The 1153433-nt window shown below is 41.4% G+C and overlaps 1 protein-coding gene, 3 non-coding genes and 2 pseudogenes across 4 annotated transcripts; 4 read left to right on the top strand and 2 right to left on the bottom strand.

Annotated features, from left to right (window-relative positions):
• The first annotated feature begins 30738 nt into the window (after positions 1 to 30738).
• Positions 30739 to 524420, top strand: HS3ST4 (heparan sulfate-glucosamine 3-sulfotransferase 4). Its single transcript, XM_075528403.1, has 2 exons — positions 30739 to 31475; positions 523784 to 524420. Exons 1-2 carry the CDS (start codon positions 30739 to 30741, stop codon positions 524418 to 524420), a joined length of 1374 nt encoding a protein of 457 aa, XP_075384518.1.
• LOC142423700 (small nucleolar RNA SNORA26) lies at positions 329841 to 329957 on the bottom strand. Its single transcript, XR_012779303.1, has one exon. It is a non-coding gene; the product is annotated as a small nucleolar RNA SNORA26 (small nucleolar RNA).
• Positions 426449 to 426580, top strand: LOC142423605 (small nucleolar RNA SNORA63). Its single transcript, XR_012779218.1, has one exon. It is a non-coding gene; the product is annotated as a small nucleolar RNA SNORA63 (small nucleolar RNA).
• Positions 429427 to 429595, top strand: LOC142423492 (U2 spliceosomal RNA; annotated as a pseudogene).
• Positions 524421 to 531280: 6860 nt separating the features above from the next.
• On the bottom strand, positions 531281 to 531404 carry LOC142423677 (small nucleolar RNA SNORA54). The gene has a single exon (XR_012779281.1). It is a non-coding gene; the product is annotated as a small nucleolar RNA SNORA54 (small nucleolar RNA).
• Positions 531405 to 664689: 133285 nt separating this feature from the next.
• On the top strand, positions 664690 to 665269 carry LOC142423190 (ubiquitin-conjugating enzyme E2 C pseudogene; annotated as a pseudogene).
• Positions 665270 to 1153433: the final 488164 nt, after the last annotated feature.

The raw sequence follows: 1153433 nt of genomic DNA on the forward strand, positions 1-1153433 counted from the left end.
ATAGTGATGTCATGAGCTGCATGATCAATAATTACTTTACGCCCTTTCGCATCTTCGAACACTCGGTTTATTCACTTCAAACACACACACCAAGCAGTATAACACTCTTTAACTTCTTAGTCCCATTAGGCATTGCCATCATCGGGGTACTCACCCGGGTAGAGTTGGAGAGAGCAGGAGATAATGTCTCCTCCTTGGTTCCAAGCTCTCTGAGTTCCGTCTCTCTACCCAGGCCTTTTATAGGCGTCCTGCTTGCTTCTTGACGTCATTTTGGAAATTCCGCGGCCTGCGTCCAAAATCTTATTGGGGTATCCTGGATGTACTGGGGTGTCTGTAGTGATGGCTTCTAGATGTCATCTGCATGGGTTGTTTACTTAGATTTGGCGAGTCAGCGTTTCTATTGTGTCTTTCATTTTAGTCTTTTGTTCCATTCAAAATGGAGCCACTTATGCTGCTCATCTTGCATGGCAGTTCAACATCTTGCATGGTAGTCAAATGTCTTGCAAGATAGTTTTTGGTGCTCTCATCAACGCATTCGGAGGTATTTCCACCAGGTCAGACTGTTAATCAAGCTTTCTATTTAGGGGTTCTGAAAAGATAGCATAACAGTGCGCTACCAAAAAGGCCTGATTTGAGGCAGACGGGGGACTGGTTTTGCCACCACAATAATGCACCTTGTCACGCAGACATCTCATTGTATCAGGTTTTGCCTAAAAGCAGCATGCCTCTCTTGTCCCATGCACCTTACTCACCTGACCTCGCTCCGTGGGACTTCTTTTTGTTTCCGTGAATGAAGAGAGATATGAAATGACATTGATTTGATGAAGTAGAAAAGGGAAAGAAAAAAAATGAACGAGGTGCTAGCAGTGATCCAAACAGACGAGTTTGAAAAGTGTTTACCAAGAATGGAATCACAGATTTGACAAATGTATTAAGTGTAATGGGGAGTACTTGGAAAGTGTAGAGTTGTTTTGTAAAAAAAAAAATTTCATACATAGTTTTGTAAAAACTTCTTGTTTTGGGGGTACCCCCTTGTATATGTCAGAACCAACTCGATGGCATGTCACAACAGAGCACACCTGTATGTGCACACACACACACATTAAGATTAGAGGACTATTCTTCTGAAGACAATGCAAACCTACCACTTAGCTAAACAATGAGAAAAATATAAACAAGGGTATAAAATATTATTCAAAAATAATATTACTGATGTTTATCACTTTTCCATTCACTATTCAAAAAAGGTACCACAAGTTTTCTGAAAATATTTCAGCTATAGTTCCTGCAAAGACATGAAGATAAGTAAGATACATTACAGGTGCGTGAAAAGGTCAAAATCTAGTTGGCGAAGTTGGACATAAATAAGTAAAACTTAATAGGATGAAATAACAGCAGCAATTTGTAACAAAATTTACAACTTTGGAAACACAAGGGGTCAATTCCGCTCTCTTCTGTAAGGCCACTATGAGTCAGAATTGACTAGATGGCACTGAGGGGTTTTCTTTTTGTTACTTGAGGAATTAGAAATAATATGCAATTGCCTGCTTGGAAAATTAGTTTCTTCCACTAATTCACACTCTAAAACCTACAGGCATAATCGTAGAATCACTAGTGGGGAAATATTTCAAGAAATCTCTCAATCTTTGGTTTCCTTCCACGGAAGGAAGGAATTAAACTCCTAGTGTGGAAGCTGTTTGTTAAAATATCAGTCTTTTAGTACCCTCACCCCTTTAGCAGTTGTGATATGGAATCTGCCTTTAGAAGAAAATGAGCTGAAACTGTAGTAATGCCACACAGTGAAGAATGTTAGTCATTATTTTGAAATAACCTATCCAATAATAAAGTCTAAATATTATAGAAATATAGCCAGGTATCTTCCATAAAATGTGAAGCCATTACTCTAAATAACAGTATGCTTTTTGCTCCAAAAAGCTTAGTAATAGTTGGCTAAAATGAAATGTTTAACAATTGTTGCATAGTTTAAACTAGAAAGTTAGTTAAAATGTGTGCAAGACAAATAGTTTTAAAATTTAAGATATAGGAAGAAGAATTGATCACATAGCAACTTTATGGGCACTGAGGGAACTGAAGAAAAATTCTATATATCACAAATAGAGGAAGACTACAAGATATCTATTCTTTGGTGAATAAATGTGAATAGAAATAATGAGAACCTCAGCTTTATGTTCTAAAATATTATATCATATAAAGACAAATGAGATAAGCCAAGCAGCAAGAAGAGTAAATTTTTAAAGGGAACCATTAAGGCAACAGAAGCATAATTTAGAAAGCATCCATTGTGTTTGTGTCCTCAATGAAATCCATGAATTCATTAATTCCATAATATAAGAAATAAAAAGTATAGTATTGTGTTAGACAGGGTTCTCTAGAGAAACAAAACTAGGACACTTAGGATTTTATAGATAAATAGATGATAGATACAACATAAGAAATAAACAGCTAATTAGTCCACAGAGCAGTACAAGTGGCTAAGTGCAACTCACTTCTGTGAGACAGTTGATACACTGGCAGTCCTTCAACTCATGAGGACTGTTGGGTGCAGTCAAGGAAACAGACAGCTGAGTCTTTTGCAGAGCAAGACAAGCAGTCCGGCCACAGGCAGCAAACAGCAGAGCAGGTCACCAACAGTCAGCCAGATGACAGGATCAGACAGTCCCCAGTTCAAGTGATGTATACACTAGCAGTGTGGTGAAGTAGGTTCTGAAGGAACCTGAAACAATAGCCACACAGTCCATGGGTTGGGTGACCCACAGGTGGTGTAGCTTGCAAGCTGGGGCAGAGAACTAGCTAAGGTAGCCACACACTGGTCTGATCATCAGAGAGCAAGAGACAGAAAGGGGAGGCTCGCCGAGCCATTTATCTCTTTGCCCTTCAATTAAACTGCAACTTTATTAATCCCACATGTGTTTAATGTCCAGGTTGGCACAATAAACCTACCTATCACAATGATAATATTAAAGAAGGAAATGGAAGTGTGATAGGTAAAAATAGGTAGACGTATAGTGAGGGAATAATTTTTAAGTACATTTTTCCATGGGATTAAAAACAGCATTAGAGAAAAGTCATATCAGAATTCATATGAATAGAAATTAAATCAATAACGTTTTGGTCACTGTTGAGAAATATTCTCAGAAAAATGTGTAGACAGAAAACATTAAAATAATAAGTAAGTAGATTACAAATATGGAACACCTTTTCAATGTAAGACTGAATTAAATGTCTGATATAGTGACGAGAACAAATGGAAAAAAAGGAAAAGAAATGCCAGGAAACAATTCCCAGATTTCAAGAAGGGCCCCAACCATGAAAGGCAAACATTGTACATTTTTTGTCTGTAACTCATAGCCACAACAAACGAAATACTTTAAAATTATTGCTATATTGAGCCCATTCGTGCAGCCTCTTGGTCAATCTGGCTCCTTTAGGGTCAATCTCACTATCTTTACTTCTAAGGATCATTCTAGCTATGTTTCCTCCTAGACAGATTTGTTTGTTCTTCTGTAGATCCATGCTATTTCAATATTCTTTGCCAACCACCATAATTCAAATGCATCCATTTATTCCTGGTCTTCCTTGCTCATTGTTGAAGGTGCCCTGGTGGTGTAATGTGTTACATGCTGGGCTGCTAACCACAAGGTTAGCGATTAGAAATCACTAGCCACTTCTTGGGAGACAGACAAAGCCTTTCCTCTCGTAAAGGTTTACTTTCTCCAAAACCCACAAGGCAGTTCTACTCTGTCTTAAATGGTTATTGGAAGTTAGAATCCACTCAATAGTGTTAAGTTTGGGCTTTTGAATTTTACTCATTGCCCAGCTTTCACATGTATATGAGGTGATTGAAAATATTATGATTTGTTCAAGCATGTCTCAGTCTTCACGACGGCACCTTTGCTCTTTAACGCTTTTGAGAAGGCTCTTGCAGCAGATTTGCAACCACTGGGCCAATCTGTCATTTGATTTCTTAATTGTTGTTTCGATAAGCTGTGATTGTGGATTCAAGTAAATGAAAATCTTTTATTATGATGTGGTCTACTGGTCCACTTGTGAGGAGTTTTATTTTGTTTACATTAAGGAGTAATCCATACTGATGGCCGTAGTCTTGGATCCTCATCAACAAGGGTATCAAGTCCTCTTCAGTTTCATGAAGCAAGTTTGGGTAATCTGCAGATCACAGGTGTTTGATGAGCCTTGCTCCCATCCTTATTCTAAATTCTTCTATAATTTATCAGAATATTTTCTAAGCATAGAGATTGAGCAAATATCTTTCTCATCTTCTCTGCTTTCATCTTCAATCTATCTGACTTTAACAATGACCTCCCTTGTTCTATATTCTTTTCTGAATCTGGCTTAAATTTTGGTCAGCTCCCTGATTATACACTGCTTTTCAATTATCTTCAGCAAAATTGTATTTGCACTTAATATTAATGATATTGTTCCATAATTCCCACATTCTGCTTGATTATCTTTCTGTGATATGGACACAAATATGGATCTCTCCCAATTGACTGGGCAGGTAGCTATATTGTAATTTTCTTCTTCTTGCTGTTAGGTATCTTTGAGTTGGTTTTGATTCATAGGGACTGTGTTAGACAGGGTTCTCTAGAGAACCAAATTCATCCCAAACCCAAGCGATGCATACACCAGCAGCGTAGCAAAGCAGGTCTCGAAGGAACCTCAAGCTCCAGTGACATGATATACAAGTTGGGTGTCCCATGGGTAGAGTAGCTCTCAAGTTAAGGCAGAGCTAAGGTAACTGCACAGTGGTCCGATCACCAGAGAGCAAAAGAGAGACAGGCAGGGCTTACCAAGCCATTTATCCCTTTGCCCTCCAATCAAACTGCAACCTTATTAATCCCACATGTTCCTATTGGCCAAGTTGGCACAATAACCCTACCTATCACAGTGACCCTATGTACAACAGAACAAAATACTGCTTGGTCCTGTGCCATTCTCACAATTGTTCTTATGTATGACCCCATTGGTGTGTGCGTTAATTTCTTTAACATACACAAATAAGTGTTCCAGCACTGCATTAGTTTGCTGAATGATTTTAATTGGTATCCCATCAATTCCTGGAACCTTATTTTTATTCAATGCCTTCAATGCGCCTTGGATTTCTTGTTTTAATTTTATTGGTTCTTGATCATATGCATGCTACCACTTGAAATAGTTCAATGTCAATTTGTTTTTGTTTTTGCCTTTCATAAAGTGACTCTTTGTATTCCTTCTATTTTCTTCTGATGCTTCTGGAATTGTTCAAAATTTCACTCATAGAATCCTTCAGTATTTCAACTAAAGGCCTATATTTTTTCCTCAGTTAATTTATCTTAGGAAATGCTGAGTATAATATTCCCTTTTCTTTTTCTAAATCCATCTTTGCATATTTCAAATAAAGCATTATAAAGCTTTATTTGTCTTCGGGAGCTTCCCTTTGAAGTTTTTAGTTCATCACTAATTTAGAATTGCTTTAGTTCCTTACATTCAAGAGCAAATTTTAGAGTGTCTCCTAATATACATATTGGTCTTTTCTTTATTTCCTGAACTTTAAAAAAATATCTTTTAATTAAAAAATTATCTTTTAATTTTGGGATTTGTCATTCCACAATTCATCTTGTCTTTGGTTGCTAATATTAACATGTTAAATCTATTCTTGAATGCTTTCTAATTTCACAGGGATTATACTCAAGGTCATATTTTGTGGCTCTTGACCTTTAGAAATCTTTTCTTCAGTTTCAACTTGAACATGAATATAATTATCTGTTCTATATTTGGCCTTGGCTTTGTTTTGGCTGATAATATTGAATTTGTCCATCATCTCGTTCAACATATGTAGTTCCATTGACTCCTGTATGTCTTATCTGGTGAGGTCCACATGTATAGTCACCATTTATGTTGTTGGACCCATATCTCACACCATATACAGAAACAATTGAAGTTGAATCAAAGAGCTTAATGTAAATTCTAAAACTATAAAGATCATCAGAGGGAAAAATATAGGAACCGAAAACAAACAAACAAAAAGCTTAGGAATCCTAGCTAGGTATATAGAATAAAAAATTCCACTATTGGATATATAGACTAAAGAAACATGAGCTGTAATTCACTAAATGTACTGTCATGGAGTGATTCTGACTCATAGCAACCCCATAGAACAAAGTAGTAGAACTTCCCATTTGGGTATTTAGCATGTAAATCTTTATGGACACAGAAAGCCTCATCTTTTTCTCTTGGAGTGATTGGTGGGTTTGAACTACTGACTCTGTTGTTTGTAGCCAAACACCTCACCACTATGCTACTAGGGCTCCTTAAGAGCTGTGGCAGGAACAGATCTATGTAAGCACATGACCATCACAGCACTAGCCATTGTAGCAACCAGATCTCTCCCTGGTCCTCAGACTCTCAGCTATGTGGTCCCTTGGCCTATTCATTCTAGAACCAGGAAGCCTGTCATTGCTGTCTCACAGTTGCAGTCTTGATGCTGTCTTTCTTGCTCTCTCCCATGGTCTTGGTAGCACTGACTCTGGTCCCAGCCTCTGCCACTTCACAGATCTGGAAAGTGCTCTTCTGATGATCCTGGGATTTCTCTCTCCTCCTGCTTCAGAGATGGCTCATCCTTATAGCCATGGTGTGTGGTAACAAAAGCTGATCAATACCTTCTACAGGTGTTACATAGGCCCTATTTTCATGGTCTCGCAAAATCATTTGGTGGGAGTTAGCAAGACATGGATAGAAGTCATACTTTAAATGTTCACTCTACGTTCACAAGGGAGGGAGAAGGGTGAGGGGGGAAATGAGCTGATACCAAGGGCTCAAGTAGAAAGAAAATGTTTGGAAAATGACGATGGCAACCAATGTACAAATGTGCTTGACACATGGATGGATGTATGGATTGTATTAAGAGCAGTAGAGCCCCTAACAAAATGATTTTTAAAAAGTTCACCCTACCAAAACACTCAACATATGACTGGGAATAAGCTGCCTCCCCCAAACTACCACTTCAATGACATGGATAGATAAAACTTTCAAGACCATTATTTGCTTGATGCACACAACTCAAAATGAGATGAAACAGCTGCAAACATCCATACAATCAGAACCTGGAACATATAAATTACGAATCTTGGAAGTCTTCAAAATTGAAGTTGAATGAATTAAAATCCATGCCCCAGGCATTAGTGAGCTCAGGTGGGTCATTTTGAATGGGACAATTATGTAGTTTACTATGAAGTGAATGAGAAATCCAGGAAAGGGATCCCACTCATCCTCCAAGATCTATTTTGAAGCATGATGCTGCTTGTGACAGGACCATACTTCTATGTTTACAAGGAAGACCGATTAATACAACTATTATTCACATTTTTACACCAACCAGTCAAATCAGTGATGAAGAAATTGAAGAATGCCAATTGATCAAACAGAAGATCAAGTTGAATTGGTGTTATTGGTCATGGCAATATGAACGTTGGAAGCAAAGAAAAAGACAAATCAGTAGTTAGAAAATATGGCCTTGTGACCTTGCTGACAACGAACAAAGCTGGAGATTGCGTGGTAATAATATGTTGCATGTCAAACAACTTCTTCATTTTAATAGCATTTTTAACAACATAAATGGCAACTTTACATGTGGGCCTTGCCGGATGGAATATGCAGAAATAAAATTGACCATGACTGTGAGTAGAGATGATGTAGAAGCTCGATCACATCAGTCAAAACAAGTCCAATAACTGACTGTGGAATCAATTGCATACATGGAAGTTTAGCTTATAGTTAAAGAAAATTAAAATAAGCCTATGAGAACTTATAAAACATATCCTTGAGTATAACTCCCACGTGTTTAGAGACCATCTAAAAACAGATTTAATTCACTGACTGCAAATGAGTGAGGATCAAATTGTGGGATGATATCAAGAACAACATATCTAAAGAAAGAAAAACGTTACTAAAAAGGAGGGAAAGAAAAGACCAAAGTGGGTGTCACAGAGACTCTGCAACTTTCTCTTGAGTGTGGAGAAAGAAACTGGAAGAAATGGTGACTCCAAGGAGCTGAACAGAAAAGTTAAAAAGGTTGTTCAAAAGGGCAAAGTAAAGAATTCAAATGTAAGGTGCAAAGCCCTGGAGCTACAGAACTAAAATGGAAGCATGCGCTCAGCAGATTCCACACAGAAAGAACTGACAAGTACCTGCTACTGGTGTTGCGCAGGCTTGAAGAAAACATGCAAGCTTCAAGTTTTCAATATTGAATGCCGCTTTAGGAAAACTATTGAATAATTCAGGAAGTATTTTAAACGGGAGAGACATGCAGTCACGGTACCAAAAAGAATTGGCCGACATTTAATTTTCAAGAGGTAGTATATGATCAAGAACCTAAGGCATTTAAAGGAGAGGTCCCAGCCACGTTGAAGGCATCATTGAAAAGCAAGGTCCTAGGAAGTGACAGAATGCCAACAGAAATGTTTCAACGGAGTGCAGGCAGCAGGGGGAGCACTTACTAGTCTGTGCCAAGAAACGTGGTAGACTGACACCTGGCCAACGGACAGGAAGAGATTTCGTATTGGTGCCTATTCCAAAGAAAGGAGACCCCAGAGAACGCATAAATTATTGATCAACATAATTAATATTACGTTCAACTAACCTGTTGCTGAAGACAATTCAGAAATGGTTGCAAGAGTACATAAATAAATATTTGCCAAGAAGCCAAGCCAGATTCAGAGGGAAGCATAATTGTTGATATAAGATGCATCTGAGCTGAAAACAGAGAGTACCAGAAAACAGTTACTTGTGTTTTATTGACTTTGCCACAGCTCTTGGCTAGATGGATAGCACTGGGAAGATTTGGGGATTCCAGAAACACATACTTAGGGCGGTGACAGACCTGTACATAGACCAAAATGCCGTCACTCAAACAGAACAAAGGAAGTACTGTGTGATTTAAGATCAATAAACCTGTGTATTGGGGTTGAGTCCTGTAACCATGCCTATTCAACCTGTATGCTGAGAAATCACCTGAGAAGCTACAAGATGTGGAAAAGGATGAAATGCCAGGTCTGCAGGAAGGCTCGATTATAACCTTTCAGCCACGCACGTGCAGATGGTGGAGTTGCTTCAGGTCTTAGTGAACTGAAGTCTCCTATCTTTTTGTTTGAGGATTTCCCTCACCAGGGTGATTTGTTCTTGTCTTGTCTTTGTTATCTTTAATGGTTTACCAAGGTGTCTCTATAAAACTTGTTTGAACTTGAACTCGGGATCTTTTTATCTCTAGAGCAACTTGCAATTCCTGTTGCATTTCTGTCAAACAGGAATGTGAATCAATTTCTCTGCAGCTTGAAGAATAGACACATCCTTTGTCAGATAGATAGATAGATAGATAGATAGATAGATAGATAGATAGATAGATAGATAGATAGATAGATAGATAGATCGTCTTCCTTGGAAATCTGTTAAGGCAGGTATTTGTCTCTCCCGCTGTATAATCTTTGCTAGTGTTATACATTATTCTTTCACAATTTGAAGTCCACATGTGCTAGTTTGCCATTCGCATGGATAATATGCTCATGCAAATAGCCTGAAAGCCCAGTGGGAGTCATCTGTGAGAAGGAAAACTCACCCACAGCCCTTTTATGATCTACTCATTCCTTAAATCTTCCATGTAAAATCTTCTTAACAATTAACACTAGGCAGATGGGTGTATTGATCCCATTGCTAAGGGGATCGTTCCTGCCCCCACCCCTCCACCCCAACCTCACATAGTCAAATCACTTTTTTTCCCAAGTCTTAATAAATATGATTTTTTTTTAATTTTAACAATTTATTGGGGCTCATACAATTCTTTTCACAGTTCATATATATACATACATCAATTGTATAAAGCACATCTGTACAGTCTTTGCCCTAATCATTTTTTTCTCTTTTCTTCTTTTACATTTTATTAGGGACTCATACAACTCTTACCACAATCCATACATATACATACATCAATTGTATAAAGCACATCCATACATTCCCTGCCCCAATCATTCTCAAGGCATTTGCTCTCCACTTAAGCCCCTTGCATCAGGTCCTCTTTTTTTTCCCCTCCTCCCTCCCCCTTCCCCCCTCCCTCATATGCCCTTGGTAATTTATACATCGTTGTTTTGTCATATCTTGCCCTATCCGGAGTCTCCCTTCCCCCCTTCTCTGCTGTCCCTCTCCCAGGGAAGAGGTCACATGTGGATCCTTGTAATCAGTTCCCCCTTTCCAACCCACTCACCCTCTACTCTCCCAGCATCGTCCCTCACACCCTTGGTCCTGAAGGTATCATCCACCCTGGATTATTTTATAAGCACAGTTCTCATCTTACACAATTCATTCTTGCTTCAAGATCATTCACACTTTCAAGTAATTCATGTAAGTCATATATGACAAGTTCTTCATTCTCTCACATTTCTCATTTCTAGAAGTCTTTAAAATTTTTATTCTATAATCATGTGTCCTTTCTTAGAAACATTTTCAGTGCCCTTGCTGCTTTTTCACTTATCCATTCTGAAAATGTCGATTATATTTGTAAAATATCTAAACGCAGGGCACACACATGACAAACAATATAGAGCAAGCAGCATGAAAACAGGGGCCAGATTGATTACATTATCTCTAAGAGGCAGACTCGATGTACTTGCACTTTGAAATGTAGCTTTCATTATATCCAAGAGAACTTTTAAACTCAATATTTGTTAATAGTGAAGCTTGCAATTACATCTGCAATCTTTGATTATTTTTTTTCTGTTAAATATATGACTATGAATTCATATTTTATTTTGTGATTACCAAAAACACAAAGCAATCCAATAGGAAGATATCCTATAATTGTGCCATCTACTGCTAGACAGAATTTCATGGCTGTACTTTTTCATGTTCTTGTAGAAAATGTTTTTTGTTTACTTGTTATGACTTAGTTATAGCTTGAGATTCCTTTGTGTCAAGAAAAAACAACCTCTTGTCTTTTGTGTAAGACACACAATATAATTGGGAGCCCTGTCAAGGGCTGGTCCCCGACTGCTGAAGAAAGCACAGAAGATTATCGTGCACACAGTGGACACTGTGTTCAAGAATGAATCAAGGTGACCTAAATGCTTCCTTTGTGCACAAAATATTATTCATAGCCACCTCTTGCTTTTTGTGTAGTTATTAGTGGGTAACTTTAACAAACAGAAATCTATTCCTTCACCCTTCAGGAGGCTACAAGTTCAAATTTAGGGTGCCGACTGTAGGAGAAGGCTTTCACTCTCTGCCAGATCTGTGGAAAGGTTCCGGTCATCAGTCTTCCCCTGTTTTTAGAAGTTTCTTTTTTTGTTTTAAATCATTTTATTGGGGGCTCGTACAATTCTTATCACAATCCATACATACATCGTGTCAAGAACATACGTACATTTGTTGCCATCATCAGTCTCAAAACATTTGCCTTCTACTTGAGCCCTTAATATCTGCTGCTCATTTTTCCCCTCCCTCCCCACTCCCTTCTACCCCATGAACCCTGCCTCATTCATAAATTATTATTTTTTATATGTTATACTGTCCAATGTATCCCCCACCCTCTTCTCTATTGTCCATCCCCCAGGGAGGAGGCTATATGTAGAGTCTTGTAATCAGTTCCCCCTTTCTACCCCACATTCCCTCCACCCTCCAGGCATCGCCACTCTCACCACTGGTCATAAAGGAGTCATCTGTCCTGGATTCCCTGTGTTTCCAGTTGCTATCTGTACCAATGTACATCCTCTGGTCTAGCCAGATTTCTCAGGTAGAATTGGGATCATGCTAGTGGCGGGGAGGAAGCATTTAAGAACTAGAGGAAAGTTATATGCTTCATTGTTTCTTAACACAGGGATCCTGGGTCCAAAGGACATACCATACTCTCCTCTTGGCTCTTCTTTTTGGTGGTAAAAGGTCCCTTTTCCTCTGTTCCCTTCTCTCTCCTTTATTCTCTTTTATTACAAAAGATAGTGCAAGCCACATCCCAGGAAGGAAGTATATCACATACTACCCCAACACTCTTTAAACTAAATGACTGATCACATCACGGGGGTAGTTATTTTGTTACATAACTGCCAAAGCACAGAGAAAAATGGATCATACGAGCTGATCTACATTTTGGGGGTGGGGGTGTGGAGACATCATTTAGTCCAAGACACTTTGTAAGAACAGATATTAATGTACAGGGTCCTAAATTTTGTCCCAAGAGAATTCCAGATCAGCTTGAATTTCTCTGTCTCAGAAAAAGGAAACTAAGGGTGAAGCTGGAGTCTAATCGCCAGAAGCTGTTCTAAGAGAGAAAGGAACTCTTGGGCAGGAGTTGGGCTCATGGATACCTAGCAGATGTTGTGTGTGCAATGCGGCTGCCAGGAATTATGTGATATGAACTTTCTCCAATATCTAGAGTAAAGTTAAAATTTTCCTTTTAAACAAATGAAACTGAACTGATATATTTTCAAAGATGTCTTTTGGAAAAGCAAGAGACAAATCAAAGAATCGCAAGAGTAGGGAAGGTTAAAGGACAAGACTGAACAAGGAAAGAGCTGAAAACACACGCAAATATAAAAGACGCTGTTACTAATAAGAAAAGTACATAGTGTGAAATGAGTAATTCACAAACAACAATACATTTAAAATTCTAAATTTTACAGCAAGAATTAGGTGTGATGAAAAAGTGATATGTCTAATCACATAAATTTTATTCTGAAATCTTTTCCAGGGAAAGAAGATGGGGTAAACACTGGGATTTAAGGTTCTTGTTATTGTTCAATATTTTATTGGGGGCTCTTAAAGATATTATAATCCATAGTTCCATTAGATCAAGCATAATTGTACAATTGCTGTCAACATCATTTTCAATACATTTTTTTTCTTCTTGAATTCTTATATATTTAGCTTTCCTTTATCCCTCCCCTCCCTCCCTCACCCAACCACCCCCATGGATCCTTAATTTATTATATATTATTATTATTATTATTATTGCCATGCCTTACACTATCCAAAGTATCCAGTCACCTACAGTTCTGTTGTTTGTTCCCTCATGTGGTGTTTGTTATACATTCATTATTGCTATCAGTACCCCCACCCCAAGCCCTCAAGGAATCCTCATTCTCAGCACTGTTTCTGAGAGGTTTATCCACCTTGGATTCCATGCATCTCAAGATCTTGATTGTACAAGTGCCCATACGAAGGTCTAGCAAGATTAGGGAGGCAAAACTAAGGCCATAATAGTAGGGGGAGGAACCATTAAAGAACTAGAGGATAGTTATGTTTCATCTGTACTGTACTACACCCTGGATATATCAATTGAATATATTGTAGTGAAGGAATTAAAATGATTTCACATATGGCATATCATTATTTTTAATTCTTAGTTATGAGACTATTAACATTTAACCCAAATGCAACCCCCCACACTTCATCTAGAGCACACATCTAGGCCAAGTGTCTCAGCAGCTTGCAAGCAGGTGTGGCACATGACTAAGCTTTAGAAATGAAAGGAGGAGTAGACATGATATGTTCCAATTCTGGGCTGAACTTTAAAATAAGATAAGCAGCAGTATATATATTTTCCCTTGTGTGAACAAGTGATCATTTCCTAATGTAGGCACCAGGGATTAGTACTGAGTTTTGCAGTGACACTTTTGCCATATGTTCCAATTTTAAAATGTTCTCCCATGTGGTTGTACCAATTGACACTCCCATCCATTCCTAGACATTGGGCTGCTAACTGCAAGGTTGGAGGTTCAAACTCAGCAACCAGACAATCTTCAGGAGAAAGATGAGGTGTCTGGTACTGTAAATATTTGCAATTTCAGCCATCCTATATAGGATTGGGCTATTTATAGAATGGAAGGCAAAATAAAATAATTTCATTTTACTTGTTCCATCATTGTAATAAACACATGAAGCAGCCAAGAAATCAAATGATACACTGCACTTGCAAATCTGCTTAGAAAGACCTCTTAATAACTTATTAAAAATCAAAGATTCCACTTAACAGACTAATGTGTGCCTGACTCAAGCCATGGTATTTTCAATCATCTCACAGACATGTAAAGACTTGACAATGAGTACAGAAAACGAAAGAAGAATGATGCATTTGGAATTATGGTGTTGGTGAAAAATATTAAGGTACCATGGACAGTGAAAATACTGTACAAATCTGTCTTGGAAGAAATATAGCCAGAATGCTCCTTAGAAGAAAAGATAGACAAACTTCATCTCAATCATAGCAAGAATTAGGAGGGGCTTTCTACTCCTCTAAAGAGCCACAGTCTCAGACATCCACAGAGGCCACTCTGCCCCCTCCTGCAGGGTCGCTATGAGTCACAATTGACCTGATAGTAGTGAGTTAGGTTTCAGAGGCACTGAGGGATGTTTTATTCGGTTTTACATATCATCACTATAAATCACAACTGATGGATGACATCTAACAAAAACAATGGGTGGAACAAGAAATTTTACGTTTTGAAATTTTTACCATTTAGATTAATAGTGAGTCTGATTATAATCTCTTGAGATGATTGGCCATTCAGATTTTATCCTTTATGGATTGATTATAATGTCTTTTGATATATTTTCTGGTGTTTTCAAATTATTTTCTGGGACTTTTTATGTTATATTAGTTTATATTATACTCTCAATATTGAATCATTCTCCCAGACTTCTTTGGAAACAGTTTATTGGCATTTCTTCCACCTATCATACAATTCTATACTTCAATCATATAAAAAGGTTATACAATCATCACCACAATTGATTTTAAAGCATTTTCTTCTTCCTTGTCCTCATTGTTTTTAATGTAATTTATCATTTTAATTGTGTGAAATTACATTCCACACAAATGTAATTTCATTGATTTATTTGCCTACCTTTGGCCTATAATACATTGTTCCAGTTTCTAATAAAGATACACCACAAAACAGTCTTCAATTAAACAACTTTTACATGTATAATTCAGTGCCATTGATTATACTCTGTGTTGTGCAACCGTTATTGATATCCTTTTCCATATTAATCTATCACCATTAATATCAACTCAATGCTGTCTAAGCAAAAAATTTTCCTCCTTCATCCACGGCCACCATTGGTCAACTTTGGTTTCATATTTTAGTTGTTTTCTTGATACAAAATGCATGTATTGTACAGGTCCTGTCACTTTTAAAAGTTGTGTGTACATCATTACAGTCAGCTCTAGGGCGCCCTCTACCGCCTGCGTTTATTGTTTGCTCCCTAGTTCTCACCCTCCGTAAGGCCACCTCCGATAAACCATTGTGTCTTTACTGTCTATGTATCCATTCCCCCTGTGCTTCATAATTTGGGAAGCGTAACAGAAACAATAAAAAACAAAAATGAAATGAAACATAAAGAAGAATAATAATATAAGGATAAAATTAAAGAGTAGGAAAGAAAAAGCCACTAACGATATTAAAAAGGCAAAAAAATAAATTCTGTGTGGTGCAAATGAGAAATATTTAAGCCCAGAGCAAATTCAGGTTGGGACAAGAGGGCGGTCAACTGACCAAGTATCACATTATACCGTGGTTCGGTCCACCATAATCAGCCCAGAGGACTACTTTTTTCACGTTTCCTCTGGAATCTTTTGATTAAAAGGAGTTAAAAATGTAAAAGAGTGTATCCTTTTCTCTATGATGTTGCTTTTTGTATGTTGATCATGAGTCTTTCCTAACTAGGTATCATAATTGATAATCCCCTATATGTTCCCCTAAATTTTGGTAAGTTTTTATTTTCATATCTTTAATCAGTCTAGATTTCATTTTGTGTACTTGATGGGAGGGCTCTGGTTTTCCCCCTTTGCATATGGGTAGCAGTTGTCTCAACATGATTAAATGGTCTTTTATTTTCCCGCTGATTTTTAATGTCTTCCTTGTTAAAACCGAGACTTCCACACAAATGTAATTCTATTGATTTATTTACCTACCTTGGGCCAATAATACATTGTTCCAGTTTCTAATAGGGTAAATGCTCATTTTATTTTGTGTCTTCAAAATTATCGTAGCTACCTTTTGTTCCTTTTTTATTGTGTAGAAGAAGACCCAGGGTAGTCCAGTTCCTTACAATTTTAATATTATTCATTACAAAAGAAAGAGTGTACATGAAGATAGTACTGAAATACCTTAGGTGTCTTTTTATAAGAAGGCTTCAAAAAGTTTGTGGAAAAATTGAATTAAACATTAATGAAACATTTCCACACACCTTTGAAGCTCTGTTTATATGTGGCAGAAATTGAGCTTAGCAAAGACAAAACAAAGAAACAGAAGAGGGCATTACACAGGGTCATAACAAACCATGGGTAGCGTTGAAAAGAAGGAGAATCCCAGGAAAGTGCATTGTGTTGATGCAGAAGTTGGACCTGGATCAAGAGGCGGTCATTGGAACAGGAAAGTGGAATACTGCATGGCTTAAAATCAGGAAAAGTGTGTATCGGTGTTGTATCCTTTCACCATCATTATTCGATTTGTATGCTGAGCAAATCATGCGGGGACCTAGATTACAGGAAGAAGAACTCGCAATCCGGATTGGAGGGACTGTTATTCCAACCTTCAATATGCAGGTGGCACAACCTTTCTTGCTAAAAGTGAGAAGGACTTGAAGCACTTGCTATCTTCGATGCAGATTACAACTCAATGTAAAGAAAAGTTAAATACTCACAATTGGACCAATAGGTAACATCACCCCCAAAATGGAGAAAAGATTGAAATTTGTCAAGGATTTCATCTTGCTTGGGTCCACAATCAATGTGCCTGGAAGCAGGCACTAAGAAACTGAATGATGCATGCACTGGGCAAATCTGCTTCCCAAGACTTCTTTAAAGTTTTGAAGAGCAAGGATATCAATTTGAGGAATAAGGTGCATCTGACCCAAGTCATGGCATTTTAAATCATTTCATATACACGTGGAAGTTGAACATTGAATAATGAAGATTGAAGAAGAGTTGAATGTGTTTGAATTACATTGTTAGCTAAGGATAAGGATATGAAAATACCATTGGTTTCCAAAAGAACAAACACCCTGGGTTGAAAGAAGTACAGCCAGAATGCTCCTTAGAAGCTAGAATTATAAGATTTCACCTAATGACCTTTGGACTTGTCATCAGGAGTGACGAGTTGTTGGAGACAGATATATGCTTGGTACAGTAGAAAGACAGCAAAACTTAGGAAGAACTTTGATGAGATGATTCACAGAGTGGCTGCAACAATAGGTTTGAAATCACAAGTTCCTTCATGAAAATTAACACAAGACTCATCCCAAGAAGGTGGAGGTTAAGTAGATCCCAACGTCCCACCTTCCCAAACTACTGTACCACTCCATCTTTTCTGCCATAAACCACCACTTTCTCCCTTTAATGTCCTCCCTTACATCCCAGGATGCTGCCATTGGCTGCAATGGGCTTTCAGAACACACAATGGAAAGGAAAATGGCTCATGTCTTGTAGGTGCTGGTGAAGTCCCATGTCAAAATTCAGATGTCCATATGGAGAATCCTCCTTGTCTCCAATCCCCAAGGCAGTGGACCTTGGTGAAGCATGCAGGAGCTGAGGAGGTGCTCTACTTGGACTCTTGCTGGTAGTGATGTCCTCTCTTCTGCTTCTCAGAAGACTCAGTTTATAACCAGCAAGGTGGCAAACACAATGTAACTTTTTAGAAATTACTCACAGGTAATTGTCCTTCTTACTCAGATTCGTCTTACCCAGGACCATGCAAGAATAGGTATTTGGTGGGAGTTATGGAGATTCTGGCTAGAAGACCCACATTAAAAAAATTCACCGCTCAGTGGGAGAGGGGGAAAGGTAGTGGTGTTAACAAACCCAGGAACAAGGGAACAACAAGAGATCCAATTCAGTGGTGAGGAGGGTATAGGAAGCCTGGTAGGGCATGATCAAGGGTAATGTAACCAAGAGGAATTACTGAAACCCTAATGAAGGCTGAACATGATAGTGGGACAAGAGGAAAGTAAAAGGAAATAAAGGAAAGAGCTAGTATGTAAAGGGCATTTATAGATGTCTAAATACAGGCATGTACATATGTCAATATATCTTTATATGATGATGGGAAAATAGATCTATGTACATATATGTATAGATTAAGTATTAAGGTAGCAGATGGACATTGGGCCTCAACTCAATTATCCCTCAATGCAACAATACTTTGTTCTAGTAAACTGGCATTCCATGATACTCACCTTCCCGACACGACTGCTGAAGACAAAGCGGGTGTATAAGCAAATGTGGTGAAGAAAGCTGATGGTGTCCGGCTATCAAAAGATATGGCATCTGAGGTCTTAAAGGCTTGAAGGTAAACAGATGGTCATCTAGCTCAGAAGCAACAAAGTTCACATGGAAGAAGCACACCAGCCTGTGTGATTACAAGGTGCCGAAGGGATCAGTTATCAGGCATCAAAGAACAAAAAATCATACCATTGTGTGTTCACCTCCATGATATGATCACTGAAGACAAATGGGCGCATAAGCAAATATGGTGAAGAAAGCTGATGGTGCCAGGCTATCAAAAGAGATAGTGTCTGGGGTCTTCAAGGCTTGAAGGTAAACAAGCGGCCATCTAGCTCAGAAACAACAAAGCCCACATGGAAGAAGCACACCAGCCTGTGTGATCACAAGTTGTGGAAGGGATCAGGTATCAGGCATCATCAGAACAAAAAATCCTATCGTTGTCAATGAGGGGGAATGCAGAATGGAGACCCAAAGCCCATCTGTAGGCAATTAGACACCCCTTTATGGTAGGGTCGTGGGGAGGAGACAAGTTAGTCAGGGTGCAGAGTAGCAATGATGAAACATACAACTTTCCTCTAGATCCTAAATGCTTCCTCTCCCCCCGCCCCCACTACTATCATGATCCCAATTCTACCTTACAAATCTGGCTAGACCAGAGGATGTACACTGATGCAGATAGGAACTGGAAACACAGGGAATCCAGGGTGATGATCCCTTCAGGACCAGTGGTGGGAGTGGTGATATCAGGAGAGTGGAGGGAGGGTAGGTGGAAAGAGGGAACTGATTAGGAGGATCTGCATGTGACCTCCTCCCTGGGGGACGGACAACAGAAAAGTGGGTGAAGGGAGACGATATGACAAAATAATAATTTATAAATTATCAAGGGTTTATGAGGGAGGGGGGAGCATGGAGGGAGGGGAAAATATGAGGACCTGATGCTAGGGGCTTAAGTGGAGAGCAAATGTTTTGAGAATAATGAGGGTAATGAATGTACAAATGTGCTTTACACAATTGATGTGTGTATGGATTGTGATAAGAGTTGTATAAGCCACTAATAAAATGATTAAAAGAATAAAAAAGGATTTACAACTTTAGAAACCCTCTGGGCCCATCGTATGCCATCTGGTAGGGTTGCTATGAGTTAGCGCCAACTCAGTGGCAAAAAGAAAAAAAATTCACTGCTCTTAAGGACTCAATTATGAGCCAGAACTGACTGGGTGGCACATAACAAAAACAACACAAAGCTTAAACATGACAGCAATTGTGAGAATGGCACAGGTTCAGGCAGCATGTAGTTCTGCTGTGTATAGGGTCGCCGTGAGACAAAACCAACTGACAGTGCCTAAGATCAACAAAAACAAAGCAACACTCCCCCCCCCCCAAATTATTCAAAAACCCCACTGGTGTTGAGTCAATTCAGACTCACAACAGATTAGAACTGCTCCCTAGGGCGTCTGAGGCTGCAGGTCTGCTGACCTTCCAGAAGAGACCATTTGGCATCAACTCACAGCGCTCCAAAAACACAGAGGTAACCTGCCTCATAGGACCTGCAGGGCTGGGATCTTTATGGAAACAGACGGAAGCATCGTTTTTGCACAGAGAAGCTGGTAGATTTGAGCCACCAACTTCTGGTTTCTCGGCTTAATGTCTTGCCACCAGGTCGCTCTCTTTCACGGAATATCCTAATCTAAAAATGGGAGTTAAAAAAATGAAGGACTGAAATAAAAAGAGCAGCAAGCTTTATAAAACGCAATGAAGCAAAATTAGATGCCATACGTAAAAGATTCGAACACGTGGAGATTCACATCCTGCATTTATTGGTGGGAAAATTCCAACATTAATTGTTTATAGAAAGAAGTGTGGGCTGCACTGAAGGCATTGGCAACAAATAAGACCTGAGTTCGTGAAAGGATACCAATGAAGATATTTCAACAAACCGATGCAATGCTGGAAACACTCATTCCTTCATGCCAGGAAACTGAGCCGACTGGCTAAAAGATACATTTTTGTCCCATTCTAAAGGAAGGGGAGCAGGAAGAGTCCACATTTGTTTCATTCCAAAGAAAAGAAAATGCGAGAGGATGTGGAAAATATCCAACCATGTTATATCACATGCAAGTAAGTTTTGCTGAAGATTATTAAAAACTGATTGTAACTGTACATCTACCAGGAGCTGTCAGAAATACAGGCTGGATTAAAAGAAGATGTGGAACCAGGGATTTCATTGGCGACATCAAATGGATCAAGTGTAAAGGAAAGCTGTTTACCAGTGTTTTCTTGACTATGAGAAAGCATCTGACTGCGTGAACGTAATAAATTATGGAGGACACAGAGAAGAATGCAGCTCTTAGAACACTTCCTTGTGCTCCGGCAACAGCTGTACATAAAGTAAGAGGTCGGTATTCTAACAGATACTATGTATCTTCCAAATACTGAAATTGATGCTGCAAGGTTGAAAATAATACAAAGATGGTGTCAGGAATGTCTCCTTTCGATTTGCTTGCGCAACAGGCACTCTGATAAGCTGGACTATATGAACAGGATTGATGGACGGCTCACTAACCGGAATCATGCAGGTGACGTACCTGGCACACTGGAAAGGATTCACTTACTGAAGGTCAAAGGCTACAGCCCGCAGTCTGGATCACACGTCAAAATAAAGAGCACAAAAACCCTCACAATTGGACAAATAAACAACCACATGGGAAGTGGGGAGAAGAAGATTAGCATCAAGAATTTACTTTTACTTCCAGCTATAGTCCACAGCCATAAAAGCTTCCATCAAGAAAGCAAATGACTTTTTATGTTGGGCAAAGCTGCTGCCAACGAGCTCTTTAAAGTTCAAAAGCAAAGATGTCACTCGGGAGATTAAGGGCAACGGAACCAAGTTCTGGTATTTTCGCTGATCACATATGCATATGGGAAAACTGGACACTGAATATGAGCCGTCAAAGAAGAATTGATACCACTGAAGTACGGTATTGGCGAAGAATGCTGATTACACTATACTTTTCAACAAACAAACCTGTCTTTGAGGAAGTACAATCAGAATGTTTCCTAAAAGGAGAATTTGTCTTAGGTGCTTGGGACATTCCAGTAGGAGGGATCAGTCCGTGGAGAAGACTTTAAGTTTGGTAAAGGGCCAGACAAAAAGACGATGACCAAAAATTTGGATCGGCCCAGTGGCTCTAACCATGGACTTGAACACAGCAAAGACAGTGACAGTGTTGCCGGATCAAGTTCGGTTTCCTCCCAGTGGACATAGGACTATTCTGAGCTGGACCTCACCCTACAGCATCTAATACCACCGTGTAATATTAGGACGTCAAACTTTGGGGAAATAACTAACGTTGGTTATTCGGAAAATAAGGAAAAAGAAAATTGGATTCTGTTTAAAACCATGTATCAAAATAAATTCACATGTTTTGAAATTCTAACTGTAGAATTAAACCAAAAATACTAGACAAAAAAGTAGGTGAATATTGACATGTCATTTGGGGGAGTCCTTTTCCCACCCAAAGTGATAACTGTGAAATGGAATACACAAAAATAAAAAGCATATATTTTAAAACACTAATGCTATTCCCTGTTGGTAAGTGTAAATGGGTAATTCAATATTTGACAGATATATGAGCTATTGAAGAAAATTACGATGTCCTTAATACATGAGAAAATTTTATGAATCAGGAAGCAGTGACAAATGAGCAATAGGAAACTGATAAAAATACAATTAGGCATGCAAATAGTGAAAGAAAAACAAACTGTAAATAAATGCAAACAAATGGTTGGCTGTCATCTTAATTTTCTTCTTTATTTTTCTGCTCTCTCTAGCTTGTCGAGTTAAATGTATAACTCATGTATTTTCAATTGGTATCTTTATGTGTAAGGATTTGAAGATGTAGCATTGCTTCTCTGTTGTTGCCAGTTCCTCTGAAACACAATGCTGGCAGGTTCTGCACCATTCTCTTAAGGGGTAGTATTCTTTTGTCTATTGTTGAGGTTTTGTGTCTGTCCATCATGTTATTGAAGGTTACCCTAATATTTGACCTGCCCTCTACCAAACACAATGGCCCGTTTAAACAGTTTGGCCTTTCCTGATGACATGGCCAAAGTAACCGAGCAGAAGTCTTGCCATCTTCCCATGTAAGGGGCCTGGGGGTAACATTTCTTCTAAAACCGATGTGGTCCTGCTGGCAGCCCACAGTATGCTATTCCGTACTCGTTGTCAACATCATTCCAATGCCTCCATCTCGTCTAGCACATTTTGTCATCTAATACTTTTGGATCATTGCATACTTTTTGTATTGACTTTGGCCACATTTTTTTTTACCATTTTATTGGGGGCTCATACAACTCTTACCACAATCCATACATACATCAATTGTCCAAAGCACATCTGTACATTCTTTGCCCTCATCATTTTCAAAGCATTTGCTCTCCACTTAAGCCCTTTGCATCAGGTCCTCTTTTTTTGCCCCTCCCTTCCCGCTCCCCCTCCCTCATGAGCCCTTGATAATTTATAGATTATTATTTTGTCATATCTTGCCCTGTCCGACGTCTCCCTTCACCCCTTTTCTGTTATCCGTCCTCCAGGGAGGAGGTCACATGCAGATCCTTGTAATCGGTTCCCTCTTTCCAATCCCCTCTCCCTCTACCCTCCCAGTATCGCCACTCACACCCCTGGTCCTGAAGGTATCATCCACCCTGGATTCCCTGTGCCTCCAGCTCCTATCTGCACCACTGTACATCCTCTGCTCTCTCCAGACTTGCAAGGTAGAATTCAGATCATGATAGTTGGCGGGGAGGAAGCATTTAGGAACTGGAGGAAAGCTGTATTCTTCATCGGTGCTACATCGCACCCTGACTGACTCATCTCCTCCCCTAGACCCCTCTGTGAGGGGATCTCCAGTGGCCGACAAATGGGCTTTGGGTCTCCACTCTGCACTTTCCCCTTCATTCACTATGGTAAGATTTTTTCTTTCTGATGATGATCCCTTACACCTGATCCCTTCGACACCTTGTGATCACACAGGCTGGTGTGCTTCTTCCATGTGGGCTTTGTTGCTTCTGAGCTAGATGGCCGCTTGTTTACCTTCAAGCCTTTAAGACCTCAGACACTATCTCTTTTGATAGCTGGGCACCATCAGCTTTCTTCACCACATTTGCTTGTTCACCCACTGGCTTTCGTGGTTGTGTCTGGGGGGGGGTGAGCATCATAGAATGCCAATTTAATAGAAGAAAGTATTCATGCATTGAGGGAGTGCTTGAGTAGAGGCCCAAGGTCCTTCTGCCACCTTAATACTAAACCTATAGATATAGGCACATAGGTCTATTTACACATCCTCATATATATTTGCATATGTACATGTCTTTGTCTAGACCTCTATAAATGCCCTTTGCCTCCCAGCTCTTTTCTCCATTTCCCTTGACTTTCCTCCTGTCCCACTATCATGTTCCGTCCACACCTGGGTTTCAGCTATACCTCTTTGTTACCTTACCATCAAATACTTTTAAGTCTCTCGGTCGACACTGTGGTGGCTTGTGCGTTGCGGTGATGCTGGAAGACAAGTCACTGATATTTGAAATGCCAGTAGGTTCAACCAAAGTGATTAGGTTACAGCGGCGCTTCCAGACTAAGAACAGACAACGAAAAAGGAATTAGATGCCCATTTTAGAGGAAGTCTCCTGGGAAAAAGCTTTTGCACAGCTTCAAACCATTGCCAGATGCTGCAGGTCGAATGATTGGGGGTAGAACACTGTCAGAGCCAGTGCTGACTGTGGAGCACCTTCTTTCTCAAGGTGGAGTTGACCGTGACGACAGACGAAAGGTGGGTGAAGTCTGTGGGAGTGGAGCCTTTGGGAACTTCATATGCTGACGGGGTACAACTCAAGGTAAGGAGAAACAGCTGCAACAATCTGCTAATGAACGGAACTTGGAATCTAGCACATCCCTTAGACATGTTGTCAGGGGAGACTAATCCATGGAGAAGGACAGTACGTTTGGTAAATCAGAGGGGCAGCAAAGAAGAGGAAGGCCTTCAGGGAGCTCGATGGACACTGTGGCTGCAACAATAGTTTCAAGTAAAGGGACATTGTGAGGATGACCCAGGAGCAGGCAGTGTGTCTGTTTGCAGAAGGTCAGAACTGGGTCGGAACGGCCTGCATCGCACCTACCACCACCAACTTGTATTCGGTCTGATCATTTCGTGTTCTTTCTCTGAGTATTTCCTGAGTTCTTTTTCAAGGGAAGGTCAAGCACATTTATAGTCATTGTTATTTTAAAAATAAATATTTTATTCCTTTGACAAGTGCCTAGTGCCTCTCTTTAGGAGGCTGAGGGCACAGCGCTATCCTGCTCTGGTGGAACCGAAAGGTCTGCTTTGCAGGCGAAAGATGGGGCAATCAGCTACCACACCAATGTACATCCTCAGAAGCCATCGACATGAGCAAGACAAACTCCATTTGGTTTTACTGGAAACTTTTAAATATTTTCGTTTTAAACTTTGTTCTGAAGATGAGCAAGTGCAGTGAACAACAAGTACAAGGCGAGGAACGCAGAGTCGTGTTCTTTGTTCAAGTAAACCACCTCCAGAGGCCCATCGGCAGAACTCATCCAAACTGCCCGATCGGGCCATGGATGTAATGCGCGACTAGGCAAAGTTGTTTACCTCAGTGGATAAAAAGCCTACCGGTGGCAGACGAGCTTCAGAGCTTCTTTGACGCAGAGAGGACATCATGGCACTCTGAGCTCTCCGCTGGTAAGGTAAGCCACCTGTGGTACATTGCCTGATGTGTGACTGTGCATGCCAAATTTCAAGTTAAAATATATACTGATTCTAAAACGTGCTGTCCCTGTAATGAATAAATGTGAGGATTCAGCATCATGACATGTCTCATGATTTAGTTCTTTCTGCGTGCTCGAGACAGCCATATGGGGCAATTCTACTTTGTTTTATGGGGTTGCTCTGTTTCAAAAACAACTCAATAGCAATGGCTGGGTTTGAGTTGAATATTTCTCATTGGCACTTATTGATTTAGTTTGATAATTTATCTCCATATTTCCACAGATACACTCCCTCCATTTTGATCAGGTCGATCAAAGACAATTTGAGGAAAAAAACATTTGCAATATGAAATAGGATTCTGTCAACATGACTATGAATTAAAAAACATTTTAAAAAATAATGGTCTTTGATGCCTAATACCTGATCCTATTGACACCTCGTGATCACACAGGTTGGTGTGCTTCTTCCATGTAGGCTCTGATGCTTCTCAGCTAGATGGCCACTTGTTTATCTTCAAGTCTTAAAGACCCCAGACACTATATCTTTTGATAGCCGGGCACCATCAGCTTTCTTCACAACATTTGCTTATGCACCCATTTGTCTTCAGCGATCCTGTTGGGAAGATGAGCATCATGGAATGCCAATTTAATAGAACAAAGTGTTTTTGCATTGTGGGAGTATTTGAGTAGAGGCCCAATGTCCATCTGCTACCTTAATAATAAACCTATAAATATATGCACAAAGAAATCAAATCATTGTGAATGAGGGGAGTGAGGAATGGAGACTCAAAGCCCATCTGGAGGCAACTGGACATCACTCTACAGAAGGTTGGTGGGGAGGAGACAAGCCAATCAGGGTACAGTATAGCAACGATGAAACATACAACTTTCCTCTTGTTCTTGAATGATTTCCCCCAACCCCCAACTATCATGATCCCAATTATACCTTACAAATCCTGCTAGACCAGAGGATGTACACGGGTACAGGTAAGAGCTGGAAACATGGGGAATTCAGGGCAGAAAAAATCCTCAGGACCAATAATGAGAGTAGAGATAGCAGGAGGGTAAGGGAAAGATGGCAGAGGAAGGGGGAACCAATCAAAATGATCTACATATAACCCCCTCACTGGGGGATGGACAACAGAAAAGTAGGTGAAGGGAGACATTGGACAGTGCATGACATGAAAACATAATAATGATTTCTAAGTTATCAAGGGTTCATGAGGAAGGGAGGATCGGGGAGGGAGGAGGAAACAAGGAGCTGATAGGAAGGACTCAAATAGAAAGAGAATATTTTGAGAATGATGATGTCAACAAATGCACAAATGTACTTGACACAATGGGTGGATGGATGGCTTGTGATGAGTGGTATGAGCCCCCAATAGAATGATTTTCTTAAAAAAAGAAAATTAAAAAATTATGGGCTTTCTAATCAACCCTTTATTCAACTTTGTGAAAGGGGATTATAACATTGGTTTACTGAAATCATCTGTGTCCACAGAAAAACAACAACAATTGACAACATGTGTTTTTTAATTAGGTTGGATAGATGAGCATGGGTAACAAATAACACTCAAATCACAGGAATTTAAATTAGTACTGGGCCACATCTCATGGTCTTTTCAAAGTTGGAGGCCGAAGAGAGGCTCAGTCAGAGAAAGTCATGTCGTCACCGGTAACTTTAAGGGGTCCACAAAGTGCATTCTTACTGTGCGCCCTTAGGGAGAACTGACAATATTTGGTAAATGGCCGTAATGATTGACATACTTCCTACTATCCTTTCAAAAGTCTATTTATGCTTTTTGTCTGCTTATTGATTTAGAAAATTTTCTTCAATTATCATCAATCATTCTAGTCAATTAATTTTTTTTAAAAACATGCAAGAGTTGGAATTATCTGGGATTTATTTCTGCTGCTTAGGAATGCTATGGGAGCGATTAGAGGTGACACTAGACATGCTATGAGCTGACAGCGTAGGAACGTGAACTTCACCTTACATGTTGGTTCGCTTTAGAAAGGGAATGCACGTGGTTTTCAAGGCTAATATTAAATAGGATCGCAAGCGGGGCATGGTATGAGTCCTCAGATCAAAATAATTACTGAGCATGGAGCCAGGTATTTTTGCATATGCTATCTAATTTAATTCCATTCTTTATAACTAAGAAATTGAGGTTAATTTTATCATCTACAATGTATAGATGCAGAAAACGAGGCTCAGGGAGGTGAAATGGCCTGTTAAGAGCTACTTAGCCACTCAACAACAGCTTTATGTTAACTCTACCATCTAATAATACAGAGGTGGAACCTGATAATACAGTTTCTATATTTGAATAGAAATCGTTCAGCTTGGCAAGACTGAGAAATATAAAAGGTCTGTTCCTAGGGGCTGGAATGCCAAGGAGAGTGAAGTTTTCTAGGCAGGATTCTGAGTCAGATGGGGGAGGGGAGCACTGGAAGTAAGCCTGAGAGACATTGATCTGTGATTGCTATGGAGGATGAATGGACATTAGGTAACCAAAGCCTGGTCATTTCGAGTAACACTGTACAAACCCAGATAGGACTGAATGAATATGAGGGTGGACAGTGGGAGGAAATCTCCAGACACACTGTGAATTGCTTAGAAAAACGTGTCCTCCTTTTGTAGTAATCTCTTACTTTTCACTGTAGGTTTTTCAAGAAAAGGCCCCTAGAACAATCTTGGATCAAGGTTGGAAATAAATAAACAGAAATCAGCAAAATTCTTCTCCTCCCAAAACCTCACTGTCCCAGCATCGGTTGTGGGACCTGGGCATGAACGAATTCCCCCCTTTTCAAGAGGGTCTTGATCATAGTGTGAGGGCTTGAATACACTTGGCAGCTAACCAAAAGATCCACAGTTGAAGTCCATCCCATGATCTAGTTCTGAAAAGCCCTTTATGGAAACCTGTAGAGTACAGTTTCACTTTGGTACACAGTGGCCACTTCCCATTGAGTAACACGAGTTGTAAATTGACTTGACAGCAACTATTTGTATATTTATATTTGTGGGGCAAAGGGTAGGGAGAAAAGAATTTGGCCTGTGAGGATAAGGGATATTGGGGAGTATCCTTCATAGAAGGACCTCTCCTCATAAAGCCAAATCCATTACCATCAAGTCCATCTGGACTCATAATGACCTTGTAGACAATTAATGCAACGGGGTGCAGAGCAAGCTGAGTGAGCACCAGGCAAGTGGGGTACACATGCTCCAGTTGAGGGACCAGTAGCTCCTCAGCTTAGGTTGAGGGACCCAAAGTTGTTGGATCTGCTGATTTTCCAACAGCAATCTCAAATCCAGGTTTTTTTAATTTTTAAAGAAGTCATATATGTATATCTATATAGTTATAGATATATATATGAGAGAGAGAGAGAGAGAGAGAGGGAGAGAGGCTGAGTTTCAGAGTACATCAGTAGTGGAAGGCTACAGGGCAGACTTGATCTGATTGCAGAGAGAGTGAGTGGGGAAGTGCTGGAGTACTAGGTGTGGGCTGTGGGGAGTCCCTGGGCCACATGCTGGGTGCCCTGCTGTCTGAGAGTTTTAAGGGAGACTGGCTACAGCGATGGCAATCTCTGTTTTGATCTTGGCTGACCACCCCTGGGTTGGACTTGAAACAGAAGGGAGGTCTGGGCACAGCAGATGCCATTAACATTATGGTAATGCAGTTGTGTGGTGTTTGAAAAAGCATCCCTAGTTACATGGAATGATTTACAGGACACCAGGCTCTGCATTTCAGAAGCCTCTAGTGTACCATAAAAATATATTATAAAAGAATAATCTTTACCAGAGATTAAAGCTGCAGTGAAGGAAACCCGTGTCCAGCTGAGAGCAGCAGTGAGCTTTTGTACACTCTGGAAAAAGTCCCCGTTCTTCATTTTACTTGATTAGCAATTTCTCTCCCTCTTTGGCACCAGGTATCTAGTTAATATTTAGACTTTATATACATTTCATTTCAACTGTTGTTTTTATTATGTTATCAAACAAAGCTGGAGATGTCAACGACGCCAGCACATAGGGGAGAAGCAGTAAGCTGCCAGGCAGGCATCTGGCTAAGGCTCTCAGAGCAAACAGGGCTCCCTGACCTAGGGAGGGGGCCACCGACAGCTGAGTGCTGGGCTTCCCCCTGTCTCCAGGAAGCAGAGTTTGCTAGAGTGTTGCCCTCACCTTTCTCACCCAAAGCAAAAAAGCACAGGAAGCTGAGTCTTCAGAATCCTGCTGTTGTTTACCAATAATTCCCCTTGGCAGGTGGGGTTAGGGTTAGATGTGGATGGCTGGGTGGGAGGGAGAGAGGAGGTGAGATGGAGAGAGAGGGGGTCTGGGAGGAAGGGGAAGACAGGGTGTGGGTGAGGATAGAGGAAAGAGGGCAATAGAGGGAGAGATGAGAGGCAGCATCTGCAGAGAAAATACTTTTTGGTTTCTGTGTGATCAATTAATAGGGCGTTGCACAAGCACCCTGCAACCCAGCGTGGCTCTGCTTAGGAGTTCTTTAGCGCTTACCATGGGCTCTTTCTAGCTGAGTCCAGGGACACCTCAATTCCTACATTGGCAAGGCTCCCAAGGGACACACACACCTGTGGTGAAGGGTATCCAGGAAGAGGCAGCCTCCTCTCTTGGAAAAGAAAACACAGACCAAGGGCTGTCAGTCAGAGGCAAACGCTCTAGGGCAGGGAAACCAGGGCTTTGTGTCAAAGGTGCACCCAGGAGGCACTTCAAGAGAAGGCGGGCAGACTGGAATGGCTGGAAGTTGGGATGGGGAAGCTTATGTCTAGAAGGTAACCTGCCAACACCAAAGCCAGGGCTATACCAGGGGTGCGGGAAGGGCTCGCCTTCCCTGAAGTCCCAGGAGATGGAGAGAGGCACGCCGCTGTGCACTCGCTGGCCCTCAGCTCCCCAGGGCCTGCCACACACAGACCAGACGCTGAAGGGGGCGGCTCACAGCCCTGCAAGTGCTGGAGAGGGATGGAGAGGTCCCAGGCTCCCAGGGGAGAAGGCAGCACACGGGGCCCGGTGGGGAACCGCTCAAGTGTGGCGGGCCAAGATCTCGGAGCTCCAGGGTGTCCCAGCCGCGGCGCACGCCTCGGCTTCCCGCGTCCCCTCAGCAGGCGCGCGCAAGGCGCAGCGGCCCCCCCACACCCCCGCGCCCCCTGCCGTCCCCCGCCCTTCCCTCGGCTGCGCCAGGCGCGCGCGCCCGGCCCCCTCCTCCTCTCCGCCGCGCGGCTCCTCGCTCCCCGCAGAAAGTTAGCAGCGGGGAAGGAACTCGGGCGGCCACAGCGCGCGGCGGCGGCGGCGGAGGCAGAGGCTGAGGCCGGCGCTGCGGCGCAGCCGGGAAGCGGGGGGCGCAGCCCACGGAGCAGGTGCAGCCCGCAGCGCCCCGCGCCCCCCTCGGAACCCCGGCCGGAGGCGGAGGCCGGGGTTGGGGGTGGTGGGGGGGCCCCTGGACTCCGTGGGGGGCGAGCGGGCAGGGGGGGGCCATGCGGCCGGGCTCCCCCCCGGCGCAGCCGGACCGCGGCCAGGGCCAGGGGCGCAGCGGCGTCGCTCCATGCAGCCGGGGCGGCTGGGCAGCGGCGGCGGCGGCGGGGGCGGCGGCTGAAACCATGTCCGGGCAGCGCCGGGGGCTGCCGCCGCCGCCGCCGCCGCCGCCGCGCACGGGGAGCCGCGATGGCCCCGTGGCCCGCAGCGCCCGGGCCGCCGCCGCCGCCGCCGCTGCCACCTCCGTCCGGGCCGCCGCCGCCGCCGCCCGGCGCCTCGCCTAAGGGGCCGCCGGCGCGCAAGCTGCTCTTTATGTGCACCTTGTCCCTGTCCGTCACCTACCTGTGCTACAGCCTCCTGGGCGGCTCGGGCTCCTTGCAGTTCCCCCTGGCGCTGCAGGAGCCTCCGGGCGCCACCGCCGCGCCCCCGCCGAGCCCGCCGCCGCCCTCCCTGCCGCCTCCCCCCGGGCGCCTCGGCGCCCCCTCGCCGCCGCCGCCCGCGCCCCCGCCGCCGGACCGCGCGATCAGCCGCGAGCGGCCCCCGGTCCCCGGGGCCGACGGCTGGGGGCTGGCGAGCGGCGGCGGAGGCCACCACCGGGACGCGTGGCTCCGGAGCCCGCTGGAGCCCAGCGAGCTGCTGGCGGTGCCCGGCGCGCTGCTGGAGAGGGAAGCTCCCGAGTCCAGCACGACGGACGAGGAGCTCGCCGGCCGGAGGGCGGCCAACGGGAGCAGCGAGAGGGGCGGCGCCGCCGCCAGCACCGCGGACTACGGGGAAAAGAAGCTGCCCCAGGCGCTCATCATCGGGGTCAAGAAAGGGGGGACCCGCGCGCTGCTGGAGGCCATCCGAGTGCACCCGGACGTGCGGGCGGTGGGCATAGAGCCGCACTTCTTCGACAGGCACTACGAGAAGGGGCTGGAGTGGTACAGGTAGGACCCCCTCCCCCGGGGATGAGCTGGGTGGGACTGGGGGTTGCGCGCGGAGACCGGGAGCTTTCCGTGCCCTTGACTTCTGGACACTGTCCGCAGAGCCCCATGAACCCCGCTGGGGTGGTTCAGGGGAAGAGGCTGAGGGCGCTGGAGGCTGTCTAGGAATCACACCATCTCAGGGCACGGGAGGAAGTTTCCCACTGCCAGGCTCAGGTTCCGCTTCCAAGAATATGCTTTCTCAATATGCTCAGCTCCAAGTCTGGGAGTTCCCAGCCCAAAGGAAGCCTCTGCCCGTGTTTCCTAAGCCCTACTTTAGAGGCTGAGAGCTGCTGGATTTGGGGGTGCTGTGGACCGAACCAGGATAGCTTGATGGATGAAGGAGCTTTGAGATTCCCCCACTGGAATTTTTCAAAATCGTCCCCAAACCCATCTGCGTGGCAGAAACCCAACTTTATTGTGTTCGCGTCAGAGTAAAATGGATAGGGAACCTTTACACATCCTGTCCCTGGTCATCTGGGGCTTTCCAGGAAAGACTGAGGGTGGATGCCACCTCTGGAACTTTCTGTCCCTCTAGGTTGAGGGAACACAGAGTTGATTTTGCATCCAGGGGAATCCATTTCTGCATGGCAGTTTGTGCCTGAAGAGTTTTTTATGCACCGCACCCATTCTCTTTCACCTGGGAGCTTCATTCCAAACAGAATGAAGCTTGTCTTTGGTGATGCTGTCTTGTCTCTCCTGTCCTCCTTTCTACCTGTGGTGAGATGAAGAGAGAAAAGAGGGTTGGGAAGTTAAGTGTGGATAAAATACATCTCGATTCCGTGTTAGCCATAACATTCAAAAAAACAACCCTCTGTCCAAGATGCCCCCAGTACAAATCCCTTTTACTGCCCCCCCTCCCCCTCCTGCCAGCCCCTGTTTCTCTCTCTCTGTCTCTCCCTCTCTCTTGTTCTCTCTCCCTGCTCTGGAACGTAGGTCTGAATGGATGACTCCATCTCCGGTTGCATTTCAGTAATTGATCATGATTGTCAAAGAGAAACACAGACCTTGTCAGCTAAAGTGATGTTATCATCTTAACAGAGGCAATAGGTAACCGGGGATGGTTCTCTGACTGGTTGCCTTCTTGTTCAGGGATGTGCTTTCTAAGTGTAAATCAGAGCCTGGGAAAGTTTTCGACATAACTTCAGAAATATGTAATAAATGTGTGTACTTTGATTGATTTCTCCCCTCTCTTAAAAATATGCCGTGTGCTTTAAAAGCTTGAGAGGAGTGCACTTTAGGCATAAACATCCAGCATATTAAACTCAAACAGCAAATGTGTCTGTTAACGTCTTATCTGTTTCAACAGCTCGAACTAATTGCCGTAGTTTAGGAGGCTTCAAACAGCCCCTTCCTATCAAAACAGAAAACAGCAAATGTCTAATTTAACTAGAAAATAAGTATTTATAACATCACAAGCCATGGCTTCCAGTATGTTATTATGATTAAAAGGGTGTTGGATGATTAATGCAACAACAGCAAAATAAAGCAAGGGTCTCCTGTCTGGGAGTTTCCGTCTTTAATTGTTGATTGGAGGCATGCATGAGCTCTGGTTTCTTGGGTGGTGTGGTCTGGGACTTTGAGGATGACTGCGGCTTTTTCTCAGTTCTAATTTTAAAGCTGTGTGCCTTGTGAGAAGTGTCTAATGCTCTTTGGTGAAAACAGGAGGCATAAGGATCACTTCTTTCCAACGTGTGTCAGGGTTGCGTTCCAGCAGCTGTAAGTCAGGAATGAAGTGTTTTCTTCGGATGGCTGAAAGGAAAAGTTGGTGGAGGGCTTGTGGTGGCATGCGGGTCACAAAGGCTGATGGTAAGCCTTTGAGTTGTTTCTGAATGACCAGCCAGAACATGTCAGAATACCCAGTGCTGTTTTTCACGGAGGCTGGGAAGAAAAGGTATACATACTGCCTAAATGTGGAGCTATCACCCCTGAAGATACTGTTTTAGCCTTGTGGTACTACAAGGCTCTGACAATCACTTGTGGTGCGTTTGGGGCCCAGGGTTAAGGTTTGGTCACGTCCCAGAAAATTGTTCAACAGCAGAGGTTTAACTGGATTCCCTGGATATGACTGGCTTCATTTGATCTTCACTTAGAGAGGACAAGTGGTATCTTTGATTGCCCACCTGCATGCATTGCTCCTGGTGAAACAAACAAACCAGTTGTCATGGAACTGATTCCTATTCGTGATTACTCCACGCAAGTCAGCCTGGAGCTCCGTGTTTCATACTTTTCATTATTTGGGGGGAAGCAGATCACCAAACCTCTCTTTATTGGTTCTCCTGAGTGAGCGGAGACTCCCAGCTGAGACCTGTTCAGATTTAGCAGGAGAGCACTTAATCATTTTCACCACCCAGGGACTCAGGGACTTGCTTTCTCCTGGCAAACTGAGAAAATGAAACCCACTGCGATCCAGGCAATTCCCACTGAGTGTGAACCTATAGGACAGAGTCTGCATAGAACTGACTTCTAGGGTTTCTGAAACGGCGAGTCTTTCCAGGAGACAACAGCCTCCTCTTTCGCTGGCAGAGCAACTGGTGAATTGGAACGGATGATCTAACCATTAGCAGCCCAACGCACAACCCACTAGCCATCCGGGCTCTTTCTTGCCCTGGTAGATCCTTATGAAGGTTTGAGAGACAAAATTCTACTTGTCAATATGTATCTCTGACTTTGCTCAGAATGTTCTAGCACTCACCGAAGCCAGGAATATTGGGATAGTTCTTCAGCATGGACATGAGCGCTTTGAGGAGCAGTTGTGAACTTTTCATTAGAGTCGCCTCTTTGAGTTCTTCCTTCTCCTCAACGTAGGTGGAGGGATGCCATCCTCCCTGATTTCTAGAGAAGGAAACAGTGGCGTGGATTCACATTGGCTGTAGCAACAACCCTTCCTCTTAATTTCCTGGGCTAACTCCGAATCTTTTAGATTCTAGCACCTGTATACTTCCTCTTTATGTACCTACCTGGAATCCTGTTCTACTATTGGCTTAATTAGAAATCCACAACTTCATTAAAAATTATGGCATTTTCTCCTGCGTTTGTTTGCTTGTTTCCAATAGCCTGCTAATTTTGAAAGTGTTCCTGATTTTTGTATTATCAGCAAGAGGGAAGCAAGAAAAGAAAATCTGGGCAGTTGTAAAGCGGAGCTGCCTCACGCTTCCTTCACGTTCAATAACACAGACCTTGAATTTTTATTTCCTTGGTACCCCTCCAGTTATCTCTAAATCTGGGTTTTCATTTGCTCCTACACTGTTGATTTAGAATGCTTTAAAAACACATTCGAGATGAACACATGTGCATCAGATTATCCAGACTAAATCAACTCATGGACTGAGATCTGTGTGTAACAGCAATGGAGAAGCAAAACTCACTTGTGGGGTTGACACGGTCCAATGATTAATATAGCTGAAAAGAGCAACGTCACAAGCCTATCTTTTGGTGTTCACTGGTATGAGCTGTCTACTCAGAGTACTTAAGTCTTCTAAGAGTGGGGGGGCCTTGTGAAGGCCAGCTGGTGGCCCCTGGAGAACCCCTCAAAGTGATGGCGACTGCTTCACATGGCTTCCAACCTGTCTAACACAAACTGTGATCACTTGGATAGGCGCTCTGGTGGTGTAGTGAGTATTCGTTGGATGGCTAACTACAAGGTCAAGCGTTCAAAACCACCATCTCTGAGGGAGAAAGACAATGTTTCCTACCCCTGAAAGAATTACCGTCTTGGAAAGCCAAAAAGGCAGTGCTGCCCTGTCCCATAGGGCCGCTCTGAGTTGGGATCCATTCAGTAGCAGTGAGGTTGTTTTGTTTTGTGTTTTGCTAACCACTGTACTTTGGAAACCACTCCAGGGTCTTGAACCGCTCCAGGGTCTTGGGAGTTGATCTGTCATGGGTTCTAGGTATCTTCACTGACAACAGCTATGACACCGACTCCATTGGCTGAAGGAATATAGCACTGGAAAATGGTTCCAACCGGGATGTTGATGCTACCCAGAGGCATCTGAGCAGCAGCATTATTCGCAGATGCAATCTGTCAGTAGAAAGAATGAAAGTAAGGGGCAGCATTGGCATTTAAGGCTTGGTGGTGGTGTGGCGGGTTACACCGTGCGCTGCCAGCCCCAAGGCCTGCATTTTGTAACCAGCCACTTGGAGGGGAATGAAGAGGCTTTCTTCTCTCGTAAAGATTTACAGCCTTGGAAACTCAAAGGGGGCAGTTCTACCCTGTCCTGTAGGGTTTCCACGAGCCAGCATTGAGCTCGACGGCAGTGAGCTTTTCGTTACTATTGTGGTAGTTGGCATTTCTGGACATATTATCACATTTGAGTGTCATGATAGCCCCCTGGGCTAAATAGTAGCATTCTCTATTTACAAGGAGCTGGTTAATGGTACAGGTTAATGACTTGCCCAACGATACTGGGAGAGTAGGTTGGAAAGAGGGAACCGATTACAGGGATCTATATGTGACCTCTTCCCTGAGGGATGGACAACAGGAAAGGGGGTAAAGGGAGACGTCGGACAGGGCAGGATGTGAGAAAATAATAATTTATAAATTATCAGGGGATCATGAGGGAGGGGGAAGCGGGGAGAGAGGGGCAAAAAAAGAGGACCTGATGCCAAGGGCTTAAGTGGAGAGCAAATGCTTTGAGAATGATGAGGGCAATGAATGTGCAAGTGTGCTTTACACAATTGATGTATGTATGGATTGTGATAAGAGCTGTATGAGCCCCTAATAAAATGTTTTAAAAAAATGACTTGCCCAAAGCCACTCAGCTGGTCATTGGCTCAGCTGAGATTTGAATCCACATCTGTCCAGTGTCAAATTGCTGTTTTCTTCCATAACATCACATCACCACCTATTTAACACTAAAGCAGTGGTTCTCTACCTTCCTAATGCCATGACCTTTTAATACAGGTCCTCATGTTGTGGTGACCCCCCCACCCATAAAATTGTTTTTGTTGCTGCTTCATAACTGTAATTTTGCTACCGTTGTGAATCAGGTGACCTCCGTGAAAGGGTCATTCAACCCCCAAAGGGGTCACGACCCACAGGTTGAGAACCGCTGCACTAAAGCGACCATTTAATTCATTCACTCAAAAAATATGTAGCAAATATTTATTCTGTGCCCTGGACTGTTTTAAGAGCTGTGCATAAAAGTGGTGAGCAGACAGATTAAATATTTGTTTTCTAGAAATGACATTTTCTAGAAATCAGGAGAGCCCAAGCTGCTAGTGAGTCATTGCTGACTCATCGGGACCCTGTAGAACCTAGTCATCCTGTTCCCTAGTGGTTCCACGGCTGTCACACTTTAGCGAAGCGACGGCCTCATCTTGTTTCCCTTGGAGTGGCTGGTGGGTTCAAACCACCAACCTCTTAGTTAGCAGCCCAACACTTAACACACTGCACTACCAGGGCTCCTTCAAGGCAGTAGGGGAGACAGAAATGTAAAAAGACACCATTAGTGGAAATTCCGGCTGTTATAACAGTTGTAATGGTAACGACAGGGAGTCATGTCTCTACTGGTCCAGAATTCCTGTATCCAACCCAGTAGCCACTATACCCGTGTGACTGCTAACATCTGACACATCTGAATCGAAATGCGCTGAGTTTAAAGGACAATTCAGAATTTGAAGACCTTGGTTTGAAAAATGGAATGCTGACCTTGCTTGCTAAGCCTGTGCCTGCTGCTTACATGTTGAAACTATGGCATCCACGGGAGGCTAAGTAAAGTATTAACGTGAATTTCTCCTCTTTCTTTTTACTTTATTTAATGTGGCTACTGGAACATTTTAAATTTGTTTGGGCCTCACGTTGTTATTTTTATCAGACAGTGTTTACGTGGGGCAGTGCTCTGGAAACTTTTAAGTGAGTCGCCTTCATCTGGGCATCTGGCTAACGTGCAGATTTTGATGCAGTATGTCTGAGGTGGGGCGTACGATTTTGTACATATTTCTACTTAACTCCCAGCAGATGCTGCCGGTGCTGGGACTTCCTTATGAAGAGCAGTGTGCTAGAGAGTAATGTGAGTGTGCATCGATGAGCTTCTAGAGATAGGATGCTCCTGGAAGGCCTCTTTGTGGAAGTGACCCAAATGAAGCATAAGATCCCTTAATGTGAAGTCGAAGGAACCCTGAGTTGGAGGCAGGCTTCACTGCTGTACAAAACATTTTTGTTTGTTTGTTCTTAATTCTGTGATAAACTCTGTCATACGGGGGACAAAGCCATGAACACTTTGTGTGTTGTGGCCATTGTTGGGGGGTATGGAGTTTGTTGGGCATCATTGCGGTGACCCAATGGACAGAAATAGGAAACAGTGTCCAGCCTGTTGCCATCCCCACAATTGTTTTTATGTGAATGCCCAGCGTTGCGGCCACGGTGTCAGTGTCTCTAGTTGAGGCTCTCCCGCTTTTTCAAAGACCCCCCACTTTACCAAGCATGTCGTTCTTCTGCAAGGGCCGGTCTTTCCTGATAACACATCCAAAGTACATGAGACAAAGTTGCGCTATCCTCGCTTCTAAGAAGCAAGCTGGCTGTACTTCTCCCAATTCAGGATTGTTTGTACTGCTGACAGTCCACAGTACTTACAGTATTGTTTGGCAGCACAATTCAAATCCATCAGTTCTTTGGCCTTCCAGCTTTCACATGCGTATGAGGTTTTTGAAAACACCATGTCTTAGATCAACTACACTGGACTTCTTAGACGTAACCAAACACCTTGAGATAATCAGTTGCTAGGCTTGGAGTGTCAAGACCATAGGCTCAGAGGACACCACAGTCCATAGGCTTAGCATAGTTAGCAAATGACAATGTTGTGGTATTCCTTTGTTGGATGAGTAAGGATTGGGGTCTTCAAAGCTGTGAGCATCCATCCATAAGGGCGGCTCTTGGTCTCTCCCTGACCAGAGCTAAGAAGTGTGGTGAAAATCCAAAGACAGATGGAAACAGTTAATGTGATGGATTAACGGGACCATACAAACATCATCCTCTCTAAGCCTGAGACCAGAAGAACTAGATGAAACTAGTCAGTCACTACTAATTGCACTGTAAAGGATCACATTAGAAGGTCCTGGATAGAGTGGGGGGAAAATGTGGAGCAAAACTCCAAATCATACAAGAGACCAGGCTTACTGGTAGGAGAGAATCTGGTGGGAGCTTCCAGGGTCAGGGCGTTTAGTCACCCTTCTGGTCTAGAGCTGAACTCATCCCTGTGTTAGAATAACCAACCATTGAGGAACAAAAGGGTGGCATTTCCCCAAGGACAGAGTTCAGAAGGTTAGGAAAGAAAGAGGAATTGAAGATGGGGGAGTGGAGGAAGGGGAAAAAATGAGGCGCTGATACCAAGGGCTCAAGTAGAAAGCAAATGTTTTGAGAATGATGAGGGCAACAAATGTACAAATGTGCTTGACATACAATGGATGGATGGATTGTGATAAGCATTGTACGAGCCCCCAATAAAATTATTTTTAAAAAATCTAAGCTAATTAATGAAAAAATACTGTTTATTAAAAAAAGTAAATCAGAGGTAAGTGAGGATACATTGAAGGCATTGCAGTGCATCAGTGGAAACAAAATGCTTGTGTATTGTTGGGTGTAAATTTGATGATCCACTCTGTAAACTTTCACCTAATTCAAAGAAAACATCTAGATAAATCACTTAAGTCAACCTGGCTTTGTGACTTCCTACCTGGATGATTTTGGTCCCTTAAGAAAGCTTTGGGTTTTGTTCTTTGTCCCCGACTTCAGTTCCCTTATCTGAGAATGATTCCTTTCTTGCAGGATTGTTGGGTTGGATTGATGAAACAATGTCGGTGAATGCATTTCTAAACAAAATGAGTGTCTGAGAGCAGAGATCCAAACAAACGCGAGGACTGGGCTTTTCCACACTGTTTTGCTTGCTCACACACTATGCCTTCCCTTCGATTACCGCCATTACAAGAGTGGCTAAGGAGCCTCTTTTTGGGGTTTTGGGAAAAGGCTTAATAATGATTGGTTTTGCAGCCTGGATCTGCTTAACTTAAACCAAGGGTCTCAAAGTCCGGTGTTTTCAGGGCCCAGGCTTATCTTACCCGTGACTGCCATCGACTCGGTGGAGACAAACCACGGCACACCCACACTCTTCTAACATGCACCCACTTATGACGCCAGCTAGTCAACTTACTAGGAGAAGATGGAAGCCCAGGTTTTGATCTGAAACCGAGTGTACATTTTTAATGTGCGCAACAAAAGTTTCTTAAAATGGTGCGGACCAGCACTGGAGGACAGAACACACATCGGTGGGCTCAATAGTCTCTGGTGTAAACTCAAGAAGCCCTGGTGATGCACAGTGCTAAGCACTGGGATGCTAACCCTACCAATCAATTGCTTCATGGGACTAACATAAAGAGTCCTTGGTAGCCCCTCTCTGACCTATCGGGCCACTGTGAGCTGGAATTGACTGTCTGGCAGTGGGTATTTTGCCAGGGAGGAGCAAGGGGTTTAGACCAATTTCTAAAAGTAACTTTAATACCCAGATCCAGGCCTTTCAGAGTAACAGAATTCTGACTGGCTTACATGTGTCGTCTAAGCTTAACACCCCTTCTCAATCTTGCAACAACAAGGGGGGAATACTTCCTAGATACATTGCAACAACAACAAAAGGAACTTAATATAAACCAGAACATCGAAGAAAAAGACAGGTCCCCCAATTTCTGATTTTATTCCCAATTTTACAAAAAGTCTTTTAAGTGGGGGAAATTCCCAGTTGTTCACTCACAATCAGAAGCCCCTGAGATGGCTCAGGAAACAGATTCCGGTCAGTTGGATTAAGTCCTGTGAGTGAGAAAAAATTGGGCTCAAGGTACTGGTATTGATCCTCCATATCCTCGTTCTCTTGGACCACAAACCATATTTAAATAATTTTAACCTCGGCTTCTTAGGTGGTGAGGCTATATTACATTTGTGGCCTTCACTCACCCTTCAGATTTGGTATACCCTTCTGCATTGGACCTTTCAGAGAGAGCAGGCTGGTGGCGTAGAAGCAACACACGTGAGAGCATGTGTTGCCATCTCTGCGTTGGAAGAACCTCTGCCTCTTCTTGGCGTGGCCCTAGAGAAGACTTAAGAGTTGCTGTTGTGAGATGCTTGGTGCCACGGAGTTCATTTTCTGGCGCGTAGTGAGGCCAGCAGACAGGCTAGACCTGCCATGCACTTTCCTAGGCCGTCATCTCCACGGGGGTGGACTGCCAGGTCTTTTCTGTCACAGAATGGCTGGGTCGGTTTGAAACTGTGGTCTTCTCAGTTAGCAGCTGTTGGGCCCCCAGGACTCTTTACTTAGGTTTACTAATATCTCCTTCATCTTATATATTTAATATTAGTCAGCCTTAATTCCTTTATCTGTAGAATAGACTCAGTAGTGCCCACTCTAATGAGCTCAACATAGCAGACTATAGTACATTCCGAAGGCTGGTGTGGGATGTAATAAAACGTTGTCTAAAGTGCTTCACACAGTCTATGGCAGCTACATTTCTCTGGTCCCTTCTTCTCTCTCTCTTTCCAATCCCTGCCTTTCAATCTACTCATCAGCCCTGATCGCCTGGAAGAGAACACTGTTCTACGCTTTTCATTTGAAGATAGTCTTTTATTTCAAGATTTTGTCTGAATGAGGGATTTCAAACCCTGAAGCATTTCTTAAGTAGCTCTCCAGAGAATAATCAAACTCAGATTCCAGAGTTTATCTCTTGTAATTTAAGCTGGAGGAAGAAGGGGGTCTGATGTTCTGCAGCCAGAATGCTCCACAATGGGAAGCAATAGAGGTGGCTCGAAGGCTTCTTGGCCTTAGACACTGTCGTTTCCCTAAGCTTCCAGGAGGAATAGATGTTACGGGCCCTGAATGGGTCTTGAAGCACTGGGGATTACAAGAACATGATTGCCTCCAGATTTTTCTGCAGAAATAAAAGTATTTCAGAAGGCAGACCTGTTAAATAAGACCCCGTGGAATTCCCTCTCCTGAGATCCGGGTGCTTCTATTCCTGCTCTTCAGTCATTCTAGCATGGTGTGTGTGTGTGTGTGTGTGTGTGTGTGTGTGTGTGTATGTGTATGTGTGTGTGTGCATGTCCTAACCAGCATTTTTCACTTTTCAATCGAGCCAGGAGAGAGGCTTCAAGCCTTCCGGTGGATGGAAAATTGCCAGGGTCGTCTGTTAGAAAGTTTGAAATGTTTTAGTTTGACCTATTGAACGGTGTCCCTGCAACTGATCGAACCTCTCACTGGTCCAGGAATCTCTGGATTCTGGTGGTTTCTGTGGTTTCACACGCTCTTGTGAAACCGTCTCAGGGATTTCGGTCTGAAATTATAATTCACCGCGAGCCGTCCAGATCATCTTGCCATTCATTAAAAGCAGGCCATTGGATTTTACTTCTAAACCTTTCCTCGTTAGGATCACCCTTCCCTAAGATATTTCTTTAACCTTAAGAAGATAGAAGGTCTCTTTATAGGGAAACCAAACAACACATCAATTCGATGGGTTTTTTTTATCATAAAGGAGAGGCATCAAACTATTCTAGGCAAAGAAAAAAACAAAACAAAGAAGAAAGGTAACAGATAACGTACTGGTTTGTGTGATTGGGAATTCTAGAGAGGACTGGTTTCCAGGAAAGCTGGGTCCAGGGCCTCGGATGATGTCACCAGATCTCTGGCTTTCTCTCTTTCTTTGTTTAACTTTGTCCCCTGTTTGTCGATGCCTTGCTTCATTCTCATAGAGATTGTGTGACCACATTTTAGGCAGGCTGCTTAGTGACAACTGTAGGCAAGCATAGTGTATGTTTATCAGCCCTTTGGAAAATCAGGTTTCTTCAGAGCTCCTGCAGGAGATGGAAATTCTAGGAGGTGGTTTTGGCCAAGTTGAAGGAATCCACTGATTGCTCAAGTGATAGTTGCACTCAGCTGGTTGCCGTTAGGTTCTCTGAGCTGATTCTGACTCTCAACAGAAGGAAACACAGCCCAGTCCTGCGCACATGCAGGACCTGTGCCAGTCGATCTCAGAGAGTCTTCCCCTTCTGGGCTGCCCTTCTGCTTGATCAGGCACGATGTGCTTTTCAAGAGACTGGTCTTTTCTGATAACATTTGCCAAGTACGTGAGACAAAGTCTCAGACCTCACATGGACTGCCATCCACTTGATTCTGATTCAAGGTGGTCCTCTAGGACAGAGTAGGACTGATTGTGTGTTTCTGAGACTGTAACTCTTATTTATTTATTTAGTAAATCATTTTAGTGAGTGGTGTCTTTCAGCTCTTATAACATCCCCAAATCAATTGTATCAAGCATATTTGTACATATGTTGCCATCATTATTTCCAAAACATTTTCTACTTGAGCCCTTGGTATAAGGTCCTCTTTTTGGAGCTGGAAGACTCATTTTTCTTTGGAGGTGTGGCTGGTAGCTTTGAACTGTTGACTTTGCAGTTAGCAGCCCAATATACAACCCTTTATGCTACCAGGGTCTTTTTAGTTCTTTTCCATTTCCTGGAATGCTCAGTATCCAGATTCCTAAACAGAGAGTCTGTCCTTTATCCGTCTTTTAGGTGTTGGTTGAAATGTCAGCTTTCTTAATTTACCTGATTTCAAAATCCGCTTTCACTGCTGAGCTTGTTGCCCTGTTTTCTTTTCTCCAGTGGCATGCACTGCTCTCCATGATCATTTTAATGACCTTATTTCCTCTTCACTAGTATGCAAGCTATCCGAGAGCAGGGCGGCTGTCTGTCTTATTTTTCACTGGTGTCTAGAGTGCCTGGCACACAGTAGGCACCCTATACGTGGCTGATTTTAAAAGTCATTGAACTAATGGATGACGGCGTGCCTTCTATGTGTAAGACATCACATTAGGTTTCCTTATAAAACTCCAGGCTTCTGACAAACACTAGCACTCACATTTCTTGGGCGTGCTGGCTAGGAATTGTTTTAAGCTTTCTCACTTGCTATTTTTGCGAAGCTATTTTGGGTGAAAGAAAGAGAAACCCACTCGAACAAGCTGTGTGGGCTAGGCAGCTTCCCCCAAAGGTTTCTGTGGCACACCATGTTATCTCATTTATTCTTCACAATGGCCTCCTGGGGGAGGTGTATTCTCATCCCAGGTTTACACAGCGAGGGACCGAAACTTAGGAAAGGCAAGGGACTGTCCTCCGTTCACATAGCAAGTGATGACATGCCAGGTATCATCCCTGGAAAATCTGGGTTTGGGGTCCTGGCCTTTGTTGCTTAAGATTTGGGAGAAGAACCTCTAGTATTTACGAGAGACCATGAGGCTCCGAGAGCAGACTGGATTATGTTTCCGTAAATGCGTTGTCAGGATTGCATCACTGACATTTTATAATCCGACAACTTAATGTTGGAATCGTTTCCTCACCACGGTGTGCAGATGTGGCTTTTCTCGGGCCTTAGGGTAAAGGATTCTGAAAAGGGGTTAAGAGCTTTCGGTGTCCTTGGAGCTGAGCTGAGGAAATCGATGAATCAAAGGGCCCAACCAACTCTCATTTGGACTGTTTGGAGCTTTGTGGAACTCGGGGATCCAAAAGCTGAACCTGGAGCCAAACGCTTTTCATTAGAACCTGAGTTCGGGTCTGCCTTGCTTTGTATGCATGACCTTTGTTTTCCCATCTCGAAAATGGGAATGACAACCTCTAGCAAACCCACAGAGATGTCTTTTCCAGCGGGAGAATAGTAATGATGTGCTGGGAATGGCTTTTTTGACACGGTAGCTGTTATTAATTCATGCACATTTCCTGAATCCCCCAGGTAATTGGATTTCTGGAATGCTGAACTCTGGGGACTCCTTGAAAACAGGACAAGCACTTTTAGCAGAAAGTTAGATTAAAGGGTTTAATTTACAGAAACTGTTTATGTAGCATGGATATCAAACATTCCGAGGTCAGACGGCATAAGATCCTGAGAATTCCTGGATGGTGTAACTATATGGCCCTGGATTACTCTTCTATGGGACTTGTGAACATTGACGCTTCATTTATCTATGCTGAAAGAACACACAAAAGCTATAGGATAGAACATGCTTGATTCTTTGGATTTCCCTGCATTTCATAAGCTTTGGAAGTGACCAGCACCATTTCTCAGGCTGCTTTCAATTGACCTATTTTCTCTTTTTTTCCTCATGGACCCTGGCTGTGTTTCCTAGCTTCTCACCTGTCAGGCAGCCTGCTTTCTAACCTTTCCTGGTAGGCAAAACAAACAAACAAACAAACAAACAAACAAGATTTCCAAAAAGGTTTGTTGCAAACCTAATCCCCAGAATTTGTCAATATGTTAGAGTATGTTCCCAAGGGGAATTCAGGTTGTAGATGAATTAAGGTTAGTAAACAGCTGATTTTGAGATGGAGGATTATCCTGGATCATCTGGAGGAGCCTAGTGTGATCCCAGGATCCCAACAAATGGGAGCAAGAGATGGGAGAGAGAGAACCAGCATGCTGGTATTGGGAGAAGGACTCAGAGATGAAGGCTTTGAGGATGAAGGACCAGGGCCTCAAGCCAAGGTGGCTGTGTGTATCTGTCCATATGTATGCATTGGTGACGCACCTGAAGTCAATGCCGTAATGACTTGGTAAGCTGTGACAGACTCTAGGAACTAGGCAAGGAGCAAGATTCTCTTCCAGGTTCCTTTGATTTTGGCCCAGTGAGACGTGTTGCAGACGCCAGGCTCCAGAACCCTAAGCTAATAGGTGTGTGTCGTTTTAACGCACAAAAATGTGTGCTGATTCACTACAGCAGACACTGGAAACTAATGGAGCCCCTTCAGATTTCTCTAGCAATCGCGATTTTTTTTTTAAGCTTCCCTTGGTTTTGTGCCCATTTCTGGAGCAGTCCATGTCCTCGCCTCTTTGGGTCTGAGAGGATCACTATTTGCTGATGGTAATCTGTGTTTAGCTTAAAAGCTAAACTATGCTAACAGGGAGGCCCCAGCAGATGGTGTCTTGAATAAAATGCAGGCTACTTTCTCTCCATCATAATGAAGGCTGATTGTGAAGGCTCTAGGCATCATTCATCTGTTGGTTTGTCCTCCTGTGGTGGCTTGCATGTTGCTGTGATGGTAGACGCTCTGCCACCAGTGTTTTAAATGCCACAGCGTTGCCCACGGTTTTAGCAGAGCTTCCAAACTACACACCGTTTGGGCAGAAGGACCTGACGTAAAAAATGGGGCCAGGGCAAACTTTACCATTGCAGCAGGCAGGGAGTCAGAGAAAAAGAAGAAGACACTCAATGATACAAATTTATAGATCGACACGGTGACATGGTCCTGATTCCTCAGGCCCAGTGACTCATTTCGTTACAGTGTTTGTTCTCGTCTAATGTCTAAGATGTTTACATAACTTTGCCCCTGGTGCTTCATCACATTCATGGGTATACTTTTAGCAAAGGTAAATACACATATATAAATAGTCTGCTAGGTTGATAGATGACATATTCATGTACCCCCACTCTCCCTCCCTACCTGTTTAGCCGAGTCTATCCAAGCATCTGCTCACAGACCACCACTAGGGCAGGCGGGCGAGCCTAACAGCGTTTGCTTCTTTTGCCTTTAAGTCTTGCAAATCTCCCACTGTCTTCTCCTGCCTCCATAACTTCCCTTTTATTGTCCATTGCTTTCCACTTCACCTAAATGAACGCATATCTACCTTTTAGCTCAGGATTTCACATCCCTCCTTATTCCTCCCACACCTGGTGTGTTAGCTAGTCTACCCAGACACACCTGGTAACTATCAAAGAATGTTGCGTTTAGCGGGAAAATTTTTCCTTGATTTTAAAAAATAGTGGTCTCATACAGTATTTGTCCTTTTTGGACACCCAATTTCACTCAGTACCGTGTCGTGGGGGTCCACCCACATTATGTGGTGTTTCCCAGATTCGTCATCATTCTTGAACATTGCATAATATTCCATCGTCTGTGTGCACCAAAAATATCTTCCCAATTCTGCCACTATTGTGCATAGTGCTTCGATGAACGTGGGCGTGCATGTATCTCTTGGTGTCACAGCTCTTATGTCTCCAGGATATATACCAAGTCGAGTGGTGGGTGGGTCTCTATTAATCCTACTTGCAGCCTTGGGAGGAAGGTGCAATGCTGGTGTTCAAAAGGGTCAAAGAACCATCTTACAGTCCCGCCAGCAGTGGGGGCAGGTTACCATCTCCCCACACCCAGGCCAGCATTTATTTATTTTTAGCTTCGCTTTTAATGCTGGGCAACACGACAAGATCTGGATTGTTAATCCCCTCCTTTGGGGGCAATCTCAACTGGTGCCACAAAATGCCCTTAACACTCTTGGGATCCACGTGAAGACATGTCGGTGGTGTCGATGGCTTTGCATTTGACACAAACCCACGGGGCGAAGGTTCCAAACACCCAGCTGAATCACGGAAGAAAGACCTGGAGGTCTCTTTCCATGAAGATGACAGCCACGAGGACCTGATGAAGCAGTTCTGCCCTGTAACACATGGGGTCACCGCAGTCATAATCAAGTTGATGGCAATGCTTACATGGTTCTGTAATTTTCAATGTCCCTTAGCTCTCCGGGTTACTTAACTAGACTGCCAGAGGTGGTGGTGGGGTGAGTCCAAAGTCAAGGGCATCTTAAAATTTAAGATTTAAGATGCAAGTGGTTCCTTGTACCTTCTAATGTGGATCAACTACAAGTTTGTCACCGGATAAGAAAATAAGATGCTTTTCAGTCAAAATTAAACAGACCTTAAAACAGATGCTCAGAAAAAAATAAAAACAAACAAACTCGAGTATAAGAATTTTTTTTTTCTCCTTCCCCCTCCCCCATCCCCTGCCTTCCCAATGAGCCGGTGCTTTCCCTTTGTTTTCAGATTCAGATAGATTATGACCAGGTGGTCTCTTGTCAGGGTTCTGTCCTGGCACCGGACTTCCTCAACTTGTCTTCTGAGCGAATCATCTGAGAAGAAGGACTGCTTGGTGGAGGAAGCCTCATGTGGATTGGAGGGAGAGGCCACGAGAGCCAGCCACGTGCAGCTGACCCAGCCTTACTTGCTGAAAGTGACAGGGACTTGAAGTACTTCCTGGGGAAAAGCAAGGATGACCACTTCCAGGGTGAACTTGACCTTGACCGGAAAGGAAATAAAACCCTCCGAAGTGGAAAGGGCAACATGCCGAGAAAAGACAAAGTCTTCAAGGAGCTCGTTTTATTTGGACCCACACTTCATGCCCACGCAGCAGCAGTCAGCCACTCAAAGAACATAGCGCTCGGGGAAAATCTGCTGCCAAATGACCACTTTTAAGCAAGGATGTCACTTTGAGAACTAAGGTGCAACTGACCCAAGCCGTGGTATTTTCAGTTGCTTCCTACACATGTGGACACTGGACAATGAGTAAGGAAGATGATATAGTTAAAGTTTATTGTGCCAACCTGACTGATGAACACATGTGGGGTTAATTGAAGGGCAGAGGCATATATGGCTTGGTGAGCCTCGCCTTTCGAGTTCTCAGGTCTCTTGCTTCTGATGGTCGGACCAGAGTGCAGCTGCTTTAGCCAGTTCCCTGCTTCAGCTGCCTAGGCTCACTTCCTGCAATTCCTGCAAGCCATCCCTGAGGAGAAGCCACATGGGCCTACCCCGATACAACCCTGGGTGCTGGAGCAGCCGTGTGGAGACCCCTGCCAGTGTTGAGATGCTTATACGTTCACTGACTCGGCTTTCCTCCTGCAGTCAGCGTCATAGTGTGTGTTTTGTGAGATGGAGGAGGACTTTGTGGATTGGTGTTGGACATATGGGTTAATGTTGGACTTGTGGGCTTGGGCAGCACTGGGCTGGGATGTTTTCTTGATGTGCCCTTAACCTTTAGACCCATACAACTTGTTAACGTTTAGTTGATTCTGACTCACGGCAACCGTCCCAGACAGAGTAGAACTGTCCTTCCTGTCGTGTTTCTAGACTGACTCCCTGTGGAAGCACACTGTGCGGGGCAGCTGGTGGGCTTCAGGTGCCAGTCTTGTAGTTGGTAGCCCAGTGTTTCAGGTTTCCTTGTTTCGAGAGAAACTGTGAATCTGTTGCGTGGTGACGGATTCTCATTCGCATGCAGCGCTTTGTCAAGGGCACCTTCTTTTCGTTTCCATTCACACTTTGGCCTGGGCTCTCCTAAACATTCTTGGGTGTCGGGTCCCGTTTTCAGTTCCCTTCACGTAAAGAAGGAAGGAATGGATTAAACAATCAAAACATGTTGGGCATCTTTAAACAGTATTTTCCAGTGGTTGGCCAGGATTTTTTGGGTTAAAACAGACAGAACTCCCAGTAGAAAACAGGACCAAGAATAAACCAAAAGGTGATTTAGTGGAGGAATTAAAAACTCCGAGGCCTAAAAAGTCCTAGGAGAGTCCTTTTTCAGGCGATGCTTAATTAGGATTGTAACAGTGTCACCAGATCCCTACTTGTGGATTTATTGCTGCTGAGATGCTTGGCTACATTATAAAAAACAACAACACCCAAAACGGTTGTAAAAAGGTGCCAGGGGTGCAAACAGTCGCTGCTTTTGGCCGCTAACTGAAAGGTGGATGATTTGAGTCCAGCCAGAAGCACCTCAGGGGAAAGGCTTGGTGACCTCCTTCGGAAGCACTAACCATTAAAACCATGTGGCGCACGATTCTACTCTGCCACACACGGGATTGGCAGGTAATAGAGTAGGTTTGATGGCATCTGATTGTATGTGTGTGATTGGTGTCCCCACCCTCCATCTCTTTCTTCTCAAGGGCAGTGGAATAATCTTTCCACTCCGTGTCCCAGAAATGTCAGCTGAAGTCTTTTGTCAATTATTGGCTCTTATGGGATCGCCCGCCCATAAACGGGTCGCTCTCAGAAGGGAGGCCTGTTGCCATGGTGGTTAAGAATTAGGCTGCCATCCACCAGGTCAGAAGTTTGAAACCACCAGCTGCACCTTGGGAGGAAGCCAACACTTTCTACTCGTGACAGAGTTACAGTCTTGGAAACTCACTGAGGACAGTTCTGCCCTGCCCTGTAGGGTCGCTGTGAGTCGGCACCCACTCGATGGCAGTGAGTTTTGAGCATTGCAAATGGGGTGTGAAGTAGGAAGCATTTCCTCCGTGCAGGTGAGAGTGTGAGTCAGTTATACCCTGTTACCTGGAATTAGGTGCATGCAATTTCGCTTGCCCCAAAGGAGAAGGCTCTGGCTGGCAAAGAGAAAGGGTGCCATGCCCAAACAACAGATATCTCTATTGAGACACCGGCTTAAAAGCAATCTTTCCCTCAAATGAAACTGCATAAAACAGTTGCACGGAGCCTTTTCCTGGCTTATGTGGAGATGGAGGGCCTGGCCCTCTCCCGTCTTTCCACCAAGGTGGACACAGAGAGGCTCAAAATCTCCATCTCTAGCTCCTTTGTGAATATTTCACATCTCTTCCTCAACCCAGAAAGTAAAGAAAGAAGGAAGACAAGAAGGACAAGACCAAGAAAAACAAAACAACAAAAAAGGAAACTTCCCTTCTCTTGGGACCTGCAATGTATTACACCTTGAAGAAGAGAAAATAAGATGAAGAACCTGCCCCTCACATATCACTAATTATTTATTTAGAATATTTTCTATTTCCATAACTTCCTTAGCAACCCCGAGCAGCTGCCTGGAAAATTTAAAGGGATTTTATATCTTACAAGATAATTCTTCAAATAGCAAGTGAAATTGTTTCATCACATTAAGTCTTCCTGCCCAGATTCACTTCAAGTAGAAAGAGAGAAATGACTTGGCATACAATCAATCTTAATATAACAACTAGATAGCCCAGAATTTTTATTATAACCCTGACACTATGGCATTTTACTCTTTTCATTTAAGGTGAGGACTACAAGATAGAATTAAATGTGATTTGGCTTTTATGCTTTGGTAAGAATTTTCATGAAAATAAATCCACATTGTTGAAATAAAAAAATTTCCCTTTGCACATCTAGTGTGCTGACATTTAAAAATATATGAATTGTCTGGGAGAGTCTCATTAGCACCCAGTGTTGTTGCTTCTCAATGTGTGTGCGTGTGCGTTACAATGATACCAAAAAGGGCCCTTCTGGAGGGTTCTTAGCAGAAATCCTTGGGAAATGTGTCGCCCTGGGAACTGTTGAGGCCTAGGGCCATTTATTAGGTTCAAGCTAGTTTCTCGTGTGTCTTTTAAAATTCCTGGAGACCCCAGAGCTTCAGACTATATCGTTCCCTCTAGCTCTCTGCTGCTGCTGCTCTCTGTCTTTACCTGGGGTCCCTATCACTATTCTGCCTGCTGAGTGGGAGTTGGGTCCCCCACCACTTTTCTTCTCATTTCCCATAAGAGAAAACTGAAGGAAGACCTTTTTTTTCCTTTTAAGGTTTTGCCTGGTGTAGAGGAAAGAGATGGAAGTTGTTAGGCACTAACAGAAGGACGAAGGCCAGTAACAATGATAATATGGCTCCGGTGGGCATCTACTCGGTGATGGAGTCCAAGGGCAGTGCAGAGTCCCACGGCTGGCTGTTAATCACTAGAGTGGAGCTGTGTGTCCACCCGGAGATATTTTGGATGAAAGGCCTTATGTCACCTTCAAACAAATCAGCTATTGAAAATCCGGTGATGAACACTTGTATGTTGACACTTAAGGGGGCGCGGGACTCGGGGTCCCATGAATCAGAGTCAATTTGAAGGTAACTGAGCTTCTGTGGTATTCACCAAAAACTCCAAAATATCTGCCTGTAAGTCGATTCTACCTCATAGCGACCCTATAGAGGAGGGTAGAACTACCCTTTTGGGTTTTGAGAGTCTTTTTATGGGAAAGCCTCTTCTTTCTCTCTCAGAGCAGCTGGTGGTTTTGAACTGTTGACCTTACAGTTAGCAGCGCCCCCCGGGGCTCCTTTATTCTTTGGTAGGTTGCATGTATTTGTATATTTGAATGTTTGTGACCAGAAAGAGATTTCTTAACAGATTTCTTTTGGCTTATTTTAAAATTCTGAAGACTTCTGGGGGATTATCTAATTTCTGAAAAAGAGAACAGAAGAAGTTAACTGTTACGATTTCTGCTTTACAGCACTGAGGATCTTGTATATTTCTAATAAAAATACCCAACAGTCACTGAATGCTATGGGATATTATGTGCCACCATGATTGTACCCTAAGATGACACAAGTGATAGGACCTGGGAATCTAAGAAGTTAGGGTACTTTTTTTTAAAAGCTATAGTGCCATATTAGTCATAACGCTATATAGCTTCAGAAGATAGTAAGCAAGACAAGAACAGACCTGCCAGCATGCATTCACCTCTCTGCAGTCTCAATATTAGTTGGGATCCACTTTGAGGCCGTGAGTTAGCCTTTTGCTTTTGAGAGTGTACAGTATAACTGGGTACTCCTTCCCTGCCAGGGAAGTTGCGTTTGAGGGGAGACTTTGAGTCATAGGAAGGTGCTATGAGGTTGGAAGAGAGACATGTCTGCCATACCTAGAGGCAGAATTTTAATGTAGGGGAAAATGGGAAACTGTTCACAACAGGCTCATCAGCAAGCATAGATAAGCCTATGTTGACCTGGATTATTAGACAATCGGACACAGATCGTTTTTCTACCAGGGTTGATCCATCCCCAACCTCTGGAAGTAGGACTGTTACTGACAATGTCCAACCGCTTCTTGTATCTTTCTGCAGACAAAGTTATGATTTTCTGGAAACCACTTCCAGTAGCCAAAGCCAACATGTCTGTATCTTAGAGAAGGACTCTGTATCTTAGAGAAGGACTCTACGGCCACGTCCCTAAGGGGCTTGGGAAAGAAACCTACATTTCCTAATGCCGTGGAAGGCTGTTGATAGTGTTGAGACCGTCCACCTACTGTAGTTTTGCTCAAAGGCCTCAGCACTTTGGATAACTTCACAGGGAATTATTGATTTTCTGAGCCCTCCTGTGAGCTGGTGCTTTTAGAGACCAAGTGACTCAGCTGCCCCTGCCCTGCTCAGGGGGTGGCATTGGAGAATGAGAGTGGGGCTCAAGGTATGAGAAATACCTGCGGCTCTGTATTCTTTTAATAGAAAGGGAGTAAACATTCTTAGAGTTTAGGCTGTTCAAGCCAGCATGAGGGATGGCAGACAGCAAACAGCTCTTCTCCTCCCGCGTAGGAATGCTCAGGCCCAGGGGCTGGTGGCAAAGCAGGGCAGGGTTTTGCTGAATTGCATGATCACACTCCCCTGAGGGTCACAATTGTCTTTGGACAAAGTGTCTCCATGAATGGTCCTTGGGCTAGAACTGTAACAATAATAACATCCCTCTTTTGTTACAAAGCTCTGAGACAAGAGCACACCCCAACCTCTCTAGAATACAGGTCATGATATCCACTACAGACGAAAACACCTCCCATTCCTGGCTCCTGGATACGTCCAACTTTATATCATGCCCTTCTGGACCACTTCACTGTCAGTCATCGCCGCAGCCATTCTTCCTCACCAATCACGGCAGGCTCTCTCTACATCTCTGCTTCAGCACCTGTGAACCTTGGGCCTTCCTTCTTCTCGTCACCCTCACCAAAGAGTTTTATATACATTAGCTCCCTATGTGACAGTCTCCACCTTCTGACTCCCATTTTACATATAAAGTAGAGAAACTACCTTAAACAAAGGTGGAGAGAAGTTAAATTACATACCCAAGGTCCATTTGATTAGAACGCCAGAGTCTTCTGAATTTCAGAGTCCAGCCAAGGAACACTGTGCTTTGGGAGAAATTCACTGCCATCGAGTCGATGCCGGTTCACAGCGACCGTATAGGTTAGGGTAGAACTGCCCTTGTGCGTGTCTCAGACTGTAACTCTTTATGGTAGTAGAAAGCCTCTCTTGCTGTCTTGGAGTGGCTGGTTTCAAACTAGTGACCTTGCAGCCCAGTGGAAAACCACTACACAACTGTTCCTAACTGCCTGGCACTCAATGGAGCACGTGGGACACAATAAACTAACAAACGAAACAAAACTCCCCATTGTCCTTGTGTTGATTCTGACGTCAGGTGTTGGAAAGTTTTCAGTTGAGTTTTATTGTTGAAGTAATGCATGCTTGGAGGATATTGGTGTCTTAGGGGTAGTTTTTGCCTTGCCTGCAGGAGTTCTGATTGGATTCCCCACCTGATGAGCAGCCATGGAGGTCTGGGTTGTTATGGTGATGAGCAGGTTTCAGAGGATTAAGAAGAGTAAGGTGGATTACGAAGAAAGGGCTAGTGATCTACTCTGGGAAAATCAGTTGGTGAAAACCTTGTGAATAACAAAGGTTGGAGCGCCCACTGAGGAAGGGGAGGACAGAACATGGCAGCCTTTTGTTCTGTGTGGGTGTGGTCACTACAGCAGCTAATAACACAAATCCACCTTCAGTGAACACACTCAGAAAACCCTGAAACTCAAATTCGCATCGCCTGTAATCCTGCTACCCCAACATAATTGCTTCTGATATTTGAATGCATTCCTCCATATGGTGTTCAAACTTAAACACATACATAAATTATTTTCTTTCAAAATGTGTTTTTTTAAATAATTTCCTTTTTTGCTGAAGTATTTGTCAAACTTACATTCTGTGAATTTTTTTCTTTCAAGATGTGTACTTTTTGGGTAATTCATATTTAAAGTTCTTTAAAGTGTATCATGAACATCTCCCTGTGTAGGAAAAATATGTCTTTTTTGTTACACATCTATACTTACCACAATAAAAATGTTTTTCTAACAAAATATGTAACAGTTGTTTAGTGATTATACAATGAACACACTCCAGATAATCACCTATACATTTTGGATAACAGAAAACAAAACAAAGCAAAAAAACTGTACAAGATTAAGAGCCTGACCACATACAAATTGCACATAAAGGAATGCCAGGGATGATCCCTTCAGGACCAGGGGTGTGCGGGGCGATACTGGGAGGGTGGAGGGGCATGGGTTGGAAAGAGGGAACCAATTGCAAGGATGTACATGTGACCTCCTCCCTGGGAGACGGACAACAGGGAAGTGGGTGAAAGGAGATGTCAAACAGGGCAAGATATGACAAAATAATAATTTATAAATCATCAAGGGTTCATGAGGGAGGAGGGAGAGGGGAGGGAGGGGAAAAATGAGGAGCTGATGCCAGGGGCTTACGTGGAGAGCAAATGTTTTGAACATGATGAGGGCAGTGAATGTACACATGTGCTTTACACAACTGACGTATGTTTGGATTATGATAAGAGTTGTATGAGCCCCTAATAAAACGATTAAAAAAAAAAAAGAAATGCCACCTTGCAAGGACATTAAGTGGGACCACAAAAAGTGCTGACAATGTGAGAAGGTGCTAATGTTATATCTGGATGGCATTGGGATGGTACAGTCCTTTCGAATGAAGATGAAATAGCAAAACTAAAGCCCTCAGGACTCTAAAATGAGAACGAGGCTGCAGATTTCCAATGTTTGTTGTTCGGTGCTGTGGAATCGGTTTTGACTCAGAGCGACCCTATGTACCACAGAACGAACCACGACCCTTAGAATTGTTAGTAAGTTGGAGCCCACTGTAGCAGCCACTGTGTCAACCCATCTTGTCAAGAGCCTTCCTCTTTTTCTCTGTCGCCTCTGATTTACCAGGGACTGGTCTTTCCTGACAGCCTGTGCAAAGTCCATATAGAAAATGCAATATTCATGTCCATGCAAAAGAAGCAGCCTGGAGGAGGGTGCATTCACAAACAGGAGCCCAGTGAATGTCTCTGCTATTTACCCGGTCTTTCTTGTACACGGCTGAATGGGTTCCAACTTGCAGAACTGCCCCATGGGCGTCCACGGTCATCGTGTTTCACAGAAGTTGACTGCCACGTGTCCAGTGATGCTCTGGCGGGTTTGAACCGCAGACTTTGAGCGTAGTCGCTGAGCATATATGTACTGAACAACCAAGATTGGTTGGTTTTCTTGTCTTTAATGTTTCTAAACTCGGTGATCCTCCTGGGCCCAGCTTATAAATAGCGACATTCTTTCTTTGGCGTGTTCAGATTTCTAGTCAAGTTATAATCAAGTGCTGGAAGCTTCGAGGCCTTTGGGTCACCTTCACAGGACTTTTTGTAAACCTCCCTTCATATATCAAGAGAGGCAATTAGGAGATTAATTCTCATAGGCTGACCTTAAAAAAGAACTTTTCTTCTAAAAGTACTATGACCTCATTGGAAAAGAAAAACAAACAAGAAGCCTACTAAATGAAAATAGAAAGAAAGACACTCTCATAATGCTGGCTCTCACATTGTGCTAACGGCCATGCAGGTCCCATTCACCAGGAGTCTGTGTTGACCTTGTACTGAGGTTTCCCACTGGTAAGAATTCATGCCTTGGTTAGGAAGATCCAAACGCAAACTCACGGCCATCGGGTCAATGCCAAGTCACAACGATCCTATAGGACAGAGTAGAATTGCCCTTGTGAATTTCCCAGCCGTTTTTCCAGGAGTAGAAAGTCTCGCCTTCTCCTTCAGAGCAGCTGGTGGGTCCTAACGACTGGCCTTTCAGATCACAGCCCAAAGCATAACCCCAGGATTCCTTTAGGTTAAGGAGTGGGCATTAAAATATCCAGATAAAACCAAAACCAACAAACCCAACTCACAGATAATTCGGACTTATAGCAACCATAGTGGACCCCGTCAAACTACCTTTCTGGTTTTCTGACATTTAAATCTACCATAGCTGACAGTCTCATTTTTTCCCCCAAAGACATACTGGTGGGTTCAAAGCAATGGCCTGATGGCTAACCCTCTGTGCGGGCCACCTGGGGTCCTCCAGCCCCATGGCTCTCCCAACTCAATACTACGAGTCAATTCCAACCTTTAGTGAGATTAAGGGACAGCCCATGGAGAGGCTGGTAGAGTTGAACTGCTGAGCTTGCAGTCAGCAGCCCAATTCGCCACCACTATGCCACCAGGGCTCCTCAGCCAGATGACAGTGTTGAGGATTTGTTTATCCCACTAACCCTGCTACATACGTTAGTACTTAACACTTTCTGGATACCATCTCTCCCTCTGCTACGCTGATTGCTCTACTTCACAGAATTCAATGGGGCAAGTTCTCTGTCCCACTTTTCAGATGAGGAAACTCCAGCCTAGAGAGGCTGAGTCATTAACCCCTAATCACACAGCTGGGAAGTGGACCAAACCACTGGAGCAATTAAACGGGACCCTATGACTTCAAAGCCAGGATGTGCTTTGCTTTTTTTGTCGGTAAACGATGAACATTTTTCTGAGACATATAGATCTCTAGTTCATTATTTTTGTAACATTTACATTTTATTTCACTGTAGGAATGTATTATGCTACACTGTTCTTGATGAACTTCTCTCTGGTCTCCAGTCTTTTCCTTTTACAAGCAAGGATGTGGAGGATAGTCCGTGCTGTCAAACTCCTACACTCACAGAGAACCCTGCGGGAGGATGCGCACTTCAAATTTAGGTACATTGTGATGCATTTCGCACATCTTGAGAAGACAATCTTATCTCTTGGGTGACACCTTGTTCTAGGAGGAAAAGAGGGGACCTCAGGTTCAAGCATATTCTGAAGAGACTATATTTTTAGTCCTTCAATAGGACAAAGACTAGACAATCATCCTTGGTTGAGGAAACTGTCAGTATTAGGTCAAAATGGAGTCTAATGAATTCGTGACCATGAAGGAAACCACAGAATTATGACTGGTGGCAATGTCACTTCATCATCTTTGCAGGTGAGGCCGCCGAAGTGGGAGAGCACCATGATTAGGAGACACACACGATTCCAGATGTGAAAAGTTTACAGAATTGTTCTGGATTTTGAACACCTTACTGTGTGGTGGCCCTGAGTCAGTCACAGCCATTAGGAACGTAACTTTTACATGACATGTGACCATTGCCAAGTAATCTTGCATTGGACACATCTGCAAAAGACTGTTTTAAAGTGTTAAGCACAGATGTCTCAGTTTGAGGACTGGGTACAACTGATATATATATATATATATATATATATATATATATATATATATACACACACACACTATATATATATATATATATATGAAAAGCTCAACAATGAATAAGGAAGACCAGAGCAGAATTGATGCCTCTCTATTTACATATTGCCAAAAATTAGTTAATGTGCCATGAACTGCCAGAGAATGAATAGATCTCTTTTGGAAGAAGTACAACCAGAATGCTTCTTTAAAAAAGGATGCCAAGACTTTGTCTCACGTACTTTATAATTGGTAAAGCAAACTCTCAATGCTGACTCAGAATGAACTCCCTCTGGGTTTCTGAGACTGCAACTGTTTACAAGATTAGAAAGCCCAATCTTTCTCCTGAAGAGCTGCTGGTGGTTTTGAACTGCCTACCATGTGGATTGCAGCCCAACTTCTAACCCCTACACCATCAAGGGTTAGTGGAAGGGAGAACGATGCTCAAATGGATGGATTGACACAGTGGGTGCAACAAAGGACACAGGCGGTGCTGAGGGCGAGGCAGTGTCTCCTTCTCTTACACATAGGGTTGTGGTACCCGAGGACACCAACCACTACATTGTGGGTAAATCATTAACGTACCCTGGGAAGTTCTCAAATTCCCTTGCAAGGCTGAGGGCAAAGCTGTTTCTTTTGGAGCTGGTCCTAGAGGTCATAATGTACCATATATACATGAGTATAAGCCGACCCGAATATCAGCCGAGGCACCTCATTTTACCAGAAAAGCTGCATAAAAAATGAGCTGAAAAACTTGGCTTATCCACAAGTATATATGGTACTTTCAAACGCACTCTCCCTGAGGGCAATGCTGGTTAAAGGGCTGAAGAAACTCAAAGGAAGGATGAACTTCTGTCAAGACTGACAGTGGAATTAGGATCCCCACTCTAGACTGCAGCCTTCCACTAACCCCTTGATTTAGATTTGAGCTCTAAGACAGCTTCAGGGCAGTGCCAATGTAATGATATAGATTTCGTATCACTCAGCCGCTTCCTGCCCCCAGGTGCCTACTGGTCATCGATGAAAGCTTTTACTAATAAGGATGGTGAGTCTATGTACAATTACCGTGAGATGAAAGAAGATATGCAGCTTGAATGTAATTCTTGCTCCTGCATTTTCTTATTTAGAGTTTAGTTGCTATTATCAAACATAATATGCAATGCTCCGCTCGTCTGCATGAAAGGCGGGGAAAACAGGTAAATACTTCCCTTCTCTCTTTGAACTGCTGTAGAATAATTTTTCTGTAAGACTTGAGAATTCAGAGACCAAAGATTCCCCCCCCCCCCCCGCCTACTTTTGTAACATTTCCCAAGCGAATTTCAGCACAGTGATGGGGTTGCTTCAGCTCTAAAGATTAGATTTCTGAGGTGGTGGTTAGTGACAGATGGGGAAGCCCTCAGTGTGCCAGGGACAGGCAGAGCTGGAGCTCTCTTGTCCGTGGCACATCCTGTCGGAAGAGTCTGCCAGCAGGCGAAGACTGCTTGGGGCTCCCTGGCACATCTAGCCTAGCAACTCTCAGTTGCTGGTGCATGTCCAGAAACCAAATCCCAAGACAGGCACATGTGAGTGGGAGCTACCTTCTCACCGGGACGGAAGCAGGGTAAGTGCTCAGGGCCCGGAGGGCAAGTCAAGGGGGAAGCTGAGCAAGAGCAGCGGTGAACATCACTGAAGACCTGTGATGCCTGGGCCTGCGGATTGAGAATGTCTACCTGGAATGTGGCGGCTGCTGTTTTCTTTAAAATTCAACAAGTGCATGTATGTGCTTGTCACGGTCCCAAGATGTCATGTTGTACTCAGTGTTTGTGTGGTCTCATTCTCCCCTATGCTGTATTATAGAGATACTTTCTGGACACAATGACTCCAATTTTCATGTCAGGATTTTCCTTTTGTTGTGCTGCTGAGAGGGATCACTCGGTCCCTCTCACTGCCAAGGTGTCCATTGAGTCCTACTCCGTGACTCTATAGGACAGAGTAGGGCTGCCTGCCCTCCCCCCCACACCCCTTCCCTGGTCAGAGCAGGAAGCTGTAGCTTTATCCAGAGGAGCAGTGGGTGGTTTTGAACTGCTGACCTGACTGTGCACTATATAATGTTTCTTGTCTTTCTCTCAACGTGTACTTTTGGTACATGCCAATCCAGAATAAAGACTTCCTGTCCCAGCCTTTCTTCTGCTTGATGTGGCTACCCGGCCTCACTTCTAGCCAGGGGGATGGCGAAAATGTCCTTAAGGAGACCCCCTTGTCTTTGACCAAACCGTGAATGCGATGGCTGGGGCGCGAACAGTCATTCAGTGAAACCCACATGTGAACCATGTGAAACCCACACGTTCAACAGTTCATTCAGTGAAACCCACAAGTCAACATGTGAAACATACATGTTGTTACTAGTGCAGCAAGAGAGGAGCCACACGGGAGTCTTCTCCATGAGAGAGAAATACATCTCTGTACAGCTTAAACCGTATTGTTTTGGCTTTAGGTCTCACCCCAAACTTAATTTTAGTGAATACGGTTGCCACTGTTTCCGGCATTGGGTTGAGTGTTTTAAGCAAATGGTTTTTCTATTCAATATTTTTTCAGCTTCTTGTGATTTGGGTGAAGGTTGACGGAGCAGTCATCATCTAGCTCTCTGGTCTTCGTGACCCATTATACTTCTTGAAGAATTGTCTTTGACCTTCAGTGCTCTTCTAGCTCAGACAGCGGAGCATCAGACTTTCAACCGGACATTCCGGGGTTCGAGTCCCTGTTCAGGCATAAAACACACTTGCTACCACTTCTCTGGCAGTTTTTGCTGCCATGGTGGCTTGCCTGGTGCTGTGAGGCTGGAAGCCACAGCGCCACAGTTGTATGTACCAGCAGGGTTCCCCAGGTGAGCAGGCTTCCGAGCGCTTCCCGACTAAGCATCCCTAGGAAGAAGGAAGAGGCTTTCTGAGCTATTAGCCACAGGAAACACTATGAATAACAGCAGAAGACTCTCAGATCTTGTGCTGGAAGATGAGTCCCTCTGTTCGGAAGGACACAGTGGCTGCAACGAAGGGCGCAGGCAAGGCAACAATCGTGGGGAAGGTGAATGGCTGGGCATTGCTTTGTTCCCTGTACATAGCACTGTATGAGTCAGAACTGATCGAACGGCATCTAACAGTGATGACATTTCTTTTTGCTTTGATGGAGAGGCACTATCCAGTGCACTGAGGTTGCTGCTCGAATGCTTAAAAAACAAAACAAAATACAAAACCGGCCAGTATTCACCAAAGTATAATGTAAAACATTGTCTTTGCGGATCATATGATATCAGCTGACCTTGATGTCTCTCTCAACTGTGGTCCTGAGAACCCAGGCCCCATTGACTCATTCGCTCAAGGTATTTGGTTATGGCTAAGAACTTTTCACAACTATATGCAAGTAGAGATACCTATATGTGCTTGTGGGTGTGGTTCTGTTCACCTCCCCTAACTGTTCATCTTGCCTGGATGCCTATTTATCCATTCACAGACTCGGGTTGATTGTGACTGATAACACAAGCTTATGTCTGTAGCAGCACTTACCATTGCTGTCTGTAGCTCTGGTGTATCTCCCTGTGCCTTATTTTCCTTCAGCCGTTTTGTGCATCTTCTTAGCACAGCACCTCACACACAGAAAGAGTCTCGGAGTGTTACTGAAAAAGAACTGATGCAATATCCCGTCTGTTGGGAGACGGCAGACAGCAAGCAAACAAGTAAAGAGTAGAGGGGGCTTCCAAACGTTTGTGGACAATGGAATGAGCAGTCCCTTGTGTATCATAATGGTAAAGGAAGGAAAATCCAGTGGGAGAAAGAGAACGATGGGGAGGAATGCTCCCTTCTGTAAGGCAATTAGAGGAGATGGTTGAGTGGGGCCCTGGACGAAGGAAGTGCAGGATGGAGGCATCCGGGAAGCTGAAGGAAAACCACTCCCCACAGAGGGAATCCATGTATTTATAGATTTGGACACAGGCGCCTACTGGACTTCCAAATGGACAATTGGCTGTAGAAGTCCATCTTCAGACAAGTCTCTGAGGGAAGAACATGGAGGGGGCACAGGGCTGTTGAAGCAACAGTTGAGTTCTGCTAGCAAGAGTACAATTGGGTAGGGGTGCCTACCACAGTGTCCAGAGGGAAGTGAACCCCGAGTCCCCAAGTGAAGGATCTGTGGGTTGAAGAACAGGCCATGAGGACAGAGTCTGGAGGCATAAGAAATCGTGTGCTAAGGTATAGAGAAGAGAGAGTGCCTGGCATACAGATGATGGAACGGCAATCCATCTCTTTAAATTATTGCTGATGGGGGCGCTGGAGGCTGTAACTCCACCCTAACCTTGGGCATGTCTCATTTATACTAGACTGAATGTTGCCTTGAAGGACCACCATTTATGGAGTAACTTTAGTCTCCACCCGCCCCTCCTCCCCCCATTCCTATGTTTTTTCTGACAGGCACACATGTAGAAATGAGAAGCCCTCTTTTATACTCAAAGCAAACATTTTCACAAATCCCATTTATAGAAATTATTATTTCTAGTTTCCCTGATTTCCTTGGCAGGAAAATGTAGGCAGACCCCATTGGCTACCACCCTACAAACCAAGTCCAAGTGTGTGCTTCTGGGCTGACAGCTCTAGAGAGGCTAGGGGCCCATCTTCCCGCTCCATTTCCACAATGGCACTTGTTGCATGTGCAAAGGGCATTTCCCAACTGACATCGGAGTCACTGCTCAGTCTGGGGGAACCCCAGTGTTCTGGGCCTTGCATCCTCTGAGGGGCCTGCCAGGGTGCCAGGGAAGGGCATCAGGAGGAGATGAGCCAGGTAAAGGCACTTTTTATGTTTCTCTAGATATTTGCCTTGGAACTTTTCTTTCTGTTTTTTTCTGAAAAAAAAAAGGAAGGGGAAAAAACCAACCCTGGCTGTGTTTGTTTCATGATTCAAATGCATATTTATGCTGAAAATAATTCTTCTCTTGACAAGCAACATCAAGCTGGAAGGGAGGCATGGAAGAGGTGGAAAGCTTTTGCAGATGCCTTTGTTCATTTGTGACCAGATTCTTTTTGCTCGCCCAATTTTATTCCATTCTAAGGAACATTCCGGGCCTCTGTTGTCAGAGCTCTGTTCGGAGAGTGTGTGGCCCCTCCACGAAACTCTAGTTTATTAGACAACTGCCTGGGGGATTCTACAGAGAGCAGGTTGACACAATCAGGCTTTTCTGGAGAGTAAAACTACTCAACTAACTCCCATCCTAAAATTAACCTGCTACCTTGTGCACCTTACAATGCAAATTGTTCTCATTAAAACCTCCACCGGTCTCAGAGGATACAAAACCCAGAACTTAGGGTCTCCTATTTTTAGTGCCTGTGAAACTCCATAAGGAGGGTGTCCTGGCCTTTCAGGACAGCAGGGAATTGATCTGTGTTCTCATTTGGCATGCCTTTATTCAAAGCATTTTAAAAGTCTATGTCAAGAACAAGTCTTCATGTTCTTTTTGTTTTTCCAAATTGCTTTGGTTTGCAGCTAATGAGACCTTGTGAGAAACTTCCGTGGCTTCTCAGACAAAGCCCAGGAGGGGATATGGACTGTGGAGACTTGAGGAAATGTGCGCTAGTTCAACAAGTTATCACAAGTGGCTTTGGGGAGGAAGCATGGAATGCCATCTGCTGACATTTATACTGTCTTGGAAACGGGTGACATTAGGACCCAGAGCCAACTGCCTGGTTGTGGGAATTGGCTGCAGGACTTGCTGGTTGAGAGGCCTTTAGCAGTTACTAAACTGCTCTGTGATACAGTTGACCCACCTGTCAAATGAGCATACGAATGGTCTATTCCTCATAGCTATAAGGATTGTCAGCTATAAGTTATAGTTACAAGCATTCAATGAAGTAGCTCAAGTAGAGCTCTGGAAAAATATATTAATAAAACAAAGTGAAAAAATTTAAATTTAAATGGTAAGACCAGTTATCTATGTATAGATAACAGATCCGAGTGCCTCTATTTTTTTTTGACACCAGTTGTCTGTTTCTTTACTTAAATCTTTATGAATGTCACTAAAACGCCATGGTGCAAAGAGTTAATGTGCTCAGCTGCTGCGAACCGAAAGCTGGCGGTTCAAGTCTACCTAGAGACCAGTCCACTTGATCACTGGCAGAAAGCTCTGGTGATTGGAGAAAAAAATCAGCCAATTAAAATTCTAGGGAGCACAGGCTTACTCTGACACAGGTGGGGTCTCCATAAGGTGGAATGGACTTGACTGACAAGTATAAGCACCAGATACATTTATCCAATAGGGGATGATTGGTTTACGCCACCTGCGTTCGCCATCACTTTGCTTCAAAACTAAAATTCACTGCCGTGGAGTTGATGCCCAGATATGGTGATCCTACAGGGCATGGTGGCCCTGCAGTTGTGAGTTTCTGAGACTGAAACTCTTTGTGGTACCATAAAGCCCCACCTTCCTTCCAAGGAGAGGTTGATGGCTTTCAGCCCGCTGACCTTGTTCCCAGCCCATCACAGGGCCACTCAGCCACCCGTGACAGTGACACAATCTCCCGTCAACTTGTGAGGGGGTGGAGTTTAGTCTGTCAATCAGGTGACTGAATTTGGAGGCGCTACAGAGATAAATAGTTCACTGGAGTCCAGGCATACACAGACTCTCTGCTTCTCTCCCTGTGATACATTCCTGTTGACAAGCCACATGGAGCCAGAGCCCTGGAACTGGAGGAGCCACGTGGAGACCCACACCAGTGCTGAAATGCTTCCACTGCCACTGGATCCACAAGATTTTCCACCCACTGGCCTGTGATCTTCCTGTATTCGGCGTCATTGCATGTGTTGCATGAGTCGGAAGATGAACTTATAAACCGGTATCGGACATATGGGCTAATATTGGACTTATGGACTTGATCTGGACTGGGCTGGAATGTTTTCTTAATGCACAATTACAATTACTCTCATATATCAAACTCTTTCTTATACACATATGAGTGTCTCCGGATTTGTTTCTGTTGTCTACACCACACTACCTCTGTGCCAGAAACTAGGAATACAGAAATAAGTCACCCAACTTTCTGGAAAGATATTAATTTGCCCCTTATAGGCTTTGGAAACCACATTTAACCAGTGAAACCACCGTACTTTGGCCCCCAACAGCATATTTACATAACATCCAAAAGGGTGAGTTTGTCCATGTACCTAAACATATTTCACCTCTTGCTTTCCAAATACAATGAGTAAAACTTCAATGCTCCCCCACCCCCACTTTGGCCTTTATATAATTGTACTTTTGAGTCATACTACTCTTACCCCTCTAGAAGTGTCTCCAGGAAGGAGGAGTTTTGCTCTTCTCACTGATAGTCCCCTCCCACCAGCCTTCTCTTTCAATCAGATCAGCCCCTGAATCACTATGGTGGAGCTACCATTCTTGTCCTCCATGGAGTGTGCACAGGTGAAGGGCAGGAGCAGATCTACACTAGAGAGTGCTTAGGAAATAAAGGAATGTAATGAATGCGACCTGCCATTTCCTTGTTCATCCTCGAGCAGTTTTAGTAGCTACATGCCACCGTAGTGGTAGTGTATCGCTGGGGTGAGCAAATGTTTAAATACAATCACTAATGATTTTGTTTTCAAAGGAAAGCTTCCCTCACCACTCCTTAATGCGCCCACCTCTCCCCACCCCTCTTTAATGAATTGTGTTCTAGCCCTGAATTCAGCACCTGAGCCTGAAGTTGAGCTTGCTTAGAAAATTCCTCATCTAATTTGAAAAGAGGTCAGGTCACTGGCCACTTCATTAACTTATGAATTAAAACAATGAGCCCATTGTGTTCTTGAGCACTTTAAATTTAATCACCTCAGAAAGCTATGTGGTGGATGGAAGCTCTAGACTTATTAATTGAAGCTTCATCAAGTCTTTTGCTGCTATTTTTTAAAAGACAAGCTTTCCCCTGGTCCCTGTTTTGCCCTGGAAATCAGCCAGCACTTCTTTCTGTTTTTGTTTTTCCCACGTTCTTTACTTTCTCTCCCTCCTCTTTTTTGGTGTGTGTGTGTGTGTGTTATGACATAATGACACAAACTTCTTTTAATTCTGAGCTACGACTATCGTATTCTTCGCACACATTGTCTGGTGTCGGGGACCATGCTTGGCTGGGCAGCATTGGGAAAGGTGGAGATCAGAAAAAGGGGTCGTGGCTTGGGCACCTCACTGGCTCATTCTATCATCAGGACTTGCTGTCAGGAAGCGTCCAGGTGTGTGGTTCACACACGGCAACCACACTTTTAAAAGAAAAGCCTTCATTTTATTATTAAACATAATAACCATCTACATTTTGAAAATACCAAAAGCACCCAGAAAAAAATTTACATTCTACTCTCCGGAAGCCTTTTCTTTTGGATGCAGACACATAGATAGCTACTGAGACTATCTCAAATGTGAGGGGATTTTTTTTTACAGTTTTTAAGACCTATTTTGCACGTAAAGATGGAATGGTATCTTATTCCCATGTTACTTAATCTTCCATGAGCAGAGTAGCTTTCAGATTTTTTTCTTTTTGATTTTTAGTGTATCCCATATTAGCATATCCACATTATAAAATGACTTACATAAATGTTATACAATGACCTAGCACACACATCACACATTGGAAGCATGTTTCATGAAAACATTCTTCCTATGTGTACGGTACTCTGGGTTTTTTTTTTTTGATTTTTTAAAAATCCTGTTTAAAAAGCTGGTCATGTACTACGTTTCTTCTATAACTCATTTAAGATTTGTGACACACAGTTTGGAAACTGCACACTTTTTGATGCATGGGTTTTAGTATCTGTGTAGTGTTCATTGTATGGTGTGGACATATAATGTGTTTCATCGATGCCATTCAAATTGGAATTGCTTGCAGTATTCCTTAGCCCTAAAAGATTACAAATGGAGACTGATGTATGTATATGTGCGAGGAGATGATGCAGAGTATATAAATATTAGCCACACTTGCTGACTGTGGCCGGGTGCCCTTTTCTCCCTGCCCTGCCAAGTAAAAATAGCCTTATTTAAGTTCACTTACAGTGAGAACCACACATGAAATTTGTGGCTTCTCTTGTCCAGGAAAGAAATATTTTTCTGTCGCAACTGGTCTGATCTGTGACTAAACGCTGCTATAGTGTGTTGGCATTATGGAACTGTCCCATGCAATAGGTTTTCCAGGTGAGGGTTGGCATGTCTCGTTCTCATGTATGCCACCGAACAGAAAGGTGTACTTCAAACAGTGCACAATAAAACTTCATAGATCCCCTGAAGTTTTCATCCCACTAGCTGCGCATCCTTCTGGATAATACAGTAACGGCATCGCAGAACTTCCAGGAGAGATCTCATGTCAAATGCTCATGACTGCGTAGGAGGGAGACCATGTCTGACCTCTCTGGCTTCTCTGTGGCCACCAGGGAGGGGCCAGACAAACCTCCAACGCCCATCCGGATTTACCTTATTCTGACTCCAACCATTCATTCCTCCTGCAGCGCTCTCCTTTTTTGCTGGGCTCTGTAAGTGGTTGCAGTGGGCACGCGGAACGCACAGACAATGCTCACAATTAAGAGGGCTTATTAGGGAAGCCGACAGGGCACCACAACTTAGGATCAGTAAACAGTCAGGCCACCGTCATAGCCACGCACCTCCTCCACCTGCAGCCAAGTCTTTCTCTTAGTTTTCACTTCGCCACCCTGTGGTCTCTTGGTCTCTTCCTCCATGGCCGAGGAAGTCCGCCTACCTCTCTGCCTCACATCCCCCAAATCTTGACCTGTCTCCTCCGTTCTCTTTCGTGGTTTCTTTGCTTTGGTCTCTGGGCTCAGCCTGGCTGCTTTGCGCTGCCCCATCGGTCCTGCGCCGAAGTCTCTGACATCTCTGGTCTTGTCCTTCGCTACTTCAAACAGAGATTTCCAACATCCTCTTCATCTGATTGTCCTGGGATTTCTCTCTGTGTTTGAGATGGCTCCTATACACAGAGGAATGGCTTTGATGGAGGTGTGGTTTTGTCTTTAGCAGCCCATACCTTCATGGAAATAAGGGATGTGAAGTGGATCATACCCTGTACTAAGGTTAGGACTTAATCTCACCTTAATTCTGTCCATTTGTGGAGTAGGAACAACCCCCAAAATAGGACTATAGCCTCAGACACAGAGTCCTGGATAGTAAAACATCACACAAGAATTAGGGCTAGAAGGTCCATATTAATTGACTGCATTTCACTCATGGTCTCCACAGATGTGCTCATATGTCTTATTTGATTTTCCTACTTTTGAGTTGTAAATTATGGTGTTTGACGATGCAGGCGTATACCCACGTTTAGAACAACCACAAAAACTCTGAGTTGTCTAGCATCAAGGACATCTACACATTCCATTTTGTTTTTAATAACAAACCACCTAATGCACATCCATATGATGACAAATTCACAGGAGGGATACAATGTAGTTGTTAATATAAGAGCATCACCTATTCCAACAAGCATTGAACTATATGCAAGATCTATTGTTGATGAGAAGAGCAAGGTGCAGGCAAGCATGTAGTATAAATCTTTCACTTGCGAACGTAGTTTTTGAAAAGATGTGTTAATCAAACATGAATAATGGACGGTAAAATAAATGTTAGGGTTTTTTTTGTTTGCTCCTGGTAGAGAATTTTCAGCTGAGTTCTCCCAGAGTGTAAGAAATCCTCCGGATCCAAATAGACACTTGGAAAGAATAGCACCGCCTCCCGGAATGTCCCCTGCACTTCCACGTTGTTTGCTCCAGGGAGAGTCTGCATCATTCAAGTCTACTTAATCAATGAAAAGGCAGCATCTTCAATGTTGATTTATGCCAGTTGGTGTACATACATCATGACTTGAATTGTGATTGGTTTCTAGGCTTGCTGATCATTCAAGTGTTTTATGGAAGAAGAAAAAGGGTGGGGGGATGGCACACACGTGCACACATACTCGACAATTATAAAGTTTGTACTGATGGCTTTATGACATTTCTGGATCCCTGAGCACATTAGGAGGTGCTTGAAGGGAGGTTTGGCTTGGTTCAGGGGCCTCAGAAATGTGCATGATGCATTTTAGAGAATTCGTCACCAGAATCCAGCTTACTTTTCTATGCTGATTATGTTTTACAAGGCCAATGATAGGTTTGGGGGTTATGCTGATCCTGACTCAAATCTTAGGCCTGTGATATCCTAGCTGTGTGTTCTTGACCTAGTCCCTTGACTTCTCTGAGCTCGGTTTTTTAATCCTGCCAAGTGGAAAGTATAATATTGTTACCATAGGGCTGCTGCTTGGATTCAATGAGGCAAAGCGTATACTGTGTCTAGCCAACAGCTGGTCCTTTGTAGGTCATGAATAATGAATAGTCACTACTACCTCCAAGGAACCCTGAGGAGCCCTAGTGGGGTAGTGGTTATGGGCTGGCCTTCCAACTGCAAGATCAGCCGTTCAACGCACCAGCCACTCTGCCAAGGAACGGGTTACCCTTTGGGGAACTCACAGGGGCAGTTCTACCCTGTCCCATAGAGTCACTGCGAGTCTGCATCTACTTGATGGCAGTGAATTTTCCTTTAAAAACTTCTTTTTATAAAAAGCCCCAGTGCCACTGTGAGTTAGGCTTTGAGCCTCTCACCGTAAGATTGGTGGCTCAAACCCACCAGCTTCTCTTTCAGATGAGGCTGTCTGCTCCTGTAAAGACTGGTAGTCTTCAAAACCCTGCCTGTTGACTCTGTGAGTCACAACGGGCCCCAGAGAAGAGCAATTGGTGGGTTTTTGGTTTTTTTTTTTGTTGTGTCATGAAGGTGTCAGTGGGAATGCTGAAGGCAATGGGCTGAGCACCCTTAGGAACAAGGATCCCGAGATTCGGTGGAGTTGTGTTTGGGTAAATCCATGGAAGTGTGGAATTGTGTTTGTGTAAATCCGGATTAAAGCATGAAATGTGGACTGCGTAATTGCACTGACTAAATATAAACCAACCCACTGCAAGTGAGTACTCCGACTCATTGGGGCCCCAGGTAGGGTGTGTGACAGTCTCAATCCTTTTGGGACCAGGTAGCCTTCTCTTTCTGCCAACTAGCTGCTGGTGGGTTTGAATCGCCCACCTTGTGGTTAGCAGCTGAATGCTTCCCCCATAACTACCACCCTGGCTCCTTTGTACTTACGCTAACCCCACCTGCCCCTCCCCCACTGCCATGGAGTGAATAACAACTCATAGTATCCCTGTTGGAGAGCATTGAGCTATCCTTGTGAGTTTCTGAGACTGTAACTTTTTACTAGAGTTGAATGTCCAGTCTTTTTCCCAAGGAGCGGTTGGTGGTTTCGAACTGCTGACCTTGCAGTTAGCAGCCCAACATGCAACCCCCTAAGCCAGCAGGGCTGCTCTGTAATGGCACGAATGTTACATAAATAGGCAGCCATCTGTTTTATTCTCATATTTGGCCGCAGAAGGAAGAAATGGAAAAGCATTATTTAATGCAATAATCTGTTTAAGTCACTTCCAGATCACTTTGGAAAGCTTTATTTTATTTCTGAAAGTGGTTGTTTTCATCAAAAGGCAGGAGTTATTACTTCTGAAAGGTGGAGGTTAGTTGTTGTACTGGGGAAATGGTTAGACAAAGCAATTTCAATGACAGCATGGTGGAGTGTTAAATTATGCCTGGGTGTCCCACAGGCATCTCCGATATTAATCTACCTTTATATCTTCCAAGCTCTTGTACACATGGTGTGTTCTTTCTTCCTGGTGGTTATCTTGAGCACAAACACTAAGGAATTTGGTGTTAGAACAATTCCATGGGCTATTTCCGTATTTCAGTTCATTCTTTTACATTGTTCCTTGTAGCCTTCACTTCCTCTTTCCTTCTTTCTTCTTCTTTCTACCCGCCTTACCTCTGTCAGGGGTCCCCCATGACCAGCCTCAGATTTTTGGTTTCCTAGAAGGACACACAACTTAGCGGGGCTGTTAGGCTTCCAATTACAGTTTCTCATAGAGAAAGGAGACAACAAGGAAAGAGGAGAAACAGGCCGGAGTTTCCAGTTGTCCTCTCCCCATGGAGATGTGTAGAAAGTGCCCCATTCTCCCCACAACTCTGTGCGACGACATGTACCAAGACTGGTCACCAGGGAAGCGCGCCGGAGCCTTGATGTCTCGGGTTTGTCATGGAGCTCAGTCCTGCTGTCATGAAACAGCCAGGAAACTGAGCTTTGGTGTGCAGTCTCTGGGACTGTACTACATTTCCCCAGAGAGAAAACTGGGAGAGCATGCCTTGAGCACCAGGTAAACCAACACTTAGTGTGTCCCCAGGAACTCAGATAGGCTATTTATTACAAAGGTTCAGCGGCTACCTCCTAATAATTGTCAAGGGTCAGCCCTTTCCTTGCATATAAAGGGTTTGAGCCTTCCAAGAATTTATGACTACAAAGTAGCATAAAAACCACATTTTTCTTTTGTCAGAGAGTCTAGGTCAGGCATTGTGCAAGCTCTTGGGGATATAAAGACACTTCCTTATTTCATGTGCAAATCTGAAGAAGATTTGCTTGAGACTAATGGAAAATTTGCTTTTCTCTCTGGGATGTCACACACTGAGCAAATACAATGATCAAATCCTACCTTGGAAACATAAACCTTTCTCGTAATGTTTGCTAAGGAGACGGTTAAGCACATCACTCCATTTCCATTTGGCCTCTCCAGATCCAAGATTGAAGCCGAAACAGTGCAAAACATGTACGAGACGTGACTGGATGTGGGTGGCCCGCCATCTCTTCGAAGCCAGAAAACAATCTAGTCACAGCAAGTGAATGCCGTTCCTAGGGGTCTGTTTTTGAAACTTTCCCTTTGGCAACAAATTTTTTAAATTGTGGCTTTTTCCCTCATGCCCTTCCCCGCCTCCCCAGGCCTAGGCGCCTGGGGAACATTAAGGAACATTGCCAAGTACGTAGTGCTCCTGGGGGAAGGTTGGTAGCAGCTAACTTTTTATTTTGTATTAATTCTTTTGGCTCTTGTCTGCTTAAATAAATGGATCCTTCTGCCCCAATGGACTCATGTGGTGAGAAAAAGGTGGATGGGCTAGCTCTTAGGCTGACCCCTGTCACCTCACCACCGAACAATGGAAAATGCATGATGATTTTCATGCTAACAAGCTCCAGGAAACAACAGTACTCTTCTCTGGTGGCTTTTCAGTGTGACACCCATTGACCTGCAGTTGACATTCTGGGTGTCACAGGGTTGAACCAGTGTGCTAACAGGGCTACTTGACGAAGCCCTAAGAAATGCCTTTGGACAATAATTTTGTTGCACAGCCATGCCTGATTTAACAGCAGCAAAACATGCCCCAAATACGGTACTACTTGAATGGGGCCAGTGAGATTTCTGCAAAGAGCCAGAGAAGGCTGTGATCCATGAGAGCATCGGGTCTGTCGTCTTCAATGTACCTACGGAAGCTGTAAGACCATGAGCATACTGCTTAATGCTTCAGGCTTTACGTTGCTTATCTGATAGATGAGTATATACTAACCATACGTCACTATGATGAAGTACTATTCATCAGTAAAATAGTAGATGTGATGCTTTCAGCACTGTGGCTGGAACAAAGTTAATAGACATAAAACTGTGCCATCTATTGTTTTCTTGGGGACGTTGATGGGTCAGTGGTAAAATTTTTGCCTTCCAGACTCTGCATCCATTCTTCTTCTTCTTCTTTCTAAATCATTTTATTGGGGGCTCTTACAACTCTTATCACAATCCATCCATCCATCCATCCATTTTGTCAAGCGCATTTGTACGTTTATTGCCATCATCATTTTCAAAACATTTTCTTACTACTTGAGCCCTTGGTATTAGCTCTTCATTTTCCCATCCCTTCTCCCGCCTTCCCTTCCTTCTATCATGAACCCTTGATAATTTATAAATTATTATTATTTTTTCATGTCTTACACTATCCAATGTCTCCCTTTACTCCTTTTTCTGTTGTCCACCCCCCCTGGGAGCGGGTTATAGGTATCATTGTGCTTGGTTCCCCCTTTATCTCCCCACCTTCCCCTTCCCCTCCTGGTATGGCTACTCTCAATATCGGTCCCAAGGAGTTTATATGTCCTGTATTCCCTGTGTTTCCAGCTCTTATCTGTACCCATGTACATGCTCTGGTCTAGTCAGATTTGTAAGGTAGAATTAGGGTCATGATAGTGGGGGTGAGGAAACATTAAGGAACCAGAGGAAAGGTGTAAGTTTCATCGGTGCTACACTGCACCCTGACTGGCCTGTCTTCTCTCCGGGACCCTTCTGTAAGGGGATGTCCAATTTCCTACAGATTGGCTTTGGGCCTCCACTCCACACAACCCCCTTCACCCCCATTACACATTTACATGATTTTTCCCTTGAAAATAATATGCATTGTATCTTTGTTTTAAATCATTTTATTGGACATTGATTTTTTGTTCTGAATTTTTGATGCCTGATACCTGATTCCATGGACACCTCATGACCACACAGGCTGATGTGCTTCTTCCATGGGCTTTGTTGCTTCTCAGCTAGATGGCCGCTTGTTTGTCTCCAAGTCTTTAAGACCCCAGATGCTATATCTTTTGCTAACTGGGCACCTTCAGCTTTCTTCACCACATTTGCTTATTCACCCATTTGAAACAAGCAGGAGGAGAAAACAATGGGACTGCAGTTCCGGGGGGACATGGGAGAGGGGGAGGTGGGGGAAAGGAAGTGGTGTTAACAAACAGGGACAAGGGAACAACAAGTGATCCAAAATTGATGGTAAGGAGGCTGCAGGAGGTCTGGTAGGGCTTGATCAAGGGCAATGTAACCAAGAGGAATTACTGAAATGCAAATGAGGATTGAACATGATAGTGGGACAAGAGGAGAATTAAAGGAAATAGAGGAAATAACTAGGTGGCAAAGGGCATTTAGAGAGATCTAAATACAGGCATGTACATATGTAAATATATTTATATATGATGATGGGGAAATAGATTTATGTACATATATTTATAGGTTTAGTATTAAGGAAGCAGATGGACATTGGGCCTCTATTCAAGTACTCTCTCAACACAAGAATACTTTGTTCTAATAATCCGGCATTCTGAGATGCATCCATTCTTAAGCTTTGCATTTCCTTTCTGTCAGTGGAGGCTTGTGTGTGGGGGCGACAATGCTGAAAATGTTTCAGTAGGGTTTCCCTACGAAAGTGAACTATGGTAAAAACCTGGGTAAGCTGCTTTTGAAAATCAGCCGTGAAAACCCTGTAGTCACCAGTGGCTCGATCTATAGTCTATTGTATGCGTGACAGGGGACTGGGCATTGTTTATTCGGTGTATATAGGGTTGATGAGAGTCAGGGTCTGACTCAAAAAAAAAGGCCAACAACCACATGATATTATTTTAATTGTTGTTAATAACATAACATGGTATACTATTGTGTATCCGAGGCTCTATTTCTTCCCTGTAGAATTAGAAGCCCTTTCCCATCAAGATGGGAGAAAGATGAGGCTTTCTACTCTCTTTAAGAGGTACACTCTCAAGCTCCCCAAGGGCAGTTCCACCCTGTCTGATAGAGTCCCTGTAAGTCAGCATCAACTCAATGGCCCTGAGTTTGGCTTTATTATTTTATTTATTTATTTGCAGTGTGGGGGATATTTATCCCATAGCTAGGCATCCTAGTGGCACTGTCAGATAAGTATTGGACTGCTAACCCTGCCGATTACTCTGTGGGAGAAAAATGAGGCTAAATGCGCCCATAAAGGTTTACATCCTCAAAAACAACACAGGCTCATTATGAGCCAGAATCAACTTGACGGCTAGGGGTTTGTTTTACTGGGGTTTCTCAATCAGTAAGACAACGTCTGAGAAATCTAGGGGATTTCTAGAACCTCTGTTTGAGGCTGCTTCTGCTCTAGGGTCTGGAGAAATAGACATAGGGTAAGGTATATTTTTTATGGTTCAGAACAAATGATGGATGGCATGTGAAGGATGGGAATTCCAGAACACTTAATGATGCTCTTGAAGAATTTGCACATAAACCAAGAGGCAGTACTCTGAACAGAGCAAGGGAATACTGATTGGTTTAAAGTCAGGAAAAATATGTGTGAATAAGTATCACCAGTTTATTCAATCTGTATGCTGTATGCTGAGCAGAGAGTCTGAGATCTGGACTGTATGGGAATCTCCATAAGGACTCAATTCCCTGGGATCAAAAAGAAGTTGCATGAGCGTGTACATCCAGTAGAGGTCCAGCCGTTAGGAAGCACTGTGTGGTAGTTACGGAATTTCGTGTCAACTTGATAAATACAATGAAGGGGTGGAGTCTAGCTTTTCAGTCGGGTCCCAGCCTGAAGATGTCTCCTTGTGGGCGTGGCCTAATCATTGAGGATTCTGGGAACTCCCTTTCTTCCTCCCTGGAGGTGGGACATATGCACACACTCTCTCTCTGCTTGACATTCTTGTTGACAAGAAACATGGAGCCAGGCTGATGACAGCCAGATCCCTGGAGATTCTTCCACTGCCATGGGATCTGCAGGACTTTCTACTCACCGGCCTGTGATTTTCCTGCATTTGGCATCATTGCATGCGCTGTATGAGTCTGAGAAGGAATTTCTGGACTATTATCAGACATATGGCTAATATCAGATTTATGAATTTGATATGGACTGAGCTGGGATATTTTCTCAATCTACTATTGCTCTTTGATATAAACCTCTTTCTTCCACACATATGAGGGTCTCTGAATATGTTTCTCTAGTCAACCGGGACTAACACACATGGTATAGAAGAAGGGCATTGTCTGAGGGTCAGGAAACTTTGAGAGAGTCATTCTGGTCCTTATACTGCTTCAAATTTGTCCTATAGATTTTGGGGATATATAACTTTCCATCTTTCGGTACTGATTTTCCCCTCTGAAATATAACAGGATAGCTAAAACAAAACAAAACAAGCAAGCAAGCAAGCAAACAAACAAACAAAAAACACCTCCCGGCCATCATATTGAGTTGGACTCACGGTGATCCTGTAGGACACAGTGGAACTACTTCTGTAGGCTTCTGAGTCTTCTTTATGAGAGTAGAAAGCCTCTTTCTCTCAAGAATCCACTGGTGGTTTTGAATTGCTGTCCTTGTAGTTACCAGATCAACATGTCACCACCCACTAAGTCATCAGGGCCCTTGTTGACATGAGAGCAGGGGAGATGGAATGACTTAACAGAGGAGTGTACTGGACTAGGTGGATTAGATTGAGTTCTGTTACCTCAGAAATACATTGTAATGTGAGAGCTAAATATAGGCTACAGGGTTCAAACCCCAGCCTGGCTCCTAACTGGCTATATGACCTTGGCCAAGTTACTTAAACTCTCTGCACCCCAGTTTACTCTTCTTAAAAAAGAAAACATGTCATAGTTCCTATTCATAGGAATAGGATTCCGTAGAATTGAGACATTTGAATCACGGTGCTGGCGAAGACTATTGAGAGTGCCGTGGACTGGGAGAAGAACAAACAATTCTGTCTTGGAAGAAATTGATCCGGAACCGTTCTCGGTGAGACTTCGTCTCAAGTACTTGAGTAGGTTATCTGAAAGGACCCATCCCTGGCGAAGAATGCCATCCTTGGTAAAGTGGAGGGACAATGAAAAGGAGAAAGAGGAAGACACTTGGTGTCACAATGGGCTCAAAGATAACAACTGTGAGGTCGACCTAGGATAGGGAGGTGTTTTGTGCTGTTGTCTGCAGTGTCGCTGCGGGTTGAGCCCCAACAACAGCAAGGGGCTACTTGAAGGCCTGAGGTACACTGAGCCAAGCCATGGTGTTTTCAATCGCCTCACATGCCTGCGAAAGTTGGACATGGACGATGGAAGACCCAAGACAAACCGGTGCCTTTGCATTCTGCTGGTGGTGGCGAAGAGTGCTGGCAACACCATGGACTGCCAAAAGAATAAGCAACTCTGCCCCAGGACAACTGTAGCCAGAGTATGCCTTAGAAACAAGGGTGGGGAAATATAGCTGCACATATTTTGGACATGTTCCCATGATATATCAGTCCCTGAAAAAAAAGACACCATGCTTGGTAAAGTAGAGGAAGATGGATTGACACAGTGGCTGCAACAATAGGCTCACACAGAAGAGCAGCTGGGAGGATGACCGACGACCAGGTGGTGTTTCGTCCTGTTGTCTGTAAGGCCCCTGTGCAATGACACCTCACTATAGCAACAACAACAACCATTCCACTGGGTGGTCATGAGGAGCGAATGGAATGAGTTATCTCATCTGCTTCAAGTGGGGCCTGGCAATTGTACCCCATACGCACTGATGTCCGGTCCCTTCTGCATCATCACGACCCTTTATAGTGTTTCTGAGACTGTGGAACCTTAGGGAGCAGGCCGCCTCATCTATCTCACAGAGTGGCCGGTGATTCTGAGATGCTGACCTTGCAGTTAGCCGCCCGATGCTTATGCTTATCCCACAGCTCCCCGCCCCCACCCCTGAGCTCTCCGGCACTATAAAATGATCATGGGAGAAACATGTGGCGTCCTACTTCCTTAAAGATTTCCAATCTCGGAATCCCTGCAGAGCAGTTCTGCTCTGTCCTGTAGGGATGCTGTGAGTCAGAATTGCCTTGATGGCCACGGGATTGTTCGTGCGCTTTCATTGTTGTTGTTGTTACAGGAATCATTCTTAGATAAGCATCCCTGGTGGCTCAGTGGCCAAGTGCCTGTGTGCTAACTGAAAGGCTGGAAATCTTCTCCCACCAAGATCACAGCCTGCGAAACGTGATGGGGTAGCTCTCCCCTCCTCCTACAGGGTCACCGTGAGTCAGAATCGACTTGAGAGCACACACAAAAATGGTTAGGTCATATTATTAAATTGTACAGATTTAAAAGACGCACATGAAGAAATAAACCCTCTCTAAAGTTTTGTAAAACATGGGCCCCTTAGCCTTATTCTATAAATATATTTCTAAAAGTCAGGCAATGTGACTCCCTATGATCTTAAAGGACAGCTGCCTTGGAGGAGAGATTACAATGGAAAAGTATGGGGTATGGAGGGGGCCCATCTCGGGCCTCTTGCAAAGGCCCAGAGGTGGCCACTTTCTGACTCACTGCTGCCCTGTTGGGTGTGGGCCAGTGTTTCCCGAGCTTCCAGTTTGTAAGAAAAGCGAGACGTCTGAGCCTTTCTGTGAAATCTTCCACTTTTTACATTGTCACAAACGTATAAAACGATAAGGCGGTGGTGACCTGGTTAGGGTGTCCCACCTCCCTGGTTGGACTGAGGACTTCCAAGGGCCACCCTCTTCTTTTTCGTGAGGAGACGCGGACTCGAGAGGTGCAGTGAGCATGGGAGCCTGCACCCTCGTGGCTTCCTGAGTAAGCATTGACTGGTAACCGAAAGGTTGGCCATTTGAACCCGTGCAGGGGTCCCCTGGGAGAAAGATCTTGTGTTCTGCTCTGCGAAGATTGCAGTTGAGAAAGCAGTATGGAGCATTTCACTGTCACATGATGCCATTATGGATTAAAAACTGACTTGGTGGCACCGAAGAAGAGTAACCGCAGCAGTTCGGGGTGAGATAGGACTAGAACAAAGGCCTCCTACCTTAACCCAATGCTTACTATGTTACACTCGTTAGCCCTTGGATAGGTGCTAGAATACAAAAAACCCAAACCCGACCCTGTTAGGTCTCTCTCGTGGGAGAACTGTACCTCTGTCCTTGGCTTTGCTTGAGAAAGAATTCACACTCAAGCCTAGTTTGTGATACAAGTGAGTTGTTATGAAGGGTAGAAGAAGTTTCAGGTTTTACACAGGCACCCTCAGGGTACTTCAAATCCACAATTGGAAACCTAAGGCCTTAGAAACCCGCAGCACCCCCCCTTAAACCCCAACCCCCCGACACACACCCAGGAGCAGCTGGAAAAGAAGAGACCATGCAGCCTGGCCTCACTGAACTGTGTGGGAGCTGCTGGGAGAGAGCCAGAGAGAAAACTTCTGGCTTTTTCAGGTCCCCCTCCCCACCTCTGTTGGGAGGCATGGTCATTGCCCCTGATAAACCCTATTGGCTGAATTAAGCCCACCCACCTGGCCTGGACGAGGTCCCACCCAGATTTACGGGCTTCCTGTCTCAAAGACCTGACTGTGTGCATGCCCTCCAGCCTTAAGCAGCTTCTGACTTCCTGTAGTTGGGGAGGGAGGCTTTGGCAGGTAGTGGGACGGCCCTTAGTTCGCCTCTCGCTATCTAACAAACCCACAGCCATCCAGTCAATCCGACTCACAGTGACCCTGCGTAGGGTTTCTGAAGCTGTGAATCTTTGTAAGCAGAAGATAGCCTCATCCTCCTTCTTCGGAGCTGCTGGTGGGTTTCAACTGCTGACCTTGCAGTTACAAGTCCAATGCTTACCTGATGGAGGAACCATGTATTTCCCGGTGGCCCTTCAAGTAATTTACAGTGCAATGGAGGACTCAGAAGAGACCAGTGGTTAAAACATTCGATAGCAAACCAAAGGGTCAGTGGTTCAAACTTACCAGCAGCTACATGGAAGAAAGATATGACAGTCAGTTTCCAAGATTCACAGCCTTGGCTATCCTATGATTCTACTCTGTCCTGCAGGGTGACTATGAGTGGGAATCAACTGAGTGACAATGAGTGGGTTTGGGGATGATCAGATCACTCAACAGCCAACAATCCTCAGGCTCTTTTAGCCACCAGCTAATCCCATGGGCAGCATGAAGTGATCTGGTCAAGGTAAATTAGTGAATTCAGGACATCACTCTCATGGGAGAGAGGGAGAGAGCTAGAAGCCAAAGAAATACCTAATGATGGGGATTCAAGTCTTTACTTTTGGGATGAAGCTCAATGTAGCCCACCAATGGCTTCATTGACTCTTTGGAGCTTTCTTGTGTTTCTCCCTGCATTATCCCTAGGGACCCCTCTACTCATCTAGGGGAAGGCTGGCCCAACTGGGCATGCATCTTTTGTGTATGGCTGGCTTCTCCACTCCCAGGCAAGTGCTATGCACTTAATAAATATTTTATGAGTAAGTGAACCAATAAAGGCTTAGCATTGTTTGCTAATCACCTAAAGCTTCCAATGAGGTAATTTAACAATTTATAGTTGACTAGTTTCCCTGACTTGTCTTTGGTGAATGACAGGCTTAAACACAAACCCAAAGTCTCAAGAAGCTTCTGAAAGAGGGAGTTGACTGTTGTCATGACTGCCTGCAACCCATGCTCCTGTTTCCTAAGGACGCTCATCAGCGTCCATGTGAATTCGACGGGCGCTGTCTTAAGCTGATAGCTTGTTGGAAAGTGCTTTTCGTTGGATGATACTCCTTGGGCGTCTCTTTCTGTTTGTGATGATAGCACATACAGAGGTTATTATCTTGGTTATTGAAAGATGTCTTTTTCACCTCAAGTGTCTTGGACATTTGCAAGTTTGCGTTCATAGACCACCTTTTGCTTACAAGATGGAAAATGTTGCTCACCATTGGCATCTCCCTGTGACTTAAATTGTGAAAGTAAGAGTATGTGTGAAGGCTTTCCCAGAGAGGTAAGCGGAAACAGAGGGGAAGACTATTTAGGCTGTGCTCAAGTATCCTTGCAGGCAAAAGATATATTGCAACAGACTCCTTTAACAGAAATATTTGTCTGCCTGAAGAAGTCAAGTCTCTTAGATAGACTGCATTTCAAAGATCTTAGCCATCAAGTGACTGTTTTATAGAGGAGGAAGTGACTTAGTCAAGTAGTTAGGCACAGAGACTTGCATCCATCCTGGTTGTGGCTTCTTATATTCTCTTGCCCGGACTCAACAACCTCCTTGTGTAGACAGATGAGGAAACTGAGGCTTAAAGAGGTGGAATGTTTTGCTCCAGCTTATACCATGGCAGAATCAAGAGTTTACTACGTCCCTGCCTTCTACAACTAAATGATTTAATTGTTGTGATAGGTGAAAATTTTCCCTTTTAATTACTTCTGCTTGTGAAGATCTATGAAAAATCATGAGTTAACAGAGTTGAAAGAATTTTTTAAATTACTGAGTATGTCATAGATTATAAGCTTCTGTCCAGAATCTGTCACTACTACATTTCTGATTAGACCACACCAAATTTCCCTTACTTTTGCACACAATTTTCAGATTTCTACTTTTTTAAGCATTTGTCTTCTCTTCCAATGCAAGACTTTAGCAAATGTTGCAGAATGGTACACTGGCTTTTTTTGTTTGTTCCATTTTGGATCTGAACATCAGAGATGGATCACAAATTTGCTTTTGTTTTGTTTTTAAATTAATTTTAAATGATGTACCTTAAGGGTTTTCTATTTTCCTTTGGTATAAAGGAAAGACTTTACCTTGCGAAGATTTAATTTAAAGTACCAGGACTGTATGTTTTTAAAGGATGTATTCAATCAAAAAGATAGAAAGGGGGGCAGTGGGAGGAACTGGCCATGATATATAACAAAATACTTTGTATTACTTCCTTTCAATGAGCTTGACTGAGCTTTAAATCTAGTAAGTTTCAAAAACAAAGGGTGGTCATTATATCATCTTTGATATGGCAAATGTTAAAAAAGACTCCATAGCTCAGGGAAAAAAACCCAACTCTCTTGCCTGTGTTACTTAATTAGTTTGCATTAATCCAATGATTTCTTTTTCCTGTGGTGACTATGGCTGGCCTTATACTATTAACCAACCACAAGGGAAACAGGACTAGTGTGGAAGGATACCCTTGGCATGATTCCTTGATACTTCTGGTTACTCAGCCATCCATAATTGTCTGGACTTTCCAGCCTGTGGACACAGTGATTGGAGAGGTGTTGCAAGGCCGAGCTAAACATGCAGACTGCTTGATTTCAAGGAATGTATGGTATAAAGACATGCATGAGTATGTAAAGAAATTATTGTGATAGACCATGGGGTAATACGCTGTCCATCGCTCATAATGGCAAGCAGCAGAAACCCACTGGAGGAGGAGAATTTATTTGCTTACATAATTGAAACTTTTAGGGGATATGCACAAAGGAAGGAGCCCTAGTGGTATAGTGGGTTGTGTGTTGGACTGTTAACCCCAAAGTCAGCAGTTCAAAACCACCAGCCACACTTCATGAGAAAGGTGAGCCTTTCTACTCCCATAAAGATTTGCAGTCTCAGAACCCCACAGCGGCAGTTCTACTCTGTTCTATAGACTCTCATTGAGTCAAAATTGACTCTAGGGTACTGATATTTGGGGGAGAGGGGCCACGCAGGGAGATTTGATGCTAGGGAATGCCAAAAAGTTTGTGGAAAATGGAATTAAAGGATAGTTGCAGTAGAGATTTTTTCATGAACTTTTGGAAATTCCATCCTATACAAATAAATAGCTAGATCTGAGTATGGAGCTGATGCCTTCCTTCCCTTCTCTATGGGCTTGGCTTTTCTTCATGCTACGTTCTTTAGAGAGAGGATCTCTCCACATAGTGGCAAAGAGGGGGTTCAGTAGTTCCATAAATTCATCTCACTAACAGAGGTAAAGAGAAGGTTTCATCCTCTGAGGGCAAAGAGAAAATCTTGTCCCTACAAATGCTGCCACAAAGTCCCAATGCTGAGTCTCACTGGGACCACCTGAGTCACAGGTATATCCTAAACAAGCATCATGCACAAGGGGAATACTCATTCACCTTTATAGGAGTGGAAAGTTCAGTTTTTCTTCCAGGGAGCTGCTGGTGGTTTTGAACTGCCAACCGTACAGATCACTGCCCAACTCTTAACCACTACACCACAACAGGGCAGATCAGTAGACCATACTTAGTGGCCTATTTAGAACATTCACAATGGTGGATTCAGGAGAGGGGAACAATCTCATCAGAAAAAAAGAAAAGTCAGAAAGAGGTGTTTCTTTAAAAAAAAACACACAAATGTTTTGGAAAGAATACGGGGGTAGTGGAGACTGGGAAATCAATATTTGTAGTGTTTTCTTGCCTTTGGAAACTTTCTGGTACTACAGCAAGTATTACACTATTTCCATGCGTAGCTGCCACTCACTTCGCTTTCAGCTCTCTGCATGCAATGCATGATTTGAGCCTTAACATCTACTGTTCACATTCTCCAACTTTTGTTTTTTATAGGTGAATGCTCCATGGCTTTTCTTATAAGACTCCTGTTTCAGGGGATAAAAGAGAACCCAAATCTCAAACCCAATTGAAGGAGAGCATTTATTAAATTTTAAACAGGACAAAGACAAGACAGAGACAAATCCATAGCAGCTGCATGAGGGAGCCCATTAGGATGAAGCCATAATGATGTCTAATGGTTCAGAGTCACACAGCCACGTAAATGGGGCATGGAGAGGACAGGAAACAGTCACAAAAGCACGACTGGTCTATACTTCACAGATGGGACTACAGAAGCGGGAATGGAACCATGATTGGGACATGCACATTTTGTCAGACAGAAGAACTTAAAAGATTGGTCCAGGGCCTCTGGCTATATTAGCCCCCCCAAGGAGGCACCTAGGCACACTTCTAAGGGATATCACCCCTCCTGGGCTGGCTGGAGGGAGGAGAGGTGATTTACTTCCCCATTCAATCTGCCCAAGGTGCATCCTTAGCTAATAGTCAGGAACAATTCAATGGAGGTTTAAATTTCAGTGGAACGTTGCAAATGGATTTTGGGCTTTTCCAGTCATCCACAGTCTTCTGCAAATGAGATGCTCAGAATTTAAGCTCTGCTCCACTTATAGGGGTTGACTTCAAATATTTATCTCTAGACTTCAATGCTTTGCCAAATAACATAAAAAACTCCCTGCGATTGAATCAATTCCAACTCATAGCAACTCTGCAAGAGGATAGATCTGCCCCTGTGGGGTTCCTAGACGGAGAACTCTTCATAGGAAGTGTTCACCTTTCTCCCTCTGAGCAGCTGGTGGTTTTGAACTACTAACCTTTTGGCTAGCAGGACAATGTATAACTACTATACCACCAGGGCTCCTGCCAAATAGAAGTTTCTAATTGCCAGTGTTCTTCATGAACTACCTACCGGTTCTATTACAGTTATAAACTATCCAGCTCCCAAACCCAGCGTATCAAGCTGTTCCCTAAAGCCAGAGTCCCTCTGAGTTACCCAAAGCCCTATATCAATAAAGGGATTGGAGCAACCTCTAGTAACCGATGGTCACCTCAACTGATTTAATCGCAGTGAGTTTGGCTTTTAGTTTGGCGCCTGAGTCACATGGCTCTCATGGGAAATTTTGCGCATTTCATTGAAGAAGAGAGACGGTAGCATCTTAAGAACGAAGAGCTTGGTTTCTGTGAGTCAGAATATTTGTCTCATCTTGTTTTGTGACCTTGGATATATTATTTAGCTTTTCTTTCTCAATTTGCTCCTCCATTAAAAATAGGGATAGTCCTAGTATCTATTTCAGTCACCATTGTGTGACCTAAATGAATTAGACATAAAAAGCACTCAGAACAATGCTAGCGCATAAACACTTAAAGCAGTGAGGTTAATTTAGAAGAAAAAAAAAAGATTTTAGATACTTATTTTGGAGGAATGGTGAGGCACAAATCAGTCAGAACATCGGCATGTGGGAGAAGCCAGTATCCTGTCAGATAGCTCATTACTGCCTTGAATGGGTCTGCTTAGTACTGGCCCGACTCCTCCTTGGGCCCACCTGCACCTATGTAGCTCTGCGATGTGTTGTTAGGAACACAGCAGGCCGGCTACTTCACAGCAGCTGGACGAGCCTATTGGTGAGCTCCGTTCTCCAGGTTAAATCATCTGCGTTCTTCCCTTCCCATTTCGTAGGACCTTTGTTACTCTCGTGACCCCATTCCGGCTCACTTCCATTGTGGCCACTTTCTCCTTCAAAGTAAGTGTCCAGGAAGGAATAGTCAATATTTCAGCTAGTTTTGAGAAGGCAGGTGAGGCATTTCATCTCTCTGTCCTTGAGATTTTACTTCTGTCGCTACAGCCAAGGACCCTGTTGGCACCGTGGTTAATCTCTTGGCTGCCAGCCAGAAGGTCGGTGGTTCAAATCCCTGCTGCTATGTGGGAGGAAAATGTGGCAGCCAGCTTCCGTCAATATGACTATGGGGTCGTCCTACTTTGTTTTAGGAAGTCGCTATTATCCAGAATCAATTGAATGACAATTGACCTTGAATGAAGTTTTGTTAAAAAGTCACATCATCACAAGATGGATAGCATTGAGCATTATGGTCAGCTAAGCCCATTGAGAGATAGAACTTTTTCATTGTTGCTAATCTTGACTCGATATCTTTTATAGTTGCATTGTTAGTGCACATAGAAACTTGCTTAACATTTAATTCCGCCACCCAGTTCATTAGATAGCCAAGCTAGCTTTGTGTGGAGTGTAAAATTCATAAATTAAATTGTAAGTTTGGATGACATTCAGCTGTGGATTCCATAAGGCTCTCAAATAACAGAGACTTTAAGAAGGCAATTTATTTTTCCTTTTAACCTAAGACAAGTACATAGTTAGGCAATTCAAAACTAGTATAGTTTTCTGCGGTCACCAGGAACTAAGGCCTTTTAAAGTGGTGCCTCTGCTTTAGGGTACAAGATGGCGACTGAAGCAGCAGTCATTGTATTCATATTGTAAGTAGGAATAATCATAAGAAAGAAAGACATATTCCAGGAAGCCTCCTGCAAGTCTTGTAAAACACTTCTTATTGACCATGATTTAATCACAGAGCCTTACCGATCTGTAAGGGAGGCTGAGACTGGCGTGTGATATACTAAATAATAATAATAATAATAAAAGGTTCTATTGGTAAAGATTAGGGGCTCTGGTGGTATAAGGGTTACACATTGGCCTCGGATCCACAGGATCAGCAGTTTGAAACCACCTGAGGCTCCCAGGGAGACAAACAGGGCTTTCTACTCCCGTAAACAGTCTCAGAAGTCCACACTGTGAGTCGGCATCAACTTGATGGCAGTGAGTTTTATAAAGATTATTGCAGTAAATGATATGAAAGTCTGACCCTATCTGCTCTCCCCTGGCCTCCCAATTACCACCAGGGAGGGGGTCAGGCACGCCCTCACCCTCCAACTGTCTTTACCTATGCTGACATAGACTCTGCTCCCGTGGCCCTCTGCTTCTCTGCTGGGTTTGAGAATTCATCACAATGGCTACACAGAACTCAGACAATACTCACCATTAAAAGGGCTTATGATGAAAGTTATTATAGGCTACTACAAGTGAGGCTTAGTAAACAATAATGATACACATATTGATCCACACCTCTCCTCAGCCAGTGGTGAAGACTCACTGGTACCCAGCCTCTCAGCCACACGATTGGCCTTTTTCTCTGTGAGGCAAGAAGCCAGCCTGCCTAGCTCGCTGTTTCACAGTCCCATAGTTTTGAGCCCGATGAGGCAAAGGTACCTCTGAGTCTCAGTGCTGCTACTTACTCTCAGTGCCGCAGTCTCTGGTGCTTCTGGTCTCAGCACCCTTGACCACTTCGGAAAGAGATCATGAGTGTCCTTTCCCCAGGTTCCTGAGGTCACGCTCTGTGTATCAGCTGGCTCTTTCACGTTGAGGCATGACTCTGATGGGAGTGTGGGTGTTTTGTTTTCTAGTGGACCATACCTCCAAGGAAAAGGAAGGAGATGTCAAAGTCTCTACTAAAGCGATCTTCAAGATGCTCCCAAGGAAACAGTGTCACTGGAGTCTACTAAATTCAGGACTTAACTGCACCTTAATCTTGTAACAGAGTGAAAAACCCTAACAAACCGAATTCACAGGCATCAAGTCTGTTCTGGCTCATAAGGATCCTATAGGACAGAGTGGAACTGCCCCTATAGGTTGCCTAGATTGTAACTCTCTCTGGGAGTGGAACGCCCAGTCTTTCTCCCGCAGAAGGACTGGTGGTTCCAAACTGCTGGCTTTGTGGTTTGCAGCCCAGTGAGTAGCCCCCTTCCCCACCTGGGCTCAGAGAACATCCCCAAGGAGAGGAGCATAGCCACAGGCATCGTGTCTGGAATTATGTTACTTAAGGAATTATGGTCCTGTTAATGGACTATATCTCAATGATATACCCTCACCCCCCCAAAAAAAAACCCAAAAAAACCCAAAGCCGCAAAACCTCAATGCCATTTAGTTGGTGCCAACTCATCAGGAGTCTAGAAGGACTAGAACTCGCAGGGAGTCAATAGGACTGGATGGATAGCCCTGTGAGTTTCTAAGATTGTAACTCTGTGGGAGTAGATAGCCCTGTCTTTCTTCCTCCCAGCAGTTGGTAGTTCCGAACTGCTGATCCTTCCCTTAGCAGCCCACTGCATAACCACTAGGCCAGCAGGCTCCTATATCCCAATGAAGGGAAAAAAGAAATGATGCTTTGCCATTCGATACTATCAGCGATGTGTATATTAGTGACAACAGTTTGAAGAAGACCAAGGATTGGCTGATGTGTCATAACAGTAGAGACCTTCTGAGTATGACTATGATCAATCCGTGAGCATTTCTGAAATGGTTGTTTTCAGACCATTCTTATCAGCTTTGTCAGAAATGCCTATTAAAAATGTAGGATATGGTTTCATGTCCTATATATTTTGTACACATTAAATATTTTATCACTCCCTTTTAAATCAATTTTATTGAAGTATGACTCACATAAAATAGCATTCGCACATTTTAAGTGATCAATCCGGTGAGGCTTGACAGCTGTGGAGTCATGCAGCTGTCACAACAATCTTGGCAGAAAACCTTTCCATCACTCAAGTGTCCCCTTGAACTTCTTTGCAGTCCCTCGATCCTGCCTTGGTCACTGCCAGTCTACGTTGTGTCCAGTTAGTGTTTCTGTCTAGAATTTCATTTATAAGGTCTTTTGTATATCATAAGAATTTGAGATCCACCAATCTGAAAGTGTTGGATAAAGACAGGCTCTGACTTATCCCAACTATTATTTTAGCTGACATGAATGTCTTCTTCTGGTCTCTCTAGTATCGTGGGACAGTTTGTCAAATGTTACCTTTGGTAAAAATTCAAACACGATCTTCGCTCCACACTGCCTCTTCCCTTCTACTCGATTAAGCACGCCATCCTTCCGATCTTAGTGTAGCTGACATTTGCTCCGCAAAGCCTTCCTCTGCCCTTGCGTTGCTTATGAGGTGTCTCTTCCACGTTCCACCACTGATCTCTGGACTTATTAATCGATGCTAGACTTCCTCTCTGCTGGCTCCATGAGTCTGTGAGCTTGTAAGTGCAACGTCGATTGTTTGCTCACCATTAGCTCCTTTCTACCTATGCCTGTTGACATGGCAGTCCTTGAAAGATATTTTCAAGTGACTTAGTTGAGCATAAGCTAGGGCGACAAGTGTTACGGTGTTAGACAAAGTGTTGGGGGTCACCTGTGCCAGCATGGCAAGGAAGCACGACTGAGAAAAGGATTTACAGCAGCGGTTCTCAACCTGTGGGTCGCGACCCCTTTGGGGGTAGAACGTCCCTTTCACAGGGGTCGCCCGATTCATAACAGTAGAAAAATGACAGTGATGACATAGCAATGAAAATAATTTTACGGTTGGGGGGGAGGGGTCACCACAACATGAGGAACTGTATTAGAGGGTCGTGGCATTAGGAAGGTTGCGAACCGCTGATTTACAGAGGTGCCGTCTGTGCCTTGAAGAATCTATGTGGCAAAGAGTAGTGTGTTAATCTGGGTACTTTAGAGAAACAACTCCACAGAAACTCATATTATAAGAGAGAATTTTATATAAAGGGTACACATCAAGAAAACATCCCAACCCAGTACTGCCTAAGCCCACAAGTCCAACATTAACCCATATGTCCGACACCAGTCCATAAAGTCCTCCTCCATCTCACAAAACACATGCAATGACGCCGACTGCAGGAGGAAAGTGGAATCAGTGAACATGTAAGCATGATAGTGCTGGCAGGGGTCTCCACACGGCTGCTCCAGCACCCAGGGCTGCATCGGGGTAGGCCCATGTGGTTTCTCCTTGGGGAGGTCTTGCAGGAAGTGAGCCTTGCCAGCTGAAGCAGGGACCTGCTAAGGCAGCTGCACCTGGTGCGGTCATCAGAAAGCAAGAGACGCGAGAACTCGAAAGGTGAGGCTCACTGAGCCATTTATCTCTCCTCTCTTCAATTAACCCCATATGTGTTTACCGGCCAGGCTGGCACAATAAACATTAACTATCTCAAGTGGCTTAAAAAGCCTCCCAGAGAAAGCAATGGGTGTGTGGAGAGTACTGGGGGCATGAGTGACAGGATGTGTTTGGAGAGGATAGAAGGGTTGCAAGCTCTCAGAATCCAGCTGTGAACCAACAAGTGATATGCCTCGTCACAATTAGCCAGCCACACACGAGAGAAACATGATGGCTGGCGTGGAAAGATGCCCTGCGTTACCCTTTGACACTGCTGCTTACTCACCTTTGTATACCTCTTTGGCCATTTGAGTCTGTGGACATGATAATCTGTTGCGTGGGGTCCCGCCCAGGCATTTCTGAAGGCTTATCTTCAGAGTTATCAGTTGGTCGTCTTTGCAAAACAGCTCGCACGAGGTACGTTATTTTGGTCTAGATATTTGCTTGGTTTCACATGAGTCACAGGATGAGACAGACTCACAGCCGTGTAGTGGTGGTGGTGGTCACAGGGTGGGGGTCCAACATCTCAGAACCAGGCAGCAGCAATTTCCTCATGCAATCACCACGGTCATATTTGTCACGCTGCTGTCATTACTGTGTCCCTTTTAGAAGTGAGGGGACTGAGGCACAGAGGGAAGAGTGGAGGGCCAGGGCTAGGACTCTGGAACCACAGCCTGGGCCCTAAGCCAGCACTCTGGTTTCCCAGTAAGCACCAGACTCCTCAAGACTTCCAGAGATGGCTGTCTGCTCAGTGGGGAACTGCAGTGGCAGCTATGAAAAGCGATCGCCACTTGGAATCTTGCTACTGCCAACTCATCTGTACTGGGAATGGGGGAAAAGGGGGCTTTTAGGAGCTCACCTCCTAAAAGGTGCTTCGAGCCGTGTGTTTCTTTGCGGAAGGAGGTGTGTGTGCATCTGGAAGAGCCCTGCAGTAGAACTTGTGTAAGAAGTTGCTGGAATTCAGAGTCTCCCTTTCACAGCAATAGGAGTCTTCGGAACTCCAGCGGGGGACAAAAAAGAGCAATGTTCCCACTCATTTTACTTATAATTATACTTCCCTAATGACTGTCTGTGACCTGGTCAGTAGGAGGCCCATTTTGGAATCTGTGGGAGAGAGGCACCGAGCTCTCCCCAGAGTCGGGGGTTCTTGGCTCTGCTTGGCTGGGCATGCTTACAAATGGCATCAGCATTTATTTTTCAATGGTTGCATGACACTCCCTCCCCTTTAAAATGAGCCCATACTGTGCCACATTAGCTTTAATTGACAAGACGGTTGTTTTCCAGGCATTGCTTTAAAGAGCTCGGAGTCACTGTGCGTTGCTAGAATTCCACCCTTGCTAAGGAGAATGAAGAACCCCTGGGACATTGTGTGGCGGCTTTTGAGAAGCTGCAAAACCAAGCTTCTGTTGCTCAGAGAGCAGCACACGTTACACAGACATTAAGGATTCCTCCCTCCACGCAGACTCTTCTGGAAATCGCAGAGTCCAAAGCTCCGGGATAAAAATGCAGGGAGCAATATCCTTATTGGTAAACTTACATATCCAGCTGAGATGCTGCACATGATAATGCAATTTTCTATGCAAAAAGGGTTTACCTCCATCCAAATATGATTCCACATCATTATTCATTCAGGAGAAGTGATTGCTGTCCTAGGTTAACTGATTGAACTTTTGGAACCAAAGCTTTAAGCTTATCTGACTGACAATTTTTGGACTTCTCATAAATTGTCATTAGGTTGTAGGAATGAGTAAATGTGCACTCCATTAGGAAACATTAGTTTTTATGCCATTTTAGAATAAAAATGGGACCAAAGGCATTTCTAATATTCAGTACAGCATGAAATTGAAATATTTTGGCATTTAAAATGTACAAATATGAATGTTTTTCCTGTTTTCTGATAGATGGGGGATTACGAAGAGTGGACAAACCATTTGAAAGTTCACCTGTAGATGCTAAAACAGGAGAGGTAGGAAAGTACCTTTTGGTATTTCCCCAATCTTTGTCTCTTGAACATTTGATTCTTACATAAGTATAACCACCACAACAAGAAGAACATTAACAAGGAAGCATTTCTTAAACTGAAATATGTGTGAGACCGTGTCTTTCATGTTTAACCATCTTTAGGCAGCTTTTCAAAATCATTAAGAAATTTGAATAAGACTGTGTTCAATATCAATCCATATTCTGTCTTACTGTATGACTAGGTAAGCCGCTCAATCTCATCTCTCTGTGCCCCAGTTTCCCACGTTAATAGGGATAAAACAACTCTATCCCTCATGGGATTATTGGGAGAATTAAATAATAATTATATATATATACATATATACATACACACATACATACTAAGCCCTGAACTATAAAATGCTCTAAATAGTTTTTGCTGCTTATAGTTATGTCTATTATTTTATTTTTGGTAACTCTTCAACAAAACTCTGTGAAGTAGATATTTATTACTTTTACTTCCGTTTTCCAGATGCCAAAACTAAGATTGATAATGCAGACACATATATATATTTCCTGAAGAAACAGAGAAAGTCTCTAGGTAGTGTACATGGTTTGCACTTGACTACTAACCAAAGGCTGAAGTTTAAACCCCTGAGCCAAGGAAGAAAGTCCTGAAGACCCTCTTCTCTTAAGATCACATCCAAGAAAACTCTAGAGAACAATTCTATTCTGTTACCCATGGGGTGGCCAGCAGTCAGAGTATACTGAATGGCAACCAGTGGTGTTTCTTTTGGTTTGCTTTGTAAAAACCTACAAGCTTAGTGCCATAAAATCGATTGTGGCAGTGATGGTCCAGCTCCTCTTGCTGTGATTGAACTATCGAATCGTATGATAGATGGATTATGTGCTAACAAAACTTTTAAAAATCCAACGATTTCATACTCCTTGATTATACAGAAGAGGGGAAGGGACAGAAAGAGCATACAGCAAGATTGGTTTGATGCTGGTCCACAGATGTCATGGTTATTAGGCGCCACTAGAGGCACCCCTATGTACGACACACAAAACACTTCCCGCTCCTGCGCCGTCTTCATGTTGTTCTAATGCTTAGATCAGTGTGGCAGCGATGGTGTCTATCTGTCGAGGGTCCTCCTCTTCTTGGCTGCCCCTCCATTTTAGCAAGCATGATAGCCTTCTCTTCTTCCTAGTCTCTTCTGATAACATGTTTAAAGTACACGAGACAAAGTCTTACTTGCCATCCTTGTCTCCAAGGAACATTCTGGCTGTACTTCTTCCAGGAGATTTGTCCGTCCTGTGAAAAGTCCATGCTACTTTCCATTTGCTTCTCCAGCACCACAATTCAAATGCATCGATAATTCTCTGGTTTTCCATCATCAATGTCTAACTTTCACATGCAGAGGAGGTGACTGAAAATACCATGGCTTGGGTCAGGCACCCCTTACTCCTCAAAGTAACATAGTAGCTTTTCAACACTTTCCAGAGGTCTCGTGCCACTGATTTTCTCAATGCATTGCATCCTTGATCTCTTAACTGCTGCTTTCGGAAACATTAATTGTGTATCCAAGCAAGATGAAACCCTTGGCAACTTCAATCTTTTCTCTGTATATCCTGGTGTGGCCTATTGGTCTACAGATGAAAGACTCCAAATGATTGGCTGCTAAAATCCACCTCGGGAGGCTTCTTCCACCACGTGTCTTGGTCCTGCCTGGTCTGGTAAGACTCAAAGGCGGATGCAGCTGGTTCTATCGACTAAAATGCCCACACCTGGTCTCTCCAGGTGGCATAGACCTCAGGGTAGTCACACTTCTCAAATGGCAGCTCCAGGCTACAAGAGCGAGTGTTTTAATCAACAGGCCTCTGATAATCTATTTCACAAACCCACCCAGACTCCAGTGTAGAAGGCACAGCCTGGATTTCTCCATGGGAGAAGTGTCACTGAATTTGCCGTGAGGTGTTATATACTAGTGAGACCATGTGGCCTATGTGTCAGCTACACTGATAACTATGGGTGTAGCTCTGGATGAGGTCCAAGCATGAACAACTTGGGGAGATTGCTCAGTAAATGTGAGCGCCCCTCTCGGCAGGTTTGCCATCTTGGATTCCGTCTTATGAATATTCAGCTTATGAATATTCAGCTTCCCCCTTTCTTGCCCATGTGCAAACCTCTCTTATCCTTGTCATCTTGTTATCTTTGTGCCAGCTTCTCTTATCTTGCTCATCTCCTCATATTATTTCCCTCTCTTTTCTCCCTTGCCCCTTCTATCTGTGTAGTTTTTCTTCTTTCCAGTGGATTCAATTAGTTTTCCGTTCTGAGCAGTAAAACAGTTCCTTTCACAGGATTAGAATGAATCTTTTTCATGATTTCATTTCGATGGTTGTTGTGATCTTTGGAAAGTTGAGGGCAGGGCAGGTGGGAGGGAAGGAATGCTAATTATCAAGAACCCCCTGTTGTGTGGTGGGGCTGCCGCGGAAAGAAGTCCAGAGCTGTCCCTTGATGTGCTCATGGAAACATAAAGAATTGATGGAGGATGCTTCAGAATGTACAACTTCAGTCTCTGCTCATGCTGAGACCCACAGCCTTGCAGCCGGAGCTGAGCGTGACAGTTCCCTTTGCTTCCATTTCCAAGGGGGGCGGGTTTCTCTGAAAGTACATGCAGATGGGGGTAGTCGTGTAAGTGTACGCGCATGTGGATGTGAATGTGTGTCCATTTAGCATTGCTCCATTCACTCAAATGGTCGAAATGCTCTTTCACTGTGGCCAGCGCTGGTAAATGCAGTAGGTGGCAGAGCTGGAGCAGAGGGGCCTTGCAATTTGACTCACAGAATGTCAGAAAACATTGCACAAAGCAAGGAATTAAGCTTTGTGAATGCCAAAGTGACATTGATTATGTGGGAATAGCACATAAATAATTACAAAGCACTCAGGGCTTTTGTTGGTAATCTGTGTTTAGAGTCCCCCTTTCAGGAGTTTGAAATGTCATCAAGTGGCTGAATAGTGCTACAAACCTGCATTACATTCTTGATTCTCTGTGCTACATAGGAATCATTTTTGTGACTATACTGAAGAGCATCTTCGTGGTGGGGGTGGATGGTGGGGGTGGGTGGAGGACTGGTGGTGAGTAAGCAGAATTAGATTTAAATCTAATTGCCTTTCATGTCTTCCAGTGCTATTTGGCTTACACACGGTGGTAGTATTTGTGGGGAAAGAGGCTTAGAGAATTTTCTGGAAGGTACAGCGAGAAAAGACTGGTACAGCTGCTGTCCATTGGTAGCAATCCCAGCTGAAGATGGATGAAAGGAAGTCCCTAAGTCATTTTGTGTTAGATTGTTTAAAAAATGCCTTTCCTACTGTGCTCCTGTGACTAGCAAAGTTTTCATCCGCTCTACTGCTTCCATTTTCTTTTCTTTTTTTATTCCAAGATTAAATCTGGGACTGCCTGCGTGCTTCCCAACCACTCTGTGATTCAGATCAGCTTCAGGGCTATTAGAAGGGATTGGACGATGGAGGGCCTTCTTCGTTCCCTATGGATAAATATGTCTCAGAAAGGGGAGTTTCCTGAAAGACTCCAGAGGTCACAGTCACTAATTATGCCAACTAATCATCAAATCAAGGTGTTGGGCTCCCCTCCAACATTGCTCAGCTAGCTCTGGGTGTGTTTTACAGTTGCAAATGGCCAGCTGAATGGGCCAATTAAAACTATTAATAACCAAGAGACATAAAATAGAGATGTGGCAGGGGTGTGAATTTGTGTACTTGGCCTCTAAGGCCATTTTGCGCGTGAAAAATGAGATCCTGTAGTTGTGCAAGAATGAGGGAAAGTTTGGTAATTAATCACACCGGTCATGATGAGAAGTGGAAATCAACGTGATAAAAGGATGTCTGAATGGATTACAGGCCGATTTAAAAGACTAGAAAAAAAAGCAACAAAGGGCATTGCTGGCTTGGGAATTGTGCTCTGTAAAAATCCTCAGTCATTCCCACAATCAATTCTGTATTTCCTCAATAGCTACGTGGAACATAGCTCTCTCTTCATTATCTTAGATTAACCGCTAACTGCAAACCATACATTCAACGAAGTATTGAGTATTTGTCTTCTAACAATACACTTGCATGTTGTTTATTCTCCCGATAGGTCTGCTACGATGCTTTTAGGTACCATATTGCTAAATATCCACTGTACTTTAATATCGGTAACAGCTAGTCTCCAACTGCCTTCGTTAGGAAGCAGCTGTGCAGGGTCCCCACAATTACAGATAGAGTTTTTCTCATAAACTGCTTAATTGTTTGCTTCTGGAAACAATTAGACTGACGGTATTATAGAGTGAGTGTCATATTGCAGCCAGCAGTCCTCTTTTTGAGTTTTCTTAGCAAAATATCATGTTGACATACGTTGAGTCTACAAATAAGATTCTGTTTTAACTGAATCTTGGGGACGTGGCCTCCAGGGAAAATGTCCTCAGCGATACAGTGTTCCTGGGCAAATGGCATTACCAGGGTGCGTCAGGTTGTAAGTAACTGCTGCCGGGCCAGGAGGTGTTTCTGATGAGACTGGCACTAGGCGTGGCTATCCTGCTCTTCCGACCAGAGCGTGGTGACATGCCGAGTCGTTCTTCAAAGCTCCGTGAATAGCAGAATGTGTGTTGCATGTCGCACGTCCAACCTGGGAGATTTCTGTGGGGTTGAGAGTCTGTATGTCCCCAATCAGTCAAGTGCATTGGCCACCAGTTGGGTTTGCTGCTATCCCGATTTCTTAGGCTAGGTCTCATCACATTAGTAGTCCATTGACGGAATGGTCCCCAGCTTCCCAGGAATGGTACAGTTCAGTGGGATATTTAATATGTAACAGAGGTTGTGCTATATGCCTTTCATACATGACGGCCTCATTTAATCTTCACAGCACTCGATGAGAATGTGTTGCTATTATTATTATTTTCAAGTGGCCGGTGAGAAAATGGAGGTTTTGTGCATGTGGAGCAGTGAATTATTTGGTCTGACTCTTCTAGGCATGGTTTTTGTAACTGCTATCAAGTGACTGTGCAGGGCCACACAACTAAAGGGTAGGGGCCTCTAATGACAGGACTGGGCATAAATGAGCCCTACCTGAATCAGGAATTTGGGGGTGGGGTGGATCTCACTATTATCAAGTAAGAAGAGATAGGAGTAGAGTGTATCTTTCAGATGCTGAGATCTCTGGTCTGGAAGATAGAGGGCAAGAGACAGGAGAGATGTGGTGGAGAAGCAGCAGCAGAGACAGTAGCACCATGAGCTCAAGACTGAGCAGTGTGATTCCTGGGTCATGGAGCAAATAGTGTTGATTGCTTGTGGGCAGGACGCTCCCTTGAGGAGTGGGTTGCCTCCAGGCAACTTAGTGGAACTAGATTTGCTGATTCCTCAAGCAAGTGCTTTGAAACTCCCAGATGAGATTGATGGCAGAATGGTGTGTGGATCCTTTGGGCACTTACTGACCCTGCTGAAAAAGTTGTCAATTTACCCAATTGGACCCTGGGTGGTGAGGTGGGCAGTTAACTGCAATGTCAGCTGTTGAAACCCACCAGCTGCCCCAAAGAAGATGAGGTTTTCAACATTAGTAAAGAATTACAGTCTCAGAAACTCACAGAAGCAGTTCTGCCCTTTGCTATTAGGTTACTCTGAATCAGGGCATTCAGGGTTGCTTTTAAAAAAAAACTTCCCTAATACTCCACAGGAGCCCAGGTGGTATGGTGGTTATGCATTGGGCTGAGATCCTCTTGGTCAGCAGTTCGAAACCTCCAGCAGCTCTGCTGGAGGAAGACTAGGTTTTCTACTCCCGTAAACAATTACAACCTCTTTTTTTTTTTTTTTAACAATTTATTGGGGCTGATACAATTCTTTTCACAGTTCAATTACAACCTCTTATACTCCAAAGAATTTTGTGCACTTAAGACTTTGACCATGTTAAAATAGCAATTTTTAACTTACTTGAGGGGCTCAAATTGTGTTCCTCTGGAATGTACTTTGAGATTGGGTGGGGTCAGATATCCCAATAACATTTCTTGGATTAGCACTTGATACCCTGGTAGAGTGAACAGGCTGATGGATACGAGGAAACAAGAATTCCTCTGTGCGATTTTTCTCCCACTGGCACAATTTCATTTTAAAAGATGTCCTATGTAATGGGCACTTGTGATCCTCCAGTGTCCTTTCAAAAAATCTACCAAGATTTCCTCTTTGGAATCTTTCTATCATAGCCTTCTGAGCTGACCGCCCTGTCTTGAATTTATCTGGATCAATGGATCCCCTAGGAAGCTACTGTTTTCTGTCATTTTTTCCAGAACCATTTTATTGGGAGCTAAGACAGATATCATTCCTTAGTTCAATCGCATCAAGATGTATTATGCAATTGCTACCACAATCAGTTTCAAAACATTTTCTTCCTCCTTTTTTTAAAAAACATTTTATTAGGGGCTCATACAACTCTTATCACAGTCCATACACATACATACATCAATTGTATAAAGCACATCTGTACATTCTTTGCCCTAATCATTTTTTTTCCTCCTCTTTTCTTTTTTTACATTTTATTAGGGACTCATACAACTCTTATCACAATCCATACATATACATACATCAATTGTATAAAGCACATCCATACATTATTGTCTTCCTTCTTGACCTCCTTGATATCAATTCTCTTTTACCCCCCTCACAAAATACTGCCCTCCCTAACCAGAAACCCTTATACTATTTGCTGTCTCTATAGGTTCACCAATCTTGGGATTTTTATACCAAAAAACACTAAAAAAAAGTACCAAAAATTCAAGAGGGCAACCCAGAATGACAAAATACATCCTAGATAATCCCCAAGATGAAAAAAAAAACAAAACCAAAAAATTCACAGAAAATGTTGAAAACCAGATCAGCCTCAACTTCTAGCAGAGGGGGGAATCAAATGACAAGGTTTGAATCATTCAGCTGTGTTGATTCACTCTTTTTTTGAAGACCACCAAATGAGACTAAATCAAGCATGTGACCGAGGCACCTTATCTGCAGCGATCACAGAGACATATTGACAAAGTTTTGTTTGGAATAAGCGTGCATGTATGAACTGGGACCCTGGTCACCATGCTGTCTGACTCATCCTGGTAGAGGTGGCACCGCCTCATGGTGGACTTCGGTATAACAGAATGAAGCACTGCCTAGTCCTGCTTCAGCCTCAGGGTCACTGGGCTCTCTGAGTCTACTGTTGGGGCTGTTAAGTCCACCAAGCTAATTGGGGAGTCTTCTTGTTTTTGCTGTTTTTTAAACTGAATTATATATGATTTCCTTTTCCTAATAATGTTGTGGTGGTGTGAAATTTCTTCCTATGGCTCTTCTACCGTGTCTCGATAAGCCCCACCAAATGATTAGGTAGGACTATGCAAACAGGGCATTGTGACACTGTGTGAGTTTGGGTAGACTAGAGAAACAAATTCATAGGCACTCATAGGTGTATAAAAGAGAGCTTTGTATAAAGAGAAATTTTACATTAAGAAAATATCCCAGCCCAGTCCAGATCAAGTCCATAAGTCCAATATTAGCCCATATATCTGATACCAATCTACAAAGTCCTCTTCAGACTCCTGAAACACATGCAATGATGCCAAATGCAGTTGGATCACAGGCCAGTGGGTGGGAAGTCTTGTGGATCCAGTGGTGTGGTGAGCATCTCAGTGCTGCCAGGTGTCTCCACGTGGCTTCTCCAGCTCGGGGCACTAGCGTAGCTCCATGTGTCTTATCAGTTACAATGTCTCCCAGGGAGTGAGCATGTGTCCTGCCTCCAGCGAGCTATCTATCTCCTTAGCGCCCCCAAATGAGGCCATCAAGCTATGACCTGATTGACAGGCTAAACTCTACCCCCTTGCTCTTAATCCCCTCAAATTGACAACAGATTATGTAACTACCACAAACACTAAGTGAGCGGATTGGCTAGTGTTCCTTGCATACCCCTGGTTGAGAGGATGGGTCATCTTTTAAGCAGCAGCAGAAGCAGCAGAGACAAACTCCAAGGAACCTTAGAAGAGCATGTGTAAGACCTCTGTTGGAAATGTGTGAGCCGCTGAGACTGGATGCACCAGAGACTGTAGCGTGGAGATTCAGAGATAGCAGCACTGAGACTATGGGGTACCATCTTCTTACCTGGCCTGATCTTATGGAACGGTGGGACAGAGCAACAGGTGGGCTGGCTTTCTGGCCCATGGAGGCAAAAGCCAAGGGACCATGTCGCCGAGAGACTGAGGGCTTGAGAGAGACTTGGCTACCCTGTTGGCTGAGAGATAAACTGGAGAGAACAGCTGGCCTAGGAGACCAAGACTGTCTACTGTTTGCGGACCCTGACTCGTGGTAACCTGTTGACTTCCCTAAGAAGCCCCCTCCTTAGTAAGTATTGTCTCTGTGTGTGTGTGTGTGTGTATGTGTGTGTGCCTAATGCAATGAATTCTTGACCCAGCATAATTGTAGCGTGGTATGGGAGGAAGTATTGATATCAGAATAAGTAAACAAGGGTGGGGCGTGGCGGCTTGTCTGACTCTTCTTGTCTCATGGCAATAGGGAAGACAGAGGATGTCAGCTATGTCCACCTTCTTTGCCACATACACCACAGATGTGTCTGAAATAAGTGTGTTAGTCTAGGTTCTCTAGAGAAGCAAAATCAGGGATACTTGTATGTGTAGGTATATAGAAAGATTTATATCAAGAAATGCCTCACCCAGCTATAGAAATGACTAAGTCCAGACTGGTCCAAATCCACGGGTCAGAGGTAAGCTGAAGGTTTTCTCCTGACTCCTATAGCTGCAAGGGTTGATGAACAAGAAACTGGAAGATGAAGCAGGACAAATTCAGGCTAGGGGATGCTGAGTAGAATGAAACTGAGATGGGCCGAAAGAATCCAAGGTAGGCAGTCTGTTATTAGCTCCTGGGATAGGCAGACAATAGAACAGGAGCCTGAACCAGATGCAGGATCCAAATCCATCAGTAAACTGACAATGAAACTCACTGTCAGCGATTCAAGTATGATGACCCTACAGGATAGGGGAGAACTGCCCCTATGGGCGTCTGAGACTTTAACTCCTTATGACAGTAGAACGTCGCTGCTTCACAGAAGGTCCCATATGGAGTTGACCACACCATGGTAGACCACAGCATGGGAGAATCCTGGACCACTCAAGTGGACCCCAAACCCAAGTAAGACAGACATTTAGCTGAAGTCTAGCCATCGTCACTTCTAAGGAGGATATGCTTTCTAAATAGCCTTCTCCACTTCAAGCCCCATGACGAGCATTGGGGCAAAGAGATAAATAAGACCGACTTCTTGCTTTTAAGAAGGCTGAATATTATTAAGAGAGGCCTGCGTTTACGCAAATACTGCAAAATGTGGCTTCATAAAGTCATTATCTGGTACTGAAGAGCTCAAGAGAGGGCAGTGAGGAAGCTTGACAGAGGACTCGGGAAAAGCACCATTGGGGAGGTGGCATTTGAGGGATTTGGGGGAGTCTTTCCAGCTAGAAAGGACACAAAAAGCCCACAGGTGTGCATGGAGTGCGTGTCTAGAGACGGGGGCAGTAGAGAGAGGGTAGTGTTGGAAGAGGATGATGGAAACCTTATGCACCTTTGCTTTCTGGGCCAGAGGTCATCAGAGTGGAAGCCTGGGTGAGGGTAGGCTGGCACATGTGTTTGATTCAGTTTGACGTGGGGTCGTAAACATGGAAGCTATCTCCCAGTTTTTAATCAGGATCCACATTCACAGCAACTGTTCCAGCTTCTCTTAAAAAAAAATTAGAATATTAAGCAACACTGAGACTAGTTTCTGGTTTTAGTTGCGATACATTGCCAACCCGTCACCCAGCTCCCCCAAATGATCCAAGGGGGGGCTGCAAAACAGATATCTACACTTTATCCTGGCTGATGGGCTACCGTACAGACGCTTTTAATGGCCAGGGGGCACCGAGCCTCCCATTTTTCCTGAAAAAGGGGTGCTAGGCAAAATCTGTTTGGGAACTTATGATCTAGAAGTTCTGCTGACAGTTGTCCACCACGTGTGACACTCCGGGTCTTTGAAATACCGGCTGTCTGAGTTCTAGCACTGGAGCCACCCGGGAACCACCTCAGACAACAAACTGGCAGGCAAGGGACACAGCATATGAAGTCACCACGGGCTGGCCATCGCATGGAGGCCACCCTGTTCCACTAGGGCACACTGTCCCGGGTGTGTCTGCACTCGTTCTGCCCTTCCCAGATAATCCCCAGCTTGGAGACTGGGAATCCCTTCCCCTTGGTCACCACACTTGAACTTGCTCATCTCCGAGTGAAGAGGAACATGAAACACTTCCTTAACTTATGTCTCGATCCAGAGAAAGAAAACAAAAGCTAGTCTGGAGGACTGCTTTGAGAGAAGTGAGAGAGAAAACATATTTCTGAGAAGGGAAGAGTCTTCCTTCTCGTTTAATATGCAAACAAAGTATGTCCACATGGGACAGACACACAGCTAGGAGGCATTAGGAGAACGCGTGCGCACACATCACACTCACCCACACAGACACACATACTCGCACTCTCATGCATTCACTTTCCACACACAGGCACGCCCACCCTCTCTCTCACACACAGAAACAGAGACACCATCTCGCACGCACACACAGACGCACACACACATGTGACCTGCTCTATGTCTTTCTGCAAGTTGTCTGGCCTCCCAAGAGTCTGAGCCTCACTCGCTGCAGGCTTGTGGTTCACAACCTTCCTCATGCCGCAGCCCTTTAACAGAGTTCCTCATGTGGTGGTGACCTCCCAACCAGAACATTATTTTCATTGCTACTTCATCACTGTCATTTTGCTACTGTGATGAATCGGGCGACCCCTGTGAAACGGTCATTTGACCCCCAATGGGGTTGTGACCCACAGGTTAAGAACCACTGCTTAGAGTCTTAAAGAATTTTAAGCAGAGGAAAGGCATCCTTATTACTTGATCAGTGGTTTAGTCCAAGCCTGAATTCTGGGGTGGGAGGGTTTGTAGTTATGGCTGGTGATCATTCCCCTGGGGGAGGTGAGAAGGTTGGACAGATGGAGAAGCAGGAAGAGCCAATCGAAAGACCATTGCCGTCATCGGGGCGGGGGTGGGGGGCAAGCTGTGAGTCTGAATTCAGACAAGGCAGTGGTAGGAGGGGTGGAGAGCCAGGGCAAGATCGGTGATGACATGAGAGGGACGGATCAGCTGACAGTCCTTAAGACGTATCCTCCTGCCCCTGCCTCACCCCAACTCAAGCCTTCAAGTTACGTCCTGACTGCAGATCTTCCTGTGGAGACATCTGCAACTCTGGAACCTGCAAGATATTCTCATCGGGAAGCTGCTTTGTGGATATAAATGATCTCTGTCTGAAATAGATGTCACTGGCGGTGGTGCAGAAAGATGAGGAAAGATAAAGAATTACAACGGAGTTGAAACACTCTCTCCCCGCTCCCCTAAAACCTAACGGCCTAGCACAGCAAGGGAGCACAGCTTCTTAGAAGCTGCAAATCGTCCCTGGCCCTGATGGTGAAAGTTGGCACAACTTCATACTTTGCTGAAAGAGCCAGAGCAACATTTGTTCAGTACCTTGAACTCTCATCCTCTAAATGTCTTCTCTCTTCAATCAGACTAGGAGCTTCGGAGGGTCGGGGCCATGTCATAGCTCTCCTAGAACGTTGTAAGAATTCCTGACCTGCCAAGTCTGCTAGAGTTTCATAAAAGCCAAATCCTGATGTATTCAGGATCACCACAAAGAGTGAAACAGGCTAGACACTGGCCAAGCCTATAAGACACTGTTCATACACCCAGTGTGAATGGTGCTCTCTCAATTATCCCCTCCTCAGCCTGCACGACTGTGCTCAGGGCGCTATTCGATCACCTTAATGATCAGGACGACTCGAGGAGGTTATAGCGAGCGTTATGGACATTGGAAGTTCAACGTAGGATTCTCGGTTCACAGATTTACCCGGAGGGAAGGATGATTGGGTTCTGAGCCAGCCTGAAGGACATTGCTTCCGTGGTTTTCGAGCATTTCTGTAGAAATGAATTCTTTTTGCGTGACTGGCAGTGTGCCTTTGGAAACACCTGGGGTCAAGTCTTAGTTAAATGCTCACAGGTGATCTGATCTTTGGTTAGTTTTAGCTACTCTGAGTCTTAGGCTAATTATTTGATATCAGGCACAGGGCGGCATCAGTCTAGACTCGAGTCGGGCTGCCGGGGTTGGAACATTTCTTCCACCACCTCCTGGCGTTGAGCAAATGAGCTCTTGATCATCGGTAAAATGGAGCTGATGATAGCACTCGCCTCGAGGGGTGAGGATTCAATGAGCTCATGCGCGTAGAGTGTTTGGACTGGAGCACTGCCCGCAATACACGTGCATCCAATGGGAGCGCTTACCATGGTTGGCCGCGGTGTAGGATGTGGCATAGAATAATAGCCCAGTCCAGGTTATTCACTTACAGTGATTGGCTTCAGCTCTCATGTCTCCTGAAGAACTTGTTGCCTGCTCTGTGCAGGAACCTGGACAAATCCCAGGGCCTGGTTTGTAGTAGGTGTTTGACACATGAAGCAGTTGCTGTTTGCTGACAGGAACCCTGGTGGTGCAGTGGTTACGCATTGGGCGGCTAGTGGAAAGCAGTTTGAAACCATCAGCAAGCTCTGAGGGGGAAAGATTTGGCTTTCTACTCCCCTAAATAGTTACAGTCTCAGAAACCCACAGAGGTAGTCCTACTCTGCCCTGTAGGGTCTCTATGACTTGACGGAAGTGAGCTATTATTTTTTTATGTGCCACATAGGTATATAGAGATTGGGTTTTGAAAAAAGACAATTGAAGCAAAAGATCCTGTGCTTTTTCCTCATTAGACAGACCGCAGAGATACTGTGTGTAGAAAAGAAAATCATTCCACTGCCTCTTGCTCATCCGCTCTGGAATTTCTCTCCATCTGCTTTGTCCTATTCTCAGGGCTTAAGTTGGTCGGGGAATTCCCTTGGTGGTTATTGTCAATGGTGAATGCGCTTGGCTGCTAATCAAAAGGTAGGCATCGTGGAAGAAAGGCCTGGTGATCAATTTCTGAAAAGTCCAGCCATTGAAAACCTCACAGTGCACCGTTGTTCTCTAACCCAAGACGCATGCGATTGCTATGAGCTGACACTAACTTGATGGCAACTATTTTGTAAGTTGGGGGTGGGGGGGGCTCTCAAACCCTCCACTAGTTTTCCTGGATGTTCTCAGACAGAGGCCATCATTTGGGGTGTCTATTCAGGTGGGACTGCTGGAGAACCAACACCTTTGGAGTCAAGGACCGTGTCTGTCTTGTTCACTGTGTGTCCTCAGTTGCTTGCACAGGGTTTAGAATATTGATGAGCCACAATACATATTTGCTTAATAGATGGATGCTCTGGAGTTAGGACCTTGAACGGAAGATGACTTTGTTTTGCAGAGAGATAGCATCTGCCAGGGGACACAGAAGTGCCTCATCCTCATTCTTCTTCAGCCACTAGATTAACTTGCAGCCTTTCCAGAATGCCACAGGAGATTCTTGTGGTGCCCGTGAGCAGGCAGAATTCTCTTTGAGTATCTCTCTCTTTTCTGCTGCCTTGTTCTCATCACCACCAAGGTGAAAGAGAGACAAGAGACTCTGAATACGGGATGAGCTGTCTGTTTTGTTCATCCCCATTTAAAGCATGCCTTAAATTATATCATTCCAATTCGATACCGTTATCGATCATAGCATTGATCTTCTTTTTAGTTATATCTAATTGGTTATAGAACTTCATCATGCTCTCTACTTAACAGACTGTATCTGTTATCGATACCTGCATTTAAGTGATGTGGTGTTGTAGGTTTAACCCATTGTAAGCACTGTCTGAGGACACTCCAACCTGTCATCTGTTGTCACTGAACCATGCCTTCTTCTCTTGGAGACTGTTTGTCTATGTGGGTATCACCCTTAGAGTCTTCACAAGGGGCCAAGTCATCAAGGAACTTGGCCTTTCTGACATCTCTGAACTTCAGCATGGGTCAAACACTTGCGGATCTTTTATCCCTACAAAGAGAGAAAGCCTGCCTGAGCTCGCATCACCCAGCCACGTGTGTAGTCTTTCCTGCCACGGGAACACAGGTGGACAGTGGTGGACTTTGAGCCTGCAGTTGCCTGGCAGGCTCCAGATGTTGTTGGCTATTTGCCGTGAAGTGGATGCTGACCCATGATGACCCCGCAGGGACGGAGGAGAATCGGGCCATAGTGTTCTCAAGGCTGTGATCTTTCAGAAGCTGGCTGTCACACCGTCTTCTGAGACCCACTGGATTGGTTCCAACTTCCAACCTTTTGGCTAATAGTTGAATATTTAGCTAGTGTTATCACCCAGGGATTCTGCCGGTTCCAAAGAGTTGACCCATGGAGACACAGACAGGCACAAAGAGAAGCATCGGCATACGCTAAGAGGCCTAGAAATGTCGGGCATGACTAAGAGATCAGCTGTTTGGGAATAGGAGACGAAGGGCTAGAGTCATCCAGGTGGCTAGCCGATGATCAGAACACAGTTAAAGCAGTCAACTAAAAACGGCAATAGCTGGTGTTTAGGACACGAATTCTATGCACAGTTACTGTGTTAAGTGATTTATGTGGATCACTTAATTTAATCTTCCCGGGGACCCTTTCTTGCATTCCTTTTACCAGCTCTGCCATGTTCTGATTACGGGGCGAGGTGCTGGGGATGCGAAGATGTGTGAAAGCAAGTAAGGTCCTGGCCTAGGTGGCTTATGCTTTAGGGGGGCAAATAGATTTTCATGAAATCACCACACAGGCACATGTGAAAATAAAGGAAGGACACGGGCCAGAAAGAAGAGGGTCGCAGTGCTCCCAGAGCTCAAAGCAATGAGGTTTAACCCACTCTGGGACTCTGCAGATTTTCTGAAGGCTCAAAAGTTTTCGGTAGATCAAGAGGATGGGAAGGGCATCTGCAGTAGAGTAAACAGCCATCACAGACTGGTGTGAGAAGAACAGTACTTGAACTTCACTCTATGTGACTCTTCCAAAACAGGGCCTTGATGTGGTCTAAGGAAGCAGAAGAGGGGAGGTACATGAGGATGGCTGTTGTTGTTAAGAGCTCTTATTCAGTTGGCTCAGACCCACGGTGAGCTTATGTATAACAGAATTAAGTGCTGTCTGATCCTGGACCATCTTTAGTGTCTTTGGGAATCCTATTGCAGCCACCTTGTAATTTGAGTCTCTTTTAGTGAGAAGTGGCTCATCATCTCACACTCTTTGGGATAATATTCTGCTGAGATCCTTAGGACTCAACATTGTCATTGAGTAATTTTCAGAAGTACATCAACAGGCCTTTCTTTCTAGTCTGTCTTAGTCTGGAAGCTCTGCTGAAACACCTGTACATGTACCATGGGTGACCCTACTGGCATTTGAAATACTGTTGGCCTAGCTTCCAGCACTAGAGCACCATGTGAGCCTCCACAATATGACAAGCTGACTCAGAGGGAAAAGAGTACGCGTACCTTTTAGAAATTTCCTAATGAAGAATGCCAACCAGGAGTGTAGAGAAAATGAGTAAAAGTAAACCAGACAGGTGAAGAGTGACCAAAGCTTGCCCAGATGAATTAGCGATTAACTCAGGGAGGCTGCTCTAAAGCAGCTGCTAGAGCAGCGGTTCTCAACCTGTGGGTCGCGACCCCTTTGGGCATCCAATGACCGTTTCACAGGGGTTGCCTGATTCATAATAGTAGCAAAATGACAGTGATGAAGTAGCAATGAAAATAATTTTATGGTTGGGGGTCACCACAACATGAGGAACTATATGAAAGGGTCGTGGCATTAGGAAGGTTGAGAACCACTTTGCTAGAGCCAAAGAGAGCCTGGTTAGAACCAGAGGTGCTCCAAGGTAAGGTTCAGGTCTTGGGAAAACCAAGGTCTACTGAATGCCTTATCTAGTTGAATTGCTTCAGATATAAATAGCCCTGGGTAATAAATAGATAGCTAGCCCTGGATTACTACTCAACTGCATCACTATGCATCGTTACACAGCGTAGCAGCTCTGTAACTTGGTTGCTTTGGGGCCAGCACTGTTCATTAGGCATTTTTATGAAGATGCAAATGTTTTTGCATTGTCCAAAATGGTAATCATTAATCACAGGTGGTTCTTAAATGTGTGTAGTATGGCCAAAAGATGAATTGTAGTTTTATTCACTCTTATTTGAAAGCCACATGCAGCCCGTGGCTACCATATTGGATACTGTGGGTCTAACTAGTACAGTCTTGATCATAATCGATTTGCTCCATCAGCCAGGAAGGATATGCCATCTCTGAAACCAGGGCTTTTGTGTGTATTGAGGAAGACCATTTAATAGATCATAAACTTCCAGAAGAACAAAGCAAATCCACCATGGAAGAAGTGTACCCAGAATGCTCCTTAGAAGTGAGGATACTGCATTCACATCTTGGCGGCATGAAGCAGGGAACCAATATATAGGTTTGAGGGGCCGGCCCCCATCCAAACTACATGGACAGCCCCTCTGCCCCAGATAATTCACTTCAGAGGAAAGCACTGAATCTACAGTTCAGCGAGCGAGACGGGTCTGATCAGAGTACACAGGAGCAAATGAAGTGGGTGGGAGAGAGAGTGGAGCACATCCTGCCCCACGAAGCCCCAAGGACGATATTCCTGCTCAGAGCAGCCAATGCACAGAGAGGACCATAGGGCTGGCCCCACCATGATGTCCCTCACTGACCCAGAGCACTACAGGAGACAACACTGGAGATGCAGTGCAGGAATTATGCCTGATCTGACCCCACCACACCAGAGCAAAACACTAAGGACGTGCAGCAGAACAGCAAGGGGAACAAAGCAATGAAGTCTCCGGGGAATACCAAAAATAGACTGTGGGGCCAGTGCATAGCACCCCATCAGACTCTACTGGAAAACACTCCTAAAAGGCAACAGACATTGAACTATTAATGGGGCTTTTCTTTTTTGTTGTTGTTGTTGCTGTTTAGTTTTCTTTTGTTGCTTTCTTTACTCTGTCTTGTTTTTGTGCTTATTACTGTCTCTGTAGTCTATCTAGATAAGATAGGCAGGATAAACAATCCAGAGGAGAAAACAGCAGCTCAATGGTTCCAGAGGAACACAGGAGAGGGAGAGGCATGGAAAAGGAAGTGGGTGTTAAAAACCCAGGGGCAAAGGAACAACACATGATCTAAAATCAATGGTGAGGAGGGTGTAGGACACCTAGTAGGGTGTAATTAAGGGCAATGTAACCGAGAGGAATTACTGACACCCAAAGGAAGGCTGAGCATGATAGTGGGGCAAGAGGAAAGGAAAAGGAAATACAAATAACTAGGAGGCAGAGGGCATTTATAGAGGTCTAAATACAGGCATGCACATATATAAATACATTTATATATGATGATAGGGAAATAGATCTATGTACATATATTTATAGATGTAGTATTATGGTATCAGATGGACATTGAGCCTCCATCAAGTACTCCCTCAGTCAAGGACAATTTATTCTAATAAGTTGACATTCTATGATGCTCTCCTTCAAGACATAATTGCTGAAGACAAAGCAGGTGCATAAGCAAATGTGGTGAAGAAAGTTGATGGTTCCCGGCTATCAAAAGATATAGCATCTGGGGTCTTAAAGGCTTGAAGATTAACAAGCGGCCATCTAGCTGAGAAGCAACAAAGCCCACATGGAAGAAGCAGGCCAGCCTGTGTGATCATGAGGTGTCGAAGGGATCAGGTATCAGGCATTAAAGACCCAGAACAAAAAATCATATCATTGTGAATGAGGGGGGAGTGCAGAGTGGAGACCCAAAGCCTATTTGTAGACAAATGGACATCCTTTTACAGAAGGGTCATGGGGTGGGTGCAGTATAGCACCATTGAAGCACACAACTTTCTTCTAGTTCTTTAATTCTTTCCCCACCCCCACTATCATGACCCCAATTCTACCTTACAAATCCAACTAGACCAGAGCATGTATACAAGTACAGATAGAGCTGGAAACACAGGGAATCCTGGACAGATAACCCCTCAGGATCAATATTGAGAGTAGTGATACCAGGAGGGGAAGGGAAAGATAGGGAGAAAAAGGGGGAACCGATCACAATTATCTACATATAACCCCCTCCCAGAGGCATGGGCAACAGAAAAGTGGGTAAAGGGAGACATCAGTCAGTGTAAGACATGGACAAAGAATAATAATTTATAAATTATCAAGGGTTAATGAGGGAGGGAGGGAGGGGGGAAAATGAGGACCTGAAACCAAGGGTTGCAGTAAAAAGAAAATATTTTGAAAGTGATGATGGCAACAAATGTACAAATGTGCTTGACACAATGGATGGATGGATGGATTGTGATAAGAGTTGTGCGAGCCCCAATAAAATGATAAATAAAAATTTATAAAAAAGGAAGTGAGGGTAGTGAGACTTCATCTCAGGGACTTTGGACGTGTTAGCAGGAGGGACCATTAGGCAGAGCAGGATATAATGCTCGATAAAATAGAGGGTCTGCAACAACAACAACAACAACAACAACAACAACAACAACAACAACAACAACAAGCCATCTGACAAGAAATCGCATCAGGACAGAAGCTGATAACCAAAATGTCAAGGCAGAAGGACACGGAGTCCATGTGCAGGGAAGGGCTCGACTGAGCTCAGCTGCTGTGACCTCAAAATGCATGTAGGGGTGAAGACAAGACCCCCAGGTACCTAGGAGGCAGGAGAGTGTGTGGTTTCGTCTGTGCGATTTCATCACTTTCCGCCTCCCTTCTCCTCGGGCAAGAGCACCTTGTGCCTCTGAAGGCAACAGTTCCCTTTGAGCAAAGGATGCTTGATGAGAAGGCTGGTCCTTCTTCACCTAGGGTCACCGGAGACCTGGGAGTATTGGTAGACAACGTTAGGTTTTCAGGTGAAGCTCGCTCTGGGTATATGACAGCACACTGATTTCAAAGTCTGCTTTGCTTTCTGCTCAGCCGCTTCTCTAGATGGAAGACAGGCCAGGAAATAGGAAATCCCACTTGATGGCTATCTCCCAAGCCTCCTCACTCAGGCTCCAAACAGGTTCTGAGAATGGAGTTTGCAAAAATTTAACACACTCGAGACTTCCAAGGAGTTCAAGTAGACATTTTCTTCTACCTCCAGTAGCAGCATCTATATGTGTATGTGTATATATGTATGCATATATATGTATAACATACTTATCAAAATGTACAGTCTCAGTAATTTCTACATGTACAATTCAACAGCACTGATTATATGCTTCAAGCAGTGTAACCATTCTGAGTCTCCTACCTCAATCATTTTGCTCTTATTAACCAGAAACACCGTGACCCCAAGAAAAAGTCTCTTGTTTCCCCCCTCTCGCCTACTTCCGGTAACCACTAATAATCGTTGGTTTCTACAGATTTGCTTATATCAACTCCACGTGGTTATGCCGTGTTTACCCTTTTTGCAGCTGGTTTATTCTGATCACCGCGATGTTGTCCAGGCATCGTCACATTGGGGCCTGCCTCACGATTTCATTTCTCTTGGCTGAGCAGTGTTCTGCTGTATGTATACATTCCTGCTTTGTTTCTCTATTCATCTGTTCACTATCAGTTCAGTTGTTTTCACCTCCTTTCAAACGTTGAGTCTCAAATTATCCACAACACCAGGAACTGCGGGAGGTGCTGGGGGTGTAAGGATGGGCAGGAGAAATCCAGTCTCTAGTTTCTTACCTTATGATAAGTATAGCAAGTGTGGTGTGTAACCCCAAAAAGAGGGCCACAGAAGGTACTCCCTGATTTGTGTGTGCGTACGTGTGTGTGTGTGTGTGTGTGTGTGTGTGTGTAGGCCAATAGCCAGGCAACTTGAGAAATTATGCAAAGCCCCCAGAAAGAAGTGATATCTGGGTGCTATCTAAAGGGTGAGGAGTTAGCTAGATGAAGAAGCAGGTGCTGGCGAGAGAAACGGAGTACTGCAGAGAGAAGGAAAGCATGCAGGAGCCTGAAGGGGGCACTTCAAAACAGGTGACTGGCTCTTTCTTACTCCTGGGTGTGTTAGAACTGCCAACCTCGCAGGATCTGAGTGCTTATTCAGGTGTGACACTCAGCAACTCCACACACAACTGAAATGTACTCAGGCTGAGATGTGATAAGATTTGTACCCAAACCCTTTATTTGTGCGCACGTGTGTGTGTGTATATGTGTGTGTGTTTCTCAATAGGAAGTCCTATCATCTCTCTTTGCTGTGCCAGCCAGTGTTTGAAGCTCCCACAGGACCAACTTGGCATATCGCGTGGACTTCGTTCTTGGGACATCGGATTTGACTGCCCCTAGAGCAGGGTAGCACATTGATCCGGGGATTCCAGGTAGTGTTAGCTTACAGGGTAGGACTATAAGGGGATCCTATTATAACCAGTAGTGGTATTTCATGCTAGTTTGAGAAGGCTCCTTTTTGCACCCTGCTCTATGGGCATGCACTGTGTCCATGAGCACAAATCTTGATGAAATAACTTGTATGGAAGAACAAGAGATCAGAAAATAATTCCTCTCAATGGTGTGTGTGTGTGTGTGTGTGTGTGTGTGTGTGTGTGTGTGTGTATGTATGAACCTGCCATGGTATTATTTGAGGTAAGAGTAACCTTGCTAAAGGCCATTTTCTGATCCTGTCACTTATCTCCTTTACCCAGAAAAAGACTTAGACATAAAAAGAAGCAAAATAGCTTAAGGGTAAGAGTTGGAGGCAAGGGGAAGAAATAAATAGCAGAGATCGGTAGCCGAGCCATGCTTGTGTGTACTCTTGGCTATTGGAGCGTGGCAATGAGGAGAGTTTGTGTGAAATATTTTGTGAAATCGTAAAGAGCAAGACCACAGCTACTGCGCTTCCAGAGGGCACAGCCTTATTATAAGTTATATTTTCATTCCTGGAAGCAGACACCATCCCCCCGCCCACCCCCTCCCCTGACTCCCACCCCCAAACCTCTCTGCCTTTTTGTGTGTGTGAAAAGGAAACAAACCCTGGCATGAAATTCTGTTGCACTGAATTTATTCTGAAAGGCGCTCTGGTCTGGTGGGCCAAGGTGAAAATCCAGAGATGCTGCTGGGAGGTCCAGACCCGATCCTGAGAATCTGGTGGCAGTTGGTCATTATTAGAGGCAGAACTTAAAAATGCTGGTTCTCTGGAAGCCTCTGAACTAAGAGCCATCGCAGACTTCGCTAAGAGATGGAATGAGAGCCAGGAGCTCACATTCAGGAGAAGACCCAAACCCTAGATGGGGCAGCCTTGCTTTGACCAGAGAGATTCAAAGGGCTGGAACACACCCTGTAAACCAAGGTTCTGGCCATCTTCTGGTCACACATGGGAGGCATGAGTTCTTTTCTCAGCCCATGCACGTCACGCTCAGCCACTGCCTGTTAGTGTTACTTTCGTGTCTCAGAGTTGCTGAACTGAGTTCAGGAGAGCTGCCAGACAGAGCTAGGAGGAAAGGCTTGCTGACACACTTTTTAAAACCACTCACTGAAAAACCTGTGGATCACGAAGGCCCTTTTTGCAACCAGTCATGGAGACACCACAGGCCCCGGCCCAATTTGTTCAGCTGTGCACATTCACCACGACTCTGGGGCCCGTTCTCTCTGGGCTAACAAAAGTCAGGGGGAACCCTGTGCTTGGATTCACTAAGTACTTTTATCCCCATAGTAGTCCGGGCCTTTTTGGAACAAGCCTCTTGGTAAATTGTGCTCCATTATAATCAGCGACCACTTCAGACAAAGCAGTGTATTTGAGCGGCGGGGACGGGGCTCAGAGGGAGAGGTAGATGGTACTGGGGATGGTGACAGGATTTTGTAGTGCATATAATCAGTATCACTTGTCACAGAAGAGGGCTTGGTTTAAAGGTGGGCTACCAGACTCATTAATGATCGATGTGTTAACTTGCCAATTTGGTCAGACAGTACTGATAGAAAGAGGACATATGCTGAGCGGGAAGTCAAGAGTCCCCAAGACAAAGACCTTTGCAGAATCATCTGCTTGACTTTGTTAGAGTTATGGGGAAAGCTCTGTGCCCGAGGAAAAGGGCAGCGTTCAAAACTGGGTACCATGACTTAACAGCTGGGTGGATAAAGGTCAAGCCATTCTGTGACGGGAGCAACACAAATGCTCCCTTCCCAGGGCTGTGAGGATGAATTGACATGAAGTGCCTACCAAGTCCTGCTACCCAGGAGGTATGGTATGATGTGAGTGTTCTTAGAGGGAAATCCAAGCAGCCATTCAGTGTAAAATGCATTGGTGAAGTCATATGTTCACCCGGGGTTAGTGAGTGGGATAGAACATTAAGAATGCTTTAACCATTGCTGTCAACAAGAACTCGCAGACGATTGCCCAACTTTTTGGCTCAGTTTTGGGGGGAAGATATATTGCTGGGATTTGCAGTGGCTACTTCCTCGGGAGTGGGCAGCTGATTCCTTCTTTGCAGTCTGTTCTTTGTCTGGAAGCTTGTTGAAACCTGTTCACTTCGGGTGACCCTGCTCATTTGAAATATCATCAACATAGCTTCCTTCCAGCCTCACAGCAGTGCATAAGCCACCAAAGCACAGCAAACTGAAAGACATGTCTGAAAGAAGTGCCACCAGAATGCTCCTTAGAGCAAAGACACATCGCCAGACTTGACCTGGTGTACTTTGGAAATGTCAGCAGAAGGACCTCATGCTTGCAAAGTAGAGGGGCAGTGAAGGAGAGGAAGGCCTTCCATGGGATGGATTGACACAGTGGCTGCAACAATGGGCGGAAGCATAGAAACAATTGGGAGAGTGACTCAGGTCGGGACAGTGTTTCATTCTGTTGTGCACATGGTCACTATGTGTCAGAACTGACTCAATGGCACCTAACGACAACAACAATAACAACAACAACAACAACAAGCTGGTATCAGTTTATGGCCACTCTAGCTTTTGTATGCATTCACACATTCATCTCAACGATCACTTTAATCTATTTATATATCATTTATTGGTTTCAGCTGTCAGACACACAAAGGCAATTTTTATCATTGTCAAATATATGTAATGCATGTGTCTATTAACATTTTTTCATTTATATAATTTAGTGATATGAATTACATTAATAATGTTATGGAAAAAGTATCAATATTTGTTGCCAAATTCTCTACTTCCAGGAGTAGAAACTCAGTACTTCCTAAACAGTGACTTCCTCCTTCCCCTTCCGTTTCCCTCTTGGTAGCCACTAATAACCACTGGTCTCTATAACAAAAGCAACCCTACCAAACCTGTTGCTTTTGAGTGATTTCTGATTCATGGGGCCCCTGGTGTTACAGAGTTGCACGGCTCCATGGGGTTTTCTTGCTGGTAAGATTTAAAACTTAAGCAGCCCACCAAGTCTTTTCTTTCATAAAGCTGCAGAGTAGGTTCACAGTGCCAAGCTTGAGGTTGATCGTTGGCCGATACATTTGCTATTTTATATGAATGACAGCTCATGATATTCATCCTTTGGTGACTGACTTACTTTTAACCCAGAAATATTGATTTGGCACCTTCTTTTTGCCAAGCAGTATTCTAGGGCTGGAGATACACGATAAAGAAATATAATAATAATTTATAAATGATCAAGGGTTCCTGGGCGATGGGGGAGCAGTGAGGGAGGGGTAAAAATAAGGAGCTGATATGAAGGGCTCAAGTAGAAAGCAAATGTTTTGAGAATGATGAGGGAAACAAATGTACAAAAGTGCTTGACACGATGGATGTGTGTGTGCATTGTGATAAGAGTCGTACAAGCCCCCAGTAAAATGATTTAATTATTAAAAAAGAAAGAAAGTCCTTGAGCAGAACCAAAAAAAGAAAATGTAGAACCTGACTTTATAGATTTTATCTTTGGGGGTGAAAGTGGTGCAAAAGAATATGACAAATAAAAATACCCTCATTTTCTGATATTGACAGTATAATGCGCTTCACGGTGTTGCTTCATTTTATCGTCAAGGCATGCTTGGTTTGAATTTAAGAAAGCTAAGACTCAGAGAAGGCATGTATTTGACAGGGTATACACAGTAAGCTGTGGAAGAGTCTCTGGCCTCCCCCTTCTATCTTCTATTAACTTCCCTGTAATTTAATGTCTTGAGGGAACAAAAAATCTACAGACTGACAGAAAAAGACAGATGATCAGAAGAAGAATTTGTAAACCAACCATTAAAAACTCCATGAGTTGCTGTTTCTGATCCCGAAATATAACCAGTTAGTGTTAGCTTCTCTGATAAACCTCATACCTGTGAGGTCTGTGTGGCGATTGCAATGCATTATCAAGCCCAATAGGGGAGGAGAGGGCCGTGGCCCTGTAGTGTAAAGAAGATTGGAGGAGGGACGCTTGCCTGACTTCTCTGTTATACAAGTTGATCTTGGGTTGAGGCTCCTCCTCTTTCCCCCTGGGAAGTCAGATACCACCCCCTCGCCCCCCCAGCCCTTTGGACAGAAAATCTCTAAAATAATTTATAGCTGTGCTTTATTTGGCCCACACTGGAGTCTGAGCGGTCTTGTAAATCGAGATATTCTATATGAACATCGGGTGAATGCTTCCCCTTTTAAAATGAACGGCCCTGACAGTACTGAGGTCTTTCAACCCCACAGGAAATGGACAGAGAGGAAGCGGCACGCTCCCTTTCTGCTTCACCACACTGTTCATCAGGCTCCCTTCACTCGCTGAGCACACCTGCCTGGCCCTTCTGTGCACCTGCACAGGGACCAGGTGAGAAACACGAAGTGCCCAGGAACACTGGGCTAAAGCAAAACCCCACAAGAGTGGGAGGCCGTTTGCACAAGACCATGTAGTTGACTATGCAAAGGCCTTGATTTTGTGGGGACTTAACAAGCTCTGGGAAGCATAGGAATTCAGAACACTTCAATGGGCTCCCGTGGAGCCTGCACATGTACCAAGGAGTAGCCATTCCAACAGAGACAGGGAATACGGCAAGGTTTAAAGTCAGGAAAGGCGTGCGTTGGGGGTTGTACCACCCTCTCCCCACACTTGTTCAATCTGTGTGCTGAGCACAGACTCCAAGAAGATGAACTACACGAAGAAAGTGGCATGAAGCTTAATAACAGCTTGAGGTGTGCAGAAGGTACAACCTCGCTTGCTGAAGGTGGGAAGGACCTGAAGCAATTGCTGATGAAGATCAAGAATTGCAGCTTTCAATCTGGATTAACCAAAATCTTCACAACTGGACCAATAAATAGCATCCACGTAAGTGGAGAAATGGTTGACGTTGTCAAGAATTTTGTATTGCTTGGTTCCACAACCAATGCTGATGGAAACAGCAGTTGAGAGAGCAAAAAAATGCATTGAATGACATACATTCTCTGCACAGAAACTCTTTGGGTTATTGAAAAGTAAGGATGTTACTTTGAAGAGGACGGTGTCCCTTATCCAAGCCGTGATATTTTCAGTGACCACAAATGCATGTGAAAGTTGGACATTGAATAAAGAAGAGTGAAGGAGAATGGATGCATTTGAATTGTGCTGTTGGAGAGGAATATTGAACGTACCATGGACTGCTGAAAGGACAAACTGATGTGTCTTGGAAGAAGTAGGGCCAGCGTGCTCCTTAGAAGCAAAGATGGAGAGATTTCGTCTTACATACTCTGGACATGTTCCCAGGAGAGATCAGTCCCCGGAGAAGGATATTTCACTCGGGATAGAGCAGGGGCAGCAAATAAGAGGAAGGCCTTCAAGGAGATGGATTGACACAATGGCTGCATCAGTGGGCTCACGTATAGGAGCAATTGTGGGAATGGAGCAGGGCTGGGCAGTGGGTCATTCTGTTGGACATTTGGCTGCTCTGAGTTGGATCCAATTTGTTGACACCTTAAAATGACAACAGCACAGACCAACAGACCCACTCTGCGGCCCCGAAAGCCCACAGTGGGGATTAGAAAGGCAGAGCTTAAAGCCCAGCCTTCCCCCTTGACACCATACAAGAAGCGGATAAGCCATGTACCATATATACTCACGTGTAAGTCGAGTTTTTCCGCACATTTTTAATGCAGTTTTTGTGGTAAAATTAGGTGCCTTGGTTGATATTCGGGTCGGCTTATACTCCAGTATATATGGTAGGTTGCGAAGCTGTGTATCTGAAATCACCATGCAGAAACCGCCAGAGATGAAGAGACATGTCCAAGACCACCTATCTGGGTGCATCAGTGTGCAGAACAAGGAAGTCTGGTTTTATGAGGTCAGTGTGCCCATTCTCATCTTCCAAACTTGTGTCCTTCTCTGCCATTCCCTCTTCTGAATATGCAAGTTAAGCATCCATATTCATATATATTGGAATGATTGAAGGGGTAACCCATAAAACACAGAAAAATGTTGCACTGTGAAGAGCTCTTTCTCCTGAATGTGTAAGTTAACAATTGAAACCATACTTGAAGGGGGTACTCACCCCACAAGAAAAACAGAAAAAAGCTCCGCTGGGCAGAGCTTTCATAGTAAACATTTTCCCCACCAGGCGAGCATCCAGTAACTTGCTCTGAGCTAGTGCACCTAGTTGCATGACCTGAGAAGGTTCCCTTTGGTTACAGTGAATTTTTTCATAAAAGCAGTTTCACTCAAACCTTGTTTTATTATTTTTTTTGTGATGGCAAATTTAAGAGAACAGTGTGCGGCTGTGAAATTTTGTTTCCTGCTTGGGAAAAATGCCGCAAAACCCGTTGTGATGTGGAGGACAGATGACAAGGGCAGCGCTGCGGGAAAAACCCAAGTGTATGAGTGGTTTTCTCGTTTCAGATAGGTGAAATGTCAATTGATGACAAACCTCATTCTATACACCTGTCAATTCTCGAATGGAAGAAAATGCCAACAATATTTCTGCCCTTGTGCTCGAAGACCCATAATAGACCATTACCGAGATGGGGAAGTTATCTGGACTATCTTGGAACTCCGTACAGCCAATTTTAACAGAAGATTTGGGAATGAGAAGAATCACTGTGAAATTTGTGCCTCGGGTTCTGACTGACCAGGAAAAAGAGCGAGTGGAAACCCGCCTGCTTTGAAAGCACAGCTCTGAAGTGACCCAGACTTTTTTCCCCTAAGGCCATCACTGATGATGAGCCATGTTGCTATTCTTACAACCCCAAAAGCAAACATCAATCAGGCCAGAGGAAGATGCATTGTCACCTTGTTCCCCCAAAGCTCAAGTGAAATAAAAGATTAAGACTATGATTTTTTTTATGTTAGTGGGCCAGGGCGTTAGTGCATTTGGAGTTTGTTCCACCAGGTCAGACTGTTAATCAAGCTTTCGATGTAGTGGTTTAGAAACTATTGCCTAATAGTGGGTGACAAGAAAGACCTGATTTGTGGCAGGCGGGGGAATAGATTTGCCACCATGACAATGCATCTGTGCATGCAGCCATCTCAGTGAGCCAGTTAGGGGCAAAAACAGCAACCCTCTCTTGCCCCATGCACCTTACTCACCTGACCTCACTCTGTGTGTCTTCTTTTTATTTCTGTGAATGAAGAGGGACATGAAAGGACAGCAGTTTAATGACATAAAGAGCTGAAGAAAAAAACAAAACAAGGGAGCTGCTCTCAGCCATCCACACACGAGTTTAAAAAATGTTCCCAGGAATGAAATCGCAGATTAGACAAATGTATTAAGTGTAATGGAGAGGACTTTGAAGGTGATAAGGTTGTTTTGTAACAAACAAACAAATATATACATATACACATACATACATAGCTTTGAAAAAAATCTGGAGTTTGGGGGATATATATACCGATATTGAATCAGCCTAACTCATGACATGCATTTGCATGACAGAACAAAATGCTTCCTTGGCTTGGTCCCATTCCCCCAATAATTGGTTTTAGGCTGGAACTCTATGATTATAGGGTTGTAATTTGTTGATCTGGGGAGGGGGGCGGGTAGATCCCCATGCCTTTATTCCTGGCCCATCTTAGTCTGGAAGCCCCACTATAATCTAAATGGAAACCTGTTTAGCATCTTAATAATGTACAAGCTTCCACTGAGAGATAGGTGATGGCTGTTTATGGGGTGCATTGGTTGGGAAACAAACCTAGGTCTCCTGCATGTAGGGTGAGAATTCGACCGTGGAATCACCAATGTTCCACATAAAGTGAGATGAAGGTGCCAACCCTAACTGTATGCATTTTTCCAGTGTCTCTCATTTTTTCTCTTTAACTTGTCATTGCTCTAAAAAGAGGAGGGTGCTCTTTGAGGAAATCACACTGAACAAGCGGCCCTAAGAGAGAAGCAATGCTAAAGCTCTTTCTTTCCCTCCCTCATCTTTCTCTAGTTTCTTGACTGAGTGACTTAGCTCCAGGGTTACTGGAATGCAGCACAGTGAATTTCGACAGTTGTGAGCAGTTTAAGGGCTGAGAAGCCAGATGTGGCTCAGGGTGCAGATTAAACCTGTGCAGAGCAGAAGGCATGTGAGAGGTCTGCTGGTCCTATAAATGCTGCCATCAAATCCAGAACTCGGTGACATGCCTGGGTGATTTCTTTTTGTCTTGTATCATAAAACGGGTCTTGGAAAGGTGACCCAGGTCCTGCTGTGCTCAGTAGTCAAGAGACAGGTGGTCATCAACTCCAGTTTGATTTGTTTGACATGGCTAGGTGGTGGCCTCAATTATACTTACTAAGTATATGGAGCCTTGGTGGTGCCAAGGCTGGACTGTAGGCTGCAAACACCAAGTTTGAACCTACCCATCAGCTCTGTGAAGGAAAGGCCTCACCATCTGCTCCAGGAAAGATGAACTCACAATTCATGGCCCTTGATTTATTCCCCTCAGGCCGACCTATAGGGCAGGATAGACTGCCCTCTCTGTGGGTTTCCTGAGACTGTCATTCTTTATAGGAGTAGAAAGCCTCTTCTTTCTCCCATGGACCGTCTGCTGGTTTCAAACTGCCAATCTTGGGGTTAGCGGCCCAACTCCTAACCACTACACTGCCCAGGCTCAGCCCAGTAAATACTATGCGCCAGTTCTATTTTGTCAAATGGGGTCATAATGAATTGGAATGGACTTGAGAGCACACCACACTACCACCAAGAAGAAAAATAAGAGCAACTAAAGTAGATTACATTTATTAAACATTCATTATATGCCAGGTGTGTGTGGCCATGTCACTGAACCCTTATGAAATTGGTTCTTCTGTTATGCCCACTTTACAGATCAAGGAACTGAGGCACAGAGAGGTTTCGATAACCCCTCGCATAGCGAGGAAACAGCATATATTCTCTTAAAGTGGAATACACTGTATAAAACCTGGATTTCATCTTGGTTATGTTTTTCCTGGCTCTTTTCTAACAACCAATGAAATCATCGAAGGAGGCTGAATGGTGCAAATGGGGGCCGCAGTTAGTTGGCATGACTTTTCTAATTCCACCCCGAAACAATAATGTTAACTATAAAGGTCAATATTTACTAATGCTTACATGTCAAAGGGTCCGAGGGTGTGTGTGTATGTGTGGATGGGGGGCCATCACTGGAGTTAAACACTTGGATGCTAAGTGAAAGATGGTCTTTGAGAAACCGCCAGCCATTTATTCCATGGGAGAAAGGTGTGACAGTCTTCTCCCTTAAATGTGACCGCTTGGCACCTCTATGGGGCAGTTCTACTCTGTCCTCTAGGGTTGCTGTGAGCCAGAGACAACTTGTTTTGTTTTATAGCATGCTGCAAGGAATGCTAAATCCTTTACCTGAGTAAAGGATTTTTCACATTGAGTCTGAAGAATGAACTTTAGGTGCTTATGGAAGTGACCGACCATGATCCCGTGCCCAGAATTTGAACTAGGATTTGGCACAATCGGGATTTGAACCTGTGGAGTCTGCCCATCTGACACAACCTGTTTTAACCACATGGTAGCACCTACCTGTTGTTTTAACAAACCAAATGCTTCCCTGCCCCCCTCCTACCCTTCCCCCCTCTCACAGTCTTACACACAGGACCCCTGCAGAGCCCATTCTCCTGGCTTGGTTGCTCTTTTCTCACCTTCTCCTCTTGGCAAACCATGTGTTTAGACCCAGATCAGATGTTATCCCTGGAAAGCCTTCCTCATCATCTGTGGGAAAATGGATCCTTTCTTCAAAGGACTTTCTTACTCTGGTGTCACAATTTGAAGACTTCGTGTAGTTGTATATTCTTTGAAGTGGAGATGAAGTGGAGATTCTACTTTATCTCAGTAGAATCTGTAGTTTATGTCCATCACTGCCTCCCATCGGTACCCACCTACTCCAATGCGTGGTCCATAACAGTCCCCAAGTGCTCAATAAATAAATAAATAAATAAATAGGCATGCCCGTGGACAATTCCATTATTTTCATGAACTTTTAGAAGCTCCTGTGTGTTTGTGGAGAGTCTCTGCCTGGCCTAGAACCGAGCACAAACAATAGGTGCTGGATACATTTCTCTAGATTTTCTTCCCTGATACTCCATCTTGTTGTAATCTCCTGGTTTCAAACAGCATTAAGTAGAAGATGGGCACTTGGCCATAGCCCAAGGATTGGACATTATGTAAGGGGACAGAGCGCAAATAGTTTAAACTCTGCAGGCCATGTGGTCCAACTACTCAACTCTGCTGTTGCATTGTGAAATCGCCCAATGACAACGTTTAAGCAACCAAGTCTAGCCATGTGCCCCAAACACCTTTATTTAAAAACCAAGGTAGTGGGCTGACTTTGGTCTACTTGAGTGTTCTAGAATCATTCTTTGCAGTGTGTTTTGACGGATGGCATTGGGATTTCGCTTGTCACAGTCACAGTTAGCTCCGTTGCCCAAACCACTAGCTTGAATGGAGTCTTGGAGAAAGGGGCTTCCTTTCTGGGTTCATGCTCAAGTGCCACATGGAATGCATTTCTGCCAGCCCATTTTGGTTGTTTTGCCAAAATGTTGGGTGTGTTTGAATCCTACCTGGGGACTGTGCCGCCCCGGTTGAGCCAATCCTCAATTTTGTCCGCAGTGATACTTCAGTCATCATCCATACCTTGCAGGCTTTTGATGACAAAGCTCTGTGTGAGGACCCCTAAGCCCTGTTCAAGCACACCAGGTTACCTACATCACCTAATTGCAGCCTTTTATTCAGAAGCTTAGCCTTTCAACAGAAACACGGGAACGCACATTGCAAAGGCAGCGGAGCGCAGGGCGGCCGCCATCCTAGAGTTCTAGGAGTCTTTCAAAAAGCGAGAGACATTTCAGCTGGAGGAATTCGACGTCTCTGTCTCAACATGTTCTCTGCGAGCGAGTGAGAAAAAGTTGACATTTCATTTTCACACCTGTAATGTTACAAGTCTAATGCTAAGTCTGGGGTGCAAAAGAGGCTGGGACGTCGGGGAACAGGGAAAGGACAGTGGCAGGGTAAGTGTTCCGCAGGCTAAGGGCAGCGATGCCAAGAGCAGCTGAGCCAGGTGGGCAGAAATGAAGCCTACAAGGCAAAAAAAGTGATTCCTGGGCATTCTCGGGCTCGAGAGAGTGAGTATTGAGGCTCTCCCTACTCAAGGGGAAAAAAGGGCTTGGAGCCGACCATGCTACCCATTTGTGTACGCCCCATAGCACAGTTTACATGCTCCACCACTCCTTGTGAATGATGTAGGGCAACTAAATGTCACCCGGAACTGCTACTGTCTGGTTCCTCACCTGCCCACCCACCCCCAGTTCTGTCCCCAGACAAGATCTTTACAGCATGTTCCAAAATCTCTCTCTTCAAGCCAGGCTGACTTCCATATGCCTCACTTCTGCGACCTTTGTTTTTCCTTCTGGGCGTTTTCTATCTAGTCTTGTGCGAGTCAGGCCTACTGTGACCGGGCCCCTCCCCAGGCCGAATGGAATGCTTCTGTCTCCCAGCTCCCACCCATGACATGGAACTAGAACAGAGATGATTTGTCTTAGCCGTGAACTGATGGCCCGCTGAGATTAACAGCTCCTTGAGGACAAGTCCATAGCATACTCATCTTACTGGCTCTAGTGCCAGGCACTTAATAACGGATGCTGAACTTGGAAAGAGGAAATTATTTATATATTGGGATATTTGTACCTTGATAAACCGAGAATGCCTCAAAATGCTGGTTGTCAAGTAGAAAAATGTTGGTGCTGAATTTATCATGGAGTGACTATCATTTTAACGCAGCCCCGTGACCAACATAACCTCACCAAAGAACCTGCTGTGGATGGCTTTGGTACAGGGTACAGGGTGAGTTTCAAATTGCAGTCTTCCTTCCAGGATTTGACTGTGAGTTTCAGGGAAAGCTCCACCCCCCAACCCCCACCACCACCAAGAAATGTAAGATCTGTAGGTTTGAGTCTGAGAATCAGTCGAAGGTCAGTCAGAGAAACGTAGGAAATTGGATCCCAGTAGACGAGGGTTAGGAGCTCTGGCCTTTGGGAGAACGACAGGGATTTTGACTCCCATGAAGAGTTACGGCCCTGGAAGCTCACAGGGGCAGTCCTGCTCGGTTCTGCAGGGCTGCTATAAGTCAGCATCAACTCAATGGCCACGAGTTTCCGGTTTGCTTTTGGAAGGTGGATGAATGGATTGAAGGCGTCCGTTTTTGTAGTAATGAATGGTCAAAGAGTGTGAACTATGATATGAATGGAGGCAACCACAGTGAGAGTTCCTTGTATGCCTCCTCTGATGTTGTGGAATTAGTGAGCATCTACTCCTTGCCTGCTGTGCACCATGTACTCATTGGTTTAAAACATTACAGAGAGGTATTGCCACTATTTCTATCATACACTTGGGAAAAGAAAGCTTCAGGAGAGAAATCATTTTTCCATAAAACTTAGAATGAGAGGGTTGGAACAACTTAAGATTTAAACCTAGGACTTACGCATTTAAGACATACTCACTTTCCTCTATGGTGGTGATGATTTGGGTCATGAATTCTAACCCAGCTTTGTGGCCTATGATCGACGTGACTCTAAAAAAGCTCCTTAATCTCGCTCTTTCAATGTACTCTTCTGTGTGGTGAGGATGGTAACAACTCTTTCCTCCTTTTAAGAACTAAATGATGAAATATGTCTAAAGTGCCAAGAATATTCAGTCACTCATTCACTCACTCACTCACTCACTCACTCACTCACTCACTCACTCACTCACTCACTCACTCACTCACTGCTGTTGAGTTTATTCTGACTCATAGTGACTCATTCTACCCTATAGGACAGGGTAGAACTGCCCCCTGGGAGTTTCTGAAACTGTAACTCTATACAGGAGAAATCCTCATCTTTCTCCAAAGATCACCTGGTGGTTTTGAACTATGGACCTTGTGGTTAGAAGCCCAACATGTAACCACTATACCACTAGTGCAAAGAACTGTGTTTCACACACATACACACACACACACACACACAGCAATGTATAGTCTATTATATAGGAACACCTTTGTTGCATACACAGTACTTACATGATATATGAGCTGTGCATGTTGGTATTAATCTTTTCGATGGGTAAGTGGCTGCCAGTAGAGTTGGCTTGCATATCACAATGTGCTCGTTACCCACTGTCCCTTTCTCAGGCAGCACTGAAATTCAAGGGACACAAGGATATTTGCTGCATGATACTCTAGCTCATACATCAATATCTCATAGCTCTACTTTCTTTCCTGCAAGTGTGTGCAAGCCCAGTATTATCCTTTTAGCATTGACTAACTAGGCTGTTATTTATGCAGGGAGCTTGGTGCCTGAACTGCTGTCTCACCCACATTTCTGGATAGGTGGTGAACTGGCAGATTGATCCATCAAGGGTCGCAGCAGCAAAAGCACAGAGGCACAGTTCCTTCTGTTCTTGAAGGTGGACCTTGACTGCACGGTCTGTCTGATGTGCTGCGAGGGAGTATGGCTCACTAAGGTCCCCCAGCTTGCAGGGCATTGAGAGTGAACATTTTTGAGAATGTTCTGTACAATGAGTATTGCTGGCATGGTCTGCAGAATGAGAAACTGTTGGCTACCTCCTTCCTTCCCTAACAAGATGGCAGCTCAGGATTGAAAAATGCGAATGAAGTGACATTGGTTCTGTGAGTAAGGACACAACACCTCCGTATTGGCCGTTCCTTCTTGGCTGCCTGATTTCCTCTTATCCTCCATCTTGCTTTTTTTTGTGTTAGGAGCTTTAGAGGCAGTTCCTACTCATAGTAATTTTATGGACAACAAAATGAACACAGCCTTGCCCTGCACTGTCCTCACCACGTTTGGTTTTTAATGTTGGAGCTCATTGTTGAGACCACTGTGTGAATGCATCTTGTCAGGGCATTCTTCTTTTTCATTGTTCCTGCGCGTTACCAAGCATGCTGTCCTTTTCCAGGGACTGTTCTCTCCTGGTAACATGTCTTTGGGGATGGAGCCTCGTCATCCTTGCCTCGGAGGAACCTTTAGGCTATATGTTTTCCTAAACAGATGTGTTAATTCCTTTGGCAGACCAGGTGCTTTCAATCTTCGGCACCAGCACCACAATTCACATACATTGACTCTCTTCTGTCTTCCCTATTCAGTGTCCATCTTTCCCATGCATAATGTATGAGGCATTTAATTGTGCCAACCTGGCCAATAGACACACGTGGGGTTAATTGAAGGGCAGAGGGCTAAATGGCTTGGTGAGCCTCACCTTTCTAGTTCTTGGGTGTCTTGCTTTGTGATGGTCGCACCAGGGTGCAGCTGCTTTAGCCAGTTCCCTGCTTCAGCTGGCAAGGCTTACTTCCTTAAAAACATCCCCAAGAAGAAGCCACATGGGCCTACCCTGATGCAGCCCTGGGTGCTGGAGCAGCCGTGTGGAGACCCCTACCAGCACTGAGGTGCTTACACGCTCACTGATTTGGCTTTCCTCCTGCAATCAGCATCATTGTGTGTGTTTTGTGAGATGGAGGAGGACTTTGTGGAGTGGTGTGGGGCATATGGGTTAATGTTGGACTCGTGGGCTTGGGCAGCACTGAGTTGGGATGTTTTCTTGATGTGCACTTACTCTTTCTATAAATCTCTTATACATGATTTTCTGTGGATTTATTTCTCTAAAGTACCCAAACTAACACAACAGAAAATACCATGGCTTGGATCAGGCATAGCTTACGCCTCAAAATAACATCATTGCTTTCCAACTCTTTAAAGAGGACTATCACAGCAGATTTACCTAATTCAGCGTGCCATTTGATCTCTTGACTGCTGCTTCCATGACCATTGATTGTGGATCCCTGCAAGATGAAATCCTTGACAACTTCAATCTTTCCTCTGTTTATCACGAGGAATTGGGTTTTCTTGGCATTGAGTTCTAGTCCACACTGAAGGCTGCAATCCTTGACCTTCATCAGCAAGTGCTTCCAGTCCTCCTTACTTTCAGCAGCAAGGTGGTGCCCTCTGAATACTGCAGGTTTTTCACAAGCCTTCCTTCAATCCCGATACTGCATTCTTCTACATATAATCCAGCTTCTCAGGTGATTTACTAAGCAAACAGATTGAATAAGTGTGGTGAGAGGCTAAAACACTGGCATGTACCTTTTTTTGATTTTAAACTATGCAAAATTCCTTGTTCTGTATGCACAACTGTGTCGTGATCCATGCACAGGTTCTGCATGAGTGCAAAAAAGTATTCCAGAATTCCTATTTTCTCCAGGCTTTTCTTATACAACAACACACAAGCAATCATCTCAGCATGATATCTCATTTTCCACCCTCTTCTGGATCCATCCTGGATCTCTGGCAGCTCCCTGTACTGCTGCAACCATTGTTGGAACATCTTCAGCAAAATCATACTTGCAGGTGATATTAGTGATGCTGTTCTACACTTTGAGAATTCTGTTGGGTCACCTTTCTTTGGAATGGGTACAAATATAGATCTCTTCCAGGCATTTCTTGAGGTAAGTGTCTTCAAAATTTCTTGGCTTACATGCAGGAGTGCTTCCAGTACTTTATCATCTTGGTGGAACAAGCTGATTGTCGTCGGTATCCAGTCACGTTCTGGGTCCTTGTTTTGACTAAGGCCTGCAGGGCAGCTTGAACTTCTTCCTTGAGTACCATTGGCTCTTGATGTGCATCCACTGAAAATGTTTGAAAGTCAACTAGGTAGTTCTTTTGTCGACAGTGAGTCTGTACATTTTTTCCTTCTTCTTTTGCTGCGTCCTGCATTGTTCAATATTTTGCCCGTGGAATCTTTCAATATTGCCATACAAGACTTGAACATTTTTTGTTTGCCAGTTTAAGATAACCTAGGTGTGTTTTTCCTTTTCAGTTTTCTAAATCTAGGACTTTTCACAGGTCACTATAATACTTTCCCTTTTCTCCTTGAGCTACCTTTTGAAATTTTCTGTTCAAATCTTTTACTTCATCATTTATTTCATTTGTCTTAACAATTGTATATTTAAGAGGAAGTTTCAGAGTCTCTTCTCACATCTATTTTCTTTCCTGTCTGTTTTCTTCATGTATTCTGGTTGTACTTCCCCCGAGACAGATTTATTTGTTCTCCGACTAGCCATAGTGTTTTCAGTGTTGTTCATGAGCACTATACTTCAAGTGCATAGTTCTTCTGCGGGCATCTTTATTCAGTGTCCAATTCCCACCTGACCTTCAGGCTATTGAAACTGACCCAAGCCATCGCTTGAATCACACACACTTTAGTCCTCAAAGCAACCACCTTGCTCTTCAACACTTTAAAGAGGGGTTGTGTAGCAGATTTACCAAATACAATATAGGTCATGTGATTTCTCCATGGCTGCTTCCATGAGCATTGATTGTGGATTTACATACAATGACATCTTTGTCAACGTCTACCTTTCCTTCATTTCTCATGATGTCTCTCTATGGGCCCAGTTGTAAGGATTTTAGTTTCCTCCCATTGAGTTGTCATCCACATCGAAGACTTCAGACTTGGCTTTTCATCATCAAGTGCTTCCAGTCTCTCACTCAGCAAGCAAGGTGATGTCATCTGAATATCACAGGTTGTTAATAAGCTTTCCTGATGCCATGTTATACGTTATAGGCTCCAGTTTCTTGGATCATTCGCTCCCAATCCATAGTAAAAGGATACAGCCTTGAAACATACCTTTCCTGATTTCCGTACAGTATTCTCTTGCTCTATTTGAACAATGGACTCTTGGCCCATTTTCTGGTTCTGAATGAGCACAATGAAATGTTCTGGAATTCTCATTCTTCTCAGTGTTGTCCATCGTTTTTTAAGAACCACATAATCAAGTGCTTTCACATAGTCAGTGAAACACAAGGAAGCATTTTCCTGGTATGCCTTGCTTTCAGCCAGTATTCATCTGCCTTAAGCAATGCTATCTCTGAAGCCTTTCCCTGTCTGAATACAGCTTGGAGTCTTGGCCGCTTCTTGCAGATGTACTGCTGCAGCTTCTTTAGAATTATCTTCAGCAGGATTTTATTACAAAATAATTGGAATTCTTACTGTGAAATACTTGAAAATGTGATATTCATGACACTAGTTAATAATTGCTGCTTTCTGTTGTGTCTGTCACCTTGCTTTGGAAGGGCAGAGCTCATCCACTCAGCTGGCCAGGGAAGTACACTAGAACTTTCTTGGCATAAACAAATGAAAGCCATCAGTACTTTATCGGCTTGTTGAAGCATTTTGGTTGAGAGTCAGTCAGTTCCTGGAGCCTTGTTTTCCATTAGTGCCTCCAATCGAGCTTGCACTTTTTCCTTAAGTACCATCCGTTCTTGATCAAATGCTACCCCTTGACGTGGTTGAATTCCAACCAGTTCCTTTGGTAGAATGACTCCACATATTTCTCCCTTTGTACTTTGGTTGCTTTCTGCATTTTTCAATATTTTGCCCATGGGATCCAAAATATTCAATGAGGAGCTTGAACTTTTTCTTCAGTTATTTTACCTTGCGATGTGCCACGCATTCTCTTCATTTCTGACTTTCTGATGCCAGGTCTTTATAAATTTCATTATAATATGTAACTTTGTGCTGGCTTGCTATTTATCACAAACTACTGCTCAGAGGAGAGGGCTGGGCTGAAATTACAGCTTCGGATTGTCCTTATACTTAGAGCAAGTATGGCTTAGGTGGAACTAGAGACAAAGAGAGGCTTTCCCTGAAGGATGAATTGTCTAGGAGCATCTGGGGTCCCAGGAACCTCTCTGCTCAAGGTAGGGATCTTGTTAGGTGCTGTTGAGTCGATTGCAGTTCACACCGATGCTGTGTACAACAGAACACTGTCTGGGCCTGTGCCATCACCACAATTGTTGTGAGGTTAGAGCCTATAGTTCGAACCCCCTGTGTCAGTCTTTCTCATTTAGGGTTTTCATCCTTCTCATTGGTGTCCTTAGTCTAGGTACCGGCCTTTCCTGATAGCATGCTCAACATATGTGAGACCAGGTCTCACCTTACTTGCTTCTAAGGAGCATTTTGGTTGTACTTTCTACAAGACAGATTTTATATTGGTTCTTTAGGCTCTCCCTGGTTCCTGTTTATTTTTATTTTTTGGGCTAACACCATCATTTGAAAGCAGGACTGTTTCTTCAGTCTTCCTTATTCACTGTTCAGATTTTAACTACAAGGAAGGAATTGTCTCTATGTAAATAGCTCCGTCTTTCCAGAAGCTGCACATGATGGGATTGATTAAAACCCATGGACAGAGTAGATTTTGTGAGGGTTTAGTATCAGGGTGAGTTATAAATAAATGCTAACTTATTATTATCCTCTCCAAAATTCTCTCTGTTATATAAATCAGGGATACTTTTCTTATAAATGACTTTTGTGTTAGTTAAGAAGAAATATAGAAGAAGGGTGATTTCTGGACTCAACAGAAAATGAAAGGAAGCGATGGTGGCAAGTCCGGCAGCATTCAAGCACTCCCTGGTGGTGCACATGGTTACATGCTGGACCGCTCAGGCAAAGAACGATGGTTTACATTCACCCAGAGGCACTCTGGGAGTAAGTCTGGTGATCTGCTTCTGACTCACCAGAGCCTTATGGAGACATATGGCATGTGAATCTGCCATGAGTCAGAATTTATTGGACAACAATCAAACACCACCACAACACGACGATTCAATGGTCAAACATAGTGGGATTTTCTTCATTTTTTGAGCACTGCTTTTCTTTCTTTCAACACACAGTTATTGCTGGGCTATTGAAGGGGCCCTGGTGACACAGTGGGTTAGGCTTTGGGCTGCTAACTGCAAGGTCAGCAATTCTAAACCACTAGCCACTCCTTGGGGAAAAGATGAGGCTTTCTACTTCTGTTAAGGTGTACAATCTTAGAAACCTAGGGGGGCAGTTCTATTTTGTCCTATAGGATTGCTATGAGTCATAATAGACATGATGGCAATGAGTACTGTATGTTGTAAGTTTTTTTGAGTACTATCTGTTGTAAAAAGTTATAAGGCAAACCAAGGAAAGTAGTGACAATGCTTTGAGCGTACTAAAGGTTTCTAGGATAATAAGTTTTCCCCTCCAGGAATGAGAGTGTTTATGGACCAATTCATTATACAGCTAACTGATGACCTCATGGCATAGTTTTGGTTTAAGGTATAAATAATCTCAGGGAATTCTCCAATCTCAATAGTCCAGGACATTTACATTTTTTTATGAATTTGAGTTCTACATTTGGCTCACCACCTATCAGGACCCACCTATTTTGTTCCTGATCAAAGCATTAGGGTGAAATGGGCACCTTCTGGTTCTTCTGTTCTCAGGGCTGATGAAGCTATGTTTCACGAAGACTATTAGTCCTGTGTACACTATTCATTTCTCCTCCGAGTCTTTGTATTTCTTCATTCTCTTTTCACAGGACACATGTTGTTGTTAGGTGCCATTGAGTTGGTTCCGATCCACCGTGACCTTATACACAACAGAACGGAACACTGTGTCATCATCCCAATTGTTCCTATTATGACACATAGAGACCAATACTTGTATCTAAGGTAGCTGATCTTAGCACCATTTTTTCTTCTGGTTTCAAGATTTTGTTTGTTTGTTTGTCTTTGACAGCTACACCCTCACATCCTTTCATGCTCAAGTACCGCAAAGACAGAAAACTCTTCTCTTGCAGCTCAAACTAGAGCTGGAAGTGGCAGTTGGCTGTGATTAACCTGATGCAGCCCCAGGAATGGCCGATGCTAAAGGAATATGTTCACTGCTGGGGGTGGGGGTGGGATGGGGGTGGGTGTTAGATCTACCCAGCCTAGTAAGGGACCGCAGATGGGAGAAGTAAGGGTCATTAAACCAAAACCAGAGTGTTACAGACATAAAACAAATGGAGGCTGGAAGGCAAAAGCCAGATAAAATAAAATAGTAAGTAAGCCTATTGTTGTAACTATGAGTCTCCTCTTTTAACTTGAATTAACAGATTCAGTGAAGTTGTTACCTTGACCAAGTCCCAGGAGATGTTGGTGATTGAGCAAGACCCAAACTTGTCTGCCTTTTTGCAGAACCTGCATTTTTTGATAACTTCATTCATTCATATCTTTTAATTCATCAACCACACATCCTCCATTAAACGTTTACTACTACTACTGACAGGCATGGGCTGGGCTGAATCCCTAGGAATCTTTAAGTCATCTGACATTAAAAACATCCTATGTATGAGAAAATATTTCCTGTGCTGCAGACCACTTTTCAGATATTCTAGGACGGGGGGAAAAAGCACTTTTCCTGAGCCTCTCAGAGCAGGTACATTCAAGTCCTGATTGGTCTTCAGAGATGAGTACAGATTCTCTTTCTACTAAGCTAACTTATTTTCAATTCAGTACATGAATTCAGGCAGGAAAACAGGAGGGTAAGAGCCATAACAGCAACACTCCCTCCTGTTTACAAGAGGGAAGCATTCCTGAAGGGTCCAAGGGAGGTGTGTGGTACCTGGGTGTCAGAGCTGGCTCGGGCATCTCAGTGAGTGGCAGATTTATGACTCTATCACCAAAGGAGGAGTCAGTTTCAACTGATACCTTTCTAAGGTGCCTGGGTTGCTTATAGCTCCATTTCTTCCTAATGTGAGTGATGAGCGTGTCCTGGGAAGTGAGCAGGCAAAAGCGCGCGAGCTGTTGTTTCATGGATTTATTGCTCATTCTCCACTTGATTCGCTTTCCTGGCCGTCCCTGTGAAAGAGCTCCTCACGGAGAAATCCCTGGACTTGCATAGAACAGGCTACATTCAATCCTGCCTCTGGGCCCGTGTGCTTGCCTTTATCTGACATACCCTCCCTAATATTTTAGGTCATTCTAAGTATGACCACTTCCACACAGTCAAGTCATAATAATGGCATAAAATATCCCGTAGGACTATGTGGGTGGTGCAAATAGTCAACACACTAGGCTGACAATGCACAGGGCAGTGGTTCAAGTCCATGTAGGGATACCTTGGTAGAGAGTCCCAGGAATCGCCTACCAAATAATCAGTCATCAAAAACCCCGTGGAATCCAGCTCTGCTCTGATACATCTAGGGTTGCCACGAGTCAGAAATAACTTGATGGTCAGCGGTCTTCATAGTGTTACAAATGGTCCAAGTTAATGTTTGTGTAGCCCTTTATAGTTTATAAAGTACTTTTAGAAAGGCAGTAGGCCATTACCTGGGTTCAAATATCTGTTCAACTCTCACAGGCCGTAGGTCTTCAAGAAGGTGCTCTTGCTAGCTCATTTTCTCATCAGTAAAGTGTGAGGGAGGACAGGAGTTCTTGCATGAGTAATTTTAATTAATTCAGATAAAACACAGATGAACCTTAAATAAATGATGATCACTTTTAAATTTATCATTTATTTATTTCTTTTATTTTAATGTGTTATTTTATTTATTTCAATGTATTATTTCAATTATTTGAGCTATTATCCATGAAGAAGGGATAGCAAACAATTGGCAAGTTGATTTTGACTCATAGCCACCCTACTATGTCACCAATGTGCCGTAATTGACCTAGTGGCTTGAAATCCCAGCTCTGCCAGTAACTAGCATGACCTCAGGCAGGCTATCCATTTTTCTGTTACTTCTATGAAAATAGGGAACATAATAGTACCCACCTCGTAAGGTGGTTGTGAAGATTAAATGGGATGTTGAACATGTGTTGTGCAGAGCACCCTGCACACAGCTAACTGTCCATTGAACACAGTCATTTTTGTCTGTTCCTATGAACCTTACGGAGTCCCTGACTGGTAGAAATGGTTAATGTACCTCTTCTGCAAACACACGTGTTGGAGATTTGAGTCCACCTAGAGGTATTGCAGATGGATAACCTGGTGGTCTACTTCTGAAAACCAAGTTTATTGGAAAAGCCTACTGGGCACAGAGTTACTCTGACAAGCGGGGGTTGCCATGAGGCAGGGCCATCTTGAGGCCGTGGCTTGTGCTGTGTGGTCTAGGAGCCTGGTTTCTGTGCTCTGACCCTAAAAGCGCTTTTTCCCTTTTTTGTTGTCCATTGTCTGTCTAATTTTTTCTTGTCCAGTGGCTGGTTCTGATGCATCCTCTATGTGAAGATTGTATATCGAAATCCCTATCGTGCCTATAAGTCACCAATCTCTGTTGTACATCAACACAACTGATGTAAGTGCCAAAAGTTTGAACTGGGTTTCATGTTACTATTTCTCTGCCCCTTCTCATCTAAAGCTTGCCACAGTCAGGATGGCTGGTTGTCAGGAAAGGGGGGTGACAAAAGTCTCTAGCTCCTCCATCATCTCAGCAACCCGTTTCTCTGATTTCCAGTATTGGAGAGGGGGCTCAGAGGAGAGGAGAGGAGGACATTAAAGTGATCACTGGACTGGAGCCATCTTGAAGTGCTATCAGCTCCTTTGTGTTGGCAGATGTATAAAGCAGGCTTTCTTTCACTCATGGTTGATTTGGGGGATTCTTTGGAGAATGCCTTGTGTCGTCACATTCCTTATTGTCAATCTTGAACCCACACTTTTCTGGATGACAGTATTTGTATTCCCAGGTACAGGATTTCACTTCCATCCTCTTTTTGTGGAGGTTCTGTTTTCCTTTGAAGCCCTCCTTGTGGATGGAACTTAGACTTTACACTCTCGCTCTTACAGGGAACACATGAGAGCAGGAGCTTCCCCACAGCTCGCTTCACCTTCACCTGCCCTTCTGTGAATGTGTCACCAGGTGCATTTTGCGGATGCGGAAACTGAAGCACGGAGTGCATGCTGTAACTTCTCCAAGATGAGACACCGAGTTCATACCCCTAACCAGCAACGAAGTTGAGAACTTCAACTTCAACGCAGGTCATCCTTTGCCAGAGCTCAAGGTTTTAATCACCCACGTCCTACTATTCAACCCAAAGCTCGGGAATACGGTTTACTTTTTAGACTTTAGAAAATACCTCTTTGAGGGGCTGCATGGAGTTGCTAGGCATAGGAATGAGCGCAGAGTTAACTGGCTGCTGCTGATGGGGCGGAGCACTGTCTTCATCGAGCTTCATTCAGTTTCCTTCTTCTCCTTCCAAAAACATCTCACCACACAGAATGGGGAGCACCGATTCATCCACCAAACTCCCCCGTTGCTAAGCCCACTCTCTCAGTTAAGTTCGTGGAACTTAACTCTGTGGATTCAGTGGTGTGGAGGCTCTTTGGCAAGAGACTTTCTTGCCTCCTGCCTTTTCTGCGTGTTTCACACTAGTTCTGTCTAACTCATGTTTAGGCTTTCCCCATGGTTCAATCTTAACAGTATAGTTCGCAATTCAATTTATAAGAAAAATATAATATCCCTTGGTCAGCTTTTACTATACCCTGAGGTTGGCCAACGGTGGCTCTCGAGCCATATGTGGCTCTTTCTGTATGTGCATATGGCTCTGAAAGAAAATGGAAAATTCAAAAAGGATATTATTCAGATAATGGTGATTTCATTTGTTTGTAAAAAATGCATTTTTAAAAATTATTGTGAGGCACAGGATTGGCTCTTCATTCTCAAAAGTTTTCTCACCCCGTGTGCTACACCACTTGTATTTACTTAGTGATCCTGGTATCTCAGGACTCTTTCAAAGCAAACCCGAATAAGGCAGTACTCTGGTGCCCCCACGACCATTTCTTTGCCTGGTGATAGAAATGTTGGTGATTTGAAACCGCTCCCTGGAGAAAAATCTTGCGGTGCAATGGGTTTCTTGTCGTATGTATGACCTTTCTAACTTTGGCTTAAGATGCTGCCACAAATTAGGAGTGGGGCCACAACTGGCCCTGATCTGTTTTGCACACCTTGCAAGGATTGTAGAGTTCACTATGTAAATAAGGTGGGTAAGACCCTCGCAGTGCTGGATTGTTTTGAAAATTAGGTGACTTGTTCTGTCAGGGGATTGGTCAGTTGGTGGTCTTGGTAAGAGAAGGCGTCTTAACAGTTTTACAGAAGTTGAGGGGGATCTCATGGCCACCAAGAAATCAAAGCTATAGTGGAATGCATCATTTGAACTTGAGACACCATCGAGAGATAGGAGCTCTGAATATGGTGAGAGATTTCACACATAGCAGGACAGCAGTAGGAGTGATGGGGACCAGAAAAGCCGTCTGCAGTGGACTTGGTGAACCACGGAGCAAGAGAGAGAAAACTTACTTGGCACAGGAAGTTTGCTGGAGGAGTAGGGTGATGCCAGGCCTGTGTTTGCAGGTCCCAAAGAGCTCTCACTCTTGCCTAAACAAGTTGGAGCTTGAGAGAAGGCTCATTGGTGGACTTGAAATGAGAGACTGCATCTAGGAGATTGGCAGAGAAGACCCTGAGAGCTGTCTTGGTTTGGGTTGGAAGCGATCATGATAGAACTGTCTTCCATCTAGTGAATTGTTTCTAGTCACTTGTTCTGATCCTAAATCGTAATGTGTTTCTTCCCTCCCAAAAGTGTAGACTCATGAGTCTGTTCGGCGTGGCCATGGCAATGGATTCTTAAAGGTAACAAAGAAGTAAAGTGTGTCATAAGCAAGACAACTGGTACCAGAATTGATCAAGAAGTTGGAGAGGTGGAAGTATGTCTGACCTTTGTTCTATCAGAATCAGTTTTGTGTTGATGGTGATTCTCCTCGATCCTCCTAAAATTAGACAGATACTAGCTTGGAACCTGGAAATCTGCTGACATAAAGATTTTAGTACAGGATACCAGATGGGACAGTCAACTCTGAGTGGAAAATTAGATCAGTACACCACCACCACCAAATCAGTTAAGATAGGATGCACCTGGCTGCTGTTTAGAGAGCCCATCATTCTTTAATAAAAATATCAGAGAATGCAATGAAGGAACACAATACAAGTTTGTTTTGAGTTAATTTTTCTGACCTCATGTAAAGTTGATGAGATTTTATTAAGTTAAAAGATCCAAACTCAAGGTTAAAATTGATTGATGTACTTTTGGTAAACATGGCACTATGAATTCAAACTACCAGTTTTATTGACTGAATAATTTAAAAATACTTTTCATAGATTTTCGTTCTTGTGTTGCAATAGCGAGTCTGTTTCATTGGCATTGGTCCTTTGTGAAATGCTTTCATGGCAATCAGCATTTTCTCTTCCCGATTAGCACTAAGAAAACCAACCCCCCCTTTCAGTTTTCTGCTTTCTTTGAAAAAAGAAGAGGATTGGGAGCTTGTTAGCCAATCTGCCCTGCTCCAAATTCTCCGATCAGAGGAATTTCTCTCTCTTTTCTCTCTTTGTATGCTATATGTTTCAAATATATGGGAAGGTGTTACTGTTGGAGAAAGGATTCTTTGCAATTTCCTATAGTTTCTTATCAACCAATCTAATGATTCCTTTGCCCACAGCTGCTATTACTTAGAGATCATGACTCCTCCTCAAAACTGTTTATTTTCTCCAGAATCCTTCAGCTTCCAATCGCTGCCCATAGTCCCCATTTTTGCAGAGCGAACCACACTAGTTCGTTTCACTGCTCTGTGTTTTAACGTCAACGCTGTCCATATCCATTGTCCCCGACGTCAACATTGTACTTTCTCTTGGTGTTCTGGTAATGGAGCCATGTCGCACGTTCTTCTGCATGTGCAATTGTGGCAATTTCCTGCTTTCTGGAGACGAGCCCTTTGGAAGCTCCAACTGCTCTTGGAGAGAGACCTGTCATATTAAAATAAAGGCCAAGTGAGGGTAGAAGACAGGATTAATTCAGAAGCTTTGGTAATTCCAAGATTTAAGTTCATGATACTGGTTACCTTCAGAACATATTTTTGAGCATTTAAAATACATATATATTTTAGAGAATTTTAACTATTTGGAGTGACCAAATTAGATGAGCATTTTTAAGGTACCTTATAGATAATTTATATATTTATCATCTGCCTTTTAATGCACATCAGTCATTCATTTAATGTATCTTTATCGAATGCTTATGCTAAACTTAAAAAGCCCTGAGGTTACACATTGAACTGCGATCCACAAGGTCAGCAGTTTGAAACCACCAGCTAGCTGCTCCTTGGGAGAAAGAGGAGATTTGTATTTGTTCCAAAAACAGTAACAATCTTGGAAGCATATAAGGGCAGTTCTACTTTGTCCTATAGGGTCCTATAGCTATGAGTCGGCATGGACTTGATGACAGTGAGTTTGGTTTGCCCTGGGTTGTGTTAATCTTAAGAATCTGTGATGGCATCATGGGTTATATGTTGGGTTGCTAACTACAAGATAAGCAGTTCAAATCCACCATCTGCTTTGCAGTAGAAAGATGAAGCTTTCAACTCCTGTTAAGTGTTGTGCTCTCAGAAACCAGTGGGGGCAGTTCTGCCCTTTCCTTTAAGGTGGTGGTGAGTCAGAATCAACTAGATGTCAGTGAGGTTTTTTGGTATGCTCATCTTAAACATCAGAACCTCAGCTCTTTGTGGGAGGTGGTCTGCTATTGTACAACATTTACAGCCTTGGGATCGCTATATATTCACTGCCATCAAGTGGCGGTAAACTCTCAGGCATCCTAAAGGACAGGGTAGAACTGCTACTGTGAGTTTCCAAGACTGTCACTCTTTTGGGGAGTGGAAAACCTTGTCTTCCTCCCACTGCGAACACTGTAGATAGCATAATTATGAGTTGGAACCAATTAGATGGTGGTGGCTTTGGTGTGGTTTTGGTTTATGATAATCTAGGTACTGTTCTAGGTACTATGTCTACAGTGATAACTAGAAAGACATGACGCTTATTGCTTGGTGGATTGACTGGAGTGATCTATGCATGTAACTTAACTATCACTTAGTTATCATACATATGCAGATGATAACTCTATGTATATCTACACATACATATGCATGGTATATATATATATATACACATGAATGAGGAGCCCTGGTTACGCCTTGGGTTGTTAAGCACAAGACCAGCAGTTCAAATCCCCAGCTGATAGGAGGGAGAACGATGAGGCTTTCTACTTCCTTAAAGAATTACAGTTTTGGAACCCCACAGGGGCAGTTCCAGTTTATGAGTTTATGGTGACCCTAAATGTGTCAGATAGACTTGTACTCCATAAGGTTTCCGTGGAGTAATGTTTTGAAACTAGATCACCACGAATTTCATTTGAAGGCCGCTGGATGGGCATGAACCTCCCTCCTTCGGGCTAGCAGCCTAGCACATTAATTGCTTGCATGTCCATCGTAGTGAAGTGTGCAAACTAACTAGCCCATCACCAGGTTCACCATTACTATTCCAAGGTTATTTCCATATAAAATACTGAAGTCTCTCTGGGCAGCGGAGGAGCTAGTGCTTCCGTCTTTCGCTGGGTGACAATTGAACTGTCGTCCTTATTTAACAATGGGCTTCTCCGAATAATCTCATCTTGTTCCCTGTGAAGGACACTTATATAAGCAGATCAGGGAAACAGCAGCATTGAAATTCATGTTGTACTAGAGCATGACACACGATTGAAAAGGTCACCACTGTCGCTCTTTAATTGTTTCTTTTTTATTTAGTAGCTTAGGTAAAGTATTGATTGTATTATAAATCCCAAACCAAAGAAAAAGACAAGCAAACCCGCTGGTAATTGCAGAGACTGTTGTCTGCCTCAGAGCACGACTGTGACTGTGTGAGTTGGGTGTATAGCTCTCAACAACATGAATGAGAAAAAAAAGAACAATGCTTTTTATGAACACCAGATTCTCATGGGAGGACCCCAGCCTCTGACAAATATCAAGAAGTAGCTGCCAAATTATTCCCCTTTTATAGTTGCTAAATTCAATTCAATGCAAACCTATTTGGTTGAGGTTGAAACTTTGAGGCTGTTAAAAATGTCACAAAAATGTTAGTATACCTATTGAAAAGGGTAATTTTCCTTCTAGAGATTACAAAGGTAAAGCCATTTGATTTTCTAAAAGTATAATATAGTTTCACTAAATAAATACATGCCAAAGCTTCTATGTCTTCGCTCTATTTCAAATAAATCTTTTTCCTAAGAAGAAAAATATTGGGTATTTTGAGATTGGCTGTTAGCAGCAGTGTAAGTATTTCCATGACTTCGATGGAGTAAAAGAAGACTATATATTCAAAATCAGAGATGGAGAAGTGATCCTATCCCGATTCTTTTGGTTTGCAATATTGTTTCACCTGCATGGGGATTAAGAATGCAAAACAGCAGCAAAAATCAAAACATTCCCCGGTAGCCGAAATTGAGTGACGTTAACTTGCAGTTGCCTACCTTAGACGGTCTTACGATTATTCTCTTTTCTATCTTGCTCTCTCGCAGCTGGTCTGTTTCACTGTACGTGCCTGAATCTGTCAGGTATCCTTTCCCTAAGTCTGTTGTGTTTAAAAAGGGTGTACTGAGTAGTACGGAAGAGGCATGAGCGACTTCTTAATAATATGGCACATCTCCTGGGAATGTCCATTTTACTACAATTTGGGGAAGTATTTTCATATTGAGAAAATGTTCCCAAGTAGTTTAGAAAAGCCATATGTTATTCGTTGTTTGTTTTAAAAAATATATGAAACTTCAAAGCTAGATCAAGTATATTGATAAAGGGGCTAGATCCCTGAATGTACGGGCAGTTTCCTTAGCTGAGTGCTAAAAGTTTGGAATGCACAAAGTGCCTTAAAGTGGCCAAAGTGGCCCCGAAACTGTAACAGTGAGAGTTCCTTGTTGCAAGCAACAGAAAACCAACTGAACTTCCTCAAAAAAACGAATTGAATGGCTCACAAAGTTGAAAATCCCAAGGTTAGCTGTGACTACATGTCATCACAAACCATCATCTTCTGTCATTCTAACCATCCATCCCTTATCTATTGTCTGTCTGTGGATCTACCAACCAGACCTGTCCGTCTGTCTGTGTGTCATCCTCATCCTCATCCGCTCAGCTCTAGTCTACTGGGTTTTGGCTTTGTTGCTTGGGAGATCATTATGCCAGCACTTCATTAGCAAGGTCAATGGCAGCGTTTACTGTTTTTGCCACGTTCTGTCCATTCATTAGTGAGTGAAAGAAGGAGGACCGAAAAGAGGAAACACAGGGGGAAATGGGATGTGATGGTTCCTTGTGGGGGAAGCAGTCAAGGAGATGAAACAAAATGTGTATGCCTTGTTGAATGGAACAGTGATCTACTCTGTAACCGTCACCCAATTCACAGTGATAAATTATGGGGGGGAAACACACAGATAACTGTCTCATGACCCTCTTTGATCCACATATTCATTTCTTAATCAATCGATGACGTGGCCAGGAGATGTCATTGCTGTCCTTAGGTGTTGTCCAGTAGACGCTTGACTCCTGGTGACCCGATCTATGTACGACAGAATGAAGCACTCACTGCCTGGTCTCACATCATCCTCAAAAGTGTTATGTTCGCAACCAGTGTTGGGGCTACTGTGCCAATCCATCTCACTGAGGGATTGTTCTCTCTTTAGATGCCCCTGTACTTGACCAAGCGTGATAGCCTTTTCCAGAGACTAGTCCCCCCTGATACCATGTCTAAAAAGTACCTGGCTAAGCCTGGGGCTTAGGGATACGTTCTAGCAGAACTTTATGACCTAGGAGAGGCAGCGGGGTATTACCCATGCAAAGAAGGTGAAATGACAGCTACAATATAACATTTCTAGTTCCATCTTTTAATTCTATGAGTAAAATTAAGGTGATTTCCCCACATAAACACTTCCCCAATGTGGTCTTCTGAAAGGATTCTACTCTGATGATCTCAATGTTTGAAAGAAAGTTTTTATTGAAATATAACACATCTAGATGTGTGCACAACTAATCAATGCCCAAAGTGAATGCACTCGAGTAACTACAACCTGGATTAAAAATACATACATTATCCAGAAGACTTCTACCTGTGCCCGCCCTCCCTTAATCTTTAGAAATATTCTGCCTTCTATTACCACAGATTACTTCTCTCTGCTTAAACTTTACGTATACTGAATCCTAAAGTATTTGTTTTTCTGTTTGATTCTGTTTGAATCCTAAAGTATTTTAATACCACGTTGTTGTAAGAACCATTTATGGAGTGCATTTTTCATTGCTACATGATATTCCATTGCATGAACATATTGATAATTATTGAACAATTTTATCGACCATTTACTATAATTTGGGAGTTAGGTTTTTATCCATATTGTTACTATGAAGTAATTTTATATTTATTGGGGGCATATTAAAAAGTGGGAATGTTAGTTATATAACTATTTACCTTCAACTATTTGGTAAATAATCCAAATATCTCTAAACTTTATTTTTAACAAGTTAAACTTTCACAGGAGTATTTGAGAATTGTTCACTGTGGTTTTAATTTGCATTTTTCTGGGGACTTGTGAGTTTGAGCATAAAATATATTAGACAGATGGACATAATCACGTGAGATTTGACCTCAAATATTTTGTTAACTTTATTTTTTTGGATTGCCTACTTCTCTCCTTCTTATTGATGTATAGATATTCTTTGCCTATTCTACATACAAATTATTTGTGGGATACACATGTATTTTGAAAATACCTCCAACTTGTCTGAGATACAACATTAACTCTCTTTATCAAGTTCATCAGTATATTTGTATTTGGATCTTTTTACATTCTGCTAGCTCAAAATTTGAAGATAATCTCCTATATATTTTTAGAAATTTCTTGCTACGCTCTGGTATCATAGTGGTTATACACAAGACTGCGATCTGCAAGGTTAGCAGTTCTGAACCATCAACTGCTCCTCAGGAGAAAGGTAGGACTTCGTATTCCCCTACATAGTTGCAGTCTTGGAAATTTATTTTTAAATTTCTACTCTGTACAGTAACTATGAAATTGTACTGACTCGATGGCAGTGAGTTTTTTGAGTTTTATTGCTATAATTTTCAGACTTAGTTATGTAACTCACGTGTTACCGATTTTTTTTTTTATGTGAAGGGTGAATTAGAGATGATTCTCCCTCTTTCCCTCCGCCCACCTATTCCCCAATCTGGGTATGGAAATGACTCAGAACTTCCCATGGAAAAGCCCACTTGAGATAGTTAAGGCTTATTGTGCCAACCTCGCCGATAAACATATGTGGGATTAATTGAAGGGCAGTGAGATAAATGGCTCGGTGAACATCGAACCTCGCCTTTCTAGTTCTCGGGCCTCTTGCTCGCTGATGGTTGAACCAGGGTGCAGCTGCCTTAGCCAGTTCCCTACTTCAGCTGTGAAGGCTCACTTCTTGCAAGACATCCCTGAGGAGAAGCCACATGTATCTACCCTGATGCAGCCCCGGGTGCTAGAGCAGCTGATTGGAGACCCTTTTTTAACACTGAGATGCTTACATGTTCATTGATTTGGCTTTCCTGCAGTCGGCATCCTTGTGTGTGTTTGTGAGGTTAAAGAGAACTTTGTAGATTGGTGTCGGACATATGGGCTACTGTTGGACTTATGGGCTTGGACATCACTGGGTTGGGATGCTTCCTTAAAGAACATTTACCCTTTATATAAAACTCTGTCTTAAATACATATGAGTTTCTGTGGATTTGTTTCTCTAGTTTACCCAGACTAACACACCACTCCTTCCTACATCCTGCACTGCAGTGTAAAGTCATTTTAATCATAAATCAGGAGCTTATATCTATTGGTTTATTTCTGTATTCTTTTCTGTTTGGATAGTCTATTTATCTATCTTTGAACCAATTTCACACCATTTTAGTTCCTGTAGCTATAAAGTAAGTCTTGATATTTGAAAGTTTAACCACTGGCGGCGTGCACCCCACCTTCCCTCCTCCTTTTCTTAAAATTGACTTCTGTACTCTTGGCCCTTGTCGTTTGATATATATTTTAGAATCATCTTGTCAACTTCCCCAAAAGTAACGTATTGGATTTTAATGGGAGTTATATTGAATCTACCCCTTGTGGCATAGGGTTGCTAACCTCAAGGTCAGCAGTTCAAAACCACCAGCCACTCTGTGGGGAAAAATAAAATGTTAAAATAATTCACTTTCCAATGAATTCTGTCTGAGTGCTAGAATATTTACCTCCTTGATCAATGGTCCAACGGAGTCCCATGGAGCTGTAATCTGAGTGATCAGCAAGTAGATTTTGGACTTTCACTGCTATCCCTATCTTTTGTAAACCAGGTGCTCAGAATTTAAACTCTAATATAATGCCCTCCTCTGCTCCTGAATTTTATTATTTATAATCTTTGAATCACATAGGCTGTGTGCTCTCTTTTTTAAAATCATTTTATTGAGAGGTCTTACCATGCTTATTACAATCCATACATCAATTGTATCAGGATATTTGTACATATATTGCCATCATTCTTTTCTGGACAGTTACTTTTCTATTGAGCCCTTGGTATCAGCTCCTCTTTTATACCCCCTCTCCCACCATGCCCTCATGACCCCTTGATAGATTATAAATTATTATTATTTTCATATCTCACACTGACCACTGTCTCCCTTTCCCCATGCTTTCTGTTTTACTTTTCCCTGGATGGGTTGTGTGGTTGTGTGTCGATAATTGCGATCGTTTCCCTCTTCTCCCTCTCCTCCCCCCTTCATCCCTGTCATCTGGTATCTCTCGTCCTCTTCCTGCTCCTGGGCTGCATGTGTCATGGGTTCTTATCTCTTATCTATGGCTGTATATATGTTCTGGTCTAGTTTGAAGTGAGAGGCATCACTGGGTTCATGGTGGTTCGGGTGAGGAAGCCTCAGGGAACCAGAGGGATATTGTGTGTTTCATCGGTGCTTTACTGCACCCTGGTTGACTCATCCCTTCCCTGTGACCCCTCTTGGGGGGATGCTCTGTTTTCTACAGATGGGCTTTAGGTCTCGGCTCTGATCTCCCTAGTTCTTAACCATATGGTTTGTTTGTTTGTTTGATTAAGGGTCTTCTGTTGCCTGTTGCCTGGTCCCAAAGACACTTCATGCTCTGACAGGCTGGTGTGATTCTTCCATGAGGGCTTGTTGTTTGGCTGCTGGATGGCGCTTGTTTCACTTCAAGCCTTTAAGACCCCAGACATTTTCTAATACCTGGGCACCATTTGATTTCTTCCCCACACTTTGTTATAGCATCCATACTTTCAGTGATCTCTTCATAAGGGCAAGAATTGAATAGGGCCACATTGTAAGAATGAATTGTTCTTAAATTCAAGTTTATGATAAATGGAAGATCAAAATCCATTCAAATATCTAAGGTTTATCCTGGTCCACTTTAGAGGCCGCATTATCGGTTTGTTGAGAAATAATTTCAGTAACCCCATGAGACATTTGGTAATTCTAATAGTAGTATTATTAATATAGCCAATAGGATAGATTTTAAAGTACTATTGAGAAAAAGTAATATATAAATACATATATTAAAAGGTTTTTTGGACTAAAACACATGGGTCTTCACTGATATCAGTCAAAAACTGAAATAACTGAACATTGTTAAGTCTGTAACAAGGGTTAGCACATGCAAAAATTTCAGTCATGCTCAGTCACTAAGGCAAAACTATGTCTGCTGGATTAATACATCATGAAAAGCAAAGAATGTTTGCAAACAGCAAGCATACGGTAGTTTTCCGTGGCCAGTTACTGGGCAACCTCAAAAGCGAGAGTTGTGAATCAACGTCCACTGACTTCCAAATCTAGAATCTTGGGAGCCCCCTGCTCGTCTCACCTGGGATATTTCAGCTTTAAGTCCAAAGGAGTATTTCAGATCATTCATCTGAAACCACGTGTTTAACGCAGTCTAGTTTCCTTAGTGTGTTTTCCAAATCACATAATTCTTACCTGTTCTATGAAGAAAGCGGTAAACACTGAAAGTGTTCAAGTCAGGTTTACCATTTTGATTATCTCTAGTCAGCTCTCCAAAGCACTCTATTTGGTCACCTCTTTCCTCCCGTCCCTCTATTATGCACAGAGGGAAATCCCAGGAGGCTCACGTCCTGTGTGGATCCCACACATGTATCTTAGGCTCCCACTGTCCTCCACAGCCGTCTGCAAACCCGATTCTCCCAATTTGGGCTCTGATACTAGTCCCTCTTTCAGTTTTGCATGATATCATTTACAATTCCTTGGTGACTGATGTTGGTGTGCTTTTGCCATGTGGACTTAGAGGACATCTCACTTAGATGGCTGCTTGTTTGGAAACATGCTGTTAAGACCCCAGAAAAGATTTTATCTGATAGCCGGGCCCCATCCAATTTCTTGAACACACTTTGCTGTAGCACCCATATCTCTTGTGTCCCCTTCCTGAGGGCAAGAATCGAGCAGGGCCACGATGTAAGAACTAATGGTTCTTAAATAGGAGCTAGGATTTCATGAGAGCCCCAAGCCCATTACTGCATCTATGTTTGTTTGTTTTTTTCTTTGTATGGTAGTCTTATTGATCATCCCCCTGGGATATGATTTTCCATGAATATATCACTTTTGGTAGATCATCTGTTTATATCTTTTGCCCACTTTTTAATTGGCTTGTTAATTTTCTTTTCTTTTTGAGGTGTTTCCGTAGCCTATGGATTTTAGGGATTAGTCCCTTGTCTGTTGAATCATTGCTAAAGATTTTTTCCCAATCTGTGGGGTCTTTTTATCCTTTTAAGGTCTTTTGATGTACGTAAATGCTTTATTTTTAGTAGACTTCAGTCATCTCTTTTGTTTTCTTTGTGTGCTTCCTTCTAGATAGATAGATAGATAGACAGATAGATAGATAGACAGATAGATAGATATTCACTACAATAATGTCCATGGTGATCTTTATAGCTCTGGAATTTACATTTAGGTCTTTGATCCATCTTGAGTTCTTTTTTGTACTGATGGCAAGATATTTTTTCATTCTTCTCCAAATGGAGAATGTGTTTGTTTGTTTGTTTCCCTTTGAACTGTGATTGCTGTTTCCATGCCTACTGACATGGGGCACTTAGTACCTTGGGTGGGCTGGTGGGTAATGTGGAGGCAATTGAGTCTTGCCAGTCTGCTGGGTTGGTCAGGGCCTGCCTTGTCTGCAGATGCAAATGACTAAAGTCTTCATGGCTAAAGTCACTGGGATCTCTGTGGCTTTTTTTTTGTTGGGTTGCTAGGATGGATGGGATTTTCCTTGTTGAGGTGGGGTGGAGACCCAGATACGTTAAGGTTTAATGGAAATCTGGTATTTTGCGTTTTTGCTATATGCAAGAGCTATATATACACTAATTTATATAGTTTAAAATTTAAAATATATTGTGATATTATACTCTAGGTTTTCTACAGGTTAGTTTAAGCATTTGTTAAACATTTCTGTTATGCTGGAGACTTTGCTCCTTTGACGGTATATCCATTTTTACCCCTGCAGAGTTTGAAACTCTGTCTGCCTTCACTTCCACCAGTTAAGCTGTGAGGTATTTCTGTGTACTCTATTTGTATTTATGATTCTTGGTTTTTGTATTATTTCTTGAATTCATAGTTTGGCATCTCTCACCAGTTTTAGAAAATTCTGAGCTATTGTCTATGAAAATATTATTTGAACTTATTCTTTGCTTTTACTTCTTAGATTCTAGTTCAATACATGTCAAACCCTTTTACTAGTGTCATATATATTTCATGTTAGTCTTTGCAATTCATGGGTGTGTATGCATGGGTATGTGTGTGTATTATATAATTTTTGACATTTCTGTCCTTTATTCTAGGTATTTCTCTCCCCTAATCTTCCAGTTCTCATCTGCTTTGCCCAATTTACTGAATTCTTAATTTCAGTTCTTATAGGTTAAAATAGTAGAATTTCCATTTTCTCATTTTGCCATATTCCATTTAATTTGGTAAACTTCTCTAACTTGAAATATATTTTATTGAATATTTTAATAAATGTTTAAAGTCTGTCTCATAACTACAATCACTTAATCACTTGTGGTATGTTCTTATTGTTTCTTCTTTTTTAATATTGTTTTTTAATTGGCTGATCGTTTTAAACTGATTCCGGGCAAACTATTGAGAATCTAGGTGCTGTTCTTGCTCTTCCGCGAGAATCCAGCCTCTTCTCTGGCAGTTGGAAGAGAGCAAGGTTACCTCAATACTGCAACACACTGACTTGAGAGCGCATGGCGCTCTATAGAAGGTTCAGATGATATGTGTTTGCTTCCAGACAGAAAGATGGGGCTTTCTGCTCCTGTCTAGATAGATGTACAGTCCCAGAAACCCACAGGGGCCAGTTTTACTCGGTCCTGTCACTTTGAAGTGAAACCAGCTTTTTGGCAATGACTGTGAGTTTGTTTGAGACCAGTTGTCGAAGGTTTCTCCTCTTTGGCAGATCTGGAAATACATTTCTTTTCTCAGTCTAGCACCACCATGCCTTCTCTTAACCACTTTTGTTTTGTTTGTTAGTCTCTGACCCTGTGCCGCTTCATAAATACATACCTTCAGAGGAAAACTGATGTCTGTTTTTACCCTTATTTTTTGGCTCCTCAATTCTGGCTCGCTTTGCAAGCCTGAACTCCAATGTCTTCTAACTATGCCACTACCATAGAGTCACACTAACACCCCCGTCCCCCCCCGAAGCTCCTTACTGTAGACGCAGTTTTTACTCATATCAATCCCGTGTTTCTGAATAGAATGTCGTTCAAAAGGGCTTTCAATTGCAGTGACTTTTTGGAAGCAGATTACTAGATCTTTCTTCCAAGCTACACCTGGATCTGACCCAACAATTTTTTCATTTTTAACTGAGCACTTAGGTATTTGTACTCCACAAGGGTACAACTTGTACATGGTCAGGGGCAGTTGTGCAGACAGAACAAGGGGATACTAAATGGTTTAAAATCAGGAAAGCGGTCCATCGGGTTGTATCTTATCACCATACTGATTCAATCTGGATGCTGAACGTACAATCAGAGAAGCTGGATTGTATGCAGAAGAATGTGGCATCAGAAATGGAGACCGTCTTAACAACCTGAGATATGCGGATGACACAACCTTGCTGAAAGTGAGGAGGACTTCAAGCACTTGCTGATGAAGATCGATGAAGATCAAGGATTGCAGCCTTCAGTATGAATTATAACTCGGTGTAAAGAAGACCACAACTGGACCAATAGGTCACAACTTGATAAATGGAGAAAAGGTTAAAGTTGTCAAGGATTTTGTTCTGATTGGATCCACAATCCAAGCTCATGGAAGCAGCAGTTGAGAGATGAAAAGATGCTTTGCATTGGGTACATTTGCTGTACAAGACCTGTTTAGAGTATTGGACAGCAAAGATATCCCTTTGAGAACTATGGTGCACCTGGCCCACGCTGTGGTATTTTCAATGACCTGAAATGCATCGGAACATTGGACACTGAATAAGAATGCTAAAGAGCTGATGCATTTGAATTGTAGTGTTGGCAAAGGTATTGAGAGTGCCATGGCCTGCGGAAAGGACATACTGATCTGTCTTGGCAGAAGTACAGCCAGAGTGCTCCTTAGGGGCAAGGATGGCAAGACTATGGCTCTCATACTTTGGACATGTTATCAGGAGAAGCCAGACATCAGACTGGAGAAGGACATGATGCGAAGTGGAGTGGCAGAGGAAAAGAGGGATGACCTGAAAGAAATGGATGGACACAGTGGCTGCAACAATGAGCTCAAACATAGGAACAACTGTGAGGATGGCCCAGGACCAGGTAGTGTTTTGTTCTAATTTGCATATGGTTGCTATGGGTCAAAACTGACTGATGGATACCTAACAACATCCTACAATGATTCTTTTACTTATAGACTAATGCAACTTTCTCTATGTTTGCTGGTTGATTTCCCTCAACAGTTTTCTGTTCTTGTTAGTCTCTTATATTGTGCCAGGAATTGTAAAACATCCTGAGGGAAATATTGACATCTAGAAAATTGGACTCACCTCAGTGAGCTTCTCTTCTCTCTCTGATCCTTGCTGCCCAAGAAGCTCTGATGCTTTCAAACAGATGGCTTTTCTACTGGCTTGAGGAGGTTGTTGGACTATTAGAAGTGATCTCATTTTAGAAGACGCTGCATTCTCAGAATTTGATACTCTACTGAAGTTTCCTGTCTTATGGCCTAATAGTGTCCGTCTGTTTAAGCTCATGGTTGCTACTGTGTGACTAATTATGGCATTACATAAAAATAATTTCTTATAAATTACATTTACTTAGCCTTTTTAATTTACACTTGTTGATACGCAGTACTTTTTTGTCCCTATGCAACTCTATGAAAGAAGGAACATTATCTTCATTGTATACATGAAGCAGTACAGTTTTGAAAAGTGGTTAAATGGGTTGTTAATGTTGCCAGTCAAAAATTCCATTGCTTGGCCTCATAAACTATCTAGACCAAAAACAAGCACAAGACAAAAACTGCTTCATCCATGTCGCTTCTCTTGAAAAGGAATTCTAGGTAGAGAAGAATTCCTGAATATTTATTCTCTAGTCTTCCTTAATACATATTTTTATCCTAATACCAGAAAGTATAGTATGACGTTTTACTTGGTTGGGCTTTTAAATCAATATCTTTCACTTCACTATGGTGTAGATGGCTCTTTGCAAGTTACTTTTAAATCTTCTGTTTTCTGATCTTTCAAGTTTGAGTAACATTGTTCCCATTGTCTTCGGGTGATTAGGAATGTCAAAAGAGTTAATATATGTGAGAGGGAGCGATTGCAGTTATTAGTAATACTAGTGATGATGGTGATGGAATTGTCACTGGTGCCTCTTCCCAATCCTCCCTGTCTTTTTACTACTTTCCAAAGCTTTCTCTGTAATAGTCAAGTGATAGGTTCACAGAGGCTTAAAAGTATGCTCACAAACCAGTTAGCAAACAGCTGCTCAAGGTTTACTGCCAGTGAAAACTATGCTTTTATTGTCAATGGCTGGAGCTATGAATAACAGTTGAAATTTTGATTCTTGGAAAACAATGGTATGTAAATTGTGCTCTTCTTTAAGCAAGTTTTAGGGAACAACAGCCCTGGAGGATATTGAGGGAAGGAGTGTTTTCCTGTTTTGTCTCTATTTGGCTGCTTTTTGAAAGCGCCCTTCATTCTTTGCTGGTGAAATTACCCATTGTTTTTCACACCCTCATCACAGAAGGCAGTTTTTGATATATGTTGATCGGGATTTGGGATGGAGCGAATGGACAAGGAAACCAGCCAGATAGCTGCAGTTCAAGCCTTTAAATCCACAGGGGAAGAAGAAACCAAAGCAAACAATAAACCCTCTTAATGCCAAGGGGAGGATGAGCCCAGGGAAGCTTTTCTGTCCATGAGCTCCCAGGAGCCAGGGATTCCCGGAATGCAGTATTTACCAATCACCTTCTGCTTTAGTGCTTCATCATATTAACTCCTGCTTTCTGGTTTACAATCACAGAGAAGTCGTCCTCCTTCACGCTGCGTGCTCATTCGGGGTCACCTGTCACTAGGCTGCACGGCTTTACTCTGAGATCCTGGTTAGTAGAGCTGCAGGTGTGCAGAGCAGAAAAACACACCCATGCAATGGACCTTGGAGCTTCTGGTGCCGGGTTTGCAGGATATTTGCATTGGCATGTTCTTGGTCAAAAGCAGATGGATAATCTAATGTCAAAACAAACCAAAGTACCCTTCCAAGGAAGAAGGAGTTAACATGGATCTACCAGACCCGAGGGACCATTCCATTCCTTAAGAAAGAGTGTGATGCCCTAGGGGGCGTGATTTGAAAAGAAGAGCCAACAAAGAAACGCATGATTGCTCATCATCATATATGTTGGGAGTTGGGAAGTACCATATGATGCAAAACTCAACAGTCCCCTGATTATTCAGATTTCGCCCCTCACCCCGCCCCTCTCGCCCGGTTCTTTTCTGGCTCCTGCGACCTCATTGTGACATATGAAGGGCTTCAAAATGACCATGGAGAAATTTCATTATCTTTTAGTCTATTTTCTTGAGTTTTCTGAAGCTCCGTAACACCCTCCCCTCCCCCCCCTCACCTGGAGAGCTTCACTCCGCTTGAATGCACACTTGCCTGCTCCAGCCGTGATGGTGATGTTATTATCCTTTGAGCCTTTCCCTGAGCGGTGTGATGAGCTTGTTGCTAGGATACCACCATCTTTCCATGGCCTTCTACAAACTGGGTGCTCCCAATTGGAGCTTCGCTACTTTTCCCTTCGTCATATTTGGATTTGCTTATCGCCACCTTTGGATCACACAGGCTGGTGTGCTTCTTCCCTGTGGAGTTAGTTGCCTCACTTAGAGGGCTGCTCAGTTGAACACAAGCCTGTAAGATCCCAGACACGATTCCAGATGATAGGGGAACTGCTTTCTTCACCACACTTTTTGCTGTCGCACCCTTAGTTTAAGTGATCACCCCAGGAAGGCAACGATCTCACAGGGCCCATTTGTAAGAACAAACTGTTGTTCTTAGGTTGGGGCTAGAGTTATTGGGAGCCCAGACTCCATCCATCTGTCCAGCTATTCCTGAAGGAATGAAGAAGATGGTACATGAAGAAAAAAAGGACCCGTGGCGTGTCAGTACTTCAATGTGGGCTTGTAGGCATCTCTTCAATAAGAAAAAGACGTCTTGTAATTTTCATGGAGCACATTGCAACTTTAACAGTGACCGAAAATGTCCCTGAGCTTTATATTGTTTCCTTTTTATTTTTGGGCGACTCCAATCTTCAGTGCAGTAATGGGCGTTAGAGTGGCTTTCATGAAACCTACACTCAAATTCTCATCGTTACCTTGAAGTACCCATTCTTTTCAAATTTCCATGCTTTTCAACTGCTGGTAGGATTTTAAAAAATAATTTTATTGGGGCTCATACAATTCTTATCACAATCCATATATACGTCAATTGTGTAAAACACACTTATACATTCATTGCCCTCATCTTTCTCAAAACATTTGCTTTCCGCTTGGGCTCTTGGAGTCAGCTCATTTTTTCGCCCTCCCTCTTCTTTCCCCCCTCCTTCATGAACCCTTGATAATTTATAATTTATTATATTTATCCTGTCTTACACTGCCCGATGTCTCCCTTGGGGAATGGACAACAGTAAAGCTGGTAGGATTTTGTAGGACTTATCCAACTGAGCTCTTCCTCAATTTATTTTACTGCTGTAACTAAAAAGATGCCCACAATTAAATACTTATTAAATACTTATTACTTATGTACTATAAGTAATATATAATCTTCAGAGAAGAAAAACATTACAAAGACAAATTAAGAGAAAACAACATTTAAATTACCTTTAGTTCCATGAACCACAGATAACTATTTAATAATGTTGTAGGGTTTAGGCTCTAGGTTTTTTCCTGCAGTCACCAGCAATTTCAGTCATTTACATTGTGCCTGCTGTTAATAGCATAATGCTTACATGGGTAGACAGGAGAGGCCGACTCTGGGATCAGAGTTGACCTCATTACTCACAAACTTGGTGATCTTGAGAAAATCATATAAACTCTCCAAATGCGTCTCCACATTTGTAACATGATAATTTCCTTTCTCATAGTAGTTAAGATGAAGTAAATTATTTTTATCAATTACATAGGATAAAGTCTGATATATTAAATACTTAATATTATAGCTATATTTTTCCTAATATTTGTATTAGATACATGAGAGGGCTTCAAAAACTTGTGGAATAATTTCATTATCTTTTCATTCCATTTTTCCATGAACTCTTTAAATTCCTCTCACATTTCTATATCAATAAATTACATTTTGGCCATCCTTGTTTCCAAAACCATTTTTTTGGGTTAATTAATCCACATAACACATCATTCCATCACATCAAGCAGTATTGTACAATTTCTACCAGCATCAGTTTCAAAACATTCTTTTGCTTCCTAAACTTCTTGGCATCAGCTCCATTTTACCCATCCCCCTTTTAATGAAATAATTATTTTATAATAAAATTAAGTTATAATTTATTATTATAGAATCTTTGGAGTGCTTTTAAATTTTTTTATTCTTATAAGGTTAAAAGAACCTTTAATACACAGGAGAAAACCACAGAATTTGGATTACTACATCGATAGTTTTACGATATAAATTTCTAATATTCTTCAATATATTTGTCAGAAGTCACTGAGAATTTGCTACATCTTTGACCCCACTAGGTGTATGTGTTTTTTAACATTTGTTTGTTGTTGTTTTTTTGTGGATAGCTATCAAATTTTGATATTAACTCCTTTGAATTCCAGTCAATTTAAATGTTTAAAAGAGCTTATTAGGGGGAGGGAGCGATTTACTTTTTAAAGCACTAGGTTCATTCACTTAAGTCTCTTGTTTTATCTCTCTTCAATATTTCTTTTCCTGCTGTAAGTATAAAGCACTTTCTCTTTCTGACTTCAAATTCAATGTATGGTAACTAGAGTACAGACATAAGTAAAATAAAACATTGAAATGCCCCTGAAACTCTACCCTTAGACAATCATTATTAAACATTTGGTATTTGTGTTTGTAGATTTACCCATAGATCTCAAACTGTAGAGTCCATTTGGGGGTTTGTTTAAAAACAAGACTGCTGAGTCGCATACCTAGAATTTCTGATTCAGGACCTTTGAGAAGAGCTCAGGAGTTTACATTTACCTCCCAGGTAATGCTGTGGTATCTGGGAGCTACATGTGAAGACCTTTGTTAGTACCCAGACACCACCACAACTTATCTTTTGCTTAGAGCATCGTGAATAATATTTCATGTAGAGTTGAGTCTAGTACAAAATACTTCCTTTTGTTGACATAACCTTATTCCATAGCATGAGCATTTGAGTTCATTGTAGTTTTCATTAAAGCTATGCATTAATTCTTGTTCACATGGAATTTGTGGTCAGTGGGAATGAACAAGTGAAATTTTGATGCATTTCATAAAGCTTTTCAAGAAAGATTTTATTAGAATTTATTTCTGTTTACTGAAGGTAAGAGATGGTTGTCTGTTCATTTTCAGTAGTTACAATCATTGCTTTGTTTTATATTCTCATAGTGCCTACAATTTCCAGAATGGTGTTTACTATAAAACAGACAATTTCCATTTCTCATTTCTGATTTAAATGAGAATTCCTCCATCACGTCATCATTAAATATGATGGAGTGGACATTTCTTGAAAACTTAATATTTTCTAGGCTGTGCGTTAAGTTAGGTGCTAGAGGCCAGGGCAATATTATTTTTAAATGTTTCAGTTTTCACAACGTTATTAGGTCCTTTTGTGACATGCCATCCCCACCAATAAGTTTGTTTGTTATTTTAAATCCATGCCTTATTTTATTGAGTTTTTCTTATAGATGCTTTCTTTCTTTTTCTTTTAAGCAAGGTAAACGGGTGGTTCGTTTCTTTGGTCCTTTTTCTGTCAGAGAATTCTTTTACATTGCTTCACAAAAGAGTTTCAACTTTCTTGAATACAAAATTCATGAGTTACAATTGTTTTCCATAAAAACTGCATACTTTGTTTCAATGTTTCCAGCAGGTAACGCTGATGTTGAAGAGATTGAAATCAGTTTAATTTATATTTCTTTACATGTTACCAAGATTCCTGAATCATCCCCACCCCTCCCACCTCACCATACCTGACAGGTGAAATTAAAAATTTGCACTTTGAAAGCACACTAGCATTTGGGCGTGAATCCCAGCTCATGGGTTTGATGATCCTGTTCCAGGTTCTCATGATCCTGTCCCGGTTCCCTAGTAGCTTTTTGAGGTTTTTCTTTCCTCATCTGTAGAATGGTATTAGGTAATCTCCTTAATATGCTTCAAGGGAGGCTTACATGTGTAATGCTTACACAGTGCTTCAATACATGATTGGAGAAATCATTGTTTTCAACAAGTGTTAGCTGTGGTTATATTAGGAGACCCAGGATGGTGTAAATGGTTAACCTGCATGGCTAATAACCTACAGGTTGGCAGTTCCAGTCCCCACAGGACACCTAGAGGTCTGCATTGACTAACTAACTGTTGACATGGCTTCTTTGGTGTATCCACTTCTACTCTTACATACATGGCGTTGCCATGAATTAGAATCCACCTTACAGCAACTGGCAGTGGTAATGTTAATATGTATTGCTATTAAACATATCCCATTGGCCCCAGGTTCTGCAGGTATTTTCCGCTACACTCACCTATATACACACCATACAGACCATTATAAAAATGATTTCTAATTAAATGTTTTTTCTTTGTATTCTGAAAGAGGTTCTTAATTTATCTTGTGTAACAAGGTGATGATATTTCCTACATTGTCAAGGAGCTCTTACCATCTTTTATGTTTTAATTTTACACATCAGCTTCCTTTCCATGAATTAATCCCCAATTCTATCAGCTGTTTTTAAATTGCATATGAGTACCTCTTATTTTACAGCATCTACGTTTTCTAAGATTTCCTGGAGAGTGGAAAAACAGATGGTTTCTAAAATTTCCTGAGCAATTTTTTTCTGGAAAATATGATCTTTCTTTGCTTTTTGATGTTATGTTTAAATCCTCCTAAGTTACTAGTTCTTCTCATCAGCCTCTTGTAGCGGTAGAGGTGACATTTGTTCCTGTTAAATTTAGCCTTGAATGTAGACAGCTATAGCTCAGCTTGCTATACGTCCCGGAATCACACAGCAGTTTTCAAGGATTTTTTTCCTTTCTGTTCACCCTTATGCCCCTGGGATATTTCTCTTTAATTTTGTAAGAGTGTTATGTGATGAAGTAAGGTAATGTGTTTAATGAGCCTAACCCATTGACTCGACACTGGATACTAGCGCCTGATATGTCTTCCCCATTTTAATTGTTATCAGAGTATTTTCTTAAGCTGGAGAGGGGGGTGACTGAGGCTGGCAGTGACAGGTCTCATTTTCTTTTAAAAATTATTTGAACTATCCTAGGACAATGCCTTGTCATAGAAGATTTACAGTAAGCTTATCAACTTTTGAAAATTCAAAAAAGGAGGACACTTGTGGGGCATTTTGTGTAAGCATTCAAGAAACCCATAGCTCAATGAAGGATCCCCGGTACAATGTAGGTTAGGTGTTGGACTGCTAAACCAAGATCAGTGGTTCAAGTCCACTAGGTGCTGTGTGGGATCAAGGTGAGGCTCTCTGATCCTGTGAAGATTTACAGTCTCAGAAACCTCATCTAGAAATGCAATGGGTTGGAATTGACTCGACAGCAGTCACTTTATAGATCAGTTCGAAGTGACTTGATGTGCCTGCAGGTTTTTCCATGTCTTGCTAGTATTCTACTTTTGACAGAGGCCAGTCTTACTACTTTTCTCTTGCTTGCTCCTTTCAGAAGAAAATATTTTTGTTTTCCGTCTCTGGCAGGTTTCTGCCTTACACAAGTTCCAGCGATTGCAGGTTTTACTGTGCCATCTTGAGTCTTGAAAAATTATGAAATAATCTGTGGCTCCATTTATTGAGGCCTTCTTTAGTTTCTTTAGTCAACATTTTGTAATTTCTACCATATAGACCCTACAAATATTATTAGAATAGCTGTAATTTACTGTTTTCCATTTGGTTTTGTTAGTTGGAAATGAAATTGGGTTTTGGGTAAACAGCTCTTGTACCTTGTCACTTTGCTGAACTCACTTGTTAGTTCTAGAAGTTTTGTGCTTCTCTGGGGAATTTTTGTGTTGAGAATTTGTTCCATCTGCAAAGCTTTATTTTTCCAATTTCAAATTGTGTGCATTTTCTTTTCCTTGCCTTCTGGCAGTGACTGGAACTTCTAGTATCTTGTTAAAAAATTGTGTTGCGAGCAGATATCCTTTTTTTGTTCTAGTATTAGTAGGAAATCATGTAGCATTCCATCACTGAATATGGTAAAGGATATTGTTTTTGTAGATTATATTGATTGAATTGAGTTAGTTCCTCTCTGTTCTAAATTTGCTTCAATTTTTTTTAAGAATTGTACTGGATTTTATCAAATTGTTTCATACATTAATATTTTTTCCTCTTTAGTCTGTTGACGTGGTGGACTGCATGGATTAATTTTAGAAAGTTTGACTCTACTTTGTATACCTAGAATAAATTCTATGTGGTTATGATCTATAATTCTTGTGATGCTTTGTTGAATTTTCTTTGCATACTTAGTTGAATTCTTTTTATAACTTCAGAATTATGTATATATATGACTTTATATGATTTTGTTATTAGTGTACTATGGCCTCTGGGAATGAGTTGAAAGATCCCTGGTGGTGTAGTGGGTTAAGCATTGGGCTGCTAACCTCAGACTCTGATGCGAGCGGGCATCCTTGCCGTCTTTTCAGGATTAGTTTGAAACCACCAGTGACTCCATGAGAGAAAGATAATGTTTTCTATTCCTGCAATGATTTATAGTCTTGGAAATCCATGGGGGGGGCAGTTCTACTCTGCCCTGTAGGTCACCATGAGTCAGAATTGACAAACTGACAGAGAGTTTTTTGTTTTAAAATGAATTGGGAAGTATATCACCTCAAGAACTTTCTGGAAAAGATTGTGTACAATTGTTGTTCATTCTTTAAATGCTCGGTTGTAGAATTCTTCTATAAAATCCACTGGACCTGGAAATTTCCTATTAGTGATTTATAATGTTATCTCTTTTACATTTGTAAGTTTTGATAGAGGTACATTATCAGTCTTCTAATTTTTTTTTAAGAATCAGGGTGTTATTTCTTTGGTTTTCTTTATTGATTTCCTATTTTCAATGCCACTGAGCTCTGCTCTTTATTATGTTTTTCATTCTCCTTGCTTTGAGTATATTTTCTTTTTCCATTTTAGTTTCTTGAGGCCAGAACTTAGATTATTGGTGTTCGACCTTTCTGCTTTAAAGTAAATAGTGATAAGATTTTCGCTGTCATTACTGTTTTTTAGCGGCATCCCACACATTTTGATATTGTATTTTCATTTTCACTAGTTCTACATATTTCTTAAATTTCCATATGGACTTGCACTTTGATTCATGAATAATTCAAGATACACTGTAAAATATCCAAGTGTTTAGAGATTTTTCTATTGTTGAGTTTTGATTCTACTATAGTCAGATAAATATCGTGTGCTATTATTTTAATAGTTTTATTAGGTGCTCATACAACTCATATCACAATCCATATCTACATTAGCTGTGTAAAGCACATCTGTACATTCATTGCCCTCATCATTCTCAAAGCATTCGCTCTCCACTTATGCCCTTGGCATCAGGTCCTCATTTTTTTCCCTTCCTTGTGAGCCCTTGATAATTTATAAATTATTATTTTGTCATATCTTGCCTGTCCGATGTCTCCCTTCACCCCCTTTTCTGTTGTCCGTCCCCCAGGGAGGAGGTCACATGTAGATCCTTGTAATCGGTTCCCTCTTTCCCACCCCCTCTCCCTCCACCTGCCCGGTATCGCCACCCGTGTGTTATTTCAATTCTCTTCTGTTTTGAAAAATTTATTTGATATCCCAACTATAGTTTCATGGTTTCCATCTAGGTAAGAATAGAATGTCCTCATGGGCTTGCATGCCTGTAACTCTTCGCAGGAGTAGAAAGTCTCATCTCTCTCACTTGGAGTGACCAGTGGCTTTGAACTGCTGACCTTGCGGTCGGCAGCCCAGTGCATCCCCACGATGCTGCCGTAAGTCAGAGTCACTTTAATGGCAGTGGATTTGTTTTTGTTTAAACTTGTGATCTAACTTGTTAATGGTCAGTGGTGCTTGGAAAATATTAATATTCTGCTGTTGGGTTGACTGTTCTATATCTGTCAATTTAGTGCTGTCAGCTGGTTATGCTTTTTGGATCCTATCGTCATTTTGGGGGTCTGGTGATTCTATTATTACTGAGATGAGTATGTTCACAACCCAACTATAATTGTGGATTCATCTTTTCAGTGCCATGGCTTTATTTAATTTTGGTTGGTTTATTTAGAGGCAATTATTATTGCACATGTGGATCATGCCCTCCGTGATTTGTATATTTCTAGTTTTATGATGGTGTAGTGGTCACATGTTGGGCTGCTAACTGGAAGGTCAACAGTTTGAAACCACCATTAGATCCATGAGAAAAAGATGGGGCTTTCTCCTCCTGTCAAGAGTTAGTCTTGGAAACAGGTGCAGGGTGACTGTGAGTCTGAATTGACTTGATGACTGTGAGTTGAGAATACAATGCTTGGAGTCCTGGTGGCTTCGTTGGTTTACATATTGAACTGCTTACCACAAGGTCAGCTGTTTGAAATCACCAGCCATTCCATGGGGGAAAAGATGAGTCTTTCTCCTGCCTCCTCTGAAACCCACAGGGGCAGTTCTACTCTGTTCTGTAGGGTCGCTATGAGTCAGAATCAACTCAATGGCAGTGTGTGAATACAGTGTTTCATTTTTTAGTCAATATTATAGTATATATTTATTATAATATATACAGTATATAGTATGCACAATAGTAAATATTATAATATAGTTTCTCAGTAAATATTCCCTCAATGGCTTAGCAAGTTGGAATTAAATAAGTGCATAAATGAAGGATCAGAAATACCTCACTTTTTCAAGCAGTGACTCTCCACTCCCTGCTGGTTTTTAAAATTCTGCATCATATAATTTTCAATTAAATCTTATTCCTTTCAATCATTTATGTTTTTTAATGTTGACTTAAAAATTCTAAGTTTGAGAAGAAGCAAAGCCATACAAAAACCTTGGTTTTTATAGGGAGACATATTTGAATTTAAACATCAGTGGCATGGCCCAAACCCGGTAATTTTGCATGTCTAATTTTCAGCTTGGAAAATGAGAGTGATGGAACTCTGTCAATTAGGAAGATGTGGGTTGTAAGTGATTGAAATGGCAAAAATATTGATTTATGTAAGAGTAGGTTTCCGAAGTAACTTATCTCAGCTGTTGCTTTATCCAGTCCATAGGTTTGTTTTGCTTTCTCTTCAGTGCTAATTTTATTCTCTTACTGGCTTTCCTTATAATGGCAAAATGACTCTCATTATCCGACACCGAGCAGCTTCTCTTTTCCCAACACAATTTACAGGTTGTTGTTAGCTGCCATCACGTCAGTTCTGACTCGTATGACACCACACACAGCAGAAGGGACACTGCCCAGCCCATGCCATCATCACAAGGGTTGTGATAGTTGAACCAATTGTTGCTGCCCCCATGGCAAGTCATCTTGTTGAGGAACTTCCTCTTTTCCTCTGGCCTTCTACTGCAGCCTGATGCCTCTTCCCAGGGACTTGTCGCTCTTGATCAGATGTCCAAAGCGTGTGCGAGGAAGTCTCACTGTCCTCGCATCTAGGGAGCATTCTGGCAGCACTTCTAACAAGATATATTTATTTGTCCTTCTGGCCGTCCATGATACTTTCAATAATTCTTTGCAAAGAAAGACTCAACTGCCTTTAGATAGCTTTTTCATGAGAAGCACTGCAGTGTCTTGCTTCTCATTGGTGTTCCCGAAACCACACGGCCTTTTCTGGACCAATCATCCACTAAAATGAAGCTAAAAATCCGATGTTAGTCCCATTCAAGCTAGTTGGCAGTGAATAGAGCCTTTGGGAGTCTGTGAACTTTTCCAGGCCCCCTTTTCTGTCTTAGTTTGAGTTCTCTAGAGAAAAAATCCAGCCACTTTATCTATCTATCTACCTAACTATCATCTATCTATCTATCTATCTATCTATCTATCTATCTATCTATCTATCTATCTATCTACCTACCTACCTACCTACCCACCTACCTACCTACCTAGAGCCCTGATGGTGTAGCGGTTACACACTGGATGGCTAATGATCAGCAGTTTGAAACCACCAGATACTCTGGGAAGAAGATGAGTCTTTTTACTCTCTGAAGAGTTACAGCCTGGGAATTGCAGAGGGGGCAATTCTACCCTGTTCAATAGGGTTGCCATTGGTTTACATTAACTAGATGGCAGTGAGTCTGTCTATCTATCTGCCTTCAAAACTCATATCCATCAAGTATATTTCCTGCGATTATGGCCTAATCCTATTTAAACAGACTCTGTGGGAAGGCTTCCCTCTTCTTAATGTATCTGGATCTTTCCTCTATTTCCTTGACCTCCAGTTCTTTGGACTTGAACCAAGGGTCTACTACTTTGCCTCCTTAAACTGGTAGCTATCATCAGTGGCCTGCTATATTGTCTGTTGACCTTTTGATTCATTCGACTCTGCAGCCAAGAGCTAGGCCTAATGACCTAGGATACATTTGCCTTTGCTTCTACCAGCCTATGGTCTTCCTGCTTCCTGGCTTACCAGGTGCAGCTGCTACCTGAGCCAGGAAAAGCCTGCACAGCTTAACATCGGGTCCATGGACCTGAACCAGACAGGACTTATCCACTGTCTACAACTTTATGAGCCATTTCCTCTACATACATTTCATATTATATTCATTAATTATAGATATTAATTATATATCACTGGTTTTCCTTTTCTAGAGAACTCAGCCTGACACACAAGTCAATGAAGATAGCACAAGACTGGACAATGTATTGTCCCGTTATTTATTCTTTTGTAAAGAAGGCCACCATGAGTTAGCTTAATGGCAACGAACACCAACACTCTTCTCATTATGGTACGATAGATGTAAGGTCTAACCTTGAAACCTCAACACCAAATACATCATTTGTTCCCTCGGTGATGTGTGCTTGAAACAGTTACATTTTCAGTGTTTTCTGTACTGAATCAGATGGTGGATCGGGCAGAAAGCCCTCTCATTGAGGTAACGGGGTTCATGTTGAATGGTGCAATACAAGACTTAAACTTGCCTCCACTTCTCTGCTGTGGATTGAGAATGAAGCAAGGAAGTACCGCTCCTTGAAGGAATTGTGCCCAATGCCTTTTCTTTCTTCCACGCAGGAGGTTGTTTTTGCTTGAACACATCTAAGCCCTTACTCTTTTCCAAGCATCAATTTCATGAACTAAGTCTCTAGCCTACCTTACCCCTCCTTTCTTCATTAGCTTGTCCCACTGTCTTATCTGCTACAACCTTCCAGAACCAAAGCCCAGATAGTGGTTCTTGTCTCCCTCCTTCAGATAGCTTCCACTGACAGGGAATTGCTCCGTCAGTGACCGATACCTTTGCGATGTGTGCCCGCATTATCTGTCCAGGCTCAGCGTTGGCTCTGACCGCACCACGGTTCCAACTGATGTCTGCTCGGGTTCCTCGTATTTGTTCTTTATGTCCAGCGGGCAGAGGCAGCGTGAGAAGTGTAGGACTTCAGGCAGAGTAAGGCATCGAAGCCTCCTCTGGTCCCAGAATGGAAAATCCAAAATAAGAACGAGAACAATGAAGAGCGTGGGTCTTTGTTATATGGAACTCAGGGTTCCTGGGTTATTGCCTTCGGAGGTTCCTGTTAGAACTTCTGGGCCTTGCTTTGCCATCTGTGTGATGATCTTGGCCAGGGTGAACTCCCTAGGCTTCCGTTTCATCATCTGTACAGTGCAGTTCATACGAGCTTTGCTGAGACAAGAGAATTAGGAATATTGATAAAGTGATTACTCAAGGACTGGTACCTAGAAGTTCCTCAGTGAAGATGGCGGTGATTCCAGAACATCTGTATTCTGAGACTCTGGGGCAGATGAGAACAGGGCTCAGCAAACTTTTAATGCAAATGGTTCAATATTAAACGATTTAGGTTTTATGGTCATATTGCTTTGGTTGCAGCTACTAGGTTTTGCTATTGACAAGATATAAAATTGAATGGGTGTTTCTCTCCAATAAAAATGCAGTTACAAAAGCAGGCATTGGGCATTGATTTGGATCAGAGACCATTAAAGAATACAACTCTAGAATATTTGTACTCTGAAGAGAGGCAAGTTAAATCTAGCAGTGTTTTAATAAAATAAGATCCAATTTTATCATATATTCTATAACCTATTTACTTTTATTTATGAACACATAGAGATCTTATTTTAGGCAAATAAATGTGTTTCTGGAGCCTCATTTTTATTGCCTGTGCTAGTAATTCTGTTTGTGGATGAGCCATTATTGACTTATCCAATCTTACTTATTATAGCTTATAATTTTACATTTGTGATGCTATTTCCTTAGTACTTTTTACCCTGCCAGAACGTATGGTTCATGAAGGCAGGGGTTCATGTAGACAGCTCAGTTCATACCTGGAACTGAAATGTAAAAAATTAAACGCATTGCCACCAAGGTGATTACAACCCACAAGTAACCCCGTGGGACAGAGTGGAGCTGCTGCTTTGGGTTTCCGAGACTGTAAATTATTGTGGGAGCCCACAGATCCATCTCTCTGTCACAGAACAGCTGGTGAGTTTTAACCACCAACCTTGTGGTTAGCTGCCCGATGCTTAACCCACAGGTCCATCAGGTCTGTTTGCCTGGAACTTATGTTGTTCTAGGTGCCACGGAATTGGTCCTAACTCATAGCAACTCTTAGGACAACCATTAAGAACAAAACAAATCAACAACAAAATCTCAATCTGAGCTTCTGGCAGATCTGTTCTAACCAAAGGCAAGAGTCTCGAACAGCCTTGCTATTAGGCAGAGACCATTGTAATCTTGATTATGCTGGATCGAACTTGGTGCTTAGCCAGTTGATGCCCTTTTGACATGATCAGAATTGGGGGCAAATGACACAACAGAAATTTCCTCCCCGAATGTTTGAATGTTGACTGAGGGGGGGGGGGTCTTTTTCTTCTTACACATTATCTGTAATTTTTTCTTTATACAACTAGGATTTCAGCCTTACCACCATTTAAAAAAAACATTGTCTGTTGGGTTTCTCAGCTGTGAAGCACAGGAGGGGTGGAGGCATAATAAGAATACCAGGGGTTTTCAGGAAGGCAGAGGTGGGGGTTGGGCAATGGGGAGGGAAAGGGGATTTCTGGAGTAAATAATGAAGGCAGGGTTGGGGGAGGGAGCAGGAGAACAGATTGCGGTTGCTGAACTCCTTTGAAAGGTGCTGTGACCATTGGGGTGGGGGTGCTCTAGGATTGAGGTGGTGGTGTCTGTGCAATGCCGTTTGTTGTGACTGAATGATTGAACCACCAGATTGTAGGATCTGTACATTACGGGATCCCCACGGAGTCCTGGGCCATCCTCACATCAGTATGAGCTTTCTGCAACAGAGCCCATTGTTGATGGCGCTGTCTCTGTCTCCTTGAGGATCTTTCTCTTCTTTTGCTGATGCAGCATTCCCTCCTTTCCCAGGGACATGTCCAAAGGGTATGAGACAGTCTCTCCATCCTTTCTTTGAAGGCGCACTCTGGCTGTACTTCCCAAACAGACTTGTTTGTTCTTCTGAGAGTCCATGGTGCTTCCAACATTCTAAGTCAATACCATAATTCAGACGCATCATTTCTTCTTCAGTCTTGCTTATTTATCCTCCATCTTGAACACGCATATGAGGTCATTGAGAATACCATAGCCTTGGAGCTATGGTTCACCTTAGTTCTTAAAGTGCTAGCTCCATTCTTTCGCACTTTAGCAAGGTCTTTTGCAGTAGGTTTGCCCAGCGCACTCGATACTTAGATTTCTTGATGGCTGCTTCCATGAATGTTGATTTTGGATCCAAGCAAAATTAAATCCTTGACACCTTCAATTTTTCATCTGTTTTATTATGATGTTGTCCATTGGTCCAGTTGTGATGATTTTTGTTTTCTTTACATCGAAATGTAATACATACTGAAGATAATTCTTTGATCATCACCAATCAACACACATGTCTGCTTGGCTTTCAGCTAGCAAGATTATGCCATCTGCATATCACAGGTTGTCAAAGAGCCTTCTTCTAATATTGTCTCTGTGTTCCTTTCATAGAGGCCAGCTTCTTGAATTATTTCCTTAGATTAAATATAAATGGTGAAAATATATCATCCAAACATGCACCAAATACCCCTTGGTTCTGGGATGTACATTCTTTACACCGTTATCTGTAGTTTGTTATGATCACCCGGTCAACTGCCTTTGGATAATCAATCATCTGTCATCAGCAATGATATCAGATATTCTGTTTTCTCCACTGTCTCCAGCTTGAATTTCTGCCTGCTCCTTGTCTATGCACTGCTGCGACCACTTTTAAACGCTCTTCAATGTTTGAGGAGCGCGTGACCTAATGTTTGCAAAAGACTTTGGAAACCAGAAAGTAAATACTGTACGAATCTCACATATCCCAAGAGCATCAAGCATTATTTTTTGGCTTAATCTGTTCTTTTATTTTCATGTTAACCCAGTAGAGAATGTACCTAGTTCCTATGAGAGTTGTAAGTTCTACATCACATTTTAAACAATTGGAAAAGTTAGGAAATGAAACAAAACTCGGCAGTACTTCAGAAATGCCTGATATTATGTTTGATGTTTCAAATACTTTTTTTCCCTATTTTGATTCCCATTTTGTTCTTTCCCACCTTGCCTTTTCCCAGTAGTGGCAATACTTCCAGACCTTAAGATGCGTTGGCTTCTGGGACTGTTGTTGTTGTTGTTGCTGTTATGGGTTGTCTTTGAGTTGGCTCCCAAACATTGTGAACTTCAGAACTGAAATGTTGCCCAATCCTGTTCCATAATCCCTCGAAATGTGCTATTCTTGAATACACCAGCTCATAATTCTCAGGTCTTGTAAAGAGGGAGGAGTGATCAAACCCTGGGCTTGACCAACTAACAATGACTTGCTGAGTTTTTTCATCCTGTGCTGTCTCTTACCCATTTATTGTCACTGTGTCAGACTTCGGGCTCTGGCAAAGGTAGATAGAGGCTCAGAATCTTATTCTGGGGCTTAGTTGGTGAAGGAAAGTAGGCAAGTTATGAAACACTTCCTTGTGGGTATGATATGGGAATCACAACCTTATTTTGGAATATTTAAAGGAATGAATGTAAAACACTGGTGCCCTGCCGGGGACTTAGTCTCTTAGCATTTATGATCTGGGTTATTTTGGGAACGCCCTCTCCTCCTCTTATTAAGGAGCATTGGTGGTAGTATCAGGTAAGCATTGAACAGCTAACCTCAAAGTTAGGAAGTTCAAGCCCATCAACAAGTATGACTATTATTAATTTAAAAAGCAATGCACATATGTTTGAATAGCTGATGAGAATGCAGACAAAGTTTGATTTTCTGTAAGTCTTTTTACTAAGAAACATAGATCTTCGTAACGTACCTTCTGCTGTGCAGCGGGTTCTGACACATGGTGATCCTGGGCCTGGGGTACAGCCATGCTTCGTGGGCTGTCCATGGCTGTGATCTTGATGAAAACCCATTACCGTTGGGCTTCAGTGATGATGTTGGATGAACCACCAGTCTTGTGATTACTGACTGAACTCCAGTAATTGTTGTCACCCTGAGTCCACAAGTCTTTTAAAAAAAATAATTTTGGAAAATTCCCATAGTAATGTCCCCTGTCACTAGTTTTCTAAAATATTTTTGTAATCTTTCCAAACAATTCCGTTACATGAGGTAGATTATAATGAACTCAAAACCCTGACATTAGACACTTAATTTTTATTGTGAGTATTATAATTTATAATTATATTAACTGTGATAATATCTACCTAAGTTTCTTTTGTCAAACTCTCCTCAATGATGAGAGGGTTGAATTGATGTGCTGCTGATATTAGATCATACATTGGTGAGATTTTTTTTACTTATATGTTTTCATTTACTAGCCTGATGATTTCCTCAACTTGTTTAATTAGTCCAATTGTTTAAAAAAGAATTTATGTATTTTACGGTTACCATGAATATTCTTTTTTGTACTCCAGATATCTGTTATATAGATTTATCAGCAGAGTTTGTGAGAAGTTCTAGTTTGGCTTTTTTTTTAATCAGCCCTAGAAGTTTTTTTTAACTTTTAAAAATTTTTGACTGATAGTAAGTTTTGTATTTTGCTTTTTGTTTTGTTTTAATCATTTTATTGGGTGCTCATATAACACTTATCACAATCCATACATACCTCAATTGTGTAAAGCACATTTGTACATTTGTTGCCCTCATCAGTCTCAAAAAGAAGTTTTAATTATTTTTGTACACTCTGCAAAGATGATAGCTAAAAATGTTTCTTTATAATTTGATTTGTGCCTTTCAGGGTTGCGAACTTTGTTTGTACATACCTGATTATGATACTTGCCTACTTTGGTCTGACAGTTCTTCTGATGTCTTTTGCCTACTTTTTTTCCTTTTGCTTTCTTCTTATTGATTTGTAAGAACTTTTTATATAGTAATATTCTTGAATTACCCTGCATCTGTCAGGTATTGTAAATAAATTTTTCCAACTTTCATTTCCATTTTAAAATGACTAATTCTTTTGTTTGGGTGCATAGTTTTTTTAATTAATATAATCTTTATAATATACAGTCCGTCTTTGTAATTGTTTTAGGAAGCCTATCACATGTGGGTCGTCATAGCTGAAGACCTTTCATTACTTTTGATGTTTTTTCTCGTTCAGGGTTATATAGACAGGCTATAGACTATATCGACTGGTTTCCAAGATCTCTCTCTCTCTCTCTCTCTTTGTGTGTGTATGAGAATGCTGCTTGATATTTCTGTGGTAGAATATGCCTAACACCAATCACTTCCTTGAAGCTTCTGGAGCCAGGCTAGAAGGAGATTGAAAAGGGATGACCATTTCTTACACACTCATTTTAGTGTGATCCCTTTGGCCCTCTGCAGGATTCCATTATCTACAATTCGTCCCATCCAAAGGTGGTGGTGTGCAACCAGGAGTCTCACTTCTCATTTTTGTGAAAGAATATCCCTTTCTTCGGAATGGGTTTACATTTCAGGGTACTGTTTCTTTGTACCATTTGGCTCTACCCCTGCTATTTTTAGGAAGAATTCCTGGAAATTTGGGTCAAGTAAAAATATTTCTGCCATTTCAGGGAAATGGATGCTTTAAGAACAGGGAAATCTATTCAGGGATGCTTTTATATTGTGTGTATTTTCTGCTTCCTGCCTCCCCTCAGGGCTTAGATTTATGAAATTCAAAGGTCTAAAATGTGCAAGATAAAAGCTTAATAAGATTCATTTTGTCCCCCCTTTTGTTTTTGTCACCCTATTCCTAAGGTAAGGACTACTTGTCTGATCACATGGAGGGAAAATCTACAGGTAAAAGGAAACACAGATGGACAGTAGGCATCTCATTACACAACTCTCAATTTTGGTTTTCTTTCAACATTGGGATGATTTATTGGGAGGTAAGACTTCAGGAAGTCTTGGTAAAAGCCACTAATTTTATATATTGGCTTGCCTTTTTATCACTCATTGACATAAGACATGTTCAAATGTTATGGACAGTCTAAAGAACGATAGAAAACATTAATGAAGAGGCTTGCGGGTCATCTGAGGTAGGGAACAGAGTGACTTGAGCTAGCATGGCACAAGGCAAGCAAGCTGTAGGTAGGTAGATGGTGTTTTGTCAGGACTAGGACAAACTATGCTTAGAATGGAATGTAACTCACTGTGTTTGAGAAGGGCAGAGTTCCTGAGTGGCCCAGATGAATATTTGACCACTAACCCAAAGGCTGGAAGTTCGAACTCCAGAGATGCCTTAGAAGACAGGGTTAACAATCTGTTTCTGAAAGGTCGCCACCTTGCAAACGCAGCAGAGCGGCTCTCCTACTCTGCAGCACCTGGGGCTGCCCTGTGTCAGGACCAACCGAACGTAAATCCTAGTGCTAACAGGCCTCCCTGGTAAACCTACCCCTAACTGCTCTTATGTTTTGTAAAAAATGTTCTTCAATTTACTGCCAATGAGTCAATGCCAATTCACAGCAACCCTATAGGTCGAGGCAGAACTTCCCCCTGTGAGTCTCTGAGACTGTAGCTCTTTACAGTAGAAAGCCCCATCCTTCTCCCCTGAAGAGACTGGGGGTTTCTAACTGCTGACTTTGCAGTTAGCAGCCACTACACCACCAGGGCAGAGACAAAACCATGACGACTTTCTGAGGGGGATGACCGTACTAGGACAGGCTCAGGACCCCTCTAGGGAGATCCATGGATGGTTTCCTGGGAGACTCTTGTTCATGGCTCCTGAGAAGAACCAGATGTGGCAAAGTGCTAGTCATTAACCTGTCTGGGGACAAACGAGGGTCTGTGTGCAAATCGTATTGTCCATGCTCCAGGGAGGACATATAGGTCGACTGTGGTCTGCTCAGGAATGGACATGACTGCTAAGTTGCCCATGATGCTCCAGAAACTTGGAGCTCGGCATCTGTTCCTTGTTTGATTTCTCACATGGGGATTAAGTGTTCAGAGGTCCACAGCCTCTGCAAGGAATCCTGGTGTCAACGGAGCTGGCATTTCTGGTAGATGTGTGAAGTTCAGGGTCCAGGGATCTAGACTGTCTGGTTAGAAGCCATTGGTTATGTTCCTTTGGCCCACCATGAGGTCCTGAACTTACATGGCGAGGCTGTTCAGCTCGTTCGTTGGCTTCACATTGGTATTTATTATGCTCCTGATTTCTTAACCCTTAGAGAGCCACTTAAGAGTAGGCTGCAGATTAGAGATCAGTGTGCAGTTGGGGAGTTGAGTGCACAGACTATATTGCCTTCTTTCGGGTTCTAGACATCCCAGATGGTGACAGTATAGTCTGCAGTTTGCCATTCTTTATACAGAACACCCACATGACACTGACATGGTCTTTGAGTGTATTCCTCCATTTATAGGTAGTACACAAGTGCCGTGCACTGGTGGCCCAGGCACTGGAAATATTGAAAAGTAGGTCACGGAAAGAAGGAAGTTATAGATAACAAGTAGGGTACTGGTGTCCTACCAAGGACCATGTACACTTAGTGTCCTAAGATCCTCATGTACAGGCTGACGTGATGCTATTTATTGTTCGGCTTGGACACATCCCACTAGAACTCCATGAGGTCCTATCTGAGTTTCATTGGGATCTCATTCAAGATGACTAACTTGAGTTTGAGGATGTAACTTTTCCACCTGACTTCTTTAAGAGATTGTCCCCTGTGGGATGGGGTTAGTAAAGGTGATCTCCTGGTCCTTCTGGGCTTATCCCACATACATCTTATAGAAATGACCCTGATGATTTCAGACTCTTCTGTAGGATCTGAACTTCTTAGGATCTCAAAGAAATGGATATCCAGGTATGTGTTCAGGAACCTTCTATTGGTGCCCTGCTCCCTCCATGTGCCTGCACCCATCTTTGGAATAGAAATATTTAATGAGTCTTGAGGCTAGGTGAGTAGCTGGCATGGTTGAGAAAGAGCACTGGCCTTAATTACAGCTGTCCTGGTGGTAATTCCAAGCATTGAACTTAATGAGGAAGAAGAATTTTCATGGGCTGACTATTAATAGTCCAGCATCCACGTCTGTGAAGAAATACTCTTTTCATTGAATGTTCTGTCACATAGTTGGCAACATACCTTCACAAAGAGCTCCTCCTCCTTGGGAAAGAGGCTGGGATGGGTAATAGATGACATGGGATTCTTTCCATCCAGGGGTGATTAGCTAGAGGAGGAAATGTCAATCTGCATTGACATCTGTATGTGCTGGTCCTCTTGGTTCTCATAATGATGATGATTGGGGCACAACAATTATTTTTCATGGTGATGATAATTCTTGCTCTGGCATAAGCCACATAGGGCAGGCTCCTCCCAGCAGGGCTCCCCCGGGCAACCACTCCCTCAGTTGTTCTTTTACTCTTCCACTTTGTCTTCAAAAGGACCCGCGCTAAAGCCTTCCCTTTATGTGTCAACCTCTGCATGTGAATCCCTGGAACATCAGCAACCTTACCAATTCTGGGCTAAAGCCACTCATGTTAGTCTCTTCATACGTCACTGAACTGATTCGCTTCACTGGGGACCTCCTCTAGTACAGCCTGCACGAGAGTGTTAGAAACGAAAAGAACAAAGAATGACAAAAAAAAAAAAAGAAGCCTTTAATGTCCTACTGGGAAAAAAATCCATATTTACTTCCTCTTCCCTTATTGAAAAACAAAGACAAAACCTATAATGTACTTTTCCTTTCATATTAATCAAATAATTACCTGGGGTCAGTTATGTCTGTGATGGGCTGAGCATGTGCTGGGCACTTGAAACTAGTATTCAGAACAATTCTTCAGGGTCACGGTCATTGGCCTATTTTCCAGTTAAGGAAACATGAAAAATATGGATGGAAATGACATGGAAATGTGGATGGGAAGTAGAAACGATTCTGAAGAGGCAGGTATGGGAGTCAGTGGGCTGGGGGGCGGGGCCACAGCAGGAAGGAAGGAGCAAGGAGGAGAGACAGATGCAGATCAGCTTGTCCATATACAGGTAGGATGTTTTAAGCACTTTTAGTGATGATTCTTGTTTGCATGAGAATTCGAAGTTAAGCTCAGATGGGAAGTCATGTGGGGGAACGTTTGGAGATTTGAAGAGATTGGAAAAGAATAATAAATAGCTATTTAATAGAGTGAGAAATCACCAGGATTCCTAGGTAGTGCCAAGGATCCAGTTAGGGTTGGTGATCTTAACTTTAAACTGAAGCCATTCTCTCACGTTGGCACTTTACTTCAGCAACTCTCAGAGGCTCGAGTGAATGCATAGAACCAGGGTGATGTGGTTTATTCGGGATGGGTTTTTGTGTGTTAGGTGTAGCGGAATGCGAAATGGATAGCCTGAGACTATTCTGAAATAAGGACCATGAATTTAATGAGAGAGAAATGCAGAATGAAGGGGTACAGGAGGAAAAATAACATAATAATACAGGAATCTGTGACAAAATACCTTGGTGAAGTCAAAGGTGGAATAATTGAATGGTAAGTTGGAGAACTAGGAGACACTGGTTGAAAAATGGGGTGATTTTTTTGAGTTATTTAAGAAGTGATTTCTAAAACACTTTCCATGATATGTTGTTTTCGTAACTGGATTTATGTCTTTATGATAAACATGCTTGCCTTTTTCAATAATTCCAGATTGGGTTATTTTCAAGACAGGGGTGATTTATATTATTACCTCCAACCTCATTGAAAATCTATGCATTATGTTACATTTATTAGCAAAAAAAGAAGATCACTCACATTTGACTGGGAGAAAATTAAACGGAAATCAACTAGAAGGGTTCAAGGCATTAAGTGAAATTGAAGATTGGGAAACAAAACCAGACTTCTCAAGAGGCTTGAAGTAGGAGGTGGAAAGAGCAGGAACACAAGATGGGAACCAGTCGTCAGAAAGCGAGCAGATCCATGGTAGCTGCTCTCACGTTGTCTTCTGGAACCACTTGGTCTTCCCCTAGTTTGCTTGCTTTCTGTGCATCAGCCTCACCCCTCTGTTCATACACATGGGCTTTCTCCGTGTTCGCCGAAACACAGCTCAGCCTTGCTGTACTCTCAGAACTGGCACACCCTTCGTGGAAGCATGAATCAAAGAGCTGTCAGTGGGTCCAGATTCCACACCTCCAGATGTCTCCCACCGGGGCAGACATCATCCAGGTAGAGCCGGGGGCAGCCGTCACATTTACTGAGAGGTTGGAATCAACTGAAGTTCTAGAATGATTTTGAACGTTGTTCTGTCTTTTAAGCTTACTCTTAATTGTCAATATAATATCCATACAAATATGCCCTCACACACACTCATGCACACAAGCAGGCTTTTTGTTCCTAGCTTGGTGGATGTAAATGACTAAAGAAGCGTTCTTAAGATGAAAATTACTAACGATCCTAGATTTAATATTTTCTGATTTCACCTGCACGGATAATTTAAAAGTTTTCAAATGAAATTGTAGGAATCTCGTTTCCAACTAAAAGCCAATGACTTACTCTGTGTGTTGTGTGTGTGTGTGTGTGTGTGTATGTGCGCGAGCGCGCGCAAGCATGCCCGTGCATGTAGCTCAATAATCTTCACAGTAGACCTCTATAAAATGGCCTTCCATTTAATGTACGAGGACATTTATCACAAGGACGGGAGCTCACACCCACTTGCCCTCCCACTTTACCTTCTACGTTTCTGCTGGGTTCTGTAATTTATGGCACTGGCCACACAGAGCTCACAGACCAGGCGCATGATTGTGGGGTTGACTAGGGAAGTTATCAGGTGTGAGATGCTCAGGGTTCAGTTGTTCTGTCCGGACAGTTTCTTCTCTGTGAGGCCCACAGGCAGGTCTCTTTCTGTCCTGCAGGCTTTTGGCCTGGCCTTGGTCCTCCCTGTTCAGGAACTGTTACAAAGCTATTTTAAGGCTGCTGATATGTGCCAGGGGGCATGCCACCCCACGGTAAGTCAACCCGAAGGCACTCAGGCCCAGATCCACGGGTCAGCAAGCCTAGCTTGACTATTACGTCCCCAGAGAGATCTTGCTTCTCCAGCAATTCTCGTGCCCTCTGTGCTCGGCTTGCTCTGTGGGCTTGGAAGTCCTCTGCTCTGTACAATGTTCTGGCTCCTAGTTTTTCTATTGTTCCTCTGCTGAGCTTCTGTTGTCAAAGCTGTCTCTTGGACCAAGAAGGGTCAATAGGTAGGGGTCCCAGGGACTCTCAACTCCTGGCTCTTTCTTCTCTCTGGCTGGGATTCAAAGTACCCCCCACCCTGCCCTGCCCTGCCCCTTCCTGCATCTGAGAGAGTTCCTTTAATCCCAGTAGGATGACAATCACAATGAACCCAGTTCACTGTCACCTTTGCTGAATCACATAATCCAATCGGTATCTCCCCACACCTACATACCCAGAGCCATTGGAGAAATGAAGGTCCTTTGGTTGGAGTAGCAAAGGATCTGGCTAGAAGAGCCATAGTCAATAACTCACTGTATTGCAGGTGGAGAGGCCGGAAGCGTCCCATAGTGTGAGCCTACTCCCCCTGAAAGGAAGTGTCCTGAGAAGGAACACAATGTTGCCCTTTCGGGGTGTTGTAAATAGTGGCAGGGGAGGTAGTTGCCACCAAGCAAATTCCAACCTGTGGTGACCTCAGGCACAGCAGAATGAAGTCCTGCCTGCTCCTCCCCACCTTCAGCGGGTGGGTGGACTCCAATGTGTGGTGGCCCCTGCAAATCCTGAGTGTCTCCCGACAGAAAGAGTTCCTCTTCCAACACTGTATCAGACACTATTCTGTTGTGATTCTTATACTTCGCATTATCTGATTTTCTGAAGTGGGTATCAGGCCTTTTTTCTTAGCCTGGAAGCATTACTGAAACTTGTCCATTCTGGGTGATCCTGCTGGTATTTGAAATACCAGTGGTACAAATTCCAGCATCATGGCAACCTGTAAGCCGCTACAGCGTGACAAACTAACAGACAGGTGGTGATAGTAGAGAGTAGAAACTTAATAAATGTTCACTAAAAGCAAAACCAAATAATTGTAAGTCTAAGAGCAGTGCACATTTACTCTACCATGATTACATCCCCTTTTGTTCTCATTTCTTTCTGTTCTGTCATCTTGATTTGTACAAACCTCGTCACTTCAGTGAAGATTCCCTGTTTGAAATAGAAAGTGTAATTATTATTGGCTTCTGGCTTGCCCATATTTTCTATTCACATCTCTCTTCTATCGATGAAGGAATCACTGTTCTTTTTAACAAACCTGATTAAAATCTGTGGCTCTCACTGACCGCTTGCTTGAATTCATACTTGAATATCCAACTATGCACTTGACCTCTGCATGCCAAGACTTCATAACCCTCACAAAATGGATATATTGATTTCCCCCAGACTTGCTCCTTCCTTAGTAAATGATGGCCTCATTGTCTGATGTGTCATCATGTAAAAAAAACCAAAAAAATATATAAAGGATACATTAGCTTTGATTGCTTCTTTTCTTCACTTGCTACCTCCAGTCAAAGAGTGATTTCTATTTTTTTCTAGCTGTCAAATATATCACCAGTTTCTCTACATCTATATTGTCCATTGTTAAAACCCTAGTCCAGTCCACCAATTTCTCTCACCCTAGTTACTTCGATGCTTGCCTAATTGAACTAACCATTTTGATTTTCAATTCATTCTTCTTATAGTAATATTTCACAGTGTGTCAATGCCCACTGTAGATGCTCCATGACTTCTCATTTAAAGTAAAATCCCCACCATGCCCTATCGAATTCCACCCACCTGACTCTTGCTCATTTTTCCAACTTCATATTTGGCCCCCCTTTTTTTGCTTTATGCTGCTTCAGTCACTTGGATGTTTGTGGTCCCCATTTTACTCCAGACCTTTGTGGTTGCTGCATCTGAGCACATCGCCTCTGATTTTGACATGTTTCACTCCATATCTTCTTGAAGACTTAACCTCAAATATCTCTTCCTCAGAGAAGCGTTTACTTAAACTCCATCCAGGCTACCTCCCTTCTAGGAACTCAGGTCACCTGTGGAGTACCACACTAATCACCAAATGAACTAATCTTGTTTACTTACCTCTAACTGCTTAGGAGCCCTGGTGGCATAGCAGTTACATGTTGGACTGTGATCCACAAGGTCAGCAGTTTGAAAACACCAATGGCTCCAAGGAGAAAGACAGGGCTTTCTACTCCCATAAATGGTTGCAGTCTCAGAAACGCACAGGGGAATTTCTACCCTGTCCTATTGGATTATATGAATTGGCATTGACTCTGGGAGTGAGTTTGGGTTGGCTTATTTAACAGCATAGTTATAAATTCTTCTCTAGAATCTAAATTTCATGAAGGTATGGGTCTTGTCTATCATGCTCATGATGCCATCCCCATTGATAGAATTTTACCTGGCACATAGTGCGTGCTCTATCAATAGTCACTGAATGAATTATGTGGGAAAACGTGAATGAAGACCTGGTTAGAGTTGTCCTGGTGATGACACTCCACGACAGCCACAAAGTGGTAAAGCAAATGACTTGGTTGGTGAGTCCTTTCTCATTCCCAGCTACCATACAGGATAGAGCAGAATGACCCGTAGTGTTTCTGGAGCTGTAATCTGTAGAGAAGCCTATTGACACAGAACTCTTACTTAAAATGATTTCTGGGTTCGAACCTCTGAGCTCTTAATTAAGAGCCCGGTCCCTTTGCGACTGTGCCAAAAGGTGTTAGACTTTGCTTCTTGTCCTCTCTTACAGCAGACTCCACCAGGGCCTGTTCTCCTTAGAAGTCAGGGTTGGTTTTCATACATTCAGAGGTTACGTTGACTGGAAGTTGTTATTATTAGCTCATGATAAACAAAAATGGTTTTCAGGGGTTCCAAGTAGCAAAGGTAAAACCTGATCGAGTGAACACAGTCCCTGAATCCCGGGAAAGGCCAGGAGAGCCAGGGGTGTAAAACATCCAAGGAATACCTCCCAGGGAGGGTGTCATATCATTTTGATGTAATTGAGAAGTACACAGTGGCTGGGCCTTTATTTTTCACTGTAATTTTGCTGACTTTGCCAGTTTAGCAAAAAATAATTTATTCTAATGTTATTTGCATTGCATAAAATTATAATAAATGTTTTCAAGAACAAGGTGTTGTATATTTATGAAAGCGTCTTGTTTCGATGAAAGAGAGGTTTAAAATGTATTGGCGTGTGTTTTCCACAAACACTTATATGAAAAGCTATAGACCATGCAGCCTCACCATTAACATATATTATTTGCATAAATTGTAAACAGTGGGCAATTTCTTTGTCAAACAAAAAGTACTGATTATCTTAGAAAAGATATTAATATCTTTCCTTTACCCATATTTTAAATTTTTGCTGACTGCATTTTGATGCTCATTCATCTTGTCTGATAGCACAATTTACAGCCAAGAGTCTCTTGATATTTTTTCAAACAAAACAAAGCAATAGTAATATACAGGGAAGGCAGCTATTTCTTGTTGCTTCAGGTCTGTAATAAAGCCATATTAACTGGCTGTCTCAAACCATTTTTCAATTAAAGTTTGCATCTATTAAACCTGGGCATATCACCAGATGGACATCTGATTGACAGAGGGGTATCAGTAAATATATTTCCAAATTAAATCTTATATTTATTTCAACCCTCCTTAACAGCTTCTGAGCTGAAGTTTTGGTTCACTGCACATAACTAGTTTCCTCTGGGGGAAAATAGGTTGCTCAAATAATTCTCTGTGGTTTCTCCTTAAAAGCTTGGAATTCTTGGAAGTAATTTTAGCTACACAGATAGAAACAATGCTGAAGTTTCAACCCTGAAATTTAGGACTCCATTGTGTCCATGGAAAAAGTGAAGTCATTTGATGCTGATCAACTGCAAAAAAGAATGAATGTCAAGCGAGGAGTCAGTCAGCTGCGGGATTCCTACGCATAGCTATTTATTTTCTCCACACCTCGACCTTCCCCAGATATGGCATGAATTGTAATTACTCGGTGTATATTTAATTGTGAGAATCAAATGAGTCAGACCAAATAAGGAACTTGGAACAGTGCTTGAGACCCATGAAGCCCTGGTCTTAGTCATCTAGTGCTGCTACCAGGGAAATATCCTAAGTAGTATTGCCTTTAAAGGACAGAAATTACTCTCTGACAGTCCAGGATGCTGGAAGTTTGAATTCCTAGAATGAGTTCTAGAGGAGGATTCTCTCTCCACAGTTGAGGAGTTGGGTGCTATCGAGTTGTAGAGTTATTTCCATGAATGCAACCCCACCGATCCTGCCCCCTCCTCCAAATTGTTCCTAAGTTTGAGCCCATTGTTGCAGCCGCTGCCACTCCATCTCATTGCGTGCCCTCCTCTTTTTTGCTGTCCACTCACCTTAGTGTCCTTCACCATGGTGTCCTCCAAGGCCTGGTCTATGCTGATAACATGTCTAGAGTACACGAGACAAAGTCTGACCATCCTTTCCTCTAAGGAGAATTCTGGCTGTACTCCCTCCAAGACAGGTTGGTTATTTTGAAAGTCCATGGTACTTCATAGTTCAAGTGCATCATTTTTCCTTCGATCTTCTTTATTCGGTGTCCAGCTTGAATGGTTCAGCGCTCAACTTTCACATGCCTGGGAGGCCTCAATTGGAATGGCTTGGGTCGGGTGTATCTTACACCAAGCAAGATGAAATCCTTGACAACTTCAATCTTTTCTCTGTTTATCTATTGTTTGTCTATGTTACCTGGACCCATTTGTGAGAATTTTTATTAACGTTACATTGGGGTGTGATCCATCCCTGAGACTACAATCCTTGCTCTTCATCTTGGGTCTAAGAGGTTCGAAAGGCGAGCTTCTCTTCCTGGCTCTTGTTCCTTGATAGTGGTAGGATTCTCTCTCTAATAGCATTTGTTCATCATTTTTTCTCTTGTAAGATAATTGATGATGCAGTGTAACCCCAGGGCGACTCCTCTTACATTGGATCATGGTTGTGAAGGGATGGAGGGTGGTGAATCCTATCCTTGACTCTCTTGCAACAGGCTGTCTCCTCATATCGGACCACATCAAGTGGCCTCATTACAAAACTGACAAATCACATGGCTCAGCTATGTTGACACATTTTTTAGGGTGGGGAACAATCTGTGACAATCCTCACTCAATCCCTATTAACTGTACATGCTAATGTTAGTTTAATTTGGATTGGGAGATGCTTGTAACAAGATTCTATGAAAATTAAATGAGATCATAGTCCTAGTTCATAGGAGAAACTCAGTAAATGCAGGTTTCCTCCAATCTTTGCAACAAGAGTCAACCCAAGTGCTCATTTACTATGAAATCCAAGGGACAGTTGGGTATCAGCAAGCATGCCCTCCATTTTTGTGATGCACAGAGAATTACTGGAATCAAAGGCATACTTTGAATCCAAGGAAATTTATAAGTAGCCACACCAAGTATTCCCATTTACAGCAGAGTTTTAGTTCTTATACCACAGGTCCAAATCTTCCCCATCCCCAGTGTTCGTGAGCACTGAGGAGAACTCGGGAATTTAGCAAAGTATGCTTTTTGTAATGATTTTTTTTTTGTAGAGTATGTGCACTGCGTGCTAGGTCTGATGAGACCAACAACTGTGAAAGGCTTATGGCTTGGAAGGGAAGACTACTTGTTGGCTTTGACAAATTTGGGACAAAAAATGACTTTTAAGATGGCTGTGAATTTGGAGAGTGAGAACTCCCACAGATCGCCTTTTCAACTGTGCAGGGCATTCTGCACTTGGCTGCAAGCCAAAGGTTTGACATGAGTTCACATGGAGGTACCTTGTGTTCACACAGAGGCAATCAACTTCTGGAAAATCAGCAGTTGAAACCAGAGGGAGCTCAGCTCTGCTCTGATGTGCATGGGGTCACCCAGAAGCAGCCTTAACTCAAGGGTACCTGGGAACAGAGCCGAAGGTGCATATATTCTATGATTTGGCACTTCCCCTCTTAGATGAAATCCAATGGAATGTTTCTCAAAGTCTGGTCCCTGAACCAGAAGCATCAGCATCACAAGAAAACCCATTCACTCATTCACGTGGCAATGCAAATTATTGAGTCTTACCTCAGACTAAGTGAATCAGAAACACTGAGGGGGAGGCCTAGCAATTTTATTGATAACAAGTCCTTCAAGGGATGTAATGGATACACAGGTTGAGAGGTGGCCTAAAGAATTGTGGCCCATTGAGGCACAAGGAGACAGGTGAAAGAACTTTGGAACTGGAAGGGATCTATACACTCATTCCAGGAAAGTAGGTGACTAGTACAGTTGTACAATACTTGTGCCTCATTCAGCCCTAAACAGCATTATATGAGAATGTGACCCCCGCCTCCCTGCCCAAAAATCCAGTACACATTTTTTGTTGTACGCATTTTTCCCGCTAGATAAGCATCCAGCAACTCGCTCTGAGTTAGTGCACCCAGTGGCATCACCTGTGAAGGTTCTCTATGGTCACAGTGATTTTTTTTTTTATAAAAGCAGTTTTGCTCGAACCTTTTTGTTTCCTGCTCAGGAAAAATGCCGCAGAAACTGTTATGATGTTGAACACAGCTCACAAGTATGGCATGATAGGAAAAACTCAAGTGTACAAGTGGTTTTCTTTTCAATGAAGGTGAACTGTTGATTGAGGACAAACCTCCAATCTGGATATTCAGCCACTTCCCAACAGATGAAACTGTCGACTCAAAGTGCATCTGGAGTTTGTTCCACCAGGTCATACTGTTAATGAAGCTTTCTATTTAGAAGTTCTGAAAAATTGCATAACAGTGTGCAACAGAAAAGGCCTGATTCGTTAGAGATGGGGGACTGGTTTTGCCACCATGACAATGCACCTGCTCATGCAGCCAGCTCAGTGCACCAGTATTGGGCAAAAAATAGCATGCCTCTCTTGTACTTGAAAATGCATGTGCACTCTGTGCAACTTCTTTTTATTTCCATGAACGAAGAGGGACATGAAGGGACATGAAAGGACAACAATTTGACAATGTAGAATAGTTGAAGAAAATTAAGAGACAGGTGCTGTCAGCCATCCAAACAGCTGAGTTTGAAAACTGTTTCTAAGAATGGAATTGCAGATTTGACAAATGTATTATTAATTATAATGGAGAGTACTTTGAAGGTGATGAGGCTGCTTTGTAAAAAAATATAAATCCATAGCTGGAAAAAATGTTCTTATTTTTTTGTACCATCTCCTATCTCATCATGGTTCTAGGTCAAAAATATTATATTGAGGTGAAAAGTTAAATAAGAATATATGCAATATGTCATGAAACATTATATCATTTAAAAATGTTTAAACATATTATATAAATGAACATTACCTCTACATTAGGGGTACATACATAACTAGAGAAATGAGAAGATACAGAATAAAATGAGACAGAAAAGTCACCCAGTGTTTTATCTCTATTAGCAAACTTCTATTTCTAAAGCTGAACGATGGGCATTTTCATGATTTTATACACATTTTAATATCTAAGTTACATCACTATTAATTACTTTTAGAAAGCGAGGTTTTCTGGAAACATTTCTCTTAGTGTTCAGGGAAGCTTTTAATCAGCCCTCTTTGTTTGAACTTCAAAAGTCCCAACTGCTTGCCAAACATTTCCTCCCAGGTGAATTGTTGGGCAGGCATTGGCTCGTCCTTTGAACCAGTTCAGTTTTGTGCGCGAACAGGGAAAGCTCATCTATTTCTTTCTTTTTCTCTATCTTTCCTCTTTGTAGTCCCTTTATGCCTCTCAAAGCATTGTCTCACACATTTTGCCTGGAAAATCACTGAGTGCGTGTGGATATTATTATTATTCAGTTGGCAGCTGATGAACATGAAATGTGGGCTAACATTTATCAAGCGCTGTACCTTCTACTGAGAGAAATGCTTTACATGCCTTTTCTCATGTAGACACCCGTGACCTCAGCTGACAGAGAGGACATTTAGGTGTAGAGAGGTTAAGGGTGCATTCACTTCCGGGAAATGGCAAAGCCAGAGGGAAAACCAGGTCTGTTGGAGAAGAAACCTTGTTATCGCTTTTGCTCTGCTTTCTCTCTTTACTGAAGAGTCCCTTGCCATCATTTGGATTTGAAACAGCATTAACATTTTCCCCTTATACCAAGGAACAATGCACACTGTTTTTGTTTGGCTGTTATTATTGTTACTACTGTCAAGTAGGCTGCTGACTCATAGAAATCTATACACTGAACAAAGGCTGCCTGGTCCTCTACCATCCCCATGAATGGTTGTAGATTGGGCTCTATATAATTTTCATTGAAAACAAATCAGCCAATTAAAATCATATAGACCACAATAGCTCAATCTACAATCAATCATGGAGATGGTGGAGGACCAGGCAGCCTTCCCTTCATTATACAGGCGATCTCTAGAAGTCAGTGGTCTCCTTGACAGTAGCAGAAGCCATAGTGGTATGGTGGTTACACCTGGGACTGCTAACTACAAGGTTGGCAGTTCAAAGCCACCAACCACTCCAAGGGAGAAAGATGAAGCTTTCTACTCTGGTAAAGAGTTATCATCTCAAAACCCCATAAGGATAGTTTTACCTTGCCCTATCAGGTTGATACTCTGCTGTGAGTCAGAATCGCCTCGATGACAGCGAGTTTGGTTTTATGGTTTGGATTTCCCCCACCCTCCCCAAAAGTAGATCATTGAGCCTTTGGGTAAGTTCTGCTGAAACCTGCTCAGCATTGTAGTGTCATGGTAGCTTCCATCGACAAGCACTTAGTGGTTATGCTTGAAGTACATTGGCCCAAGTCTCTTGAAAGGGAAGTGAGAATTCTACCACTGTATTCATCCTCTGTTTAAAGGAAAACAACCAAGTGATGCTGGCTTGGAAAAGACAAGAATTTAGTGAGAAAATGCAAGTGGGCCAAAGGATAGAAAGGAATTTGTAGGCCCATGTTTGGAAATGCACAGAGACCAAAGATGTTCTGGAGGCCCGGGCAGTAAAAACCATTGCATATCCAGATCTAGCAGAGCAGAGATCCGGTTGCTCCCTCTTCTGTGGTGGGAGATAGAAACAAAACAAACAACAAAAATCTATTGTCATCGAGTCAATTCTGACTCGTCAGGGGGACAATCTTGACTTGTCTTCCTACCAAGCCTACAAAATGACACAGGAGAACCCCTTCTCTCCCTCCTTCCTTCCACAGACAAAAGAGGAATTGTAACAGGAAAGGGGAAATGGATGCTGGGAAATGAAAAGTCCGCTGTTACTTCAGCCCAGATATAAAGGTGCAAAATGGTGGGTGCATTACACAAAGCTCTATCAAGTGGTCAGAAAGCTGGTATCACAGATATGTAGACAGGAAGTTCATATCCCTAAGCAGGCAGCCACATTAAACAAGGAAGAAATGAAATACATCTTTGCTAGCGCATGTCCCCGAATGGGTAATTAAAATGATACCACTGCTGTTTTTACTACATTCAGAAGTGTTTTAATTTGTATTTAGCCAGAGGCTTTCTAAGCAACAGGAACATTTTTACAAATCTAACAAATAATTATAAATAAATAAAGTCTCCACTTCTGCTATTTGGGGGCATATTTCCTTCAGGTAACACATTTATAAATCCACCCGTTTGACAATATGGAGCTAAAATAACTAGTGCTTGAACTGGCTGCTTAAGTGACAGTTGAAATGGCGTGTTTGTCAGCATAGAAATGAAAAACAATATCATGCAGGGAAGTAATCTAAGTCCCACAGGCACCGTGGACAATAAATGCTAAATTACAATAGACCCGGAATATAACCCTGCATAATTCTTGAGTAAAGGAGATGGGGAGCAGAAAACCCAAGGATACAGGAGGTCGGATTAAAAGAAGTCTCCACAATGTCTAGTTAAGGGGACCCGAAGACTATTGATCCAGGCTCTCGGTACCCCCCAAACATACACAACAGCTCATCCTCATCAGTAAAATAGATACAATAATTAACAGCCATGAAGGCACCATTGTTAGGTGGTTATGCCCTGATCTCCCTTCCTGGACCCTGTCTCACACCCCACTTTTCTCAGGCAGGTTTGATTGGTGCCTATCCTATGGGTTGATTTTTTGATTTTAGATCCATGGATGATTTCACTTGGGGTTTTTGTGCTGCTTCGATTTCCTTTTTCGGTCGAGTGGTGGGTGGTGCAGTAGGAGCCACGGGGGTGTGCTGGTTGCACACTGGTCTGCGATCCAAACGGTCGGCAGTTTGAAACCACCAGCCGCTCTTTGGGAAAAGCCTTGCCTTTCTCCTGCACAGCAGTGGTCTCAGCCACCCACAGGGCATCCTTCTGAGTCAGCGCCGACTTGATGGCCATGAGTTTGGTTTGGCGCTTGGTTTTTAGTCTTCGCTAATTCATAGCATCCGTATGCTCATTTGAGACCTTTGCTCATTTGAGACCAGACCTTTTCAGTCTGTCTTTGTGAGAATTTCCTCATTTTTGTGGAACCAAACTACTTTACCAAACAATTGTCCCCCCTAGCAATTGTTCTCTTCTGATGATGTGTCCTAGTCATCAAGCCAGTCTCAACATCCTTGCTTCTAAAGGAACATTCGATTTGCATTTCTCAGAAGACTAAATTGATTTTCAGAAGGCCCCTACTTTAGTAGACAACTCTACTTTGGGGTCTTGGCCAGCTGAGACATTTCAAGTGCAGACTGGGCCTCAGTGGACAAAGTCGTTAGTGTATTCCACGCAGGTGATTCATGGTTGAATGAAACACACCTGAACCGGAATGGGGGCGGGTGCCATCAGGCCCAAAGGAGACAAATCTGGGTTGTGTCTGTGCCCCTAGAGGAAGTGGTCATTGCTGAAGAAGGGGCGTATGAAAAAAAAAAGGATGATTATGTTTCAAATTTTTCCTAGGAAATCTTAGGAAATGATGAAATCCTGGTCTTAAAAGCAGTTGGGGGATGTTAGAGGAAGGGAGCGTTCCTCTTATGTCAATTTTTTTTTTCAGTGCCCACCTCCATCTAGTTGAAAGAATAGCATGGATGCTCTGACCAGACTAGCAGTCCACTGAATGCCATGTATGAGACTAGGGATCATGGAAGACATATGTGCAAGTTGTCTTTTCAGCGTTCCAATAGGTGACCTAATGTGATAAGTTCTTAATCGACAGCCATCGTGCAGAAGAAAGACGAGGCTTTCTGCTTCTGCAAAGATCTCCAAACCAAACTAGATACCATGGAGTCAGCGCTGACTCTTAGTGAGCACTGGTGCGTTTCTGAGACTGTAACTGCGGGAGTAGAAAGCCCAGTATTTCACCCATGGAGCCCCTGGAAGTTTTGAACTGCTGACCATGTGGATCTCAGTCCAACTTGGAACCACTATGCAACCAGGGCTCCCATAAAGATTTCTAGCTTCTGAAATCCACAGGGACAATTCAGTGCTACCCAGAGGGTCACTGTGAGTCCGAATCGGCTCATTGGCAGACAGCTTGGTATGTGTGTGCTGTTGTTCTTAGGCATCGCCTTTTAGGAAAGTCTTAAGAAGAGAAAATACTTCTTTTGAAACTTAAATAATTACTTTTATTATTTTATAACGTTATGCCTAAGAGTGGGGACTGTAGCGCCTGGTTGCCAGAGTTTAAATCCCAATGCAGAAAATGCGGCTTTGGTTCTTCAGAGGCTTATGTATGGATAGAGGGCTAGTGCATGGTAAGGACTCAGTGGATATAAAAACTAATATTTGTATTGCTTAACTACATCAATTTGCTAAATGCTATCTTTGCCTTTGTGGAAGTCTGTGGTGGCGGGTTTCTTATCTTATTCAGCCTTCCTAGAAATACTTATCTGGGCTGATTCATTCTATTTCCTTCTCTCCATTCAGCATTCACTGAGTGCCTGCCATTTGTCAAACACAGGTAGCTAGTTTTAACAAAAGAGAAGATAATAGTTTCAACTCTCAAGGAACTTGCAATCTAGTGTCAGAAAACGGATGCATTGACGGTTGCGATTCCTATTTACAATTTATTTTCGCACCTCTTGTTTTACTGGGAAAATTTTCCGCCTGTGTCAGAGTGTCAGAGCTTTTAAATAATATTTCAGTGTCACCAGTTGCCCCTGCAGTGCCCTGGTTTCTCATGTTCCATCTTTAAAACACTGTTACCTTCTGCGTTGGCTCAGGAGCAGAAGGGCCCATCTTTCATGGCGGAGACCCCGGTTTCATTCCCAGCAAATGAACCTGGTGTGCATCCATCACCCATCTGTTACTTCTGGCTTGGCTGTCTCTATGATGCTGAATGGGTTTCAGCGGGGCTTCCAGATGAAGAAAGTCTGAGAGGAAAAGGCTAGAAATCTACTTCTGAAAAATTAGCTGCAGATTATCCCGGGCAGTGTTTTGCCTCAGTGTGCATGGGGTTGCTGTGATTTGAGACTGCCTTGATGTCAGCGAACAGCAGCTCCTTTCTGTGTCTTTTCATAGACGTGTCCCCCCTCTTGTGCACCATCCTAATCTGAGTCTTCCCTGTGACATCTCAGAGAAGTTGGTTTAGGCTGCACCCACTGACATAGCGTCTTGGCTGTGAATCAGTGGGTATCTTCATGAGAAGGCCACTCATTTTGCCAATTCCAATAAGAAACGAGCATTTCTTTGAGAAGCAGGAGGCCAGGTGGCTCTGTGGGCTAAGCATGGGGGTGGGCCTGGTAACCATCAGATCAGCAGTTCAAACCCAGCAGCCACTGTCTGCTCCTGTAAAGATTGGAGCCTTGGAGCTGCTGTACTCTGTCCCGCCCGACTGATGGCTGAGGGTCAGAATAATCCTCCCTGTGGCAGTGGGTTTGGTTTTTGGTTTTGAGAAGTGGGAGGTGCCAGCAGCATTTCTTTTGTGATTTGCTATCGCTGCCACTAGGTGTCACTGTTCTACATAGATAAAATGGAACCAAATTGGCCTTGACACAGTGAAATTTGGCCTTTGGTTAAGGAAAGCTGGCAGGTTGAGGTACCTCCTCATTTGGAGGTTGTTAGGTACTCATCACTGTCACTCAAAGACTAGCTATAATACAAGAACTCACCTTGCATGTAAAAGCTTTTTGAAATTAAGGTACTTGAACATGTACATCTAATACTCTGCTCGAATCTATCCTCTATGTATTGATTTTTTTTAGAAAACAGATCTTTAAAGATTAACTTGATGGAACAAAGGATGAATTATGGAATGTAGGGAGTGTATTTTCGTGAAGAAATAGCCGGTTGTTTGAAGACGTTGTTCAGAAGGCAACGAGAAATCTAACAAAGCGATTTGCTCTTCTATCTTCTCCTTGAGAAACAGAAGGAACCATGAACTCACGCATGTAAAATGGAACATGGATATTAGCCCATGCCTTCTTTCCTCCATTTCTCAAACATCCCCGGACTTTTCTTCCTTTCTGAAAATTAGTGGTTTCTCACTGATTATGAGGGGCTAACCAGAAGATAAAATCATTAATGCCCATACATACAGCATTACCCCTGAATTAATGACTTCTAACTCACAAGTGGTATAGCAGCTAGGCGTTGGGCTATGCTGTGCCTGATCAGCAGTTCAAATCCACCATCAGGTCCTTGGGCGAAAGGCTAGCTTTCTAATCCTGTAAACTGTCACTGTCTTGGAAACCCACACGGAGTTGATATGAGTCAGCATTGACTCGATAGCACTGAGAACTGAACAGGAGAAGAAGTCCTGGGGGAGGAGTGGGTTATACCTTAGAATGCTCACCAAAAGGTCAGCAGTTCGAAACTGCAATAGGCAGATGATGTTTTTTACTGCCATGAAGACTGACAATCTCAAAAACCCTTCGGCCCAGACGACTCTGTCCTATAGGGTCGTGATGAATTGAAAACAACCCAGAGGCAGTGAGCTTTTTGAGTTATTTGTGTTGTCTTTTGCTTTTCTTATAAGAGGGTTACTGTTATGCTTGAGTGTTTATAAAAATACAGGCGACACTTTAGCAATGTCATAACCAGTGAACTATAGCTCCTTAATAGTTGTCCATGATAAGTCAGCAGAGTGAGGGGTCTGCACTGTCAACCGTAAGGGACCCTGCACAAGATTTTACTTTGCTTTCATCTTCTTCTTGGAAGAGCATCTTATTTAATCAGTAATGGTAAGAAAAGTCAATGAGCACTTTGAACTTGATTTGGCTTAGAGCAGTGGTTCTCAACCTTTCTAATATCATGGCGACCCTTTCATACAGTTCTTCATGTTGTGGTGACCCCCACCCCCCAACCATAAAATTATTTTCATTGCTACTTCATCACTGTCATTTTGCTACTGTGATGAATCGGGCGACCCCTGTGAAAGGGGTCATGACCTACAGGTTGAGAACCACTGGCTTAGAGGCTCAATTTTAAGGGAGGTATAATCTCTTTAAACCCAATATTATGTTTTTGAGTTGACTCTAACTCACGGTGGCCCTGTAGCACATGGTAGCATCGCTCCACTGGATTTCCAAACCTGTAATTTTTATGGATTAGGAGCCCCAATGGTGTAGTGGTTACACGGTGGGCTGTGATGTACAAGGCCTACAGTACAGAACCACCAGCTGCTCTGAAGGAGAGAGAGGGGCTGTTTCAGAAACTCACAGGGAAGGACTACCCTGTCCTCTGGGGTCCTCATGAGTCAGAATTGACTTAATGGCAATGAGTTCAGTCTTTTATTTTTAAATCTTTATAGAAGCAGACAGCTCTAGCTTTCTCCTATGGAGCTGCTGGTGGGTCCAAATCACTGAATATTCTGACTCTTATAATGACCCTCTAGGACAGGGTAGAATGGCTCCATATGATTTCCAAGGGTGTAATCTTTACGGAAGTCAATTGCCACATCTCTCTCCTATGGAGCAACTGGTGGGTTCAAATCATTGATATTTTAGTGTGTATCAAGGGGGATACCACAGTGCTGCAGCAGTGGATGCAACAACCGTCTCAACAGAGCAATGATTGTGAAGATGGCTTAGGACTGGGTCTTGACTGGTTCTGCTGGGCATGGGGTTGCTAGGTGTTAGAGCTAACTCAAACGCACCCAGTAGCAACTGCAATAATACTTTTGTTGGAAAGGTAGTTGTACTGTTTCAAAGATGAGAGACGCCTTTACAAAGTACCTTATCAAAGAGGAAGCACATCCGGAAAGTTTTCATTAAGAACTATTTGTGCTATGATTTCTGCTTAAGTACAGAGTGGCACAGTTTATTGTGTTCTGATGATTGATGGAACTCAGAACTTTCTTTCTGGTTGGTCTCTTCTTACGAACTCTCAACAGCAACCTTGACCACCATATGCTCATTCCTTTTGCACAGACGATGGGGTGTGATGAAGAACATTTAGATAAAGCTGCGTCCACGATTTCTTAAATCCTTTTAGTATAAATGTTTTAAAAATGTTTGTGTGAGGCCCTTTATTGCCAATACTTGACACAGAGTTGGGTTATTGTAGTTGGATGTAGACATGGGTTTAAGATTTCTGGGAACCAATTGGGGAAACAATCTACTACAATCCAGAAGTTTCTCCACATGATATAGGTCTATGATCTCAGGATGCTGTCTTGACCATTCCACTGTGGAGTGTTTTCATAGATTATATAAAATTATTTTCATATTTGTTTTTGCTCCCAATATTAAATACATAGTTGGTTATCACATTAATGTCTAGCATACCCTGTGAGTCCATGTAGATAGATTTTAGGTGCTAGCACATTGCAATGGTAAAGACAATGTCATGTCAGCCCCTTGGAATATGAAAGCCATTTTTCCTGTAAAAGCCATTTTTAAATGGGCCATTAATTCATTTTATGAGTACCTAACACTTGGTGTATTGTGAGAAAATAATCTATTAGCATACTGGGACTAGAATCGAATATCCTCCTATGAAGTATTGCACATGCTTACAGCCTTGGTCGAATAACCAATGCGAGACTTGTATCCAGGCAAGCAATATTCATATGAGCAAGTCTAAAGTACCCATCCCAATGTTGTCTAAATGAAATCCAGGATTTAATTCTTATAATAATTTATTGTTTTATATGTATTTCTAAAAGAAAATCAATCTCATGTAGCTTCTTATATTAGATTTGCATTTAAAACTGGGTCTACGTTGTCTTCCAGCATCTGTATTCCCAGTGAAGGCTCTTACGGACATCCAGTAAATTCTGACTCCTACCAACCCTATAGGACCCTGGTGGTTTCCAGGCTTTAAGCTTGTATAGAAGCAGAAAGCCTCGTTTTTCTCCCGTAGAGCAGCTAGTGAGTTTGAACCCCTGGTTTTGTGGCTGGCATCCCAATTCATAAAGTACTAGATACCACCAGGCCTCTTCCAATGAAGATGGTTATCATGCAAATTAGGGCCTGAATTAAGAGTGATGCTAGGGATGCTAATTTAATATGTTCTTCCCATTCTTATAGCCACACATATAGTTTTACACCCAGAGCTATAAAGAAGAGGGTAGGAGAATCCATAGACACTAGTCCTGAAGACATTCTCATAGAGGCTTATAATCAGTACAAATTGTAACTGCCATAGAAGGAATTGTTCCACAGATGGCTTGATCTTGAGTACTCAGTGCCATCTGGCATGTTGGGGCTGAGCCCAGCCCAACACAGCAAGAAACACTATTCGCAGTGCACTGGCACAAACATGGAAGTCAATGGCTCCTTGACATTTCGGGCGCTTCGTCAAATGGCAAGTCCAGCTTCAAAGCATACACTTTGCTAGCAGGCAGGGAAGTGGCTCAGACGAGGTTCCCTTTTGTTGAAGGAAAGGTCATATTAAGAAGTCTTGAGTTTTGGTCCTTAAGTATGGGAATTACACATGGTACTTTGAATCGCTCACTTATTTTAGGTTGTGTGAAATATTTGAAGTGGTGATGTAGAAGTCTAACAATGTCACACTGAAAGATCTGAGCTCTTATGAGAAATGATTCAGGTAATATATATTTAAAAATCATTTTATTGGGGCTCATACAACTCTTATCACAATCCTCCCACCCACCCATTGTGTCAAGCACATTTTCACATTTGTTGCCCTCGTCATTCTCAAAACATTTGCTTTCTACTTGTATATTTTTGTTAAACTTTTAAAGGACTTCACACAGTCCAATTATTCTCTGCCACATTTTACTGTTGTTTTTCTCTTTGCCTAATCATCACCCGCCGTAGCCCTGGACTGAAAGATAGAAACTGCCTTTTCTTTTTGTTATTCCCCTGATCCAGCACCTGGACTGAGATAAAGGAGCCCAGATGGTATAGTTAGAGACGAATGGGGTTGCTAACTTCAAAGTCAATGATTTGAACTCACCGACTACTTTGTGGGGGAAACGACGAGGCTTTCTGCTCCTCTACAGATTTAAAGTCTTGGGAACCTATGGGGGCAGTTGAACTTTGCCCCGTAGTTTCTTATGAGCTGGGTAGACCCCACGGCAGTTAGTCGTTTGTTGTTCTCGTGACCATTTTTGAACTGGCACATTTTGTAGACCTAAGAAATTAACTGGAAAAATGGAAATCCTTCCAAGAGTTTGTGCTAATCCTATTATTAGGTAGAACATACAGTTCTACCACCAGGATTGTGACCATCTGATCTTAAGCAAATTAGATTTTCAAAATCTTCCGTTGCTTTATCTACAAAATAGGAAGAATAGTAATAGTAGCTGCCTCAGAAGCCATGGGTTACATGAGATAAGCCAGATAAAAATAAGAGCAATATATTGACACATACGAGCTGTGTACTAAGTAGTGAGCATACTAAGAGGAGCATACTTCCCTGCATGACCATAGCATGTTCTTCTGAGGCTCTGATTCACAGCCCTGTGCATAATAGAAGGAAACACTGCTCCGTCCTGCACTATCCTCACAGTTGTTATAACTTCAATCCATTGTCCCAGTCACTGTATCAATCCTTTTTGTGTATTATTTTCTTTTGCAATGACCCTCTACGTTACTAAGCATGAGGTCTTTTATCAGGCATGGTTCCTTCCTGATAACCTGTCTAAAGCACGTGAGATAAACTTTATCCTGGCTTCTAATGTGCATTTTGGCTGTACTTCCTCCAAGACAGATTTGTTAGTCTTTCAGGCATTCCATGGTACTTTAAATATCCTTTGTAATCTCTTACGGCTGTCTTCCAGAGATGCTACAGGGCATGGCAGAACTGCCCCTGTGTGTTTCTGAGACAATGACTGTGTGTGGTAGTAGAAGCCTCCGTCTTTCCGCTCTCAGAGTGAATGATGGTTTCAAATTGCTGACCTTGTGGTTAGCAGACCAATTTGTAACCACTATACCACCAGGGTTCTCCCTCTGCCAACGCTGTAATTGATGTACATCAATTGTTCTGTGTTTTCTTCCTTACTTATTGTTCTGCTTTCACATGCATGTGAGGCAATTGAAAAGATTATGGCTTCGGTCAACCATACCTTAGTCCCCAAAGTGGCCATTTTGCTCTCTAACATTTTAAATAAGTCTTCTACAGCTGATTTTCTCAATGCAATATGTCATTTGACTTCCTGGCTGCTGGTTCCATGAGTATTGATTATTGATCTAAGTAAATTGAAATCCTTGATAATTTCAAACTCTTCACTGTTTATAATGATTTCATCTATTTATCAAGTTATGAGGATTTTTTTTTCTTTACATTGAACTGTAACCCATATTGCAGCCTGTAGTACTGGATCCTAATCAGTGTTTCAAGGCCTCTTCGCTTTCACCAAGCAAGGCTGGGTAATCTGCATATCACAGGTGGTCACTCAGCCTTCTTCTGTCTCCATGCAGCTTTATATGTCAAGTAGACCAACTTCTTAGATTTTTTTTATCAGCAAAAGGTTATGTATAAGTATGACGAATGGATACAACCTTGATGCAAACCTTTCCTGACTTTTAAACCATGATGTATTCCTTTTTTTTTTTTAACAGTTGCCCCTTCTCAATGGGCAGGTTCTGCATGAGCACGATGAAGTGTTCTAGAATTGTCATGCCTTGCCGTATTATCCAGAGTTTGTTAAAGCTCCAAGCATTTGAGTGCCTTTGCATACTCCACAAAATACAAGTAGTTATCTGTCTGGCATTCTCTGCCTTCAGCTAACATCCATCATGCCATTGCCTCTTCTGAAGCTTGCTTGGATTTCTGGCAACTTTCTGTCAATTTATTGATCCAAGCACTTTGAATTATTTCAAAAAATTATTCCTTGAATGTAATATTAGTAATGTTGTTTGGTAATTTCTAAGCTTTATTGGTTTATCATTTTTTTGGCATGGGCACAAGTACAGATCTCTTCAAATCAATTGGCCAGGTAGCTCTTCCAGTGTTCTTGGCCCAGACGAGTGAGTGCTCCCAGTGCAACATCCGTGTAATTGAAGCATTTTCAGCAGTATTCTGTAATTCCCGAGGCTAATGCCATCAGCACACCTTGAACTTATTCCTTCAATGCCAGCTTGATCCAGATTTCTGAATGCTTGATCTTTGCCCACTTTTTTTGTTACACGGAGCCTACATTTCTTGGATCTTCTTTCGATGATTCTTGCATTAGTCAGTAAATATTTTGCCCAGTTTCTTCTACTCTTTAAGCTTAAGACAATGCAGAGTATGTTCCCCCCTCCCCCCTTGGGTTTTTTCCTCCAGGTCGTTGCACATTTCATTACATACTTTAGTCTGGTGCAACTGCCTTGTGAATTTTTCTGTTCAGCTAGTTTATATCTTCATTTTTCCATTTCATTTAACCAATCTACACTGAAGAACAAATTTTAGAGCATCTTCTCATATCTATTTTGTTCTTGTCTTTTGTATCTTGTATTTGCAATGAGCTTTTGTTTTCTTTGTATATGATGTTTTCTTTTTAAAAAAATACTTTTATTGGGGGATTTTACATCTCTTATCACACTCCATATATTCATGCATATATGCCACCATCATCATTTTCAAAGAATTCTCTTCCCACTGGAGCCCCTGATATCAGCTCCCCATTTCTTCCCCTTTCTTCTACTGCCTGCCCTCCCTCATGAACCCTTGATAACTTTTAGATTATTTTTTCCATATCTTATATCATCCTCCATCGCCCCTCATCCACTTTTCCATTATTGGTTCCCCTGGGAGGGGGTTCTAGGTTGATCCTTGTGATCAATTCCCCATTTCTCCCCCAACCTCCCCTAATACTCTTGGTATCTCTACTTTCCTTGTTGGCCCTGAGGGGTTTATCTATCCTGGATTCCCCGTGTTGCTGCCTCTTATCTGTAGCAGTGGGCATGCTCTTGTCTAATCCAATTTGTAAGGTAAAATTGAGGTCATGATAGTGGGGTGAAGTAAGCACCAAGGAACTAGAGGAAAGTTGCTTGCTTCATCAGAACTATACTGCACACTGAATGGCTCGTCTTTTCCCTGTTACCCCTCTGTGAGGGGATGTCCAATTGTCTACAGATGGGTCCTTGGGTCTCCACTCCATGCCTTCACTTGAGTATGGTTTTATTTTGGGTCTTATATGCCTGATACCTGATCACATAGATACTTCATGAACAGAGAGGCTGGTGTGTTTCATCCATGTGGGGCTTGTTGCTTCTTAACTAGATGGCCACTTGTTTATCTTCAAGCCTTTAAGACCCAAGACACTATAGCTTTTGATAGCTGGCCACCATGAGCTTCATTCACCACCTTTTCTTATGCACCATTTTGTCTTCAGTAATCGTGTAGGGAAGGTGAGCACATGTATGATGTTCTTGATGCCATCTCAAACTCATCTGGTCTGGCAATTAGTGTTCACCGTGTCAAATCTGTTCTTGAGATGGTCAGTACATTCAAGTGTGATATATTTGTTTTTCTATTGTTTCTCATAGATTTATTTTGATTTTCTTCAGCTTCAATCTACATTTGTATATGAGCAATTGGTGATCACAATTGGCCTGTGACCTTCTTTTGACTTATAATATTGACCTTCTCCATTTCTTTTCCTACAGATGTAGTCAAATTGATGCCTGTCTATTTCATTCTGTGATGTTCAGATACCTGTTGTTGAAAAATGGTGTATGCAATGAAGGAGCCATTGGTCTTGCAAAATTTTATCATATGGTCTCCAATTTCATTTCTATCATCAAAGCCATATTTTCCAACTAGTGACTCTTTGTTTCCAACTTTCAGATTTCAATCATCAATGCATCTTGTATGTATGTGTGATCAATTTCAGACTTCAGAAGTGGTAGAATTCTTCAATGTCTTCATTACTGGCTTTAATGGTTCATACATAGATTGAAATAATAGTTTGCATTAACTGGTTTTCTTTGTAGACATACAGATATTATTTAATCACAGACACATTGTACTTCAAGAGAGATGTTAGAATGTTCTTTTTGGAATGTGAAGTCATTTATCTTGAATTTGTTATTTACAGCCTTGTAAATCAGAATTGTCCACCTCACAGTGGCTAATCCCAGTCATTTCAGCTCACTCAATGCCTAAGACATTAATCTTTACAATATATTTAATTTTTGGTGGTTATAATTTTCCTAGATTCATACTTCCATATATTCTACATTCTAATTACTATTAGGTCTTTGTAGCTCTTTCTCCTCTCACTGAGTTATGCCCACTCAGGAAATGCAGGTCCTGAAGCTTTGCTTTATGCGCTGTCAATCAGGAGGCTGATTTGAGGAGATCGGTCTTCCCCAGCGGTGTTTTGATGCCTTCCCTTTGGGCACTGTGTCATAGCGCGTTCTGCAGCTGTTTGTAAGGTTTTCAGTGGTGAATCCCTTACAAGTAGACAACGTATTCCTTCCCCCTATTCTGTTCTTAGTCTTGACGCCCCGCTGAAACCTGTCGATCCTGAGACCTGCTGGTATTTAAATACCAGGGGCACAGCTCCCTGCAGCCCAGCAATCAGCAGAGTAAAATGAACTACAGGATGAGAGTAGAGCCTATAGCTACACTAGTGCTCAATTAGCATGCGTATTACATAGTTTGCTGTCCTCAAGATTTAGATTACCTGTGAGGCAGAAGATATAATGAACTTAATTAAGGTATTGATTACAAAAATGCTACATACATGACAAATAAATTGTCAGTTTCAGTGTTGACAGGCACTGTTTTCTAGTTATCAGCTCTTGTGGCACTTGGTTGCTAACCGAAAGGTTCATAATTCACACCCATCCACTGATGCTTTGGAGATAAGACCTGGTGATTGATATTTTCTGGTATAGATTCCAAACCAAATCAAACCCCCTCCTGTTCGGTCAAGTCCAATTTATGGCCACCGTGGAAAATAGAGTAGTGGTTACATGTTGGGCTGCGATCTGAATGGTTGGCATTTGAAAAACCACCAGCAGCTCTAAGGGAGTAAGACTGGGCTTTCTACTCCCATAACCAGTGACAGTCTCAGAAACCCACAGGGGTCGCTATGAGTCAGCATTGACTCAATGGCAGCGAGTTTGGTTTTTGGAGAACAGGGTAGAACTACTTGTAGGATATCTCTCTATTTCCTCTCCTCTACACCAGAAAGTGTGTGTGTGTGTGTGTACATATCATATCACGTCTGCATGTCCATTTAAAGTTCACAAGCAGTGTGTTATGTTTCTTAAAAATACCTCATTAGGGCTTTTAAGGGATTTCACTAAAAGGCTAGATTATTGTATAGTCTCCCAAGCAAGAAATATGGTAAAGCCTTTTAATTTATGTATATTTTTAAAATGCACTGCAGTTCCTGGACCTGGACCAAAAATGAATCTTTCAAACACAATAAGGGAATACTGTATGGTTTAAAATAAAGGAACGTGCACATCAGGATCGCATTCTTTTACTGTCCTTGTTCAATCTGCATTCTGAGCAAACAAATCTCGAAACTAGACCATATGCAGAAGAATGCAGAACAAGGATCAGCGAGAGGCTTCTTAGCCACCTGCCTTATACAAATGACACACCTCATTTTCTGCAGACAACAGGGATGTGAAACCCTTGCTCGTGAACGCAGTCGGCACAAACCAAACTATGTATTGCATTGGGTGGATCTGCACAAAACCTATTTGTAATGCTAATGTGCAAAGGCGTCACTTGGAGGACTAAGGTATCCTGGACAAACCTATGTCCTTTTCAGTGATCTCCCATGGGTGTGAAGACTTGACCATGATTACGGAAGACCACGGACGAATTGCTGCATTGGAACTGTGGTGTTGGTGAAAGATATTGAAAGTACCATAGATTATCAGAAGGACCAACATCTTTGTTTGGGAATAAAGAGTCTGAATGCTGATGACATATTTGCATGCTATCAGGAGGAACCAGTGAAAAAGCACATCATAGTTAGCAGAAGGTTAAGAGAGAACAGGACAACCTTCAAGGAGATGTATTAATGCGGTGGTTGCAACAATTGTTATTGTTGCTAGGTGCCACTAAATCAGTTCCGAATCATAGCGACTCCGTGCACAAGATGAAGCACTGCCTGGCCCTTGACATCCTCATAATTATTCTTCTGCTTGAGCCTATTGTTGCAGCCACTGTGTCAATCTAGCTCATTGAGGGCTTCTTTTTTATCACTGCTGCTTCACCAGCATGGTTTCCTTCTCCAGAGATTCGTGTCTCCTGGCAACACATCCAAAGATGAAGTTTTGCCATCCTTGCCTCTCAGGAGCACTCTGGCTGCAACAATAGGCTCGTGCATACCAATGGTGAGGCTGTTACAGGACCATGCAGTGTTCCATTTAGTTGCTCATAGGCTCCTTATGAGTCAGAGCCAACTTGATGGAAAATAAAAACACACATCCATATAAACCAGTATATGTTCATATAGCAGGGTACGTCAAAAACGTATTGCCACAAAGTTATAGAAATTTCATTAAACAAACAAACATCAGGTGTGAAACTATTTCTTGACCTATCCTACCTCTAGGTCTGTATACATCTGAAGACAATACTCCGTCTCCCTAACTCTTCATTTCAAATTTGATACTCTTAGATTTACACCATGTGAAAATGGCAGTTTTGACATCCTCCAAAGACTCAGTTGGTGTTCCTTCTAAATGTTGCTTGAAGTTTGGGAATGGAAAGAAATCTGGAAGGAAAGATAAAGGTTGTAGTGCTTGTTGGTTGATGTAGGGTTTTCAAAAACAATTTCTCATAGAAATGACTACTTCTGAAGTATAGTTTATCTTTTAAAAAAATCATTTCATTGAGGGCACATACAGATCTTATCACAATCCATACATCCATTCATTGTGTCAAGCATATTTATACATATATTGCCATCATAATTTTCAAAACATTTTCTTTCTACTTGAGCCCTTGGTATCAGCTTATTTCCCCCACCCTCCCTTGGTCCCTCATGATCCCTTGATAATTTATAAAATATTTTTTCATGTCTTATACTGACCACTGTCTTCCTTCACACACTTTTCTGTTGTTGTCCCCCTGGGGGGGGATTATATGTTGATCATTGTGATAGGTTGCCCCTTTCTCCCTGCCAACATTCCCCTTAACCTCCTGGTATCCTTTCCAACCTTTCCCTTAACCTGCTGGCATCGCTACTCTCATTATTGGTCCTGAGGGGATTATGTCTCCTGGATTCCCTGTGCCTTGAGCTCTTGTCTGTACCAGTGTGCATGCTCTGATCTAGCTGGATTTGTAAGGTAGAATTGGGGTCATGAAAGGAGCTGGGAGCAAGCATTAAAGAACTAGAGGACAGTTGTATGTTTCATCAGTGCTAGACTGCAACCTGACTGGCTCATCTCTTCTTTATGGTCCTTCTGTAAGGGGATGTCCAATTTTCTACGGATGGGCTTTGGGTCTGTCTCCACTCCACCTCCCCCCGCATTCACATTGATATGATCTTTTGTTTTGGGTCTTTGGTGGCTGATACCTGATCTCATTGACAACTCATGATCAGACAGGCTGGTGTGCTTCTTCCATGTGGGCTTTGTTACTTCTCAACTAGATGGTCACTTGTTTATCTTCAAGCCTTTAAGACCCCAGACGCTATATCTCTGGATAGCCGGGTACCATCAGCTTTCTTCACCACACTTGCTTTTGTCTTCAGTGAGAATACGTTGTCTTGATGTAAAGAAAAAAGTCACAGGATAACTTTTCTAGCCTTTTCTCACCAATGCACTTTTCAATTATCTTCAAACATCATAGTTATCCCACATGATCATCCTATGTTCTTTGGGGAAAATCTGTCAGGAGTACCCCAATTGGAATCCCCACAAGTAGCTGCCACCAACTCCTGAGTTGACCTGTCTGCTTGGAACTTAATTGGTATAGCAGGTCCCCTCAGAAGCCACATTTCTGAGCTTCTCTTTTATATGAAAACAATCAAATAAGACTAAAACAAGCGTACTACTCAGGGAACTTGTTTTCAGACATCCACGATCACTGAGACATGTTTCATTGCATTTATTTTAGACTAAGCCTTTAAGAGTGATCTGGAAGCCTCACCAAAAGCTCACACCCACCGAGTTAGTTGTGACTCATAGGGAAGGCTTAGGACAGAGTAGAACTCCCCCTATGAGCTTTCCACAACTATAAATATTTATAGCAATCGAACGCCTCATCTTTCTCCCAGAGCGTGGTTGGTAGCTTCAAACTGCCCACCTTGTGGCCAGCAACCCAACATGTAACTCCTTATGCCACCGGGCCACTTTCCATATATGTTTTTACAGCCCTTGTAGAAATGAATATATTTAGGTGTGATTGGATACATTCATTTTCATCATTCAAATTCTTTCTGTATTTTTCTGTTGATAGAGGAATCTCTGAGTCAGAAAATTTTCACTTACTCTTTGAAATTACAAAAGATTTTGCTGTTTTTATTTTGTGGTTTTGTTTGCAGCTTAACTCTCAGGGACATTTATAGCATTAATGGGTCATATCTGTTTAAATAAAGGAACTGCTGCCACCTACAACGTCTCTCACCTCTGATTGTATTTTCCTGGTATTTATGCCATGCATTCCATTTCATCCATGACTTGTCTGTCAGATTGCCGTACTGGGGTGGCTTGTGTGTTGTTGCTGTGATGCTGGAAGCAGTGTCACTGGTATTTCAAATATCAGCTGATTCACCCAAAGGGAACAGGATTCAGACCTTCCAGACTAAGAACAGACTACAGAAAACCTATACACTGTGCACTGCAGAAAAATTCTCAAAACTCACGGTCCTTGAGTCAATTTTGACTCCTAGTGAGGCTCTAGAACAGAATAAAACTGTGTCTATGGTTTTCTGAGATGTAACTCTTTGTGGCAATTACAAGCCAAGTCTTTCTCACTCAGAGTGGCTGGTGGTTTTGAACTGCTGCCCTTGCTGTTATCAGTCCAACTAGTAACCACTACACTCTCCTCTAAAAACCACGTGAATAGCATCATACACTGATACTGAAAACCTAACGACTAGATTTAGAATATTGTCAGAGTTGGTGCCAGAAGATGAGCCCCTCACATCAGAGGGCCCTCAAAATGTGCCAGAAGAAGACTTGTCTTCTTCATATCAAGTCAATCATACTGATTCTGATAGAGTAAAGCCTGCAGACCTTCAATTACTGATGGAACACGACTCAAAATGAGAGAGAAAGCTGAAAACATCAACCAATTGTTGGATATTGAAATGTAGCAAGAATGAATGTATGAAAATTGGAAGTTGTAGAAAATGAAATGGAAGGCATCAACATTCTAGTCATTTGTGAGCTGGAATGAATGGTTTGGCTCATTTTTCATCAGAAAAGTATTGGTTTTACTTTTCTGGGACCATCACATTAAAAAAGAAATGTCAAAAATGACATTTAAAGATCTATCAGGAGTACAGTTCTACCTATGATAGTATAATATCGGTTCCATACAAGGAAATCCAATCAGTACAAGTATTATTCAAATTTTTGCCCCAACAGAAATTTAAGAATTCTACCAATATCTCATTCTGAAATTGATCAAATATGAAACACGCTGCATTCATCATTATTGTTGATTCGAATGCAAACATTGGAAATAGTATTTGGATAATATGGTCTTTGTGAGAGAAATGAAACTGGAGATTGCCTGGTAGAATTTTGTAAGATCAATGACTTCTTCATCTCAAATACTTTCCCCCAACAACACAGACATCAAATTGACTACATCTGTGAGAGGACACAGTGGGGAAGCTCAGTATCAGCTGCTAAACCCAGGTCAAGGCTGCCTGTGGAAAAGAACAAGCCGAAGAACATGTAAACCAACCCACAAGAGCCGAAACAGAACCTTATATTCTTAAATCCAACTTGAATTTTGAGAACATCTCAAGAAGAGATTTGACACATTTAACACCAATGACAGATGATGTGATGAGCTAGCTGTGGGAAAACATCAACAACAACATCATACACGAAGAAAGCTAAAGGCCATTGAAAAGACAAGAAAGATAAAAAAAATCAAAGTGCAGATCAGAAGAGACTCAAATTTGCTCTTACTCATGTCAAGATGAAGGCAAAATGATAGAAACAATGAAGCAAACGGTCTCAACAGAAAATTCCAAAAATATATATTATAAGAAATGTGCAAAAACTTAGAATTAGCCAACCAAAAAGGAAGAACATGCTCAGCATATCTTAAACTGAAAGAAATAAAGGGGAAAAAATTAAGCCTTGAGGTGTAATATTGATTAGATGGGTAAAACACTGAATGATGCAGGATTCATCAAAAGAAGATGGAAAGAATACAGTCACTAAGAAAAAAGAACTGGTTGACAACCAATCATTTTAAGAGGTAGCCCATGTGCAAGAATCAATGATACTAAGGAAGATGTTCAAGCTGCACTGAAAACACTAGCTAAAAACAAGGATCTAGGACCCAATGCTATATGGTATGTCAATTAAAATGCTTATACCAATTAAAATGCTTCAACAAACTAGTGGAGCCCTGGAAGCACTTACTCATCAAATTCGGGAAATTCAAAGTCAGCTATTAGGTTAACTGACTCAAAGAGATCCGTATTTTACCCATTCCAAAGAAAGATGACCCAACAGAACGCTCAAGTTACAGAACAATATCATTGATAACCACATGCAAGTAAAATTTGTCTGAAGATCAGCCAAAAATGGTTGCAGCAGTACCTTGAGAGGGAGATGCCAGAAATCCAGACTGGAATCAGATGGGGACTTAGAGTAAGTGCACTGATAATGTCACATGGATCGAAGCTCCAAACAGGCAACACCAGAACCTTTACTGCGTATAGGCTACACCAAGGTATGCAAATGCGTGGATCATAACAAACTATAGATAATCTTGAGAAGAACGGGAATTCCAGAACACGTCATTGTGCATCGATCCAGAGGTGATGGAACAAACAGAACAAGAGAATATTGGAAGGTTTAAAACCAGGAAAGGGGGACTTCAGGGCTGTATCCTCTTATCACAAGTATTCAGTCTTTATGCTGAGCAAATACTCAGCCAAGCTGAATTATATGAAGATGAGTGTGAGATCCAAATTGGAGGAAGGCTATTACCAACTTGAGATAGGCAGGTGGCACCATCTTGCTTGCAGAAAGTGAGGAGGTCTTGAAGCACTTGCTGAGGAAGATGAAGGATTGCAGCCTTCAGTGCAGATTATGACTCATTGGGAACAAGACCCAAATCACAACTGGACCACTAGGTAACAGTACAATAAATGTTCTGGTAAAGATCGAAGATTGCAAGGATTTTGACTTGCCAGGGTCCACAATCGATGGAATGGAAGCAGCAGTCAAGATCTCAAAAGACATGTTGCAGTGGGGAAATCTTCTGCACAAGACCCCTCTAAAGTATTGAGAAGCAAGGATATTACTTTGCGGACTAAGGTGCACCTGACCCAAGTCATGGTATTTTCCATTGTATCATATGTATGTGGAAATGAGCCATTGAGTAAGGAAGACTGAAGACGAACTGATGCATTTGAATTGTAGTGCTGATGGAGGTTATTGAAAGTACCCTGGATTTCTAAAAGGACAAACCCCGATCTGTGTTGGAAGAAGGATACCCAGAGTGCCCCTTGGGGTGCCAAGACTTGGACATGTTGTCCAGGGAGGCCAGGCCCTGGAGAAGGACAGCATACTGGGGAGGGGCAGTGAAAAAGAGGAAGGCCCTTCAGGAGATGGATGGACACAATGGCTGCAGCAGTGGGCTCAAACAGAAGGACAATTGTGAGGAAGTGCCGGACTGGGTAGGGATTTGTTGCATTGTATATTGGGGACAATTGTACAATGAGTCACAACCAACTGGCCAGCACTTACGTACAGCAAACTTCTATTTTATCCCTTTTTACATTTTACCTGTTTTTAAGACTGATTATTTTGTTTCAGAATAGTTCTGCCAGTCATCATTTAGATGCTATTAAATTTCTTTTCTCCACATACCCATTTGAGCATCAGGAATGAGCACATTCTGCCTGGACTGAAATAAACCCACTTCTTGACTTTGATAAATTATACTCTCCCTACAAGGTGAAGCTCAAATTACACGTCTGCCTACAAGGTGAAACACTTCTGGGGGTTCCCAGGAGGGAAAAGGATTTGAGCCCCCCTCTTTATTTTCAAGTGACTTTATTACATCGAAGTCATTGCTCTTAGGCATTACATTGTAGTATCTGCTCGTCTAAGTTTCTTGGGTTCATAAAAAATAAAAATAAAGTGTTTTTCTTGAATATTTCTGCTCTCTACTCCCAAATTACAACTTTTATATTCACTTCTGTAATCTTTACATGATACAAATGGTTAATGTGATTCATTGCTAACCCAATGGTGAGAGATTCATGTCGACCCACAGGAACCTCAGAACAAAACCTGGAGGTCTTCTTTCAAAGACATCACCCAGTAAAAGCCCAATGCAGCACAATTTTACTCTGACAACAATGGGGTCCCTCTGTTGAAATCAACTTGCAGACTATTAGTTTTTATTTTGGGTTCTTTAACACCTAAAGAGTGCCTCGAGTCTCCTGAATATCCCAGAGATATTTGTGCTTCTTCTAGAAGAATTTCAAAGTAAGAGAAAAACCCTCTACCGTATAGTCAATTAAGACTTGTAATGATCTTATACAATAGAACAGACCTGCTTCTTTGGGTTTCTGGGACTGTAAATCTTTATAGGAACCTCATCCTTCTCTCAGTGAGTAGCAGCTAGATTTGGACTGCTCACCTTGTGGTTTGCAGCTCAACACAAAACCCACAACACCACCAGGGCCGCTAGTAAATGAGTGAAGGGTATTTACTACAGAGGCACAGAAGTAGAAGAGTATCAGTCCTGTTTGGTGTTTGACTAGAAGATCTAAGTGACTGGACTCTACTTCTCTTAAGGAAGGAGCAGGGAGTGGTGACATGGATATGATGAAGAAATAAATTATCACGTGGAAACATTATTTTCCCATATGGTAGACATTATCTCTTTCGACCATCACAGAGTCTTTCGGTAATCTACCGAGACTTTTCCAGTGAAGAATTTCCCATTTCACTCTGAAAAGTTTAACAGTTAGCGATCATTTGGGGGTTTGTTTCTTTGTTTTTTTTTCTTTTCTTTCTTTGAGTTCTAAAGAATGAAGGCTGAAGTGGAGAAAATTCTCAAGGAAAACAGTTTTCAAGAAACTAAGGCATGATGGTGGTGCCATGGTTTAGTGTTCAGTTGCTAAGAGAAAGGTTAGTGTTTTGAACTCACCTGTGTTCCTCGGGAGAAACTTCCTGGTGATCTGTCTTCATAAAGTTATAGTCTAGGAAATTCCATGGGATAAATCTACTCTTTCCTGGGGAGTTCATTATGAGTCTGAATCCACTCAATGGCAACATATTAGAGTTTTGTTTCTTTTGAACTAAAGCATGGTCAGCAATTGTGGCAGTATTAAATAACACAGAAGAATGCTGGTGATATAGTAGATTGTATAGTGGGATGCTAAACACAAGGTAAGCAGTTCAAACTCAGCAGCCACTCCAGGGGAGAATGATGAAGCTTTCAGCTCCCATAAAGATGGCTCCATTAAGGTTAATGCTATCTATTGGCTTTTCTCTGTGGCTGCGTTGCAGATTGAGCACCATGTCCCGATGGCTTATTTTCTCTTTATTATTTGCTCACTGTCCTTGATTCTGTGAAGGAGGACATGTTGCAAATGACTATCATCACGGTTTTCATCGTTCCATCTCTCTGAGCATTACGGCTTAAGTGATATTACAGAGTAGACAATTTGAGTAAAGAGCCTCCCATTTGCTCTCTGCCACAAAGAACTAGACTCCACTGTCTCCGTGGCAGGCTCATACCTGGTACCATGTGATCTGTTTCTTTGAGAAGGATTTTCATCCTTGTTTTATATCATAGTTACTCTTGTACCCGAGACCATGCCCCTGTGCATTCGAGTGGTTAGAGTTAGCTGAAAAAATATATACTCTTGTCATAGATTCCTACTGCTTGTAGGGGATAATCAGAGGACAGAGACCAACAGTATCTGTGTGCTAAATCGGGGAAAGTGGGGTGAAAGTGGAAGGGTAATGGTGTAGGAACAGTGTCATCAATAGCCAGTTGCTAGCCAATCAGCTCTGACGTATGTGCGGCCCACGTGTCTCAGAGCAGAACTGTTCTCCTTGGAGATTTCAATGGCTGGGTGTATAGAAGTCGATTTCCAGACTTTGCTTCCCAAACACCTCTGGGTAGGTTTAAACATCTGATGGTTCAATTAACAGCTAAGTGTGTTAATTATTTACACTGCCCTGGGACTCTGGGAATGAATACATTTTAAATGCTCATTCCTAAATCCAATAAATAATGAAGAATTTATCATACATTGATGCAACTTCCAAAGTTCACTTCCAGTTATCTGATTTTAATGTTGTTATTAGGTGGTGTGGAGTGAGTCCCGGCTCCTAGCAACCAATGTGCAACAGAAATAAACACTGCCCCGTCCTGTGCCATCCTCACAATTGTTCTTAAGTTTGAGCCCACCGATGCAGACACTGTCAATCCGTTGTGTTGAAAGTCTTCCTCTTTTTCTCTTTGTGACCACTTTAGCAAACTTAATGCCCTTCTCTGGGGACTGGCACACGGCCATTTTTATAGTGACAGGTCAATGTTTATAGTGACACCCAATCTTGGAATGATAAATGCTCATAGAAAAAGTTCTAATGGGTAATTTTAGAAAAAGTTTCTAATGGGTCTGGTCATGATAAAATAACAATGGTAAGTAGTTAAGGACTGTGTTTTAGATATCTTGTTCTTTTTGCTTTATACATTCATTTATCACCAGTGACAACGATAGCTAGTGGGTTCTGTATTATCTAATTTTATGATGAGGAAGGTGACATTGAGGGAATTTAAAGGACTCATGCATGTTCTAATAGGTAGGTAGTAGTGTCCCTGGATATGAGTCAGATTTTTCTAACGCTTCAGTATTAAGTTGTCACCAAATGAGAATATCTGTAGGGTAATAATATTTCTAGGATTCCTCTTCACCTGTTTATTCACAGACTACTTTTTATAGGAAAGGTCTGCAAGTCTAAGCTCCTGAAACTCTCACCTTCACCTTCTATAACCATGGAGTTTTCTACTTGTCTCCAGATTGATAAAAACAGCCAAGAAGCCAGATTTGTGTTGGGCTCCTCTATTTGGATAATACACCAGTCCTCACCTCAACCCATTGCCCCCTGAGCCCTAGTGGAGCAGTGCCTTGCACATTGGGCTGCTAACCTCAAAGTCACCAGACGCTCCCCGGGAAAGAAGGGGCAGTGGACTGTCCTATAATGCAGAATCCTTCTGATGCGCAGTGAGGTTTATTTTATTTTTTCATTGTCTCATGGTGCAATGGGGTGTTGGACTGCTAACTCTAAGGCTAATGGTATAAACCCGCCAAGGGGAAAGAGGAGGCTGTCTGCTCCTCTCAAGGGTTATGGTCTCTGACACTCTAAGGAGTAGGTCTAGTTGACCCTGTAGGGTAGAAATGCTTCCAGGGCCAGGCTTGGGAAGGAGAGACTGAGTCAAACCATAAAACAGGACCACCATTGCTCAGTCAATTCCATGGCGTAGCAAACCTGGAGGACAAAGGAGAACTGCCCTTCCAGCTTCTAAGACTTTACATTTCAAGGGGAGCAGCCAGTACCATGCTTCTCCTGTGAAGTAACTGATGGGTTCAGACCACCGACGTTGGCGGCCTCCTTATAGTTCTTTAGAAGCTTGAAACTCACAATAACAGCTTCCAACCCCTCACCATGACAACACAACTCTAAATATCACAAATAATGGCAAATTGTTGCTGCTAGGTCCCATCCTTGCAGGTTCTGACTCACCGAACCGTCTGCACAACAGAAGACAAAAATCAAAACACTGCACAGGTCTGAAGCCTCCTCACAATCATGGTTGTAGTTGACCCCACTGTTGCATGGTGACATTTATTCTTGTGTGTGTGTGTGTGTGTGAGAGAGAGAGAGGGGGGGGAGAGTCATTCATTCTTGTTGAAACTACCCCTTTTTTGCTGACCATGTGTTTACCAAGTATGGTAATTTTTTCCCCTAGGGAATGGTTTCTCTTGATAACATGTCCTAAGTACATGAGATGCAGTCTTGCCACCCTTCCTTTTAAGGAACACTTTGACTGTAGTTTAAAAAAAATCATTTTATTGGGGCTCATACAATTCTTATCACAATCCATACATACATCAATTGAGTAAAGCACCCTTATACATTCGTTGCCCTCTTCATTCTCAAAATTTGCCTTCTTCTTGGGTTCCTGGAATCAGCTCATTTTCCTTTTTTCCCTCCCCCTCCCTCTCCACTCCCCCCTCCCTCATGAACCCTTAATAATTTATATATTATTATTTTATCTTATCTTACACTGACCGGCATCTCCCTTCACCCACTTTCCTGTTGCTCATCCCCCAGAGAGGAGGTTATATGTAGATCCCCAAGCTTGGTTTCCCCTTTCTACCCCCACTTCCCTCACTGGTCCTGAGGGGTTCATCTGTCCTAGATTACCTGTGTTTCAAGATCTCATCTGTACCACTGTGCATCCTCTTGTCTAACCAGGTTTGCAAGGTAGACATTGGGATCATGGTAGTTGGGGGGAAGAAGTGTTTAAGAATTAGAGGAAGGTTGTGAGTTTCATTACTGCTACACTAAACCCTGAGTGACTCATCTCCTCTCTACGACCCCTCTGCAAGGAATGTCCAGTTGTCTACAGATTGTATTTCTTCTTCTAAGAAGGATTTCTTTGGTCTCCTGGCAACCCACTGTCAATGTTCTTCACCGACACCATCTTTAAAAGCATCTTCCTTGCCAGTGTCCAGCTTCCCTGTGCATGAGGTGACGGAAAACTCCATGGTTGGAGGCAGGCCCACCTTGGTCCTCCAAGTGGCACACTGCAGCAGATATACTCAGCGCCGTATGTTGCTTGATTTCTTGCCTGCTGCTTCATGAGCAATGATTGTGAATTCAAAGAAAGTGAAAATTTTGACAATCCACTATTGTCCCATTTATTATGATTTTTCTATTGGTCCAGCTGTAAGGATTTTTGTTTACTTGGGGGCAATCCATCCTACAGACTGTAGTTTTGGATCTTCATCAATCAGTGCTTCAAGTATGATGTGTAAAGTATGCATGAATAAAACTGTTAAAAATAAATGAGAAATACATGCTTCAAGTCTTCGACATTTCAGGCAACAAAGTTGTCCGTGGATGGGTCAAAGGTTGGGAATGAATCATGACTCTCCCATGTGTTACTGAGTAGAACTGATCCATCGAGTTTTCTTAGGGATAATGTTTATGGAAGCAGATTTTCCTGCATTGCTTCCTGGACACTGATGGGTGGGCTTTGGCCACCAATCTTTAGGTGGCTAGTGAGGTGCCCACTTTTTACCACCCACGGACTCTCCTACACTGCTACTCACTGCAGACTAGGTCTTTGCTATGGGGGATGCTCTGTGCATACTTAGTTCAGATGATGCTCCCTCCAGTCTAGCCAGAGCCATGGGGTATATTTTCTCGGGTTTCCACCATGATAGCACGGTGTTCCAGGAGCTGAGACCCATGAAAGTGTGGGGGTCCTTAAGATAGCAATTTCTAGGATTTTCTCCCACTCCAGCTAGTCTACATTCAGCTTCCAGTAATAAATCAACATTATGATTCAAAATCTCTACAAGTGTCTGGCTTCAGCTCTTCTGCTCTCACAAAACCAATTTCTATGTCTTTAAGTGAAACTAATCCATGGTCTCCATTTGTATATCATGAAGTGAAACTAATCCATGGTCTCCATTTGTGTATCACGTTTGCATAGCTTTGCCTTCAAGGTTCATGGGTTGATGTGAAGCGCTTTCTATCCCTTTACTTTCTATCTTTATTCTTTTGTTTCAGTTCCTTTTGTTGTTCCTTAAAGGTTTGATGGGAAAATGTCTGCATCCAGGGTCTCTTACATTTACTTATTTATCTTATCTTATATTTGTTCTTCCTTTCACTGTTAGCATTTGTGTGTGCACACAAAATTGGTATTCTTAATGCACATACCTACTCAGACATATGTGAATCTAAGTATACATGGAATGGTAAATAAATGACTTGGAAAAACATGAACTCCTTCGTTATCCAGTTATTTTGCTACTCTTCTTCTTCTTTTTATGAACTCCTTCACTTTCCCTCCCCCAACAATGTTTCTTCCCAACTCATTCTCCATCCCTGGCTCTGTAACAAGTGTGTACAGCCTGACACACAGCTTCCCACCGCCTTTCTTCTGCTCACAAAATGATACAAAAGCACACATTATCTCATGCCCAGGCTGGGAAAATGTTGGAGCAATACAATACTTGACTATTGTATTACAAAAAAAGTGGAATAGACAGATAATTACTTCTCAATGACTTGTATTTTTCACTATCACTATGCTGTAGAAATTGCTTCAAATCAGCTGATAAAGATTTTGTTCATTTTTCTACATATTCTGTTTTGATAGGGCCTTTATTTGTTTAGAGATTTTGTTTTTGCTTTTGCAGATGTTTCTGCATTAATAACTTTAACACGTATCCCATATACTGGTGCTTTTAGATCTCTATGGTAGAGTGTCAGGAGTGGAATTACTAATTTGGAAGGTATGTGTGTCTTTAATTTTAATAGCTATTTCCAAATGCTTTCACTGATGCTTCCTTTTTGAATATTTCCTTGACAGCACTTCCAATTTCCCAATGGTTTTTTGTTTCACCTGACTCTTCTACCTCTTCTTGAGTCAGTTTCTGTTGTTGTATTTTCCCAAGAAATAATTTATATTGCATATTTTCAAAATTGTTGACATGAATTTTACAGGATGCTATTTTACTGTATTTAAAAATATTCCTAATAAATGTAGTGCTATAGACATTGTGTATGACCTTTCTCACCATACTCTCATAAGTTCTATCAAATGATTGGGTGGGACAATGAAAATAAGGTGTTTGTGCCCCACCAAGGAGATGGCCGGCTTGCTCATAATAGACTCGAGGTGCATGACACCCGTGGAGTAATTGCTCTTGTTGTCAGGTGTCATGGAGTCACTTCTGAGTCATAGCAACCAAAAGTACAGTAACATGACAGAGTGCCCGGCTCTGCACTATTCTCCAGATCACGGTTATATCTGAGCCCATTGTGCAATCGCTGTGTCAGCCCATCTCATTACGGGTCTGAAGCCACAGCTGAGCTCCCCCAGCTCCAGAGGCTGAGCCTGACAGAGGTCAAGCATGCCTCAACCTGCATCCTTCTTTACACGCTTCTAACACCAATGGCCCTCTAAATGATACTCTAATACTGTGTCTGTGTTTGATAATTCCTTGTAATGGTCACGCAGAAATCAAAGGCAATGTTCATGCCTGTGAGGTTTATTAGAAAAGTGAACAGGCTACAATTCAGGGGAGAAATGCTCACGATACTGCTGTTCAGTCAGGACAGTTTCTTCTTTGCTGGGCTCACAGGCAGGCCTTCTGGTCACCAGCCTCTTAGACTAGGCTCTGCACTGCTTGAGCAATGTTACAAAATTATTTTAGGGTTGCCAACAATGGCCCATAGAGCATGCCACTCCACGGTAAGTATAAACCTGAAGAAACTCAGCTCCACCCCCCTGGGTCAGTAAACCCAACTCCCCCAATTAAATGGTCAGAGACATCCTACTCCAGCAACCAGCAGCCGGTTCAAAGCAGTCGGCTTTACTTGCTCATGGGGTTGGAGGTCCACTGCTCTGTATAATGTTCTGCGGTCACGGCTCCTCTGCCACTCCTCTGTATCAACGCAGTCTCCTGGATCCAGGTGGTCCCATGCAGAGGGCTCTCGGGGCTCAGAGGATGCATTGGATGCTTGGCTCTTCTCTCTTGCTGATGGAGAGATAAGCTTTCCTGTTTCAGAGTTGGTTCGTTTTATGTAACTGGCTGGCAGTCAAAGTTATGTGTGTTGCCTATCACTCATCCCTGAACCATGTAATTCAATCAGTATCTTACCTAGTCTTCTTGCCCACTGCATCGGGGAAATGAAGGTCATCTGGTGGGAGTAACAAAGGTCATTGCTAGTAGAGCAATTAAGTAATTCATTGGTTATTTTCCCTGTCCACAAAGATGTGGGTATGGGATCATGCACATGAGGTCCATAGAGCTGTAATGAGCGTTGTCACCTGGCAAGACTTAAAATGAGCCATCAAAGAGACAGGAAGTAGGGACTCACTCCTAGCATGAAGAAGAGATGGGAGTCAAAAAGTATTGCTAAAAATATCTTAGGACTATTTATTAAACAAAATCTAAATATGAAGTACTGTTTCTTAAAATACTCTTCATTTAGTTTGCACACTTGGGAACTCAGCTTTCACCCTTGGATTATTTCCCGAAGAATCACACCATGTAGATTCCTTGAGAGACTCAAACCTTGCTTATTTGAACTGTTCTTTCCATTTGGGGAACAACTATAATCTGACAGGAAAGACGGGAGTTCTAGGAGGATGGACAAAGGTTTTCCAATCAAATTCTCACAGGACGTCCTCGCTTCTCTCAGAGAACGAGCAGGTGCATTGTCCTGATTGGGCAGAGGCATGGGGAATTCATCACCACAATTGTTCTGAACTTTTCCTCACCAATGCAGGTTTCACTTTTAATAAAGTGTCTCCATTAGTCTCCATGGTCATCCCGTGTCCTTTCAGAAAATCTGTCAAGATTATCTCCTTGGAAGCTTCTGGTGTAAGATGACTGCCTAGAGAGATATACTACATAAAGGAACCTTCTACACTAGAATAGGGACAACAAACATGAAGGAGAAATCAGGAACCCTGAAGCTTGGAAGGAAGAGAACAAGTTAAGTGGGTGGAACTCAATACTCCTTGAATTTTCTACACCCCCTGGGAAGTGTGTGGACAGAAGGGATGGAAGAGATGGGTCAGCTGCACCACCAGCAAGGTTGGGGGGGTGGCGCAGAGGCTGAACCATCTCAGCTCCTCTGGGTTCCTGCGTACTTGGAAGGATATAAGACCACACATGGATTGAAGCAACAGAGTTCAGGTGAAACACTTTTCTTTTTTGTCAGTAAACTGGTGAATGAAAGAGAAATAAGGACATTTCCCAAAAAGGAGAAATGAGAGGAATTTGTAAAATCATGACCAAAGTTTTGAAAATTACTAAAAGGAAGTCTTTGGGCAAGCAATCCACAACAGGTGAAGACATGAATGTTAGATGCATATTGAAGACAGCGCCACTCCCAAGACAAACCAATTATTGTAGTAATCAAACTATCACAAACTTACCAGATTGTCAAATGGGAGACAAAGATATTAATCTGCAGTGAAGATAAGGGAAAAGGAAATGGAAAGCATAGGCAGACATAAACATTGGAACCCAGGGGAAGTCAAGTACATTTCAGGAATGATTAGACTGTTTAAAAGTTAGAAGGTAATACATAACAAAGTAACCTCAAATAAAATGGATAAACCTCATCAAAACAAAAAGGGAACACAGTAAACAAGAAACAGGAAAGAAAAGAAGACAAAATAACCCTACAAACAAAATGAATTCAGCATAGAAAATTACAGGGAACAAAGAAACCACCACCAACACACACCAAAACGACAGCAATAAATTCACACATATCAATAATCAATGTTAATGGATTCAATTCATGTGTCAAGAGACAGAGAGTAGCAAAATAGGTTAAAAAGACACATCAATATATTGTTTATAAGAAACACATTAGACATTTAAAAATAGACATACAAAAAAAGCATGGAAGAATATCCCAACATAATGGCAATAAAAAAAGCTGGAGTAGCAATATTAATCTCAGATAAAATACACTTCAAGGCAAACTCCACCATTAGAGACAAAGAAGCACCCTCCATAATGATCAAAGGGGCAAGTGACCTACAGCTATAACTATAATATGTATGCATCTAAATTAAGACTTTCAAAATACATCGATCAAACACAGAGTTGGAGAGATAAATAGATAACACTGAAATAATAAAACAACTAGAAAGAAACTCAACAAACACATAGAGCTAAAAGATCCTATCAACTAACTTGACCTCACAAGCAATACTGTAGAAGAATAACAAATGAGGAGGCCCCTCACTTTCCAGACTCAGAATCTACTGCCCAGCCAACATAGTCAAAACAGCCTGGTCCTGGTAAAATGATAGAACCCAGAAATAAATCCATTCACATGCAGACCACTGACTTTTGATAAAGGGCCGAGATACATATAATGGGCAAGATATAGTCTCTTCAACAAACTATGCAGGAAATATCAGATATCCATTTACATAATAATAAAACAGCACTTACACTCTCCCTTTATATAAAAATAAAGACCTAAAGTAAATCCTAGCACTGTAACGATCATTAATAAGAAAATAAGGACAAACTTAAGGGGTGTTATATTTGGCATAAATGCACCAAATATAAAGAAAAACAAACACACACACACACCAGAAGGCAAAATAGACAAGACCTAAAAATAATTAGTGTGCACCAAAAAAGACTTAATAAAAAAAGTAAAAAGAGAACCCAAACACTGAATTTTTTTTTTTTGCAATGATGTATAGGAAAAGAGACTAATCCCTAAAATCTGCAGAACATTTCAATATCTCAAAAAGAAACAAAAAGACAATTTAAAATGGGCAGAGGACATGAACAGACAGTTCATTGAACACATCCAGGTGACCAACAACCCGATGCAGAAACGCTTACCATCCCCAACCCTCTGAGAGATGCAACTCGAAGCAATGATGAGATACCACCTGGCCTCAGCATTGATCGCACAGTTCAAAAATACAGAAAACAACAGATATCACAGAGGGCGTGGGGAGTTTGTAACCCCCCGGTGCACTGCTGCTAGGATGGTAAAATGCTGAAACCACTGTGGACGGAAATATCGCGCTTCCTCAGTCAACTTGGAACAGAATTACCATGACCCAGCTAACCTTTCAGTTCATATACACCCTGAGGAAGAAGCAGCCATAGTCCTAACAGTTGCATGCATATCCACGGGCATTGCAGCATTGTTCATAACAGCAAGAATATGCCCATCAGTGGAAGAATGAATGGAGTTTAGTGCACACACATAATGGAATACCATGAATCGCTAAAGAATAACGATGAAATTGTGAAGCACCTCATGAGACGGATGCATTTGGGGACCCTTAAGCAAAGTTAGCCTAGTCAATCACAGAAGGACAAATCTTGTCCGAGACCACTGTTACAGGGAAGGTGAAATAATAGGCTAGGAGGTAGACAGAGGTTAACTTGGGTGAAAGAGGAAGATAGGATGCTCTGGTAGAGAGAAGAGAAAATTAGAGGGGGCTGGGCAAATTATTGGGTGGTTTGCAAAGTAGTTTAAGTTGTGGATTACAAAATTGATGATCTGAAATGCAAACTCCTACCTAATTCACAAGAAAAAGTTAAAAAAATTATCTCTGGAATCTCCCCCAAATTATCATAGCCTTCTGAGCTAATATCTCTGCCTTGAATTTAACTGACCCAGCAAACCAAAAGCAAACTCATTTCCACTGAGTTGATTCTGACTTATAATGACTGAGTTAGTCTGAGTAGACAAGAGAAACAAAATTCATAGACACTCATATTTTATAAGAGAGAGTTTTATATAAAAGGTAAGTGTACATTAAGAAAGCATCCCAATCCAGTCCAGTCCAAACCTGTAAGTCCCACATTAGCCCATATGGCCGACACCAATCGACAAAGCCCTCCTCAAACTCACAGAACACACACAGTGATGCCTACTGCAGGAGGAAAGCCAAATCAGCGAGTGTAAGCATCTCAGTGCTGGCAGAGGTCTCCACGCGGCTTCTCCAGCACCCAGGGCTACATCACAATAGGGCCATTTGGTTTCTCCTGAGGGATGGCTTGCAGGAAGTGACCCTTGGCAGCTAAAGCAGCTATACACTGATCCAACCATCAGAGAACAAGAGACAAAAAGGCAAGGCTCACAGAGTCATTTATCTCTCTATCCCTCAATGAATCCCACATGTGTTCATTGACCAGGTTGGTACAATAAGCCTTAACTATCGCAATGACTGTGTAGGGCATGGTAGAATTGCCCTTGTGAATTTACAAGACAGGAGCTGTTTATGGGAGTAGAGAACTCTATCTTTCTCCCTGAAAGACAAGTGGTTTCGAACTGCTGACTTTTCCTTTAGCAGCCCAAAGCATAACCACTACACCCCTAGGGTTCCAGTAACTGGTCCAATACTCTCTCACTCACTCACTCACTGCACTGCCTTGGAGTCCATCCTGACTCACGGTGACCCTATAGGACATGGTAAAACTGCCCCTGTGAGCTTCTGGAGCTGCAACTGTTTACAGGAGTAGAAAGCCCTGTTTCTCACTTGGAGCGATCCCCAGAAGAGTCGCCGTTCCACTGGGACATTTGTTTGAAGGCACCATAACAACACGAGTGAAACGCGTGTGGTACGGAAAGAACTTACATTGCCTTATTGGGAGTTCACGGAGCTTCTTGAATGGTTATCATGTCACCTTTTGTTTTTTGCAAATAAATCTTATCTTGGAAGAAAATGCAGCCAGACTGCTGTTTAGAGGCAAGAGTGGGAAGACTTCGTCTCATACTATGGACATGTTGTCAGGAAAGACCAGTCCCTGGAGAAGGGCATCATGTTTCACGAAATAGTGGGGCAGTGAAAAAGAGGAAGACCTTGGGAAGGGGGGAGCGGGGAGGGGGGGAGGAGGAAAATAAGGGAAACCAAGCTGTTTCCAGGAACCCAAGTGGAAGGTGAATTTTGAGAATGATGAGTGCAACGAATGTATAAGGGTGCTTTGCTCAATTGATGTATGTACGGATTGTGATAAGAGTTGTATGAGCCCCAATAAAAAGATTTATTAATTAAAAAAAATAGAACAAAAAAAAAAGAGGAAGACCTTGGATCACATGGATTGACACAAGGGCTGCAATGATGGACTCCAACATCAGAGCCATTGTGAGGATGGCCCAGGACCAGGCCGTGTTTCACTCTTTTTTACATAGTGTCACCATGAATTGGATCGGAGTTCAAGGCACCTAACGATGACCACAATTAAACTTGTAGTAATCATTTTGTGAAGGAGTATTTATATAAACACTTCAAAATTGGGAAAACAAAAATACTCACCATTGGATAACTAAACAGTATCATGATAAATGGAAAAATATTACATTTGTCAAAAAGTGTTCCATTATCAACTGCCATGGAAGCAGCAACAAGAAATCAAATGATGTATTACATTGGGCAAATCTTCTACAAAATACCTCTTCAAAATGTTAAAAGTAATTTTTTCTCCTTGAGGGCCAAGTTGTACCTAGCCCAAGCCCTGGTATTTTTAATTACCTTGTATCCATGTGAAAACTGAAAAATGAAGAAGGACGGCTGAAGAAATATACAAGTCTGAGAGTAGCATTCCAATGCTTATTCTCAGAAACACAAAGCCTCAAATTCCCAAATTCTGTGCCATGAAGTTTGTTTCGATTCATAATGACTCTGTAGGACGTCATAGAATTGCCCCTCTGCGTTTCTGAGATTATATATCTTTACAGAAGCAGCAAGCCTGGTCTTTCTCCAGAGGCTCGTGGGTTTTAACTGCTGACCTTGTGCTTAGCAGTTGTGTGTAATCACAGCCTTCCTACCACTTGTTGGAGGGGAACACAATTCAATACATAGCACTTGGCCTGCTGGAAACCTTGCCCACTTGTTCACAAAGAAGGTGGGTACAATTGGGTCTTGTAAGTCACTAAAATAATCACATCTAACTCACGCCATCTTTTCTTTGACAGGGTCAAAAGAAATTACAAGTAAAATCTGTCCTTAAAATTTTCCTACTCACTGAGATTAAAGAACTGTCAAACTATAAACCCGGTGTCCATTTTGAATCCTGGGATGTGGTTTATGGAGCACTGGCGGCGATCTTATTAGAAATACTTGAGGTCTTAAAGGGGATTCACAGAGCATAATCGGGTTAGAGAGGCTGGGGAGAGGCAGATAAGAGAGTGATTAGCAACTCAACAGAAAGAAACAGCAACTGTAACTATTTCTCCTGTGTCATTGACACCACAGAACTGTAAACCTAGACTTGAAATGCTGTCTAAGAGGAGAGCCTGCTACCCCTGTGGTTAACAGACTGATTTTCTGTAATATAGTCAAATCCTCTTATAATGTAATCACTCTCTCCTTTAGATTCTCACAACCCTCATCTTTATCTTCAATAACAAATACCATGCATACACTGTTGCTACATATACAGGATCTCTGAAGCATTTCTGTGGGGACATCAATCCCCCAGACTTCACCGGAGTCCTTCTCACTCTCCGTGGGCCTGGCGCTTAAAAGGTGTTCAATAAATTTATCATTATTATGTGCCATGCAGTAAATTTCAAATCATAGTGACCTAGAGTTTCCTAGGCTGTAATCTTTAGAAATGCATCCCGTCTCATCTTTCTCCCATTGAATGACTGATGGGTTTGAGCCACCCAGCTTCTGGTTACCAGCCAAGCACTTACCCACTGTGCCAGTCACCCTCCTTTCAACTATTGCCAGGTGTTGTTGAATCAGTTCCAGGCACAGCAGCCCTGTGTGAAACAGAATGGGACCCTGCCTGCTCCTGTGTCCCCCACGCCACCCCTGCTCACCACTGTGCCTATGGTTGAGCCCATTGTCTCTGTCACTTGTCAGCCTGTCTTGTCGAGGGTGTTCCTCTGTTTTACTGACCATCGACTTTATCAATTATGATGTCCTTCTCTAGAAGATATGTCCCAAGTACAAGAGACAAAGTTTAAAGTCTATATAAAGGTCTTCTGTAGTTAATTTGTCCAACAAAACACATTTGGTATCCTGATGGTTGTTTTCTGGGTGTTGAATGAAATCTTAATGTCTATATTGCTTCCATTTATCAGCATGCTGCTTATTGGTCCAGTTTTGAGAATCTTTGCTTTCTTTACGAAGATCCCTGATGGTGTAGTGATTACATGGTGGTCTGCATGAAAGATCAGCAATTTGAAACCCCCAGACGATCCCTGGGAGAATGACAAGGCTCTCTACTCCCATAAAGGGCTTTAGTCTTGGAAACTCCCAGGCTCCCTCCAGACTTGTCCTACAGGATCTTTATGAGTCAGAATAAACTTGATGTCGATGAGTGTGAGTTTTATTGTTTTATGGTAAGGCACAATCTATATTGAAGTTTGTAACCATAAATTAATTCTTTGGGTCCCCTTTGCATTCAGCAAGCAAAGTTGTGCCATTGGCATAATGCAGATTATTAATGGATCTTCCTCCAGTTTGATCCTGAGTTTGTCTTCATGTAGTCCAACTTTGCAGACAATTTGTTGACACGCAGATTCAGTAGATACGGTGGAAGGATACAACCTTCTGGATTTTAAATTGTGCATCATTCCTCCTGAGCACGCGGAAGTGTTCTGACACTCCCACTTGTTTCGTTGTCCACACTTCATTATGATCCACCTGGGCGAATATTTTTTTTGTAGTCAATGAAACACACTTAACTATCACTCTGATTTTCTCTGTTTCCAGCTAAGATCCATGTGATATCAACTACTATCCTTCATTCCACATCCTCTTTTGAATCCATTCCATCCAATCCAATTGGAATAACTGGCAATTCACTCTTGGTGTACTGCAGTGATGGTATTCATCTTTAGCAAAGTTTTACTTGCATGTGACCTTAGTGATACGATTCAATAAGTTCCACATTCTATTGGATCACTCTTCTTTGGATTGGGCGCTTTCACTCCCGTTGGCCAGACAGCTCTCTTCCAAATGTCTTGACATAAAACCACCAGCACTTTATTTTTTGTTGAAATATTTCCATTGGAATAGAATTTCTAGAGTCTCATGTTTTGCCAACGCTTTAAGTGCAACTTAAACTTCTTCCTTTAATATTAATAGTTCTTGACTCTGTACTATCTTCCTGGATGATGGAATATCAACAACTCAATTACAGTACAGTTCTTCTATTGTCTTTTGAAGCTTCTGGTAGCAGTTAGTAATTTGCTCATAGACTATTTCAGTGTTGCAACTTAAGGCTTGCATTTTTTCTGGTCACTTATTGCAGACCCAGAACTCCCATGCCTGTTCAGGAAATGCATGTTGAGCAAATGCTTAAAAATTTTTACAACCAAGACTAAAGTTTACTATGTGGGGGGGTGGGTCCTGATAAAGGACAAGAGGAGTCAGCACAGCTGTGTTAAAAATAACCTCCCTTCCGTATGGAAGCAAGATTCAATGACCCCGACAGGTATCAGGATATTAATATTTATTATAGCCCATTTTCCCAGTTGTAGATTCATACATACCAATAGATGGGCAGATAACTAACTAATTGCTGCAAAGTCAATTATGACTCCTGACGACTCTTTGTGTCAACAGAGACCTGCAACTCCATACCGTTTTCCATGGCTGGACCTTCCTTTTCAGCTATAAATTGCCAGGCTTTTTCTCTCTAGGTACCTCTGAATAGATTTGAACTTCCAACCATCTGTTCGCAACTGAGCACATAACCATTTATGCTCCCTCGGATATCTCCCTCAACATATATTAATAATATGTTAATAAGCTTTGATTAATAAGATATTAAGAAAATAAAGTGAGTTAAATAATCATTCTAGGGTCGTTGATGTTAGATGCATGTGTCTCTACTAAATACGATCCATACCTGCCATCCTTCTCTCGCTTTTCCTACCTCTGCTTCTGTCCCACCTGAAGGAAGATGGGATCTGGCCAAGTTGGAAAAAACTAGGGACGAACTGTTTTCTTTGGAATCTTCTGAAAGGAATGGAACATAGAACTTTGGCAGCTGCAACGACTCTTATGCCAAAAGCTGATTTTTTTTTAATCGAAGATTACTTGTGAGATACTAAATCCGGAGAGAACAGCAGGCATCCCAACCTGCTTCTCTGTCTCCTTCTTCCCCCTTCCCTCTGTGGGAGTCCAAGGCCCTGACAACAGATGTCCCTTCTACGAGCCCACAGTAGACGCCCAAGAGCACCTTGACACAGAGCAGCAGACTCCTAGATTCCAGGGTCACTTTAAAAGAAGAACTGCATGCACTGTTTCAGTTGGAGGCAAAACTATTTCATAAACAGAGACCATTTAATGAGTGCTGACTTTGAAGAGGTTTACAATTCAAGCAAACATTAGAAAAGCCCCGTGTTGCATCTGTAGGTGAAATGCCTTGTGAGTAATTTCCTTAAGGAGAAAATGTTCTAATGCAGATTGTTAACTTCTTAAAAACTGGCTAGGAATCAAAAGGACCAGAGATTGCCCTTATTAAAAAAGAAAAAAAAAAGAAAAAGTCATTGCTTATCCCCTGCTATGTTCTCTGCAAGGAAATTGGGGGTGAAGACATTAATAAACATTACATCTGCCTGGGAGAGAACACCAGATCAAAAGGTTTCATTGGGGGCAGCTTTTGATAAGGAGAGACAATGCTTCTAAAAATCTGAGTGGCATCTAAGTTCACACTTGAATGTGAGTGTGTTTGTGTGACCTTGTGCATTTGAATGTGTGTGTGCATGTGTGTGTGTTTGCTCATGTTTTTCTCCTACTGTACCTCTGGCATCCTAACTGTGTTAACTTTTATTTAATGTCAGAGTAATATCAGTAATTACTGAAGGTTCCTGGGGTACCAGGAATGAACTAAATGTAAGATGATTTCAGAGGCGGCCATCTGGTGCTGGGGAGCAGAAGGGCTTGGCATCCAGTGCCACAGCCTGTGGGACCAGACTGGCAGATGACTGCCCGGGGAGGAACAGCACTGATTTTGCAGGTTCAGTGCCTCCCCTTGAGGGAGAAAAGGCCTGTCCTGTAAAATGCAGTCACTCCTCTGCAAGTGGAGAATGACGGATTGTGACCGTTTTCTCCATGCAATGGGTAGAATGGCTGCAATGGCCTCAAGCACTTTGGCAGGTGCATGGATGGGAGTGGTGGCTGAGCACCATCTATCTGCTCTCTGGGTCCTAGAAAATGCAATGCCCACAGCCTGTTTGTCCCCTGCGCTAATTGTCTCCACCTGTGTTCAATTTTTATTGGACTTCTTTCCTTCACAAAGGGAGAGGCCAATAATTGTGCCTTACGTGACTGTCCCCAAGCTTTTAAGATTCCATTTGCTAGTCACCAAAGCAGGGCGTAGAAGCTTGTCTGTCAAATGTATACATGTTCGTGAGTAAGTATCCCTCTTATTGCCTTTCTCTTGGCTCAAGTTGACTCGTATCTACGTAGAGCCAGTACCTTCTCCTCCCTTCCACGTCCACCGTCACAGAATATTTCTTTTAATGTAAGTTCCTTTTGTTGACCTTTTATATAGTACTAGTCTCATATAGTATTTATTTGTCCTTTTGTGATTGTTTAATTTTACTCTGTATCATATCCTATAGATTCCCTCATGCTGTGAGATATTTTACAGAACCACCGCTATTCTTTAGTGTTGCATAGTATTTCCTTGTGTGTATATACCACAGTTTGCGTATCTATTCTTCTATGGATAGGCATTTAGGCAGTTTCCATATTTTTAACTGTGAACAGTGTCGTCATGTCCATGAGTGTGTATATATCTATTCATGCCATGGGCTCTTATTTATCTGGGAAATATCTCAAGCAGAAGAATTTCTGGGTTATATGGTATTTCAATTTTTAATTTTTATTTCCATACCATTTCCCACATTGGGTACATCCATAGTATATGAGGGTAGAGTCTCTCCAAGACCGCATCAGAATTTATTGTTTTTTTTATTTTAAAATTAGTTACTAGTATTGGGTGAAATTATGTTGTTATTTGGGTTTGTATCTTTCCATGGCTAATGATTGCAAGCATTTCTTCATCTGTTTGTTTGTCACCTGAATATCTTCTTTGGTGAATATATGCATATGCTCTGCTCATTTTTAACTGGATCAATTGGCCTTTTCGTTTGAGATATGGAAGTTTCCTAATAATTTCAAGATTAGTCCTTTTTTTCTGTTATGTCATTGCCAAACTTCTCCCAGCCCCAGCTAGTTTGTGGGTTTTCTTTTTAGTCTTTAGGTGATATCTTTGGATGCATGTAAGTATCTACTTTTTATGAAGTTCAAAGTCAACTAGTTTGTCTTCTGCTGTTTGTACATTTTCAGTGTGTTTGGTTGAGCATTTATGCAGTGTATTAAGGTCCCTAAGTTTGATCCTATTTTTCCATTGATGATCTTTGTAGTTCTAGATTTACATTAAAACCTTGGATCCAACTTGAGTTTGTTTCTGTATATTGTGTGAAATATGGGTTCTGTTTTCATTTTTCTGCAAGTGGATATCCAGTTTTGCCAAAGCCATTTGTCAAAGAGACCATCTCTTACTAATTTATCAAAGACCAGCTCTTTGCAGGTGGATAGATGTATTTCTGGGTTTCCAATTCTGTTTCAATGCTCAATTTGTCTTTCATGTATTATTACCCAGCTACTTTGACTACTGTTCCTTTGTAGCAGGTGCAGGTTTTGAGGTCAGGCAGTACGAAGGCTTCTATTTTGTCCTTTCCTAGAAGGAATTTGGGAGAAAATGACACTTTCTGTTCCCACAAAGAGTGATAAGTCTCAGCAACTCAATTGTGGAGGAGGCCAGCAATTTCCATGTACATGAGTCAGATGCCAGGTTGTAGACTTCTCTGGACTCACATAGTTGCAAATCATATGGCGGGTTACTGGTTGTAAAGGAAGATTAATCTAACCTTAGCAGGCAAGATGACAAGCTGCTGACTCCCAGAGAGCAGAGGCTAAGGAATCACAGAATCTGCATGCACTAAGGCAGATCACTGGCTCAAGGTCAGAAAACCTGAAGTCATATAATGGAAAGCCAGATGCAGGGACTAGGTCCATAAAAGTATTAGAAGCAGGCATGTCTTAAAAGAAACAGCCATCTCTTCAGCTTACTGGCTGCTTATAGCAGACCTGATCATGATGGCTGGCTACATCATAACAACTGAACAATTAAGAGTCATGGGTCAGTCAATTTGACACACAACCTTAACCACTAGGATCTGTTCCTTGTCAGTGTGATACCTGTGCATATAGCCTTAAACCAAACATGATCTCTAAATAAAGACATTGTAAATCATATTCTTGCCTGACATGATCTAACTAATATGCATACAACCCAAAACGCACTAGCCTCACTTACATCTTACATTTCATAAACTGAGAAAATAAAAAACATCGAGGCACAATTACAAGGAGGAAATAATCATAAAACTTACAGTCTTCATTGTACAACTAGTCATACAATCACAGCTGGTATTTAGAACTACCTTCTGCCACCATCAATTCCCATTGCTCTCAAAAGCACCTCCACTGGTTATGGTTCTTTGTCTAGTAGGGTGGCCCACTCATCTCTGAAGGGTCCGGCCATTAGTGGCCATGTGAGAATTAAGTTGCTGTAATTTTCTGTTGACTTTAGTCACAGGGCAAAGTAGTACTGAGAGACATCCTAAGAAATGTCTCTTTTCCAGATATACCCTTATTTACCTCCATTATATAACACCAACCTGATTTCTCTTTATTAATCAGGATTAATTACAATATCCTTCAGAATAAACTCCTCTTTTTACCTGTTGACCCAGAATCACAAGGAGTCTAAAGTGGCTGAGGGACTTTTCAATTCCCTGGAGTCAGTGTTGTGTCTCTAGGTGGGAGTATTACTCCCTTTGTAACCATGTCCTCCAGACCCTAAGGTCATAAAGATGAAGGGACAGAAATAAAACATTTTGTGAGTGGGTCACTAAGGGTAATGGTGATTGATGTAATCCCTGCTTGGACCCCTTGGTTCCTGTACCACTGAATCCTGGCTGTTGACGCCACAGCACCATATGTTGCACAACAGTTTAGAGCATATAGGATATTATCCCAGCCTTACATGGTATTGACAACTGGCTGGTGCCGCTATTGTGTATTTAGCAGGCCATCACATTATTCAGTTCTGCCACCTGCTTCAGGATGGTGGAGAATATGGAAGGACCAGTGAGTTCCATGGCCTTTGTCCTGACACCACACTTGATAGCCCTTCAATCTAAGACAATGCTGTGTGTCATACCATGATGGTGGATAAAGCATTCTGTAGACCCACAGAGGGTCGTTTTGGATGAGAAGAGAAGATGACTGATTTCCACAGAATGTGTCATACTAACCATTTGATTGATACATTCTATCATCTAGGTGATCCATCCCATTCGACATAAATATCATAGCTTCTTTGGTCCATTCATAGAGGTCTGTCCATATTCCTCTTTCCCATAGTTCTGTGTCAATAATTTTTATTCATGTTCCTTCCCAGATTGTGACCATCCTGGTAAACTGTTGGCCACAGCTCAGTATAAAATTGGGTTCGTTCCATGAAAAGTGAACGACCAGATATGCTGTTCAGCATCCTCTGCCTCAGTGTCCCTCATGGAGGTCCTACAAACGGGACACAGTGCTACTTTGGAGTAATGCCGACATATCCTGTAGAAAGATGTGTAAATCAGAATGAATTTTCTCTCCCTTAATCAATTGACCATAGGGAAATCCTTAAGAGGTCACATGTACAGACTTGGAGAGGGAAGGTAATGTAACAGGAATGGATACTTCGATAGATTTTTGGACACGTTCATCATGCAATTTACTTGTGCCTTTAAAGCCTACTTAACCATGATTTCAAGTCAACGTCTATTTAATTATGAAATACTGTTGTACATGTCCAGCTTTATGATCTGTGAGTAGGACAATATCTGGTCCATGGTGGGCAGCTCAGCCTGCATGCTTATCTCTGGCCCTTGGTTAGGCATTCAGTCTCTACTAAATCCCAGTAACAAGCCAAAAGTTGTTTCCCAAAAGGAGAGTCATTATCTACACAGGAAAATAAGACTTTGTAACAAAATTCTAGGAATTTCTATTTTAATCCTTCTGTGAAAAACTCCAAACTGCATGTCCATCTACTAGTAACACTTCATGCAACATCAGATCAGCAGAATCATATGGGCTAAGAAGCAGAGTGTCCTGCCCAGCAGCTTGAGCCCATTACAGAGTTTTCTTTGTTAGGGGCCCCTTTAAAGGCAGCATATTTCTATATCAGTCGATCATAGATTGCAGCTACATGTCCAAAAGATAGCTACATTGCCTCAAATATCCAGAGACCTCCTTATTAGTTGAGATAAAATTACTTACCTTCCACTTTAGAGTGATTTTCTTGCCATGCCCTAAACAAATGGGCTTCTAGAAATTTCAGTAAGATAGAAGGGACCTGAGTTTTTGTTGACCTAATTTTCACCCTCTATCACACACATTTCTTGCCAAGAGGTCAATCTTGGGGATGTGGCAGTGGTTGAGTGTGTCTGTAACATTCATGCATTCTGAAACTGGAGAAATCATCACAGGATGCTTTTAGAGACCCATTGTATCCAGTGAAACCTGAGCTGAAACATTGTATCCAGTGAAACAGACCTGGGCTAAAATTTCTTAATAAACTGACATCAGTGATCCCATAGTATGACTGGAGTCACAGTGAAGTTTTTGTCTCCTGAAATGAGTCAGGGAGACTAATTCAGAGCCAGTTCCCATCAATCTCTGAAAAATCGGGTTATTTCCTGTTCCCCTTCGAATACTCGTTCTTATAAAGAGTATAGATCACTTTTGGGAGGACTAAAAGGAAAATCAACAAGTTAAATTTGGGAGAGGATAGGAGGGGTCCTTCCTCACTGAGACCCAGAATCCCTTCCATTCAAATGACCTGTGGGTCTATAAACCGACTCACCTCTGGGAACTGATTGTGGCGTCATGGCTGCTCAAATGCTGTGAATTATTTTATATGGTTCTTCTAGCCATCGTCTGTTACTTCCAGAAAACAGTCATCATTTTCCAGATGGGTCTGGGTGAGAACACAATAGAAAACATATGATTCAACTGTGAGTGATTGCCAGGCGGTTGGGTATTAAGTGAGCCATCACAGAAGCAGGAAATAGAATTTCACGAGCAGCAAGGTCCAGAAATAGAGCTCACTTTCTGGACCCTGAGATCCTTATGCAGCGAATCTCCTTGATCCAGAATGACAGCTTTGACGCCAGAGGAATACTACGGGAACAGCAGTAGCAGCACTGAGATCCAGGCCATGAGTGGGAGCAGTGGGATTCCCGACCCAAAGAGCACAGAACACTGAGTGGAGGCTGATTTGCGGAGTAGGGTGTCTCTTGGCACATAATTAGAGAAGCTGTGTTTGCTGACTCATGGAGCTGGAGCAGAGTGCTGTTGGGTGGAGGCTGACTGGAGGGAGTGCTTCTGGGCACTAAATTCAGGGACGTGGTTTGCTGAGCCATGGAACTAAAGTGAATGGCGTGGCATACCTTTGGGTGTTTATTCACAGCCCTCAAAGAACTTTATAAGGTATTCCAACTGAATAACTGTATCCTGAGCATTTTTCTCTTGAATTGTAACCTAGCCACTTTCATAATAAACCCATAATCATAATCATTGTGTGCGAGGTCAGTGTGGCCATCGCACTAGCTAGCGGAACCCCGATATAAAGCAGGGAGAGGGCTGTGGCATACTGATCAACTGTCATTCACTTGATAAAGAACTCTTCCACTTGTCTAGAGGCAGTACTGCGCATATTCAGTAGGCTTCCTGTACAGTTTCTCCCAGGGACTCTGATAGTTGAAGTTGTGTGCCCACTTGCCTTGACCCTCATTCTCAGTGGACTGGCAGTTATGATGTAATCACCCCCTTGTTGAGAACTGATATGGTGTAATTACTTCCCTGATGAGATCTTCTATGAGCAGCTAATCCACTCAAAGAGTTTCTCTGCTGGTGTAACTTGATTTCAATAAATATGCATGCTCTGTGAAAGCTCATTTGCCTTTTACTGTATTAGGATCTCGCATCTGGTTCACTATTAGAGCTCAGATTCCTTGGACTTGAGCCAGTGGCCTGAAGCATGTTCTGGAACCTTGGATTGGTCAGCCCCTATGGCTATGTGAGTCAAGAGAATCCTCCAACCTGACCTCTGAACCCTGGACTTGGAACTTGCCAACTTCTACAACTGTTTAAGTCATTTCATTGAGATTACATTCTCTGTACATATACATAAGTAAATCTTGCTGGTTTTGCTTCTCTAAAGAACTTGACCTAACACTTTTGGAACCATGAATATTTCTAGAGATATAAAGTCATAAGAGCCTTCTAAATCAGTTCTAAAGTCTGTCTAGTTTTAAATGTGCAGATAACTCTGTCTCCATTAGTAAAGAGGGCACAAGTAATCCATGATGTGAAGTGGTACTATTAATACACAAAATATTTCCACTGATAGATCAAGTATTGGTGACAAATGATTCTCTGGGTGATTGTGTACACACATATAAATAGACTAAATATCTATGTAGTGCATGCATATAAATAAATATCCCAAAACACAGTATAATTTGGTCCTACTTATACTAGACAGAGTGGCGAAGGAAAGAGATAAGCTTGGGCTTTTGAATTTACAGCCCAAAGCCCACCCAAGACACTTCCAGGTTTCCATTTTAGTTCTGAAAGAAAGTCTTCTTTCTTGTAGCAATGGAGCGGACATTGCCCAAAATGAAACCATCACTTGTTTTTGGTACAAATAGCTGCATCACAATGCCAACTGAATCCCCAACCTAAATGACCGCTGAAGTTAAGGGAAGGGTATTTATTGGGATACAGTGGGATCCTGAAACTTGGAATGGGGACCCAGGGGACAGTAAGCCATGGCATTTTGTTGACTTCCTTCTACCATCAGAACCAGCACTCCTACTGTCAAATGATGAGGTTACTCCAGATTCTTCTGATGAGTAATTGACTGAGATCTTGCCTGGGGTGGCATGTAGAGGCTTCTGTGCGACATTGCCTGAAGCAGATGCCTTACATCAGTTTGCTAAATGTTCCCAGGAAACACTCCACCAGTCATGATTGCTTCCAGACTTATACATAGGTTAAATTCCCAGTGAATCCTAAAAGGGAAAGTACTGATTGCAACCAAAAGAACTGCCTGATTTGACTAATATGAGCAAAGAAACTTGGAGACTATGGAAGGCGGGGGCTTTAGGGTGTGGGATCATGGTGCAAAGAACATAAAGTTAGATGCGCCCAAGTTTATTAATATGGGCACAGAAAGCACAGATTTGTCATTCAATGTTTCAGCTTGAGAGGAACGTAAAGATGTATTTCATTTATTTGGTAGGTTCATTGAAGCCTAGATTGTGAGATGGCCTATCCTAGATCATGCTGAATTACCAACTTCGCTGTGGTATATACCATAGAAGAAGAAATCCAAAGATTTAGGGAGGAACTTCTTGCAAAAGGATCCACTAGGTAGACATGCTATCCAAACCTTATAACAAAGACCCAAGAGACCATATTAAACACATGAGTATGATAATCCTAGAACCATGCACATCAGAGCAAAATATATAGAAGTGGATTGAAAACTGATTAGAAAAAGCTGAACAAAAGTGGTGAGGGAGGAGAAGGGTAGAATGGGGTGACTTGGCAGTGGAACTGACGACACACAGCAGTCATTTTGAACTTGTGCCAGCAGATTCAGATTGGGGCAATGGCCAAACAGCACAAGTGCCCACCTGGTTCATGGTTAACATAACATCACAAACGTCCCCTTTTCCCCAGACCCTCATGGTGACCAAAGGCATGATCAGACCTACTTCACATGAAGTCAGAGATCCATGTCCGTCCCTAACACAGCACTTCTCCACCTGTAGGTGGCGACCCCTTTGGGGGTCGAACAACCCTTTCACAGGGGTTGTCCAATTCATCACAGTAGCAAAATGACAGTGATGAAGTAGCACCGAAAATGATTTTTTTGGTTGGGTGGGTCACCACAACATGAGGAGCTGTATGCAAGGGTCGCAGCACAGGAAGGTTGAGCACCGCTGCCCTAACAGATCGGTTGCTGGGCACATGGCCACTGCCTCTATAGGTACATGGCCTGTCTCATCAGACCTGAAGTGCAGTGCCCGGAGGACAGCCTTCTCCTGGGCCGACGAGAACTCCTTTTATAATCAACTGCCTTGGTCTTTACTCTATTTGATATGTCTAGTCGAGGGCGTAACCTCTGTCGATCCTCAATCAATAATTGTTTCATAAAGTATTTAAAAAGGGACTGGTGACTAGCTCTCCTCCCCCAATTCACCATAAGAGGTTTTTGTTTTCTTTGTTAAGTGACTAAGCAAATACTTTCTTGGAAACTCTCAAATTCCACGGAGTGATCACTTTATGACAGGGACGATGAGGACCGTAGCTGCTGAAATGATTCACTCTCTTCAGGACTGAAAGACAGGAAGTAGTTTCATCCACGCCACTGTGTCCACTTAGTGTGGGGGAGCACCCATGGCTACTCATAGCCCCTTCTTGTTCACCTTCCCTGAAGGGCCTAACACACCATCCCAAATGAAGCAGCTTAAAACTGTAGCGATTTTATCATTTCTCATCATTATGTGGTCAATTGGGTAACTCTTCTAGATAAGGGCTGGTTCAGCTGATCTCTTTAGTCACCTGGCAGTCAGATGGACAATAGGCAAGACTAGGGCACATGTCTCTCATCATCTGGCAGGCTCAGTCTGGAAGTTCACACAGTGATGGTCTCAGGACACCTAAAGCAGCAAGAGACCAGACACCAATGGTCACATGCTTGTAGGGGTCTCTTTCACCTTTGTTAATGCCTGCTTGATCAAGGCAAGTCATATGTGGCAGTCAGATGTGTCAATAAATACATTCTAGCACCTGATGAGAGAGATGCAAATCCTTATTGTAAAAGGTTGCTTATGGAGAGGTGGGTGGGAGGTATCTGTGACTATTCTATTATAACCAAACAACCCCCTTCTTGTTCGAATACCCCCCCCTCAAAAAATCTTCTTTTGCCAACATCATCTCCTTTTGTTGGACCCTGTCCTTACCTTCTTCATGACGCCCCACTTAGAGTCACTGACGGCACCTCAGTCTGAACCTACTGTTTCTCGTTCTTGCTATGTGGACATCAAGTAAAAATAGACTCAGTTTTTCCCTTAGACTGGACAGTTGTGATATTCTAATTCTTTCCCCAGAAACCGTTGCTTCAGCCTCCATCCATCTATGCAAGCATCCATCCCCCATCTACTTCCATAACATTTGTGTGTCTACCTCTCTACCCCTATCTAAGAGCTGTCGTTGACAAAGAAGACAAACACGCATAAGCGCATCCGATCAAGAGAAGCAGTTAGGGTACATAAAAGCAGTGAGGGTAAATGCACCTTTGTTAAAAATGTCCAAAGGAGTCCAAACTTTCCTCTTCTCAACACTTCCAGCCATGCTTGTAAATTTTTTCCTGTCGTCTGTACTAAATTAATCTTTATTTGAATGCACGGACCACCTTTGTCTTATTTATTACTAATATTGTCTCCCTACCCCTGGCATTTCATAAGCAGGCGTAGAATTGAAAGGTAAAGATGACATTTGAATACTGCTTTGAACTATAATAAATAAGATTCACAGCACAGACACTTGGTGAGTATTCTTCCAAGTATGGAAATAGGTGCCGAGTTAGTTAAGTGACTCATTGCTGATCACACAGATGGGAATAGGATATAACCAGGTCTAAGGATCACCACGTACTTCACTGACAAATTACTACAAGTGAATGTTGTAAAAAAAAAAAAATTCTGAGAAACAGACCACAGTGTCTTCCCACAATGACTCATGCAGGATATTCAGAAAGTATTTTCTGAATTTGTGAATCTCACCTTCCTATTTCGAAAGCCGACAGGCCTTATTATTCATTGACTCAGTGGTGCATGATTATAGGGACTCTGAAAACCTCATGTCATCCCTAGACGTAGGCAAATACACCTGCAAGCTGGATGCAAAGAGGGCGGAGTTCTGACAAGCCATGAGCTTTCCCACCGCTCTATCCCAGCTGCCAATACCAGACTGAGGCTCAGGAACTGGGTACACATTACAAAGAGACTTTATCTTTTAGCTCTGGTTCCTCGCTTCTAAAAAATATCTGGAGTTCAGAAGCAGAATTTCTGGCAGCCCTAAGTATTCCTAAGCAAGTCTGTGAGGGTTATTTCCAAGTGGGTGAGCAGCCAGGTGTCAAGGGCCTCCAGAACCCAGGATAGGGATTCCTATCTTAGACTCACTGTTTCCCTGCAGACTGATGGATGCAGATAAAAATACCCAACAGCAGGCACATAAGAAGCTGTGGCCATAACTCACGCAGGGCCGCTACCCTTGGGCTCCATGTACCCTCTCTTGTACAAAGAGTTTTGCTAAAACTAAACCAAAACAAACCAGGACCTTTAGAGTTGCAAGACATGTAACAGACCCAATGAAGCCCAAGCTCCTTAACCTGGCCGGGAGTCCCTTCCAGTGATATCACCACCATTCTCTTTGGCTACTCCTCACTCACCACCCATTCTGAATGTTTGACCATTTTAAGACTATCCTCTGCTTTAAAAAAAAACAAACCTCTGTCACTTTTCACATGGCAATGTTTCCATCTGAAGTGCTACATCACTTAGGAGTCATGTAGTTGAACGTGGCAATTCCAATTGACAATGGATTAAGCAAAATCGAACCTATCTAATGGCTCACCTAGTGAAACATCCATGGGTAGGTGGGATTTCAGGTATGGTTTCATTCAGGAAGTAAGTGATGCCAACAGATTCCGCCTTTGGTGGTGGTGCTTTTGAATGGCTCCATTCCCGGGATCTGCATGGTATTCTTGGCGGCTTCCGGGCGCTTCCCTTATGGTTGCAAGATTGTTCCAGCAGTTGAAAACCTCACAGTCTTACTGCACTGACTACATTAGAATTCATAGTCATCTTTCTTAGAATAACAGCAACTGCCCCTAGCTCTCCTTGGTTGCAATTATTCGGGAAAAGAACACAACTGACTTCCAACCCACAGAGCTTGGAAAGAGGTCATCCTGCGCCATCCATTGGTCTGAAAAGGGTGAAGAACGATCTCTCAACCTTTTTGTGTGGTTATACCTTTTTTTAATTAAAAGGAGTAATGATGGGACCTTGGCTGGAGACAACTTATTTTTGTCATAACATTTTTCCCCCTGGAAACTAAATGTATTATTGACACATTAGTTATTCACACTTATTTCTTCTCCAGATTCAGTGAATTACTTTAGCCACTACCCTGCCATAGCTCCTCATAACAAATCCCTTCTGTTTTGGTTATTCGTTTGTGAATCATCTTTGAGACTCATCAGAAGGATGACTTTGCCTGACTCATGTTGGAAAAGCCCATCCTATAACTGAAGGCCAGGTGTATAGTAGGCATCCTTGCATGTTTCTTGGATGATAGTATAGGTCTGCCTTTCATTGGATGATCTAAGTAACCAGTATTGAATAGTCAAACCTCTTCCTCATAGTTAGTAGGGCTGAGCCATGTCCTGCCTGTTAACATGGCTCCTCCGATTCAGTGACGCTTCTTGTTCTGGAGAGTTCTTCCTTGTGCAGCTCTTCAACTTATTTGGTCTCTCATAAAACTGTTTCCTAGATATTTACTATGTGCCAGACCTCTGCCATACAATGATAAGATAACACTCCTACCTACCAAGCGCTTCAAGTCTAGTGGGAAAAGCAGGCAGGTATACAGGTATTCCATCAATTTATGTTCAATGTTCAATGATGTGTCTCTATGGCAGGCCATATAGTGTACGGCATCATGATTAAATGTGCTGAATCTGGAATCAGGCAGACATAAATTCAAATCTTAGATATACCATTTATCAGCTGTGTTTGTCAGTAAATTGTTATTTAAGCTTTATCTACCTCACTTACCACATCTTAAATCAGGAGCAACCCGGTAGTTGTCCTTAGGAACCACAGAAACTACTATTCTCTTAAGGTCTTAAGAATTTAGAAATAATGGTTGTGCCATTTCCAATCTTCTATTTTCTTTGTTAGCGTTAGTTTCCTCAACCACAAAGAAAGAAAAAGAAAGAAATTGTGAGGATGTCACAGGAATGGGTAGGGTTTCAGTCTGCAGTACCTAAGGTCATTGTAAATCCAGGGCAACCTGTCAGTGACTAACAATAACGACAACAACAACCAGGGCTTGGTAAACATAGTGACTAGCAACCGAAGGCTGAGATTGCCTCCCTTCCAGGCTAAGACAGTGAACGGAAGACTCTGCTCTGGCAGGACGCTAGGGATGCCGGTGGCAGATCGGGAAAGATTTACTTGAATCCCTGTTCCCTGCTTCAAAAAGAAACATCTCCCACCTGTATCTCTCCAAAGTGGCGCTCTCAAAAGACCCCAAGGCGGCCCAAGGAGGGAACAATGGTCTTTGATTCAAGGATCTAATTTAATATTAACTCTAAACATGACACTTAGCAGATCTTCAGAATCAAATTGACTCAAAGCAATTCCTGAAATTTTAAAAATTTAACTGATATGTGTTTGGGTGAGCAGGAGGCTAACAATTTAGGAAGTTATTAGAAAATAATAGTTGTAAATGTTCAATTTTATTAAGCACTTATTTAGGGGAAGATATAATGCTTTTCCTCACTTAATATTCTAGCCAAAGTTGATGTGATTATGATTTGAAAGATGAGGAAAATGCTGAGAAAGGGTTATCTAATTGTTCAATGACTGAACTCGGATTTATCTCTCATGACACCTCAGGTGGGAGCATAATTCTCTTAACGCCAAGACAACTTTCATTTATACTACTCAACAGATTTGTATGGTTACTTAATCAATAAAATGTACTTGGTCAATGTATGTTCCATGCATGAAACTATAAATTCCATTCGGTTAGGGGCCACTTGTGTGAGATTAATCATTGTTCCTCCAGAACTCAGCACAATGTCTAGCACACGGAGACCAGTTAACAATTCCTGTCAAGTTGATTTTTACTTCTGCAACCTCATGTGTTTCAGGGTTTTCAATGGCTTTGGTCTTTTGAAAGTACATTGTCCAGCCTTTCTGCACAGGGACCTGTGACTCGATTTGAACCACCCACCTTTTGCTGAGAATCTGCATGTTAGCTGTGTGTAGTGTGTATCAACCAGGGACTTCTGGCACATGTTAGTGCTAAGTAAAACTTTGCTGAATGAATTAATCATTAGATGCAAATGTGCTTTCACGCTTTCTCTGCAGCGTAAGTGAATTTGATTTAGGTACTTTAATTTTGACATGTAACCTCCTCTGTACAACCACTCTCAGAGTCCCAAATGGGAGTAAATACTTACCCTCAGAGGATTGAGAATTAATTAAGGTTTGCAGCACACTATAAAATCCCTTAAGATATATAGCAGTTTTCATCTGGCTAAGTGCAAACAGCACGATGGGGCCATTAGGGGGGCTGGTGCTAATGGCATTTGTCCTAGTCCTCTTCTTCCACCACTGTGTGTCAAACCTGTGCATCCCCCAGTAATTGCTAAATCACTCTTGGAGTGCAGGCGCGGCTAAATTAAGAAATGCAATAATCGGGTGCAAACAGGAACAGGCATGTAGAATGAACAGAGACGCCCTGACACAGAGCGTGTGCCTGTTTGCATGTCTTTTAAATCGAGGGCAGAGCTGGCTAGCATTACAAGAATGGATTTTTATAGACTTTAGGATAATCCAGTGGTGTCCAGGAGGATGTAGTAGCTTATCTTGATGGGTGGCCCCTTCTGGTTCTGGCTAAAGTCCTAGGAGGTGAGGGAGGGGGGTCCTTAACCATACAAGTAGAGTTAGCGTACCTATGGGACGATCCAACTGGCTTTTGGATCAGCAGTAAAACAATGGCTGCTTTGGCCTTCCCAAAAAGTTTAATGCATCCTGGGAATCCATGGAGGCGCTAGAGGAAAAGATAAGTGAGATCAGTTCATGATTGTGATAGTAAGATTTTGTGCCAACTTGGCCGGGTCAGGGAACTCAATGGTTTGGCAGTAATCACCCCATGATAGGATCTTAATATAGCATAATCTACTGTGTGAGCAGCCAGCAGTTGCGGTGGATTGCAGCCCCCTTGATCCGGTCACTGTTTGGATGTTCCCAGAGCAAAGACTCTTCGAGAGTGTAGTCTGCTCCTTTTTTAAGCAGATTTTCTGGGAAAGATTGTCACTTCCACTGGCTCTGGATTCTACATCATTGTCCCCCAGCTGTCATATTACCTGTGAATGCCAGCAGCCAGCAGCTGACTTCGGCTTCATGTGACATTGCACTCACCAACCTGTGCGCTCCCTGCTTCAACTTCTTACTTTCTGGTTTGTTGGCCCCCACAGCTACATGAATCAGGAGAAGCCTCTGGCTTAACACCTGACTCAGACTTACCACTTCTACAATGAGGTGAGTCATTTCTTGGTATATTTTTTCCTATATACATAGAGATATAAGCATCTCTGTTTTTGCTGCCCTGGAGAACTCAGCCTAACAAAATGACCAAGATAGTCAAGCCTGTTTTGAGTGTTTTGACATCTTTTAGTGCATTGATGCCAATTAAAATAGATTTTGAGAAAGGAACTTGGCAAAACTTGAGTCCTTAGAGACTCAAAGCAGGAAGGACAATTATGAAATTCCTGAGAATGAAAAACATCCCCTAAACTTACTTGAAATTTATTCAGTATATATTTGATATGCAAAATTTTAGGGACAACAAGCTTAGTAAAGCGGAGCATCAGTGAAAAGGGGAAAATTCTGGATGAGATGAATTGGTCCAGTGTCTTCAACAATGGTCTCAAACATAGGAACAATCGTCAGGGGAGCAGAGAACCAGGAGTGTTCAGTTATGTTTTACACAGTGTCTCTATGAATCAGAATCGACTATAGCACCTAACACCCTTCAGGACACTTAAAATCAACTCACCTTTTTCTTCTGATCATTTTGCTCTTGGAGACCTCAGATTGTTTTGGTTTCAGAAGCCCTAAGACCATGCCCCCGAGAGGAAGCCCAAACAGTTATTCCTTTGCTCGTCAATAATCTACCTGTAAATCGAGTTATTGAAAATTCAGGCAAGTGAAGGACTGTGGCCTGTGTTTCATTTGCCCCAGATCCATACAAAGTTCCTGGACGGATTACACCTTCCACAAGATTAAGCCACCCCTTCATATTCAAGTTCATTGTTACTACTTCTGTGAGAGATTTCTGGAATGTGGAATTTGGAAAACAAAAGGCCTGTGTGTGAAAGGTCCCTGGCCTCTGGTGTGGATTGACTTTAAAAAAACTTCTGTCCCTGAAATTCCATTTCCTCTGGATCAGAGAGGTTGGATGGCAGAAAATACAGAGTTATGTGAGCTTCAAGTCAGGCTGCTTTCTCTCTAGACCAGGGGTGGGGCATATCCAGCCCTCGGGCTATAGAAGACCGGTGAAATCATCTATATCAGATACAATCGCACACCTCACCAAAGAGAAGTAGTTCCAACCGTCATATTATATGTTGGATCATTGTGGCCTGCGAATGATATAATAAATATTCAAATGAGCCATGACAGAAAAAAAGTTTTCTCACCCCTGCTCTAGACCCATTAGTTTGTTGATTTCAGCAAATCTCTTTGCATTGTAAGTATAGTGAGTGTGTGTCTTAATATCCTTTTTACCCCAGGGGGAACTCAAACTCAAACTTTCTCATTGAAGTATTGATGCTTGGACTTTTTCATCTAAAGTTTTAGGGTCACTGTTTCGTATTGAGGGCTGTGTGCATTCTGAACCAATGTAAAGGGGCTCACAAACATGGGAGAGTTCCAGGCATGCCAAGCAAGTCTTGGAGCCCAGGTCTCTTTGTTAAGCCAGGCATAGGAGACATGCTGGTGATTGTCCTACCGGATCCCCAGGAGCAGAGCAGGTCACATAGTAATGTGCAGTGCAACGGGAGTGGGGCGGGGTAAGCACTGACTTCTATCGCTGTCAGCAGAGGGCCTACAGATTCAGGGACTTTGACCACTTTTCTCCATCACACCCGATTGTTGTTTCTAATCTAATGGTCTTACCCTGGTAGAGTGATGGAGAACTCCCAGTCTTTCCTCACTGTACTGGTACCCACTTCCCTTATACCTGTAGGCTTATTCTTAACCTCTTTATCCCACTGGATTTAGCTTTACTAGATACATGGACCGGATTATAATATTTGTGTTTTTTCTCTACTTATGTTTCTTGTTTTTCACTTCTTTCGTGGAACACAGAAAATCATTCTCACAGATCAGTGAGTGTATTCTTTGTGCCTAATGTTTATCTCAGAATGCGAGTCTTTTGAAACTCAAATGATAGAGGCTCTTGAAACTTGAAATGTCTTTTTGTTCAAAACCATTTCCGTTACATAAAGTTTGCAAGGCCACTGACTATTTCTGAATCCCCGCTGAATAAAAGAAAAACAACAACAAACAAACCCAAAACCAGGAACCACAAAAAACCTTACACTGACGACAGGGATCACAGAATGTTCCAACCACTTTATTGAATTAGATAGCAGAATAATACACCTGGAACCACAAACCCAAGAATGAACTACAACAAAGGAGTTCACTTCTATTTTACAATAATAAAGAATCATCTCTTGCAAACAAGAAGAAATTAACAATTTCAAATTTTGATCTGTTTTTGTCTCTGCTTCCATTTCATTTCTTATGAACGTAAATGTCTTCCAGGGTTGTCCAAGGAAAGCAATACAATATGAGTGATGAAGAACTGTTTTTGAGTTTTTAATCCACTATATATATATATATATATATATATATATATATATATATATATATATATATATATATATATATATATATATATATATATCACTTTATTTTCTCAACCATTCTGTGAAATAGGTGTTATTTGTATTGCCATTTTCCAGATTGGGAAAAAAAAAACCACCTAAGACTCAAAGAGATTAATCACATTGTTAGTTAATAATAGAACTAAGACTGAAAACAGTTCAGAATTACATGTCTACATACATACAGCAGTGGAGGGCGTACAGGGAAGAAGGAATACTGGAGGCAGGTGCATAAGGAGGTGTCAAATGGAAGGAGTTCTATCATGTGGTAATTGCTAGTCCTTTTACCAAAATCTCCCGCAGCTCTTGTAAGATCCTTCCATGACTAATGTCTCAGATCAAAGTGTTGTCATCATTGACCACCCTGGGTTTAGGTACCTTCTGTACAACACAGACATACATTTGACAAATTTTGTCTTGTTCTGTAGATAAGATTGCTTCCTTTAGTTTATTTTTATTTCGTTTATTCATTTTTTTAGTTTATTTTCTTCCCTATAAGAAATCTCAAGTACATGGGCTTTAAATTTTTTAAAAGTTATTTTGATGAAAGTATACCCAGCTGAAGCTGTACCCCCTCGACATTTCCCACATCTATAATTCAGTGACACTTAGACAATCTTGTAGTTGTGCTACCATGCTCACTGTCCCTTTTCAAATGATTTCATCACTATTAAGTTAAACTCACTGTTCTAAAAGCTTTCTGTGCACACTTCTGGTTTCTGTTTGAACTTGATCTCACATAGATAATTCTTTTAAAAAGATAATACCAAAAATAAATATGGACTTTACTAATTAAAGTAGGTTATGTTTTGGTTGAAAAAAAGCTTTAGGGGTGTGTGTTCACCCATATAAGTGCAGAAAGTCTGAATTCCATTGAGAATTTTAGATTGTTTTTCACATTTCCCCCCTCTTGATCGGGATAGAACTTGGGCTTTTGTGGACAGGTACTTGGGCTTTTGTGGACAGGGCTTTTGTGGTAGGTTCTGAAGGCTGCTTTATTGTCAGTATTTATAATCGAGTCTAACTCACCTGCTGGCACTAAGTAAATATAATTGAGTGAATTTGGTTTAATGAGAAGGAGCAAACAGGAAGGTCAGGGGAGAAAAGCCTATTGTTATCTGGAAGCTGCCCCTCAGCTTAAGCAGTCCTTTCCTTTCAACTTTGAACTCAAAAGCTGCTTAGAAAGTTCCAGAAAGTTTGTTTTGGGATGGCCTCCTTAAATGAGGTTCAGAAAGTGTCTTTCATGTCCACCTTCATTTGTTTATGAAAGACAGAACAGCCTTAGTTTTCTATCCCAGCTGGGGTTCAGCAAGATGGAGTTTTTCTCTACCTTGCACTCCAGAGAAACCAAATGTAACTAAGAGGCATGTTTCAATTCTGAAACAACCCAGGAATGGGGAAATTCAGCTTACCTACCCTAAAAGAAAAGGGGCAGGGAAAAAAGCTGGATTATTGGCTGGTTTCTAAAACTCTCAATGAAGCTAGCCAAGTAACTCTAATCAGTTTTTCTGTTAAAGACCTTTTGACCATGCACTTGATTTAGGGCACTTATCCATCAAAAACTTCTTGTAATCACAGGCTACAAGGGAGGAAGGAATTTTAAAGATTAACTACTCCAGCCAGTTGATTCTTATTCATAAGTGTTTCAGAATAGAACTATACTCCAAAGGGTTCTCAATGAATGATTTTTTCCTGATTAAAAAAAATAATGTTATTGGGGGCTTGTACAACTCTTCTCACAATCCATCCATCCATCCATTGTGTGTCAAGCACGTTTGAACATTTGTTGCCCTCATCTTTCTCAAAACATTTGCTTTCTACTTGAGCCCTTGGTATCAGCTCCTCATTTTCACCCTCCCTCCCCACTCCCTCCTCCTTCATGAACCCTTGATAATGATTTTTTTTTTTGAGAGTACATTGTTAGGCCTTGATTTTGGAATGCCTCTAGGTGAACTTGAACCTTCAACGTTTTGATTAGCAGCAGAGGATATTCGTGTTTATACTCCCCAGGGAGGCCACAGAGTGTGGAATCCTAAAAGTAGAAGGAATAAATTAGTAGTAGTAGAAAACTAGTGTGTGTGTGTGTGTGTGTGTGTGCGTGTGTGTGTGTGCACGCGTGTGTGTGTGTGCATTTTGCTACCTTTGAGTCTTTGCACTTAACTTAATTAGTTATCAAAGGAAAAATTACTATTGTCAATTCTTTGCAAATCACTTTATTATCATTGATATAAGTGAAAAAGAAACAGATTCTATCAAATACAGTGAGTAGAAGGAAATGATAACAAGAATGCAACAAGAGTAAAGCGATTGTTAACACGAAGTATTTTGCTTGTGAAGAATGAGGTCTCAGCTAATGTCCCAGCACAGATCCTGGGATGGTCCGGAGGAGCCATCCCGTGATCCAGTGCAAATGACATTGTGGAATACATCGGGTCTCCACTGGATGCTTTCCAGTAGAATGCCGGAGATTTATTTTTAGTCTATTTTAGTCTGGAAGCTCTGCTGAAAACCTGTGTATTATCCAGCAATTGGGAAGGCTCCACTGACAGACAGGTGGGGACAATGAGTGAAGCTCACTGAGGCTAATGAATATGGGTCTTCACATGGAAGGCAAACATTCTGCTTTAGAGATGACAGAGACACCCTCAGACTCACCACACTCCCTGTCATCAACTCAGTGCTGACTCATGGAGACCCTATAGGTCAGAGAAGAACTTCCCCTTTGGGTTTCAGACACTATACATCTTTAGGACAGCAGAAAGCCTTAACTTTCTCCCACAGAGCGGTTGGTGGGTTTGAACTGCCGACCTGTGGTTAAGCAGCCCAACATACAACCAATTAGGCCACCAGGGTCACGAAAATAAGACTTAGGGTCACAAAAGTGAGACTTTCTCATTTTTGTAGGTAACCATAAATAATGAAGAAACAAATGAAAAGCAACTATTACTCTGTGTTTTAATATTAGCTACAGATGTGTGTGCGTGTGTGTGTTGTGAGTGTGTGCACACCACATAAAAGCACCTAACGTAGTGGTTATATTTGTCTCAACCATTGGAAACCACTGCATTTTGCAAACCTGTCACCTTGCCTGTAACATTTGACCAAGTTTCCTCAAAGCAATTTGCGCACCTGCTCTGATGGAAGCACACCCCGTTTTCTGAAGCAGTCCATTCCAGTTCTCACATTTGGGGGTGCCAAGGTCCTGGAAGGCAGGAGTTTATTTGGGGTGAGAGGAAAGAAGTTCCTCAAAACCCCTGAGGATTCACGATGCGTCAGGCAGATGGAACAGCATTTCAGAAGACAGAAGGCACAAGGCAGCACGGCCTATTTTAGGGTACAGTTAATCCAGGGTGGCTGGCATGGAATAAAATGCAGAGGCGGAAGCAGGGAGGGTTAAGGTGAAACTGGAAGGAGCGGGGGAGAGACGTCAGCCAGATGGTGGGGAACCCAGAAGGCTGTGTCCCTCCCTTTGACTTCAACATTGGCTGCGTTACGGTGCCCACTGCTTTTCATTTGCACTGGTATTTATAGGTAAGATATATCTGGGTGGCAATAGTACACCCTTCTGGAAGGGATCTATTTTGGGGACCTGGCTATATTGATAAGCTTTTCCGGTCATGTGAAAAGGGGGCGGTGAGAGCTTCTAGGATTTTGCTCTGCTGTACAGGATATGCAGGCTGAGGAGAGGAATGCAGGCGTGACGAGAATAACAGGGAATTTGGGGAAGGCTGGGTGACATCCGAGGGAGCAACTTAAATGAATAAGAGAAATGTCTGAATAGAAATTTGGGGACGTTTCTGTCCTCTGCTCAGAGGACGACACTGACACATGAGATCGAGCATTTGTGATTTATTTAGGAAGCCCGCTGTGACGCAAAGAGTGCATCTGCTGGCTGCTCCCTGAAAGGACGGAGGTTTGAGGTCACTCAGAGATGTTTCCATAGAAAGGCCTGATCATCGACTTGTTGAAAAATTAGCCATCGACCCCAGTTCTGCTCTGCCATAGGTGGAATCACCCTGAGTCAGGATTAGTGGTGGTTGACTTTGAAGGATCAGGAGCCCCATCAATGAAGTGGGGAGACAGTACAGAGAAGGGAAGGCAGCCGATTAGGGGTGTCTTAGGAAGCCATGGAGTGCCTGAAGTTTAATCCTGTGGGGGAAAGTTTGGGGCGTGTAGTAAGTAATGATCTCAGAATAATGCTCACAAAAGAATCAATTCTAGAACTTTTCAATTACCAATGAGGGTGATCACAGTTCCCCAACAAGACAGTAATTCCAGGTGCTATTGACCTGGTGGTATGCTGGTTACCTGTTGGGGTGCTAACTGCAAGGTCAACAGTTAGAAACCACCAGGTGCTCCGAGGGAGATAAATGAGGTTTTCTGCTCCCACCAAAAGTGACAGTCTCAGGAACTCACAGGGGTAGTTCTGCCCTGTCCTATAGGGTTACTTTGAGGCAGAATCTACCGAATGACAGTGAATTTTTTTTTGATTGACCAGAGTACCAGTAACACCGTGGTGAATCACTCAGCTTCTAACCAAAAAGTCGGTGATTGAAAATGACCATCTTCTCTGTGGAAGAAAGACTTGGCAGCTAGTTTCTTTAAAGAATCCAGACTTGCAAACCTTACTGGGAAGGTTTATTCTGAATTGAGTTAAAAGGCACACAGCAACCTGACCTGTTATGAACATGGACAAAGATTATATCTGCCACCTCATCAGCCTTCTTCAAAGAAGGAGATGCACTTGGTTAGACTATTGAGCAAGGATATGGTAAGAAATCAGAAGAGATATGAACAGAGCTTTCTTAGCCTCTGCTGGGTGGCTTAGAATGTGCGTCTACTTTCACATCAATCACATGGGATCTTCAGTAACATTCCCATTTCTTGTTAATGCATTGGCAAGTTGGGCACGACTGGAATATGTGTCTAACTGCTGAGAATATCCTTCAGTCCGGCTCCACAGAGAGCTGGATGTATTTGAGCAGGTCTGCCTTCGTACTGCTATTTCTTAGTCACAATGACCCAAACCCAACTCATATTTGCTGAAAACCAAAAAACAAAGAAAAGAAAACTTATTGGATCTTAGGACTAAAAGTCCAGGGAATGGTCTTCGGGCAAAGTCTAGGAGCTCAAAAGGTCTAATTTGATTTTGAATGATCTATTTCCTTTTTAATCTCTTTTTTCATTCCATTTTGTCATGGTAATAAGAGTGCTGTCAACACTTTCTGACTCATGTCCTTGTCCCTCACAGCCCAACACACAACCACCACACAACCAGGGCTCACCCTGCCTCATGTTCTGTCTTCTCCCCCGTCCCTGTGGAAGATGGCTTTATTAGGAAAACCAGTGAAAGTATACCACACGATTGAGTCTTATTGTCTCTGATTGACCTTCCTTGGGTTCAGTTTTGCTCATCCTTGAAGCTCTCAGTGAGAGCACTGTTCTCAGAGCTCAGGGGGCGGCCACATGTTTATCTACCCCTGGAACTGAAAAAGTTGAATTCACTGTCATCAAGTTGATTCTGGCGACTGGGGACTCGAATGGACAGGGTCGAACTACCTGCTTGGGTCTCCATGGCTATCACATCTTTAAGGGAGGGGAGCACGTCACCTTTGGCCCACAGAGTGTAGGAGGGTTTGAACCGCCGAAGCTGTTAGCCGCCCACCGTGTAATCCACTCTGTCCCCAGGGCTAACTACCCAAATCTAATAGGCTGCAAAATAGAAGGGGAGATATTCCCTTAGGTGAGGTGAATGCTCTTGATAGAAAAAAAAAACAACAGAGAGAAACAATAAACAACAAACAAACAGACAAGAAATAGCTACTACAGCCAAGAAAAACTAAGATGCTCACAGGCCTTGAAGTTCAGACCTTTGATCAAAGGCTCTGCAAAGCCACCATCTCAGCCTACTGAGCCCCGTGATCATCTTGATTCCTGCCCCTTTATAAGGCAGATCCACCATCTCTTTCAAAAATACTGACTGTAGTGAATGAATGAGGGACTCTGGAGTACTAACTGCTAGGTGTCCATTGGCCACTATAATCTTGAGCTACAGGCTTATGGGCATTGTGTCAAGCAGATTTTCTTTCCGTCCTTGGTATAGCCCACTTCAATATGTGCCACAGGAGAAGCCGGATGTTAAATTGATTTCTTTACCGAGCCACGTTCTGCAGCAGATGGAAACCTTCTGAAGGTGTATTTGTTGGATTACAATGCAATATTTTCTCCCTGGTTTTCATAGACTCTCCTCTTTTCCAGAAGAAATAAACTCTGATCTCATCATTTCTCTTACTAATTTTTAGACTCGAGATTTAGAAAAGTAGGGTTCTCACCTCTAGCCCCACATCAGAAACAGAAAGGCTTCCAGCCGTCATTCTAGAAAATTGAAACGTAGCAGTCAATGTCTTGTTATACTGAGAATCAAATGTTTCTTCTTGCTGCTAGGGGGAAACACATTGGTTCTAACTCATAGCATCCTTGTGTACATGAACTCCACCCCATCTGGTGCCGTCCTCACAATTGATATTCTCTTGATACCCGTTGTTGCAGCCACTGTGTCAAACCCATCTTAATGAGGACTTCCTCTTTCTCATTGCCCCTCTACCAAGCATGATGCCCTTCTCCAGGGTCTACTCTCTCCTGACAACATGTCCAATGTACATGAGATGAAGCATCCTCCTCCTTGTCTCTAAGGAGCATTCTGGCTGTAGATTTGTTTGTACCTTTAACAGCCCAGAGCAATTAGTACTGGGAATTCACAGAATTAGTGCTAGGAAGTATGGCAAAAGATATTTTCTTGGATATCTGTGTTTCTTGCTGATTCTTGAGATTTTAGAGATTATTTATAATTTGGGGTTTATTTTTCTAGGGAAGTGTCAGATTCTCATTACTTTTATGTGGTAGTTATCCACTTAATTTCCTCATATAATTACAATGATAATGGTTACTTTTTAAAAAAGTCTTTATTATATTAAATATTTTCAGCATGATCTAATATTATCCATGCAACAACCTTGTGGTGGTTACAGAATCTCATGTCAACTTGAGGATCTTAACAGTGAAGGGGTGGAGTCTATCCTGTCAATCAGAACACAGCCTGATGATGTCTCCTATGGGTGTGGCCTTTTCCAGAGGATTCTGGGAACTTCCTCTCTTCCTCCCTGAAGGCTGGATTCAATCTCTCTCTGCTACTCATTCCTGCTGACAAGCCGCATGAATCATGCTAATGGTAGTGAGAGACCAGCAAATGCATCCACTTCCATTGGATCCACAAGAAGACTTTTTAACCACCTGCCTGTGATTTTCCTACATTTTGGACCAATGAATGTGACTGCGTGAGTCTGAAGAGTAATTTATGGCCTATTATCAGATTTATGGGCTGATAATAAATAGACTTACGAACTTGAACTGTACAGGACTGGGATTTTTTCTCAATATAAAATTGCTCTTTGATATAAAGTTCTATACATATGAATGTCCCTAATAGGTCTTTTCTAGTTAACCTGGTATAACACAAACCCATGACTAGTCTTGTAAATCTTCCCACTCCGTAAGGGCATGGAAACTCATGAAAATGTTCATAACCTGCTCAAGGCATGTAACTAATGTAACAAGGCCTATAAATCTCTGTTTCTTAGCAAAGTCTATTTTTTTCTTTCTTTCATTTTATCCACAAAAATACACTTTTCCTTCTCTGAGAGACATGGCACCTTGATAAAAAAAAAGAACTTGTTATCACCTCCTTGGACAAGAATGCAGAAGATATTACCATTTTATATTCTCTCGAGCTTGAATAGACAAAAATCTGTGACACACAGAGAGAAATAAAAATTGGAGAATTATATCAGTAAATAAATATTTTTACGATGATGTTTAATACCAACTCCCTTGTGCAAAGAAAAATGATCCAACAGAATGCTCACATTATAGAACAATATCACTGATCTCATATGCAAGTAAACTTTTCCTGAATGATGGGTACAGCAGTACATTGACAGGGAGCTGTCAGTGGTTCAGGTTGGAATCAGAAGATGACTCGGAACAAGAGACGTCCTTGTTGGTGTCACATGAAGCTTGGGTGAAAGCAAGAAGTACCAGAAAGGTGTTTACTTGTATTTTATTGACAATGCCAAGGGGTTTGACTCCATGGATAATAGCTAACTGTGGATGTCCTTGAGAAGACTGCACATTTCAGGGCACTTCTTTGTGCTCATGTGCAAACCTGTCGATGGATCAAGAGGCAGTTGTGAGAATACAACAAGGGGATCTTTCATGGTTGTAAATCAGGAAAGATATGCACCAGGGTTGCATCCTCTCACTGGAGTCATTCGATCTGTATCCTGAGTAATCATCAGAGAAGCTGGGTTATATGAGGAAGGATTGGAGGAAGGCTTATTAACAAACTTCCATATACAGATGACACCACCTTCTTGCTGAAAGTGAGGAGGACTGGAAACACTTGCTGATGAAGATCCAGGATTGCAGCCTTCAGTGTGGATGACAACTCAATGGAAAGACCAAAATCATCACAACTGGACAAATAGATAACATCATGATAAATGGAAACAATTTTGAAGATGCCAATGACTTTGCCTTCCTTGGATCCCCGGTCAGTACTCACGGAAGCAGTAGTCAAAAGATGGAAAGACATGTTGCATTGGGTAAGTCTGCTGCACAAGACCTCTTTAGCATTTCGTGAGGCAAAAATATTACTTTGAGGACTAAGGTGCCTGACCCAAGTCAGGATATTTTTAATTGCCTCATATGCATGTAAAAGATGGAAATTGAATAAGGAAGACCAAAGAACAATGTACTTGAATTGTGGTGATAGCAAAGAATGTTGAAAGTACCATGGACTGCTAAAAAAACAAACAAATCTGTCTTGGAAGAAGTACAGCCCAAATACTCCTTAGCTCAGCGGTTCTCAACCTATGGGTCGTGACCCCTTTGGGGGGTTGAATGACCCTTTCACAGGGGTCACCTGATTCATAACAGTAGCAAAATTACATGGATGAAGTAGCAACAAAAATAATTTTATGATTGGGGGGAGGGTCACCACAACATGTGGAACTATATTAAAGGGTCGCGGCATTAGGAAGGTTGAGAACCACTGCAAGGATTTTTGTCGCCATACTTTAGACCTGTTGTCAGGAGAGAATCTGTACTCAGAGGCAGGCATCCTGCTTGGTAAAGTAGAGGGGCCGCAAGCCCTGGGACATTCATTAATGAGGTGGATTGATACAGCCTGCACAACAATCAACTTCAGTGTAGGAACAATTTGGGGATGGTTCAGAACTGGGCAGTTTTTCATTCTGTTGTCCATGAGGTCGCTGTGAGTTGGAACTAACTCAGTGGCACCTAACAGCATCATACCAACTCAGGGGAAGGCCCGTCATTATTTCCTAGAGATGTCAGCTATGTGTTCAAGGAAGAGGACATCTGGAAAAGCTTCTTGGGGCACCAGGTACACACGCTGCTTGGAGAACCCAGTCATCTCTCTGACTTGCATATCCATGCTCCATCTGCATCCTTCTAGTGTATCACCTCTCAAGAGAAAACTGAGAAAGTTCAACAAAATCGCATGGCTTTTCAAAAATTACTTACTCTATTTATAAGGTTCTACATCTGTAATGTGACCAAAATTTTACCTAATATAACTTGTAAGGGTAAAATGCACTAAGGTGAAAGGTATCTACAGTGATGGACTGATTTGTGACAAAATTTGTTTCAATTTGTTTAGAAAATGTACGAGTTGAAAGAGAGTAATCACGTGGGTCGGCCTCACTGCTGGCTGTATGGGTATGAACCTTTGACAGAAGTCAGAGCTCTTTCCTTACAGTGCTAGAAGCCTGGTTAAGCTAAAAGGAAATTTATTTACTCACTTAACTGAAAAGTCCAGGGAGACAGGCTCTGCTGGATTGATATGTTCAAATAATTTGATTAGGGATTCAGTCTTCCTCTTTCAGAGCTGCATACTTCTCTCTCTCTCTCTCTCTCTCTCTCTTGCTCTTTCTGGGCTTGGTTCACTTCATACAGGTTCATTCATGTGTTCATTCTTCATTCATTCAATCATCCTGTGTGGCCATTGTGTGTTCATTCAGCTATCATTTACTGAGCACCTAATGTATACCAAAACAAACAAACAAACAAACAAAACTCACTGCCATGGAGCTGATTCATAGAAACTCCATAAAATGGGGTAGAAATGTCCCCATGAGTTTCTGAGATGTCAAAACCCTGGAAAAAAGGGATGTAAAGATGACTACATCTTTTTGGAAGCTGACTAATGTACCCTTCTCCCCTGGGGAGGCTCATGGGTTTGAACGGATGGTTTTTGGTTAGAAGCCAAACACCAAACTATTGTGCCACGAGGGCTCCTTTGATTCAAAAAGTAAAATAAATAAATAGATAGAGAGAGAGAAGAAAAATAAACTAAGGGGGTCTAACTACCTTTATGACCTTTATTTCAGCCGTCCTTGATTTCTTTAAATCCTGGCCCACAAGTACACTTTAAACAGAATGTGGACCGCTCAGATGAGGCTCGAGTCCTGGAGAAGCCCTTTGCCAGCTACAGGCCCATAGGCTCGTTACCTCTCTTTCCAACGCCATCTTCTTTGCAGGGCCTAGAGGAGTGTTTCAGTGTATAACACCTGGTGACTGAATGGGTAAGGCACTCCTACTCCAGTAGAAACCTCTGAGCTGGGCTTCTTCCCTTCACACCTGTCTTTTTTCCCTCACGCCTCCTGCCTTGGATAGTGATTTGCTTTCTGTTTTCTGGGACACTGTGGATTGTGCACGGAGCCCTGAGGGCGGTGTCCAGTAAGCATTGGATGGCTCTCCTAGGTCAGTGGTTGAGACCTACTAGCTGCTGTGCAGGAGCAAATTAAGCTCTCTTCTTTTGCAAAGATTTACAGCCTCCCAAACCCTGTTGAGGGCTGCTGTCATTGGAATGCACTTGATGACAGTGGGTTGGGGTGTTTTAGTTTGGGGGATTTGATGTTGGTCTGCTAACTCTAAAGCAGGCAACTCAAACTCACCACTTCTTGAGAAAGAGGGCGCTTTCTGTTCCCATGAATATTTGGCCTTCAAAACCCTGTACAAGGTCACTGGGAGGTAGAACCAACTAGATGGCAGTGTTTGGTTTGGTTTGGTTGTTGGCTGATGATTTGGACCTAGGTTTCACATCTTACGTTTTAGTTGAAGCTCCGGTTCCTTCCTTTTCATTTTTTTCTTCCTCATTTGTTTCTCACTTTAGCACATGAGGACTCCTGCTGATATTCTGGAAATGACAAGGCACCACATTTAGTACAAAATGTGCCTGGGGATTTTTATCTCTGTGTGCACAGTATTCGTCGGATTTCGTTTGTGCAGGGGAGACCTGACAGTGTGTCACAGTGAGCTGCCTGGAACTCAGACAGCTTTAAGTCCCAGCAGAAGGAGGTGTTTACCTAGGCTTCTGAGATCTGTAGATTCTCTCCTCTAAACGCCTCCCAGGCTCTCACCATTCCCCGGGCCATCCTCACATCCTTATATTCTGCTTAGACATCTTTGCCTAGCCACCTCTTGGTTCATCTCCCAAGTCCTGTTTCCCACCCTCAAATTCACATTTCTTTCAAAATGATATTGATAATAATAATACCAACCAAGCTCTAATAGTCCCTAGCTCTTTGTTGTGCTAGGCAAGAGTCTAAGTGCTTTCTATGGATTAAATCCTTAGCAAGTCTCTATATAGCAGATTTGACCATTTCCTCCCATAAAGGCTTTCCGATATACTAGAACCCTTGGGTAATGAAGTGGTTAATATATAGGGCTGCTAACTGGTGGTACAGCGTTTATGAGTTGGGCTGGAGTCTGCAAGGTCAGCGGCTCCAAACCAGCAGCCGGATCAGAGGGAGGAAAACAGTACTTTATACTCTCATAAAAAGTTACTGTCTGGGAAACCTACAGGAGCAGCTAGACCCTGTCCGAGAGCGTTACTATGAGTCAGCATAAACTCCATGGCAGCTAGACCCTGTCCTATAGTGTTACTATGAGTCAGCATAGACTCCATGGCAGCTAGACCCTGTCCTATAGTGTTACTATGAGTCAGCATAGACTCCATGGCAGCTAGACCCCGTCCTATAGTGTTACTATGAGTCAGCATAGACTCCATGGCAGCTAGACCCCGTCCTATAGCGTTACTATGAGTCAGCATAGACTCCATGGCAGTCGGACCCCGTCCTATAGCGTTACTATGAGTCAGCATAGACTCCATGGCAGCTAGACCCTGTCCTATAGTGTTACTATGAGTCAGCATAGACTCCATGGCAGCTAGACCCTGTCCTATAGTGTTACTATGAGTCAGCATAGACTCTATGGCAGCTAGACCCCGTCCTATAGCATTACTATGAGTCAGCATAGACTCAATGACAGTGAGAATGAGAACAGTAAAGTTGGAGGTTGGAGTTCAACAACAGCTACCTTGAAAGAAAGAACTGATTGTCTACTTCTGGTAAACAGCCATCGAAAACCCTGTGGAGCACAGTTCCAGTCGGATAGTCACAGGGTGTCCACACATTGAAATCAACGGGAAGGCAGCTGGTTAATATACTGAAAATTTCCCAAGCTCCCTTCCCTAGCATACACGTCACCTTCTTAGTCTTTGATATACATGGTCTTTGCTGTCACTGTGGACAATTATATGAATCCTGTTCATATTGTACATCACCTATGTGGTAGTTATATATCTGGTGTCAATTTGAAGATCGGGAGTGAAGAGGTGGAGTCTAGCCTGTCAATCTTTGTATAGCCAATGGGGCCTCTGTGTGGTCATGACCTGCTCCTGAGAATTCTAGGAACCCCTGTATTTCCCTTCTTGTTGGCAGAAGACACTTCCCTCTCTCGGCTCACTCCCTTGGAGATCCTCTACTGATAAGACTCAAGACTCACTCCCTGTGAGCCCCCCTGAGGAGAAGCCACATGGGCCTACTCTGATGCAGCCAGATCCCTGGACCTGGAGAAGCCACCTGGAGACCCCTGCAAGTGCTAAGATGCTTACTATGCCACGGATGTACAAGACTTCCAACCCACTGGCTTGTGATCTTCCTGCATTTGGTGTCATTGCATGTGTTTTGTGAGTCTGAAGAGGACCTTACAGATCGGTTTCGTATATATGGGCTAATATTAGACTTATGGACTTGATCTGTCCTGGACTGAGATGTTTTCTCTACATGCAATTGCTCTTGTATATAAACCTCTTATGTAAATATGAATGTTTATTAATTTGTTTTTTAATCTACCCAGACTAACACAACCTATAATCATTATTTACACAAGGTTTTCTGTAAATTAACTAATTGTGGAAATCATTTGCATAAATTGAGTTTTTAAGGAATCAATTCATCCAAATGGAGTGTCATTTGTCATCAATACTTACAATATGACAAAACAGTGTTGATGAATTCTAGTAGAATACTGGTAGCAAGGTTCACTGCCCAACTTTGTTTTCTTTGTGTTGTAAAGGAAGATGAATACAAATTGTTAGTTGCCATCAAGCTTGTGTTAGTCTGGGTTGACTAGAGAAACAAATTCATAGACACTCATATGTGTATAGGAAAGAGCTTTATATGAAAGAGTAATTGTACATTAAGAAAACTTCCCCGCCTGGTTCAGATCACATCTATAAGTCTGATATTAGCCCATATGTCCAGTACCAGTCTGTAAATTCCTCTTCAGACTCACACAACACATGTAATGATGCCAAGTGCAGTAAGATCATAGGCCAGTGGGTGGAAAGTCTTATGGATCCAGGGGTGGTAGAAGCATCTCAGTGCTGGTGTGGGTCTCCACGTGGTTCCTTCAGCTCCAAGGCTCTGGCTGCACCAGTGTAGCTCCATCAAGCTCATTGTTTTTAAGTTCTCACAGGGAGTGAGTGTGTGTCCTGCCTCCAGTGAGCTATTTATCTCCTTAGCACCTCCAAATGAGATCATAAAGCTGCAACCTGATTGACAGGCTAAACTCCACCCCTTCACTTTTTCTCTCAAATTAACAACAGGGTATGTAACTACCACCAATCTGATTTAGACTTTGATACAGTAACACCAAACCAAGACATTTTTTTTCTTAATTCAAACGTATCATCCTTTGTCATCTCTGCCTAACCTAACTTGGTTATTCTCCCTTTGTCTTATTCTGTCTCCTCACTCTGCCTTTATACAGACTAGGGTAAATCAGAAGTGCTACTGGTGCCCCATCTCATACAGTAAGGGGTTTGTTTCAAACAAAACATGTTTAAATTTGTCTCTGTGCTCATTGGAGTGCTAAGACAGGTTCTCTCAATAATACACTTGTCATTGTTAGGGTGAGTTTTTAAATGATACCTTTTGTCTTGTTAGACTTTTAAAAAGATAACTTTTTGTGTCATGGGAAAAATACTTTTGAAGTCAGTGATATCTAATCTTTAACAAAACTCAAGTGGACATCATCTTTTGAAATCATCGAAATCTGCAACAAATTTATAGGACTCCTGCCACAGGCTTTAAATGGATCAGCATTTTAAGGAAGACCTCAACAATGAGGCAAAAGAAGGGAGATTATGAATCTCAAACAATGAAGAATCTGTTGCTGAATCAAGACACCAGTAGAAGGAGAACATTGAATCACCATGGATGTGAGAGCGACTAATGTGTCTATCTAACACAGCGTAGCATTGTCCATTTTAAGTGAACATCTTGATCTCCACAAGCTTACGGCTAGATGAATGCCAAAAACAACGCATACATATCAGCTAGCTTAAAGAGCCTATCTTTCCATCAGTCTTTTAAGCAACATCAAAGGAAGTGAAAATGACTTTATGGGAAAAAGCATGACTGAGACGTGTCTTGGGTTTACCAATATAATTGATAGAGCAAGGTCTAATCAAAACAGCGATTTCCAAGGCAATTAGCCAGACCAATTAAGTCCAAGGCCTGGAGCTTATGGAAGTTACGGCGACTGATTTTGGGGTTCTAAAGGGATAATCTTGATTGATTTTCTTGAATGACACAGGAGAAACCGAGAAATGCTTTGTGAAGAAGTTATAAGTAGTTTTTGAAATCTGCATTGGGGAGACAAAGGCCAAGAAAGTTTTCACTCAGATTTTTTTTCTCCATCAAGATAATATCTGTGCTCATACTGTCCTGCAAGGATTTCATTGGGGAAATTCATGCCCAAAGGTGATGCATACGTTTGTGTGTGTGTGTGTGTGTGTGTGTGTGTGTAGGGGTGGTGGTGCCATATCTGTCTCAGAGAAGTTAATGTCACTTCTATTTGTGAATAAATCAAGAGGAGGAAATTTCCATTCAGAAAATGGCTTAACATTATTTACATAGACCTTCCTCCCCCTAATGGGAGTCTACATGCTGTATTAGGTTCTTGAAGGTTCTTTTGACTAAGAAATCCAGCCATGGTGACCCAGGCCACGTGCTATAGACTTTGCCCTTTCCAGGTGTGCCACATCCTGTAGAGGGAAGGGTCTGATTCTGAAACCCCACTAAGTGAGCCAAACTCTAAACAGATTTGTATCAGATTAAGAAACGAAAAGACTTCACTGAACTTAAGGCTGAAATGGCCTAGCGCACAAAGAAGTAGGTGACTACTATTCCAAATTTGTAAGTCTGGAAGTCACTTGTGTTCTGCAAGTCCAATAATTGGCCATTGAAGACTACAATATATTTGCTGTTTTCATACTCTCTCTGCTTTTTAATGACATGTTTCATTTCAGCAAGCGTAGTTCTGCCTTAGTGCATGACGTCATTGAATGTCTGTCCTATTTACAAACCTCACTGTTTGTGTAAATAGTGTCCAGTCACTTAATTTTTGAATCTGTACAAGTCAACAATCCAGTTATGTCAGTCTAGGAAGGCGTCCTACAAATGTATACTTTCATTTTATCAACAGTAGTTTTAGTTCTATACCATAGTCTAAATTAATGATAAGATTAATAATCATAATATGCCCATGGGATTATTTATAAAATTCTCCAATAAAATAATGATATCTATAAAATGGACCAGGGACAGATGTGAACTGTAGCTATGTGATGGATTTTGAGCTCATACTTAATCACAAACCCCAATCTAAAAGCAATTAGTTTTTAATTACATAGCCCTATTCTACACTTGCCCTCATGAAGAGATTCTTGAAGATATGGGTACTGTAGCAAATAGTGATGAAGAAATCAGAGGGTGCCCAGCTATCAGAGAGAACAGCATCTTGGGTCTTAAAGACTTATCTTAAAAGAAGCAGCCATCAAAGTGAGGTGTCAACTAAGACCACACAGAGAAGCACAGTAGCCTGTGTGATCCAAGGATAGTAAATAATAAAATACAAGAGTGGAGGAGAGAATTGTATTGGAGCTTAAATTCTGAGCACTTAGTTTCCAAAAGGTTATGAATGACAGTGAGAACCCCAAATCCATTTTCAGAGTCCCCACGTGGATTGTTTCTGGTAAATCCCCTCTCACTATTGACCAGGGATGCAGACAAAACGCATTGGAACATGGATTAATGTAAAGCTATTTAGGATAGAATTTAACACCTTTTGTTCTCCCTTTTGGTCCATTTTGTATTTGTTCTAGTTTTTATTATTTTATGCTTTTTTTGAGGGGGGATTGAGGGTTTTCTCCCCCCCTCCTCCCAATCTGTGTGTTTACATAATTTTCTTGAGATGATATCCTGAATAATTTATAGAGATAGTAACTAAATTAATGGTTTCTTAGGGGAAGTTAGGGGGAAAGGGAAATTACTAATAACGAATACAAGAATGAAGAAAATGTTCTATAATTGGTTGTGGTGGTAAATGCATAATTCATTTAAATATATTTTGACCATTGAATTGTATGTTATCTCAATTATATATATATATATATATATCAATAAAACAGTTAAAATTGAATAAAAGAATTTCAGCGAGAAAACTTATCCCAGTCACGACACAACCCTGATCATGTCGCTTCAGATTTTTCCATCCAAAATCAAATAACATTTCAAAAGAACATGATGTTTGCCCTCAGAGAATGACAAAACTGCCGATTTGAAGTGGTGTAAATCTAAGAGCTCAGAGTTGTTTGGGGTGGGGAGATAGAGATGGAAACACCACCGTCATAAGTGTGTAAGAACTACACAAAGTACAGGTCAAGAAACGGTAGTTTCACAATTTGATATTTTTTGTTTAACACATATCTATGGCTTGTAGCAATATATATGTATATATATATATATTTATTTACACTTATAAAGTCAGCAACTGGACTGTACTGCTCTTCCAGCTTAAACTAGTACACTCAAATGCCTTTCTTTCACATGTTCTTCCAATATTGCTTTCTCTTTGAAGTCAAGGTAGGGTCAATCAATCGTGCCTCTGTTTTCAATCCAAACGCCACATCCTCTGTATGAAATGTCACTACCTGCTACAACTTTCTGAGGAGTATTTGGCTAGCTAACCCAACAGCTGTGCCCAACCCTCTTCTCTCTTGCTGCCTCTCTCTTGCTGCCTCTCTCCCCAAGCACACTTCCCAACTGCCCTTGATCCTGTTGTGGGACACCTGACTTGGTTCTCACCAGTGCAATGGCAGGACAGGTCGATTGAGTGATGTATCGAGCGGTATTTTGCTTCTTAGTGGTGAGGATGAGCATGAGAGAAGCCGCCTCTAGAACTATCCCTCCTGTTCCTTCCTATCTCAAAAGTCAACCCAACGCCTGCTAGCATGGCAGCCAAGGGCCACACAAGAACACATAATAATACGATGCCAACATCGTAAGGGAGGAGGCCTAGGAAGGTGCTCATATCTCATTGGGAAGTCATACATTTACCACACCAGCCATAGGACCACCTACTCCGTCATTCTTGTAAAATAAATGATGCTCTTAGGATGTTAGCCCCTGTTAACCAGAAGTTCTAATAAATGCATTTTAAAGCATTCCTAACAAAGTTTTGTAGTGTTTTGTTTTTTAAGCAGTCTCTGTCCCTTCTTGAAGAAGCTCTTTTGGTGTTGTGGGTTATGAACTGGGCTCCTAACCACAAGGTCTGATGTTCAAACCAACCAGCCACTCCAAGGGAAAACAATGAGGCATTTTGTCTCTATAAAGATTTACAGCCTCATAAATTCAAAGAAGATGTTCTACTGTGTGACTATAGAGCCTACACCCTTAATCTCTGTTGTATAGTTCTGATCAGTTGATCAAATTGAAATGAATTAATAAAAGAATGAATGATGAGCCAGCAGGAGAATTTGAAGAAATTGGTTTACATGCCTATTTTACTTAAATATTTTATTAAAATTTATATTAGGATAGAAAAAATAAGGCTTTGTTACTGGTTCTCTATCTTTATCTTTTTTTCTTCCTTTCTTCCTGCTCATGAAAATGGACCTTCTGGACCTTTCACAAAAGGTCATTAAGTGGAGACAAAGGGTGCATTTAGTTTGTTTTTTTGAATGTTTCAGGTATGTTAGATATGTGGACTGATGCAACGCAGTAACACTGGATGTACCCGTCATTATCCAGATTTACCAGAGAGAAATGTCAGACTTAGAAAGACTATTAAGGCTCTGGATTTCATGTCCCTTCGACTGTAGGTATCACTAGGAAAACACCTATTTGGAAGCTGCTGAGATCCCCAGCATTGAACTTGAATCTGACATCTAGGAAGTTAGAACAAGTGCAAGGTTCGAACCCTCTGGTGCATCCTCGGAGTGAAGTGACTGCTTGTCCTGCTGGGCAGTGTTGCAGGGCCGATCTCTGGCTTCCCTGAAGTGATGTGCATTGCACCCTCCTTGGTAGGACATACTTTGCTTTCCCTACTGAAAGTTCCTGGTAAAGGTATGTGGGGCACAATTTATCCTTGGCCCCCAGTACACTTCCCAGTTTCGGCTGCAGTCAATTTACTTAGAAATTGTGGCTCGGTGGGATATGGAGTCATGTAAATATGTCTGAAAGGAGCTCTCAGTGTCTTCAGAAATCTAACCCAGCCCCTGGGAGCTGGCAGAACAACATCCTGTATCCAGCCCCAGGGAATAATATGAAATAGCCATTCTTCTAATGCCCATCATCCTCATCCATTATTTCAACACCCGATGCCTTACTCCATGTTCCAACATTCTTTAATCCTTGTTTCCTTCATGTCTTTTCCTTGTCTTTTGCCATCATCTTTAATGTTTTCCACAGTAAATAACTCAAGTTTACAAATCAAAATAAAAAAATAGACAATAAAAACAAATCTGGCAAAGCAGAGCCTTCTTTTCCCCCTCGAGATTTGGGAAATGCAGGGAGACCAAATCAAGATCTTCTTTAGCCTGCAGGGCCTGGAGAAAAAAATTAAAATACAAGTACAGCTTATTAATGTCTCCCACCTAGCCAGAAGCTGGGGCAGCACTGAAGGTGTGATGTGTGAGTCTTGTGATGACTGGGTGGTGGGTTAGAAGTCTGGAACTGCTTTTGAAAAGGCTTGGTTCAGAATCTGAAAAATATATATAGAAAGCAACAGCAGGTGTAATAAAGCTTTTCCTAAAGAGCATTTCATTTCTGAGAATCAGAGAATCCTTGAAACCCTTTTGGCATCAAGCCCTGGTGGCATAGTGGGTTACATATTGGGCTGAAAACTACAAGGTCCGCAGTTTAAGACCACCAGCCACTCTGGGGAAGAGGGATGGAGTTTTCTATTTCCGTGAAGAGTTACCGTCTCTGAAACTTGCAGGGGCAGTTCTACTCTGTGCTATAAAGTCATTGTAAGTCAAAACTTGATTGAATATCTATATCCTTAAAGAGTGAGTGACCCCCAAAAGCAGAGAGGAATGAAATACTGGCACTGCAAAGGGAAGGGAGGAGAGAGTAAAATTTGGGAAGCAAATGACGGAGATGACCCTGCGGAATTTGCTTTGCTAACTGATGGCTGAGTTTCTACTTAAAGAACTCTTATCTGTAGCTCTTTGTCCCAGAGAAACATGGGAAGAAAAGGGAGCCTGGTCAATGTCCCTGTCTAACTTTGGATGGAATTACTATTGGTCATTTACTATTGCTAAGTCCCAGAGTCCTAGGAAGACAGTATCAATATTGGATATGTCTAAATCTCCACCATTCATATTGCTTCATCTTTTCTTGTGTCCATGTCTAATATTGGCCCCGGTCTGCATCTTGAGTTTCATCTGTATTTGCCTCGACATCCCATCTAACTGGTATTACGGATGTTAATCCAAGTTCCCTTCCCCCTACATTCTCTCCCTTTTTCCTTCTGCTTCCCTCAGCAACTTGCCCAATCAAGGAGACCAAGAATCATAGTCCGTTCTAGGGTCCTTGCCTTAGGGAAAGTCTACCATAGCAACAAAGCGGACTCAACCTGCCCCACACTTTCCTTCTGGATTTTGTGTTAAGAGATGGGGCAAGTGGAAGAATTCCTCCCCACAACTTCAAAAGGTTTTTTTTTCTTTTCCTCCAGCTCATCCAGTCGGAGGATGAGTGAAGAAGTGTGAGTGTTAGCACTTGCACAGGATGAAGTGACCTGGACCCCACTGTCTGGCTGCAGGCAGGGGAGACCATAAAGCTCCATAGATAAAATGTATATGGAGTGATTCTAGGAAAATGTGGCTCCAGATAGCTTTTATAAATCATGGAGGCAGCAGGAGATGACTGAAATTTAAAGTTTGTTGCTTTAGGACCTTGCTTGGCCTTGAATGGCCTTCTTGCTTCAGTGCCACCTTGGCCAAGGTGGGCTGTAGACCTCAGGAGTAACTCTGTTTTTGTTTTTCCTATTACATTCTGCTCAGTAGTACTTTGGGGTTAGAATTGAAATTACTTTATGGAAAGTTGTACCCCAGGTTTAAGTGATAGAATCCACATCTGATTAGTTATCACAGTTCTGTGTATCAATAGGGTTGTATGAAATCAGTTGAATTTTCCATACTTCCTCACCGTACTTCCTCAGGGAATCTTTTCCACATTCTCACACCCACTGACATTTTTAATTCCTAGAAGTAAACTTGAGGATGAAACATATTTGTCCTGACTTATGTCTCCACTTTATTTCCCCTTGATGCCATCCTTGCCCTATGCTCAGGGGTTCTGAACTGTCTTGAGTCTGCCCACTCAGACTCAGTGTGCACACAAGTGTTTCTGCTGTCTAGCCTGACCTCTCCCTCCTGCCCCAATCCATCACATCATATTTTTATGGATCTACTCTCCCCCTCTCTTTTTTTTTTTAATTTGAGTGTTGTTTTATTTATCCTCCAGCTGTCAGTTGAATTGCTTCTCAATAAGAAAATGTCTCAAAAAAAGAAAGAACGTTATAAAAAGAAAAGAGGAGAAAATAAAAAGAAAATGATGAGGGCAAAGTATGTACAGATGTGCTTTATACAATTGATGTATGTATATGTATGGATTGTGATTAGAGTTGTATGAGCCCCTAATAAAATGTTAAAAAAAAAAACAGACGGAAGAGTCCCAAATAAAGGCAGTCTGCTAAACAAAAAAAGAAAAAAGAAAGAACATGTCTCTTGCCACTTCTTCCAAACCACAAAATATTTCCAGCACCCGAAATCATTCCTCAAATATTATTGTCATCCAGTGTGTTCCTACTCTGGATGAGCCTGTGGGTACAAGAGTAAAGCTGTGCTTGCAGACTTTTTAATGGCTGATTTTTCAGAGGGATATTCCAAGGTCTCTCTTTTGAGGTACCTCTAGATGGACTTGAACTATTAACGTTTTGATTAACCACTAAATGTGTTCACCATTTGAACCACCTAGAAACTCCTAAATGATATCGAAAACCAAAACATATTGCTATTGAGTCAATTATGTTCCCCAGGAACTGTATCAGACAGAGTAGAGCTGCCCATAGGATGCTCAAGGCCACACATCTTTAGAAACAGACTGCCATCTCCTTTTCCCAAGGAATGATCAGTGGCTTTGCGCTGCCAAACGTTTGTCTAGTAACTCAGTGTATAACCATTGTAGAATAAAACCTCCCTTAAAATATAATGCTCAAAAATATAAAAATAAATATCTTAAGGGTCAAAGATTTATTGAGTATGAAGTGTGTGGACCATAACAAATAAAAGGCAGTCTTGGAAAGAATGGGAATTCCAAACAGTACATTGTGCGCATTCCAAACCTGTACATGGATTAAGATGCAGTTGTGAAAAAGAATCAGGGAATACAGCCTGGTTTAAAATCAAGAAAAGTGTATGTAAGGGTTGTATCCTTTCTCCATAAAATTATTCAATTTGTATGCTTAGCAAATCATCAGAGACACTGGATTATAAGAAAACGCTATATTAAGATGGGAGGAAGCCTTATCACCAAGCTGTAATATGCAGGTGACAACCTAGCTGAAAGAGAGGACTTGACGCACTTGCTGATGAAGATCAACAACCGCAGCCTTCAGTGTGGATGATAATTCAATGTCAAGAATACCCAAATCCTCACAACTGCGCCAATAGGCAACATCATGAAGAGAGAAAAGATTGAAGTTGTATGGGGTTTCATGTTGCTGGACTACTCAATCAGTGTTCATGGAAGCAGCAGTTAAGAAATCAAATGGCACATGGCATTGGGTAAATCCGCTGCACAAGCCCTCTTCAGTGTGTTGCATAGCAAGGATGTTCCATTTAGATTTAGGTAGGACTAGAGCATGCCCGACACAAGCCATGGTATTCTCAGTTGCCTCATATGCATGTGAACGTTGGACATTGCATAAGACTGAAGAAAACTCCAAGCTGGTGAAGAACAGTGACTAGTGAAGGGACCCTGGACTGCCCAAAGAACAAACGTTGAAGGTGGACAGCCAGAAGGTTGCTCAGAAGCAAGGATGGTGAGGCTTTGTCCCATGTGCTTTGACACTGTCAGCAGAGGCCAGATCCTGGGAAAGGACATCATGATTTGTAATAGGAGAGGCAGTGAAAAAAGGAAAGACTCTTGACATTATGCATTGAAACACTGGCTGCATTAAGAGGCTCAGATATCATAACTGTTGTGAGGGTGGCATGGAAACAGGCCGTGTTTCATTCCATTTATATAGGGTTGCTAAGAGTGGTGCCTAACCACAGGGTCCGATGCATATCTGTTGAGTGAAATCATGCAGGTCAGACATGTCAGAATGGATAAGTGAATAAACAAGTGAATATCTGATGGATAAACCCACGAATGAATTGATGTACAATCTCTGATCAAATGAATGAATGATATTTTATATTTCTGATCATTCACGTCTTTGTGACATCTATAAGTTAAAGTTCCCTTTTCTTCTAAGCGAATTCCAACTTGCTGGTCAAGCATCTTCATGTCCTTCATCTCAGTCTCAAGGAGCTGAAATAGTAGGGGGAGGCATTTGCTTTTAAAATGAAATCTTATTTTGAGCTCCCAGAGGTCAGAGCAGTAAACCGGAGGCATAAATCACCCTGTTTGTTTTTATTTATCAACACTTGGCTATCTGAATGGGGTACTTTCATTGAATTGTAGGAAAGGTGGCCTGGTTTCAAAGACTCCCAAGGGCAATAATAGTCATTCATTCATTCATGTCCTCATTCCTCTCTCCAGTCAGCCTTTCAACATAGATTGTTAATTAAGAAAAAGAACTGGAGTTCTCCTAACATTGATTTTTAAATTTTATTTTGCCTCTTACTAAACTTATATTCTCAGGACACCTTTGTAGCGTTTCTGGGTGTTGCCTTGCTCAAGTATAACCTGGATCTTACCAGGTTTAACTCATGAGGAATTCAAATCCTATTTCATAGTGTTGGCTATAATAATTAGAAAGCAGTAATGAAGAGGGAACAACCTCCCCTGTAGGAGAAAGAGTGGTGGCAGGGCTTGGGGGAGCTAAAGAATTCGGGGGGGGATGCTTTCTCTCGGGATCTCCGTGGCTGGACATGTCAGGATGAACTAAAGCCAGGTGAGCGTTCAGGAAAGCAGATTAGATAGGTAGGTGTTAAAAGAGTTCAGTGGGGAGAAAGAGGGACAGGGACTCAGGGGAGGGGATATTAGGCATTTTTTTTCCTAATGTTGCTCCCCAAACCATAGTTCTCAGAATAGCAGCAGCTTCATTGCCCAGAAGCTTACAAGGGAAGTGAACTGTCCTGCCCCCACTGAAACCTACATGACAACAAGGTTCCCAGGTGATTTACAGGTGCCATAAGGTTTGAGAAGTGCTGCAGGTGGGCTCACAAGGAGTTAGTGACCTCCTGGAGGTGGAGTGAAAAAGAATTACTAATCAGGAGTTAGGGAATCCACAAATCACACACACATAGTGGGTGTTACTCCTTGAGACAAGAGAGAAGCATATAGCCCTCATTAATGGTTTTAATTCTTTGACATTAATTAAAAATTAGAGTTATAAAAGAGCAGCCTGTGGTTTCTCCTTGAGGCCATTTGGGCGACAGCCGCAGAGGGCTTATCTTTATATCTTGGCACATCAGGTAGATTTCATTTCTCTATCACCAAAGCCGTAGCTCAGTGTTTATGGCTGGATTGTAAATCCCCAGAACATGGATTTCTCACTAGAAGTGCTGACTCAACCTTCACTTCAGCAGTGCAAATGGCGCCACAATAAAATGTGTAGATCAAAGTCGTGGCAACTGTAAAGGTCTTTTAAAACCAAGTTGACATTGCAGGATGTTTCCCCAAGATAGGGTGAGGCTTCACATTCCTAAATAGAGTTGTGAAGCCAGAGAGGTCTAATTGGCAATTTGGCGTGATGAAATTTGGGGATCTTTTGTCCTTGATCCTCATGCACACTTTCTTTCCTTTCTGTGATAGACAATTCACTTTCTAGATTTGTACAAAGAGATGAGGATGCAATTCTGAGGACCCCCTTACTGACTTCTGTCTGAAAACTTTTTTTTCAAATTAATTCATTTCAACAAATTAATTTTTTTATGTCTAATGTGCCCTGTGCCAGGCACTTCACTATGTATGCCGATGAACCATGAACGAGAAATTCTGATTTGAATGAATGTGTAGTCTAATCTAGGAGGTAGACTTATTCATTCATTCGTCCATCCAACAAATATATTATGAGTGTTTATTTTGTGCTCTTTTTCATTGACCCTTGACTTTTCCAAGTATGATGGATCTTCTTCAGGGACCAGTCTCTCCTGATAACATGTCCAAAATACATAAGACCAAATGACACTTCCTAGTGTCTAAGGAACATTCTGGTTGTACTTCCTCCAAGAGACATTTGTTTGTTCTTTTGGAAGTTCAGAGTATTTTTAATGTTTTCCATCAGCACCATAATTGACAATGTGGCTGCAACAATGTCACATATAAGACCAATCGTTAGGATGGCATAGGACTGGGCAGTGCTTTATACTGGTGTAAAATGGTTTGTTGTGAATCTGAACTGACTCAATGGTACCTAGCAACAGCAGCATTTTGTGCCAGACACTAACTTGATGGTGCTGCAGTTAGAACAGTGTGTTAGATAGATAGATACAGCATGGGGAATATAACAGCTAATTAGTCCACACAGCAGTACAGAGGGCTCAGTTCAACTCACTTCCATGGAACCGTGAATATACTGGAAAGCCTTCAACTCACGACGGCTGCTGTGTCAAGGAGGCAGACAACTGAGTGTTCCATAGAGCAATGCAGGCAGTCTGGCCACAGGCAGCAAACAGCAGGATGGGTCACCAACAGTCAGCAAGACAACAGGATCCAACAGTCCCAAACTCAAGTGATGTATACACCAGCAGCGTGGCAAAGCAGGCCTCAAAGGGACCTCAAGCTCTAGCGACACAATCCATGGGTTGGCAGTCCACGGGTAGTGTAGTTTACAAGTTGAGGTAGAGAACTACAGCTACACGCTAGTCCTGTCACCAGTGAGCAAGAGAGAGAGAGGTAGGGCTTGCCAAGTCATTTATCTCTTTGTCCTCCAATCAAACTTAAACCTTATTAATCCCACATGTTCTTATTGGACAGGTTGGTACAATAAGCCTGCCTATCACAGTTCACCTCATGCTAACTTGGCACCTGCACACAATTCTTTAGCCATATATAATTTCCAGACATTAACGAAATCACACGTACACCTAGCATCAAATGTCTATCATACATATAAATGAAAACACACTGAATCTAATTGTATCTGGTACATCATACATTAATAAAGGAAAGATATTCAATAGCACATAGAAAGAAGATAAACTGACAATCACAAAGTCCAATTTTGCAATTGATCACATGGTCATAAATGATAGGTAGAACTACCTTCTTCTACTACCTACTCTGTGTTACCTTTGCCCTTGGCCAGCACCTCAGCTGGCCATGGTTGCTTGCTTGGTGGGATGACCCAGACCTTCATTCCTGAGGGGTTTGGGTCATTATAAGTCCTTTCAGGATAGGGTTGCTGTACTTTACCATTTACTTTAATCACAGGGCATGGTAGCACTAAGAGTCATGCTATAGAATCTCCTGGACTCCAGACCTATTCTTCTTTACCTCCATTGTGTAGCACCAGTCCAATTTCTCCTTGGTAATCAGGATCAATTACACCACAGTATAGTGACACCCTTCCTGACCTGTTGATCCAAAAGTGTGAGAAGCTCGAAGTGGCCAAGGGGCACTCTCAGCTGCCAGTGCAGTGGAATCCGTGCTGTGTTTCCAGGTGGGAGAGCTCCTTCCTCCGGGACCAGGACCTCCAGACCTGAAGCACAGAGGGTTGCTGGAACAAACAGTAAGTAAACTAAAAAACAAAAAATCGTCATTAAGTTGATTATAATAACTAGAGGACAGAGTAGAAATGCCCCTTTGGGTTTCTCAGACTTCTAAATCTTTAGAGGAGCAGCTAAACTTATCTTTCTCCCAAGAAGTGGCTGGTAGATTCAAACTGCTGACCTTGTGACTATACCCATGATGCTATGAGAGAGATCCCTAGAACAGTCAATAAGACAAATAAACCTTGTTATTATAGAGCTTGTTTTCCAGTGAGGGAAGGCACATAATAAAACAAGTAAATAGATCCATGTAAAAGAATATGATGTAATAAATATTGAAATGCAGCATTGCATTCATTTAATGTTAAATTGCCTAATCTTACTACTAAATTACCTAATTTTAAATTATCCATGTAGTTATTAGGGGTTATTGAGTTGGCTCAAAATTATAATGTCCTCATATACAGCCAAACACAATTCTTCCCATGCCTACACCACTGCACAACTGTTCATATGTTTGAGGTCTTCATTGTAGCCATGTGCCAATTCATCTTGTAGAAGGTCTCCCTCTTTGTTTGATGAAACCTCTTTACTAGCAGTTAGCATTGACTTGATTGCAGTGAGTGAGTGAGTGAGTGAGTGAGTGAATGAATGAGTGCATGCTACTTTACCAAACATGACATCTTATTCCTGGGAATGGTGTCTTCTGCTAACACGAGTTATCCAAAGTCTTACCATCCTCCCTTCTATGGACCATTCTGATTGTACTTCTTCCAGATAAATTTGTTTGTCCTTCTGGCAGTACATGATGCTTTCAATATTCTTTACCAGCATCATAATTCAAACCTATCAGTTCTCCTCTGGTCCTCCTTATTCACCAACCAGCTGTCACATACATATGAGATGCAGGAAAATACCATGGTAATCATTTTTAAAAAAGAGGGAGAAATATGTCTAAGAAAATCGAGAATTGAGGACAAGGACAAGACAGTACAATTGGGCATCGAAGCCACTGGTTTGTGAAGCAAATGTAGAAACCCACTACTATCATGGGGTCAATTTCCCCTCACAGAGTGGAACTGACCACAGGCATTCCAAGGGTCTAAATCTTGTCCAAGGCCGAGTGCTACATCTTTCTTCTACAAAGCGGCAAGTAGACTCTAACCCAAAACCTTTTGGTTAGCAGCCAAATGTCTTAACAACTGCAAAATCCACTGGGCTTTCTAGTCCTGTAAATAGTTACAGTCCCAGAAAGCCACAGGGGGTCGGTATGAGTCAGCATTGATGAGATAGCAGTGAGTTTGGTGTTTTGGTTTATTTTGGTTTTAACAAAGGTATCAAAAAAAAACCAACAAAGCAAACACACTGCAATCCAGTCAATTCTGACTCAGTGAATCTATAGAGGTCTTCCAAGTCTCTAAATATTTAAGGAAGCAGGTAGCCACAGGTGGTCAGTAGTTCAGACTTAACAGCCCTCCACCAGAGAAATATGAAGCCAACAGTCAAATGCTTACCAAACAGTGAGATCAGCACTCCCTTAAATTCACTGCCATTGAATCCATGCAGACTTATAGTGACCCTACAGGACAGGTTAAAAGCACCCTTGTGAATTTCCAAGACTAACTCTTTCAGGAATTAGAAAACACCGTCTTTCTCTTTTAGCAAGTATATAAATCATTGCTATCGAGTTGATTATGTCTCATGGCAACCCCTACACGACAGGCTAAACCTTCCGCTGTAGGTTTCCGAAACTGTAATTCTGGATAGTAGAAAGCCTCATCTTTCTCCAGCAGAGCAGTTGGTGATTTTGAACTACTGACCTTATGATGAGTAGCCCAAGAAGTAACCACTACACCACCAGGGCTCTTTATGGCAAATACATAGAGGTGTGAAAATGTAGGCCATGGTAAAAGGTTGGTCTTACTGGTCTCCAGGAAATGTTTGCGAATAGCTCATGAAGAGGGTGACATTAAACAGTTTCCGAATGAACTTCCAAAGTCTTTAGGTATCAATCAAAGAAGAGGTGTGAAATGATGCATGTGTTATTGAAAAGTTATGATGATACTTACTTGGAAGACTGGAGTGGTGGGCACCAAGGGGGGATTTCCAGGCTCATTACCTACGGGATGGAGAGACTAGGATTTGGGGGCTCGTAAAAGGAAGTTTCAGGGAGCAAACTTGATGAATGAATGGCTGCGCGAATGAGAAGAGGGAGGGAAGGAAGCCAAAGCCATGTAGGTCAGCCTGTACTACCCATTTGCTCAAATAAGAGGTTATAGTAATCTTGACATTTCAGCCATTTTCTATAGAGGTTATGAAAGGTATCATCAAATTCAAGAAGTAAAGGAGGCGGGATATTCATCATTGACTCAATGTCTGGCTCACCTCCATTGCTTTGGCACAAAGCACATAGAACGGGGTAGGAGAAGCAGTGTAGACAAGGATTTGACAAGGCTCTTATCTCAATAGTCAATATTGACTTTCCTCCAGGTGCTTGAGTTGAACAGTACCGTGGGCGTGCTGGCCCCTTGAAACACATGCTCAATGTACATGTTCTGTATTATAAAGTGTGTATTTTTAATATTGATCTCTGAGAATTCAACAGACCTCATTGATTTTCACAGGACCTGGAAGAAAGATTATCCTCAACCAAAGATGCTTACAGCTTCATCAGCGCAAAGGACATGACTTATTTTCCTCTCCCTTGAACTTTCCTTGGCTTGCTGAGGTGATAACTTATTTTTCTTTATTTATTTTCCAGCAGCCTGTATTAAAGTCCTATAAATAACCTTAGTAACACACAAAGACAGATTCATTTAATTTTCCTTTAGTTGTCCTACATTGGAACAGATATACGTTTGTGGAGAAAAAATGGAAGGAGGGATTGAATCATAGGTGTGGAGTGATGTGTGAAATCTACTGGCATCAGGGAGAAACATCTCACTAATGTTAGGAGGTTGGAAAACAGTGCAAACTCTTCCGGACTGGGACTGTTTGGATCTTGTGGTCTCCCACTGCTAAGTCCCAAGGAAGCAAAGTTGCCGATTAACGAGGCAGTGAAGGGTTCAAGTTTATAAAATGTTATCCAGTTTTCGGGCACCACCTAACTTTGGAGTGGTCCAATTACTTGAGTCATTAACTGATTTACTTACTTTCTTATACTCTGAAAGACATGGAGGAAAAAGGTGGACAATCTGAGATATTGAATGTGGCGGCCAGTTGGTCAATGAACAGCCATGGTTGAGTATCCAGCTGCACATTGGAAAGTTGAATGCCATCATGCATATCCCAGATCGTTAAAGACATTTCAGTGTCAGAGCAGAGAAATTGTTCCTTCCAGAAATCAGTAAGGGACTGCTGAGTGTCATAGCTGAGGTCTGAGCCTGGCTGAGCCTATCAAGAATAGGAACCTGCCTGGATACCAGGCCCCAAGTCTAAACATAAAAGACCAGGATCAAGTAATGTCTTTCTCTGACATACTTTTCAAGACATACTGCCAAGAATATACTGTCACATAGGCATCAGGAAGCATAGTGCAAATTTTGACAGGTTATAAGGGAAGGTCTAGGGACTAAGTCCTTAAGAAAGGAGGCTTCTAACACCCAGAGAAGACACCAGAGTTCACCCAAATGGCCTAGAGAGACAAAATGGGTTGCCTTTCTTCTTCTTTCTTCTTCTTCTTCTTCTTCTTCTTCTTCTTCTTCTTCTTCTTCTTCTTCTTCTTCTTCTTCTTCTTCTTCTTCTTCTTCTTCTTCTTTTATAAATCATTTTATGGGGGCTCATATAACTCTTATCACAATCCATACATACATCAATTGAGTAAAGCACCCTTATACATTCATTGCCCTCATCATTCTCAAAATTCGCCTTCCACTTGGGTTCTTGGAATCAGCTCATTTTCTTATTTTCCCTCCCCTTCCCTCCTTGCTGCCCCCTCCCTCATGAATTCTTAATAATTTATTAATTATTATTTTATCTTACACTGCCCGGCGTCTCCCTTCACCCACTTTCCTGTTGTCCATCCCCCAGAGAGGAGGTTATATGTAGATCCCCGAGATCGGTTCCCCCTTTCTACACCCCCTTCCCTCCCGGTATCACCACTCTCACCATTGGTCCTGAGGGGTTCATCTGTCCTAGATTCCCTGTGTTTACAGATCCCAACTGTATCACTGTGCATCCTCTGGTCTAACCAGGTTTGCAAGGTAGAATTGGGATGATCATGATAGTTGGAGGGGAGGAAGCGTTTAAGAACTAGAGGGAGGTTGTGAGTTTCATTGTTGCTACACTGAACCCTGAGTGACTCATCTCCTCCCCACTTCCCCTCTGCAAGGGATGTCCAGTTGTCTACAGATGGGCATTGGGTCTCCATCATGCTCTCTCCTTAACAAAGAATTAAGGAGAAGAAAGCAAGAGAGAAGTTATTTTGCCAAACAATGTGGTACCAAGATGCATCTGCTGTCCCAGGCTGTACTGGGGCATCATACAAATAGGATTTCTCATAAAGCTGAAGAACTGGAGCTGATCTGTCCTCCTATCTTGATGAGCATTTCATCCTGGCAGCAAGATCTTAAGGGAGCATCTTAAAACTGTAGTGTGCACAAGCGGCACCTAGGTCTCTTGTTAAAATCCAGCTTCTGATTCAGTTGATCTGGGATGGGACCTCGTATTATTTCCAGCAAGTCCAAAAGTAGTTTGTGAACCACATCTTGAGAAGTGAGGGCTTCAGGGACCTCTATCAAGAAGAGTCAGCTGCGAGGGGCTAGAGGCCATCACCCACCACCATTGGTCTGTCACCAACCAAATCACCATCTGGGAATTCTGACTCTGGACGTCGCAGGTTTTCATCTATGGTACTTGACCAGACTCTCCTAACAACCTAGCCAAGTATGTTTTAGTATTGTCCCCTTGCCTCATTTAGCAAGGTCCCATAGTTAGTAAGGGATCACGCCAGTTCAGATGTCAATATTTCACAGGGAGGGGGAGGAATGATGTGCAGTAGAAATCAGACATCCGGAGGCAACAGTAGATTTGAACTCAGATTCTCCTGTTGAGCGGCGATGAGACCCTGACATATAACTTAACCATTCTGAATCTTGACGGTCTCGTCTGTGCTGTGGCTTTCATCACTGTGAAGTGAATCCTGACCGATCGTGAGCCTGCATGTCAGCATAGCACTGCCCCATAAGGTTTCTCAAACTGTCATTTTTATTTTAAGCTGTAATTTTACAGCCACCGCAGACCACCATGTGCTTCATGCTGCCGGGCCAAGTGTGTTCTCCCGTGGAGTCACTCCTATTTACAAACCAAGATTGCAGTTTGCAACTAAAAGCGTATTCACGGCACCGCTAGGGCTCCTTGCCACATCCGAGATTCTCTGTGGATGAAAGGATCCATCCCGAACCCAACTCTCAAGTTCGTCACATGGTCCCGGCCCTCTAAAAAGGTCAGCTCTTCGGCAGGCATTGGCTACCTTTTCCTGCGTCAAAAGGCAAACTAGGGAATACAAGTGTATTTTTTTAAATGGCTGCTACTAAGGTTCCCATTTATGTACAAATTTTATTCCAAACCAAGTGTGTTTAAATGTCTTTCTGCAATCCATGGGTGACTGCAGACAATTTCTCTCAGTAATACATTTCACCTTAGTGTAGTCAGGGTGCTTAAAAAAACAAAACAAAACTAAGGGATCATCCACCCTGGACTCCCTGTGTTTCCAGGTCCCTTCAGGACCAGTGGTGAGAGTGGTGATACTGGGAAGGGTGGAGGGAGGGTGGGGTGGAAAGGGGGAACCGATTACAAGGATCTACATATAACCTCCTCCCTGGGGGATGGACAACAGAAACATGGGTGAAGGGAGACGTCAGACAGAGTAAGACGTGACAAAATAATAATAATTTATAAATTTTCAAGGGTTCATGAGGCGGAGGGTAGTAGGGAGGGAGGGGGGAAATGAGCTGATATCAAGGGCTCAAGTAGAAAGTAAATGTTTTGAGAATGATACTGACAACGAATGGACTAATGTTCTTGACACAATTGATGTTTGTATGGATTGTGATAAGAACTGTATGAGCCCCCAATAAAATGATTTAAATGAAAAAAAGAGCTGTATGAGCCCCCAATAAAATAACAAATATATAAAAAATACAAATAAATAAATAAAATTTTATCGATTTAAAAAAAACCTAATCAAAATAACGGCTTCACCTCCTGAATGCGTGTAGATCTCCCACAAAACACCGTAGAGAAAATACCTTTGTATGACAGGAGGAAAATGTGGCTCCAGACAGCTTTTTAAAGAAATCAATGGACTTTTGCTACGTCTTCCCTCAGGGCACCCCTTTCACATTCTCATAGCCACTGGCATTCTTTTTTTTTTAATAGTTTTATTGGCAGATACTTCACCTGTCATGTAATTTAATCGTTCAAACATATTAAGAAGATTCACGCAGTCACCATAATCGATGTCAGAGCATTTTCTTCTTGTTGCCATCATTGTTAGTGTCCCACTTCTCCCCCTCCCCCCTCCCCCCCAGCCATGTCCCAAGGCAACTATCAATCCAGTGACTACCATTTCTATTGCACATTTCATATGCTAGAAATCACAACACAGCAAAGCAGCAATGTCAACAATGACTACACAAAATACAGAAAAACCTCAGTGGAAAAGAAAGCAGAAAATATGAAAAACTGAAACAGCTTTAAAATGGGTCAACAGGGAAATCAAATGATAAAGTGTTACATTTTAACCTATCTACATTGGCCACAATGGACTTTGCTGTGCTGATGCGCTGCTGTTCACAATCCGCCACTATGGTCCATGGGGATTTACTGGAGACTTAATCCACGTGCGGGGCCTGCACGTGGATTTCAGACTTCCTCGCTCATCCATAGCCTGCAAATGGGGTGTTCACCATTTAAGCTCTGGTACCATTCTCTCCTTCAGATTTGGACTTTATTATAAAGGTGATGCCCAAGTATACCTGTCCTAGCTTACGCCTTCCCATAATTTTCTTCCACACCATCATTCATTGCCATGTACTCTAGTTTCTGCTCAGCCGTCCTGAACTGCCTTCAATCCCTCGAGTATATGAAGCTCTCTCACACTCAGCCTGCACCCATGTTTTTACAACTGTCTAACATGACCTCCATGAGCACATTTATACTGCACCATTATTTTTAAAAAGATCATTTTATTGGGGGCTCTTACAACTCTTATTCCAATCCATCCATCCATCCACCCATCCATCCATCCATCATCTATCCATCCATCCATTGTGTCAAGCACCTTTGTGCACATATTGTCATCATCATTTCCAAACATTTTCTTTCTACTTGAGCCCTTGAATCAGCTCTCCCCCTTCCCGCACCCTCTCTCTCTCTCATGAACCTTTGATAATTTATAAATTATTATTTTTAATGTATTACACCGACTATGGTCTCCCTTCACTCACTTTTCTGTTGCCCACCCCCCTGGGAGTGAGTTTTATGTCGATCATTGTGATTGGTTCCCCTTTCTCCCCCCACCTTCCCCTTCCCCTTCTGGCATCTACACTCATTATTGGTCCTGAGGGGTTTATCTGTCCTGGATTCCCTGTGTGGTGAACTCTTAACTGTACCAGTGCACGTGCTCTGGTCTAGCCAGATTCGTAAAGTAGAATTGGGGCCATGACAGTGGCAGGAAGGAAACATTAAAGAACTCGAGGAGAGTTGTATGTTTCATCTCTTCCTTGTGACCCTTCTATAAGGGGATGTCCAATTTTATATACATGGGCTTTAGGTCTCCATTTGGCCCTTTCTCTCATTCACATCGATATGATTTTTTTTGTTCTGGGTTTTTGATGCCTGGTATCTGATCCCATTGACACCTCATGATCACACAGGCTGGTGTGCTTCCTCTATCTGGCTTTTGTTGCTTCTCATCTAAATGGCCGCTTGTTTAGCTTCAAGCCTCTGAGACCCCTTGAGGCTATATCTTTTGATAGCCAGACACCATCATCTTTCTTCACCACATTTGCTATGCACCCATTTTGTCTCCAGGGATTGTGTTGAGAAGGTGAGCATCACAGAATGCTGGGATATTAGAACAAAGTGTTCTTGCATTGAGGGAGTACTTGAGTAGAGGTCCGATGTCTGTCTGCTGCCTTCATAGTTAATATATAATTATATGTACATATATCTATGTCACTATAATTATATATAAATATTAAATATGTACATGCCTGCATTTAGACATCTATAAATGTTATTTTCCTCCTAGTTCTTTCCTCTATTTCCTTCTTGTCCCACTATCATGTTTGACCTTCATTCGGATTTCAGCAATTACTCCTAGCTATATTGCCCTTGATCAAACCCCACCAGGAATTCTACACCCTCCTAACCATCGATTGTAGATCTTGTGTTGTTTCCAGTTTTTTGTTTTTGTTTTTAATCTGAGTGTTTTGTGTTTATCCATCAGTTGGTCATTTGAGAGTTAATTTTGTATAGAAAAATTTCTCTGGCCGCTTCCTCCTAGCCTTGAGATATATCCAGCCATTGAAATAATTCTTCAAATATTAATGTCATTGAGTCTATTCCCACTCTTGAATGTCCTGTGGATGAAGAGGAAAGCTGGACTTGTAGGATTTTAATGGTCATTTTTTCCAAAGTAGATGCCTAGTCCTTTCCTTTGAATACCTCTGGGTGGACTCAAGGAATGACTAAATGAATAAGCGAACGGAGAGGTCAGTGAAGGAATTGATGTATGGCTGAATGAATGACTAAATGATGCTTGGCATGCCTGAGTCATTCAATACCTTGTTACCTGTACACGTTTTCAAAAAGTATCACTCTTCTACTTGGATCCAACTTGCTGTGCCAGCATCTTCATCTCCTGGGTCAATTAAAATAAGACCGAGAGGACAGTCCAGAAAGTTTTGGCAACTCTGTTTTTGGGATTCCTAAAAGGAATGTTGATAAGATTTTCCTCAGGAACATAGGGTAGTCACAGAAACTTATTATGCAAAATGAAGAAGAAAGAAAAGAAAATGACATTGATGAGAAAAGGTCAGGAAAATTGTATTAAGGAATGTTTCCCCATCAACATATGTGCCAGTCGTTGAGGAGTGCAAGGGCTCTCCTATGAGATATGTTTATTACACTCACCCCACAGCCCTGCTATTGCTTTCTTCAGACTTTTTATTGTTCCCCAAACCCAAATAAGAGTTTCAAAGACATGATTCAAATCCCCTCAGGATGCTCAAACTGCTGTTTTGATGGGGTATAAATTGAAGAGAGCAGAGTTCTTTGGGGAAGGGACTAGAAAGGGAATCGCTGCCATTTGAAGTACACAGATGTAGATGGAGGATGTGCTGAGAAACAATAGATGGAGGATATGCCAAGACACAATAGCTTCACCTATCCATGTTTTTGTTTAGTAAGGGTTTCTGTGATCCTATAGCAATAGTTTATGTTTTTACTTGTCCTCATACTTTAGGCTTTGAAGATTGTGTGGTCTCTTCTGCAGCTACTTACTTCAGGCATGTATGTGAGCGTTGCAGCAGTGTAAGCAATAAACAGACACCTGCGTGTGGCTGCGTCCCAGTACTATCCTCCTTATAAAAACAAACGACAGGCCAGGTTTGGCCATTGTGGGCCATGGTTTTCTGAACCCTTTTATTCAGTATTATAATTATTCCCTTAGTACTGAGAAGGTGGGGGAAGGCGAGGTCTCATGAAAGAGCCAGGGCAGAAGCCAGTACATCTCCACATTAAAGAGAGATTTTCTTCCAATAATATACGAATGGCAAGTGATGCTCCAGCCCTGCCCTGTCTCAAAGACCTATGTCACCAAAATGAAGAATGAAACAAGATGACTGTAATTAATGTTGGACTTTTTTGAATTGGAGCTGTTATGGCCTATGAATAGTGACATGGCTGTGGTTTATTGTAGTGAGGAACACGAAGACATTTCTCTAGAGACCCAGATATTACAGAATGAATCTCTTGGGGCAAGTAGACCAGCTACATGCTACCTAACCAGGAAAGGAGGCTACTCTACCCTGTAGTATTTTCATGCCTAAGAATACCTCCCCCAAACCATACTCCAGACCATGGAGTCAATACCGACTCATAGCGACAACCTATGGGCTAACAAGGAGAGTAGAGATACCAGGAGAATTAGGGGAGGGTAGAAGGAGAAAGAGGTAATTGATCACAAGCATCAACTTAGAACCCCCTACTAGGGGGACGAAAAATGGAAAAGTAGGTGAAGGGTGACAGAGGATGATTTAAGATATAGAAAAAAATAATCTATAACTTATCAAGAGTTCATAAGGGAGAGTGGGTGGGGGAGGGAAGGGGAAGAAATGGGGAGCTGATATCACGGACTCAAGTTGAAAATGAGGATGGCGGCATATGTGCAAATGTGCTTGACACACTGGAGGAATGTATGGATTGTGATAAGAGATGTAAGAGTCCCCAATTAAAAAAAGTTCCCAATAAAGTGATTAATCTTAAAAAAAAGAATAAAAAAGAAGGATTTGTAGAGCTGGAAAAAAAAATCCTTCTGAGTCTGGTCTGTGTGACCCAAAAGGTTTGTCTCTTGTTCTCATTCCATATCCGTATGGAAGAATCACCGCCATGCCACACATCTTTGACTTGGAGGACACCTCTTTCTTTCTTTCTTGCCTTTGTTTCATTTCTTATCCTGGTTGGCATTTTACTCCCTTTCTTCTGGATCTTATTCACTATTCTTCATCCTTACATTAAAATCTCACTTCTTCAAAGGAGGTAAGCAGTAAGCAAGAACACTGCCACCATCTGACCCACATCATCCCATTCCCATTGCACTCTAAGCGAAACCTTTGACATCACTTACCAACCTTTGATTACTGGCTCCTTCATTGACTTTCTACCTAAACAGCAGCTGATACAGAAATAGAAGCTAGGTCAATTCTATTCCTCTCTGTACCCCAAATGCCAATCTTACAGGGAATGGCACATAGTAGCTTTCATGGAGTTTGACATAGGTCTTGGGTCATCTTAATTCAGCGTATGACTGAATAATAGATGCTGAAGTTATTACCACATACCTTCAGCTACCCCTGGAATCTCACTGGACTTAATGTCTGCAGAGGGACATCAGTGTTCCTGTGTGGCAGGAGTCAGTGAAAATGTTGGTTATTCACTTGTTTCGTCATTGAGAGCCTGCTAGGTGTCAGTTCTATTTTAATGCCAGTGACATAAAGATGGATAAAGGTTATTAGTCCCCTGAACAGGATTACAACATAAAGCGAAAGACCAATTTACTAATAGAAAACTGGTTTGGGGTGATTTACTTGATAATGGGATCTACTGGAGTCCCTATGTGATGCAAACAGTTCAAGTACTGGACAACTAACCAAAGATTGAGGGTTTGAGTGTATTTAATGAGCACATTGGAAGAAAGTCCTGGTGTTCTACATCCCCTGCCCCACCCACTTTACCATAGAAAACACTAAGAAGCCAATTAAACTCTGATAATCATGGGGTTAGCATGAATAGAAATGGAATTGATGGTAACTATGAGTTGAACTTGCCTCAATTTCAGTATGTTTGAGAGTATTAAAAATTCCTGATGGTGCAGTGACTAAATGCTCAGCTGCTCACCCAAAGTTTGGCAGACTGAACCCACTAGCTGCTCGCCAAGAGGGAGATGTGGCAGGCTGCTTTCATAAAGATTTGTAGCCTCAGAAATCCCGTAGGACAGTTCTCGTCTAATTATACTTGACTTGATGAAGGAGGTTTTGTTTTCTAGATAACAGTGGGTAGGTGCATAACAACAGTGCTCTCAGACTTTAATGTGCGGATGGATGACCGAGGGATCTCGATGAAAGACAGGGTCCAATTCATTAGGGCAAAGGTGGGATCTGAAACCGGAATAAACCTCCATGTGATGTGGATGGCACAGGTTCAGAAATCCTGCTTTCAGTAGCATGTACTTAAAAAGTTTTCAAGGAAGATGATGATACATGATTCAGCCTAGAGTTTTACAAAATGGGGAAGCCAAGGAGAATTTCTTGGAGCAAATAGTATGCAAAGGCACAGGTGTGTGAAGGTTTAAGGTTGGTTTGGGGGAATTTCAGAAAGTCTCGCACAATGCCCTGGGAAGGCATCAGAAACTAAGTCATAAGATTTTTCTGAACTGAGAGATTCCGATCACCTCTAAAGAGCAGGGCTCCATGGAGCTTCATTAAGAAAACAATCTGATGGAATATATTTTTGAAAAATAAAAACCACGTTATTGATTGATGGTTCATAATTTGCTTTTCAAAAGATACAGAAAAATTAAAATCAGAAGCGTGTTCTCCAAAATGGGGTCTCTCAACATTGGCATTACTGACATTTTAGCTCTCATTGGGGGGGCGGGGGATTTACTTTCCTGAGCATTGTAGAATAATTAACAGCAGTGAAATACTAGATGCCAGCAGTGTCTTCCCAGCTTGCTGTGATTACCCAAATCTACTCCGGGCATTGTTGAATGTCCCATGGGGTTCAAAATCATTCCTGGCAGAAAGCCACTGGTATGGAGCATGAAATACCCCATTCTTCTTTGTGTTCTCTTCATGGAAGCTCAAGTCCTTCAAATATCCTGTAGCCCCCAATACGCTGGCATCAAACCTGCTTGAATAGCACCACCCCCTGAACCAGATAGATCTGTTTGCTGGTTTTTTGAGGCAGCAGCTAGAAGAGATGCCTAGCCTGGAGAAAGAAACACAGGCACACACCTCGAGATGAATTCTGTTTTAAAAAATAATACAATTATCTACTTGTCTACATCTCTAATCCTTTTCCCTCTCCTACATGCACAAGGAGTTGTTGAAAATACAGTCACATAATAGAAATTTCATGTGCTTCACGTCGGCGACGCTTTTGATTTTCTAAGAAATTTTTAAAGGAACATTATATGAAAGGATGACTTGCACAGATGATATTGAACTTCTAGTAATTTCCTGTCCATCAAATATCAGATTAGCATGACCGAGTTTGATGTGGCCTAAGCTGATGTCACGTAACCTTTCTATCTTTGTAAATTTTTTCTGGGGTTTGTGTCATGTATATTGTAGGGAATATTAATGTGAAAACATGAGGTTCATGTGCATGCACAAGTGTGGAACAAAGGATGAGGTTTTGCCTTCAGTAAGGTGGCCTTTGTCTCGTATTTGGAAAAATAACCCTTGGAGTAATTGAGATGTTTTGATATTGAAGCTTCCAAGACACATCTGGAGACTGGGACGGATGGAAAAGTCTGACCTTGGAGGTTGCTGTTAACTAGGAGACATGAGTTAGACTATAATGCAGGACTGCTAAAAAATTGCTAGAACACTAACTCTTAGAGGGCTGTTTGGTCAGCAGAGGGAGAATGGCAAACCCTCCTGAGACATGATAGCTTTGCACCGTGAACCTCAGCAGAGCCTGTCTGTGCATCTTATGTTGCTTTGGGTTTTCTAGAGAGGCAAAACCATGACACTCATATGTATGTATATAAAGAAAACAGTGAACATCAAGACAAATGACTGAGTACAGTTGTAGAAACAGTTAAGCTCCGTTTGCTTCAAGTCTTGTGTGTCAGATATCATGCTGTAGGTCTTGCCTGGCTTGTATGGTTGCTGGACTGGGAAGTCTGGAAGTCTTGAAGTTGGGGATCCAGGAATCTGGAAGACCAGAGGCTGGTGGAGGTAGAATCACATCGTCAAATAATATAGCATGCCATGAGTAGTTCCTAAGATCAATAGGCAATATAATGGGCCCTGAACATATGTCCCAAGAGGCCAAAAGGAGAATCTAGGTCAGCCAGAAGAAGAGGAAAAGCTAGTTCTTTACAGTCTACTTATACGTAAGATAGAGGTCATACCCCCAAGGACCTGCACTTAGTGGGGGAGGCGTTACTGCCACACTGTGGATGGACTTTGACCAGCCAAGATGACATGAAACCTAACTAGAACACAAAAGCTAACTATAACTTCCTTATGAAGATTCTGATCCATAGCCTTCCACTATCATGAAGCTGGATAGTCCTACGAATTCTATTGTGTACCATTTCCATGACTTGTTCAAGAGAGTACACAAATCTAAGGACAGCGTCCTCTTTCAATTCCCTTCTGATCTCCTGTGGTTAGGGTAAGAAGGAGAATGTTCTTTATGGGTGGTTGCTGTCAAAAATGGTAGAGAAATCAGGAAAACAGGGATATGATTTACCATATATATTCGAATATAAGCCAACCCAAGTATAAGCCGAGGTACCTAATTATTACCTGGGAAACCAGAAAAACTGATTGACTCAAGTATAAGCCTAGGGTGGGGAATTCAGGATGTTAATTAACACAGAGACCAGAGGGGAGAGATGGAACACAGCCACAGACACATCCTTACCAGTTCAGCTGTGGACATAAGTGAATCATTACAGGTGCTTCTGCGAATTGGAGCCATCCATGTCATAGGATGGCTCTGATTGGTTAGATGTGAGAAACAAACATTCAAAGCCCTGCAGTGTCAGCGGGGCTTTGAATGAACAGCAGAGGAACGGCAATCACCCACGAGATGTTACACCTCGCTGGGGTACCGCTGACCCGTGTATATGACGAACCCCAGTTTTCAGCACATTTTTTGTGCTGAAAAACTCGGTTTATGCACAAGTATATACGGTATTTCCACCTTTTGGAATTTGGCTTTATGCTGAATCTCACCAACAAAGCTATTTTAATAAGAAAATGTTTTTATTCATATTTATTTTCTTGCAGTGTAATGAGGGAGGTAGTACCTAGAGTAGAGCTGCTATGTATTTTGGGTTTCAACTGAAAATAGATTCAAATTTGATTTGTGGATCTTTGCTCTTTAACTTCTCTAAGACTCCGAGTTTCATGATCTGGAAGAAAACTAGCTTGTTCTGAGGATTAAATAGTACCTGGCACATAGAGGGTCTAGTTCCAAACCTCGTATGTAGCCTACACTCAAAGGAGAAAAACTATCCATGATCTGTGTTCAGGATAAGCACCCTCATGATTGCCACTTGTTTGAGATGGGGAATAGGTAAGGGGAAGGTTCTGAGAAATGAAGCAGAATTTCTTGGTACCTTGGTACCAAATACCTCTGCAGTAGCAGCAGAAGAATCCATATCTTGATCTGTATGACTGCAATTTCCCTGGTCCTTCAACAACGGCATGGTGAGTGCTGAGGATGCAGTGAGGCATACTTGCTAGGCCATCAACCTGTGGGTTGTGACCCCTTTGGGGATCAAATGACCCTTTCACAGAGGTTGCCTGATTCAGAACAATAAAAGATTAGAGTTATCAATTAGCAATGAAAATAATTTTATGGTTGGGGGTCACACCACATGAGGGACAGTATTAAAGGGCCGTGGCATCAGGAAGGTTGAGAACCACTGTGCTAGGGCATTTACTGCTTTGTGCTTCAGCATAAATGGCTAAATGAGCAGGTGCCTATCTTACTAGTTTTTTTTCCCCTTGGGCTACATTCATAAATTCTGAAGTCACTGGCTCTACTGTTTACCAGTTTTAGATAGGTGATTTACATCTGAATCTCAGTTTCCCCGTGTTTAAAGGAAGGGTAGCAATTCATCTTAAGTAATGGTTAAATAAACTGTCATAAGTAGGGGTATCGAGCCGAATTCTAGTATATAGCAGAAGAACCATATTCATGTTCTTATCATCCGCCCACACTGACCAAAGGTAAATTGGAGAGATGGATATGGATTAAGCTATATAGAATGAATCCGTGTGTGTGTGTGTGTGTGTGTGTGTGTGTGTAGTAAAGTTGTGGAGACTGATATTTACAGCCTTTCAGAATAATACCAATATCTTAACTCTGAACACATCAGCAGACGGCAGCTCTGTGTCTCTCCTCTTCACCATTCACTTTGCAGCTGATATGGCCCGTGAAGTTTATAGATGTAATTATTAGGTTTCTTTGGTTAATGATGGATTTTTTTTAAAGCCCTCACTTGTTTGTTTTTGTCTGTCAACTATTCAAGCAATAAGTGGCACCTTTACTGACAAAGTTCTGGTGCCTTTCCAAAAAAATAAACACAACAGGTAAGAAACAGAAATGTATTTATGGCCAAAAAGAGAAAGCTTTGCCGTAGGCTACAAGTTTATTGATTTACTCCAATACATACTTACTCTAATATCTCCAAACATGATAACATGGTCAGAGCATCTTTTAGAGACAGAATGGGCATTGAGTGTGAATCAGGGACCTAACATCAACTTTTCATTGTTTATTCTACAGACATAAAATAATAGAAATTCAATTCAACAAATATTTGTTGGATAGTAACCCTGTACCAGGTGCTGGTGATAAAAAAAAGTGGTAAAATAGTCTTTGTCTCCTGGAAAATAATATGTATTAAAATGGTATACTACCTCATGGTTCTGTTTGACCCACCGAGTAATACATGCATAGGAAAGGGCAGTGTCATTGGAAATATTTTCCAGATGAGGAAATTGATTCTTATCATATTATTAGAGAGCTGGTAATAGTCATTGACCCATGGGACAAGAGTTATTAGTTCTTTACTATATAAGTAGAGGATCCCTGGGACCATATTGGTTACACACTGGGTTACAATTCAAAAGGTCAGCAGTTCAAAACCACTAGCTGCTTTGTGGGAGAAAAATCCAAACTTTCAACTCCAGATAACAGTTACCATCGCAGAAACTCATACTCTGTCCTATAGGGCCCCCGTGAGCTGGCATAGACTGATAGTGGTGAAATGTTATTAAATAAGTATTCAGTAATGAACATTGTGACAGATTTTGTGTCAACTTGGCTGGACCAGGAGTCTCAGTGGCATGGCAATAATTCCCCATGATGTGACCTAACAGAAAATACCTAAAATCATGATGGGATCTACTCAGAGCAGCCAAACAATTGGGGGAATATGGCGGAGTGTAACCCTCTGAGGCCACAGCCCTGATGCAGCTGCCAGGACGTTCCTCCAGGATGTGGCCTCCTTTGAGGAAGTGAGTTTGTGTTTTGCTGCATCTGGATTCTGCATGTAACTCATCCACCTCTGATTCATCACCTGACTTGTCATTGCACTCTGCAGCCAAGGCCTGACCTGTTGACCTTGGACTCATCCGCTCTACCAGCCTGTGATCTTCCTTGTTGGTCTTCCTGCTCCCTGATTCATCAGCTCCCACAGCTACGCAAGTCAGGAAAAGCCTCCAATTTAATATCGGTCCCACAGACTCGAACTGGACTGGGTTTACCCATTTTTATAATTGTAGGATATATATGTGTATATATATATATACACACACGTGCATACACATGTATACATAGTATGTATATATATAATTGATTTTGCTTCTCTAAATGAGCCACCCTATTACAAATACCGTCACCATTTTAATGTCTGTGTGGGTGGAGAGAACACTAGAGTGTTAAATAGACATGAGTGTAGAATTAAACATTATAGGAAGTATTATAAAGGAGCATAATAAAAGAGTGATTTAGATAGGACTTTGTAGCACAGTGGTTCTAAACCTTCCTAATGCCTCAACCATTTAATTCAGCTCCTCATGTGGTGGTGACCCCAACCATAAAATTATTTTTGTTGCTACTTCATCACTGTAATTTTGAAACTGTTATGAATTGTAATGCAAATATATGATATGCAGGCTGTATTTCCATTGTTACAAATTGAACATCATGAAAGCATAGTGATGAATCACAAAACAATATGTAATTATATATTGTGAAATACTTATTTTTAATGACAAATAAATGAAATTTTGTCTTGAGGTGTGGTGGAGCATGGGTAACAGTCTTCCCTCTGGGTACTTGTATGTGGGCATATCTGCAAGTGGGCATACCCTCCTGGAGATGGATAAAGGAGTGGTGTCTCGGTTCCTAAGATTATTGGAAATATGTGATTTCTGTTGGTCTTAGGTGACCCCTGTGAAACGGTCCTTTGACCCCCCCCAAAGGGGTCATGACCCACAGGCTGAGAACCACTGTTGTAGCAGGTTAACATTTGGTTGAGATGTAAGGAGAAAGGTATAAGAGGAAGATGGTATAAGAGGGTTAGGTAGGCAATACATTTAAGTGAAATGAGCTATCTCAGAACTTGATAAATGAACTGCTGTGCTCTCGTATAGCAAATTCTGACTATATAAGAATGCAGCTAGATGTTAACAGATTTTTACATGTTTTATTCAAGAACTTTTATGATTGTGAAAGATTGGTAATGCAGTTATCACGATCGGAGCCAACTACAGTAAATGAGATGAATTGGGGCTGTTGTCCATGTCAGGTGTTACTACTGGGTGTGTTAAGTTGGACCTGTTTATTAGACACCCAAAGAGTGTGGCTGAGAAAACAATTGCATGTATCAGTCTACAGTGAGGGCACAAATAATTTGCAGAATTATGGGATGATATGGACTGAATTAGAGTTAGACAACCAAAAGGGAAGGAAACCTTCGGCATATCTTAAACTTAAAAAACTAAAGAAAGAAGAAAATAAGCTTTGAATTGCAATATTGAAAGGTTCTGCAGTCGAACTATTGAATGATGCAGGAAACTTCAAAAGAAGATGGAAAGAACACCCGGAGGCACTGCACCAGAAAGAACTGATCAGCACTCCACCGTTTCAGGGAGCAGCATATGTGCAAGGCACATGATGCTAAAGGAAGACGTGCGCGGTGCGCTGACAGCAGTATGCCAAAACAGGGCTCCAGCAATTGATGGGATATCCACTGAAATGTTTCCACAGGCTCCTGATGCACTGAAAACACTTCCTTGTTCATGCCATTGAATTAGGAAAACAGCTACTTGGCCAGTTGACTGTGAGAGATTCATATTTGAACACATTCCAAGGAAAGTTAAACCCACAACGCTGAAGTTCTAGAACAATCTAATTCAAATCTCATGTAAGTACACTCAGCTGAAGCTCACCCAACAAGGGTTAGAGCAATGCATTCACAGGGAGCTGCTGCAGGTTCAGGCAGGATTCAGAAGGGGGCGTAGAAGAGGGTGTCGTTGATAATGTCATCTGGATCTTGGCTGAAAGCAAAGCATGCCAGAAAGATGTTTACTTGTGTTTTCTGGACTATGTCAGGCATTGGACTACGTGGGTCATAAGAAACGATGGGTAACCTTGAAAAGGATGGGAATTTCAAAACCCTTCGTTGTGCTTATTCGGAATTTGTACCTGGATCAAGAGGCAGTTGTACAAATAGAACAAGGAAGACTGCCTGGTTTAAAAGTAGGAAATGGGTGTGTCAGGGTTGGGTCCTCTCACCATACCTATTTCATCTGTCTGCTTAGCAAACCATCGGAGAAAGTGGATTATATGAAGAAGAATGGAGCAGTAGCCTAGACGGAAGGCGTATCGACACCGTGCGGTGTGCAGATGACACAGCCTTGCTTGCTGAAAGTGAGGAGGACTTGGAGCACTTGCTCATAGAGAGCAAGGATTGTAGTCTTCAGAACAGATTACAATTCCATGTCAGAAAGACCAAAATGCAACCGGATCATCGATAACATTTTGATTACAAAGGAATTTTGAAGTTGTCAAGGATTTTGTCTTCTTTGGGTCCAAAATCAATGCTTATGGAAGCAGCAGCAGGGGACCAAAGACTGTATTTCGTTGGGTAAACCTATTGTACAGGCCCTCTATAAAGCTTTGTAAATCCAGGAGGTCACTTTCAGGACTAAGGTGACCCTGACTCAAGCCATGGTAGATTCAATTTCCTTATATGCGCGTGGAAGTTGGATATTGAATAAGGAGGACCAACACATAATTCATGCATTTGAATGGTGCGGTCCCAGTTCTATGGAAATGATCCTTTTTGTAAATGGGAACTTGTTGTTGTGTAATGAGACCCAATTAGCTTAAGATGGATCCTAAACCTAATCATTTGTGAGTTGTCAAAATAGCAGAATAGACCCAGAAATATACTCTGGGAACATAGGTACAACAGACACCAAGGGACTTCAATGAGCTCTTGGACTGAGCAAGGAAGGACACGTTCCTAGAATGCAGGCCTCATTATGACCTTCCAGCTTTCCAAGGGGTGATACATTTCTGTTCTTGAAAGTTACCTACTTGTCATATTTTGTGTGCTTAAAAAAAGATGTAATATCCAAATATGCCTGAATACAGTTGAGAGATGGGGGCTTGAAGTATCCTGTAGATTTTAGAGTAATTTTGGAAAAAAAATAATGAAAGAGAAAGAAACTTCCTTGAAAAGGTTAAATCATGACAGGGAAGAGAGGAATTAAATTCAGTCTATAAACAAGTCTTTCAGGAAGCTTATCTGTTCATTGGCCAGCAAAAACCGACCCAATGGCTTCTCCCTAACCTATCAGTGAAGCTGTGGGCTAAGACTCTATAAAGCAATGCATAGGTAACTACGTCTTCAGCTTCATGTAGCATCTGAACTTGGTACTTATTTCCACTCCATTGTCTTTGATTTCCCATAAAGGCGATGCTTTTTAATGTCACTGTTGATGATATGATTCTAATCTTCATAGCTCCACTTTCTTTTAAAACCCCTGTCATGCCTTGTCTAGATGATTGCTGTAACCGAAACTGCTCTTCCCACCTCCACTCCTGTCCCATTACAAAATAACTGCAAAAAAGCAGCAAAACGAGCCCCTTTCAGCAAGCTACAGCATACCACATTTCCCCCGAAAATTAAACCGTGGCTTCCCATTTATCGTTGTCAGGGCCAGGTTCCTTGTGATGGCCTATATAACCTGACATGACTTGAAAATCCTCTTTGAAGTTAAACCTTTTTGATTCAGCTCCATCAAAATTACTTCATGTATTCTTCCTCAGACTCACATTGGAAGGATGTATTGATTTTTCTCTGGCTCTTGAGGAAATAAGCCAATTATTTCTTGAAGAAATAACTCAGACTTTGAATACCGGTCTGTTGGCCTAAGTTAGACTGGTATTAGGCACTTTCTGGTAGGGAGGACTAGTTCCCATATTTCTGGGGGAAGGAGGATTGTAAGGCCATATGGCCAGAAGAAGACAAGAAATAGTTGTTATCACCCCTTACGGTAGATGAAAGATATTTTAATAACCAGAACTTAATAAATCTCGTATTCTTGCCACCTCAGCAGCAGTGGGTTTTGGGGGGCCTGTTGTAGCCTTCTGGAAATATGGCAACTTAACAAATTTTAGCATTTCCATTCTAGATACTTCAATTAATTTCTGTCTTTTCTATCAGTTTTGGCTCATCCATGGCTACTGCAGACTCATGCCCCTGGTTGCTGCCTCTTCCTCTTTCTTCTGATGCTCTCCATTTGTGTTTTTGGGGCTTTTTCTCTTCTCTACTAACTGGTCATATTTAAATATGGAAACTTCCCAAGATAGTGGATTGCTTAGTGAACAACTATTTATTAAGCAATCAGTGTGGCCTGGCTTTGTTCCAGGCAAGTTGAAGGCAGTATTGCTAGCCTTGCAGAGAAAATGGCTATTTGTTAAATAAATTGCTGGCACTAATTCTGGGGACCACCCAACATTCGCATCACCTGTGTGCACATGCATTTATTTAACTCACTGGATTCCACTTTCTATACATGGGCCTCAGGAAGCTATTTTAATTATGTTTCCTTCATATATATAAATCTAAGAATCATTGTCATATAGAAGGACTTCTCTTGGCCTCTAGAGATCCCTTGGAGTGAGTAGCCATGTCGTTAGGAAGGGCACTTGCTCAGTTTCCCCCTCAAGCATCTGTTAGAGTGACAGGTAGCTGGAACATAATAAAACTTCTCTGATAAAAAAACACAGTAGCTTGATGGCCATAACAGCCACCCTTACAAATTAGGTTTTCTAACTCCTCCACATAAAGTCCACCAACCTTGTTTTTATTACCTTTGCTGCTTTTTTTTTTTTTTAAACCACTCTTGCAAAATCCCCTCCACTGCGAGAATTTCAAACAGGACATTCTAGCATGGCTTTCATATTCCAATTTTCTCTTCACTGCCCATTCTGAGGTGGTGGCAGATTTCTTGAGGGCTTTTTGATTTGGGAGGAAGAACTGATATAACTGGAAGATATATGTAATATTCAAGGTATTTATTCCACATTATTATGAAACAAAATTATTAAATGCCCATCCTAACCAAGCTTGCGGTGACTCTTTTCTGTGTATGCTGGGCTCATAGATTGGCTTTTCAAATCTCACAGGACTGAAGGAGTTCTATTACTGCAATTCAAGGCATCCATCAATGAGGTAGAAATTTAGGCAGAAATAACAGTGAATAGATTTTTGAAAACTACAGTTTTTGCTTCTTTTAAAAAAATGTTTTATTTACTTGAAACTTTTGAGTCTGTTTATTCTAAAAAACTGTAGAGAACAGAATGGAAGTGAGACTTGGATATAGGAAATACAAGAGTGTCCTTGGCCAAAGGCCTGCCCACTGCCTGTACAGTCTGATGTACAGGTCTAGTTTTCAATCCTGCTCATGGCTTGTTTGATTTTTTTTATTTAATAGGTAACTATTCATTGAGCTCCGGTTTGAGATATGGGGCATGCTTGCAGATGAATTATAGGATTCTTAATGACTACGTAGATCCCATTAGTGTTAGTCTGGATCGACCAGAGGACCAAATTCATAGACACTCATGTGTATAAGAAAGAGCTTTATATCTAACAGTAATTATATATTAAGAAAACATCATAGCCAGTCCAGATCAAGTTCATAAGTCTGCTATTAGCACACATGTCTGATACCAGTCTATAAAGTCCTCTTCAGACTCACACAGCACATGCAATGACACAGAATTTAGGAAGATCATAAGCCAGTGGGTGGAAAGTCTTGTGCATCCAAAGGCGATGGAAGCATCTAAGTGCTGGCGTGGGTCTCCACATGGTTCCTCCAGCTCCAGGTCTCTGGCTCCATCAGTGTAGCTCCATGTGACTTGTCAAGAGGAATGTCTTGCTGTGAGAGAGTGTGTCGCGCCTCCAGAGAGAAAGACAGGAGTTCCCAAAATTCGCAGGAGAAGGCCATGCCCACACAGGGGCCTCATTGGCTGTGACCTGATTTACAGCCTAGACTACACCCCTTCACCCTTAATAGTCTCAAATTGACACCAGATTATGTAATTAGCACATCATTGGTTTTACCTGGAATTGTCACCTTAGTCTTTCCCTCTGGGGCATCTTATTCATCCAAATTGCTGCATCTTTGGAACACCAATGACTCCAAATATTTCTCTTTTTAGATTTCCTTCTGAGGTCATATATCAAGATCCACATTGCACAACATTGTCTTAGGAATATCTTAAATTCATCTAATAAGAGGAAGTAACACATACTGCTAACATGGTTCCAGTTTATATTCCCAGGTTCATTCCAAAGAAGACATGTGACAGGTGAATCCTATCAGTATCTTCCCCCATATTTTTCCCAGGCCCATGCAGGAAATTGTAGTTTTGGTGGAAGTTAGAGACTTTAGCTAAAAGAGCCAGATTAAATAATTCACTGCTCCTGCAATACTAATCTACTTATGAATTCTATCTTGTTTTATTTTGAGGAGCCCATCAGCTTCTGTCTTGTGTATCCTCTTTTGCTTTTAATTTATTTCCTGCCCAATTCCAAAGAGGACTATTTAAAATCCCAAATTGTTATTACATCTCTTTCAAAAGTCCTTCAAATCCTTTCAGTGGTCTTCAATATAATATTAAGTATTAATTAAAAATAGTAACCCCTACTTATTTTGTATTATGTACTAAATGTTTTATTTATCTCAATCCATCTTTATGGATTAATCTAATTATTGCAAAGCTAAAATTCATGTAGTTGGTGACTTTTGGTGTCATTGTTCCAGTTCCTGCTCATAGCCACCTTCAGTCCAACAGAAAAACAAACAAACAAATAAACAAAAACACTACCCTGAACCATTCTCACAATTATTCCTCTGCTTGAGCCTGTTAGTCCAGTCACTGTGTCAATCTGTCTTGTTGAGAGCCTTCCTCTCTGTCACTGCCCTCTACTTGACCAAGCATGATGTCCTTCTCTAAGGACTGGCCTTTCTTTCTTTCCTTGGCTCTTTCTTAACAACATGCCCGGAGTACATGAACCGTGTCTTCCAATCCTTGCCTCCAAGGAGCACTGTGGCTATACTTCTTTCAAGACAGATTTGTTTGTTCTTTTGGCTGTTCATGGCACTTTCAATATTCTCCACAAGCACCATAATTCAAATATACTTATTTCTCTTTTGTCTCCCTTAGTCACTGCCCTACTTTCAAATGCATCTAGGTAATTGAATATGCCATGGCTTGAGTCAGGCACACCTTAGTCTTCAAAGTAACATCCTTGCTTTCAAGCCCCTTGAAAGAGGCCTTGTGCAGCAGATTTACCCAAAGCAACGTATCCTTTGATCTCTTGATTGCTGCTTTCAGGAGCATTGGCTGAGAATCCAAGCAAGAAAAAATCCTCTACAACTTCAGTCTTGATTCTGTTTGTCATGATGTTACTTATTGGTCCAGTTGTGAGGATTTTGACCTTTTTAACATTGAATGATAATCCATATGGCAGGCTTGAATTTAGATCTTCAATGGCAAATCCTTCAAGTCGTCCTCACTTTCAGCAAGCAAGTTTCTGTCATATGCACATGACAGCTTGTTAATAAGCCTCCTCCAATCCTGATGCCCTATTCTTCTTGAGATTTCCAGCTTCAACTGATTTGCTCAACATACAGATTAAATAAGAGAAGATGACCCTTATGCACACCTTTCGTATTTTTAAACCATGCAGTATCCACTTGTTTTTTCCACACAACGGCCCCTGAATCTATGTACCAGTTCAGCATGAGTACAATGAAGCGGCCTGGAATTCCCATTCTTCTCAACGCTAGCCATAGATTGTATGATCTACACAGTCCAGTGTCTGCATGGTTAATAAGACATAAGTAAACATCTTTCTGTTTTTCATTGAATTTAGCCAAGATCCATCTGACCTTTCTTTTTCCATGTTGTCCTGAGAATCTGGCTTGAACCTCTGGCATCTCCCTGTACATGTCCTGTTGCAACCATTGTTGGATGATCTTTAGGAAAATGTTACTTGTATGAGCACAATTTTATTTTCATGTCATAGCAATGATATCACTCTATAATTTGAGCATTCTGTGGGTCACCTTTCTTCATAATGGGTGTAAATATGGTTCTCTTCCAGTCAGTAGGCCATGGCCATAAATCCCTGAAAACATGACCCAAACTTTCTACCTCGGCTTGTCCCATGCTTTTGTAATTTGTGATGGCCACACTAGACCTATTTTATTTATTGTTATGCTAGACAGGGTTCTCTAGAGAAACAAAACCAGGACACTAATGATTATATACATATTTATATAGATATAGCTATATATATATATACAACATATGACATAAACAACTAATTAGTTTATATAGCAGTACAATGGCTCAGTGCAACTCACTCCCATGAGACAGTTGTGAGACATTGGCAGTCCTTCAAGACTCAAGGGCCACCAAGTAGTCCTCTGTAGAGCAATTCAGGCTATCTGGGCACAGGCAGCAAACAGCAAAGCAGGTCACCAACAGTCAGTCAGATGACAGGATCTGATAGTCCCCAGCTCAAGTGATATCTACTCCAATAGCCTGGCGAAACAGTTCTTGAAGGATCCTCAAATTAGAGTAAAGCATCCACGGGTTGGGTGTCTCAGAGGTAGTGTAGCTTGCAAATTGAGGCAGAGAACAAGCTCAGGAAGCCTCACACAGGTCCAATCGTCAAAGAGCAAGAGACAAGAAAGGTGAAGCTCACCAAGCCATTTAGCTCTCCTCCCTTCAATTAATCCCATGTGTTCATTGTCCAGGTTGGCACAATAAATCTACCTATCACAATTGTGGGAGACGATTCCTTCTCATATTGGATTTCAAGTGTACTTGCTTCTGGAAATGACCATGTCAATTCTATGGAGGTGTCCAGACTGATAAACCACTAACCTTCTGCCACTGTGGGCCAGGAACAGGGAGATTCCTGGTCTGAAAGGAGGACTATTTCAATCTTGCATTATGATTTGGGCATATCACTGTGACTCAATTATGATACATTGATTGCAAATAGCAAAAATCTATTTCCAACTTGCTTTAGCAAGATATAGGGGATTCCTGGAAGTATAAAAGGACATTAAATAAATGCATGTATATGAATTGAATGTAGCCCCAGCAGACTAGACCACAAAACCAGACAGCAGCCAGGAAGGAGGATGGAAGTCAACCACATCTCTCTCTTTAGACAGGACTTCAATGCTTCGGATACAGACAGCTCTCATTTCTATAACAGTCCAGGTCCAGTGATCAGCTCAGGATAATGAATGTTTCTCTGCTCAGTTTCAAACTGTTTGAGAAATAATCTGATTGGTGCTTCTGGGGCCAGGGATCATGGCATCTGAGACCACCAGGGTAAGGTCACAGAATATGACCTTGTGGGTTAAAGCAGAAAAGACAGCTGTTGAAAGGTAAATGGTGGTCTTGGCAGAAATCCTGAAAGGTCTGCTCAGCCTCAGCTTTCTCATCTTTCTTTACAAGCCTTATGAGTGCCTGGATTTTTTTTTTTTTAAGCTCACTCCTTGTGCAGGGAGTTGGAAGCTCACTATCACAGATGACACTGTGATGCTTTTGAAACATAAACTGAATGCAGCCCAGACGCGACAGATCCAGGGATTAAGCAGAGAAACCTCTTGTGCCTTTTCAGCAAAGCTACAAATCCCTTAAGTGCCAGTGAAGGGGAAGCTTCAGCTGGAAAACTTGCGAGAAATCAAACATTTCACCAGGCTCTCCTGTTCGGTGAGGGATTTCTAATATGGAATAGTGAGCTCAGATATGGTTCTTGCAAAGCCAAAGCCCACTCTTCCCGCTGGAGCTAGAAAGTGTAACAGCAAAAGCCAGGCGTTTCTGGAGCTGGATTTGAAGGGAAGTGGGATGGGCAGTGAAACAGACAGACCACACCACTGAAAGCGCCACTCCCTGGGGTTAAGCACTGGGAGGAACCCAGTGTTGGCTACTAGTTGAAAAGTTGGTGGTTCAAACCCAGCCAATACTCTTATGTGAGAAAGATGTCGTAGTCTGCTTCTGTCAACATTACGCCCTGGGAACCCCCATGGGGCAGTTCTACTCTGTCCTATGGGGATACTCACTATGAGCTGGGATTCTACTTCCAAGACCTGAGGTTAGGAATGTCTTAGTTAACCTCTTCAACCACAACCTCCCCCTCTCCTTCTACTTGCCATGGGAAGGGACAAAGCTGAATTCTAATTCTTTGCCTTTGCTCTGATGCCAATACCCCCCTGTCATCAGGAGGAAACCATCGTCTTCCTCTCTTTCTCTCTCATGAGTCACCCTCTTCTCTAGCTTACATGGCATCTCGGGACTTTATTGTATTTTTTAGACACTTTATTGAACTATGGTTTGCATTTTGTAAAATTCACTGGTTTTCATTGTACAACGTACTGGTTTTTAATCAATGGATAGTTGTGCAACTGCCACCATGTCCCATTTTAGAACATTTTCTTCCCTCTTTTCTCTCTTCTGTCTTTTTTCAACCAGTGCTATTTCAATTCCCATTCCCAGGCAACCAATAAGATAGTCTCTGTGGCTCTCTTTTTGCTTCTCTGTGAGCCTTGACTCTGCCTGGCAGCATAATTCTCGTCCTGCAGGTTTCTAAAGTTCTTTGTAAGTACTTGTAAAAATGATCTGGTAAGCATTGCTTATGGGTACATTCCTCCAACTAGAATTAAAATACCAAGAAATCAGAAGTGCCAGTTAATCAATTGGTGTTTCTCTGGGAGCTTCAAAGAACCTGGATGTAGGGTGTTAGATAAGAACAAAACATCTTAAATTGTGGATTGCAGTCCCCCCTGGGGTCACATAACTGAAAGTGAGTGTCCCACAAAAAAGGGTGTTCTGGCAGTGCTTGCCCAGGTTGCAAATTTCTGGGGTGAAAAGAGGTTGTGAGTGAAAAAGTTGAAGAAGGTCTGGACTGGTAATACAGTACATAACCTGAACACAGACAGAAATTGATCTGGGATAAACTTTCCTACTGTTTCTTTTATTTGGCTAGCAAAGCTAACATTTACTGAACATTTTATATACATTTACCCTATTCTTTGCATAGTTTATTTTAATTTCAAAACCTCGCAAGCCTAACTCAACTTTCTCTTCAATTGCAAAAGTAGTTACTATTGTCGTTACGTGCTTGACTGCTAATGGAAAGGTCAGCAGTTCAAAGGTACCGGCCACTCCACAGTAGAACGATGTAGCAGTCAGCTTCATAATGATTTATTACCTTGAAAACCCACTGGGGACAGTTCTACTCTGTTCTATAGGGTTGCTATCCGTTGAAATCTACTGGACAGCCCAGGGTTTGGTTGTAGTTATTATTGCTGGCATTTATAGAAAAGGAGGCTGAGGTGAAGAGACAAAAGAACTCGCAGAAAGTAAAGCATGGAGCCAAGCCACTGACCTAGTTCTTTTTAACCTATAAATCTATTTATTCTCTTAATCATAATGTTAGCAAGCCTTGCAGTTGCTGATTGTGTGCTCATGAAAACTATTCCTGATCGCTTTCCCTTGATCACAATAGGTCTGTTACCCCTGACACTTTAATCCTGGGTTGGATCACTTAGCACCTCCACTGCATATACCCTGAAAGAAGTGGGGTGTTCAGAGTGCTTGAAGGTCTTTGACTAATTGGCTGTAAAGGCATTTGATTTTTCTGATCAGCTAAATCAAGGACATGGTTTCCTTCCCCATCGATTCCTTAGAGGCAGAGGCCTGGTGAAATATGAACTAATAATGAAAACACAGAGCATTTGTAAAGCCTTTGCAGACATACCTCACACAAGCACAGCTGCCTGAGAGCTTACTGAAAAACTCACTCACTACCATTGAGTCAGTGCTGACTCATAAAGGGCAGAGCCACCCTTTTGAGTTTCTGAGACGTATAACAGCTGCTTAAGAAAAAGAAAGCCGTGCCTTTCTCCTTGGCAGCTTGACACTGGATTCTTTTGAATTTTGGAGGATTCCTACTCGGTATTTGGGCTATGTGAGCAGTTAAAAAGAAAAAAAAAGGCATCAGTAAGACCAAGGCCGTCAGGGGATGTGGTTTAAGGTATTTTGACCGCTCAGAAGGCCCTGCTTGTACCCCAGTGGTTGTTGGACATTGGTAGAGAGAAGGCCCAGTTCTTTGAGAAGGAATGCTTCCAGAGGGTAGGAATGCCACTGAATGATCGTGACTCTTCCAGCTACCCGTCATCATGGTCCACAGCAAACTCAACCTGGACAGTAGGTCACAGTTAAAAAAACATACATGCATAAATGCTAAAAAGCGATGCAGAGAGATGAGGTGGGCCCATAGGAGAAAATAGACTCATGAGGACTATAGTGGAAAGGAAAGGGCCGCTCTCGTGTCCAAGCCCAGCTCACTGGTTTCCCGAGGGCTCACTATTGCCAGCTCTTCTGATTTTTTCAAGCGGGCCGAACATCTGAATGCTGATGAGAAAACTCACGATTCTTTTTTACACATCTACCGACTCGGTAAATAGTTATTGAACATGGACTAGGTGACAGATTAATTTCTGCATGTGGAAGACACAGCTGTGAACAGAAAAGATGCATGCTTTGTCCTGGGAAATCAACTGGAAAATTGTAGGAAATATGGATCATATTTGCAGGTCAGATATAGTCCATAAGCCACCAGTCTGCAGCCCCTGGCTTAGGCTCTGAAGCTTCCCTCCGTTGGAGCAGTATGCTCTTCTCCCCTTGCCATGCTCTCCAGGGCTGGTGGGTGTTTCTCTGCTACTGCCCGTAGCCGTATGAGGTCTCAGCGCCCATGCCCAGTTGCCACTGGGCACTTAGAGGTGTGTACCAGCTGAGCACTTTGCCTGTGGGTAGGACTCTTTTCTCACCAGAATTCCTGGAATGTCCCTGTAGCTCCACAGAGCTTGGTGTCACTGTAGCACTCCCTTGAGAGAAAATTTTCACGACATTCCCTTTTCACATCCCATACTACTGACCACAAATGACCATTACTATATGTCTTCACTATGAAAAAAAGTACGCTTTCTCCGTCATGATGCTTGCATTAATGCTTTGTTGAAAAAAATGTTTTAAAAACCCTACCAAGTTAATAAAGGAAATCTGTTGTAAGGCTTGTGAAAATACCTACACATACTTGATTTTGCTATTTTAACACAGACCTCAAAACCCAAACCAAATCAAACTCATTGCCATCTCGCAGAGGTTGACTCATAGTGACCTGCTAGGGCAGAGTGGAGCTGCCCTTGTGAGTTTCCAAGGATGTGACGGCTTACAGATCTCAAAGGACCCAATTTTCAGATGAAAGAAATTAATCATACTAGGACTGGCACAAAATTAGTGCAAGCAAAAAAATACGTGAACAAAAATATCCTTATATGATGTGATTTCAAAATTTCAAATATGAAAAATGTAAATACAACAGTCTCATCTCAATTTATGCCCCATCCCTCAAAGGCTCATGTAGACATTTTTCTTTGGCTCAAACTCTTTAACCTTAATAAATGTAATGTCTCTTCTCAAGATATATTCTCTTACCTCCCAAAGCATCGCCTTATGAACTTGAATGCAATTATAAACCATTCCTACCTTTTAAGTGTCCTTGCGTGGTTCAAAGGTAATGCACTTGCCACCAAAGAAAGGTTATTGGTAAGCGTTCACACAGGGGGACCTCAGAAAAGCAAAACAAGCAAACAAAATCCTGGCGATCTACTTCCAAATGGTCACTGACATTGAAAGCCCCACAGAGCACCATTCTGCCCTGACACACATGGATATAACCCACAAAATTTAATGTATATTTAATGAAGGAATGAATGGATAAGTCAAGAAGCAAAGACAGGACCATCAGTCAGAGAAAGGGATTCCAGGAGGCGGAGGGTAAAGAACAGTTAGGAGACTGTAAGGGAATCAATAGCTACCGTCCTGTTTGAGAGGCACTTAGCCCCGTGTTCCAGGGCTGAAACACGCACCAAGCCTTTGCTTCCGCAGTTCCCCTTAGCCACGAATAATGCACAGGTCCAGAGTTCCTGGTGATCTGCCCTGGGACATGAACTTTGCAAAGTTTTGGGTTGATGCTCATGGAGCTAGGCTCTCCGTGAGCTACCGAGGCTGCTGCTGAGATGAAGAGCAAAGGGTCGTGATGGATAGATAGCTTGTGTCTAGAAAACTCAGTGAAGTTTGAGAGACCGTTTAGAGACTGGCAAGTAATGTAAGGAAAGCATCAGCCCAAGCCATTCAGAAGGGAAAAGTGGTGAATAATGAGAGAACGGTGGGAAAGGAGGAAGATGGTGAAAGTTCTCCACCGGGAAGATGACAAATGATGAAACTGAGTCTGAATCCTCTTAAAAGATGTCCTCAGGTGTGGGGGCAGGTCAGAGCCTCACAGGCATCCTCCCTGAAGGCAGTTAGTCACCAGACAACAGAGTAGTCCCACTCCCTTCCCTGCTGCTGGGCACAATGAACTATTTCTCCCTGAGGCTTACGACCAAGAGTTCATACCCTACCCATAATGGCCTCCATCAGTTGAGCCAGGGAACAGATCAAACCCACTCAGTGACATCCAAAGTTAAGCTGCCATCCTAAATCCAGGATCTGCCCATGTCACATGTATACCCTAATCCCTCCTCTTCCTATCGGGTGTATGTCCCTAGACCACCCCCTTTCATTGCTGTATAACCTATAGTGCAACCTCTTCCTGTGACTTAGGTCTTTACCTGTAATCAGTGGCTTGCATGTCCCCAAAAGCTATATAGACCTGGGTTAGCCATCTGGTCTCACCCCCACCCCCTCTCTCCTTGGTTACCTCTGCTCCTGTTTCCCTTTCCCCTTGCCCTACTTCCCTTCCCCCTCTCTCCACGTGGACCATCAAGTGGGGCTGCGGCGAGCATACTACCATGATGCTCTCGATGACTTCAATATAATATATTTATATATATCTCAACCGTACAAGTGTGCTTACTGAACCCATGATTAGCGGTGGGGGGCTGGCTCTCCCCAATTCATACCGCACTCAGGGGCACAAAGAAGTGGACAGGACACTACCCCAGATTTTCTGCTTTCTAATCTCATATCCCGAGCCACCACTGCAATAGCCCAGCCCTTGTGCACAATGTGAAGACTAACGGTTAGAAGATTGAAGAGTGCGTGGAAAGGGCATGCCTGTGTCCTGAGTGATCTGTCTCAGAGGCCACAGGTCTCGGGAAACTTGGCCTGAATGGCACAGCAGCATCTGGAAACTCCGTTTTTGGCATTAAACTTTCAACAGGTTGGCAAGACAGCCCACAGAAGGTTGGCACTAGTTTCTGTTCAGTTTTGTCCCATTAGAGAAGGTAAGAACATGGGCCGGGTTGCTGACATTTTCAAAGACAGGCAGCAGTCGTCTTACCTGAAGAAAGTTATTGTTTCCGGTTGATGCTGAAATGTCTGTTTTACTTTCTACAAATCTCTCTGGGTCTACCTACAAATCACTCCAACCCTCCACTCCTGGTCCTTTATGTTACAGAAATATGGGGGTTGGAGGGGAGGAATTTAGTTCTGAAACCTATGATGTTGTTGTTATTTTCAAGTACCCTCATTTGGCTCCCCATCACAACAACACTCTGCGTAACAGTATGAAGCGCTGCGTGTGCCCGCACCATTCTTATGCCCACTGCTGTTTGAGTCTATTGTTTCAATTACTGGGTCAGCGCTTCCCCTTCAGGGATTTCCTATTAATAGCTGACCGTGTGTTTTGCTGACAAAACATGCTCTCTTCCTCAAGGGATTAATCCCCTTCTGATAACACAGCCAAACTACAGTAGAACCCCAGAGCTCGACGCTAATCCGTTCTAGAAGGAGCGTTCTAGAAGGAGCAATGCGGTCAAGTTCTGAGTCAGTTTTTCCCATAAAAAAATAACTGAAAACAGATAAAGCCGTCCTCCACCACCAAGTTTTCACCCTAACCTTGCCTTTTCATATAAAACATTGTGCGGAAATTTCAAAGTAAATAAATTCAGGGTTAAATAATATAATGTAAATAAGAAACACAACATTTAAAATGTGTTTAACAACTACAATATATGGCCCATACCTTGAGACTGATAAGCATCTGGATCTGGACACGGCTGTGGAGAGGAGAGATAGAGAGTTATTGTTTGGAAGAGGAATCCCCTTCCATAAAATCACGTGTTAGCTGCTTTTCAGGAGTTTTTTTTCCCCTTCTTTACCTTTTTTCACTGGGACCTGGCTGGCTTTCTCCAAAGAAAAAAAGTCCGTCTAATGGGGTCTGCTGTTGGTGTTTCCTTAACTGTTTTCTAACAGGGCTTACTAAATTATCATCAACAACATCAACATGGCTAACCAGCTCTTTATCATGATGAAACTCTTTCTTAAGACCCATGCTTTTTTTTAATATAAAACAGTTACAAAAAGCCACAAAACTAAGAAAATTATAGCAAAACACTTGGAATACAGCCACAAAAGGTTTAAACAACGCATACTAACAACACCAACTAACGCCCGAGTGACCGAAACAAGAATTTCTTTTGTTTACAAAAATCACATGCCTCGGGTCAGATTCAGATGTTTTGCTTGAGCTGATGCAAAATTTTCTCCACATTTCGTGTCGAAATCCAATTATGTCAAGTACTGATGTGGTTGATTACCGGGTTCTACTCTACTTGAGATGGAGTCTCACTATCCTTTCTAACAAAGAGCATTCTGGCTCTCCTTCTTCCAAAACGCATTTGTTCCTTCTTTGGTTAGTTCATGACACAGTCAGTGTTCTTCACCAGCAACAGAATTCAAGGGCACCACTTCTTCAGTCTTCCTTATTTATTTTCCAGTTTTTACATCCATCGCAGACGATTGAGCATCTCATGACTAGGTCAGGTCCATCTTAGTCCTCAAAGTAACCTCTTTGCTTTTTAACCCTTGAGGATGTCTCCTACTGTAGTGTGGAATATGTCATTTGATTCCTTGGCTGTTTCTTCCATAGGCATGGATTGTGGATCCAAAATGAGATATTTGATAACATCAATATGTTCTGCTTAGCTGTGGCTAATTGGTCGGATTATGAAGCTTTTTGTTTCTGTATGTTGAGGTAAAATCCGTACTGAAGCTGCCATCTTCCATATTCACCAACGTTAAGTCACCTTTGCTTTTGCAAACAGGATGTGCCATCCCCCTGGGTCGGTCATTTCTAAGACTCACTCATATTGTGATGCCATGTTTTGTTTGTGGTTTGCATCTAGTCCGGTTTCTTAGACGCTTTGCTCACCAAATGTATATGGTGAAGGAATAAAATCCGAATGCCTCCTTTCCTGGTTCATTTTATTGATTTATTTACTTTTAAAGGTTTGGGTGAACGTGGACAGAGAAAATTGGTTTTCCATTCAATAATTCACACGCATTTTGTTCGTGACATTGATTGCAGTCCCCCAAATGTAACAGAACTCTTCCCATGCCCTCTCTGTGTTTAGAATTCTCATTTGTCCATCTTTCCTAGCCCTCCCGATTTATGGAGCTTGCTCCATGGGCCATGCTGCCTGTGGTTTTATATGGTTGATTATTTTATGGATTGTGTCCTTCCTGGAGTTTGTGTCACCTGAAAAATCTGTCTATTGTTTTACTGAAACTTGAACCACCGAGGTGAGTTCAGTTCCAGACTGGAAGCATCTTTAAGGGCAGTAGTCTCAGGGGTTCTGCCAGACTTGTCTGACAAAGATGGCCTCTTATTACTGTGAATTTTATTCCGCATTTTCCTCTTACTTTATCCAGGACTTCCTACTGTGAGCCCTTTCAGTTGGTAGTCAGGCATCATCTAGTTCTCCTGGTCTCAAGGCTGGAGTTTGTGTAATCCATCAGTCTTTTGGACTAATTGTTTCTTTGAATTTTTGTTATTTTTCCTTGTTCCACACATAGACAGACTAATGGTTCACCAGGGATGGTCACTCACTAGTTGTGAAAACCTCAGTCATGACTCACCGAAGTCGGACGTAGAACATTGTCTTTGGGGACTATGTTAGGCCAATTGGCACTATCAAGAGGAATAACTAACTTTTGACTGAAATTCCAGGACAGGGAGAGATAAAACAAACTAAAAAGCACCAAGAATATTACAGATTTTCTGGGAAAAACTTCCTATTAGTATCAAAGATGAGAAGATGTGTAGTCAAGAAGCTCCATGAGCTTGGGAACTTGACTTTTCCACATTTAAATCCTCGTTCGACTAAGATATGGGAAAATGAGAAACTTGTCATGAAAGAAAGGCCAAAGAAAAATTGTAAACTTGGATTTGGGAGACCTGTGGAATAAAACTTCAACACTGAAAAGTGAGAATCAACGAATCAAAAACTAAGATCAAATTCTCATTGGCCATGGTTTGACAAAAATCTTACCCTGTAGGCTACAATAGCAAATAATCCCAATGTACTGATTTAACTAAGTGTTACTTATTACTCTCATTCTGGGCTAGCTGGGACTTTGCTGTGTATCTGTACACCAGACTCAGGCTGATGCGGGAGGCCACCCCCTGGGACAGTGGTTCTCAGCCTTCCTCATGCAGTGACCCTTTCACACAGTGCCTCAAGTTGTGATGATGCCCCAACCATAACATTATTTTTGTTGCTACTTCATAGCTATGATTTTGCTACTGTTGTGAATTGGGTGATCCCTGTGAAAGGATTGTTCAACCCCCAAAGGGGTCTCAACCCACAGGTTGAGACCCACTCTTCTGGGATATTGGTTTGCCACCTTGGGGAATAAATTGTGCATTAAAATTTACTCTGAAAGCTTCTTTTGGAAGTGACACACTTCCCCTTGGTGATTCTCCAAGTGAGCCACAGATCACACCAAACTACAAAGAAGCAGAGGGGTGTAACCTTCTTTGTAACTGAAAGGAGAGAGTATCAGAAATAAGTTTTTTTTTCAAATTATAGCCTACTCTGAATAATTCCCTTTCCATTTCTGTTCCTCAGTTTCCTCTTGTACAAAATGGGGATAATCATAGGCAATTTTAGGAGGATTGGATGCCATACATGAAAACAAAATTCGTAGTAAAATGTGAAGTTGGTGCTAAAGAAATTGATATTTTTTTCATCTTTCTATTATTGGCCCCCTATTTACTTGAACCCCTACTCAACCCTCCTAGAAGCAGTGGTCAAGAAATCAAATGCTGTATTTCACTGAGCAAATACGCTATACAATGTCTACTTAAAGTGTTTAAAAGTTATCACCTTCAGGACTTAAGTCCACTTTCCCTAAGTCATAATATTTTCAGCCACCTTTTATGTATGCAAACATTGGTCAATAAATAAGAAAGACTGAAGAAGAACTGATGCGTTTGAATGATGGTCTTAGTGGACAGTATACCATGGACTACTACCACAGTCTGTCTTGGAAGAAGTAAAGCCAGAATGCTCCTTAGAAGGGAAGATGGCACTATGTCCTGGCTCATCCTTTAGGCCTGTTATCCGGAGGGATAAATCCGTAGAGAAGGATATCGTGTAGTGAGGTAGGTCAGGAGCAAAGAGGAGAACTCTCAAAGGAATGGATTTACCCAGGGGCTCTAGCAATGAGGTCAAGTATAACCACGGTTGTGTGGACGGGGCAGTGTTTCCTTCTGTCCTACAAAGGTCCACTGGGTCAGAACCAACTCTGTAGCAGTGAACAGCACATTCACCCTCTACACCCTACTGCATTTTCTTTATTCCAGGCGGGAAGCCAACCTTGCTGTCTTCTCTCCTCCATCCTACCAGTTAACAAATTCTCCTACTGTCCCCCCAGGCCTTTCGTTTTTATGCGCTCAGGTAATATCTATCTATTTCCTTGCGGGAACAAGGCCTAAAAATAGATAAAGTGCAGGGCATGAGCGATAACCATTCGATGTATTGACCCAGTCATGAGTTTATCTTGGTGAAATTCAGATTTGTGCATTACTCCTGAAAGGGAAAGCACTGTGGATGGGCAGTTACAGCGGTATTACCAGGGCCATTTGGCAATAAAATGTGACGGACTTCATTATGTAGGATGGAAACAAGAAATAGCTGGTCTTAAATCACAGGGCAGCTGACCAGGATGCACTCGGCAAAGGCATATGCAGATAGAAACAGGACTGCAGAGAGGGGAGTTTATTATTAAAATGTAGAATTATTTTAAGCCCTTTAGTTTAGCTGCGTGCCAAAAGGTAATTTATGTGTAATGCATAACAAGCCATATGGCTCTGCCAGGGGCTTCCAGCATCTCTGGCTGCTGGGCCTCTGCCTCCCTGACATTCCAGTGTTGAGCAGCATCTTCTCAGAGGACTCTCTCACTGTATCCAATGGGTGGGCTGCTGAAATGATCCTATTGGAAGAGTCTTGGTCCCCCATAACTACATTCCCATCTAGTGGAGTTTTTTAAACCTTCCCTTTAAAGTCTGTCCCACCATGGCCCATATTCCCACCCCCGCATGTTATGTAATACATGAGTGCTATAAAACCCAAACCCAACCCACTGCCAACCAATCAACTCCAACTCATAGCAAGTCAGAGTGGAAATGTTTCCTAGGACTTTTGAGACTGTAAATCCTTAGGAGAGCAGACAGCCTTCGACGGTTAAGAACAAACCAAAAAATCTACTGCCATCAAGTCTGCCCCAGCACATGGCAATCCATAAGGTGTTCTTGGCTCTCATCTTTACAGAGCCCTGTTAGCAGGCCCATTTTCTGGATGGCTTCACATTTCCAACCTTTAGCTTAAAGGGAAGTGTAAATGGTTGACACCTCTCAGGGACCTGGTAAAGCCAGTAATGCCTGAGCCATTGCTGAAGTCACAGTGTCAATCCACCTTGTCAAAGACCTTCCTCTTTCTCCGTGCTACCCCCAACCCTGCCTCTACCAAGCACAATGTCCTTCTTCAGGGACTGATCTCTCCTGATAACAAGTCCAATGTAGGGAAGACTCAGTCTCCACATCCTTGCCGGTCAGGAGCATTCTGGCTGTACTTCTGCCAAAACAAACCCACTTGATACTCTTAAAAACAAACTCACCACCATTGACATCATAGAGAAGCATATGGCAGGGTGGAGCAGCCCCTGTGAGTTTCTGAGACTTCCTGTTTCCAGAAGATAAAAGCCCTGTCTCCCAGTGGGTGGTTTTGAACTATTGATCTTGCAGATCATAGCAGAATATGTAACCGTGGCTTCAAAACGTGATTAGCAATGACTAATACGCTGCTGCTGCCCCATCTGAAATGTTTAGCCTGGGGAAGGGATTGGTGAATCCTGTTTTGAGCACCCACTTCATTTTGAGGATAGTGAAGATCTTTACACTCTGCACCTCGTCTCAGGCAAATAATATCCCCATGAGAATTATGATTGTATCCATTACCTGGATGAAGGATAGAAGGTTCTGCAGAACAATAACAGCTGGTAGTAATAATAATAATAATAAGTAATTAAGTACTCCCTGGGAACCAGGCACCACCTACTTTAAATGCGTTATGCTCACAGACCATTGGACAGGAGAGGGAATGGTGGTTTAAGCTGGTAGAGGGATTCTCTCAAGGCCAAACATTTCCTAAGTGGAAGGACTGACCTTCTCATTCAGTTCATTGTGATGTCTGAATGCAGGCTCTTTCCAGAGAGGGAGTGGATTGAAAAGGGAGCAGGTCTCAGACATGATAGTGATTTTTCAGTTTCTAGTCTCTCCTTTGTAAATCCCAACAACTCCCTGAAGACTGGCTATTCCAACACACCAGGATGCGTCTCAGAAGGTCAGGAGATCTTCTAACATGTCACCAGGGCTTTGAACACCCTAGGAAACACTTTTACAAGGCAGTGAGTCGGTGGGGTTACTATGAGTCTGAATGGATTCCACCACCACTGGTTTGGTTTGTCATTTGCTGTTAACTGTTGCAGGTTATTTCCATAACTCCTCCTCCCACATTTGGCTTGAAAAGTTTGAGGTGTTTCCCATGTAATAGCTGTACAACTCATCCTTCTCTGCTTCACTATCTACTTCGTTCTGAAAAGTCCACCCCACTCATTGCTGCTGTCTGTCTCTGGTGCACCAAGACATCAGCTGGAGGGCAATCTCATTAAGCTAACGTTCATCACTGAGGTAGAGGTGGAGAGAGACTGCGCGTCTGCCCTTCCACCGCAGTCATTATTGATTGGTTGCCGAGAGGTTTCTGTTAGACAGTGGATTAGAAAAGGTTAGTTTCCTTAATTCTCCAACGCTCTTCCTGGTGATAATTGGTTCCCAGGTGAAACGCCCTCCAAGCAGAAGCATCTTGCATTGGCTTTCTGAATTCAGTTACATCTGACATGAAGTTTATCACAATTGAAAACCCTGTGTTCCCACTGCTTCTTGGGCAGAAAATCAAATTTGGATGAGAGGGTAGAAGCTGACCCGGCCCCATGAACTCTTTGATAGTTTCCACAAGGTCCTTTTTGGTAAAATTCTGTCTGTTGTTTCTTCTGCCCACCTGAAGGAGGATAGGTTGCACCAGATTTACCCTGAGCTAGTCAATGTATTGGATTTAATTTTTTAGAAAGCACTGGGTGATTGCTAGAAATCTTGTTAGGGAATGTTGTTGTTTGTGAGAGGTTTATTTTTGTTTTGTTTTTTTTAAAATATCTGCTCTCTACTCAGCATTTGATGCCACTCTGATCCTCTGAATACTCCCCAATATTTATAGGTCAAAAATAAGTGACCAGGGTGGTGTGCTGTCGATGTTGTTGCTGTTCTTGTTAGGTACCAACAAGTCAGCACCCACTAATAGTGACCTTGTCTATAACAGAATGAAACACTTGCTGGTCCTGTGCCATCTGAAATTGTTAGGTGTAAACCCCTTATAGCAGCCACTATGTGACTCCATCTCCTCAAGGCCTTCTTCTTTTTTTCTGCCTTTTTACTTTATCAAGCATGATGCCATTTAATAGGGACTGGTACTATTATCAGAAACAGTGCCAGAGGGATTAGCCTCCCAGGTCAAAAGTCATCCAAAATACGTCTGTGTAAAAGCTGCCTTCTCAAAGCAGAGTCCACCATACTGGCTTGCGTGGAGGAAAGCTTCCGGGACTTTAGTTTGCTGATACAGCAGGACTCAAATGGAAAACAGATGCAAACATCTACTAATAATTGGAATTTGGAATATAAAAATTATGAATCTAAGAAAATGGAAAGTTATCAAAATGACTTGGAATGCATAACGTTCAATCCGTAGGATTTAGTGAACTGAAATGAACCGATATGGATCAAACATATGCTTTACAATGCTCGGGATGAAAAATTCAAGAAAAAATGGTCTTACGTTCATCATCAAAATAGACATTCAAGATATATCTTGAAGTGTAGTGCTGTTTGTGATAGGATTACCTTTATTCACATACAAGGAATCCAGTTAATATAACTACTATTCAAATGTAATGCACCAACCACTAAAACTATTGCTGAAGGAATTGAAGAATTTCTTCAGCCTGAAATTGATCACACCTACAATAACGATGCATTGGTAATTTTGGGTGATTGGAATTAAAAAGTTAGAAACAAAGAGATAGGAGCAGTAGTTGGGAAAAAGGGCCTTACTGATGGAAACAAAGCTGGAGCGCTTGTTATAGAATTTTGCAAGACCATTGACTTTCATTGCAGATGCCCTTTTGCAGCAATACCACCTGTGACTATACATGTGGACTCTGCCAGATGGAAGGCACAGAAATAAAATTATCTACATCTGTGGAAGGAGATAATAGAGAAACTCAATATCATCTGCCAAAATGAGACCAGGAGCTGAATATGGAACAGATCGTCAGCTTTTCGTAGGTAACTTCAAATTGAAGCGGAAGGAAACTCAAACAATTCCCTGCGATCCAAAAGGCAAGCTTGAGCCTATCCCATCTGAATTTTGAGGACATTTCAAGACCAGGTTTGACTTATTGAACACCTATGACAGAAGACTCGATGAGCTATAGATGGCAACAAGAACGCCATAATGAAGAAAGCAAAAGATCATGAATAAGAAAGAGAAAATATCAAAATCTATGTCAGAATAAATGCTGAGCCTTGCTCTTGATCATAGAACAACTAAAGTACATGGTGAAAATGATGGAATAAAAGAGCTAAACAAATTCTCAGAGTAGCTCAAGAATAATAAATATTATCGTGAAATGTGCAAAGACCTGGAGTTAGAAAACTTAAGAAGAATACACTCAGCATGTCTCAAGCTTAATAACTGAAGAAAAAATTTCAGTCTCAGGTTACAATATGGACAGACTCTATGGGCAAAACACTGAATGATGTAGGAAACATGAAAAGAGTATGGAAGGAAAATAAAGTGTTACTGTATCACAAATACCCGGTTGACATTCAACCATTTCAAGAGGTAGCATATGATGAAGAGCCGATGATACTGAAGGAGAAATTCCAAGTTGTACTGAAGGCATTGTTGAAAATCAAGGTTCCTGGAATTGAGGGAATACCAGTGGAAATCTTTGAACAGGATGATGAAGCATGGAAGAGATCAACATTTGTACTGTCCCCCAAAAGGTGACCAAACATAATGCAGAGCTTATTCAACAATATGATTAATACCATATGCAAGTAAAATTTTAGTGAAGATCATTTAACCACAGTTGTGCATCAACAGGGAGCTCCCCGTAATTCAAGCAAAATACATAAGAGGCCACGGAATAAGGGATATGGTTGCTGATATCAGCTGGAACTTGGCTGAAGGTAGAAACTACCAGAAAGATGTTTACTTGTGTTTTATTGACTATGCAAAATTAATCAACTGTGCAGGTCATAGCAAACTATGGACAGCCTTGGGAAGAATCAGGATATCAGAATAGTTCTTTGGGCTCATTCAGAACCTGTATATGGATTAAGAGGCAGTCATTTGAACACAACATGGTTTAAGTAGGGGAAAGTGTGTGTTTCAGATATATCCTTGCACCATGCTTACTCAATGTGTATGCTGAACAAATAATTCAAGAAGTTGGATTACATGAAGAAGAACGCAACACTAGGATTGGAGAAAGGTTTATTAGCAACCTGCAATATGCACCTGACACAACTTTGCTTGCTGAAAGTGGGGAAGAACTTCTTGTTGAATCTCAAGGATTTCAGCCTTTAGTATGGGTTACAAATTTTTTTTATTTAAAAAAAAATTTATGGATTACAATCCAAATCCTCACAACTGGAACAGTAAATAACATCATGGTAAAGAGAGAAAAGACTGAAGTTCTCAGGGATTTCATCTTGCTTGTCTACATAATCAGTACTCATGAAAGCAAAATTCTCAAAAACTAACAAACAAATTGTTATAGAATGGATTCTGCCATCAGGAAAATAAATGATTCGCTGCATTGGGTAAATCTGCAGTGCAAGACATCTTTAAAGTATGGAAAAACAAGGAGGTCATTTTGAGGCCTAGCCCTACAATTTTCCATCACCTTACATGCATGTGAGGGTCGGCTATTAAGGAATTATTGATATATTGAAATTATGGTGCTGGCAAATAATATCAAAAGCACCATGGATTTCTATCCTCCCTGGTAGATACTTTAAAGAGATTTTACCTAATTCAACTCATCTTTTGATATCTTAACTGCTGCTTCCATGAGCATTGATTGTAGAGCCAAGCAAGACAAAATTCTCATGTCAACTTTTTCTCCCTTTATCATGATGTTACCTACTGGTCCAGTTGTCAGCATATTGGTGTCCTTTACATTGAGTTTTAGTTCTTATGGGGGGCTGCAATCTTTCATGTTCATCAGCAAGTGCTTCAAGGCCTCCTCCCTTTCAGTAAGCAAAATTGTGTCATCGTACATATGAGCAACTAGTGATCTGTTCCACAGCCAGGCCTAGTTTGATTTTGGCTGCTAATATTGAACTTCTCCATGATTTCTTTCACAGAGATGTGGTCAATTTTATTTCTGTGTATTCCCTCTGCAGAAATCCATGTGTAAAATTGCCTTTTGTGTTGTTGGACAAAAGGTTATTTTGCTATGACAAGGTTGTTGGGATTGCAAAATTACATCAGGCAATCTCCAGGTTCATTTCTATCCCCAACTCCATATTTTTGAACTCCCGTTCCTTCCTCTGTGTTTCCAACTTTTGTATTCCAATCACCCATAATGATCATGGCATCTTGATCCCATGTTTGATCCCTTTCAGGCAGAAAACATTGGTAGAATTCTTCCATGTCTCTGACAGTAGTTTTTGTGGTTGGTGCATCAGTTTGGATAACAGTTGTATGGACTGATTTCTGTTAAGTCAGAGGGATATAATTCTATCCTATTTCACTTGAAGTTTAATTTTGCCATACCCTCGTATACTTGTGAAAGTTGGACATTGAGTAAGAGGACTGAATAAAAATCATTGCATTTGGATGGCGCTGCTCTAGGATAATATTGGAAATACCATGGACTGCTGAAAGGATAATCAAATCTAAGCTGGAGGAAGCACAGCTAGAGTGCTCCTTAGAGGCAAGCATGGCAAGATTTCATCCTACATACCTTGGGCATGTTGTCAGGAGAGACCACTCCCAGGAGAAGGACAGCATGCTTGGTAAAGGGGCTGCAACAATGAGCTGAAGCATAGGAACCATAGTGAAGAAAGCGAGGACCGGGCAGTGTTTAGTTCTGTTGTGCATGAATAGGGTTGTGCACTCTTGTGCACTATGAGTCAGCCCAACTGAATGGCACCTAACAACAACAGCATAGGTTGCTGTGTTAGTCTGGGTACATTAGAGAAACAAATCCACAGAAACTCATATGTATAAGAGAGAGCTTTATATAAAGGTTAAGTGCACATCAAGAAAACATCCCAACTCAGTGCTGCCCAAGCCCACAAGTCCAACATTAACCCGTTAACCCATATGTCCAACACCAATCCACAAAGTCCTCCTCCATCTCACAAAACACACACTATGACTCCGACTGTAGGAGGAAAGCCGAGTCAGTAAACGTGTAAGTGTCTCAGCGCTGGCAGGGGTCTCCACATGGCTGCTCCCGCACCCTGGGCTGCATCGGGGTAGGTCCATGTGGCTTCTCTTCGGGGATGTCTTACATGAAGTGGGCCTTGACAGCAGAAGAAGGGAACTGGCTAAGGCAACTGTACCCTGGTCAGACCATCAGAAAGCAAGAGACCAGAGAACTTCAAAGGTGAGGCTCACTGAGCCATTTATCTTTCCGCCCTTCAATTAACCTCACGTGTGTTTATCGGCTAGGTTGGCATAATAAACTAACTCAACTGGAGAGACAAACTTCTCACTTGCAGATAACTAATTGGCCCCCATGTTTCAAGTGCATACTTAGAACACTGTAGCTCACTGAAAAAGTAACTTAAAAATTAAAATCAAATAAAATAAATCCCATATGTAAGTGGGGTCCATAGTTCAGACCCATGTTGTTCAAGGGCCTAATTTATGCTCAGATTTTTCATTGCTTGGAAGGTCAGTGCCCCTAACCCTCTAATTGGTGGAGGGTCAAGTTTAGATTGTTTGGGGCCTTTCTTACTACTCATTATCTCCAAGCTCTACTGGCATAGTAACATACATGCGTTCCATCACAAACAGATGGGCAGTATCTATGCATGATGGTCATTTGCCAGGGATTAAACCAGTTCTGTCGTAAAAGTGAAAAATTTCTCCTCCTAGGAGCCCTGGTTACACTGCCAGGCAATCATTGGGTTACATTCTGCGATAATTTTACTTGGTTCTTCCTTCTTGTCATGTAAATGTTTCCAACAGCAGAAGCACAATTGCCAGTCAAAGCCAAACTTTTCTGTGTGAAAGTAAAGCTTCTGGGAGTACATTCTCACAGACAAGAGTGAGCCCTCTCCGAAAGCATGGCAGGCCTTGAGGAGGGCCGTGTGAAGAGACCAGGAGAGGTGGGTGGTGGAATGGAATAGGGAAGCCTGGGACAGAGCCTTTACGTATATGCCCTCCCTCTCTGACTGGTCTCCTCCCCCAGCCACTTGGAGGGCTTTGCTGTGTGTATTGGTGGATGTGCTGAAGTGGATGTGTGACATATAAGCATCAAAAGGCATCAAAGGGAGTTGACTTCCCTTCAGTGGGAAGAATAAAATAATCGGATTGCTTTAAAGATAGGTATTCTCCAGAAGAGTGGGCAGTCGGGTGCTTGGAGATATCTGCATAGTCATTAAAATGACTGGAGGAATGGAGGTTGTTACCTAGGAAAAGAAAATGCCCTGTCTCACCTGGGGAGATGTAGGAGGTCAAACGACGTGGATAGTTCCCTTTTCATTTGGAGTTATATATCACAATTAAATCTCAAGGTCATACTGAATGCTTTGAAATCAAGGAAGGTGTGTATTTAGAACAAGGGCATACTGCATGGTTTAAAATCAGTGTACAACAGGGTTGTATCCTCTCTCCATACTCGTTCAATCTGTAGGCTGAGCAAATCAACAGAGCAGCTGGATTATATGAAGAAGAATGTGGCATCAAGATCGGAGGGATGCGTATTAAAAACCTGAAATAGGCAGATGACACAATCCTGCTTGCTGAAAGTGAGGAGTAATTGAAACACTTGCTGATGAAGAGCGAGGAGTGTAATCCTTCACTATGGAGTACAACTCAATGTAATGAAGACCAATCATTTCACAGCTGGACCAATATGTAGCATCATGAAAAATGGAGGAGAAGTTGAAATTTTCAAGGATTTTGTCATTCTTGGATCCGTAATCAATGCTTATGGAAGCAGCAGTCAAGAGGTCAAATAACTAATTGCATTGTTTACATCTGCTGCACAAGACCTCTTTAGAGCATTAAAGAGCAGGGATGTTACTTGGAGGACTAAGATGTGACTGATCCAAGCCCTGGTATTCTGCATTGCCTCATATGCATGTGGATGTTGGACATTGAAGAGGAAGACCATAGAAGTATCAATACATTGGGATTATGGCGCTGGAGAAGAATCATGAACATGCCACGGATTGCTGAAAGGACACACATATCTATCTTGGAAGAAGTACAGCCAGAGTGCTTCTTGGAGGCAATGATGGCAAGACTTCATCTTACATACTTTGGTTGTATTGTCTCTGAAGAAGGACATCATGTTTGGTAAAGTGGAAGGGCAGCAAAAAAAAAAAAAAAAAAGGAAGGCCCTCAACAAGTTGGAATGACACAGTGGCTGCATCAATGGACCCAGACATGGGAAATATGGTGAGGATGGTACAGGACTGTGCAGTGTTTCTCTCTGCTGTGCAGAGGGTCATTATGGGCCGGAGCTGACCCAATGGCACCCAAAATACACAAAGGATACAAAGCTTGGTGTTACGAACCAAATAAAACAGATGCATTGTCATTGAATCTACAACTACCCTTTTGGACTCCTGAGACTTTTAATCTCTACAGGAGTAGACAGCCTCACCTTTCTCCTGTGGTGCCACTGGGGATTAGAACTATCAACTTTGTGGTTAGCAACTCGGTGCATAGCCCTCTACTCTCCCTGTTAGTCATGAAGATGAATGAGAATAAAAATATCTGATCCATTTGGAGCGCTAGAGAGACAGACAGTAGTAAGTTGAAATTTCATAGAGACTAAGGCAAAACCTCATGTTTAGGCTTAAAATATGAATTGCATCCTTGCCAAGGAAAACCAACTTGGAGTCTGTTTATGTTAAAAAAGAAACGGTAAGTTCTAGGAAGTTTTGTATGCCTACAAGCTGAATATATCCAACAGTTTGATAAAGCTAACAAAAGAGCTGAGGCTGACTATATATATGGTTATCCATTCATCAATGCTTAATTAACCTTTGCTCTATATCAGGAAGCATCTTAACTATAGGGAATAAAGAGGTAAATCTGAGCCCTTACACTTAAGGAACTCTTAGCAACAGTTTTGGATACATTACTGTTCAAAGAGATAAAGATTTCTATATCATGCTATGAGAATCTAACATATACAATGCCTAATGATTTGTGCCTTATACTTTCACATCGGAGGTAAACAGAAGTTATGAAGGAAAGTTTTTTCAGACGGACAGTGTGGTTACAAGAAGAGCAGGAGATGTTTCGTTTGTGCTCTTTGCAACCCACTTATTTTAAATTTGGCTTTGGAGGGCCATGGACATAGCTCAAACTCTATGCTTTGGGTGTCGTTTGCTCAGCTCTTGGATCTCAGAGAGAAAGCATGACTTGACTGAGGTAAGTGAAGGCATTCTATTATTCCTCATTCACAGATGGACATGGGATCCATGTTGAACCATTCAGTTCAAAAAGATTCCTCTCTTGGGTTAATTTTTGGGTTAATAGGAATGTTGACCACCTGTTCAATTGGTTGTCAACAGGAGAGGAAACAGCATAAGAACTAGTAATATCAGATGGGGACGTTCTGGGAGGTTAGAATGGATTCAAAATCAAGTAAGCTGAGTATGAAGAAAGAGGAAGCATGTCCTACTAATATCACTTGAACTCCAGAACAAGCAGCACTCAAAATAATTCCCATCGGATATTTAATTACACAAATTTGTCCATTTAGCTTTACTATATGTATTTTTCTTCATTTTTCAATGAAAACAATCCTATAGAATACTGTCTGCCAGTAGTGGACATAGGAGGGAAAGTGCATATCAGGCAGAGGAACAGCTTAGTGAAATTTGGAGGTATAGGAAAGCACCGTGCCTTTTCATAGAATGTCTAAAAGCTGAATAGTATGGATTTGCAGAGAGTACTGCTAGAAGATGGAATTAGAGATAGATAGAGGGTAGGTGATGGTGACACACATTGACTCATGTTACCCAGTCAGCACAAAGACACAGATTGTAGCTTTTAATGGTGGCAGAGTTCAGATCTGTTGCATGAGGCGAAGTGAATGTTATTTAGAATGTACAAAATACCTTGAAATGTATTTATTCATTCTAAACTCCCAATGATAGAATATGGGTGAACTTACCTGTTTTACAAATACAGAAACAAGAATGGACAGATTCAGCAATTGGCCTATGGCCTAATGAAGTGTGCCAACTATGATGCTTCTGAGTTCCATTGCCAGAAGCTGGTAGTTTTCTGCAAACCAGGATGCATGAGGATATAGACTGCATTGAGAGCATCATGTCCTCACGGGCTCAGGGACTTTGAAGACACAACAAGCATTTCAGAGCCTTGGTGGCAAAGGTTTCCAGCTTTAGGGGTGCTTGCAAGTTTAGACTACTTTAGCAAGTTTTGAAACCCACTGGGATGACCCCTTTGGGGCCAAACAACTGTGTGCTCCCCCAAAGCAAAGTAAAGCATTACCAGCAGTTATCAATGAGAACAGCTGGGCCCAGCAAGGCAAGTAAGACAGAACCAAAAGAAACTGAATGTAATTCTGGACACACAGGAGGCCCTGGTAAATTCTCAGGAACAGCTGGAAGACAGTTGGAGGGCCTCAGGCCATAATACTTTGCGTATGAAGGAGAAGTGTAATCTCATTTTATAGTTGCAGACTGATGAGGTTGGGGACTTATGAGTTGCTTATATTTCATTGTCTCTTTAGGAATTTTTTTTTTGATGTTCATGTCTTCTGCCAGAGATTTCTGTGCTTCATGTAGGAACACAGGCAGGAGCACCCACCTTATCTCTCATTCAACAATGCTCTAACTATATTGGAAAGATTGCAGTTGTGATACAGAGCTGTACCTGTTCTTAAGAAATAAGCAGTAATAAAATCCTCCAACGGTTTTATCTACAGCTTGAAAAAAAAAAAAAGAAGAGAAAGAAGAAGGAAGAGGGGGGAAGCCATCTTTCAATTTTCAAAACATGCCATCCTCCTTCCTGCCTGAGGGCCTGTGTACTTGGTGTTCCCTTAGCTTGTCGCCTTCCTCCCTCCATTTCCCACTTCTCTTATCTCCTTCCATTTGTCCTTCATGTTTCAGTTTAAATATCATTCTATCTGAGAAGCCTTAATGTCCTAGACAAGGCAGGCTGCCCTATTACTTATTTTAATGGTGATCTCTGATTTTCCTTGGAAACACTATTCACCTTTGCAATTATTTTTTTAATCAGGAAAATAGTTCTTTATGCCCATGGTTTCCTGGTAAATTATAAGCTATGCTAGTGTAGAAATCTACCACGTGTCTGTTCGTTTGTCTCGCTGAGCTGGCTTGTGTGCTGTTGTGATGCTGGAAGCGATGTCACTGGTATTTCAAATATTAGAAAGGTCACCACAGTTAACAGACTTCCGTAGCGCTTCAAGTCTAAAAATAGACTAAAACAAGGAATAGGTTGTACACATCAGAGCAATTAGCCACTGAAAGCCGTATGTGTAACATTGCAACAGTGTGAGAGACCGAAAGACTCATGAATACAAGCAGAACACTGTCAGAGATAAACGAGCCCCTCGGGTCAGAAGGCACTCCAAACATGTCTGAGTAAGTGTTTCCTTCCCTAAATGGAGTCAGCCATGGTGACGTGGGCAGAGTACAGCCTTTGGGGCCTTCATGTGCTGATGGGGCACACCTCAAAATGAGAAGAAACAGCTGTACACATCAACTAATAATTGGAACTTGGAATAAACAAAGTATGAATCAAGGAAAATTGAAAGCTGTCAACAATGAGATGGAACATAACAATATTGATATTGTAGGCACTAGGGACCTGAAATGTACTTGTATCAGTCTTTTTGAATCAGAAAATCATATGGTTTATTGTGCCAGGAATGACTGATTCAAGAAGAATGGCATTGCATTCATCACTCCCCCCAAAAAGGACATTTCATGATATGTCTTGAAGTACTATGCTGTGTGTGATAGGACATTATCTGTACACACCCAAGGGAATCCGATCAATACAACTATTATTATAATGTATGGATCTACCAACAAACACGTGATGCAGAAATTGAAGAGTTCTACCGAAATCTTCAGTCTGGAATTGACCAAATGTGTAACCAAGATGAACTGATAATTATCGGCAATTGGAATGAAAATGTTGGAAACAAAGAAGAAGGGACAGTCGTTGGAAAATATGGCTTTGGTGATAGAAATGTAGCCAGAAATCACATGATAGAATTCTGAAAAACCAACCACTTCTTTGTCATAAGTATCTTTTCCAACAACACAAAGCACAACTATACATTTGGACTTCTCTAAATGTAATGCACGGAGATCAAATTGACTATATCTATGGGAAGAGAAAATGAAGAAAGTCAATATCAGCAACTGAAATGTGGCCAGGGGCCAACTCCATAGAACACACTATCCATTTCTCACATGTAAGTTCAGGCTGAAACAGAAGAAAATTAAAACAAGTTCATAAGAGCCAAAATATGAACATCTCAGAAACAGATTTGCTACACTGAATGCTAATCACAGAACACCAGATAAATTGTGGGATGGCATCAAGAACACCAAGCGTGAAGAAAGCAAAGGTCATTAAAGAGATTGGAAAGAAAGAAAAGATCAATGTGAATGTCAGAAGAGACTCTGAAACTTGCTCTTAATCATAAAGTAGCCCAGACAAATGGAAGACTTAATGAAGTAAAAGAGCGGAACAGAAAACTTCAAAGGGCAGCTTAGGAAAACAAAGTAAAATATTACACTGAAATATGCCAAGATCTAGATAGCGTTAGGAAACGACAAAAGGATGAACTTGCTCAGCATATCTTAAACAGAAAGAATTCAAAAAGAAAGGAATTCAAGCCTCAAGTTGAAATACTGAATGATTCTATGGGCAAAATATGGAGAAATTGAGGAATCATCTAAAGAAGATAGAAAGAGTAAACAGAGTCACTGCACCACGCAGGACTTACGTCATTCAAACAATTCAAGAGGAAGTATGTGGATAAGAACACATGGTACTGAAAGAGCTAGTTCAAGTGGCACTAAAAGCATTAGCCCAAAACAAGGCTCCAGGAATTGATGGAATACCAATTAAAATGTTTCTACAAAATCATTGTAAGCATTCACTCATCTATGCCAAGAAATTTGGAAGACAGCCACCTGGTCAACTGACTGGAGGAGATGCACATTTGTATTCATTAGAAATGAAGGTGACTCAAAAGAATTCACAAATTATAGAACAATATTGCTGATATCACCTGAAAGTAAGACTTTACTGAAGATCCTCCAACAATTGTTGCAAGCAGTACATTGACCAGAGGTTCAGGTAGGATTTAGAAGAGGGTGTAGAACAAGGGATATCATTTCTGATATCAGATGGGTCTTGACCGAAAGCAGAGAATACCAAAAATATGTTTACTTTTGTTTCATTGACTATAACAAGGCATTCAACTGTGTGGATCTTAACAAACTGTGGATAACCTTGAGAAAAATGGGGATTCCTGAACACTTCATTGTGCTTGTTTGGAACTTGTACAGGGATCAAGAGGCATTTGTGTGACCAGAACAAGGGAACACTGCCTGCTGTGCATCCTCTCCCCAAGGTTACTCAGTTTGTATGATGAACAGATAATCAGGGAAACTGACTTACATGAAGGAGAATGAAGCAACGAGATCGGAGGAAGCATTATTTACAACCTGTGGTATGCAGATGCACAACCTTGCTTGCTGAAAGTGGCAACTTGAAACTTTTGTGATGATGATCAAGGATTGCAGCCTTCAGTACGATTCCAGTGATATTCCATTTATGTGTGATGTGTGTGTGTATATATATATGTATATATATGTATATATATATCCTAATATAAAGAAAACTCAAATTCTAACAACTGGACCAATAGATAACATGAGAAACAGTTGAGGCTGTCAAGGATTTTGTCTTACTTGGACCTGAAATCAATGTGCCTTGGAGCGGTGGTCTAGAGATTAAATGACTCATTGCATTGGGAAAATCTGCTGCACCAACCATTTTTAAAATGTTGACATGCAAAGACGTAACTTTCAGGACTAAGATGTGCTTGATCCGAGTCACTGTACTTTTGTTTACCTCATTTGCATGTGAAAATTAGATATTGTCTAGGGAAGACCAAAAAAATGATTGGATTTTAATTATGGTCCTGCAGAAGACTATTGAAAACACCACGGACTATTGAGAAAATAAAATAAAGTCTTTGGGCAGAAGGACACCAGCTGCTAGGTGGGAGAACATTATGGCGGCCTGTTTTCATGAATGGTTCAACTTGGAAATGCTGTAGGCTTATTCTACTTCATGAAATTGGATCCCTGGGATTCCACATCAATTAGATGGCCACATGTGTGGGTTGGTATTGGCATCCCCACTTTGGAGTTCTTGAGTAGTGTAAATGGTTTAATGCCCTTGGCTTCTACACAAAAAGATCCCGCAAAACAAAGGACTGGCAAGCTACTTTAGAAAAGCCAACCTTTGGAAATCCTACAGAAAATTGTTCTCGTCTAGTCACCATGAGTTAAAATGAATATAAGGCACCTGATAATTGGTATTCTCATCTTAAGATGTTGACTGTGATATTAAAAAAAAGTCCTGTGAATTGGGTGAAGGTCTACAAAGCAGATAATCAATTTTATATCCAGGAATTCATGCATATTTTGTTTCAATTCATTCATTATACTCCCCTTAATGTACTTTCACCCTTCTTGCTTCCTCCCTGTGTTTCCTGTTTGCATCCTCCTTCTTTATGAATCCTCTGAATTGTGTGTTTGGAGAAAGGCTACCTTTTTGATTCTGTCTTAAATGGTTGATTGTTCTGACATGGGAGGGAGGTCAGTCCCGGACCCAAAGGATGACTCAGAGCCCTTGGGGTACCCGCTGTTCGTATCCAATCAGTACGCCTATCTTTTTTGTGTGTGTGTGTGGTATTGTAAGTTCTGTTCCACATTTTGCTCTCGCTTTATGCAAGACATTCTAATGTGGTTCTTTTCCCGAAAGGTTGGTGGTGGTAGTTGGTCACCATCTAGAGTGGCGGCTCTCAGCCTGTGGGTCACAACCCATTGGGGGTCGAATGACCCTTTCATCACAGTAGCAAAATGACAGTGATGAAGTAGCAACGAAGATAATTTTATGTTTGGCGGGGTCACCACAATGTGAGGAACTGTATGAAAGGGTCACGGCCTGAGGAAGGTTGAGAACCACTGATCTAGATCATCTGGTCTTAGGGTTGTGGAGACTAATATTTCCATGGTGTATTAGCCCATTGGGCAACATGTTTCCATGCTCCCTGATGGTAATCTCTCTGTCTTTTCCAGGTGGGGAAAGACCCATCATTGTACCTTAGACAACTGTTCACAAGTATTTAAGAGCCAGAGCAGGAGAATATTGTCTTTGTGAACTGTTATGCAAATTATCCTGAGAGAGATCGTGTGTGTGTGTGTGTGTGTGTGTGTGTGTGTGTGTCCCCCTGCCAATTGACACATTGCCTCAGCTGTCTGGTTATGTCTTAGGTTTCCAAACTTTGCCCCATGTGTCCTCTACCTCATTCATGGATATATTTATAATGAATGCAAATACACCTATACAAATACTTTCAGATATATATATATATATATTCTTTTGCTCTCCCTCCTATATTTGCATGTCTATTTGAATTTCTGCTTGTAGATCACTACCGTTGCGGGGTGGTATATACGACTAGATTTATCTGTGTTGTCTCTTACAAACCTCCTAACATCTAACCCTGCCTCCATCATGCTATGCCAACCTCCATCTCACTGCATTTTGCCTTCCCCTTTACGCAAGTTAACATGTGTCTGCCCTCTGGCCAGTAACGTTCCCTCCCTCCCTTCTCTTCCCACTTTGAATAGCCACCAAAGAATGTTTCTTTTAGTGTGAAAACCTGTTCTTGACTTTTTATAATTGTGGTCTCCTGCAATGGTTGTTCTTTTGCAATGAATTTCACTCCATATATTGTCCTCAAACTTCATCAGTATTCTAAGGTGTTGACAGGTTCACTGCTATTCTTGAACTGACAAGGATATTTCTTTTTAAAGTAAACATAATATTGGTCAGAGCAATCATATTTGGGAGCTGGATTTTGTCTGTGGGTCCCTGGCTTTCATTATTGGAGAGTTCACCATGCACGCTTTGCACTGCTATGGTCTTATGGGGAGGGGTGCATTCGATCCTCCAGACCAATGGTACAAACATTTATTGAAAACTAGAGGCCATATAGGGCAGCCAGAATGATAGAGGGTCTGGAAATCGTGTCAAGAAAGGAGCTGTAGCCCCCAATGCAAATATTTAATGTAACTTTTCAGCTTTGCTGCCTTGGCTCTCCTATTTTGGTGCCTAATTTACCAGATAGGAATTGAAAACCAAAGGGCTGCAAGATTTATGACCAGAAACACTAGGGGTGGTAGGTACATAATGAAGCCAATTATTAACAACTACATTGCTTCCTAGGCACACTCATCGTTCTGGTTCCTCTTTTAAGTAGACCACGGAGGAGGACTTAGCTTTATTCCAATTACATGGCAATTGCCCAGCTATTCCGGGAACTGCTCTTTGAAAATTGCCATCAGAGCCTGGAGCATAATTTTGAAATGTCCTCAATTGTGATAAATCTCCATATTTGATTTTATTTTGGAACAGTCAAATGTTATTTGGAGCTCAGTCCAGTGAATTAGTCTGATGATTAAGCTTAACGGTATTGTTTGGGGGCCGCTGTGGTGTGAGATGAAGTATTAACAAGAGCAGGGCCAGGAGAAAGCATACTGGATTCAGCCACAGGACCACCAGGAGGAAGAAAGAAATTGAGCCAGGTGGAATCTCACTTAGTGGATCACGAATGGGTGTAGTCACTTGGTCACAAAGAGACTGAGTACTAAGTTCAGAAGACAAAGCAGGGTTACACATGGTTTCGAAGGACCAGTATGAATATGGGTTTACAAAATGAAGCAGAATTTTAGAGCCAGGTCAGGCTGTGTGATGAGCTAGGAATGCAAATCCACAGACGTCACCCAGAGGCATGGAGTACAGAGTAATATAAAGAGAGGATTCTGAAAAATGTGGCCAATAGCAGAATCATTGGAAGAAGCATGCATCAATTAATCAATCAATCAATCAATTCTGAGTGTTTGTTGAGCAATTAGTCTCACTGGAATAACCATATACCTTATTGCCTTTTCCTTCTCTGCGATAGCTTCAAGGTGAAGGGACATCTGAAAATTTAGAGGGATCTTCTACCATCCTGGAGTGTTCTTGCTCAAAACGCATTACAAAACTGAGCTGACTTACTCTTGGAAAGAGACTGTCTCTTCATAGAATTCTATTTCTTAGCATTTAGTTTATATTAAAAATGCACTATGATCCAGGCCCAACTTGCATGCTTTTCATTTGTTTGTTTTTGTTTTGAAAAATGAACTCCGTGGGAGCCCTAATGGCGTGATGTTTACGTGTTGGTCTGTGATCTGCAAGGTCAGCGGTTCATAACCACTAGCTGCTCTGCGGGAGAAATACTGGACCTTTCAGAACTTGCTACTCCTGTAAATAGTTTCTGTCTGTGAACCCACCATGGGGGTTGCTAGGAGACGGCATCAATGCCATAGCAGTGGGTTAGGTTTGGGTTTGGTGGGAGCTCAAGAATCTCTTCTCTGAAGGTTCAAAGCCTTAGAAACTCTGCAGGTTTCTTACCCATCAGATCTAAGCTCAGGTCTGAGCAGGGAAAAGTAACACTGAAACGGACTTAAATTCTTTTGTGACACACAGCTAAAGTTAAATAAACTAAGTACTTAAAAAAATCCACTTAGTTTAAACCAAATAACCATAACTACAACAAATGATAGAATGTATAAAATGACACCCCGGTTAACAGCCTAGGAACCCTCATGATGTACTGGTTACCTGTTGAGCTTCGATCTGAATGGTTGTCAGTTCAAAATCACCAGCTGTGGGAGAAGGACTGGGCATTCTGATAAACAGTTACAATCGCAGAAACCCACAGGGGGTCGCTATGAGTCAGCATTGACTTGATGGCGGCCACTTTGGTCTATGTTGCCAACAGCCTACCATCTACCATGCCCTAGCCACCATTCAATTTACTTAAGAATGTCCTCAGTTAAACACTGGGACATTTTTAAGTAAAAGGACAAAGGAAAGCCTGGAAAAGTTTGTATACAAAGATATTTATTAGAAAAATAGAGAGAGGCTGTCCATCCAACTGTTACATGGTGAAAGATGAATTAAATACATTATAATATATCAAATCTATGAACTACTGTAAAGTTCCAAAGATTATGGGACAGTATGAGAAAACTGCTCATAATATCAGTTAAAAAGCACAGAGGGAAAAAAAATATATATATATAGAGAGAGAGAGAGACTGCCCTACCACCACATGAAAGCCCCCTAATGGGAAAAATATGGAAGGAAACACAGCACAATAGAGATCAGAATGGATTTATTTTTCAATTGTGCACATATCAAATACTGTGTGACATTTGGGGCCTACCAAAATATGCATAACATTATTTTGGTCCTATTTGCCAAATTTTAAATTTTGGATATAAAACCTTTACTTAAAATAAAAAAGGCCAACTGAGGCTGGTTTCTTGTAGAAGTGAAGTCATTCTTATAAAGTACTCACAGTCAGGACAGATGGCAGAATAGAATATCAGATCCCATTACGGGTTCTGTTTTTATCTCTGCCATCAAATTCGGATGTAAAATCAACTACAGCATAATCATAGTGATAAACAACATTTGTATACATTTTACAATTTTCTAAGGAATTCATGAGCAGTTCCATTTGCTCCTTACAACCACCTGGGGAGATGTGAGAATTAGTACGTGGGGTCAGGCCTGTGGTCATTTCAGCTCAGTGATTTGTTTATCCTTATCTGCTTGGCATTTTCTTCTATCCGAGCTTAAATGTATTTTTATTTACATGTAGATATTTAACTAGGAACCTCTTTGAGATTATTTATAAGAACTCTATATAAGCCCAGTGCCAGCAATGATTATTGAGAAACCTCTCATTCTGAGAGTTGTGGTGATTTCCCTGTGCTGTGTTCATTTTTTTTTTTCACTCAAATTACTGATACAAGAAGAAGCTGCCTCCTTTTCTATATTGTCAGAAGTCCCTTGAAAACTGAAATTAGCACAGGACCAAGAATGCCCATAGGAAGACCAAAAGAAAACAAACAAACAAACAAAAACTCACTGCTATGGAGTCGGTGGCCCTGTGAATTTCTGAGACCATACTTCTTTAGAAAGTCCTTCCTCCTGCAGAATCACTGGGGATTTCTAACTGGGGACCTTGCAGTTAGTGTCGGAGCCAGCAGACGAGTCGAACAGTCCTGAAAGGCGGAGTGAAGATTAAGGAAAAAAAGAGAGACAGAAAGTATTGGGAGGGCAACAGTGAATACTGAAGCCCTGAGTTTATTCTACATACTCATTTTATCCATGGAGAAACAACCCCGGGGTTAATTGTCTCATTGTTAAGCAAGCGCATTTGATACACATAGCAACTCTATCTTCTGCCAAGCCAGACATCCTTGAGAAAATTAAACAACCTGTTTTCCCAGACCTTGCATACCTCCTTGTTCTTGTTCTTAACAGTCTGCTCAAAACGTTGTCACAGAAGAAATCAGCAAACACCGACACACAGGTCATGAGAATGCTCAGCCATTCCAAGGCTGAGTCTTAATGGCCTTCAACAGATAGCGGCCCAGTGTGTAACCATTAGACCACTGGGGTTCCTTTTAGGTAGCCCAGCCATCCTTAAAGCAGTCACAACCTCATCTAAGGCATTAGGAAAGCTTGTGTCCTTCTGGGTAACACACCCTAACCCTACCCCTGACTGTGATTCCAAATATCGCTTGATTTTCACGAAGTTCATGTTCTCAGCTTCCTTGTTACTAGTTCATGTTGATTCCAACAACTTGATTTAAATTTTTATCATCAACTCTCCACAAGTTTTTGCCATTGCAATATCAAACAAAGCAGGGCTTTAGAGAATGCTAAAATCCCACCGACCCCATGGCCAATTCTAGTCCTCACTTCATATCTCTAAGTGACTGCTATTAAGAACATGGGATATTGCCTCTTTGACTGTTTGCTACATCTTTAACAATGGAAAACATATAATGCACATCAATGCTATTTTGAAGGTGAATATTTAAGAAAAATCTAACATGCCAATGTGTGTCATTTGGCAAATGATTTTTTTCCCTCTTAATGGTATGCTTTGGACCAATTTGAATATGAATGCTGCCATAGGGTTATCTAAAATATATTATCTCTATCTCTCCCCCTCTCACAGTCTTTGAGTTGATGCTGCCTTGCAGCAACCCTGTAGGACAGGGAAGATCTGCGCCTCGTAGGTTCTCAGACGGCAACTCTAACTCTGTATAGATTGACTCCCAGGAATTCGGTGGAGCCTCTGCGGCCTGCAAATCCAAACTTCAGGGTGATGGAGACAGGCTTGAGAAGTCTGCAATCTCGAGGCAAAGAAAAGAATGCAGAGTGAAGGAGAGAACACATTCTGCCACAATATCTCTGTCTAGTCTGAAGCCAAAACACACCCCGAGGAAACTCCCTTTTCCCCGGATTGCATTGCATCGGTGCCTTATCCGGATTCTCTAGGGAAGCACAACCGGCGAATCTTCTATATCTGCTCACATACAGAAAGATTTCTCTCAAGGAAATGGCTCGTGCAGTTGTGTAGGCTGGCAAGTTCCACGTCTGTGGGTCAGGTCTCAGACTGGAGTCTATTGACAAGTGAAACTGTTGGCAGGTCAGATGGCCGGTTGTTTCCAACTCTTTGCCATGACAAAAGCTATGCCTAAAGAGTTGACAGTGCTCATTCCTTTTCACCTAGGTGATGCGGCTCTAAGGACATTTTGGAAAGCAGAATAGCTATATGATAATATACACATATGGGTCTTACTTTAAATAAAAATTAATGGCCAAATGTCATCCAAGGTGACTTCATAGGTGAATGAATCCACATTTGGCAGGTGAGATGGCAGACTGCTGACAACTCTCAGGAACAGCAGGAAATATGACAGGCTACTGGCTCAAATACAAAGAACTGGAGGTCACATGATGAGATGCAGACCCAGCCAACAAGCAAGCAAGTTGTGTTAGAGCGTCTACCTGTAAGGGAAGCATACCACACCCCTAAGCTCACTCCTGCTCAGTTGACTGTCTGCTCACAGGCGATCTCAACATGCAGGTCATCACATTATATTAAATCTCATCATAGAGCTAATAACCATTTCTTAACTAATGAACCAATATGAATCTTGGTCCAACCAAGTTGAAACACCACTTTAATTGTCATGATTATGAGAGGTGCTTTCTTTACATCATTTTACGGTGTGGAATAGCAGCTAACGTAGTATTTGGCCAAACCATAGCCTAGAGAGGTTGACACAGGAAATGAACTGAAAATGCATTTTTTTAAACCTTTGCGCAGTGTTTCAGCAACGGCTGCTTCAGATTTGCTTCGTTTATCCTCTAGTAATGCATATCTAGGTTGTTGTCAGCTTTTTGCTGGGTCAAACACTTTGGCTTACTATTTAACAGGTGCTCTCCTATTCACCTAGGTGAGTGCTTCTCTGGGGTTATTTTGGGAAGCAGAATTGTTACATCACTGTGACTGGGCTAATTTTTACTCCCCCAAGAGCCTCACCAACTTGTAGTATTACTAACGTCATTGTGCTGCTCTCCTAAATATAGTCTCCTTTTGCTACCACTGTAGTCGATCTGGGGATCTTAACGAGCTTAGATTTTAGTTCTGACCACTCGACCTGCCTGTTGCCTATGTAACCACGAGTTTCATGATGCGGCCTCTATGTCCACCCTCCTGTGATTTCACCTTTATCCAGATACTTGCTTTAGATTAATAACCATCACAAGGCCCAGGGTATTGAAAAATGAATCAATTCATTCATTTAATCATCTTTTAAATATTATATGGGTGACACATCTTTTTTCCCATAGAAATACATAAATAAGCGAAGTCATCATTGTCTTATTCATATACTCCTTTATTGCTGGATCCCAGATTCCCATGTGCTCCCAAGACATTTGTACTTAATACCAAGATGGGACTTTAACAGTGTGTTCAGCAACCAACCAATATTTCCAACGCCCATAAAACTCTCATTTTTTGTGTGTGCATCGATTTTAAAGGTGATGCCATAGAAAACCCGTTGAGAGAGCTTGCGGCATACGGATGTCTCATCCTCCTTCAATGATGGGAGGCTTTGGGATTGTAAAATTGCAGCGTGGATGCTGAGGAACATGGAACAAATACCTGCCATCCAGACTGGCCATAGACACTTTGTTGAGGTCATATTTCCTGCTGGCTAATAACAGATTGATAGCGCTTTCCCAGCACACTGTGGCTTCATGAGAAATCTGTCTTGGCAAAGCCTCAGAGAAAGCAAGCGAGAGCTGAAAGGTCTGATGTATGGAAGAAGGATTAGTTTTGTTCTGGCGAGCTCTGAGCCACTGAAGTAATCCATTGTCCTCACTGCTATCCAAACAGCCATTTTACAACGCTCTTTCCTTCGGCAGATTTTACTGAGCGTTAGTGATGCAACAAGGTGGTGCTGACGTGGTGACATAAAGATGACGTGGAAAGAAGATGCCATTCCTTAGGCTGTGGAGAGTTCAGTGGCACAAAGTAACACTAATCAAGGGTTTTATTTTCAATTTATTCATTTATTTTTATTAAAAGTACATTTTATTAGGTGACGCTTACAGATCTTCCAACAACCCACACTTCAATTGTATCAAGCATATTTGTACAGATGTTGCCATCATTATTTTCTAGACATTTCCTTTCCATTGAGTCCTTGGTATCAGCTCTTCATTTTTCCCTCTCCCCCTTCCGTGACCCCTTGATAAATAATAAATTATTGTTATTTTCATATCTTTACACTGACTGCTGTCTCCCTTCCCCCACAGTTTCTGTTGTTCGTCTCCCTGGAGAGTGGTTGTGTGTGTGGTTATGTGTAGGTCACTGCGAATGGTTCCCCCTTCTTCCTCTCCTTTCCCCACCTTCCCTGTTCCTTTCTGATATTGCTGCTCCCATTCCTATTCCTGGATTCCGTGTGAGCTCTTATCTCTTACCTGTACCTGTGTACGTGCTCTGGTCCAGCCCGCAATGAAAGGCAGTACTGGGGTCATGATAGTGGGGCATGAGGAAGCCTCAAGGAACCAGAGGAATAGTGTGTGTTTCATCAGTGCTTTAGTGGGCCCTGGTTGACACATCTCTTCCTGGTGACCCTTCTGGAAGCGGATGTCTCACTGTCTACAAATGAGTTTTGGGTCTCTGCTCTGACCTCCTTGTTCTCAACAATGATTTTATAAACGAATGTAAAACTATAAAGGTGGTAAATGAAGTGAAAAAGAAGTGCACAGGGCTAAGAAACCGTATTTCACAGACCTTGTAGCAATGGACAGAATTGAACTTCCTTATAACCAAACCAAACTCCCTGTTATCGAGTCAATGCTGATTCGTGGCAATCCTGTAGCACAGGGTAGAACTGAGACTGCGGGTTTCTGAGACTGGAACATTTGACGGGACTCGAAAGCCTCTTCTTTCTACCACAGAGTGCGTGGTGGTTTTGAACCACTAACCTTGGAGTTTGCAGCCCAAAGCAGACTTGAACATCTTACTTCCCTGGTGCAGCCTCGCACTTAACCACTACACCACTGGGACTTCTATGTGTTTGAATAGATTGACAACAGGTTTGCTCTGGGTTTTGATGAGCATGTAGGGGCAATTGACACGAATAACTCAAGGAAAGGCTGGTAGACGGAACGAGCAATTCAATTGAGTAGTAGGTAATGGTGGTTAGGACAGCATCACTAATAGCAAGAAAACCACGTGCAGGAAATCCTGTGATGGGAGAGGAGTACATACTCAAGAAACTGAAAGAAGGCTAGTACAGTTGGAAAGTCAGCGCATGGCAAAATAACCTTTGTGATGAGGCTGGGAAGCTGAACAGGCAGTCTGGTCTCAGAACTCAAAATGACCCAAATCAACTTGACATCCTCATCTCAGTACATGCTCCGTTATTTCCAGCACACCCTAGAAATTCAAACCACTTGCTTTGTTAGGAATGCTGCATCACAGTCAATCCCCAATGCTCAGTGATTTATAATTCAAACCTTTATTTTTCTCCTCCACAAGCGTGCACTTATGTCAAGGTCTTGGGTTGTGTGGTAAGAGAAATCACAATGCAGAAAATAGAAACCGTGCCAGGTTCCCCCTCTCTATAGAAACTATTGAAGACTTCCCATTGCTGTCGAGGTGAAAGTCAAAATCATTTGCCTTGTTTTCGGACTGCTTTCCAAAATGGCCAAGGCTATCTATGGCCACATGACTTTGAACGTTGCTGATCTTGTCTGGTCTCAGAACTCAAAATGACCAAGGCCAACTTTACATCCTCATCACAGGACCTGCTCCATTATTACTGCAGGCACGAGAAATTCAAACTCCTTGCTCTGTCGGCTGACAACGCTGCATAGCAGTCATGTCCCAAATCTCAGTGATTTACCATGGCAAACATTACTTTTTATTCTCCATGAATGTCTAAATTGATGGAAACAGTTCTGCCATCGGCTGTGAGTGAGGCTTAAGTCTATTCCCTTGGCCTTTTAGTGTGATGCACACACAATTACAGGGAGCACGCTTTTGTCATGATAATTCATGTGAATCACCGAAACATATTTAAAGTCTCCGCTTAGGTTGATGAGGCTAATATCCCATTGGGTAACAACGCAAGGCAACGACAGTGGAATGATAATATGAGAAGGGAGAAATAATTGTAAGCAAATGATAAATCAACTCCTCTTGTGTTTACGTAAAATCATTAACTTATATAGATGCCAAGTGTAATAGTTGAGATATAGGCTTTAAAGCAAGGCTTCGTGACTTTGAATCCTAGCTGTACAGCTTCCTAGGTGTGAGGATCCGGTCAAATTATTAATCTCTTTGTACTTAACTTTCCTCATTAGTATAAAAGAAAGATAATAACAATGCTCACCACATTCGTTTATCAGGAAGAGTGGCTTATTCAATTACGTGCAGAGAGCAGTGCTCAGTCAGCAGTGTTGTTAGTTATTGTCAAATGGGCTGCAACATATGAACAACCTTACATGTAATGGACAAGCCTGCCCAATTCCCCCATTCATGTGTCATTGTGTGTTAGCCATTAAATTCTCTTTCATTTTCTTCCTTTTTTTAAAAAAAATATCATGATTCACATGAAAGCTTACAGGACAAATGTTTTCCATTCAACAAGTGGTGCCTATTGTGTTAGTGACATTAGTTGCAATCCTTGCCATGTAAAAACTCTTCCCCCGTTCTCCGAGTATTTACTGCATACATTTGTCCTTCTTTCCTACCTCTTTGTGTCGTCTGAGCTTTCTTTGTGAGCAAATATTTATTGATTGCCAGTGATTGCTTGTTCTAAAGAATGCATATTTCTCTGGTGTTATGGTTCACCTCATTAAACAACAAAATGAAAGAAAACTCACTGCCATACACTGGCTTCCAGACTTCTGCTGACTCTGTAGCCCCTTCCTTTTCCGAGTCTTTAACTTTACAGTGGCTAAAGGCTTCGTCTTCCGCCCATGGAGCAGCTGGTAGATTTGAACTCTTGGCTTTATGGTTACTCGCTCAGTGCATAAGCCACCATACTACCAGAGCATCGCATTCCCCTTTTAGATTTGTCTACTTTTTTGGTTGAAAGCTCTAGGAGACATACTCACAGGCTTCCATGAGTTTCTCTTAGACCATGAGCCTGAGCCTTTTTATTTAGTTTTGTTCTACATTTTCTTTTCACTCTGTCCAGGGTCTGCTGTGTGATCTTTGCGAGAGCAGTCAGCTTGGCTAGCTGGACACCATCTATAAAGACGAGGGTAGTGTGGTCCATGAGTACTTTGGACTAATATGGCTTGTAGTCTAATTTTCCCCACTGTTCTTTTCTCTAGACGAAGAGAGAGACCAGTTGTTGTGCCTTAGGAAGCTTTTAAGACCCTGTCACGACTCACTAAAGTTGAATGTAGCACATTATCTTTGGGGAGTGTGTGATGCTACTTCGTCTTGGTGCCCTTCCCTTGCCCCCCCCCCAATATGGTGCTAAAATATCATGCCTAATGAGTCATTTCCTCAAGTTATTTTTATCATGTTGTCCCTTGTGTGCTTTATTATATTCATGGGTTTGTTTGCAGTGCATGTGAATACGTATGGGGAAACATGCTCTGCCAGACCTGTATGTCTTCATTGAAAGGGCCTCATTTGCCTTCCCACTCTTGTTTACCTCAAGTATCTATCTATGGATTTATTTATGGGTTGTAGCTGCTACCAGTTTTCCTGGATTGGTTATCTAACAGTATTGCACTTGGTTGCCTTTAACGGTTAAGTGCCACCAATGTCTTACATTAGTGTAATCATTTAGTGCTGAATCCTTTTATTATATATTGCCTTTCCCTGAAGGTCAGCTAGCACATGTTTACCCTCTACTTAGGGATGTACCCTCCTTGACCTCCAACTTGTAGTAACCAGCAAAGAATGGTTTTTCTGTGTGTAAACATTTTCTTGGATATTTATAGTATTGGCCTCATTTAATATTTGTCCTTTGTTATTGGCTAACTTTAAGTAGCATAATGTCTTCCAGATTCATCCATGCTATGAAGCATTTCATAGATTCATCTTTATTCTTTACTGTTAATCTTATAGTATTCTATTTTGGTTTCTGTCCAACCACGGAAGAACTCTTAGGTTATTTCCATCTTTTTGCTGCTGTGAATAATGGTGATAAACCAAACTCATTGCCATAAATTGATTCCACCTCATAGTGACTTGATATAGTTTCTGAGACTGTAAGTCTTTATGAGAGTATGCAGCTTCCTCTTACTCCTGAGGAGCAACTGGTGATTTGAACTTCTGACCTTGTGGCACTGTACGAATGCCTAACTCACAGAGCCACAATCTTGAAAGGCACGATCCAGTTACCAAACCCCAAGAAGCAGTTTGTTTGCAGCTGAGGCTAAGAATAACTTCATGGAGATAAAACAAGAAATCCAGACAGATGATTTTCAAGGTTAAAAGGAGAAAACCGTGTGCTCATACATTACGTGATCTACAACTGGTTTCATCCAAAGAGACACCATCTTGGGCTACAACCACAAACTCACCAAGTCTCTGAAACCAGTTTAAATAAAAGGGTTGTAAAGCTACTAACTATATTTCATTTATGATGTTCTATGTCAGTGGTTCTCAACCTTCCTAATGCTGCAACCCTTTAATAGAGTTCCTCATGTTGTGGTGACCCCCAACCATAAAATTATTTTGCTGCTTCATCACTGTCATTTTGCTACTGTTATGAATCGTAATGTAAATCTCTGATATGCAGGATGTATTTTCATTGTTATGAATTGAACATAATGAAAGCATAGTGGCTAGTCACAAAAAACAATATGTAATTATATATTGTGAAATATTTATGTGGTTTCAGATGGCCTTAGGTGAAAGGGTCATTGGCCCCTGAAAGGGTCACAACTCACAGATTGAGAACTGCTGTTCTATGTCATGGCAATTACCAACAGCATTACATTCTCTAAACAACACAACAGGAAGCAAAGCAACACACACATACAGTGTTGTTTTAGGTACCATTGAATCAGTGCCAGAACATAGCGCTTTAAGCCTTGCTGTCTAGACCTTGGATCCATTTACCTCTGCTACCACAATCCTCTTGTCCTCCTGACAATCTTGATGAGATACTTAATGTTTATTGTGACAACATGGCTGATAAACACATATGGGGTTAATTGAAGGGTGGAGATGGAGGAGGACTTTGTGGATTGATGTCTGACACATGGGTTAAGGTTGGACTTGTTGGCTTGGGCAGCACTGGGTTGGGATGTTTTCTTGATGGGCACTTACCCTTTATATAAAGCTATCTCTTATACATGAGTTTCTGTGGATTTGTTTCTCTAAAGCACCTATACTAACACACTTGGTTTCATCACTCCATCGTCCCACCAGCTTTGTGCATCAGAAGAAGCCTCAAGCCTAACACATGACTCACGGGTGTAGAGCTTGCCTGGATTTGGAATTTTACCAATTCTTCTATTATGTGAACCCTATATAAACCTTGGCTACACTGGTTTTGTTCTCTAGAAAACCCAGACTAAGGAAACCTACATAATTCTTAGGCTTTCTTGATTGTTTATGCTTCTTCTTCTTCTTTTATTTTTCCTGCTTGTTCCTCTGACAGATTAAGAGATTTGACTTCGACCTAGCTAATTCTGCCTTCCATTGGTTCACCTCTATTCCTTTTCCCTTCCAATATGCTATTTCTAAAATTATCTCCCCCCTCCTCACCCAGCTATAACTCCATGTAGAATCCAAAGGAAAGTTCTCCAATTTCTTCTCTGGGTTCTCTGGAGCCTTACTTTACCCACCAGTGATAGCCTTTTAAAATATTTCTGAAGCTTTAGTATTATTCATCTGGGTTTCTATTTGCTATTTTGGTGTTATTTCCATGATTTTGTTATTTATTCCTGTAGTGTTTTGCTGAATCCTTCTTGAGTTTTGCTTGAGTTTTCCTTGTTGCTGTCTGGGTTTTCCTCAATGTCTCTCAATATGTTGTTGGGACATAAATATAGCTCTTTTGAATTCCTCATCAGATAGTTCCACTAGCATTTCTTTCACAGGAAAGTTTCGGTCACTTTGCACTCTGCTCTTTGTTTTTATGTTGATTGACGTTTTCTGTTGTCTCTGAGACATCGTGTTATTGGATGAATGTGTTGATTATAGGAGGGGCTACTCCCCTCCAAAAAAAATAACCTTGGATTTTTTTCTTCAAATATTTGTGTGGTAGTTATACAATCTGGTATCAATTTGAGAGGATTATGAGTAAAGGGGTGGAGTCTAGCTTGTCAATCAAGATATAATCAATGAGGTCTCTGTGCGGGCCTGGCCTTCTCCTGAGAATTCTGGGAACTCCTGTATTTTCCTCCTTGGAGGTGGGAGACACTCTCTCTGCTCACTCCCTGAGAGATGCTCTATTGACAAGACACATGGTGCTACTTCCTGGGAGCTGGAGAAGCTACATGGACCTACCCTGATGCATCCAGATGTCTAGAGCCAGAGAAGCCACTTAGAGAACCCTGCCAATGCTGAGATGTTTACAACGCCACTGGATCCATAAGCCTTCCAACCTACTGGCCTGTGATCTTCGTGCATTCAGAATCATCACACATGTTTTGTGAGTCTATAAAGAGGACTTTATAGAGTGGTGTCAGATGTATGGGCTAATATTGGACTTATGGACTTGATCTAGACCTGGCAGCGATGCTTTCTTAATATATAATTACCTTTACATAAAATTCCCTCTTATACACACATGTCTCTATGAATTTGTTTCTCTAATATACCCAGACTAACACGTGATGTATTTAAAATTTTTTAACTAGTCTATTTTATTTTATTTTTTTAATTTAAATTTTTTTATAAAACAACCTTATCACCTTCAAATTACTGTCCATTACTCTTCATACATTTGCCAAACCTGTGATTCCATTCTTGGAATCATTTTTCAAACTCATCTGTTAGGATGGCTGACAGCACCTCCTTCATTTTTTCCCTTCACGTCTTCTATGTCATCAAATTACTATCTGTTCATGTCCCCCTTCATCTGTGGGAACAAAAAGAATTTTCACAGACTGACGTCAGGTGAGTAAGTTACGTTGGGCAAGAGAAGCATACTGGGTCTTTTTACCAAAAACTAGGTACACTCAGATGGCTGCATGAGCAGACGCATTGCCATGGTGACAACACAAGGACGTCATCGGCCACAAATCAGGCCTTTTTGTCACATACTTTTACATAATTTTTTGAGAACCTCTAATAGAAAGCTTGATTAACAGTCTGACATGTTGGAATGAACTCCAAATATGCTATACCCCTCTCACCAAAAACAAAATCAATGAGTCATCATCCTGATCTTTGATTCCACTTGAGATTTTGTGGGGTGAGGTGACGATGGCATCTTCCACTGGCAACTCACTACCATGAACACACTCAGAAGTGTTGACTTAAAAATGGCAATTCATGTGGATGCCTTGTGTGAGCGGACAGAGACTAGCTCGTTGTACTTTCCCTCCCTAGGACCTAATACAGAACCTAGAGGACTGTACACACAAAACATATTAGCTATTTAAATTAATAATTGGATGCATGGATGAATAAATGAATGTTTGATATTTGCTTTCTGGGTCATAAGAATAGTACCAGTAATGACCTTGGGAAAAAGTCTGGGTCGCTTTGGAGCTTTTCTTTCAAAGCATGGCATTTTCCCACTGGATAGTCTTTTTCCTGCTCAGTTAGAACCGAGGCACAAATTTTGCAGCGACCCTTCTCTTTCCCAAATCTTCTGTTAAAAATTCACTGAAAGGAGCTGCAAGATAGCTTCCCCATTTCTTCAATGATCTGTTGTCGGTCTTCAAGCACAAGTGCACAAATTTCATCAACATTTTTGTCCATTCAGGAAGTTAACGGATGCCCAGAAGAAGGTTTGTCATCAATCGACATTTTACCGTTTTTGAAACAACAAAACCACTCTGCACGTGGGTTTTTCCCAAAAGTGCTGTTCTTGTAAGCTAACATCACAACAGTTTCTGCAGCATTTTACCAGAGCAGAAAACAAAATTTCTTAGCCATACACAGTTCTTTTGAATTGGCCATCACAAAAAAACGAGATTCTAGAGAACCTTCCCAGGTGATGCCACTGGGTGCATAAGGTGTGGGGGTATGCCTGGGTAGGGTTACTGATGAATAGATTAAAATAGAGAGGAAAAATGGGTGTTGGGGATTAAGATAAATAAAAGGCAAGCAAAAGCAGAGAGAGTGTGGTAGAAGATCAACCTGAGAAGAAAGAAGAATGGTAACTGAAGAGAACGAAAAGTCCACCCATCATCACCTCATACTTTGAAAGCATTTTACTACCAAGCTCACAGAGAATACGCCACCTCCTACTGCATATCTCTCCCACAACTCACTACCATGAACACACTTGGAAGTGTTGACCTTAAAAATGGCAATTCATATGGATGCCTTCTGTGTGCAGACAGAGACTAGGTCTTTGTATTTTTCCTCCCTAGGACCTAATACAGAACCTAGAAAACACAACAATATTAACTATTTAAATTAATAATTGGATGGATGGATGAATAAATGCATGGCTGCAGAAGAGAGCAAGTAACCGGGTGAATAGATGAGTTTATTAATGAATTAATTAATTGTCAATATTTTATTGTTTCGTGGGGCCATGTAGACCCAACTACACTTTAACTGGCATATTTACTTCAAATAGTTCTAGTGGGTCATGTCAAACATATAGGAACTCATATAAGCTGGAGGGTAAAGGTCCAGATGTGACACATTGCAGCTCCGTTCCTGAGCACCAGGGAACGTTGAAGAGCATGGGATTTGGAGTGCAACAAACATTCTCAGCATGTAGTATTGCTCCTCTGAACTTCAGTTCCTTCATCTGAAAAGGACAGGCAGTAAACCTCCGGAGGTGTCATGAGGATTAGGTAAGATAACCAAGGTGATGCTCCTTGTCTAAGACCCAGCATGAGACCGGCACTCCATGATGCTAGCTTAGATCAAGGTTCCCTCATTCCCTTATTATTGCTCCACCCCTACCCCACTAGGAATTCCTTGTCTTGAACAGCAGGTGAATTTCCAGAACATGCTGTCTGTGTAGACAGCAAGGATTATAGCCAGCAGGAGTTCTAATTAATCCCTCCTTCTGCAAAGGTTAGCTTCCAACCTGCCGCTAGGGCACAGGCCTTCCAGCATCTTTTAGTGCTTTGTTGAACTGAAAGTAAGAGGGGGTGTGGATTAGAGACTGCAATGGGCAGTAGAGCTGCTTGGAGCAGAGCTAAAAGCATGAATATTCAAGGAAATAGCTTGAAGTCATTGTCAGTTTGATTAGGGAAGCCCAGTTGGTTGTGTGCCTCCCTTTTCCCAAGGCAAGTTACACAGTACATGGAGGCTGGTATCACACAACTACAGGTGTCATTTCACTCTGAGCCAAGTGATAACAGCCAATTTACTAAACTTCTCTGGATTGGAGTTTATTTATCTGTGGGATGGAGAAACAAATATATTCCAAATGGTTGTGATGAAAATGCAAGGCAATAAAACACCAACATGCCTACTACATTAACTTTTCAATGGTATTATGTACACAAATGACAAAGAAACATAAACTTCTTAACAAAGCTTAGGAGAGCCTTGCTATTTGGGCTCCACTTTCTAATCTCATTTGAAGCTTGCCAGCATCAGTACTTCGGCCAAGTAGAGTTAGCTGTGTGATGTGTTTTAAACCTTTGTGCCCTTTGTCTTAATTAATTATTGCTGCTGTAATAGAAATGCAAACGATGGCCTTAACAAAGAAGGTATTCTTTCACGGTTCAGGAGGACTGAGGTTCAGATTCAAGGGGTCAGCTCTAAGGGAAGGTTTCTCATTCTATCAGCTCATGGTTTCCAGGGAATGTCCTTGTTTCCTTTCAACAGCTGTGGGCCTGACACCACCAAGTGCCTTGTCCTCAACCTTCCTTTGCATTTAGAATGTTCTCAGCACAGGGACCTCCAGATCCAATGGAGGCATTTTGTTGCTGACGCTTCTGTCTTGGTGAGGGCAAGTCCCTGTGACCTTTTCTCAGTTGCTTAATCTCTGCTTCTCACTCTTCTTTCTTATTAATAGGGGTCCCTCTGATCTCTAAATCCATGATGCCTTCTTTACATTCTTTTATATTTTAAAAGAACTTGATTCAAGATACAACCTAACCATGTAGATTGTACCCCATCTTATTAGCATAACTGCCTGTCATCCTGCCTCATTAATATCATAGAGGTTATGATTTACAACACTTAGGATATTTATATCATATCACCAAATGGGGATACTTTTATAATACTGAGATGCATGGCCTGGAGAGGTTTACACATGTTTCCTGAGAGTGTAGGTGAAAGACAATTCAATTCATAATAGCATTTATGAAAAAAGAATGCACTTCTATATCTTGTGGAACTTTGACCAATGTAAGGGAAAACCAGAGTTCTTTGTTTTTTAAATCATTTTATTGGGGGTTTGTACAGCTCTTATCACAATCCATACATCCAGCCATTGTGTCAAGCACATTTGTACATTTCTTGACATCATCATTCTCAAAACATTTGCTTTCTACTTGAGCCTTTGGCATCAGCTCCTCACTTTTCACCCTTCCTCCCCACCACCTCCTCCCTCATGAACCCTTGATAATTTAAATATTATTTTTTTCCATGTCTTACACTGTCTGAAGTCTCCCTTCACCCACTTTTCTCTTGTCCATCCACCAGGGAGGAGGTGATATGTAGATCCTTATAATCGGCTCCCTTTCTACTCCACCTTTCCTCCACCCTCCCAATATCACCATTCACACCATTGGTCCTCAAGGGATCATCTGTCCTGGATTCCCTGTGTTTCCAGTTTCTGTCTGTACCAGTGTACATCCTCTGGTCTAGCTGGATTTGTAAGACAGAACTGGGATCATGATAGTGGTGGGGGTAGTGGATGAAGCATTTAAGAAGTAGTGGAAAGTTGTGTGTTTCATTGTTGCTATAGTGCACCCTGACTGGCTCATCTCTTCCCTGTGACTCTTTGGTACGTGGATATCCAGTTGCCACAGATCAGCCTTGAGTCCCCCATCTGTACTCCCCCTCATTGACAATGATATGATATTTTGTTCTTTGATGCCAGATACCCCATCCCTTTGACACCTCATGATCACACAGGCTGGTGTGCTTCTTCCATGTGGCCTTTGTTGCTTCCCAGCTAGATGGATACTTGTTTACCTTCAATCCTTTAAGACCCCAGACGGTATATCTTTTGATATCTGGGCACCATCAGCTTTCTTCACCACATTTGCTTATGCACACATTTGTCATCAGCAGTCATGTTGGAAGGTGTGCATCATGGAATGCCAATTTAATAGAACAAAGTGTTCTTGCACTGATGGAGTGCTTGAGTGGAGGCCTAATGTCCATCTACTACCTTATTCTAAACCTATAAAGATATGTACATAGATCTGTTTCCCATCATTATATATAAATACATTTTCATATGTACATGCCTGTATCTAGACCTCTGTAAATGCCCTTTGCCTCCTGGTTCTTTCCTCTATGTTCTTTTACTTTCCTCTTGTCCCACTGTCATGCTTAGCCTTCATTTGGGTTTCAGTAATTCCTCTCAGTGACATTGCCTTTAATCAATCCCTACCAGGCCTCTTATACCCGCATTGCTACTGATTTTGGGTCACTTCTTGTTACCTTGTCCCAAAAACCAGGGTTCTTAAGCACCAGCTTTATTCTACATTTTTAAATCCTAGAGAAGATGTTAGCAAAACACAGCCCCAGAAGTAAGCTTTGAGCTAAGAACTGATTTTACAGGTATAAATGGATGAAAATAATAACAAAAAATAGTATTTGTTGATACACGGAATAGCATGAAATTTAAATTTTAATGTTCACAAATAAAGGTTTATTGAAACACACCCATTCCCATCCATCTGGTTTCTTTTTTTTGGTTTATGGCTGCTTTTGTGCAACAGTGGCAAGTGGAGTTACAACAGAGGATGTACGGGCAGCAAAGCCGAAATTATTTGGCAGTTCGTTTTTACCAGAAACGTTTGTTAAGTCTGCTTTAGGGAAAAATTGGTGTGGCATGTTCAGCATTTAAAAACACTCTTTTCGATGGCCTTCTCACAACCCAGGCCCTTAATAATACCCAGTGTCCTCTGGCTACATCCAGGAAAGGAAGGAATGGGTCTAGGAGGGTTGACATCCTTTGACATTCAGCTTATTTAGAGGAGGACCGCAATGCCACCGGCAGTCAAGTCCATCCAGGGAATTCTGTTGTCAGCTTTTCCATTGAACAAGAGAGTTTCCTAACTCCTGATGTCATTCTTCACTGGTTTATACAATTTATCTAAACCTCAGTTTGTTTATTTTTCATATTTAAGAGGCAACTAACAAGCATACTTACCATGGGGGCTGCTGTGCAATTTAAATTATATTAGCATGGCGCACACTCAAGTACAGTGCATTCTTCTTATTAATATTTTTATCTATGTTTTCTCCACCGGGTAACTGTGGACAAATTCTTCTATCTTTGGAAGTCTTAGTTTCTTCATCTTTAAAATGGTGCCAATAATGAAATGCACCAAATCGAGTGGTTGGGAAGTTTAAATGTCTTCACAGCACATTGTGGTATGCCAAAGATAGAAAAGTGGCTATTTACTTAAAAAGAAAAACAAACAAACAATGTCCCTGGGATATCAAGATTCTATGTATCTGTACTGTCCACAGACCTTTTCCATGTGACCTCCACACCTGACTTTGTTATAGCCAAGCCACGTCCTTTTTAGGTCCTGTGTGGTGTTTTCTATTTACATAAAATTAAGGTGAAGTCAAAGCCAACTTGAATAACTTCAATAAACCAATTTCATCCTGAAAATAGTTTGATTTAGCTAAATCCTGGGCTTTCTCCCAAGACTTGGGAGACTGAGTAAGTGGTGTTTAGACGGTGTTGGAAAACAAATAGAAATGTAGGCACCAAGGTGTGATGGCCGCGCAGTGACAAAGGGAGATCTGATCGTGCTGTTCTTGGTTTGTCAAAACTCCAAGCATCTGGTTGGATTTCTCAGCTGAATACACGGGTGTTGTCTCTCTGTCCCGGACACAGACAGACTTTTCATCAAAGACACCTTTTCATCAGTCATAAGATTTCTGATTTCTAGCAAGGCATAGAACCACCCAGAATAAAACTATCCTGCCCAGCCTCCTTTACTGCTTACCACATAATTTCTGTCAAGTGAGATATATGTGCAAATGTGCTTGACACATTGGAGGAATGTATGGATTGTGATAAGAGATATAAAAGCCCCCAATAAAAGTATTTTTAAAAAAACCAAGTGTTCTTTGAAACACCTAAGAAATGTTCTTTAAAGGAAGGGGACTCAACATTTTTCAGTTTTTTTCTTCCTGCTGGGTGGAATGACTGGAACATCAATGGCCACCATAGACCATGTCTTAGATGGAATTCCATCTGGAAGCAGATGCCGAATAGCTCTGGGAGCAACATGTTTATTTTGAAAAGTGTTCACTAGCAGGGGACGAATGGAATGAGCCCATTATATTGCCAGAGAGACCGAATCTTGATTAAGGCAGGAACCTAGGGTGGGATGAAGCAATGAACGTGCTGGGGAGTTCATAGTTTTGTTGTTGCCCTTGTTCTTTGCGCACACACACACACACAAATCAATATCAAGAGGTGGGTCAGAGACGAGTAATAAAGGACAGTAGCAGCTCTTCACTTGAGATCTCTGTAAAGACTCATGCCTAGTGCACAGGTAGTCCAATGCAGGATGTTGGTATCTAGCAATGTGGTTCTGGGCACCAGGTAAACCCTGTGACATTTTTCTTCCAACTCCCAGCTCCTCTGGCTAACTCACTGAGCCTGTAAGCAGATATTTTCAAAGGCATCTCTCGGTTCCCGACCACAGTGTTCACTCTAGAATTGTTCAAACAACGCTGAGCCTGACACGCAGTCAGGGTCTGACTCCATAGGGTCTGACTCTGGCCTGGGAGTCTAGACAAGACAAGACCACAGAATGTTCTAGAGGGGCAGCACACCTCATCTGGAGTTTGTTTCGTGATTGTCAGAATGAGTTTGCAGGCCACATACACACAAAAGGCAAGATCCTTGTTGGCTTAGTGCATGTTCTCATCCACTCATAGTTTGTTTGCTGGAAACTCGTGCAAGTCTGGAGCTTGAACAGTTGCGGATACTGTCAGCATACGCCGTGCATTTTCTTTCAGGAATCCTTACCATGACTCAGCAGGTAGACAAGGGCGCAAAATATGTTTCTCCCCATATGATCTCCATTCTAGTGCTGCTATGTTATGACTTTGATGGAAAGTTTCTTAGTTATAACTATACTACCATGGAATTTCCCATAGTTTTTTTATCCTTTTATGGCAACATCATTCAATCCTCAATAAGTATTTATTGAAATGCTTATTGTGTGGTAGGCACTGGTCAGTAAACAAGGGTACCAACATAAATAATATATTGTACCGTTGCCTGCAGTGTTGGGGGAGAAAAAGGCTTACTTTTATTTTAATGTGATAGATACTCTGCTATGGGATTGCGAAGAAGGAGTAATTAAATTAACCTAGAGAAGTTAGAGAAAGATTCCTGCAGAATTAATTATAAATGTGATGCTATCTTTTATTAGTCAAGGTATGCTTAATTGCAAAATGCGTAGCCATAGGAAGCTTGAACACCAAATACATTTCATTATAAAAAGTGGGATCTGAAGACAGAAAATTCTAGAAATGTTTAGTGGCTAAGCCATTTCAGGGAGCACTAGGTCTCTCTGTCTGAGACTTAACTCTGCTTTCCCTTCTAATCTTGACTTGTGACCAACCTGGTCACATGATAGCCACTCAACTGTGAACATCACACTTTTACACAACAGTGGTCAGACTAGAAAGATGACCAAGTCTCTAGGCTGCCTCTGCTTTTTCTATGGAATAAAATCCTTCCTAGGAACCAACTATTAAGTCTCATTGACCAAAATTAGATCAGCTATCCATTTCTTAGTTGGTTAAGAGGAATTAGATGTCATATTGAGATTATTTCAATCAAGCTTTATTGCCAGAGCTTGACCTCCCTGAAATGCTGCCATATCTTCACAAACAACGTTCTATAATTAGAAAGGAAGACAGAACAACATTTGTGTAGGCCACTAATATTGACAGCCACAGCCTTGGATTATGAATAAGATTTTGCCAAGAGCCATGGAAAAAAGTGTCTAGATAAAGGAGCCAACTTGTGCAAAGACATGGGTAAGTGAGTTAATTTATTGTGCCAACCTGGGTGATAAACACATGTAGGTTAGTTGAAGGGTGGAGGGATAAATGACTAGATGAGCCTCTCCTTTCTAGTTCTCAGGTCTCTTGCTCTCTGATGGTTGGGCCAGGGTGCAGCTGCCTTAGCCAGTTCCCTGCTTCAGCTGGCAAGGCTCACTTCTTGCAAGTCATTCCTCAGGAGAAGCCCCATGGTGGACCTACCCCAATGCAGCCCTGGGTGCTGGGTGCTGGAGCAGCCATGTGCAGACCCCTACCAGCGCTGAGATGCTTACAAGTTTACTGATTCTGCTTTCCTCCTGCAGTCAGCATCATTGCATGTGTTTTATGAGATGGAGGAGGACTTTGTGGATTGGTGTTGGATATATGGGTTAATGTTGGACTTGTGGGCTTGGGCAGCGCGGGGTTGGGGTGTTTTCTGGATGTGCACTTACCCTTTATATAAAACACTCTCTTATACATGAGTTTCTGTGGATTTGTTTCTATAAGTACCCACACTAACAAAGTAAATTTGAAGAATGAAATCTTCCCTGAAACAATCTGCCCTAAACATTTCATCATTGCGCCTTTACACCTACTGTTCCCTAGGTCTTGATATAGATTCTATGGCTCTTGACAAATAATAATGACAAATTCATACTGGTAGTCTGCACAAAAGACTGGTTGTCTACACAAAAGCTAATCTACCTCCATGTGATTCCAATTACAGAGAAAGTTGAATAGCAGTAAAAAAAAATACAAAAAACTTTGTCCATCTTGTTCAGCACTCTGTGCTGAGAATAGTGATAAGCAGATGGAAGGAACACATCAATAATTTGTTGAAGGAACAAAGGGGTACATGATTTTCATTTATCACATGGGAGTATTTAAAGAAAATCCTCCAGATTTTTGAGATCGTTCTCAGAGATTCACATTCACTTTGTCTGGGGAGCCATCCTGGGCATCAACGGTTATTAAACATTTCCCAGATGAATTTAGCGTTCACTTAGTTCACTCTTTGGAGGGCGGGAGGGACTGCCTTGTTTTAAACTGAGTGGTTAGCGAAGAACTCTCTCTGTAGTGAGGATTTGGACAGAGGTATGCATGAGGTGACAAAGCCAGTCGTGTGAAGGATTAGGCAGGTAGCGGGCACACTTGGTATAAAGGCCCCTGGGTGGAAATAAACTTGCCATGTTTGTCACTTCGTAAAAAGACCGATGCAGCTTCAGTAGAGTGAATACGGGAGATCCTTCCTGAGTGATGAGAACAGATTGTGGGGTTAGGGGACAGATGGGTCCATTATAAAAGGCTTTGGAGATCATGGCCAGCCAGTTTACAGCATGTCTTGATTTCCCGTGGATTGCTTCCAGCAGCAAGAGGACAGGGTTAGATTGTTTCTGTAAGGAAGGAGAATCTGGTTCAAGCACGTGCTTTGTGTTGGATCCGCACGACCCTGGAGACAATGGGGTTATTAGAATGTTTTAGGTGTGAGGGAGTCAGGACTTGGATGTCAGTAGTAAGGGTGCCGATGTGACCAGTGTACAAAATGAGGGGCCTTTGGAGGGAAATCTGGCCTTCAGGGAAATGCCCTGGCTGAATCCCTGCCCATGTCTCAGGCACCTCGATAGCCTGAACCCTTCCCACGGTATCTCCTCTGGTAAAGGCTGAGAAAGGAACCTAATTGCATTTGATTTGGAGCAGTGCGCCCAGCACTGCAGAGATCTGTTTAATTAAATTTTATCTCCAGCTATGTCCAAAAAAACCCCAACAACTCCCAGTCATAAAATCGATTCGAACTCATGGTGAACCTAGAGGACCGAGTGGAACGGCCTCTGTGGTTTTTTTGAGGCTGTAAATCTTTGGAAGGGGAAAAAGACTCCTCTTTCTCCTGCAGATCAACTGGTGGCGTGGACTGCTGACCTTTCAGGTAGCAGTGTCACAAATAGCCCACTACTCTCCCAGGGCTCCAGCCACGGGAGGGAGTCTATGAAAAGTAAGCAAACCTTCTCCAGCCCATGCAGCACACGCTCTAAATGACCAAGCACCACACGAAGGAAAGAACCTCATTGTTTGGTAAGCCCAGTGTTTTCTGTGCGGCTGCTATGAATCCTGCAATACAGAGAGTTGTGGAGATAATGGGACACCATAGGCAGGCGTGGAAATCACCAACTACCTGTGTTTCCTTCGAATGCCCTTTTTTTACCCCAGGAGTTTGAGAAGTTCAAATAGCTGTGAAATCATAGTTTAGAGCCACATAGTTATATTGATGGCGTTACATGTGGCAGGAAAACCAGAATAAAGCCTTGTTCAAGGTCAGGAAGCCCTTCCGTCTTCCAGCATTTCCTGCATGCACACTATGTTCCAGGAACTGTTCTATCGTCTTGATGGGTCATGGGAATCAAGTCCACAGGGAGTCAAACTCATGAAAGATGAATAATGAGCCCATAAGGAGTGATCAGACTGGAAATGCCTCTGAGAGGGCGAACACCACCCAAAGTTTGGGTTATATGTTGCTGCGTAACAAACCACTTCAAAACTCAGTGGCTTCGATGAGAACAATGCCCTTAATTCATGGTTTTCCAGTTTGAGTAGGTTTGGGTGGCAGAGGCGTTGTTCTGATACCTCTCAGACCCACCAGGAAAGCGCAAGCAGGGCTGGGGGAGCCGCTTCTCAGATGGTCTGGCTCACAGCCTGCCAGGTTAATGCTCACCCATTGTCAGTGCTCCTCCTCCACATGGCTTCTCTTCATCGCTAGGGGGCAGACGCTCTCACATCATTGAAATCATGCCCTTCTTGTAAGGGGCTGAGGTGGCCCCTGAAGGGTTGATCACTGGGACAAATTGCCTCTCTATCTTTTGAATAGTGGAATCCAGGAAAGGGCAGATTCATTCTCAAGGTAATTCATTCATGTATGGCCAGTGACCACACCTGTTAACAAAAGTGCACCAAATTATCTTGCAGTCTCTCAAATGCAGAATTACTTCTTGGTAATCCTAACTATTCTAAGGGAGTTTTGAATGGTGGTAAGAAGAGGAGTCAGAAGACTTATTTTAATTAGCCATGATAAAAGCATTGAAAATATCAAGTAACTTCCATCTTTTAAATGTCTGCTTCTTAACCTGACCTGATCTTTTTTAAGCAGCCTTCCTTCTGTCTCTATTCGTCTTGTTTCAGACACTGTGGCTTACCCAACCATCCCTTGTCCAAAACAATCACTGAGCATTTATTTTCCCTATACCTTTTGATAAGCCTACAGTGATGAACATGATTTGTTTGCTGCTCTCAGAATACAATTAATCATTAGATAACAATAGCTACCAAGAGTATGTTTCGAATCTTGGAGGAGTAATATGTCTAGGCACATTTTTGTTTTTTCCACTCGATCTTACTTACCCTCATTCCAACCCACAGATACGAAGGATTATTCTCTTGGATTCTAAGAGCAGCCTGCAAAGATAATGCTGTTTCCATATGGGAGTAGAGTGAGACCCTCATAGATTATGTATGTAGCTGGCTTTGGGTCGCAAAGAGTTGGTTAGAAATATAGGGGTTCTTTTGGGGTAAATGTGTTTTTAGAGGCAAAATGTGCCATTATCTTCTATTCTGTTTCCCAGATCCCTACTACATGTATATATAATATTCAAGGGACAATGATGATGTGATAGATAGAAAACCAGGCTACTTAGTCAATGAGACCATTTATAAGAGAGTTTATTTGCTAATTCTCATTTTGCCCACATGGGATAAACTACGGGTTTGTTAAAGAAGGATGCTGTTGTTAGGTGCCTTCGATGTATTTCTGACTCATAGGGACCCTATGTACAACCGAAAGAAACACAGCTCAGTCCCGGCCATCTTTATAATTGTTCTGCTTTGAGCACATTGTTACAACCGCTCTTGAATCCATCTCTTCCAGGATATTTTTCTTGTTCATTGACTCTCTACCAAGTATAGCTTCCGTTTCTAAAGACTTGTCTCTCTTTATAACAAGTCCAAAGCAAAGGAAATAAAGTCTTACCACCTTCTGGCTGTACTACTTCCAAGACAGATTTGTTTGTTCTTCTGGTGATCCATGGTACTTTCAATATGTTTCCTCAACACGGTAATTCAAGTGCATTGATTCTTCCACAGTCTTTCTTGATCATTGTCTAACTTACACATGCATATGAGACGATTGAAAATACCATGCCTTGGTCAGACCTCAAAGTGACAGCCTTGCTTTTAAACACTAATGAAGTCTTGTGCAGCAGTTGTCCCCTGCAATGCCTTCTCTTTCCTGAGTGCTGCTTCTCTGAGCACTGACTGTGGAACTAATTAAAATGAAATCCTTTACAACGGCCATCTCTCTTCCATTTATCACGATCTTGTCTACTGGTCTAGTTGTGAGGATCTATATATTTATCCATTAATTTGCAATCCCTATGGAAGGCTGTAGTCTTTGATGTTCACCTAAGTGTTTCAAATCTTCTTAGCTTTCCAAGGCAAAGTTGTGTCATCTGCATATCAAAGGTTGTTAATAAGCCTTTCTCTGATCCTGACGCCACATTCTTATTCATAGTGTCCACCTTCTTGGATTATTTGCTCAGCGTACACTTTGAAGAATTGTGGTGAAAAGATACAAAATTGATACACATTTTCATGATTTTAAACCAGGCAGTGTTCCTTTGTTTTGTGTAAATTCCTGCTGCTCCGTCCATGTACACGTTCCACATGAGCACAAGTAAGTGCTCTGGAATTCACATTCTTCTTAAACCATCCTCACTATTTACTCCCTTCGAGTAGATTTTGACTCGTAGTGACCCTAAAGAACAGAGCATAACACCCCTGTGGGTTTCTGAGACTGTAACTCTTGCCGATACTAGAAAGCCTCATTCCCTCCCAATCCCCCCCAGCAGCTTTGTGGTTTCGAACTGCTGACTTTGCAGGTTTGCAGCTCAATTCATCACTCACTATAGGCAAGACCATGACCCATATAGTTGATTATTTTTGCATAGTCAATGAAACACAAGTAAACATCTGTGTGTTAGGCTGAAACAAACAAAACAGCGTATATGTGTGTGTATCTATATGGAGAGCTTTGTGAATCTATAAGTAGATGTGTATACATATACATTTTAAAAGAATTGATTGAAGGGTCATGATTCTAATCTGGTGAGTTGTGTTAGACTGCCAAAGGAAGCCTGTTGGCACAGTGGTTATGTGTTGGGCTGCTAACTGCAAGAAAAGTACTTTAAAACAATGAGCTACTTTGCAGGAGAAAGACAAATGGTGCCTGGCTATCAAAAGATATAGTGTCTGGGATCCTAAATGCTTGAAGATAAACAGATATCCATCTAGCAGAGAAACAACAAAGCCCACATGGAAGAAACACACCAGCTTACCCCTACACGATCACTGAAGACAAAGAGGGTACATAAGCAAATGAGGTGAAGAAAGCTGATGGTGCCCAGCTGTCAAAAGATATAGAACCTGGGGTCTTATAGGCTGGAAGAAAAACAAGGGAGCATCTAACTGAGAAACAACAAAACCTGCATGGAAGAAGCGCACCAGCCTGTGAGATCACAAGGCGTCTAAGGGATCAAGGATCAGGTATCAAAGACAAAAAAAAAAAATCATGGCATTGTGAATGAGGGGGAGTTCAGAGTGGAGACCCAGGGCCCATCTGTGGGAAATTGGACATCCCCTTGCAGAAGGGCTGTGGGGAGGAGATGAGCCAGTGCAGTGTAGCAACAATGAAATATGCAATTTTCCTCTCATTCTTGACTGCTTCCCCAATTCAACTAGGGAAGTTCCCCCTTTCAAACTTGGCTGACATAAAATAGCAATCGCCTAAGTCTTTAGTGATGTTGGGTCTCCCTTCATAAGTCTCTTCTTCACTGTTTTGGTAAAAGTATGTCCACACAACACTCCATGTACACCCAGGGAAGACACATGATGGAATGTCATGGTTCTCATCCCACAATATCCAAGAAAAAGGCAGAGTTTGACCAAAGGTTAGCCCAGCATCTTATTATAACGGTTGGATAAATCCATCATGGAGAATTTGAAAAAGTCAAAGAAGACAAGATTTAAAGGGAAGAAACAACATCGCTTCTGGAGACAAAGAGACCTGCATTCTAATCCCAGTTCTTCCACACGATGGTTTTATGCCTTTGAACACAGAGCTTATGATCTTGGGCCTCAGTGTCCTTATGTTTCTGGGATGGGTCTCATTTAAACAGTAACTCAAGGATCCAGCTCCTTCCATCATTAGCTCCACTGTTTAGTCCCCAGAGATGATTCAACTCTCCACTCTTACCTTTACATTTGGCAGGTCAAACCCACCAAGAGGCTCTGTGGAAAGGAAATACCTGGCAGTTTGCTTCCATGATGATTACATTCAAGGAAACTCTATCATCCAGCTCCATTCTGTCATTCACAGGGTTACTGTAGTAAGTTAGAGTGAACTTGCTTATAAACAACAAAAAAGGAGTCTTTAGCCATGAATGCTGTGAAACCATAGGGAAAGCATATTGAAGCTCATCCTGGAGTCGCGCACGTGGTTCTGCCACCTTAAAATAAGATCCCTGGTCCGTCTAACTGGAGACAGTAGTGCGCATTGCATCATAAGGTCATTGTGATAATTAAATGCTTTTCCGTATCTCTAAGCGTTTAGAACAACTACTATGGCAAGGCGGGGGGACGCTGGAACCTGGGTAATGCAGAATCCTGCCAGAGGGGAAACTTAGCTATTGGGAAACCTTTGGGAGCCAGGCATTGATGGAACTGCCTTCTTTCATTTCATTTCACTTGGCTTTTCTGAATCACTGGCAGTCGAGCGCCTTACCAAGGCTCCTTCTAGTGGAAAATATTGACATTGTCCTTCTCTGTCAGGTTTCTGACGGACACCGGTTCTGACTTTTGCGGGGTTTATGGAATTTTCCACTAATAGGGGGTAGAAGCTTGAATTTGGGCATTAGAAATTTTGCTTATGAATCTGTACCCTGCCCCAGGCAATGCTGTAGCCATCTCTGCCTGTTCCTAGCCTAATATCAGTTCTTTATGTTCTTACCTACTGAACCTCCAAATTCTGCGGTGACTTACCTTCTCCCTGCCCTCTCTAGCTTTCGCCTCTGAGTTGATTCTGTCTCATAAGGTCTCACGTGGGTCAGAGGAGGCCTGCACTCCAGAAGGTATTCAGTGAATGCATTTTCTGGAAGTAGATGGCTAGGTCTTCCTTCCAAGGGGTAGACTTGAACCTCCAACATTTTGGTTAGCAGCCAGGGTTTCTACCACCTCTTTATTTAGTGTCTCAGATGGACTATCCACAGTGTTGTATTGATGTGCAATCTGGGCACTTGTGGTCCTGGAATACTAGAACTATAGAATACAAAGAAAGAGCCTTGTCGGGGTAGTGAGTTTTATGCTAGACTGTTAACCTCAAGTTTAGCAGTTCAAAACTACCAGCCAATCCATGGGAAAAAGAGGGACTTTCTACTCCCATAAAGAGTTATAATCTGGGAAAACTACAGCGGCAGTCTATTCTGTCCCATGGGGTCACTGTGATCTGGGGCCAACTTGATGGCCGTTGAGCTGATACTACCCACAGAAACGTCAGCCAGTCATTGGTACAGCTAGCCGAAACTGCGCCTTTGACTGATTTAACCTGCAGAGCTAGTTTTACTGTTGTTGCTGGCCTGTGAGTTTCCTATTCCGAGACAGACCAAGTATCTTCAATAATGTTCACACCACAGCCTGCACTCCCATGAGGATATTATCAGCATTTTACTCTCAAAATCATCAAAGAAGTTAGTGCTGTAATGCTGGAGGCAAACATCCTTCCATTTCACAGCCTGGTCCTTTGACGGCCTGGAGGTATTTCAGCGGAGTCAGGACAGCTTCGCTGGGGAGGTGATCATTTTGTGGTGGGAGAAGAGGAACTGGTGAGTTGTTTGTAGGCAAGACTGAATGGTGTTTCAAAATGGAATATGTAACATAGCAAAATTAAGGAACATTTAAAAATATGTACCAAATTACCCTGCCATAAAATTGTATGGGACAACTTGAAGAGTGTCATAAATATCATTGAATGGTGTGTGTTCAAACAACTGAATGAGGAAAGATTGTGTTGTGTATATTTGTGCCAAAATAAAATATAATGGAAAAGAAAAAAACATATATGGGTACTTACCTATGACAGACGCTATTCTAAGTGTCTAATACGTTTCAACTTTAATCCTTGTGATATAATGTAAGTTATTCCCATTTTCAAAAGAGGAAACTAAAGCATATTTGTCCAAAGCTAGGACATGTTAGAATTGGTATTTGTCTTGAGAAAGCTGTCTGAAGTCTATGCTTTAACTCTGTGCTTATTTCCATTTTGTAAGGCATCAGTTATCAGCATAATGATGTATTTTTCACATACATACATTTTGCCAGGTTGGTCCTAGAAGTAAACATTTCCCTATCGATTCAACTAGAGCACACACTTTGCTTTGCTGCTTGTCCTTAACATTCTAGAAAATTCTGTTACCATTTTCTAGTAAATAGTAAAACTCTAACTCACTGCCATTGGGTCGATTCCAACTCACAGGAACCCTGTGAGACTGCACATCTTTATGGGAGTAGAAAGGCTCATCATTCTCCCATGAAGTGCCTGGTGGATTCAAACCCCTGACCTTGGGTTAGTAAGTGATACTAATTATCTCAGTGATATTATTTTATAATAATCATACAGTGTTCTCAACACACAACCCAAGTAGTCCCTAATTTACAACGTATTTAAGTTATGACGAACCATATTTATCACCATGTAGTTTGGGGTTTTCTGTTTTTTTGTTTTTGTTTTGGTAAGTTTTATTGTTTGTACATGCAGAGTTTTAGCATGTAATTTGCTGATGCTAAAGATGCCCTGGTGGCATAATGGTTACCCATTAGGCTGCTAACCACAAGGTCAGCAGTTCAAGCTCACCAGCTGCTCTATGGGAGAGCAGTGGGGCTTTCTACTCCCGTGGAGTGACCATCAGAAACTCACATGGGCAGTTCTACCCTGTCCAGCAGGGTGGTCAGAAGTGGACAAGAACTTGATGGCCGTGTGTTTTGCTTTGTTTATAATTCTTCAGTGTTCACTCAATGTTCAATATTATGTTTTATTGTTCAAAACATGGCCATGTGGAATTAATAATAAAACATTTTTAAAGGGAAGTTGAGGAAACGTGAGAGCCAGAGTTGGACGAGATTGCTTTGTTTTCTCGGATCTGGAAAGGTTTCCCCTGTGACACCTTGCTACTTTTCTATTGCTTTTTTTAGTGGAAAATATTTATATTTCCTTCTAGTATTACCATTTATACTTGAGTATAAGCCAAATTTTTCCAACACATTTTTAATGCAGTTCTTGTGGTAAAATTAGGTGCTTTGGCTGATATTCAGGTTGGTTTATACTTGAGTATATATGGTAGTTTCTTTCTTACCCATGTTATACCTTTCATAATTTCAACTGTATTTTAGTTGTTAAACCATTTACTGTACAAATAATTAATAATGACCCAAGATGCACTCTGATGTGCTGGGAACAAACACTGCTGGCTAGTAGGACTTTTAAAAATCATTTTATTAGGGGCTCATACAACTCTTATCACAATCCATACATACATCAATTGTGTAAAGCACATTTGTACATTCATTGCCCTCATCATTCTCAAAACATTTGCTCTCCACCTAAGCCCCTGGCATCAGCTTCTCATTTTTTACCCCTCCCTTCCCATTCCCCACTCCCTCATGAACCCTTGCTGCCTAGTGGGTCACAAGTCAGGAGGCTAACCACAAGGTTGGTGGTTCAATCCCAAGAGCCAATGGTGTGATGAGGTGATGGTAGTGAGTTTGTTTATATGTCAGCATCGACTCAATGGGATTGAGTTTATGCGTCAGAGAATGGGATGCACACTAGAAACATAAAACTTATTTTAACGAATCTCTGTAAGAAGGATTTTCACGGGTCAATAAGGAATGTTGCAACTGATGAAAGGGGGGTAGTGAGTTCCTATCTGGATTGTTCATCAAATATTCCATAAAGAGGAAGAGCGGGGGAGTTGAGAGTGGAGGGAAGTCCTGCGTGGCAGACTTGGGAAGGCTGGGCCTATGGAGGAGATATTTCTCGAGTGATTAGAATGTTAGCTTTACTCTCCAAGTCCATCTGATCACGAAGTCCCAAGCAGAGGGGGCTCTGCTGTCTCTGGAGCCAGAGTTTCTTTTAATCCTGATATCAACAGTCCACACAGGTGGGACAGTGTGATTTCTAATGATCAGGTTTTTGTCCCCAAGAGGTATTGAATATGCGGTCTCATGCAGTTCCTTTTATGGATAACTTTGACCTTGCTCGTAGGCTCTCCTTTCTCTACCTGGTAAAGCCTGTCCTTTGTATCTCACCTGCCTCCATAGATCTTGTTAACCGAATACTTCCCTTCTCACCTGCCATCATGTTCACCTCCTTGTACTGATTTGAGATATATTGTTTTTACCACAAATTATAACATATAGTCACAAATATACCTGATTGCAACATGCCTTTTGCATACAGACCATTTCACAAGAACACCCCTTGTCCATGTTATTTAACACTGTAACCTGTATGGAAAATACTAGCTGACATTTGCTGATTGCTTCCCATAAGCCAAAGTAATGTTCTAAAGTGTTCTGAGGCCTTTTATTTAATCCTCACAGAAATCCATTACGATGGTATGGTTATTTTATGTATTTTATGGAAATCAAGGACCAGAGAAATTAAGGGCTATGCCCCAGATCACAGAGCTAAAAAAATTATATGTAGCTGAGTGTTTCGAAGTCACGCAGACTTGAGTTCCTGCAGATATAACCACTATGCCATGAACGTCTCTGACTATGCAATAACACTATGACTCTTCCCCATTAGAAGTTTACCAGGAAATGGGCCCAAGAAACCATCCCCTGACTTCTGAGAGGGCCAAGTATTCCATGCCAAGCATCTTTCTTACTCCTCCCTTAGAGACTTCTCTGGAATCCCCACCCACTCATGAGGAACTGAGGTGCTCTGTGGCCTGCCACTGGGGGGCAGGGGAGTTGTTTGGGTCTTCTTGGGTCACATGCCTCTTTCATTGATTGGCCAAGAGCTGGTGTTGGTGGAATTTTGTCTAGGGAGTTAACAAGATGAATATGTAAAAGTTGCAGTGGGCTTACACATTGGACTAAAAACTAAAATAAACCAAACCCTCTTCCATGGAGCTATTGCCAAATCACAGGGACCCTGTAGGACAGCGTAGAACTGGCCCTGTGAGCTTATGCGACTGTAACTGTCCGGGAGTAGAAAGCCCTGTCTCTTCTGTGCGCATTGGACAGGCGTGAGAATTGCAGTTCTGTCCTTCCAGTTCAGCTCTAGAAAGACGAACAGATACAGTTGCAAGTTCTACCTGAAGTCCCCGTCAGGTGGTGTTTATGGGTTGTAGAGATTTGGGGTATCCCTGGAGCATATCATTGAGAACAAGAAGTTCAGCTGGCTCAGGGAAGTGTACTACACAATTCTAAAGCAAGCCAAACTCACTGCCATGGAGTCAATGCTGACTCATATTGACTCTCTATGCCTTTTCGGGACTATAACTATTTATGAGAGTAGAAAGCCCAGTCTTTCTCCCTTGGCTACGCATAGTTTTGAACTGACGACCATGTGCAACAGAAGTGCTAGGGGTGGGGTCCTACAGTGTGAGTTATAATACATTCCCCAGGTGATTCCAACGCAAGCTCATTTTTTGAGAACCACGGGTATGGAGCAGGACATAAAATATTTTACAGTTTTCAGTTCAATTCAGGATATAAATGATTTCACTTTATATTACACACCTAATATGGTATTCCTTTAGACAAATTAAGATTTCAAAAAGAAAAGTTAACGATATGGCTGGAATTCCCCTGGGAGGATATGCCTAGGTTGGCATTTCCCTACATGTGCCTGTAGACAGCTATCTCTGCAAATCACAGCGAGCTTAACACAGCCTCCATCAGTTGCTGTCCAGCCCTTTCCACTTCCGGGTGACCTTGTGTGTCAGTGTAGAACTGTGGTCAATGGGTTTCTCCACGGCTGGATTTTAGGAACAGTTCACAGGTGGCACCAACCATGCACTCCTTTGGCTCACCTGAATTTTCACAAGTTAGTATGAGAATCACCTCTTGGAAACAGTTGAGAAGGAGAGGAAGAAGACTAGGCGAAGGCACTTGACTCAGTGGAGGAGTCTGAACCCCTGTCTTGGGGTGCTGTGACTTAGAGCTTGGGGAGCCTGCTTGCCATCAGGGAGCTCTGGGGCTTCTAGAGCTGGCCCAGGGACAGTGACCCTCAGCAGTTTGAATGTGCTGTCAGTACTTCACCTTCTTTATCGGCCTCATTAGATGGGATAACATTTAGGTCCGTGCAGAAATCATCCTGGGGATCAGAACATATGAAGGGCTGTCAAGGGGAAGAATGATTAATCTCTCAGCATCATGAGAATAGGAAAAATAGGCCTTTAGTCATTGAAGGGGAGGAAGTGGGATCAATGCTGTGTGGAGCTGATTCTAACTCAGGGACAGGCCTCAAAAATAGAATTAACTGAAGATGGACTGACTGGCCCCTGGAGGGCCCATGGCCCCGAGAATGGTACAGCAGAGGCCCCAATGAGCAGACACTTGCTACTCCTAAACATCGGTTCCAGGTTGGCAGTGTACTCGATACTTGTCTTCTGGATGGCCAGGCCAGTGTCCACATTTAAGATCCAGAAATTTAACCTGAGATTCCACATTTCTGATGTAGATGGAAAGCAAAGCCATATGGAAACAGCAGCCTACGGCATAGAGTAGCCAGCAAAAAGAGGAGCGTGAGATTAGCCCGGCATCTCCAATTTGCCCCTCAGCTCCCATTTGATCTTGCTTCCCTGACACTGATTGACTGACAGATTCCAGTGATCATTTCATTTGAGTGTGTTTGTCTTACACGCAGTCTCTTTCCGGTACCTGTGTTTATAGTAATGATCTATAGTGCAATGTAGTACTTAAGAGTGTCAGCTCGGGACCCAGATCACCTGGGTTCAGTTCCTGTTCCTATCTGGCTGTGCTGTCTCTGGTTTCTTGTGTCTTAGAAGTCCTCAACTATAAAATGATTAAAATAGGGTTTCTCTGAGAAATAAATGAGTTTTACTAGGTAAACCATATACAACACTCTCTAATAGTCAGTCACTATTCAATGTAAGCCATGATCATTACTGCTATTAGCTGTCACTGAGCTCGCCATAACCCATGGTGACTCTATGTATCATAGAAATGACACCTGATCCTGTACCATCTCACGATCCTAGGCAGGTTTGAATCCAGTTAGGCAGCCTTCTGTTTTCACTTGCCAGGTCTTTCTTCCTAGTCTGACTTGGGAAGCTCCCCTGAAACCTGCCCACAATGGGTAATCCTGCTGGTATCCAGCATCATCACTAAACACAAGCCACCACAGCATAACACACTGACACATGAGTGGTCGGTAATAATTACCACCACCGATGGTTGTTGTTGTTGTTGGCTGCCATTGCATGGGCTCCGACTGGTGGTGACCTTGAATATAACAAAACAAAACACTGCCTGGTCCTGGTGCCATCTCTTTTATGTTTGATACGTTTGAGCCTCTTCTTGATGCTCTTGTGTGAATGCATCTCATGGAAGTTTTCTTCATTTTGGTTGACTTGCTTCCAAGTAATGTATTTCTCTAATAATATGTCTCCATATCTTTGCTTCTGAGGTTTAATTGCCCTCTGGCTATGTATGAAATATTCAGTATTCTTGGCCGGCACCACAGTTTAAATTCAGCATTTCTTCCTCTGTCTTCTTCTTATATTCACCAGATTTCCTATGCTTTGAGTTAACTGAAAAGACTTGGCATGATGGTTATGCATTTGGCTGCTAACACAAGGTCGGCAGTTCAAAAACCACTGTTTCACCCAAGGGAGAGACAAGGCTTTCTACTCCTATAGAGATTACAGCCAGAAAATCCCACAGGGGCAGTTCTCCCTTTTCCCATAGGGTCTCTATGAGCAATCATTGATTCAATGGCAGTGAGTTTTGAGGTTTATTTTGGTTTTGTGTCAGGCACACCTGATCATCACAGGGACACTTTGGTTTGTAGAAATTTGAAAATATCTTTGGCAGCAGGCTTTGCCCATGTTCTATGTGGTTTGATATTTTATCACTGCTGCTTTCGAAGATGCTGATGCTTATCATTACTGTTTTTCTTTATTTACTTTATATGTCACATCAGTATTTGTGTGACTGACTATGGACTTGTCTTCTATTGCTGTTTGCTTCGTGTGCGTGTACCATGCCCCAATGTTTCCTGAGCACAGAATTTAGGGCAGTTTCCAGTCTGGAACAGACACATTATTACTTCAGACAGGAAGTTTTCTGGGATCTCAGCCACATGGGTGTACAACTTAATTCATTCAAGAACAGTGCCATCCTGTTTTGCTGCTGTCGGACCTGGAAATCTGCCTTTCCTGAACTGGCGAGTTGGGCATCTGATCTTTAGCCTGTGTATGTAAATATGATTTGTAAAGCAACCAGTGGGCAACAGCATTGGGGTGAAGAGTCTGAGCTTTGGAGCTGGATGGCCTTTATTTTATTCTAAGGACCCCACCCCTTCTTTCTAGCTATGACTTGATTCAGTCCCTTGGTTATGCTGAGTGCCAGTTTTTAGCTCTATGAAAGAGAGCATTGATAACTGTCTGTCTATAAGAGTTGGCACACTCAGATGTCGTTGTTTTGTGGCCCTTTCCCTTTTTCCTGGCAGAAAATAAGGGACTTGCAATGGCCTGTGTTTGAACTTGAGCTTATGATGGACAGATAGGAGTAGAAGGTCTCTCTTTTAGATCATTTAGGAAACACAGCTAGTTATTCACAGGGCAGGGAGCTCTGTTCTGTCCCACACTCCCAGCTCAGCTATTATGTTGTGTTTCCTTAGGAGGATCCACTTCACACTCCATGTGGGCCATCACCCTAGCGCCCAAAGCAGTGCCTGGAATCGTCAGGACTGGCGGACGGAATGAACACACCAGCAAGGACATGACACACATCCTCACTGTCAGCAATAGGAAATTATTTAACTCCTTTTCAAAATGGGTCCTTTAGCACAACCCTCCTGGTAGGCAAGGCTGAGAAATGGCTTTGGTGGGTTGAGAGGGCGAATTTAGACATCCATACGTGGTGTGTGACTCTGGATAGACTGTCTCACCTGTGAGCTTCAGCTTGCTCTTTGAGACGTGTAAGGTGGACAATGAAGCTGTTGTGAGCATTAAGTGTGATTGTAACAAGGCTTGGGACTTGGTAGGAGCTCAACAAATGTTGGTTTCCTTCTTCCCTTTAAGTGGTTGTTTAAATTCATTGTGTCAATGAAATAGACATTATAGTAAAGAAACTCAAGGCTAGATACATCCATGTGCTAATCATTATAAACACTTTTAATTCATTTGTTCAGTTGTTCACTTTCTTTTTATTTATTTACGTATTCATGTCTTTGAGAGACTCTCTGAGCACACTCTATACATCAAGCATTATATTAGACATTTGGGAGATATGCAGCACTCACATGAAGTTCTTACCTGGAGAGCTTGGCATTCTTTTGAAACAGAAAGAAAATCGTTATTATTTTCTTTAATACATGCTTATTGATGGGTTCTAAAAATATATTAATTATGTAAAATTATAGGGTAGAATATCATATAGAAGGTTACTCCAAGCTAGCAAATGTTGTACAATTGCATCATTTCTCCACTCATTCAGTTGGCTTTCCATTCATTGTTTTCTCCGCTCTTACCCAAACGTTGCCTTTAGCTCATCTCAGCTATCCTCACAGGACTATTTTTAGTGAAATGCTCTATCTGGGGCTGTGATTATTGTGTGGCAAGGTTAATAATAAGATCACCTGTTCTCTTGACTCTCTTAAAGTTTAAATCAATGGGCCCCTTCAGGGAGGGCAAAAGTGGGAGTGCTTTGATGAACAAACTGTAAGGACGAACTGATTGCTCATCCAGGTATTCTCTGTTGTTCAGAGAATTCCCTGTTGCTCATCAAGGCATTCCCCATTGTTAATATAGCCTGGTGGTCAAGATGGAAGATTCTAGAACCATATTGCCTAGTCACTTACTAGATTCATGATTTGCATCAATCCAAAGCCTTTATTTCCAAATCTACAAAATAGTACAGTAAGAGTGATGAATGGTTGTATTAGCTAGTAATGGCCATTTAACAAACTATGGCACCTCCCCAAACAAACAACACAAAAACAACAGCAACCTTCATCATCTTCTAGTTCCTATGGCCTGGATCTAGGCCCAGCTAATCTGTGTCCTTTATATCTAGGTTTCTTTGAAAACTATAATAAAGGTGTCACCTGGAACAGCGGCCCTCTTAGGACTTCATCTAGAGCTCACTCAATAGCATGATGTCAGGATTAATTTCTTTGTGGGTTGCCAGGCTGGGGACCTCAGTTCCTAAGGTTGGCCAGATACCTCAGTTCTTAAGCTGTTGGCCAGATACCTCTTTTGGATCATTTACCACTTGGCATTCTATAGTGCATCTCCCTATATGTTGACTGGATTCATCCAAGTGAGTCAGCAGGAGGGCGGAAGACAATGTACTAGCAGGGCAGATGTCATAGTCTTTTGTTACATGCTCTCAGAAAGGGCATACCAGGACCTTTTCTGTGTTCTCTTACAACCAATCAAGTCTCCAGGGAGGTGGTTAAACTGTTCCTGAATGCTGAGAACTGGGGATAACTCGGAAGTATGGCATACGTTGCTTTCTGCAGTGGTTGGGGGAGTTAAATGACCTTTGGTATAAAGCAAGTAGAAGACATCATTTATATTTAATATACCTTCCATATTGTTAAGGGAGTCCTGTTGGCATAGCGGTTACACACAGGGCTGCTAACCACCATTCAGAACCAAGAGCTACACCATGGAGAAAGGCAGCGCTTTCGACTTTCCACTCCCATAAAGAGTTACAGTCTAGGAAACTCGCCAGGGCAGTTCTACCCGGTCCTTCCAGTCAAAGTCGCCAAGATGACAGTGAGGTATTGTTTTCTGGTAGATATTATGACTTCTATTATTTTCCAGGTTTTGTGTTCAGATACTTTTCATTGAGGTTTATATTATATCAGAGGCACCATATTCATAACTATGGGGGTTATTTGAGGGAAAGGACCCTTGGCTACACAATGGTGAAGGCTCAGTGGGTAACTGAAAGGTCAGTGTTGGACCCACCAGCAGCCCATGGGAAAAGAGACCTGGCAAACCACTCCCATGGTTATCACACCGATGACAATGTCTCAGGTCGTTCTATTAAACCCTGTAGGATTGCTTTGAGTTGGAATCCGCTCAATGGCACACCACTACAAGAACACCTCCTGGGAGGATTGAAAATATCAATAAGTTGTTTTTCAGAGAGCAAGAAAGACTACAGATCAGAAAACAAGTGTTGTATTATCATGATAGGGTAGAGCTATAACCTGAATGTTCTGGTTACGCATAGGGTTTTGCCATGGTTCGCTTCGACTGAAAACAGGCCAGATGTATGTTGAAGGATTCAGTCAGGACCAGATTGGGACAAGAGATTGGAATCCATCTCATGCAAAAATGGAAGTCAGGAAGGATTTTTCAGATGAAGAGAATCATAGGCATAGATGAGAGGAAAAAACAAGATGGGAGGCTCTGAAATCACCTCTTAATGTTCACAGAAGAGTATTTCTTGGTGATAACAATCCAATGGAAGAAAGGCCAATGAAAGCAAGCTGACTGGCAATCCCTTTACCATTTGTTCTCCACCTTGTGCCTCAAAAGAGAACACCATTGTTTGCCCCCTAGCCTGAGTGATGCTTGGCTACTGGAAATTAACCCTAACAACTCAGTGAGTTTGACTTAAATGAGTTTAATATAAATGAGCTTAATTTTATATGCCTTTAGTGACTTTGGGTGTGCCGTTTAACATTTTTCCATCTCAAATTTCTTATTCACGACTTTAATAATCACATGTCAGTGCATACATGCATACACACATATGAATGCTACCATTTATTATTTTTAAACACATACTATTTATTTTCATTTTACAGGTGAGAAAATTGAGACATAGGGATATTAAGTAACTTGCTAATAATTGGCACAGTACAAATCCATTTTATTTGACTTCATAGCCCAAGTTCCTAAGCACTCTTTTGTAGTACTGATAAGTACCTAAATACATAACAAGGGCTCCTTCCCTTTCTACAAATAAGCTTTCAGAGAAATGGAGGCATTTCTGCCTAGAATTTTTCATTCAAAGTGGTTTTCTTTGTGAATATAAAAGCCAGATAACATCTAGTCTGATTATAGACTAGACTTTCGTGTATATTTTATTATGTGACTGACAAAATTACGTAAATATATATGTTCTCCATATTTCTCCATAATCTGCCATCATCTCTTTTAGAGAATTTTCCTTTAAATTTCTCTGAGCTGTATTTATCTAAATACCTTTTATCAGCCATCACGCTATTAGTTGCTCCTATTTTATCTGACACTAGATTTCATAAGACATTAGAAAGCCCTGCATAAATTCTAGTATTGTTTGCCTCTAAAGCTATTTTACACCCCCTCTGTTGGGTCAGGAGGTGCTAAGCTTCTTAGCTACATTCTAACGCTACAGCCTAGAAAGTTCTCTGCTACAACATTAAAAAAAAAGGTTGAACTTGAGCTTCAGAAACTAAATTATGCAAGATCCCCCAGAGTGACCCTTTAGTCTGGATTTTAGGGTGGAAATAAATGTCCACGCAAGGAAGACACTACATGCTGAAAGCTCATGGCAACAAAAAATCTTTGGAGAGATTTTTACCCATGAGTGAATTGAGAGGCATAGCCCAAACTCTAGTCTGGAGTGCCACATCCAAAGACAGAGGCTGGATGGGTAGGACCATTACCTTCCTTTCCTGTCCATGTAATTAATCCTCAGAATTTTATTGCAGGAAGAAAATATTTATTATCCTATCACAAACACAGGTCCAATAGATGATGGTTGGTCATCTGTTCCCAGAAATCCATTCTTTTCATTGTAAACATGAAACTAATCCAGTCTCTTGGTAAGACAGCCAACAGAATCATACCCTCTGACTTTTCCACAATCTGTTCAAGGCAGAAATCAGTAACACAAGATCGCCAGTTTTATTTAAGTTATAAATAAACCATGGGTCACACTGTTAAAGAAATGCTGAGAGGGAACATGGTGCATGGGTAATAGGTAAGACTTTTATTAGTAAGGCCATCCTCAAGAAGGGTCATGATAAAGAGGTAACTTTTTAGTAGAAACCAATCACATGGTGGGGTTTGTAACATGGGGGCTGTTTTAGTAAAGGATGGGGACTGAGAACAAAGATAAAGCACATCCTTTCTCTGCCAACATTTCTCAATGACTTCTTATTTCACGAATACTATCATTCAAAGTCCTTGGGCTAGAAGGCCAACTATGGATGGATTTTTGACCCCTCTAATCTACCTGTCAGGTGAGGAGTGAACTAGAGGAAGGGCAATATCATCAATTAAGAGGAAATGGAGCGATACTAAGCAAGAAGTAATGCTGACTTAAACCAGAGTGATTATAGTACAAGGGAGTCATTAGGTACTTTTCAAAAGGCGAATTGATGGATTTTGCTGATTACAGTTCTTAAAGGAAAATGGTGAGAGAAGACATCATAGGCATGTCCAATGTGTGTGAGCATGTGGATGAAATAGTAGCCATTTACTGAGATGGAGAAACTGGCATGAGAGATTTGTTAAGAAAAAACACAAATAAATAAAGTTTTGGTTTGGATATAGTAAGCTCCTTCGTGAGATTATGATAGCCCTTTAATATGGCTCTCTATTTTTAAATATGTCTGTGGTCTCAAAGTTATGGAAAGACCAGAGGTATATCATTTTTAATAATTTTGCAAATTAACTTTTAAAGTAAATATTTTGTTATTGTTGTTAAGTGCCATTGTGTCAGTTATGGCTCATAACCACCCCACGTACAACAGAAAGAAACACTGTAGTATCTTCACAACTGTTCTCATATTTGAGCCCATTGTTCCATTCCCTGTTATAGCTCTGGTTGTAGATCCAAGCAAGGTGGAGTCCTATAACTTCAATCCTTTCTCCCTTCACCTCTTCACCCACTTGTGAGGATTTTGATCTTCTTGACAATGCATTGTAATCCTTGGTCTTCATCAGCATGTGCCTTCAAGTCCTCCTCATTTTCAGCCAGCAAGGTTGTGTCATCTGCATATTAAATAAATAAGCCTTACTCCACACCTGATGTTGAGTTCTTCATATAATCCAGCTTCTCTGATGACTTGCCCAGCATACAGCTTGAAGATAAAGAGATAACCCTGAAACACACCTTTCAGGAGCTTAAATCACGCAGTATTCCCCTGTTCTGTTAAAAAACAAATAAAAAGCTGCATGTTGATTCATGTAGAGGTTAGGCCTGAGGATAATTAAATTTTCCAAACTTCCCATTCTTCTCAAAACTGTCCAAAGTTTATGATCCATACAGTCCAATTCCATTTGCATAGTCAATAAAACACAAGTAAACACTTAATTCTTCTTCGTCTTGTTTTGTGCCTTCACATCGTATTATGCACAAGCCTCCATGTCATTAAAACATTCTTCAAAAAGTTGATTTTTAAAAGAAATAATGGCTAAATTATATCACATACTCTAATCTAATTATTCACCTACTTTTGGACATTTAGCCTTATGCTAGGGTGCATATCATTGGACATCAACTTTGGTCCTTTTTTTTAACCAATGATTGATCCAACATGGCTTTGTAGAAACTCTACATAAAAAAGCATGACCTTTATTGGGGAGGGAGAGAAGTTGATTAATGTTGTCACTTTAAAGATTGTGCTTGTTCATATTCCCACTAAAAAGTATTTGAGAAACTGTAAAACTGTACCCTTAAACAAACAAACAAACAAACTTGGATTTCAGGGACTGTAAATCTTTAAGGTAATAGAAAGCCTTGGTTTTTTTTTCCCCCACGGTACTCTCACTAGCAATGAATTGTATAAATTTGACTGTATCCCAGTTTGATAATAAAATATCTAGGTTTTAAAGAATTTATTTTATTACAAGTTGGTTCATACAAGTACATTTTTCTTCAATCCCTTATCCATCATCTGCCAATTGTCTGTTAGTATGTTTTGCTCATATTTCTCCAGGAGTGTCTATATTTCTTCACTTTGTTATCCTTTCAGAATCATTGAAAGCGTTCCCAGAGCTGCAGCAAACTTATGCTGCATTCACTTAAGGACCAGTGCTTGCAGGCGCAGAACTGAGTGTACTGAATGGTGCAGGGTCAAGAATCCATGTTGGTTTCAAACCTCAGCACCTTGCATACCAATTGTAAAAATGTGATAAGATTCTGCTTTGTGTAGTTTTATTCCCTCATCGTGAGCACTGGGCTAGGAACTACCAATCTCATAAGGTGGCAGTTGGCACACGTGTTCCATCAAGGATGAGATAACAAGCATGCTCAGTGTGGGGGCCAGCAGGCCTCTGTCACAATCACTGAGCTCTACCTTCACGACAGGGAAGTAGCCACAGGTTACAAGTTAACATAGTTTATAGGTGAGTACAGCCATGTTCTGATAAAGCTTTATATATCTCCATTAACATTCGAAGCTCATTTAACTTTCACATGTTATAAAATATTTTGCTTTTGGTTTTTTCACTGAACTACATGCAAAAGATGTGACAGGATTGGAGGGTGACTCATTCATAATTTGTCCTGTGAAGATGACACAGCCTTGCTCCCTGAAAGTGAAGCAGATGTGAAGCACTATTGCTGAAGATCAAACCTTGAAGCCTTTCAATTTATATTACACATAAATGTAAGGAAAACCTAAATCCTCACAACCAGCCCAGCCCAATAGACAATATCATGCTTGAAGTTGTCAGGGTTTTACTTGGAAGCCCACTCAATGAGCAGGAAAATAATGTAACAATGCATGGCATTGGAAAAATATTTGAAAAAGAACTTTAAAGTGTTATAGAACTTCCCACAGATGAGCCCTGGGTCCCCACTCCGCACTCCCCCCTCATTCACAATGCTATCATTTTTTATTTTTGGTCTTTGATGCCTCATACCTGATCCCTTCGTCACCTGTGATCTCACAGGCTGGTGTGCTTCTTCCATGTGGGCTTTGATGTTTCTCAGTTAGATGGCCCCTTGTTTATCTTCCAGCCTAAGGACTCCAGGTTCTATATATTTTGGCAGCTGGACACCATCAGCTTTCTTCACTGCATTTGCCTATGCACCTGCTTTGTCTTTAGCATTCATATCAGGGTAGGCTGGTGTGCTTCTTCCATGTGGGCTATGTTGTTTCTTAGCTAGATGGCCACCTGTTTATCTTCAAGCCTTTAAGACCCCAGATGCTATATCATTTGCTAGCCAGGCACCATCAGCTTTCTTTACCACTTTTGTTTATGCACCCTCTTTGTCCTCAGTGATCAAGTTGGGACAGGCTGGTGTGCTTCTTCCATGTGGATTTTTTGGTCTCTCAGCTAGATGGCTGCTTGTTTATCTTCAGGTCTTTAAGACTTCAGGTGCTATATCTTTTGGTAGATGGGCACCATCAGTTTTCTTCAGCACTTCTGCTTGTGCACCCATTGTCTTCAGAGATCATGCCAGGAAGGTGAGCATCTCAGACTGCCGAATTGTTAGAACAAAGTGTTCTTGTGTTGAGGGAGTACTTGTGCAGGGGTCCACTGTCTATCTGTTTTCTTAATATCCTATAAATATATGCACATACATCTATCTCCCCCTCATTGTGTATAAATATATTTACATCTTTATATGCCTGTATTTAAATCTCTATGACTACCCTTTGCCTCCTCATTCTTTCCTCTATTTCATTGTACTTTCCTCTTGTCCCACTGTGGGAAGGAGACAAGCTAGTCAGGGTGCAGTGTAGGAACGATCGATGAAATATGCAATTTCTCTCTAGTTCTTGAATGCTGCCCCCCCCCCACTATCATGATCCCAATTCTACCTTACATATTCGCCTGGACTGGAGGATGTTCACTGGCACAGATAGGAATTGGAAATACAGGGAATCCAGGACAGATGAACCCCTCAGGACCAGTGGGGAGAGTGGCGATGTCGGGAGGGTGGAGGGAAGGTGAGGGCGAAAGGGGGAACAGATTACAAGATCTACATAAACCTCCTCCCCGTGGGACAGACAGTGGAGAAGTGGGTGAGGGAGATGTTAGATGGTGTAAGATAGCACAAAATAATAATAATTTTTAAATTATCAAGGGTTCATGGGGGAGGGGAGAGCGGGAAGGGAAAAATGAGCAGATGGCAAGGGCTCAAGTAGAAAGAATGTGTCTTGAGAATTATGATGGCAACGTATGTATGAATGTGCTGGACATAATTGATGTATGTATGCATTGTGATGAATTGTATGAGCCCCTAATAAAATGATTTAAAAAACAATAAAATGCAAAACTATTGCATATTTACATTAAAAAATGTTACAGAGCAAAGATATCACCTGTAATGAGTGTCCTGGTCTCCAGTGTTCTCCTTTGCTTGAATTTTGTTTTACATTTTTCCCCTTTACCTTTTCAATCCTTTCTTTCTCTGCTTTTCTTTTTTCACTTTTCTTTAGTTTCTTCTGTTTCTCTTTCCCTTTTCTCTTGTTTATATTTTAATTTCTTAGTTGTTATCTTTATTATTTTTATTTTCCTACTTTTATTTATTTTGTTTTCTCTTCCCATGTTTTTATTTTCCTTCCATTTCTTCCTTTTTAATTATTGTATTATTTTTTCTCGCTGTTGTTTGCATACTTTATTCTGCTTTTTTTCTGTTTTTTATTTATTTTTTATTTTTTTTGTTTGTTTTCCCCATCTTTTTCTTGATGACATCTAATGAGAAAAAACAACAGTACCCACTTTTCCCAGTCACACCTGTGCCTTTTGTAGCTGCACTTAATTGAGAGAGGATTCATGTTCTCTATCACATCTGCTGGCAGACAAGTGGGGAGTGCCTAAGAATACACTAACACACAAACATCAATTTAAAAGAAATGCAACACCACCGCAATATTTTTGAGACAAGAGATAATTTCAATTCGCATGAAGAAATTAGATAGATTTGCTCAAACGTATGACAAAAACAGAGCTAGAAAACATTTTTTTGAGGAATAAAGAACATTTAAACTAACTAATAAGCAATTCAAAATCATGATATTTAGATATTTAAACAGGTTGACAGAAAGGTGCATATGAAAGAAAGGAAAACACAGGAGAAAGAAGAATTCAGGAAACACTACAAGAGGAAACTGAAACACAAACAGCAAATAGAAACTCAGGAGAATAACAGATTTCAGAAATGTAGAAACAGTGCAAGGGAAAAGGAGTAGATTGTTATCAACGGAAGAATGAACAAATGAACTCGAAACACATCTATCAATACGAAGCTGCTAGACAAACAATAAATAAAAAAACAAAACATTTGAAAAGAAAACAAAACCCCTTAGAATTGATCGATAAACCACAAAAGCAAATCAGACTCACTGACGCCGATTCAATTTCCACTCACAGTGACTCTACAGGACAGGGTAGAGCTGCCTTGTTGGTTTCCTAGGCTGTACCTCTTTATGGGAGTCTTTATCCCACAGGGTGGTTGGTGGTTTCAAAGTACAGACATTGTGGTTAGCACCCCAATGCATGACCACTATGCTAGCGGGGATTTTTTTGTGAGATACCATCAAGAGGAATAACTTAATGTATGACCAGAATTCTAAGACATGAAGTGTCTACAATTAATACATAAATAATGCCCCACAGAAAAAAAATCATTGAAGAGTTATTGGAAGAAAACTTTTCTAACATCATGAAAGGCAAGAATATATGCATTCAAGCATAGCAAGCCCCAAACAATATAGCCCCCCCACCAAAGAAAAAGATATGACTAATTCAAACGTTCCCAATGCAAAAACAAGAAAAGAGTCCTGGAAAAGTTTGGGGAATATAAAAAATTATCTACCTACAAAAGAGAACCAATGAGAATAAACTCTGATTTCTCAGAAGAAACCATGCAGGAAAGAAGAAAAGAGGATGATATATTAAAAATGTGCAAGTTGTATAAGGAATCTCAAAGAAAAAATTTATGTATTTGAATTGTGATGCTGGTGAAGAATATTAAAAATACCATGGACTGCCCAAAGAACAAACACATCTGTCTGGGAAAAAGTCCATCCATAATGATCCATAATGATCCTGAGAAGCAAGGATGGCAAGACTTCATTTCACATACTTTGGACAGGTTATCAGGAAAGATAAGTCCCTGGAAAAAGACATCATGCATGGTATATTGGAGGGCCAGTGAAAAAGAGGAATGTCCTTGGAAAGATGTATTGACACACTGGCTGCCTGGTGGGCTAAAACATGACACCAGTTGTGAGGCTGGCCCAGGACAGGGCCGTGCTTCATTCTATTGTACAGAGGGTCACTATGAGTTTGCACTGACTTAAGGCACCGAACCACAAAAACAAAATGAAACAACTGCCAGCCAGTAATCCTAGGCTCTGAAAATGGCTCCTTAAATGTGATAGTGATATTAGGAAATTTTGAGTTAAGCAGTAATCAAGGGAATTTGAAAAAAAAACATACCAACTTTACAAGGCATAGTAAGGGGAGTTCTTCAGACCAACACTAGACAATAGCCAGAGGTTAACATACCTGATGATGTTATCATGAAATTAAACCAAATAAGAAGTATTCAAAGTAAAAGTAACTTGCAAGACTTAATATAGGAAACCAAGATAACCATTTGTAATAAACATAATTACAACTCAAAGCAGGGAACTTTCAAATGGAGAGGAAACTGAGATTTCAAGAAGTTGGGTGAAGAGGAAGAAAATTATGATAGATTTTGTGACAACTTGACGGGGATTCTCAATGGTTTGGTAGCCTAGGACGCCCCCAGGATATGACCTAGCCTAGTATAATCAGCTTCCTTATAGGATCCTCTGTGGATGGTGGTATGAACTACCTTGTCTTTGGTTAGTAGTAATCACAGCTACACCTCTTCCAGTACAATGTAATGTCCTTTGGAAGAAAGTGGAGCTCCAGGCAATTCTGTGTTGATGTGCTCTGTGTCCAGTGAGGTCAGGTAGATTGGCTCCCCTGACTCAGAGCCCTAACTGCAGATCTCTCTTGGGGTCCAGCAAGAGCAAGGAAAAAACAAGGCTGTTAGAGAGAGACCGACCCAGCGGTGCAATTAGACTCACCCCTGACCAGCTGTGATAATCAGAAACAATTGCCTTCAAATTCTTTAGCTTCTATTTCATGTGCAAAATTGCAATAAAAATACTTTCTTATACTGCGATTTAGTTGATTTATATATGTAGTTATTCAGATGGAAAGAGCTCTGTAATAAATAAAAGTCAGAGGTTAAAGCCAAACAAGCAGATTAGTAGACAGCATATATATTTAGCATTATCTTGTTTATTTATCTAAAGAGTCCATAAGTGTCGCAAATGATTCACACTTGACAACCAGCTGTAACACCACTTGTTTTCAGTTTTTCATACTGCGGTGGCTTCTGTGTTGCTGTGATGCTGGAAGCTATGTCACTGGTCTTTCAAATACCATCAGGATTAGTAAAAGTGAGCAGATTTCAGCAGAGATTCTAGACGAAGCAGAGCTGTGAAGAAAGTATAAGCTGTCCACTCGAGAGAGCCACTGGAAACCTTCTGGAGAGCAGTAGCACATAGTCAGAGATAATACCAGAAGACAAATCCTTCAAGTCAGACAGCACTCAAGATACAATTGATGAAAACTGCCTCCTCCAATAGTCAACCATAAGGACATGGATGGAGTAAAGCCTGCTGGGCCTTCATTTGCTAGTAGGACAGGACGCAACATGAGAAGAAACATCTCATTACTGTATCGTCTACAGATCATTGGAACTTACAAAATACAAAGTATGAATCAAAAAAATTGGAAGGCATATAAAATGAAATGGAACATGAAGATTGAGATTCTTGGCAGTGGGAGCAGAAATGGAATCGAATTGGTCATTTGGAATCAGAAAATTCTATGGTTTATGACATTGGAAAAGAGAGATTCAAGAAAAGTGGCATCGCACTCATCATCAGAGAGGACATTTCCAGATCCATCTTGAAGTACAGTGCCATCTGTGAAATGGTTATACGATCCACCTGCAACGAAATTCAATCAATACAAATATTATCCAAATTTAGAAACCAACCACCAAAGCTAGTGTTGAAGGAATTGAAGATTTAATTCAACCAATGCCTTCAGTCTCAAATTGATCAAGCATGCAATCAAAATGTGTCGATAATTATTGGTGATTGGAATTCAGAACTTGAAAACAAAGAGGAAGGAACATAGTTAGTATATATTGCCCAGGTGATAGAAATGAAGCTGGAGATCACATGATAGAATTTTTCAAGGCAAATAATTTCTTTATCACAAATATCCCTTTTTAACAGCACAAATGGTCATTATACACATGGTCTTCTCCAGATAGACTACCCAGAAATCAAATTGACTACAACTTTGGGACGAGACTATGGAGAAATTCAACATTAGTGGCTAAAACAAGGCCAGGAACCGAGGCCAGAATAGATAATCAATTGCTCATATGTAAGTACAGGTTGAAGCTGAATATAATTTAGAAAGTCCATGAGAGCTCAAATATCAACTTGAGGACATCCCACTTGAATTTTGAGCACAGCGCTGGAACAGACTTTATGCACTGAACATGAATGAGAGAAGACCCGGTAAGCTGTGGGATGAACATGAATGAGAGAAGACCTGGCAAGCTGTGAGATGGCATCAAGAACATCATACATGTAGAAAGCAAAAGGTCAATGAAGATAAGGAGGAGGAAAGCGCCAAATGAATGCCAGAAGAGCCTCTGAAAGTCATTCTTAATTGCAGTGTAGCTAAGGGAAATCAAATAAATGATGCAAAATGCTGAATAGAAATTTCAAAGGGCATCTAGGGGAGACAAAGTAAAATATTATAATGAAATGTGCAAAGACCTAAATTTAGAAAGCCAAGAAGTAAGTACAGGCTCAGCATAGCTTGACCTGAAAAACTCAAGAAAAATGTCAAGCCTTAAGTTGCAATATGGAAAAATTCTACAGGCAAAATATGAACGATGCAAAAAAGCATTATAAGAAGATGGAAAGAATATGCAGTCACCATACCCAAAACAAATAATCACCATCCGACCATATCAAACGGTAGTATATGATCAAGAAACAAAGGCACTGAAGGAAGAATTCCCAGCTGCACTGAATGGATTACTCAAAAGCAAGTCTCCAGGAATTGATGAAATATCAATTGCTATGTTTCAACAAGCTGATAAAGTACTGGAAGCATTCGCATGTCTATGCCTACATATTTGGAAGACAGCTACTTGACCAAATGATTGGAAGAGATCCATAGTTGTAACCATTCCAAAGAAAAGTGACCCAATAGAATGCAAAAATTATAGAACAATATCATTGATATTACATGCAAGTAAAATTTGGCTGGGGATCCCCAAGCAATGGCTGGAACAGTACCTTAACAGGAAACTGCCAGAAGTTAAGGGCAAAGTCAGAAGGGGACTTGGGACAAGGTATGTCATTGCTACTTTCAGATGGTTCTTGATGGAAAGCCGGGAATACCACAGAGATGTTTACTTGTGTTTTATTTACTATGTCAAGGCATTTGACTTGTGGATTATAACAAACTATGGATAGCCTTGAGAAGATTTGTCATTCCAGAACACTTAATTTTGTTCATGGGAGTTTTTTACATGGATGAAGGGGCAGTTATGCAAACAGAACAAGGAATACTGACGTGCTTAAAGTTAGAAAGGTGTGTTTTCAGGGTAGTATCATCTCACCGTATTATTCAGTTTGTATGTTGAGGAAATAACCTGAAATGCTGGATTATATGTAGCATCATGGTTAGAGGAAAGATTATTAACAACCTGTTATGCATGGGTGATACAACTTTGCTTCCAGAAAGTAAGGACTTGAAGATCAAGGATTTCAGCCTTTAGCATGAGCTACAACTCAATGTAAAGAAAACCAATATCTCACAACTGGATGGACTGGTCTCATCATGTTTAAAAAATGTTTACAGTTGTCAGTGATTTAATCTTGCTCGGATCAGCAATTAATGCTCATGAAAGTAGCAGTCACACGATCAAATGACACATTGCATTGGGTTCCTCTGTTACATAAGAGCTCTTGAAAGTGTTGAAAAACAAAGATAATGTCTTGAGGATTAAAGTGTGTCTAACCAAAACCATGGTATTGTCAATCACCTCGAAAGGATGTGAGAGTTTGACATTGAACATGGAAGACCAAAGAAGAATGAGTGTATTTAAATTGTGGTGCTAGTGAAGATTGCTGAAAGTACCATGGACTTCCAAAAAAGCAAACAAATCTGACTCAGAAAAAGTACAGTCAGAATGTTTCTTAGGAGAAAGGAACCCATCCCTGGGAAAGACCATCATGCTTCATAAAGTAGAGGGGCAGTGAAAGCCATCAACAAGATGTTTTGACAGAGACTGGGACAATGGACTAGAACAATTATGAGAATGACACAGGATTGTGTGCTATTTCCTTCTGTAGTACATGAGATTACTGAGTCAGAATTGACTCAATGACACCTTACAACAATAATCATCTCTAAGTTTCGCTGTACAAATACACCCAGGGGTGGTGTGGAAGAAATGCCTGGTGATTTGTTTTCATAAAGATCACATCCAAAGAAACTCTATGGAATTCAGTTCTCTGGAATTCAGTTCTCTGATACACATGAATTGTAAGAATCAGAATTGACTCAATGAAACTCCACATGTGCAACAATTGTCTAAAAGTTTCTCAAGAAAATGTTAGCAATATCTTTACAGGGTAAAAATTCACATGATAAGTCATTTCACTAACAGGGGTATTGTAGTTTTTCATTTAAGTATCAGCACTAAATAGGTGACCACTTTATCAGAATAAAAACATTGCTTTTCTTTGTTTAAAAGAAACAAAAAGTCTATCGATTATTGATTATGAGTCTTTAAAGACCTAGCACATACAAGGGAACTTCAGAGAGTTCTTGGAGAAAATTCCCATTATATTGGTTTCAATTCTGATCTCCAACTTTCCTAAGGGAATATCTACCATATATATCGAATATAAGTCGAGTTTTTCAGCACATTTTTAATGCAGTGTATGTGGTAAAATTAGGTGCCTCAGTGGCTATTCAGGTTGGCTTATACTCAAGTATATGTGGTAATAGATTAAGGGCTGTCAAATTTTATTCTTTATTTTTTATTTATTTTTAAAACTTTATCTTAAAGGGTCAAATAGAAACTACTTTAGGCTTTCTATTCATACAAATCTGTCTTTGTTGTCTCAAACCAAGAACCAGATTCACTGCCATCGAGTCAATACCAACTCATAGGGTCACTATAGAACAGGGTGGAATTTCCCCTGTGGTTTTTCTGAGACATAACCCTTTGTGGGAGTACAAAATCTTCTCTTTCTCCATGGAGCAGCTGGTGGCTTTGAACCACTGACCTTGCAGTTGGCAGCCAACACATAACCATTATGTCACCAGGGCTTCTAGTGCTGCTATCATGGAAATATCACAAGTGATGGCTTTAAAAAACAGCTTCTCTCCTCGTTTAGGAGGTTCTATATCCAAGTCCTGGGGGAAGGCTTTCTCTCTTTGTCAACTCTGTGAGAAGATCTTCGTCTCCTTTTAAAGTCTGTGTGCCTTGGCGATCTCCATATATCTTAACACAAGTCTTCCCCTTTATATAAAAGGTTCTCATTACAAGTCCAAATAACCTGCCTTATTCCCAGCTCTTTCTTTTTGGTGCTAAGATCCTTCTGGCTCTGCTTTATTCTCTCTTATAAAAGATAAGTAGCCAGAATGGGGAAAAAGTCCCATTAGATCGGATCTGGGTTGAGATGTGAATGAGTGTGATGATTTGGTTCCGGTAAATATCCCCTTCTAATTAAATCACATGAACATTACAAAGATAACCTACTAGTCTTTAACATATCCTAACCCTACCTCATTAACCCCTAACATGATGCCTGTCCCAACTACTCAACTGATGTTGTAACATGAAAACAACTGGAGAAGATGCACAGATCTGCTTTATTCCCGTAAACTTTACTCCATCCAGGTCCTTATGTTTGGCTCTACTTTGATAAAGCCATATTTTGAGTGCCTTCTGACCTGAAGGACTGACTCATCTCCTGGCACTATCTCTTAGAATGGTCTACTGCCATGCATGAGGTGTTCCATTGTATTTGACAATGGTCTGCTCTTCTCTGTACATTTTTCAGTCCCTAATTCCTCTGAAGGGGACAGCCTATCCTCTTTGTAGTCTGTTCTGAGTCTAGTCTGAGTCTGCAGAAACCTGTTCATCTGGGGTGACCCTGCTGGCATTTCAAACACTAGTGACACAGCTTCTAGCATCGCAACAACACACAAACACTGTAGTGTGACAAAGTGGAAGACAAGTCAGTGGCAGACCAGGTAAATAAACTCTGAAACCAAACTCACTGCCATCAAGTGGAGTCCGTGTCATTGCAACCCTACAGCACAGGGTGGAACTGCCCCTGTGTGGGTTTCCGAGAGAGTAACCTTTTACAGGAGTAGAGAGCCTCATCTTTCTCCCATGGACTGGCTGGTGGGTTCTAGACTTTTGGTTAGCAGAGCAGTTCATAAGCCACTATGTGGCTGATTTTCAGAAGATTTCTAGGCCTTATGACTAATCCCATCTTATTCTGTGAATCCAATGGAAACCTGTTTCATGGCAGAGCAACACACAGACCACCACTGACAGGTGGGTGGTGGCTCTGTATGAAGCGCATTACTGGAACCTCAATCCCAGGGGAGAGTTCTACCAGTAAACCATTAATGACTCACTGGAAATTAGACCGAGTTAAAATGCCAGCCCCACCAAGCATTATTCTTCCAGCAACGTTGACTACATTACTTCAATGCTCTGTATCTTTTCTCCTTTATAAATGGACGTGGCATCGTTTATGTCCAAAGGCTGTGGTGAACACTATGAAATCAAACTCATGAAAATACCCAATCAGGTGCCTTGAATTTAAGAGTTCCCCAAGGCTGGTGAATTGAGAAAACAAAATGGTCCATTTATTCAATGAATAAAAAAGGTAGTTAAGGGAAAAGAGGACCTGCAGGGAAATGGTACGTGTGCCAAGCTGATTGACAGGTACAAATTAGGCAGTCATTTATGGTTCTGTAGTGAGCAGAATCAGTGAAATGGTGTGTCTAGTTGAAAAATATTTTAGCAAAGCAAATCAGTTTTCCCGGGATCACCAAATAGGTAATGCTGGAGGATGCAAGTGGAATATTCTGCCTTACTCTGCCAGAAGTGAATTGGTGAGTCCAGCCTGTAATCCAAGGGAGGGGATTATACAGAGACATGAATATTAGGGTATGACAATCATTGCAACCATTGGATAAGCCATTTGCCTCACCAGCAACAATAAGTCAGGAGATTCCGGTTGGTGGGAATATACAGGGTCAGGTACAGCCCAGAGGAAACACATAATTATCCTCTAGTTCTTTCACGTTTCCCTCCTACTATTATGGTTTCCGTTATACCCCATTAACCTTGTTAGACTTGCATATGGTCAGTCATTGGTAAAATTAAGGATGTTCAAAGCATGAAAGCCAACAACCTTCCAGAAAAAATAATGGGAGTAACGGTTTCCTGAAGGTAATGGTAGAGGCAGGGTGGGGCTGGGGGAGCTGATAGCAATGATGATTGTGTAATCCCACTCAAGGGTGTCAACAGCAGCATTGTAGGTGAATGGATATATTAGATAGTGTAAGATACAGCATGTATATGTGTGTGTATGTGTATATATATATATAATAATAAGGGTTTGGGGGAGTGGGGATGAAGGGGAGCCGATATGAAGGAGGTCAAGAAACTGAATGTGGTAACAGTGTACAATACTGCTTGATGTGACTGAGCTATGGAATGTTTCGCTCTCTGTAAGAGCTCCCGATGAAATGACTACAAAGGAAAATCAAAAATGATCCCGAGCCCTGTTGGCTGGCTCCGTTGTTTCAAAGACGATGGTGCTGGCATGGCCTAGGAGGGCATGGAAAACTCCATTCAGCATTCTTGCTTGCTTGCTTCGTAAACTCGGCCTCCATCATGGTTTTCTAGTTGCTTTCCCAGAACTATGGAAGAACCAACTATCCATACAATCCACTCCTGTTTCATTTCCACAACCACCTCTCTGAGTTAACCCTAGAAGGTATCCTCCTGGGCCCATATTTATCGCCTAAGATAGTTTACTTGGTAAAGTGGAGGGCCATCTGAAAGAGGCCTCAAAGAGATGAATTGACACAGTGGCTGCAGCAAGAGACTCAGCCATAGGAACAATTATGAGGAGGTCATAGGACCAGGTAGTGTTTTGTTCTGTTGAGCACAGGGTCATGATGGGTCAGGACTCATGGGATAGCACTTGACAACCAATAGCAACAAGATGGTCCAGTGCTAGTCATTCCGCAGGCCTTCTGGCTATATTAATGAAGATGATTAATGTGAGTTATGCACCAACTTAATGCTACCTAGTTTGTTTCTCTGTAGAAGAAAAATGAACAATATTTGCTGTCATTACAGTTAATGTTGACAAACCTCAGGAAAGAACTTCCCATTTAAAGGTAGCTTTCTGGGTGTGCAGGTGATTGAAAACCCGGTTGTGAACCTCAGTATTCAACTGGGAGAGCGCCGAGGAAGCAACAGTGTGTACTTGGGTCAATCCCGTGATTCATTAAGTGTGGATACTGGCTCATTCTTCAAACGGTGTTCATTTGAGTTATCCTAGGGAACTCGCTGTGATAATGATTCACTTGTCGTTAGTATGTTTGGAAAGTGCTTCCAGGGGACTTGAGAGAGGAGTAGAGAAGGAGGGAGAAGTAAAAGTGAAGCCTGCTGCTATTGGTGTGTTACCAAGAAAGTTACCATTGTGGATTTCGGGGGCTTAATCCTTCTACAGAAGTCTGGGAGCCCATGCACTGTGAACTTCAGCTCAAGAATATCCCTCTTAATGGGTGAAATATTTGAGTTACTTAGCACTCTACTCCCATCAGTTACTGATTCTAAATGATGTGTTCCAGGCTTATTAACTGGTACTAACAGGTCTTGATACACAGAGATTTCTTTCTGCATTTCTGTCTGTCCTTTTGGAAATACTCTTCCTTCCTTTACTCCTCTGTGAGTTTGGGGGGCATTTTTTAAATGTCATCTCCCCAGTAAGGATCATATGCTTGTATCATAAGTGCCCATGATTTAAAATATACATTTTATGAAATCTACTTTAGATATTTAGCATGATGTTTAACAGAACACTTAGTGCTCTTTTTGTTGCACTTTATTGGAAAAGGAAAGGCTATGCGCAGGGATGTGTTTTATCTATTAATAGGGTTTATGGAAACTTACTGACCTATAGAAAGTTTATTTGTTTTAGTTACCTACTGACTCCGGTGGCCTGGTGGTGTAGTGGTTATGTGTTGGGCTCTAATCCTAGAGGCCAGCAGTTCGAAACACCAGTTTTTCTGCAGGAGAAATGCAAAGCTTTGTACTCACATAAGAAGTCGCAATCTCAGAAGTGTTCAGGGCACAACCCTACCTTTTCCTGTAGGGTTGCTATGAGTCAGCATTGGCTTGATGGCAGTGAGTGAGTTCTCTCGGTGATTGTTAGTATTGCCATTTGCAGCTAGCAAATTATTTTCTTGAGCATTTAATTTAATTCTCAGATGACTCCTTTGTGCTTGGTATTGCTGATACTCTCCCTGTTGCACTTTATGAAACAGTACGACAGTCTCCCATTGTGTTTCTAAGCAAAATTTATATGTCTGACAGGCTGAGTTAATTCCCATTCTTTCATATGCCTGGTACAAGAGGATCAGATGCCAATGATTTTATTCATTGAATAAGGGACCAGAATAGAACAGGGTAAGTCCCAACAGGGGAAAAATGGTGGAAAGTGGTAGAAATGAGCCCCACGTTTTATTCCCCCAGGCATGAATTTTATTTTCTCCAAATTATAGGAGGACACTAAAAGTTAGAAAGCTGAAAAGAACTCAAGTCACCCAGTCCGCAAAATGCAGAAACAGAACTAGAACCCAATCTCCGCATATGGTAATATTGTGGATGCTTTAAGCATTAAGATCCAGGGTTGCTCAACAAATCATTCCTATTAACTTGGTTAGACATCAAGTACTCTTGAATCTCTAGTAAATTCTCACTTTTCTGATTAAGAAATTGGCTGCTGTCCTGAAGGAGTCTATCAGATCTCTGGAGTTCCTAATACAATGCATTCTTTCTAATAGAAAATTGCCAAAAATTAGGTCTCAGGGCTAAAACGCTCAAGAATATGTGTGTAGTAAGATTATTTAGTTGCAGGTGACCAAAACACAATTCAAACTGGCTCAGGAAGAAATTAATAAAATTAATCCTTTAACTGGGACATTTAATTTTATGGATTCAAGTAGGGCTGGATCAAGAAGTTCAAATGATGCTACCAGATATCTGACTTTTATACTTGATTCTCAGGTAGGCTGTCCTCGCTTAGGGGGAAAAATAGAGACATCACCTGGCTTCATCCCCTGCCAGCTTGTTGAATTCATGGAGACATTGCATCTGTTCCCTATTACTATTGTAGCAAATGTCCTAAAGTTGACTAGTAAGCTCAGCTCGTTCCTGAAGTCTGGGACTGAAGTTTAAGTTATGATGAGCCACATGGACTGAAATGTCAATGGAAAATATTAGGAGTAGTTTCCAGAAGAGCAAACAGAAATAAATAGACAATAAAGCAACAATGAACACCCAAAGAGATAAAAGTATAGGTTTATTACAAGTAGATGATTTCGACTTAAAGTTAAACCTAGTCATCCAATTATAATACCTAATGGGGTTCATTGACAAAGTAGCTCTTACCTTGACTCTCAAAAATCATGGAGGACAGTGTGTTGAAACTGGGTCCCTTGGTGGCTCAGACAATTTGTGTTTGACTATCAGTCCAACAGTTGGCTTTTTAAACCCATGCAACCATTCTGTGGAAGAAAGACCTGATAATATGCGTGCACTTTGATAAAGATTGCTGTTGTTATTGTTGATGTTGTTAGGTTCCATTGAGTTGGTTCCAATTCATAGCAGCCTATGCATTACAGAACTGAACATCACCTCAAAGGGTGTCAGTGGGAGCTGCCTCACAGAAGACCCTGTATTAGTCTCAAAATTGTTATGTCGGAGCCCGCTATTGAAGCCACTATGTCGAACCATATTCTTGAGGGTCTTCTGTCTCAGTGACCCTCCATTTTGCCAAGCGGCATGTCCTCCTGAGATGGGTTCTTCTTGTTAAAATGCCCATCAAGGTTATAGTCAAGAAAACCCTTTGGAGCTCAGTTGTACTCTGTAACACACAAAGTCGACATGAATTGCAAATGACTCAACCTCCATGGGTTTGGTTTTATGGTTTTAAACTGTGGACAGAGAAGCCGAAAAGGCCCTTTAGGCAAGAGGTCATGTAAAGTAAGAGTCTACGAGTGGAAATGAGGACATGGTTTGAAGGCACGAAGGAAATGGTCTGTCCTTATAGAAAGGCTAGCACACCTACTCCTGATGATTAAGCACCTACTGTGTGCCCAGAAGTGAACTGGCAGTATTGAGGGCTTTGTGTAGGAGAGGTGCAGATCAAGGCTTGGGAGTCATCTTTTCTAGCTGTGGGGCAAGGGGCAGAACAATTTCACATCTGTCTCTTCTAATACAAAATGTGGATAATACCAAAAAACTTGGCGTAAAAATTAAAGCCAATAATGATTTTAAAGTGCATAACATTTGCCCGCCCCATAGGGATACTCCAGAAATGTTAAACGTCATTTTTTAATTTCCTCCCGCCCCCCACCCCAGGCACGAGGCTAGGTTGAGTCTTCCTTTTGCAGATAGACAGACGTAAGTTGTGTAGTGTTGCTGTGGTAGTTACTTAATTTCATGTCATCTAGTAAATAAAAGTGTAGTGTGGAGTCTAGTCTGTCAATCAGGTCACAACCTGATGGTGCCTACTTGTGACTGTGGCCTACTTGTAAGGAGGTTCCTGGGAACATGCGCTCTCTCTCTCTCTCTCTCTCTCTCTCTCTCTCTCTCTGCTCTTACCTTTCTATTGGCAAACTACACTGAGACCTGCCTGTGATGTGGCCACCATCATTGGATCCACGCAACTCTGTCCCCACCAACCAGCCAGTGATCTTCCTGCATTCTGCATCAATGTATGTGACTGCGTGAGTCTGAAGAGCTCTTTCTTACACATATATGACTGTCACTGAATTAGTTTCTCTAGTCAATTAGGCCTAATTCTAATTACTTTCTGAGAATCTACCTACAGTCTATGGATATTCCACTTTAGAAAACTGCTCGTTGACAAGAAATATAATTCGCTATCTAGGGTAGGGTCAAATGTGTAGAATCTTACATTTGCTCATACATACTCACCTCCTTAGGCCCTAGGAACATGGGATTTTGAATTGCGGTACCATTTCTATCCCTTTACTGGTTTTTGTGATTCATAAGCTTCAAAGTAAGTGACACTTCCCAAGATCATACAGTTAGGAAGCATGAAAGCTCTGATTTGAACTTTGGACATCCTATTGCCAAAGAAGAAAACCAGAGTCCAAGAGTTTCAACTCTCTAGAACACTCTAGAAATTTTAAAATAACAAAATGTATACATTCTTATCCTCAATGTCCTCAAAAATACCAAGTGGCCATTGAAAAACCCAGGCTACTCCTGACTTTCTCTTATACCTTGGCCTCTTTTAGTCATTGGACAAATATTGACATGCCCACCACATATTGGACACTTAAGTAAGTGGAACCCTCATGACTTAGTGGGTAGCAAGTTGGTCTATTCGCCTTAAGATCAACAGTTCAAAACCACCAACCACTCTGTCAATAAAGAGGAGGCATTCTACATCCCTAAAGCGTTTCCGCTTCACAAATCCACAAGTGCAGTCACACTCTGTCCTATAGGGCTGCTATGAGCCAAAGTTGCCTTGACAGTGAGTGAGTTGTCAGGGGGAGGGATCCAGTGTTAAGGCAGGTGTGTTAAGACACACTAGCCTTTGACATGGGTCTGATGTAATTTGTTTTTCAACCAGTGACACTGGTATTAGAATTATTCTTAATTGCAGGGCATTAAACTATATAAATACAATGACAGTCTTTTTAGTTTTGAATAGTCTTTCATATGCACACTCACAACCAATAACTGGATATGACAATTCAACAATAGCAATAGTTATCATTTGGAGGGTATTTGCTATGCGAGGCTCTGGCTCTATTAAATGTATCATCTATCCAGATGATTGCAGTCTATCCAGGCTTGCATGCACATCGCATTTTCAGTATGTATTTTTCAGAGCACCCTAGCAAAAAGCATGCACACTCCTCACTTCCTTTACCTGTAATAGTTTCCTTCTTGTGGTTTATTTTTCTAACCCGTATCTCCATATAGAACCCTGGCGGTGTAGTGGATTATGCATCGGGCTGCTTTCAGAAAATTTTTCCAACCTCAGAATCCCACAGGGTTGGTTCTAATCTTCCCTGGCGAATTGCTGTGAGTTGGAAGAGTCCCATGGCAGTGAGTTTTGGTCAAACACAGTAGCTAGGAGCCCTGGTAATGCCATTGGATGAACATTGGGCTGCTAACGACACGGTTGGTGATTCAAATCCACCTGCCACTCAGGGATAATTATGAGGTGATCTGCACCTGTAATAGACTCAAAGGCAGCGGGTTTGGTTTGGGGGAACTGTGCTAGCTGGGTTGTCTAGAGAAACAAACCCGTTACGTTGACCTACGTACAAGAGATTACATTATATCAAGGAGCAAATTTACATCAAGGAGGTGCCCCGACCCAGTCCACCTCAAGTCCATAGGTCTAATGCTAGCAGAGACCCTCTTCAGATCCATGTAGCTGCAGGCTGATGCCGTTAAAAGGTGAAGCAAGAAGCAGGAACATCCCTGGCGGGTGAGTGCCGAGCTGCCTGGATAAAAGGTCAATGGAAACATGGCAGAGCACTGAAAACATGTAGGGTCGCCCCTGGAGCCAGGCACAGAGTCCCAGCAAAGATGATGGCCAAGGGCAAGAGAGAGAGGAAGAAATGTCCCAGTGTCTCCCTATAACAAGGCCACGCCTCCCAGGAGGCATAATCAGGTTGCGACATGACTGAAGGTTCGACTCTGCCACTCCACAGTGCAAGTTGACATAAAATCCATCTACCCCAATATCAAAGTCCGCATTGTACTTACTTTTCTATTTTTCTCTCTTTTATTTTTAATTAAAGCATTTTACTGGAGCTTGTACAACTCTTATCACAATCCCACATGCATCCCTTGTGCTAAGCACTTTTGTACATTTGTTGCCATCATCATTCTCAAAACACTTGCCTTCCACTTGAGCCCCTGGTATTCGCTCCTCATTTGTTCCCTCCCTTCCCACTGTCCCTTCCCCCATGAGCCCTTGATAATTTATAAATTATTATTATTTTGTCATATCTCACACAATCCAACATCTCCCTTTACCCACTTCTCTGCTGTCCATCCCTCAGAGAAGAGGTTATATGTAGAACGTTGTAATCTGTTTCCCCTTTCTCCCTCACCTTCCCTCCACCCTCCTGGTATCACCACTCTCACCACTGGTCCTGAGGGATTCATCTGTCCTGAATTCCGTGTGTTTCCAGTTCCTATCTGTACCCGTGTACATCCTCTGGTCCAGCCGAATTTGTAAGGTAGAATTGGGATCATGATAGTAGGGGGAGGAAGCATTTAAGAACTAGAGGAAAATTTTCTTCTATTTATTGCTTTTAATTACTGAAATATTAGTTCCACGAGGGCGACAAACTTTCTCTTTTGATCACTGTTATATCCCCAGAAACCAATATGGAATTGATATTATTCATGAATGAAAACTGAGCTTAATAGTCACACCTTATTTAATGGCCGGGTTTTCTCACCCCCATTTTACAGATGGTGAACCTGGAGGTCAGTGTGGGGGATGAGTTGATTTTGGTTTAATTTGCCTCCAATGGTAGAGCCAGAAACAGCCAGAGGTATGCCTCAGGCCTAATTTCTGTTCATCCCCAGTCCCATGGTATCTCCCGCAGCCACACTGCCGGAAACAAGTTGCTTTGGTGGAGGCTCTGGTTGACTCCACACTTCTGTTTATGCTCAGAGTATCCATAAACATGTTGTTTTAGTCCTGACACCGATGCTTATGAATAAAATTTAGTCCTCATTCAAAAGCACATTAGCTGAAGCCATTTGGGATCCCGTCATGGCATTAATTTTTATGGAGAAGAATACACTCGCAAGGAGCTCATTTTGCATCTTGAAACAGAACAAGCTTCTCTAAGGAGTGGCGGGCGGCGCTCGACTCTAAAAATAAGACATTCTAGAGCATGGCTGAAACTTTACTTAGGGGACTCAGGATGCAATTTTCAGAGGGTGGTTTATTTTGCTACCACGTTACATCTCTGGCTTGGCAATTACATTTCATTAACAGGGAAACATAAGCCATAAATCATTGATCAGAAACAGGTTGTTAATCGGTCTGGCTAAAGCATCTGCCGGCTGGCAGGGCACAGACTGCAAAGTGATGGATGCTTGAGCTCAGAACTTGCCTAGGTAGGACATTAAAGCAATAGTGCTAATAATTTTAACAAATATTTATTGAAGTCTTCCTGTGTGTCTGAAAGCACCTTATCTTCAAGGCAACCCGAAAAAGGTCCCCTATTAACAACAACAACATCCTGCCATCATGTCAGTTGTGAGTCAGAGTGAACTCATCGAAACTCCCACTTGAGTTTTGAATGGCTGTGACTTTTTTGGAACACCAGGCCTTTCTTCTGAGGCACTTCTGGGTGGAGTTATACCTCAATCTAGCAATTGAATGCTTAACAGTTTGTGCTACTTAGAGATTCCATTCCCACATTACAGATGAGGAAAATTAATTCTAAAATGATTTTATAGCCCATGCAATTTAAAAGTGGTTTTGTCAGAATCCCAAGCGAAGTGTTGGAACTATAAATCTATGATCCTAAAAGACATACCCATTCTCCCTTCAGAAGCTTTATGTTCAGGGAGGAGGAGAAGGACAACATGTGAACTCTGGCCACCGCCTCTCTTTTGGCGGGGTCCTTCTAGAACCTTGAGGAGGTTGTGCAGGTTAGAGCCTGCAAGATTGGATTTTACTCCGTACCTCCAAACAGCTGAAACTGACCAGCATGTCCAAGTTGTGGGCTAATTCATCTGACTTCACCTCCATGCTTGTCATCTGTGAGCAGAGTGGTGACAGCTGGGCCCGCTCGCATCCTATTAACCTTGTCTGTTGGAATGACACCTAGCTGTGCTGAAGCCTTGGTTCATGTAATTAGGAATGTAAACAACTCTGGCTTCCTCAATCAGGGCTGGCTAGGTGCCCACCACTCACTCCCCCCTCCTCAGTGGAACTTCTTGGAAATACCCTTTCCAGAAGAGAGCAGGAAAGATCTTGGGTGCCAGTTGTTGCCTGGGTTTGACAGCTACTTGATGGTCACTTCTGGAAGGGTGGATGCATGGTGGCTACATATTGGGCTACTACCAGAAAGGTCAGCAGTTCGAAACCACCAGCTGCTCCATGGGTGAAGATGAGGCTTTCTACTCCTGTACAGTGGCTACAGTCTTAGAAACCCACAGGCGCAGTTCTACTGCCCTGCAGGATCACAGCGGGTTGGAACTGACTGTGGAGTTTGAGTTATGAGGGACTTTCGTTCATTACTTGCCATGAGCCAAGGACTTTCACTTGTGTGGTAGTTACATAATCTAGTGTCCGTTTGGGACTTGAGAGGATTAAGAGTGAAGGTGTGGAGTCTAGTCTGTCAAGCGGATCATAGCCAATGAGGCCTCTGAGTGGGCATGGCCTTCTCCTGAGGATTCTGGGAATTCTGGAATCTTCCTCCTTGGAGGTGGGAAACATCTCTCTCTCTCTCAGCTCACTTCCTGGGAGACCTTGCAGCTGACAAGACACATGGAACTATGCTAGTGCCCTGAGCTGGAGGAGCCACATGGACCTACCCTGATGCAAACAGACCTCTGAAGCCAGAAAAGCCACACAGTGACTCCTGACAGCTTTGAGATGCTTACAACGCCACTGGATCCAAAGACTTTCTACCCACTGGTCTGTGATTGTCCTGCATTTGGCATCATTGGATGAGTTTCATGAGTCTGAAGAGGACTTTATATATTAGTATCGGACGTATGGGCTAATATCAAACTTATGAGCTTGGATGCTTTCTTAATGTACAATTACCCTTTATATAAAAGTCTCTCTTAGACAAACATGAGTGTCTATGCATTTGTTTCTCTAGTCTTCCCAGATTAACACAACTTGCATGACATCATTTAAATTCATGGTGACTGCCCCCCATGAGTTGTCGATTCCCATATTATGAATAATAACATTGACGTTGGGGGAGATTGATAGAGGGTCTCAGGTGACACAGCTATTTTACCTCCTGGTCAGCTTTTGGACTTCAGTATTTTGGGCTAAGTCTGGTTCACCATCTAGTAGCATACTAATCCATATCCACCAGGACCAAGGTGGAGATTAAATTATATTGTATATGTATTCCGATAAAAATAATCTCTTAATATTTGCCATGTGCAGGTCCTATGCTAAATGATTTAGCAGGACATGTGTTTCAAATGGTTAAGCATTAGACAAACTAACCCAAACATTGGCAGTTTGAGTCCACTCGCAGGTCCCTAAGAAGAAATGTCAGACCATGAACTCTGTTAATAGCACAGGGGAAGTGCGATGGAGCACACTTCAACTCTGATGCACAGGAGGTTGCCATGGGTTGGAATTGATTCAGGGACAAAGGGTTTGGGTTTTGCCTTATAATTATTGAGATAATACCATTGTGCAGGTAGTATAATTATCTCCATTATACACATTAAAAAAACAGTAAATCAGGCAGATTAAATACAATGCCAAAATATAGGTAGAGAGTGGCTAAATTGGATTAAAATCAAAATATTCCTCACGTAGGGGCCTTAGCCATTATATTATACATAGTAAAAACCCAATAAAAATGTCCACCTTCTGCCCCAGACACAAGCAGAGCCATTTTTTCATTCACTTAAGCAAAGGCATCCACCATGAACTCAGAGTCTTTATAAAGCTCCTGACTCTTATCTGTCACCATGGGTTATTCAGTGTTTCTCAACCTGTGGGTTGTGACCCCACTGGGAGTCAAATAACCCTTTCACAGGGGTCGCCCAATTCATAACAGTAGCAAAATGACAGTTATGAAGTGGTGTGGTAGATATATAGTTGTCGATTGGAGGATTAAGAGTGTAGGGGTGGAGTCTAACTTGTCATTCAGATCATAGCCAATGAGGCCGCTGTGTGGGCGTGACCTTCAGGGAATCTGGTACTTTCTCCTTGGAGGCGGGAGACACTTCTCTCAGTACTCTCACTCTCTGGGAGACATTGCAGCTCACAAGACACATGGAACGACCCTATTGCCCTGAGCCAGCCAAGCCGAATGGATGCAACCAGACCTCTGAAGCCAGAGAAGCCACAGAGAGACCCTTGCCAGCGCTGAGATGTTTACAACGCCACTGGACCCAAAGACTTTCCACCCACTGGCATGTGATCGTTCTGCATTTGGCTTCATTACATGTGTTTAGTGAATCTGAAGAGGACTTTATAGATTGGTATCAGACATATGGGCTAATATCGGACTTATGGACTTGGACTGGACTGGGTTGGGATGTTTTCTTAATGTATAGTTCCCTTTATATAAAACTCTCTTTTATGCAAATACGAGTTTCTATGAGTTTGTTTCTCTAGTATAACAGAACCTGAACTAACACAAGTAGCAACAAAAATAATTTTATAGCTGGGGGTGGTCACCACAACTTGAGGAACTGTATTAAAGTATTGCGACATTCGGAAGGTTGAGAACCACTGGGTTATGTTATATTCCTCCTTGTAACTTTTGTTATCCTCCACCCCCTGCCGTATTATCATCTAAATAAACAGGACATAAACACAAGAACAGAGTCTTGACTTCGTGTCTGTTGGAGAACACGTAGCGAGCCCAGAGCATGGTGAGCCTTATTACAATCTTAGTGTACCCTTGGAGTCCTGGTATCATCAAAAGTATTGATCCAAACTAATTTAAACTCACTGAACCAATCCAGTCAATGCGGGCTTCAGATATGTTGATGAGCAGCGTACAAAGTCCATTTTAACCAAGACTTTGAACCAGTTCTTCCTGGTTCAGTCATGGCCAAACAAACTGAACAGGAGTGGAATGGAAATGGTAAAATGTGGGTGTACCGAAATGAGAACGAGGATGGGAAAAATTAGAGGTCAATGCCCCACCAGAAATTGAATCTCCATTGACAACATGCAGTATTTGTTGCACAGCATCCAGATTTCTTGATCTGTAGAGTCTGAAACAACAGTGCCCTGTTGAAAGATGGCACCTGACTGTGTCACTCTGAATGTGGGGTGCTCCCCACAGTCCCAGCAACAACCCACTTCTGCAAGATCAGGATTCTGAAAGGGTTCGTCATGACTCTTCTGAGTCTCCCATTCCAGGGCACTGTCTTGTCATTTTTCTCGTTACAATTATTGTTCTGGCATACACCTACATTGGGCAAGTCCAGATCTATTTTAATTTTGCTGTGTCAGTCACAAGTTAACCAGTTTAAACCATTTTGAAGCTCTGATTTTAATTAAGTGGGGATAGTTCTTGCTTCAAATAATGCAAAAGTAGCAACTTAACAAAAATATTAGGAGTTTCATTATCTACAATGCTGACCACTTTTGATTTGTTTATTTCCATGTTGACAGCCACTGAGAAAAAATGCTTCTTGTGATGACTGAGCAAGAGTTAAACTACTTTCAGGCTGCAACAGGTCAACATTAACCCCTGGATGTTTATGGACTCATGGAAACAAAATGGAGGCACAGTGGCTGCAACAACGGGCTCAAACATGGCAGTTGTGAGGATGGTGCAGAAGGGGGCAGTGCTTCGTTCTGTTGGACATAGGGTGGGTATGAGTGAGAACCAAGTTGATTTAAAGAATGAGGATTTAAAGAACTTTATGAACGACAAAGGATTAAGTCAATGTTTAGCAAGAAGGATTCCATAGGAAGCACATTTGGAAGGATGGGTAGGACTGGCTGTTAAGCACCTGACTGCGTGCCACCTCTGCAGTTCCATCCACGTTCCTTATTTGGGCTCCTGGCAATCCCATGAGATTGCCTCTAATTATGGCCATTATACAGATAAGAAATGGAAGGGCTGAGATAGCTATTCAGGCTTGAATTTTTTTTGGGGGGGGGGTCAAGTGTTCCACTATCTGCACTATGCCGAATTCTGGGAATTTGATGGTGACTAATAGGAAAACATTAAAAAAATATTCATGGAAAAATTCCATTGTCTTTTAATTCAATTTTTGCCATGAAACTTTTAAGACCCTTTGTATGACACATTCCCTTTCTTCATAAAGTTTCTAATCTGATGGGTGAGCCAAATGTTGATGATTGTAATTGGATAAGCACAGGGGCCAGGGAGAATGGAGGTGCTTTGAGAACTTGATTCTCACCTTAGGGCGAACAGTCAAGGAGGGCTTCCTGGAGGAGGTATTGTCTAAGATGAGACCTGGATGATGACCAATGCTCAGCTACATAAGCGGGGGTGGAGATGACGTGGGGTGGAAGAGCATTCAAGATGGAGTATGTATGAAGACATAGGGGTAAAAGAAAGCCACTAACTTCCAAATGATCACTCTTCTAGTATGTGGCAAGCCTAATATTTGATAATGAAGTGACATTTATCTGCCTCTGTTTATTGATACTCAGCATGAAAGTAAACCCGTGATCTTCTGTGGGACATAAACAAATCACTTCATCTTCAGGGAAAGCATCCACGTAGTTTAACATGTTTGCACCTTCAGCCAGGGCCACAGTGTTCTGTCAGGGCCACACCCTGGCCCCAGAGACACAGGGAGACTGGTATTCCATAAAGCTTCAGCAAACTAGAGTTTCAGCCTTAGATGTGCCTTTAATTACTGTATGACCTCTGATAGGTCATATAAACCATCAGGTATTCCAGTTCCACATTTTCAAAATGCAAATTTCAATACCAAGTGTGTAATGTTATTGACAAGATTAAAGGAGACCCTGAACTGAAAGAATATCAAATGCCTGAATCATAGTAAGCACTCAATAAATATCAACTATCTCTCCTGGTGGCATAGTAGTTACAAGTTGGGATGTTAACTGCAAGGTCAGCAGTTACTTTCCAGGAAAAAAAATGAGACTTTCTACGCCTTGGCGACTCACAGGGGCAGTTCTACCCTCCCCTATAAAGTTGCTGTGCATTGACATTGGCTTGATGGCAGTGAGTTTGTATTTTTGGTTTTGGGTCCTTCATAGACCAGATTGTTACCTGGCTTTAGAATCCCTCCATTCCTCTTAGTACATGATATTATTTAACCTTATTTTTTTTTAATTAAGAGATCATTTTATATGGGGCTCTTGCAGCTCTTATCACAATCCATTCATCAATTGTACCAAGCATATTTGTATTACTTAACTCTTTTATTCTTACAGTTTATTCTTCCACCTATTATTACGTTATTACATTTAAATTTTTAATCTTATTCTGTTTAGTCTCATTTGGTGTTTTTAATCCTTTTATTTTATTTTTAAATAATTAAATCATTTTATCGGGGGCTGTACAACTCTTATTACAATACACACATATGACACATATCTGTGTACATATATTTATAGGTTTAGCATTAAGGAAATGGACAGTGGGCCCCTACTTCAGTACTCCATCAACAGCAGTGAAGAATCAAACTGTTACATCGGGTCAATCTGCTACACAAGGCCACTTTATTGTGTCCAAGAGCAAAGATGTCACTTTGAGGACTAAGTTGCACCTCATCACAGGGCTATTATTTTCAGTTGCCTTACATGCGTGTGAGGGTTGGACATTGAATAAGGAAGGCCAAAGAACAAACAATGCATTAGAAATATGGGGCTAGTGAAGACAATAAAAAATACCATGGACTTCCAAAAGAACAAATGAATCTATCTTGAAGGAAGTACAGCCGGAATGTGTGTTCGAAGTGAGGATGGTATATAGAGTCCAGAAATCATGGTTGTTAGCTGCTCTCGAATCTTGCCAATTCATGTGCAATATGTTTGGACCATATCAAGTCATTGGGTTCTCATCGATCCACATGGATTTGTTTTCATTTTCTTTAACTTAAACTGGAACTTGCACATGAGCAATTGGTGGTCAGTTCATCAGTTAGCTTTGGCCTTGTTCTCACTGAGGAAAATGAGTTTCTTCATTGCCTCTTTCCACAGATGCAGTTGATGTGATACAGCGAAGTCTTTGTGAGTAGTCACTGTGTATGGCGTTGAAATTAAGACATTCACAGTGACTAAATCAATGGCATTAGAAAATTATATCATAAAATCTCTGATGCATTTCTGTCACCACAGCTGTATTTCTCAGTTGATGACTCTTCTCTGTTTCCAACTTTAATAATATTTTAATTATCAATGAGTACTCTTTGCATGTTTAATCTAGGTGAGACTGCTGAAATTTGTCAAAATTTTTACTTCTTAATCTTTGATATTAGAGGTTAGAACATAAATGTGAGTAAGAGTCAAATTATCTGGTCTTCCTTGTAGGGATATGAATATAATTTCATCACTAATAACTTTGTACTGCAGGATAAATCTTGTGTGTTTTTGTTTGTTTGTTTTGTTGATGTATGTGACACCATTTATGTTTAATATATCATTCCAAACACAGTATACCAGATGTTTACCCAACTCAAAATGGCTATTTCAACCTTTTCAGCATGCTCCATTTCAGTTATTTATTTTGATAAAACCCAAATCAACTCACTGCCATCAAGTCTGTGCAACCTCATAGCAACCCTACAGGACAGAGTAGAACTAACTGCCTGTGTGAGTTTCTGAGATTACAACTGTTTATGGGAGTAGACCACCTTGTGTTTCTCCCTTGGATCAGTGGGGTTCCAAACTGCTGACCTTGTAGTTAGCAGCTGAATGGGCAACCAGATAATTTTAGGTTATTTATGTTTATTGAGACTGGTGTTATGCTACTATTATTTGTATCATCTTGTTTTTATTCCCCAACATCTTGTTGATAATTTTGTAAAAGTTTCAGGAAAATCATTTTTCCCTTCAAAATTGATATATTTTAATTATATGCCATTGATTGCAATCCCTACAAATTTCTTGATGACTTCCTACCATTTCATTTTAATGGTGACTTAGGCTGGCTTGACTAGAGAAACATATCCAGTGACATTCATATCTCTATCAGAATGAGTTTTATATTAAGAAGTGGTTATATATCAAGAAAGCATCACAGCTCACTCCAACTCAAGTCCATAAGTTCAATGCTACTCTATAAGTTCTTCTTCCGACTTAGGCAGACAGATATAATGATGCAGAATGCAGGAAGATCACAGGCCAGGCTGGTGGGTACAAAATCTTGTGGATCCAAGGTTGGTGGAAATATGGCAGGGCACCAGCAGCTGTCAAGGTGGCCACCAGAGTCACAGCAAGCAAGAAGGTGGTGAAGTGGCAGCGAGGGAAGAAGGTTCCCAGGGTCCTTTTTAGGAGATAGACAGACAGCTATAAGATGCCCCAATAAAATGATAATAAAAAAGAAGCCAAGGAAGCACCATCAGCCTTTTACCCGATTGACAGGTTGGATTCCACTGCTATTCTTTCATACATTTTTGAGTTGACATAAAATCCTCTGACTATCCCAAATGGCTTGCCATTTTCTTAATTGCGTAATTTATACATTCCACTTTTTGATTATTAGTGGATTTTTAAAGCCGTATCATCTAATTTTGAGTGGTGCCACATTTGAAAATAGAGGTCCTGAAAACTTTCCTCCATTCATGCGACGAAGTCCACTCTACTTTGTGAAAGTAGCTCCTAACCACTTGTAATTTTGAGTGCCTCATAACCTTAGGGGCTCATCTTCCTGCACTGCATCAGTCCATGGTCCACAGGGTTTGAAAAGGCTACTATTTTTCAGAAGTGGGTCATCAGATCCTCCTTTCTAGTCTTTCTTAGTCTGAATCTCTGCTGAAACCCATCCACCCTGGGTGAGCCACCGGCACTACCATAGCTTTTAAGATCACAGCAAGACAAGCAACTGTATCACAGTGAATGGATGGAGGAGTTCTTTATTTTAGAAATGATAATACACTTCACAAGCATAGAATGCAGGGAGAAAAGCAGGTAGGTTAGAGCTTAGGAGCATCAGGATGGTGAATGAGATGTTTGGTGCCGTTCTATGAGATTTCTGTTTTCAGATATATAGTAGGAAATTAGAATTATATCGTTGTTATTGTTCAAAAGCAAACTCGTGCCAATAAGTCCAGCTCTACTCATAGAGACCATATAGGAGAGAGTAGATCTGTTTCTTTAGGGGAGTAGAAAGTCTCATCTTTATCCTGAGAAGCAATGGATGGGTTCACAGTGCCAACCTGGCAGTCAGCAGCCCTATTTGTCACTCACTGCCACCAGAGCTCCTTCCTTGTTATTGTTTGGTGTCATCGCATCAACTCAGACTCACAACAGCCCTGGGTGCACTGGGACAAATCTGGTCCAGCACCACCTGCCCCTTGGGGGCTATGCTTACGACCATTGTTGCAACTGCTGCATCCATCCAGAGCCTCAGAAAGGTAAGGGATCTTCAAGGAAAGTTTGTGGGAAAGTGTAGCACAGGAGCACGTAGTTAAATGCCATGGGAGTTTCTAGAAGCAGACACTCCATAAGATAGTCCTGCCCAAAGTTTCTAGGCGGCACAGCGGCAATAGGGCCCTCTACATGGTAGCACCCTGAACTAATATCAGGAGGTATTCAAGTCAATAAAAATAGTCCTCAATGAGGCTCAGTTTCTACCTGGATAACTCAAATAAATGATCTGGGTACAATGTCGCTGTCATGTAGGAGAATGTGCAGCGTGCCCCGTACCCCCGCACTTTGTGCAGAATGCATTCAAATGCCCACTTGATGTCATTGCACGATTATATGTTTCCAGATTCCTTAGTCAGTTGTTTACTCTCGACATGGTAAAGCATTTCTAACTTTGTCTCTATAAACATTGATTGGTGCCCATGGTTAATGTTTGACATTAACCAGTTTTTGCTATCATGTCTGTAGGCTTTGGACTTGTTTTTTAAATATAATATCTTCTCATTGGATATCCTTTCTTTCCAGCGTAGAATTTCCTCCTGTATGCTGAAAATAAAATCTTAAAGTAAAAAGAATTCCCATCTGAATGTGTGTGTTTAGGCCTCAATGCAAAGAATGTGTTAGACTGAATGCAAAACTCACTTTCTAGATCGGTCCTTATGCTAGCTTCGACCCACTCTAGTAGGAGGTGCTTAGGCTGGTTTGGGAAATCAATGGGAAATGGAAAAACGAAATTTCTACATAATATAGCCCATCTTAAAAACGAAGGTGACTTGACTTTACTCAATAATATAATGAGTTTTATTTTGAGTGATACTGGATTTAATGGCTAAATCAATATGTGTATTTAGCGTTGGGCTTTCTTTCCACACTCAGTGACAGGAGATTAGCAGCCTGGGAGTGTGTTAATTGGTTTGTGTTTAGCATTTACTCTAATCAGCAGTAGCAGTGGTGCCTGCCTGGGGCCACTTCAGGCCTAGTAATGGGGTTTATCTACACCAGGCTTTGTTTGCATTATTGACTGGAGCGAATTGCTCCTGTTTCTTATGCACTTGAACATTAAGCTGGATTTGCAAGTGAAGCTCAAGACCTTCCGAATTAGTAAGGATTAGCTTGGGTCTGAAACAAGGAAAACTGAACCAAGAGCTAGAACATAGTGTAGGCTAACTGAGGTGATATGGGAGTGGTAGAACTTGGCTGGATGAAGAAACCTTTACATCAGAAATCAGATGTGAGGAGCCACAGGTTAAACCAGAAATTCTCAGCCTGGATACAGTTGCCCGTTAGGCTGGATACTTTCTCTCTTGTCCAAACGTGTCCTGGGTCCTGTCAGATGTCTAAAAGCATCCTTGTCCCCTACCTACCAGAGGGCAGTAGGGCCCTGCTGTTCTCAGTTGTGGCAACTGTTATCTTTCCACACATGGCCATTTATCTGTTGGCAAAGAGGGCTGAAGTGAGTAACACCTGCATGGGAACTAATGGATTAAATAAATCCTAACGAAAATCTTTTTGGCATGTCAGAGATGTGTGTATGTGTGTGTAGGGGGTGGGGGTGTTAGCCATTTAATTGAATGCTAGCATTTTAACAACATGGAGATTTCCTAAAAACACCAGGATCTAGGGGTTTTCCTGAAATATGGGGAAATCTTGAATGCCTGGATTCTTCTTGGCACACAGCCATCACCAAAAGAGCCTCTTTTGGAAAAGCACCCATCCTCTCCCGGTCCCAGCTCTCTCTGCCACCCTCATCTGTGTTTCTCTGAACTCTGCCCTTCATTTCCCTGCACAAGGTCCTGCAGATAGCTGCAGGTGACACTACTTACCTGCTAAAAACAGGACGGCAGCAAACACTTGCCGATGGAAACCAAAGACTGCAGCCTACACTCTGGATTGTGACGCAATGAAAAGAAAGCCACACCCTCACAACCTCATGGATAGACATTTAGAACCGAGGGCAGGGTGAAGTCGTCAGGTACTGCCTTCTGCTTGGGTCCACACCCAATGCTTATGGAAGCAGCTGGCAAGACATCAAGTGGCATAGTGCATTGGGCAAATCTATTGCACCAAACCTCTTAGAAGACCAAGGGAGTCACTGTGATGACTGAGGTGTGCCTGACCCAAGCCATGGTATTTTCAATTGTCTCCAGTATCTGCGAAAGCTTGACAATGAATAAGGAAGAGGGCAGAAGAATCAATGCCTTTGAATGATAGTGTTGGCAAAGAATACTGAAAAGACTGTGGATGGCCAGAAAAATAAACAACTGTGTCTCAGAAGAAATACAGCCAGTGTGCTTGTGATGGGCTGACCTTTCTAGAGAAACTAACCAGTGGCACTCATCTAGGTGTAAGAAAGAGCTTTACATCAGGAAAGAAATTTTTATCAAGGAAGTGGCCCAGCCCAGTCTAACTGAAGTCAATGGGTCAGATGCTAGCTGGATCCCCCTGCAGACTCCCACAGCTGCCAGGTAGTGAAACAGGGAAGCAGGAAGGCACAACAGGAAGCTGGAAGCAGGGAGATCACAGACCCTGTGGATCCAGGTCAGCATGAGCATGGCAGGTCCCACGGGTCCCGGGGTCAGCATGGGCTGCAGCCCCAGAGCCAGATGCAGAGTCCAGGCAAGCCAGAAGGCGACAAAGGAGCAAGAGAGGGAGAAGTCCTCCACAGCCTCTCCAATAAAACGGTCACCCTCACAATACTCCTGAGAAACAAGGGGGGCAAGAGTGTGTCTTGTGTACTTTGGACGTGTCATCAGGAGAGACCATTGTCTTTGCAAAAGGCCATTGGTAAAGTACAAGAAGAAGACCCTCAATGATGTGAACTGACAAGAGCTGTAACCATGGGCGCCAACATAACAATTGTGCTGTCGGCACAAGACACAGGACCAGGCACCACTTCGTGCTGTTAGGAGCCCAAACTGGTTAACAGCAGCGAGCCACACAACAACCACGATTGTATAAACATTCTGAATGATGTCAAAAAGTCCTTTCACCCTCGATAAATAGTGTGGCCTCGTTCCGTTCTTTGTGACTCTCCCCAGGATCCTGTTCACCTCCTCGCTCACAAGATGCACAGCTCCGCGGTCCAGGCCCTTTCCTCTCTTTCTCATTTGCAGTTTCCAGCAATGCAGGCAGTTATCCTTATTCATCAGCTGGCGCTGTCCTTCAGGAGCCTCACACTTGGTTTGCATGAACTATGAGTGGAAGTGGGGGTTGATGAGGCAACAGCATAAGAAGCTACCTCACTACACTGCTTGTCTCATTCAGCCAAGGACAGAAATGTCTGAGGCACAGGGCTGTCAGACACAGGCTTAGTGTTATCAGAAAAAGGGACAGAAATTTAGTACCAGCAGCCAAAGATTCAGCCCCCAACTGGCAGATGTTCATCCCTTAACTTCTACTGACCTTCAAGAGCCTCGGTGATTTCAGATTGACCACCTCACAGAGAAGGACACGTGGACCGGGGGCCACTGATTCGGCCCTGGCGGTGCTCTGACTAAGCAGGGGGGTTCCGTGTAAGTGCTAGTGAGGCTACACGGACCTGCATTTGGTTCCTTGAGTGCACGCGGGTCTTGTCATCTGTCCCTGTACATACTGTTTGCTTCCCGTAGCTCAGGTATTCTCTCTTCCCACAAACCTAGTGAGTTTTGCTCTTCCTTGAGCTCTGCTCAGTTGTGATTCATCATGAAAGTCCTCCCTGGCTGTGTGATACTCTTGGGTTATTTCCCGGCATTCTGCTCCTCTTCTTCAGGCATGTGTTGCTGTCACAAATTTAATGTGGTTCAGTTCCCAACAGGCCACGGCCTCTCTGAGATCAAGGGCAATCCGTGTTGTCCCTCATCAGTCTATTCTTAGCACCTGGAATACATGAGGGAGTTCCATTGCCTTGTAATTCCATTGCCCCACAAACTTGTTCAAAACTCCATTGTACCTGGTGCTCAGAAATTATTCAGGAATGCATATAGGTCTTTTGTGTCAGTCTCATGTCTTATGTCTCACGTCTGTGACAGTGAGAGTCTACAAACACCACAGCCAAATCTCACACAGGAAAAAAGCATTCTCACTTGCGCTGCATGTCCATAGCAGTAGACTGGAATTTCTGCCTCACACATACCCCTCACATATGTCGGAAAATGCAGTCTCTGCTATGTGGAATGAGACATTAGTCAAGGGTTCCAAGGGAAGGAGCTAGGAAATGTATCAGCGCTTAAGGCCTTCAATCCGATGTGACATACACAATTCACTTTCACGCATGTTTCAATGGCTAGAGCCAGCCACATCTTCTAGCCTCACATCGGTGGAGCTGGGAAGTTCAATTACCTTCTATTGCAGGAGAACCAGAAATTTGACTAGTAATGCATCCAAATGCCCCAACCGTTAGATGTCCATGAAGGGCAACCACCAAACTTGCAGAGAATCAGTTCTGCAAAGCCAGCCTTGCCGCATAGTTTGTGCTAGCAAGATGAGCTACATCTATCTGTGTTCTCAGAAAGTGCAGATTACCACTCAGTCATCATCCACCCATCCATTGATGTAGCTCCCAATGACAGAGCCTGAATTCTGGGCCTACTTTATACTAAGTAAAAGGCATACAGAGGTAAGTAGAACTTAGGTGATGAACATTTGCCAGTTGAGTCTCAAAGTCGAAAATCAAGGTGTCGCAGGGCTTTGGCCCCTCCCGCAACAGTGGAGGAGAATCCTTCCTTGCCTGTTCTATCTTCGGGTGCTGGCTGGCCTTCACTGGGATTCTCGATTTGTGGCTGCACCATTCCAATGTTCTCCCTCAGCTTCTCCTCTATGTGTCTCAGGGCCTTCTCTTCTGTCTCTAAATTCCCGTGCGTGAATGTTCTTATTAAGATGTATGTGATTGCGTTTGAGGCCCACCTGGGTATTCTTGGATCCGTTCTCTTTTTTCAAGATCCTTAATTTAATCAGATCCCTTTTCATATTAAATATCCACTATTTTGCCTTTTAAGGTAACATTCTCAGGTTCTGGGGATTTTGATGTCAGCATGACTTCTGGAGTGTCCTCATTCACCTCATTCATTCACCTCATTCATTCGCCTCATTCACTACAAGTTCCTGGTGACTAGAGCTAGGGATTCCACACTCAAGTTCCTCTAGAGTCCCCTAGCGACAGAACCCCAAACCAAACCCACTGGCATCAAGTCAGTTCTGAGCCATAGTGGCCCTATGAGGGGATAGTCTGTTATAATAAACAATGAAACCAGACAATAGGGTATGATAGGGATTATGACAAATTGGAGACTCTGGTATTACTTTCAATTACAATAAATTAAAACATGTGTAGTTTCAATAAAATATAATTTCAACGACTTTACTCTTATTTTGACTGTGTACTACCAAGTACAACCACTGGTCAGCAACACGTGTGTGATTGTGTGTGTAAGGAAACGTTGCTGGCATAGAAACCCCGTGGAAATTATATTACAAGGGGAAGGCAAATCCATGTTTTGCTAATCTCTTAAAAATACTACAAGGGAACTGAGGTTGAAATTTAAGTTATAGGAATGAGAATATAAAGCCATGAAATTCTAGACTTCTCTTCCCATGAATTACTCAGGCCAAGATGAATGACAATCAGGCTAGGGCCAAACAGCCCTTCCAATTTCTAGAAGAGATGGAGAGGGCTATAAAGTTGGAGAGCAGAATGAATTCTATACCTGAACAATCAATTAATTACTCTTTAATGATTGTGGAGGAGATATGTACAAATTCCAAATCGATTTTAAGAATTAATCAACCAGGCATGCTTCCATAGATAAGCCAGCAGGGTACGGTTGCGGACAATCCGATTTTACTGTGAATAAGAAGGCAGAGCTGCTTGTTCAACCTGCTCTCTTGTGGCATATTGGAACAGGGCTCAGCATCTTCCTGTCGGAATGAAGACTAGGGAAAGAGAAGTTATATGTAACAGTACCAACATGATAGGGAAGCTTTTTGTTTCTTAGCCAACCAACCGCATCGTCTAAGAGGAAAGATGAAGGGGGAAAGGATCAATATTTGGGCAGCTGAGGCTATCTGGCTAGCAAATGCTCTTCTAAGCAAAATGGAAGATTTCCAAGTAATTTGTAATTCCCCTACTGTAGTTTTTGTTTCTCAGTGTCACTCATACTTTTTCCATTATTTATGAAAATGTTCAGAAACACTAGCAATAAGTTTTATATATCACAACTTTTGCTGACATATCCCTGTTTGGGAGACAAACTGAAGATGCATGAGACAGTAAAATGAAGTTTCAAGGTTTGAAATTGTGCATTGTAATTTTGTTCTTGTCTCTACCCCACCCTTGAGTATGTAGAGACGCCGGGTCACATTCTTTATATTCTCAGTACCTATTCAGTTGGACTGATTGGCAGGTATTTTATGAATGCTGATGGATTAAGTACATTTGTTAAATAAGGAATTCATATTAAAAGTTCAAATGTGTTTTGAGAGTTCAGATAAAGGAGATTAACCATGAGCTAGAGACATTGTTTAAAAATGCAGTATCATGGAGTGGTTAAGGGCAAGTTGTTTGAGAGCTAGACTGCTCAGTTACTATTACTAAACCGTGAATGTGAAAATTTACTTAATACCCTCTTACTCAATTACCTCATCTATGCAAATGAGGATCATAACATTCCTACATCAATAGATTGTGGACACTATTCAAATATGTTAATCAAACCATGATGTTAATCAAACCAAGCAAGCACATGCTAGAGTTCAACATGATTTATTCAATATTTATTATTGTTTAGTAACTCACATTCCTCTTCATGGTGATGTGTTAAAGGAACATTCTGTGTACATTTATGCAGTTGTTAAAATCTGCACCTAAGCATTTTTACATTTCATCAGTAAGCTCATCAATTTCACGGAGTCATTTCATTTAATCCTCAGGGATCATGTTCTCCTTCTCTTAAAATACACCAGACTCCCAAACTCAACCCCCTCTCAGGACATTTGCACAACATTCCGTAAGAGAAGGTTCTCTAACCACCCCGTGTTAATTCGAGTAGACTAGAGAAACAAATTCATAGACACTCGTATGTGTGTAATAGAGAACTTTATATCAAAGAGTAATTGTATATTAAGAAAACATCCCAGCCCAGTCCAGATCAAGTCCATAAGTCTGATATTAGCCCATAACAGTCTATAAATTCCTCTTCAGACTTATGCAGCAAATGCAATGATGCTAAATGCAGGAAGATCACAGGCTAGTGGATGGAAAGTCTTGTGGATCCAGTGGTGGGGGAAGCATCTCAGTCTTGGTTTGGGCCTGGCTCCTCTAGCTTCAGGGCTCTGGCTCTATCAGTGTAGCTCCATGTGGCTTATCAACTGGAATGTCTCACAGGGAGAGAGTATATTTGTCCTCCAATGAGCTGTTTATCTCCATTGAGCCTCCAAATGTGGTCATCAAACTGTGACCTATTGACAGGCTAAACTCCACCCCTTCACCCTTAATAGTCTCAAGTTGATACCAAATTGCATAACTACCACATACCCTGTATGAAGACAGCAGGAATGCATAGCTCCTACTGACAACTCACACTGGCACATAGCATGAGCAACACACACTTTTATTATGTTATCAACTGAAGTTTGACGGCATAACCGACCTTCCTTCCTCCCATGAAACCCTAAATTAGATATCATTTGTTCGCCGACAGAGGTGGGGGCAAGGAAAATGCAGTTGGAGACGCGTTCTCTAGCAGTCTGTGTTAGGCAGGGACTGGCCTTGGTGAAACTATCTCTTATGATAACTTGGGAGACTATTTACTTAATTAGCTGTGGCTTTAGGGAAAGAGTGTAGAAAATAGGACACTAGGAGTGTGTGTTGACTGCTCTCGTCTGCGTGTCGTTATGCATTGCATGGAAGAAATGAGCCAGGGACAAAACTGACTAGTTTGAAGTCACAAATGACAGAAAGTGGAGAGATTCCAGAAATAGTTTGCCTAGTGACAAAACAAGAGGTCTGTAGATCTGTCAAATTTCGTAAAAAATTTTATGGCAATCCTTTCCATCTAGGAGTTTCTGTTAAATGAAAATGTCCTTATATCAGGATGGTAATTCTCCGGTATCAGTTATTAACAGCTTCACAGACTTCATCTGGAATCAGAATTATGGGATCTTCAAGTTGGAAAAGAGTCTTTAGGGACTAAGGCTGAGATCCAGATAATATGTACAGACAGATATAAAGCACTGAAGGAGGAAAGAGTCAAGAACAAAATTTTTGGAAGGAAAAGTAGACACACACACACACACACACACGCATGCACGCACACACCACTCCATGCCCACCCCCCACCCCCACCCGGTGGAATCAATGGGGATTTAGGACAGCCAGAGTCATGGTTAGAAATGACTATCTGGAAAAGGCAGGGAGCAAGTTCTGGCATGAACATTTAGAAGCCAGATAGCAATAACGGTTTCTAGAATCTGTTTTCTAAGGTTAGAGGCTGGAGATCAGTTATAAACGTGCGTCAAAGAGATAAGTCAACATGGGCCCTTACGTACATCTCTGTTAGACAGCTTATCACATTGTAGTCCATTCTGATGATCACTTGCTATTGACATCTCTATTTTCGATGCTGCATGACTGTTGAGCTAACCGCTTTTTTTCTCCAAATTCCCAGTGCCCAGCACAGGAATTAAGCCAGCATAATGAGACCACATTATTGTGTCATAAATGACTGAGTGAACGAAGGTGGATAAAATAAAGTGTATGTTGATTGAGCGGCAGAGCTAGTCTGAAATGGTGACAGCAGTCGTGGCGTTGTCTCACTTCAGGTGGGATTATGCAAATCAAGATCAGCCCCAGGCAATCTCTGTGAGTTGGCAGTCAGACATATCTCCCTCTCCATCCTGTGTATCAATTCTGACACTAGCCTTCCCTCCCACAGCAGTCTCCGCTTCTGGGTTTGATGATGCATTGCCATGGCCACACAGAACTCTTATTCCATAGTCACAGTTAGTGGTTCATTTAGGAAGTACAGGGTCCAAGTCGGGTTCAGAATCGACCGGCTTGGGATCAGGATCAGACAGAGTGTAGGTAATGCCTCCCTCCTCCACGTCAGACTGCTTTCTCATTCATCTTGGCCTTCAAGTTCTCAGTTTCATGAGGACAGGCCCCTCTCATCTCCTCAGTAGAAGCTCCTCTGGGTCCCCATATCTGGCACTGCTTGTGCCGGGCTATAAGAACCCTTCTAGGCCTGCTGCCAACACCTCTTGAGCTGGGTGTTTTCCAAGCCCATCGTTCCTGGCTCTGCCACTGGAACTCTTCCCAGGCCTCTGGCTGTCTGCTGTGAAACAGCTCTTTGAGGAGGGTCCTTGCCTTCTGTGTTCATCTGGGTAGACTAGAGAAACAAATGCATAGACATTCATGTGTGTCTAAGAGAGAGTTTTATATAAAGGGTAATTGTACATTAAGAAAGCATCCCAACCCAGTCCAGTCCAAGTCCATAAGTCCGATATTAACCCATATGTCCAATACCAATCTATAAATTCCTCTTCAGACTCACGAAATACATGCAATGATGCCAAATGCAGGACAATCACAGGCCAGTGGGTTAACAGTCTTTGGATCCAGTGGTGGTGTAAGCATCTCAGCACTGGCAGGGGTCTCCACATGGCTTCTGCAGCACCCAGGGCTGCATCAGGGTAGGTCCATGTGGCTTCTCCTCAGGGATGTCTCACAGGGAATCAGCCTTGTCAGTAGAGGGTCTCCAAGGGAGTGACTAGAGAGAGTGTTTCTCCCGCCTCCAAGGAGGAAAATGACAGAGTTCCCAGAATGCTAAGGAGCAGGCCATGCCCACACACGTGCCTCATTGGCTATGACCCGATTGACAGACTAGACTCCACCCCTCCGCTCTCAATCCTCCCAAATTCCAAATTGATACCAGATTATGTAACTACCACACCTCCCCTCTCTCTGATTCTTTTCTTTCCCTTCTGTTTCTGTCTGCTGCTCCTCTTCCTTCTCTATTCTCTATTTCCATCTCAAAATTCCCCCTGGGGTTGACTGCAAATACATGCAAGTCCTTTTCAATTTCAAAACACTGCCCCTTGCCATGGAAGACACCAACTGAGCAGTCCTTTCTTGGGACACCACAAACACCTCATTTGCATAGTCTATTAACTATTCGTTCAAGGAGCGAACCAATCACAGAGCAGGCTGCGTCTCAGGACTGGAGAAGAGGTGCATCCGTGAATTGCTGAGAGCTTCCCTAGGACATGCCAATCAGCCTGTTCAAAGGGAGCAAACCCTCTGGGGCAGGAAACTATTACAAGGGTAAAGCTTCAGGGTTTAGGAGGCAAAGCGCTAAAACTATTTTTCCAAAGAATGAAAGCAAAAGGCCACATAAAGGAACTCATTTCATCACAGCTAGAAACCAGGGTTTATATGTTGGTCAACAGGAAGGGAATGAAATTATAGGATTGCTTAAAAATAGCAAGAAACCAAGAGAATAAGGAAGGAAATTCAGAGAAGGACTCGTTGGCCATTCTTCTCTCATATATTCAGTTATTCAACAAATGTTTTCTGAGCTCCTATTGGTGCCGTGCGTGTTGCTCTCCCTGAAGATGTCACAGGAGAAGAGACAGAATGGTGAGTCTCCTTGTAGTTATTGTCCAGAAGACTTTAGTCTACATATAAGTAAGCTAAGTCTCAGGCCAAATGATTTATCTGGCCAGATATACATGTATAAATGATTTGTACCTCCAGATACTTAGAGAGGAAGGAGAACATCCAATATCCTGCCCTCTCCCTTTTAAGTGGGGAAGGCTGCACCAAGGATCACACAAGGATAACCCAGATTTGAACTTCATGAACCTTATGTTTGGTCCCATCGTGTTTTTAACATGGGGAGAGTTCAGACATACATCAATGCTTCTAGCTTTTGTGGAAAGCAAAATGTCGGGGGTAACGGGCTCTTGCTTTCTCAGGGTGAAAGGAGGCTGGAGCTGCCTCAAAAGCAGTTGTTGGCTGTCACTGTGACTCAGGCCATTCTCGTTTGCCTTGCGCCTGGCTGAGTTCAGGCGTTCTGCAGCACAGTCCTCAGATGCATGTGGGGTCGCCATGAGTGCAAGTCAGCATGAGGACCACTGGTGGGTACAATTCTCGGCTGCCTTCTGTAGTGACCTGGTTTTGCAACGCCCTGTTGGTTTAAATGTCTTACTTGACACTAAGGGTTCTTCAAGATCTCTAACTAAAGGCAGAAGACATCACATTTCTAGCCTGTAAATGTTCCCAGATAGTGTTTCTTGCCCACCCAGGCCTCCTTCATCCAGCCCCTCGGCCCCACCTGACCTGCAACCACTGCAATGGATGAATGTGTTGTGCACGGGCCCTCCTATTCTCAAGTTCTGTGAGTCAGCATGGGCTTCAGAGAAAGGGCACTCTGTTTTAGTGTTTTTATTCCATAATCATTTTGATCTCTAAATTCATTGATTATGCATGCAAAAATGGCAGTAGGCTGCTATTTTAATGCACTTAAGCATACAATATTCTTATTAAGCCAAGTGCCTTTTTCTATCCATAATTGAATGGTTTACTTTATTGTTGCTTTATGGTAACGGCTCTGCATTTCCATTTGTCTATAGGGTGTCTAACAGAACAGGCGGTCAGTCTACATCAGGAGGGCTGGCTATACGAATGGCCTTTATAAGGGCAGCTTGCGTTCTGGCACCAGTGTGGAATACATTAATGGGGACGGTGGGGCAGGGCCCAGGGATCCAGAATGCCACTTCAGTCAAAACAGATCCTGCAAACTGTAACGTTTTTTTCCCCCCCAGTGGTGACAGTTTGGACACTAACTTGGATCGAGGACTATTTATATCAGTTTGTACATTTAATCAGGTTTTGTGTTTTGTTTTTGCCATTTTCAGTGAGATGTGAACTCCATCCCTGTCCAAGGCATGTGGTTCAAATAGGCTGAGACAGAGAATAATCAAGATTTATGATTCTCATTCAGATTTCCATCACACAGTCGCCACTATTGCACCTCGCCAGCTGCCTCCCCCTTCCCAGCCAGAATGGCCTCCACTTCACTTTCTCTCTAGTGAGTGATTTAATGTCCATCTTGAAAACTGTCAAAACACTTCTGGCACTCCAGATAACAGCTGTGTGGTCTCTGGGCTTTCCTTGACACACCTCATCAGCGCCCAATCCCAAAGTCTGTAAGTGCCTAAGGCCCAGGACATGGTTAACTCCTAAGAAGGTACGTCAAGCCCAGAGAAAATAGTGGCAGCTACCTTTGACAGCGGTGACTAAATTAAAATGGTGATCTGGTTTTAACTGGGATGATTATCTCTCTCTCTCTCTCTTGGCTGTGGTCTGAGTGGAGTGGAACTATGCCCAAAAAAGGGCACCAGGAATCATAGACACACAGGAACCATTTCTTCCAGTTATTAGAGTTTCAGTATCTGACAATGTTTGGAAGGTCTTCAGAAAGCGCATCCTCCAAAGTGGGCAGCCCCGTCCTTCTTTGTTGTCTGTTCTAAGTCTGCAAGCTCTCCTGAAACACGCTCACTTTGGGTCACCTTGTTGATATTTGCAATACCAGTAACATAGTAGCTTCTAGCACCGCAGCAACACACAAGCTACCACAGGATGACCGACTGACAGAGAAATGGTGTGGGTGGTGCAGGACGGGCAGTGGATGTTTCTATAGTTAGATCTGTCAGCTGTTCCAAGATATCACCAATGATTGAGTTGCTCCTGTCTGCCATTGTGATAGGTTATATTTCTATGCAGGCGGAATTTCCTCATGGTCACGAAATAGCTGTAGCTGCGCTAGACAGTAGATCTAGAATCAACTCTTGTCAGATAAACAAGAATAAGAAAAGTAAAAGTAGCAGAACAAGAGAGGGTAAACCTTTCTCTGAAAGCTGATTTCTACTCCCGTTGCTTTGTCAGAATTAAGGACAAGAGTAATGGGGAAATCAGAGTTCTGTTCAGTTATTAGATGTACCCTTAAGTCTGATGTGGGAAATGGTGTTGAAAGCCATGAAGGAAGAGAGAGGAATGGCTTGTTAGAAGCCAGCAGAACCTTCTGTTACGGGGTAAAGAGTAGAAAGGAACTCCTATATGACATGTTTGCAATGGCAAAGGCTACACTTTTGCATGTGAGTGTCTGTTGGTTTATGTGTTTGAAAAAGTTTGTGTGACCTCTGGTAGCCCTCTAAACACATGAGTCCATTTTCATAAGTCAGATTCCCCTCTCTTCCTTCATGTTTGTTCTTGTTATGAGGTGCCTTCCAGGTTGTTCCCACCCATAGAGACCCTACATACAACAAAGCAAACACTACCAGGCCCTGCTCCATCCTGTCCATTGTTGTTTAAGCCTATTGTTGCAGCATCTCTGTGTCCAGCCTTCTAGTCTAGATGCTTCCTCTCTTTCACTGCCTCTCTACTTTACCAGCCATGATGTCCTTCTCTAGGGACTGGTCTCTCCTGACACCATGTCTAAAATAGTCCCAGTTGGCCCAGTCCAAAGAGAAGAAGTCTCTCCATCCTTGCCTCGAAGGAGGATTCTGGTTGTACTTTTTCCGAGACAGATCTGTTGGTTATTTTGGAAATCCATGGTACCTCTAATATTCTTCACCTAATCCATCATAGTTCAAATGCATTGGTCTTCCTTTTTCAGTGTCCAACCGTCACATGCATATGAGGTGATTCAAAATACCATGGCTTGGATTAGGCATACCTTAGTCCTCAATGTAACAAACGAGTTTTTATTTTATTTGTTTTTAACATATTTGATAAGCTCTTGTGCACCAGATTTAGTCCTCCAGAATTCCCCTTGTAAGCATGTAGCACCTAACTGCCCATTAGAAGGCCTTGGCAGGGCCATAGTTAAGCACTTGACTGCTAACAGGAAGATAGCAGCTGTTAGTGGGAGAAGAAAGCGGGAGTCTGGGTCTATAAAGAGGCCCTCGGTGGCACTTCCCTCCTTCTATTAGGTCGCTTGAGCCAGAATTGACTCAAGAGCCATAGGTTAAGTGCCAACCACAGACCTTTGGAATATAAAGAAATATCTAGTTCACTCTTAAAAACAAAACCGAAAAAGCTAAAAGGGCACACATTCTGAACCGGGGATTAATTTAGACTATAGCTCCGCTGTCAGTTCTCTTCAGAGAAAATCTCTGTGTCTACATCGACCAGGAGCTAGAACACTGCCCAATGAGCTACTTACCATCCAATATGCAGATTCCACTTAATGCGCCCTCTCCAAAAATCTATCCTTCATTAACCCTGCCCAAGTCTCTGCCTTCATATTCCTGTATCACTCAGTGAATGCTTTCACTTTGTAGTAGGATTATTTCAGTTCACATTTACCTCCTCCTCACTGTTCTGCGTGCGATCCACTCTCAATGTTTGCCTCCATCTCAATCTGTCTCTGCAAACTATTGTGTGGGTCTGGCACATGCATTCTGTGCATCAATATTTCCTTTCGTTGAGTAAGTGAATGAATAAGTGAATGAGCCCCCAGAGAACTTAGGTGAGAATAACTTACTAGCACTATTGACTACTGCAAATTGCTCGCATTCATTATGCACCTTACTAATAGGCCAGGTGTTTAACATTCACAGCAACCTACAAAGTAGGTAATCTTTTATGATTCTGATTTCATAGATAAAGGACTTGAGGCTCAGGAGGTTAAATGATGGCTCAAGTTTGCATCTACCAACAGGATGAGTGGCCTTAAGGATGGTTTCAATCTTGAGTAGTTTGCAGAACTAATGATATGGCAGGAATGTATTCCATCACACAGGTAAAGATGCAACCTGGAAAATGAAGACTTCTTTTAATTTAGGGCAAGGTTGGATAGGGAACAAAGTTTAAGAACCTATGGGGTAGATTGTTCTCTTTTTCTTAACAGTTTAATTTGCATAGACTTCACATATACACTTCAGTAGCTCAATTATATGAAGTCATAAAATCATCACTACAATCAAGCTTAGAACATTTTCTTCTTTCTTGTCTTCATAGTTATTATCTCTCATTTCTCCCAATCTTCTTGCCATAACCCCAAGAAAACAGGAATCCAGTTACATTTTGAGGATAGAATCACCTATCCTCAATGTCATATACACACAACCGAAAACCAACAATAAATTAAATCACCAACAGTAAATCACAACAATAAAATAAAACAGAGAAAAACTTTAATCTAAAATAGTGGTTTGCAACCTTCCCAATGCTGGGACCCTTTAATACAGTTCCTCGTGTTGTAGTTACCACCTAACCATAAAATTATTTTTGTTACTACTTCATAACTGTCATTTTGCTACTGTTATGAATCGGGCAACCCCTGTAAAAGGGCCATTTGTGTCACGACCCACAGATTGAGACTGCTGATCTAAAAGAAAGCAGAAAATATTCAAAACTAGAGCAAATTTAAAAGGGGTCAAAAGCAAGATCAAATGATAAGGTGTTAAATTTTAACCTACCTTATGCTGAAATAATCCACTTTCTGATGCACTCTGCATGATAGCAAGATGATTCACATTGTGATGTACGGCCAGAGGGGATTCACCAGAGTCTTAATCCAGATGTATTTGCCCTTCACTAATTTTTAACTGAAACAACTGTAAAATAGGTCAAAAGGAAGCTCAAATGATAAGCTATTGCATTTTAACCTAACGGAATTGGCAATAACCCACTTTACAATGCTTTCTTTCTGATAATGAGGCCATCCCCATCCCTTGACTCTAATCAGAGAGAACTTATTGGAGGCTTAATTCATGTGTAGTAGATCCTGCAAGTGAATTGGGGGCTTCCACTGTCATCCATATTTTCAACACCTAAAAAATTCATGATGATGAATAAGGAAACAACTTTCTTGGATGAGTGTGTTGAGGTACCTTAAGGAGAGAGGCTTTCAGCTCCATGTGTTGAAGACAGAATGGTGACTGGAGGTCAATGCCAGTCTGGAGGGATAACATCAATTTGACATCAGCAGCAGCACAGCTTATTAAGAAGCCTAAGACCTCCAGTACCTCGCTTTTGATTCAGGGGAACATAGTTATGACTCTGGACACTTTTTGATGTGTGTATTGATCTGTGGACAAGAGTGTCACTAGCCCAGAGCACCTTCTATAATCCAGGTCAAAATCCCTCAAACTCTGGTTTAGATGCAGAGGCCCTGAGCTACAATCAGGGGGCAGGGTAGTGCAGTGGGTAAGAGCATATACTCCAGCAGCTAAGAAACTCAGGTCAGAGTCCTGAAATTCAAGTAATGTTAATGGTAAATTGTTTTATGATTACCCAGTTCTTGACATAAACCAAAACCAAACTCATGGCCATTGAGTTGATTCAGACTCATAGAGACCCTGTGGCAAACTCCAAACTCATGGCCAAAGTGAAAGCTGACCCAGAGTAACCCCTGTGGGTGTCTGATACTGTTTAAGTGAGTAAGACCAGACTTTCTGACTGCTAGTGGTTTCAAACTGCCAACCATGCAGATCAAAGCCCAACTCATAACCACTACACCACCAGGGCTCCTCAGAGACTGTATGTAGTGTTTTAAAAAAAAAATTGCCATGGGTCAATGCTGACTCATAACAACCCCTGTGGGTTTGGGAGACTAATTGTTTAAAGGACTTAAAAGCCCACCTTTTCTACCTCAGAGCTGCTGGTGGTTTAGAACTCCTGCCATGAGGATTGTAGCTCAACCACATAACTATGAAACCACCAGGGCTCACGAGACTGTAAGTCTTTATGGGAACAGACAATCATCTTCCTCCCATACATCGCAGGGTGAGTTTGAACTGCTGAAGTTGGGATTAACAGTCCACAGTGCTGCAAGGCTCCTTAGGCATGACATAGTCACTCACTAATTGTGAGACTTTGATAAAATCACTTTGCCATAGTGACTTCGTGTAATCAACTGGTCTTTGGGTATGAGAGTACTCAGCTTCCGGAATAGCCATGAGTAAAACAAAATCAAAATTGAGATTGGGAATTTGCCAGTATTAACCTCAAGAAGACCTGGAAACAAGGCTGGCTTCATAGACTTATGACCTATGTGGTCATATAGGCGTTTGCTCTTAAAGTGATCCAGGTAGGGCTTAATGACATGCTTGCCTTTTTGAGACTCTACTTAATAACGCTTGAACTAGGGTCCCCACATTTTCAACCTGCACTAAACCCAGCAAAACTTGCAACTACTGTTGCCTGGCTTTATTACAACACTGGTCCCAGGGAAAGATGTTGCCCGAAGGAACCAAGATGCTTCCTGGTCAAAGGACTATTACTTCTGCACTCAATGTGCAAAACAGTAACTGATAACTTGGCTTGGTTGTTTGAAAACTAAAGTATGTCTTTCTTACCCTGTACCTATGCACATGTTGTCCTCTGCCCAATGGACCAAATTCCTAGTCACCCACAGCATTCATGCTTTATAAGAGCAAAACCTATCAAACTTGTGAGCTGGGAAGATGGTACCATGTTCTAAGTACAGCTATAGCGTCAGGTTCCTTCAATGTGAGAATAACTTTTGTCTCCTATTTATATAATTCGTGTGTGTGCTATTTAAGGACTAGACTCCAGCAGCACCAACAGGTCTGGGTTAAAACCCCTGTTAGGTTTCTGGACCTGTGATTTGGTTAACATTATTTAAACCACCATTCCCTTAGCGTCCTCATTTATAAAATAGAAAAATATAAAGAACGTGCTAACATCCGTAGATTAGTTATAAGAATCAGATAAATCAATGCAGACAAAGCAACTGCAGCGCTTCCTGGAACACTGTAGGCATTGCGGTGTATAAACTGTAATTATTGTGCTTGTTTCTTTTACCCTCTGTACCTCGCCAGAACCTATTTACCACCTCTCCTTAGAATCTTGTAGCTGTCTAACGCTCGGCACATGCTGTATTCTATCTTGAGCCTCCACTTCCTTAGTATCAGAAATTTAGGGGTAAAATCTCCCACCAACTGGCTGTGTTGCTGCTGTTAGTTGCTATAGAGATCGCTCTGAATCATGGGGACCCCACGCAGAATGGAATGAAATGTTGTCCAGCCTTGCGCCATCCGAATGATTGGTTGAGGATCAGACTGCGTGACCCTTAGAATTTTCAATGACTGATTTTTTTCAAGAGCGTATCTTTCTTATTCGTCTCTCTTAATCTGGAAGCTTTGCTGAAGCCTTTCCAGCGTCATAGCAACATGCACGCCTCTGCTGACACTCGGCTAATGTCTGTGAATGAGATCCACTGACCATGAATTAAACCTCTGTCTCCCACATGGAAGATGGGGATTCTACCAATAAATTACGAATGCTTCATCAGCCAGAAGCCGTAGGATATAACAGCATGAACGCGAACACTGTTCTTGGAAACCAGTGTTTGGATTTCATCTCTTCTACTTATCAGCTGTGGGGAATTCTGAGTGATAAAAAGCCTGAGCCCTTATTTTTGACTTTTAAAATGGGGGGTTTACTAGTCAGTCTTGTGAATGCTCACTTCACTGAAGAACATCAGTTCGCTCCTTAAAGATAGGGCTCCTGTCTGCTGTGATCACGGCTGCATCTCTTGGACAGTGCTCAGCACAAAAGAAAATGGAGCTTACAGAAGATCACTTATGAAGAGCACTTCACATGGAGATAGGCACCTGCAAAAGAGACACCAGCAAAGCAGTGGCTCGGGATGGTTTTAAACGCAATGGGCGCAAAATTGGGGCTCAACCACAATTTTGCTTCATTCTGAGCAATATGGCAAACTAGGTGTCTGATAGAACTCAGGGAAACTGAGACGTTGGAGCAGAAACCCAGGCACATTGACAGCCCAGCGGGTCTAAGGGTAGGAGAGTGCTAAGCAGCACTCAGTTAAGCAGAAACAAGTCCAGGCACCACTCTTTATGGCAAGGAAGAGGTTCAGAATCACTGACTTTGTTCTGAATACAGATCAAATACAGAGGCATAGTAGGAGATAGTGTTTTCCAAGGAAGACATTTGTATTCCAACCAGAGAGAGAGAAAGATGGGGAAGGCTTGCATCCATGGGGTGGGGTTGGACAAAATACTCCACAAAGGCCACTTCTGATTATCATTGGATTTAATTTGACTAGGAAAGTGTTAGATCCTAAAAACAGAGGAACAAATTGGTCTCAAATTAAAATTTAAAAAACCCTAAAAAATATACGAATAATCATTTAGAAAGTACATCCACTAAGGCTCTCTGGTGGGAAGCAGCACAGCGCAGCCTAAAGATGCAATATTCTTTTCATTTAATTAAAAATTTTTTAAAATTATGATTTGGGTGAAGGCTTTTAGAGCATACCAGTTTTCCATTAAGCAATTTATACACATTTTGTTTCATCTTATTGGTGGCAGTCCTCACAATGTAGTGCTACTTATCCCCTCTGGTGTATTTTTAACCCTGGTATAGATTCTGGTTCTAAGCATTCTCATAATAAATTAGGAAAATATGGCCTTACCTCAGTGACTCTCTGCACACTCACCGAAGAGTGTATGTGATTATGGACCTACTTACAAAGGCGTGGATTGAGAGTGTAGATGAGTGGGAAGATCACAGGCTGGGGAATTGAGCAGCTTGTGTTTTGACCCATGCTCCATTGCCTGGCAGATGGATACATTCCACCCTCTCTGAGCCTCAACTCCCTCATCTCTGGGTGATCCAGGTAAAAAGGATGAGTACTGCCATAAATGACACCAAGCTTCTCATTCACAGCGATCTCTTCTCCGGGATCTCGTCTCTGGCGACCTTGCTGTCTGACTGTGGCTCCCACAGGTCTCCTAGGGGGAGAGCAAACAGAAGAGGGGCTGGCCAGATGCAGTCCCATGCACATGATCATATCAGGAACAAGAATTTGAAAGGTGCTAAACTCAAGTGCCACTGCTCATCTGTCGATTCCAATACTCATCTGTCAATTCGTCATGCTGCGGTGGCTTGTATGAGGGGGTGCCCCACAAAATGCAATGGTGCTAGGTAGAGCAGAGCTTTCATAGTATGCATTTTTCCCACTAGGGGAGCATTGAGCAACTCCCCCTGAGTCCTCTTCAGACTCACAAAGTACATACAATGATGCCAAATGCAGGGGGTGTAGAAAGGGAGAAATGATATTGGAGATCTATGTGTAGCCTCCTCTTTGGGAGATGCGCAATGGGAAGGTGGGTGAGGGGAGACGCCAGGCAGTGTAAGATAAGATAAAATAATTATTTATGAACTATTAAGGGACCAGGGGGAAGGGGGGAGCGGGGAGGGATGGGGAGGGGAATAAAAGGAAACCGAGCTGATTTCAGGAACCCAAGTGGATGGCGAATTTTGAGAATGACGAGTGCAGCGAATGTATAAGGGTGCTTTGCTCAATTGATGTATGTATGGATTGTGATAAGAGTTGTATGAGCCCCAATAAAAAGATTTATTAATAATAAAAAAATAATCAGAACATGGAGTGTTCAAAGTTTGAGTCTGGAGAGGTGTGAAGTCACAGAAAATATACCAAAACATCCAAAGATGCATATGTTAGGGATTAGTAAGCTGAAATGGACTGGCATTTGGGATTGGATCATGATATGGTTTACTATGTCTGGAAAAGCACATTTAAGAAGAATAGCATCATATTCATTACCAAAAAAATAAAATTTCAAGAAGTCAAATGCTGTATGTGATAGGATGATATCTATACACATACAAAGAACGATATTATTAAATTGAAGAGTTCTCTAGCATCTTCAGTCTTAAATTGAGGAAACATGCCATCAAGGTGAATTGATAATTAGTAGTTAATTGGAATGTGAAAGTTGGAACAAAGAGGGAGGATGAGTAAGTAGAAAATATAGTTTTGGTGATAAGATAACATTGAAAAATAGAAATGCCTTTTTTCAACAACATAACAACAACTAGCAAAATATGGGGATTATCATGAATATAACACAAGCAACATTTTGCTGAGGTTAACTTAAACGTGGTTACAGCTGTACATCCACAGGAAATAGCCAGAAAATCAAGCCAGATTCTGATTCAGAATCGTATGGGGAATGGAAGATATTATTTATTGCCAATATCAGAGCTAGAGACAGTCATTTGAGCAGAACAACTCATACCATTGAGTCAGCTCTGATTCGTAGCAGCTTTATGGACAGAATGGAATGGCCCATGTGCGTTTCCTGAGGCTATAAATCTTCGTGGGGCAGAACGCCTCATCCTTCTCCCACGAAGAGAATACTACCTCATTTAAAACCAGGAAAGGAGTTATTCTGGGCTGTGTCCTTTCATTACACTTTTTCGATCTGTATACTGGCCAAGAATTCAAGAAACTTAATTATATGCAGAATATAATTATGACATCAAGATAGGAAGCAAGCTTATTAGCAACCTGTGAGATGTAGATGACACCACCTTGCTTGCTGATGGTAAAGAAGACATGAAGTAGTTGCAGATGAAGAACAAAAACTACATCCCTTAGTATAGACTACACCTCAATGTAAAGAAAACAAATATCTCACAAGTGGAAAGTTCATGGAGCTAAATAAGACTAAAGAAAGCTGAGCTGACAGGGATTGGATAGGATTTGGTCGTATTGAACTTCTGATGATTTCTCCTTGCTCAAAAGCCTTCTGTTTTGTAATGTCTTCTAGAAGTGAACTGGTGTTTGATGTTACCCTGCCCTGAGCATCATTCCTGAGATTCTTGCCTGAAAATATACCCATTTCCTCATCTCCAATCTCCTGGTATGTTTCTCCCTACACCTACTGCTGTTGAGTGGAGTCTGACTCATTAACACTGTAAGATGAAGTATTGTTCTACAGCCTGGTATATATATTTCATTTCCTTGGGAGCTCTTACAGATATTTTGCAATCCATTATTCAATTAGATCAAGCATAATTGTCTAATTGCTGCCACCATCAGTTTCAAAACATTTGCTTTCTTCTTGAACTCTTGGACATCAGCTCCCCTTTATCCCCTCCCCCCACCCTTTCCCCAGGATCCCTTATATTATTATTATTATTATTATGCCATACCTTACAAGATCCAGTGTATATGTTCACCTACAATTCTTTTATCCATTCACCTCACATGGGGTTATAAAGTCATCATTGCTGTCAGCTCTCCTTTCTCCCCCCCTCTTCCTGTACCCTCAGAGAATCATTACTCCTGTTACTGTATCTGAAGGATTTATCTATCTTGGATTCCATGCATGCATTGAACAAGCTTAATTATATGAATGAGTACGTACAAGTCTAACAAGAGTAATGAGGTAAAACTAAGACCATAATAGTAAGAGGACGAAATATTAAAGAGTTAGAGGATAGTTTTGTGTTTCATCAGTGTTATATAGCTCTCTGGATATATCATTCCTTCCATGTGGCCCTTCAGTGAGGAACTTATCTTACAGGTGGGTTTTATGTCTCCACTTTGTCTATGCTCCACATCAATTCGGTTGCTTGTTTTAGAATTTCTGATACTTATTCCCATTAATACCTCATGATCACACAGGGTGGTGTGCTTCTTTCATGCGGATTTGTTGCTTCCCTGCTAGATGGTCGCTTCTTTATGCAAGCAGAGTATTACATCTTTTTCTGGTGCAGCAGCTAGTGGATTAGAACAGCTGACATTTTGGTTGACAGGCTAGTGCTTTAACCACTCTGCTACTAAGATTCCTTCTTTCTCACCCATCTATTCCTGTCTTTTCTTCTTTCCTTCCTATTTTCCTTCCCTACTTCTTTACTTTCATTTTCTTTCAAATTGAAGTTTAATAATGGATCCCTTTGTTTCAGCCACTGTTAGAAGTAGCATGAAAAGATGAGGATGAAAGAAAAGGCAAACACTGTTTTTTCTTCCACCCCATATGCCATGTCTCTTCAGGAAATTAAAATCAAATGTAGGATTTTAGGACACTCCATTGCTAAACAGCCTTCAATTTTCTAAATCCTAGACACCCTAATGTGTCATAAAAATAGGAATGTGATATTAGGATGGGAGGGAAGCTTATCAACAACCTTCAGTATGCAAATGACCACACCTTGCTTGTTGAAAGTGAGGAAGACTTGAAGTATTTGCTGATTAAGATTAAAGTTTGCAGTCTTCAGTTTGGGTTACAGCTTAATGTAAAGGAAACCAAATCCCCACAACTCGACCAATTAGTCATTTCATGATAAACAAAGAAAAGATTGACATTGGCAAGGATTTTGTCTTTCTTGGATCCAAAATCAATGCTTATGGAAAAAGCATCAGTCAAGAAATAAAATGGTGCATTGCATTGGGCAAATCTGCTGCACAAGATTTCTTTAGAATATTGAAAACAAAGATGTTCCTTTGTGGACCAAGGTACATCCAAGCCATCATATTTTGAGTTACTTCGTATGGATGTGAAAGCTGCACCTTAAATAAGGAAAACTGAAGAAAAATGGATGCTTTTGAACTATGGTGCTGGTGAAGAATATTGAACGTTCAATGGACTGTCACATCTGGCTTGAAATCCAGAAAGTTCCATAGAAGCAAGGACGATGAACACCTGTCTCACATACTTTGGACACATGATCAGGAGAGACCTGTCCCTGGAAAAGGACACCATGCTTTGTAAAGTCGAGGCACAGTGAAAACGAGGAAGACCCTCCCCAAGATGGATTGACACCGTGACTGCAGCAATGGGCTCAAGCATGAAAACAAGTATGAGGATGACCCACGACTAAGTGGTGTTTTTTGTGGTACATCAAGTCACTGTGAGTTGGTACTGACTCAACAGCACCAAACAACAACAATGTATTATAGTAGATTCACCCCTGCCTCTTCTTTGGTAATTTCTGCTTGTAGACCACAGCAGCTATTCTGAACAATGCAAGCCTTACAAATAATATGTTGGGGAAAGCCCACGAAAAGGAAGGAAAAGTTGAATGAATGGATCAGAGAAAATACTACCACTAGAAGAATTCCAATAAGCCAAAGAATATGGATGAATAGACAGTATCTTCTACACCCGTGGATCTCAGACTTCCTAATGCCGCAACCCTTCAATACAGTTCCTCATGTTGGGTGACCCACCCACCCCCAACCATAAAATTATTTCTGTTGCTACCTCATTACTGTAATTTTGCTACTGTTATGAATCGGGCACCCCCTGTGAAAGGGTTGTTCGACACCCAAAGGGGTTGCCACCCACAGGTTGAGAACTACTGCTTTAGAGAGGCCTCTACACGAGTCCTTCTTGACCGCATGTATTTTCATAGATTGATAAAGGCACCGGAGGCTTCACTCTCCCTGCTTGAGCACTCTTTCAGTAGCTGAGCTTTTGTTTGCCCAGCCAAGTGACCACTCCCTGCATCTGTGCCCCCAGAGGAGATTGTGTGCCAAGACCTGAGTGCATAGGCAACGTGGTAGCAGTTTGTAGAGCTGTTTTGGACCAATTTTAAAGGTATGAGATGTGTTGTGCATCGAAAACAACAAAACCTTATAGCTGAAGAGTTGGTTCTGATTCAGAGGGACTCTAGAAATGTTTAGGAGAGGAGGAACCTGGTCTTTCTCCTATAGAGTGACTAGTTGGGTCTGAACCATGAACCTTGAGCTCAGCAGCTCAATGTGTTATCTGCTAGGTCAGTAGGGCTCCTCACGTGGTGTATTTACACATCTGTAAAAAAAAAAAAAAACAAAACCCTGCAGGGTTGGAGCTGGAAGCAGGAAGAAAAAAGAAAACAAGTTGAGAGCAGAGAGCTGGGGGCCATACCCAAAAAGCATTTTCCTTATGCTGTCTTATTTTGGCAAGGAAATCTGAGAAGTCAGAGAGTTCTAAATTTGAATTCAGTCTTCCATGCCATTATGAAGATAGGGGAATAGTGCATCATTTATTGAATAGTACATCATTTATTTAAGTGATTATTCAATTGATTGATAACTTTGGATAGATAGGAATGTTCATAAGCTCTTCTTCCAAATTCTGAAAATGTTAGAGGCAGACTTATCAAAAGTAATTTTTTTAAAATGGGTGTTTTTGTTGCCTAAAGAAGTGGCTTCTGAAAAATTCAAGGTTGTTCAGTTTTCATTTTTCCAGAACTGAGCCTGCTGCCTCACCTCCAACATACTTAGCCTCTTTGACACACAACATATCTTGGAAATGCACTCGATTCCAGGCTGTTCTCCCTGCTTCCAGGATTGCCTCCCAGTATCTTTTCTTAGCCTGGCAAACAGAGTGATCTTTTTTAGAAAATATGACAGGACAGAGCACTTCTCAGCTTAACATCTTCTGATGATCCCCATCTCTTTCAAGAGAAATCTAAAGTCCTTTTAAATGTTAAAACACTATATGATATGCCTCAGCCTGCTCTTTAACTTCCTCTCTTTCACTTGACCCTGGCTGACTTTTCTTTAGTCATCGTTCCTTCCTGGTTTTCTTCCTCAGACCCATCAAGAACAGTCCAGCATCAGGGTCTTCTTGTCCTTCTTGTGTCCTCTTCTTCCCCCGATTCTTCCCAAGGCTTATTCCTGCCGTTCCTCGGTTCTCTGTTATGATACTTCATAATTATCCCTTCCTAGAGGACTCATATGCAGTCCGGCACTTCCTCTCCTCTTTCCCTCTAATATTTTCCCCAATAGCACATCACATAGTTGACTTTCTTATTTGTATCTTGTCTTTCCAGAGAGACTAGAACAGACATACTACAAGGGCAGGAATTTTTGTCTGTTTGCCCCTGATGTGTCCTCAGCACCAACATCTCAAGGCCTACTCCATAAATATTTGTTAAATGAATGAAAGCAGACCTGTTCATGCTTCTGAGCCTCTGATCCTGGTGCATGGCCTATCTGGAATGGCATCATGCTCTTCTGCAATGGCTCATCTTTCAAGGTCTAGCTCAGTGCGACCTTATTTCTCTGGTACCCTTTTCATCTGCCTTCCATCCCAGCAGGACTCCTAACTTCCTTTTTTGGATCACCATAATAATTTAATTCTTTTCTCACAATGTTCACCCTGTTAAATGATTATCCTGTTTTACTTCTTTTAAAAACGTACAGAATAAATACACAAGTGTGTTCACATTATTAAATATTCAAACATGATAGATAAAAATCAAAGGCTTTTCGCTCCTAAGGGCCAGCAAACGATCCCTGAACTAACTACAAGCTTTTCTCTTGTGAACTGTTTTGTTCTGTTCTTTTTCAGTGGTTTGTTTTGGTTGTTTTGTTGTCTGGTTGTATACTGTTGCTTTGTTTTCCTCTGTCTAGTTTTCGTGCATGTTAGTGACTCCATAGGTCTGTCTGAATAGGACAGGCTGGATGAACTATCTGGATGAAAAACAACGGGACCGACAGTTCCGGGGGGACTTGGGGTGGGGGGGTAGAGGGGGTAAGGAAGTGGTGTTAACAAACCCAGGGACAAGGGAAAAACATGGGACCCCAAATGGTAGAGAAGGGGGAGTGGCAGGCCTGGTGGGAAATGATCAAGGGTAAGGTTGCTTAGAGAAGAGGTATACTCTAGCCCAGGTAGCGATGAAACATGGTAGTAGGGCAGGAGGAAGGTCAAGGGAGATGGAGGAAAGAGCTAGGAGTCAAAGGACATTCATGGAGGTCTAGACAAAGACATGTACATGCAAATATATATAGGAGGATGGGGAAATAGATCTATGTGTCTATATTTATAGGTCAAGTATTAAGGTGGCGGAAGGACCTTGGGCCTCTACTCAAACACTCCCTCAATGCATGAATACCTTCTTTTATTAAATTGGAACTCTATGATGCTCACTCTCCCAACACAACGGCTGGAGCCAAAGTGGGTGAACAAGTAAATGTGGTGAAGAAAGCTGATGGTGCCCGGCTATCAAAAGAGATAGTGACCGGGGTCTTAAAGGCTTGAAGATAAACAAGCGGCCATCTAGGTCAGAAGCAACAAAGTCCACATGGAAGAACACACCAGCCTGTGTGATCGAGTGGTCCCAAAGGGATCAGTTACCAGGCATCAAAGAACAAAAAATCATATCATTGACTGCACACCTCCATGATAGGATCGCTGAAGACAAATGGGTGCATAAGCAAATGTGGTGAAGAAAGCTGATGGTGCCCGGCTATCAAAAGAGATAGTGTCTGGGGTCTTAAAGGCTTGAAGGTGAACAAGCGGCCATCTAGCTCAGAAGCAAATAAGCCCACATGGAAGAAGCACACTGGCCAGTGCGATCACGAGGTGCCCAAGGGACCAGGTATAAGGCATCATGCAAAAAAAAAAAAAAGATATGTGTGTGCATGTATGTGTATATATGTGTATATGTATATATGTATGTGTATATATGTATATATATCATATTAAATGAAGGGGGAAGTGCAGAGTGGAGACCCAAGGCCCAAGTGTCGGCCAATGGAGATCCCCTCATAGAGGGGTTTAGGAGAGGAGATGGGTTAATTAGGGTATGAGGTAGTATCGATGAAGAACACAGCTTTCCCCCAGATCCTGGATGCTTCCTCCCCCCAACTACCATGATCCGAATTCTACCTTGCAGGGCTGGATAGGACAGAGGCTGTACACTGGTACATATGAGGGTTGGAGGTACAGGGAATCCAGGGTGGATGATGCCTTCAGGACCAAGGGTGTGAGGGACGATGCTGGGAGAGTGGAGGGTGAGTGGGTTGGAAAGGGGGAACTGATTACAAGGATCCACATGTGACCTCTTCCCTGGGAGAGGGACAGCAGAGAAGGGGGGAAGGGAGACTCCAGATAGGGCAAGATATGACAAAATAACGATGTATAAATTACCAAGGGCATATGAGGGAGGGGGGAATGGGGAGGGAGGGGGGGAAAAAAAAGAGGACCTGATGCAAGGGGCTTAAGTGGAGAGCAAATGCCTTGAGAATGATTGAGGCAGGGAATGTATGGATGTGCTTTATACAATTGATGTATGTATATGTATGGATTGTGTTAAGAGTTGTTTGAGTCCCTAATAAAATGTAAAAGAAGAAAAGAGAAAAAAATGATTAGGGCAAAGACTGTACAGATGTGCTTTATACAATTGATGTATGTATATGTATGAACTGTGAAAAGAATTGTATCAGCCCCAATAAATTGTTAAAATAAAAAAAAAAATCAAAGGCTTTTGTTATTCTACTCTAAATACACCTTTCATTTCTAGAAGTAATACTGTCTGGTAATTTACATACAGACATAAAAATGTTAATTTTGTTTTGAGTATGCATGTGTGCTTTTTTGTACACGTGTCCTTACACTTTCAGTTATTTGCATTTTATGGGTAAAATGGCTTGAATGACTGTCCATTTTACACCTAGTGTAGGTCTCATTTTCAAAAGCTTCTGCATTAAATTCAATAGAATGGAGACATGATAACTTACCTAGTCATTTCCATCCACACATATTTAGTTTCCATTGTTCCAACAATGCCACAGTAATGTTATTTTATAGCTCCCTAAATTCACAGCATATATCAGGGGCCCTGGTTGTTCTAAGCATGGGGCTGCTATGCTTTACTGAAAGGACCGAGGTTTGAACTTACCATCCATCCTCCAAGAGAATGGTAAAACATTTTGTTTCCATAAAGAATCAGAGCCTCAGAAACTCTATAGCTAAGTCCCAGTCTATCCTATAGAGGGAGTTGTTATGAGTTGAAAATAAAAATTGATTGCAGAATGTTTGTTTTTTTGGTGCAGTGGTAATGTATTTCTCCAGAATAGATTTTTGAAAGGGAATACAAGTAGCCAGTTGCTGCTGAGCCTACTCTGACTCATGGTGGCCCCATGTGTGTCCAAGTAGACCTGTGTCTCAGAGGACTTTCGATGGCTGATTTTCTAGACTCAGATCACCAGTGGTGATCTCTCACAGGTGATACGGTGATCTCTAAGCTCCATGATGTGACAGCTGCGCATGTGAACATTCCATTATTAACTGAGCCACTGCCGTTGAGTCAATTCCTACTCAGACCCCAGGTAGGGTTTCCGAGGTGACGGAAGCAGGTCGTTTTTTCTCTTTCCTGGGGAGCAATTGGAGATTTTCAAAACTTGATCAAGAGGAAGTCTGATAGATAGGACGATGGGATTTTGCATGGTTGGAAATGAAGAAAGGACTGTGTTGGAGTTGTGTCCTTTCCTCCTTTGACCCTATGTACCCCATCTGCATGCTGGACAGACCATGAGAGAAGCTGGGCAATATTGAAAAGAATGCTGCCCCATGAACGGAGGACGGCTTATTAAAATCTGCAAGACGCAGATCACAGTCCTGCTTGCTGCAAGTGAAGAGGGCTTGAGGCCCTTACTGGTGAAGATCAAGGACTATGGCCTCCCGTATGAATTGCAGTGGAATGAAAACCCAAATTTTCATAGATGGGCAAATGGACAACATCATGATAAATGAAGGGATGGGCACTGTCAAGAATTTCACTGTATTTGGATCTACAATCATTGCCCAAGGAGACAGTCAAGAAATCAACCCTTGAATCTCATTGGATAAATCTGCTGCAAAAGACCTATTTGAAGTGTTCAAGAGAAAAGTGTCCCTGGAGGACTGACGTGCATCTGACCCAAGCCCTGCTATTTGATTGCTTCATATGCATGTGAAAGCTGGATCCTGGCAAACAGGGGAAAACTGAGTCATTTGAATGACCATGTCGTTAAAAAATAATGAGAGTATTGTTGTTTGCCTGGCAGAAGAACAAACAAACCTGTCCTGGAAGGAGTGCAGCCAGAAGGCGCTTTAAAGTGAGGATGGCGAGGCTTCATCTCATGGATTTCGGACATATTTTCAGGAGGAGTGTGACCTTCCGAAAGGCCATCCTGCTTGGCAAAAAAGAGGGTCAGTGAAAAGCCCCCTCAATGAGAAGGGTTGACACAGGGGCAGATAGGGATGGACTCAAAGGTTGAAACAGTAGTGGGAACGATGCAGGACCAGGCAGCGTTTGGTTCTCTTGCACGAGAGTCGCTGTGAATCAGAAGCACGGATTTTAAACGTGCCGTTTACACTTCACAAAGCTGATAAAAATTACAATTTAATGAAAGCAGAATACATCCAATATTTTTACTCTTGAAGATTTAGTTGGAGCAAAGACCTATCTCATTTTAGTTTAAATTTTCAGTTCTCGGATTATTAGTGAAGCTGAACCCACATTTATATATTTATTAGTGAATATTTTATCCTATATTGTGACTTTTGCTGGATGTGGGTTCCATGTTTCTTGTATTTATTTTATAAGTCATTTTATTGGGGGGCTCATACAACTCATCACAATCCATACATACATCCAGTGTGCCAAGCACATTTGCACATTTGTTACCATCATCATTCTCAAAACATTTGCTTTCTATTTGAGCCCCTGGTATCAGCTCCTCATTTTTCCCCCCTTTCCCGCTACCCTCTTACAAACCCTTGATAATTTATAAATGATTATTATTTTGTCATGTCTGACACTGTCTGACATTTCCCTTCACCCACTTTTCTGTTGTCGGTCCCCCAGGGAGGGGGTTATATGTAGAGCCTTGTGATCAGTTTCCCCTTTCTACCCCACCTTCCCTCCACCCTCACAGTATGGCCACCCTCACCACTGGTCCTGAAGGGATCATCTGTCCTGGAGTCCCTGTGTTTCCAGTTCCTGTCTGTATCAGTGTACATGCTCTGGTCTAGCCAGTTTTATAAGGTACAATTAGGATCATGATAGTGGGAGTGGGGGGGAGGAGGGAGGAAGCATTAAAGAACTAGAGGAAAGTTGTGTGTTTCATCGTTGTTATACTGCACCCTGACTGGCTCGTCTTCTCCCCGTGACTCTTCGGTAAGGGGATGTCCAGTTGCCTACAGTTAGTTGGGCTTTGGGTCCCCACTCCACACTCCCCCTCATTTACAATGATATGACTTTTTGCTCTTTGATGCCTGATACCTGATCCTATCGACACCTTGTGCTCACACAGGCTAGTGTGCTTCTTCCATGTGGTCTTTGTTGCTTCTCAGCTAGATGGCCACTTCTTTATCTTCAAGCCTTTAAGCCCCTAGACGCTCTATCTTTTGATAACCGGGCACCATCAGCTTTCTTCACCACATTTGCTTATGCACACATTTGTCTTCAGTGATCGTGTTTGGGAGATGAATGTCATGGAATGCCGGTTTAATAGAACAAAGTGTTCTTGAATTGAGGGAGTACTTGAGTGGAGGCCCAATTACATCTGCTACCTTAATACTGAACCTATAAATATATGCACGTAGATTTATTTCCCCATCATCATATGTAAATGTATTTAGTTCTTTCCTCTATTTCCTTTTCTTTTGTCCAACTAGCATGCTCAACCTTCATTTGGGTTTCAGTAATACCTCTCAGTTACATTGTCCTTGATCAAGTCCTACCAGGCTCTTACATCTCCTCGCCATGTTTCTTTTCTGTTGCTTTTGCATGCCATTCAGCTTATCAAACTGTGAGCTCCATCCGATTGGGCATCATGTCTTATTTATTTCTGTTCCCTTCTTGAGAGCACACCAAACCAAAAACCAAACTCACTGCTACTGAGTCGATGCTGACTCATGGCAACCTTGTAGGACTGGGTAGAACTACCCCTGTGAGTGTCTGACACTGGAACTGGTTACCAGAGTGGAAAGCCCTGTGTGTCTCCTGCGGAGCTACGGGTGGTTTTGAACTGTTGACCTTAGAGTTAGCAGCCCAACTCATAACCACTATGCCATCATAGCACACAGCTGATTCTAATTGAAGGCATATTTAATTTGTGCTGTTAAAGTTATGGAAATTTCCTTCCATTATGATTGTTGTTATGATAATTACCATTGTCACCATCACCACCTTCAGTACCACTTATTCAGATGTACTGTCTTTGGTGATTGACATATACTGTTTCCAATCTTTATGCCACCTTAATCAACATGGTCATCATTCGTCTATCTGTTTTACAAGAAAAGCAAGTTCTTTTCAACCTGGTTCCAGAGTACATGCAATTTCTCTGCAGCAGGGACTGTCAAACCTGTTTGAATGTCATAATATCTTGAGCAACTATTTAAAAGATGCCCACACCTCCAAGTTCCCCTATGTCAATTGACTCAGAATCTCTGGGAATGAGCTTGGAGAAGTTGATTTTTTATAAAACTAACTGGGTATTTCTTATCGAAAATAATGGTTAAAAATGTTCATCCACCGTATGTCAGCAGATATTTTCTTCAAAGGGCTATTTGGTGAAGTGTTTTAGGCCTTGCAGGGTAGGGCTTATGGTCTTTGTCCAGCCACTCAGATTTGTTGCTGCCAGTCAACAACACCCACAGTCAAAATGCAGGGGTGTATCTGTGTTCCAATAACATTTTATCTAAAAAAATCAGTACCAGCCAAATTTGGCCCTGGGCTATATAATTTGCTGACTCTTGGCCTATATCATAAATATATGAGTATTCCAGTCAAATGATCACATCTCATCATATTCACTCATGAAATAATAATTTTCATTGTTTAGAAAGATTCCCTGTCTCATCTTAAGAGGTCCTGTTTCCAGGTCTAGGCTTCCTGGCCATGTCAGTAAGGAATGCAGGAAGTACGGTCAAGAAAATGGATGGTGCCCAGCTGCCAGAAAGAATAGCATCTGGGGTCTTCCAGGATTATTTTTCAAACAAGCAGCCATCTAAGTAAGGTGTCAACTAAGTCAACACAGGAGAAATATGCCAGTCTGTGTGATCCAACGATTGTAAATAACAATCCAAATCTAAAGAGAGAGCGGCATCAGCGCTTCAATTGTGCACACTTGGTTTGCAGAAGGCTATAGACGACAGTGCAAGCTCAAATTCGATTTGCAGGGTCCACACGTGGATTAGGCCTCAGGTGAGTCCCCTCTGATCCTAATTGAAGACGGGGCATGGCCCTGTTAGGAGACAGAGCATATTGTAAAGTTGAGCACGGCACATGGAGTTAGGTCAAAATGTATTACCAGCTGATCTCCCTTTTGACCCATTATCAAGCTGTTTCACTTGTTGTTGTTGCTGTTGTTGTTAATGGGGACGTTAAAGTGGATGAAGCTAGTGGGGAGTCCCCTTGGAACAGGACCCAGGGATGTCGCAGCCTTGCTAACTTGCAGAGAGCACTGGGAAGTAGACTATTGCAGATACGGTGAGATGCAAATCCTTTGACTTCCCTTAGGATGCATTTAAAATTGTCCTAATTTTTAATACTTTTAAAATTAAGTTTTTATCTCTTTTTCTTTGTTGTTATTGTTAGTTTCTGTTTGCCTGTGTTTTAATGTTTGCCCTCCCAGGTAAATCTATAGAGATGGTAACGGATGAGCGGTTTCTTGGGGACGTGGTAGGGAGGTTTAGGGACATAGGGGTAGCTTATACCTAGGGGCACCAGAATAAAGAAAGTGTTTTAAAAGTGCTGTGGCAATGGTTGCACAATTCTTTCTCATGTAGTTGAACTATTAAACTGCAGGACACATGGATTATATGCCAGTAAAACTGTCATATAATTAAAAATAATAAGAAAAAAATTAAGTAGACGGGAGACAAAAACAAACAAACATATAACAAAATCAATGGGGGTACTCTTGTTGTGGGTAGACTTTGTGGCCACTTTGGAAAGAGCACTGACCTACTAAAGCATGATGTTCCAGCAAGTATTAAAAGCATAGCTGGAGAAGCAGACTGGATTTTATCCAAACATTTCATAAGATCACAGGTGTGCTGCCTCCCAGCTCTGGAAACGGGGATGCCCGAATATCAAACCCCCCAGATCAAATCTTGGCAGAGAAGGAAGCTGTCTTTTCTCTTTAACCCGAGCATTAGTCAAAGGACCCGGTCCTTGTTTTTTCAAGTCAGGGAAGAGGAAAGTGACTATTTAACCACATATGTAATAAGGCTGGTATTTATGGGTGTGTATGTGTGTGTCTGTGTTTTAATAGTTCGGTGGTTATAAAATGGAGTCTCTATTCTCTCGCTGTCCACTTTCAAGTTATGTGGTGGGTGAATGCAATAAATTTTTCTTTGACCTCTTTAACATCCATTATTTCTCTGTTGTCCGCATCTAATAGTCTGAATCCTTTTAGTTGCTGATGGTTCGGTGATTACCCAGGCTCCGCTTTAGGATTATATCCAAACGCATCTGAACAGCTGAATGTACTTACTGCTTCCCCCCTGAAAGCTTTTTAGTGTGATCCAGCTGGGACAGTTTCACTGGGAGAACCATTAGTTTCAGCTTTGGAGGGGCGGGGGGGGGGGGGGAGGGGTGGTGGTGCTGGAAATAAATTTCCCCAAAGATGAAAATGAACTCTGTTCTATGTAAATCAGCAATATTACTTTTTCCTTCCCTCTCATTTTTACACCCCATTTTCGCAATTTTCCTTGGGAATGACTCTTCTCCGGGGAAATAGGAATGGTCTGAATTGCACAATTGAGTCAAATCAATATTTAGCGTCGTTTGGACTTAAAGCATTTCCCTGGGTTTTGGCAGTATCGTTTTATAGCATGAAACCTCCTTCTCCCAGGTAACCTATAATATTAATATTGAACATTATTCACAGCTTTCTAACACCCCATCCCACAATTTCACATAGCTCTCAGTAAAGCAAATAATGCTCAAGAGCTAAAGCAGGCTATTCTGCCTCGACCACACAGACACTTCTCCGAGAGCATGGTATTACCGTGTGCTCCTAATCTCTAGCTACATATCTGTTGTTCAGGTAGTGGCTTTCAACACTGTGCTGAGACACAGGAACCACACTGTGCAAACATGACGCGCACACAGGTTGGTGGGACAGCTGTGACAAGTGCATCATTTGGAAAAATGCCTTTGCACGGGCTCTTACAAATTCTAGAGGACACAAAGCTGGTTCCAAATGAAAACAGACAAACAAACAAAAAACTTAGGTAGAAGCACCTGAACGATCTCCTGCAGGAAGATTATCCAGATGATAATGCCTGGAATGTGTCTTAGTCGGAGTGGTTGGAAGCAGTGTTTAATACTAGGAGCAGGCTAACACGGGGAGTCCAATCCTCTTGGGTTTAGATCCCTGCCTCGCAGTGTGTGCTCTCCAGTGAATTGCTTTGTCTCTTGGCTTCTCTTTTACATCAGTGGTTCTCAACCTTCCTCATACCGCGATCCCTTAGACCAGGCATCCTCAAACTACAGCCCGCGGGCCACATGTGGCCCACCAAGGACATTTACCCGGCCCGCCGGGTGTTTTTGCCCCATTTGTTTTTTGACTTCAAAATAAGATATGTGCAGTGTGCATAGGAATTTGTTCATAGATTTTTTTTAACTATAGTCCAGCCCTCCAACAGGTCTGAGGGACAGTGAACTGGCCTGGCCCCCTGTTTAAAAAGTTTGAGGACCCCTCCTTTGAGAACTCCTGCTTTAGACAGTTCCTCATGTGGTGGTGATCCCCCAACCATAGCATTATTTTTGTTGCTACTGCATCACTGTCATTTTACTACAATTAGGAATGGGCGGCCCCCGTGAAAGAGTCATTCGATCCCCAAAGGGGTCATCATGACCCACAGGTTGAGAACCACTGTTTTACGTAGTTGCTCATGTGAGTTGCTTTGAGTCTGCTTCCACACGGGGCCACCTTAAATACAGCAGAAGGAAATGTTACCTGGCCCTCCGTGATCCTTACAGTCACCCGCATGTTCAAGCCTATTTGAGCTACTGTGCGAACGCACCTTGTTTAGCGTCTCCATCCTGCTCACTGGCCCTCTACTTCCTCAAACATGAGGTTCTCTAACCATCAACCCCCCAGGGAGTGTAGTGGTTACTTGGCACAGCTTCCTCCTCTGATGACTGTCACCATCCTGTGGTTGTTAAAATGAAAGACACAATCATTATCACATGAGGACACATCTCATCACACACAGCAACTTGTGCATTTCCTCGCCCACATTTCGGAGCAGAGTGGTGATGCACTGGGCTGCTAACTTCGTGATTACAGGTCCAAATCACCAGTTGCTCCCTGGGAGCAAAACTGGGCTTTCTACTGGTGTAAAGCATTACAGTCCCAGACATTCAGAGCAGCTGTTCAACCCCATCCTGCAGGCTCGCTGTGAGTCAGCATTGGCCTGATGGCAGTGGGTTTCTTGGTTTACTACATTTACTCAATGCCTAGTCAAAACCTAGGAGCCACACATGCATTGTTTCGTATTTCACCTCTCCGGTCCTGCGGGTATCTCAGCCCCAGAGGCAGCTGGCCACCAAGCCCTGCTGTTCAGCCCCTTAAATAGCTCACGAATTCTGTTCCCTCATCTTTCCTCATCCGACATGTTATTGCCTCAGTTATGGGTTGAATTGCGTCCCTTAAAAATGTTTTTGGATCCTAACTTGAATACCTGTTGGTATGAGAACAATTCCGTTTAGGGTACGTTTTAAACCCAACCATGTTTGAGATATAAAGAGGGCAGATTAGACACAGAAGAGTCAACAAAAATGGGGAAAGAGAGAAGCTACTTAGAGACCTCCATAGCATGGTGGGAAGAGTCTTAAAGAAACTGAATGAAGAATTTCCCCCCAAGAGCAAACAGGTTAAACTTCCCTTAGAGCCAGAACCCAGAATTCAGACTTATAGCTTCATGAACTGAGGAAATGAGTTTCCCTGTTTTAATGTAACCAATCTATGATCTTTCCATTACAGCAGTACTAAGAAACTAAGACAGACCCTTATTAGCTTTTAACTTTATTGCTGTGAAAACTTTCTAATATATTTCTGTCTTCAGCTTTCTGGTCCTGTTATCAATTATTTTACAAATTAGAAAATTGAGACCCAGAGAGATTTAATAAGTATTCCTGTGTCACACACTAAGTGGTGTAACTGGACTTCCAACCTAGGCAGCCGGGCTCTTTGATGTTGTTTAGGTGCCTTCAATCCATCTTGTTGAGGGACTTCCTCTTTTCTGCTGGCTTTCAACTTTTTCAAGCGTGATGTCCTTCTCAAGAGACTGAGCTCTCTTAGTAATATATACAAAGCACATGCAATCTAATTTCGCCATCCTTTCCCTTACAGAGCATGGTGGCTGTACTTCTTCGAAGATGGATTTGTTTATTCTGTTGTCAGCCAGTGGAATTTTCAGTACTCTTCACCAACACCCCAGTTCCAATGTATTGCTTATTCTTCAGTCTTCTTTCTTCAAGGTCCAACTTTCATATGCATATGAATAATTGAAACTATCATGGTAAAGCAGGATTTAGACTACAATATAGCTGTTAAGTGCTGGTTTGTCATTCCCCTTTCTCAAAGTAAAGTTGTTTCTTATCTATCCCTGTCTGCTAGCTTCTTGTAGCAGCCCAGTGACGCTTGGTCTCATCATATGGGGGTGAGGGGGTGGAGAAAATATCGTGAGTTAGGTCAGGCAAACCTTAATCCTTAAAGTAGTAGCATCCTTGCTTTTCAACACCTTAAAGAGGTCTCGTGTAGCAGATGTATCTAATAAAATGCATCGTTCCATCTTTTGACTGGTGCTTCCGTGAGCATTGATGGTGGAGCCAAGCAAGACGAAATTCTTGACAACTTCCAATTTCCTCCATATATCGTGATGCTACCTATTGGTCCAGTTGTGACGATTTGGGCTTTCTATACATTGAGCTATAATCCATACGGAAGGCTGCAGTCCTTGATCTTTTCAGCAAGTGCTTCAAGTCCTCCTCACTTTGAGCACATAAAGTTGTGTCATCTCCATACTGAATGTGGTTAAGAAGCCTTCCTCCAACCCTGATGCCACAGTCTTCTTCATATAAAACACCGAGCTTCAGCGATTACTTGCTCACCATGCAGACTGGATAAATACGGTGAAAGGATGCAACCCCGAAACACGCTTTTCCTGATTTTAAACCATGCAGTCTGTTCACACAACTGCCTCTTGATCCGTGTACACGTTCTACAGGAGCACAATGAAGTGTTCTGGAATTCTCCTTCTCAAGGCTAGCCAGACTTTGTTGTCGTCTACACAGTCGAATGCGTTTGCATGGTCAATGAAACACAGTAAGCATCTTTCTGGTATTCCCGGCTTTGAGCCAAGCTCCGTTGACATTAGCAATGACATTCTTCTTTCCACATCCCCTTCTGAATCTGGCCTGAACCTCGAGTCGGTCCCGGGCAATGTATGGTTGCACCCATTGTTCAATGATCTTTTTTGATATCTGCTCTTTACTACCTAAGAATATTGGTCTGGTGAGCTACGTGTATAAACAAGAATCTTTTGTATCTCACCTGAATTCTATTTGTATCTACCCAAATGTTGTGTCAAAGCTTCTGGGGTCGTTAGTTAACTCTGCTGGAATTCCAAGGTGCCGCCGTGTGCCCATCTCAGAAGAGAGGAGGGTAGTTAAGACAGTGGAGTCTATCGGGGGCGGGGGGCCATGATTACTGTATCCAATGCTGTCCAGAAAGCAGATATGGGTTAGGTATTAGAAGTAAATACCTGGATTAGGATGCCCAGACTCCAAATTAAAATCTCTTTGAATATGCCAGGGATGTAGGTTGGTGAGTGGGGAATTTCCAGGTTAGGGGGATGCAGGGCACTAGAAGCTGCTTGTTTGGGCAAAATCCCAAGTAGATGTGATGCTCTTGTACCATTGGGACAAATGATGCTCCAGTGAAGAGTCCACTTTATGGAAGCAGGAGCCCAGGGCTTCCCAATGCTGAATCGTCATCAGCATTAGACTGATAAGAAACAACACCTGGGTCCTTAAGGTCCTGGTCAGGATTAGTTGCTCTTAAGTCTTGGTTCTCCTTGTTTTCCTGTGAGCTGACAATAATCTCTTTAACCATTATTGTACAGAAGACACAATGCAGATGCATACTTTGTGTATCCGCCTGATGGAAGGCTTTGGGTGTGGTGGTGAGAACACATCAAAGTGAGCCTGACATCTGATGCTCCTGCCATTTGTTGTTTGCCCAGCGTCTACTTTGGCATTTCTCAACTGTGTCGCAGCGATGTCAGTAGCTGTTATTAGAGCTGATGAGAAGCAAAAGTGGAGTTGCAAAGTACCGGAAACAAAAATACCTCTACCCTTTCTGAATTTAAAAACACAGCATAAGACATCACAGCATTCATAATGAATCTTATCATTAATTTCTCTGTAGGAACAGATTCTTTGTTAAAGTTCAGTTTAACCCCTTCTTATTCTACCTTATCTAACTGGGTAACAGATATTGCCAGCACACCCAGTCATAGTGCAGATAATTGTCCCCCGGGAATTCAGTTTGGGAAACACTGAGCTACTTAAACACAGCAATTGAATGGGTAGAACATAGGACGAGGAGGATAATTAACAGGCGCACTAGTGCAGACTCTCTCCCCTGGTAAATGTTACCCGATTGCCAGGATTCTCCCACACTAGCCTGGGTGCTGTGTTAATGCAGGCTTCAGGTCTCACCACTCTTTGGTTGCAGATTGTGTGAGGGGTGGGGTGGGGGATGCGGGAGAGGGGGGGAGGGTAAGCGGCGCATGCGCGTGGCACTGTTTCTTCTTTGGGGAGAGTTTTATTTACGAATGTCTCAACCTCTCAACATTTTAATGGCTCCCTGGCAGTGAAGTGATTATAGGCCACAGCTAATAACCGAAAGGTTAGTGGTTCCAACCTTCTAGCTTTTCTAAGGGAAGACATGTGACAATCTACTTCCATAAAGATTACATGGAAGCCACGTGAGGCAGCTCTCTATTCTATACAATAGGGTTGCTATGAGTTAGAATTGACTCAATACAATGACAGTTTTGGTTTCTCCACAATTTAATATTTTTGCTCTTTCTTCACATTTTCACAGCATCCCAATTTTCCTTTCACTTTAATGATGATATCTTGTGCACTTAAGACTACTTTTTCCTTTACCACAGCTAATACGTAATTGTCTGATTTTATTTTTGATTTTCATAATCGCTAGCTCATCATAAATAACTTTCTTTTCTTTTTAATATGTTCTATTATTTTAGCTCATTTTGCATATCTCCGGGTCTATATTTTTAATCTTTCTTGAGCCCCCAAAACACGATTTTAAATACTTACTCTAGTGTCCTATATTAAATATGCTCCCTGGGCCTGTTCCACCTGAACTTCCTGAGTATCATATTCATTCAATGGGAAGTTCGTAAAAAGGAATCCAGGGCAAGTCCTGGCTATCCTTACCCTACTTCAGTGCATAAAACAAGAAGTTGTCATCGCGTCTTGGCCTTTTGCCTAAGATCAAGTATAGTATCTGCTCTTATCAGTTTAATATCTGATACATCCTCTATCTGAGGACAATATATTAAATGGACTTTTTGGGGAAAAATAAGAAGTTTTCTTACTTAGGCATGTTGTTTGCTCAAACTTGGATTGCTCACTATGGATTCATCTCTCTTTCCCACATGATACTCCTGATTGCTGTTAGAACCCTTTAGGCCAGTGATATTCACAATTCTGAACCCAATTCTAACATCTTTGAAGGCTTTTAGCTAGTGTGGTTCTTTAAGGCCCAGCAGTTAATTTCACTCCTCTGTTTCATTCAGATCTCTTGAAAATGTTGCAGTAAGTTGTCACTTTGAGGACTCAGGTGTCCTGGACCCAAACCACGGTATCTTTAATCACCTCATATGCCTGTGAAACTTGGGTAATGCATAAGAACGGCTAATGAAGAATTATGTTGTTGGCTAAGAATATTGGAAGCACGTAGGATGCCAGAACAAACAAATCTGTCTTAGAAGAAGTACAGACAGAATGTTCCTTAGAAGTGAGGATAATGAATCTTTATCTTATGTACCTTAGACATGCTATCAGAGGAGAACATTCCTTAGAAAAGGACATCAGGCTTGGTAATATAGAGGACCATCAAAAAGAGAATGAGCCTCAACAAGATGGATTGACACAGTACTAAATAATGGGCTCCAACATAACATTTGTGAAGATGGTGCAGGACCGGACAATGCTTTGTTCTGTTGTATACAGGGTCACATTAAGTTGGAACTGGCTCAATAACATCTAACAATAACAGCAGCATTTCATCCAGAAAAAAAATGTGTTTGTTTGTGTCACTGGATGACACAGTTAAGCTCTTGGCTAGACCCAAAAGGTGTTTGGTTTAAATCTATTCCTGAGGTGCTTTGGAAGAAAGGCTAGCCAGTCTACTTCTGAGAGGTAAGCTTTGAAGAACAGTTCTACTTGGAAACACATGGAGTCACTGTGAGTCAGAATCACCTCACTGGCTTAGACACATTTGTTTCACACTGCTCAATGGAGCCCCAATCACTATTTTAAATCCCGTCACATCCATTTAATTCAAAATGTATTTGCTCAACATCATGCAGCTAGGAAGGATCGCTTATCATTGAGACCTAAGCCAACTGCTTCTGTAGTCTGTGCTCTTAACCCCTATGACATGCTTCCTTTTGGTTCCTTGCCCTCCCCCACCCCCCCCAAAAAAGGGACAAAAAGTACGAGAAGTTTCCGGTATCTTGATTTTTCCCATCTCTGTCATTTCCTATGTATGAGAAAACTGGTCATAACTGCATTTCACACCGGACATTATCCTTCTGAATGAACGTAGAAAGTGATACACTAGTTAGAAAAGTGGAGGGAGAGGGTAGCTCTGGCCCATGTTACAAGAGGCCTTATACCATGGTGGGCTAGGGAGGGAATGCCTGGTCTTCTTTTCTGCCTCCTGGATCCAGTCCCTCTTTGATTAGTAAAAATTCCTCAGGGTGTGAGAGACTTGGATCAATATTTCTTGTTCCCAGGGTTGCAGTAACTTTGCATGTATTAGTGTAGATATAAGTGTTTTCATGAATATTTTAGTGAGGATTTGGTGGAAAGTGAATCCGCTTTTTGTGTGTGTTTTGGGTGTTTTTGGTTTTTTTTTTTGCCAGCTTGTATCTTGCCTTGGAAGTTACCATTATCTAGCTTAATCCCTAAAATAACTTTGTAGGATGCTGTTATTAACCCTGCTTTCCAGGTGAGAAAAGACAGGCTCGGAGTACTTCAGAAGTCACCAACGGCTCACTCGGCTACCAAAGGACAAGCCTGGATTTGGTCGCTAAAGCTCTTGTTTGCGAAGCCCCTGTCTCCGGTCCAGTCATTTTCTTTCCTTCCACTTTGCCCAGTCTTATCAAAGAGCTCCTATTTTATGAACAAGGGCCAATGTTTGCGCTCATGTAATTCATGAAAAGAGGAAACAGAAAATGGTAGCGCTATGGATTGACTTGTGTCCCATCACAATATGTGTGGAGCCTGGATTGTAGTTGCTAAACACTCAGCTGCTAACCAACATGTCAGCGGTTCAAACCCAGCAGCTACTTTGTGGAGAAAGAGAGAACAATGTGCTTCTGTAAAGGTTTACATCCTTGTAAACCCTATTGTGACCTTCTACCCTACTCTGAAAGGTCACCGTGGGTTGAGATTGACAGGATGGCAGTGGCATGTGTTTTGCTGGTTGAGGTTTTTATACCCATGAATAAGATCCTGTTTGGAGTGGGGCTTTAAAAAAAAGAAAGTGCTAATGAAGTCATGCCAGTGTAGGATGAATCCTGAATGGAACTGCTTTTGCATTTTAAAAATATGACTTAAGGACCTTGGGAAATAATGGTATTAAACTAGAATTTGACCATTGTTATTTTTATCTTAATTTTCAAGGTTGTTTTTTATGTATGGCAAGTTATCCTGGACTTGCATTTGAAATAATGATAGAAAAAATTCATTTTTTACAAACCTAACTGTAGCTACTTTGTGTTTTTTTGTTTGTTGGTTGGTTGATTTTTAAGTGAATTTATTTAAAGAAAGTGTTGTGGTTGCTATTGTTTGGTACCATCAAGTCATTGTGATCTTATGTGCAATACAATGTAACACTGTGGGGGGTCTTATGCCATCCTCACCATTGTTTTTAGATTTGAGCCCATTGTTGCAGCCATTATGTCAATTGTAATTACATAATCTCCTGTCAACTTGACAGTATTATTAGTGAATGGGGTGGAGTTTAGCCTGTCAATCAGGTTGCTGCTTAATGATCTAATCTGGAGGCGCAATAGAGATACATAGCTCCATGGTGGCCAGACCCACTCTCTCTCTGCCTTCCCTTTCCTGCCATTGAGACACTCAGATAACTGGAGGAGACATGTGGAGACCTGTGTCAGTGTTGAGATACTTCCTCTGCCACTGGATCCACAAGACTTTCTACCCACTGGTCTGTGCTCTTCCTGCATTTGGCATCATTTCATGTGCTGCATGAGTCTGAAGAGGAATCTATGGACTAATATCAGACTTATGGACTTGATCTGGACTGGGCTGGGATATTTTCTTAATATACAATTACTCTGTAATATAAAGCTCTCTCTTATACACAAAAGTACCTCTGCATTTGTTTCATTAGTGAACCTGGACTGACACAGTCAATCCATCGGGTTGAGTCTTCCTCTTTTTCACCGTTCTTTTACCAAACAGGATGCTGTTCTACAGGAAATGGTCTCTCCTGACAACATCTCCAAATTTCATGAGACAAAGTCTCACCCACTAGCCTCTAAAGAGCATTCTGGCTGTTTTTTCCAAGACAGATGGGTTTGTTCATTTGATAGTTATTTTATGAACCGTCAAAAGAAAGTAGTAGAAAATAAACTAAGTTTTGTAAGCGATGGGAAAAATTGTGATGATGAAATTTGTAAGCCTGAATGATAGGGAATATTAGAGAACTCTGGAGAGACAAGGAAGGGGGAAAATGGCGTAACTATAGAAAAAGTTAAATATGTAGTTTTGAGCAAGCACGTGTGGGCATTCACATATGAGCCTGCACATCTATGTATACATGTCTCTATCTTTGTGAATGTATGTGAGTATGTGTACGCGTGGGTTTGTGTTCTCATTTCCATCACCTGTGATGAGGAAGATTGAATAATCCATTATTCTTCTATATAAACAGAATGGAGCATATTCATACACTCTGAAATACAAAACAGTATGGGTACAGCTTGTTTTTAGAAAGAAATAACAGTAAACAGTCTTGAGACAGCGTGGCTGAGAAAACAAGATGTTTTAGTTCATGAAGTTGCATTCAGGGTAAAATAGTTTAAAAAATATCTCATTGCTATGACACTTGGAAGCTTGAAAAGATAAGGCTACTACCAGGAATACCTAATTGCATAATTGACAGTATTGACAGAAATGTGTAAAACTCTCCCAGAAGATAGAGTAGTCAGTTTCATTAAGTAGTTAACCTGAGGTTTTCCTCTATCCCAACTCCCACCCCAATGGGAGAGAGTCTCCAAATGTGTTCAGATGAATCAGTCTGACTTAGATAGTTCCCATTCAGTTCTTCTCCCTGCAGGTCTGTTCATTTGTTAGATCCATTGTTAAAATTCAGGGAAGGCAATACATCAGTCAAAATTCCAATTTAGAGAACCATATCACATGCCCGTCTCCTTAAAACTCCCAATTCCCGCAAGAGGACTCTGGCTGCATGGTCCTGAGACACAGCTCCGAATCCTTCTGGAAGAGTTCTTAACATTCTGGTCTGAATTGCCAAGTTATACAACTTTGCCTTCCTGGGAGTAGCCATCTTTTCAAGATTCCAAGGCTCATAACAGGAAGGAGTTTCCAAAGGTCATAACAGGAAGCCCCCTCCCAATATATTGCTCAGAATGTAAGGACTGCAGTATCTTATACAGTGCCTGAGACGGGGTATGTGCTCAGTTTCCCTGTACACCACCTGCAGAAACGGACCTTTCTCTGAGTCATATGCAGGTTTCCTAAGCTTCTTCACAGAGAGAACACAGCTGCCGTCCCACTAGCTTCTCCAACAGTGCATTCCATGAGGCCCACATTACAGTGCAACTGAACCAACTGCTATGTTTACCATAGAGTATTCCTTTGAATCATCACAACAAACCCTGCCAATATTTGTCAATATTTTTGTGTTTATTTACCCAGGAGGAAACTCAGGCTTAGAGAAGTTAAGTTACACATCCAGGAGGACATGGGTCAAAAGTAGGAAAGATGGTAGTCAAATTCAGGTCTGTCTGAAGATGAAATTATATTTGATCTGGGATTCCATGCAACCACAAGGTCAAAGTCACTCTCCTCTTCCTCCTTCCTTCCATCGGCATGTCAAGTCTCTGTTTCATGAGCTTGCGCTGTAATTGGAGGAGACAGATGAAGAATAAACAAAGGCGATGTCAGGCAAATAAGCATGCAGAATAGATTCCGGGAAGGGTTAATGCAATAGGGAATAAACATCCCTTACTCATTGCCATTGAGTTGACTTCGATTCATGGTAACTGCACGTGTGTCAGAGTAGAACGGTCCTGCTTACGGTTTCAAGGACTACATTTTCAGAAGTACATTTATGGGCCTTTCCTTGGACTTGCTTCTGGGTGGATTCAAGCCTCCAATGTTTTATGTGGCAACCAAACTCCTAAACAATTACACCACCCAGAGATTCTGGGAAGTGACAACCCATAGAAGGCTCATCTGCAGAGGTGACACTTGTTCTGAAAGCTGAATAGAGTAAGAGAGGAAGCTAGTTTAAATCTGCACTGTGATAGCTGAAGGGGGAGGCAACAGCAAATGTGGGTCCAGTAACGTGGGAAATATCTGTGTAGCTAAGTGAGGAAAAACAATGGGGAGGCTGAAAAAAGATGCATTGTACAGCAGGTCACTTAATTGCCTTATAGACCAACGCAGAGGAAGCTTGCACGTGTTGGGTAGGATCACTTGGAGATCCTGCTGCCTGCATCTCTACCTGGGTTTGCTGTGACCTGTGCAAACAGGCTTCTGCTTTCCAATGGTTACAAAAGCTTTATTTGGTCCACATAATGGTATTGTGTGTGTGTGTGTGTGTGTGTGTGTGCGCGCGCTCACTTAGTTTTAGTTAGTTAGTTTTTAAGCCATCATTTAAAGGCCAAGAAACTTTGTGGGTTTTTTGTGGTTGTTGTTGATTTAAAAACAAACAAACAAATATAAATTTGAGTCTTCTGAAAATCTCAAACAATCTGGAGAGCTGAGTCTGTATTTCTTCATGGGGACAGATTTTTAAAAAAAGAGTCAAAGCCCACTGCCATCGAGTCAATTTTGACATGTGACCACCCTATTGGACAGGGTAGAACTGTCCCGTGAATTTTGGAGACTGTCACTCTTTATTGGAGGACAAAGCCCCATCTTTCTTCTAAGAAGTGGCTGGTGGTTTTGAACCGCTGACCTTCTGTTGTCAGCAGCCCTGCACAGACCATTTCAAATAGGACACATGCTTTGCCATAGTGCTCACCACTCCCAAGATTTTGGGTTCTGGGGCCAGAATGAAACTCTATGATCTTTGCTCTTCCTCCTGCTATGTTTTCATTGCAGGTCTGCATCTCTGCTGACTGTTTCTAGTTTAGGATAAGAACGTCTGATTTACTGAAATATGTGTTGTCTAGCTTTACTGTTTTAATCTTAACTAGCATATGTTTATAGTTAATTTCGCTGGTTCCATGAAGTTTGAGGGAGGAGAAATGGACCACAAGACAGGACATCTAACTTGAAGGTCTAGGCTGGTCCTTCACTATACAATCTTAAAAATTACTTTGATTCCACCTGGGCCTCAGTTTACCTATAAGTAAAGAAAAAGGATGATCTCTAGGAAGCTTCCTAACTCTGCTGCTATGTCTAAAGGTCTCTCCTGGCAACAAATACACGCTTCTCAAAAATCTAAACTCCCCCATAAATTGCTGACTATGTTTTGCTCCTTTATGGTGGTCTGTGTGAGAATGCAGAAGTCAGTCTCTCGTTTACTAAGATAGATGACGTACATCATGTTCAAACTTACAGCAGAATTGAGAACAACTGATTAATGTTAGTACTTGTGTTAGGCCGGGTTGACTAGAGAAAAAAATCCAGTGACACTCAAATATGTGTAAGAAAGAGCTTTATAGAAAGAAGTCATTATAGATCAGGAAAACACCTCAGCCAAGTCCAACGCAAGTCCAAACGTCCGGTACTAGTCCACACGTCCCTCTTCAGACTGATGCAAAATGCAGAACTGTAACCAGCTGGTTGGTGCAAAGTTGTGTGGGTCCAAGAGTGTTGAATGCATCCAGGGCCCTGGCAACGACCAGGCTTAGGCAGCAGGAAGGTGGAAACAAAAAGGGAAGAGGAGGTTCCCAGGATCTTCCTTATGAGAAGGCCATTCTCCCAAGGAGTCATCATCGGGCCGTGACCAGACTGACCAACTAATCTCTACCCCTTCACTTTGATATGTCTTCAAGTTGACATGGAATTATGTAACTACCTCAGTACTTGTGAATATTTTTCACCATGACCTTCTAAAGTCATGAAAATATTATATTTTTAAAATGTGGAAGGTAAATAAGCTTCCACTAGTAGATTTTATGATGCTATAAATTGTATTCTGAAAGGGCACATGCAACATTCTTTTTCAAGAAGTGAAAAATTAAAACTGTAGAAAAATTAAAACTGTAGAAAATTAAAACTTGTAGAAGTTGCTTCAAGATTTGGATTTATCCTGTATGTAAGTGTGTATGATCTTGGTCTATTAATTTAACATTCTGAGCTAATTTACTTGCTTGGAGATTCCCAAATGAATCTAACATGTCTTATATATGCATTTATTGCCACAAATATAGTATTTTTACTTTAGTTATTTGTTTACATATTTATTATTTGGTTATTATAATGTACTATGCGTATACTCAAGAAAATTTCATACTCAGTATACAAAGGTACACTGAAAATTGAAACTAGGTGTCCAGTTCATACATATGCAGGTTTATTCTTTAAACTGTATTTAAACATGTCTCTGAAATGAATACATGGTTGCGAACAGATCCTCTCAGTAGCAACAGTTGTACTGTGAAGATTCTTGTCGTAGTCTAATTAAAGTGCCTGCGAAATCAAAATGAACCGCTCAAAGGAGTGGCTGATGGAGGGATCTGGTAGGCCAGTTAAATGTGGGGCCATGAGGTCATCTCACAAGTTTATGGTGACAGTTGTTTGAGAGTCTAAGGAAATACTCTTGATATTTTTTGAAGGACACAGGATGGTTGTAGGGGATTCTTATAAAGAAGTTTGAAAAAACTGCACAGTTGAGAAAAATAGCAAGATATGTACACCAAGGAATTTATTTCTATCATTACAATGTGCCTGCTTTTTCTTGTTAGGTAGCAACGCCTGCCCTATGAGAATTCCCTTGGCTATCATGACCCCATTCACCAAATAGCCCTGCTCTTGCCCTTCTGACTTCTTCTTGTTCTCCAAGCTCAAAGAGCTTTTCAAAGGACCACCAGTCATGTTCCTTGATTATGCCAGAGTGGCCATTTGGATCTATAAATTGAAGAAAGTAGAATTGTTGAGGAAGGATTAGAAAGATGGGAATATCACCGTCAGAAGTGGATAGGCCTAGATATCAATAGGTTCGCATGTTGATACGTCTGTTTAATGTAGATCTCTATGACATCATAGAATTACTCTCTACTTGTCCTCACATCTCATTGCCCATGAGTCAATTCCAACCAACCACGACCGGATGTGTTAGAGAATTGCTCCTTTGCCTATATTTTTTGTTTTTGTTTCTGTATTTTTTGTCCCCTCCCCCTCTTATCTTTATGGAAGCAGAACTCGTGTCCTTTCTTCTACAGTGTTGCTGGGTGGGTTCAAATGGCAAACCTTTCACTGAGTCATCCAAACCAAACTTCTTCCACCACCCAAGAATCTTCACATTCAGTATAGGCTAGGCTACCAAGACAGCATTTCAGTGCAAAATACATTTTTTTCTCACTGAAGAACATAGCTATCATGTATCAGCAGGGATTCGCTATTTAGCATAGCTGTTCAAGGATCTAGGTTGACTTAAGTAACCTTCTACCACAGGCTTGTACTGCAACAAAGGCAACGCAACAAAGCAATGCTGAAAACTCACGAACTCGTTCATGCCATCCATGACTTACTTTCACATATCATTGGTCAAAGCAAGTCATGTGGTATGCCTGAGTTTGCTGAAGACAGGCAATCCTACCATGTGCCCAGGGAAAGAAAGTACATATTTGTGAAAGATCCAAACTTTAGTTCCAGCAAGGCGGTTTCTTTCCATGAACCCCCAGATTCACCACACCACCCCCAAAATGAGTCCTAGTAGCACAGTGGCTAAAGTGCTTGACTATTAGCCAACAGCTTGGTGGTTTAATCCCACTGGGCACTCCCTGGGAGAAGCCTGTGATGGTCTACTGCCTTAAAGATTTATGATCTATGAGAACCTATCGAGCTGTGCTCTGCCCTAGAGAGTTAAGGCGCTCCCAACAGGTTTGATTGGTATTGGTTTTCACCACAAAATCTCACTTCCTATTGCTCCATAGCTGGTCCCTAAGGCACAAGAAGTACAGGGAGAAGGCTCCTTCGAAGAGAGGATGGTGAGACTGTGTAGACATACTGTAGACATCTTATCAAGAGAGAGCGGTCTGTGGCAAAGGCCATTATACTTGGTGAAAGAGAAGGGCAGCACCAAAGGGGGGAAGACCCTCAAGCAGACAGGTTAGTTCAGTGGTTGCACAATGGGTTCAAGCATAGCAATGATTTAGAGGGCACAAGTCCAAGCAGGGTTTGCTTCCGGTTGACACGGGTTTTCTATGAATCAGGAACAACTCTGTGGCATCTCACAACAACAACAAAATCACACGCATGTTCAAACCCTGAGGGCCTGAGAGCAAAGAGACGCGATTGCTCTATTTTTTTCCTATAAGATGAAATTCAGTGTTACGCTCATCAGGTCACCTGGAGTTGACATTTAAGGAGAAACCCTGCTGAGAGGCATGGGGTTGTGAGAGGGAAAGTGAAGTGGCAGAACTGGTCAGGTAGAAATTCAAGTTGGATTGGCCCACCAAAATGTCAGTCCCGGCATTAGGATGATTTGTGATTTTGGTTACATTTTTAGTGATAAAGACCAAAGAAGGTTATAGTTATCAAATATTTTGCCCTGATTCTAAGAGTTACTCGGGAAATGGTCATGATAATTAGGGAGCTCGGGGGCTAGTAGGGAAAGCCAGAGACCTCAGGTACAGCTGCTACTGGAAAATCAGATGAAGCTTAGATCTAGAACTTGGAACTAAACTAAATGTGCAACTAAAGCCACTTAGAGACAGTAATATTCACAATTTTGAGGAAAATTTTCTTACATTACAAATCACCACACTGCCACATAAAAAAGCCTCACATCCTCTGAACTTTGCCATTGTCTCTTTAATGGATCTTTTCTACTCTGTGGACCATCAACTAAAGGCACATGTGGAACTTCTGCTTCTCTCTATCCTCTTAGAAGCTCTGGGATGAACATTATAATATGTTATAAATCACAATGACTGAATCTGCATTGACCAGAGAGAAGTGACATGCTTACCCTCTAAATGATTTAATTCACATGGATAGTGAAACTTCCCCGTTTGGGCCAAGGGCTCTAAATTATCTCACTTGTCTACCTGCATATTTCAGGCTTGTTGGGCATTTGAAAGAAGTTCACTCAGAGCATAAATATAATGCTGTAGCAGACACGCTGGATTTGACATCTTATTGCATCTTCAACTTGGGAGGTGAGAAGCATGAGAAGGGCATAGGCAGAGCGGAAGAAATATGTATCTGTGTATGCATTGATCATTTATATGTTTTATATACATGTATACTATCACATATGTAAATTATATATACATATGTAAATATTAACTTAAAGGAGGATGTTAAAGTCTTGTCTAACACAAATTCACTTTCCCTTCCTCATTGACTCAGTTTACCTATAGGCACAAACACTTCTTTCCCAACAATCCTCATCAATTACTATCAAAGGGCAAGGAAAGATGGCAGCTGCTTATCTGAACGATTAGCCAGTGATTCAGGGTTGAAATTTTCATGTCTATTAATTAGGAATTTTTATCCACAAAGAATGACTCTCTTCACCAAAATGAAATTGAAAGCAAGAACTGGGAGCTACTGTGGATCAGCTGTGTTAGTTATCTCTGAGTTGGCCCTCAGCTCACGAAGGCATCATGCACAATGGGATCTGATTGTTGAAGTCCATAGAGTTTTCAATGGCTTAGGTTTTTGGAAGTAGATTAATATCTTCTTCCTGGTGGATTTTAACCTATAAGTTCCTATAACCTGAAACCTATTCAACATCAGAGCAATACAGAAGCCTTCAGAAGCAGATATGTGTTGACTGTGCATTATGCAGTAGTTACATAAGCTGATGTCAATTTGGGACTTGAGAGGATTAAGAGTGAAAGGGTGGAGTCTAGTTTGTCAATCAGGTCATTGTCAATGAGGTCTCTGTGTGGGCATGGCCTTCTCCCGAGCATTCAGGGAACTCCTGTATTTTCCTCCATGGAGAACAGGGGAAAGTTCTCTGACTTTACACACTCCCTTAGAGACTCTTGACTGACAAGGCTGACTCCCTGTGAGATGTCCTGGAGAAGCCACATGGATCTACCTTGATGCAGCCCTGGGTACTGGAAAAGCCACATGGAGACCGCTCAGATGCTTACAATGCCACTGGATCCAAAGGCCTTCTACCCAATGGCCTGTGATCATCCAGAATTTAGCATTATTGCATGTCTTTTGTGAGTCTGAAGAGGACTTTGTAGATTGGTATTGGACATATGCATTAATATCAGACTTATGCGCTTGGACTGGACTGGGATGGGATGCTTTCTTAATGTACAATTACCCTTTATAAAAAACCCTCTCTTATACACAGAGATCGGAAGGTGTCCTGATCTGAGGTCTGGTGGTCTGGTAGTGTGCCCATGGGTGCCATGAGTCACACTGAGAGGAGAGGCACAGAGATATTGTGAGAGATGTCTCTGTAGAGTAAAGTAAGGTGTTCCCTCAGGGTTCTCTAGGATGAGCTGGCTATTTCTGGTTGCCCTTTATCCATCACTCCATGCCTTGTCCTCTTACTCACTAGATAATGCTTCTGATATTGCACTATACCCAATCATCTAAAATATGATAAAGATTATTATTTCCCCCACCGGTAATGATCCATAACACCACAAAAGAAACAGAAACCCACCATGTGGCTGAGCACTTTGAAACCCAAGTATCAATTGATTGATTTTTCTTGATTTTTGTGGTAACAAAGACCTGCTTACACTTAACATTCTGCATCATGTCCATATCCTAGTGCTTTCAGGCTTAATATATGTGTCATTATTAGTATTTAAAACATGATTTCTTTATAATTAGCAGTAGGTATATTTTACTCAGTGGCTTACATTATATTGTCAAAACCTTGTCAAGCTGATATCATCCCCATTTGACTTCTGGGAAAATCAAGGCTCAGGGAGATTAAGTGATGTATCCAGGGTTTTATAGGTTGAACAATTCGAATCTGCATCTGTCTGTTTGAAGAGAAGAAACACAGAGGCTTGGAAGCAAGAGATACTTCCACCTCTCTGTGGCACACATTAGAAAAGTTAGAGAGAGACACTTTGCTACAGGTTCAGGGAGATGGCCAGATTCCTGTGTAGTACTGCCCTATATAATATCACTTTGATATAATTTACGGCTTCCATATAAAGGAGATATTAAGTAGGTCTTGATGAATTAGCTGAAGAAGACGTCCAAGTTCTCAGTGTGTTTATTCAATTCGCACCAGCAGTTAACATCCAGAGAAGTAACAGTTTCTAAATCAAGTGACAGTGCATTGGGCAAATTTTCCACAAAAGCCTTCTTTCATATTTTACAAAGCAAATATGTCATTTTGATGATTCAGGTGTGCCCCATTTAATCCATGGTCTTTTAAATCATTTCATATGCGAACAATCCACCTCATTGAAGGCCCTCTTCTCATTTGCTGCTTCTCCAAGTTATCAAGCATGATGGCCTTCTCCAGTGGCTGCAACAATAGCCGCAAGCATAGGGACCATTGAGAGGATGGCCCAGGACTGGGCAGTGTTTCTTTCTGTTGTGCACAGGGCCACTGTGGTGGGAACCAACTTCAGCGATCGGGCCTAACAGCACAACAACAACACGTGCTTGCACTGGAAAAGGCAGTCAGAGGAAGAATTGATGCATTCAAACTGTGGTGTTGGCGAAGAATGTGAACATTGAATACACCAGAAAAATAAGCAAAATAATCTTAAAAGAAATACAACCAGAATGCTCCTTGGAAGTGAGGATGGCGAGACTACAACTCACCTGCTTTGAGCACCTGATAGAAAAGGATGCAATTTTGGTAAAAGGGAGGCTCAGCAGAATTGAAGGAAACCATCACTGAGATGGATTGCTACAATAACCTCCTAAATGAGCATCAACACCAAACAATACCAACAATCACGAAGGTGTGCAACACCGAGAAAGATGTTGTTCGACAGAAGTACGTTAGGTCACACTGAGTCAGAACATGACTCTGACAACTAACCACAACAGGGATGTGTAGGGTAAAATGGAAAGCAAGAAGCCACTTAATTATTAGATAAAATCAATCGTACATGCCCATCTTAAGAGATTTGCTTTTTCTTGACCCTGCATTTCAAAAATTTGCCAAATTTCATGTCAGGGAAAAGTCGGCCTTTCAAGAGACACTAACTTTCTCAGCGTAAGTTCAATCAGAAGCAAAAATATTACCATGTTATTTGCATGATCTGTTTATTTGAAAAAGTGAATTTTTTGCAACAGAAATGAACAAATATAGAATATTTTGACCTTTTCCATTTCCCCTACCTGCCTTTCTCTTTCTTTTTCCCTATTAGCTCAACCTTCCCTTCCCTTTTTTTCCCACAAATTCACCAAACAGCAGCTAAACACCTGGATTGCTCCCAATAGGAATCTAACCCTCTACACAACATTCACTGCCATTGAGCCAATTCTAACACTTATGAGCGTCACAAGCAGTAGTTGCAATACTGAGATCCTGGAGAGGTTGATTTCAGAAAGACATGATGCACTCGCAGAGGTGCAGTTGAAGTAAAATGCCATATTCCTCTTACCTAATGGGCGAGACTAAATTCCAAATTATTCTTACTTTTCACTGTGGAATGAGAATCTGTATAATCTAAGTAGACATCATGTGCTTCCATACAATACAGTTTCCATACAATGTCCATACCCTTCTTCCAATTAAATTGCTGCATCTGCATACCTCCTAGAAAGTACTTCCACACCTATTTAATCCAAGCCTGAACCTGGGAGTTCTCTACTGCTTCCCCTTCCTGTGACTTCGTGCTTCAACAGAGTGGAATGGACACTGTTCAAGTCACAGAGATCTACAGTAATTAATTTGATGACCCTACACATGATTTTTCAACTCTTCGAAAAAGTTCTTTGAATGCTAGTTTACTATAAAATAGTGAATGATATACTCTTTTCTCAGGGTGTAAGTGATGATTAAATTCAGTCAAGTAACCGTGCTGATGGACACTAATCAGTGGTCAGGAAGTTTCAGTTACTTTCACCTCTAAGAGATGCATCTAGAACACACATAGCCTGTTCTTTGCTTTCAGTGATTAAAATGGTACACACCAGCGATGTACATACTTTGTAGATAGTGATTTCCCTAAGCCTCTAACATACGGACCCAATGGGAGCTTTCCTCCTATGAACTCACATCATTGAGCATTTTCTAGGGTGCGTACTCTCCTAGTCATGCAACACTGATTAACCCAACCGGAAGGCAGATTCCATGGCAACCAACATCATAGCATGGGGAAAGCAGTATCATATTAATTGAACATAACATGACATCAATTGCAGACCACACAATTTTTATATCTGACTAAACAACGTAACATGACATCAATTGTAAAACACCCAACTTTTCTGTCTGACGAAAATGTGACATCAATTTTATGGGGCATCCTAACTGTAGAAATAATAAAAAGCTAAATGTGTATTTTAGGATTAAAGACATTTTACCTTCTTTTTAAAATATGAACATATCCTAGAGGTCAGTGTCTTACTCCTTCAAGTAACTAGTCAGTGCTTGCGAGAAAAATGGAAGCCAATCTGTCTTCAAAAGCTGTACTTTTAATCACTTAACTACACTGCCTGCATACGCTGATGAACATTGAAGGCAATTTCATCTCCAGGCTCAATTATATTCTTTCTGGGACTCAAGTGGTCACTTGACTGTTCAATTTTGAAGAGAGCAAATGGAACTGAAGAACAAGCATAAAATGGGGGAAAAACACACTGTTAAGAATGGTATTGAGCACATAAGGCTACCTTTGACTTCTTTTTTTTTCCTTTGACTTTTTTGTGTGGTAGTTTTTTGTTTTTTTATCTCCAGGAGCCTCTTTGGTATTTACGTCCCTTGTTTGATATTTGCATATTCAACTTTGATGTGTCCATTTCCTCAGCAGTGGGTCTTTGTAACCTCTCCCTTCTAGAAATGGAATGCATTTCCCTGGTGCATTGCTTTATAAAGTATCATGCAGTGGTAGGTTTGGATGAGCCCGGAAGCCTCAAGACATCTTTTAATATTTGCTTCTTTCTTTTGGAACCCTGCTTTATGAGAGCAAATCCAGGTAACCTTCTGGAGGATGAATTAATACATGGACAAAGTTAACACTAATCAGTCTCCAGCTGACCTGCTGGTTGACTGCAGACTCCCAAGCAAGCCCGGTTGAAATCCACTGAGCATGATCTGATGTGGAATAATGGTTACACATTGCCCTGCTAACGGCAAGGTCAGCAGTTTGAAACCACTAGCCACTCCTCCAGAGAGCAATGAAGCTTTCTACTCCCAAAAAGTACTACAATCTCAGAAGCACAAAGGGTCAATTCTACCCTGTACTATACAGGCTCCAAGAGTTTGGAATTGATGGCTATGAGTTTGTTATTTGGTTAACTGGGTCCAGATGCACAGAACCCACTGACTTGTGAGCAATAGTACATGGCTGTGTTTCAGACAATTTGTTATGCAGCAATAACTAACTGATGCAGCATCTGTCTTAGAGCTTTGACCACCAGGAAAAAAACAGATGCTATAGCTCTTAACTAATAATAAAAAAATCCCTGGGTAATCATCAACCCCAGAAGGATGGTTTACATTTACTTTTACACTGAAAACTCACTTATTAAAACAACTCTATTTTCTGTATATCCAGTTTCTATAGCAACCGGATACTTTTGTTCTCCACTCTAGTATTCCTGATCATATCACTTTGCAGTTAGTCAACATGATGTCGGAAATTTGGTTGTTATGGTTACCTGGGATGATTTTATTTTAAAAATGTATTCCATTGACATTGTTTTTGAGGAGACCTGCGATTTCATCTTGTACTTATATGGAGAAACTTGTGGTGCAGAGCAAAAAACATTTCAGGAAATGCCTCTCTGGGGAGAAATTCTTCATTAAAGCCTCCTTCCAGAAATCCCCGACATTCTGTGCTTTTATGGATTTTTCCTATTTAAATGCCTCTCTTTATTTTGTAGAATTGCAAAGTATGTTTTTAAAAGTCCTAAAAGCGTCGGAATGGCTAATCGAAAACATGTGTAGCTGAATTGTCATTAATTATGCATGAAGCCTATCGGCATCCCTTACACAAAGCTCCACAAACTTTGGACTGAAATCCTTTGCGATCTGAGGAGAAGACACATGAAACAGATCCCACTAGGAAAGCGTCAGCAGGACCAGGTGCAGGTCAACAGAGAAATGTGTGGAAGGCTACAAGGGAGGGGCTGTTAGAGAAATGGAGAGAGCTTGGGACCAAAAGTACTGATTGAGGAGGGGAAAGTGAGGGATGGGAGTGAAGGAGGGAGATAGCGAAATCCAAATTAGACCCAAGAGTAAAAAGAAAGCATTTCTTTGCTGGGATACATCTCCATTTATGAGAAGCAGAGAGCGCTATAATTTTTTAGGTGTATATGATATTAAAAAATCAGGAAATATGGAAACAGGGTCACGAAATGGTGGCATAAATCAAATGTGTACATGTAGTGTTTTATTCATACAAATGGGATGTAAAATAACCATGCTCATTACAAGATAAAGGATTTATCTATGCAGATATATACATATCTATATCTATCTGTCTATCAATCATTATTCATTATTATCTCGACCTGTGCCTCCCCACTAATAGTCAGGGCAGCATCTTAAAAGGCCAGTACTGGGGCACTTGGGCACAGAGCTCATGCCAAAATGCGTAGCCTACCTATCATGCCCCTCAGCAGTGTTCCCTGCTATGTGTCCCTGGACAAGTTGGGAGAGATCTATAGTTATACCCATTCCAAATTCCAATGGAATTTTATCAAATAATATTAACATCACTTATAAGCACACTATTGATGAAGATAATTTAAAAATAGTTGCAGCAGTACATCAATAGGGAGCAGTCAAAAATTCAGGGCAGGTCCAGACGAGGACATGTAAGAGGAATTTCACTGCTGATATCGGAGGGGTCTTGACTGAACGCAGACATTGCCAGAAAGATGTTTACTCGTGTTTTATTAAATTTGCAAAGGGATTAAACTGTGTGCGCTTTACAATAACACTACCAAGAATGGGAATTCTCGCCTATTTAATTGTGCTCAGGCAGAAACTGCACCTAGACAAAGAGGCAGTTGTTTGGACAGTGCAGGATGGATTGGTGCATTGACTGCAGCAATGGGCTCAAACATTACAATCGCAAGGCTGCCACAGGATTGGCAGTGTTTTGTTCGGGTGTAAACATGGTTGCTATGAGTGGGACCCTATTTACTGCCACCGAACAACTACAGCAAAATCCATTGGTAGCTCCAACTTTTCTGTCAGTTGTAGTGGGGTGACTTACCTTTTACTGTGATGCTGGAAGGTATACTGTCAGTGCTTTTAAAACCTGCAAAGCCATCCAAGGCTTCAATGGAGCTTCCAGGTTAACACAGGGTAGGAAGAAAGGCCTAGTAGCTTACTTCTAAAAATTAGTCAATGAAACTATTTTGAATCACAAAAGAACACCGTACTGCTCATTGGCTCCGTATATATCAGCAGGAAAGATCAATCGTTAGAGAAAGACAGCATTTGGTGACATAAAAGGCCACGGAGGAAAAGTGAGATGCGTAACACAGTAGCCACAATGGTGGACTAGAACATGCTAGCAACTGTGAATATGATGTAGAGCCAAGCAACATGATGCTCTGTTATCAATAAAGTGGCCACGAGCCAACAGCAATCTATCCATCTCCGTCTAATACACAGGACTCAGGTTTAAAGACGTCAAACCCACAGTCAGGACTGGAGTGAGGCAATAAGGTGCCTCGTAGGCAGAATTTGAGGCATGGTCAGGATGGAGAATCCTTAAAGTTGGATATTTCAGAGGCTTCACGTAGAATGCACTTCCCCCTTTTTTATTTAGGTTAGAATGGGACTATTAATAAATACAAAGCCACATTAAAAAATTCAACAGAAATCTAAAATTCAGCTCAATGGAAAATGTATATCTTGAACATCCTACCTTCCCCTCCAAAACAGGCTCCAAATTTGCTGTCTTTGACTTTACCATCATTTAAGTAAAGACTGTTAGACATGGAAGAAAAGTATAGCATTGATTAAAATAGTATAACACTGATTAAAATAATTCATGAAATGAGGCAAAATAATACCATTCTTGGAGTTTATATATAAAAAACTCAGAACAGTGCCTGGCACAGTATAAAGCATGTAACTGATTCCTACTCAATTCATTTGTTTATTCAGCAGACACTGTGGCACACTTGCACTGTTTTATTTCACCTTCAAAGCAGCCTTTGTAAAAAGTGCAGTCCCATTTTATAGCAGGATTGAGTTCCAGTTTCAATGCTGCTGATAATATCTGTGTAGGGTCAAAATTACCCATAAAAATGCTTCAAAATTGGGCAAATTTGAAGATCTACATTTTCTTAAAAATTCACAACCTATGTTTTTTAACATCAAAATACTTTTAAAGCATCATGTAAACTTTAGTTTTCATTACATTTCTTTGATATCCTATCAAAAAGATTATGTAGTAAGGAAATGTGGTATCAAGACTTGGAATTGAAATGGCTCTTGGCAATTATCACCTGACTCACCTTTAATAGTTTTTTTTTCTTCTAAACTTTGTTTTTTAGTTTTATGGAATCAACATCGACTCTATGTTGGCTGTTATTTCCCCTGCATCTCTCAGACAGATGCTGCCACCACACAGATAGTCCCTTGGATCAGAGTAGAAGCTACATAGATCACCAGTAGATGCTGTGTTTGCCTGGGTAGACTAGAGAAACAAATCCATTGACACACCTATGTGTATAAGAACAAGATTAATATACAAGAGCAATTGAACACTGAGTAAACATCCCAACCCAGTCTAGTCCAAAGCCATAAGTCTGACATTGGACCATATGTCTGATACCAATCTATAAAGTCCTCTTTAGACTCAAAAAACACATGCAATGAAGACAAATGCAGGACGATCCCAAGCCAGTGAGTAGAAAGTCTTTGGGTTCAGTGGCGTTGTAAGCATCTCAGCGCTGGCAGGGATCTCTCTGACTTCTTCAGCTTCAGAGATCTGGCTGCATCCATGTGGCTTGACTTCTGCAGTGTCTCCCAGGGAGTGGCAGAGAGAGAGAGAGAGAGAGAGAGAGAGAGAGAGAGAGAGAAACTATCTTTGGCCTCCAATGAGGAAGTACCAGATTTCCCAGAATTCTCAAGGAGTCTCATTGGCTATCTCCAGATTGACAGCCTAGACTCCACCCCTACTCTTAACCCTTACATTGACACCAGCTTAGGTGACTACCACAGATGCCATGTACCGTGACTCATGGTGACACCCTATGTGTAAAGAACAACTGTACCATATGATTTTCAAGGTTGTGACTTTTCAGACTCAGCTCACTAGCATTGTCTGTGTAAACACTTCTGAGTGGGTTTGAGTCACCAACCTTTCAGTTTTTACTGAATAATTATTCTGTTGTTGTGAGCTCTGAAGTTCTGGTTTTTGTTACTTGCTATCAAGTTGGCTTTAACTTAGGGTGACCTCATCTATAACAGACAGACCATCACCTGGTCTTAGGCCATCTTGCTGATCATTGGTGCATTTGAGTACATTGTTGTGGTTATTGTGTTGGTCCACATCGTTGAAAGTTTCCTTTGCTTGCATGACCTTCTACTTCACCAAACATGATGTCTTCTTCGCATTCTTGGTCTTTCCTGATGATGTGTCCAAAGTAAACAAGTTGAAATCTTGTGAAGAAGATTCTGGGTTGTTTTTTTCCTCTCATCTAGGATCAATGTGTTTATTCCTCTAGGTGTTCACCATATTTGTTATTCTTTGCCAACACCACAGCTCAATGGAAAATGTGTCGGTTCTTCAGGCTTACTTTCTCATTATTTAGCTTTCACATGCATATGAGGCAACTGACAAGACCATGGCTTAAATTTGGCATACCTTAGTCAAAACAGAGTGAAAGCTTAGAAGTGCTATGTGGATTTTATTATAGAAATTAATAGAAAGCCCGTATTTTGCCATCAATTCTCTACATTATTTTTCTAATTCCCTTGATTTCGCTGCATATTTTAGTAATCACTTCTTAGCCTCCCATTTTCCAAACGGAACACTCTTCACTGGAGTAGCATGTTTCTATTGCTCCTGCTCACCCTCGCTCCAACGTCATGTGACTCTCTGAGGTCAGGAAACGTGAAGCTTCTCCCCTTTCCCAGAAGTGCTTCATTATTTCAAAGTACAAATTCTGTTGAAAATCATGAACCTGCCATAGTTATTTAAACCAACTGGAAAAACAAGTATTTATACTTTTGTGGATATAAACATGTAATGCTTTTCTAACCTTTGTGAAACTAGGTAGTGACCACATGGTATGTAGACCCCTCTGGGTTTCTGAGGCTGGAAATCTTCACAAGAGTGGACAGCTTCCTTTTTTCTTCCAGTTTCCTGGCAATAGATCAGTTCCCAGAGCTGTTCGGAAAAGTTCTGGGAATACTTTAGATTTCTCGATAAACAGAACCCTTAGGGATTAGGCTCACTCCCTCTTTCTTGACCTCTTGCTATTTGAAGTGCAGATGTGAGTCACCCTCTTGCAATGATAGGCAACAATGACAAAAGCCAACCTACCAGCATTGATAAAAGGGAAAATATGAGGGTCAGTTACCAAGTATTGCTACTAGAATTCCAATTCATGTACCCAAACAAAACCCAAACTCCCTGCCATCCAGTTGATTCCCACTCATACCATGCCTATAGAACAGAGTAGAACTGCCCCTGTGGATTTCTGAGAGTGTAATGCTTGACAGGAGAGAACGTTTCACCTTTGTCCCATGGAGGAGATGATGGTTTTGGACTACAGATCTTGAGGTTAACAGCCTATGGAACCAGCAGGACTTCTCTAATTCATACGCACGTGGGTTTATTCAAAAAAATTCCTGTCTGTGTAGTCAACACCTTTGCTCAGTAATATATTTGTCTTGATCTTTGTAGAGTGCTCCCAAATTTTTTTTAAAAGTCCCATCAAAATAATTGTCTCCAAGACAATTTGTTGAACAAGTTAGAGATAAGGCATACAGGTCATCGCACAAGTTCATGGTGACTTGTTTGGGGTTCCAAAGAGATCATCTTCATAGATTTCCTGGAAGGACACAGGGCAACTCTGTGAAGAAGTTTTAAATACATGGAAAGCTATGTTGGTGAGAGAAAGCTAACAAAGGCTGCATCAGGGAATTTTAATTTCTCTCATGACAGTGCACTTTCGCATTCTTCATGACTAGCAAGGGCTCTCCAACACAAATTTTGTTGGGAAACTTAACCCTACTCACCCGAAAGCCTTGACCTTGCCCTTGCAGCCTTCTTTTCATCCCCAAAACTCAAAGAACATTTCAGAAGAACACAGTTTGAGTCCCTGGAACATGCCAAAGTTACTTGTTCATGTTGTGTGAATCCAAGAGGGCAGAATTCTTTAGGGAAAAATTATATATATATATATATATATATATATATATATATATATATATATATATATGTGTGTGTGTGTATATATATATATATATATATATGTGTGTGTGTGTGTGTGTATATATATATATATATACATATATATATATATACATGTATATAAAATTCAATGACCATGGAGTCAATGCTGATTCATAGTAACCCATGAAGACAGGGTTGAACTCTCCCTGTGGGTTTGTGAGAGTGTGAATCTTCAAAAGGGTAAAAAAGCCTAAGCCTCATCTTTCTCACATGGAATAGATGGTGGTTTCAAACTGTTGACCTTGTGATTAGCAGTCCAATCCATGACCCATTACACCACCAAGGATCTGAAGGAGGATTCTAACAAAAACTAAACTCACTGCCATCAAACTGATCCTGGTTTATAAAAACTCTATAGGACAAGGGTAGAAACAGGCAGGAAAGTTTCACCGGGGAATTTATGTTCTCTCGTGCCTGGGCCCCTGCTTATTTTGCAAAACTAGCAAAAGCTTTCCAGCAAGAATTTTGTTGGGGAAACTTACCCAGTCTCATCTGACTGGATTTCAGAGACTAGATTTCTTCACAGGGGTAGAAAGTCTTGTCTTTCTCCTGGATAGCAGTTGGTGCCTTGAGGAATGGCTGATGTTACAGTGCCTTCAGACAAGTATAGAACGGGATGGAGAATACAAAGGGGTACCCACCCCCCCAAACTACATTTTCCCTCCAAAGCTATGTGTTTAAAATTTTTTTACACAACAACCTTACCTCCTTCAGAGTACTCTCCATTACACTTAATACATTTTTTCAAATCTGCAATTCCATTCTTGGAAACATTTCTCAAACTCATCTGTTTGGATAGCGGCCAGCACCTCCCTCGTTTTTTAATTCACCTCTTCTGAATTGCCGAATCACCGTCCTTTCATGCCCCTCTTCACCCCTGGAAACAAAAAGAAGTTGCATGCATGGAGCGAGGTCAGTGAGTCAGGTGCTTGTGTCCTGAGGGGCATGTTGTTTTTGCCCCAAAGGGGAGCCCTGAGAGAGCTGTGTGAGCAGGAGCGTTGTCTGGTGTCAACACCAGTCCCCCATCTGCCACAAATCAGACCCTTTTGGTTGCACAGTTAGGCTGTCTTTTCAGAACTTCTAAATGGAAACTCTGATTAACCGTCTGAGCTGGTGGCACGAACTCCAAATGCAGCCCAAGTTGACATTTCATCCGTTCAGGAAGTTCACAGTGCTTCAGAATGAGGTTTGTCAACCATCAACATTTCGCCACTTTTGAAAGAGAAAACCACTTGTACACTTGAGCTTTGCACGTAGTGCTGCCCGTGTGAGCTGTTTTCAACATCACAGCAGTTTCCGGGCCATTTTTCCCGAGCAGGAAACAAAATTTCACAGCCGCCTACCATTCTCTTAAATCGGCCACCACAAAAGACCGAGGTTTAAGCGAAACTGCGTGTATGAAAAAATGTCCCGTGACCAGTGAGAACCTTCCTAAGCGATGCCACTGGGTGGACTAACTCAGAGCAAGTTGCCTGATGCTTTGCTCTCCAAGCAGGAAAAATGCATACTTTGAAAACTCCGCCTGGTGGAGCTCTATCTGTTGGTCGTTGGTTTTATTTTTTTTTTGGGGGGGGGGGGGCTACCCCTTCATATGTCAAGAAATGATAGCTCCACATTTTGATAGGTTTGTTTATAAAAATTCCTATGATTTTGTAGCCCTATTCTTTTACTTTCCCCTGTATAAAGAGTCCAATGCCCTAAATGCATTATTTAACACCTGCACACTCATTCTTAATATAAAATTCTTGATCGTTTGACATCAGAATAAATAGGGCTTAGTGCTAAAAGCAATTTATAATCTGGCCATATTTACTTTCTAATTTTATCTCCTGCCTGCTCTCCCTGAACTATCATATTCCTGAATCTGAGTTTGTAAGCAAGCTGCTCACTTTTGGGAAATGCCTGTCTCTCTCTCTCTCTCTCTTTTTTTTTCCTTCTTTATTACTTTTTGGCTAATTCCTATTTTAGCACTCAAATCAAGTATCATTACGTCTAGGAAACTTCCAGACCGCTGTATGTCCTTATTCTCTGGCTCACAGCATGCGTCAGCATACGTTCTGTGTGATTGCATGGAACCCATTCTTATTAGTCAAAGTAAGGAGAGCACTCTATTATAATCAATGATATGGCTTATGAATCCCCTATTATTAGATAATAGCTCCATAAGGGGAGAGGCAATGCAACTCGGGTACTCAGTACAACACCGGATCAAGACGAGATGTTCAACAAAGGTTTCCTTAAAGAATGAATAAGTTTTTGGTTATTTTCTATTGGAACTTGGTATTTCCATCTACAAATATGACCTGTATTTATTATTCCAGAAAGTTGTTTCATGGAACTTTAAGCATATACTCTGTAGAACTTGGAGACATGGTAGTAAGCCTAACTGAATTACTCAAGAAATTACATACCATGAACTTTAGATCCTTTCTCAACTGTCTGAGATATAAATGTGATAGAAATTATTTTCCTTTAAATACATTGCTTAACACATTCCAAAAGGTACTCTCAGGTGATCTCACACAGCAATTATTCATCCATGCCAGCTTGGTTTTTCAATACTAAAAGGAATACACTGTTTTTGACAACACTGCACATTATTATTTGCAAAAATAACTCCCAACCTTTTAAATGGATTAGTTCCAACAGTCCTTCCTGAGATGTCTATGATGTGTATGTGTCATAATGTAGAAATGTGTTTTTCCATGTCCTTTATATAAGAAGCCCTTATGGTTAATGGATTATGAGTTGCCTCGAATCACAGGTCAGCAGTTCGAAACCACTAGTCACTCAGAGGAGGGAAGATGAGATTATCTGCTCAAATAAAGATGGATAACCTTGGAAATTAAAAGCAGCAGGTCTACTCCATCCTCTAGGGTCATCGTGAGTCAGAATCAACTTTATACATTTTGGAGCTTTTATATATTCTGAGTCTAATCCATTTATCCTCCAATGACCAAACATTCTCCCTTCAACCTTCACCCTTGGTAACTCCCAGGCTGCTTTTTATAGGTGTACTTTAAATTATAGTACCTTCTTAGAAATCTCATTTTCACTAAAGACTGTGACTTAAACCTTCAAACTTTGTTGAAAGTTGAAAGCATTTAAAAGTTTTATACACACACACACACACACACACACACACACACACACACAAAGCATTTCTGGGTACAAACAAGAGACCTAGGCCTGGATACAAATTGAGTCATAATTTCCTTATGGGTTTGTGGATTTGGTCGGGGTGGAGAAATGGGTTTCTAAATTATTCTGTAGAAACATAATGTTTGAGTTTATATAAATGTGACTGCATTAGGTTTTCTGTTAATTGAAGAGTTGGGTTGACAGAGCGTCTTGGCTTGTTAGAATCGTGCGGTTTTGGTGAAGGCAGTTGAGTTGTGAGAAACTGCCCTAGTGTGAGAACCTAAAAGGGACGTGAGGTAGTTAGTTTATTGTGCCAACCTGGCCGATAAACTCATGTGTGGTTAATTGAAGGACGGAGGGATAAATGGCTCGGTGAGCCTCACCTTCCTAGTTCTCTGGTGGTCAGACCAGTGTGCGACTGCCTTATCTAGCAAAGCTCACTTCCTGTAAGAGATCCCTGAGGAGAAGCCACATGGACCTACCCCCATGCAGCCCTGGGTGCTGGAGAAGCTACATGGAGATCCCGCCCAGCACTGAGATGCTTACACTGCCACTGGTTTCAAAGATGTTGTATCCACTGCCCTGTGATCCTCCTGCATTCAGCATCATTATGAATGGACTAAACAATGGTGGTACATACATACAATGGAGTACTATGCATCCCTAAAAAGCAATGATGAATGCATGAAGCACATCATCTCATGGAAAGAAGTGGAGGAAATTATGCTAAGCAAAGTAAGCCAAGCACAAAAGGACAAGTGAAACTTGAGTAAGCTGAGGGCGCAGCTGCCTTAGCGAGTTCCCTGCTTAGCTGGCAAGGCTCACTTCCTGCAAGACATCCTCGAGGAGAAGCCACATGGACCTACCCCGATGCAGCCCTTGGTGCTGGAGCAGCTGTGTGGTGACCCTGCCTGTGCTGAGATGCTTACACAGTCACTGACTTGGCTTTCCTCCTGAAATCGGCATCATTGTGTGTGTTTTGTGAGATGGAGGAGGATTTTGTCGATTGGTGTCGGACATATGGGTTCATGTTGGCCTTGTGGGTTTGGGCAGCACTGGGTTGGGATGTTTTCTTGATGCGCACTTAACCTTTATATAAAACTCTCTCTTATACATGAGTTTCTGTGGATCTGCTTCTCTACAGTTCTTAAACGAACACAGGAGGTAAGGCCTAAGTATGAGGCAAGCATGTTGCTGTTGTTAGGTGACTTAACTTGTGGTTCCAACTCATAGTTCCTCTAAGTACAGCAGAGCAAAACACTGCCAAGTCCCGTGCCATACTCACATGTGTTCTTAGGTGTTACCCCATTGTTGAAGCAAACAATGTGCCAATCCATCTTGACCAGGGGCTTCCTCTCGGCCTTTCCAAGCATGCTGACCTTCTCCAGTGACTGATTTCTCCTGTCAATATGTCTAAAGTATGTGAGATGACGCCTCCCCATCCTTCCATCTAAGGAGCACTCTGGCTGTACTTCTTAGATTTGTTTGTTACTTTGTCAGTACCTGGTGCTTCCAATTTTCTTTAGCAGTACCATAATTGAAATGTAAGTCATGTAATGCACGCAATCATAGTGATTAGTATATGGGCTTTGAAGTTAACACACCTCAATATTTTGTTCTGCCACAAACTAGCTGAGTGATATTGGGCACCAGACTCTTCTCTAAGCACAGATTCCTCGTCTCTAAATGGGAAATAATGATAAAGATTATTTAGGATTACTTCGAAGATGGGAGGTAGCTAAAAATAAATCAAAGGCCTTCATTGTTACTAGAATATAGGATGATGGGAGACAGAGGTAGCCGCTGCTTTGAGTTTTTATAAGTTCATGAAGTAGAAGTGAATGAATTTCTGTAAAATTATTCAGAATGATTAAGAATTATTGCATAACCCATGCTAGTTGTTGAAGACTTTTCTGACCCCTGTATCACCATCCTATCCATTGCCAAGTATAGCTTATCTCAAAATTTCTACATTACTATTCCTTCTGGGATTGCCCTTTCCCCAATGTGGAAGTTAGCTACTGATGTGTAACAACACGTCCTGAAACATAGTGTCTTAGCGAAACCCTGATGCATTCATTGATCATCGTGTTCAGTGGATAACACCCAAATCACCTTTTTCTTCCTCTCATCTGCGATCATTCATGCAGCTGAAGTTCTCTGGTGCCTCAAGTGTAATTGGAAATTCCACTAGGACTTCACTGCTCTTCCCACAGTACTGGGTCTTTGCATCTCAGCCTCAAACAGGCTCACTCTCATCATGGTGCTTTAAGGTGCCAAGAGGATGGAGACTGGAGCCCCGCTGGTGTTGTGGTTACAATTTGGGCTGTGATCTGTGTGGCCACCCGTCCGAAACCACCAGCTGCTCCAAGGAAGGAAGACTAAGCCTTCTACTCCTGAATACAGTTACAGTCTCAGCAACCCACAGGGGTTCCCTTTGAGTCACTGTTGATTCTCTGGCAGGGAATTTTGTTTATTTGTTTAAGGCATACGCTCAAAGATTGACGCTGCATCCTTCCCTGTAAATATTATTGATGAAAAGAAATCATAAAGAGCGTAGTGAAATAGACTCCACCCCTTCGATGGAAGAGCAGCAACAGGCCTGGTCACAGAGAGGTGTGGGGTATCCCGGTACTCTCTGAGGGGTGCAAATGGTTAATGCTCCCAACTCCTACCTGCAGGGTTGGCAGTTGGAGTCCACCAAGAGGAACTTTTGAAGAAAGGTCTAGCAATCCACATCCCAAAGCATCTGTCACTGAAAATCCTGTGGAATAGAGTTTTACGATGGTACACATGGGGTGGCCAGGAATTACAGACAACTTAAAAGCAATGAAAATAGGACCATCATAGTCTGAAACATGCATGTGTCTGCATGACTCACCGTCTCATTCGATGCAGCTTTTTGAGGAAGACTTCCTTCTGTGACCACTCCTTAGACAATAGGCTACATCGTTGCCGTGCCCAGCCCCCACTTCACACGAATCCCTGCCTCTGAGGAACCCATTCTCAGAACACTTATTGACCCCCCCCCCCCCTGAAGTGCTATCCATTGATTTGTGTTTGTTGGCTTGTTGGAAATGTCAGATTCAAGAGAACAAGATTTTGTCAATTTTACTTACTGTTGTTTGTCCAGCGCCAAGACATGTGCCTGACACGTACCAACAGTCAATGAACATCGGTTGCTTGCATGACTAGAGTTCATTCAGGTGACATTTGTTTGGATCTGACTGAAAGAATGTCTTAACCCAGGCACTGTCAACAACCCTAAGAAATAGACAGTGTTCATTTTTGCAGAAAGGCCAGGGACACCGAAAGAGCAGGTGTGGGAGTATAGAAATTAAACTTGACTGAATTATTTCCTTTGAAAAAGTTGTTTGTGCTTAATTTTAAAAAAAAAGACCTGCGCGCATGGCTGAAATTCTAGAAATGGATGGCTGAAATTCTAGAAATGGGCATATATTAGTTGGCAGCATCAGATTTTGTGTGCCTTAACACAAAGTAATATCTGCTCTGGCTTATTAATGTGCAAAAGGATTGGAATTGAAAGGGATTAAAATTATTTTCAGCATCAAGCATGATATATCTGAGCTGATGCCTCCAGTCTTGAATATAGATTCCCAGACCAGATGATTATAAGACATTAAATCTATGTAAATTCAACTATTAATTCCTGTTTGAACAAATTCAACAAGAGATTTGACTTGGAAGGTTAAGACAAATAGATTTGCTTGGGAAAGACGCATCCTGGATTTACCTAAGCATGATACTATATTCCCACAGAAAATTCCGTGGCTGAGTGCATCTCTAACAGGTCACAGTTGAGAGTCCAGCAATTATGCCCGAGTGTGTTCATCATGAAACAGGGGAATGACTGTGCTTGTCTTGTGTAAGCGTGAAGGCAGGTGTTAGTACCCATTTGAAAAACTAAAGAAAAAGATAGCAAAGCAGGCAGGGCTCATTTTTTATGGGCGCAGAGAGACAGAGATGGGGGCTTGCTCAGGGGATTTTTCAGCCCTGACATATCCTGAGGCCCCATGGCTGTTGACCAGGAGCACCGGCGTCACCATCAATATCTCACTCAGTGGTGAAGTCAGGCAATTCTGCTTTACAAAGGCTGCCCTGAGCAGGTGCCTAGGAAGCCCAAGGCATAATAAATGTATTGCTGCCACATGATAAATGACAGCTGTGACTGAAGGAATGAACAGAATAATCTACATTTACAGAAGCCATGTGGGGGGGGCGGGGGGGCTTTGATAGCATGCAAATGCACAAACAAAAATCAAATGTGTCCTTTGGAAATGAATCGCTGTTTTGTAACAGGTGGTTAAGGGAAACTCATTAAGCGCTATGTTCCTGGATACATTTAGGTGCAAATGTCAGTAACACTAAAAATCAGTAGCTTCATACATCTGTCATGTAATCATCACAGCAATGATAGCAATGTCAGCCAAATCTTTCCTGAAATCTCGTCTAATGGGCACTTTATGTACATTCTGCATTTAAATATTACAGAAGATTTTTAACCATGAGATGAGTGTTACTATTATCTCCATTCTACAGATTAAAAAAATCAAAACTGAGATGTAGAGGTTAATTTTTCACAGTCACCAATAGCAGAGCTGGGATTGAAATAACAATATCAATACCAACCTGAAACCCACTGCCATCAAATCACTTCTGGCACCTCAAAAAAAATTTTAAATTCCCAACTCACAGCCATCGAGTTAGTTCCTATTCATAACAACCCTACAGGCCAGGGTGGAACTACCCCTGTGGGCTTCCAAGGCTGTAACTTTTTATAGGAATAGAAGGACTCATATTTCTCCCATTGTGGTCTTGAACTGCTGAACCTGTGGTTAGCAGCCCACTGTGTAACACTGCTAGCAGCTCTATATAGGATCTGGGGTGTCTGTAAATCTTACCCAGCAACACTCCTAGAGCTCCAAGGATTTGGACACGGGCATGTCTACTTCTAGAAACCTCGCTGGACTCAGCAGGGTGATTGATTCTTGGTGATGTTCTAGAGGAAAGAAGATCATCCTATTGGAGTCTTTGCATCTAGTTCTGCTGTCCCTTTCTATCCCAAATTCTTCAGTACAATCAAAAATATGTGTGCACAGGAGCAGTAGTCAGTGAGAATAACGACAGAAATAGGCTCTCTAACTTTCTGAGCACTGTATTGTAGCATGTTTTAGGAAGTCAGAATTCATTATCTCATTTAATCTTAATAGCAACAATACTAAAAGCAAGTCCTATTGATATGCTCCTTTAAAAGATGACACTATGCTACAGTGAATTCAAGTAACTTGTGAGTTACGGGGCAAAGGGGGATTTGAACTTATCTACCTGGCATCCCTAACTACTGTGGTACCCTGCCTCTCTTATTAAAACATAAGTTTCTTATCCATGGCCCCACCTAGTACCTACAGAGATGGATTAAAGAAGTCAGAAAATAATCACCCTTCTTTCATCCTTCCTTCCTTCCTTCCTTCCTTCCTTCCTTCCTTCCTTCCTTCCTTCCTTCATTTCTTTATTCTTTTACCAGCCAACATTTTCTAGAGAAGATGTTTGTCTCTTTTTTTCTGCTAGGAACCGTAAAAGAACATACTGCAGCCCTATCCCCAGGTCGAGGACTGAGGTGTGCCTGACCCAAGCCATAGTATGTTCACTTGTCCCATGTGCGCACGTGAAGGTTGGACATTGAAGACAAAAGACTGAAGAGTCGCTGTATTTGAATTGTGGTGCTGGAGAAGAATATCAAAAGTCCCATGGACTGCCAAAAGGACAAACCGATGATCTATCTTCTTCTTCTTTTTTTTTTTTAAGCGGCAAAAGGAGTTTATTAGCTAGCTCGAGCTAGGGCTTCCTCCCTCCCGATCTATCTTCTAAGAAATGCTGCCAGAGGGCTCCTGGCTCAGAGGCAAGAACGGCAAGGCTTCATCTCATATACTTTGGATATGTTGTACGGAGAGACTAGTCCCTGCAGAGGACAGCATGCTTGGTAAAGTAGAGAGGCAGTAAAGAGAGGAAGGCCGTCAGTGAGATGAACTGATACACTGACTACACCAATAGGCTCAGGCATAGCGACCCTGGTGCGGATGGTGCAGGACCAGGCAGTGTTTCAGTCTGTTGTGCACAGGGTTGCTATGGGTCGGAACCAACTCAATGGCACCTAACAACAACAACACCACCCTCAAGTATTGCTTGTTAATTCATCACATGCTTACTTGTGGAATGAACGAAGCCCTAACAGACCCAACAGACAGACAAAGCAGACAACAAAACAAAAAGGAGAGCAAGATGGCTGCAGCTCTTATAAATGCAATCAATGTCATTCTATTATAGACATGGCTTCCTTGGAGTTTTTATGTTGTATCTTCAACAGTAATTAAGAAAAAAAAACTAAGCAAAGTGGGGGTTCATTCTGTTTGGAAGGTCTCATAAGAGAGATGATGGTACTTTGCTCAAGTCTCAAGATATAGTAGGAGGTTTCTAATCATAGTAAGAGCTATCATTTAATGGGCGCTTTGTTAACAGTTATTTTCTTAATGTGCTTTGCAACCTGAGGAGGTAAGGATGATTTACAGTGGAGAGGGCTGGCCTTCCCCTGTTCACTCTTTTGCTGCCATTGCTAAGTGAACTCCCCCGTCTCCTTCTTTTAGACTTCAATATGCCATGTGTCCTTTAATCATTCTTTGGCTTCCATTTCCCCCACATCTGTTTGTTATTGTGTTGCCTGGACAAGGGTGGTAATTAAGAATTGGTCGACATTTCTTTCTTAAGACGCTGATGGGTTTCAGGCTTATGCCATGCTGACCATTAAAGTCAGCTGGAGTTCCATGGCTAGCCGCCCTTCTGCTCCACTCAGATGTATTTGCTTGCAACGGATAGGATTTCAATCACCTTGATTTGGTTAGAGGAACCCCCAAGTGGCTCTGGAAGGTAAACAATCAGCCACCTGCTCACCAGAGGCCTTTGTCTCCCCACGAAGGGACAAGCTGGCACTGGAATTGGAATTCAAGGGAACCAAGGCTTCCTCCCAGGAACACCTGCCACTCTGTTGAAAAAACTTGAAGCCCAGGGACTGCCTTCACACATCTGGCTTCCTCGCTCCCCATCTCTGTGCCATCAGCGGCTCCTGTCGTAGGAACCTTTAAATGGTTCTCAAATGTTCCCACTTCTCCCCATCTGTACTTCCCTCAGCCAAGTAGAGGACACCTCTGCCTTGGATTTTTGCTAGAACTGCAGGCTCTCTTATCTCCTTAATCCTTCCCACCCTGGCCCTACTGCTTCCACATCTATTCTTGCAGTAGCAAGACTGATGATTTAAATACGTCCTAATTGAAATGATATCTCTCACATGCCTTGTTGCTGAAAACCCTATGATGACCTCCCAGTACCCTTCAGGTAGAGACGCAGCTGTTGCTCCTGTTGGGGGCCATGTCCATTCTGACTCATAGTGACCCCATGCACAGTGGAACAAAACACCTGGTCCTGCACGATTTCGCTATCATTGCTGTAAGTCTACTGTGTTGTGTAAATTCATTTCATAGGGGCTCTTTCATTATTTGCTGACCCTCTACTTCACCAAGCTTGACATCTTCCTCCTAGGATGGGTTCTTCCTGATAACATGTTCAAAGTAGTTGAGACGAATGCCGGCCATCATCACTTGTGAGACACATACTGGCTGCATTCCCCTGGCAGGCTGTGGGATGTTTGGTATTCTTCTCCAACATCATCATTGAAATGCATCCATTCCTCTTTGGTCTTCCTTACTCATTGTCCCGCTTGCTCATGCATAGGAAGTAGTTGGAAATACCATGGCTTTGGTCAAGCGGCCTTTAGAGTAACATCTTTGATAAAGATCAGAATCCCTAAGGAGAATGTTCTCCTCTGAGGTGTTGCAATATTCACCCTCTGCCTCCAGAGGGCTCTCTCGCTTGGGGCCACTCACCCAGGCCTCCTGTTCCCTGTGAGGCACGCTCTTTGCATGCACTCTTTGCTCCCTTGGGAATGCGTTCCTTCTCCTCTAGCCAACATCATTCACCCTTTAGAGCCCAACTCCCTTGAAGCTTTTTCTCACGAACACTTTTGCTATCCAGCCTGTCTATGTGAAAACCTAAAATTGTAGGCTTCTCCAGTTCACCTTTGCAGAATGGGAACGATGACCATTTCATATTTATTTAATTATTTGGATTTTATGTCTCTCTCCGATTCTGGACTTAAAGCTCCATGAGGGTAGGGACCGTATCATTTGTGTGAATAGTTTATCTACAATGACTACTGTCAAGAACTGCAGCCTTATGGAAGAGGGTAAGGAGTATACACGACTCTTTCTTCAGAAATGCTGACAGTAGATAATAAAAGTTAATGGATCCGATTAAGGCAGTTTATTATTCACAGGATAGCAAGCGGAAGGAGGACCAGCTTAACTAACCAAGATTCCTTTTGCTCCTGAATTCAATTGACAGAAAAACTGGGCCCAGATAAATAATATCTATGTTGTGCTATGATGGAGGACTCAAGCACAAATGCTAGCCATCTTTAGAAGGAAGCCCCCCATAATGCTGTGCCCCTCCCTGGAGAATAAGCAGATATGTAATGGAAACATTATAGTGATCTTGACTTACTCCGTTGCCTAAGTGACTGGCTGAAGGAACTGTTCATTTTACTCAGCATTCCTGGATGAGTCTTGTAGTTGGGCACCGTCAGCAAGAACATGCAGGGGGTGCCGAGTGCACCCATGGCAGGCTTTCTCACCTCGTGCTTAACCAGCAGTGCCAGCAGTACTGCAGTAGTCAATAATAGCATCTCCACCAAAGGAACCAATATTCTTCGAGGTGGGAGACCCTCAGGCAGTTTCAAACTTCTGAAGCACAGTACAGAGATTCTGAAAGTCAGAAGACTACATTCAAATCCTAGGCTCGTAGCCTGTGAGATTTTGAATAAATCACATGACTTTTCTAATTCATTGTTACAGGGATACTTGTGAAAGGCTCAAATTGAGAGGTGAGTAACTATTTTGTTGCAGGAATGAAGTAAGTGCTCACATGGTGTTTGTTGACTGAATTATAGCCGAAAGGGATTGTTCCAGGCAAGTTTCCTAAGACTCGTGACTTTCAAGAAGAGTGACAAAGTCCTTACCATTAGGAAGTCAGGATCGAAGGGGAGGTATCTTTATTTTCGCTTCATCGATGAGAGGAATATCTTAGAGAGATTTAGACAGACAGCGAGTAACAGATAATTGGAATCTGTGTCCGACTCTGATATGTTTGGCCATCAAGACACGGTGTGACAGCTTTCTCATAAATCCTCAGGTATGGGTCTGGTGATATGCCAGAATCTGATGCCCCTCCAAGAAAAACTGGGCTTTCTCATCTTCTAACCCTTCAGAACCAGATCCACTTGTTCAGACTGCGCCCCATCTAAAAAGTTGTTTCCTCTTCCTCCACTGAATGGGCGCCCCTAAGCTTTGATCAAAAGGATCATAACGCTGTGGCAACGTCCCAGGCTATACCATTGGGCATTGCATGAAGCACAGTGCTACACAAGACCTCCTTGAAGTGTTGAAAAGCAAGGTGGTTACTTTGAAGACTAAGGCGGGCCTGGCTGAAGCCATGGGACTTTCAGTTACCTCATATGCATGTGAAAGCTGGGCACTGAATAAGGAAGATCAATGAGAAATTGGTGCAATTGAAATCTGGTAGTAGTGAAGAACATTGTAAGTAACATGGTCTGCCAAAAAAATGAATGGGTCTATCGTGGAAGAAGTACAACCAGAATTCTCCTTAGATCCAAGGATGTCAAGACTTTGTCTCATGTACTTTAGACATGTTATCAGGAGACACGAGTCCCTGAAGAACGCCATCATGCTTGGTGAAGTGGGTGGGGGGCAGCAATAAAAGAGCAAGGCCCTCAAAGAGATAGATAGCCACAGTGGCTTCAACAATGGACTCAGATATATGAACAATTATGAGGACGGTGCGGGACTGCACAGTGCTTCTTTCCACTGTGTTGTATATAATAAGTCGGAGCTGACTTGAAAGCACCTAACAACAAACAGCATAATATTTGGGAAAATGTAGTGCAACCCCAAGATTCTTTCAAACAGGACATTTTTCATGACCTTAAGTGAGTCTCATTCAATCTGTGGTCTCTGCTTTCTTTACCTTAAGCAAAAAGGTAATGCTGTTTTTTATTTAGGGTTGAACAGAATTACACTAGGTAATACATAGAAAGCGATGAGCCTGGAACGTGGCAAAGGGTAGGTCCATAATAAATGATACTTGCCATTTACAGTAGTTGGAGTTTATGGATAATTTTTTAAGTGAAAACTAGCCAGGCTGGCTTTGATAGGTACCATTACGGTCTGTATGCCCTTGGGAAAGTTAGTAATCTGTCTATCACAACATCTGCATCAGTGAAATTGGCTCAGGAGTCCTGGATGTGTACATTAGCAACTCACTGGCTGGCTGTTTGAACACACCTGACACCGCTGCAGGAGAAAGACCGTGCAATTTGGTCCCGTAAAGATTACAGCCTAGAAAACCTTATAGGATATTTCTATTCTGTCACACTGGGTCACTGACACTCAAAATAGACTTGATTACACCTAAGAACAACAGCCAAAATAAAATGAGTATAATGTTATGTAATATAATGTCATGTAATAGTAGGCATGCAATAGTAGTAACAGCAGCAACAGTAGTCATGCTACGTGACTGGATCAGTGGGAATGGAACAGCATTTAGTAAGTGGAAAGTGCACAGAGCACTTCTAGGTACATGGTAAATGCTCAGTAAATGTTAGCAGCTAATGGTAACTGTTGGATGTACTTACTAGTTATTGGTTATGATGATGGATGATTATGGTGACTGATTATTGTGGAGGGAGGTGGGTTGCACGAATGTCTAGTTTGGGTGGCTCTTTATTTGTGGTAGTGGTTAATTTACTGTTGTACTCATTAACTGCTATGGTAGTTGCTGGGATCATTGTTTGTGGTATTGTCTGGTTAGTTGTACTAGAGGTTGGATGAGAAAGTAGCTAGTTGTTTGTGGTTAGGGCTGCTTTGGGGTGGTAGTTGCTTGGTTGTCATGATTGATTGATTGAATAGTGACTTGTTAGCTTTGGTGGCAGTTGGTTTTTATGTTGGTTATTTGGTGTTCGTTGGATAGTCATGTAGTGGTAGTTGTGTGGTCATGGTGGCTGGTTGTTTGTGGTGGTTGCTCATTGCTTGATTTGGTGTGGAATGACTGGTTGGCTGTGGTGGTTGTTTGCTTGGTTGTAGCGTTTGCTGGTTGGTTATGGAATGAATGGGAAGCTAATGAACTCACAGTTCTAATTTAAGGTAAAAATCTAAAAATGATGTCTATTTAACTTGAGGTCAATGAATCAACAAGAAAGAGCTGTTGTGTATCTGGAAGGCTGTGCATTGTAAATGTTTGCCTGTGAATTAGAACTTCATCTCATATGTAAAATTGCAGCATATTTTATTTGTTATTGACATCTTAACATGTATGCCTTATCTCCTTCAATCACACAGGATTCTTATTATCTCTCAATTTCAGCTGTACTGGAGAAAGTTGACTTTCTATTTGGAGCTCCCAGACATTAATTTATTAATGATCTACTATGAAGAATTTTAAGGCATGCAATTGAAAATATACCCTAAAGAATCTATAAAATTCACATATCCTTCCCCTTCCCTAGTGTGATAGTACAAGGTAGACCCAGAGCAACAGCTTAATTGTCCCTGAGTTCAAGTCCTTCTAGATCTAGAGGAGTTGTTTCCTCTTGTTTGTTGCTCTCCTTCAGAGTGGCTTCAGGATTTCTGTCCAGATCTTCCTTCAAGTGTGTGTGTGTGTGTGTGTACGCACACATATATACATAGCAGCAGACATTTTCCTGAGCAGATATAATACAATCATATCACCCTCAATGTGTTCCCAGAAGGCCTCTGCCCAAGGATGTACCCTTCTCAGTCAGAGAAGGACAAACAGAAATGCGAATGAATCTGGGTGGGTCTTAAGATTGTGAACATTGGCTTCTCCAAGCCTGGAGGCATGAGAGCAGTTGTAGCCTGTGGCAGCTGAGAGAAGAAAGAGTTATCACCTTGACTGTACTGATACGGGGTGAGCTCAGTCTGATGGGTGCAGTCCGCGTTTCAGTTTGGAAGAGGAGAGTGTGACACAGGAGGCAGGATGAAAGGAGTCACGATGCAAAGTCGCACTGCAGAGAAGGTTTAAAGAGCAGATCGAAAATGAAGGACCTTTGAGGGAATGGTGGGAGGCCCCTCGGCATCCGTATAATTTCGTTCATGCCAGAAATTGTAATGTTGGCATTCGGACACCCACCATTATTTAATCCCAGAGGGGGGAGTGAGCTTTGGGAGCATGCAGGGTTGGGTCTGACATTTGAATTTGCCATTGGCAATCTGTGGCACTTGAAGCCAGTTGTTTTGCATCTGTTGACTCTAATTTCCAAATGCAGCAAATCAGAAAGATGATAAGATGGCATAGCATAGGACACAGGAGCTTTTGAGCCACTGAACTGTGAGTTTGAGTCCAGATTCCCTTACTTCTGTACTAGGCGCTTTTGGCAAGTCCCTTAACCACTCTGTGCTTTAGTATCTTTTCCTTTGTAAAATAGGACTAATCATAACATCGACCTTGTAGAGCTCTGTGAACCGTATGCAAAAAGGGACACATAAGAAATAGCCTGGGCCCAGGATCATAGTAAGCAAAGAGCCTGCAAAAATGGAATAGAAAAACACAAAATTGTTCCACATATATTTTTAAGTCTTCTGACAGTTGGCCTGTATGGTAGTTACCCAGTCTGTGTCAATTTGAGATTAAGAGTGTAGGGGTGGAGTCTAGCCGATCAACCTGTAGCTGGCCAATGAGACCTCTGTGTGGGCGTGGCCTTCTGAGAATTCTGGGAATTGCTGCTTTTCCTCCTTGGAGATAGGTGACACTCTCTCTCTTCTGACTCCCTGTGAGACATCCCTGAGGAGAAGCCACATGGACCTACCCTGATGCAGCCCAGGAAGCTGGAGAAGCCATGTGGAGACCCCTGCCAGCACTGAGATGCTTACACCACCACTGGATCCAAAGTCTTTCTACCCACTGACCTGTGATCATCCTGCATTCAGTGTCATTGCATGTGTTTCGTGAGTCTCAAGAGGACTTTGTAGATTGGTATCAGACCTATGGGCTAATATCAGACTTATGGACTTGATTTGGACTGGACTGGACCATTTTCTCAATATTCAACTGTTCTTGTGTATAAAATTCTTTCTTATACACATATGAGTGTTTGGGAATTTGTTTCTCTAGTCTACCTGGACTAACACAGGCTATCATGATTATTATTAATTTTGCCCTATAGTTTTGGCGGTGGGGCTGTGCAATGTTGTTTATATAATATCAAGTACAACTCTGACTCATGGGAACCCCGTGTGTTACAGAGAAGAACTGTTCCCTAGGCTTGGCTTGGATGTTATCTTACCGAAGTCGATTGCCAGGCTTCCATTCCTGGCATGATGAGGGGGTCTGAGCTACCAACTATAGGTTAGCATTTGGGTACAAGGAATTTGTGCCCCCTTGGGACCTTATCAAAATCACATTAAAGTCCAATATCATCAAGTCCAAGACTAATTTTTTTATTATTAAAGGATCATTTTGCTGGTGGATCTTACAGCTCATAACAATCCATATATCAATTGTATCAAGCATATTTGTACATACATTGCCACGATTGTTTTTTAGACATTGTCTATTGATACCTTAATATCAGCTCCTTTCCCCGCCTCCTTGTGACCCCTTGAGAAAGTATAAATGATTATTATTTTCATATAATATACCGACCACTGTCTCCCTTCCCCCACAGTTTCTGTTGTTCATCCCCCTGGAGTGGAGGTGGGGTTTGTGTGTGGTTCTGTGTCAATCATTGCAATAGGTTCTCCTCCCTCCCGCTCTCGCTACCTTCCCCGTCTTCTTCTGGTATCGCTATCTCATTCCTGTCCCTGGATTCCACGTGTCATGAGCTCATATCTCTTAGTTGCACCTGCCCACATGCTTTGGTCTAGCCCACAGTGCAAGGCAGGACAGGGGTCATGATATTAAGAAAGCAGATTGCCCCACTTTTCTCCCATGGGCCAATAAGTGGGTTCAGACCATTCCTCTTTCAATTCGCTGTCCAGGACTTATCTCCTTTGCCAGCAGAACTCTGTAAACACAAACCAAAAAAACTCAAACTTACTGTCAAATCAACACTGACTCATAATGACCCCCTGTCAGTTTCCAAGACTGTGACTGTTTAAGGGAATAGAACACTCAATCATTTCCCTGCGGAGCTGCCGGTGGTTTCAAACTGTCAACCACTTGGATCCCAGCCCAATACGTAAGCACTATGCCCACAAGACTCCTTTCTTCAGCAGAAGTGCGTGCTTAATAAGTGTCTCTTCCTTTTCCTTTTCCCCAAGCTTTTACAACGCCTTTGCTAGAAATTTGAAAGGAAATGAAACTGAGACTCAGGTTAGGTAGGAAAATTTCTCAATATTTGATGACACAACTGAGAAATGGCATAGCTTTAATTGGAACCCATATTCATCATTGGCAGTGTCTCTATTCTCCTTGAAGGAAGGGGTTGAGGCAGTCATACAAAGCTGCCTGGCATTTGGATGTCCATTATCCTTTCATGCATCCCCCAGAAGTCCTTAGTCATGGGACTGTGTCCATTTTGGCCAGTATTCCTGAGACACACAGGCCGGCAGACAGAAGAGTTGGTATAAAAACTACTCAGGGCCTTCCCCAGAGGGCTGTGATTCTTTTAATTCTGCAGAGAAGTGCAAGGAAGGTGCAAAAAAATGTCCCCTGGGAATAGGAGGGTTCCCGAGAACTGGTGAGAATCCAAAAGCTGAGCTCATCAAAGCAGCTAGATTCATAAAGGTGACCTGCACATCCTCCTCGGCTCCGATAGAGACCCTGGGGGGCCATATGTAAGATTTGTGCTGCCATCCAAAGGGCAGGCAATCATGAATAGTCATAAGAGACTTTAATTTGGAGATGCTGAACTTCCAAGCAACAACAAAGGAATCAGTAAAGCTGAGTGATTGGAGAGAGTGGCTTCATGCCAGAGAGAGCAGGAAAATTCCCCATCAGGGATGTCTAACCTATCCCTGGTTCTGAGAACTGATTGTACATCAGAACTGAGGAATCCAAGGTAGGATAATGAGGTATACCAGGGTGGACCCCTCTTTCCCACCCCTACCCCTAATTCAAAAAAGCTTTGCTCGGCAGAGATTCCCTAGTACGTTTTCTCCACTCCTAGGTGAGCATCCAGCAACTAACTCAGTTAGTGCACCCAATGGCCTCTCCTGAGAAAGTTTTCTCAGATCACAGTGAATTTGTTCATAAAAGCAGTTTCATCTGAACCTTGTTTTTTGTGATGACTAAGAGAACAGTGTGCAGATGTGAATTTTGTTTCCTGCTTGAGAAAAATGCTGCAGAAACTATTATGGCGTTGAACACAGCTTACAAGGATAGCACCATGGGAAGAAAAAATTAAGTGTACAAGTGGTTTTCTCATTTCAAAATGGTGAGATGTTGATTGATGACAAACCTCGTTCTGAAGGCCCGTCATCTTCCTGAAAGGATGAAAATTCCAACTTATGGTGCATTTGAAGTTTGTTTATCAGGTCAGACTGTTAATTAAGCTTTTTATATAGAAGTTCTGAAAAGATTGCATAACAGTGTACTACACAAAAGGCCTGCGTGATGATGCACCAGCTGGTGCAACCCAAAAGGCAGCCTGCCTCTCTTGCCCCATGCACTTTACTCACCTGTCTTTGCTCCGTGCAACTTTTTGTTTCTGCAAATGAAGAGGGACATGAAAGGAGAGCGATTTGACAAAATGAAGAAGAGGTGAAGAAAAACACACGGGGGAGGTGCTGGCAGCCATCGAAACCGATAAGCTTGAAAAATGTTTCCAAGGATGGAATTGCAGATTTGACAAATGTATTAAGTGTAATGGAGAGTACTTTGAAGATGATAAGGTTGTTTGGTAAAACAATTTAAATGCATAGTTTTGGAAAAAAAATCCGGGGTGGTGGTGTTTTTTTTTGGGGGGTGCCCCCATATGCCTAACCTTTAGTAATAGAATCTCAGTTTACTAGGGTAAGTTGAACTTCTGAAGTCAGCACACAAAACTAACTCAGTATGTATACTCAGTATCACCCTTGATAATTACTTAAATTGCATATAAATTACAGTCCCTGTTGGTTTTTTAATATAGCCCTGTAAAGATTTTCTTATGCATACTAAACTTCGTTAATTACTAAGAGGTGATAAAGAAAGAAGTAAAAGGAAATGTCTATCTACAGATGGCTGGACATTTACACCAGTCCGCTTTGAAGATAATTCTGGCTGTGATACTGATCCCTAATAAAGAAAGGGAATAGACGGGAAATAATGAAGTATTTTTGCTAACTTGTAATGATTACTCCATTCTTTAGTAATACTAAGGCCCTAGTAGAACATTAATACTCATTAACAGGTTTGCTGTTGAATAAATTAATCAACTAATTTATTAAAGACATCTGGTATAGGACCTGCCACATATTGGATATTCAATGAATCATTGCTTGGTAAGAATCTTATTTGAGTGGATCAACATACATATTGTTTTTTGCTTTGTCTGTTTAACTTTTTAATTATGATTTGGGTGAAAGATTACTTAGCAAGTTGGTTTTCTCTTCAACAATTCATCAGCATTTGGATTTTTGGCATTAATTGTAACCATGAAAATGTAATGGCATTCTTTTTCACTTCCTCCCTAATGTTTGCCTTTTCCATTTGTGCTTCTTTCTTATCTTTTTTTAAATTTGGGAATGTATTTTTTCCTCTTCTTTTAAAAATCATTCTATTGGGGACTTATACAGCTGTGGGTTACATAGCTATTAAGTCATTCACAGTTGCTTGTAGTCCACCTTTTTTAAAAAATATTTTCCTCCTGATTGTTGGAGAGGGATACACACTCCATGTGATCAGTTGGCCATCTTGAACTAGACCTTCCAATTTGCATCTTTCTAATAACTAATGATCATGGGTATTTACGAATATGTTTGTTGACTGACTGGATATCTTCTTGGTAAAATGATAAAATGTCTATTCATGTCTTGGTAAAATGTCTATTCATGTCTTCTGCCCGCTTTAAATTGGATTGTATGCATTTCTGTTGTTGATATGTTAACACATTCTATACTTTTTAGAGATTTTTCCCTTGTCTAATATGTCATTGCCAAATTCTTTTTCCTGGTTATAAGTTCTCTCTTTATTCTTTCAGTGGTGTCTTAATGCTGTTTAACTACAGTTTTATATAAAGTTAGAGCACTTCTCTTAAAAAATGCATGTGAATATTTAATTTGCAGGGGTCCCAAGTCACATAGCTTGTCTTTTGCTTTTTGTGCACTTTTATATACATTTGACAATGTATTCATGTCATATATGAGGATCCCTCAAGTTTCCCTATTTTTATTTCATAATATTTATAGTTTTAGGTTTCATATTTGGGTATTTATTTATTGAGTAAGATATACAGATCCTATTTTATTTTCTATGAGTGTATATCCAAGTTTGCCAGTCCCGTGTGTTAAATAGACCATCTTTTCCATTTGTAATGGATTCTAAGCCTTTGTCAAAGAACAACTGTCCATATTTGAATGTTTACTTCTGAGCTCTCAATTCTGTTCCCTTGGTCAATGGGTCTGTCTGTCTGGAATTGTCTAGGTTGTGTTGACTATTATACTTGGGCAGTAAATTTGAAACTGGAAGTCTGAGGCTTCCTACTTTGTTCTCTGTTAGTGCTTGCTTACCCAGGGTCGCTTTACTTCTCATATCATGTTGGTGATTAGCATTTTCATATATTTAAAGAATGATGATGGAATCTCGATTGGAATTGCTTAATATTTATAGGCCACTTTGGGGCATAGTTGCAGCTTCATAATGCTAAATAGTCTTATCCACCAGTATGGGATATTATTTCATTTACTTGGATTTCCTTTGGCTTCTTGTAGTTGTGGTTTGAATTCATCTATATATATATATATATATTCATCTATATATATATATATCTTTTGTGTCTCTGGTTATATGTATGCCTAAATATTACATCTTTAGGGTAATTATTATAACTGGTATTTGCCCCTGATTTTCTTTGCAGTTTTCTTCATTAGCATAGAGGAAACAGACTGATTTTAGTTTATTGGTCTTGTACCTACCACTACTAATTTTCATACTGTGCCTTTTAGATGTTCTAGCTATAACAGCAGATCACCTGAAAACAGAGATTCTTTTACTTCTTTGACAATTCGGATATTTTTTTTTCTCCTCTTGCCTTCTTCTTCTAGTGAGCACTTCTAATACAATGTTGAATAGGTGAGCTGATAAAGAAAGCATCTCTATCTGGTTCCTGTTCGTGAAAGAAATGATTCCAGTCTCTCTCTATGGAGCAGAATGTTTTGTGGACTTGTGTATATGCCCTTAATTGTTTTGCTCAATTTTTCTTCTATTTCTATTTTGCTGAGCCTTTAGACAAAAAGAAATATGGGTGGTGAATTTTGTAAATGGCTTTTCTACAACACTTGATGTGATCCTGTAATTTTTGTCTTTTGTTTTATTTATATGGTGGAATACTTAATGTTTTCCTAATGGCCCATCCTTGCATAGCTATTATGTTTTCCATTTTATCATGCTGTTTTTAGGTTTTGTTTTTATTGCTATCATTGGATTTTATTGGCTAGGATTTTGTTGAAAATTGTGTTTATATTTATGAGAGATATTGATCTTTACTTTTTTTTAAAGTGGTGCTTTCACTTGATTTTAGCATGTGGTCTATGCTTCCTATATTCCATGTTCTGGAGTAGTTTGCAAGAAAGTGGTGTTATCTCTTCTCTGAATATTTGGTAGAATTTTCCAGTGAAGTTCTCTGGGCCAGATCTTTCTGTCACTCTTAAGGCTGGATATATTTCCTCTTTGTAATGACCTGCTCACTTTCTTCTTTTGTGGTGGGTCTTTTCACATTTTGTACTTCACATTGTTTAACTTGGGGTACTAATATGGTTCTAGAAATTTGTACATTTCCCTAGATTTTCAAATTTGTTTGAGTTCAGTTCTCTATTGCATTATTATTGTTGTTTTTATTTCTGTTACTATAGTAAAATCACCTATTTTAGTTCTTTTCTGCGGTAAAATTGACAAGTGATTTCTGAAGTTTACTAATCTTGAAAAGAACCAACCATTTGTCATATTTAATCTTTCTCTTGTTTTCTGTTTCATTTATTTCTGCTCAAATCTGTATTACTTCCTTTCTCCTACTGTATTTAGGCTTCACTTTTTTTTGCTGTGTTTTAAAAAATGCATTAGAGTTGTTCAGTTAATGTATTGATATGGGGTCTTTCTTTTTGATGTGTATGTTTATTACCATAAGTTATCCACGGAGCATTGCTTTTGCAGGGTCCCAAATATGCTGCTATGCTGTGCTATCATTCTCTATTGATTCTAGGAATTTCATTTTTTATCTCTTTTATTGCCCAGAAGAGTTTTTATGCAGGGTTTTATTTGGGTTTCTCTTCTTTTGCTTCTTGATTTTCTATTAGTTTATTTCTAATTCTAAAGCATTTTTATCTGAGAAAAGGCTTTGCAATATTTGGTTGTTTTACAAATTATATTGAGGTTTGGTTTGTGACCTAACACATGGGCTCTTCTAGAGAATATTTCTTATGCACTGGAAAAGAAGTATGTGGTGTTGTTGGGTGGAATGTTATGTATAAATCTTTGAGATTTAGTTGGTCCACTGAGCTGTTGGCATCTTCTGTATTTCAGTTGAGATTTTTTTCTAATTATTTTGTCCATCAATGAAAGTGGCATAGTGAGGAGTATGGATAGGAGTTGTGTCCTTTCATTATTCCTATTCAAACTGTGAGCAACTAATATGAGAACTGGACAATATGAAGAATAACATGGCATTACAATTGGAAAATGTCTTAATAACAACCTACAATATGAAGATGATACAACCTTGTTTGTTGAAAATTAATAGTACTCAGAATACTTACTAATGAAGATTAAAGACTACAACTTTTGGTACGGACTGCACTGCAATACAAATAAAAGGAAAATCCTGCCAACAGAGCCAACAAACATCATGAGAAGCAAAGAGAACAATGGGATTGGCAAGCCTTTCATTTTGTTTAGATCCACAATTAGCACTTATGGAAGCAGCAGGCAAAAATCAGATGATGTTTTGCATTGGACAAATCTGCACAAGACCACTTTAACTTTTTTTTAAAATGGCAACTTAAAGACTACTTTGTGTGACCCAATCCATAGAATTTTCCATCGCGTCATACGCATTTGGACACTGGATAATGAAAATGGAAAACCAAAGAATTGGTGAATCTGAACTATGGTATAGTTAAAGACTGTTGAAAGTACCGTGGACTACCAGAAGAACCAAAAAAATAAAATCTATCTTTGAAGAAGCACAGCCATAATTCTCCTTAGAAGGGAGAGTGGCAAGACATCATGTTTAGACAGGTTACCAGGAAAGACCAGCCACTGGAAAGAGACATCAGAACTGGTAAAAAAAAACAAGATCAGTGACAAGGAGGAAGGTCCTCAACTAGATGGATTGACAAAGTGGCTGCAATAATGGACTGAAGCATAACAATAATTATGAGGATGACATAGGATCTGCAGATGGGGTTCTGTTTAGTTCTGCATGGGATTTCTATGAGTCAGACTCTATTCAATGTCAACTAAGAATGACCACACTAGCACTGTGGAGTTGTCAGGGTTTTTGTTTGTTTGTTTTTTTTGCTTTTCTTTTCAGCTGTGTTTATTTGATTTTTATATTTTAAAGAACTTTGATTGGATGCATACGAGGGGAAAACCCCCACCAAAATGGAATTGTACTGGGTTTTGAGCAACGTTTTCGTAGAATGCATTTTTTCCTGCTAGGCAAGCATCCAGCTATTTGCTCTGAGTTAGTGCACATAGTGGCGTAACCTGGGAAGATTCTCTCTGGTCACAGTGAAATATTTTTATACAAGCAGTTTCACTCAAACCTTGTTCTTTTGTAATGGTTGATTCCAGAGAAGCATGTGTGACTGTGAAATTTTGTTTTCTGCTCAAGAAAAAAGAAACTGTTGTGATGTTGAGCAAGGACAATCCTATGGGAAAAAACTCAAGTGCACTACAGTTTTTCTCGTTTCAAAAAGGTGAAATGTCAATTGATGAGAAACCTTGTTCTGGATGTCTGTCAACTTCCACCAAAACCAAAAATGTCAACTTATATTGCATTTGGAGGTTGTTCCACCAGGTCAGCCTGTTAACCAAGCTTTCTAGTTAGAGCTTCTGAAAAGATTGTGTTACAATGTGACAAAAATGGGCTGATTTATGGCAGATGGGGGATGGGCATTTGCCACCACAACAATGCACCTGCTCATGCAGCCATCTCAGGGCCCCCCTTTTTTTGTGCCAAAAAACAGCATGCCTGTCTTGCCCATGCACCTGATTCACCTGACCTCAGTCCGTGTGACTTCTTTTTGTTTCCACAAATGAAGAGGGACATGAAAGGACAGCAACTTGCAGACACAGAAGAAATCAAGAAAATAACAAAGGAGGTGCTGTCAGCCATCCAAACAGATGAGTTTGGAAATGTTTCCAAGAACAGAATTACAGATTTGACAAATGTATTAAGTACATGAAGAATACTTTGAAGGTGATAAATTTTTTTTGTAAAACAAAATAAGTACATAGCTTTGGAAAAAAATTGGGTTTTGGGAGGTATCCCTGGTATATATTTATTTTATTATGACTTGTTGGATTAGCACTTTAATGATTATATCATATTTTTCCATGCTTCCTTTGATTTTTTTCTTAAAGTCTAATTTATTATGAAGTAGCAGTGCCACTCTTGATCTCTTTTCCTTGCCATTTGCTTTTTATATATTTTCTCATCATTTGCTTTTCCACTTTCTTTTTCTTTGTATCTATGAGAGCATATTTTGATGGGCCATATTTTTTTTACCTTTTATGCTGCTCTTTTTCTCTTGACTGATATATTTAATCTGTTTATAGTCAATGGAAATGTAGTTATGAATTTATTGCTGTCATTTTGTGTGTGTGGTTTTGATGATTTCTTTGTTCCATATATGTTTCTGTGCTGTGTTAATTTTATTTACAGAAAATCCTACCATTTCTTTTGTTATTGTTTTAGTGTTTACTGAAGATTTCTCATTTCTTTACTTTGCTGAAAATGTTTCTCATTTTCTTTCAGGTTACCCTGTAATTTATTGCTATTATCTTGACTCCCCTGCACTTGGAAGTTCTGTAACTACATCATTTGTTCTTTCTTTTTTGGTTTGTAGTCACCACCACTTACAAATTGACCCTTTTGATTTCCTACTTGGGGGAATGTAGGTTTATTTTTTGTACTTCTATATCTGGAGTGATTTCTGGGAACCATTGTCATGTGTCTTAATAGCTAGTTATTGTCTTCCGTTGTTGGTTTTCTTTCAGAAGAACTCCCCTTACCAATTTTGTAAGACTGGTTCGCTTTTTTACAAAGTACCTTAATTTCTCTTTATTTTAGAATATGCTAATTTCACCATCATTTTTGAGAGACAATTTTGCTGGATATATAATGCCTGATTTACATTATGTGTTGCTGGAACAGTGTTGCGGTGTGTGCTTTGTGGTACTGCAAGCTGCCAAATTCAGAGGGGCAGGGGTAGGAGCTACTGAGGTGACAGGGAGATACAGGGTTGCCCCTCCACAGTCTCAAAACAAATAAACAAGGCAAAAGATAAAGAAAAAGAAAAACAGTTAAAGCATGCAGTGGGGGAAGAGAGAACACCTAAAATGAAAGCAAGGAGGAAAAGTGAATGACTGCCAAACACAGCTGCAGTGGGGACTTGATCTCACTCCCCTGAAGTTCACACTTTTCCCTCAGAAGTGTCAGAGTGGCCACTGCTGACTGTGACTCTGGTGGGGGACAGTGGGACCTCCTCGGTGGGATGAAAACAAAAAGAACAAGTGTGGGTAGGGGAGTTAAAGAGAAAAATAAAAAGGAAGGAGGTGGGGAAGAGAGCGAATTAAGAAGGAGAAGAAGATAAAAAGCAGACTAGTAGTGGAAAAAGTATTTGTCTCCAAATGCCTCCTCCTCAGGAATCCATGCTTATTCTATGACGGTGCTCACTGCCGACCCCTCTCATCAAGGAGGCAGCAGGGGGAGCATCCCTTCTGAAGGAACAACAAATGAGGGAAAAGGGAGGAAAATGATAGATAAACAAATAAAAAGGGGAGCAATGAGCGGGAAGAACTAAGCAAGATGAAATAAAGTAAATGGAGACATAGCACTGGCTGGGATATGTGCCCCCTGGTCACCAGAAATTTATGCAAATTAAAAGGGGCTATCACAGCTCGCTGATCACTGATTACTTTCTTGGGTACTGATGTCGTCCTGAGTGAGTGGAGCCTATTATCTGGTTCTTGACCCAATTAAAATGATGCTTACACTAATTTTAAATAATGTTCTGTGTTGGTTCATAGTCTACCACTCCGTATACCACCTTATTTACTGTTTGTGTTCAGCTTCTTCCTCTCCTCCTTAGGCGATATACTTCTTTATCCTTTCCATTGAAACTCTGGGTTTCAGTATTCTCGTGTTTATCTGTTTCATTTGCTTTCCCACGTCTTAGTTGTACATGGCTTGGACAGCATATCTGCCTGGTCTGCCGTCTGGGGTTGATCTGTCCTTGAGTCTTGTTCTTTGATCTTATGTTTAAGGGTTATTTTTCCCCTAAAGATTTGTGTCACCAAATGTAGACAAGTCACTTGTTCAAAATGCATCTTTATTTCCATAAACACATGTTCGGTAATAGAAAAGCACTTGTGAACTATGTTTTTTAAATCCTTCAGAGGCCTCTCGGCACATTATTTTTTTCCATGTGCTGAAATAAAATGAAAGAAAAAAATTACAAAAACACTAATGGTAACCCTATGTAAGCAGAGAACTGTATTCCCAAGTATTTTTAAGGCTGTCCCATTTCAGAAATGAAGGAATTGGAATGATACACAATATCATGATTAACAGAGAAAAGATGGGAATTCCCAAAGATGCCATTGTACTTGGATCCAGCATCAACATTCATGGAAGCAGCATTTAAGAAATCAAATTATATATCTCAATGGGGAAATTTGCTGTACATGACCTCTTTAAAGCATTAAAGAGTAAATGTGTTACTTTGAGGAGTAATGCGTGTGATAGATAGGTTTTCTGTCAATTTGGCAGGCCCAGGGTACTCTGTAGTTTGGCAGTAAACTCCATCGATGAGATCTACTACAATGCAATCAACCCAAAACAGATAGCATTTATGGTGGGAGTGCAGCTCCCGAATCAGATCACAGCCTTTATGTAAGTGGAGGAAAGACTTCTTGGGGGTGTGGCCTGTTCTTTTTCAAGCAAGCTATGTGGGAAAGAATGTCACTCATTTCAGATCTGGACCCTGCATCTGCTTTAGCAACCTCCTGCGAAATTGCCTGCCAGTCCTAGGAGCCATCAATGGGCTGTCAACCTTGGATTCATTTGACTTTGCATCCATCAACTTGTGGTCTTCTTGCTTCACCTTGCTGCTGCCTGGTTCATCAGGCCCATCGCTTCATCAGTCAGGAGAAGCCTCTAGCTTAACATCTGACCCATGTACTTACCCTGGACTGCACTTCTCTGCTCCTATAATTGGGGGGAAAACGCTGTGTTTTTTCTTTTGTACTTTAATCACCTCATAAGCATGTTAAAGTTGGAAATTGAATAAGAAAGACAGAAGAAGAATCGATGTATTTGAACAGTGGCACTGGCAGAGAGTAACAAAAGTACCATGGAATGCAAAACCAAAAATTGAAATATGTCTCGGAAGAAGTACAGCAATAATGATCCTTAAAAACAAGGAAGGTGAGATTTCACCTCACAGACCTTGAAAATGGTATCAGGACAGACAAGTCCCTAGAAAAGAACATCATGCTTGATAGAGGGGCAGTGAAATAGAGGAAGGCCCTCAACAAGATGGATTGACACAGTGACTTCAACATTAGGCTCAGACATCAGAACAATTGGGTAGATGGTGCAGAACCAAGCTGGGCTTCATTGTCTTGTACATAGAGCCACTCTCAGTGGAACTGATATGATGCCACCTAACAACAACAGCAATTGAGTGAGTCATTGTTCTTGATAGAAACTTATTGATAGGAACTTCTTGATAGAAACCAAGCATCCCTGGTTTGGTTTCTCTAAAGGGCATAGCCTAACATAGTGCATCCAACTCAACTCATGGTATTATTAGTTGTCTCATGGGAAGGCTACACAATAAATACGAGAGACCAAAGAAGAATCAGTGTATTTGAGTTATAGTGTTAGTTACAAACTTTGAAGGTACCATAGACTGCCAGAAAAACCACCAAATCATTCTTGGAATAAGTATGGCCAAAATGATCTGTGTGGTCAAGGATGGTGTACGTTACACATGTTATCAGAGGGACCAGTTCCTGAACCAGAGCATCTGGTTTGGTAAAGAAAAGGGTCAGAGAAAAATGTTAATACCCAGAATCAGATAGAGCGACACAATAGACTGAAGCATAACCAGACTTTTGGAGATGGTGCAGAAACTGGCAGTGTTTTGTTTTGTTTTACTTAGGACCCCAAGAGCTCGAGCTGACTCAATCACACTGAACAAAAACCTGTCAGAAGCAAAGTTCCAGGATGTTCTTTCAACGTTCCTCTCAGTGGATGCAAAATGGCAATCATTCAGGACATGGTCCACAGAAAACTATTGGTGCCGTCAAATCCAAATCAACCCCCGTGCTGTCAAGCCAACTATGATTCTTAGTGACCCCATAAAACAGAACCCCCCTTTCCAGTTTCCATAGCTGTAAATATGTTCACATTGCTCCCCGGTGAAGCTTCTGATAGGTTCAAATCACATACCTTTCAGCTGTCAGCTAAGCTCTTTCTCAACCCTGCCACCAAAGCTCTGAATGTGCCACACAGGGACTCCATCATGTGCTCAAAGGCACAGGATGTTTTAGTGGGCGGTACAGTGGGAAGAACACAACAAAATAATCATCCAGGAAGGCCTGCCTGTGCCTCACAACTACACTTTCCAGTGGCACTTCTTTTAGAGATGAGGAAGCAAAGACTCCGAGTAGTTAAGTAATTTGTCTTAGAAAAAAAATAAAGTATTTGATAGAGCTAGGCATTTAACCCAGGCAGTCAGACCCCATCTTGGCACATAAACTTTTAGATTAAAGAAAGATCTGGGATAAACTGGAAAAATATATAGCTCTGGGAGTGAAGCAAAAGAAAATCAGATACACTAGCATTTGTCATCTTCTGACTCCAAGAGAAGTTTCTTCACAATTCATCCATTCAACAAATATTCATTGGACACCAACAATGTGCCAGGTACTGGAATGATAGCGATGTACCGGAAAAGCGTATAGTCCTACTCTGTGGTTTGTATGTTCCAGTTGGGCGAGACAGGCAATGAATAGGTACACACACATATTCATATTGTTAAATGTTAGGAAGAGAAATAGAGCATAGGGGTCCAATTACTTAGTAGAGAGAAGAAAGGGCTTGCTAAGAAGGAGGTACTGCAGAAATTGTAGAAGGGGAAAGGTCTGCCCCTTTATTATCTAATTATCGCCACAGTGATGCCAGGAAAATATTGGTTTTCCGGTTGTTATGTCACATATGCTGATCTGTCAGACCTGGAGGTAGAGGCAGTAGATTCTGTTTTTAGAACCTGTTGGTGGGAACATAGTCTATTAAACATCTGAATCTCCAGCAGATGACCCGAGGTCTGGCAAACAATAGCTATTCAATACACGGAGGCTGCAATAATAGGCTCAAACATCGCAATGATTCTGAGGATGGGGAAGGATCAGGCAGCCTTTCTTTGGGTTGTGCGTATGTTTACTATGAATCAGAGATGCCTTGGTATGTAACAACAATATAATAAAAATGTGATTATTAATGACAATTGGTCACAAACAGTGGTATTTTTGTAAACTGTCTGTGTACTCTCAGCCATGACTCCTGGCAGAACCTGTAAGTTCATACTCATCAACAGGTTCCTTTTCATTAGATGAGGCTATGTGCTCCCCCAAATATTTACAGTCTTGGAAACCCTGTACAGGGTCACTGTGAGTTGGAATAGAATCGAGGACTGCGTTTTGGATTTGGGGGGCTTGAAAGATGACTCGGTGAGTTGCCCTAGATTTTTCAGTCTGTAGGGATCATTACAATGTGTTTTAATCATTGCTTTGCACTCTCTCTTACACCTGCTTTGAATCTGTGGTGCAAATCTAATGAGAACATTTTTTCACTTTACCCAATGAAAATGAGTCCCATTGCATTATTTCCATGCCTCATAACTATCCTCCAACCGAACAGTAGTCATTAGTAAGCCTAAAAGAAATGTACTTCTACCAACACCTGGCACTGATATAGTTTTATTCTTCCCATAACTCCTTATTAGTATATTCATTTGTATTATATTATCTCATTCCATTCCCATGACACTCTTATGAGATAGATGCTATTATCCCCATTTTACAGATGGAGCAATGGCAGTAAACTGACTCAGTGACGCTCAACAGCAGCAGAGCGCTGAGCCTTTCCGCCTCCCCCGCCTTTGTAACTGGCATCACCATCTGTGTGTGATAAGAATCCAAAGCCGGAGAATCATCCTAGCTGTCACCAGGCCCCTCACTGTTATATCCAGCCTGTCGACAGCTCCATGAACTTGGTTAGTTATTTCCAAACCATCGACTCTCCTATCGTTGTAGCTCTTCTGCCACTAACCCAGTTCAAGCCATGGCCATGTCTCACTTAAATGGTCTTCCTACTTCCATACTCAACCTCACCTCCAACCTAAAGGAGCTTGGGAAACTCTTAAAAAAAAAAAAAGCTGATACACATCAAGTCATCCCTGTACTTGATTTAAAGGCACTTCCCTTGAAATCCAGGACATTTAGTCTCTGTGACCTCTTCCCTGGTCTCCAGGTTCAGGGAATAACCCTTTTCCTCCAAGATAATGATGTAACCAGTTGATTACTTTTTATTTCCTTGATTCAGGATCTGAATCTATGTGGGTCCACATTCTCTGTTTAGTTCTTCTTGTAGTTGACCCTCTCTTCTTTCCATATCAGAAAACTATCTACAAAGAAGTATCACAGCCTATTCTCCATATTATGATCTCGATTATTGCCCTGATAAAACTATTTATCAGTTTCTCTCTGTAATGTGCTTAGTAGATTCCACGAGAACCATGATTTTGTGCATTAGCCTGATGATCAGGAACTAGGAGGGTCTTAGTGAACATTTGTGCAGTAAATGACTAAATTAAAACCATGAGTGAAATAAAACATTAAGTTGGTTACATGTGTTAATATTAGTATATCTTTCTTTTCCATAAGATGCCGGATTAATTTTCCTGATGCTTTTTCACTTTTAAATGTAGGTGCATATAAGTCTTCTAGCAGTTTTTCTTTTTAGGTTTAAAAACATAGCAAGCATTCATTTATCTTACTGGCTGAGTAATATTTCATTGTATATATGAGTGGGCCCAAAAATACTGGAAAAAAGCTGTGCTGGGGAGAGATTCGTAGTACACATTTTTCCCATTAAGTAAGTACCCAGCAATTCGCTCTGAGTTAGTGAATTAAGTGGCATCACCTGGGAAGGTTCTCTCTAATCACAGTGATTTTTTTCATGAATGCGTTTTCCCTCAAACATAATTTTTTTTTTCGTGTGACGGTTGATTTAAGAGAACAGTGTCTGGCTGTAAAATTTTGTTTCCTGATTGGGAAAAGCGTGGCAGAAACTGTTGTGATGTTGAACACAGTTAACAAGGACAGTGCTATGGGGAAAACTCACGTGTACAAGTGGTTTTCTCTTTCAAAACAGGTGAAATGTTGATTGTTGATAAATCTCATTCTGAAGGTCTGTGAGCTGCCTGAATGGATGAAATGGTAACTTGCAGTGCATTTGGAGTTCATTCCACCAGGTCAGACTGTTAATCAGAATTTCTACTTAGAGGTTATGAAAAGATAAGCCTAACTGTACAACAAAAAAGGCCTGGGTTGTGGCAAACGGGGCTGGTTTTGCCACCACAACACAGCACCTGCTCATGCAGCCATCTCAGGGTGCCAGTTTTTGGCAAAAAACAGCATGCTTCTCTTGCCCCAGCCACCTGACTCACCTGAGCTCACTCTGTGTGACTTCTCTTTGTTTCCAAAAATGACAGAAGAGGTGAAGAAAAAGGAGGGAAGTGCTGTTAACCACTCAAAGAGATGAGTTTGAAAAAAATTTTCCAAGAATGGAATTTCAGTTTTTTCAGATGTATTAAGTGTAATGAAGAGTACTTGCTTTGTAAAAAAATTTGAATGTGTAATTTTGGAAAAAATAATTCCAGTTTTTGAGGGTAACCCTCTACAATTTCTGATTCATCTGTTGATGTAGACTCTTTCTACCTTTTGATTATTGTGAATAGTCCTGCAATGAGTATTATTGTAGAAGTATCTGTTTGACTCTTTGCTTTCAAGTCTTTGGGGGAATTGCTGAGTCATATGGTAGTTCTCTTTTTAGTTTTTTAAGGAATAATACTGTCCAAATAGCTGTGCCAGTTTACATTCCTGTCAGCAATGGGTAAGGGTTCCAGGGTTCCAATTTCCCCACATCCTTGAAAACATTTGTTATTTCCTGTTGTTGACTTTACCCACTCCTATAGGTGGCAAATGGTATCACTGTAGTTTTGATTTGCATTTCTCTGATGGCTAAGGCTACTATCTTTTCCTGTGTCTGATGGTCATTTGAATGAAGTCTTTGGTGAAATGTACATTTCATGATTCCATTATTTGTCTTTTCATTCTTAAGCTGCTGAGGTTTGATATGTATTTTTATTATTAGACACCGGCGAGGAACACACCTTCAAAGATATGCTCTCAATAGTAGATTGTATTTTCATTTTTTGGTTCTTTTTTATGAAAATTGTTTTCTTTTTTTTAATTGTTTTCTTTTTATTAGGTCACATTTATTTCTTCTTTCGCACTTTTTGCTTTTGTTATTACATTAAATAATCCACAGCCCAAAATCTTAACCCTTGACATTTCTTTTAGGAATTTGTTGTTTGCATATTTAAGGTCTAGATCCATTTTGAATTTGCTTTGGTATACAGTGTGAAGCGTGTATAGAGTTTCTTCTTACTCTTTGTGGAAATTCCGTTTTCCCAGTACCATTTATTGAAGAGATTCTTCTTTCTCCATCCAGTAGACTCAGCATGCCCAAAGTTAGTTGATTCCTGTAGCTGTAGAGTGTTTTTTCACCTTAGAAAATGTGAATCCTCCTACCTTGTTTGTTTCTTTCAACATTGTTTTAACTATCCTAGGCCTCCTACCATTCCGTATAGTTGAAGATTGGATTTTTCATTTCTATAAGGAAGACTGTTGGAATTTTGAATGGGATTGCATTGATTCTATAGACTACTTTAGGGATATTAACATCTTCACAATATTAAGTCTTTGGACCCATCCAGACAGAACACCTTTCACTTAACTCTTAACTTTTTCAGCAGTGTTTTATATTTTCTGTTGTATGAATCGTTCAAATTCCTGATTAAATTTATTCAGGGGTATTTTATTCTCATAGATGTCATTGTAAATGGAATTGCTTCCTTAATTTCCCTTTCAAATTTCTCACTGCTGATGTATAGAAACCTCAACTGATTTTTTATTCATTGGTTTTGTACTCTGCAACTTCACTGTAGTTCTCTGTAAGCCCTAGAATCTCTCTTATAGATACATTGCAATTTTCTGTATAGGATCATGCAATCTGTAAACAGGGATAATTATGCTTCATTTCAAATCTGGATACCTTTTATTTCTTTCTCTTGCCTTATTGTATAGTGGTTATGCATTGGGTTGCTAACTGATAACTTAGCAGTTAGAAAGTACCAGTCTTAGCACAGGAGAAAGATGGGGGCTTTCTACTCCCATATAGAGTTACAGTCTCAGAAACTCACAGGGGCAGTTCTAAGCTGTCCTATCGGGTCACTGTAAGTGGCCATCAACTTGATGGCAGTGAAGTTTTTTTGTTTGCCTTTGATTTTTAGTCTGACTGGGACTTTCTAACATGATCCTGAATGAAAGTTCTGAGAACAGGCACCCTTGTCTTGTTCCTGATTTCAAAGGACAAATTCTCAATCTTTCTCCAGTAAGTATAATGCTGACTACTGGTCATCTATATATGTTCCAAATCATATGGAGGAATTTCTTTTCTATTCCAATCTTCTTGGGGATTTTCATTAAGGACAGCTATTGGCTTTTATCAAATGATTTTTCTGCATGCTTAGAGATAATTAAGGCATTTTACTGCTAAATGAAAGATAGGTGCTTTGAATTCACCAGAAGTCCATGAGAGAAAGAGTGGCAGTCTGATTCCATAAAGGTTACTACAATCTTAGGAGAGAGATAGGGGACTTTTGTTCTGCTTTTTAGGTTCACTGTGAGTTAAAATTGAGTAGATAACAGTGGGTTGTTTTAGAGATGATTGTGTGGCTCTTTTCATTGGTTCTAATATGTGTGGCATATGACACAAGTTAGTTCCCTAATGTTGAATCATCTTCCCGTTTCCAAAACATATCCCACTTGGTCATGTTGTATAAGTCTTTTAATATGTTGTTGAATTCTATTTGTTATTACTTTGTTGAGGAACTTTAATTTTACATTCTCAAGAAAGAATATTCTATAGATTTTCTTGGTTTTGTGATGTCATTGTTTTATTTTCAGGGCTATAATTGCTTCATAGAATTTATGAGGGAATATTTCTTTCTGCTCTATCTTTTGGAAGAGCTTGAATAGGATTGGTGTCACTTCGTCTCTGGTGGAATTCCCCAATGGAGCCATCTGGTTCAGGTTTGGTTGTTGTGCTGTTGTTGTGAAGTTCTTGGTCATCCGACCAATGTCTTCATTTGGGTCTATTGAGGTATTCTGTTTTCTCTTGAGGCAGTTTCAGTAGGTGGTGTGCTTCTCAGAATTTCCCCTCACTCCATCTATACTTTCCAGTTTGTTGACACACAGTTGTTCATAATGGTATTACATCATAATTTTCTTTATTTCTATCAAGTCAGTTTTAACGTCTCCTCTTCCCCACCCCGCTTTGATTATATGACTCGCTGTTTTCTTTTTTTCCTTGTAAGTTCACTAAAGGTTTGTCAATTTTATTTATCTTTTCTTAAGAATCAAATTCTGGTTTATTGATTTTCTTTTTCCAATTTGATAGATTTCTGCTCTAGTCTGTTATTTCATTTCTTCTGGGTAGGTTTAGGCTTAGTTTCCTCTTGTTTTTTGTGCCTTAAGTTGTAGAGTCAAGCTCTCAGTTTGAGTGTTTTTGTTCTTTTTTCATGTAGGCATTTATTGCTATGTTTCCTTCTGCCTTCACAGAGTCCAATAAGTTTTCATGTGTTGTGATTTCATTTTCATTTGACGCCAAGAAATTTGTGATTTCTTCCTTTCCTTATTAGAAGTTTACTGATGTGTTATTTAATTTCTCTATGTTTGTGTATTTTCAGATTTTTTCCTGTTAAAGAGTTCTAGCTATATTTAATTGTGGTTAAAGAATCCATTGTGTATGATTTCAATATTACTCATTTTACCAAGACTGGCTCAGCAACCTAACACGTGGCAATGCTTCATAAGTTACTGAATGAATATATGCTTCTTACTTTTGCTCGCAAAGATTTTTCTCTTTCTTCTTGTAACCAAGTTCACTTTTGTGTGTGTGATCACCCACTCACTCTCTTTCTTAATACATCCTAATTTCCTTTGGTAATTTTTTTCAAGCCTATATTACCCTTACAGGAACCCTGGAGGGTAGTGGTTACTTGTTGGACTGCTGTCTGCATAGTGGCCAGTTTGGGCTGGTTTGAAAGCACTGGGAGCTCCCGGGGAGAAGGACTGGGCTTCCTCCTGTAAGCAGTTACCATCTCAGAAAGTCGCCGGGCATTCGCTATGAGTCAACATTGGCTCCATGGCAGTGAGGTTCTGAGTGACACAGAGAAACCCTGCTACCGTAACACCAGCTATTTTCTAAAGATGGTAAACTTCCTTTGGTTGTAGACCAGTCTTTTGACAGTAGGTTAGTCCCGGGAGAAGGACATCGTGCTTGTCAAAGTAGAGCGGGGGCAGAGACGAGGAAGTTTCTGACAAGCTGGATTGACACAGTGCCTACAACATGGGCTCAAATACGAGAAGGATGATGAAGACAGTGAAGGACCGACCGGTCGTGTTTTCTACTGCTGGATATACGGGCGTAGGGTCGCTACGCAGCAGAACTGATTCTATGGCACCTGCCAATAGCAACAACATTTTCTTTTAATCATAGAAAAAATATATGTATACCACTTCTACAAACACAGCTTAAAGGACAGGTTATAGATATTGGAATTGGAAGCCGGGGCAGTCTTTGTAAAGGCAGAGGGAACAAATGCTTACATGAGGGCAAAGGTGATGAAAGATCTCAGATTAACAGCTACATCTGCAATTTATGGGACTAGACAGAAAGAACAAACTAAGCCTAAATCTACTAGGAGAAAAAAAATGGCAAAGATGAGAGGATCAATCATCCATGACACAGAGGGGACAACGTGGGGCTTCATGAGTGCAATATTCACGTGGGAAAAGCCTGGGAGTGAGCACATCACGTTCGCCATATTCCATTGACTAGCCCTCAGTCGCATGACCACTTCTAGTCATGTAGTTGTGTGTCCTGGAAATGAGTTTTGGGGACTGGCTGGTACAATCCTGTCAACTAGAATTTAATGTTTCTGTGTTGTTGTTAATGTTAGTTGCCTTGGAGTCAATAGCAACTCACGATGTCATGTGTGGAAAATGTCATTGCTCCATAGTTTTCAAGGCTTTGATCCTTCAGAAGCCTATGGGTAGGCCATGCTTCCTTAGTGCCATTAGGTTGGTTCGAACTGCCAACCTTTTGGCTAGTAGTCATGCACTTAATGTGCCATCTAGGTATTTTAGGAACTTTATTTCATACTCACCGAAACAAATGGTGAGGCTAAGTAAACAGAGAAAGCATTTTTATCACTGTTGTTAATTAGAAAACTGCAGCTCAGGACAAAAAATAAAACTCAAAAGCAAACATCAGACTTATATTTTGTAAGTTCAGAATTTAGAGCCATGTGACTCCAACTTGTTCTTAAGGAATCACAATTCTCATTTTCTTATGTTGTTCCTAAAAGTAGCAAAGTACCTGACTCTGGAGTTCATAAAATAGCCAAGCAGTCAGTTGATGGACACCAGACTTGATGGAAGTAAGGCCTCTGTGGTCATGTAGAATGAACAAGAATTACTTTAGCAAACCTAGCTAGAAAGAGCTTACACTCCCTCATCTCCAGGCATCATCGAGAGAAGAACTTTGATATTACTCCTTTAAAAATGCCACTTTTTATTTCTAATAAATGGAACCTTGAGTGTGTAGTTCATCAAAACCTCTCCAGCTTAACTAATCTAACACTATTTGCTCAATGAGAAATTCACTTAGTGATTATATTATTTAAAAGTCACCGCTCTTGAAGGTCATATGTTCATTTCTACATTCTAGTCTTTTTATCCCTTGAAACAGATTTTAAAGAAATGTTTTTTTTATCAGTGTCACCAACAACTACTTAAAGTTTTTGAAAGTAGATAAAAATATAAAACAGTGCCAGCACCAATATAACCATCTTCCATAAAATATGGAAATTTGATAAATACACACACACACACAGCAGATTCAAAGTTAAACTGGAATGCTGTTAAATATATCCCTTAAATTCTTAAAAATGCCATAAAGATGAAAATGAATAGCACACTTGGCTAGGTTTAGGAAACTCAAAAGGAAGTGTGAGTGTCAGTGGTGTGGACACTGGGTGAGTTGCTCATTGAATTAAATGGGTTTAAATACAGTAGCTTTGGGTAAAGTCAGCTGATAGTCTCAATGAAACCTTATTTGAAGGCGTCCTTTCCAGGGGGCTTCTCGCCAGTCATTCTATTTTATTCTCTCAGGCACAGGACTTCTCTAATATTAGCGTGGGAATCCAGCTTCCTCTACCACCAGTTCTACTGACAATACCACTGTGTAATCTTGAGCCTACCAATCTTTAGTGGCTGTGACTGCTGGTTTGTGATTGGCATGCTTGACAAAGGCCAACAGGGCGAGGTGTTGGAGTCACTGCTGACATTCAATGTCAGAGCCAACGGACGAGTCAAACAGTCCTGACAGGGGGAGTAAGGATTAAGGAAAAAAAAGAGACAGAAAGTATTGGGAGGACAACAGTGAATACTGAAGCCTTGTGTTTATTTTACATACTCCTTTTATCCATGCAGAAACAACCCAGGGTTAATTATCTCATTGTTAAGCAAGCGCATTTGATACACATAGCAACTCTATCTTCTGCCAAGGCAGACATGCTTGAGAAAATTAAACAACCTGTTTTTCCCAGACCTTACATACCTCCTTGTTCTTGTTCTTAACAGTCTGTTCAAAACGTGAAGTCGCAGAAGGAATCAGCAAACACTGACCCATAGGTCAATGAGACTTCTCAGCCGTTGCAAGGCTGAGTCTTAATGGCCTTCAACAATTAAACGCACCCTTTTGTTTCCAATAAATGACCAAACAATATCCACTTTTTACTAGTTCCTTTTGGGAACCTTTATCAGAATGTGCTCAGCGAGACTCCCAGGACTCAGTCCAGAGACATTTCATTTCTTTACATCAAATGCCTTTAGGAGTCCTGCTTCATGATATTAGCTACTCTTATTGGTAGATTTTCAATCCAGACATGAGTGCTCTATTTGTAAATCTATCTGCACTTTTTACCTTCCCACGTGGATCTCTCATAAAGACTTCAAATTTAGCGTGTCCAAAAGTAACCTCAACTACCCAAATGTTGCTTCTCTGAGAGTTCTTGTCTCAGACCACGGAAGCTCGATTCTTCTTTTTATTTAGGGCAGGAACCTGAAAACACTCGTTGGGGGTCTTTCATACCTTGATCTCTTTCTTACCTTAATTCTATTAGCACATTTTGCTGGGGGCTCACAAAGCTCACCAAATCCCATCACATTTACCTTTTTCCAAGTTACCTTCACATCTCACTTTAATTCAGTCGCCTCCTCGTTGGTTCTCCGATTTCAGAGACTCGTCTTCGTGCAGCAGTTGAAATGAGCCTTTCGATGTGTATGCCTATCATGCCCTCCCCTTCCTTAAACTTATGGATGGACTCTCATCTTAATTTTTGTGGTTAGGGGCCATCCAGTCAGAACAGGCTTGACGGCTCCTAGCAACACTAACAAACGTCGACCTCCAAACACTCACAAGCTACGTCTTCAGCTTCCCTCCGCTATGTGTGTGGCTTTCTTTCGTAATTCTGCATCTCCGTTCAGATGTTGCTTTTGACATTCATCAACCTCAGTCCCTTCAGCTGGCTTAATTTTCTTTTCAATATGTCATTCCGCCAACTAGACAGTTGGGTGCTGGCTAGTTGACCCCAAAATTGGAGTATATGGTAGTCATATTCTATCACTGTTGTGATCCATGGAGTTTTCACTAGATGATTTTAAGAAGTATCAGATGCAGGTAACCAGGCTTTTCTCTAGTAAAATCTATATATGTATGTATATATATGTATGTATCTATCTATATATCTACCTGCTTTTCTTTATCTATCATCTATCTACCAGTCTGTCTGTCATCGGTATATGAAGAGTCCTGAAATGAAGTGGGTTAACTGATCCCTTGGCTCTCTTTGAGCTGTGTAATTTTGGATGGATTACTATTCCTTCGTTTCTAGGTTAAAAGTAGTTATTATACCAAAGATATTTTTGATAAAGATGAGTTTATTCTTGTAAAACGCTTGGAAAAGTACTTGACATATATAAAAATATTGACATATAACATTAGTAGTCTGAGTGCTAGTTGCTATCAGGACTCTTCCAAATAGGCTGTGAATCCTTTGATGACAGTGACTATATCACCTTGATCTTTATATCCAAGACGTAGCAGAGCGTCTAGCGCACAGGGAGTAATCAGAAAATGCTTAGGAAATGAGTGTGAGATGCTGGTGATGAGCTAACCCCTCTGCTGCCCGGTAAGCCATGGCTTAGAATAGTAAGGAGAATTGTGCCCTGACTCTCCCCAAAGTCATCGTAGAAGCACATCATAACCCAGATTAAAACAAAAACAAAACTTAAATTCGTTGAGGACTGAGTTGTTGTATGGAGTCAGGGTGATGGCATCACAAATAACTTCTGAAAGAAAAGGAACTCACATCCCCTCAGTACTCTGACAAAATGAACTGTGATTTCTTCTAGTTCTACAGTACAAATGATCAACCGGAAAGCATTTATGGATAATTCCCTCTCCTTTCCAGGGCGATATGGCATTAGGGAACAGGTTCTTTGAGCAGTAAATACAGGTTGTAATTTCCATTTCTGGAGCCTGGTTTCCTGCAGCAACCCCGGGCTATAGCGTCATTGATGTCATGCATGCACACAATCTTTTCTGCTTGTGCATGTGTTTTGATTACAGGCTGCTGAAGCTTGCATGGTAGGCATTATGCATTTATGATCCAGAGTAGGAATTTGACTAGGGATGGAGGAAGAAAACAGCAGGAGCAACCAGGCATGGCACTGATTTCCTGACTGTATATCAGGAACCTGGGATGGCGAATTGGTAACTTCTTTCCTCTCTCTGTCCAGAGGAAAGAAGAGAAAATAAATGCCCGGTCCACCTGGAAGCACTGCTCTCCCAGGTTTATCCCCTGACATGTCCATTATCCCACACCTCAAACCCATGGGATGAATATAGACCGGCCCTTGAGCAAAAACCTTGCTATTAGTTGCACCAACTCAACAGCAGCGAGGTAAGACAGGGAGTTTCAAATATGACATATCAGAAGTGGAGCTCCTGATCTTCTCCACATGCCCGCCCAAGATTCCTTCTCTTAACATCTTGTTCTATTTTTGTGAATATCAACTTTATTCTCCCAATTTTGGGTGGTAGCGATCACTGTGGATGATTTACAGTGACCCTGTCTAGAACAGAGCAAAACACGGCCCAGATTGTGCCAACCTTGCAAACACTGTGATGCGTGACCCCCCTGTTGGAGCCACGGTGTTAATCCATTTCCTTGAGCATCTTTCCTGCTCTCAACCACTCTCTACTTTATACAGCATAAGACCTTTTCCATGGACTAGTCCCTTCTGATTACATGACCAAAGTACGTGCAATAAACTTTCACCATTTTCATTTCTAAGGAGATTCTTAATTGCTGTAGTTTTGGAGTTTTTTTTAAGCATCATTCTGTTTGTACTTTAAAAAAATCATTATATTGGGGGTCATACAACTCTTATCACAAGCCATATATACATCCACTGTGTCAAGCACATTTGTATATTCATTGCCCTCATCATTCTCAAAACATTTGCTCTCCACTTTCGCCCCTGACATTGATTCCTCATGTTTTCCCCCTCCCTCTCCGCTCCCCCTTGCCTCATGAACTCTTGATAATTTACAAATTATTATTTTGTCCTATCTTACACTGTCTGATGTCTCCCTTCACCCACTTTTCTGTTGTCCATCCCCAAGGGAGGGGGTTAGATGTAGATTCATGGAATCAGTTCCCTCTTTCTACCCCACCTTCCCTCCACCCTCCTGCTATCGCCATTCTCACAACTGGTCTTGAGCGGTTCATCTGTCCTGGATTCCCTGTGTTTCTACTTCCTATCGGTACCACTGTACATCTATTTGTACTTTTTCCAGGACAGATCTGCTCGTTCTTTTTTTTTAATCATTATATTATGAGCTCATACAACTCTTATCACAATACATACATACATACAATGTGTAAAGCACATTTGTACATTCATTGTCCTCATCATTCTCAAAACATTTGCTTTCTACTTAAGCCCCTGGCATCAGCTCCTCATTTCTCCCCTCCCTCCCTGCTCTCCCTCCCTTGGGAACCCTTGATAATTTATAGGTTATTATTTTGTCATCTCTTGCCCTGTCCGACGCCTCCCTTCACAAGTGGCTGCAGTGTTAAGACAGATGTACCCATTCTTCTGTCAATCCATCATACATTCAATTTTCTTCCCTAACATCATATTTCAGACTTATGAATCTTCTTCAGTCTTCCTTCGTCCGGAGTTCACATGCGAGGCAATTGGAAATGTCATTACTGGGGCCAGGTGCACTTTAATCCTTGAGGTGGCATCTCAGACCCTGAGAGTGCTTCTCCTCTTACCTGCCACATAAAACTCCTCATCAAATCCTCTTGGCCCTTTCTTCCAAATATACCCCCGATCTTCCCACTCCTCCCCCCGAACTGTCATCTCTTGCTTGAATGCTGCAATTGCCAACCTGCGATTTCCCTAGTTTCTGACCCTCCGCCGCAAATCAACTCCCAAGGCATCACTTTAAGGGCCCCTGATCAACTGCAGTTCAGATCAGGACACATACATAGTCCTTTGATCATAAGTTTCCAATGATCTCTCACTCAGAAGCTTTTACCACCTACCCTTCTACCATATCCCTGACTTCATCATCTGCTACTTTCTCCAACTTTCATCTTCTACTGTCATAATGCCCTCTCTTTTTGTCTGCAAGCACACTGAGCACTTTCGTATCAAAGAACATTTGCTCGAATTTTTCTGCTGAGATCAAGTTTCTCCAAAGAGCCACCTGGCTTCATTGCTTTCATCTCCATTATCCACTTTTAGAGTCTTCCTTGGATTACATAAAATAATGCTCATACCACTCTTCCTGTTTAATTTTTATTCTTAATAATTAGCACTACTTGATGTAATTCCCAGGTGATTATTTAGAGAGTCTCCCTCCACTAACCTAGAAGTATTCTGAGGACAGACACATATTCTGTGAATTGATCTATTTCCATCTATTTCAAAATAATATATTTTTCTATTTCTGCTCCTATGCTTCCATCCCAGGCCTCTCTGTCCAGAGGTCTCTCTCTGTCCAGAGGAAAGAAGAGTGATGAAAATCAAAGACACATGGAAACAAAGAGTCCAATAAGCCACAGGAACCTCAGTCTCCATTACCCTGAATGGAAATCACGTAATTGGGTCCAGTTGTCACTACTAACTGCTCTTAAAAAGATCACACGAGAAGGTCCCAAGTAACCACAAACCAAACTCACTTCCATCGAGAGAATACTAACTCATAGCAACCCACTAGGACAGAGCAGAAATGCCCTGGTGAGTTTCTAAGACTGTAACTCTTTACCGGTGTAACATGCCCCATCTTTCTCTCTTAAAGAAGCTGCTGGTTTTTAACTGCTGACTTTGCATCTAGTAGCCCAATGGGTAACCACAATGCCAACAAGAATCCTAGAAGGTGTCATTAGTCCCTCATTCACCAGCTAGCAGCACAAGTCCTGTTCCCCAGTGAGATAGTTAAGGATGATTGTGCCAACCTGGCTGATAAACACATGTGGGGTTAATTGAAGGGCAGAGAGATAAATGGCTTGGTGAGCCTCACCTTTCTAGTTCTCTGGTCTCTTGCTTTCTGATGGTCAGACCAGGGTGCAGCTGCCTTAGCCAGTTCCCTGCTTCAGCTGGCAAGGCTCACTTCCTGCAAGACATCCCCAAGGAGAAGCCACATGGACCTCCTCCGATGCAGCCTTGGGTGCTGAAGCAGCCATGTGGAAACCCCTGCCAGCACTGAGATGTTTACATGTTCACTGATTCAGCTTTCCTCCTGCAGCTGGCATCATTGTGTGTGTTTTGTGAGATGGAGGAGGACTTTGTGGATTGGTGTTGAATATATGGGTGAATGTTGGACTTGTGGGCTTGGGCAGCACTGGGTTGGAATGTTTTCTTGATGTGCATATACTCTTTATATAAAACTCTCTGTTAAACATATGAGTTTCTGTGGGTTTGTTTCTCTAAAGTACCCAGACAAACACACCCAGGCATGGATTTTCCTAAGGACCTCTTCCCAGATGTTAACCTGCATAGGATTTCAAATCCACCCCCTGAAAAGGGTCTGACTAGATATGTAGGGCCTCGGTAAATAAGGATCAGGTCAATATTTCATTCTACCACAGTGAAAAGCTGGAATGTTGAGCAGGGACACTGAGGGGGACCCCAGTTCTATAGATGGAGCCCAAGTGGTGGGAATATGGTTTCACAGTGGAGGACCTCTGAAAAGTGTGATAAATTGGAACTTCTCTGTTGTCTCCTGAGTCCTCCTGCCTGAGGTACTGAAGCCATGGACATATTCTCAGTATAAGATGGCATGACCTTGTGACCTGAACCCCACTGATGGGTGCGATTGTCTGTGAGAATTAAGGATGACTCTGTAGTGGTGGTGGTTATTGCCATCAGGTGAATTCCAACACATGGTACTTCTATTCAGGTCTGTGATCTTTGGGAAGCACATTTCCAGGCCTGTCTTGTGAGATGCCTCTGGATAGGTCCTAGTGCTTAGCAATTTGCATAACCCAGAAAACAAACGTAAACCTCACCATGTTGAGTTGTTTCTGACTCATGGCAACCCAGGGAACCCATAAAAAGATGAAAACAAGGCAATTGGGCATAGATGGGAGAGAAAATAATTCTATTTCCCTCTTTCAAAAACCTATTTCATTAAGTCGAAGGAGAAAATCTTCTTTTGGTGCTAGTAAAGAGTCACACGTGTTGGAAACAGTGAATCGTGCGGTTGCTAAGTGAGCAGTTGGCAGTCCGTTCAAGGACACCCAGAGGTGCCTGCGAAGGAAAATACAAGCCCTGCGGAGTGTAGTTCTACTCTGCACAGACTGGAGCCGCCATCACTTAGGACCTACTATGTTTGGTTTATTGGTTTCTCTTTACACATTTAATAACTATCTATAACTTGCTGGGTTTTCTTATCAAAAGGAGACATTCAACTCACATCTAGGACAATAACAACCCATTCCATCAAGTTTATTTAAATTCATCGTGGCCCTATTAGGCAGAGTAGAACTTTCCATTCTGTCTCTCAAGCTGTCAGTCTTTAGAGATGCAGATTGCACCAGAGCTGCTGGTACATTCGAACCACTGACCTTTTAGCTAGCTGCCTAGTGCTTCTCCAATCCAACACCAGGGCCTCCAAGTCTAGCTAGGACAGGCAATGATATGATCACTTCTTTGTTTTATGGTAACCTTATGTTTTTGACAATTGTGCCTACTGTCCATTGCTGCATGACTGACACAAATGTGGCCGCTTGTAAGAACACACACATTTTTCTGCGTGTCCTCTGCTTCATAGCCCCTCACCAAGCTCCCATCAATGTACTTGCCAAGATTAAGGTCTCATATGAAGCTCAGCTAAACATGGGTATACCTCCAAGTCCTATGGTAGTTGCCATGATTCAGTACCTTGTAGGTGGTTGACTGATATTGTCAGATACCTGCTGTGGGCAAGGTGATGGCCACCCTCATTTCATGACCAAGTGAACCTCTCCATGTGGCAGCCTACTTTATCAAAGCCAGAAATGGAGAGAGCCAGTGGAGAGAGCAAGCTACTAAGAGAGGGTTTATAATATTATGTAATAAATTATGGCAGTAGCATCTTTGCCAGATTCTATTGATTAGTCGAGCAGAAAAAAGATTGAACTGGCAAGGATTTCATTTTACTTGGATCCGTATCAACTGCTGCTCCCATGCATCAAATAACATATCACATTGTGCAAATCTGCTGCATGAGACCTCTTTAAGTGTTGAAGAGCCAAACTATCATTTTGAGGACTAAGGTTTGCCTGACCCCAGCCATAGCGTTTTCAGTCTTCTCGTGTGCATGTGAAAGATGGACAATGAATCAGGAAGATGGAAGCATTGATGGATTTGAAATATGTTGTTGGTAAAGAATTCTGAGAGTAAGAGAATTGCCGAGGACCAAATAAATGTGTCATGGAACAAGCACAGTCTGAGCAGCAGGGGTGGCATGAGGAAAGGTTCAGTCCCTGGAAAAGAACATCATGCGGTAAAGAGTCAGAGATAAACTGAGCCAGGAAGATTGACACAGTGGCTGTAAAAATGGGCTCAACCGTGGCACAATTGTGAGGAGGACGCAGGTCTGGGCAGTGTTTCATTCTGTGGTACAAAGGGTCACCATGAACTTGAACCAACTTTATAGCATCTAACAAGAACAATATCTGGGTTGACTTTGGTTCGGACTCCTAGTGGCCCTATGTCGAGGGCTCTCCCTTCCTCACACTTGTGGCAGACACTGTGTCAGTCCATCTCTTACAGCATCTTCCTTACTGTACCAGCATCATTCCCTTTTCTAGGAATGTGTCTCTCTGGATAGCATGCCCAATGTTGGACAAGGCAAGCTTCTAAGGAACGTTCTGCCTGTACTCCTTTCAAAACAGATGCGTTTGTTCTTTTGACAGTCCATGATACTTCTCAAACTTTGCACTAGCCCCGCCATTCAACAATTGATTATTGACAGTCCTGGGGGCCACTCATACTCAAGAGGATAGGAAGGAGACTACAGAGAGTATTAGGTAGCAGGAGCTGAGGGCAATTTGCAACCATATTCGAATTTGTCACAGACAGACAGTAGTTGCTTTTCTATTTATTTCAAATATATGCACGTCATCAAATGAGAAACAAGATGACTTACAAAAACATGTTAAGTTCATGCTTATAACACACAAAGGTAGTCCAGCGAGCACAAAGGGTGGCATATCATCCGGAGATTGAGAAACACTCAGTGAGCAGGGTGTGTTCTTCATTACTGGCTGCTGTTGAGAGGACTGCAGTTCAGGGAGACCCCGGGAGTGTCCGAGGAGAACCGTGCACCAGGGAGTTTATAATGACTGACTGAGATAAACTCCAAATGCTAAGCTTTTAGTTACCAGCCCGGCACATCAACTGTTGGCAGTATACAGGGACTCCTATACCAATCGGAGTGATTTAAATTCATTTTCTCACTTGTTCATTCATTCATTCTTCCACCTAGCCATCTGGTTTTGTTTTTTTTTTTTTTTTCATAGAAAAACAAAAATCTAGTTCTAACCCTTCCCCCTCCTCTAGGAAGGCTAGAAGTAGAAAAAGCTTGGTCTTGTCTTTCAAGGAATTTGGGTTAGTGGTGTGTTTATAAACCCGGGATATATACTAGAATCCCCCTGGAGAGCTTTTAGAAAAGACTGTTTACTAGGCACTGTCCTAGAGCAGTTGAATCAGAACCCCCAGGTCTGGAGCCGTAGGGGTTCTAATGTGCACTCTGAATTGAGATCACTTGTGGGGTGACTTCAGGATGTCAATCCATCAGCAGCAGGATTGCAGGCGTAGGAATCATGAGAGGTGAAAGTCCCACAACCACCACCACAAACAACCCAGCTAGTAGAACCTATTTCTTTTCTCGAGAATGGAGCCTCCAGGGAGGTAGTCAGATTTAAGAATGGAATAGGCGGAACCTTCATGAAACTGCACTTTGATGTTTGCCTTTACCCCTACCTTGTGACCTGCCCATTAACATGAGCTGTATAACTAACTTTCAGTTAGAACTTTGGGCCCCAGTCTTCAACTGCTCTGCTTTCCCAAAGTCAGGAGAGCGGTGACATCTGCTTATTGTTGGTTGATGTCTCTCTGTCTCTTAATTCCTCTGTGTCTGCTGCTCTGAACAGGGAAAAATAGGCATCTGCATCTTTAGCAGAAAAGTGTCTGCCTTCCTGCTTTCTCACAGCCTGGTGGCAAAAACAGATGTGAGTTCTAAGTCTCCTTCCTATCTTAGACCCTGCTTTGCCTTTTCTGCCCTGCATCTGACCCTCTTTAGGTCATGAAAGAGTAAGTGGGTGTGTAGGTGTGTAGAGATATGAATGTGCCCATTCAGAAAGCATATTTAATTTATCTGTCCATTTATTTACCATGTAGACCAGGCTCTACTAATAGTATCACCGATATACCAGTGATCAGGAACTGCTCTGCCAAAGCTAGAAGTATCTATAAAAACCAAACCTAACCCGCTGCCATTGAGTCTAACAACATCACAGCCCTCTAGGACTGAGTAGACCTTCTAAGTCTATAAATCTTTCTTGGAGCCGAGAGCTCCATCTTTCAACTGGTGTATTTCATGATTAGCAACCAATGTTGGGCCCAACATGCCCCCAGCTTAGCATCTATGATAATATTTACCAGCTTATATATGTTGCCTTCTTTGCTAGGTGCCAACTCAATTACATCTCCGCAGCTCTGGCCTGTGTACAAACAGAATGAAACCTGTCAGTCCTGTAGCAAACTCAAAATTGTCACTACTTGAGCTCATGATTGCAGCCACTGTGTCATTCCACCTCATTGAGTTTCTTTCTCTTTTGGCTGATCTTCCATTACTAAGCAAGATGTCCCTTTCTGAGGACTGATATCCTGATAATATGGCCAAAGTACACGAGATGAAATCTCCCCATCCTCCCTTGCAAAGTTAATTCTGACTATATTTCTTCCTAGACAAATTTATTTGTTCTTCTGGTAAGCCTGGAATTTTCAATATTCCTTCTCAACGCCATCATTCAAATGCAACAATTCCTTTGTAACTTTCCTTATTTGTTGTCCAACTTTCACAGGCATATGAGGGAATTGAAAATACCACGACTTTGCTCTTGAACACTTTAAAGAGGTTGTGTGCAAGAGATTCTCCAAATACAACACTTCACTTCTTCTTGACTGCTGCGTCCATTATCATTGACTGTGGACCCTAGTAAAATGAAACCTTTGGCAACTTAAATCTTTCATCCATCTATCCTGACGGTGTCTGTTGGTCCACTTGTGAGGCCATATGCTGAGCAACTAGACCAAGTAGCTGGACTTCAGGGTTTGGAGAAAGTCTTATTAAAAACCAGAATACGCAGATGGTATTTCATGCTGAAAGTGAGAAGGACTTGCTGATGAAAATCCAAGACTGCTGTCTTCAGTATCAATTGATATTCAATGTAAAAAAGGAAAAGAAATGCCCCTCTATGTACAAATGTCATGTGTGGGCGGGTACATCTGACCATTGAAGACACGCTTGAAGGTACTTCTCTAGAATTTTCAAATACCTTCCAGGATCGTTTTCTAGATTTCAAACTTAGGGTCATAATCTCATAGGACAACTCAATTGATGGGCATAATAGAGCTCACAAAGTTGCTATTCTAGCTACACTCTCATGCAGTGAGTAGTATTTTAAAAACTCACAAGCATCTGTCTAAGATAAAGTCTTGGTTTTAATTCATCAGTAGTGATGAAACAAGAAAGAAACTGAAAATACAAGGAAAGAAAAAAATTAAAGTCTATGAACTTGATAGCCTTTGCACGCCACGAACTAAAAACCCTGAAACCAGAAACAGATGGTGCCCAGCCTCCATCCCCGACTGATCTACGCAGGGGCAAGCTAGACAGTCCTGCTTAGACTGGGGAACAAATCCACACACAAGAAACCTCAGATTGTTAAGAAAGGTCAAACTTACTAGCCGCTGGAGGAGTCTCTGAGACTATTGCTCTGAGATGCTTTTTAAACATTGAAGCAAAACTGTCCCCTGAAATCACCATTTAGCATAAAATGAGGATGAGACACCATATAGAGGAAAGTCTCTATTAAATTGGTATATTACTACAAAACAACAACAAAAAGGTTTGAGTTGAAAGAGTAAATACTTAATATAAAGGAAAGATAAGAGAAAGGGACAGCCAAACAAAAGTACTAGAAATGGAGCCACAAAAACACAATTGAATAGAATATTAACACAGTGAGGTAGTTTATTGTGCCAACCTGGCCGATAAACACATGTGGGGTTAATTGAAAGGTAGAGGGAGAAATGGCTCAGTGAGCCTTGCCTTTCTAGTTCTCAGGTCTCTTGCTTTCTGATGCTCAGATCAGAGTGTAGCTTTCTTAACCAGTTCCCTGCGTCAGCTGGAAAGGCTCACTTCCTGGGAGACATCCCCAAGGAAAAGCCACATGGACCTACCCCGATGCAGCCCTGGTGCTGGAGCAGCCATGTGAACCCCTGCCAGCACAGAGATGCTTACACATTCACTGACCCAACTTTCCTCCTACAGTCGGCGTCATTGCATGTTTTGTGAGATGGAGGAGAACTTAGTGCATTGGTGTTGTACATATGGGTTAATGGGTTAATGTTGGACTTGTGGGCTTGGGCAGCACTTACCCGTAATATAAAACTCTTGCTTATTCATGAGTTTCTGTGGATTTGTTTCTCTAATTCACCCAGGCTAATGCACACAGTGTGCATTGGTCAACTCTTGTTGTTAGGTGCTGTTGGCTCCAATTCACAGTGTCCTTATGCACAACAAAAGCAAACACTGCCTGGCCCTGCACCACTCCCACAATTGCTGCTGTTTAAGACCAGTGTTGCAGCCATGGGGTCAATTCTTTTCCTGCTCTGTTTTTCTTTCTCTGGCTCTCTACTTGACCGAGCATGGTGTCTATCTCCAGTGATTGGTTCCTCCATGTCCAACGACCATGAGATAATGTCTCACCAGGCTCCTTTCTAAGGAATAGTCCAGCTGTACTCCTTCTGAGAAAGAGATTGTTTTCCTTCTTTCTGGAAGTCCAGGATACTTTCTCCAACACCATGATTGAAAGCCATCAACACCTCTCCCATTTTTCTAATTCATCGGGTAGCTTGTACACGCATGTGAGATGATTGAAAGTACCATGCCTTTGGTCTGGCACACCTTAATTCTCAGTGTGACATATTTGCTCTTTAACACTCTCGAGAGGCCATGTGTAGCACATTTGCCCAAAGGAATTCTTTGATTTTGTGACTGGACCCAAGTAGCATAATGTCCTTGACATAAATGTAATGTAAAGAAGATTGGAGGAAGAGGGGTATCTTTTTGCAATACTTATTCAATCTGTAGGTTGAACAAATAACTGGAGAAGCTAGATGATCCGAGGAAGAATGCAACATTAGAATAAGTTGAAAAGTTATTAACAACCAGCAATATAGAGATGGTACAACCTTGCTGGCTGACATTGAGGAGGACTTGAAGCCTTTGCTGATGAAAGTGAGCCCCCACCCCTTTGTCATCATGTTGTCTATTGATTGAGTTGCAAAGACTTTTGTTTTCATTATATTGAGTTGCAATCCATCCATCCATATTGAATGCCATAATCTTTCAAGGATTTCATTTTGCTTGGATCCACAATCAAGGATCATGGAAGAAGCATTCTTGAAATCAGGCAACATATTGCATTGGGCAAATATGCTCACCAAACCTCTTTGAATGTTAAATAGCAAAGACGTCATTTTGAAGGCTAAAGTGTGCCTGACCCAAGCTATGGGTCAATTGCTTTTTATATTTGTACAAGTTGAACAATGAAAAGGGATACTGCAGAAGAATTAATGCATTAAGTTATAATGTTGATTAAGAATATTAAAAGTATCATGGAATGCCAGAAGTAGAAACAATCTGTCTTGGAAGAAGTACATCACAATGCTCCTCAGAAGAGTCTTCGTCTGATCTAATTTGGACATGTTATCAGGAGAGAAAAGTTCTTGGGAAAAGACGTCCATCTTGGTAAAATAGAAGTTCAGTATTTAAGAAGATGACCCTACACCGGATGGACTGGCACAGTGATGCCAACCAACAATGCACTCAACCATGCCAGTCATTGTGAGGATGGTAGAGAACTGGAATATGGTTTATTCTGTGTATGGGTTTGCTATGAGTTGGGAGTGTCTGATGTCCCTTAACAACTACTTTGACAAGGTAGCTCGTATCCAGTGTGTTTTGAGTGCTTCCCCGCCTCTGGGGCTCACCTCCTGGCGGTGGATGAAACAATGTTCTGCTTCCTTTCATAATGATTCCAGTAGCTTCTTGTTCAGAAGTCAGACTCTTGCTTCTTCCTAGTTTGTTTATATTCTTCTTATTAGTTGAAGTTCTACTGAAACTTGTGCACGATGGGTGACCCTGCTGGTATGAGTGACGCACATATAGAACAATGGCATGATCTCAAATCAATTCGTATGAACATGTTCCAACCAGCTCCTTAAATATTCACCTAAAACACTCTAATGCTGTTTTTAAAAGAGAGTTTGTTCTGCCCCCATGTACCTTAATTCCAGATTGGAAGACATGCACAATTATGTAAACCAATAAGTAAATCAAGCACCTCCAGATCCTGGCTAATCTCAAATGTGCAATCGTGAAAACAAAGCAAAAGAATGGGGTAGACAGTAAATTGAGTAGGCACTGGTTTTGGACTGGTTTGTTTTGTTTGTTTGTTTTTTACAAGTGTGAGGTTTATTTGACAATGGAAAGAAAGAAAGAAGGCAAAGGTAGAAAACAATTTCAAGGGTTTATTTCAGAGCTCCCGGGGAGGGAAGGGAGACAGACAAAGGGACCGAGCATCCTGAGATCCCGGGGTGAGGTTCATGGGCCCCCAGTTGGGGCCCTAAGAAGTCACCTAGGTACTGTTTTGCTAGAATGACAAAGAAAGGGCTTATGAGTGAATGCTTTTGATATTGTATAGATTTCACGAATATAGACCCGTGTTATCCAATAGAACTTTCTCTGAGAATCTTTCCACATCTACATCTCTAACATACTATACAGAAGCTATTTGTGTCTATGGAGTACTGGAAATGTGGCTAATGTCATGGAACAATTGAATGCATCATGAGGGTTGTGTTCAGCTGACAATGATGTGGTCCGCTATTTGAACCCATTTGCCCCCAGGGAGTAGCTCTCCTCTGCCCTAGAGTGTCATTATGCTCCGGACTCCACTTGATGACAAGGAGCTATATTGAAATAAATATAAAGATGGTTAGTGGTTACCATATTGTAGAGCATAGGGCCATACCTTTAGGTAATACCCAAATAATGAGAAGAAAATAATTTTTTAAAAACTTCCAAGAGACTATTAAGGGGAACTTTGATAAAATGTAACATTGGAGGCATACATGCAGGACTTGGTAGACCATTAGAAGGGACTAATAGTTCTAAAAATATAATTAGAGGTTGCCGTTGCTTGTCTCAGAGTCAGATCTGATTCACAGCGACTCCATGGGACAGGCAGAGGTTCTCCATGGCATTTTCTCCCTGTAATCTTTACAGGAACCGAGTGCTGGGTCTTCTCTCCTGCACAACTACAGGGCAGACTCAAATCACTAGGTTTTTGATTAGCCATTAAGAACTTAATCAATATTAGAAATAGGGACTAATGTTCAGATTTATTATGAGGACTGCATAGTGCCAGATTCTATTCTCATGACACTAATCCTACTGAAGTTTTATTGGGATCATTAAAATCTCCATTGTAGGTGGTGGAACTAAGGCACAAGATGTCAAATAATATGCACCACACAATTTTCAAGTAATAAAATGGTTATCTGAATTCTGGCTGTTGGCTACAGGCTCCATGATCTTCATCACCATGCTACACAGCCTTTCTCCCAGTGAATGAAGATTTTAAAACTCTTCTCTATGTGGATAATGGCATGTTCGGAAGCAAAACTGACAGAAATAAGGAATGGAAGTATAAGAGACTAGAAATGACAGTCTTTGACTAAACCAGAGGAATGATAGAGCAATGAGAACAACAACAACAAAGGCAATAGATAACACTACTGAGGTCATGATGCGTCAAATTGACTAAATGGCAGTGAGTTTGGTTGGAGATTTTGGATATACTACAGCATAAGCAGGGAAATGAAGAATCAATAATAGCTCGTAGGCTTTGGACTGAGAAACCAGGTAGACGATAGCATCCTTTCCTGGAGTTAGGAAGACCGTGGATAAGGAAACTTAGGTTAGAGGAAGAAAAGGCAATGGGAAGTAGGGGAGAATCTACTGTGTATACTTCTGTGTCTCCCTGCCTTTTTCCCACTTTCTTTCCTTCTTGCCTGCCTATCTGCCTACATTTCTTCCAACTCCCATTTTTCCTTCCTCCTTTATTCTCTCTTTATTCCCAGCCTCTCTCCTCACTTCTACTCTTCCTGTCATCTTTTCCTCCTTTATTTCTCTCATCGTTCAACAAACAGGTTCAACAACACCTGTTTGATAGCAGGACTGTATGAGATGGGGATATAGAAGTCTCCTGAGCAGCAAACCTGTCTTCTTTTTTTGAAAAGGCAATGCACAAGAAAGTGAACAAATGAGCATAATTAATATATTTACAAGAGAATTACAGATAAAATGAGCCCTGTGAAGTAACGAAACAGACAGCTCTGGAGTGTGATATGTACAGTGGAATTCTTGAGGTATTCTCTGAGGAGGTAACATTAGGACTGAGAATTGCAGTGTGAGAAGGAGCTGATATTGTGGTACTGGGAAGGAGGAAGGCAAGTGAATGTGTGTGTGTGTGTGTGTGTTAGCATACGTGCATACTTCCATTCTTCCATTTCTGTGTATGTGTTTATGCCTGTGAATGAAGTCAGCTGGCAAAGTTGAAAATAACAGAGAGAAAAGGAGGCATGAGAGAGGGACTCTAGAGAGGACAGGTGTTTTCCTTGCATTGCCTATGTGTACGTTTGTGGATCTCGCTCTAGGTCTGTGCTGGTTCTCTATCCTATCGTCATGCCCCCATCTGTTCTGGGATCAGATTGATTGGTTAGAAAATCTGCTTAGTATTTTATGTACACCAAGCTGTGAAAGTGAAGTCTAAACACAGGCACAGTGGGCTTTACTAGTTAATATATGGTTCTGTTTTACCGCCATGACGCTACATCTTGTTGTAGAGATGAGACTTACTGCAAGCTCAATGAAGACGTGGAAGGCTTCAGCCTGGGAACTCTGTGGGAGAGGCTGCCCTTCCTTTTGAATGAGCGTAGGGAAAGGGGACCTTGGGAACTGAGCTCCGGAGAGCACACTTTCTCTTCAACACTGTGCCTCAGTTGACATCACACACTACTGCTGGTGTGTGCTGATGTGCCCAAGCACCTTCACGCCCTGCCCAATCTTACCTGTCCATCCACCTGATACTTCTGTTATGAATCTCTCAGTTTTAATTAATTGTGATATGTGCCTGTGTGTAACATATAGCAAATAATAGCATTTCAGCCATCTCTGCATGGACAGTTTAGTGGCATTGATTCCACTCTTCAAGTTATGCAGTCATTCTCACGATCATTTTCCAAAGCACCCCACTACCAGGAGCATCCATTCCACGTACCCTAAGAAAGGCTCCTCCTTCTCCCTCCCTCCCATCCCTCAAACCAACTAATAATTTTGAGGTTTTATATATTAGCTTATTTCATACAAACATATAGCAATTATTCTCATTTCATAGAAATCATGCAGTAGTTACCCTTAGGTGACTTATTTCACTCAGCATGTTTTCTAGAGATGTTGTGGCATACATCAGTATCTAATTTATCTTCATGGCTGAGTAATAGTCCATTGTATCTGTGAATCACATTTTTTATCCATTCAGATGATGGTAATTTAACAAACACTGCTACTAGGGCTGAAGTTCATATATGAATGGGTTCATTCCAAACCAATATGTGTCTACCATCAATGGATGGCTGCTGACAAGTTCTCTCAGTATTACAGGTTTTTTCGTAGTCTTGTTAGAGTACCTTCAAAAGACAAGTCCAATTAAACAGTGCCTTCCAAGGGGGTCTGCTGGGCCAGTTAAATTCAAGACCAGAAAGTTAGTTCAAAGGATTATCATTGTTTAGTGGGATTCAAAGGAGAAAATGCTTATAGATTTTTCTCCAAGGATATAAGACAACAATAGGGGCTTATCATGAAGACGTTTTAAGAAAAATGAAAACTACATTGGCTAAAACAAAGATGGTCGAGAAAGTTGCACTAAAAACTCCCCCCCCACCCCCACGCCCACCCCACCCCCATCACAACAATGCACCTGCAAGTTCTTCAAAGTCACGAAGGACTTTCCTTCTGGGACTTCAACAGCATCCACCCCGCAGTCTTGAACTTGCCCCTTCAGATTCTCTCTCGTTCTCAAACCTCAGCAAATAGTTCAGAGAAACATGAGCAGGGTTTCTCCAGATTGCCAAAGCGGCCATTCTGATATGGTGGAAATAGAAGGATCCAGACTTCGTCACGGAAGGATTAGGAAGATGAAACCACCACTTCCCATGTGGACAGATCTGGATGGAGGATATGCAACACAGTAGCTTCACATTTTTTTATATTTTGGTTGAATCCGTTTTTCTACAAGCTTTTAGCAATATTTTCCCCTTACCCTGATATACCTAAGGGTGGGATTTCTGGATGGCATGTTGCCTCACTCATTCTTATTCAACCACGAGTGGATCATAACAATCCTTTCACCAAAACAACCCCCCCCCCCAAAAGAAGCCATCATCTGCTTTGACCAAATATTATCTGTCCAGATGGGTTAGATCATAAAGAGAAAACATGTACATATTTTTGTTTATCAAAAAGCAGATGTTTATGTTAAAGAAGCGCACGAGGTAAAAAAAATAAACTGATCTTATCAGCAGGACTTAGCCTTCTCTAAGAATCCAGGTTGACAACTGACTGTGAATCTTGGAGCAATGATGAATCCTGGCCCGGAGCAGTTAATTCCTGTCGGGCTCTGTGCTGAGTGCACCAGGGGTTCCAGACAGTTTGACCCTCATCAAACGTACTGTGGATTCAGTTTTGCTTGTTTCCCCTCCCCCTTTAAGCTATGAAGAAACTGAGGCCCTGATGATAAAATAAGTTTCCTTGAAATGAAACGGGAGGCGAAGAGCCCTGGAGTACAGTGCAGCCTTGCCAAGAGGCGCCCTTCTCCTGCCACTGTCTGTTAAGTCATGGACACAGGGTCTCGTGTGCAGACGTGCTGACACCGCCATAATCATCACTTAATTGTTGCACCTGCCCTCAGGAACCCTGAGCCCGAGGGAGGAACATACAATAAAATAGCTCATAGAAATTGGCACGTGAGGTTCTGCAGCAGGGCACTCTTGGAATGAGTATAAATAAAGCATCAGAGAGGATGCTCAGGGTAGAGTCCCCAGCTAGTAAGCAGGTGAGTGTGTCTCATTATCTGGCTCATTCAAAATCAGAGGGAGCCTTGACTTAGAACCTCCAGGCTGCTGTGAGCCAATCATCTCCAACAGGAAAAAAAGAGTGGAGGGAGACTTGCTTGTACGAGGGCTGAGGGCACTTGATATGAGTTGTAGGCTTGCCGATCTATACGCTTGGAATTACTGCACAATACCCCTATGACCCTGCAAATACAAAACCTTGACTGTAGGGGCATTCCTCATTTTATTGTGCTTTGATTTGTTACACCTCCCAGAGGCCACGTTTTTTTTAATAAATTAAAGATTTGTGGGACCTTTGTGCCAAGAAAATATGTCCACGCCATTTTCCCAGTAGCTCATGCCCATTTCATGGATCTGAGTCATATTTTGGTAGTTATCGAATTATTCGAAACTTGTTCATAGTCCTATTGCAACACTATAGACAACAGCATATTGTAAAGATAATTGTTATATGGACTGCAAGATACTCCCAGGAAATCAACGATTGAGGTTGTCAAGAACTTCTTCTTGCTTGGATCCTCAATCAGTGCTCATGGCAGCAGGAGGCTGGAGGTCAGACGATGCATTGGCTGCAGTAAATCTGCTGCACAAGACCTCTTGACGGTGTTGACAACCAGGAGGTCACGTCGAGGACTGAGGTCCCCCTGCCCCAGGCCAGGTATTTTCAACCACCTCAAATGCATGTGAACTTTGGACATTGAATAAGGAAAACTGAAGAAAAAGCCATTCATGTATTTGAATTCTGGTGCTGGCAGAAAACCACGGACTGCCAAAAGAACCAACAGATCTGTCTTGGAAATGTCTTTAGAAACGAAGATGGTGGGACTTTTGCTCACCTAGTTGGACGTTATTCGGAGAGACTGGTTCCTGGAAAAGGATGTCATTCTTGAGAAAGTAGAGGGGCAGCCCCAAAGAAGATTGGCAACAGGAGGGATTGATACCGTGGCTGCCACATGGGCTCAAACATAAGGACAATGGTGAGGAGGACGCAAGACCAGGCTGTGTGTCCTTCTGTTGTCCATAGGGTCACTCCGCAGCGCAACAGCCTTGATGGCTGCTAACACCAACAACACATGCACCCAGAAGCCGAACAATCCCTACGGCTCATTTTATTGCAGTGATTTAGAACTGAACCCGCAACCTCGCTGAGATAGGCCTCCAAAATAAACCAATAACAATCTCCTATAAACACCCACACACCTGCAAACATACACACGGCAGCTTTTTAAAAATGTAGATGCCCCGTTGACCCCATCAGACATTTATTTTAACGGTTGTTGGATACATAGTTCCTTTCTGTCCACGTTTGCTTTCTACATTCAACCATTGGATACAGTTAACTTCTACTGTAGTATGCTGGTCTACTGATGTTAAAAATGAGGATCACACACGAGTAGGTCAGGCAGTCGGGGAGAAAGAGGATGTGTACTGTTTGTGTGGTGTGAAGCATAGCCCCAGAGATTGGCCAAGCTCTGCCTTGCAATGAGTTCTTGGATAACACGAGGTGACAAAAATATATTTTAGTGAGTCACTGGGTTGTATATAAATCTGAGAGGCTAGTTTCTGTGACTTAGAACCTTTTTTTTTTTCATGGGTGGCTATGTTAGGTAAGCAGTAATACTCATTTAGGGTCAAACTTTGTATGCATTCAAAGCTTGGACAGTGAATAAGGAAGATAGAAGAGAAATTGATACATTCCAACTGTGATGTTGGAAAAGAATATGGAATATACCCTGAACTGCCAGACGAAATATAAGAATTCTCTTTATAATTGATGATGGTGGGACATTGGCTGTCTTACTTTATCACCAAAGACCTGTCACTAGGAACAGACATCCTATCTGTTAGAGGGGCAACAGAAACAAGATCAACCCTCAGTGATAGAAAGTGACATAATCAACACAACAACGGACTTAGGCCAATGATCATGAAGATGGCTTCGAACCGATCCATGTTTACTTCTGTTCTATATCATCACCATGGTGATATACCTACTCTATGACAACAAATAACAATAATTCTTTCCGCATCCAGCAGATATCTCTTTTTTAAATTTGCTAATGCTACATCACACTAGCAGTGGAAATAAGAGAGAACACACATCCGTACTTTTTCTGTGTCAAAGCCCGAAAACCACACTCGATTCTATGCCGTCTAGAGCAATACCACAGGGCAGAGAGAAGTGGCCCATGGGCTTCTGAGACAATAAATCTTTATGGGAAAATAAAAAATAGAACACCTCATCTTTCTCCTGCTGAGTCGCTTATGGTTTCTAACTGCTGATCTCACAGCTATCAGTCTGATGCATAACCCACCCCACAGCCTTCTCTGTGTTGGAGTACTTAATATATTTACTTATAAATGGATTGGAGATAGTCTCCCTGTTTGATAGGTGATATAATTGATATCAAAAGCATGAAATGAGTTGCTCAAAGTGAGTATGGTTGAATGATTGGATTCCGAAGCTAAACACTTGTCATATGTCTTTGGTCAGGATGATGAATTTGGCAAGCCTCTGAGGGAGGCGATTGTGGACTCTGGAATTAACTTGGCCCTCAATCAGCAATTCCCAATTTGGAACCAATGGACCTCGACAAATTCTAGAACATAAGCATCCCAAACCAAGCATGCTGCCATCAAGTTCATTCCCACTCACAGCAGCCCCCTAGGGTTTCCTCAAGCCACTTTTATTATTTTAGAAAATTCTAGCTTCTTGAGGGCAATAGCTTGCCCTTCATTTTATTTTCCAGTATCAGCAGAGTTATAGCACACCATAGTTGCCCAATGAAATACCTTTTTGTTGCTGCTGTTTTGGCTAAAGGTTGTATCAGTACAGTAACTTTGTATTCTTCATTGAAAATGCATTCATAAAGTATAGTACCTATTTTTGATATAAGAATAAATACATAAGTATTCATTCATCATTATTTGAATAAGTGAAATTGGCTCCAGAATTTAGGGCCCATGAAAGAACCAAGAGATCAATATGTAAATCAGTTAAGAACATTGTGGTGAAGAGAGGCATTCCCATCACCTCCCACAGGCAGTTCCACTATGAGTCAGAGCTAACTCGACAGCATCTGAGAACAACCGAACAGCTAAGAGCAGTTGGACACATTTGTGGCACTTCAGTCCTAGTTTGGTCTTCAGAGAAGGTACCGCGTGTGCTGAATCTGCCATGACGTTTCTCTTCCCAAAGAGATATTATGTGCGACTGGCTTCTGATCATTCAAGGAGTGAAAAACATTTTTGATTGAGGAAAAGCTGCGACGGCCCCATCGCCCTAGTTTAGAAGGACAGAACTACCTTTAAAGAGTGGTGAGTCAGCTTTCTATACAGCAGGAAATGACCTGAAAATAGTCCTTCTCTCTTTCCATTTTGATTTGTCATGCATATTGTCTCTGGGCACAAAGTAAAAGAAAGTCGTCTCATGGTGTCTACTGGGTCTTTCTTTTCTGGCTTTTGGAAATAAGCCCCATCCAAATGTGAGTCAAGGCACAAGATGAGCTCAGAGGAGGATGATGGGTAATGAGAATCATGTTCCAAGTAATTCTCCCCTCAACTACTCAGAGTAGAGTACATTCTCTTATTTTTCCTCTTATTTTCTCTCTCTCTCTTTTCCTATGTTTCTCTTCCACCATGTACCACTGTCTTTTCAAGGAATGCAATGTCAATTTTCCCTAATCCTTTTTAAACAAATCATTTTATTGGGGGCTCTTACAGCTCTTATCACAAACCTTTGTTGCCATCATTATTTTCAAAACATTTTCTTTCTACTTGAGCCCTTGGTATCAGCTTATTTCCCCCACTCTCCCTCCCTCATGAACCCTTGATAATTTGTAAATTATTTATTTCATGTCTTACACTGACTGCTATCTCCCTTCAACCACTTTTCTGTGATTCATACCCCTGAGAGGTGGTTATATATTGATCATTGTGATCAGCTCCTGTATTAGTCTGGGTATTTTAGAGAAACAAATCCACAGCAACTCATGTACAAGAGAGAGTTTTATAGAAAGGGTAAGTGCACATCAAGAAAACATTCCAAGCAAGTGCTGCCCAAACTCACAAGTCCAACATTAACCCATATGTCCAACACCAATCCACAAATTCCTCCTCCATCTCACAAAACACACACAATGACACTGACTGCAAAAGGAAAGCTGAATCAGTGAATGTGTAAGCATCTCAGCACTGGTAGGGGACTCCATGCAGCTGCTCCAGCACCCAGGACTGCATTGGATTAGGTCCATTTGAGTTCTCCTCAGGGATGTCTTGCAAGAAGTGAGCCTTGCCAGCTGAAGCAGGGAACTGGCTAAGGCAGCTGCACCCTGGTCGGACAACTATCACAAAGCAAGACACCAAGCACTAGAAAGGCGAGGCTCACCAAGCCGTTTATCTGTCCACCCTTCAGTTAACCCCACATGTGTTTATTGGCCAGGTTAGCACAATAAACTACCTCAGTTCCTCCTGTACCCCCCCACCTTCCCCTTACCATCCTGTTATTGCTACTCTCATTATTGGTCCTGAGGGGTATATTTGCTCTGGATTCCCTGCATTTACAGCTCTTATCTGTACCGGTGGACATGCTCTGGTCTAGCTGCATTTGTCAATCTTCTAATTTTGAGCTAACTGTTGTACTGGCCTGACAAGAAATTTAAAACAAGCAAGCAAAGGGGGGAAAAAGCAAAAACACTGAGACCTGGGTTGGCTTGTTGTCACCCGAAGTTTGTTTTCCAATACCAGTTGTTATGAAGGCAATTCTGATTCTGATGACCCCGGGGTCATCAGAATGACCTCTAAAGAGTTTTCAATGGTGGATGCTTCAGAAGTAAATCCCCAGGCCTTTCTTCAGCTATACCTCTGAGTAGACTCAATACTCCAACCTTTTGGTTAAAAGCTGAGCGTGTTCATCATTTTCACCACTCAGGGACCCTACAGTTTATTATTGACTTTTTAAAATTTTGAATGAATTTCTACTCTTTTAAGTTATTTAAATTTTGTGTCTTCAAACCCCTCTCCTTCTCTTCCACTTCTTCCTTGTCCATTTTCCATTTTTAAAAAAAATTTCTCACCCTTCTCCTTTCTAATCTCCTTCATTCTTCACTTCCCCTCTTTTCCCTCCTTTCCCACTTGTGTCCTATGCTTTCCTTTCACCTTCCTCTTTCTCAATGATGTCCAGAAAAAGGCTGAATTTCATCAGACACCGTTCTGTTTGAGAGGATCTGCAGTTCTTAGAGAAACCACCAATTACTTTACATAGTGAAGTACTTAAAGAACTGACGGGCGTCCCTGCTTTACTGTCAACCTATCTATACCCAATATCAGATCTGTAATACTCATTGCCACCGAGTCTGTTCTGGCTCATAATGACCTTAGAGGATGTAGTGAAAGTGTTCCTTTGAGTTTCCAGGCTAATCAATAAATCTTTATGAGGACAGACAGGCTCCGTAGCAACTGGTGGGTTTGAACTACCAACCTTGCAGTTATTTGGCCCAACTCTGAACTCCCAGTGCTACCAGGGCTCCTTCAATGAATAATAAATGCCCATTCATACTTAATATAATAAATTAAGGGATAGATGTTAACACAGCCTTTTAGTGTACAGCAATGTAAGGCCTTTGGAGGGAGTCTTTTTCTTAGAAGTGTGATTTAGAAAGTTAGTTATTAGGCGAAAGGGCCAGTTTAGGAGCCTTCACTTCCCAGTTCATGTCCCAGCTCATGTTGCCTATCTTGGACCCAGACAATGTAATGTGGTTTCAAAATATATCAAGGGTTTGGGGGGTATTTTGGTTTATTTGTTTGTTTTTCCCCTCTTGGATTCAAGATTTGGGTTTAAAAAGCACAAGGCAAGGTCCCAGCCACGTGCCCTTGGACAGGGCTCATTATGTTAATTGATCCTTAACTTCTACATGTCTACAATGGGTTCAGTAAAATGTATTGCACTTTTGAGGTTTAACCAGTTTATCATGAAAATTCCTTGCTCGTGCTTGGCAAGTAGCAGGTGCTCAATTGAATTTCAAGTAAGTGTCTTTCTTCAATCCAGATGAAATGGCCCCATCGCATGCCCTTGCTCTAACCACCATTCTCTTGGGTTACAGTTCATCAGGAGGGCTCAGAAAATATTGCTAATTTATGCACCATTTGTTCCACTACATAATGCATTTGGGGAACTGTAAGGTTCCCATGTAACTAATTCAGGCAAGTCAAAGGCAAGATCTTCCACTGACCCTTCCAGGAAGAATGGGCACTTCATATCTCTATGGGTGATTACTTTCTCCCTGGGCATTCATGACAATATCCATTTGATTCAATTGAGAAAGCCCCAGAGAGCAATATCACACATTAAATGATGAAGCTTTATCTGGAGAGAATTTCTGGTGATTCTGGCCTATGTTTCTGTAACTTTCGGGAGTATGTCTGTGAAAGCCCATGTTTACAGCACATATATGTTTCTTTTTCAAGTTTCATCTTTGTCACTTACTAGCAGAGTGACCTTGACCAAAACATGTAACTGGCATGAGCCAATGTTTCTGGTTGCTTATGCACTGGCAGGCATTAACTCAGCTATTGGGCTATTTGATCCAAACACACCTGGGATGAAATCTTGAGTCTGCCTCTGGTTGTTTTGTGCAAACTAATCAATCACACCAGGTCTTAGTTACGTGGGGATAATAATAGTGGTCAGTATTGGGATTAATAGTAGTATCTTTTTAATAAAACTATTTTGAAAATTAACTGCCAGCCATTAATTAACTGCTAGCACCTACTAGGTATACTTATCTTATCCTCCCCAAAGCCAGTGAGAAATATATTACTATGATGACGCCCATTTTCCAGATAACAACACTGGACATAAATCACGTGGGTTAAGTCAGTTTGCCATGAGTCACTCAGGTGGTATATAGACTTAAACTCAGTCGTTCTAGATCAGAGTCCACGTAGGTTTTAGACATCTAGGGAGCACTCACGGAGTGGAGGTTCTTACTCTGTGACGCATGGCGACTCCTTTGCCCTTGGTCCCTAGGACGTCTTCAGAGGCTGACCTGCATTCAAATGGAGTTTGTGCTTCACCTAGTGCCACGGCCCCTGGGGGCTGGGGGGGGGGGGGGAGTGAGCTGTTAGTGTCTCATAAACATTTGAGTCTGTGAGAGTAGCTGTGTGAGCTTGTGGCAGAATTCTCGCTTCAGGACTGTGATCGCGCTGATGTCACGGTTGCTCCGAGCACCCAAGATACTGTTAATGAGCTGTTCCAAGGCCAGATGTAGTGTTTTCTCACCATATGGTCTACCCTGAAGTGCATGTTCTTTCAGACAGGGATAGAATGGGACTCCGGCAGCGACAGAAAGCCTACTTAGAGGCACCATGGCCATCCTCCAGACTTCTCCAATTCACCTGACTTCCAAGAATCATTTATTTATTTGCATGTCAGTCACTTGTTCCTCCCATAGCCACAAAGAATTTCTGAATGTCTCCTCTATGGCTAGTACTGTGCTACACCCTGGAGATATAATGATAGAGCTTTGCTCATGCCTTCAAGGAGCTGACCATTCAAAAGACACTTGCTGCCATTGAGTCAGTACTGACTCATCGCGACCCCCTGTGGCTTTCCAAGACTGTAAGTGTTTACGGGAATAGAAAGCCTTTGTTCTGAGAAGCTGCTAGTGGTTCCAAACTGCCAACCATGTGGATCATAGCCCAACATGTAACCAATACAGCACCAGGGCTCCCACTAAGTACATGGAAACAATACTATGTCATTATACAGAGTTCTATGACACAAGTAAATATTAAGGCCTCTAGGAATATAAAAAGTGACAATCTTGATAATACACATTTAAAAAATTGTTTTCACACCTAGTTTAACAATTACCTTATACAAATATGTAACCAACCCAGACCCACTGCTTTAAAATCAATTTAGGTCATAGTGACCCTACAGAACAGAGTAAAACAGCTTCGTTGAGTTTCCAAGACTGTAATCTTTACAGAAGCTGACTGCCTCATCTTTCTCCCATGGAGTTGCTGGGGGGGTTGAATGGCTGCCCCATTGTCAGCAGCCAAATGCTTATCCCGCTGTGCCACCAAGGTCCCTTATTTTACTAAAGAACTCCCAAGATAGGCAGGGGCATCTAGTCTTCCACTAGTAATCGTCAAAAGGGGGGAGATGTTTCTTCTCCCTACTGCTTGGCAGGTGGAATGTGAGTGCTTAATGTAAATGTACACCTACCTGTATCAACCTGTCATAGTCTGGAAGGCCCACTACAACCTGTTTACTGTGAGTGATCTTGTTAATATTTGAAATACCAGAGACCTAGTGTCCGGCACTATCGCAACATGCAAGTCATCACAGTAGGAGAAACTTACAGAGGAGTGGTGGCCCCCAAATCAAGAAATCACATTTAACACTTAATGAGTAACTCAGGACAACAATCATGTAGTGATCCCCGACAGCTCTCTTTTTCTTACCCTGCCTCCCATTCATCCTTAAACATCTTGTTCTACTTTAAAAATAGGTATCCACCATTTCAGTACGTTTTATCATATCATTCGCTCCCATGGCCATGCCCACGAAGTCCACTGTACATGGTTAAGAGGCAGTTGTACTAAAAGAACAAGAGAATACTGCACGGTTTAAATTCACGAAAGCAAGTGTCAAGGTGACATCCTCTCAGCTTACTTATCCAAACTGTCAGCTGAGCTGCAGAGAAGCTGCAATCTATGAAGATGAAAGAAGCATCAAGAATGGAAGAAAGCCTGCTCGCAATTTGCAGATGATGCAGCCTTGCTGGCCGAAATAAAGAGGACTAGAAGCACTTGCTGATGAAGATCAAGGATTGTAGACTTCAGCAGGAATTACACCTTCCTGTGAATACGACCCAAATCCTTACAACTGGACTAGTAGATAACTTGATAAATGAAGAAGATTGAACTGGTCAAGGATTTTATCTTGCTTGTGTTCACAATCAGCGCTCATAGAAGCAGCAGTCAAGAGATCAAAACACGCCTTGTATTCTTCACAAGACCTGTTTAAAGTGTTGAAAAGCAAAGATGTAACTTTGAGCAATAAAGCAGGCCTAACACAAGCCATGGTATGTTCGGTTGCCTCATACACCTAGGAAAGTTGGGCATTCAGTAAAGAGGACTGAAGAAGAATCGGTGTCTTTGAATTATGGTGCGGTGAAGAGTATTGAAATCACCATGGACTGCCACAGCAACAAACTTGGAAGAAGTACAAGCAGAATGCTCTTTAGAGGCAAGCATGGGGAGACTTCATCTCACATACTTTGGCCATGTTGTCAGGAGAGACCAGTCCTTCGAGAAGGACATCGTGCGTGGTAAAGTAGAGGGGCCGTGAGAAAGAGCAAGGTTTGCTGCAACATTGGCCTCAAACATAAGAACAATTGTGAGGATGGGGCATGGAAGGATGGCGGTTTCTACTCTGTAGAGTCTGAGCAGTTACTAAATATTTTGTTATTGGCAAAATACGCTGAGCTTGTCATACCACACTCGTTGTATCTTAACCTAGTGTGATGGTCTTTGCCTCTAATTCAGGAACTCTTCTGAATTATTCAGTTTAATATTCCATCTGCAACAGTACGAAAGTCACGTTCCCCTCTTCTTTCCCAGGACACCATCACCTCCTTCCTTTCTTTCCCCATCATTGAATTAGAAACACACACACTGCACCGTAGGTTGGGTACCATTTCATCCCCGATGTTTCATATGGAAACCTTGCTATCCGTAAAGCTCTTGACTTAGCTGAAGTAAAGGAGATGGATTTGGACGAGGCTTAATGTAAAGAAAAGCCTTAAGGTATAAGAAGTAAACAGCAAAGAATGGATGAGAAGAAAAGCCTCAGCTGCTCCGACGCTGAATAAAAATGCAACACAAAGAAGCCAAAACACCTTGCAGAGGCTCAACACTGGTGAGGCCATCTAAAACAAGCTATCTTCAAGTGAGTTTCTTTATCAATGTTTATTTAATGTTCTATCATATCCCATGACTTCCCTAATTAAATCCAAGGGAACTCAGACATCCAACTGAAATAAAAGTGGAACCTCAGTATCTTTCCTAAGCAAAGACTGTTCCTCACCAATTTCCAGATCAGGAAGTCCAGAGGATAATATTGACTGGAAACAAAATAGACTGTGTTCTTGGACGATCCCTTAATTCTTATGTGGTTCAGTGTGTCCATTTGGCGAATGTAAATAATGTTCCTTGCCCTTCACCCTTTATGGATGAAATCATAAAAAGTATGGCATCAGTTGGGCACTCTCCTGTGTGATGCCAACATTCTGTGCTTGACTACTACCCTAAAGGTTGGTGGTTTGAACACACCCAGTGGTAGGATGCTTTCATAAAGATTACAACAAGAAAATCCTATAGAGCAGTTCCGCTTTATGACACGTGCGGTCTCTAGGGATGCAAATTGACTCGCCAACAATGAGCTTGGGGCCCTGGTACTGTAGTATTTTAACAAGGAGTCATGGTGATGTAGTGGTTGAGTACTGTCCTGTCAGTTAAACTCACCATTTGCTCCTTGTGAGGAGCCACCTGGCGATTTGCTCCTAGAAAATGTATAACCTAGGACACCCGACTCTGCCACATGGGGTCACCATGAGTCAGAATCAACTCCAGAGCACACAAGTCCTCCAACTAATCATTTTCTATTTGACTGCCGTCAGTCTTCATCATACCTTTGGGCGGGACAGACTCCCATTAAACCCATTTTTCAAGTCAAAATATAAATGCGGCTTATCAGTGGCGAAGTGATTGTTTGCAGGTGATACCAGTGTAATCCGGACTCTTAATTCCCACAATTTAAAGGCTGTGTTCTTTAACTCAGATGCTCCAAATGAGGCAGATCTGGTCAAGGGAAAGCAAGCGCACACACAGAGAACCAAAAAGGAGCAAAATAGCTCAATGCCACTGAGTCGGTTATGACTTGTAGCTACACTGTTGGACAGGGTAGAACCACCCCTTTGGGTTTCTAAGACTGTAATTTTCTTTCAGGAGTCAAAAAAAGAGGCTCATGGAGTCTCTGATGGTTTAAAATGCTGGCTTGGTGGTTAACAGCTCAATGTGTAACCACTATACCACCAGGGCTTCACATACATAGAGAGAGACTCAAAGTGTCAGAGACTATGTCAACCTAATGCAAGCCTGATGATCGATGACCGGAGCTATTGCTTTGATCAGAAAGTCTATGCTGCCCCACCACTGTACTCTAACACTATCTAATGCTAAGTGAATTTTTTTGCACCAGGCAAATTCTTCTTGCCTGATAAAAATGCTTGCATAGAAAACTGAAAACTCAGTACAAATTAATTATTGGCAGAACATGTGAAGTAGATATAAAAGAAGTTGTTATTTTTCCACATACAAGATAGTAAATGCATTTAATTATAGTAGGAGAAGCTAAGGGATCTTCACCTGGATTAAGTTTTATTAACTGAGACAATGAGAAACATGTCATCATAACAGAGCAGTCTTCTGTGATCCTAAATGTACCACTTTGGTGCAGGTTTGAAAGTGAACACTTAATGGGGCACACGGTGGCCAGATGGTCTGCTGTATCAACAGGTATTGAACAGGTTTATTGTCCATTAACTTTGGTCTACATATGCCTGTAGCAATTTGGCTGTATAATAGGATCCTGGCCATTGTTTTATCACTGATAGTTTCCCCACATTTGGAGTTGGGGAACAAATGCTATTAAATCTGTTGAGTTCCGTGAATTTACAAAATGGGACAAGACCACGCTAACGATAAATATAGAGCGAGGGAAGGTGTGAGGAAGCAAGCTTCGCCAGAGGAACACTGGCTCAGCAGATCACCTCAGAAGAAGAGAAAGCTCCTGTGCAGTGAGCCAGACCTGTCTGAAATGCTCTTACTCTGTTGTTTTCTTCTCCACTTAAATATTGAGAGAAGTTTTACTATTTTACAAATGAGAATACTAAGGTCTGAGGATGACTCAACTTGCAGAGGTCAATTTGCAAGTTTGTCTGTTTTCTATGCTATTCCCTTCCCTATCCCTGGACGTCAGTATCCTCATTTGAACAACAATTTCCTGAGCTGGAGGCCAGTTCAAAGGTCAGGGATTTATTTTATTTGTTTTCAAAGCCACACAAAGAAAAAAAAATCATTGCCATCAGTGCATTTCTGACTCACACTGACCATATTGGGCAGAGCAGACCCCCTCTCATGGGTTTCCACGGGTGTAGATTTTTACAAGAGCTTAAAGGCTCGTTTTTTCCCTTCACATAGGTTCGAACTGCCAACCTTTTGGTAAGCAGCCCAACTTGTAACTCACTAAACCATCAGGGAGATCATAGCTATTTGAAGCATTGTAGTTCACAAGATCTCTACCTCCAGGTCTTTGCACAATTCATTGTCCTGCTTTGTCATCTCTAGACACTTTTAAATTTTCTGTTCAGCTGTTATACGTCATCATTTCTTTCATTAGCTTTGGTTACTCTAATTTCAAGAAAAATCCAGGGGCTCTTCTCACATCCACTTGGTGCTTTTCTTTCTTTCCTGCCTTTTGAATGACCTGTTGCTTTCTTCATGTATGATAGCTTTAATGTCATTCTAAGATCCATCTCATCTTTGAATATTAGTGCCATATGCATCAAGTCTTTTCTTGAAATTGTCTGAAAATCCAGGTGGGATATACTCCAGGTCATACTTTGGCTTTCATGGATTTGTTTTAATTTTCTTCAGCTTCAATTTGAACTTGCATATGAGCAGTTTATACTCCTTTCCAAAGTTGGACCCTGACCTTGTTCTGACTAATGGTATTGGCTTTCTCTATTGCCCTTTCAATTGAAATTATTAATTTGATCCCTACGCATTATATCTGGTGAGGTCTGAATGTAGAGTTGCCAATTATGCTGTTGAAAAAAAGGGTGTTTCCAATGAGTAAATTATTGGTTGTGCAAAATTCTATAGTGCAATCCATATCTGGAATGCTGGAATTGAATGATGTAGGAAGCACCAAGAGAAGATGGAAGGAATACACGGGAACATTGTATCAAAATAACTGGTCAACTTTCAACATTTTTGAAGTAGCATAGAATAAAGGCCTGGCAGAAATCCAGATTTTTGTCCACTCCAAAGAAAGGTGACCCAATGGAGTGCACTAATTAGCTAACAATATCATTAATATCACAGGCAAGTAAAATTTTGTTAAAGATACTTCAAAAATGATTGTAGCAGTATATCAAGAAAAATTCAAACAAACCCAGAGAAGACATGATGCCATGATACTTCACTGCTGATGTCAGGTGGATGTTGGCTGAAAGCAAAGCCTACCAGAAAGAGGTTCATTGTACTCTATTTCCTGTCCACTACTATTTGACTGTGTGAGTCAAAACAAGCACCAGATAACATCGAAAAGAATGGGAATTCCAGAACACTAAATTGTGCTCATTCAATATCTATACATAGACTAAAAGGCAGTATGAACTAGCCCTCAACATAAAGAACACAAAAATGATGACTACTGGAACAATAGAGAAAAGATTGTCAACCTCAAGGATTTCATTTTACTTGGATGCACAATCAGCTCTCCTGGAAGCAGCATTCAAGAAATCAACAACATATTATACTGTGAAAATTCGTTTCAAAAGATCCCTTTAAACTAAGACGCTACAGACGTCACTGTGAGGACTCAAGTGTGCCTAACCCACACAGTGGTCCTATCTTTCTTTCTTTCTTTCTTTCTTTCTTTCTTTTGTTCTTTCTATCTTTCTTTTTACCATACATCTTTGAGAATATCCTTTATTTTACATTTTAGAAAATAGTGCATGGAAAATATAAGAATTATTCCTTATGGAATTGAACAAAATTTCAGAAGTGGCTCCACCTGCTCAGATACACTTTCTAGCATTCTTCTTTTTTTTATCTTTGTTTTTATTGTAGGCTATAAGATTTTCTTTTTTTTAAATCATTTTATTGGGGGCTCGTACAATTCTTATCACAATCCATACATCCATCCATTGTGTCAAGCACATTTGTACATTTGTTGCCATCATCATTCTCAAAACATTTGCCTTCTACTTGAGCCCTTAATATTGGTTCTTCATTCCCCCCCCCTCCCTTCCCACTCTTCCTTCCCTCATGAACCCTTCATAAAAGTGGAGATGCCTGGAGGGTGGAGGGAATGTGGGGGTGGAAAGGGGGAGCTGATTACAAGAATCTACGCATAGCCTCCTCCCTGGGGGATGGACAGCAGAGAAGAGGGCAGGGGGAGATGTCAGACAGTGTAATACAGTGATCTTTTCAATGCTCTCATATGCATGCAAAAGCTGGTTGGTGAATTAGAAAGACTAAAAAATATTAGAGGCCATTGAATGAGCGTGCTGATAAAGACTACTGAACGCAGCACGAACTGCCAGAAGAAGAACAGGCAGGATGTGCCCTGGGAGCGAGGAACGTGAGACTTCATGTCATATATGTTGGACATGTCATCAGGAGGGGCCCGTTTCTGGAGGAAGAATGTGTGTTTGGTAAAGCAGAAAGTCACAGACAAAGATCTTTCACAAGACAGATGGACACAGTGCTCTGCAGTCACGCGCTCAAACAAAGCAATGCCCGGGATGCGAGGCATCCTTCTGTTGTGTGCAGGGTCACCGCCAATTGGAACCAGTTGATGGCACCTAGCCGCATCAACAATAAGATCTCTTTGTCTCTGGTGCAGAGTCGCTGCTTGGCTGCTGCCTTGTAAAAGCAATGACAGTGCACAAGTGAATGAGGATTGCCATGCCCCAATGACAGCTGATTGATGAAAGTGAAATCTCCTTTCCTTCTCATCTGGGAAGAACACAAACCATTCCGAGCGGTATCATCCCAAACGAGACTCAGGCAGTGGTTTTCCATCTTCTGGACTGGTTCATCTTTGAGATCACACATTTTCTGAAATCCAGTACAACAGTAATACTCATCATTTGCTTAATTGATTCCTCGCACCACATGCCAGATTCTATGCTAAATGTTGTGCTGCGGTGTGAAGTAGGGCCTATCATTATCTTCATTTCAGAAATTACACAATTAAAGAGAAAGTAGGAACATGTCAAAATCCATCGTAAATGGTAAGGGGTCGAGCTCTGGTTTAAACATATGTGATTCCCAAGAGTGAGTGCCCAAACCTCTAGTTGCTTTTTATAATATTAAAAGGGTCAGAACTGTCATCTGGATATAGAATGAGGGAGAATTTATGAATGTTTTTAATTCATTTCACTATTAGGTTGCTTCTATACAACGTTCTTTGCCAAACAAAGCACTTCAATATTTCTGGATAGGACTAACCACGCTCCTCTCTCTTTTTCCCTCTTCCAGAAATGTGATGCCTAAGACTGTGGATGGCCAGATAACCATGGAGAAGACGCCAAGTTATTTTGTGACAAATGAAGCTCCTAAGCGCATCCACTCTATGGCTAAGGACATCAAACTGATTGTCGTCGTGCGAAACCCGGTGACCAGGGCCATCTCTGACTACACGCAGACACTGTCAAAGAAACCTGAGATTCCCACCTTCGAGGTGCTGGCCTTCAAAAACAGGACCCTGGGGTTGATCGATGCCTCCTGGAGTGCTATCCGGATAGGGATCTATGCCTTGCACCTGGAAAACTGGCTTCAGTATTTCCCTCTTTCTCAGATTCTCTTTGTCAGTGGTGAGAGACTCATCGTGGACCCTGCAGGGGAAATGGCCAAAGTACAGGATTTTCTAGGGCTCAAGCGTGTTGTGACTGACAAACACTTCTATTTCAACAAAACCAAGGGTTTTCCTTGCCTCAAGAAGCCAGAAGACAGCAGTGCCCCGAGGTGCTTAGGCAAGAGCAAAGGTCGGACTCATCCCCGCATAGACCCAGATGTGATCCACAGACTTCGGAAATTCTACAAACCCTTCAACATGATGTTTTACCAAATGACTGGTCAAGATTTTCAGTGGGAACAGGAAGAGAGTGACAAATGAGCCTAGAGCCGAAAAGGCAAGGCTAGTGAATAACTACGGAGGCTTCTTACCTGAATCCTGTAACTCCTCAGGGTCTGTAGCCTCAGCCTTGCTGGAGTGCCAAGTGCATCTCCTCCCTCGCCCAGCAGGGTTGCCTCCAACATTGTTGGTTTAGGAAAAGGGGTGGATCCCATGGCATCCCTACAGAAGAACTAACTAGGTCTGGCTTGACAACGGCATCTGGTTAACCAGATGGCCGCCAGAGCACGCTGATCAATTTTGTCTTCTGCTAGGTAACAGTCTACAGACAATAAATAGTTGTCAAGGTCAGAGAGAGTGCAATGAATGTTTTTTGGAGGGCTAGAGGAAGGTCTGATTGGTGGGAACTCTCCCTTTGAGTTGGGAAGCTAGGGTTCTAGCCCTGGACCTGGTACAGGCTCCTTCTGTATAAACCTCTCCTTTAACATCTCTCCAGAAAACTATTTGTGGCTAAGTGTTGTAGGATCCCTGGGAAGCAAGATCTCCCTCTCAGGTGGCTCTAGCCTTCTTAAACTCCTCATCCCACACCTCCTTGACTGGCCCCATCTCCTCAATATGAAGGCGAAGGCATGCACGGTCTTCACCCCAAACAAACAAATAGGGTCACAAGTGAGTCTTATTTATAAGGGCCCTCTATGGAGGTTGGGTCTCTTTTCTTCATAAATATCCAGGGTTTTGAGATGTTTAACACATGCCCAAGTGTTGACCGGATCCACAAGTCTGATTTAAGAGTGTAGGATTGCAACTGACCCCTGAGGTTGACAAGTGATGAGGGTTCAAGAAGAAAGGCAGCTCTTCTTACCTTATGGTTGGACTCTTTACCTCCTGACCCCACCCTACCCCCGAGCACCATGATTCTGAGTCATGCAGTTTGAGTGGGTTCTGTTCCTTAGGGTCCCCAGAGAGGGACAGGGACCAGGGATTTGGCATGTTTCTTGACCTGAATAATCCTTAGCAACCCAATGGGGAGGGGAGCAGTTACCGTTTTGCAGCCCCCTCTATTTGCCTCACCCATACCCTTTCACGGTCATGTCATGCTACATTTGCCCTATTTTGAGATGGCATGTATAGGGGACAAGGCAAGAAGGCCGCCTCCATCGTCAGATCCAGGTTGTGAAGATTGTGGGCAGAACAGGAACTTCTGCAGACACCCCTCTCCAGGGCCGCCACACAGTGTCCCTTCCCATCACTTTGATTAGAATCAGATGAAAATGCCTCATTTGACATAAAGCACTTGTTCACAGTCTCGCAAACGAGGCATTGTTCTGGTAAAATTGGAAATATGTATGAGTGGGGGAGTTAAAATTGTTCAGCTGTTATTAAACTGTCATTTCTCCTGCTAAATGAAAATCGTGTTGTTATAAAGCTTAATGCAACCTGATTAATGGACTCTGATGGTGTGTTTGTGTCAGTCCCCTCTACCTCGACACCACCCTCCCCTCTATAGCTGGGAGTACACTTTCTGGGATGGCCCAAAGGACCACAATTAAAGACCCTCAGAGCCAGAAGACTACAGGGCAGAATGTGTCTTGAAACAGTACAAAGAAAACAGGTTCCATTTTCCTTATCTTAATCAATCTTGGTAAGGAATAAACTTATGGGGCAGGTTGAGGGACAACCTTATAAATCAAAACTGCTTCTGGCTAAGAGAGTTGTCGCTGAAAAGCAACGGCTTCACTACCAAAGCGAAGTAAGAGATGTATCAAACCACACATGCACACACATGCATATAATGCGTTATAGATACACGCAGTGCTTTCTAATTCTCTCGCTTCTTTATGCTTTTGTGGAAGTTACCTAAAAGGGAGGATTTCTCCAGCATTTTTGCCTCCTTGGAGAAACATGGTCTTCTTTGTATTTCAATGACAACTAGCTAAGGAGTGTCATGATAACTTCATGACCCAAAGGAACATTTAGGGATAGAAAAATGTGTTAAAGATATTTTCTACTTCCTAAGAATGGCTATTCCTATTACGTGCTGCCATCCTGAGTGGACATAACTTGCCTCAATCATTTGGTCACATTTTCCATCTCCCAGGCTGTCTGCTAAAGAACAGAACACCAAGACCTTGCTCTGATTCAAGTGAAGCTAGTAGGCCTGTGTCCTGAGAAACAGACTAGATGTCACATCAACAGGACAAGCAAATTTATATTTTTTAAGGGTGGTTTGCTAAATGGTTAACCTATCATTTTCCTCTTGGCAGTAAAAGTGATGAGCTCCACTTAAATAATTGATAGACTCTTGCATATAGAAGTAGACTGAAAGTCTTTGTAGAAAGAGAGCAGAAGTCTAAGCCTTGCCAGCTTAAGCAGGTTTCTTGTTAAGTGTCTGTTTGGCGATATGGTTGAACTCTCTTGGTTCTAAAAAGGAATGGAAACTTAACATGTTTAAGTTCTATTTTCTGCAATATCTTCACTAGCTTGATCCTTGCGGTTCTGCAAGTGAGCCACTAAGCCGTGTCCCCTTCTTCAGAGAGAAAACTTGACAAAGGAATTAATTTCTATCCAGAAAATCTATGTCAACGTGCTAAAATGGAGTAAGGTTAATAATATTTCTGCTCTGCTTAAAAGTGAGCATTGTAACTCATGGGAGATTGAATTTTGTATTTGATTTTAATTAGCAAAGCATAAATTATATTTAATTTTCTACCCTCTCCTCCCTCAAATAGATGATTCATACCTCAGGAAAGGTTGCTGCATATGATTCAGAGATGAGGAAAAAGAGATGCCACGCGTTCAAATAGTGCAGCTGCTGTTGATCCCATATTCATTTCTCTTTGTCGGTATTATCCTGTAATTTACTGATATAAAACCAACCTTCTAGGTTAAACCTACTAGCTTAAAACAACAAAAACAATAACACAAACATTCATCAGCCCCATTCCTGTGCCCCATTTGCCATTGGACTGTATATTAAAACAATTCCAGAGTAGTAAAGATGCTGCCAATCAGAGGCAGGTCCTTCAGTTATCCTCAGATTGAAGCTATGCTCAGAAGACTCTGACCTGCTTTTCCCATGGTATAAAGACCTAATCTGAGTCTCATCTCCTTAAACCTCAACTCCGTTTTTGTTTGTTTATTTTTCGAATTTTGCCTTTCCTGTTTCCTCTGATTTTCCTACTTCAATCTCATTATTCTTATGGCAAACCCCTCCACTACCTGACTACCAGCGGGACACTGGGAGCTGGATCTTATTCTTGCCTCAATTCTTAGAGAAGTATGGAATTGAACTTTTGTTTTCACATATAAAAATGAGTATGTTTAATCTGTCAGGCAGAGTTGAATAAATTGATGGACACACAGGACAGCAGCAATGATGACGATTATGTTGTGTGTGAGTCCGGGTAGACTAGAGGAACCAATCCAGTGACACTCATATGTGTATAACAAAAAGTTTTATATCAAAGAGCAATTGTATATTGAGAACACATCCCAACCCAGTCCAGATCAACTTCATAAGTCCAATATTAGCCCATATGTCCAATACTAGTCCATACATTCTTCATTAGACTCATACAGCTCACACAATGATGCCAAATGCAGGAAGATCACAGACCAGTAGATACAAGGTCTTGTGGATCCAGTGACAGTGGAAGCATCTCAACATTGGTGTGGGTTTCCACATGGGTCCTCCAACCCCAGGGGCTCTGGCTCCATCAGCTTAGCTCATGTGGCTTGTCAACAGGAATATGAAGCAGAGAGCGTGCGTCTGGCCTCCAGTGAGCTATTTATCTCCTTCGCACCTGCAAATGAGGTCATCTGTCAATCTGTGAACTGATTGACAGGCTCGACTCCACCCATTCAAAAGTTGACAGGAGATTATGTCACTGCCACATGCTGATACTGCAAAGCTTAGGGTGATGATGGGGATGGTGATTTTTATTAAAATCATTATGATAATGAAGAAGGAAGAAGTGGTTTGATCTCTGATATCCCTTCTAGGACAATTGCCTTTTAGGGTTCCAAGGAGATGTCTCTAGGTGTGACTTCAGTTTTTCCCAGACTGAACAACTCGGGAAGTGTTAAGGGAAAGAGAACCATCATAGATTTTGCTCAGTGCCAGTCCAGAAGAAAAGATGTATTTTAATCCTCCCCCAAAGAAGAACTCTTTCCACGATGTCATTTACATCTTCCCTTCACTCTTGATTTTCCCTCTTGTCATACTAAGGTTCTTTTAGGTACCCAATGCTAAGATTAATTCATACAGGAACAAACAGAGAGATCATGTTATGGAAGTAGAGATGTGATTTTTGACATTCCTATGAATTATTTGCCTGAGAGAGAGCAGGACAAATGTGATATATTGCTGTCAAGAATAACAATGTCCCAGAAAGGAGACTGCTGTCTCTTTACATTCAGTGATGGTCTTTTACGTTAAGTGATTTACTGTGAAGCAATTGCCTATAACCAAAATACCATGAGTAACTTTTACATGAATCTACTTTCTCAAAATTTGAAGGCTAGAAGTCTAATTCAGCGTATCATCTCTGAACAATAGGCTGCTAAACCTGCATGCTTGTAGACATATCTTACACTATGTTTGTCTCATTAATATAACAAAAGAACCCATTCCCAAATAGGGTCATAATCAAAGACATTCAGGATTTACAGCACATATTTTGGGGGGCATGTTGATTACATAACATTCTGCCTTCAGTCACATGAAATGAATGTATTTGTCAAATGCAAAGCACATGTACCTCATCACATCACCCTCGAAGTCTAAAATCAATCCATATCCAAATTTCAGCCAGTGGCAAAACATACCTGTTCATCTGTGAACATATGGAATCTAGAATTCACGTTATCTGCTTCTAAAAACCAGCAGTGTAGCAGGCACAAGGTAGACATTTCCAGTACACAGGGGAGAAATTGGAGGAAAGGAAGGAATCACATGTGGTAACAAATATCTCTTGCTCGCACCTGCAATTCCCACCTCCCGCATCTCCACGTGGACCACCAAGCAGAGCTGAGGTGAGCATGCTACTAGGAAATGTGTCTGACTCCTTTATTTTACTCTCTCCTATTCTCAATGACTTTACTCTCATCTTTATATATCTCAACCGTGCAATTGCACTTACTGAACCTGTGATTTGTTGTGGGGGACTGGCATCCCCCACAAATGGTGCCCATTGCATGGCAATAAGAAAAGAATTCTTTGGAGTTATACCCTGTGGAACAATTGTACCGCCCCACTGGAATGTAAAGTGAATCAGAAAATTGTGTGACGTGAGCATTGGTGTGAGGATTAGCAGGTAAGTAGTGGAAATAATGAATGAGTATATTAAACAGGACAATGGGGCAAGGTAAAAGTAAACCTGAAACACGGTCTTACACCCATCCACCAACTGAAAAGACAGGGTGTAAAAGCAACAAACAAAAAGATGCAATGTTTTCTAAAGGTTGTAAAAAGGTATACTTGGTTCCCAGAGAAAAGAACCTTCAATCTAGAGGCCTGGGAGGAAGTCATTGTAAACATAAAGGAAGCATACAGAGGTGGGGAGACTATCCCTATGGAGACATGGTCTCTGTGGGCTCTAGTTAAGATGGTTTTAGAACCCTTGCAGGAGGAAGAGAAAGAGGATTATCGGTCTAGTGAGAAGTCTTACGTCTATTCAAATCTAGAAAAGCAAGCTAAAGTCTCTTTGAATGAGTATGAATCAGGTGATGAAATTTAGGGAAAAATTAAGAAGCAGGGATTGATTTGTTATCTAAGGCCTTCGATTCTAAAGGAAACCTCATGGCCAAAGCCTCTAAGCCCTCAGTGGACTGCAGCCTCTGAAGGCCTAAAGGTGATAATAACTAGAGGAAGCGAATTCTAAGATCCAAAGTGAGGCTATTGAACAATCCCAGGAAGCTCCCTTGCTTTCAAAGGTAGAGAAAGCAAAGAAACAAAACCAGCAGAGTGGTGAGAAGCCTCTGAGATGCCCAGACTTAACTCTGCTGAGAGCAGAATGGGTATCAGGCCATTGGAAGATTTTAGAAAAAGCTGAGAAAACTAATCCTGAATCAGAAGGGGAAATGATATTAAAAGCATCTGCTCCCCTGCTGGAATTTAGTGTAGAAAAGACTAGAGATTGTAGAACAGTGCTGCGGGTAGAAATGAAGGGATTAACCCCAAAGAAATGAAAACAGAGAGTTACCACAGAAGGTAACGTTCAGGAAGCGGAATTTCAAGACATACTAGTTGAGAAAACCAGCTCAGAAAATAAAAGCAAAGTTGAAAAGCAAACTGAGGCCTGTGCCAGAGCATGGGCCAGGACCACCGAGTTAGGGATTGACACGTATGTAAATATATTTATAGATGATGATGGGGAAATAGCTCTATGTGCATATATTTATAGGATTAGTATTAAAGTAACAGCTGGACATTGGGCCTTCACTCAAGTACTCACTCAATACAAGAATACTTTGTTCTATTAAACTGACATTCCCTGATGCTCCCCTTCTTGACACAATCCTGAAGACTAATGGGTGCATAAGCAAGTGTGGTGAAGAAAGCTGATGGTGCCTGGCTATCAAAATATATAGTATCTGGGGTCTTAAAGGCTTGAAGGTAAACAAGCGGCCATCTAGCCCAGAAGCAACAAGGCCCACATGGAAGAAGCACACCTGCCTGTGTGATCACAAGGTGCTGAAGGGATCAGGCATCAGGCATCAAAGAACAAACTATCATATCATTGTGAATGAGGGGGAGTGCAGCTTGGCCAAGGCTCTTCTGTAGGCAACTGAACATCCCTTTGCAGAGGGGGTGCAGGGAGGAGATGAGCCAGTCAGGGGGCAGTGTCGCATCAATGAAACACACAACTTTCCTCTAGCTCTTTTTTTATTCCCTCCACCCCCCTTGTCTCCCAAATATAAAATCAGGCAGACACGTTGTCAGTCTGATATTATTCTGGGAATTTCTATAGCACTGGAATGGAACCCATCAGCAGTAAATCTGATGACAGGTTACGAACAGCACATCCTCTAGTTCTTATATGCTTCCTCCTCCCCCACTATCATGATCCCAATTCTACCCTACAAATCTGGCTGGAACAGAGGATGTGCACTGGTTCACATAGGAACTGGAAACACAGAGAATCCAGGACAGATGACCCCTTCAGGACCAGTGGTGAGAGTGGCAATACCGGGAGGGTGGAGGGAAGGTGGGGTAGAAAGGGGAACCGATTACAAGGATCTACATTAACTTCCTCCCTGGGGGGGTGGACAATAGAAAAGTGGGTGACGGGATATGTTGGGTAGTCTAACATATGCTAAAATAATAATAATTTATAAATTATCAAGGGTTCATGAGGGAGGGGGGAATGGGGAAGGAGGGGGAAAATGAGGAGCTGATACCAAGGGCTCAAGTAGAAAGCAATTGTTTTGAGAATGATGAGGGCAACAAATGTACAAATGTACTTGACAAAACGGATATATATATGGATTGTGATAAGAGTTGTACAAGCCCGCAATAAAATGATTTTAAAAAAAATATCTGGACTTTGCACTCACTGCAGGAAGGGAAAGCACTGGCCCAGTCAATGTCACTCAAGATTCAACAGTAAGATTTCCATTTAGCAAACGCTTCCCAGCAGGGAAATAGAGAAAGGAGCTAGATCCAAGCCCCACCCAACAAAGCGGGGTATGCAAAGCCTCTGCCTAACCCAGGAAAAGAGTCTGAATGGCACCAATCACAGGTATCCCCCAACCTGGTCACAGAAGGAGACTAGACCAGGCCAAACTTGCAAAAGCCCAACCTCTGTTCTCACAAGAGTAAGTTTGACTAACCAAGAAAAGGCTCAGAAACACGCACCGCAGTTTGTTGATTCTAAAAAGCAGGAGCCTTTGCTTGAAAGAGTAATGCAGTTTTTATCAGGAAGACTTAGCCTAAGTACTCAAGGAACTAAAATTGATACTGGAGTTATTCAGTATCCAGAAATTTTAATTAAATCAGAAATTAGTAAGAGCGGTCATTGGGGTCTACTACCTAAAAGAACTATAGGATATTTATTAGGAAAGTCCAACCTAAATTCTCAAAGTGTTCAGATTGTTGCCAGAGTTACTGATCAGAATTATAAAGAAGAAATTAAGGCAGTGATAAAATCTGATATACCCTGGTTTATAAAAAAACAAGGTTGCTTAAGCGAATTTTTGCCTCCTTGAATTTCCAGAGTTAAAATGTATACCTATGAGGAAAGAGGAGTTGAAAAGGCTGACCACCCTTTAAATCAAGGGGTCTTTTGGAGTGCTGTTGTGGGGGAAAAACAGTGCCCCCACATGGAATTCGAAATTGGAAGAAAAAGGTTTTTAAACTCTCGATATGGGGTTGTTTCTTTAGGCCACTCAGGAGGGCCTAAGACCCACCCACTAACTTCCTCTAAATTCAGTTTGGAAGGAATGAGAGAAATTAATCACATCAGAATATTGCAGGATTGTAAAATCCTTCTGTGTAAAAAGCCTGAAGGGTAATACCACTTAATTGAACCTGGAACCTTATTGGTAGACTTAGAGGGAAAATGTCTGCTTGCTAAGTTAGTTCAAGAACAGTTAAACACATTTATGAAGAAGTTCTTCAGTCTTTCAAATCATCCTGAGTGTGGTAAAAAATTCTCAAAATTAGTCAGCTCTCTCAATTCTCTGAGAGCGGGGAACATAAAGTTATATAACAATGAAATCTATCTAACTAGTTTTATTGCTTCAAAACCTAGCAAGTTAACCGAGATGGCTAGCAATGCTTTAAAATTTCCACTGTTAAATCAGAAGGGGAAGAAGTGTACTCCTATGTGTGACAAACTCCATTTAGTCATTTTAACTAAAAAATGTTTCTCCTTGCTAAAAGCGCATAACAAAATTAGGGCAGATAAATACATTTTCACGTCTACAGAAAAAGCTGGTCCTAAGAAGTCCCAGGAAGACAGGAATCATGTTTGGGATCCAGGTCCATTTATCCCCTGGAGGAAGGGCCATACATTTATGTTTTTGCAGAATAAAGCTGGTGGACTCCCCTTAGGAGGACAAAACCATGTTTGGAGAAAGATCAAGAACACAGAAGAGATGGAGAAACCACGCAGTCTTAACCATGATTCTGTTTCCAGGTTGCTGACACCCCGAAGGGAGGGGCTATTTGTCTGTTTTCACAGGCAAAGGAGATAGGTGGATTTCTCTTCAGCCAGCAAGGCCCAGAAGAAAGGAGGGAAGCTGATGCTGTGACCTGACCCTGTCCTGTTACTGAAGTTACCCAAAATATCAAGAAGACCTCGCAGATTCCTGAGAATGGCTATCGCTGCCTGCTGAGATATTTCTTCCATTGCTGATGCTGTCTAAGAGATAAACCGAACATTTTATACCATAGTGACTGGACTATTACAACAGACTGTCCTTTTGCTAAGAGATCAAGATTTAGGACTTATCAATTAATGCTAACATGTGATTGGAATGTAACTGAGTTCTGTGTAACCCCTTACCTATGTAATGCAACCGTACATGGGATTTGATCAGAAAACATTTGCAAGGGTTTAAGGGAAACATTTCATTAGATGTTGATCAGGTAAAAATGGATATTTTCTATACATTCAAAGACAGACTCGAGGTGTCCCCTGGCTCTGATATGATTAAACAATTGGTGAATGGCATGGAAGGGTTGGAATCTCATGCTTGGGCTCAAAGCATTTCAAATAGCTTAAGTTCCAGTGTGACTGTGTTGTTTAGCATCATCATTTTGATGCTCGTAGTCTTGTGCAGCTTCTGTAGGACGCTAAGAGATATTAAGAGAGACCATGTTGCTTCAGTGACACCGTTAAATCTTAAACATAATGTAGAAAGTGGGAAACTAACACAGAGGGACATAGGACTGGGACGTATTCCCTGCCTGGCATGGAGGGAATTTGGAATGCCAGTGTTCCACGGTAGGAAGGCTGCCACTCTGGCAGTTGGAAATATAGTCCATGTACATTTTCCAGTGGTAGTCTATCTTTTCCACACTTTCTCCCCTTAAAGCTATGCTGCCTTAAAGTGAGCACGTGGTTGATTCCATCTCCCTATGGAAGCAGACATTCCTAAATGTTCTATTTCTCCCACTGCAACATCCAATCCCTCTCATACCTTCCTCCAAGAGCAGATGGGCATAGGGGGACTTTATCCCCCATGTCTGGATTCAAAATATTTGCCATAAGCCTGAATTTTTGGCTATATTAATTTGGTCATTAAATTTGCCTTGATAGCTTTCCATGTATAGAAAATAACCACTTCGCCCCATGGCTCTTTTGAATTTTATATATTAAAAAAGGGGGGAACTGTGGGATATAAAATGACTTTTCCCCAGCTTTGTCTCCCCCTAAGATATGCCACACATTAGAGACTGTTTGCCAGCAGATGGTGGGAGGTCAGATGCTTAGAGATATTCTCCCTGAAGGCAATCAGCCTTCAGACCACTGTCTGGTCCCACCACAGGTGGGGCTCACTCCCTGCTGTTGGGGACAATGGATTGCTTCTCCTGAAAGCTTGGAGTCTCCAGCTCAAGGGCAATCAAGGTTAGGCCACCATCATGAATCTAGGGCCTGCCCATCTTGTCACATGTATACCCTCAATACCTCCCCTTCCTATTGTGTGTATACACCTAGATTGACCTCCTCTCATTACTGTATTACATATAGTACAACCACTTCCTGTGACGTATGTCTTTACCTGTAATTAGGGGGCTTGCACACCCCCCGAAGATATATAAACCTTGGTTAGAAATAAAGAGCTCTCTCTATCCATTCCTCTCTCCCCTGGTCCTCGCTCCCCTGTCCTCTCTCCCTTTGTCCTTCTTCCCCCTTCCTCTCTCATGCCCTCTCATGTCCCATCTCCATGCTTACCACAAAGAGGAGCTGAGGTGAGCATGCTACCATGAAATGTGTCTGACTTCTTTATTTTACTCTCTCCTATTATGCTCAATAACTTTACTATAATCTTTATATATCTCAACCATACAAACGTGTGGCATTCCCCCACAATCACACAAGTCCAAAACCTAGCAGAACAAATTATATTAGTTTCCAAGGCTTGAAAATAATCCTCTCCTCCCTAAGACAATCTGAGCAATAGAACTATCCTGAAAACTCTGGGGGTTAGGCATGTCCTTTGGCTCCTTGGAAGAGACTCATTGGCCCTGGGCTCCAGCTTTAAGGACTTTGATGATTCTAGACCATCTGAACGGCAACGCTACTACCTCCATCCCCAAAAGCCCTATTCTACTGCTCCTTAGGCATGGAAGTCCCACCCCTCTACTCTGGATAGTGGCTTAACCCCAACCACACCCACAGCATACCTTTACCACAGTTCCGCCCTCCATAGTTAGTATAGATCAGGCTCTAAATTAGGAGACCAGGGCCTCGCCCTTTGAAAGGAAGATGGCCTTCTGAGAATTCAACTGGCCTGCTCTGGGGTTGGTACTTTTTTTTTGGTTGGCATTTTTCTCGGAGGTCTGTTTCTGCCTGTAGAATTCCAGGTGGCAACAAATGCTCTTTCCTTTCAATCTTGCTGTGTCTCCTGCACTCTAAGCTGATGCGTTTCCTGCTCCAACTTCAAGTTACCCTGCGTACAACAGAACAAAACACTGCCCAGTCATGTGCCGGTCACACAAGTTTTCTTATGTTTTAGACCATTGTTGCCCCTCTGTCAGTCCATCTTGTTCAGGATCTTCCTCTTAGGGACTGGCCCTCTGTTTTACTCAGCATGAGGTCCTCCTCCGAGGACTGGGTCTCTCCTGACACCATGTCCAATACACGAGACAAAGTCTCGCCATCCTGCCGTCTAAGGAACATTCTGGTTGTAATTCTTCCCAGACAGATTTGTTTGTTTTTGTCCATCCATGGTACAGTCACAATTCTTTGCCAGTGCCATAATTCAAACGCATCGATTCTTCTTCAGTATTTCTTATTCATTGTCCAACTTTCATACACATATGAGATGATTAAAAATATCATTGATTGGGTAAGTCCCACCTTAATCTTCAGACTAACACTCTTGCTTGAAGGAAGTCTCGTGAAACAGATTTACCCAATGTAATGTGTTGTTTGAACTCCTGAGTGCTGCTTCCATGCCTTTTGTTTATGGATCCAAGCAAGATGAATTTCTTGACAACCTCAGTTTTCCTGCTGTCTATCATGATGTTACCTATTGTGAGGATTTGGAATTTCTTTTTTATTAAATTGCAATTCAAGTTGAAGACTGCAACCCTGGATCTTTACGGCTTAGGAGGCTAGAAATCCGAACTCATGTTGCCAGCTCTAGGGGAAGGCTTTGTATGTCAACTCTGGAGGGAGGTCCTTATGTCTTTGAGCTCTTGCTTCTGGGTGTTCTTTGTGTTTGTCATCTGGTTTCCCTCATTTCTGTTCCTCTTGCTTTTTGTCTCTTTTATATGTTAAGATATATACACTGGAGTCACATTTCAAGTGACATTATAACCCCATTTATAGAGGTTAAGATTTATAACAAATATTTGTGGGGGCAGGCAGAATTCAATTCATAAGAGCGATCATAGCCAATCCATTAGTAAAACCCCAAACCAAAATTTAAAAAGCATCGCTGCTGAATAGATTGTGATTCATAGCGACCATATAAGGTAGAGCGGAATTCTTCCCGAGCGTTTCAAAGGCTTTAAATAATTATGAAAGCAGACTGACTCCTGTTCACTCTGTGAAGGAAATGGCAGGTTCAAACATGAAACCTTCCATTAATACCCAACACAATGCACTTCACCACTAGGGCTTCTAATCCATTACTCAGGACTAAAATCCCCCCAGAGGCCCCTGCTACCAATCATTTAATGGGTATTGTCTAAGGCTACAGCCAGAGGAGTCATTTTCGTAGTTGTCAGCTACTTATGGATTCAAATATCTGGAAATGAACTCCATAAACAGAAATTCACCTTTTCTGAAAACCTGATCAAACCAGTAATAGCTAAAACTTATACCATACACATTCACACATATTAAATTAGATGATAAGATCATGTAGACTGGTTCACTAGCTCAGGAATGATCAATAAGTCTTACCCTCTTTTGACAGATAAGGTATCGGAGGCTTATAGATTTAAGTGACTTTACCCAAGTTCTACAGAATTATAATGATTGTAAAACCAAAATGCAGCTTGCTGAGCTGAGACTGGTTGGAGAGGGAGGTACAAGTACAGCCTGCCCTAAATAATAGCAGGAAAGATGATATGAAAGAGTGTTTTGATAATCATCCCTCTCAACCAGGAAAGGTTAGTTAATCATTATAGGGCAACTGGAATACATGAATCTGAAACAGACAGCCGGATAGACACTGAGTTTTTATTGCAGAGAATAGTGGCCCATTAAAAAGTCATCCAAAAGAACACAAGTGGGCTAGAAGTCTTTCATGTTTGAGAATCAGAAAGATTTTCATCGCAGTGATTTCTAGCTCTCCTTGACCGTGTTATTGTGAGGCTTACATTGAAATAAACAAAGAACTCGTTTGGGTTAGCACTATTCTCTGGCTACTGAGAAATCTTACTTCCTAGAAAAATTGGAGATCAACATTCAAATCGAGCCCTTCTTAAACTCCCAGTGAGAATAATAAAGGCATCTCATTATTGTCTTAAATTGATAATTTTGGGGGAGCCCATATTCCTATCCAATGTCTTACTCCACATTCTTGTCTTAGCATATTGTTGTGAGGTGCCATCAACTCGGTTCTGACTCGTGGCAACCCTGTGTCTAGCAGAACAAAACGTCGCTAGTACTGTGCTGGCCTCACAGAGGTTCTTAGGTTTGAGCTCATGGTTGCAGCCTCTCTGTCAGTCCATCTTGTCCAGGGTCTTCTTCCTTTTGGTTGTTCTAATACTTTACCAAGCATTATGTTCTTTCTTGATAATCCGTGTAAAGTATATGAGATGAAGACCCATCATTCCTGACTCTAAGAAGCCTTCTGACTGTACTTCTTCCAAGACATACTTATTTGTTTTTTGGCAGTTCATGGTACTCAATATTTTCCCCAGGCACCATCATTCAAATGCATTGACTCTTCTATTGTCTTCCTTATTCAATGTCCAGCTTTTACATATACATGAGGGTATTATGAGGCTATTGAAAATACCATGACTTGGGTCAGGCACACCTTAATCTTCTGAGTAATACCTTTGCTTTCCAGTACTTTAAAGAGCCATCTGACATCAGCAATGGGATCCCTTCTTCAAGATTCTCTTCTGAATCTAGTCTGAACCTCTGGCAGCTCCCTGTCACTGCTCGTCAGCAAAATTTTACTTGCATGTGATGTAGATGTTATTGTTCTATAATTTTGCACCTCCTGTTGAATGACCTTTCTTTGGAATTGGTACACATATGGATTCCTTCCAGTCAGTTGGCCAACTAGCTGTCTTCCAAATTTCTTGGCTTAGAGGAGTGAGTGCTTCCAGTGCTTCATCGGCTTGTTGAAACATTTCAATTAGAATTCCATCAATTTCTAGAGCCTTGTTTTCAGCTAATGCTTTCCATGCACCTTGGACTTCTTCCTCCAGCACTATTGGTTCTAGCTCATAAGCTCCCTCCTGAAACGGTGGAATGTCAACTACTTCTATTTGGTACCCTGACTTTGTGTATTCTATCTTCTTTTAATGCTTCTTGTTTTATTTAATAATTGCCCATAGAATCTTTTGATATTTTAACTTGAGGCTTGGATTATTTCCTCAGTTGTTTCAGTTTAAGATATGCTGACTGTATTCTTCCCTTTTAGTTTTCGAATTCTAGGTCTTTACACATTTCATTACATTATTTTACTTGGTCTTCTTGAGCTGCCCTTTGAAAAATTTCTGTTCAGCTCTCTGACTTCATCATTTTGTCTATGTGCCGCAGCTACTCTCTGATTGTGAGCAAATGTCAAGGTCTTTTGTGACATTGGCTTTGATATATTTTTTCTTTCTTCTCTTTTTACTGACCTTCTCTTTTTAATTAATTTTTATGAATGGTGTTTTTGATGCCATCCCACATTTCATCACGTCTTCTCTCGTTATTGTTTAATACATAAAATCTGTTCCTTATAAAGTTCTCAAAATTAAGGTGGGATATAGTTAGGGTCATATTTGGTTCTCACACATTTGTTATTTTTCTTCCGTTTCAACCTGAACTTATATGTGTGCATTTGCTATTCTGTTCCATAGTTGGTCCTTGGCCTGGTTTTAGCTGCTAAGATTGAGCTTCTCTATCATCTCTTCCCACAGAGGTAGTCAATTTGATTTCTATGTATTCCATCTGGAGAAATTCAAGTATATAGTCACTTTTTGTGTTGTTGAAGAAAGGTATTTGCTATACACAAATCACTGCTCTTGATAATTTTATCATTAGATCTCCAGCGTCACTTGTATCACAAAACCTATTCTCCAACTACTCTTTCTTCCGTTTTGCTTCCAACTTTCACATTCTAATTGTCAGTAATTATCTACGCATATTAATCACATGTTTGATCAATTTCAGACTGGCGACATTTGTAGAATTCAACTTCTGCATCACTAGCTTTCGTGGATAGTGCATACATTTTAAAAAGAGTTGTACTGATTGGATTTCTTAGTATACAGATAGACACTATCCTATCACAGACAGCATTGTACATCAGAATAGATCTTGAAATGTACTTTTTCATGGTAAATGCAAAGCCATTTCTGATTCTGTCATTCCTTGCATAGTAAACCATATAAATTTCTGATTCAAAATGGCCAATACCAGGCTATGTCAGCTCACTGACACCTAGAATGTCAATCTTTATGTCCTCCATTTCATTTTTAACTACTTCCAATTTTCCTAGATTCGGTCTTCATACATTTCAAGGTCCACTTATTAATTGAGTCTTGCAGCTGTTTCTTTTCATTTTGAGGCATGCTTCATCAGTAAAGGAGTGTCTCAAATGCTTTACTCCCACGGCCGTGACTCCAGCCACAGCGTTGTAGTTAATTCTATTGTGAGAAAAGCCTGAATATTCACTGGATTCCAGTCGCTACTGACTCCCAGTGACCCTCACGGGTAGAAGTGCTTCTGTGAGTTTCTGTGAGTAACTGCTGACGGGCATATAGAGCCCAGTCTTTCTTCTATTGCCTGGCACTGCCTCTGCCACTGTTTTGCTTATTCATTAGGTTTTCAGTAACTGATCATTTTTCTATGCCATCCATGGGGTTTTTAGTGATTAATTTCTCCGAAGTCGACAGCCTATGCCTACCATGGAGTCTGTTCCTACGCTGGAGACTCTGCTGAGACCTGTTAGCTCTGGGTGAGTCTGCTGGTATTTGAAATATCAGTGACATAGCCTTCAGCATTCCAGCCAGTCAGAAGCCATAGCAGAATGACTAACTTCCAGACAAGTGGTGGATCTTGCCTTCTAGCTCCCTCATATTCCTCTACCCAAAGAGGCCAGATTCCTTGGCCTATATGCCTTAGCAACCTGAGTCTTTAGGCATTTCCTGCCGCCCCGCTCCCCAGGGAAGCTTGTTCTGAGAAAATGTTAACTGAAGTCAGGAAGAAACTATAGTTATTCTGAGAACTAGAACAAAAGTTGGTACAAGAATCTAGTTGTATGGCAATAGGGTTATGTGAAAAACTCTCCGAGTTTATGAATTATGCCTTTGTCTCAATGGATAAAGAAAGACATAGCACTTTGTCTTGTCAACTGTAGCATATAACGCCAGGACTACAACCTGGATCTACACAGATTATTATTTTAAAATAACTGCCTAACAGATTGTTCTAAAAAATGAGACAGTCCTACAAATATCTAGAAGGTGACTTTCCTAGGACACGAAAGTTGAATGTGCAGTTGATTTGGAGTCCCCATGTGAGTACATTCTAGAGTTTTATAACGGTATTCCTACAGGCAGAAGCTCCCCTTGACGCGATGTGAACTCAAGTGGAGTAAGATTGTTCCAAAATGATTCAATCTTGGAGTTACACTGGATCTCTGGATTTCTGATCAATGCACAACATTTTCCATTGTTTTATATCCATTCTTATATCCAATCTTTCAACCGGGGCTTGGAGAGATAGTTTTGGCTAAATAGACCCATGAAGTCCCAAGTAGGCCATTGGGAATCATCTCCAGAATGAAATGGATGTCAAATCAAAGCGAGTAGGATTGTTATCATTCCATTGATTTCAGTTTTTGCTTGTTTGGAAGTTTTGTGGACTACACTCTGTTAGGTGTTAGGGAACATTGTGATTAAGGAAGTTTTCCTAGAAAAATGATCATCTCTATGGGGATGGGCTTCTGCTAGTAAAGAAAAGGTGAGCCAGATATTACCCAAGGGGACACACAATCCTGTCATTTTGATCAAATTCTGTTGGCGTGTGAAAGATAATGAATGTCTCTTTCCTTTAGATTTCAAATTGAATAATGAATTGATATCCAGCTTTTTGAAATGGCCTGTTTTGTTGTTCAATTTCTTTCCTACCTGGTAGAAGCACAAAATGTCCCAGGGAGGGAAAAAAAAAAGTAAATGAGATCAGTTGGAATTAAAATTTAGGCTACAGCCACATGGAAGAGAATGACAAGCTGCTGTTCTTTGAAGTTTGAGCCCTGCATGTGTAGTGGTTCCATATTGGGCTGCACTTTACACGCTCTGCAGTTCAAAACCACCAGCAGCAACTTGGGAGAAAGACTGGGCTTTCTCCTCCTGTAAGTAGACGTCGTCCAATAGTAGTACAGGCTCAGAAACCCACAGGGAGTCACTATGAGTTAGCACTGACTCAATGGCAGTTTCAAGTCCAATAACTCACATCAGTCAGTAGCTAGGCTGGCTGGAAAGACATGATCTTCTCCACTAAAGATATTTCTAGGAGCTCAATCCCCTTAGAAAATCTACTCTGTCACATGGTTGCTTGCAACTCAATTCCATCTGTATCTATAATAAGGGGTCATTCCCCCTAAAAGTACACATCTGTCGAGCCTGGACTGTTGTTATCTCAATGACATGGAAGCAATCTTGAGACAATTAACCCTAGAATATAATTTTTTTCTTTTTAAAAAAATGCATGTTCTTTCTGATAACTCCCCAAAAAGGAGATTGTTAGCACCCGCTGGCATTCGTTCCATCTCCAGAGAAAGACTCCAGGTAGTATTAGAAGGACAGCAGCAGATCTCATTGAGATTTCATGTTGAAATGCAACCCTTTCTGAGTGAACAAGAGAAAAAGCCTTCTTTCTACCATCGAAGGAAGAAAATGCTTCTTAATTTTTGTCCCGGTGGAGCTCCCTGGAAATTGTGCCAGAGGAAAGGGCCCACTTCTGGGGCGAGATTTGGGGAATAAAGGCTCTCGTTATCTTGAGCATTTGTGAGACCTCTGCTGAGAGGATGGAAAAGGCAAAGAATAAAATGGGAACCCTTGATGCCACAGGCTGAGTCTAAATCATAGATTCACTGGCCACTGTCTGAACCAGGAGGAAGCCCATAATCCATTTACTAGGCTCTGGCACTTAAAGGGAAGAATGCAGATTGGGATCTCTATAAATTTCTGGTTTCTAACTTCTACCAGACCCTCAGTTCTGCTTTCCATTCTTTTCATTTGTCCCTGGACCTCTTTTTCCCAAACCTCCTGTATTAGTTTTAGGGGGGAAAAAACCCCTATTCTTAAGTTTTCTATCCTACTCCATCCCCCTGTTCTTGTGGCCTTCATAAAGAAGTTGAGTTTTTTGTTGTTGTTCTTTCTGCCTTTTGCTAAATGTGTGCCCTCTCATAAAGCCAGTACAGGCAAGCCTCACAGGGCACTGTGCAGTGTCAGTGAGATTATACATGGGAGCAGATCAAAGCGGGACCAGCCAAAAGAATGGACCTAATAAAGTTTGCTATTAACTATTGTTAATTTTTACTAGTCATAGCACATTCTCCAAAGGCTCGTGATGGACCCTTAAGTTTTAACCTCCTTTGTGATTTATTCCCATTTTAATTGGGTATTTATAGTTCACCTCAGATCATTTCATCCTTAATTAAAGAAGCATATACAAAAAAATGTATTTTTCAGAACACCATGCAGCATCCCTATTTCACAGTAAGGATTTGAAATCAGATGCTATCCTGTCTGTACTCTCAAAAATCTCCTTTTCCTACAACCCTGCATCCTGGTACCTGCTTCCATCCCCCTAACAGAGTTCCCGAGAAGGCCATCAGTATTGTCCCAATCGCCCAAGATGGAAGCAGAATTTAGACTCTGCAGGCCTCATCTGCCTTGATATCTCTTTGGCATTGGATCCCACTGAGCATCAATGCCCTGTCTCTGTGAAACAGTCCTGCTTCTTCTTCTCTCACATTCCCCTCGGCTATGCCTCCCTTTCTGTCCATTTCCTCTCTCTCCTTTAGAGACTCCTCTTTGTTTATAATTTTAACTAACATTGAAAATGAGATTGCAAGCCCCTATCTTGTTTTATGCGGATGCTATGCACGGTTTCCTTCTTCTTGTGCTTCTAACCACAATTTATAAGCCTGCCTCCAAACCTATGCTGTCACTATCAAGATGTCTATGCCAGATAGTGTTCATTTTTTCTCAAATGCTATCTAACCTGTTACTCTTTTTCTTTCTTATCATTTTATTGGGGGCTCATACAGCTCGTATCACAATCCATGCATACATCCATTGTGTTGAGCACCTTTGTCCATATGTTGTCATCATCATTTTAAAAACATTTTATTTCTCTTTGAGCCCTTGGTATAAGCAACTCATATTTTCCCTTTCTCCCTCATGCACCCTTGATAATTTATAAATAATTCTTATATTTTTCATGTCTTACATGGATTGATGTCTCCTATCACCACCCACTTTTCTGTTTTTCAACCTCCTGGGAGGGGGTTATGTGTAGATCATTGTGATCGGTTTCCCTCCCCCACCTCCACCTTGCCCTTACCCTCCTAATATGACTACTCTCATTATTGGTCCTGAGAGAGGGGTTTATCTGTCCTGGATTCCATGTGTTTCCAGCTCTTCTCGGTACCAGGGTACATGCTCTGGTCAGGTACATGCTCAGATTTGTAAGGTAGAATTGGGATCATGATAGTGGGGGATGGGGACGGGGAGGAAGCATTAAAGAACTAGAGGAAAGTTGTATGTTTCATCAGTTCTATACTGCACCCTGGCTGACTCTTCTCTTCCTTGCGACCCTTCTGTAAGGGGATGTCCAATTGTCTACAGATGGGCTTTGGGTCTCCACTCCATACTCCCTCTCATTCACATTGATATGCTTTTTTGTTCTGTGTCTTTGATGCCTGATACCTGATACCATAGACACCTCATGATCACACAGTCTGGCGTGCTTCATCCATGTGGACTTCATGACTCTTATTAACATAACTTTTGTTTTGACCTGATGAGGAGTGGAGGAAATAGAACATCTTCCCTACCCTCAAAAAAGGAACTATGAACCATGGTTTAAGTAAGCAACTATACCCCTTCATTTCCTTTTCCAGGAAACATGTGATCCACTTATTCCGGTGAAAACTGAGCAGTGGTTTCTACATGGTTATATATATTTATATGAGTTAGCAATCGGCGATCATGGTGGTGTGGTTGTTAGGTGCTGTTGTGTCAGTTCCAACTCCAAGTGACCTATGTACAACAGAACATAGTTGTACCTCCCTCATAGTTGTTGTCATGTGAACCCATTGTTGTAGTCACTGTGACAGTCCATCTCATGGAGGGTCTTCTCCCCCAATTGTTGGATAGTTCTTTGTAGGAGACCAACTGTGTGTTCCTTGCATCTTCTTCCGATGCTTTCTGCATTCAGTGTTTTGCCCATAGAAGCTTGTAATACTTCCATCTGAGGCTTGACTTTTCCTCTCAATCTTCCATTTAATATATGCTGAGTCTGTTCTTCCTTTTTCATTTTCTAACTTGGGTTTTTGCACATTTAATTCTAATACTTCATCTTCTGGAGCTGCTCTTTGAAAGTTATGTTCAGCTTGTTCACTTCGTCAGTTTTTCCACTTGGCTTAGCTCTGATCAAGAGCCAGTTGTAGAGTCTCTCCTGACATGCACTTTGATCTTTTCTAGCTCTTTTGTATTATTAATGACCTTTGGCTTCCTGCAGGTATGAGGTTCTTGTCGCCAGCACCCAGCTCATCAGGTCTTCTCTCATTAGTCCTCGATGTGTCGAACCGATTCTTCAGTTCTTCTGGAAACTCAGGTGGCACACACTCAAGTTTGTCTTTTGACCCTCATGGATTTGTTTTAATATTCTTAAACTTCAACCTGAGCTTATATATGAGCAATTGATGCTCTGTTCGACAAAGAGTTATAATCATCCACTGGATCATTTTGGCTGCTAATATTAAGCTTTCTCCATGATCTGTACCCCCAAAAATGTAGTCAATTTGATCTCTGTGCATTCCATCTAGTGAAGTCCACAGGTGTAACTGCAGTTTATGTTATTGAAAAAGCTATTCTGAGTGGAAAAGGCATTCATGTTGCAAAATTCTATCATGTTATTTCCATCTTCCACCTATTCCACATTTTCCAACTGCTTCTCTCTTCTCTTTGTTTTCAACTTTCACATTCAATTGCCAATAATTATCAGCGCATCTGGATTGCACACTTTGATCAATTTCAGACTAAAGAAATTGGTGATCTTCATGCTCATTGGTTGTTTTAATTCCTTGCCGAAGTCATTGTGCCAATCCATTTTATTGAGCGTTTCCACCATTTTCACTGGCCCGCCACCAAACATGATGTCTTCGTCTAGAGCAGTGGTTCTCAACCTGTGAGTCTCAACCCCTTTGGGGTCCAGCCACCCTTTCATAGGGGTCGCCTGATTCATAACAGGAGCAAAATTTCAGTTATGAAGTAGCAACAAGAATAACTTTATAGTTGGGGCGGGGGGTCACCACAACATGAGGAACTGTATGAAAGGGCCATGGCACTAGGAAGGGTGAAAACCGCTGCTCTAAAGATTGTTTTCCCTCCTGACATGTCCAAAGTTATTGAGTTGAATTCTAACCATCCTCAATTCTAAGAAATCTTCTCTCTGAATTTCTTGTAAATCTGACTTATTTGTTTTTTTGGTAAAAGCAAACTCAATGCCACTGAGTTGATTCCAACTCATAGTGACCCTACAGGACAAGGTAGAGCTGCCTGTGTGGATTTCCAAGACTATAACTCTTTGTGGGAGTAGAAGTCATAAGTCTGTCATCGGCCCGACTGGACTAAAACCAAGTTGTCAGTAGGACTGTGTTGCTTCTAGAGGTTCCTTAAAAATCTATGATCTTCCCATTTTCAAGCTCTTGTGGCTGCTCAGCTTCCTTGGCTCTTGGGACTCATCTATGACATCTAATGAACTGCAACTTTCATTAGAACATCATCATCTTATTTCACCCTGACCCTCCTACCCACCTCTCCTAAGTAGGAGTATGATTTCAGTGGGAAATGAGACATACTTTCCCCATCTCAATATTCATAATCACATGAGTAAAGACACTTTTGCTAAATAAGGAATATCTTTACCTGTCCTAGGTATTAGGATATGGGCATTTTTAGGGGCCAATAATTGTGTCTACCATCCCTCTACCCCTATACCACTGCCCAGTCTTGACATCTCCTTTTCTAGCTTTCAGTATTTTCCAGAGACCTAAATGCATTAAAACATTATATGTATTTTTAATATTTTATGTCTCCTTTTACATAAATGTAAGTTCTAAGAGGGTAAGGATTTTGTTTTTCTTGTTGTCAGCAACAGGGCCCTTTAGACAGGAGTATAGGGGAAGGAGTCAGAATATTTCCATTTCTGTTGTTTTCTAACTATGCATCCTTGTGAATATTTCCTAGGATCCATGTGTTTCACTAATAATAGTACCTGCCTCATACAGCTATTGAGAATATTAAGTCAGTCATAATATGAAAAGCATGTGGAATAAGAATGAAATATCTTAAAGATTACACATATGTTATCTATTGTTACTATGAAGCACATATATATTATATATTGTTACTGTGAAGCACTTACTCATCTATGCTGGGAAATTTGAAAAACAGCTACTTGGTCAACTGACTGGAAGAGATCCATTTGTACTCATTCCCAAAAATGATGAACCAACAGTATGCTCAAATTATAAAGCAATATCATTGATATCACATGCAAGTAAAATTTTGCTGAAGATCATCCAACAATGGTTGCAATAGTACATTGACAGGGATCCGCCAGATGTTCCATTCTTATTCCGCAGAGAGCATGGAGTGAGGAATAGCATTGCTGATGTTAAATGTATCTTGACTGACAGCAGAGGATACCAGGAAGATGTTCACTTGTGTTTCTTTGACTTTGTCCGGACATGTGGCTGTGAGGACCATTACAAACTGCGGATAACCTTGTGAAGCATAGGAATTCCAGAATGCTTTCATTGTAATCGTGCTGAACTTGTACATGGGTCAAAGACAGCTTTACAAACAGAACAAGGGACTACTGCAGGTTTTAGAATCAGAAAAGGTGTGGGTCAGGCGTCATCATACTTATTAATTTGGTATGCAGAGGAAATTATCAAGGGAGCTGGATTATATGAAAAAAGAAGCTGGCATCAAGATCGGAGGAAGGCTTATTAAGAACCCGTGATGTACAAATGACAAAGCCTTGCTTGCTGAAAGTGAGGAGGACTTGAGGCACTTGCAGATGAAGATCAAGGGTTTCAACCTTCAGTATGATAACATCAAGAAAAATGGAGAAAAGATAGAAGTAGCCAAAGATTTTGTCTCGCTTGAATCCAAAAATAATACTCATGGAAGCAGCAGTCAAAAGATCCAAAGACATATTGTACTTGGTAGATCTGCAGCACTAGACCTCTTTAGAGTACTGAGGAACATTTAAGTCAGCATTTGAGTTTTTGACTTGGCAATGGACTTTCCCCATTTGGACCTGCCCATTATCTTACCCTGTTTTTAATGTCATTGGTCAATCCACATAGTTAACCCACAGGCTACCTTCCAACTCTCTGTGCATCCCAAATTTCCCTTAATCAGGCCTATTGGCTGCTTTGCTCTGAGTATGCTTCAAATGAAATGGTATCAGTGGAGATGTATATGGCCGCCATCATTCAGAGTGGTAACATGTATCAGTTGGACCAATTTGAGTACCAGGAGCTGTTGGCAATGGACCCATTCCTCCCTTCATGAAGTGGGGAGGTGACTCGGGAAGTACACTAGTCTATCTTGGGGGTCATCTTGATATGCCACTGGACAAGTACGGCTTATAATCCTAAAAACAATGGACTGGCAAAAAAGACACTGGTGCTACATGGGTCCATGCCATTTGGCCAGTGTAACAGAAAGCTATTATTTTATAACAGCCCACTGATATAGCTACTGATAGCCAAGGCTGTGTGAAGAATTACAGATCCCTCCTCTACCAGTCTGTATCAATTCTTTGCCTCCCTCTACAAATGGGACCAAAGCCCTAGTGAGGGGTTGGCTCCATCCTTCTCTTGCCAAAAAACTCAGCCAAAGCAGTCCTCAGTGCTGCTGATGTCTAGTCGGAAAAGCAACCCTTCCCAGATTGTATGCTGTGCATCCACTAGTACAACCAACACCTTCGCTTTTTCCAAAACTTGCTTCTATTCTTTGTTCCACTTCCAATCTCTACTCAACAGAGTTGCCTCAAGCAATGTGCTAAGTGGGGTTTGCACACACCACTTCTTTTTGTGTCCTAGTGGTATGGTAACCTTGTATCATCTTAACTATGTCTTCAGGCAGCACTTAGATATTACATGACCTGGCAGCCTCCAGTAATTTTACTAACTTTCATGACCTCTGCATCTCTTGGGGTTTCCTGGCATATCCTTTCCCCTGTAGGTGAGTGACTGAGCATCTATACAATTCTGTATCAGACAAGCATCTTCGATAGTTGATGTGATGTCATCAGGGTAGTGAAACTGATGACAGCTGTGGGAGAAAGAAAATGGGAAACAGTTCCCTGGCAACCATACCAAGGCAGATGGCAGGAATGTGTGAATACCCTTGGGGTAGCAGTAAACATTCCAATTGTTAACTTTCCCAGTTGAAGGCGAACTAGTCCAGAGCAGAGGAGGTTAGAGAGATGCTGAGCAATGTGTCAACAGGTCTAACACAGAGTGATATGAGCTCAGGTCTCTACCAAGGGTTTTTAACAGGAGCGTTATGTTTAGCACATTGGCATAGTAGGGTGAGGGCCAAGGGAGAGGTGATATCTTATTAAATTCTCTATACTCAAATGATGGGCAAAATTTTGCAGAGTTAGGATGAAGGTGCTTCTAACCTAAGCCATGGTATTTCCAATAACCTCTTATACATGTGAAAATTGGACAATGAACGAGGAAGACTGCACAAAATGGATCCATTTGAATTGTGGTGAGAATAGATATGGAAATAACATGGACTGCCAAAGTGACAAACAGACATGTCTCAGAAGGAGTCCCGCTAGAATGCAGCCAGGATGGTGAGACTTCATTTCATATACTTTGGACATGTAATAAGGAAATCACGGTCCCTGGAGAAGGAGGCCATGTTTGGCAATGTAGAACATCCACACACACAAAAGAAAACCCTCAATGAGATGGATCAATAGAGTAGTTGTGACAATGGCCTCAAACATAACAATTATGAGGATGGCATGGGACCAGGAAATGATTTATTTTCTTGTACATAAGGTACATATAAGTCAAAACTGACTTGATAGCACCTAACAATAAATCACAACACACACCATGGTTATGCCCTAGCAGGGTCCGTCTAGCTTCTTCATAGGGTGCACAGAATTACTGAGAGCATTCTCTGAGGATGCCCGCCCTTTTTAGATCTAGAGTGATCTCACTGAGTTACTTATGTCTTCTCTACAGCTTATCTTGTTTGGTGTTGACCACTCTCCTTGGTGGGGGTACAGTCACTGGCTACCAAGCCAGATTGCCCCTCAGAACTGCTTTCATCATCTGCACCTGCAAGTGGAATTATCCCATGGGTGTGGTCAAGACCAAACCCCTGAGAACACCCACCTGTAGAATGTACTGAGGCGTTGGGGAAATAGAAACTTCGTATAACTGGGGGAGTCCTGGTGGGTCTATCAACCCCTGAAGCCGCTCAAGTCAGGAGAAGCCTCCACCTGACATTAGACCCATGGACTTTGAACTTTCCTGCATCCACAACTGTATAAAACATTTCCTTGATGTAAACCAGCATGCACCGGCACACACACATGAGCTTCACTGGTTTTGCTGCTCTAGAACATCTATCCTAACACATTTGGTTCCAAGAGTGATTTTATGGAAACAAAATAGTAAGGATGAGTTTCCTAAAGTGGTTCTTAAGTTTCACTATATTTAAAGGCACTGCTAACTCTGACGTTATTATTACTGATAACGTTTCCTTCATTAGTAAAGAGGGCACTGCTATTATATGGGGTGATGTGTCAATATCACCATGATTAGATCAAGTACTGGTGAGGAATAAGGTCCCGAGTGATTGTGTGTTTTATACTGCACTGAATTTTGTAAGGATGAGAAGTATCAGGAATCTGGTTGGTTGGTTCTTAAGAAACTGAAAAACAAACAAACAAACTGAATCCCCTCACTGCCATCTGGTTGAAGGTGACTCATACAGACCCTATGGGAGAGAGTAAAACCATTCCTGTGAGTTTCCAAGACTATCAATCTTTATGGGAATAGAAATCTCTGTCTTTCTCCCAAGGAGTGGCTGGTGGTTTCGAACGACTGACCTTAGCAGCTCATCGTGTAACCACTACATCACCAGAACTCTATCTACAGTAGACAAATGGGTAAAGGAAAGAGATGAGCTCGAGGCTTTGAAATCATAGCCCAAACACCATATAAAAGACTCCAACGTTTCCACCTCTTCCCAGAAAGAAAGTCGTATTTCTTGTAGTAACAAAGGATATTACCTAAAACCAAGCCCATAGTCCTTGATCATAATAGTGACTTAATTACAAAACCAATTGATTTCTCAATCTCAATTGGTGTCTGATGTTGCTATTAGGGCATTAATTGGGAAAAATATTGTTAGACCGAGTTGACTAGAGAAACAAATCCAGGGACAGTCATATGTCTATAAGAAAGAACTTTATATCAAGAAATAATTATGCATCAGTAAAATATCCCAGCCCAGTCCAGATCAAGTCCATAAGTCCAATATTAGCTCATATGTCTGACACTAGTCCATAAATTCCTCTTCAGACTCATGTAGCCACTCACAACGATGCCAAATGCAGGAAGATCACGGCTGGTGGATGAAAGTCTTGTGGATCAAATGGCAGCGGAAGCATCACAGGGTTGTGTCCACAGGTCTCTGCCGCATGACTTGTCAACAAGAGGGTGAAAGCAGAGAGAAAGTGTGGCCCACCTCCCTCGAGAAAGAGAGGACATTTCCAGGATCCTCATGAGAAGGCTGCACCCACAAGGAGACATCATCTGCTTGTGACCTTGATTGACAGGCTAGACTTCAGCCCATACTCAATTTGATAGGAGATTATGTAACTACCACAAATAGGATCCTAAAATATGGGGTAGAGACATATGGGAAGATAATCATGTAGATAGAGACACTGGATCTCTATAATTCATAGAATTCCTTCTTCCAACAGAAACAGCCTGCCTACCCTCATGTGATGAAAGTAGTGAGGGATGCTTGATGAGTCAGTATCTGAGATAGCATTTGATAGATTCCCTGGGGAATTATCTGGGCCATTGCCTGACAGAGATGCCCTACAAGACATTCCAGAAAGTTCCCAGAAAATAACACAATTCCTTATTTTTTCTAGACCTATATCTCGTCTTAAATCTCAGTAAGGCCCCAAAGGTGAAGTGTAAATTGTGACCTAGGAAAGGGTATACTGTACTTCAAAATACCCACACAATTCTTCTAATACATATAAAAAGAGCATTGGAGAATACATATAAGAATGTCTACTAAGGGGGTAAAATAATGGTGCAAGAAATATAAAGTTGGAGCTGCATGAATTTATTGATATGAACCAACTGCTCACATATTCTTTAATCAATGTTTCCGTTACAGATGTCAGGAAATAATATTTTATTTGACTGCTTCACTGAAGCATAGATTGCTCTGTGGCCTAGAATAAATCAAGTGGAAGTACTAGGTCTGCCTGGGTAGATTGTAGAAGAAAATAGTAAAGGCTTAGGGAAAGTGACTGTGCTATTGTGGATTTATCAGATTAGATGCATAGACCCCCCACATGGCCTATCCTAAAGGACACCTTTTACCGTAATGGCAAGCAACAAGCTTGTGAAGATGGGAGTGATGGTCGTTTTATGTGAGACAGAGTTCACTCTGAAAACCGTGCTAATTGAATTTAAGACACCTAGCCATAATGGGCCTGATTGCTTCCCATAGCGCTAAGGCATTAGTGTGGTAGGGTACTTAGTCCACACAGCAAGGTGAATGTGATTACCTTAATGGAAAGCAGTCTTGCTGCCACGGCACTGCTTTGGACCGAGGCGACCATGACCCTTCAGAGCCTTCGGAGGAATTGGGCAGGAGGCGGGGCTGCGTGATTGGTTGCAACTTCTGTCTCCACGTTTCAGAGCATGAACATTTGGACCTGTAGCCTCTGGTCCTCGAGACATTGTTAGAGAACCGGTAGAGTTTAGCCTCCCTTGCATTTATCCCCATTGCTTCGTGGGGGTTCACTGCACCTCCATTGTGCACACGTTGCCCTGAGAATGGAGTGAGACAGCCAGCGTTCTTGATGGACTAAATTAAACACCAGAGTTTTCTCTTTTCATATAACGGATCTGGGGAGCAGGGGACTGGGGATTGGTCCAACTCTCACCTGATTGGTGCCTCCTGGAACTGATCCTTGCTGTAAGAAGGGCCATGGCTCCTCTTTGACCTATTGGGGGTTTGCTGCTCCTTCTTATATCTACTTGGGAGTCCTGCCCTTAAATCATCTCTGTCGTCATCCAACACAGGTATTGCTCCTTTCCGTTAGACTCATATCTTCATATTTTTCCTTCCAGTCCGTTTTTTCCGCAGCTTTGTTGGAGAGGGGTCACGCTTTGCATCCGCTTCCTGTGCCATCTTGGATGGAAGTCCTTTCTTTTTTATTCTGATCAGAAGATTTATGAACTGCCTTTGAGGTTACCCTGTAAGTTCTTAATTTCTTCCCAAGTTTTAAACAAGCTTATCAATTTGGCCTTGAAATTCACCTGACTTCCTCTTCATTGGGAAGTTCTGTAACCACACTCTTTATTCCCTTACTATACTTTGTAACGCTCCACATTGACAACTCGTTGCTCCTGGCTCCCTGTTTTCAGTCCTGTAGGTTGGTTTTCCTTTGGCTACTTCCATGTCTGGCTGACATTCAGGGGCTATTAGCAGCTATATTACTCCAAGGCAGCTGTCTGACATTCTTGGTTTTTTGTTGGATAAACGCCCTTTAATCTTTCTTGTCAATTTGGTCTAATTTTTACAAATTCATTTACTTTCAGTTTGTCTCTAATGGTTTAATATTACCATCATATCTGAGGAACAACGTTTTTTTGCAAATATGATTTTTGGTTGGGATTTTTATTTTCCTCCAGAGTTTAATTTACCTTACCTCACTGCCTCTTCTCTGCATTGTTTCTGCCAAGAATTCAGAGCTTAGACTTACAGGTTCTTATTCTTGGTAACTCTACATTTTTCCTGCCTTGCTTTCACAATACTTTCCTTATCTTTGATTTTGGAAAATGTGGCTTTAGTATGTCTTGATGATTTTCTCATGGAGTCTATCCTTGTTGAGAGACTTTTCAGTTTTTGTATTATTTTGTGATATTAGGGAAGTTTTCTTCCAACAACTCTTCAACAATTTTCTCAGATTTTTGTTTTTATTTATTTTTATCTTTTCCTATTCTGAAATTCCAATCACATGCCTTCTTCCTTTTGATGGTGTCCTACATAACTCTTAGGTTTTCGTGATTGTTTTCGTTGTTGTTGTTGTTATTCTTTGTTTTTTAATTGTTCCTCTAGTCTTGAGAGATTTGTTTTTCTACTCACTAATTTAGCCTTCCATTGTCATTTCTCTTCCTTTTCCCCACCACTCTATTATCTTTTTAAAAATCTTAGTGTCTTCTAGATTCTGACTGCTTTTCTATATGATTTGTAATTTTTTGTTTATTTTTTCAGTTTTACTCCTTGTAGCATTGTTTTCTGAATTCTTGTAGTTTGATTCCATGTTTTCCTTGGTTTTATATGTATCTTTTATTATCAGGTAATTCTAATGCTTTTCCTTTCTTGGGAAGGCTGTCTGGCCCTGTATTGTGTCTGATTGTCACTCTGTCTGTGAACAGAAGTTGTGTGCTCTCTTTGAGCTATTGTGTGGCTGTTTTATTTGCATTTAATTGATGCTCATACATTTGTGTACTCTTTGGCACACCTATATTCTGGTAATGATAGGGGTAGGGAATGGGGGAAGGTGTGTTAACAACTTTTTGCACTACATATATGAAGCACAACTCAGGGCAGATATGGCTGGTATTGGCTGCTTTATATAATTGATTAGGTGATATAGGAGTAGATAGTAGTCCTTACAAAGTGTGTTGTGCTACAGCAGATTTGGTTTTGTCTAGGACATGTAGGCATAGTTGCTAAGTCTCATTTGGTGGCACAAAGGAAAAAAGGGGAGTGGGAGGACAAGATAAAACAAAATAGACAATGACTAAAAATGACAATGACAAAAAGAGAAAGGAAGAAAGCAAACCACAGCAAGTACAAATGTAAAAAATACAAAGAAATGCAAAGCAAAGGAAATAAAAGCAAGGGAGTATCAAATGAATAGAGGGAAAAAGAAAGAAACCATGAACAAAAACGAAGGAATGGGTTGAATAGAAAAGATAAAGGAAAAAGAGTAGTAATGAAATGTCTATGAGAAATAAAAGAAAGGAACTGAATATAGAAATACTGAGAGAAAAATAAATGATGAGAAAGAAAAAGGAAACAAAAAGAAAGATTAAGGTGGGGCAATAGCCATAAAGTAAAAAAAAACCAACTCAGAGGCAGAACACAGAGTACAGATTGAAGTCTTCATCCATCCCAGGAGCTATTGGAAGGAGGGGCATGAATGTGCAGTGCTCACTATTTACTCAGCCCTTGAAAGAGTCCTACTGTCCTCCTGCCCTAGATGGTATCTAAGGTCTAGACACCTGATCCAGGACTAGTTTTTGCCAGCTTAGAAGGAAATCTTTGGGGGACAGGGGTCAGCTGGGGGCAATTCAGCTGGTTAGGGTGCCCAAGGACAGGACTCTCATCCAGCACTACTAATTCTGCCGGTTTGGTGAAGTACAGTTGTTGTTCCTTCAGACACAGAAGTGGTGCACCCAGCCACAGATCCATAAGGGTGCTTTTGTGACCACAGATGGAGCAGGGGGAGGGCGGGCATGGTAGGTGAGGTGTCACCGGTAGCTGAACAGTGTGTGGAGGGGGGCGTGGCAGCAGGGGTGGCCACTCTTCTGATCATCAGAAAGGTGTGGAGAGCAAGAGGATCGCACCTTTTGATTGCAGCTACCCGTGTAGGCAGTTACCCCCTCAGGCCACTGTCCTGATCGAAGAGCTGCTGAAAAAGTTCCAAATGACCACACGAGATCAGGCAGTGAGCAGTTCACCCATTCCTTGTGTCTCCTGCTTCACTCTATTTGTTCAGTTTCTCCTACGAAGTATTTAATCCACTTCTCTATCCTTTCTTCTGAAGCTCAAGCTCCCAAGATCATCGACTACGTTTCATGTTGTCTCTTGTGTTTATGGTTTTGAGGGTCTGAATAGGCTCTGCCGACTCCACTATCTTGCCAGAAGTCCAAATCCCAGAAACTTGACAGCGTCTTTCGTGTTTCTCTTTGACTGCTCATAGTGTCTGTGGAAGGCAATAGTTCTCAAACTCTAGCATGCATTGGAATGACCTGCAAACGTGTTAAAACTCAAATACCCTGGAGATTCAGTGTTAGATTTATGGAGGTGGGCTCTGGGAGTCGGTTTCCAGTGTGGTTCAAATATGATCACACTACGGATCCAATGATCACGCTTCTAGTAGCAAGTGAGACAGGGCTGTCACACCATGTCTCAGACCAGGAACTGCCTGCCATGTAGAGAAGGTGTGTAAAGGACACTGAGAGCCTCCATCTGTGCTGAAATCAGTAGTAAATAACTGTACCGCGTTTCCCTGTGGTTCAAGAGCCGAGGGTTACAGGAAGAGACAGCCCAGGAGACTGTCTTTAGTAAAATGCATTTCCATCATTCCATTTCCCCTTGTAACTTTGGGCTGGCTGGGTGTAGAGAAAGGGAGGTGAGCTAATGCGTCCTAATGAATATTTCTACAAGCTCATTAAGAAAAGATGTATCAGGTCTAATGAGGAAACAATTTTCCTCTCTACTCCCTCTGCTAAGGTTAAGAGCTCCCAAGGTCAACGATAAGCCATGCCAGGCTGGCTTTTTTCAACTCTCCCTTAGTGTTGATTAAGGATAATTTATTGCAGATGCAAATTAGGAAATTGAGAGGGTTGGGGATGGTGGTGGAGGAAAAGAGAGGACTACATTCCAGCTGATGAAATTGAATAATCAAACAATAAGAAAGCATTTATCTATCTTTTGATAGGATCCATGTTAACTTCCATTGTGAGGCAGGTGATTTCACAGCATGCTGTATTGTGATGACTGACAAAACCATCGAAAAAATTTATCCACAAAATTAGAAAGTAGTGAACTATTAAATTGCTAATTATTTTCTAGTAAATTTACTTTTAAATAAGTTTGGACATCAATTACAGGCACCATTAGGCACCATTAAGCTGTGGGTGTGTTTACCAAATAAGAGCAATGTCTTGCTGATTCTATCCCATCTGTATGGGCTTCTCTTTCTAGTTCACCCTCAGCTCCCCTCCCTCAGCCCTTCTGACAAACACAACACAGGTATCAAGAGCAGAAATTACACACCATAAACAATGGTAGATTGTTTCCATTCCAAGTGTCCTCGCTCAGTAAACCAGAGGTGTCTTTGATAAAGGTAGTTTCAGGCAAGGTTCTTATTCTAATTGTCAATTTGGGACACATTTTCCCAGCCCATTTTCCCCCAACCATGGCAATATAATAGAATCCGTTGGGGAACCTTCAAGCAAACAAACAAGGCAAAACCAGAAACAATCTTTATGCCAGGATGCAACGCCAATTATACTGGATGCTTTCAACCGTTGTAAAAAAAAAAAAAGGTATTCAAAGAGATTTGAATGTCCAGCCAAACATGGAAATCATAGCCTCAGCCATCCTGCCATAGGCTCAGGACCCCTAGATTACAGCGTTAGGCAACGCATCCATCTCTGCCTTTCTACTCTCTCGTGTACCTTTTCTTGACTGTAATTGAGGATTAGCTAACACCCCAGAACCATGGTTCACTGGATCCATTATACTTGTGGGATCTCCTCAGGTGACTGTCCCTCTGCCACAAGACACAGAGACCTTTATGACCACTGGTTTCAGTACTTCTGAGTATAATTGAATATGCTGCTGGTTCCTGCAAACATGAACTCCCTTTTACTTATATCCATGAGTGTACCTTTAGTCCCTCACCTGTCAAAGAGCAATGAGGGGTGGTGTGAGGGCTGGATGACTTAACATTGGTTCAGAGCGTCAGCGTGCTTGCTGTGTGGTGACATCTCTGGTACAGCCTGTCTTGGTGCCTGATTGCTAAATTACTTGGCATCCTTGTATGTTAGTTTCTCATCTCATCTTCACCTCTCAAGCCCATTGCTGTCAAGTCGATTCAAACTCTGAGCAACCCTATAAGACAGAGTGGACCCGCCCTACTGAGTTTCCAGGCTGTCAAATTTATGGAAGTAGACTGTCACATGTGTCTTCTGTGTAGTAGATGCATTCACACCAAAGATTGTTTGGTTAGCAGCCAAGTATAAACCACTGCATCAACAGTGCTCCTTCACTTCATCTTAGTTACCCCATAACATTCCTCAAAAAGATCGAGCAGTCCTAGTTACCTGTGTCAGGCTTGCACCACAGTCTCTGGCCTGGAATCTGTATTTCCTCAGCTTTTCATGGAGCCCTACTGGCAGGTGAGCTGGCCATGACTTGATGGCAGTGAGTTTGGTTTTGTCTTTTTTCCCAGAGAAAAGGAAACAGTTGTGCTACTTCTAACCTTCCAAAATAAATGTGGAGCACCTACCCCTCATTTTTGATTTTCCTCAAGGGGAGATTGAGAATCAATTGATGTTCATGATATTATTGGGCAACATTTGCTAGTAGGTGTGATGCCTACTCATGTCTACCCTGGTCTTTTACTCTCTTAAAAGTGGTTTTACCGCTTCTCTGCATTTAATTGTGTTAGTTCTGGATCTGTTATATAGAACCATCCGAATGCTATAAGAATGGGGAAATAACTGGAAGTCGTGTGTGTGTGTGTGTGTGTGTATGTGTGTGTGTGTGTGTATGTGTGTGTGTGTGTGTGTGTGTAGGGGGTGATGGTTATGCCCAAGCCATCATTGGTGCAGTGATTTACTTGATATGACTTTTCTGGCCATAGTGCTTGTAACCTCAATCCAACAACTGTGTGGGACCATGCAGGTTGGCTGTTTGCTTTTTTCCTGATGGGTCTGAGTAAGAAAAAATAGAAGATGCTGATAAAATTATATGATTCAGTTTTGAGTGTGAGTAATTGCTAACAGTATTGTAAAATTTGGAACTATAACATGGGGACTTGCCAATTTTGCTCTCTTTCTCTCTGAGTGTAAAAAGTCATATCAGAATTAGGAACATGGAGTTTCAATACTATCAAGAAAGAAGACCAAGGAATGGAGCATATCCTCTGGATCCTGAGATCCCTGAGCCCTCAACCTCCTTGTTCCATGAAATGAAGCTGTGACACCAGAGGACATGTAGCAGCAGCAAGAACACAAGTCACAGTAGAGGACTTCCTGGCCCACTACTTAGCAACAGTCCTGAATGTTGTCAGGCAAGATTCTCACTTCAGGAAAGAGGTGTTTCTCGGGGCTAGGTTTACTGTATGACTTCAAGGAACATCAATGAATGCAACTATTATTCAAATGTATGCATCAAGCTCTAGAGTCAATGGTGAAGAAATTGGACAATCCCACTAACTTCTTTAGTCTGAAACTGATCAAACATATAATTAAGATGCATTCATAAGTATGGATAAATGAGATGAAAAAGTTCAAAATAAAAAGAAAATGTCAGTAATTGGAAAATATTGCCTGTTGACAAGAAAGGGTACTGAAGATCACATGAAACAATTTTGCAAGACTGACTTCTTCATTACAAATATCTCTTTCAACAACATAAATGGTGACTGTGTTACTCTGGGTAGGCTAGAGAAACAAATTCATAAACACTCATATGTGTATACAAAAGAGCTTTATATACAAGAGCAATTGAACATTGAGAAAACATCCCAGCCCAGCCTAGACCAACGCCATAAATCCAATATTAGCCCATATGTCTGCTACCAATCTATAAAGTCCTCTTCAGACTCCTGAGACACATGCAATGACATAGAATGCAGGAAAATAATAAGCCAGTGGGTGGGAAGTCTTGTGGATCCAGTGGCATTGTAAACATCTCAGTGTTGGGCAGGGTCTCCACATGGTTCCTTCATCTCTGAAACTCTGCCTCAGGTTAGCTTCATGTGGCTTCTCCTTAGAAATGTCTCTCAGGGAGTGAGCAGAGAGAGAGTGGCTCCTGCCTCCAAGCAGGAAAAGCAGCAGTTCCCAGAATTTTCAGAAGACCATGCCCACACAGAGGCCTCATTGACTATACAATGATTGACAGGCTATACTCCACCCCTTCCCTCTGAATCTTCTCAGGTCCCAAATTGACACCAGATTATGTAACTACCACAGTGACTTTGCACATAGGCCACATCAGATGGAATAAACGAGGCAACTTATTTACATCTGTGGGAAGAAACAATGGAGAAGTTTGAGTTCATCAAGCAAAATCATATGTACATTTCGGTTGAAGCTGAAGAAAAGTAAAACAAGTCCACGAGAATCAAAATATGACCTTGAGCATATTCCTCTTGAATTTAGATACCCTCTAAAGAACAGATCTGAAGCATTAAACATTGATGACTCAAGCATTAGACACTGATGACACCAGAAACATCATACAGGAAGAAAGTAATGAAGACAAGAAAGAAAGGGCCATAGTGAATGTCAGAAAAGACTCTGATACTTGCTCTTGAAAGTATTGTAGTTAAATCAAATGGAAGAAACAATGATGTAAAAGTGATGAACAGAACATTTTCAAAATGCAGTTTGAGAACACAAAGTATTATTATAATAGAATGTCCAAAGACCTGGAGTTAGACAGCCACAAAAGGAAGAACATACCCAGCATTTCTCAAGTTGTACAGACTGAAGAACACATTCAAATCTTGAGTTGCAATGTTGAAGAATTCTAGGGGCAAAACAGGGAACTGTGGTGGAGCAGTGGGTTACACTGGCTTCAAGGCAGTACAAGGCAGAAAGACAAGTCGTTCTACTGCCAGAAAGGTTTACAGCCTTGGAAACCCACCGAGGCAGTTCTACTCTGTGCTAGACAGTAGCCATGATTCAGAATGGACTGTATGGCAATTAATTTGGATTTGAGTTCTTATGAGCAAACATTGAATGGTACAGGAAGCTTTATAAGAAGATGGAAGGAATACACAGAGTCTCTGTACCAAATAGGTTTGGTTGGCATTCAAATATTTCAAGAGGTCATATACAATAAAGAACCAATGGTATTGAAGAAAGAAGTTCCAAGCACCATTGAAAGCATAAATGAAAAAAAGTCTATAAGAAATGGCTAAATAACTAATTAAATGTTGAATAAAAAAATGGTGCAGTGCTTGAAGCACTCATTAGTCTATGCCAAAAATTTTGAAGACAGCTACGTGGTGGCCTTATTTTTGCCCATTCCAAAGAAAGATGACACAACACATAGAAGAAATTATTGAACAGGCAAATAAAACTGCTGGAAATGATATTTAAATAGTTGTAGTAGTACATTGGCAGGGAGCTGCCAGAAATTGAAGCTGGATTCAGAAGAGGATATGGAAGAGAATGAGGTGGACCATTATTGATATCCAACAAATCTTGGCTGAAAGAAGCGAATCATGGAAGCATGTTTGTGTGAGTGTGTATTTCATTGACTATGCAGGTGTTTGATTGAGTGGCTAACAGCAGACTATGGATAATATTTCAAAGCATGTGGATTCCAAAGAATTCAATTGTGCTTATAGAGAATATATTTATAAAACATATATCAAGAGGCAAGTATTCAAACACAATAAGAGAGGGCTGCATGGTTTAAAATCAAGTCATGAGTTCATCTGTGTTGTAGTCTTTTATCATACTTCAATCTGTGTGCATACAGAGCAAATAATCTGAGATACTGGACTATGTGTGGTAGGACATGGCAGAAATATTGGAGAGAGGTTCATTAACAACCTAAAATATTTAGATAACACAGCCTGGCTTGCTGAACATGAAGAAGATTTGCACATAGGGATGTGTCATAATGGGTCTTAATGATAAAAATCCACCATAGCAAGTAGATCCTATCTTAATTTTCGCTGTTAGCTCCTTCTACAGAATGGAGTTTCTACATAGGTATTCACAATTAGGATCAATCAAGAACAGCGCTCTATTCTTGCATCAAAATCTCATGAACTTCACACCTGGAGCATTTTCTCCTGGAAGACAATTCCAGCTCACATCAGTTTCTCATTAAATGAAACTAGAAAGAGTGGTGAGGGTTGAATAGATACATCGGGACCTCAAGTGCTTGATCATCACTGAGTCATATTTTGCTGCTGAATTGGACTTCCCACACCACCCTGCCCTCTTAGATGATGCCGGGACCCCTGTTGTAATCCCTGTCACTTCATTCAAACCAGTCCATCCCTCATCCAAACCCACACTCTCTCCCAGTTGATCCTTACTATAGAAGCGCATTATTCCTTAAAAATTACTTTATTAGGCAAATCCTAGACATATTTGGCTGGACTGGTTCTTTGGTTCCAGAGGAGGTATCAAGTTTTAATGATTATATAGATCAATAGGAGCACATACATATGCAACTATAATGTAAAACTCTAAATAGTTGTAAATTCCTTTGTAGTGTGAGCAGATGGCTGGGGATGACAGGTGGGATAGTGTAGCAAATTATCCGCAGCAGGGTCTGTGCCGTGGCAAACAGCTAGGAAAGGAACACTCTAGCTGATCAGTTGATTTTTTAAAAAATTTTATACTCTCACTGAATAATGTAAAAGCAATATAGTAACTATATGGGATGTTTAGAAAATAGCTTCTTTTAAAAATAACTTACAGAATAGCCTAACTTTTATCTTTGTATACTTTTTTCCCTCCCATCCTCAATGAGCAAGAGTGAGTAGGAAAAAAATGCTGCTAGTACCCCAGTTCTTCTATACAAGAGTTTATTCCAAACAAAATATGTGTTAAAGTTTGTCTTAAATTAGTGGGTAGCCACAATTTTTTTTCTCAGTGTTACACTTGCCTGATTCTCATAACCAATTCAAACCCAAACTCACCGTCATCAAGTCAATGCTGACTCCAAGTGACCCCATGTGGCTTTCGAGAAGGGAGCTGTTTATGAGAGTAGAAAGCCCAGTCTTTCTCCAGCAGAGATGCTCGTGGTTTCCGACAGCCGGCCACGGGGTTCGCAGCCCAATGTGTAACCACTGCCTAACTAGGGCACCTTAAATAAATTATTTTTGACCTATGGAACAGAAATGATCAGGGAATGAAATGATCAGGTATTCAACAAAATGTAAGTGGACATCTTCCCAGATCAGTCACACTATGAAGCAAATTTATGAGAATGCTACTCCAACCATTTTTTAGATGGATCAGGTAGTTTAGAGAAGGTGGGGAGGCCTTAAAGATGAGCCAAAAGAATGAAGATTGTCAACCTTGATGAATAAAGAAACTAGCTGAAGTCCATAAACTAGCGGATGAACATGGTAAAAAAAATGTGTGTGCAATAGCTACTGAAATCGGGATATTAAAATCATTTGATATTTTCATCTTTAAACGAAAATCTTGGCCTCAACCAACTTCCAGCTCAAGGGATACTAACAGCATTTTTGTGAAGATCTCACTACCATCAAGTGAAGAACCATTAACTCAAAATACTGATCTTTGCATTAGTTGTTTAAACAAGATGAAGCTAATGAAAATGATTTCATGAAAAAAAGCACAATTGATGCAGCTTCAATTGACTAGTATTATCCAAAGAACAATATCCTATCAAAACAATGTCTTCGGAGGAGATACGAGAAGCCAGTTGAATTCAAGGTAAAGATGTTAGCTGAGAAGTTTATGGTGACTCTTTTTTTTTTGGGGGGGGGGGCGGGGACAGGGAGACCAGATTTTCAAAAGGGTAAAGTTCTCATGGCAAGGTGGTTATGTGTTGGGCTGTTAACCATAAGATTGAAAGTCCAAAACCACCAGAGAAAGATGAGGCTTTCTACTCCTGTACAGTTACAGTTTCAGAAACTCACAGGAGCAGGTCCACCTTGTCTAATGGGGCCGCCATGAGTCGGAACCGACTGGAAGGCAGGGACATGTTTTTGTGTTTGTTTTTTTATAATCTTGATACATCACACAGGATATAAGCTAACACGGGGATCATGAGAAACTTCCAAGAAAACTGAATTGGTGATGAAAGGGCCAATAATGTTATGCTGAGAATTTCACTTGACAATGAACCTCGTTACACTTCAAGGTCAGAACGGGTTTTCTCCTAAGAGTTTTATTAAGAAAGTTTATCCTCTACAGAGCAAATACTGCTCTTGCCCTTTCAGGCTTCCTTTTTGGTTCTCCAAACTCAAAGAACATTGCACACAAACGCATTTTGAATCCCTCGAGGTTGCCCCAACTGTTATTTTGATGTTGTGTAAATGGAAAAGCATAGACGTCTTTGATTGCGTAAGGGCTAGAGAGATGGAAACACTGCCTTTAGAAGGATAAAGATGTAGGTAGAGGATAAATTAAGAAACAATAGCTTTATATTTGAATATTTTTGTTTAATAAAGGTTTTTATGCTTTTATAGCAGTACTTTTAAAAAAACACTTCCTTCATATTTGCAGACTGTTGTTACACAATGCCATTTAATAAGCAATGACTGGATCCCTGCTGTCTGTGTAGCCTTGCGCTAGAAAGTCAAGCTGAGGAAGATTCAATCCTTATTGTGGACTGGTCACAAACTATTAGGGGAAATAGACATATACACAGATAATTTCAACCCAAAGAAGTAATTTCAATAGGTCATATGTTTTAATATAATGAAGACAACAGAATAACTCATTGTCTCAAAATCTATCAACTAGACCTGGCGATTTTAGAATCTCAGGGCAACATGCTATAATGTGAAAAGGTAAATATGGACTCATTTGTCACAATTCTAGATGTAGAGATTTTTGGGGTGGGGTGGAAATAATAGAGGACCATAGGGCTTAAACAATATGAAATGAGTTGCTGATATTTTTTAAAAAGCAGTCTTCATGTAAAAGTGCAGATTTCTGGACAGGCAACATCAGACTTGCCTTCAGCGGCAACGATGAAGTAGAATAGGGACTGTCCCTTCCAAATGAGTCAGGCACTCCTGTTTGCCACTGTGTGGCCTGAGTCCCCTTGCTCATTACACTTCCTGCCTGGTCCACATGAATCCTATGCGCATTCCTATTTTTCTGATGTTAAAAAGCCAAAGCCCTTACAATGATATGCATGTAAGTCATCTGTCTCTCAATTTCACCTCTGACATCCTCTCCAATTATTTTCTTTGTTCTATTTGCTTTAAACACATTGAGCTTCTTGCTGCCCTTCACACATACTTGTATTAACCTGTCTCCGCTCTCTTTCCTTTAGAATGGCCTGGTCCTCAACATCCACAAGCCAATCGTTTCTCCTCTAAGTCTTTACTCAAACACCATCTTGTCATTTTTCAGATATCAACCCTTGTACTAATCTTGCCCTGAACTCTAGACTTTGTTTCATTGTTTCATAATACTTATTACTTTAGAGTTGGATTATTAACGACAAGGTCATCAGTTCAAAACCACCAACCACTCTTGAGAGAAAGACAGTGCTTTCTTCTCTAGTGAAGAGTGAGTCTCAGAAAGTCACAGTGGCCATTCTGCCCTTCCCTATCAGGTGACTGTGGGTCGGCATCCACTCAATGATAGTGAATGAAAAAACAGATTCCTTATATACTTAGCTTGTTTGTTATTTTCATTATTGATCATCTCTCTCCCACCTGTGTAAAAGAGGCTCCATGAGGGCATGCATGGTACCAATTTCTCATGCTTAGCATGTGGTACTTCTCAGCAGGTGCTCATTTTGGTTGAATAAATGACTCATGATTAAGTTGGTGGAATAAGAAGAAATAGTTTTAGAATTCAGCTCTACTATGGGCTATAACTGATCATACAGAGTTACTGAACTAATGCAAGACTCAACTTCTAATCTGTAAGAACCAAAAAAAAATGTAGAAGTATGGATGTCCTGGGATAATTCATTGTTGAGCCCTGTATACAAGAGGACTGGCTAGTAATGGGTGTTCAAGAGTTAACTTGACAGTATATTTTCCTTACTGATGGAATAGTTTGGGCAGTTCCTGAACTTCTTTCTGACTCCGTTTTCTCCTCTGTAAAGTAGGCCCAAGCAGAGCTTCACAGAGTAGATGTAAGTAATAAAGACAATGATGTATGAGGGTCCACTGAGATGCCCCTGCTCTCCCCTCATTGAAGGTTCTACAATGGATTTGAAGCAGACTCAGTCTCCTGAACTGGAGCTGCAAGAATTATCTTTCAAGACCAAGAATCCTTGACCAGTGAATATGTGAAGGAAGGGTCTAGCTAGGACACAGGGTGAGGGCTTCATTTCCTCCAGTGGGAATAGGCATCCTGAGGACGTGAGTTACCATTTTGAGGAAGATGTGTTCCCTGAGCAGCAGCTTGCTGAACAACCTGTAATCTTAGAGGTTTGGGGATGGACAGAAGCAGAGGCTGGGAACGATTTCTGCTTAGGCAATCCTATCCAAGTGAGCTCGAAACCTTGAACTTTCTATTTCATCTGTGCCTACCACAGGTTGAGGGAAAGAAGACCGCAGAATTCAACACTGAAGAGGCTACTGATGCCTCTTTCCCATGGAGGCGAATGTCCGTGAAATTAGCTCTAATACGGTGTGCTGGAGATTATCTAGCTACCTAGATTCAGATGGTAAAACAACCCATTTGATCATTTTTTTCTTGCACTTAGTTTTCAAGCCTTAAAAATAATCATCATGATGAGAAAAGCCATTACTGCTTAGCCCACTTTGCTAAGTGCTTGGTGTGGTTATGTCACACCACAACCAGCCTGAAAGCTTGGTCCTATTAGTATCACCATTGGGCCAGGCCAATTCTGTAAAAATTGGTTGAGGTTGGAGCAGTAAATGGCTGGAAAAAGAGGCCGGTTAGGTAGCCCTGAGATAAGTTACAAAGAAATTTTTATCTGAGATGCCCTTCTCATCCCATCTGAGAAGATTATGGGATGTTTAAGATCCAGATCTCTGTTTTGTCATGATTAAAATGTAGGTCGCAGGGTTGAACTCCACACTATCCCATAAGGAGAGCATGCATCTAACTCAGTGTCCAGCCCGTTGTATAGTCTTCAGAGGGGCCTGCATTCCTCTCTATTCTTATGTCTGCAAGGACTCAGAATGACATGGACTATTTAAATGGAGACCTGATTGGACTTAGGGACAAGACAAATGCAGAAGTAAAGCCGATTGTTTGCTTCATAGTCATCCTTTAAGAGTAAAAATCATGATCCAAATTCTACCTTACAAAGCCGGCTAGACCACAGAATGTGCATTGGTATAGATAGTAACTGGAAACACAGGGAATCCAGGACAGATGACTCCTTTAGGACCAGTGATGAGAGTGGTGATGCCTGGAGGGTGGAGGGAATGTGAGGTAGAAAGGGGGAACTTATTACAAGAATCTAAGTATAGCCTCCTCCCTTGGGGATGGACAACAGAGAAAGGGGGGGGGATGTCGGGCAATGTAACATATGACAAAATAATAATAATGAATGAATGATGAAGGCTTCATGAGGTAGGCGGTGTGGGGAGGGAGGGAGAAAATAAGCAGTCGATATTAAGGGCTCAAGTAGAAGGCAAATGTTTTGAGAATGACGATGGCCACAAATGTACATATGCGCTTGACACAATGGATGGATGTATGGACAGTGATAAGAATTGTACGAATCCCCAATAGAATGATTTTTCAAAAAAGAACCTTAAAAAGGGGGAAAAAAGAAAACCTAATAATAAGGAAGCAAAAATATTACTTGAAGAAAGATTAAAGTTTAAAAGTAAAAAAAAATAAAAATCGCCAGTACCAGAGTATGATCTTCCCAAAGATTTAACAACCAAGTCAACAATAATTCATCTCCATTGGTCCCTTTTGAAGGTCCATAGAGGATCACTCCCTTCCTGGAGAGTCAGCTCTGGGAGACGACTGTAGCTATGTAAATGTCTGAACTGTGCAGTACATGCCATACATTTAGACTAAGGAAATGTTGGGCCATATAAGTATGGTTCTTGGGTGCCATTGAGTCAGTTCCAACTTATAACAAGCCCATGTCCAACAGAACAAAACACAGCCTGGTCCCACACCATCCTCTCAAATATTGTTATGTTTAAGCACTTTATTGCAGCCACCATGTCAATTCATCTCATGGAGGGGCTTCCTCTTTTTCACTGCCCCTCTACTTTACCAAGCATGATATCCATGTCCAGGGATTGTCCAAAGAATGTGGGGCATAGTCTTGCCATCCTCACATTCTGACTATACTTCTGTACAGACAGATTTGTTCTTCTGGCAGTCCATTGTACTTTCAAAATTATAACTCAAACGAATCAGTCCTTCTGTGGTCCTCTTCATTCCTTGTCCAACTTTCACATGCACATCAGACTATTGAAAAATCCTTGGCTTGGGCAAGTACTCCTCAGTCTGACACTTTTGTTCGCTAACACTTTAAAGAGGTGAAACACATCTGCCCACAAATAGTTTGATTTTAGAAAGGCTTCTTTCAATCAATAAAGTCAAAATTATACTATCTTGTCATTTTAAAAAAAGTTATAAAGATTCATATGATCCAGTGGAGGAATCACATTAAAGTTATATCTAAACTTTCAAGTCAATAAAATATTTGTCTAATTTTTTTAGAATTATTTTCTCTGACTATGTAAATGTATTGGCAAAACTGTATTTGATTTTTTCTTCATTATTATCATCCAGGTCATGCATTTTAAGGTTCTGAATCATCTTCTTGTCAATGTTCCGTAAAACACCACCATTAGCAATAACAACAAAAAATTACAGATTCCCAGTTCCACTCTGCAGTTTTCATTTTCTGGATCTCAATGAGACTTGAGACTTTTGTTTCATTGTTTTTAGACAAACTTTGCAAATAACTCTGCAGCTTTACACTGGGAAACCAATAGACTAGGACCTCAAAACCGACGAAGGTAAATTAAAACGTATTGTTTCAAGGGATCCAAGTTCATGCATGTATGGGGTCATTCCCAAATGTGTTTACATGTGTCTCTGTGATAAGTGCACACCTGTACACACGTCTAAGTCTCATTTGGGTGACTTAAGAAAGTCAAATCAATGTAGCGTCTTTTGGGGAGATCTGATGGACAAGATAAATTCAAGTCAAAGGGGTTAGTGCACAAGGTTATGGAAACAGCTTTTGAGGGAGATTCCAAGGTAGCACTATAGATCTATTTTCTCTAAGGACACACAACAATAACAGGGTTTTTTTTAATGAAGGAGTTTGAAGAAAGTTAAAGATTTCATCAGTGATTCTAAGACCAGAAAATTTGTGCTAAGAATTCTTTTCCCCCATCACAACAATGAACTTACTCCGTTTTCTAGCGTAGCAAGGGGTGTCCTTGAAGAAAATCATTGGGAAATCTTACCCTATCCATTCTAATGCCCTGGTTTTGTCCCTTCATACTTGTTTCCTAACACTTACTCTCCTCCCCGCAAAAAAAAAAAAAAAAATCAAAGAAACATGATATGAGTCCCTTGAAGCTTTCCAAAGGCCATTTTGACTTAACATAAACAAAAGAGCAGCATTCTTCTGAGAGAAGTGAGGGAGGGGACTACACTGCCTGCAGAAGTGTGCAGACCTTGGTGGAAGCTATGTTGAGAAATTAGTTTCACATTTTGATATTTTTGCTTAAGATCAAAGTGGACAGAGTAGAAGACCCCTGTGGGTTTCCAAGACTGTAAATCTTTAAAGGAGTAGAATGCCTCATTTTATACCTATGGAGCAGCTGATGGTTTCAAACTGCTAACCTTGTGGTTGCTAACCTGATGTGTAACCTGCTATGCCAGCAGGGTTCCCTGTTTAATGAAGTTTTCTACGGTTTTTAATTACCCTTATAGTGATATACATGCTTCTAATAATTTATAATATTTTTCTAGCTATTCTTGATCTTTCATTTGTAAAATTAAGGGATTATTTTGCCAATATGCATAGTTTATTAGGATTTTTATTTAAAAAATTTGAATCTTATTAATTAGGAGAATTAATCTTTTAAAAATATATTTCTTTTAAACAAAAATAGTTTCTTTATTAAAGTCCACTTTTATGGGAGCCCAGTAAATATTTGTAGGATTTTTTTAAATTAAAAGATCATTTTAATGGGGGCTCTTACAGCTCTTATAACAATCCATACATCAGTTGCATCAAGCATATTTGTACATATGTTGGCATCATTATTTTCTAAACATTTACTTTATATTAAGCCCTTGGTATCAGCTCCTCTTTTTCCCTCTCCCTGCCCTCCATCACCATGACCCCTTGATAAATTATAAATTATTAGTATTTTCATATCTTTTTCAATCATTTTATTGGGGGCTCATACAATTCTTATCACAATCCATACATACATACATTGTGTCAAGCACCCATGTACATTTGTTGCCATAAGCCCTTAATATTGCCTCCTCATTTTTCCACCACCCTCCCCATCCCCCATACCTCATGAACTCTTCATTATTCACAAATTATTATTATTTTGTCATATGTTACACTGTCCGACATCCCCCCCACCCTCTTCTCTGCTGTTCATACCCCAGGGAGGAAGCCATACATAGAATCTTGTAATCGGTTCCCCCTTTCCACCCCACATTCCCTCCACCCTCCAGGCATTGCCACTCTCACCACTGATCCTGAAGGGGTCATCTGTCCTGACTTCCCTGTGTTTCCAGTTGCTATCTGTACCAATGAACATCCTCTGGTCTAGCCAGATTTATAAGGTAGATATGGGATCATGATAGTGTTGGAGAAGAAGCATTTAAAAACTAGAGGAAATTTTATGTTTCGTCATTGCTACACTGCACCCTGGGTGGCTCATCACCTCCCACAACCCTTCAGTAAAGGGGTTTGCAATTGCCTACCGATGGACTGAGTCTGCATTTTGCACTCACCCTCATTTACAAGGATATGTTTTTTTGTTCTTTGATGCTTTATACTTGATCCCTTTGACAGCTCATGGTAACACAGGCTGGTGTGGTTCTTCCATGTGGGTTTTGTTGCTTCTCGGCTAGATGGCCGCTTGTTTATCTTCAAGCCTTTAAGACACCAGATGCTATATCTTTTGATAGATGGGCACCATTATCTTTCTTCATCACATTTGCTTATGCACACATATGTCTTCAGTGATCGTATCAGGAAGCTGGGCACCCACTGATATGATTTTTAGTTCTTTGATGTCTGATAACTGGTCATTTCTACACCTTGTGATCAGAGAGGCTGGTGTGCTTCTTCCATGTGGGCTTTGGTGCTTCTCTGCTAGATGGCAGCTTGTTTACCTTCAAGCCTTTAAGAACCCAGGCATTATCTTTTTTGATAGCCAGGCACCATCAGTTTTCTTCACCATATTTGCTTATGCACACATTTTTCTTCAGTAATCGTGTCAGGAAGGTGTGCATCATGGAATGCCAATTTAATAGAATGTGTTCTTGCATTAAGTAAGTACTTGAGTGGAGGCCCAATTTCCATCTGCTGTCGTAATACTAAACCTATAAATATATACACATAGATCTATTTCCCCACCCTCCTATGCAAATATATTTACATATATACATGCCAGTATTTAGACCTCTATATATACCCTTTGTCACATAGTTCTTTCCTCTATTTCCTTTTACTTTCCTCTTGTCCCACTATCATGCTCAGTCTTCATTTGGGTTTCAGTAATTTCTCTCAGTTACATTGCACTTGCTGAATCCCTACCAGGCCTTTCACACCCTCCTTGCCACTGATTTTGGATCACTTGTTGCTCCCCTGTCCCTGGCTTGGTCACCACCACTTTCTTACCCCTGCTTACCCCTCTCCCATATCCCTCTGGAACCATCGGTCCAGTTGGTTTCTCCTCCAGACTAATCTTCCAGCCTATCTTATCTAGATAGATCTGTAGAGATAATAATATGCACCAAAAATCAAGCCATAGCAAGATAGGCGACAAATGAGAACACGGGGATGACTACAAAAAGGAAAACCAATGATCCATAAAACAATAAATTAATTAAAAGACAAAAAAAATTTTAAAAAAGAAAGAAAAACCTGTAAATAGATCAAGGTCTGGTTTTTGATCTCTAGGCGTGTCCTTCAGTCAGGTCCAATGGGGTGTCATGCTCTGGCCCCAGAATCTGTCCTTTGTATTCCCTCAGGGGCTCTCTGCTCTGCTCCCATGGTTGCTCTGAGGCACACCTTTAGTGGCTTGCCTCCTGGTCACAGGGTCAGTCTGGACCAGTCCTGACACTGAGTCTCTAGTGTTGTCTGCCTTAGGACCCTGGGCCAGCAAGGGATGGTGTGACTCATAGTGGGATCAGCCATATGGTCCACTCTGTGCATTGGCTATTCAGAGCAGGGACATCATCCTCCAGGCCTGGTGGGCCAGGATGTGCTTCACTCTTTCTTCCTCCCCCTTCATTTGCTCCCATGTGCTCTGATCAGACATGCCCCTCTCCCCTAGCTGCAGCTTCAGTGCCTTCCTCTAAAGTAAATTCTTCTGGGGGGAGGGGCAGTTGTACACATAGCTGATATGGGAATCAAACCCTCAGGCCCCTCCACAGGCTCCCCACTGCTTGCCGGCACACTGCCTTCATCTGACACTGGCTCTAAGTCTGGTCCCTCTTTTCCTGTGGAGACACAAACAGTACCCTCCCCTTGGGTGGGTCAGTGCCCTATTCCCCATCACACATCTTTTTTGTTCCCCCTCTCCTCTCTCCCTCCACTTTTAGTTGGTTACCATCTGTACTCCTGGATTTGGTCTGGCCCCTGCTATAATACATGGACCTCACCCCTGGAGTGTTTGTATACAGTAACTCTTTCCCTGTGCCCCTTTTGAATTTAGTTTTCTGTTCTTTCATATATATAAACTTATGTCAGCGGACTCGTGTTACTCTTGTCCTTTTGTGCTTGGCTTACTTCACTTAGCATAATTTCCTCCAGTTCTTCCCATGCGGCGATATGCTTCATGCGTTCATTACTGCTTTTTAGCGATGCATAATATTCCATTGTATGTATGTACCACAGTTTTTTAATCAATTCATCTGTTGATGGAAATTTGGGTTGTTTCCAACTCTTTGAGGCGAACTATACTGCAGTGAACATTGGAGCACAGATGTCAGGCCGTGGTTTGTTTCTTGCCTCTTCTGGGTATGTGACCAGTAGGGGGATTGCTGGGTCATTTGATAGCTCAATTTCTATCTGTTTTAGAAATCTCCAAATCGATTTCCATAGTAGCTGTACATACCTACAGGTCTACCAGCAGTGGATGAGAGTTCCTATCTCACCACAGCCCCTCCAACACTTGTTGCTTTCTGATTTTTTGAATTGGGCTATCTTTGAGGGTGTTAGGTGGTATCTTATATTTGTTTTGATTTGCATTTGTCTTATGGCTAATGATCGGGAACATTTTCTCATATGTTTATTAGCCATTCAGATTTCAGACTCTGTGAAGCTTCTGTTCAGGTCCTTTGCCCACCTCCTTAGTGGGCAGTTAGTTTTTCTCTTATTGTAAGCTAGCAAAGTATTGTAGATTTTAGTAGTAAGACCTTTGTCTGATGTGTCATGGCTAAAGATGTTTTCCCAGTCGGTGGATTCTCTCATTACTCTCTTGGTGAATTCTTTCGATGTACACAGGTGTCTTATATTCAGTATATCCCACCTGTATATTTGTGACTCCTCTGTATTTGTATCCTTCCCTATTTCTGATAGCCGAAGTATTCCCTGTGCCAAGGTTCTCAGGTTTAGCACAATTCCTTCATTAATGACCCTGATAGTTGGGGGTTTTATCTCAAGGTCTGTGATCCACCTTGAGTTTATTCTTGTGCATGGAGTGAGGTAAGGGTCTTGCTTCTTTTTTCTGCAGGTAGATATCCATTTTTTCCAGCCCCATTTATTGAAGATGGTATCTGCTTCCCATTTAATATTTTTGGGCCCTTATCAAAGATCAGTTGTCTGTATGCTGATATTCTTATTTCTGGGTCTTCAGCTCTTTTCCATTGGTCTGAATATCTGTCATATACCACTACCACACTTTTTAAAAATACTGTGACCATATAATATGTGCTGAAGTCAGGTAGAGCAAGCCCTCCCACTTTGTCCTTCTTGAGGAGTTCTCTGCTAACTCTGATCTTCTTCCCCCTCCACATGAAGTTGCTTATAGGTTTTTCCAATTCTTTGAAGAAGGATGGTGGTATTCATATCAGGATAGCTTTGAACTTTTATAGTGCCTTGGGCAGAACTGACATCTTTACTATATTGAGTCGGCCAACCCATGAGCATGGGATATTCTTCCATTTGTTGAGGTCGCTCTTGATTTCTTGTAGTAGTGTTTTATAATTTTCCTCATACAAATCTTTCATTTTTTTAGTCAGGTATATCCCTAGGTATTTCAATTTGTGCTAGGCTATTATAAAGGGTACTACCTTTTTAATTGCCTCTTCTGTGGTCTTGTCTGATGTGTAGAGCAGTCTAATAGACTCCTGTTTGTTGATTTTGTATCCTGCCACTCTGTCATATTCCTCTATTGCTTAATTTCGTCTCTTCCTTTCCCAGATGAATACCTTTAATGTCTTTCCTTTGATTTATGTTGTTAGCTAGGACCTCCAGTACGATGTCAAATAGGTGTGGGGACAAGGGGCATCCTTGTCTGGTCCCCCTTTTCAGTGGAATTGTTTATGTCTTTTCTCCATTAACTACCACATTCACTGTTGGTTTTTTCATATATGACTTGTATAATATTGAGGAATTTTCCTTCTATTTCTTTTTTCTTTAATGTCTTAAACAGGAATGCGTGTTGGATGTTGCCAAATGTTTTTTCGGCCTCTATCAATATTATCATGTGGTTCTCATCATTTTTCCTGCCAATTTAGCAAATAATGCTGATGGTCTTTCGTATGTTGAACCATCCATGCATCCCTGCTGTGAATCCCACTTGATCATGGTGAATTATTTTTTTAATATGCTTTTGTATTCTATTGGCCAGTATTTTGTTAAGGATTTCTGCATCAAGATTTATTAGGATATCGATCTATAGTTCTTGATTCTTGTGGTATCTTTTCCCGCTTTAGGTATCAGAGTTATACTAGTTTCATAGAAAGAGTTTGGGAGTTTTCCATCTTTTTCTATATTCTGGATTGGTATCAGTTCTTCCCTGAATGCTTGGTAGAATACTCCTGTGAAGCCATCTGGCCCGTTGTAATGTCCTCTGTTTCATCCCTCATCTTTGCAAATGTCATTTGTTTCTTCCTTTCTTTGGCTAGGTTTGCCAGCAGTCTATCAATTCTGTTAATTCTTTCAAAGAAACAACTTTTAGCGGCATTAATTTTTCCATAGTTTTCTTGATTTCCCTCTTCTGTATCTCAGCTCTGATTTTTATTACATCTATCCTCTTGCTAGTAGCAGGGTTGTTCTGTTGACTCTGCTCTAATTGGTGTAAGTTTTGTGGCAACATATCATCCATGAGTCACTCTTCTTTTTTAATTGGTTTCTAGAAACTTCCTGATTTCATCTCTGATCTGGGTCAATACCCACTCTTTTTGCAATAGAAATTGTTCATCTTCCAATTGTTTGCCCTTGTTTTCTTCACGTCCTTCTGTTAATTTCGAGCATTATGGCTCAGTGAGAGGAGAGAGTTGTCTGTATAACCTCTATGATCTGTCTTGTTTAGAGAGTGGTGTATTAAAGTCACCAACTATAATTGTTGAACCTGTAATCTCTTTTTTCATCTTTTGGAGTGTTTGATTTACAAATTTTGCAGGTCTCTCATTAGGTGCATATATGTTTATTATGCTCACTGGTTATTGGTCTACTTTCCTTGAGCATTATATAGTCCCCCTCCTTGCTATGGCCTGTATCTTGAGGTCAATTTGGTCAAATATTAAGATCGCTACCCCTGCTTTCATTGCATTGCCATTTGCTTGGTATATTTTTCTCCAGCCTTTAATTCTCAAACTTTTTTGGTCTGTAAGCTTGAGATGAGTCTACTGGAGGCAGCAGATCTATGGGTTATGTTTTCTGAGCCAGTTTGTTAGCCTCTGCATTTTAATATCTGAGTTCAGGCCATTGATATTCAGTGTTATTATATCCATCTGTGGACTCTGTGATGACATCTTGTATATTTTGTGTTGGATATTTTCCTATCTACCTATTTTTCTGCTTATGTTGTGTGTGTGGTTTATGTTTGCCTTCTTTCTACTATTGAGCTGATGCTATCCTGGGGGCTGTTTCCTTTTGTTGCCCTATGGGTAGAGTTGTTCTATGTGATGGTCTCTTATTTTCCCTCGGTGAGTGTTGATCTTCTGCCCATACTGGATCGGCAAGGATCTTTTGTAGGGCTGGGTTTCTTTTTATGAATTCTTTGAGGTTGTCCTTGTCTGGGAAAACTTTTACTTCTCCGTATATCTTAATAGATAATTTGGCTGGCTAAAATATTCCTGAGTTTGCATTGTTTTCCTTCAATTTTGGAATATATTACTACATTCCCTCCTCTTCTTCACCATTTCTGCTGATAGTTCTGAACATACTGTAATCGGGGTTCCTTTATACATGAATGCTTTCCAAAGCTGGTTTTATGATCTCTTTTTCCTCATAGTTGAATAATTTGACAATTGTGTGTCTTGGTGACTTCTTCGTGGGATTCAGTCTGGCTGGTGTTCTTTCAATCTCATGAATGCTTGCCTGATTTTCATTTATTAAGCTGGGGAAGTTTACCTCTAACAATTCCCTTGCTATTTTCGCTGTTGACTTCTTTGTTGTGTCTTGTTCCGGTCGTCCAATTATTCTAATATTGTTTTTTTTCATAGCATCAGACATATCCTTTATGACTCCAAGCAGCATTCTGAAACTTTTTCTTTGTGGCCGGTCATTATCTGCTTCTTCTATGACCATTGTTAGGTTCATGACTTCTTTGGTATTTTCTTCCGTTTCTGCTGCTTTTTTGTTGAAGCTGTTATACCTGGTTGCTGTTACAGGTTGTTTTAGAGGAGCCTGCAGCCATCTTCCTGAATCAAAGATCCCTGGGCTCTCTCTTGGGGGATTCATATGCGTGCTTGTACGTACTACCTGCCTGTAGCTGTACTGAGTGATCAGGCTATTGCTATATCATCCTGTGGCTTCACTCTTATCCTATCCATCCAATATTCCATTATTTGAAATGTGTGTTGGATATTCCTCTCATATGATGCTGGTCAGGTTGTTGTGGGCCCAGGAGGGCATCACTCCCTGGCCAATCTATAAGTAGGCTTTGCGGTTCTTGGATGGCCTGTGTTGTCTTCCTCTTCAACTAGAGTGCTGAGGAGGGAATGTGGGTACGCACACCTTGTTGTATCTCTTTTTGTTGTTGCTCTGCCTCTGGCAGGGGAATTACCGTAGACAGACCTATCGCCTTGGAGTCTGGGTGGATGTTCCCGCAGTAACATGGAACCGCACCCGTGGTGGTCAGGCGTTTTCTCCAGTCGCTTGTAGGGCCTCAGGGTTTAGGCTAAAGATTCCTCCACTGTTTTCTGGAGAGAACCCCCTGCTGCTTGGCGTATGTAAGAGGACCTGTGTGATTTCACCAGCTACTTACAAAGCCAATAAATGCGGGTGGAAGCTCCCCCAGCTGGGCCTTCAGAGTTTCTTAAGGCAGAGGGGTATGACCTGGAGGTCGCTAGTGGCTTGTGACAGGAAAGAAAGTTAAAGGAGAGGAAAAAGAGAAAGAAGAAGACACAGACTGGAGCAAAAATGAAAAGCAAACTAATACCTACTCACACACACACATACAACTAAAATGCACAGAGTAAACAAAAGTGAAAAGAGAAAGAAAGAAAAACAAAAACGGAGAACTGAATCTGCTGAGGCTGTGGTAGGAAAGAGAAGAGCTGGGAGAAGAGGAGAAAAGAACAAAAAGTGAAAGAAGAGCGCCAAGAAAGAACGAAAAAGAAGGAACGGGGAAAGTAAAGGAGAGAGAATTAAAACAATAGCTAAAGAGATAGCTGACCCCACGCTGTGCTCTGTGTAGCACTGAATCGTGCTGTGTACAGCCCTGTCTTAGGGGGCAGGCTGCTCCCTGGGTCGGCAGAGTTGCCCTAGTTGATGAGATTGCCTTAGAGGTCCGACGGAGGTTTCCTCAGCAGCCCAACGTGGTGTAGACGGCTGTCACAGCTGCTTTATGTGGTGTATAGCACTCCCACGGAGGGAAGGCTGGTATTCCCCCTGCTATTTGTATTGATTTGCCCTAGGCACAGGTTAGTGACCTGGAAGTCAGTATTGGCATGTGATAGGAAAGAGTGGGAGAGAAGAGGAGAAAGGGGAAAAGAAAAGAAAAGAGGGAAAAAGAAGAAAGAGAAAAAACCCCAACACTATCAGAGCTTGTTGAAACTGACTGCAGTGGGAAAAATAAATTAAGTGGAAGAAATAGAGGGGTAGAGTGATAAGTAAGGAGATAACTGAGACTTGATCACCTGTCCGTGAGGCTGGAGGAGTTCCAACTCTTCCTCGAGGTAGTAGGGTGGTGTACCTGTTTGATGTAGGGTTCCACAGATGCAGTGTGAGATTACTTTCAAAGGCAAGATTGCACCCATGGCCAGGCGTCAGTTCCCACTGCGGTACTGAGTATTGGAGTTCACTGGTATACCTGCCTTGTACTGTATGTAGCAATGCAGCAAGGGCTGAGGGGGGTGGGAGGTGTTTCCACAGCTTGTCTAGGGACCCAGGACAGGCAGGACCTCCCCAGCTGTGTGTAGAATCACTGAGAATGAAGCTGGGCTTATTGTCCTATCTAGATTGCTGGTGCCCTACTGGATCAGAGGGTTTTTTTTATCCCCCTGGCCAGCTAAAATAGAATCAAATTGAATTGTGTCCTTCACTCTCCAGTCTGCAGTTGGGTGCTCTGTTAGGATCTAAGACTTGCTTAGGTGGGTCTTTGTTATGCTGAGTTCTGGAATTCCTTAGCTAGGCTTCTTCTTATGCTGATTTATGTTAGGGCCCCCAGTCTATGTGCTCCTTGGAGCTGAGTGATAAGACTGGGGTTTGAGTTTTTAACCAATAATATATATTTCACTCTTTTATGTTATGCTTGTGATGTGCTCTGATTAGTGGTTGTCACGCTGACCCACAGAGGGGGAGATCCAGCTTATCAGGACGATTGTTTCCTTGGCCAATTGGAACTAAATTCGCTCCCTGGACCCTGACTGTCTGCCTATATTCTCCCACACTGTGATCTGCCTCAGGTAAAAATCTGCTTTTTCTTCTATTCCAAATTATGTCTACCTGCTCTCCCGCACTCCCCAGGCTGTGAGTTCAAGGCAGTCAACAGTGCAGAGAGCTCTGGCGTGGGATTCTCCTTGTGTCTGGGATTATGTCTCCTTTGGGGCGTCATCCTGGAGAAATTGCTATTCCCGGCTTGGGCACGAGGAGCTTTACAGCTGGTGCCCATGGGCTTGCCACCCTAGAGTGCTTTAGAGTGTTCTTGGTTTGCTTTGTGAGTGGAAGTCACAAACAAAAAATGGATTCAGGAGAGACCCTAGTACCCTAGTTTTAATTTCAGGACTGCACCTCCCCATTTCCTTTACCTTCCCTCCCAATTTTCTGGTCTGGCAGCAGGAGCTCCAGACGGATGAGTCTTATGGAGCCATTTCCCCCTGAGTCCCTATTTTCATATCTTAAACCTACTGCTGTCTCCCTTCCCCCATGGTTTCTGTTATTCACCCCCCTAAGAGGGGTGAATGGTGGTGGATATGTGTCAATCATTGTGATCAGTTTCCCCTTCCTCTCCTACTCTCCTTACCTCCCCTTCCCTTCTGGTTTCACTACTCCCATTCCTGTTCCTGGATTCTGTGTGTTGTGGACTCTTATCTCTAGACCTGTGCACATGTTCTGGTGTATTTCACAGTGAAAGGCAGGACTGGGGTCGTGATAGTGGGGAGTGAGGAAGTCTCATAGAACCAGAGGAATACTGTGTGTTTCATTTGTGCTATACTGCACCCTGATTGACTCATCCCTTCCTTGTGACCCTTCTTTGAGGGAGATCCTATTGTCTAAAAACAAATTTTGGGTCTCTGCTCTAACCCCCCTCATTTTCAACAATGTAGTTTTTCTTTGTTTGTTTGGGGTCTTCTGATGCCTTTTACCAATCCCATTGATACCTCATGATTGCACAGGCTGGTGTGCTTCTTCCAAGTGGGCTTGTTGCTTCTGTGCTAGATGGCCATTTGTTTACCTTCAAGCCATTAAGGCCCTACATACTCTATCATTTGATAGCTGGACACCATCTGCTTTCTTCACTATATTTGCTTATGCACCCATTTTGTCTTCAGCGATTGTGCTGGGAGGGTGAGCATCACAGAATTCCAGGTCATTAGAACTGTGTTCTTGCATTGAGAGAGAACTTGAGCAGAGACCCAAAGTCTGCCAACTACCTCAGTGTATTGCCACATAAATATGTGTACATAGGCCAATACCTCTATTTTTATGGATTAATTTATTTACATATATACACACCTATGTTTATACCTCTATCCACAGCTTTGCTTCCTGGACCTTTTCTCTGTTTCCTTTTACCTTCTTCCTGCCCCACCATCATGCAGGTAGCAATTTAAAAGATGTTTTGAATAATTTGTGTTCTTGAGAGCATACATAACTACTACTTATATGCCATAGTTTGTAATCATAGGGTGATTGATTCCCACCTCTCCAAGTTCCCTTTGTATGTCTTTAAAGTGGACATGTCTACTCTAGCATCTCACGGACACTATAAGAGTGAATTTAAAACTCAGCGGAGTTTCTAGCATAATGGGTGTTCAATATGTAAAAGCTGTTAATTTAACAGAAAAAGAAGAACGATAATCTAATCTACAATCATGGTTCTCATGGACCATGAAGAAAATGCCTATTTCTTTCACATGGCAATTGTTTATGCACCAGATACAATTAGCCATAAACCTCTTGAACTGAGGCAATGGTGTAGTAAACCCCAATCCCAGTTTCAATGATGTAACTGTAATTCTTTTGGAAAATATTTCACATTCATAGCCATATACGTCCAACGCCTGATCAGATGAAGTCTCTTTAAATATCTGATGGAAATGGACGTGTCTGTTCAATTTTTGCCACGAAGTGTGATTTGGTCATTCCGCACTATTCACAAATATTTAAATGCAGGGCTAGATAGATGCGGTTACAAATCCACCATCTTAATCTTAGTGCTAATTCTGTTTGTCTTAAATTATAGTTCTATATGATAGTTTTATGTGGTGATTTTAAAGGAAGCGTCTGCTTAATTATGTTAAACAATGACTTCTGGTCACTTTCTCCATGGCGCGATTTTAAGAGTTACATCTCAAGTTCCAGCGAGAGCTCTTCCAGCCTGTTGTAGACGATAGCTAGTTGGCAAAGGCAAACGTGAGAACGAAGAAATAGAGGGCTGACAGGGGGGATTAAAGGGAGAAATGGAGGAAGAAGAGTAGCACAATATAGAGGACAATAGGAGGGATGGAGGTTGGCAAGAAGAAATGGGGACTGTCAGAATGCTGAGGAAAAAGTAGAAGTAAACGCAGAAAGAAGAAATAGAAGATAGGGAAAATAATAGAATGGGATATCTTAGATTATTAAATTTCTGCAAAAATTCATAGTGTAAATGTCCCCAAATATTGCCAACAATCCACTCTGTGACTAAATCATTATGCAGAGAGAGGACCTGGGGGCTGAAGGATAGAATTAATATAGTAAGTAATTCTGTCCCTTTGGCAATGTCTTTATGCATAAAAAAATGACTTTACGTCTCATTCCTCTCCAGCCTGCACATTCTTCAGAGCAAACAGTTCCACAGTGGGTGACTATTTGTGTTTCAAAGCAATCACATCAGCATAATGGACTGCTCTCTGTATCTTTGCAGCATGCAAATGCCAGGTGGCCCAGGCGCCCTAGGAGAGCTTCCCAGTTTGGAAAAACACTGCTCATTGTGTTGGCTACAGAAATTTGGGATTTGGAATTAGGCAGGTCTTGCTTCAAATCCTTCCAATGCATCTTGCTGAACTTTCTATTTTTGCATCTCAGTTTTCTGGTTCCAAAAATGGGGATATCCACCACTAGCTTACACATGAAAGCATATTCCAAATGGCCTGGAACATAGGAAGGATTTCATCAAAGTTGTTCAGGAAAATGTCGAATTTTTATTCAATCTCTGTGCTTGGGAGATTCCAAGGACAGATCATAAAACTTTCAGCCTATGGACACAGATAAATAAATAAGAGGATATCTCTTAGTCCAGGAACTTCTATGTGAAAACCTATGTCACAAACACCAATATCTAGTCAATGCATTCTTTGACCCAGGCCCTGTGTTATCAGGAGGAGAAGATGAAGAAACATGAACTGTAAAATTGCCCTATGAAAATAGATGATTTCCATCTAATTGCCTTTGAATATTTACTATGTGACACACGTTAAACCCAGCATTGGCCTTCTACACATAACCCACAGGAAGAATGTAAATGAAGTAAGTCCTCAGACTGTGATGGAGCCTGTTTTTAAACTGTAGCCATAACTTTCCACCTCAGTCCTCTATATTCCTGAGACTCTGTGAGTAACCCCCAGTCCTGTTGGGGAGACAAGTATGCAAATATGTACAACCAAATGTGGTAAGAGCTCTCAGACAATCGTATAAGGTGTCGTGGAATCATCCGTGAAGGGGATTTTGAATTATTCTAGAGATTTGGGGAGGTTCAGCAAATGAGATAATTTCTGACTAAAATCCTAAAAACCTAGCCACAAACACCTAATTTTTTAGGTCAAGGTAATGGCCTCTTCACATGTTTGGTGACCTGAATATTCACAGTACGTGCAATGAATAGGGGGTAGTAGTTGGGGATGTCGTGCTACAGCAGAAGAGTTCTGCCGAAAAATAACAGGATATGAGGTTGGAGGGTTCTGGTGGAGCTAGACTGTGAGAGGGTTTTATTGCCTGTTGAAAGAGTTTGCATTCTATCTTGAGGGGAAAGAAAAGTCACTGAAGCATTTTATGAGAAGAGTGACATGATCAGATTGGTGTTTCAGAAAAACCACTCTTGCAGAATGAACAAATGACTATAGCCTGGTGTTAGATGACACCAGGAGTAGGTTGGGCCAAAAACCTAGGCAAGAAATAATATCCTAAATTAAAGAGATAGGACTAGTAAGGAAAGAATGACTTTATAAGAGATATATGCAGAATAATCCATCGTTTGGTGTATGCACATATATACACAGGCAGAGAAAGGAAGGAGACAGAAAATTCTGGTATTACTAAAAAGCTAACTCATATACTCTGGAAGTGCATGATAGTTAAGGCTTCATAATTTGGCTGGGCAAGGATTCTCAGTGGTTTGGCAATTAGATGAAGTAATCCCCCCATGAACAGGTGTCTCCAGGTGTAACCTACTGACAATATACTAGATGCAGCTTGCTTGCTCTTTGTTATATCTGGCTGATCATCTGACCTCTGGTTCTGTGGACTTGGGCCAGCATCCTTTTGTATTCCTTGCTGTTTGATTTGCCAGTGTTGAATTTATCAGCGACTTCATTTTTAGTCAAGAGAAGGCTGCCGCCTGACACCTCACCTACTGACTTGCAGCCTTCCTGCCTGCCTTCCTCTACAACTATATGACCCATTTTCTGGGTAGAAATCTTCGTATATATACCTGTAAAAGTTTCACTGTTTTTTCTTCCTTAGAGAATCCCACCTAAGACAGAGTGATACCCTTTGACACACTCAAGTGAAGATTTGCCATCTATGTAGATCTGGCTAAACATCTTCATTTTAGAAAGAATATGGGGAACTTCAGTTTATTTAATTCCAGTGTCTGTTAGCTTCCAAGGCAAAATTCACCATCTGGGAGTCAATAGACCACCATTCATCGTCATCGTATGTGGTGGCTTGGGTGTTGCTGTGGTGTTGCAAGCTCTACCTTAAGTCTTTCATATATGAGCAGGGCCACCTACTATGGACAAACTTCAGCAGAGCTGCCAGACTGAGAATAGACTAGGAAGAAGGAATCCCACTCTGGAGGGATTAGCCACTGAAAATCTTATGAATAGCACCAGAAAAAATTGTCATACATCGTGATAAAAAATGAGTACCACAGGTTGGGAGCCAGTGAAGATATGACTGGAAAAGAGCTGCTATTTCAAAGAAGACTTTAATCTACTTTTACAACTTTAACAACATGGATGAGACAAAATGCTTGGCTGCTTCATTTGCTGATGAGACATAACTCATAATAAGAAACAGATGAAAGCCAGTCAAGCACTGATCTTTGGAAGGTGGAATCTAAGAAGTGTGACTCTAGAAAAGTTAGAAGTCATCAAAAATGAAATGGAACACCTAAAGATATGTATCGTAGGCATTAGTGAGCTGAAATGGACTGGTATTAGCCACTTAGAGTATACAATCATGTTTCTCTGTGCTGGGAATGTCAAAATGCAAGAGGAATGATTTTGTATTCATTATCAAAATAGCATTTCAAGATTTATCATGAAGTATAATATTGCCGTTGATAACATAATCTGTAAACCTACGTGTTCAAATTAGAAGCCATCTAAGTGAGGTGTGAACTTAGTCCACATGGAAGAAGCACACCAGCCCGTGTGAGTCAAAGATGACAAATAACACTATCCAAATATAAGGAATGGAGGGAAAGGTACCAGATCTTAAATTGTGAAAACTCAATTTATAGAAGGGTGTGGAGGACGGTGGGAGCCCAAAATTCACCTGCAGAGTAACTATTTGGATTAAGGATTCCTTCTGGCCAGAGCCAAGGGATGAAAACAGGCTTACTGTCAGACAGAGATGATTGTAAACTTGATTACAGTCCATGGGACTATAGTATACTATGGTATGGTATGATATAATATGATAGCTTGACAGTTAACAACCCTCTTAATCCATCTTGGAGTTGCTCTAGGTTTAAATATTTCTTGCTTGTTCCTTGACAGACATGTTTTCTCTGGCTTATTTTAATATTGCTTGTGATCTTTTCTTTCTTCCTTTTTTCCTGTTTGATTTCTGGCCTTTATTATTTCTGTTATGCTTCCCAGTTTATAAAGCATAGCAGAAGTTAATGTATGGAGACAATAACTGATATAATATCTTATTGGAAATGACGGGAGAGGTTTAGGGAAATTGGGGATCAAATTATGAATGTGGGAAAGGGAGGGTGCACTAGAACTGATTGTGATGATGTGTATTCACTTCTTTCTAAGGAAACTTAACTATAGAATTATAGGATATGTGAATTTTATGTCCATAAAATTATTGGGGAAACTATCTATTAGCCTATAAGGATGTCCAGTTAATAACACTGACCCTTAAAACTAATGATGAAGAAGTGAATATTTCTACCAATGTCTTCAGCCTGCAATTGGTCAAACATGCAATTAATATGCACCGATACATACTGATAATTGTAATTTCAAAGTTAGAAACAAAGAGGAAGAATTAGTAGTTGAAAAAACACAACTTTGATGATAGAAATGAAGCACAAGATCACATAGTAGAATTTTTCAAGACCAACTACTTCTTAATAACAAATATCATTTTTTAAACACATAAAGAATTATTATCCATGTGTTCCTCACCTGATGGTGTACACTGGAAATAAATTGACAACATCTGTGGGAAGAGAGGTAGTAAGATAAGATTTTCTACCCTCATGAAGAATGATAGTCTCAGAAACCCAACAGGGAAGTTCTAGCCTGTCCTGTAGGGTCATTAGAAGTCAGAATCCACTAGAAGGCAGTGTGTTTGGTTTGGTTTGCTGAGCAGAGACAATGAAGAAGTGCAATATTATGAGCCAAATGAAGGCCAGGAACAATCCATCATTTGCTCAAAATTAAATTCAGGTTGAAGATGAAAAAATTACAGTAAGTCTATGAGAGACAAAATATGCTATTGATTATGTCCCACCTGAATTTAGAGATCATTTCAAGAGCAGACATAATTAATTGAACATGAATGACTAAAATGTGCAAAGACTTGGTCTCAGAAAAACCCAAAAGAAAGAGTGCTCTTAATGATTCTCAAGCTGAAACAATTAAGAAAAACATTGAAGTCTTGAGTTGCAATGTTGAAGGATTCTCTGGACAAAATAATGTGGGAAATGTTACTCGATGGAAGGAATACACAGAGTCACTGTATCAAAAATAATTGGTTGACATTCAGCTTTTTCAAAGTAGCATGTGAACAAGGACAGATGGTATTGAAGTAAGAAAGTCAAGCTGCCCTAAAGACATTAGAAAAAAACGACTCCAGGAATAACTGCATACCAATAGACAATTTTCAACCAACACCTGTATTGCTGGATGCACTCACTAGTTTATGACAAGAAAATTTTAAGATAGCTACCTGGCCAACTGATTGAAGAACACCAGTATACAGAAATTATCTAAAAATATCATCAATGTCACACGCATCTAACATTTTTCTAAAGGTAATTCAAAAATTGTTGTGCAGTACATCGACAAGGAGCTCCCAGAAATTAAATTGGGTTAAAAAGATCAGTTGGCAAGAGTACCATTGCTGATGTCAGATGGATGTTGGATGAAAGTAAGGAATACCAAAGACATATTAGCTTGTGTGTCTTTATATGAAGGCATTAGACTATGTGGACCATAACATATTATGGGAAGCAGTGTAAAGAATGGGAATTCTAGAAGACTTAAGTATACTCACTTAGGATCTATAAGTAGCCCATCATTTGAACAGAGCAAAGGGATACTGCATCATTTAAAATCAAGAAAAGTGTGGATCACTTTCCTTACCTCTGGCACCATACTTATTCAATCTCTATGCCGAGAAAAAGTAATCCAAGAATTTGGACTATTAAGGAAGAATGTGATAGCAGGAGTGGAGACGAAATTCATTAATAACCTGTGGTATGCAGATGGCATGATCTTGGTTGCTGAAAGGGAGAAAAATGTGTGGCCCATACTGATGTAAATCAAAGTGGGCAGCATTCAGTATGGATTACAATTCAATGTAAAGAAAATGAAAATTCTAACAGCAGAAATAATAGACACTATCCTGATAAAGAGAGAAAAGATTGAAGTTCTCAGGAATTTCCTTTTATTTCGACCCACAATCAACACTTATGGAAGCAGCAACAGAGAAATCAAAAGAGGTGTTATACCTGACAAATCTGCTGCTAAAAAAAAAAAAAACACTTCAAAGTGTAAAGGACCAAAGATGTATCATTGAAGACTAAGGTGCACCTGATTTAAGCCATAATATTTTCAGTTGACCCAACAGTACATAAAAATTGGGCAATACACAGGGAAGATTGGAAATAAAGTCATGTATCGAAACATCATATTGGCGAAGAATATTCAAAGCATCATGGACTACCAGAAGGACAAACAAATCTTTCAAAGTACTGGCAAGGATGAGGAGACTTCACCTCATGTGACTTGGATATGTGTTTAGGAGGAACTAGTCCCTAGAGGGCCAGTGAAAAACAGGGAAGCACTCAGAGATGGACTGATGTCGTGGCTGCAGCACTGGGCTCAAACACATCAACCGTTGAGCGCATGGGGAAGGGCTACACGGTGGTGCATTCTGTTGTACATCATGTGTTCTTTTTGAGTCAGAAGTAGCTCAAGGGTATCAAGCAATAGCAACAGGAATCCACAGAAAGGAACTTCAATCACTACTCCGATGGCATTGGCAGAAGACCTTTTTTATCCACCGAGACAGGTCTCTGGAGCTGAATGGCTGTATCATTCCTGCCTCCTTTTCCATTCTTAAGACAGTCTACTTCCTAGGAAATGATGCCCTATTGATTCCCGCTTTTTGGTATCTAAGATGAATGTAGCTGTCGGGTGAGCACTTTTAGCCCCACCCATGTGCTCTTGGTGAGATCATTTTACTACCTATGGCATTCTTTCCATTAATTCAACAAATACGACGTCACTACTACTATAGTCCAAATACTGGGCTTCCTACTGGGGGGTCAGCAGTAAGCAAAGGAAGGGCACCCAAGCCCTGACCTCTTTTAATATTCCAGTAGTGGTGGTGAGGGTGGGACTACTCATTACTCACACCAATATAAAAATGAAAACTCTTAAACACTAAAACAGAAATGAAACCCAGAGCTCAGAGATTCCTATAAAGGGAGTTCCCTAGAAAATGAGGGCACTGGAAGCCGTCTGAGAAAATGACAATTATTCAGGAATCGGATGGATAAAATGATATGTGTATTTGAGTAAAGGTGAAAAGAGAGGAACTTCTCAGTATAAACCTACTCCCAAAGATATGTGAGAAATATGAAAATATTACTTGTATAAGATCAAACTTCCTGTCAAGCATCCAGAATAGCTAGTCGCTGCTTATCTTCTTCACGCGGATTTCTACGGCATCCACGTCCTCCTCCTTTCGCGCTGGAACTAATCTGAAGCTAGTAGATACGAGCCCTTTCTCTACTGCACATGATCGGTCTTTGAGTGGGTGTGCATAAGTGTGTGTGTGCACACACGCACGTGTGATGTAACTGACTCTTGTTGTGCAGATTTCTCCTCTAGCCTTCCAGCACACATCCCATCTCTTTAAGGAATTCCTTTTTTCTTGTGGGCTCTTCCTTGCAGATTGGTGGGTCGTTGGGGGACAATGCCTTTTCCCCTAAGCCCCCTACCTGTCACAGTGACAGGAACTTTTTGCCTTAGTGCCTGGTACAAGGTTCTTCTTCAGCTGGTAACCCTCTCCAGTATCTCCCATGCCACACCAACGTCGGAATGGTTTTCACCCTTCAATTGTCAGCGTAAGTGTCATTTGCTCAGACTACATGAGTTTCTCAATAATGAGGTCACATTCCCCCTTACAAACATACATCAGAAAGTGAACAATGAACAATATTCAGTTAAAATCTCTACATTTCTTGAGGGCCAGCACTATATCTTTATTGTTCATTATTGAAAGAGGAATGTGTTGGATAGTGCCTGACATGGTGTCAACACTCAATGCCTACTTTAAAAATCAATAAGTAAATTCATAATGATTACAATTTCTTAAACTGTTTCTTGTAAAGATGAGATAAAATCACGGATATGCCGTGAAAATTGCATAGTGTTGTATAAACCACACTTAGGTTCATTGTTAAAGTCTGGGGCATACAGCTGTGATGCTAGAGCAACCAGCGGTGGAGTCTGAAGTGCAGAAACAGGACTCTCCTGGTGATCAAAGACAGCAAACGGACTCTGAGGCATACTTAACGGTGTGCAGAATCTCGATGGCGCTCTGTGGGAATCAGGTTCCATTGACTAATCTCAAAAAGATTCCTGATGAGAGCCCAGTTTCTCAGATCCTTCCCTTACAATTTACCCAGGAACCTACCCTACTGGGTTCTAAGGAAATGGTCAGTACAGATTTCCCTACCACGCACCTCCAATCAGGAGGTGGATAAGTTCTTCTGTTCTCTGATAACATTGTGCAACTTTCTATGAGGGCATGTTTCCAACTGTATCTCATTGTATATTTGTGTGTCAGCTTGCTCCACTAATTGCAATATGGGTTGAAACACAGGTTGTAACTTTGGTCTCAAACATAACAAAGATTGTGAAGATGACTTACGACCCAGCACCATCCCTTTCCTTTGTGGAAAGTGTCACTATGAGTCAGGGTTTCTTTGATGGGACATAACAGCAACAGCTCTATTATGGGGCATAAATATGCACCATGGTAAATGCTTTGTTTCATTGCAAATCAATAATTGTAACTATTTTGTAGCGATAGATATGATTATCTCTGTTTGCATTAAGGAATTGTGGGCTAGTCAATTAAGTGTCTTGCTCAAGGGTTCACATAATAAGATATAGTAAAAGCAAGTTTTGAACAATGGATAAGCTGTGTCCGATTAAGAAATGCACGAGTAAATGCTATTGACAGGCTTTGTAAATATCCATGGTGTAAAAAACCCTCGTCACCCCGCCCCCAGCCACCCCCACCCATACCCACAGCCATCAAGCAGATTCCCAAAGAGACCCATAGGATAGAGTTGAACTGCCCCTTTGGAATTTGGAAGCTGTGGATTTTTGTGGTAGCAGAAAATCTCATTTTTCTCCCAAGGAGCAGCTGGTAGGTTTGCACTGCCACTGACCTTGAGATTACAATTAGCAGCTCAAAGCTGTGGCATAGGAGGCCACCAAGGCTCCTTGAGATGCATCCAAGGAGCTCTTGCAGACAAAGAATCCAGCTCCAGCACAACAATGACTGCATGCAACACCACATGCTTCATCCTTCTCTTAAATCAGTCATTCTCTGAACCCCTCAGGACCAGAGGTGAGAGTGGTGATACCTGGAGGGAAGGGGGGAGGGTAGAAATGGGGAACTGATCACAAGATCTACATATAATCTCCTCTCTGGGGATGGACAACAGAAAAGTGGGTGAAGGGAGATGCTGGGCAGTGTAAGATAAGATAAAATAATAATTTATAAATTATTAAGGGTTCATGAGGGAGGGGGGAGAAGAGAGGGAGAGGGAGTAAACAAAGAAAATAAGGAGCTGATTCCAGGAACCCAAGCAGAAGGCAGATTTTGAGAATGATGAAGGCAACGAATATATAAGTGTGCTTTACACAATTGATGTATGTATGATTGTGATAAGAGTTGTATGATCCCCAATAAAATGATTATATATAAAAAAGCAGACATTCTCAACGTGAGCTCTCCACTCTCAGAGCTTCACCAGCAGCATTACTCCGGAGGAAGTTAGAATAGAAAATTCTGGGAGCCCACCTTAGAGCTCCTGAATTGAAAAATCTAGGAAGAGTGGTCTCCAACAACAACCCTTTGTTTCAAAAAGAATTTCTTTTTCAATTTTTTAAAATAAATGACTCTTCAGGTTGGTGAGCCATCCCTTCAAATCATAGCTACTAAAGACAAGACTTTGAGTTCCTGTGTTCTCTCCAAGTATGCTTGTCTAACCTATAATCAGAAATATTTTCTACCGATTTGTTCTAGAAGTTTTAGACTTTTCATTTTATAGACTATAATCCATTTCAAGTTATTTTTATGTGCGGTGTAAGTCAGGTAATCAAACAAATAGTGTATTAGATAAGGAGCTGCAAAATCAGTTTTCAAAGGGTTAAGAAGCAAAAATGTCACTTTGAAGACTAAGGTGCACTTGACCCACAGCTATGGCCTTTCCAATCACCCTGTTTACCCAGGAAAGCTGGCCAAGGAACAAAAAAGTCTGAAGAAGGATCAGTGCTCTTAAGTGATGGTGCTGGTGAAGAATATTAACTATACCCCAGAGTCAGACTGTCGGAAGAAGGAACAAATTTATCTTGGAAGAAGCGCAGCCAGAAGGCTCCTTAAAATCAGGAATGGTGAGATGTCGCCTTATACTTTGGACGTGCCATCAACTGGAGCTTGTTCCTACAGAAGGCCTTCTTTCCCCGCCTCTTCCCCTTCTCCTAATCTAGGTGTATCATTCTTGATAACACCCATGATCCCATCTGCATGTTATTGCAGCTCATGTAAAAGCCCTTTCTAACTTAGTAAACCTTGAAGAGACCGTTAGTTTTTGAAATGGAATTTTAAAACGAAGTAGAGATTTTCCAGGCGCACAGGGATGCGTGGGGGTGGCAATAAAGCTGGGCCATGCATGTAAATAAATCATAGGAAGTGTAGTAGAAGCAGACAGGAGCACAGGAGACCCAAAGTTCCCACAGCACCCAAACTCCCTACGGAACATGCAATATAATTTCATGTTGTCGGCGCACTGTGTGGCCAGAGCCAACTAAACGTGGACATGGAGGAGAAGGCTGGACAAGTCCACCCCAGACTTTTCACAAAAGTAATTTTTCTCACCCAGTGCAATCTCATCTGTAAGAACAAGGAGCTCAAAGTACTTTGCATGAAAAACTATTTTCCCAGTCTGATGTGAAATATTTTAAAATGTCACAGCCTTTTAGCTACGTCCATATTTAGGAAACCAAATAGGAAAAGGTATTTTTTCAATTAAGTCCTGTCTGATGTAAATTTGTGAATGGAAAGGCTGTATGAAAAAAGTATGTTTTGCCAATCTTCTGTCTGAGAATTTAATTAAAAAGACACTGTATTGCAACAAACTACATTTTCCTCTTGTAGAGGTTGCTGTCCAGGAGACTAAATTTGAACTAACACATCATATAATCTCCTGCAAACATTCTGGTAAACTAGGACCCTATTTAGGCCTCAGTACAATGAATTCTCAATAAAAACATAAGCCTGGGATATAAGTGCAGAAAGGATAATTAGTACTCAAGTTGATAGATGTAGAAATCTTTCCCTTTTGTAGCACCCGAACCAAATTGAACAAAATTAAACTCATTGCCAATTGAGTCAATTCCAACCCATAGCAACACTTCAGGAAAGAGTAAAGTTTCTGCCCCATAGAGGGTTCAAGACCAGAACTGTTCAACTTCAGCAAACTGACACGTCATTCAGGCTTCAAAGCCTCCTCCTGCTGGTTTTCAGCTGAGCACTTAAAGCTGCACCACTAGGGATCCTTGATATGAAGATAAGTCAAAAGCATTGCTGCAAAATCATGGAAACTTTTATTAGCTTATTAAACAAAATTATTTAAACATGAACCTATTGCTTCGCAACATACTATATATACTCGTGTATAAGCTGAATTTTTCAGCACAAAAAAATGCTGAAAAACTGAGGTTTGGCTTATACACAGGTCAGTGGTACCCCAGAAAGGTGTAACATCTCGCTGCCCTCACTCCCCCCAAAATAACGGGAGGAGCGCCCTTTATCTCGCGGGTGATTGCTGTTTCTCTGCTGTTCATTCAAAGCCCCTCTGACACTGCAGGGCTTTGAATGTTTGTTTACTCACATCTAACCAATCAGAGCCGTCCTAGGACATGTATCTTTGAATAAGCCTTTTAAAGACCGTGTGCGAACGATGGGACATGAATGGATGTCATCTGGTCAAGCCCAACTAACAAAAGGAGGAAATCTCATGAAGCCTGACATAGAGTTAATAGCAAAGTGGGTTCGAGATGCATGGGAAGACATTCCAGAAGACATGGTGTGACGTGCCTTCCAGAAATGAAGTATTAGTAATGCTATGGATGGCAGTGAAGACTGCGCTTTGTATGAAAATGACAGCAGTGATGGTGATGACGGCGATCTCAGTGAGGACAGCGTCTATGATGACCTCACACCAGCTGAAGCTCTGCATTGGGATACGGATGATGATGAGGAATACAGTTTTGAAGGATTTTAACTCTTTACATTTTAGCTTGGTTGCTGATTGAGCTGAGGGAATAGTACTCTTAAGGTATCATTGATGTTGATACCTTATTGTTTTTGTTGCATCTATTTTCCACTTACTGAGCTGGCTTACTAGTGTTAAACGACTTGCTGTCCTTTTATTTATGTTTTTATTTAAAATAAATATTTAAATACATTACCCCACTGATGTCTCAATTTTTAGTAATTTTATTTTCATTTGTTTTGATTACTGAAACTCACCAATAGCTTCTGCTCATTTTCCACCCTAGGCTTTTTGGCTTGAGTCAGTTTTTCTGGTTTCCCAGGTAATAATTAGGTAGGTACCTTGGCTTATACTCGGATTGGCTTATATTCAAGTATATACAGGATATTCCATCCAGGTTTATACACTTCTGAAGGTGGTTTTTCAGTGCATACAAAATTTACTTTTAGAACTATTCTGTCATTCAAAATGCAGTTCTTAATAAGCAATAGCATTATGAAAAAGGTTGAAATATGTGAGAATACCAAATATGATAGCCATATGAAGTCAGCACATGATCTTAGGGGGACTAAGTGCCCTAAGACTTGTTCTATGCAAGGTTGCCAGACACCTTCACTTTCTAAAAAGTACAGTATCTGTGAAGCACAACAAGGTGAAGAACAATAAGACAGTTCGTGCCTATATCTCATAGGTGCATACTCTCTTCTATAATTCTAGTACCATTATCTTAATCCAAACTTTCCGATTCTCCCTGGTAGAATTTCTAACAGTTTAATTTTATCTCTACATCTATCTCCGCATTGGGTAGCAGTCTGTCTAAATTGTAATTCTGGTCACATTTTTAGGGTGTTTACCTTAAAAATGATACCAAGTGGAAAGGGTAAGGGAGTAAAAAAGAAGCATTAGGCTGGAGAGATGACAGGCATTCTCCTGAATGAAAAGGAAGACAGTAATCCACAAGGCGGAGAAGATACTTCAAAGGAGGGGATGGAGTAAGAGGGATGGAATCCTCTTCTTTTTTCATTTTCATTCTTTAATTAATTGGAATTAATTAAATTAATTAATTTTTAAAATAATTGGGATTATTGAATCATCCCACAGTTAAACCACCTCCAGCAGAATTATACATTTGCTACCACAATCAGTTTCCAAACATTCTTTTTACTATATGGACCTCTTGACGTCATCACCCTGCCACCCCCTCTATGTCCCCCTTCCCCCAAAACTCTTTTTCACTTGCTGACTCTGTAAGTTCATCATACTGGCTTTCATACACCAAAAAACACATATCACAACTTCAATAGAGTGAACCCCAAAGACATATCATGGATTAAGATGTGGAGGGAGTTATTAGTAGTATAAATCTGATTATCTGAGATGTAAACCACCAACTAAATGACAATTTTAAAACAAAAGAAGAGAAAACACCTAAAACCCTAACAGAAGCCAAGGGAAACACAGAGGATCCCAATTCCAGGTAGAATCATTGAAAGTTCTTAGTTTGGAATTGCCGAGCTCCTAACTCGCCACTCATTTCCCTGTGCTCCCAGCACAGAGCCAGCTCAACAGTCTTAGGGCCTCTCCCTTTCACTCTCTTCTTCTGTTGCTCGGTGCAGCCAAGTGTTTCTGACTCAGGGACCCCAGTCCTGTGCAGTCCTCACAATGGTCCATTGTTGAAGCCACTGATTCAATCTGTCTTATCAAGGGACTTAATCATTTTTGCTGCCCCTCTATCAAGTGTTATGTCCTTCTCCAGAGACAGGTCTCTACGGGACAACACATCTAAGCATAAGAGACAAAGTCTCATCATCCATGCCTCTAAGGATCATTCTGGTTCTACATTTCCAAAGACAGAGCTGCTCATTCTTTGGGGTGTCCATGGTACTTACAATATCCTTTGCCAGCATATCATAATTCAAATGCATCAATTCTTCTACAGCAGTGGTTCTTAACCTGGGGGTCACAACCCCTTAGGGGGTCAAACGACCCTTTCACAGGGGTAGCCTAAGACCATCAGAAAACACATATTTCTGATGGTCTTAGGAACAGAGACACCGCTCTTCTATCTGTGTCCAGGCGGATCCGCCCACATGCACATATGACCACATACGAGAACTCGGCATGAAGACTGTTACCCATGCTACACCCTGCTTCAAGACAAAATTTCATTTATTTATCATTGGAAATAAATATTTCGCAATATAAAATTACATATTTTTTGTGATTCATTACTATGCTTTAATTATGTGCAATTTGTAATGATGAAAACACATCATGAATATTAGATATTTGCATGACGATTCATAACAGTAGCAAAATGACAGTGATGAAGTAGCAATGAAAATAATTTTATGGTTGGGGGTCACCACAACAGGGGGAACTGTATGAAAGGGTCATGGCATTAGGGAGGTTGAGAACCACTGTTCTACATTCTTCCATAGTCAATGTCCAACTTTCACATGTATGTGAGGTGATTGAAAATACTATGGCTTCTTTCAAGTGTACTTTATTGCTCAAAGTAACATCTTGCTTTTTGTCCCTGGTATTCTTCATCCAAGATCCTTCTGACACCACTAAAGGTATCCTTGTTCCATGTCCTCTACTGAATACAGCTTGAATTCCTGGCAATTCCTTGTCTATGTAGTGCTACAAACCATTTTAAATTATCTTCAGAAAAATTTTACTTGTATATGATGTCAATTATATTGTTCAATGTTTCCACATTCTATCTGGTCACAGTTCTTTGGGGTGGGCACATATATGGATGGACCTCTTAAAATCATTTGATCATGTATTTATCTTTCAAATTTCTTGGTATAGGCAAGTGAGTACTTCCAGCATTGCATTTGATTCTGGAAATAGCTCAATTGGTATGTTGTCAATTCCTGAAACTTCTTTTTTGTCAGTGCCTTTCGTGCACCTTGCTAACTGATCGTATAACATCTCCCGAAATGTTTGGCTTTTGCTTGTTTTGGATACAATTATTGTGAATTTCCTCCTTCTTTTTTGATGCTTCCTGCATCATCAAGTATGTTGTCCATAGAATCCTTAAGCGTTAAGACCCAAGGCTTGGATGTTTTCTCAGTTTTTTGGTTCAGAAATGCCGAGAATAGTGTTTCCTTTCAGTTTTTCTAACTCTGGGTCCTTGAAGATTTGATTATACGGCTCTACTGGGCCTTCTTGAGCTGCCCTTTCCATTCTTTACTTGTTTTCCGTGTGTTTTCACTGTTCTGTGTTCAAGAGCAAGATTTAGAGTCTCTTCTGCCATCCATTTTGTTTTACTCTTTCTTGCCTGTATTTTTAATGATCTTTTGATTTCTTTTAAAAAGTATTTTTCACTGATATAATTAACATATACAATTCAACGGTTCAATCATATGAAGAAGAGGTGTACACGCCTCACCACAATCAACCTTGGCATATTTTCTTCTTCGTTGTACCCCTTGCTATGGTTTTAATTTTTTTCTTCACTTTCAGCTTGAATTTGAAAATAAGCAAGTGGCTATTTTTAGTTGACCTCAGGCCTCTTCTGAAAGATGGTGTTAACTTTGACCATTGTCTCTTGCCACAAATGCAATCCATTTGATTCCTGTATGTCCCATTTGTTAAGGTGAATGCCTGTAGTCAGTCTTTATGTCTTTGATAAAAGATATTTCCAAAAAACCAAATCATCGCCTTGGCAAAAAATGCATCATGAAATCTTTGGGTGCTGATTCTATCACCCAGTATATATTTTCTACCTACTGATCCCTCTTTGTTTCCAATTGCTGCATTCCAATCACCTGTAATTATCATTGCATTTTGATAACACATTTGATCAATTTCAGACTGCAGATTTTGGTAAAAATATTCAAGTTGTTCTTACTTGTTTGACATTAATGATGCAAGTTGAGAATTTTAGTAGGATTTGTATTAACTAGTCTTCATTTGGATTTGATAATCCAATCACAGAGAATGCTGAACTTCAGGATAGATCTTGAAGTTTTGTTGTTGTCGACTTCATTTCTCTTCAATTTGCATTTCTAAGAATAGTAGACAATATTGTTGTTTTATTCAAAATGCCTAATTCCAGCGTATTTCAGTTGCTTAATGCCTAGGATATTGCTCGATCTCTATGGCTCCATTTGATGCATTTTTTTAAAAATCATTTTATTAGGGGTGCATACAAATCTTATCAGAATCCATGCATACATCAATTGTGTAAAGCACATTTGTACATTCATTGCCCTCATCATTCTCAAAACATTTGCTCTCTACTTAAGCCCCTGGCATCAGCTCCTCGTTCCCCCCCCCTGCTCTCCCCTCCCTCATGAACCCTTGATAATTTACAAATTATTATTTTGTCATGTCTTGAACTGTCCAATGTCTCCATTCACCCACTTTTTGGTTGTCTGTCCCCCAGGGAGGAGGTTATATGTAGATCCTTGTAATCAGTTTCCCCTTTCCAACCCACCCTCCCTCTACCTTCCCGGTATCGCCACTCATGCCACTGGTCCTGAAGGGATCATCCGCCCTGGATTCCCTGTGTTTCCAGTTCCTGTATGGACCAGTGTGCATCCCCTGGTCTAGCCAGATTTGTGAGGTAGAATTGGGATCACAATAGTGGTTAGGGGGCGGGGGAGGCAGGGAAGCATTTAGGAACTAAAGGAAAGTTGTATGTTTCATTGTTGCTACATCACACCCTGACTGACTCATCTCCTCCCTGAGACCCTTATGTAAGGGGATGTCCAGTGGCCTACAAATGGGCTTTGGGTCTCCACTCCGTACTCCTCCCCTCATTCACAATGATATAAATTTTTGTTCTGATGATGTCTAATACCTGATCCGTTGACACCTCATGATTGCACAGGCTGGTGTGCTTCTTCCATGTGGGCTTTGTTGCTTCTGAGCTAGATGGCCACTTGTTTACCTTCAAGCTTTTAAGGACCCTGTTGCTATATCTTTTGATAGAGGGGCACCATCTGCTTTCTTTGCCACATTTGCTTATGCACCCATTTATCTTTAGCGATCATATCAGGGTGGTGAGCACCCATTTGGTGCATTTTGACAATTTTCAATTTTCCTAGATTCACATTTTGTACATTTCTCATTTGGATTAGTAAAGGATATTTGGAGCTGTTTTTTTATTTCTTTTCATTTTAAGTCATAGCACATCAGCAAATGGAGGTCCTGATAACTTTAGTCCCTCCCTTTCACTGCTTTGAAGAGACATCTTTCCCTTACTCAAATTTTGAGAGCCTCTGAACCTGAGTGGCTGGTTTCTAGGCTCGACAGGCGGACAATGTCCAGTTGCTGTTCATAATCAAAGGTTACCTTTGATTAATTGATTTAGAAGCTGAATTCCAGATTATTACCTTGATTAATTGATTTAGAAGCTGAATTCCAGATTCTTTTCCTCATATGTTTTAGTCTGATATTTATGCTGAAGCCTGTCCAACATAGTTGGCTTTCCTGCTATTTGCAATATCAGAGGCATAGCTCCCAGCATCCCAGAAGCACACGTGACATCACAGTGCAAAACAATAACAGACAAATGGTTACAACAAAATCTCGTCTTTACGTCTCTGTTCAAATATCGCTGGGTTGGATGGGTGCTCAAAGAGGAACAGTAACATAATCATTTTATTCATTAAGAAAATATTTATTAGAAATACACTGTGTGGGAGTTGAAGGAGTTTGTAGCTGGATCAGTTCAAGGAGTTTGTGGCTCTCATGAACACATATTCTAAGGTAAAAAGCAGAAAGGTTTCACCTATATAATAAACATAAGGATGAGGATTGGTGTGACCTGGAAGGACAGCTGTTGTAGATATGGGAGTTGATAAATAATTACTTGAGTTGGTAGCTGAGCTGAGATCTAGGAAAAGAGGGCAGGGGGTGGGGGTGGGGGGCGGGGACCATGGGAAGAGCAAGAAAAAAACTGCTGCTGGCAGTTGAAAAGACTTAAAATGGAAACAAACCTGACTTGATATTGAAATAAATCTAATGTAGTTAGAGCTTCTTGAGTAATGGCAGAGGTGAGTAAATTTAGTTTGGAGAAGTAGTCAGGTACTAGATTATGGAGGGCTTGTGAGGTATGAGCAAAACCTAATACAAATATGATATCACCTGGGAAAGGTAAGGAGTAATTCTGGTATCATAAGTGGTTATGATGATGTCCTACAATAGAAATATGACTATGAAAGAAATTTCCAATGAAAGTGTATCAAGGAATAAATCTTTTCCAGTGTGAAAACACAGAGGTGTGTTTTACACTTGTGGAGAAAAAAAAAGACTTTAAGTACAGGAAATTCTGATTTATTGCATATTTGAGTTAGGATTAACCACCCTATGGCTGTAATCCCACCCATCCCACCCACCTGCTCCACCACCACCTTTTATTATCTACCTAGGAAACCATGGCAGCTATTCAAATTCACCAGCTTCTCTTGCGAAAAAAATGAGACGATCTAATCTTATACACCCCAGAAACTCTAATCTGAATCCTGACTTGGGTATATAATTAGATGGCGGTAGAAATGAGGTGCCTATGAGTTGACTAGGAGGCAGCTATGAGCTGGGCTCAGATTGATGGCAGAGACTTTGTCTGCTTTTTGGTCCTGCTTTCATATGCACTGCATACAATGTTGTGCATACAGTGCTGCAGCATGCAACTTGATGTTAGTGTCGTGATTTATGAAGACACTGATAACAGAAGACAGAATGGGTGAAAGCTAAAAAAAAAAGAGGACACATGGTTTCACTATGTGCCAAACCAAAATACTGAGGAAGTTGTTAGCATGAAAGAACTCCATTGTAAGCTGAGAGCTGCAGTACAATAAAATCGCAAACCTTATTTTATTAGTGAGTTTGTACGATTTACAGAAACAGCCAAAGAAATGTAAATAAGATAAATTTTTTGTGTGTGTCTTAGAAAATGACAAACTTGCTGCTATTGAGTTGATTCTGACTCATGATCATCCTAGAAAACAGGGTATAACTGCCCCTGTGTGGTCCCAAGATTGGCTCTTTCTGGAGTAGAAAGCCTCATCTTTTCCCCGTGGATCAGCTGGAGGTTTCAACTGCTCAGGTCTCAGCTCAAAGCTTAGCTGCCTAGTAAGGTATGACTGCAAGCTCAACAGTTTGAAAGTTCCAGTCCCCTAAGTTGTCTTCTGTAGTGTGTGCCGCTCCCCCCACCCCCGCCATTAGGCTTAGTAGTGTACGTATGCCTTGTAACAGGGCATTAAGTATATTCCCATTTTTTCATTGATAATCCCTATGGTTCTAAGTTTACATTATGTCTTGGGTGTATTTTGAGTTCATTTTTATACATAGTGTGAGGTTGGGATCCTCACTCATTTTTTTTTCCAATTTTGAGACCCAATTTTCCCAGCACCATTTATTGAAAATGCTATTTCTCCCCCATTTAATACATTTAAGCCCTTTATAAAAAGGCAGGCATCTATTTGTACTTGATTATATTTCTAGGTTCTCTGTTCTAATCCGTTAGTCTACATAACTTTCATTGTACCATAGTAAGCTCTTTTGATTACTGTGGCTGTAAAATAGAGTTTGAAAATGAGGAGTGAATGGCCTCCTTTTTTTTTTAACCTGCCCCCTTGATTTTGTTTTATAATAGAGTTTCATTTATCCTGGTTCCTTTACTTTCTATATAAAGTTGGTGATTATTTTTCAAATTCTTTGAAAAATTGTGCTGGGATTTGGATCGGAATTGCATTGAATTTATAGAGTGCTTTAGGTAATGATATTTACACTGAAATACATCTTCCTATGTATGAGCATGAAACATTCTTCCATTTATGTAAGTCTCTCTTGGTATCTTGTAGCAGTGTTTTTTTTTAATTTAATAAATCTTTTTATTGGGGCTCATACAACTCTTATCACAATCCATACATTCTTGTAGCAGTGTTTTACAGTTTTCTTTGTATGAGTCTTTTGTTTCTCAGGTTAGATTTATTCATAAGGATTTTATCTTTTGAGTAGTTATTGTAAATGGCATGGTTCTTTTCGTTTTCTTTTCAAAGTCATTAATACATGAGAATTCAATTGATTTTTGCATGTTAATATTGTCAAATTTTCCAATTAGTTCCAGCAATTTTTTTCAGTCAATTATTTGATTGATTCTTTGGGGTTTTCGATATCTAGGTTATGCTATTTATAAATAAAAAGAGTTTTGTTTCTTCTTTGTCAATTTAGATGCCTTTAATATCTATTTGGTGTCTTACAGGTCTGGCTAAGAGGTCCTGACTATATTAAATAAGAGGAGTGAAAAGGGCAACCCTATCTGGTGTCCATTTGGAGGGGGTGGTATTTTTAATTTCTCTCCAGTAAGTGAGATGCTACCATTGGCTTTGAATATATGGTCTTTATTATGTTGAGGGACTTTTCTTCTACTCCTATTTTTTTTGAATCAAGAATGGATGTGGAATTTTATCAAATGCCTTTTATACATTGATTGATATAATCATGTTTCTTTTTCTTTCTTTTGTTTATGTGTTGGATTACATTGATTGTTTTTTTAATATTTAATCATCTTTGAAAATTAATGACTCCCACTAAATTATATATATATAATGTTTTGTTGATTCTATTGACTAGAATTTTGTTGAAAAAAATTCATCTATATTCATTAGATATTGGTGTATAATTTGAAATTTTGATGATGTCTTTGCCTGGCTTAGGTATCAGGTAAATACTTGCTTCATAAAATAAGCGTTGTAGCATATTATCCTTTGTGTTAACTCTTCTCTAAATTATAGTTAGAACTTCCCAGTTAAACCATTTGTTTCTGAGATTTTTGAGGTTGGGAGATTTTTAATGACCAGGTATATCTCTTCTTGTGTTATAATTCTGTTAAGATTTTCCACATACATTTGTGTTAAATTAGGTAGGCAATGAATTTCTAACTATGTACATATTTCTTCTAAGTTTTCAAATTTTTGGAGTATATTTTTTCATAATATTGTGTAATTATACACATGTTTTTGATTGGTTCTGTTGTGCTGTTGCCTGTTTTATTTCTTATTCATTCTATTTGCTTTTTATCTTTATTTTCCTTTGTTAGGTTTGCCAATGGTTCATTGATTTTGTTAATGTTTTTGAAGAAACAACTTCTTGTCTTGTTGAATTTTTTTCTCTTTGGTTTAAGTTTTCCACTCTAAACTTTTTATTTCTTTTCCACTAGTGTCTGAAGGTTTGCTCTAATTGTTGTAGGTGATGTGTCCCCAAGATAGTATTTCAAGGAATATTTTAATGGTACTCTTTATTTCTTTAATTACTCTGTGTATTTTAATAAAGCATTGTTTAATTTCCATGTAATTAAATTTTTTGGTTGTTCATCCAATGACTGATTTTCAGCACTGTGTTTTAAAAATATGCTATTTAATATCTCGATGGTTTTAAATGGACTCCCTCCCACCACCTCATTACTTGCTGATTATCTCCAACTGATTTGATTCTGGGCCAGTATTTATTATGTGCAGTACCACCTGCACATTGCTTAGTGGAGATTTATGTGTTGCTTTGATGTTGACTGAATTCAACAGAGCTTCTAGACAAATATAGATTAGGACGAAAGCACTGGTAATCTATTTAAGAAAATCCTATGTATCACAATGGTATTGTGTATGGGTTGCCGTAAGTTGGGTGCTGCCTGAAAAGATGGGAGCAATAACAGCTACCCCCAAATACATAGGCTTCATGAGATCAAAGATCTTTTCCCTATGAACCTCAACTGCATTTCTGGTGCCCAGAACATAGAGATTCCGTTTGTTGAACAAATGGATGAAAGGAATCTCCTGTGCAAATCAGCAATGTGTTCATCAGAACTTGAAGAACCATATTTTATCCATTACTATATCTTTATTGTCTTAATAGCTTACCTTTACACAAAACATGAACTCACTAAATGCTTGTGATTATTGTGGGTGAGATAAATGATGATTCCTGCAACAAACAAACAAACAAAAAGATTTATGTCCTTGGAAACCCTAAGGTCTCCACTTAGTACCAGTCCAACAAAGCAGTAAGAGATGCAAGCCTATCCCATTTCTAAAACCTAGTGCCTTTCATGTGTTCTCCTTCCAAATGTCTCTGGCAACTGCTCTGTCTGGACTCAGCGCAGTTCTCCTGGCAGAAGACAGAAATACACACGTCTTCCAGCCTGGGCTCTGAGCATGCCTTCTTGCTTTCAGAGAGAATTGCTGCTCGAGAGATCCGATTTTACAGATCATGGTTTTTGGAGAACAAAATGTCACCCACGAGGTGAGGGGAAATGACTCACTTCTGGAGAGATGAAAATGTCAAGACAGATGGGTCAGATCTTATTCAGGATTCCTGGGCAGCTCACCCAGAGTCAGGGAATTCAATACCTTCTCCTCCCCAATGTTTCTCGAAGCAGTATTGATTTGGAAGTTGGCAAACACTCATCACTGGGACGTCTCTCACCTCTGGCATTCGCTCTGGCTTTGCCTGGATAACTCCTACACACCTGTTAGCCTAAAGGTCACTTCCCCAGAAACCTTCCCTGGAACTAAGAATGGGTTATTAAAAGACTGATCCCACTATCTTTCCATTTATTGTTTTGCTTGCCTCATTTTCCACCTCTATTTATCATGTGGCGGCAAACCTTGGTGGTGATTGTTATTAGGTGTCATTGAGTCAGTGTTGACTCATACTGACCCAATATACAACAGAACTAAACACTGGCTGGTCCTGTGCCATCCTCACAATTGTCCTTATGTCTGTGCCCATTGATGCAGCCATTCTTTAAACTCATCAAGTCTTCCTCTTTTTCCCTGCCTCACTGGTTTGCCAAGCATGATGTCTCTCTAGGAACCAGTATCCCCTGACCATGTGTCCAAAACGTGTACGGTGCCTCTATGGAGCATTCTGGCTGTACTTCTTCCCAGACAGATTTATTTGTGCTCTTGGCAGTCCATGGTACTTTCAGGATTCTTTGCAAGTGCCATATTCAAATGAATGGATTTGTCTTTGGTCTTCCTTATTCAATGATGGTGGCAAACCTAAATATATCTGAACAGAAATGTGCTCCATACGGGTTTCAATGAAACACATTTTATTTTTGGATGTACATAATCAGGCTTTTCTTCTAAGGTGTCTCTAAAAAAACAAGCAAACAAACTCACTACCAGTGAGTGAATTCCAACTGATAGGGACCTTTGAGGGCAGGTCAAAATCGTCATTCTGTGTTTCCAAGATTATCGCTCTTTTTGCAACTGGAAGGCCTGATTTTTCTCCTGTGGAGCCTCTGGTGGTTTTGAACTGCTGACTCTGTGGTTAGCAGCCCAACATATAACTCATTCAGCCACCAGAGCTCCTGAGGTGTCTCTGAGTGGAATCGAACCATCAACCTTTGAGTTAGCAGGAACCGCTTTAATGATTTGCAGCACCTTAGCACCTGACACAGCTATTGGAAAATAGATGGAAAACAAATATATAAAAAACAAAGCACCTTCATGAGTTGATTTCTACTTATGGCGCCATCATGGTTTCAGATTAGAACTGCACTTAATAAGGTTTTCAAGGGTTTGCATGTTTGGGACGTCAATAGCCTGTTCTCTGGGTAAATTTGAATCGTCATCCTTTCAGTCAGTAGTCAAGCACTTAACTGGTTGCACCACCTAGGGATTCCTGGTGATGAGAAAGTTCTCAGAGTGAACGGATAAAGGAATTAATTAACTGTGGGGGCCTACAGTCTCTCAACCTCTCCTTTTAAAGCATTTCCAGCAAAACTGTCCTCATTTTAAAAAATCATTTTATTGGGGGCTCATACCACTCTTATCACAGTCCATACATCCATCCATTGTGTCAAGCACATTTGTACATTTGTTGCCATCATCATTCTCAAAACATTTTCTTTCTACTTGAGCCCTTGTTATCAGCTCCTCATTTTTACCCTCCCTCCCCCACCCTGCCGCCTTCCCTCCCACTTGATCATTTATAAATTATTTTTTTTCATGTCTTACACTGTCTGATGTCTCCCTTCACCCACTTTTTGTTGTCCATCGCCCAGGGAGGGGGTTTTATGTAGATCCCGTAGTCAGTTCCCCCTTTCTACCCCACCTTCTCTCCCCCCTCACCACTATCTTCATTTTTTTAAAGGCTTCATCTCTACAAAAGTCCAATGTCAGGGCTACAAGAGTCCATACAATATTAATCCAGTGATTTTGGTTGTGGAGAATGCTTCCCTAGGAAAGAAGAAGTCACCTGTATCTGTGTGTAAGTAGGATGGGAGATATCATGTGTATTTTAAATGAGCACAGACTATACGTTCTTAAGTGAAGGATGAAGGGACAGTAAAGCCACACCTTTCCTCCTGTAGGATTGTAGGGACAAGAGTCAACAATCCAAAAATGATGACTTTAGCTAAGCAAGTAACTCCATGTGTGTACATGAGCCTGTCAGCATAACATCCTTTCTCACTAAGATAGCCACGGCACAATAGCACAACCAGGAGCGTTGTGAATGTTTCCTGTCCCTCCCCTTATCTATGTTTCAGGAATTTAGGGTAATTTAGTGTCCTGGTGGGAGAAAGACAGGGCTTTCGACTCTCATAAAGAATCATAGTGTCAGAAACCCATAGGGACAGTTCTACCCTGTTCTACAAGGTGACTATGAGACAACTTTGACTCCATGACAGGGAGAGAGAGAGAGAGAGAGAGAGAGAGAGAGAGAGAGAGAGAGAGAGAGAGAGAGAGAGAGAATGAATCCTGGGGTGAATGACTTCAATAGTTTCAGTAATCCCCCACTAGCCCATCTCACTCCCCGTATAAAACAGAGGCCTAGAATAATACTTTCGATAACCCTTTCCTGCCAGCCCACTACCATCAACAGAAGCAGTACCGTTTTGCTGTTCTCCAAGTCCTTGGATACAAATAAAGTGATGTCCTGAGATTGGCTCCTGGGCATTTTCCCGGGTCTCTCGGCATCCTGAGCCCAAACAACTGGTGCGGCAGCCAGGAGATCAAAAGCTCCAGTTCTGCTGACCACAGATAATCAGCAGTTTAAACCATCAGCTCTCCCACCAAACCCCGGGGATGCTATTCCTGCTCAGAGCGGTCAATTCACAGAGAGGACCCTAGGGCCAGCCCCACCCCAAAATACAATGTCCCTCGCAGACCCACAGCACCTCCAGGGACAACACTGGAGGCACAGTGTGGGAACTGTGTCCCATGTCACCCTACCACAACCAGACCAAACACTAAGCTAACGGCATGCAACAGAACAGCAAGGGGAGCAAAGCAATGAAGTCCTGGGGAATACCAAAAATAGACTCTGGGGCCAGGGTGTGGCACCCCATCATACTCAACTGGAAAACACTCCTAAAGGTCAACAAATATGCCTGTAACTATTTATAGCAGTGGTTCTCAATCTTCCTAATGCTCTGACCCTTTAATAGAGTTCCTCATGTTGTGGTGACCCCCAAACCACAAAAATGTTTTGTTGCTACTTTATAATTGTAATTTTGCTACTGTTATGAATCAGGTGACCCTGTGAAAGATTGCTCAACTCCCAAAAGGGTTGCAACCCACAGGTTGAGAACTGCTGATTTATAGGTTTCCCTTGTTTTGTTGTTTTTTTTGTTGTAGTTTTGTTTTGTTGTTTTATTTTGCTCTGTCTTGTTTCTGTGCTTATTATTGTCTCCTGTCTATCTAGATAAGATGGGTGGGATAAACAATCTGGAAGAGAAAACAATAGGACCAATGGTTCGTCAGGGGGCATGGGAGAGGGGAGGCTGAGGAAAAAAGAAGTGGGTGTTAACAAACCCAGGGACACAGGAACTACAAGTGATTTAAAATTGAAGACCAGGAGGGTGTAGGAGGCCTGGTGGGACTTGATCAAGGACAATGTAACCAAGAGGAATTACTGAAACCAAATGAAGGCCAAAAATGACAGTAGAACAAGAGAAAAGTAAAAGGAAATAGAGCAAAGAACAAGGAGGCAAAGGGCACTTATAGAGGTCTAAATACAGGCATGTATAAATGTAAATATATTTATATATAAAATGATAGGGGAATAGATCTATGTACATATATTTCTATGTTAAGTGTTAAGGTAGTAGATGGACATTGGGCCTCCACTTAAGTATTCCCTCAATGGAAGAATACTTTGTTTTAATAGCCTGGCATTCAGAAATGCCTAGCTTCCTGACATAATAAACAAATGTGGTGAAGAAAGCTGATGGTGCCTGGCGATCAAAAGATATAACATCTGGTTCTTAATGTCTTAAAGATAAACAAGCAATCACCTAGCTGAGAAGCAACAAAGTCCACATGGAAGAATCACACCAGTCCAGAACAAAAAATCATATCAATGTGAATGAGGGGGAGTTCAGAGTGGAGACCCAAAGCCCATCTGTAGACAATTGGATATCCTCTTTCAGAAGGGTCACAAGGAAGAGACAAGCCAGTCAGGGTGCAGTATACCACTGATGAAACATACAACTTTCCCCTAGTTCTTTAATGTTTCCTCCCACCCACTGTTATGACCCCAATTCTACCTACCAAATCTGGGTAGACTAGAGTCTGTACATGGGTACAGATAAGAGCTGTAAATACACAGAATCCAGGAGAGATAAACCCTTCAGGACCAATAATGAGAGTAGCAATTACAGGAGGGGAAGGTGAAGGTGGGGGAGAAAAGGGAAACAGATCCTAATAATCTACATATAATCCCTTCCAAGGGGGACAGACAACAAAAAAGTGGGTGAAGGGAGACATCAGTCAGTGTAAGACATGAAAAACTAATAATAATTTATAAATTATCAGGGGTTCAAGAGGGAGAGAGGGTGGGGGAGGGAGGGAACAATTGAGAAGCTGATACCAAGGGCTCAAGTAGAAAGAAAATGTTTTGAAAATGATGATGGCAACAAATGTACAAACGTGCTTGACACAATGGATGGATATATGGGTTGTGATAAGAGCTGTACATGCCTCCAATAAAATAATTAAAAAAAACAAAAATAAGACCACCAGGTGCTGGGAGGACAAAGAGGAGGCTTTCTACTCCTGTTAAAAGCTATAGTCCCAGAAGCCCACAGAGGCAGTCCGTTTTCACCTGTCCTATAGAGTTGCTATGGTTGGAATGAACTCTATAGCTTGAGTTTGGTATTTTGGTCAGTGATAGGATGAGGGGATGGGACCTCATGGGAAAATACCAGGACAACCATCAGTCTCCATGTTTTGCCTTTGGCATAGGTGTTAGAAACTTGAGGACAAGTGTGTGAGCATGGGAACACCCCCCCAAAACCACAAGTATTTTTAGGACTCCTGAATGAACTAGGGACTAGGAAGTTGAGGTAGTTAGTTTATTGTGCCAATAAACACGTGTGGGATTAATTGAAGGGTGGAGCATTACATGGCCCGGCAAGCCTCACCTTTTTTGTCTCTTGCTCTTTGATCATTGGACCAGTATGTGGCTGCCTTGCTTGTTCTTTGCCTCAGTTTGCAAACTGCACTACCTGTGGGACACCTAATCTGTGGCCAGTGTCGCTGTAATTTGAGGTTCCTTCAAGACCTGTTTCACCACGCAATTAGAATTTACATCTCTTGAGCTGGGAACTGTCGGACCCTGTCATCTAGCTGACTGTTGGTGACCTTCCTTGCTGTTTGCTGCCTGTGCCCGGATAGCCTGAATTGCTCTACTGATTTCAATACTTGAAGGACTGCCAGTGTCTCACCTTTGTCTCACAGGAGTGAGTTGCACTGAGCCATTTGTATGGCTTTGTAATTTAATTGTTTATTTCTTGTGTTATATATCTATTGATCTGTATAAATATATATAAAATTCTTAGCATTCTGGTTTTGTTTCTCTAGAGAACCCTGTCTAACACAGAAGGCTAAGAGGCACTAAAGAGCTGGCTGCTATGGTGACCTTGCCTGCTACGTGCCCTTCATTCATGCACTGAAGCAGAGAGAGGTATGAGAATAAAAGTGCAACAATTGGAGTCATTGCTGACTCATAGTGACCCCCCTGTGGGTTTCTGAGACTGTCACTATTTATAGGAGTAGAAATCCCAAGCTTTCTCCCACAGAGCTACTGGTAGTTTGAACTACCAACTATGTGGCTTGCAGCCCAATGCTTAACCATTACACATACCACTGAGATTCCACATTTGGAAGAGGAATTGGAATTAGAATGTGAAGCCAGGGTTGCATAGGCCAATGCCTGCAGGTACTAGTTAATTGCCTCCAGCCTTCAGATTCAGTGGCAGAAACTCTAGCATGCCACCTAGCTAAGATAATGGAGCATGGACACCTGCCTTGTGAGTGAGTGTAGGTGGTGATGATGAAAACGAATTCGAATTCCAAGTGTGGGGATGTCCTAGGTTCCTGCATGTGGAGGAAAACAGTGACAGGAGGAAATAGAGACTCCTCCCCAGAAGGCTGACTTGCTCTAGTGACTAAAGTTAAGATCAACCAACCCCGACCACCAGGTAAAAATGCCCAGGACCTGCCAGCCTCTGATTTCCAGAAGCACGTCACCATGTGTGACTATGCTGCTGTGGAGTCCGTAGATGAATTACCAACTACATGCAAATGAGAGGCCGTCTGTCGCTGTTTGGTTGCTCTGACTCTGGGACATGGAGATGGAGGTTATTATACTCACAGGGCAGGGAGGGTCAATAGTGACTTCTGTCACCATGAGTCTGGCACTGGGACAACGACTGTACACAGCAGTGAATGAAGAACAGAGAGTGCCCCTCCTACTTTGCATTATAGCTGCCTGGCAGGCAGTCTGGCTGAACAAGTAAGACATTCTCTTTCCTACATTGTGCTTGATGGTTATGGAAGTGCTATAGGAAGTCCTTAGGGGACAAGAAATGATGCACGTCATGAATGCAGAGAATTATAAAGACCCTGATAGTCAGTTAATCACCGCAAACATGAAGGATGCTATCCTTCAGTCTGTCCCCTCTCCGTGGTATGAGGCCCTGATGTCCATGTTGAGCCCAGTGGTAGGATAGCCTCAGCTAGGACCACTCAATCTATAGCCAGTCTAGGGGACATGGTGAAGCTCCCATGACGCACTGTTCAGTCAGCACCGGTAAAGGGAAACGTGGGTGTGGCAGTTAGAGTTTACGTCAACTTGCACTTGTGGAGGGGTGGAGGTCACAGAATGACGATGCCTTCTGGGCATCACAGTCACTATAGCTGACTTTCTGGCCTGTTGTGACCCATGTAAAAATCAGACAAGTCATTACATGCCTGTGAACTATGCAACAGTAAATCAAATGATACCTCCCTTTAAGCAGCGGTGCGCAACATTGCCTCCCTGCTAAACAGTAGTGGAAAAATCCCGAGTGCCTATCATGCAGTGTTGGATTTAGTCAATGCAGCTTTCAGCACTCCAATATTCCCTGAAACTCAGGAACACTTTGTTTTTGATTAACTTTCCCCGGGAGTATCATCATAGTCTGATGATATCATGTTCATCTGTGACTTTCTTGAAAATGCTTTGCCATAGTTTGTGGAATATCTAGGATGGGCTGTCAATTATGTCAAGGTATACAGGTCCTGCATTATCAGTAAAGTTTTTGGGACTTGTATGGTCAGGTAAGATGAAGTTTGTCCCTAAGACTGTAATTAATAAGGTCAAAGCCTACATTTGCCCAATTAAAGTTACAGGGCTACAGACCTCCTGGGGTATGTTAAGATACTGGAAGTCCTTCATTCCCCAGGAAGCCCAAATATTATATTCTTGTACCAGCTAGTAGAAAAAGTAGTGTAGGTGAGGCTTTCAATGTCAGTGAGGTAGTTAGCTTATTGTGCCAACCTGACCGATAAACACATGTGGGGTTAATTGAAGGGTGGAGGGATAAATGGCTCAGTGAGCCTCGTCTTTCTAGTTCTCAGGTCTCTTGCTCTCTGATGGTCGGACCAGGGTACAGCTGCCTTAGCCAGTTCCCTGCTTCAACTAGCAATTGTAACTTCCTGAAAGACATCCCGAGGAGAAGGCACATGGACCTAACCTGATGCAGCCCTGGGTGCTAGAGCAGCCATGTGGAGATTCCTGCCAGCGCTGAGATGCTTACGCATTCACTGATTAGGCTTTCGTCCTGTAGTCGGCATCATTGCATCTGTTTTGTGAGATGGAGGAGGACTTTGTGGATTGGTGTCAGACATCTGCGGTAATGTTGGACTTGTGGGCCTGGGAAGCACTGAGTTGGGCTGTTTTCTTGGTGTGCATTCACCCTTTATATAAAACTCTCCCTTATTCATGAGTTTCTGTGGATTTGTTTCTCTAAAGTAACAGACTAACACAGTATGGTACCTGGGGAGTGGGGTACTGGAGAAACAAAGCATAAGATGGAGAGTAGGTGTTTGTGTGACCTCTCCCTCATGGTAGTTTTTCTTCTCTAGCCAGAGGACAGATAAAGCCACACTGTTTACTCGGTTGATTCTGGGGAAAATATGGGAAGTGTGAAAACAGAAAGTTTTTAAGACCACTTGCTTTCAGCCATGAAAATTTGATCTTTAGATGGGTTTAGGGTATGCCTGTAAAGAAAGCTCTGAAAAGATATGTCCCTCCCAGTGCTTTGGAGGACTCAGGAACCAATGGTCTTTGTCAGAAGCTGGAAAAATTAATCTGAAACCATGAAGAAAACTCCCCTCGTCTGAATATTAAAGGGAGCCTGAGAGCAGGCTAAAATGCTTGCTAGGTGACCACCTGGATCTACTTGTTGAGTGGAAGTGGGAGAAATGCAGCACTAAAGAGACGGGTTGAGCTTGACAACTGACTCCTGTGGACTTGGTTTACAGGAAAAAAGAGGAGAAGCCGGGAGTGGGTTGACTGGTCTAAAGTTCATGACCTAGCATGAGTGGGCTAGGCTTGTTGAGTATTGGTGAGAGCCCATGGTCTAAAGGCAAGTTGACCCGTGGGCACCCTGTGGAGGCTGAGTGAGACAGCCCACATTGAGGTGACCAGAACCCGACCAGATGGAGGTTTTTGAGCCTGTGAACAGGTGTATATTTTTGCTGACTTTATGGATGGCCTGTCTGGATTTGACTTTGCTTATGGATGCAGATTTCACAAAGTTCCAACAGGAATGAAGATTCTTCATGTCAGAAAATATGATTGTCTCCTCAGAGCACTGGGTTGATATGTGGGCAGTATATAAATTGTGTACCCCAAACTGTGGGGAAAAAGGAATGAGGTGGTTGGCTTAGAAACTTCCATAGGTGGGGAACATATTCACAGGATGATAGGATTAATGTATAGGTGTTACTTAATTGCAATTGTGAGGCTAAAGAATTATGTACCCGTGCCAAGTTGGCAAGGGGTGTATTGAGGTAGGTAGTTTCTTGTGCCACCCTGGCCAACAAACACATGTGGGGTTAATTGAAGGGCGGAGAGATAAATGGCTCCCCTTCCTTTCAGTGAACCATGCCTTTCTAGTTCTCGGGTCTCTTGCTTTCTGATGGTAGGACCAGGATGTAATTGCCTTAGCCAGTTCCCTGCTTCAGCTGGTAAGGCTCACTTCCTGCAAGACATCCCCAAGGTGAAGCCGCATGCACCTACCCCGATGCAGTCCTGGGTGCTGGAGCAGCTGTGTGGAGACCCCTGCCAGTGCTGATATGTTTACAAGTTCACTGATTCGGGTTTCCTCCTGCAGTCGGCATCATAGCGTGTGTTTTGTGAGATGGAGGAATACTTTGTGGATTGGTGTCAGAAATATGGGTTAATGTTGGATTTGTGGGCTTGGGCAGCACTGGGTTGGGAGGTTTTCTTGATGAGCACTCACCCTTTATATAAAACACTCTCTTATACATACGTTTCTGTGGATTTGTTTCTCTGAAGCTCCCAGACTAACACAGCCAAGGTGTCAGTGCAACAAATACAGACTCTAGGACAGTAGTTCCCAATTGTCCTTATATCGTGACCCTTTCATACAGTTCCTCATGTTGTGGTGACACCCCCCCCCCAAACCACAAAATTACTTTCATTGCTACTTTGTAACTGTAATTTTGCTACTGTTATGAATTGGGTGACCCCTGTGAATGAGTCATTTGACCCCAAAAACAGTTTGGCCCACAGGTTGAAAATGGCTGCTTAGGGACTACAGAGACAGAGTAGGCATGTGGACTGGATCTGGTCCAAAAAATCAGATGAGTATATCTGTGATAGGTAGTTTTATGGTGCCCACCTGGCCAATAGGATCATGTGAGATTAATAAGATCACAGTTTGATTGGAGGTGCTAAGGAGATAAATAGCTCACTGGAGGCAGGACACACTCACTCCCGGTGAGACATTTCTGCCAACAAGACATGATGCTATGCTGGTATCCTGACCTGGAGGAGCCACATAGAGACCCCTGCCAGCACTGCAATTCCTCTACTGCTACTGGAACCACAAGACTTTCCACCCACTGGGCTGTGATCATTCTGCATTCAGCATCATTGCATGTGTTTTATGAGTCTGAAGAGGAATTTATAGAGTGGTATCGGACATATGGGCTAATACCAAACTTACGGACTTGATCTGGACTGGGCTGAGGTGTTTTCTCAATATTCAATTGCTCTTGTATATAAAGTTCTTTCTTATACACATATATGTGTTTATGAATTTGTTTATCTAGTCTACCTGGACTAACACAACAGCTAAGGATCTGAGGCAATGGAAACAAGGATGACATATTCCACTGATTTTTTTGTTGTCTCAACTGCGAAAGGGTGCTGAGATCAGATACAGTTTTATGGAAAACAGCCCTGTGCTGTGTACAATAGTCTGTAGCTGGTGGGAACCATCACGGAACAACCGGTGATGGCACAGGTACTGTCCTACGCAGGGCTGGGTCAAGGACTTCACCAAACTACAGTGAGGGACGGCGCAGAGCAGCACACTGACAAAGTAGCACACCTACCTTCAGCAGAGACGCTGTTGGCTAGTCTTTGGAGTGCTCATTTTCACCAGATCCATGGGCTAGTAACATGCGTCACCGATGTCGCAGGCCATCCACAAACTACAGAGCCAGTCATGCAGAAACACCCCATATATGAGCACACCAGGCCCTTCTCTGAGGAGGCCTGGAACACCGAGGCAACTTCCAGCAGTGATCTGTAGTAGCTATTCAACTATCTACAGATAGCATGTGGACCAATGGTAGTAAGAGGCAGAGCAGGTAATGGGTGGAACCAAGGAAGGCCTGACCGGCCCTAATGCGTGAACCCAGCCTCATAATCCTGGGCATGGAGAGGTAGGCAGTAGACAAAGTTTCCACATTGTGGTTAATGCAATGAAAAAAATAAAGCCTGGCTTGTAGGCTAGTGGACTCTGTAAGGAGTGGATTTATGGAAAGACATCTGGACCTGGGTACACAGCGTGGACATTGTGGTGTTTCACATAGTGGTCTATAACCCACTTACCCCGCCAGGAAATGCCTAGGCCGATGAACTAGCTCCACACTCTATGGGCAACACAGTGTCTTCTTGAGAAGACAGGGTATAAAGACGGGGCTTTTTCCAAAGAGATGGGGCTGTCTTCCTTTATGAAGCAAATCATACAAGCTTGCAAGGATTGCCCCAGCTGCTTGCTGGACAAGCCTGTACCCCAGCAGCTGGATAAAGATACCTCATGCTGATAGTTCTGCCAAACAGTGGCCAGTGGATTACATTGGGCCCCTCTGTATGCCTGACAATTTCTGTAATGCCCTAACATGTGTGGATACTGCCACTGGCCAGCTGCATGTTTATCATTGCAAGCAAGTGACTCAACATGCCACCATCTGTGGCCTCTCCCAATTGTGTTCCACCTGGGACACTCCAACAGATGTCAGCAGTGACCAGGGAACCGACTTCATGGAAATGAGGTATAGGACTGGGCTGCCAGTGTGGGCAGAGCCTGGCATTTCCCCACCAGTGCTGGACACACTGAATGGATAAACTGAGTCACGAAGTGAGCACTGAGACATGACACCCACTCATTGAACCCAGTGACTGTCAGAGGTGCTGCAATGCATCAATGAGCACCGACAACAAACACAACCTAGTACTTGTCCATTGTTCCTCTAAGGGCTATAGAAAACCATGAGACGTCAAGTATCCGACTAAAACAAAATAGGTCTTTTGCTTCTGCCTGGAAATCTCAGCAATCTCCTGTTACCATGGCCCCTAGACCTAATCCTTTGGAGACATGTTGTCTCTCTCCCTTGACATGGCAAACCCATCTTCAGGGTTCAGTGTTTTGGCCACTTGGGGAAAAGGGTACGTATGAAGGTTGCAGGTCTAGTCAGGTTACACTCGACACCACATTCCAATTTTCAGGTAACTAAACCCAGTGGGAAGACACCTCAAACAGATCCCTAGCCCTAAACCTGTGGGACTTTGCAGTTGGTGAATTGAGATATGTGGACCTCGCTTCTCCAGAACGCATGCAGGGACATTCCATATGGTATCGCAAGGCTAGGAAATGGCCTCAGACTTGGGTCACCTTAACTGTTTCCCAGTTTCACTGTTTCACTGCCTTTCTCTGGCTTGATGATCACAACGTGCCTATGTGAGTGCCACTCCTTCTCTGATGTTTTACCCCCAGAGTTTTCAGTAGTGGCTTTGTCAGCTGGGCTGATGTGAGAAATCAATCAGATGGTTGCACATGTGGAGAAATCCCGGTACCTTTGGCCGTTGACCTGCCGTAGAAGAAGACCATGCTGGCCAACACCCATGTCTGAGCCTCTGCCTGCGAGTCTGGTGGGGTCGCCAGGGAGCAGCTTCACCTGTTTTTCATCAGTTTTCAGCTAGTTGTTCTGTGCAGCTCCCCACGTGGGACCTTCCTCAGGACCATGTGCTCCAGTGGGGAAGGAGCAGGTGATTAATGCTCAGACCCAGGGGTGTGCAGTTGGGAATGGCCTAAACTGGTTCTCAGCAGTCAGTGTGCAAGGACCATTCAATGGGTGCATGCCCCTGGTGCCTACAGTGGCCCCCAACACATGACAGCCACATAGTGATCGGCTACCCCACAAAGCCTGCCAAGACACCGTCAACGTGAGTGCGTGCATGCAGCTTGGTAAACAGGACTATATCAATAAGTGCTCCTGCTCTGTCCTTTGGAGATGGTTCTGCACTCGAAGCACCCCCAAGCTGGTCATACTTACCCTAGTATCAGACAGTGTGTTAGTCTGGGTAGACTAGAGAAACAAATCCACGGACACAAATATGTGTATAAGAAAGAGATTTATACAAGAGCAATTGAACATTGAGAAATCATCCCAACCCAGTCAAGTCCAAGTCCATAAGTCTGATACTAGCCCATATGTCCGATACCAATCTATAAAGTCCTCTTCAGACTCACAAAACACATGTAATGACACCAAATGCAGAAGATCACAGGCCAGTAGGTAGAAAGTCTTTGGATCCAGTGTCATTGGAAACATCTCAGCACTGGCAGCGTCTCTGCATCAGGGTGGACCCATGTGTCTTGTCAGCTGCTCTGTCTCCTACCTCCAAGGAGGAAGTAACTGATTTCCCAGAATTCTCAGGAGAAGGCCATGCCCACACAGAGGCCTCACTGGCTATGATCTGATTGACAAGCTAGACTCCACCCCTACACTCTTAATCCTCAAATTGACAAAGGATTATATATCTACCATAGACAGGAAATGATTCCTAGGACAAACCGAATCCTCAGCCCTATTTAACACCCTTTACCCATACAACCTGGCAATGGAGACACCTTTTATAGCAGACACGATACATAGAAGCTCAAGTGTTGGTTGTTTTACAACCTCACCGTTTTCTATGCTGTTGCCACATCTGTCTCTATCGAATGGCGGGGGGTGGGGGGGGAGGAGGCATTGTCCAAAGAGGAGGGGGTTCAAGATTCTGAGCCTCTCTTCTCCCAGTTCTTGTTTGGTTCCCAAGAAGGAATGCAGGCAAGGAATGATATTTGAACCAGAGTCTGAGAAAAGCTTTTACCTGAATGAGTACATTTATCAAGGGTGCACCGTGGTTTGAAACACCGGAGGGCCCGCAGCGAATCCAAGGCCCATGTAGAATGATGAACTGGGTTTTCCATCCTGTGAATCATAGTCCTTCCCCCGCTGATTGGCTTTCCAGTAGGTCTTCTGTGATTGGATGACTTTCTTTAACATACTTCCTTTCCAGGTACATGCATCCTTGTACCCTAGAGTTCATGCTGTGTTCTTGTTGCCAGGATGCCCAAACCAAGGGTCAATTTGGCCATTTGGGGGGTCGTTTGCATATCTTGCCTTTCCTACCCACACTCTTCCTCTATCTCAGTCACTTCCATTTTCCTGGCAAACTTGGATCCGTGCAAAGGGCCCCACTGGCCTGTGATCTTCCTGCTTCATTAGCTGGCAGCTGTGTGTCTGGAGGGGGCTCTCACTGGCCTCTGACTCATAGACTAGAGTTGGACTAGCCACTTGGATAATGGTATTGGCAACAAATATTGATTTCATCACGGACTACTGACCAAGAAGGAATGAATCTGTTTTGGAAACAGTACAATCAGAATGCTTTGCAGAAGCAAGAAAGGCCAGACTTCGTCTCATGTGTTTGCAGCATTATCAGGAGGGTGTGTTCCTGGGGAAGGCTACCATGATCAGTAATGTCGACGGACAACAACAACAAAAAGGAAGACCCACAAGAGGACAGGATCTCCAAAGGGTTGGGGAAGAGTGCTTCAAGATATGACAGGGATGGCTCTTGTGATGTCATTCCCGAGAATCCCTGATTGGTTGGTACAGGCTGCACATTCACAGCTGAGCAGCTAAGTGGGCTGACAAAGCAATTTACGTAGGCATTCTTAGATTTCCGTTTGGGGAACCAGAATCTATATCAAAGTTTAGGGGAATCGCCTAAGCAGGACCTTGATGCAGATGGAGAGTGTTCAAACAGTAGCAGTAAGAGTAGTCCGGTAGCAGTCACAGCAGGACAGTAAGAGCACCGGTGCCGGTGCCGGTAGCAGCAGCAGCAGTAATAGGATAGTAGCAAGTGCAGTGGCAACAGTGTGGTCATTGTCAGAGGAGTAATCATAATAGTAGCAATAGTGGTATCGAACTATGATAGTACTGAAAACAAACAAACACAAACGAAACCAAGCGCACTGCCTTTGAGTCGATGCTGACTCACAGCGCCCCTACAGGACAGGGCAGAACTGCCTCCTGGAGTTTCTGAGACTGTCATTGCAGATGGGAGTAGAAAGCCACATCTCTCTCCCATGGAGCGACTGGTGATTTTGAACTGTTGAACTTGCACTTTGCTGCAGCCAACACTAACCTCTATGCCACCAGGGATCCAAAATGCTAGTCATAGTAGGATCCAAATTGGTGGCGGCGGCGGTATTAATAGTAGTAGTAGTAGTAGGAATCACAATACTTATCTGAATCGAAACTGTAGCCATAACAGCAGTAGCGACAGTGGTAAAAGAACTAATATTATTGGCAGGAAAGGCATTATTCCTGGTGGTGGTGGCATTATCAATGGCGGTGGTGGTGGCAGGAATCATAGACGCTTTACAGCTAGGAAGAGCAGTGATAGTGCTGGGAATGGTAGTAACAGCAGTGGAAGCGGCAGCAGAAGTCATAGTAACCCAATGAGCAGCTGAAGTAGTAGAGTCTTAGCAGTAGTGGTGGGAATGGGTTCACTGCCTTCAGTGGGTTCACGGTCATCCATTCTGACTCACAGTGACCCTACAGAACAAGGCAGAACTGCCTCGGTGGGTTGCTGACGCTGCAAGTCTTCATTTTGTCATTCTCCCAAAGTGGCTGGTGGTTTGCTTGCGGTTAGCAGTCCACTGCCTAAACCACTGCACCGACGGGGCTCTGCAGTGGTAGTCATAGGGACGACATTAGTAGAAGCCGTACCAGCAACAATGACAGCAAGGCTAATAGGAGTTACACAGCTAGCATTTACTTAGCAGTTACTCTCTGTTTTACATATAACAACTCGTAGGCTCCTCTCGAGAACTAAAGGGCCAGGATTTTATATGTGTCTGCCTTTGCTTTTCCTCGTTCATTTTAGACACTTAGAGTACTTAGAACAGAGGCTGGGATATGGGAAATGGTCAGGAAAACTAGCAGTGAATGAATTATCCAATGGGTTGGGTCCCCTTGTTACCCTCATTTTATAGGTGAAGGAAGTAAGTCTCAGGGAGTTTAAGTAGCTTGTCCGAGTGAAGGAACTCATCTGAGGAATTTGTGTAAGGGTTTGACTTGTCGTAAAGGAAAAACTACAAAACCACCACAACCAAATGACAACCCACGATATCCAGACTTAAATATAAACAATGCTATGTTCTACTCCCTGAGAGATACTTGACTGAAATGTAAATACGGCTGGGTGCTTTTAGAACTAGAAGAGAAAACTTCAAGCGGAGGGCCCTGAAGTGGATGGTGAAGGCAGGCTTGCTCCGTTCCCTCTGCTTGCTTATCCTCATCTATCCACTGCTGGGAGAATACGCAACATGCTTGTTTCAAGCACCCAGATCAGCTGAGCTGGATCTCCACAGGGCTTCTCCCGCCCACGTTGGAGGAAAAGGGAGATTTACTTTTGTCTGAGGGCTCAGTGTTAGCAGAAATGACAAGTTTGAGATAGTCAACTCGTTAATACTGCATTTGTTTTCCAACATACATGATATTTTCATTTACAGTATCTCATTTAACCTCATGATGAAGGGAGGGGGCGGTTAGACCCTTTCCTCCACTTCCCAGTTGAGAAAACTGAGGATGAGAGAGGTTGATCACTAGGCTACGATTGCATAACGGAATTATGTGGCCTGGACTTGTACTCAGCAATGTTACTTTTAATCACTGATCTGAAGCGCTTAGGTTCCTTGTTCCTGTTAAGAATCTCATGCAAATCAAGACCATCTTCCCAGATTCCTTCTCTCCTTCTTTCTATTTTGTTCTCTCTCCTCCCCTCTGAGCTCCTCTCTGTTGATTCATGAAACCACGAAGACTCAGCGTTTGTCTCCCTTGCTCTAAACTGCGGTGTAGACAAGTCTCAAAGTAGACCACCCAGTCCACCAGCTGCTTTTGCTTTGGGTCTTCATTTTCTTGTGTGTTAAACACAGAGACACATTGGAGCTGTAGTTTGGGTGTCTCTAATATCTCAGGAGAATGGCAGCTGGTGGGGGGGATTATCTATTTCTTGAGGTTATTTTATCTATGAACAGATTCAAAGCCACTGGTTTGAGGTGAGTGATTCACATTTCTGTCTCTCCCTCCACGACTATAAGGTCATTTGACTTAGGCCCTTAGGTGGCCCATGTGGAAAAAAAGACCTTCAGAATCAGAATTCTCAGGTACAATCATGAGCTAACATGATGAACCTGTCAGTGAATTAGAGAGTTGTAAAGAATGGACTGGAGATGAGCAGGTCCCAAGGGGCTAGAGGGATTACAAGAATGATTTAATTACACATACACATATGTATGTATTACACTGTGATCACTTAAGAGACCTGACATTGTGATCACTTAAACAAATGAGCTGTAATTTTCCTTCACATGGCAATGCAGGGGCAAGCAGGTGATAGACCGGTTGAGCATAGGGCCCTACCATCCTCAATAAGAGATATCCAGTTCTCATTTACATCAAGCTGTTACTATTATTTCCCTAGCCCAGCCCACAGGGATGAAAAATCAGAGTGGGACCTTCCCAGTCTGGCATTGGCTAATTGAGTAACAAGACCACACTTAGCTGCAAGAGAGGCACATGGTTTTGTCCAGGTTAATAAAAGAGTGCCTCTCTTTCAACAGGGAATGTGGTTTGAGCCAGGTAGGTCAATGAGAGCTGATTCTGGGGATTTTGTCAGAGATGTAAAAAAGATGCTATGCTCAGATAAAGGGCCAACTTCAGCTCTTTAAGGCCACTCTTCCCATGATAGGAAAGATCTGTCTTGAGGATGAAGTAGAGCTGAAAGTTGACACTGCTGCTACTGAAGACATAATTCAGAGTCTCCGGATCTAGCGATACTTGAAGTTATTCATGCTGGAATCAGTTTCACAAGCCAATGAATTCCTATTTTGGTCTTAGCTAATGTGAAGTATGAACTTAGAATGAAATTAACCCTAATGTATCACATCACAAGTCTCTTGTGTGTTGTTTTCCCCCCATGCCATGGCTATCAAAGTTGCCCGCACCACAGAATATCTACAGAACACTATTAAAATTGCTGATTGCCTTAAACCAAATGAAGTCAGCAGCCTACGGTGAGGCTCATCCACTCTCACTCACCGCCAGGGAGTCAATTCCCACTGAGAGTTACCCTACAGGACAATAGGAATTCCCCTGTGACTTTCCAGGGCTGGAAATCTTCTATGGGAACAGAAAGCCTCATCTTCTCACAGAGCAGCTGTTGGTTTCGAACTGCTGAACTTGCAGTTAACAGTCTGACACCTCATATCCTTAAGCTGGGGCTAGAAATGTACATTTTTTTAAAGCTTCCTGCATGCTTCTAAGAAAGTTAGGAAACAATGACTGCGTGCTACCATCCAATGTGACCTTTGCTGTGTTGCTTAGGGGATTTGCAAATATATCTGGGTCTCTGTTTCTCTTCATCTACCACAAAAGGGGTGACTTTCCATTGGCCTGTCTGCTCAAAAACTCTGCCACCATGATAATCCCTCGGTCAAGGGCCATTCCTGCCTGCTTCAAATGCGCACACAAACCCATACCCTGAGAAAAGAAACCACTTGGGCACCTCTGAGGCCTTGGCCCACTTTCCATGCAGACTCTCTCCTCCACAGTGAGCACTGACAGCTGAACGTTGAGGAGGATACAGGCCCTGTTTGAAGCCTCGTGATAAGAGAATCTTGTCGACAGGTTGAGAAGAAGAAACAGAAATATTGATCTCAGTAGCTGACAGGTTGTCCTTAATGTTCCAATAGTGGGAGAGGCTGAGCCCAGACGGAAAAGTTTACCTTTTCCCTGAGCAAAGTTTGACTGGAGCCCAGTCTCGATGAAAACCTTTTCTTTGTTCTTTCCCATCCCAGAATTCTAGCTTCTCCTTCTTATTTCTGACACTGGCACCTCCAGACATGCGCAGACGGGTTGCTCGTCCAGTCTGCTGTGTTCTTTTATGTATCTGTGCCCTTGACTTACCTGGACTCCTGGCCCTCTCCTCAGCTTTGTGAATGCTGGTTTGCCTCTCAATACACAGACCACACTGACTTCCTCTTTGAAGCTGCTGGAGCCCTTCCCCCTCCATCACCACCTCCCCCACCTGCCCCGGGTCCAGTTGTTAGCCCCTCTCTCAACTGGGCTTCAAAGACACATCCCAGATTCAGTGCCTTGTATACTTCATGTTACAATGACGTGTTCACAAGTCCCTTCTGCTATGAGAGAGCAGAGACTGTTTTCCCAGGATGAAATCAGTGTCCAGTAATTTTTTATTCAACGAAAGAACAGAAGAACCGAATGGAACTGAAGTCAACAGGACAGTGCTTTTTATCATGGTCACCAAATTGTAGACTTAAAATGTGTTGGTGGAAGGTTTCTATAGTAGCATCACAAACATGTAAGAGAGGATAGAAACCACAGTGTCCACAAAATCCCCCCAAAACACCCCAGAGAAGCCATCCATGGCCCCTCAATCAAAAGCACTCCAAGCCCTCCTTTCAACATATTTTACCATTTTATTTTCAAAACACAAATCCCACTTTAAAGATGCCTTTTATAATGAATGTGTTTGCTCATGTGACATCTATTTCTCATGTCTGGACTCCAAGTTCCACAAAGGCAAGGTCCTCTCTTCCAGGTTGCCACCATGTCCCCAAGCAGGACAGTCCTGACAACCTAACTGCTGAATGCATCAAATCAACAATCCCAGCGCTTGTCTCCATCACAGAAAGCCTTACCCGAAACCAGAGCCTGTATAAGATGTGTCTTCAAAAAGTTGCCGGAAAATGCATATTAGGAATTTGATCAGTTAGATGAAGCAAGTGTGTATGAATTATTGACTAGAAACTGATCTTCTCTATACAACTTCACGCAATTCCCAATAAAAAGCTAACACAACATTCCGACCTGCCTCAAAACAATAGCTACAGCAACTGTGCATAGATTTCAAGTCATTTTGCACCAAAATAAATCTGAATGACATCGTTATCACACATCTGAGCAGGATCTAGTTTGCGGCACTAAGAAATATAAGGCATCGGTTTGAAAAGAGGCCCGGTGAAAGCAACACCAATTCCGTATGGAAGGAAGAACAAACACCCAATTTATGTGGAAGTTTTGCTAAAAGAATGGTGAAATATTTCCTGATGTCATTGATGACATTCATGGGGACAATGCCCCAGAGAAATCAGCAGTTTACACGTTTTACGAAAGGATGAGATGCTGCTGCTGGTGAAGCTCACAGCACCAGAGCATCATGTACACCAACTTGAAAATAAACAATGACCCTTACTTGTGTTCAAATTGAACAGGACCTTCAAATAATGGCATAAACAAGAGCCAACCCCATAGACATCTCAATTGGTTTATTTATACAATTCGAATGGACAATTTAAAGTTGAGCAAGCTTTCTGCTTGATTATGCTGACTGCTGTACCTGGATCGGCTGAAGAGAAGACCTGAGTTTGGAGTGGAAATTGTAAGCAAGTGAGATCAAGATCCTGAAGCATTTCTCCGAAGAATTTGTCCTGAAGACAAAGCACAATCAAAGCGATAATACGAAGAGAAGGAAATGGTCCAGGCAAGCAAAAGCGATACGTCAAGTGCTATGATGACGGCAACAGGCTTGGGATTTTTGTTGTTGTTGTTATTGAATGCTCAGCTTATTTTATTCATTGACCTGTGGAGGGTCAATGAATAATAGCATCTCCTTATCATGAGAGTGTTTTGGAAATTCTAGCCAAAACTTTATCAGAAAAACATCTACCAAAATATCCTAAGAGAATGCTTCTCCATCACCACAATGTGCTGCCTCCTTTCTTGCATCAAACGGGCGATTTTTTTTGGAGTTTTGATGGGAAATCATTAGGCAATCACCATACAGTCCTGATTTGGCTCCTTCTTATTTATTTTTGTTTCCTAATCTTAAAAGGGCTTTAAAGGGTACCAATTTTCTTCAGTGAATAATGTAAAAAAAAAGACAGCATTGACATGGTTGAATTGCTAGAATTCTCTGTTCTTTAGGGAGAGACTAAATGACTGGTACAATCACTTGCCAAAGTGCCTTGATCTTGACTGGCCTGTTGAGAAATAAAGTTTATCTTTTCTTTTTCTATGAACTTTTGAAAGTCCCTTCGAACTTCTAAGAAAACTCAGCATTGAAGACTTGATATCAAACACTCGCTATCATAATGGGGACAACTCTGAGTCCTCTGTGCTGTCTACTAGAGATCACAGCTCACAGTGGATCTTCTACCGTTATCTTCTGAAGCCTGGGCTCCAGAACATTTGTCTTCTAAGCATTTTCCTCCCCCTACGCAGCAATTTTGCAAATTAACAGCAGGTTATGCAAGGCTACTTTTATTTCAGAAGCATTTGTCGAGAATGAAAAGGAATTTATTAAGTAGAGAGGGTCTGAAAGGGTAATGTGTGTATATGTTTCTATGCTCATGAACATCTGTGCTAGATGGCTTCATACCATTATGCATGAGACAGAGAAGATGATTTGTGTACCGTCTGGTTAAATGTGACAACAATAACAGCAAACAAAAAAGCCCTCAGATGTATTGTCCCTGAGTTGATTCCAAGTCATAACGACCCTATAGGAGAGAGCATAACCCCACATGGTTTCCAACACTGGACATTTTGATGAAAGCAGATGACTACACCTGTCTTCTGTAGAGCAGTTGGTGAGTTCAAACTGCTTACCTTTCGGTTAGCAGCTAAGTTCTTTCAACGCTCTGACGTGGTGTCACCACGGCTCGCCCTGGCTGGTTGTAGACATTCATTATTATTGACTGAATTGATGGATGAATAAATGGAACAATTAGTAAGAGGGTATGGACCAAGAAGCATCTGATCCTACGCTGGAGGGGGCATAGGAATGAGAAGGATGGACTTTAATGATAGGAAGTTCTGCACAAAGTCCCATCTGAGAGGACAATGTGAAAAAGAGAGAGAAAAACAATCGATCCTAGGATTCTGTAGTCTACTAAGCTGGTTACTGCTCTAGTTCTCTCCTTACCATTAAAGCTTGTTGAAGGGACACAGATGAACTGTCAAAAGCTGACCAAGCTTTAGCTGTGAAGCCACTTCTGCCTATTCACTTGGATGGATGATACCTGCTGTGATGGGTAGGATTATTGTGTCAACCTGGCCAATACACACATGTGGGGTTAATAAGGTTGCAGTTTAATTGACGGGCAAAGACAAATTGCGTGGAGAGCCTCCCCTTTCTGTCTCTTGCTCTCTGAGGATCAGATCAGTGTGTAGCTACCTTAGCAAGTTCTCTGCCTCAACTTGTGAGTGCGCTACCTGTGGGGCACCCAACCCATGGACTGTGTTGCTATAGTTCGAGGTCCCTTCAAGACCTGCTTCACCACACAGCTGGTATATACATCAATTGAGCTGGGGACTGTAGGGCTGTGTCATCTGGCTACCTGTTGGTGCCCTGCGCTGCTGTTTGCTGCCTGTGGCCAGACTACCTATATTGTTCTACAGGAGGCTTGGCTGTCTGCTTCCTTGAATTGCACCCAGCAGCCCTTGTGGGTTGAAGGACTGCCAATGTATTAACTGTCTCATGGAAGTTAGTTGCACTGAGCCATTTGTACTGACCTGTGGATTAAGTAGCTCTATCTATCTATGTATCTATGTATCTCTCTATCTCCCGGTTTTGTTTCTCTAGAGAACCCTGCCTAACTCAGCCTCCTACAGATAGTCTGGGCGCCATAGCAAAAGCAGAGGCACCCCGAATGCTTCCGCCTCCCTTCTCTTATCAGAACAGTTTAGACCTAACAGATTGAACAAGGATTCTACAGATATTTGGGAGTTTGGGGTAAATTAGCATCCTAGAATGAATGAAATCTCTATCCCAGCTCACCACTAGTGTGCAGGAGAACTGCAGAACTGTGCCCCTCAGTAGAAACGCACTTATCCAGCCAGCTGCTCCCTGGAAGAAGCACTATTAAGTAATTGTCTGTAAGCTCCAAATGCAAATAAAATATCTCTCAGACTCTATGTATAGAGAGTCTCTCCCCTCTGAGAGTTGAGTGGACTACATACCTGTTGTGTGTTAGCTTATCCTTTCTTAGGAAACAGAATAAATATTAGCTTAGATCAGCAAGTGGAAACTAGAAGAGCTCTTTTTGGAAGAGGTTACACATCTGGTATAGATTACACATGGAGTAGGACACACATGTCTCTCATCATAGTTGCCCTTTGCAATGTGAACGTGAAGGTAATCTCATGAAGAACTATAATCTAGTCCTACAGCCACGAAGCTGGCTCGGTCGCACCACTGCTTGGGCTAAAGGGTTATTAGCAAATGTGATATAAGCTGGGTGTCTGCATCTGTGTTATTTAAAGGGACGCCGCCGGTGAAAGTATTTGAGAGCATACACGTATATGAGACATCTCCTTCAAGGAAATGATCACACATTGTGGGGTCGGCAAGTCCATGGGTCAGGTTGTAGACTGAAGGATTCTACTGACTCATGGGCCTATGGGGGCTGGTGAGTCCAAATCTAAAAGCCAGGTATCAAGTCTTCTGCAAGTTCATGTCCCAAGAAGCAGAGATCGGATGAGAAGAGTTCTTGGCTGAGAGAGGAAACCTGGCCAGAATATATATTTATATATTGGAGGCTGGTTAACTCCTAAGGAACTCCCCTTTCCATCGGTTGGATGATCACATCCGGCCACACCATGGAGATAAATTATACTACCTTGTGGAAGAACAATCCATCTAGTGTCTGCTGAGCCACTGAGAATCAGCCTTGCCAAATTGACACATAACCTTATCCATCACACAAGGCATTGGGGATTGCTTCTTTTTACTGCCTTTAGGACCCACAAACTACCATGCAAACAAGCCCTAGCTAGGAGGCTGGATCCCGAGAGTCACATGACCTAGTTTTCTCTTTACTTGACTGTTTAATCGAGTCATGTTGCTCTTTACCTGATCCAGCAAGTTGTGGAGAATTCTACCATTTTGGCTCATTCACTCGACTAGCTATCCACAGACACACGAGAGCCTCGAAGACATTAGTCTTGTTAGAGCAGAGCACAAGCATGACACAGCTAAGCCACACAAACCTGAACCATTTGAGACATTAAATTCTGGAGATCACTTGTTACACAGAAAAAGCTGATACCTGCCCTTAGATGTGGGATTTTCCACAAACAGCAGACGATCTGTAGAGCCTGTTAACCTTAATTTTCTACTTCTACATAAGTTACCACAGATTTAGTAGTGAGAAACAACCTTATAGTTCTGAATCTGCTATACCTTAGTTGGATTTCTTTCATGGCGTGTCACAGGTTTCGATCAAAGTGTCTCAGGCTGCAGTTTCATTCGAAGCTAACACGGGGGAAGATTTGTCTTCATTGACAAACAAGGGTAAGCCAGAAAGTATTGCTACAGAGTGATAGAACTCTTTAGTATGGTTTGGATGTGAACAAACATCAAAATGTGAAGCGATTGCTTCTGGACATATGTGCCATCTGGGTTTACATACTTCTGAAGGTGGTGCTTCCGTCTCTTTATCCCAGCCCAAATAAGTCTGCATTTTTCTACTTACACTACCTTGAAACAGCGGTTTGGACATCCCACAGTGACTCAAATCGTGCCTCTTTTAAGCGTCATTTGAGCTTTGGAAGCAAGCATAAGCCTGTAAGGGCAACATTAGAAATGTAGTTTGGAAGAGGTAAGCTTTCCCAATGAAATTCTCACAGGACAGCCCTCGCTACCCCTGAAAATGAGCAGAACAATGCGGTGATGGGGAAAACATCCTCAGGGCACCATCCCTGGCCCTTCTCTCACCAATGCAGCTTTCATTTCTCTTAGAACTTCTTTATAGCATGCCTTTGTAATCATCCTGTGTCCTTTGAGAACCTACGGCAAGATTACTCCTTTGGAATTTCCCCAACCAAAATAAATAAATAACCAGGCCCCACAAGATTTCTGAGTTGACTTCTTTGGGCCAGCAGCTAGCATTAGAAGTTGCTGTTTGGACTGAACCTTTTTTTATTTCACAAAACACCCTCACAAGACTCAGGCAAGTGCATTGCTGGTGGAACTTGTCTCTAGCCGTCTACTGATCCCGGAGACAAGCTTCAGCACGTTTTGTTTGGAGTACAACTGTGGGCGTATGCACTAAACTCCTAGTAACAATAATTTTGACTCCTCCTGTAGCTACGCTATAGGACAACATAGAATTTCCCTTGTGGGTTTAGAGACTGTAACTCTCTACATGAGTAGAATACCTCAACTTTTCCCAGGAAACAGCTAGTTTTGAACAGTGGCTTTGAACTGCTGACCTTATGGTTAGCAGCTCAATTAGTAATCACGACGCCATCAGAGATCGTTTGAATTCCTTGGGCCTCCCAAGACAAGTGGTCCGTAACATGCTAGCTTGTTTATGCAATGCCAGCAAGCTGGACACTCTAATCTTATAAACACAATCTCATGCATGTAATTCCATGCATGACTGTTTTCATAGACTGTTTGTCAGAAACAAGTTAATAGGTTTTGCCTATGTGCAGCATGCAAGGGCAAGGAATTGCACAAAGGCATGACCATCAAGAGGCAAGAAAAATTGTGAGCCATTCTAGAAGCAGCCTACCACATTCACCTTCAATATTGACCCATAGGGACTTCTGCCTCTTTTATTTCATCCATTCTTCATTGAAATAACATTTATTGAGGGTGTTCTAGAAGCCAGTAACCCAAGTCATAGAGAAAGCAAGGGGGAGTGATTCCGATAATTAACAGCCATGCGCAACATTGTTGAGCTTTGGCTCTGACTGTGAGCAGGAGACGGAGGACATTGGCGAGTTTTCAGTAAAGGAGATGCAGGAACTCACTGATGTCTTAAAATTCTCATGACGGCTACTCTGCTGATCACAGACTGCAGGGAAAACAGGCAGGCAGCTATATAATATCTAAGTGAGAAAATAAAATAAGAGAGAGAGGAGGGATGGTTGAATCAGAAAGCAGCAGTGGCAGTGGCAGAAGAGGGGAGGAAAAAATGCCTTCTCTCCCTGGGGGGAACCTTAGTCTTTTCCTGAATCTACAACCATGCCCTGGACTCCAGCCAGTTTGATGGCAAATAGACCTGCACTTACCTGCCTGCCAACCTCTTCCTTCAACGAGGAAAAATCCATTTTTCCTTCATCCATAGAGCTATGCTTTAGGTGACCAGGGTAACTGTAGTGTCTTTACTACCAGTGCTTAGATTTGCTGCTATCTTGAACTCTGGGAAAAAACAGTAAAGTGTACCATTAAATACTTAGTCTTTGGCTCCAAAGAAAGGTCTGGAAACTTCTCCAAAACCAACCACTGAAAAGCCTTTGGGGGCACAATTATACTCAGGGCACCATTAGACCCTGACAAACCCGAGTTACCATAAGTCAGAATTGTCTCAGTGAAGACTGATTATGCCTGTGGTTTTATTATCAAGAAGATCTGCGATTGAATTGAGCCTTATTTTTCAGCCTGCAAATGGGACTTGAAGTGTTGACACTTTGTGTGTGTATGTTAAGTGAGATTGTCTGATTAAATATTAGCGAGGCAACATTGATTTCTTCTCCATCTTTCCACAAGACATTTGACAGATCTTGATCTACCTTGGCACTTTGGACTTATTCTGACAGGATTTATCTATATTACTTTAGATTGACTATGATGATGAGAGCTTGGATTTTTTGCTTTCATTCTATTTATTTATTTATTAATCATTTTATTGGGGGCTCATGCAACTGTTATCACAATCCAGACATCCATCCACTGTGTCAAGCACATTTGTACATTTGTTGCCATCATCATTTTAAAAACATTTTCTTTCTACTTGAGCCCTTGGTATAAGAACCTACATTATCTTATAGAGTCACTAAGAGTTGGAATCGGCTCAGTGGCAGTGAGTTTTTTTTAAAATAGAGGCTATTGAAATACATTGGCAGATTTCCTAAACTGAGATGCTCACCCCTCTCTGTACCACGTTCCCTCCAAGGGCACAGACTTCAACTGCAACTGTAGCTTGACAGAGCTGCCACTCAGCGAAGAACCAGCGTAATGGGAATATCTTAGAGAGAGAGGTTGAGCAGGAACAAGAAAAATTAGATCAAGTAGCAAAATAAAAGAAAGACTGCCTCTTTCATCATCTCTGGCCAAGGCCACAGACATCAGTGGAAATGCACAAATTCACCCTCCCCACAAAGTCCATGTATTCTAAATTTAAAAGCTGAGTAAGAGAAATCTCCAAGAAGATGGAAAAGACACTGGATTCATGCTTGTGGAGACACTTGGCATGCTCTAAGAAATGGCTTTTTCAGCAAAGCAGGTGCTCCCTGGGTGTCCTTGGGCCCACCTGGATGATATCTTTTCCCCACAGGTAGCAGGGGCATGAGGCACACTCAGAGACACTGTTAAATGTCCCCACTTCCTTCTGTGATCACAATAGCATCAACCTCCTACCTCATTCAAACTATCAAAAGATACTGCACAATGACCCCTGTCCTCAGTAATGTTCCCATCCAGCAAATTCTGGAAGCAGTACTGCCTCTTGGTCCATAAGCTCCCTCCCCTCCTACAAATAAAGCTATGTTTCTTTGAATGGTTCTCTGTTCGATTTTTGGTCTCTTGTCACTTATGTATAGAGACTCTCTTGCCTTCTTGAATCAAGGCCAAACAACACTAAATTATCCAGGACCAGACTGTTCTACATACACTTGGTACCTGTGGTAGTTACATAATTTCATGTCAACTTGAAGTATAGGTCTAGGGGTGGAGTCTAGCCTGTTAGTCAGGTCACAGCCTGATGATGCCACCTTGTGGACATGACCTTCTCATGAGGATCCTGGGGACTTCCTCTCTTTCTCCCTGGAGGTGGGCCATACTCTCTCTCTGCCTTTGTGTTCTGGTTGTCAAGACATGCCAAGACTTGCAGAGTCCTGCAATAGCCACTCTCTCTGCTTTTGTCTTGCTGTTAAGGAGCTACACTCAGAGGAGGAACCACGTGGAGACCCACACCAGCTTTGAGATGCTTCCACTTCCATTGGATCTACAAGATGTCGTTGCACACACTGGCCTGTGATCTTCCTGTATTTTGCACCCTTGCGTGTGCTGTGTGTGTCTGAAGACGAGTTCATATAGGCTAATATTGACTTGATGGGCTAATATTGGACTTACGGACTTGATCTGGACGGAGCTGGGATGTTTTCTTGATGCGTAATTAAAGCTCTTGATCTAAAGCTCTCTTGTACACATATATGAACGCCCCTGGATTTATTTCTCTAGTCGACCCAGCCTAACACAGTACCTAATTGATTAGTTTCTCTGCTTTTAAGGACTCATAGAAAGGTATATACTTTGGACATATTGTCAGGAGAGGTCAGACCGTGGAGAAGGATCTCCTCTTGGGAAAGTAGAGGGGCCGTGGAAAAGCGGAAGGCCCCCAACAAGATGAACTGGCACAGTGGCTGCAACCCAGACCTCAAGCATAGGAACCATGGTGAGGATGGTGCAGGGTTCCTCCGACAGAGTTTGGTTCTGCTGTCCATCGAGTCAATGTGACTCAGCACTGACTGGATGGCACCTACCAACAACAACGACAACAGAAAGGTCCAGAGGCAGGGGAGGAGCAACAACACTTCACTCATCACTGAGAAGCATTTATTAAGTGTCTTCTTTGGTGGGCTACTGTGTAACCAAGCTTATGAAAGAAAAATAAAGGGCTGGTGTTTGCGTTACCATTTACTGAAGTTCTAAAAGTAAGGACAGTAGAAAGGCTGATACATCATTGAGCTTGATGGCAATTGTTACAAAGCCGGGGATAAATAAATTCAGTTGTCAGATATCTGAACTGTTGATGGAATCCCAGGGGAGATCAAGTGTCTGGAGGGAAAGAGTTAATTGGAAAAGATATTGCCTGCTATCTATATAGGGCTAGTGACAGTGAAATCTATATGTTCGTTTTCTGTAATGAGACTCATTAAGATTACAAAGGAAGGAGCTCTGTAGAGACACGGGAGCTGATTGTAAAGCTGTAAAGGAAGTGCATGCAACAATAAAGCCCAAGTCTGACTATCCTGGGACTACAAATGAGGACACATGAACGCCAATGTCCAGATACCAGTGGCTCTAAGTCTTACCTGATATTTAGAACTCTCCTTCCCATAGCTCCCCTACAGTGGTTATGTCTTAAAATAACTAGGAAATAAATACAGAGGGGCTTCAAGAAGTTCATGGAAAAATTCCATTATCTTTCACTATATTTGTGCATCAATTTTCTAAAGCCCCCCTCATAGGCTCGTGTGTCTCCGTTCTAGTCATGCTTATCTCACAGAATGCTTGTCAGAGTGAGACCAATCGAGGATGCTGTGAAGTGGGCACTGGGCTGCCAACTACAAGCTTCTCTGCAAGAGAAAGATGGGATTGCTTGCTCCCATGGAGGATGTGCAGTCATCCTAAACTGAGTTTCTCTGAGTGGGCATTGACTTGCAAGCAGTGGGTTTGGCCTATTTGGACGAACTCTTCATGGGTTTGTCAAGTCTTTCCCTCAGAGAAGTTGTCAACCCCACTTCTATTGTCATTGTTATCTATGAAAATAAGTCTCCTCTGCTTTTTTCAGGGACTGTTTCTCAATTGTTCCAAAGCAGATCCTCCTCCAGTTATCAAGCTATGCAGGCATCCATGACTACTCAGTAATACTTCTTTCCCTAGCTTTCTGATATACTTCATTGCTTTGACAAAAATGCAGGCTTTCTGTGTCCAAGTGTTTTACAAAATCTTTCAATTTTTAACAAGTTTCTTTCTACCAAGAACTAAGGCCATTCTGTGCCCTTTATAGCCCCCTATACACATAAACCTCTACCTTTCTATGAATCTTCTGTGAGAATGCTGTAGTCACATTTTGTTTTAAAAATTAATACCAGGCCAGGAGTTGGATATCAAAGATGTTCCAAATGTCTAGCTCTCCTAAGGTCCGACTTTAGGATTACACCCCGCCCCCCAATTTTTCCCTTGAGTATATTCCCTCAACCCCTTGGGTTCTGTGATTGGCTGCAATGCCCACAGAAACTCAAAGCATTGGGGGAAATGTCTCCAGTGGTGGTGGGTGCTGCTCAGTCCAAAATCTGAGGGTCAGGGGGAAGGTAAGTCAAATGGCGAGTCTAGACCCAGAAGCCCAGAATGTCAAAAAGCCACACAGGCCTTGTTGCTTCCAACAAAGCATAGGGAAATAAGAGTTTGGCTTTCTAAGGGAGACAACTCTTTGGGAGCCCCATTGTATACCCCAAGAAAACAAAGGGTGTGGCTTGGTTCATACCCTCCACCATGGTCAAGTCCCATTCCCACCCCATTCCTGTGTACCAGCATTGTAGAGAATGCCCCTTAGTAGGGGATATATCATATAAGGTACCATGGCTAGACGGGCCACAACAATTGGTCATAACTCACATGCCTGTTCATGCTAGAAAATATTGTGTATTGGGAGATGCAGCAGGCATTGCTTAAATCTATGGGCCAAAGGCATCCAATTTGCAGCTCCAACTCAGTCATGCTGCATCGGGATGTCCTTCCAGCAGTTCTACCTGAAAGGCCTTGAAAACAATAGGCACGTCACTCAGAAATCAGCAGCATCTCTAAGGTCCCATTGATCTCTAGAGCCAACTTTCTCCATCTCCGTGCTGTCTATTGGGAAGCTGCCTGGTTCCACATTGGCTTGTGGTTTGTTTCCTTTTATTGATTTCCTTTGTGGAGGTCTGGATTTCTAACTGTGTCTTTATCTCTTATGTACAATATCTTATATGAAATAATCTGATTCAGTCACTTAATCACTCTAATACAGAAAATTAATCACTCTGCCAAATAGAATATACACATTGAGCAGGATTTTCAATGTGGTTACTTCTCAAGCTGTTGTTCAGGGATTGGCCAAATCCTGAGCCTACAATCTGTGGCTATGGCTCAGCAAGGACAGCCATTTGCTTAACATGTGGATGTTTGGAATGAACCTCTAGATGTAAGAGGCACTCAGAGTTTACCAGGGTACCCAACTAGCTCCAGCTATCCAAATGTCTCCTAGGCATATCAGACTGGCCACCTCAACCTTCCTGCATCCTAAAATACACTCTTCCATTTTCCTATCAAAATCTTTTTGTTCTGGATTTCTGATACGACTTAAGTCTCTCAGGTTAGGGATCCAGAATTATTTTTCCTCTCTCACATGCAATGAAACCACCATTTCCAGAACTTGTTGATTTACTTCCCGAAGACCTCTGTGCTTCATTCCCGCTTCATCAACCTGTTGTAATTGAGACCCTTATTGTTCCACACCTAGGCTAGTGCAATAGCATTCCAATAGTCTTGCTGAACCTAATTCAACCCATACTGCACACATGTGCCACTCTCCTTCTGAATGATTTTATTTCTCCCTTGGACCTGCACCTGAGTCGGCTCCTTGTTTGTAGGCCTCGTGTGCATTGCTCTTTATACTTTTCAGTTTTTTCTCCCTCTTCCTCTTTTTCCTATTTACTACATAGAAGATTATATAGTGATGGAACACAGGTATTAAAAAGGACTTAGGAAAAATGACAATAGATCACACTATATAAAATTAATTTGGATTATTCTTTAATGCTTTTGCTTGATATCTAACGCATGAGTCCTGTAAGATTGAAAAAAATCCACACATTCTTGTAATCGGGCGTAAATATTGCTTCTTTCATGAGGAATGTCTGGCTTTTCTCTTTCTCATCCAGTCAGACCCCTCACCCCTCTGTGCTAAATCAATATGTTTGCAGAGTTATCTGTAATAGCATTTGCATACATGTTGAACTGTAGTGATAGATTTCTTTGTACACTCCTACAACAGAGGCACTTTGGATGGCAGAAGACTACACCAGATGTTCAAAAGTTCTAGTGCACAGAGACTTAGTCATTTTCAGGGAACATCAGATTCTAATAAGAATGCTTTCACCAGACACCACCTTCAACCAGAATTTGTGTCCATATTTCCACATTGAAGCCATGCCTCTCTCTTCCCCATCTGAGATGTGGTCTTCTCCGTGAGCCAAAGGGATCTGGTTTCCATGATCCAAAGGGATCTGGTCTCCGTGATCCAAAGAAAAGTAAACATTACATGGTAATCTGCAAGATATGTAACTTGTAATTGTCTCTACTCTCAACAAGATATGAAACAGGAAGAGGAAAAAAAGTAAGCTTAGAGTACGGAAGAAAAGATAGCATACATATGAAGAGGAATCTACTGAAAAAGGCTTTACACCATGACCAATTATTTAGTAAAGAACATTTTTCTTAAGGTATTGTGGTCTCTAGCTTCCATTTTTCATTAAAAGCAACATGATATTATTGGGGAAAAAGCTGAATCCAGGAGACAGTTAGAAATTGTACATCTAGTCATTCTGGAAAGTAAAGAAGCAGTCAAAGACTACTAGGGTTGACTCAGAAATAAAAGGAAATAAGTCCAAAATAGAGCAATTTGAACCTTCAATTGAGTAAAATGTTTCCAATATGTTTAATTCATGAGTTTATAAAGCTTCTACATGCATGATTATTTCATTATTTACAGCTGGATGCTATTAATGGATCAGTTTATTGTTTTGAAAACTATCAATATAGGTAAGAATTAAACACTAAAACATTTATTCTATCATATATTAATTGTGTCTCAGATAATCTAGTAGTTAATGATGGAATGCTTATCTTTGTAAAAGTATTCTAGCTAATACTAACGGAGTGATATAATTGAAATATCACCATTTGGCAACTTATAATAGATTAATGGATACAGTACCTCACTAGCAATGGTTGATAAACCCAACTGAGTCAAACCATTGCCACGGAGGCATTCCAACAAATGGTGAGGATCTACACAAGGGGGTATCCCCGAAAAAAGAATATGTTTTTCAAAGCTATATATTTAAATTTTTTACAAAACAAGTGCATCACCTTCAAAGCACTCCCCACTACACTTCATACATTTGTCAGATCTGCAATTCCATTCTTGGAAACCTTTTTCAACCTTGACAGCACTTCCTTTGTTTCTTCTTCACCACTTCTATGTCTTCAAATCGCTGTCCTTTCATGTCCCTCTTCATTCGTGGAAACAAAAAGAAGTAACGCAGAGCGAGGGCAAGTCAATAAGGTTTGTGGGGCAAAAGAGGCATGCTGGGTTTTGCCCCAAACGAGCACACTGAGATGGTTGAGTGAGCAGATGCATTGACATGGTGGCAAAACCAGTCCCCCAGCTGTCACAAATCAGGCCTTTATTGTCACACATTATTACACAATCTTTTCAGAATCTCTAAATTGTAAACTTGATTAACAGTTTGACCTGGCTGCATGAACTCCAAATGCACTATCCCCCTCACGTCAAAAAAAAAAAAAAGTGCATCATCTTGATCTTTGATTTCACTTGATGAGTTTTGTGGAGTGAGGTGACGATGGCATCTTCCACTGGCATGATAGATGTTTGTTTTCAGGGTTGTAAGAATAGCACCATGTCTCGTCACCAGGAAAAAACAAAGCAAAACAAAAAAATGCGGTCACTTCAAAGCCGTTCTTTAAAAACACGGCATGTTTCCACTTGAAGCTTTTTTTCCTGGTCAGTCAGAACCTGAGGCACAAATTTCCCAGTGAACCTCATCATTCCTAAATCTTCTGTTAAAATTCACTGAACTGAGCTCCAAGATATTTCATCAGTTTAGGAAGTTGATGGATGTCCAGAATGAGCTTTGTCATCAATAAACTTTTGACCATTTTTGAAACTGGAAAAGCACTCATACACTTTGAATTTTTCCCGTAATGCTGTCCTTGTAAGTGGGGTTCAATATCACAACAGTTTCTGAAGCATTTTTCCTGAGCAGGAAGCAAAATATCACAGCCACACACTGTTCTCTTAAATGGGCTGTGTGAAACAGGGTTCTCTATAGAAACAAAACCAGAATGCTAATAATTTATATGTATTTATACAGATCGATAGATATCTAACACAAGAAATAAACAGTTAATTAAATTGTAAAGCAGTACAAATGGCTCAGAGCAACTCACTCCCGTGAGATAGTTGTGAGACACTGGCAGTCCTTCAAGTCTTGAAGTCTATAGAGCAATTCAGGCTATCTGGGCACAGGCAGCAAACAGCAAGTTAGGTCACTAACAGCCAGATGACAGGGTCCGACAGTCCCCAGCTCAAGAGATGTAAATTCCAATTGCATGGTGAAGCAGATCTTGAAGGAACCTCAAATTACAGCGACACAGTCCACAGGTTAGGTGTCCCACAGGTAGTGGAACTTGCAAATTGAGGCAAAGAACAAGCAAGGCAGTCGCATGCTGGTCCAATGATCAAACAGCAAGAGACAAGAAAGACGAGACTCGCTGAGCCATTCATCTCTCTGCCCTTCAATTAATCCCACATGTGTTCTTCAGCCAGGTTGGCACAATAAACTAACTACCTCATGGGCCATCAAAAAAAAATGAGGTTTGAGCAAAACTGCTTTTATGAAAACATTCACTGTGACCAGAGAGAACTTTCCCAGGCAAGGCCACTGGGTGCACTAACTCAGAGGAAGTTGCTTGATGCTCACTTATCGGGAAAAATGCATATTATGAAAACTTTGCATAGTGGAGCTTTTTTCTGGGTGCCCAATCCTATGGTTTTCAGGATTTTGTAACTTTCTATTACAAGGTGACAGCCTCCTCTTTCTGCCACTCAGTAGCTGATGTATTTGAACTTCCAGACTTGTGATTAGCAGTCCAATGCTTACCCACCAGTGGCACCAGTACAGATGGTTGTTGATGTTAAGTGCCATCTATTCAGTTCCAGCTCATACCACCCAGCCCAGCGCCACCCTTACAATTGTCATGTTGGACCCCTTTGTTGAAGCCACTGTGTCAATTCCTCTTGTCCAAGGCTGTGTTAGGCCAGGTTGCTGGGAGAAACAAATCCAGGGACACTTATATATGTATAAGAAAGAACTTTATATCGAAGAGTCATTGTACATTAAGAAAACATCCCAACCCAGTCCAGATTAAGTCCATAAATCCTATATAGGCCCATAAATCCATTACTAGTCCATAAATCTCTCTACAAACTCACACAGCACATACAATGATGCAAAATGCAAGATCACAGGCCATTCGTTGCAAAGTCTTGTGGATCCAGTGGCAGTGGAAGCATCTCCAGGCCTTCTTAGGCTTCAGTGTGACTCCATGTGACTTGTCAGCAGGAAGGTGAAGCAGAGAGAGAAAGTGAAGCACAGAGAGAGGGAGGCTTGCATCCAGAGAGTCATTTATCTCCTTTGTGTTCCAATCAAATTTGACCTGATTGGCAGGCTAAACTCCACTCACATGTTCTTTTTGGAGCCTTGTCGGCATAGAAAACCATCTCTCACAAAGGCCTTCCTCTTTTTCACTGGCCCTGTGTTTTACCAAGCTTGATGTTCTTCTCCAGGGAATTGACCGGCTTTATTTGTTCCACGACAGACTGGTTTATTCTTTTGGTTGTCCATGGTACTTTCACTGTTCATCGCCAGTACTATTGTTCAAATGCATCCATTCTTCTTTGCTCTTCCTTATTCAGTTTCCAATTGTCACAGGCTTATGAAATGATTTAAAACACCATGGCCTGAATCAGATGTACCTTCACCTTGAAAGTAATATCATTGATTTTTAACACTTTAAGATGATCTTCTGCAGAAGATTTACCCAATCAATGAGTTGTTTGACCTCCTGACTATTACTTCTGTGAACGTTGACTGTGGATACAAGCAAGATAAAATCCTTGGCAACACCAATCTTTTCTCTGATACTACCTACTAGAACAGTTGCTAGGACTGTTGTTTTCTTTATATTGATCTGTGATCCACAGTGAAGAATATAATCCTTGGTCTTCATCAACAAGTATGTCAAGTCCTTTTTACTTTCAACATGCAAAACTGTCATCAAACATGAGAAGTTGTTAACAAGCCTTCCTCAAATCCAGATGCCATATTCTTTCTCATAGAAGTCACCTTCTCTGATGGTTTGTTTTGAGTACAGTTTGAATAACTATGATGAGAGGATAAAACCCTGACACCTACCTTTCTTGATTTAAAACCATATAATTGGCCTTGTTTTGTTGGCACAAGTGCCTCTTCATCCATGTGTACATTCTGTACAAGCACAAAGACGCCTTCTGCAATTCCCATTCATTTCAAGGCTAGCCTTAGTCTATTATGATCCACAGAGTTGAATGCATTTACATAACCAATGAAACACACAGAAACATTTTTATGGGATTCTCTGCTCTCAACCAAGATCCATCTTATGTACGCAACAATGGTATCCTTTGTTCCATGGACTCTACTGCATCTGGCCTAAATCACTGGAAGCTCCTGGTCGATGTACTGCTGCAACTATTGTTGCATGGTCTTCAGCAAAATTCTATTTGCATATGGTGTTAATGATGTTGTTATATGATTTGAGCATTATGTTGGGTCATCTTTCTTTGCAATTGGTATAAATATGAATCTCTTCCAGTTAGTTGGTCAGGTTGTTGGCTTCCAAATTTCTTGGCATTGGAAAGGGAGTGCATCCAGTGCTTCATCAGCCCGTTGAAGCATTTCAATTGATATTCCATCAATTCCTGGAGCCTTGATTTTTGTTAATGCCTTCAGTACAGCTTGGACTTCTGCCTTGAGTACCATTGGTTCTTGATCGTGTGCTACCTCTTGAGAATGTTGAATGCTGACTATTTTTGGCACAGTGACCGTGTGTATTTCTTCCATCTTCTTTTGATGCTTGCTGCATCCGTCAATATTTTGCCCATAGAATCATTTGATATTTCAACTCCATGTTTGAATTTTTCTTGAGTTCTTTCAGTTTAAGATATGCTGAAAATATTCTTCCTTTTGTGCTTACTACCTCTAGGTCTTTGCACATTTCGTTATAATACTTTGTCTTCCTGGGCTACCCTTTGAAAACTTCTGTCCAGCTCTTTTTCTTCATCATTTCTTCCATTTGCCTTAGGTGTTCTCTGGCAGGACTTACATGCCTTTTCATGGATATATACATTTCCTATGATGTAGTAATAACTTAAACCTGACTCAACCCATCTAACCACCACTTCATGGGCTATACAGAGGACAGAGGAACAAATGGCAAGGTCAGAAATAAAATGGACATGCAAAGTACCCAGCTGATTTTGTTTTTCTTACTGTCTACATTTATGTCGATCTCCATAACTGGGCTATTTCTATGTCTATACCTAAATCTGTGATCATGTCTATGTTTGTGTCTATACCTGTACTCAGAGCTGTGACTACATCTGAACTTAGGACTATAACTATGTCTATACCAATATCTTTTTATGATTATATTCCTGCATCTATGTCAGTCTCTATACTCATGTATCTTCATTTATGAATTAGCGATGTTTCTTTTTATGTCTGAATCTATGACTTCTAATCTGTTTATTGTGAGAAAAGTTATAAAGGGGAAATAATATAGTAAAAGAAACTTAAACATATCAAGCACAATCTATGGGCCTTATTTGGGTCCTGACTAAATATAATTGTATAGCACACTCCATGACAATCAAGGCAATGCGAATATTAACTCGATAGTTGGTCATGTCAGAGGATAATTTTTATTTTTACTGTGACAATTGTATAGAAATTATGTTATTTCCTAAATCAGTTCCTATCTCTAACAAATATTAAAAAATAATCTAATGAGGAGTATAATAAGAAGTGGTTAAAAACAGACAAAACCAGATCGAGTTGATAATTATTAAATCTGGATAACAGGTAAATGGGGTTTGGATATACTATATTCTCTACTGTTTTGTATGTATGAGTTTAAATAAATCTGATGGGAGATGGCGGGTATAAAATGATTATTCCCTTCTTTACATGTGTTAGTTCATCTTAATCCTTTAAGTCTCAGCTCAGCGATCATGTTCTCATAATAGTTGCAAGTGACTTCAATCATGCTTTGTTACTCCCTAGCATCTTCAAAAAGCCAGACGTGTTTGTTTCTAGCCGCCCTTGAAGCTAGAGAGGAGATGCATTTGCTGAAAGCACCAAGCACATGTACTTACCCAACATTTCAAAGTGAGAAAATCAGGAACGGATTCAGACTGAAAAATTGTTTAGTGAGACCATGGGGATGGCGGCTGCACTAGGGCTGCTGAGATCCAGTGTCACTGGGTTAACAGTGAGCGCTATGGTGTCTGTTTCCTTCAGTAGCAAAAGAAGTATTTCCCATGAGCCACTCTGCGCTGTGATTGTGAGCCTTGCACCGGGTATGTGAGCCACTCTCCTTCTTTCCATGGAGTCTAGGGATTGTGCAGCCACCCAACATCCACTGATTAATTCCCTGTTCTGCTTAATTAGAGTAAGATTGTTGCCAAAAAACGTTTACTTACATAGTTTTCTCTGATTCTTTGTATGTTTATATTCATACAAATCAGGGTACAATCAGAAATTGAACAATTTGCAAGAAATTGACCTAAGAAATCATGGGGCTAGACATGTGAAGTGTGCCAGATGGAACACATAGGGACAAAACTAACTGTGTCTGTGGAAATCCTTGATCGAGAAGCTCAATCTGTTCAGCCAAAACAAGGCCACGAGCTGACTGCAAACTAGATTATCAATTGCTCATGAGCAAATTTAGGTAGAAAATGAAGAACACTAAAACAAGCTCATGAGATCCAAAAGATAACCATGATTACATCCCACGTGAATTTAGATACTCTCTCAAGCACAAATTTGACATAATGAACACTAATGAACAAACAGACCAAGCAGCTTACGGGATGACATCAAGAGCGTTGCACATGATCAAAACAAACGTTCATTTTAAAGACAGGAGAGAACATTTTAAAAGTGGATTCCAGAAGGGACTTTGAAACTTGCTCTTGAATATAGAGAAGCTAAACTGAATGAAATGGACTTCTACAAAAGTTGAACAGAAAATTTCAAAGGAAAGCGCCTTGTCTCTGAACTTCGTTTGACAAAGTTTTATAATGAAATGTGTAATAACATGGAGTTATGAAAACCAAAAAAATCATAGCAGCATATTTCCAACTCCTCCTTTTCTTCCTTTAGAAATTGATGTCAGACATTTCAATACTCTTGGGATTTAATTATCCAATATAATTCGCTATTGTTATTTTGGTTTTTATTTAATTTCTAATTTGTCTTGGAAGAGCACAACCAGAATGTCCCTTAGCAGCAAGGATAGAGAGACTTTGTCTCATATCCTTTACACACGTTATCAGGAGAGACCAGGCCCTGGAGAAGCACATCATGCTTAGTAACATAGAGGGACGGTGGGGGTGAAAAATAAACCCTTGTCAAGAGGGATCCACACAATGGCTGTAATGATGGATTTGAACAAAGCCATCATTCTGGGGATGACCCAGAACCAGACAGCGTCTTATGACTCAAAATTAACTTGTTGTCACCTAGTAAAAATAATATTATTTTGAAGTAGTTATATCTGTTAGAGAAGTCAAGGAAAAGCAAAACAAAATATCTTTTATTTCTTCTTCCTCTGAAGGACTTATTCTCTTTGAGATTTGTTTTCTTGTGAGATTTCAGTGCCTTCTCTCTGACCTTTGCAAGGCAGGTTTGTCGTAACTTTTGGTTGCTGCACATTTCTGACTGATAGTGACCCTGTGTACGATAGAACCAAACCCTGCCCCGTCCTGTGCCATCCTCACAAGTGTCTTTCTGTTTGACCCCCTTGTCGCAGCCACTATGCTAATGCTTGCTTCTAAGAAGCAGCGTACCGACTGTACTTCTTCTAGGACACGTTTGTTAGTTCTATTGGCATTCCAGGGCACTCTCAATATCTTGTGCCAACACCTCACTTCGCATGCATCCATTATTCATCTGTGTTCTTTATTCAATGTCCAAATTCAACAGGCTTGCGAGGCAATTGAAAATATCATGGCTTGGATCAGGCCAAGAGCCTGAGTCGTCAAGGTGACAACCATGCTCTTCAACACTTTTTAAAAGAGTTCTTGTGCAGAAGATTTGCCCAATATAATACACTGTTGTGCGTTCCTTGACTACTGTGTTCACGAACGCGGATTGTGAAGCCAAGCAAGTTGAAATACTTGAGAAATTCAATCTTTTCATGATGTTATCTATTGGTCCAGTTATGAGGATTTTGTTTCCTTTTATTGAGTTGTAATCCATATGGAAAATTGTAGTCCTCCATCTTCATTTGCAATTGCTTCAAGTCCTCCTCGGTCTCAGCAAGCAAAGACTCAAGTGCTTTCATCACTTCACATGTTCATCAAACAAGGCAGGTTTACTAATGACAAATACCTTCCATTTCCGTTGGCTGATAAATTACTTATTACTCCTTCACATTTGAAAGGGTAATTTCACTATGTACAAAATTCATGCTCCGTGGTTTATTTCTTTCAACACTTTAGACATATCACTCCATTCTGTTCTTTTTATATGCCTCCAAAGGGAAGATGCATTTGAACTGTAGTGCTGGTGAGGAATATTGAAAGTACCATGAACTACCAAAAGGACAAACAAATCTGTCTTGGAAAACGTAGGGCCAGAGTGCTCTTTTGAAGCAAGGATGTAGAGACTTCATCACATGTACTTTGGGCAGGTTGTCAAGAGAGACCAGTTCCTGGAGAAGGACATCATGCATGATAACATAGAATGGCAATGAAAGAGCACCTTTGTCTCCCTCAAAGACATGCCGAACATTAGAGGCTGTTTACCAGCATATGGTGGGAGGTCAGATGCTTAGAGACATCCTCCCTGAAGGCAGTCAGTTGCCCTGACAACTGTCTGGGCCCACCACAGATGAAGCCCATTCCCTGCTGTTAAGGACAATGGGCTACTTCTCCCTAAAGGCTTGGGGTCTTTGGTTTGTTTCCTGTAGGTGGGGTTTATACCCTACTGATAATGGTTTCTACAGTGAGTCAGAGAATAAGTCAAACCCGCTCAGTGATATCCAAAAAAACCTGCCTCCCTGAATCTAGAATCTGCCCATCTTGCCACATGTGTACCTCCATTACCTTCCCTTCCTATGAAGTGGATACCCGTAGATCACACCTCTCCCATTACTGTATTACCTATAGCACAACCCTTTCCTGTGATATATGTCTTCACCTGTAATTAGGGGTCTTGCACATCCTCAGAGAATATAGAAGCCTTGGTTAGCAATAAATCTCTCTCTCTCTCCACGTGGACCACCAAGTGAGACTGAGGTGAGCATGCTACTATGAAATGTGTCTGAGTCCATGATTTCAATCTCTCCTCTATCTCTCATGCTCTCTAGAACTTTACTATAACTGTTAGATCTCTCAGAGGAGAGATATACCTTGGTCCTTGGCTCCAGATGAGAAAGAATGCACAACGAAGCCTGGTTTGTGATCCAAGTGTGTTTTATGAGAGTCAGAAGAAGTTTCAGGTTTTCACAGGCACCCACAGGGCCCCTCACCCTAGTCGAATGAATGTTGGCTCCGGAATCCTGCCTTTTCAATTATTCTGCGGGGAGGCTGGTGGATGACCCTGGTCGATCCCATTGGCTGAATTGAATTTACCTGGCCTAGGTGGGCCAGTCCAGGGGCAGCGCCCACCCAGGTGTATCTCCCCTTCTTCGCCAGAAGCCTGAACCTCTGAGCACGCACAGTGGACCACTCCTTCTTGGCCAGTAGATCAGACCTCTGAGCATGCTTAATGGATGCCCCAGTCTCTAAGATAAACTACCTAACCTAATCTTTACTTATTATGGCTGTAAAATTGCTCCTACCTAAGCTGTGATGATGTGTTAGGGGACACATGTGAGGTTGGGGACAACTGTGAGGATGGTGCAGCACCTGTCAGTATTTCGTTTTGTGCATTGGGTTATGATGGGTCAGAATCAACTCAGTCGCACCTAACAACAACAAAGAGCAGACTGATGAAGTTTTTATCTGTGGTAGGTTTTTCCCTTTGGTTTCATGTCTGTGTCCACTTTAGAGAAAGGCGACCCAAGAGATTGTGAAAATTATACAACAATTCCCTTAATATCATATGTGAATTAAAGTCTTTGGGAGGTAATTAAACACTTGCTGCAGTACAGCAGCTGGGAGCTGCCATACACGCACGAGGAATTGAGAAGAGGACTTTGGAAAGGGTATGATTGCTGACATGGCATGGATCTTAGCTGAGAGTGGCGAATAGCATGAAGATGTTTACTTGTGTTGTATTGACCATGTAAAACCATTAGACAGTGTGGATCATAACAACCTATAAAAAAATCATGTTGAAGAATGGGAATTCCAGGACACTTAATTGTGCTCATATCGAACATGTGCATAGACCAGTGGTTCTCAACCTTCCTCATGCCGCAGCCCTTTCATGCAGTTCCTTATATGGCGGTGACCCCCCCAACCATAAAATTATTTTGTTGCTACTTCACTACTGTAATTTTGCGACTATTATGAATTGTGTGACCCTGTGAAAGGGTCAGTCGACCCCCAAAAGGCTCGTGACCAAGAGGTTGTGAATGGCTGGCATAGATCAAAGGCAGCCCTGCAGGTAGACAAAGATGCACTGTGTGTTTTAAAATCAGAAATAAATATGCCAGGGTGATATCCCTTCACTATACTTATTTAATCTATAGGCTATAACCTATATAGTCTATAGACCATAGACTATAATCTATAAGCTATAGACTACAGCAAATATTTCAAGAAGTTAAGCAACATAAAGAAGAACATAGCATCCAGATTGGAAGAAGGCACATTTACAGCCTGCCATATGTAGATGATACAACTTTGCTTGCTGAAAGTAAAGTGGATATGAAGCATTTTCTGATAATGATAAAAGAATACAGTCATCAATATGGATTGCAACTTATTGTAAAGAAACAAAAATCTTCCCAGAAGTGGACCAATAAACAAAATCATGGTAAGCAGATAAGTGACTGAAGTTGTCAAGGATTTCATTTTACTCGGCTTGACAATTCGCACTCATGGATACAACAGTCAAGAAAACAAGATAGTGTATTACATTGGGAAAAATCAACTGCAAGAGACTCTTTAAAAATTGCACCTGACATATACTATGGTATTTTCAGTTGCCTTATATGCATGTGAAAGTTGTACAATGGTGAAGGGAGACCACAGAAAAATTAATCCATTTGGATGATCATGTTGGCTAAAATATTGAAACTATCATGAGCTGCATTTAATGTACATGTTAACCCTTCATATCTTCTCTCTCTCCTCTCTCTCTCTCTCTCTGCTACAGTCACAAAGAGGACAACATGGTCTAAAGCACTAAAGCAGGGGTTCTCAACCCGTGGGTCGTGACCCCTTTGGGGGTCGAATCACCCTTTCACAGGGGTCGTCCGATTCATAACATTCACAAAATGACAGTGATGAAGTAGCAAAGAAAATAATGTTACGGTTGGGGGCTCAGCACCACATGAAGACCTGTATGAAAGGGTCACGGTCTTAGGGAGGTTGAGAACCATGTTCTAAAGGATTCCTTGCAGGAGTCTTTTTGCCTGCGTGCCTGGATGACTACATGGAACGGTTCTGCTTGTGGTTAGGTGTCCTCAAGTTGGTTCTCACTTAGAGTGACCCTATGCATAAAAGAATGAAGCACGGCCCAGTCCTGTGTCATCCTCACAAGTGATGTCATATTTGAGTCGTTGGTGCAGCTACTGTGTGAGTTCTTCTTGTGGAAGCCCCCCCTTTGCTCCACTGCCCTCCAAGTTACCGAGACTGATCTCCTTCTCCAGGGACCAGTCTCTCCTAATAACATGTCCAACGTACTGGAGATGAAGTTTTGCTAACCTTGCCTCTAGGAGCATTCTGGCTGTACTCGTGATAAAATAGATCTATTCGTTCTTCTTGCATTCCACGGTACTTTCAATAATCTTTGCCAACCTCGTAGATCATATGCGTTAATTTTCCTTCAGTCTTTCTTATCCACTGCCCAGCCAATGCTTTCAGTGCAGCTTGACCTTCTTACGGCAGTGCTCTTGGTTCCTGCTCATATACTGCCTCGTGAAATGTTTGCACATAGACCAGTTCATGTTGGCACGGTGGCGATATTTCTACCCACCTGCTTTTGATGCTTCCTGTATGGTTCATTATTTTGCCCATAGACTTTTCCAATATTCGAACTTGAGGTCTGGTTTTTTGTCTTGAGTTCTTTCAGTTTAAGATATGCTGAGCATACTCTTCCCTGTTGGTTTTCTACTTCTAGATCTTTCAACACTTCATTATAATACTGGTTTTTCGTCTTCTTGAGTTTCCCTTTGAAAAGTTCTGTTCAGATCTTTGGCTTCATCATCATTTCTTTGGCTTCATCATTGGACTTGATCATTGCAACAAACCAACAGGAAAGTGGTGGAATTATGTTTAATAGAGTCCCCAATGGGGACTGCCTTCAGTGTGAGTCTAGAACATGGAATCGAGTGGACGTATATTGTATTCAGCCCTTGAGATCTAGAGGAATTATCTTGTTAGCATAACTGACTCTATCCTGAATCATATAATGGAAGAAAAGAAATGAAAAAAATATTAGAAGTAGAAAGAGTTAGGTGTTTGTGAACAAAGAATCAAAAAATACAACAGCAGAGACTCTAGAATGCATTCAACAAATTCGTGATCTTACAAGTAAATATTTGGGGACTGAATTGCAATTCTGACACTCAGGAGCTGTGTGATACTGCAGGAGTTTCCTACACTTTCAGACGTTAGGGAACTTCAGGTGAAAAAATTGAAAACTAACTTTCCAGGGCTGTTTCACATTTTTTATTTAATTGAGATAATTTTGAAGAGCCTGGCATGTGCTCAGTGAATGTTCATTGAATGAGTGAATGGATGCAGAGAAATCATACATTTGAAGGAAATCATGTAGCTAGAGAAGACCTCCCATGGCTAAGCAGCCTTATGCTTAGAACCTCGCGAGTCTGTCAGTATGCATTGTAATTTAGTAAATCACTGTGAGCAGAGGGGTGTTTGCTTATTCAATCAAGGAGTGGATTTATGCCTAATTCCAGCGGCTTCTCTGCAAAGTGCTGTGCACTCCGAAGCCTCCTGAGCTCGAGTACCAGATTGCTGGATGGTGATTTATGTGAACTGGGAGGCTGGCCCCAGAGCCCTGAGCACAGGGCATAAATCTGAGGTTTGCAGGGAGCCCTGATTCAGTCTGGCACACCTTGGCAAGCCACCAGCCACAAGGCCCTTCTCAGTTTACTCTGTGGCCAGGAGGGGACCAGTGAAGGAGAATGAAACAATTAACTAGTAGAGATCCCTAGTCTTTTGGGTAAAGGGGAAACTCAGCGGGGAACACCTGTGGGTATGCCAGATTCTGGACAGTGGCCCATTCCCCCCACCAGCTTGAGTCTGCTGTGGATGGAATACATCTTTGGGGACCTTCATTTGCCGATAGGATATCACTCGATATGAGAAGTAACAGCTGCAACAATCATTAATAATCTGAAAGTGGAATGTCTATAGTATGAATCTAAAGAAATTGGCAGCCCCTATATTAGGCTGCTGGAGCCCTGGTCGATCTGGCTCCAAACTGCAAGGTCAGCAATTCAAAGCTCCCAGCTGCTCCATAGGAGAAAGAGATTCTCTAGCTCCTATAAAGAGTTACCATCTGAGAAACCCACAGGGGGAGTTCTACTTTACCCTCTAAGTCAGAATCCGCTTCATGACTGTGAGTTTGATATTTTGGAACTGTTAAACAGGTGTTCCAGGGAAACAAAACCAGTGATACTAAATATGTATAAAAAAAGAAGTTAGCAGCCTACACAGCCACAGAGCTGGCAAGCCCAGCCCAAATCAACTCCAGATGTCATATACTTAGCCATAGGCCCTTCATTACTCTGGCAACTTCTGGCACTGGAGCTAGGATGCAGACGGATGGATCATGAGACAGGCTGATGGAGGCCCAGTTGAATGAATCTAACACTGGCAGTGTGCATGGCAGGCCACTGACTGCCCCCAGGTTTGGCAAAGCCACATGGCAGGCACCGACCCAAGCATCAAGACACCAGACATGGAATCCAGGCCAGTAGGATTAGGAAGAGAGTCCTTTCTGCACAGCATCTATTTACAAAGTTGGCCAGAGTTCCAGGGAGGTGTCATCAGGCTGTGACCTGAACCAAGCCTTGTCTGAGACGGTTTACATTATGTTAGTTCACATTATGGGGAGTGATCTTACTGCCAAATGACTGAGGAGCCTGGCCCACCCAAGCATACCCAAGACTTAACCATCACAGTACCTAACAACAATATCATTTATCTGCAGATGAGATAATAAAGCCCAGAGAGGTTAAGTAACTTGCTTAAGTTCACACAGCTCATCAGAGGCAGAGCTAGGATTCTGGCCTGGGCAGCTTCGTTCCAGTATCCATTTGTTTAAACCTCGATCTTTGCTGCTGCTTTTTAGATCATGAAATTTCCAGAAGCACACAGCTCAGGGTCTGTGTTCTTCATCGCACCAGGCACCTGTTAGCTTCTAAATACTATTTGTTGAATGAATGCATGAAATGACGAATAACCTGGGCGGCTCATCTTTACACCACTGTCCTGCCATTTCCCAGCCTTGACCACTCTGTTTCCTTTTCTTTAATGTAGGTTTAATTGCAAAATGAGCTGACTACCTATCTTAGAGTTTCTTTGCACATCCAGCGGGATAACGGCTGTGAAAGTGTTCCGTAAATGACACTGCATTCAGCCAGGAGTACTTATTATAAGCAGTTACTGTGCAGGCTGAGACCTATGATGGAAGTCCAGGGGGCTGCTTCCCTGGAAGTCTTTAGTGGGAATTAATTATTGCTCTCTGTGTCCGGGGACTCGGGCTACCTGGTCGCCCCTCTCCTTCCTGACAGTTGAGGCTCTTACAAGCTCAGGAGTGGGGACCCCTTTCATCCGGGTGGCAACTCCTTTTTTCCCTATTTACTTCTCCTTTAATCTGCATATTATCATCAGCACAAAGCCCTCCGAATAACATCTGACAAATGATGCTTATTAAAAAAAAACTGTGCACTTCTCTTTCACCGCCTTCTAATTTGGAACAGCATTATAACTATGCATCGCTAGACAAGCAATATTATGTTAAGAACATGATAAAATACCAGCAGCTCTGTAATGGCAGCAACCAAATGGTAATTTCTGCTTCAGAAATTGGTCATTTATTTTGCTGGTCTGTTCTTACGTTCAAATTAGATGAAGTTTAATATACTGTAAAATTGAATGTATTCTGTCCTTTTCAACAAATATGGCGTGTGTGAACATGATTTATGGCTCACGGGAACCTCTAAAATGTTAAATAATCTCTCTCTCTCTTTCTTCTTTGTGTGTTTCTTAAGTAAGTTATGGCCCAAGAGTTTAAACACAGGCAAAGCAAAACTTTATTAAGCTCCAGGCCCTGGTTCTCTCATTATCAGGCGTTAACATTACATTGGGCTGTGAGAACAGCCACATTAATTGCTACATTAATTTCCTTCTATTAACTGTAATTGGGAGGAAAGCAAGGCTTCCCAAGTGACTGTCATAATTTGTGACTTAATTTTTAATAAAGCTACATTGAGACCATGGGTGCTTAGCACAGGTCATTTCTTTCGGTGACTATTTGATATATGATTGCTAACAGACTGTTGGAAATGTGGGTAGAGAGGCTTCAGAGGTGGGAAGGTAGAGAGAGAGGAGAACGTACTGGTCTCCTAAGAATAAGGGGCTATCTTCTGGAAAATGCTTGTTTTCTGTCTTCTTTCCCTGCCTTCTGCAGCACAACTTTAAGTCCAAAGGACAACCTGAGAAGCCTAGATAAGTGGAACGATACAAAGACGGATCAGTTCAGTCAGCGGCTATGCCACTGTGGACACGGCGTCTTAACATCCCGAACCTTAGCTTTCTCATCTGCAAGACGCATCAGGAAACAAAAATCAACATAATCATGGACGGTCTGGGTCCATATGCCAGTAGGTAGGCAAGGAGACCGAGCGATAGATAGCCAATTGCTGTGGAGCCAATTCTGACTCATTGAGACCCATAGAACAGACTAGATCTCTCCAAGAGGATTTTAAGACTGGAATCTATGAGTCAGCATTGACTAGGTGGTAAGGATTTGGGAAATTGTGTGGGTGTAGAATCCATAGGAAATTCAACTGCTACAATTTTCTCCCACCGAGCTGCTGGTGGGTTCAAACTGCTCACCTTCTGGGTAGCAGCCAAGCATTTAAACACTATTCTATGAGGCCTCCTGGAGATAGATGGTTTCATCGATAGATACCATGCAGTTGACGCCAACTCAGGACAATTTTATGTACAGCAGAATGAAGCATGGCCTGTTCCCGTGTCATCCTCACAATCAGCAGCGTATGGGAATCCATCATTGCAGCTACTGTACCAATCCATCTCACCGAAGGTATCTCTCAGCATCACTGGTCCTCTCTACGTCTCTAGTGGTTGAGCCGTCCTGATGATATACCCAGAGAAAAGCAAGTCGGGTAATTTTGTGGTCTGATAAATAAGATTTCCTTTGACTAATTGTTGGAACTGTATCACTAGACGTTTCTTCCTTGCCTGTCTTAATCTGTCAGGTTTACTAGAACCTGTCTACTATGGGTAACCCTGCTGTTGGTTGAAATACCAGTCACATAGCTTCCAGTGTCACAGCAGCGACATGCCAGCAGTCACAGTGCAACAAGCCAGGACTTTCAACCTGTTCATTCTCGTTCAAATCCCTGCTGAGGATTTGCCTTTGCATCTAAGAGATGCTGAAGAAAAAGGTATGTGTTGATGAATTTATTAAATTCCCATGTTAACCCTGTGATGTTGACACATTATCATTTCCATTTTATAGACAAAGGAACTGAGACACAGAACCATTAAGTAACTTAAGCCAGGTCAAACAGTAGGAAGTGGATTCGTCCCAAGTAGGGTTTTAACAGCAGCTGGTCTGACACTAGAGTCTAAGCTTGAGCCAATTAGACAAAGATTTTTTTCACAATTATAAGGAGAGTTAAGAGAGATGATGGACATGACAAAAGCAAACACAAATTCACTGTCATAGAGTGGACTCGGGCTCATGGTAGCCCCACAGGCCTTGTCCCCGTGGGTTTCTGAGACGAAGTCTTTGTGGGACCAGAAAGTCTCACCTTCCGTCCACAGAGCAGCTGGTGGTTTTGAACTGCTGACCATGATGTTAGCAGCTCAATGAGTAATCACTATGCCACCAAGGCTCCTTTAACAGATATGACAGTGCTTGGCGTTTCTTCATTAGGAAGTCTTCCTTCAGCCAACATGATCAGATTCTGCTACACCAAACACAGGCCGAGGACATGAAGGATTCAGGTAGATTCGAAGAAGGGTAAAATCTTTAATGCACTGAAAATGTCAAACCTGAAAGTGCTTTATGACATGATCCCTCTATCACACTCCTCTAACTCCAAAGGACGATAGAAATCCTGCCACCCAGGTTCAGAAGGAAAAGGAAAGACTATTTATCAGTTACAAGTCCACAATATTCCAATCATCACTTTTCTGTCAGTTTGTTGTCCTGTGATAACTTGAGCATTGCTCTGACTCTGGAAGCTGTGCTAAGGAGCTTTCACATGCCAGCAGGATCCCACATGGTGATCGTGTTTCAGCCTCTGCTTCCAGGCTAAGCTAGGCTCGGAACGGAGAGCAGAGCAATCTATTCCAAATAATAACAATTAAACACTGAGAATCTTATGAATAGCAGTATAATTTTGTCGGATATACTCCCAGAAGATGAGCTCTTCGTTTGGAAAGCACTCAAGCTACAGCTGGGGAGGAGCTGCCAAATCAAGGCATAGTTGACACTAAAACAAGCAAGCAAACTCTGTATTGTGATTTGAGTGAAAGTTTACAACATAAATTAGTTTTCCATTCAACGATACCCACACATTTTTCTTTTGGACCCTGTTTGCTGTACTCACACTGTAGCAGTTCTCTTCCCACTTGCTCCCTGTGCTTATTGTTTTCCTTCACTCTTCTTCTCTCTACATCTTTGCCTTTTGATTTTGCACCGTTGATCGCTCTATGGTAAAGGTACTTCCCTGGTGTGATTGTGCACTGGATAAGCTTGCTTATTGTTTGACTAAAAGCTGACTATGTAGACAAGCTTAGTTCCAGTCCTCAAGAGTGACCAAAGACTATAGTTTGGGGAGTTTTCACCAATCTCCTTTAAACTAGTTCTTTCTTTTAAATTACTTTGAAATTAGCCCCACGTTTCTTGCATTCTCTTCAGGATTCTTCAACAGCAGTGATAGTTGGGCACCATCTAGTTCTTCTGGTCTGAGGGTCATGATGATTGAGGTTTTCATTGTCCTTTAGTTCTTTAGATTAATTGTCTTCTTGTGTCATAAATTTTCCTTACTTTGCTCCAGAAAGGGAGAAACCAATATTAGCCTCTCAGAAGGTTTCTCAAAAGCTTTTAAGACACTGACCATACCTTACAAAAGCAGAATACACAACATGGTTCTCTTTCAAATTATATCACCTGACTTTGATATACCCTATGACTGGAGGCTTCATTTAACTTGGATTCACAACCAGGGCTCAAGAGAGCAGCATATAGGACATCCAATAACATGTTGCACTGGACAAGCATGCTCCACAGGTTATTTTTTAAACATAAAATATGAAAGATGTAATTTTGAGGACAAAGATGCATCTGACCCAACTCATGCGTCAATCACTTGTGTGTGAAAGTCAGACAATGAATATGGAATACCAAAGAAATGTTACTGTATTTTAATTATCATGTTGACAAAGGCTATTGAAATAACCAAGGACTTTCAGTAGAATAAACAAATCAGTCTTGGAAGAAGTACAGCTAGAGTACTCCTTAGACTCAAGGATGGTGAGGCATTGTCTCATGTATATTGGATGTTATTGGGAGGGACCAGTGGCTGAAGAAGCAAACCATGATTAATAAAGTAGGAGGTCAGAGAGAAAAAAGGGAGACCCTGAATGAGATTGATGATAGAGTGGCAGTAACAATAGCTGTGATGTTGGCAAAGGACTAGGCAAAATATTCTATTGTACATAGAGTCAGTATGAGTTGAAACCCACTTGAATGCACTTCCCAACAACCTTATGTACTTGGGATCCCTGGTGGCACATTCAGCAGTTCTAACCATCAGCCACTCCTCAGGAGAAAGATGAGGTTTTCTGCTCCTGTAAAGATTTGTAACTTAGGAAACCCAAATGGGGCAGTTCTACTCTGTTCTATATGGTTGCTTGATGGCAATGACTTTGATGTAGTTGATTTTATGCCCCTTTCCTTCCAATCACTAGTAACTATCAAATATACTTTAAATTAAATCATAGTTTTAACATTCACTGACATACAATTCTCATATCATACACTGCAATGGTTCACTCACGTTCATAAGAGGTATGCAACCATAATCACAATCAATCCCAGGACATTTCTTCTTCCTTGTTCTCATTGTTAGCTCCCCATTTCTCACAAACCTCTTCTGCAACGACCTCTGGAAACTACTCATTTAATTACTATCTCTACGGGTTTACCTATCTTGAGTTTCATATATAGAAAAACATACCAAAGCAAACAAACAGCTCAACAACAAGGACAGGATGAAACAGAGAAAAACCTCAATTGAAAATAAAGCAGAAAAATATTAGAAACTGGACAAGTATACATTGGATGAAAAGGAGATCAAATGATAAAGTGTCATATTCTGATGTAACTACAAGTGTAGTAAGCGACACCACAATGTACTTGGCTGCTAAAAAGACCTTTATCATCCCTGGTTCTTAGTTGAAGGAGAGTTACCAGAGGCTAAATCCACACAGGTAACCCTGAAAATGAGTTTGGGGCTCTAATTGTCATCCACAGTCTTCTGCAAATTGGTATACAGAATCTAAGCTCTAAGACCCTGCCTCTGAATTTGGATTTTATTATTTACAATTCTTTGATTACATAGGCCTTTGTGCTTCTCCCATGCGGACTTAGCTGACACCTCACTTAGATGGCTGCTAGTCTTATGATAAGCCTTAAAAGACACCAGATACCTGATCCCTTTGGCACCTCGTGATTGCACAGGCTGGTGTGCTCCTTCCATGTGGGATTTGTTGTTTCTGAGCTACATGGCCCCTTGTTCACCTTCAAGCCTTTAAGACCCCAGACACTATCTCTTTTGATAGCCAGGCACCATCAGCTTTCTTCGCCACATTTGCTTATGCACCCATTTGTCCTCGGCGACTGTATCATGGAGGTGTGCAGCCAATGATATGATTTTTTTGTTCTTTGATGCCTGATAACTGATCCCTTCGCGACCACGTGATCACACAGGCTGGTGCTTCTGGGCTAGATGGCCGCTTGTTTATCTTCAAGCCTTTAAGACCCCGGACGCTATATCTTTTGATAGCTGGGCACCATCAGCTTTCTTCACCACATATACTTGTTCACCCGCTTTGGCTTCAGCAGTTGTGTCGGGAGAGTGAGCATCATAGAGTGCAAATTTAATAAAAGAAAGTATTCATGCATTGAGGGAGTGCTTGAGTAGAGGCCCAAGGTCCTTCTGCCACCTTAATACTAAACCTAAAAATATAGACACATAGATCTATTTCCCCATCCTCATATATATATTTGCATGTATATGTCTTTGTCTAGACCTCTATAAATGCCCTTAGCCTCCTAGCTCTTTCCTCTATTTCCCTTGACTTTCCTCCTGCCCCACTATCATGCTCCGTCCCCACCTGGGTTACAGCTATACCTCTTCTTTACGCAACCTTACACTTGATTATTCCCTACCAGGCCTGCCACTCCCCACTTACCACCAATTTGGGTCCCATGTTGTTACCTTGTCCCTGGCTTTGTTAACACCACTTCCTTACCACCCCCACCTCCCCCTATCCCATGTCCCCCCGGAACTGTCGGTCCCGTTGTTTTTCCCTCAGATAGTTCATCCAGCCTGTCCTGTTTAGACAGACCTGTGGAAATAATAACATGTGCATGCAAAGAAGACAGAGGAAAACAAAGCAACAGTATACAACCAGACAGCAAAACAACAACAAACCACTGACAAAGAACAAAGCAAAACACATCAAGAAAGAAAAGCTTGTAGTTAGTTCAAGGATCATTTGTTGGCCTTTAGGAGTGTTTTCCAGTTCAGTCTGTTGGAGCACCACGCCCTGGCCCCAAAGTAAGGCATCATAAAAAAAAATACCATAGTGAATGAAGGGGGAAGTGCAGAGTGGAGACCCAAAGCCCATTTGTCGGCCACTGGAGATTCCCTCACAGAGGGGTCTAGGGGAGGAGATGAGTCAGTCGGTAGCAACGGTGAAGAATACAGCGTTCCCCCAGATCCTGGATGCTTCCTCCCCCTCAACTACCATGATCCGAATTCTAACTTGCAAGATTGGATGGAGCAGAGGTTGTACACTGGTGCATATAGGAGCTGGAGGCACAGGGAATCCAGGGTGGATGATACCTTCAGGACCAGGGGTGTGAGGGGCCATACTGGGAGAGTAGAGGGTGAGTGGGTTGGAAAGGGGGAACCGATTACAAGGATCTACATGTGACCTCCTCCCTGGGGGATGGACAACAGAGAAGAGGGTGAAGGGAGACGCTGGATAGGGTAAGATATGACAAAATAATAATCTATAAATTATCAAGGGCTCATGAGGGAGGAGGGAAGGGGGAAGGAGGGGGAAAAAAGAGGACCTGATGCAAAGCGTTTAAGTGGAGAGCAAATGCTTTGAAAATGATGAGGGCAAAGAATGTACAGATGTGCTTTATACAATTAATGTATGTATACATATGGATTGTGATAAGAGTTGTACGAGCCCCTAATAAAATGTCTTTAAAAAAAAGACACCAGATGCTATTTTTTCCGATAGCCAGACACCATTTACAGACTTTTCTGCAGCACCCGTATCTTCAGTTATCACTTTATGGGGGCAGGTGTGGAGCAGGCCCATGTCATAAAAATAATTGTCCTTAGATAAAGGCTGTGATTAAGCACAAAAGCCATTCATATATCTGTGATTTATATATGCCCTGATTTACTTAAAGACATCATTATTATTTTGTTGAAGCAGATTATAAATTATAACCATGGGGCATATGGTAGTTCCACTAATATTTCAATTAATTAAGCTAATGGTGTAGAATTTAAAGCACGGTTGAGAGAAAGAAAATATACATGTATAGGACAGTTTCTTACACCAAAATACATTGATTGTTGATTTGTGCAGATGGAAAATTTAGGTCACTGGACAATATTTGCCCAAACAATAAGGATTGACGATAGGGCAAAACTTCCAATAATGTTCATTCATAGAGGCATAAATGGACTCAGCATGTCATAAAAAAGCAAAGAACATGAAAAGAGTGCAAATATGATCATCTTGAGCTGCCATTTTGGGGGCGACTTTGAGGTAAGAATTTTGAGTCAAAGTCCAGTGATTTCCATATCCATGTACATGTGTAAAGTTGCCATTAGAATTGTTGAAAAATATATTTGTGATGAAGAAGTCATTGGTCTTGCAAAACTCTATCAGGAGGCATCCATCTCTCTTTTTTTTTCCCTATAAGGCCATATTTTCCAACTACCATCTCTTCTTTGGTTCCAACTTTAGTATTTCAATTGCCACTTACCAATACATTGATTGCATGTTTGATTAATTTCTGACTGAAGACTGTGGTGAAACTCTTCTTTTTCTTTTTGCATAACTAGCTTAGGTTGTTGGTGCATAAATTTGACTGGGCTTATTCTATTATAGACAACCTGGTTCTTCAAGATACATCTTGAAATGTCCTTTTTGTTGATGAGTTCAATGCTAGTCTCTTGAACTTGTAATTCCCAGCATAGTAAACCATATAACCGACCGATTCTAAATGGTCAATACCAGTTCATTCAGTCCACTAATGCCTAGGATATTGATCTGTTCATTCCATTTCATGTTTGATGACTTCGACTTTTCCTGGATTTATGCTTTGCCAATTCTAAGGTCCAATTATTAATAGAGGTTTACAGATATTTCTTCTTCTTTTGAACTGTACCCATCAGCAAATAACAGTCCTAAAGGCTTTACTCCATATACTTCATCAAGGCAGCTCTGCCCAGTCATATTTTGAGAGCCTGTCAACCTGAGGGGCTCAACTTCTGATACAATATCTGACAATATTCTGCTGCAATTCATGAAGTTTTCAGTATCTGACCATGTTTCACTGGTATCTATAGGGTTTTTTAGTGGCTAATTTCTTTGATATGGACAGCCTTATCTATGAGTTTGTGGCTCTTCACTCCCTTTCCCTTATCCCCCCTCTCCCATGTCCCCCAAAAACCACCAATCCTGTTGTTTTCTCCTTGGTATTGTTTATCCTGCCTGTATTATATAGCTAGACATCGGGCAAAAGAAAAGGAAAAATGAAAACAAAACATAATAAAACCAACAAAACAAAACAGATCAAGAAGGAAAAAAAAAAGAATAGATAGCTCCCGGTCTGTCTGCTGACCCTAGTGCATGTTTTCCAGTCAAGTCTGATGGGGTTCTAAGCCCTGTCCTCCGAGTCAGAAGTCTATTTTCAGGATTCCTTGGGGACTTGGTCACTTTTCCCCCCTTGCTGCCCAGTTGCACTCCCTTCACGTTTCACCCCACTGTGCACGGGGTAGACTGGGCACACTTCCACACAATGTCTCCAGTGCTGTCCCCTGTAGTGCTATGGGTCAGTGAGGGAATGTTGTGTCTTGTGGTGGGGCCGGCCCTACAGTCCTCTCTATGTACTGGCTCCTACAAGCAGGGATATTGTTCCTGGGGCTTGGTGGGCCATGATGAGTTTCTCTCTCTCTCTCCCCCTCTTAGTTCGCTCCCATGTGGTCTGGACAAACGGACCTCTCTCCCCGGGCTATATTTTCAGTGCAACAGAGCGCAGGGTGAAACTTCCCCTGTGAGTGCCCCCCGACTACAACTCTTTACAGTGGTAGAAAGTAGTCGCTTTGAACTCCTAACTGCTGGCCTGGCACATCCAGCCCACTGCATAATGACTACCACCAACGGGCTGCTTCTTAGGCAGGTGCTACTGCATAACAGCCGTCGAACTTGGTGATGGCTTGAAATATTCAAACTACCATGTCACACATCTTTACCTTTACTTAACTGTTTCTTTTTAAAAAATATCTTCGAGAACAAGAATACACAAAAATAATGAGCAAAGTTTAAAATAGCATTTAAAATATCTATGTATCTATGAGTTTGCTTGCGAAATAGGACACTAAATTGATGCAAACTTTTAAAGCCTCTTCTGTGCCCCTATCATATTATTTCTTCCATTTCTAGCCTTTCAGAAGTAATAGTTTTTCAGATATTTTGTGTTATTAATTCCTTGCTTTAATTTATAGATTTGTCACATTTTAAGAACGTAGAAAATAATGCTTTCTTTCATTGTTTAATTTTTTGTCGGTAAATTTATCATTTGAGGCCCATGCAAGTTGCTTTGCTGTTCATTCATTCCATTGTTGAATAACATTCTACCATCCAAATGTACCATCATGTACATCAACATTCTGTGAAGAAACACTCTGAGCATAGAGTATCCAATATGGAGCAGTAACTGGAAATGTGCGCTAAGGTGTACAGAGTCAAAGAAGGAGGTTGGCAATTCCATGATGGTGGAACGGGAGCTTTCTTAGGAAGTTACTTATTAAGATAATGCCACGGGGAGTGACAGAGGAGGTTCAAGTCTCCATGCACTATAGTGTGAGGTAGGGGTTTGTATGTCTCTGACCAACAAAAATGGCATAAATGCTTAGACGCTGGACCTCCAAAGTCATTCTAGGAAGAGGTACAGAAAATGAACTTAGCAAGCAGAAGTGAGCTAGCAGCTCGTAAGAAATTAGTCATAGTTGACCTTGCAAAAGGCTTTTGCCCTACAGTTTAACCCCCACGACACTAATAACAAGACATGCCTCCTTCTGCAAGGTCCCTGAGGGGCTTAAAACTCTGTAGGTAGGGACAGGCAAAGTAGCTGCAGCTGGAGACACAGGCCACTATAACAGTGTAGACAAGCACAGCAGGACAACTCTCTATCCAGGAACAGACAAAGACCTGGCAAGAGAAACCTAACCAGCTGAAGAGAAGACGCAAATCCTGGCAGCCACAGCAGACCAACCAGCAGATGTGTCTAGGGCATTGATCTGCTTCTTCGTGTGCGTCTAACAAACCAGTGCCGTTCAAACTTGACTACCGTCCATGCCTTTGAAGAACTAGTAGATGCCCATAGCCATCTAGCTCTAGAAAACTTCCTTGTCAGCTGGGTGGTTTGTGAAATTTGTGGCCAAAGGGCCTATTCAGCAAAACAGATCTGAGTTTCAATTTGTCTCATAATTCCCATAAAGCTAAAGGAGAGAGCAAAAACAGTTAAAAGACAATCATGCCGATGGTAATCCTGTGCTAATTCCACCTACTTTTTACTAAGGCATAATTAGGAGGTTTTGGTATAGATTCTCTCCAGGTTTCTGCAGCATAAGGCAACCCAAGTTTATAATACCCTCTCCACTCATGCCATGATCTGGGCCACAGGCAGACTCCACACCCATCAGGTGCACTGGTAGCAAGGTACATTCCTAAGGTGGTTGTGATAAGCTGCCATCAAGCTGGCTCTGACTCATATAGACAAAAGAATAAAACCCTGCCCAGTCCTATTTAACACGGCAGCAGATTGTTGGCATTTGGCATTATCTTCCCTTGGTAGTAAGACACAATTCAGTTCACTTCTTATGGCAATGATCGAAGCACAGGTACTTCTGGTACCAGTGATGTCACTCAGATTTTGGTTGTAGGGTCACTCTGGACTCAGTCAGGCACATGGGGACAAAGGCACCCTAAGTGGGGTTGAATTGTCTAAACTCAAAGGCTCAGGTAACACTAGACCCCCCTACGAATGCCAGCCGATCGCTGGCTTAGTTTGCTTATGTGTGTGTTCAGGATTGTAAAATAGAGGCATCCTGCATTTCCCTACTTTTACTTGCTGTTGGAATTTTCCCATAGATAATTCACCCCCAAAATGTATTCTGGCAAGGGGCTAACATTGAAACTGCCTAGGTTTTCCAAAGAAAAGGGTGCATTCTGACCAGCCAGAACTCATACTTGCAGCTTTCCTGCCTTTGACCAATGAATTGTGAGTTCTACGTGGGCTCTCCCATCCCTTTTCCAGTTTCTGCCCTGGTAGTGATTTCATCCACCCATAGTATCTGGGGCCCAGTCAGGTCTACCTGGAGCCAAGAGGTGCTTCTCATGGGGGACAGAAAGACTCAAGGGGTTGAAGGGTTGCTCTACCTTCAACTTCTTTTAAGGTTGACTCTAACTGCAGCTGGGTGTGTGTGTCTGTGTATGTGTGTGTACTGTTGTCACAGCAACCTGCGAAACTCTCAGGCGAGCAGCTTTTGAACAGTTAACAGTCCTACAGGAATTTTTAAGGCCCTTTCCCCTCCTGATTTCCTGTGGCTCTCAGTCACTTGCTCTAGCCCTCCCAGGAACATTTCTCTAACGTGCTCAAGGTAGCCTGATCTGTGGTTTCATTTCTGCAGCAAAGACTTCACATCATGGTTCTAGTTAACTGACTTTGCCAGCATACTGCTATTCTATGAGCAAGAGGTGGGGGTCATGAGGAAGAGCATTTTGTGTGTCTGTGTGTGTATACAAGCTCTGAACATTTTTTCTGAATCCATTACTATGTGGCAGAAATCACAGAAGATGAACCATTAAGGAAAAAGAGATGATTAGGCACCATTTTCTTCAAGATGGAGGACTGTCCTACCAATAACACTTCAGCGCCTGAGAGTGGCAGAAAATTTAGTCAGCTCGGGTAAAAAAAAAGTTCTATCAAAACACCATGATTTTAAAGGAGCAGGCTGGAATAAATTGTAATCTGTAGACCTAAGGGAGCATCACTAATTATAGTTAAATAATTGACTAGAGGCATAAAACGTAATCCATGGAGAACTAGCTCGGTGGTGGATTTCAAAAGCCTTAGGGAAAAATAGAGATTATCAGCAGTGGACTTCTAACCCAACTATGTTTGACTATGGAGACCTTAAATACGGAGATGTACCACATAACGGCCTTTTACTACTGCTATTTGAAGAGCAGACTCCTTTTTTCCCTCAAATATCTCCAGAATACGCACGAGACTGTTAGCTCCCACTTTATGCTCTCGGCTTAGTCAGTAGGATATAAAGGTATAGCTTTCACCTGTGTTTCCTTCCCAGTTCTGAGCCTCATTTGTTCCACTCTCCTTCCAGGCCTCCTCTGAAAAACCGCCTCTCACCCAGCCCTTTACTGGACCCATTTTCCAGGGAGGTTCTCTTTGCTTTCAACTTTCTTGATATCAGGTATCAGACCATTCATAGCCTTTGACATCCGTTTGACCAGTAGATTATTAGTTATCTTCTCTTTGCAAGCAACAGGCACCATAGATCGCCTGCACACTATCGTATTCAAAGGCCTGGATCAGTGACATGCGCACTGTTGGTTTTGTTGTTAGGTGCCATCCAATTGGTTCTCACTCATAGGGACCCTAGGTCCAATGAAACAGAACACCACCTGGGACCATGCTGTCCTCCCACTTGTTCCTGTGTTTGAGCTCATTGCTGCAGCCACTGTGTCCGTCCATTAAGTCAGGGGCCTTGCTCTTTGTCTCTGTCTCTCTCAAACTCATTGCGATCCTATATAGGATTTCTCAGGCTGTCAATCTTGATGGTAGCAAATAGCTTCATCTTTCTCCCGAGGAGTGGCTAGTGGTTCGGAGTCACCGCCCCTGAACTAACAGTCCAACGTTTACTCACCAGCATGACCAGAGCTTGGTAAAGTAGCAGGTCAGCTGAGGGGTCAGCTAAGAGGTAGAAGGATCTGAACAGGATGGATCGACAGTCTTTGCCACAATAAAGTAAAAGATTGTGGCGATGGTGTAACCCATTACTTACTGAATGTAGTTAGCAAAATCCACTCACGGAATGCAGTTAGCCTAATGTATTTTGCTTAATGCAAGTCCATGGAATTTTTATAACTGGCCACATTACTCAGTGGCAAGCAGGTTGGATAAATGTCTCCTGAAGGGACCAGATAACCCTGTGAGTTTTCTCTTATTTATCCAGTTGTTAGTGATTAGAAACCTAGGTCCTGCTATCTAGTTAGTCAACAGAGACATCCTGAGACTGGCCTAAGACTTAAAAAAAACCCAAAAAATTCTACGGTTTCATTTGCTTGTTCGTGGTCAACAATTGTATTTCCACAGTTACCCTGAAACCTAAATTAACATACAACATCTGTATGTGACTCTTCAAAGTGTACATTCCTAAGTGAAGGATACTACATTCTCCATTGTGTTCGCCTGGGTTGACTAGAGCAACAAATCCAGGGACACTCATATGTCTGTCAGAGAGAGCTTGACCTCAAAGAGCAATTGTGTATTGAGAAAACATCCTGGCCCAGTCCAGATAAAATCTATATGTCCAATTTAAACCCATATGTCCATTACTAGTCCATGCATCCTCCTCAGACTCACACAGCATATGATGTGATGCAAAATTCAAAAAGATCAAAGGTCAATGGGTGCAAAGTCTTGTGGATCCAGTGGTGGTGGAAGCATCTCCAGGGCTCTTGCAGGCCTCGGCTTGGCTCCTCTAGCTCTCCCAGTGTGGCTCCTCAGCAGGAAAGTGAAGCAGAGAATTAGAGCGCCCGCAGGGCTCACAAGTCCCCTCATGGCCCATCAGCAGGAAGACCTAGACAGAGAGAAGAAGTTCCCAGAATCCTCACGAAAGGCTAAACTCCACTCCTTCACTCTTAATAGCTTCAAGTTGGCACGAGATAATGTAAGTATCCCATCTATGTACTCAAATCCAAGCAAGCCAGCCTGCAATGCTGTCGACCTCCTCATGGGTAACCTATTAATAAATTTCTTTTTATCCCTCTCTAATTTAATGTTAATGACTTGACTTTGTTGCTCCAGAGTAAGGACCCATATTAGTAGTAAAAATAATTGACATCCAGCATGGGTCTTGATATAGTAGTCTTGGTCCCAACTTCCTAAGGACCAGACTCCAGTATGGATCTAGAGTGAGAGACAATGAACTTCCCTGCTGTTTATGGAAGCCTCTCCTCATGTGGTGGACAAGAAGTCCAGACATGGGAGAGAACTAGAAGGGAGTGAGCCCTATGTGGAGAAAGAGAACTTACACACACACACACACACACACACACAGACACACATACACACACACACGTAGTCAGTTGTCATCAGGAACTGCAATTTCCCTATAAAAACCATAAAGGGGCAGTTGCCTTCCAGTCTCTGGAGATCCCATCTGCCAACACCGGGCGAATGGCCTCCCCAAACCGCGACCCAGCCGCAGCCAGTGTCGTAGCCGCCCGGAAAGGAGCCGAACCCAGCGGGGACGCAGCCCGGGTTCCGTGGGCAAGAGGCTACAACAGGAGCTGATGACCCTCATGATGTCTGGCGACAAAGGAATCTCTGCCTTGCCGGAATCAGACAACCTTTTCAAGTGGATAGGGACCATCCACGGAGCAGCTGGTACAGTCTATGAAGACCTGAGGTATAAGCTCTCCCTGGAGTTCCCCAGTGGCTACCCTTACAATGCACCCACAGTGAAGTTCCTCACCCCCTGCTACCACCCCAACGTGGACACTCAGGGTAACATCTGTCTGGACATCCTGAAGGACAAGTGGTCTGCCTTGTATGACGTCAGGACGATTCTCCTCTCCATCCAGAGCCTGCTGGGAGAGCCCAACATCGACAGCCCTTTGAACACACATGCTGCGGAACTCTGGAAAAACTCCACTGCCTTTAAGAAATACCTGCAGGAAACCTACTCAAAGCAAGTCTCCAGCCAAGAGCCCTGACCTTCCCTGTCCTTGTGTTCTCTTCTCTTCTGTAGCTGTCTGTCCTCCTTCCACCCCGCTCCTTGATGTCTGTGTAGAACTCTTATCTCAAGCTGTGGTGTCATTTCTATTGTGTTTGTTTTTTAAATTAAGTCTCCATTTGCACCCTGTGATGATTGTATTAAATAAATAACATTTGGGGTTGAAAAAAAAACAACAAAAAACAACCATAAAGGACTGTTGTTTCCTGTAGACTCCCAGAACCTGAGAGAGTCCAGTCGGGTCAGGATGAGGAGACAATTTGGTGGAAAACAAAAAAGGGAAATGGGGAAAATGTGCCATCAGGAAGTTCCCAAGAATCTTGGCAAACTGGGCCTATTTTGGTAGAGAACTCTGAATAAAAAAGTGTGAACATTCATTGTAATAAGTTATGATCCACAGTATTCCTAGCCTGATTGTGTGTGGTCGCCAAAAGATAGCTCTGGTTAGGATGCTATTTTTGCAACTTGATTTGTATTGCAGAACTAGCAGATACTATGAAAAAATACATGTGGAATGTCTACTGACTGACAAGATGGGCAAAAAGACTGGGGCTGGACTTCTAATTTTGCTTGAAATGTTATTTCTGAACGTGACCATGACTGCCTTGGAGTTCATTTCTTTGAGTTTTCAAAAAGTTAGAGAACAGCTGTCTGTTTCCTTCTGTATTTGCTGGTGGCTTCAGAAAATAAAGGAGACACATCAGGGAGAGGGAGCCTGGAAGTTAGATAGTGAGAGTGGTCTCAGTGTTTTCCACTCACAAACCAAACCACACCCACTGTCTTCTACCCACAAGCCAAACCAAGCCCAAGACCATAAAATCTGACTCAGAGGGACTGTATAAGACAGGGTAGAACAGGGTTTCAGAGGTCTTTATGGGAGTAGAAAGCCATGTCTTCCTCCCGCAAACCACCTTGTGGTTTCAAACTGTTGACCTTGCAGCCCAGCATGTCACCACTATGACACCAAGCCTCCTTGTGGGACATAATTTATCTCTGGTTTTCCCACAGGGCTGGCTGTACTTGCTCAGTGAAGGGCCAGGGCCAAGAGTCTGAGGGCCGTTCACGCTGCTTCCACAGTAGCACAGTGGGAGGTGCGTAGTGGATTCTACGTTGAAGGAGACATCAATTTTCATTCGCTAAGTGTACTATCACTGCTGGAAGCCAGTGGCAGAGAATCGCCCAAACTGAGAAATGCCCCACAGAATAAAGGGCATCCGGTATGATGAGAGTACACCAGCCTTTGTCTGCCTCTCATTGATACAACTGGAAGTGGAACCTGCCACACTAGGGAACTCACCATTTTGGTATGACTGAGCATTTCTCTCATTCATTTGCTTCCCATAACCCTGTTTGGGCTGATGATCAAACATCAACCAAACTAAACTCACTGCTATCGAGTCAATTCTGATACATTAAGACCCATGAGGTAGTCCCCTAATCTGATGTCAATGTAAGGATTAAGAGTGTAGGGGTGGAATCTGGGCTGTCAATCTGGAGATAGCCAATTAGACTCCTGGGAGGACATGACCTTCTCCTGAGAAATCTGTGGAATCTAGTACTTTCTCCTTGGAGGCAGAAGACACCTCTCTCTCTCTCTCTGTTACTCCCTGGGAGACACTGCTGAAGACAAGCCACATGGACGCAATCAGACTAGGAAGCCAGAGAAGCCACAGAGAGACCCTTGCCAGCGCTGAGATATTTCCAATGACACTGGATCCAAAGACTTTCTACCCACTGTGATCCTCTACATTCGGCATCATTGCATGAGTTGATCTGCATTCAGCGTCACTGCATGTGTTTTGTGGATCTGGAGAGGACTTTATAGATCTGTGTCAGATATATGGGCTAATATCAGATTTAGGGACTTGATCTGGACTGGATTGGGATGTTTTCTCAATGTTCAACTGCTCTTGTATATAAATCTCTTTCTTATACACATATGTTTGTCCATGGATAGTTTCTCTAGTCTACACAGACTAACATAGAACCCTGTAGGATAGAGCAGAACTATCACTGTGGCTTTCAGCGACTATAACTTTTAATTTTTAAGTTCTGGTGAGGACATAATCAATTCTTGACATGAGTTGAAAGCCTCATCTTTCTCCTGTGGGCTCCTGCTGGTTTTCATGTGGTTAATGGGCTAATACGATAATCACTCCCCTACCAGGACTCCAGGGGCTGCTCATCAGACCTTATTCTACACTGGCCGTGTGACTCAGAAAAAAACAGATGATCCGATCCAAGACGTCAGAAAAGATTGGGAGTAAAATATAATAAGACTGGACCAATTAACTGAACCCTAAAACAGAAGCTGTATCTGCTCGAGAACCCACTTAGGACCCCCAAATCAAAGAAGGAGGACACCACTTAATTGCTTACCGGGAATTTACTCTTTATGGAGTAGCTTAGCAAGTGGACTTTAGCAAAACAAAATGAATTTTTCTTGGGCCAGAGGAAAATCCCTCCATTTTTTCTTGATCGATTAATTTTAGGTTGCTAGAGCTATAAGTATAGATCCCAAAGCAGAACAGAATGTCCCCCTTATTGACATGGTTTTTATTAGCTCAAGTGCCCCTGGCTTCCATGAAGGCTTAGCAGAGGTAGAAAGAGAGCTAGAGACAATGTCAACGTCACAATTTTGATAATTTACAAAGTTTACACTGGGGGGGTGGGGGGACTAGGCTTAAAAGGAATTAGCCTGTCTTTTTAAAAAGCAGGACTTTGAAAGAATGACCTCCAAAGAGAGGGAGAGAGCAGAGTTGAGGTAGTTAGTTTATTGTGCCAATCTGGCCAATAAACACGTGTGAGGTTAATTGAAGGGTAGAGAGATAAATGGCTCAGTGAGCCTTGCCTTTCTAGTTCTCAGGTCTCTTGCTCTCTGATGGTCAGACCAGGGTGCAGCTGCCTTATCCAGTTCCCTGCTTCAGCTGGCAAGCCTCACTTAATGCAAGACATCCCCAAGGAGAAGCCACATGGTCCTACCCTGATGCAGCCCTGGACCTGGAGTACCCATGTGGAGGCCCCTGCCAGCGCTGAGATGCTTACACATTCAGTGACTTTCCTCCTGAAGTTGGCATCATTGGGTATGTTTTGTGAGATGGAGGATGAATTGTGGATAGGTGTTGGACACATGGGCTAATGTTGGGCTTGTGGGCTTGGGCAGCACTGGGTTGGGATGTTTCCTTGATATGCACTTAACTTTTTTATAAAACTCTTATACATATGAGTTTATGTGGATTTGTTTCTCTAATGTACCAAGACTAACACAAGAGTCAAGTAGGGAAATTCAGAAGGCTACAGAAGTAGTATCAGTGGACAATGAGAAAGGAAGACCAGGAATGGGCGACTACCAAGCAAGGTGATAATGATAATTTTTATCCACCTCCACCTAAACCACAAGGATCCCATTTATTAAAGTAATGGTGTGAAGAAAGCTGTGGACTGTCTTATAAATGCTGAAGTGGCTCATGCAGTTTTGAACTCCTTCCATCAGCTCATGAATTGTGACGCAGGGGAACAGGCCTTGTAATCGTCAGTTTTATAGATACCTGATTGCCCAATGTCTCATTTTAAGAAAGACTATTTGAGAAAGATCCATGCAGGTTATTTTTCATAACCAAGGAGCATCCTTAAGAGTTCTTACTTATTGCTCCTACTTTATTGGTCTATATCCCAATAAAAGAACAATGAGGAGCTGATGCCAGGGACTCAAGTAGGAAGAACATGCTTTGCAAAAGATGATGACAACATATGTAAAGATGTATTTGACAATTGGATAGATGTATGGATTGTAATAAGAGCTGTAAGAGCCCCAATAAAACTTTTTTAAAAAAGAAAGTCAACCAGGTTTTGCTTTTTGGTGGGGAATACATATGACAACAGCAACAAAAGCAAAAATCTCAAACAACTGCTGAGGTTGTCTTGAAATGGAGGGATTTTGTGGACTCTGGATCCCTAATTTTAGGGTATTGCCTTAAGCCCTCTATTTAGTCACCCAAATAGGTGCTGACAGAGGTTGTTTTAATGGACTGTATTTGCTATTGAAGCACTTGGGAAAGCTGAAACAAAAACTAATGGAAGCTCTTTGATCTCTGTGTTAAGGAAAGACAGGAAGACAAAAAGGGTTGTGAAGCTATCCCATTGTCCAGCCAGCGAAGAACCCTGCCGATGCCCTATCGCCTACCCATCTAAGGACTCTGTGCCAAATAACTAGCCCTCTCTCTGTCTCAGGGCAGTGGAGACTAGTAACATAATTGCAAAAGAAGATCATAAATGTAGCCCCGGGCATGAAACTATTATGTTTACTCTGCACGTTGCGGCCATCACATGCTATCAGGCTAGAACAAAAAAGGACATTTGAGGCTTGTCTCCAGTGGCGATGATGATTTGCTGGAGCTCAGCCTTCGCAGCAGCAGGAGCGGTGCATGCTTTTCTTGCAGACACAACTGTTGGAATTGAGCGGTGCTTCCAGCGCAGCCACAAGCTTATAACTTGTTATTTCACTTGCACTGGGCAACACATTTAGACAAAGAAGCTATGCTTAATTGGGCATATAAAATATTTACAAGTGTTTATTGATTCTTTTTCAGAATAGACTAAGACATTCCCTTAGAGAACTAAGAGAGCACAGAAAGTTACCAATGTCCTCTTGGTGGGGTTGGTGGCGGGGGGGGGGGGGGTGTCGGAATCATTCCTGAGTTTGGACAACCCTACAGTCTGAACAATATTCATAAGACTCATTTTCTTTAACCAATACTCAAAAAATTTCTAGACACCATCACTTAGTGAAGAAGTTTAACAAACTGTGTCAAAGAGTTAGGCTGCCATGGACCATTATTTTGCCTTTTGCTTTACTGAGAGGCCACCCAGCCCCATGAAAAAGCAACAATTAGATTGTTTTTGTGCGAATCTATACAACATGAGCATACTTAGTCAATCTCCTTCCTCAGGCGTCCTCTATCCAATGTCAAGATGTACTTATTAGTGTTTGCTTTCTTTAAAATAAGTTCTACCCAATTTTCACAAAGTAGTAGGAATGAGACTGAACTTCTGGTAAGAAGTCCTTGAAATCCATTTCCAACCAGGAGATCAGGCGTTCCTCACAACTTGGAAAGACTTTCCACTTCTGCCTACCCAGCTGTGAAGTTCAAGGAAGTAAGCCTTAAATTCATCACACCAGGTTCCAGCCAAACCATGTTGCAATGGAATATCTACACGCATTGACTGGGCTCTTTAGCCTCATTCAGATCTTTAAGTATATGTGTAAGCAAAGACCAATTAAAACAAACAAATCTCACGGCCATAGAATCAATGCTGACACATAGTGACTCCCTTTGATTTCCAAGACTGTCCCTGGTTGTGGGAATAGAAAGCCCAGTCTTTCCTAAAGGAACTGCTTGTAGTTTCCAACAACGGATGGCAGCCCAACGTGTAATCACTACACCCCGACAATTCTTTCTACATCGATTTCCATTTTCCTCTTACAGAAGACTGAACAGGAACCTCCCACCCCTTTATGTATTTCTTTTTCTCAAATGTCAATGACACTCTTTAAATTCATGAATAATCATATGCGCTGAAGTGTTCATGATAGTCACGTAAATGAGTACTCATATTAAACTTCCCCTAAATCAGGTTTTACTCCATGTCACCATGACTTGCTACTGTATGTCTCCCAGTTTTAAAGGGGGGACTAGTTCAATTAGGCAGTGGCTATACATTTTTTCTCAGGAGCTCTTTAGTTTTGGCTAGAGGTGTCAGAGAATTAGGTTAATGGAAGATTGCAGTAAGGACATGTATCTCCTCAGGAAAGCTGAATATGTGTCCTTCACTGCATCTCTAGTCAATGCCACAGGCCTGGCTGCCTCACCCGACAAAGAAAATCGCTGAAGACAAAGTGGGTGCATAAGCAATTGTGGTGACGAAAGCTGATGGAGCCCGGCTATCAAACATATACCGTCTATGGTCTTAAAGACTTGAAGGTAAACAAGTGGCCATCTAGCTCAGAAGCAACAAACCCCACATAGAAGAAGCACACCAGCCTGTGAGATCATGAGGTGCCAAAGGGATCAGATATCAGGCATCAAAGAACAAAAAAGTCATATAATTGTGTGCTCGCCTCCCAGATACAATTGCTGAAGACAAATGGGCACATAAGCAAATGTGGTGAAGAAAGCTGATGGTGTCTGGCTATCAAAAGATATAGCATCTGGGGTATTAAAGGCTTGAAGGTAAACAAGCAGCCATCTAGCTTGGAAGCAGCAAAGCCCATGTGGAAAATGCACACAAGTCTGTGTGATGACGAGGTATCGAAGGGATGAGGTGTCAAGCATCAAAGAACAAAAAACTAATTTCATTGTGAATGAGTGGGAGTGCGGAGTGGGAGCCACAGTCCATCTGTAGGCAACTAGACATCCCTTTATAGAAGGGGCTCAGGGAGGAGATGAGCTAGTCAGGGTGAAGTGTAGCAATGATGGAACATACAACTTTCCTCTAGTTCCTAAACGGTTCCTCCTCCCCCCCCCACCTCTCCCCCCCACCCTCGCCATACACATCCCAATTCTACCTTACAAATCTGGCTAGACCAGAAGATGTACACTGGTACAGATAGGAACTGGAAGCACATGGAGTCAAGGATGGATGATCCCTTCAGGACCAGTGGTGAGAGTGACGATACCGGGAGGGTGGAGGAATGGTGTTGTGGAAAGGGGGAGCCGATTACAAAGAGCTGCATATAACCTCCTCCCTGGGGGACAGACAACAGAAAAGTGGGTGAAGGGAGATGCCGGACAGTGTAAGATATGACAAAATAATAATGTATAAATTATAAAGGGTTCATGAGGGAGCGGGGAGTGGGGAGGGAGGGGAAAAATGAGGAGCTGATGCCAGGGGCTTACATGGTGATCAAATGTTTTGAGAATGATGAGGGTAACGAATGTACAAATATGCTTTACACAATTGATGTATGTGTGGATTGTGATAAGAGTTGTATGAGATACTAATAAAATGATTTTTTTAAAGTAAAACAAACAGCTTTATATTAAAGAAAAGAAAGAAAACAACTAGTTAAGCTCTCAGACTTTTGATGTCAATAGCCAAGAAATAGAACCAAGCCTGTAAAAAGAAGGAAGGACAAAACACCGTAGGAATTTTATCATTTAAATGACTCTTAATCCTTGAAGCTTAAAAAATCAATACACTAAATCTCTTTCAGTTTCAAATGGGGGAATATGTACCTCAAATGCCTTAATATAGTTAATAGAATTTACTTTACTAAATGCAGTTAGCCTAAGGTACTTTACTTAATGCAGGTTCTATGGAGTTTTTGAAATGGGCTATGTTGTTCAGAGGCAAGCAAGTTGGATAAAAGTCACCTAGATGGGCCAGATAACCCCGAGAGTCTCCTCTTATGTCACCTGTTACTAATTTAAAAAGCTAAGCCACACTGTCTAATTAATCAACAAAGATACCCTGAGATGAGCCCAACACTTAGAGAATTTTATTATTCTGTTTATTTGCTTATGGTCAACAATTGATTCCTGCAGTTTACCCTGAAACCTAAATTAATGTAGGTCATCTTTACACGATTCCCCCACCAAATTATATATTCCACAGTAAAAGGTATATACATATAAACATATACACATATATAATAAATATGTAATCAGATTTCAAACAGAACACCATTTAGACAACCTGTATTACTGTCAGCCCTCCTCATGGATTACCTACCCATAAATTTCTCTTTCTTTCTCTCTGACTTGGAGTTAAGACATTGCCTTGGCTGCTCCAGGGTGAAACCATTAGTAGTAGTAACTGTAGCACTGGACATGACAGAGTTTGTTTTGTTTAAATACTTGTATTGGGGGCTCTTACATTTCTTGTCACAATCCATACACTCATCCAGTGTGTCAAGCACCTTTGCACATATGTCGCAATCATCGTTTTCAAAGCATTCTCTTTGCACTTGAGCCCATGATATCAGCTCCTCATTTCTTCCCTCTCCTTCCCCCACCCTCCCTTATGAACCCTTGATAAGTTATAGATTATTATTTCCATGTTTTAAATCATCTTCCATCACCTCTCACCCACTTTTCTGTATTTGTCCCCCTGAGAGGGGTTTCTAGATTGATCCTTGTGATTGATTCTCCCTTTATTCCCTGACTCTCCCCTAATCCTCCTGGTATGTCTACTCTCCTTGTTGGCCCTGAGTGGTTTACCTGTCCTGGATTCCCTGTGTTGCCAGCTCTTATCTACAGCAGTATGCATACTCTGGTCTAATCCGATTTGAAAGGTACAATTTAGTTCATGATAGTGGGGTGAAGGAAGCACCAAAGATCTAGAGGAAAGTTGTGTGTTTTATTGATGCTATTCTACACACTGACTGTCTCATATCTTCCCTGTGACCCCTCTGTGAGAGGATGTCCAATTGTCTACAGATGGGCATTGGGTCTCCACTCCATGACCCCGCTCCCCCCATTCACATTGAATATGATTTTGTTCTGAGTCTTAGATGCCTGAGACATGATCCCATTGACACCTCATGATTACACAGGCTGGTGTGTTTCTTCCATGTGGACTTTGTTGCTTCTCAGTTAGGTGGCCGCTTGTTTATATTTAAGCCTTTAAGACCCTGGATGCTATATCTTTTGATAGCCAGGTACCATCAGCTTTCTTCACCACATTTGCTATGCACCCATTTGGTCTTCAGCGGTTATGTAGGGGAGGTGAGCATCACAGAACACCAGATTGTAGAACAAAGTATTCTTGTGTTGAGGGAGTACTTGAGTAGAAGCCCAATATCTATCTGCAACCTTAATTCTTAACATCTAGATATGAGTACATAGTTCTATTCCCTCTCATTATGTATGTATGTATTTACATATGTACATGCCAGTATTTAGGCCTCAATAATATATCCTTTGCCTCCTGGTTCTTTCCTCTATTTCCTTTATTTTCCTTTTGTCCCACCATCTAGTTTGGCCTTCATTTGGGTTTAGTAATTCCTCACTGATACATTGCCCTTGATCAAACCCCAGTAAGCATCCTATAACCTTCCCTCCATTTATTTTAGTTCAGTTGTTGTTCCCTTGTCCCTGGGTTGGTTTCCACCCCCCCCTTCCTTTCTCCCACCTCCCCTTCTCCTGTATCCCCCTGGAACCCTTAGTCCTGTTCTTTTTATCTCGAAATTATTTATCCTGCCTATCTTATCTAGATAGACATGCAGATACATTAATAAATGCAAGAACCAGGCAAAGACAAATAAAACAACAAAGGAAGTCAAATCCAGCAAAATAGTAAGAACAAAAACAAAATAAAAATAACAAAAAGAAAGCCACTGACAAAAATGGAAAAACCTGCAAATAGTTCAACATCTTTTTATTGGCCTTACAAGTGTTTTCTGGTCAAGTCTGATGGGGTGCCACACTCTGTCTCCAAAGTCTATTTTTGGTATTCCCTGGGGGTTTCATCACTCTGCTCCCCTGCTGCTCTGCTGGATGCCCTCAGTGCCTCACCCCAGTGTGATGGGGCCAGACCGTGCACTATTCCCACACTGTGTCTCCAGTGCTGTCCCCGGAGCACCATGGTTCAGTGAGGGACGCAGTTTCCTGTGGTGGGGCCAACCATCCAGTACTTCCAGTACGTTGTCTGCTCCGAGCAGGAATGTCATCCTCCGGGGTTGGTGAGCCAGGATGTCCTTTCCTACCTCTCCATCCCTCTTTGTTTCTCCCTTGTGCTATAATCCACCTTGCCCTTCTCCCCAAGCTGTAGCCCCAGTGCTGTCTTTTGAAGTGCATTCTTCTGAGGTTAGGGGGTTGGATGGGGTGGTGGTCCACATAGTTGGGATTGGGGCTGGCCCCACAGATCTCTCTATTTGCTCCCTGGTACATGCTGCTATGTTGTATTCACGTGTTGGTGCATCAGGTTGAAGCCTGGTCTCTCTCTCCCTCTCCCATGGAGATATAATCAATACCCTCCCTTTGTGTGGGTTAGTGCCCTGATCCCCTCCTATCTGTGTCTCCTTTTTCTCTTCCTCCCCTCCTCTTATTTAGTTGATTTAGTTGGCTGCCATATGTATCCCTGGATTGGTTTGGTCCCTGCCATAGTTGCTGGACCTCACCCCAGGGATGTATGTATATATATATATATATATATATATATATATATATAGTAGCTTTTGGCTTACTTCACTTAACATGATCTCCTCCAGTTCTTCCCATGCGGCATTGTGCTTCCCGCATTCATCACTACTCTTTATGGATGCATAGTACTCCATTGTATGTATGAACCACAGTTTTTTGATCCATTCATCTGTTGAGGTAAATTTGGGTTGTTTCCAATTCCTTGTAATTGTGAACTGTGCTGCGATGAACATTGGAGCACATATGCATGACTGAGTTTTATAGTCATACTTAGGGTCTCTATGAGTTACAACCGTCTCAATGACACTTAAAAATAACAATGATCTTCTTTATTTAGCACCACCTTTATTCATTGACTAGGAACTCTGGTGGTAATGTTGGACTAGCATTGGACTGATAATGATAAAGTTGGTAGTTCAAATGCACCAGCTGCTATGCTGGAGAAACTTGAGACTCTCTGCTCCCGTTTGTAGCCTCAGAAACCTTATATAAGGTCACTGAATTAGAATTTATTGCTTTCCATGGAGTGTTTGTCCTTTTCTCAAAAGTGTATAGGCAATTTCCTAAGTATTTATTGGTACATTGTGCCATGACTTATGCTGGGAGTGAGGAACAAGGGATTTGATCTCCACTCTTGAAGTGTTTATTATTTGACAGGAAAAAAGCAGAATATAGAATTTAGAGCCAGATTACCTGCATTCACACCTCAAACTCTAAGTTCCTAGCAACTGAATGTTGAGCAAGCTTCTTAATTTGTTTCAGTGTCCTTATCTATAAAGAAGGAATTAAAATGTGATACACACACACACACACACACACACACAAAACCCACCTTGATGTGATGGAAATGGTTGATGCCCTTGGAGTTCATCCCACCAGGTCAGACTGTTAATCAAACTTTCTATTTAGAGGTTTTGAAAATATTGCGTAACAGTGTGCCACAAAACAAAGGCCTAATTTGTGGCAGACAGGGGACTGGTTTTGCCACCACAACAATGCACCTGCTCATGCAGCCATCTCGGTGTGCCCATGTTTGGCAAAAACATATGCCTCTCTTGGCCCACACACCTTAGTCACCTGACCTCGGTCCATGCAACTTCTTTTTGTTTCTGCGAATGAAGAGGCACATGGAAGGACAGCAATTTGACTACATTGAAGAGGTGAAGAAGGAAACGAGGGAGGTGCTGTCAGCTATTCAAACATGAGTTTGAAAAATGTTTCCAAGAATGGAATTGCAGATTTGACAAATGTATTAAGTGTAACAGTAAAAATAACTCTGGTTTTTTTGGGGGGTATCTTAGAGTTGTCCCTAGGATGAAACAGTTAATATTTGGATATCACTTCGAGTAATGTCTGGATCATAGCAAATTATATAAAAGTGCTATTATTATTGGGGGTTTGTTCATTAATTTGTGTTTTGAAATTAAGTCACCAATAACAGTTGAATTCTGGGTAGGTACTTTATCTCCAGCACCATTTTCTTACCTTTGTGTGGGTGGTTAAAGAAGCAGCTTCTTTTTTTAAATCATTTTATTGGGGGCTCATATAATTCTTATCACAATCCATACATACATCCATTGTGTCACATATGTACATTTGTTGCCATCATCATTCTCAAACATTTGCTTTCTACTTGAGCCCTTAATATGGGCTGCACATTTGACCCCTCCCTCCCCACTCCCCCTACCTCATGAATCCTACATCATTCATAAATTATTATTATTTTGTCATATGTTACCCTGTCTGACGTCTCCCCAACCCTCTTCTCTGCTATCCCTCCCCCAGGGAGGAGGCTATACGTAGATTCTTGTAATCAGTTCCCCCTTTCTACCCCACATTCTCTCCACCCTCCAGGCATCGCCACTGGTCCTGAAGGAGTCATCTGTCCTGGATTCCCTGTGTTTCCGGTTGCTATCCGTACCAATGTACATCCTCTGGTCTAGCCAGATTTGTAAGGTAGAATTGGGATCATGATAGTGGAGGGGAGGAAGCATTTAAGAACTAGAGGAAAGTTGCATGTTTCATCGTAAGAAGCAGCTTCTTTAAATCAGTAACTAATAAGGGGCTTCCAGCTTCTGGCTCCCACAGTGTTTCCTGAAGGAAACAGTGATGCCTCTGATTTCCTTCCTTTGGATCAGTTAGAAGTGAGAAGAGACCCTAAATGTTTCAATTGTCAGAAACAGGTAAAAATCAGGACTTCAAACTGGTTCAGTCACGGCCAACACAGTGAAGCTGGAACAGATTAGATTTTGTAAAATGTGACTGAACTGGCATGATAAATGGAAAAAAGTATGGCCCCAAACCCTGCAATGGGTAATTCGGGAGAGATGTAGTAAATCTTTACAGGAGGCTAATGCAGGATAACTGCCAGGACTATTGAGAATAGTCACGACCCATCTGTCAGCTCCACGATTCTGTCAGTGGCTACTCTCTCTGTGACGTGTGTTGCTACAATCCTGTGCACAACATGCATTCAAAGTGGTGAAATCAACCAGTCTTTAAGTGGGACACTGTGGTTTCCAACTTTGTTGTTCAAAAGATTTGGTTGCTATGCAACACATGCTTCCGTTATCTTCTAAAAGGGAGAGTAAGTTTCTCCTAGGGTGTTAGACCACATTATCACTGCAGTATACCCACACTGAAAACAGTTGAGTCCATTCCAGGTTATCTTTGCTGGTCATGGCTGAACCAGGAAGAACTATTTTAAAGCTATTGTTAAAATACAAAATGCGTTCCCTGGTCATTTTATATAAATTGAAACCTATGATATATGGATTTAATTTTTTTCCCTCTTCATTCCAGTTAACATGAATCTTGTCCTCCCTTTCTTTTGGGAACATATGAGTATTTTTGTATCAACCCTTTGCTTAACAATTTAGTATCAAGCTTAATCCATATTATATCCATGGCAGCATTTTGTTTGCTTTTTAAAAAATTATATTTAGTTGTATGAATATACCGTGTGGCTGGTGGGTGAATGAGGATTAACTCTAATGACATGAGCAATGTTATTGCACTGATGAAACTACAATATATTGATGAGTATAGAGTTCAGGTACATGTACCAGTACATGTACTAAAAGTCATTAAGTTATCTACTTAAATAGGGGAATTCCATATGTAAAATTACCTTGATAAGATAGTAAGGGAATTCAGAGTGGAAACATAATTTCCAGCAATTAATATTTTAAAAGGATTCCTGGAGAAGTCTCATGTATGATAATAATACCAGGTGTTGTTGAGTGCATTCAGACACATGTGACCCCATGTGCATCAGAGTAAGACTCTGTTCCATAGAATTTTCAAAGGCTGATTTTTGAAGTAGACTACCAGACCTTCTGAGGGGACTCTGGGTAGACTGGAACCTAAAATTTTCAGCTACCAGTTGGCCACATTGACCCTTTTTTATGACCCAGAGTTTGCCTCATTAGGTTTAGGAAATTATATAGGACTGAATGCCAAGTAATGTCTAAGAATAAGGCTATATTACCCATTCACATGATGTTTAATTCCCAGGCAGTTTAATTTCACAAATAAAGTAGGCAAGGCCTAGATATGAAGTAACCTACTGAAGACGCCATGACCAGGATATGGTTGAACGTAGCCTGCAGACCACATTTATCTGGCATCCAAGTCATGCCTATAACGGCTATAGCACTCTACCCCTCTCTCTGCCCTAAATACTTGGAGTACAGGGATGCCTTGGTTTTTGTGAACAATCTATCATAATCTTGTTTGCTGAAAGATGACCTAATTTCCCACTATCTAACTGAATTCAAACCTCATAGCAAGGCAGCATAATAGAAACACCCTCTAATAGAGAGTCTGCTTAAGGCAAATGAATTGTTCAGATATGAAATTAGCATTGCACTTTCCAAGTGCATGAAAGCTGGAGGATACATTGTGCTATAACATTGATTTCAATTTTGTCCTCACCTTCAGCGTGATGATATGACATTATACTCTTCTATCACTGGCTGCCATTGCAGTCTCACTTTTATTTCTCTTCTTAAATATGAGCTTTGTTGTGCTCCATTGGTCTGTGCAAATAGTCTGTCTTTTACAACTTTGATGATCTTTGTTTAATCTATGGGGGTGATTGGATTTCCATAACTGTGGCTGAAATTTCAACAGAACGGAAATAAAGCAAAAGGAGGAAACCCTACACTATAAAAGCACCCCCCAAATGAAGAGACCTCTTTTGTTCTCTACTTAAAGTATCTTTTCTCGCACGTTTGAAAGCGATGGCCTAATACATTGGGAAGTTGTAACAAAAAGGATGTGGTTGCTTTCAATGAAATATGACTGTAAAAGTCATAGCTCTCTGCTCCTTTAAATCCCATTCTTGGAAAACACACACATAACCTTTACATGAACAATTATACGACTGTTTTTCGAAGAACTCTCACTCGTCTTTACCTTATTCAAAGGTAAAGAGAGCAGGGCTGGGGCTGGATTCTTTTCCTGACTTTTCCTCTTGCTAGTGGGTAACCGTGGCACATGGAAGGAGCCCGGGGAGTGCAGTGGCCATGTGTTGGGCTGCTAACTGCAAGGTCAGCTACTGAAAACCTGCAGCTGCTCTCTAAGAAAAAGAGCTTTCTGGTAAAACTCACCATCTCAGAAACTCACAGGGGCAATGCTACCCTCTCCAGTAGAGTCGCTAGGTATCAGCATAGACTTAATGACAGTGAGTATGGTTTTTAATTTAGCCTTAGTTTGCTTATCATTAAAATGAAAGATAATAAAATAATTTCCTTTACGCATTTGTTATGACACAGTACTGCAGTGAATTACTTAATATGACTCTTCTACCCATACACCTTGTTACTTCCATCAAACACCTTTTTTCCCGATGGGTCTAAATGAGAGGGTTCCTTTGCGACTGATTGATCACAGGGTTGTGTGTTTCATCTTCTCTAGGATACATGGAGTCACCTCGGAAGCAAGAACGCAGGAGTTTCACTACCAGCCAGACAAATTAAGCAAGAGTGGAGCAGTTCCACTGAATCCTAAGATCCTTGAACACCGAACCTCCCTGATCCAGGAGACCGCGATGATACCAGAAAAATGGGAGAGGAGGCAGCAGCGGAACCAAGAAGCAGGGGGGCACAGATGGGTGCTCTCAGCCTATGGAGCAAGTAAAATTGGAGTGCCTCGGCAAGAAGCTGGATTGTGGAGTAGGGTGCCTCCAGGTACTCCATTAGGGGAGCTAGCGCCTAGCACCTTCGTGCTGAGGCTAGTGACAGACAGGCATGCCTTTTTCACATCTATTGACAATCTAAAAGAATTTGTAACGTTGTCCAATTGGTTAGACCACGAGACAGCACCAGCGAGGCCCCATGCAGGCACAGCAGGAAACCGGTTGTCAAGACTGAGCAAAAGCATCCTGAGACTTTCTCACCGAAATGACCACTTTCTCACTTCCCTAAGAAGCCACAGGATCGTGAGCATTGTCTGCGTCCCTTGAAATGAAATGTTGAAGCGAGCCGAGATGACGAGAGTGCCTCGGAGGGAGGTTGGAGTAACAACTGCTAAACTGGATGAAGGCAAGTCTGACCCAATTCAAAGGTATCGGTGGTTGGCAAGTGGTTTTCCTTCCTCCTTGTAGTTAAAGGAGGCTGTGCAGCATTCTTTTTGTTCCCCAGAGGTTATACATGTAAAATTCTTACAACCATGAGTAAATAGGTAGAGTAAATATTATATATTGATTAACCTAACTAGCTCAATTAAAAGAGAAAGTAAAGGTAGGAAGATTCTTGTTGAGGAGCTTGCGATTTTAGATTAATCTCAGAAAATGACAAATTTGAACAGAAGAAAGCTGCATGAACAAGGTGTCCTCTCGACCTGAATGACAGAGTCGACAGCACAAGTGTGGGGTAAAAGCCACAGGAACTCAGAGAGCCAGAATTCTACTGAAAGACCTGAAGGTAACACATCAATGACCCATTGTGGACTGATTTCTTTTATGCTTTTTAATAAAAAGAATTGAGCTAGCTACTTTTTTTATCACTGTAATATTTTATTTTGTAGCAGTTGTATTGGCACATAATTCACATATCATACGATTCAGTAGTTCAATCCTATCAAGAGTCAAACAAGTATCACCACCATCAATTTGAGAGAATTTTCTTCTTTCCTGGACTCAGGTTATTAGCTCCATATTCCACCCCCACCCCTGCAGCCACCCCTGCCATACCTCCAAGAAACCATCAATACAGCTGCTGTCTCTACAGATTTACCTCTCCTCACTGTCTTATACAGAAAAACATAGGGGAAGCAAAGAGAAGTTATCTAACAAAAACAACAAAGCAAAGCCAAGAACGACCTCCATCAAAAGAAAGCAGAAAATATTAAAACTAGAACAAATTCAAAACATGTTAACAGGGAGATCACATGAAAATATGCTTAATTTGAGCATACCTGCATATGCAAAAGTACACTTTCCAATACAGTCTCCTTGATCACAAGACTATTGACATCCCTGGTCAATGGTCAGAGGGGATTGACCAGAGTAATTATCGTCCATGTGTATTTCCTCTTCACCTTTTTAAAAAAACTGACACCACTTTAATATGGGTCAAAAGGAAGGTCAAATGATGACATTACATTGTAACCTAACTACATATACCACAATCAAATTTACATTGCTCTCTGTCTAAGAACAAAGATATGCACACCCATGGACCATGTGCAGAGGAGATTCACCTGAGGCTTCATCCATGTGTGGACACTGCAGATAGATTTTGAGTTTCTACTGTCATTCACAGCTTTCTGCAACCAGACGTTCACAATTTAAGCTCTCATACCATCCCGTCCTTCAGAATTGGATTTTATTATTGACAGTCCTTGGATCACACAGGCTGGTGTGCTTCTTCCACGTGGATTTAGTTGATGCCTCACTTATAAGAATGCTCGTTTGAAGACAAGCCTGTAAGGCTCAAGATGCGATTCTTTCTGATAGCCAGGCACCTTCTCCTATTATCACCATACTTTGATATAACTTCTATATCTTCAATAATCTCTTCATGAGGATGAACATCAAATGGGGCCATTTCATAAAAACTAATTGTTCTTAGATTGGGCCTAGAATGAAGTGCAAGCCCCAAATCCATTCATATATATATAGAGTATACAAGGGGTACTCCCCCCACCACCACCAAAAAAAAAACAGGTAAAAAGCTCCATTGGGTGGAGCTTTCATGGTATGCATTTTCCCAGCTAGGTGAGCACTGAGCAACTTGCTCTGGGTAAGAGCACTCAGTGGTGTCACCTGGGAAGGTTCTCTGCAATCACAGTGAATTTTTGCTCGATCTTCATTTTTTTATGATGGCTAATTTAAGAAAACCGTATGTGGCTGTGAAATTTTGTTCCCTGCTCAGGAAAAATGCTGTGATGTTGAACACAGCTTACAAGGTCAGTGCTTTGGGAAAAACTCGAATGTACGAGTGGTTTTCTTGTTTCAAAAGAGGTGAAATGTCGATTGATGACAAACCTCATTCTGGACATCCATCAACTTCCCAAACAGATGAAAATGATGACTTGTAATGCATTTGGAGTTCATTCCACCAGGTCAGACTGTTAATCAAGCTTTTTCTTTAGAGTTTCTGAAAAGATAGCATCACAACGTATGACAAAAGCAGCCTGATTTGTGGCAGATGGGAGACTGGATTTTCCATCATAACAATGCACCTTCTCATACAGCCATCTCGGTGCACCAGTTTTGGGCAAAAAACAGCATGCCTCTCCTGCCCCTCGCACCCTACTCACCTGACCTCACTCCATGTGACTTTGTTTCTGCGAATAAGAGGGACATGAAGGAAAGCAATTGGACGATGTCAAAGAGATGAAAAAATCGAGGGAGGTGCTATCAGCCATCCAAACAGATGAATTTGAAAAATATTTCCAAGAATGGAATCGCAGCTTTGACAAGTGTATTAAGTGTAAAACGAGATGCTTCGTGCATTTGTCACTGCTTTTTAGGGCTGGACAGTAACTACTCCATTTCCTGTTTATATACCAGAGTTTTTTAATCCATTTGGTCAGTTGATGGAAATTTAGAATTTCCAATTCCTGTTTGTGCACTGAGCTGAAATGAATATTGGAGAGCAAATGTCTGATTTGGGTCTGTATCTTACTTCTTCTGGGTATATGTCCAATAGAGAGAATGCTGGATCATATGGTAGCTCGATTTACATTTGTTTTAGGTATCACCGAACGATTTACATAGTGGTTGCACATACCTACAGGACCACAAGCAGAGGATAAGGGTTCCTATCTCACTACACCCCCTCCAACACTTGTTGCTTTCTAAGTTTTTGAATTGGGCTATTTTTGAGGTGTTAGATGGTATCTCATAGTGGTTTTAATTTGCATTTCCCTTATGCCTAATGATTGAGGACATCGTCTCATTTGTTTATTGACTTGTCAGATTTCTGCCCTTATGAAACTGCTATTCAGGTCTTTTGCTCACCTCCTCAGTGGGCTCTTTGTTTTATTCTTGTTACAGGCTAGCAGAATATTGTAGATTTTCGTAATAAGCCTTTGCCTGGTGTGTCACTGTGAAAGACGTTTTCCACTCGGTGGGCTCTCTTATTTATCCCCTTGGCAAAGTCTTTCTATGTGCACAGGTGTTTTATCTTCAGTAGATCCCACTTGTCAACTTGTGCTTCCTCTGTGTTTTTGCCTTTCCTTATTTCTGATAGCCTGTGTATTTCCATACACCAAAGTTCTTGGGGTTGTCACAATTCCCTTGTTGATGGTCCTAATAGTGTGAGGTTTGACCTCAAGGTCTGTGAGCCACCTTGACTTTATTCTTGTACATGGAGTGAGGTGCGGGTCTTGATTCAATGTGGGCAGGTACATATCAGTTTTTTCCAGGCCACTGTTGAAGAGGACATCTGCTTTCCTTTGATAATTTTTTGGCCCTTATCAAAGATCATTTGTCTGGATACTGATATTATTATTTCTGGATTTTCTTTTCCATTGATCTGAATATCTGTGATTATACCCTTGGTATAATGCAGTTTTTCCACTGTGGCTATATAATAAGTCGTAAAGTCAGGTAAAGCAAGCCGTCCTACTTTGTCCTTCTTCTTGAGGAGTTCTTTGCTAATTCTGGGCTTCCTCCCTCTCCACATGATGCTGGTAGTCAGTTTTTCCAATGCCTTGAAATATCTTGGTATTTGTATCAGGATAGCTTTAAATTTCTATAGTGCCTTGGGTAGGATTGACAACTTTACCATATTGAGTCTTTCGACCCACGAGCATTGGATATTTTTCCAATTGTGGAGTACACTTTTGGCTTCTTGTAATACTGTTCCTCATACAAATATATTTTTTAAGTTATGTTTATCCTGAGATGCTTCCATTTGAGCTTGGTCGTTGTGAAGGGTACTACCCTTTTGGTCTCCTCTTGCATGATTTCATCCAATGCATACAGCAGTACAATAGATTTGTTTGTTGATCTTGATATCCTGCCACTCTGCCATATTCCTCTATCACTTCCAGCACTCCTCTTGTGGAGCTTTGGGGGTTTTCAGAGGCTGTGGTAGCTGCCGTGATGCTGGAGGAAAGCCTTTGGGCCTGCTGAGGCAGCCCGGCACACCTGTGGCAGGGTTAAAGCTAAGCCCCAGCCGGCCACCGCAATGGTAAGCCAGAAGCTCTTTGAAACCTAGTGTCTCTGAATCTGCTTAGCTTTCGGATGCTCCTCCTGTGACCAGGACGAGCAGAGTATCCCTCTCAGTGACTCTCTTGCATTGATTACCGTGGAGTCCCCTCTAGTGTATGTTACTCGGTCGCCATCTTGCCTTCTACCTCTCCATAAACTTGTTTTGTAAAAAAAACATTAAATACTTAACTTTGAATAAAAAGTTCCATATTGGGGGGCTACCCCATCTAATACACATCACTGGTTCATTTTAGAAACATCATTATCATTTTATGTTAGGGAATCATTCCCCAGGGCATAAGCTAATTCTATTGTTAGTGTCATTAATTTAGCCAATGATATACAATTGAAAACACTGCTGAGAAAAGGACATCATACAAGCACAAGCCACCTATGAGCCGCAATCCATGAGTTGTTGAGTTATACAGATTAAGTTCTTAAGGGACTGGACACTATTTATACGCACAGTGGGAGTTGGTGATGGGGTAAAACTTTCAATAATTTTAATTGACAGTGACACAGAACCACACCTATCAGATTAATACACGTTATAAAAAAGAAAGGAGGGCATGGAAATTGTTCACATGTATAGTAGTCCAGGGACCACTCAATGGGCACCCTCAAGGCAAGAGATGGGAACCAAAGTCCAACCATTGCCACTTTTAACCCTTGGGAGAGGAGTCATCTGCACCTTCCCACACTAGTAAGTTTCACTCAAGTCCAAGGGCTACAGGGGAGTTTGAGATAAAGCCCATTTCACTTAGTGAACAATTTTAACTGGTCCTCTCTCCTTGTCAAAGATTATAAATTTGTAAATAGGCATTGATTTTGTAAGAAGGTGCAGAGAGACTCAAAGAGAAATGTGAGTCATATCTAGAAGTAGAATCTTTGAGGTTGAAAAATTTCACTACTAATTAGTAAGTAAGCATGTATATGTAAACTTTGTTTATTGGGAAATCAAGCACAGGTCTTCATCTCTACTCCTATTGCTGCCTGACCTTTAGATATTCCCTGGTTAGGGGCCTCTGAGTTGGTTCCAACTCATAGCGACCCTGTGTACAAATAATGAAACACTGCCCAGTCCTGCGCCATCCGCACAATTAAGCATTCTTATGTTTGAAGTCATTGTGTCAATCCATCTTGTTGAAGGTCTTAGTATTTTTCATTGCCCCTCTACATTACCCAGCATGATGTACTTCTCCAGAGTTTGATTTTTTTCCTGACAACACATCCAAAGTACTTGCATGAGACTATGTAATGTCTTCCTTGTATATAAGCGAGACTGGACCAGTAGGTAACATCATGGTACCTTCCTTCATTTGGCGATGCTTCATCCAACACAGATTTGTTTGTTCTTTTTGGCAGTTTATGGTGCTTTCAATTTGATTTTTCTTTGGTCTTTCTTATTCAGAGTATCCAAGGTTTCATGAATATGAGGTGATTGAAAATGCCATGGCCCAGATCAGAAGTCCCTAAATCCCCAAAGTAGCACCTTTACTTTTCAACACTTTAAATCGTTCCCATGCAGCAGATTTGCCCATTGCAATGGGTTCTTTGGTATTTGGACTGCTACTTCCACGAGCATTGGTTGTGAATCAAAGCAAGACAAAATCTTGAAAATATCACTTTTTTCTCTGTTTAACATGATGTTACCTACTGGTCCAGGTGTGAGCATTTTGGTTCCCTTTACATTGAATTGTGCGCCACACTGAAGGCTGCATAACTCGATCCTCAGCGGCAAGCGCTTCAAGTCGTCACTTCCAGCCAGCAAGGCCGTGTTGTCTGTGTACTAGCACGGATTATTAACAAGTTCTCCTCCGATCCCGATTTTACATTCCTCTTCTTATAATCCAGCTTCTCTGATTATGGGCTCAGCATACGGATTGACTAAATATGGTGAAAGGATGCAACTCTGACACACATCCTTCCTGATTTTAAATTATGAATGAAGTATGCCCTTGTTCTGCTTTCACAGCTGCCTCTGGATTCATAGACAGGTTCCACAGGAGCACAATGTAGTGTTCTGAGATTCCCATTCTTCTCAAGGCTACCAAGTGTTTGTTGCCATCCACACAGTCCAATGCCCTGGTATCATCATTAAAACAAAATAAATATCTTTCTGTTGTTCTCTGCTTTCAGGCAAGTTTCATCTGATGTCAACAATGATATGGCTTGTTCCTTTCCCTCTTCTGAAATCAGCACGGATCTCTGGCAGTTTGTTCCCTGTCAAAGTACTGCTGAAATGGTTGTGAGATGATTTTCAACAAAATTGCACTTGCATAACACATTTATTATACTTCTCTATGATTTGAGCACTCTGGTGGAACACCTGTCTTCAAAATACATGTAGGGAATACAGGTACATATATGGATTTCTTACAGTCAGTTGGCCAAGTAGCTGCCTTCTAAATTTCCTGACACAGACGATTCAGTGCTTCCAGTGATTTGTCACCTAGTTGAGGCATTTCCATTGGCATTCCATCAATTCCCGGAGCCTTATGTTTGCCTAATGCTTTCAGTGGAGCTTGAACTTCTTCCTTCAGCACCTTAGGTTCTTGTTCATATGCTGCACCTCTAGAAATGGTTGAATGTTACTATTATTTTTTTCATATAGTGACTGTGTATTCTTTCCATGTTCTTTGATGCTTGCTACATTGGTAAGTAGTTTGTCCATACACTTTTCAATATTGCAACTCTATGTTTGGGTTTTTTTTTCCTCTCGAGTTTAAGATATGATCAGCCTCGTCTTCCTTTTGAAATTTCTAACTCTGTGGTCGCTAAAGTGTCTGACCTTGTGTTCTTGAACTGCCCTTTAACATTTTCTGTTCCTCTCTTTGACTTTATCATTCATCCATGTGTCTTAGCTAGTCTATGATCAAGAGAACGTTCAGAGTCTCTTTGACATTCACTTTGATCTTTTCTCTCATTCTTACTTTTAATAACCTTTTTCTTTCTTCATGTATGATGTCCATGTGATGTCATAGTTCTGTCATTAGCATTCAATGTAACAAATCCATTCTTGAGATGTTCTTGAAATTCATGTGGGATAGACTCAAGGCCATAGTTTTGCTCCTTGTGCATTTGCTTTAATTTTCTTCAGCTTCAATATGAACTTACATAGGTGTGATTGGTGGTCTGTTCCACAGTCAGACCCTGGCCTGCGTTTAGCTGCTGATAATGAGCTTCTTCGTGGTCTCTTCCTACAAATGTAGTCAATTTGATTTCTCTGTATCCCATCAGGAGCTCATGTGTATATTGAACTTCTGTGTTGTTGAACAAAGGTATTTGTGATGAAGGAGTCATTGGTCTATCATGTGATCTCTAGTTTCATTTCTATCACCAAAGCCGTATTTTAAGACTATTATTCCTTCCTCTTTGTTCCCAATGTTTTAATTCCACTCACCAATTATTTCATGCTTGATCAACTTCAGACTGAATATTTTGGTGGATTTCTTCAACTTCTTCATCACTCGCTTTGGAAGTTGGCACATAAATTTCAATAATAGCTACATTGATTTGATTTCCTTGAATGTGGATAGATATAATGCTATCACGGGCAACATTGTATGTCAAGATAGAGCTTAAAATTTCCTTTTGGATGATTAATGCCAAGCTATTCCTCTTATTTCATTCCCAGAATAGTAAACAATTTTATTTTCTGATTCAGAATGATCAATACCATTCCACTGCAGTTCACTAATGATGAATTGGTTTTTTTATGTATTCCATTTCATATTCTATAAATCTAATTTTCCTAGGTTCATACTTTGTACATTCCAAATTCTAGTATTAATTGATGTTTGTAGCTGGTTCTTCTCATTTTCAGAGTGCTTCATTGGCAAATGAAGGTCCGGAAGGCTTTGTACCCACCTTCTTTGCGTCAGCCACATCATTATGGCTGATTCTGCTTTGGGAAGGCTGCTCTTCCCCGGTGATGTTTTGAGGGTTTACCACCAGAGAGGCTCATCTGTGGCACTGTCTCTTGTCATGTTCCGCTTTTTCTCACAGGGTTTTCTGTATCTGACAATATTTCGAAGCCATCCCTAGAGTTTTCAGTGGTAAAGCCTGTAAAGTGGACCAGCCCATTCCTTCTTCATAGTCTGTTCCTAATGTGGAAGTTCTGCTGAAAACATTTCACCATGACCCTGCTGATATTTGAAATGCCAGTGACTTACTGGGATCACCACGACACACAAGCCACCACAGAATGACAAACTGACAGACAAATGATGGCTATACTCCCTGTGATGAACTAAAAAAACAAAAGTGTCTCTTAATTTCTCTGCTGTTTTTACAGAAATGCCACAAAGTGTCTGGTTTTAAAGAACAGGTATTTATTTTCTCATAGTTCAGGACGATAGAAGTCAGAATTCAGAGTATGAATTTTGGGAAGGGTCTTATTCATCTATTTCGCATTATAGGACGTGGAAATACTGGAAGTTCTTGGGCTTGTAGGTTCATCTGCTTCTGTCAGATAGCAACTGGATTTCCTGTTGTGTATGTTTGGCTCCGTTTTTATGTTCTTATAATTCAGAAGTGAGTAGGTTTAAGATACACTCTAAACCTGTTATGACCTCAAATTACTGAAGGTATTACATCATGGAAGATGCTTACAGTAGACCTACAGGTGTAGGTTTTTTAAAATGTCACCCACTTGATTCTGACTTATAACAACCCTATACAACAGAGTATAACTGCTTCCAGGTTTCCAAGACTAGTCTTTACAGAAGAAGACTTGCCACATCTTTCTCTCAAAGATCAGCTGGTGGCTGTGAACTGTCAAACATGTAGTTACCAAATGAGCTAACCAGCACTGCTACAAGGTTTCCCATCCCTGGGTATAGAGTTCCAACATATATATATATATATATATATTTTTTTTTTTTTGAGGCGGCCACTCCACAAAAGCACTCAGCCCTGGTCTTCAGCACCACCTCCATTACTACCATCATTTTGGGACTTTGGTTTCCTGCATGTCTTCACCTCAGCCAGCTCCACCTCCAGACACTACTCCCAACACTGCCCCCACTAGAAACAGCTCTCCGAATTCACCAGTTCAAACATTCTGACCATCAGCTTCTCTACCACCAACAGATTTTAGAGGGTTTTCCGCATATACCTCGAAGTCAAAGGGACACAAATGGAGAGTCGTCAGACACAGACTTACATATTTAAGCTTTAATCAAAATTGTTGAAGGAACCAAACCGAGTCTTCCTCAGATCGGTAGAGTTCTCCTCTGATTTGAGACTGTAGGCTCCTGCGGGGCTTTGAGCCCACACATCACTTTCCTCTGGGCCAGGGCATCATATTGACCTGAGTGATGGTTATGTTCTTGAACAGGCGACTGAGGTCAGGGTGGTGGAATATGGCCATATCCACATGCTGTGGGGTGATGCGTCTTCTGCTGTCACTGCGCGCCATATTGTCAGCCAGCTCCAGGATGCTGTTCATCAGATACTCCAGAATGGCGGTGAGGAAATCAGGCGTAGATGGAGACAGACGGTGGGCGTAGTTACCCTGCTGCAGAAGATGATATATGCAGCTGTTAGAAAGCCTCTGGTTAACTTGTGCGTGGCAACCACCAGTCGTCTTCTTATTTCTGTAGTGGTTCTGATGTGGCCTTTTGCCACCCATGGTGTTAGGTAGGTTTTTCTTGATTGGCTTACCTAGTTCAAATCTCCATCTGTCTCAAGGCTCTGAAGATGCTAGTGTTAACTCTCGCACACTCTATCATCCTGCTCTAAGCCTTTATTGGTCAGGAGCACCCTTTATGACACCTAGATTTGTGATGCTTAGATTTGTGGGACCTAGACCAATCATTGGTATCCACTTGGCTTTTACCAGATCTGGGACTTTGCAATGTCCATGAATGAAGGAGTCCTTAACTTTCTACTTAGCTTTAACATTGTAGAAATAAATGTAGATTTTAGTCAACCATTATTCCTGTGCATTATATGATTCTGACTTTGCCTTTTTTTTTTTAGCTCTTTCACCCATTTTAACATACACAGTGCCTCATTCAGTAGCAGTGCAATCGTTCTTGCTCTCATGCTGTAATAAAACCAGTTTTATCTCCTTTTATACTTGCATTTCGATGTTCTTGATCAATACTTTGGGGTGTTTCCTTGAATACGCTCTAGAATTAGTTATACTGGATGTCCATTCTTCTATTAGTTAAATAGAATATTTTAGAACACATCCATTCCATATCTATACAAATGTGTTGTTTTACTCTGTTTGAGAAGTTTTTTTTAACTGTTTTGGAAGTAACAGCTACATGCCCAGTGAATTCATCTACCCGAGCCAGGTAAGCATCATTGACAGAGAAGTCAGCCTCCTGTACATTTCAAGCTGCACAGGTCTCTCCCTGGCTCTTGGATGAGTCCAAAGCATCCATAGGATTTAGTCAGTATTCATTTTTTTCCAGTTTTAATTTTCCTCTTGACTAATTTTGTGTTTCCATTTTGGTTTGGGTACATTTACAGCCAATAAGTTATTCCCAGTTGTTGTAAGCAATTGCTGCAAGTTTATTTTTATGGTCTAACCATTGGATATTTCTCTAAATGGACTAATGGTTTATGCAGATCTAATTTCTGTGGGTGAGAAGCAAAAAAGAATCCGTTCATCAGTCTGTTTATCTATTTTTTTTAAAAAACTCAACTTAATTAAGAATTTTATGTCCCCCCTGCATTGGAAAAGCTCTGTGATGCTGCACAGATGAGATGTGCTGTTTTCTGTGTTTATTCTTGTGGGTCGAAGCTCAATCTCTCCATGTCTGTGTATATCCAGGTTCCCCACTGAGGAACACCTTCACCTCGGACTGTGTGTTACAAGCCTTTCTACTTGTAGTTACTACTGCTGGGAGAGAGTCTAAAGTCTCCCAAGTCAGAGAATCTTTGTAATTATTCCATTTGATGTTGTTAGGTATTGTTGAAGGGGCTCCCACTTATAGTGAGATTCTGGGTTCAACAGAATGTAAAGCTGCCCAATCCTATGCCATCGTTCACGTCTTTCCTGTCTGTAGCCACTGATTGATAAGTGGAGTACTGACTTTTTAAGTGGTATATAAAAAGATTCTTGAAGAAATAACATAGAAATCGTTTTATGATTTCAAATTCGGTAAATCTTTGGCAAGCAAGGTGAGTTTGTTCTTTACATATTAACCACCTTTTAATCAAATAGTGCTGGGAGATCCATCTATCCATATTTAAAGGAATTAAAATTGACCCATACTATACACTGCATAGAAAAGTTAACTCAAATGTGTAAACTAACTTAATTTCAGAGCTAAAGCATATATTTTTTAGATGAAAGATGTTACAGATTACATTGTGTGCAAAAGATATGTTGAAGTTCCGTCTCTTGCGTAGGAAGTAGTCTAGCCAGAATGCCCCTTAGAAGGGAGAATGGTGAGACTTTGTCTACACATTTCAGTTATATTATCAGGTGGAACCAATCCTAGAGGAAAATAAGCACCAATAGGAGCAGCGGTCAAGAAATCAAGCATCTTACCTGGGAAGATCTCCTGCAAGATAACTTTGAAAAAATATTAGAGTTAAGGGTGGTGAGATTTTGTTTCATGAACTTTTGACTTGTTATCAGGAGGGACTGACTAGTCTCTGGAGAAGAAACTCATGCTTAGTAAAGGGGAAAATCAAGAAAAAAGAGAAAGACCCTAAACTTGATGGAGACAGTGACTCCAACAATGGCCTCAAACAGTAATGGCTGAGGATGGCGCAGGATCGGGCAGTGTTATGTTCTACTGTATATCGGTTCACTCTGAATTGAAACTAACTGGAGGACACCTCGCAGCAACAGCAGAGCAACTGAATGAATAATTCCAAACTGTAATCCAGACAGTTGAAGCCAGTCTATTTGAGTGATTTTCTTCCTCTCACATTTTCCCTGCAAATTCTGTTCCAGCACCTAGAACGCGGATTCATTCATTAACAATCACAGCATAGAGAGTCTGCAGATCACTGACTTCCAAGGTTGGATGGCATGCAAAACCACCACCACCAACAATCTATTGGGCTCATTCCAACTCATAGTGACCTTAGAGGATGGGTAGAACTGTCCCTTTTTGAGACTTTACATAGAACAGGTTCACCTGTATGCTGTGGAGTGAATATTAGGTTCCAAACACTGACCTTGAGGTTCGCATCTTCAAGGCTTAACCCTCCGTACCACCAGAATTCATTTATCAATCACAGTGTAGAGAGTAGAACACAGATCCCTAAAGTTGGACTGCATCCACAGGGATTCTTTGTAGAATACAGATTCAAACAAACATCACACGATTTCAACCATAATAAAAAATGATCAAAGGAGTTATTATAAAGAGCTTGACATAGCAATGGATTGGCATAAAATGGACATTTCTTTTTTAAATTCTAGGAACTTTAAAAAAAATTTGGTAATTTAATAGGCATACCAATTCAGTGATCATAGAAGGGAAAACAGATTCTACATCTGGCCAAATAGGGGGCAATTAATGGGTAAAAGATTTCTGCATATTTCCACAAAATTTTGGGTAGATATTAAAATACATCCACTGTAGAAATTTTTGAAAATACAGAAAAGGACAAAATATTGTGGGAAAAATTCATAATCTATTAATGTCTTATATATTTCCTTCCAGCAAACTATCTCTTTTCCTCTCTGTCGTCACTCCGTCCCTCTTATTGTTCCTGTTAGGAATTTAAGATCATGAAATATACCCTGATTGATATTCTGATTATTTTGCAAAATAGAATGCCATGTCCTTTGCCTCTGATACTGATTGTCTTCTGAAACAGTATTTTAATGGTATATTTCATTATATACCATATGGTATAGAACCATACCATAATTTAATTTTAAAAATCCCTCATTGTGAATATAGGTTTTTTGTAATCTCTTACTATTAGAGATAGTATGATAACCATCATGAATGTATTTATGAATATTTCCTGTGGATAAATTTTTAGAAATAGAATTACTGGGAGAGAGTGGAGTATATAAACATTTTTATAAGTCTTTTGAGACATCTTGCCAAATTGACCTCTTTGAAGATAAAACATCGTATCCTCTTATCATTGGCTAGTGTAAGGATATCTCACCAAACCTTTGACATGAAGCATTCCACATATAGTTTTAATCTTTGTCAGTTTGATAAGTAAATGACACTGTATTATTGTTTCATTTGCATCTATTTAATTACAAAATAGGTTGATTCTGATTCTTTTATGTCTGTGCTACTTTTCTGTTTTCGTATGTGTGAATTGTCCATTTTTGTCCCTTTTTAACTTTTTATTGTACATTTCTCTGTTTTCTGAGTGATCTATAAATTTTTCTTAAATATTAAATATATTAACCTTTATAAAAATAGAAAAGAAGTGGGAGTTATAATATGCTTAAAATCTAACTGTTAATAATAATTACCTCTGGGGATTAGAGTGAGTGACAAGAAGGAAGTGTTAGTTATTTTCAATTTATCTCCATATCCTGATCTATTCTGCACCAGCTCTTGTATTCCTCTGTGCCTCAGGAGGCTGACCTCTAAGCTCTTCATCATCAGGGCCTCCTGCCCTCTGCTTTCCAGGGGTGTCGATCATTGGAAACAAAAGCTAGTAGATGGAAGGGCAGAATAAGAGAGGAGTGGGTTATTTATGCTCTCTGCCCCACTCTGCTTGCCTCACTGTGGGTCTCATAAAGCCTTATTTCTCAAAGGCCATAGCTTCTGTGATGCAGGACCTGCTTCTACAACCCATCCATCTCTATAGGGACATCAAATCGCCCCCTTGCTGCTTTAACCACGGGGTGACATTAACTCCCTCTGTTTCTGATCATTGGTGCTTCACCATCCCCTGTGGACTCATTCACATTAGCTACATCTCTTTATGTTGCTCCATCATTCAACTCCCTTCATTGAGACTCCTCGAGGCTGCTCTCTGTTTCCTGAAAGTACCCTATTTCATGAAGAAAGTGGATTAACTTTTCCCTCTAGATATTCTGGAATGTCTGTCAGTTTCATTATTTCATAATATTCCAAAACCAAATCCACTGCTGTTGAGTCCCTTGCACCTTACTGTGACCCTATCCGGGGATTCGGAGGCTTTGTGCAATTTTACTGCAGGGGACAGCCTAAGTTTCCTCCCTTTGAGTGGCTGGCGGATTTGAATGGCGACCTTGTGTTAGTAGCTCAGTGCTTATTGGGCAGTGCAAACAGTCTCTCTTTATTTTCATAATAAGTATGCATTAATATTTTAGTGAACTGAAAATAATTTTATATTGAAATTTTTATTGGGATGCATTGTATTTATATCTGTATATAGTATATATATAATAACATCTGCTACATTTCAGCATCTTTCTGATATACAATTAAATGACATTAGTTACTTCCACCATGTTGTAGGAACATCACTACTATACATTTTCAAATGTGGAATAACTCTTTTATGAATTAGCAGTGATCCTGAATGTGATGGATTGACACCGTAAAGAGATGGATTGGCACATGGCTGCAACAATGGATTAAAGCATAGCAATAGTTGAGAGGGTGCCACTGGACCAGAGAGAGCTTCATTCTGTTGTGCATTGCATCATTATGAGTAGCTGAGTGGAAACCTACTGGTTGAGATGGAATAACAGCAGCGTCTCCTTTTGCTCTTCAGTTTTTTCCCTCTCTGCTGTCAATTTCTAGCAGTGTATTGCCGATTACAGACTTTTTGCCACTATATAGTATGTCCTTTATAAATTATTCCCCAAATCTAACATTTGTCTTTTGGTTTGGATTGAAGTATGTGTGAGATAGAAGCAAAATAAATTTATATTCAGACAAATTGTCTGTAGTGCTTTCTGTAGGTCTGATTGTCCTATCCCATTTATTAAGGTTTCATAATCTAAGAATTCACATATTTCATTTCATCAATTATTTTCTTTCCTTGTGTTTGTGCATTAATTTGTTTTACTGTGATGCCAACATTTATAACAAAACATTAACAAATTCAACAGCTCCTGCATGTACAATTAAATGACATTGATTATACTCATGTTGTAATACCCCCATCCCTATCCTTTTCCTAATTATTCAAACCTCTTGTGCCCTAATTATTCCAGCAGCATTTGAACTTAACCGAGTGTCCTACAAACAAAGCCTCCTTCTCTCCCCTCCCTTGTGCCCATGGCAATCACTTATAATCTTTGCTTTTCCTATTTTGCTTATTTCATGTAAGTGACATCTTAAAATATTTGTCTTTTTTGCAATTGACTAGTTTTCCTCAGCATTGTGTTCCAGGCCCATAGGTGCTGTGACGTATAGCAGGGTTTCATTTCTGTTTATGGATGCATACTATTCTGTTCTACGTATATACCATTCTCTCAGGCTGCGATTCTCTGGAGAGGCAAAACCAGTGAAGCCTAGAGAGAGAGATTTATCTCAAGAAAATGGCTCACATATTTGTATAGACTGGCGAGCCTATCGTCAGATGTCAGCCTGGAAGGTTCTTTTGACTCACATAACTGCAGGGGCTCATTAACCCAAGCTTGGCAGATCAAGAGAGCAGAGTGGTGGCTCACAGGCTGTGGCGGCTGATGGATCCCAAGATAGGTAGGCGACTGACTGAAATCTAAAGAACTGAATGTCAGATAAAGACAACTGGATTCAGGACTCAGCGTGATAAAATACCAAGAAAGCTGAGCCAGGTCTTCCATCTATTTCCAACATCGGCCACCTCCGTGAGAAAACTTCCTATTCCTCAGATCAAGCCGGTGACCCGAGTAAGGATGACGCAACCCACCCTACTGTCATTACACGTGACCAGAGCTGGGCTCATCAGACAGCATTATGGGGTGATTGCTTCATTACAAACCTGTCATGGTACGCCATTAAATAACCGCAAATCAAAGAATCCTGGCCGAACCCAGGTGACATGTTACCTTAACTATCGTAACCACATTTTATTTATTTATTCATTCATCGATTGATGGACATTCTGGTTTTTTCCACGTTTTGACCATTGTAAGAAGGGCTGCCATGGAAATTGGAGTATAGGTGTCTGTTTGGGTTTCTGCTTTGACTTCATCTGGTTCCAAAGAACTGCCAAACTATTTTCCACAGCGACTACTGTTTCACTGCCAGTAATGAACACGGGTCCATTTGTACATCCCTGTTGTTCTGCCTCAGTTTTAGGGCATGTATTACTGCAGGGTAAGAAGTCTGATTCGACAGACTATAGATCAACGTTAGATTCTAGGGAATATGACCATTGTAATGCCATGTGGGGACAGGTTGGGCATTAAAATTGGGAAATGATTTGTTCAGCGAGATCTTGGCTAAAAGCAGAGAAGATAAGAAGCAAATGAGAAAATAATCACTCGATCTGTATGTATGCTATATTGTTAACCATGAAATCCAAGTTACAAAGTAGTGTGTAAAGAAACAGCAAAGAAAATCCCTGCGTATGTGTCTGTATATGTCATGTGTACATAAATTTAGCAGAAAAAGCTTAGTAGGGTTTATTTCAGATTCTTCATACCTAGGAGAACATGAAGGAGATAAAGAAATAAAGGGGGAAATCATGGTCTTATATTTATACAACATTGAATTATTTTAACATTTACTTTTTAGACTGAAAATTAGTTAAATAAAAAAGCAGAGGGAAGAGCATATCGCAGGGCCACGTCTGATGAGCACATCCATTGCTCCTAGTTTATTTCAACTGACAGTGAGCCTATAGAATAGTCCATAGGGTCTCCAAAGTTCTTATATGTACAGAAACAGACTGCCGCATCTAGAAGAAGAGATGCAAATATCGCCTGGAAGGCCCTAATAGGGAAGGCCAATGCTAACAAAACGTGTAAGACAAGAAATGATTTCTCAGGTACAAAAATAAGTCAAAGACACTCCAAGTACAGCAAATAAGCTAAGAATACATTAGGATATGAAAAGGCAACAACGTCTTTCCTAAGGATTGCATGCAACTAGAGAGAAGGAAACATGTTGAGACCATAACCTAGTGCACCAAGGAGCTGAGATTTTTATAGCGTAGCTCAGAATTTCTTAGCCTTGGTATTACTGATATCTTGGGCCAGATAATTTCTTCTTGGCTGTCCAATGTATTAAGGATGCCTAACAGCATCACTAGCCTCAAGGCCTCCACACGCTAATGATTTTATGTGTCAATGACTATATTCAATCAATACAGCCCATCGCAACATCTTTAGTTAAAAACATCTTTAGACATTGCCAAATATACCTGTGGGTACAAAACCCTCTGTTCTCCTACCCTTGATTACTTGGCCACTATTGAAAACCATTGCCAATGGTATAAGGAAGTGCATAATATTTTAAGCAGATATGCAACGAGATCCATTCTGATGATCAGAATAAGCTTTCTGGTGGAAAGTAGATGGGAGAGAGTTAACTGTGGAGGGTGGCAGAGATCTAGGCAAACGTGAAGACAATCTAAATTAGGATAGTGGCCATGCACCCAAAACACATCCCTTTTAAATTCATCTCAAATCTACCACCTCCTCTGACCTCATGGGTCCTGGTCCAGATTGACCTCATGATCTCTCACCTGTTCTACCTGCCTCCAGTCTCTGCAGACTTCAGCCCATCCTCCATTGTTCTGCAACAGTGAATGATCCTAATAGCAAGCTCAAATGTGTCTATTCCCAGATTGCACAGCAAACCAGTGTCATCAAATCAACTTTGATTCATGGTGACCCTGTGGTAGTTATATAATGTCAATTTAAGGATTAAACATGTAGGGGTGGAGTCTAGCCTGTCAATCCAAGCATAGCCAATGAGGCTTCTGTGTGGGTCTTCCCCTAAGGATTCTGGGAATTCCTGTAATTCCTCCTTGGAGGTGGGAGACTCTCTGCTCACACCATGTGAGACATAGCAGCTGCCAAGACACATGAACCCCCCCTAATGCAGCCCTGGCTGCTGAGAAGCCATGAAGACTCCAGCCAGTGCTGAGATGCTTATAACACCACGGAATCCAAAGACTTTCTACCCACTGACCTGTGATCTTCTACATTTGGAATCATTGCATGAGTTTCATGAGTCTGAAGAAGACTTGACAGATCGGTATTGGACATATGGACTAATTTCAGACTTATGGACTTGATCTGGACTGGGCTGGGGTGTTTTCTCAATGTTCAATTGCTCTTGTATATACATCTCTTTCTTATACACATATGCATGTCCATGGATTTGTTTCTCTAGTCTACTCAGACTAACACAGACTCCATGTATGTCAAAGTGGAACTGCATGCCACAGAGTTTTCGATACCTGATCTGCTCAAAAGTAAACTGCCAGATATTTATTTATTTATTTATATTTTTAAGATACTTCTGGGTTGACTTCATTCAGCAACCTTTCTGTGAGCAGTCACATGGGTTAATCATTTGCACCCTGACTGGGAACTTAGGTAACGACATAATCATTTTCATTGTACCAAACAATCTCAGAGTGGAGAACAAGGTCCTTTCTGAGCAGAGCATGTTGCCCATTTTTCTTGTTTTAATCCCTGGAAATTTGTAGGTAACATCTCATGATGATATACTTACAATCTATAATCTTACTCAACAACTTCCTTTCAAATTAGAATTCTTGTTTTTCTCCTTCCTCCTATCTGTTCAGATTTACCTTTGGAATAAAATTTTTAAAAGACCTAACTTTCAATTTTTACCCCTGATCATCCCATGGCAGAATTGAAGACTTCTCTTCTACATTTTAATTCTCACTTATCTTTCAAATGCAATGCCTGTGACATACTGAGACTTGGATATTTTGTAGACAGAAGGGGTCAAGGCAAGAAGACAGACCCAAGTATAAATATGATTCCAAACATTTAATACAGCAACACCTGTAAAAGCCAGTATCTAGGTAATGCAGCAATATTTCAGAGAAGGTAAAGTCAACAATTTTCCAATACAATGAGCAATAAAAGGACTTAACCATGTCAAAAACTTTCTAGACCTGGAAAAACAACTTTCGGCTCTCATCATGAGATTTCATAAGCCGTTAGCAGAACCCCTTATGTAAATACCTCCCTCTCCCTTTTCTTCCATGGCATGGTCACTGAAGAACAGCTACAGAAGAACAAATGTGGAAAAAAGACTTTGAAGTAATAGTTTTGATATGAGTTGTCTTCCTGCCCCCCTCCAGCTTCATTGCACATAGACATTTATAGTGACATATGAAATGCTGGACAAACAATCTTAGGGTACACATGAGGGGGTGATACTATTCTGCTTGATGTGATTAAATGATGGAATGATAAATGTTTTCACTCCCAATCAATGATATATTTTAAAATATATGCCAAAATATTTATACAAAGGTGGGTTGACTTAACCTCCCTCCTTTTGATGACTGTGTTATGAATAAGAATTGACTTGATGTTTGTGTTTTAACCAAATTCACATAGAAAATTAGATGTCATTATAAATCAGAATAAACAAATAAAATTCAGAAGCCAAACTGAAAAACAGAAATTTTCAAAGTCCCGTTTGCTCTATTTGTTCCTATAACCTCAACATAATCAGTTGGATGTGGATGTTCTTGAATCCAAATTAGGCACATCTGATCTGGACAATATCCTTCCTAGTGGTGGAAGAAAAGGCGCTATTCATAAATATAGTAAAGTTCCAATGGGACTGCTTAAATCTCAGCAAGACTTCAGTTAGTAAATGTTCCTTAAAAAATGGAAGTCCTACATTTGCCTTCTTTTAATCAGTGCTTAGTACACATCTATATCGTGTATTCCTTACCTACCCCAAAATAACAATTGCATAAGCCATTTTCAAAAGGAGACTTGAAAAGCTAGAATGTCTTGCTCATGAAATGAGTCACCAAGCGTGGAGGCGAGCGGCTTCAGGAAGAGGACTCCCTGGGTGGTCTGTGCAAAGACGAGCTGGGTCATGGGAAATCTGGCGTCAGAAATGACAAGACTCGGATGAGGTTTCCTTCACACGTTTTTCAGCCTCTCAAAATCAAAGCTCATGGTATTTTCGTTTCTTTTTTCATTTCTGCCTTTAACTCCTACAACACTTAAGGTCTCTATGTTTAATTTTTACAGCAATTTTTCATTTTTACAATTTTAGTGACATATGATTGACGTCTACTTCATATGCCATATATTGCAATAGTTGAAACATATTAAAAAGAGTTGAGCAATCATCACCATGATGGATTTTAGAATGTTTCTTATTTCTTGTCGTCATTAGTAGATTCCCCTTTTGCCCAACCTCCCCTGCCCTGACATCAAGAAACGCATTTAATTTCAGTCCCTGTAAACTTACCTACCCTGGATATCATATAAAGAAAAGACATACAACCCCTTCCAACAACAATTACAAAATAAAACACAGAAAGACTTCAACCCAAACGAGAATAGAAAATAATAAAAACTATCACACATTTAAACTGGGTCCAAAGGGAGAACAATTGATCAGGATTAAATTTTAACCTAACAACATCACCCTTAATCCACTTTGCATTGCACTCTGTCTTATAGTAAGAATATTCACATCCCTAGTCAATGGTCAGGGAGGATTTCTAGAGGTTAATCTAGGTGGGGATGCTACCAATGGGTCTGAGGCATTCACTGTCATCAATAGTCTATTCCAAACCAGATGCTCAGAAGTTAAGCTCTACTAATGCTTCATCCTCTGATCTTGAATTTTGTTTTTCACAATCCTTAGATCACACAGGCTGCTGTGTTTCATCCCTGTGGATTTAGCTGTCACCTAACTTATATGGCTGCTTGTTTTAAGCCTTTAACACTACAGGTGATTTTCTTTCTGATAGCCAGGAACCATCTGATTTCTTCACCACACTTTGCTACAGTACTTATATCTTATGTGATCTCTGCAGGAGAGTAAGTATCAGGTAGAGTCATATTGCAAGACCTAATTTTTCTTAGGTGACAGCTCTTGATTAAGTGCAAGCTCAAAACCCATTCAGATATATATATATATATATATATATATATATATATATATATATATATATATATATATATATATATATATATATATATATATATCTCCCTGGTCCACTTCAGAAATATCTTTATCATTTTACTGGAACATGATAAATCATCCCCATGAGGCATATGGTAATTCTAGTTACAGTATCATTAATTTAGCCAATGGTATACAATTTAAAAGACAGACAAATAAAGTATACTTATATAGGGAAGCTTTTTACACTAAAATGTATTGATTATTGACGTGTACAAATGAAAAACTTAAGTGACTTTGCAAGATTTACCTAATTATGTCTCCCATTTCCTTTAGTATTCTATGATAAAGAGCAGGCTGCAGGTCCTTTTATGACATCCTGTTTGGCCTTCCTTTCTTTTATGTCTTTTTAATGACCTTTTGCTTTCTTCATGTACTATCTTCTTCATGTCATTTCACAACTCACCTGGCATCAGTATTCAATGCAGCAAATCTGTTCCTGAGATGTTCTAGAAATGAAGGTCAGAAATACTCAAAAATGCCTTTTGACTTTCACTAACTTGATACTATTTTTCAACTTTAATTTCATCAGCGCAATTGATGGTCTGTTCTGGTCAGCCTCTGCTCCCATGTCTGCCCATACTGAGATTCTTCATGGCCTCTTCCCACAGGTGTAGTCAATTGGGTTCCTGCATAATGCACCAGGTGAGGCTCGTCTGCACAGTCATGGTATAGGGCGTTGAAAAAAGGTATTTGTAGCAAAGCAGTAGTTAGTCTGGAAAAATTCAATTAGGCAACCATCCCTGTCTTCATTTCTCTTAACAAGGCCGCATTTTCTTTCCTTCACCTTTGTTTCCAATGTTTGTATTCCAATTTTCAATCATTATGAAAGTTTCATAATTTCCTTTCTTATCAATTTGAAACAGAAGACGTGTAGAATTCTTCATCACTCGCTTTAATGGTGGGTGTATAAATTGGAATAATAGCTGTATTACTAGACTTCCTTCTACATGCTTAGACAGTCTCACACTCCAAGATAGATCTTACAATATATAAATTTGATGGTCAACGTGATAGCATTCCTTTACCATTTTTATTACTAGCATAGTAAACCATATGGTTGTCTAATTCAAAATGTCCAATATCCATCCATTTCAGCTCACTAAAATCTAGGATATTGACCTTTATTGGTGCCATTACATTTTTGTGACTTCCAATTTTCCTAAATATTATTTTGTGCATTCTAAGTCCTAAATATTTCTTGGGCTTATTTTTAATGGGATGATTAATCAAAGAGTTGATAGTTACTAACAATTAAAATGAAAAATCACATAAATAATAATTTGCATTCTCTTGATAATGATCACCAGTAAAGAAGGCAAGAGTACGCCCACATCAAGTGAAGTAGTGGTGGGGTGTGGTTACAACCCTGACGATCCATGGGGAAGCAAGTGTCCAGCTGTATTGCCCACAGGGGCAACCCAAGGTATATGGAGAAAATATTAATTATAGAGTCAACTTTGAGGTAGAGATAGGGTTCTGCTCCCCTGTATGGCTGAGTAGGGTGGGACCAGCAATCAATCGGGGTTGAAGAAGGCAGGGTGATGGATGTTTGAAGGGGCTCCTCAAGACTATGCTGTCTCCAGACGTTTGTACTCTCTGAACACACCTGCTGAGGAGCCTATTTTCTCTAGAACTCTGGCTCATCCAGAGCAGCCCCAGAGACTATGCCAGAGTGAACCCATGGAGGATCTCTAGAATACTCACCACTGACGGGAAACAATGTTTGAATACAGCAAGTATGTTTGCTGAGTTGCCTCTCACAGTGTTTTGTCAATTAAAAAGGGAGACCAGTCATGGCATTTTACTCTCAATGTCCTAGAAAAGTTAATCAGCAACCGAGCTGAGAATTGATTTTTTTTATTGTTCAATACTTAATGTTACATATGAAGTAACAGAATTTTATAATCTACGAGTCCTTCACTTAGCAGGGCATTAGCAATAAAAATCCATTCTCCACCCAAAAGCCAGAAGCCAAGGTCGTGCACTAATAAGTGAGTGTATTGATCAAGTGATTCAGTCAGCACATTGATTTCTTGTTTTTTCAAATATCTATTTTTCTAATATGTGGAGACTGCTATATAGACTCTAGGAACTCTTTGCTCTAACCTTCTGTAATTCATTCACCATTTCTTCCTTATCTATAAGCCTGATGCTCAGGGACCTACAAGTGTCATACAACTAGAATCTTTGGACAAGTATATGACAGATTCAGATCTCTGATGTTAAGGCATTCATAAGTAGAGCTCCTAAAACATCAAAGTTGTGAATGTAAAGAGTACTCTTGATTCTTATAGCAATCGTGTATACTATATACTATTATCACATGATGATAATGTTATTATTAGAACCTATTTTATTGTTAAGAAAATGAGCCACATTGAGGTTAAATCATCAACCTAAGGGAACATGAGTGGTGAAGGACAGCTAGAATTTTAACCCATATATTCTTGCTCTAGTTTTAAATATGTACCCTCATGTTCTGTCACATAACAGAAACCTGCAAATTACACTATAGTGATGTTCATTGCTGGGATAGTTAAAGTTTATTGTGCCAACCTGGCCAATAGACACTTGTGGGGTTAATTGAAGGGTGGAGTGGTAAATGGCTTGGTGAGCCTCGCCTTTCTAGTTCTCAGGTCTCTTGCTCTCTGATGGTTGGACCAGGGTGCAGCTGCCTTAGTCAGTTCCCTGCTTTAGCTGACAAAGTTCACTTCCTGCAAGACATTCCCGAGGAGAAGCCAATGGGCCTACCCAATGCAGCCCTGGGTGCTGGAGCAGCCATGTAAAGACCCCTGCCAGTGCTGAGATGCTTACACATTCACTGACTTGGCTTTCCTCCTGCACTTGGCATCATTGCATCTGTTTTGTGAGATGGAGGAGGACTTTGTGGATTGGTGTTGGACATATGTGCTAATGGGTTAATGGTGGACTTGTGGGTTTGGGCAGCACTGGATTGGGATGTTTTCTTTGATGTAGACTTACCCTTTATATAAAACTCTCTCTTCTACATGAGTCTGTGGATTTGTTTCTCTAATGCACCCAGGCTTAAACAACTGGTTTGAGAGACTTTAGCAGTAAAGGTGGCTTCACTTTATCTCCATTATTTTTCTAGCACTACTGGTAGAGTCCTAAGAGTATTATAAAGGGAATTTAGGAGGCCAGCAGATGTAATAGTATTTAAATACTGTTTTCTTGCCTGTGCTGTATTTGGATAATAAGCAAAAAAAAATTTTTAAACCCAGAAATAATAGCAGACACGAAAAATGCTCTGCTACTATCAACAATTACTGTAAAAAAATTATGTGTCAGGAATTTTGCTAAATATTTGTTTTACTTCAGCAAATCTCCCAGAATGCATAAGGTAAGTACAATCATGGCCTTACAGGGAAGCTCAAAGGGGCTAAATAAATAACTTAAGGCCTGACAGCCCGAAGATAGTCAGGATTCGAACTCATTCTGTCTGACTCTAAAACCCACAGTATGAATGTCTTGCTGTGCCAGAGTCCTTGCTGTGACTCTCTGAACTCTAACTTGCTAACTTGCTGCCATCATCCACTCACGCTTTGATATGGGATTTCTGCTTTCTTAGATACCAGTCACCGGTCATCGTTGGCTCCAGCCTTGCTGCGTCCTGCATTTACATCTGATGAATTTCAGGAGGAATGGAATCCTAGTTTTCCCTTCACTCACGGTAGAGAGAGTCGTGGAGGGATTTGATGAGTAAAAGACATCTCTGACTGTTTCGAATAATGGTCCTCAACCTTCCTCATGCCGTGACCCTTTAATACATTTCCTCATGTTGTTGTGACCCCCCAGCTATAAAATTACTTTTATTGCTACTTCATCACTGCAATTTTGCTACTGTTAAAAATTGTCATGTAAACATCTGATGTGCAGGATATATTTTCATTGACACCAATGGAATATAATTAAAGCATAGTGATTAATCACAAAACAAGATGTAATTATGTATTGTTATATAGTTATTTCTAATTGCATATAAATGAAATTTTGTCTTGAAATATGGTGTAGCATGGGTAACAGTCTCCACACCATGTACGCGTAGGTGGGCATATCTGCATGTGGGCGGACCTGCCTGGAGACAGATGGAGGAGCGGTGTCTCAGTTCCTAAAACCATTGGAAATACATGTTTTCTGATGGTTTTAGGTGACCCCTGTGAAAGGGTCATTTGACCCCCAAAGGCATTGCAACCCACAGGTTGAGAACCAATGGTCTCGAACATCTCTTTTTCTCCTTCCTGTTGCATGCACACTTGTTTATCTGACTCTGATTTGCTTCATGTGCTTCCAAAATGCATACCTCAACACACACACACACACACACACACACTATCACCACATCTGCTGTGATAATGCTCTTTCATTCTCCTCTTATAGCACTCACCACCTTGTTTGGTGACTTGCTATTCATATATTATCTCTCCCACTAAAATACTGATGTAAGCAGGAACATAGGTGAGCACATATATGTAGCACAAAGGATGGCCCATTGAGTGAACGATTGAATGAGTATTATAGCGAATATGCAGATAATTCTCACTGGATAATTCCTTGGTAAAGTAACAACTTTAGGCATTAAAAGGAAAACAGCGTTGATTTACAAATATGAGTTTCCAGTTAACTTGTACAAAATCCATGTGTCTGGGAGGATAATGTTGACACAAAACAAAACAGTCGAAAGACTTTATTTGGATAATTAAACAGCTATAGAGTGACTAAATGATTGGCTTGCTTTCAGAGATGGGATGGCAGCAGACTAGTGCACTAGCTCTCCTTCTTTACTATGCATGAGATTTAAATGTATGTTTCTAAGCTTTTCTCCCAAAAATCCTGATACGGAGTTAAGCTAAGGATTTGTATATGTGTGTATTTAATTTGAATTGAGCAATCGAGTGCATTCCGCTTACTATATGATAGGCATTGTTCTAAATGCTTACATATATTAACTCAGCAGATTTTAATAATAAGCAGCCATGGTAAGATAAGAATCATGCTGCTAACTGTAAAATCTGTGATTTATACCCAGCAGTCACTGCATGGGAGAAAGATGAGGCTTTCTGCTCTGTAAAGATTTACAGTCTCACAAAACCTATATAGGGCCATGACAAATCAGAATCAAGTAAATGGCAATGGATCAATACTAATAGCAACTCTCCTATTTTCTTCACCGTATTATAGAAGAGGAGGCCGCAAAGGGTTGGCATCATGCTTATAGTCATGCAGGGCAAGATATGTTGGAACCACGATTGAATACAGGCAAGCATTTTACCTTGGTCTGATGCATTGTCTAATCTTTGAGGCACTGGGTTACTATTAACTTCTGTGGGATTGACGTCAATATAACTCTCATGGGCTTCAGAGTAGAACTCCAGTCCACAGAGTTTTCAAGGCAGAAGGTGATGGCCAGGCCTCTCTTCAAGGGGTTTGAATCATCAGCCTTTCAACTAGCACTTGAGTGAGCACTTAACAATTGGTACATCCCAGAAATTTTCCTAAGCCACTGTGCTAGAACACTTCTGGGAGGCACTTCAATTCAGCATTAACTTAACCTAAAGCAGAATTGTATACAAACGGACAAGCCAGCTCCGGGAAAGAAGAAGTTCTTCTAGTCACAAAATATTCATGACAGTTTTTACCGCCTACTAATCACTGCATTGTCTGGCCATTATCCAAGAGTCTGCTGGATCTTTCTTGGGAGAGTGCTGAGATCAGGAAATACTGCCCGTGTGACACGCGTAGGACTGTGCTAGGCACAGAGTAGCTAGTCAGTAAGTGTTGGGGACTTCAATTTTTTTCTTTGCCATACTTTTGCCAAAATCATTGTCTTTGAAATGTAAGGAAAGGAGAGAAAGGAAGAAGGAAGGACAGAACAAAAGAAGGAAGGAAAGAAGAAATTGTAATCATGGAATGGTTACTCTGTTGGGTCATTCTTCCCTGACAGGAGGCATTTAAGGGAAAGTGATGATTGTTTTGTCATTTAATTTATTCAACATGCACAACTTCTTGAAAAAGTTGATCTGGAATCAATTTATACCCCGCTTAATGGACTGGTCCAATTTTTAAATAAGAAATATTTGGTAGATACCCCTGATTATGAAAAGAACTCTTTAAACAGAATGATTTAGCAGTATCACAATTCAAATGAATGAATTATGCTCCAGTCTTCCTTTTTAAATTTCCAGCTTTCACATGCATATGAGATCATTTAAAATACTACGACTTGGGGCAGATGTGCTATACAGGGTAAAAACACGATCTTGGAATTATGCAAAAATGAAGTCAAGTTTAGTTCTCTGCCTCTTCTGATTTGGGTCCAAATAAACAATTACAAAACAACTGCTTGGTACAGAAACACAGCAGAAAATAAAAGGGTAGGTTCTCATAGTATACATAAAAATAAGTTTTCAATTTCAGCAATAAAAGTACCATGGAGAAAATAGTTGCTGCATTCAATGGAATCATACAGTAAAACTTTATTGAGCATCTACTGTATGTAGGGCACTGTTTTAGGTGTTACGATACAGAGAGTGAACGCAATGGACATTGTTTTATAGAATCTGCATGTGTGTGCATGAATATAAAAAGACAAATGATTATATAGGCTGAGTGGTGTAACTGGATAGGTGAGGTGAAAATGTGTGGTGGCATTAAAGGACAGTGACTTATTTGATCGCAGTTCATGATGCTAGAGGTTATGTGTTGGAAGGGACTATTGGCTTGACTTCATCTAACAATAACAGCCACGTGCCTGGAACATAGGCACATGAAAAACCCAAATATTTTTAATAATGATGGTCAGTGGTTATTATAGTGATTTGTGAAAACTGAATCAGAATCCGTGTTCTTTCTACTAGAAGCCCAAATGAATGCCTCTAGAAGCAGGATAAGGAATAGAGGGGGAAATAAAAAGACCAAGGAAATTTCTTTTACTTTTTTTTCACAGCCATGGAATAACTGATGGAGAGTCAACTTGAAACATCATGAACACATTATTTTCTGCTGTGACTTTTTTATTGTTATCATGTTTTTTCAGTCATGCTGAAATCAAAGAGAACATTAAAAAAAAAGTAATGACGATTTGATACAACGATGTGGCGCATCTATTTACCAAGTGGACTCTAGTAAATAGGATTGATGCTGCCAGGCTCTTTCCTTCAGATACACACAGTTATGCACATTCCCCCGCGATTGTAGCCTGTACTACAGCTGAAATAACAGTTTCCCAGAAACCTTAAGGGATTGAATCTGTTAGTCGGTGAAATATGTCTAGTGTGTCATGAAAAGGTTAATTAATTCAGACTGAGAGTCTTCCCGTTTCTAGGCTTTTTGAATCTCAGCGATGCTTGTGGAGACAGCAAAGAGTTGGCAGTGTGCCTTGTATTGCCTAATTTAAGAACCAATGATTCCTGTATGTATGGACATGTGCTCTGGCCTGAAGATTCTCAAGCTGGCTGGTCCTGCCCAAAGAAAGGGTGGCAGAAGATACCTCCAACTATCTCACTCACTTTTCCTCTACAACCTATGTCCAGGCAGCTCATGTTGTAATTGGCTCAGCAACCTGGAGAAAGGATCCAATCCAAAGATGCTGATGAAGAGAGTATGGACATAGTTCACTGTGGTAGTTACATAATCTGGTATCAACTTGAGACTATTATGAGTGAAGAGGTGAAGTTTACCCTGTCAATCAGGTTGCAGCTTGATGATCTCATTTGGAGGTGCTATGGAGATAAATAGCTCACTGGAGGCTAGACCTACACTCTGTGCTTTGTCTTCCTGCTGACAAGACACATGGAGTTAGGCTGATGGCGCCAGAGCCCTGAAACTGGAGGAGCCACTTGGCGACCCACACCAGCACAGAGATGCTTCCACTGCCACTGGATCCACAAGACTTTCCACCCACTGACCTGTGATCTTCCTGCATTTGGCAGCATTGCATGTGTTGTGAGTCTGAAGAGGAATTTATATGGACTTGAAACTGGACTGAGTTGGGATGTTTTCTCAATATGAAATTGCTCTTTCATATCAAGTTTTTTCTTATACACTTGAGTGTCTCCCTGGATTGTTTCTCTAGTCTACCCGGACTAACACAAGGACTGATGGGAAAAATTAACCCACTCTATGGAGAAAATCTTCTGGTACAATAATAGACATTAGTGACATCCAGTGTCAACACATGTGTTTTGTGAGTGCAGAAAAAGAGCTATTTATTGCCACCACAAACACCGCATGATGAATTCATGATAAAGTTGGTTAGAACAAAGTTGAAGTAGGGTTTGCATGATGTACACAGCTATATTGGTCTTTCCCTAACCAAAAATATAAATATGACTTTAAGTGACAAACGGGAGGAATTTAATGGAGGAGGTATTTGCTTAGATAAAAGAGAAGCTAGAATGAATAATAGGAGAGTGAGGTAACACGGAGATTAGCAAGAGCAGGACGCTATTATCAAGTTAAAGGTGGTCTTGCCGGAGCCTATGAACAGTGGGAGGAAGGCAAAGCTTTCAACTCCAATGACGAGCTATCATCTAAGAAACCCACTGCAAGGTCTTTATGAGTTGGAACAGAATCGTTCTGCACTTGTACATAGACAAGAGACAGTTGTTTGAACAGAAGGGAATATTGCATAGTTTAAAATGAGGAAACTATATAGAACAGGGTTGTATCTTTCACCATACTTATTCATTCTGAATGCTGAGAAAAAAGTATCTGAAAAGGTGACTTACATGAAGAAGAACCCGGCATCAGGCCTGAAGGAAGTCAGTAATAGCCGGCAGTATGCACATGGTCTCACCTAGTTTGCTGAACATGAAAAAGATCAGAAAGCACTTATTTCCTCTGCATCTGCAGTCACAGCCCGTCATCCTCCCGCTGCTCATGAGTTGGCCAGGCCCCACAGCTACTTCAGTCAGGAGAAACAGTCAGCCTCACATGTGCTTCACAGACTGGGAACTTTCTTGCTTCTATAATAGTGCAAAACATTTTCTTGATATCAACTGCTCAAGTCTAGCTGTGCTCATAATTTCCTGGTTTCACATAGGCTGGCCTATGAACTAACCATTGACTCGGCTGCTAGGACCTTCCTTCTACAGGGAAGTGTGGTGGCATGTGGCCACGTGGACCTGGCCTACAGTGCCTCGGGGCAAACCTAAACCAAGCAATCCAAAGGTGGAGTAAGCCCACGAAGTCGAACTGCCATCATGGCCACCACCATGAGCTACCCTAATTGTAAAATGCCACACCAACCCATCCAAACCCCTTGCGCTAGTTAGGAGCGAGACTGTCTGGCACACTGAAGAATAAGGTACCGTGCGAGGAAGAGGACAAAGAGCCAGAGCAGAACCAGCCAGACACACAGACAGCTGCTCTGGCGGCTGTCCTCTTAGGCTCTTCCCCCTCAAGGGCAAAGCAAATTTCTGGGTTCCAGAGAGAGAGGGAAAATACACTCATTCGAGGCCCTTGCTCTGAGAGAAAGAAGAGTGAAGGAAAGCCCAGGCCTCTGGGGAACCCTCCCCAGTCTACCCTCACCAATCTTTGGAAGGCAAACCTTCTCCTCTCCCAACTTTATTCAGAATGGCTTGCTCCCCATGTGTTGATTTTAAAAATAAAAGGCAACGAGTAAAGTTACGGGGCTGGTGCTATCAACAGAGATGGAATGCTTGCTACAGCTGCTGGAGCGTTCAAGTCTGTCTAGAAGAAGACCTACCCATCTTCTGGCCAGAAGACTTGATGTTCTGGAGCCAGACTGACTTTCTCCTGACTTTTCTTGAGCGAACACCAAAGTATTGAACACGCCTTGCATCCCTTACTCAGAAGAACAGGAGAACAGACTCCCGCTCTCTGACAATGGTCTCTCGTAGGGAAGTAGCAAGCCTGGCTGGTAGGGAACTGCCTTGAGGGGTGCAGAAGGAGAAGTCTGTTCCCCTTCTCTATTTTCTGAAATATTAGAGGTGGTTTTGCCACTCTCCCCAGGCTCTCTGAACAGAGACGATCGGCAAGACCAAGATGCCCTGAGTCTTGGCTGGGAGAAAGGCATGGGGTACTTACTTCTCCTGGTGGCTGCACAGCCCTGCCCTTTTACAAGGCATCAGAAGGAATCCAGAAGAAGTTACGCTCACAAAATTTCTATTGATTAATGTTTCCAGTTTATTTCCCAGAAATAATATTAAGTTGACTATCAAACTACCTTTTCTTGATTAAAAATTCATTAAACCACTGCTAAAACCCTCATGCATTTTTTAAATTGTAAGTCAGATTATTTGTATAAACAAAAATAAAGCGGGGTGCAGACGTAGTCTCAAATGGAGCTTGGTCTTACAGTAGTTTTTAAGACACGTGCTTGTATTTTGAAGTGGGAAATTAATGAGCACGATACACTTATTTGTGGCACTGACTTCCTCCAAGTGGCATTGTCTGAGTCCTTGGTGAGTTCCTGGAACCCTCCCTTCCCCTCATCCTTTCCATTGACTTGGGACAACCCCTGGCCATGTGCCACACTGGCAAGTAGGTTCAGAAGGAGGTCACAGTGCATGGGGTTCAAGTTCACAGTACGTGCAGCAAGGAGATTGCAGGGCTAATAACTGAGCTCCTTCTGCGTTCCCTCTGCTCAAGTGCAGCTGTCTACCAAGGCAGTGCAGCTCAAAGGAGAAAACTCGGGATATGGTGAAGGTAGCAGTGGTGGGCACCCTTTATTGCTCATCTTTGTCAGTGTTGTTTGAACCCTTGTGACCCCTCAGGAAATAGGGGCTGCCTGATCACATTATTGGGCTACCACCACTCCTTTCTGACTGAGAGATCGTGGTGGGGATGTTGAGGATGGGTTTCTCCTAGTCCTTCTCTGGACTGAAGATAACCAGGATCTGCTTCCAGGCCTCTGCACACTCTACCTGTCCCTGGGCTAGGATGTGACATAGCAGGGATGCTGATGGACTTGGGCTGGGTGACGCCATCACTGTTGGGAGGCCTCATAAGGATAGAGATCTGGGGAAAGGTATCCCCTGGGACTGCTATTTCCCTAAATCACAAAGGGCACTCTAGGATGAGATTTGGATTTCCTGCCTGCTGTTTGTTGTCTCCTTCAAGCTTTCAGCGACCACTGCATCTGCCACCTTGAACACGACATTCCCTTGCTGGATTTCTTGGCTGCTGTTTCCTGTGCATTGGTCTTTATATCCAAGAAAGATGAAACCCCTAACCATTTCACCATTTTCTCTACTTCTCATGATGTTGTCTATTGGTCCAGTTTTGAGGAATTTTGGTTTCTTTACATTGAGCTATAATTCATACAGAAGATTGCAGTTCTTGATCTTCATTAGTTAGTGCTTCATGGCTCCTTGCTTTCAGCAAGCAATGCTGTGTCATCTCCATATCAAATGTTGTTAATAACCTGTGTTCGTCTGGGTCGACTAGAGAAACAAATCGAGAGACACCCATATGTGTGTAAGAGAGAGCTTTCCAACATAGAGTAATTGTATATTTAGAAACATCCCAGCCCAGTCCAGATCAAGTCCATAATTCCAATATTAGTCCATATGTCCAATACTAGTCCATAAATTGTTCTTTGAACTCATGTAGCCATATGCGATTGCTCAATGCAAGAAGATCACAGGCCAGTGGGTAGAAATTTTGTAGCTCCTGTGGCGGTGGGAGGATCTCAGTGCTGGTGTGGGTCTCCACATGGCTCCTCCAGTTCCAGGGCTCTCGCATAGCTCCCTGTGGCTTGTCAGCAGGAATGTCTCACTGGGAGATGAAGCAATGAAGCACAAGTGAACGTCTGTTAGGTATTCTCTGCTTTCAGCCAAGATGCATCTATCTGACATCAGCTGGGATGGCCCTTGTTCCCCTTTGATTCTAAATCTGTCTTGAATTTCTGTCAATTTCCTGTGAATGTTCTAATACAACAACTTTCAAAATAATCTACAGCAAAAGTTTGCCTGCATGTGTTCTCATAGCATTGTTCTACAATTTCCACATTCTACTGGGTCACCTTTCTTTGGAATGGGCACAGATATGGAAGCCTTCTTGCCAGTTGGCCATGAAGTTTTCTTCATGATTTCTTGACATAGAGTGAGTGCTTCCAGTGTGGCATCAGCTTGATGAAATATTTCAGTTGGCATGCTGTCAATACCTGGGGTCTTGTTTTTGGCTAATGCCATAAGACAGCTTGGATTTCTTCCTTCAGTTCCGTTAGATCTTAATCATAAGTTATATCTTGACATTGTTGGAATGGTAGGCTAGGGTCCTGAGCCTTCAGCACCAGTGGCTTATTCCTTCAAGACATTTGGTTATGTCTAATAAATTTTCATCAAATTTCCTTCTGTTTGCTCCACAATATCCAGGGATACAATTTCAGCAATGGAAAATACTCATGTACAAATAGCCTTTGTCAAAAGCATACACATACATATATATACAAATATATGTGTGTAATATGATATATATATATACATATATATATATATATTGAGGATATACATCAACTCTCCCTCTCGATACCTGTTCAGCTTGCACGTCCCTCAAGCATCTACTCATCGATCACTATCATTGTAAGATTGTGTATATGAACCTTTGTACCTTCTTGAATTCCTTCCAGTGTGTTCTCCTAATCCTATCACCCCCCCCCCCAAACTCGTTCTTATTGTATATTACATTACCATTCACTCAAGTTCTTATCAATTTGGAAGTTCTGCAGCTACATTTTCCCTCTTTTTTACTATTTTGTAGCACAATGCTCTCTGTGCTGGGATCATATTGACAGCTGCAAGGAAATCCAGTTCAGACACCTATTACTCAAATGCACGCATCAACCACTAAATCTAGTGATGAAGAAATTTTAAAATTCTACCAACTTCTTCAGTTTTCAATTGACCAAACATAATGAGGCTGCTGTAAGAAGCAACATACTAAATATCCCTGTCCATAGGGAAGCAGTATTAATCATATTAATAATCAAGTAGGTGACTTTCAGTCCTGGCCATCATGCTTGCTAAAGGAGAAAGACAGAGAGAAAGAAGATGATTGACATCACATAGATTGACACCGTGGCTACAACCCTGGGCTCCAAGGGGAGGGACAATTGTGCGGATGAGGGAGGACAGGGCAGGACTTCCTTCTGGTGTAGAGATGGTCACCATGAGTTGGAACAGACTTGAGGACACCTAACAACAAGTGACCAACGAAGATAATCTCAGATTTCTAGAAATGTAGTGAGGGAAATAAATGTAAGAGGGCAGAACGTGAATGGGCTACTGTAAGCAGGTGACTAAGGACAATCTCTCTTAGAAAGTTAGTCTGCAACTGAAACCTGAATGACCAGAAGGAACCAGCCATGGAGATGAGTGACAAGAAGCGGTCACTGTCTCCTGACAGCAAAGAGGAATCGACAATGCAAACGTCCTGAAAGAAGGTTCTGCTTGCTGTTTTCTGAGAACAGGAGAACACCACATGAATTCTGTGAGCTCAGGAAGAAGGTAAGAGATGAGCCCCAGTAGGGTGCAAGACTGCTCCTGGAGGGCCTCGTCCACTAAGGGGGAGGGAGCGTATGATATGGAAATACATTTTTTTATTGTTAAATTTAACTTCTTGGGTGCTGCTTATTTTTTATCATTTTTATTGGGGCTCATACAGCTCATCACAATCCATATATAAAGTGCATGTATAAAGTGCATTGTATAAAGTGCATGTATATATTCATTGCCCTCCTCATTCTCAAAACATTTGCTCTCCACTTAAGCCCCTGGCATCAGCTTCTCATTTTTATCCCTCCCTCATGGACCCTTGATAATTTATAAATTATTATTTTTTCATATTTTACACTGTCTGACATCTCCCTTCACTCACTGGAAATCATTTTTTAAACAATTTATTAGGGGCTCATACAACTCTTATCACAGTCCATACATATACATACATCAATTGTATAAAGCACATCTGTACATTCTTTGCCCTAATCATTTTCTTTTTTTTACATTTTATTAGGGACTCATACAACTCTTATCACAATCCATACATATACATACATCAATTGTATAAAGCACATCCATACATTCCCCGCCCCAATCATTCTCAAAGCATTTGCTCTCCACTTAAGCCCCTTGCATCAGTTCCTCTTTTTTTCCCCCTCCCTCCCCGCTACCCCCTCCCTCATGTGCCCTTGCTAATTTATACATCGTTATTTTGTCATATCTTGCCCTATCCGGAGTCTCCCTTCCCCCCCTTCTCCGCCGTCCCTCCCCCAGGGAGGAGGTCACATGTGGATCCTTGTAATCAGTTCCCCCTCTCCAACCCACTCACCCTCCACTCTCCCAGCATCGCCCCTCACACCCTTGGTCCTGAAGGTATCATCCACCCTGGATTCCATCATCTTTTAAAAATACACGCTGTGGATCTATTTGCCCCATTTTATGTATGCTTTATTTCATCTCTTTGTGTTTTACTGTGTTTCAAAGCAATGAAATAACTCACTTGCTGCCCGGAGTCAGTGCTGACTCATAGCAGCCTCCTGTAGGTTTCCAAGGTTGTGACTGTTTATAGGAGTAGAAAGCCAAGCCTTTCTCTCTCGGAGCTGCTGGTGGTTTCGAACTATTGACAATGGGGATTGCAGCCTAATGCAAACCCACTACACCACCAGGGCTTCACAGAAATGAGATAACATTCTCAAATTAGCACAGGCTCTGACCTTTGTCTTTTAACTCTTCCAGCTCCCTGGCGCCCATTCAGCTCTCTACCGCCTCTCCCAATAGTCCTTCAAATCTTCCCATTTTCTTGGTGATCTTGGCAGTGAGGAGCGTAGGAGCCACAGCCTAGAGACCAGTGAGCCGCCATCTGACTCTGCAGGACCAGGGAGGAACTCCTGGGCTGCTGACCCCAGAGGGGCAGTGGAGGCAAAGGGGTGGGGCATTCAGGGACCGACACAGAGGGGAGACTGGGGTGGCAGTGGGGGGGGGGGGCAGTGCCAGCATAATGAAGAATTTTGGCAGTATAGTACCCTTCAGCATTGGAGGAATCCTTTACTACCTATTGATCTGGCAGACATTGAAGATCTTAATGAAGATCAACGGACAGAAGCAACACTTCAGGGTGAGAAGGAGGTGGTTGGGAGTGAAATGGAGTCTAACGTAGCGGAAGAAATTGCCTGCTGAATGTGAAGAGAGCTGTCTGGGCTGAATTTATGTACTCTTAAGGGACAAAGTAGTTTTCAATACATGATAAGTTGTTCTTGATCATGAAAAACAAGGAAAGGTCAATTTAAAGATAAGTGTCCACAGCTGTTCCTGAACCTCCTGATTGAGATTTGTTAAAGATACAGTGCAGTTAGGGCGCATTTTAGGTATGGCTTCTTAAAAGAAACTCTTTTGGTTTAGATTCTAAATTTAAAGATCTCCAACTTTATTAAAAAAGGAACTCTGGTAATGTCAGAATGGAGTGGAAAACAGTCAAATAATATTCCTTTTGTCTATACCAGAAAGATTATTAGTGGACATGAAATGGATTGTTTTATAATAACTGTTCCTAATAAATTGCTTCCTTAATAACAAAAAATCTGCCCACTCTCATGGTACATTTTTGACTCTGCACTTCCATTATAACCTCAAAATTAGATGTCTTTAATAGACTTACTCAGTTATTTATACCAAAGGATTAAAAATGAGTTCAGAGTTCTGGTGAAAAACAAACAAACAAGCAAACAAAAACACCAAAGTGTACCGATGCCCTTTTCTACCTTTATATCGAAGTCCTTTATGATTATCACAGGAGATGTAACAAGTCAATGTTGCCACTGAGAAGGATGTGTCTTGTCTGCCCTTGACTTTTCTTTATGCTAGGGAAGTATGGGTTAAGTGTATTTCCATCTCCTTTTTGTTTTAGGGTTCTTTGCATTGTCCCCCCTTTCTGCTTAGTCTGCAGCTGATGGAAAAGCTCAAGAATATCAGCCACAAGAAGACCAGGAGCAGATTGTAGACCAGACCATCAATTACTTATATGCTGATTCAGGTTGAAACTGAAGAAAATTACATAAGTCCTCGAAAGCCCAAAGTTCTATTAATTCTTGCTCTACCAAATATAACCTAGAATTTCACAGCCATCAAGTCAATTCTGATTCATAGTGATTCTATACATCCCACCTAAATTTAAAGGCCGTATAAATCCAGGTTTGGCATATTGAACACTAGGGACAAAAACAATAGGTGAGGTGTGGGCTGACATGAGAAGCATAATATGTAAAGAAAACAAAAGGTCGTTTAAAAGAAGGAAAAAAGGAAAAGACCAAATTAAAAGACAAAGTTGCTCTTGAACATCGAGTCAGTACAATGAATGGAAGAAATGGTGGCATAAGAGACCTGTTAAAAAAACGTAAGACAGCTTGAAAAGACAGTGTAAAGCACTGTAAAGAAACGCACAAAGATCCGGGGTCGGAAAACAAGAAGGGAAGAGCACACTGTGCACGTCTTTGTTTAAAACAGTTAGATTGGGACAGAATCCACACGTCATACAAGCCAGCAGTACAATCATATCAGAAAGAATTGTACAATAATCACCACAATCAATTACATTTTCTTCTTTCTTTGTACTCATTGCTATTGGTTCATTATTTCCCCTCAACCTTCCCTGCCATCTCCCCAGAAAACCATGAATACATTTGCTGTGTCTATAGAGTTACCTATTCTGGATTTCCTGTACGGAACGACATGCGCACACACAAACCTTCTTGCAACACAGTGAATTATTTACTAAGCCTTTTATAGCCGTAGCTTTGTTAACCCATAGAACTGCCTTTGTTTTCCACAGCAGTCCGGAGAAGTAAGTGGGAGAAAATATTACTTGGATTATATGATTCTGTTGCAAGTGATTGTTAATAGGGTTACGATTGCCATCCTGATAGGTCTAAAAGCAGTTTGGGCAGGAAGGGGCTGGGAGGGGGTGGTTACTTTCACTACTAGCTAGAGAGAAGAGCCAGGAGTAGAGCACATCCTTTGGACTCTGTGATCCCTGTACCTCATTGAGCCAGGAGACAACTTTGACATCAAGGGAGGGGCAGAGGAGCAGTAACAACAAAACCTGGATCCAGAGCATAAGATAGAATATTGGACTTCCAAGCCCACAGAGCAAATGTAGCTGGGTGCTTTGTGGGGCAGTAGGCTGATTTCTGAGGTGGGGTGCCTCTGGGGACTTAATTGTAGGGGCTGAGTTTGTTGAACCACAGCTTGGAGCTGAGAGCCTTTGAGCTGAAGCTGAGAGTGGAATGAGCATTTTTGCCCCAAGAAAACTTAGTAAAATTGTCCAAACAGGCCAACAGTTTAAGAGCCAGAAAGGAAGTTGTTTATTTGTTGGGGGAGAGGGGCAAGGCAGAGAAGAAACTTCCCTGGTTGAAAAACTGTATCTTGAGCACATCTCACCCAAGTTGGAACCTGTTATCTAACCTAATAAATTCTGTAATTGTGAACATCACACATGAGTTCTGCGTGGTCATGTTGTCCAACCCACCTGTAAAGTAAAGAGTTGTGGGAGGGAGAGATTGTGTCAGAATTGGCAGGAAGCTTGTTTATTGGTCCAGTTGTGAGTTTTTGTTTTCTATACATTGAGTTTTAGAAATATTAATGATTATATTCTTTGATCTTCATTGATCAGTGCTTCAAGTCATCCCTACTTTTAGCAAAAACCTTGTGTCATCTGACTATTCTTACAGGCTGATAACAGCTTTCCTCCGATCCTGATGCCATATTGTTCTTTGTGTATTCTGGTTCCTCGGATTATTTACTCAAAGTTTAAGTATGGTGGAAAATATGGCCATGATGTACACCTTTCTTGATTTTAAACAACTCAGAGTCCCCTTGTTCTACCTTTTGGTTTATGTACCAATTCTTCAGGAGCACATTTGAGAGTTCTGGAATTCCTGTTTTTCACAATCTAATTCATAGATGGTAGTGATCCACACAGTTTAATTCCTTTACAAAGTCAATGAAACACAAATTAACCTACTTATGGTATTCTCTGCTTTCAGCAAGGATTCTTCTGACATCAGCAATGAGATCTCGCATTCCACATCCTCCTTTAAATCCAGGTTGAATTTCCCTGCTCATGCACTGCTGCAACTGCTTTTGAATTATCATTAGCAAAATGTTAGCTACTCCATTAACATAATATTAATATATTCGATAGTGTCTGCATTCTTTAGAATGAGCACAAATGGGATGCTCTTCTACTCATCTGACCAATTAGCTGCTTCCAAATTTCTCGACATAGACTAGTGTGTGCGTCCATTGTTACATCGGTTTGTTGAAACATTTTAATTGATATTCAGTAATTTCTAGAGCCTTGTTTTTCAATATTCATTCAGAGCAGTTTGAACTTTTTTCAGGAGCACCCGTTCTTGATCAGATGCCATATCTTGAAATGGTTAAGTGTTGGCCAATTATTTTTGGTGCAGTGTTTCTGTATATTCCTTCGATATTTTTAAAAATGCTTCCTGCATTGTTCAATATTTTGCCTACAGAATCCTTTAATCTTGCAACTCACAGTGGAACGTTTTCTTCAGTCCTTGCTGAGCATGTTCCTTCCTTTGATTTTCTCATTTCAGTTATTTGTGTCTATTTACTGATATGCAGGTATAGCAACATATGTGGACCAAGGGAAAGACAGATGTCTTGCAATTAGATGGCAGATAAGTTGTTGAGGCTGGCAAGCACCACATCCACGGGTCAGACACCAGGCGGCGTCTTCTCTCCTCTCACAGATAACCCCGATACTGAGGACACCAAAACTGATCGGCAGGGCAAACAGAAGTTGCTTGAGCAGCTTGGCTGGAAAATTCAAGAACAGTTAGGTACGACAGCAGGCTGAAGAATCTAATAAATCACAAGATTGGCGGGTGATTTGGAAGTCCACTGGCTCAAATATGAAGACTCACAGGTCAAACGATGAGCATGGTGCAAGATCTACATCAGCCAAGAAGCAGGAGAACTTCGCCCGAATGTCCATATATATGAAAACAGACCATATTTCTCATGAAGCTCCTCTTCAATGAATTGGAAGCTCCTAGCAGATCTCATCACAGAGGTGATTACATTCAGTGGTGAGATTAAAATAATTTAACAAGGGGTTTGCTGCCCTTGATTGTGTTATGTATAAAAAATACCAAAAGATAGCTTATTATTTCATACAGTTAATACTTAAATAAGAACAATAAAAAAGGTATACAAAACTAGATTATGTTGAACCACTGTGGCAGGCTCAGGAACCGTGTGGGCCTTGGCCCTCAGCTGGTAGCACCCATTCTGCCCTCCTGAACCCCAGATTTTTTCTGTCAAATCCATGATCTCTGAGGCCAGCTTTGTATTCCTTTACCCCTTCTCTGGCCACCTCCCTGCCCCTGTACCCTCCTAGGGGCCAGGGCCACCCACCTTCCAGAAAGGCTCTGAAGAGAATCCACAAGGAATTTGATGACCTGGCATGGGTTCCCCCAGCCCAGTGGTCAGCAGTTCCTGTGGGAGATGGCATGTTCTTTTGGCAATTACAATAACGGGGCCAAATGACAGGCCCTATCAGAGTGGAGTATTTTCCTTGACAATTCATTTCCCGACCGAGTATCCCTTTAAGCCAACCAAGACTACATTACTACAAGAATTTACCATCCAAATAGTAGCAGCAATGGCAGCATTTGTCTTAATATTCTACAGTCACCGTGGTCTCCTGATCTACTTCAAAGTACTAGTGTCTACCTGTTCTCTGTTGTGTGATTCCAATCCAGATGATTCTTTAGTGCCCGGGATTGCTTGGATTTACAAAATAGTCAGAGAAAAGGACAGCAGATTAGCTCGGGGATGGGCTCAGAAGTAGGTGATGTAATTAAAGAAATCACCGGGTAATAAGGGAGCTCCGAAAGAGAAAGTCCTTTTGATTTCCATTTGGCTGCTGTCGATGAGTCCACGCCTCATCTTCCCCTGTGCGCGTGGTTACCTGCTGCAACAGCACTGTGTCTTGTCCTGACTTGCAACAACACACCCGCGATATACCTGCTCCTGTACCACACTGCCTCCTAGCAGAGAAGTGTGTGTATGACAAGCCAGTTTTCCAGGCATGACCTAGGTGTGAGACTAAGAACTTTCCTTACTGATGTACTTTTGGGTAAGATTAGGGTGAGAGATGGTGGGTATGGTGTGTGCTTAGATTAGATAAACAGCTCCATTTACCTCTAGGAGGATGGTTTCAAGTGGAATCCTTTTAAATGCAAAACAGTTATGAAAAGCAAGTTGCGGAGAACATGAAGCTGTTTCTGTATTCATTTTTTTTTTTCTGAAGGACCTACCTACATCTTTGGGAGGAATTATGACCAGCCAGAGCAAACTCTATCCACACATCCTATGTGTTGAGATCTAAGTTTACCTGGTCACCACTAAATGGATTGGAGCTATTGGTACATAAAGTGTGATGGGCTTTGTTCCCAACAATTTTACAACTTTTACCCTTTCTATCTTCATCCTTTCAGCCTCTCTTTGTCTCCTCCATATTCTTTGGTTTAAATGTTCTTTTTCAGTTAATACATAGCTAATAACTCTTATTTTTCATATGTTTTTAAATGATTAGGTCTATCCGGATGTAAGGGTGAAAATACATTGAATGGAAATACTTGTGTATATATAAAGACCCTGAGCTCATCTGGAGCTTGTACATTCAAGAATGACTAATCTGTGTAATAGATTGATTACTATAGTCATAACATTTAAAATTGATTATGTTATTAGAGTTTTAAAATACTACTGAAAAACATTAATAATACCTGGCGAAAAAACCAATAAAATTGATATTTAAGCTATTTCCATATTGCTTCTTGATTGGTGTCCCCACTTACTATATTCTTTGCTTTTATCCAAGCACCAATGGCTGTGCGATTTACCCGTAACCATCTGTTTACTGCAGGAGTAGGATCCTATTTCTTTAAAGGCAGTCCAATTAGATAATTGATATTGTGTTTGATATTAGTAACTCTGAATATATTAGGTTCATCTTTGAGAACCCCTTTCTGCTTCTGCTGAACTTACAGATATTGTTATGACAATATTTTTAGCTCTTTAAACACTTTCAAGAAATGCATGCAATCTATCAGGGGTTTATGAGGGTGAGGGACTTCAGGGAGAGGATAAAAAAGAGCAGATACCAAGGGTTCAATGGAAAGTAAATGTCTAGAAAAGAATGAAGGCAACATATGTACAAACATGCCCGATTCAACTGATGTATAGATTGTGATAAGAGTTGTATGAGCCACCAATAATTTTTTTTAATTCACTCATAATATCTCATGGGAATTGGGGCATAATATAAAGCTGAAACGAATGATACCATATCAACTTCTGGCTGTTCAGCACTTTTTCTCTTTACATGATATGTCTGTTTACCTAAGTAACAAAAGTAACAGAAAAAAATGCATTTTATTCAAAAGTATAGCAGGTTTTTATAAAATGAATATATAAATATCAAAGCATAGTTCTGTCTAATTATTGCATACTTTTGGACGCAATGAGCATTACTATGGGCACTTAGAATATGCTGTTGCTCAGATAGATGTTAAAAAGAATAAGGAATGTGAATTTGTAATTTACACATTAGGCAGCTGCCCAGTCACCAACTTTAGAGAGAACCCTTATTATAAGTGCCACTTTAACAGTCCACCAAACTTAACACAAGTTAGGTATCAGTTCTGCCAACCAGTACCAGTGTGAACCAGTTCAATCCCACCGATTACATTATATATGATTTCATTATATGGAATGACTATGTCATGACTGCTAAGTCAGTGAGAATCATGTCTTAGCCATGATGACAAACACATTTATGTACTATAGTCCTCTCCCATCCCACCATCCCAAAAGTCTAAATCAATTCCAAGTTGAAAATACCCTTAGGCAAAGTTCCTCTTCATCTGTGAAATCGGAAGTAGAGCTTATCTGCTTCCAAGGTACAGTAATGGAGGAGGCACAAGGTTGCCATTTCTATTACAAATGGAAAAAATAAGAATATCCAAACAAGAGCAAAAAGTCAGCAGAAAAATGTACAGTAGGTGTCAAGGCTTTTTTAAAAATCCATGTGTTCTCTGACATCATTTAGGCAGGGACCCTGCCCTACAGACTTGTCACTGGCCATGATCTGGATTCTGGAAAGAGGCCCATCTTCTTGGACTTCTGATTGACTTTCCAAACAGTTTGTGCTGGTAATTTATTCCCTCAAACATGAGGGACCCAATTTTCTTAGTCAAATTGAGTGATAACCTACATCCTTGTACACAGGATTTTGATACTGGAAGGTCCCCTTTTTCTGACCCGTGACCATGGCAGTACTGCTTTCCATCCCCAGGTTTGCGTCACTGATCAGGCATAATTCCCTTGACTCTCCTGAGTGACTGCTCCACATTGTGAAACCAAAGGGGTGATGGTATGACTCTTTGAAACCTACTCGGCTGTGGCCCCACTCTTAGAAAGCTCCTGACCCATTGCCTGACACTTGGTTATTTGCTTAGCATACAGGTTGAATAAATACGGTGTAGGTATTCAAAGTGTGATTTAAATTTCACAAAAACAACTCTGCTTAATGAGCTGTCAGCAAAAGATTCAGTCAGTGCATCTAAATCAGGTTACTCACTTGTTATTTTCCATTAATAACACTGAGAATGTTATAGGCAGATGCAAAGACATGACAACGATAAGAATGAGAATGATATTAAGTTATGGAGCATGGAAGGTGCAGGAGTCTGTGTGGGGGTTTTCCTCAAAGTAGAAGATAAGTGATCCACTCTACAGGATCTCGGAATAGAGAGTGGATAAGGTGATACTGGGGCTTGCATGATGTGTGGATAATATCAAAGCTATTTTCTATATGAACAAGGTGTGTGGAATCACAATGGCTATCATCTATATGCTTTTAATGTTAATTAAAATAAAAGGAATATATAGTGATGCAAGTTTAAAAAATACTTAGGATGTAATGGAAGACAAAGCCATAATTAAACTCACAGGACAGTTTGGCAGTGTCTGACTGTGTTAGTCTATGTTGACTAGAGACAAACCCTGAGACACTCATATATGTCTAAGACAGAGTTTTATATCAAAGAGTTATTGTATATTAAGAAGACACCCCAGCCCAGTCCAGATCAAGTCCATAAGTCCAATATTAGTCTATATGTCCTATACTAATCCATAAATTGCTCTTTAGATTCATGCCGCACATGTAATGATGCAGAATGCAGGAAGATCACAGGCTAGTGGGTAGAAGGTCTTATGGTTCTAGTGGCAGTGGAAACATCTCAACACTGGCGTGGGTCTCCACGTGTCTCCTCCAGCTCTCTGAATATCTCGACACCAGGAAATAGAAGGAAAACAGAGTGGGTCTCATCTCCAGTGAGCTATTTATTTCCATCACACTTTCAAATGAGGTCATCAAGCTGTGACCTGATCGACAGGCTAGACTCTACCCCTTCACAAGTTGACAGGAGATTATGTAACTGTCACAGACCACCCCTTGTCAACTTGACACTTTTATACAACTCTTTAACCATATATAAGTTTTGAACAAAACAATAATAAAATCATATCTATACCCAACAGGACAAAACTAGAATGCCTACAATTCACCATGTATCAGCCTCTTTAAAGTTAATACTCTATACATGGACAAAACAAAAATGTCCTGCACTTAAGAATTACAGTTATAGGAATGTGTAAATCCTTATCATATGAAAATATTTTCTCATCTATGAAAGTTTGTAATCCAGCCACGTCATGCCTTAATCCACCCAATTTGGGTTATCCAATTCCTACACTGCCCACTTACACCAACCCAGTGCTCTGAGGAGACTATCATATTCTTTGATGAGAAGAATCTTCATTGCAGTTAGAACCTGTGAGTCTATATCCATAAGTGAAGTCAAAGAAGAAGTCATCCATAAAGTGAGCAGCAATATGCACCAGTTCATTTAGTCGGGTTCTGTTCAACTCAATGTGGGACACCTCACTTAGCCTCCCCAGGGTGCCCACTGGCTGCCCAGCTCTTTGGTCATGTGCCCCATCTCAGCTTCTCAAAAACGCTCTTATCTATACCTGTGTACATGCTCTGGACTAGCTGCATTTGTAAGGTAGAATTTGGGTCAACTGGAGAAGGTTCTCAACCTCCTTAATGCTGCAACCTTTTAATACAGTTCCTCAGGTTGTAGTGACCCCCAACAATAAAATTATTTTCATTGCTATTTCATAACTGTAATTTTGCTACTATGATGAATCATAATGTAAATATTTGATATGTAGGATATATTTTCATTGGTACAAATTGAACATAAGTAAAGCATAGTGATTAATCAAAAGCAATATGTAATTCCATATTATGAAATATTTATTTCTAATTACAAATAAATGAAATTTTATCTTGATGCATGGTGTAGCATGGATAACAGTATTAATAAACAACAGTAAAGTACATTGCTACATTTTACAACAGTATCTGTACAAAACCAACATCAGTGTGAAGGTTGAGATAGTTTCTTTCTCACCAGATCAGAAATTCTCGGAGCAGTCGTTGCAAGAGCACAACAAAGATCATCTTCCACAACAAGTCTACATCTGTATTTAGACTTGATAACCAACAAGCTGGAAAACCCTGTTTCACAAAGATATGTTGTTGGAAATGGAAGGAGGAGGCATAACACTCTCTCAGACAGAACAGGATATGACTACAAACACTTGATCCAGAATTTTGTAACTGGCTTTGTAGATAAATTATTTCTTGCTCCATCACTGTTAATAAGTTCAATGAACTCCTCATATGCTGTCTCGGGAACATCTTCAACTTTGACTGTGAATGGGTTATGGCAAGTGCAAATGGGGTGCCAGGTAGATTTGCAAATTGCAATGAAATTTTGTCTACAAGAATGTGCAAGTGTTCTTTCATAGATATTATCATTGTAATCCTTTTGTCTGGTTCAATGTCTTGTTCCCCCCAAAAAGCAGATAAAGTAGGAAATATGTAAATTTTATTTTTATCCATTTTTTTTTGCCAAAGCTAAAGTTTCATTTAGAATGATCAGATCTCTTTACAGACAAATCATGGCATGTTGCATTTGGTCCTTGAAGTGATATATTTCACTCATTAAAGATGGTAAAGATATCAACCAAGTAAACTATTTTCTGAAGTTCCCTCTTATTGCTGAAAAGCCCTTTGAACTGGGTTCTTGCATTTCTGATTAAAAAACGTTTTGAGTTTCATCCTGAAGCTCAATAACACGTTTTAAAACTTTTCCTCCTGACAACCATCTAACTTCAGTGTGAAATAGCAGAGTATTATTCAGCGCATCCAACTTGTTGCACAGTTGCGAAATAGTCGACTGTTTAATGTGCTCACATTTACAAAACTGACAGAACTTATGATACCTTTCAGTACTTCTTGTAACTTTTGTGGCAGCGTCTTTGCTACAAATATATGCCGATAATCATACAGTGACTTCTGATGACTTTTGGTGACTAATGCAGTACCAAATGTTGAAATCCTATTGACATCCTAGCATAGCAGAAGCACCATCTGTGCAAACACCACAAACCTTTGCCCAAGAGAATCAACTGTGTCAAATACATCACATACAGTAGTTATCGTTTCAAAAAGATTGCACAAAAGAAACTCATCTTTAAAGTCACCATCATTAATATACTTCAAGTAAACCAGTAACTGTGAACAGTTTGCAATGTCTGTAGATTTATCAAACTGGATGCTAAATATTGGAAGTGGAGCAGATTTAATTTCCTGGATTACCTGATCAAGAATATCTATCTATTCTTCTGCGGACAGTGGCGTTAAATAAGGAAATTGCACTCAATTTCATAACAAATTTGTGTCTGATCATTCCTTGAACAATATCTTTGGCTGCTGGCAACAGTAAATCCTCAGCAATGGTGTGAGGTTTCATAGCTCTGGAGATTCTGAGTGCTACCAAATATGAAGCTTCAATGGCTGCTACATTTTGTTTGTAGTTCTTGCCACCAGTGTCAAGTCTGGCTATCTTGAGTCCATCAGCTTTGCTTCTAAAATTTTTGCTATCCTTTCTGTCAAAGCTCAGATGCTGTCTATCAAAATGGGCATTTTAGTTTGTTCGGCTTCATAGATTCAGCTGATAGAATTTCACAACAAGGAATACATTGTGGTTTCTCAATTCCTGCTGTAATTATTGAGGTAAAACCATACTGTAAAAATATCCTCACTATATTTTCTCTTCTTAATGTCCTTCTCTACATGATCCATTGTCATGATGGTTTGCGAATGAAAAAAAAATAACAATAGCCTTAATAATACAAAAGATGATATATGGCATAGTTCAGTCAATACAGTTCATTAAAGTTTCCTATGATTTACTATTCTCTGTTTTTTTTTACATACCTGTTACTATCACAGGGGGAAATATTCATAGCTGAATATAAAAAGACCAATCAACATCCAGATTAAGTTCCCATGGTGCATATACATATTGCAGTAGTTGATGATTTTTATAGTACATGATTTTACATTTTCACAGTAATTATTATTCATGAAGTGTCATTTTACCTCCAATACTGCTGCTTTCAACACAGCAGCTGCTTTCTACACAGTAACTGCTCTCTACACATGTGCGACTGGTCCACATAAGTACATTATGGCACTAACCCTGTCACGTACACCTGTATTTGTATGAGGTGCATGTGATGGGGTTGGTGTGATGATGTCATCACGCTGGGTACTCATATGTGGAAGTATCTGCATGCGGGCAGACCTGCCTGGAGACGGATAGAGGAGCAGTGTCTAGATTCCTAAGACCATCAGAAATATGTGCTTCCCAATGGTCTTAGGCAACTCCTGTGAAAGGGTAGTGTGATGCCCAAAGGGATCATGACCCACAGGTCGAGAACTACTGAACTAGAGGAAAGTTGTATGTTTAAAAGGTGCTTAGACAAGTCTCTTTGAATGTCCTGAGCACTCAGGACACTGGGTGGGGTTATCTTTTCAGAGCCTTTTAAGCAGGCGTGCCTACACCTATTTAAAGATTCAAATTGGTGGCTGAAACAGGGAGCTTGCAAATTCTCTATGCTTGCAGTAATCATTTCTATCAATCCTTATATCAATAACAGAAGTCAAAAGAAAACTATAAACCTAGTACAGTCAGACTCTAAATTCATTTTTTAAAACAGTCAAGTTTAATCCTTATCTATCTTATCTTAATCCTTATCTAAAGTATTCTATTGATATAAAATATTGCTCTGGGCATCAATCCAGGGCCTTCTCTCAGTGATCTTGACTAAGCAGCATGGTCTCTGAGAAAATGTAAGGGGTGATTTTGCCCCCTGAGCTCAAAATATACATTAATATCAATCATTTTCACCATTTCAAACTGGAATAACTAATGAAAACAGCCAAAGAAATGAATAAAAACTTTAACTTCCCATATTCTTTCCAGTAAACAACCCAATAAACTTCATGGCCATACCTGACCTCTGGCCAGCCAAAGAAGAAGGCAGAGGTCAAACAAACATCCACTTGCCATCTTCATGATTTGTTTCTCTAGTACCCCACTCCTAAGGTACCATAATGTGTTGCTCTGGGATGAATAAGGAAACAAATTCATAGACACTCATAAGTCTGATGTGAGCCCATACGTATGATACCGGTCTATAAATTCCTCTTCAGAGTCACTCAACATATGCCATGACGCTAAATGCAGGAAAATCACAGGCCAGTGGGTTGAAAGTCTAGTATATCCAGTGGCAGTGGAAGCATCTCAGCACTGCAGTGGGTCTCCACGTAGCTCCTCCAGCTCCTGGGCTCTGGCTCCATCAGAGTAGCTCCATGCAACTTGTCATAAAGAATGTGTAGCAGAGAGAGTGTGTCCTACCTCCAGGGAGGAATACAGGAGTTCCCAGAATCCTCAGGAGAATGTCATGCCTTCACAGGAGTCTCATTGCCTATGAACTGATTGACAGGCTAGACTCCATCCCTTCCCTCAGGTTGACAGGACATCACGTAACAGCCACACTGACCAAGGTGTCAGACTAGGACAGATGCACACGAGAGAGTAAATCAAATTAAGAAAATGAATAGAGAACTGTCCACTGGCAGTGAGGATAGTGGTGGGGAAAGAAGTTTCTAATGAGAATATTGTAGTCAGGGATTGGGAACTCACAATTGATGAGCATCAAATGAATTGATATTAAAAAATATATTATAAATCCAAACTTAAAAAAATATTATTCATTATAATGATACTCATAATGAAGATGACAAAGATAATGATGATGATAATTATGGAGATGATGATTGTGGTAGTGAAGAGATGGCGGAAGTGGCGATGGTCATGGAAACGGATGCAGTAATGGTGGTGGTGGCGGCAGGGGAGATGATGGTGGCAGTAATTATAGTGATTATGATGATAAGTATATAATGATGGTGATTGTTTTCAAGTTTTGGGTGTTAATATACTCTTCTTGGTGACTTATAGGTAATATATTTCTCTCAACAGCCTTTTTCACTCTTATGTAAAGTGTTTAGCTTAGTCACCCTCTTCCTGAAATAATAGCAATGATCATGAAGACCGCATAGGTAGAGGGAACATTTTTTTCCATTATACAGAATGTCAGCATGAATCTGAGCTAACAACAGCTGAGATGACTATGCTCAATCTCTGGGACATCTGAATATCAGGTAATACATATGTTGTTCTTGTTAACTGCTGTTTTGTTGACTTATTTCATGACATATGGATCACATTAGGAGCCATACAGCTTCCCTGGCTGATTGTTGGAATGGATGGTAAGGGCTTTCTAGCTAGTCCATCTTAGTCTGGAAGCTCTGTTGAAACCTATTCAACATCCTAGTTACATGCAAGTTTCACTAACAAGTGGATGGTGGTTGGGTATGAAGTGCATAGCTAGGAATTGAAACTGAATCTTCAATAAAGTTAATAACAGAGAGCTTGGTATTTTAAAACAACCAGCCTCTCCTCAAGAGAAAAAATCCTGATCATCCTCATAAAGATTTCACCCCATGAAAATGTGTGAATCCATGTTAGGTTTGCTGTGAGTTGCAATCCACTAGATAACACATAATAGCACATATATGTTGTGAAAACCCTGATGGTACAGTGGCTAATTACTTGGCTTCTAAGCAAAAGTTTGGCAGTTTGAATCAACCCAGAGGTTCCAGAGAATAAAGGCTGCCAATCTTTGACCATGAATATTATAGCCAAGAAAGTCCCTACGGGAGGGTTCTACTGGACAACATGACATGGTGTCAACAATGACAATTTGACTGCGTCCAACAGCAACACATATATTAGAGTGAGGCGGAGACATTGAGAGAAAATGGATTATTTTTAGGAGTTGACTCGTGGAGATTGTGGATCTAAAAGTCTAGAAACTCTGGAATTCTTGTTTCTGAAACTGATAAGCCAGGCATCAGACTGGAAATTCTGGCAGGATGTATATTTATAGTCTTGCGGCAGAATTATGCTCTCTCAAGTAATCTCAGCTTTTGCTCTGAAGGCCTTGAACTGACTAAGGCATAGTCACTTTATCTCCTGTTATCTGAGGTCAACTACTTAAAGTAAACCACGTTCAATGCCTTCATTGCAGCACCTGCAGCAACAGCTAAGCTTGTGTCGGACAAAAATAATTAGTATTTTACCAGGCAAGTTAACACGTAATATTGACTTTCATAACACTTAAAAGTTTTACCATTTAATTTTTCCACTTATAACTGAAAGGACCTGGCAAATGCATGTTATAATGTGGCATCTTCCTTCCCTTCTATACTTATTTTTCCCCTTTATTTCCACGCATTTTGTCACTTTAACTATTTTGAAATCCTTGCCTATTTTGAAGCACACTATGCACTTTCATACCCTTCTTTCCTTGGTAAATATATAATAAAAATTATTGGTACAATAGATTTTCCAAAACCAAAATTTTGGGAAATAGTAGATGGTCTAGATATTTTCATTCTAAATTCTACTTTCATTTATTTAATATTATAATTGAAGGCCTCACATGTGCCAAGCACCACGCCTTGTGGTGGAGATGGAGACTGAATAAAGCAAGCTATCTCTGCCCTCTTGGAAAAACACTCAAGCAAGGAGAAGGCAGAATTATTCTGGATTAGTTATATTTACATAAAAGATTTGGTGTCATTTTGGTAAACAATACATGATGATATGAGGGAACTTAAATCAAATTATTAAAAGACATTAAGTATGGCACTTTAGAAGTAAACTCCTCTTATTGTAGTTTTATTTTACCAAAGGTTGATTTCTGACTCATGTATATGTATAACGAAGCTGGGACATGTGTCTTAACCCTTAACAGCCCTCATCCCATATCAGGAATTTCAATGACCCTTCACCTGACTGTACCTCAGTTTCCTTCCCTGTCATTGAGTCATAGTGAGCCTATAGGAAAGTGTAGAACTGCCCCTCTGCGTTTTTCTGAGTCAACACATATTTTTTAAACATTTTTGTAGTTGGTGAAAATATATACAGGAGAACATAAACCCTTCATTAACAGACATGCACAATTCAGTGACTAGTCACATTCAACTATTTTTGGAAATAGAAAGCCTCCTCTTTCTCCTGTGGAGAGGTTAGTGGTTTCAAATTGCACTCAGCTCCCTAATATGTAACCCACTACACCATTAAGGCTCCTCACAGATTGAGTGGTATGGTGAAAGGCAGCAAGCTTGATAAACAACTTTCCTGAGTTTGAATCATGCAGTGCTCTTTTGTTCTTGTTAAACACACTGCCATCAAGTAAATGCCAGCTCAGTGAGACCATATAGAACAGGGTAGAACTGCCCCTGTTGGTTCGGGAGACTAACTTTTTAAGTGAGTAGAAAGCAGAGGAGTCTGTTGGCTTCAAACTGCTGACCATGGGGATAGCAACATCAGTGCACCTTTTTCTATTCAAAGGATTGCCTACTCTATTCAAGGCCAAAGTACGGATTCAACAAGGGCACAATGAACATTTCTTTTTTCTTGAATTTCCACTCTTCATAATGTTATCTATAATTTGTTAATGTGTTAGTCTTGATATTTTAAAGAAACAAATCCACAGAAACTCATGTATAAGAGAGAGTTTTATATAAAGGGTAAGTGTGCATCAGGAAAACATCTTGACCCAGTGCTGCCCAAGCCCACACGTCCAACATAAACCCATTAACCCATATGTCCAACATCAATCCACAAAGTCCTCCTCCATCTCACAAATCAGATGCAATGATGCCGACTGCAGGAGGCAACCTGAGTCAATGTATGTGTAAGCATCTCAGCACTGGCAGGGGTCCCCACATGGGTGCTCAAGCAGCCAGGGCTGCATCGGGGTAGGTCCATGTGGCTTCTCTACAGGGATGTCTCTCAAGAAGTGATCCTTACCAGCTGAAGCAGGGAACTGGCCAAGGCAATTGTACGCTATTCTGACCATCAGAAAGCAAGAGACCTGAGAACTAGAAAGGCAAGGATCACAGAGCCATTTTTCCCTCCATCCATCAATTAACCCCACATGTATTTATCAGCCAGGGTGGAACAATAAACTACTCAGTTAATGATCCACACAGTTGAATGTTTCTCCAAAGAAAATAAAACACAAATAGATACTATTCTGGTATTTTCTATTTTCAGTCAAGATACATTCGACATCAGCCACGAGATGTCACATTCAATATCCCCTTTTGAATATGGACTGACTTTATGACCATTCCCTCTGATGTTCTGCTGCAAAGGTTTTTAAATTATTTTGAGCAAATCTACTGGCATGTGATATTCATGATATATTTTTTGTTAATTTCCATAGTATATTAGATCATATTTTTAATAAATTATTTTATTGGGGGGCTCGTATAACTCGTATCACAATCCATGCATCTATTGTGTCAAGCACATTTGTACATTTGTTGCCATCATCATTTTCAAAACATTTTCTTTTTAATTGAGCCCTTGGTATCAGCTCCTAATTTTGTCCCCTCCTTCCCCCACCCTCCCTCTCTCAGGAACCCTTGATAATTTTTAAATTATTATTATTTTTCATGTCTTATACTGACCTGTGTCTCTCTTCACTTACTTATCTGTTGTCCATTCCCCAGCAAGGGGATTATATATAGATTATTGTGATCGGCTCACCCTTTCTCCCCCACCTTCCCCTTACCCTGCTGGCATCTCTACTCTCATTACTGGTTGGGGTTTATCTGTCTTGGATTCCCTGTGTTTCCAAATCTGATCTGTACCTGTGTATATCCTTTGATCTAGCCAGATTTATAAGGTAGAATTAGGATTGTGATAGGGGTGCAGGGGGAGGAAGCATTAAAGGACTAGAGCAAAGTTGTATGTTTCATCAGTGCTATACTGCACCCTGATTGGCTCATCTCCTCACCACACATGACCCTTCTGTTAGCGGATGACTAAATTGCCTACAGATGGGCTTTGGGTCTCCACTGCACACTCCCCATCATTCACAATTATATGAATTTTTGTAATTTGATGCCTAATCCTTGATCCTATCAACACCTCATGATCATATAGTCTGTCTACTTCTTCCATGTGGACTTTCTTGCTTCTCAGCTAGATGGCCCTTGTTTATATTCAACCCTTTAAGACCCCAGACTCTATATATTTTGATAGCTGGGCACTATCAGCTTTCTTCACCACGTTGGCTTATTCACCCGTTTTGTCTTCAGTGATCATGTCGGGAAGGTGAGCCTCATGGAATGCCAGGTTAATAGAACATTGCATTGAGGGAATACTTGAATAGAGGCCCAATGTCCATCTGCTACCTTCATCCTAACCCTATAAAGATATTCACATAGATCTATTTCCCATTCATCATATATAAATATATTTACATATGTACATGCCTATATTTAGACCTCTATAAATGCCCTTTGCCTCCTAGTTCCTTCCTCTATTTCCTTTTACCTTCCTCTTGTCCCACTATCATGTTCAGCCTTCATTTGGGTTTCAGCAATTCTGCTCAGTTACACTCTCCTTGATCAAGTCCTACCAGGCCTCTTGCACTTTCCTCACCATCGATTTTAGATCACTTGTTCCCTTGTCTCTGGGGTTTTTAACACCCACTTCCATTCCCCGTATCCCTCTCTCCCATGTCCCCCCTGAACCATTGGTTTGGTTGTTTTCTCCTCCAGATTGTTGATCCTGCCTACCTTATCTAGATAGACCTGCAGAAATAACAATATACACAAAAAACAAGACAGAGCAAAACAAAGCAACAAAAGAAAAGAAAACAACAAAAAAAACCTGTAAAAAGTTCAAGGTCTGTTTGTTGACCTGTAGGAGTGTTTCCAGGTCTAGTATGATGGGGTGCCATGCCCTGGCCCCAAAGTCTATTTTTTGGTATTCCTGAGGACTTTGTTGCTCCATTACCCTTGCTATTCTGCTGCACACCCTTAGTGTTTCACCTCGGTGTGGTGGGTCAGATCGGGCGCAATTCTTGCATTGTGTCTCCAGTGCTGTCCCATAGTGCTATGGGTCAGTGAGGGACGTCCTGTCTAGTAGTGGGGCCGGCCTGATGGTCCTTTCTGTACATTGGCTGCTCTGAGTGAGAATATTGTCCTCAAGGCTTGATAGGCCAGGATGTGCTGCACTCTCTTCGTCTCCCTTCATTTGCTCTTGTGTGCTCTGAGTAGACATGTCCCTCTCCCTGAGCTGTAGCTACAGTGCTGTCCTCTGAAATAAATTCTTCTGGGGGGAGGGGTTTCTATCCACGTAGTTGGGATGGAGGCCATCCCCTCAGACCTCTCTATTGATTCCCTGCTTCATGCTAGTATGTTTCATTTACATCTTGGACACCAGGTTTGAAGTCTGGTCCCTCTTTCCCTGTGGAGATATAAAAAATACCTTCCCCTTGGGTGGGTTAGTGCCGTGTTCCCCTGCTACCCATGTATTTTTCTTTCTTTCTTCCCCACCCCCTTTTTAGTTGGCTACCATATTTATCCCTGGATTTGGTCTGGCACCTGCCATACTACCTGGACCTCACCCTAGGAATGTTTGTATACAGTAGCTTTTTCCTTATGCCCCTTTTGCATTTTTAAGCTTACTTCAGCAGACTCATGTTGTACTTGTCCTTTTGTGCTTGGCTTACTTCGCTTAGCATAATTTCCTCCAGCTCTTCCCATGTGGTGATGTGCTTCATGCGTTCATCACTGCTTTTTAGGGATGCATAGTACTCCGTTGTATGTATGTACCAGTTTTTTAATCCATTTGTCTGTTGATGGAAATTTGGGTTGTTTCCAACTCCTTGCGATTGTGAATTGTGCTTTGATGAATGTTGGAGCACAGATGTCTGGCTGTGGGTTTTTTTTTTTGCCTCTTCTGGGTATATGCCCAGTAGGGGGATTGCTGGGTCGTATGGTTGTTCAATTTCCATCTCTTTTAGACATTGCCAAATTGATTTCCATAGTGGCTGTACATACCTACAGGTTCACCAGCAGTGGGTGAGAGTTGCTATCTCACCACAGTCCCTCCAACACTTGTTGCTTTCTGATTTTTGAATTGGGCTATCTTTGAGGGTGTTAGGTGGTATCTCTTATTAATTTGCATTTTTATGGCTAATGATCAGGAACATTATCTCATATGTTTACTGGCTATTCAGATTTCTGCCCTTGTGAAACTCCTGTTCAGGTCCTTTGCCCGCCTCCTCAGTGGGCAATTCGTTTTTTGTTTTTCATTTTGGAAGCTAGCAGAGTATTGTAGATTTTAGAGATAAGGCCTTTGTCTAGATCACCTTTCTTTGGAATGACAGAGATACGGACCACTTCCATATCTAAGTATCCTGACAAGGAGGACTGAGCACTTCCAGCACAGTATCCATTTGTTGAAGTTTCCTGTTGGTAGTCCACCAATTCCCGGAGTCATTTTTTTCCTCCCATGTCCCCGGTCTAGCTCAGAGTTCTTCTTCCAGACCATCAGTTTATGATCATATGTTGCCTCCTGAAATGTTTGAACATTATGAGATTTTTTAATTTTTGGTGTAGTGATTCGGTGTGTCCCTGCTCATTATTTTATGCTTCCTGCATAACATACTTTCCCACAAAATACTTTCCCATAAAATACTTTCCCTCAATTCTTTCAGCTTGAAAAAATGCTGACAGTGTTCTTCCTTTTTTGATCATCTAATTTCAAGTCTTGTGCATTTTGTTGTAATACTTTGTGTTTTCTTCGCAAGCTGCTCTTTGCTCTTGGAAATCATCCGTTCAGTTTTCTCACTTCCTCATTTCTTTTTGATTTAGCTCATCTACATTCAATAGCAGGTTTCTGAGTAGCTCATGGAATCCATGTTGGTCTTTGATTTCTTTCTTGTATTTGAATGCCTGATTATTCTTTGTTTGTTTGTTTCTTCATGCACAGCATCCTTGATGTCATCTCAGAGCTCACCTTCAGTCTTTGGTGTTCAATGTGCCAAATTTATTCTTGAGGTGGTTTCTAAATGCAGGCGGGATCCACTCAAGCTAGAACTTTTATTATCCTGGAATAATTTTCATTTTATTCATTTTCAACTTGAACTTGCATATGAGCAATTGATGATTTGTTCTGCATTTATTCCTTAGCCGTGTTCTGATGAATTATATTGAACTTTGCCTTTTCCCTTTTCATAGATGTAATTGCTTCCTAAGTATTCCATCCACTAATGCCCATGTTCTCATATTTTTGAGAAAAAAATCATTTACAGTGTGATTGTTCTTTCAAAATTCTATTCTTCCATCATCAGCTTATTATTTTTCAGCTATTTATTCTTTTTTATTTCTATATTTCACATTATAATCATATTACTTTATTTCTTTTTAGAATGATGGTAACTATTAGATCCCCATTTCCCACAAATCTCTGGGACCATAACCGTATGTACTATTAATCCATTTACTATCTCTATTGATTCACCTACATTCTGGATTTAATGTAGAGTAAAATATATAAAACCAAAATAAATTAACAATAACAGAATGAACTATTGAAAACCTCAATTGAAAAGATAACAAAAAGAATAAAAACTAAAGCAAACTTAGAATGGGTCATCAGGAAGAACAAATAAGGTGTACAAATTTTACCTACCTTCATCTACTTTAGTTCCACTTCCAATGCACTCTGTCTGATAAACATCTCTGATAAACATCACATCTCTGCTCAATGGTCAGAGGAGTTCAATCGCCAGTTATTTTTAAGCCATCTTGTTGCAAGATAGATCAATTTCAGACTGAAAACGTTGGTAAAACTCTTCTATTTCTTCATCTTTGGCATTCATAGTTGATACATCAATTTGAATAACAGTTGTATTAACTAGTCTTTCTTCTACTTATGCATATTATCCTATCATTGGCATCCTTATAATTCAGAATAGATCTTGAAGTCTATTTCTTTCACAATGAAGGTTACTTCGAACTTAGTTAATGTATCATTTCTGTTATAGACCATATGACTGAGCAAGTCTAAATTGCCAATACCAGTGCATTTTAGTTCACTAATGCTTTAAATGTGAATCATTTGCATTCCATTTCATTTTTGATAACCTCTAATTATTTTATACTTACAAATTGTACAATACACATTTTGACTATCATTGCACTTTTGCAGTTGTGCATCTCATCTCAGTCAGGTCATATCAGCATGTGAAATTCACAAAAGCTTTACTCCATCCATGTTATGAAGGTCAACTCTACTCTGAAGTGGAAACACTTCCACATTCATATTTTGAGTGGTTTTCAACCTGAGGGTCTTATATTCTGCACTGTATCAGACCTGATCCATTAGTATTCATAAGACTCTCCCTGGAAAATTTTGTAAAAGTAGATACCCAGGTCATCCTTATTCTGAAATCTCTGTTGAAAACTATGCACTCCAGGTACTGCTGCTGATAGCTAAAATACTGCTGGTATACCTTCTAGCATTACTGAAATATGCAAGTCACCAAAGTATGACAAACTGACAGTGGAGGGATGGCATATCAAGACATTGAGAATTAAATAGAGTCCCTAGTGGTGCTGTGAATTGTGCATTAGGCTGCTAGCCAGAAGATTAACAGTTCAAACCCATGAACCTCCCAAGGGAGAAAGACAAAGCTGTGTACACCCATAAAAAATGACAGTCTGAGAAATCCTAAGGAATATCCCTACTATATCCTATACGGTTACTGATTTTTTTCATTGACTTTATGCAGCTGCTATGATGACCTAAATCCCTAATCTTTATTAAAATACTGAGATTTTTTTTGTTTATGTATATTATTTGCCTGGAAATTATTATGGTCTATATCAGAGAATAGAATCAACTATGAAAGATGAATCAAATCCCCCTGATGACAAAAAATAACTATATCTTTTTATAGCTAGAATCCTGATAAATCAGCTATTGATTGTCTGGCATATAGCTGGGAACAGTTGATTCAATTGTAGACGTTTTCTGTAAGGTTCAATGATTCTTTCATGTCAGATACCTCCCAAATCCTCCACCATCTAAAACCCAAACATAGAAGACTGGCGGTAAGCCTTTGGCTGAAAGACTAACATGGTATTTAAAAAGTAAATGGCTTTGGTCTCTTTTGTCCAACAAAGTTCAAATTTCCCCTACAGCAATAAACACCTTATCTGAGAAGTAAGCAGTATGGGCTAAAGTCTTCAACCATGAAATTATATGACTTTCCTTTGACCTCTGGTTTTTGCCAGTGAATCTCACTCATAGAATACAAACAGCAGCTCTGGGCTGTTTCTCTGATCCAACCAGTGATTCTGTAAGTCTTGGGGAATGCAGAATTGTCTACGAAGGCATCCATGCAACTGAGACACCTTTCTCAATCCTCAATTACCCTGATCGAGACTGAAGAGTCCAGGGGTTCACGTTACATGATGCATGTATCTGAACATCTTTCTGTCGGTTCCTCCAGCAGGCAGGGAACAGATTGGCTCCTTTGGATGTGAAAACTGAAGCCTTATCACTAGTGATGAGTTGTGCTGGTAAGAAACGGCTTTGAAACAGAATCTTCTTATTAGTGTAATCACTTACTGTAATTAGAAAGGGTTATCAACCAGGCCAGGTGACATAAAGAGTTTGTACTTGGCTGGTAACTTCCATAATCCATCCAGCAGTTCCATAGAAGAAATGTTTGGCCACCTCTTTCTGTAAAGATTACAGCCAAGAAAACCCTATGGAGTTTAGTTCTACTCTGAAACACATAAGATCACTGAACTACAATCCATTCAACAACAACAGTTTCTTTCCTATCAGACACCTGCTGGAATATGTGGTGTTATGCCTCGCTATTCAAATTGTGGTCCGTGGATTAATCCTACACTACACCAAATCCATTGCCATTGAATTGATTCTGATTAAGAGCTGAGAGTGCAAATTATTAGGGGATCAGACGGCGTTATCTTTCTCCTCTAGAGAAGCTGGACATTTTGGCAATGGTGACTTTGTGGCTAGCAAGCCAATACCTAACCCACATTGCCTCCAGGACTTGTATGGTCAATGAACTAGCATTCTCATAATTGTATGTGTACTAGAATCAAAATTAAGTGTGTTAGAAACATTACAAGCCTCATTTTGTATCTACTGAATCAGAATCACCATTGTAACCAAATCCCACAGCATTCTGGTAAACATTTATGTTTGGTAAGCACTGATCTCCGGTGGTTTCCAGTCCTAAAATATCTTATTCTTGTTCTGATCACAATACTCAGGATTCAGTTCTTTTGAGGAAGCAATTCACGTTATCCTTAGACCCGTGGATGAGCATAAGATCAAAGTCAAAGAAAATTAGTACATCTCATTCTCTGTCCATAATCATTAATTCTAGAATAAGCATTTAGTTAATTGGTTCCAGAGGCATTGGGGCTAATGGCAATTATTTAAACTGTTGAACATATGTTCTTGGATCTTTGAAAATGTGAACCTGAACTGATCAAGGACTATCTTGTAGAGCCTGATAATGAACTTCCAATAAGATATCATAGTTATGAAATGAGCAAAATTGAATCTTCATGGTATCAAACAGACTTGAGTCAAGTATTATCTAAAGTCTAGTATTGTTTCCATATGTAAAGAGCTGGAGATGATAAATATCATAAGATTTTGTAACTGTATTTGATGTTGTTTGATTGTAGGGCAGTTTGAATTTGGCTCTAAGAAACATGCAACTTAAAAAACAGTAGAGAGTGAGGTTAAAAGTGTTAGCTATGAGGAGGGTGCAAAGATGGCAATTTCATAACACACACCGGAGGGATTCTGCAGAAATCCGTGCAGGAGAATCACTGAGAGAGAAACTCCTCTCTTCTAGATAACAGGAGGAACATCATAAAGATAAGTAGACACAGACCCACTAGGTTTTGAAGAGCTGTGGGCTTTCTTACCCCTGCAGAGGCCAGCTGGGGGAACTACTGGCACTCTTTTAGTGGCTGGAGAATCTCCTGGCCACCTTCCATTGGCTGACACACATATGGGGGAATTCCCACAAACTCCTGCAGCCCTATATGCACCCGTGAGATATCCTGCAGCTCTCCTAGTGCCTGGGGAACACCTGCCACCCTCTAAACAGCTGGGGGAAGTCCTGCTTGCCTCCTTGAGCCTTCCTAGAACCTGGGGGAACTCGCGTTGCATTCCTAGGGGCTGAGAGAACTCCCACGAGCCTTCTTTCATCTCCCACATGGCTGGAGGAACACCCATTTCCCTTCAAACAGCTGAGGGAACTCCCACTGACCCTCCAAGGCCCTGTAAGTGTCTGGGGGCTACTCTAGTCTACCCTTCTTGGCACTCTACTCAGCTGGGGGAACCTCTGACCGCCTTCAGGTCCTACACATGGTTGGGGGAATCCCTGCCTTCCCTCTACAACTCCACACATGGCTGAGGCAACATCCTCCCACCTTCTACAGTGCTTCACACAGCCTAAGGCAGCCCCATCCAGCCCTCCGCAGCTCTCCACGCTGTTGCAGGAACCTCCAACCGACCTCCACGCCACGCTTGCCAGCTACAGCAATTCCACCCACCATTCGCAGTGCTCTATATCAAATTACACATCCCTACTCATCCTTTGTGACACTCCCACTGAACCGGGCACCCCAGCATGCCCTCTGAGGCTCTCCAAACTGCCATGGACCACACCACCACAGCTTCCCATGAGCCCATCCAGAGTAGTGTCATCCTTGCCCGCTGCAGCCACCCAACAATCATCCCTTGAGAAGGCCAACTTGCCATCCAAAAAACAGAATACTTGGTGGCTAGGGAGAGAGTGAATCACAGTGACATAAAGTGGTAGCCCAACCCCACCTCCTACCCCTGTCCACTCCAGCACAGTTAGATAAAGACAGACCATGGAAGTATTCCTATGATTTTTCTAAGTGCTCTTTGACACTCTGGAAAATGGCGCCACCCTCCTCTAAAACTACACCCAGACAGCAAGAAGCCCCAAAAACCTCAATAAAAAAAAGGAGGAAAAAAAGGCAATGTTGGAAAAAGTCCTGAACATAATGACATGCATAGAAGAGGCAAACATTAATCTACCACAGAAAGATACCTCAGAATGCTATTTGAAGTCATACAGTATATGAGGGAAACAATATACAAAAAGGATTAAACGATAGAGGAGATAAAGGCCATGCATCAAAGGTATATTCAAGAGTTAAGGGATAAGCACCAAAGGGAAATACAAGCCATAAAGTAGGAGTTAACAAAGGCAAATAAAAATAAACAGACATCACTAGCAGATTAGAAACAAGGAACCATACAAGTGACCTTGAGGACCACCAGGCAGACTTCAACAAATGGGAAAGACAGTCAAACAAGTTAATCAAAGAAGCTGAAGAAAATCTAAGACCAACACCTGATGCCATGAGGAGGAACAACATTCGAATAATTGGACTACCAGAACAAAACATAACCAAGAAGTTATCTGCAAAAAGTACGAGGGAATTCCCAGAAGAAATGCCCCCTGGTTAATGAATGAGAAATAACGATATCAATGCAAGAGAGGGGGGTTGGAGTGGAGACCTACAGCCCATCTGTAGATAATTGGATACCCCCTCCCCATAGAAGTGGTATAAGGAAGATAGGATTCAAGCAAGGGGTAGTATAGCTCCAATGAATCATACATTATTCCTCTAGTTCATGAATACTTCCTCCCCACCACTACCATGACTCAGTTCTAACGAACAAATCTGACTAGACCAGAGAACACACATTGGTACAGATAAGAGCTCTCAACTCAGGGAATTCAGGAAAGATAAACCTCTCAGGAACAGTAATGGGAATAGCGATATCATGAGGGGAGGGGAATGGTCAGGGAGGGGGAAGGGTGATAAAATGGGAACCCATCACAAGACTAGATATATAGCTTCCCCCACCCCACCAAGGGGATGAATAATGGAAATGTGGGTGAAGGGAGATCAATGATAGTCTATGATATGAAATAACAATAACAATATATAATTGATCAAGGATACAGGAGGGTGGGAGTTTGGGGGATGGAAGGGGAAAAAGAGGAGTTTATATCAAGGGCTCATATGTACATATGATATTTGTACAAATATACTTGATACAATTGATATATGGAATGTTGTAAGAGCTCCCAATAAAATGATGGGGGAAGTTTTTTAAGTGTTAGATATAAATAACTTCCCCTGAATATGCATAATTCAATCCTGGCTTTTTGTCCTTGTTCAAGAAAGGCAGTAGAACAACTAAGCCAATTTTTGTTATGGAACCTAAATAACATATTTTAATAGATCACAATACCAAACATCCACGCCTGCTTTCTAGATATTGTCATTTAAATCAATAAATTATTTAATAAAATAATTTATTTGTGAATGTAATCTATTTTAAAAAGGAATCCATTACTGACATAAATGCAAATCCTACTTACTTAAGTTAAATGCATAAATGCATACTTAATTGAATGCAGAAAGAGCAAAATAGTATTTCTGCAGCTTATTTCAAGATATTACATGAAAAATACTCTTGGTCTATGTATTTATGTTCCTATGTTAAAAATAGAATATAAAGCAAGTGCTGAGAATTAAATTCAAATTAAATGTTTTCTTTCCAAATATTATAATAATTTGAAGTAAATTAAAAAGATGTACACTCTTTGCTGCTTGATTTGATGTAATTTAAGAGCATGTCTATGTAATAATTAACATTATTCCACCTTCTCAGAAACCCTAATTCTAATAGAACATGAATGATAACATCTACCTTAATTTCAGGGCAGCAACCAGACTTGACTGGGGACTTTCCCTGGGTTGAGAACTCCATTAGCTACCAAAATTAATTCTGTCATTAGATGTGCATACAAATGAGAACATTTTGCTTTTTTCTGAGCTGAATGCTTTCCTGTAGCTTTCACCAATTATGACCATAATGCTACTCTTGGGGACACATAAAGTCCCTCCAAATCTCTACCCACAGCCCTTATGCCAGACTTTCAGATTGCTGAAGAAGACTATCATGGGGCGACTATTCCTCCAGTCTCCCTCCTTAAACCTTCTGTATACAATACTCACATGAGCCAAACCTCAAACCTGACTTAAGGCTCAAAACATGGCAAGGACAATATCATTCCAGAGACGATGGAACAGCATTTGAATTCAGGATCAACATCCAGACCTGGCCAATTTCCGTTCATCCCACTCTCCTATTCTCAGTGTCCTTTGGTCATACCTTTTTTCCCTCTACTTTTCTAAAATGCCAAGCCTGTTCTTAATATGTGGCCTTTCTACTTTCTGTTCTTTTGGGAAATAACTTTCCCCAAAGTTATTTCCCTGTTATTTGCATAGCTTTCATGTTTTAGTTAAGTCTCCTTTCAAATATCTTTTCCTTGGCAGGCTTCTCCGAAAATCCAAATGAACAACTTTTCTATCCCACTAGATACTTTCTAGACTTTCTATTCCATTACCTTGTTTGTTTGCTCGACACTGTTTCACTCTCCAGAATGATCTTCTTTTTAAAAATTTTTTAAAAACTTGTATCTCCCATTAAAACATAAGCTTTAGGATGGCAGGTAACTCACTGTTCAATCTCCAATATTTAATATAATTTTAGGGATACGACATGTGCTCTGAGTTTGGTAAATGCACTGATGGATTTGAGACATATTCATTAATTCTAAGTGTATATATTTTTAATTAAGAATCCTCTGCTTGTTTTGGAGTACTGAAAATTGTCTTGCCACATTTATCTGAATGTACTCCAGTTTGTCCGTCTCACATTTTAAGGGCCTTGTGTGGAACTGCATCTTCTACCTGTGGTCTGATCCCATTAGAATAAGTATATAACCTTCCTGAATGCCACTCTTCACTTCCACTAATAGAGTCCACAACTACATCGGATTCTGTGGCAGCCTCATCACTAACAATACTTAAAAGCTTAACGTCAGGAGAAAAGCTGGGTGTTTTTAAACATGTGTTTCTGTTAAACTACATGCCCTTGAAACTCTGCATTTTAAAATAGAAATTCAGGGCCTTCCGTTCATCCTTGTTAAGCTTTATCATAGTCTTTGACAGGCATTTATGTCATCTTTATGTCTCTCTGTCAGTGACTTTATTTGGAGGTTATAGACTATGTGAGGGGTGAGCTACAGATCAACTTCATTGTAAGTGCACATTGGATTGCCACTGGAGAAACGTGGTTTTCCTTTTTCCACTAAATCCAGAAATCCAGTGGGAGCCTAAATTTGAGAACAGTTAAAGCCCAGGGACATATTCCGACGTCATCCTCATTGTAATCATTTATATTTTTGTCCGGATCATCTTTTGCTATGCATTATACCTATTTGTTTAAAACAATAATTGACTAGCTCTCAGAATTTTGTAATTTGACTGGGTGGTTCCTCTACTTCATGTGATGTTGGTGGTGGTCTCTGGAAAATCTGAAGTTCTAAGATCGTCTCATTCACGTGGGTGGTCATTGAGGCTCTCTGGGAACTCATGCTTATGTGTGGGTGAAATCCTCAGTTCTTCTCCATGTGAACCTGTCCACGTGGCTGCTCTATGTTCTCACAGTGTAGAGACAGACTTTCAAGATCACTGTTCTGAAAGACGTAAGTGGAAGTGGCAGCCCTCTTATGGTTCAACCTGGGAAGCTTCACAGCTTTCTCCCATCACATTTTATTGATAAAAAAATAAAAATCAATGAGGAGGCTCAAGCTTTACAAATGAGGAAACTGAGGCTCAATGACAATAACTCACTTGGTCCTTCCCTTAGACCTTTCTTTAGAAAGGAACTTTATTTTGAGACCTCAGAATTCAAGAGGGACAATGGTGCCAGAGTCCAATGTATATGTAAGTAAATAGATAAAGACATATCTAGGTGTCTATTCACATGTAAGCTTATATGCATATACATGAAGTCTACAGATAGCGTGAATCGTTGAGTGATGCACTGTTTACCAAAAGGCTGGCAGCTCAAATCCACCTAAAGACTTTTCAGAAAAAAAGCCTGGCGATTTGCTTTCAATAGGTCATCACCAGTGAACACTCTATGGTGCACAGCTGTACTCTGAAAGATTTAGGGTTACCATGAGCCAGAGTTGACTCAACTTATTTTACATATATATATATATAGTTGTCAATATTAAAAAGTAGTAAGGTAAACTTCCCTAAATTACAAATATTCACTTAAAGAAAATACAAATTATGAAGAGCCAAAATTTGTTGATTATTGTGCCCTAGCAACACTAAACTTGATGTCTTAAAGCAATGAAAATGTATATTTTCTAATTCTGTGGATTAATAGGACAGTCTTTCTGCTTCATTCTACTGTCAGTTGAGGTTGGAAGAGTTCAAATGACCTCACTGACACATAGGTGGCTTCTAGGAGCTTATCTGGAATCGCTGACTGGGCCCTTGGCTTTCTCCTGCGCGGGCTTTCTCAAAATAGCTGATTCGCTGCCTCAGAATATGGTGCAGCTTCCAAAAATCAGTGTGTCACTAGAAGAAGATAGAAGCTTGAAATATTTAGAGCCCGGAAGGAACATGGCTCTCTTCCACCAGTGTGATCATGGAGAAAAATTCAGATTTAAGGAAATGGGAGATAGACTCCACCTCCCCATGGGGAAGTTGCCAGGTTCCACCTCAAAGGAGACTGTGGACTGGAAAACATTGCTGTGGGGATCTTTGAAGACATACCTACTTAATCACCACATCCACATAGCACTGTGGGTTAGGCACTGTTCTTAGCACGTCCCATAAAGTAAACCATTTAATGCTAAAGACTAGCTATCCGAGATTCATAGTCTTACCTTCATTTTAATGATGATGAAATATAAGACCAGAAAGAATAATTCATAGGATGACAGTTACAGAGTTATTAAATTGTAGATGTGGGGATTGAACTCAAGCAGATCTGATTGATAAGCCCAATGCACGTCAGCTCTCTACCTTTCTGCCTGTCCCTGTTGGGACAGCTTCTCATTTTAAACTGGTCAGTTCTTGCACAAAGTTTAAGGAACTATACAAGGTTATCGTATATCTTATTATACTGTTTTAACTTATACACCCACTCATCCATTTAATATTTATTAAAAGCCTACTAAGGCAGGGACTGTTTTAAGCACCCGAAATATAGTGATGAATAAGCCAGACATTATTTCAACTTTAAAACAGCTTATAATAGACCTTAGGAAAATAGCTATTATGGATTTGAAATAATTGTGATCACAATTTTCTTGTGTATTTCAAAGAAGCAATAAAATGCATTACGATAGAGTTTCAGTAATGGGGTGATTTAGGATTTGGCCCAGGGTCCAAGAAGTTTAAACAGTTAACATTTAAAATAATGATTTAAAAGGTTGTACAAATGTCATGCCCTTTCTTCCTCAGAGAAAGATGCCTTCTCCCAACTTCCAATTCAGATACTTCCCAGTCACAAAGAAAATCCAGGCGCTTGTCCAGGGAAAAAGTTCTAGACAGTTGACAGGGACAATTGTGTCGATGGTCCTGGCCATTCGAAGGATGGTCATTGACTTCTGGCAGTAAAAGGTTTGCAGAAGACTATGGATACCCAGAGAAGCCCAAATCCATTAGCAGTGCCCACACATGGACTGAGGGAATCCCTCTGATCATAATTAAGGGATAAGAATCGCCTTGCTATCACAGAGCATTGTTAAGTCAATTACAGCAAATAAAGTTAGGTGACGATGTAACACCTTGTCATTTGACGCCCCCCCCCTTTGATCCATTTTAAATTTGTTTCCATTTTTTATATTTTTGTTTTGATTTCTATTGGGGTTTTCCTAAGTTTTGCTTCATTGTTGTTGGTTTTGTTTGTTTGCTTCCTGTTTGTATTTTGTATGGCCTCCTGAATGTGATATCCAGGAGAGCTAGAGCTACAGCGACAATAACTGGCTCGATACTTGCCTAGGGGCATGCCAGGGAAGGATGCTGGGGTAAAGGGGAGCTAGCAACAATGAATATGAAAAGAAAATGTTCTGAAATTAATTGCGGTGATGATTGCACATATATTCTTAATATGACTGAATGACTAAATTTTATTATAAGTGAAGCAGATGCCAATAAAACTACACACACACACATACAAAAGGAAAGCCTGCTCTTTACCTATATCTTTTCAGGGTTGATATGAGTCAAAATTGACTCAATAGCATTGGTTTGCTTTCTGTTTTTTTCCTCATGACTTTAGTTCCCCATTATTTTTCCTTATTGTCCTTAACACAAATTGCTTGTGACTGTGATGACAGGTAGATCTGATTAATCTTAGGAAGCCACGATAGCTTCCTTGGGGAAGTGACATTTAAGAAAACATGTGAAACTTCATAAATTTGCTGGGCAGCCATGCAAAAGTGCCATGCCATTCGTCTCTGTTTGTTACCATCCTTCATAAATGTGGGGAAGGTAGCAGGGATACTAGACTACACTGACAGAGCCCCACCGGGAGTTTTCACCCCAGCACACCTGCACCGCGACATGAAATATAGGAGTCTTCTCTCGGAGCCTCTTTTTTTCTTTTGTAAAATAGGAAACAGGCAACACCATCCAGAATTATTGTAAAGTCCAAGCAGGATGGCACCAAACATGGTACCTGGCACATGGACAAAGCTCATCATTGTTGAAGTCAGAGACCCCCTGCCCTCAAGTAGTGATGATGGTCATTAAGGAAACTTGTGCTCCCCCTTCCTCCCCTCCTCCCCGCCTCCCCACTGCATCTAAGCCAGGTGAAGCCTAACTATGATGGGGAAGTCTGGATTTGGAGGGTGCATGGGTGAAAGTTAACCACAGATCCCAAGAATGTCCTTGTGATGAATCGTATCACCCCTCCCAGCCCCTCATATGGTTTGAATATTGACTGCATCATAGACTACTAAAAGGAAAAATAAATCTGTCTTGGAAGAAATTTGGCCCAAGGGTTCCTTAGATGCAAGGATGGCAAGATTTCATCTTACATATTTTAGGTATGGTCTAAGGCAGCAGTTCTCAATCTGTGGGTCGCGACCCCTTTGGGGGTCGAATGACCCTTTCCCAGGGGTGACCCAATTCAAACCGTAGCAAAATGACAGTGATGAAGTAGCAACAAAAATAATGTTATGGTTGAGGGGGTCACCACAACATGAGGGACTGTATTAAAGGGTGGCGACATTAGGAAGGTTGAGAACCACTGTTCTAAGGAGAGACCAGTCCCTGGAGGAGGACATCCTGTTTGGTAAAGCAGAGGGGCAGTGGAAAGAGGAAGGCCCTCGATGTGACAGAGTGACACCGTGGCTTCACCAAGGGGCTCAAGTATAGAAAGAACTCTGAGGAGGTGCAGGGTCAAGAAGTGGTCTGGTCTGTTGGGCAAAGGGTCACTGTGGTTTGGAACCTTCTCGATGGGACCTAACAACCAAAACAACAAAGTTACATGTTTGACATCCTAATCCCAATGCCTGTGGCAAGGAGCCTGGGTAGTGTGGTGGATTACACATTGGGTACTAACTGAATTGTCAGCAGTTCAAATCCACTAGCCACACCAAAGGCTAAAGATAAGGCTCTCTGTTCCCATCAAGATTTTCAAGCTTGCTATGCAAAGGGACAATTCTACTCTGTTTTATAGAGCCATGTGAGTCAGAAACAACTCAATAGCAGTGGGTGATGAACTTATGCTCAGAGATAGGGCAGAGAGAGGGGAAGAGAGAGGCTAAACCACACAAAGACCACCTAGCAGCCTAGCTTCAAAAGACAAGGACCTTTCTCCAGGGTCACCAGAAAAGAGCCTTCCCCTAGAGCGGGCACCCTGAACTTGGACTTCTAATTTTTTAGACAGTGAGCAAATAAATTCATGTTTGTTACAGTTACTCATGTTTCGTATTTCTGTTATAGCAGACAGGGTAACTAAGACAATTCTAACCATCATCCAGGCGGGATTCTACCTTTCCGCTGGATCTTAAAGCCGAGGCTGATACTCCAAGTAAATCTCTGAACCGCAGGGCATGATCTCCCTGGAAAGCAGAGGAGTGTGAATCTGTCATCTTGTCTGACAAAGGAATCCCCCCTGGGCTGCTGTCTGAGCAGCCCACAGCCAAGATGCAAGAGTGCACCGATGAGTCATGGCATTTTGGATTTTGCTCCCATTTGGGCGGCGGGGAAGCCTGAGACCCGGCTCATTCATTATAGGGCCTCTTGTCAGCTTTGCGCCTGAGAGGGAAGACAGGCTTCCTCAGGGTTGTTAAGGCTGATTAGCTCTGTGCTGGACCCAAGTTCCAGGACCTTGTGAGGCTGACTTTTCTTTCTGGACAGTTCCAGGCAAGGTGGCATATACCCAGGCCTTTGTGCTCCCAAAGAGCCATGCCTAAGAGAGTAAGCTCAGAGATGTAGAGATGGACAACACACCAGAGACTGAGGACCAGACATATGGACATCAGAGAAACTAATGGATAAGAGAGGAAGGGACTATGAGAGATGAGCAGATACCCTGTTTCCCCGAAAATAAGACAGTGTCTTATATTAATTTTTGCTCCCAAAGATGTGTTAGGTCTGATTTTCAGGGAATATCTTATTTTTCCATGAAGAAGAATAGGGTACACATCTATTGTTTATTGTTTTACTAAAAGAGACTTTGCCCTTCCTGTCTGCTCTGGCTGCACTGTAGCTATCAGTGAGCTGTGCAGTGGCGCTTTCCACTACGGCCCAGAGTTACGGTAGCTTCAGGGGGCCTTATTTTCAGGGAGGTCTTATTTTTTGGGGTGATGCCTTATATTTCAGCGAGAGGCAAAACTGTAAGTATGTTTTATTTTAGAGGGATGTCTTACTTCTGGGGAAACAGAGTAACACAGAAGATTCTTAGGAATAAACCCAGACATCTTCAGGTGTTCCTCCTCGGACTTTTGATTTCCAAGTTACAAATTCAACTCCTGTTCATCCCTAGAAAGGACTTTTGAGAAGAGGGAGAACCCCATCTCCCACCCTAATGGGTGGCACCTTCTATGTGCAGAGTGCAATGGGCATCTGGTGGTTTAAAGGGTGGCACAAGAACCTCATTGCGTTTACCAGGAAGACTGCAGACAATCAGAGTGTTCACAGAATCAATAACCATGGCATGTTGTCCAGCCCCGCTGCTTAACAAACGCAAGTGACTCTGTCCCTGTCCTCATGAAAGCAACAGCCAGCCAAACAAAACCGTCATCTGGCGAAACTCCTTTGTTTTACAGCTGAGCACATGAAATCCAGAAACACAAGATGCAACTGGTGTTGAATGTGGCCAGAGGCCAGAGTGAGGACTCGTCTTCTGTTGGCCACGTTTCCAAGCTCAGAACAAAGAACAACTCTATTGAAATAACCTTTTCTATTGCTTTGGGACAAAGCTGGGTTAAAGAATGAGGGCGTCCTTATCCAGTGAATTAAATGGCATTTTAAAAGTGATCATAATTATTTCCCTCTCTTTGAAGGAGCATAAAGGGGGTTTCTCATCCGACACTCCCACAAGATCTCCGCACCAGGGATGAATAGAGTACAGCTTTGTTTCCTCACTGGTCTTCAAAAGCCCTTGTTAGGGAGTAGGATTTATTAAATACTATAATCAGTTCAATGTCGCCTGTTGAAATATTTGCTCTAATAGGTTTGTTCAATTCAGATTACGCTACAAAGAAAGAGATAGAAAAAGACGTTTCCCTGTCTCTGAACCCTTGAGCTGCCACATCGTGATTGGCTATGTGTGGAAGAAATGGCTCCCAGCTATGATAATTATCCCTATTGTGGGAGCAAGATGAGGACATTTCAAGATGATTCAAGAGGACAGTTTGTTTCATAAACCTCCTCTCCTGATCAACGTCAATCCTGACTTAGGAAAAGCAAAATAAACCAATCTTCTCCTTTTTTTTTCTAAATTATGTTTATGTTAAATTTAATTTATCAATGGTGTCCTGCTGGTGTCCCGCTTTACCAATGTTAAAATCTGGTCACGGACCTCATTGCATTTACCAGGAAGACTGTAGCAAATATTTTTAATAGTTAATATATATGAGCACACAGGCACGTGGGCTTCCTGTTTTTGTTGTTAGATACCTTCAAGTCAGTTCCAACTCAGTGGCTCTACATAAGCAGAACGGAAACGCTGCCTGGCCCTTCCTGCACATCCTCACAGTTGTTCTTACATTTGAGCGCGCTGTTGAAGGCACTGGGTCCATCCATCTTGTCGAAGTTGTTCCTGCTTTTGCTGCCCTTCTACTGTAACCAAGAAGGTACACGATGCTGCTTTCCAGGGCCTGATTCTCCTGATAATTTGTCCAACATCTCACCATCCTTGATTCTAAGAAGCAATTCTGGATGCATTTCTTCCTAGAGAGACTTGTTTGTTCCCTTGGCAATCCATGGTACTTTCAATATACCTTGCCAACACCCTCATTCAAATGCAGAAATTCCTCTTTGACCGTGCTTACTCAATGTCCAACTCTCACGTGCATGTGGAATATTCTGAGGTATCATTTCTGTAGCTTTTAAAAATTTAAAAAATGTTTACTTTCATGGAAACAATAATTCATTTATTTTATTTAGCTATTTCCTTCTTTATGAATATGTATGGTGCTTCAACTTTTTCATTATAATAAATAATGCTTCAGATCACATGCAAATAGGTAACTGGAGTAGATAGGTGTAATGAAATTAATTGGACCATTTTCCATTTTAATAAATATCGCTGACTTAAATTCTTATTACGTGAAAATTGCAGTATCTGAAAATTGGTGTTTTCTTTACTCACTTATAATTAAACTGAACATTTAAAAAAGCCAACTTGATTGGCAAAACCCATGAGTCTCCCTCCCTTTTTTTCTTTCTTGTGTTCTCTCTTTCTCTGCTTTGCTGCACTTCGCGTCCTTCCCTTCGCTTCATTCTCTCGCACTTTATTCCCTTTGTGTTCATGGGAACACAAAGGTAAGTAAGGGCCATGCTTTGGGGAATTCTACCAGTCTCTCCTGACTTTTTACAGTTTCATTCAGTATTTTTTTCCCCCAGTCAACCTGGAACCTTCCAATGTGCCTCTGTTTACTGTGGTCGATTACCACCTAATTCTTCTGCTCTCAGAGTTGTTGAGGATGAGTTTCTGTGCTCCATTAAGCAATCGACGTAATTGTTTAATTGAAGTAAAAGTATTTTTAAAACTGTTCCCATTTATTATTTATTTATGTATAAATCATTTGATTGGGGGCTCATACAACTCTTTTCACAATACATATATCCATCCATTGTGTCAAGCACATTTGTACATTTGTTGCCATCATCATTTTCAAAACATTTTCTTTCTATTTGAGCCCTTGGTATCAGCTTCTCATTTTTCCCCTCCCTCTCTCCATCATGCACCTTTGATAATAAATTATCAGTACTTTTTCATGTCTTACACTGACCCATGTCACTTTCTGTTGTCCATCACACCCCCCCGCAGGGAGGGATTATATGGAGATCATTGTGATCGGTTCTCCCTTTCTCCCCACCACCATCCCCTTCCCCTCCTGGTACTGCTACTCTCATTATTGGTCCTGAGGGGGTTATTTGTCCTGGATCCCTGTGTTTCCAGCTCTTACCTGCTTACCTGTGTCCCTGTGTATGCTCTGGTCTAGCCATATTTGTAAGGTAGAACAGGGATCATGGTCGTGGGGGAAGAGGGGAGGAAGCACTAAAGAACTGGAGGCATGAAAACATGGGCCCTAACCCTAACTCTAACACTTCCCTAACCCTACGTCTAACCCTCGCTTTCTTCACCACATTAGCTATGCACCCATTTTGTCTTCAGTGGGTATGTTGGGAAGATAAGCATCACGGAATGCCAGGTTATTTGAACAAAGTGTTTTTGTGTTGAGGGAGTACTTGGGTAGAGGCCCAATGTCCGTCTACTAACTTGATACTTAACATATAAATATATGTGCATAAATCTATTTCCTGATCATTATATATAAATATATTTACATAAGTACATGCCTGTATTTGGACATCTATACATGCCCTTTGCCTCCTAGGTCTTTCCTCTATTTCTAACAGTGTTTTGGTCGTCTATTTTGCTCTGGTCAGGGAGAGACCAATGGTTGCATGCTAGGTGGGTGCTCACACGCATTGAAGACTCCAGTCTCTCCTCACTGAAGTAGACGGCAGAAGATTGTTTTTGTCAGTTATGTTATGCCAATTGACCTTGGTGTTGTGACCTTAGACTATGACCCGATTCCTCCTGTACCTCTGAGGCTTTTTAACCTTGAACTCACCCTAGTGTCTCTTTCGCTTCATCTTTTTGGTTTTGTTGGTGAGCTCCCCTTACTGTATATTCGCCTTCACCTTCAACCAAGTCACTATGTGCCTACCCTCCAGTTAGAAATTTTCCCTCTTTAATTTTTCTGCAGATAGCTGTTCGTTTCCAGTTTTCAAGCACCATTGTTAAAAAGAAACTGTCTCTTTCCCTTTTAATGAATGCAGGCCTTTTATAAACGATCAGATGTTTATAGGTGTATAGCTTTACCTCTAGGTCTTTAATTCTGTTCCATTGCTCTATGTATCTGCTACTATACCAGTTCCAGGCTGCTTTGACTACCATGGAGGTGTCGTAGATTTTGAGATTGGGAAATGTGGGGTCTCCTAGTTAGCTCATCTTCTTTACTAGTGCTTTGTTTATTCAACATCTATTTTCTTTCCATATATTTGGTGATTATATTTTCCATCTCTGTAAAGACTAATGATAGAAATTAGATAAATATTGTATTATGCATGTTGATTGCTTTGGGTAGTGTGGACATTTTCACAGTGTTCAGTCTTCCTGTTCATAGTATGGTATAGTCTATAATTTGCATAGGCCACTTCTAAAACTATTTTAAAAATAATGTTGCTTTCTTTCTATAGGTCTTTCGTATCTCTGGTTATTTTTATTGCTACCTGTTTGTTCTTTTTGTGGCTACTGTAAATGTTTTTTTTTCTTTTTATTTCCTGTACAGAATTCTCTTTGTTACTCTAAATCAAATGGGTTGATTTTTGCATATTAATCTTAGGCCTGCAACTTTGTTGAATCTTTCAATGCTCACTACCATGGAGTCAATGCTGATACACACTGACCTCTGTGAGTTTTCTAGTAAATTCTCTTGCTGAATTTTTTGGGTTTTCACCCTTGTACAGGATGTAAGGATTCTTGCTGGAACTGTCAGGTAAGCATTGGACTGCTAATTGCAAAGTCCATGGTTCAAACTCACCAGCTACTCTATGGAAGAAAGATAAGGCATATCTTTTATAAAGATTTACAGTCCCAGAAAGCCTTACAAGGATTGCTATGGGAAATCAACTCTATGCCAGTGGGGTTTGTATGTATGGGATGATTTCGTTTGCAAATAGAGTTTTACTTCTTTTTTGTCTATTTAAATGCCTTTTATTTATTTTTCATGTCTTATTACTTTGATTATGACTTACAGTACAAATCTTGAGCAAGTGAGGTGATAAAAGGCATCTTTGTTTCTCATTTATTACAAGGAAATGTTTTTAGTCTCTCTCTATTGGAACTAATGTTGAATGTTTGTACATATGCTTTTAATTGTGTGGAAATATTTCTCTTCTAATTTTGCTTTGTTAGGCACCTTTATAAATAAATTGGATTTTAGCAAATGTGTTCTTGGCATTGAACAATGATCATGAGTTTGTTTTATTTTATTTTATTTATGTAGTACATAATATTTTTTAAGTGCCAGACCACACTTTCATGTCTGATATAAATCCCACACAGTCACAAAGAATTATTATTTGTTGGGTTCCCTTGGTTAGGATTTTAAAAAAACTTTTCATTGTGAACTAGGTAGGTTTTGTATGCACTAGGTTTTGTATGTATGAGATGCTATCATTTGCATATATCAGTCTCTCATTCTTGCATTCAACAATTTAAACAACTTTTCAAACTTGTCAATGGCTTTCCTTTCCCTCACCCACCCTTTGTATTTTTCTGCCCATCTTCTTTTGGGAGAGATTATCTTTCTGGTCACTCAAATTAACCCTGTCTAACCACTAGCATGTCAAATCACCTTTCCCTCTCTCCCTCCTACCCTTGGTAGCTGTCAATTTTGTTCCTTTTTTATATGAAAACATTTATTTTGATCCTTTTTATTAACAGTAATCTCATATAATATCTGTCCTTCCGTTATTAACTTAGTTTGCTCATCATAAGGTTCCCCAAACCATTCATATCATGAAGTTTCACCATTTCACCATTAATCTTTAATGATGCACAATATCCCATTTTTATAAGGATTTTGTTGTAGTTTATTTATCCATTCTTCTACTGATGGGCATTTAGGTTGTTTCCATATTAGAATAATCTTCAAATTTGCTTGGTTTTCAGTTTCTCATTTTTCATTTTGTCAAATTGCTCTTGTAGTGTTTTCATGAGTTCTTCAGATGTTTTTTCATTAGCTCCTACTATGTTATTCACCTTCTCTTGAAAGTACTGAAGGATAAGGCTCATTCTTCTAAATACATTTTCTAGTAATTCTACTTCTGTTTTTGTTCCTCAGGAAAATCTTTTGGTTCAGTGTATTGGTCACTTGTTTGTTCCTTTTGTATCTTCCTTCTTCATGGGACCTGAAGTTCTCTTCTGTCTCAAAGACATTGTGTTGTTTTGTATTTGTTTCTATTTCTCAATCAAGAGGTCATGGAGTGTTAAGTGGTCCTTTCTTACTAGTTGCAGCTATTGAATATGGCTGGTCATGTGAGACAGTTGGAGCAAAAAAATGAAAACTAACAAATAAAACAGGAAAGAAGACACACACATGCACACATGCACCAAGTGAACAGCCAAAGGAATGAAAACCACTCACTCACACGTAAACATAAACCTCTAAGTCTCAAGCCTGAATCAACAGATGTCTTCAATTTCTCAGTATCAGTTAACGTTTTTCAAGGTCCTGCCTAGAGTGTAAACAGTACAAATGAAACCATGGCTGCATGAGGGTGGGGGTTGGCAACTTTTCTGTTCAACAGAGGCTTATGAGAAGTTAGGAACTAGTCACCCCAACCCCAATCCACCCCATCTCCCCTGCACTTTTGCATCTTTGCCTCTCCACTGGTGGTTTATAAAACAACAAAAGAAGAGTACTACAAACAAAAACAATGAAGTCCAAAGGCAGAGTTGGCTTCTGCTTTTTCTAAGGACGATTGTACCATAGCTAAATCCACTGGTCATTAGGGGTGAGGGGATTAGGATTGGTCCTGCTGCCTTTGTGGTTATGCTATGGTGATTTATCAAAAAAAGAAAGGAAAAAAGAAAGAAGGGAAAGTTTTTAAGGAAAGGAAAGGTACCAGGCTGTCCTCAATGGTGGTTTAGCCCCAAGCACTCAAGGGGATCAGAGACACTGCTGGAGTTGCAGAGTGCCTGAGCCAGGTGGCTTTGAACTACCTCTGATTGCTCAGATGTGTGGGTCACTCTCTGGCCTGGGCTCCAGGAGCACTGGGCACTCAGGGAGATTCAATCTTCCCTTCATTTGCCTGTCATGCTGTGCAGCCTGGTCTGCCTCTCCTCCAGACTGCATTGGTAGCTCTGGGGATGTTGTTCTGTAGAGAATCACAACCAGTAAAAAAATATATACATATATATAAATATTTGTATATATACATACATATATACATACTTATTTATATATACATACATATAAGTATGTATATTTAATATCTTTCTATATATATATAATTTAATTCAAAGAAATGACTCATCTGATTTTAAACGATGGAAAATTCCAAGTTAGATGTCAGACTGGAAGCTAATCCTAGACAATGTCATTGGAGCAGCTGATGAAGCCAAGATCGACAGCCTGTAAAGCAAATTAATCTAACTTTAAGAGGCAAGATGACAGGACTCTGGCTCACAGGTTCGAGAGCTTAATGACTCTCAGGGTTGGCCCTCTAGTTCAATCCAAAGGACGGGAGTTTAGATGACAAATCAGATGCTGAATCCAGATCAAACAAGACACAAGCAAGCTTTAGCAGAGTATAGGCAGATATTGGAAATAGGTCATGGTGCTCAGGGAGCTCCCTTTACATAGATTGACTCTGGATGCTTATCATGGACGTGATTACTCATCATGGTTTAAACTCATCCTACAGTGATTCAAACTCAAGTGATTCAAATTCATCCTACAAGTGATTTGAAGTCATGGCAGAAGTGATTGCATTATGAGTCATCCGCCTCATAGTAGTAGATGACAACATATCTGCCAAATCACAGCTTAACCATAAGCGATTTCAAAATAAAGTCATATTTCACCTAATATGATACAAATAGCATACATGTAATGGAAAATGCACCATCTTCATTTCACGTAAGTGACTAAAATTAAAATATTGCATGCAGATACCCAAGGAACACATACTCATAGCAATTACAGTATTAATTTCTACACCTGCTCATTTGTTCAGGTGTCGCTGGCATTTAGAACTACCTGCTTCCACCGTTCATTCTGTGTTCCCTTTGCCTCGGCACACACTGCAGCTGGTCATAATCCTTTGACTGGCGGGGCGACCCAAGTCTTCATTCCTGAATAAAGAACACAGGTTAGAATTGGGTTGTTGTAGGTTTTCCTTGACATTAACCACAGAATATGGCAGCACTAAGACATATTCTAAGGAATCAGCTAAAACCCAAACATATTATTCCTTGCCCCATTAGATAATATAACTCAGTTCCCCTTGATAATTATGATCACTCACAAATCTCAGGATATTAACTTACTTCTCTACTTGTTGATAAAGAAACACGGGGACCCAAAACATTAGTAGGGAAATTCTAAACTTCTAGTTCAAAAAACTTAGAACTTTGTCTACAGGTGGGATTATTCCTCCCTTTTACAATGATATTTCTTTTTAAAAATCATTTTATTAGGGCTCATACAACTCTTATCACAATCCATACATACAACCATTGTGTCAAGCACATTTGTACATTTGTTGCCATCATCACTCTGAAAATTCTACTTGAGCCCTTGGTATCAGCATCTCATTGTTCCCCTTCCTTTCCCACCCTTTCTCCCTCCCTCCCTACCAAATCCTTGATAATTTATAAATTATTATTATTTTTTCATGTCTTGCACTGACTGATCCCCCAGGGAGTGGGTTATATGTAGATCATTGGGATCAGTTCCTCCTTTATCCACTACCTTTCCCTTCCCCTCCTGGTATTGCTACTCTTATTGTTGGTCCTGAGGGGTTTATCTGTCCTGAATTCCCTGTGTTTCCAGCTCTTATCAGTACCAGTGTACATGCTCTGGTCTAGCCGGATTTTTAAGGTAGAATTGGGGTCATGATAGTGGAGGGAGGAAGCATTAGAGAACTAGAGGAAAATTGTATGTTTCATCGGTGCTATACTGCACCCTGACTGGCTTGCTTCCTACTGTATACAAACATTCCTGGGATGAGGTGCATGTAGTATGGCAGGGGCCAGACCAAACCCAGGGATACATATCATAATTGACTAAAAAGGAGGCAGGGGGAGGGGAGATATGGGTAGCAGAGGAACAGAGCACTAACCCACCCAAGGGAAGGGTATTGTTTATATCTCCACAGGGAAAAAGGGACCGGACTTCAACCCGGTGCTCCAAGGTGTGAATGCAACATGACACGATGCCATAATGTTTCTAGACCTGAAAAAATAGGGTCTCAGAAACAGTGAAAGATGTGTAAGTGGGTCACTACAGGAGTGGGGCTACTCCTATTTCCAGTCCTTGGTTCCTGAACCCATGAATCCTGGCTATTGACAAAACAGCACCAGATATTGAATATTAGTTTAGAGTATCTATAACCTCCTAGAGAATATTTCCCCAGCCTTGTAAGATATTACCACCTAGCTAGCACCCTAATTGTATCTTTACAAGGTCATATCATTGTTCTATTGAGCCAGCTGCTTCAGGATGGTGATAGATATGACAAGACCAGTGAATTCTCAGAGCATGAATCCATCTCACTTCATTTGCGGTGAAATAAGTCCTTTGATCCAGTTATGTTATTTTGGATACAATCCTGGTGGAAAAGACACTCTGAAAGTCTATGGATTGTAGTTTTGGCATTGTGTGGACAAAAGGCAAATCCATATCCAGCATGCCCATTCCAAGAAGATCAAATCAATATTCTTTCCACAATGAGACTGGCTTGATACAATCAGCCTCCACTGGGTTGCTTGCTGATATTCCCAAGGAATGATTCCCTATTGAGGACTCAATGTTGGCCTCTGCTGCTGGCAGACTGGCCAGTCCGCAGGGATTGTAGCCCACTCAGCCATGGTGAATGGAAGCCCATGCTGGCAAGCTCTTTCATAATTCTCATCTCTGTCACCATGTTTACTAGGTTTGGGAGCCCTTTAGGCAATGGTAGAAATGTCTGGGGAAAGTAGATGGCTGGTTTCCATAAAAGACATCATCCTTTCCATTTGATTGTGAAAATCTTCCTCTGCTGGGGTGCGTATGAGCACTCACATGAGACACTGATAAAATCACATGGGGACCACACCTGACCTCTTTCAGTTATCCAAGGGAGAAGAAAGATTGAACTGCACGTGTGCTCGGGAGTAATTCCTATGAAGCAGAAGTCGACTATGCCTGCGTCAACCTTTATCTTATTCTAATGCCAACTGACCCTCCATGGCATTCGACTTCTCTCTTGGATTTCAGAATTCATTGGAATGGCCACAAAGATCTCACAGACAATACTCAGGATTATGCAGTCTCAGTGGTTATAAAATGGTAAGGATACAATTACTTTGTTTGCCGTACTCATTCTCAGCCATGTTGGAAGGCATGCATCTCTGGTCCTTGACTTTCAGCCATGAGACACCTTGGTCTCTATCCAGCTCCAACAAATGTTACAACCCTCAATATCCTCAGATTCCTGATTACCTGTCTATATATTCCCATTTCAAGTTTCAGGATTCTATTTCTTCCCAATCAATGTCCTCACCATTCAGTTCAGATGCTATTCAAGGTTAACAGTTCCAATGATGTTGTAATTTGGTCAAAAATAAGATTGTGTTCATTTTTCAACATTTTCAGTTCCATTGCTACAAGAAAAACTCATTTTTTTTTCAGAGTACAAGGTAGATATTTAAAAGTCTTTTATGCAGCACTTGATCTGTGACTGCTAAATCCTGAGCTCATCTATTTCCTTAACTGCTTTGCCTAGGGAAAGTAGGACCAACCAAGCAGCTTTCCTAGACTTCTCATTCTGACAATATTGCAGGAAAGTATCAAACACACAATCAATCTGTAGACAACTGGAGGGTCACAAGGAAGGAACAAATCAGCCAGAGTTCAGCATAGCACCAGAACACACATTCCCCTAGTTCTTTAATGCTTCCTCCCCCCACTTCATGACCCCAGTTCTACCTTACAAATCTGGCTAGACTGGAGCATGTACACTGGTACAGAGAAGAGCTCTCAACACATGGAATCCAGGACAGATAAACCCCTCAGGAACAGTAATTGGAGTAGCAATACCATGAGGGCAGGGGATAGGGGGGAGAAGGGGGAGAAATGAGGAACCAACTACAATGATTGATTACTGCATACCCCCTTCCCTCCCCAGGGTGGGGGTATGAACAACAGAAACATGGGCAAAGGGAGACAGTGGACAGTGTAAGATACGAAAATCATAGTAATTTATAATTAATCAGGAGTCCATGAGGGTCACAGTGTGGCGGAGGGAGAGAAGAAAGAGAAACAAATACCAAGGGCTAAAGCAGAAAGAAAATGTTTTGAAGATGATGATGGCAATATATGTGCAAATGTGTTTGATACAATTGATGTATGGATTGTTATAAGAGTTGTAAGAGCCATCAATAAACTGATTTATTAATAAAAACAAAATGAAAAAAGACACGATCAACCAGAGCTTTACTTTTAATCAATTCTTGTTCTATTGGTGGTTACATTTTGTCTATTAATATTTCCACCACCTTACATGGATTAGTAGCACCTTCCTATTAATGCAAACAGAAGTACCAGCACCTTCAAGATTAGTCAGACTTGATAACTAATTTAGAAAACTCATCTTTAGATTGTATTCCTTTAGAATCACTCTCAGTACCAACTGTCTTAGGCGAGGTTTTTTCTCTAGAGAAAAAAATGAATGAGGAATATATATACCGTATATACTCAAGTATCAGCTGACCTGAATATCAGCCAAGGCACCTAATTTTACCACAAAAACTGCATTAAAATGTGCTTAAAAACTCAGTTTATGTGTGTGTTAAAGGCTGGAAAGTTCGAAGTTTCTGTGTCAAACTTGAGGCTCCCCCTGACTCGTGCAGCAACAGAAATTGAAGAAATAAGATTGAAAGACTGTGAAGGTCAACAAACCCAAGATTGGCAGGCAAGATGGTGGACTGCTGACCACAGATGGATCACACAAATCTCGTACTGCTTGTCCTTCATCTCCCTGAATGGATGAAAATGTCCACTTGAAGAGCATTTGGAGTTTGTTCCACCAGGTTAGACTATTAATCAAATTTCTACTTAAAGTTTCTGAAAAGATTGCATAGCAGTGTGTGACCAAAAAAAGGCCTGATGTGTAGCAGGCTGGGGACTGTTTTTGCCACCCTGACATTGATATGTGCTCACAAAACAAGCTCGGTGCACCAGTTTTGGGCAAAAACAAGCCTCTCTTGTCCTACGTACCTTACTCACTAGATCTTGCTGTGTGTGACTTCTTTTTGTTTCTGAGAAAGGACAGCAATTTGATGACTGAGATAGTTAAATTTATTGTGCCAACATGGCCAATGAACACATGTGGGATTAATTGAAGGGCAGAGAGATAAATGGCTTGGTGAACCTCGCCTTCCTAGTTCTCGGATCTCTTGCTTTCTAATGGTAGGACCAGGATGCATTTGCCTTAGTCAGTTCCCTGCTTCAGCTTGCAAGAATCACTTCCTGTGAGACATCTCTGAGGAGAAGTCACATGGACTTACCCCAATGCAGCCCTAGGTGCTGAAGCAGCCGTGTGGAGACCCCTGCCAGCGCTGAGATGCTTAAACATTCACTGATTTAGCTTTCCTCCTGCAGTCAGCATCATTGCGTTTATTTTGTGAGATGGAGGAGGACTTTGTGGATTGGTGTTGGACATATGGGTTAATAGGTTAATGTTGGACTTGTGGGCTTGGGCAGCACTGGGTTGGGCTGTTTTCTTGATGTGCACTTAACCTTTATATAAAACCCCCTCCTATACATATGGGTTTCTGGGGATTTGTTTCTCTGAAGTACCCAGACTAACACAATGGCATAGAAGAGGTGAAGATAAAAACAAAGGAAGTGCTGTGCGCCATCCAAAGAGATGAGCTTGAAATTATTTCCAAGAATGGAATCTCACACTTGACAAATGTATTAAGTGTAATGGAGAGTACTTTGAAGATGATAAGCATGTTTTGTAAAAAATCTTTTAAATACATAGCTTTGGGGAAAAATCTGGTTCTTTTGGGTGGGTGGGGGGATATCTATCCCCTTGTAAACCCCTGAGAATCACTTCCTAAACAGCACCCAACATCATGCTTCATAAAATGGATTTGGAATTTTCTCTGTTTCTATAGGCTGGATTAGTTGGAATAAAGTCTGTATCAGTTCTTTTTTAGTTTGCTATGATTCTCTAGTAAAGTAGTCTGGGCTAGGACTTTTTGTTGTGGGATTTTAAAAACATCTGTAATCAAGTTCTTCTTTTGTTATGGGTCTATTCAAAATATATACCTCATTTTGTGATAGTTTAGGAAATATGTCTCTGAAAATCTGCCTGTTTCTTTACGTTTTAAAATTTCTGGAAGTAAAATTCTCCATAGTGTTCTTTTGTTACCTTTTTTCCTGCTAGTTCTGTGATATCAATATGTAATGCTGTCATTTCTTATTTGTGTTTTTTGAACTTTCTCTTTCTTTTCCTTTGTTAGATTTATCCTTTTTTATTAATCCTCTCAAAGACAATCATTTTCCTGTTGTCGGTGTATTTTATTTCTACGTTAATTTTTATTATTTCTTTTCTTTTGGTGACTATAGGCTTATGTTGCTGCTCTTTTCTGAATTGTTGGAGATGTTGGGTTATGGTACTGATTTTGGTCCTTTCTTCTTTTGTAGTGTCGGGACTTTATTGTTACACATTGCTCTCTGGGTAATGCTTTTCCAAAGTCTCAAAGATGTTGGTGTGCTCTATAATCAGTCTGATTTATTTAAAGCAATTTTAATTACTTCATTATTGATTATTTTATTAACAGGTAGTTTAGTTGAGTAGTTAAGTTTCTTTTAGGATGCTTTGTTCTTCATCTATAGTGGTATGTTATAGCCACTGCGATGAAGTCAATGTAGACTCACCGTGACCCTACAGAACAGGGTGGAACTGCCCAGTGAATTTTGGAGTCTGTCACTTATCACAGAAGTAAAAACTCCTGTCTTTCTCCCGCAGAGCTGCTGATGGTTTTAAGCTGCTGACCTTTAGAAACACAGCCCAACACATTGCTACTAAGCAACCAGGGCTCCTACATTTTATACAGTCTTGTAAAATAGTAAAGTATATTGGAGTTGTGGAATGTTCTCAGAATAAAACAAATATTGGGTGATGATATAGTCCATTCTTTTATCTGTCAGTATTTGTGCAGTGACTTCCATGCTGCTACAGTGCTGCCAATGGTATTTCAAATACTAGAACTGTCACGTATGGTGGACAGGTTTCAGCAGAGCTCGAGATTAAGACAGAATATGGAAGATCGACTTAGAGCTAGCTACTTCCAAAAAATTAGCCACTGAGAGACTTTTGAATCATAAGAACCCATTGTCTGTCTTGTATGCTTTGTATATGTCATTTAGAGGGATTAATCACTAGAGAAGAATATCATGTTTGGTGAAACAGAGATCTAGTAGGCTGAAGGAGACCATTGATGATGAGAAGGATTGGCAAAATAGCAGCAATGATAGATCAAAACATGCCAGAATGTTAGACAGAAGACAGGGAAACATTTTATTCTCTTGCCACCATGAGTAGCAGTTTACTCAATGACAGCTCTCTCTCTGTAATGGTACAAGGACAATGGCTTAGTAAGATGGTGAAAGAAGGCCGGTCTGATGAAATGATGTCAGAAATTAGAATTCAGTGCACAAGCATAGACACTGAGGTTGGACAAACCCAACCATCAGAATAAATTATTAGTAAGATAAGGAGATTGTCATGTGATGGTATCAGAGAAGTAGCCTAAAATGCAGGTCTTTAAGACCATAGACTGGAGGCTGTGATTCATCCAAATTAAAAATGATAGTCATGGAAGGGGTGGAGAGACAAAGAGGAGGGAGAACAGGTTCTCCTTTATATCTTAAAGCAACCCTTCTGACAGCTAGGTAAATTAAGGAGAAGAATGCTTCTCTTAGAAGTCATTGACTGCTTTCCTTATGACCATTCTTAATTCCCCTCAACACACCACTGCCTGTGAATGTGTTTCTGTCCGGTCTTGGTCTGCTCTCCCCTTCTCATTCACTCTGGCTCAATGTTGCTGAGTAATTCAAGAGCTTCTTGCCTCAGTGGGCAGTGACAATAATTTTGCATCTAAGAGCTCGGGAAGGGTGAAGAATGAATCTACAAGCAGAAATGTGGGCAACCCTTCAGGGTGTGCTATTGTGCAATTGAGAATGAAGAAGGTTTTTCAACAGACAAAAGGCAAAGATGTACTTTTGTCAGTGAGGGATCACAAAACCACTCAGGAAAATTCTGCCCCAAGCATTTAAAAGCAATACACAGACATGCTTGATGACACAAGACAGAGGGACATCCTAAAAAACTGAATGTGTATCAATAAAAAAAAGGCTTGGTTAATAATATGGGCCAAACACCCCACCACACACACATACACACACAAAAACCACAAACAAAAAAACTCATTGACATTTAGTCGATTTGGACCCAGAGTGACCCCCGAACTACCCTGGTGGGTTCCTGAGACTATAACTCTTTAGGGGAATACAAAACCTGATTCTTACGAAATATACGCAGATATATGTTATGCATAATATATATTTCCATTTCTCTCATTTTGTGTGTGTGTATCATTTAACCATTGTGCCACTAGGATTCTTTTATAACAGTCCTGGGGCTTTTATAATGTGTGTGTGCGTGCACACACACACAAAATGAAAGAGCCCAGGGGCACAACAGTAAAGGACTCTCTTGCCCAGCAGAAGGCTGGTGTTGCCAGGCTACCAGTTGCTAATGAGAGAAAAGACTGATTGATGGACTTCACTTAGAACTGCAGCCTAGGCAACCTGGTGAAGGAGTTCTACTCTGTCCTACAGAGTCCCTGCAAGTCCAAATCAACTTGACCGTGAACAACATGTAATTTAAAGGTGAACCCCAAGATGTAAATTAATCAATAGGTTCTTACTTTCAATCGAGTAAGATATAAATCATGGCAACCATGTGTATAACAGAATGAAATGTTGCCCCTCAAGATCATTAATATGCATAATATGACATATTTAATTCAGATATGGATGATTTTAAGAAATATGTGTTTATATGAATTTAATGATGGAGACTGGTGTGGACAGTGGACAGTGGTTCTTAACCCTGGCTCAATATAATCAACTGGAGATCATTTTTCCTCCAGAGTTGCCATGACGTTTAATATTAGGAGATTACATCTCTCAATTTTGAATAATTTCAATTTTATAAAGATAGTATAAACTCTACCCATATATATTAATAAAGTTTTTCCTATTGCTAAGGAAAAAGACATTGGAATATTACTGTTAACTAGACTGGTTTCATATTTTGCCAGCAATACTCTTCTTTCTTTTCAGGATTCAGTTCAGTATGCCGAATTGCTTCTAGTTGTCATGGATATCTCTTCTGGTCTGTAATTTCTCAGTTTTTCATGTTTTTAAATCAGATCATCGTGAATGAGGGGAGCACGTGATGGGGACCCAATGCCCATCTGTAGACAGTGGGACATCCCTTGCAGAGGGGTAGTGGGGAGGAGACGAATCACTCAGGGTTCAGTGTAGCAACAATGAAATTCACAACCTTCCTCTAGTTCTTAAACACTTCCTCCCCTCAACTATCATGATCCCAATTCTACCTTGCAAACCTGGTTAGACCAGAGGATGCACAGCTGTGCAGATGGGAACTGGAAACACAGGGAATCCAGGACAGATGAACCCCTCAGGACCAGTGATGAGAGTGGCAATACCAGGAGGGAAGGGGGTGAGTAGAAAGGGGGAACAAGGACATATAATTTCCTCTCTGGTGGATTGGCAACAGAAAGGTGGGTGAAGGGAGATGCCGGGCAGTGTAAGATAAGATAACAATAATAATTTATAATTTATTAATGGTTCATTAGGGAGGGGCGAGCGGGGAGGGAGAGGGAGGGGAAAAAGAAAAATGAGGAGCTGATTCCAGGAACCCTAGTGGAAAGTGAACTTTAAGAATGATGAGGGAAATGAATGTGTAAGTGTGCTTTACACAATTGATGTTTGTATGGATTGTGATAAGAGTTGTATGAATCCCAATAAAATGATTTAAAAACAACAACTACTACTACAAAATTATATTTCCATTTTGAAAAGGATTGGTCTGTGTGGGGTCAGATATTTTGCTACATTTCTCTCTCTGTCTCTATATCTATCTACTATCTATCTATCTATCTATCTATCTATCTATCTATCTATATCTATCTTTCTATCTACTTACCTATCTACCTAGCTAGCTAGCTAGTATTCTTTCCCAAACCTTCAACCTCAATATGAGGTCAAAGGTTTGGGGAAGAAAATTAGCTGTAAAGTATTCTCATCATGTCATATCATGGATGTTTCTATCAACATGACATAAGGTGCTACTAATCTGGATCAGTTGGTTAAGATGATTTCTACTAGGCCTCTCCACTATAAAGTTATGAATTTTCCCTTTCTGACTTCTGTTATACTTTACCAAGAATGATGTCCTTCTCCAGAGACATGTCTTCTGACGGCATGGCCAAAGCATGTGTGATGAAATTTCACTATTCTTGTTTCTAAGAAGCATTCTGGTTCTATTTTTTGTAAGAGAGATTTGTTTGATCATTTTCCAGTCGATGGTAATTTCAATTATTTTTCACCAGCACCACAAATCATATGTATTGATCGATTCCCTTTCAGTATTATGTATTCGAGGTCCAACTTTCACGTGCACATACATAAGGCAAATGAAAATACTATGACTTGGGTCAGACACACCTTAGTCCTCAAAATTACATCCTTGCTTTTTCATTACTTTAAAGAGGGCATGTGCAGCAGACAAATCCAATCTGTCATATGATCTCCTGATGGCTGCTTCTATGAGCATTGATTGTCAGTCCAAGTAAGACAAAATCCTTGACAACTTCGATCTTTTCTCCATTTATTCTGAGCTACTTATTGGTCCATTTGTTAGGATTTTGGTTTTCTTTCCACTGAGTTGTACTCTAGACAGGAGAAAGAGGGGAGGTGGGTGCCACTGCTTTCTCGTGCCCCATAATTAATTTTCTGTGCTGAGTACATTTACTTTGTGGGTTACTTTTTAATATTTTTCTCTGTTTTTGTTATTTAAGTGCTTAATAAATATTCATGATGCTCCTGTTTCCTATTTGGATAAGAAGGTTTATTGATTTTGGAGGGTTACTCTTTAATATATTCATTTCTTCCCAATTTTACACATGGCAGCATTTTCTTGAGCTGCTTTCAGAATTCTTTCCTTGTTTTTAGCTTTAGAAAGTTGAATTGGATGAGTACCTTCTACTTTTTCATATTAAGGAAGCTACCATCAGCAATTATTTGATGTTTTTTCTCTGTGCTTTTTGTTGTACGTTCATGTTCTGGATTTCTGATCACTTGTAAGTTATTCCTCTGGATGCTGCTCCACATAATTCTTAGTTTCTTCTGCTTTCTCCTTCAATTGTTCTTTTAACAAACTCGTATTGACAGATGTGGCATCTATCTCAATTATGCCTTCGTTATTCCAATGCAGCATTTATTTTGAAATTTAAAAATTAATCTTCTGAGTTTCTATTTTTGTATTTTTAAATTTTTGTATTTATTTTGTTAATTTTTGTGTTGTATTTTCTTCAATTCCTCTATTGTTTTGTCTATGTTTCCTTTTATTTCTTTTGCAGCTTTCTTGATCTTTCTCTTGAGCCATTGAAAAGCACTCAAATATCATTCCTTTGAATTCATTATTAGGTAAGTCCAATGTCATTTCTTGCTTCAAAGGTTTTCTGGCTCTTTGTTTTTTGTCACTGGTTTGAGCCACTTTGTCTTATTTCTTCTGTTGAACTGAAATGATCTGTTTTCTTTGATACAGTCGGGTGTTGTCTTTCATCAACGTGGTGATTGTACGTAGATTGTTGTGATATAGAACGGTGGTTACTATGGTTATTAAGTGTCAGCGAGTTGGTTCAAACCCATAGTAACCCTCAACACAAGAGAATAAAAAACTGCATGTTCCTGCGCCATCCGCACAATTGTTCTGATGTCGCCATCATTATAGCCACTGTAGCAATTCTTCTTGTTAAGGGCCTTCCTCTCTTCCCATGTCCTTCCACTTTACCAAGCATGGTGTTCTTCTCCAGGGACTGGTCTCTACAGAAAAAATGCCCAAAATATGTAAGATGAACTCTTGCCATCCTCGCCTCTAAAGAGCACTCTGGCCCTATTTCTTCTATTATAAACCAGTTTTTCCTTTTAGCAGTCCATGATATTTTCAATATTCCTCTGTAGACCCACAACTTAACTGTATTGCTTCTTCTTTCATCTTCTTGATTCAATGTCCAACTCTTACATGCATAATAGGCAATTGTGTACAGTCTTCTGCTCTTGGTTTATGTTGCTCAGGTGAGGACGTGTTTGACTGATGGTGACTATTGCCTTTCATTGATCAGTAGCTATAACAGTGGGTAGAGGAAACAAATAAAACGAAGTAAAACAATGAAGGGCAAAAAATAAAAGAAACAGAAGAGGGAAAAGTAAGTGCGGTGAAATAAACATACAAAAACAAGGAAAATCATATTAACAACTAAAAGTAAAAGAACATAAAGACAAAGGACAAGATGAAGGAAAGAGAGAAGGTAAACGCACAATAAAGAAAACTCAAAACACAAACTACAGGCCAGCAAGTTGATGCTGGTTTATGGTGACCCTGTGGCCCTACATAGTTTTTCAAGGCTTTGTACATCTTTGCAGAGGCAGAGAACATGATGTTTGAACTGCCAACCTCACTATTAGTTAGTAGCCCATCACTCAATCTGACAGTGCCAAACTATGGAAGGAGAATGAAAATGAATGAGAGGAAAGAATATGAAATTTTAAAAAATAAGAGAAAAAAAGAAAGAAAAGCAAGAGGAAAAGAGACAGGCAAGAAATGAAAGTAGGAGAAAAACAAGAGAAGGGTAAGAAAAGAAGAAAGGAGAAACCGAGATGAGTAGAGATCAGAGGGGTGAAAACTGGACCCCCACTATGATTCAGCACCTTTAATACACAAAGAAGATAGGTGAGTGCAAGTGTGAGACAGGATACCTGGACCTATGTGATGCTACTGGCCTACAGGTGTTTGGGGTCAGGGCACCTGATTCAGAGCTTAATGCCAGCTCAGAGGCATGCATTGGTCAGGAGGCTTGTTCCTGGGAAGAGGTGTCTGGGACCCAGATGAAAACTGTGGGCATGTCACCAGTTGTAGGAAGGGTTCCTTTCCTCGCCATGCTGGTGGCTGCCTGTTTCTCTAGCACGACATGTTCTCCTGGTCTGATGAGGCAGAATCCATGTGCCTCGACATGTGGGGTTTGGGTGCACCTTGCACCTGATCCACAAGGGTGCATCTCTGAGATCAGAGCAGGAGGAGGAGAAATATCACTGACTGATGGTGACTTAGGATGTGCCTGGTCATCAGGGGTGTGAGGTGAATATGGCAAGATCTTCCCTTTCTGGTCACGAGCCACAGGCATGAGGGCTTCCTTCACATTGTCGGGAAAATGGAGCCAATATCAGATCGCTGTCCCGATCGAATGCAGTTGGTAAACCTTCAAAGTGTCTGAGCTGAGTCAGGCTGGCTGGTGATCCACCCTTTCTGCCTTCCTCCTCTCTCATTGCTCTTGTTTTCCTTTTCCTCCTAGTGTTCTTCAATCGGCTCTTCTATCCTGCCCTCGGAATTTCGGGAATTATTATCTGCATCTCCCTTATTGGGTCTCTCATGTCTTTGTTGTACAGGGTCAGTAGCATGCTGGCCTGATCTGTCATCTTGCTATTAATCATACCATTTTCATTTTATAAATAAATAAAGCAGGCAAAAGAACTGAAATGATAGCCTTTAGACATATAATGGTTTTACAAGAGGACTTCAAAAAAATCATAGGATAATTCTATTATCTTTAGTTCCATTTGTCCTGTTGAAGTCCCTTTGTAGTTTGTGGCAGAAACCAGACACAAACCAAAGTTTAGCTTCTGAATAGTAGAAAATGAAATCCAAATGTTCAATATTTAGGAAGAGAGGCAGTCCTTTGAAATTCATTTTGTTGCATGCCTGGGGTCTGCTTGCTTTATGCCCAGTGTTGATTTAAAAAATTTTGTAAGCCTCACTTGATCAGAACATGAATTGTTATGCTTGTTCAAAAGATAGATACTCAGGATACTCTCTCATCTAATACAATTTACAAAACCCATGATATTGCTAAGGAGCCTGTTATCCCTATCACTGAGCAGGTTTATATAAACCTGCATCCACCAGTGGTTCTCAACCATAGCTACATATTAGAGTCACCAGGGGAGCATTTAGAAATCCCAATGTCTTTTCTCTTAACCAGATCAATTAATCAGTATCTTGGGCTTAAAACTAAGGCATGAGTTTTTTAGTTGTTTCTGTGGGGGAATAGGAAGGGTGTTAACAATTCAGGTGATTCCAATGTACAGCCACATTCCAAAGTCAGTGTATATTATACTGTGGAATAATGAGGCTCTGGGGACTTTAATTTAAATAGATCAACTCAGATCTTATTCTAGGTCACCAAGCCTGAGGATCTGTATTCATTGTTTTGGATTCTAGGTGATTTTTTTTCTGTAGAATGATTATAATAGAGACTTCCTACTCAACGTTAGGTCTCCCAACCAGGAGCATCAATATCATTTGGGAGCTTCGTGCAAATGTAGAATCCAGGGCAACACTCAAGTTCTATACTTTTACCCAGAAAGAGAGAGAGAGCGCAATTGAGTAATTTCTGCTTCATAGATACCATATAGGACAGAGTAGATCTGTCCTTCAGGGTCTGTGAGCTTGTAAATCTTTATGGAAACATAACGACTTATCTTTCTCCCATCGTGCTTTTGCAAAAATATCCCCTTAATGACTAGTATAAACTTTCATATTTAAGAAGTTCCAAGTCCATTTTCCTTTAACCTAGAAGCAATGTGTCTCAGAAGGTAAACCTTCCTCTTACATGCTTTAGACATGGTGTCATGAGAGAGCAATCTCTGGCCGAGGAAATCGTGTTTGTCAAAGAAGAACATAAAAATGAGCAAACTCTTCCATGCTGTGCTGTGACACAGGGACTGCAGCAATGGGCGCCAGCACAGCACGGCTGTGAGGGTGGTGCAGGGTCAGATAGGGTTTTCTTTCGTTCTCGTGTACATGGGTCACCAACAGTTAGAACTGACTAGATAGCATATACATAATTTTTAATGACTAGTTTCCAATCCTTCATTTAACATATTGTGATTTAATTGATATTGGGCGAGATCCTCTAGCACTGTTTTTAAAAGATCCCCCAGGTGATTCCAGTGTGCAGCCAAGATTAACAGCCCCTTTTATATATATAAAAAAGGAGGGGTCCTGGTGGGACAGTGCTCAGTTGTTAACTCATATATCAGTGTTTTGAACCCACGAGACACACCACAGGATAAAGGTTCATAGGGACAGTTCTATTTTGGACTGGTTTGGTGGAGATAGGTTTGGTTTTGTTTAGGCAATAAGAGAAAGTATTTTCTATCAGGTTTATCTCTGCTGCAAAAACATTTTGATCTCTGACTTTGGATAAGTTTTGTGCAATCATAGCTGTAGTCTTATAACCTGTAATAAAGTTAAGATACTGTCATCTGGCCCCCATTTTCTGGTGTAAAGGAGTACCTCATGTACCCCGCCTTGTGTTTTCATTACAAGAAAGAACATGTATGCCAGTTGAAGTTAAAAACAAAACAAACCTGCGACCAAAGAGAATTGAGGACATTAGAACCGAAAACTCAGGTTTTATTAAGTAAAATATGGAAAAGAGTATAACATTTCCAATCCTGTATCCTGCTTGCTCCTTAGCCTAATAAGCCCAGGATTCTAAAAAGAAATCTAGTTAAGCTGTTTCTTTCCCTAGTTACTGCAGATGTTTAAACACCAACTTTTCCTCCCACAAGTAAATCAAATGCAACCACAACCTTGGTGCCCAGTTTAGAGAGAGTCACCCCCTCCATGAATTCTTTCTAAATTTCTTCCCTCATTATATGTGCACAGCAATGAGGCCAACTGGAGCAGCTTAATAGGCAAGGGAAGCTCTTGGCTTTCATGCTGGCTTGTCAATAGGCATGTGTGATACGGCTGCATTTCTGACCTAATCAGCTGCCAGCAATTTCTCCACCAAGTTCCCTTGGGGCATCAGAGCAAGCTATGTTTCACAATTTAACAACTTAAACCAGCTCCCATCTCAAGGAGTAGAGAGCTAAAGAGAAAAGAATGCTAGAGGAACTTGTGTATGCAGAGTGGGGCCTTTTTGATGATGGCAAGCGTGTTTGCACACTCTCTTCTGCTCGCCTGAAACCTGACCACTGCTTCCATTGACAGTGCCAGGGAGCAAGATTCATGTGAACAGGTGCTTCTAAATTCAATTCCCCTGGTCACTGAGCATTCAGTTATTGTACTGGAAAACTCCCATTGGAGAAATTCTGCCAAATCCTATCAGGAAACAGAACATTCGTGTATCAGTGTGTAACTTGGGTAGACCAGTTTTAGTTAAATTTCAGTCTTCATCTGGATTAGGTTCTAGCTAAATTTGATTTATGCATAGAAGGGGAAATGCAAAATAAGTTTGTATTGGTAAGGTAGCTTCCAAGTGCTATGTACGGAGCACTAAAGGAACTGGATTAAATCTGTACAATATAGTGAACTCATATAATAAAAAAGAAGTCCAGAGTGGTAGGCCTTCTTCAGGTTGGGTCCAGCCAGGATTCTCTTACAACTTCTCGGGTGTCCTATAGACTATGTCTGATTTAGTTCCATGATGGCCAAATAGTGGAAGCAGGTTTAGGCTTCATTTCTGCAAAAGCCTTATTATCAGTGTCAGAAACTTCTCTTTCCCCAGACATCCAACAAAAGACTTGAACTTCACTTTGATTGTTTCCAAGTAGTCTACCTGCCCAACCCTCGAACACCCATGACCCAAGGGAGTAGCATTACCTTAATTAACTGGAGTGTGGAGTCAAGTTTACACAAACCGCAGCTAATTTTCTCCTGTCCATACCCACTGCCATTGAGTGGAACCTAAGTCACAAGGACCCTACATAGGATCACTGAGCCTGTAACTTTACAGTAACAGACAGACTTGCGTTCCTGCTGTGGAGAAGCTGGTAGGTTTCTATCCCCAGCCTTGAAGCCAGCAGTCCAACTCCAACTTCTCAATGAGACACATCATTAATTATTGGGAGGGTATGGTTTGCAGTATGGTTCATTGACTCAATGCCTTCATCATCTGTTGTTGGGTCTTCTTCTTTTTCATTCTATTTATTAAATCAAGAAAACTTGAGCATGCCCAGTTTATGATTATGAAAGCAGTGTGACAATATGATTTTGTCAATACCTTGAAATCTTCATAAAGAAATGACACATAAAAATCCAATAGAATTGCAGAGGGTGATCTCATGCTGGGGCAAGGCTGTTTTAAAGGGATAAAGCTGAATCTGCTGACCATTGGAAGCCATTTGACAGAGTGGAGCTGTGTGTGCATGTGTGTGTCATTCAAGAGAAGGCTGTGGATTTGTTCATACATACATTCTATATGATTTATATATTAAAATGATAAAATCAACGTGCAATTATTTATAAATGTTTTAAAATAAATGACAATTATGCATAACATATATTTATGCATAAAAGCTTATATGTATTTACATAAATAAAAATAAACTAATGTATACAAAGACTGAGCTTTCAAATAATAAGATACTACATTTTAACCCAACTGCGTCTCCTATAATTGCCTTCACAATGCTCTCCAGCAGATCTCAGGGATTGTTCTCATCCTTCAACTACACTCAGAGGGATTCACCTGAGGCTTCATCAATGTGTCGACCCTGAAAATGGATTTGAGGTTTCTACTGTCATCCTCAGCCTTCTGGAAACCAGTGTTCACAACATAAGCTCTGCTACTATTCTCTCCTTCTGATTTGAATTTTATTATTTACATTCCTTGGATCTCACAAGCTGATGTGCTTCTTCCATACGAACTTAGTTGAAGACTCACTTACATGACTGACTCATTTATTTTCAAGTCTTGAGAGCTCATGTAACCGTGCCCAGCCCCCCAGGTTTTATACTTGTTTCATGCCAAGTGTCGTTTCTTTCCCTCTATTGTTCCCCATTTCTGACGGAAAGATCTGCTTGTGCCTGTTCCACTATTCTACTGTGTTTTTCTTTTTAACTCTTTCATTGACATAATCCACACACTATGCAATTCAATTGTGTAACAATATTGAAGAGTTGTGCAATTTATCACCATAATCAAGTTCAGGACGGCTTCTTCATTCTTAGACTCATTATGAGTTCCCCATTTTAAAAAACACCCCAAGAACAAAAATAAAACTGAAAAATCTCAATCCAAAAGAAATCAGGAAGTAATAAAAACTATAGCAAATTAAACATGGGCCAAAGGGGAAAGCAAATGATAAGACATAATATTTTAACCTAAATATATCTGCATTGACTCACTCTCCAGTACATGGTGTCTGAGGATAAGGTTATTCACATCCCTGACCAATGGTCCAAAGGAATTCAATGGAGACTTAATACCCACAGGGACTCTGCAAATGGACTTGGGAATTTCACTGTCATCCATAGGCTTCTGTGACCAGGTGCTCACATTCAAGCTTTAATACACAATTCCCTTTTCACAATACAGGCTGGTGTATTTTTCCGTGTTGGCTCACTTAGATGGATGCATGTTTTAAGACAAGCTTTTAATACCTCAGATGCTATTCTTTATGACAGCCAGGCACCACCTGGTCTCTTCACAACACTATGCTCTAGCACCCCTATCTTCAGTGATTGAGTATCACAAGAATGATTAATTTAGGTTACAGCTTATGGTCAAGAGGGAGCTCAAAATCCATTCATATATCTAAGACTACATATAGTCCTGCCCCACGTTAGTGACTGCATTATTAATTTTTGAGAGATGAAATAATCATCACAGGGCCTTTGATCACTTCAACAATCTCATTAAAATGACTAATGATATCGAATTCAAAATCCAAATCCAATTGAGAAAAGCAGAATATTCATGTATGGGGAAGGTTTTCAGACTGTAATACATAATATGTTCACTTATACATGTGACTGAATCTTGTTTGAGAAAACAATGAGGGTTAGAAACAAGGCACAGAATTCAATGACACTCATTCACTATGCAAGAATTGTGTTTGCAAAGCTAAGACATGTCTTAAAAAAAACTAAGACAATATGAAAGGAGCAAATATATGGTAGTCTTAAATTGCCTACTGCTGGGCAACCTCAAAAGCAAGCAGGTTGAACAGAAGTCCAATGACTTCCAAATCCTCTCAGCTTTGGGGTAGCGGGTCCTCCTTTCCTCACACAACATCACAGCTTTGAGTTCAGAGGAGCTTGTATATCAGCTTCTTTAATCTGCAGCAGGTGTCTTTAAGTTAAAGTCTGGTACACTTAATGGGCATTCTGACTTAGTTCCTTCTGATATGGCCTATAGAGTACGCTGTGCATACCCGAAGAAGACAAAGATCTATAATCTACATAGCCAATGATATCAGGCCTGGGTCACCCAGAGATGTAAAAAACTTAGTTAAAAATGCACAGTTAGCCATAAAACACCTTAGAGAGGAGGTGTCCATAAAAGCAATGTCCAGTGTTTTCTCCAAAGGAAAATTGCCCCCCTTACTCCCACCTCTACCCACCAACAGACGCATTCCCCTCCCCTTGGTCAAGAATCTCCACCAGTGTGCACTGAACACCAATGTAAGAGTGTCCATCCAATTAAGGTGACTAAAGGGAATTGTCACAATGCAGGATCGTTCAATACTCTCAAATAAGAAATTTTCCCCATCTGAGGTGAGGCCTACTCTGGAAAGATTGTCTTTATTTTATAATAGATTGACAAAGGAGGTTATGAAGGTTAGACTGTAAAATGAGCCCATTGCCTTGGGACGTGGATTGAATGACTGAAAGCAGATGGTAGTGTTTGACTTCATGTTTATCATTTTAACAGTGGTCTCCCACAATATTTATCTTTTTGTGATTGACTAACTTCACTCAGCATAGTGTTCTACTGGCCTGACACTGTTGATAAGTGATTTCATCATTTTTTGTTTTAAGGCTGTGTGGTGGTTATTTAATCTGTTGTCAATTTGAGAGGATTACGAGCAAAGGGGTGGAGTTTAGCCTGTCAATCAGCTTGCAGCCTGATGATCTCATATAGAGGTGCTAAGGAGATAAATAGCTCTCTGGAGGCAGGACACAGGCTCACTTCCTGGGAGACATTGCAGCTGACCAGACACATGGAACTATGCTAGTGCCCTGAGCTGGAGGAGCCACATGGAGACCCCTGCCAACACTAACATGCTTACAATGCCACTGGATCCACCAGACTCCCCATCCACTGGCCTGTGATCTTCCTGCATTCAGCACCATGGCATGTGTTTTGTAAGTCTGAAGAGGACTATATAGATTGGTATCAGACCTATGGGCTAATATCAGACATATGGACTTGATCTGGACTAGATTGGGATGTTTTCTTATTGTCCAATTACTCTTTATAAAATCTCTTTCTTGTACACATATGAATGTCGATGAATGTGTTTCTCTATTTTATCCAGACTAACACAGTATCTTGAAGAAGAACTGATGCATTTGAGCTGTGGTGCTAGTGAAGAATACTGAAAGTCCCATGAGTGCCACAAGAGCAAACAAGTCTGTCTTGGAAGAAGTATAGCTACAGTGCTCCTTTGGGAAGGATGGTAAGACTTTGTCAGGAGAGACCAGTCCCTGCAGAAGGACATCATGTGTTGTGGCATGGAGGGGCAGGTCTTCAAAGAGGAAGATCTTCAACCAGATGGATCGACAAAGCAGCTGAAACATAAGAACAATTGTGAGAGTGTGCAGGACCGGGCATTGTTTCCTTCTGTTGTGCATAGCTTTGGACTGACTCGATGGCACCTAAGAAGTATTCTATTGGATGTATGTACCAAGTATTTTTTTATCCAATCTTCTACTGATGGGTTTTTGGGCTATTTCCAACTTTTTGTTATTGTGAACAATGATACCATGAACATAAGAGTGCATACATATTTTTGTGTTATGTCTCTTACTTCTTGAGGGTTTATATCCCGCAGAGGTATTAATAGATTCTATGGGATTTCCATTCCCACTTATTGTAGGTAGTGTCATATTGCTTTCCACAATGTTGTACATGTTTACAGACCCACCAGCAGGAGAGGAAAGTTCCATTTACACTGACCTCCTCCAGCATTTATTGTTTCCCATTTGTTTGTTTTTTAAATGTGCTGCCATTGTTGGTGTATGGGGATATCTCACTGTTGTTCTGATTTGCGTATCCTGGATGGTTAGTGACTGTGATCATCTTTATAGGTTTGTAGCAATTTGAATATATATTCAAATATATATATATATATATATATATATATATATATATATATATATATATATGATTGTGAAGTTTTCTATATATTTTAGGGATTAGTCCTTTTTCTTTTGTGCAATTGCTGAAGATTTTCCCCCAAGTTCAGAGACTTTCTTTTAACTACTTTGATGAAGTCATTTGGTGGACATAATTGGCTTAGTTCTCGTATGTCCTTGTCATCAAGAATGTCTTCTGTGCATATTTCCTCCATTACAGTTAAATGTACAGGATGTCTATGCTCTGCACTAGGGCCTTAAATCTGTCCCTATTTTCTCATTGATGATCATTTTTGTTGATGTTGTTAATAAATCATTTTATCGGGGACTCTACATCTCTTATTACAATCCACACATCAATTGTGTCATGCACATGTGTACATATGGTGCCATCATCATTTTCAAAACATGTCTTTCTACTTGAGCCCTTGGTATCAGCTCTTTCCCCCCTCCCTCTCCAATACTCCCACCCTGGGAGCACTTGAAAACATAAATTATTTTTATTTAGCTCTGGGATTTCCATTTAAGTCTTTGATCCATCTAGAGTTTGCTTTTGTGTTTGGGGTGTGTTATGAGTCCTGTTTCATTCTTCGGCAAACAGATATCAATTTTGTCTCTAACATTTGTTGAAGAGATTTTTTTCTCCTTTAATGGTTTCAGCTTTGTTGAAGATCAGTCACCTGTAGGTGCATGAATGAAGTTGTAATATGGATGGGACTTGTACTGCATTTATATAGTGCTTTGGGTACCACTGATATTTTCACGATATTAAGCCTTCCTATCTATGGACAGAATCCATAGCAGATAAGATGGCGAGACTTAGTCTCACATACTTTGGATGTGCTATCAGGAAAGATCAGTCCATGGGAAAGGATCTGATGCTTGAAAAAGTGGAGGGGCATTGAAAAATAGGACGGCCCTTGATGAGATTAATTTATAACAGTGGCTGCAATAATGGGCTCAAACATAACAGTTGTCAGTAGGGTGTGGAACCGGGCAGTGCTTTATTCTTTTGTACATAGGGTCTGTATGAGTCAGAACCAACTGGACAGTACCTAACAAAAGCAATAATCTATGAACACGGGGTATTCTTCCATTGATATAGGTTTGTTTTGGTACCTTGTAATAGTGACCTGTAGTTTTCCTGTGCAGGTCTTTTGTCTCTTTGGTTAGGTTTGTTCCTACATATTTCATTTGTGTGTATGAGACTATTATAAATTGTTTTGTTTTTTGATATCTTTTTCAGAGTTCTCTTGGCTGTTATACAGGAATTCAATTAATTTCTTCTTCTTAATCTTGTATCCTGTCCCAATACTGAATCTCTCAATTGTTTTAACAACCTATTTGATCCAGCATGATATTGTAAAAAGAGTAGTAATAGGAGGCATCCTTGTCTGGTTCCCATTTGTAGGGGATTGTTTTCAGGTTTTACCCATTGAGAGAGTTACTAACTGTTGATATTTCATATATTGTGTTTATTGTATTGAGAAATGTCTCTTATATCCCTATTCTGTTGACTGCATTTATCAGAAATGGATGTTGCATATTGTTAAGTGCCTTTTATAAGTCAATTGATATGGTAATGTGATTCTTATGATTTGTCTTGTCCATGTGGTGAATTACATTAATTGATTTTCTGATCCTAAAACATCTTTCCTCACTTGATAGGATTACCATTTGATCATGATATTTTATATATATATATAAACATAATTGGATTTTATTAGCCAGGATTTGATTGAGGATTTTTGCTTCCGTGTTCATGAAGGATGTTGGTTTGCATTTTTCTATCCTTGTGTTGTTTTTGCCTGTATCAGCTTTATAAAAGGAGTTTGGCGCTTTGCTGTGACTTTGTATATTTTTGAATAATCTGTGTACAATTGGTGACAACTCCTCTCTGAAGACCAGGTAGAGTTCTCCTGTGATTTACATCTGTTCCTGGAATTTTCTTGATTGGATGTTTTTCAATGATCTATTCTATGTCTTCTTTTGTTATGGATCTGTTGAGATTTTCTACATATGTCTATATTATTTTAGGTAGATAGTGGGCTTATAGAAATTTTCCCATTTACTTTGGGTTTTCACATTTGTTGAAGTACTCTTTCATAGGTGTGTGCTATTCTTCTTATTTCATTTAGATCTGTCATGATGTCAACTTTTTCACTTCTGAATATTTAATTTACTTAAATTTGTTTTTCTGATTTACCAGAAGCCTAAGATTTACTGGGGACTTCCATGGTCATTGTTGAAGAGGTCTGCCTACGTATGTTACTTGGATGCCTGTTCTCTGGAACTCGAGTTACTAGTTCTTTTAATGTATTGAGAATGCTTACTTGGCCCAAGCATGAGGCCATATAGGCTTTGGCAATGCAGAAAGTCATTGGGCCCTGATGGACCAAGATCTGGAAAGTGACATGGGAGGCCTGTATCAGCCTATTCTAAGTCACACCCACTACTGTTCTTTGAATATAAGTTAGAAAAACCTTACCAGCCAGCATACTGATTTGGTATTTTTTTGCTCCTACATGTACATCAAATATTTTTTAAGGGTTCTGATACACACAAGGATCTCATGAAGTTCCATCAGGGTAGCAAGAGGTTCAGGGAAATGTAGTCCTAAGATGTTGTCCTTGACTCAAGGCATGCTGTGTTCAAATCTCCACCTTCACTCCTTTGACCTGTCTCATTTACTCTTAGAAACGTTTCATGCACATAATTCTATCTGGAGTCAGGGATAGAGGTATCTCCTTTTGTAGCTGACTCCTGCTTATATGAGTAGTACTCTCTCTTGATTTACCCTAAATTGAAGGGAGAAAGCTCTTTTGGGTGAAGATGTTTGACTTGAGGCTATGAATCAGTCACACTCATAGGTGTGTTTATGGTCTGCAGCCTAGTTTTCTTTCAGTCTGAAATTGATCAAACCTGTAATCATGATACAATGAAATTACTGGTAATTGGAAGACAAAATTGGAAGCATAGAGGAAGGAAAATAATTGGGAAAATATGACCTTGGTGATAGAAATAAAACTGAAAACTCCATAAAATAATTTTGTAGTACCAACAACTTCCATTTTTTCAACAACATAAATGGTGACTCTAACTGTGAATGTCATCAACGGAATCACATTGATTACATCGTTGAGAAGAGATGATATCAGCTCAATATTGGTAGACAAAACAAAGCCAGGGGATGAAGGTGGAACAAGCTTTCAATTGCTCACATATAATTTCAGGTTGAATAGGAAGAAAATTAAAACTACTTTATGAGATCCCCAATACAATCTTGATTATGCCATACCTGAATTTCTATAACATCTGAATTTAGATTGGGATAATTGAACACTGGTGACAGGTGACGTGATGAGTTCCAGGATGTCATCAAGAACATATAAGAAGAAAACAAAAGGGAAAAAGGCAGGAAAGAAAGAAAAACTCAAAGTGTATGTCAGAAGATATTCTGAAAATAATTCATATTTATGCATATATATGTATGGTCTGTATATATTATATATGTATATTAAGTATAGCAAATGGAAGAAAGGAAAAAATAAAAAAACTGAACAGAAAACTTTAAAGGGTAGGTTAAGAAGACAAAGTACAATATTATAATGAAATGGGTAATGACCTAGAGTTGTAGAAGTAAAAGGAAGAACACATGCAGCATACGTCAAGCTGAAAGTACTGAATTAAAAATGCAAGTCTCAAGTTGCAATATAGAAAGATTCTATGGGCAAATATTGAATGATGCAGGAAGGTGGCTGTGATACCCACTTTCCTGCTTGATCAAAAAATGTGGAAGGGACACACAGAATCAAAGTTCCACAAACGGGTTGACATCCTATCATGTCATGACATACAGTATAATCAATAAACAATGAAACCGAAGGAAGAATTCTAATGTGCACTGAAGTTATGTATTAGCCAAAATAGAAGGCTCTGAAATTGATGGAGAACCAAGTGAAATGTTTCAACAAGCAGATGAAGCACTCACTCATCTATGCCAAGAAATCTGGAAGACAGCTGCTGGCCAACTGACTGGAATAGGTCCATATTTGTACCCACTTCAAAGGAAGATGACTCAACATAGTGCAGATATTATTGAACAATATCATTAATATCACATTCAAGTAATTTTAGTGAAGATAATTTAAAAATTGTTCAGCTGTACATAGACAGGGAACTTCCAGAACTTCAAGCCAGATTCAGAATAGGACATGGAACAAGGGATATCATTGTTGATATTAGATTACTCTTGATCTAAAGCAGAGAATACCATCAAGATGATTACTTTTATTTTATTGATTATGCAAAAATATTCAACTGTTTAGATCACAGAGAGCATTGAGAAGACTAGGACTTCCAGAACAACCATGTGGCCCTGTGCATGAATCAAGAGACAGTCATTTGAGAAGAACAAGGGAATCTTGAATGGTTAAAATCAAGAGAGATGTGTGTCAGGGTTTTATGCTTCTGTAGACGGAGCAAATAATCTGAGGAGCTGAACTATACAACGAAAGCAGCATCAGGATTGGAAGACTAATTAACAATCTGTGATACTCAGATGACCCAGTTTTGCTTGTTAAATGTGAGGAGGACTTTAAGATCTTACTGATTAAAATCAAGAATTGCAGCCGTTAGTATGGATTACAACTCAATGTAAAGAGAACAAAAATTCTTGCATCTAGACCAATAGAAAACTTCAGGATAAACTGAGATTGAAATCCTCAAGGATTGCATCATGCTTGGATCCACAATCAAATTCATGGGAGCAGCAGTCAAGAGATCAAAGTACCTATTGTACTGTGTTCATCTGCTGTACACTTCTTTAAAGTCCTGAAGAGCAAGGATATCATTTGGAGGACTACATTATGCCTATCCTAAATCATTATATTTCAATCACCTTATATGTATGTGCAAATTAGGCATAGAATAAAGTAGACAGAGAATTAATAAATAGAATTATAGAGCTGGAGAAAAAATATTGAAAATATAATGGAGGGTCGAAAAACAGATACACCTGTCTTGGAAGGTGTCTAGCCAACATGCTCCTTAGAAGTGAGGATGGTGAGACTTCATCTCTCATATTTTGGACAATCAGGAGAACCAGTGCCTGGAAAAAGACACTGTGCTTAGTAAAGTAGAGCAACAGTTATAAAGTGGAAGATTATGAGACAGCTGCACCCATGAACTCAGACATAACAATTTTGAGGATGGCAAGACTAGGTGGTTTTTGGTTCTGTTGCATAAAGAGTCACTATGAGTTGGAATAGACTTGAAGGCAATGGCATCTAACAAGAGGAAGGTGTGTATTTGCAAAGGACATGAGTAGATGTGGCATAAGCATGGAATGATATGAATTGAATCCCCTACCCCCAAAATATGTTAGAAATCCTAACCTTTTCCCCTATAATTATCATCTCACTTTGGAATAGGTATCTTTATTATGATAATGAGCCAGGATTAGTGTGGAGTATATTTTGAACTCATATCTTTTTATATGTAAGAATAAAACAAGCAAGTAGGCAAGCTGACTTTCAGGAACAGAAATTCCATGAAGCTCCCACAGGAGCAGAAGCTAAAAAGACTAGAACCTGCTTTCCAGATCCAATGGAAAAACACCTGTCCCTAGAGCTGGCATTAGGAAGTCAGATTTCTTTCTGTGTTTGTTAAAGCCATTCACTTATGGTACTCCTGTTACAACATCAACAGATAAGTAAGACCGTCTTATATTGATTTAGAACATTCCCGTTCATTTATCTTTTGAGACCCTCAAAGCAATGATTCTTTCATTCTCTCAACTTTACATTTCTCACATCATTTTCACACCTTCCATCAGTCTTCTTTATTTCCTTGCCTCCTTATATAGATTAAATGTTATGACCCATTTTTTAAATTAAACTCTTGAAAGCATATTAAATCCCTTGTGTCTCTCATCTTTGTTTTGGTTCAGATAGTTATATTCCCCTAACTGCCTAAACAGTATCAAATAGGCAGATAAAGTAAATTCACTTAAATTTCAAAACTAAAAACTGCAATAATGCTCAGTGCTGCTCTACCACGTCACAGTGTTTCTCCAGTAAGATTGACCCTTTATCCTATAGAAGACTTTCATAATCTTTCTTCTCTCTTAAACTATTTCATATCCATTCCGTATGTCTCTTATTCTGACATGACATTATGAGATCATGAATTTTGGTAAAATTGAAGTAATTGAACAAAATTCTACCATTATCTGACAACAAACACACCAATGCCTCTTCCCTTTTATTAGACTTTCCATCCAATAAAATGGAGAAAATAGTTTTCATGCATTTTTAGGAAAATGCTTTACTTTCTGGATTTCATTGTCTTGTATTACCAAAGATGTTGCTGCTTTAGTTAATTCTTCATGTGCTACGTGTTCTGGGTTGAATTTGTCTCAGATTTACTCACAGATTTTCTGAGTCCAGAAAAACTGATCTAAATAGAGTGCCTTGCTCAAAATCCCTTTTCAGAGTCACAGAATTTGATCAGAAAGTGTTGAGCACTGTATCTTACATTCCACATTCTCTGAGCACAGATCTGGTCATCATCATTTTTCTCCAGTCTCACAGTTTCATTTGAACAACCCTTGCTTTTGTGGCTCCAGCTGTCATTTCCTGCTTTGTCTCCTTCAGGCAAGATGCGGTTATATCTTGCCTTTCTTGTTATCCTTTGAGTCTTTCTCCAACCAGGGCTTGGTTGCTTTTCATAGCCTACCTTTTCTACGATGCATATTTCTTTCCTGTAGTCTTTGGATGTGTCATTTGATTCTTGCCAGATTTCTGAATAATTGAATAATATATTTGCTTTTTCTTCATCATCATTCTCTCCCATTACAAGCACATCCAACACCATAGAAACACAATCCCACACCATTAAAGAATAAAAAAGAAAACCTCTGAGATTTACTACCTCTGGATACAATAAATGAACTAGCAATGCATAAAATTCCCCAATAATAATAATAATAATAATAATAATAACAGATTAAATACATTTTAAAATAAAAATAATAAAACCTCATTTATTGGTAGGATGAAAAATACATTGAGATAATCAATACCTGACAAACCAAGGCACTAATCAGAGAGGACCCCTCTGAGAAATCTTAATACTCTACAGTAAGGTAACATGAGAGTCATTTGAACTGGAGGAAAAACATGACAATTAATCAGACTTATTACAGATTTATAATTCCCTGGGGTTAGGAAAGTGAACATTGGAGTTCAAAGTTAACAAATAATCCAAGATCTGAGGGTCAACATGTCCAATGAGACAAAAAGCTCAGAGAACTAAGGCTGAATTGCTATGCAAGTTTTCCCCAAGAGGCACAAGCAGTCCTTAAACACCAACAGGCAAGATTAAGAAACAACATAAATATATTTTATGAGACAAAACATCTGAGCAGAGCTTTTGGCAATCTCCTGCAATATATTAGAGTTCGAGGCTTGAAAACACTGAACTTCCCAGATGGGACTCCAATAACATAGAAGAAAGAGTAAAAGGGAAATATACAGGCTCTTTTAGCATCAGAAACCCAGTTTAAATTTAGCTCAGTACTTTATTGCAGTAAGACAATTTACCTCAATTTACGTAACTGTCTGACAGTAGATAAAATGAATATCCTCTAGGTCCTCCAGGTTATTTTTTATATTTAATGTCCAGAATTCATTATAAAACTTAAGTAGAATATGAAGAGATAGATTTTTTTAAATCAATGATAAAAACAGACTTATAGATAATTATTGTAGATGCAATTATGATAAAATTAAAAAACTTATCATTTGATCTCCGTTTTGAACCATTTTATAGTTGCTTAAAGTTTTAGTGCTTTCTTCTTTCCTACAAAATAAAGTTTTACTTTGGGGATTTTTTTGTTGTTGTTCGCTTTTTTTGGGGGGGGGCGGGGCTGTATGCTTTACTGCATAAGAAATCCAGAATAGGTAAATCTGTAGTAAGAGTAAGCAGATTAATGGTTTATTGGGGATATGGCAGGTGTGGTTGAGGGAATTTGGAGCTAATTAAAGTGAGTACAAGAAAAGGAAAATGTTCTAAAATTGTGATGATGACTGTGTAACTTTTTCATATGATTGAATTACTGGGTTATACATATGATGTGTGGATTACATACTAATAAAACTTGTTATAAAAAAGTTGTCAAGGAGAAGGTGGCAAGTTGGCAACTGAATAACACACACACTGGGGGGCTACTGCAGCAATCAACCCAGGAGAGTCACTGAGAGGGATACTCCACTCTGCCAGGTCACAGGAGTATCATTACAAAGATAAGTAGACACAGCTTCACTATGTTTAAAAGAGCTGTGGGCATTTGGCTTACCACTGCAGCAGCATGCTCGGGTCTTTGCTTTAAACCTGTCATAGCCACGACTGCCTCAGGGCTTTGTTTTAACTCTGCCACTGCCAAGATCAGCTCAGGTACACACACACACACACACACACACACACACACACACACACACACACAGCTGTGGCTAGCTGGGAGCTTTGTTTTAACCCTACTGCCACCGCAGCAAGTTCTGGGCTGCTGTTTCTGGACTTTGTTTTAACCCCACCACGGCCACCTTCCAGGGTACTCCCCACTGCCATGGACACCTTTCCTGACCTCTGAAATGCTTCCCATTCACTACAGGAACCCCCACCTGTCCTTGGGGGTGCTTTCTGTCACTGCAGGTTCCTGTGTGATCAACCTGCACAATGTTACTCTGCTGCCTGCAAATTCGCTGCCCATGCAGTATGAATTGGCCACCCAATTTGCCCCCCAAATAGGTAATCCTGGGTGTCTAAGGAGAGAGAAACCCTCTAGTGAGATACAGAAGCAGCCTTATTTCCCAGTGCCATTGGTTACAGTCAGGGCACAGAAGCAGTCTTACTAGCCTCCCAGAGAGATAATACAGGGCAATTGACTCCTGGGAAAATGGCACTGAGCTCCACCAAAATGATACACAGACAGCAACCTACAACAGCAACTACTACAAGAGAGAAAGAGAAACAAAATACAATGTTGGAGAAAGACCTGAATCAAATGCCTATCATAGAAGAAGCAGCTATTGATCTGCCACAGAAAGAAATTTTCAAGATGCTTCTTAGATTCATACAGGACAGGGAAGCAATGATAGAGGAGATAAAGCCGGGTAACAATGGATAATGCAAGAGTTAAGGGACAATTTAGCAGAAGTTAAAATGAAAACAGACCTTACCAACAGACTAGAAGAAGTACAGAACTGTACCAACAACCTCAATGATAGCCAGAGGAATTTCAACAAATTGGAAAAACAATCAAAGAACCTGAAGAAAACTTGAAAGCAATGTCAGATGCTATGAAGAGAAACATTATTTGAATAATTGGGATACCAGCACAAGACACAATCAAGTATTCAGTTGCAAAAAATGTGAGAGAATTCCTGGAAGATAACTTCCCCAACTTAATGATTGAAAATCAGACAACCATTCAAGAACAGAGAGGACATCAACTGGACTGAAATCCAGGAAGAACTCACAAAGGTATAAAATAGTTAAATTATCCATCTTTGAAGAAAAGTAGAAAATAAGAAGAGCAGCTAGATTTTAAAAAGTCACCTATAAAGGTACTCAGATAAAAATATGCTCAGATCTATCAGCAGATATCATAAAGAAGAGAAGAAAGTGGACTATCATCATCCAAAGTTTGAAAGAGAAAAATAGTAAACTAAGAATCCTCTATCTTTTTCCCCATCCTCCTATATATATTTGCATGTAAATGTCTTTGTCTAGACCTCTATAAATGCCCTTTGCCTCCTAGCTATTTCCTTTTTTCCCTTGACTTTCCTCCTGCCCCAAATAGATCTATATGTCTAGATTTATAGGTTTAGTATTAAGGTGGCGGAAGGACCTTGAGCCTCTACTCAAGCACTCCCTCAATGCATGAATACTTTCTTCTATAGAACTGGCATTCTATGATGCTCACTCTCCCGACAACAACTGCTGAAACCAAAGCGGGTGAACAAGTAAATGTGGTGAAGAAAGCTGATGGTGCTCGGCTATCAAAAGAGATAGTGTCTGGGGTCTTAAAGGCTTGAAGATAAACAAGTGGCCATCTAGCTCAGAAGCAACAAAGCCCACATGGAAGAACACACCAGCCTGTGTGATCACGTGGTCCTGAAGGGATCAGTTATCAGGCATCAAAGAACAAAAAGTCATATAATTGGCTGCACACCTCCATGATACAATCACCGAGTATAAATGGGTGCATAAGCAAATGTGGTGAAGAAAGCTGATGGTGCCCGGCTATCAAAAGAGATAGTGTCTGGGGTCTTAAAGGCTTGAAGGCGAACAAGCGACCATCTAGCTCAGAAGCAACAAAGCCCACATGGAAGAAGCAAACCAGCCTGTGCGATCACGAGGTGCCAAAGAAATCAGGTATAAGGTATCATCAAAAAATAAAAATTTTACCATAGTGAATGAAGAGGGAAGTGCAGAGTGGAGACCCAAAGCCCATTTGTCCACCACTGGAGATCCCCTCACAGAGGGGACTAGGGGAGGATATGAGTCAGTCAGGGTGTGATGTAGCACCAATGAAGAATACAGCTTTCCCCCAGATCCTAAATGCTTCCTTCCCCACAACTTCCATTATCTGAATTCTACCTTGCAAGACTGGATAGAGCAGAGGTTATACACTGGTGCACATAAGAACTGGAGGCACAGGGAATCCAGGGTGGATGATACCTTCAGGACCAGGGGCAGGGGTGTTAGGGGCGATACTGGGAGAGTAGAGGATGAGTGGGTTGGAAAGGGGGAACCGATTACAAGGATCTACATGCGACCTCCTCTCTGGGGGAAAGAAAACAGAAAAGGGGGTAAAGGGAGACACCGGATAGGGCAAGATATGACAAAATAATAATCTATAAATTATCAAGGGCTCATGAGGAAGGGAGGAGTGGGGAGGGAGGGGGAAAAAAGAGGACCTGATGCAAAGGGCTTAAGTGGAGAGCAAATGCTTTGGAAATGATTAAGGCAGGGAATGTACACTTGTGCTTTATACAATTGATGTATGTATATGTATGGATTGTGATAAGAGTTGTATGAGCCCCTAATAAATTGTTAAAAAAAAAAAAGAATCCTCTCTCTTGCCAAATTATCTACCAAGATTGATGGAGAAGTAAGAGTCTTTCCGTAGAAGTAAATACTCAAAGAATATGTTAAAAGAAACCCAGTTATTCCCAAAATTCTTTCTGGCTTTGCTGTGGTCAGAAGACCAAATTCAATGAGTACAAATAGGAGACCACCACATAGCAAAACTCCACCCACGAGTAAACACACTGTAAACAACCCCTGAGATATCACTGGCTCAGTGGTGAAAAGAAGGCAAGAATGAACACACACATACACACACATACAAAGCATACTGATAAAGAGGGAGGAAAACACCCAATACAAAAAGTACAAGATGACACCAAAGAATCCACAGATTGATGTAATAACTCTGAGTATAAATGGTCTGAATACACCCATAAAAAGACAATGACTAGCAGACTGACTCAGAAAATGTCCATCTATCTGTTTTCTGCAGGAGACAAATCTCACGCTAGAAGACAAAAATTGGCCTGATACAATTGATGTGCGATTGTAATAAAGCTGTAAGAGCCCTAAATAAAATGACATTTTAATTTTAAAGCAAGGCTGAGTGTTAAAGATTAATGAAAAATATTCCAAGCAAATAGAAAAAAAAAGCCGGGGGTGCATTCCTAATCTCTTACCAAATTGATCTCAAGGTGCAATAACAAGAGATGTGTATGAGCACTACATAATGCTCAAGGGATCAGTAGACCAAGAACCAGTGTGCATATTAAACATATACGTTCATAATAACAGACTCATGAAATTATTCAACCAAATTCCTCAAAGGTTACAAAAGATATCACAGGATCAACAGTCATAGTAGATCATTTTAATACACCACTCTCTCAGAAAGATATATCACTCGGCAAAAGCTCAACAGGGATTCTACAGAACTAAACTATATAATTAGGTGAATCAACCTGATCCACAGTCTTAGAGCTCTCCACCCAAAGGCACAAAAATTCACATTCTTTTCAAGCACACTTGAGATGTATTCAAAACTAGTCCACATGTTGGGACAAAAGTCAAGCCTGAGTAAATTAAAAACATAGAGGTTACTCAGACTTCCCTCTTGGACCATTATGCCATACATCAACAAAAGGATGGTCAAATAAACTAAGGCAAATTGGATTGAATGATGAATACTGGTAACTCTCTTATGCAAAATGAGTGGGTACTGGCCAGATTAGACCCAATACTAGGAAGTTTTTAGAAACCAATGAGAACGAGAATATAGCATACTAAAACTTTTGAGACACAGCAAAATAAATTATAAGAGGATGTTTGAAAGTAATAAATGCACACATGATAAAGGAAGAGAGACATATGGTTGATACGCTGTTGTAAAACTTCGTGCAATTTGAGTCAACAGAATAACTCCCCTAATAGCAAAAGAAAATGAATAATAAAATCAAGGTAAAGATAAACTAGTGGGAAAATAAGAAAACAATGCAAAAAACCAACACAGTAAAAAGCTGATTTTTTTGAAGTATCAATAGAATCAAAAGACCATTGGCCAACCAAAGGAAGGGAGGAGCCAACATCTCTAGCCAGAATCAGGGATGAAACAGGGGAGTTTACAACAGACCCTAATGAAATTAAAGGGCTCGTTGCACGGTGCTATGAAGATGTGTACTCCAATGATTTCAACAACTTGGAGGCCATGGATATATACTAGGAAAATCAATCCCTCCCTAGAGTATCTCAGATGCCTAGAACCTCAACAGGTCCATAACAATAGAAGAAATAGAAAGGTTATCAAGGGACTACCAACTAAAGAAAACCTGAGGCCAGATGCTTTACAGGAACATTCTACCAAGCGTTCAGTGAAGAGCTGATAGCCACACAATCCCACACAAATTCTTCCAGAGCATAGAAAAGGCTGGAAAATCCCCAAACTCATTCTATGAAGCTAGTATGGCACTGATACCTAAAGTGGGCGAGGTTTCCACAAGAATAGGAAACTACAGTCTGATATATCTAATGACTATCGATGCAAAAATGTTCTACAAAATATTGGCCAATAGAATACAAAAGTATATAAAATGAATACTTTACCATGATCAAGTGGGATTCATTCCAGGGATGCAAGGATGATTTAACATTTGAAAGTCCATCAACATTATCCACCACATTGACAAGAAAAAGTACGACATGATTATATTAATAGATGCAGAAAAAGCAATCCACAACATCCAACACCCATTCCTAATCAAGACACTCAAGAAGACAAGAATGCAATGAAAATTTGTCAATATAATACCAACTATATATGCTAAACCAACAGCCAGCATTATAGTCAATGGAGAAAAGACCAAACAATCCCATTGAAAAAGCAGACCAGACAAGCATGATCCTTGTCCACACTTTTATTCAACATTGTACTGGAGGTCCTAGCTAACAGCCTAAGCCAAAGGAAGGACATTAAAGGTATCTGTCTGGGCAAAAAAGAGGTGAAACAGCTGTTATTTGCTGATGACATGATTCTATATATTGAAAACCCCCAAAGCTCCACAATAGAAGTTCTGGAAACAATAGAGTAATATGGCAGGATGGCAGCATACAAGAGCAACAAACAGAAGTCTATTGGATTGTTGTGTTATATACAGTGAATATGATCACAGAAGAAGAGAGCAAGAAGGTATTACTCTTAACAACAGCCAAGCACAAACTGAGCAATCTAGGAATATATGTTACCAAAGATACAACATATTTGGATGAGAAAACTACAGAAGCCTATTACAAGAAATCAAAAGTGAGCGCCCAAAGTCGAAGAATAAACCATACTCATGGACATAAGATTCAATGTTGTAAAGATGTCCATTCTACACAAAGCACTACATAAATTTAATGCTATCCTGATACAATTGCCAAAATTATTTTTCAAGGAATTGAAAAAAACTGACTACTAACTTCAAACGGAGAGGGGAGAAACACCGAGTTAGCAGAGAACTCCTCAAGAAGGACAACGTTGGAGGTCTGGCTTTACCTGACTTTAACACCTATTATGCAGGCACAGTTGCCAAAAGAGCATGGTAGTGGTATAATGATAGATACTGAGACTAATGGAAAGGAACAGAAAATCCCCAAATAAAATCATTAACATATAGACAACTATGTGATCGAGAAGTGGATGTCCTTTTAAACAAATGGTACTGGGGAAAAATCGATATCTACCTGCAGAAACAATGAAGGTAGACCTTTACCTCACTCCATGCACAAGAATAAATTCAAAGTGGATCATAAAAATTGAGATAAACCCCCAAACTCTCAGGGACATCGACAAGGGAATTAGGACAAACCTAAGAACCTTGGAGCACAGATTACATAGGCTACCAGAAATAGGGAAGGACACATACACAGAGGAAGCACAAACTGAAAAGTGGGACATACTAAAGATAAAACACTGTGTACATCAATATACTTCACCGAGAGTAATAAGAGAGCCCACATACTGGAAAACATTTTAGCAATGACATTAGACAAAGGGCTTATTACTAAAATCTACAATGCCCTGGTAGCCTACAATAATAAAAAATAGACCCCTGAGGAAATGGGCAAAAGACCTGAACAGAAGTTTCACAAGGGTGGAAGCCCAAATGGCCAATAAGCATAGGAGAATGTGTTTCCAAGCATTAACCATTAGGGAAATGTAAATTAAGACAACTATGAGATATGACCTAACTCCCTCATAATATAGCCCAATTCAAAAAATTAGAAAGCAACAAATGTTGGAGAGGGTGTGGTGAGGTAGGCACACTCATCCACTGTTGGTAGGGTCCTATAGGCATGTGCAACCACTATGGAAAGCGATTTGGTGATATATAAAGCAAATGGAATTCCAGCTACCTTACGACCCAGCAATTCCCCAACTAGGCATATACCCAGAAGAAGTAAGAAACAGATCGCAACCAGACATGTGTGCTTCAATGTTCATTCCAGCACCATCCATAATCACAAAGAATTGGAAACTACCTAAATTCCCATCAGATGAGGAATGGATTAAAAATGTTGGTTATATATACACAATGGAATAGTATGCATCCCTTAAAAAGCAGTGATGAATACATGAAGCACATCATCTCATGGGAAAAGCTGGAGGAAATTATGCTAAGTGAATTCAGTCAAGCACAAAAAGACAAGTATTACATGAGTCCACTGAGTATGTGAAAACAACACAATGCACATAGAGGAAAAGTAAGTTAACTCATATGTGTTGGACCAAGGTCCTGGCACTATGGCAGGGGTCATACCAACCTCAGAGATGCATATGGGTGTTAGTCTGAGTTGACTAGAGAAACAAATCCAGAGACACTCATTTGTATTTAAGAAAGGGTTTATGTAAAAGAGTTATTGTTTTAAGAAAACATTCCAGCCCATTCCAAATGAAGTCCATATGTCTGATATTAGCCCATATGTCCAATACAAGTCTATAAATTCCTCTTCAGACTCACTCAACACACGCAATGGTGCAGCATGCAGGAACATCAAAGACCAGTGGGTGGAGGAAGCATCTCAGCACTGGTGCGGATCTCCACATGGTTCCCCCAGCTCCAGGGCTCTGGTTCCATCAGGGTAGCTCCATGTGGCTTGTCATCAGGCTTATCTAGCAGGGAGAGTATGTGCCCCTGAGTTTCCGGAATCCTCAGGAGAAGGCCATGCCCACACAGAGTCCACATTGGCTATGACTTGATTGACAGGCCAGCTAGACTCCACTCCTTCGCTCAAGTTGATAAAAGATTATGTCACTGCCACAAGGGGCATCCAATTAAAAAGAAAGGGCAAATAAAAGAAGGAGAAAAAAAATTTAAAATAATAAGAATATACAGGTAGCATCAGAGCTGAAAGATATCTTTCTCACTCTCCCATATCCTTAAGGACAACAGAGGGAGGAGGGAAGGGGGGAAAAGATGATGGCATCGGGGAGCAGGGCATGAATCTACTCATGGAGAGGGTAATATTTATGTCTCCACAGGGAAGGCAGAGAGGGACCAAACCTCATTCCAGTGAACCTGGCCTTGAGGACAACATATCTGCACATCAACAGAGAAGGGTGTGGGGTTGGCCTTTCTGAGCTATGACAACACCTTCCTCTTTGCAATCCCCAAAGAATGTGTTATAGATGATAGCACTGAATATGCAGATGGGAGAGTTGTCAGTCTGTCCAGGGTACACGAGAGTAAACTAAGAAGGAAAGAGCAAGACAGTGGACCTGACCCCAGCTCCCCAAGCCTTGAGAGTGATGCCTCTACTTCAAGAATCCAGTGCACAAAGAGGACAATAGAGTTGGCCCCAGTGCGAGACACAGCGTCAACTCATTGGTTTACAGCACTAGAGTGGACAACATCAATGATATAGTGAGGGAAGTGTGTCCGGTCAGACCCTCCCACAGTGGGGTGAATTATAAAGGGAGCTTAACAGATCAGCAAAGGGAGCAAAGTCATGAAGTTCCAAGGAATCCTGAAAATGGATTTCTGACTCAGAGGGCATTACGTTGCACCTCACCTGACCTGGTCGGAAGGCATTCATAAGGGCCAGCAGTTAGACCTGGAGCTTTTTCTTAAAAAAATATCTTATGTCTATCTACATAAGATAGGCAAGATAAAAAATCATGAGGAAAAAACAAAGGGACCGATGGCTTTGGGGAAGGGGCATGCAAGAGTAGGGGCCATGGTGGAGGAGGTGGTGAGCCAACAAATCCAGGGTAAAGGGGAACAAAAAGGGATCTAAATCGACAACAAGGAGGGTGTAGAGTGCCTCGTGGGTCTCCTCAATTGTAATGTAGCTGAGAGGAATTACTAAGAGCCAGATGAGGGGTGAACATGATAGTGGGGCAGAAGGAAAGTACAGGGAAATAGAGGGAAGAACGAGGAGGTAAAGGCTATTAGAGAGGTAAAACTATAGAGATGTGTATATGTAAATATATTAATAAATAAAGATAGGGGTATTGATTCATCTATATGTATTTATATGTTAAAACACTAAGGTAGCAGACAGATCTTGGGCCTTCGCTTAAGTCTTTCCTCAACACAAGAATGCTTTGTTCTAATAACGTGGCTCTGTATGATACTCACCATCCTGACAGGATTGCTGAAGACAAAATGGGTGCATAAACAAATGTGATGAAGAAGGCTGATGGTGCGGTGCTATTAAAATATGTAGCACCTGGGGTCTTAAAGGCTTAAAGTTAAATTAGCAGGCATCTAGTAAGGAAATAACAAAGTCCACAAGGAAGAAGTACACTAGCTTGTGTGATCATGAAGTGTCGACAGGATCTGGTATCAGAGAATCAACAACAAACAATGATATCAATGTGAAGGAGAGAGATCAGAGTTGATACCCAAAGTCCACCTGTTGATAACTGGACATTCCCTCAGAGAAGGGCCAGATACTAGGGGACATTTATCCAGGGTGTACTATAGTGCCAATGAAACAAACAGCATTCCTCTAGTTTTTAATGCTTCCTCCCCTGACCATCATGGCCCTTACCTCACAAATTCTGCTAGACTGGAATATGTACATGGGTACAGAAAAGAGTTTTCCACACACAGAACCAAGGATAGACAAACCACTCAGAAGAGTAACGGGAGCAATGATACTATGAGCATACTGGAAGGGAGGCCGTGGAAAGAAGCGAAAGGGGGAATCCATAGCAATGATGGGTGCATAACACGCCCCCCCTCAAGGGGGACGAACAACAGAACTGTGGGTGAAGGGTAAGAAATGAAAAAATAAGAATAATATGTAATTTATTAAGGGTTCACAAGAGTGGTAGGCTGGGGGAGGGAGGGAGTAAAGAGGAGCTGATATCACAGGGCTCTAGTAGGAAGAAAATGTTTCGAAATTGGTGATGGCAGCATCTGTACAAGTTTGCTTGATATAATTGATTTGTGGATTCTTATAATATCTGTAAGAGCCACCATTAAAATGAATAATAATAAAATAGGTGTCAAAGATAATAAAATAACTGTAATATATCATTTGACCAAATAGATGATGAGGTTTAGGATGTTACCAGAGAGCTAACATCTATAAAAGGAAGTATCAAACTCGACATTACAATAGTCAAATAACCTAGATAAAAAAATGCAACTGATGGGGGTATGGACAAAATAGAGTCAACTTATGAAAGAGTCCTGGTGCTGTCGTGGTTATACTGTGGGCGGTGATGCATGGTTAACAATTCACAACCACTAACAGCTCGGAGGGAGAAGACTGGATTTTCTACTCCTATAAAAATTTGTAGTCTGAGAAACCCACAGGGGCTTTCTAAGTCAGCATTGACTCGATGGCAGTGAGTGAGTTATGAGAGTACTACAGACCTGGAAATCAGGACTTTAGAATATAAAAATAAAGTGAACTATAGCAAGGATAGAAGAAATGTGTGAAACAAAGAAAGGAGCATAAGATACATGGGAAACTAAATGTAAAGATTTAACATTTGTACAATTGTGGTCTTATGTGGATGAAGACAAAGGGAAAGAGACAGGAAGAATGAAAGAGACAGACAGCAGAAACATGGAGTGAGAAAATTATTTTAAAGACATTTTCTAATATGTTTCTCAAATAGATAAAAGCCACTAAACTATAAATTAAAAGATAGCTACAAGTTCATAGCAGAGTGAATGCAAAGAAACTTACATGGAAGCATATTGTAGAAAACCACTGAAAACCAAGAGCAACGAGAAAACTGAAGAAGCCGGTGGAAAAAGATAAGGGCAGTAGATTACATTTACATAAGTACCAATTATAAAAAGATAGTCCAATTCCCTGATGTAACTGGTAAATCCAAGACTATGTAATACCTTCTTCAAAATCCTGAAGAAATATCTGCCAAAGCCTTTGAGAATAAACTCTTTCCATAACTCTGGTATCTCAAACATTTAAAATAACCAGAGAAACGCTTAAAGAAGAAGAAACTGTTGACTTTCAAGGAGAGGGCAGTAAGGACATTTTAACTTACTTGTCACCCTCCTCTTTCCAGATCAACCAAATCGACCACACTGTTACAGAGTTGATGCTGGTTCACAGCGACACTACAGGACAGGGTAGAAATGCCCCTGTAGGTTTCAGAGACCGTCACTCTTTATGAGAATAGAAAGCCTCATTTTTCTCCTGCAGAGCTGCTGGTGGATTTGAACTGCTGACCGTGAAGGTAGCAGCTCAGCATGTAACAACTATGCCAATGGGCATGAAAGCAACAGTTCACAATGTTGGTGAAGGTTGTTGGTAACAGAAGGAGCAACTGAAATCTTATTCTCAGGTAACTGTGATTTGACAACTCTGATAGAAACAGAAAAAGGGTAGAAAATTTAAAAAGTGACCCAACATTCATATTTTGACAAAATCCTAAAGTTAGACAGCAAAGAAGCTAAACAAATTCTTCTTGAATTACCTCTAAGAGATCCACATTTAGAGACATTATAACTGTAAAAAGACAAAGATAAGATCTTGAAAGCAGCAAGATGTAGTGATTTGTCACATGCAAAGAATATACCAACTTCTCATCATTTCTGAGGTACAGAGCCCATGGGACGCCATATTTAAGTGTTGAAAGAAAACATGTCCACCAAGAATTCCATATCTGACACTCCTTTTTTTCCAAAAGTGAAGGAGAAATTAAAAGATAAAAACAGCTAAAATACTGAAATTAAGGAAAAAGAGCTGTCAATGTGTTACGATGACCATTGGAACACATTGCTGTTCATTCAGTGCCCTCGCAGAGAGCCTGCATATGGCAGAATGAAACACTAGCAGGACCTGCACTATCATCACTATCGCTATTAGATTGGAGCCCCTTGCTGTGGTCACTGGGCCAGTTCATCTTGTCAAGGATCTTTCTCTTTTCACTGCCCTTCCACTTGACCAAAAATGATGTCTTTTCCAAGAAACTGGTCTCTCCTAATAGCATGTTCAAAGCATGGGAAATGAAGTCTCACTATTTTTGCTTCTAAGGAGCACTCTAGCTCCACTTCTTTAAAGACAGATTTGTTTGTTCTGCTGACAGACAAAACAAACTCATTGCCATGGAGCCAATGCCAAGTATAGGACGAGGTATAGCTGCTGTTATGGTGTCTGAGACTGTAACTCTTTGCAAGAGTAGAAAGCCCCGTTTTTCTTCCATGAAACAGCTGTTAGTCTCAAACTCCTGTCCTTGAAATTAGCAGCCCAATGCATAACTACTCCACATGATAACAAGTCTAATCATATCGAAGGTCTATGGCCAGAGGATATTCACCAGAGGCTTAATCCAAATGTATTTTCCCGTTCACTTTTTTAATAAAAAAACTGAATCAAATTTATAATTGGTAAAAGGGAGATAAAATAATAAGATATTACAGTTTAGTCTAACTACATTCACCACAAATGACTTTAGAATGTTATCTGTCTTATACGAAGAATATTCATGAATATTTAAGAATACTCAAGAATATTCAATCCCCTGTATGGTCACAGGGGATTCACTTGAGATATACTCCATGTGTGGACCCTACAAATGAATGCTTGGCTTCCACTGTCATCCAGAGCTTTCTGCAATCCAGGTGTATATAGTTTAAGCTTTGGTGCCAAGGCATGCTTTGGATTTGGATTTTATTATTTATAATCCTTGAATCCTCAGCATGGTATGCTTCTTCCATGTGGCCTTCGTTAATGTCTCCCTTACATTGCTGCTTGTTTGGGGATGAACCTTTATTCTTGAAGACAGAATGCTATTCTTTCTGATAGCCCAGCACCATCTAATTCCTTCACCACACCTTCCCATAGTACCCACATAACCAGGGATCTCTTCATGAGGGCGAGCAGCAAACAGGGTCATGTTATAAGTACTCATTGCTCTTAGGTGTGGCTAGAATTAAGTGGGAGCCACCAACCCATGAATATATCTATGGTTTGTATATGTCACAGATTCACTTCACACACATCATTATCATTTTATATTAGAGAAATGTATCACTCTTCTCCCTGGAACATAAGGTAATTCTATTGGTTGTGTCATTAATTTAGCCAATGGCGTAGACTTTACAAATTGTTGGGAAAAGGAAATTATGCCATGGTATGCCAGCTATGACCCGCAATGCATGAATGGTTGACTCATATGGATTAAACTCTTAAGAGACTGAACACTATGTACCCCCAAATTAGGGTTCATTATAGGGCATACTTTTAAATAACATTCATTCACAAAAGCAGACTGTCTACCAGATTAATATATGTTACAATAAAGCAAATCAAAACAGTAATTACATGCTATTGCTGGCCCACCATTCATTGGGTACCCTTGAGGCAAGACATCCGAACCCAGGTCCAATGACTACACTCTTTGGAGAGCAGTCATCTGCTTCTCACACTTGGGAGTTTCAGTCACAAGACCAAAGACTACAGATGAGTTGCGGTAAAGTCCAGTTCACATAGTGGCATTTCCATATTGAGTCTTTCTGGTGTGGCTTAGGAAGGATAGATATTGTGTGCCTCAAAAGAAGAGATTGCAAAGACCCAGTAGTCTATAAAAAACTTCCTAGGTCTTCAGGGGCTGGAGGAAAGTAGGTGAAAAGTGTCCAATTAGAAACAGAGTACTGGGCATAATCTCCCCTTGGGTTCTATATAAGTTTTGTTAAGCATTTTTTTCCCAATAAGAGGTTTTTCCTCCTTGTTGATCTACTAAAAGAAATGCAATCAGCCTTTCTGAGAAAGGCATGCTCTGTTCCCGCATCTTGACTTGAATTTCCAGGAGTGACTGTTGATCTGGAGCAACCTTAGAACAATTTTGTATGATAGCAACTGAGCGATCTTTGGCCTCTTCCCGAATCTTGAAAAATGACCCCTGCTTACGTGAGGTCTCTTCAGTTGAAGTGGATTTTAAAAAGTACTTGCAGAAGGGTGATCTATAGTTCATGGACGTCAGCAAGCTCTCTACCCCATTGATTGAGAGACTGTTTTAGAAGATTAGATGACCTGGGAGCAGAAGTCTGCCTTGGTCTTGGGGTTTATCTTTATAGATCATACAGAATCATACAATATTTGTCTTTCTGTGATTGACTAACTTCACTCAGCATAATGGTTTCCTGGTACCACCATGTCATGAGGTGCTCATAGTTTCACCACTTTGTTTTTTGTTTTGCATATTATTCCATTGTATGTATATATGAAGGTTTCTTTATCCATTCTCCTACTGATGGTCATTTGGGCTGTTTCCCGTTTCTTGCTATTGTGACTTGTGCTGCAATGAACTTGGGAGAGCCTTTGTCTGTTTGTGTTGTCTTTGGGATAAATGCCCGGCAACAGCATTGCTGGGTCAAATCGTATTTGTATTATCAGTCTGCGTGAGCATTGATTGTGGGTCCCAGCAAGATGAAACCCTGATGGTGCCAACCAATACCCCATTTACCATGATGTCATCTATTGGTCTGCTAGTGAGGGGTTTTATTTTCTTTACATTGAGTTGCAAACCATACTGAAAGCTGCACTCCTTGTTCTTCATCAGCAAGTGCTTCTCATCCTCCTCACTCTCAGCAACCGAGATTGCATCATCTTCATAGCACCTCCTGTTAGCAAGACTTCCTTGGGTGCAGATGCCACATTGTTCTTTACATAGTCCAGCTTCCTGGATTGTTTCCAGGATTACAGATTGAAAAATTGATGGTGTTGGCATGAAACCTTGACAAACACCTTTCCTAATTTTAAACTTCTCAGTATCCCCTTGCACATCAAAATGAGTGTCTCTTGGTCCATATACATAGTCCACATGAGCCCATTGAAGCTTGAATTTTTTCTCAGCTCTTTCTCCCTGATGTATGGTGAACATGTTCATCCTGCCTGGTTTACTAGTGCCAAATCTTTGAGTATTCCATCGTAACATTTTATCTTGTCTTCTCATACTTCCATTTATATTTTTTATTTTCAGCTTTATTACTTCACTCTTTCTTCCATTTGATTTAATGTCTATATTCAAGAACTACCCACTGTGATCTTTATTTCTTCTCTTTTTTAATGGCTCCTTTGCTTCCTTATGTATGATGTTCTTGATGTGACCCAGAGCTAACAAAGTTTTCTGTCATTTGTGTTCAATGAGTCCAGTCTAATCTTGAGAGGATCTCAGAATCTAGGTGTGATATATTCAAGGTCATATTTAGAATTTAATGTATTAAGATTTTCTTAAATTTCAACTTGAACTTATATAGGAGCAATTGGTCTGTTCCACAGCCATTCCCTGGTTTCATTTTGGCTGTTGATTTTGAGTTCCATTGTCTCTTTCCACAGAAGTAGTCAACTTGATTTCTGTGTATTCCATCTGGCAAAGCCCATGTACATAGTCATCATTTATGTTGTTGGGCAAAAAAAAGGTGTTTGTTATGAAGAAGTGGTAGGTGTTACCAAATTCTAGCTAACCGTATGTTTAACTGATTCCACGTGGTCAATCCCATCCCGTTTCCATCCACTAATGTCTATTAAGTTTTTATGTTTCACTTAGTAATTTTTGATGACTCCCAATTTTCTTAGATTCAAACGTTGTTCATTCCACAGTTTGGTCATTAATTGGTGCTTGCAGATGTTTCTTCTTGTTTTGATTCATGCCCACCCGTCAAATGAAAGTCTCACAGGCTTTACTGCACCCACATCATTATGTTCAATTTTACCCTAAAACGGCAGCTCTTCTTCACTTATGTTATGAGTGTCTTTTGACCTGAGGAGCTCATCCCTGGCACCATGTCTGGCAAGATTTAGTTGCTATTCATAAAGAATTCAGTATCTCCGCCAATGTCGTGCCGCTACTCATTATGTTTTCATGACAAATCCCTCCGAAGTCGACAGCCGCTTCCTTGGTTGCAATCTCTTCTTCATCTGGAAACTCTTCTGGAATCTTGTTTGCTTGGGATGACCCTGCTGGTATGTGAAACACTGGTGACATCTTTTCCAGTATTACAGCAACCGGTAAGCCATGGTCTCACTAACTGACAGGGAAGTGATGGAATTACAACATGAAAAGAAGTAATCTGGTACATTTCAAAATATAGCAGACTTTTTAGAACTTAAAATACAAAGTAAGCTAAAATAAAACTAATAAACCTCATCAAAATAAAAAACAAAAAGTCATAAATATCTAATCATACTAAAACAATAGCGATGAAGAGACTTTCAAGTGAACCCAGGAATAAAAATAATTCAATCCCGAAATTTAGGTAGTATAAACACACAACCAGCAAAATACACACACACACACACACACACACATACACACATTCAGTCACACACCCCACACACGGCAAAAATAACAGTAATGTCTTAATACCTATTAATAATTACAGTGAATTTAAATAAATTAAACATACCAATGGATAAGAAAGCAGAACCCACCACTATTTTGTCTACCAATGATGCATAATAGACACAAAGACAAAACTAGACTACAAATCGAAGGATGAAAACTATATTAGGCTGACAGCAATCAAAAGAGAGTAGGATTATCAATATTAATTTTTGATAAAATAGACCATGATAAAGCCTACTATAAAAGACAAAAGAGTCTATTATTTAATGCTTGATAGGTTAATTGAACAACAGAACACAATAATACGTATGTATATGCCCAGTGCAAGAGTCTCATAATTCATCAGTGAAACATACATAATTGAAAAGGAGTAGGCAACTCCACAATAAAACTAGAAACTTTAATACACCAGTTTTAATGAGGAACTGATAAACTAGAAAACAACTCCAAAAGAGACACACACTAAAGAAAATAATAAATGAACTTGACCTCATAGATGTCTGCAGGGCACTGCAACCATCCACAGCACAGAATACTTTCCCAAAACACACGGAACGGTATTCATAATAGATGATATGTTAAACTACAAAGTAAATTTCAAGAAATCTAAAAACTAAAAATATTACAAAGCACCTTCTCAGATCACAATATTATAAATTTAGAAATTAATGATAGGATACTATGCACAGTCACTGCTGGCCTTGTCCTTTGAGATAGGGCTTTTATTAATGTATGATAGCGTTTATCTACAACTTTATTAACACACACACACAATGTTAAACAAGTTGAAATAGTTTAACACAAGATATCATAGATGATCTTGTCAGGTCAAAAAAATTCCATCTCAAATAGTCATCTTATTTCCTCATGATAATACAACAATGAATCTGCCCATAAAATTTCCTTTATGAAGTACGATCAATGTTCCCATTTTCAGTAATCTTTATAATATATAAATATAAAGGAAATAAATTCACTCATTAAAATGGCATTAAATGAAAGTTGCTTTAGATTTAAGTTATGTTGTTCCTGGTAATAACACATCCTCAATGAAAATCAATACTTGGACAAGTAGTTTTACATTCTACTTAAGTGAACAGTTATAACACTGAACCATTTTTGAGGTGCTTAGTATAGTTAAACTTTTCATGAACTACACTGAACTCCTTGTGATATGCAGTCTAAGCCAGAAGAGAAAAAAATGGGAGAACATTTATTTTCTGGGAAAGATAAGCCTTCCAGAATTGGCATGGTAAATCAACAGGCTCCGTTGGAGAAGTTTGAGTTTGGGTCAAAGAATTCTAAGTAGAAGAAATAATTTATGTAGTCAATTTCAACTCATGCTGAGCTGAGTTAATTTGTTCATTAGCTTGTTTGGTGTCATTCTTCTAAATCAAGTGCATTTAATTCTTCTCATTTAATTAAATATTCCCTAATAAAAAATTCTTAGCAGGAATAACACTGATATTCCATTTCTATTTTTCTCCAAGTCACTTCTTCTTCCACATTTTCTGAAGTATATATGGTGGGTATTTCAAGATGGGTTAAAATGATATCTGTCTCGGTTACATCTCTTGGGATGTATAGGCTTAAATCTAGGATATCTGTGCAGAGAGAATCATCACACACACACACCCACCACTTCTTACTTGAGTGTTTCTTGGGAATCGGGTATATTTCAGAGTCCTTCATAAAGGACTGGTGGGACATCATACAACTGGACACTGTCACAGACTCTTGACCTGTGGCAGGAGGAGGAGGAAGACCGGGGACTCTGTGCCTCCATTCTACATGGAAAACAAGTCTCTTTCACGCTAGACCTTGAAGTAGTATTTTTAACATTGACTACATCAATTTATTACTCCCAATATTGCAGGCTATATTTTCATGTGCATCAAAATGGCCAGTACTAGTTCATTTCAGGTCAATGATACCTAGACTAGCAAACTTTATGTGTTCTAATTCAATTGTGACCCCTTCCAATTTTCCTAGATTAATAGTTTGAACTTTAGATATTCCAGTTATGAATACATGTTTTCAGTCTTTTCTTCCTATTTTTAATTATTGCATGACAGCAAATGAAGACTCTTAAAACTGTACTCCATTCATGGCATTAAGGTCTATGCTACACTTTCCATGTCATATGTTGAATGTCTTCCAGTCAGAGGGGCTCATCCTCTGGTAAGACGTTGGAAGTAGATCACCAGGTCTTGCTCCTAGTTGGTCTTAGTTGGGAAGCTCCACTGAAACCTCTCTATTATGGGGAATCCTAATGGTGTTTGAAATTCTGCAGCATAGCTTCCAACAACACAGCAACAGACAAGCTACCAAAGTAAGACGAACTGACAGGTGAGGGGTATATTTCTCAGGATTTTTAATGGCTGAGTTTTCAGAAGTAGAGACCCAGCTCTTTTCTCTGTGATACCTCTGCATGGCCTGGAAGCTCTGTCTCTCAGCTAAAGGCAGTGCATTACCAATGCATACCATCCAGGATGTCCTATACCACATAATTGACTTAGAAATGCTGAGAAATTGTGTTTGAGTTACTTGTGAGGGAGACTCTTTATATTGTGATTTTCAGTCAACTAATGTCATGAATCCGTATGTCGGTGCCTGTAAGATACTCTTTTCTGCCCACAAATCAAACGTTGTGCTTAAGTTACTTTATGGTTATGTGAGAAGTTAAACATAAACTTAGCTTAGGACCCAGAAGTTTCACTTCAAGGCAGGGCTTCGAATTGGTTCATTCTCATTTGACCTTCTTTTATTAATTTATTTTGCAAAACCAGGGTTTTGTTTTTATTTTATTTTTGTGTTATTATTTTTGATTTTAAAAAGTTTTGTTGACATAATTCACATCACGTACAATTCGATGATCTGAACACATTAAAAAAGAGTTGTGCAGTGTTCCTCACCAGAATCCAATTTAGAACATTTTCTTAATTCTTGTATTCATTGTTATTAGCTACTTATTTCCCTGCCACCTCCCCTGCCATAATTCCCCAAAATCCAGTCATCCCATTACTGTCTCTATTTCACTCACTGCCATTGAGTCGATGCCAACTCATAGTGACCCTATAGCACAGGCTAGAACTGCCCTTGTGGCTTTCCAAGGCTGTCACTATTTAGGGGCGTAGAAAACCCCGTCTTTCTTCTGGGCTTTCTAGTGGTTTAGAGCAGCTGGTGATTTAGAAATGCTGATCTTGTCGATGGAAACCACTATGCCACCAGACGCACTGCCTCTGTAGATTTACTTATCCTGGATTTCTATAGAGAAAAGCATACACAAAAACTATTACAAGGTAAAACAGAGGGAAAATCTCAATGAAAAAAAAAGAGAAAACAATAGAAAGTAGAACAAATTTAAAATGAATCAAATGGAGAACAAATGATAAGCTCTGAAATGTTAGCCTAACTACATGTGCATTAATCTACTTTCCAATGCACTCTGTCTGGTAAACTGACTATTCACATCCCTGGTCAATAGTCAGAGTGGGGGTAGGGAGAAAAAAATCACAGGAGACTCACTGGAAGCTTAATCCATGTGAGAACCCTGCACATGGATTTTGGGCTTTCCTGTGCTCCATAGACTTCTCCAAATCAAGTGCTCGGAATTCAAGCTCTAGTTCCATTCACTCTTTGTCCCTGCAAAATTCATGTCCTTCCCATATGCAAAATCCACCCACCCACCTCCCACCACTCTCCCTAAAGCCTAACAGCTCATCTTCTAAACAATCTAAACAACTATGAGGGAAACTTTTATTATAGTCCTTCCTGAGCAAAATTGCCTTTCATCTGTGAAACCGTAAAAGCCAGAATAAAATGTTCTCCTTCCAAAGTACAATGGCAGGACAAGAGAGACACCATCATTACAAATGAGAAAAATTGGAGGAAAAGATAATGTACCAAGCAGATCCGAACCAAGAAGAGCACATTATGTTAGCATCATTAGAAGCCTAAAAATAGGAGGGGTTCCAAAAACTTCACAGGAAAATGTTTGTCGCTCTCTCCATCTCTGAATAGACATATTAGCATGGTAAGTATTGCCCACTTGAAGAATACTGTCTTCCTCTTTATCTTTCTACGCACTTTATCCTATTGCTTCACTTTCATCCACACCAATTAACCAAGTTTATTTTGGTATGAAAACGTCTGCATTGGTCTTCTTTTCTAACAGCGATCTCAACTAGACTTGTCCTTTTGTAGTTAACTAATCTCACTCATCATGATGTTCTCCCAGTCCATTTATGACATGAAGTGCTTCACAGACTTATCAATAGTCTTTAGGGATGCGTAGTATTCCACTCTTAGTGTGTTTGTGCCATGAAGTTTGTCCCTATTTTTTCATTGATGAATTTTATAGTTCTAGGATTTATAATTAGGTCTTTAATCCAACTTGAGTTATTTAAAAAAATTTTTGGTATGTGGGGTGGGGTATGTTGGGTCCTGTTTTAGTCTCTGCAGATAGAAATACAGTTTTGCCAAGATTATTTGTTGAAGAGATTTTCACTTCCTAAATTAACATATTTCAACCCTATGTCAAAGGTCAGTTGTATTTGGGTGGATGGATTTGATTCAAGGTTCTTCAATCTGTTTCCTTTGTCTACATGTCAATCACTGTACTAGTACCAGGCTATTCTGACTATTGTGGCAGAGTAAGAGATTTTGAGATAGGAAAATGAGAGGCCCCCTTTGCTCTATACTTTGTTCTTCTTCTTAAGTAGTATTTTGCTTATTATGGGCCTTTTCCCTCTCCAAATAAAGTAGAAAATGGATTTTTCCATTTCTTTAAAGCATGGTGTTGAGATCTGGATCAGAATTGTGTTATATTTAGAGATTGCTTTGGACAGTATTAGAATTTTCATAATTTTAAGCCTCCCTGCCAATGAGCATGGGACACTCTTCCATTTGTGTAGGCTCTTTGTTTTATTTTGAGTAGTAGTGTTTTGTAGTTTTCTTTGTTCAAGTCTATTGTTTCTCTTCTTAAGTTAATTTGTAAGTATTTAATCTTTTGTATGGCTATTTTAAATGCCATTGTTCTCTTGATTGCCTCTTTATATCTGTCTTCCTTAGTATTGAGGAATAAGACTTATTTTTGTTTGTTGATTTTATATCCTGCCACGCAACCAAATCTCAATGATTTCCAACAGTTTGCTTCTTGTGTCTTTGGGATTTTCAATGTATAGAATTATACTATTTGCAAATAAGGAATTTTACTTCTTCTTTGCCAATTTAGATGTCTTTAATGTCTTTTGCTTTCTCCTTTTCCTTTTCAGTCTAATAGCTAGCCCAGTGCGGTAGGGAGAGTAACTTGATTTGGGCAATGGAGAATCAGAGACTGGTTGCATCAATTGTGGATTCTGCTCCATAATTTCCACATAGGGGTGTGTAGCCCACTCAGCTACTCGGAGAATAAGTTTCCAAGTTTCTTCTCTTCCTGTACTTTCTGGCCCTTTTGTTGTAGAGAGAATAAGTAGTATGTCTCTCTATGCTTCCAGCTTGTAGCACAAGTCTGTTAAACAATTTGGTTTGGGTTTTTTGTCCACAAACTTTTGAAATTCCCTCATAATTCTCTGTTTTCTGAGGCCTTATAGGAGACTCTCCAGACTTGAGGGGTTGGCTGTTTTCTGTGGGTTCTGGATAGGGGGCCTTTGGCTTTTGTTCTCACATGTCAGGACCACCAGCATAGAAATACTGCCCCCTTGGCTTTTGGTGGCCCTGATCCTCTTGGTATATCTGAAAGCCAGCTTCATACCAGGATCAAGTCGCTAGAGACCGGACTCTTCCAAACACAGTAGGATGTGATTCTGTCATTATAGACACAGACTACTGTGGCTCTATCCTTTGAAACTGAAGCAATTATGTTTCCCATGTTTTCTCAAACAGTTCTGCTGATCTCCAAGCTGATCCAGGGATGCTACTTTTCTTGGAGAACATCGTATGTGGTTCCTTTGGCCTGTTTCTTGTGTGCAGAATTCTAAGAGACAGACATTTTCTTGGCTTTAATTCTTTCTCAGTCTCCTTAAATGTTAGCTGATGGGTTTTTCTGCTGTGGTAGTTGGTTAGATCAATCAAAAGCTTAATCTTTTTAATGGAATTGCCATGACCTTGGTGAAAATTCTAGGGCTTATATGTCCTTAGTTTGTACAACAGAATTTTCCAAATCCTTAAAGTGTATTTTTATCTTACATAGTTCATTTTTAAGATTCTCTCTTTTGTTTTTGTCTGTTTCAAGGAGAAGCCAGGTGATATCTTTAATACCTTGCTTAGAAATCTTCTCAGCAAAATATCCATGCTCATCAATTACAAGTTCTATTTTTCACGAAAAATTTGAACATGAGTCAGACAACTTGTCTGTCATGGCATAGAAAATCCTCCTTCATTGTCCAATCACATGTTCATAATTTCCTTTTAAGGTTTCGCTGGAATCACACCTAACATCCAAATGCCTACCAATATTTCCTTGACCATGCCTTATACATACTCTAAGAAGATAGAACTTTCCTGATTTTTTTTCTGAGCCCTCACCCATGTCTTTGATATCCATCATTCCACCAAAATCTCTTCAAGGTAGCCTAGGCTTTTTCTCTTAAAAAAACTAACCCACGATCAATCCTGATTCATAGTGACCTATACAGGTCTTCCAAGGCTGGACATCTTTATGGCAGCAGACAGCTTCATCTGTCTCTCCCAGAGACACGGGTGGTCTGAACTGCCAACTTTGTGGCAGCAACACAACATTCAGCAAACAGCATAACCAGATCCCTGGCTATTAGTAAAGCTGAGACTTAATCCCACACTTAAGGTGGAGAGACACTGAATAGCTCAAGATTGGATACCGCAGGACTACGAAGGTACTATAAACATCCTACCAATGGATACAAACTGGTTTGGGTCCTAGAAGCACGTGGTCATATTGAACTCTTTTCAATTGGAAATACAGAGGGGAAAGGAAAGAGAGAGAGAGAGAGAGAGAGAGATACAGACAGAAGCTTTCAGAAAGTGTGCTTCATCAAGAGCCAGTTAGCCGGTGAATGCTGAACAAGCCATTGGTCTTCAGAAAAACTGTGAGTAATGACCTGTTTTTCCCTTCTCTTCAGGCTGTCCCTCTACTTTAATACAGTCTGGGTTCTTTATATTAAAAATCCCTGGTACTGTTCTAGAAGATGGTTGCTCATGAAGAAGCTCTGATCGGAGGGTAATGAATACGGTGTGATGTTTATCAATTGCATCACTCAATGCATGGCTCTACAAGCCCTGCTTTATGCCTCAGCTACAGCTCAGTTGTGTACAACCACAGAGCTCTCATAGCGGCCTGAACATGGAGACGATGGAAGTAAGGGCTCTGAGAATCATGACTTTATTTCCTGCCAACCATTGTTGAAGAGTGTTTAGCAAGCATACTTTCTGAAGACCATCCTCCTTGTAAGAAACACCCTCTGTGATTTAATTAAATCTACATAAATGCTAAATGGGATTCAACCAAAATGGGATTTGCTGATTTGTATGTATTGAAATAAATTCCATGTTCTATTCTAATTGAATAGATTGAACACAGACTCTATTTGTTCTTATCCTGCAGCCACTTTCACAGGAGCAATAAATTGGAAATGTTATCTGGTTTGATATGCCAGTTTTTCTGAAAAGGAAAAAGTCACCCTTCTGTGATGAGGAAATGGTGAAGCTAAAAATACCTTTTCTACCATAGTTACATGGCACAAACCAATGAGACACAGACACACAAAAGAAAATAGTCACTGTTGGAAAAGCAATGGTGAAATTTGTACCACGTGTCTAGCCAGTAATAATGGAAAATTCATGTAACGCACTTAAACTATTGTTTATTATTAATATTATTCTTAGGCACTATCAAGTTTATTTCCTTCATAGCATCTCCATGTACAAAAGGATGAAACTGCCAGTCTTGCACCATCCTGAAGATTATGTTTGAGTCATTGCTGTAGACACTGTCTCAATCCATCTACTTGAGGGGCTTCACGTTTTTCACCGACCCTGTGCTTTAGCAAGCACGATGTCCTTCTCCAGGGCTTGGTTTCTCCTGACAGCATGTCCAAGTGCATGTGACAAAGGTGCTCCAACCTCACTTCCAGGGAAAATTCTGGCTACCCTTTTCCTAAAACACTTTTTTTCTTCTGACAGTCCAAGGCACTTTCAATATTCTTTGCCAACACCATAATGCAAACACATCAATTTCCATGGTCTTTCTCAGTGACTATCCAATTTTTGCACGCACCTGAGATAATTGCTACGAGCATGGCTTAGATCCTAGATTCAAGCATTGTATATTCCACAATCTGATTGTGAATGGATGTTTTCACCTGTTTCTTCTCACTTTGAGGCATGCCCCATCCTCAAACAAAGGTCCCAGAAGCTTTATTCCATACATGTCATTAAAGTCAATGACTTTACCAGCTAGATTTTGAGTGCCTTCCAACCTGCGAGGGCCCCGTGTGGATAATGGGTTATGTGTTAGGCTGCCAATCACAAGGTCAGTGGTTTGAATCCCGCAGCTCCTCTACTGGTGAAAGATGAAGCTTTTTTCTCCCATAGGGATTTACAACCTAGGAAACCCAAACTCACTCACTCTGTCCTCTATGGTTTTGTTTGTTTGTTTTGTTTCCAACCTGAAGGACTCATCTTCCAGTACTATGTCTTAGAAGGTTCCACTTCTATCTCAATATAAGTAGCTTTTATTCGTTGAGTTGGTTCTGGCTCATAGTGACACTATGTAAAACAAAACAAGACACTGCTAGCTCCTGCACCATCTTCACAAATGTCGTTACGATTGAACTCACTGTTGCAGACACAGTCTCAGTCCATCTCCTTGACATTCTTCCTCTTTCTCACTGACCTTTGATTGACTAAGCATTGTCTCCTTTTCCAGTATCTCCCGACAACATGTCCAAAGTACAGCAGATGACATCTCAACACCATCACTTGTCAGGAGCATTCTGGCTGTACTTCTTCCCCCACAGATTTAGTTGGTTGTCCTTCTGGCATTCCAATGTATTTTTAATACTCTTCACCGACACCACTGTTCTTATGCAGTCTTCCTTATTCATTATTCAACTTTCATATACATCTGAGGCAATTAAAAATACTACTGTTTGGTTGAACCTCAGGCTTCAAAGTGGCATCCTTGTTCTTCAACAGTCTTCAATCCTTGCTTTTAATGAGGTCACGCGCAGATTTGTTCAATGCACTATGTTGCTTGAATGCTTGATTGCTGCTTCCATGGTCCTTGATTGTAGATCCAAACAAAAGAAAGTCCTTGACAATGGCAATCTTTTCTTCCTGATCAGGCTGCTGTCTGTTGGGTCACTTGTGAGGACTTGGGCTTTCTTTACATTGAATTGTAATCCACACTAAATAAACAGTGGGTTAAGTATTGGGGTGTTAATCCCAAGGTCAGCAGTTTGAATCTAAAAGTAGTTCTGAAGGAGAAAGTTGAAGCTCTGCTCCCATAAAGAATTACAGCCTCAAAAGCCCTATGCAGAGTAAGTCAAAGTTGACTTGATTGTACTTAGTTTATAATATAAATTAGGGAATGTTTAAAGAGAACATAAAGAACACTGTTATCTTTCATGCTTCCATCCAAGAATTCCAGGGAGTTCTGATGGCATAGTGGTTACATGTTGGGCTATGATCTACATGGTTTGCAGTTCAAAACCACGACCAGCTCTAACAGAGAAAGACTGGACTTTCTACTCCCATAAACAGTTACAGTTTCAGGAACCTACAAGGTGTTGGTATGAGTCACCATTAACTCAATGGCAGTGAGTCCAGAAACCTCACACATGGGACTCAATTCCAAAAAATATATAATTTCTAATTACAATTTAGAAAAATAATATGCATGAAGATATCTATATGGTGTTAACTGCAGTGGCAAATGACAAAATTATTTGGAAAGATTTTTGCAGCAACCTATAATAGGAAATAACTGAAGCAGTTGTGATTTTTTTCAATAGAGTATTATGACGAACTTCTAACAACACATGGGATTTCTAGGAGTCAAAATCAACTTGATGGCAACATGTTTTTGCTTTTGTTTTAATCTTTAGAGAAGCAGATTGCCAACCCTTTTTTCCATGTGTCACTCAGTGGGATCAAACCACTAACCTTTAGGTTAGTAAGCAACCCCAAACTATTGTTGGTAGATGTTGTCAAATTGGTTCTGATTCATAGCAACCACATGTACAACAGAATTTAAATGAACCAAAGCTAAAATGATCCATGTCAAAGGTTTTTCTTTCTTTTTTAATGAAGAATAAATAATACTTTGCATTGTAAAACAGAATATTATGAATCATTTAATAAACTCTACCAAGTGGTTAAATTCATAGATGCAGAAAGGTAAATAAATAGTGGTCAACGGGAGTTAGACGGGAATGTAGAAGGGGGACTCTTAGTAGGTTCGGGGTTTCCTTTTGGGGTAATGATAATGTTCTAGAATGGGAGAATGGTAAAGATTATATGGCATTATAAATGCACTAAATGCCACTGAATTGTATACTTAAAAGAATTTCAATGGTAAAATTTATGTTGTACATATCTTGCTATAATAAAAAGATATATAATTCTTATCACTTGCTGGTGGAATTGTAAAATGGTACAATCACTATGGAAAACAGTATGCTCCTTCATCAATAACTAGAGATAACATACAATCCAGCAAATTCACTCATAAGAATCATAGTATAAGAACACTGGTGTAAGTGACATATGCATAGCTGTATTCATTGCAGCTTCACCTGAAATAGCAAAGTATCCATGAATTTATAAACAAAGTGTATATATAATACAATGCTTTGCAACTCTAAAGAATTGTGCAGATCCTGTGAAACTTGCTAAAAAAATACTAATGAATCTGGAGGACATTATGCTGAGTAAAATAAGCCAATCACAATAATACAAATATTTTTGATGCCACTAATTTTTCATAGGAGGGGATGGTTTTGAGAAAAAAACTATTTTGTAAATACAGTGTAGAACAATTAATGAATTGGGACTAATGTCAACCAAGATAGAGACGTATGGAGCAGACTCCAGAGGGTTCTAAATATCGAGCTTCCAGTTCTCCTCTAGACCACCATCTCCATCAGGCAATGATATGGGAACATACCCCAACGATGTGCATTATTGCCAAGCAAGGACTCACCAACCCCTCAGTGTCCAGACTTTGAATTGGAGCCTCATCTCACAATTGGAAGCCCATCCAACTGTCCTCAATCTCCAGCCCTCTTGGAGACTTAGCTTATCCTCCCCCATCCCCACACACGGCATGATCACAAAAACCCCCTCCCATCACAGGTTCTGCATGGGTTGTCAGCATGGCTCTCAAAGCACGAGCAGAGATTGCCATTAAGTAGGGCATTTAGGAGGATAGTCACGACCCATCTAAATATCAGATCTCTGTTGGGTGGAAGATAAATTCTTTACAAGTCCAGAGTCTAAATACAGCCTTCTCTCCAGGTACTGACAAGTATGAATTAGAAACTCTGCACTCGGCATTATTATGGGGCATTAAGAGCCTCTTGAAGGAGGGTCTTGAAGGAGCCCAGGTGGCACCGTGGGTTATGAATTGGGTTACTAACCTCAGAATCAGCAGTTCAAAATCATCGGGCCATCCATCCATGGTAGAAAGCTAAGGCTTCCTACTACCATAAAGATGTACTGTCTTGGAAGCTCACAGAGGGACTTTCTCTCTGTCCTATGTTGTCCCCTTAAGTCAGAATCCACTGGGTGGCAGTGAGTTTGTTTTTTGTTTGAATTTTGGAAGATCTTCTTGTTTACCAGGAAGTTCAACTTAAAAGCTGACAAACACTTGTACCTTCAGTATTGGGGCGGGGGTGGGGGAGTGGGGAGCAGGATTCAGGAGGCCCCAGGAAACAATAATAGGTGGAGTAAGTAGGTGCTCATTTTGATAGCGCTAGCTGTAAGCCCAAGGGCAGCAGTTGAAAACCACCAGCCATTCCTCAGGCAAAAGATGGGACTGTACTCTTGTAAACAGCACCTCAGACTCTCTCAGAGGTAGTAGGTATATTCTGGTCCAGAGGGTTGCTATGAGTTAGTATGAACTCCGTGCAGTGAGAGTGAGTGGGTGATTACAAAACGTCAGAATAGATATTTGTTACAGCAGCATCCCTCTTCTGAGTACCAATCTTAACTACTGTATATTTTCTCTTCTTTAAAAAATAACCCACCAGTTTTCTAGATGAGTACATACATTAAGGCATACATACAAGACTAGATATACATATAAAAAGCTAACTTCTTTATGGTATGGGTGATGGAAGGAAGATAGAATCACTTTCTAGATAGAATCCACTTGCTATTTGTGGTAATAGGAAAGACAAGATCTACTATGGATAAAGTCAGAACAATTTGACCAAAGGAACTACACTAAGAAGTACGTGATAAAAGGGAAATGTTTGTTAACTGAGATATAATTTAACAAATGTATATTTTTTCAAAAAAAGCAAAATAAACCAAAAATATATGACAAAGAAAAATGAAAAGAAGTAAATCAACATTGGAGCAATGGTTATTTTAGATGCAGAATTATATTTACGCATCTATGTTTTTATAATTTTCTGAATGCTAGTATTTTAGAAGGGCAGAATTAGGAAGTGTGATCAGTTGAACTATAGACACCAAAATATATTATTTGTGAGACCATTCTCATAATGTATGTTCTGATATAGAAAGGGAGGGTTATTTTTTAAAAGAAGAGAAAATATACAGTAATAAAGAAGTGGTATTTAAAAACATGGAAGTAGTTTTAGAATTGAGTAATGGTTAGAGACTAGAAGCATCTTGAGACACTTGATTGTAAAAGACTACATCACCTACAGGAAATTGTAGGCAGAATTATGAATGTTCAAGGAGATTCTGGTAAGGGCACAGTAAGCAGCGAGGAGAGTTGTAGAGAAAGATTTTATCATTTAAAAGAAGACATTTCATCAATGCTTCTGGAAATGTGGATGTTGAATGTGCTTCAGCAGAGGCCTTAAATGTAAATAATAAATACACAAAGGAATACTAAAGGAAAAGTAATCTTTGTCATAAAGTGGGAAAAGATAACACATGGCTGAATTATATTTGAATGCTTCATGGAAAATAGCACAAAAAGTCTGGGGAGTATTCAGCTTCTTCATATTGCTATTTTTGTTAGGTATCACTGAGTTGGATCCATTTCGTAGTGACAGTAGGTACAACAGGACAGAACACTGACTAGACCCATATCATTCTAATAATGGGTGATATGTTTGGGCCCATAGTGACGGACAGGGTATCAATCCATCTCATTGAGGGGCTTCCTCTATTTTCTGAACCTCTGCATTACAAAGCATGCTGTCTCCCTCCAGGAATTGATACCTCTTCATAGTATGCACAAAGTACATATAATGAAGTCTCACCTTTCTCACCTCCGAAGGAAAATCTAGCTGCCCTTTCTACATGGATTTGCTTGTTCTCTGGAAGTCCACGATATTTTCAGCATTCTTTGCAATTGTCACGATTCAAAAGAATAAATTCTCCTTTCGTTAGTTATTGTACACCGTTTGAATGTTTAATAGGTTATTGAAAATGCTATGGATTAGCTTGGGTCTCCTTAGTCCTCAAAGAGACATCTGTGCTTTTGAAAACTTTAAGGAGATCATTTACAGCAGACCTGCCCAATGCTACAGTGATTTCATTTCTTGACTGCTGCTTCCATGAACATTGATTTTGGATGCAAATAAAATTAAATTCTTGACAATTTTAATCTTTTCTGTTTATCCCGATTTTTGCTTTATTGATCCATCTGCGAGGATTTTCTAATTAATGAGGTGCAATGCATATTGAAGTCTGTAGTCTTTGATCTTCATCACTAAGCGCTTCAAGTCTTCTTTACTTTTAGCAAGCACGGTGGTGTCATCTGCCTGTCTAAGCTTGTCAAGGCTTCTCCTGCCAATCGCGAGAGTCTTTTCTTCTTCAAACAGTCCGGCACGCCACATTATTTGTTCTGCACACCGATTGAATGAATACGGTGAAAGAAGCTATCACACAAATTTAATGAGTTTAAACAGCTTGATGTCTGGTGTCCTATTATTTGAAAGGAGCCTGGCAGTGCCATGATTACAAGTTGGGCTGTGATCCCAATGGTAGGCAGTTTGAAACCACTAGCAACTCCAAGGGAGAAAGATTGGGCTTTCTAATCTGTAAATAATTACAGTCTTAGAAACCCACAGGGTTGCTATGGGTCAGCATTGACTCAATGGCAGTCAGTTTGGTTTCTTGGGGTTTTTTTAATCCCCCTTTTTCCCATTCTAACAGTTGCCTCTGGGAATATGCACAGGTTTTGTCTGAGAAAAATTTATGTGTTTTGGAATTTCCATTTTGGGGGGGTGATGTTATCCAACAGTTTAATGTCTTTACATTGTTGCTGAGACACGAGTAACGTATTTCTGATACACCCTGCTTTCAGTCCAGATTCATTTGATATAAGCAACGATGTATATTGTTCCATGTCCTCTTCTGAATCTGGCTGGAATTTCTAGCAGTTCCCTGTCTGTGAATTGCTGCAACCATTGAAAACTTATCTTCAGCATATTTGAACTGTGTGATAACCATGATAATATTCAATAACTTTCACATTCGATCGGAACACTTTCCTTTGGAATGGACACCAATATAGATCTATTCCAATCAATTGGCCAGATAGCGGTCTTCCAAATTTCTTGGCACACACAAGCGAACGCGATCCTTTTGTTGAGACATTTCAAAGGGTGTTCCATCAGTTTCTGGAATCATGTGTATGGCGAATGCCTTTAGTGTTTTCCTTCAATGTCATTGATGCTTGGCTACTTCCTCAAATGGTTGGACTTTGATCGGTTCTTTTTGGTACAGTGACTCTGTATTTAACTCAATCTTCTTCTGAGACTCCCTGACATTATTCTGATTCCATGTTTTACCCATAGAATCCTGCACTAGGTAATCCAAGGCCTGAAAATTTCTCTTCAGTTCTTTCAGCTTGGGAAATGCTAAGTTTTGGTTTTATTACTCTAGGCATTTGCATATATTTTTATAACACTTTTAAGCTTTGTCTTCAAAAATGCCTTTTGAAATCTTCTGTTCAGCTTTTTTTTACCCAATTAATTGGATGAATATTTATAGTGCCGATCATCAGTTTGCCGTTCAACAATTCACATACATTTTGTTTCATCTCATTGATTGCAAGCCCTTTGATATAACATCAGATATTCCACCTTCTCTCTGAGTTTTCTATTTCCATTCTGTTACCAACTCCTCTTTTCATTTCTATTGTGAAGGCCATATTTTCAAACTTCCATTCATTTTTCTTTGTTTCCAATTTTTCATTCCAATCACCAATAAGTATCAATGTATATTGATTGCATGTTGATCAACTTCAGACTGAAGACATCAGTAAAATCCTTCATTTTCTGCATTACTAGCAGTAGTGGTTGATGTATAAATTGGAATGATAGTTTTGTATGCAGGTAGATATGATCAAACTACAGACAGCGTTGTACTTCAAGACAGACCTTGAAATGTCCTTTCTTATGGTGGATGCAATGCCCTTCCTCTGGAATCCTGTAATCTGTGCCATATTAAACCAGGTGATTTTATTATGAAAATGGCCACTATCAGTCCATTTTAGTGCACTAAATTAAAAAAATTCAAAATTCAAATACACACACAACTGACAATCCTAGGTGATGGAGGAGAGTTTAAGTACAAAACTTGTGGGAATACAAAATTGTATAGGCACTTTAAAAGACAGTCTTGACATCTTCAAGGTCTTACTATGTAACAAAAGTATGCTCTGAATTGTTCACCCAATTTAGCAGAAAACTTTTGTGACACAAATGACTACAGCAACTTCATGCATCTCGGAACAAGGTGAGAGGCAATGCTTGACCTTCTTTGGCCACAAAAGGGAGAAAAATAATCCGTCTTCAAACTGGCCCAAGACAGATGGTCACAAAGCATGCTCCATCCTTCTTAGCTTACTGTGACACCAACTATTCCTCCCAGGACACTCTACTTTTCTTTTGGGTCCAATAATCTATTGTAATAGCCACACAGAACTCACAAACCATACTCACAATTAAGGGAAGCTATTTGGGATATTACACATAGGACTGCTACTGAAAAGCCAGCAGTTGAAAACCATGAGCCGCTCGCTCCAAGGAGAAAGACAAGCCTTTCTACTCCCATACAGAACTACAGCCTAGGAAACCCACAAGAGCAGTTCTGTTTCCCTATAGGGTTGCTATGAGTCAGCATTGACTCAGTGGCAGTGAGTTTTAGGTATGTTAACAGGTTACCACAAGCCAGGGGCAGAAAACATTAGGGAGAGTCAATGGTCCACCATAAATCCTCTCTTCAGCCATCAGCCAAGATTCTTTATAGTCCCCAACCTTTCGGAAGCATGGTGTTTAAGGGACACCAGGAAGCCAGTCTCCTGCTCTGCTTTAAGGTCTTCTGGTCTTGGCACTGCTTCCTTGTTTTGCTTCATTGTCTCTATAGCTTACACTCTGGTCTTAGCATGGCTTCTTTGCTACTCCATCATCTCCATGACACAGCTTCCGGTGACTCTGGTCTCAATCTCTGACACTTCACGGAGAAATTTTGAATAGGCTTTACTGGTGACTCTTCTTTCAATAGTCCTTTGATTTCACTCTGTTCCTAGCTCTGAGATGGCTCATTCTTATATGGGGGTATAGTTTGTGTCTTTTATCATACCATACCCCACAATAGGTGGTGACTTATTTCACACCCTCTACTAAAGTGGAGGCTCAAAATACATCCCCTTTTAATCCTGGCTATTATCATTGCAGAGAATTCCCTTCAAATTGAGATTATATACAAAGGCATAGAAGCTAGAATTTCTAGTACATCACAAAGGGATTATGGCTATCAGGACCATATTAACTAATTTCATCTCAACATGATTATCAAAAGAACTGAAAGCAAACAAACTATCTTTCAATAAATAAATAGATAATCAAAGAATTATGTGTTCATATCATGGAATACTACTTAATGATTAAAAGAAAGGAATTATCAGAATGTGAAAAGACATGATAGAAACTTGACTTAGAGAGACATGATAGAAACTTTATTAGCTCTCTTAATCCTGATATGACTGAGGCAGGTTCAGTCAAGTTGCTACCTACTCTTAGTTTACATTGACAATGTGTACAAGTTTGTTCACTTTTCATGATGCGCTTGCATACTTCATCTGGTTCTTGGACCTCCCGTTATATCACCTGCCAGGAGCCTTCAGTGGACTGCTTACCTGGCATTCATTTGTCCAATATCTGGTTCATTCAGCTTGGCATCCACGAGCCAGTGTTCTTCCTCTTTCATCTTCCTGCTTCCTGTTCACCAGTCCCTGCAGCTACAGGAGGCAGGAGAAGCCGTTAGCTTACACCTGCCCCAAGGGCTTAGGCCAGACTTGATTTACCCACTTCCACAACTCTGTGAACCATTTCTTGATATAAATATCTTTCTGTATACATCCAAAGACACAAGCCACTGGTTTTGTTTTTTCTAGAGAGCTTAGCCTAACACGGGGACATTTGTTAAAATCAAAATGAGAGCAGGAAAGCAAAAATCAGTAACTATCAGAAGCACAGGCTGGAAAAGAGAGGTAAGAATTGGTGAAACACAGAGAATGATATCTGCCAGCCTGTAATTGTGGCTAGATATCATTATGCATCGGTTAAAACGCATCAGCCTCTGCAACATACAAAATGAGGAATCAATCACTTATGATCTAAAGATTACCATTTACCTACTGTCAAAGAACACAGGGTTAGAAAACAAGGAGGAATGGAATTAAGAAACACAGGGAGAAAAAGCTGAATAAGTGATGGGTCCTCGAGGGGATTGCCATGGATGGGTTGAATACGTATGCATTGTTAAATGCGAACGTGAGGACCTGCTCTGTTAATCCTCACCAAATTCATAATGAAACGCTTTTTGAAAAGAATAAGCATTAATGCAAACGACTAGCCTGGTCAATCGTGGTACATTGATATTGGTTTATCCATTTAACAAAAGTCTCACATATTGAAAACTATTACTAATAGAAAACTATGCTAGTAAGGTTGTGTGTACATGGAGTAGGTATGTGTAATTCTATGTACTACGCACATGTATTTTTCCTGTAAATCTACAATGATATTAAAAATAATGCCTAAGGGTTGTTGTTAAATGCTTGTCATGGATCCTGAGTTAACCCGTGCCCTGTTAAAAGAGGGCACTGCGAGTCGATAAGGAAGCTTTCCTTGGGCAGTAGTTTTCAGAGGTACGTTTAGCGCTTTAAAAGGCATTTTACGGGCCTTTGGAACTTCATGCAAAGAACTGCTATTATCATCTTGATCGTGTTGACAGTAAGTATAAGGTTGAGGTGGGTGGTCGCATAGAGTAGTGGCTATGTATCCAATTCTGGAACTTATCCATCTGTCCTGATTTCATCTCAGCTGCATCATTTGTTAAGTATATGAGTCTAAGTTTTACCAACTTATATGGGCCATGTTAGTATTTACTGCAAAGGGTCTAGTGAGGATTAAATCAATTAATCTCCTATTCCTAGTATGGGTTCAGTAATGCCCGTTGTTATTTTTATTATTTACATAAGTCTTTTCCTGTGTTCACACTGAATAGGAGAAAATATGAACGATTTCAGCTCAAATGATTTCTCTGCTAACAAAGAATATAACAGAGAAGCTAAAACAGAATGCTAGGAAACTGTGGAAACACTACCCAAAGGGGGAGAGGGAGAGAGAGCGTGAGCCAGCAATACAGGTCAAAGGGGATTGAAAATGCTCTGCCCTTTATCTGAGTGCCAATAAAAGTCACCTGAATTCGCTTTAGTAAATCCCTCCTGTAAACTTGACCCCAACCTTGTGCTCTCCTGGGCAGAAAAGAGTGATGACTGCTGAGACCTTCCCTCTCAGGCTCCCTGTGACCCCAGCCTAAGCTTCTCACTTCCTACACCTGAGTCAGGCTGGATTAGGAACCCAAACACAATGATCACTTATCGCCTTCTCTTTTGTTGTTTATCATTTGCTCTGCATGCTTGAGGCCCATGCCAGGGAGAGAAAACACTTTCAAAAAATAAACAACATTGCCATCTTGCCTCATCCTGTGCTTGCTAGAAATTCTCTGCTAATATAATTTGATTTCTTCTTTTTAAGAAGTAAAATGTGCTAAAGTTGTTATGTCACATATTTTACTATTGTAGGACTTGATAAAATTCCAGTGGATTTTATTCTCAAACAGCACGCTCCACAAACATTTCTTATCACCTATTTTTTTTCAGATTTACTCCTGATATCAAAAATTTTGGGAATATCTTGGGCCTCAATTATTGATGTGGCTCTAGCCTGAACCTCTGATAGTCAAGTAGTTGTTGCAAAGTTATCGTCTTTCTTTCTGGCCTGGCTGTTTTTATAACCACACACTGGTCCTTTCATCACGCCTCCCTGCTAGCAGGAGAATAGCAGATCTCACCAAGTTTTGTTGTTCCTCTTACATTACCCACATTTATTGCTCAATAAGCCGTAAAAATCCATTTGTAGCCCTCGTTCTTCTACCATCTCCCCTTTTCACTATTGAATTGAAAACTCATACATTACACATGTGCTTTGTGACATTTGTGTCACCATTCTAAATTGTAACGCAAAAGGAGAAAAAAGGAATCTGCTCAAATTGGCATTTCCATCTCAGCTCACTCCCTTGAGAGTGACAGGCTATAATTTACCAACAGGTTCACATGCAAATGCATAGGTTAATGCTTTCATGTACGTTCCTTCTATTGCTGTCTTCAGCTCACGTGTGCTATAAAAGAGGCCATGCTTAGGGAAGTAGCTATTGCTGTGAAAAGAAGAAAGAAAGAAAAAGAAAGAAAGAAAGAAAGATCTCTATGTTTATTAATGCAGCAAACACAATAAGATATTTAGGGCTACACAGTGGAGATGGAGTCCTAGTGGTATAGTAGGTAAACATTGTGCCGTGATCCTCATGGTTGGTGGTTCAAAGCCGCCAGCAGCTCCATGGGGAAAAGACTGGGATTTTTACCCTCATAGACAGTTACAGTTTGGAACCCCACAGGAGGTTGCTATGAGTCTGTATTGACTTGATGGCAGTGAGTGCAAGGTGGAGAAGAAGATTTGATGGTGAAATGATATGAATATGCCTATTAAGCGGAGGAGCCTGGGAGCAAAAAGGTTAAATGTTTGCCTGATCCCCCAAAGGTGGACTGCTCAAACCTACTAGAGCAGTGGTTCTCAACCTTCCTAATGTCACGACCCTTTAATAGAGTTCCTCATGTTGTAGCGACCCCCCAATCATAACATTATTTTCATTGCTATTTCATCACTATCATTTTGCTTCAGTTATGAATCAGGCGACTCCTGTGAAAGGATCATTCAACCCCCAAAGGGGTCACGACCCACAGGTTGCGAGCCGCTGCACTAGAGGCTCTGCAGGAGAAAAGATTCAGAGGTTGGCTCTCCTAAGGACTACAGCCGGGGCAACATGATGGGGTAGTTCGATCGCCGGCCATAAGGTGGCTAGGAGGCGGAGCTGACAGGAGGCGGAGCTGACAGGAGGCGGAGCTGACAGGAGGCGGAGCTGACAGGAGGCGGAGCTGACAGGAGGCGGAGCTGACAGGAGGCGGAGCTGACAGGAGGCGGAGCTGACAGGAGGCGGAGCTGACAGGAGGCGGGGCTGACAGGAGGCGGAGCTGACAGGAGGCGGAGCTGACAGGAGGCGGGGCTGACAGGAGGCGGAGCTGACAGGAGGCGGAGCTGACAGGAGGCGGAGCTGACAGGAGGCGGAGCTGACAGGAGGCGGGGCTGACAGGAGGCGGGGCTGACAGGAGGCGGGGCTGACAGGAGGCGGGGCTGACAGGAGGCGGGGCTGACAGGAGGCGGGGCTGACAGGAGGCGGGGCTGACAGGAGGCGGGGCTGACAGGAGGCGGGGCTGACAGGAGGCGGGGCTGACAGGAGGCGGGGCTGACAGGAGGCGGGGCTGACAGGAGGCGGGGCTGACAGGAGGCGGGGCTGACAGGAGGCGGGGCTGACAGGAGGCGGGGCTGACAGGAGGCGGGGCTGACAGGAGGCGGGGCTGACAGGAGGCGGGGCTGACAGGAGGCGGGGCTGACAGGAGGCGGGGCTGACAGGAGGCGGGGCTGACAGGAGGCGGGGCTGACAGGAGGCGGGGCTGACAGGAGGCGGGGCTGACAGGAGGCGCAGCATAGCAGAGCGGTTGGAGAGGCCAGGCTGTGTCTGGGATTGCTGCATTGCATTCCCTCTCCTGTTCTGTGTATTCACTTTGCTGCAAACATAGTTCACCTTTGATGCTGTGAGTAAACAGACTTTGTTGTCAGGGCAACCCAGATCAATCACTGCATCCAAAGCAAAAGGACAGCCAAGATGAGAGAAGAAGACACTGGAAATGGAGCTCTCCCTGGCTTCCTGTGGAGCTTACTTAGCCGGTTGCCTCCAGCCAGATGCTAAATTCACTGGCTAACTTGTATATTTTATGACCAAGAATATATTTTATTTGTTTTACAGCTTTTATTTCCCTTCATGTCTGTTTCTTGGATCCCTAGTGTTTCTTATATTTCTCTCCTTCTATTGTGATTCAATTTTCTTGTTTCTAAGTTATACATATTCTTTAGAGGTTTTATCAGCAAGTGTGCTGTGGGTAGGAGGTTATCTTAAGCGTTACATATTTTCTGTATTAGTACTTAGTATAACTTTTCTAGCAATACCAATTCTTGCAGGGATCGTTGTCCCCAGGAGCTAGGTACATGCATAGGATGGGGTCACTCCCACGGTTTGATTATACAGTTGACGTTGCCGGAGGTTCCCCAATTCCTGGATCGTATTAGTGTTGAGTTTGTGGTTTAGAGTTTTTATCTGTTGTGAGGAGTTAGAACTCAGATTCTTCATCTACCTCCATGCAGTTCTAGGGCTTTTATCTCTGATGGGCTTCAAAGCCTATATCATGTGGACATTTTGAAACTGACTGACTCAAAGGAAATTCCGTGTAACATTTTGGGGAACCAGCACTGCTGAAATACTTATTGTGCACAGAATTGAGCGAAGGCCTCTAGCAACTCTTGTTCTGGAGGAAGATGGGATCGGTGGGCAGCCAGTGAAAAATCTGTGTCCTGCATCTTTGGACCCATTGCTGCAGCCACTGTGTCAATCCAGCTTTTAGAGGGTCTTGCTCTTTTTCATTCCCCCTCTTCTGTACCAAGTAAGATGTCCTTCTCCAGGGACTAGTCTCTCCTGACATATCCATGAACAGCATTCTTGCTGTACTTCTTCCAACACAGATTTTGTTGCTGTTTTGGCAGTTTTTTCAATATTCTTCACCAGCACCATAATTCAAGAACATCGATTCTTCTGTCTTCATTATTCAATGTCCTATTTTTGCAGGTATATGAGGCAATTAAAAATAACCTTCCTTGAGTCAGATGCACCTTAGGCCTCAAAGTAACACCCTTGCTTTTCAACACTTAAAAGAGGGCTTGGGTGACATATTCACTCAGTGCATTGTGTCCCTTGATTGCTGGACAGCTGGTTCTGTGAGAATTGGTTATGGGTTGAAGCAAGATGGAATCCTTGACAACTTCAATCTTCTTTCTGCTTATCATGATGTTAACTATTGGTTCAGTTGTGAGATTGTTTTTTCTTTACACCAAGTTGTAATCCATACTGGAGGTTGCAATCCTGATCTTCATCAGCCAATGTGTCCAGTCTGCCTCATTTTCACCAAGCACCTGCATATTGGAGGCTGTTAAAAAGACTTGCTCCAATAGTGAGGCCACATTCTTTTTCATATAATTCTGCTCCTCTGATTATTTGTTCAGCACACAGATTGAATAACTATGTCTATCAGATGGTCCTACTGTGGTGGTTTGTGTGTTGCTATAATGCTGGACGTTATGTCACTGGTATTGAAAATACTAACAATCTCTCAAGATATAAATGTTCCAACAGAACTTCCAGACAAGGAACAGACTATAAAAAAGGAATAGATCGCTCACTCCTGAGGATGTAGACCTTGTAACCTTATGGATAGCATTGCAATACTGTTGCATAATGAAACCTTCACGAATTGCCGCAGAACACTGTCAGAGAGAGTGCCAGAAGATCAGCCCTCAGATCTGAAAGCACTCAAAATGTGAGTGCCTTCTCAACACGGAGCCGACCATACATAATGACGTGGATGGAATAAAGCTTATGGGAGTAAACCTCTTAGGATGTTCATTTGCTGATGGATCATGACTATCTATAACCCCACTTGATGGGATCAAACAACAGAATTGCATATGAAGGACATACTGCATCATGATGGATATATTGGATAGCTTTATGGAAAAAAAATTATAGGGGGAAAAGGCTTCCTGGGGGGCCAGGGAGAGGAAGAAGGGGATATAAGGGAGCTGATATCAAGGAGTTCAAGAAGAAGAAAAAATGTTTTAAAACTGATTGTGGTTATCAATTGTACAATACTGCTTAATGAAATTGAATTATGGAATGTTATATCTGTAAGAAGTCCCAATAAAATGATTAATTAAATAAAAATAAATTTAAAAATGAAAAGCTTTGTGTAAAAATAATGAGAAAAAAGCAGCTTCACACATCAGTTAATAAGAAGAACTTGGAACGTACGAAGTATACATATAGGAAAATGGAACTTGTCAAAAAAAGAAGTAGAATGCATAAAGATGGATATGCTAAGTGTTAGTGAACTTAAATGGACTGGTATTGCCCACTGTGAATCAGAAAATCATATGGTCTTCTACATGGGAACAAATAATTCTCTCGCTGGACTACCATCCATTGCCACCAGGAAAAGAGGAAAGACCTTTCTCTGAAGTAGAGGAGCAAACAAAATAGTCTCAAAATCCTTCTTCCTCACAAGAACCTAAAGGATTCAAGATCCCTGGAAGAGAACCAACTTTGAGTGGCAAACTTATCACCATTGGATGTTAGATTCCCTGCCCTTCACCCAGAAATCCTCCAGTCTGTGGAGGGAACTGATATTTATTGAGTGCTTAATCTGGACAAGGCAATTATTTTATCCATTCTTGACACATCTGACAGTGCGATCTTTTAAACATAAAATCATTCTCCTTTTAAAACTACTCAATAAGTTTTCCCTGTGCACTCAAAAAAAATCTCAACTTCTTATCCTGGTCTATTTGATATAACTATTGCATGTTCACCAATTTAATAGCTTATAATGACCTCTCTGACTCATGACCTTTTGGCCACCTTTCTTTCTTTCCTTATTTATTTGTTCATTTTTAATTTTTAAAAATACTTGTACTGGGGGCTCTTATATCTCTTATCACAATATATACATTCATACAGTGTGTCAAGCACCTTTGCATATATGCCATCATTGTCAAAGCATTTTCTTCCCACTTGAGCCCCTGATATCAGCTCCCCATTTAGTCCCCCTCCCTCCCATGTCTGCCCTCCCTCATGAACCCTTGATAAATTTTAGATAATTATTTCTATATCTTACATTGTCCTCTGTTGCCCTTCACCCACTTTTCCATTATTTGTCCCCCTGGGATGGAGTTCTAGTTTGATCCTTGTGATAGATTCTACCTCCCCCCTGCCCCAACCTCCCGTAATCCTCCTGGTATCTCTACTCTCCTTGTTGGCCCTGAGGGGTTTATCTATTCTGGATTCCCTGTGTTGCAGGCTCCTATCTGTAGCAGTGTGAAGGAAGCACCAAAGAAATAGAGGAGAGTTGTGTGTTTCATCAGCGCTATAGTGCACTGTGACTGGCTCATTGCACCCTGTGTTCATTGCACCCTGTGACCCCTCTGTGAAGGGATGTATAATTTTATACAGATGGGCATTGGGTCTCCACTCCTTGCCCTCTCCCATTCACCTTGGGTATAGTTTTGTTCTGGGTCACAGATGCCTGATACCTGATCCCATCGACACCTCATGATCCTCCAGGCTGGTGTGCTTCGTCCATGTGGGCTCTGTTGATTCGCAGCTAGATGGCTGCTTGTGTATATTAAAGCCTTTAAGACCCTGGCATTATATCATTTGATAGCCTGGCACCATCAGTTTTCTCCACCGCATTTGCTTACGCACCCATTTTGTATCCAGTGATCGTGTCAGGAAGATAAGCATCACAGAATGCTGGGTTGTTAGAACAAAGTGTTCTTGTGCTAAGAGAGTACTTCAGTTGAGGCCCAATGTCTATCTGACACCTTAATTCTTAACATATAGATATGAGTACATAGTCCAAATCCCCTCTCATTGTATATATATATGTACATACCTGTATTTAGGCCTCTATAAATGCCCTATACCTTCTGGTTCTTTCCTCTGTCTCCTTTTGCCTTCCTCTTGTCCCACCATCATGTTTGGCCTTCATTTGGGTTTACTAATTTCTCGCTGCTACATTGCCCTTGATTAAGCCCTACTAGGCATCTTGCCACCTCTCTTCTATTGATTTTAGTTCACTTGTTGTTCCATTGTCCCTAAGTTGGTCCCCCAGCCCCTTCTTATCTCACACCTCTGCTTCTCCCATAAACCTCTGGGATCATAGGTCCCATTCTTTTCATCTCCAAATTATTTATCTCACCTATTTTATCTAGATAGACACGCAGATACATTAATAAGTGCAAAAAACAGGCAAACCCAAATAAAACAACAAAAGAAGTCAAAACCAACAAAGCAATAATAACAACAAAAAACAAAATAATAACAAAAGGAAAGTCACTGACAAAAATGGAAAAGCCTATAAATAGTTCAAGGTCTGTTGGCCTTTGCAAGTGTTTTTCAGTCAAGGCTTATGGGGTGCCCTACGCTGTCTCCAAAGTCTATTTTTGGTCTTCCCTGGGGAATTCATCACTCTGCTCCCCATGCTGCTCTGCTGCATGCCTTAAGTGCCTCGCCCCAGCATGATGGGGCCAGACCCTGAACTATTCCCTTACTGTCTCCAGTGCTGTCCCCTGCAGCACCATGGTTGCAAGGGACTGAAGGATTTCATGACCCATGGTGGGGCAGGCCCTACAGTCCTCCCTGTGCATTGTCTTCTCCAAGCTGAAATATCGTCCTTGGGCTTGGTTGGCCAGGATGTCTTTTCCTACCTCTCTGTCCCTTTTCGTTTCTCCCATATGCTCTAATGCAACATGCTCCTCTCCCCAAGCTATGGCCCCAGTGCTGTCCTCTGAAATGCATTCTTCTGAGGTGGGCTGTGTGTCCACATAGTTGTGATTGGGGGCAGGCCTGCAGACCTCTCTATTGGTTCTCTGGTACATGCTGATATGTTGTATTCACATCTTAGCACATCAGGTTAAAACCTGGGCTCTCTTTTCCTCTCCTGTGGAGATAGAATCAATACCCTCCCCTTGGGTGGGTTAGTGCCCTGCTTCCCCCTATTCATGTAATTTTTTCTCTCTCTTTCTTCCCCCTCTTATTTAGTAGGTTGCTGTCTATATTCCTGAATTGGCCTTGGCCCCTGCCATAGTTGCGGGACCTCACCCCAGGGATATGTATATAGTAACTTTCCCCCTATACCCCACTTTTTAATGCTTACTTCAGTGGACTCATGATGTACTTGTTCTTTTGTGCCTGACTTATTTCACTTAGCATAATTTCTTCTAGTTCTTCCCATATGGCAAAGTGCTTCATGTGTTCATCACTACTTTTTAGGGATGCATAGTACTCCATTATATGTATGTACCACAGATCTTTTATCCATTTGTCTGTTGATAGAAATTTGGGTTGTTTCATACTCTTTGCAATTGTGAACTGTGCCTCCATGAACATTGGAGCGCAGATGTCTCGCTGTGGTTTGTTTATCTCCTCTTCTGAGTATATGCCCAGTAGGGGATTGCTAGGTAATATGGTATCTCAATCTCCATCTGTTTTAGATATTGCCAAATCAATTTCCTTAATGGCTGTGCATACCTACAAGTCCACCAGTAGACGAGCATTCTTATCTCCCCACAACCCCTCCAATACTTGTTATTTTCTGATTTTTTTGAATTGGGCTTTCTTTGAGAGTATTAGGTTGTTTTCATTTGCATTTCCCTTATGGCTAATGATCGGGAACATTTTCTCATATGTTTATCAGCCATTTGGATCTCTGACCTTGTGAAACTTCTGTTCAGGTCCTTTGCGCATGTCCTTAGTGGGCAGCTAGTTTTTCTCTTACTGTAAGCTTGTAAAGTACTGTAGATTTTAATAATAAGGCCTTTGTCTGATGTGTCATTGTTAAAGATGTTTTCTCAGTCTGTGGACTCTCTTAATACTCTCTTGGTGAATTCTTTCTATGTGCACAGGTATTTTATCCTCAGTATATCTCACTTGTCAATTTGTGACTCATCTGTATTTGTATCCTTCCTTATTTCCAATAGCCTATGTATTCCCCCTGCCAAGGTTCTCAGGTTTGTCCCAATTTCCTCAGTAATGGCCCTAATAATTTGGGGTTTTACCTCAAGGTCTGTGATCCACCTTGAGTTTATTCTTGTGTATGGAGTGATGTAATGGTGTTGTTCATTATTCTGCAGGTAGATATCCATTTTTCCTAGCACCACATATTGAAGAGGGCATCTGCTTCCCACTTGATCTTTTTTGGGCCCTTATCAAACATCAGTTGTTATCAAGGGTTCATGAGGGAGTTGGGATCATGGAGGGAGGAGAAAAAAAATGAAGAGCTGATACCAAGGACTTAAGTGGAGAGCAAATATTTTGAGAATGATGAGGGCAATGCATGCACAAATGTGGTTGACACAATGGATGGATGTAGGAATTGCGATAGGAGTTAAAAAATCTCTTGTCTGTGTGCTGATATTTTTACTTCTGGATTTTCAACTCTTTTCCTTTGGTCTAAATATCTGTCGTTATACCAGTACCACACTGTTTTCACCACTGTGGCTGTATAATATGTTAAAGTCAAGTAGAGCAAGCCCACCCACTGTATCCTTCTTTAGGTGTTCTCAGCTAATTCTGGGCTTCTTCCTTATCTATATGGAATTGATAATAAGTTTTTCCAATTCTTTAAAGAAGGATGGTGGTATTCGTATTGGGATAGCATTAAACTTATTATAGTGCCTTGGGCAGAATTGACATTTTTACTAGATTGAGTCTCCCAATCCATGAGCATGGGATACTACTATCACAGAGGGCAGGCTGGAGCTCTCCCCACTCGGTTGTGGCATTATCCTAGGCAGAGGGTAGGGAGCTGGAAACCAGCAAGAGAGGGAAAGGAGAGAAACAGAAAGAAGAAAAAAAAAAAGAAGAGACCAAAAAGAGAGAGAAGAAAGAAAGGAAAGAAAAAGAGAAGAAAGAGAAGGAACAGGAAAAAACACAACTGTGCTCTCTAAGATTGACTGTGAAGTGAAAGAGAGAAGAAAAAAAATAAAGCATAAAGAGATAGCTGATCCCTGATCATAATGTGGGGCTGGAGGAGGTTGAACCCTGCCCCAAGGTGGCAACTTGGTGTGCCCTTTAGTGCAGGGTTCCATCGGTGCTCGGCCAAATTGCCCTAATTAGTAGGCTCACTTTAGCGTCCAGACAGAGGTCGTCTCAGCAGCATGGAGCACTGTAGAGGCCTGTGAAGCTTCTTTGTGTGGGGTACAGCACTCCCACAGAGGGCAGGCTGAAGCCCCCCCTGCTGTTTGGGTGCAGTTGCCCTAGGTGGAGGGTAGTGGCCTGGAAGCCAGCAGTGGTGTGTGAAAGGAAAGAGAGGGAGAGAAGAGGAGGAAGAGAGAAGAAGAAGAAAAAAGAAATATAAAGAGAACACAAAACAAAACTGGGTCCATTGAGATAGAGTGGGGTGGGAAAGATAGAAGGGAGAGAGAATAGAGAGGAAAAAGACTAGTAAGTAAGGAGATAACTAAAGCTAGATCGTGGGGCTAGATGTGTTCCAATCCTGCCTCAAGGTAGTGGCATGGTGTGCCTGATTGGTGTAGGGTCTCACAGATGCTGGGTGGAATTACCCTTGAAGGCAAGATCACAGCATTCCCGCGGTGGTGTTGAGTGTTGGCGATCACATGTATAGCTGCCTTGTGCTGTACGCAGCACTGCAGCAAGGGGAGGTTGTCCCTCAGCCCCGTGTATGAACCCAGGACAGATAAGGAGTCCCCCAATCACACGCAAGACAGGCAAGACTTCCCTAAGTGTGTGCAGGATCACTGAGGGCGGACAATAGCTTCCCACATTAGGCTTGCTGAGTTCTCCTAGATTGTGCCAAGACCACGGATACCCTAGTAGCTCACAGGATTTTGTTTTCTCCCCCTGGCCAGTTGAAACTGAATTACGTTATTTATTGTGAAACTGAGGCTTGCTCCCAGGGGGGTCTTTTATGAAAGCTTCTGGGCTCCGTAGCTAACTTCCAGAATTCCCTAGCAAGGTCTCTCTTATTATGCTACTGTATGCTAAAGGCCTCATTCTATCAGTTGTCTTGGAATTAACAATGAGCCTGGGATTTGCTGGGGTTTTTTTTACCGAGAAAATAATTTTTCGCTCTTTTTTATATTGGGCTTATGGGGTGCCCTGATTTCAGGGCTGTCACACTGAACCCAGAGGAAGAGATATAGCTTATCACAAAGGTTGTTTTATTCTTGGCCAACTGGAACTGAATTCGACCCCCTAGACTATGACTACCCGCTTATTTTTAATTACACCACAATCCAACTCAGGTAAATTTCCTTATTTATTTTTAATTGCTTCCAATCTATGGATACCCCACTGACCCCGACCCACAGACTATGAGGTCAAGGCAGCTAGCAGCATGAGGAGCTCTGGTGTAGGGTTCTGTGACTTGCTTTCAGAGGTTCTCGTGTCTGGGATTATGTCCCCATTTGGGCATCCGCCTGGGGAAATTGCTACTCATTGCTGAACTAGAGTGTTAGTAACTGTTCAGCTGGAGCCTGTAAGTCCAGCACACCAAACCTAAGGCAATTCAGTATGTTCTCAGTTTGCCTTGTGAGTAAAAATAAAAAGTGGGGTTCAGGACAGACCCTAGAACTCAGATCCTAATTTCAGGACTCCTCCTCCCAGTCTCCTTCACCTTATCTGCCAATTTTCTGGTGTGGCAGCAGGAGCTCCAGGCGGGTAAATATAACTGGATGCCATCTTTTTCAGTCCTCTATTTATTTTTTATGTTACCCAGCTTGTTTCCTTCTCAGAACCCTTTTGTTTTGTTTCTATATTTTTTAATAAATAATTTAATCCAAGACATCACCTGTTCTGCACCAACTCAAATTCTATGTATTCAGAGGAAAAAAGAGATCTGGCTACTGTCAAGTCAATTCTGACTCAAAACAATGTTATAAAACAAGGTAGGGCTGCCCGTGAGGATCTCAAAGACAGTAAATATTCTTGGGAAAAGCTGATCTTACGACTGGCTCTGAAGTAGCCCTTCCAACCACTAAGCACATCAGCCTATTTATTTATGGGTCTCACCAATTGTTGCAATTATTTTATTCATTATTTTTTATTATCTCTCACCCTTACTGTAATGTAATCATAATGAGAAAAATGGCCGTTGGCTGTCTTATTCAACACAATATCCCCCTGGTCCTTCATAAACAAATAGCTATGAGCGTGTCTGTTTTAGTAAGCCATTCATCTTCTAGCTGTGCTATTCCTTAACTGTGTGACCCCTCTTCTGTTGCTGAGTTTTATTTGTATTATCCTTCTGACTTTTAAAAGAACCATAATCGTAGAGAAAACAGAGCAAGGGCATGTAGCATGATTAAAAACCAAGAAAAGTGTGCATTGGGGGTTGTATACTCTCACTATACTTATTCAATTTGTATGCTGAGCAAAGCATTATTGAAGTTGGGTTATATGAAGAAGAATGTGGTATCAAGATTGGAGGAAGGCTTATTAACCACCTGAAATATACAGATGACACACCCTCGCTTGTTGAAAGTGAGGAGAATTTAAAATACTTACTGATAAAGACTACAGACTGCAGTCTTCAGTATGGTTTACCACTCAATGTAAAGAAAACCCAAAGCATCACAAACGAACTAATAGGTAACATGGTGATAGATACAGAAAAGATTGAAGTTTTGATCATTTCTTCTTGTTGGGATCCACCGTGAATGCTTATGGAAGCAGCAGCCCAGAGATCAACCAGCTAATTGCATTGGATAAATATGCTGCATAAGACCTCCTTAAAGTGTTGCAAGGCAAAGGTGTTCCTCTGAGGACTGAGGCATAATTTTTAAAATCACCTTATACGTGTGGAAGTTGGGCATTGGATAAAGAAGACTGAAGAATTAATGCATTCGAATTACGGTGCTGGTACTTACTATTGAAAGTACCATACGCTGCCCAAGAACAAAGAAATCTGCCTTGGAAGAAATACAGCCAGAATTCTCCTTAGAAGCAAGGAGCTTGAGAATTCATCTCACATACTTCGGACATGTTATCAGGAAAGACGAATCCCTGGAAAAAGATATCATTCTTGATGAAGTAGAGGGACAGTGAAAAAGAAGGCCCTCAACAAGATGTCATTGGGAAGGTCTGAGCTTCCAATCTCTAGGTCAGCACCATTTATTAATTGTCTTGACAAACATTAAAGTGAAATATAGTTGTATACATTTTAAGATTGAAATATACAGATTTTCACAGTAAGAAGGCTTGGAAGAAGAATTCCATCCCAGATCTACTTGATGTCCAAATCTCACCTTCTGTTATGGCTAGCCAACCTTTTAACCTTTGTTGTCACCTACCTCCCCTCATATTTGGCCTTAATCTCTGTGTGCTAGAAGGGATAGGCCTAGAACATCCTACTCTCCATGCCCCACTAGCTGGTTTCTGTCTGGACCTTCATCTGTAATTACTACCCTATTTAGTCCTAGTTTTCTGTAGCGTGCTCACCCTCAGGGTATGTAATACCATCGTCGGTTCCAGCATGCCCAGGTGACCCTCAGCAATGAGTAACAAAGGGGAATTTTGAGAACAAGCCCTTTTTGATTCTTACATTCTATCTTTCTATGTAAGTTGTAAAGAGTGGAGCAATTTCCCTGACCTTTCATTGTGATCGGCTATATAGCCACATTGAATTATTCTATCTAACAAGGTGGCAGAAAAATGGCCCTACAATTTTAGAAGGGTCGTCTTTTAAACCCACTTATTGTTGGTTTCTGCAGTCAAAAGAGAGAGAGGAAATACACGAAAGTAGTAAAATTTTAATAAGAAAGTTTATGTCTTTATCAATGGTGGAGACTATAGCACATTTTAAAAGTCCAACCTGCATTGTATAATTCATGAATTCCAAATGAAGACCATTTTCCTACATTTGGTTTGATGTATGATTTGGGGGAAAGAATTTGAAATTCAGATTCCCCTAGAAAATTCAGAAAGGGCAACCACCACCTATCTGAGGGAGCTTCAAGGACTCTCAGAAAAAAATCCATGGTCTTTAAAAAACTCCCAGTTGTATTGGCATATAATTTACATATCCTACAATTCAATAGTTCAATCATAATAAAAATATTTTTACAATCATCACAACATTCAATTTCAAATGTTTGTTTCTTTCTTCTACTCATTGTGTCAGCTTCCCACTTCACCTCAACCTCCCCTTCATACACCCCGAAGAAACCATCAGTGCAGTAACTATCTCTACAGATTTACTTATCATGAGTTTCACATACATAAAAACAGACAAAAACAAAACAGAACCCAAACAACAATGCCAAACAAAATAGAGGCAAACCTCAAATTAAAATCAAGCAAAAAAAATAAAAAACTAGAGCAAATTTAAAATGAGTCCAAAGGGGAGATCGCATGATAAAGTGTTAGTTTTTAACCTAATTGCATCTGCAGCAATTCACTTTCTACATAACTCTGAATGGTAGCAAGACTATTCACAACCCCTGGTCTATGGTCAACGGAGATTCACCAGAGGCTTAATCCATGCCATAAGCTAGGGATGAATAAAGAACAACAAGAAAAGCAAGGAAAAACAATTAGATGATAAATAAAAATCATCTGTAGCACAACAGGAGCGTGGAAACAGTCTAGAAAATCATGAGAATGAGAATCCAACATACCAAGACCTATGGGATACTGCAAGAGCCTTTATCAGAGGTCACTTGATAGCAATGAATTCATGTAAAAAACAGAAGAGAGACTTATGACTGATAGGCTATCACAAAACTTCCAGTAACTGGGACAAAGAATGACCTCTCAAATAGTGAAAGAAAAGAAATAATAAAAACCAGGGAAGAGTTAAATGAATGGGAAGATAAGAGGACAATGAAAAAAATCTCTACAGCAAAAAGCTGGTTCTTTGAAAGGGTCAAGAGAATTGACAAACCCCTGGCAAGCGTAACCAAGGAAAGGAAGGAGCAAACATCAATGGCCAAGATGAGAGATGAAACAGGAGACATTACAACAGACCCCAATGAGATCAAAAGAATAATCACAAAGTTCTATGAAAGTCTGTATTTTAATAAACTCAACAATGTGGAAGACATGGGCAGATACCTGGAAAAGCAATCCCTCCCTAGATTATCCCAGATAGAGGTAAAGAGCCTCAACAGAGCCATAGCAAATGAAGAAATAGATATGGTTATCGAAAAAATGCCAACAAAAAACAGCTCCTGTGCCAGATAGCTTCACAGGAGAATTCTACCAAGCATTCTGGAAAGAGCTGACACTGATCCTCCACAAATTATTCCAGAGCATAGAAAAGGAATGCAAACTCCCAAAGTCCTTCTATGAAGCCATTATAACTTTGATACCCAAACAGGGCAAGGATCCCACAGACATAGAGAACTACAGACCGATACCTCTAATGTACACAGATGCAAAAAGCCTTAACAAAATATTGGCCAATAGAATACAAAAGTATATAAAACATATCATCCGCCATGATTAGGTAGGATTCATCCTGGGAATCCAGGGATGGTTTAATGTCCAAACTCTATCAATATTATACACCACATTGATAAGACAAAGTATAAGAATCGCATGAAAATATCAAGAGATGTAGAAAAAGAGTTTGACAAAATCCAACACCCTTTCCTAATTAAGATACTCAAGATAGCAATAGAAGGAAAATTCCTCAAGTTAATACAAGCTATCCAAGAAAAACCAACAACTAAAATCATAGTCAATTGAGAAAAGACTAAAAAAATCCCACATAAAAGGGGACCAGACAAGGATGACCTTTGTCCCCACTTTCTATTCAATATTGTACTGGAAGTTCTAGCTAACAACATAAGATAGCAGAAGGACATTAAAGGTATGCAACTGAGGAAGGAGGAGGTGAAACTATTGCTATTGAACACCAATTTCATATGGAAAGGGAAGAAGCCCAGAATTAGCAGGGGACTCCTCAAGAAGTAGGACAACGTTGGAGGGCTTGCCTTACCTGACTTTAACACCTACTACACAGTCACAGTGGTCAAAAGAGCATGGTGTTGGCATAATGACAGATACTCAGACCAATGGGAGAGAATAGAAACCCCAGAAATAAAACCAGCAGCATACAGACAATTGGTCTTCGACAAAAGTCCAAAAAGCATCGAGTGGGAGGCAGATGCCCTCTTCAACAAGTGGTGCTGGAATGAATGGATAGCCACCTGTAGAAAATTAAAATGAAATATGTACCTCACCCCCTACACAAAAACAAACTCAAGGTGGATCACAGACCTAGAAGTAAAACCCCACTTTATCAGGGCCATCAATGAAAGAACGGAAACAAACCTAAGATCCTTGGCACAGAGAATGCATAGACTAACTGCAATACGGAAGAGTACACATACAGGTGACCTTGAAATCAACATGTAGTATATACTAAGGATAAAACCCCTGGGTGCACTGAAAGACTTCACCAAGAGGGTAACAAGAGAACCCACAGGCTGGGAGAGGATTTTTTAGCAATGACACAACAGACAAAAGGCTTATTACTAAAATCTACAATACCTTCCTAGCCTGCAAAAAGAGGAAAACAGTTAACCCCCTGAAGAAGTGGGCAAAAGACCTGAACAGAAATTTCACAAGGGAGAAGACCTGAATGGCCAGTAAACATATGAGCAAATGCTCCTGACCATTATCCATCAGAGAAATGCAAATTAAAACAAGCATGAGATACCATCTAATACCCTTGCGGATAGCCCAAATCAGAAAAACATAGAACAACCAATGCTGGAGAGTTGGAGAGGATGTGGCGAGATAGGAACTCTCCTCCATTGCTGGTGGTCTTGCAGATATGGAAGCCTCTGGGGAAAGCTATTTGGCGATATTTAAAGCAAATGGAAATCGAGCTACCTTATGACCCAGCTATCCCTCTACTGGACATCTACCCTGTAGAGGTACGATATAAATCATGACCCTTTGTCCGTGTGCTTCAGTGTTTATTGTGGTGCAATTTACGATCACAAAGAAATGGAAACAACCTAACTTTCCATTGATAGATGAGTGGATTAGTAAACTCTGACACATACACAAAATGGAGAACTATGCATCACTAAAAACCACTGATGATCCCATGACACACGTCATTTCATGGGAAGAGTTGGGGGACATTGTGTTAAGTGAAGTTAGCCCATCACAAAAGGACAACTCAAACACGAGTGCCCTGGGTTAAGTATAATGAGCACAGTAGGTGTAGAAGAAAAGCCACTTATCTCACACTGAACTGGCTGATAGGGGCAGTCGGGTGGAGGTCAGCCCAAATCTACTAGGTACATTATTCCAACACAAAGAAGGGGGAAAAGGGGAAGAGGGAGGGAGAACAATGGGAGAAGATGATAGCATGGTGGATGGGATCTGGGCACTAACCCACCCAGTGGTAGAGTATTTTTTATTTCCCCCCAGATTTGGGATTGTGCATGCAGACCCCACCAGAGGCTGCAGCAATGGGTTCAAATATAGGAATAATTGTGAGGATGGTACAGGACCAGCAGCATTTCTTCTGATGTACACAGGGTCGCGATGAGTGGGAACCAACCCAGTGGCCCCTAACAACAGGGAGCCCTGGCAGTTTACTGGGTTACAAGTTGGGTTACTAATTGTAAGGTCAGTAGCTCGAAACCACTAGCTGTTCTGTGGGAGAAAGATGAGGATTTCTACTTCCGATGAGAAGTTACATTCTAGAACCCCCCAAGGGCAATTGGCCCCACCCTGTGCAGTTCATCTGCCACCTTTCCTTAAAATATGTCTCCCTGGTGACCGGTGAAGAAGCGCCTTTCAAGCATCATGAGTTACGTGTTGAGCTGCTAACCTAAATATTAGTTGAACAAATGTGTGGAAGGAAGATGAGGTGAGTCTGTTTCTGTAAAAATGTACAACCCCGGAAGCCCTGTGGAGCAGATCTATTCAGTTCTATTGTATCTCTATAGATAGAAGTTGACTTCATGGCACTGATTTTGTATTTGTGGTGGTTGTTTTTCTTTTTGGGTGGCTGTGAATAAAAAATGTACAATGAACCGTGCTTAGCATGCCTATCAATTATTCCAGGCCTTCATTTAGGAGGGTTAAACCACATAATAGCAACAGTTTTTTGGGGCCTCAAAAAGGGTAGTATTTGTTTTTGAGAATTACCATTAGCCTTAAATGGGTTGAGGCCCAGAAGCCCCACTAATATGGCTGTGGTCAGTGCCTCTGCCTGGTGCGGTTGCAAAATTAGGTGGAGGTTTATTTATGGGCCAGTTATCCTTTAACAAGATTCCACTTGGGCGCTGAGATAATGAGATGGGTCTTTGGGATCATTAGTACCCCTCACCACCATTGCTGAGCATGGTTTTAAAGTTCTGGGTTTAATTGCTTGGTAGTGATGGAGTGAAGATTGAGCTGAGTCTAGCACTGAGCACTGCTTTTCCCAGGAGCTGAAATGGTCAGGAGACACTCTGAGCTGTTATATTCTGAGTTCAGGTACTCAAACAGTTCAGAACCTGCCACCCTTACACCAGTAGCTTAGCCTCACTATCTCTCTGTTTTCACTCTTGAAAAAGGATGACCCACATTTAATAAAATGGGTTTCCATTGAGGACCTACTAAGTGCTCATCCTTGTGCTAATTTCTAGGCTGTAACAGAGGCAGAGCATGAAAAGTCTGTTCTCATGCATATTAATTCAGATAATAATTACCTTAATGGATACAGAGCTCCACCTGACATAGGTACTTGGAAGGGAGGAGGCTTTAAAGAGCATATGACAGAAAGGAGAGGGGTTTAAAGACCCAATGACAAAGCTGTATCATTCTCAAGGGCCTCTGATCGTGTGATAATTGAGCTGAGATGTGACGGCTGAGGAGGAGTTAATCAATGGAAAGAAGTGGGAGAGGGATGAGGATATCAATCAAAGACAACATTTGGTTTACAGGCCTGGGAGCTGGAGAGAATCTGGTGTGTTGGGAAAACTGAAACATGGGACAAGTATGAAGAGAAGGAGGAGTTGGAAAGGTAGACAAAAAACCAGATCCTGTAGGCAATTGTACTGGCACACCTTGTTAAGGTTTTTGTCTTGACCTTGATATAAAGACATTACAGATTTTAAGCAGGGAAATGACTCAATCAGATATTATTTTTTAAAAGATCGCTCTGGCTATGCTGTGGGTATGAGATTAGAGGACATGAGAGGGGATGTTGAGAAGCCATTTGAGGCAATTTCTATAGACGTAATGGAGCCTGTCCTGGAGTGGGGACCAAGGACACAGCGATGAGCACTATTGGGCAGTGCATTGTGATAGTTAGGTGTGTTGTGCCAACTAGGCCAGTGGGAGCATGTAGATGGAGTTATATCACATAGCAGCTTGATTGGAGGACAACTGAGATAACTAAAGATGTCTTATTTCCCATCTCTCTCTTCCTCCCTGGGGATCAGATCAGTGTGCTGCTGCTTGAGCGAGTGGGCTGCACTACCTATGGACCAAGCCACATGGATTGTGTCACTAGAGCTTGAGGCTCCTTCGCGACTTGCTTTACCATGCTTCTGGTGCGCACATCGCTTGAGCTTGAGACTGATGGATCCTGTCACTGTGCATGGCTTGAGTTTGAGATTTTATCGGAGTCTGCTTCACTAAGCTCCCTTGCTACTGACTCTGCTGACCACCTTGCTGTCTTCTGCCTAAAGGTAAACTCTGCCTGTCTTGCCTGAGGGAAGACTCTACTCTCTGCTTCCTTGACCTTGGATCTGGCAGCCCATGTGAGTTGAAAGACTTTCATTATATTAACTATTCCACGAAAGTGAGTTCAACTGAGCCCCCTGTACTGCTGTGTGGACTGAGTGGCTGTGATATTTCTTCTTGCTACATAAACTTATCATATATATATTAGGCATTTCTTGGATACCTCCAGGTGTGTGTGTATATATATATACACCTGGAGGTATCCTGGTTTTGTTTCTCTAGATAACCCTGCCTAATATATGCACCGAATGGGATATAGTCAGAGTAAGAGGAAGCAGTCAGTAACGCCCATTAGATTTCCTGCTCATACCTCACAAGACCATTTCATATTAAACTAAATCATGTGTTACAAGTCTCTGACATTCTGAAGGTATCCAATAAATGCCAGTTCAAGTTTCTGTGTTTTTTTAAAAGGGTATTTGCCATTTAAACCCTAATGAACTTTTCACAGCCCCCTAAGGCTCTCTTATTCCTTTCACCCCCCTAGAATGTTCTAAAAATTCTTCCAACTGGGCTAACACACACATCATGATAAATGGAGAAAAGACTGAAGTTATCAAGGATTTCATCTTGCTTGGATCCCCAATCAGGGCTTGTGGAAGCAGTAGTCAAGAGACAAAATTATGGATTGTTTAGGTAATGAAAAGCAAGGATGTTACTTTGAGGACGAAGGTGCACCTGACCCAAGCCATATTTTCAGTCATCTCACATGCATGTGAATATTGGACATTGAATAAGGTAGACAGAAGACGAATCGATGCATTTGAATTTTGGTGGACCAAAATTACAAACAAATTTGTCTTGGAAGAATTGCCATCAAATTGCTTTTTTGAAATCAGCATCTTGAGACTTTACCACATCTACTTTGGACGTGTTATCAGACCAGTGCTTGAAGAAGCATATTGTGCTTGGTAACATAGAGGGACAATGAAATAGAAAGGCCCTCGAAATGATGGATTGACATAATGGCTGTAGCTATGGAAGCTAGCATAAGAACTATTGTGATGCTGGAGGAAAGAGCAGGCAGTCTTTTGTTCTGTAGTACACAGGCTCACTATGATCAGAACCAACCCAAAGCACCTAACAACACCAGAATGCTCTAGTCATTTCAGAGTTAATGTGCCAGCAATCAGCCTTGGCTTGGATGGGTGGCCAAGGAGAAGGCAGGCACAGCTTGCTGCTGAAACAATTCTGCTAGATTTTTCTTTGGTGGTTGGCATCTCTCTCTGACATGTCTGACCAGGAATGATGGCGCTTCATCATATGAGAAGCCAGAATCCCCCTACTCCCTCAGTAGAAAGAAGAGAAGCTGGAGAAGGAAGGAATCAGAAAACAATTAGAGTACAAAAATAATGAGATTTGTGGAGATAATAAACTGCTTTATGCTCCATCTCTGTCCCTTTGGGTTATATGGCCGTAGATGGATTGCTTAAACCCTCTCTACCCCAGTTTTGCCAAACATAAAATGGGGTTAATGATGATTCCTACATTGAGCTCCATTGTGAGACTAAGAAAAATTCTGTGATCAAATAGTGGGTTAAAAAGTGCTATCTGCCTAGACAATGATAAATGTGTAAGTAGCCCGGAAGGGTGGCACTTTGAATGCTTGGCTTCTGAACAGATTCTACTACTTCCACCCTATATGATGGGGTGGACGCGTCACTAATTTCTTAGAAAATTAGTGTCTTCGTTCTCAATAAGGAATCTTAATATGCAACTCATGGAGGTGTTCTCCAAAGATCATTTCATAGAAGGCAAAGAAATTAAAAGAGTGTGGGGCGGTCACGGGGCCCTCCCTGAGGGTATGACCCTGGGACAAGGACCAAGTGGTTTTTTTATTACACATTAAAATCACCTGTGAAGGTTCTGAAAATGCAAATATCGGGGCCATGTGAATCCCAACCAATTAAAATGAAATTATTTATTTGGGGTTTGGCTTACTCACAATTATTTTTAATGCCATGGATAATTTTGATGCATGTGAAGGTCAGGGATGACTTAGCAGGCACAAGATTCAAGTTGACGTAGCTTGCATTATGTTTAAGGAAGATAATATTGCTCAATACCTTGCAGTGTGCCAAATTTGTTTGCCATAACTGTAAAAGCCCTGCCTCTCTTGAGGGGGCACAGAGAGTGTAGTTTAGACTCACTGTAGTCTAGGGTTTAATCACAGTAAGTAACCCTTTAATGGAACTCATATATAGAGTTGTCACCCATAGGTCTCTCAGCACTCTAGGACACATCTCATTACTGGTTCCTGCTGAGACAATTGATGAACCAATCATTGGGTGCAAAGCAATGCTGTAGAAAAGAGTTATCTGCTGGAGATAAACTAAGGGATTGGTGTCCTCCATGTGGATCTATCTGACATTCCTGCCCAGGAATAACTCGGGGATCAGTGATCTCCAAGTGAGGAGGTATGGCCTCTATGCCTGTACCAGGGAACATCTGGGGTTTTGTGGAACTCTGCATGAGTGCACCCTGAAAACAACTATGTTGGGGGGGGGTAGTATGTTTTAAGTGTGGAAAAGAGACTAAGAAATATGGCAGATGGAATAGTGGCTACCACTTTAGTGGATCAGCTCACGATGAACTTCCAGTGACCCACCAAAGCACAGGTCAGAGCATTATAAGGGGAGTTATGGTGAGAAAAGGATGGACAACGATCATGTGTGGAGCTATCGCTGACATTCTGAAGCAGAGTGAGGACAGGATTTGACAAATGGAATTGAAGAAAGAAACTACACAGAGAGCAAGCGTTTTGAGCATACGTGAACACCTCCAGGGGCCGACCTCCAGTCAGCAGCACTACTAGCTCCGGTTGCATAAACTGGAATCCTCTCCAGGGCCAGAGTTTACCCCGTCCAACCTTCTTGCTTAGCTTAGTGGGCAGTGAGAGGAGGCAGGGGCATGGAGAAAGAATGCTGGAAAGAGGTGTCCAGACCTAGCAATCTCCCACTGGTGCCACTTGCCAGAAATTTACTTTCACTTTCCTTTGGTTTTCTGTTCTCCCTTCTTTCTCATAGACCAGCATCATGGTGGTATCTACAGGCAAAGTCAGTAAAAAGGAGGTTGACTCCCACCACAGCTAGGCCAGACAGCGAACAACTGCTGCAGAAATAAAAGCACGGATCTCACAGGTAGTTCCGCCCTCCAGGAGTGTCTGCCAGGTTTTTTGCAGCTAGATGACTTGGGTGAAATTAAGAAGGCTAGAACGATGGGCATGAGTTGTGGGGGGAAAAGGGAGGGGGTTGATGAAACTGAACCAAAAGGGAGGGGGTTGAGAAGACCGTGATATTTACCTGAGAATTAGGTGGTTGTCAAAGCAGATAGTAAAAGAGATAATAACACGTGGAAGAAGCCGAATCTGTACAACCCACTGAGCTTCGATTCTAATGGCTCCCTTGTAAGGAAGTGCTATTTGCCTCGGAATGGACTTTTACAATCCTAGAGACTAGGGGTGGGAGGAGACCAGAGACCCATTGTGGAATTCAAGGACAAAAAAGCTGCAAGTACTAACTTTGATTAATCCAGAGGTAGATTGCATCTGCATCTTTGGCAACACTGAGCAGTCTCAAGGTTGCCCCCTCACTTGAAAGGACATACTTTAGTAGTAGATTCTCTGAGGGAAAAATTCCAATTGCAGGTAAAAAGTTGTAGAAGGCCTCCTTAATTTAATGTTTCTGCTATTACTCTGTGTGCCTAGGTGAGGGAGTTAGTTTGTTGTGCCAACCTGGCCTATAAACACATGTGGGATGATTTGAAGGGAGGAGAGATAAATGGCTCAGTGAGCCTCGTCTTTCTTGTCTCTTGCTCTTTGGTTACTGGGCCAGTGTGTGGCTGCCTTGTTGTTCTGTGCCTCAATTTGCAAGCTACACTACCTGTGGGACACCTAACCCATGGATTGTGTTGCTGTAATTTGAGGTTCCTTAAAGACCTGCTTCGACACACAATTGGAATTTACATCTCTTGAGGTGGGGACTGTTGGACCCTGGCATCTGGCTGACTGTTGGTGACCTGCCTTGCTGTTTGCTGCCTGTGCCTGGATAGCCTGAATTGCTCTACAGAGGACTACCCGGTGGCCCTCAAGACTTGAAGGACTGCCAGTGTCTCACAACGGTCTCATTGGAGTGGGTTGCACTGAGCCATTTGTACTGCTTTATAATTTAATTAACAGTTTCTTTCTTACGTTACATATCTATCTGTATAAATACGTATAAAATTATTAGCATTCTGGTTTTGTTTCTCTAGAGAACCCTGTCTAGCACACTAGGCTTCTACTAATTTGGCTCAGGTGTTCTTTGCATTCAGTGAGCCCATCTGCCCCCAACAGCTCCCATTCACTTGGGAGAGCAGTGATTCTTGTGTTGTTCATATGTGATTCCAGTCAGTTCTGACTCATGGTGTCCCAATGTACAACAGGAAAAACAACAACAACAAACAAACAACCACATTGCCCAGTCCTACGCCATCCTCACAATTGTTCTTCTGTTTGAGCTTATTGTTGCAACTGTGTCACTCCATCTTGTCATGGGTCTTCTTCTTTTTCATTGCCTCTCTACCAAGCATGATGTCTTTCTCCAAGCACTTGTCTCGCCTGACAACCTGTCTAAAGCATGTGAGACAAACGTTCATTATCCTTAACTCTCAGGAGCATTCTGGCCCCATTTCTTTCAAGACAGATTTGTTTCTTTTTTTTTTTTTTTGGCAGTCCATGGTAATTTTAATACTCTTCACCAGCACCCTCATTGAAATATCAAATATTGATCCTTATTCAATGTCTACCTTTCCTGTGAAAGTTTCAGTTGCATAGTAGGCAATTAAAAACACCATGGCTTGGGTCATGCACACCTAAGTCCTCAAAGTAACATCCTTATTTTCAGCAGTCTAAAGAAGTCTTGTATAGCAGATTTATCCAATGCAACATGGTGTTTGGTTTCTTGACTGCTGCTTCAATGAACACTTATGTAACACTTGCTAGAGTGGTCTTGGAGGTCCGGAGCTCTGGCACGATGCCACATGTGTTGGATGAAGCTATAAAAGCCAATGGCTCCCTCTTGAGGGCACTGAGAATCTTGTCTAGACCTATTGCTGACCAGGATTTGCGTCAATAAATAAACTTTTAATAAACTCCGAAATTACTGTCATGGTTTCCAGCCTTTCTTTGGCCTCTTGGAAGCCTAGGACAAATGTCCAGTCACTGGTCTGTGCGCAGGCAATGGCTGTAGCTTTTGCAACTGCTTGTAGACCTTCTTTATCCAACAAACACAAATGGGAATAGTCTGTTATTCCAGTTCTGTCATTTATAGGGCGTGGGGAAACAAGATAGCCAATACTGAGAGATACTATCTATGAACAGATTACAAAGGGATGCTAATGAGAAATTCATCTAAATGTTTGTCACCAGAGCTGGCACATAGCATGCACTCAACGAATGGTGCCTCTTCTAATGGTGGTGAGTTTGGTTTTCTCTGTGAGGTGATCATGAGTATTATGCCTGTGTTGGGCATCATGATGCTATCAAGTCCCATGCCTGTGATCCAGGCCTGTCTGTGAGCAGAGAGGTGACACGTATGAGAAGAGAAAGAACACGAGGAGGTTCTCACATGAAGTGATCTTATAGCTGCTGCATTTCTGGGGAACCATGGCCCTCCTACTTCTTTGAAAATCCATATATTCCTTTGTCTGTGGTCTGTTGTCAGAAGCGAATTCAAGTGTGAGGGACAGGCATGACCCTAGCCATGGGACATGTTCATGTGGATTTAGGCAGCAGTGTACAGGTTTTCCCTTACAGTTTGTTGGCCTACTCTGTTCAAGGGAGAATGTGTTTTGCCGCTCAGTGGGGCTATAACATCCTGATTCAACCATCCTTTCCTCTGTTCAAGGAGTAAACTCTCAAATGGTGACCTGGGGTTCCTGGGAGTGCAAATGAAAAGTATTGAAATTTAGGATTTGCCAAAAGCATCATCTCACTTTCAAAGTGTGTGTGTGTGGGAAGGTGAGGAGGGAGGGGGGATTAAACATAACATCTGTGGTAGTTATATAATCGTTTGCCAATTCGAGAGGATTAAGAAAGAGTGAAGGGGTGGAGTCTAGCCTGTCAATCAGGTGATAACCATTGAGGGCCCTGTGTGGGCATGGCCTTCACCTGAGGATTCTGGGAACTCTGGTATGCCTCCCTGGAGGTGAGAGACATTCTCTCTCTCTGCTTACTCCTGGGAGACATTTCTGAGGAGAAGCCACATGAAGCTACCCGGAGGTAGTCACCATTTCGGAGCTGAAGGAACCACGTGGAGACCCCTGCCAGTGCTGAGATGCTTACATCGCCATTGGGTCCACAAGGCTTCCAACCCACTGGCCTGTGGTCTTCCTGCATTTGGCGTCATTGCATGTGTATTTTGAGTGTAGATTGGTAAGGGGCATATGGGAAAATATCGGACTTTGGGACTTGATCTAGACTCAGCTAGTATGATGTCTCAATACTCAATTGCTCTTGTATATAAATCTCTTTCTTATACACCTGTGTGTATGAATTTGTTTCTCTAGTCTACCCAGACTAACACAACATCAGAAGTAAGAAAGGAGGTGATTTGGGGTCTAAATTCTATGTTATTAAGACTCTTCCAAGCATTGTCAAAGATATCTGTCCCACTCCCTTCAAGGGTTTATCAAGTTATGTGGCAATCTGACCAAGACAAGAAATCTAGTCACAGGCTCATCTCTCCAAGAACATTGACCTGGCATAAGAGTTTTTTCTAGAAAAATTAATATTCAAAATAGAGAGAAGTATTCTCCCTAAATCTCAAAATTCCTTTGACCTTTCCCAAATGTCAGTATCAACTGGATTTAGAGTTCAGGCTGAAAAGCTACTACCTTGACATTACCCATGATACTTCCATTCCCTTCCCCCCACAGAGATCCATATCACAAAATCAATTAGGCTTCTTTGGGCTGCAAACTCAATAAAGTAGCCTGGACCACAAAAATGTTCTCTGATTCAGAAGAGCAAACTCTAGAGGTAGATAGTTGCCAGGATGATTCTCCATCTCACAAATGGTAATAGTCATACTCAGCCTTAACTTCCTGAGACAATTAGGAAAGAGACTGGATTCTTCCACCCCATATTTCAAGTACAGATGACTTTAAGGAATTTCCCCAGGCCCATCCCTACAGGCCTAAAAATATAACTTATTTTCTGGGCTTGAAGACCTTTCTCTTTAATCAAAAGTGTTTTTAGGTGCTGTTGAGTCAGTCCTGACACAAGCAGCTCTACATACAACAGAACAAAACACAGCTTGGTCCTGTGACAGCCTCCTAATGGTTCTTCTCATATGTGTGCAGCCACTGTGCCAAATCCATCTCCTTGAGCATCTTTCCCCCTTTACACGGACCTTCTGTTCTACTAGGCAGGAAACCCTTTGTCAGAAACCGGTCTCTCCTGAGAACATGTCCAAATTTCCTGAGACAAAGTCTCACCAAACTTGCTTCTAAGGCGCAACCTGGACTAGGACTCTGAAAAGAAGGAAGAAGTAGGAATGGTATTGGAGGGGCTCTCATCAATCTCTGACACATCCTCCTGATTAGCAGCTCAGTCCTTTTATGAAATGTGCATTTGTCTGGAATCACATTAGAGCTTTCCTGTCATGGCTTACTGGCCCTCTCTCCACCCAGGTACTGTCTTTAATGTTATACTTTTTGCAGGATCTGTGCCTGAACTCTCCTTGTCAGGTAGACCTGGATGTGCTGTTGTTGAAAAATAATAAATATGGAAGAAACTTCACTCATCTGTGCCTTGCCTCCAGTCATGAATCTGCATTTCTGCCACATCAGGCTCCCTTGCATTTGTGCATTTCCTGTGGCCTGGATTTCAAGATTCCAATGGGAGTGCTTTTATTTATTTTTTTTCTTTTCCAAGTGTTCTTTTTTGAAAGAAGACTCTTTTGGGATCATCAGATCGAAAAACCTGAGCAATCTCCGACTTATTCCAGGCAGTTTTGAGTAGGTTAGCAAGGGATTTCCCCAGAGTTGGAGTTCAGTATCGTATTTTCAGAGAATCTTAATATTGCAATAACGATGGATTGATGTTGCATCTATTTCTATTCTCATTACAATAAAAGAATCAGTGTAGTGTTAGGATTTTACTGCTTCAATGTTTGGTGAGTTACAGGGAGGCCTAATATGATTTCCCACATTATATTCTTTTTAGATTGGCAGGTTTCTCTGGGCATTTTCTCAATAGACTGATAAAGCGCTAGTCAGGATATTCACTCTCTTGGAAGCTAAAAAAAGGAGGTGATCATGGTTGTTTATAGCTTGTGGTGATGGATTTGATGTAAGAGTCAACAGGGACAGAAACTTTCACAGTATATAGAATGCCAAGGACTGGGAAGCATATTATAAGGTCTGGTCCCCCCTATAAAGTAACTCCCTTTGGGAGCCAGAACTTGGAAACCCAGAATAGAGAGACTAATGGATCTCCTCTTGGGATGATATTGTAAGCAGAAATAAATCACAGCAAATGCATCTCAAGGGGATATATATTTTTTAATCCTGCTGAAGAAAATACCAGAAAGACTTCAGATTCAGATTTAATGACCGTGTCTTGGACAGCACCAACAAGAAGCGCTTTCAGCACTCAGTATCTCATTCCATACTCCCACAGCCCTGTTGGATAACCTATCCTGATTATCTGTCCCATTATCCCCATCGTTTTTTACAAGGTCTCCAAGAAACAGATTCTGAAATGAAGAATTGCATTTATAAGGTTTATTAAGAAATATGCCAGTGAGGAAATGAGAAAGAGGGGTGAGTATAGAGGGAGATGCTCATCTGCAGTGACTGCACCTATGGACTTCCAGCTCTTCCAAGGAGCTATATGGTGAGGGTGATTTATGATTCTCCACTTAGTGATGGAAGAAAACTGGTCATTTATATTTCTCCTTCAATCAACCACTGCCTGGGGCTATACAACGGAAGGGTCATAATCCAGGGTATGGCCATTTCCTGCTGTGAAGGAAGTACCCAATGAAGGAGAAAGTATGAAGTCATGAACTAATATTTCCAGAACCTTGGGGAATAGTATATCTTCCCTGAAGAGGGCATCTGGGTAGGATATCAAGCTATACATTAACATCATGTTGCCATTTATCAGAAAAGTCTCACAATAATTAAATTGAGTTACTCAAGAATACACAGTTGGTATGCCAACCATCAGTGTTGATAGCCAGTTTAGTGGGCTTTGTTTTCCCTGTGTATTTCCTCAGCCTCCCTCTATTTTTCTTTGGAGGCCAATTGAGGATGAGAGTAGTAAGCTAAATGATGAAGAAAGGATGGGGACTCTCAATCAAGTAAATGGTAATTATTGGGGATAGTGGCTAGGAGCACATTTCATTCAGCCAACACCAGTGACCATCCACTATATGACTGGGTTATTCCACATGTCAATGTATGACAGTAATAAGACAGAAAAAGAGCTTTATTATCATGGAGTGCTCATTCTAGAAAGACAGGCTTCCATACCAGAAAGCCTAGGACTTCATGATCCACGAAATCAGGAGCAGTTGAGATTGACTTAGTAGACATGAAGTCCCATTTCAGAGAATAAGAAAGTTCCTTAGAGTTTACATTAATTTTTTTTGCTTACAAATGGCAAAAACTCAGCTGATAAATAAGAAGGCTTACTCTGAATGGCCTAGGGCTTGTGTGGCTGCTGGGCAATCTCTCCACCTGCCGTTTAGTAACAAGCAGGGTTAGACAGTGTGGAACTGTAGACTGGAAAGTTGAGGGGATGTGGCTGCTAGTTAGAGATCCAGAGCAGGCTGGAGACTCAGGAGCAGGGTGGAGATTTGAGAAGACTGGAGATCTGGAGTTGCCCAGAGACCCTTGAGCAGGCTGGAGACCCTTGAGCAGGCCGGAGACCCATGAGCAGGCCGGAGACCCATGAGCAGGCTGGAGACCCATGAGCAGGCTGGAGACCCTTGAGCAGGCTGGAGACCCTTGAGCAGGCCAGAGACCCATGAGCAGGCTGGAGACCCTTGAGCAGGCTGGAGACCCTTGAGCAGGCCGGAGACCCATGAGCAGGCCAGAGACCTGGAGCAGAGCTCTTGTCTTCCCTGGGCTGTGGATACTGGGCTGAATCAGTTTCTGAGGACATCCTCAGCTGATGGCAGCAAGGTGATCAAACTGGACACCCTGCATACCCGTCCAACCCCAAACATCAGAATGATGGCCCTGAGGGTACTGGAAGAGTCGGGGAACCGCGACTGATGGCATGGATGACATTATAACCCAATTCAAGGGGAGTGAACAACAGAATTGTAGTTGAAAGGTGATAGAGAATGGCATAACATAAGGCATAAATAGATAAATACATAAGGGTTCCTGGGGGACAGGGTGGGGAAGGTAGGGGAAAAGGGGAGATGATATCGAGGAGTGAAAGAAGGAAGAAAATGTTTTGAAACTGATTCTGGTAGCAATTGTGTCGTACTGCTTGATGCGATTGAATGATGAAATAATATGACATCTGAAAGAGCTCCCAATAAAATTATTTTTGAAAAAAAGGTTTACTATGTTTTATTCAAGAAAACTCTCAGTGTTTGTATTAAATACAAGAAAACACTGACCTACGGCTTTAGACTGTTGGTGCGTGTGCAGTTGGAGAGAAGTTCTTACAACATCATATATGGCGGACTTCTGTCCTTTTCCTCTCACTTTAGAGTAGATTTTGGTGTGGTTGCTAATACTTGGTTTAAGTAAGAGTCCAAACCAAACGAAAGCTACTGCCATTGAGTCTATTTTGATTCATATCAACCCTTTATAGGGATTGTGTTGCTATATATCTATATAGGGGCAAGCCGCCTCATCTTTCTCCCATGGAGTTGGTGATGGGGTTGATCTGCTAACTTTACTTACCAGAAAGTGCTATCAGAGTAGATAAAGCAAATGATGGAAGGAGATTACATCTAGCAAGCCTGTATTATGAAGGTACTTTTTAAGGGTAGGAGATATAATTATCAGATATATAATTGCAATAACGGTTGGTTGTTTTTGCTGTTGTGAGGGGCCATGGAGTTGGCCGTGACCCATAGTAACACTATGCACAGCAGAATGAAAGAATGCACAGTCCTGGGTCTGCCTGTAACTTGTTCCTGTGTCTGAGGCCATGGAGTTGGCCGTGACCCATAGTAACACTATGCACAGCAGAATGAAAGAATGCGCAGTCCCGAGTCTGCCTAAAACTCGTTCCTGTGTCTGAGACCATTGATGCAGCCACTGTAAATCCATGGTGTTGAGGGCATTCCTCTTCTTTGATGCCCCTCCAACTTTACCAAGCACGATGATTTTCTCCAGGGATTGGGCTCTTCTGATAACATGACCAAAGTATATTAGTTGAAGTCTTGCCATCCTTATCTCTAAAAAGCATTGTGGCCTTACTTCTTCCAATACAAATCAGTGTTGTCCTTTCTTCAGAGCGCGATAATTTCAGTATTCCTCTCTGCCCCACAATTCATATGCAGCATTCTTCTACAGCATGGCTTATTCCATGTCCAACGTCGCATGCATGTGAAGCAATGGAGAATACAAGGGTGTGGGTCAGGTGCACCTTAGTCTTCAAAGTAGCATCCTTGCATGTCAACACTCTAAAGAGGCCTTGTGCAGCAGATTTGCATAATGCAATATCTCTTTTGATCTACTGATTGCTGTTTCCATGAGCATTGATTGTGCATCGAAGCAAGACAAAATCCTTGACAACTTCGGCCTTTTCTCCATTTATCATGATGTTACCATTGGTCCAATTGTGAGGATTTTGGTCTTTATATTGAGTTGTAATCCACACTGAAAGCTACAATCCTTGATCGTCACCAGCAAGTGCTTCAATTCTACCTTACTTTCAGAAAGCAAGGTTATTCCATCTGCAGATCAGAGATTATTAATAAGCCTTCCTCCAACTCTGATGCCAAATTTGTCATACAATCCAGCTTCTCGGCAGTCCAGCTTCAATCCATTGCTCGGCATTCAGATGGAACAAGGATGGTGAAAGGATACAACCCTGTGGACACTTTCGCTGATTTTGAACCATGCAGTATGCCCCTTTTCTGTTCGCCCAAATGCCTCTTGTCCTATGTAGAAGTCTCCAATGAGAACAATGAAATATTCTGGAATCCTGATTCTTCTCAAGGCTATCCACAGTTCATTATGGTCCACACAGTCTAATGCCTTTGCATAGTCAATAAAACACAAATAAACATCTGTCTGCTCTTCTCTGCTTTGAGCCAAGATCCATCTGACATCAGCCATGATATCTCTTGTTGCACATCCTTTTGTAGAGATGCCATTTAAACAGCTCAGTAAGGTCTCCGTAACTTTGGCACTCAGCACAGGGAAAGACATAGAAGTATGCAGTGTCTCCTTTGGAACCTCAGCTCACAGACTGCAAGAATTCAGAGTCAACCAAAAAGGTTATAAAATTCCATTGAACATATTCTCCATAATATAGATTAGGGATATTGCCCTCATTTTAGACTGTCTTACATCTGACAATGAGCCCTGGTCATGTAGTGGTTATGCATTGGCCTTTGCACTGCATGGTTGTCAGTTCAAATCCCCAGCAATTTCTCTGGAGAAAGACTGGGCTTTCTACTCCTATAAACAGTTACAGTCTCCAAAACCCACAGTAGGGTTGCTATGAGTCTGAACGGACTTCATGGAAGTAAATTTGGTTTTGGTTTGAACATCTGCTTAAGTCGTTCCAAATATTCTGATATGGAACATTAAACATTTCCAGATTCTCAGGTTTTGTTGTTGTTTTTACCATGAGGATGCATGATTTAAAGAGACATTCATCTAAGAAATCCAACTCAATGGTTCAATATTCACAACTTTACTCAATAGTCCCATATCATTCCTCAAGAAAGGTTTCAGACTTCTTTCAATGTTGGTCTACCATGTGAAATAAAGACTCGCCCCGTCATCAGCTAAACATCCCATACGCCACCAACGAGCAGCCACCTCATGCTGTATGTTATTTTTGCAGGAAGAATGTCTTTATATTTTAGTATTATTAGAAATTCAATGTTTTAGCAAATATTTTTTATTTAAAATTTTTATTGTGGTTGGAGTGAAATATGCAGAGAAAATTGGTTTTCCGTACAATAATTGTACATGTTTTGCTTCATGACATTGATTGAAGCCTTACAATTCCTCTTCCTTCCTTCCTGAATTTACTATTTCTAGCCAATATTGTTTCCTATCCATTTCTGATTTCTGAGATTTTTCTCTGGGAAAATGCTGCTCTTTGGAGTGCATGACTCCTTGGTTTTGTTGTTCACCCTAGAAAGCTATTTACTGTTTGACTGAAAATTGAGCAATGGGAATGCGTTCAGTTCTGTGCTTGCAGGTGTCTGAAGGCTGTTGTCACTGGGACTCCAATAAGCTTGATATTTTCTACCGATTTTGAGTTCTGTTCCAATTTACCACCCCCACCCCCACCCCCAATTATGTCCAGGACTTCCTTGCATGATCACTTAAAAAATATTAGCAGTGGTGGCTGGGCACTATCTAGTTTTTCCTGTCTCAGGAAAAGGAAGGCTGGAGTTCAAAGGTCCATTAGTTTTCCAAACATTTTATTTGCTACACTCTTCTTTGCACTGGCCAGAAAGAGACCAATCACTGTCCTTTAAATTGCTGCTTGTGAGCTTTTAAGATTCTAGTTACTACTCATCAAAGTAGAGTGTATAATATTTTCTTTGTTGACTATATTATGGCATTAAACATTGATGCCCCCTGACTATGGTCCTTAGACTTCAGGCCCAGTGACTCATATCCTCAAGGAGTTTGGTTATGGCTAAGAAATTTACATACTTTCCACCTTTCTATTATATTTATCATCCCTTACAGCTCTTTGCGCCAGGAGAACCTCCAAGCTGACATCTCACCCACGGATTAGGAACTTGCCCACCTCTACCACAGGGTGAGGCATTTCTTTTATATAAACCTCTCTGTGCATATACATATTATATAAGATTCACTAGTTTGCTCTAGAGAACCCAGCATAAGACATTTGGTACCAAGAGTGGCACTAATGAATTTTCCCCCCCAAACAACTTCTACTCACTATTCTTCTCTATACATTTATGATATCTGAGCTTTATCCCATGGAAAATGCTGCCCTGTGGATTTCAATTGTTTTCTTCTTCTATGAAGTGTATATTTATATCCCATTGCATAGATATGGTTTATATCTATTATTGATTTCCAGTGGTTTATTGTTCTATGGATTGCATATCCCATTGTACAGTTATAGTTTATATATATTAAGAACAAATTATTTTTAAATCTCAAAGTTATGTACCTATAATATTAAAATATCAACTTGGAAATCATAATCAAGAGTTAAATATGACACTGAAGATGCTGAGCCATAAAGAGAAAACAGTAAGATGTCTGTTTAAATGTTCTAACAAGGTAGGTAACAAGCAACTAATAACGAGCAAAAAGGCTCTGTGGTCCACCCTTCTCCGTGTTGTGTGTGTGACTATACTTTTCAGAGCTCCTCTTCTCTCCAAAATGCACAAGTGAAGCAGAAATCAGGGTTAATGGTTTAAAACGAAGTTTAATTCTCCTTAAAACCTAAGCTCTGCTGTCAAATGTACTTCTTTCTCTGACCTCAAACAATTACTCATTCACATATAGAATCACCACAAAACAAAAAGTCTCCCTGCCAATGAGTCTATGCAGACTCACAACAAGGAGACAGGACAGGTTAGAAGTGCCCCTGTGGGTTTCGGAGACCGTAACTGTGCTGTCAGAGACTGTAACTGTGTCGGAGACTGTAACTGTGTCGGGGACCGTAACTGTGTTGTACCTGTGTCGGAGACCATAACTGTGTTGTAACTGTGTTGGAGACTGTAACCGTGTCGGAGACTGTAATTGTGTCGGAGACTGTAACTATGTCGGACACCATAACTGTGTTGTAACTGTGTCGGAGACTGTAACTGTGTTCTGACTGTGTTGGAGACTGTAACTGTGTTGGAGACTGTAACTGTGTTGTAACTGTGTCGGAGACTGTAACTGTGTCGGAGACGGTAACTCTGTCCTGGAGCAGGAAGCCTCATCTTTCTCTCTTAGAGTAGCAGGTAGTTCCAAACTGCTGACTTGCAGTCAGCATAACCACCATGGCACTGCAACTCCCAGAATCGCCATACGTAGAAAGACAAGAAAACGGTATTTAAAAAGCAATGGTTTTAATTGAATTGATGAGAAGCAAAGACCCTAAGCCCTGTTTCCTACTTAGGTGAAAGAAGATCTAAGAAGTGATCGTGATACAAAATACAGAGTTGGGGGTATGCTATTGTATTAAATGTTTCTCCACATTGCTTTTTTTCTCGATGGTTCAAGTTGGGTGGCTTACTCTTGACTGGACTTTCCTTAGAGATGCAGATGCCCAAAGTTCCAAGAGGAACAGAAGATGCCTCAGATAAAAACATATGCTGCATCCTCAGAGCACTGGGACCAGTGAACCAAACAAACAATCCCACTACTATTTTTTTTTAATTCTGAGTCCTAATGACTCTATAGCCTATTACACCACAGGGTTCCTTCTTGGATCGACAGGCACAGACGATTTTGAAACTAGATTCTAAAATGAGCCATGGGGAGGAGGGGGATTATAAGTGCCAGTTTATAAACTTTAATGGATGTGCTCAAAACAAAATGATTAAATTTTATTAGTGGTCCTTACGTTTGATTAATTTAAAAAGTCACCTCCATTATTAAAAAGAGAGCCGGTAATTCATAATATGAGGTGACAATAGTAACATGCAAAATATCAACATTAGGAGAACAAGTGTTGGTGAATAATAGATTGTCAAACTTATTTGACCTACCTCCTCCTTTTCACAGAACAAACAAACAAACAAACAAAAACCCACCTCCATGTTCTCCTGGTAATTAAAAACTTTTGTACTATAACCCATAATCCAGGATAAAGTGTAGGTTTCTGCTTTTGAAACCTCTTAAGATCATTCTAGAACCTCTGGGGTTGGGGAGTGGGGTGGGCAGAATCACCACCTTTGGGAAACTAAGCTCTTGGTGGTTATGTTTTTTTATGCATTTCTACAATTTCGTCAAGATGAGAAGTAAAGAAAGCTGGTTCTTTGATCCGACTTGCAATAGACAAAGTGACAGAGAGATGAGCTCAGGGTTTCAGAGTCATAGCTCAGGCACGACATAAAACACCTCAAAGTTCATATTGTGTCCTGGAAGGAAGCCTTAGTTCTTGTAGTATTAGCAATATTGCTGAAAAACAATATCGCAGTTTTATCTGAAGTGTAGCTTAATTGCAATGCCAACTAAATTCACAATATCAAATGGTGTGTGAAAATAAAGTGAAAAAATTGATTGGGAAGGCATGGGATCCTGAATATGGGATGGAGACATATGGACAGATATTCAGAAATACAGAGACATTTGTCCATCAATTTCATTGACTCACTCTTGCTAACAACACTACCCCTCACAGCTGAACGCTACCAATCCACTATTAGTAAAGTCGTATTCCTTTTGTCCAATGTTGATAAGATTAAAACTGTGTCTGCTGAGTTGGCACCTGAGACATAGTTTAGGGCCTTACTTGGGAAAGATGACTTGGAAGACATTGGTGAATGTTCCCAGTCTAAACTTCCAACACCAATTATTGCTTCTGGTTGTTTCATTTTTCTTCAAGAGTCATATGTTAATTTTCCACACAATTATTGTGGAGTTGTCTATTTCTTTTTTCTAGTCTATAAATGTTTGCTTTATGTATGTTAGGAGTCTTTTTTCTGATGTACACATGTTTATTATGGTTATATCTTCTTGAATTGAAACTTTAATCATGATATAATAATTGTTCTTATATTTTATGCTGTTTTTCCCTCGACGATATTTTATTTCATTTAAAAATATCAATTTTACTTTTTTTCTTGTTTGCTATTAGCTTGACATATTTTCTGAGACTTGAAATATTTATGGAAGAAGTAAGCATCTTCTTTCTCCCACTGAACAAACACTGGATTTGAACTTTGTAGTTAGCAGTTCAGTTAGTAGCCCACTACCCACTAGGCTCTTTTGCCCAATGGAATGTTTCATTTGATTTCCTGACTGTTGCTTCCACAGGCATTGTTTGTGAACCCATGGAAATTGAAACCCTTGATATCTTCCATCTCTTCTCTTTTTATTGTGATGTTGTTTAATGGTTCACTTGCACAGATTTTAATTTTCCTTTTGGTGAGGTGTAATCTATACTGAATCCTGAAGTCCTTGGTCTGTATTAGTACATCCACCTCAGTTTAACAAGCAAGACTGTGTCATATGCATTTTTCACATGTTGGTTATCTTCCTCTAATTCTGATGCTAAGCTCTCCTTCATGGAGTCCAACTTCTCAGATTATTTACTCAGCATCCATCTTCATAAGTATGGTTAAAGGTTATAACCCCTTGATGCACACTTCTCCTGACTTTAAACCACTCAGTATCGCCTTGTTCTGCTCAAATGACTTTATCATATTCTGTGAACAGCTTTCATGGGAAAGCAATTAGGTGTTTTAAAATTCCTATTCTGGAGATGTTAGCCATGGTGTGTTATGACTCACAAAGTTGAATGCTTTGATCCAGTCAATGAAGCTCAGGGAAGCATCTTTCTGGCATTATTCGCTGTAAGCCAAGATCCGTTTGTCAGCAATGATAATCACCCTTGCCAGGTCCTCTTCTGAATCCAACTTGAATTGATGACAGTTCCCTGTTGACTTACTGCTATAGCCATCTTTGAATTGCTACCAGCAAAAATTTACTTGCATGTGGTATTAGTGCTATTGCTTGACTATTGCCCATTCAGTTGGAAAACTTTCATTTCTGATGAACAGGAGTGTTGATCTCTTCTAAACCCGTGGCTGGGTAACCGTCTTCCACATTTCTTGGCACAGACATGCGTGCATCTCCAGCACTGCATTTGCTTGTTGATGTCTCTCGATTGGTATTCTGTTCCTGGAGCCTTGTTCTTTCCAATGCCTTCAACACCACTTAGGCCTCGGCTTCAATGGCACTGATTTTCAAATCTGTGCCTCCTCCTTAAGTGGTTAAATATTGACCATTTCTTTTTGACACAGCGACTGTGTATTTGTTCCATCTTCTTCTGAAGTTCCCATCAATAAAGCCCATAGGACCCTTCAATACTGGAACTCAGGCTGGATTGTTTTCTTCATGGACATCATAGAGGTGAGGATTTACAAAACATATAATTATATCAGACCACAAATTGGAGGAAAAATGAAATAATACTGATAAACATGGCCCATCCACATTGGAGGACACAATTAATCAATAGAAGTCAGATATTATAATCACCGTGGGGTTTTAAAAGATACTAATGTGCATGTTCCAACTAGAATCCCTGGAGGTGGGGTGTAGGCATCCATAATGTTTTAAAAGTTATGTAATGAGTCCAACATACAGTGAAATTTGAGAACCATTGCACTGATAGTGTTCTCAAGGCTTTATATTCAGGGGGGAAATAAATTCTCATACCACACATTACAGAAAGTTACCATTACTATCCCCAATGCAGATGAAGAAACCAAGGTCCCCAAAGATTAAGCAACTAGCCCAGGATTAAGTGAATACATAGCAACACTGGGATTCTAATCTGGTTATGTCTGACACCTGGGGCCATATTCACCTCTGTTTCACAGGCTGCAGCCACAGGAAACAGGGTATTTTATCTGACAGCTGGGGTGATGCTGCAGTCAGCTTCAGCTGACAACACCTAAGATTGCTCCCAAATGGTGTTCCCCTGGCTTTGTCTGGGGAAACCTAAATTGCAGCAATTGTGTTATAAAATTATCATTTTACTCATGCAAATAGGCTTGAGCAACCTGTTGTCTATCCCTGTGGTTGCCCCAGATTATTATATGAGCATCTGCCTCCAAATATGTTTGCAGCCACCTAATTCAACGGCTGCATACACTTGCATATTCATGGTTCTCAACACAGAACTCAGGTCTGCAAGATTCCTTCACTGGGACTCTAAAAATTAATTTATCCTGACAACTTAAATAAATACACTTTAAGAAGCCCTAGTAATTCCTACAGATTTCAGATGGTGCTTGGTCAGAGAGGGAAGGCAGTCATTGGGGCTGGTGGGTTCTGCTAAGGGTCTTGGGATCAAGTGCAGCAGAAGGGAGAAACTGTTAAAATAGTGTAAGGGGTCATTAAAATAGCCAATTTTCTGATTTTAAGTTCTGAGACCTTCATTGTCATGTTTAATTGGCCCAACCACCTTGCTCGTTCTCTACAGAATAGGAATACTCAACTCCTTGTAATAAGAATGAGATGAAGCAATAGTTATCTAAACCCCTGTCATTCTTACTTTCTTTTAATATACTCATACCTCCAGGCTTACAGGTTAATTAATTTTCCTCTTAAAATTAACCCACTTGTGTTTTTAAACCTAAATCTCATTTACCTATGGAAATGTGTGTATAACTGAACCAAATATTGCCCAGTCCTATACTACATCCACAATCATTGGTATGTTTGGGTCCATTATTATGCCTACTGAATATATTGGGTATCTTTCAATGTAGGGTGGGGTGCATCTTCCAGTAAAGTGTCTGCCAATAGTCTATGGTAATCCAAAGGGGTTTTATTGGCTAATTTTGGAAGTAGATCACCAGACATTTCTTTCTAGTCTCAGGCTGGAAGCCCCAGTGGAACCTCACACTGTGGGTGGTCCTGCTGGTGTTTGAAACACACCAGCAACACGCTTTCCAAACCACAGCAACACACAAACCACCACAAGGGTGATACAATATTGACAGACAGTATCTTGTTTGTAATATCCTAAAATTGTAGTAACATTTTTCTTTTCTAAAACAATGAACGATTTTCAATACTACAATATCCATCCATATGCCACCTCTATCATATGTAAACCAAGCTTAGTGTAAGTCTGCCTTTGGGTGGGCAAGACCACACGTGAGCACTCACTGCATAGGAGATGTTCAGAGCTTTAAACCCACCCCCTACATGAGGCTGTGAACTTGTTGAATGCACCTACAAAGTTCCCAGTGTGAGGTGGAACAGCTTAGCCACAATAAGGGATCTAGAATTAACGTTTGAAGCAGTGGATACTGTCTGCTCTCTGCCTCCCGTGCCTCAGTCTGGCAGGTCGTAGATTCAAGATGTGGATTCTGCAGTAAGGTTGCTTGGACTCAAAAACCAGTTGTGCAAGTTTACTCCTGAAGCAATTCTAGGAAGATACCTAACTTGTCTGAGCCACAGCGTGTCAGCAATTCAAAAAGAGAAAGTATATGGAGAGGTCTGATGGTCTTGTCCCAATTTCAACTGCACGGACAGCCTCCCAACACCCTCTACCCCAGAAGAATTCATTTCAGGGGACAGCACTGAAGCTACAACTCAGGGAGAGGGACATGTCAGATCATAGCACACAGGAGCAAATGAAGGGGGAGGGAGAAAGAGTGGAGCAAATCCTGGCCCACCAAGCCCTGGAGGATGGTATTCCTGCTCAGAGCAGCCAATGCACAGAGAGGACCATAGGGCCAGCCCCACTATGAAACATGATGTCCCTCACTGACCCATAGTGCTACAAGGGACAACACTGAAGACACAGTGTGGGAATTGTGCCTGACCCGACTGCACCACATCCAGGTGAAACACTAAGGACTTGCAACAGAACAGCAAGGGGAACAGCAGAGCAATGAAGTCCCCGGGAAATAGCAAAATTAGACTATGGGGCCAGGGTGTGGCACCCCATAAGACTTGACCGGAAAACACTTCTAAAGGTCAACAAACAGACCTTGAACTATTTATAGGCTTTTTTTTTTGTCATTGATTTTTTTGTTGTTGTTACTTTGTTTTGCTCTGTCTTGTTTTTGTGCTTACTATTGTCTCTGCATGTCTATCTAGATAAGATAGGCAGGATAAACAATCCAGAGGAGGAAACAATAGGGCTGATGGTTCTGGAGGGAGTGGGGCATGGGAGATGGGGAGGCCAGGGAAAGAAAGTGGGTGTTAACAAACCTAGGGGAAAGGGAACAACTAGTGATCTAAAATGGGTGACAATGAGGATATAGGAGGCCTGGTAGGGCTTAATCAAGGACAATGTAACTGAGAGGAATTACTGAAACCCAAATGAAGGCTGAACATAAAAGTGGGACAAGAGGAAGGCGAAAGGTAATAGAAGAAAGAAGTAGGAGGCAAAGGATATTTATAGAGGTCTAAATACAGGTACATACATATGTAAATATATTTATATATGATGATAGGGAAATAGATCTATGTACATATATTTACAGGTTTAGTATTAAGGTAGCAGATGGACATTGGGCCTCTCTGAAAGTACTCCCTCAACGCAAGAACATCTTTTTCCTAATAACCTGGAATTCCATGATGCTCACCTTTCTGATACAATCTCTGAAGACAAAGTGGGGGCATAAACAAATATGGTGAAAAAAGCTGATGATATAGCATCATCAAAAAGATATAGCATCTGAGGCCTTAAATACTTGAAGATAAATAAGTGGCCATTTAGCTAAGAAGCAACCAAGCCCACATGGAAGAAGCACACCAGCCTATGTGATCATGAGGTGTCAATAGGATCAGTATCAGGCATCAAAGACCCAGAACAAAAAAATCATATCATTGTGAATGAGGCGGAATGCAGGGTAGAGACCCAGAGCCCATCTGTAGGCAATTGGACAACCCCTTACAGAAGGGTCACGGGGAAGAGATGAGCCAGTCAAGGTGCAGTATAGCACCAATTAAACATACAACCTTCTTCTAGTTCTTTAATGCTTCCTTACCCCCACTATCAGGACTCTAATTCTATATTACAAATCTGGCTAGACAAGCGCATGTACATGGGTACAGATAAGAACAGGAAACAGGACAGATAAGCCCCTCAGGATCAGTATTGAGAGTGCTCATACCAGGAGGAGAAGGGGAAGGTGGGGGGAGAATGAAGGAACCAATCACAATAATCTACATATAACCCCCTCCCAGGGGCATGGAAAACAGAAAAGTGGGTGAAGGGAGACATCAGTTCAGTGCAAGACATGAAAAATTAATTATAATTTATAAATTATCAAGGCTTCATGAGGGAGATAAGTTTGGGAAAGGAGGGAGATGGGATGAGGAACTGATACCAAGGGCTCAAGTAGAAAGAAAATGTTCTGAAAATGATGATGGTAGCAAATTTACAAATGTGCTTGACACAATGGATGGATGAATGGATGGTGATAAGAGTTGTAAGAGCTCCCCAACAAAATTATTGAAGAAGAAAGAGAGGAATTATAGATCACATATTTGTTAAGATTAAAGGGGGGAAAATAAGCCAAACTCTCCCTCAAAACAAAATGGCTGCTGTCTGGTTGATTCAGACAGGTTCTTTGGGTCTTGATCTTTATGCAAGTGGTTAACTAGGCATTTCTTTCATGGCACCATCACTGGATGAGCTTGAACCACCCACCACCACCGTTTAGGTTAGTAGTGGGGAGAAAAGCATTCCCACCACTTGGAGCCGTTCTTGTTTGGGTTTTTGTTTGTTTAATTGTCATTGATATAATTGTTTATCTTATGACCACATAGACAGAGTAGAACTACCCGACAAGGTTTCCAGGACTATAGTGTGTGCTCAAGCAAATTCCTACATCTTTCTTCCCCAGGGCAAATGGTGGGTTTGAACTGATTACCTCTAGGTTAGCAATTCGGTGTGCTTAACCACTGCGCCACCAGAATCCCCTTTGCTGTTAGCAAAGGAAGGCTCACATTCAGAACAGGGGACGCTTTTGTTTGTGCTCCCTCTTTCCTTCCTTCCTTCCTTCCTTCCTTCCTTCCTTCCTTCCTTCCTTCCTTCCTTCCTCTTTTCTCCCTCTCTTTCTCTACTTTCTTTTCCTCTCTTATCTCTTCCTTCCTTCATCTTCCCTTTCCCTCTTTTGTTTTTTAATTTCCATAAGTATATACATTTATAAGGATTTCCGCCAAAACCATTTTATTGAGAACAAATACAGATATCATATTTCTCCATAGTTCATTCACACCCAGCAGTATTGTACAATTGCTACCACAATCAGTTTCAAAACATTCTTTTTCTTCTTGAACTTGACATAAGCTCTCTTTTACCAGCCCCCTCTTACTCTACCCCTACCCCCACCCCTTATTCTATCTACTTGCTGTCTCTAATAGGTTCATCGATCCTGGGTTTCATATATTAAGAATAGAAAAACACACATATTTTCTCTCGGTGTCTTCTCTTCTTTCCTCTGATTCCTCTTTTCTGACCTCTCCTTTCCAGTCCCTATTTTTCTCCACATACATATACCTTGGATGCTTCCTTGTACACAATAAAGGAACCTTGGTAGTATAAGGGGCTACTCTCTAGCTGCTAATCCAAAGATCAGCAGTTCAAAACCACCAGCTGCTACATGGGAGAAAAACAAGGTTTTCAACTCTCATAAAGAGTTACAGCCTCAGAAATCCAAAGGGGCCATTCTACCTTGTCTTGATAGGGTCACTGTGAGTTGGTATTGACTCCGCAGTGGTGAATTCTTTGAGTAGACATGCTAGGGCTTATTATTCTCAGTGCACAGATTAAACTGAGCATTGAAATGGAAGCAAATACATGATTTGTGTAAATTCACAGCACAGACAGGGTTCAAACATAAAAAAATAAAATACAATAAAATAAGACAACGACGAGGATGGTGCAGGGTCTGGCAGTGGTTTGTTCTGTTGCAGACAGGGTTGTTAAGAGTCACATTGACTTGAGAACAACTCACAACAATGCACAAAATAGTTGAATTCTTTCCCACAACCCGTGTGTGTGGAAAGTAAGGTGGTCCATCCATATGCCAACTAAAGCACCGCAGCCCCGGCCAGAGCTTGCCTGTCTTTCCTAGAAATTCTGGAGCCATGTGTGTCAAGAAACAAGCCCAGCTTCTGGCATTAGAAAGCTCTCTGGTGTTCTCACTACACATGATGGCATATGACTTCACAATTGCTAGGGGTTCGGCATCTTGAAGTTAGCCAGCCTGGTTTGCCTTTGGGTTAAACTTCTTCCCACTCAACCAACGCAGCCTACATTCCAAAGCATTTCTGTCCCGCAGTTTCTGCATCTGAAATATGGGCTTACGAATAGAATTTGCCCCCTGGGTTCTCCTAAGGGGTGAATAGGGCAACATAACGGAATAATTCAGTGCAGCACCTGATGAGTTCCAATACCTGCTATTTGTCGTGATCACTCGTACTTGTCTGCTATGCAACGACAAAGTAGCGCTCAAACACAGGTTGCTGTGTACGTCACGCAAAACACAGCCCCCCACCTCCAGCCTGCCTTCTGGCCCAGGCTGGGCCACCTGCACACTCTGTGATCCTGAGGAGTTTCTTCACCCCTCTGAACCCTGGTTTGCTCATCTATGCAGTGACAGTGACAGGAGTTCCTGCCTCTAGGTGGTTGTGAAGAATAAATGAGGTAACATGCGAAAAACTCCGAGGCCAGGACTTACCCCGTGATTAACGGTAATCACAGAGATCAGCTAGTGTCATATGCTGAGTCCTGCTCACTTTAGGTTCAAGAAGTCAGGGTTCAGGGGCCAACACTTCTTCTCTTTTCTTTTTCAACCACTACCCACGCCCCTGAAAGCCCTTCTCTCTCTAGTTAAATACACCTGGTGATGCTGAAGATGTCTGACCCTCGCAGGGTGATCTCTTTCCCCACACCCACACCACCCTCTTCCATCAGCAGCTGGGCTCTTCACCACCAAGTGGGAGAGAGCTGCTTTCCCCAGGGACAATAGGGCACACAGATGGGACTGGGAAGCAGAGTCTGAGCAGGGGTAAGAATGGAGAGCAAACCACCAGTGAGTATCTGGCTTATTGTCTGTGTCAGTCCAGAGAATCATAAATTACTCCCTCTTTTCTTGTTCATTGCTGTTTCCGAGGAAATTAAATTAATAGTCTGTCTTTTAAATCCTATAGTATATTACTTGGCTTAAGTTGGGTGTGTGGTGTTTTTTTTTCTTTCTCTCTCTCACTCTGATAAATATGGCATTTAATAACCTTCACAGCACTATAAAGAGCTAGAAGAAAAGATGCCTGCCTCTCAGAGTGCTAGATTCCCAGGCACTGTGGAGCTGGGCCTTGTCCCTGCTCTTTCAGAGAATGACTACTGCTTAGGTAGGAAGGGATTTGTGGCTCCAGCTCCTTAAGGGACCGGGATGGCAGGAGAGAGTGGTGGGAGGGAGCTGGAGAACACCTTCAAAGGGAATGGGACCAGGAGGCAGTGGGGGCAAGGACCCAAGCCATTCTGAGATCGCTTTTCCTTAACAACACGCAGCCCCAAAGGGGACTGTCAGGAAGGAATGCTCAGTCTGCCTCTCTCCCTTCTCCACTGCCTCAGCGCTCTGTGTCTTCCCTGTCAGCTGTCAGAGATAACAGGGTGATGAACTGTCCCCATCCATTAAGTGTTGCACATCCAGCCAGGGGCCTGCATTTATTCTATTTTTCCCCCCACTGTGCCCTCTAATGTCTGCGTAGGTCTTTGACATTAGCATGCAGGGGTTGCCTCCTGCTCTGTGCTAGGTTCTGTGGGGGATACAGAGATGAATAAGACACAGCTGCTGCCCTTGAAGAGCTCACATTCCAGGGGGAAGACAGATGTGTGCTCAAGCAATAGTCGTGAAATGACAATGGTTATTGCATATTGAGTGCTCACCCTGTACCTAGCAGGGTGCTAACCACTTTGTAAAAAAAATTTTTTTAAGAGGTCCAACTGAAGCCTCAAAGCAGCCTTGGCCATTCATGTGATCATTATTAATCAAGTGCCTCATATACGCCAAGGACTTTCTGCCTTCCTTGCCAGGAATAAAATCACGAACATCACAATAGATCCTACCCTCATGGAGTTTATATGCCAGCCGATGGTGGTGATGAGGAGGAGGCAAATAAATATAAATGAATACAGATATACTGAATGTATCTGGAGAAGAGAGTTTACAGTGTGAGTTAGTTGAAGTTTAATGTGCCAACCTGGCCAAAAAACATATGTAGGGTTAATTGAAGGGTGGAGAGATAAATCGTTCAGTGAGCCTCACCTTTCTAGTTTTTAGGTCTCTTGCTTTCTGATGGTCGGACCAGGGTGCAGCTGTCTTAGCCAGTTCCCTGTTTCAGCTGGCAAGGCTTACTTCCTGCAAGACATCCCCTAGGAGAAGCCACATGGGCCTACCCTGATGCAGCCCTGGGTGCTGGAGCAGCCATGTGGAGACCCCCGCCAGTGCTGAGATGCTTACATGTTCACTGATTCGGCTTTCCTCCTGCAGTCAGCATCATTGTGTGTGTTTTGTGACATGGAGGAGGACTTTGTGGATTGGTGTTGGACACATGGGTAATTGTTGGACTTGTGGGCTTGGGCAGCACTGGGTTCAGATATTTTCTTGATGTGCACTTAACTTTTATAAAAAACTCTCTCTTATACATGCATTTCTGTGGATTTGTTTCTCTAAAGTACCCAGACTAGTTCACAGTACACGTGGAGAGTGACAGGAGTGTCGTTTTATGTCAGGTACATCTGGTAAAGCCTCTCCAATGAATGGATAAACCCGGAGGATGAGTCTTGGGGACAGCCCGGTTGAAAGCAACACAGTAGAAAAGTCCTGTGGGATACGTGGAGTATCCGTGGAACACACCAAGAAGGCCGTTGGTGGAATTTGAGTCAGTGAGAAGAACTGTAGAAAATGACATCAGAACAATCTTGTAACTCAAGGAGAGTTTTATATTGTATCTAAAGGCAATGTAAATTTACTAGAGGATTTAAAAGCAGGCTAGTGAAGTCCAATCTATAAGGTCAAAGAGTAGGAGGCTTCAGTATAGAGATTGGGCTAGAGAGGGGAAGGGTTAGAAAGAAATAAGGGGACAGGAAGTCCTAAGAGGCAGGAGTTCTTATTCCCATGATAATAGCTGGGTATTGAAGTGGACACTTATTCCTTGTCTGCACCCTAGTAGGTTGAAGGGGGGAAAAAGAGATCTGGTGGCGGTGTGGTTAAAGCACTGGTTGTTAAGCAGTCTGAATATACCAGCTGTTGCACATGAGATAGGTATAGTAGACTGCTTCTGTAGAGATTATAGTTTTGGGAACTTCTTGGGCAGCTCTACTCTGTTCTATAGGACTGTTAACAGACAGGATCAGCTCATCAAGAAGGGTGTTGTAAGTGGAAGAATCAACAAACAAAGCATGGATTGACCAAGTCCAGAATCACTGCCATTCACCTGTGATTCAACTGAAAGTTAGGGTGGCAAAAGGTAGAACGTGATCATGGGCGCATGTAGGGCAAGGAGTGCACCAGGAGGCTCAGAGGGAGAAAGCCACTGCTAATAGATGAAGGTCAGGAGAAGACGTCATACCAGAACTGACATTGTACTGGCCTTGCAGGAAGGCAGTTTTTGGTCAGATAGGCAGACAAGAAAATGTGGAAGAGAAAGGCATGCCTCCAGGTATAAAGGCTGATCGAAGCACAGGCCCCAGATGAGAAAGAGGCATTACGTATTTCAGGAAGACAACATTAGGCAGTCTGCGTTACGGAGATTACAATATGTAGTTTAGAACTTATCAAAGAGGTGACACAGGAGATTGAACGGGTAGTAGCCAGACAATAGTGTATATATAACACCAAGCTAAAGAGCTGTTGATAAGGAGTCGGTAAATGTTCTCAGCCTGTGAGTGGCACAAAAATTGATCGCATTATTGAAGTCAGCATTGAGAATCTTAAGGGCGTCAATTCAGAGCTTGGTATCCACAGCTTTGTTCCATCCATGCCACATAAGGAGAGAGCTGCATGGGGATCTATGTGAGCCTATCACTGAGACGTGGAGACTGGAGCAAAGGTGGTGTCATTCAAGACAGTAGGGAAGACAGAGAAAAGGGAGTTATTTATAGAAAGGGATGATCTATGTGGTTAGACACACTGAAAGAAAAGATAGAGGGATTTATTTTACTAACCCTCTTAAAGCATTTTATAATCAACCAGGTCAATTCTAAGTACATGCACAATATTAACATATTAAATACTCATAAATGTATCAGGAAGGTTCTATTATTATGCTTGTTTTTAAGACAAGATAATTGAGGTGCTGTATTCCTTTCCTAGAGCTGCTAAAACATAGTATCACGATGTGGCTAATTAAAACAACAGACATGTATTCTCTCTCAGTTCTGCCTGACAGATGATGTCTCTGTCCTCATCTCACCCCTCCAGGCCTTCATCCACAAGGCCACTAGATTGCTGCCCTTCACACGGGCTCCCTTAGTGTCTCCAGTTTGGAAGCTTTTATCTTGTAGTCTTTTGTCCCGAAGAGAAAGAAGAACTCGATGGAAGCCCAAGTTGGTAAATCTACAAAATTTAGAATAAAAGCCTAAAGAACTATAATATTACCAATGATTTGGAAGTTATCCAACCACCGAATAACATTGAGGGTCTAAAGCAAGGAGATTTTTCAGGAGAAAAATGAGGCGGAGGGAAAGCTCTCAATACGAAGCGAAAAGAAGAAACCAGAGAAGGAAGAGAAGGAAGGTTGAAGACCAGAGAGGTAAGGAGGGAGGGATGGAGGAGGAGAGTGGGCTCCGTTTGTTTTAGACCCTCCCATCTCGCATCTCCTGGTAGGTGCCCTTCCGTTGGTTCTGACTCACGGGGGCCTCATGTACAGCAGAAAGAAACACTGCTGAGTCGCGGTGCTGTCTTCACAAGTGCTCCTATGTCTGAGTCTGTCTTACAGCCACTGTGTCTAGGTTGGTGAGGGTCCGCGGTGTCACTGTATTGCCGGAGGTTCCCTCTCTTTCTGCTGCTTCTCTATTTGATTAGGCAGGCTCTGCTTCTGCAGGGACAGGTCCCTCCTGAAAACCTGTGCAAAGTAAGGTAGACATTCTTACCATCTTCGCTTCTAAGAGGCTTGTTGCCTTGACTTCTCCCGACACAAGTCTGTTTGGTCTTTAGCAGTCCATGGTGTATGAGTATATAATAGTCTCCATCAGCACCATGATTTCAAAGCAGCCACCATTCCTCTGGCTTCCTCGTTCAGGGCACAACTTTGACACACTTATGAGGGGATTGAAAATGGCATCCCTTGAGTCATGTGCACCTTAGTCTAAGTGCCATTTTTGCCTTTTAACAACTTAAAGGGAGCTTTACTTGTTTGGTGGGTTTAGTGACTGTGAGTTTGACTGCTAACCACAAGGCCTGAAGTTCAAACCCTCTGGCCATTCCACAGAGAAAGAGGAAGATTTCAACTCCTATAAAAAATTCACAGTCTTGGAAACCTACAGGGGCATTCCTACCCTGATTCACAGGGTCACTATCAGTCGGAATTGACTCAACAGCAATACGTCTGGTTTGGGGTTTATTGTCCCAGCATTATATGCTCTATAATCCCCCGAGTGCTCCTTCCACTAGTGTTGATTATGCATTCAAGTAAAATGAAATCCTTGACAGTTTAAATTTTTCTAGCAAGAAATTATATCAAGTAGGGCAAGATATGACAAAATAACGATGTATAAATTACCAAGGGCATATGAGGGAGGGGGGAATGGGGAGGGAGGGGGGAAAAAAAAGAGGACCTGATGCAAGGGGCTTAAGTGGAGAGCAAATGCCTTGAGAATGATTGGGGCAGGGAATGTATGGATGTGCTTTATACAATTGATGTATGTATATGTATGGATTGTGGTAAGAGTTGTATGAGTCCCTAATAAAATGTAAAAGAAGAAAAGAGAAAAAAAATGATTCGGGCAAAGACTGTACAGATGTGCTTTATACAATTGATGTATGTATATGTATGAACTGTGAAAAGAATTGTATGAGCCCCAATAAATTGTTAAAATAAAAAAAAAGAGTTGTACGAGCCCCCAATAAAATGATTTAAAAAAAAAAGAAAAAAGAAAAAAAAAAGAAATTATATCAAGAACCAGTGTGCCCTGCTCTGAGCTAAATAAAACACACACACACACACACACACGCACGCGCACTTCAAAAAGTTCATGGAAAAGCAAAATGAAAAAATAATGACAATTTCTCAAAAAACATTTTGTAGCCTCTCCTATATTTGGCCCTGCACTATCCCCATGGTTCAGCTGCAGATTGTGCCATTGTCATCATCAGGGTAGAAGGTGGTTCATTTCTGAAAGTAGATAAGCAGGACTTTCTACCTAGTTTGTCTTCGTCTGGAAGCTCCCCTGGACCTGTTCAGTATTATAGCAACATGTAAGCTTCCACTGACAAATGGGGTGGGGGGGGTGACTGTGCATGAGTTTCTTTAGCCAAAAATCAAATGATTTTTCCTGTATGGAATGTGAAATTTTTACCACTCACTCACCTGTGCCCTCTTACATCCATACCTAGCAGACTAAAGAATGACACCATGTGGTCAACCTGTCAGGTGTGATGTAGTCTCTGGAGGAGGCAAACTGCAGGCCATACCCCGTAGCACCACAAACCCAGCACTAAGAGGTCAACTTTCATGCTTAAAATAAATGTGGAAACGAGGGTCCAAAGACAGAAAAAGATGACACTAATCTCACGCAGGATAGAGGGACAAAACTTCAAGTAGAACTCAAGGTTCCTAACTCCTGTTCTACCTGTCTTCTTATCAACAGAATTTTCCATGAACGGACTCTTCATCTTGGCCTCTATCCGGCCCTCAGACTTTCTGGTTTCCCTCATTTCCAAGGGTCAGAGAGGCAGTGTCCCCTGAGGCCTCAGAGAGATCTCAGACATTGGGAAAGTGAGCAATGGAAACTCTTGGCTGAGGCAGGGCCTAGATGAGGGAAACGGGATGCATCCAGTTGGTCTCGATTCAGAAGTTGACATCCATCCAGCGGCACACGTGCTGCACTAAGACCCGGCACACACGATGGAAAATCATCAGGTTGCTTTGCAGGAAGAGCAGTTTAATAAGATCCAGAAAAGTTGAGAACACTTGTTACTTCTGATACTAATGAATGCATATATGAGGGTGTGCAATGTAATTCCTACATCAACACAAAGGAGAAGATATGCGCAGAGGATCCAATTCCACGCCTCTGAATTTGAGCAGATTGAGACAGAATATACTTCTAGAATACAATCCAGTTGACCTTTGTGTAAAAGACCACATTGCTATTCTTGGAGAGAAATTGCAGGACCCAATAATTGTTCAGAGTGTAAAGTTTTACCTAACATGGTGTCTTGTAGCTAAAGCTGATGCATTGAGATCGGACATCAAATGTAATTAGTCTCGGCTGAGTTTGAATCAGGCCATGTTATAATTTGAATACATTATAGCTGGTAAACGTTTGTGAACTTGGGCCAATGAAAAGGGAAAGTAGGGTTGAGATTGAAAGTATTACCCAGCTGTGACATGGCCCATTAGGGTATCCTAAGAACCATGATAAATTCTCACTTATTAGTCAGGCATTGACTAACAAACTATGTTGCTTCTTGGAAGCAGAAATATAAGGGGCAATGGAAATATATTTGGCAAGAAAGGACGTGGTGTATTAAACAACTTGCAAAAATGCCCATGTGAGGTAGAAAAGTAATTATAGGACAGACTATTAAGAACTCAGAGCAGCTTAGCCACCTAGTGCTACTGTAACAGAAATGCCACAAGACATAACTTTAAAGAACAACTATTTACTTTCTCACAGTTCTGGATGCTAAACACCCACATTAGAGTCGGTGACTCCATGCTTACTCCTTCCTTGTTGGTAGCGCTTATCATTCCTTGATTCCTTGGAGAAATTAATGTCCAGACGGCCTTTTGCTGTATGTGCGTGCCTCTGTTTCCAATATGTTCTTTGAATAATTCAGAAGTGATTAGATATAGAACCCACCCTACCTGGCTATAATCCAATGAACACAACAAAGAACCCCTATTTCCAGATGGGACTATATGCAAACATATTGTTTTCTCACTCCCTGCCATCAACTCAGTTCCAACGCATCAAGATCCTATAGGACAGGTGGAATTGCCCTTGTGGGTTTCTGAGTTTGTAGCTCTTTGAGAAGGCAAATGGCTTCATCTTTCTCCTGTGGAGTGGCTGGTGATTTAGAACTACTAACCTTTCAGTTAGTAGCCCAACATGTACCCACTACACCACCAGGGCTCTCGGGAGACACAGTTAAATCCATCACGCATGGTGCTTAACAGTGAGTTACACAATGGGTTTGGATTATAACCTAAGAAATGTGAGCCATCATTAAAGATTTTAGGTCAGGAGTGATGTGGTTCAGTGTATACATTTAAAATATTGTTTGCCTTTGGGAGGACGACAAGCTTGCAGAGAAGGCAGGCAAGGGAGGAAGCAGTGTGATCAGCTGGGAGAGGACAGACATGCTGCCTTGGAATTTTTTCATTAGATATAGCAGAGACCTGTGTTGATAATATTTTCCACGTGGCATTCCCAAGTTTCAGATGTAGAGGTTCCAGTCCTTTGAGAAAAGCAGCATCCTGAAGGAAAGGGTAGAACAAGACACAGGCTTCCATGCTAGAATGCACATATCCTACAGAAGGAGAGATGGCCAAGGACCAGAGTAATGTCAATCTGTCACTGTTATCCACCATGGTGACAACTTGGGAACAGACTGATGGAATGCCAAGCTGTGCATTGCGCACCCAAAAGACATACTGAGGGAAGAACACTGTGTCACATGGTGGTGGCTTCTTTGTTGCTGTGATGATATGTTACATACCAGAGAGTCCATCAAGATTAACAAGTTTCAGCAGAGCTTCCAGACTAAGAATATACTAAGTAGAAGGAATAAGATCACTACTTCTGAGGTATTATCAACTGAAAAATCAGTAGAACGTTGTTTTAAATAGTGCCATGAAATAAACACCTCAGGTTGGAAGGTACTCAAATTAAGAGACAGTCATTGGCTCATGAAAGGATATTGCATTACTTAATTTTCTTTTAAAGATGTGATGCGGGGTCATAATATTTCACCATATGTATGCAACCTGCATGCTTAGGAAATACTCCAAAACTGGGGCTCTGTGAATCAAAACTCCATCTGAAGTTTGAAGGAATTCTAATTAACAACTTGAAACATGCTGGTGATATACCGTTCTTACTGAAAATCTAAAAGGGCTCAAAGCACTTATTGATGTAGTTCAGACTCCAGTGTTCACTATGGATTACAACGCAACAGAAAGAAAACAAGGATCCTCATGAGTCTGGTATTCAGCATCATAATAAACTGAGAAAATACAGACGTTGCTAAGGATTTCATTTTACCTGTATCCACAGTCAAGGCTTATGGAAGCATTTGTCAAGAAAAATGATGTGTTGCTCTTGGTTTATTTCCTAAGATCTCTTTAAAATGTCATGGAGGAGACATGTCACTTTGAGGACCCACGCCATTGCATTTTGACTGCCTTATATGTATGTAAAGAGGGACAACGAGTAAGGAAGAATTGAGAAGAATCAATGCCTTTAAATTATGGTATTAATGAAGAATATTAGAAGCACCATGGAATTCCAGAAGAGCAAACATACCTTCCTGAAGGAAGTACAGCCATGATGGTTCTTGGAAGCAAGGATGGTGAGACTTTGTCTTATGCATGGTGGACATGTTACCAGGAGAGACCAATTTCTGGAAACAAACATGCTTGGTAAAGTAGAAGGCCAGTGAAAAAGAGGAAGATTTAAGGAGATGGTTTGGAAAAAATGGAGGCACTAATGGGCTCAAACGTAGGTGTGAGATGATGCAGGACCAGACAGTATTCAGTTCTGTTGAACATAGGGTAGGTAAGACTTGGAGCCAACTTGAAATTACATACCACCAAGATATCTGGAGACAGAGAATGATCAATACATTCAGGAAGAGGATTAAAATGTAGTCATATCAGAGTAGCATTTAGGTGTGTTTTAGCCAATGAAATCAGAATATACAAGTCTGGGATACTGGTGGTTCTATAAGTACGGGAAGGAGAACTATTAAAGAAGTGAGTAAATAGTAGAGAACAAGTTGCTCTGCTCCTCGGCAGACTGGGATGCATCAGTACAGGTCCAGGTGTGTGAGGGGGCTTGTGTGCATTTGTGGGAATGTACATCAGAGTTGTGTGCATTGTGGACGTTTGAGCACAACTGTTTCAGGGAGTGATGGAAATACTTTATTTGTCCTATTGGGGCAGGTTCATGTTGGTTTGGGGTTAGAAAATAAGACAGAAACAGATACTGATATGTGGAGAGGCAGAGGCTCAGCCTGACAGGGGGACACAACTCTAGTTCACCACCACCACCCCCTTGCTCAGAGTAGCTTTTAGGGTACTCCAACGAGCACTGAATCCCCTCATGCTGTGATTATCCCGCTTGTTGTGTGGTATGACAGTACTTTACATGCCTAGGAATGGAGGAGGGTGGGGGTAGAAAAGAAAAAAAAGAAATGGGTAGCAGGGAAACAGGGCACTAACCCATGCAAGGGGAGGGTATTGTTTATATCTCCACCGGGAAAGAAGGACCAGACTTCAACCCGGTGCTCCAAGATGTGAATGCAACATACTGGCATGAAACAGGGAACCAGTAGAGCGGTCTGGGGGGCCAGCCCTAATCCCGTTTATGTGGACAGCCACCCCTCCCCCAGAAGAATTTACTTCAGAGGACAGCACTGAAGCTACAGCTCAGGGAAAGGGACATGTATGATCAGAGCACACAGGAGAAAATGAATGGGGAGGAAGAGAGAGTGGGGCACATCCTGGCCCACTAATCCTTGAGAACAATATCCCTGCTCAGAGCAGCAAATGCACAGAGAGGACTACATGGCCAGCCCACTAGGACACAGCATCCCTCACTGACCCAAAGCCCTACAGGGGACAACACTGGAGACACAGTGTGGGAATTGCTCCCGATCTGATCCCACCACACTGAGGCAAAACACAAAGGGTATGGACCAGAACAGCCAGGGGAGTAGAGCAAGGAAGTCCTGAGAGAATATCAAAAATAGGCTTTGGGGCCAGGACGTGGCACCCCATCAGACTTGACGAGAAAACACTAATAAAGGTCGACAAACAGACTTTGAATTATTTACAAGCTTTCGTTTTTTGTGTGTCATTGTTTTTTTGTTGTTGTTTTGTTTTCTTTTGTTGCTTTGTTTTGCTCTGTCTTGTTTTTTGCATAGCATTATCTCTGCAGGTCTAGATAAGATTGGCTGGATAAACAATCTGGAGGAGAAAACAGCAGGACCAATGGTTCCATGGGGACAGAGGAGAGGGAGAGGTGGGGGAAAGGTAGTGGTGTTAACAAACCCAGGGGTAAGGGAACAACAGGTGATCCAAATCAGTAGCCAGGAGGGTGTAAGAATCCTGGTAGGTCATGATCAAGGGCAACATAACTAAGAGGAATTACTGAAACCCAGATGAAGGCTGAGCATGAGAGTGGGTCAAGAGGAAAGTAAAAGAAAATAGAGGAAAGAACTAGCAGGCAAAGGACATTTATAGAGGTCTAAATAGAGGTATGTAATTTGTAAATGTATTTATGATGATGGGGAAATAGATCTATGTGCATATATTTATAGGTTTAGTACTAAGGTAGCAGATGGACAGTGGGCCTCCACTCAAGTACTCCATCAATGCAAGAATATTTGTTCTATTAAACTGGCATTCCATGATGCTTACCTGCCCAACACAATCGCTGAAGACAAAGTGGGTGCATAAGCAAATGTGGTGAAGAAAGCTGGTGGTGCCTGGCTATCAAAAGATATAGTGTTTGGGGTCTTAAAGCCTTGAAAATAAATACATGGCCATCTAGCTCAGAAGCAACAAAGCCCACATGAAAGAAGGACACCAGCCTGTGTGATCATGAGTTGTTGAACGAATCAGGTATCAGGCATCAAACAACAAAAGTAATATCATTGTGAATGAGGGGGAGTGCGGAGTGGGGACTCAAGGCCCATCTGTAGACAACTGGACATCCCCTTACAGAAGGGCCACAGGAGGAAATGAGCCATTCAGGGTGTAGTGTAGCAACAATGAAACATACAACTTTCCTCTAGTTCTTAAATGCTTCCTTTCCCACACTATCATGATCCTAATTCTACCTTACAAATCTGGCTAGACCAGAGGATGTACACTGGTACAGATAAGAACTGGAAACACAGGGAATCCAGGACAGATGAACCCCTTAAGACCAGTGGTGAGTGTGGCGATACTGGGAGAAAGGGGGAATTGATTACAAGGATTTACATATAATCCCCAACCTCGGGGGCAGACAACAGAAAAGTGGGTGAAGGGAGACATCAGATAGTGTAGGACATGACAACATAATAATAACTTATAAATTTTCAAGGGTTCATGAAGGAGGGGGTCGGGGAGGGAAGGAGAAAAATGAGGAGCTGATACCAAGGGTTTAAGTAGAAAGCAAATGTTTTGAGAAACTTGAGCTCAACAAATGTACAAATGGGCTTGACACAATGGATGTTTGTATAGATTGTGATAAGAGTTGTATGAGCCCCCAATAAAATTATTTAAAAAAAGAAAGAAACCACTTTTAAAAAATCGCTGAAAGTAGTTCTCCTTGTTTCTGGTTTCTCTTAAATGCAGTCTCACAGAGGTAGATAGATGGCTTCTCTATAGCCTATCTCCATTCTGCAGTGAGATCGAAAAAGCCTCCAGGTCATCCTGGGAAAGATGTACTGAAAGGAAGGCCTGGGAAGAGGGATTCCATTAGTTCATGCCCCAGGTTGTCCAGGTGAGAATTGGATGAAATAATAACAATGCCTTTCTTGCCCTCACAGGTAACTCTAGACCAGGAAAGTGAATCTCTACACTCCGCTAGTTCCCTAGAAGGCAGATTTTATCAAAGCTATTTCAAGGAGGCAAGTTCCAAGAGGAATGGTAAAATCTGGCTTCAGGATTGATCAGATGGGGTGACCTGAAGTTCAGCACTCTGAGCGAAAATTCCTAGGTTATTCAGTTGTTGATTTGGTCTATTCTGTGCAGCACATTTATGCAGAGATGAATTCCAAACAGATCAACCAGGCCGGAGCTACAAACACCCGATCCCTATGCCTCCAAGCACCAAGTCCTTGGGCAGTACAAATAGTTAACACATATTGCTGCAAATTCAAAGATTGACATTTCCAGTCTACTCAGAGTTGCTAGGAAGAAATCCCTGGTTCTCTATTTCCCCAAACATCAGCCATCGAAAACCCTATAGACTAAGCAATAACTGGTGAATACAAAGTGGGGTCTCAAGAGCTTTCAGTGGTTATCAAGGATACAGCTACTGATCTTGCCCAGTTTAGAATAGAGAGAGTTAAGACAGTCAAACAATTAGTCCAAAAGAATAATTGACAAGGAGAACTAGATCTTGCCCAGCCACCAACCATGCTTACCAGAATTAGTGCAAAGTTCTGGACAGAGAGAGAGAGAAAAAAAATAGACCAGAACTCCAAATCATGTTTTAATGAAGTCCAGACGCACGGGTCTGGCAGACATTATTGGAATCCCAAGACAGTGGCCCTGAGACAGCCTTCAAGCCTTGAACTGAATTCACCTTTGGGGATCAGCCTTCAGCCAAATAATAGGCTTATAAAGTGAATAATAATACCAGGAACAATACAAGGGAAGAATCTCAGTACAATCAACCATAAAGAGACCATACGGGCAGCTTTTGCTCAAAAACAGCTTCCAAGGCAGGGAGAGGAAGGGGACAAGAACAAATAGAAATAGGGAGCCCAAGAAGGAAGTGGGAGCAGTAATGTTACATTGAAGGCATTGCAAGTGATCTCATGAACCAGAATATGTATCAATTTTCGACTGGAAAACTACTTTGCTTTGTAAAGCTCAATCAAGAACACAGTAAAATGTAAAATAAAACACACACAGCAACAAAGTTACACTCAGAAGAAAAATTTATAGAGCATTGTTCTCCTGCAAAATGTACAGGGTTGCCTCAGAATCAAATGAACAGCAATTTGGTATTACCTGAAAAATCCAGTGGTCTAGAGACTATGCAATAGAAAAAAACTTACAGGCTATCCTGGGATAGGATAAGATCCAAACCCCAGGGCGAGGTAGAAGAAGTGTGTTTAACAAATACTTATGGAGGGTTCACCACACATCAGACACAGAGCTGGGCCCTGAGACAGAGCAGGAAACAAAATGCACCAGGTACCTGCTCTCATGGAGTGTGTAGTTAAATGGGAAAAGACAGCACAGAGGTGAGCCAAGGAATTAGACAATGTGGATGGTGATGATTGTGATATAATACGGGGAGTGAATAAGAATAAGTTCGATAGAACATCTAGAGGTGTTATTATTGAAGAGAAATATCACATGTGATGACTTTAGCAAAATAAATGCATTTCGTCCTATTTCAGGTGGCTAGAAGTGTGAATCCAGAGCCCTAGCTCTAGGGGGGCGCTTTCTTTCTGTATTGCTCTGTGGAAAAGTTCTTGTCTCCTTTTCACATCTGTGGGCCTCTTGTTTCTTGGAGTTCTTCCTGTGTGTTGGCATCCATCTTCCCCTGAGTCTGGACTCTAGAAATTTCTCTGAGCAAGAAGGCCAGGAATAAAGAACGTGCTCTGCTCCCAGCTCTTCTTTCTGGTGGGCAGGAAGGCCCTTGTCCTCTGTTCTCTTCTCTCTTTTAAAAGCGTGAAGATGATGCACACTGCTCCAGGGAAATCCCCTTTGTAGAGTCCAGGACAAGAAATTGAGCCCTGGTGGCATAGCGGGCTTCTCATTAGTCTGCTAATTGCCAAGTTAGCAAAAAACCACCAGTGGCCGTGCAGGAGAAAGATGAGGCTTTCTACTCACGTAAGGATTTTCACATCTTAGAAACCCAAAGGGGGGCAGTTCTACTCTGTCGTATCGGGTCCCCAGGAGTCAGAATTGACTTGATGGCAGTAAGAGCCAAGACGTAATGAATAATGTAGTAGCAGGGAAGGCAATGACAGTAGGCCTCTCCACACTCACCCGAATGGCTACATTGAAAGGATTAAAATGCCAATTGGTGGCAAACATGCAGAGAAACTAGGCTTTTCATGCCTGCTTGTGGGAGTATAAGTTGTATAAGCATTTTGAAAAGAGTCTGACAATATCTACTAAAGCTAGCATCTATTTATCCTATGAGCCAGCAAGTCCACTACGAGGAATATATCTCAGAGACATGAACTCTCAGGTTCACCAGAGGAATGTATCAGAATGAATAACAGCTTTATTCATGGCAACCCAAATTGGAAAACCAAACAGAGAATGGAAGAACAAGCAAGCTACTGAAGCACACAGCAGCATGCAAAGAACTCACGTAGGTAATACCTACCCCGCTAAAGAAGCCATGCAAAAGAGTGCCTATCCCATGATTCCATTGGTGTAGAACTTGGAAATGATGATCGAGGTCAGAAATATGCTTACCTTGCGAGGATATTCACTGGAGTGGAACACAAATAAGCGTAAAGGGGTGGTGTTACAAATGTATATCTTTAGTATTGCGGAGGCTAGCACGGATACATTGATATGTAAAAATGACTGGGGCCTAATACTTAAGCTCTGAATATAATTTTATATAAAACAATACATAAATCATAAAAGGAACACAACTAGTTTAGTAAGAACATACTTGGAGGGAGTCCAAACTCAGGTTCAGGACCTGATGATAGATTTGATAAAGGGGTATTGTAGACAAAGGGAAGTGAAAATGGTTCATCTCTAAGCATTAGTGGAAAGTGTGACATTTTGGGAGCCACATAGAGGTGCCTCAAAAGACAGGCTTGGTGTACTCTCTGAGCCTGGGTGCTCTAGAGAAGCAAATCAGATATATATATTTATGTGTTTGTTCATATCAAGAAAATGGTTCACAACATTGTAGACGTGAGCAAGTCCAAACCCGGACAGGTTCCAACTCTGTGGATTAGATGTTAGCCTGGAAGTTTTCCCCCGCTCTCCTAGTTATAGGGGCTGATGAACTCACATCAGCAGAAAAAAAATGCAGACTGGTGGTTGCAGGGTGAATGAATCCACGGTTGTCAGGTTAGATGGTAGGATACTGATAACTCCTAGGCTTGGCAGGTAGTATGACAGCCCATTGGCTCACATCCAAAGAAAGGAAGGTCAACACCCCAGTTCCAGGACCCACGCACAGCAGCAAGCAAGCAAAACATTCTATAATGCCCACTTATATTGAAAGCAGTCCACACTCTTGAGGAAACTCCTGTACATTGATTTCATCAGGGCTATGATCAGTGTAAGGGTATTGCATCTTATCTTACTCTAATCGTCAACAGTTGATTGGCTACTCATCGCAGATCTCATTGTGGCACTGATTGCATTGCTAGATCATATTGTTAAGGATTAGTAGCTGTCAACTGCCAAACCACTGATTGTTCTGACCCAGTCAAGTTGTCACAAAACCTAACTATCACAGCGACCTGCTTTCAAAAGGAAAACACTTTGTAAACCACGTGAACAGCTCTCCTCTGCATTCATGACGTTGCCATCCACCACAATCAACTAAACAGCTAACAACACCACCGATAGAGAACATGAGTCAGATATTACTCTGGCTTGAGCAATTGGGTAAATTATGTCACAAATTAGAGAGCTTAATGAAGTGTGTGATAACACCAATTTGCCCAGGGGTCCTGGTCACCTTTTGCTATTTCGCAGGTAAATGATGGTCATTGCCATGGTCTATGATGACAGACAGCCATGTCCCTCCAAGTGGGTGAAACACAGTAATAATAAATCCAGAATCAATGTGCTTGAGGAGAGGAAACTCCATCACTTGCCTGGCATTCTGTGGGCAGAGCTACATTCCCTGGTAAGGAGAATTTTCAAGGATATGGTCTAACTTCCATCTCCATGTCCTTGGGCAAAACTGGTCATTGACGCATGCAGTGCAGCGCCACTGCTGTTCTGCCTTGTGGACCATGCCAAGAGACGGAGAATTCATGGGAGACCTGTGTGGCAGTGACCAGATACCCCCCACGTCATTTCCTTGACCTCAGAACATATTCTAGGGTTTGTGTTTAAGCCAAGACCATGTGAGACAGGTATTATGTATGGCATAATTAGTCCAAACCCCTAAACTTTCAGAACTTTGCTTCACTTGTTCCATTGATACCCTAATCATCCAGTTTAAGGCCGCAAAGCCCTATGGGAAAGGCAAAACGTAGAGATGGGAGGAACTGGATGCTAAGTCACGGCAGATGAGACTGTTGGGTCAATAACTGATTGGATTGTGCTATGAGTAAGAAACTCGATTGTGCGAAACCTGAGCGAGATGGGGATTGTTACACAAGCTGGAGTTAATTCCTCTGACTAATACTACCTAGTTTGCCCATAATGAGGCTATCAGGGAGTAGGAGCTGAGATGCTAGGGCCATATTAGTTCTATGGACAGAGGTGAGGTCAGACAATGGAGTGGAGACTTGATGTTGAGGTCATTAATGGAGGCACCATGGAGGAAGTTGGCCTGATAAGCCTTTCCTTTCTTTCTGCGAGAAGATTCTTGGGAGCTAGGCTATGACTGTGTGTGGACCTCAGGAGATACAATTGATCAGGTGTTACAGGAAGCAGATGAACAGGAGTCAATCATATATTCCCTGAGTCAAGTAATACTTCTTAGCACCCACTGGGAGTGTAAAGAGCAACTAAGCTTTGCTGGATCCTGCCTTCGTGTAGCATAAAAGCTACTGAGACTATGTGGTTACTATTCTAAGGTAAATCCCTTTTAGACAGAAAGTCTCTTTGCTGTTTCCTTTACTTTACAAAACGCCTGGGAAACTCGTAGGATGAACGGTCAAAATTTCTCTGGGCAGCAGGAGAAAAAGCATGTCTAACCTCAGGGAAGGAGCCCTGGTGGCAATGTAGTGGTTACACATTGGCGCAAACCATAAGGTCAGCAGTTCAAAACCACCAGCAGCTCCTCGGGAGAAAGGTAAGTCTCTGTATGCTGTCAAAAGGCACAGTCTCAGAAACTTTCAGGGGTAGGTCTACTCTGCCCAATTGGGTTTCAGTGAGTCAGAATCTGCTGGAGAGCAGCGAGTTTTAGAGTAGAACCTCAGAGCACAGATGAGGTCTGCTGCATCAATCTAGCTAGAGGGCAACATTTTTGCCAGCAGGGCTGCCTCTGCCTGGGTTCTCTGCAGTTACCTTAAAGGTATTTATTAGCCATGCCATTGGGACCAAAAGACAGTGTACACATTGCTAGATGTGAACTATCTTTGCAATGGTTCAGTTGGCCCATGTTAGGGAAGGGGCAGGTATCCTCAATGGAAACAATTTTCAGCTCATTATGGAAACTGTTTCTGGAACAAGGGACACATGGAAACAAAACCTCCTGAGGCAGGCTAGCTTTCTCTTTGGTCTGGAGCACAGAACCAGAGACTACTTCTAACGAAATTTGGTACTAGGCTTGTCTTTAAGTCATTATAAATAACAATAATAAACTATGTGTTAAACCGAGTTGAGCAGAGAAAATTTCAGGGACATTCACATATGTTTAGGAAATTGCTTTCCAAGGGAGAATAATTGTATATTGAGAAAATATCCCAGCCTAGTCCAGATCAAATCCATATTTCCGACATTAGCCCATAAGTCCAATACTAGTCCATAAATTCCTCTTCAGACTTAATGATGCCAAATGTAGGAAGATCACAAGCTAGTGGATCAGAAGTCTTGTAAATCCAATGCTGGGGGAAGCACCTCAGTGCTGGCGTGGGTCTCCACATGGCTCCTCCTGTGAAAGAGAGAGCTGTTGGAGGTCTCAGCAAGTCTCCCTGCATTTGTCCACAGGAAGACCAAAGCCCAGGGAGAGAGGAAGTTCCCAGAATCCTCAGGAGAAGGCCATGCCTACAAGTTGGCATCACCAGACTGTGACCTAACTGATAGGCTAGACTTCCCCCATTCACTCTTACTACCCTCCAGTTGACAGGAGATTATGTATCACTGATAGTAACTAAGAAAATACTTGTTGCTGTTCACTGTATTGAAGTCAGTCCCTGACTTAGGATAATGTCATGCACAACAAAATGATGGGTGTGCTAGTTGTGTAATTTCTGGGCAACTAGAACATATAAAAGTGTGGGGGTGGTGTCTAGCCTGTCAAAGAGGTCACAGTCTGATGGTACCTCTTTGTGTATGTGGCCTTCTCATAAGGAGGGTCCTGGGAACCTCATTCTCTCTTGGCCTTCTCCTTCCTGTTGATGAGTCATGCTGAGACCTGTGCGTGCCCTGGAGATGCATCCACCACCATGGAATCCACACGAATTTGCATGCACCGGCTGGTGACATTCCTGCATTCTGTATCATTGCATGTGGTTTTGTGAGTCTGAGTATGGACTTATGGACTTGTATAGGACTTACGGACTTGTGTTGGAATGAGCTGGGATGTTTTCCTGATATGCAATTACTTCTTGATACAAAGCTTCTTCTTAGACATATGTGAGTGTCTCTGGATTTGTTTCTCTGGTCAACCCATCCTAATGAAATTATGTAACTACCACCATGGGATTGCTTTTTTGGCTGTTTTTGGTTTTTTTTTTTTTTCTGTTGGCAACAGCTTGGCAGGTCTTTCCTCCAAGTTTATTCTAGCCTGAAACTCACTAAAACCTGTTGAAGCTTCCTACCAACACACGTGCCGCCAGGGCTAAAGAGGCAACAGCTGCACATGCACCATATTGGCCTGGAATGAAACCTATGTCTCTGACGTGAAAGGTGAGAAGTATACCACTGAGCCATGGCTGCTCCTGTTAGCTATAATACTAATAGCCAGGAGCTCAGTTTTCCCCCACCCCTCCTTTTAAACTTCTGTGTGTGTGTGTGTGTGTGTGTGTGTGTGTGTGTGTGTGTGTGTGTGTGAGAGAGAGAGAGAGAGAGAGAGAGAGAGAGAGAGAGAATTGGGTGAAGGTTAACAGAACAAACTCAGTTTAACATTCAATCATTCATATATATATATATATATATATATATATAGTTTGATCTCATTGATTGCAATCTTCTCAGTGTACCATCACCTGTCCCACTTGCTCTCTGAGTTTTCTGTCTCCTCCCTCCTTCTTTGCTAAACGTTTTGACCCTTATCTTTGAGTAGCTGCTGCTCTTTGCATCTCACTCGGTTATTCTAAGGTGTGCGTACCTCACACTAAACCCAGGGATATTGTTTGTTCCCACTATATCCTTGTCAATTATTTGACTGTAAGAATTCAGCCATGGGGGTGAGTTCAGAAGGCCCTCCACCCTGTACCTTCTAATGTCCCTTTCACAGAGCTTGGTAGGGGTAGCTCGTCACTATCTAGTCCTTCTGGTCTTAGAGACAGAACTGACAGTTGCCTGATCCCTTAGTTCAGACTAATGGTTCTCATGAGTTTTGATTGCATCGATCTTCTTTCCTTCGAATGCGAGAGGCCAATAGTGGAATTTAGATGTGCTGTGACATCTGCATATTGAAGGTTTATAGTAAGCCTTCCTCCAAACTTGGTGCTGTGTTCTTCTTCACATAGGCCAGCTTTGCTCAGCACACAGCTTAAATAAGTGTCGTGAGAAGAGTCAACCCAAAAAAACACTTTTCTCAACTTTAAACCATGCAATATATCCGTGTTTGATTTGCACAATTGCCTCTTGATCCACGTACAGGTTCTATGCGCACACAGTGTAGAGTCCTGGGATTCCCGTTGTTCTCAGAACTATTCGTAGTTTGCTGTAATCCACAGAGTTGAATGCCTTCGCACAGTCAATAAAACACAAGTAAACACCATTCTGGTGTTCTCTGCTTTCAGCTGAGGTCCAGCGGACACGAGCAATGATACAGCCCCAGTTACAAGCTGTCCTCTCAATCCAGCCTGAATTTCTGGCAGCTTCCTATCAAGGTACTCCCACAACCACTGTTGAAAGTTTTAAAGCAGAATTTTACTTGTCCACGATCTCAATGATAGTGATCTATAATTTGCACAGTCTGGTATGTTCCCTTTCACTGGAATGGGCACAAACATGGGTTTCTCCATCAGTTGACCAGGTAGCTGTCTTACACATTTCTTGTCAGAGATGAATGAGTGCTTCCGGTGCTTCATCAGCTGGTTGAAGCATTTCAATTAATATTTCATCCATTCCGCAAGCCCTTGTTTGACTAATGCTTTCAGTGCTGCTTGGACGTTTTCTTTCAGTACTACCAGGTCTTGATCCTACCCTACCTTTTGAAATGTGGAATGTCCACTAATTCTTTCCAGTACAGTGACCCTGTGTATTCTTTCCATCTTCTTTTGAGGTTTCTCACATCACTCAATATTATGCTCATAGAATATTTCAATATAAAACTTCATGCTCGAATTTTTGGTTGAGCTCTTTGGGATTGCTAGCTCTCGGTCTTTGCACATTTCATTATAATTCTTTGTCTTCTCTAGTTTCCCTTTGGAGTTTTTGGTTCAGCTTTTCTACTTCATCATTCCTTCTATTTGAATTAGCTACTCTGTAATTAAGAACAGATTTCAAAGTTTCTTCTGACTTCCAATTTTATCATTTCTTGACTGTCTATTTAAAATATCATTTTATTGGGGGCTCTCACAGCTCTTATGACAATCCATTGTGTCAGGCACATTTGCACATTTGTCGCCATCATCATTATCAAAATATTTTCTTTCTACTTGAGCCCTTCATATCAGCTCATTTCCCCCTCCCTCACACTTCCTCCCTCATTAGCCCTTGATAATTTATAAAAAAATTTCATGTCTTAAACTGATTCTTGTCCCCCTTTACCCATTTTTCTGTTGTCCATCCCCCTGGAAAGGGGTTATATGTAGATCATTGGGATTGGTCACCTTTTTCTCCACCCCCGCCCTTCTCCTACCCTCCTGGTATCACTACTCTCATTAGTGGTCTTGAGGGGTTTATCTGTCCTGGATTCCCTGTGCTGCGAACTCTTATCTGTACCAATGTAAATGTTCTGATCTAGCCAGATTTTTAAGGTAAAATTGGGGTCATGATAATGGGGAAGAGGTAGCAGTAAAGAACTAGAGGAAAAAAATGTATGTTTCATCGGTGCTATACTGCACCCTGACAGGCTCGTCTCTTCCTTGTGACCCTTCTGTAAGGGATGTCCAATTGTCTAGAGATGGGCCTTGGGTCTCCACTCACCCCCCCCCCATTCACATCGATATGATCTTTTGTTCTTGGTCTTGGATGCCCAACAGCTCATGATCACACAGGCTGGTGTGCTTCTTCCATGTGGGATTTTTGTTGCTTCTTTTTAATGGCCTATTGCATTCTTCCTGAATGATGAGCTTCATGTCATGCCACAGCTCATGAGGTCTTCTGTAATTAGTGTTCAATGTTTCAAATCTGATCTTGGGATGCTCTCAAACTTCAGTTTGGTTATATTCAATGTTATGTTTTGATTCTTGTGGGATTGTTTTAATGTTCTTCAGCTTCAACCTGAACTTGCATATGAGAAATTGATGAACTCTTCAACAGTCAGCTGCCGATCTTCTCCAGCTGCTGATTCTGAGCTTCTCCAGCTTCTCTTTCCACAGATACAGTTCATTTGACTTCTGTCTATTTCATTTGGAGAAGTCCATGCTTACAGTGCTATTTGTGTTTTTCAAAAAGAAATGTGTGATAAAGAAGCTATTGATCTTCGAAAATTATATCATGCTACCTCCAGCTTCGATTTTATTACCAAGGCCATATTTCCCAACTACTATTTATTTTCTTTATTTCCAACATTCTAATTACCAATAATTAATTCATCTGGATTGCATGTTTGAACAATTTCAGACTGAAAACATTGACAAATTCTTCAATTTCTGCATGACTGGCTATCATGGGCGGTGCATAAAGTCAAATAATGGTTGTATTGACTAGATTTCCTCATATTCAGTTATCCTATCACAGACAGAACTGTTCTTAAAGATAGATATTGAAATACCCCTTTTGATGATATTTCCAGCAGAATTCCTCTTGAACTTGTTGTTCCTAGCACTGTAACTCACATGACTGTCTCATTCAAAATGACCTATACCAGTTCACTACAGCTCATTAGTGTCTAGAATATCTATCTTTATGCAATCCACTTCATGTTTGACAATTCCCATTTTCCAGGATTCATTTCTTTGTACATTAGACATTCCAGCCATTAATAGATATTGGCAGTTGGTTCTCCTCATTTTGAGTCATGCGCCATCAGCTAGTGAAGGTCCCATAGGCTCACTCCATCCATGTCATTATGGTTGACTCTACTTTCAGAAGACAGCTCTTCCTCAATAATCCTTGAGTGCCTTCTGCCCTGAGGGGCGCATCTTCTGGCACTTTGTGTGACACCATTCTGCTACTGTTCATGAGGTTTTCAGTATCTCACAATGTTTCACCGCCATTCATAAGGTTTTCAGTGGCTAATTCCTCAGAAAGTGCAGAGCCTAGTCCTTCTTTGTCGTCTGTGTTTAGTCGGGAAGCTCTGCTGAGCTCTGTTCCTTTTTGGCGAACTTGCTGGCATTTGAAATACCAGTAACCTGTCTTCTAGCATCAGAGTGATGTGCAAAGCACTGCAGTGAGACAAACTGACAGACAAGCAGTATAGATAATTCTATAGATGAGAAAATGGAGCCTCAGAGGAGTTAAATAATTTGTCCAAGTTCACACTGCTACTTATGGCCAGTTCGGAGATTTTAATTTCAATCAGTCAGTTGCTAAAGCCTATCCTCTTAATGGATACTGGTTTTCTGATCAGTGTTCCTTATTGAGATAGTTCAGAAAAAGCCCAGTGTTGTGTTTGTTTGATTTTTGCAGCTTCCACAAGCCCAACAATACACAGCACAGCTCTCCTAAAATAAACATTTGCAATGACCAGCCAATTCCACCTTCCCTAACCACGATTAAAGGAAACTGAAACCAGCAGAGAAGAGATCTTGCTTTGCTTGTCAAGGAGCTGCGTATTAGAAAGCTAGTTAACAATTCATCTAGAAGAAGCAGAGTATTCCTAACATTGCCAAATTAATATTTATAGTGGGGATGCTTGCTCAGACTCAATTATTGTGGAGGCCTGGGAGTCGGGCACAGTGATGAGCAGAGTAGACGGAGGCAAGATGACTGTGAGGGGAAACAGGCCCTAGAGCTCTTTGCTAGGGCATTACCGATGTAAATCGTGGAGGTATATGTGAATGGGGCACTTACTATGTGGCAAACAGACACGTAACTTACTCTAGCCCCTTTCTTGCACAGGTAACCACTATGCTTTAACACAACTTCCATTTCCTTTTCTAGATAGACTCTCTAGACAGCCTTTGTAGTTGTCATAAGTATACATTGTCTGCAAGAACTAGGCAGGTAATATAAAGTAGTAGCTAAACCAGAGACAACTATAATAACTTATGAGATGAGGCATTGCCCAAATACAACAGTTATTACCTGCTCCCAACTTATCCCTGCCACTGGGGAGGGTACCCAGCTTTGATGGCCGTTTTTGTATATCAAATTCAGATTTTAAAATGAACTACCCATAATTTACATGTCTAAGTAGTCAAGGGGTCAAACAATAATGTCGGTGACACTTTGTGCCCATATGGCGCCTTGTTCAAACCGTTTACCTACAGACTGGAGTCTGAAATCATTTCCCATGGTTTTGATAGTGGTCTGCTCTTCTGGCCTTATAGTATATTATTCTGGCTTTTCTTTTTGATCAGTAAATCATTGGTGGTCTTTCCCTAGGTTCTTATTGAGTCTTCCCATTAATAACCTGAAATATGAGTTTTCTATTAGAATCCACAAATGACAGGGTAGATTGGGGGTTTGTTAGTAGGATTATCACCTTCCATGTGGCAGACTCAGATTCAAGTCAATGCACCTCATGTGCAGGCACCACTTATCCATCAGCATAGGCCCTTACATACTACTGCTGTACTGCTGAAAAGGTTTTAATGATATGCTCAGATTAAAATAGATCAGGAAGAATCGCCTTGTAATGGACTTCTAAAAATCAGCCCATGAACTTCCCATGAATCCTAGCTCTGTACTTCACACCTGACCGTATAGATCCTATAAGGCTGTATTTGTTCCATAGCATACAGGCATAGATGGATAATTCCGGGGCCCATGTGATGGCAGATAAGTATAATGACAACCCACCCCAAAGAGAAGCAAGAAATAATATTAGCTATTATTTCCAAGACCTCAATATCCACCATCAGAGCTTTCTCTTTTCTGCCCTTTGCCTGGTGATACTCATTTTGTGGTCTCTGATCTCTAACTCTCTCCTTTCTGATTCCACAGAGCATCAAGTAGGCCTTAGGTATTTGATGGCATCATTTGTCTGTTCAAAACTTTCCAAAGGCTCCCTCATCACCTTCCTGCAAAAGTGCAGCCTCCTTAGGATGATGTTTAAAGGCCCTGGGTGATCTGGTCACTGCATGCTCCATCTTGTGCTATATTTAGCTTCACATGGAGTAGTGAAAAATAACTGTTTAGAAGCAATAGAAAGTGGCTCTGACTCTATAGCAGGTAGAAACTATTAAAATGAAGGGTCCTGCTGTCACTCTTATTTAAGCTACTATTTCTATTTACCTAAATCTTTGCTGCCCACTTAAACTTGTTTCTCTACTTGACCAATTCAACCTATTCTCAAAAAAAAAAGATAGCTAGAGATATCATTGTAATCATACATGGATCAATCCAATCTGCATCTTCCCATTTTAATGAGAATGAAAGTCAAATCATCATAATCTCCATAACAAGAACTTACAGTTACTGAACAGTAAGTGCTTTAAATGTATTAACTATTATATATTGATAATCACTCAGTGGTTCAAATTGAGGAAATTTTCCTTTCTTTGAGAAAACTGCACCCGTCCATCAAGGGATGTGGTTGGTGAATAAAACTTGAGCAGGATTTCAGGCCTCGACTTGGTCTTAGCCAATGACTGATGTGCAGTGCACATGAGTGGGTTTCAAACTGAACTACACATTAGAGCAGTGGTCCTCAACCTTCCTAATGCTTTGATTCTTTAATATAGTCCCTCATGTTATGGTGATCTCCAACCATAAAATTATTTTCATTGCTACTTCATAACTAATTTTGCTTCTGCTATGAATCGGGTGACCCTGTGAAAGGGTGGTTCAACCCTCATAGGGGTCGCAACCCACAGGTTGAGAACTTGTATTAGCGTAACCTGATTTAGAAATTATTCAGACTCTAAATCCATATCCCCAAATGAATACATGTTAGAGTAATACATCAAATATTTAAAACAATTCCAAGGGATTGCAATATGCTGCCTGATTTTAGAACCATTCTTCTAAACATTACCTTCATGAATGCTTGTGATCTGTCATCTAGATCTGAACACTTGTTGCTTCTACTCCATTGTTCCAGCTATCACCTTCCTCTAAAATGTCTACAAACACAGCACACCACACATGCACATCTTTGTTGTGGTAAATCCTCCTCACATACAAAACAGTATGTGCCTCACATACTGCCTCCATACTGCTTTATTACTGAGTTCCTTAAAGTCAAGGACTATGCTAGGGTGCTAACAGTCCTGAAATCTAACCGATAGAGCGAATTGTATAGAACCCAGTAGATTATAATGATTGCCCCCTTATCACTTGCCAGTTGCTGCCAACACTACCTCCTCAATCGGGTTCACCATGTTGTTGTTGTTGGGTGGTAACAAGGTGGTTCTGACCCACGGGGGCCCTATGCACAACTGAACAAAACACTGCCAAGTTCAGTGCCATCCTCAAATGTTTTGTTTGCACCTATTTTTTCCGCCACTGTGACAATCTATTTCATCAAGTATTTTTCTCCTTTTTTGGTACCTCTCTATTTTACAAAGAATGGTGCCCTTTTCCAGGGGCTGGTCTCTCCTGATAACATGTTTGAATATGTGAGATGAAGTCTCACCATCTTCCCTTCTAAGGAGCATTCTGGTTGTATGGCTTCCAAGATAGATTTGTTTGTTCTTTTGACAGTCCATGGTACTTTAAATATTCTTCTTCAACTCCATAAGTCAAATGCATTCATGATTCTTCTGGTATTCCTTATTCAATGTCCACCTTTCATATGCAGATGAAGCAATTGAAAATACAATGGCTTGCATCAGGTGCACCTTAGTCCTCAAAAAGATATCCTTACTTTTCAACACCTTAAAGAGGTCTTGCAGCAGAATAAGTCAGTTTATTTTTAAAGAAAGATTCATTTGATAAGTTCTACTTAGAACAATACAGTTGAAAAGTAAGGCACAATAGGATGAAAGATTTAAATCGAAGCCTCATAATGTCAACACAAACTCCAAGACCAAAATCCTAAAGTATTTATATTGCAATTCATTTTTTTCCCTTTAGCCTAAAAAAGGGGGAAAAATCAATAAAAGTTAAGCTTATGTACCTTCAGAACGAAATTCACTGCCATTGAGTCGCTTGAGATGCATGATAATGCAATGGGATAAGGTATAACTGCCCTGGTGGGTTTCTGAAAATATAAGTCTTTCCAGAAGTAGAAAATCTTGTCTTTTGCTCATGAATTAGCTGGCAGTTCTGAACTGCTTATCTTGTGGTTAGCCCAATGTATAACCAATACACCACCAGTGCTCCTTACATGCTATTAATATGAAACTAGAATTGACAAACATGTAAAATCCATCACATTTAATAATAGCTTTATTTTCATATAATTCACATATATTACAATTGAATAGCTCAATTATATTAAGAAGAGTTGTGTAATCATTCCCACCACAATCAATTTCAGAACATTTTCTTCTTTCTAGTACTCATTGTTGATAGCTCCTGATTTTCCCTCAGCCTCCCCTGTCATGCCACGAGGTAATTATTTTGTCAATAATTTTATTGGCATGTACTTCACATGTTGAGACTTGTGCAATCATCACTACAGTCAATTTGAGACCATTGTCTTCTTGCACTCATTGTTGCGAGCTCCCCATGCCCTGTCCTCCCCTTCCGTGCTTCTATCTAGTTTCGGTCTCTGCAGATTGACCTATTCTGAATTTTATATACAGAACATCACACAAAACAAAATGCAATCAACAAACTTATACAAAACAACCAAACAAAATCCCAACAATAATGACTAGACATAACATAGAAAAACATCAACCAAAGAGAAAGCAGAAAATTTTAAAAATGAGTCAAAAGTGAGATCAAATGATAGGGTATACATATTAATCTAATCCTATCTTCCATAATCAACGTCACTGTGCTCTATGTATGACAGCAAGACTCTTCATCTCTCTCAACTGGTATCTACTCTCTATACATGTTCAATCTGTACAAGTCAAAAACTCATGCACTGCAATCTGAAGCTGGCCTACACATGTATAATTTCCATTGCTCAGCAGTGTCTTGTACTCCATATCATTGGCTAAATTAATGCCACTATCAGTAGAATTACCTCCTGTCCCAAGGGGATGATTTATAATATTCTTTATCATAAAAGGATAATTAGGTCTCTATAGTGAGGCTTTCTAATTCTACCAAGAGTTACAGTCTCAGAAATGGGAAGTTATACTTTCCTATAAGGTCACTACGATCCTGCATTGACTCAGTGGCAGAGAACTTGAGGTTTTGCTTTTTTTAGTGAGCTAGAAGCATATATAGATCATAGATAGGTAAATGTGTTTGGGGCTCACACTTAAGTCTACCTCCAACATAATAACAACTAATTCTAATGATATGTCCCTACTTGACGCTCCCCACCCCCCACCTGTATGATCCAAGGATTTCAAATAATAAATCCCAGATCCCAAAGAGGGGAATTATCCATTTACATTATGAAGTCCTGGTTTGCAGAAAGCTATGGCTGGCAGAGAAAACCCAAAATTGCTTTGCAATGTCCCCTTAGCAATGAAGTCTCCAGTAAACCCTTCCCTTTTAATTGTATTCATAGCACCTGTGTTTGAGTTTTGTTGATGAAGAAAGCTATGTCTTTCAATATGCAGTCAGTGTTCAATAAAATGTGGCGTAAGAGCAACATTTCACATAATTGGACTGTTTTTACTGAAATGCCCTCATTGCTTAAGTCCATCTCACGACTCACCTGAGGAAAGCTGAAACAAGGAAAATTCACTAAAACTTTGTTGTTACACCTGCATGAATGTTTTGTGTTTAATTGAAATCCTCATTTCCACTTAGAGTAATTATGACACATGAGCTTGTATTTTGAACCTGTTAAACTTGTTTTGTTCCCTTTTTTTCTTAAAATAAAAATGACCAATAGTCAGGGATCCGGATTACATTCCCATACACTAATCACGGTGGACAGGCTAGACATCCTCCCCATTCTGTGCACTCCTGTAGATGTATCGTTTCCACTACTGAAGTTAGTAGCTGCTGTTCACGGTTCCTTGGCTGCCTAGACAAAGTTTGAAAATCACTGGAGTTTTCCTGTACAACTTGATCATATCCACTCATGATTCTCTGACCACCATAGCTGCCTTCATAACCACCACTTAGCTGCTGGATGGCTGGGCTAACATTACTGAACTGTGTTGACAAACCCATGCCTCCCATCATTTGGCTACTGAAAGCACACAGAGTTAACCTGAAGGGAAGAATATGCTCACCATAGTACAAATTGAAAGAACTCAAGAAAAGATTCAAGGCTCAAGTGGCAATATTGAAAGAGTCAATGTACAAAAATATTGAATGATGCAGGAAGCAACGAAAAAAGATGGAAAGAATATGCAGACACACTGTACCAAAGAGAACTAGTGGGCATTCCACCATTTCCAACAGCATATGAGCTAGAATCAATCATGCTGAAGGAAGAAGTTCAAGCTGCACTGAAAGCATTAGCCAAAAACAAGACTCCAGTAACTGAAGTGTGCTTTACCTCAAATTCATATGTAACCCTTGAACTTACGGCTGAGGCTCCCTAGTGTGAAAGGAAATTATTGCTAGCCTAAGACATTGAACTGTCAGACTTTGAACTTTGGCTCGTTCCTTGGGGTGCTCAATGAGTGATGGGCAGAACTGCCATACATTTGTACATATTATTTTAATGGCCTCCTTCCTTTCTTGTGATATGTATTAATCTGAAATGTGTGACTCTGCTGTTGTGAATAAATATTGTTGAAAATTTTACCCTACCACCAACCACATTGTTTATGCAAATAGTGTTATCACTTCAGAGATTTATCTGTACAAGTCAATAATTCATGTATTGTGGTTCATATCTGGCCTATATGATTTCCTTTTTCTCAACAGTGTGATCAAACTGAGGACACTATCAATGAGTAGTGGTTACACTCTGGGCTGTTTGAAACCACCAGGCAGCTACAGGGGGGCGTGGAGGAGACTTTCGATGCCTGTGAAGATTTGCAGCCTTGCAGACTCACAGGGGCAGTTATCCTTTGCCGTAAAGTGGAACTATGAGTCAGCATTGACTCAATGGTAGTGGAAGTGATGATGCCTCAGGGGAATGGTTGATAATATTGTCTAACATAAAATGACAATGGTATCTTTATACTTGAACCAGAGACATATATAAACCATAGATTTGTGAATGGAGTTTGGGGTTGCACTTAATTCTAGCCTCAATCTAAGAACAATTAGTTTTTATGACATGGGCCTACTTGGTGTTTGTCTTCATGAAGAGATTATTGAAGATATGGGTGCTCCAGCAAGAAACTAGATGGTGCCCAGCTTTCAGACGGAATAATGCCTGGGGTTTTAAAGGCTTCAGTAAAGGTTTTAAGGTTTTAGTAAAAACAGTCCAATTATTGTCTTCAATCAAGCATCCATTTAAGTAAGCTGTCAACTAAGGTCTCATGGAAGAAGCACACCATCCGTGTTATCCAAGGGTTGTAAATAATAAACTATAAATCCAAAGGAAGGAATGGCATCAGAGCCTAAATTGTGAACACCTCATTTCCAGAAGGATGTGTATGACAATAGAAGGCCAACATCCACTCTCAGGGCCACACACTGAATACGGCTCCGGTGAATCCCCTCTGATGGTAGTTGAGGGACGTGGATTATCATCAGACAGAGAGAGTGGTAAAGTTTGTTGGAGCAGATGCTGGTAGGTTGAAATATAACACCATATCACTCGATCTCCATTTTGACCCATTTTAAAGTTGTTTCAATTAAAAAAAAAAAATAACTGGTTACTACCCTCTGCCCGTGCGTGGGCTGGGGAGGTGAACAGCCTTGCTATCAAACCGAATGCAGTGGAAAGTGGAACATTGCAGATACAGGTAGGTTAAAATGTAGCACCTTTTCATTTGATGTCCCTTAAAATTTGTTCTATTTTAAAAATATTTTTTGCTTTCTTTTTTATTGAGGTTTTTATCTCTTTTACTTTGCTATTGTTCGTTTTTAATTTTTTAATGTTTTCTATATATGAAACCTCAGATACATGAATTGATAGAGATAGTAAGTAGATTAATGGTTCCTTACAGATATGACAGGGAAGGTTAGGGGAATGGGAGCTAATTATGATGAGTACAGGAATGAAGAAAAATGTTGATGTGACTGAACTGCTGAATTGCATGTTATATGAATTATATACCAAACTGTCACAAACAAACACAACTGGAGATAGAATGATAGACTTTTGTAAAAAAACAATCAGTATTTCAGTGTTGTGATAGTTAAATAATCTGGTGTCAATTTGAGAGGATTACAAGTGAAGGAGTGGAATCTGGTCTGTCAATCAAGATCTAACCAAGGGGCCTCTGTGTGGACATGGCCTTCTCCTTAGAATTCTGGGAACTCCTGTATTTTCCTCCTTGGAAACGGGAGACTCTCTCTCTCTCAGGGAGACATTGCAGCTGACAAGACACATGGAACTATGCTAGTGTCCTGAGCTGGAGAAGCCATGAACCTAGCTTGATGCAACCAGACCTCTGGACTGGAGAAGCCATGGAATGACCCCTGCCAGCTCTGAGATGCTCACAATGCCAACAAATCCAAAGACTTTTCACCCACTGACCTGTGATTGCCCTGCACGTGGCATCATTCCATGGGTTTTGTGAGTCTGAAGAGGACTTTATAGATTGGTATCAGACATATGGGCTAATATTTGACTTATGGGCTTGGAATGGACTGGGTTGGAATGCTTTCTTAATGAACAATTGCCTTTTATATAAAGCTCTCTCTTATACACATGAGTGTCTATGCATTTGTTTCTCTACCCAGACTAACACAAGTGGAAATACCCTCTTTTCTAGCAACATAAATGCCAATTATACACATGGATCTCACGTGAAGGAGTACACTGGCATCAAACTGACTACATCCGTGGAAAGAGATGAGGGAAAAGTTCACCATCAGAAGCCAAAATGAAATCAGAGACCATCAATTTTTGACATGACCATCGATTGCCCATATATTAGTTCAGATTCAAGGTCAAGAAAATTAGAACAAATCTATGAAAGCCAGATAGTGCCATTGAGCACATCCCCGAATTCAGGGGGGATCTCAATAATAGATTTGACTCATTGGACATGAATGACAGAGGCCTGATAAGATGTGGGATGACATGATGAACACCATACATGAAGAAAGCAAAAGGTCATTAATAAGACAGGAAACACAGGTAATCCAGGACAGATGAACCCCTCAGGACCAGTGGTGAGAGTGGCGATACCGGGAGGGTGGGGGAGAAAGGGGAAACAGATTACAAGGATCTACATATATCCTCCTCCCTGGGGGATGGACAGTGGAGAAGTGGGTGAAGTGAGACGTTGGATGGTGTAAGATGTGACAAAAAAAATAATTTATAAATTATCAAGGGTTCATTGGGGAAGGGGGCCCGGGGAGGGAGAGGTAAAATGAGCTGATACCAAGGGCTCAAGTAGAAAGCAAATGTTTTGAGAATGATGGCAACAAATATACAAATGTGCTTCACACGATGGATGGATGGATGGATTGTGATAAGAGTTGTACAAGCTCCCAATAAAATGATTTTTTTTAAAACCCAAGACATGAAAGAAAGAAAAAAAAATCAAAGTGGATATCAAAATTGCTCTTGAATAGTTATGTGTGGACATTGCAATGAATGGTCAAACCCAGCAGAGCGAACCATGGAGGAAGGGCTGGTGGAAAGAGGAGGCATGTCAGATAGGTCTCAACCATAGACTGTTGTGAGTGGTCATTCCTTCTCCTTGGAAGTTAAAGGAAGTCATACAATCAAAGGCCCGAGTTCACAACTCTTTTCTTCTTCGGTATCTAATCTTTCATTAGCTTTATCTGGTGTCTTTTAAAAATTTTTATTTCCAACATCACAATTTTTATCTCTAGGAGCTTGACTTAGATTTACTTTACAGCTTCTATTTCTCCACGAACACATTCTCCCTTTCCTCTAGCTTGTTAATTATGAAATCCAATTAAAACTACTGTTTTAAATGTAAAAAGAAGAGCTAAACAGAAAATTTCAAAGGTCATCTGCAGAAGATAAAGTGAGGTATGATAATGAAATGTAAAAGGACCTGGATCTAGAAAACCAAAATGGAAGAACACACTCAGCACATCTCAAGCTGAAAGAACTGAAGAGAAAATTCTAGTCTCCAGTTGCAATATTGAAAGATTCTACGGGGAGAAATATTTATCAATGCAGGAAGTATTAAAAGAAGATAGAGGAGACACAGAGAATCACTTTACCCAAAACAACTGATACACAGTCAACCATTTCAAGAGGTGGTATAAGATCAAGCCCCGAGGGTATTGAAGGCCGAAGTCCAAGCTGCATTGAAGATATTAACAAAAAACAAGATGCTGGTCATTGATAGCTTGACTCTAGATTTGAGAAATTCTTTTGGCGTTTCAGTTGTCTCAATCCAGAATCTATATTTTGCTTCATTTTGAAAGTCTATTACCTAGAAATTTTGAATTTTGTGAATTTTCAGACCTCTTGGATACATATATTTGCCTGTATCAAATGGCTTTTGTTCTTTTTCCCCTTGGACTTTGAAAAGTATATTTGGACCAGTTCCGGGTCCTCCCTGCAATGAGGCCATCCACCCATAAAGGCTCTGATAATCATCCAGTGTCACCTCTTCATCTCCTTTTTACCTCCAGTGATTTTTTCAGCTTTTACTGCTGTCTAAGCTATACATTTAAACTAAAAATGCTGTTATATTTCTCCTGCATTATCCCCTACAAAGCTCAAGAACTTCAAATGTTCCCTATTTTCATTCTGGCTTCCCTGAGGAAAACAGTCAGGGCCCGCATTAGAAGAATAGTCAAAGGAAAGAATTTTGCCAGAGTGACGCAGAAAGATTCACCTTGCTATTCCTGAGAAAAAGGTGGGAGGTATTTCAGAGAGAGCTCCTGTCTCCACTCAGTGTCACCAGTTGCTCCTAAGTCAACAGAGCAACGGTGAATGTCTGGACTTGAAGAGAACAGAGGTTGCTCACACTGTTTCCCATCCCCTCTGAAACCAGTAAGTGCTGCCCCATTGCTCATGACAATTGAGCTTCTGAATAGTGTCCCGAAGGGGTGTCAGATCAAACCTTAATCCTGCCAAATGCTGGCTCTGTGAGCTTCCAGGAGCAAGTGAAGGGCCAAATGAAGAGATGCTTGGGGTCCTACTACAACTGACCTATAGGAAGGGGACATGGTGATCTACCCTTCTCAGTTTCAACCCTGCAGTTCCAGCAAACATATGCAGTCTTAGACAAGCTTCTGGTAAGTTTCATAAGACGAAGAGTAACAGCACAGCCTGGTCCAACTTTATGAAACACAGCACAGAGTGGTGGGAGGGCTTATGGTTGATAAATGTTTAGAAGGAAGAATTGATGGGTTTATAGGGTTACCAAATATTTCATGAAGGCTTAGCCAGGCACTATTCTAGGCACTGGAGAAATAACGACGGCTACATAGAAAAGGTCCTGTAACCAAGGGGTGAACGAAATTCATGCTGGAAAAATAAAACTTAAAATGTGAGGTGAGATCCTAGGGGATTCTACAGGAGAGAAGAATCCTAGACGCCCTAGAGAGCTCAGCCTTTCTTCCAAACCACATATCTTGACCAAACAACTTTTCCCAGATGCATACCCATACTGTCAACAAGAAGCTAAAATATTGATGACAAACAAACATTTCACTTTTCTTCCCTTCTCTCTTAAGGCTTAACAGGGTTATAGACTCTAAGACGTAGCATTGACTAGCGGTGCCCAGAGGCAGTACTTTCTAAGCACAGTGTCAATATGCTGGATGCTGAGAAGGGTGCAGACTAATATCAGGCCTGAATCCCAGATCTCCCTCCTAACAGGTATGTGACCTGAGCACATTCCATATTCGGTGAGTCTCAATATCCTCACCTCAACATGGGTATTATTATGAGTACTAACTTTTCAGTTAAGACAAGGATTTAATGAGGTAACCAAAATAAGATGCCAACACATGTTGGCATCCTATAATAACGGGACTCCAAAGGTGGCACAGATGTCTTCTAACCAAACTTTGGTGATCTGAGTCTACAAAGAGGCACCTCAGAAGAAACATCTGGTGATTTACCAATTATCTATCAGTCATTGAAAACCCTGCCGAGTATATCTCTAGTCTGACAGACATGGGGTCACGCCAAGTCAGAATCAACTCAATGGTGATTGTTACAATAAAAATAATAATCTTTGTTATTACTGTTCTTGTTATCATGATTCATCTCCTCAACCTACTTTTTGAGAGTCATGAATGCATTCAGGTATTTATGTGTGTATCAGTACTTTATTCCTTTTTATTTCAAAGTAATATTTAATTGTGTTGCTTTATAATACGTTTATCCAGTCACCTCTTGGTCGGTATTTGGATATTTTCTAGCCTAGGACTATTATGAGCAAAGACTCACTAAGAATTAGTATACAAGCCCTTTTTAGACCATATGCTCTTATTCCTCTTAGTAAAATACCACAAAGTGAAATTCTGGGGTCATAAATAGGTAATGCTTAATTTTTGTCACATATATCAGGCTGTGGTACCACTTTATACTCCCAGCAGCTGCATATGAAATCCAATTTCTCAGCTTCTCACCAACATTAGGTGTTCTCAGTCTTCTGTGCTGTTATTAGTATTTGGAACTCTAATTCTCTCCTCTTGGGACTTTCCTAACCTTGTCAAGATGCTGAATTCACACACACACACACACACACACACACACACACACACACACACACACACACACACACCACATTGCCAGTGGAGCCCAAACATGTTCCCATCATTCATCCGCTTCAGTTTTTAAAGACTTTCAAAATTGGAATTTTTTTTCGTTACAACTCATGTTATACAATAGTAATCTTGCCTGTAGTAGGAAAAGATTCTATCCAACTTGTATCTGCAGGTGGCCAATCTTTTCCCGGGCAAGTTGAGGTTTCCAAGCTACTCTACATGTGATATGGACTGTCCTATCACCAACTTCACCTAGAGTCCCTTGATAAGGATCGTTCATGGGCACCCATGGACTGTTTCCTGTATGTACCTTTCAAATTTCTCAGAGCAGCGTGCCAACTCTCCTTGTGAAACCCCTCGACTTCTGTCCTTCTGATGGTATCAAGGAGTCCCAGTCTGATGTTCCACAACTGTGCTCGGGACAACCTTGGTGTGCATCATAGAAAATATGTTAGCTAAGAATATGTACTCAAGTTAACCAATACCTTTTTGGAGTCTCATTGGGTTGAATGAGAAAAAGTGATTCTCAACTGGGGTGGATCAACAAGTTGGAAAGAACTTGGAACCATGGGGTCAATTCTGTCTTCTGATAGGAAAAGTCTAATTGAGAGGATAACAGAGCAAGAGATAAAGAGAGCTGTGTTTGAATTTCATATTATTATACCTTTATTGAGGCACAATCAACAAAGCATAGCACAGCTGTACTGTTTGAAATGCGAAAATCACACTGTTGAAATGTAAAAATACATTACAACTCACCACAATCAATCTGATAAATGTAACTTGTTATACAAAAACGTTCTTTTTGTCACTTAATAATCCTTACAATCACATAAGTATCGGAGACCCCAGAAGAACAAACAAATCTGTCTTGGACAAAGCACAGCCAGGGGGCTTCTTCTAAGCTAGAATGGCAAAACGTCACCTTGCACGCTTTTTAGGCAGAAAGACCAGTCACCTGGAAAAGACATCAGGTGTGATGAAGTAGGTGGTCAGCAAGAAAAAGAAAAGAGAAAAATCTTCAACAAGTCCCTATGGCTTGACATACTGACTACAATGAGCTCAACAATTCTGAGGACAGTATTGGACCTGGAAGTATTTTGTCTGTGGCGCACAGGGTTGCTATGAGTCAGATCCAACTTCACAGGACCTCTGAAGAGCCACCAGTCATCCAAGAGCCATTCTGAAGCCACCACTGGTCCACGTTCTGTCACTGTAGATTAGTTTGCATATTGTGCGACTTAATGCAAATAGAATCACTATGAAAGAGGGCTGGGGTTGCTGGGGTTTTTTAAGCATAATTTTTAAAAATTTAATTTGTGGGTATTTATTCAGAATAAATGCCTTTTTAATTGACGGGTATATTCCATTGTGTAGATTCATACAGTATTTTGCATATTGATTCATCTCTCGATAGGCATTTGGTGTACTTCCAGTCTAGGGCTGTTGTCAGTAAAGCTGCCATGAAGTTCAAGTGCAAGTCTTTCTTGAAACGTAGGCGTTAGTCTCTCAGTAAAATACCCAGGAGTGGAATCTGTGGGTCACATGATACCTGCATGTTTGACTTTTGAAGAAGTTGCCAAACTGATTCTTAGTGTTTGTACCATTTTACATTCCTACCCTCAGTGCACAATAGTTCTAATTGTTCCACATCCTGCCCGATCCTTGATATGGTCATTTTTCTGTTTTTGTTTATTTTCTAATCTTAGCCATTCCAATAGTTGTGTAGAACTATCTCAACCTTTTGATTTCCATCTTAATATCAGGAACTAATAATGTTGAGCTTAATTGCTACTCAACTTCTTTGATAAAGTGTTTGTTCAAATAAGATGTTCTTTTCAAACAGGGTTGCTCTTTATATATGTTAGGTGCAAGAAATTAGATCAAATATACATCTTGCAAATATTTCCTAATAGCCTGTAGTTTTTTTTTACATCCTTTTAAAACAATCATTTGGAGAATACAAATTTTGTATTTTAATAATATGCATTTTATTGGATTTATTTATTTTATTGCTTTTCATTTCTGTTCCCTGTTTTGAAAATCCTTACCAAATTCCAAGTGACTAAGATTTCTCCAATGTTTTCTTCTAGAAGTCAATGATCCATTTTGAGTTAGGTTTGTTTAAAAAAAATATTAGGTATGCAATGCTGTAGGCTTGTTTTATTTTTCTTTTCTTTTTTGTATACAATATATTTTGCATATATTCTTTCTTAATTGAGTTATCTTGACACCTTTGTGGGCAATCATTTAGCTATAGCTGTATGTGGGCCTATTTTGTTCCGTTGACCAATATATTTATATTTTCATCAGTGTAAACACTCTTAATTTCCATGGCTTTATAGTAAATCTTGAAACCAAATGGTGTAAATTCTGCAATTTAATCCTCCTTTTCTAACTTTCTTTGTCTGTTCCAAGTCCCTTAATTCCTACATAAACTTTATAACCAGTTTATCATTGAATGCAAATTAGTTCATGCAGATTTTGATTGGGATTGTACTGACCCTACTAGTCAATTTGAAGAGATTAGACATTTTAACAATATTTAATCTTATGATTTATAAACATAGAATCAGAATCCATTTTCAGGTCACTTTTTGGGTTATTTTGGCAATGCTTTATAGTTTTCAATGTAGAGGAATTAGCAGTTTGTTAAATTTATCCCAGATTTGGTGTTAATTCCCAATCGTGTATTACTAATACATAGAAACACAGTTGATATTGAACATTGATCTTATATCCTGTAACTTGGACAATAGCACTTGAACTAGACTGTTGGTCTGGTTTTTCACTTGGATCCATTCATTGTTCTGCTTAATGATTCTGTTACGAATTGAGTTGCTCTTCTTACTTATGTTTGCTTAGTCTTCCTTACGTGGTGGTCTGGGTCCCATTTTTCTAGTCTTCATCATGAGCAGAGAGCTCATTTGATCTTAGCACCTGGAACTTGCTATGGCCATTCAGTTATAAATGTCCAGATGTTGACTCCACTCCAGGTATATCAATATTTACCATGTACTTTAAAGAAGGTCAAAATAAGCCATATTTATGCACATTTATTCATTTACCTATTTCCTAGACAGTATACTAGTTACCCAGTTTTATTCAGTTCTCCCAAATTATCCCAATGAGGAATTAAATTTTATAAATTCTAGATTTTTTAAGGAGAAAAGAAACATGGGAGTCATGCATTCCTCCACATTCTTGTTGGCAATAATTATGGGGCGAGATTCCTAAAGCAGTGTGAGTTACAGAGGCAACAAATCATACGTCATTCAATACTAAAAATAGCCCATTAGAAATGAAAGTGGGAGGCGGGAGGCCCATTCACAATAGTCATAAAAACTATAAAACATCTATGAATACATTTAGTAAGCCTGACACTTATCTGAATAAAATGATAAACTTTTATTGAAGACCATAAAACATGATCTGAATTAATGGAGAGACAACATGCCCGTGAATGGCATGATTTTGGATCATAAAATATTCCCCCTTTCCAGATTAATAAAACCTTTTATGAAAATTTATATCAGAATTTCTGGGTTTGCTTTGTTTGTCTGTCTTTTTCACTTTTTTATTTTCTAGGAGAGGGTAAGGGAAAAGATCACTAGATAGTCAATTTTAAATAAGTCACAGAAATGTTGAAAAGGAAGAATGTGAGGAGGGAGTCAGCCTACCCTGGTGGTGATGTGCTTACTCCAGAGGCAGTGATCTGCATGATCTGCAGTTCACAGCCCCCAGCATCTCCTCAGGAGAGAGACTGCCCCAGTAAAGAGTTATAATCTTGGGACCTCCGCCCCACCCCCGGGCATCACTATGATTCTCTGCATTGACAACAAGGCAGTGAATGTGTGTGCTTGAAGGTGCTCTACTTAAATCAGTATTATAATATTCATGCAAAAAATAGGGATATTAGCATAAATCAATATAGAATTCAGAAATAAAGTCCAGCATATAAGAAAAATTAGATCAGATCTAGGGGACATTTCATGTCATGTAAAAATGAGCTGATACCAGGGCTCAAGCAGAAAGAAAATTTTTTGAAAAATGATGATGGAAATATATGTACAAATGTGCTTGACACATGGATGGATGGATGGATTATGATAACAGCTGTATGAGCCCGCAAAAAATAATGTAAAAAAAATATTCTGATATAACAAAGCATCCATCTGAGAAAATGCAAAGGTAGACCTTTAGTAAGCCCAACATGTAGACATGAACTCTCACTGGATGATACTTCAAAATTAAATAAATAATACAAAATATGCATACACATGGAATTAGTTATAAGCTTGAAAGAAAACTTTAATTTCAGACCATTCAGAAACCATGACAATATAAATCAAAACATTAATATTATTTGATCAAAAGAGAAGTGACATATTGTGAAAGTACTAATTTTAGAGCAAATAAAAGATCAATGTTTATATATAGCTAATACAGAATTATTAATAAAAATTTAGCATGCCCCAATTTTTTAACTGTCCAAAATAGGATGCTAGTGAAGTTAGGACTAGTTTCTCTAGAACCCCAGGTCTCTACAGGCTAATGTAAGTCCAAATTTCTACATCACTACCATGAATACCAAATTGGTCTCTCTACATAGTGGGTGGCCATACACATATTTGTCTGTGGGCCCAGGTTCCTTCCATCTTTGGGCCCTACCCTCTCCTGGGGCCTTAGAGTCTTTTGCTTGCTCTGGCACTTAGGGAAAGCATGAAGGATCACACATGAGATTATTTGGAGGGTAAGGGCAGGGGATCAATAAATACATTGTGTTCAGTCATATGAGCACAGAGAGCTGCACTGAAGACTGCAATGACATAGTCCACTTATGTGTTACCAAGGGAACGGGGTTCCATGATTTGGTAACTCATCGGAACAGAGATAAAGGAACAGATGGCACATTATGAAATGCTCAGACTTAGTATTAGGAAAGATCAAATGAAAGACCACGTCTGGTTAAGTACTTGACTTCTTTTAAGTTCACCAGCTCATCTCTGGGAAAAAGGCCTTGCAGATACGACCTGAATGATTCCAGTCTAGGAAACCTTATGGGTGGGGCAGTTTTATTCTGTCCTATAAGTTGATCATGCATTGGAATCAATTTGACAGCACAAAGCAACAGCACCCTATTCAACAGACTGAAGGAGGGTGAGGTGGAAAAGTGGGGTGCAAAAATCCTACAAAGAATGGCAGTATTATAAGGGAAAGGGACACTTCCACGTGCTTCTGATGGAAATTAGAAATGCTCTACCCATCTTTAAAAGTTGTAAGATTATATCTCTTACTCTTAAAGATAAAATCACATATATCCACAAAGCCAGCTACGTAACTTAAAGAAATGCATTCTATAAGGCCAAATATATGAGTGAACAGAAGTATATATACAGAGAAGTTATTGCTGCATGTTTAAGACGACTAGAAACAAAAAGTCAGAAGCATTCTGAATGTCAACCAAGAAAGGACTAGCTGAGCAAATACTGGTGCACTCGTGTCCTGAAACACATAACTGACCAAACAAACTGAGAATTAGACCTGTTATTTAGAGGTATATTTAAAATGTACGGGCAAGTAATAAAATCGAAGTTCAAAACCTAATTTGAATATGGGCACACTAAGGTAAAATGAGTAACAGTCATCAAACATAATTTTGTCTGTAAGTTTATGCATCATTGCATGGATATGGGTTTGAATAGCAAAGTCCAGGGTGGCATGGTAACCAGCCAAACAATGCAACTGTAGAATAAAATAACTCTCATGAGGTTTCTAAGCAAAAATTACATCATTTATATGTATCCACTCAAGGTATACATTGACCCAAATACTTTGCTAAAGCTGGGGAAGTATATTGGGAACTTTTCTTTACAGATACAATTTATACTTTTCAGTACTTACAATCTAATGAGACATGAAGTATTAGTATATTAACAAGTGCAACAAAGTATTATGCATGCCTTAATAGAATTATTAAAGCGTTAGCTTCACCTTGATGGTAGTGAAGGGTCAATACTTGTGCTGACAACTAACATCAAGTAGGCCTTTTATTTTAGTCGAAGTGGAGAGCCAGTTTTAGACTCATTTTCTCCAGATGTAGTCAGTACCAACATCCAACTTAGGAGGTTATAAGAAGAAATCAATGAAATATCAAATAGAAACAGCCTGCCACAGTAGTGGAAAAATGATTGGTGTTTGCTGTTAAAACTAAAACCAAACTCACTGCCATCATGAAGATGCCAACTCATGGGGACCCTGCAGGAGGGGCTTCTGAGACTTGAACTGTTACAGGAGCAGAACGCCTCTCCTGGCGGTCTGATTTTAGGGGTCGTCAAACGGGTTCCAATACATAGCAACCTCTTTGTTGGTGGTGGTGTTAGTTTCCGTGGAGTCGATTCGGACTCCTACCAACCCAACAGAATAAAACACTGCTTGGTTCTGATCCATCCTCACAATCAATTATTCCTACACTTGGGCCCATTGGTGAAGTCATCTCCTAGAGGGTCTCCCTCTGTTTGGCTGCCCCGCTACTTTGCCTAGCATGCTGTCCTTCTCCAGGGACAGGTCTCTCTTGACATGGCCAAAGTAAAAGAAACTTAAACTGGACAAGGCTAGACAATTTAAGCTGGAGAGAGTCTCTCCATCCTTGCTGTTAGGGAGCATTCTGGGTGCACTTCTTCCCCAGCAGATTGTTTGTTCTATCATCAGTCCAGATACTTTCAATATTCTTGGGCAGCACCCAAATTCAAATGCGTTGGTTCTTCTTTGGTCTTCCATATTCAATGCCTAATTTTCACATGCATAGCAATCTTTGGCACAGAATAGATAATGTTCTCTGGTCCTGCACAATTGGTACCATGTTTGAGCCTGAGAGGAGCTTCGCTGTTTGTGGTGAAGTGCACAACTACTGACTGAGAGATCAGCTATTTGACTCAGCAGCTGTTCAGTGGGGGAAAGTCTGAGAATCTTAATCTGTGAAGATTTACAGCTTTGGACACCCACTGGAGCACTTGCACTCTGTTCGTCCTGCAGGGCTGAGGACCAACTTCCTCATTGGGTCTTTTTCTCCAGAATTTTATTTATTTTGTTGTTGTTGAGATTATATACAGCAAAATGTACAACAGTTCAATACTTTTAGCATGTGCAATTTAATATTATTGACCACATTTTTTATGTGGGCAATCATTCTCACTCTTCTTTTTTTAACAGTTTTATTGACATATAATTCACATGCAATATAATACAGTGATTTGATCATTTTAAAAAGAGTCATGCCATCATCACCACAATCAAGTTTTAAAACATTTTCTTCTTTATTGTAACCATTATTATTAGCTCCATATTTCCCCCTAAACTCCCTGCGATAAAACTTAAAAAGTATTACTCCAGCTCCTGGATTTTATATACAGAAAAATATGCAAAACAAAAAAATGCCCAACACCAATGACAAAATGGAACAGAGAAAACCCTCAATTGAAAAGAAAGCATAAAATATTAAAAACTGGAGCAAATTAAAAATGGGCTAAATGGGGGAACAAATGAATTGCCTCCTAACTCCGTTTAACGTAATCATCTTTACAGTGTATCTGATAGCAAGGCGATTCACATCCCTAGACTATCCTGAGAGGAATTCAGAGAGGCTTAATCCACATGGCGCCTTATCGGTCATCCTCAGTCTTCTGCAAACCAAGCACTCAGCATTTAAGTTCACACACCATTCCTTCTTCTGCTCCTGGGTTTTTATATTTACAATATTTGGATCATCCAGGCTGGTATACTTCCGTATGGACTTAGTTGACACCTTGCTTAGGTGGGTGTTTGTTTGAAGCCAAGCCTTTTAAGACCCTAGATGCTATTATTTCTGATAGCTGGCCGCCATTTGATTTCTTTACCACACTTTGCTGTAGCATTCATATCTTCTGTGATCTTTCTATGATTGCTAGTATTGATTAGGACCACATCATAAGAACCAATTGTTCTTGGATTAGGGTTCCTATTAAGTGTGCAATCAAAAGTCATTCACATTCAGTGGTGTGTCCCTAGTTCACTTTAGAGAGATCATTATCATTTTACTGGTGACTATTATTAATCATCCTCATGAAACATAAGATAATTCTATTGATAGTTTCATCAATTTAACCAATGGAATCACATTTAAACTCCATCAAGGTAAGGACATTATACTGTTTAAGCTGCAATGCATGAATTGTTAACTTGTACAGATTGAGAGCTTAACTGACTGGATAGCATTTACACAAATAATGAGTGTTGTTTATAGGGAAACAATTTCAACAACACTCATTCACAAAGACAACCACACCTGCTATGTCATGAAAAAGCAAACAGAGCATGTACAAAGTAAAGATGTGGTAGTCCTAGGCCACCATTCATTGGGCACCCTTAAAGCAAGAGATCCAAACCCAAAACTAATGAGCACCAATTCCACAGCCTTAGGACAGCAGTCATCTCCTGCTTCTCACACTAGGGCCTGTCAGCCCTAAGTCCAAATGAGCATTTCAGTTCTTTACATATGCTACAGGTGAGTTAAAGGTAAAACACAGCTTCCTAGTAGAGTTTTCTAATTGGATCCTTCTAGAGTGTCCTATGAAGGATGTTGTCCACTTTGAAAGAACAGGCTCTAAAATCCCAGATGTCCCAGATAGCACTCGACCTGGTCAACAAGGGCTGGAAAGAAACTAGGTCAAAAGTGTTTACTAAGGAACATAATACCAGGCATATTCTCCCCTCGGTTTATCCACAAAATAAGTGTAATTGCTTTCTCCAAGACAGACATGTCTTCACCCTACTCTCTTTAACTGGTCTACAGGAGGAATCCAGTTGATTTCTGCTTGTTAATCTTGTGTCCTGCTCCTTTACCAAATCCCTCAATTGTTGACAACAATCTTTATGTGGAGTTCTTGGGGTTCTCTATAAAATCATGTCATCTAAAAATAGTCAGAGTTTCACTTCTGTGACCAACTGCATTTCCTTGATTTCATGTCACGGTCTATTGGTTCTGGCTACGACTTACATCGCACTGTTGACTATGAGTGGTGATCTGGGCATCCTTCTTTAGTTTCTGTTCTCAGGGGAAACTTTTTCAGTTTTTTACCCTCTGGGTGCCATGTTTTCTGTTGAATTTTCATATATGGTCTTTATTTTGTGAGGGATTTCCCTTCTGTTCCTATTTTATTGCCTTTTTAAAAATTATTTTTTCCATACTTTTATTGGGGGCTCTTACAGCTCTTACCACAATCCATACATTCCTCCAGCATGTCAAGCACATTTGCACATATGCCACCATCATAATTTTCAAAGCATTCTCTTCCCACTTGAGCCCTTAATATCAGCTCCCCATTTCTTCCCTCTCCTTCCTGCACCCACCCTCGCTCACAAGCTCTTGATATGTTATAGATTAATATTTTCATATTTTACATGGTCCTCCGATGCCCTTTACCCACTTTTCCATTACTCGTCCCCCCTGGGAGGGGGTTATACGTTGATCCTTGTGATGGATTTCACCTTTCTCTCCCACCCTCCCCTAATCCTCCTGGTATGTCTACTCTCATTGTTGGCCCTGAGGGGTTTATCTGTCCTGGACTCCCTGTGTCCAGGGCTCTTATCTGTAGCCTTTTTTGAGTTGTTCTCCTAATTAACATAACTTCACAGTCTTTTAATATGCCTATCTAATTTTTAATTACTTTTGTCAATTTGATCTCATATAGCTCGTCCTTAAAAGAGCATAATATTCAAGGCAGATGTTTTTACTAGTATGTTTAAGGTACTTTTTAATTTAAAAAAAGACTTTGGGACATATTTTGAGGTTAGGGTTTAAAGATTATCTCAGAGCAATATTTCAGGGATTCTTTTACCTTCCATAGGAGCTCTGGTGGTATAATGGTTATGAATCGAGTTGGAGATCCACATGGACTGCAATTCAAAATCACTAACAGCTCCGATTGAGAAAGAATGGGCTTTCTACTCCAGTAAACAGCTACAGTCTCAGGAAACCACAGATGGTCATAATGAGTCAGCAGTGACTCAATGGCAGTGAGTTTGGTTTGGATTTGGTTTTATCCTCTATGACTCTAGAAAACATGGAGTCCATGATAATTTTAGATTCTGCTTTGCACTTTTCTCTTTTGGGTCAGGATTCTACCACGTAATATTTTAATGAAATGTTTGGTAATGAGAACCTGGCACCATCAAGTTCTTCTGCATTAAATTGATCAGAATTTTCAAAGGAAGCAGGCATACATGGAGGCAATTAGCCACACATTCTATGTTGCTGTTAGTGTCGTGTAGTCTACCCCAGCTCATAGAGACCCTATGTACAACAGAAGAAAACAATGTCCAATTCTACATGACCCTTACAATCTTCGTTAAGTTTAAGCTCAGTTGTAGCCATTGTGGGTCCATCTTATTGGAGCTTTCTTTTTTGTTAGCCCTCTACATTACCAAGAATGATGTACATATCTCTTTATGACATGTTCAATTTGATCAAGACAAATACTCACTATGTTTACTTTTAAGGAATATGGTATAAAGAAATAAATTTTTAAAAGCATAGAATCTGGTCAAATAAAATACCTATGAACATGTTCCAAATATTTAAGGTGAAGTCTCACCATCCTACTTTCTGGGGAGTATTCTATGTGCATGTCTTCCAAGACAGATGTGTTTGTCCTCTGGCAGTCCACAATACATTCACTAGTCTCCACCAACACACTCCGTCAAAGATCTCAATACTCCTTTGATCTTCTTTATGTAATCTTGACCATCTGGACCTTTTGCCTTTGTCAATTCAAGTGAAGAGATACCACATAATGTGTGTGGCATGACTAGTTGTAAGCTTGTAAAACTCCAGGCAATTTATAGATGAAAACAATAGTTATTGATGCATGTTAAGCCTGATCAGGTTTTCAATGTTTTCTGGGTTTTGTTTTGTGTTCATATTGGGGTTATCTCAGATATATTTTGTCATTGGGGGTAACCCTCTTGAATTTTAATTATATGCTTTTCTTTTTTGGTATAGGAAACCAAAAATCGAGGAACCTATAGAATAAGGGAGCAAGTAGAATTAGGGAGCAAGTGGACAGTGGGGTAGAAGGGGTTAGGGGAGCTGATATTAAGGAGTTCAAGAAGGAAGAGAAAGGTTTGAAACTTTCTGAGTGTAATTGTACAATACTTCTTGTTGTGTTTCACAGCTCTCTGATGGCGAATGACACTGAGTCTCTGTTTGTGTTTCTGTTGGTCATTTCTGCGTGCTTTTTGATGACATGCCCATTCAAGTCCTGTGACCATTTTATGATTGGGTTGTCTTTTTGTAGTTAGGTTGTTAAAGTTTCATTTTTATTTGGTTTCCAAAAATATTCTCCCAATCAGTAGTTTGTCTATTAAACTTTTTGGTAAAATGTTTTGATGAACAAAGTTTTGAAATTTAAGAGGCACCATTTATTTATTTTGTCTTTGGTTATCTGAGCTTTTTTTTATTATATTACACAGCTAAAGGTGGTTCTGACATCATTGTCCCTGCATTTTCTTCTAGAAATTTTATGGCTTTAGTTTACACATTTAGTTCTTTCATTCTTTTAAAAAATATATATTATTAATCATTTTATTAGGGGGCACTACTTACAGATCTTATTACATTCCATACTTCAATTACATTAAGTACACTTGTACATATTTCGCCATCATATTTTCCAAAACATTTTTTTCTACTTGAGCCCTTGGTATCAGCACCTCTTTTATCTTCCCCTCCTCTACCCCAACCTCATGAATCTTTGATCAATTATATATTATGACTGTCATTCCACATATTACACCTATCGTTGTTTCCCTTTATTCACAGTTCTATTATCCATCCCCCTCAGAGGGGGGTTGATATATCCAACCTTGTGATCAGTCTCCATTTCTCCCTCTTTCCCCCTTCACCTTTCCCCTGCCCTTATGGTATCACTACACCCACAACTGTTCCTTAGGGGTTAATCTGTCCTGGATTCCGTGCGTCAAGAGCTCTTGTCTGCACCAATATGTGTCCTCAAGTCTAGTGGATTTGGAAGGTAGAACTGGATCATGACAGTGGTGGGGAGGAAACATCAAGGAACTAAAAGAAAGGTGTGTTCCATGGGTGCTGTACTGCACCCTGGTTGAACTATCCCTTCCTGGTGGCCCTTCTGTGAGGGAATGTTCAATTGTATACAGATCGTGTATACAGATGGGCTTGCGTCTCCACTCTGACCCCTCTCTTTTGCATCAATATAATTGTTGGTTTGGGGCCTTTTGATACTTGACCCTGTTGACACCCCATGATCACACAAGCTGGTGTGCTTCTTCTACACGGGCCTTGTTGCTTCCCAGCTACATGGCCACTTGTTTCACTTCAAGCCTTTAAGACCATGGATGCTACATCTTTTGTTAGCCAGACACCATCTGCTTTCACCACATTTGCTTATGCAACCTAGTTGTCTTCAGCGATCATGTCTGGAAGGTATCAAAGAATACCAGGTTATTAGAACAAAGCGTGCTTGTGTTTAGGGAGGCCTTGATTAGGGACCAAATCTGTCTGCTATCCATGTTAATACTTAATATAGACATTTGTGTGCTGATATATATCCCTATCATTATAAATTAATATATTTACATATAATCATGCCTATAGTTATACCTCTATAAATAGCTTTTGCCTCCTATTTCTTTTCTCTATTTCCTTTCACCTTCTTCCTGTCCCACTATCATGCTCACTCTTCATTCGGCTCTCAATAATTCCTCTCAGATACATTACACTTGATAAAACCCCACCAGGCATCCTATGACCTCCTCACCATCAATTTTAGGACTCTTGTTGTTCCCTTGTCCCTGAGTTTGTTCACTCTCCACTCCCCCTTCCTTACCCCCTCTTCTCACATCCCACCCCCCACCCCCAAGAATGGCTGGTCCCATTGTTTTCTCCTTGGGATTATTTATCTTGCTTATCTGATATAGATAGACATACAGTGAAAGGAAAAAAAGAAGAATAAAAATAAAACAACAACAGAAAAAAATGGTCAGAAAAGCCTATAAATAGTTTCAGGTTTGCCTGCTGCCCCTTATGAATGTTTTCCATTCAGGTGTGAGGAGGTGCCAAGCCCTGTGCCCAAAATCAGAAGTTTATTTTCAGGATTCCTTGAGGAGTTTGCTACTTTGCTCCCTTGTTGCCTTGCTACACTCCCTTTGTGTTTTGCTCCAGTGGGTATGGGGCAGACTGGGCACATTTTCTGCACAGTGTCTTCAGTGTTGTCCCCCATAGCATTGTGGTTCAGAGAGGGGACATCGTGTCCCCTGGTGAGGTCGGCCCTATGGTCTTCTCTGTGCATTGGCTGCTCTAAGCAGGGATGTTATCTTGGGGCTTGGTGGGCCATGATGAGATCCACTTTTGTTCCCTCTTAGAGTTTGCCCGTGTGGTCTGGACCGACCGAATACTCTCCCCTAGCTATAACTTCACTGCTGTCTTCTGTATTACATTCTTCTGGGGAGGGGGTCAACTTAGCTCAGCTTGGGACTGGCCCTGAGATCTTTAATTCATTTTGAATCTCTGTGTGTACATCCTGTTTCCTTTTGCTGTATATAGAAATCAATATTTACTTGCGCCATTTATTGAAAAGATTCATTTTTCTCATTGAGACCCTTTTTGAAAAATCAATCGATTATAGATGTGTGAGTTTATTTCTGGAATCTCAATTCTACTCCATTGATCTTATGTCTATGGATAATATCAACATTGGTCTGTTTTGATGACTGTAACTGTACAGTAATTTTTAAATCAGAAAATGTGATTTTTTTAAAAAAAATGTTCTTCTCTTCCCACATTGCTTAGCCAGGCAGTCCTCCTTCATGTCAACATAAAGTTGAGGATTGTTCTTCCTATTTCTTTAAAGAACAGATGTCATATAATTCTATAATTTAATCAAATCTAGCAGAATGGTACAATTGCAACAATTGCTACCACAATAACTTTTAAACCATTCTCTTCCTTCTTGAACTCCTTGATATTAGCTCCCTTCATCCCTTCTCTTCTACCCCAGGGTCCAACTGCCCTCCCCTCCAAGAAGACTTATTCTACTTGCTGTCTATATTGGTTCACAATGTTTGGTTTCACATACCAGAAAAAGAAGAAAAGAAAAACATGTAATCAAAATTCAAGAGGGTTACCCCCAGTGGCAAAATACATCTGAGATAAAGTCCAATATGAACACAAAACCAAAACACAGAAAATGTTGAAAACCCAATCAGGCTCAACATGCAACAATAACTACTATGGTGATTGTTTGAATCTATAAATTGCTTTGGGGAGTATTGGCATTTTAATCGTATTAAGTCTTTTAATCCATGAAAATAGAATATTTCCCCACGATTTAAGTATTTTTTAATCTCTTTCAGCAATGTTTTCATTGTATAAGTCCATCATACTTATGGTTAGATTTAGTCCTTAGTATTTTACTCTCTTAAATGCTTTTGTAAATGCAGAGTTCTCCTTGCTGTTGTATAGAAATCCAATTCAATTGTGTTTGTTGACCTTGAATCTTTGCTAAGTTTTCATATTGCATGTAGAAATTTCCTTTTGTGGACTTTGGGAGTTCTATCCATCAAGTCATACCATTGGGAATCTGAGGATCTTACTTCTCCTTTTCCAATCAGAACAATAGTTTGTCTTTTACTTGTCTTAGTGCGCTAACAAGGACTTATCATTTAATACCAAATGGGATGATAAGAGCAGGCACGCTTGTCTTGCTTCTTATTTCACGAGAAAATCTCTGTCTCTCAATTCAATATAATGTTGGCTTTTGGATTTTCTCACTGCCTGTACTATACAGTCAATTCTGATTGACAGTGACTAAATCATACTGAAGAACTTCCTTTCTACTGCAGTTTTCTGTAGGGTTTTTTTCAAGAAAGGGAAGATTATCTCTCCTTACATCTAGCAGCATAGCAAAACTTATCAATCCCCTAGAAGGGCTCCATTCATCTTATTTGCATACCGTAAGGTCCCAATGTTTCTACGTGCACCCTACTTGCATAGCAGACTGTCCAGTTCCTACAAGGTTCTCCACACCTTAGCATAGTCTCACCCAATCATTTTGCAGGAGTTACAAGACCATGGCTGATAAAGCCATGTAAAAAGTATTCAGTACACTGCATTAGTCTACAAGATGAGTGTAAGCAGTGGGCAATGTCTTTGTAGTTTTTGCTACAAACATTAAGGCAAGGTATGTGTGATAGGTAGGTTTGTTGCGCCAACATGGTCAATGGACACATGTGAGGTTAGTTGAAGGGCAAAGAGAGAAATGGCTTCAGCGAGCCTCGCTTCTCTCTCTCTCTCTCTCTCTCTCTCTGATCATTTGACAAGTGTGCAGCTGCCTTGCTTGTGCTGTGCCTCCATTTTCAAGCTACACTATCTGTGGGACGCCTACCCGTCGACTGTGTTGCTGTAATTTGAGAGTCCTTCAAGACCTGCTTCACCACACGATGCAAAGGCACATCTCTTGAGCTGGGGACTATCAGACCCTGTCATCTGGCTGACTGTTGGTGACCTGCCTTGCTGTTTGCTGCCTGTGGCCAGATAGCCTGAATTGTTCCATGGAGGACTTCCCGGTGGTCCTCAAGATTTGAACGACTACCAGTGTATTAGCTATCTCACTGAAGTGATTTGCATTGAGCCATTTGTACTGCTTTATAGATTAACTGTTTATTTCTTGTGTTTATCTATCTATCTATCTATCTATCTATCTATCTAAATATATACAAAATTATCAGTGTCCTGGGTTTTTTTCTCTAGAAAACCCTGTCTAACACTGTATGTGAATTTTCATCCAATTTGCCTGATCAGATAATTAATGGGGACTGATGTTTGTTTTTAATCCAGTTATTCTCACGCCAAACAAAACTCACTGCCATCATGTAAATTTTGATTCATAGCAGCCCTATTTGAGGTTTCTAAGACTGCAAATCTTACAGGACCAGATAACCTCATCTTTCACCCGTAGGGGCGTGGCAGGTGAGTTTGGCAGTCCAAAGTTTATCGAAAACACTACCAGGGCTCTTTACCTGTCCTTATCAGATGAATAAATAATGGCTCTTTATTTTCCATCCATTCAAGAAGAAAAACCATAGTGTTTATACTAACAAGGTTATAGTTAAAGGACCAGCTATGGGCTATTCATCTGAAAGGCTATCTCCTAGAGAACATGGTTATGAGGCACAGGTGTGATAATAAGCTCTCAGGGTTCCGTACTGGTTTTTCTTTAGAGAGAAGATAATCTCAGAAAAAGAAAGTTTCCTGGTCACCCAATATCCTGGCATGTACTGTGCATCTATGGGCACCTCTCTCCTGAAAGTAGTCTTTAAATGTGTCTACCTCCTAAGCAACCATTTCTGTCTCCTCTGAACAGATGAGAATGCAAACAAGTTGTATGCTCTGATGAACATTCTCTTGGACAAAAAGGGCTCAACATTTTTGCTTGTATTTACCAGGATTTAGATTTATGTTGGTTTCTTTTTATTTCCTTTTTCTTTGGGTGTGCATTTACATATAAGAAGGGTAGTACAAATGACGTATTGCTGCTAACTGAAAGTTTCAAGATTTGAGTCCACCCAGAGGCACCACAAAAATGGCCCAGAATCTATTTTCAAAAAAAAAAAAGAAAGAAATCTGCCATTGGAATCATCACAGAGCCCACATCTGCTCTCCCACACGTTAGGTTGCCCTGAGTCAGAATCCATTGGAGCAACCAGATTTATGACATGATATTCTCTCTTATCTTTCTAATTTTAACTCTTGCCCTTCGTCTCTCCTTTCTCCTCTCCTCTCCTCTCCCCCTCCCATCTTGTTTCACACATTCTTTTCCCCTACGCTTTACCCTTTCTTTCGTCCTATTTTTAGGAACCTAGAAAATGGAATAAGAAAATAAAACACTTTCATCATGGATGTTTTCAGATGACAAGGATACGTTCAAAGTTCCTAAAGTTGTCTGCCTATGGTAGGTATTTAATAAATGAAATATGTTCTCTCCATTTACCGGTTCCTGCGTATAGGTCTTTTTCTTTATGGGCCTCTTGTTTCCTGACTTAGATCGCTCCTTGACATCCACCCCCACCTTTGTACTGACAGGTTTGTACCAGCACCTTTCTCTCCCCCGCAGCTCAGTGTGGCAGCTGTCTTTATTCAAACCAATAACACCCCTTCCTTGGTTCTTTATTGTTCCTTCTTCATTTGAGATACATAATGGAAACTTGTTCTATTGTTAAGATGATTGACTAAATCTCACAAGAGAAAAGAGTCACATTTCCTGAACTTTAGAAATGTTCTCAATAAGGTATACTTGCCTTTAGGCACATTTTAATTATCGCTGTCAGAAGATTATTTCAGATGTGAGAAGTACAATTGCTTCGAAATCACCAAGTGGATCTTGACTCACACCTCAAGTTCTTTTGTAAGTGCTAAAACTTCTGGGCGTTCTCACGACATTCCATTTGAGATGGTGGACAGGCGACCTCACCCACCTGTGCACCGGACAGATCATGATACAATAATATATCACTTTGAAATTTTCTATTATGCTACCTGAAATTTGTGCCTCACTCCTATACTGTCAAATCTTGACTCAGGAATCAGACTCTGTCCTGACTACGTCCTACTGCGTCCAGTCTTACAGCTGCGTATTTGATGGAATGGAGATCTGAAAAAGAACACGTCTTTCAGTCAGAGTCATCCAGATTGCGCCACTTAGGGGATTGTGCCTTCAGAAAATTACTCAATTCCCTGTGCCTTTGTAAAGTAGGACTTAAAAATGATTTGTTTTCAAATGAATCCGACTTGTGTTGTCAGAATGGGAAGTCTGTGCCGAATGGGTGTGAATGCCTGAATTTCTAAAGTAGATCATGAGAACTTGTTTCTGAAGGACCCACGACAAACGCAGGTCTCCAATTGTTTTATTAGCCTCTGAGCACACTAAACCTTTCCATTACCCAGGGACTCAAAAATGGTAACAAATGAATATTATAATGTACTGCTCCATAAGTTTAATAAGATGTCTTGGGCTGGGTATTTTAAAGAAAGAGACAGAGACAGAGAAATTTCTATCAAGAAAATGGATCAGACAGATGTGGAAGCAGACCAAGTCAAATTACACAAGTTTCAAGTCCACGAGAACCACATGTGAACCTGGAGGCTTCTTACTCAAATAATGTTGGGAGCTGATGAATCTAAGATTGTGAGGGAGACCACAAACTGTGGCTGCAAAAGAGGATTAATTCGAGGTCGGTAGATCAGATTGTCACTGGAGAGGTGAATTAATTCAAGGTCTGTAGGTCAGATGGCAGATGAGATAGCAGGGTGCTGATGGCTCTCAGAATTGGCAGGCCAAATCCAGCAAGCAAGCTTTCCCACATATGTAGACAGTAGGCCATGAGCCCAAGGCAACTTCTTTTCAATTACATCAGGACTATGTCTTGAGTAAGGAGGATACATCCTATCTTAATATTCTTAGAAGAGATTCTAATATTTTTACAACTGATTGGCTGCTCACCTAAGATGTCAGTATGGAGTTGTGATAGGTCCCATACGGGGATTAGTAGATGTCAACTGCCAAACCACTGAGATTCCAAGTTGACACAAAACCTGACCATTACAGCACCACACACACTCCTTACATGAAATCTCTCTATAAAGACAATTATAGAGTTCTACTTTGGCTAACATGATACAACTCACATATTTACAACCAAACCCTTACTAACTCCATTTACCTCTTATGTTTTATAAATAAATAAAATATTTGATGCATACATTCATAACATACTCATAACAATCACAGGCCACATTTCTGCAAAAGACAGATCACATAGTCATGTGATTGTTGTTGTTGTTGTTGTTATTAAGTACCATGGACTTGGCTCCCACCCATAGGGACCCTTTGGAAAGCGGAAGGAAACGCTGCACAATCTTGGGCCATCCTCACAATTGTCCCTATGCCTGAGCCCTTTGATGTCGCCATTATGTCAATCCATCTAATTTACAGCCTTCTTCTTTTCCACTGCTCCTCCAATTTATCAAACATGAGGCCCTTCTCAGGGACGAGTCTCTCCTGACAATGTGTTCAAAGTATGTAAGACAAATTTTTGCCATCTCATCTCTAAGGAGCATTCTGGCCATACTATCTCAATATAGATCAGTTTGTCCTTTTAGTAGTCCATGGTACTTTCAGTATTCTTCTCCAGCACCACTATCCAAATGCACAGTGGGCCCCTGGTCTGGTTTTAGCTGCTGATATTGAGTTTCTCCAACCTATCTTCCTATAGATAGAGTCAATTTTATTTCTGTGTATTCCATTTTGGGAAGTCCATGTGTATAGTTGCCTTTATGTTGTGGGAAAATGGTATTTGCTATGAAAAGTCATTGGTTTTGCAAAATTTATCATTTTTATCACCAAATCCATATTTCCAGCTACTGTTTCTTCTTTGTTTCCAACTTTTGTATTCTGATCACCAGTAACTATCAATGCATATACTTGCTGGTTTGATCAATTTGAGACTTAAGTCCATTGTGAAATTCCTTAATTTCTTCATCATTGAGGTTCCAATTTGTCTATAAAATTGAATTATTAAAATCACTGATCTATACATGTGCACTATGTCATTTTTTTAAAAAGTAAACTTTTTTGTTATTCTTTTTTTCAGTCAAGGCCTATCTGACATCAGCAATGAAATCTCTATATTATCAAGTGCTTTTCTGAATCCTAACTGAACCTCTGGAAGTTCCTTGTCAATATATGATATAACATTTGTTGGATCATCTTCAGCAAAATTTCACTAGCATATCAAATTAGTGATATTGTTCTATAATGTGAGCAGCCTGTTAAGACATGTTTCTGGAATGGGTACAACTATGGATCTCTTCTAATCAGTAGGTTAAGTAGATGTCTTCCAAATTTCCTGGCATAGACTATTGAGGGATTCCAGTACTTCATCAGCTTATTGAAACATTTCAGTTGGCATTTTATCACTTCCTAGAGCCTTGTTTTGGGCTAATGCTTTCAGTGCAACTTGAACTTCCTCCTGAAACAACTTGAACAAATGCCATTTGTTCTTGCTCATATGCTATTTCCCAAATTGGTGGAATGTCATCTAATTATTTTTTAGTACAGTGACTGTGTATTTTTTTCTTCTTTTAATGCCTCTTGCATCATTCAATATTGTTCCTATAGAATATATAGACATATACACAATTCATAGTATATTTAGTTATACTATTATAATAATATTTAATTATAATTACCAGACATGGTAATTATATTCCAGTAACTGGTCTTTCCTGATAATATGCCATGCTATATAAGAAGAAATATTGCCAAACTCACTTTTAAGGAGAATTTTGGCACTCTTTCCTCCAAGACATATGTTTTGGTTATTCTGGCAGCCCATGGTACTTTCAGTATTCTTCACTGAAGCCATAATTCAAATGCATCAGTCCTTTGGTCTTCCTTACAGGTTCTCACATGCAGATGAGGAGACTGACAATACTATGGGTTGGGTCAGGTACCCGCTGAGTGGCATCTTTACTCATCAACATTTTAAATAGGTCTAGTGCTGCAGATATGCTCAAAAATATGTTGTTTAATTTCATGACTACTGTTTCCGTGTGCATTGATTGCGTATCCAAATAAAATAAAATTTTGACTTTAATTTTTTTCTCAATTCATCATGATGATCTCTTTTAGTTCTATTGTGAAAATTTTTATTTTCTTTTTTCCCAGTTATAACCCATACTGAATGCTGCAATCTTCATCAATAAAGGCCTCAAGTCTTCCCTTTCAAAACAAAACGTTTCACCATCTGTGTATCTCCAAAACTGATGACTCATTTACTCCATATAGCCCAGCTTCTTTGACTATTTGCTCAGCATACAGAGTGAATACATACAGGAAAAGGCTATAACACTGAAGCAAACCGCAATGGAATCTAAACCATGCTGTAGCTCCTTGATGTACTCAAATAACTGTCTTTTGTTCTATGTACAGGTCCCACTAGAACACAACAAAAAGTTAGGAGTTTTTCTTTCTTTGCAATGTTTTCCATGGTCCATTATGATACATACAGCGGAGTACCTTCACATAACAAGTAAAACACAAGTAAATATCCTTCTTGTATTCTTTTCTATCAGCTAAGATTCATCTGACGTCAGTATCTGTTTTGAATTTCTGGCAGCTCCCTGTCAATATAAACTACAAATATTTTTTAATTAGTTTCAACAACAGTCTACTTGTATATGATAATAATGATTTTTAAATAAGTTTCACATTTTGTTGGCTCACCTTTCTTTGGAATGGGCACAAATATGGACCTCTTTCATTGGTTGGTTGGACAGCTGTCCTCCAAATTTCTTGGAAAAGACTCATAGTGCTTCCAGTGATAAAAGATGGTACTTCTATTGGTCTTCTGTCAATTCCAGGAGCATTGTTTTCCAGTAATGCCTTCAGCACAGCTTGGATTTCTCCCTTGAATTCCATCAGTTCTTGATCCTATTCTACCTCTTGAAATGGCTGGTTGCTGACCATTTCATTTTAGCATATGAACTCGATTTCTTCCGTCCTCTTTTGATGCTTCCTACATCATTCAACATTTTGCCCATAGAATGCTTCAATATTTTAACTTCAGGTTTGACTTTTTCTTAAATCCTTTCAGCTTGAAAAGTGCTGAGTGTGTTCTTCCTTTTGGTTGTGTCTAGCTCCAGTGTTTGGCACATTTCGTTACAGAGCTGACCTTTGAAATCTTCTTGGTCAGCTCTTTGACATCGCCATTCGTTCCAACCACCTAGATTCTCTACATTTGAGAACAGGTTTCTTCTGATGTACACCTGTTTTGTTTTGGTTTTTATTTCTCCCATGTCTTTTTAAATGGCTTTTCCCCCCTTCATATAGATGCTCTTGATAGTATCCCCAAACTTGTATGATCTTTTGTCATTAGTATTCATTTCATCAATTTTTTTTCTTGAGATTGCCTCTAAATTCAGCTGGGATACACTTACGGTCATATTTTGATTCTTTTATATTTTAAAAGTTTTCTTCCCCTTAAAATTAAATTTGTATGTGAGTAACTTGTTCTCTATTACAATCAGCATTTGACCTTGTCGTCTCTGCCTACAAATGTAGTCCATTTTATTCCTTTGTATTCCATGTGGTGCTAAGTACATACCTATATTTTCTCTGTTGTTGACTAAAACAGGTGTTTGCAACAAGTAAGTTGTTGATCTTACAAAATCCTGTCATGCATTTCCAGCTTCATTTGTATCCCTGAGGTCACATTTTCCACCTAATGATCCTTCCTCTTGTTTTCAACATTTGCAGTCCAATCACCAGTAATTATTAATACACCTTGATTACATGTTTTATTAATTTTAGACTGAAGGAGTTGGTAGCATATTTTATTTTTTTTCATCATTGGCTTTAGTGACTGCTGTAAAATTTAAATAATAGCTATATGAACTGGACTTCCTTGCAGGTACATGGATATTGTCCAATCACAGAGAGTAGCATATTCATGATAGATCTTGCAGTGCTATTTTTTGTTATGAATATGATATGATTGCATTTGAAGTTTTCATTAATGACTTAAGAAAACATGATTGTCTGACTCTAAATGGCCTCACCCAATCCACTTCAGTTCACTAACGCCTAAAATATCTATCTTTATGTGTTCCATCTCATTTTTAATTGCCTCTAACTTTCCACCATTCGTTGTTTGTACATTCCATACTCTGATTATTAATGGATTATTTTCAGCTGTTTCCTCTTCTTTTGACTCTTGCCCCACCAGAGGCTGAAGGACCCGAAAGCATTGCTCAATCCACATCCAGATCAACACCACTTTGAGGATGCGGTTCTTCCTATTTCTGAGTGCCTTTCCAATTTGAGGGGCTCATATTAATGCACTATATTAATCCTTGTTCAACTGCTATTGAAAAAATTTTCAGTTATTAATCCCTCACACAGCATTATCTATTCCTTTTTTCTAGTCTGTCCTATCCTGGAAGCTCCGCTGAAGACCGTGCACCATGGGCCACCCTGCTGGTATTAAAAATACCGGTGGCGTAGCTTATAGCATGACAATCACATACAAGCTACCACAGTGTGATAAACCGACAAATAAGCAGGGGACACAGGGCTATCTAAGAATCAATCAATAAATCTTTCAAGTATTATTGGGTTAATTTCTGTCTTCACTTTCGGTAGCGTATGATGGTAGAATTCACTCTTAACGAAAAGTTAATTTCCATCGACATCACTTCTAATGCACCAGACACTGCATAAGGTCTCACACGTGTCCTACTGCAAACAAGCTGCACAACACACTTGAGGAGTAGGCATAACATTAACATCCTCACATTTTTATTGCTAACAGCCACTGAGTCAACTCTGACTCATGGCAACAAAATGCGATGCAGCCAGAACAGAATTATATACAACAGAACTCCGAACCCCAAACCAAACACTGCTGTATAGTCAGTGCTGACTCATAGTGACCCCCCTGTGGATTTCTGAGACTGTAACTGTTTATGGGAGTCCAAAGCTTAGTTTTTAATCCCATGGAGCTGCTAGAGGCATCTAATCACAGCCCAGCACAACCACTACACGACCAGGGCTCCCACGACAAAAGCTTGCAAAGTTCTTACTGCCCATCTTACTGATTGGTGCTGTCCATGAGTCCACTGTGTCAACTATTGTGTCCTCCATCTCATTGTGGGTTTTCTTGTTTTCAAGATCAACCACGATGTTCTCTTTAGCAAGTGATTTCTCCTAATAACAGATCCAAAGTGAGTGAATGGAAGTTACTCCATTCTTGTGTTTAAGGAGCATTCTTACAGTGGAGGAAATGACAGTGAATGTTTAAAATGTTAACTTAGCTCATTCACCTAGAAGCACTTCATGAAAACTGCTGTTTTTGAGTGCATGAGAGCTAGGTAAAATTTTCTTGTGCCAAAAGGGGGCATTTATTATTCAGGGTACTAAAAAGTCCAGTTGAAACAGGGATTACATGATCTACATTTTGGTGTCCTTAGTCTCTGGTGGGTGCATGTTGAGGCAGATTTTCACCATGTGGTGGCAAAAAAAGAGGTGGGGAAGGCAGTCTTCTGCACTCTGCCTGTTAACTTTTAAACCGCGTGTGTATTTTGCTCCTCATTCATAGGAGTGCCCACATTTCTTTGATCGATACTAGTTAATTTACTTGTAGCTGAGGCTCTTTTATTCTTGTGACTTCAATTTAATACATTAATTTTATAATTGTGTTTTGCTTCTCAATTTGTTTCCTAAAATCTTCAATGCCCCTTTCATCCTGGCCCATTGTTTTATTTTCTCCACATTGAATTCTTGTTGAAATCTTGTGCTAAATAGTATCCCCCACTCCTATAGTTTGAATTACCCCTCATGACATTTTATGAGTTATGTTTTCTCTGCACCAGGCTTCTTCCTCTGTCTTATATAAACTCTATCACATTTGTAAATTATTTGTCTTTTAACTGTTTTAGCACATTTTCAGTATTGTAATGCTTTTATAAACTTCTTATACCAGTCATGTGGACTTTTCCTGTAGTGCTTATACAAAGTTAAAAGGGAAAAACAGTGTGTGGGAAGGTGGGGGGGGGCGGAGGCTGGGATTGAATTTTCTTTCTCCTTATAGCCCCCGTTTCTGAAAACTATTTCTCTTTCTTGTGAGAAAGTACTTAAGTCTGAGAATTACTTCCACACATTTTTCATACGTACAGAAAGCATACTGTGGGTGACGTGGGCCAGAAGAGAATGTTTTTATAGATGTTGAATACAGATTTGGTGCTGTGTGTCTGTCTGTCTTTGCCTTGATGTCCCTTTCTCACCTTTGCTCCTTAAATGCCTAAATTTATTCTCCATATTTGAAGCTGTTTGTCAATAACTTACTTTTTAATTATTATTTTTCCCAACAGCTTTATTGGCGTATAATTCACACATCAGACAATTCAATCACATCAAGAAGATTTGTACAATCATCACCACAGTCAATTTTATAACATTTTCTTCGCTCTTTTACTTATAGTTATTAGCTCCCCATTTCCTCCCAACTTCCGCTGCCATATTCCCAAAGAACCATTAATCCAATTACTGTCTCTATAGATTTAACTTTCTTGGATTTCACATACAGAAAAATATTTTAAAAATTTAAAAAGCAAGCAATTATAACAACAACAAAGTAAAACATGTAAAACACCTCAATTGAAAAGAAAGGAGAAAATACAAAAAGCTAGAACAAATGTAAGTGGATCATGATAGGGTGCTAAACTTAACCCAACAGCATCTGCAACAATCTATAAAGTCAATACCTTTTAAGCATTAATGTGCACTTTGACTATGAAGCCTATAAAACTCAAGGATCTAGAAAAAATAATAATTCTGAGAGCTTGACCATTCTACCTCTCCAAAAACATCCAGTGTTTTGTTGCCAGGGAAGCTGTTCCATTAAGTTCCTCAGGTCACAGCTTCTTCACACTGGGAAATATTGATGAGCACTTGACTGCACCCTCCCCACCCATCAGCTCCCTCAGCTCTCAGCCCTGACACAGGCATGCCTTATAGGATGCCTCCTTCTATTCTGGGAATGCAGGCAGAGTTAGACAATCTCCTACATTTTGACAGAGTGTTTGCTATCTTTCCATTGTTGTTGTTTTTAAGGTCTATTGCAGGGGTTGGGAAACTGAAGTTCTGGAGGCAGACGTCACTCGGTTAGTACATACTTGTGGCTCAGAAATAAAACTGAATAATTTCAAAGGATATTATTCTGATATTGGTCATTTCATTTTTATATCAAAATTTGTTTATGGTTCCTGAATAATTTTTAAATTATTGCGAGGGACAGACTTGGTTCTTCCATCTCAAAAATTTGCTGACCCTTGTTTAGAGCATTGACTTCGACCTTTTTTATTGTATGGTCACTTCTAACAAAGTTTTTTGGGTTTTTTCCCACTATTTTATCAATTTCATAAGTATTTGGGGAAATGTAAACCAATTAAAAAATATATTGGTAAAGCTTTACCCAGAGGTATGTTTCTTTTGTGTGTGTGTGTGTGCATGTAAATCATTTTATTAGGGCTTGTACAATTCTTATCACAATCCTTACATCCATCCATTGTGTCAAGCACATTTATACATTTGTTGCCATCATCATTCTCAAAATGTTTTCTTTCTACTTGAGCCCTTGATATCAGCTCCTCATTTTCCCCGTCCCTCCACACTCCCCACTCCCTCATGAACCCTTGATAGTTTATAACTTATTATTATTTTGTCATACTGCCCGACGTCTCCCTTCACCCACTTTTCTGTTGTCCACCCCCAGGGAGGAGGATAGATGTAGATCCTTGTAATCAGTTCCCCCTGTCTACCTCACCTTCCCTCCACTCTCCAGGTACCACCACTCTCACAACTGGCCTGAAGGGATCATCTGTCCTGGATTCCCTGTGTTTCCAGTTCCTATCTGGACCAATGTACATCAAAAAGCTAGGAAACCAATGTTCGGAGAGTTTGGATTTCTTTACAATACTTTGTTGTTAAGTAAAGAGATGGGGCTTAAATCTGTTCTTATCATTGTTCCACTGAGTTATTCCTGCCTGCTCCCTTTCAATAGATATTCTCATTTCCAATGGGAACCCAACCAGTGTGAATTTGCATAAGCCACCGAGTGAATAGGGAAGACTCCACCCACTGACTGAACTACTTATCACTACTGTGTTCATGAGTTCATTCAACAAATGTGCTATTACATCGAGTGTGTACCACAAATTCTTCTAGTGGTTGTGGTACAATGAGAAGCTGATGAGTCAGTCAGCCCTGGTTCATATGGAACCTCTGATCTCATTGGCTGAGACAGAATATAAGTTATGAAACTCACAAAGTGGTCAATTTGCATTACAGTAAATTCTGTGATGACCCCAAACAGGTAACTAGTACCAAGTAACTAGCATTCGGGAGAAGGATGCTACTTTACAGGACATGAACATGCAAAGTCTTCAAGAAGGTGATTATATGTTGACATGTGAGGAAGGATAAAGGGCCAGTCTTGTGAAAAGTCAAAGGAAGAAATTATACAGACAGTGTATTCAAAGGCCCAACGTAGAAAACATTTTGGGGAAATGAAAGATCTGCATGGAGGTCCAGGGGACTGAAGTCTCTAGATCAGCGGTTCTCAACCTGTGGACCACGACCCCTTTGGGGGGGTCAAACAACCCTTTCATAGGGGTCACCTGATTCAAACAGTAGCAAAATTATAATTATGAAGTAGCAACAAAAATCATTTTATGGTTGGGGGGTCACTAGCACATGAGGAATTGTACTAAAGAGTCGTGGCATTAGGGTGGTTGAGAAGCACTGCTCTAGATGAAGTGGGATGATGGAAGGAGATGCCAGAGTCATAGAGGCCAGACCATGCACATCAAGTTCTTGTAGGCAACCCAATGCATAATAAAACAAACTACTTAATGGCCTTATACATATTAGTTATTGCTATTATCATTATTCTAAGTTTATTATTATTTTATTCTTCTCATTTCGTTATCTTTCTGGAAATCAGAGTTACCTTCAGAAGTGTTTGCCAGTTGGTCTACCTCAGAGTACAGGAAAAATTACTGGCATCAGTTAGATCTCGTGGCTGCTTGATATATGCACTTGTTCCCTCTCTGGAATTTGAAGCAAGGGTCAAGCAAATGGCCATGAATAAATATTGGCTAGGCTTTATCCATAGAATTCCAGACTACATGAATACTTTCTTATAGCCAATGTTTTAGAATTAAAATACTATCCCATGTAAGGAAAATGAGTGAAGAAATATCACTATATTGATAATGTGATATTTTAGGTACTTATAAAAACAATAATATGAACATTTAAAAAAATTCGGCAACAGGAGTTAGTGCCAAGAATGCATTGCTAAATAAAATGTTAAAATAAGCTCCAGGGTCAAATACACAGCAGCATTCTAATGCAGAAATACACACACACATGCACACACTGAATACAGAGGAGGAAATTTATTCAAAAATTAAAATTAGTTACTTTTGAGTGTAGGATTATAGATCATTTCAAGTTTATTTTATCTGAACACTTTAAATCATTATAACAAAACATGGTTGTTTAAAATAGAAAAAGTAGAGTAAATATTTATTCAAGTTTTATAGAAATGTCTTATTCTCTCATTAATTAGAGAGACGTTTTCCTGTCTGAGTGCTCCTTATTTTTTAAATAAAAACACCCCAAAATATATCTAAGTTTACATCTAAATGTCTAAAGTAGATCGGTCAACTCTGAGGTATGACGGAGGCCACCAATGAAGGAAGGTGCTACCCCCAGAAGGTTGGAATCAAGCAAAGGAAAAGACTGGGAGCGCTAAAATATCAGAAACTTGGGAGACAGCCAGGAGGTCTGGGTCACAGACCTGTGAGTGGGACAATGAGGCTGATTCGGCCAATTGTTTTTAAAGCTGCAGATCAGATTTAGTTCCTGCATTGGGAGAGAATTGTGACCCGGGAGAAATCTGCCACCAGCCTCACAGCCTCCTTTTAGGCAGATTACCAGATGGACAGCTCAATCCAGATTTCGTGTAGTGGATGAGTACAGGCATCACACACCAGTCAAAGGCAGTGAAATTGATGTTAAGAGAAGTAGCTCAATAAGTGACACAACGCTGATATTGTAAAGTCACTTTTCCCTTGAACGTGGTTAGCTATTTAGGCTTTCACAGCCTGTTCTTTCTTCCGCTGAGACATTCCTTCCATCATAATTGCTTTATGGTTTAATCTCCACTTCGTTTTCTCTCTTTCTTTGGACAACCACTCGCTGTATTCTAGACATATCATCTTTCTCCTGAGTTTTCGCTGTTCGTGATCTTTTTCCTTTGTCCTCTTTACACTTACTCAACTTTCCCCTCCCATTTATCCAAGAGTTTAATAGCTGACTTCAGTGCTGTTGCATTTTTCTCCATCAATTTCCATTTATTCCCCAACCCCTGTGTTCTTTTCCATTATGCTATAAATGGATCACACAGATTTTTCCTAAAATGTCCATAATTCCTTTCATACACCTCTTTTCAGAGTGGTGGGTTTCTGAGACACTAGGCCATCGCATTCTCATGCTATATATTTCCAAATTTATTTTAATTGAGCATAAGTCTCTTAAATGCAGGTGACAAACAATGAAATTCTATATGTTTCAGTGGAGTAAGATGGATTCTATTAGGTCGCAGTTTAGAAAAGTTCAAGAAATAATTTTTGCTTCAGGAACAGTGGCCCAGGGTATCAAAATATCCTTCGCATTAACTATGTGTCTTGGTTTTTCTTTCTTCTGCATTGCTTGCATCATCAGAGGAATATTTATCAAGTAGTGGCAGGATGCCAAGTAGTACTTTCCAACTTGCATCCCGCTAGGCCCAATTATAATGGCAGGGGAGTCTCTACTTCACCAGATTTCTATCAGAAGCCCCCAAATATGATTCCTCTTCTAATAAATTAGATTGCAAACTCCTAGAACAGAAAAATTTTAATGACCAAAATTGGGACAGAGTGTAAAACTTCTTATAAATAACATCATCCTAAATATTTATTTTAAAAAACCAACAGACTGTACAGCAAGTCTTTCGCTGATGAACAAATTTAATGAGGAAGATCCAAAATGATGGTGGATTAGGTAGATACACTATCCAGACTCTCTACAAGAAAGACCCATGAAACCAGGGGAAATGAATGAGGGACAATCCTGGAACTCATAGTTTCAAAAGGAAGAATAAAGAAGTTGGTCAAAGACTGATGAAAGGAAAAGAATGAATGAAAACAAAGAATGAGGAAGCATGAGTCATACCCTGCCAACTGGCACAGGGTGACCCTTTGTAATTAATATGAGCAGGAATTAGAAATTAGATCTGCTGACTCAAGATGACACCAGTACCCACATTAGTGATCAGAGAACAGAAAGGTCTGCTCCTCCCCAAATCTTTGATGATAGCAAAACATAATTTCTATATTTGGAAAAATGCTAAGAGATCCAAATATCACATCATACACAAAAACAAATTTGGAAGAAAAAAAACCATCAAGAACTGGAGAGTAATGGATAAGATGGCTGACTGATCAGACGGAGAGTAAATTCCTCTTCAACAATCAGAAGAACCTTGTTAAAGCAAAACAAGCAAGGACCAGAGACATTGGAAGCAGGCAGAAGAGAAGAGAAAAAGGTAAACACGACTTTGAGATACATAATATTTTCTTTCATGTGCACCATCCTAATACTGCATCCTCACTAACTTGAATGAGGGCAACCAAATACATCCTCACCTGTCAGGGGAAAAGGGAACTGTAAATATTAGAGTGAAATAAATGATTGGAAAACAGAAAAAGCAGGGAATTGTCAATAAGACAAGATTGGCTCTTTGAGAACCAATGTTTCTCAACCAGTATTGATCGAGAAAACTGAGAAATCAGTGGTAAACTTCACAAAGGAAAAAAAAAGAAAAGATGCAAATATCTAGACGTAGAGATGAAATAGGTGACATCACATTAGAACCAAATAAAATGAAAGAAACAATAGCCAGCTACTGCCAAACACTGTCCTCTAACAAGTTGGAAAAGTCAAAAAGATATGGCCAAGTTCCAAGAAACACACCAACTATCCAAATGAAAATAAATGGATATAGAAAACCTTAACACTCATAAAAACTAAAGAAATTTTAAAAATCTCAATCAAGTCAAGTCCAGAATCTGTGAAGCTTTACAGGAGAATTCTGCCAAGTATTCAGAGATGAACATTAAACAATTCTACACAGAATATTTCAGAATAGAAAAATACAGCACGCTTCCACATTTACTTTATGATGTGTCCATAACCCTGATACCAAAACTGAGCCAAGACTCCACAAGGATAAAAAACAACAGACCAATGTCCCTTTTGAAGACAGAAAAAAATTTGGACAAATCCTGGAAAATAAAATCAAACAGTATATCAAAAAATGCACCTTGATCAAGTGGTATTTATATTAGGTACACAATGATGGTTTATCATTACAAAATCAATCGATGCAATCCATCACATGCACAAAGAACCACGTAATATTAATAGATCCAGAAAAGGCATTTGACAATATTCAACACCTATTCCTGAAATAATGCTCAACACAATAGGTATATAAGTAAATTTCTCAATAAAATAATGGCCAGATATGAAAAGTCAAGGGTAACTATCTTTCAGAAAAAAAACTGGAAGCATTTCCTTCGCAAAAAGAACCACACAAAGATGCCCCCATCACTGCTTTTAATGAGCACTGTTCTGGAAGACCTAGCCAGAATCATTAGAGAAGAGTAAATAGTCAAAGGAATAAAGTTTGAAAATGAAGAACTAAACCGCTCACTATTTGAAGATGACATATATATAACAGATAGATAGATAGATAGATAGATAGATAGATAGATAGATAGATAGATTTGGAAATAATCAAAAGATTTAGCAATATGGTAGGATACAAGATTTACATGCTAAAACCAGTCAGATTCCTGTATATTAACACAGATTTTCCTGACAATGAACATGGAAAAAATAGCCACACAAAAGATAAAATACTCAGGAATAAATATAACCAATAAGATAAAAATCTTGTAAAATAAAATAACAAAGCACTACTACAAGAAACCGAAAGAGATCTACACAAATTGTAGAATATCCAATATTGATGTACTCATCCTGTGCCATCAGGTCAATTCTGACTCATGGTGACCCTATAGGATAGAGTAGAGATGCCTCTTTGGTTTTCTGTGACTTTAAATTTTTGCAGGAATACTTTTGTGGAAGCACATTTGTTGCTTGTGGTTGAAGCCACTGTGCCAAGTCATCTTATTTAGGAGTTTTGTTGATTTTGTTTTTACCTGCCATTCTACTTTAACAAGCATGATGCCCTTTTCAGGAGATTGGTCTCTCCTGATAACATGTACAAAGTAGATGAGATGAAATTTCTCCATCTTTGCTCCTAAAAATCATTAGGGATGAATTTCTTCCAAGACAGATTTGCTTGTTCTTTTGATATTCCATGGTACCTAGAACATTCTTGTCCGGAATGGAATTCAAATGAATCGATTCTTCTTTGGTCTTCCTTATACAATGTTCAATTTGCACATGCATGTGAAATGATTCCATGGTCTGAGTGAGGTGGGCCTTAACCCTCAAAGCAGCATCCTTTCTTTTCATTACCTGATGTGACGCATCATTTGATCTCTTGACTTCTGCTTCCATGAGCATTGATTGTGGATTCAAGCAAGACGAAATCTTAGACAACTTCAATCTTTTCTCTTTATGAAGATATTACCTATTTGTCCTGTTGCGAGGATTTTTGTTATCTTTACACTAAGTTGAAATCCCGATTGAAGACTGCACTTCTTGATATTCTTTACCAAGTATTTCAAGTCCTTTTAAGATTCAGCAAGAAAGATTGTGTCCTGTTCACGTCGCAAGTTTTTTTCCTTTATAAAGTTTTGTTGACACATAATCCACATATTATACAATGCAATAGTTTAATCATAATGAGAAAAGTTGTACAATCATTTCCTAGATTCAATTTTAGAAAGAAAAATTTCTTTCTTTTACTCATTACTATTAACTCCCCATTTACCTCCAACCTCCCTTGCCATACACCCATGAGATCTTTAATCTAGCTATTATAGATTGACCTATCCTGGATTTAAATATACAGAGAAACAAAAAAGAGGGGGGAGCAACAAGAAACCCAATAATGACAAAATAAAATAGAGAGAAACCTAAATTGGAAAGAAAGGAGACAGTATTAAAAAACTAGAGCAAATACTAAATGGTTACAAGGGAGATCAAATGATAAGGTGTTAATATTTAACCTAACTGCATCTGCCATCATCCACTTTCAAACTCACTTTCCATGATAGCAAGGTACTCACATCCCTAGCCTATGATTAGAGGTGATTCACCAGAGGCTTCATCCACATGTATTGGCCCCTTCACTTTTCTTTTTTAACTGAAACAACTTTTCAGTGGGTGAAAAGGAAATCAAATATGATATTGCTTTTTAATCTATTTCTACCACAGTTGCCTTGCAATGAATACTCTCTGCCTGACAATGAGGCTCTTCACAGTGCTTGACTGATGAGAGGGGATTCACTGGAGCCTTAAACCATGTGTAGACCCTGCAAATGAATTTGGGGTGTCCACTGCCACCTACCAACTTCTAATAACCAGTGTTAATGTAAATTCTGATACCATTCCCTCCCTTGTATTTTGATTATATTATTTACAATTTTGGGATAACATAGATTGATGTGCTGCTTCATGTGGTCTTAGTTGACACTTTACTTAGATGAGCCTTTAAGACTCCCGATTCAATCCTTTTTGATAAGTAGGCACGATCTAGTTTCTTTGTCTCACTTTGCTATAGTGCCCATATCTTCAGTGATCTCTTTATGGGGCAAAAATCAAGCACGACCATGTCATAAGAACTAATTGTACTCATTTTGGGGCTAAAATTAAGTGAAATCCAAAAATATGTTCAAATATTATATGTCTTAGAGATATCATTGGTATTTTATGTTACATGAATCTTAGTCATCTTTCTGGGGCCTAAAGTAATTCTATTGATAGTGTCATTAAGTAAGCCAATGGTATAAAATTTAAAATAGAGTTGAGAAAAGGAAATTATACAAGTATAGCTCCCTGTCAATGTACTGTGACAACTGGTGGATGACCTTCATAAAAATATTACTTGCATGTGATATCAACGACATTGTTGTGCAATTTGTACATTCTGTTGGGTCGTCTTTCTTTAGAATTGTTACAAATATGGATTTCTTCTAGGCAGTTGGCCAGGTAAGCTACCTTCCCAAGTTCTAGGCCTTGAGAAGTGAGTGCTTACAGTGCTTTATCATCTTGTGGAAACATTTTGGTTGGTATTCCACCATATTGTGGAAACTTGTTTTTGGCCAACACCTTCAGTGCGGTTTGAACTTCTTCCTTCAGCATCAATGTTTGAATGTTGAATAGTTCTTTTGGGTGCTGTAACTCTGTATATTCTTTCCATGATATCGCTCAATATTTAGCCATTAAAACTTTCAATATTAACTGGCAATTTTATTTTTTTCTGCAGTTCTTTCAAATTAGGAAAGCTAACTTAGGAATTTGGAAGACCCAAGGAAAGAAAATATATGGTAACAGGAGAATCTAACTATTACAAGCATAAGCAAAAAGTTCACTGAAGGAGATGAGAGGAAAACTGCTGACCCGCATTAGAACTGAATGGTTAATCGTAAAGCTAAAGACAAAAGGAACTGTACATTAGTATTATATTCTACTTGATGAAGGATTTTCCCCCAAGGGGATATGGATTAACAATTCTGATACTGCTCTATGGTATACGGGAATTAATGATTAAGTAAATGAATAGGAGCCAGGCTTCTCTCTATTGGGATAGGAGTTTGCAGATCCGCAAACGGAGAAGCCTACAATCATCCATGTGTAATAGATTAAAGTTGGTGATCTCCGTTAAACCTCATGTTGACCTTAATGTAGTTATATGTAGAAATTTCTAAAGCCATATCTATAATGCAGGAGAACTTTGTGGCAGTCTGCTTCTGAAAATAATACAGTTTTTCAAACCCTATGCGGGACTTTTACCATTCTCTATAGGATTATTATGAGCCATAAGCAACTCCATAGGCACTTGGGTTTGTATGTTTGTTTTAATGAGTACATATACATACATAGTGAAAAAATAATTTTAGAAAGATTAATCTACAATAACGGTCTCAGTGAGGTAAAACGTAAAAATGCCCCAAATGTCTGACATTTCTAAAATTGCTATACCACTCCATTATGCTAACATCAAGCACAGCTCCACCCCTTAGTATCTTCACTCACATCCCAGGGTCCCACAATTTGTTGCAATGTCTCACCAAACTAATGAACTGTTCAGAACATGAATCACATGGTTATGGGATCTGGCAAGGTCAAAAGCCAGAGCTCAGATAGCTAAACGATGGATCATCCTCATTCACACCCAAGCAGTGCTGTCAACTCACAAACCTAATAACCAAGCTCATCGCCTTGGAGTCGGTGCCAATGTACAGTCTCTTATAGGATAGGGTAGAACCGAGTCTGTGTGTTTCTGAGGCTGTAACTCTTTACAGGAGTAGAAAGCCCTACCTTTCTCTCACAGACCAGCTGCTGGTTTTGAACCGATGACCTGGCAGTTAACAGCCCAACGTGTAACCACTACATCACGAGGGGCTCCTTGCTGACTCACAAGCTATGGAAATGAGTGAACTGACCGGTTGTCGTCTTTTTAAGTCCCCGCCAAATCAGAGGTTGGGCAAGCCAAACACAGGATTCAGAGCAAAAGAGCTAACTATGTTACGGCTGCTCAGCATGGCTGCAGAGACCTGAAATGTCCAAAAGTAAAAGAAGGTCTAGCTGGCTTGCCAGACAAAGGATTACAGTAGGTCTGATCTCAAGATGGTTCCCATAATCCTGGAGCCACTAGTATTTTAGGGTGTCTGATTGGAGTTCATTGCATTAATCTTTCTGCATGCTCAGTTAGGAAGGGAAGGTGTTGCCCACATCTGGAGCTGTGATAGAGGAAGTGTGCTTGTGATGCTTAAAGGTTAGGGAGAAGTCATACGGATCATTTTTGTGATCAGGTGTGTGGTCTCAGCCAGGACCATGACACTGTCTTGAAGCTTTGCTTAACAAAGTCGGCAGCTTGCAGTCTTCCTCTGAAGGGAATAGCTCATAATAGATGTTAGCCCTGGTTTTTGCACAGACTGTAACCACAGGGGCAGAGCCTCGGGTTACAGCAGATCACACAATGGAGGCTGATGAATTAAAGGGGTGTTATTCAGTAACTAACAGCATTGCCCATCCCAGACCAAATGTAACTCCCCATCCCATTGATTCCCACTTCCAGCAACCCTATAGGACTGGGTAGAATGGCCTCTGTGAGTTTTCTAGACTAATCTTTATGGGTATAGAAAGCTTCATCTTTCTCTGCAGAGCGTCTGATGTTTTTGAACTGCTCACCTTCCTGTTAGCAGTTCCCAAAAGATGTGGAGAAAGAAAAAAAAATATTGCCTTCTAAGGGATTCTGGCTCATAGTTAGCCTATAGGATGGGGTAGAACTGCCCTTTGGTCTTTTCAGGAGTGCTAATGGTGCTGTGGATTACATGTTGGGCTTTTCAACACCAGGCTATTTGTTCAAAACCACAAGGCACTCTTTGAGAGGATAGGCAGTCTGCTTTCATAAAGATTACAGCCTCAAAAACTCCTGGCTTGTATTTAAAGTTGCCACTGTATTTTCATAGATTCCTCATAACGACAGTGTCTGGAGGTCAGGTCATTGGGAAAATTGATGCTGATAATAGTGAAATTGGCTTACACCTCAGGAGGATGATTTACAATGCTCTCCTTTGTTTATATGGGATTTTGCTTGTAACTTGCTTTTTTGGGGGGGAGGGGGCTTGGTGTGGGTGTGTTGTGTTCTGTTTGGTGGGATGCTGGTTTGCTTATGTCTGCTATTGGTTCATTTGGTCTTATAGGCTTTTGATTTTGTCATATTACGACCACCAAAGTAAACTTGAGATGTGCAAACCCAATGGATGAGCAGATGCAATCTGGGCTCCTACTTAACATTATCCCAAATTCAAGAACAGTTGGTTCTAATAACATTCCTCTGCTCAAGAATCAGCTTCATAAAATGACCACTGAAGATATGGATGCTACAGCAAAGTGTGCTGAAGAGAGTAGATTGTGCCCAGCTATCAATTGGAATGGTGTCTGGCGTCTTAAAAGCTTGTTTTCAAACAAACAGCCATCGAAATGAGGAGTTAACTAAGTCCACACGGAAGAACAGCACCAGCTTGTGTGATCCAAATATGACAATTACAAAATTTGAATATGGTGAAGGGAAAAGTATCAGACCTAAAATTATGAGCACCCAATTTTTAGAAGGCTATGGAGGCCAGTGGGAGCTTAAAACCTATCTGCAGAATATGTAGTCAGACTGAGCTGCTGGGCAGATCTGCTCTATCCACAGAAAAGCGTCTCTAACAGCCTTACTATCTGGCTGAGATCGTTGTAATCTTGATTATTCTGGATAGAACTCAATACTTGGCCAATTGACTACCCTATAGATCCAGCCTGAATTTGTTCTAGGTGCAAGTATTTCATATTTCTTCCATGACAAATTGTTCCCCTGGCTTTTTAAATGTTGATGGGAGTCTTTTTGTTCTTACTCATTATTTGTATTTTATCTTTATATTCTTCTTATTATTTTATCCCTACCACCTTATTTCAGTCTTAGTTTTAATTGTTTCTGTTGGGTTTCCCAGTTTGTGAAGCACAGGAGGAGTGGGTGCATTGTGATAATAACTGATACAAAGGTTTATAGGGGATATATAAGGTTTGTAAGGGTTGGAGTAGGTGGTAGGGAAGGAAAAGGAAAGGGGATTTCAGAGGTCAACAATAAAGACAGGAGTGGGGAGGGGGCAATAGAACTGTGTGACTGCATAACCCATTTTAAAGGCATTTTATCCATGGGTGGGTGGGGGTGTTCTAAAATTGATGTGGTAATGATTGTACAAGTCTTGATGTGATTGAATGACTGGACTATTGAATTGTATAATATGTGCATGCCAATAAAACTATTGGAAAAAAAGATTACAGTCTCAGTGGATTTTATAGGGTGGTCAAGGCTGTAATATTTACAGACTGCCACGTCTTTCTCCTGTATGACAACTGGTGGGTTATGAAAATTTAACTAGTGCGCCATCATGAGTCATTTACAGTAGAGGAGGGTCTACAAAAGATGGTACACCTCTCATCCATATCACTGTTTCTAACACCATCTTTCTTCAAAGGAATCTGAGCAGCTTGACTGGCTGTATAGGGTTGGGGATTCATGTGGAATTGACAGAGAAATGAAACAAATCACCTTTTATTGAGATTTGAGTGGTAAACATTTAATTATAGTAGTCATTGTATGCTTATATATATTTGTCAAAGCACTAATCTGCTCTTAAGATGAATATATTTATTGTATAGATGTTATTTATCAATAAATTTATTTTAAAAGAATTAATATATTCCCTTAAATTTATATTTTTCTTCATTTCCATTTTGTAGAACCACTTTAATGTTCTCTAATGGGATAAGAAGAAAATTATACATGAAAAGAGCAAAAGGTTATGAAAAAATGAAAAGTTACTGAAGTCTAAAGTGTGTTACTGGAGAGGCCCCATATCTTGCTAAAGCAGAAAGAATAAATTATGAAGTAAAAGAACTGAGCAGAAAATTTTAAAAGGCAGCTGGAGAAGACAAAATAGCCATTATAGTGAAATACATAAAACCAAAAAGTAATAACACCTTCGTCACATCTAAACATGAAAGAACTGATAAAAATTTGCAAACTTCAACTTGAAGGATGTTGGCTATGCTGTTAGGAGAGATCAGTCCCTAGAGAAGGACACCTTGCTTAGTAAAGTAGAGAGGTAATAAAACAACGAAGACCGTTGATAAAATGGACAGACACAGTGGCTGGGACAATAGATTCAGACATACGAACAAGCGTGAGGATGGCACAGGCCCAGACTGCCGTGCATAAGGTTACTACGAGCTAGAACTGGCTGGATGGTACTTAACAAAACACATTCAAAGGAAGCTGATGGAAATTCATGTTGGATTCGAAGAGGATGTGGAATTAGAGTTATTATTGCTGACAGCAAGTGAATCTTGTTTGAAGGCAGAGCATATAAGAAAATATGTATTCTATCATGTTATATTGATTGTGATGAGTTTGAATATGTAATTTATTATTAATTATGGAAAAAATTTAGAGGATACAAGTTGAAGAACACTTGCACGTGTTCACAAGAAACTTGTGCACAGACCGAGAAGCAGTCATCGGACAAAGCAAGTGGATACTGAATGATTTAACACCAGGAAGGTTGAGTGACTGGGTTCTATGCTTTACTATACATATTCAAAAATGCATGCTGGGAAAATAATCCCAGATGTTGTTTTATATGAAGATGATGGCAGTGAGATTACAGGAAGATTCATTAGATAGAGAAGACATGATCTTGCTTGCTGTAAACAAAGAGGATTTGAAGGATTTACTGGTCAAGATATGAAATAGAAAACAAACGTCCTCACCACTGGGACAATAAGAAATTTCAAACTATAGGAAGAAAAGATTGATGTTATAAAGACTTTTATTTAACTAGGATCCACAATCATTGCTAGTGCTAGCAGCCGTAAGGGACTCAAAGAGCAGAGTGTATTGTGCTAATCTGCCACACAAGACATCTTTAAAGAGGTGAAGAGCAAAATTGTCACTTTCAGGACTAAGACCCACCTGCCCCAAGTTATTGGCATTTGCAATCACCTCACATGCGAAGGCTGGATTATGCATCAGGATGATCAGAGAAGAATTGATGCATTGAATTATGATGTTGACAAAGTATATTGAAAGTACCATGAGCTGCCAAAAGAACAAACAAAGCTGTCTTGGAAAACATACAGCCAGGATGCTCCTTGGACACAAGGATGGTGACCTATAATCAGGAGAGGCCAGTCCCTGGAAAAAGTCATCATATTTGGTAAATTGGAGGATCAATGAAAAAGAAGATGCTACATGAGATGGATTGATACAATCACTGTAAAATGGACTAAGAAACAGCGGTGTTTGGAGGATGGAGCAAACCAGAGAGTGCTTCATTCTGTTGTATGGAGGAGCCAGAGACGATTGGATGGCACCTAACAGTAACCAACAGAGAAAGAAACTTTCTAGTTTCTTCAGCCTTTCATGATATTTTTCTTAATTTGTACTTTTACAAAGGTTGTTCTGGAAATAGTTAATAACCAATGTAGCATGATCATGATATAATCATAAGATTGGCCCGGCTTAACCAGTGTGCAAGGATCAAATAAGTCCTAGCCCTTATATTTTCCAAATAATAATAAAAACACTTTTCATGTCTATAATAAAATTGTCACTTAACTTTCAAAATTTGCTGAAACACAAACTTCCTTTAGAGCCTTCTGTGACCCCAAGGTGCCCCCAAAGCACATGTACACTCTTGTGTGAGACACCAGCTTGTATAGAAGCTCTTTGTGTAGCTGTTGAACATAGAATTGCCATGAACTTCTTTGCATACATATCTATTGAACATATTTTTTTCAGCACCTCAGTTTGAAGGTAATACCTTCCATCACTTATTGCCATTTCGTCTCTCTGTTTTCTTCCCTAAAAATCATTATTCATGTATCAGAACCTTCATTCCATCATGATAAACCTAAAGGTCTCTTTGGTTCAGTTTGGTCACATGAGGTTGCTCATCATTTCCCAAATTATCTGTTGACCTTTATCCTTCTCTCTGTCGGTTTCTTTCACCCCTTGTTGTATCTTTACAGCAGGCTTTTCCACTCTAGCATACATGTTTAATGCCTAATTGTTCATCAAAACAAGTTCCTAAACACCATCTCTAGCAAAATGATTAACTGTCTTATCTTACAGTAAACTTATATTTAATATAATTTTATTCAGAATTACACATACATACACATTAGGGAGTTTTAAAAGTTTGTGGAAATTTGTATTCAAGATAATAGATTTTTTTACACAAGTCCCTTCGTACACATATGCATATCGTTTTGTGGTTTTGAAATAATCATAAGCGCTTCCTTCTTTCCCCAACAATACAGCACTGCAGCATGAGGCGCCAAAGAAAGCAGTTATTTATACCTGATGTATTTCCAACACGCTAACAATGACCTGACAAAGGGCAATGTCTATGAAATGAGTGAGTGAAGGGAGAGACTGGGGGGCATTCAAGAGTGAGACATGGAAAAGCTCAGAATAAGAATTATTATTCTGCAATTGATGTGCACCTTTGGGTAAGCAAACTTTATGGCAAAGTTCATTGCAATTCACTCCGGTTTTTTCTAAACTTCTGGTCAGGAATGTCTGAGGGGATTATCTGGAAGAAAGAACCTATGGAGGGATATCTGAGTGGGTCAGAGTTATATCTACTGCATGCATTGTCTCTCTTCTGGGTGAAGGCGTGTGGAAAGTGGAACGTAGAGGATCGCTGTTCAGCACCGGGGATAGCGGTTTGCTTGCTGGTAGTGGTTTATCTAGAGAACTAGGTCAAGGGAAGACCATATTTTGGAAGAGACTGAGAAGTTTGCTGCAAGCAACAAAGAGGCAGGGAGCTGTGAAGTCACCATGTGAGCGTGGGAGGTGCTTTTAACAAAGAAAACAATATTTGCATCTATATTTGGGGCAGTGTTTGCAAGATAAAGGCGCGGAGATACCAAAATAACCTGTGATTGATTCTGAGGAAGAGAGGCAGCAGGTGTGTGTGTTGGGAGGGTGGTGGAGGGAGGCGTGGAATTGCTCCTTTGAATCAGACATCTGCAAAGAAAAAGTAATTGGGGTTTTTTCCCCCTCAAAATAGGCTACCTGTCATGAAGTAGTTTTGTAAAAACCCAGAGAAAAACATCAATTCCAGAGGAAATCATGTGGTGTCCACAAAGCATTTTAAAATAAAAAGTATCAGATATTTTTGCTAAATAGTATAGCCTTAATTGGTTTGTTGCTACTGTTGTTAGAGGCCAGCCAGTCAGTTTTGACTCAGACTGACCCAAGTACAACAGAAAGAAACACTGGCCCTGCAGCATTCTCACATGGTTGTTATGTTTTAGAACAGACTGTATATACTCAAGTGTAAGCCGACCTGAGTATCAGCCAAGGCACCTAATGTGACCACAAAAACTTTATATAAAATGTGCCAAAAAACTCGGCTTACACGTGAGTATCCAGAGTACTTGCAGGTACTGAGCCACTCCGTCATGCAGAGAGTCTTGCTCTTTTTACTATCCCTCGAATTTCCTGGTCACTTGTAAAAACAAGGCAAAAGTTCATCCGAGGAAGTTTCACTAGCTATTTTTAAAGAAGCTGTATACTCCTCCCAAGCCAGGTTGTTTATTCTTTTGCCAGTCCTCGGTTCTTTCTATATGAGTATCCTGCTCCATCCCCATCAGTCAAATACATGATTCTTCTTCGATCTTTCTTACCTGACATCCAACTTTTAGAGGCCAATGAGATGCCTGAGAATACCAGGGCTTGATTCAGGCTCAACGTTAGTGTCCAAAGTAACAGCTCTGCTTTTGAACACTTTAAAGGGTACTGTGCAGCAGATGTATCCAAAGCAATGCATCATTTGATCTCTTCAGTACTGTCTCCATGAGCATTGGTTGTGGATACAAGCAGGAAAAAAATCCTGCACAATTTTAATATTTTCTCCATTTGACATGAAGTTACTTAATAGCTATTTGTGAGCATTTTTGTTTTCTTTACATTAAGTTGGAAACCATATTGAAGATCACAACCCTCGATGCTCATCAGCAAGTATTTCAAGTCCTTCTATCCAGCAAGCAACACGGTCATTTGCCCAGGTCAGGCTGTTAAGAAGGCTTCCTCCAATCCTGATGGCAGGTTCTCCTTCATATGTGGACTGAGTACGTTTAGTGAGAAGATACAATCCTGGCACACTCATTTCCTGATTTTAAATCGTGACATTTTCCCATGTCCTTTTTGCACACTTGCCTCTTGATCCACGTGCAGGTTCCATAGAAGTACAATTAAGTGCTTTTGAATTCCCATTCTTCTTAAAGTTATTCATAGTTTATTATGATCCATCTAGTCAAATCTATGAACATAGTCAACAAAACCCAAGTGAACATCGTTCTAGTAATCTCTGCTTTCCTCTCGATACTGCTGCTGCTGTTTTTGTTATTAGCTGCTGCTGTCTTTGCTATAGTGACCCCACACACAACAAAACCAAACACTACCCAGTCCTTCACCATTCTTACAATGGTTCCCATTCTTGATTGCTTTATTGCAGCCACAGAATCAATCTATCTCCCTGAGCACTTTCCTGTCTTTTGATGCCCCTCTACTTAACCAAGTCCAATATCCTTATCTAATAACTTGACGCTCCTGGGAAATTTCCAAAGTATGTAAAATGAAGTCTCACCATCCTTGCCTCTAAGGAGCACTCTGGATGCACTTCATCCAAGGCAGATCAGATTTTCCTTTTAGCAATTCATGGTACTGTCGATATACTTCTCCAGCACCACATTTTACAGATCCAAGGCTGCAATCCTCCTCACTTTAAGCAAACAGGGTTGTGTCATCTGCATCTTACAGGTTGTTAATAAGATTTCCTTTGATCTTGAGGCCACACTGTTCTTTATATTCTTGAGCACAATCAAGTGTTCTGGAATTCCCATTATTCTCAAGGTTATCCATAGTTTGTTATGATCCACTGAGTTGAATGCCTTTGCAGTCAATGAAACACAAGTAAGCATCTTTCTGATATTACCTGACTTCAGCCAAGATCCATCTGGCACCAGCAATGATATCCCCCCTTTCATGTCCTCTTCTTAATCTGACCTGAACGTCAGGAAGTTCCCGGTCAATGTACTGCTGCAACTGTTGATGGATGATCTTCGGTACAATTTTACTTTCATGGATATCAATGCTTTTGTTATAGAATTTGAGCATTTTGATGGTTCACCTTTCTTTGGAATGTGTACAAATATGAATCTCTTCCAATCGCCCAAGTAGCCGTCTTCCAAATTTCCCCATAATACTGAGAGGTCAAATTTAATCGTGCAATAATGGAGATGAACTCCACAAGCTACAGATGATGAAGGATGATGAAAGGGACTTTTTAACGTTCAACAATCTTTTTTTCAGCATCCAAAATCTTTTAAATTACAAGACAAGATCTGGGATTAGTTTTTGTAGCCACAGCTGGCACCTCTGCCTCTGATGTGCTCAAACGTCCAGCCCCTGGAATGAACATATGGTTTGGTGTGACTGTAGGGAATCCCTGGCACCTCACTGAAATGCCTGTACAGCTCATGAACCTTGGCTTGGACCAGACAGCAGGACAGTGCCGCAGCCCCTGGGAGAGTTCATTGCCACCTGGTTGAAAGGTGGGGATCTTGCCCCCAGCTTTGAGGATGCAGATGTGGGCCCAGCGGCTCACTTGCAGGCTTCATACCTTCAGCTTGAGTACCTCCTGCACCCTTACTGTCTCCATGACCACAGCTGGCTAGGAAGCTTCATCTTCTAGATCAACCTTCCTAATGCTGCTACACTTTAATACAGCTCCTTAAATTGTTTTTGTTGCTACTTCATAACTGTAATTTTGCTACTCTTATGAATTGGGCGACCCCTATGAAGAGGTCATTCAACTCCCAAGGGGGTCGCAACCCACAGGTTGAGAACCACTGTTCTAGATCATCAACTGAGAGAGGGACTCAAGAACAGCCTCTTCGGCACAACGAGGTTGTGGTAGTTACATAATTTCATGGCAACTTGATAAATAAGTGCAGGGTAGAGTCTCTCCTGACAATCAGGTTGCAGCCTGGTGATGCTTACTTGTGGGCATGGCCTTTTCATGAAGATTCTGATAACTTTCTCTCTTTTTCCTTGAAGGGGGCTACACTCTCTCTCTGCTTCACCTTCCTGTTCAGGTGCCACTCTCAGAGAGCTGGAGGAACCACGTGGAGACCCATGCCAGTACTGAGATGCTTCCACCACCACGGAATCCACAAGATTTTCACCCACCACCCTGTGCTCTGCCTGGATTCGGCATCATTCTTTGTGCTGCATGAGTCTGACAGGAATTTGTAGAATAGTATCAGCTAATATCAGACATCCGAACTTGAGCTTGACTAGGCTGGGATGCTTTATTTTGTTTTAAATCATTTTATTGGGGGCTCGTACAACTCGTATCACAATCCATCCATCCATCCATCGTGTCAAGCACACTTGTACATTTGTTGCCATCGTCATTCTCAAGTCAACTATGACTAATAGTGACTCGATTGCATATTGCCAAACTGCCCCTTTTGGTTTCTGAGCCCATAACTCTTTTCAGGAGTAGGGAGCCTCATCTTTATCCCACAGATCATAATAGGTAACCAAAAATTATCTGTTGTATTATGAACACATGTGGAACCAATCTCATACACCACTCATATAAGAAATTTGATAGAAAGTGTTTTGTATTGAGATGGTCCAGTTCATCTCCTGACTTTGCCACTTGCTAGCCATGTGACCTTTGGCATATTCATTTCTCTATATTTGATTTCTCTTTATCATCAATCTCTCTTTATTTAATTTTGTTATTTGTAAAATAGGATAAATGATATTAAGTGATCTTCTCTCCCATGGAGTGGTTGCTGTGTAGGGATCACTGGAATTTTAGTCATCAGGTGAGCACTTAACCATTGCCCATTGACTCATTTATTACCTATAACATGCTGACTACTATGATGATGGCATTGTTTTCTGTTCAATAATTCATATATTTTTTCTGTTGAATGACAGCAAGAACGCTAGACAATATACAAGGAAAAAGCATAAATAGAGAGGAAGGAAAGAAGAGAGATCCAAGTATATGACAGAAGAGACTCTGGAACTTGTTCTCAACCATAAATTAGCTAAGGTAAATGGAAAAAAATGATGACATAAAAGAGCTGGAAACTTCAAAGAGTAGCTTGAGGAGACAAATTAAAGTAGTATGATGAAATGTGCAAAGACCTGGAATTTCAAGACCATTAAAGGAAGAACATGCTCAGCATATGGAAAACAAAGAATCGAAGGGAAAAGTCAAGCCTCAGGTTCCAATATCGAAAGATTCTATGGGAAAAGTGTTCAATGAAGTAGAAAGTCTCAAAAGAAGATGGAAAGAATACAGTTACCAAAAAGAACTTGTTAGCATTCAATTAACTAGTACCAAAAAGGACTGGTTAATATCCAATCACTTCAAGTGGTAGCATGTAATCCAGAACCCATGGTACTGAAAGAAGTTCAGACCGTACTAAAGGTATTAGCCAAAAAGAAAGCTCCAGGAATCGATGGAAATCTGATTGAAATATTTTAACAAGCTAATGAAGCATTGTACACTTATTCTTCTACATCAGCACAATTAGGACAGCTACCTAACCAACTGATCGGAAGCAACCTATATTTCTGCCCACTCTAAAGAAAGACGACCCAACAGAATGTACACATTCTAGAACAATATTGTTATTATAATTAGCAAGTAAAGATCATTCAAGAATGGCTGCAGCTGTACATATACAGGGAGCTGCCAGAGATTCAGACAGGATTCAGAAGTGGACATGGAACAAGGGCTATCATTTCTGGTGTCAGATAGATCTTGGCTGAAAGCAGAGAATAACAGGTGTTTATTTTGTATTTATTGACTTTGCCATTGGTATGCGACTATGTGGATCATAACAAAGTATAAATAGCCTTAGTAAGCATGGGAATTCCCAAACAATACCCTGTGTTCATGTAGAACCTGTACATGGATCAAGTGACAGTTGTGCAAACAGAGCAAGAGAATGCTGTGTGGTTTAACATCAGGAAAAGTATGCAACAGAGTTGTTTCTTCCCACCATAGTTATTCAATCTGTTTGCAGAACAAATAATGAGAGAGGTTGGCTTAGATGAAGAAGAAAGAATCATCAGGATTTGAGGAACATTTATTAACTGAATTATGCAGGTGACACAATCTTAATTGCTGAAAGTGAGGAGAATTGCAACCCTTACTGGTCAAGTTCAATGAGAGTAGTCTTCAATGTCACTTAGAATTCAATGTAAGGAAAACAAAATTCTCACAACATGATCATCCAAATATGATAAATAAAGAAAATCTGAAGTTGTCAATGATTTCTTCTTGCTTGATCCACAATCAATGTTAGTGGAAGAAGCAGTCATGAGAACAAATAATGCATTGGGTATGCAAATGCACGCACAAAACCTCTTTAAAGAATTGAAAATCAAGGAAGTTATTTCGGGGACTAATGATGCACCTGACCCAAGCCATGGTATTTTCAATAGCCTTACATGCATGTGAGAGGTGGATATTAAATAAAGAAGGAGGAATAATTGGTCCATTTCAATTACAGTGGATATGAATCATATTGTCAGTACTCTGGACTTCCAAAGGAACAAACAAATCTTTTTTGGAAGGAGTACAATGAGAATGCTCCTTAGAAGCCAGGAGGGCGAGACTTGGTCTCATGTATTTTGGACATATTGTCGGGAGAGAAAAGTCACTGGAAAAGGATGTCATGGTTGGTGAAGCGGAGGGGCAGAGTAAAAGAGGAAATCCCTAGATCTGATAGGTTGACACAATGGCTGCAACAATTGGCTCAAACAACAGCAGTTGTGAGGACAATGCAGGACCAGGTAGTGTTTCACTCTGCTGTACACAGGGTCACTGTGAGTCAGAACGGACTATGGCAACTACAGACACTATTTATCGATTTCTACCTATGTGCCATGTCCTGTGTTTGATATGCACTAGATTTCCCTTGTATTGTGTCAAACAATTTTTATTTATTATACAATCTTGGATCTACTCTTTTCACCATTTTACAGTTGAGAAAAAGTAAGAAGCATAGGGTTTGACTTTCTACTAAGTAGTGAACTCATACTTCAACCTGAGGCACTGTGATCTCTTCAAACAAGCTCCCCAAGAAACTATGCTACCCTGCCATTCAGATCTGGACATAGGCTTAACACTCTCAGACATGGAATAATGAAGAGTGTTTACTCCTTACCATGCTCCCTAGGTTAATAGACTGAAATTCTGCCTCACAAACTCTGTGACCTCTTAAGGCCTCCATTTGCTCACTTATAAAATGGAAATAATGATAGTATACAACTCCTAGTGCTGATGCCCCATTGCTGTTAAGTCTATTCTGAATCATTGAATAAATGCCCTCATTGGGTTTCTAAGAGTTTAAATCTGTAAGAGAGCAGACTGCTACATCTTTCTCCCTAGAAACCTCTGGTGAGTTAAAACTGCTGACCATTCAATTACAGGAAAGCACTTAACTAATACACTGCCAGGGCTCCTTACAAGATTGTTTGGGAGGATGACATAAATTAATGTGTAAAGCATTTATAACAGCCACTGGGAAAATGAAGCATTGCCTTGAGAACTTATTTTTGTTATCATTGTAGAAGTTCAGGAAGTCCTTGTGAAAGGATACTTAGTCCACTGTCCCTTGGACAACTTGGACTTAGCAGCAATAAATAAATCTCCATCCTAGTACCAGAACACTGCAGGGTGCTTAGTAATTGTTTATTGATTTAACAACTGACTGTCAAAAGTTGAGGAGGGGTAGCATGCGTGTAGCTCTAGGATGAGTTTGCATTGTGCTCTGAGCATTGATCTGACTCCATCAGGTGATGGGTTCCCACCCAGAAATAATCCAATTTCAATATAGTAAATTGCACACACATACTCTAATCCACCTCCTTCGGCCCTGAAACTCCAGAACTCTGAAACCCAATGAGTCATGCGTCCAGACACCAATGACACTTCCTATCTGTTTTATCTGATGGCTCTCAACATTGCAACTATGCTCCCTGAACAGGAGGATTATGAAATTAATTCAAGGATGTCAGTCCCACGTTGACCTGCAGGATTTCTATGTAATGAAGTAGAAAAACCCCAAGTGAATTTGGAGACAGTGAGGCAAGAGGTCATCAATGATCCCTTTGGCCCCAAACATGCATCGTACCTTTCATCGTTTAGAGCACAACTATTGAAGATTGCCCCCCCCACCACCCCAGATCTTAGGAACTCAACTATGAATTAGAAATCCCTCCATGCCCCGTACAATCGGCATGAGCGTGAAGCAGAAACCATTGAGATTGGCCTTTGGAACTGAGTCCTTGGGAAAAGGAATGCGAGAGGCTGGAAATGTTATCTCCATTTCCCAAACCACCTCCTCCATTTTGGAGTCGCCATTCTGCTTACAAATACATGGACTCTTTAAAGGAGAAACCATGCTTGAGGCTAGCTGCCCACTCTCTACAATACCTTGCAAAGAGCATTTGGTCATAACGCTAGTCTCCAAATGCTCCAATCTTCTTTCATCAGTTCATACGTGGGACATGAACACAGGCACAGTCATCCATTTTATGGCTCTAAACAGAATCACTGTCAACCTTGAAAGGGTACCACCATCCCCCCAGATCCATTGAAATAAAACCCTCTGGGAGTAGGACAGGCATTTACCTTGCTTTCATTCAGGTGATTATGAAGCTCAGTTGAGGTTGAGAATCATTTGGATTAGGGCTTCTCACCAAAGGCTACCATGATGCTCCAGTGAATGGTCATCATTCCAAACAGTTCCTAGAGTCTGGAAGTCCAGCTCAGAGAACAACATAAGGCTAACATATTAAATAAGGTCAGGTATCCAATTGAATCCTTTACCAAAGCCCATGGTCTATTCCAAACCCGATTACTTAGCTCACCAAGGGTGAGGTTCTAGAAAGAGTATTTTCCATTTTAACGGCAATGAAACTGCTTATGTTGCCTTTCCAGGGAGAGATATTATATCCCTTTGTCACACTGACCACATGGGAGAGTGAAATTCCAAAAAGTCAAAAGAGGAAGACACGAGAATCATAAGGAGACCCTCATCTCAGAATGTTTTGTCCACTGTGGTGTTTTATACAAAGGATTGCTCTTAATGCTTATAAAAATAGATAGATGGGGTAGATGAACAAATTAATATTAAGCAATTGATCTATCTTCAGGCTCCTTTTATAAAAGTTCTATTGATTCTCAGGGTGAATCTTAAAAGTCAAGCTACTCTAAGGCACCACTGAAATAGGAAGCATCCTATAAAAGAGGGAAATAGACACAGTGTAAAGAATATGAACAGGTTTTGAGAGCACAACATTTCAATATGTTCTGGTGCTTATAAGACATGACACTCTCTACAAATTGGGGAGAATAGTATGTACCCCACAGGCTTATTGTGGCTCTTCTTGCTAGAGTTTCTGCAATAACCAGTACGCGCTAGATACTTGATACAATGGTATCTGTCAGCAAAGTGTGACTCTGATGATCTACCTTTAAATAAACTGGAGGGGACTGTGTGTAAACTCTATCTTGGCCTGTGATGTGAGTCATATGTGGGAAACTAACACTGAGGGAAATTCGGCTAGGACTCTATTCCCTAACTTACAACAGAAGGAATCTGGAAAGCTAGTATTCCACGGTAGGAAAGTCACCACTGTGGTAAGTTAGAGATAATGTCCAAGCACATTATCCTGCTTTAAATATCATTCCCACCGATTCTCCCCTAACAGCTGTGCTGCCTTAAAGTGAGCACATGGTTGACTCTGTCTCCCTATTGAAGCCACCAATCCTCGTTTATCTCCTCCCACCATGGTACCCACCCACCTCATACCTTCCCCCAATGCAGGCATTGGGTTTCCTCACTTGTGAGCTCAGGGATTTTACTGTGATCACCACCTACCTTGTGATGCATGGAACTCCTGAATATGCACGTCTTGTGGCTACCTATCAAAGTCCCAAGACAGTGAAGACTCTCCTTCTTTCTTCTCGCACCTCCACATGGACCCCCAAGAGGGGCTGAGGTGAGTATGCTACCATGAAATGAGTCTACCTCCTTTATTTTATACTTCATCCTCTCTCTCCTATCGTCTACGACTTTATTATAATCTTTATCCATTAGTGCTGTGCAATTGCACCTACGAACCCCGCGGTTGTCAGAAGCTGCTTTATGCTAACAGTCACTTATAAAACTCAGGTGTTCCAGTGGGCCTTTTGGAAGGTTTGGTTGTACAGACATGATTTCCTGAGAATGTGTGGGCACAGTTGGAAGGAAATGAGAGCTACACAGACAAGGTAGGTTGAAATCCCAAATAGGACATTTGCGAGTTGTGGGTTTCTAGTAAATGGTGGCCTGGTTTTTTTCTCTCTTCTAAAATCAGGAATTGATTTAGATAACTTCTCATACCCTACTCAGAAGAGTATCGTCCCATCCCAGTGTCTATCGCTTACCTAGTAAAGCTCTCAAGCAGCCAGCTGATTGATGCGAGCTGCGTAGGGCTAGGGGAGAAGTTCTAGGCTCTTTAAGAAGAGGGAAACCCCAACAGGATCTTTCATGTAGCAATAAGCAAGTTTAGGTGATAGAATTGCAGGTGACTTTGATATTATTTTAAAATATGATACAGTTACATTGTTTATGTGTATTATTTTTTAAATAGATGAAGAGGCTTCAGCCAGCAAAGTCTGCAGCCCCAGTGAGGAGCCTGGATGTGGGAAGATTCATAGATCAAAGGGTGCATTGCAGGGATTCAGATCTAAACAGAAATCTATGTGAGGTAAGGGAAAAGCTTTACTGATTCAAAAGATGTATGGAGTTATGGTCATGCCCCAGAGGTGTAATCTCCCTTGTGATCTCTCCCTACTACACATAGTAAGCAGTCCTGTGACCATGAGCTACTGATGAGTAAGGGTGGAAGGGAGTGATGAATGAGGCCTGCCTTTTCCGTTAGTTACAGTACTTTCAGTTCTCTATAGATACACCATAATAGAGATAAATGAGGAGGAAAGGTTATTATACCATGATACCTTGGGATCCATTATAACATATAAAGGAAATCAAAACAACTCTTGTCAAGTTCGCTCTGACCAATGGTGACCCAGTACATCTCAGAGAGCAAGTGCACATAGGATTTTCAATGGCTGTGATTTTCTGGAGGATGTTGCTCATCTCTTGCCTTCCAAGGTACTTCTGAGTGGTTTAGAAATACCAACATATTGGTTAGTAGCAGTCCTTAAAAATTTACCCTACCTAGGTTTTCTACTCAGGGACTCCATAGATAGGGACAGAGGAAGCCATGGTGCTTGTAGCAACCCGCCAAAAGTGACAGTTACATACAAAGTGGAGAAATTCTGTCCAAGAGACACTGAACATATGATTTCAAAATTCAATGCATAAGGAATCTCTGCTTCTTTAATTTCAACATTTTACTGTAATTGGGGTAAATGTTTATCAAATAAATCCATTTTCTAATTAGATAGATTGATAGATAGGTTTTCTAGTCAACAAATCCTACTTATTTTGTTTTATGACATTAATTGAAATCCCTACAATATAATAGCACTTTCTCCTCCTATTTATAATGTGCTTTCATCTTTCCTTTTTCTCTCACCCTGCCTTCTGAGCTTTACTCCTGGGAAAATGCTGACCTTCTGATCTGGAATGGTTGGTTGGTTTGAGGAGAATGTACCTCCCTGCTGTTATTGTTTGCTTTATAGATCTGCCTCTCATTTTGCTGAAATTTGAGCCATGGGGATGAGTTCAGTACCAACATAGAAAGGTGTTTGAGGTCCGTCATCTGGATGATCCCACCAGTTTATATCAGACGAGTAAACTAATTCTATAAACTTAGTTTCATATGACTTTGAGCTCTGTTTCACATTCTGTCTCTCTCTCTCTCTAAGATCACCTACTGTGATCTCTTTCAGAGTGGTTAGCAGCTGTAGCCATCTAGTTCATAGATTGCCAAACTTATTTGGTCTGCACCTCCTTTTCCAAAATTAAGGGGAAAATACTCACTGTCCCTCTGGCAAAGTACAACTTTCATACTAGCTCCCCTAATCCAGGGGAAAGTGTGGACACCTGCTTTTGCAGCCTCCCTAGTTCATTCCAGCATCCTCCAAGGGTTGGTACCACCCACTTTGGGAAGCACTGTTCTAGATGGTTCCCTTGGGTTAATCTGCTCAACTGCTAAATAAAGATTGGAATTTTTAGGTGATTCAACATGCCTTGGGAAAAAAATTACCTACTTAAAACAATCCATCAAAGACTCTACAGAGCACTGTTCAAGATATAACTATTAATCTCATCCTAAGCAAAGTGGAAGGAAGCAAGCCAATTATTCAAGGAATTAATTAGTCCAAAGGCCTACATAAACCACACCTTGTTTGGGACTGAGATTGGAAGACGGATATTATCCCCAGCTGCATTTCTGACTAGGAAAACATGAGATGGCCCCATGAAAATGAGAAAAATGTAGAATAAGTTCAAATTCAGGAAAAAGATCAGCCTACTGATCTGATTTTGCCCTAAGTCACCCTTCTTTAATGGAACTTAACTTATTCTCGATGATCATCTTTCAACCAAATAATAGTGTGGCCTATAAAAATGATATCATCTATGATGAATATGCTTCTTAGAAAAAATCAACTATATAGACCAAAGGAATGAGAGTTAATTCTATCAACAATTGGTGATGAGGTAGTGTGATCTATTTTCATGTTCTACACATCTTACTCAAACGGAGAGAAAACTGAGAGTCTAAGAATTAGAGGGCAGCCTCTCTGGTTTGCTCAGTGAATTTGAAAAAGTCATATTACCTTCTAGGTTTCTATTTTCTCATCAACCAAATGGGAATACTAACTCAAGTCTTAAGAAAAATCAAGTTGCATCTGAGAAATGGAAGAATACATTATAGATGTGCTCCATCCTTTAGTGTATGGCATTAGTGTTGTTACTACAGCAATTAATGTGTATTGAGTAAAATCCTGGCCCCTGAAGCAAATGTTTGACCATCATCCACACAACACCTTCAGATTCGGAAACCCTCAGACTTCCTAGGACTTCTGGGAGCCTCCTGTATTTTTTTCTTACCAGACATAGTCAGGACTTCTTGAGAATGAGGAGACCATTCCAATAGAGCTGTAATAATAAGACTGCTGTGTACTGAAAATGAAAGAGCTGGAATTCGACTCATTTAGCAGCTCTGAATCCACAGACCAATGGGAGGAATGAAATGCCCATGAGTTCAAATGAATATTTCTATAAAGGTGGTTGCCTGGTATGAACTACTGGGTGAACAGTGGCATCTTTCAGTGAAAATGTTACGACATTGATAAAAAGAAAAGATTAAATGCAGAATTAAACAAGATTAATTATTTTAATCAAGAGATTAATCATGATTATATCTTTGCATTAGGTTACTCTGCTTATGTTTGCTCAGCAATCTGGGGGGAAATATGTTCATTTATCCCCTTCGTATTTGAAAATTGGCCTATATTTTATACTGTTTCCAGTTCCCCACCACTAAATTTCTTGTAAACACAAGCTCCTAACAAGATAAACGTCGATGAAAAAGAGTATGCAAAAGAACCTGCATAGGTCCAAGGACACATGTTTCATGACAGGGACAATACATCACTTTTTCTCAGGGCTGAATTTTTTAAATCACTGAGATTCCCTCCCTCCTCAGTGGACGCCCCCCTTGATACTTAGAAAGTGGGCTTATAGACTTGATGATGGTGCATGATCAAGTTGAAGATGGCCTTCTTGTGCAGGTAGCCAACTGCAGAGGTACATCACCTAGTAGAAAAGGAATCCACGAAGGTCTGGTTCCTGGAAATCACAACAGCTCTGTGCCAAATGCGGTATGAAAAAGTGAGGAGGTATCAGGAGAGGGCAAACAATGAGAATTGATGATGCAGACTTATCTTTCTTGATCCCCTATACATGTTTTGGCTCCTTTGGTTGTTCCCAACTGAATTTGCTGATGGGAACCTAAATCAAATCCTCTTTAGAACTTCATCTGTCCAGTGAAAAGTTTTACTCCTTTATTTGTGCCTGGAAGTCAAAGTCATTATTGACAAGTTGTTTATTATTTTCCTAACCTATTTTGTATGAATGCTCTTGCATATCAACTGACCCTCTTTAATCACAGCTTGCATTTCTTAACTGGGGGCTGCTGGGTAAATTGAAAACTTTGGTACCAACCGCTTCTGAATAAAATTCATTCACATGGCCTGGCAGTAACTAATGGCTTCGAAGGGTAAGGTTTTGTATTAATATGGGTGAGATATGAGTCACAATCATTTGGCAGTTATGTAATGAGATATTTTGACAGTTATGCAATGATATAGTCATCTTCCATTTTTACTTAATTCTGATTTTCAAACAACCCGGTCTTTTAGAATTAACCATGTTGATCGGTGAGGAGTGGTTGTACTCTATTTTATTCTTTCTTGTTCCAACGTCTTTTGTTTTATGCTCTGTATCGAGTTTTATTGTACATATTCTGCCTTTGTATTGAATTGTATTTTTGTAGGCAGAATACATGTAAGCCCTTGCTTTTGGTGATAGATATATTAATTTGAATATTTAGACCTTTAAAATTCAGCTAACTCTTGATATGGTTATATTTAAATCTCATGTTACTATTTTTCTAAACTTATCCTGCCTATTCTTTGTTCTCTTTTACCTCATTTTGCTTTCTGTTTAAGTAAACATATTTTATGATTCCATTTCAGGATTGGCTTATTAGCAACTATACATTGCTATATTATTTTATTGGCTATTTTAGGGTGATCACAGAATGCCTCACAATGAGATTATACCATAAATTTCAGTGTTTGATATGTATACATTACATATTGTTTCCAAATTTGCTATTTTCTATTGTTCCCTTCTAGGGCTTTTCTATGATAAACTGTGTAGCTAATTTTTGTACCAAGGCCTATAGTACACAGGGTAGTTCAAGATGGCAGTGAAATAAGACACTTTATAATGTCTCCTATACAAGAACTTATAAAAATAAATATATTAAAAAATAACTTATTAAAAATATATCTATCATATAGATAAGGCAGTTTTGAAGTCTTGAGCATGAAAAAAACAACAACTAAAGAATCATTCCAAGTGCCAAGTGGAAGAAAGGAGACTTAAAACAAACAAACAAACAGCAAAGGGGACATTTTGGATGTTCAGTTCTCTGTCAGCAGCACTTAGCCACTGTGGTCATATTGAGACAAAACTAGTTTTGTTTCCTGCATCAATTGATGCTTCCAAATAGAAAACCCTTGGACCCCTGTCTAGACCCAGGCAGGACTGCTAGGCATCCAGCAAACAGTAAGCACACGCACAACGCTTTCTTACCTCCTGTGTTGGGGCTCCAAAGACCTGCAGTGACCACTGCCCCTTTACCTGACTCTCACATGCACTCATGAACTGATGACACCACAAAGAGACTCAGCCCTGAGCCAGGGACTTGTGGGCTAGTGGCACTGCTTCTTCACAAGGTCACGCATGCCAAGGAACCTCAGACTGGTGGCATCTTCTCCTCTGTCAAGTCATCCATCGTAAACCCACAGACAGGTTGAGTGGTTCTACATTTTTGGAAGACTGGCAGCACATGTCCTCACACCCTGCAGACCTGTGAACCAGTGGTACTACCTCTTCTATACAATTACCCATGATGGGACTTGTGGAGTAGCAATACCCATACCAGTGTCCAACCACCCATGCCAGGGGATCACTGATTAAGAGTGCAATCTCCCCCATGCCACATTTGAACAAGCAAGAAGAAGGGGTGCAGCCTCTGAACATAGACCCATGGACTGGAAGCAATCTCTCTTTTCTCACCCTTTCCATCATCACCACTGCCCCAAACAGAAGTTTGGTGCCCATTCTAAACACTACTGGGTGGCCACTCCCACTTAGGAACAGCAATGCTTGTTTTTATGCCACCCACCCATTGATCTGCACATCCCTGTCATAAACACCTAGCAACCAATGGTGAGTATATGCAGCATTCAACTCAGCAACCAGTGAGAAGGCTTCCTGCACCCATGCCCAGGTGATCTGCCAGACAGACATATCACCTGATCAGCAATGTCAGTCACCTCATCATAGGTACTAGCTACCCCCCTGCTGAGAAACAAGCAGGATACCTTAGTGTCCTCATTCAATGCAATTTAGTATTTCTTAGTCTCCTGGACAACAGCACAAATTCCACACCCAAAATGTTCCTGCAGAATATCTATCTACACAGACACTGAAATGCCTTGATATTTCACCATCTACTAAGCTGCCAACTCAACCATACACAGTAAGAATAGCTCATGTGTAAATAACTCCCTCACATTGGATACAAAGTGTTTCTGCTCTGACATCCATTAAGAGCTAGCACCAAACCTAGTGCCTCAGAGCCATCAGATACTAATCCATCTTATGAAGAAACAGGATGAGATGGCTAAAAGAAGCGAGCAAAATAAAAGCACAGACAGATTTCCTGAGGAAGAAATGGTCATGGAACTACCTGGTAAAGTATTCAAAAGATTTATATTACATGTGGAATCCTCACCAGACCAAGGAAAAACATAAATTCTGGAAGAATACTGGGAGAATTTAGGGAAATAATTCGAGAACATAATGCCAAAATAAACTATTAGAAACTGTACAAAACCAACCTGTAGGAACACAGAAGATTAACAACAAAATATCGGAAATAGATAACTCAATAGAAAAGCATAACATAAAATTAATTAAGAAAAGAATCAGCAAAATAGATGCCAATTCCTTTGATACTCATTTGTTTGAAGAAGACTGGAGGTGGGTGGGGTGGCAGAAATGAAAAAAGATGAGTAATACTGTGTCCTGAGGGCCTTCCATATGAGAATCTCTTGGTCAATCCTGATAAATCACTGCAACATGACAATTACATATATATTATATACATTACATGTTTCACTGGTTTCACTTCCCTAGAGAACCCAGTTTCACACAGCTTGGTATAGTGAGTGCTTGTAAAGAAACAAAATCATATGAGGGTGAATTTTTAAATTAGTTCTCAATTAATCCTTAAGGTACTGGTAATGTTGCATAAACAGATCTCAAAAATAAAGACTTCTGTCATAAAAGAACTGATATTGTTGAACACCAATCATAGTTTGGTGAATTACAGAGTTGGTGAATTACAAAGAGAATGATGTTAAAGTAAAGGCTTTGGCTGGAAAGAAATGAAACCCTGAAGCCTGGGACAGGGCCATTTGGGCATATATTCAAGAAAATTAGGACATTGAGTCCTTAAATTCCAGTGAGTCACATCAGCCAACACCATCCCTCCCATCAGAAAAGTTTAATCCATTATCAGTAAAAATCATTGTCATTTGTGCCAACAGTTAATAAGCTTAAGTCAATTGCACCGGGTAATATGGTATCTGGGAGTATTACCTGAGGCATATGCCTTACAAGATGCAGCTGAGAGTTCACCAGGTGAGGGGGCGGGGCGGCCAGGGGCAATCACCACCCATTATTGCTTCTAGACTTATAACTGGACTTTAAATTACAGCATGCCAAAAGGCAAGTACCAATGGTGATCCAAGGAGAGAAGCACTATATTCCTAAAGAATTGCTAGAATTTTCTAATAAGTATCAACAGAAACTTGTAGAGTATAAGAGGAAATAGTTACTAAAGATGTGGAATAATAGTGTAAATAATATAACATTGGATTGTTATAGTGTAACAACAAACATTGTAAGTTTGTTGATATGGACCCATGAAGCAAAAATTCTTTATCCAATGTTTCAGATCAAAAAGTTAGGAGAGGATCTAGTCGTTTATTTATCTATTTTTTTCAGTGAAGCATGGATTGCCAAATAGCTTACAACAGGTCCAGTTGAAGTACTATAACTACCGTGGTATACTGTAGTAGGAGTAGGTATCCAAAGACTTAGGGAAATTGGCATGTTAGAGTGCTTTATCGGGATTGATCCACAGACTTATATATGGAAGGGCTTTAGGACACAACTTTCATTAAACAGTGAAAAACAAATTGGTGAAGGGACACCAGCATCTCTGAAGATTCCCACAAATACTGTTTTATGTGAGATTTGACATTAGGAGCTGCCCTAATTGAACTAAAAAATGTTAACTACTTTGGGGCTGCTTGGGCTCTGTGTTAGTAGGATCCAGCTAATTGCCAGAGACAAGGTGGATGTGGTTACAGAAATGGACTGCAGAGGGGAAGTAGTAATCAAACTAGCTGGACTCATCGGGCCTTATTGTGGTGGCTGCTTAGGCGGGTGTCCATGTGAGTGAAATAGATGGGAGACATACTAAATATTAACCTGACGTGTACACCTGGAAAACAACTCGGGCTGTGTAGGTCAGGTGACTGACCAGCAGTCTAACTTGAATTGCCAGAACAGAGAGTCAAGATCCCTAGGTCAATTCCAATATTTGATCCAGTTAGCAGACCCAGAATCCCTTGAATAAAGGGGAGGTCATATCCTTTTAAGGAAAGACTCCGCTCTATCATCAGCAATGTATAATGCGAACCTTTCTTCCAGTCTTCTTCAAAGGGATTTGCAAACTTTTAGATTTGCCATTCTTTGAAGAGAAGAAATAATAAGACTTTTCAGGGACTCCTGGACACTGGCATTGAATTGACTAATTCCAGGAGGCTCACTAATGAGAATGGGCGCACTCAGAGGGCAAGTTATTAATGGAATTTTAGCTCAAACTTCATCTTGCAGTACATCTAATCCATTCCAGAGTACATCCTGCAGTAAATTCTCTAGGTCCAGACTGAATTATTGGAATAGACATACTCGGCAATGAACAGAAGCCTTATGCTGGATCCCTAAAGTGTGAAACAAGGGCTATAATAGCAGGAAAATCAAGTTGAAGCCATTAGAACTGATTCTGCCTAGAAAAATAGTAAACCAAAAGTAATACTGCATCTCTTTGAGGGATTGCAGAGATGAGGGTCCTCTTCAAGGACTTGAAGGATGCAGGTGTGATGACTACCACATTCCCATTTTGCCAGCATAAAAAATACAGCTTGATCTTAGAGAATGGGAGTCAACCCGTTGATGACCCCAATGGCAGCCCCTGTTCCAGATGGGGGTTCATTACTTGAGCAAAGCAACACTCTGGTAATTACCCTGTTTCTTATATTGATTTTTGCTCCCAAAGGTGTGCTAGGTCTTATTTTCACGGGATGTCTTCTTTTTCCATGAAGAAGAATATGGTATATATTTTTGTTCAGTGTTTTGTTTTATTAAAAGAGACCTCGCACTTCCTGTCTGATCCAGCTGCGCTGCAGCCTACAATGAGCAGCGGCGCCTGCCACTACGGTCCAGAGTCCAGAGTTATGGTAGCTTCGGGGAGGCCTTATTATTGGGGAGGCATTATTTTGGGAAGGTCTTATTTTCAGGGGAGATGCCTTATATTTCAGCTAGAGGCAAAACTGTAAATAGGTCTTATTTTCAGGGGATATCTTACTTTCAGGGAAACACGGTAGTATGCAGGTACTGAGTTAGCCAATGCATTTTTCTCAATTCTGGTTTTCAAGGACCACAAGAAGCAGCAGCAGTCAAGGACAATGATACATTTTAATCCTCCTCCCTCAGAGTTATATCATTTCTCCAGCATCTGGCCATCATTTAGCCCCCAAGGATCTCAGCCACCTTTCCCTTCCACACACTGGGACACTATGGTCCACTGATGGCATTATGCTGATTGGACCTAGTAAGGAAGACAGATGAATGACTTCCTCTTTGGTTTTGCTCCATTTCCCAAACCTTGCAGAGAATCAGATAGGTAGAAAAAGCCCAGCATATGTTGGTCTTTATTACAGTGGCTAAGAGTGGAACTCGAGTTAGAATGCCTGAGTTCCACTCTCTGTCTCATAGTTTCTGACCCAGTGACTTGAGGCAAGTAGATTAACCATAGTAACACCCCATTTTCCCATCCTGAAGATGGGAGCGATGATAATATTTTCCTTGTAAGGTTGTGTGTGAATCAAGTGAAATTATATATAATGTACGTATCATGTAAGATATGTTTCCTTAACTTACGATGTTATTAAGAAGACCAAGAATTAATATATCCCAAGTTTCAAGGGAAGAAAATAAAGCTGCTTTACCAAAAAATACCCACATAAAGCGATCAATTTCTTGGAGGTTTCCTTCCTCCTTTTCAATAGAGCCCATATTGGGAGCTATAAGACCCCGTGTCAAGGTCTGGTTGTCCTACAGAACAACCTTCTTTCAACTCCTTCGGACCACTCAATCAATTGTATGAGTTTCCAAAGCCGGTCTGCTCTCTCTGACAGTCAGAAGTAGGCTGCCAGGGTATGGGCTTCACCACACTGGTGTGTACTTCGGCATTTCTATTTCAAGTGACTGGGCCTTCTGCCCGTGGGAGGGAGTGAGACATGAAAGAATGCACGCTTTAGTTGGCAGACTGGGTCCCAGATGCTTTCCAGAGCTTCTGTACCAACCAGGCTGAGAATCAGAGACAGAGTTGGACAATCAGTTCCTGGAACGTTCACAGAGCTGGGGAAAAATATCATTTTTCTGACCCTCTGCATCCTTGACACTGAAATGAGGGTTACAAGGTTTATCATGCAAAGTTGTGCCAACAGAAGTAAATAATATATGTAATCTGCCAAAGTTAAAATATCCTCTGTAGGCTAGAACTGTAGTGAAAAGAATTCTGGATTGAGAAATAGGACACCTCGATTTTCACAGAGCTACAAATGGCCAGTTTGTTTTTGTGAACCGTTTTTGCCCTTGCTGTTCCTTCATCCATACAGTCAATAAGCTGGATCGTACAAACTCCGGATGTTTCTTCCATTTTCAACTCTGAAAACAAGGCAGCTGGCTTCATTCCTTCACTCACGAAATGCATTTATTATTATATTTAATCTGAGTCACTAATGACATCCAAGAATAATAAGAACAGTAGACAGACAGAAGCTGACGCGCTGTAATGGAGGAGACCCAGGAATTGTGGGAGCAAGGTGAATGAAAAGTTAGGAGGGTTGGGGATACCGTGGAGAAAAAGACAATTTTAAAACAGGCCACAAAGAAGTAGCACAGGCTTTCAAAATGGAAAAGGAATGTTGCCTTACGTTTGTAGTGTTGCTATTGCGGAAATCTGATGAGTGGATAGTTTTGATAAATGAATATATTTTCCCACTGATTAGGCAGATAGAAGTCTGAATTCAGGTGCCAGGTATGGGGGGAAGGGGATTGGTCTCCGTGTGAGCACTGGGGAAGGGTCTTTGTCTCCTTAGCTTGTTTCCCGACTTGTTAGAGATCTCCATGTGACTAGGCATTTTCTTACCCCAGCTCTCCCCTGCTCCTTGCTTAATTTATCTCAAAAGAGAATGAAGGTATATCCTACACTCACCCAGCATCATTAACATAACAAAGACAAATCTTTTCCAAATAGTACGATAACCAGAGGCATAGGGCTTAGGACTTACCACCATGATTCAATCCATAAGAGAATCATTCCAAGTTAGATGCTTTTCAAAATCTTATGTAGATTCAACACAGTGTCGTCCAAGCCCTATAAGGTCCAACCAGAAAGGAAATCTCTCTTTTCTGAGAGACTTCTCAAAAATACTTCTCCCATGGACCTCTCATTTTCATCGCTAGATAAAATCTGAATTTGCCCTTTAAATTCTAATTCCCAAACTGGGAACAATGAGCATTATTTTCTCCCAGATTAGGATAGGTTGGGTGTCTTCATTCAGGGTTATATTTTTCAGGATAGAGAGCAAGACACAAGCCAATGTCACAGGGCAAGGTGCACAGACTGGATAACATAGAACAAGCAGAAAATCAAAAGCTGTCATACAGAGTCTGGGTCAAACACCGAGTTAAGCGCTCATCTTGTAACCTGAACACGTGTGCTCCAAACGCCCCCAGAGACTCCTCAGAAGAAAGGTCTGCCTCTCTCCTTCTAAAAGTCACAGCCCGGAGGGCCCTGCCACATGCTGCTTCAGTCCGCACACCTGGCCTCACCAGAGGCCAGGACCCATGTTCTGGTAATAGGATTTTGGAAGTTATCAATTAGTGAAAGAGATCGTCGGGTCTTGGTGCTCCCCGTAAACTGGAGATGAAATTATAAGCCGAAAGCCATCTATGCTTGCTGAGAATCATGCTAGCAAAAGGCATTGGGGGGTAGGGGTGACGATGGCCACTCTGGGTGGACAAAAATGCCCCATGTCTACACAACACCCCATCCCTCCACCATCCATCTTCAAACACCATAGATTTCCGTATGAGATTACCCTCTTTTCACTCTCACTTAGCTCACGTGAACGCCCAGGATTGGAAATATGAGTCAGAAAGGTCAGAAAAGCAACCCTCCTTTTCCACAGTGATTCCTTCTGGGACATGCATGTCTCCAAAGCAGAGGAAAGCCCAGGACTCTTGCTGAAGTGACTAGTGGCGATGTGATTTCTTTTAATATGAGTGGCAGAGAGCCGATGGAAACCTGGAGGTTCTAACCACCGTCTTTACGCCTTGCAGGCATAATCTGCCTAATTATAATAAAACGGTCCATTTTTATTATTAATTTTGATTTCTTGACTATTTATTCAAAGTGCATTATTATGTAATGTACACAAACAAAACTGTGGGTACTATTACAGTTATTTCTTGCAATAACGTGCCATGGTTGTTGGCAGTTCTGACTTGTAGGGACTCAGTGTACGCAGAATGAAACACAAACACCAGCCGGCTCCATACAATCACTGTCAATCTATCTCACCAAGGGGCTTTCTCTTTTTGGAGCCCCTTCACTTTCCCAAGCATGATGTCCTCCTCCGGGACCTCCTGGTAACGTGTGTATAAAGCACCTGAGATGAAGTCTCACATCCTTGCCTCTGAGGAGCATTCTGGCTGCACTTCCTCCAAGTTATAGACCTGGTTGCTCTTTTGGCAGTCCAAGACAGTGTCAATATTCATTGTCAGCAATCCGAATTCAAATGCATCAATTCTTTAGTTTTTATGATTTGATGTCCAGCTTCCACCTGCAGACAGGACAATTGGAAATGCCATTGGCGCCTCTTCAAAGTAACATGCTTGCTTTCGACGCTTGAAAGAGATCTTGTGAAGCAGCAGGATCCGACGCAGCGCATCATTCATTCTCTTGATTGCAGCTTCCATAAGGATTACTGGTGAGTCCAAGCCAGATGAAAGCTTTGTTAGGTGCTATGGTTTTCACTAACGAAGGTATACAGACTTTAGGCACTTGATAAAGGTGACACAGTCAATGAAACTATGGCTATCCCCTGTGGGATTCACCACGCCCGGTAAGCACAATGCCAGGAGAAACGAATCATAACTGATCATAGTTTCAGCACCCAGATATCTGTCACTCTACCTGAAACTATACCCAATTTTGGACCTTTATTATGTGAATCCCTAAAGCTTGCTTTCTCTTTCAGCTACAACCAAGTTGGTTTCTTGATGTATATTACATTGTTTTCATTCTTGGAACCCGTGCCAGAGGAAATAGGACACACACATGGGATGGCAGCTCCTATTATTTCAAACTTCTCTTTCTTCTCAAGCAAATGACCCAGGTTCTCCACCCTGGTCGATGCCTTTCTCCTAAATCGTGTTTTCAACCTGTAACTCCAGAACGCCCTTGCCTATATCATTCCCTTCCCACAACTTTTTTTTTCCTGCTGCATATTTTTAAAAATAACTCCCATCTGTCTCCCGCTCATCCTTCTGCTTCTGCAGCGTGAGCGTCTCTGGTTTCTAACTCTGGCACCGAGTGAGCTTTAGAGATTTACCTCTTAGGTTCATTATTCCTGCTGTGCGTTCCCTCAATTCCAATTGTTAGCTCTCCAAACTCTTCTTTATTGGCTCAACAGGTAGCCTATAAGGAAAACAAAAACGCTACCTTTCTGGATCCAACAAGCAGAAACTCCTTACAATGACATGGGGTCCTGAGGATAGTTTTTTGATATGTGAACACAGCAGACTCAGAGTGAGCTCAGCCAACACAGGCATCAAGGAAAGATGCCCTGTTGTGTTAGTACAGACTAGGAGGAAAGATGCACCAGACTCCTTTGGATAATAGAGATTAATTAGTTCCTTACCTGTAGGAAACCCAGTATCTCCTGCACATTTGTTTACGATTGCACAACACATTTCTATGCAGATCATTGCTGTTATTTCTTATAACTTATGAATTGCATATCACTTTACAGTTGATAAAACTGAGGCACAGAGCGTTGAAGAAACTTCCGCAAGCTCTCATAGCACTAACAGTAATTGAGACTGTCTCTGGACGAGGAAATATGAGCAGAAATGATGTGCATCACCATGAGATGGAAGTTCTGAGGGCCAGGTCTCAATCATATTGTGCTATGTAAGCTTTTCATTGACTGATTTTCAGCTTCAGATTGCCAGCCTTTTCTTCCTTCTCTGTCTTAGTCTGGGAGCTCTACTAAAGCCGATCCTCCTGGAGTGACCCTGCTGGTATATGATTTACTGGGATGGCTGCCAGCACCACAGAAATACATACACAAGCCCCCACTATGTGACAAAGTGACAGGCTGTGGGGCATCTCTCAGCTGGCGGTGCATATGAAAGCCATTGAAAAATCAGCCTGCTGGGCAAGTCATGATGGGCATTTGTCTGAGGCTCTTTCTGCGTTTGATCAAGACAAATCATACCCATGCCTGGTGCGTGCCTTACCTGTGACTTGATGAATATGTTGACCAGGCATAGGCATGGGTACCGAGGCTCTGCTCATTCAGTCGCACTGTAGGAAAGGCGTGGATATTTGTATTTTATAACTGGTACCCACCACACCTCCTGTGCCAACTATTTGCCTCACTTGACATTGTTATGCCTTTGTCCATGGTATTCGTGATGCTCAGAATGCCATGTAGAATCACAGCTGGACTGTTATTAATGACCCAGTTTGAAGACCCTGTCTTATTTGTAGAGTTAAAACTTCACTTGTCAGGCCCCCCATCCTCTGACAGTCTGTCACAGAATTAGAATCTCTTTCCTGATTGTTCTATATAATGAGTCGAGGTTTGCTTTGTTCAAATTTTAGAATGTAACTCGGTTTATAAATTAAGCTTGGGAAGTTTGGCGTCAGTCACGTCCGAACTTGAATCCTCTACTACTTAATGCAGTCTGACTTTGTGTACATGATCCTTGCCAAATTTAAGGGATACAAGCTTTAATGAGGAGTACATGGTAGTGTGGCAGGAGGATTTGGCCTAAAGAGGGGATTCCTGTAGGAAGAATGATGTAGAAATTAGAAGGAACCAAGCTAGGTAAAAGAGAAAAAAAAAAGTCAGTGGAGAGACCAGGGAGAGCATGCGCAAAGGCTCTGGGACAGGAAGGCGAGCTCTAGGATGTCCACAGCGGTTGTGGTGCAGGGGTAAAGAAACCAACTAGCCCTTTCCCCAGGAAGCTCTCTCAGATGAGTGAAATAATAAACTTGGCATTCTTGAGTTAGTGCCTTAGGCCAGGTGTGAGGACTAAACCTTTCTGTATCATTGAACTTGGGAAACAATTTTCTTTTGGAGTCCTATAGGACAGAAGGATTGTTATTCCTGAGTCTACTTTAGGATTCCCCACAAAAGCACCCTGAGGATCTGTCGTTGGGCAATGCCTCTAACGCTAGGAGTGAAAACACTTGATTTTCCTGGTCCTGTGTGCTTTGATTTCATTTGTTCACAATAAAGGCTCATAGATTTGGATTCTACTCATTCAACATTCCCGGTACTCTAAGAGAAATTGAGCTGACATTAGGAAGCATGAAAGAACGCGCTCAAGCCATTTAGGTGGATTCAATTAGATGCAAACAATTACTATGCTAATTATAAATCATTCCTACCTACTCATTAAAGTAGGTCCTAGATGGTAGTTAAAAGTAATAAAGCGACATCTTTTTGCAAACAGTCTATAACGCAGTATGTTGCTAATTCAAATTAGCCTCCCCCTCAATCAAGGAGATCACTGAAGTGTGCGGGCTTGTTCTTTTAAAAAATTAAATAGAACTTTTTTTCTGTATGATTATGTAAGTAAACCTACAATAGAATACATTTAGAGAATTCAGGAAAATGTAACATCACCCAATATAGCTACATATGGACTTTCACCAGAGACTATTTATGTAATTTTTAAATCCGTCCTTATACAAACATGCATAAATGAATGCAGGGAATAAATGAATAGATGCATGAACGGATAGATTGCAGTCTGGATGATGGATAAATATATATATAGTCTAATAGTGTATAATTGAGATCATTGTGTATCTGAGATTAAATATCCATGTTTCTCTACATTTCTCCGTTTCCCTTAAACTGAAGGGGGCCGACACAGCTGATTTTGAGCAAAGGTGTGAGGTATAAATTATACACATTTTCAGTTTTGGCAGCATAGTTTCCTGAACAATTATTCATACACTATCTCTGACACTCCTGTCTGAAAATTGAAGGCTCTATGAAAACCATAGAGCCAAGTTATGTGATCTGCATTTGATTGGGTTAAGTAAAAAGAGGTAAACCTTTTTCCATTAGACTATTGAGAGTAGAGTTTATTTAACCCTACAAAAAACCTCTAGGCTATCCAAACATGTACTATTTTCCCTAATTCATTCATATTATATTTCTAGTTACTTTAAATTATATCATGTACAATTTTATATTTCAATAAATATGAAGGTAAATCACAAAATATTGCTATTAGGGTTCTAGTCCATACATTCATGGGTTGATTCCAAAGAAAACCTGTTTAAACTTGTTTCTGCAATCAATATGTGGTGTACACAAGTTGTCTCAATAATGCATTTGCTTTGGCTTCCACAGGGTGTCTTCAAATAAAACATTCCATCACAAATGTATATTCTGGAAGCATCTGATAAACCAGACAAATTCAAAGCCAGCAGGCCAAGCCAGAAGGGTGGTGATCTAGATGCATTTTCTCCAAGTACAGAAGACAATTATGAGACTTAACTAGAAGTTTCAATAAAATTCAAAACTATACGAATGAGCAAAAACCAAGAAAGTTGAGCTGAGAAAAAAACATAAATCACAATAATATGCAGTGCAATGGTTATCTTGTGTGTTAACTTGATTGTTGTGACATAGTCATCTTCCTGATACAATCTGATATAATGTAATTACCATTGTGGTGAGATCTGCTATAAGCAGCCAACCAATTGAAAGAAAGTCTACCTAGGAGCATGGCCTTCATAGAATATATATGAACCCTTTGACAAAGCTCTCTAGTACATTTTCCTATCCAGCATCCTGTTCCTATCATCTGAACTCTAGTCCTTAAGACTCAAGCCAGTGACCTGGGTGATTGCCTGCTGACTCTGGGATTCATTAGTATCTGCAGCCTGTGAGTCAGGAGTCTGCTGTCCGACCTTCTAACTGGGGGGCCTTCAGCCCCTGGGACCACATGAGTTGGGAGAAATTGCCAACATCTCTTCCACAAATTGGTGACTTACTAACCTCTACCACTGTCAAAAGGCAGCTCCAGAAGACAAAGTTAAATATTATAAGGAAATGTGCATAGACTTAGCGTTAGAAAATCAAAAAGGAAGAACACACTCAGTGTATCTTAAACCGGAAAACAAATTCAAGCCGTGAGTTGCAATATTGAAAAATTGTATGGACAAAATATCGAATGGTGCCAGAAGCATCAAAATAAGATGGAAAGAATACACAGAGTCCCTGTCCCCAAAATAATGAGTCAACATTCTGCCATCTCAGGAGGTAGTACATGAGCAGGAACCAATGGTAATGAAGGAAGAAATTACAGCTGCATTGAGGCATTAAATTCCCCCCCCCAAAAAAAAGACTCCAAAAATTTATAGAATAACAATTGAAATGCTTCAGCAAGCTGGTGAAGCACTGGAAGCACTTACTGGTTTATGCTAGGAAATTTGGAAGACACCCACTTGGACAATTAACTGGAAGTGATCCATACTTGTACCCACTACAAATAAACTTGACCTGACAGAATGCTCCAACGACAGAACAATATCATTGATATCACATGCATGCAAGGTTTTGCTGAAGATGGTTGAACAACGATTGCGCAATGCATTGACAGGGAGCTGCCAGAGGTTCAGACAGGATTCAGTAGAGGATTTGTCAATGGGATATCATTGCTGATGTCAGATGGATCCTGGCTGAGAATGGAGAGTACCAGAAAGATGCTCTCTGTTTTATTGAGTCTGCCAAGGCATTTGACCTTATGGATCTTAAAAAGAAAATCTATGGATAACCTTGAGAAGAATGACAATTCCAGAACACTTCATTGTGCTCATGAGGAACTTGTTCATCGATCAAGAGGCCATTGTGTGAACAGGATAAGGGGATGCTGGATAGTTTAAAATCAAGAAAGGCGTGCATCAGTGTCGTATCCTCTCACCATATCTTTTCTATCTGTATGCTGAGAAATCATCAAGCTGGATTGTATGAAGAAGAATGTGGCATTAAGACTGAAGGAAGTCTTATTAACAACTTGTGATGTGCATGACAAAACCTTGCTTGCTGGATGCTAGGAGGATCTGAAGTGCTTGTTGATGAAGATAAAGGTTTCCAGTCTTCAGTATGAATTGCAACTCAGTGTAAACAAGACCCAAATCCTCACAACTGGTGTTCTCATAACAGATAACACCACGATGAATGGTGTTCTCATAATAGATAACACCACGATGAATGGAAAAAGGGTTAAAATTGTCAAGGATTTGATCTAGCTTCGATCCACAATCATTTCTTAGGAAAGCAACAGTCAAGAGATCAAAATATGGGTTGCATTGTATAAATCTACTGTGCAAGAACTCTTGAGAATATTGAAAGACCAGGATATTACTTTGAGGACCAAGGTGCACCTGTCCCAGGCCCTGGTATTTTTTGTATGTTTTTCTTTCATGTCATCTTTTTATTTCAAAATTACTTTGATTATTCAGCCATGGATATTTTAGAGAAATCCCTAAGAAAATCTTTTATACTATTAATTTTCAGTTGCCCATAATAGCATTCTTTACTGGTTTGATCAAAGAGTTTTAACAAAATGCTATTACATTAAATGTCAAGAACCATATCATACAAACAATCAGCCCAAGGGCATAGACACCCACAGCGAATTGTCCATGAGCTCTGCATTCACATATTCAACCAACCACGGATAAACAATATTGGAGTGGGGGTTTGGAATAAAACTGGTTGAATGGTCAAAAACAATTCACCAAAGGCTAAAAGGGAGCATAAAATACTATTGGCGTCGCATTTACAGAGTATTAGGTTTATAATTAATCTAAAGATGATTTAAAGTATATAGGACAATATATGTAGGTTACAAACAAATACTACACCATTTTACATAAGGGACAGAGTATGCACAGGTTTGGGAGCCCCGTGTGATTCTGGAACCAATTGCCCATGACTACCAAGTCACAACAGTAAAGGTTTTGTCTGAGATTACAAAGCAAATTCATTTCAGGTCTTAAATGTGGATCCGATTTGTTATCCATGACATAATAGCAAACCAAACCAAACTCCCTGCCATCAAGTAAATTTGATTCACAGTGACCTAGGGCAGAATAGAACCGACCCGAAGCTCTACATCATCTTTATGGGAGTAGAGAGTCTAATCTCTCCTAGAGCTTCAGGGGGATTTGAACTGCTGACTTTAAGGTTAACAGCCCATGCAACCTACAACCCCACCAGAACTCCTTGTGTTCATGGACCAATCTGATTTTTAAAGAAAAGTTAAGGCGCTTACAAATTAAAAATGTTAATATCACCATGAAAATATCTATGGCCAGGCACATAGCTTAAACTCATGTTGATAGAATTTGAGGACTGAAAAGGGCCATAAGGGAACAGTCTTGTCAAAATTCCTGGTAATTTGCAAATGAAGAAAGATTAAGTGATCTACCCAACGCAATACATTTTGCTCCTGATGGAGACAGTTATGGAATTCCATTTTCTTTCCAGTCTACAGTTTCTCTCTCTTTTTTTGAATCGATTTATTAGGTGCTCATACAACTCTTATCACAATCCATACATACATCAATTGTGCAAAGCACATTTGAACATTTATTGCCCTCATCATCCTCAAAACATTTGCTCTCCACTTAAGCCCTTGGCATTAGGTCCTCATTTTCCCCCTCCCTCCCTGCTTCCCCTTCCCTCATGAACCCTTGATCATTTATAAATTATTATTTTGTCATATCTTGCCCTGTCTGATGTCTCCCTTCACCCAATTTTCTGTTGTCCGTCCCCCAGGGAGGAGGTCACATGTAGATCCTTGTAATCGGTTCCCCCTGTCCAACCCACCATCACTCTACCCTCCCAGTAACACCACTCACACCACTGGTCCTGAAGGGATCATCCACATTGGATTCCCTGTATTTCTAGTCCTATTTGTACTAGTACATCCTCTGGTCTAACCTCACTTGCAAGGTAGAATTGGGATCATGATAGTTGGGGGGGGCGGGAGGACGGGGGGCAGGAAGCATTTAGGAACTAGAGGAAATTTGCATTTTTCATCGTTGCTACATTGCACCCTGTCTGGCTCGTCTCCTCCATGAGGCCCCTCTGGGGATCTCCAGTGACCAACAAATGGGCTTTGGGTCTCCACTCCGCACTCCCCCCCTCCTTTACTATGATAAGATATTTTGTTCTGATGATGCCTGATACCTGATCCCTTCGACACCTCGTGATCACACAGGCTGGTGTGCTTCTTCCATGTGGCCCTGGTGCTTTTAATCCCCTCCTAACATGTAAACATTGGATATTGAATAAAGAAGACCAAAGAAGAATCAATGCATTTGAATTGCAGTGCTGGAGAAGAATATTGAAAGAATCATAACATACTGAATATACAAAAAGAGCTGTCTCAGAAAAAGTAGGGCTAGAATTCTCCTTAGAGGCAAAGGTGGCAAGACTTCCTCTGACATACTTTGGATGTGGAGATCAGGATAGACCACTCCATGGAGAAGGAGGCATGCTTGGTAAAGTGGATGGGGCAGCAAAAAAGAGGTAGGCCATAGATGAGGTGGGAGGACACAGTGGCTGCCACCATCGGAACAATTGTGAGTATTTTGTGTGCCCAGAACTCGGCAGCATTTCATTCTGTTCTGCATAGAGTTCCTATGAAATGGAACGGACTGAATGGCACCTAACAACGACCACTGTGTGAACCATTTCCTTGAAAGATCACTCTCACTCTCTTTCTCACTTACTTTCTATTTTTCAACAGCCTTTTTGAATATATGCACACATGTGTATGTGTGTGTTTCATTGGTTTAAATTCCTAGAGAATACCATCTAAGACATTTGCTACTGATAGTGGTTCTAGAGAAACAAAATTGTAAGGAAAATGTTCTAAACTTTCTCTCAAATCTGCCTATTCTTTTTGGTGCTGTTAATTGTGCCTCTGTTAGTAAAGACAGTGCTCCTAAGTCATGGTGTGGGGTGGAAGTTGAAATATGTAAAATAGTACCAACAAAAGATCCAGTACTGGTGAGAATTCAGGCTCTGGACAATCGTGTATTTGATATTTTTGCAATTTTGTCAGGATGCAAAGTATTAAGAAACTGGTTGGCTGTTTCCACTTCCACTCGCCAAAATGGTAAAGGACAGAGATGAGCTCAGGGTTTTGAAATCACAGCTGCAACACCACATAAAAGTCCTCAAAATGTCCATTTATGCCCTAAAAGAAAGCCTATTTTTTGTAGTTAAGTATTGATACTACCAAAATCCAAACCCAGAGTCTTATAAGAATGGCTGAATTACAAATTAATTGAATTTTCAAGCTTGAAGGGCATCTGAAGTGAAACCGAGGGCATTTTTTTCCAGGAACACATGAAGTCCTGAAACTTGGAATGAAAAAATAGAATCAGGTCACCAGGAAGTGGCATGAGCCCCTCAATGCCATTGACTTACTCCTGCCAAAATTCTTATCCTCACGCGATGAGTTTCACCCACGTGTTCCTACGAGCCATTGTTGGGGATTGTTGCCTGCACTCGCACATGGAACATCAGCTGGGCCATTGCTCGAGGCAGATCCCTTAATAGACTTTGCTGCATACTTCGTGCCATCACCCGCAACACCCACTTTTTCTAAACCTATAACAAGGCTTCAGTCCCAGCAAGTCACAAAAGGTGAAGTACAAAGCATGATCCAGGAAGATATGCACTACACCCTTAAAAGACTGCATGATTTTTGAATATGTACAAACAGAAACCTGAAGAATATTGGTGGCACTGTCTATTAAGGGTATGGGGTAATGGTACATGGAATACACATTGGGATCAGTCTGAGTTTATTAATATGGGCCCACTAAGCACAACTCATTCAGTGTTTCAGCTAGGGAGGTTGGAGAGGGGTCAGGTAGCTTATTTGCTTGGTTCGTGGATTACATAATAACCTACAATAAATCAAACTGAAGTACCAGACCTGCGTTGGTATACTTTAGAAGGTATCCCAAGGAAAGGGAAAGCAACACGTTAGAGTAGATTTATCAGGATAGATCCATAGAATTAGCCAGGGAGTATCTAGAGGACATGCCTTTAGTACCACAGTGATGAAGGAAGAATCTACGAAGGGAGACCCAGCATCCTTCAAGATTCTTTTGTGAAAGTCAAACTTGACATTGAGAACTGCCACAACTGAAGTAAGACAGTCACCATAGTAGTGCTCATTGGACCCCATAGCTCGTCTACAAAGAGAGGGTGGGTGTGGTACCTGTAAGGAACAGCACAGTCAACACAGAAATCAGAACAGTCTGACTCCTGTGGACTAATGGCATTGGCTACCTAGGTATGGCTTCCCTAGAAGTGAACTCGATAGGAAATCTGCTAAATATTTAATTGGTATGTTCAAGCTGAAGACTTCTAGAACAAATGAATGCAATCACTTGATCTAACTTGAATCACCAGGATAGTTACAGGTCCTCAATCAATCTCCAGGCTTAAGACAATTTACTGATGCATAATACAGTTAATGAGAAGGAGGAAGGCGCTTAAGCAAGAAAGGACCTGACAACGTAACTAAAATGTTATGCTGTTAATCTTTCTCCCAGCTTTCCCTAAAGGGATCTATGGCATTTTACAAAAGGGACTGTTCTCTGGGGGGAGGAAAAATAATTAGAGTTGGCAGTGATTACTGGACATTAGCTCTAAACTGATACGAATTCTAGGAAACCTGAAATGTCATTGTGGCACACCAGTCAGAATTAGGGTAGATGGATGTCAAGTTATTAATGGAGACTTAACTAAAGATTGTCCCTGAACCTGTCCTGTAGTGATTTCCCTAATTCCAGAATGGATCATTGGATTCGTCCGCCTCAGCCACAGATAGACCTGCACTTCGGCTCCCTGACAGGCGGAGTAGGTCTATAATGGTAGGAAAAGCCATCAGAATGGCTCCTACCGAGGAAGAGAGTAAAACAAAGGCAATAGCGCATTCCCAGAGGAAGTGTAGAAAATAGTGCCACCCTCAAGGCCGGCAAGTTGCAGAGGTAATGATTCCCACCATCTCACCACTTAACTCACCCATTTGGTCTGTGCCCCAAAAATGGATGGCTCTTGGAGAGTGACAGTTAAGTAAACTAAACCAGATGGTAAATCTTTTAGCTCCTGTTTCAGATTTCATTGCTTGAGCAAATGAATACATGTCTTGTTACCTGGTAAGCAGTTATTGATCTGGCTAATGCTTCCCCCTCCTCAATTGTCACTTTGAAGGATCACCGGAGGTAGTTAGTACAGGCTACATTAACCCTTCCAAGTCTCTAACCCAAAGTCATAATTTAATTCACAGGCACCTTGGTAGCCTTTCCCTTCCATAAGGTCTCACACGGCTACCTGACACTAATAGCATTATCAGTATTAAAACTGGTAATAAAGAAGTATCAATGCCTCTAGGCTTATTGGTAAGCTATTTGTGTGCTGCATGGTGGGAAATGCACACACCAAAAATTAACTTGCTTTATCATTCAGTGAAATTCCTAAGGCTTCAGTGGTGCGGACCTGGAGAGCTAATCTTCCTAACGTGAAGAATAATTTATTGCATCTGTGTTCTCCCACCTGTAAAAAGGAACCATAACACCTGGCAGGCCTCTTCTGATTTTGGAGCATGCATATCACTTGGGGGTGCTAATCTGGCTACTTAATCAAATGACTGAAAAATCTGCTTGTGCTGAGTGGGTCTCAGCATAAGAGCAGGCTCTTCACAGATTCAGTCTTGCAACATTCTCCACTGTGTGAGTTCAGAGTCCTGTTGGTACAATGGTGTTTAAAGTGCCAATGGCAGATGGGAATATTCTTTAGGGTTTTTGTGAGACCAGTATTGGTGAATCAGGAGCCCGGTGTACTGTGCTAAGCATTGGGCTGCTAACTATAAGGTCAGCAGTTTGAATCCACTATGCTTCCAAAAGAGAAACAAGAGGGTTTCTTCTGTAAAAATACAGACTTGAAAACCTTTGGGGTGATTCTGTTTTGACCATGGCGTTGCTATGAGTTAATGGCCGTAACTTTCATTGGGTAATCACAGCGCAGATCTCTGGAATTTTGCAGCAAATCCTGGAGATCTGTAGATTAGTACCTCGCTTTAGAGAAACCACTGTCAGTTGGTTTCTGGGTCTTAGCAAAGACTCAGTGTATAAACATTGGCCAATAAGTCACCATAGAGCCTGATCTGCCTATTATGAACTGAATGGTGTCTGCTCCATAGCATGAAGTTGGATATGCATAGAAACACTCACCATTCAATGGAAGTGATATATGTAAACTGGGCTTGAGCAGGAATTGAAGATAAAAGTAAGCCAACCCCTCAGACCTCTCCACTGGTTCCCTGCTCCATGCCGGTATGTTGCATTAACATCTTGGAACACTGGATTGCAATCTGATACCTCTTTCCCGGTGGAGATTTAAACAGCTCACTTTGTGGACACCTGTCACTTCTTCCAGAAGAATTCACTTCAGAGTACAGCACTGAAGCTTCAGCTCAGGGAAAGGGGCATGGTCAGAACACACTGGAGCAAATGAAGGGGGTGGAAGAGAAAGGGGAGAAAATCCTGGCCCACCAAGCCTTGAGGACAATATTCCCACTAAAAGCAGCCAATCCACAGAGAATATCATATGGTCCAGCCCCACTATGAGACACGACATCCCTCACTGATCCATAGACCTACAGGGGAGAAAATGGAGACACAGTGTGGGAATTATGCCCGATCTGATCCCACCACACGGAGGCAGAACACTAAGGATGTGCAACAGAACAGCAAGGGAAACAGAGCAATGAAGTCCCCAGGGAATACCAAAAATAGACTTTGGGGCTAGGGCTTGGCACCCCATCAGACTCAACCAGAAAACACTCCTAAGGTTAACAAACAGTCCTTGAACTAACTACAGGCTTTTCTTTGTTGTTATTGTTTGTCATTGGCTTTTTGTTGTTGTTTTCTTTTGTTGCTTTGTTTTGTTCTGTCTTGTTTTTCTGCATGTTATTATCTCTGCAGGCCTGTTTAAATAAGATAGGCTGGATGAACAATCTGGAGGAGAAAACAATGGGACCAATGGTTCTAGGGAGGCATGGAAGATGAAGAGGTGGGGGAAAAGGAAGTGGTGTTAACAAACCCAGGGACAAGGGAACAACAGGTGATCCAAATCAGTGGTGAGGAGGGTGTAGGAGGCATAGTAGGGCATGATCAAGGGTAATGTGATTGAGAGGAATTATTGAAACCCAATGAAGGCTGAGCATGATACTGGGACAAGAGGAAAGTAAAAGGAAATAGAGGAAAGTACTAGGAGGCAAAAGGCATTTATAGAGGTCTAAATACAGGCATGTACATATGTAAATATATTTATATGTGAGAATAGGGAAATAGATCTATGTGCATACATTTATAGGTTCAGTATTAAGGTAGCAGATGTACAATGGGTCTCCACTCAAGTACTCCCTCAATTCAAGAATACTTTGTTCTATTAAACTGGCATTCCATGATGCACACCTTCCTGACATGATTGCTGAAGACAAATTGGCACATAAGCAAATGTGGTGAAGAAAGCTGATGGTGCCCGGCTATCAAAAGATATAGCATCTGGGGTCTTACAGGCTTGAAGGTAAACAAGCGGCCATCTAGCTCAGAAGCAACAAAGCCCACATGGAAGAAGTGCACCAACCTGTGTGATCACGAGGTGTCCAAGGGATCAGGGCTCAGGCATCAAAGAACTAAAAGTCAAATCATTGTGAATGAAGGGGGATGAAGATTGGGAATCCAAGACCCATCTGTAGGCAACTGGACATCCCCTTACAGAAGGGTCGTGGGGAGGAAACGAACCAGTCAGGATGCAGTGTAACAACAATGAAACATACAACTTTCCTCTAGTTCCTAAATGTTTCCTCCTCACCCACTATCATGATCTCAATTCTACCTTACAAATCTGGGCTAGACCAGAGGATGTACACTGGTACAGATAGGAACTGGAAACACAGGGAATCCAGGACAGATGATCGCTTCAGGACCAGTGGTGAGAGTGGTGATACCAGCAGGGTAGAGCAAGGGTGGGTTGGAAAGGGAGAACTGATTATAAGGATCTACATACAACCTCCTCCCTGAGGAGTGGACAACAGGAAAGTGGGTGAAGGGAGACGTTGGACAGTGTAAGATATGACAAAATAATAATTTTTAAATTATCAAGGAGGAGGGGAATAGGGAGGGAGTAGGAGGAAATGAGCTGATGCCAGGGGCTTAAGTGGAGAGCAAATGTTTTGAGAATGATGAGGGCAACGAATGCACAAATGTGCTGGACACAGTTGATGTATGTATGGATTGTGATGAGTTGTTTGAGCCCCCAATAAAATTATATATACCAACAACAACAACAATAAAAAGTAAGTGGAAGGAAGAACTGGCTCATATGATAATTGTTCCCATGTTTTCAAAATTACCTTCCTTCTTCCAAGTGATGAATCCCCTTGGGAAAATCTGCTGCAGGAGATCTCATTAAAGTATTGAAGAGTCAGGATGACACTTGGAGACATAAGGTCTATATGACCCAAGTTATGGTATTTTTGATTGCCTCAGCTATATGTGAAATGTGGACATTAAGTAAGGAAAACTGAAAAATAGATGCATTTGAGTTATGGTGCTGGGAAAGCATTTTGAAAGTGCAGTGATGGACTGGTTATCAAGCTCACGTAGTTCCAAATTTGTGCTCTAACACAGAAAAGTTTGAGAACTGGACATGTTTTTCCCATAAGAAATCATGGGAGGTCAGATCATTGGTTCTTCGGCCCCAAAGTTACACTTATAAATTCACTATGGAGGCTTCCAGACTTATCGCATATCACTATCTCAGGTGCATTATCACCGTTGAGTTGTTTCTGATTTATCCAAATCAAGGGTAACTTTTCGAGCTCTTCCATGGTCTGGGTTGTTATGTGGCTAACAATTTCACACCTTTAGCTACATTAGCCACTTTACTCATGTTCTGTTTGAAAATGTTGATAATAAAAAATAAAGAAAGAAAGAAAGAAAGAAAGAAAGAAAGAAAGAAAGAAAGAAAGAAAGAAAATGTTGATAATATGGACGTAGGCATCTCATGTTCAGCTGCCAAATCAGACCAGCGGCCATCTGATTCCAACTTTGCCATGATTTCTTTCTTGGACTCTATTGTGGTCCTCACGGTTTTCCTCTTAGCTTTATTGCTACTCTCACTAACTTTCTTTGGAACCATTGTTACTATAGCTTACACAGATAAAACACACCAAAAGACTACAATGATGAATGCTTTAGTTCACTAACACCCTATGTTGTCTGAGGGAGAGTGACACGTAGACTAAAAAGCATCACCCTTTGGGGTCTGCAGTGAGACCCAACGGGGGACTCATGCTCAACCCTGCAGGTGTTTTCAATTCTGATTTCCGGCTCGGCATGCAATGTTACCATCACTGAGCAGATGGTTTTTGAACTTTGCTCGTTGAGGGGTGGCAAGTTCAAGCTAGGGCCATTTGACACCCGAAGTCTCACTGTACTGTGGACTGGCAAAAGAAAACACAGTTATGTATTAGGAGAAGGAGACCCAGAGTCCTCCTGAGAAAGAATATCTATGGCAGAAAAGTGTCCCTTGGACCCAAGATCCCTGCACATTGAACATACCTGATCCAGGACAGCTGTGACCACAGATCAGCACAAGCAAGAGTCAGAACCTGAGGCAGACCTATAGGCTTCCCACCACACAGGGAGTAAAGCTGAGTGCTCTCAGACAGGAGGCTCACTTAGTGAACATGGTGCACCCAGGCACTTCATTTGGGGAACCCGTTTTTTTGATCCACAAAGTTAGCGCGAACTGGTAAAAACCAGAGACAATTGTCTCTTGTGAGCATGACTGGGAAGAGACACTCCTGACCAAAGAACTATAGCCTGAGCTTTTTAGATTCTGGCCTCCCCGCAAAAAAATATTGAGGGATAATAATTTAAAATTTTAAAGCATGGTAACCTGAAAAAGAAAAGGAAAGAAGCAGCAGGGATGATGAGACTTGGTCTCATGTGCTCTGGACAGGTTAGCTGGGCATTATGCTTGGCAAAGCAGAAGGATGGTGACCAGGAGGAAGAACGCTGACAAGGTAGATTGACACAGTAGCTGCAACAATGGGTTCAAATGTACTCACTTCATGTGTAGGACTTGGCAGTGGTTCATTCTGTTTGACAAAGGGGTCACGAGGAGTTGGAACTGACTCAATGACACCTAATAATGCCCCCCACCTGCTGATGGGTTTGAACTGCCAACCTTGCCATTAGCAGCTCAAAGCCCACTTCACAGTGCCACCAGGACTTTGGGGTGAGTGTTTCTCTTCCTCCCCTGTGCCTCTAGCCTGTTCTTTATGATCATTTGATTGAGGTAGAGAAGGCACACCTGGTTATATATGGCTCCATAAAATATGCAGACCACTCCAAATGGACAGCAGAAGCACTCTTGTCCAGTTGGGGACCCCTTTAAAGGACCGTGTAAAAGAGAAATCTCCCCACCCCTGTGGTTAGAATCTTTGAGAACACATCTGGGTCGATTATTTTCTAGGAAGTTGATATGGACAGATATGCAATTGATATGTATTCATGGTGGAGACCAGTAGTGGGGCTGGAGAGTCATAGATTTGAAAGTAGAATTATTGAAAAAATTGTTGACAAGGAAGTATGGAGAAGTGGTATGTGGATAGACCTCTCTAAATGAGTCAAAGTCAAGATATTTGTGTGCCATGTGAATGCTCACCAAGAGACCTTGACAGGGGAGGATTTTAATAATCAAGTGGATAGAAAAACATGGTCTATGGAAACCAGTCATCCTCTTTTGCCAGCCACGCTTCTCATTGCCATGTGGACTCATGGACACAATACCTGTAGAGGTAGGGATGTAATTTATCTCAGCAGTATAGACCAAAAATGACTTTGTCACAGCTACTTCTGAGTGCTTAATCTGCCATAACAGGGTCAACACTGAGACTGTGATGTAGATCCATTCCACAGGGTAATCACCCTGAAATTGATGGGTTATGGATCACACTGGACCATTTCAATTATGTAAATGGCAGTGTTTTATTCTTATTGCAATAGATGCTTATTCTAGTGCCTCAGTGCACCAAAGCTTCTGCAAAACTATCATTTCTGGACTTTCAGAAGGCCTTTCCACCATCATGTGATTCTAGGCAGCGTTTCTTTGCATCCAGAGTCTTACTACACAGAAAATGAAGTGTAGCATTGGCAGGATTCTAATGGAATTCCCTTATGTCAGCATAATGGGCATCTAAAGACATAGTTTTGGTGCAACTAGGCAGCAATACTTAGTAGGATTTGGCTAATATTTTCCAAGAGACTGACTGAATATGCTTCAAAAGAAGCATCTATCACATGAAAGAGCTCTTTCTTCAATAGACAGGATTAATGGATTCAGGACCCAAAGGGTGGAAGTGGTTGTGGCATCCTTTATTAGCCTTATTGACCAATGTGCAAACTTGTATCTATTTGTTTCAGTGACCCTGTGTTCTGCAGGTCTGAAAGTCTTAAATTTCAAGGGAGGAATGCATTCTCCTGTAAACCCAATATTGATAGTATTGAACTGGAAGTCAATATTGTCACTGGTCACTTGGGTCTCCCATGCCTCTGATTAAACAGGCAAAGAATGGAGTTATTGTATTAACTGGTGTGATTCATTCTGTTTACCAAGGGAAGTTTAAAATGATATTATGTAATAGAGGAAAATATGTGAAATCCAGTAGAAAAATGTGTGTGTGTGTGTGTGTGTGTGTGTGTGTGTGTGTATTCCTGGTGACACAATGGATTAAACATTGGACTACTTACAAGAGTTAGCAATCCAATGTTTATACAACAACACCATCAGGATCTTACATATTTGCAATTGCTTCATCTTTCTTTGTGCGTTGCTATTACTTCTCCCTGAAATATTGCTCTGTGGGACAGAAACAATGTTGGAAATAGGTATAGAAGCAATCATTTGACATTTAAAGCCATTGCTTGATGTAGAAATGTTGTAATAGTGGTGATGTTTATGATAATGGTCATGAAAATTATGGTAGGAAAGTATATGTTAAAGATTATTTTACTTGCCAAAGCTGTTAAATGTATTTCCTTTGCTATTTGCATTTAATAGAAGTACATGGCAGAAAACTAGTCAACAGAAGAAGAAAAGAAGACAGAAAGAGTCTAAGGCTATGGATTAATGCAGTGGCAACAACAATGGCCTCAACCATATCAACCATTGTGAGGATGGCAGTGCACTGTCCAGTGTCCATTGTATTTGACCAGCACCTATTATAGTAACAACAAATGATTAAAGCTATTCATGGATAATTTGATTTAACAAATGCAATCTAAATATAATCTAACCCTTGCCAGAGAAATAAGACCATGTCTCATTCTACTCATAACAGACAGATTTTCACAAAATTTCTATAAACTCCAGATTCATAGTGTAAGATAAATTCCTAACTTTTCTTCCAATCGTCCACCTTCAAAACGATGTTCACAATTGGAAGACATAGAGGTGAACATTTTAGCAGAAAAGACATCTAACTAGCTTATTGCTGCAATTTTTGTCTTGGTCCTAGGAAATTTTAGACCTAATAGTATCCAAAGCCAATGTCTCCCTCAATGACATAAAAATAGGTGACATTTAAACTCTTTGATGTTCCAGGGAAACCTAGACCCAAACCAAACCCATCACCATGAGGTTGGGTCTGATTTATAGTGACTCTAAAGCAGAGTGGAGCTCTGCCCTGGGAGAGGCCCAAGGCTGAAATATTTACAAATTAACAGCAGACTGCTAAACCTTCCTCTCACCGATGAAGGTAAGATTTTCAACACTGGTGCTCAGTAACTTGGAGGATATGATATTAATCCAAGATTACTGAATATACCAGGTAAGTGTATCCTTAAGAAAAACAAGCTAAAGGAAACATGGGATTTGCTTCAAGTATTTTGCCTGCAGTACTAGTTCTCATTTCAAGTCCCTTTTCTCTCTCTATTTGGATAGCAGGCTTAACTCTGCTCTGTTAAAAAATACAGCCCGGTACCGTCAGCCTAGACCCCATGTTGGCACACCAACCCGGAGCATGCTGTCCCTGCACGAAGCTGCTAAGGGACAGGGAGGACTGTAGGTCCAGCAACAATTCAAGACCTGTTGTCCCCTAACTGGAGTGTACTGTAACAGGATAATAATGGGGCGACACAGCAGGGATATAGTATGGTTTGAATCCTCCGCAGTAGGACAAACCAAGAATCAGCAAAGCCAATCCACAAAGCCCCTAAAGAGCTCTCCAAGTAGATGTTGGGCTAGAAGGGGCAGCCCCCAGAGCTCTCCAAGGACCAGTGGGGAGAGATTCATAAAAGCCAGCACACAGACCTGGACTATGTATGGTTTCCTTTTTTTCCCTTTTACCTTTTTTTCCCTTTCTTCTTATTTTTTCCATTTCTTTTTTCAATCTTTTGTTTTCTTATTGTTTGGTCTAGGCAATTGTTGGTTTGTCTACCTATATAAGACAAGCATGAGAAGCAAATTCGGGGAGAAAGCAATGGCTCTGTGTGGTGTGGTGTGGTGAGGAAACAATGCCATAGAAGGGGAACAACTAGGGAATTAAAAGCAACATCTAGGAGGTTGCAGAGACCTTGTGGATATTGCAGCAATAGCAATCTAGTTGACAGGAAGTACTAACATGAAAAAAGGGGAACATGATGGTGGGCAGGAGTAGGCAAAAGATGACAGAGGAAGGCTCTAGGAAGCAAAGCTATAGATAGAGTTATTGACAGAGGTAGTTATGTAAATATATTAATCCATAACAATTTAGCCTATGCAAATATATGTATAATACCCTGAGGCTACTTTCTAACAAACTGGCATTTTGTGATGCTCAACCTCCCAACTGCACCACCACGATATGATTGCTGAAGAAACACAAAGTGGGTGCATAAGCAGATGTGGTGAAGAAAGTGGATGGTGCCCAGCTATTAAAAGATATAGCATCTTGGGTCTTAAAGGCTTGAAGTTAAACAAGCGGCCATCCAACAATGAAGCAACAAGCCCACATGGAAGAAGTACACTAGCTGGTGTGATTATGAGGTGTCATCCGACCAGGTAACCGGCATAAGAAGATTCATAACAAACAACAAACAAAAACACATTGTTGAGAACGAGGGGGCAAGGAGCAGAGACTCAAAGTCCAACTGTAAACAACGGAACATCCTTCCACAGAGGGGAAAGGATGAGTCAATCAGGCTGCAGTAGAGCACTGATGGATCACACAACATACTTTTTGTTCCTTGAGGTTTCCTCACCACCCCCCCCCCGCTATCATGACCTCAGTGCTGCTTCCCACTCTAGATTGGACCAGAACACGTATATAGGTATACACAAGAGATAAAGCTCATGGCACAGGACATCCAGGAACAGGAATGGGAATAGTGATACCAAAAGGGTTGGGCGCAGGGGAGAGAGGAAGGGAGGAAAGGAGAACCAATCTCAATGAATAGCATATAAGCACACACACCTCTCCAGAGGGAATAACAACAGAAAGCAGAGCAAAAGGGAGACAGCAGTCAGGGTGAGATATGAAAATAACAATTTATATTCTATCAAGGTGCTATGAGGTTGAGGGGGTGTAGGGAAGAAAAGAGGAGCTGATCCCAAGGGCTCAATAGAAAGTAAATGTTTAGAAAAGAATGAAGGCAGTACATGTACAAATATGTCCAACAAAATTGATGTATGGATTGTAAGAGCCCCCAATAAAATTATTTTAATAAAAATAAATAAATAAGATGATTTTAAAATCTGTATATGGCTCATGCAAAGCACAGGCACACTACCTGATCATTGAGGGTGAGACTAGAGTGACAGATACTTACCATTATCTAGGACTGCAGAATTTAAAGGTTCTGATATTAAAATTAGCAAACATCAGGGATAATGAGGGAAGCCGAAACATTTTCAACATGTCATCAAAGGCTCATAATCTTCATCCATGGATGATGTGAAATAAAGAATGAATGCTAATGATTTAATGGATCAGAAGACAGGATAGGGCAGAAAAGAATGGCATATATTAAATTGCTAGATTATTGCCAGACACTATGACAGGTAAACCTTCAAACCTGAGTAGTTTAGCACGAAGCCAAGTAGAGCTGAGTTCCTTAGGTTTTCCTTGGCTGCAATGGTAATGCAAGCAAAGCATGAGGCGTTTCTTTGGCAGTGCCTCTGGGAGGATCTGAACTGCTAACATTTCCTTGAGTCACTGAGAGCAAACCACGTGGCTTTAGTTTTGTATAGAAATTCACTCTCACGTTTGAAATCATGAATTCATGTGGTTGAGAGAATTACTTGCAGATCCCGGCCCCTTCCTTTATTCATTGCCACCGTTTTAACATAAGCATCCAAGATCACTAGGGCACAGCAACTCTTAAATGCTTCCACTCAGATGTGAAACCCATCTCTTCAGCTCACCTTGCCTTTCGTATGCATTTTTTATGTGGAACTCTGCCTACAGGCTAGAAAGCATATTCTTTCTGTGCTTTCTGGGAGGGAGGCAGAACCAGACATGAGTGAGTACTAGGTTTTACCCCACTGGGAATTAATGAGTCTGGATGAAGCCTACTAACAGGGGAAGCCAAGTATTTAAATTTCATTATGATTTGTAGACCATGAGAATTCAAGCCAGCATAAGGTATAACTCACTTATCCAAAAATATTACATATCTTATGGAGTATTAAAACAAGATAAATTATGAGGTTCCTTTTCTGTCTGAGAGGCTACTATTCTAGGAAAAGCTTAGTAAACAAGACAAGTCTCTACTTTAACAACCATTATTAAGCACCATTATTCATAGTAGTAATTGCCAATCTATCTGAAAACTCAAGACACACTGAATTCTGAGTTCTTCTCAGTACATCCAGCAAAAATCAGTTCATTTGGGTTGGCACAAAAAATTAATCTATTGGACTTCCATATTCAAATTCATCAAATATATGTGCGCACGTGTGTGTGTGTGTGTGTGTGTGTGTGTGTGTACAGAGAGAGAAAGAGAGAATGAGAATTTTCACTTTCAATTATGTTGGAGTAACTCTGGAGTAGGCATCCCTTCTCAACATAGCCAACCATAAAACTAGGCCCAGTAACTGGGGCACCTATTCTTAGGCATTGGAAAACTATCATTCCTGAGAGGAGGGAAAAAAATCACAAGGTGAGGCCCCTGGCTCTCAATCTGGACATTGTTTCCTACCTGAAGTACACTGAATGCAATATAGACAGAGCACCTCAGTTCAGTTGTGCTGGTTGAGTGGTGCGGGTTAGCTGAGTCAGACTGTGTTCAGCATATGTAAAAGTGGGAGCTGCTAAAATCTAAGTGAGGATTTTCCACAGACACTTGGCCGCAGATTGGTCTGTACACATCTAACGTAAGACATTGCAAGGCCGACAAGAAAATGATGGTCACAGAGCTGAGAGAAAATAGAGAAAGGAGAAGTCAAACCTTTAAAAGAATGAGAGGATTCCAGCCTGGTAGGAATTGAGGCTTCATTCATTAACATGTTGTTATTCTCCGGGATTTTATGAAGAAATCACAAAAGGCCATCATGTAAGAGTAATGACATCACCCTAGAAAAGAAGGCTCCAGGAAGTGATGAAATGCCAACCAGGATGATGCAATGTTGGAAGTGCTCACTCATCTATGCCAGGGGAGGTGAAGTCAGCTGTCTGGACAGTTGACTAGAAGAGGTCCACATCGATGCCTACTCCAAAGATTGATGGTGCAACAGAATGTAGAAATGATTCAACGATATTAATACAAGAAGCAGGCAAATTATGCTGAAAATATTTCAAAGCCAGTTGCAGCAGTACATCAGGGAGCTGCCAGGAAGAATTCAAACTCAGAAGAGTACATCGGATGAGGGGTATCATTGCTGATGCTAGATAGAGCTAGCTCAGCAGTTCTCAACCTGTGGGCTGTGACCCTTTTGGGGGTTGAAAAACCTTTTCACAGGGGTTGCCTGATCCATAGCAGTAGCAAGATGGCAGTTATGAAGTAGCAACGAAAATAATTTTATGGTTGGGGGGTCACCACAACATGAGGCACTGTATGAAAAGCTCACGGCATTTGGAAGGTTGAGAACCACTGGTTTAGCTGATGCTAGAGAGATCTTGACTTTTCCATGCATAAAATACGTGGAAAATATTTACTTGTGTTTTATTGACTAAAGAGAGGATTTGTCTGTGTGGATCATAACAAATTTTGGACATGTCATTGAGGGTAGCCCTCTTGAATTTTGTTGTATGTTTTTCTGTTTTTCAATATATGAAACCCAAAATTGATGAGACTATAAGTAGATCAAGAGTTCCTGGGAGGTGGGGTGACATGGTAGGGGGCAGGGGGTGGCCAGGGGAATTGATGTCAAGGAGTTCAAGAAGGAAGTGAATATTTTGAAACTGATTGGAGAAGCAATTGTACAATATTGCTCAATGTGATTGAGCTACAGATGATATCTGTATTAGCCCTAAATAAAATGGCTTTGGAAAAAATATAAAGGGAGAATAAAGAATGGAAATTTCAGAAAACTTCATTGTGCTCATGTAGCTTTGTACATTTGAACAAAGAAGGAGATTCTTTGTAGTTTAAAATGAGGAAAGGTATTAGAGTTGTATCCTTTCACTGTGTTTAATTTGTATCTTGAGCAAATAATCCAAGAAGCTGGACAATCTGGGGGAAAAAAAGGAGGCACCAGGATCAGAGAAACATGCATCAATTAAAATCTCATACACAGATGAGACCCCTTGCTTGCTGAACATGAAGAGGGCTTGAAATCCTTGCTGCTGAAGATTAAAAACTTCAGCCTTCAGTGTGACTTGCACTTCAATATAAAGCAAACAAGTGAACCAATAAGAAACATCATGGAAAAATGATTGATTCTGTCAATGATTTCATTATCTGTGGATCCATGCTCATGGAGGCGGCAGTCCGAAATCAAAGGATGCATTACATTGGGGACTCTGTGGCAGAGACTTCTTTACCCAACTTATTTTCTGCTTTGATGTTTTTTGAAACTATGTTTTCAGTAATGGAAGGCCTTCTGAATTAAATAAAAAGGGTTTATTATTCATATTATCAATCATTTTATTGGGGGACCTTACAAATCTTATAACAATCTATCATTCAATTGTGTTAAGCACACTTGTACATATGTTGCCATCATCATTTCAAAATAAAAAGGTAGATTTTGATTTAATATAATTCTTATAAAAGTAGGATGACACATATGTCCCAAGGGGTCTCTGATCCTTGGATTGGTGGGATGACGCCTATTTCTTTAGATTCACACAGTTACACAGGCCTGCACAAAATTACAGCATTCGCTGAAAGTGGTGAAGCTATTCCACTCTAAGCATCATAGGCAGAAAATGTACCTGAGTACTAAATGTACCTATGGGGTGGATTCAAAAAGTTTGTAGAAAAATTCCATTATCTTTTAATCCCATTTTTCCATAAAGTGAAAATAAGGGTTAAAGTGCTAAGCAGAAAATTTGTCATCTTGAAGTCAAAGGTGTGCCTCACACAAACAATGATAGTTTCTGTTGCAGTTGTTGGACAATGAATAAGGAAGATCAAATAAGAATTTATGCCTTAGAATTGCAGTGAAAGCAAAAGGTTAAATATACCATTAATTGCCAGAAAAATTAACAAATCTGTTTTGGAAGATATGTTAGGCTGGGTTGTCTAGATATATAAGCCCGTGACAGTTATATATGTTGTATGTAGAAAGATATTTATATCAAAAATGGTATGTACAATTGTAGAAAAGATACGTCGACTGGTTCAAGCCAGGCTTCTCGTGGCACATGGAAGATGATGCACAGGAAGTAGGATGAGGAAACTGAGACCGCAAGGGGCGTCATTGCTCAAAATAGGCCAACATTGAAATCAGCCAATTAACTCATCAGTAGGCTAGTGCTTTGTTTATTTATACAATCAATATTTCTTGACAATTCAAAAGGACAAATTACAGCTATATGCAACAATATGGGTGAATCTCAAAAACACGTTGACTACAGATAAAAAGATAGCATACGTTCAATTTATTTGAAGTCCTAGAATAAATTAATCTATTGTAATTAGTTTTTCTTTATTCTAAAATTTAAACAAAACAAAAACTAATATACAATGATGGAGCCCGGGTGGCATAGTGGGTTATATGTTGGGCTGCTAACCCCAGAGTAAGCAGTTTGAAACCACCAATCACTCCATGGGAGAAAGATGAGGCTTTCTACTCCCGCTAACATTACCACAGGCAGCTCTATTCTGTCCTATAAGGTTTTTGTGAGTCAAAATTTACTCGATGGCAGTGAGTCACAGGTGTTGGTATCTATAGTGATCATCGGATCAATGGTTGCCTTGGGTTTGTGATCTTAGGGGACTCACAGCAATGGACCCTCTTGAAATTACACAGCTCAACAACAACAAACATTTTTTCTTGGTGTCTTGGTTATTAGGCCCGTTCCCGAAGTTATTTAGTGGCTGATTCAGAAAATTGCACTGGACGGACTGCATCAGCTCTAGTTTCGTACAACTGTTTGACTTTATAGCATTTTTCTTCTCTTTGTAAGTGATCGCCTTAGTAGAATTGGGATGTCGTAACAAACTTTCTGATTTTAATGGGGAATTTATGCATTGAAATTGCCTCGGGTGGTTTCTTGTTTTTTTTTCTTTCTATAATGACCTTGGTTTCACAACTATTCATCTGCTTCCTCTCGCGTAGAGCACAATGCTCTGCATTCGAATCTTGTGCCCATTCCATGTTCTCATGAACTACCACAGCCCACAGAGGATGAGCCTTGCAGGTCTGATGTCCCCCAAAGTAAAAAAAAAGTGGGAGCAGTTGACAGTGATTTCCAAAAGGCTTTATATAGTGAATGTTTGGACCAGAGTGAATTGCGTGATCTGTTTGGGACCTTCAATCTTTCCAAGGAGATCTGAATTGCTTGTTTCCAGACTAAAGGAACCCAACTACTTCAGCCTGGAACTAAATGACATTTTATCAAAAGCAAGAAAAGGACTTGCTGCCATTGTTTACCAAAGACAACAACTTAGCATTCTCATCAGAAACCTGAAGAAAAGGCGTCTTTCAGAATATAACTCAAGTAAGTGAGCGGCTTCTCTTCATTGACAGTTCAAAAAGTATTTTGAAATATATTCTTTGAAATAAAGACAGCAAATATGCTCGACTCCATTTGGTCACTCCACCAGGATGAAAGAAAAGTACAGGACCATCTCTTTGGTCTTGTAGAAGGTAAATTACCAAGGTTTTAGTCTGGGTAGACTAGAGAAACAAATTCATACGCACTCATATATGTATAAGAAAGAGTTTTATATACAAGAGCAATTGAACATTAAGAAAACATCCCAGCCCAGCCCAGATCAAGTCCATAAGTCCAATATTAGCCCACATATCTGATACTAATTTATAAATTCCACCTCAAACTCTTAAAAGGCATTCAATGACACTGAATGCAGGAGGATCACAGGCCAGTGGGTGGGAGGTCTTGTGGATCCAGTGGCAGTAGAAGCATCTCATCCAGCTCCAGATTCTGCCTGCATCAGTGTCACTCCTTCAGGCTATTTGTCAATAATGTCTCACAGGGAGTGAGTGTGCGTCGCACCTCCAGTGAGCTATTTATTTCCTTAGCCCCTCCAAATGAGATCATCAAGTTGCAACCCAATTGACAGGCTAAACTCCACCCCTTGACTCTTAATCCTCTCAGATTGACAACAGATTATGTAACTACCATAACTAAGAACATCAATAGGTAGTTTGTGGAGACTTGAAGGTGGTTAATTTTCTTCTTAGTTTAGATGCTTTTGGGACAGTAAAGCCAAACGTGAACATTGAGCAAGAAAATATTGGTCTGAGGGGGATTAAATGGTGGTTAAGGGACAAAATACAATTAATGAACATTTGGTAGCAAGAGATAGAATCATACTATCAGCGCTGCACACACATAAAGCTAGATCTGATTAAACAATCTCTAAACGCTTTGAATAAATGCTGTACTTCCATTGAATACATAGTGCATACATTAGATGGACTTATCCTGGAAAAACTGAAGGTAGGAATTTGTCATGGTCCACAAATCAGACAACTTAAAAATGACCCACATTTCACAGCATCGGTGAGTGAAACGAATCATGTGCCTGGTCATCGTTTTATTGTTGTTGTTGTGAAAAGCTTACTTGGCAACAAGAAGGCAGACAACTCTACAGATCAGCAGAGGATGTGCCCTTTCATGTCAACAGGCTGGGCTGTAACTTGAGGGTGAAAGCCCGTTGTCTGCAGAGTCACTAAGATCACTTTCCAGAGCACCTCGGTGACTTAAGTGAAGAGTGAGGTGAAAGATTTCATTAGCATATTGAAGCAATGGAAGCCCGATGCCTGGGAAGATGAGATGCACATGTGATGGCAGGCTACTGTTGGAATCCTATGCAGGATGCTCCTGGCAGATAGATCCCACTCTTCACTTAAGTCTTACAAAAGGCTTCTTGTGATGAATGGAGAGTTTGTATCAGACATCTGTGTTTTTGGTTTGAAATAAGGAGATTTTCATGTAGTATACTTCTCTTTTAATTTTTACTGTTTCCTTCATGCTCAAAATATATTCATTTAAATACTATATTAAATATGTTATGGGTGAATAAAGTGAAGGGTAGCATATGGAATATGTCTGAGGTAATTAGTTTATTGTGCCAACCTGGCCAATAAACACATGTGGGGTTAATTGAAGGGCGGAGGGATAAAGGGCTCAGTGAGCCATGCCTTTCTAGTTCTCCGGTCTCTTGCTTTCTGATGGTCGAACCAGGGTACAGCTGCCTTAGCCAGTTCCCTGCTTTAGCTGGCAAGGCTCTCTTCCGGCAAGACATCCCTGAGGAGAAGCCACATGAACCTACCCCGATGCAGCCCTGAGTGCTGGAGCACCTGTGTGGAGAGCCCTGCCAGCGATGAGATGCTTACACGTGTTCACTGACTCGGCTTTCCTCCTGCAATCAGTGTCATTACATCTGTTTTGTGAGATGGAGGAGGACTTTGTAGATTGGTGTCAGGCACATGGGTAAATGTTGGACTTGTGGGCTTGAGCAGCACTGGTTTGGGATATTTTCTTGATGAGTACTTAACCTTTATATAGAAGTTTCTCTTATACATGAGTTTCTGTGGATTTGTTCCTCTAAAGTACCCAGACTAACACAGTGTCCTTAATTTAAAAAATTAAACAGGGGTAAATTGGTGTCATTTTTGAGTTATCAGGTCAAATATACGCAGAAACAAGTCGAACATTTGAGGCACAAAACTGTGTGTTGGCCAGTACAAAAGTGATGGAAACATTCCCTATCTTTATCGGGGTAGTGGTTACATAGATCTATACATTTGCCTATATCATAGAACCATCCACTTAAAGATTTTCATTTACTGCATGTAAAGTGTATCTCGGTAATATTTATTTTAAAATGGAGAGAGTATGGAGACATTGAGGGGGAAATGTGATAAAGAGTAAATCCTTGAGGTCTTCCCATCTTTGTTTCCTCAACCACTGTACATGAAAAGGCAGGTGGCGCTGACAAACAGCGTCTATTTTTAGGAAAAAGAGTTCATTGGTACACCCTTGGGCGTGGTTTTCTAACACTAAGCATTTCCTTTTGCATTTTGTTCTCTGGAAAGGAAGGAAAATAGGAAGAGGAACGTTTAGCTGGATAAAGAGGTAAAGTATTTTGTGCTTTTTAGGATGTATTTGAAAACATGTATTTTTTTTCTAGTTGTGATGATTGGCACTTACAGATGGCCTCTGTAATTCGAGGTGGCAGTGGATTCACAGACAGGAGTCATGGGGCTGGGTATCAGACCTAAGTTCTACTTCCTGACCCAAAGGGGTAGTGTCTGCTTCCCCCTTAAGGTCAACGAGGTCTTTTGTACCTCTGTCTACTGATCCGGAGAAAACGAAAGAACAGATAGCTGAGAGCCCATGCCTGTGAGTACAGATTTTCCCTTTAAAGCACAAGGAACTGATGTCTAACTGTTAATATTATTATCTTTTAAATTAATGGTAGTGAAACCAAAATGCATTTTAGTCCTGAAGCACAGAGAATTAAAAAAATTGTTGAAACATGGCATCCAGATCTCTACATGACCATTTTCAGTTGTCTGAAATTAGAAAGAGTAATATGTAAAGCCTATGGAATCAGACTATCTTGGTTTATTCCCGCTAATGAATTAAAAATAAAAAATAACCTATGCAATTTGATTTGATCTTGGGCAATATACAAAATCCCCCTGAGTTTATATTTCTGAGCTATAATGATGAAATGGAGTTTTTATAAGAATCAATCGAATTCGCTTTGCGAAAATACATAATGTAATGTCTAAGAAATACATTTGTCTAGATTAAATTAAGTTGATGCTTGATATAACAATAAAACATCAACTGAAGATTTTTTCCCTCACATCTAATTATTAAAATTTCAGAAATAGCCTATGTAGTCATGTAATTATAGAACAAAGAGAGTTTGGGTACCCACATTAATGATGATATTGAGCATCGCTATTACACTGACATTTATTGACAATTGATTATGTGCCAAACACTTCGGTAACTGCCCTCCGGGTATATTTTGCTCCATTACAATAACACATGCGATAGGTACTATAATTTACCCTTATCTTACCTTTATCTCAGGGAGGCACAGCTAGTTAATGCCGAGCTGGGACTGGGTGCTCAGGTACCAGACTACACAACAGGTATGCCAGTGAAGAGTTTTCACCACTGTTACAATTCACGCTCTCTGCAGTTTGGTGTTGACAGAAGCATGGGGCTGTAGATCCCCAAACATGTTTGCTCTCCATCACGCATGGGCAATATGGTTCTTGGGACCATAGGGCTTGAATCATCACAAAGCATTTGTGCCTCTCCAACAGCACCTGCAGCCAGCTGCTCATTTGGTGAGAAACAATGGGTAGGTTCCCCGAGCAGGTGGCTTTTACCACTGTTTATCCGCAAACATTTCCATTGTGTAGATGCACCTGCTGTTTGAAAGGACGCCTATGCTAGATCCTTGAAAAAAAGAAAAAGGAGAAAGAAAAATTCATATTGCCAAGTGAATAAATGCTTCTGCCTTAATTATAGCTTTAACCATTTCACATTTTCCTAAATGCCCTTCCAAGTATGCGACAGAGGAGGAGGAGCTTGGACTAACTAAATGAGAGGATGATTACAATCGATAGAAAATGTAAACTAAAGAGACATAATCAGATAATGAAGCACTCACTTACTCTCTGTCCAGCACCATATTAGATGCTTCTACTTCACTAATTTCACCTAGTCCTCTAAACACTCACATTGCATATAAACTGGGCCAGATTGTCAAGGCTATGGTGTGGTAAACCAGTTACCCATGACATTCCAACAGGTTCCCTTAATGACCGAGGCTGATCCATGTCCACGAGGGATCCACAATTGCTGCAAGATGCAGAAAGACATGCTGGCTCTTAAACGGTTCATCTGAGAAGTGATACATCGTTTGCATTCACAGTTCATTGGTTAGAGGTAGTTCCATGACCCTGTCTAACTGCAAGAGCGCTGGAAATGAGGAACTCGGGAGGAGTGAGGCAGCACTTCCCTTTGTTACCTTCTAACATAAATACTCTACCACCTCTATATCACTTTGTTGCCCTGTGGCAGCTAGAGTGCCTCTATGATTCTGGAAGCTATGCGGTCGGAGTTTGGAACACCAGCAAAGTAACCCACAGTGAACAGGTTTCTCTAAATCTTCCAAACAAAGTCAATGAGCAAGGAAGGCTTGGCGATCTACTTCCCCCAAAATAGCCAAGGAAAACCTTACTGAGCACAACAGAATGTTATCTAATTAAGATACCTGTAGAAGTGAGCCCCTGGGGAGACACTCTTAGTAGCCACAAAATAACCAATCAAAGCAGATCAATAGCCATGAAGGTGCCACAGACTGGGTATGTTTCATTCTGTCGCTTGTGGGTTAGCATGAGGCAGAGCTGACCAGACAGCAACTAACAACGGAAAACGAATTATCAATGCTGTGATCCAACGCTATTGCTAGGTGCTAGAAAAGACAACTGGGGGACAATTCTAAGATGTCTTATACATTCATTAGAATTCGGGATATACTTAAACTTGAAAGAACTATTTTTTAAGAGAACCTTTACAGAAGCAGTCCTGGGCAGTGTTGAAATTCTTGGCTGCTAATCAGAAGGTAGATAGCTTGCACCCACCAGCTGCTCCCTGGGAAAGTGATATGCCAGTCTGCTTACAGACTTGGAAACCTTTATTAGACAGTTCCATGGAGTCTTCTAAGATCACTGAGAATTGAAATGAACTTGAGGGCCATGGATTTATTTTGTTCAGAAGCAGATTGCTCTATCTTCCTCCCATGGAGCCAGGAGATGGTTTCCAATCACCAACCCACTTTGGGTTAGCAGCTAAGTGTTTAACAATTGAGTCCTTGAGTACAAAACTAACTATAATGAATAAATCTTACGTGAAAATATAATAGGGTAAGTGTGGAAACAATTTTTTGTGATTATACACAGTTGTGACATACTGTATATACTGGTGTGCAAGGTGACCTGAATATCAGTTGAGACACCTAATTTTACCACAGAAACTGCATTGAAAATGTGCGGAAAAGTTCAGCTTATACATGAGGATACACAGTCATTTGGAAGCTTTGTAGCTTCCCATCAATCCCAGAATTGTCCGTAATGACAATGGCCCGTAATCCCCTGCCAAGTGAACCTTTTAGTCTGCTGGCACACCTAACACTTGTCTTAGTCGGGATAAATGCAGAAGCAGAGTTGTCGTTTGGGCAGATCAGTTCTACACCCAGATGTAGGGGACTGAGAAAGGATGACATCATAGCCCAAGTCAGGATGGCACCTGCTACTAAAAGCAACTTATGCACTCACTCTGCCTATTACTTGCTCGTGAATATGATTGAATTTTAGGATCATTTATTGAGTTCCTTTGACATCGCTTGATTATTCAGCCATCCACAATTTTCTTCACTATCAATTTTTTTTCCCTTTTACACACAGAGACATGGAGTTTCAGAGGCGTTAGATATGGGAGGATGCTCAGCTCACAAATGGTAGGCTTGAGGTCCTAAGACTGATTTGATAGGAAAGCTCCTGTGCTCTAACATTACATTTTCCTCTCTTTTTAGATGCTCACATGTAGCTTTGACAATTGAATTGGTTCTTTCTCACCTGGGGAATGATCCCTGGGGGTGTCGCGGTTTATGCGTTGAGCTGCTAACCACAAGAGTAGCAATTTGAAATCACTGCCTGCTCCCTGGGAGAATAATGAGCATAAAAAGTTATGGTCTCAGAACTACACAGGGGCTGTTCGGCTTTGTCCTATAAATTACCATGAGTTGGAATCGACTTGATGGCAGTGAGTTTGGTTTAAAAAAATCATACTTGCCTGGAAATTTGAAGGCACAATTTCACCCACTTTTCAGAAAGTGCTCACTTCTAGTGAGTATCATGTTATACCGTGTGTGTCTATCAGACGGATGACCAAAGCACAAAGGGATGGTCCCCTATTATTATATTATTGTTGTGAGGGACAGTTATGGGGAAAATGACATATTTAAATATATTTCTTAAAGTACAAAACTGGTAGTAGCAGTAGTATACTATACATACGCCTACAAGGAACACCAGTCAGTACAACTGTTATTCAAATTTACTTACCAGTCGCTAGTGCTCAAAATGAATAATTTGAAGATTTTAGATAATCCTCTGCAATTTGAAATTGACTAAACATGCACCCACAAGGCACCATCAATTCTGAAGTATTATAATGTGCAAGTTGGAAACAAGGAAGGACCAGTAGTTGGAAAATATGGCCTTGGTGATAGAAACCATGTTGGGAGTACAATGTTAGAATTTTGTAAGACCAGTTACTTGTTCACTGCTAATACCTTTACCCAACACCATAGATGCCACGGATACACATGCCCCCTTCTCAGTGGAAGACAGTACTCAATGGAAAACATCTGTGGAACGAGACCATCAAGCAGAACCAGACCCAGAGAAGATTGGGAAACAGACGATAGATTGCACCTGTCCAAATTCAAACTGAAGCTGAAGCAAATGAAAACAATTCCATTAGACCTGCAGTAGGGACTTTCGATGTTCCCCAAGTACCACCCCACCCCCCAAATCACAAAATACTGCCACCGACTCGATTTCTACTCATGTTGACCCAATGAGAGACTGCTCAAAAAAATCCTGAGTGGAATTTTTAAAGTACACATCCCTCACCCCCCACCACCCAGTCCCTAGCTGAACATTGAGCAATTCACTCTTGTGCACCCAGTGGCATTGCCTGGGAAAGTCCTCTCTGTTCACGGTGAATTTCGTCATAAAAGCAATATTGTCCAAACCTCATTTTTGGTGATGGCCAATTTAGGAGAACCGTGTGCAGCTGTGAATTTTTGTTTCCTGCTGGGGGGGGATGAGGGGGGAAATATGCCACAGAAACTGTCATGATGATGAGCACAGCTTACAAGGACAGCGCTATAAGAAAATTCAAGTGTACTAGTTAATAGTGGTTTTCTCGTTTCAAAAGAGTGAAATGTTGATTGGAGCGCAGGGACATTCCCATGACAAACCTCATTCTGGATGTTATTGAACTTCTCAGACAGACAAAAATGTGCACAGAATTTGTGCACTTGTGCTCAAAGACCAATGGCCGACGCTATCTGGACTATATTGGAGCTTGGTTCTTTGTATTTTCACAGAAGATTTGAGAATGAGAAGGTTCTCAAAGAAATGTATGCCTAAGGTTCTAACTGAGCAGGAAACAAAGCATCGAGCCAAACATGCCATGCTTTGAAAGAACAGCTCTGAAGAGACCCAAACATTTTCCCAAGGTCATTATTGATGAGGAGACCTGGTGCTATACTTACAACCACAAAATCAAGCCATCAAGTGAAATCAAAGAACAAGATGATGCTCGTGTGTGTGTGTGTGTGTGTGTGTGTGAGAGAGAGAGAGAGAGAGAGAGAGAGAGAGAGAGAGAGAGAGAGAGAGAGAGAGAGAGAGAGAGAGAGAGAGAGAGAGAGAAGTGAGGGAGATAGTGCATTTGGGATTCATTCCACCAGGTCAGACCATTAAGCAAGTTTTCTATTCAGAGGTTTGGAAAAGATTGAGTAACTGTGTGACAAAAAGGGCCTGATTTGTGGCAGATGGGGGACTGGTTTTGCCCCCACAGCAATGTGTCTGCTCATGCAGCCATCTCAGTGCGCCAGTTTGGGGGCGAGGAAACAGCATGCCTCTCCTGATCCGTGCACCTAACTCACCTTACCTAGCTCCTTGTGACTTCGTTTTGCTTCCACGAATGAAGAGGGGAATGAGGTGAAGAAAAAAAAATGAGGGAAGAGCTGTCAGCTATCAAAACAAGTCAGTTTGAAAATAGTTTCCAAGAAAGGAATTGCAGATTTGACAAATGTACTAATCCTAATGGAGAATACATTTAAGGTGATAAGGTTGCCTTGTAAAAAATACATAGCTTTCAAAAATATTTTGGGGGGTATCCCATCATATAGCACAGACTAGAATTGCCACTTAGGATTTCTGGGGCCATAAATCTTTCCTGGAGCAGAAAGCCTCATCTTTCTCCTGTGAAGTAGCTTGCTGGTTAGAATGCTGACCTTGCGTTTAGCAACCTAAGATTCAACCTACTAAACAGCCAGAGCTCTTTCTATTCTGGGTATATCTCACCTGAATTTGTTCATAGACATCATCCTAAGATTAGAATTAATACTAGTGAATAGAGACCAGGTGAATTGTGGGCCGACACCAACGACATCATACATGAAGAAACCAGGGGGTTATTAAAAAGGCAGCAACGAGAAAGCTGATGATAGAAGAGCCTCTGAAGCTTGCTTTGAAACACAGGCCGGCAGCTAACATGAAAGCAAAGCAAAAAATGATGCAGCGAACGAGCTGAGTAGATTTCAAAAGGTCACACAAGGAGACAAAATAAAACACAAACCCCACCAAATTCATTGCCATTTGGTCAAGTACATAGCAGTCCCATAGGACAGAGTAGAACTACTGCTTTGATTTCTAAACCTGTAAATCTTTATTTGAGTAGCTGCTGGATTCAAACCTCTGACCTTGCAGTTGCCAGTCCAAGACAGAAACTACCAGGCTACTATATTTCCTTGTTCATATCACACACCAGTAAATTTTTGCTAAAGACAATTTAAAATTGTCGCAGCAGTAACAGAAATTGAAGCTGAACAGAAAGATATAGAAAGGATTTCATGACGGATGTTCAATGGTTCCTGGCCGAAAGCAACAAATGCCAGAAAGATGTTTTCCTGTATTTTTTGACTCTGGAAAGTCATTCAAGTGTGAGGGTCATCTATCAGAGTTTAAATTTCTGAGTGTCAAGTTTGCAGAAGACTAGAGTTTACAGGGGAAGCCTCCAACCATTTGCAGGCTTCCACATAAATTTCGCCTCTGCTGACTTCCTTCTGTTCACTAACGGGCAGAGCTTTGCCTCAGAGAGGTGGGAGAACAGACTGCTGCCACTCCCCTAGCTGGTCTGGGGAGACGTGATACATCCTTTAGGGACTTTTCCTGGGTGTGCTAACGGAATTTGGGGTGCTAACGTCCCATGGTCATGAATCACATCCCAACTGCCTTGGTCAGAGGGCCCCGAACCTATATATTGTAAACTCTTCTAACATAACGTATGTACGTGTCCCAATTACGGTCCGATTCCCCCTTGTAATTGTGACATACTGATCTGCTACCAATATTTTCTGCCAGTTTTCTTTGCCCTCCTGTTTCCTTTTTAATTCTTGGAATCTCTGCAAAACTTTGGGTGCTGTTGTGACCTCATGCTAATTGTCTCCCTCATCCGGATGATATATCTTTGTCTTTCTATTATTTTTTCCTATTTAAGACTTAACAAATTTTCCCCTTAAATTATTTAAGATCTGGGGAGCCCTGATAACATAGAGGACTATGCATTGGCTTACTAACCACAAGTCAGCAGTTCAAAACCACCAACCTCTGCCTAGGAGAATGATGAGGCTCTCTACCCCTGTGAGGATCTATCGGCTCAGAAATCCACAAGGGCCATTCTATAGAGTTGCTACGCATCATATTTGATTCAATGGCAGGGAATTTTGTGTTTTTCTTCTTTTTTTATTGTTCTACCTAAAAAGACCTGGTGTCGGCCACGGCAGGTTTCCAAAGCCGTTTTTCTTACAGGCTCTCTGGGAGGGTCAGGAATACTGTGAACAGAGGCGCGGTGCTTTACCCAACAGTTCTGTGAACTCTTGGAGACTCTGCAAAGGGGAAGACTCTCTGAACCCCTGTTTGGGGCTTTCAGAAACTTTATTAAAGTTTTACGAAAGGTTGTTCATTTTCTTGCTGTCCTGTTTACTTCCGCTATCTCTTGGAAGTTTTGTTCCCAGGTTCTCCTTTGTTTTCACTCTATCTTCGTTGCAAACACTCCTATCTTTTTTGCAGTTTCTTCTGGGACGCCAGTTTGAAAATAGGTGTCTGTTTCAACATTTATCAGAGGAAATTTCTGATTTTCCAGGAAGCTATGAGGCCAGATTGTTTTGTGTAGATGTGGTGGGGGTACAAAATCTCTCTCTAACCACACCCTTACCACTTGTAAACAAAATAATGCCCAGGCATAGTGGTTTCTTTTTGTGACGTAGCGAAAACCTAGAAAATAATGCTCTATTTTTTTGTGTATCCAAATTTGAAGGAGGTCATTCTGTTTCTTAAAAGAGCTCCAGAGGTCACTGCGCACTGATGGTTTGGGCTACTAACCATCAGATCAGGAAGTGAAACCTTCCATTTTGCCCGTAGGAGTGAAATGAGGCTTTCTACTCCTGTAAAGCTTTATAAGCTCAGTAGCCCACAGACGCAGTTATTATAGGGTTGCTATGGATCAGAATCGCTTGATGGCAGCGCGGTTGTAAAATAACTCAGTGCATCACCCTAGTTGTCGCCATGCTTGCACTTAATTAGCAGTCTGGGGATAGATACGTTCTCCTTCTGATCTGGATGTGTGCTTAAGCCTTGGTAGAGTTCAACGTCTCCTCTATTCGTGCAGTATAAATAGCAGTGCATTACCAAGGAGTCTTTAGAATATAAGTAGTCCCCTTTGAAGAACATTGTTCAGTAATTTAAAAAAACTTAACCTAATAAAAATTTTTAAATTATGTAGATCTGTTTGAATATCCGTGTTGTGTTGAGGATGTTGTGCCATTGTTAATCTTCATAACAATGTAATAAGGGAAAAAATAAGCAGTGAGTTATATTAAAGGTTGGTTAGAGGTTACAGGGTGTGACCTTCACTCAGAGTGGCATATCCTTCACCCCAAATGTGGCAAAATCTGCTCATGAAACAGCTAAAAAGGTGGATGAGGGTCCACCATGGACTTCTCTTTCAACATGAAAAACCTTCTATTTTGAATTTCATTCTTCTTCCCTCCATTATCAGACTGCCTTTTGTGATCTTTAATTAGATAGTCTTTTTGAAAAGTGCACTGTAGGAAAACATATTGAATTACTTGGTTGTATACCAAGGCTTGGCTCTCTCTCGAATACTCACAGGGGCAGTTCTACTCTGCTCTATGGAGTCGCCATGAGTCAGTATTGACTTCATGGCAGTGAGTTTGGGGTTTAGTTTATACTCAAGAATATTCTAAACAAAATTTTTTTCTAAAAATATAATGTTTACTTCCAGGTGGTATATTATTAATTAGAACAAATATACATACAAATATTTCCTTTTTTCAAAAAGCTCCGTTTCCATTTCATGACATGGTTATGCTCATTAATGCTATCAGAGCTTAAATTCTGAGCACCTCATTTGCAGAGTGCATGGATGACAGAGACACCACCCCCAAATCCAGTTGCTGAGTATTCATGTTGATTAAGCCTCCATTGCATTCCTCTTGATCATTACTCAAGAGTGTAGGTAGTCTTGCCCGCAGGCCGAGTATAATAGACAGTAGATTACATCCACTTCCTCTCTGGCCATCCCAGGGACAAGCAGTCTTTCTTAGGAGCTTCTCTGGGTGTTTCCATGATAGACAGTCCTGAGGGTCACATTTTTATTAGTCATGCTGAGTCATCCACTGACTCCCGTGGTCAGAGGGTCGTGAGACAATCTTGTCAGCTTTTCCATCTAATGTAAGTGTCCCAGTCATGTCTTATCCTGCTTCTGTAATCCCACCGGTAACTGTGATGTATTGATCAGCTAGCTACCAATCATGAATTTGTGACAATTCCCTATATTTCCTGACTGATTTAATGAGCAACCTGATGGAAAATCTTTGTGTGCCATTTTGGCCTCCTGCTAATGGTCTCCTTTACCCAGATGATGAGTCTTTGGCCCATTTAAGACAGATAAATATTCTCCTCAAACTATATTTGTGAATAAATAAGTCCTTTCAACCATAATACAAGATCATTATGTAGAATTAACGAAAGTATTCATTTTGACATATATATCAGTCTTATTGCCATTGAGTCAATGCTGACTCATGATGAGCCCCTGTAGGTTCCGGAGACTAACTATTTGGAAGAACAGAAATCCCAATCTTAATCCAGAGGAGCTGCTGGTGGTTTCGAACTGCCGACCATGATGATCACTGACGACCATGACGATTACACCAATGTGTAATCACTACACCGTATATCTCAACCTTAGAATCTAGACCATTATAAGTCACTTAAAACAGATTACAGACTATGTTTTATTTTAGGGGGTGGGGGAAAGGAGGAGTGGATGAGGGATGATTTTAAGAGGAAAAACTCTTTTTTCCATTTTGTTTACCTTCCTGAGCCAGATTTAGAGGTAATAGTCCAAGGAAGAAGAAGAGCCCGTCTGAATCACATAGGGTCTCAGGACCACCTTTTTGGAAAGACACCAGGACAAAAACCTTTTTCCAAACTCAGTCCTAAAGAACCCCAGTGACACAGTGAGTCAGGCATTTAGCTCCCCCACAAAACCACCTGCCGCTCAGACCAAAGGGCCACTCCCACAAAGAGCAGCCTCTCTGCGCCCATCGCCCAAAGCAGTCTTCACTTCTCAGGGAAGGTCGCTAAAAGTCAGAGTTGACCCTATGACCAGTTGTTTTTATTTATAAAACTATGGACATTTTAAAAGAATTCAAGAGAGCAAAATTTATATGAGATAAAGGGAAAACATCTAAAACAACTAAACTTTATTTCAGCAGTGCCTCATGCCACATAAATAATTTTAAAGGAATTTGATGACATTAAATTGAGTTAACAAATGGTTGTTATTGTCAGAAGTTCACATGCACTTGTTTATAAAAAATAAGAAAAGAAATAAAGGGTATTCTGGTTTGTTAAATAGGGTGTTCATTTTTTAAAATTTATTTTTAATGGCTGTAATAAGACATGTGCAATAAAAACAATGTTTTAAAGATTAGTTCATTATACATTTATTTTATAAAGTCAAAATCTCACTTCTTTAACAGTTTAACCATTTAATTTTGGTAGGGGCGATAATAGCAAGTAGCCTTAACAAATAATTCAGTTTCTTGCCCCTAAGTATCAAAAATAATTTTTGGATTACTTAATTGAAGACCTAATTGATTCTTTAGATAATCTGACTTCCAAGATGAGGATGATTTAGGGTTACCAAACCATATGGCCTGAAAAGACTGATGACTCTTCAAACCTTCATGGGGAGCCAGGTAACCGAGACTCAGTCCCTTATTGCCTTGTTCCTCAGCACGACCTCAGTGAATTTTCTGTTACTTTTTGTTACTTGAAGACAGGTATGCTCTCTGAAAGACTTTGGCCTTAAGTACCACCTTGACTTACTCTTCCCATAGTGTCATTGAGACAGCCTAGGACTTGTTTAAGGATCAAAATAGTACTCTTACCATTTTATCTGACTGTTCCCATAGACATTTACAGCTTGTAATGATTATTTTTGCTTATAAGTTATCATTTTTATTGTTTCAACTGCTGCCTTCAACTGTTTCTTTTAGATCTATCCACTCAACCACAAGCTTAATTACGATTTGCTTTTAAAAATTTGAATGCCATTCCTAATTGGCATACCTTTAAAGTATTCTTCCTCGATTTAAAATGTGTGTATATCATATTCAATTATTAAAGTGCAGCATATATCCCTTTCAAGAAATGACTTGGTATATTCTAGAATATTGAATGAAGACCAGCTTAAAAACTGACTTAAAAGTTTCAATATGGACTGAAATTTTTCTACTTTTTTTTAAGAAAAATGAATGTCATATTATTTCAAAGTAAAATATCTGGTTATATCAGAATGTGAAATATAGTAGATACTTACTGGAGAGTATATAAGTTGTAGACGTTTCAAAGTGGGGTTAATTTCATTTGCTTTGGTCTAGTATACACAGGACAGTGAAATACTTTGACACGTTTTTATGTAAGAACAATTTTGGTAAATCATTCTTATGATGAAATAAAGACTGATACAATTTTCACTGCCAAATTCCCCACAAAGGCCAACCAAACTCCCTGCCATTGAGTAGATTCCACCCTAGAGTGACCCAGAGAGCCAGGGCAGAACTGGTCTATGGATTTCTAGACTGTACATTTTTAAAAGAGTAGAAAGTCTCATTTTTGCCCTTAGAGTGGTTGGTGGTGTCAAACTGTTGACCTTGTGTTTAGTAGCTCATCCTGTAACCCCGGTGCTACGAAAATAGTAATGAGTTCTACGCTATAAAAGGGGCTCAGTGAAGTAGAAGGAAAGGCGTATGTTATAACGATGATCCGCTCAAACAAATGCTGAGCATTATATCAAACGTATTTGGTCATCTGAAAAGAATTTTGGAAAAGGTTGGAAACAAATCACTCCAACACATTCTCAGTTATATAACAGAAACAAAGGATTTAGTATCTTGAAGGTTCGACATTATATCAGAAACACTGAAGAGTAATTGTAATCATGGTATTTTAGGATATTTATTTTTTTTAACATATCTTCTGACCTTACATTAACTTTGCGCTGGTTTCAAATTTTCCCAATCAATTCTTTAACTAAGGAATGGTATCCTGATATGAACCATGGACATATCAAGTTTTGTCATCTACACCCTACAGATAAGCTTTTCATTTGCTGACCTGCTAAGATATTTAACCAACATTTCCCCCAACAACAACAACACAAGAACTATATTGTTCTTAGAAAAGAAGACTGATATGTGGTGACGACCAGACTAATTTAAGATTTAGAGAGCTCTGGAAGGTAATGGGCTTGTGAATTACAACTAATCCAAATATGGTCAAAGATAAAAATGAGCTACTACATAAATTGTTTCTATTAAGTTTCTTAATGAGGAGACATTGTGGGTGTTTTAGAATATTCTAGGCATATATGTAACTACTTTTCTCATTTCTCCCAAATTATCTAAGGCTTTCAGATATTATGACTCTCAAAGTGAAAGCTTTTATTAGCAATTCAACAAATTAAAAGGAAAAACTCATGACTAAAAAGCTAATGAGATTGAGTATGGTTTTAAAAGTAGAGCAGTAGTAAGACTTCCTGCTACGTCCCAAAGAAACACTTTTATTTCTTAATAAGTGAGTGTCAAAGTGTTTGTATTCATGTTATTTTACACATGGAACATAAGGGTTTTACAGGATGCAAACTGCTTCTGGCATGGTCCAGATATTTAAAAAATGCCTCCTAGGACTTATTCTTCTTAGTCTTACAAGTTCTTTTCAAACTTTAGGCCTGGTATTGTTGCTAATATTTCTTTCTCTGCCCTTCATGAAATCCTGGGTATCCCATTTGAGCCATTTGTTCCTGGATGTTCTTTTAAACCTTGGGATTCAGGAAACAAACTAACAACTCAACAAAAAAACTAGTACCTAAAGGCCATTTGATATTTGAACTATATAGTCCAGAAAAACCAGTAGATAATTTTGCTCGGAGCTTTGTGCTCTGTTGCAGAATTCATCTTATTTATTGCAACAGACTCTAAGAGAGAAGAAACTCAAACTATTCCTTCACAGGGATCTCATCTGAGCTTGAGTCAGTTTTCCTTTGGGGGGAATAGGGACAGGACCAGGCAGTTTCTTTAATGTGGCTTTGCCCTGCAGTTACTCAAGTTTAGTAGACTTTTCTACAATGCTTATCAGATTTGCATAAAAATTCATAATAAGAGAAGAGGAAGATATATGCAAAGGAATACCTTCTCTTTGTGTCTGTCTCTGGGAAGGAGATTCCACTTCTGTTAATGGATCAACTAGGGGAGGATAGTTTGTCCATTTAGAGAAATAAAAATAATTTTTTAAAAAACTGCTTAGTATGTTTTTCATAGACAATCCCTGCAGTAGGACGGCTTGTCCTGTACTATGTTGCTCATCTTTTAGCTGAACTTCTTTTCTGCCTTTGATGGTCCAAGCCTCATGGCTTAGAGTACCTCAATTTTAGATTTTATCTTTGCAAGGTGTATGCCATTTATCATAGGTCACATCACAAGGACTCAAATTGACACTCTACTAAAATGAAACTGAACTTTAACTTAAACACACTGATTGAAGATGAAAGAAACAGAAATACTCCTTTAGACTTAAAGTTGAAATGCGAGGACAGAAGCAGAGGATAGATATTCCAAGGTCACACACTTTAGAGTTGTTGGATGTCGTTAAAGCTGCTATTGCCTTCGAGGTTGTCTGCTGATTGGCAACTTTGGGTATATCATATATTTTTACCTACTGTCATAATCTTTGTACTTTGTTACATATCTTTAATTCTGCAGATCAATAGTCTAACTTTAGGGCATCGGATTCCTTGAAATTATAGCTTTGTATCTAATATCTTTTTTATTTTTAATGCAGTTCTCTCTCTCTCTCTCTCTCTCTCTCTCTCTCTCTCTCTTTCTCTCTCTCTCTCTCAAGCTTTGCTAATATGAATAAGTAAAAATGTTAACATCCTAGCCAACAAGGTTTCATGTATACAAATAAATATATATTTCCTTTCTCCGTGATGTTATAAATATATACGTGACTAGAATAATGATTCAATTATTATTAGAATTACCAAATGTCCATGGAGGTTTCTTATTATATTATTTCTTAGGACCCCAATATACTGCCTCTGAAGTGAATTTATATATATACACACACACTTTTATATGTATGTATATATTCCATGTGTGCGTATCTATATATATGATTGGATTTTAATCTCACACTGTAAGTAAGTATAAGATTAGTTCTCTGCCGTCCCTCTCCCAGGGAGGAGGTCACATGTGGATCCTTGTAATCAGTTCCACCTAGAAGGGGTGGAAGGGAGACTCCGGATAGGGCAAGATATGACAAAATAACAATGTATAAATTACCAAGGGCACATGAGGGAGGGGGGATTGGGGAAGGAGGGGGAAAAAAGAGGACCTGATGCAAAGGGCTTAAGTGGAGAGCAAATGCCTTGAGAATGATTGGGGCAGGGAATGTATGGATGTGCTTTATACAATTGATGTATGTATATGTACGGATTGTGATAAGAGTTGTATGAGTCCCTAATAAAATGTAAAAAAAGAAAAGAGGAGAAAAAAAAGAAAATGATTAGGGCAAAGAATGTACAGATGTGCTTTATACAATTGATGTATGTATATGTATGGACTGTGATAAGAGTTGTATGAGCCCCTAATAAATTGTTTAAAAAAAAGATTAGTTCTCATAATGTGGCTATGTTAGTGCGAATAGACTAAAAAACAAATCCATAAACACGCATATGTGTACAGAAGAACAATTGAATATTGAGCAAACGACCCAGCCCAGTCCAGATAAAGTCCTTAAGTCCAATATTAGTCCATATGTCTGATACCAATCTGTAAAGTTCTCTTCAGACTCATGAAACACATGGAGTGAGGCCAAATGCAAAAAGATCACAGGTCAGAGGGTAGGAAATCTTGTGGATCCAGTGGCGTTGTAAGCATCTCAGCACTGGCAGGGGTCTCCACGTGGCTTCTTCAGCTGCAGAGGACTGGCTCCATCAGCCTCTTTCCATATGTCTTCTCCACAGGGATTCCTCGTAGGGAGTCAACCTGTGTCCCGTCTCCAGTGAGCTATTTATCTCCTCGGTTTCTCCAAATGAGGTAATCAAGCTGGGACCTTATTGACAGTCTAGACTCCACCCCTTCACTCTTACTCCTCAAATTGACACCTGATGTTGTAACTACCACAGTGGCCTTGCTCAATTTTTATCCTAATGAGATAACCACTGAAGACACAGGTGCTATTAGCTGCAGCACGATGAAGACATGCTTATCAGAAAGAATAGCATTCTGAGGCTTACAGGCTTGTATTAAAAACAAGTGGCCAGCAAAGGAAGTATCAAGGCCATATGGAAGAATCATTGAACACGTATGTTAACAAAGTATTTTTACTAAAATTTATGACCAGGAGAAGGATTACGCTAGAATCTAATTTTCTGCACACAGAGTTTACAGAAGGCTATGGTTTACAAAGGGACCCATAGGCAATCTTATGAGCAATGGAGAGGAGACTGAAGTTGTCAAGAATTTTATCTTGCTTGGGTCCACAATCAATGCTCAGGGAAGCAGCAGTCAGCAGATCCAACAATACTCTGTATTGGGCACATCTGCCTCACGAGACCTCTTTAAAATGTTGAAAAGGAAGCTGTCACTTTGCAGACTTCAGGAGAACCTGACCCAAACCATGGAATGCTCACTCGCCTCACATGCATGTGAAAGCCGGTCATTGAATAAGGAACACCTCACAAGAATTGATGCGTTGGACCCGTGATGCCGGTGAAGGATATTGCAAACATCATGGCCTGCCCAAAGGACAACTAAAGCTCTTTTGGAGGAAGTACAACCAGAATGTTCCTTAAAGGCAATGATGGTGAGACTTTCTCGGACGTAGTTGGACATGTTTTCTGGAGAAAGCAGTCCTTGTAAAAGGACACCAGATGTACAGGGACAGTGAAACGGGGCGTCATCCTCTAAAAGACAGATTAAATACAGCATGGCTTTCAGAGCTAAGAAGGCACTTTTTCAGCAGCGTTGCCTCGGATGAAGAAATCCTCCTCTCTGGGTAACAGCCTCTGCCCGCCATTGGGCTGACCGACTAAATGGATTGCTCTTTCTTTCTTCAGCACCTTAAGCAGGAAGCATGCGGGGCCTTCGGTCTGCTGCCTTCTTGTCCATTCTATTCGAGAGAAACCACCAAAGGCACTTCCTGAGTGAACTAAGGGGTTAAACAGTCATCATTCAATTGCCGATCTGGGTTGAAAATCAATGCATAACTCCCGTGCCCCTGGTTGTGCGCTCTTGAAAGTACACACTGGGAGGTAACTAACTGTCCCTGTTGCTAGTTGTCGCAGAGTTGATCCTACCGGATGACAACCCTATGGATAAGAGCAAAAGGACAGCATTTTCAAGCAGTGACATTTCAGAAGCAGACCTTGTTGGATGAACTACCTCTGCGTGGGTTCTAACGGCCAACCCTGCAGCTAATCGTTGAGTGTCCAGGGGTGCATAGCTACAGAGCCAGGTGTACATAGATACACATGTATTTGCAAATATACATAATCTTACGTTGATATGTGGGTATTGTTCGTGTTCCATCTCATTTCCAGAAGTATTGTAAACGCCTTGTGAAAAAGGTCAAAACCACTACCTGTTCTGCTGGAGAGAGGGGTTTGCTGATCCTGTAAAGAGTTACAATCTTAGAAACTCACAAGGACAATTCGTCCCTGTCCAAAAGGTAGCTATTTCAATGGTAGTGAGTTTGGGTTTTTGTTATGCAAAAAAGGGCATATAATATACATATTAAAAGAGCGTAAAAGGACAGAATAGTTCTGAGAAGCAGAGAAGGTGTTAAGCCAAGCACGGCCTATTTCCCTAGAGAAGGGTCTTACTGTAGCACAGTGGTTTAAAGGAAGCAGGAGGGAGATGACGCGAATGCTGATACTCAACAACTAAGCTTCCGTTCCGGCGCGATCATGACTCACTTTAGGTAAATTACTTTGTCTTTCGATGCCCTCTTCTTTAATCTAGGAATAATTTTACTCAACTTGAGACCATAGGATTAAAAGGATTCATTTAATGGGTATTGGAGGCCATTGGATAGTTAAAAGTTTTCTTTTTCTAAGTTTTCCTCTTTAAATATTTTTTACTATGTTAAAACATAATAAAACATTTATTAAAGTATTGTTCAAAGGTTTATTGACAAACATCCTGTTTATACAAAGATAGATGTGGTTAGCTGCCCTGGAATGGGCCCCGACTCATGGGGCCCCAAGGCACAATGGGATCACATTTTGTCTGTTCTGTTCCATTCCGATGATCAGTTCTACATAGGATCCTTGCAGACCATAGGGATTTCTTTCACTGAATTTTGAAAGTAGATCCCCAAGGATTTCTTCCTAGTCTGTCTTAGCCTGGAAGCCCTGCTCAGAGCAACCTGTAATCCTCTGTTGACAGAAGAGTGGTGGCTCTTTTTTTCAATTAACCTGTGGTCTTCTGAAATATGCACGATCATGCCATTTCATAAAAAGAAAAATGAATCTTAAAATTTGCCTTGGGATTCCACAGCTGGTATGTAGTGCAAAGGGGGACAAATTTTCCAATTCTAAATTGCATGCTTCTTGCTCCCCACCAGGCTCCCTTGTGAAAGTCTGGCTAAGACAACTGGTCTACCTTATACTACAAACACAGTTTGCAAAGATGTTTGGCAAACCGTCCTTCTCTGAAATAACCTCCATCTTCTGAGTCTATGCTAACTACTTTTGGAAGATGGAGCAGCCTGATCTTTCACTCCTGACTTTTCCAGGACATCAGCTGAAAGGGCTCACTGACTGATCTATCTTCCTTCAGCTCATGCCAAGCATATTTTTATGACATTGAAGGTCATTTCACAGTTTTGTCCATGTTTCAGAAGAAGCTAATTCCCAGATCAGTGGGTTAGAATTATCTCTCCCCAGTCACTTAGTTTAACTATAAGGCAGCACATTGGTGGTTTTTTTTAGGTTTCACTGAGGTTAGGGAGATGTTTATGCTCATGGAAACGTGGTTACGATATAAATTAAGAACTGTAGATCCCATGTCCTATTTCATACTCACTAAAACTACAACCATTTATTTCTAAGAAGACATTTTTGTAAGCTATGATATTAGCCATTTAACCAATCCCTAAAGAACTGAGGATTCTGGGTGTTTAACCATGTCAAGGCAATTTTTTAACAATATGAATGACAAATGGGTGCCCTTTTTAAGATTGCTTTAAAGATTAGAAGACAAAGGAATCAGAAACAGTCGAATCAGGACTGTAAGGTGGATGTCTAATGATCGCCTGAAAAGAGGAGAGAGTAAGACAAGCATTTTCCTAGCGAACTAATTTTGGGTAAAGCCTTCACGGGTATTTTTGTGTTAAATCTTGGCCTAACTATTCTGGAACAATCTCGAAAATTCCAATTCGTCTGCCCTCTAAAAAGTCAACAAAAAAATGCCTTGAGCACTGCCCCCCCCAAAAAAAAAACCCAACAAAACACCACACCTGCGGTCAACACTTTTGCTCTGGAGTTAACAGTTTCTGCCTTAATTGGACCACTTGTGCCTCTTGGTAGGTATTGCTTTGATTATGCTTTGTCTTCAGGATTGTCCTGGTAAAGCCATGTTTTATCTCCTGTTATAATTCTTAGAAGATCTGCTTTATCACCTTGATCTCTATTATTTAGAATGTTCGGTAATGACCCTGTAAAGCTTACAGATGATCTGGTGCAACAGTTCTGATACCAACAGAGCAGAGAGTTTGGTAAATTATAATTTTTGTGAGAATCATATAAACTGAACCAATTGAGATGTCTAATGTGTTCTACATTGTTTGAGCTTGAAACTGGTGGATTCTATCATCTTTCACTACTTGAGTTTGATATCTCGTTTGGGCCGGCTTTGCTAAACTCCTAAACTTCTGACTATTGCTGCCCTACCCTACTGTTTGCTGCCTGTGAGTGGACTGTCTGCATTGCCTGAGGGAAGACTCAGCTGCTTCCTTGACCTTGGATCCAGCAGCTCTCCTGAGTTGAAGGACTTCAGTTTATTAACTGGTCCATGAACTGAGCCCTCTGTTCTATGTGGACTAATATTAGCTATTATATTGCAGCACGAAGGATTATGTATCTATAAAATCACGTGTCCTGGCTTTGTTTCTCTAGAGAACCCTGTCTAACCCACATGCTATCCAAGAAGTCACCATTAAACTGCTGACTACTTTGAGGGAATTATCTCCATAAGAGTTTCATAAAGCATCAATGATTTCACCATTCTTCCACCAGAGCTTCACCATACATTTGATGTTGGCTCTTGCTTTAAATTTAGGAGAATTGATGTGCTCTTATAGAAACTCTTTTCCAACTAATGCTTTATCCTTCTCTAGTGCCTCAACCGAGGACCTGTTATGAAATGTTATACAAATTTATTACAAATTTAATTCAGTGAAAAAAAGACAAAACATTGCATATCCACAATATGCATTCCCTATGAACTTTTTGATGACTCTTTCTATGTCCTCTGAGCCCAATTGCAGGTAGAATCATTTACTTTGATTACTTTCTCTCTCTATTTCTCTTATCTCTGTGTATGTCTAAACAGAGTATTTCTTTCTCAGGACTGATTAGTAGAATTGTCCTACACTGTGTGCATTTCACTTGGGGCAAAACATTGCCTGGACAAAGGTTTTTCATTCTGAAATTTTACCATCTCCACCCACTTTCTGAGTTTTTTGTCTTCTGCATATATCTACCTTGTTAGATTCCTTGTTTCTCTCATGCTGAAGAAATTTCCTGGGAAACTTCACTTATATCTCCAGATTTTTCCTCTTTTATATTCTGATAATTTTCTGATCTACACTTTATCTCAAACTACTAAACCGAGTTCAAGGCAGACACATTATTGGCATATATCGCATGCAAGATCTAAGGAGCCACGAGTAAGCATAAAGGTTAAGCATTTGCTGCTAATGGAAAGGTTGACCTTTCAAACCTACCAAACAATTTTTCAGGAGAAAGAATTGGTGACGTGCTTCTGTAAAGATTACCAACAAGAAAACCATATTGGGCACTGCTGCCCTGTGCACGAGTTATTCCAATTCTCTCTCTGGCACCCAACAAGAAAACCCACAAAAATTAGAGGTCCCCAAACAATACTCATTCTTTCCCCAGACCATCACATCAAATCAAGCCTTACTGCATCATTTCTAGTCAGCCAAGCCAAACAATTGAGACTGTCCTTGACTTCTCTTGTCCCTTCTCTGCAACTATCAATCAATTCTCCATTTACAGGTTTTGCCTCCTAATTTTTTTGGTATTTTCTTATCTCTTCTGTTGATATACAGTCTGATTTTCCTCTTCATGATGAACCCAAGTACAGTTCAATGAAACAATTCCCAATCCTATGTCATTTCTTGTACTGAGGATCACCATGAGTCAGAACTGACTTAATGACACCCAACATCAACATGCCATTTTCATGCTCAAGTCCAATGTTGTAGCCTCTGTGTATTTTGATCGTCTTCCAGCCCATGGGGTTCACCTTTTAGTATTATACAATATTAGGTAGTGATCCTTAGGTTTTTCATCAACTTATTTTCAGAAGTGGACTTTCTAGTTGATCTTGAGTCTGGAAGCTCCACAGAAATCCATCACAATGAGGAACCTTGTTGTCTTTGAGAAATGGCGTACCTGCTAGCACCATAGCAACTCTCAACGCCCCACACTGTGGTGAATTGATAGAGAAGTGCTAGTGGCTCCATTCTGTTGTTGCTGCTAGGTGCCATCGCGTTAGTTCTGACTCAGTGACCCCCATGCACAAGAGAACGAAGCCACGCTTGATCCTGCACCAACTTCGTAATTGTTACATTCAAGTCCATTGTAGCAGCCACTGGATCAACCCACTTTGTCAAAAATCGTCCTCACTTTCTGTGCTCCTTCACTCTACACCAACCATTATCCATTTTTTCAGGAACTGATCTGTCCTGATAACATACCTAAAGTACGTGAAATGAGGTCTTGCCTTTTTTTTGCCTCAAAGGAGCACTCTGATTGCACTTCTTCCAAGACAGACCCTTCATTCTTCTGGCAGCCCATGTCACCTTCAATAATGTTTACTAGCACCATAAGTCCAATGCATCAATTCTTGGGACTCTCTCATTCAATAGCCACCTTTGGACATCCGTGCACTACAGTTAAAGATTCTAAGTAGTATGTCCCATTCGTATTGTTCTTTAGAAGCCTAAGGCTGAATAATTATTAAACACTGTGTGGAATAGTGGGAAGTTCTGGCTTCAGAGTCTTGACTCTTAACAGACAGGTTATCATACTTTTCTCTTTAATGTATTTAGGGTTTATTATGTTCATACATGTAAACAAGACCCGGTACACAGTAAGGGCTTCATAATTTATTAGCATAATTTATTAACTTAGACCCAGAAAGATTGTAGAATCTGTCTTAGTTATCTAGAGATGCTATAACAGAAATACCACAAATGGGAGGCTTTAAAAAAACATAAATTTGAAAAAAACACACACATAAATTTGTTTTCTTACTATTTCAGAGTTTAGGAGTCTAGGGCTTGGGAATTTAGGGTGCTGACTTTAGGGGAAGGCTTTAGCTATAAGTGCTCTGAGGTAAGGCCTTTGTGTCTTTGAGCTTTTGCTCCTGGAAAACATTTGTGTGGCTTGACATTTATCTTCCCCAATATCTGCTTGCTCCCTTGCTTATTTATTCTCCTTTATAGTTCAACAAAATCCGCAAAGACAATTTTCTAGACCCTCCTTTAGTGAGTAGCCACTGGGGTCTTAAGATTTCCTGAGATTCCACCTAAGGTGAAATTATTGGTCTCTCGCTTTTCAAAGCAAAGAAAAGTGAAGAAAACTGCATGGAAACAGTCCAATAGAAGAACTGACCAAATAAACCTCAGCCTCTAGGACTCTGAGACCTGTGGAACTAGATGGTGCCAGGCTAGTTCTACCAACCTCTGTGAAAGGGATCACATCACCAGACACTCGATGGAATAGGAGGAAAATGTGGAACAAAACTCGAAATCATAAAACTCTTAGGCTTTCTGGTCAGAGAGATACTGGTGGAACCACCAAGATCATAATCCTTAGTTGACTTGTGGACCCAGATATGCAATATCCACCATGGGAATTTTAAACCAAACAACAGTGAGGTTACACTGGAGAAGCACTCACTCCTAGAATCAGCAACCATTTGAGATAAAAAGGCAGGATGTCCCCCTGGAGAAAGTTCAGGAGCCAGGAAGAGTAGAGAGAAGGAGGAAGGGAAACAGGAAACACAAAGAAAGAAATTAGATGAGTGAGGCTGCATTGGAGGGCTTACAATAAATGACCAAAATAAACTAGGAATTAGTGAGTGGAAACCGACTGACTCTGAAAACTTTCCCTCAATTCACCAAAAACCTATTAAAACATTTTTAATATCTCAAGAGATGTATTTACTCTACACACATGCTACACAATTACAGACTAATTAACACAACAAAGAAAATTTATTCTCAAGTGGGATTATAATCACAAGGATTGGGGTGAGGGTTTAGAACACATAATTTTGGGGGTCATGATTGAATCCATAACACAGTCTCTGAAGAACACATGTGTTTGATGGAACAGTGTCCTAAAGTTAAAGATTCTAGATAGTATGGCCAATTCATTTTATTCTTTAGAAGTTCAAGGTTGAATAATTACTAAGCAACTCAGACCAGTCTTTGGGATTTGATTACTTGCCCTGTTGTCCACCACTTGGCCACCACCAGACCCCGGTTCTCACCCTCTTTTTGGAGATATGCTATGACTACACTTAATTCCCCTCCTATATCAACTGTATTGCTTGCTCTTTGAAGATAGACACTATGCTGATAGTGTTGTTTGTGAATGTCTGTGAATATTTTTACAACTCATTGTTTCACTAAAAAAATATTTACTTACTTCTAACTCTTTGCCAGAATCCCTAGAGAGTTTGCACTCAATTGCTAACTTGATTTGCACTCAATTGCTAACCTAAAGATGAAAAGTTCGAAACCATTCAATGATATCATGGAAGAAAAGATCTAGAAAGCTGTTTCCATTAAATGTACAGCTCAGAACCCACCATGGAGCACATGGGATGGTCATGAGTAGGAATTGAGTCTAGGGCCACTAACAATGACAACTTGATGGTTCATCGCCTGGCCTGCCGACTGAACGCCTGGAGGCTCCAGTCTACACAGAGGGACCTGGAAAGAAAGACTTGGAGTCCTGTGTTGGAAAAACACCCTATAGAGCACACAGACCTAAGCTGATACTCAGAGGGTGATCATGAGTCAGGGACAACTTGGCATCAGCAATTCTCTTACAGTAACGATGTTGGGGACTGTCCCTTGTCATCCGAAATCCCTGAAGGCTCCTTGAGTCTCGGTTCCTGGTTCTCTTCTCAAATGCTAGGGATACTTTCCTGGTACCATTTCTTAGACATCGAGAATCCATGGCCCCCTTTTTCTCAGGAACTGCATTCCCAGTGTCATGTTATTTCTTCATTTCTAAAGAGTCTGCTGCAACTTGTTTGAATTTATCTTTTAAAAACTCTAAGGTACTCATCTTCCCCTGCTTGCTCTCCCTCCCCAGCACAATGAAGGTACCCCACCACCCCCACCTCAGGTCAGGACAGATTTTCTCCCCATCCTTCCCTTAAGCCCCTTTTGTAATTCCAAATGGAAGCCTAGGATGCACTTTATGAAGAAAACAGTATAATAAGAAAGCCGCTGATTGTGCAACAGATAGCTCTTAATGAATCTAGTTTCGGGGTATTATTGGAAGCATTTCCACTGGCGAGAGAGACCTTTTCAAGTTCCGAGAGTTTCACATTTGGAGACTTGTACTGCACTGGGAGGGTTGTTTGGTCCTGGCTCAAAACCATTTCCTTTGACAAGCGCAAGATTTAATTTGCTAAATTGGTTGCTTTTGTTTCCTGGTTTTATTTATTTATTTAGAATCTGTGTACTCTCCTGGATGCTAAAATAGCTGAAGTGCATTTCATTTTCTTTTCAGCTCCCCTTGGCTGTTGACAGGCAGTACTGCTGAGTGCAGACATCAGGCCTTCTTCCATCGTAACGCACTGGTAGGACCGAGAGTTTGTTGGTGCTGTGTCTCAAGTACAAGGTATTCTAATGCCATGCGGTCTGCGTGCTTGGTCATTGACTCTTCATGAGACAATTCAGATATGTTCACCCTCTACCTCAGGGTCCTGCCTTGGACGTCAGCTGCTCATTGGGGAGTGGGGTGAGGTGGTAGTCAGTGGGCCAATTAAGTTTTCCAGTCCAAAATGAACTGTTTGGGTCCTACAACATGCCACCAAGCATTCTTGTAGGTGTAACAGTACAGCAGTGAGTAAAACAGGGAAAAAATATCTTGCTCATGAGGAGTTCAAAATACTATAAATGCATATTATATTTGATAGTGATGTGGGATGTTAAAAAAATAAGGCACAGAAGGGTCAGAGAAACTTGGATTGTAATTTTACATAGAGTGACCTGGGACTCTCAGAAGCTGATATTTGAGTAAAACCTTAAAGGAAGAAAGTGACTCTGTGGCAATAGACAACAACAACTAGGTTCGTGAAGAAGAGGCCTGGGGAGAGTACCTGGAAGAAGATCATTGGAGTAACCAGAATTGTTGGACTAGGTGAGCAAGACAGATTTGCCTTTGATGAAACCAGAGAGGTGATCCATGCAGAGCCTTGAAGCCATCCCAAGACCTTTGATGCTTTGCTGAAAGAGAGAGAGAGGAAGGCATGGGGTAGGGGAGGGGCTGATAGAGGAATGATGAGACCAAGGATTCAGATCTCTTGGTTTTAATGCCTCTGCAGGAGCCCTCACACCAATACTGCTTTCTCCTAATTTACATATCATCTTTATATTTTATATCTGTCTGTCCCATGAGACTGGCTCCTCTGGGATGCAGGCAGAAGTTTGATCTTTGGAATATATTCCCTTATTCTTATACATGTTGTAAGTACTCAGCAAAGATGTATAAAGAGACCAATTCTTGTACCTTGGGAACGAAAATGAATGGCTTTATTAAAAGGTTACTTTAAAATGGAATCTTTATTTTTATAATAACGGAGGGAAACAAAAAATCCATAACCACAAAATATAAACACAACTTTTCTTTCTACATATTTCCCTCCAGTCATTTTCACCTACAAGGATAATTCAGGGAAGTAATAATCCCAATATAATCATTGTGTATTTGGCTTTCAAAACTTAATATTCATACCTAAGCTTTCCCAGTGTTTCATAGACTTTTTCCACGGAGATCTTAAGTAGCTCACCAATATGACTTTATAAGAATATGCCAAAATTAATTTTACTAACTCATTCCCCACCCTAGAAAGTTTTTCAGGTATGCTTACAAAATCAATGGACATCTTTGTGCATGTGACTTTGGGCATTTTGTTGTCTCATTTCCCTACTATATATTTCTGGAAGTGACATTCCTGGGTTGAAAGATACCAAGATATTTAGAGTTACTATTCAGAAGTTTTAGAAGAGGGCCCCCTTCCTTGACTTGCCATCCTCACCACCTGTTTAAAGATGCAAAGTTTGCCTCTCCTCCTGTGAGCTTCTGAGGCTAGAACTATTTACAAGAGTATAAAGCCCAGTCTGTCCTCCACAGAGCTGCTGGTGGTTTCGAACGCAGACTATGAGGATCGTGGCCCAATGCATAATCAATACACTGCTAGGGCTCAAGGGGTCTACAAAACGTTCACAGAAACATTTCATTGTCTTTGAATTCCATTTTTTTCAGTGAATTATTTGAAACACCCTCATAAATGAGAACATTGGTTTATTTGGGTGCCAACTTCTGCAGAGGACATTGTGAATGACATGGCTGAAGCTGGGGTATGAAGCTCTGGGTGTAGCTCAAGCGGATGGAAATAGCTTAAGGATATCAGAGGACTTGTGTGCGCGCATGCGTGCATGTGCATTGATAAGCAAATATCACCGGTGACCAAGGTGCCATGCTTTTAAACTAATCCTGTGTTCTCTGAAAGTGGGGATGCTAGGAGGACATTTCTTGAGGGCCCCCCCCCCACAAGGAGCTAAAATGTTCAGTTATCACATTTTGATTATTCACAACTAGAAGAATATGTGCCCTCTAATGAGAAATAATCTGTACGTGTTTTATACCCAGCTTAAGAATAACATGTCTCCAGTCAGAATGTCAAACTGTGCATACACAGGCACTCCCACACTCCCTCACTCACATTGATACCCAGCCAAAATAGAACCAACAGATGCTCTCAGGAAAACATGTGCTTGACCCACCAATACAAGGAAGACTCTGGCACCTAGAACATACATGTAGGTTTAGGCTCAGATGTCTATGTACCACAATCACTCCAGGCAGAGAAACACGCATAATCAGTATCAGGTACATATTGAGCTCTGGTCACAGCCCTTTCCCTGGTCAACCTAGAACAGAATTTGGAGAGAGCAGGAAGCCATAGAAAATCTACAGAATGATCAAGCTACTGGTGAAAGTTGTCAATAGTTATCTCAAAATATGCTCCATTTTGGAACCACTAGAAAGTTAAACTTAATCATGGAAAGGAACCAGAGAGCTATCAGAAGCGAGCATGAAACAAAGATAATTGCAAGTTTAAAATGTTTTACCGTTACCATGAAACAATTATTTGAGAGCCTATTTGACTCTGGACCACGTATTCCTTTAAAGTTTTTGTTATAGCTATTGTCATTCATTGAGGGCAAGAAGATACTCATCGTTGAGAATAAGTGCTTTTCTCTTGTCTCTCAGTTATTTTTCTGCTTACAATTGGGGGATTCCATCAGCACTGGCCTTAGTCTGCCTCCTCTTGTTATTTTCAGAGAAAGGTGTTGGAGGACTGAACTGAGTAAAGGAAGGCAGGAGGAAAGAGCTGCATCTTGGCAGAGAGAAAGAGAAAGAAACACAAGCTAGAACTCCATGCGTGTGAAATGCAGCAATAAAGAGACAGGTTGAGGCAGGCTACAGATATCCATGGACCTGGTTCACAGGGACTAGAGGAGAAGATGAAAGTGGGTTGACTGGTCTGAAGTTCATGACCTAGCCCAAGGGGGCTGGAGTTACTGAGATTTTGTGATGAGGCCCATCTTCCAAAGGCAAGCCAGCCACTTACTTCATGCCTCCACGCCCTGAATTTTGGGCATCTAATTTTTATACTGCCCACTCGTATCAACCCAGTGCTCTGATGAGACAAGTGTCTTCTTTGATTGAAGAGTCTTCATTCCAGTGGGAAGCCTGTGAGTCCACATCCATGAGTAAAGTCAAATCAGGACAGGCTTTTGTCAAGTCAGCAGCAGCATGCACCAGTTCACAGGCTCAAAAATCTTATCCTCATCTTGTTGGGTTCTGGTTGACTCAACATGGGCAGCTGCCTCATTTAGCCTGGCATGAAGTAGCTGGCTTACAAACTTTCATAGGTGGGGGAATATATTCATAGGGTTATAGGATTATGGTGCATGTATTCACATAACTGCAATTGTTAAATATAGAATATTTCTATTTACTTCACTTATAGAATATTATGCTTAAATGAGGCCGACACATTTTGAGTTGTCTGCCTTTTAGTTTTATCCTGCTGAGTACAAATATGATTTTCGCCTTGTTTTCTTTAAAACTTATTTATGGCTAAAGAGTTGTGAAAAGTGCCAGGTTGAGGAGGGGTGGGCTGTGGAAGTTACGTAATCTTGTATCAGCTTGAGGGTATTAAGAGAGAAGGGGTGGAGTCTAACCTGTCAAAGCTTCTTTGTGGGCATGGCCTTCTCCTGAGGATTCTGGGAACTTCCTCTCTTTCTCCCTGGAGGTGGGCCACATATATTCTTTCTGCTTCACTTTCCTGCAGCTTAGACAATTAGAGAGCTGGAGGAGCCACATGGAAATCTGCACCTGCGCTGAGATACTTCCACCAACATTGAATCCACAAAACTTTTTTGCTCTGGCCTGTGATCTCCCTGCATTCGGTATCATTTCATATGCTGTATGAGTCCGAAGAGGAATTTATGGACTAATATCAGACATATGCTAATATAAGATTTATGGATTTGATCCAGAATTGGGCTGGGATGTTTTCTCAATTTACAATTGCTCTTTGATATAAAGCTCTCTCTTACACACATATGAATGTCCTTGATTTTTTTTTTCTGTAGTCAACCTGGATTAACACAAGTACTTATTAGAAAGAAAAGAGGTTGGTGAAGAATATCACAATATAGGAGAGATTGTGTGTGAGTGTGTGTGTATGTTTCTCCACCACACAAGTCTGCCCAAGAAACAAAAAAACATTGTAGGAAAAGAAATTCAGATAAGGCATCATGCAAAATATACATATATATATACACACACACACCATAGTGAATGAAGGGGAAAGGGCAGAGTGGAGACCCAAAGCCCATTTGTCAGCCACTGGAGATCCCCTCACAGAGGGATTTAGGAGAGGAGATGGGTCAGTCAGGGTGTGATGTAGTACCGATGAAGGACACAGCTTTCCCCCAGATCCTGGATGCTTCCTCCCCCCAACTACCATGATCCGAATTCTATCTTGCAGGACTGGATAGGGCAGAGGTTGTACACTGGTGCATATGGGAGCTGGAGGCACAGGGAATCCAGGGTGGATGATACCTTCAAGACCAGGGGTATGAGGGGCAATACTGGGAGAGTGGAGGGTGAGTGGGTTGGAGAGGGGGAACTGATTACAAGGATCCACATGTGACCTCCTCCCTGGGAAACGGACAGCAGAGAAGGGGGTGAAGGGAGACTCTCGATAGGGCAAGATATGACAAAATAAAAATCTATAAATTATTAAGGGCTCACGAGGGAGGGGGGAGAGGGGAGCGGGGAGAGAGGGGAAAAAAGAGGACCTGATGCAAAGGGCTTAAGTGGAGAGCAAATGCTTTGAAAATGATTAGGGCAAAGAATGTACAGATGTGTTTTATACAATTGACATATGCATGGATTGTGATAAGAGTTGTACGAGCCCCTAATAAAATGTTTTTAAAAAAAGGAGCTGCAAAAAGTATGTGTCCAAGTGAAGAGATAAAGTATTAGAAACTATGCAAGTATTAGAATCTCTATTATGCAGATCACATGATGCATTGACTTTGGTAAATGTGGTAGTTACATAATTTCATGTCAACTTGAAGGTATAAAAGTGTAGGGGTACAGTCCATCCTGCCAACCTGGTCACAGCCCATGGTGCCACCTTGTGGGCATGGCCTTCTCATAAGGAGGGCCCTGGGAACCTCTCTCTCTTCCCTTCTCCCTGCCTTTACCTTTCTGTTGATGAGCCAGGCTGAGACCTGCATGAGCCCTGTGATGTGGCCACTGCCATTTTATCCCCATGACTCTGCACCCACCAGCTGGTGATATTCTTGCATTCTGCATCATTGCACATGGCTTCGTGAGTCTGAAGAGGGACTTATGGACTTAAGTTGGACTGGGCTGCGATAGGTTATTGATATACAATGACCTCTTGATATAAAGTTCTTCCTCATGCATATATGAGTGTCCCAGGATATCATTTTCTACTCAACCCAGCCTACCATAGTTACTGTGTTGTGTAAGACCTCTTTATAGTGTCGAAGAGCAAGGTACTTCAAGGACTAAAGTGAACATGACCTAAGCCATGGTATTTTCAGTTACCTGATATACATTGGAAAGTTGGACATTGACTAAGGAAGACAGAAGAATCAATTAATTTGAGGTATGGTGCTGACAAAGAATATTGAAAGTACAATGGACTGCCAAGAGAATGAACAGGACTGTGTTAGAAGAAGTACATTCTGGCTTCCTTAAAAGGCAGGATGGTGAGATTTGATTTCACATCCATTGGACAGGCTGTCAGGAGAGCGTGGTCCCTGGGAAAGGAAGCCATGCTGGGTAAACTAGAAGGCCGTGAAAAAGAGGAAGAACTTCAGCAAGATGGGTCAACACAGTGCCACAAAAATGGGCTCGACAATAACACTAATTGTGAAGATGGCACAGGAGCAGGTATTGTTCTGTCTGGTTGTACATCGGGTCTCTCTGTGTCAGAACCAACTTGACAACACCTACAACAGCAACATGACAGAGAGGAAGGAAGAGAGAGAGAGAGAAGCAGAGAGACCAGAACAAGGACAGAGAGAAGTAAAGGGAAAGGAGCAAGTACTTATTAGAAAGTCGAAAATCCCGTGGGACTCACTTGAATGAATGGTCAACTTCCCCAAAGCCAGTTCACTAAATAACATAGTCAACAAAATGATGAAGTGCATGGATATTTTTAATGTCTATATCTTCTAAATGTTTGTATGACAATTTGCATAAAAACAACTTTGGGGGATTTCGATGAAGCTGTAGTTGATATAGCTATGTCAAAAGTATAAATAATACATTATTTTATATTACTAAATAATCATCTTAAAACCGTTGGGAGAGAGGTCGCACACTTGTTGCGTGCTACCGAGTCCATTTCAACTCGCGGCCACCTCGTATGACAGGACTGTGCTCTTCACGCAGCAGATTGTCAGACCTGTCCCCCTCCAGGTTCAAGCCACTGGCTTCCGTCAGCAGCAGAGTCCTTACCCATTTCACTACCAGGGCTGCCTCAGTCAGCACTCCTCACAGTAACTGCTTCAGGGATAGACAATGAGCTCAAGCAGGAAAGGGATTGGCCACCTTCCTACAGACTTGAGCTGCAGTCATTGATTTACAAAAATGTGCTCTCTCTTTTGGCGTTGCTACTGTGCTTTCCACTTGGAGGAAAATAAGATCCTAGTACAATATCCCAATGCATAGGTCCATGGCAATATGGGGGAAGAGAGAGAGAGGGTGGGAGGGAAGGAGAAAGGGAGAGGGAAAGGGAGAGGGAGAGGGAGAGGGAGAGAGAGGGAGAGAGAGAGAGGGAGAGAGAGGGAGAGAGAGAGAGAGAGAGAGAGAGAGAGAGAGAGAGAGGATGTGCTTAATGGCATTGTTTGAGTACTTTCATTCTATCATTCCTGAATAAAATGTATCCATGAATTTGTCTATTATATGATTCAATAAATTCCCATGACTTTGGGGTAGAAGGCTGTGCCTTGTTTTAAAGGTAATTTGAGCTCTGCTTTCTGCCACTTCCAGATAAAATGGACCTCGGTGTAATGGGAGTGATACAGAAACTGATGTATATATGGTAATACAATCAGTCCTTGGACGGATGCTGGCACAAGATATATGCCAACTTCTCTCACACAATCACATTTTTGGACAAGTTGTTCTCTTTTTATTTTTACTTAGAATGCCTCTAATGTATGAACTTCTTTCTTATGGTCCTTTATATGCCATTTAAATTGGGACCTTCTCCATGAGACCCTCTGAATCTTAGGGGAAGTCACCTGTCTGTTCATCAGTATCTTGTGCAAGCGTCCATGAGAGGGCTAATTATCTGATCATATATATACCAGTTTCTCATGAAAACATATTACTGAGGGCTCTTACAGCTCTTATAACAATGCATACATCAACTGTATCAAGTATACATCAGTTTCTGTATCACTCGTATCAGGGCCTAATTAAGTCTCATTCCCTTAACTCCAACGAATGCAGAACTGGAGCAGCATAAACCTAACTAGTTTTCTGTGAATGGAGTCATTAATTCAGGGGTATGGTGACCTGAAACACAGTCTAGCTAAGCGCCACCAAAGAAGCATCTTAAGAAAATGTTAGCATTTGATGTCACAGAATATAGCGTGTCAAGCTGCAGGTGGCTCTGATGTACTTAAATCAGCACACAGACGAGACATTGCACAACTAGAAATCAGAGCTGTGAAAGTTCATGAGAAACAAATAAAGCCTCCAAGTAATTCTAACTTGAACTTTCACGAAGCCAGATTGGCAAAACTGAAACACAATATTGGCCCTTGGAGGAGATGAGGCTTGTGCCCATAACCCTTCAGTTCCTATGTCATTTTCTGATGCATCAGTACACAGATTAATTGATCTCTTCAGGACTATTCTCTCAGTACTTATGGCTCTGACATTTCCAGTGACTTCACTTTGATCCAGAGTTTGCCTTGCCCATCCTATGATCTGTCTGTGACTTGAACTTTAGCTCCCCTTTACTCCACACCCAGGATCCTCTCCGCTCAGCATGTCTGGATTGCTGGCCAATGTAACTTATCCTCTCCATTCAGCATCTCTGGATTGTTCCCCAATGTAACTTATCATCATCCATATCAAATTCTCAAGATGAGAAGTAAAAACAAGAAGCCCTTGTCCACCAGACGATCATTGTCTATCTTGTTCATATTCCCTTCTAAGGTAGATTTGAGATTTCAGATAAAAGGTCATTATAGACTCTCAGGCCTCTCTGCTGATAAAAGGTTAGGAAGAAATCAGAGATGAAGGAGACACTCGCCAGATGCGTGACCAGACAAAGAAAACCCACTTAGTGGAAAACAGTCCCCAGGCCATCCAAAGAGGCTTCCGTGCTGGCAGGTCCTGTTTCCCTTTTGTACCAAATCTGACTCTGCTTTGGTTTCTACCTGTAAGTTCCTTAATCAGCCTTGCATTAAAATACAAGCCTTTGGGCATTAGCAAGAGTTCATGGGTGTCTGTTCTTTAAGACCAACAGACCCTGGACTGAAACTGCCAGCTACAAGGATTGTGTCCAGCTGTCACCCTTCCACGGTAATGTATTGCCACATGAGGCAGGTCAGAAGTGGATGAACCTGGAGATTGCTAAGGATTTACACGCCAATGCAGATTAGGGTCTGGGGGAGAATTATTTTGTTCCAGAGGCAAGGCAAACTTTGGATTTGTTTCTGTGTGGGTGCCAAGTTGTGTCTGAATGGTCCAAGAGCCTCCTTTGCCATCCTGAAATAGAGCACGGTGGAAAAGCTGACATGGTGTAACGAAGGAAGACAATGACAACAGCAACAATAACGAAAATGCTCTGGTCCAAAAGTCCACAAGATCTACCCTGGGAAATTTCAAACATAAACAAAAAGCAACTCAGTGCCATGGAGTAGATTCGAGTCCATAGAGGCCCTATAGAACAGGGTAGAACTCCCCAGTGGGTGTCTGGGGGTAGCCAGTGAAAGACAGTATAGGATAAGAAGCACCCACTTATGGGGACAACAAATCCACTAGGGAGGGAGATTAGAAAATGAGGCAGGGACCATGGAGAGAAAAAAAAACAGTTGGAAGTGGGGAGGAAAGACATGGCTGTCAGTTATTAAATTGCCTTGAGCAAGTCCAAGGACTTTGAGCCAAAACTGGCAATAAAAGTTGTTAAGGCAGCGGTATAAGAGGTGGGTCTTGGATCACCAAATCCAAGTTGGGTAAATGTAAAGCTTAGAGTCTTCAGTACGGAGGTCTCTTATGAAGTTAGTATTTTGTAGAAACCGGTATAGGAGTGTATCTAAAGTGGAAAAGAAATGAGGGGCTGTCACATCTAGTCAAAGCTTACTAGACAGGCTTTGAAAATGCAAATATAAGAGAAAGCAACATTCAGCATGTCTCAGCATGCCTTACCCATTCTACAAGATTATAAGAGTTCTATGAGAGCCTCAGCCTTTTTATGATTAAAGAACTATCTTTCAGAACAAGAGTGCTGTCAACAATACCCATCTACTCCAAGGTCCTGCCCTTTCTCCCATCTGAAAAGCAGCATTTCTGGGCCCAGAACACAGTTGGATGGATTAGTTTAACTTGCTAAAAATTGGTTCATGAGTCTGTGTATTTGAATTTTATGATATAAGAAACCAATTTTCTAAGTTATTAGGACAGAAAATTCAATAGGATTAATTCTCCTGGTTCAAAAATAATCAGAGGTCACCATGGCAACGCATGCCAATGGAACAATGCACAATGAATGAAACATTTCCTCATGTTTGGCAGTTTCCCTTCCTGCCCCTAACAGTATTTGTAATTATGTTAAGTTCTCTGAGTTTAGGCTTGGGTGGTGTATTTGTGTACAAGAACCAAGGTAGAAGGTGAAATCTGCCTTGGACACAGAGCTTCCTGTGCCTTAGGCCTCATCCCTAGTGAATTAAGGGCAAAGTTGGGAGAAAATACCAGCTATTGCTAAAAATGTATGAGGTGGCTGTGGAAATGAAACCAGCAATGGCAGGGATTCAGGTCATTTACCAGGTATCAAGTGCAACTCCTGAAATTGAAGGAAAAATAGGCTTAGAACACAGTAAGAGGGATTTTCAAGGTTGATTGGTTTGGGCTGGCTAAAATGAGAAGACCCAGGGACATTGATCTGCTTTCCCATTTGATTTTGCCTGGATTGAGCTGAGACTGGAAAGGATTTCTCTGGATTCCAAGTTTGATTTTCAAGAAAGGCAGTATTGCCTAGGGATTGAAAGCTTGGCCTCTGGAGTTAATCAGTCTCGGCCTGAATTCTGACCCCACTACTTTTCGATCCTTGGAAAATGTATTTCTCTGATTGTTGATTAGGGGTCTGTGTGTGAGTATGTATAGAGCCAACAAACATAATTCACTCAGTGAGATTATTGTGCCAATTCCATTAAACAATGACTCGAAAAGACTTAACATGGTGTCAAGTTCATGGTGGGCACTTGCTTCAGCCTTATTCCAGAACAGAAACAGAGGGAACTCACAGCTACATTGAAGGCAACTTGAGAGAAGATAGTTCGTGCCAATCTGCCCATAGGTAATTCATGGCTAAGTTAAAGTAATAAAAGTAGATAATTATAGAATTGGTAAGCAAGGTTTAGGTATTACTCAAATCTAAAAAAACCCAAAAACTCAAAGTCTGGGATTTTTGTGGACCCCTAACCACATTGCAGGGGGCCTTGGAGATGCAGTGGTTAAAGCACTTGGCTGCTAACCCATCACTTCCACTGATTTCTGACTCTCCTGTCTTCTTGTACCACTCTTGATGCTCTTCTTGTTCAATCTCTACTTAATTTGAAATAAGTAAATTGAGTCTAGGACTCTTGACTCTCTTTTGACTCAATATCACCGAATGAGCAAGTAGATTCAGAGGCTTCTAGGGACCTGGCCATCTCTTTCATACATAGGCTAAAACACTCATAGTCTTCCCTGAATAGGAAATAAAAGTTCAAGCATATATTCATTTAATAATGGAATTATTTATGGAGTAGTAGGAGCATGAAGAGAACTAATAAGCAATGGCGACGTACCAAAAGATTAGCAAAAATAGAAATCCGATGCTACCCCCCGGAGCCAGAAAGGACAACGTAAGAAAATGATGTTCAGGACTTAATAAGATGCAAGTGCCATGGAGTTGGGAGCTGCTCTGCAGAGTGGAAAGTGATGGTTGGAATGGACTTCTATAGACACAGCAGAGTCCAAACAAGGATGAAGTAGTATGGGAAAATCTTAACATCTTTCTTCTTCCCCGAGTTTCTACTAGTGCCTGCTATCGGCTGAACTTGGCCCTGGTGGGATGATGGGCTATGTATTGACTGCTAACCATAAGGCCAGCAGTTTGAACCCACCAGATGCTCCATGGGAGAAGCATGAGGCTTTCCACCCCTTTAAGCATTTATAATCTTGGAAATCTACAGGGGTAGCTCTATTCTGGCCTAGAGGGTCACTGTGAGTTAGATACCACTTGATGGCAGTGAAGTTTATTTGTTTGTTTTATACTTGAGTTGATTGTCAACAAACCCATGTGAGAGTTTTCTTTGATACAGTCTTTCTGGAAACAGACCACAGGCCTTTCTTCCAAAGAGCCAATGGGAGGGTTCAAACTGCCAACCATTCAGTTAGTAAATAAGTGCTTAACTATTCCACCACCTGGCATCCTAGAATCTAATTAGTGCTTGTCAAATGGCAAAACTGCTTAATTACAAGTGAATCAGGGGACAGTTGATTGAAGTTATGAAGAGACTGGTTTTGACTCAAGAGAAGAAATTGGCACTTAACGCCACAAGCTGTCTAAACATGGGAAATTGGTGAGGGTCTTGTCATTACAGTATGTTCAAGTTATAGCAGAACAGTGTCCTTTTCAGAGATGTGGTGGTAGCAATTTCTATACTGAGTGGAAAATTGATTCAGACAACATCCCACTTCAGTTACACTTGCATTCTTTCTGCAAAGATTGGAGAACCTGACTGTGACCAAATTAATCCATAGGATTCTGTGTGTTCTGGGAAAGGCCTTTCTCATAGACAACTAACTATTTTGGTACTAGGAATAAAACAGAGTCACTTCTGTCAGGATATTTCCGTGAGGTGCTGAGAAGTTGAATCAGTCACCAAGAATGATACTGCAGTCAATGTTGAGGAGTTGGGAGAAAATAAAATGACAACTTTTCAAGATTGTGGGACTTGGAGAGTTGCAGAAGTCAAAGAATGGAGAATAATTTGAGATATACACAGAAAGCGCCTTTACCCTCCTCTATTGGCAATGCTTCCCTCCCATATACAATCTCTGGCAAGCCTCTGTGGTTTATACTTGGAATTAGCTTAAGAGTTCCTCCACTTCTTTGAAAAGGGACCTTGGGAGGTACCATAAGTCTACCTTCTCACCCCGAAACAGCTCAGGTAGAGACCTGGGAATAAAATTGCTACCATGACCCAGCTGGTAAGTGAGGAGTGGAGAAAAAGAAGCAATGCTGGGTGACAGCTGTGTACCATTCCCCTAAATAACCGAACTCCGGTATGTAAGGTCACACATACAGGTGTTAAAAGATCGAGTAACAAGAGACACTATAAAAAGACAGGTTCTCAGAACAGACTGCTTGGGCATAAAATCCTGCCCCAAGTCGTGCTAGCATTTATTAAACTAGGGTAATTTTCTTAGCTACCCGATGCTGTAAAATGGGTATAACAGAACAACTCTAGCTATTTTTTTTGCCATGTGGAATGTGGGCACAGTATTGCCAAAATTCTTAGCTTCTCCAACGCATCTAAAAATCTGGTGTGTTAGGTAGGGTACTCTAGAGAAACAAAATGAGGACATTGATGATTAAATATATATCTATATATAGATATATGATAGATATATATGATAGTGATATGGATATAATAGCTAATTAGTCCCCACAACAGTACAGATGACTCAGTTCAACTCACTTCCATGGAACAATTAATATACTAGAACTCAACTCATGCTGGCTGTTGGGTCTAAGGTCAAGAAATCAGACAGTGGAGTCCTCTCCCTCAGGCAAGGCAGGCAGAGTCTGCCCACAGGCAGCAAACAGAAGTGTGGGTCAGAAATAGTCAGTAGCTAAGGAGCTTAGGGAAGCAGACCCAGATGAGATATCAAACACATGCAATTCAAAGCAACCAGATCCACCAGCCTCAAGCAAAAAGCAATGTATGCACCAGCAGCAGTGTGAAGAAGCAGGTCTTGAAGGAGCCTCAAGCTCTAACAACATGATCCATGGGTTGGCTTGGCCCACAGGTAGTGAAGCTCATAGGTTGAGGCAGAGAACTTGCTAAAGCAGCAGCATGTTGGTCCAATCACCAGAGAGTAAGAGAAGGGGGTGTGGGTGGGCCTTTCAGAGCCATTTATCTCTCTGCAGTCCCATCAAACTGGGGCCCGGCTAATCCCACATGCTCCTATTGGCCTGGTTGGCACAATAAACCTAACTATCACACCGGGATTGTTTTTCTTCTGAGATTCAGTTTCTTCACTTACAGATGGTTTAATTGATGGCTGCATGGATATCTTTGAATGAGTTTGAAGTTGGTAGCAGGGTTGCACACTCATGTGGGCTGAGAAGATAGGGAACATGCCATCGCTCTACTCATTAAAGGAAGATGTACTTTCTTAGAGGTTACCCAGACTTTCTACCTGTGCAAAGAACATCTCAAGTGTTTTCCTGCCTCAGGATATTATCGTTATGCTAGTAGCAGTAGTTGTTGCTGTTGTTAGGTGCCATCCAGTTGTCTATGACCCATAGGGACCCTTTGCACAATAGCACGAAACAATCCACGGTCATTCCTGTGTCATCTTCACAATTGTTCTGATTCCTGAGCCCACAGATGCAACCACTGTGTCAATCCATCTTATTGAGGGCCTTCCTCTTTTCACTGCCCCTCTACTTTATCAAACATGCTGTCCTTCTCCAGAGACTGGTCTCTCCTGACAATATGTCCAAAACAGGTGAAATGAAGTCTTGCCCTCCTGTCCTCTAAGGAGCGTTCTAGTCTTATTTTTACCAACACAGATTGGTTTGTCCTTTGAGCAGTCCATGGTACTTTAAATATTCTTCTTCCGTAGCACAATTCAAGTGCACCATTGCCTCTTCACTCTTCCTAATTGAATGTCCAACTTCATATGCAAGGATATTATTAGTCAGGATAATTATCACTAACCACTCTAACAAGCAACCCTCAGTATTGAATGTTTAACACAAAAGAATTGTTTCCTTTCAATTGATTCAGACTTAGGCTGATGCTATGTGAGTCAGAGTAGAACTGAACTCCTTAGGATGTTACCTGATTGGTTGATTGGACATGGATCACCATGGCTTCCCTCTGAAGCATCCCAGATCCTGAACCTCCAAAGCGTTGGTTAGCAGTTTAGTATATTAACTATTCGCACTCCCCAAGGACTCCAATTTAACATAAGAGGTTATTTTGTCCCATTCTTATCTCAGAACAAGGCAATTAAATTGGGGCCTCCTTTCAGTTCAGTTCACAGACGTTCTGCCATATTCAACTAATGGCTCCTGGGGACTAACCTAGGCAGTGACATACAGCTGCCAGACAGGAGACAAGGGCCAGTGTAGAGGGACATCTGAGAGATTAAAGTGCTAAGTCTGGAAATAGTGGCCTTTCACCTCACCTAAATGACATTGGTCAGAACTCAGTCACATGACTCTGATCAACCACCAGGGAACTGGGGACACAGTTTTGTCATATGCCCAAGAAACAGAGGGCACATTCAGATATAGGTGAACACTAGCATTTTCTGCCACAGGATCTTTGCACTGATGCAGATGTCTCAGTTTAGAACATGCTCCATTTATGATCTCCCTCATCGTTATTCAGCTCAAAATGTTCTCAACCTTTCTATGATCTAGCTATGTAAAGAAGCTCCCTTCCCTGGCCTCTATATTCTTTATCCACTCAGCCATCGAATCTGAGCATGTATCACTTTCTGATGTCATCTGAAGTAGTAATTCATTTCTTGTGTGTTGTATAACTCTGCCTCTTCCTTTCAGCCAGAATACCAACTCCTTGAAAGCTGAAATTCTGTTTATTTGCCAACAGACTTGAAGCATTTACCATAGGGTAACTGTGTTAATGGATTCTATTCTGCCCGAGCTTACTCCAGTCAAGACAGCCTGTGGAAAGCCAGAACCTGTCTGCTTCTGCAGAGACAGAAGATTGAGGGCCCCTTTGATCTCATCTCTCTGGTGCCCACTGTTCTGAATACAGCCCAAAGGGCTGCATGCTGAGAGCCAACAGTGGCAACCAGCCGTGGCTCTGCTGCTTCCATGTCCTGAAGCCAAACTCCTCGGATGGATATTTCCTTCTTCTTTATAACATCAACTGCAGCATTCACTTCTCCTCACTTTGGCATTTTGAAATCCTTTATTTCAGGCCTGTTTGTGAAGCATGAGGGGAAACGTCCATAGAGAAGCATTCTCTACATGTGTACCTTTCTCTGTGGGTCTGCGTCCACAGTTGCATGGTTCAAAATGAATGTAGGAGTGAGTGTGGTGATGAAGATAAACAAGTCCGTTATTGATAACTGGAGGAGCAAGGAAACCACGATCTCAATGGCTGACAACCACAAGAGTGGCTATGATAGGTGTCGTTCATTGTGGATCAGTCCGTGTCTTCATAACATAGGACCAACACTCAAGGACCTCTGAGACATGTCATTCTCATAACCAAGGGAAAGAATAAGAGGCTGTCAAGCACAATAACATCTAAAACATTTACTTGTCATTGATGTCCTGTCACCTTTGTTTGGCTAATGCATGTTTGATGACCAAGACAGATGTCTATGGCACGAGGAAATATCCTCCTCCCTTAAAGAGGAGCTGAGCCCAAGGGCTCAATGGAAAATAAATGCCTAGAAAAGGACAATGGAATATATATATACAAATATGTCAGACACAATTGATGTATGGTTTATAACAAGAGTTATAAGAGCCCCCAATAAAATGATTTTAAAAAAAGAGTCACTGCCCATCAAAAGCAATCTCTTACAGGGAGAGAAGTGAATTGTTGATAACCATTCATTGAATACAAATACATCGCAGTCTCCATTCTATAAGAATGTTGGAAGGCCCAGTCCCTGGAGAAGAAAACCATGGTTGGTAAAGTAGAGGGTCAGAATGTTAGAGTAAGAGCCTCAGCAAGATGGATTGACCAAGTGGCTGTGACAATGGGCTCAAGCCTAGAAATGTCTGTGATGATAGCAGAGGGTCAGGCATGGTTGCAATGAGTTGATGCCGACTTCATGGCATCTACTGCCAACAGCAACACAAGTCAGGGAATTCCTGGGTAGTGCAATGGCTAATGTGCTTGACGGTTAATCAAAAAGTTGGAGGTTCCATTGCTTTTCAACCTTTTGGTTAAGATCAAGTAAAAACAACTGGAGGTTTTAAGCCACTCAGAGGTTGGACTTGGGCACACACACACACACACACACACACACACACACCATTTAAATATGTATCTCACTGATTTTACTCCACTAGACAACCCAGTGATTTCTATAAGACATGCTACCAAATATATCACATTATATTCTACTTCATACACTTCTTATTTTTAAAAAATAGTTTTATTGATATATACTTCACATATCACACAATTTAATCTTTCAATCTTCTAAAGAAGATTTATGCAATTTTCACCATAATCAATTTCTGAACACTATCTTTTCATACTCAACATTGTAAGCTCTCCGTGATCTCCCATCCTCTCTTGCTGTGTCCCCAGGCAGTTATCAATCCAGTTACTGTCTGTAGACCTACCTATCCTGGATTTCATACAGAGAAAATCACAAAAAACACAAACAGGAAGCAAGCATGCAAACCAACAAACAAAGAAAACAACATCAATGACTTGACAAAACATAGGAGAAACTGAATCAAAAGGAAAACAGAAGACGCTAGACACTGAAACAACTTTAAAACGGGTCAAAGGACGATCAAATGATAAGGTGTGACATTTTAACCTAACTACATCTTCCATAATTGACTTTACATTGCTCTCTGTCTCCACTATGGGGGCGGGGAGGGATTCACCATTGCCTCCTATTTTTCTTCATGCTACCGGCAATCTATTAAAATGATTTCATGACCTGCTCTTGGGTCATTATTCATATTTTGAAGATCACTGAACTAGATATAGAAGGCAAGGCATCTATAATCAGTTATCATCAATTAACTCTACCTCATGGCGACCCTATACGTATCAGAGCGCCCCATTGAGTTTTCAATGGATGTTTCTTAGAAGTAGATTGCCCAGCCTTTGTTTCAAGGCAAATCCAGCTAGATTAGCAGTTATTCCTACTAACGGTTTATATCAAAGTATCTGTTGTTACTCTTGTTAGCTGCTATCAAATTGGCCCCTGATTCATGAGGACCCTCTATACAGTGGAATGGGATTGTTGTGATCTACAGGGTTTCCTTGACGGGCTTCTGCAAGTGGATCACCAGGCCTTCTTCCCAGTCTGCCTTAGTCTTAACGTTCTGCTGAAACCAGATCAACATCACAGTAACATAGGATGAGTGAGAGCCGCGCTTAACATGCATTGGTCATAAGATGAACACAGGCCTCCCACGCGGAAGGCATGGGCTTTACTATTGAAATACTCACTCGTGTCCTCAGAACATTTCTGGAGCCTTATAAATATGTATTGAGTTACAGACAATGAAAGAATGAATGAATGCAAGGATTACCAGCTCCTACGGGTAGCGCTGTAAATAAAAGATAGGCCTTGGCCTTGAGCCTACTTATCAATAGGAAGACAGGGCCCCTAATAGACAATGAGCATGACATGTGGTGACCCCTTCAGAGAGAAGAACCCAGGTGCTCTGGCTGTAGAGATTAAAAAGCCACTGATCTTCTCAGCATTTAAAGTGGGAGAGAGAAAAACACACCAAGTTGATACTGGAAGAGGTATATGAAATTCATAGAGGGCTTATCTGCCCCTTGAGTTTCAGAACCTTTCAGACTAGCACAGATACGGCCAGGAGAAGACAGAATTAGGTTGGGAAGGTAGGTGAACCAAGGTTTCTGCTGAGATTCTCTATGACCATTGTTTCGGGGGCGGGGGTGTACATGTGTGTCTGTGTGTGTGTATGTGTGCGCGTGTCTGTGTTAGCTGAGTCTGATGTTGAGATTGTTAGCAAGGTTTCTGCTTTGATTCTGTGTGATCATTGTTTCAGGGGATGGGGATGGGGTGGTGGTGGTGGTGGTGGTGGTAGTGGTGTGTGTGTGTGTGTTAGCTGAGTCTGATGGTGAGATCGAGCAAGCGCTGTCGTGAAGGCTGACCAGGCACTTTCCACAACAATCATGAAGAGTGACTCTAGCCGGTGAAAGTATTCCTCAATCTGTTGGGTTCAGCCCTAAATGTAGAAAGGGTTTCTTTCTTCCTTCACTTAAGCCCCCCTCCCCTTGCCTGTAAGGGCATCACAAATTCTCATATTTTTACCTCCAGCTGTCTACATGGTATTTCAACCTTTCCCACATTTTCTAAGTCTTGAATTTAATGTGGAATTTCTAGAAACTGCCATGTAATATGAAAAATAAATCAGCTTTCAACATTCTTTAAGAATCTAGGGACGTGAAACCAAAGAGGTTTCTGAGAACATGGGCTTTTGATATACGAAATGAAAATAATTGTGTCTGATTGCATCCATAATTGGCCCTCATAATTTTTGATTAGGGTTATGTGGATGCTCCCAACTAAAGGGCAGTAGATTGTGTAGATATGATCCTTGCATATCATACTATTTCCTTCAATATCAATTACTTTGAATGCTTAAATAACTGATTTCTTGAGATTTCTATTGTGCAATTTTCTTGTGAAGTGAACCTCTTTCCCTCTAAGTCAAACCTGCTAAAGCAATGAGGTATGAGTTCTGGCAGCCTGACGTGAGCAGGGTGCTCAGTTTCAGTTAGGGAATGATTTATGGTTTCAAATGTCTGGGATATTCCATGTCAAATGCCATCAGAAATTAGAGAGTCAGACCTTTTTCCCCTGTGCTCAGACAGAATTGGAAAATGAAATAACATTAAAAATAATTTTAATTAATCTGCCAAAGTTGGGGGGAGTAAAAATCACAGAATATCTTGTGTGCAAGATTAAGAGATCAAAGAGTCTGGAAAGGGGGTTGGTTTTAGAAAGTGTATTTCATGTCCCATCAACTAAATCTACTGAATCTCCCTAGAACCAAATCATCAAGTCATCTCAGCATTGGAGTTACTGAAGCAGAGACGTGCTCTGTGGCTAGAATTAGATTGAAATGACGAACCGAGGTCACCAGCTCTCCTATGCCTGAATTCCGCACTCGGATGAACAGCTTTTGGTAACTCTGGTTCCAAACTCTCTCACAACACTCTGTCAATCAGTAAGATGATGACAGGAAGAGGTATGGGCAAAAATACCAAAGGGAGTACATGAATAACGCCAAAGTAAAAGACACGTACAAGTGCTTGGTCGTGTGCATAGTGACAGGTTGGAAGGTTCGGTGAGTATTTGATTTGTCATCTATACTTGACATCTGGGGTAGGAGGTGCAGCTTGTGTTCTCATAAACATTTAGTGGTATGCTGTTTTGCTTAAAACATTTAGAATAGTTTAGTGTTTATCATCATTGCATTATTAATCTTAGTGAATATTGTAGTTGTTAAGTGCTCCTGAGTCAGTTCCAACCCACAGAGATTCAGAGTACCACAGAATGAAGCTCAGGCTGGTCCTGAGCCATCCTCACTACTGTTTCCTTGGAGTCCATCGGTGTAGCCTCTCTTTCAATCCACCTCTTTGAGCGTCTCCCTCTTTGTTCATGGACCCTCTACTGGCCAAGCATGATGTCCTTAAGAAACATGTCATTAACATGTCAAAAGTACTTGAGAAAAAAACATTGTCATTCCCACTTTTAAGGAGCATTCTGGCTGTCCTCCTTCCAGCACACACTGGTTCATTCTGACGGAGGGCCTTAGTACACGTAATGATTTTTGCCTCCACAAAGGCATCCATTCTTATTTGGTTTTCCTGGGTCATTGTCAAGCTTTTGCCTGTGGTTGAAAATACCATGTTCTGGAACAAGTGTACCTCAGTCCTCACAGTGATATCTTTATTTATTTTAACACTTTAAATGCTGGGTGGGCAATAGCTGACCTCCTCTGGCTACCCAAGAAGGAGAAGGAGAATAGTTCACTTCCGTACCAGATCAAGGCTAAATATCAACAGGCAGAAGTCAGACATGCATCCACCATTCATCTTCCTTCACCCAATTGTGACACTAACCTTCCTTTAGTCCTCCTGCCAAGCACTCTGTTTCTCCACTGAGTTTGATAGTCCATTGAATGGTCACACCAAACTCATGTGCAGTACTCACAATCTGTGGGGTTATTAGGGAAGCTAACTGATTACAAAATGGTAAAGATATGGTTCTATGGTCTGCAATGCATCTTCTCAGCCACTCTGGAAGGAATGTCTCTCTGGTCCTTAATCACTCACTCATCTGATCCCTAATCTCTGTCTCTGTGACCCAAGAGGTCCACTTACTCTGCTTTGGTGAGGCTCTATGCTCAGTCTTGTTGTCATGGAATGGCTCTTCTGCTTTATTTGGTTGTCTTGGTGCTTTAGCCTCTGGAAATTCTGGGACCAACACCACTTCAGGCAAGGATCTGCTAGTGTCTCTTCTCTCTTGAAAATTAAAGGGGTTTCTCCCTCTCTCTGATTTGGAGGGGACTAACTCTCATATACCAATTCCAAAGAAAGATACCCCAACAGAATGCTCTAAATTGTAGAACAATATCATTGATATCACCCAAACTAAACACACCACCACTGAGTCAATGCTGTCTCACAGTGACTCCCCAATGGGTTTCTGATACTGTAACTGTTTACTGGAATAGAAAAGGGGATCTTTCTTCCATGGAATGAATAGTGGTTTTGAACTACTACCATGAGGACGGCTGCCCCACTTGTAACCACATTAATAGCAGATGTCAGTAAAATTTTGCTGAAGATCATCCAAAAATATTGCAGGAGAATTAACAAGGGGTTGCCAGAAGTTCAGGCCAAATGCAGAAGAGGAACAAAGGCTATCATTGCTGAAGTCAGAGAGATCTTGGCTGAAAGAGACTACCAGAGAGATGGTTACTGGTGTTTTTACTGACAAGGCATTTGACTGTGTGGATCATAACAAATGTGAGTTCCAGAATACTTTGTTGTGCCCTCGTGGACCTTTTGCATGGATCAAGAGAGAGTTGTATGACTAGAACAAAGAAATGCTGCGTGCTTTAAACTCAGGAAAGGTACATGTCAGGGTTATAGTCTCTCACCATACTCATTCTGCAGCTGAGAAAATAATCAGCGAAGCTGGAATATAGGAAGAAGAATGAGGCAGCAGAGTTGGAGGAAGGCTTACTAACAATCTCAGATAGGCAGATGACACAACCTTGCTTGCTGAAAGGGAGAAGGACTTGAGTCACTTGCTGATGAAGATCAGAGATTTCAGTCTTCAGTATGGATTACAACTCAATACAAAGAAGATCAAAATCTTCAGAACTGGACCAAGAGGTAACATCCATGATAAATGGAGAAAAAGTCTGAAGTTGTCAAGGATTTTCTTGCTTGGATCCATAATCAATACTCGTGGAAGCAGCAGTCAAGAGATCAAAAGACATGTTCATTTGGGTAAATTGGATGCACAATACCTCTTTAAAGTATTGAAAAGCAAGCATGTTGCTTTGAAGACCATGGTATGCCTGACACAAGTCAGGGTGTTTTCAATCACCTCATATGCATTTTAAAGCTGGATGCTGAATCGAAAATCCAAAGAAGAATCGATCTATTTGAATTGTGGTACTGACCAAGAATATCGAAAGTACCATGGCCTGTTAAAACACAAACAAATCTTTTTGGGAAGTAGTACAGCCAAAGTGTTCCATAGAGGCAAAGATGGTGGGATTTCATCTTCTGTGTATTGGATATACTGTTGGAAGAGACCAATCCCTAGGGAGGGACATTATGATTGGTGAAGTAGAGGGACAGCGAAAGAGAGGAATGCACTTAAAGGGACAGATGGACACAGTGGCACATAGGAAAATTTGTGAGAATTTTGCAAAACTGGACAGTGTTTTGTACTGTTGTGCATATAGTTGCTATGGGTCAGAATCAACTTGATACATCCACATGGAATAAGAAAACTGCTCAATCCATTGTACTAGTTTCTCACGCACTCTGTTTAACATGGTGCCACCAATTTATTTGAGTTGCAAAGAGATGGCTGGAAGAGCCATTTCCAGTCATTTCACTTCACCACATCACTTTAAATGGCATCAGATTTATCAGTAAAACATCCAATATATTTTTGATTCCCCACTGTTGACTCCTTGGATACTATCGTGGATACAAGTAAAATAAAATCCTTGATAATGTCCATCTGTTTTCCATTATTTGTGATGTTGACTTTTGACCCAGTTGTGAGGATTTCTTGGTTTTGTTTTGTTTAGGTTTAAGTGTACTTCATATTGAGGGCTGTAGTCTTGGATTTTCATCTATAAGTGCTGCAAGTTCTATTTCCTTTAAGCAAATAAAGTTGTGTCATCTACATATTGCAAAATGTCGAGGACTCTTCCTCATACCCTCATGCCATGGTCTCCATGTAGCCCAGATCCTCCGATTATTTGCTCAGCATACACACGGAATAAGTGTGGTGATAAGACACAACCTTGACACACACCTTCTCGGATTTTAAACCATGCACCATCCCTTTGTTATATTCTAACAACTACTTCTTGGTCTATGTTCCACATGGCACAACTATGTGTGCTGGAGTCTTCATTCTTCCCCCAATTATCCACAGTTTGTTAGGGTTCATGTTTTGAATGCCTTTGCATAGTCAATATTTGTGGGAGCTGCATAATCTGTTGTCAATTTGAGACTTAAGAGTCAAGGGGTGGAGTTTAGCCTGCCCATCAGGTCATAGCTTGATGACTTCATTTGGAGGCACTAAGGAGATAAATAGCTTGCTGGAGGCACGACACATGCTCACTTCCTGGGAGACATTGCAGCTGACAAGACACATGGAGCTCCATTAGTGCCGGGGGCTGAAGGAGTCATGTGGAGACTCCTACCAGCACTGATGCTTACAATGCTACTAGACCCACATGACTTCCCACCCAATGTCCTGTGATCTTCCTGTATTTGGTGTCATTGCATGTGTTTTGTGAGTTTGAAGAAGACTTCATAGATTGGTATCAGACATATGGGCTCATATTGGACTTGTGGATTTGATATGGACTGGGCTAGGATGTTTCCTTAATGTACAACTATTCTTTATATAAAACTATTTCTTATTCACATATGCATGTCTATGAATTTGCTTCTCTAGTCTACCCAGACTGGCACAATATTTTTATGATACTCTCTGCTTTTAGCCAATATCTATCTCACGTTAGTCATGATACTCAGAGGAGTCCATGTCCTCTTCTGAATCTGGCTTGAATTTCTGGCATTTTCCTGTCAATGTACTGCTAAAACCCCCTTTACATAACAAAAAAGTTGCATATGATATTAATGATATAGTGGAGTGGGCACAAATATTAATCTCTTCCAGTCAGTTGGTCTTCCAAACTTTCAGACACAGATCGGTATCTCCAGTGTTGCATCCATTTATTGAATCATTTCAATGGATATTACATCAATTGCTAAAGCCTTGGTTTGGGCCAATTCCTTCAATATAACTTGGACTTCTTCATTAAATACTTTCGGTTCTTGATCACATGCTACCTTCTCAAACCATGAAATATATACTAATACCTTCCATTTTCTTTCAGAGTATATTTCATATTCAGTTTAGTGATAATAGTAGTAGTCATCTTACTGTTAAAATGTTCATGCTTTCATTATTTTGCTTATATTTATTGTGTACCAATGATATGCCAGGAACATAGAGTGAGAGGTATTAGAAACAATGGTAAATAAGAGAATCTAATGTGCACTTAGCAAAATTTGGGTACTATTTTACCACAGTTTTCTAAAGTTTATAATGCACCTCAGATCTCAGATCCGGATTTGCCCTCTTGATGTCCTGGACACTAGACCTTAATAATAACTTTCTATATTAAGCTGTGTACTTCCTTCCCCCTTGGCATTAATAACTAGAAAACTGTACCTTAGGTAAATAGGATACATGTTTTCTCTAACACAATTCCACTATGCTTCTTAAGAGAATAGCATCCAATTTAACCATGAGAAATGGATTCACCTTCTCTTTATAATTCTATCTTTCAAATTGGTGGCCATGTACAGGTACTATGAGGTAGACACCTGACTCAAGCATGGACAATGAGATTCTCCACAATCTCTAAAAAAAATAACTATCAGGGGACAACCATGTGATCCAAGCAGGCCCAATGCAATGAAAACTTAAAACCATCTCAGGAATTAGGTAAATAATGTCCTTTTCCTCGTATGATTGTTAGACTGTTAGGATATAAGTTTGAAACTGTAGATATGTTGTGTTCTCTGGTTACCATGTTTGTGATCCATAGTGACAGAGAACTTATACTTAAGGTAAAGACAATGTCAGGAAAAGTTATTCAAGAGAAGAAAGGAAATGAGGTCCTGCGTGTCCCATTTGAATTTCTGGATCCAGCTGTTCCTAAAAATCCTACTTTTCAGTTAATTCAGCCAAAGAGTTCACTGTCCTGGCAATGTGATTTTCTTCTTGATTCCTTGAAACCAATATTGCCCCCAGTAATGCCGGACATAAGTTTAGGGGACTTCTAAAAGTGTGAATTACCTTTCACACACATAGGAAAAATCACTAGCTACCCTTTACGCTGCTGAGTGATGCCCTTTCTCATACATGACCCATGTATGGGGACAAATCTCAGAAACAAGTCCAAACTCCCAAGCTTACATGTGCTCTTAAAGACTCCTGTTGGGAGTATCACTATTTTTATAGCCATTTCTCTGCTTTGTTCTGTATTTATCTTCTTATTTGCCAGCCCAGGTTACTCAGATCATAGCATGCCTTAGGGGAGATTTCTCCAGAATGAATGCTCCACCATTTATCCACACACGATCATCTTTTTTCACCTTCTGCTCTCTAAGTTGATGGTTTACAACCTCTGGGGAAATTTAGGAGGACTACAGTTCTTTTCTGGCCTCCTAGTCCCCTAAAAGAGAAATATTATTTTCCTCCATAGGGGGTGGGGAGACACTTTAGCTTAGTGTTTTATCAAAATAAAAATTAATTTAATAACATGTGGAAGTATAAATTACCAAAGCACTTTCAGGTTCTCTATCATATATGACTCCTTTGTAACTGGGAAATTTCTTCTATTAACAATGTCTAGAGTTTCCTGGGGCCTTTTTCTGCTAGAGCTACCCTTAGCAGTTCAGCCCCATTAATAGCAAGTCTCTTCAATTCAAATGTATAAGCATTCCTTGAATGCATTCGCCAGGCAAAAGAGGGCAGATGCCATGTTCACGTGCATGCTCAAGGAGTTTTCTTAGCCAATTTAGATGTGGGTGTTGTGAGAATGATCTATGAAACCATGGAACTAACCCTACTTGTCAGTCACTTTGTCATACTGAGATGGCTTGTGTGTTGCTGTGATCCTTGAAGATACGTCACTGGTATTTCAAATGCCAGGAGGGTTATCAAAATGAACGTGCTTCAGCCAAGTCTCCAGAATAAGAACAGACTTTGAAGAAGAAATAGGCTGTCCACTTTAGGAACTAGTCATTAAAACCTTTATGAACAGCAGGACATTATCAAATAGCATTCTAGAGAGTACACTAGACACTCAAAATGTGACTAAGAGCTGCCTTCTGAAAGTAGGGTTGGCCATAATGATGTAGATTAGCTAAATAATTGCGATCTTCATTTGCTGATGCTGATGTTTCCTCTTCAAAATGAGAAGAAACAGCTTCAAACATCTATTAATAAATGAAACACATAAAAATAAATATCATAGGCATTAGTTATCTGAGATAGGCTGGTATTAGCCTAAAACAGATTCCAGGAATTTAAGAATTCAGAAGGGGGACCAAGGAATATTATTGCTAATGTAAGGTGGACTTTGGCTGAAAGCAGAGAACACCAGACAGATATTTACTTGCATTTTCTGACTAAACAAAGGCATTCAGCTGTGTGAACCACAACAAGCTATGGACGGCCTTAAGAAGAATGGGAATTCCAGAACATTTCATGGTGCCTGTGCCTGAGCTATACATGGATCAAGAGCCAGCTGTGCGAACAGAAAAAGGGGACACTGCATGGTTTAAAATCAGAAAGATGTGCTTCAGGGTTATATTCTCTTACCATATTTATTCAAACTGTATGCTGAGCAAATCATCAGAGAAGTTGGCTTATATGAAGAAGAATGTGGTATCAGATCAGAACTGGAAGATGAAATCACATTAACAAACCACAATATGCAATTTACACTAACTTGCGTGCTGAAAGTGAGGAAGGCTCAAGGCACTTGCTGATAAAGATCAAATATTGCAGCCATTACTATGTGTTACAACTCAATGTGAAGAGGACCAAATCTTCACAACTGCACCAAGAGGTAACATCATGATAAATGAAGAAAAGCATGAAGTTGTTCAAGGATTTTGTCTTACTTGGATTCCACAATCAATGCTCATGGTGGCAGCAGACAGTAGATCAAAGTTGAGCTGTGTTAGGTTAATGTGTTACCCAAGGCCTCTGTAGAGTACTGACAGGCAAGGGGGTTGCCTCGCGCAATGTGAAAGCTGAGCACTAAATAAAGAAGAATCGATGCATTTGCATTGTGGCGTTGGAGAAGAATATTGAAAGTGCCATGGACTGCTAACAGGACAATCTGATCTGTCTTGGGAGAAATATGGCCTGATTCTCCTTAGAGGCAACGATGGCCAGACTTCATCTGACATACTCTGGGCATGTTGTCAGAATAGGTCAGTCATGGGAAGGACATCATGCTTGGTAAAGTAGAGGATCAGTAAAAAGGAGGACAATTCCCAAGGAGATGGGTGGACATAGTGGCTGCAACAATGGGCTCAAACAAAATGACTGTTTGAGGCAAGACTGATAGTGTTTCATTCTCTTGTACATGTTGCTGTGACGAGGAACAGCACCTAACAGCAAGAGGGTGACACAGTATCTGCTAACCCAACATATCAGGAATACATTATATACTTCCTGGGTAGCAAGGAAGATTTAAAAGAAATAAGAAAAGAAAGTGCCGTTCACTGTCAACGTTTAAAATTCCCATTTTATTTAGCAACTGGGAATGGAGTGATATAAGGGGAGGGTGTTGTCAACTCTACCTGGAAACTAATATTTAATCCATAATCATTTGTTGTAACCATTTTTTCAATGGGTACATATTTCAGGAATCGTTTTTCTAATAAGTCCATCTAATCTAGCAAACAATCAAATCTATTAAAAATTACTATAGCAGTCTACATTTACATATTCTTCCCTAAAGATTCAACAGAAATACAATGAGAAAAATGTACTCAAGTTTGACGGACTCTACATCAGGAGCAAAAGTTATGCTTCCCTGGAATGCCACAGATCCAAGCAACGAGATGAAGGAAATGAAGTAGCAATCATGGTAGTTTAAACAATGGAAGAAGATAATACAATACTGTTCAATTTAATCAAAGAATCAAGGAAAAACAGACTAGAAGTAAATGCATGAATGAAACAGTAATTTTTAAAAAAAGAAATAAGCACTCTAAAAAGAAACCAAACAGCAATTTCGTAACTGAATGAGACAATAACGGAATTTTTCAAAGAACGTATTCAACAATAGTTTAAGCAGCAGAACTACAGCAAAAAGAACAACAGTGAACTGGAGGACAGTATGGAGGTTAAAGTACAGCAAAAGCTTAACCCTGGAGAGCACAATTTAGTTGAGAGACCCATATCTCAGAGGTAGATGACTTCTATCCTTCAGCCCACCTCGGATTGTATTTGCTTTCATAACAGGAAAAGAAGCAACTGCTATGATAAGCAGAGGGCCAATCTCCACTGAGTTGATTGCTACTTGTGCTGACCTCAGGAGGGCAGAATTCCATAGAATTTTCATCACTGTGACATTTGGGAGTAGATCACTGGGCTTCATAGGCAATCTTGGATGGGCTGACACTGACTGGCTTTGTACCAGTAGTTAACCACTTAACTCTATCTCTTACCCAGTGATGCCAATCAATCAGCATTTTAAGAGCTAGCTTAATATTTAACACTTGGCGCAAACATTATACACGATCAAAAGTCACTTGAGGTTGCTATCCTTAAAAGGATTCTGAGTTGGAATGAATATGGATTTTCTTAGAATCTTCCCCAGAAGGGGCTAGACTTGCAAGAAGTGATTCTTTGGTTCAAAGCTGAGATGCTACCTAATAACAGAGGTGGTGAATTGGAGCAATTTGTTGACATGGTCAGAGTCATAAATTCCCTCCGTGGCAGAGTTGCAATTAATAAACACTTTCCTTTCTCCCAATCTAGTTTTCTTACTGGTACAACTGATGTTATCTTTGCCATTGACCTGTGCCCCAATTTTCTGGTCGCGTATGGAGTGCTTCACTCCTTACATCGTCAACCTGAGCAGGAAGGTAAACCCCGCGAAGGTGCCTAGCAGATAAAATGTGCCAACTCAGTATGGTGAAGGCACAGTGATAAAGTGCTCAGCTGCTGACTGAAAGGTTGTTGCTTTGAGATCCACCAGAAGCTGCACGGATGAAAAATGTGGCCGTTTGTCTGCTTCTCGGAAATACAAATGCCCTCCAAAGCTCTATCGGGCATCTCCCGGTTTGTTATGAGTCTGCACTGATTTGAAGGTAATGGGCTTGGTGTTGAATAAATGAAAGAGATCCTGATCACAGTGTCCCAGATGGCTGTCAAGAGGATGACTTACGTACCTCCAGAGGCAAATATAACATTCGTTTGGAATCAATATTATTATAATTTTTAATATTATTTTTAAGATACTCCAAACCCCTTCTTCATATATAATTCCCTTGGAAGCCAAACAAAGCATGCAAAACTCTTCCTTCTTCTTCATGACACGCAATTACATAGCTGAAAGCAGTAATCTAGGCCTCCTCGGCACCTGTTCACCAATGGAGCCTCTTCGTTCCTTCAATCATCCTCGATATTATATGTGTGTTGGGGGTACAGGAGGGAGGGGATTAGGGAGAAATAGCAAGGGATAAGTTTATTTCTTGAATATCTGCTATGTTTCAGCTTGAATAGAGATGCAGGGCTTCTGATACATGGATCTTACTGCAGCTTCCCAAGGGGGGTAGTAATAAGTAAATAAACATGCACATGAACAAGATGAAGGAAAATAAAAAATCCTAAGGAAATATTGCAATATTCTAGCGATAGCACTAGCATGATGGGGAGAATTATTTCATTTACTAATTTATTTCAAACATATTATTATGAATTAGGTAGAGGATTTTATATCAGCTCATTGGCTTTGCATTCAGCATTTTAAATAACTTACGAAACCTCCCAAAGGGGTTCTCCTCCCATCTCCTTTGCTTCTCTCTCCTTCTTTCCCTAACTTCACATTTCTCTGCCCTCTAGCCTGGTACTTCCCCTTCCCTACCGCATGAGCAATGTCTGTTTTGTCTGATGTGAAAACCATTGCTTGGCTTGTTTGTTTTTTTTAAAAACAGCGATCTCGTAACCATATTTGTTCTTTTTTTGTGTTTATTTAAAATGCTATGTTTAGGGAAGTCTTACTGGAAACAATCTGAACAGGAAGAACCACATGCCAGTCAGGAGGCATGGCACATGCAAAGGGCAGGCGTGAGCTGGATGCTTTGGAGGAAACAGAGAGAAGCTATCATGACTTGAACGTACTCATGAGAAAGTGGCTATCCACCAGGTAGCCAAGCATGGAGGCAAACCTTAGAGCACGCGTTGTATAAGAAAGCATTTAATTCACTCTAAATGTTATAGAAGGCAACATGTGCACTAAAACAAAGGAATGGCTCAAACATATGAATAAAACCAATATATTTTCTAGATTTCAGATGTCTATTTAACTCTTGGTTCAATGTTCTGTACAATGTAAGTTTAATTGGTTTGTTTGCATTTCTATTTTTGTTTACTGAATTTTTTTTTCATATGGATCAGTTTTACAAAAAATATTTTACTCTTATTAAAGTTACACGGGCTGAGTCTGCCCAGAATGGCCCAGGGAATCAGACATGGCCAGTCAAGCCCTACACCCACAAGCAGGAGCGTTGGTGACAGCATTCCATCCAAACAGTTCTCCCTTTCAGCATCCTGGTCTGTTTCTCATTGATCTGCTACATGCCCTCTTTTTCATCTATTTTACTTCTTCTTAAGTGTCATATAAAATCAAACTAACTTTAAAAATGTAATTTATTATTTCACAGCTGGCTTCAGGTATAACTAGATCCAGGGACTCAAGTAATGTCATGTGCTCTCAGTATTGCCCTTCTTTCTCTGATTCTGCATCACTTTCTCTTTACTACTCAGTCTGGCTTGAGTTCGCTCTATGTTGTCGCCCACAGCAGCTGGGTAGATATACATTCTACAATTAGCAGCTTCAGTGATAAAACCAACTTTTCATAACTTAGGTAATATCTCAGGGTTGAGTGTAGCTTTGGGTCAATAGCCAGACCCTGAGCCCATTATGTATCTGAGGGGATGCAGGATCTTATTGGCTCATCCACTCCTCACAGAAGGCACACAAGCAACCCGTTCTTCTGGTATATTATTATTAGTTCCTGTCAAGTCTGGTGTGACTCATGGCCCCTCCACATGCATAGAGTGGCATTCCTCCATTGACTTTTCCGGGCTGTGACCTTGCAGGAGCAGCCCACCAAACCTCTGTTCTAAGGTTTGGGACAAAGATGGGTGGGGGTTGAAAGTGGGGGTGTGTTTAACCATTAATCTTTCAACTAGTAGTCCAGTGCTATTTTCCACTTCAGTTTAAACTAGAGGAAATGATTGCCCTTTTAGAAGAATCATGTTATGAATAACAATAAACCAAACAAAGTGACTGCTATTAATCTACTCAACTTTGAGAAACCCTATACAAGACAGAACTCCCTCTGTGGGTTCCTGAGACTGTAACTCTTTATTGCAGTCGGGAGCCTCATCTTCATCCCAAGGAGTGGCTGGTAGTATCAAACTGCGAACCTCCAGTTAGCAGCCCATCATCCATACACGTAACCACTGTGCCACCAGCGCTCCTGTGAATAGTAATTAGTGGGAGCAAATGCTGGGCCGTGAGCACTAAAGCTCCTGAGCCCATTATACCTTTCCTGTTTGCAACTGCACTCTTCCCTGTCATAACTGTGCTTTTCCATGGCGGTTTCCATTTGGTCTGTGAGTCACGCAGCTTCCTAGAGCTAAGGTTGTTCTACTTTCTTTGGTCTCTGATCCAAACAGAAGACCTCATCTCTGGATGTCGGGGACAGAGAAACAGGAGCAGAATTATAGTCACGGACGGACACTCTGCCTACAATTCCCTAGTGGAAGGGACAGTTTCTCAATAGGAATCTTCTGCAGCCTCAAGTTATTTCAAAAGGTAGAACCCATGAAAAGCCAAAGCAAGGAACAGAAAAGAAACCCCCTCATTAAATCCGTATTCAGTGGAGTGTTTGCATAATTTATCCCAACACCATCAAATATAAATGTCCCGGTGTGAAGTGGAATGGAGCCAACATTACAGAAGTCTGAGCCCTTGTAGCAGGAGACATAGGAATGAGACATGCCTTGCGAGGTCCTTCTCAGAGAGGTAATGAGTACTGCACCGGAGTGCTTCCAACAAGGATTCTAGATGAGGATGTGCCAGCAACAGTGCTTCCCTGCCAGGTTCTCTTAATAATCTCAGCTCCGGATTCCCTCTGAGGTTTAGAAAGGCAAGTTTCCCTGGGTATGGATCAGGTTGATAAATTGCATTACAGGAAGTTTGGGTTCCTGCTGTCCGAGCTCCGCTCAATTTCAGAAAACATCATAGGTCTCCAACCGGCAGCTGCACCTCCACCTAGCTTCAGAGCCAGATCTGACATGACATGAAGGGCTATGAGGGGTTCCTTTGCCCTCCATCCTGTGGTGCAAGAGATAAGATTTTAATGAACTCGGGGGAATTTGCTTTCCAAGTCAAGGCTTCATAGTCACCAAAATTGTATGCATCTGTTCTCTAGCCTGCTTTCAAGAATCGTCCACATGGTTCTTGCTTTTGTCTTTCCAAAAGGTTCCTGCCTTCTACTAGCATGACCACATGCTACTTACAGTGCATCTTCCCCACCCCCCTTTCTCCGTAGTATCACACCACAGCTGCTATTTCTTTAATACCTATCATGCACTGAATACTCTGTTAAATTGTGTATGTGCATAAGCTCAGTGCTCTTCCAACAGAATAGCGGTGTTTTCAGACTTGTTGCAACAGGTTCCTGTATTTCTCTTGTCTGGCTCCTCCAGCAAAATCTTATCTCCTCAGAGATTCCCGGATGGCTCCTGCTTCAATAGGTCCTCTCCTAGCTAAATGGCAATCCCATCCCATCCCATTCTTTAAGTTACTTTCATAATCTTAGCAGTTTACAAAAGCATTGGTTTAAAATGTGTTTCATTGACACTAGCTAGTTGAAAACTAGTGCAGCTTTAAATTTGTTTAAATAGGCAGGTAGGTACCCAGACGGAAGATGGACTAGCTGACTGGGATCTCCTAAAAATTAGACACTTATGTGAACCCAAAGATTTCATTTAAGGATCAAGAAAAGAAACCCACAAGCTGTGGGGTTTTTTTTTTTTTGGTGATGACATATCTGACAAGCAACTCATCACTGAAATTTATAGAAAATACCTCACCAGCAAAATGATAAATAACCAAATATTTTAAATAGGCAGAGGATATGAACAGACACTTTATCAAAGAAGACACTGCACATCAGACACACACATAAAGATATGCTTGCTATTACCCACCATTGTCTTCATCATTGCTTATAGGCGCTATGGAGTCGATTTCAACTCAAAACAAGCCTAGATACAACAACATGAAATCATTGTCCAGCCCCATGCCATCCTCAGAGATGGTCTTATGCTTGAACCCATTGTTACAACCATCTCGTCCATCTTTCTCATTCAGGGTCCTCCTTTTTTCCACTGGCCAAACATTTTACCAAACATGATGTCCTTCTCTTGTCCACCCCGCCCCACAACATCTTTAAAGTACATTGTATTAATGTTGCCATTTTCCATCACAAGGAGCTCTCCAGCTGTACTGCTTCTGAGATGGATTCATTTTTCGACTAGCAGTCCACAGTAGTTTCACCACTCTTGCCAACACCATCATTCAAAGGCATCAATTTATCTTCAGTTCTCATAGTCATTGACCAGCTTCCATAAGCATATGAGACAGTTGAAAATATCATGGCTTTGATCAGGTACATTTTCCTCATCAAAGTGATGTCTTTGATCATTAAGACTTTAAAGATGTCGTGTCAAACAGATTTGCCCCATGCTGTATCTCATTTGATTTCATGACTACTGATTCTATGAGCATTGATTGTGGGTCCCAGTAAAATGAAAACTTCATAAGAAGGCCACACCTCTTAGATGGTGTTATCAGACTGTGACCTGATTGACAGGTTGGAGTTCATCCCTATTCTTTCATACCTGTACAAGTAGACATAAAACCTAATTACCATAATGTCCTTGACTAGATAAAATTTCATCTGAAAAATTTAATAACTTTTGAGATTTTACTTAAGTCACATTCCCTTCAAAGTCAACCATGACTATCCTAGACAATTGCATGTGTTCCTTCTGTAAATCTTCAACTCAACATTCAACTCAATGGACATTCGTTGGCCATTCAGTGTTCCCTCTCTCTAGAGTTTCCCACCTCAAAATTGTCCAAGAGTCTCCCGATTATTATTCTGCTAGTTTTGAAAATAAGGGTTCAGAATACATAGTTTGGTTTTCATTTCAGGTAAATAATAACTCCTTTAATAGAAAATTACTAATCACTAAAATAATTATTCATTCTTTATCTTCAATTTATATTGAACCATCTGTTCTATATCTTATCTAGCAGGCATACCTGGAATGGCTTATTTACTTTCAAAGGAGCTGGGTTGTCTCACTGATGGAAATAGAACACTTTAGTAGTTCAGGTTGAATTCTTAGTGACAGATATCAAAACCTGATTATTCCTGCATTTAGCACCACAGTATTCGTATAAGAAAGAGTTTTAAAATATTGATGAAAATATTAGAGAGTACCTGACAAAAACCAATATTGCCTCTTGATTGACATATTCTTTTATTTTGTCTGAGCATCAACTGTATGATTTATCCTTGACACCATTCCTTTAGCAGTAGGACAATTAGACAGTGAGGTAGTATACTGTGCTGACCTGGCTGATAAACACATGTGGGGTTAATTGAAGGGCGGAGGGATAAATGGCTCAGGGAGCCTCACCTTTCTAGTTCTCGGGTCTCGCTTTGTGGTCAAACCAGGGTGCAGCTGCCTTAACCAGTTCCCTGCTTCAGCTGGCAAGGCTCACTTCCTGCAAGACATCCCTGAGGAGAAGCCACATGGACCTACCCCGATGCAGCCCTGGGTGCTGGAGCAGCCGTGTGGAGACCCCTGCCAGGGCTGAGAAGCTTACACATTCACTAACTTTCCTCCTGCAGTCAGCATCATTGTGTGTGTTTTATGAGATTGAGGAGGACTTTGTGGATTAGTGTCGGACATATGGGCTAATGTTGGACTTGTGGGCTTGGACAGCACTGGATTGGGATGTTTTCTTGATGTGCACTTACCCTTTATATAAAACTCTCTCTTATACATATGAGTTTTTGTGGATTTGTTTCTCTAAAGTACCCAGACGAACACATCCCCTTCAAGTCGTCTTGCTTTACCCTCCTACATTTAGTACCTTTAAAGATTTACAGTCATAGTAATCCACTACTCCCCTAAAGAGTTAATGAACATGAGCGCCAATGTCTATCTTGTCCTGTGAAAAGTTTAGTAGACTCAAGAATATTTCTATAAATTTCTAAAGGCGAATATTTGCTGAGTTACTTATGGTTTCTTCCACCCATAATTACATGCTTTAAAAATAATAATAGCTTAAAATTAAGGTCTAATTCATACACATGTGCTTGGTTGTGCTTCTGTGAATTTTGATAAAGCATATAGTGAGTTTCTATATAATGTATCCACTGCCATAGTCAACAATGATCACTACCATGATGAATACAGAAAGCAGTCGCAATCCTCCAAAAAGGGTCTAGAAACTGGTCATCCCATCCTCAGGCCCAGGAATCTCTATCATCTCAATAGTAAAATATAACTGGAATCACACAGAATGTGGCTTTTTGAAAGATTATATTATAAATGTATTCAATAATTTAAAAGAAATCATGTATAAAGAATAAGAGGAAAGCATGAGAATGACATCTTACCAAACTAAAAATGTTCAAGGAACAATAAAGTTAAATACTTTCATATGTACAATTCTGCAATATTGGTCACGCATGAGTAGATGCCTGGCTAGACACACAGGCTAAACAGATGTGCGATAGAGTGGATAACACCTATAAATATATATAGGTTTGGCAAAGGATATTTCAATATGGATATTTACTTCTGTTGAAAATATATCTGTGAATGTGGTTGAGCACACAGGGGGCACAGTTATGAAAAAAAAGTCTTAAAATAATTAAACTCCTGAAGGGAATGAATTGGTAGTCATTGGGACTCAGCACTATAGTCCCAGGGGACATCAAAGTCAATTGGCATAAACGTAAGCCACAAAGATAAAACACTAATCTTACCTTGGTGAGCACAACATGGATTTTAAAAGCTCAGGAGCTTCTATCTAAATTGCAACTATTGGTCTCTCCCTGTGCAGAGGAAAGAAGAGTGATGGAAATCAAAGGTAGCATGGAGATAATTAGTCCACTGAGTTAATAGACCATATGAACATCAATTTCCATGACTCTGAGACCACAAGATAGTGGCTGGCTACCACCGTCACCTTTTCTGAAAAAAGGCACATGAGAAAGTCATAGGAAAGACAAAACAAACAAACAAACAACAAACCTCACTGCCTTTAAGTCCATTCTGACTCGTACTGACATTATAGGACTGAGTAGATCTGCCCCTATGGGTTTCTGAAACTAACTATTTACAGAAGTGAAAAGCCTCATATTCCTTTCTGCAGAGTGGCTGGTGGTCTGGAACTGATAAACTTGTGGATAGCAGCCCAACCACATCACCTGGGTCTCTCAGAAGGTCATGGATAGAATCCTATTGGGAAAATCTGCTACACAGCCCTCCTTACTGTTAAAGAGCAAAGATGTCACTTTAGGGATTAAGGTGCTTCTGACCGAAACTATAGTTTCAATTACTTCAAATGCACATTGTAACTGTACAATGACTAAAGAAGACTGGAGAAGAATTGATGCAATAGAATTATGGGGACAAGGAGGAATATTGCGAGTATAATGGATTACCAGAAAAAAGAACAAACACAGCTATCTGGAGGAAACACAACCAGAATGCTCCCTAGAATTGAATGATGAGACTTATTCTCACATACTCTGGACATAAGATCCCATTCCCTAGAATAGGACAATATGTTTGGTAAATGGGAGGGGGTCAGTGAAAAGAAAGATGAGCCTCAACAAGATGGGTGGACAAAGTGGCTGTAACATAATAATCATGCACCAGCCTCAGAATTATTATGTGATATAAACACTGTCAGTCATTCTGTGTACATGGGGTCACTATGAGTTGTAACGGATTCAATGGTATGTAATAAGATTATATATTTTCTTTTTTTTTGGTTAGGACTCAAGCCTAGAAGTCATTTATTTTTTCATTCAAAATATATTCATTATAATGACAATAAGGTAAATCTATACATGACTGAGAAGTATCACATGATACTAACATAATTATGCTAGCATGATAGTGTTTTTAGGGGCCTTGTTTTAAAAAAAGAACACTTATTGGTATATAATTTGCTTATCATACAATTCAAATTTTAATATATAATCACACAAGTATAGTTGTGTGAGCATCACCACAATCAATTTTAGAACATTGACTTCTTTCTCTCCCCCCCCCCAACATTTATTTATTTTAAAAACCATTTTATTAGGAGCTCATACAACTCTTATCACAACCCATACATATATCAATTGTGTAAAACACATCTGTGCATTCATTGTCCTAATATTATATATTTTCAAATGAGTTTGGGGAATTTAGGTTTTCCCCCGAATTTGTTGATTTCATACAGTTATGAAATATATGTGTATATGGACTTATTTTATCTACTTTAATGTCTATAAAATGTAATGATTCCTTCATTTCCTCTAGTTATTTGTAATTTGTGTGTTTTATTCCTGGAAAATCTGGCTAATGACTTATCAGTTTTATGGATATTCTCAAAAAACCGAATTGTATGCTACTCCTTTCCCGGACTATTTGTTTGTTGTATTATGTCTTCAGTGACATACCACCTATCAGTTTATCTTTGTGTGGTGCTGGGATACTGGAAGCTTGGTCGCTGGCATTTCAAATGCCCAAAGTGAGCAAGTTTCAGACTAAGAATGGCCTGTGAAGAAGTGGCTGCCCACTTCACAGGAAAGAGCCACTGAAAAGCATATGCATCGTGTATGAACTGTGAAAAGAATTGTATGAGCCCCAATAAATTGTTAAAAAAAAGCATATGCATCGTATGGAAACATTGTCAGGGATGCAAGGATTAATGAATGGAAGCAGAATATTGTCAGAGATAGTGCCAGAGGATGGGCCTCTTGGGTAGGAAGGCTCTTGATATGTGACTGAGGAAGAGCTGCTGGTTCAAAGTAGACTTGATCGTAGTGACGTCCACGGAGAAGGACCTGTAGGTGTACAGCCTTCAGGATCTTCATTTGCTGGTGAGGCACAACTCAAAATGAAAAGAAACAGCTGTGGAAATCTAATAACCAGAACTTGGCAGGTGTGAAGTATAAATCTAGGAAAATTGGAAGTCTTCAAAAGCAAAGTGGAATGTATAAAATCCATAACCTAGGCATCCATTAGTTTAAATTAACTGGCATGGGCCATTTTAAATCATAAAATCATATGGTTTACTCTGCTGGAAGTAACACAATCAAGAAGAATGGTATTGCATTCATTGTCAAAACGAACATTTCAAAATCGATAATGAAGTACAATCCTGTCTGTGATAGGACAACATCAATTGACCCAAAGGAAACAATCAATACAATGATTACTAAATTTTTTGAACCTATCAGAAAAGCTAGTGATGAAGAAATTACAGAACTCTACCAACAGCTTTAGTCAAAAGTTGATCATACATGTAATCAAGATGCATTGATAATTATTGGTGATTGGAATGCAAAAGTTGGAAAGAAAGAGGAAGGAACAGTAGTTGAAAATTATGATCCTGGTGAGAGAAATGAAAATGGAGATTGCATGATAGAAGTGTTCAGGGCCAATGCTATGTTCATACCTATTGTCCATTTTCAACGCAAGCTTTAATATGCACACGGACTTCTCCAGGTGGAATACACAGAAATCAAATGGAATACATCTATGGGAAAAATCCATCGAGAAGCTCAAGTCCTTCAGAGTCAGAGCACAACATTAGATCTATCACACCTGAATTTCAGGAACATCTCAAGAACAGATTTGCTGCATTGAACACCAGTGACAGAAGACCTAATGAGCTGTGAGAGGACATCAGGCTCACCATTCATGAAAAAAGCAGAAAGTGCTGAAAAAGATACGAAAGAAAGAAGACAAAGTGGAGGTCAGAAGAGACTCCGAAACATTTTCTTAATTGTAGAGTAGCGAGAGCTAAATAGAAAATTTCATTTGTCAGACACTGGAGATCCCCTCGCAGAAGGATCTAGGGAGGAGATGAGTCAGTCAGGGTGCAATGTAGCACCGATGAAGAATACAGCTTTCCTCCAGTTCCTAAATGCTTCCCCGCCCCACCCACTATCATAATCCGAATTCTACCTTACAAGTCTGGATAGAGCAGAAGATGTACACTGGTGCAGATAGGAGCTGGAGGCACAGGGAATCCAGGGTGGATGATACCTTCAGGACCAGGGGTCTGAGGGGCAATACTGAGAGGGTAGAGCGTGAGTGGGTTGGAAAGAGGGAACCGATTACAAGGATCTACATGTGACCTCCTCCCTGGGGGACGGACAACATAAAAGGGGGTGAAGGGAGACGCCGGACAGGGCAAGATATGACAAAATAATAATTTATAAATTATCAAGGGATCATGAGGGAGGGGGAAGTGGGGAGAGAGGGAGGAAAAAAGAGGACCTGATGCAAAGGGCTTAAGTGGGGAGCAAATGCTTTGAAAATGTTAAGGGCAAAGAATATACAGATATGCTTTACACAATTGATGTATGTATGGATTGTGACAAGAGTCGTATGAGTTCCTAATAAAATGTCTTAAATTTTTTTTCAAAGGGTACCTCAAGGAGAAAAGTAAAATATTATAAAGAAATCTGTGAAGATCTAAAGTTAGAAAACCAAAAGGAAGCATTTTCTCAGCATATATTAAACTGAAAAACTCAAGAAAAAATTTTAGCCTTGAGATGGAATTTTCAAAGATTCTTTGGAAAACAGGTGGCTTTGGGGTCATAATGGTTATACATTGGGCTGCTAACCACATGGTGGGCAGTTAGAAACTAGTCAGCTCAGCTGGAGAAAAATGAGACTTTCCACTCCCATATAGGGCTGCAGTCTCAGAAACCCACAGGGGCTGTTCTACACTGTCATGTAGGGTTGCTATAAGTCAGCATCAACTCGAGGGTAGTGAGTTTTGGTTGTTGTTTTTTTAATGAGAAAACTATTGGATGTAATCAAAAGAAGAAAGAAAAATACACAGAGTCAATGTACCACAAACAACTAGTCAGTATTCCACAATTTTAGAAGGTAGCACATGAGCAAGAACCAATGGTACTGAAGGAAGAACATCAAGCTGCACTGAAACATCAGACAAAAACAAGGCTCCAGGAATTGATGAAATACAAATGAAATGTTTCACCAAGCTGATGAAACACTAGAAGCTTACTCTTCTATACCAGGACATTTGGAAGAACAGCTACTTGACTGAAAGAGATCCCTATTTGTACCCATTCCAAAGATGATGAAGAGACTGCTCAAATTATAGAACAATGTCATTGATAACCCATGCAAGTAAAATTTTGCTGAAGATCATCCAACATAGATTGAAGCAATACATTGACAGGGAACTTCCAGAAGTTCAGGCCAGATTCAGAAGATGTGAAACAAGGATTATAACTATTGATATCAGATGGACCTTGGCTGAAAGAAGAGACTATACCAGAAAGATGTTAACTTGTGTCTTATTGACTATGCCAAGACATTGAACTGTGTGGACGATAACAAACTATGGATAGCCTTGAGAAGTACAGGAGTTTCAGAACAATTCATTGTGCTCCTGCACAACTTGTATATAGATCAAGAAACAGTTGTGTAAACAGAACAAGAGACTACTCCGTTGTTTTAAGTCAGCAAAGATGTGAGTCAGGGTTTTATCATTGCACCATACATATTCAGTCTGAATGCTAAGTAATCATCAGATAAGTTGGATAATATGAAGAAGAATGCAACTTTAGGATTAGAGGAAGACTTATTGACAATCTCCAATATGCAAATGACACAAACTTGTTTGCTGAACATGAGGAGAACTTGAAGTACTTGCTGATGAAGATCAAGGGTTTCAGCCTTTAGTATGGATTAAAACTCAATGGAAAGAAGACTCAAATCCTCACAACTAGACCAATAGGCTGCATTATGATAAAGGGGAAAGATTGGCATTGTCGTGGATTTTATCTTGTTTGGATCCACAATCAGTAATCATGGAAACAGCAGTCAAAATATCAAATGATGTGTTACATTGGGCAAGTCTGCTGCATAAGACCTCTTTAGAGTTGAAAAGTAGGGAGGTTACTTTGAAGACTAGGTGTAGCTGATACATGTGTGTGCGAAAGTTGCACATTGAATGAGGAAGACGTAAGAAGAATCCATATTTGCGGTGCTGTAAAAGAATATTGAAAGTACCGTGGACTGCTAAAAGGACAAACTAATCTGTTTGGGGAGAAGTACTTCTTAGTAGTTGGCTAAGAAGTAAAATACTTCTTAGAGGTAAGCATGGAGAAACTTTTCTTTACATACTTTGGACATGTTATTAGAAAAGGTGAAGACTCCCACAACAACTGATATTCACAGTGGCTACAACAATGGACTCACACATAGGCAAAATCCTGAGGACGGCACAGGACAGGCAGTGTTTCTTCTGTTATGTGTAAGATTGCTATGGGTCAGAACCACCTGGAGTTTACTTAACAGCAATTTCAATAATTTCTTCATTCATCTTTGTTATTCCCTTTCTGTGTTTACCGAAGGTTTTTCTCTTCTATTTTAGGTTTTCTAAGCATGAAACCTAGATCACCCATTTGAAATCTTTTCTCTTTGCTAATTTAGGTATCTAATACATTTTTCTAGTTGTTTTCCTAAAAATTTAATATTCAGTGATTTTAGTGCCATGTGGATTTTTCTACTTTGGTTTTTATTTGTTTCAAATAGAACTTTGTTGTTTATCTTTTTTAAATTGAAGATTTCACCAACACCTTTCTTTAATTGATTTCCAAAGTAATTCTAAAATAGTGACAGATCATATTTAAAATGTTTTAATTCTTATAAATCTGTGAGTCTTAGTTTACATCCCAGAATATGAACTATTGTGGGGAGTGTTCTGAGTGCATTTGAAAATATTGCATATTCTGATATTGTTGGGAGAGTGACCTACAATTCACTATTAGGTCATTGGGGGGTGTTAGTGTTGTTTAATCCTCACTGATTTTCTGTCTACATTTAACTGATTATTGAGAGAGGTGGAATACCCAACTATGCTCTCTTCTGTTTTATCAAATTTTTTCCCCTGAAAATTGGAGTTCTGTTATTAGATGCATTCACATTTTCAGTTGTTCTATATGCTTTATGAATTGACCTGTTTATCATTATGAAAATCCTATGTTACCTTTTAAAATTTTTAAAGTACCTACTTGAAAAACAAAATAAAGCAAAAAAAAAAACCACTTTGGTCTAGTAATCTGGCATTCTGAGATCGTCTTCCAGACATGATTACTGAAGACAAATGGATGCATAAGCAAATTTAGTGAAGAAAGGTAATGGTGCCTGGTTATCAAAAGACATAGCATCTGTGGTCTTAACGGCTTGAAGATGAACAAGTGGCCATATAGCCCAGAAGCAACAAAGCCCACATGGAAGAAGCACACAAGCCTGTATGATCATGAAGTGTCCATGGGATCAGGCATCAAAGACCCAGAGAAAAAAATTATGTCAATGTGAATGGGGGGTGGGGTGGTTTGAAGTGAGATAGTTAAGGTTTATTGTGCCAACCTGGCTGATAAACACATGTGGGGTTAATTGAAGGGCAGAGGGATACATGGCTCAGGGAGCCTCACCTTTCTAGTTCTCAGGTCTCTTGCTTTGTGGTGGTCAGACCAGGTTGAAGTTGCCTTAGCCAATTAACTGCTTTTGCTTCCAAAGCTCACTTCCTGCAAGACATCTCTGAGGAGAAGCCACATGGACCTACACCGATGCAGCCCTGGGTGCTGGAACAGCCGTGTGGAGACCCCTGCCAGCACTGAGATGCTTATATACTCACTGATTTGGCTTTTCTCCTGTATTGGCATCATTGTGTGTGTTTTCTGAGATTGAGGAGGAGTTTGTAGATTGGTATCAGACATAGGGGTTAATGTTGGGCTTATGGGCTTGGACAGCACTGGGTTGAGATGTTTTCTTAATGTGCACTTACCATTTATATAAAACTCTCTCTTATACATATGAGTTTCTGTGGATTTTTCTCCCTAGTTTACCGAGACTAACACAGTGGGGGAGTGTGGAGTGGAAGCCCAAAGCCAATCTACAGGCAATTGGACATCCCCTTACAGAAGGGCTACAGGGAGAAGACGGGCCAGTGAGAGTGAGAGTGCAGTGTAGCACCGATGAAACACAGCTTTCCTCTGGTTATTTATTGCTTCCTCCACCACCACCCCCACTATCATGACCCTAATTTTACCGTACAAATCTGGCTAGACAAAAACATATACATGGGTATAGATAAGAGCTGGAAACACAGGAAATACAGGACAGATAAACTCCTCGGGACCAATATTGAGAGTAACCATACTAAGAAGGGAAGGGAAAGGTGGAGAAAGGGGAAACCAATCACAATGACCTATCTACAACCCCCTCCCAGGGAGATGGACAACAGATAAGGGGGTAAAGGGAGACATTGGATAATGCAAGATGTGAAAAAATAATAATTTACAAATCATCAAGGATTCATGAGGGAGGGAGGGAGGGAGGAAAATGAGGAGCTGATACCAAGGGCTCAAGTAGTAAGAAAATGTTTTGAAAATGCTGACAACAAATTTACAAGTGTGCTTGACACAATGGATACATGTATGGATTGTGATAAGAGTTGTATAAGCCCCCAATAAAATTATATCTATCTATATGTATATATATAAATACACTTGGCTTTATAAAATCTCATCAGCCACTTTTTAGGCTTTCCAAAAATGTAAATTTTTATGGGAGCAAATAATCTCCTCTTTCTCCCACAGAGCATCTGATGAGAAGAATTGCTCTGCAAAAGCGTTTTGATGTTTTCATCCCAGCTCATCATGATAGCAAAGACGAAGTTGCTGAGGACGGAAGTCCTAGCCTTGAACCAGGAGCACAGTAGAGATGAGGTACATCAACTACTCAGTAAGAAAGGTGGTGGGAAAGCGAATGGGGGGCCAGGATGCTTGGAGCAGAAATCCTCATTCAGTGCCACTGCCAGACTCTTGGGGAACACCGCAGAATTCAGCTGTCTTTCCACACATACTCTTGAACTGTTCATTGGTCTACTTATCCATTCAGAGATATCTGGTGTAGGTCTTCACTATGTCAGGCACTACGCTAAACACAGTTAGCCAAGCAGATATAATCCCCATTCCACGAAATATGTTCCTGTGGGAGAGGGACGTCTTCTAGAGGGAGGTGAAGTCTAGGACTGAAAAGGAGTCAGTAAGACAGGGCAGGGAGGTGGAAGTGTTTGGAGAGGAGACCATGAAGCAAACATGGGCCTGCAAGGGTAAGGGCTGGGTTAGAATGGTGTAAAGATCTTCAAGAATATCAGAGTCCATGTGCCTTAAGGAAAAGGAATTCTGTCACCCCCAAAGGCACGTGTCCCTGTACGTACGTACGAATGAGGAAACCGAGGTTCAGAGGGGCTCCGTGACCTGTCAAGGTCAATTAGTGAGTCAATGAGAAGGACCCCAAACTCAGAGATCACATACTCTGCAATCCTCAATCCTTACTGCTGCTTCCAGGACCGGCTCAGGCATACGCAGGGCAAGCGGCCCCTCCCCCAGAACAGCAGCAAACTGGAGTTTCCCCTGGTACCCACACACCATTCCCTCTGCCCAAGGGTGGGAGACTCAGGGGGCAAAGGGGGAGACTGGGTAGTCACTGGGAACCTCTGCTTGGCAGACACTTGCCGAAGCCTTCTACTCCCGCTCTGATAATACACTATTGAAAATCAATGAGGAGAAAGAGTCTGAAAGGGAAACTAAATCAAATATCCCAATATGGCGGAGTTAATCATCTAAAATTAACCTTATAATGTCTAGTATCAAACTGATCTATAAAGAAAATCAATGAAAGCAAATCAAACCTCACCGCTGTGTACCCCTGCCCCAGATGCTACAGTGTAAGTGGAACGCAGTGAATGTGCACTAATACCTGGAAGCAATCCCTCAGCCGTTGATAAATTTAGCCACAGGCTTTCAATGGATAGTTTTATATACATTTCTCCTCCTTCATTTGCTTAACTGCCATTCTTAGTGCCTTAAATAAGATGCACTTAGCTGAAAATTGCCCTTCACCAAGGAGACACACCATTCCCACTGAGATGAATAATCTAGCATTATACATTTTCAGGCTCAAAAGCAAGCAAGCTACTCATCAGAGACTCGCCTATTTCTCTCTTGCAAAGGAGCTTGGAGGGAGCTCCGAGGCCAGGAAGAACTGAAGAACAGAGGGGAACAGAACAGAGGGGTTTCTGGAGCAGATACTGGAAGGCAATTGGGACAAGCCATACGTGAGACATATCGGTCACATTGGCCTCCTAGTTCAGCAAAATAAGGGGACATGGCAGGAGTGACCGCATAGGGATTAGGCACCAAAAACCCAACTTCTCCAAGCTGGTTGCTAATCTGTAAAAACAGTGCATGTGTGTTTTCCAGATGAAAGTATTATGGAGTTCATGGTCTAGCCTTCTCTCCAGGTGTAAGTCCCATGAGAGCACAAGACGTGGTGAGTTCCGGGCTAAACATATAACTAATAACCAGTAGTGGTCAAGCGGACTCTGATCCATGCTGATCTCAGGTGTGTCAGAGTAAAGCTGCATTGTATAGGCTTGTCAGTGACTGATCTTTCAAAAGTAGATCACTGGCCTTTCTTTCACTTAGTGTCTGGGGGTTCTTGGGTCTCCCCCTTTTGCATTAGCTTTAAGACATGTAGCCATTTGCATCTTAGGGACTCCGCTGGATCTATAGAACTCTGAATAGTAACTGAAAGCTGAAGGTTAATACCCACCTAAGAGTGCCCCAGAAGACAAGGCCAGGAGATTGTCTTCCATGAAAATTATAACCAAGAAAACGCTATAGAACTTTTCTGCTCTGTAACACATGGGGCCACCATGAATCTGAATCAACTTGTTGGCATGAGACTCCAAACAAGGGGTAAAGCACTAGAAAACACATCAAACATGAAACAGCATTCTAGTTCAGCACTCTAGTGGGTACAGCAGACAATGGCCAAATAAATGGCTTTTTAAAAAAAGGAATAGAGTATATCTGATCTCCTCTTCTCTATGAGGAAGAAGTTTCATACTTATCAGCCCAAAGTCAATTCCTATGAGGCCAGGATCAGGCATGCCTTAAAATCTGCCACTAACCATCCCTCCTGTGAAACTCTCTGTTTCTCAGCTGGGGTTGATATGATTCATTTCAGTGACCACCTTGCAGTACTCTACTCTTGGTTATGATGGGCTTTCCTAGAGAGGTTAACAGGTAACAATTTACCACCAGAAATGCTCAAAACTTACTCTTCAATCAAGATAGTTCTTTCCATGGATATTTACAGACTGGTCTCTCTGGTCCTTTGGTTTGTACCACCTACAAGCCCTTGGCCTCTGCCCTGCTCAAGCAAAGTTTTTTTGTTTTTTTTTAAGGCATCCAATAAATGCTTGGAGGACATGCTGCTCTACTGTAAGCCTCTGCCCAAAGGTCCTCAGCTCTAGTTTCATGGACCAGCAAATCCATTTCACAAGCAAGTCTCTTACCTGAAGGCACCCATTCCATGGGCTGGGGAAGCCCTCCACTTTGTCCATGTTCTTCCTCCTGCATGTTCTTCCTCTTGGTTCTGCCTCAGACTCTCCTCTGCCACTCCTCTGATGTCTCTATAGATCAAGGAGCCTCGTTGTCCAGGAGTGTTGAGATAAAACAATGTGCTTCTCTTCTGGCTCTTCCTTCTTCATGATCAAACGATCCTCTTATCCCTGCTTCTGAGCTGCCTCATTTTATAGTCATCAGGATTTCGAAACTGACCAATCCCCTTGTTAGATTACTCAACTGTTACAATGACTGTTAACCCTGTAAAAAAAAATCCCTCACAGCTGAATTATCTAAAGAGAAGGCTTTCTGGCCCCATCAACAGTACTCTCTCAGAAACTTGCGAGGTGATGCCACCCTGTCCCACAGGCTCTCTATGCAACCATCGGCATCGACTTGATAGTAGTTATCTTGGTTCTTTGGCTGATCAGTGTCTTCCCCCACCTTCTCTACTCCAGACTTAACAAGAACAGAGAAAATGCATCTAATTAATGTGGTTCCACCTAGTTTTTCTCTTGGATTATAACTTTGGCAGGAAAAGCCATATCAAATAAATCACTGCAACACACACACTGATAATAATAATGCTTGATTCTGGTACAGGTTTTATGTGGAAAAAATGAGGTTGAACACTGTAGGCAGGGTCAGTAGGATCATTTAGAAAGAGATCCTTAGGAAGCTAAGAATTTGAGCCGCAGTCTAGAATACTAGATCTGGACAAGACCAATTCTAGATGCTTCAGACTGGTGGCATGCAGTTCTTTGATGCTCCTGGAGCCCAGGTTATAGGAAGCCTAGTCACACAGTGGTTAAAATACTTCATTAACTGAAAGATCAGTGGTATAACTCACAAGCCACTCTGTTGGAAAAGATGTGGCAGTCTTCTTCTGTAAAGATTTGCAGCTTTGAAACCCAATGGGGCCATTCCACTCTGTCTTAGAGGGTTACTATGAATTGGAATCGACTTGAAGGCAGTTGGTGTGGTTTGTTTTATTATAGTCTAAGTCAGGGAAGAATGGGAAAGTCAGGGAAGTTAGCAGCTCCCTGGAGGAAGAAACGCAAGGGTGGGAGAGATCCTACACCTGATCCCATGTGCTGCTCACAGCCCTGGAGCACTTCAGCATGCATTCCTTCATGTATCTTCATGGAAGAGGCGTGAGTAGATCCTCAAAAGCAAGGAAATCATAGCATTAAGCTATGAGTCCTATGGAAATGTTTGTGATAGTCTCTGATATAGTTAAAATTTATTGTGCCAACCTGGCCAATAAACACATGTGGGGTTAATTGAAGGGCGGAGGGATAAATGGCTCACCTTTCCAGTTCTCAGGTCTCTTGCTTTCTGATGGTCAGACCAGGTGCAGCTGCCTTAGCCAGTTCCGTGCTTCAGCTGTCAAGACTCACTTCCTGTAGATATCCCCAAGGACAAGTCACATGAACCTACCCTGATGAATCCCTGGGTGCTGGAACAGCCATATGGAGACCCCTGCCAGCGCTGAGATGCTTACACATTCTCTGATTCAGCTTTCCTCCTGCAGTCGGCATCATTGTGTGTGTTTTGTGAGATGGAGGAAGATTTGTGGATTAGTGTCGGACATATGGGTTAATATTGGACTTGTGGGCTTGGGCAGCACTGGGTTGGGATATTTTCTTGATGTACCTACCCTTTATATGAAACTATCTCTTATACATATGAATGTCTGTCGATTTGTTTATCTAAAGTACTAGGACTAACACAGTCTCCAAAAGATGTGAAGAAACATATATAATAGTTAAGAAGTTTAGAAACTAGTTCAAGGCTCCATGTATGATGGTGTAATGGCTGGTGATTTACACAAAACCTTTAACCAAGGGGATTGTTCCTTTTTGAGGGAGAAGGTTGCAGCTAAGAGACTTTCCCAAAAGAGGTGAAGGTACTCATGCTGGAACCAGGGTGTGTGGTCATCAGGAGGAACCTTGGCACCTTCAAAGTACCTAAAAGGGAAACAACAGAGAGGAAAGGCAATATGGGGGAGAGGAAGCAGTCACCCAGCCCTGCTGGTGGATGGAGGAAAAGAAGGAGGCAACAGGAAGCCAACCCCAGAGGAGTCGAATGAATGCTTGCAGGATTGATTCAATCACTGTGCCTTGGTCTTAAAAATTACATATCTGCTTTTTTAATGTACCAATACTCTGACAGGCCAAGTAGGCCAAAAGGAGAAATTTCCTCTTGGGAGAAGTGAATGGACCTTGCAGTCTTAATCCTGAATTCATTCCGTTTCTCCTACTTGAGGACTTTGATAGTCACTATTGCCTCCTATGACCAAGGAACCCATCATTTGCTCTCAAGGTAATTGTGACTCAGGGTGGCCTCATGTGTATCAGAATAGAAAAAGGTTCTCGATGGCTTATATTTTCAGAAGTAGATTATCAGGCCTTTATTTTGAGATACCTCAAGGTAGATTCAAGTTTCTAACCTTCCAGCTGAACATATTAATCATCTACACCACTTAACAGACTACTGAAAAGTAAAACAAACAAATGAAAACATAACTCACCCCTATCAAGTCCATCTTGAGTCATAGGGACCCTGCAGGACAGAATAGAACTCCTGTGGGTTCTGAGACTAACTTTTTATGGGGAGGAGAAAGCCTTCTCTTGCTCCAATGGAGTGACTGGTGGTGGTTTTGAACTTTTGACCTTGTGGTTAGCAGCCCAGTGCATCACCACTGTGTCACCACGGCTCCCTCAAGCACTAATTTTTCCTTTATCATTGAGGCTCAAGTAGGACACATGGACACATTCCTAAAGAAGTAGTGTAGTTGGATTTGGTTAAACTGCGTGAATCAAACACAATGTTTATTTCCATTTCACCGATGAGTAAACTGAAACGGTCAGGTGCTGTGATGAAAGGTCTACCCAGTGGTTCCACAGTGACTATGTGACAAATCTAGAGTGGAAACAGAGCTATCTTCTCCAGAGTCTATTTTATTTTCTAGAACATTTAGGGGCTGCCTAATAGAGACTGAGAAACAGTGTTGTGTTCAAAGACAGTGTGCCCAAATGGTGGTACAGTGGGTTACTCATTGGGCTGCTAAACAAAAGGTTAGCAGTTTGAAACCACCAGCCCCTCTGAGGGAGAAAGATGAGACTTCCACCTCCTAAAAGGCTTATAGTCTCAGAAACCCAAAAGGGCAGTTCCATCTTGTCATATAGGTTTGCTCTGACTCAATGGTCATGATTTTAAATGATAATCAAGAATTGGGGGCATTTTAGTCACCCTCCATGTCTGGAACTAATTCAACCCAGTGGACCCACTGTCAGACAGGTAGTAGACAAGCCTATAAGGTGAATGATAACATGGGATGGGCACAGCTTCCTTAGCACAGACAACCACATAACATCGACAGCATAGGAGTTACTCAGGGATGAGGCTCAGAAAGCAGGAAGGATAAGAAAGACGGGAAAAAAAGGTGGAAACAGGAAAAACCAGGAAAAAGTGAGGACCTTTACAGTGTGGGAATTGTGATCTATGTCACAAAAAATGTGTATGAATTGTTGAATGGAAACCCAATTTGTAAACTTTCAACCAAATCACAGAAGGTTAAACAAACTGAAACCCATCACTTATGGGGCCCAATGTATTTTAGAGCACAAGAGTCTCAAATATCACTTAAGGAAACCATTCATTAAATCTTAAATAGGCTAAAGACAAGTCATCCAGATAAGGGAGATCATTAACGCAAGGCCATAATGTGCCCAAGGGGTCGCTGAGATCCAAAGACTTAAAAAGGAAAGCAAAGATAACTGTCACAGTTACAAGTGGGGCTAAAGAAGTGGGAACAGGACCATGATTGGAACACAAGTTATGGGAAACACAAGAATTGACAAGATTGGCCCCGTAACTTCGGACCAAGGCAATCAGGGCATGACTCATGACTTGTGACTACTTGACAACAATCTCCATCAATATCACCCCTAAGCATACCTCTGAAAGAAACTGGACCTCCCTGGGCTGCTCAAGGGCGAGCGGTGAAGGTAATCCACTTTCCTGTGTATTCTACCTGAAGGCAAGACAATACACATCCTTGGTTAAGGGTCAGAAGGAACTCAATGGGGATTTAATCCATGTGGGGACTCTGCAAATAGATTTTGGGCTTTCACTGTTACCCATAGCCTTCTGCAAACAGGATACTCAGAACTGAAGCTGTAACACACAAGTAGGACAGTGAATGCTTCCAGAGCAATATCTCCTGCTTCCCTCCAATCATCTTTTGTTCTCCCTGTAAGAATAAAAGAGGATTGAAGTTTTGCAGTATGAAAGTTAGAGATACTTCTAGCATTTATACTTGTGTTAAAACCATAACATCACTGCTTTCTAGAAACAGAGGTTGCCTGAGCCAAGTCGCTGGTTTTACATTAATTTGTTCAGTTCTGAGTTAAAACAACTTTCGGAAGCTTTCAGAGTCACCGAACATTACCATATCTGAATAAGGCATGTAGGTGCGGCCATGTGCAGGCTCACGGGACTGTGCCAAAGCACCCGGAAGAGGAGATCAAGCCAAGGTGAGCAGGGAGTGCGTGGAGAGCCAGGGCACTGTTCAATGCACTGATGTGTCACAGACCTGATCACATGCCGCCTTCATACATGGCTTATCCTCCCCTGCAACGCGAAGCCCAGGTCAGCCACAGAGCCTGGTATCGCATTTACCTTCTCTGGAGTGGGCTCATTGGGTCCAATTCTGGCTCTACTATCAACTAGCTTTCTGATTCTAAGTAAGTCATTGCAAAAAGTAATTTATTTTAGAAATTCCCAAATATCGAACTCCTATACCAATCCATTATCCCGGATATCGGCCATCCCTTCTCCCCCTTCGTACAGTCTCTCACTTCCCAGGATTTGACAATTCATCTCAACATCTCCCAGAAGCCACAATCCATGTGATAAGAATTGTACGAGCCACCAATAAAATGATTTTAAATAAATAATTTTTTTTAAAGAGTCTAAGGGTGCACTCTAAACTGTCGATCTGGAGATAGGCAACGAGACTTCTGTGTGGGCATGGCCTTCTCCTGAGAATTCTGGGAAATCTGGTACTGCCTTCCTGGAGGCAGAAGATACCTCTCTCTCTCTCTGCTACTCCCTGGGAGACACTGCAGAAGACAGGCCACATGGATGCAACCAGACCTCTGAAGCCAGAGAAGCCACAGAGAGACCTCTGCCGGTACAGAGATGCTTACAATGCCCCTGGACCCAAAGATTTTCTACCCACTGGCTAGTGATCGTCCTGCATTTGGCTTCATTGCATGTGTTTCGTGAGTCTGAAGAGGACTTTATAGATTGGTTTCAGACATATGAGCTAATATCAGACTTATGGCATTGGACTGGACTGGGTTGGGATGTTTTCTCAATGTTCAAATTCCACACATAGTCTGGGAAGGAAGATCCAAAGATGACATCTTTTCAATATCTGGAATGTTGATGGAGTTGTGATATTTGATTTCTGAGGTCCAAAGGTTTGGTGGAAGACATGGTGATCACGTCTTTGAATTTGAAATAGCTCAAGTCTATTCTCAGGCAGGTTTGTGGCCTCCGCCGCAGGCTTTTCTTATATGATCAGGCAGCTGGTGGATTACTTGTTAAGGGAACAGCTTCAAACCAGAAGTTAATTCTTATTTTAACATGTCTGTTATAATCAAAGATCTAGAGGCTTGGATTTACAATACATCGCACAATGAAGGAAAATTGCTAAAAGGGCCATATGAAGGAATTCACCAGACAGCAGCCACCTAACTTCCCTGGGCTTCATTTCTTACTCTCTAAAATGAGGTGCTGCTACTGAAAGTCCCTGTATCATGGGGCTGCTCTGGAAGGAATTCATGTAAATCACTTGCTGTATTTGTGGAGAGTTGACTGTCACGTCCTGAGCTAGAACCCACTGCATACATTATTGAATGCTCCTAATAACTACATTTGGTAGATCCCACACCCCCATCCCCTGGGATGTAGAAGGAGGCTGAATCCCAGAATGGTGACATGAATAAGTGTTGAGTAGTGCTAACGACTTTGTCCAAGGGCGCAGAGACAGAGCATAGCGAAACCACAATTCAGGCTCCTATCGCTCTGCCTGCAAGGCCCCGTGACACAGTACTGGGTCCCAAGTCCGTCTCCTAAGTAAGGAAGGATTTGGTCTTTCCTGATGTGCCATAATCCTTGCCTTCATTTTGAGCAGTTACTTTATAACCCCATTGAGGATCATGCCTCTGGAGGATATCATTTGCAAAATTAATGTGGTTCATTTTTTGTCCATCTCAACTCACTGGCAATCTTACTGGGTTTTCATGAGAAAAATAGTAACCATGTCTATTTACTAGAATAATTTTAACAGTAAAAGAGATTTCAAAATCTTTCTCACTTCCTCTATGCCTGCTTTTTTTTTCATGACTGCAGATCTCATCTAATAAATATCTCATCCTTTTGTCTTCTCTCTCTTCTTCCACCTTATTGTCTAGAGTAGATACCTGGCCAGTTTCCCCACCCCAAGATTGTCACCCTTCACCTTAACCATCCACCCCAGCTTTACTTAACTCACTTCCTGAAACTCTCTTAGCTGCTCAGCTGCCCCTTCATTTCTTCCATGATGTCTCCCCAGATTGCACATTAACTTGAACATTAAACATGATGTCTTTGCTTGCCCATTATGCCCTGTACTCCCTTTACTCTTTGATGATTATTGCTGTGATAATTGGGAATACTCCTCAGGAAATATTCACTCTGTACCCTCCCCTCTGTGGGAGAAGCCTAGGTTCCTGCTCCAATGATGTTAAGCTTTTCCATTTGATGTCGGTGGTCATGATGCAGACAGAGATAATTAACATGCTAGCATGGTTGAGCTTCCCTCTTATGATCCTACGATCCCACAGAGGAAGGGAATGTCCTAGGTAGTCACTGACCCTTCAGCTTGAGTCTCAAATATAGATGATTGATACTTGAACCAAATCCTCATCCTTGAAACAAACCCGGGTGACTGATAGCTTGAAACAAGGCATGACCAACTGAGGCCCGCTTTAACCAGCTAAACTGAAAGATCATTACAGAATGGTCAGCACGTAAACAAATTGGTATTGTGAAACAGTGCATTTGGGGGTGCTTTATTAAACAGTATTAAAGTTTACAAATACTTATTTTTACTTGCTTCTCCTCTCATTGGGAGCCCTGGAGGAGTTGTGGCTAAACATTGGGCTGCGATCCAAAAGGTCGGCAATTTAAAAAGCACCATTTGCTCTGGGGAGAAAGAGGAGCTTTCTAGTCCTGTTAACAGTTACACTCTCAGAAACCCACAGGGGCAGTTCTGCCCTGGCCTTTAGGGCCAACACTAGTTTGGGGGCTTTTGGGTCTCTTTCCTTTGAGACTGTGAGTACCTGAAGTTTAAGGATCCTTGTCCCTTAGCAATATAAAATTACATCCCCAATATCCAACATATGACTTGATTCTAGAAAATGCCCAAGTAGATTTGAAGAAAGAAGGGAAAAGAAAGGAAGAAGGAAAGGAGAGAGGGAAGATGGAAATAAGAAAGAGAGAAGAAGAAAGGAGGCAATGAAGACAAGAAAGAGAAATACAGGAATGAAGAAGGAAAGGGAGGATGGAGAGACAGGAAAAAGAGGAAGAAAATTTTCCTATGAAAGCACAAAATGTTTACTGCCACCTTTATTGACAGTTGAATTAAGCCCCTTATTTGACAACGGATCTGTCAGGAAAGATTCAGAATGGCAGTAATGAAATGGAAAGTTGCTGAATGACCGACAGCATATCATCCTGAATTCGTTTCAGAAAGACTGGAACTTGGATTCTGACCCTCTTCTAGGTCCTACACCTTGTATGAAGAGGAAATTCTTCCCAGGAGTGACTGCAGGTTGACTGGTGGAGGAACACCTACGGAAGACCATGGCGATGAACAGAGAATGGGGCAACCTTCAGCTTTACAGGTAGGAGAGTTGAGATGTGCAAACTCTACTGAATCAACCACCAGTCAGGAGCCTTGTGCTTCTCTCTGACCAAGCTGCTCATTGGAGGTCGATGGTGATGTTCGGGAGCACCAGATGCAGTAATTGATGGACATCAGTGAAGGCAAATGATGACGAAAAGATTGATCTTTTGGACAGCAGTCTTTCACATCCACGGATGGTGTGGCATGTTATGGCTTCCCTAAGTCCTCCTATTGGCAGTTCTTTCCTTTTAAATTTTCTTTCCATCTTCTTGACACCTGAGAACACCAAGAGAAGTTCGTATTTCTGACATGAACAGTTCTTTGTTCCCAAGGCTCTATTTTCTCCAGGCCAGGAAACGAAAAGTTTTATGTTAGCCTTCCTTAGAGGTTCGCTACTAATATCAAGAATTCAGGGATAATTATCATGCCATCAGCACTCAAGCCTGGCATTTCACATCAATTACCTCCTTTAATTCTCATAGAAAACCTGGGGGGCCTCTTATAAGTACCTCCATTTTAGATGAGGAAATTGAGGCTGAGGGAGGCAATTTCCTTGTGTTTGGTCAGACTAAAATTCAAATGCAGGACCATTAAGAACCCAACTCTAGGTAATTCCATTATAGAATTCCACCTCTTAGCTCTGGCTTCAATTACCCCTTACTAGGAGATGTTCTGCCAATCCAAAGTTGATGTTTCCTGACAGAGAATATTAAAACTTAGCAGATTTTAGAAGTTTAGAAAATTTCCTCTACCAAACTTAGCATGTTAAAAAAAAATCTTCCTTCAACCATGCTCACCCTGGTCTCCAGGGAAACAGAGTTATAACACAATGCCAGAGACAGCAGACAAAACCTACATGCAGGTGGATTGCTAATTGTTCAAACTGGGACAAGGGGCAGGCACTGACTTCATAATAAGGTAATAAAGTTTCCTGCCACAGTGCCCTGTGTGGACATGAGTAAGATACCTAGCATCTTGCTGTCTCCATAGTCTTCATCCTCTGGAAAATGGAGGTAAAAATGTTCTCTGCATGTGCTATAGTATTAAAGGAATTGAAAACAGCATAAATGCCCAACAATTTAACATTCCCCTAGAGTGGCATTTCATGGGCATTCAGAAAAAAATCTGGTAAAATACAAACCTATTTAGTGCTTAACTTTATTTCCTTTGGGGTATTGTCCATTACATGTACCTGTTCATTTAATTTTCCAAAAGGAGGTACTATTGTTATGTCCAATTTATATTCCCAAAAGGTCTCTCACTTCCGTCATGTCAATGCTGACTCATAGTGACTCCTGCTGTTTTCCTGAGACTGTAACTGTTTATGGAACTAGGAAGTCCAGTGTTTCCCCCAAGGAGCTGTTGGTGGTTTCAAACGGCTGGTGGGTTCTGGCCATGCATATCACAGTCCAGCGCATAACCTCTAGACCACCAGGCCTTGACCATCATGTTGGCAGTGGGTCAGTACAAAGAGGATGACCTTCGAAGAGATAAACTGAGATCTGCAGCAATGGGTTCAAACAAAGGCCCTATGGTGAGGACCATGCAGGACTGGGCAGTGTTTTGTTCTGTTGTACATAGGTCGCTATGAATCAGAGCAGGTGCAACATCACTTAACAACCACCGCAACATAGAGATGGAACAGTAAAGATAAGGTAAAGTAACTTTTCTTTGAAGAAATCAGGTTCAAGTCCACATAGCTGGACCAAGATCACTCTTAACCCCAACACAATTACTTACAAAGGTGGACATTGCTATTCCATTTTACCTTCACGTTTGCCCAATGAAGGCGAAGAAACTAAGATATTGAAAAGTGGCATAGCTTTTGCAAAGTTTCCTAACTTTTTACTAGATGTATCGGTGGGTAGAGGAAAGTCAGAATGATGCTGCGATGGGTGGAGGTAAGCATCATGCAGATTTTTATCTAGTTAAGATGACATGTCTCTGCCTGCTCCAAAAATAGTGTTCCCTAGTTCTGAAACACCAGTTATTTTAAGATAGGCTGTAGGATTATTAATAGCCTTTTAGGAGAAAATAAACAGCAGATCAACACACACGCAAATCTAATCATATCAAAAATACATCAATTGTTGGATAGGTCCTGATGTGAAAATCTTAAAATGTGGGAAAATGTGTCTTGGCATCATGGATTGGAGCACTGGCCATTGGAAGCCAAAAAATTAGACAATATTGGCAGCAGTACACCTGGCCTGATACCTCTGTTTTTTCCTGCACACCTGCCAAGCCCTGTTCTACTCTCACCTGCTTGATTCAAGGCTCACGACTTGCTTTCTGTGACCATCTAATGAACTTACCTTATGTTGCAATTTTCCTCACACAGGCAGCAGAGGCTGTGTCACTGGGTCTTCAGAGGAGCAGGACACAGATAACAAAACCAGAAAGAAAAAGGGAGAGAGATTGGTGAATTCAAGCTCTGCAATTTAGAGTTTCTGAAGATTGCCTTGGATCCCTAAGGGCTTCCAGGGGCCTGGTCTTTCATTTGTGATGGAAATCAAAGGTAAGCACACCTCCTCGCCTGTCCCTAAAATAATTAAGGCAAACTAGTCTAAGTCTTTGGTGTGCAGGATTAGGAAGGGCAAGAAGATGTTCTAACACTGAGAGTTATAAAATCTTTGCTTCTGTGAGCCAATACAACCGTCATTTACTCCAAAGGATTCCAGAGAACATCCCATATATGAAAAACACGACTGGTTCCTGCCAGCTGAGACACACTTATTCCTTTCTGCATATGTAACTGTTAGGAAGTTAGCTTGTAGACAGGGGGAGTTTGTCCCTCCCATGCCTGTAATGGCCCCCACAGAGGAGGTTAGAAATAAACCAGGTAACCATTGAACACCTGTGAAGACCCCAAACTGAGCATGCTCAGAAACAGGCCCCACAGGCACTGGTAAAACCAATATCTTGGACGCTCCACCTTAGGTACATCACACAGGTAGGCCTTACTCAACCAATGGGGTCAACCAATACTGTCAACGACGCCTCCCCAACCAGAGATTTGAAATTCCCTGGTTGTGAGAAGGCCTCTGTCTTGTACCTTGCTCTGGTCTTCTGACAGTTCTGAGGGTGGGGGCACACAAGTGCCGCCCAAGCATGCCACTTCAGGGCTGGCCTCAGGCCTGCTCTGCACCTACATGCACTTGGGCTCATAGGCTCATGCTCTCTCTCTTTTACCCTGCTCCTGGTCAGAGGCAGGAATAGGGTGAGACTCTCCCTCCCCTGAGAAGGCATACATGCACCTGCTCTGGGCCTATTTGGGGCCCACAATCTCTTAGCCTCTAAGGTCCTTGGCCCTTGGGGCTCCTGGCATCCCTCACTCCCAATTCCGCAAGTGTGGGTGCTCTTTTCCATGTGTCTGCTCGTGATCAGTGGTGAACCCCAGCATCACTTCCATGTGGCTTGGCATGCTTTCCAGAAATAACATGTACCCTTTTGAGACTGTAAAACCTGAAACTTGTCTTGCTCTTCATAAAACCCACCTGGATCACAAAACGTGCTTCAGCGTGAATTCTTTCATCGGAGCAAGCAAAGAACCGAGGCATAACTCACTAACACGACTTCACTTACAGCTTTCTCGGCAGTGACTTGCAAGGACTGTATTTCCTGAAATATAAAGTGGGACACATACACATGTTGTGACATCTTTTCCCCCCTGACAAATGAATAGATACCCATGAGCTTTTATTAAAAGTACATAGTAGTTCAATCACGTTACATCCCTCTTTGCCCCAAGTAAGAGTATATGATGAAGTGATTCCAGAACAATGTTAAACACTGTTGCAGCCACAGTGTCAGTGTAGCTCTGTGAAAAGCCTCCTCTTTTTGCTGACCCTCTATTTTAGCAAGCATGATGTCCTTCTCTAGGGACTGGTCTCTCCTGACAAAGTACATTAGACAAAGTCTGGCCATTCTCATTTCTAAGGGGGTTTCTGGCTGTTGTTCTTAGAAAACAAATGTGTATTCTTCTGGAAGCCATTGTTATATTCAATATTTTATCAACACCATAATTCAGAGGCATCAACTCTTCTTTGGCTTTCCTTATTCATTGCCCAGCTTTCGATTGCATATAAGGTAATGGAAAATCCCATGGCTTCGGGAAGGCACACATTGGTTTTCAAATGAACATGTTCACTTTTTAACACTTTACAGAGCTCTGTTGCAGCACATTTGCCAATATGTCATTTTATTTTGTAACTGCTTATTCCATAGCTGTTGATTGTGGATCCAAGTTAAAAAAAATCCCTGACAATTTCAATCTTTTCTCAATTTATTTTGACATTGCTTATGAACATAAGTCTAAGGATTTTTGTTTTCTTTGTGTTGAGATGTAATCCATATGTGATCTTCATCAGTAAGAGTGTCAATTTTTCTTCACTTTCAACAAGCAAATTGTGTCATTGGCGTACTCTCAATGAGTCTTCTTCCTCCAAACTTGATGTCAGGTTCTTCCTTATACAGTAACCCCTTGGGATTATTTGATCAGAATAAAAATTGAACCAGTATGTTGAAAAGATAAAAGCTTGATGTGCACCTTTCTTGATTCTAAAGCACAGAGTATCCCCTTGTCCTGTTTGAACAACTGCCTCTTGGTTGATGTACAGATGCCACATGGCCACAATTAGTGTTCTGTAATTCCCAAGCTTCACAATTCCATCCATAGTTAGGCATGATCCACACAACCAGGTATTGTTATATCGTCAATAAAACAGAGGTACACAGTTTTCTGGTGTTCTCTGCTTTCAGCCAACAGTCATCGGCTACCAGCAATAGAGATACTGCATTCCGCACTCTCTCCAGAATTTCTTGAATTTAGAGCAATTCCTTGTCTGTGTACTGTGAAACTTTTTTTAAATTACCATTAGCAAAATTTATTTGCATGTGATATCTGTTGGATCAGTTTAATTTGGAATGGGCATGAATATCATCTCTTTGAACATCCTTGGTATAAAGGAGGGTTCAGTAAACTTTTGAGACTAAAGAGCCAATTTTGTCCCTCACAAAAATTTAAAATTTATTTGAAACCCATAGATATATTTTTACAAACTTATGTAACCAATGAAATTTGAATAATATCTTTTTTTCCCAATTTTCCTTCAAAACCACAAGTACATACTGAGCCATATCTAGTCTTCAAGCTGCAGTTTGCCAGCCCCAGGACAGACAACTGACCACCTCCAGGGCTGCATGTGTTGACTGCAATGTTTAGGTGGGGTTTCCATAAGTCCCTAGAGCCTTCCTTTCAGCAATGTCGTCAATACAGCTTGGATGTCTTCCTTCAACACCATCCGCATTTGATCATAATGCGTTAGTCCAGATAGACAAGAGAAACAAATCCATGGACACTCGCATGTGTATAAGAGAGAGTTTTATATAAAGGGTAATTGTACATTAATAAAGCATCCCATCCCAGTCCAGTCCAAGCCCATAAGTTGGATATTAACCCATATGTTCCAACCCATATGTTCCATACCAATCTTCTTCAGACTCACAAAACACACGCAATGATGCTGAATGCAGGATAATCACAAGCCAGTGGTTGGAAATCTTGTGGATCCAGTGGCAGTAGGAGAATCTCAGCACTGGCAGGGGTCTCCACATGGCTCTTCCAGTTTCCAGGGCTGTATCAAGGTAGGTTCATGTGTCTTCTCCTCAGGGATGTCTCACAGTAAGTGAACAGAGAGAGTCTCCTACCACCTTCATGCTAATCTTCATCCAAGTCTACACAAAGGGAGCATCCATTAGCAAGGCTTTATTCCTTATGAATGTCCCTACTTTGGCCTAACCATGCACTTTGTTCCCACAGCCAGCAATTGGTAAATGTAATCCCAAAAGGATGAAGAGAAGATTAACAACATGAAACATGTAAAGTACTTAAGGCAGGATTGTCCTCTGGAGGACTGTGTGGCTTTTCCAAGAAAGAAGGGAACTTCTCCTTTCCTGCTTCTATGAAGAGGGCAGTAATACTTTTATGTTCTTCTCATCCAATACTTTTATGTTCTGGTCACATTTTCCTTATACCAATTAACTTATAGAGTTATTGAATGAGTTCTCTTAAAAAAATCACAGTTATTAAGTTGGAGTACCCAAAATTTAAAACTCAAAGGTGCCTCCCTCTGCTCAATTTAATGAAGCTTCTAATCACTTTTATCACCGATATTTCAATCGGTCTATCCCAGGATCAGTGTAAATATTGTCCTTGTTTCTCTGAGAGGAAAAGTTTGAGAGTTAGAAACAAATGCACTATCCTCTGAACTCACCAAGAATTTATTAATAATCAGACTGCAAAGAAATATTAATGTGCAACTAGGAACATTTTGCTAGGCTTTGATTCTTTTAAAAAATCATCTATATAAGAGCAGCCAATAGTTACTTTCAAATAAAGGTACGATTTCAAATGTTTCTATACAGTCCTTGATATTCCATAGCACATTCTAAATATTATGATGATCTTAGTCACTGACCTTACAGGGAACATGGCACCCTCCAAGGGACACACCAGAAGGACTTGAAACAGAAGCCCAACTGAACAAATTGGGCCATTGTATTAGTCTTCCCTGTCTTATACGCCAGGGAATGATTGTAAATGTTTTTTTCTGGTTGGTTTGTTTTTTTGTCTTTTAGGGTTTTTGTTTGTGATTTTTGTGTTGCTGTAGTTCTTGTTGGTTTTTGATTTTGTTTTTGTCATAATGTGACTGCTAAAGTAATGCAGAGTCATTCATAAACTGTCAACAAGCAGATGGATTCTGGGCTCGCACTTAATTCTAGCCCCAATCCAAGAAACAGTTCTTATAATATGGTCTTGCTCAATACTCACCTTCATGAAGAGATAACTGAAGATACAGGTGCTACAGCAAAGTGTGAGGAAGAAAGCAGATGGTGCCTGACTATTAATTCAAATAATGTCTGGGTCTGAAAGACTTGTCTTCAAACAAGCAGCCATCTATGAGAGGCATCAACAAACTCCACACCAAAGAGGAATATTAGCCTGTGATAAAAACAAAATCTAAATATGGTGAAAGGCAAAGTGTCAGAGTTTAAATTGTGAAAATCCAATTTATAGAAAGCTATGGAGGACAGTGGCAACCCAAAATCCATCTGCAAACTATCTTGTTAGATTAAGTCTCTGGCAGATTCCCTATAGCCACAGGAAAGGGTCTTGAACAAGTTTACTGTCAAACCACGATTGTTATAAACTTGATCATGGTGGATCGAGCCATGTTATAATATGATACTTGGTCAGTTGACCTCCCTCTTGACCCAACTTGAATTTGTCTGGAATCAACCATTTCTGACATGTTCCATGAGAGAAATTTCTTCTCTGGTTTTTTAACTATTCTTGGTGATCTTTTCTTTCTTACTCTTTTTTTTTTTTACATTTTATTAGGGCCTCATACAACCCTTATCACAATCCATACATATACATACATCAATTGTATAAAGCACATCTATACATTCTTTACCCTAATCATTTTCTTTTTTTTCCCTCCTCTTTTCTATTTTTACATTTTATTAGTGACTCATACAACTCTTATCACAATCCATACATATACATACATCAATTGTATTAAGCACATCTGCACAATCCCTGCCCCAATCATTCTCAAAGCATTTGCTCTCCACTTAAGCCCTTTGCATCAGGTCCTCATATTTCCCCTCCCTACCCGCTCCCCCCACCCTCATGTGCCCTTGGTAATTTGTACATTGTTATTTTGTCATATCTTGCCCTATCCGGAGTCTCCCTTCCCCCCCTTCTCTGCCGTCCCTCTCCCAGGGAGGAGGTCACATGTGGATCCCTGTAATCAGTTCCCCCTTTCCAACCCACTCACCCTACACTCTCCCAGCATCGCCCCTCACACCCTTGGTCCTGAAGGTATCATCCACCCTGGATTCCCTGTGCCTCCAGCCCTCATATGTACCAGTGTACAACCTCTGCCCTGTCCAGCCCTTCAAGGTAGAATTCGGATGATGGTAGTTGGGGGGAGGAAGCATCCAGGATCTGGGGGAAAGCTGTGTTCTTCATCGGTACTACCTTGCACCCTGACTGACCCATCTCCTCTCCTAAACTCCTAAACCCCTCTATGAGGGGATCTCCAGTGGCTGACACTTGGGCCTTGGGTCTCCACTCTGCACTTCCACTTTCATTCAATATGGTATATATATATATATATATATATATATATATATATATATATATATATATATATATATATATATATATACATATAAATACATATACACACATATATATATATATTTTTGCATGATGCCTTATACCTGGTCCCTTTGGCACCTCATGATTGCACTGGCTGGTGTGCTTCTTCCATGTGGGCTTTTTTGCTTCTGAGCTAGATGGCCACTTGTTCACCTTCAAGCCTTTAAGACCCAGACACTATCTCTTTTGATAGCCGGGCACCATCAGCTTTCTTCACCACATTTACTTATTCACCCACTTTGGCTTCAGCAGTTGTGTCGGGAGAGTGAGCATCATAGCGTTCCAATTTAATAAAAGAAAGTATTCATGCATTGGGGGAGTGTTTGAGTAGAGGCCCAAGGTCCTTCCACCACCTTAATACTTAACCTATTAATATAGACACATAGATCTATTTCCCCATCCTCCTATATATATTTGCATGTACATGTCTTTGTCTAGACCTCCATAAATGCCCTTTGACTCCTAGCTCTTTCCTCCATCTCCCTTGACTTTCCTCCTGCCCCACTACCATGCTCTGTCCCCACCTGGGTTACAGCTATACCTCTTCTCTATGCAACTTACCCTTGATCATTCCCCAACAGGCCTGCCTCTCCCCCCTCTCTACCATTTTGGGTCCCATGTTGTTCCCTTGTCCCTGTGTTTGTTAACACGACTTCCTTACCCCCCCCCTACCCCAAGTCCCCCCAGAACTGTCGGTCCTGTTGTTTTTCCTCCAGATAGTTCATCCAGCCTGTCCTATTCAGACAGACCTGTGGAGACACTAACATGCACGAAAACAAGACAGAGGAAAACAAAGCAACAGTATACAACCAGACAACAAAACAACAAAAACAAACCACTGACAAAGAACAGAACAAAACCGTTCACAAGAGAAAAGCTTGTAGTTAGTTCAGGGATCGTTTGCTGGCCCTTAGGAGCATTTTCCAGTCCAGTCTGTTGGGGCACCACACCCTGGCCCCAAAGTCCACTTTCAGCATTCCCTGGGGGCCTTGCCACTCCATTCCCTTGCTGTTCCGCTGCACTCCCCCAGTGCTTTGCCTCGGTGTGGTGGGATCAGGTCAGGTGCAATTCCCACAATGTGTCTCCGGTGTCTTACTCTTTCTTTTTATACAATCTTGTCTGCTGATCCATCTTTGGATAAGCCAGCCATGATCTTCCTACTTTTCTTCCTGCCTCCTGGTTCATTTTCTGGCTTCCTGGTTCCCTCGTTCTAGCAACCACGTGAGTCAGAATAGCCTCCTGTTTAACATCAGACACAGTGCACTGAACCTGGTGGCATAGTGGCTACATGTTTGACTGCTGACTAAGAGGTGAGCTGTTCAAAGGCACCAGCCACTCTGCAGGAGAAAGACAAAGCTTTCATCTCCCACAAACCTTGACAGTCTTGAAAACCCACAGTTCTACCCTGTCTTATAAGGTCACTATGAGTCGGAAATAACTTGATGGCTGTGTTTAGGTTTTAACCTATTTTAACTGCATGATCCATTTTTTTCCTTATATACATCTACAAGTGTCAATTGTTTTGCTTCTCTGGAAAAACCAACCTAACACCAACCTTAATTGAAAATGCAATAAAATTACATTAAATTAGAATGAAATTTGCCTCAGCTTCCAGGGGACTCCCCTAAGGCAGTTAGATCTGTTTTCACTCTGGACCCTGAATTCATGCTCACTCTGATTTCATCAGCACCCTGATTCAGCTGCTCCTGCATTCATTTCTTCCTTAAAGTCTCTTAGCTCCTCCTCTGGATTCCCTGAGGACATTCTCCACCAGCAGCTGTTGACTAAACACTGCCTTCAGTTTAGTCTCATTCCAATCCAGAGAACCCTTATAGGACAGATTAGCACTGCCCCTCTGGGTTTCTGAGGCTATACATCTTTACTGGAACAGAAAGCTTCATCGTTCTCCCAGGTAGCAGCTGGTGGATTTGAACTGCAGACCTTCTGCTTCCAATCCAAGTGAGTAACACTCTACACCAGCAGGGCTAAGTGACAGGAGAAAGAGGAGGGATTACCATTTCCATTTCCGTGGCCCACACACCGGCTCCATCAGCACTGAACCAAGAGCACCAGGGTACTCATAACATCCTCTGCCCCCACTGACTCGATTGAGCTAATCCATATGAAAGAGATTGAAACCCACCCTAATGTACAGTGCAGGGGTCAAATGGCATAACAAGCCAAGATCGTTACTGATTTGTTTAACTCTCTAAACTTTAGTTTCCCCTTCTGCAAAATGGAACCCGTAAGGGCATCTACCACACGTTTGCTTGCTTGAACATCGAATGGCACGATAGACATCACTGGGATCATGTTTAGCTGACTGTCCTGGTGGCTTCACCCAAACAGGTGAATTTCTCTCATGAAGCAAGAAGCCCAGAGGTAGGCAGGACATGGCAACATCACCACCAAGACCCGGGCTCACCCCTTTCCCTTCACTGGGTTCCACAGGGTGAGTCTCTTTGTCTCTTGGTCACAAGATATCTTCTTCTGTGTTTGACCATGATGCCCCCACTGCAGACAGAAGGGGCGGGGGCTGGGGGGGTGGGAGGCAGGGTGTAAGACATGTACCTCCTTTCGTGGAAGCATCATCAAGTGGATCTCTAGCCTGCACTCGTTGAACAGAATGGTGTCATACGGCTGACTTTAGTCACACAAAACCTTACGTTTCTGTCTTTTTTTCTCCACCTAGGCACATTGTCATTCTCAATTAAATCACGGGCCTGTTAATACAGCAGAAGGGGAGGGTGGACATAGGTGTGCAATTAGCAGCCTCTGTCTCAGGCAGGAGAGAACTTTACACAGTTCCCAACACATCCAAAATGCTTAATAAGGGTTAGCTATCATGATGATGACAGCAAATTATGATCCTTATTCAACCTTACTTCCTCTTGGGGCTGGCCCCTGACCCTGAAGTCACCGTGTTACATTTGCAGCCAGGCTCGGTAATCCTGCTGGGTCCCTGCTGGCATCGGTCAAGCAGGGTTTTAGTTTCTAGTCTCAGCTACTGTCCACAACTACAGACTGCTATGATTTTAAATGTCTCCACGAACCACCGCACAGCCCCTCCTGGTCCCATCAGTTGTTGCCTTCGGGAGCTGTGCTGAGCGGAATGTGTGCTCTGCTCCCAACACGGCCTCTGCTGGAGGATCCCCCATGCCAGCGGAGCTGCAACAAATCTCCACATGCAAGTGTGTGAGAGAGGCCGTAAGATGGCTTTGCTTGTTGAGTGGCATCGCGTCTGTTCCGACCCACAACTTCCTCATGAACAACAGAATGATGAAGCGCACCAGGTCCTGCCACTGGGTCGTTCCATTTCCTCGAGGGTGGTGACTCTCAAAGTGGAATGCCATGGCCCGTGTCCCGTGTCCCGCGTTCATCTTCAACTTGACTGTACATCCCCAAATGTTTGACTAAGTCATTGTTTAAAATCCTGCTCCCACCAGATGTGATTTTCACTTTCTTCATGTCCTTGTTAAAACTTAATATTGTGGGAGGTTTTGGGTTTTATTTTTTTAATGTTTTGTGATTTAAAAGGGTATACACAGTGTCACATTGATGTTGTTATTTTCTTTTATTAGGTTACTAGAAACTATGGGAATCTTTTCACATGGTTTTTAGCCATTAAAAAAATCAAACTCATTGCCATCGAGGTGATGCCTGCTCGCAGGCACTTCTCTGTGGGCGTCTGAGACTGTAACTGTTACAGAGAATAGAAAGCCTGATCGTTCTCCAGAGAAGAGGGTGGTGGCTTTGAACTGCCAACCAAGCAGATCACAGCCCAGCGTGTAGCCACTACAGCCCTAGGGCATCATCTTAGTAATTCATACCTTACAGACATATGAAGGAAGTGTATTGTCCAGTGCATGCCTCTGCGGCAGCCCTGGTGGTATTGGTGAGCTGTTAACTGCCGGGTCAGCAGTTCGAACCACGAGCTACTCTAAGGAGAATGAGAAGGTTTTCTACTCCCATGAAGAGTGACAACCTCAGAAACCCACAGGGTCAGTGCTCCCCTGTTGGATAGGGTTGGGATGCATCAGAACACACTCGATGGCAGTGACCTTGGTCTGGTTTTTTGTCTGTGGGAAAGGAGCTTTCATTCATCCCTGAGACCCAGCCCTTGGAGTAAAATAAAAATCATAATGAGCTGAGTCAGAAGAGCCTGCATCTTTGTCCTGGATCTCTTGTGCCACGAATTAGGAACCCAAGTACATAGAAGGGACCCATATGGAGCCAGCTGGAAGGGTATCAAAGAAAGCAGCTCCCAAACCAGAAACTGCCAGCACAATGGGCCTCAGACTGTCAGTAGCAGACTCCAGTAAGCCCAAACAGGATGCTATGGGTCCCATGCTGGAGTTGGAAATGGAGGTGGTTCACCATCCAAGTTCAAAACAAAGGACAGAGCTGGAGAGTTTGGCATTGGACCGCCAACAGCCAGAGAGGCTGCTTTAACCCAAGGAGTACACAGTTTCTGAGTGGTGAAGAGGACATTCAAAGGGTTGGGGTAAATAAGGGAATAGGCTATCAGCTCAGAGGGATGGAGTTTCTGGAAAACACACAGGCTGCGTGGAGCAGGTTCTATGGGGCTGTCCATAGCATGGAGGGCTGGCATGGATACATTGATGTGACTGACAGAGGCATCTACTGTATGCCTCTCACTGCCAGCGAGTGGATGCCAACTCCCAGGGACTGGTAGAACTGTCCCTGTGTGTTTCTGAGACTGTAACTCTTTATGGAACTAGAAAGCCTCCTCTTTCTCCCATGAAGCAACTGGTAGTTTTGAACTGCTGGCACAGATGTTAACACTACACCACAAAGATGCCTAGCCAGTATTAATTATCTCTGTCCCCTAAATGTGAACCCCTGTTTTACTTGGAGTGACCACATGTCCCTCCCCTGAAAATGCTATTTTGCCAACAGTTCAATGCAGTCAGGCTTGGTGAATGAATTGCTAGCTGAAGTTATTAATTCACGATTCTGGGAATTCTGTTTCAATGGGGCTGACTCAGGAGGAGCAGACGTTTGCCCCCTTGCTGTTCCTCTTGCTTGGCTGGTGCCCAGTAGCTGTTGTTTCACTTTAAGGATGGAATGGTAAACAGGGGAACTTGGATCCCTAATGACTCTAAGAACCATCAATCCAGTAGTGAGTGATTGATGTGATTACATATTTGTGAAAGAATGTGATTATGTTTGTGCGGAAGAATTTCACTCTCTCAGTCACTAATATCTAGTGGATTCCCACTCATGGCCACCCTATAGGACATGGTAGAATGGACCCTGTGGGTGTCTGAGAAGGAACTTCTTTACAAGTGTAGAAAGTCTTATCTTTCTCTCCAGGAGTAGCTGGTGGTTTTGAACCGTTGACCTTGCAGTTAGCAGCCCTAAGTGTAACAACTACACCACCAGTCAAAGAATATAGTCAGAGAATAAAACAACAACACAAGGATATTCACTGAAGTCTGAAGCCTCAGCATGTTTTAGGGCAGCCCATAATAAGAGATACAGTAGGATCCTTTGAACTACCCCCAACCCACCCACCCCCAAAATTCCACTTTGCTGAGCCATTGAGTGAAATTCTGATTTATAGCATCCCTACAGCACAGCGTAAAACAGCTACAGAGAATTTCTAAGGCTGGGAATTATTCAAGGCAAACTCTGACCCCATTCCTCACATGAGAAAACTGAGGCTCAGGAAGGAGAAGCCACTAACTTAGAGACACACCCTACTTCGTCTCCCTCCTGCAGGGAAAGAACACCCCAGGGTCACCACAGTAGTTGAGAAAGGGAAGGGACTGTGCTAAATGTATTGGGCAACAAGTTGTAGGGGAGGGGACTGCCCCAGGTGAAATCCTCCTTCTGCTGTGAAGAATGGAAGCATTTCAACACCTTCTCCTAGTTCTCCTAAGGTTCCTCTGGTGCCTCATGGCAGGACAAGTGGGGGCCAGGCTGGATGGAGGTTCCAGGAAGGTCCAGCTGTGCCCTCTAAGCCTCCTCCACCTCCACTGAGTGTGCCCAGTGACCTCAGGGAACAGCAAAGAGAAACTTCTCAGTCGCCCAAATCTCATTCAAGGAAACTGAGGCGGTAGCAAAGGAGGTCCTGCCCCTATCTGTAGAAGCAAAGGGGCACTAGAGAGGGAGAGGGAGGGACCCAATGGGCCATGGCATCTCAGAGCTCAAGGTCTTTGGAGATGAGGTGAACAGGCAACCCAAAGCCAGAGAATGAGCATTCCCTGGCAGGTCTAACAGGGCAGCTGGCACACCTCCACATCAAAGGGGAAAGGGACTGGGCCCACCCTCATCCCAGTGCAGGCAGCCCACAGGACCTCAGGAGGGCCAGAGCTGGTCAGCTTTACCCTGCCAGGAAGTCAGAGCGTGAGCTCTGCTCTTTCAAGTGATACCACACCAGGTCTGGTCTGCGGACAGCAAGGATTTCTAAGTGGATATGGTCCAGATGCTAGCTGGTTGGCTTTGGAAGTAGTCTATTTCAACTGTCTCCTTTTACATATAGGGAAACAAAGTTACAAAGGGAGGAAATTATTTTTCCAAGGTCAGAAGGCAAAAAATATCAAAGTCGAGTTTCCGGAATCATTCCAATCTTCACGCTAACACTCCATCCCTTGTGCCCCAGTCTCTCTACACCTAAACTAAATGTTAGGGTAGCTGATTTATCAGTGCCTTCAAATGCTAATATTTTAGGATCCTAAAAAATTAGTCTCCCGGATGTCAAGCAGTCCCTGTATGCACTTTGGAGACGGTCTCAATAGACCTAACACTTCCAATGGCAGAGACTGTGTAGCATAACCTTCAAGTTCATTAAAGTAGGAATTCTGCTGCTTTGACTTCAGGCCCGAGCAATCGCTACTCAGCGTGTGACATTTGTCCTCAAGGAATTTCCATGTCGGATTGCTGGTTGGATTTAATGAGCTACCCCCAAAAGTGGCGTAAAGGTTTTATTTATGTTGGGATGAAAAAGCATTGAAACACTTGCCCTAAATCCTCTTTGGTCTACACGTATGCTCTGCCATGCTGACTCACATTGGTTCACCCAAATGTGCTCATGATGCATGCACCCCAACCGTGGGATTATTCAGATCACTTTGGTGCTGCCAGTTTGAGGTGAAGGTCAATGGGACTATAGGAAGAGGGAGTAGAACGGCCTTGGTCAGGGATGTGCTGGGTTGAATGGTTATGTAACGCGGATGCCTGTGTGCTTTGAGCATTGTGTGCAAAGGAGAAAATCATTCTCAGTTCTTTATTTTCAAGGGTCTCATTACCAGCTCTTCTAAACCAAGTGAGACTTTCTGTGTCTGTGCCTCTGAAGGAAATTATTCAAATACCTGGAAGCCAGTTTTCAGTTCTTAGAGATCTACTTTAAACATAATATTTTAGAAGAATCAAGATCAAGAGTCAAGGCATTCGTGGCTAGGAGATCTGCATGAACAGTGCTTGATCTGCATGAACAGACTTGTCCTTGTGCAACGTCAATGAAAGTTGGGGTGCGAGGCATGAAGGATGTTTGACAAGACTGGGTTGAAGTGTTACATGAACCAGGAATGCAGGAAATGGACGGAAATCAATATGGATATCTAGAATCAGGCTTGGGGACCAAAGATTGCATCTGTGGCAGTCTATACAAACCTGCGTATAGTGAGGGGAAGCACGATGCTGCATGAATCCATAACTCTGATCCCAACCACTATCTGGGTCATGGAGAGGGAAAACACACATGATGGGTGACAAAGAAGCTGCTGAAAGCGAGAATGCCAGCTCAATAATACACAGCTGCTGGCCACATTTGGCATGCAGACTCACCATTTGGCATGAAACCTGTGACTCAACGTGTCACATAGGAGAAGCAGGAAATCTTTCACCTTGGTACCCAAGCTTTGTACTTAATGAGATATCTGAATTATAAAGAGATCTCCAGAGGAAACCCTGAGCCTATTCCGTCATTATTTTAATTTACTCAACATTTATTGAAATGCTACTCTATGCCAAACACGGAGGGCACAGAGGTGGGCATGAGTCTCCTAGCTACAGCAGGGGTTGTGGCCGCTGGCTTAGGGAGGATGGCTTTTTGGGCACATTGGAATTGGCTCAGCGATGGGAAATCCGGTAAGATCATCTGACAAGACAGTCTTAAGAGGAAGTGGGAAGCGGAAGGCCCTGATTGGGAGCCCCACTCCGGAGGGAATGGCAGAGCAGTGTTGTGAGACTGTGATTAGCCAAGTGAGGGAGGTGGGTCCAATTAATGCAGCCACGGCAGCAACTTTATAAGCATGGAAACGTTTACAGACACAGGTCCTTATTGGAGAGCATGGCCTCATTTCCAGGTTCCCAGCCAGCTCTGCAGAGGGCCCCCATCCTAGGAAGCATCCTTTGAAGGAGCAGGGCTGTCAATGGAGCTGCACTAATGAGGGAAAGGGAGAGGCTTCAGATGCCTGTCTTCATTTGCAATTCAGTGTGTTTCAGTTTTGCCACCAGGCCACCCTTCCACCCACCTCCTCACACAAAAAGAAAGAAAGAGAAGAAAAGACAGAGATGCTTGAAATCCTCTGACTAAAAGTAGAGCCCATTTGATGAGCCTGTCACTTAACTGCCACTTACTATGCAGTTATAAGTGCCAGGCAGTTGCTAAATATTGTACACACGAGATATAAGTAGACATTATTTTTAACCCCATTTTACAGATAGGATATTGAGATTTGGGGAAATGATGTTTTCATACAATAACACAAGCTGGTGCTGGACAAAATCAAGATTTGAATCCGTTAATTTATCATCTTGGTTCTTAACCAGATGCAGGGTTGTCCCTCAGGGCTATTTGGCAATGTCTGGGGACATCTTTGGTTGTCACAAGGAAGCGTGGATTGTTACTAAGCAGAAAAGCCTCCTACAACACGGATTTATCTGACTCAAAATGTCAATAGTGTTGACCTGAAGTTGAGAAACACCGATTAAAGTCAGAAAAACATCGGTTTCAAATTTGTTGGAGGCCTGTGGTGGAGCGAGTTGGGCTGAGATCCACAAGGTTAGCAGTTTGAAATCACCAGCCACCGTTCAAATGAGAGATGAGGCTTTCCACTCCCATATCAAGGGCTCAAGTGGAAAGAAAATGCTTTGAAAATGATGGCAACATATGTACAAATGTGCTTGACACAAATGGATGAATGTATGGATTGTGATTAGAGATGTAAGAGCCCCCAATAAAGGTATTTAAAACAAAAAAGGGTTACGGTCTCAGAAACCCACAGGGGCAGCTTTCCCCTACTCATGAGAGTCCCTATAAGTCAGCTTTAACTCAATAGCAGTGAGTTTGTTTGGGGTGAGAATATGGATGCGTGTGTGTGTGTGTGTGTGTGTGTGTGTGTGTGTAACTTTTGAGGTCACTTAACTTTTCTAAGTCCCAGTTGTCTTAATCTTTAAAATGGGAAGAGTGACCAGTGTGAAGGATAACATGTGTACAAGTACCTGCTCTCTCTCTCTCTCGGACACACACACACACACACACACACACACACACACAATGATGAATAGTGCTGAAAACAGAAATCCTGTCAACCACTTCTTGTACAAAGAAAATCTTCAACATCAGAATAAAAAGTATGCGATTTTAATGAGATGAAATCTTATAAATCCGTGTGATGGTTAAAGATGTGTATCAACTTGGGTAGGCAATGATTATTAAGGTTGGGAAGTTATGACATAGTAGTCCCCCAGAATGAGGTCTGTCATAATGCAATCTCTCACAATGAGATCTTCTAAGAGCAGTCTGTCCATTGAAATAAAATTTCCTTGGGCTTATAACCTGCATCCAAAAATATGTAGATAGTCTGACAATGCTCTCTAGATTTTTACTCACCCTGGATGCTCTCATTACTTGCCCTCTGGTTTGGGGGACTTGGGACAGTGACTTGCTGTATTGTCTGCCAATCTTGGGATCTATTAGCAACTACCATCTGAGATCCTTCTGCCTACTCTCTGTCATGCTGATTTGGGGTTCATCAACTGCTGCGGTTACAGGAGGCTGAAGAAACATCCAGCCAGATGTCTGGTCCACAGACTTGGATCTTAACAGCCTCCACAACCATGGAAGCCATTTGTTTGAGATAAATCTCTCCCTGCACACACACACACACACACACTTTATTGGTTTGCCTTTCTAGAGGATTCAGTCTACGATAATTAGCATTCAATTCAGTAAAGATGGAGGCACTAGGTCTCAGAGTGATATCTTGGATAGCGATGTGTTTGTCTTTTATCAGCCGTTTTCCCAGTGCCAGGGGCCATGTAACATGAGTCTGGGCAATCAGAAGACCCCATTTCCCTGGCTGTATGATTGGTTCGGGAACATTCAGGGATTCTGGCTACTTTAGATCAATGAATATGGATATAATTTCATTGCTCTAACCCATGGAGAAAGTTGGCACTCTGCTGAACATGTCAGTTGTGGAGCTAAGACACTGAAGACTCCAATGGCAAATCCAACCTAAAGGGAAGACTGAAAACCCAAATTACAACAGCAGACTCAGTGCCACAGAGGCCATTCTGACTCATAGGAACTCTATAGGACAAAGGAGTACTAGCCCCTATGGGTTTCTGAGATTGGGAATCTTTATAGGAGTAGAAAGCCTCATCTTTCTTCCTCAGGGTGACTGGAGGTTTCAAACTGCTGATCTTGCAATTAGCAGCCCAATGCATAACCCACTCTGTCACCAGGGCTCATAAAAGTCAAGACAAATTGGACTAAATCGGAGTTCAGAGGCTGAGAAAGAGACCTCTGAATTTGGGGGCTTGTACCAGTGACTTGCCATATTACCTGCCAATCTTGGGATCAGTTATCAGCTATTAGCATCCATTATCACTGTTTACATCTAGATCCAGCAATGCCTGACAATAGATAGGGATCGGTTTCAGATCGATGCATGCCCCTTTTTGGAATACATGGTAATATATTTATAAACAACTTTTCTGTGTTTGGCAATTCCTTTTACATAATATGCGTCATTCTTTCAAACTCAATCCACAAAATCGCAATTTGCTCAGGGAAGAGTTTTCAAACACAAAGAGCAGAAGAATGGGTTTTGGGGGCATCAAACACCATATCCCTGAAATTTTTTGGAACAATACAAGTTCCGTTGAGTGTTTTTAATCCCCAAATGTCCAGTAGCTGAAGTTTGCAAAACTGGAGACTGGAATATATGAGTGGGTAATTTTTGCCTCCCCACCTCCCCGAAAAAAAACAGATTTTTCAAAACTATGTATTTAATAGCTAGATGTTTTTTACAGAACAACCTTACCACTTCAAAATACTCCCCATTACACTTAATACATTTGTCAAATCTGCAATTCCATTTCTGAAAATATTTTTCCAACTCATGTGTTTGGGTGGCTGACAGCACCTCCCGCGGTTTTTACATCACCTCTTCTATGTTTTCAAATCGCTGTCCTTTCACGCCCCTCTTCATTCGTGGCAAAAAAGAAAAAGTCCACGGGGTAAGGTAAGGTGAGTAAGGTGGGTGTGGCAAGAGCAACATGCTCCGGCGAAGGGAGGGGGAGGGTAGGAGGTTGTCAAAAACTGGCGGACTGAGATGGCTGCTTGAGCAGGTACATTGTCCTGGTGGCAAACCCAGTCCTCTGCCTGCCACAAATCAGGCCCTTTATTTTGGTTGCACACTGTTACACAATCTTTCAGAACCTCTAAATAGAAAGCTTGATTAACAGTCTGACCTGGTGGAACAAACTCTAAATGCACTATCCCCCTCACATCAGAAAAACAAACAAGCATCGTCTTGATGTTTGATTTCACTTGACAAGCTTTTGGAGGTGAGGTGACGATGGCGTCTTCTATTGGCTTCATGGATGTTTGCTTTCAGGGTCGTAAGACTAGCACCCTGTCTTGTCACCAGTAATGACCTTGGGGAAAAGTTTGGATCGCTTCAGAGCTGTTATTTCAAAGAACAGCATGTTTCCACTTGACAGTCTTTTTCCTCCTCCGAACAGCGACCTTCTCGTTCCCAAATTTTCCATTAAAATTCACTAAACCGAGCTCCTAAGTAGTCTCAATAATGTCCTCTTCTCTTCAGTGGTCCATTGTGGACATTTCCATCCGCTTGGGAAGTTGATGGACGTCCAAAACAAGATTCATCATCAGTTGACATCTCACCTTTTTTCGAAATGAGAAAACCTCTCCTATACTTGTTTCTCACATAGCACTGTCCTTCCAAGCTGGGTTCAACATCACAAGAGTTTTGTGGCATTTTTCTAGAGCAGGAAACAAAATTTCACTGTTGTGCCCTATTCTCTTACATCGGTCATCACAAAAAATGAGGTCTGAGCGAATTTGCTGTGACCAGAGAGAATCTTCCCAGGAGACACCACTGGGTGCACTAACTCAGAGTAAGTTGTTGGATGCTCACCTAGCAGGGAAAAAAAAGTGTATTATTTTTCCTATTTTTGAGGGGTACCCCCCTATGTATGTCTATAAGGCAGAATAATATCTCCCAAAATGTCCATGCCCTACTCTTCAGAACTTGGAGATTGCATGGCAAAAGGAATTTGCAATGTACCATTTATTTTTTAAAATCTTGAGATAGAAGAGATTATCTTGGTGGGTCCCACATAGTCACAAGAGTACTTATAAGTGAAGGAGGGGGGGGGTGAGGAGAGTCAGCAAGGGAGATGCAGCAATGGGATAAAATGTCCATGACACGCTCGGAGGCAGAGGCCACGAGCCAAAGAAGACAAACGGCCGTTAGAAGCTGGAAAAGGCAAGAAACAGATTCTCCCCAAGAAATTCCAGGGATCATCAACTTTCCACCCAATGAGGACCATTTCAGGCTAGTACTGATGATAAGAAATGTCTGTTATTTTAAGATACTGAGCATATAGTAGACTGCTGAAGCAGCTAGAGACACAAACAAACATGGAGAGAGAAATGATCTCAGTGGAAAAGTGCACAACTTGTAGGATTCCCACAGAGAGGAAGGAGTCAGTGTCCGGTGCCACCTGCTTCTAGTTCTCTAGTCTCCAGTTGTGTGGTCTCCATGGTATCACATCAGAAGCTCTAGCTCCCAGCAGTCTTCAATGACCTACTGGCCATTTAGCAGAATTATTCCATCTGTATCTGGCTGGGTTCTGTCTGGAAAGCCACCTTTGCACAACTTGTGAATGAAGAGTGGCCATATGTAGTTAATATGAACATGGAGGGGTCTTGGGGGTGGAGGTAATAAATTATTGTCCGTTTAACTTGTATTGTGCAGAATACGCAGGTTCATCTCAGTATATACTCCTGGAACGGGCATTATTGAGCCACATTGGTACCAAAAAGAGGTAGCGAGGAGGTGGCCTAGCAAGGCTTTCAGCTAGTTTTTGCCATTCATTAGTTTGTTTGTTTTTCATGATTATGGGCTTTATTGGAGAAGCAAATAGGTTACAAATCAAGATCAGAAATACTCAGACACAGTTCTTTGAACAGGACATCTCTTCCAAGCTATGTCTCCAGGTAGGTCTCTTTCTGGTCCGTGGCTGCTCAACCATGTAGCTCTTTAGTCTCTCCGCCATTCAGGCAATGTTAAAAAACTCTTCGAGGGCTGCTGATAAATGTCCAATGACCATTCGTTTCAAGGGAGGAACTTCTATTGAATATTCTCAGCAATGAAAAAATAACAGAAATGACAAAAAATAAAAATAATAGAAACAAACAAAAATAAATAAATAGAATGACGGTGGCCTCTGTAGGGTGCTGGTCTGTACCTTTGCTATAAAGATCGGAGTAAGAAATCTTCAAGAAGGTGTGATTTCTCTGGGTGGATTTGGATGGATGCAGACTAGAAGCTGGTTCTCTAATTTATAGCTGAGAGGTTTGGGGCTTTTTTATGCCATGCTGTCCAGAGTCATATTTTAAACTCACACACTTATTTTGTTGTTGTTGTTGTTACCGAAGTACAAGCAATGTAATATGATTATAAATCTCAGAGGCATAGACTGGCATTACTTCAGAGCTCTGTTCTTTCATCTAACTGATTTTGGCAGACCCACAGTATTTTAATATGTATTTCACCTTTATTTGATTTCATGGGCAATTGGTTCTTTCATAAAGCCAAAGAAAATAAAATAGAATATTTTCTCTTCTTTCCCAGCATGCACGAATCCAGGAAAGGGAAGGCCATTCAAGTGTGCATGTCCAACCAGGAGAGCCCATCCCCCCTGCCCCTTACTATATTAACATGCCTGTCACACACTAGGGCTTTCACAAGATACCATCAGTCATACATCTCTGAGACGGAGCACTGACAATGTGGACACTGTAGGAGGAGTGGAGAAGACTAGCAAGTGACTGCCACCTGGTTGCCCTGTTGTTGTTATGTGTGATTGAGTTGATGCCTACTGGTAGCAACCATATGAACAACAGAAAGAAACATTGGCTTGCCCTGCACCATTCTCACCATGGTTCCTATGCTGGAACCCCTAATTGCAACCATTCTGCCAAACCAGCTTATTAAGACCCTTTCTCATGTTGGCTGCCCCTCCACTGTGCTAAGCACAATGCCCTCTTCTAAGACTGGGTCTCTCTGTATAACGGTTCCAACGTATGCGTCTTGCCATCCTTGCCTCTAAGAAGCATTCTGGATCTATCTCTGGCTCTATTTCTTCCAAGACAGATCTGTTTGTGCTTTTGGAAGTCCGTGGTACTTTTGATAGTCTTCGCCAATGCCATAGTTATAGTACATCAATTTGTCTTCTGTGTTCGTTATTCAAAGCAACACTTTTGCTGGGAGTCATCCAACAACGGTTGTGGGAGTACATTGACCGGGAGTGGCCGGAGCCCCAGGACGGATTCAGAAGAGGACATGAAACAAGGGATGTCGGCAGATGGATCTTGGCTGAAAGCAGAGACTTCCAGAGTGATAGTTTCTTGGCTTCCTGAGACCAGGCCAAATGCAACCACGAAATTTGAAAATATTGTTCTTGACAATATGAGACTGTTGAACTCATTTAAGGGAGTAGGTCTTGAATACAAGGAACAAAGCAATCAGCATCATTGTTTACTCTCATGACTGACAGGCGATAAATATACACATTGGGTGTATACCAAGCAGGGCCACTTAAAGAGAAACTGAAAGAAAACTTCCTCTTCCTGAAAACTCAACAGAAGAGAATTTCCCACCTGACTATGATCTACGAGTGAATAATACATCAACAACAAAAACTTCAACATACATCTAACGTGGACTTATTAGATTTCAAACACTCTGCTCAGAATTTCATGCGTTATTTCACTTAACTATTATTATCCCTAGAATATAGATGTGGCGCATAAGGCTCAGAGGGATTGAAACAGAGTCAAGGCCACAAGTTCTGGGATGTGAATGGAAATCAATGTGCTCTGAAGTCAAATGTTTTTCCGCAACTGAGCGGGTTGATCTTTTTGTTCTTATCATAAAGATGAAGAAACTGGGGGTCAGTATATTTAAGTGATGGTGGGAGTGGGACCAACCTGAGGGTATTGGAGGTATGAGTTAAGTCTGAAGTTTTGCCATAATTTCTAGGAAATATGCAACCTCATTCTACACGGGCTCCTAACTAATGGAAGCCATCTTTTGGGGATTTCAATGTTAACTAGAATTTAGGAAAACAGGAACCCTGGTACAGCTGTTGGGTAAGCATTGTGCTTCTAACTTAAAGATTGGCAGTTCAAACCCACCAATTGTCCCACAAAAGAAAGACGAGGCTCTCTCCTACTGCAAAGTTTGCAGCTTCATTAAACTTACCCTGGGTCCCTGTAATTGGTTTGCTGGTGGTTCTCAGCAACATCTGGACTCGATTCAATCCCAACAATCAATGAAGCCCTTGGTTGGCTTATATCAAATTGAGCTTTGGGGCTGTTCACCTCTCACTGGTCACTCTGGATACAAGTACTCCCATCCCATCCTGATCACTGTCCTGGAAGATTGATCCATTTCACTGGCTTCCAATCTTCTGGATCCAGTATGATTCGGCTCCCATGGAGCAATGACAGGAAACTGGAGGGAGCTAGGAAAGAGGGAGAGGCCAGAAAAATCTCCCCCTAGATTATGTGTCAGTGTGGGCAGGCTTAATCCCTTGATTCAAGTCACAGATAGCCCTGTCTCTCTCCCACATCAATTTTATAACAACTCCCTTCTCTTGCCACTAGGGGTAGAAATGGGGTACCATAGTTACAACACCTTGAGGTGATGCACTGCCCCCTGTGGTTTCCTGTGCAGACACTCCACACGTTTGTAAATAGTCCATTTACATAAAACTCAGCTCATGTAACCGAAATGTGGGGCCACATAGTCTTCCTGCTGAGACTCTCCAGATTACAGATGATTTTCCATCCCTTACCACCAAGAATCCCAGTCACACGAAATAAAGGATTTTAAAGACTGATGCCAAGTATTTGCTAAGGTTTTCACATGAATTATTTTTATCTAATTCTCCAATAACCATAGATTGACATGCGAGCCTTCATGAAATGGTCCCCGTTTGCCTTTCTCACTCGGTGCCCTTACACCTGCCATTCTGGATTATATTTCCCCCTCCTTTCATAGGTGGTGTCCTCTACATGCACACTCTTACCATCACCACCACCAGCCTTTGTGTATCCCTCATTTTCTTCAAGGAGCCCTGGTGGCATAGTAGTTATGCATTGTGCTGCCAACTTCAAGGTCAGCTGTTTGAAACTTCCAGCAGCTCCATAGGAGAAAGAGATTTTCTACTCCTTTGAAGAGTTACAGTCATAGTCTTTGAAAACTACTGGGGCAATTCTGAGTTGGAATCGACTTGATGGCAGTGAGTGAGTTTTGAGTCTTCTTCAAGGCACTGGTCCAAAGGCACCCCTTCACTGAACAGTTCCTTACAACATACTGTGCTGCCATAGGCCGCCTATAGTGCCCATCCTAGTTGCATCCTCTGCCCTAGTTGCATCACTGTGGTCATCCTTTAACTGGAGAGCTTGTTGTTGTTGTTGTTGTTAGGTCCTGTCAAGTCGATTCTGATTCACAGAGACCCTGTGTACAACAAACCGAAACACTGCCAGGTCCTGCTCTATTCTCACTATTGTACCTAAGTTTGAGTCCATTGTTGACATTGAGTCCATTGTTGACAGTCCATCTTGTAGAGAGTCTTCCTCGTTCCCACTGCTCCCTTATGTACCAAGCACGATGCCCTTCTCCAGGAACTAGTCTTTCCTGATAATATGTCCACAATATGTAAGACAAAGTCTTGCCATCCTTGCTTCTCCAGAGCATTCTGGCTGTACCCCTTCCAAAGAGAGATTTGTTTGTTCTTTTGGCAGTTCATGGTACTTTCCATATTCTTCCGCAGTACGATAATTCAAATGCCTCAATTACTCTTCATCTTCTTTACTCTGTGTCCAACTTTCACATGTATATGAGGAGATTGAAAATATCGTGGAGTGGGTCAGACGCACTTTAGTTCTCCAAGTGGCATTATTGCTTTGCAACACTGTGAAGTGGTCACTTTGTGCAGCAGATTTACCCAATGCAATTCATCACTTGATCTTCTGACTTGTACTTCCATAAGCATTGACTGTGGATCCAAGCCAGATAATGTCCTTCAATCATTTCTTCATTTATCACGATGCTCCCTATTGATCCAGTTGTGAGGATTTGGGTTTTTGAGTTGCAATACATACTGAAAGCTGCAATCAGTAAGTGCTTCAAGTCCTCAGGTTCAGCAAGCAAAGTTTTGATATCTGCATAACAAGATTGTTAAAAAAAAAATCTTCCTCCAATCCTGCTGCCACATCCTTCTTCATAGAATCCGGCTTCTGTGATGATTTGCTTAGCACACAGACTGAGTAAGTATGGTGAAAGGATACAATTTTGACACACATCTTTCATGATGTTAAGCTATGTAATATGACCTTACTCGGTTTGCACAGCTGCTTCTTGATCCATACATGGGTTCTTCATGAACACAGTGAAGTGTCCTGGAATTCCCATTCTTCTCACGGCTATCCAGAGTTTGTTATTGTCACTGTAGTCAGATGCCTTTGCGCAGTTGCTAAAGCACAAATAAATATATTTCTGGTATTCTTTGCTTTGAGCTAATATCTACCTGCCACTAGCAATGGGACCCCTGGTTCCAAGTCCCCATTTGATTCCACTCTGAATTTCTGAAAGCTCCTGGAATGGTACTGCTTTAACCATTATTGGATTATCATCAACAAAACTTTACTTGCATAGGATATTAATGATCTTTTTCTACACTTTGTTGGGTCACTTCTCTTTGGAATGGGTGTAAATATGACTTTTTTCCAGTAAGTTGGCCAAGCAGATGTCTTCCAAATTTCTTGGCATAAGTGAGCAAGTCCTTACATCCTTCATCGGCTTATTGAAACATTTCAGTTGCTATGTCATCAATTCCTTCTGTGTTGCTAGTGCTTCAGGGAAGCCTGAACTTCTTCCTTCGGTACCATTGGCTCGTGCTTTTATGCTACTTCTTGCTATGGCTGAATGTTGACTAGTTCTTTTTGGCGTAGTCAGTCTGTGTCTTATTTCCATTTTCTTTGAACAGAGGAGAGCTCCTAGGTTCATCAGGCATGATTTGTATAAACGAGTCCTCTACGCAAAAATGAGCAATTTGAGGGAAGGGGTTGTATGTATCTGGACCTTTTCTCTATTCCAAGTTCTTAGCAAAGGGTTGGACACCTAGCAGGTACTCAGTATGGAAAGTATTTGAGATAAACAAGCAATCCGGAAAAAAGAAAGGAGTCAAGAGGGAAGGAAGGAAGGAAGGAAGGAGGGAGGGAGGGAGGGAGGGAGGGAGGGAGGGAGGGAGGGAGGGAAGGGAGGAAGGAAGGGACACAGGACAAGATGAGAGGTGGAAAAGAAGAAAGGAAATAGGGCATGATGGAGAGGGGAGGAAGAAAAGGATGGAAGGAAAGCAGAAGGGAGAGAAGCAGCAAGGAAGTTATTGGTGAAAATAATATTAACTCGTGGTGCATTTTGAGTAAGCAGTAGGAGACCGATGAGGCTTTCTACTCCTGTAAAAATTTAAAGCTTCAGAAATCCACAGGTGCAGTTCGGTTGTGTCCTATAGTGTCACTGTGATGTGGCATCAACACAATGCCAGGTTATTTTTAAGTCAGTAGATTCATTGGGGTATATTTGGAAGCAAAGAGCTGGTCCATGAGTGTCTATGTACAGAGGTGATTCCGGTGCCCCACTCTCCAGTCTGGCTAGTTGAAATATTTCTTCTCATATTCACATGTAAAGTCTGACCTATGGGACATTGAGCCCCCTAGTTCACCCACAGTTGATTCACAATCCTGCCCCAGAAAGTAATTCTAACCTGATTTATAAAATATCAGGAGAGGCAATAGAAAATGACAACTCCTCACCCCATACTGCCCCTCCCCTGTCAATCAGCCTCCCCATATGCCGAGGCCACTGCCGTCTATCCACACCACCAAATATCAAGCCATTGATTGACTGCAACACTCCATTTCAACCCAGCAGAGGACCTGGCAGGCCTTTGATCAATATTTTCCACAACAAACCACTTTTCTATGATAAATGCACTAGTTGAGAAGAGGAACAGATTAACCTTTCAGCACGATGGCAGGAAAAAGATGGTTCAATTCTATTGGGAAGAGAGGATGGGGTCTATTTCCTGAGCATCCCGTGACTATATTTCAGGCACGGAGTACCATGCGTGAGAAGAGGGCTCATTCATAAAGAGAGTCAGAAATGTCTTTGACTAAAGCAAGCCAGGTTGTGCATCTTCTTTCCCTCTCCTTACCTGTGTTTGGCTCAAAGGAAGTAAGCAAGGAAGGAACGCTAACAGAGGGAGCAAGATAGCATTATAGAATCAAGGCAGCTGATGGATGGGGACTGAGAAGAAGGGTGGGGAGCTTGTGCTCGAAGGGAAGATGAAAATCTCTGAGAAGAAATTGTTCCTGCTGACAAACAGCCCAGGAGCAAGGCCATTCACCATGGTGATAGAGCCGATTACATCAGGGATTTCACAGGCCCACAGGCAGCAAAGAAACGAAAACCACTGCTCCCCGGTAGATGGTGGCTGATAGTGACCCTAGAGGACAGAGTCGAACTCTGCAGAGGGTTACTGAGGCTCTAGATCTTTGCAGGAGCAGACAGTCTGGTCTTCCTTGCATGGAGCAGCTGGTGGATGTGAACTTCTTCCCTTGCAATTAGCAGCCCAGCATTTAACCGATGGCACCTTACAGGAAAGGGCAGGGGAGGTTGCGGGCGCTTGGGAGGGTATATGGTGAGGTAGTTAGCTTTTTGTGCCCACCTGACCGACAAAAAAAATGTGGGGTTAATTGAAAGGCAGAGGGATAAATGGCTTAGTGAGTCTCGCCTTTCTACTTCTCGGGTCTCTTGCTTTCTGATGGTGGGACCCGGATGCAGCTCCCTTAGCCAGTTCCCTGCTTCAGCTGGCAAGGTTCACTTCCTGCAAGACATCCCTGAGGAGAAGCCACATGGACCTACCCCGATGCAGCCCTGGGTGCTGGAGCAGCCGTGTGGAGACCCCTGCCTGCGCTGACATACTTATGACTGACATACATTCACTGACTCAGCTTTCCTCCTGCAGTCGGCATCATTGAGTGTGTTTTGTGAGATGGAGGAGGACTTTGTGGATGGGTGTCAGACATATGGGTTAATTTTGGGCTTATGGGCTTGGGCACTGGGTTGGGATGTTTTCTTGATGCGCACTTACCCTTTATATAAAACTCTCTCTTATATGACTAATATAAGAGTTTCTGTGGATTTGTTTCTCTAAAGCACCCAGGCTAACACACATGGAAAACAGCAGGGGGATGTTCAGTGATGCCAAGATCTTCCTTGGGAGCCTAAGGAGATTGGGAGGCCCGGGATGAAGCTCTCCAACAAGCAAGCTGAAGCCCTCCGGGAAGACCCGGGGACTAGTACTGGACGCTGTGGTGGTCCATTCCTTCAAAAATATTTTACGTGGTGCAAACTATGGGTGAGGCACTGGCAGGATGGAGAAAACACAGGAAGATTTAGACTCTTTTCAAGTTGTTGAATAATATTCGTCCTAATGACTAGCAATGATTAAACCATGACCCAAAACCATGCTCAGATTTCTGTGCACTATTTCACTTTGTTCTTGTATCACCGTGTCCTCCACTTGCAGATGAGGAAACTGGTGTCTAGACTTTAACAAAGTTTTCCAAGAGCTCTCAGCTAGTGAGAGAGCCAGAGTCAGCCCCAAGCAACATGAGTTCCCCCACCCCCTTCGTATTAGAAGAGTGTATGGTGCCTCTTATCAGTGTAGTTTGAAGGGACAGGTGAAGTTCTGGGTGGGGACCAAAGAGAGACACATAGCCTTGGAAAAGCAAAGGGAAGTTTCTAAAGGAGGTAACCATTCAGCTTGACCTTGAAGGACCAGTTATATCTAAATGGGTGGTATTAGAAGTTACAATGCTGCAAATATGTGACCATCACTGCAAATGTCACTTTGATCACCCTTCAAGTGTGGGGGGCATCGTCTAACATGGTCCTTATGGGCCTTGTCTCTGGGTTTTCATGGCCTATGTAATTCTCTCACCTTCAGGCAAGCCAGACCTAAGGACTTACTTCTAATCAGTGTAGTGCAGAGAAACATATCAAACTCATGACTGACTCCCATCGAGTTAGTTTGGATTTCCAAGGCTATAATCTTTACAGTAGAATAGAGCCTCATCTCACTCCTGCAGAGTGACTGGTGGTTTTGGACTACTGACCTCATGATTACTCAACTCGGAGCCCACTATAACACTAGGTCTCCTTACACCAAGAGAAAGCTTGGAACAGTTGTGATCCCATCTCATCTCTGTCACTGCATCTGGTTCTTGTTTGCTCACTCCAGCAAAGCCAGCCGTCAACTTACTCAAACCGAGGATCCTGAGTTGATTCCCTATGGGACAGAGGAGAACTGATTCTGTGGGTTTCAGAGGCTGTAAATCTTTATGGGAGCAAAAATCCTCACCTTTCTTCCATGGAGTAGTAGGTGCTTTTGAACTGCTGACCTTGAGGTTAGCAGCCCATGAGTAGCCATATGGACAGACACACATAGCAAGAACTAGGGGAAGCCTTCAGGTAACAGTCACTGAGGTTCTAAGCGCCTTCAACCAACAGCCTGCGAAGACTGAATCCTGCCACCACCCTGAGTTAGCTTGGAAGGAAAATTTTCTCCATTTTAGCCTGGAGATGGACACAGTCCTGGTCAGTACCTTGATTGCAGCCAAGGAGGTACTAGCTAAGCCACACCTGAGTTCTAACCCACAAAAATGGGTAAAAACAAAAATTCATGAAGTAATTTAAAACCACTGTTTCAGGGAACTCTGTTATACAATAATAGATAACTGATACATCGGGCTGTAAAAAGTTACCCTTTTCTCATCCTAAAGATCAATACAATAACCTTGTTATCTCCCCATCCCTCAACCTTTTATCCATATCTCAATTCCTGGCCAAGCTCAATCCCACAGGATTCTATGTTGTCCAATATTGTTGTTTGGGAGAAGACATATGACCTGAATTCAAAGTTAAAGTCGCACAATAGTCCCTGTGAACATTCTCCAGCTTGCTTGTTTTGGACACATCATCAAGAGTGATTGCTAGCGGGGGAGTTCGTGTTTCTTGAAGAAGAGAAGCAGAAGGGGCGAGGGAGACTCTCGGTGAAATGGAATGACGTCGTTGTTGCAACAATGAACTTGAATGTGGTGGTGATTGTAAGAACTGGGAAGTGTTTCATTCTGTTTTGTGTAGATGGGTCTCTGTAAGCTGTAATCAACCTCATACACTCTCAATTACCTAGTGAACTGAGAAAGAAACAGAGTCAAGGAGTGGGTATACAAAGGGATTCAGGTGGTATCTCAGTGAAATTAAGGTATATAGGTATATGCCTAAATACCACACTTAGCCACAAATAACTCTTTCGATGTTAGTCCTATGGGACTGGTAAATACAAAGGGTAATGAAAAACTGCTAACTCAAAGCATGAATACCATCCACCTAAACCTAAAACCAAAAAAATAAATAGATAGATAGATAGATAGATAGATAGATAGATAGATAGATAGATAGATAGATAAAGAACAGATTCTATTGGCCCACGAGTTGAAGTGTGTAGCATGGGTTTATCAACTTTAAGAGCCGACCTCTTCTCAGCTTAAGTCTAAATGAGGCCACCAACTAGACACCCACCTGGAACGGGAGGGCCAACAGGCAACATGTACAAAAGCAGATAAAGAGAGAGTAAGGTTGGCCTTCTCCCAAGTAGGACCGCACTTGAGACCTTCCATTCTACGAGAAGCAGAAAGCAGAAACAAGCATATGCAACTTGCACTTTTAGCTTTTATTTCCCAGTGACCCAATTAGCCAGTAAATAGAACTCAACCACTGTCCTGGAACAGAATCTGATGAGATTCGAAATTTTCCTTTCCGAAGATGGACAGGTCTCTGGGAAGAACAAATGCACGTGCAAGGTGAACCAGAGGGTAGTAGTTAAAGTGATTATCTTTGCATTGTTGCTCTAATAAAGTATCCTAAATTTAGTTACTTAAAAAACATAGATTTATTATGTTTTCTGAAGGTCAGATTTCTGAGGCAGGTCTTGCTGGACTAAATTAAAGTGTTGGCAGGTCTATATTTCTTAGAGAGGCTCTAGGGAAGAATTGATTTTTCTTGCCTCTTTCTGCTTCTAAAAGCTGCCTACATTCTTTGGCTTGTGGACGTCTTATATCTTACCAGTCAGCAACCTTAAGCTTAGTTGTTCTGATATCTAGCTCTCTCTTCTACCTCTCTCTTCAACTGAGAAGAACCTTTGTGATTACATAGGGGTAGTGGGTTACACATTGGGCTGCTAACTGCAAGATCAGCAGTTCGAAACCTCCAAGTACTCTGAGGGAGAAAGATGAGGCTTTCTTCTCCCATAATAATGTATAGTCTTGGAAACCCACCACGACAGTTCTACTCTGTTCCATAAGATCTTGTGAGTTGGCTTTGACTCAGCGGCAGAGATTTTTGTGATGACACTAGGTAATGTAATGGATAATGGAAAAGTATCATTTTAAGGTCAACTGGCTAACAACCCGAATTCTATCTACAACCTAAAATTCCTTCTGTCATGTGTTATGAATTGAATTGTGCCTTCCAGCCCCACCTCCCGACAGAGATATGTTGAAATCCTAACCTTTACACCCATGTAAAACCTTATGCAAAAAAAGTGATTTTCTTTGAAGCTATCAATTCAATGAATAAAGTTAAACCACCGTGGGGTGGAATTTAAAATGTAATCCCTCTGAACTGTGTCATATAAAAGGAGGAAATAACACCATCACACAGGAGAGGAATGTCAAGGGATGTTAAGTAACAAAAACATCAAGACCACCTAGAATTTCTAAAAAACAAGAAGAGTCTTTCTCTAAAGGGGACTGTGGGTGAGCAAATGACACCGCCAACATACGGAATTCACAGTTTCAGTCTTCAGAACAGAACTTTCTGTTCTTTAAAGCCACGTACTTATGGCATTTTGTTCTGACTGCCCTAAAAAACTAAGAGTGTTCGGTACTGAGTGGAGTGCTGCTGTGTCACATATGTAAACATATGGAAGGTGCTTTGGAACATGGGTAATAGGTAGATGCTGGGAAACTTTTAAGCTGATTAGCCTACATAGCCTTGATGAGACTGCTGGTGGAATTACATTTAATGGGTTAATCTGGTGAGGGCTCAGAAGAAGTCAGGAGAACTATCGAGAAAGCTTGGATCACCAGGAGTAAAATCTTGCTAGAAATGTAGACATTAAACGTGTTTCTGGTGAGATGTTAAAAGGAAATGATGAACATATTATTGGGCACCGGAGAAAAGATTATACTTGTTAAAAGCTAGCGAAGAACATGACTGAATTAGGTTAAAATATTTTGTGTACACTAAAACAAGTTGTATCCATTTGTTTTATGCCTTGGATATTTGACGAAAGAGATTTCTAAGCAAAATATGAAGGTATCACATGGTTTCTTCTTGCTTCATATAGTACAATTGAGGAGGAACGAACATGACCGAGGAATAAATTGTGCACAAAGGAACCATACTTGAATATGTGGAGCATTTTCAGACTATGCAAGCTGTACAAATTACAGAACTACACACCAAGGGTGTGGTTAAATCGACTTTTGTTAAAGAGTTTAAATGCATGACTTATGAATCCAATAAACAAGCTCAGCAGAAATTTTCCAGCTTGGACTGAAGGGGAGATAGAATAAAATGAAGAACAACTGGGCGCTTCCTAGATTTCTAGAGGGAGGAAAAGAGGCACTGGAGCTACTTGCCTGGGAGCATGTGTTATCCTTCAGGGAAAGAGGAGTCTGTGAGTTGTGGGCAGGCCATCAGCCTTCCAGCAGGCCGTTGGAGCAGAACTGCTGCTTCCTGAGTTTTATAGGAGAGAACTGTCAAGTAGGGCTGATCTACTCAGAGGGTTGGGAAAATAAAGGTTTCGTTCAACACGGAGAAGGTATCAACTAGAAAGGAAATGCCAGGGGCTACAGCTGAGTGTTTAGAGGCAACACCCAGTATCTGAGAGACCTGTCCACTGTGCACGGTCTAGAGGGCAGGGCCCCTGCCCTGAGGAGTGTAGAATGGAGACTTACTGTCAGGTCTTAAAATCGAGTGGAATTTTTCCTACTAGGTTTCGGTCTATGTTGGTATTTATAACATCTTATTGCCCTCCCGTGGTGTCGTGCTGGTGTAGTGGTTATGCATTGGGCTGTGATCACATAGTTGGCAGTTCAAAACTACCAGCAGCTCCCTGGGTGAAAGCCTGGGCTTTGTACTCCTATAAAAAGTTAGAGTCTCAGAAACCCACAGGGGGGTCACTCTGGGTCAGCACTGACTCCACGGCAGTGAGTTTGAGTTTGGTATTTCTCTCCAATTTCTCCTTTGGGGGGTGGGAATGGTTAACCTATGCCTTCTAGTGTACTTTGGAAGCAGAAAAACTATATTCTAGGCTTCATAGCTCCATAGATGCAAAGGAATTATATCCGAGGATGAACCATATGTGGAATCTCATACATACCTGAATGAAATGTTTTAGAAGATGAGATTTGGAGCCCACGACTGATACCAATGAAATGGGTTAAGATTTGGGGGATGCTTGGATGGGATAAATGTGTTTTACACATGATGCAAACATGAATTTTGGAGACCATGGAGCAGATTGTTATGAAACGTAATTAAAACGATAGGAAACTATGGCACCATGTAACCTACCAAATTTCTAGTTTTGAGATTAGAACATAGAAAACTTTGAAGGGCCATCATTTAGTCTACTGCATTGCCAAACCCATAAAAATGAGGAGGGTGGCATGTTGGGCAGATAATCACAGAGTCAGCCTCCTGAAGCCACCAGCTGTTCCGCAGGACAAAAACGAGGCTTTCTGCTCCCACCAAGATTTAGTCTTAGGAAACCCAAAGAGGAAGTGCTCCTCTGCCCTGGAGGGTAGCTAAGAGTCAGAATCGATGGCAGTGAGTTTGGTTTGATAGTTGGAGTACAAACACCTTCTCCCTGTGTCTCCTATTGGCAACTATGCGTAAAGCAGAAAACTCAAGGAATCCTTTTGAGATTTAAAGGTTGATGACTTTGATGTGCCAAACCAGACTGGATTGTTTCAATAAGTATCGGAGACCCAGTTATCATCCTCACCAAAGTAAAATTAGAGCAAGTAGCTTACAACCCCTAAAAAAAATCTCTTTGTCTACAAAATGGAGATCTTACAATCTTACAATGTCGGAATGGAGTGTATATGAGATAATAAACATAATGAATCAATCTGAATCCAAAAGCAAACTTTTCATCCAAATTTCCTCACCTTCGTCTTCATCTTTGCTGTTTTAATCCCTTTACACGGTATCACTCCTTCTTCTAGCTATACTTTTTCATTATTTTCTGGAGGCAAAATAATCACTTCTGCTTTGGGTTCCAAAATATTCATTGCCTTGTGTACTCCATGCAATTTTCCAAATCACAGGCTAATTAAATACAGCAAAGAGCTGAAAGTAGATTAAACATTGATGCAGGCATATATCGATTGGTGTATTTCCTTGGTTCCTGGTTCCATGTATCAATAATATTAAATATTTTCTTAATAAGGTTTTCTCATCCTGATACCACTCCACCTCTTTGCCCTTTCTTTCTAAAAATGCGATTGCATAGGAAATAAACATCCTCTTTAAATGGCCATCAATAAATGCCAAATAGGATAAGGACAGAGTGAGAGAGAAACCTCTGCAGCACACTGCTCTGTGGCTGTTTGATTGTATGGCAATCAAAATAAATTCAGACAAACTAACCTGGACAGCACTAATTCAGGACGTGTGAGTGATGATGGTTGGCGGTTTTGCTTTGAACAGGAACTGGCTGTTCAGTTCAGCAGGAATTAAAAAAACCTTTACTCAATGCTTAATTGGAACAGCTAACATTTATCGAACAGTTAATCCATTCCAGGCATTGTGCTGAACCTTAGACTGGCAAAGATGAGCTCACTCCTTATTTGCTCGACTTGCTAGCTACCTTACCTTGGACAAGATGATTGGGTGGCATGAATTGAATTGTGTCCTCAACAACATAAGTCAACCTGGCTGATCCATGATCTTCGATGGCTTTGCAGTTGTGTAGTGATGTAATTTAATGTATTGATGAAATCATCCCTCATAACATGGTTCTAACGAGAACAACAAATCAGTTGTTAGGGGATTAAGGTGAAATGCAACACCTGTCCTCAGACCACAAACCTGAATAAGGGGGATTTCTTTCTCTGGAGTACGGTCTGCATCATCTTTCATCTTACAAGAGATCAAAGGAAAGAGAAGCAAACAGAGAAGGAGAAACCTCGGTACCACCAAGAAAGAAGAGCTAGGATTGGAGAGTCTGTGCTGAGAACCACCCCCACCCCCTCCAGAGCCAAGAGGGGATTGATGCCAAGATGTAAGGAGATATCTAATGGATGCAGAGCCCACAGATCGTGAAAGATGCAAGGACCTTACACTAGAGTTGAGAGAGAGAAGGATGGCATTGAACTGGTACATGAATTTGTACTCACAGCCTCATAAGTTGTGAGGAAATGAACCACTTATTAAAACCACACACTTAGGGTATGTCTGCTATAGAAACACAAATATCTAAGAAAGCTTCTCCAGGTAGTGATCACCCACTGGAAACATTCAAAACCCATTTGCCATTCAGTTGATGTTAATAGTGATGCTAAAATTACCCCAAAGCACAGAATAGAATTGACCCATAGGCGCCCCTGTGCTGCAATCTTCATGGAGAACGTTGACCACCCATTCCTCTTACAGAGCAGCTGGTCGATTCAAATGCCTAATATTTCAGTTAGCAGGTAACTGTTAACCATTGATAACAAGTAAACAATGGTCCCCAGATTAGAGAATATTATGCTTAGCAGTCAATCTTACACAGGTAAATCATTAATATCACCATTGATAGAAGGAATAACAAAGAAGAAACTTGGTTTATATACCACTACACAAGAAGTTGATTACGATGAGCAGACCAAGGGTGGGGGTGGGAACAGGGAGAGGGGACGGCTGTGAGCTTGGAAAAAATGGAGGATTTAACAAGATATTATTGTTGATTTCATTACTTTGGATGGCCTGAGAAATTACATTGATATAATACTATTTTCCACTCAAATATTCAATTTTCACACTTTGCCTACTATTGTTTATAGCACAATAACTAATAATTGGCTACCTTTTAAACTTTACTTCTTAAGTATAGCTCTCTATCATTTATTTTAGGTCTTCAGTATATCATCTTTTATATTCTTTAGTAATTGTAGTGGAATTCCTCCTCTTGGTACCACACAATATTAGTCACGTTTCTTCCTAGATATTTTCATTTATTTTTGCTGCTATCATTGAGAATACTATCTATTAATCAGTTATAGTGTACTTTACCGAACACTCATATTATACTAAATTTTCTAAGTAGATAGCCACATTGTCTACAAATAAAAATAATTGTGTCTCTTCCTTTTGAAAAATGTAACTCATTCTTATCTTGCCATTCTGCATTGGCCCCCAAATTTAGAACATGTACCATCATAATTCATTTGGAAGTTTTTTATTTGCTATAATTATAAATTCACTAGAAGATATAAAACTATGTCCAGAGGGGCCCTGTGACCCAATCTATCTTCCCCCATTAGTACCAGGTTGTATGCCTGTAGTACATTTAAAAACACAACCAAACAAGAAATTGGCCATGGTACAACCGACAGGCCTTATTGAGATCTGAGTAGCACTTACAAGCTGGATGCCATCAAGGCAACCTCATGAGCCTCACAATAGAAATGTGTTTCATGAGGTCTTTGGTGGCTGATTTTCTGGAAGAAGATCATGATCCCTTTAGTCTGCAGTCCCTCGGGACGGACGCAAACTGCCAACCTGTCAATTAGCTCCTAACCACTTGCATTATGACTTGCGGTCTCTCTTCTGCATGTGTGTGTAGTTCTATCCAATCTGTTCATTTGTTTAGCTTCACATAGTTACCACGAAAGCGCGTGTACTTTCCTGTCACTTCCATCCTACTCTTTCTCCAATGTATATCAAAGTATATAAATCGAAGTATATAAAGAACATAGCATCGAAGTATATAAAGAACATAGCATTGCTAATTAAATATTCAAGCAAATATATTTAATCTGTGTGTTAGTCCGGGTTGACTAAAGTAGCAAATTCAGAGATACTCATATGTATATATAAAAAGAACTTTATATACAAGAGAAATCAAATATTGAGAAAATACCCCAGCCCAGTGCAGATCAAGTCCATAAATCTGATATTAGCCCATATGTCTGATAACAAATTATAAATTCCTCTTCATACTCATGCAACACATGCAATGATGTCAAACACAGGAATATCATAGGCCAGTGGGTGGAAAGTCTTGTGGATCCAGTGGCAGTGTACACACCTCAGTCCTGGCATGGGTTTCCATGTGGCTCCTCCATCTCCAGAGATCTAGCTTAGCTCCATGTATCTTTTCATCAGGAATAATAAGCAGAGAGTCTGTGCATTTCTCTCCTTAGCACCTCCAAATGAGGTCATCAAGCTGTGACCTGATTAACAGGCTAAATTCCACCCCTTCACTCTTAAGAGTCTCAAGTTGACAGCAGATAATGTAACTACCCCAATCTGAATCAAATTGAGCCTTTGTCCAACTTTGTTTTGTAATACAAGGTGTTAAACACCACCATAAAGAAATGTGTAATCATAAATCCAAAATGTGAGACAATCTATGAGGTAATAGGGGAGATTATGTGATTTATTAAATGGAAAATGACCAAGTGGGGATCATCATAGGCAAGAGAAACCTACAGAGACATTATGACTAAGTGTGGTATGGTATCCTTGATAGAATCCTGGTACAAACAAAAAATGAAATAATATGAAAGCTAAGAAATTGTGAATGAATATGGACTTCACTATCATGTGCCTTTGAAAGTAATAATTCAATAGGATTGCCTTGTTTTTCCAGGTCTCACAAGTGTTTCATCTTTGACAGGGTGAAGTTTTACTACTTTTTTATCTCTCAGTGGAAAATAGTTGCATTTCCCTTATCTAGAAAGTTTGAAGCTTACACAGTTCCTATCTTTCATAAATGTTACTGTCTTAATATTAACTCATTGTTACATGAGTATCAGATTAAATAAAATTTTAACAATGGAAGAAACTGCATGTAGAATATATAGAAACCATTCCATCTTGGCTATTTTTCTATGAAATTAAATCTATAAACCTAGTATAAAATGTTTATTTAAATGGGTGGATAATTGAAAAACTTTTCATACGAGTCAGATGCTGAATGAGATGAAGGCATATTTATTAATTTTATTGGAGGAGATAATGTTGATGAGTAATGAGAATAATATCCTTACTTTTTTGGCAATGCATGCTCTACTCAATGACCAAAATTGTCTTTGTGTGAACTTACTTTAGAAATATACAGCCCAACTTTTAGGCAGTGATTGTTAATGGCCATTAAACCTATTAAACAAAAAAACAACTGGGGAATATTATGATAGGTGTAGTTTAGAAATAAAAGGGCATTGCAAAAAAGAGAAACAAGTAGACATTACATCTCCATAAGATAAGTCTGTTATGTACACCACACAAACAGCACTTGTGAAATAGTCTTGTCAGAAATCATATTTGAATTTGATCAGGGCTGTAGCTCAAACTCACAATTTAAAGGTATTAAAAGTAAAGGTATAATATGTTAAATGCCAACACAAGATTGATTCAATAAACTCCAGAATATGGAAGTTACATAAAAGGAATTGACTGCATTTTTCACAACTAAATTGCACAGAAAACAAGCAAGGAGAAAGGGGGATGGTGATGTAGAGTATTAACCAAATATAGCAGGGTCCTTGTTCAAATCCAATTTAAAAGACATTAGTTATTAAAGATAGAGAAAAAGATCATGGAGGACAGAATCAATTGTTGTGAACATGAAAACTGACCAGATATTTCATAATATCAAGAAAATGTTAATCATTTTCATGAAAATAATATTGTGATTACATTTTTTGAAGTCTTTCGCAGAAAGGTACAGATTGAGAGATGAAATTGTTTATCTGGAATTTGCTTCAGAACAATCTAGAAGTGGAAAGGGGATTGTGTGACTGTGGGGTTGGAAGATTAAATAAGATTCACTTCAGTTAAGTTTAGTGTGATTCATTATACTAATCTGATGTTTTTAAAACAATTTTATGGGGGTTCTTATAACTCATATCACAATCCATTGGGTAAAGTACATTTGCACATTTGTTGCCATCATCATTCTCAAAGCATTTGCTTTCTGCTTGAGCCCTTGGTATCAGCTCCTCATTTTTTCCCTCCCTCCTCATTTACCCCTCACACATGAACTTTTGATAATTTATGAATTACTATTTTGTCATATCTTACACTGTCCAACGTCTCCCTTCACCCACTTTTCTGTTGTCTATCCCCCAGGGAGGAGGCTATATATAGATCCTTGTAATTGGTTCCGCCCTTTCTACCCCACCTTCCCTCAACCCTCCTAGTATCACCACTCTTGCCCCTGGTCCTGAAGGGATCATCTGTCCTGGATTCTCTGTGTTTCCAGTTCCTATCTGTATCAGTGTACATACATCCTCTTGTCGATCCAGATTTGTAAGGTACAATTGGGATCATGATAGTTGGTGGGGAGGAAGCATTTAGTAACCAGAGGAAAGTTGTATGTTTCATTGTTGCTACACTGCATCCTCACAGACTTTACTCCTCTCCATGCCCCTCTGCAAAGGGATGGCCAGATGCCTACAGATGAGCCTTCAGTCCCCAATCTGCACTCCACCTCATTAGAATGATATGACTTTTTGTACTTTGATGTCTGATAACTGATCCCTTCAACACCTCATGATCACACAGGCTGGTGTGCTTCTTCCATGTGGGCTTGGTTGCTTCTGAGCTAGATGGCCACTTGCTAACTTCAAGACTTTAAGATCCCAGACACGATATCTTTTGATAGTCGGGCACCATCAGCTTTCTTCACCACACTTGCTTATGCACACATTTGTCTTCAGTGATTATGTCAGGAAGGTGAGCATCATGGAATGCCAGTTTAATAGAACAAAGTGTTCTTGTATTGAGGGAGTACTTGAGTGTAGGCCCAATGTCCATCTGCTACCTTAATACTAAACCTATAAATATATGCACATAGGTCTATTTCCCCATCCTCATATATAAATATATTTACATATGTACATGCCTGTATTTAGACCTCTATAAATGCCCTTTGCCTCCTAGTTCTTTCCTCTATTTCCTTTTACTTTCCTCTTGTCCCACTATCATGCTCAGTCTTCATTTGGGGTTTAGTAATTCCTCTAGGTTACATTGCCCTTGATCAATACCTACCAGACCTCTTACACCCTCCTTGCCACTGATTCTGAATTATTTGTTGTTCCCTTGTCCCTGGGTTGGTTAATACCACTTCCTTCCCCCCACTTCCCCTCTATACTAATCTTAATGTCCAGTCCCCAGAGAAGGACATCATGCTTGATAAAGTGGAGGAGTAGTGAAAAAGAGGAAGACTCTCCATGAGATGGATGGACACTGTGGCTATAATAATGGGCTCAGGCATCAGAACAAGTACAGGAAAGGCATAACACTGGGCAGTGTTTCATTCTGTTGCGCGTAGGGTCTCTATGGGTTGAACTGAGTTGATAACACTTAACAACAACAACAGACTATTTAGATTTCAGCCATTTTCCATTAAAGTACTTTTAAAAAATAAATTCACTACACTATTCTCTGTTATTCTCTCTAGTCAGATATGTCATAGTTTGTAAGTCTTCCCTCGCTCTTCATGACCGTGACCATCTTGAGGCATACTAGCCATGATTCTTCTAGAATGTCTTTCAGTCTGCTTTGTCTGGTGTCTCTCTAATGATTTAGGTGGATTCATGGATCCCGAGAGAATGGCCACCTGGGTGAAGCGTTCCCTTCATTAAATCATATCCTGGGAACATGATCGATACATGGCATCATTGGTGATGTTAACCTTCATCTCTTGGTCTAAGTTAAATATACTATGGTTTTCCACTGTATAGTTACTATTTTCCCTTTCTATATATATTTTCTTTGGAAACAAGTTATGAAGCCTGTCCTTTTCTCCCTCTCCACCCTCTTCATATCCTCTCCCTGCCACACCAACCCTGATCAGTGGAAAGAGAGAGTTAAGGTTCATGACCTGAAGGGAAATGTGGTAGTTACACAATCTGTTGTTAATTTGAGACTGAAGAGTGAAGGGGTAGAGTTTAGCTTGTCAATCAGGCCGCAGCTTGATGACCTCATTTGGAGGTGCTAAAGAGATCAATTGATTGCTGGAGGCAGGGCACAGACTCACTCCCTACAAGACATCCCTGTAGACAAGACACATGAAGCCTGAAGCTGAAGCAGCCATGTGGACACACCTGCCTGCACTGAGAGGCTTCCAATGCCACTGGATCCACAAGACTTTCCACCCACTGACCTGTAATCTTTCTTCCTGAATTCAGTATCATTGCATGGGCTGCGTGAGTCTGAAGAAGAATTTATAGACTGATAACAGACATATGGGCTAGTACCAGATTTATGCACTTGGTCTGGACTGGGCTGGGATGTTTTCTCAATATTCCATTGCTCTTGTATATAAAGCTCTTTCCATACACATATGAGAGTCTCCCTGGATTTGTTTCTCTAGCCCACCCTAACACAGGAAGCATATATACATATATTAAGTGGAATCCCTCTGTTAAAAGTAAACTTTCATTCTTGTGTGGGACTGTACTTCCATTTTACAGTGTAGAAATGGAGATTCAATCAAGTTAAGCAATTTGCCCAAGGTTGTTAAGCTACCAATAACACCTGGATTCAACCCCCATCTGTCTTACTCCATAGCCTATCCTCTTTGCCCAGCAAGGGATGCTAGACTCTCCCACCACTATCCTTGCTCTTTCTTCTGCCTTCAGTTCCTCCATGGTAAAAGACGGATTTTCAGATGCTATAATCTTTGTCATTTCCTCCGGATCTCAAGGGATTGATTTCTATTGCCTATAATACAAGTTAAATTGGGGATCCATAAAGAGCAACCTGGGTGAGTTCTCAGAATTACTATGTTCTTGCAGTCCCCAACACTGAGTCAGTGCTTAGTCAGGCTTCTTTCCAGGTACCCTTGGGCTCTGTGGGGCAGCAGTCATCATTGCCTCTCCATGACTCAGTGAGGTGCAAAAAATACTTCTGAAAACCACTGACACCTCAAAAGTAAGAAGCACAAGGAAAGGTGGAGAAGAGGGGCCTCTGCTATTACCCAGAATTCGGGGGAAAGAGTAATGTTTTCTTAGATTCTATCTTACCAGCTGGGGTACTTCCGAAGCCCATTAGTCAACTAAATATTCTATATTTTAGTTCGTTATCAAACAGGATGTTCTTGACAACAAGGGCCAAAATTTAATCTATATCAAATCTAGCAGAAAGAAAAATAGAAGCCATTGTTTCCTGTAACCAGCAAGTTTAATCAGCTACTTTAGTGGCAATTAGATGCAGAACCCAACTACATTGTCAGACTCCTTCCTTTCCATCTTTTTACTTCGATTCTCCCGGGTTGGTTTCGTTTTAAGACAAATTCCCTTACACCGACAAGTCGAAGGCCCAGGTTTCCTCACCATCTTGTCATATCTTGTCAGCATAACCCAAAGAAATGCTTCTGAGCTAAATTGTCCCATCCAAAGTCTCAATCCCAATGCTGAGAGCTCTTATCTGCTGCCACAAAGTATTGACCAACAACTACAACAACAATAACAACACCCATGAAACCCGAGGGGCGTACCAATAAATATAAGGAGTACACCTTCATCTACTTGGAGTCAATTATGGCACAGCTGGTAGTTCTGTCCTTTTTAAGTGGGTTTCTTCATAGGACTTGGTGCGTTTGTGTGTTTGTGTGTGTGTGTGTGTGTGTGTGTGTGTGTGGTGGGGGTTGATTAGCTGCAAAATGAGATAACTCGGGTATCTAAAAAAAAAACCTGGGTGACATGGGTGAGTCAGAGAGTTGGGGAATACAAATAGCTATCCGCCCAAAAAATATATTGAGATTATAATAAGCAGAAGCCAACTACCATATCGTTAACCCTAACTTTACAGATAAGACAAAAGGTTCAGCCATGGCCTGGGAATGTTAGGGTAACAGCCAGGTTGGGTTAGGAGGCTAGACCTGTTTCTCACCAAAGCTAATTCATTTTATGTCCTAGTCACTTCCCCCTAATATCATATTACTCCTGGGAGTTGCTGGGTTGTTTAGCTTTGTTTTGTTATTTAACTCCTTTCAGTTGCCTTTTGGAAGTTGAGCTTTCTGATTTGGTCTTATGGACTGAACTATATTCCGCAGATAAATATGTTGAGGTCCTAACTTCGGCACTAATAAACAAGACCTGACTTAGGGAGCTAGGGGTTTTCCTTGAAGATGTTATCAGGTAGGTTAGCTAAGCCAGAATGAGGGTTTGTCTTCTGTGGGTCCTTTGTCCCTTCTGAGCTTCCTCATATAAAAAAGAACAGACAAATAAAGACAGTCACACTCAGAACAAACATCATGTCCTGAGGCCAAAGAAAGCACAAAAATACCTGGGACTGCCAGGAACAGAAAGGCAAAGACAGTTTTCCCATAGGACTCAGAGAGAGAGAGAGAATGAGAGAGAGAACAGGCCAGTCAACAGCCCGAATTTGGATTGCTTGCTTCCCGAGCAGTGAGAACATCTCAGTGCCTGCTCTTGAAAACTGTCCCCCCTGGGTGTTTTGTTTTGACAGTCCAAGGAAACTCACACATTTACCGTGTATGTATTATTTCCTGTTGCACCCTTCCCCCCTTAATTTTAAGCTACATTTGAGGCGCGTATGATAAATTCTTAGCCATTTTTAAAAATAGACACACTCGCTGCTGCTTTTCTTTCAGCACATTATCACTTCCTAAAACTCCCCTGAGTACAAGTGAGGTTCCAGGGTCCAGCTGTGAGTCTTCACAAAGACAGAGACCCTAACTTTGTCAACAAAAGCGACAGCATCACCTGCCCCTTGGCAAATCCTCTGCCTGGGCTAGTTGCAGACACCAGGCAGAGATATGCCCTGTCACCGAATGCCTAGATTTCCTCGTCATCTTTATGCAAATCAATCCCCCAAGAGCTTCCTGAAGCCAAGGAAAGGCTGCTGGAGACAACTTGAATTTCATTCCCATGCCTGAGCCTGCGCTTAGATGGGAGCCAGGATGGAAGGGATCGGCAGCATCGAATCTTTGCCATCAATTCTCCTAGGCGCTGAAATCTCCCCCTCGCTTGCACGAAGGCGTCTGGCATGATGACGTCAATGCAGAAAGTGGCGTGGGAAGGACACAGTAGTGAAGACAAGAGACTTTCTCTCCCAAGCCCGAACGCGTCAGATAGAGCCCCTGAACTTTTCAGGAAGATCGTGTGTGGCAGGCAGCAAAGCTTCCACCCAAAAGCAGTTCTGAAAGTGGCCCAGGAAGGCGGATGGCACCAAAGGTCCTTTACAGTCATGCGCTCCAACTCCTCTTTTACAGCGAAGGTTGAATCTGGGTTCTAAGAAACTGCAGGAAGGATTTTTTTTCAATTCTCTAAACAAGTGTTTATTGAGCATCTACTAAGTGCTAAGCACTAGAACGCCACAATAGGCCAAAGACACAACACTCTTGCCTTCGTTGGGCAGGCGGCGGTGCTATCCACACAAGGAAGAAACCATGGAATGCGACTGGAAGGTCATTTCCAAAAGCAAAGTGCGTATGGTGGAACTGAGGGAGCTGCAGGTCACCGTTGAGGTCTCCAGCCCAATCAAGTGATGGGTGTTGACCAGAAGATGAGGGCCTTTCCTGGAAGGAGGGGTGGACAAACATTAGGGGGCTGGATGGTGAGGATGGCACTTGGGGGTAAACAGGGCATTGTGTTTGCCCATGTGCTTCCTCTCACTCCTCCCACCTGGAGGAGTTTACTTTGGCTCAATTTATATAAAATTAGATTGGGCAAAAACAAAACAAAACCTAGCTTCAACTGCCAATAAAAATAGCTGTTCACCGAATGAATAAGAGGTTGGGTCCCCTCCATCCAGAATTCTACGGTTCTGTTCACCTGAACCACCTAGGACAGCGGTTCTCAGCCTGTGGGTCACGACCCCTTTTGGGGGGTCAAATGACCCTTTCACAGGGGTTGCTCGATTCATAACAGTAACAAAATTACAGTGATGAAGTAGCAATGATAATACTTGTATGGTGGGCAGTCACCCAACATGAGGAACTGTATGAAAGGGTCGCGGCATGAGGAAGGTGGAGAGCCACTGCAGGACCTGGCGGGGCACAGAGGGTGCATGGCGTGACATGGGCAGAGAGAGAACCTCACTGAGCGAAAAGGGGTCCTGGGAGAATGTCGTCGGGCCCGGGGCCATGCTCAGCCTCCACGTGGCAATTAAAACTGCACAGGAAAGCAAAGAGGCTCCAAGCTATTGCTGCAGACCAATCTCCCAGAGCGACCATCCTCACTAACAGCCCAGTATCTAGCAGAGACATGAAAATGCCCGTTGTAGAAAACGGGCAATTAGAGCTTCTGAGAGAAGGGCGTTACATAAGCTCCAGGATTTCTCTGGAGCTGTTTGGAGCGAGAAAGAGAGCGAGAGGAAGAGGTACCAGAGGAAATAACACCACGGCTGCTGGCTGCCGAATTCAGCTGACATTTACACGGTGCATCCTGGCCAGCCCAGGGGACGCCCCATGTGCTTTCCGCCCTCTGAATCTCTCTAGAAATGCCCGAAGCCGGGTCACTAGCGCTGCTCTACCTGAATGCCTGGATCTTGGAAAGGCACTCTCCCCCACATGGACACACGCACAGAGCAATGTAGCGTACAGGCGAAGAGGATCACTCCTGAACCAGGGCCGCCTGTGTTCAAGGACTGTCTTTTAATGGCAAATGAACACAATCTCTCTGGGTGTCCGTTTCTTCAAGTACAAAACAGAGAGGAAACAACAGAACCCAAGTTGATGAGAGGATTCCGTGAGTTAATATACAACCCATAATGCTGAGAATTGTTCCCAGCACGTGGTTCAGTTACTGAAGAACAAATGCTGCCTAAAGCTACTCTATATTGGAAGCAGTGATATTGATAAGCAGTGCCGCCTTTTTTTCGGGTGCATCCTGGTATTGAATAGAAAAGAGGGTGCACCCTTCCCTCTAAAGACAAAAGTGAGAGTGAGCCAAGAGAATTTAGCATGTATCAAGGTTTCCAAACCGCTTCATATGGTTGTGTGGCAAAGCCAGGTTGGTTCCCCCAACACAATATGCTTGTAATGATGTTACTTTACATACCTAATCCACAAGCACGTGTTTATTTACCTCCACCTCCGGAAGGAAGATTCTCCCTGTCTGAAGAAAAAAAAGAGAAACGTGCTAGCCTGACTGACACAACCGCTCAGAGGACACAAAACCCTGACAACTTCTTGTCCAAGACTCTCCATGCTGTTTCTCAATAATCACAAGAAGGCTAAGCGGACACTCCACAGGACAGACTGAGGGGCTGTGTGCCTGTGGGGGGTGAGTTCACCCATGCATGTGCACATGTGTACACCCTGCCGGTTTTGCTCAGCCTGCAGGAAGAGTCGTGCTTCTGTGCAAATAAATGTGTTTGGGGCCAGAGAGCAGAAGGCCCCTAGTGTCTATTTACAAAGGCTGATTTGCATGTGACAAGGGGGCAGGGCAGGGGGATAAGAAGGCAGAGAGAAGGACATCCTGGTGTCTATTCCCTGACCCAGTGACTGGTTCCGCGATGAGAACATGGTCATAGCAACACTGGGGTGTGCTTTCTCTGGGACTTCAGCAAATCTGCAAGCAATGAGGCTCTCTGTCTGGACAAGTGCTCTGAAATGAATACAATGTAAGCTGGGTGATGCATTGGGGCCACCTTGGTCATCACAAAGTGACAGTCCGCCTGGAAATGAAGACAATGCAGAGAAGAGAAGGCGAGAGCAAGTCCCAATGCCATCAAGGGGACATGATCCCCTTCATGCCTAATTGCCCACAGTATACTTCAGGATCATAGGCCCACAGGTGTAGATGGGTTATCTATGACTTGCCGGACCTCCTGTGCACAGTCTGCAGACCATCTGAGCCCCTGAACCATTTATGATTTGATTAGCATTCATGAGGTTGTCAAGAAAGCCACAATCCCATGAAAGAATGGGGCTCACCAGTCACAACCCCACCCCAGTTCCAATTCCTGGGCTATCATCAAAGACCGGAACCAGGAAACCGGGTAGAGCCCTGCTTCATGTCTGTTCTTTGATATTACTGGGTGACCCTGGCCACAGGATATGGTTTTTGCCTAGGTTTTCACTTTCTTTGGTCCAACCAAACTCCCTGGTCAATACTCTGAAGGGATGTACCTCCTGCTGAAGCCACCACCCTCATCCTGCCTGGACTGAATACTTCTCCCATGTGACCAATGGTGGAATCCAAGAGCTAAGTCCTGTGCAATCTCTTTTTAACTAAATGTGTTTGCATCTGCTAGAATTTGAAGGGGGAGAAAATGTAAAGGAAGAAGGGAGCCTGGGAGGAATGGAGGGAAGGGGCATGCAGTGAGCATTTACATTATAATTCTTTTCCAGGTTCTACATCTTTGCGTCATCTGCATGTGAAAGCTGGACACTGAATAAGGAAGACTGTGAATAAGGAAGACTGAAGAAGATCGGTGCATTTGAATTGTGCTGGAGAGGACCATGGAGAGACCATGGATGGCTGATTGAACAAGCTGATCTGTCTTAGAGCAAGTACAACCACAGTGTGTTCTTAGAGGCAAGGGTGAAGAGACTACGTCTTACCTACTTTGGTCTTATTTTCAGGAGAGATGAGTCCCTGGGGAAGGGTCTCATGCTTGGTAAAATAGAGGGACCTTGAAAAAGATGGAGTGACATGGTGGCTACAGAAATGAGCTCAAGCACAGCAACAATTGTGAGCACAACTCAGGCCTGAGCAGTGTTTTGTTCTATTGTGCATCTGGACGCTAGAGGTCAGAACTGAGTCAGGAGCACCCTACAAGGAAAGCACAAATGCCATCATTCCTCTGGTTTTATAACCGGGCAGACTGAGATTGTGAGAGGTTTCAGAGATTTCATCCCCATTATATGACCATAGAATCCAAAAGGACAACAGTACCGCCAGCCACTTCCATCAGAAAGTGTGTCCGTGTCTTGACTCTTGGACTCACTACTCAGGTGTCCTGGCTGCCCATAGCTGAGTGCCTGGAATGTTCTAGGCCAAACCTTATCAAAGTCCTTTCTCTCCCCAACAGGTGTGCCCAGACTACCTGGCATTCATGCTCCCTACTCCAAAGGTTAAAAAGAAAACAACAACAACAACAAACAAATTTCTCCTCTAATCCCAACTCTAAACCCTTAGATGACTAGGTTCTGAGGACCTATCTCAAGGTAAACATCAACTGCTTCATTTTATTACTGCTTAGATTGTTTTCATATTTCTCTAAGATCCACTTTAATCTCCTGCTTTATTCAGAAACCTCGGAGGTATAATGAAAGTCCTTCACATTTGTTACCTAGATGATCAGTTCTTACCTGAAGCTAGAGGAAAAGAAAAAAGGGATATATAATAACCTATGTCATTATTTCTTTAAGCAAATAAACTGGCGGTTAAAAAGCAGCCAAATCATGAGGGTTCTGGTTATATCTAGTTTACTCACTAGGCATGATCTAAATTAATAGCATTTTACTGAGAGCCTACTATGTTCTAGACTTTAAGCAAAGTCATAGGCATGCAGATAGAATTCAACACAGAACCTGCCTTATAGCATGTGGTGGTTATATTATCATTTGTCAATTTGAGAGGATTAAGAGTGAAGAGGTGGAGTCTAGCCTGCAATCAGGCCATAGCCAATGAGGCCTGTGTGTTGGCATGGCCTTTGCCTGAGGATTTCTCTCTCTTTCGACTCAGTCCCCATGAGACGTCTTCATTGACAAGCCACATGGAGTCAGGCTGATGACAGCCAGAGACCTGGAGCTGGAGAAGCCACTTGGAGATCCTTGCCAACACTGACATACTTACAAAGACTTCCCATCCACTGGCCTGTGATCTTCCTGCATTCGGCATCATTGCACGTCTTTCATGAGTATGAAGAGGAAGTTATGGACAGGGATCAGACATATGGGCTAATATCAGACTTATGGACTTGATCTGACCTGGGCTGGAATATTTTCTCAATATTCAATTGCTCTTGTACATAAACCTCTTTCCTTACACATATGCATGTCTATGAATTTGTTTCTCTAGTCCACCCAGACTGACACATAACATCACACATGGCAGGCAAAACATCCCCCTGTATCTAGTACCTACAGTGACGAGTCAAGCAAGGTAAGGGCCAAGGGGGCAGGGTAACACAATAGTTATGAGCTATAAGGAGTTGATTGGAATTCCACATACTGTATATACTCAAGTATAAGCCGAGTTTTTAAGCACACATTTATGCCATTTTTTGTGATAAACTTAGGTGCCTCCGGTGGATATTCCAGTCGACTTATACTCGAGCATATATGGTACTTCCTCTTTCCTAAAGACTCGGCTTGATTAAGTGGCAATCAGTCACACTTTTTCTTTACTCATGCAGTTGTTGTGAGGATTCAATCACATACACAAAGCAGAGGGTGGCACACAGTTACTACTCAATGAACAATGGCTAAGGGCGTAGTGGTTACAAATTGGGCTGTGATCCACATGATCATCCACATGATCGGCAGGAGCTCTAAGGGGGTGAAACTGGGCTTTCCACTCCCATCAACTGTTACAGCCTCAGGAAGCCACAGGGCAGGGATGGGGGGACCATTAGTCAGCATTGACTCCATGTCAGCGAGACAACCTTATCTAAGAGGTTCTTGGGTGGTGCAAATGGTTAATGTTTGGCTGCTAGTCAAAAGTTTGGGGGTTCAAGTCAATCTAGAGGCAACTCGGAAGAAAGGCCTAGATCCCTACTTCCAAAAAGTTCAGCTATTAGAAATATTAAGGCAATTGATTGTGGTAATGACTGTACAACTCTTCTTGATATGATTTAGCTATTGAATTATATATGTGGATGATATGCCAATACCACTATATATATGCATGTCATACATGTGCATATATATTTAGGTCACAATAGCAAGAAAAACAGACACAACCAAAATACCCATCAGTAGGGGAATGGATAAACAGACTCTGGTACATGCATACAATGAAATACTACGCTTCTTTAAAAAAACAGTGATAAAACTGTCAAGTATGATATAGACAAATTTGGAAAACATGATGCTCAGCAAAGTTAGTCAATCTCATAAAGACAAGTACCCCATGAGGTCACTATTGTAAAAGAAAAACAAAAAAGAAAGGAAAATGGTTTCTAGCCCCCAAAGAAGCACTTTGATGTGTACATGGAGGCCTGGGGAGGGACGAGAGAGGCCAGTGAAAAATATCATCATTGCAATATTGTTAATAACAATCTTATGGAATACATTCCTATTCCATGGCAATGGATACTGACCTGGTCACATTTCCAAATAGAAAGGAGGATGTGGATCAGATATGAGAAAAGGAGGGCTTGAAGTGGTGACATCAGACATGTGTCTAAAAGACAGACGACAGATGGCTAGGGAGGAAATGGGAATGTTGAATGTGTCAGGCAGAGGGCACAGGCAAAGAAAAGCAAGTATCATCGAAGCTGATCAAGCTAATCTGTTCTCTCTGCTCCCACTCGAGGCATCTCCCCTACCGTCTATTCTCAGCACTACATTCTATTGGAATATGAGTCAAATCGCTTCGCTGCTCTGCTGGAAGCCTGCCAAAACCTGATCTCACTGTGAACAAAATCTTTAAAATGACCTAAGAGCTCCAGCCTCTTCTCACCTTCACTCCCACTGCTCCTGCCACTCGCTTGCCTCCAGCCACTCTGCTCCAACCCACCGGGCCAACATTTTCCACAGGAAACCCTTGTGCTTGTTGTTTCCTCTGCCCGGGAGCCATTTGAATTGCCAAATTTGGACAGGATTCTCTCTCCACCCTGCCCGGGGCATCCCCGCCTTGTTTTGGCCCAACACTTCCATCTTTATTTGAGTCAACTGTTATCATTTTCCGCTCCCCAGGATGCCTGCAGCAAAAACCTCCACTGTGTTTGCTGTTGTATCTTTAGTACCTAGAAAGGCGCCTGGCACTTCAAGTTGCTCCCTGCCTTTTGTCACTGAGAAGCTGCGACTTTTGGCAAGGTTGTGAAGAGCCCTTCTACCTCATCCTTCCGCCTGTGATTCAGAGCCTCTGGGGCTACTTCTTTGTGGCTCCAAACTCATTCCTCATCATCCCTTTCTCTATCGGTCCCTCATCTCTTCTTTGCTTTTATCTCAAAGATCTCTGTTCCTGGAGTCATCCTTCTGCCTCTTCCCTTTGGTTTAGAAACCCCATCCTGGACCCCATTTACACTCTGTCAGTCCAGAAATCCAACTAAAACTAGCTGGACCATGAAGGTAAGAGATTGCTGCAAATTCAGTGAAAATTTCAATGGTGGGTCAGATTTCCGTTACAGGTGTGTCTAGAGGCACAGATTCAATCATGAAGAATCAGGATCCCTCCTTCCTTTACCCTCTTTTTAAACAGGTAACCGTCACATGTGTTCTCTCTGTGGAGAACCCAACAGCATCAAGCAAGCTTGCGGAAGCAAAAGCAGCACATTCGTGTGGGGAAAGCCTGCAGATGTTTATGATAGCTGGCTGCCTTTCTGATGGGTTCTGCTTTCAAGTCCTAGCTGAGGAGAGAGAGGAGCACCTGCCTGGGTGCTCTGTGAGGCGCCCTCACTCTGAAAACTACCAAATTATCAGAAATTCGGTTCTCTTCAGACTTCAGGGTAGCCTAGCCCTTCTCAGGCTTGGCAATATTAATATTTGGGACAAGATCATTATTCTTTGCCATGGGGATTGTTCTGTATATTAGAGGACACTTCACAGCATCCCTGGCTTCTAGACATTAGAACCCAGTAACACCCCCCTTAAGACAGCAACTATATCCCCATACATTGCCAAGTGGCCCCTGTGAGTCATACCCACACCCCCAGGAGAGTACCTCTGCTGTAAGCGGAAATGGATGCAGGTGATCCTTTGCTTTAATTGGGTTAACTTCAGTGCCCTGGACCTTTCTATGCCAGAGAGAACTTCTAGCTCATGGCCTCATCCTCTCAGGGCACAGATATGGATCATCAATCAGATTATTCAATAGACACCCTGTGGTTGTCCAGATCCATCCCTTTTCTTGTCTGAGAAAGTCTCCTCTCTGCTTTCTTTCCTCCGCTCCCATTCCCAAGCTTACCACTTCACCAGGAAACTCAAGATTCCCAAATCCAGTTTATGCTTGTATGAGACCTTCATGGAACACACGAAGCCACTCCTCTAGCTCTGTAATCCCTTAGCCACCAACGAATCCAGGTGCACTCTGATGTCTTTGATTAGTGCTCTCAAAACATCCACTCTCCCAAGGCCTTCAATCAATAGCAATCTATAACAAGTATCACTTGTTGAATACCTAACATGTGCCAAACACCTTGTATCGTGAGAGTGAGTTGATTACTTAATCTGGCCCTTCTAGCCATAATCTCTTCGGTGATGTATTGTAAATTCTAGCCTCTATGCCTGTGGTTAGAATCCCATATTAGGAGGAAGAAGGTGGGATAGATTTTGAGTTTCCAGGAATAAGGTGGGATAGATTTTGAGTTTCTACCTTAGTAGAGGGTGAAACTTAAGTCATTACCTTGTGATTCCTCAGGGGTAGGGTATGTTGAAAGACAGAAACAATGCCTTTATAGAAGATGAGTCATCATGAAAGCAAGACCAGAGAAATCCCAAATCCATGGCCTTTGGAAGAAGAGCCCCTAGTGTTACACCTCTGAGATCGCTGTCCTGAAGCAGTGGAGGCCAAGACCAGAGGCACCAGAAGCTGTTACTCAGGATAAAAATTTCAAAGTTGATCCATGTGGTAGTTTACATGGCTGCATGATATTCTGCTGTTTGTGGATTTAGGAGTCCTGATGGGGTAGTAGTCACATATTGGGCTGCGAATTGCAAGGTCAGTAGTTTGAAACCAGCAGCTGTGCTGAGGAAGAAGGACAGAGCTAATCCTGTCTACTTCTGTCAGGAGGTGCGGTCTCAGAAACTCACAGGGGTAGTTCTTCCCTGTTCTGTAGGGTGACTAACTATGAGTCAGCATTGACTCAATGGAAATGAGTTTGGTTGTGGAGTTTTGATTTATACATATATCCAACATTTTATTTATTTCTCCATCTATTTCAGCCTTTTGGCTATTGCGCATCATGCTGAAAAGAGCAGGTGTATAAAGATCCGCTGGAGTTCCTGCTCTCAAGTCTCTGGGGTCCTTAGACAGGATTGGCATGTCCAGGCCAAATGGTAATTCTATGGCTCCCTTTCATAGGAACGACCAAGCAACTCTCCGCAGCAAGTTCACCAAATTACATTCTCACAGGCAAGGTCAAAGGGATCCAAATGTTTTTTTAACACAATTATTAATTTTCATTTTTCTCCTAATAGCCATTTGTCTCATTAGCCATCGCTGCTATGAGGATAGGCAAAAAGGTATTGCTATAAAATTATTTTTTAAAAACTTTATTATACAAAAATACCCAACTAGGAAGTGATTGTTCCTTAATATAAACTCTGTAGGTCTATACCTAAATGCACCAAAATGAATTCACCCCACCTCTAAAGGAAAGTTTCAGCTTCCTCAAGGAACTCAAGTCACAGTCCTTGAAAAGATTCTTTGAGTTTGGGAAACAAAGAACACTGAAAGGGCAGGCTGGGCTGGACCAAGAGTAGGGTAGTGCTTCCCAATGAAATCCTGAAAGGACAGTCCTCTCTGCCCTCAAAAAAGGAGCAAGTATTGTTTATGTCTTCACAGGGAAAGAGAGAACAGACTACCAAAATGTGAACATGCCAGCATGGAGTAGGGAATCAGTGGATTGGCCAGAGGGGCCAGCCCCAATCCAAACTACATGGACACCTGCCCTTCCCCCTAGAAGAATTTATTTCAGAGGACACCACTGAAAGCTGCAGCTCAGGGAGAGGGACATGTCTGATCAGAGCACACAGACAGCAAATGAAGAAGGAGGAAGAGAGAGTGGAGCACATCCTGGCCCACCAAGCCTTGAGCACAATATTCCTGCTCAGAGCAGCCAATCCACAGAGAAGGCCACATGGCCGGCTCCACTATGAGACATGACATCCCTCACTGACCCGTAGTCCTACAGGGGACAACACTGGAGGCACAGTGTGGGAATTCCACCTGATATGATCCCACCACACCAAGCTAAAACACTAAGGGCATGCAACGGAACAGCAAGTGGAACAGAGCAACGAAGTCTTCAAGGAATACCAAAAATAGACTTTGGGACCAGGGCTTGGCGCCCCATCAGACTTGATGGGAAAACACTCCTAAAGGTCAATAAACAGTCCTTGAAATATCTACAAACTTTTCTTTTTTGTTGTTGTGTGTGTTTGTTTTTGTCATTGGCTTTTGTTGTTGTTTTGTTTTCTTTTGTTGCTTAGTTTTGCTCTGTCTTGTTTTTATGCATGTTATTATCTCTGCAGGTCTGTGTAAATAAGATAGGTTGGATGAACAATCTGGAGGAGAAAACAATGGGACCAAATGTTCCCTGAGGGGATATGGGAGAGGGGGAGATGGGGGTAAAGGAAGTGGTGTTAACAAACCCAAGGACAAAGGAAGAACAAATGATCCAAAATCGAAGGTGAGGAGGGTGTAGGAGGCCTTGTAGGGCGTGATCAAGGGTAATGTAACCAAGAGAAATTACTGAAACCCAAATGAAGGCTGAGCATGATACCAGGACAAGACGAAAGTCAAAGGAAATAGAGGAAAGAGCTAGTTGGCAAAGGGCATTTATAGAGGTCTAAATATAGGCACGTACATATGTAAATATATTTAGATATGAGGATGGGGATTTATGTATATATATTTATAAGTTTAGTATTAAGGTAGCAGATGGACATTTGGCCTCCACTCAAGTACTCTCTCAATGCAAAAATACTTTGTTCTATTAAACTGGCCCGCCATGATGCTCACCTCTCTGATACAATCAATGAAGACAAATGGGTGCATATGCAAATGTGGTGAAGAATGATGATGGAGCCTGGTTATCAAAAGATATAGCATCTGAGGTCTTAAAGGCTTGAAGGTAAATAAGTGGCCATCTAGCTTAGAAGCAACAAAGGCCATATGGAAGAAGCACACCAGCCTGTGTGACCATAGGTGTCGAAAGGATCAGGTGTCAGGCATCAAAGAACAAAAAATCATATCATTGGAAAGTACAGGGAGTGCAGATTGGGGACCCAAAGCCATCTGTAGGCAACTGGACATCCCTTTACAGAAGGGTCACGGGGAGGAGATGAGCCAGTCAGGGTGCAATGTAGCAACAATGAAACATTCAACTTTCCTCTAGTTCTTAAATGCTTCCTCCCCCCACTATCATGATCCCAATTCTACTTTACAAATCTGGCTAGACCAGAGGATGTACACTGGTACAGATAGGAACCGAAAACACAGGAATCTAGGACAGATGATTGCTTCAGGACCAGTGGTGAGAGTGGCGATATTGGGAGGGTGGATGGAAGGAAAGGTAGAAAGGAGGAGCTGATTATAATAATCTATATATTACTTCCTCCTTGGGGGATGGACAACAGAAAAGTGGATGAAGGGACACGTTGGACAATGTAAGATATGACAAAATAATAATTTTTAAATTATCGAGAGTTCATAAGGGAGAGGGAAGCTGGGAAGGAGGGGAAAAATGAGGAGCTGATATCAAGGCCTCAAGTAGAAAGCAAATGTTTTGAGAATGATGAGGGCAACAAATGTATAAATGTGCTTTACACAATTGATGTGTGTATGGATTGTGATAAGAGTTGTATGAGCCTTTAATGATTTTTAAAAAGAGAGAGAGAGAGAGAGAATGAATGAGATAGTGCATTTCCGGGTAGAAAAAAAATTCTTAGTGTAAATTTTTGGGTATTTTTCTCAGTAATTCAGGGTTGTTTTTTTTCCTCTTAAAACTTCTCCATAATAAGCTCCCTTGATCATCCTGTGTCCTTCAAGAAAAATCTATCAAAAAAGACCCAAAACAAAAAACAATCTCTTTAACCTTCTGAGCTGAGCTCTCTGTTTTGAATGAACTGACTGGGCGATTCCCTCAGGAACCTCTGCTTTCATTTGACTCTTTTTTTAAAAATAAACCTGTGCTTCAGAAAATTTGTGGGGCCATTCTATTACCTTTTAATTCCATCTCCACAAATTTTTGAAGGCCTCATAAAGGAATAGAAACCCAAGGACCTGTACTTTTCTCATATACTTCATGTGATACTCAGACCACCGAGATGTACCTCATGTGATGGACAGACAGACCACCGAGATGTACCTCACATGATAGGCAGACCATTGAGATGTACCTCATGTAATAGACAGACAGACCACCGAAATGTACCTCATGTGATAGACAGACCACCGAGATGTACCTCATGTGATAGACTTAGCAACAAGATGTGCCTCATGTAATAGACATACCACCAAGGTGTACCTCATGTAATAGACAGTCATACGACCGAGATGTCCAAATTTCACATGCATATCAGGTGATTGAAAATACCGTGGTTTACCATTTTAGAGTTGAGTATTTACTACCCAGGATAATTATTACTGCAGATCACAAAACGGAATATAATTCTGTAATGCTGAGAAAACTTAGAACTGAAAGCCATGGCCTGGCCAATAGCGTTGATTTTATGGGGTACACAATTTAACCTCTAAGACCATTCTTGTAAGTGTGAAATGACATCTCATTGTGATCTTAACTTACATTTCTCCAGTGACCCTTGGAGGATACCTTTTCATGTACTCTTTGTCCATTTGCATTTCTTTCTTGGAGAATTGCCTTTTCAAGCCCTTCACAGACTTTTCATTTGTTTGGTTTTTGTTTTTGTTTTTTTTTTGGGGGGGTGTTGACCTTTTATTGCTGAGTTCTAAGTGCCCTTTATATATTCTGGGTATTGAACTCATGTCAGATATATAGTTAACAAATATGCTGTCTCATTCTGCCTCTTCATTTTTGAGATGAAGATACACAAAATTTTAACATTTGATGAAGCTCAATGTATCTTTTTTTCATTTTGTTGCTAATATCTTTGGTACTCTACTCTCATTAGTTTAGTGAGCCGAATCATTACATTTTTAATCTCCCCAACCAGACTCTGAAGCCCCTCAAAGGTACCGATGGTTTCATTCACCACACATCCCAAGATAAATTAATTTCTCAAATTTATTAAATAAATCAGTTAAATAAAAGAGAGCAGCGGGTTTATGGCACTGACTTACCTACTGCGTCCTCAGTTTCCTCATTCTCAAGCTGAATCTAACAGCAGGCATCCCTCAGGAGGAGGCCAAGGTGAAGTCCTAGGGATCCCCTCTGCCAGGGCCTGGAGTGGAGCCCCCAGGGGGGTTAGCTCTCTTCTTTCCTGCCTGTCAACTCGTTATTTTCGGTGGTCCAAGCCAAGTGAAATTCCCTTCAAACTGAATTCTGTTCTAAACTCAGATACATTCATTCGCTCTGGGCTGCCAGAAGCCTGCAATCCAGCCTGTCAGCCATACGCTGCCACCCATCCGAGCACACCAACTGAAAAATTCATGTCCCTGGAAGGCACTGTCTCCCTTCCCAGAGACATCACTGCCCTCTTTGCCTCTCTGCACAGCAGGAGCCCCGCCCCCACACTCTTCTGTCCTTGCCCCCATGCTGCAGGAGTGGGCTCAGACTGGCTGGCAAGAGAGAGGCCAATGTCTTCCAGCGCCTGAGGGGAGGGGCCGGTCCTGGTAGCTGGGCTAGGAATCTCACCAAGCTAATGCAGAAATGAGAGGAAGAACGTGGGGCATGGAGCATATCTAAAATGCAATTTCTCCATTCAATGCCAGCAGCCCAGCACTCTAACAAATGCCTGGGACCTCTAGGTGGTTTGCAGGGTCTATGCTGGAAAGGAGGGGGACCCAGGAGGAAGGATCAGACACCACTGGGACATGACAGTGATCTTGCAGAATCTTGGGAGTAGTGGCGTCTCCACTGGCCTCTCAGGGGGACACAGCAGACCACCTCACTGTCCTGTGTAAGTCTGTGACAGGGGTAAGCTCAACCTAGATCCTTCCCGGGGACCTAGGCTACCTCCTCCTCTCCATCGTTTGAAACCAGTGTTCTCAACTCGGTTTCCCCATATGTGGCTTGTGGGTTCCCCTTGGAGCTTATGAATTCATGCAGACTCCTGGCCTCCACCCAGATCTGCTGACTAAGACTCTGGATCTTAAGAAGACTCTCTACCCCCTTTGAGAAATGCTGCTTTATTGTAAACCAGGGCTTTACAGCCTCCTGGGGTTTCCCATCCCTGCTGTTGTGGGTGAGAGTGCGTACAATGGTGGTGCTAGGAGGTTGTGTTCAGAGTCAGACAACATGCTTGAAGCTCAGCTCTGTCCTGTTTCGCCTGTGAGATCCTGAGCAAATGACTTCATCTGTCTGCACCTGAGGGTCCTCATCTGCGCAAGGTGGAGAACAAGACTGCTTCCCTCCTGGGGCTGCGGGGACGATGCTACTCCATGAATAACGCATTCGTCACAGTCTCTGCCACATGCTGAGTGTTTCATACATATTAGCTCCTATGCTCCTGACTGCTAATAAATGGCTTCCAGTCATAAAGCGCCCAAGTCTGTGAATGATTTACTGCCCCCTCCCATCCTTTCTTTTGCCAAACTACACCCTCAAGTAGATCCATGGTTAACCTTATAACGGGCGCGCTCTCACCCACACTGTAAGGAACAGGCTCAAAGGGAGAAAAGCTTCGCCATCCAGCATGCCCCACCCAACCAGACCGGAGCTGCTGCTGCTGTTGCTGCAGCTGCACTGGCATGTGGCTGATTAATTGCTCTAGCAATGAATAATCAACGCAGGACTTTGCTTTTTCTGAACTACAAAACGGGGAAGGGTTGCATCAAGATTTGGTAGGCCACGGGAACCAGGAGGCAGATGAAAGAATCGTGTGCTTCATATCAAAAATGAAGTTGGTGGTGCAACACTGACTCCCTCCTGCACTCACTGATTCCTCCTGAGAGAGGAGGGGGACACAGCTGGGGGTCTGTTGAGAGCAGGATGAGGGCAAGAAAAGGTGACAGAGATGAAGGAAGGGAGGACAGATCTAAGGTGAGGCAAGAGGGTCCTGGGGATGGAGGTATGGATGGGATTAGAGAAAGCGTCAGGGTCACAACCAGATTTAAAGTCAGTTGGAAGGCATGGTTCGAAGTCTCGTTCACGTTCTAATCACCTGGGGATATTTTTCCAAGACCTATACCTGGGCCTCATGCCCCAGAAATGGTGACTCTCCTGGGAGGGTTTGGTCAGAAATGTTTTCATAGCATAAGTGGTTCATGCACACAGGTGTTAGAAAAGTGTGACAGTCTCCTTTAGAAAAATGACTCACGGAAAAGTCTATGGGTCTCAGTTTTCCTGTGACTCTCAAGGGATTACCATGGCTCAATAGCAACTGAGTTTATTTTTCTAAAGCTTTGAGGGTTGGGAATCAATAGGAAACATGCAAAAATGATAACCAGGGCAGCAGGGACAAAGAAAATACCGTGAATGACCAGTCACTGGCCCTTTCATCCACATCCATCTCCATGCAGCCGGCTTTTAGCCTCTTACTCTCAGAGGGTCCAAGCCAATTCCCCAACAATACAGTGAGAAGTGCTTCAACGAGGGAACTTAAGCCCCTTCGGTTTTGTTTTTTTTAAATCAGGTCAAGAAAAGGGGCAGGGCCAGTACTCGCTCTTATCGGAAGTACCTTACACTTAGTTCAGAGAAGGACACAGCTCAGACACATGACCATTTGGTGTCAGGCCGAGGTACAAATTGATTTCTCTTTTTGTCTCTCTTTCATGAAAGCTGTTTTCGGATGAGCTGGTGTTCTTATCTGAGTGACAATGGACTTGCTCAAACGGGCTTTTCTCTGCTTTCAGTGCCTTTTAGAAAGACAAGAGTTATAGCTTCAAAGTTGAATCCCTAAACATTATATAAATGGACCAAAATAATACATAACAGACTAAAATTTAAATATAGGCACTTATTTAAATTTGAGTCTGTGATGTGTTCTATTTAAATCAGAGATTCTTGGCAGTGAACATCCTGCTCAGGGTTTTCCTTGATGGTGCTGGCTCCTCTCTCAAGTTCATGTGCCTGCAGCCCAACGACACATACTGGTTGCTCCAATCAATGAAACAAAATAGAAATTTTAAAATAAACATGCATATAAGGGTGTTTTACTCAATTGATGTATGTATGGATTGTGATAAGAGTTGTATGAGCCCCAATAAAATGATTTATTAAATTAAAAAAAATAAACATGCAGTGAGAAGATATTACATCATATTCCAGTGCCATGTTAGTAAGATTTCCTGGAAAGTGAGTTGTAATAAATTGTCCCATTTTACAGATGAGCATATGGGGGTACCCACAGACTGACTCATTTAGAAAAGCTGACTGACCTCAAAACCTACAAACCCGTGTCTCTTATTTAAGATAAAAGTTTATCTCCATTTCAGGGACCTGGTAAATCCCCAAGAACAGCACCAAGGGAAAACTACGGGTTCTCAGAAGACGTACTCACTCCTAGCCTCCCACCTTCTTTCAGTATCTGATCAGCACAAGGCTGAATGGGGGCCGATGTGAGGTTCAGACATAGGAGTGGAGCTATGCAACAATTCCCAATCTCCCTCCTCTGGCAGGACCTGATTGCAAGCCAAGGTCCACATGTGCCCCAACCCCATTGCCACCTTGGCCTAGCCTGGCTGAACAATACACCCCACTGTGTTCCCCTCAGTCAATGCCAACACTGACAGCGGCCGCTCATAGGCTCTCCCACTTAGGGGTCACACAGATGTTTCCTTGGTTTCCAGGTAACAAAGCTTTATTACTAGTGTTCAGACACCATTGTGGGCACATCGTTACCTGTGATTCTCATATTTTAGAAGTCGTAGAATAAAGATCCTTAACAGCTCCATGGCACAGATAGACAGACAGAAGCTCATACAGATTGTTGTGCCAAAAGAAACAGGACTCAAACTCAGGGCCATCTGAGTCCTAAATCTGAGACCTGACCAATGCCGTCTAACCTTCCCCTCCCCCTCCCCAGGACCCAGGCATGGACCTCGATCTATGGGCTAAGCCCATAGTGTCAGTACATGGTGCTCAGCAGACAAGGCACTTCAAATAACCTCCCGGTGTGTGGGCAGAGAGAATCAGAGGTGCCCACAGTTAAGGGAGTAGGAACCCTAATTGCAACTGCCTGATGGAGAAACAAGAGGCCTGGGAGGCCCAATGGTTACACACAAAGTTTCTCTGACCCCTAGCTGTGACCAGGGAGAAAGATGTGCCCATCTGTTCCCATAAAGAAGAAATCCTCAGAAACTTGGGGTGAGGGGGCACACAAGGGGAGCAGTTCTCCTCTGTCCTGTCATGTTGCTACTAGTAGGAATCAACCAGACAGCAAAGGGTTTAGTGGCAAACCATCACCATCCTGTGGAAATAGCCGGTGACAGGGGCAGGGAGATAGATAGGGGAGAGGAGTGGACCAAAACACCAAAGGGAGAGATTAAGAAAGAATGAGAGAAAAGTGGAGATAAGAAGGGATGAAGAAGAAGAAACAGGATGGGGCGAGGAGATAAAGCTTGGCAGAGAGAAACCCAAGCAGGGAGAGAAAGAGAAGAAGGAGTAGGGGGAGAGAGACAGACAGAGTCTATCAGAGAGCAAGGAAGAGAGAAGCAGGAGGAAAAGGCTTGTGCCAAGAACGAGATGACAGAAGGTGAGGAGGGGGCGGACGTAAGAACCCCTCCCGGGTCTGCAGCGCCCTGCAGCCCTCCTCTACAAAGCTCCTGGAGCTGCCTCCCGCAGCTCCACCCTCGCACTGAGCCTGACGGAGATGACTATCAGACATCCGCTGTAAAGGAGCTAGTTCCCAAGGTAAAATTGATTTTCTATGTTTGTTTGTTCTGACCTTGAATTTTCCCCATTGTGCCGCCTGAGAAGTAACATGGGAGATACAATGACAGAGAAACGTGTCGGTGCTTTGACTGGATTGCATTGACTCTCCACCCCAGAGCCAGCTAGTGGACCAAGTGGGACTTGGTCTTGTCCAACAGGGCAGTTTCAGCCCCGTAGGCCACGGGCTATGATGCAGCTGACATTGAGTGCAGATTCCGGGAGGAGGGAATGAGCATCAGAAATGATGGAGCCGAGGTAGACAGACCATCGTGAACAAAAAGCTGATCTCAGGGCAGCAGTGCCAAAGAAGCCTGGGTACCTCGGAGTTTTCGTAGGTGTGAGACCATTCTCAGGTGAGGAAGCTGATGCTCAGAGATGTTCAAGGTCACGCCACAGAGTGCATAACTCAATAGGCTGAATGTCACGTGCGTCCTTGCAACAGCATCCCCAAAGTGCCAAGTCTGGAGGAACAAGGTTACTCCCAGGCAACAGAGCCAGCTTCAAGTCATAGATTTCAAGATTGCCTGGTTAGGGGTCGTAAGGACAGGCCAAAGGGCATTTTCCGTCAGGAAAGAGGGAGTGCAGTTTGGGTGGGGGAGCGTGTTAAGCGAGTTTCTCCAGAGAGGCAAATCCCATGACATATATGTACATAAAGAGAGATGTTTATATCAGGAAAGCAGCCCCCATGGTCACAGAGCAGCAGGACCAGTCAAGTTTAAATCCATGGGTCAGATGCTAATCTGGAAGCCCTTGCAGAACCCCACAGGAAGGTTAAGCTGGTGGCTTTTCTTAACCTGCATGGTTGTAGGAACTGGAAACCCAGGAAGCTAGAAAACATACTCAGCCTCAGAAGGACAAAGCCACACAATCACCACTAGGGTATGCAGAGATTGATCAGTCAGTCAGAAGCTATGGCAGCCCCCTAATGACTCGCAGGATCTGCAAGCAATATTGCAGACAGCCATCCCAAGTTCCAAGAGGGCAGATGCAGGGTCCAGGCCAGCAGGAAGAAAGGAAAGAGAGGCGCATTCTTTGTGTCTATTTCGTGGATATCCATTAGGCCACACCCCCAAAGAGATGTCATCAGGCTATACTCAACCCCTGAGTGAGAAGTCGCCTGGAGTTGTTTACATTATGTTAGGTCCAAACTTCTAAACTATTGAAGATCCTGGTCCAGCTAAATTGACACAAAACATAACCATCACAGGGATCCAGTATATTTTCTGGAGGATTCCAAACAGTTCTTTTATAATGGCCCTGGGGAGCAAGGCTGATATTTTCAGAGAGGGGTGGCTTCTTGTAGGCAGATATCAGAACAGCAGAAGGGGGAGGGGAAGGGAAAAAGGGAGAGAGAGAAAGAGAGAGAGAGAGGGAGAGAGTCCAGACATACAAGTATGGCTGAGAAGTGGAGAGAAATTATGAGCTTACACACAAAGAGATAGTTAAGATTCCATCTTGTGGCACCTTGCGTTAGACCGGGTTGACTAGAGAAACAAATTCATGGACACTCATATGTGTGTAACAGAAAGTTTCCTGTCAAAGAACAACTGTGCATTGAAAAACACATCCCAATCCAGGCCAGATCAAGTCCATAATTCCAATATTAGCCCATATGTCGGATACCAGTCTGTAAATTCCTCTTGAGACTCACGCAGCCACTCGCAATGATAATGCATGTTGGAAGATCACAGACCGGTGGCTGAAAAGTCTTATGAATCCACTGGTGGTAGAAGCATCTCAGGGCTGGCACAGTCTCCATGTGGCTCCTCCACAGGAGGGTGAAGCAGAGAGAGTGTCCAGCCTCCAGTGAGCTATTTATCTTGCCTCTAAATAAGGTCATTAAACTACGACCTTATTGACAGGTTAAAGAGCCCTTCACTCTTAATGCCCTCAAGTTGACAGGAGATTATGTAACTTCCACACATCTCCAATTGGAATCTCAACCAGCAGAGACTGGGGAAGGTAAATTGTTTCAAAGCCTGGACAGGGCCAAGCCTGCAGAGAAAGATGCAGAGGCTGGGGAAGGTGCGGGCTCAGAGAATTTTGCCAGTCCATCGTAAGGCAACTGATTCCTCTTTGCCCAACATCTAAAACACAATTTCCTTTTATAGAAGCAATCACATTAATGTAAGTCATAGAAATCTACCATTCTAGGCTTCGTATGAAATGGACTGGACAGATGCAGGGAGAGTAACCCTAATTCAGTCCAGGAGATTAGAGCTAAGTGTTCATTAGAGCTGAGCCCCCAAACTGAGGGCGGATTTGTGGTATAGAGAAAAGAGAAATCACTCAGGCAGGGAAAGTGACATAGGTGCACACAGAAACCTGAATGATAGAGCATGATCCGAACCTTGGGGGGTCCAGCTAGAGTCCAGAGTGAATGCGGCTTCAGAATACAACGAGAAAAGATAAAAGGAAATATGAGTAAAGCAGAGATTGTGAAAGTTCGTTTGTATCCTGTTTAGAGGTGTTCAGACAGACACACACGAACACACACACACATACCGTCATTCACAAATGCAGCAGTCTAAAGCTTTGGAAAAATTTCACCCTTCTTTGTCCAGGACACTTGCCATAATACTCAAGAAATACCAATGAAATTTAAACAGGAATTCATCATTCCTCTAAATTGTTTCCCATTTTAGAATCTCAAGTTCCTGCCCCACTCCCCTTGATTATTTGTGACATGTGTTGTCTCTCTCAAAGGTCCTGTCAGCACTTCACAGTCATTCCACGTCTAGGTTCAAAAGATACCAAGATTGAAGATTGATGCACTCAGTCGGGAGTCCAGTGGTGAAAACTCTCAGCCGAGAGCCCAAAGGGGGGCGGTTTGAACCCACCAGCCGTTCTGAAGGAGAAAGTTGTGTCTGTCTGCCTCTGGAAGGATGGACAGCTTTGGGAACCTGTTGGGGCGGTTCTACTCTGTCCTACAAGGTGGCTATGGGTTTTTAAGCAACTTGATTACAATGGGTTTGGTTTTGGCAATAAGGAGTATGGCCTAGGATCCTGGGCCTTGTACATGACATAAAACTAGTTTGGGAAATCACATGTATCCCCAAATGAATCCTTGTTGCCAAAGCTCAATCATGAAGTATCCAGAACCTGAAGGGGAAAAGAGGGAAGGGTATCTTCTTTCACATCATTTTTCAACTAGTTGCTCTTTGGTTGAATCTGACTCATGATGACCTCATGCTGCCCAAACGAGAACTGTGTTGCATAGGATTTTCAACGACTGATATGGGGAAGTAGATTTCCAGGACTTCTCCCAAGGTACCTCTGGTGGACTGGAACCTCCAATCGTTTTGTTAGCAGCAGAATTCAATCACTATTTTGTACCATCTAGGGACTCTGTATCCAGTATTAGATCAGAAAAATAATGTTAGGACATCTTTGAAGGTCCCATAGCATTTTTCGTGAATGCACAAGGCAAGGCATGGATGGGAGGGGGATTTCTAACTATGGTGCAGTGAATTTGTTTTATTTGACCCTTCTAGCCATGGTCTTGCAAATCTCACTCATTGATTGGGTGTGCTTATGCAAATAAGATACCTGGGGCCAACCAGGGGGATTGATTAATTTTGCCAGTGCACTAGGTTGAAAGTAAGCCAATCCCAAAACAGGAGAGTTTATGTGGGATTCCTTGGAAGAGATAAAAGGAAAGCATGTCTTTTCAACAGAGAGTCCCTTAACTGGGAACCTTCAGGGACCAGGAGACAGAAAATTGTGACAATGGAAAGTCATAGCGCTGGAGAGAGAAGCACCAGGGCTCAGGTAGGGTCTGGTGGAAGCAAGGCTTGAGCAAGGTCCAGTGGCAAGAGCAAGGTCCAAGTATAACCTTTTTTCAAAATCATTTTATTGGGACCTCTGACAAACAGTGTAACAATCAATAATTCAATTAGATCAAGCATAATTGTACAATTACTGCCATTATTTTCAAAACATTTTCTTTCTTCTTGAATACTTTGATACAAGCTCTCCTCTATCCCTTCCATTTCCCACCTTAGCCACCAGAAACCCTAATTTTTATATTATGAATACTTATTATTATTATTTGCCATATCTTATAAATCTTATACCACAATTCCCCTACAATTCTATTATTCATTTCCCTCAAGTGGGGTTATACAGTCATCTTTGCTATCAGTTATTCTACCCCCCCCTCCCCATTCCACCTCCCCATCTCTTCCCCAGAGAGTCATTACTCCCATTACTATTCCTGACGGGTTTATCTATCTTCATCATACAAATGAATATTTGCAGGTATAACAAGCTTAACGAGGTACAACTGGGAACATAATAGTAAGAGAGGATATATTAATGAACTAGAGGATAATTATGTGTTTTATCAGTGTTATATTGTACCCTGGATATATATTCCCTCATGTATGACCCTTCTGGGAGAGATTGTCCAATTAGAGGTGGGTTTTGAGTTTCCACTTTGTCTATGCTTCTCCACATCCATTTGATTGCTAGTCTTTGAACTTCTGATACCTCTTCCTGTGGGCTGATACATCTGATACTTCTTCCACATGGGTTTTGTTGCTTCCCTGCTAGGTGGCTGCTTGTTTAACTACAAGCATTTAAGACCCCAGACACTATATTTTTTGACACCATCAGCTTTCTTCACCACATTTGCTTATGCACCCATTTTGTCTTCAGCAGCAACCATGTCAGGAAGGTGAGTATCATATTATTAGAACAAACTGTTCTTGTACTGAGGTGAAGACCTAGTGCCTGAACCGTTCCTGTTACTTCCAATGTGATTTTTATCCTGAATTGTAACTGGTTGTTGTTGTTTGTGTTAGGTCCCACTGAGTTGGTTCCAGCCCATAACAACCCTGTGCATAACAGAAGTAAACACTGCCTGGTCCTGCACTTGCCGCACAATTGTTTCCTTGTTTGAGCCCATTGTTGCAGCCACAGTGTGAATCCATCTCATTGAGGACCTTCCTCTTTGCCCCTAATAAAGCCCCTAATTGGAAGATGGTCTATGAATTGCATGTGGCCACTCCAGGAAATTACTGAACCCAGTAGCAGAAAGGTAGACAGAGCCGCCTGCCTGCAAGACTTCTACATCATAAGAATCAGCCTTGGGCTAATGCTGAGCTGGATTTTTTCTTCTTCTCATGACGTTAGAGGACCTATGATGCCACTAACATCTTACATTAATCTTGTTGCCAACTTTCTCCTAGTGATAAGCTCATGAGCATTTGGATTGTTGCAGGAGAAACTAAAGAAGACGCTAGATTCCCACTGCATCACGTCTTGGGGCTAATGGCTGTGAGGCAATTGCTCTCATCCCAAGACATGTACAACTAGATAGAGATAAATAGCAGGTCTGGGTGGCAGCAACCCAAATGTTTTGAAAGAACTCAAGGATGAAATTGGGGAAGTGTTGGCCAAAATGTGCAACAGATCTTTACAAATGGCTGCTCTGCTGAGGCTTGGAGGAGGGCCAGCTTAGCCCCTACCCACAAGGTGACCCCGAGAATCCCAGATCAATGACGGAAAACTCACTTCCCTACCAGGACACAGGGAACTCTAGGACAAGGTCAGAGATCTGCGGTTCTGTTAGGATGTTGTGAAGTGTCATTGAGTTAGTTCCAACTCATAGTGACATCCTGTGCCAGTCCTGTGCCATCTTTACCACCATTGTTAGGTTCGGTCCCTTGGGGCAGCCATGGGACCAATCTCTGTGAGGATTAGCCTCTTTTTGGTTTGCCCTCTACTTTTCTAAGCGTGACGTGCTTGTCTAGGTCTCTCCTGGCATCCTGTCCGAAGTCTGAGAGGTACAGTCTCACCATCCTCACTTCTTGGAGTATTCTGACTGAACTTCCTCCAAGACTGATTTGTTTGTTCTTCTGGAAGTACTTGGTTTATACCCACATACATGCTTCACCTCTCACGTATAGGTTGCATAGCTAACCAAGGGAAGAAGATTCAATCACCTCAAAAATTACTGTTAGAAACTGTTTTGCATCTAAGTCAGACTTGCCAGACTAATGTGTCAGAGAATAGTTGCAAATATATCCCATTTGTTCCAAATAAAGAACTAACTACATGATCAAATATAATATGATGCCATGATTTCTTTCCCGAGGGAAGTTTAAAAAGATCAAACACCTCTGCTCACTCTTTTGGTATGTCAACTGGTCAGGGTCAGGGTCTTGGATGGGGTATTAAGCTGGTCTACCAATAGATGGCCCATGGACCAAGCAGACAGTGGCATCCAGAACTAATTATAGACCTGAAGAACCCAGCTTCAGGCAGAAGTAGTTCAGAAAATAACTAAGACTTACTGGAATTAAATTCTTTTTCAAGGTAAAATTTTAAACTCAGTCTTTATAGATCAATTTCCTTAAATTTCCATCTATTATAAACTAAAGGATTACAACGATAGGGAAGTATAGATGAGTAAGTAAGTGCAACAGTAATGGATTCTAACACTTATTTACCAATAACCAGTCTAGAAAGACATTCTGTATTCCACTGAGGGTAATGTCAGAATTGAGCCACCGAAACAGAGGTAGGATCAGCAACCGAGTCAGTGGTAATTTTACGAATGACCTAGCCAGAGTAAGGGGTATTTTTAAAAATTATCCAATTGTGCTCAACACTTCATCAGGCAAAAAGTTACTAATGGAATGTAATTAAAACTGTATTTTCTTTTACCCAATTGGAGAAGTCTCTAAGGCACGCTGGATTTGCTGCACACTGAACAAGACTCTCTGGGTGCTGGGAGCTCCTATTGAAAATACAGAATAGACTTGAGGGTATCAGGCAGTTGCAGGAACCCCCAAACATTAATTTTAGTCACAGTTGGCCGCACCGTATCAACCTATAAACACCTCTCCACTTTCAATTAACATTGCTCTGTCTCCTGTCTCACTGAATATTATATTGAACTAATTTAAGAGGATTGGTAAAGAGAGTTTTCACACTTCACAGGAAAACATAATGAAATAATTATACCTCTACCTACAAAAGGCATGAGACTATTACATAAGCAGCCTTCAAGGCTTTCCAGCTCAAACCTCTCGCCTGCATCTTATTTCGGGAGTTTTTAGGGCCTGAACTTTCACTTAGATGCAGTTTGGTTTTAAACACGTGGGCTCACGCTCCTGCAGAATGTTGATTACTTCTAGATCATCCTTTGCCTGGATTCTTTGGGTCACTGAACCCACTGGCTCAGTTACACATTAGGTGGGATCGAGTGTATGATATGCTGCGACACCAGACACACATGTTGTTGAAGAGGAATGGGCTCTGGGATTTGGCTTGGGAAAAGAAACTCACAAAGCTTCTCTCCACACAGTGGTAGGCGATGTTGCATCCTAGCCCGTTGTATCATGCAGCTATGAACACAGTAAGGCTGCCTTCACTTTAAAGAGCTCAAAAGATAGCAGACTACAGCCACAGGCATGTATTCTAATGATTACAGATCTACAATCCAATGGTGGTCTAAATGATCTTTGCTGGACTTGGTAGCTTGCAGGTTTGCTGGGGTTGGTTCCAGGCCACTGATAAAGCCAGGCTTGATCTACATCCTTTGGCCTAGACTAAAGGGAGAGTGGCTGCCCTGTTCATGTTCTTTTCATGAGAAAAACAAGCTTCAGAATGAAGCCAAACCATGTAAACATATTTAAGTCATGCCTTCCAATAACCATTTGACACAAGAACTCCCATGGTCAAGCTCAAAAATCCAGGCATAGAAAGTCCACACCACCCTTACAGGAAGGGATAAGATGATATGTATTTGCTGTTCAATAATCTCGTCCATCACAGCCATGAAGGACCAATTTAGGGTAGCAGAGCATGGATCCCAAAGATTAGCAACCTATCTCTGAGGAGAAAGCTCAGTAGCCAATCACGTTCCCAGCCATGACACATGGGGTTTCTGTCCTTCTTGAAAACTGGAGAAGTAGGAAAACAGAAAGTAGCCTAAACCTCAGGTCCGCAGCAGCAAGACTGATTTCCGTGCCATTTTTGGTAAAGCTGACATTGAGAGGAATTCCCTGTCCTGGCGATGCTACCCGGTGATATAACCAAGGGAGCCCTTGGGAGAGACCTCAGGCCCACCAGCAGAGTAAAGCTTAGGAAGAAATGGAGACAAGACATATTATGGGTCTGGGGCTGCTTCTGAGGGGCCACCTGGGCCAGAGTAAGAGGTTGATATTTTCTCCCACCTATGGATTTCCAAATTTATTTGCATCCTTCTTCAAAACAAAGGAATCGTGGTAAACCAAAGGGAGCGCATGGACAGAAAGACAAGAAGCAAAGCAGACACCAAGCTGGTTATGAGATGCTGGACGTTCCTGTTTACACAGCAGTTACACAGATGCCAAAGCTGGCGGCAGGAGTGTCAGTTGTGTTCTTATTTCTCAGCTCAATCTTCATTTTTTTTAAACTTTTTTCTACAGCCCTCAGTTAAAGGTCTTCAGTAAAAATGAACCCCCAAAAGGCTATCACAGAATCTCTTGCTCTCAATACTAATGTAATATATAACAGTTAAAGAGAACTACTCAGTGGTAATAATGATAATAACAACAGCAATAAAATAAATAGTTATATAATGCTGCTATACCTTGAAACTGTCACTCCAAGTAAAGGAAACACAACTTTGGGAGCAACAGTTTTCTCACCTTTCAACTTCACCATTACCCTAGATGTAATATTGGCAGGTTAATAGAAGTTTGTCAGTTCTCATAAATACTTCCAACCCAGAAGGTGAACAGACTAGGTGTGGAGTATTTTACCTTCTCTGATTGTAAAGCTAGTCACCTGGTCTGCCTAAAACAGGTAATTGAAATACTAGAAGGAAGAAAGATCTGATGCCTTAGATACAGACAAAGGTCCAGAGTGACATTCTGAATTCAGGAAAGCACCTGGAAGTGGAGTCCTCTCCCCCAGAATGTATCTCCATATGTGGTAGTTACATAAATTCATGTCAACTGGATAAATAAATACAGGGGTGGAGTCCAGCCTGTCAATCAGGTCAAAGTCTGATGATACTTCTTTGTAGGCATGGTCTTCTCATGAGGATTCTGGGAACTTCCTCTCTTTTGACCCGGATGTGGGCCACACTCTCTGCTTCACTCTCCTGCTGTTGAGACATTCCGAAAGTTGAAGGAGGAGCCACGTGGAGACCCATGTCGTAACTGAGATGCTTCCACCACCACTGGATCCACAAGACTTTTTACCTACCAGTCTGTGACCTTCCTGAATTCAGCATCATTGAAAATGGCTACACGAATCTGAAGAGGAATTTGTGGCTGAGTATCAGACAAAAGGGGTATTATCAGACTTATGGACTTGATCTGGACTGGGCTGGGATATTTTCTCAATATACAATTGCTCTTTGAAATAAAACTCTCTGCTACACACATATGAATGTCTCTGGATTTGTTTCTCTAGTCTTCCTGGTCTAAAACACCATGTACTGAATAGAATCTTCACACAAAGCAGTCATAGAGCTTATGAAGAGAGAACAGACTCTAGGTGGTCTAGAACTGCACACAGATCTCAGAGCCAACCTTCCCTCTATCCTGCCGCCTTACCTAGCCTCAAACTACAGAAGTTGCCAGAACACAAAATACTCAGCCCTCACTTTGCGAACTACAGTGAACCAAAGGGTCTTGGACGATAACAAAAAGAGAATGAAGCTTTACTGTTGTTCTTATTAGGTAGCATTGAGTCACTTTTGACTCATAACGACCCTATGTATAATAGACCAGAATATGACTTGGTTGTGGACATCCTCACAATTGTTGCTATTTTTAAACCATCGTTGCAGCTACTGTGCCAATCATCTCATGATGGGCCTTCCTCTTTTTAACTGCTATTCTACTTTACCAAGCATGATGTACTTTTCCAGGGGCATAGCTACACTAGAAATATCAGAACAAATAGCCATACTATATCAGAACAAATAGTTGCCACATTGGATACAAACATATCAATAATTGTTCAGATGATACACAACTGGATACTGTTTCACTCTTGTATGCATAAGGCCACCATGAGGTAGAGGCAACTGCACAGAAACTAACAATATATCAGAGCACATAGACATAAAAACAGATGTAAAGAAAATGCAGTTACTATAAATAAAGAGAAGGAAATATAGAATTGAAAATAGAGCGAATCGAAGTCTTAAAGAAAATAGCTCAATGAATAGGAGAAAATGCTACACTTGAACTTCTTGGTAACGAAGATTCTTGACAACATTATTATATCAATAACATGGAATAAATAAGAAATTTACACAAAACTCTGAGGACACTATTCTTGCTCATAGCAGCCCATGCACAAAGAGGAGCATAGGGCCAGCCCCACCACCAGACACAATGTCCCTCAATGACCCAGAGTGCTACAGGCAACAACACTGGAGACACAGTTGAAGAATTGTGTCCCATCTGACCCCACCATACAAGGGTCAAACACTAAGGGCTTGCAACAGAGCAGCAAGGGAAGCAGATCAATGAGGTCCTTGGAGAATACCAAAAATAGACTTTGGGGTAACAGCATGGCAACCCATCAGACTTGATCAGGAAATACCCCTACTGGTAAACAAACAGACCTAGAACTATTTATAGGCTTTTCTTTTTGTGTCGTTGGTTTGATGTTGTCCTGTTTTTTGTTTGCTTTTGTTGTTTTGTTTTGCTCGGTCTTGTGTTTGTGCTTTTTGTCTCTGCATGCCTACCTAGATAAGATAAGCGGGATAAACTATCCAGAAGAGAAAACAACAGGACCAATGGTTCTGGGAGGGCATGGGAGAGGGGGAGACGAGGGAAAGAGAGTGGGGTGTCAACAAACCCAGGGACAAGGGAACAACAAGTGATCCAAAATTGATGTGAGAAGGGTATGGGATGCTGATGAAGCTTGATCAAGGCCCAGAGGAATAATTGAAACCTGAATGAAAGCTGAACATGATAGTGAAACAAGAGGAAAGTAAAAGGAAATAGAGGAAAGAACTAGGAACAAAGGAAATTTATAGAGCTCTAAATACAGGCATGTACATATGCAAATATACTTATGTAATGAAAGGAACATGGAGCTATGTACATACATTTATTTGTTAATTATTATGGCAGCAGACGAGCATTGGGCCTTCACTTAAGTATTCCCTCAATGCAATAACCCTTTTTCTAATAAAGCAGCATTCTGTGATGCTCACCTTCCCTGACACGATCTCTGAAGATAATATGGGTACATAAGCAAATGTGGTAAAGAAAGTTGATGGTGCCCGGCTATCAAAAGATATAACATCCGGGGTCTTAAAGGCTTGAAGATAAACAAGTGGCCATCTAGCTGAGAAGCAACAAAGTCCAGATGGAAGAAGCACACCAGCCTGTGTGATCATGAGTTGTCAATTAGATTAGGTATCAGGAATCAAAGACATAGAATAAAAAATCATACCAATGTGAATAAGGGGGAGTGCAAAGTGGAGACCCAAATCCCATCTGTAGACAATTGGACATCCCCTTACAGAAGGGTCATAAGGAAGAGACGAGCCAGTCAGGGTGCAATACAGCAACGATGAAACATACAGCTTCCTCCAGTTCCTAATTACTTCCTCTCCCCTCCCACCACCACTATCATGACCCCAATTCTACCTTACAAATCCGGCTAGACCAGAGCATGTACACGGATACAGAAAAGAACTGGAAACACAGAGAATCCAGGAAAGATAATTCCCTCAGGACCAATAATGAGAGTAGCAATATCAGGAGGGAGAGGGTAAGGCAGTGGGGTGATGACTGATCACAATGATCTACATATAACCCCCACCAAGGGGGACAGAGAACATAAAAGTGGGTGAAGAGAGACAGCAGACGGTATAAGACATTAAAAAATTATAAATAATCAAGGGCTCATAGGGAGAAAGGGTGGGGTGAGGAAAAAATGATTGGAATGCTAAGGTCTCAAGTAGAAAGAAAATGTTTTGAAAATGATGATGGCAACATATGTACAAATATGCTCGATACAATGGACGGATAGCTGGATTGTGATAAAAGCTGTAAGAGCCCCCAATAAAATAATAAATAAATAAATAGATAAATAACGAATTTAAAGACACAAGATATGGTTTTTTTTTAGGTAGCTATATAGGAAAAGACAACCATAAGATTAAGACCATATAATATTGATACAAAAACTGATCATTTAAAGGCATTGACAATTAAGGTATATAGAAATGAAAATGGATTTACTAACATAAAATGTTGGCATAATTACACTTACGATGAAGAAATTAGACTATGAAATTAAAACTTTTAGATGCAGGCATAAGATAAGTAGATAGGGCAGAGATAAATCCTATGTCAAAATAACTGATATCTCTATAGTTGAGAACTAAACAAACAAAAAAGAAAAGATGTAAATATATTAGAGAAAAATTTCCTGAAATAAGAAGGAAAATTGAATCTGCAGTGTAAAAGTGTATGCAGATACTTGGTGTATATCCTGGAAGGATATACACTTGTACTGTGTCTAGCCTCAAGAATAAAAGCCAAATTTTCCCTATAGGAAAAAAAAAATAGAACATGTGCAGGAGGAAAGGCAAGGTGTCATCTGACTTTACCAGCAAGATGAAACTAGAACAAATTCACATAGTTCTGAGGTCTAGAAACTATCATTCTAAAATATTCTATCATATTGTCCAGTCATAAAGATAACAGGGCAAACATTCTGTAAGTTAAACCAATCAGAGATAATAGCAGCCATGAGTTGGTCTTTGACTGTGATATAAAGATAAAAATCTTGCCAAGTAGGGAGTCAGAAGAAAAGAGTCTGTTACATTGAGGGGATTACAGTCATGGTGAGAAACAAAATGTATATAAGTCATTAAATAGAAAACAAATGAGGTAGTTAGTTTATTGTGCCAACCTGGCCAATAAATACATGTGGGGTTAATTGAATGGTGGAGGGATAAATGGTCCAGTGAGCCTCATCTTTCTAGTTCTCTAGTCTCTTGCTTTCTGATGGTCGGACCAGGGTGCAGCTGCCTTAGGCAGTTCCCTGCTTCAGCTGGCAAGGCTCACTTCCTGCAAGACATCCCCAAAGAGAAGCCACATGGACTTGGGTGCTGCAGCAGCCATGTGGTGTGCAGCCTGCCAGCATTGAGGTGCTTACACATTCACTGATTTGACTTTCTTTCTGCAGTCGGTATCATAGTGTGTGTTTTGTGAGATGGAGTTGGACTTTGTGGATTGGTGTTGGACCTGTGGGTTAATGTTGGACTTGTGGGCTTCGGCAGCACTGGGTTGGGATGTTTTCTTGATGTGCACTCACCCTGTATATAAAACTCTCTCTTATACATACGAGTTTCTGTGGATTTGTTTATCTAATGTACCCAGACTAACACACTAATTTATTCTATAACCTTTCACCTGTTATATTAAAAAATGGAAAAATTAGGAAAAAAATGTTAATCAAAACAAAGAACTGGGGAATGAGAAGTTTTGATAAGCAGGCTTGTGAGTGCCAAGTCTTTTTTTTTGTATTGATTCTAGACTCACTATAAGGGTATATGTCATGAAACAAAGTATACATTTTAAACAGCGAGGTAAAATTTAAAGACATAATTAGCAAATATCAAGAGGATTGGGGATAGTCAGTAGACAATATGAATGTTAGTACTATCATTCAATACAGTCCAAAAATAAATATTTGAAGTTTAAAAAATAATGACTTCTGTAACAAAAATTGTTTCCGTTAACCCATGGAGGCTTTTATAATGAATAATGCATTGTATGGTGGGAAACTGAATGTTCGCAAATCGTTCCATTTAACTTCAATTGCATTTTCTTGTGTTAAATGCAGGAGATTTTAATTTAATAACTTTTAGGAAAAGATATGATATATCATAACACCATTTATAAAGGTATCTCTTTCTGCGTGTTTGCTTTCCTGTATATATTCTAGAGAGCTGGCTGTAGTGATATTCCCTTAATGTTGACAATGGTTATATTTAGATTTGAAGATGCAGAATGATTTCTATTACTCCCTACTTTGGCACTGTTTTATATTATTTCCTCCTTTGGCACTGTTTGAATTACGTATAAAGAGCCAGCATAGTTTTTTAAAATTCAGTCATTATTTTAAACACTAAGAACTTACACTAGCAATGCTATATAAAGACAATTTGCCTGTGTGAACAAATACAGCAAGACCCTCTCATCGGGACCCGTAACTTACTGCCACCGTCGCAAGACATACTTCTCTCTTGACCATTGTGCTTTCCGGAGGGCGGGGCGAGGAGTTTAAGGAGGAAAAAAGAAACAAGATCATGTGTTATGGAAAGGAAAACTCCTTCACAATGAAACAGGAAAGAAAAAGGAGTGGCAAAAAATATGCTGAATATTTTTATGAACCAGGCACTGTGCTAACATTTGTACATTAATTTTCCCATTTGATTATAATCATAATCCTGTTAAATAGGGATGTTTATGATTCCTAAGAGTAAACATAAAGAGCCTGAAGCTCCCAGAGTGTAAGTAACTTGCCGAAGGCCACTCTAAAGGGCAAAACTTATATTCTGACGTCAAGCCAACCAAGCCGGTTACCCTCAAGTTGGCGCTTATTCATGGTGACCCTCTGTAGGTCAGAGTAAACTGTGCTCCATAGGGCTTTGATTGGCCGAGTTTTCACAAATAAATTCCTGATCCCCAGGCCTTTCAAGTCCACTCAAACAGCCAGTCCTTTCATGAGCAGCCACACGCTGCACTGTTTGCAGTACCCAGGAACAAACCACTCTGCTACCAAGCTTCCGAAAGAAGCCACCAGGCCTAGAGGACTCGACTTGACCTGCGGGAGCCCCAGAATGCTGTTACTCCAGACACAAACTATAGTGTGATTCACCTTACACTGTGGCAAGGGCTCAGTTTGGAGTCGTCTCAGAAAATTCTCCCAGGAGGATGATTTTCAGTCACAGTCGTGGAAGGCGGCCTCACGGCCAGCCTATCTTTTCCTTTCAGTGCGCAGGTACCTTGGCACAAATAGCATCCAACCCTAGTGCTTCCGTTATTCAGAAGCTTTCCTTTAGCGCCTTCTAAAGTGGGGTGAAACCTTTCCAGAGGCAGTTTCAAAAGCCAGGACCAAGAGAAGTACCAACAACTCGAGCCCAGAAAATCCAGCGTCTGTGAAATTCCTTGCAGTGGTTGCAGGGTTGCCCCTAAAAGATATGTTTGCCCAGAATTTATGAATGTAAGCTTTTTTATGAAGAAAGGTTTATGCTGATTTGACTGAGAATCTTGAGATGAGATTGTTACAGATTAGGGTGGACTCTAAATCTAGCGACAGTATCCCTATAAGAAAAGTCACTGAGGAAAAGCACACAGAAAATCACGTGTGTGGAGAAGGTCAGAGCCAAGGGATACCAGGGATTTGCAGGAGCCCCAAGAAACAAGGAGGGTGAGGCACGAATGTATGGATTCTCTCTCAGGACGACAGAAGAAACAACCCTGCCAGTTCCTGGTTGTTGAACTTCTGCAAATGTGCATCCCTCCCGTTTGAACATCACTGCTGGCAAAGCATGCCGTTCAATCAACCCACAGGTGCACACCCTGCTCTGCTGGTACCAACGCTGAATTCCGGGAGCCCATCTGGGAGATTTGGACATAGAATTGGAACTCTGTGGAGCCAGGGCTGTTTTACCTTACACGGTGCTACATTCCCTGCATTACAGAGACTAGGCACCTCAGAAGCATTTTCCAAAGGAATGGTTCTGGGCCACATTAAAGGCCGCATAAGGCTCAGTGTGATGTGCTAAATGAGCAAGAAGTCAGGAAACAGAACTGGCATCAAGCTTTGCCGCTTACATTATGGGATGGTCTTAAGAAAGTCACCTTAATTCCGTAATTAGTTCAGGGGACATCTTTGAAGGTCAAATTCAAGATTACCAACCAAAGTTCGGGACAGTGAAGATGCTTAGGTTTGAGTTTTTTAGCGTTGTTAATAGAACAAAGCAACCCAATTTTTAAGAGGAAAGTGCTTAAGCTATTGAACTAGTGCAAGCAGGGTTGGGAGGTTAGGGGAGAGGGGGAGAGACTAACATAAAGAGAGGGGTCACAGTGTGGCCTCAGCTTTGTCACCTTGGAACGTGGGTTCTACCACAGAACGACTGCAGAGGCCCAGGCCCCCGTGCAAAGTGGTGGTTCTCTTTTTCTCTTTCTTTCCTTCAGTGAGGACAAGCTTTTCCGTGCCAGAGGGAAAGAGGAGACTTTGGCAACTGCTGTTCTGTGACCAAATTGGGCTTTCTAGTCTCAACTCTAAACAGATCGAAGGCAGAAACATAAACATCTATCTCTCCCTTCTGACATTCTGAACTCTGATTGAGGGCTGACTATGTGCTGGGTATTAACAAGTATTTCACACTCATAATCTCCTTTAATCACCATCCCAGTTGTAGGGATGTGCAGAGTCAGGCACAGACAATTTTTTAAAATCATTTTATTGGGGGCTCGTACAATTCTTATCACAACCCATCCATCCATCCATTGTGTCAAGAACATATGTACATTTGTTGCCGTCATCATTCTCAAAACATTTGCCGTCTACTTGAGCCCTTAATATCTGATGCTCATTTTCCCCCTCCCTTCCCACTCCGCCCTACCTCATGAACCCTTCATCATTTATAAATTATTATTATTTTGTCATATATTACACTGTCTGACATCTCCCCATGCCTCTTCTCTGCTGCTATACATAGATTCATGTAATCAGTTCCCCCTTTCTACCCCACATTCTCTCCACCCTCCAGGCATTGCCAGGCATAGACAATTTTAAGTCTCAGGTTTTACCAGAACATCTGTCCATGCACAGAGCTTATGCTCCTAACCGCTGGCTTAAACCCCTCCCCGTCTATGTGAATCAGCTTGTATTGGCGCTCCCTGTCTGAAGCTTAGCAAGCAGAAATGAAAGAAACATTCTCTGCCTTCAACAGTGTTACAGAACTCTGAGGAGAACAAATACTAAGGTACTGGATCCAATAACAGACACGTGGTCTTAGACCAAATGACATTTCCAGGATAGGAGGACTTATCATGGCTTGGAGAATAAAACCAAGACGCACAAAGAAGGTAACATTTGAGCTGGGTTCTGTCGCCTGAGTAAGAGTTTGCCATTTTCCAAAAAGGGAAAAGTAACATGGCTACGCAGTTGGAAAGAGGATGGTGGGACTGGCAGCTCCCTGTTTCACTCGCTGTAGTGAACACACAGGTGCCTATGCTTGGGAAGGTGGCACCGAAGTCAATGAGACAGGGAGTCCAGGAATGCTTCACTTGGGAGACGGAATTTGGTCCTCAACACCAGAACTTAGGGAG

Source organism: Tenrec ecaudatus, chromosome 12 (genome assembly GCF_050624435.1).
Source record: "Tenrec ecaudatus isolate mTenEca1 chromosome 12, mTenEca1.hap1, whole genome shotgun sequence".
Lineage (NCBI taxonomy): Eukaryota > Metazoa > Chordata > Mammalia > Afrosoricida > Tenrecidae > Tenrec > Tenrec ecaudatus.

Excerpts from the sequence above, each read along its gene's own strand:
- HS3ST4 (XM_075528403.1), top strand. The coding sequence starts at position 30,739 with ATGGCCCCGTGGCCCGCAGCGCCCGGGCCGCCGCCGCCGCCGCCGCTG. Across the intron at positions 31,476-523,783 it reads AAGGGGCTGGAGTGGTACAG|AAATGTGATGCCTAAGACTG; the intron begins GTAGGACCCCCT and ends TCCCTCTTCCAG.